This window comes from Antedon mediterranea, chromosome 1 (assembly GCF_964355755.1).
Source record: "Antedon mediterranea chromosome 1, ecAntMedi1.1, whole genome shotgun sequence".
Classification (NCBI taxonomy): Eukaryota; Metazoa; Echinodermata; class Crinoidea; order Comatulida; family Antedonidae; genus Antedon; species Antedon mediterranea.
The window spans coordinates 9062582-10216014 of NC_092670.1; the positions used below are offsets into that span (position 1 = coordinate 9062582).

The 1153433-nt window shown below is 33.0% G+C and overlaps 59 protein-coding genes, 4 long non-coding RNA genes, 1 other non-coding gene and 3 pseudogenes across 99 annotated transcripts; 27 read left to right on the forward strand and 40 right to left on the reverse strand.

The window, feature by feature from the left end:
* Positions 1 to 11178: 11178 nt before the first annotated feature.
* Positions 11179 to 17653, reverse strand: LOC140055444 (ATP-binding cassette sub-family C member 4-like). Its single transcript, XM_072100785.1, has 5 exons — positions 17497 to 17653; positions 13695 to 13910; positions 13045 to 13134; positions 12239 to 12528; positions 11179 to 11903 (listed from the first exon to the last, which is right to left on the reverse strand). Exons 1-5 carry the CDS (start codon positions 17515 to 17517, stop codon positions 11627 to 11629), a joined length of 894 nt encoding a protein of 297 aa, XP_071956886.1. The 5' UTR covers positions 17518 to 17653; the 3' UTR covers positions 11179 to 11626.
* A 7787-nt stretch (positions 17654 to 25440) lies between these two features.
* On the reverse strand, positions 25441 to 30170 carry LOC140055542 (interferon-induced protein with tetratricopeptide repeats 1B-like). The gene is made up of 2 exons (XM_072100882.1): positions 27343 to 30170; positions 25441 to 27006 (listed from the first exon to the last, which is right to left on the reverse strand). The coding sequence occupies exon 1, from the start codon at positions 29720 to 29722 to the stop codon at positions 28043 to 28045; it is 1680 nt and encodes a 559-aa protein (XP_071956983.1). The 5' UTR covers positions 29723 to 30170; the 3' UTR covers positions 25441 to 27006; positions 27343 to 28042.
* A 1982-nt stretch (positions 30171 to 32152) lies between these two features.
* LOC140055606 (chromatin accessibility complex protein 1-like) lies at positions 32153 to 39456 on the reverse strand. Its single transcript, XM_072100946.1, has 3 exons — positions 39291 to 39456; positions 37939 to 38059; positions 32153 to 33502 (listed from the first exon to the last, which is right to left on the reverse strand). The coding sequence occupies exons 1-3, from the start codon at positions 39390 to 39392 to the stop codon at positions 33423 to 33425; spliced, it is 303 nt and encodes a 100-aa protein (XP_071957047.1). The 5' UTR covers positions 39393 to 39456; the 3' UTR covers positions 32153 to 33422.
* A 1177-nt stretch (positions 39457 to 40633) lies between these two features.
* Positions 40634 to 99550, forward strand: LOC140055553 (WD repeat-containing protein 75-like). Its single transcript, XM_072100893.1, has 17 exons — positions 40634 to 40710; positions 43955 to 44084; positions 44429 to 44494; positions 45650 to 45737; positions 46110 to 46311; positions 47168 to 47352; positions 47465 to 47620; positions 48290 to 48483; positions 48724 to 48911; positions 49090 to 49253; positions 50241 to 50424; positions 92984 to 93075; positions 93569 to 93655; positions 94304 to 94551; positions 94975 to 95112; positions 95547 to 95638; positions 98354 to 99550. Exons 1-17 carry the CDS (start codon positions 40637 to 40639, stop codon positions 98577 to 98579), a joined length of 2514 nt encoding a protein of 837 aa, XP_071956994.1. The 5' UTR covers positions 40634 to 40636; the 3' UTR covers positions 98580 to 99550.
* Positions 50669 to 54586, reverse strand: LOC140055575 (fibrinogen-like protein A). The gene is made up of 4 exons (XM_072100915.1): positions 54382 to 54586; positions 53205 to 53359; positions 52077 to 52350; positions 50669 to 51369 (listed from the first exon to the last, which is right to left on the reverse strand). The coding sequence occupies exons 1-4, from the start codon at positions 54464 to 54466 to the stop codon at positions 51110 to 51112; spliced, it is 774 nt and encodes a 257-aa protein (XP_071957016.1). The 5' UTR covers positions 54467 to 54586; the 3' UTR covers positions 50669 to 51109.
* On the reverse strand, positions 62698 to 66839 carry LOC140055564 (fibrinogen-like protein A). The gene is made up of 4 exons (XM_072100903.1): positions 66681 to 66839; positions 65094 to 65248; positions 63898 to 64174; positions 62698 to 63616 (listed from the first exon to the last, which is right to left on the reverse strand). Exons 1-4 carry the CDS (start codon positions 66766 to 66768, stop codon positions 63351 to 63353), a joined length of 786 nt encoding a protein of 261 aa, XP_071957004.1. The 5' UTR covers positions 66769 to 66839; the 3' UTR covers positions 62698 to 63350.
* Positions 72215 to 79660, reverse strand: LOC140050394 (uncharacterized). Its single transcript, XM_072095565.1, has 8 exons — positions 79501 to 79660; positions 77844 to 77992; positions 77234 to 77510; positions 76705 to 76966; positions 75377 to 75522; positions 74684 to 74865; positions 73344 to 73605; positions 72215 to 72921 (listed from the first exon to the last, which is right to left on the reverse strand). Exons 1-8 carry the CDS (start codon positions 79586 to 79588, stop codon positions 72650 to 72652), a joined length of 1638 nt encoding a protein of 545 aa, XP_071951666.1. The 5' UTR covers positions 79589 to 79660; the 3' UTR covers positions 72215 to 72649.
* LOC140055586 (fibrinogen-like protein A) lies at positions 84842 to 88322 on the reverse strand. The gene is made up of 4 exons (XM_072100925.1): positions 88089 to 88322; positions 87366 to 87502; positions 86545 to 86806; positions 84842 to 85920 (listed from the first exon to the last, which is right to left on the reverse strand). The coding sequence occupies exons 1-4, from the start codon at positions 88183 to 88185 to the stop codon at positions 85658 to 85660; spliced, it is 759 nt and encodes a 252-aa protein (XP_071957026.1). The 5' UTR covers positions 88186 to 88322; the 3' UTR covers positions 84842 to 85657.
* A 152-nt stretch (positions 99551 to 99702) lies between the features above and the next one.
* On the reverse strand, positions 99703 to 104334 carry LOC140055596 (uncharacterized). The gene is made up of 4 exons (XM_072100936.1): positions 104298 to 104334; positions 102813 to 102955; positions 100337 to 100438; positions 99703 to 99815 (listed from the first exon to the last, which is right to left on the reverse strand). Exons 2-4 carry the CDS (start codon positions 102940 to 102942, stop codon positions 99730 to 99732), a joined length of 318 nt encoding a protein of 105 aa, XP_071957037.1. The 5' UTR covers positions 102943 to 102955; positions 104298 to 104334; the 3' UTR covers positions 99703 to 99729.
* Positions 104335 to 106173: 1839 nt separating this feature from the next.
* LOC140046264 (uncharacterized) lies at positions 106174 to 108882 on the reverse strand. 3 transcript variants are annotated; one of them, XM_072090852.1, is made up of 6 exons: positions 108720 to 108882; positions 107502 to 107555; positions 107093 to 107273; positions 106808 to 106909; positions 106537 to 106619; positions 106174 to 106448 (listed from the first exon to the last, which is right to left on the reverse strand). In XM_072090852.1, the coding sequence occupies exons 3-6, from the start codon at positions 107259 to 107261 to the stop codon at positions 106437 to 106439; spliced, it is 366 nt and encodes a 121-aa protein (XP_071946953.1). In that variant the 5' UTR covers positions 107262 to 107273; positions 107502 to 107555; positions 108720 to 108882; the 3' UTR covers positions 106174 to 106436. The 3 variants fall into 3 exon arrangements, with proteins under 3 accessions (XP_071946953.1, XP_071946961.1, XP_071946945.1); XM_072090860.1 differs by lacking the exon at positions 107502 to 107555 and having other exon boundaries at positions 108672 to 108882; XM_072090844.1 differs by lacking the exon at positions 107502 to 107555 and having other exon boundaries at positions 108720 to 108880.
* Positions 108883 to 116567: 7685 nt separating this feature from the next.
* LOC140041023 (histone acetyltransferase KAT2A-like) lies at positions 116568 to 138421 on the reverse strand. Its single transcript, XM_072087387.1, has 17 exons — positions 138209 to 138421; positions 135095 to 135239; positions 134103 to 134248; positions 131992 to 132081; positions 131477 to 131658; positions 131098 to 131289; positions 126992 to 127101; positions 126205 to 126351; positions 125769 to 125908; positions 125236 to 125444; positions 124620 to 124746; positions 123202 to 123312; positions 122531 to 122674; positions 122098 to 122212; positions 119981 to 120081; positions 119248 to 119332; positions 116568 to 118335 (listed from the first exon to the last, which is right to left on the reverse strand). Exons 1-17 carry the CDS (start codon positions 138419 to 138421, stop codon positions 118142 to 118144), a joined length of 2451 nt encoding a protein of 816 aa, XP_071943488.1. The 3' UTR covers positions 116568 to 118141.
* A 2443-nt stretch (positions 138422 to 140864) lies between these two features.
* LOC140041033 (receptor-type tyrosine-protein phosphatase N2-like) lies at positions 140865 to 258055 on the forward strand. Its single transcript, XM_072087398.1, has 21 exons — positions 140865 to 141182; positions 142286 to 142443; positions 152327 to 152374; positions 154583 to 154722; positions 155100 to 155715; positions 156201 to 156578; positions 164729 to 164806; positions 165611 to 165734; positions 168716 to 168799; positions 185084 to 185160; positions 202442 to 202509; positions 238778 to 238993; positions 242679 to 242867; positions 245442 to 245589; positions 246079 to 246152; positions 246660 to 246737; positions 247069 to 247260; positions 247802 to 247896; positions 254742 to 254795; positions 255382 to 255520; positions 256792 to 258055. Exons 2-21 carry the CDS (start codon positions 142344 to 142346, stop codon positions 256861 to 256863), a joined length of 2970 nt encoding a protein of 989 aa, XP_071943499.1. The 5' UTR covers positions 140865 to 141182; positions 142286 to 142343; the 3' UTR covers positions 256864 to 258055.
* A 21842-nt stretch (positions 258056 to 279897) lies between these two features.
* LOC140041042 (uncharacterized) lies at positions 279898 to 285773 on the forward strand. The gene is made up of 2 exons (XM_072087412.1): positions 279898 to 280138; positions 281489 to 285773. The coding sequence occupies exon 2, from the start codon at positions 281507 to 281509 to the stop codon at positions 283868 to 283870; it is 2364 nt and encodes a 787-aa protein (XP_071943513.1). The 5' UTR covers positions 279898 to 280138; positions 281489 to 281506; the 3' UTR covers positions 283871 to 285773.
* A 2527-nt stretch (positions 285774 to 288300) lies between these two features.
* Positions 288301 to 297553, reverse strand: LOC140055616 (uncharacterized). Its single transcript, XM_072100957.1, has 8 exons — positions 297490 to 297553; positions 296873 to 296932; positions 293785 to 293901; positions 292888 to 292920; positions 292415 to 292432; positions 291618 to 291641; positions 290016 to 290132; positions 288301 to 289542 (listed from the first exon to the last, which is right to left on the reverse strand). Exons 2-8 carry the CDS (start codon positions 296904 to 296906, stop codon positions 289139 to 289141), a joined length of 747 nt encoding a protein of 248 aa, XP_071957058.1. The 5' UTR covers positions 296907 to 296932; positions 297490 to 297553; the 3' UTR covers positions 288301 to 289138.
* Positions 297554 to 307262: 9709 nt separating this feature from the next.
* Positions 307263 to 313483, forward strand: LOC140046294 (uncharacterized). Its single transcript, XM_072090881.1, has 5 exons — positions 307263 to 307418; positions 308353 to 308543; positions 308829 to 308983; positions 311611 to 312494; positions 313237 to 313483. Exons 1-5 carry the CDS (start codon positions 307326 to 307328, stop codon positions 313312 to 313314), a joined length of 1401 nt encoding a protein of 466 aa, XP_071946982.1. The 5' UTR covers positions 307263 to 307325; the 3' UTR covers positions 313315 to 313483.
* A 3028-nt stretch (positions 313484 to 316511) lies between these two features.
* Positions 316512 to 319691, reverse strand: LOC140055624 (uncharacterized). The gene is made up of 6 exons (XM_072100970.1): positions 319433 to 319691; positions 318518 to 319313; positions 317922 to 318418; positions 317551 to 317813; positions 317219 to 317467; positions 316512 to 317129 (listed from the first exon to the last, which is right to left on the reverse strand). The coding sequence occupies exons 1-6, from the start codon at positions 319562 to 319564 to the stop codon at positions 316631 to 316633; spliced, it is 2436 nt and encodes an 811-aa protein (XP_071957071.1). The 5' UTR covers positions 319565 to 319691; the 3' UTR covers positions 316512 to 316630.
* A 3193-nt stretch (positions 319692 to 322884) lies between these two features.
* Positions 322885 to 327139, reverse strand: LOC140056024 (uncharacterized). The gene is made up of 5 exons (XM_072101245.1): positions 326823 to 327139; positions 326224 to 326723; positions 325853 to 326115; positions 325522 to 325770; positions 322885 to 323598 (listed from the first exon to the last, which is right to left on the reverse strand). Exons 1-5 carry the CDS (start codon positions 327034 to 327036, stop codon positions 323067 to 323069), a joined length of 1758 nt encoding a protein of 585 aa, XP_071957346.1. The 5' UTR covers positions 327037 to 327139; the 3' UTR covers positions 322885 to 323066.
* On the reverse strand, positions 327139 to 333306 carry LOC140056011 (uncharacterized). 2 transcript variants are annotated; one of them, XM_072101210.1, is made up of 5 exons: positions 333009 to 333306; positions 328956 to 329633; positions 328649 to 328720; positions 327738 to 328534; positions 327139 to 327618 (listed from the first exon to the last, which is right to left on the reverse strand). In XM_072101210.1, the coding sequence occupies exons 2-5, from the start codon at positions 329497 to 329499 to the stop codon at positions 327145 to 327147; spliced, it is 1887 nt and encodes a 628-aa protein (XP_071957311.1). In that variant the 5' UTR covers positions 329500 to 329633; positions 333009 to 333306; the 3' UTR covers positions 327139 to 327144. The 2 variants fall into 2 exon arrangements, with proteins under 2 accessions (XP_071957311.1, XP_071957320.1); XM_072101219.1 differs by lacking the exon at positions 333009 to 333306 and adding an exon at positions 330642 to 330732.
* LOC140055996 (tRNA endonuclease ANKZF1-like) lies at positions 332897 to 677445 on the forward strand. Its single transcript, XM_072101202.1, has 17 exons — positions 332897 to 332917; positions 667648 to 667670; positions 668323 to 668385; positions 669277 to 669567; positions 669970 to 670058; positions 670627 to 670723; positions 671024 to 671271; positions 671688 to 671803; positions 672165 to 672266; positions 672525 to 672796; positions 672998 to 673165; positions 673468 to 673632; positions 674028 to 674313; positions 674710 to 674821; positions 675375 to 675473; positions 675974 to 676107; positions 676707 to 677445. The coding sequence occupies exons 4-17, from the start codon at positions 669285 to 669287 to the stop codon at positions 676807 to 676809; spliced, it is 2274 nt and encodes a 757-aa protein (XP_071957303.1). The 5' UTR covers positions 332897 to 332917; positions 667648 to 667670; positions 668323 to 668385; positions 669277 to 669284; the 3' UTR covers positions 676810 to 677445.
* Positions 334253 to 339538, reverse strand: LOC140046303 (uncharacterized). Its single transcript, XM_072090892.1, has 8 exons — positions 339534 to 339538; positions 338949 to 339017; positions 337821 to 338617; positions 336780 to 337575; positions 336041 to 336546; positions 335547 to 335806; positions 335188 to 335439; positions 334253 to 335096 (listed from the first exon to the last, which is right to left on the reverse strand). Exons 2-8 carry the CDS (start codon positions 338980 to 338982, stop codon positions 334544 to 334546), a joined length of 3198 nt encoding a protein of 1065 aa, XP_071946993.1. The 5' UTR covers positions 338983 to 339017; positions 339534 to 339538; the 3' UTR covers positions 334253 to 334543.
* Positions 355832 to 366253, reverse strand: LOC140055634 (glycylpeptide N-tetradecanoyltransferase 2-like). Of its 2 annotated transcripts, XM_072100981.1 has the most exons (13): positions 366134 to 366253; positions 365171 to 365400; positions 364772 to 364919; positions 364020 to 364144; positions 362746 to 362837; positions 362281 to 362397; positions 361743 to 361913; positions 361331 to 361439; positions 360438 to 360548; positions 360044 to 360106; positions 359193 to 359357; positions 358289 to 358426; positions 355832 to 357815 (listed from the first exon to the last, which is right to left on the reverse strand). In XM_072100981.1, exons 2-13 carry the CDS (start codon positions 365375 to 365377, stop codon positions 357795 to 357797), a joined length of 1467 nt encoding a protein of 488 aa, XP_071957082.1. In that variant the 5' UTR covers positions 365378 to 365400; positions 366134 to 366253; the 3' UTR covers positions 355832 to 357794. The 2 variants fall into 2 exon arrangements, with proteins under 2 accessions (XP_071957082.1, XP_071957091.1); XM_072100990.1 differs by lacking the exons at positions 355832 to 357815; positions 358289 to 358426; positions 359193 to 359357 and adding an exon at positions 359399 to 359869.
* LOC140055719 (uncharacterized) lies at positions 370041 to 375534 on the forward strand. Its single transcript, XM_072101103.1, has 5 exons — positions 370041 to 370216; positions 370664 to 370695; positions 370872 to 370958; positions 374870 to 375089; positions 375284 to 375534. The coding sequence occupies exons 1-5, from the start codon at positions 370157 to 370159 to the stop codon at positions 375458 to 375460; spliced, it is 576 nt and encodes a 191-aa protein (XP_071957204.1). The 5' UTR covers positions 370041 to 370156; the 3' UTR covers positions 375461 to 375534.
* LOC140055646 (SWI/SNF-related matrix-associated actin-dependent regulator of chromatin subfamily D member 1-like) lies at positions 376362 to 502120 on the reverse strand. 6 transcript variants are annotated; one of them, XM_072101002.1, is made up of 14 exons: positions 501976 to 502120; positions 501007 to 501069; positions 498868 to 498900; positions 474355 to 474396; positions 445145 to 445254; positions 444463 to 444637; positions 422703 to 422828; positions 422087 to 422200; positions 398471 to 398572; positions 387848 to 388009; positions 384012 to 384164; positions 383248 to 383328; positions 382071 to 382193; positions 376362 to 378338 (listed from the first exon to the last, which is right to left on the reverse strand). In XM_072101002.1, exons 1-14 carry the CDS (start codon positions 502084 to 502086, stop codon positions 378183 to 378185), a joined length of 1551 nt encoding a protein of 516 aa, XP_071957103.1. In that variant the 5' UTR covers positions 502087 to 502120; the 3' UTR covers positions 376362 to 378182. The 6 variants fall into 6 exon arrangements, with proteins under 6 accessions (XP_071957103.1, XP_071957111.1, XP_071957119.1 ...); XM_072101010.1 differs by lacking the exon at positions 474355 to 474396; XM_072101018.1 differs by lacking the exon at positions 501007 to 501069 and having other exon boundaries at positions 501976 to 502112.
* Positions 460307 to 498857, forward strand: LOC140055683 (steroid 17-alpha-hydroxylase/17,20 lyase-like). 6 transcript variants are annotated; one of them, XM_072101082.1, is made up of 5 exons: positions 460307 to 460721; positions 491677 to 492613; positions 492972 to 493124; positions 493785 to 493889; positions 495001 to 498857. In XM_072101082.1, the coding sequence occupies exons 2-5, from the start codon at positions 491722 to 491724 to the stop codon at positions 495339 to 495341; spliced, it is 1491 nt and encodes a 496-aa protein (XP_071957183.1). In that variant the 5' UTR covers positions 460307 to 460721; positions 491677 to 491721; the 3' UTR covers positions 495342 to 498857. The 6 variants fall into 6 exon arrangements, with proteins under 6 accessions (XP_071957183.1, XP_071957159.1, XP_071957168.1 ...); XM_072101058.1 differs by lacking the exon at positions 460307 to 460721 and adding an exon at positions 479179 to 479261; XM_072101067.1 differs by lacking the exon at positions 460307 to 460721 and adding an exon at positions 479727 to 480730.
* On the reverse strand, positions 502553 to 541865 carry LOC140055730 (rho GTPase-activating protein 15-like). 5 transcript variants are annotated; one of them, XR_011846691.1, is made up of 16 exons: positions 538562 to 538832; positions 535204 to 535881; positions 529246 to 529350; positions 523664 to 523765; positions 522643 to 522732; positions 517922 to 518107; positions 513522 to 513722; positions 512487 to 512594; positions 511913 to 512011; positions 511157 to 511238; positions 510656 to 510748; positions 509883 to 510062; positions 509289 to 509423; positions 508679 to 508784; positions 504842 to 508094; positions 502553 to 504775 (listed from the first exon to the last, which is right to left on the reverse strand). XR_011846691.1 is itself a non-coding variant. In XM_072101121.1 (15 exons), exons 2-15 carry the CDS (start codon positions 535699 to 535701, stop codon positions 507923 to 507925), a joined length of 2157 nt encoding a protein of 718 aa, XP_071957222.1. In that variant the 5' UTR covers positions 535702 to 535881; positions 541778 to 541865; the 3' UTR covers positions 502553 to 507922. The 5 variants fall into 5 exon arrangements, 4 of the variants coding, with proteins under 4 accessions (XP_071957222.1, XP_071957231.1, XP_071957214.1 ...); XM_072101121.1 differs by lacking the exon at positions 538562 to 538832 and adding an exon at positions 541778 to 541865 and having other exon boundaries at positions 502553 to 508094; XM_072101130.1 differs by lacking the exon at positions 538562 to 538832 and adding an exon at positions 541774 to 541864 and having other exon boundaries at positions 502553 to 508094.
* Positions 543296 to 561399, reverse strand: LOC140055753 (calpain-7-like). The gene is made up of 20 exons (XM_072101153.1): positions 561299 to 561399; positions 560549 to 560767; positions 560132 to 560237; positions 559157 to 559326; positions 558806 to 558873; positions 558162 to 558428; positions 557810 to 557899; positions 557308 to 557434; positions 556912 to 556997; positions 551576 to 551669; positions 550268 to 550414; positions 549804 to 550031; positions 549196 to 549340; positions 548735 to 548834; positions 548012 to 548211; positions 547208 to 547350; positions 546249 to 546311; positions 545818 to 545957; positions 544874 to 544963; positions 543296 to 544522 (listed from the first exon to the last, which is right to left on the reverse strand). Exons 2-20 carry the CDS (start codon positions 560756 to 560758, stop codon positions 544378 to 544380), a joined length of 2619 nt encoding a protein of 872 aa, XP_071957254.1. The 5' UTR covers positions 560759 to 560767; positions 561299 to 561399; the 3' UTR covers positions 543296 to 544377.
* LOC140063711 (small nucleolar RNA snoR122) lies at positions 549028 to 549103 on the reverse strand. The gene has a single exon (XR_011847661.1). It is a non-coding gene; the product is annotated as a small nucleolar RNA snoR122 (small nucleolar RNA).
* LOC140056022 (reticulophagy regulator 3-like) lies at positions 561730 to 570860 on the forward strand. The gene is made up of 8 exons (XM_072101231.1): positions 561730 to 561972; positions 564974 to 565080; positions 565400 to 565430; positions 565551 to 565677; positions 565946 to 566030; positions 566308 to 566439; positions 567023 to 567244; positions 567951 to 570860. The coding sequence occupies exons 1-8, from the start codon at positions 561788 to 561790 to the stop codon at positions 568496 to 568498; spliced, it is 1437 nt and encodes a 478-aa protein (XP_071957332.1). The 5' UTR covers positions 561730 to 561787; the 3' UTR covers positions 568499 to 570860.
* Positions 571260 to 791793, reverse strand: LOC140056049 (large ribosomal subunit protein eL43). 3 transcript variants are annotated; one of them, XM_072101295.1, is made up of 4 exons: positions 791778 to 791793; positions 572442 to 572570; positions 571770 to 571852; positions 571260 to 571372 (listed from the first exon to the last, which is right to left on the reverse strand). In XM_072101295.1, the coding sequence occupies exons 1-4, from the start codon at positions 791778 to 791780 to the stop codon at positions 571309 to 571311; spliced, it is 279 nt and encodes a 92-aa protein (XP_071957396.1). In that variant the 5' UTR covers positions 791781 to 791793; the 3' UTR covers positions 571260 to 571308. The 3 variants fall into 3 exon arrangements, with proteins under 3 accessions (XP_071957396.1, XP_071957383.1, XP_071957392.1); XM_072101282.1 differs by lacking the exon at positions 791778 to 791793 and adding an exon at positions 576898 to 576954; XM_072101291.1 differs by lacking the exon at positions 791778 to 791793 and adding an exon at positions 573456 to 573534.
* Positions 573493 to 602278, forward strand: LOC140056042 (rabankyrin-5-like). The gene is made up of 8 exons (XM_072101269.1): positions 573493 to 573689; positions 574604 to 574682; positions 574823 to 574947; positions 577992 to 578050; positions 600052 to 600163; positions 600650 to 600712; positions 600907 to 600976; positions 601354 to 602278. Exons 1-8 carry the CDS (start codon positions 573567 to 573569, stop codon positions 601464 to 601466), a joined length of 744 nt encoding a protein of 247 aa, XP_071957370.1. The 5' UTR covers positions 573493 to 573566; the 3' UTR covers positions 601467 to 602278.
* Positions 633432 to 649747, reverse strand: LOC140046312 (rRNA N(6)-adenosine-methyltransferase METTL5-like). Of its 2 annotated transcripts, none has more exons than XM_072090904.1 (8): positions 649704 to 649747; positions 648313 to 648449; positions 646929 to 647043; positions 638041 to 638225; positions 637215 to 637297; positions 634583 to 634634; positions 634069 to 634118; positions 633432 to 633928 (listed from the first exon to the last, which is right to left on the reverse strand). In XM_072090904.1, the coding sequence occupies exons 2-8, from the start codon at positions 648410 to 648412 to the stop codon at positions 633866 to 633868; spliced, it is 648 nt and encodes a 215-aa protein (XP_071947005.1). In that variant the 5' UTR covers positions 648413 to 648449; positions 649704 to 649747; the 3' UTR covers positions 633432 to 633865. The 2 variants fall into 2 exon arrangements, with proteins under 2 accessions (XP_071947005.1, XP_071947015.1); XM_072090914.1 differs by having other exon boundaries at positions 648313 to 648518; positions 649704 to 649740.
* Positions 650575 to 653287, forward strand: LOC140055762 (piggyBac transposable element-derived protein 4-like). Its single transcript, XM_072101164.1, has 2 exons — positions 650575 to 651822; positions 651925 to 653287. The coding sequence occupies exons 1-2, from the start codon at positions 650699 to 650701 to the stop codon at positions 652913 to 652915; spliced, it is 2115 nt and encodes a 704-aa protein (XP_071957265.1). The 5' UTR covers positions 650575 to 650698; the 3' UTR covers positions 652916 to 653287.
* LOC140056031 (E3 ubiquitin-protein ligase MARCHF8-like) lies at positions 677589 to 679444 on the reverse strand. The gene is made up of 2 exons (XM_072101258.1): positions 678575 to 679444; positions 677589 to 677973 (listed from the first exon to the last, which is right to left on the reverse strand). Exons 1-2 carry the CDS (start codon positions 679373 to 679375, stop codon positions 677671 to 677673), a joined length of 1104 nt encoding a protein of 367 aa, XP_071957359.1. The 5' UTR covers positions 679376 to 679444; the 3' UTR covers positions 677589 to 677670.
* Positions 681583 to 688374, forward strand: LOC140055769 (transformer-2 protein homolog beta-like). 2 transcript variants are annotated; one of them, XR_011846701.1, is made up of 8 exons: positions 681583 to 681718; positions 682164 to 682372; positions 683020 to 683104; positions 683223 to 683351; positions 684430 to 684605; positions 686154 to 686275; positions 686384 to 686552; positions 687658 to 688374. XR_011846701.1 is itself a non-coding variant. In XM_072101177.1 (7 exons), the coding sequence occupies exons 1-7, from the start codon at positions 681686 to 681688 to the stop codon at positions 686392 to 686394; spliced, it is 765 nt and encodes a 254-aa protein (XP_071957278.1). In that variant the 5' UTR covers positions 681583 to 681685; the 3' UTR covers positions 686395 to 688374. The 2 variants fall into 2 exon arrangements, 1 of the variants encoding a protein (XP_071957278.1); XM_072101177.1 differs by having other exon boundaries at positions 686384 to 688374.
* On the reverse strand, positions 704467 to 710686 carry LOC140046321 (neuropeptide FF receptor 1-like). The gene is made up of 2 exons (XM_072090926.1): positions 710216 to 710686; positions 704467 to 708568 (listed from the first exon to the last, which is right to left on the reverse strand). The coding sequence occupies exon 2, from the start codon at positions 708538 to 708540 to the stop codon at positions 707551 to 707553; it is 990 nt and encodes a 329-aa protein (XP_071947027.1). The 5' UTR covers positions 708541 to 708568; positions 710216 to 710686; the 3' UTR covers positions 704467 to 707550.
* On the forward strand, positions 711965 to 713244 carry LOC140046330 (uncharacterized). Its single transcript, XM_072090938.1, has 2 exons — positions 711965 to 712165; positions 712714 to 713244. The coding sequence occupies exons 1-2, from the start codon at positions 712134 to 712136 to the stop codon at positions 713081 to 713083; spliced, it is 402 nt and encodes a 133-aa protein (XP_071947039.1). The 5' UTR covers positions 711965 to 712133; the 3' UTR covers positions 713084 to 713244.
* On the forward strand, positions 715033 to 797309 carry LOC140055909 (voltage-gated inwardly rectifying potassium channel KCNH6-like). Of its 8 annotated transcripts, none has more exons than XM_072101193.1 (16): positions 715033 to 715219; positions 716638 to 716868; positions 745610 to 745786; positions 750678 to 750734; positions 757928 to 758383; positions 762063 to 762259; positions 762940 to 762960; positions 776121 to 776573; positions 781982 to 782378; positions 783213 to 783412; positions 783674 to 783926; positions 784411 to 784604; positions 790118 to 790229; positions 790888 to 790926; positions 792015 to 792221; positions 795289 to 797309. In XM_072101193.1, exons 1-16 carry the CDS (start codon positions 715144 to 715146, stop codon positions 796134 to 796136), a joined length of 3918 nt encoding a protein of 1305 aa, XP_071957294.1. In that variant the 5' UTR covers positions 715033 to 715143; the 3' UTR covers positions 796137 to 797309. The 8 variants fall into 8 exon arrangements, with proteins under 8 accessions (XP_071957294.1, XP_071957296.1, XP_071957297.1 ...); XM_072101195.1 differs by having other exon boundaries at positions 792015 to 792194; XM_072101196.1 differs by lacking the exon at positions 750678 to 750734 and adding an exon at positions 755235 to 755264.
* Positions 738790 to 738907, forward strand: LOC140063699 (5S ribosomal RNA; annotated as a pseudogene).
* Positions 797310 to 809513: 12204 nt separating the features above from the next.
* On the reverse strand, positions 809514 to 816266 carry LOC140055783 (ELL-associated factor 2-like). Of its 2 annotated transcripts, none has more exons than XM_072101184.1 (8): positions 816195 to 816266; positions 815499 to 815653; positions 815073 to 815167; positions 814469 to 814605; positions 812135 to 812271; positions 811217 to 811462; positions 810829 to 810888; positions 809514 to 810252 (listed from the first exon to the last, which is right to left on the reverse strand). In XM_072101184.1, exons 2-8 carry the CDS (start codon positions 815608 to 815610, stop codon positions 810209 to 810211), a joined length of 831 nt encoding a protein of 276 aa, XP_071957285.1. In that variant the 5' UTR covers positions 815611 to 815653; positions 816195 to 816266; the 3' UTR covers positions 809514 to 810208. The 2 variants fall into 2 exon arrangements, with proteins under 2 accessions (XP_071957285.1, XP_071957284.1); XM_072101183.1 differs by having other exon boundaries at positions 816167 to 816266.
* A 59-nt stretch (positions 816267 to 816325) lies between these two features.
* On the forward strand, positions 816326 to 824597 carry LOC140055809 (dephospho-CoA kinase domain-containing protein-like). 2 transcript variants are annotated; one of them, XM_072101185.1, is made up of 5 exons: positions 816326 to 816449; positions 818666 to 818793; positions 820992 to 821200; positions 822404 to 822491; positions 822619 to 824597. In XM_072101185.1, exons 2-5 carry the CDS (start codon positions 818687 to 818689, stop codon positions 822899 to 822901), a joined length of 687 nt encoding a protein of 228 aa, XP_071957286.1. In that variant the 5' UTR covers positions 816326 to 816449; positions 818666 to 818686; the 3' UTR covers positions 822902 to 824597. The 2 variants fall into 2 exon arrangements, with proteins under 2 accessions (XP_071957286.1, XP_071957288.1); XM_072101187.1 differs by having other exon boundaries at positions 816346 to 816518.
* Positions 824598 to 827700: 3103 nt separating this feature from the next.
* Positions 827701 to 832518, forward strand: LOC140046342 (uncharacterized). Its single transcript, XM_072090957.1, has 2 exons — positions 827701 to 827820; positions 830669 to 832518. Exons 1-2 carry the CDS (start codon positions 827800 to 827802, stop codon positions 832325 to 832327), a joined length of 1680 nt encoding a protein of 559 aa, XP_071947058.1. The 5' UTR covers positions 827701 to 827799; the 3' UTR covers positions 832328 to 832518.
* On the reverse strand, positions 829216 to 830299 carry LOC140046336 (uncharacterized). The gene is made up of 3 exons (XR_011844762.1): positions 830104 to 830299; positions 829623 to 829684; positions 829216 to 829417 (listed from the first exon to the last, which is right to left on the reverse strand). It is a non-coding gene; the product is annotated as an uncharacterized lncRNA (long non-coding RNA).
* Positions 832519 to 836043: 3525 nt separating the features above from the next.
* On the forward strand, positions 836044 to 841903 carry LOC140055835 (plasma membrane ascorbate-dependent reductase CYBRD1-like). The gene is made up of 6 exons (XM_072101188.1): positions 836044 to 836153; positions 837510 to 837711; positions 838246 to 838454; positions 839505 to 839659; positions 840513 to 840698; positions 841564 to 841903. Exons 2-5 carry the CDS (start codon positions 837531 to 837533, stop codon positions 840652 to 840654), a joined length of 687 nt encoding a protein of 228 aa, XP_071957289.1. The 5' UTR covers positions 836044 to 836153; positions 837510 to 837530; the 3' UTR covers positions 840655 to 840698; positions 841564 to 841903.
* A 5223-nt stretch (positions 841904 to 847126) lies between these two features.
* On the reverse strand, positions 847127 to 850186 carry LOC140046347 (uncharacterized). The gene is made up of 4 exons (XR_011844763.1): positions 850074 to 850186; positions 847819 to 847890; positions 847328 to 847419; positions 847127 to 847179 (listed from the first exon to the last, which is right to left on the reverse strand). It is a non-coding gene; the product is annotated as an uncharacterized lncRNA (long non-coding RNA).
* A 1395-nt stretch (positions 850187 to 851581) lies between these two features.
* On the forward strand, positions 851582 to 855674 carry LOC140046352 (uncharacterized). The gene is made up of 6 exons (XM_072090976.1): positions 851582 to 851754; positions 852236 to 852412; positions 852871 to 852976; positions 853232 to 853338; positions 854018 to 854190; positions 854612 to 855674. The coding sequence occupies exons 2-6, from the start codon at positions 852286 to 852288 to the stop codon at positions 854888 to 854890; spliced, it is 792 nt and encodes a 263-aa protein (XP_071947077.1). The 5' UTR covers positions 851582 to 851754; positions 852236 to 852285; the 3' UTR covers positions 854891 to 855674.
* Positions 855675 to 856133: 459 nt separating this feature from the next.
* LOC140055851 (uncharacterized) lies at positions 856134 to 860521 on the forward strand. Its single transcript, XM_072101189.1, has 5 exons — positions 856134 to 856426; positions 856902 to 857007; positions 857718 to 857821; positions 858358 to 858530; positions 860237 to 860521. Exons 1-5 carry the CDS (start codon positions 856252 to 856254, stop codon positions 860519 to 860521), a joined length of 843 nt encoding a protein of 280 aa, XP_071957290.1. The 5' UTR covers positions 856134 to 856251.
* Positions 860522 to 863148: 2627 nt separating this feature from the next.
* On the reverse strand, positions 863149 to 870212 carry LOC140046362 (probable ubiquitin carboxyl-terminal hydrolase MINDY-4). The gene is made up of 14 exons (XM_072090985.1): positions 870058 to 870212; positions 869569 to 869688; positions 869121 to 869286; positions 868308 to 868540; positions 867454 to 867951; positions 867081 to 867197; positions 866209 to 866396; positions 865920 to 865983; positions 865606 to 865742; positions 865318 to 865381; positions 864546 to 864707; positions 864176 to 864356; positions 863785 to 863860; positions 863149 to 863484 (listed from the first exon to the last, which is right to left on the reverse strand). Exons 1-14 carry the CDS (start codon positions 870121 to 870123, stop codon positions 863436 to 863438), a joined length of 2121 nt encoding a protein of 706 aa, XP_071947086.1. The 5' UTR covers positions 870124 to 870212; the 3' UTR covers positions 863149 to 863435.
* Positions 870213 to 872646: 2434 nt separating this feature from the next.
* Positions 872647 to 876815, reverse strand: LOC140055867 (tripartite motif-containing protein 2-like). Its single transcript, XM_072101190.1, has 4 exons — positions 876120 to 876815; positions 875430 to 875651; positions 874961 to 875143; positions 872647 to 874666 (listed from the first exon to the last, which is right to left on the reverse strand). The coding sequence occupies exons 1-4, from the start codon at positions 876726 to 876728 to the stop codon at positions 873614 to 873616; spliced, it is 2067 nt and encodes a 688-aa protein (XP_071957291.1). The 5' UTR covers positions 876729 to 876815; the 3' UTR covers positions 872647 to 873613.
* Positions 876816 to 878193: 1378 nt separating this feature from the next.
* LOC140055883 (tubulin gamma-1 chain) lies at positions 878194 to 892478 on the forward strand. 2 transcript variants are annotated; one of them, XM_072101191.1, is made up of 12 exons: positions 878196 to 878797; positions 879032 to 879144; positions 879302 to 879469; positions 879777 to 879845; positions 880242 to 880321; positions 881040 to 881166; positions 881379 to 881465; positions 884615 to 884770; positions 885117 to 885347; positions 885594 to 885680; positions 889324 to 889515; positions 890128 to 892478. In XM_072101191.1, exons 1-12 carry the CDS (start codon positions 878749 to 878751, stop codon positions 890149 to 890151), a joined length of 1383 nt encoding a protein of 460 aa, XP_071957292.1. In that variant the 5' UTR covers positions 878196 to 878748; the 3' UTR covers positions 890152 to 892478. The 2 variants fall into 2 exon arrangements, with proteins under 2 accessions (XP_071957293.1, XP_071957292.1); XM_072101192.1 differs by lacking the exon at positions 879777 to 879845 and having other exon boundaries at positions 878194 to 878797.
* A 5985-nt stretch (positions 892479 to 898463) lies between these two features.
* LOC140041049 (G-protein coupled receptor 54-like) lies at positions 898464 to 901731 on the forward strand. The gene is made up of 3 exons (XM_072087424.1): positions 898464 to 898808; positions 900071 to 900206; positions 901157 to 901731. The coding sequence occupies exons 1-3, from the start codon at positions 898464 to 898466 to the stop codon at positions 901729 to 901731; spliced, it is 1056 nt and encodes a 351-aa protein (XP_071943525.1).
* Positions 901732 to 902464: 733 nt separating this feature from the next.
* Positions 902465 to 932824, forward strand: LOC140056083 (tRNA-queuosine alpha-mannosyltransferase-like). Of its 3 annotated transcripts, XM_072101336.1 has the most exons (9): positions 902465 to 902494; positions 904905 to 905216; positions 907344 to 907511; positions 908232 to 908597; positions 909239 to 909348; positions 911512 to 911656; positions 927601 to 927671; positions 928980 to 929196; positions 931928 to 932824. In XM_072101336.1, exons 2-8 carry the CDS (start codon positions 905032 to 905034, stop codon positions 929153 to 929155), a joined length of 1221 nt encoding a protein of 406 aa, XP_071957437.1. In that variant the 5' UTR covers positions 902465 to 902494; positions 904905 to 905031; the 3' UTR covers positions 929156 to 929196; positions 931928 to 932824. The 3 variants fall into 3 exon arrangements, with proteins under 3 accessions (XP_071957437.1, XP_071957428.1, XP_071957446.1); XM_072101327.1 differs by lacking the exon at positions 931928 to 932824 and having other exon boundaries at positions 928980 to 929588; XM_072101345.1 differs by lacking the exons at positions 928980 to 929196; positions 931928 to 932824 and adding an exon at positions 927830 to 928079.
* LOC140050402 (angiopoietin-related protein 2-like) lies at positions 918063 to 921576 on the reverse strand. The gene is made up of 4 exons (XM_072095577.1): positions 921553 to 921576; positions 921295 to 921422; positions 920247 to 920548; positions 918063 to 918536 (listed from the first exon to the last, which is right to left on the reverse strand). Exons 1-4 carry the CDS (start codon positions 921574 to 921576, stop codon positions 918280 to 918282), a joined length of 711 nt encoding a protein of 236 aa, XP_071951678.1. The 3' UTR covers positions 918063 to 918279.
* On the reverse strand, positions 921603 to 925628 carry LOC140056101 (uncharacterized). The gene is made up of 3 exons (XR_011846721.1): positions 925517 to 925628; positions 921948 to 921972; positions 921603 to 921689 (listed from the first exon to the last, which is right to left on the reverse strand). It is a non-coding gene; the product is annotated as an uncharacterized lncRNA (long non-coding RNA).
* A 12831-nt stretch (positions 932825 to 945655) lies between the features above and the next one.
* On the forward strand, positions 945656 to 948339 carry LOC140041056 (uncharacterized). The gene is made up of 3 exons (XM_072087437.1): positions 945656 to 946622; positions 946953 to 947365; positions 948331 to 948339. Exons 1-3 carry the CDS (start codon positions 945656 to 945658, stop codon positions 948337 to 948339), a joined length of 1389 nt encoding a protein of 462 aa, XP_071943538.1.
* A 5524-nt stretch (positions 948340 to 953863) lies between these two features.
* On the forward strand, positions 953864 to 954427 carry LOC140041065 (uncharacterized). Its single transcript, XM_072087448.1, has one exon. The coding sequence runs from the start codon at positions 953864 to 953866 to the stop codon at positions 954425 to 954427; it is 564 nt and encodes a 187-aa protein (XP_071943549.1).
* Positions 954428 to 956938: 2511 nt separating this feature from the next.
* Positions 956939 to 959889, reverse strand: LOC140041073 (uncharacterized). The gene is made up of 2 exons (XM_072087459.1): positions 957787 to 959889; positions 956939 to 957691 (listed from the first exon to the last, which is right to left on the reverse strand). The coding sequence occupies exons 1-2, from the start codon at positions 959887 to 959889 to the stop codon at positions 956939 to 956941; spliced, it is 2856 nt and encodes a 951-aa protein (XP_071943560.1).
* A 36141-nt stretch (positions 959890 to 996030) lies between these two features.
* On the forward strand, positions 996031 to 1000954 carry LOC140056108 (tRNA-queuosine alpha-mannosyltransferase-like). The gene is made up of 3 exons (XM_072101364.1): positions 996031 to 997349; positions 999485 to 999652; positions 1000373 to 1000954. Exons 1-3 carry the CDS (start codon positions 997165 to 997167, stop codon positions 1000812 to 1000814), a joined length of 795 nt encoding a protein of 264 aa, XP_071957465.1. The 5' UTR covers positions 996031 to 997164; the 3' UTR covers positions 1000815 to 1000954.
* Positions 1000955 to 1006866: 5912 nt separating this feature from the next.
* LOC140056115 (angiopoietin-related protein 2-like) lies at positions 1006867 to 1012243 on the reverse strand. The gene is made up of 3 exons (XM_072101377.1): positions 1012199 to 1012243; positions 1010100 to 1010361; positions 1006867 to 1007450 (listed from the first exon to the last, which is right to left on the reverse strand). The coding sequence occupies exons 1-3, from the start codon at positions 1012220 to 1012222 to the stop codon at positions 1007206 to 1007208; spliced, it is 531 nt and encodes a 176-aa protein (XP_071957478.1). The 5' UTR covers positions 1012223 to 1012243; the 3' UTR covers positions 1006867 to 1007205.
* LOC140041081 (uncharacterized) lies at positions 1012224 to 1015524 on the reverse strand. The gene is made up of 4 exons (XM_072087470.1): positions 1015230 to 1015524; positions 1013123 to 1013147; positions 1012279 to 1012335; positions 1012224 to 1012240 (listed from the first exon to the last, which is right to left on the reverse strand). Exons 1-4 carry the CDS (start codon positions 1015518 to 1015520, stop codon positions 1012224 to 1012226), a joined length of 390 nt encoding a protein of 129 aa, XP_071943571.1. The 5' UTR covers positions 1015521 to 1015524.
* Positions 1015525 to 1025958: 10434 nt separating this feature from the next.
* LOC140056145 (uncharacterized) lies at positions 1025959 to 1028351 on the reverse strand. Its single transcript, XR_011846725.1, has 2 exons — positions 1028223 to 1028351; positions 1025959 to 1026053 (listed from the first exon to the last, which is right to left on the reverse strand). It is a non-coding gene; the product is annotated as an uncharacterized lncRNA (long non-coding RNA).
* Positions 1028125 to 1056476, forward strand: LOC140056126 (tRNA-queuosine alpha-mannosyltransferase-like; annotated as a pseudogene).
* LOC140056135 (fibrinogen-like protein A) lies at positions 1046329 to 1054383 on the reverse strand. 2 transcript variants are annotated; one of them, XM_072101399.1, is made up of 4 exons: positions 1054017 to 1054383; positions 1050917 to 1051054; positions 1049635 to 1049896; positions 1046329 to 1047005 (listed from the first exon to the last, which is right to left on the reverse strand). In XM_072101399.1, the coding sequence occupies exons 1-4, from the start codon at positions 1054305 to 1054307 to the stop codon at positions 1046758 to 1046760; spliced, it is 939 nt and encodes a 312-aa protein (XP_071957500.1). In that variant the 5' UTR covers positions 1054308 to 1054383; the 3' UTR covers positions 1046329 to 1046757. The 2 variants fall into 2 exon arrangements, with proteins under 2 accessions (XP_071957500.1, XP_071957510.1); XM_072101409.1 differs by lacking the exon at positions 1054017 to 1054383 and adding an exon at positions 1051315 to 1051340 and having other exon boundaries at positions 1050917 to 1051056.
* A 622-nt stretch (positions 1056477 to 1057098) lies between the features above and the next one.
* On the reverse strand, positions 1057099 to 1060279 carry LOC140041091 (uncharacterized). Its single transcript, XM_072087481.1, has 3 exons — positions 1058369 to 1060279; positions 1057643 to 1058128; positions 1057099 to 1057176 (listed from the first exon to the last, which is right to left on the reverse strand). Exons 1-3 carry the CDS (start codon positions 1060277 to 1060279, stop codon positions 1057099 to 1057101), a joined length of 2475 nt encoding a protein of 824 aa, XP_071943582.1.
* Positions 1060280 to 1090424: 30145 nt separating this feature from the next.
* Positions 1090425 to 1092949, forward strand: LOC140041099 (uncharacterized). The gene is made up of 2 exons (XM_072087494.1): positions 1090425 to 1091391; positions 1092933 to 1092949. Exons 1-2 carry the CDS (start codon positions 1090425 to 1090427, stop codon positions 1092947 to 1092949), a joined length of 984 nt encoding a protein of 327 aa, XP_071943595.1.
* Positions 1092950 to 1093348: 399 nt separating this feature from the next.
* LOC140041110 (fibrinogen-like protein A) lies at positions 1093349 to 1105704 on the reverse strand. The gene is made up of 5 exons (XM_072087504.1): positions 1105488 to 1105704; positions 1103231 to 1103367; positions 1102305 to 1102566; positions 1093526 to 1093693; positions 1093349 to 1093410 (listed from the first exon to the last, which is right to left on the reverse strand). The coding sequence occupies exons 1-5, from the start codon at positions 1105702 to 1105704 to the stop codon at positions 1093349 to 1093351; spliced, it is 846 nt and encodes a 281-aa protein (XP_071943605.1).
* Positions 1105705 to 1116952: 11248 nt separating this feature from the next.
* LOC140041118 (angiopoietin-related protein 2 pseudogene) lies at positions 1116953 to 1124528 on the reverse strand (annotated as a pseudogene).
* Positions 1124529 to 1138285: 13757 nt separating this feature from the next.
* On the reverse strand, positions 1138286 to 1146693 carry LOC140041121 (fibrinogen-like protein 1). The gene is made up of 4 exons (XM_072087532.1): positions 1146624 to 1146693; positions 1141062 to 1141198; positions 1139444 to 1139705; positions 1138286 to 1138536 (listed from the first exon to the last, which is right to left on the reverse strand). The coding sequence occupies exons 1-4, from the start codon at positions 1146691 to 1146693 to the stop codon at positions 1138286 to 1138288; spliced, it is 720 nt and encodes a 239-aa protein (XP_071943633.1).
* Between the last annotated feature and the right edge of the window lie 6740 nt (positions 1146694 to 1153433).

The following is a 1153433-nucleotide window of genomic DNA, read 5'->3' on the forward strand; positions in this document are numbered from 1 at the left end:
CAAATATAGTCTCTATGCGCTGTTTAGCACAAGTGTGAAAATGAAAAAATGTTGATGTAAAATAAACCATGAAATAGCCTAAAAACCGAATAAATTGACCAAGACAACAGAAAAAGTCCGAAAACGGAATCTCACATCACCTATCACCACACTGTTTCACTAACTTGTCAAGACATGTGTCATAGTGATGTGAGCATCTGACTATCCTGCCTAACAAACAATAAAATTAATAAAATGTATATTTATAGGCCTATAAAACATGAAACAATATTTTGTTACTAAAAGTAGAGCAGTTAATGCCATGAGGTGTGCATGAAACTTGGCACAACATTTCTTTGATGTATATAGATTCAAAATATCGGGGGTGCCAAAGTGTCCAATGTCCGGTATGGCGGCCATCTTGATTTCAAAATGACCATCACAAAAAAAAAAAAAAATTTCATATCTTGGTAACTATACACATTAGAGAATTAACTGGTCAAAAAATTGTTCACAAACTATATATTTCTATTTGCTCTAATAAAAAATTTCGTCCAAAAATGACTAGAAATGACATTTCTTTCAGTTTGACCATTGACCTCGTATTTGTATATTATCTCTATAACTACTGGTCATTTTCAATCGATTTTGGTGTCATTTTGTTCAGAATAAATACATTTATATTTGTAGTAATGAAACGTTTTCACATAAAATGACCGGAAATACAATTTATGACCGTTGACGCCAATTATGAACACACTGTATGTGGTTTACATTGGTATAAATGCACCTAATTTGACTACATAAATCATATTGTCTATTTATTCGTTTATGAAAACGACAATGTATTATCCTGCGATACGTACATTTGAAATCACAAGTTTTTTTACGCTGGAATTACTGTGTATTCGAGAACCATGTGTGGAGAGGGCGCAATCTTGAGAAGACGTACCTGGGAAACTACTGACGTGAGTCCATGCTAACATTAATAATATAATTATAAATCCATATAATAATGATTTAAAAAGTAATACCGACGTGTATTTATTTGAACAAACCACATGGGCTTTATTTTCGTCACGAATAAATACGGTACGGTACGAATGTACGCCTAAAATGTCTACGAAAAATCAATCTAAAAAAAGGATCATGGTTGAAATTACTGCAAGTCAGAACTACATGTACTAAATGTAATCAATTGCAGACATTTATAAGGAGGTTGTGGCCTATTAATTAATTATTAATATCACAGGCGACAGACTTGGGGCTAGAAGGACTAAACCACGTCTTAATAATTATAATCTATCAAATAATTACTAAAAAGACGTGAGAAAATTTAAAAAATATTTAAAATCGTTTTGTTCATGTTCGGATTTAAAATATAAAGTTATACATCACCAAAATGTATCTAATTCATCACAATTAATCGAAGATATCTAGTATGAACACAAGTTAAAGTTGTTTAGCATATTCTAAAATATATACGCGGGTGATGACGCTTTTTTTCTTTTTCCACTGCAGGACATATCACTCCTTCAAAGCTCTCCATTTCTCTCTTTTTCTATTCTCAGTCTGAGAATAGAACTCAGTTGCTTTTATATTTGCTCCGGTTATCTCTCATCACATCTTTTATTGCCAAGCCGTAATCCTGCTTGTCCATCTATTGTCATGGAGTTTTGCAACGTGGCCTGCTCATCTCTACTTATTTTTAGCAATAGCTTAAAAGAAGATCTAGGTTTTTTTTATCTTTCCTTATTATTCGCATGGTACCTTGTTCATTATATGCCAAGCATTCACCATTGCATAGCATGGGTTGATACTTATCATAGTTCTTATTATTCGCATGGTACCTTGTTCATTATATGCCAAGCATTCACCGTTCCATAGCATGGGTTGATACTTATCATAGTTCTTATTATTCGCATGGTACCTTGTTCATTATATGCCAAGCATTCACCGTTGCATAGCATGGGTTGATACTTATCATAGTTCTTATTATTCGCATGGTACCTTGTTCATTATATGCCAAGCATTCACCGTTCCATAGCATGGGTTGATACTTATCATAGTTCTTATTATTCGCATGGTACCTTGTTCATTATATGCCAAGCATTCACCGTTCTATAGCATGGGTTGATACTTATCATAGTTCTTATTATTCGCATGGTACCTTGTTCATTATATGCCAAGCATTCACCGTTGCATAGCATGGGTTGATACTTATCATAGTTCTTATTATTCGCATGGTACCTTGTTCATTATATGCCAAGCATTCACCGTTGCATAGCATGGGTTGATACTTATCATAGTTCTTATTATTCGCATGGTACCTTGTTCATTATATGCCAAGCATTCACCATTCTATAGCATGGGTTGATACTTATCATAGTTCTTATTATTCGCATGGTACCTTGTTCATTATATGCCAAGCATTCACCGTTCCATAGCATGGGTTGATACTTATCATAGTTCTTATTATTCGCATGGTACCTTGTTCATTATATGCCAAGCATTCACCGTTGCATAGCATGGGTTGATACTTATCATAGTTCTTATTATTCGCATGGTACCTTGTTCATTATATGCCAAGCATTCACCGTTGCATAGCATGGGTTGATACTTATCATAGTTCTTATTATTCGCATGGTACCTTGTTCATTATATGCCAAGCATTCACCGTTGCATAGCATGGGTTGATACTTATCATAGTTCTTATTATTCGCATGGTACCTTGTTCATTATATGCCAAGCATTCACCGTTGCATAGCATGGGTTGATACTTATCATAGTTCTTATTATTCGCATGGTACCTTGTTCATTATATGCCAAGCATTCACCGTTGCATAGCATGGGTTGATACTTATCATAGTTCTTATTATTCGCATGGTACCTTGTTCATTATATGCCAAGCATTCACCGTTGCATAGCATGGGTTGATACTTATCATAGTTCTTATTATTCGCATGGTACCTTGTTCATTATATGCCAAGCATTCACCGTTGCATAGCATGGGTTGATACTTATCATAGTTCTTATTATTCGCATGGTACCTTGTTCATTATATGCCAAGCATTCACCGTTGCATAGCATGGGTTGATACTTATCATAGTTCTTATTATTCGCATGGTACCTTGTTCATTATATGCCAAGCATTCACCGTTGCATAGCATGGGTTGATACTTATCATAGTCCTTATTATTCGCATGGTACCTTGTTCATTATATGCCAAGCATTCACCGTTGCATAGCATGGGTTGATACTTATCATAGTCCTTATTATTCGCATGGTACCTTGTTCATTATATGCCAAGCATTCACCGTTGCATAGCATGGGTTGATACTTATCATAGTCCTTATTATTCGCATGGTACCTTGTTCATTATATGCCAAGCATTCACCGTTGCATAGCATGGGTTGATACTTATCATAGTTCTTATTATTCGCATGGTACCTTGTTCATTATATGCCAAGCATTCACCATTGCATAGCATGGGTTGATACTTATCATAGTTCTTATTATTCGCATGGTACCTTGTTCATTATATGCCAAGCATTCACCGTTGCATAGCATGGGTTGATACTTATCATAGTTCTTATTATTCGCATGGTACCTTGTTCATTATATGCCAAGCATTCACCGTTCCATAGCATGGGTTGATACTTATCATAGTTCTTATTATTCGCATGGTACCTTGTTCATTATATGCCAAGCATTCACCGTTACATAGCATGGGTTGATACTTATCATAGTTCTTATTATTCGCATGGTACCTTGTTCATTATATGCCAAGCATTCACCATTGCATAGCATGGGTTTATACTTATCATAGTTCTTATTATTCGCATGGTACCTTGTTCATTATATGCCAAGCATTCACCGTTGCATAGCATGGGTTGATACTTATCATAGTTCTTATTATTCGCATGGTACCTTGTTCATTATATGCCAAGCATTCACCGTTGCATAGCATGGGTTGATACTTATCATAGTTCTTATTATTCGCATGGTACCTTGTTCATTATATGCCAAGCATTCACCGTTGCATAGCATGGGTTGATACTTATCATAGTTCTTTTAATCATATGCCCTATTCATATATCGACATTGTTATTTTCTGTATACGTACTTACTCATCTATCATTACCATTAATCACTAAAATCATCTTTTGTTTTCAATAATTATACTATCACTATCATAGCATGTTTACATTTTCTCTATACTTCACATTAATATTATTATTATTATAGTAAAAGTGATACATTAAACATTTCTGTAAATTTAATATGGCCATTTCACAATAACTTAATCGTTTTATTTATTTTGTAAGCATTGATTCCATCAGGAAATATATTTAAGGTTTTCAAGTTTGGTTTACTATACTATTTCCTTTCATCTTTATTCTCCCTATACCTACACTGGTTCTAAGTCGTACATCTTACTATACTATTTCCTTTCATCCTCATTCTCCCTATACCTACACTGGTTCTAAGTCGTACATCTTACTATACTATTTCCTTTCATCTTCATTCTCCCTATACCTACACTGGTTCTAAGTCGTACATCTTACTATACTATTTCCTTTCATCCTCATTCTCCCTATACCTACACTGGTTCTAAGTCGTACATCTTACTATACTATTTCCTTTCATCTTTATTCTCCCTATACCTACACTGGTTCTAAGTCGTACATCTTACTATACTATTTCCTTTCATCTTCATTCTCCCTATACCTACACTGGTTCTAAGTCGTACATCTTACTATACTATTTCCTTTCATCTTCATTCTCCCTATACCTACACTGGTTCTAAGTCGTACATCTTACTATACTATTTCCTTTCATCCTCATTCTCCCTATACCTACACTGGTTCTAAGTCGTACATCTTACTATACTATTTCCTTTCATCTTTATTCTCCCTATACCTACACTGGTTCTAAGTCGTACATCTTACTATACTATTTCCTTTCATCTTCATTCTCCCTATACCTACACTGGTTCTAAGTCGTACATCTTACTATACTATTTCCTTTCATCTTCATTCTCCCTATACCTACACTGGTTCTAAGTCGTACATCTTACTATACTATTTCCTTTCATCTTTATTCTCCCTATACCTACACTGGTTCTAAGTCGTACATCTTACTATACTATTTCCATTCATCTTTATTCTCCCTATACCTACACTGGTTCTAAGTCGTACATCTTACTATACTATTTCCTTTCATCTTCATTCTCCCTATACCTACACTGGTTCTAAGTCGTACATCTTACTATACTATTTCCTTTCATCTTTATTCTCCCTATACCTACACTGGTTCTAAGTCGTACATCTTACTATACTATTTCCTTTCATCCTCATTCTCCCTATACCTACACTGGTTTTAAGTCGTACATCTTACTATACTATTTCCTTTCATCCTCATTCTCCCTATACCTACACTGGTTCTAAGTCGTACATCTTACTATACTATTTCCTTTCATCTTTATTCTCCCTATACCTACACTGGTTCTAAGTCGTACATCTTACTATACTATTTCCTTTCATCTTTATTCTCCCTATACCTACACTGGTTCTAAGTCGTACATCTTACTATACTATTTCCATTCATCTTTATTCTCCCTATACCTACACTGGTTCTAAGTCGTACATCTTACTATACTATTTCCTTTCATCTTCATTCTCCCTATACCTACACTGGTTCTAAGTCGTACATCTTACTATACTATTTCCTTTCATCTTTATTCTCCCTATACCTACACTGGTTCTAAGTCGTACATCTTACTATACTATTTCCTTTCATCCTCATTCCCCCTATACCTACATTGGTTCTAAGTCGTACATCTTACTATACTATTTCCTTTCATCTTTATTCTACCTATACCTACACTGTTTCTAAGTCGTACATCTTACTATACTATTTCCTTTCATCTTCATTCTCCCTATACCTACACTGGTTCTAAGTCGTACATCTTACTATACTATTTCCTTTCATCTTTATTCTCCCTATACCTACACTGGTTCTAAGTCGTACATCTTACTATACTATTTCCTTTCATCCTCATTCTCCCTATACCTACACTGGTTCTAAGTCGTACATCTTACTATACTATTTCCTTTCATCTTCATTCTCCCTATACCTACACTGGTTCTAAGTCGTACATCTTACTATACTATTTCCTTTCATCCTCATTCTCCCTATACCTACACTGGTTCTAAGTCGTACGGTACATCTTACTATACTATTTCCTTTCATCTTCATTCTCCCTATACCTACACTGGTTCTAAGTCGTACATCTTACTATACTATTTCCTTTCATCCTCATTCTCCCTATACCTACACTGGTTCTAAGTCGTACATCTTACTATACTATTTCCTTTCATCCTCATTCTCCCTATACCTACACTGGTTCTAAGTCGTACATCTTACTATACTATTTACTTTCATCTTCATTCTCCCTATACCTACACTCGTTCTAAGTCGTACATCTTACTATACTATTTCCTTTCATCTTTATTCTCCCTATACCTACACTGGTTCTAAGTCGTACATCTTACTATACTATTTCCTTTCATCTTCATTCTCCCTATACCTACACTGGTTCTAAGTCGTACATCTTACTATACTATTTCCTTTCATCTTCATTCTCCCTATACCTACACTGGTTCTAAGTCGTACATCTTACTATACTATTTCCTTTCATCTTCATTCTCCCTATAACTACACTGGTTCTAAGTCGTACATCTTACTATACTATTTCCTTTCATCTTCATTCTCCCTATACCTACACTGGTTCTAAGTCGTACATCTTACTATACTATTTCCTTTCATCTTCATTCTCCCTATACCTACACTGGTTCTAAGTCGTACATCTTACTATACTATTTCCTTTCATCTTCATTCTCCCTATACCTACACTGGTTCTAAGTCGTACATCTTACTATACTATTTCCTTTCATCTTTATTCTCCCTATACCTACACTGGTTCTAAGTCGTACATCTTACTATACTATTTCCTTTCATCCTCATTCTCCCTATAACTACACTGGTTCTAAGTCGTACATCTTACTATACTATTTCCTTTCATCTTTATTCTCCCTATACCTACACTGGTTCTAAGTCGTACATCTTACTATACTATTTCCTTTCATCTTTATTCTCCCTATACCTACACTGGTTCTAAGTCGTACATCTTACTATACTATTTCCTTTCATCCTCATTCTCCCTATAACTACACTGGTTCTAAGTCGTACATCTTACTATACTATTTCCTTTCATCTTTATTCTCCCTATACCTACACTGGTTCTAAGTCGTACATCTTACTATACTATTTCCTTTCATTTTTATTCTCCCTATACCTACACTGGTTCTAAGTCGTACATCTTACTATACTATTTCCTTTCATCTTCATTCTCCCTATACCTACACTGGTTCTAAGTCGTACATCTTACTATACTATTTCCTTTCATCTTCATTCTCCCTATACCTACACTGGTTCTAAGTCGTACATCTTACTATACTATTTCCTTTCATCTTCATTCTCCCTATAACTACACTGGTTCTAAGTCGTACATCTTACTATACTATTTCCTTTCATCTTCATTCTCCCTATACCTACACTGGTTCTAAGTCGTACATCTTACTATACTATTTCCTTTCATCTTCATTCTCCCTATACCTACACTGGTTCTAAGTCGTACATCTTACTATACTATTTCCTTTCATCTTCATTCTCCCTATACCTTTCACTGGTTCTAAGTCGTACATCTTACTATACTATTTCCTTTCATCTTTATTCTCCCTATACCTACACTGGTTCTAAGTCGTACATCTTACTATACTATTTCCTTTCATCCTCATTCTCCCTATAACTACACTGGTTCTAAGTCGTACATCTTACTATACTATTTCCTTTCATCTTTATTCTCCCTGTACCTACACTGGTTCTAAGTCGTACATCTTACTATACTATTTCCTTTCATCTTTATTCTCCCTATACCTACACTGGTTCTAAGTCGTACATCTTACTATACTATTTCCTTTCATCCTCATTCTCCCTATAACTACACTGGTTCTAAGTCGTACATCTTACTATACTATTTCCTTTCATCTTTATTCTCCCTATACCTACACTGGTTCTAAGTCGTACATCTTACTATACTATTTCCTTTCATCTTTATTCTCCCTATAACTACACTGGTTCTAAGTCGTACATCTTACTATACTATTTCCTTTCATCTTCATTCTCCCTATACCTACACTGGTTCTAAGTCGTACATCTTACTATACTATTTCCTTTCATCTTCATTCTCCCTATACCTACACTGGTTCTAAGTCGTACATCTTTCAATGTTTTACCAAATACAGTACCAAATTGTTCATGAGTTTGAATAAGTATTGTTCGAACCCACGGCGTTACTTATTTTTCGCAATTCCATTTTAAGATGTATGTTAATCGGCCTGCTACTCTGTTTAAATTCTATTATACGATGTAGGCCTACCTTTTCTGTTTCATATCTAATACGATTTTATCTCTTAGTGTACACGAGACAAAGAACAAGAGACAAAGACAAAAAAAAAACAATTTATAAAGCTTTTTTGACGGACTGTCGAATACGGGTTCATATTCGATGGTTGAAATCACAACTACGCATGCGCTCAACAATAAAAATACAATACATAAACAACGCGCGCGTAGAAACATCAAACAGGTAATACGGGATATATTACCCTTCTGATCCGCTTGACTGAGTAAATGGGCGTAATACGGAATTATATCTCATACATAATTATTGACCAATCGGATTACAGAATTCACGTACACTAAGAGATAGAATATATATGGCTTTTGACCAGATTGTGACAATGATCACTTTTGATAATTAAAAAAAAACCACGTTTTACATATTGCAATTTTATTCCGTTAAAAAAGGCGACAAAAGCGCTGTATACCTTGAAAACGCGGCCAAATTGTGCAAAAATCCCCATTTTCCAGCGTGTTTTTTAGTTCTCTCCACTAATAATCGTCGGATGTATCTGATTCAAACGGTAAAATGTTTAGAAATGAAAGCTTCATATTATTTCATAAATCACATCACTTAAATATGTGTTATCTCGTCGGAAATCACAATGTTGCTACCTTTTACAGTGTAGCCACCCATACTTCGACGCGTAGAGTCCATGCACTTAAAAAAAAATTATATTGTGTGTCCGCCGTCGAGAGGGACTAGCAGGTCTTCAACCCGATTGTAAATTGGCTATACAAATATCACATCTAATTATACATTTAAAATCACATATCATTTTAAAGTCCAAATATTGAGGAAACTAAAAAGTCTAATTTTGTTTTATATAATTAAACAAAACATGATATTTAATTGGAAAAATAATTGGGTGTCCATGTAAATTTGACTAGCGCAGCGAGACAGATCCACACGGTTTACACACATATGCCTGGTAACTTTCATTATATCAGATTGTAATCGTAACACAAGTAGTGCAGATAGGGTTTTGTGTAACAACGGTTATCACATATTTACCATTTGTACAGTATATTATGCATTAACATTGCTTTACTCTACTATTAAACTTTTGTTTGAATTATCTGATCCCGTGTTCATGACACCGCTATAATGTGACTATCCTATCAATAATGTACACTGTAAAAAAAAACTGTTAAATTTACAATTTTTTGACTGTAAAAAATTACATCCGACGACCGTTTTTACTAATTACAGTCGTTTACTGTTAATTTCCGCCTTTTTACAACTATTTACTGTAAGTAATAATTTTTGTACCAATTCGTTGGTGGCGCTGTAATTAAATTAATCTGAGCATGCGTCGTCTGTGTTCAGATTTGAAATTTACCCGGGCCCCCGCGCGGGTCGCGATTTTTTTTTTCGTACATAAGTTGGGGACCCCTCATGAAACGTCACAAAATAAACATGAATAATTCATCAGTTAAATGTTCTTGTTCCGTGTGCACCCAAGCGTATAGCAACAAGAAGTGATTACACACAAGGACTAGTGCGGTACGATTCTAGGCCTATCTCCGCGCTGTTGTTGCGGCGTGCGATTTCATAGAAGAATAGCGGCGTTTTGTGTGGATTGGCGAAATAATTAGCCTTTAGTTTATGATAGTGTTTTTAATATAATTTATTACTAAAGAATTAGGTGTTAAAATTATAGTTTCTATTAATACTATTAGGCCTAGGCCTAATTATTAGTCTCTAAACATATGTCTATTCTAGTAGAGCTGTGTGTGTGTGTGTGTGTGTGTTAGGTATGACACAATCCGAGTAATAAGTCAGCAAAATTAAACAATAAACATTACACAAAAATACAGTTTTTATTCTCGTGGGTCTAATCTTCCCATCTCATGTGTTCATAAAATACGCGCATTTTTAAAGTTCCTTTGAGTACATGCATTGTTTGATAATAAAATAGCAGAATTAAAAAAAATACAGTACACAAATTATACACATTCTTTATTCTTGTGGGTCTAAGCTTTCTTTGGGCTATGTCCAATGAATTAGGCTACTTAGTTTAATGTCTTGCCTAGCTGTCGATTAGCCTCGACTCGACACATTTTGTGTGAAGAAGAGTGCGCGAAGGCAATCGCGTGAAGAATCCTAGGCCAACTGTAGAAAGTATCGTATCGGGTAGTAACAAAGTGCGAGGCAGCGAGGCACGCGAAGCAGGGGAAGGCATGCGAGGCAAGTCAGAAATTTATGCGAGGCATGGCATCGTTTTACCATCATCAAAAAATGCGAGGCATCATTTTATCATTTCTCAAAATTGCAAGGCAGGTAATCACCGAAATTGAAGTAGCCTAGGCCTAGGCCCGCTAGGCTAGTTTCCTTTTGCACCTGCCTTGTATTTTAACCAACTTTCCCCATGCTCAATGTTTTTGTTTTTATGGAGCGCCAAAAGAGCAACAATAATAGTACAAGTATAAAAACAGAAAGAAAACGAAACAAAAAAACTTATCATGATTTTTAAATTAAAATTTATTTGCCAGTATTTATTTCTTCGTACTTGCATGATTATACTATTATCATTACAATTTTAATTTTACATTGTTCCATCCACACTGTAGATGGACTCCACAGAGTTTTCAGCCCTCTATATAATTTTTGCTCTTTTGACGTTCCATAGAAACAAAAACATTGAACATGGCCCATGGGGATTCCTGTACTGTAGGCTAGTCATTTTGTGTGCGAGAAAAACGTCTGTAAAATCATCAATTTAAAAATGTATTTGTTACTTTTTATGTGATTCTTTTTCATGAAAGTGCCAATTCTAAGGTGTGGTATTCAGAATAAATGTTAGGAGTTAAAATACAAGGCAGGTGCGAACGAAAGATAAATATTTGTAATCTTAGGTGTTGGGTCTTAGCTTTCGTGATCTTAGGTCTTAGGGGGTCTGAGCTTTCGTGGTCTGAGCTTTCGTGACACCCGAAAGTTGGGACATGCTTCCTCTCGCTCGTGCTCTCGTTTTTGTTGTTTTTGTAGGCCCAGAGCATCTATCACAAGGGCGGATTCAAAGGGGGCCCAGCAGGCCTGGGACCCCTCTATTTCAAAATCCTGGATCCGCAGGTGCAACAACGATTGACATGACCTAGCTTGTTCCTAGGTCATTGGTCATCACAAATTGAAATCAGTGCCTAATACCTTAATCCTACGTATTGAAACCACTGCTTCTGTTGTCGTTATGATTCCATAAGGGAGAAACAAGGATATTAAGAGTCGTAAGACGTTGAACAGCGGTATGGCAAGGTACACTTTCCTAGACGTCAAAGTGTTTCCAGTCAAAGAATATACAACAAATGTAGCAAAACTAACAAGGCTGGTTGTTGTGAAAAGGAACGCCAGATTTGTACCTCGTAGAAGAGAGCTCTTACGAATTTTCCAAATTTCACGTCTACATTTAACAAATCAAAATATTGGTTTTATCAAATAATATAAAACAATTAGGCCTACATACAAGAATTATTAGGATCTATAAAAGACTTTTAGACATCAAGGGTCTAGCTTTTGACCTTTACTTAGCTATAGCAAAAATAGAACATAACTTAAAACAAAAATATCTTCTTTGCGATATTGTAGATTTAGGCCTAGGCCTAATCCCAGAAGATATCAAGCATTTACTTTATCTTACAAATCCTAATACTTTGTTCTAAATGGGGCTTTCTCACTTATTGGCATCTTGAAAATAAATGGTAGAGTTAGCATAATCATAATTGTAATTCTTATTACCTTCTACTCTCGGACACAAGATGTCCAAAAGGTTTCTCCCATGCATACATCTTGATGACGCGCATACCAGAGATAATTTCATTCATAAATTGAACTCTTTCGTCGGTCAGGATGGCAGTCTTTGCTCTGAACTTTGAACAAAGACTTCCAAACCAAGCCTGCAACGGTGCCATCAGTAAGAGAATGGACATGCCTGCAAAGCATGATGGTCCTAATTCATACCATAGCAACACAGTAACAATTATCACTTGTAATGGTCCAATCCACAGGTATGGAATAAACAACAATGCCTGCATGAAAAACAACAAACATTTTGTGCAAATTTTTCCCTGTATTTTCTTAAGTTAACATCAATTTTCATTTCATATCAAACAAAAACCAATTTAAATCTTCAGTGAGTTACACTATCAAACTTTATGTGAGAAAAAATGTTATGTGCCCATATATGGACATGATGTCATACCACTACCATATTTGGGCACATCACATTTTTTTCACACATAAACTTTGATAGTGTAGACAGAGCTTACCTCCCCATTCCACTCTACCAGTAATCTTAATAAACATATTACCACTTGTATTACTTTCTAAAGCTCTGTTTACACTATCAAACTAGTTTGACAAAAAAGTGTAATGTGCCCAAATATGGTAGTGATATGCTTAAATATGGTAGTGACATGACATCCTCATGTCCATATATGGCCACAACACCGTTTTTTGTCTCATAAAGTTTGATAGTGTCAGACAGAGTTTTATGTGTATGATCAAAGCGATATTTTCAATAGTAACAAAAGAGAGAAACTGACCTGATCAAATCTATTGACATCGTTAGATAGAATATTTACAATTTGTCCCACTGTCGTCTTTCCTAAAGCTATACTGCTCAATCTAAGAGACTGAAACCAAACAATACAGGTATTTGCATTCATTCATTTTATTATGAATTGATGCGGATGACCGAACTCATCACGGTGACGAGTTCAAAACTAGAAATATTCGTATCATTAGTGACAATTCATGTATCACAATAAGTACAATAATAACGCTGGATATTATTGCCACGTTTTGGTTTTGTTAATTAAACAAAATCTGAATGAACCCTAGATATATGATACAGTATATCAGAACAGCTCAAAACACATTTTAAAGTCAACATTTTTATTATTTATTACTTATTTGTTCTTTCTTTTGACTGGATTGAATGTTCAGTAACGTAGTAGGCCTACTACTTTTCAAAATGGTCCACAAATAATTTGAAAGATATATACAGAAAATTAAAAATACATTTTCCTTTGTATAAAAAGACATAAATATACACAAAGTAAAATAAAAAAAGTAGATACAAAAAAACATATTTGCAGGATCACAATTAGTAATGTTAGTACAGTACAAGGATGTGATATAATTAATGACAACGAGAATTTAAATAACCAATAACTAAAAGACGACCTCTCACCTTTCGATAAATAAGGCCACTACACGCTACTCGTATCCTCATGCCAAGCAGTGAATTATAGAAAAAATAAGGATGATGTGCGGTAATGGCTATAGCAGATAATAAGACAACTATTGCAGCATACATATACGCATCTTGTGTTGTAATATCTGAATCTACCGTGAAGTACGTGACTAGTAGACTTACAAACAGAGGCTGAGTTGTCCGACATGCTTCCTATATTTAGGGAAAAATTAATATATTAAACTTATGCAACAAAAGTACAGATGTCTACATTACCAAATGTTCAAAATTGGTAATTATATAAATTTACATAAGGGCAAAATTCGGTAAATCGCGCGTTACTTCTAGAATGTTTACTCGATGGTATATAAAGTTGGTTTGTACTTTCGGTACTGATTTTAACCACCTGATGTAACCTTGTTTACTAATTAAATTGAGTTAGATAATTAGTTATTGACAATTAAAACGAATTTAGGTTCAACGATTTGCCCCAAATAGGGGTATTTTCCGATCTTGGTATCGGTGCTACTCGATGGATATAAAGTTAGTTCGTGGATTATAATGAATTTGAAAATACATTGAAGTCTATTTACGATTAAAATGTTCCTCTCCAAAATCATACCACTAATAAAAATAGGATATGGATATCAAATGGTATTCTCAAGTCAATAAGACACAGACAAAAACTGTATTCTAAATTCCTCCACTACCCTCAAACAAAAATGCCTACAAAATATACTGAAATAAATTAAATTCAATAATCAAAGCATCCAAACATTATCACAACACCTTCATGGAACACAAAAAAGGCAACCTGGAAATCCATCAATTCTATTCTAAACAAATCTAATAAAGCACTTTATCTCAACCTTAAACTGTGATGGAGATATCATGAACGATCCATGCAAAATTGCTAACGCGCTCAACAAAGTGTTTGCTGAAATTGGTCCCTCCCTTGCCAAAAAATCCCCAATACACATAAATCTTTTAAAGACTTTCTCCCATCTAACCCAATTCCTAATTCCTTATTCCTCAGTAAATACCATACTCACCGCCTTTAAAACAAATAAATCTCCTGGTATTGCCGATTTCCACACATGACCAATCAAATTTATCTACAAACTATAGCAAGTTATACACGTTGCTGTCTGCAGAAATGCTGTACTTTTAACACCGTACACTGTCCTGTAGCACAGTGTCTGTTTATCACCAAATACAACATACCGTACTCTACAACAAGCAATTTGGTTTCCGTAAAGGATTCAACACCTCAATGGCTCTAATTGACCACACTAATAACACTGTAAATGCATTTGGAAATCGACAACTCTCAATTGGTCTCTTTATTGATCTTTCCAAGGCTTTTGACACCATCGACCATGAAATATTTTGTATAAACTATCCCATTATGGAATCCGAGGACCCGCCCACTCACTTTTTAAAAGTTAGCTCTCCAATCGTTTTCAGTGTACAAAATATTCGAATTCTATATCAAATCTCAATCCAATAACTTGTGGTGTTCCTCAGGGTTCGTCCTCTTCTATTCATTTTATACATTAACAATCTTCACTTATAAACTATACATCCTTGACTTTTTTCTTTATGCCGAAGACACAACCATACTTTTCCCCCGCCAAGACATAACAGTTTTATACGATACAGTAAATTCCAATCTCGTTCCAATTTCACAGTACTTTGCTGCAAATAAACTTTCCCTTAACCATAAATAATGCAACTTCATCCTGTTAGGGATCCCACAAAAGCTAAAAAATATTGACTTCTCTCCCTATAAGATTCTGATTGATAACCATGAAACACCCTCTGTTAATTCCACTAAATGTCATGGTATTAACATCGATAACTGTCTTACGTAGGCCTACATGAGCTTCAAATCAAAATTTCCAAAAGCCTTGGCATCATTTATAGATTATCTAACATTCTTACCCCTCAACATCTCTCGAATTTATACTGTTCCCTTATTCTTCCCTATTTGAGTTATGGTAAAATTGTTTGGGCAAACACATCCAATCTACATAAACTTAACATTCTTTTAAAAAAAAAAGCTATCAGGATTATATTTGGCTCTCCACTTCGCTCATATTCATCTCCCTGTTCCGTAATTTAAATTTATTCAAAATTGCAGATATAAACTTGTGCCAACAAGGCTCTTTTGTATATTCAGCCTTAAACACAGCACTCCCTTTCAATTTAACCAAATATTTACCCGAAACCATTCGCTACATAACTATTCTACCCGACGTTGTAAAATTAATATACCTAATCATAACACTAATTACTTCCAACACAATATTTTATATTCAGGACCTACATTCTTCAATAAATTACCACCAAACCCCTTAAACTCTATTTCTCTTAATTCTTTTACTTAAAAACTTAAACAATTTTTTATTTCAAGTTACTAGATTTAACAAAATGTTGTTTCTGTTTCGTTATTTGCTGCTTTCTGTGCTCGATTTCTGCTTAATTTATATACACTTTATCAATGTTTTCCCTTTTTTTTCTCATTTACTTTTTTTTTATGAAATATTATCATTGCATATAATGTAATCAAAACATATCTTTACCCTATCTATTTTTTCATAAAATTGTTACTATGTCACTTTATATTATGTTTCAGGCTTGCCCAACACAAGTCCTCCTTCATCGGGATCAAGCCTTCTTTCAATGTTACTTTGTCATTTTATGTATCACCTTTTATTTTGTTACCATGACATTTGAAAGTAAATAAATGTTTAAATGCAATAGTATTGAAAAATTTAAAAGATACAGAAGTTGAATATGAAATACAGAATAAATACAATATCATTATTAGAGGACTACAATCAATGGAATAGATGAATATATAATATTGTAAGTATCAAAAATAGCATGATGATGTTTAAAAAGAAGAGATTATATTGGTAAAGGCCTACAAAATAACATGGTAACAATCAAAAGTGTTACAGTATATTGATTATTAATCGGGCATCACTATAATAAGGCTTTAAAATGTGATGTCCTACAGGTATGTAACAATTAAAATTTGGAAGAAAAAAAAACTGAGGCATCCAATTTGAGAACTATTAATTTCTATAATGATTTGACAGTTTATACAATTAGCTTTAAGGCTCCCATTGACTATGTTTGTTTCTTCTCGAAGAGGTGCATCATACCTTATGAATACCATAACGCACCCGTGCGTCAAAAATATGTCTTACCTAAATTAGGTGACCATGACGCACCCATTTTGACGCACCGTGACCATGTTGTTTATGATAAGGAGGGTGGTAAAGTAACGGACATTTGTGACGCACCCCTACATCAATAATTATTTGTAAATGACGAACCTCTCCCAGGGGTCGTATAGTGGGTCATATACAATTGAAAAGTGCATAACATTGATTGTTAGTAAAAAGTATTATGGATGGGGAGTTACTACATCAGTAAGTTTATACGTAGTATTTTGGTAGTCTCACCTCTGCTGATTACGTTAATTGAAAGAGCTCTTTTCGGTAAGTTAAAATCGTATTTTAATTTTGTTAAATTAATTGTTATATCTCGTGTACTGTATTTTTTTTAACATGGGCTTTACATTGCAGTTGTATGATATATTTTAATCCAATACAATTTTCATGCGTTTGTTTGAGTTTTATTAGACATGAATATTAAAATAATAAAGAAGCAATTAATCATATTTTATACTGTATTTTAAATTTTGTATAGTGCAATAGTACACAATTCAGTCAAACTGCAACACAGAGATTATCTACTCTGATACATTAAATTTGAAGAAGTTTACCTCAAGAACAACAAACAACATAGTAATGCTGGCAGGCTTCCAGATACATCTACCTATTGCTTTTCCAAGGCTGGGATCAGCACTGCTATCTTTACTCTTCCTGATCTCTTTTTCCCACTCTCTGATAAAGATTGTTTATACAAATTAATAGGCCTAATCTTATTTATTAAAATATTGACACAGTTTCAAGTATTACATTGTATTGTATGTTTAAGCTTCAGTAAAGCATCTACTCCGCTATGTCATTTCATTTATTTCGTGTTTTTATAAATAATAAAAAAATCAACAGGTCACAAGGTACAGAGCACTTTAGAGGGTAGACGGGATTTTCAAAAGTGAAACACTATCGAGTGACTCTCCGACTACCTAGAGTGTAGGCCTACAAATAAAATAAACTTAAATACAGAAAAAAGTAACACAAATATATACAACAATACTATGGAATAAATCTTGTTTATATTTAAATGCCATTTACCGTATTTATTTGAATAAACATCCTGCTTGAATAAACGGCTCCACCCTCCCCGGCTCCAATGCGTGCGTTTATTTATTTCCTCGAATAAACTCCCCGCCACATGCATTTTATACACAATTGTGTATCACAACACATTTTGACTGTCAACAATTTACGAAGCATGTAGATACAATTTTTACTGTATTTTATCACTTTTTGAAATTTATTATTTATTTATTATTTATATTTACACCCAAAAAAATAAATGCCTCCCTCGTCCGTGGCATTTAAGTATTCGAATAAATATGGTAATCATGTTTTAATGTAATAAAAAATAATGATTTATTGGTTCTATTTGGTTATATTTTCTTTACTGGATGATATCAACGGATTAACGATTACCAAAACGTCACAGATTCCACGGGTAAGTAAGTCAGTCTTACAAGCTTCGGTGCAAACTATCTATCATTAGAATACAATTGGCATGTCTATACATAAAATAGTATTCCAAAAATAAAACTTATTTTCCTGCCAGTTTGGGTTTCGATCTTTTAATCAATCACAAGCTGTCACTTCTAATATTGTATTAGTATTGAAACAACAGTAGTGAAGAAAAAATATTCACAAATTTACTCAATATTCGAACCAAACAATTTAAGAAATTTGCAAGGTCCGAATTAAAAAACTTAAATTTAAATCTGTACATAGGCAGCCTATGAGGCAGAGTTATCTGTATGACTCCACTCACTTTTGTTACCTTCTTCCTCTTTACTACTGGCTCCACCTCCTCTTTCTCCTCCCTCTGTGGGCTTAAGAGACATAGTGCTTCCGTTGCTGCTGGACATCCTGCTGGTGCTGCTCGCTTTCAGTTCATTCAGAGATGGACACTCTGGGCTTGAAAAACGATACTTCTTCTAACATAAGACCACTTCTTTAATGGGATCCAGTCAAATCAATAGGGTTGGTGAAATATTTCCACAACAGGGGGGTTATTTGTCCGTAATAGAGGATAAGGGCGTTGTTGTTTATCCAGAGGCTTTTTATAATTAACTGTCCAAAATAGGGGATTTTTTTGTCCACAATATGGGCTTTTATTGGAGTAGTGCGTCATCCATTGTGTTGTCCATAATAGGGGATTTTGTAAGAGTTTAGTAATTGTTGTTGACGCAACGTACGGAAGCGTTAAAGTGCCATTCACTTGGCGTCTTGTCGAAATAATTTATCTTGTCAAGTCGACTTAATTATGACTATTATGTCGACATAGTAACCATTATATGTCTCATTACAAAAGTACGAAAGCGAAAGTGACCGTCAAGGCCCGAGATATATAAAATTATCTTAGAACACGGAATAAAGTAGTGATGCAAAAGTTGGTTGATTTGTGCCAATAGTGAAACGGTGTCTACTGAGGGCTGTTGTTGGCTAACTGTGGCAACTGCAGGGCGGGTGGACACTTCCATAAGTGTGTCAGCTAGTTTGGCGAGGGCAACTACATTCAAATCATCTCTGCAATCGTTGCAAAAAATAATTGTCTTAAGACCTGTTGGTTTAACTGACAGTTGATGCATCTTCCGAAGCAGTTGTGATGGCTTCTTATCGCCTAATTCTTCCACTGTAAGGAGTTGGTTCAACCCAGTGGTGGCGCCAGCGGGGGGGCTACGGGGGCTCTAGCCCCCTCGTCGGGGAGCCTAGCCCCCCGTCGGGGAACACGGGTACTTTTGTCGGGGAATATAATATACAGTAAAAAGCGTTCGCGTTCACTTCGTAGCTAGCTTCAGCGCCTAGAAAACCGCGACGTTTCATTGACCGTGAGAGTACGTCAGAGTGATATTATGCATTCATTATTGCCAGCGATCTAACTTCTACTAAACAATAGTTAGGTTCGCACTTGTCTGGCGGTATCCCTTTGTACGAATCGTTCAATGTTGGGTCGAGACGCGTGATATCAAGTTCCATCCAGGGACCAAAATGTGTAATGTAGTTATTTTCCAGGCGAAGTTTACCGACGGTTACCGAAGGGAACACGGGTACTTTTTGTCGGGGAATATAATATACAGTAAAAAGCGTTCGCGTTCACTTCGTAGCTAGCTTCAGCGCCTAGAAAACCGTGACGTTTCATTGACTGTGAGAGTACGTCAGAGTGATATTATGCACTTTATATGCATCCATTATTTTGCCAGCGATCTAACTTACTACTAAACAATAGCTAGGTTCGCACTTGTCTGGCGGTATCCCTTTGTTGTACGAATCGTTCAACGTTGGGTCGAGACGCGTGATATCATGTTCCATCCAGGGACCAAAAATGTGTACTGTAGTTATTTTCCAGGCGAAGTTTACTGACGGTTACGTCGTGTACTGCGTCGACGTACGCTACACTACAGCAAAAACGAATTATGTTAAATGTTCGTATGTTCACCAATTTTTTAATTTACAAGTAACCTTCTCTACCGTGGGGCACCTAAAATAAATTTTTCATCCATTACTAAACAAAAAAACATGCCATTTTCGCTTAGCCAACATCTTATTATCTAAGTTATTACATTTTCAATGTCCTGTAGGCTATGTCATGAATTTCTCACCACTCGGAAGTCCAGATGGTGGTACGCACGCATACACTTGGGAGGAATAAACTTATTTCCCCGACTGAAAAAGGTCTACGCTTGCGTTTTTTAAACCTCTAGGCCTGATGTTTCCAAAGTATAAAATGCAATTTTTTGAAGACCTGCAGCTCTAGTTTTAAACAGTTTCTTAGCTCAGCCCCAATAATAAAGCTGGTCATATTTCGAAGTACAAGAAGTGCATTTTCCGGGACCTAACATCTCTATTCTAAACATTTCTTAGCTCAGTCACAACCATGATAGGGACTTATATATTTTGTTTCATGTTTTGAAGTATAATACAGTAAGCCCAATTTCCGGGACCTCCAACTCTATTTTTCTAAATTTCTTTGAACTTTTATTTTTTAAATTGAAAAATATGGATTGAAACAGTCATCGCGCATCGTTTTTTTTGCACGCAGTATTTTATTTATGCATTATAAAAAATGGAAAAAATGGCTACCCTAAATCTGATTAAAATGACCTCAAATGACGCTAGAACGCGTTTCTTCCGGGGGCTTCGCCCCCTGGACCCCCACCGGGGGCCCTTGGCGGCCCCCTGGCCCCCAGCCTAGTGATGCTCGCTTCGCTCGCATAGCCCCCTCGTCGGGGAATGTAGCCCCCGCGTCGGGAAGATCCTGGCGCCATCCCTGGTTCAACCGCTTGTGTTCCGACTCAGATGTTCGCTTAATTAGTTCTATTTTTAGTTGAGCGTATCGGCCCTCCGTGGGTGGGTTCATAAGGAGGTCTCTCACCTCAGAAGCGAGAGTGCTGTAATTAGACTGACCCTTGAGGAAGCTTTGCTGCTACTCGAATGAAGTGTTGTCTTGTGATTTGGGACCGACATATACTGGCCTAGCTATTATTAGAACGTATAACCTGTGTGAGATCTCCAATGGATAACCTTGTAAAGGAAGATGTCTTCTAAGAATTCCAAAGCTAAAACAAACATTGCTATTCAATTAATATCGAATACAAATATCAATTGAAATACTGACATGAATTTTAGGCCTACAATCTTTTAAAGTTGTGGAACATGAAAGGGTTTAATCAACTAGGCCTACTAAATGTGTGTCTACAGAGTGGTGGATTTAGAAGGCGGCCCCTTTGTCCTACCATAGATTATTTTTAATCAACTTCCACACAATTTAATCAATGTTAGATGTTTGATAACTAGGTAAATTGCCCGATACTTTAGTCTAGGTTCTAGACGGTGTTTTAACTTAAAATTAGTTACTTGAGCCCGTACAAAAATCGAAACTAGGGCTGGTAGACTAATATAAACAGATAATAGGCCTAACTGCAGACTTTGGGAATGAAGTCTACGATACTTTTAACAAACTTGTACATTTCATAACGACATATTATCTACAGAATTATGTAATAAATAAATACTTTATTGCGTTGCGTTACGCTTGCGATGGGTAGTGGTAAACCAAGAGACTTACAACTACAACCTAGAGATAAAATGATCTGATCCCCTACGCGAATTTCTATTTGATATACACACTCGTACACCCGACCCATTAGGAATTATTTTTTTCCCTCACTCTTGAAAATAGTAGCCTACGACAGAACATTGTAGTTTTGAATATAGGCCTATGCAAACGTACGTAAGCATATCCAATGAACATTTTCTTTGTGGTTATGATTTGTGAAAGAAAGAAAATAAGGGAAAAAGAGAGACAATCTAACGAATGAAAACATAGCGTGTGGGTTTAACAAGTGTTATTTTTAACATTTTGCCGTTAGGGATGATGAGAAGAAGAAATATTGAAATCTTTTAAAAATATTAGGCCTAATTGTATAATAAATGGCTACATTAATTTGAGTTCCACCTGCCTCGTTTCCGAGTATAAGCCCGTTTTACAGTCGAATTAATACCTACGTAACAACCCACTATGGATTTACGACTCATAATTGTATAATAAATGCATAACAAAGCAGTCGGATTTGTATACGTATTGTGAATACAGTTGCAGGTGTACAAGATGAAACGCAGGAAATTACAAGATCAATACTGCAGTGTAGGCCTATCTTGAAATCTGAATGTCTAGAAACGTACCATATTATTATTAAACACAACTTTTGTGTTTGCAACACAGGAATGAAAAGGTATTATTTAAGGTTTCTTTAACTACAATCAAATCATCAAAGGATGTGAGTTTTTTCTTGGAGATTTGGTTGATGAAAATATTGAGAAACCAGTTTGTCTATTTGGTTTACGTTATGACTACTGAACTGTAGTGACTTTTGAAGTGTTTATAAAGAAGCAAACTAGAAGAATTGAGTCAGACGGTAGTTTCATTGAATACCGGTACATTTTCGTTAATTCAAGTTATGTGCTTACGTCTTCAGATACCTCTAATACCAAAGTAGGACTATAGAGGATACAAACGAGAAGAGAAGAAGATTGTTTCAGATATTTTTAAGAAAACCTGTTCTTAAAGTTGCTAACCAGTCGTGTGATTACATAAAAAGATAGAGGTCATCAGAGGAAATGTGACGACCATTGTAAATTAGGAAGAATACAGAACAACTGTTTAAAGATATAACATATTTGTTTAAATAGATCACATTACAGGAGTATACAAAGAGAAGAAAATTTGACTTATTTCAGACACATTTGAGAAAACTTGATAACTATGTGAATGTCTTGATCAGTAGAGGAAATAATGCGAACATTAAAAATTACGAAGAGTAATATATATAAGATATATATATAAGGCATAGCATATTTTGTTTTAATCAAGTTAAAACTCCTTCCAAAGCCCGTAACAGAGGCTCGTGTCAAATTGATTTTGATGCGCGTGCTCATACCGAGTGATTAAATCTAATTTTTCAATTTATTCGCCTCTATTTATAATAATTAGCACAGAGCATGTTTTTCTGTACTGTACAGTGTCTACTCATTATCCTTTGTAATGGTACAGAATGACTTTTACTTCTAAATAATTGACCTGATTAATATTAATATATTCTGTGCGTCAAAAAGCAATTGAGAAAAATATCGTTGTACCTTACGTATTCTGTAGCCTTTGTATCTACAGTAGTCGTATAGGACTGACAAGACAATATGCAGTATATAATATCTCAGTTTTGATCAGATTTATGAATTAGTAATTGATGGAATCACGAAGTAAAAGCAGAATAATTGAAGGTATGTGTGTTTAAATAAGCAGAATTATGGCAGACAAACAGCCTTTCCGTGTCCCCAAAGTAAAAGGTTTGATAAACATCACTCGTGTTAGACAGGCTGAACGCTTAGAAGAACGTAAGCTAGAGAAAAGGATCAACGATATCTCTGGAGAAATGCGGGAAAGTATTCATCAATTGAACATTAATAGTAAAACATTTACAAACCACATCCAGAGAATTTTTAAGCCAAGGATTGGGCGCCTAAGTAGTTACCCACAAAATCATGATACTCCGAATAGACGTAGTAGACAAATTGCAGCAGCTGCTACGTTATCAAGATTTTCTTCAACTCAGCACCGAGCTGAAGCACCATTTGAACACATTGCATCACACGAAAGACCATCTGGAAAGACACTGTCTCATGACCAGCCACCTGATGTGAATCCTGGAAATCAAATCTCTAGAAAGTTGGTAAAGAATAGACCTAAAGAAGGATTGTATTCAAACAAATTCAATAAAAAGCAGAAAGATAATATTAAACAATCTAATCTTGAAACAAATGATGAGGTACGTGAAAATAAATTTAAAGAAGCCAGAGTGAAAGAATCTTCTGATGATAGAGTTGTAAATTTTAAACCAGCCGATGAGAAACGTTCATTCAACTTTTTAAGGAAACAGACAGTCGCCAAAGGACGTTCAAAGAGAAAAGTAGGCCTAATGCCACGTCACATCCCCACGACGCCAATAGCATTACAAACAAGAGATTATACCGTAGAAAAGGTAACTACTGAAATGAATCAACCTGTAGAAGTAACGTCAAACGATTTACTTCGACCGATTGTGGACAATAAAAACTCTTCTGAAACATATTTTGATTTTGATTTTTTTGCTCAAGTTGAAGGTAACATTGCACCCAAACATGTTTCTGTACATTCGAAAGAAGACCCAAACTCTTTCACACCTGGGATTCCAATGACACCTAAGTCAATATTAAAGCCGAGAAAAAGTTCTCAACTTGTTAACAAGCATTCCAACCGTCAAGAGGAATATAGTGGATCAATGACTGGTAGGCCTAGAAGTGTTCTTGGAAGTCCAGCAGGAAAGCATAGTCACGATGCTCACATTCTTTCAAGTGGCCTAAAAAATGTGTTTGGAACTCAGCCAAAGAAAGAAGTTGCGCATGTAGTCTACGAATTCTTAAGAGTTGAAAGAATTGATGGCGCTAGTCTTTCCAAAAGTCAGATAAAGAGAACAATCTCACTGGAAGATAGTTACGAGGAACTCCAAAAGTGCCGATATTTACGAAGTAATGGATTAGGAAAATCAGTGTAGATATGTAACAATAAACAACATTTATTTCAACAATGGCAGAATCTAGAAATGCTTGTGTCAGGGACGCGATTTACAAAACAGATCATCAATGTGCTAAAATAGGCCTACTGTGGAAACCTATACCTCTTTAGACAAAAATAAAATATGTTTTAATAGTTACGTCTTTATTTATATATAAATCCTCATCTGTATTTCATTAAATAAGTTGAAAATATTTATATCACGTAAATCGTAAACTCCAATGTTGCCGGTATATCAAATAAAGTTAAATTATTTTATCATCGTTACATTTTAGTTATATTTTTAAATATTACCAAATCTATTATACTGTAATGTCATTTCGGGATCTGATTATTAAAGTAATATCAATAAATTATATATAACTCGAAAACATATAGGCAATAACAAATTCGCATTACTTAGCCACTTCCGAAACTTTATTTAAAAGTCTGAATCTACTGAACTTAAATATAAGTATCAATATATGCCTTATAATTAAACAAACACTTGGATAACTAATTGCCACCTTCGATTAGTAATATTTAACTATTTTTTATTCTTAGTTTTATTATATTATTATTTATTATATTATTTTTATCATCTTGCATATATCCATTACTTAAAAGTAAATAAATAAAAATAAAATATCGTAACATACGTGATTTTGGCCCTCTATCTTTTCCCGGTCCCGCTTATAATATTTATGTTGAATAAAACATTTCAAACGTACAGAGGCCTACTTATACTATTTTATCTACTTCTGTTGATCTTAAACTGGAGTTATTTAAAGTAAAAGTAGTTTATCTACTGAATTTAAACACATTCGAACCAGAACATCACCAACACATTATACAAAATTAAAATTCTAATGTATTTCAAAATAATTATTACTAGTTTTATAACTAGCATGCTTCAAATAATCATAAAATACAAGGCTTGCACTTTCCCCGTGATTTGCAAACAAATACATAAAGAATGGAATACAGTATAACCCCTCCTTTGAAACATCCAGGGTACATCCCTATTAAGGGCACAATTTCTAACAAAACTAGGGGAAATATTATGTTTTAACACTACGGCCAACTCCTACCAGAGATACCCCTATTATATTGACAGGGACACTTCTGAGTGTGCCAACATGGTTTAGTTAATCAATATTAAGAAACAATATTTTTTCCCATCACAAAAACAACTAAAATGACCAAATAATTATTATATTCATTTATTTTTTATTTATATTGTTATTAATACAAAAATGTATTTCATAACAATCGTGATACTGGTTTGATACTGATGATAGTTTAACAGTTTTCATTGGTGAAACATTGGCTTCTAAATTTTCAATTCTTCTCAATTTTTAGTACAGGCCAATTATTGTTTATTTTGGTATATTTGATTTCCCCGCGAAAAAAGGGGGTTTTGTGTTGGTGTCTCCTTCAAAGGACATTCCCTAGCTAGTAAGAGGACAATTCTCTGGGTCCCGAAGGTGTCCCCTTAATAGAGGTTCTACTGTATTTATGACAATGTATATGATTATATGTATTCCACTTTAATAGCTACCATTTTTATTTTTGGCCGCCGTCTTGGAACTGAGTTACTCACAGTCATAGAGATAATAATTTATGTCCTGAATCGGTTTTACTGACCTAACTTGTCTATTTGTGACTTTACAGCCAGAGATTATGATAAATTTAATCCAATTACTGGCATTCATTTTGGATTTTGGCCGCCATCTTAAGAAATCGGAAGCTGACTAATATGACTTAAGAGGCGTATATAAAACTCCTCTAAGATAGGTTTAATCTTATCGCATGCTTCTCGTGCAACATCGACGCTTTTAAACTCCCGCTCTTCCATTTTTCCCGACTTGTCTGAATACACAGATACGTCCATCCTGTCCCCTAAGTCACCTTCGTGTTTTGCAACGTTATTCATTCTAACCAACGCAAACAGCCAGTTATTTTGTTGTGGGTCAAAAGCCGGTTGAATCTAAAACAAACATTACAACATAACGGTATTAGTTATCACCAGTTAAAGTTAAGGTTAAATTACGTTTTTAAGAAAAATGACACATAATGTAGGACTTATGTAATCCATTAATTTTCAGCATTTCAGCAACATTTCAAGATTTCTGAATGTAGAAATGTGTAATAATTTATTTAATTACCGGTATTTCCTATTACAGACATTACTAAAAGGCAGTATCGTATTTCATAAAGTATACCATTTTAGGAAAATGATAAATGGGTAGGCCTACGTTGAAAATTAAACATCCTTAATTTCCTTAGTTTAGTTTCGGTTTGCTGAAAAAGAAGCGATACTTACAGAAACTAGGAAATCGAACAATTTTGGAAATTGTTTAGTAAAGGTAACCGACTTTTTATCTTCCTTTTTTGTCATCTTACAAGTTGTTTGGAAGTGTTCCTTGACTTTTTCTGCAATTTTATCAGAAGGGCAGTTATCAAAACTTTTAAAGTAACACTGTGGTTTCTTCCCATAAATCGATTTCCCATCAGTCGATTTTTTATAAGTAGATTTCCCATCAGTAGAATTCCCATCAGTCGATTTCCCATCAGTCGATTTCCCATCAGTCGATTTCCCATCAGTAGATTTCCCATCAGTCGATTTCCCATCAGTAGATTTCCCATCAGTAGATTTCCCATCAGTCGATTTCCCATCAGTAGATTTCCCAAATTTAGATTTATTATCAGGCGATGTCTCGCCGGGTAAAGTCGCAACAGGATAATGGTAATCTCTAAACTTGATCATTGTGTGGTCGAGGAGTGTTCGGCAACTGCTAATTACATCACTTTGTGCTTTCATGCGTTTTGTATTATCATTTTTACTAATAACCAAACGCTCCATGTCAAATTGTTTATTTCTTACATCTTGTAAAGCAATACCCATATTAGAAGAATCGGCAGAAATTAATTCTAAAATTTCCTTTCGACTACTTTCAATGTAGACATATATATGGGCACAACATATGTAGAAGTTTCTGTTTCCTCTGCTCATTCTTTTTACCTCATCGAGTAGACAGTTTGCTGCTGTAAGGCAGGTTGCCAAATTTTACAGATTCTTTGAATGACGTAATAGCATCTTCCCTTCTACCTTCACATAGAGCAATATTGCCTCTCTTCAAAGCTAATGCTGCCTTGCATTCATTGATAACATCATATTTAGGGTGAGGGAGTTGTTCCATTACTTTAATAAAGCCATCAACTTTACATAAGGTATCGCTGTTCTTTGTTTTTACATCAGCTAAGTATTTTAGAATTGTCCACTTTCGTTCTTCGTCAATATTTAAGCCAAGCTCTATTTGCCGATGGAAGCAAGCAACTTGTTCATCCCCAATTTTTTCTTTTAAATTTCCTAACTCAAATCGTGATTTTGTATTCCTAGAATCCATTCTAAGAACATTTTCATGATAACTTTCGATGTGCTTGATAGATTGTTGTACCATAAAATTAACCTCCATAAAGAAGATTGTGGGCGGACCACCATCTTCTTGAAATTCTTTTAATGCCAGGTCAACAACTTCTTGAAATCTATCAATAGCATCAATAGTATCAATAACTTCTTTCTTTTGCTCCTGAAGGAACAAGGCTAGTTGATACCTGATGCGAATCAAAGTGCCTGGATCATTATCAAAATTTTCCAGAAGCTGGTTATAATATTCTTTAGCTTCATTGTAATCAGTAAGTTCCTTCACGTGATCAAATCTTGCTGCAATGTTGGTTGGATCCGCGTCAATTGCTTTTTGGAGATGATACATTTTAGGAACTGGATATAATGAAATTTGTCGGTACACAAGATATGATTGGTGATGTATGAAAGAACTAGAATAGTTCAATTTTTCAGCTTCATGTATAATTTGTATGGCTTTAGGAAAACTTTTCATCCTTCTGTAAAGTCCTATAGCTTCACCTAATACCCTTCTTCGCACTGGGATTTTATCCAGTGCAGACTTTAAGAAGTAATTTGCCTTGTCAATTCTGTTCTGTCTTCGTTTTATTTCTGCCATCAAAACAAGTGCGTAGCTGTGATTTGAATCCATTTTCAACACGCTATAGAAATTGTTTAGCACTATGTTCATCTCGGGACAAAATCTATTTTGTCCCGAGGCTGAGGCTTTTGCTAATCTCCACCTTATAAAGCCTAGTGAAAAGAGAAAGTCTTTTTCCTTTGGACACAAGTTAACTGCTTCTTCAAATGCCTTAATGCTCTCTGAATATCGGCGCATCCCTACACGTGACAAGGCAAATCCCTTTGTTGCGAGAATACTACCGTTAAACATGTTATTATCCTTATAACGTGATTCAAGTTCCCGCAGTTTCCGAATGTTAGCATCAAGTTTAGTCGGGTCGTGACGGTCGAACAAGGCTTCAAGCGCAATAGTAATTGATAAATAACCGCTGTTAAGAGGCAGTCTTGATATATCTTGGTCTTCAATTTGTCTACGGACTTCGTTGATACATTCCATTGCTTTTCGTTTGTTCTTTTCTGTATTTCCTTTGAATTTCGAAAAGTAAAGATAGCTTTTAAACAGCAATCCCTCAATTACCATACCAGGAGAATCGTCGATATGCTCATTGATAAGACGCTCAAGAGACTTGAATTGTTTAATGCACTTATTTTCAAGTTCCCATGTCAAATGAAAAGAGCATTTCAGCAGCTGGTCTTGTAAGATTTTTAATGACGTCATATCGTATTCTTGTTAATATCTATAAAAGAAGTATATATTTTAATGGATCGTACACGCCTATAAATAACAGAGTGCAATTGTAATAACCCTTTCGAATATTGTAAAATGGTTGGTAGTTTAACAATAAAATATGTTTCTTAATCATTCAAAATCGGACTACAAAAAGTTTATTTTCTTACGACCGTAATATAGGCCTAATTAATAAATAAATAACATTATCAAAATATGTTATGTTTATATTTGAATTATTATTGTTCCTGAAAGCTCGTATTATAGCTTCACCTAATACGGTACCCGTCTACGTACTGGCATTTTAAGCACATTTTCAGAATGCCTTATCGGTTAGAAGCACATATCGTCATTTATTTGCGTTGGCTGAGGCTTTTGCTAACCCCACTTGTGAAGTGAAAAGAGCCAGTCCCTTTCGTTTGTATCATATACTAAATAATTGTAGGGATTCCATAATAAATTATAATAACCCTACCTAAATCAGCTCATAGGATGCCTCCAAGCATACTAACGACATCCAGTCGGCGAAAATCTAGCATAGGCATACCTATAATAGTGTACAATCTAAATTGGTGAGATGTGAGTAGGCCTACTATAGGCATGCCTATGCCTATTTCTTTCTATAATCTCGTACTATTACAGTATAGAGCAATCAAATGAAGATCTATAATAATATAATATAAACTGTAACAGTTAATTATAAACTAAATTACTAGCCTAATATAATCTTACTTCGTGAAAATTGCTTTCCAAAAGGGGAGCGGCGTAAACGAACATACATCAAAGAATATTACATATTTTATAGGTGATATGGGAAATTCCAGAAAAGCAGGTTGCCTGATAGCATCAACCAATAAGGCAAAGGAAATTTCAATAATAATGGTACCAAGTTTAATCAACCGCGAACAAGCAAAAATCAATATAACGTAACGTCAATAGAGTATAGGAATAATAAAAGGTTGTTTAGATCGCCACGTCTACACTAAGCATGCACATTTTTTGTTAGCACTGTATTATAAATCATATAGGTAGCTTCCAGATCACATTTCTATCTTGTTGTCTTCACTATACATAACTAGTTCTGCAATTCTTATCATACGGTAATCTTAGTATGTTCGTAGATATACCTAAGTACCATAGAATATAATCGATCCATTGATATTACATGAAAAGTTAGATCAACTTGTCTTGTGTTTATGCTGATTGGGTCCAAGTTTAACAGTCCTGTTACCTGGTCGAACGGCTCGGAAGCCCGCAGTTTATTAGTTTTTGTTGAAAGACATTTTTTTAAATGAAATTAAGAGTAAGTGTTTTAATTTGGATCTGTTTGGAAAAATCATAACTGGGCGGATGCATTAAGAATGTATTTTTAGAAATACCAATAACATTGTTAAATATGCAAACTGTATCGGAACTCTTTTCTGCAAAAAGATATACCAGATCTAAATAGTTTAATAGACAGTATGTCATTAACAGAGGGCTTAAGGCAGTTGAAACGAACAAATTGGCCTATAAGTTTTCAACATGGTGGCAGGTCTGATTGGCAGAGAAATTCTGCAAAGCATTTGGTATATAAACAACGACCTAAACTATATTCGCAAACAAAACTTTCCTACAGAATTGTCACCGAACAATCTCATAAAGGAGGAAACTGTAAAGACGTTTTTATCAATTAGACAAATTCATTAAAAGTGATAACAAATTCACATTGGATTTTAAGGTGGTGATTATGAAATCATGCAGTGCTGACTTTGTGTAAAGTAGGTTAGTATCAAGTCGAGCCCTAAAATCTGGAAAAACAATTTCCTTTAACAAACATGGCAGCTTCTAGCTTATCATATTCGCTATCTATGCTAGGTAGGTGAAATTACACTCTGTTTGTATGTTTACTTCCAAAAACACTTCCTTGTAGAAGAAAAATTACAATTTGAAAGAAAATTTGGTAGTGTTGCATTATTAGGCCTACTTTACTTTTTCGCTTTTTGAAAAGAAATGTAGGCCTACTGTAGTTAAAAAATTAGGTATGTGTCAGGTCAAGCACAATATAAGCCGCATTCTGTTACATGGTACGTAGCGTTTGTATTTTCTTGATGTATTTCTTTTTTCAAAATTTGGTTGATGAAATTAAGAAGTTTGTCTATTACTTCATGACTACTTAACTGGAGAGAAGATGCTTATAAAACTGGAGGCAATACAGGTATACAGGTCAACTTGACCGAGAAGCATATTTTAACAACGTATTAGGGATATACATATGATTTCAGAACAATCGCCGCAACGCGCTCGCCGTAAATTGCTGTGACGTCACAGGTGCATCGCAACTTTTACGTCATGAGTTTTCTAGCAAAGTCTGGCAAATCGCGAACATTTCTAGTAAACACACTTCGTAAATAAATCGTAAAAAATATAAATGTTGATTTTTTTTGTATTGTTTTTTTTGCCTATCTCGACTCATTAAGTAGATTTTGCAATGATTTTAACTCAATTCGACGGTTCGATAAACAAAATATGCTTCGACTGGCTTTAATCGCCATGCAAATCTTCAAACAATTATCAACTCGAGTATTACTTACAGTCTGTTATAGGCACTTCTAATATAAACCTTAAGAGCGTATTCTCACACTTGCAAAATGTGTGAACTTCTTGATCATATTGAAAATTACAAACAATGGGGCAAATTGACCAAATGAGATATTGTAATTTAATACTTTGTCTTTCAGATCAACAACCAGTTCTCACTATTTCTCTCCAGCAATCCTGTGATGTTACATAAGTACAAAATAACAATAATCAGCTGAATCATCCGTCAAATCCATTCATACTTTATTTACAACACATCTGATCTGTTATAGTAGCATATACATGTATTAACGACAGAACTTATTGTCATTTAAACAAAATGCTAAAAATGAAAATTGGTTGAATTGAACATGTAAAATAGACGTATGAATACAATATAAAGCATTGTAACCAGTGATTTTAATGTGATCTAGGCCTACTATTAAATACATGAATTGAATTAAAAACAAATGATTGTTTGCAGCATTTAGTGTTTTGGTTCAGAGTGATCAGTTTGGCTAAGCTTAAAGAATTTATTTAGAGGATGATCGGGAACCCGAGGAATTTACAGTTTTTAGGATGTCCCTTTCATGAACCAATTTATGAGGTTCAATGCTGATTCCGATGATTTTACTGGCCCACTTTAAAATTTTAGCTAGTTTGTTTCTTTACTTTTGCATAAGATTCGAAAACCAGACAATAGAGCTGAATAAAAGAACACTTTTAATAACGCTTTAATTTAAAATGTACGACACAGTAAACAAGGTTAATTGGTCAATTGATTGGTTTAAATTATTCTGCATTTAAACGTTAAAGAAAGTTAATCAACCACACATGAGCACTCAAGTCGGCGATAAAATTCTGATTCGGATTAGCTTAAATGCAAGTGCCTATGGACACAGCTTTAATCATATCTATGGTAATATGGATGCTTACATTATAAAAAATTCACATACTGTTCTGTACACTCTGACCACAAACTCATTTAGGAAGAGAGATCCTTCCGGTTCACCGGGAGGTGACCCCTCTTTTCAGAAGTCTACTAGTACTACATACATTCTACCTCAAATAAAAGGGAGAGGTATTTCATCATTCAAGGAAAGGCTTTTTACTTCGTCATCCAGTTTTCCTGCTAACTGCTGTCTTCATCTTTCTTCTCTTTGTTGTATTCCTTTAAGAAATCACGGACGAGTACTTTCTTTGGTAAAACATCTGGAAATAGAATTATTTTTATTACAATTACTTTTTTTTTCTCGCGAGGTAAATGCATTGAACTTATAAGAACATATAGTCAGGCAGCATTTGTCACTATATTAACTTTACTTCATATATTTAGCCAAGTTTGATTTTTCACTTTTAAGTGATCAAGGACATCACAAGAAACAACTTCCAACTTGTTGTCCAAATTCTAAACGCGTTTTTCATTCGCTGGGGGCGGTTTTTCAAAATGGCCGCCTATGCTATCAAGTACTTATATCTCGGCAACCACTAATCGTAGAGACTTGGTTTTAGTCTTAAAATGTTCGTAAGGTACATAATTCTATTCACTATAATTGAACATTTTGCCCTAAAATGACCGGAAATACTATTTCTGACCATTTGACCTTTGACCTGATCTTATCATATCTCAATAACTATTGGTCAGAAAGAGTTGATATTTATCCCAAATTGTTCAGAAAATACATGTTTCTATTTGCTTTAATGCAAAGGTTTGTTTCAAGATGGCTGGAAAAACCATATCTGACCTTTGACCATAACCTGTGTGATATCCACAACATGTTGGTTACTTATAGATAAAATTTTTCGACAGATTGCTCAGAACATCCATATTTGTAACACATTATTGATTTTTCAATTATTGATGCTTTAAAACATTCACTTAAGCTTGGAAATTAAAGTTTTAAAATAAATAAAAGCCACTCATTATCTCCATACATAATCCTAGCCTGTGATTGGCTGAAAGTTCAAGCAGATTAGATTTCATTAGTTTAAATGGTAAGTGTTTTTTAAACCGATTTAAACAGTGTTTGCTGGGAAATCATACTTATTATTAGTACATATACATTTACTTGTATAATAATGTACCTATGCTGATATAAATGTTGTACAGAGAGGCCTTAGTTAAATAGTTATAAACTATAGTTCCAGCCTAGGCCTTGTCGCTAACACCTAGCAAACAATGCTAGCCTGGTGAGATCCCTGTGGAACTCAGTGACAAGCCAACTCAGTGCCTGGCATGGTAACCTCCGATGATGTTAGTCAAACGATTGAAAAGCGAGACCAATTAGGAAAAGAAGCATTGGATAAATTTGTGACTTCACGAATGGTTGAAAAAACCGTAACATTTTGGGACTCTCAAAAGAAAAACAACTTCTCTTATTTCAAGCATGTAGGAGCAGTGGTGAAAACCAAAATTAAAGGTCAACTAGTTTCAACTAAGCAAGAGAGAAAGCTGCTGTCTAGATTGTTAGTTGTGGTGAAGAGCAGGCCAGAGTTCGCTCTAAAGGATGTCATAGGCAACTATGAGTTCAATTGCACTCCACCATCAAATTTCCATCCAGATGGAAAAATGATAATGCTTTCTGGAAAATCCAAGGTATTTGCAGTCAATAACAGAACTCCCTCTACCAGATAATGTCAGCAGGCCTGATAAAAAGCAGCATTATTGATGGAATGTGTGTCGTCAATATGGTAAAGAAGGTGTCTGATAAGTTCAATGCTTCTGACTTTGCATCTGAATTTGTTAACCTGATTGTTGGTATGAGCAAACCATATGATGAAGTTCGTCTTTTATTTGATCAATATCTATCAGGATCTTTAAAAGAATCTACACGAGATAAGAGAACACAGAAAACAACTACCATTCACTACCATGTCAATGACAACACTGAGATTAAGAACATTAAGACATTTTTATCGCACAAAGAGACCAAAGCTGAACTTACAAAATATCTGTCAGAGAAGATACGTAATCACTTCAAGAACAACACGAAGAAGGTCATAGTAACACATCACACGTCCATGGCAAACTGCAATCTCTCAGAAGTTACCATGATGCCAGAGATGACACACGGACAACACACATTGGAAGAAGGGGACCAACTGGTCTTATTGTATGCCTTTGATTGTATGAACAAAGACCCAAGTGCCAATGTTGACATATTTTCTGTAGATACTGATGTCTTTATCTTTTTAACAGGAAGCTATCCTCTACTTCCTCCAATGACCACATTTTGTAGGAAAAGAGGGGAAAAAATACCTATATGGGAATGCTATTACCGACTTTGAAAACAAATATCAGCAGCACTGATTGGATGGTACGCATTTAAAGGTGCAGATAACACAGGTACATTTGCTGGAAAAGGAGTGTCCGCCCATTTCCCAGCACTTATGAAATGTGACGATGAAATACTAGATGCATTTGCTGTATATGGACTGACCTCTGAAATACCAAATTGGATTTTCAGGCAAATGGAAAGATATGTTTGCATATTATACAGTACTTCTAAGATCAAGGCAGATTATGTCACAGACTTGAGATGGATGTTATTTGCACAGAAAGGCAAGGAAGGACAACAGTTACCTCCAACCATGGGAACTCTTAGATCACAGATATTATAACAGTTCCATTGGTGATTTGAAATATTGATTTTGGAACAAGGAATATCATCAACAAAACCACAAGTACAGGTACAAGTTATAAACAATACTAGACAAATCTATAGTCTCTCAGTCTCAGTTGTGGATATTACATGCATTAGGGCATGGATTAAAGAATAGAAGGATATGCATCGACGTGAGATCAAGGGTTCCTTGACTCTCGCCGACAGACTGCGGACCGCCCACAATGTTACAGTTTAATTAACCGCATGGTAACAACGAAACGGTCGCGTGCCTAATATATTGTTTACTGCACATGTGCAACGACATTTAACCTTGTTGGCTACGCTTCTTTCGCGCGTTCTTTGGTTGCATGATGTTTGTAGATGGTCAACTATTGACTATGTTGGTTTCTGCCGCGATTGATCTACGCTAATGATTTTTTTATGATGATTAAAGTAGCATTTTATGACCTGTAGTAGCCCTACATCTGAGACAATAACTATTAGTTGTCTCATTTGTTGTAAAATTACAAGAATGCTAGCCTAGCTAGGCCTTGTACTAACTAGGCTAAACTGGGCTAGTAAACCCTATGATTTGCCGACATTGATACTGCCTAGGTAGGCCTAGGCTAATCTTAAATACTCACCGTTGTCTTACTTCTTGTGTGAATAATAATAGGTAGGCCTACTTCGTTTGTTCGTGATCAAGTTTGCCCTGCGTGTACTTTTCAAAACGACCGCTAGGTAACGAATCGCAACTATACATAGCCAGCCAATCCCGGATCAGGGATCGCTGTTTTCATTCAATTAGGCCCGGTGATGTGGATGACATAACCACTAGCCAATCACCAGGCACTACAGTTTAAATATAATCACATCGATAATTAAGGAGATTTATGAAGAAACCACTGCTTAGCCATATATTAAAAAACACGATTGGTGTATGTCTGAACACCGGCCACGCTAACAACATACATGGTCAAATGCATAATTTAATATTCTATAGATTAACGCAATTTTTAATGACAGAAGATGGCAGGCAAATAATGATAATTCAAATATAAAAATTGCATATTTTATTAATATTACCAACTACTTAAAATTACCAGTCGTAAGAAAGTGAACTTTTCGTAGTCCGATTGTGATGAAACTAAAACAGAATTATTCAGCAATATATGTTTGTTATCAATTAATCATCGACGCAGACATGTCAATAGAACATTCAGACTGCGCATACGATTTCTACATGGTTAGGTTTTGGTCTCAAAAAATGTAACAGTTGATTCGCAGCGTTTTACAGAGGGCCGCGGTTAGAGACACGGAGTTCAATGAACGTGTTTGTTTGATTGGCAGCAGTGCTTTAGTATAGGCAAGCGCGTTGTAAAATCGTTTGATGTCACCGTCGATGCATATCCTTCTATTCTTTAATCCATGATTAGGGCAAGAGGTCAGATATGGCATTTCTGTTTGCTTTAAAACAAAACATTTAATTACAGTAAATATAAAAAGGCATACTGCGAACAATTTGAAACAAATTTCAAGTCTGTGTGACCATTTGTTACCGAGATATGATGATAGAAGGTCAAAGGTCAAATGGTCAGAAATGGCATTTTCCGTCATTTCTGGTCAAAATATTCCATTAGAGTAAATAGAAATATGTACATTACAAACATTTTAAGATTAAAACCAAGTCTCTACGATTAGTGGTTGCCGAGATATAAGTACTTGATAGCATAAGCGGCCATTTTGAAAAAGCGCCCCCAGCGAATGAAAAACGCGTTTAGAATTTGGACAACAAGTTGGAAGTTGTTCGTTGTGATGTCCTTGATCACTTAAAAGTGAAAAATCAAACTTGGCTAAATATATGAAGTAAAATACAAATGCTGCCTGACTAATATATTAATCTATTTCATTGATGTATAAACAGCATAATTATACTGTACTGTACCTGTAATTAAAATAAAATATCTTGTATTGTACAGTACAGGTTTTTATCTAATGCTTAACTATTAACAGTGAGTGCAGTGACCACCGCAGTATGCATACCTTCTAGAAATTGGTAGCTCTCTTCCTCTGCCACCGCTTCAGCAAGGTCATTGTAGTTCACAACCTCCTCGGCCTTTCTCCTCATATAAGACTCTTTTGCAATGTTTTCAACAAAGAGTTCCTAAAAACAATTATTATAATTATTAAATTAATTAAATATATGTTTAAAATAAGGTATTATTAGGCCCTAGCTAGGCCTATATCAATATTTTACACATATAATAATTCAATTAAAAACAAAAAACAAAGCAAAATGGGCGCTAGTTCCGTTTCGCACCTGTTTTTATTTCGACTTCCTTTTGACTCCAAATTGTTAAGCAGCTTATTGTGAATACTACACCTTAAAATTGGGCCTTATAAGTACTTTTATGAAGAAGAATCACATAAAAAGTAACAAATAAAACCTTAAATTGATGATTTTACAGACATGTTTCTCGCGCATACCGTTCGCGAATTTAGCATACTCGAAGTTCAATATTTTCGTTTCTATGGAGCGCCAAAAGAGCAACAACAATAGATGGTTAAAATCTCAGTGGAATGCGTCTTCTTTTAATGCATTTATTATTGAAATACACGTTTAATTTTAATATATTTTGTCAATAAAATGCTGTAACATTTTACTGCTAATAATTTGCTGTTTTCAAATAGCAACCACCCCTAGCTAGGCCTAAGAGTAAGACTAAGACTAACAGGAATATTATTTAGATCAGATATACCCCTACAGTACATGTAATATGATGATGAATTTGTCGATTTTCATTCCTAAAAGTTCCTGCAAAAACCATGTACAGTATCAACAGTAATATTTTTGTTGCATTGACATTGACAAAATATGATAAAATTGAACGTAATTTTCACCAATAAATGCATTAAATATACGCAATTTACTGAGTTTTTAGCCCTCTATTATGATTGCTCTGTTGGCGCTCCATAAAAACAACAACATTGAACATGGAGTATGCGAAATTCACGAACCGATGTTCGAGAAAGACGTCTGTAAATTCATCAATTTAAAGGATTTGTTTTTTACTTTTTGTGTGATCTCCTTCGTAAAAGTATTTTTGAGGCCTCATTCTAAGGTGTGGTACTCACGATAAAGTTACTTAACCAATTTTGAGTCGAAATAAACGACAGGTGCGAAACGGAACTAGCGCCGCAAAATGAATGAATAAATAAATAAATGAAGAGTATGTGTGTGCTCTCTAGGCTAGACCTAGATCGGGCCGAATCGTCCCGGATTCTACAAAACAGTAGCAGGGCCACAGGTCTATCCGAATACTGAATGCTCGAATAAACGAAAGGCTAGCCTAGCTAGTAGAGCCTAGCTAGCTATCTTGGACTTCATAACTTACTGTTGCTTTGGTTATAAGGAAAAGGGATTCTCCACTAACTGAAGTGATTTCGGGGGAACTTTTCATTATCATTCTTATTCTAGCTACTGGTAATGCAGTCATCGTGGATTTCTATTTATAAATTCAAATGTATCATAAATTCACAAATTCCCCGCTGCCGATGTCTCTCTCGATTATCGATAACAATATGAAACGCCATATGTGCCTCCGGTTACCAGATCGATAGAATTCAAAGTTCAGCACCTTATAGATAGAAGAATTTTGAACCTTTATAGTGCAGAATCAATGTAATTATTAATAGCGGTAGGAAATTGGTAACATTACGGCAGAGAAAATTACTCTCTATTACCCCTTTTATTTCAATATTAGTTTGGTGCACGTGATTGAGTCGACCAGTGGAAAGAAAATTTGTGTTTACACAGCACAGCAAAAAATAATGGCGCCAGGTTTGTGAGCCGCAAGTGAAATGATTTAGAGTGCACTACTGTATCTCAGTCTGCCCATTGAAAGTGTAATATGATTGGTCAGTTTCTGGTATAGTAATAAACATGATTGGTACATGTCGATTTGTTTCCGCCGAGAAGATAAAATGTTAACAACAAATACAAAGCAGAGGTTCCAACCTGACCAATCACATCTGTCATAATTGTAGTTATAGCCTAGTCTAATTTTTAACTTTAAAGTGGCTAGGAAGGAGGAAATGAACAATAAAAAGAGTGAACAAATCGGACTTTGAATTGGCTTAGGCCATTTAAAGTTATTCACTTCCTCCTTAAAAAAAACAAAAATAAGGATTTTAAAATAAAATATAATGACTATAAAAGATATTGACGTTTCGGAAACATCATGGAACCATTCTCAAGAATGAAATTAGTAAAATTAACAACTATGCAAAAACACCAAAGGTGACAGGAAATACTTAATTAGGTACAACAGACTGATGGTTCTCAAATACATTTCGGTGTAAAAAACTGGCATTATTCAAATGTACTTTTCGTTCACATGGAGAAAATAAATATAGACAAGATGATTGATGGTCGCGTTGGCGATAATGAAACATTTTTTTGAATATATTATTTATTCACTCAGTTTATTTGTTTTTATGTTTTATAATAATGTACCACTATAAACACAGAAAACATTTGCGCTTTAATACTTCGTTCTAACTGTCACAGTACAGTCGATTGAAATAATAAAGTAGCATGTGACGATGCACAGACGACGTTTGTGTATAAGATTACTTACGCTTCCTGTGTATAAAGGCATTGCTAGCGTTCCATAAAAACATTCATTTTTTACGATACGATATATTTAGCGCACGTGGTGTTGTTTTCTACGATAAAGAGATGGAGCCTTGTCTTGTTCAACGTGGAGGTAGAAAGTTCGTTCAAGAAAGAACCATTTTTTCTAAAGATTCAAAGTAAATACTTTTTAAATGTCTTTCATTCATTTCATTTTCAAGACGTTTAAAAAGGCTAGGCCTACTAGCTAGCCTAGCTAGCCTAGGCAGGCCCTCTAGCTAGCTAGTAGGCCTAACTAGGCCTAGACTTAGTTAGGCTAGTTAGTAGGCCTAGCCTAGCCCTAGCGGATGCTAGTCAAGTCGCCCCATCGCAAAGTCGCCCCATCGCAAAGTCGCCCCATACAAAGTCGCCCCTTACACAGTCGCCCCATCGCAAAGTCGCCCCGACGCAAAGTCGCCCCATCGCAAAGTCGCCCCGTCACAAAGTCGCCCTATCGCAAAGTCGCCCCAAAACGTTAAAAAATAGTTTACAAGTGCGTAAAATGTCGCAATGATACACAAAATAACACGGAACGTGTAGGCATAAACAGGGGAAGCCCCGCCATGTAGTCTCAGGTCACACGATCGGCACGCACCCCCATCATCAGAGAGGAAGCCCCCGACTAATCACTCCGCGGTCGCACTAACGTGCTAGCTTACCAGAGGGAAACCCCCGTAATTACTCGCCGTTGTCGCACTTACAACGCACCATCTGAAGATGGGGAAACCCCGCCGGAGTTTTACGATGATATCAGTCGCGTTCGAAATCGGTCGCGTTTAAATTTGGTCGCGATAAATTGATGTTATACAATCTAGATTATTTTTACTTTGGTCGATAAATATTTATTATTATTATTAGGCCTATTGTAAACATAGTTTAAGATTATAGTATTATCCAGCATAATGTCATTTAACAGTACATAATTATTTAAATGTGAAATATTTTATAGAAAACGTAGGCTACGTCTGTGTCTTTTATTTTTATATGCAACAAATTACGTAAAACAATTTATTTATAAACATTCAGTTTACTATACATAGTATTACAATGAACATTGATTATAAGCCTGGAAATGCAATCCCATCATTATATCAATTATAAAATTGCATCATATCACCACTATATGTCGTAAATGATGACTGGCGTGTGTGTATTCGTCGTACGTCCGTGTACGTATTATTCCGTGCCTCTTCACTGTCTTGTTTAATTTAAAATTAAATAAAAACCCGATATGAGGATATTTATTAGGCATGATAATTAGAATGTTCTATAACCAAAATGGTTGAAGAGAATTTCTTCAGTAAAATTATCATTGTGCTGTTGATTAAAAAGGCGACTCGCCATCTGAAACATTCTCTGAAAAAACCAATCGGAGCTGCGCCTTCTGGTATCTGTTTCCTCACAGCTGCTACGTCTTTCTGCTGACCGTTGGGGATTCCCCTTTTTAAAAAACATGCACACGATACTGTACGATGGTTTTTCCATGGTCAAAATGTAGCGTTTTAATTTTACTAAAATACCTGCATGTAAAACAATCATATCGGCGATGAAATCCTTTTTTTTTATTTCTTTATTTTGAAAAGTCATTATAAAATTAAGACACATAACTTGTCAATAAATGCAAAATGATCAATAAGTAGCCTATAACACTCATTGTCTTACAACACTGTTATTGTTTTAACTACTGTAAATCTATACGAAGGCCTACTACACATTTATACATTTATTATATTATCCTAAAAAATGAGCTGGTATCCACGTGTAGGTTGAAGAAAGATTCGTAATTGTGGCTCTGGTAACTAATTTTAAAATCATATTAAATTAACATTTTCGAAACTATAAATCAGGGATAATCTTTTTAGAACTTTCAAACAAGGGACTATTTTTTTAATGATTTTTAAAAAGCACATCACTCCATTAAAACCTGTAAAATAAAAATTAAAACACAAATTATGTATATAATAGGATAAACATTATAATGTATACGACATTTAGCGCGACCAAAGTAACAACGCAATCGATATCAAACGCAACCAATATGATTAAAACCGTGGGCGACTTTGCGATGGGGCGACTTTGCGTTGGGGCGCGACTTTGCGATGGGGCGAATTTGCGATGGGGCGAATTTGCGATGGGGCGACTTTGCGATGGGGCGACTTTGCGATGGGGCGACTTTGCGATGGGGCGACTTTGCGATGGGGCGACTTTGTATGGGGCGACTTTGCGATGGGGCGACTTGACTGGATCCCGCCCTACCTAGGAGTTAGTAGGCTAGGCCTACCCTAGACCTAGTACAGTAACAGTAGGCTACCTACTTACTAGGCCCGGGCCTAGTCTACTGTAGGGCAGGCAGGCCTAGCTAGAGGCTAGGCCTAGGCCTGTACTAGCCTAACTAAAAGGACTACGAGGAGATTTGATTGAAGCTTTCAAAATTTTGAAAGGCTTTGAGGATATTGACCCAAAAGATTTATTTAAATTGTCTCACAACATCAGAACCAGGGGACACAGCTTAAAACTATATCGTCCAAAACTTAGAGGAAATCTTATGTGCAGGGTCAACTTTTTTACCATCATGAAGAGTCATACATCACTGGAATTCTCTGCCTGAATATGTAATACAAGCCTCTTCAGTGAACATCTTTAAGTCTAGACTTGACAACTATTTTCGGCTAGAAATGGAATCTAATAGGCACTAGCCTAAACTATTTCCATCAAACATTAAGTGTAAGTGTTAAGTGTACTAACTAGGCCAGCCTACTAGCTAGTTTCTAGGCCTAGTTAGTTAATATATTATAGGCCTAGGCTAGGCTAATATTAAAGACACCTTCCCTACAATTTGTAAAGTTTACTTTAAAAACATTAAACCAGGTCATTCCTTGTCTTAATTGTACGTTTTATAGTAAATTATAATAAAAAGTGAGAAACAATGCACTACCTCGTGGCAACTGACTTCTCGTGGACAGTCTTTAGGCCTAGCCTAGCTGGTAAACATCGGTAACGTACGAACATCATGGTTTTTTTAACATTTTCATGCTACAGGTACACAACACATCTTGCAGAGATGACAAACAGTGTGACCAGTCGAGCGTAAAAAAAATAACAAGAGTTTTCAGGAAATTTCAGGACAAAATAACATACATAATAACTACAATACATAACATAACTGTGATAGAACGATTTTTCTAAAAAAACACAGTGTATAAGCATTGGTGCCGCGACTGCACCACAAATTGGTAGTGACAAACACCTATAAAACCTTTCTTTACCAACAAGCTATTTCATTGATCGAATTTATCCTCCTTTACTTTATTATGTACAGTGAATTGAGAGCTTAGTATATGAATGAACTACTAAAAATTGTACATTTGTACATATTCTTGTCAGGTACTTGTTATGCTGTTCTGGGACTGTTGTCAATGTGCTTAGTACATCTAGCGGAGAGTGCGTTCAGACATTAACCTCGCATCAAGAAGCTGTTACAGGCATTCAACTAAATCATTCCAATCAGTTACAGGTTAGTCACGGGTGTATCCAGAGGATAGCGTTAAGAGCACAAGCGCCATCATTTTAACAGCTAAATTGAATTTGTGAACTTTTTGACCATGTATAACTTATGCCTTTGGGTGTGAACTAGGCATCACGTTGTCATCATTGTTGGCATTATGTACAACAGCTACACACCGGTGCTGCCACGTTTAAAAACTCATTTTTCCACCCTTAAAGGTACAAAACGAATTTGCTTCTCAGAGTTCTATTTGTTTAAAATAAAGTTTGCGGTATACCACGTCAAATAGAAACTGTTCAGTTCAGTCTTGATCAATATACTCCAGAGTGAGAATTTTCTTTCTTTATTTGTAGGTTTTCACATGTTCAGTTGAAGGCACAGTGAAACAATGGGATTTTCCAGATGGTATTCTTCTTAAGGTAAAGAATTTTATTCTTTGTACAGTAATCTAGTGGTATGATGCTCAAGTTAGTGCAGGGACACTCACTTTTAAATATGCCTGATTTAAGTCCTTCCACCCAGCCTATTTTACCTTTTTTATACAGCTAATATTTTAAGTCTTTTCAACCAGCCTAATTTCAACATAGTACATTCTTTGCATTTTCACAACCCACTCTTCACTTTAGCCTACATCCCTATATTTTGTAAAAGATACCTGCGTGTACTGTACACTATTAGAAATATACAGTGAGTCCCATGAATCTTAAAATGGTTAAATAATGATTAATTAGAAATGTTTACCCCTTTGAGACACCTTTAATACAGTGCATATCAGTCTACCGGGAAGACGCCATCCTGACAGTTCTTTATATATGCACATACTGTATGTTCATGTGACCAAAAACCTCAAGCTGATCCTCTGTTGTATTAACAGAGACCCCTACCTTCTTCCTGATTAACATGTTGCAATGCATGTTATAATCAGGATCCATTTGTATGTAACTGATATTTAAAGCCCCCTTCCCTACGTTTTTTAGATCTAATTTAAGATCACAAACTATATTTAATGTAAAAATAATACTATAAGGTCCTATTGTGATAACTTTTTTCGTCTTTAAACGGTTAAAATGTGAAAAATAAGTCGATTCTAATAATTATAATTATAGTGGCCCGCTATAAATCCCAAAATGCATTGCGCGCGGATTCATATTTTTGTTTTTCACCTGTAATTCGCCCACTTTTCGATCGATCGTGAAAATACCAGGTTTTCCCCAATTTGTATCAACGGAGTCTGGCAAAAATAGAAAGACAATTAATGCAGCAACTATACAACGTCAGGCTAGGTATATAGCTAGCGTACGATGTTTGTACGTTACCGATGTTTACCAGCTAGGCCTACAAAACTAAGCCTAGCTAGGCTAGGCCTAAGACCGTCCACGAGAGGTCGATCGCCGCGAGCTACTTAGGTAGTGCATTGTTTCTCACTTTTTATCATAATTTACCATAAAACATACGTTTAAGTTAAGGAATGACATGGTTTAATGTTTTTAAAGTGATATATATGTATTATTTTCCAAAAAACGTCCAAAATTGCAGGGAAGGGGTGTTTAATGTTAACAAAATTTCTTTTTTAGACCTACAAGCTACCAACTCCTGTCCTAGGTTTGTTAACATCTTCTGCTCATCCTGATGGTGTATTTGCTGTTGTCAAGCCTAAATCAAGTAAGTTATGTGCCATGCATATTTATTTTTATATTTTAAATTTAGGGTAAGGTAATCACTGTCCTATCAGATAGGTGGTAATCCTCCTGGTACAGGGGCTAATTTGCAAACCATTTCACCGGGGTAACCCCTACTCGTCTTGAATGATTCTTTAAAGTGCATACGGGTAAACTGAGTACACTAGACCTACAGTTTATAGCCCTTATCCAAGACTTGTTCCACCAGAACTAGGAGCGAGTTGGCCTTGAACCCATGTCGCTGTTATTGGCTCTTTAGGTACGGACGCTTGCTTTAAGCGTTTGTCAAAGATAAAGTCAATAATCTTTCCATGTTCCAAATAAGTATTTATATTACTTTCATCTTTTACTTTAGAAGAAAGGGAAAATTTAGAGCTGGTCAGGTTCAAGCTATCGAAGACAACTGGACGGACGACTAAAATCGATCCGTCGATTATAATGAATAATATCTCGTTTAACTCCAAAACATTCGCTTTTGGAGCCCGTGGAAAAATCATCGCAACCGTTCAAGATCATGTTTTAAGAATCTACTTTGTCAAAACACAAAAATTTGTCAGGTGAATATTGAGTTGCTTTTTATAAGATGTGCCGGGGATGTATGTATAAGACAGAGAGAGTTTCGCTGAGTTCTGTTTTAAAGGAAGTGCAATTGTAAAGAGAAAAAAAAATTAATGTAACAAAATAAATTGCTCTATAGAATGTTGCTCTAAAAATATGATACAGTAGTTATTCATTTTTATGGGAGAAACATTTGATTTCATGTCAAAAATGATATAGAGCCGCACATTTTTGGGAAATGTAAATGTATTGTAGATTTTTATTTTGATTGTTGGGCTTGTTCTTTGTGTACTTTTTAAACATTTTTATGAATCCTTGTATTACCACAACCAAATGAATTTCCCTGGAATTTGGGATAATAATGTTTTTTTGAATTGAATTTAAATTGCTAGGGGTCATAGGCCAGAATAAATTTTTCCTATGACATGTTTCTGACCTTTTGGACTTCCAAGACAAGTTTGCATTTTAATGAGTTTTTAACTCTTTAGGTACTGCACTGCACATCTATTGAGTCTAATAGTCATTCTGCGTATGTTCACATGTTTGTGTAGAATGACTCGGCTTCTTTGTTACATGGTACGTCATGAAAACAAACATTGTAGTTAGAGTTTCTTTTATTAGCAATCAAGGTAAAACAATATAGAACATGTAAATATCCAAAACTTATTGAAACAGTAAAAATATACTAAATAAAACAATTGCGCAAAAGAACAGACCTTGATTATAAGAAGAAAAGGCAAGAGAAGTTTCCTTATTTCCACTTGGTTCCTTTTGTGATTACAAAAACTGAACAATTGCACGGAAAATCTTTACAGTGGATTAGGAATAAAATCGTTAACTGATTTCATCTGTTAGGTTGAAGGAGAAACGGATAAGGTTCACGTGCATCGCGTGCCATCCAACAGAACTCTGTATCGCAGCCGGCGATACGCTTGGAAGAATCCATTATTATAGGAACTTCACCGAGGTTGAAAATGTGGCGAAATCAGTGAACCATTGGCATTCTTTACGTGTTGAAGATTTGTGCTTCACATCAGAAGGTGAGACTTGATATTCATTTTATGTAATGTTGATAAAAATTGATATAATACAACTGCTTTAGTTACTGTATAGTGCATACCATGTCTTATTTGTAATAATTTATATTTTCAGGGTCTTATTTATTCAGTGTTGGTCATGAGTGTACAATGGTCCAATGGCAATATAACACAAATCATAAAGATTTCTTACCAAGGTTGTTGAACCCTATAAGTCACGTGAGCTCATCACCTGACAATCAAATTCAGGCATTAAGCTTATTTAATAATGGTAAGAAAAAAGTTTGACATAATTTCTGAATTATGACACTGTATTTTTTTTATGATAAAAAATAAAAAGTAAACACTCATAAAGACTTCCTTTCTTCTGCACTATCAAACTTTATGTGACAAAAAAAATGTGATGTGCCTATATATGGACACAATGATGTCATATCACTAACATATTTGGGAACATCACTAGTTTGATAGTCTAGACAGAGCTTTATAATTCTAAGTAGCATTTTTTTTTTAATTGATTAATTATTGGTTATTGTACCAGCTTGAGCTTCATCAACCTGTCACAGAAACTGTTAAGTGGCCAATTTTTGCCATTGATAAGAAAAGAGTTACCATTGATAATAGTTGCTGTTGCTACCTATGTGTTTCAGTATTGGCATAGTTATTTTTGTACAAAATGTGGGGTTAATCACCTGTGTCTTACAGCCTACCTGGGCTGAATCATGCACAGATGTAGACATCTTCCCAGGGTCACTTTGTGTCGAACTTCCACCACGAGGAAAGGGACCGAGTAGAGGGTTACCACGGGGTAACCCCCCGGCCGTATCTTCCAAAAGATGCACTTAGTTCTTCAATTTATTAAAAGAACAACTTAATACCAAGCTTACATAATATATATTTCATTGTAAAAAATTGTTAACCAAATTTCTTTTTTTAATAGTTATTTTATTAGTGTCCAACAACTGTGTTGTTCGAACTATTCAAGGTTTAAATCATGGACATCTACAACAGCAGAAACAACCACCGTGCCATGCTGGTCTGACCTTTGACCCTCGAACCAAGGCATTGGTTGTTAACGGAAAAGTTGGCCATTTACAGTTCTACCAAGTGGAAGAAGACCGCTCTCTTTACAATGTACGTTGGATTAATTTTTATTGACAGTAACCCAAACGGCACTAATAAATCCAATATATACAAGATTTTGGGGATTATTACATATTTTTTGCAGCTTGATATAGTTGGACAAAACTATATCTCTCCCGAATCTCTCGACAGTAATCCACACTGCACTAATAAATCCAATATATACAAGCTTTTGGGGATTATTACATATTTTTAAAAACTAAAGTTTCACGTTTTTAAAATTTCTTGCAGCTTGATATAGTTGCACAAAACTATATCTCCCCCGAATCTCTTGACAAACCACTCATTCACACGGATGTTGATCACATGGCATTCAACATGGATGGTCATTGGCTAGCCACTATTGAATCTAGGGAGGATGGACAAAACTCTTCTGAACTTAGGTTAAAATTTTGGTGTTATGATGATCAGAAAGATAGGTGAGATCAGTTATTTAATTAATTATTATTATTAAGAGTCAGCTGAGAATTTTTTTTATAAAAATTGATAATTTAGTCTTGAGGCTTTGGTGATCTGTATGCCAAACCCTGTTCTTGAGGATAAGTAAATTATTCTTAAGATATTTTTTTTCAAGATTTATTCTTTCTTTCTTTACAGTTTTATATTAAATACCAATGTCGAGAACCCACATTTAGTAAAGATCACAAGTTTGTGTTTCCAACCATTGCTTAGCAACAAAGAAGCCACACCCACGGCCGTCACAGCAAGTGTTGATGGGAAGTTTAAAATTTGGAATCTTGTAGATGACTCTGATATTTATAGTATGGAACATTTTAAAGTTGAACTTTTACTATTTCTATTCCACTGCAAGCCCACTTGAGTGCTATGTAGGCCTAACAAGCATTGAAACAGACATGTGACCCCATATAATAGGCTTTATCACCTATATTAATTCAGCCTTAAGGCCCATTTACACTAGTACGATAACGATCGACGATTAATAGATAAGCATGAATTTTTCTTACATAAAACAAAAGAATTTAGAGAATTATAAAATACTCATTAATGCTGTTTTTGATAAAAATAATATTTTTAAAAATTCAATCAAATGACACAATCAATAAAAAATCAAAAATCGTTGTATTGTCACGATAGTATTGCTCTTACTAATCATGATGTCATTTGATTGGACCTGTGATAATATCATTTTCTTCAAAGGAAGCATAGATGGTTCCTAAATAGTTCTAGAATTAAAACTGTTTAGATTTCTTTTGTTTTATGTATGAACAATGCATATTTGTTTATTTATCGTCAATCGTTATCGTCCTAGTGTAAATGGGCCTTTACCACGTTGAAACACAGGTTCTCATCAGATCACCAAGTTAAGCAACTCATCAATTCAGAAATGCACCCTCTATAAAAATAATTTCATTCTTGGAAATGTAGAATGGCTATTAAAAATCAGATGGGGATCATTTAATGTTATGTATCTTTATATATTGACCAAAAAATTTGTTTGCTCATATAGGGGGACCCTACTAAGTGGACACCTTTGGGAACCAACTAAGTATCCTATTTATAAAAAGAGGTGTCTCTAAGTAGGGGGTGTTCCAATGGAGTGGTTCTACTGTAATCCAAATTCTGTAGCCATCTGTTGATGTAATGATCAACTTTTCTTTTTATTTCTATTTTTTTTCAACACACATTTTAAAAATTTAATTTTTACTTTCCTGTTTTATAACTAAAAATACCAACAACACCTGAAATTAAATAGATTGTATTTTTAGTTGTCCGCTTATTTCTCATAGGAAGTAACCAGTGCTGGAATTGTGGTTCCGCGGGATTTTACCGAGATCTTCCATGCGGGGAAGTGTGCTTTACTAGCGATGGCTCGTTATTGGCTGTAGCTTTTTCACATGTCATTACCCTTTGGGATCCAGCAACGAATGTATTAAGGACTACCCTGTCACATGATTCAAAACATCCAATCAGGTTAGAACATTAAATTATTTTTATGCGATAATTGAGGTATCGATATAATTGGAAACAGTCCATTAATAGAGTTTTGAGTTTGTTTGTTGGAGCACTCGTGGCATGACAGAGGTTTATTATATTGATTTCAATAAAAATTCCTTATTCCTAAATTTAACCACTTGTTTGTGCAATTTATTGATGAAAAGTTAGTGAAAATGTTTGTATGATTTACATCTGTCTCATACCAATGCACAACGTGACTGCAGATGTTGTAACTAATAAAATGTATCACCACAGTAGTCAAGACATGAGATTATCCATCAAGTAAGTACTATAATTCTTTATTGTTCCAACATATTTTAATTCTACCGACAGAAATTTATAAATGGTATTGCTAAAACTTTGCATATATGTAATGTATGTTTTTATTACATGTTCCTCTTATGTTTGCTTTTTAATTTTTGATAAATTGCCAATGGTATTTAAGGAATAATTTTTTTTTCTGTGTGAGGTTGGGATTTTAATCAGATCAAGCTAGATAAAGCGAATATTATGGTGTCGGATTTATACATATATGTATGTAGACTAAAAAAAAATACTAAACTATATTGATGTAAAATATTGTTACTAAATTGTTGTAGACAAATCACAACTAGTATTATTATTATTAATAATAATGTTACTACAGTATTAAATAATTGTCTTATGGTGCTCTCTTAACCATCATCACTGTCTTCTTTAGACTATAACGATGAGTCCCTGTGAAATGATACCAAATAATACCTCTACTAGAAACAGGAATAGGTCCTGGGGTTTGGTAAGGCCCATTTAGGTTTGAATGATAGCCACTTTTGAACCACCAAGCACCTTTGTAATTCACAGCTAAGTTCCAAAAACGACTTTTGTCATGGTCTCTGTCGTAGGTTGTAAACTGTTGATTATTGTGGTATGTCATAGCATCACCTAAAAAAATATTATTATAAATCATTTTATCATTATATTTAAGTAATGTTTTCTTAAATATTTAAATTAATAATAATAATATATATCATAATGATGATAATTTGCGATATAAAAATAGAAATGCAATTATAAAATCTATCCTACTGCATTGTAATCAATGTATGCCATTTTATATAATAGTGCCATAGTTTTTGGTGATTTCTAGTTCATAAATTTGTTCATAGATGCTTGTCTTGTTTTACCTTACAATTCCATTATATTATAGTTCATTTTCCTATTTAATTTCTGTTCAAATGTTCATAGAGTGAGTATCAGTCTCTTAATACAGATATTGCAATTTAGTCCATTGATACATTCCATACCAAGCTTAAAATGTTTCTTTTGCACTCTTTACTATCGCTTTTGAAATAATCACTTTCGTAACTGTGAGGTCCGTGTTTGCACAACATAAAACTCTTTTCTTTTACTCCGAAATATAATACAATTTTTACACCTTTTTTTCTTTTTAAACTTCTAACTTCAAGATGAAATAAATTGTATGGTGATATATCATGTGATTCATTAATATTTAAAAGTTATGAATGCTAAAAATCCTCCAGTGGGTTTTTATCACAAAGATACACCCTACTAAAATATCATTATTCAATCTGTTTTTCCTAAAATGTGTTTCTTTGGAGTAAAATTAAGTTATTGATTGTTTTACTAACCAACTGTTCCTCTAAATCCTGTCCCTCCATTACTGATTGTCAAAGTATAGTTAGACTGCTCAGTACCAATGCGAAAGTGAGAATATCTTCGATACTTCATTGTATTCAATGCACCAGTAAGCTCTATTAAAATTTCATAATCACCATCAGATGTTATACGGTTGATCTGTTCGTTACCAAGCCAGAACTCTGAGTTCACATTTCCAAAACCATCTTTGTAGTCGGCCCAATTGCGGTAAAAATTTACCGAACCATCTTCTCTTCGTTGTATCACCTAATAGTAATAATACTGAGTTTTCAAAGACGTAAACCTTAAAACTGATAATGTTACTTCCCAATTTTGTAATGCAAAACTCTGCGAACTTAGTAAACAAATTGATATATGTATATGCGCAAGTTTTACAGAAAACCGTCAAAAATAGTGTAGCGTAGAAAGATCAGACTATCACACACCTTTTCGACCAATGAAAACAAATGCAAGTCATGGTTGTAGAAACCTACATTGGCCATCATCGTTTGTTTTACTGGAATGTGTCCACTTAATACGACGAGTGCCCCAAGGTAGATTTTCTACTGTAAATAGGTTGTGGACATCTTCATTTTTACTTTGTAGAATTAAGGACTCTATAGTTTAATAGTGATAATGTAAATTGTATATCTACCAAGCTATCTTCATTGTTTTCTACTCTATATTTCAGCTTGATTGCTTTATATTCTCCAGGCCTTGTCTTTTTAAAATTGTAGGTTTCCTACAAATTGCACTCCTCAATACATTTAGGGGTTCTGTAGTTGTGCTGTTTGTACTTTGGTGTGTAGAAATTTACCAAATTTAGGAGTGTTGTATTAATCGCTCTCCTCAAGGGCAGTTTAGGAGTGTGTTAGGCGAGTGATCACACTCACTCACCTTAAAAGACAAGGCCTGATTCTCTATCTCTCACAGTTTGCATTGATGAAGGCTAGTGTTGCCAAAGCTTATATGACAATTTTTTTCTGGCTGTTTTACTTTATTGTGTTGATTTAGCATTTTTGTCTTATTTTATTTTGTATCTCCATTAAGATCCAGCCACTGAATTGTCATTTTTTTTAGTAATTGCCTAGATGGATTTACAAATCGTTACTTATACTTACTGTCCATCCACCATTTGTCCTTCCACCATCTGTTCGCATGTCACAGTAAACAGTAAATGCAGGTTTTCCATCATGAGGCTGTATCAAATAGTCACCACTCTCAGCTGAAGGATTGTTTTCCAAAATTTCACCACAGTCCCTCATAATAGACTTACCTATTTTTTTTTTTTTTTCAAATAGAAAATAATTTGCACTGACATATTATAGGTGAATGTGTAATTATAATTGTACTCAGACTCAATTAATTTCACAAAACTAACTAAACTAAAATCACAAAACATATTTTTCATTGCAGTCTTTTAATACAGGCAATAATAGGGCAACATTTTCATGTTTTGCATGTTGAAAATTTAATTTAAGTAAAAATTTCCAAAAAAACAATCAAATCATGAAAATAAAAATCCATAAAATTGTTAACATTTTTGGAAATGGAAAAAGGGAATTTAATACATAAGGAGCTTATTCCCATTGTGTATAACTATTAGCTCCATTAACGCAATTTAAATATGGAGTAAAACAATAGCTCAATGTTATTAGAATTGATATACAAATGTTTTGTTTCTATAAAATTGTTAAAGCAAAGAAATTTTCGTTGTTTAAAACAAGGTTGCATAACTAACATATTAATTACAATGTAAAAGAATAGATGTTTTTATGGCAAATGCGTATGTTTTAGGCCAGCGTTCCACAAACTTGTTATTTCGCTGCCTAAAATCAGGTTCCCCGGTATCAAACCACAGCCCAATGTAAGAAAATGTTGAAAGAAAATGGACCTGTATTCCCCGGAAATTGCATTGTAATTTTAATTACTCTGATTATCCACCAAAATTCAGGGCAGTATGCAGTCTTCCCTTTGTTACAAACACGACGAATGTCATCTGAACTTTAGCTGCACATCAATTTCGTTTTGTATGTTTACGATCATTTTGGGTATGTTCAAACCACATAGGCCTGACTCATAACCATGTAGGCTAGGAAAACATATCTTTTTTTTTTCTCAAGCTACCTCAAAGCCCTTAAAAATTGTTTCCCAAACATAGTTTGCAGAAGGCTGTTCTAGCGGTTTCTGCTACAGTATCTCTCAGATGGTAATTGGTCAAATTTTGTTTGGCATTAATATACCAGTTGCACAGTCTTGAAATACTAAAGGTGTAACAGATTTTAATAAAAAACTTACTGCATTCACAGTTATCAGAAACTGTTGTTGGGCAACTGGCAGCCATCACAACCAACATACAGCCAATTATTATTCTGGAATCCATTCTGTATCGCAACTGAAAGCTTCCTCTCACAATATAACCGACAGCTTACTTGACCAAGACTATGTTTGATTCAGAAAAGTCTCCCATTTTATAGGCCTAAAATTTGAAATTACGCAAAAAAGTGCGTGCATAATTTAATACTTCTTTGTTTGTATAGTAAACATCACATGCTGGAATCAATTGTTCTTAATTTATAATTGATTTTGTGTGGAATTCCCCTTATATTTCCAACCACCAATCCAATACATTATTTAAACCGAATTCTTTATTTAAAAATTTTTTTTTTCACCTTTGATGATTAATTGGATACATCCCTGTTTGTATAGTAACCCTCACCTGCTGGAATCAATTCTTCTTTGTGATGGAGACAAAAGTATTTTAGAACAATTAACTCAAAAACAGTAAAATTGGAGTGGAGTGGAGTTGTGGCCTGGTGGTTATGATGCTTGGCTGCCAATCCAAGGGTCCTGGGTTCAAGTCCTGTCATATGTCAGGATTTTTTCTAATGACAATTTACAACTCCACTCCCAAAGACTTGTAATAAAGACTTTGTTTATGTAGAGCATTGTGTGTATATGTTTGTCTCGTGAACGGATTGCCACCTTTAAGAAGGATAGTGATTGAATTTGCTTATGGTTATCCTTGGCAATTTGCCTAAATATAGAGAAAATCATATGGCTAATTGAGCATTATGTGGAATTTCCTTTTGTTTTAATTGTGATAAACTGAAAGTAGTAAACTATTGTTGATTTTATTATTGTTTTTTTACCTATGATACGGTATCACGATGTGAAGCATACAAAAGTATTTTCACAATCAACTTTTAAATATTCTGGGTATTTTTGTCCATTATTTTTAGTCTGAAAATGTTGTACTAATTTTGAAAGCAAATTGAAAACAAGCAAGTACCTCGTAAATGTCAAACACAATTGCGCTGAGTACTAGCTGCAAAATTATGGAAAGCACTAATAGATTTTAGCATTATAAGCATTAATACTGTATATGAGATTGATAGTGACAAGGTATTGAAATCCAAATGCTGAATAGTTCAAACAAAAGAGTGAGCAAATAAAATTTGACTATGGAAACGCACTCTTGTTTGGACTACCGGATTCACAACTATCTTTTCTTCAGCGTGCTCAGAACACTGCTGCCAGAATCATCACTCGTACTAGAAAACATGAACACATCACACCAGTACTTCGGAACTTGCATTGGCTGCCCGTTCAATTCCGTATTAAATTCAAACTGCTTCTCATTACCGTACTGACGCGGGTATAAGCCCATACTCGGGTATAAGCCCACCCCCGACTTTTGACTAATTTTCATGAAAAATGAGGCACTCTGGTATAAGCCCACCCATTAATTCGAAGATCTACAGTGTGTGTCGTAATACATTATTTTGTATTTGGCGACGTCCATACACCGAATACACCTAACTTTGAGCATAACCAAGCTAGGCTAATATACGCTAGGCCATATGAGGCCTAGCGGTCCTGTTTTGTTTACACTCCATAGCGGTCGAAGATCGCTTCACACACGACGCTACAAGTCGCCAAAACGGCAAACCACTATTTGGTATCGGCTGCCATAAACAAGCTTATTAAATTTCTTTGGTACATTTCTATTTAACGAACATTGTATACTTGCTTTTCTGCTTGATAAATTCTTGTTCAATTGATGTTTAAAATAAGATATTCTACGATAAATTACACGAACTATAAGCTTAATTTTCCGACACTCTACACCTCGTGTATTTAGAGGCAACGTCGTACACGTGAGGGCGCTTGCTCGCATGGTGGAATACACAGTGTACATGTGCTGTTTTTGACGATTTGCATTTTTGGATCCTCGGGTATAAGCCCACCCCCCAAACTTGACGTGATTTCATGTTCAAGGGGGGTGGGCTTATACCCGCGTCAGTACGGTACATACAAAGCTCTAAATGGACTTGCACCTCAGTATATTGCTGATCTTCTTGTACTTTACACTTCGTCTCGTACACTGCGTTCATCTAATAAACTTCTCCTTCATGTTCCTAAATGGAAACTTCAGACATATGGCCATCGTGCATTTTCCTGTGCAGCACCCATTTTGTGGAATAAACTGCCAATCGATATAAAGACATCTGAAAACATCAACACTTTCAAAACACGACTAAAAATCCAGTTTTACACAGAGGCATTTCCTGCTTAACATTGTCAAGCGCCTTTGAACATTATTATGGATACTGGCGCTATATAAATCTGATTGATTGATTGATTGATTGATTGAGCTCATAATTGTTGAAATGATGTTTCAAACAAACTGTAATTTAGTAGTAAAGTAAAATGATATATCAGTTATCGGTATCTTTATTTCAATAAAACAAACATCAAAATTACAATTTAAAAAAATATAAGTGCCATGGCAACCAAAAAATTTGAATACAGAATACCAACACTTATTTACAATTTGTTAAAATGCAGTAAACATATTAAAGCTGTACATAAAAATATTGCAAGAAAAAACAAAAGTATTTCAAAAGTTGTAGGTCACATAATAAAAATATTGTGCCCTATCAATCGCTCCACATACTGTAGCGTTGTGAATTACAATTTTCACTGGATTTTCAACTGACAGCACGTTCCCTTTTTAAATTATTTTTTTGTGTATATAACTTGACGTGAAAAGAAGCGTGCAACCAACCGTGAAGCAATCACGTGATAACCAGAATACGCGATTATCAATTTTGGGGGGATCCAAGTTTTAATTAAATAAAAGCTTTGATTACAAAGTGGTTGAGACAGGTTTTTAATAGTTATCAGATTTTTAAACACCCTCTTAATTAATGGACTCTACCAATGTTGATCTGCAGCATGCAAAGAGAACAACAGATCGTACATTGCACGAGGTTGTTGATGCGGTGATTTTTGGTTTTACTGTCCAGTACGATCCGATTACAAACTTGTTAAAAATGATGTAAAAGGCATGGATTCGCCAAGCAAGTAGGCCTATCACGCCAAATGAGGTACCACTGCCAAATGAGGTACCGCACTTAATTTGGCGTCTAAGGCGCCAAATTAGGTACTATTGCAAAATGAAGTTCTATTGTAATTTTGTAAAATACAGTTTATATAAAACAAACATATTTAAGCCAGTATTAAACTACAATATGTTTTCTGTGTTACGCCTGTTATTAGATCAAGCTATTACATTAAATTAAATATAAAGCAGAAAATAGTTATCCTTTTTTTATTTTCGTCGAATAGATCGAAGCGGAAGTGCTTCGGTCATGGTCCGCAAATTATATGATACGCCTTGTGTGCCAAAATGTTTTTACTGCTTTTAGTTGAATCACCGCGTGTACAGTTAAAACCAATAGATTGTGCTGCAGTGCAGATTGTCTGTACAGTAATGTGGGCTGTCTGCTTGGGGGTCTGTCTATCAAGGTACAACATTTCAACGAAGCCAATTTAATATTTTCATTCTGTTTTAATATCTGTAGAATGCGTTGTCATTTATTCTGAAGCTAATACTGTAGGCCTATATACCGTAATCAGGCGGTATTATTAAGGCTAGCTCACGTACAGCAGAATTCACATAGAATTATGTGGTGTTGTTGCTTGATTGTAAATTGCCCAGATTCTTCATTAGGAAAGAACTGATCAATTTGAATTGAATTAAGGTTAATTCTAGAACTGATATAAGAAGTCTTTAGAACAGATATTAAGATGTCCTCTATAAATGGAGTCCTCACAAACTCATATAAGAGGTCCTCTTGTAAAATCAGGTTCCCGTCGAATTTATTTTAGATAAGTAACTATATTATCATGGATTTCGTACCCACCATTCCATCGATAGCTTTTTTTTTCTCTTTTGTGGCGCAAACACCACTTTTATCCACATTCATATATTATCTCATGTCATTACATAAAATCATATTATTGAACACATTTGTTAATTCCCAATGTCGTTACAATTCATCAGTAACATTTTTACATTTATGAATTCCGTATTGCCTCCTATTTTCATTAATGTTCTTCGTTTTAAAATATTTTACACATAAAGAATTTGTGAGATTTTCAATTGTTTGTTTTAATTTTACAACCCGGATTATACAATGTATTTATATACAAGATAAAACGAATTAAATCAGATCAGCACCACCTGTAACTCGTATCACAGTGAATTCTTTTCTGATAATCGAGCAAATTAGAATTTATTATTATTATTATTATTATTATTATTTATTGCCAAAAACCAGTTACAAACAAACAAAACACAGAAACTAAGGGAGTAGGCAGGAACCTAAAAGTGAACCTAATCACTATAACAAAAGTTCAGGTTCCGTACTCCCAAAGTAACAACAATGATATAAAATAAACTATATAAAAATATTTAAAAAACAAATAGACGAATCAACAGTATCAATATAAAATAAACGGAAATTAGAATTTATATTAACATTATAGTATTTCTTAAAGCTACCCATTCTTCTATACTTGTTTCTTTATTGTTATATCTTTCACATTCAATGTTAAGCATATTGCTTTCCTTTTGAATGAATTCCATAAAGATTTACCCACTGGCTTATTTAATGCTGATTTATTCTATAAATAGTGAAGGCTGCAAATGTGTAAATATAGGCCTAATCTACTATTCCATCGATATAGCTAATTAAATTACTGTATGTCAATAAATAAAAAATATTAACTTACAGTAGCATCCCATTCTCATCACCCCACAAAGTATAAAAGTGCATGCATGTTCCATATTATGTACGACGTATGAATTGATGGAACGAACAATCGAGATGAAAATAACGCATGCAATCTCCATTGCAAAATTAGGTTCCATTTAAGTATAAATTCTAATATTCCCGACCTCAAAATAAGTGTTATAACTACGGTAACTGTATTTAGCTTCCTAGAATTTCGTCCACCCCTCCGAACATGTTTTCAACATCGTATGAACAAACAAGGTGACCGACTTCATTGCAAAATTAGGTTCCATTGCATTATTGCGAATTTAAGGTTGTTTCCGACTTCGAAGTAATACTTACTTAGAATTTCGCTCACCACCCCATTCCCATCCAAACTTGTTTCCCACATCGTAATATGAACAAACGAGATGATGTTGCAAAATTACGTTCAATTATTTGCGAATTCACATTGTGTTCCCAACCTTAAAATAACTGTATCATGTATTTAGCTTGCTTAGAATTTCGCTCACCACATTCCCATCCAAACTGTCTGTCTCTCACATCGATATGAACAAATGAGATGACAACTTCATTGCACAATTATGATCCATTATTGCGAATTTATGTTCAAATGTTTCCGACATCAAGGTAAAAAGTACCAGCTGAATAAAATATCTAACATATTGCAAAATTAGTCTCTATATTATTGGGAATGTTTCCGACATCAAATATTGTTAAAACTTGATGAAAATGCTGAACTAATTAGGTACCATAATTTATTTATTGCGATATGCATGTTCAACTGTTACATTCTATTACGGTACGTGACATGAAAAGATTGATAACAAAAGAGAACAAGGCAATATCTCATCTTTTAACATTTAGATAATGGAACCAAATTTTGCAATAAAGACTTAATTGCAAAATTTGGTTCCATTATCTAAATGTTTCCGACCTTATGAGTTATTGTTTTGATGAAACAATTTGATGAATTTCCCCTCGACTACCTTTAGGCCTACCATCCCTTATTTATTTATTATAGGTCACACACACATGTGTAACAAATGAGATGATGAAATTATAACGAATATCCAACTAACAATTTGCAACTTAGGTTCGCCATAGTATTGCAAATTTATGTTTTAATGTTTCAGACATCAAAGGAAATATAGTGTTAGGTTATACTGTAGGTATAATAAGTGACAAAAATGTGATCATGTAACTAATATTTTTAAAGAACTTATAAATAAAAAACATAGGCCTAAATAACATTGGTCATATACATTTAAAAAAACGGAATTGATTAAATAGTAAGCAATGTTAAACAAAAAAATATATATAATAATCAGTAGAATAACAGGATACATTCATATTCAACGAATAATCATTTTAATTTGAAAACATAAACATAGAAATTCATAAAACCGAACAAAATAATAACGGGAATCATGTACCGACGAAAGGAACGTCAAATCAAAATATTACTAGAAAATAATGCAGCAATAGCGTCCCATAACTCAAACACTAAACGCTTTAGCACCAAAGGCAAATTGTCCCAGACCATGTCCGCATAACATGCAGACGTTACTTCAGACACTTTCCTTTGGCGCTAAAACGAGTAGTCTTCTTTTCCAGCTGCTTAGAAAGGGGTCGGTAGGCTTCCCATCATGCATTTCGAGTTTTCTAGATTTTTCGATGAACAGTGCCTTTCGTTTTTTACACTAAAATAGTAAATTTTCGTCGTATGTTTCAGTTATAATGGTTTAATTCCATACAATGAGTAAAGGTTATTAGGTTAGAAATACTCCGGTTAATAATTTTCAGTTTGTGTTTATTTGGAAATAAGTAATATCAATATTTATAACACGATTACCTCGCCAGAAACGTGCTGCAAAATTAAGTGACCTAGCCTTGTGCGATACAGGCCACGCGAACCTCATTTGGCAATGTCACTTCATTTGGCGTTACAAGGCCTATATACGTTTAATAAAAATTTACCTAAGATTGTCGTAAGCTCTTTTGTTCAAGCTTGTTATTTATATAGCGAATCCATCTGTTCCGGCATGTACGTAGCCTAGGCAAGGCCTCTAGCCGTCGGACCTCTATGATGCCTAACTCCTCGATCGATCGATGTCTCTGGTTGGGTGAATTTCCCCGCGATAAGAAATCGCCGAAATATATGGCTCATAACGGCCTACATTTTAATGTTATATCTTTAATGCCAGTGTAAATTACGTATGGATAAAACAATATAAAACTCAATATTTTTCATCTAAAATAATATAATAGGCTATGTTAACTTGCCGCTTGCGTAATGCAGCATTAACACGGCAATAGTTTATTTCGACCTTGATTGTTTTTGTTGGAAATGGTAGCTAGAGCCTAGGGCTAGCCTTTTTGCCTAAAAAAGCTAGGCCTACGTTTATTTAATAAACCTTTTTTAAACTATTGTTGAAACAATTATATCTATCGTGAGCCTATGGTGCTATGAAAAGTGTTAAAAAAGTCTTTATGTATCATTTGTGTAAATTGTTTATTATTTTGCCGGCAACACATTTTTGGTCTGGAAAAAAAAAAAAAAAAAAAAAAAAAACTTTTCCTACCGACCTACTCATTTTTGGGATTTACCAAAAACGTGGCCAACACAATTTTTTTTTTTTTTGGCCTTACTGCTCTATTCCATTCTCCACCTAGCTTACAGTATAAACATACTCCTTATTGAAGATGTAGAATTATTAGTTTGAGAAAGTTTCTGCTCTATATTCTCCCTCATTTAGTTACTCACAAACATTTTACTTACCTGCTGTACTGCATTCACAAATGTCAGGAACGTCTATTTAGCAACTGGAAGCCATCACAACCAGCGCAAAGCCAATTACTAACATTCTGCAATCCATTCTGTTAGGCCACAGTACAGTATGTTTCATATCAAACAAGTCTTCCATTTTATAGGCCCAAAATTTGAAATTACACAAAGAAATCCTTGTATAATTTAGTACTTCCCTATTTGTAGACTAAACATCACATGCTGGTTTCAATTCTTCTTAATTTATAATACTTTGAGAGTTAATTGGTGTGGAAAAAAACAATACATTATGTAGATACCGTACTGTTAATTCCCCAGGATTTGTTGATTTTGATCATAGAAGAGTTAAATAATTTCACTCTTTCCTGATTTTGATATTGTTTTTTACCTTTGATAATATTGATGTGCATCACTTTATGAAGCATAAAAAAGTATTTTCACTATTAACACCAGTGAAATCAAATGTATATTTTGGTGTTTTTAAAAAGAGAAGAAACTCACAAACTATTGCTATTTTAAAACAATTTTAGTTTTTTCTTCGCTCTATATTCCATTTGGTGTTACTGTAGCCACTAATCCAACCTCCCCGCCTCCCACCCCCGCCTCCTATCAAACATGCTGGTAAAATGCTGCTTACCGATATATTCACTTCAGGCTATTGTGCCGGGAACTTTCAAGTGAGAAGGAGTCAAGGTATATCTGACCAATAAATAGTGTCCTACAAAGTGGTATTCAATTTCAATTCAACATTTATTTCAACCAAAATCAAAGATTAACATAATAATATGTACATAAACTAAACAAATAAAACCACCACCAAAAATATGTCTTTGGGATTTCATCATAAATTTTCCCAGGAATCTTATTGACAGGAATTACTGTAATATGAAAAATATTGGATGTTGCAATGTGCTCACCCTGCCCTGCTCCTTTCTTGCATGTGCTTGTGTATAATAACTTGCCATGTATATTGTTACCAAATACAGTATGACCAAATAAAGGGCCTGTTACATACAGCGGAAGCGGAATTTAGTGGAAGTTAGGGTGTGGATATTGCCATTGAAACTATAACACCCTCAAATAAATATGAATAATCTGTTAAAGTATATTGTGTATATTGAAGATGTTTATTTATTGTTTGTTTGACAACGGTATTATACTTGGATAAAGAAAGAGAGAAAATACTAGGGAGTGGGATTATATTCGGTTATACTGTGTAGTAATAATTGTCAATACTAGGGAGTGGGATTATATTCGGTTATACTGTGTAGTAATAATAATATTATTAGCATAGACTAAAATAGTAGAATATATTGACAATGGTTACTTGATTGTTAATAAATTGTTGTGCACAAACTACCATAGATTTATTACTATTATTTAATAGTAATTCATTACTGTGTTCTTTTAATCATCATCACTATTTTCTTATGACTGTACAAATAAGTTGGCCATGTATGACTATACCAATTGATGCCTGGACCACTGCCAGCAGCAATAGGTCCTGGCGTACGATAAGGCCCGTTTAGATTTGCATTTGTAAAAAGTCTATACCACCAGCCACCTTTACCAGTCACAGCTAAGTTTAAGTTGCTATTCTCATCATTGTCTTTATCAAAGGTTGAAAATGGTTGCCCATTGTCAAATTCCATAGGGTTACCTAAAAAAAATGTATAATTTTTAGTATTATTTCATAACTTTTAAATACAGTTGTCTTCTTTGTATAAATAAATGGATATCTATTAGGAAATGGGAGGGGAAGAAGGGGAAGCCCTCCCTGGGATGCCCTCCCTGGGATAAGGGGGAGGGGTGTTGTACAAGTTTAAAAAAAATTATTTCATTTCAGTGATAACATGTTTTTTTTAATATAAATTTGATCTCTTATTTACCCTAAAATAAAATGTTTTGTGTAAATTTAATATTGATTACAGATACACTAACCAGCAGTTCCTGTAAATCCATATCCTCGCAATCCAGTGATACTCATTCTATAGTTCGAGTCCTCAGTACCAATACGAAAATGAGAATATCTTGCCAACCTCAGTACATTTAAGTGGTCTGTGATCTCTATTAATAGCTCATAATCACCATCAGATGTTATACGGTTGATCTGTTCGTTACCAATCCAGAACTCTGAGTTCACATTTCCAAAACCATCTTTGTAGTTGGCCCAATTGCGGTAAAAATTTACCGAACCATCCTCTCTTCGTTGTATCACCTAATATTAATAATAGGGAGTTTTCAAAGATGTTACGTCCCAACTTCCAATGCAAAGCTCTGCGAACTTTGTATAAAACAAATTGATATATTTCAAAATTTTATTAACATTCACCTTAACATCAAGGTATGGTTAACAATAACATTAACACCAAAAAAAAACAACAAAAAAACAAATATATAAAAGAAAAAGCAATAATAAAAGCTTTCAATGTTGCATTTGCATTTTGATATATTTCAAAATTTTATTAACATTCACCTTAACATCAAGGTACAGTATGGTTAACAATAACATTAACACCAAAAAAAAAAAAAAAAAAAAACAAATATATAAAAGAAAAAGCAATAATAAAAGCATTCAATGTTGCATTTGCGCAAGTCTTACAGAAAACCGTCAAAAATAGTGCAGAAAAATCACACTTCTATTCGACCAATGCAAACAAATGCAAGTCATGGTTATAGAAACCTATATTGGCCATCGTTTGTTTTACTGGAATCTGTCCCCTTAATAGGAGTGCCCCAAAGTAGAGTTTCTACTGTAAATAGGTTGTGGACATCTTCATTTTTACTTTGTAGGATTGAGGACTCCATAGTAGTGATAATGTAAATTGTATATCTACCAAGCTATTGTTTTCTACTCTTACTCCTTCCACCCTCTATTCACCAGCCTGTGCCTCCTTTGTTTTTATTTTCTAATATGTCCCAACTTGATTGCTTTATATTCTCCATCTCTCACTTGCATTGATGAAGGGCTAGTGTTGCCAAAAATCTGCAATTTTTTTTGGCTGTTTTACTTTATCGTTTTGATTTAGCCTTTTTTTTCTTATTTTATTTTGTATCTCCATTAAGATCCAGCCACTGAATTGTCATTTTTTTTAGTCATTGCCTAGATGGATTTACAAATCGTTACTTATACTTACTGTCCATCCACCATCTGTGCTTCCACCATCTGTCCGCATGTCACAGTAAACAGTAAATGCAGGTTTTCCATCATGAGGCTGTATCAAATAGTCACCACTCTCAGCTGAAGGATTGTTTTCCAAAATTTCACCACAGTCCCTCATAATAGACTTATCTATTTTTGGGTTTTTTTCAAATAGAAAATAATTTGCACATTATAGGTGAAATGTGTAATTATAATTGTATTTAAGCTAAATTAATTTCACAAAACTAACTAAACTGAAATCACAAAACATATTTTTCATTGCAGTGTTTTAATACGGGCAATATGTTGCATGTTGAAAATTTAATTTTTTTAAAAATTTCCAAAATCCAGTTCTTTAAAACAATCAAATCATGAAAATAAAAATCTGTAAAATTTTTGGGAATGGAAAAAGGGAATTTAATACATAAGGAGCTTATTCCCATTGTGTATAACTATTAGCTCCATTAACGCAATTTAAATATGGAGTAAAACAATAGCTCAATGTTATTAGAATTGATATACAAATATTTTGTTTCTATAAAATTGTTAAAGCAAAGAAATTTTTGTTGTTTAAAACAAGGTTGCATAACTAACATATTAATTACAATGTAAAAGAATAGATGTTTTTATGGCAAATGCATATGTTTTAGGCCAGCGTTCCGCAAACTTGTTATTTTGCTGCCTAAAATCAGGTTCCCCGGTACCAAACCACAGCCCAATGTAAGGAAATGTTGAAGAAAATGGACCTGTAGTTCCCCAGAAATTGCATTGTAATTTTAATTACTCTGATGATCCACCGAAATTCAGGGCAGTACGCTTCCCTTTGTTACGCACACGATGAATGTCATCGGAACTTTAGCTGCACATCAATTTCGTACAGTACAGTATGTTTACGATCATTTGGGGTATGTTCGGCCATACTGCGTTGAAACACCGGTTCTCGTCAGATCACCGAAGTTAAGCAACGTTGGGCCCGGTTGCGTTCTGGATGGGAGACCGTCTAGAAATCGTGGCGGGTGCTGTATATACTGGAGAGTGATGGTGTTAATGGTAATATCGGACTAGCATATGATAGGCATGGGTTCGAGGTTATCTGTACCATACTAATTGCATCCTTAGGCAAGATGCTTTACTCTCATTGCCTAATCTGGTAAGCGCTGCACTGCTGGCTGCCGTGGGTCCGTGGAGGGCCTAATCCGAATTTCCTCACTGAGGACAGTAATACAAAAAAAATACAAAATACAAAAACCACATAGGCCTGACTCATAACCATGTAGGCTAGGAAAACATATCATTTTTTTTTCTCAAGCTACCTCAAAGCCCTTAAAAAAAGGTTCCCCAAACATAGTTTGCAGAAGGCCGTTCTAGCCTACAACGGTTTCTGCTACAGTATCTCACAGATGGTAATTGGTCAAATTTTGTTTGGCATTAATATACCAGTTGCATAGTCTTGAAATACTAAAGGTGTAACAGATTTTAATAAAAACTGTTCAAGATTTTGCTAATTAAAAGTATATAACAAATTCCTCTTCTGTTCTCTCCCTATTCTGAACTATAACTTACAGACATTATTTGTACTTACTGCATTCACAGTTATCAGAAACTGTTGTTGGGCAACTGGCAGCCATCACAACCAACATACAGCAAATTACTAACATTCTGGAATCCATTCTGTATCGCAACTGAAAGCTTCCTCTCACAATATAACCGACAGCTTACTTGACCAAGACTATGTTTGATTCAGAAAAGTCTCTCACTTTATAGGCCTAAAATTTGAAATTACGCAAAAAAGTGCGTGCATAATTTAATACTTCCTTGTTTGTATAGTAAACATCACATGCTGGAATCAATTGTTCTTAATTTATAATTGATTTTGTGTGGAATTCCCCTTATATTTCCAACCACCAATCCAATACATTATTTAAACCGAATTCTTTATTTTAAATTTTTTTTTTTCACCTTTGATGATTAATTGGATACATCCCTGTTTGTATAGTAACCCTCACGTGCTGGAATCAATTCTTCTTTGTGATGGAGACAAAAGTATTTTCATAATTAACTCAAAAACCGTAAAATCAAATGGCTAATTAAGCATTATATGAAATTCCCTTTTGTTTCAATTGTGATAAACTGAAAGTAATAACTATTGTTGATTTTATTATTGTTTTTTTTACCTATGATACGGTATCACGATGTGAAGCATACAAAAGTATTTTCACAATCAACTTTTAAATATTCTGGGTATTTTTGTCCATTATTTTTAGTCTGTAAAATGTTATATACTAATTTTGAAAGCAAACGGAAAACAACAAATTTACATTTTTACAAACTGGTTTTAGACAACTGTTTGTTTCATTTAATATAAACATTTATAATGTCACATAATAGATATTCACTCAATCACTATCTATCTTTTTACAAATGAAAGCTTCTTTACAGTATTTCCAGTCTTGTTTAATATTGTTTTACCTTTGGTAATAATAATTAGTGACAATCAGTAAGGGCCTGTTTCCATTGAGCAGAAAATACGGTTTTGAATACCGTTCTTTTCAAAAACGTTTTTTTCTTGCCAACAGAAATGGGTCTCCACAAAAAACCACAAAAGAACCGATCTTAAAAACGGTTAAAAAAATCCCAATTAATTCCAGTCTTGATCGCAAAGAACCATTCTGAAACCAGTTTCCTAAAGCAAGTTTTAGCTGCAACACAATCGTGATCTCAATTTGACCACAAAAACTAAACTCTGCTGCACTGTGACGATTGTCGTGGCCTAGTTATTTTTATTTCTCTAGATAGTGAGTATTTTAACTAAAAAATGTGGACCAATGCAATTACAAGTTTCGTAATAAATATGTTGGGAGAAAAAAATATGAGTGGGAGGCTAGCCGGGTGTCAGAAGAAAGACTCACATGTTTATAAATAAGAATATTGTAAAGCATGTGAAAGACGAGTTCAATTGCATTGTAGTATATAATGACGTCATTCATAACGAACGCACATGGACGGAACCGTTTTTATTGGTGTAAAAATTGAGCTGCAACAAATTATAAACAACTGTCGATTTTTTATTTTTCAATAGAAACAGGCCCTAATAAACCTCAGTAAAATCAAATTGTTTACTATATATGCTGATGCACGATACATTTTGAATAGCGCATTTTATGTTTAAATGAATTATATAGATAACTGTGACCTCTATTGTTTGGTCATGCTTTTATTAAGCTATGGTTACAGTACCACAAACTAGGTACTACTATATTTGTAAAAAAAATGAAATTTTAAAAATATTAATATAAAGAAAATATGTAATAAATTGCTGTAAGATTTATTCACTAATTTTATTATAATAACATGATGACTGCATGATTAAAAGGTTTTTTATTTATGACAAATAAACACTGGTAAAACTTTGAAGTACGGTACATCATTGATTTCAAGTAGTGTTGTATTGGAAACACTTATGAACAAAACGTTGCAAAAAATGAATTTCTGAACCTTATATTTCATTTCTTTTTTTTGGAATCAAGTTTTATACTGCAAACCTTTTAGTTTACTAATATTACTGAAATAAGGTTTACTTTGAAACATTTAGTGATTCCAATGGTATGCATAATCATACAAGATAAATTGTAAAATATGTGGTAGATATAAATGCACATGTTTGTATTGTATTGAGGGTCTACACAAGAATAAAATTATTTCTTGTCTTAACTCTTATGGTGCTCTCTTGACCATCATTACCGTCTTCTTTAAACTGTAGGCATAAGTTGACTTGAAATGATACCAAATTATGCCGTTATTAGTATTTCCAGAAGGAATAGGTCCATGGTGTGAGGTAAAGCCCATTCAGGTTTGACTCATGACAGGCATTGTACCACCAAGCACCTTTGTATTTCTCAGCACAGTTACCACCACCATTCTTATCATTGTCTGTATCATACGTTGTAAATTGTTGACCATTGTGGTATGCCAAAGAATCACCTAAACAAACAAAATATTATTAGGATCATAGTTTACACTTTATAAATCTTTAATTATGGAATATTTATTTATTAGATATATTATTATTATTATTATTTTTTTATTAAAAGACACTTTATATGCAAAATGAAAGTTAAAATTATTTATCATCATCAACATCTTTACATATTGTTTTAAAATATTCATTTGACATGTACAGTATGATTGATTTATTTTATAATGATAAAGCGATAATCACAGCAGGTGATGACTTCAAAACTGCAGTATGTTGGTCCATGTAATCTTTATCACCATGTACAAAAGGTATACATACTGTATGCTCTTTTTATGACCATTGGCTAAAATATAAACGTTCAATCTCTGTTTTAATACCTTGAAATATAGGTGTATCTAATTGAAGATAAACTAACCTGCTGTTCCTGTGTATCCACTGATTATCATAGTATAGTTAGACCTCTCACTACCAACACGAAAGTGAGAATATCTTGCAAACTTCATTTCATCCAAAGTGATCAGTCATCTCTTCTAAGAGCTCAAAACTACCATCAGATGTTATACGGTTGATCTGTTCATTACCAAGCCAGAACTCTGAGTGCACATTTCCAAAACCCTTTTTGTAGTTGGCCCAATCAAGGTAGAAATTTTCTGAACCATCCTCTCTTCTTTGTATCACCTGTCAAAGAAAATAATTTATAGTCTAAATAAAGTTAAAATGAAAGAGTGATCAAAATAAAAACTATAAAGCCACTCCGAGAGTGCATACCCACGCCTACTGTAAAATTCTCCTACATAAGATTTCTCTGGGAAAATATATGTACGGTATATATATTTTTGTGTGTCTTAATCTGTTTGTGATTTAGGCTAATTTCACTACAAGCATATATGTGTATGCGAGTTTGGTGTAATGGTTATGTAACAAGCCTTTCAATTAACAATAGCTTCAGTTGACTAACAATAGAACAGCAACGCGAAAAACAAAAGAGTGAATTTGAAAAGAAAATAGGTTTTTTTAAACTACTCACATCAAAAAACGTGCACATTAAATCAAATTATGTTTTAAGATTACAAATCACAAATTATAACTCTTGCCTCTTGTACAAAAATGGTGTTTTTTGGACAAGTAGTAGTAGAAAAAAAAAGTAGAAATGCAATTACAGTTTACTTGTTACTTTAAGACTGCTCGCCGGCTTTTTGAAAAATTCTGTCCTCTCTTTTAACACTAGCAGGTCTAAAAAGTATACTAAAAAGTGGTCCAGAATTGGAACCGTGGTCCCAAATGGTCCCAAAATTTAATGGAATGGTCCTTGACAGAAACACATCCTTTGTTTTGGTGGGGGAAGTACAGTAGTAATAAATTTTAGGCTTATTTTGCCCACAATTTTTAGTTAAATTGTTGAATCATACATTATTATATTTTTTTCCTTTATTTATACTAATGTTTATTAGTTAATATTTTACATACTTTACCTTACCTTGCACATTACTGTTTTTTAATCCTATAACTTTACTTTCAATAAAAAAAAAAGGGGTTGTACTGTACTTACTGTTCATCCACCATCTTCCTTCATGTCACAGTAGACCATAAACTCGGGTCCTCCATCATGTGGCTGTATTAAATAGTCACCACTTTGAGCAGAAGGATCATTTTCCAAAATTTCTCCACAGTCCCGGATAAGACACTTCTCTATAATATTTACATTTCATATAATTATATATAGTAACAATAATTTGTATTATACACACACCTTAATTCTTTTTATTTGATTGGAGGATTGTGGGTCACATGATATTCACATATATGCTATTGAACTCTTTATTACGTCATTGAGAGTACAACATACATAGATGGGCAAACCTGGCAAATTTCTCCTTTATAGTACAGTCATCCCTACTCTATTCTACTTGTCTATTGGAGAAATATAACATACTTTAGTGCTTACTTCTTGATGGGCATACAAGACTTTCATGATCCATTGAAAGACTTTGAGCCAAGCACAACTGACATACAGCCAATTAGTATTATACTGGAATACATTCTGTATCACACTTAAAGCTTCTTCACACAATGTTTTAACTGACAGCTTAACAGCTTACTTTCTAGGTAAAGACTATGTTTGATACAGGCATGTCGCCCAGATAGAGGCATAACTCTAAGTTAAATCTGGGTTAAGTACTATACTTAAACAATGAAGCAGTAAAGAAAACCTTAAAACTTCAGTAAAGGAGAGACAACACAGATGTTGGAAGGAATTCTGTTTTTTTATACAGTAATTGTTTTGTTTGTATGTTAATTCTCATGTTATTGAAGGAAAAATTCTACATACAGTAAAGGATACTTGTTTCCGTATAGGAAAGTAAACATGTTGGAAGCAATCATTCTTATTTTATGGCATATAAACAACAATCCATTATCTGATGATATTGATTGATAAGGAGGTAATTATTTTTATTATTTGTTGGTTGGTTGTAAGATGTTCTTTATTGCTTTCCTGTCACGTCAGCCCTGGATTAAGTTGGCTATTTTTTATTTCCAATAGATTTCCAGGATTACAGGATATTTATATATAGACTTATTCCAGCCTCCTACATCAGCTCAGTATAAGTTCTTGAATTGTATGCACATGGGTGATTCCGTTTCTACTTTAAGTATCGTCGATTGTGCCACAGTTTATTAAGATTTTTTCAAAGTAAAGACGTTTGTTGAATCGTGGAGGTATCTCCATGCTTGAATTCAACTGCGATAGGGAGATTATACCAATTATTATGAATGCATCTAGGATTTGCTAAACTGAGCCCAGGGATTTCCCTTTTTGCAAAAACATGCATGTTGAGGTGTCGAAGGTTATTGTCTTGTGTATACAAAGTTCAAGGATGAAATATTCATTCATTGTGAAAACTATTTAAAGCTCTGTCTACTCTATCAAACTAGTTTGACAAACAATTGTGATGCGCCCATATATGGACATGATGATGTCATATCACTACCATATTTGGATATATCACTACCATATTTGGGAAAATATTTTTGTCGTAACTAATTTGATAGTGTAGACAGAGCTTAATAGTGGTGGAACTGAAAATAAATACTCAGGTTCACTCAAAGTTCAGTTTGCATCAACTTTTAATTTTGTTTTCAAATGTTTTTTTTAATGATACGGGTACGGTCCTTTCACTTTTTATTTATTTTCTTGTATCATAAGTCTGATTAACTAAACAATTTCATAAACATCAATTAGATATACAGCTACAAAATATAGAGTAAGTTATACTTTTACAATAAAATTTAATGACAAAAAACAAGAAGAATGACGTTTCGGAACCATCATGGTCGATCTTGTTTTTTGTCATTAAATTTTATTGTAAAGTTATAGTAAGCGTCTATTAATTCATAAGTTATACTTTCTACTAACTATTAGATAACATGAATACAGTATTAACATGGATAGGAATTAATGGGCCTAAAATAAGACCAAACACTTTCCATAACAAATATACATAAATAGAGTAATAAGTACTATTTTTGTATAAAAATAAAAATTAATTATGATACAAAAGTAATGAAATGTCTTCTTATGATGCTCTCTTGACCATCATTACTACCTTCTTTAAACTGTAAGCACTAGTGCTTTTGAAACTTCTCCAAATGATGCCATTATATGGAAATGGATTAGGACCTGGTGTAAGGTATTGCCCATTCAGGTTTGATATATAGCAGGGTCCGTACCACCAAGCTCCTTTGGCATTCACAGCACAGTTTGCACCCCCCACAATGTCAATGTTGTTTCTGTCATAGGTTGAAAATGGTTCACCATTATAACTGTGTTGGGATGTCAAAGAGTCACCTAAAAAAAACAAAATGATAATAGATCACTTTATATACTTTATATACTTGATCAATCTTTGATTTACTGTATGTTTTGTTTTGAGTTTTGCATATATTATTTTTGACTGGAATGGACTACTTGGCAGTTTACCTTTTCATACCTAAAGTATGGCACAGTTTTTTACATCAAGGACAGAGAAGGGTCATATAAGCTCTAAGCTTCAAACACACCCAACAAGCAAGTACAAAAAGCAAGAATTTTCAAAGATATTACTCTATGTTTGGAAATATTTTTTAATATCGATGATATATTGTTGAAAAGAAGTGAACATTTTTTTTTTTTGGCCCGTTTTTCAGAAAAAAATACATTATTGGCCCTTATCACAATGCTACAAGGGTGTATACCCACTGTCACAAAGTTGAAATTGAAAAAATACCAACCTGCTGTTCCTCTGTATCCACTGATTGTCAAAGTGTAGTCAGACTCTTCGTTACCAATATGAAAGTGAGAATATTTCGCAACCCTTGTTTCGTTTAAGTGATCAGTCATCTCGATTAAGAGCTCATTATTTCCATCAGATGTTAAACGATTAATTTGTTCGTTACCAAGCCAGTACTCTGAGTTCACGTTTCCAAAACCCGCTTTGTAGGCTGCCCAATTGCGGTAGAAGTTTTCCGAACCATCCTCTCTCCGTTGTATGACCTGATAAAGAACAGAAACTTACTGCTGACGTACAAACAAGTTTTGATATTCTAAGGGCGTGTGGCGCAGTGTGTTTAGGTAAAATCGGAATGGGATCAAGAATTAAAGACTATTACTCGTAGTGTTGCTTGTCTTCTTTGGCAGGTGACATTGCTTTGTTTGCCTCTTGCCACCCAGGTGTAATGGGTACCTCGTAATGTCAAACACAATTGCGCTGAGTAGTTGCAAAATTATGGGAGTTGTCCATACATGTTTGATCCAATGACAGGGGTAATATGTGAAGCACTTAAGAGATTTGAGCATAACCACTAAGTAATACTGTATATGAGATTGATAGTGACAACTGTATTGAGGGCATGTGGCGCAGGGTGTTGGACGTTGGACTATTGATCGTGAGACCGAGGTTCGAATCCAACTCTCACCGCATTGCTTGTATCCTTAGGCAAGATACTTTACTTACGTTTGCCTCTCTCCACCCAGGTGTATAAATGGGTACCCGGTTAGATCAAGACACAACTTTTCTCTGATTACTAGCTGCATTATGGGAGTATGTTTCCATACGTGTTTGATCCACAAAAAAATGACTGGGGTAATAATGTATATAAATCCGGGATATTATTATTATTATTATTAAATCCAAATGCTGAATAGTTCAAACAAAAGAGTGAGCAAATAAAATACACTGTCTTGTCATTTATTTTATAGCTCATAATAACAAACTGTAATTTGGTAGTAAAGTAAAATTATATATCAGTATCGGTATCTTTATTTCAATAAAACACATTAAAATTGCCATGGCAACCAAAAATGTTGAATTAGGGCACTTATTTACAATTTGTTAAAATGCAGTAAAACATATTAAAGCTGTACATAAAAATATTGCAAGGAAAAAAAACAAGAAAAAACAAAAGTATTTCGAAAGTTGTAGGTCACATAATAAAACGATTGTGCCCTATCAATCGCTCCACATGCTGTAGTATTGTCAATTACAATTTTCACTGGATTTTCACCGGACAGCACGTTCCCTTATTAAATTTTTTTTTTCGTGTATATAACTTCTTAGCATTGCTTTACTTACTGTCCATCCCCCATCAGTCCATAGGTTATCTGTCCATCGTCCATCTTTCCATCCAGTGTCCTGCTTCATGTAACAGTAGACAGTCAACTCTGGTTCTCCATCATGTGGCTGTATCACATATACACCACTTTGAGCTGAAGAATCCCTTTGTAAAATTTCACCACAGTCCCTCAAAGAACTTGCTAAACGGTTTTGGGGTTTTTTGAAAAATATAAAAGAAATGTCACTACATTTAATAGTTTGGTACTTGGATACTGAGATACCTTTGACCTATAATAATACCCTGGAAGGATTAGTGGTATCCAAAACTCTGTAACTTCTTTTCTGTTTTACTTTATTGTTTTAATTCAGCTTTTTGCTTATTTTATAAGCTTCTCCATTGATATCCAGACACAATGTTGTCATTTTTTCATTAATTTACCTTTTGATTTATTTATATCAAATAGTGTATAAGTTATACAAGAACATTTAGTCATATTTGCTTTTATTTTGGTTTAACAATGTGAGAATTAAGCATATATTTCTGCTTTTCTATCGTTACTGCTCTATTCCATTCTCCACCTAGCTTACAGTATAAACATACTCCATTGATTGAAGATGTAGAATTTGTAGATGTGAAGTTTAAGAAAGTTGAATAGTCATTTCTGCTCTATATTCTCCCTCATTTAGTTGCTTACAAACATTTTTACTTACCTGCTGTACTGCATTCACAAATGTCAGGAACGTCTATTTGGCAGCTGGAAGCCATCACAACCAGCGCACAGCCAATTACTAACATTCTGCAATCCATTCTGTATCGCACTTGAAAGCTTCCTCTCACAATATTACTTAAGGTTATACTTTGTTAGGCTACAGTACAGTATGTTTCATATCAAACAAGTCTTCCATTTTATAGGCCTAAAATTAAAAATTACACAAAGAAATCCTTGTATAATTTAGTACTTCCCTATTTGTAGACTAAACATCACATGCTGGTTTCAATTCTTATTAATTTATAATACTTTGAGAGTTGATGTGGAAAAAAACAATACATTATGTACCGTAGTTATCAAAGATACATACTGTTAATTCCCCAGGATTTGTTGATTTTGATCATAGAAGAGTTAAATAATTTCACTCTTTCCTGATTTTGATATTGTTTTTTACCTTTGATAATATTGATATGCATCACTTTATGAAGCATAAAAAAGTATTTTCACTATTAACTCCAGTGAAATCAAATGTATATTTTGGTGTTTTTAAAAAGAGAAGAAACTCACAAACTATTGCTATTTTAAAACAATTTTAGTTTTTTCTTCGCTCTCTATTCCATTTGGTGTTACTGTAGCCACTAATCCAACCTCTACGCCTCCCACCTCCACCTCTTCCTATCAAACATGCTGGTAAAATGCTGCTTGCCGATATATTCACTTCAGGCTATTGTGCCGGGAACTTTCAAGTGAGAAGGAGTCAAGGTATATCTGACCAATAAGTGTCCTACAAAGTGGTATTCAATTTCAATTCAACATTTATTTCAACCAAAATCAAACATTAACATAATAATATGTACATAAACTAAACAAATAAAACCACCACCAAAAAAAAGTCTTTGGGATTTCATCATATATTTTCCCAGGAATCTTATTGACAGGAATTACTGTAAAATGAAAAATATTTGATGTTGCAATGTGCTCACCCTGCCCTGCTCCTTTCTTGCATGTGCTTGTGTATAATAACTTGCCATGTATATTGTTACCAAATACAGTATGACCAAATAAATGGTCTGTTGCATAACAGAAATTAGGATGTGGATATTGCCGTTGAAACTACACCCTCAAATAAATATGAATAATCTGTTAAAGTTTATTGTGTATATTGAAGATGTTTATTTATTGTAAGTTTGACATTGGAGACTTTATACTTTTATTAATTAGCATAGACTAAAATAGTAAAATATATTGACAATGATTACTTGATTGTAAATAAACAAACTACCATAGATTTATTATTACTATTATTTTATAGTAATTAATTAAAGATACCGTGCTCTTTTAATCATCATCACTATTTTCTTATGACTGTACAAATAAGTTGGCCATGTATGACTATACCAATTGATGCCTGGACCACTGCCAGCAGCAATAGGTCCTGGCGTACGATAAGGCCCGTTTAGATTTGCATTTGTAAAAAGTCTATACCACCAGCCACCTTTACCAGTCACAGCTAAGTTACCACTGCTCCACTCATCATTGTCTCTATCAAAGGTTGAAAATGGTTGCCCATTGTCAAATTCCATAGGGTTACCTAAAAAAAATGTATAATTTTTAGTATTATTTCATAACTTTTAAATACAGTTGTCTTCTTTGTATAAAAAATGGATATCTATTAGGAAATGGGAGGGGAAGAAGGGGAAGCCCTCCCTGGGATAAGGGGGAGGGGTGTTGTACAAGTTTTAAAAAAATAATTTCATTTCAGTGATAACATGTTTTTTTTAAATATAAATTTGATCTCTTATTTACCCTAAAATAAAATGTTTTGTGTAAAATTAATATTGATTACAGATACACTAACCAGCAGTTCCTCTAAATCCATATCCCCGCAATCCAGTGATACTCATATTATAGTTAGAGTCCTCAGTACCAATACCAAAATGAGAATATCTTGCCAACCTCAGTACATTTAAGTGGTCTGTGATCTCTATTAAGAGCTCATAATCACCATTAGATGTTATACGGTGGATCTTTTCGTTACCAAGCCAGAACTCTGAGTGCACATTTCCAAAACCCTCTTTGTATTCTGCCCAATTGTGGTAGAAATTTACCGAACCATCCTCTCTTCGTTGTATCACCTGATAATAATAAGATTATCAAGAATAAGAAGACACACCAGGAACAAGTAATCAGCACAAACCCACCTTATATTATGACTTTTTTCCCTCATAAAAATGCCTACTGTATAGGTATTTATGTTTTTGTATCATTCCCTGAATGTTCTTTATTATTTAATTAAATACATGTGGATGCGGAGATTTTTATTTTTACTGTTTAAGTTTTAGGACTTCAGAATTACTTTTTCTTGAAGCTCACAATTTTAATGAAATTGTTTTCACTTTTTTTGTTTAGGAATTTAAAACTATTCCCATAAGCCATAGCAATACTAATTTTTGTCAATTTTTACTTACTGTCCATCCGCCATCTGTCCATTCTCCACCTTGCTTCATGTCACAGTAAACAGTAAACGCTGATCTTCCATCGTGTGGCTTTATCACATAATCATCACTGACCGCAGAAGGATTGTTTTCCAAAATTTCACCACAGTCCCTAGACTTTCCTAAAATACAAAGTATTATAAGTTTTGATTTCTGATTACGCTCTCTCAGTATAGCACATAACCAGATCAGCACATCATGAGATGTTGGCAATCATAAATGGACCCACTCTATTGTAAAGATGGTGGGCCAGTTTTTTGTTCCATACTGTTAAATTGTCAGTGTATTATAAGCCCTTATTTTTCGTTATTTTTCATGACAATGATCGTTTTTTTAAAGTGAACGCACCAATTGACAAAATTCTCAATGGCATGTTTGTTTAGTTTACTTAAAACACCTTTCCTACTGTTTATATCAACATTAAGTTACTACATTATGTTTATTTCTTGAAATTTAGCAAGGTATATTTTTTTTGGAGGGGTGGGGGATAATCATATACTGTTTCAAATTACAGTGTCTGCCTCATAAGCTTGTACATTGAAACAAACTAAAATCATGCATTGAAATGAAATATTGAAATAAGAAAATATAGATACTGCAGAAACTGCAGTAAAATAATTTTGACATGATTCCCTTTAATGTATTTTGCATGGTGAACATTTACTTTTGTAACACTAAAATCACAGACAAGATAATCAAAGCATAAAATCACATGTGTGAAGAATTTAAATTTAATATTTCCTTTGCAAATGGTCTTTTCTACAACCTTGTGTTCTTTTGTTTTTGCTATCTCCCAGATAGTTAATAATTTATTCAAATTATAAAATTATATACAAGATGGTATTTTTTGTTGGCAATGAAGTACATACAGTACTATATTTCTTTCTTCTTTATTTAGTTTTGAAAAAATATTTACGAGCCATTTGGACCATCAAAATAAAGACAGGAACATGCTCATTATTATTCGTAATTTATTTTTATTTATTTTTAATTCACCTTATTAATTATAGAGGGTGACCCTAAACAGCGTATGCTGGCAATCAAGGGGCCATCTTGATGAGTGTGACAGTGGCTGTGTGTATACTAGTACACCGATGTAACCCCCTAATTGTCTCAAAAGATGTACTAACTACTAGGTTCTTTAAGTGCACATGAGCCAGATATGTACACTGGACCTACAGTTTATAGTCCTTATCCGAGAAGATTCGTTCTACCACCGGAACCATGAAGTGAGCGAGGCTTGAATCCTTGCCGATGTTAATATGGCAAGGTACTATTTCACTGTCTTAACAGCTTATAAAGCGCCTTTCCAAAGAATGATCAAAGTGCTGTACAGAGTAATTACGGAATCAATTATTAAAACATACAAAATACAAATGTTTCGAAATACTGTACTACTTCCCATGGAAAGACTCTTTAATACACTAATCCTAGTCTGAAGTCTACCTCCAGTCTCCTATGATCGAAATGTATCTGGATGTGAGTGAGGGGTAACAGTTAACTACATTAATCAGTGGTCTAGTTTATGCCGAAAACAGATTTCTCAAAAGCTTATAAGAAAGTAGCATATTATTCTTGCTGTTAATTTCACTCATATTGTTCTAACTAAACTACAAAAATTTGTACTTACTGCATTCACAGTTATCAGAAACTGTTGTTGGGAGACAGGCAGCCATCACAACCAATATACAGCAAATTGCTAACATTCTGGAATCCATTCTATCAAACTTCCTCACATATAAATATAACTGACAGCTATATTATTTAGGCCACAGTATGTTAGATTTAAACAAGTCTCCCATTATATAATAGGCCTAACATTGCTCAAAGAAATTCATGCATAATTTTATACTTTCCTGTTTGTATAGTAAACAATACATGCTTGAATAAATTCTTAATTTTTCATTGTTTGGGAGTTGGTGTGGAATTTCCTTTATATTATATTGTGATAAACTGAAATTAGTAACTATTTGCTGATTTTATTATTGTTTTTTAACTTTTGATATGTGAAGCATACATGGTTTTAAACTGCTATATGTTTCATTTAATATTATACAGATTATGCATTCTTAGCGGTAAAAAACATGATTTGAAATCCTCAAGGGAATGATATTTTGCTCGAGGGAAATATAATTCTCGAGAGCATGATATCATTCCCGAGTGGATGTCAAATCTTATATTTTACCGATATAAAAGGCGATATCTTTTATATTATATAGCCGACAACAAGTAGAATATCTACTGAGTTGGGTAGCTAGGCCTCCTTTATGTAATAAGCCTGCCTACAGTTAGGCGTCGCATTCACCTTACCTTGCGAAGAATAATATACAGATAACTACTAATTAATGATTCCTTGGCAATAAAATATTCACTTAGGCCTAGGTCGTTTAAATAATAACAGAAGAATTTCCATCAATAAGCCTACATTAATAATAGTAATATTATTATCAGGTAGGCCGAATAAATAATAATTCATCTTCTTCTTCGAATCACCGAATGTTCAGTGTGCTGCGCGTACCAGGTTACTACCGTGAGTATTGACCAATGACAAACGGTCTTTCGTCACATCTATAGAGGGTGAATAACAAATGATGGCACGATGTATGCATAGTTTAAATAGTTTAGTTGATTCATTTCTTCAAGCAAGTTACGTGGCGCAGCGGGTAAAACATTGTATTGATGATGATTGATTGTGATCTTCGCGAGTTCAAGTCTCAGAGAATTTAATGGATTATGTATTACAGTTTCAACCAATATCACGTTCACGTATTTACATAGGCTATGTAATATAAACATTTATAATGCCATTATAATGTCACATAATAGATATTCACTTTGACCAACAATCCATTATCTGATGATTTTGATTGAAGGAGGTACTTATTATTGTTTTTGGATGAAGATGTTCTTTGAGTTTTCTTTATTGCTTTCCTGTCACGTCAGCCCTGGATAAAGTTGGTGTTTTTTTTTCCCATAGATTTTAGGATGTTGTTATATTTGGGTACCTTTACTGTGGTAGGGAGGTTATACCAATCATTAATGTATTTGTGTACAAATGAAAGCTTCCTTTACAGTATGTCCAGTCATGTTATTGTTTTAACCTTTGATAATATTAGTGGCAATCAGCAAGGGCCTGTTTCCATTGAGCAGAAAATATGGTTTTTCTTGCCAGCAGAAATGGGTCTGCATAAAAAACTACAAAGAAAAACCAATCTTAAAAACGGTTTCAAAAATCCCAATTAATTCCGGTCTTGGTCGAAAGAACTGTTCTGAAACCGGTTTCCGTGGAGCAATTTTTAGCTGCAACACAATCGCTGTCTCAATTTGACCCCAAAAACTGAACTCTGCTGCACTGGGACGATTGCGGTCAACTCACACTCAAACCGTGCGATAGGACCTTGGGCTAGTCAATTTTATTTGTCTAGATAGTGAGTATTTTATTTAACTAAAAAATGTGGACCAATGCAATTACTAGGTTCATAATAAATATGTGGGGAGAAAAAAGGAGAGGGAGACTAGCCGGGAGTCGGAAGAAATAATTATAAATAAAAATATTGTCAAGCGTGTGAAAGACGAGTTCAACTTGACAATATCAGAGGGTGCGACGTACCTATACTTTAACCAAGGACCACAATAGCATGTCAGGTAATAATGACAGGATTACCTGCCCCTTCTATGACTTACTGGATACAATTCTTGGGGATTGCGCTATGTGAAAGTAAAAATGGCCTCGATCCAATCACGCTTCCGCCTAACGAATTGCATTGTGCTATATAATGACGTCATTCCTGACGAACGCACATGGACGGAACCTGTTTTATTGGAGTAAAAATTGAGCTGCAATGCCATCTTTATTTATAAACAACTGCCGAAATCGGTTTCCAAGAAAACCGTTCTGGTTTTTTTTTTCAATAGAAACAGGCCCTAATAAACCTCAGTAAAATCAAATTGTTTACTATAGATACATTTTAAATAGCGCATTTTATGTTTAAATGAATTATATAGATAACTGTGACCTCTATTGTTTGGTCATGCTTTTATTAAGCTATGGTTACAGTACCACAAACTAGGTACTACTATATTTGTAAAAAAAATTAAATTTTAAAAATATTAATCTAAAGAAAATATGTAATAAATTGCTGTAAGATTTATTTTAAGATTTAAGATTTTATTATAATAACATGATGACTGCATGATTAAAAGGTTTTTATTTATGACAAATAAACACTGGTAAAACTTTGAAGTACATCATTGATTTCAAGTAGTGATTGATTGATTGATTGATTTTATTCGATATTCATACACAAAAGTTAAAATATACAATGTACAAAAAGAATACCAGAAACCCATTAAGTCGACAAATAAAAGTAAACTTATTTCCAATGGGGTCAAATCCGTATTAACTGAAAAAGTGAGTGTTTGGGCCTAGTACAATATATCATTAAGTTGGACGCAGTAAAATTGGAAAAACAAGAAAATACATATAAGACAAGATAACATCAAAAAACAATATTAAAAAATAACTTAATTAAACTGATATTCCAAGCTGTTCATTATTAAAATATTCTTTAAAGGGGGGTTCCGGGTTTAAAATGAATAGTAAAAAATGTAAAATATATTTGTTTGTCTCTTGAACGGTAAAAGTTTCAATTTATATAAGCGCCCAGTGAAGCAGAACGAAGGCTGTGAAATCAGGCCAGATTACAAGTGCAGCTACGGCAAAATCACACTGTGGTTACAAAATAGGAAATTCGTGAAATGGTCCGTCTTCCGACGACTCGTTATCATTAACCATATCAATTACTTTTGTAAAATTATACTTATCTGATGTAATTTTAGTCGGTCTTCCCATTTATAAAGTCAATTTTTTATGAAAATTCATCAAAATAGTGAAAAATTAGATATGTTTGCACTTTACGTTTGCCGATTTTCGCACCGACTTAGGGAAAAATCAAAATCAATGAAGCGTAACGTATACTGTACATTCCTGCTGAGGATCGGATAGAGCGAGACGACGATACACGTGCTCTCTCTGCTGCCCATGCCTGGCATCGTCACGTGATAAGCAGATACAACAATACCAAACTGGTCGGGTCGAGTATACCCCGTCTATAATCACAACATGAACGATGTACAGTATTTGATTGAAGGTCGACTCGACCTACCGGAATGGTATAGATAATATAGCTCGAATGAGAGAGTTGGAATATTTGTGTAGTGCAGCCTATAGTAAAAGGCCTGGTAGTATCAATTCGCATAGGGTCTACTACACTAGCTAGCTCAATTTTTAACTGGGCCGGATCGGCTAGGTCTCCTTCCTACTACCTGGTCTACTTGCTTGATGCATGAGTATCCGCTTTTTTGGAGAGTAAACTAAGCCTATTTTATTTTAGACGATCGGGACACCATACGTGTGGACGGCGATCGGACCTTGTTTTGCTTCAATATTTACAGCCGATTTTGTAGAACGTTTTAGGTTTAGATTGTTTATGAGTTTGGTTGATAGGATGGGTTTTGTTATTTATGGGCCAATCGTCTAGTAGTAGGCTAGCTAGGGCTATGGGCCCCACTGTTTTAACGTAGCCATCGTGGCATGGAATCCCTAGTCAAAATGGCTCTCGCCCATTAATTAGGCTAGGCCTCGAGTAGTATTGTACGTGAAGCCGATAATACGATCTGTACTATAGAGGTATAAAAATAGTATAATTTATGACTCCGTAATCTTTACTAAATTTTGTATTTCATTAAATGTCAAATAAATATATGCTACTGCTGTTATTATTACACTTTAGGCCTAGCTTAGAAAATTTACAAAAAATGTATTTCACAATGATCGGGTGGTCGTCGTTTGACAGGGGAGAGAGATGTAAATTAGTTGACAAAGACAACGTACATGACGTCGCGAGTTTGGAATCCACTGGTGACGTGATTTTGTGAATATCGCATGAATATTAATGAGCTTCCCTAAGCTGCTGAAAAACAGACTTTCCATGAATTTACCCTAAAATGTATATGAAATTTAATTTTTTTAATTTCTCGTTATTACTTCTTCATTCTGACATGTCTATATTGTTATAATATTTTTTATTTAATAAATAAACGATATTTAAAAGCAATTTTAAACCCAGAATCCCCCTTTAAGTTTTATTTTGAAGGTTGCATTATTTTGTATTGATTTGAGTGAATTGGGGAGCCTTTTCCAGTCACGGATACCTAAGAAATAAAAAGTCGAATCATTAACGCCAGTAGCCTGGAGTGACAAAATTAAATGTTGTACCCCTGGTAGTGTTGTATTGGAATCACATTATATACTGCAAACCTTTTAGTTTACTAATATTACTAAAATAATGTTTACTTTGAAACATTTAGTGATTCCAATACAAGATAAATTGTAAAATACTAGATGGTACGCTCGCTTCGCTCGCGTACCATCTAGGTCGTGCCCACAGATGGTTCTCGAATACACAGTAATTTCAGGGTAAACAATCTGGCGATTTTAAATGCACGTACCGCAGGACTATAATACATTGCTGTTTACAGAAACGAATAAGTAGACACAATGATTTATGTAGTCAACCAAAATTAGCACCCTGGGAATTACTTCGGAAAGAGAAACTTACAACAAAATGAGTCCAAATTGTTTATTCATTTTAAGAAACCCAATTAGGGTTAAGGGATGGGAAAGAGGATAGGTACAAAGAGGAACAATTTTTAAATATATTCTTTATCCACGTCAGTAACGAAATATTGTTTTCAATTTTTATAGGCCTATAAATAATATACCACTAACGGTGACTAAATATAGTAAAACATTTGCGATTTAATACTTTGTTAAAACTGTCACTGTCATAGTCGATTGAAATAGTAAAGTACATGTAACGATACACCACTACGACGTTTATATTTTTTGTAATTAATAATTAATGCAAACGTTGAGAAGTAATAAAGTTTATTTGTATATTACGTGTTTATATATCTAACAGTAGAGCCTACCCATAATCACAGTAATAAAGTTTATTTGTATATATTTTTTTACATCTAACAGTATTCACAGTAAGAAATGTTTGTATATATTTTTTTACATCTAACAGTATTCACAGTAAGAAATGTTCGATTCAAATGACGACCAAAAATGGTTAATAGGTATTTGCAGTACTGTATTGTCAAAGTTTTGCAAGTTTATTCTCCAAGGGCTCATAAATTTACCTACTTGTGTTAAACCAAACTGGCAGACTGAGAGATTGGAATGTTCCATTCATCGCAAATCAATACATTTGTAAAAACGTAAATTAAATCTATCAAAATAGTATTTTTTTAAGAAAATCGGCCTGTCTTCAACATTATGATGCTGTACTCGGGCAGTTCAACCGGTTTTCAGCTATTAAAAACAATTATCGTAGGAGGAGATAGGAAAATGCGAAGCGTCCTAGTATTATTGTGTGCGGGTATTTTTCAAGTTGGACATCCATTAGACAGTGTATACCACGATCGGAAAACACCCCTATTTGGGGCAAATCGTTGAACCTAAATTCGTTTTAATCGTCAATAACTAATTATCTAACTCAATTTAATTAGTAAACAGGGTTACATCAGGTGGTTAAAATCAGTACCGAAAGTACGAACCAACTTTATATACCATCGAGTAAAAATTCTAGAAATAAACCGCGATTTATCGAATTTTGCCCTTACGTAAATTTATATATAGATGTGGTAGATACAAATTCACATAAACGTTTGTATTGTATTGAGGGTCTACACAAGAACAAAATTATTTCTTGTCTTAATTCTTATGGTGCTCTCTTGACCATCATCACCGTCTTCTTTAAACTGTATGCATCAGTTGACTTGAAATGATGCCAAATTATGCCGTTATGAGTCTTTCCAGAAGGAATAGGTCCTGGTGTGAGGTAAAGCCCATTCAGGTTTGATTTATAACAGTTATTGTACCACCAAGCACCTTTGTATTTCTCAGCACAGTTAGCACTATACTTATCATTGTCTGTATCATACGTTGAAAATTGTTGACCATTTTGATTTGCCAAAGAGTCACCTAAACAAACAAAATAATAAATCATAATTTAATATTTTTAAAATCTTTTATACTATATGCTCCATTGTGTTTGTAATTTACAATCTTGTGATGGTTACCTATATGCTAAACGTTACTATAGGCAAAAAAATAACTTTGTTGATAACTGAAATAAAATATCTCTAACACCAATTGATCAATAAATCTATAATAAGATTTGCTTTGTTAAGTACACATATCCACTACTGAGACAAAATAATTGTATTAAATATAATTATATGATACTGTATGATAATCTATTATAATAATATAATATTAATTATTATATTATACCCACAGCATTGTCATTTTTTCAGTAATTTGCCTTTGGATTAATTATTATATTATATATATTTTTATATAAAAATGTGTATGTATGTATTGTAGATTGATTTAGAATTTAAATATTTACAGTTTTATTATGTTATTATATTATTTAGTGATTATTCATAATTATGTTCATGTTGTCACATGGTACAGATGGTTTACACCCACTCTATTTACACCCATTTGGCTGAAATATTAAATGTTAATCTTTTGCACATATGTACCTTAAAATGTGTTTTTTAGGGTAAAACTAATTATATTGAATGAAGGTATACTAACCAGCTGTTCCTGTGTATCCATTGACTCTTATAGTATAGTTAGACCATTCAGTACCAATGCGAAAGTGAGAATATCTTGCAAACTTTATTTCATCCAAGTGATCAGTCATCTCTACTAATAGCTCAAAATCACCATCAGATGTTATACGGTGGATTTGTTCATTACCAAGCCAGAACTCAGTGTGCACGTTTCCAAAACCTGTTTTGTATTCTGTCCAATTACGGTAGAAATTAACCAATACGTCTTCTCTTCTTTGTATCACCTGATTTTGAAAATATATCAAACTTTTGTAGCACTGACAAACATTCCCTTCTACCGAGAAATAATATATATACAGTATATATAAACATCACAGGCACAGAATAAATTCTAAACTGCCCGGTGAAATTTAATGAATTAATTTGAAACAATAAAGATGAGGAAATCTGTGAGAATGAGAAAAAGTCCCTCCAACCAAGATTCGAACCCCGGACCTCCTGCTTGATATGCAGATGTCCTAACCATTAGACCACTGGGGCTTTCATGGTATTGTTCAAACTTGTTTGGATAGCGACTCTTTAACATTCTAGGCGTGGTACAGCGGAACAGCACTAGTCCCTCAATTGTACGCACGCGCACCAGAGATAAAATTGATACGATATATATTATTTTTGTAACGAATTTACCAATAATGTTACTAGAAGTAGCCAATAATTATATTGTAGAATCTAAATTTTTACTACACATTGTTGTAGTGCTTTGTTTTAAACATTTTTTTATTCATATAAACCATAGCAATTAATATAATTACTATCTCATGCTCTGAATAAATTGGTACTCACTGTCCAACCACCATCTTCCTTCATGTCACAGTAGACAGTAAATTCTGGTCGTCCATCACTTGGCTGTATTACGTAATTACCACTTTGAGCAGAAGGATTGTTCTCCAAAATTTGACTACAGTCCTGGCTGAAACACTCTAAATAGACATTTCATTTAAATTAGAAAGTAAATATATAATCTTCACCACATTTAGTATGGTCTGTTTTTTCCTAATACTGAAGAATCATACTATTATGCAATATATTTCATTTGCTTATTCTTAAATTTATTTATTTTTAAACGCCAAAGTTGATGTAACAAAATGACAAAAAGAGGTTAGATTAGAAAGAGATTTCTCTTGTGGAATTTAAAAGTAATATTACATGAATATAGCAAAGAAGATCAAGCCCAGAATAAATTAATATTTTGATCAGATGTTCTCCAGCTTATTCTTATTGTTGTGGATACCCAGTATATTGTGCAATTGAGATACAAAAACAAACAATAGGACAGGTATTTTATTTCAATGCCTGTTTTATTGTTTATTCTTTTGTTTAATGTAATAGCATAGATATTGATAATGCAAATAATTATTATGAATAAATCATAACAATAATCCATTCTAGAGACAAAAAAGTGTATTAATTTGAAAATTTGAATGGATATAGAATAAATTTTGAAATCTGAAAAAAAGTCCTGAATTGCGGGTGACCATTTCCTCGTTTATCAACATATGTACTTACTTATTGGACATCCAGGATTTTCAGGATCTTTTACAATTGGGTGACTAGCAGACATCACAAATAACAAACAGCCAATTAATATTATTCTGGAATCCATTCTGTATCACAAATAAAGCTTCTTCACACAATGTTATAACTGACAGCTTTACTTTCTAGACTATGTTTGATACAGACAAGTCTCCTATATATAGGCATAACTCTAAGATAAATCTGGGTTAAGTACAATACTTTAACAATAGAGAACTTTAAGGAAACATTAAAAATCGGAAGCAATTCTTTTGATGGCAGAAAACATTCTACTTTAAGGAAACATACTTCCTTATATTAAGAGAGCAAACGTCACATGTTGGAAGCAATCCTCCTTGTTTTATTGTGTAAAATTTCCCCTTTCTTTCCCAACAACAATTCATTATCTGACGATGTTGATTAATAAGGAGGTAATTATTATTGTTTTAGATAAATATGTTCTTTAAGTTTTCTTTATTGCTTTCCTGTCACGTCAGCCCTGGATAAAGTTGGCTATTTTTTTCCCATAGATTTTTATTACATTAATATTTTTTACAGGAATCTGCGTACAAATGAAAGCTTGCTCACAGTATTTCCAGTCATGTTATTGTTTTACCTTTGATAATATTTATGGAAGCCAGCCATACACATAGTTTACTATAGATGCTGATGCCCAATAAATTTTAAATAGCACATTCTGTGTAGAAATAAATTATATTATTGTTTGGTCATCCTTCTATTAAGCTGGTTACAGTACCAGAAACTAGAGACTACTATGTTTGCAACAAATTGACAAATTCTAATATGTAATTTATTATATTAAATAATGATGTAGCACTCCCAACATAATGTTAAAAGTTTTGTATGACAAATAAACACTCGTAAAGTCAAGTTTTCGGCACACCATTTGATTTCAATAGTATTTGGTAGAAATCGGTTGTAGCATATGTACAAATGAAACACCGCAACAAATTAATTTCTCAACTTTATTATTTCTTTTTTTCGGAATCACATTGTATACTGCAAACCGTTTCTTTTTAGTTAGTTTTGAAACATTTAATGATTCCAATACAACATGATAAATTGGAAACATTTTAACAAGTGGTATTTCTTATGCTGCTCTCTTGACCATCATCACTGCTTTCTTGTAACTGTAAGCAGAAGTTGTCTTGAAATGATACCAATTTATTCCGTTATGAGGATTTCCAGAAGGAATAGGTCCTGGTGTGAGGTAAAGGCCATTCAGGTTTGAATTATAACATTCTTTGTACCACCAAGCACCTTTGTGTATCTCAGCAAAGTTAGTACCATACATATCATTGTCTTTATCATACGTTGTAAATTTTTGACCATTGTGGTATGCCAAAGAGTCACCTACACAAACAAAATATTAAATCATAACTGAATACTTTATAAATCTTTTATACATAGTATCACCACTCAACGGGGCAAATTGCCATCCAACTTTTCTAAACCAGAATTATCAATCAGGATAGAAAGCTTTTTCGAGATATAAGGAGTCGAAGTTCAAAATTGACCAATTACAACAATGTATTATGTAGTATAATCAGTATATATTGAAGTTCAATTTAATACATTTGTATGGTTATATGTATCTATTCAGTCACCATATAAAAAAAAATCTTTTACGATTAAAGATCAAAATTTGCCTATAAAAACCAAATAAAAACTAACATTTAATATCAAATGTGATGTTTTCTCATCCTGTTAATCAATCATACGCAATGTAAAAGACCACAATCCTTTCATCAGTTAACACAAGGTCAAATGTTAACATTTTAATTTTTTTTCATGAAGTGACTGAATAGATACCTATATTCATAAAAAATAAATTAGTAATTTACATGTTTACCAACCTGCTGTTCCTGTGTATCCACTAATTCTCAAAGTATAGTCAGACCACTCAGTACCAACACGAAAGTGAGAATATCTTGCAAACTTCATTACATTCAAGTGATCTCTACTAAGAGCTCAAAATCCTCATCAGATGTTATACGGTTGATCTGTTCATTACCAAGCCAGAACTCTGAGTGCACATTTCCAAAACCCTCTTTGTATTCTGTCCAATTACGGTAGAAATTAACCAATCCGTCTTCTCTTCTTTGTATCACCTGATAATGATAGAAAGTACTTGATAAAAACGACTGTAACAGTCAACTGTGCATCTAATGCCTTGTTGTCCATAAGCCAGGTCAGCAGTGTGCCTTGATATAATGTTGTCTATTGGCACAAAGAACTACAGAAGGCACACAGTTGACTATGTTGATAGAAAAATCACATTAGACCCACTGTGTTGATAGTAAATAATAAATTAGGAAAAATGAAAAAAAAAAACCTAATTGGATTCAGTGGTCGTGGCTATAGAAAATAATAATTTACATGCACAGTTGACTATGCTGATAGTCACAATACCAGACATATAGATTTATAAATAGTTCCTACAGTAAAACTGATTGACTGACACATTTTAACAGACTCACAAACAAACAAACAAAAATGTAACCTTCCTAGAGGTAAAAATAATGTATAATGCTAGACAATGGCACAGATCCGTTTTTTATAGTAGGGGGAACGTATAAAAATGAACTATGGTGGGGGAACAAGGGGGCAGGGGGCTGCCAAGGGCCCTAGGTCGGGGCCCGGCTCTTTGAGTAATTTATAGGTCTTTTCAATATATTTCTGAGCACATAAAAATTGTAAATTTTGCCCACGATTTTGTCTTTGTCTTTTATTATTCGCTTTAATTTATGAGCCTTTACGTTCCACCGATGCATTCAGAATTCACGCAGTCCATGCTAATGGCTAAAGAGGATCATCAAAGCAACGTTAAGCATTCTGAAACATAGTTTTACCACAGGTGGATCCAAGATCTGCCGCCCGGAAAAATACAATTATTTTGGGTTACGCACTTTTTAGGCACTGGTCTTGATGCGCCACTGGTTATATTCATGCAAAATCTATTCTTCTTAGATACTCTATTTTCTGAAATTACATACAATAGGTATGTCATGCGTGTCATAGAAATATGTGGGGGGAGGGGGTGCATGTTCCCCTCATCACTAACAAGGATCTGCGCCGGTGATGCTAGTTAATACCTAAAACATTCAATCTTACTCACTGTCCAACCTCCATCTTTCCTCATGTCACAGTAGACAGTAAATTCTGGTCTTCCATCACTTGGCTGTATTACGTAATTACCACTCGCAGCGGAAGGATCATTTTGCAAAATTTCATCACAGTCCTGGCTAAAACACTCTAGTACAAAATTGATTTTATTGATTAAGAATGACAAATGCTGTACTGATATTATAAAATAAATGTAAACTCCAATGACAATTTTATTATTTTTACTAAGATACTTTCCTTGAAGCAAAAGAGGTCTTGTTTGATACGTACACTTTAAAAGAAAAGATTTATAAAACAAACTATTAAAGCCTAAATACTTTTTATCTTCTAGTAATTTTTACATAATATGTATATCATTTATCCATTATTAATTTTTTCAGTAGCAACATTTCTGTATACTGAATAACTCTTTATTATTGATCTATTTCTTTTTCTAAATTTGGGATTTTCTACCTACAGCAGCACAATTCAACTTACTTGGAGGGGGACACACATCCTGACTTTCAGCTTCTTCTGTCTGGTCACATGTAGCCAGTACAACCAACGTACAGCCAATCACTATTGCTCGGAAATCCATATTGCATAACATGACTCAATACAATTGGAAGTTTGAATATGTTTGATCTAAAAAAGAATGAGATCATTCATTATAAATATCATGGGTTTAATATCGTTTGCAAAAAAAACAACCAATAATCACCAGCCTATAATTAGTGAATGGAGTTGACACTCTGAAATTGTAATAAATAAATAAAAATGCTTCAACATTTATTTAATGTTTCTAAATCTATCTAAATTGATATATAAACAGAAATGTAATAACTGTACTTACAACTGTCACGCTTTCAATGTTCTCTATACATCAGCTAAGACGGTGATCGTCTGTGGCCCCGCACACAGTATAGTACAGTATTGGAACAACTTCTCTTTTATAGAGGTTGATTGGGGAACCATCCAGATGTTTCCTAACCATACTCATTCAAATTAAGAGGTTTATCAAAGTTTGTCTTTGTAATCTGAATGTTACAACTTACATTGTGGTTCACAGTATTTGAATATCTATCCAAAGTTTGTTTAATTGTAGTGCCTAATTGATTCGTGAATGAGATGAAACTGTAACTGGTTGGATTTCAAAATAAATTTTAGTGCCTAATTGATTCGTGAATGAGATAAACTGTAACTGGTAAACATTTGTGACAGAATTGTGGATTTTTAAAGAAATAGTTTGTTTAGCCAATTGATTCGTGAATGATATTAAACACTTTTGTAATTTGTTTTGTGCAAACACTCAAGGCAGGATGATAAGCTTTTTTTGCAGTACCACGAGACATTCCAAGCCCTGGACGTTCAAAAGCGGATCATATTCTATTGATTTTGAAATCGTTTGGGGTGGGATGGGTTGGGTCATAACAATTTACAACAATTTATTCATTCATCTTTTATTGGTATAATTCATATAAAAGTCAGAAAATGTTTTTAAAAAATATAAAAGAAAATTAGAAATTCTAAGAATGTTTGATAAGATGCTTTTGAGTATTTAATTTAATATTATTTCATTCCGTCAAAACTAGTTTTGTATTTCTGTTTTTGTTGAAATGTTAATCTCCAATACCCCCTTAAATTATATAGAAAATTTAGCCATGTTGACATTTGACCTGTATAAACAGAGCATCATAAGACTAAGAGCTATAAAAAAAAGTTGTCGATCATTTCAATATACAGTAGTTTTATTTTTCTTTCAGGAAGTTGCAATTTGGACATGGTGAAAGTTCACATCTGCTAGTCTCCACTACAGCCACTATAATGTGTGTTTGGAACCTTCTTACATGCTCTAGTAAGTTTTTAATCAATATAGTACACTTAACAAAAACACTGTATTTGGATGACCAAATAATAATATGTGGTTTGTGTTGAAGTATGAATTTTATAGTAGGCAAAACAATTTTTTTTTTTTGACCAATTGCAGATCATTATGGACCCTTGGAGGTTCACAAACATATACACAAGATGCTCTACATAAACAAAGTCTTATTACAAGTCTTTGGGAGTGTAGTAAAAATACTAACATGTGACGGGAGTTGAACCCATGACCCTTGGAGTGGTAGCAAGCATCATAATCACCAAGCCTACTCCACTCTAAGATCATGCCTGTTTTCCACTTAAAGCAAAGAGTATTATATGTTTCTAAATTGTCTTTACATAAAATCACAAAATGATGGGTTAACGAGAAAAGCAAAGATTTCATTTGACTGTGGCTTGACATATATTTTATGAAATGTAAAAATAAAAGTGATCATGTTATATTCATTGTGGGTTTTTTTTTTCAGTGAGTTGGAATGTCTGTATGGATGTGTCTATTCTACTTTGTGATCCCTTATCACAATACTGGGTCGCAATTGATTCTACAAAAACATGTGAGGTTTTTTTAAATTATTGTTTTAAGACATTTAACAAAACTATGCAATTCTCCTATCTGGCAGACTTAATCCATATTAGGAAATAATTATAATAAAGATTCTAATTACTTGTATGTTCCTCGATGACATTGCTTCCTCTCCTGTACCCCCCCCCCCCCCCATTTGTGTCTCCTGACAGAAATCTAAAGGATAATATAAAAGGTTGATTGTCACTAGACATAACACCTTCGCGAATGACCAAGTCTTTGAGCGGACATGGCCATTACAAACATAACGCTAAACATAAATAAACTGACAACTTTTGACCCAGAGAACATCGCCATTATGATAATTAAGTTACGGTAAATTTCGATTGCTGATTGAAACGACTTCACCACTTTTGAAGTCCCAGTGTGCACATCACGTTTGTTGTTGAATGGGCAAAAATTAACGAGTGTTTTAGATTCTCACTTTGTGGTTGTAGGGCTACGACGAGTTGTTGACAGGTTCTTTTTGGTTGTAAGGGGACATGATAATTTGTTGGGCCTTGTAGGTGCCCCCTAAAAGTGGTTTTACTGAATTCTTTTTACAATTATTCTACTTTAATATTTACATTTTACTAAACATTAACAATGGTGAAATTACTTTCTGGTTTCTACATTTCAGTATATGTGTTTGAGGCAAACAGTCCAAAGCCGGTTGCAACTTATCAGAAGTCTTTTAAAGGTCAAATTATCAGTGGAATATTTATTCCTCGTCTTCAACCACTGTCAGAGGAAGAAAGAGAGAATGAAGATGTATTCCCATGGCTACAGAGGTCACAACTATACATGATGACAAAAAAGCAAGATTTGTACACAGTTGTTAGTAAACAAGAAGCTGAGAGGGAAGAAAAGAAGAATGCTCAGAGAGTGGTGAGTATGATTACAAGTAGAGAGTCAACAGGGCAGGGACTCTATAAAATGACACTCTCTAGTTGTAAAATACCTCTATGGTTTTAACACACATCCAAAAGGAAACACATGTGTCACCAGCTGCAGAATAGAAGCTCATACACTTAACTAGTCTCAAATTAGGTTTAGGTAGCGATTCTGCTTTTGGCCATGAGAAAAATCCTAAAAACACTGATCACTGTCAGGATTTGAATTTAGGATCCAGTAATTTGTAAACAAGCATGTAGTGATCAAACTAAACGCATACATTGTAAACAAACAACATTTTAATACACATACGCATGGGGAATAAGGTCAGACACTATAAAGCAATGATGTATGTTTATGCTATAAAATCAAGAGGATTAAAGTTAAATTTGATAATCAATGTATATTCATTTTCAGCAAGGGATTCAAGAAAATCTACCGGCAACTCCTTTCAGCTTGTTAATTGAACAAAATAAGGAACGAACATTGGATGTGAAAGAAAGAGTAGAATCTGCCAAATTATATGGCAACCCAAGTTCAGATGCTATTAGAAATGTGAGTTTTTATATTCCACGAGTCAAATTTATCGGACCTGTCAATTTTATTATGTACACAATAATACTGTTATTTTATATGCTGTATGTGATTAATACAATCAGACTTTGAATGGGCCATTTTACATTTTTAGTGAAAAAAAACAACAAAAATAGTCTTTTTTTAAGATATTTTTTTAATGTTTAAATTTAACTTTAAACAACAAATAGACAATTTAATCATTTTTAAATTACCAACTTTTCAGGTAAATAATTGTGTTTATCCTATTTTTTTGTCAAAACAATTTTACAAATATATTTTTTCATGGGGACGAGTATATTTTGAACTTAAACGTAGTAATATGCATTTGTCATTTTAATAGATGTGAATATGTAAATTTATTAAGGTTTAAGAAAAAATGTTAACTTTATGTAAATGTTTTTTTTTCTACACAGCTGTTGAGTGCACCTGCTCATGTATTGCCTCCAGTACGGACATTATGCAGCTCTTTCATCAGGGCTCACCTTCCCAAGATGCATCAGGACAGGTTGAGTTTTGACTTTCTTACTAATCTTTTATTTTATTTTTTACTAATATTTTTTTATTGAAAATGATTTATAGGCAGTGGTCCTTAGACAAGGAACCATAAAAACTATACCATTGAATTATATAGTAAATATAGATATAATTGGTGCACAAAATGAAGTTGCAGAATCTAAAGTTAGTATATATGTATGTACTGTACTCTTGTAAAAAATTGTTTTACAAATATTTTCTTTATTTAAAGAGTAATTTTAACTAAAAAAGATAACGGTGGTGATAGTTATAAATAAGAAAGGATAAAGATCCCAGATTATCTTTATTATAAAAGAACTTCAGCAGGACTGGCTCAAATTGGGATTCAAATGGATAATGTCTCCGATCTCGCTGACCAATACAATAATGTATTGCAGTACATCCTTGACCAACATGCTCCGTTAACAACTAAACTGGTCACCATTAGACCACGGGCACCATGGTACACGAATGAACTCCGTGAAGCGAAGTGCGTCAAACGGAGATCAGAACGCAGAATGTTGAAATCTGGTTTGGATATCGACAAACAGAGGTACAAGTTGGAATGCAAAGCATATAAAGATATGCTAGATCTAGCAAAATGCAATTATCATCGCAATGAAATCGCTAATGCGGATGACAAGAACCTTTTCCGCATCATAAGTAAACTGTACTCGGTCGATTCTTCTCCTGTTCTGCAAAAACACACATCTTCAATGGATCTCGCAAACCAGTTTGGCTGTTTCTTTAATGAAAAGATTCTGAAGATTTGCAAGAAACTTAACTCCATAAACACTCCACTAATAACTGTCAACGTCGACGAGTCATGTAATAGTAGTTTCGCTGAATTTGAGCAAACATCAGAAGATACGGTACGCAAAGTCATCGCTGAAAGCGCATCTAAGTCCAGTAGACTTGACCCAATTCCAACACGGTTACTAAAAAACTGCATTGACGCTCTACTACCGCATATCACTAAAATCGTCAACATGTCGCTGTCATCAGGTACTGTACCATCTGCATTTAAATTGTCCCTCCTTATGCCACTGTTGAAAAAGCAAAATCTCGACTCCAACGTCCTACAAAATTATAGACCAATAGCAAATCTTCCCTTCCTTTTCAAAGTCTTGGAAAGAATTGCAACTGCTCAGATAAAAGCATATATGGATGAACATTTCCTGTTTTCAAAAGTCCAATCAGCCTACCGCCGCTTCCACTCAACTGAAACCGCTTTATTACGTGTTACAAACGATCTACTACTTGCTTTAGACAAAGGTAATGAAGCGGTACTTATTCTACTCGACTACTCCGCCGCATTTGACACTATCAATCATGATTTATTATTTCAACGTCTTCAGAAAAGATACGGCATAAGCGGAACCGCATTGAAATGGTTTATTTCATATTTTGAGAATCGTAGACAAGCAATCATTGTGGGTGATTCGATGTCTGATGAGTTCGCTCTACCCTGGGGTGTACCGCAGGGATCCGTAAAAGGTCCACTCGATTTCATCTTATACACTGGACCACTCAGCAACATCATTGATTCCCACCCGGAAGTTCGTCATATGATCTATGCAGATGACACTCAACTATATTTAATCATGAAACCTACACATCACTCTGAATCTGTTAACAGCCTTGAATCATGCATTGCAGATGTTCGCTCATGGGCCATTCAAAATAAACTCATGCTCAACGACTCCAAGACTGAAATGATCCATTTTCATTCAAAGTTCCGCGAGGCATCATCATTTCCTTTGGTCCATATCGGAGATACTTGTGTCTCTACCTCCAGCTCAGCCAGAAATCTAGGTGTCCAACTAGACAACAGCCTCGGTTTAAAAGAACACATTCGTAATGTTTGCCGTGGTGCTTCCTTTGGAATTTACCAGATCGGCCAGATTCGTAAGTACCTTGACAAAACATCAACTGAACGTCTTGTTCATGCTTTTGTTTCATCTCGTCTGGACTGTAATAACTCGCTTCTGTACGGCCTACCAACTTCTTATCTGTCTCCTCTTCAACGAATCCAAAATTCCGCCGCAAGACTTATCACTGGCACTAAACGACATGAACATATTTCTCCAGTTTTACGTGACTTACACTGGTTGCCTGTAGATCAGCGCATTCGTTTTAAAATCCTGTTGCTGACATATAAGGCCATCAACGGATGTGCTCCAGCCTACATATGTGGCATCATTACTCCGTCAACCAACTCTTCGCTTCGTTCATCCAGCAGACTTCTTCTAAAACCTGGATCCCGTTCCAGAACTCGGTTTTACGGTGATCGTGCTTTCGCTGTCGTAGCCCCAAAACTCTGGAACACTCTACCCCTCGAAATACGCTCATCAAAATCTGTTATCACATTTAAAACTAAACTCAAAACTCATCTCTTCAGAGAAGCATAATCACACGCTACTACTTGCACAGATCTTGGAAAACACAGCGCTTTGAAACCTTTGTCTCTTGCGCTTTATAAATGTTATTTATTATTATTATTATATATTGTATTAAATAGGTTATTTTATTCATTATCCTATTCACAGTTATTTTTAACACTCTGATGAAGAATAATCAACTTTTGATGGGGGAAAATAAGATTTTCCATCCCTTCCTCTTTTCCTTGCTAAAATAAAAACTATGTAACAATAAGATTATCATTATATAATTTACCATAAATTAACCTAAGTTTTTTTTGTAACAGTGATGAAACAGATATGGAAATAAGTGATGACAGCGAAGAAGATGAGAAAAAAGATGAATCGGAATCAGATGAAGACATTCCAAAGAAGAAGAAAAATGAAGAAGCTGACAACAATGACTTTCAGACTTTAAGTATTGGTGATAAGGAATTGAAACGGCTATCAAAGCTCACGTTAACAGATACACAGTGGGTCGGGGATTTACTTAAGGAGGAACTTAAAAGTTAAACATTTATTGATTTTTTTCTTATTTTTAAATTTTAGTAGCCTATCTATTGTTTTATTTTTAACATTTTCAATTTTGATGACATGTTACCATGTTAGAAGGCTCAGGGTGGATGAAACAGACAGTACAGTAAAGACTCTTGTGTGTGAACAGTACCTCCACATGCCATACCAGCCAATGGAGCTTGCTCTTGGCCCATTAAACTAATCACAATCAAGCATATGGACTGGCCTGGAAAATGCTCTTCTACCAGTGATCTAATTTCATCTGCCTCAGAAAAAATATATTTCTATTTTCTCTTCTAAGTCAGAAGAAAAAATCCATTAGTTACCATTAATAAAATAAGTTATATTTGTTTTATGTTATCTGAAATTATTCAGATGATCTTCTTGTATAAATAGCTAAATTTCAACATCTTAATACTTTTAAACAAATACCAGCCATAATACGTTCTATTTTGTTGCTATTTTATTGTCCAAATATAGTACTACAGTATATTCATTTCTATTAAATTAGGCTTAAAATTACATAAAAATGTGACAACACTGTAACACAATTTCTGATATAAGAAATTTGTTATTAAATTAGTTATGAATATTGATGTCATTTCTTCCAATATGATGTAGTTTTTCGTAACATGAAGATTATAGAAGTAATCCATCTCTTGTATCTGAAAAAAAAATAATATGCTATTAAAAATCCTTTTAAAAGATTCTAGTTACCAACCCTAGAATAGTAAAAAGCATACCTCACCTGACATTTTTTTGTGTATATTATAATTAAAATAATTTTCAGACATTGTTGTTACCACTCTTCTTTTCAGACAGCAGGTGATCGTATATAGAAATTCCCCTTAAAAATCCACTAATTTGAATCGTGTATGACAATGTGAGACATGAACAAAAAATTATATGAATAAAGTATTAGATATTGTGCGTCTTTTTGTATAACAAGTCGGTGTTTCAATTTTTGTCTAAAAAAACGTGCATTAGTATTACACGTATGAAACGTACCAAAATATTTTTCTTTAACAAATATTAGATCGAAACACGGTTTAGAACCTAGACTTAATTGTGCTTCTGAAAATGGCAACAAGTTAAACAATCAATATTATAATCAACTTACTTGTAGGTGTGTACTTAATTGGTCAACTTAGTTACATATGTAATGGCCGCCTCCATAGTTTGTGCACTGCGCTGCTTGGTTACCACACGCACTCACTATATTGTCACATGGGTCTATCGGGAAAGAAATAATGAAAGTACTAATGCTTAGTTCCCACTAAAGCGTGGTTCCCACTAGCGACGAAAACGTACCGTAACGCAACCTACGCAACATTAGAAAATGCCTTTACGATAATTGTGTTTTCCCCCGCCTGCAGGAAATCAAATCTGCGATGTTTGCAGCACTGTTGCGTCGTCGTTTCCCACTTCTGATTACGCAATACAGCACTTTGCGTCAAAATGTCGCTGGATTGCGTTGCGTTGCATTGCTAGTGGGATCCAAGCTTTAAGAAGCCACACAAGGACGAAAGCGCAACGTGAGTGATTTAACCAATCTCAGGCGATGGATTATTTGAACTTTCGGTTTTCATTGGTCAACTTTCTTGCGTCTCTAGTGAGAACTATAAACTTAATAAGAGTAAAGAAATTAAAAGGGTAACCATTTAGAATATAATCATTGGTTAAGGCAGTGTTTCGTCACACGCCAGGTTCAAGTCATATAAAGCATTGATGCGTGTGCATGCTTGCTTACTTACCGGAACTTTTCGAGCAAAAGGTTGTTTTCAAACCAGTGATAAACGCTCCAGAGTAGCAGTATTGTCCTGATGGACATGGGTTGCCAACACAATAATCACGCTCTGTATAGAAATCAACAACTTTAATACCCATATTATTGATAGAGAAACTTTGACTATGTTTTAGTCTTTAGCTAGTTTGTCCTGGACTTAATTCAGGACTAAAGTTAGTCCTCAAGAATACGGGTTTAATTGTGTAAATGAAAAATGAGTTGCAATTTAAACTTGCAAAAGAAAATTTAAAATCAAACCAATAGTTTGTAATTATTTTCAATCTGTTAATAATAAAGTAATACATTTATACTGTATATTAAATTAATCCATAACTGATTACAAAAGTGTTGTAATCGTCGTCGTTATGTCGATTATTAGGCCCATTTATACTATACTATAGTACAGTACTACAACTAGATAAATATGATTTTCTTCTTACATAACATGCACAAAAGAAATTTCATGAAAAAGAATAACCATCTATGCTGCCTTTGATAAAAATATTATGTTCACGTCATGATTAGTAAGTATAATAATATCGTCACAATACTATTTCATTATTTTTATCATGACATCATTTTATGCACCCGAATTTATTTGATTTTATTTCAACAATATTTTATGTAGGTGGTCCATCCAGCATCAGCTTATCATTAGGGACCCTCAAACAAAACAAACAGAAAATACAAAATAAACTATAAAAACACAAAATCAACAAAGATATAAAAAATAAATAAATATATATATATATATATATATATATATATATAAATCAATGATGTTGCGTAGCACTGTGTAAATTATATATAAATCATACTGTAAATTATAGAAACAGTGCTCATATTCGGAACATGATCTCATAATCGCGTCGAGCATAGCTCATTGGCGAAAGTTCCGTATTTTTTAGTTGTATGAAAAAATGTCTCTGGCTGGATTCGAACCTGCAACCTCTCGCTTACAGGGCGAGTATCATACCACTAGACCACAGAGCCATGTATGGTATTATCACAGATTTTCACCCACCAGATACATTCTCTCATACAACAAACGCCCTCACAATCAGTGGAGGCTTGACAAGTCAGAATAAATTCCAACTTTAATTCGCAACGGTTTTTTAAATAATATTGTGTATATGTAAATCAATGATGTTGCGTAGCACTGTGTAAATTATATATAAATCATACTGTAAATTATAGAAACAGTGCTCATATTCGGAACATGATCTCATAATCGCGTCGAGCATAGCTCATTGGCGAAAGTTCCGTATTTTTTAGTTGTATGAAAAAATGTCTCTGGCTGGATTCGAACCTGCAACCTCTCGCTTACAGGGCGAGTATCATACCACTAGACCACAGAGCCATGTATGGTATTATCACAGATTTTCACCCACCAGATACATTCTCTCATACAACAAACGCCCTCACAATCAGTGGAGGCTTGACAAGTCAGAATAAATTCCAACTTACGGAACTTTCGCCAATGAGCTATGCTCGACGCGATTATGAGATCATGTTCCGAATATGAGCACTGTTTCTATAATTTACAGTATGATTTATATATATATATATATATATATATATATATATATATATATATGTATATATATATGTATATATATATGTATATGTATATGTATATGTATATATATATATATATATATATATATATATACATACATACATATATATACATATATATATATACATATATATATATATATAAACAAATCAGGCAAAGAACATTATATCATTATACAGTAGGCCAACAATGAAAGAAGGATAACAAGAAAAAAAATCAGGAGAGAGAGAAGGTGTTTTTTCAAAAGAGATTTAAAGGAGAAGAAATTGTAGGAGTTACGAATGCCAAAAGGTAGAGAATTAAAGAAAGAAGAAGCATTGAAACTAAAAGAAAGTTTAAAGAGTTCAAGGTAAGGACGAGGGATAAGAAGATCTCCTTTAGTAATTTGCCTAGTGTTCATACGGCCGTTGGAAGTGACTTTAGTTAAAAGCTGACAGATAGTAAGAGGAGCATGCAGAGTGATGTAGGGCTTTGAAATATAGACCAGCAACTTAGCAAGCTGAAAAAGAGGTATCGTTCATGGAAGGGGAGAGTCTTAGATTCTGTATCTGTCACGATATTCTATCTGACTGACTATCGCAAGTCATTTAGTCTAGAAATAAGACAGCTGTAAGTACTTTTTAAATACATTCTAGCCCTCGCGCAAAAAATGAGAGCTTTTATATGCTGTACCAGACGAAAGGACCCTAATTAATTTGCTGACTAGACTATTCATCTCAAAGTTTGCAAATTAGACAGGTTATTCTACTATTTCTACTTTATTTTATCTCATTTCTGCTCAAACTCTTGGAATTGGAAACTCTTTTAAGTTAATTTGGTCGTTCTAAATTAAATGTCTGTTCTACTACTGTGGTAGTAAACTCACTTTTCAGCTCCCGTATTTGCATTTCTTCAATGTATTCATCCATTAAATCTCGTAAATTGTAGGTTGGGCTTGTCAGAGCCACTCCAACGCAGAGGGCGACACAAATCAGTAAAAGACTAGCTCGAGTCATATTTGTTGTCAATCTACAAGAAGATATTTGAAATGTATGTATTATCAGTATTATCTCAACAATGTTAAGCTCAGTCTGCACTATATCAAACGTATATAACATTTGATAGTGTAGACAGAGCTTAAAATTGCCACATAGGCCTACTTTTTTTTTGTCAAACTATTTTGATTGTGTAAACAGAGAGAGATTTAGTAAGAAATTGAATATAATCAAGTAGTTACATAAAAATCATTTTCAATTATAAACTTTGACGTATAAAATTCACTGAATATGAAACCTTTCAAAAGGTCATTAAACTTCTCATGCTCCGGCCTATTTCAAATAAAATCGCAACACTCCCACACACACACTGTATTAAGCCCAAGTCAACACTGAAGCAGCAGCGTCCATTGTGTTCAAAGGCCCACCCTTGTTTGCCAAATACCTTGCAATAATACGCAAGTAAAATAGTACTATTGAAAATGTTTGTTATCCAGGTAGATGAGGTCAAGATGTTAAAGCATTGTACTTTTGTGTTGTACTCTGCGCAAATATTTAAAAACCTCTTTTGTCAGAAGACGCCTTATTTTTTTGATAAATGAAACTAAATTAAATTTTTAAAATTACATAATAAAAAAAATAAGGCTTACAAATTTGATAAAAACATGATTGATAAATAAGTTTGTTTACAATTTGTGAAAGGTGGAAAACAATAAAAATAATTTCAGATTTTATGTATGCTTTAATGTATTACAAATCGACGTAGAAATACTACACTATTGATGTTTTTATGGAAAATTGTAAATTGCTGGCATTAAAGTGGGTTTACACCTAATATGGATTAAAGAACATTCTTTAGACTTTCCCTTTTCTTTAACGATTTAATGCTACTGATTAAATTAAATATTAACAATATTTACAATATTTTTTTCATAAAATATCATACATTACATTTATTATTACCTAGGAAATGAGCTTGACAATATAAAGTAAAATTGATTGTTTCTAAATATTAGGATAGATTTTTTCCTCTGAGGAATGTAAACTCTTTTTCTCCTATTATCAGAACATCCTAAACCAGGCCTTAATTTGCGTCGATCTTCATAGAATTTTGCAATAAGCACGAATACATAAAGTTTGTACGCAAACAATGCTTAAATCGTTGTTAAAAAATAATAGGTCTACACAGTGTACAGTATCCATATAAATATATCAATTCAATTATGAATTAATAATATAATAAGTTTGACACTTTGATAAGCAGCGTCAGAATATATAGAAGATATTGATGTATTGTTTTATGTTTCAAATCGCTGTTGGTTTTGATTGAATAGGCCTAAAATAAAAATAAAATAAAATATATTGTTAGTACTTACCACGTTTAATACGTATGAGTTCTTCACTGAATAACTTGAAGAATGTGGTTTGGGTTTGGCAGATCAACTTCTTATAGAGAATTAATGTTTACTTTGTACGCTTTGTTTATTTTAAAGAGTTTAGTATATTTACTTTCAAATACAGTGATCTTTTATCATTTTTGTGACTTATGTTTGCCGACTAATTCATGTTTTACTGAAAGAGTGGTGATCACAAACTGTTTGTCAGGTCACCTGAAAACTTTCTATGGGAGTGCAGTCCTAAGCTTTTGATGTCGACGCTGGCTTCTTGGTCAGGAACACGTGCCAAATACTTGCTCTCTACAATTCACTAATATAAACTCACTGATTTAAATTTTATACATACAAGTACAAAACTGTGTAAATCGGGAAAAATCAAATATGATATATTATTTATGTTAAATTTGTACCCACTAACAAACTTTTAAGTTTGTAAGTAAAAAATATTTCAACACTATAGTAACAAATCAGCAAGTTATATTGTATTTTAACACTAGTAGAATTCCTGTACGCTACAAAGTTGATTTTGAAATCAAGTGTAGGTCAAGTGGATTGACAATGCATATTTGCATATTTCAGGTCAGGTGGGCCATCGTGTAAAAACTACGCTATAGAATCATTAACCGGTACACTTCGTGTCAACCTTGTTTAAGGGAAGCTTATCCGCCAGACATTATTGCTACGATTGTAAGTAATTATAATCATTACGTATATTTTTCATCTAATTATAATGTGACAAACATGTATGTATCGTATTATTTCTATGCTAAACTGATACCGCAGCTCGTCTGTGTAAATTAGCATTTATACTGTATCATTCATTAAGTATGTTCACCATTGTTGTTGGCTAAGACCTGTACTTCATAGAGAAGATGTGATTGTGTAAAAGACACTTTATCTCTCTGTTCATCATTCATGATTAGCATTAATATTGTAGTGACAGAACCCCTTTCCCATCCCCTGCAAAATATCATAAATCCGCTGTTTTGCCCATATAACGGCTTAACAAGTGCCTACATTATATTGAAATTTGCAATAGGCTATAAAGAAAATAAATTCAAACAACGCTTAAACCTAAATACTCTGAATGCCAATTTCAACCTATTAAAGTTCATTCATTTAAATATCAATTCGTGCTAATCAATTCTGAACTAAAAGTAAAATAAAAGACATAGGCTACATTGACAATTAATGAAAAGCAAAATCAAAATAGGAATAGGCCTACTGAATGGTATTATAAAGTGTGGTAGGTAGTTGGAAATTCAGCTTTTTATAGATATTTTTTCCTGGAAATCAATTAGTGACCACATCGTGTATAACTATGTATAGAAATCCAGTCATATTGCTGTTTGGCAAAAACCGGACTTGGATGTCAGTAAGGTTACAATGGCCTCCCTGTCCATGTACAAAGTTGCGGTGAGTTAAGCCGAATCAACAGCACAATGGTAAGTCTGGCTGTATATCAGATTGATTACTGACATTTTAAGTAAGGGGGTCAAAATACAATATTGATTGTAATCTTTCAATCTTTTTCAAAGTTTAATTTCTAGTAGACCAGTTTCAAACCTCGGCAAGGTCACGCACCTTCTTGATAAACTATTTGCCGATGTTGTGTCACCGCCGTGTGAACTCTCGCGAATCAAATAATTGTCTTTTGGGTCCTTTGCATTCAGTCGTGTAATCTTAAGATTAGATAAGATAGGACAAAATGACAGTCCCGTACCTAGTCGGGATAGAAATCACAAACCTCTCCAAACAGTGGCAAACATAGTTTGCAAGCAAAAGTTCGGCGAAGTTTGCTACCTATCCTTATAAACAACGGCCTGACCACAAAGAATGAACAGTTAAACCCATGTTTAAACGAAATGAATTTTATTATATGAAATATAGGCTGTGTAAATATTGGAGTCAATTTCTGCTAAAATTGTGGTATCCGTGACATAAAAGTAAAAAGAAGAAAATCCATTCTAATTTGTGCACAAAACGTAATATTATATTCAATTACAAACTACTAATGATCCGATTTGGGATTATATTAAATATATATCTATTATAAATGCTGAAACATTGTTATATAATAATTCTTGTCACAACCAGATTTATAGAAGGTATGAGGCATCACTTGCTTACCTGAAAAAAAAACCAAATTTGTCAACTCGTTTAAAATGGGTGTTTTTTATGGGAAAAAACAATTGGTATTTGTAAAATTGAAACTCACTTTACATAGGTAATTCCCAAGTCCGTAATTTATGCACTGAGCAGCTGCATTACCACATGCACTAACCACGTTGTCACATGGGTCTGTCATGGAAAAAACCGAGAACATAATGATAATCAACATTTATAAAGAAGCATAAAATCATCGCAAGGCCAAAAGTATATTTGAACAAGCTAGTTTTAAGAAGAGCTTGCATATTACGTAGGCCTACGTAGAATGACGGATGTGAAATGGAAGGCGTTTGTAAAATAATTTAGTGTGTTTTACTTACTGGAACTTGTTGAACAGAATGATGTTAACAGACCATTGATAAACATTCCAGCGTAGCAGTATTGCCCTGTTGGGCATGGGTTGCCAACACAATAATCACGCTCTGTGAAACAAAAAGAGTGACGTATCATGTTTTTTCATCACATTTCCCATTTTCATTCTTACCTCATTTCCCATTTTTATCATAATCAAAATGTTTCCCATTTTCAACATTAGGCCTTGGATCATTCTGCATCTTTCGCAAATATAGCTCTTTATCTCTTTATAAACAACTTTATTGATTTACCTTCCAAGCTTTTCCGTACTTTCATTTCTTGGATTTCATCCAATAGCTCTCGTTTTTCCGCTTCTTCAATGGCATTCACAAGTTCGTCTCTCAAATCAAATGCTGGCTTGCTGAGAGCAACTCCAGCGCAGAGGACGACACAACACAATACAAAACCAGTTCGAGCCATAGTGTCCGGTATCTACAAAGAACAAATCTTAACTGGTATAAAATATATTTCAAGATAACTGTCTGACAATTAAATTTATACGATATCCCTCTCTTTCTCTTAGTCGAAAAATATTTTCTTGATTTATGATTACTATAATCTACTAATTCTGAGTCTACAGAGAACAGTGCTACATTTATAGCATTCAGTTCTATGTAGATTTATTTATGTTGTAGTGAAATCAATTAAGCTGATAATGACCTTGTAAAAGTGATGTACAGTAACAATGGAACATTTATTACTGTATATCCTTCACTAGAAAAGAAAAATTGTTTGAAATGATTGATAAAACATCTCGTAACACGACCTATTTCAAATACAATCACAACCCTCCTTCCACATACCGTATTAAGCTTAAGTAAAGAAAACTAACAAAGACCCACTGTCAAGTATGTTCAAAGGACAACGTGTGCTTGTTTGCCAACTAAAGTAATACCTTGCAAACAATTGAATCTGTTCTATTGAACTGGTTTTGATGCCTTTGATCCCTTTTTAGAAATCTTCATAAATATTTCAAAAACGTTGTGACTGTTTTAATGATCATAACATAATAGTGTGAATTCAAAGTGTATACGTTTTTCGCTTCCTTAGAAAATGCAAAGAGAGAGAAACGGATTACATAAAAGTAGTATTTCAACAAGATCCATTTCCCAATTAAAACGATTCAGCAGAGATGCATATACTATTTTAGTTAATCAAACCCACAGCAACAAATCAAATCAACCAAACAATTTTCTTCTTATATGACATTATTCTATTTATATTCATAGAACAAAACAAAATTGACCAAAAAAGTTACCAAAAAATCAAGACAACGGTTTACATTAGATTGACTTAACTAAAAACAATAGCTTCCAACCATTCCATTTTTTCTATACTTTCGATTCTAGAAAATTGTAGTTTACAGTTACGGATAATAAAATGAACTTTGACAAAGTAAAAAAGAAGTCCATTGAAGTGTTTTACTGTTAAAATAATAAATTACGTTCATTTCCTGAGCTCTCGGTGTAATGTGTTCCGCTTCGCAAAAAGAAATCGGACTACTATTCGTTGCGCGCGAACAAATTCGCCAAGTGGAAAATATAAATAGTGGCGATAACCACAGGTCAACACATTTTAGACTAATAATAAGTGATTGTAAAACCAAAATAGTAGGCCCTACTGGGTTTGATCAACTTTAGAGAAGAGTTAAACGATGATGAAGCTCTATAAAAATACAAATTGTGATGAGATGAATACGGGCTCGTATAGTCACCGTCAGATTATTCTTAGTCAGTACTTTATGAATAATAAAATAATACTAGAAATAAAGCCCTCAAATGTTTATTTTAATAAGTTTTAAGAAGATACTTAGATTAAATGGATAATTACAAGTTGATACAATCCAGTTTGTTGATCAAAACAAAAAATAATACTTGCCACTTTGAATATATGTATGAGTTCTTTTAACAGGATCACTGTTAAGGTGTGTTTCTGTTAAACCGCTCACCCTTTTAAAGGTTTATTCTGTCACTGTACTTTACTTTTAAGGTGGTAAAATTTACATAACACAGTGTTTCTAACTTGTTGGTAACTTGTGTTTGCAGACTAATCTGGAATTGAATTTTATTTGTTTGGTTTATCCCTAGTGGCTTCCTGTTCATTCACTATTCAATATTAAACTGAATGTTTTCTTTCAGTAAAACCAGACAAGCGCCCATTTTCAATCATTTTATTAACAAAGGTTATTATTTACATTCCACAAAAGCAGCTTTTAGCTTTCTTATACATTTGTTTAAAAACCTCAAGTTTGGATCAAAGTGTCAAAACACCAGACACTTCTGAATAATATACAAAGATGTAGAGATTATTATTATTAGGTGAGATTTTAATGGAAATAGGAGTGATATTTATCACTTTGTTGTTGTTGCTGCTGCCGACGTTTTTAGTCACGTGGACGCGACTCAATAGTTCACTATGTCGGTCGGTCGGTCTGTCGGTCTGTCTGTCGGTCCGGTATCACTATGCGTTTTATCGCTTTTCTGTACTTTTTGAACTGTTTTGATGTACAGACAAGTTTTAAAGTACATTACTTTTGAAAGTTCATTTTTTTTCTGAGAGCACGCGACTTATGGCTGTTGGCCTTGTTACTTGATCATTTTGATTTAGTAAAAACATTTTCCTCTGGTTTCTTCGATTAGCATTCAGATATAGTTCATTAATTGTAAACCATTAATTCATTAACTTAGCTGACGTATCAAGACAGTTTCGTCAAGCTTTCAACTAGATTGTCAGTTGTTTGTTGTGCGATGCCATGTTACAACCGCTAATGTAGAAAACGCCAGCTAATGTCGAAACAACAACCGTTATTGTAGAATAATCCACCGCTAATGTAGAAACGCCAACCGCTTATGTAGTAACTAGAGAAACGCCAGTGTGTGTTTTTACGTAGGGTTTTATTTTTCTTGTTGAACAAATATACCTAGGAAGGTCACAATAGTCTTGAACATTCAACAATCGGGTGCATATAATTATACATTTTCTTTATTATTCAGTTTGGAAGCAAGTATAGGCCTACCAGGTAGATTACAATAAAATAGCGAATTTCTGTGTTGGGTCATTGACTCATGGTTTCCCTTTTGTGCTATTTGCCGAAAAAATAAGAATTATAATAAATTTCTTTTCATACGTTTTTTTAATTTTCATATTGTATGGTTCACAATTTATACTAAATTGTTTACAGTGAATAATTATAACTCATTGTGAAATACTATAGGCCTATATAATATTTTGAGAAACATGTAACATGTAACAGACAGTTGATTAAAATCGGAACGAGCATCACAAAAAATAAACATTTTTAAAAATGAAAAAAAAGGTGAAAATATAGAAAATTCAATCAGATCTACTCGTGTAAATTCGAGGAATTTTCATGGATGTAAATAATCAGGAGTGAGAAAAGGAATTTCGTCGTTCAATGTGCATTAAACAAAGGTTAAGCCTATTTCACTTAATAAACTCGCACACTCTAAATACAGTTATCTAATGCACAGCGTCGTACAAAATATTATTCATTACTATTGAAAATAACATAATTAGATATTTATGCTGAACTGAAAGTGTTATCATTTATCTACAAGTTTTTTTGTGGAGATGTTGAAAAATTATTAGGCCTAGTAGAAGTAGAATTTAATAAAGGGAACACATTCGGGACCCTAAATAGTGGGTTTCGTGCGGGAAAAAAAATACAAATATACCAAAATGAACATTAATTTAATGAAAACTGTCAAGCCAGAGATAACCATTATGATATTCATGTTTGTATTAATAACGAATATTTATAATTATTTGGTTGTTTTTGTGAAGGGAAAACAAATATTATAGGGGTTACGTCAAACAATAAGGTTTATCGCAAATGCCATGATTTCGCGAGAAACGTCATTGCACAATGCAAGATCGGAAGGGTTTGGGAGCAATAGCGCCACCGTATAATACAAACTTTATATACTGGTGGTGCCGCTATTGCTCGAAAACCTTTCCCATTATGCATCGCTCACGCAATTTGCGATAAACCTTATTGGCACACTCAAACCCGATTATAGGGATGTCCAAAAGGAGAGGTTCTACTGTAACTACAACACATCTCTCAAACTATTATATCAAATCAAAATAATTATTCTATTATAAGGCATCTAACCGAAGATCTGAAAGCGTGTCGACCGATAGCACCTACGTGGCACATTGGTTGTGTTCGGATCGGATACGATTTTCATTGATGTTCCGGTCTCAAAAGCCTATAAGAAGAATAAATTATTAGGCCCATTAAACGAATTTTAAAAACACAACTGTAAACTGTAAATTATACAACATAGGATATATTTAGATTATTAGAATTGCAAATACCTTTAATACGAATTACCTCCGATTATATAAATTATACCAGTTATATAAACATGTTCGAAATGCTTCTTCACTTCCATACTCATTAAAAGCGGTATTTTTCTGAAATAAATTATAGATATAATAGGGCCTACTGTTTCACAAAAAGTTATTTACATTATAGTAACATTAGTATTTCTATTAATTATTTTTATAACGGAGTTGACAGTACTTTAGAGAATACTGATTTAAGTGTTATTTCCTTATATAATATACAATTTTATTTATGATTTTAAGAATGAATTGATTATTATTTTGGAGGCTTTTTATATTATTATTTTCATGCTCTTAGGTTGTCTGTAATACAGACAATCTAACAACAGAACTGAGCTCGACTTGCCAAGATAGGAACTCGTAACAGTCATTTGATATTATGTCCGGCTGCGAAAAATACCACAATACTTTAATCTCCGCATCGCGCGGTGTCTGTTAAAGGGCGTGAACTAATCGTATCGGCATCCACAGATAAACCCTTTGATCTCCGGAGCTCAGTCCTATTAGATTGCCTTGGTAATATTAATAATACAAAATACATCTTACCCTCTCGTATGAATCTAAGAAAAGAGAAAGAAAACATTTTGATTTTTATTGGTTAATTAATTGTTATTTACTAATTTCGTTGGATGGATTTTGATTGATACAACCAATAATACTTCTCGCACCATATAATTTTAAGGCATATTTTGTTTAAATCACGCCAATTAATTCATTCAAATGAATTATAGAAACAAGCTCGGACCACCATCTTAAGTTTCGCCCGTATGTAAATGTTTTCACTTATGAAGTAGAAGGAAAAAAGTCATAATCTTCAAGATAAAGAACTACTAAAAGTTAAAAAACTAGAGCAAAAATAATTGATAATTATCAATACTCGAGAGTTGGAACCAATTATTATTATTTGTCAAGAAAACATACCGTACGTAATCTTAAAATACACGTGTACATGACTGACCTGTGTTATATAAACTTTCAAATTAATGAAAGTTATCAAAGTAAATAGCACACAGTTTTAGAAGGTTTATTTTTCAGTGTTTCTGAAATATTCCTCCCAACCTAGCAAATTCCGGCCAAATCCGAAGGCTAATTCTAGTTTAGGTTAGTATATCAGTTATATCCTTTATATTAGCATAATTACGTTATCTTTTTTGCTTGAACAGCTAAATACAATGTTTGTACGCTGTATTGCTATTTTTAATGTAGTCTAGATGTATTTGTTGTAATCCAATACTATATACTACGATACAACGCATAATAAGCGTTAATTAATAACGAAGCTCTAACTTTATTAAGTGTCTTATTTGGTTATCTGGCTGCCTAGGAGACGCGACCGTTATCGAGGGCAGCACACTCAGCCTGGGTGCAATTATTCGTAATGAATCTAGTATTTTTTGTTATTTATAGATGAATATTTTTGTTTAAATGTATTTTCTTTTAGTTTTGTTTAGTTGAGGTGAGGAACTCACCATCTGGTCGCTCTTAATAAAAGGAAAAACGCCTAAATTTCGAGTATAAAAAGTAAGTTTATACTACATCATTATCACGGTATTCTAAAAATGCCTGGATAGTACAAATTAAACCAGTTATTGGTTACACTAATTATACTAATAGCTCACACACTCTTCATAATAAGAGTTGAGTAATAATTATTATTGTTTATTCTAATTACTGTACAGTGAAACAAATCATGACCTGAGCTACAAATCAATAAAATAGACCCTTGAGACAATTATGATGTACATTCATTAAATGTTGCGATTACGTTTGTTCCGAACATGATCTGGATGATGACTTAATTTTCCCATACTCTGTTTATTACTCGTTCATATTTTTTCAGAAACCTGCTCAAGTTCATGTAGGAGAGGTAGGTGAAAACATTCGACTGTACGTCTAGTCTTCTAAAACATAAAGGGAACCGACAATTGAACTAGAAAACAGTTTGCTTTTGTTAAAACAATGAATTTGTTAAGCTTTGTTTTAGACGAAATATTGATATCATTATCTTAGAAACATTAAGAGAGGCAAAGATCGTCCACAGATTGTGCAGAATTGTAATATTTTGATCATACGATGTAGTCATTAAATTGGTGATTAAACAAGCACACACTTATGCGTTTGAATTCATGTAGGCCTACAGCGACAAGGTAAAGGAAACCTGTTTATGATGTTTTTAAAACGTTAAAATTAAAGATTATATAACACAAATGTTTACAATAATGTTATTTTAACGTTTTTAAAACCCCATTAAAAACTGATATTTTAGGTTTTTAAAACTCTACAAATTAACGTTTTTTAATACGAAAAATAGCGTTTTTAAAACCAAAAACAATACGTCAAAAAACGTTACTTTAACGTTATTTAAATAGCATTATTTCGTTATATATACGTTTTAAATGTGTGCTTTAAACGTTAAAATAAAACGTTATTGCAACGTTTGCAAAACTCCACAAATTCACGTATTAAAAACGAAATATAACTTTTGTAAACTCAAAAAATATGTTAAAATATAGTATTTTAACGTTATTTTATCTAGAAATATTACGCTATAAATACGTTCAAAATTTTTTTTCAAACGTTACAAAACTACGTTATTTCAACGTTTGCAAAACTCCACAAATTCACGTATTAAAAACAAATATTATAACGTTTTTAAACCAAAAAAATACGTTAAAAATATAGTATTTTAACGTTATTTTATCTATAAATATTACGTTATAAATACGTTCAAAAAACGTTTTAAAACGTTACAAAAATACGTTATTTCAAGGTTCGCAAAACTCCACAAATTCACGTTTTGAAAACGTTTAATCAAAACGTTTCCAAAACCAAACCAGTACGTTTTTATAACGTTATTTTAACATAAAATTGTTAGCTGGGATAGCACTTTATCTCGTTATAAACAACTTTTTTGTTGATTTACCTGGCATGTCTTTCCGTACTTTCATTTCTTTGATTTCAGTAAATAGCTTCCGTACTTTCGCTTCTTCAATGTCATTCAGTTTGTCTCTCAAATCAAAGGTTGGCTTGCTGAGAGCAACTCCAGCGCAGAGGACGACACAACACAATACAAAACCAGTTCGAGCCATAGTGTCCGGTATCTACAAAGAACAAATCTTAACTGGTATAAAATATATTTCAAGATAACTGTCTGACAATTAGATTTATACGATATCCCTCTCTTTCTCTTAATCGATAAATGGGTTCTTTATTTATTACTATAATCTACTAATTCTGAGTCTACAGAGAACAGTGCTACATTTATAGCATTTAGACCCAGTTCTATGTAGATCTATTTATGTTGTAGTGAAATCAATTAAGCTGATAATTAACCTTGTAAAAGTGATATACGTAAATTCACTTTAAAAAAAAATTGTTTAAAATAATTGATAAAACATCTCGTAACACGACTTATTTCAAATACACTGTCAAGTATGTTTAAAGGCCAATGTGTGCTTGTTGTCAACTAAAGTAATACCTTGCAAGCAATTGAATTTGTTTTATTGAACTGGTTTTGATGCTTTTGATCCCTTTTTAGAAATCTTCATAAATATTTCAAAAACGTTGTGACTGTTTTAATGATCATAACATAATAGTGTGAATTCAAAGTGTATACGTTTTTCGCTTCCTTAGAAAATGCAAAATTGCGCAATGTATACGCGATAACAATACCAGAAATAGAAAGATCTGTAAAAATTACATAAAACTACATTTTAAATTTTTTTTTTGTGAAAGAAATAAATTTTTTAGGATTATTCAAATATAGCCCCCTTTTGCATGTAAAAGAATAGGAAATTACAAGGTATCCACCCCCCCCCCCACCCCCCCCCCCCCCCCCAAACGCAAAAAGGCGTGATTTTCAAGAAACTCGTACTCATTGAAAAAAATTTCAAAAAAATATGAAGTATGGGGGATGATATTTTTAAATAATAGTTGAAATGTATGAAAAATAGTAATTTTCTGGGTGGGGCTCCACTTTAATGATCATAACATAATAGTGTGAGTTCAACGTGTATACGTGTTTCGCTTTATTTGGTTACCGTAAAGTAGTATTTCAGCAAGTTTAGATCTACATGTTTGAAGCGAATGCGTAATGATAATTTTATTTAAATATTCATTCGCCGTTTTTATTTATTAGATTGGTGGAATAAAAACATTGACACACTAAATAGTGCAAATCCAAAAAGAAATCAATTAAAAGAACAATAAATGTAGGCCTACTTTTACATACTACTTTAAATACATATTTTTCGCTGGTTAACAATTACAAGTTTTAAAACTATAAAAAAAGAAAAGTAAACAAAGAGTATCGCGCACTTTCTGACAATCAGAAAGCTAGAGGCATTATTATAAATATAAACCTCTTTTTGTTTTTTTTTTCTCTTGTAAAGGCAGAGACAACTCTTCTCCAAATACATGTAGGCCTATCATCCTTTTAACTAGTGTATATACAGTCAAATTTAATCAAGTAATGAAGTATTTACACTGAAAGAAAACTAAATATACTTTTCCAAATTTACCTCATACCAGGCATGAATTCAAGATATAACAAAAGACGGGTACTAACATATTTTTTTAATTCTCTAAAATGGCCTGAAGCATGCGCTAAAATGATTAGAAATTTATTTTGTACATTTGACATGTTTAAAGCTGGCATACCTCTTACAGAAAATATTTAGTTTCATTGAAAATTGTTTGCTGGTTTCAAAATTGTGCTGCATGTATTGTATTGTCGTGGACATAAATGATCAGCTTTGCTGGATGGGCTAACCTCGAAATATGGTTAAAAATAAAATCCATACAAATTCATAAAACCACGCGTACATTACGCTGCGCAACCATGATGTCCATGAAAACCTTATTAGGATATTTTCAGATAAATATTTAAATTCTGGACAAGTTAAAGAATATTGTTAACTATGCCAACAAAAACCAAAATTCTGGAAAGAAAGAAAGAATAATCACGAAAAAAAAGTACTGTATACAAAGAAAAGGCCTACTTACCACTAACTTTTCACTTAATGAATTTGAAAGTTTGGTTTCTGTTGACCCAGTTCGTCTTCTTTTTAAATGTGTATTCTGCCACTCTCCTCCTGCTTTTAAAGAGTTTGGTAAAATTTACATAACAGTCTTTCAAAACATCTGATTGTAGATTATTCTGGAATTTCATTTGTCTGATTTATTCCTAGTGGCTTCCTGTCCATTAAAATGCTGAATTAAATATTATATTATAGTATATTTTTAATTGCCCTACGTGCAAAACCAATGAACGATGTTTTCTTTCAGTAAAACCAGACAAGGGTCCATTTCAATCATTTATTAACAAAGGTTATCATTTACATTCCACAAAAGCAACGTTTAGCTTTCCTATAGATTTATTTAAAAACCTCAAGTTTGCTTTATTATTAATATGAAATAAATAAATATGGCTTTCAACAAATACATTTTCACTAAATAAAACAGATGTCATTGAACAATAAGTGGTTTAATAACGGAAATGGCTAGAAAGTTAAGGTTTACTGCAATTATAGTGGGGAACCTAATGTTCTAAATACCAATTCCGTGAGATTTTAATGCTCAAGTTGAGTTTTTGGTAGTTTTTGGAATCCTTAAGACTAGTAGAATTCATTGCAACTGGGGGATAATTTTTTCCGACCCTATTTTAGCCGCCATCTTTGATTTCAAAATGGCCCCATTTTTTACTCAAAACTGATAGTAGCTCCTATTTTAAACCACGTACGAACGTAATTTTTTGTGACTTACAATATTATGATAAATCAGTCCAATTGTACAATTTATGATAATAGCATATGGCAGCCATAATTTGATGATTAAATACATAAATGCATACATTATATACTTTTTTAATGGCGGCCATCTTGGAATCCAATATGGTTGCCATATGCTATTATTATAAATTTTACAATTTGGACTGATTTATACAAATATAATATTATAAAACTATATGTATTATACAAACATTATTGGTACCTATATCAGACCTTCTGTTCTTTCAGACCATCAATCTATTTCGTTGAAAATTATAAATAGTCATGAAAAAAAAGGACCTGGAAATTGGAAATTCAACAATAGTTTTTTGGAGAATAAAGATTTTAAATGAAAATTAAAATCAAGGAATTCTCGTGTAAATACGTAGTAGGCCTAAATAAGAAAATAAAAAAAAAAATAAAAAATACATTATTAAAGAAGTGTATGAGTTAAACGATGAGCTTGATTGTGCTTATGATCAAAAGACAGAAAAGATATGTCTTTGAACAATAAGTGGTTTAATAATGAAAATGGTGAGAAAGTTAGGGTTTATTGCAATTATACTTCAGTATCCCTTTTTAGAAAGATGTATTGTCCCCCTGAAAAAATATTATTTTTAGTATAGTGAGATTGTTTTAGTAGATTAGATGCTATGGTATTGGCCTGTTGTTGTCAGCAGACACGATACTACAGGATGTTTTATTGTCGCTAGACATGATACTGCTGGGGTATCATGTATGAGGTGATACTCATTGAAGTGTTTTACACAGGCAAGCATAGCAGCTACATTAGCATAGAATAGTTTTCACAAAAAGTATAGCCCCGTCAAAGATGTATGTATCAAACAATTATTAATTATTTTTCAAAATAATATAAAGCATCATGTTAATGGCTTCTGGCTGTTTGGATGTGTATTATAATAAATAAAATCAATGTTTTACATTTCAAAATCTTTTCTGTGTTATTCAGTTTGGTAGGAATGTGTTTGTCCAACATAATTCCTTACAATTTTCTTTCTACAACAGCCATACTGACGCAATCTTGTGCAGGGTACTGTTTAAACCAAAGAAAACTCTATATCCACATCCCTGGTTTTCCAGGGAAGCAACATGCGATCATAGAATTGCAACAATTGTTAAGCATGAATTCATTCAGTGTATTCATTTGTCAACTAAGTTATGTTCCTTCAGTTTGTTGAAAAAGAATCGTTCAAGTGTATTAGCACACCTCACATACTCTGTATCCACAGCATTATAAGCTCGGCAGTTGCTAAAGATACGTTGCATATCCGCGATAAAAAGTTTAGGGGATGAATAATAGCGGTTCTTTACTCTTTCATGCATTGTCTTTAAATCTGAAAAATAAATATTGTAAATTATTGTTGTGTATGCCAAGATAATATGGAGAACGAAATTGGATGTTGGTCAGATGTTTCCCCTCCTCTAATGTAATTTGTACTTTATACTAAGTACATTGAGAAATATAAATAATTCTCTGGTGGGACTCGAACCCATGACCTCCAGATCACTAGCCTGGCATTCATACCTCTAGACCACGCGCTGATAGCTAGGAGTTAGATTCGAGCCCAAGTAAGCAGCGGGCACTGCACCAACAGGATTGTAATTGTGTTTAACTACTGTGGAGTAGCTGTGCGTCAGGGAGTTGAGTAATTGTATGTTATTATTAATTTCTGTATAATACATTATTATTATTAATTGTGTATATTACATTAATTCACCCAATTTTCCATGGTGTATCTATGTAAATAGCCTAATTATATCAGTATCTAGGAAAATACTTTGAAATACAGTACCACTGTATCAGGGATTATTTTTAAGGTTAAGGCTACTGTAAATACCATTATTTTTTTTATCAGTTTAAATTCAATATTTCAACGACAATGCCCCTTGTTCGTGTAGTGAATAGTAGTTTTGAAAGAATTTATCCTGTGCTATTAAATATCACCCTAAAACACACTCAATGTAGGTGATTTTATTGTATGCTTTGAGTGCTGGCGTGGCACGCCTTATGGCGACAGTGGTCCTTTGACCTCTTTGGCACACTCAAAGTTTATGTATTGTTTTAATGTTGCTAAAATTAATAAAATAAAAATAAAATAAAATGTTACTTTATTCTTTTGAACAAGGCCACTCCTTTAAAGCTATATTAATCCTGACATAAATTGGGCCCATGTATAGGAACATTATATGTGTTTTACAGTTTATACAGATACTGTGGTATAAATAAATTGATAAGTATTACTTACCCATAGGGTACTTAATGTGATCATAATAGTCTGGAGCTGCAGCTTTTTCAACTGGTTTTAGGAAAGGCCAAGAACTGGTGTGACTCTGAAGTATAAACAAAAATAAATCAGATATAAATAGTAGTTAGTACAAACAAATTTATATATAATTAGTCAGATTGGATTATTAAATTTAAAAACATCATTAAGGTAGTTTACTATTATGTAGTATTGTTATTATTGCAATATCAATAAGTACGATAAGTTATAGGACTCTTTTCTAGCACCTTCCTATGTTATTAATATTATATTTTTTATTAGTTTTCTTATACAAAAGAAAAAATTTCAATTGAATTGAAACATCTACTAAATGATTTTTAGATATTTAGGAAAGAGAGATATCATGGATGTGATGATCATATTTTTTTATTATGTAGCATTGTTTTTTAAAGGTTTAAATATGATATTTTTAATCTCATCATGAAACAAACCCCTTCAGTGACAATGGAATATTCTAAATTCTACCCCTTAAAAATTATTTAAATCTACATTACCCCTGATATAATGGTACAACCCAAAAAAACACATCTTTAAGCATCTAGACTATAATTCAAACTATTTTGACAAAAAAAGGGTAATGTGACTAAATAAGTTAATGATATGACATCATTGTGTCCATATATGGGCACACCACATTTGATATTTTGATAGTGTAGACAGAGCTTCTTATAAAAACCAATTAATTGCATTATACCTTCATTGAGGTCATTATTGCTTTGTATAATGAGTACACCTGATCTTCAGACATCATAGATGCTTTGCTCCTCTCCTTTGGTGGCTTCCATCCCGCTTCCACTGAAAAAATATTAGGCATTAAATCAACCGTCTTCCTTTAACTATCATCAACTCATTTATATAGCATAACTTCCCACATGTCCGTACAGTACATTAGTGTAGCACAACTACCAACCAAAATTGACCAATTTGGTTTTATAAACCAATTTTACATGATTGTCTATTATATAATTCTACTGTAGCAGGGAATAATTTCGCCAGTGTAGCATAGCAAAAAGCTATACAAAACAACCTTCTTGCTACACATTTCTACAATTGTGTAGCAAAAAATACAATACAAAACTATGTTTCTTGACTAAAAAATCAGTTTGATTAGCAATTTTGCTAAACAAAATTTTCAAATGAAATTTTTCCCTGTGTAGACTATTGCACTGAACTCATCATCTAATTCTATATACATTGAATATGAAAAAATTGTAATTTATTTAAAGGGTAGCTCCGGGTCTAGAATTTATAATTTTTTTTAACCCTACAATCCTGTGCTGTAGCTAAACTTTTTAAAATATGAGCTTATTTTACGAAACTATTTTTGCTCACCGTTCCCGAAAAATAGGTGGGGCTATTATTAATTAGCAAAGTTCTATATTTTATAATACCTAAAAAAATTATTTAAAATGTAGTTATTATATAACCATAACCCTAACCCTAACCCTAACCCTAACCCGAGCGAGTCATATGGCCGAGCGGTTAAGGCAGGGGCGCCGTTTATCGTACCTAAAGAGCCAACAACAACATTGGCAAGGGTTCGAGGCCGACTCGCTCCTAGTTCTGGTGGTGGAACAAGTCTTCTCGGATAAGGACTATAAACCGTAGGTCCAGTGTACACAGTTATAACCTGTGTGTACTTTAAAGAACCCAGTTCATTATTCGAAAAAGAGTAGGGGGTTACCCCGGTGAACTGGTTCACACAATAGCCTCTGTATCAGGGGGATTACCACCTATCTGATAGGACAGTGATTAATTCACTATTGGTAATCCTTGGCCACAGTGCCTAAAGACATAAAATAAAAATAAATAAATAATAAAATATTATTTTCACTGACAGTGCACCTTTAATAGTTGATTAGAAGTTAAGAAAGACACTAATTATTAAGTGTGTTTTACCATATAAATGTGGGTTAATCCTAATTAAAAAGATGATCGTAGTAAGTTCAAAATTCAAACACAAAATCCTCATGAGAGATCTCTGATTAACATTCAGAAAACAGTCAATGAAAAAACATCAATATCATTAAATCAAACTCGGCCATTTGAAGATAATGTTAATCTTACAGAGATTTGCGTTGTTATTAATTCTCTGAATAATGCATGATTTGGCTTTTGATATCAATTTTCCACTTCATAGTTTAAGTTGAGACACTGTTAGCTAACACTAAGCTTTGTTTACGTCAAGTATTTTCCCGAATCATTGTACAATCAAAACGGTACTGGGTATGACCAACTAGCGTCCATGTTCCCAACTTCTATTACAAAGTACTGATGAAGAAGTCAAATGGCAACTGGACCTGAGACATGACTTACTACAACTTTTAGTTGATAGAAGTTTTGAATATTTTATTAGGAAAGAGTTTCTCAATGTACAGTATATATTTAGGTTTAAAATTATAAATGGACAAGTGACCATTTTGGATTTGGATCAAAGTTTTTCCCTAAAAACGGAGATCCATTGTTTCCATTAAAGAACTAAGTGCATCTTTCATAAGCATAGGGGTTATCCCGGCGCCATTCTAGTTTAATTTGGGGATGTTGTTCCTACTAGCCCCTTATTATTATCAATGCTAACAGGAGGTAAAGATTTAATCTTGGCCTTCTCTTAAGCTCTGTCTACACTATCAAACTAGTTTGACAAAAAACAAAGTGTTATTTACCCAAATATGGTAGCGATATAACATCATCATGTATGTACGTATGGGCACATTACATTTTTTATCACATAGAGTTTGATAGTACAGTATAGGCAGAGCATTAAACTATATCAGTGTGAAGATTTGTATTTAAAAAATATTAAAAACTCACATATTCCAGGAATAGATTCAATTGGAATATTCCTAACACCATCCTTGAAACATGTTAGACCTGGGTAGACTTTCTTCAATTCTCCCTGTTTCTTCTCTATTAATTTTTTCACAATCTTACAAAATAGAAAAATAATTATATTAGTGTATAATATAATTAGTGTATAACAGAAAATTATTTATTTAAGTTTTCATCAAACAGGAATGAAACCCAGGACCTTATGACTGATTTGACCCATTGGTAACTTGGGCTATAGAACCATCAGCATAAGCAGGGAGGTATAGATGTATAAATGACAGGCTTCCGCAAGGCAGTGTCGCCCATAGCCTAACATACTGTACTATTTTATTAGTATTAGTACATCTACTTTACTACTCTTGTTAAATTCTTTTTCATGCATTTTAAGTCTTAACAAAACCATGTTTATACGTACCTCTTTTTGCTTCCTTATAATCTTTGAAAACTCTGTATAAGGAATGCGTGAATTTAGTTGACATCCCATCAGTGTAGCGCCCTCATAGTCCTTGATATATCCAATGTATGCTGCTTTCGACATTTTTATGTCTTTTGAAAAACCCTATTAAACAAATATTGCAATTCAAAAAAGTGTTATTAAAACTGTTTGAGATTTTATAGTGGTTTCTGTTGTGGCTATAGTAGGGAATCCAATGTTCCAATATGAATTATGTGAGATTATTATGCTCAAATTGAGTTAAGGAATCCTTAGGCCTAGTAGAAAATATTTCAATTGAGGACAGTCCTTGACCATTTTCTGGTAGATAAGATAATAAAAACAGGAATTCCAGTGTAAACTTGCTTGTACATCTTGCTTGTGTGCTTGTTACAGAACCTAGTAATCGTCCATCTGGCCCCCTGTCGTGGACAGACAAATGAGTGGCAGTTGGTGGACCCTTAGTGCAGCTGAAAGTCATCCAGCCCTGTTATTATTATAGGTTATTCCCCCCACATTTACAGTAAAATCTATAGACTTTTATTCAGTTTCTGATTTGTTGCCTGGTGTGGTATATTTAGGGACGCATTAAAAAGTATGAAGCCAAGAGCAATATTCAATAAATTGTTATTATTAATCTACAAGAAGCATACCTGTTTTTTGAAATAGCCAATAGCATACTCATCGGCAAAGGTGAGGAAGTTGTAGACACCATGTTTAATGTGGTAGTCTTTTAAGTGGTTCATCAGATGCGTTCCATATCCCTTGGAAAAAAAATAAAAACAATACAGAACCATGTTTTACTTAACATCTTTTGAAACAACTTATTTTGGTAAGATGAGTATGTTTGTTATTGTTAGTTCATTTTTATACTGGGTGACCTCTTCAGTCACAGACTGATCTCCCAGAGGGCCCAGTTGGTGATCAGTGGCTGTGATGTACTAATACACCAGGGTAACCCCCTACTCGTCTCGAAAGATGTACTAGGTTCTTTAAAGTGCACACGAGCTAGTTGTGTGCACTGGACCTACGGTTTATAGTCCTTATCCGAGAAGACTCGTTCTACCACCAGAACCATGGAGTGAGTGAGCCTCGAACCCTTGCCGATGTTATGGCTACGTAATTACGGTTCCACTGTCTTAACCGCTCGGCCACTCACTCACTCACGTATAGACAGATGCTTTTTTCACTTAAGCTCCTGTGAATTCTGTTCCAGCGAGCTGGGAACTTCAAAGTGCTGGAGAACAAAGCCGTGTAAATGGTTCCTCTGCTTGCTCTTTTTATGGTTATTAGGATATTTAATAGATCATTTTTGTGTGTAATGTGCTTTAGAAACATTGTATTAGGCGCTATATAAGACACCCATTATTATTATCTCACAATATACAAATAATGAATGTTTATGAATGTAATGGTACAAATAATGGCATGAGGTGAATGATGAAGGTTATATATCAATGAAGCCATCCGAATTGATATTTAACCTTTCATCTTCACCAAATAGATTCCTTTGAACCAATCAAATGACAGGAATTTACTACTTTTTATTTACTTTAAAACTATTAAATGCTATTAATGACTACAGTAAATAAGACGGTTTTGGAGTCTCAAAACAAACAAAATTGACTGGTCGACAAACACATAAATTAAACGCGTCACCACAATTATTGTTTGGTGTCGCCGAAGCTTCCATTTATTTGTTGTATTGGCTACACCCAGCACGAAGCTAATTGTCGACTGCCCCGCACAACAACCTGTGCAATGTTTATATATAGCTAATTTGCATAAAGGTGTAACAAAGAACAATACAGTATGCTCTGTTGCACACTGATGAATTCACCTTCTGAACAAAGACATAAACAATATTTTTTAACTTGCTAGATGGCGCATGGCTAATTAGGGAAGGGACTTGATTGAAATAATATGATTAGATGATTTGTTGCAGAAATATTGAAATTATGTTAATTAAATTTTAAATAATGTTGTTATATTTTATAAATATGGCTCATGAGCATTTGTATCTGATGTAAAAGATTCAGGGAGCAGAGAAGCACAATGTACTTTAGTTTACCTTGACTTGTTCATTGGATGTAACGGCACAAAACACAATCTCTGTGAATCCTTGTGTCGGGAACATACGGAAGCAGACGCCACCAATCACACGGTTATCTTTTACCAAAGCCAGTGTCTTGTGTTTGCTATAATAATAGGTATACAAATAAACATATCAATTATGTTCTCAATTATAAGCTTGTTATTGTTCATGTTACTATTAAATAAGTTACCTTCTATCATCTAATTGGATATAGCATGATGCAGTGAACACCAGCATAATGAAAATAATGATTTGTAATATACACTTTTCCACCAAAAGTGTCAAGGTGCATTTACACTTTTCGAAAGATGCCCCAGGTTCTTTTAAAAGCACACTAGCTAGATATGTACTGGACCTCTAGTCTTAAGTCCTTGTCCATGAAAACTACCAGAATAAGGAGTACTCCATTGAATCTGTGTTTGATATTACGGTTTTCAATACCACTGTCTTAACCACTCATAATAAACCTGTCTAAAAAAAATGATGTGTGAAACCACATCACAACCGCTACCTTACTTCTTATTCCCCAAAACATAATAGTAAAACCTCCATTGTGTTTATTTCAATCTTGACATCATTTTTTAAAACTTACGGATCAAAAACAAGTCTTGTTATGTACTCCTTGGGCATTCTGGGTAATTGATGAGAGAAGACATTCTGTAGGCCAATAAGCCACATCATTGTTTGTTTTGATGGTCTATGACTCAGCGAATTACCGATGACGTGGAATTCTATTACACCACGTTTTTCCTCCAACCGTGCTGCCTCATCTCGTGAGGCATGTGCAGAGAACAGATTGTTCTGAAGAAAAGATTTTGAGAATGTGAACGAAATAAAAGTTACAGTGAAGGCTTTTGTGTGTTGTCTCCTTTATCCATCTCGAAACCAGTTATATGTAGGACAACAATTGCATTAAGCAGATCATTGACCATTAGGTTTTTTGTTAAGAATATGTAGCGTTGACTTCTTTCAAGCTCTGTCTACACTATCAAACTTATGTGACAAAAAAAAATGTGATATGCACATATATGAACATGATGATGTCATATCACTTCCATTTTTGAGCACATCACACTTTTTGTCAAACTAGTTTGATAGTGTAGACAGCGTTTAAAGCTTTATTACCTGTGGGCCGACCATAGCAGCAGGATCAGTGATTGTCGATAACACCTCTGTTACCAATTCCATTGGGATATCTGTAGCAAGACGTTGCCTCTTGGCATCCTCAATGCTATCACTCTCATCTGCAACTCTTCTCCTTTTATCTATGGAAATATTGAATAGAATATCAATTAACAGAACTGTTTTGAATTGAATAAATTGTCCTGTCCAATTACATATGGCACATTGACTTTAGGTCTGTGTGTACAAAATTATGAATGACCTGTAAGTGTAACCCTTAAGAGTAGTCTGATTTGCATATACTTACCATAAAATCCTGTGTTTATAAAGATCAAAAGATGACTACACAGCCTCAACAGTGTGTACTATGCAGATTTGCTAGGCCAACTCCAGCCTCTGAACCCCCACTAAATCCACAAACACTTTTTTATCTACATACCTCCATCTTGATCCCTCCCCCTCCGCTTCATTTCACAACCTGTTGTAGGGGTACCAGTTTCTGGCTTTGAATCAGTAGCTGGTGAGTCCTCTGTGGCTGCTGTACTTTCACTAGCAGGTGCCTCTGAAGATACACTTTCACTGTCCACTGATAGATAACATTCATAATTCATAAGAACTTGAGAACATATGCATCATCAAAAATTAAACCGATTTAAAAAACCTTCTAATTACAAACAAAGCATAATAGCTCGCTCTTTGGGCTGTGATTGTGCTGTGAGTGGACCTTCTAGTTGTATAATACTACCTCTCAGATATTAGCGCGCTTTCGATTTGTAATGACCAACTGTGTTGTGAGTATGTAGGACGTGTTTCCTCGCTCCCCACCTTGATACAGTTTGATGGTTTCTAGGTCCAGGCGACAACCGACACCACATCGATTGACCTGACCTAGTTAGGTTGTCAATTGTCCCAAATCAAAAGCTCCCTTGCATCAGTGACACCACAAAAATGTTTCTTTAGTTGTCATTGATCATATAACATCAATTGACAGGCCCTGTCTTTTAAGGCGAGCGAGTGCGATCACTCACCTAACACACTCCTAAACTGCCCTTGAGGAGTGCAATTTACAACACTCCGAAATGTGGTAAATTTCTGCACACCAAAATACAAACAGCACACCTACAGCACTGAATGTATTGAGGAGTGCAATTTGTAGCACACTTACCTACAAAAATAAAGGCCTGGATTGACCTGACCTAGTTAGGTCATCGGGTTATATAACTCACCTGGATCAGGCATTGAGAGTGCTGGTGAATTAGTACTTGAATGACAGTATTCAGGATCCCATATAGGAGAGTCTTTACCATACACTTCCTCTTCTAGCAAGGATAGAAATCTGGAAATAAAATATAAATTGACTATGGAATTATTAACAACAAATTAAATTGTATAGATAAAATACCAAATACCATAGTTGTACATAGCTTTTGTGGTTCAGTGTTCTGGATTAAAATCTTGTCTGATCCAGTGGCATAACGGAAAGGCCTGAGGTCCATGGTTAAGGAACTCAAAGTGGCCCTCTAACACTGGAGGCCTAAGGCATTTTTAGCTTCTTCGACATATTTTAATATCGTTTTATCCCTTGAGCACTGCTCTGGGGCCCCTGGGTTTAGCCAGTGAGCACTCATAGCCTTTACGCCACTGGTCTGATGATGAGAACCATTTGTGGAATAGATCTGTACAGGTAAAACACTAACAGTTGTTGGATGTACATAATTTAAATTGAAATGTAGTAATGGAGTTGTGGCTTGGTGGTTATAATGCTTGCCTACCAATCACAGGATCCTGGGTTCAAGTCTAATCCGATCAGATGATGATGTCAGCATTTTTTTATAACTTAATAATATAAAAAAAAACCAAGAGCATCTTGTGTTTATTTGTTTTGTGAATAGCGATAAAATTCACTATTGACAATCCTATGTAATTTGCATTCAATCATTTATATTTTCAATATTTTTTGTGGTTTAATGTTTGATATATATTTCTATATTATTAAAACGTTAATACTATTCCAAACTTGACCCAATGCCATGTTATTAAAATGTCATTTTGGTAGTTATAAACAAGATCATCATTTCATTATGTGAAAATGAAGTTTTCAATAAATTACTTGGTTTGGTTAAGTTGAAGGATATTTATTATGCTTCTGTTTATAATTGTTAAAAACATTTTGTTAAAGATTTTGCAGAACCTAGAGCTGAAGAAATAACAAACTCATCGAAAGAAAATCTTGCCAAACAATTGAAACTATTGTTTTCAATTATATAGTCTTTTATTTTTGTATAAATTCATACATAATATTGCATACAAATACCATATTATCCAAGGAAGAACCACATTATTCTAACAGGCGGCCCAGGCACTGCCGTTATAAAAAGTAAAACATTATGAGTTGCGGATCTCAGTATATAAGATTCAAGAGAGTTGGCATACGAAACACAATCTCTACCCAATATTCATATATTAATTATGTAATTTATATTCAATTTTCTTATATTTTCCGTACATGGGGACATTTTCCCAAGTCTAAAATGTATGTTCACATAATCAATAATATCTTCGCTACATATTTCCAACAAACAAAAATTATTTTCAGAGAGAGATGATTGCAGCATGTTTTGTTGCATACACATATGAAATGAAAGAAACCGTCCCCTAAAGCAAAATTTTTATTAAAAAGAAAATTTAAAATGATGATAAAAACCTTGAACGGCAATTACCCTTTAGTTCATCAATAGAAATTACCCTAGAGTACAGAAACGTATTTTAATATATAATGCTTAAAGGAAGCCCCTTCCCTTTGTGTATTATTAAAATTTACCCTAACAGTTGTTCAAATATATCTTAATAAAGTTTTTTTTTTAGGATCGAATAGTATTAATCAAAGTTTAATATATCGTAGTGTATTATGCAATCTGTAAACTCTTGAGGCAGGTTGGTTATCATTAGGTGTAAACTGTAAGGGGTATTCATACTAGAGAGCTTATGGATATAGAAGGCAATGAACCTCTGTAATTAATTGCAATGTATGTCATGTCTGAATGAGAATTAGACGTTTGAATTGTAGATAATGTTTCTTTCCTGGGGTGTGACGGTGATGAGGGGAAGGGGTTATAATATTTGTATGCCTGGGGTAAGAATTGATTAGCACAGTACTTTATTAGATATTGCATTTTGAAAAAAAAGAAAAATTCATGTCCTTTTTGTAAATATAATTGCAAAAGAGAAAAGTAAAAAGGACTATAAAAAAAAAATATAAAAATGAATATAGTCCAATAAAAGTAATAAGAGGACAAAACTAGACTTTAATTTGTCATTTTATGAATTATAAGTAAGATTATATTTGTTATTCTCACTGGGCACTTGTTAACAACATGTTCAAGCAATACTGGCACCAATGACAAGAGTAGAATGAACAACTAGATACAGGTAGCTCTGTGCCCATCTCGGAATATACATTATAATCAGAAAATTGGTTTTCTTTTAAATCTATAACACAAGTAGTGCTCACAAAAAATTCAGAATTTTGTAAAAAAATTGATGGAAGAGTTTTAAAATAATTTAAATTTCAAGAATATAAACCTGCTGGCTATTAATTATAAATAGAATTCAGAATAAAAGAGTTCCTAGACCCAATTTTTTTTTCATTTTTAATTTAAACCATACCACCTCTCTTCCAAATTTATGATAGCGTTCTTTAAGTCCGATAAAAATAACCTGATTTACAATGTATCTTTAGATTTGTCTATGTTTTTAGTATTTCAAAAGCAAGTCTATAAAAATGTTTTGTACAATTTACGATCAAATTATCAGGTTTCTACGACATTGCTGCAAACCAAAAAGCGTTTTTATGCCAAGCTAAGGAAATTCTAGCGACTAAATCTTAACAGTGATTTATTGTTGAATTAGTATATTTACTAAATAGCGAATGGGAATGCCTAAGATCATTCTTACGACCATTGCTTGGTTTTTAAATCGTATTTCAATAGCCAGCTTAGTAGTACATGTTTTATAAATCATCATTATAAGAATATTCAGCTTGACAAATTCTGCCTGGAGCTAAATCTTCAGAAAATGCTTGCGCATAAATTGCAGTTTATTACATAGAAAGCAAGGCGCATATTATCTATGATATTAATCAGTGCTGTAATTATATGTTCATTCATTCATTTTTAAATTTATTGCAAAAAAAAACTTAAAATAATAAAACATATACCTGTATATTCATCAACTTAAAAAAAATAATAATAAAGCATATATTATTCATCTACATTGCAATATATTACAAAACAAGGCGCATGTTATCTACTGCAAGATATTATTCAGTGATGTAATTATATGTTTATCCCTTTTATTGCCAAATTTAAAATAATAAAGCATATATTATTCATCAACTTCAGAATATTCATTTACATTGCAATATATTACAAACCAAGGTGCATGTTATCTACTGCAAGATATTAATCAGTGTTGTAATTATATGTTTATCCCTTTTATTGCCAAATTTAAAATAATAAAGCATATATTATTCATCAACTTACAAGAGATTAAACAACCCCTCAACAACATACAACAAATTAAAACAATAATAATGACATTGTGTAGTAATACACATAGGCATATTCAAGAAAATTTAAAATATAGGACAAAAAAAGATAAGGACATTAGATTCAGTTCAGCACTTCCATTTGATCATCTTTAGGCCCTTTCAAAATCCTGGATTCGCAACAGATATAAACTTGCCACAATAGAATCAGATGTTCTAATTCCAATTATTGAGTGTTATTATTTGATTAAATGTATAAATACATTTACAACTGTTTCTTTAAATTTCATTTTTATAGTGAAATTTATTGCACTGTAACATCATAATCTTAACTATGAAAATTTCAAGTACAAATTCAAAGGAACATAAAACTGTTTATTTAGTTCTATTCATTTTCAAGTGTCATGTACTATACAAAAATAAGTAAAATAGATTTTAAACATAATAGTGGTTAATTTTGAAACCAGTAATATTTACAAATATTATAGAGTATATACTATAATATAATTTTCTGTCCAGCTCGCATCTGACTTTGCTAAAGCTCTGTCTGCACTATCAAACTTTATGTGACAAAAAAATGTGATGTGCCCATATATTAACATGACGATGTAATATCACTACCATATTTGGGCACATTTTGTCAAGTTAGTTTGATAGTGTAGACAGCGCTTAAGTCCACAAATCTTGAACAAGACTTTGAGTCAAACAAATAATAATAAACAATCCAAACTTTTAAAATTTGTAAGAAAACAAATATAAAATATTTGTCATTGTTGAGGAACTCACCTAGGAAAATGTGTCATTATTAATGTTCGCTTTTCTGGTGGCATTTTATCTTTCTCTGCACTGAATTTATCTAGGAGTTGTTTACGCATCACTGTGAAAACAGATCGTAGCAACGTTCTGCCAAAGATGTGTGTTGTCTCGTACCGTTGCAAACTGTCACAGAAAGCAGGAACGTGTGTGTAACAAAGCCAACTAAAAACAAAAAAGCAGCGATAATGTTGTCGTGTTTTATGTGGTTATTCCCAATCTTATTTCCGATTCCCATTTTAATATTTATCTTCATGTTTTTATCCTATATATACGCCTGAATGTGTCCTTTGACTTTAGGGCATTTACAATAGTACTGCAATCATAACTGTTTACAACCACAGATGTTTACCGTGTGTAGTTGACTTTATACGTGGAAACATCGTCCAACTGCGACCTCTCCTTGCGTACTGATGGTGTCTCTAACCTCCAGTGGTTGAAGCAGTGTAGAAACATTTTGGCAAGGTCATACATCGTCTGCCACTCCTTCTGGGGAAGATGACCAAACTTGTATTGCACAAAGTTTGTGATGCCCTGAAGAAGAAGAAGAACAGAATATTATATAACATGAAATTAAGATTCTAAGGTTGCGATCAAGTCATTAGCGAGCATTCAAAACAGGCGACGCAGCAGTATGTGACACGCAACCGATTGTAAAATTTACAGTGCACATGCGGATACAAGAAAACTTCTGCAGACCATTGAACAGACAACATGATTTGGCCGAGGCTGGAAGGAGGTGTCCACCAGCCACATACAGGTATTGTCTTCAATCGGTGAACAATGTGAAAGACATAGGCCTACCAGTATAATACAGTATAGCACTTTTTTATAGAATTTATTTTTACCTTCCCCTTTTTTTCTTACCTTTGCTACACTTGGCTTCTCAAACGGAGGGCTACCAAGAGGCCCTTCAACAGATGGCCTACTCATTTGCAAAATACATTTACGTAAAAGCTGTAAAAAAAATGAATGATTTGAATACTGTACCTATAAATTACTGTTACCAAATTCACTATCCAAAATTTGTATTTAAAAAATTAGTAATTGCAGGCCACACTTTTTTATCTAAATTTCACTAAATTCAACAAGAATGATCCATCATCTAGGCCTAGGGGTATTAAGTTTTGAGAGGGTCAAAGGTCACAATCCTCAAGAATTTAAAAAAAAAAAAAGATCCTAGGAAGGACTTGAACCTGTGATTCAAACATTGGAATTCAAACGTATAATCATAATCACCAAACTCTTATTCACTAATTGTAGTGGTGTATAAACCTAATCACACACATTACTAAGACAAGGGGGGGGGGGGGGATTGTATGTAGCAAAATACTATAACCCTGGAGTGTTCCCTCTAGAGTTTTTCAGTAGAAATAATTATGCTATTTCTTGACAAAACATGTTTTGAAAATTAGGTCTCCAATTACGCAAACAAAAACATTCTGAGATGAGTGATTTATCTCTTAATTTATAACATGTCAGAACAAATAGTGAACATTTCTATTATGTTTGATTAATGACATCATCATAGTGATTACAGCGAACATATCTCTAGGCCAGAAATCTGCCATTTTTGCCCTTCAAAGGTGGTGTGTCAAAATCTAGCACTCAAATTTGAAATAGGGAATCAAATTTGTTTTCAAATTCTAATTGTCATGTGGTTACATTAAAATACATATTTTTTTCCCTGAAAATTTTGTATTTAAATATTGTGTGTTGAATTTGCCATTTTAATGTCACATACAGTTATTCACTTTGACCAAAAATGTAATAAAAATAAATGTACCTGAAAAAACTGTAATTCAAAGCAAAAAAGAGAAGTCAATGGGTTTTTGGTTGAATTTAAATGTTTATTTTGTGTATGTGAAAACATTATTGTTGATTGATTAACTTTATCAAAACTTTGAATTGCCCAAACTAATTATAAACAAATTTACAAAATTAAGAGCATTGAATACATAAACAACAATTTCATATTTTTTTCAACAACAAAAACTGAAAAAAAAAACTATTATTAATAGTCACAATGGTTAAACACTGAAACATTAAATTAATTTTTGTATATAAAACTTTTGAAAAATGTCATTAATGTTAATAACAGTTCTCAAAATCATATTGTATTTTAATAAATGCTCCTACTAATATTGTATCTGCCTACAAACAGATATTCATTATTGTATAATGAGTCCAAAGAGGATTCTTAAAACATAAAGAATTCAAGCTCATTAGGGTATAAACAAAGTCAAATACTGTACAGTACATGACCACAGTCAGTATATTAATTGAACGCTGTGTGAACACATCATTAGGTATGATGGATACATCATCTGCGGTCATCTGTCATCTGCCCAGCAGTGAAGTTTTTCAATTCAATTAAAACCGTTTCAGCCACAATAGTAGGTTTGAATACTGTACGCATTATAATCATATTTTAATTGTTACATTAAGCAACCGTTTGTTTCCAGGATGCACCCATATGTCTATGTGCAAGACAGTGATCCTATGTTTATTAGTATAGCACCAAAAAGAGGCTTATTTCACATTTTTTTATGGATCTTTATTTTGTATTATATTTCATTTTTATTTCTACGTTTTTATGTATAAGTATCACGGTACTGACGTCACGACAGTAAGTGGCGCGGCTTGGTTGCTAGCGCAACCAAAAATACGTTCAACCTGCCTGAGTGACTCCACGATCACCAATGTTTTGGAATAGGCTTATTGAAATAGTCATTTTAAAACTATAAAATTTCAACAGATCACTAAATATTTGTTTTTAATAATCTATTTATTCTTCAACAGTTTAAGTTAAAAAAAATCAAGCTAAGATACATAATTTGATAGAAATACAGATCTTTACAGTTTATCAACATAGTAGCGTTGAACGCATTTTTGGTTGCATGTAGCGCTCTCTATCGTTGTGACGTCACACCGTGATACTCTATACTATTTCAAACAAAGAAACGGATGATAAATACCTTGAAAAGATAATAATAAACTTGTTTTGTATCCGCATCCTCTTCTCGATGAACACATAGAAACAGGTTCTCAACATCAACGACGATTAGCAGTAATCGGTTAATCTCTTCTTCATCAACATTTTCTAGATGTGAAACATGTGATGCTGTCAAAATAAAAAGATTATCAAAATAAATGGAAAAAAAACTGTGATTATGAATATTCATTTTGTTGCATAAATTGGAGCATAAAAATTGCTTATTTTCAAGTACTCTTCATTCATAACACGGCATTAACACACAATTATCAAATAGATCAAAGAGCTAAATATTATATAATATAAAAATGTTATCTATAACTCTGACAGAGTGTTCTAGATGGCATATAATAAATAAATGCCGATTCAAAATAAGCGGGCCTTGGAGTTGTTAATGAAGGCTTGTGTGACCATTCCAACATTATCGAGAACTTGTTTGAATAACGTGTTCATATTTCTACCACGCTTCGAGCATTTGTCATCTTGGAAGAATAGCTTTCGTCATTCGATCATTATTAATCAGATGTGCAGCATAATTTCGTTGCTGGGTTTTGATGAATGTAGATAAATCACATGTCTTACATATATTGTGAATGTTGATGTTTATGTTTATAACATTCATCATCTAAAGTGTTTTTTCGCCGATAACCATTACGGATCATTTGTCGTAAAAACGTACACCAGGTCGAATCAAGTTTATTTGATTGTGCAGACGTTAAACCCAGTTTTGACAAAATGGTACGTCGCCTTAATGAACAATGGTTTGTCAATGTCCGTAACTCACCACAAAAAGACATGCGTCATTGTTCTCTAAAAGGTCCGTCACTAATTTAAAATGGGTGCATTATTGTCACATAAAAGCTAGTCAAATTTTTTACACAGGGGTATGACGCACGATGCACCACGCACAGGCCTGACCACGCATAGTGCGTCATACAATTGAAAAGTTGCAACAGTGAGTTGAATGTACAGTACCTAGTGGATGTGAACAACTTCTGCAAGGATCTTCTAGGTTGGCAACTGGCACTGCCGTATTGTCAAGTCTACTTGACTGCGATGAGGCTGGAGGTGGTGGGTTCGGGTTTTTCCAGCCATTGCATTTACACAGTTCGTCTGTCTGCTGTATGAGAAAAGGGGTAATTATTATTATTTACTAACTAGATCTCTGTATAGATGAAAATGAAATAACTTTTGTCTTTCAGAGGCATGTGTAATAATAAGATATCGGCTAGCAGCCTGCTCTATATTATTATGTCATGTTCCACGCATCTGGCATGCTCACATCACTTTTTTAGTTCAGGGGGTCCATCCAGAACAAGCCTACTGTAAACAACTTCTATATTTTTAGACTCAGCATCATATTATTATTATCATGTTACAAGTTACAACAAACAATTATAAAATAATAAATATAATCAGCAAATAATATTGATTAATAAGTAAACTTTTTTCAGATTTGATCAGGCTGGAGCTTGCATGTGTACCCTCTACCCCACTGACTGCACTCACCACACCCTTCCCTTGCCCAACACCAGGGAGATGTAAAATAAATTTTACATCTCCCTGCCAACACCAAACAAAACCAACAAAAAAACATTCCCCCACCCATTCTTTACACAATAATATTAATACTTAGACTAGGGAGGCCCGAGACTTTTATATAAGTATAATTAGTAGTAGTGATATTAATTAATGCTCCTCCCATCTATTATTTATATAGCCTAGGGCCTAGGCCCTAGGCCTACACTCTATCTAGAAATTATCTAGTAGGCCTAACTAGGCCTAGGCTATGTTTGTCTTTATAAAACTACTAGGCCTAGGGCCTATAGGCCTAGCTAGGTAGGCCCTGTTCTAACCTAGCATATGCTAGCTTCTAAGTAATTAGGAGTGTTGACAAAGTGCGAGGCAGCGAGGCACGCGAGGCAAGCGAGGCATGCCAAATATTTGTGCGAGGCATCATTTTATCATTTCCAAAAGTGCGAGGCATGCGCGGCATATAGTTTACAATTTCAAAAAGGTGCGAGGCATATCTTAACGTGCTATTGTGCTATATTATAGGCCTAATAATCAATCGATACAAGCGTATCTAAATAGATTCGTGTATACACTCATCATGTTGTTTATTTTTATGTAACGATTGTTTTTTCATTCAAGTCATATCGTGTCAAATTTTACTTTTACAAAAGTGCCCAAACTACGGTTCAAAAATCTGAACGACAGTCTTCAACTTTCGATAAACAATAATTGTTATAGCGACACACTCATCAAATGACTGCAATGTTTGTTGGCATTTCGAGCGTGTTCACTCACATGTCTCTCGAACATAGCAGAGTGAAAATAATATTTTGTCACACCCCTGCGCCTAGATCCGGTAGACCCGAGAGATGGAAAATCCTTCTTTACTATTTAGCAGGTAGCGGAATGATTCAGCCCTCAGCTCAGAGGATTGTGGTGCATTCCCCTCCTATAGCACGTGGTTTCAGCAGCAACGCACAGACTTCTCTCTGAGCGGCGTGCCAAAGACATTTTTGACATTCCATTCTCTAGGAACAACACGTGTACCTCTCTCGCAAATAAGGTGAACAGCGATTGCCAGGACAAGTTCAATAACTGGCGGTGAATAAAAGGTAACTGATATGCCGATCCAATAACATGCCGCAAAGAAAAAAATTGCGACAGAATTCTGGAGCGCGTGTGAAAAAAGACTTACGTCCGACAATTGTAATACTAGGCCTAAAATTAAACTTTAGCTAATATGCTTAGCCCTAACCTAGATAAGAGGCCTATGTAGAAAATAATTTAATCAATTTTGATAAAATAATAATTGGTGTAATATTTAATAATGATACACTATTCCTGTTTTAGTAAGCTAGGTATATTACGAACGATTTTTATTTATTGTTGTCCATGTACGTACTAATAAACCTGGCGCTAGTTTCCTTCGCTTGTATTTTTACTCCAAATTTGATAACTGACTTTATCGTGTGAATACCACACCTTAGAAGTATACCTCATGAGTACTTTAATGAAAGAATCACATAAAAAGTAACAAATAAATCCTTAAATTAATGATTTTACAGGCGTGTTTCTCGCACACTGTTGGCGAATTTCACTTATTCAATGTTCAATATTTTTGTTTCTATGGAGCGCCAAAAGAGCAACGATAATAGAGGACTAAAACTCAGTGGAATGCGTCAATTTCTCATGCATTTATTGGTGAAAAACACGTTTTATTTCAATAAATTTGTTAATTTGTCAATAAAAATGTTGTAATATGTTACTGCTGATACTGTTCTGTTTTCAAAGAATAATAATCGATCCTAAATCAACATCACTACCTAGTCTAGACCTAGGACATCCTACTAAGGATATTATGATGAATTTTTCTATTTTATTCTTTAAAAGGTTAACGAAACCGTGTAAATTATCAACAGTAACATTTTCCTTACTGACAGTGACAAAATCTATTGAAATTGTACTTGATTTTCACCAAATAATGCGTTAAATATAAATGGATTCCACAGAGTTTTTAGCCCTCTAATTAATTTTGCTCTTTTGGCGTTCCATAGAAACCAAAATATTGAACATTGAGTGTGCGAAATGCGAGAAAAACAACGTCTGTAAAATCACCAATTTAATGGATTTATTGTTACTTTTATGTGATTTTTCTTCATTAAAGTAGGCCTAATAATTCTAAGCTGTGGTATTTAGGATAAAGCCTTGGTTTAAATTACAAGGCAGGTGCAAAAGGAAACTAGCCTAGCGGGCCTAGGCCTAGGCTACTTCAATTTCGGTGATTTCCTGCCTTGCAATTTTGAGAAATGATAAAATGATGCCTCGCATTTTTTGATGATGGTAGAACGATGCCTCGCATAAATTTCTGACTTGCCTCGCATGCCTTCCCTGCCTCGCGTGCCTCGCTGCCTCGCACTTTGTTACTACCCAGTAATTAGTAAGCATTTAGGCTACCAAGCCTTCAAGTGGATCCAGTGTAAACTGTTAGTTAGGCCTAGGCCTAGTTAGCCGAGGCTAGTCTAGGCCCCGTCTAGGCCAGCCGTAGGCCTAGCCTACGTTTCCGAATATGCCAACCTTGCAAGACGAATAAACCCCGAGTTTTTCTAATTTCTTGGTTTTTGAATAGTTCTTGACGAGGTTTTTCCGCTGAGTAATCCTTTGAAGATTCATTGGACGGCTTATTTCACTGGGATTTACGACTTGAGTAGCTGATTGCTGCTGCTTTGCCTTTGTGGTCGTTTGGTACGCTGTGTTCTCGCTGCCTTTTGCTGGTGGTACGCTTGCCATTGTTTGGGGCAAAACCACTACTTTCCACTACAGCGATACAACTCTGAAAGCATAATTTCCTTTGTTTAGTAGCCTAGCCTTTAGTGGTACATCCGTCGCAAACTGTTCAATTTACTAGGTAAAAGTCTAATATAATTTTTGTGAAAGTACAGCAAAGAGGGGGATCATTACATTTTTGGTTAACAATAAACCATAGTCAATAGAAAGTTCTATTGACTATGAATAAACATAGAACTCTTTATTCCATAGTTATTAAATGAATGAATTTGATAAACTGATAAAATCCCACACACATAAATTACGTAGACTTGCTAAACTGTATCATACAAATGCCTATTTAAATTAAAAACTTCAGAATTCTTCATTACTCTGCCTCTGGACCACGATTATGGAATGGACTTAATGACAACTTTTAAGAAACCAAAATATATTAGGCCTGTCACACCAAAATCAGTCCGGGCCAAAATCGGTCCGGCGGACCAGTTTTGGCTGCCAAAATCAGTCCGGGGGACCATTTATGGCTGCCAAAACCTGTCCGGCCGGACCAATTTTGGCCGCCAAAACTGGTCCGGCCAGGATAAAATCGGTCCGGGTAGTAGGACTGTTTTTGGCCGCCAAATATGGTCCGGTCTTACAAATATATGGTGCGCAAAATGAGTCATAATGTATATATCATTAAAAAAAGGCCATGATTAGTCATTATATTGAAAACTACTCTTTTATTTGTTATTTTAATATTATAAATTAAGCCTGTTTTTTTAATTATTATTATTAGTAGTAACTCATCAATAATTAGTACTAATTGTTAGGCTTTTTGTATACAATATGTATCTCTGCCTGTTTTTAATCTATTTTGTTCTTTTTTAACATCTTCGTTTCCCCATGATGTTAAAAACAATTTAATTATTAAATATTATTATTATTAACTATTTATGGTTAATCAATCACTATATAAATTCAATACAATTATTATAAAACAATTATCCAATATTGATTAGGCTGAGGAAGGAAAAAGGCCTCAATCATAAATAAAATCTAGCTGGCAATATCAGCGTCTCATACCCGTTCATGTGAGTGTGTGGCAGGCCGAAATATGAGTGAACACCTAAGTCATGTTTGTAGATAAAATACATTTATTTATAGTATTTATCCGACAAGATAACTTACTAATATATATCATGGGATATTTTTCTAGCCATAAACAACTTAAAACAGCATCATAGGCCTAGTAATTCAATTAAAATCGACAGAAGAAAAGCCCGGACCGATTTAGGCAGTGGCGGACTGCTTTTGGCCACAATTTTAGAGCCAAAACTGGTCCGGCCGGACCGATTTTGGCCCCGGACCATATTTATCGTGACAGGCCTATTGTGTTTCCGGTCAATACTAAAAAAATATTTATATAACGATTAATATGATGCCCTACTGCTGTTTACTTTTATTATCATTTATATTATTATTTTTTTACTATTCGATATTTGATTTATTGTCTCATTTACTTCATATGTTTAAATAGTTAATTATATTATTTAAGTTAGAAAAGCGTCTTATACGTGACAGAAATAAGTTATTCTTCTAGTATAGATTCTCAATATGATTCTGGTTGCTTTATTGTCTATTATGTAAACTTTGTCTGTATTCATGTCATATAACCGTTGACGGCACATTTATATTTCAAAATAAATTGACGAAATACGATTTATTTCCAGGTCCTATTCTACTCTTTTTTTATTACCATATAATACATACAATGTTGCTGGAAGCCTATTATCAGACCTTTTTGGACTTTACCGGTACGGTTTATTAATAGCGTGTTATTTTATGGGCTTTATTGAGCCATATAAATTAATATCTCTATGATTGGCATTGCAGCGAATATTAGATTATTCACAATTGTTTACAAAATAAAAAAAAAGAAATATATAGACTCTATAACTTACTACAAAAATTGTATAGGCCTAGAATTGTATATATATAGTGAGTTTTGTGACTTTTTAAAGTTTATTTGTTGTCTTGTTCTGTCCTGATGATTGGTCCTCCAAGCTGTGACCGGGATGTGTAGCATTACCGGTATGTCTATTTTAAATAATAAAAAAAAACTCTAATTTTCTTGCTCACCATAATCGTAGGCCTACTCTTCTTCATACTTCTTAATTATTATTAATGACATGTTGTCCGACGGTTTTTATACTATAAATAGTTACTAATGAAATTAAAAATAGGAAAATAATTGTCCGTTTTTCAACAGTGCTGAAATCCGGTCCATGTAATACTCATTGAATTATAATTCTAAAGTTGTTGTGATACTTAAAATGCAATTTAATTGTAAAAATTAATTGTACATTTTCATCTTTGATAATGACTAATCGAAATTTATAAACTGAGCTTCACGTATTTATTTCCTAACGTCACAGATGATGCGTGGGTTTACTTGTGCATTAACATAATTACACATCTTCTGGCCATGGAGAGAGGATATCAAAATACTGTACTTATAATGCTTAATTCTATTCATAATGTTGTTTTCAAAACACCTGAACCGGATACAGACATTCAATGCCCTACTATTTAACAGTAAAATTGTTTTTCTCAGCAGATTCGACCGAGCATCTCTCATAATGAGTGACGTCACGTAATTATGTATGGAGGCCTACGTGGGATGAATGAGGTCTGTGTGATGACGAACAAGACAATTTATTATGAGGTTAAAAACGATTGAAATAGAAGTATTGTTTCTTTTAACTGTTTTCAATTTTATCGGGTAATAAGATGATTTTATGTTACTCAGCTTTTTTGTTTGTATATAATATAAATTAAAATGTAATATATTTATGAAATATTATTTCCTCCATGGTATTTTTTAAACTGTCGTGTTTTATAATGTTTGGCCTCTTCTCTTCTGAAGGTTATTTTAAAAATAAAACAATTGTACTGTGATTAGTGCCCTATGGCTATATTTTACACACGGACGGGAATTGATGTGACTGGGGTTCGCAGGCTGTTCCATTATCAGGAGTGAGAAAACGATCAAATTGATCGAAACGTCAAGACACTCAACAGTTCTTTTCAGAACTAATACACGTGGTGACCGCAAACTTTATATCTACATTTAAATGATCATCATGTCTTTCAAGTAATTGTACAATCTTGATATGGTAATTTGAAACCTTCTACATGTATTGTCTTCGTGTTAATTAAATAATAATTATTTTAGTGTAATAAAAAAATTAATAATTATATTTTCGGAGGAACTGAGGCGTAACTGACAAATGGAATTTTAAATTTAGGCTTCCATCAGCCTACGGTGTGTCTTGAGGGAAAATATTTTAAATAGCTCTATACCTTAAATCAATTGATGAAAAATAAATGTTAACGATTGAAAAAATGAAATAATGAACATAGTTTTATAGATTTTTGAAGTGATTATAGGCCGTGACAGATTTTTGTTAATGATTAGTGAAATACGGGTGATTATATTGATATAAACGAGAAAGTCTAAGAATTAAAGATAATGAACGCCTTTGATTTAAGAGGAACAACATTAATTAACAAATATGGAATGCGATAAACCGACAAAACTGTAGAAAGATGGACAGACAGCAGACCGACAAAATATTGATTATCGTTAATTCTTGTCGCAGAGGGCGACAGTCGACATGCAAACTTCAATGCACGCTTCACTGGTTGTCGAAAAAAACAAGTGCGAGCAATTCAATCAATCAGTGGCAGAGCGCAAAGTGAATTTTCACCCATCAAATTATTTCACTAAATAATATTGTCGCGGCTATAGTTTTTTATATAGCTGTGATGTTATTTCTAGTGGAAATTGAAGTTTGATATTTTTCCTGTTTGTTTTACGTTTAGTTTTTTAGAATGTAGTTTTTGTCACGGATTATAGGCTAGCCGCATACTAAACACGGGGATGAGCCGGTGTGCGACGGTATACGCAGCGAGGGCTCTCGGGCTGTGTATTCTTATAGGAGTATTACTAATCAGTCCTTCAAATTCTTCTGGAAATCTTGGTAAGTTTTTAAAAAAGTGTTATATTTTAATATTGTTATGTATCTTCAAAATAAAATAATAATCATAATAAAAATAAAAAGGCATTATTTTTTCTCATGAGAGAGTAAGAATAGATGTCGATGATGATGATACATTATTATACAATTACAATACAATGTTTTCATATCATCTCGAGAATGATTGTTTGTGACATTGAAAACTGCTGTCAACATTATTTCTCCATCATATCACTTCATATTATCTTTTGTACATCTCATTATTCTATCATTATAATATAATCGGACAATTACTGCATGCAAGAACTCTCATTAACAACAGTATACATTTGTAATTGTAACATCACTAATTACCAGTAACATATCCGCACCACCATTGTCTATTGTCATTATACCATTTATTCTATATTTATCATCTTATTATCTGTTTATACCATCAATTTCCTTATCAAATCACAATCATTATTCAGCATTTCCGTCATCGTCACTTTTTTGCCATCATCATTTCCATCATCACTGTCATTTTTTGTCATAATTTCCATCATCATCATCACTTATTTGTCATAATTTCCACCATCATCTCTTTTTTGTCATTATCATCATCATCATCATCACTTTTTTGCTATAATTTCTATCATCCTCTCATTTTTGTCATCATTTCCATCATCATCTCATTTTTGTCATCATTTCCATCATCTCTTTTTGCCATCATTTCCATCATCACTTTTTTGCCATCTTCGTTCTATCAATTACTGTAGTTTTGATAATGTTGATAATGAAAAGCAATTATCATCGTCATCATTATCACCCTCACCACCAACGTTTTCCATGAACTCCATCATATTAGTATCATCATTTCCATCATTATGAGTGTTACGTGGTTTGATCACTCTTTTATTACTGTGTTTTCATTTCATCTGTTGTGTCATAATCCATCATCCTCATTTAATCTTCATTTCTTCTTTAATTCATCATCATCATTGTTGTTTCATCGTCACTTTCATCATCATTCTTGTTTTTTCATCAATTCCATCATTATTATCAAATTGTTTTATATCCTTATTTTCACTACCACTGCTGTCTTGATGTTGATGTTTCATTATATTTTTTATCATCATTGTCAACATCATCATCATCAACATCATCAATCAAATGTACTGCTATGCTCATCCATGACACTATCCCTTGATCTTTCTTCTAACACATACAGTACTGCAACTTGCAAGATCATATTTTATTTCATTTATTGTTTTTATAATTTTACATCTTCCGAATCCCAATAGGAACCGAATATGATAAGCCTACGCAATTTATCTCTACATTTCATATTCAAATTGTTACTCCTTTCTGATACAATACAACAGTTATGATCAACAACACAGTCTTTATCTTTATAAAGAAGAGAGCTTTAATTTATTATACCACCGGATTAATTTAAGTACTTTTATTTGATTATAAATACTTTTCAAGTATTCTACCATTTTAATATGGTAATTTGAAACCTTCTAAACTTATTGATTTCATTTTTGAAGGATTAATTATAATGTTGTTTACATTCATCCAGGTAATATTGCATATGATACTGTAGTAGGCGACACTGTATTGTACACATTGTAAAGTAATTATCCTTGTCTGAAAGGACCTTTACATTTTTTATACACTTTTTTTCTTGGTATATAATAAGGTACAGTAGAAACAAACCAAAGAGGAAAGTATAGTGTGAAAGCATGTCATTGATGGCGTGGTACTGTACTTTAGTTGTGGGCCATTATTCTATTGCAATTACTGATGCACAGTATTACATTTTGTGTCCTCTTATACATTACATACAGCAGAATAATGTTTACCTGTTAGTGTTAGACTTATCAAATGAGCTTAGCAAAGATAATTGATTTTACTTAAGTTTTCAAAATATGCAAAAACTATGAGATGACAAAGTCCTTGCATAAGAACTGATTTAAAATAAAGCCTGGAAATTTTAAGTTTTCACCTTTTCCTTAATTATTTTGTCATTATAGTGAAAAGAAAATTCCAATCCTAGCATTTAAAATATGGCCCTACAGTTTGGTCAAATGACTAGAAGAAAGACTGAAACTGCCAGACCTGAAAGGCACTGCAGTATTTGAGTATTAAACAAAACCAATAATTATATGAAATTTTCAGGAGATTGAACTGGGTCAAATACTAATTATAGCCCAGTTTTATGAACATGTCCCATAAACTAGTCAAATGAGGTAATAAAAGTATATCAAGGCTGCTGTAAAGTCTAATGTACAATTATAGTTTTTATAAATGGCTTATTTCGCAGCCATCAACCAATCTAAATCCATTTCAGACTAATGCAGTATAATATTATACTGTAATTAATTATCTACTGTACATAAATTGCTTTTCACACAGAAATGTTATACTTTGGCTTTCTATACAAAACCAACGAAGCTGGGGATGGTTTCCATGGCTTCAATTGATTATAATAGTCAATACAGTTGCGAACTATAGGTTTAGCTTAAAATCAAAATTTTGTCTTAATTACTGCTCAAGTGAATTATGAATAGTAGTTCTGGTTTATTTAAAAGTACCAACACCTGAAATTGATTAGTTAATTGATAAGTTTGAGAATTTCAGAATTGGTTTTAGTAATATCATATATATCATATCATTTATGTGTTTTGATGTAATTATAATATCTCCTTCCGTTTATTATGATAATGGTTCAGGATTAGAAATATGCTTTTCTATCGAATTGCAAACCTTTGATAGATTAATAATAAAGATGACATAGTATAAAGATTAATTAATAACTTAATAAATTGATGAATTGTAGGCCTACATAATTACTTATTTTGAAACTTTTTAAGACTCTATTTCTTGCCTAGCTTACCTGGATAAACCAATAAATGCCCTATTCTCCTCGAAGAGCGAGATATACTCAAAAAGTAGAAAATTCATTGAACACCCCTCTCCATAAACCACATTCTCAAGTGGAAGCATCCCCACAAACCAAACATTTCTTTTCGAGACATGAAATAGACAAAGAGTTTGCAATACACAGTGGATTTGCTGTTTGCAAAATATGTATGACAAGAATACTGTATACTCACAACAGAAAAAAAGAAATAGAAAACATGATTTCAAACTGGCCAAATTCCAATTGACTGCATTAACTTATATATGATGTAGCCATATTTGGTGGTCTCCATCCATGACTTTCTAATGCTGTGATTACATTGGAAGTTGTGCCACTCTATGAAAAATGTATCTATGTCTTCATTTCATCATTAAGAAAATATAATTTCCTGAGATATGGATTTTACAAATTATTCTGCTCGTTTTTTTACCAATGTAGCCTCTAGCATTGAATTTATGGTATTGTACAACCCACCCACTCATCATAGTTAAAAGTTTGAATTTCTGATTTATAGCTTAGCATAAGAAGATAGTCATAACTCTATTTCAGTAGATCCTTGTAATTTTGTTGTGTGTAAATAATATGGCAAGCGATGCATAAGTAAATAAATAAAAATGTATACACATAATTGTTTAATATCATGCCAGTTATGTGTGGTGCACTACCCTGTGTATATGAGAACTGTGAAAAATAAACCTCCAAATAATTGGTCGACCTGTTGTCAAAGTGCAAACACTACGCGAAGATATATGCCATTGCAATTATATTATCAGAGTTCTCAACCTATGATTGATTTCAGTGGTCGTCATAAACATTATCTGTAGTAAATAGAAAAGGTAACAGTAGGTTTTACACGTCTCATCAAACAGTCTTTCTGCGCATGTTTCTAAACGTGTGTAGAATGATTTTCTGACGCGACAGTCGTATGCTTGGTGCATATTAATGAAAAGGAAAAGCCATACTGTACCTACCACGCTGTGTTAAGCATTCATACAATCTGGTAAAACCTGGAAGCAGGGCTTTTTGTAGTGTGGGTCATTGATATGTTCAGAATTTTTGTTGCTGGTTTCCAATAATTTTATCATAATTTTGCGTAGTTTACAATTAAATGTATTTCAATCTATAGTATTTATCTTAGTTTTGTATTTCTGTAAGTCTATTATTGAGACATCATGTATAATGCAGAAAGAACAATTGATTGATAGAGTATGCTAGTCTCACAATGCATGTAGTGTAATGCAGAAAGAACAATTGATTGATAGAGTACGCTAGTCTCACAATGCATGTATAACAATGAATTTTTAATTAAAAGTAAATAATGAGTATAATAAATTACATCTTGTGTAATTAAGTTTACGTATTTTATTGATGTATTCAAACTTACACACATTTTTCAAATGCGTCATTTAAATGGTTTTAAGGCTGTAGAAAAGTATGTACAGTACCTCTCATCCATTACTGTAATATAAGACTGTGTTATAATATAAAGACTGTGTTGTAATACACAATTAAAGATATTGTTTTTAAAAAAAAGATCAAATTGATACCATATTTGTTTTGCATTCTGGGAGTGATATTGAAAATAAAAAGACATGAAAAAATAAACTGTAACGAAGCTAAACAAAACTAGAAACTACAATATTTACAAGCAATAATACAATAAATTGATCATTGGGAATACTTTAAAGAGGATCGTTTTTCCCAGGCAAATCTTAAATATTTTGTGCAAAATTTATCAAATGATTTGTATGATTTATTAGATAGAGGGACAGACTCTCCTCATAATATAAAACTTAATTTGTTTTCATCATTTGCATTTACAAATAATGTCTATAAGTCATTATCATAAAAGAGGGTCAAATCATTGTCTAGGTTTCTTAATTTCTAATGTTATCAAACATGTTACATTTCAAAACAAAAGGTTTAACGATACCTTCCCTACAATTTGTGACACAAATAACACCTATATATTATTTTAAAAACATTAAACCAGGTCATTCCTTGTCCTAAATGTACGTTTTATGGTAAATTATGATAAAAAGTGCAAACAAAGTAGCTCGCGGCGATTGACCTCTCGTGGACGGTCTTTAGGCCTAGCCTAGGCTTAGTTGTTTTGTAGACCTAGGTGGTAAACATCAGTAACGTACGAACATCGTACGCTAGCTATATACCTAGCTTGACGTTGTATAGTTGCTGCATTAATTGTCTTTCTATTTTTGCCAGACTCCGTTGATACAAATTGGGGAAAACCCGGTATTTTCGCTAAAAATTTTGGATTCTTCCATTTGTTTTGGCCTCACAATTGATCGAAAAGTGGGTAAATTACAGAAGAAGAACAAAAATATGAATCCGCGCGCAATGCATTTTGGGATTTATAGCGGGCCGCTATAATTATTAGAATCAACTTATTTTTCACATTTTTAACCATTTAAAGACCAAAAAAGTTATCGCAATAGGACCATATAGTATTATTTTTACATTAAATATAGTTTGTGATCTTAAATTAGATCTGAAAAACGTAGGAAAGGTGTCTTTAATATCTTCAAATTCACCATTTTTATTTATTTTTTTTTTATTTTAACCATATTTAATGAGGGTGATCCATCCAGCATTTGCTGATCATTTGGGACCCTCAAAACAGATACAATATACAAAATACAACAAAAACAGAAAAGTAAAAGAAAAACAAAAACCAAAAAAATATAATTAATTACATAAGACTAAAAATCTGAATAAGAAAATTTGAAATATAGAAAATAACTGAAATGTTAAATTAAGCAAAAATATATAATATATATAATAAATATTTATTTAGATCTACTATTTTACAATTTAAATTCTGGAAAAGGATTACATAGTTTTGAGAAAAGTCATAAGTCTAGTTTTGAAAGAGGAAAAGGATAAGGAATTGCAGATAGATAGAGGAAGATCATTGTAGAAATGAGGAGCTTTGTAGGTGAAGGAGAGTTTGAAAATTTCAAGAGAGGGTTTTAATAGGAATGTGAAGATTTCCTTTAGAGATTTGACGAGTAGTCATCCTCCCATTGGCAATAATTTTAGTGAGGAGATGGCATAAGCCTTGAGCAAGAAGATTTAGGGTTTTGAAAGTAAGACAACCAAGTGGGTAGTGAGTCTTTTCTGAAGAGGAATGGTATGGGACATTGTTACATGACTACTGATCAAATCTTAAAAAATTAATCCCAAGGCCAAACAAATTATTAATCTTTTAATCAATAAAAATGAGATTATGCTACATCCTTGATTAACTAAGTGTACCTTGTATCCTCTTCATGTACACCAATATAGTCTTACCAATTCATCAAATACGGAGTGTCCCTAAAGCTTGGTTCCCACTAGAACGTAACGCAAGGACGTAAACACAACGCAAGCGTTTTAACCAATGACAAGCGAAGTTATAGAGGGTTAGCAATCACAAGCGAATAAGCCATCGCTTGTGATTGGTCAATTCACTTGCGTTGCGTTACGTCCTTGTGTTGCGTCGCTAGTGGGAACCACGCTTTAGATTAACAGAACCTGTCATCTGAGGTGTATGACAAAAAATACACTACTCCACTTGTAACAATGAATGTGCATTATCTTGAGTTTATGTTTGTTATGTGAATGGATTGTCACCTATATAGATTTTGACTATTGATAACATTTTCTATTGGCAATATTTTGTATTGACACCTAATAATACAAATACTGTAGTAGCAGGGGTGGATCGAGTATTATAGATTAGGGGGTGCTAAATATTTCATAAATGACAACAACGATCCGTCAGGTTGCAGAAAAATAAAAAAGTTAGGTGGGGTGGGGGGGGGGGGGGAGCTAAAAGCTAAAAGCACCTAAATCCGCCCCTGAGTAGTGTCAGTTACTGGACTAACTTAGGGTGAATGTCTCCAAAGTTGAATACCCCTTTCAAATAGCCTAGCAAAACTTTTGTGTAATATCATACAAATTGTTAGGTAAAGCGAAATAGGTGTCAATAAAATATATAATATATGTCAGTTGTCAGTTAAGCCATATGTCAGCCATATATGTCAGTTGTCCGTTAAGCCATATGTCAGCGCATATATGTCAGTTGTCAGTTAAGCCATATGTCAGCGCATATATGTCAGTTGTCAGTTAAGCCATATGTCAGCGCATATGTCAGTTGTCAGTTAAGCCATGTCAGCGCATATTAGATTTAATATCATAATTATTAATAACTAAAATTTTATGAATGAAAATTAAAAATTTATTTATTTATCTGTCAATGTACAATTTTTATTTAATTTTTAATTCAATTTTTGGTTTCTGGTTTAGTGATCACCTGTGAAGTTAAGATGATGTCAGAAATATCAATTCATAATAATTTTATCATATCAAGTAGCATAATCTGCATTAAGTCTACGTCACGGGTTATTACCATTAGCATGTTTACGTACAGTAGTTACGTTGGTCGCATTGAGCAGCCGTGTTGGTGTGTCTCCTTGAATAACTAGGTTAGACATAATCTTTGGATATTTTATATCTGATTTTGGTTGAAATGAAAACATTATTTTGGGGGAATTTCTAGTGATTAACTTAAAACTACAAATTAGCAAATTCAAGATTTTATTAATAATTTTTCATGTTTTTTGGGGAAAATACATTTTTAAAGGATAATAGAAGGTAACAGGTATAAATTTCTGACTGCTAGCAGACGTTATGCGACTGAAATAAGGTATTAAAGGGGTACAATCAATATTATGCCACCTTACAGACCAAGAAAACCACTGAGGAGAAATCATACTGATTAATTAGGCCTGTTATGTATAGAAATATCAGAGAGCAATTTGGCGTAAAATGGTGAGGGTTATCAGATTACAGTATTGAGACTCCTCCCCCTCATCCTTGGATTTAATATTATTCAATTTCCTGAAAATATACATAGAGTTTATTACGTAAATCTCTGATTCGTAATATCGTGTACCAAGCTCTTAAATGGTTTAGAATGGGTGACTGAGTCCAGTATGGTTAGTATAAAGGTTTCAACCTGACCATTTTTTCACAAAAAGGCCTTTGACAACCCAGTGGCCAGCACGCAGATTGTTTCTTCCTGCCACCACCTCACCACTTTATTTCTCATGGCTACATCGTTGTAGTCCGACATATTCTAAACGCAAAATTAAACAATTTTTTATTTCTAACCATTTTAAATATCAACACTATAACATTGCAACTACACAATTTAATTAAAAAGTAAGAATGGTTGTGAAAAAAACATGACTTCAATACTACAGGTAATTTTAATTAAATTAAACGAGTCTCCAACAAACTGAATTATTAAATACTGACTTAATTATGTTAATTTAAATTGCATTACTATATAATTTAGAAAGTTGATATATTTCACAACCTTTTTGTCTACTGTGACGTTCTCGGTCGTTTATTGACGAGTGTACTTCAATCCATTATATAGAATTGAATATATATTATCAAATTAGATAAAGATAAAAATGCAGAATGAAGAAATGTAGAGAGTACACACCTTTGGTGACAGTGGTTGTTTTTGTACTTTCTGGTAGCTCAGAGTGACTAGGATTTGTCTTTGTTATTTACATTATTTTAACAATAATAAGAATGTTCTCTTTCTATTTTAACTATTTATTTATTGCTTGTTACATTTTCCAGCCGACACTGTACCCTGTAAAACTCAAAGTTCACCAATTTAATACTCGTAACATTTTTTCTCAACTTTCTATCATCTAAAGTTGTAGTTAGTCATGCCTCGGGTTACATTCTATGGTCTCCGTACAGGTAGGCTACTACATCAGTACTTCTATGAATGGATGACTAGCCGGTGACAATAACGCTAGTTGGTCATACACAGTACCGTTTTTGATTTTACGATCATTCGGGAAACCACCTCACGACGATTATACAGGAGGGAATTAACACAGAAAAACAACAGACAAAAATAAAATACAAGATTTATAGTATACTAAACCAAAGAACTTATAACACAATAAGCGCGTAACAATTTCGAAAGGCAATGTGGGATAGAATAGAGCTATGGGTGGCGCCATTGTGAGCCATGGAGTAGGGCGCCTGCATCAAATTAGAAAGTCAAAATCATAGAGGGGATCTGCTAATACTCTAGGGGCGTAGAGTAATTGACTGAGGAGTAGGGCGCCCGCATCAAATTAGAAAGTCAAAATCATAGAGGGGATCTGCTAATACTCTAGGGGGTAGAGTAATTGACTGAGGAGTAGGGCGCCCGCATCAAATTAGAAAGTCAAAATCATAGAGGGGATCTGCTAATACTCTAGGGGGGTAGAGTAATTGACTGAGGAGTAGGGCGCCCGCATCAAATTAGAAAGTCAAAATCATAGAGGGGATCTGCTAATACTCTAGGGGGGTAGAGTAATTGACTTCCTAGTTTGGAGGGAGCGCTGCTCCATGCTGTGAAATGGCGTCGCCCAGTTTGACCTTTTAACCCTGTACTTCCGATACTGTGTTTTGAATGCAAATTGAAGAACAGGAGATTCTTGTGTTATAAGTTCTTTGACTAAACTACAATATAGATTAAAATAAATATAATCAAATTGTACTTTCTGGTAGCTCAGAGTGACTAGGATTTTTCTTTGTTATACATTGTTACATTTACTATGTAGGCCTATCTTCTTTGTCTGAATATGATAATAACAATAATAAGAATATGCTCTTTCTATTTTAACTATAATGTAATTTATTTATTCATTGCTTTTATCAATTTTCTAGCCGACACTGTAAAACTCAAGGTTCACCACGAGAGAATTAATGCAGAAAAACAACAGATAAAAATAAAGAAACAAAAATAAATAAATAGAGTTAAATTAAACTAAAATATGTTTAAATAAACATAATCAAATTATTTCTAAAAACATCTAACTCTGAAATCTCTCTTCTAACGATAATGGTTGCATCCATTTTATTAGATATTATTACGTATTATGTCTTTTTATCTTTTAGGTTGTCGCTTCAGTCCGGTGTGTTCTACTCGTGAAGTATGTCGTGAAGGTTAGTAGTGTGATGATATTTACAAATGGAGAATTCTAGGACAGCTGCTTCTTATCTAGACAATTTCCCCCAGATCAATACACCTCTCCAGGACAAAGACCTCTCCAATCCCTCAAACCCCTCCTACCAAATTTGCATAAAGTATGACAGCAGGACAGAAAGTCTGGATATGTAAAATAGAATGGTATTATCCCAGTTGACAATTGGGTATGGATAAGACAACTCAAAAAATATTGGTCGAATACCAATTTCCTAATTTTTATGAAGACTTCTTAATACATTGTACTGTACATCGCACAAAGATTGACTTTTTTTTTATACAACATTGAATAATAATTTGTATGATTTAAATCAGTATTGTGTAATATTTAAATTAGTACTGTAACAGTTCATTAGCTTTAATGACACCAAAATCAACTTCAAATAAGATTTGACCATTAAAACATACAAATTATCGATAATTATACAGTTCGGAAAAACGCTGAATGTTTTACAATTTTTAGTTGTTTTTCAAGTAGTAGCTGCCTTGCCGGATTTTTCAAGAGTTTTTCCAACTATTTCCTTGATTGCCACCAAAACAAATTTCAAAATTGTCAGGAAAAAAAATTAGAGGTTTAGAAAAATCGAAGGGAGTCTTTACTCATTGTGTGATAAAATAAGGAATTTAAATGCAGAATTAGTAACGAAAAATACTTGGATTTATTACGGTTTGGTTTTGACTTTGACAGAGAGGTTTAATTAGTGATGAATTGATATTCATATTTATTATATTATTACTTATTATAATGTTTAGAGATAGATTTAAAAGATTAAGGCATGTGCTTGTATAGAATGTTAATGATTTCAAGTGATCATCTTTTGACCATTACCGCTATCTCAGGATTACCTAATTATCATTTGAATCAGGATCTAATGATTAAACAATATTTTCTATATACGTGTCCACACTGATTAAAATGTTGAACAATAGTGTATTTATTATGCAGAGCATGCTCATTAAAGTAGCGAGCATTCTGATTGGTCAGTGGATTATGCCCATGGCTGACTGGCTTCCTGTTCATTAATGATAGATTGATGACAGTGTACCATTGTTATAATGGATCCCAAGCTCTTCAGCGAATTCTAATCATTTATTATTTCATTTCCATCTCTTAAAATCTTTTTGTAATCTAACTTGAATATAATTCTGTATAGAATCTATCAATTTGATATGTTATAATCATTAAAATCTCCTTTTTACAAAATACCGATTACTTTTATTTAACATTAGTATTTGTACAGTGCTATTGTATATCATCTATAATACACTGAAAGATAGTGTAGTATTTTAAGGAGAGACAATATTGTGAAAACTCTAGGAAAATAAGACTCTAAATCACAAAAACTTCATGGAATCTAGACTCTCTGTGACTCCAAAACTCTACATGTCCCCAACTCTCCATGAAGCTAACTCGACTCCATGATAGGCCTAATAGATACAATGTATGTGATCCTGGGGACTTCAAGGGAGGTAGACACTACAAGGAAAATTACACAATAAAATCCAGAGATTAGAAGGGAATCATTGTGACTATGCAGTAGGTGATTCTGGGGATCCAATTGAGTCATAGTCAGGGAGACTACAGTACCTGCAGTACAGTATGTGATTCTGGAGACTACACATTAATCATGGAAATTCCATGAAGAGAATCATTTAGACTTTATAGAGTATAAGGGAATTATGGAAACTCCAAGAGAATCCTATGATGCTGGTTACTCCATGTATTTCACATTGTCACATGTGAAATTATATATTACATAATTTGTTTATGCTTTGACAGATAATATCATACTGGAGACAGTGAGTATAGAGAACAGGTGCTTAAGATGATTTTTCAACATTCCAAAGAGCCTCCTACATGTTTACATTGTTCTCAGTATATACTGTATACTCTTTTATGCTTTTACAGTGCTGTATATCCACATACAGTACTGCAATATCTACCCAGTATTTGGTTATACAGTATCGCATTTGTATCACATGCGGTGCCTGTAGCATGTAAGTTTAGGATATGGGTTAGGTTATGGTGTATGATATTTAAAGATACATTAGGAAAAACAGGTAATATTGTTGTATTACCAAATATTCCTATGATACTGGAGAAATCTAGATACAGAATCTGGTGCTTTTAAACTTATAACAATTGTTATTTTTTATTTTGATTATAGATAAATTGTTTGGTACGTGCGCACATCGTTCAGCCTCAGTCTATGCCTACGACCTCGATCCTACAGGGTATATTCAACTAAAAAATGCGATAGAATATTTACTATCTCGAGGGTATGGCTGGCATAATCCTTTTGCCCAGGTAATACTTGTCATTAGGATTATCCAAATTTCTAGCCATTTCAAGAAAACATGTAAAGAATACTTTCATGGCGTACTGTAGGTACTTCATATTCATGGCTTCCTTCAGTCGCAAATGAACTGTCATATTCTATTTGAGTATATTTACAACAGACAATTGCCTTTGAATATTACTGACGAAACTACAGAATGCTCATAGCGGCTCAGCAATAAGGCTGAAATATATGATATAAAATGGTTTAAAGATTTTAAGTTTTGCAAAATATTGAGTTTAAACTAGGATGTTTATACAGTAGAAGATAAATGTGAAGATATATATCAAATAAAAATTATAATTACTAACTTTTTATAAGTAATAATACTTTTCTTGTTTTCCAGCACTCTTTGAAGGTTGTGTTAAAACCATACCGACATGAATTAGATTTATACAGTGATAAAAAGCCACCCCTTCTACCAAACGATTCAGATTTTTCATCCGCTGGTATGAACATTATCCTAAATGATTTGGAAATGTTAGAAACTGCAGAATATGAGAATAATTTAAGAGATAACAGATTAGATGCCTCTTATAACAAACCCCGTCAACAGAAACCCAAAAAGAAACCACCTCATCTACATAAGTCGAAGACCGATGTAAATAAAATGTCTGATGCTCTTCAAGAGATGTATTATGAAAAATATTTAGAGTATTTAGAGAAAGTTGCGTTAGAAGAAGAAATAGGTAATATTTACAATGAATTCAGTGTGAACGAGAAGACAGAAGATCAACAATGGCAGATGGATGGCACAGAAGATCAGGAAGCAGAAGCTGATGAAGCTTGGATGTTTGAAGACATTACTGAAGATGACCAAGGGAATAACTGGATTAAAGAAGATGTGGAAGTGAAGGATGAGGAAAATGTTGAAAGTGTCGTTTTTGAGGAAAATGATAAGCAAGATTATGATAGAGAGTCTACCAACCAAAACAGTATTAATGTTCAGAACCTGTTAAATGGTAAGGTATTTGGTTTACAACTTTGGCACTTTTACAGGGCATTTTAAAGAACGAAGTGCCTTTGATGCAATAAGCTTTGGTTAAAGTTTGAAATAGCATAAAAAAACAGAATATATATATTTTTTGTTTGCAAACTGAAAGCATAAATCAGACAAAAGTGCTGAAATCTTCAAAGCAACCAATCTTGTGCCTCTCTCAAAGATAGTGAAGATTCATGAAGATAATGAACAAAGCAAAAACTTGTTTTTGTAGATTGTATTGATATTAAGAAATATAAAGTGACTAGACAAACTTCTTTATGAATGTAAAGCTCAGCAAAGATCATAAAGAATATAATCTTCAAAAACAAGTTTTTGTTTTATTCATTATCTTTATGAAATGGCAGTTCTTTGTGGTTATCATGCTTTTCTCAAGATTAAATTCTGGCTCCAGGATTGTTCTAGTGGCATTTATGGAATAAATGTTTTAATTATTTTACTTTAAAGATCTTTCATTGAAAGATATACAGACGTTGATGAAAAAGTTATACGAATCATTTGCTGATTTTGATCCTACATGGTGGGTGCAGTTGACGGAAGATGAAAAGAGTTTATTGTTAGACCAAGCTTTGCTAATTCTACTGGATACTTACCCATCACTCACACCAAAACCTATCACAGATGTGGAAATCTTAGAAGATTCTGGTACAGATGGAATAGCAGATTCAATTGAGTTTACAGAAAATGGAATGATAGTGGATGACCAACAAGAGGAACTATTTGAACCGCAGCTGGAACAACAAGATGCTGGTGAATATGTTGTTCCTGACAAACAAAGTGAACCGACTGTTTCAATACCTAGGAAAATACATCCAAGACCAACAGGCAAGTAAACAAATATTATTTATATTTTAAACACTATTTATTGTTTTTGTTATTTTGGAATAAAAGAAAGATGGAAAAGAATTATAGATAGAAAAGAAGAAAACTCTTGAATTTCTAAAATCAAGGCACCTCTGGTAATTGTGTACTGCACTGAATATTATAAATATAAAATACCACATTAAAATGGCTATAGAATATAAGACATGCTTTAAAGTGAACACTTTTTTTTGCTGTGGCACCTGATTTGGTGAACTCAAAATATTCAGGATAGATAGAAAATTAACCATGGAATTTTATTAGGAAAATTAAATGCTGTGAAATAATAGGGGTTGCAAAAATAATATGATATCTTAATCAATAGCATTGTTATATAGAAAGTTGTAAGTTATTTGTACAACTTTCTATAAAACAGCACAATTTCAACAGCTTAGTACATAAAAAATTACATTTGATGACATAAAACCTGCAACACAATACAATATCGTTAATTAGTACATCATTCGTTATTACGTGCAAATCAGTTTTCTCCCATAAAAAGTATCCTTATGAAAATGCAGCCTTTGTTATTCTCTCTGTTTGGCAATAATTTCTGGGAATCCAATTACCATGCGAATGCAGGCTTTCATCTTTGAATATTCTTTCGAGTGCTATATAAATAAGATACTTGTCTTGCACTAAAAGCATTACCTTGGCAACAGTAACAGTGATTATACAAACTCTTGTTTGACTGTAAATAGATATTAAAAGCACATGTGACAACTCCAAGGCTCGGATTAGGAAAATGTATACTTGATAAATGATCCATTGTATTATGTGACTGTGTTTTTAATGTAATTGCAGCAATATTTACAGTAGATGATAATAGTATTTTCCTTCCAAGGCAACTCATGGTTATAACAAAGATAAATAAAAGGAGAAGATACAACAGTTCCGTTGGCGGCGTAAACCACATCCGGGTTACTATTTGCCTACGCCTGAAGGTGGCGCACTTCTTTTTCGCTAGAAGAAGTGCGCCGCCTTCAGGGTAAGGTAAAACTATCTATAAAAATGCAAACGATGATTATTTATCAAAATGATTATCAAAATATTAATAATATCAAAATTAGTAGAGCACAGACGCGAGAACACATCAGATCATCACGATCCATCCAAACGTGGAATTAGACGGGAACCATATCTAGAGCCCGCCGTCGTTCCGCTGCTGGATTCTTACGCGTCCATGAAAGCACGTCCGCGTTTCCTATCCTTCTATATATAACAGCGCGTACTGTTGATTCTTTACCTATTTATATTCTTTGGTTATAACTAGAAACATCTTGACAATTGTCTTAAAGCTCAGGCACTCGCTTATAATGAAAAATGCACTATTGATGTCACATGGCTTCAATAGAGTATTTATTGAATATCATGTGACCCACTCTAATCAAATGCTAAACTATCAAACTTTATGTGACAAAAAAATGTGATGTGCCCATGGATGGACATGGATGGTGTTGTATCACTACCATATTTAAGCATATCACTACCATATTTGAGCACATCACACTTTTTGATAGTGTAGACAGAGCTTTAGGCTATGTTCAGACTGACAGCATTTTGAGTCAATGAGTTCACACACAATAATAATTTACTTTCCTATGCTGTGTTTTTTTGAGTATCATACTGTCCTGGACATGCCATCTGGTCTATGCTATAGAACTCCATACATCCCATACACGATCAAGAGCTTCTTTCTGTCTACCATTAAGGCTCGATCAGAATGCGTAGTTGGTATCTATAAGTCTATATCGTGCCTAGCTTACCTGTATAAACCGACAATAGCCCGTTCTCTCCAGAGGGAGGGCTTAGATACGAAAGTGAAAAGTTCCTAGAACACCCCTGTATTATAATGGACCCGTCCGCAACCACGCCCTCATGTGGGAACGTACCAACGTACCACCGTCATCATTTTCTTTCGTAACGTGAGAACGTTACGACGTGTGAGAAAAGGATACGCTAAGTGTTAGTAGTTGGTATCTATAAATAAATGTGTTATTCATATTGTTTTTCGAGCTGTTATAACTTAATTGTAGGTTTATACTATTACAATAAATTTAATCTAAATATCCGTAAAGAACAGCCATGTTCGATAGGTCCATTTAATTATAATAATAATAATTTACTGTACTGTAATGTAATGTAATCTTCAGTTTTGTTAAATATCTTTACATATAGGCTGTTTACAATGTATTGTTTTTTTATACAAACTGCAACGACATCCTCACAATTTCAGCCTAGATCTAAGCTGTAAACAAATTAAATTGTCAAATTCTAAAATCAATTGTAATTAAATATAGTGTTTCTATTTAAATTATTTTCACAATCAATTGTGTTTTATAGCAAAACACCAATTCCGCAACAAAAGATATTTACTGTAAATATCGGTGCAGACTGTTGATGTGATTTCACAATGACGTATAATACGCATTAAAAACACCCACACTCAAATACACGAAACTAACCCCATATCCGACACACCCACTCAATAATACTTCAATAGTAATATACTTAATCAATAGTAACTAAATTAAAATTCATTTCATATTTTAGTATTGTACATTATAATGCTTTTCAAATACTGTATGTATTTTACCATTGCATAATAAATTATCTTCCTAGAAACAGTGAAAGAAATATCGTTTCTTATTGTCAACCAGTTTTAATTTGGTCGCATGTGAGCACTCAACCTTTAGAGTAAAATTAAAAATACTCTATTAAGAGTACATTATAATACTTTTCAAATACTGTATGTAAATACTATTACATAATAAATTATCTTCCTAGAAACAGTGAAAAAAATACCGTTAATTTGTCAACCAATTTTCATTTGGTTGCATATGAGCACTCAACCTTTAGAGTAAATTTAAAATACATATCTCCTTAAAAATTGTTAACTAATTAGCTTTGTTTAAATGATCATTAATTTAATAATGTTTCTGTTTTTTTAGAGTTTCTGATTTTCCAAATCTGCTCATTTTCGATGAATTTCTGTATTTGGGAGAATTTTGATTTTCCAAAGAGTTTCTGATTTTTTCTGGGAGTTTCTGATTTTTTCTGGGAGTTTCTGATTTTCCAAGAGTTTTTGATTTTCTAATAGTTTCTAATTTTCCAAGAGTTTCTGATTTATTTATGTGCTTTCATATTAATTATTTTTTTAGAATATTTCTGATTATTATGTAATTTATACAGCAGCTATCAAATTTAGGGGTTAATTTATGAAAGTTATCACAGTCAAAAGTTTACATTATAATGATCATCACCCAATTCACACGGGATGTATTTGAGCGCTTGATCAATTCCTTGTCTTAAGTTGCAAGTGTTGTGTTACAAATGATCATCAAATGTCTGAACTCGTTACACATACTTCATTCGGTACAAGTGCGAAAAATCCTTTTCAGGACAGGTCACGTCAGTCAAGTTCGATGTTCATTGTTCCCATCATGCCAGCTATATTTTGTTTTGATCTGTTACTTTTTTGGGGTCTGTAGACCTATAGGCCAAGACTAGAGGCTTACGTAACCAATGATCTCCCTCTTTTCCTAAAACCTTCTTTCAGTTTGATCCTATAAACAAAAGCCCTGCTAGACATTGATTTTAAAAGTAGAATATTCTGTTCAAAACAAATAGATAAATTTTTGCTGTAATAAAAGGATGGGATAATAATTACTGTAGAACATAGAGTACAAGGTTTATGTATTGATAAATTCTTACCTGTATATATACTTGTCTTATTCAATTTAACTTTTTTCTAAAGATTTTATCTAAAAGTAGAATATTCTGTTTATTTAAACAAAAAAATAGATGAACGTTGCTATAATAAAAGGATGGGAAAATAATTACTGTAGAAGCTACAAGGTTTATGTATTGAAACGTTCTTACCTCCCCTATACTTATTATTCAATTTATCTTTTTTCTAGAGATTTGATTTATCTTTTTTCTAGAGATTTGATTTATCTTCCATGTGAATAGTGAATGCGCATTATCTGATAGGCATAATAAAAATTTATCATCAGTTTAGAAAAAGCAGTAAAATTCAAAGGTTGCGCGAGAAAATGGAGCACAAGATCAAAAAGTGTGATTATCCCTGCAAAAGCGGGACACATGGAATCTGTGTCGTCTTCATGAAATACGTTGCTTCTACTAAAAGTACAGTTTATAGCACAATTACAGTAGTACACAGTATGGTTAATGTATAACTACAGTAGGTAATATTTGTGTGCCAAACCTCTGTTGTGTACTGGCAATAGTAAAAATATAGCAATATAATAATTATTTTATAGTAACAGTAGTGGTAACAATAGGCCAACTCCAATTTAATAACCACATTTTGATCCTATTGTGATACAGTATTTCTTATATTCCTGTTATATATTCCTTTTACTATACTGTAGATACTTAATACAATATGTACCTGCATGACCTAAACTACATTATGTAATCATTATATAGTATAAAGGTCTGCAATCGATATTGATAAAAATGTTATAGATGAGTGAGATGATGAGTTTTATTTTTTATTTAACTATGAAACAATTGTCACTCATGTGGACTTTTTAAGATTGATTTTACAAGTAACCAAGACAAGATGATTCATCAAGTCATGATTGGTCAAATTAGTTGCCTTGTGCTTACATCCTTGTACTTACAAAGTGACCGTATGGGATATATTTTTATAGATTGTCATCCTTTTTTTTTAACACAAGCAAACTCTCCCAATCCTTTCTCAAGGTTCAAAAGGTCCTAAATTTTTGTTAACATTGAAATTCCGAATACCACAGCCCAAATGCGTCCAGTATTGGAAGAGTTGACTAGTATAACATTTTTTTCTGCATAAAACTCTTTGTTCCAGAAGCATCTAATTTTGGTACAAAGTAAATGTACATTCTGTCCACATCAGCTCATCTTTAACCTCATTATTAATTTTGATGCCATCTATAGTTCATTCAAAAAACCATTTCATAAGATGTTAAAAGTTCAACTATCCATCAATCTTTGATAAGTATTTACTAAAGTGATCTTATGTTTCTTGAATTCCGGCCGATGTAATGGAGCGGGAATGATAAAGTAAGATTACCATCTTTAAGAGAGCAATTTGTCAAAATAATTATTGAGGAGAACAACATGAGAAAGTGTGTTTTTGATTAACAAAGCAGATCTGAGTAGAACATCTTTTTTGGAATACAGGGTCACCCCTATTAAGGGGATACTTTCACATGACAGGAAGAGGGAGAAATGTATGTTTTAACACTATGTCCAACCCCTATTCAGGCAACGCACCTATCAAGGGGACATTTTTTGGGGTGTTAATACCCAGGAGGCTATAAACACCTACAAACTAGATATGTTACATGTACACACATTATAAAAATTTCTGTGAAAAGTGCAATGAAATAAGAAAAAGTTCAAATCAATTATGGGAGGAAGTAAAATGTTATGTCCTGTTTCACCAAATATAAAATGTTGCATTATTTAACGCATCTATTTACAGGGAGTGTTAATTTTTATCATCTGGAATAATGTTTATTATAAAAGAAAATATAAACAGATTTTATCTTAAAACATAGATTTTATACCTAGAGATGATTTTTTTTAGACATAAGCTATTATCTCAGTGATTTTCGAGTAATTAGAAATATTCTAAATAAGGCATTGTTGTTTTCATAGCACCATTATCATTAACACAGCTAAATTCTTCATCACAGCAATAATCTTTTGCCTTCCCAGGTGAATTTCAACCGATTTAATTGCAATTATTATTTCGCTTGACTCGGCACTGAAGAAAAATTTGATTGCCTTCGAAAACAACTTGAAAAACACATTTTCAAGTGTTAATTAGTGGAGAGTATTTTAATGAGAATATTATGTTAATTGTACTTTTGATGATGATATTGCATAATGTTGTATGGTACTTAAAGAAACAAGGGATATTTATTATAGACATACAGTACAAGGATATAGATATTACTATAAAGGAAAGTATAAATCGAACCTGAAAATGTATTAATTTTAAAATGATGATTATGAAATCTGTGAGAACGATCGAAAAGAACAAGATTCAAAATCTGAAACTGCAGATGTCTCAACCATTAGACCACTGGGGTTTTCATGGCATTGTCCTATTGGATAGGAACTCTTTAACACCCTCGGCATGGTACAGTAGAACAGCGCTAGCTCAAAATCATATGCGCACGCAAGAGATCAAATTGATACGCCCTCAACTTTTAGTATATTAATTCACAAAGCGGTTAAATTTACTAAATAAAAGAAACCAGTTTTATATTACCTTTCGTGTAATAATAATAATTTTGAAAAATATCTATTTTGGCACAATGTATTTCACAGAAATTATAGATATTGTAAATATAATAAAGATTATATATATTAAATTATATTATTTAAGCGATCAATGAATTCAAGACTGTTAAAAATTACTTATTTACTTCAAAATATATAACGTTTATTCTACTATAATATTAATAATGATAGCAAGATTTTTATTACATCTCTAATGCATTTGTCAAATGGATCGTGTTGAATGAATCCCATTCAATTCAACATGCATGCTTTTTAGCGAGCTGTTTGTCGTGCATAATGATTTCGTTGCCATGGAAATCACTCCATCATCTCTAATGCATTTGACATTTGTACTGTTAATAATAGTGATGTCATGACTGACTAATTTCCTAGAAGTCGATGACGTAAGACTATGGGCCAAATATAATAAAGATTTTGAATCAACGAAAACAAATATTTAAATAGATTTGTGGTTGTTTCTTGCTAAATTTAAGGTATTATCACATTTTAGTGGTGAACTGTTCTAAGATAAAAATCTAAATTGGCTGCCAGCCAATGTAAGGTTTTATATATTTTTTTTACACTAATCTGTCTATAAATCAGTGGATTTACATATTATTGTTTTTCCTTTCTTAATGATAATTAGCTACTATAATATATAAGTAAATGTAAATGACTTTTGTAAGTTTAAAGAATGTATGAATATTATTTTAGTTTTAGTACAGTAGTATTTTTATTTAACAAGACATAAAATGTCATAAAATTGTTTTTAAAAATCTGACCAATTTTCAATTGAAGCTATGCTTGGTCAACTTAAATAGTAAGATTAATATATATTTTCATAAAGAGAAAACGATTAAGATTTTTATGAATTGTTAAAGGATTTTCTCATCTTTATAATTTAATGATTTTCTCATTTTTATAATTTTCTTCCATCATCTATCCAACTTCAATCCCACCACATGCGAACAACCCATTTCCAAATCATTTATTCCTAAATCAATTACAGTTACTAGATAATTTGGTTCCGTTTAAGTAATTTATTGTGTATAACGTTTTTGTGTAATTTTTTATAGTGTGTATAATGTATGAATATAGTTTGTTTCTTAAAATAGTGTACAAAAAACAAATTTCTGATATGTTTTATTGGACCAAATAAATGCTGTGAGAGCAGTGCATTATCATTATCATTTATCTTTTTACATTAGTAAATATTCAATAAATCGACGACATATCAATATTGATTCATCTACATCCGATTATTTCAGCATGTTTAATTTCTTTACTTTAATGGTGTTGTAGATTTATGTAACATTAAATCATTACCATTTAGCACACAAGTAAATGATATATTGACATGGCAGAGAGTTTTCGCTTAAAGATATTGACGGGTCAATAGATTGCTTGGGGCGTATAAATAGGTCATCATTAATAGTATATATATAGTATGATACAAATTAAAAACTAATAAACGTTAACAGATGTATTGTCCCTCTGAAAAAAAAAATGTATCCACATTTTTTGTTGAATATGCCATTTTGATGTTCCATAATAGTTATTCACATGACCAAAAATTAGATCAAAACAAAAATTATTAATTGAAAAAAAACTAAAAGCAAAAAATAGCAAAATTTACTGCTAGCCAATGGTTTTGGTTGAATTTAATCGTTTAAAACTACAGTACAAATAAAATGACCTACTGTATTCAATATTTGATTTGATTAACCTTCATTTTTCATATTTTTTGAGGACAATACAGTACATCTGTTTATTATTATGATGATGTCATAATGAATATTTTTTTTTTTACAATATAGAGAGTAATTCATTTGAAGAAGTGGTAAAACAAGACAATGAAAAACCTTTGGAAGTTAATATGGAAAAAAAAGAACATGGTATGTATCATATGAAGGGCTCCCTCGTTGATATACATCACATAACAAATGATAAAGTTTAGACTTTCTGGGCTAATTTACAGAAAGAACATTTTAAGAAATAAAAAAGATCCATTGTTATTTTAAAATAAGTCTTGGTGGAAGTTTAATTACTTTCACAATATTTCAATATCATGTTTTGTTTTTCTATCTACTAGTGTCTCTATAGATTTGTTTTAATTCTGTGCACATGAATTCTGGCTATTTTAGTTTTTAAAAGCTTGTTATGTTTTCAGAAATCCTCATTTTCAACAAAGGCCCGGCATCCTTAGTTCTTGAATATAGAAGTCCAGCTGCAAATACTATTGGTTCACATATATTTTAGTCCTAAAAATAGTAAAGCTTTTTGAAGATAAAATTGTTTTTTTTTTTTCAAGATTACCTGACAAAAGACTGATAGGGATTAAGTCCTCTTTCAATTCTTTAATCTAAAAGAAAAACTCATCATTCATTTTTTTGTCATTTGTTTTAATGAATCTAAAGAAAAGAAATGTTTAAAATTGAAAAATTGTTTATGTTGTGAAAAGGGGTTAGTCATCCTAAGGGTGTAGTAAAAACTGTTTCAGATAATACCAGCATGGCTCATAACACTATTGTTAAGATCATTGACATGTTACAAACATATTTTAATGTTTGTTTTGTTTTTTAGCAACATTTTATGTATAGGCTTTTTTTTATCTCTATTATATTACTTATCGGTATAATCTAAGCTAATAATATAGTAAGAAATAAAAAAGAGTCTTTGTTGTTATTGTGTTTTTTCAGATTTATTTAATGTCCACAACAATCCAGACACAGAGACTACTATAAAAGTGGCAGTTACATCATCAAGACCTGCCAAGAAAAATGAAAGACTTAAAAACAGAGTATTCATCATAACAAACGAGAGGTAAGTTTACCACCTACATTTTGTATTGGTACGCTATTTTTGTGGTACTAAACAGATTTGTTGAATGTGATGGGATTATGTATATAGTCAGGCTCAAACTACTAGAACTTGTTGGCAATTCTCACCAATGTACATCATGCTATGTTTTGGAAAGTTCCTGAATATTCATTGTTTATATTTAAGATTCAAGAAAATTTATTTGTCCACTTAAACAGAAATTGAAATTCACTTTGCTTGCTTTGCATCATAACACCAATAAAAATAAAATAAAATATATGCAACAAATAGCTAAAACACTGATGATGATTACTGCCTCTCCGCTGAAAATTCTGCCAACATTTCTGCTTGGGCTGCTCCGTATATCTCTTTTACCAATTTCTTCCAATCGGGTCTTTCATTGGCTAGTTGTTTAAGTTGTTTGATGTCTTTCTTGGTTTTCAAATGTCTGGGATACTTGATGTTTGTGTTCTGCTTATAAATGGTGAGTAGGTCGTTGCTGAGAGTTATTGGTAGGGTGGTACTCGGTCTTCCTCAAAATTTTGTATTGGTAGTGTTGATGAAATAATAGCTTATTAGCTGTGTTAGCTGGTGTACATGGGTCTTGTCTGAGTATGTGACCCAATAGTCTCCATTTTGTGTTCACAATTTTAAGAATAAATAAGGTAAAATGTTAAAATATTGTCAAAAATGATTAGAATTCATAAAAAAAATCAGAAAATGTACAGATAGATGCTGATACCTAATATTAAATATCGCCCTCTTGTGTCTGGATGTAATTGTTTAAAATGCTAGTGCCCTCAATGGTTTGGTCATACTTTATACAGTATTATAAAGTCATCCGATATTTAATTTTTCCAAGTTTGGACCACCCTCTTCTAATGTAAACTAATATCAAACAATATAATATTCAAAATTGTACACTGAATGTTGTACTGTATTGATTTGACTCCGACAGAAAAAAAAACAGAAATAATTTTCAGTGAGCAGATGTTTTGTAAATGGAAAAATTACCGGATTATAATTCTACATGTAAACCTCATAACATGAAATATTATGAAACGATTTAATTGAAATTAGCAATTTGTGATGCATAGATTTCAAATTCTGTAAGCTCTGTGTAAGCCATGAATGCTTGCCACTACACGAAATGTGTTTTCAATTTAAAAATCTCTTATTATGATTATTGATAAGATATAAATTGCTATTTTTATTATTTTCTCTGCAAAGTCTTGTAATTTATATAATCTTCTTCTCGTAGCCATTTTTCATTTTCAGGGTCACCATATCAAATAATGTATTTCATTTTCTCTATATTATTTCTTTTCACGCACATTTTTAACTTTTTGTTTTTTACTTTTGCCTAAGAAACCTATCTATCCATTAATTTCTAAAAACATTTAATTAATTTCAGAAGTCATCATTTGCATTTCTTTCTAGATTCCTCCTTCCCTGAACTCCTCTTCTTTTACTTCTAAAAATTCATCTTCAGCAAGTTTCTAATAACTTTTATAACATTCAATATATATTATATAGCAAATAAATATCTTCAGATAGTTTCCTTTTCAGAAGTCTTCCATAGCAAATCATTATCTTAAATCCCTGGTCATTCAATATTTTCCTTTTTCACCAAACCAATTACTGTTTCCATCTCTTTCCAATTCTATTTGTTTCCTCCATCCTCCTTTTCCTCCTTTATATGATCCATTACACACTTTCTTTACTTACTCATTACTCTCTCTCATATCTTCTTCCCATAATATTCATAACCTCCACTTCTGTCCTTTCCACCACATGAAACATTTTTCTTTCATCTCTCCCTGCACTGGCTGCATCTTCTTTCTCTGTGTGACAAATCCATCATCAGAAAGTTTCCATTGATCATCTTTTGGCTATTTCCCATCCAGAAGCTCTCTAGATCAAATCTTTGGTATTTCTTTTTTTACTTCTTCCAAACAGCATCCAAGAATCTTTCAATTTGTCAACATCAATGTCGCCCTCTATATTTAGATATTTTTAATTATGCAGAGAATCAAAGTACAGTAAAATAATCAATGATACTGAGTACTATAATCAGTAACTTATTTGCTATTTTGTATCCAAATGAGTTTTACAATATACAAAGTACTACACTAATCAAAGATGTCCAAATGTTAATGTATTGAAAATCTGAGTTTATTTCTATGCGGAAATTAAAATTATTAATATTTTATAATCATTCATTCTTAATTTTAGCCAAAGGTAAAATACCGTCTATAAAAAAAAAATCAACAGAACAACTGACTACGAATGATGATTCATATTCTAGTAAAAACATATAAAGAATGAAATTTCTATATCTGTACATTTTTGTATGTCAAATTCTTCACCTAGTAAATGAATACAATTGCATGGAATTCTACAAATGCTTCATTTAGAGTAATACCGTATCTTATTATATTACAGTATGTATTATATTAAAAAATGATAGGAATTTCATCATAATATCGACTTGAGTAAATAAACTAAATGTCCATAGCTAAATGCTTATAGCTTGTCTCAGACCCAAACATGTAATTTACATTTTACAAAGTAAAAATAACTTTTAATAGCTTTAGTAATGTAAGACAATGTAATGATTACACAGTCAGAGGAGGTGAACAAATAGACAAAAAGCTTTCTTCTTAATTATCTTAAATACGATACTTGTGGTATCATTTCTTTAGATTATAAAACGCTAATAATATTTACCAAGAAGAAAGAGACTCACTCTATGTTACTCTTAGCAAACTGTTTAACAAGTTTGTTTTTTTTATCTAGCCTAGAGTATCAGTTACGTGACAATGATAATAATTTTTGTAATTATGTACTACTTATGGAAAAGATAAAAACAACCTTTTAATGTATTTTTTTTTCATTTATTTTATATAATTATTAATTTTTATAGAATTATAAAATTTAATTTTAATCAATAGTAAATTCTATTTTTCTATTCATATCTACAGTTTAGCAGAACATGATGGAGAAAGGGTTGTTGAACAACTTAGCAATATGTTGAATCTACCAGAGGATGCATTTACAGATATAAGGTGAGTTAAAATTCTAGAGGGTGTGCACATATGACTCTCGGAATAGCTACTGTAATAATATATCAGTTTAACTAGAGCCTCATTTTCTTATTTTCCACTACAAGAGCAAATGGTTTTTCATTCAGATCACGTCTATCTTGAGCTGTTTGGTTCACGAGAGTCCTTATGAACCTTTTCATTTTGCGCAAAAAATGGTACCATCATTACCATAACCTTGAACCACACTCTACTAAAATGTTATAATAAATAGCATACAGTAGGCCTGGATATGGTAATCATTTATTTATCTACCCTATAAATTATGCATAATTTATCATGTTGTAATTTTTAATTATGTCTATAATGGTAAATAACTAACCTATACAAACAATAATGTTATAAATAGCATAGGCCTAACATTGTGGTAACCATACAAAGTTACTTCAGTGAATCTGGAAGAAGAGACTATGAAACGAATCCATTTTGGTTAAAGTATGCTTGTGTTACAACTTACTGACGAAGTTGTAAGATTCCGATTAAAAACCTTTCAATATTTTGTAACCAAATATTCAAAAATACCGTAGGATAATTATTATTAAATCTATGTTTTGTGGAATATCTGAAACAGGGTACGTATTTACAATGGTTATTACAGATTTCGCAGTGTGTCTGCCTATCTCAAAATTGCGCATATGCAGATTGTTTGTAAACACTATAGAACCTCTATTTTCCAACTCTCCATTAATTTCCGCACTTCATATTTTGTGCAAATAAAGATTTCAATAATAATTATTTTTAAAAGCTCTTTCATGCACCATTAATTATAAATTTTACATCATACCTGTAAATAATTAAATTAATATTTTCACTTCGACCAAAGTGTATTGTTAATCAATTAATCAGTGTTTTTTATAATAATTTCCATAATCATTCTTTTATAATAGATTAGAAATTTACATTAACCTTTCAAATTGGAAATTTCTTTCTCAAAAAATATATTTTTCCCTTCAATTTTTTGTTGAATTTAAGATTTTAATGTTTGTTTTATTGATTTTCCACACACAAATAAATACAATCACATGATAATATAATATAGTATACGATGACTGAAACAACAAAATTAGGATAAGGTGGTGTATGGATGGAGGAGGCCAAAATAAATTTGTTAAAAAAACTTTAAGTCATAGCCACTGGTTAAAATTAAAATAAGTTTAAATGGTGGTGGTTGAAAAATATAGCAGATTACATACGTCACAGGCAGTCTGATTTAACAAAGAGTTTAAAGAATCAAAGACATACTGCATCATTGAAACAATTGTACATATTAGTTATTCACTTTGACCAAAAATTGCCATAAAAAAATAGTCAAATTGTCTGTCAGGCAATGGTTTTTGGTTAAATTGACCATTTATCTTGTCTTTTTATTACTTTAGTGAAACATTTTTTTTTCTTTGGAAGTGAACGTTACTTTATTGCAACTGCAAAATGACCTTTTCAAAGTCTGAATTTCCTTTTTTATGTTTTTCTAGGAGTTTAATGATAATAATTTGTTTTTAATGTAATTATAAAGTTTTCATTGCTCAAATGTACAAAATATTATTTTTTACTTTATTTAAAATGTCTGTGACTTTTATTTAAATTTTGTTTGAAAGCATTATGTACAGTATGATGATTTTTTTATAAATGTATAATATTTGTATATTATTATTATTTATTTCATTGTTTAGATATTTAAATTTATTATTTTTTTAATATTTACTGATATAATTATTATTTTCTGATATAATTATTATTTTATAATATTTTTTAATGATGAACATTAAAAGTAAAAAAAATGTCCTTAGATTTGTTATGATTCAACTATTGGATATCCATTTAGTAATATGCAGTATATCCTTAATACATTTGCTGCTAACTCTGAATTTTAACATTCTAAATAGTGAATGATTAATGGGATAATGATATCAGTGGTTAACGAGACAATATGGATCGCATCAGCGTGGGGTTTAAATAACAACCACCAAGTTGCATTCTATCGTTGACTGGGGCGCCGTGTATGATGGATTATATTAACGACCTCAGATTCTTTCGTTGTTGAAAACATCTCGGCGTTGAACAGTGTTTGAAGTGCAATTTTAATATAACCTAATGCTTTTGTACAGCAAGTCAAAATTCTCATTTCTGCTGAAGATTTAATTCTATTCAGCTGTTATCTTATGTTGCTTTGAAATGGTTTTAGCTTTTACGATTGAAGAACAAAATCTTTTTCTAATACATCTTGCTCTTTTTTTTAAATTTTTATATAATTTAATTGTGTTTATTCTACTGCTGTAGAATTATATTCTATTAAAACATAACATTCATTTTTTTTTGTATTTTGAATAATAAATTATAGCAGAATTATATTCTATAAAAATTATAGAATTATTAGTTATTAGTGATTATATAGTTTTTATGTATTTTTATGAAAAATAAGTATTTTAAAATAAATATAATTTTGAAGACATTTATTCTTTTCCTGGAGAATAAATTGGCCATACAAAATTAGTTATTTTATATTAATTATTATTTATATATTAAATAATATAGGAATATTATAACAGTATGATTAATATAGTAATTTAATATTTTGTATTCCAAAATGTTAATTAATTTTGCCTCATAATTAATCAATTAAATTTTTTTCATTTAGAGAATTTTTTTTCTGTAGTTGGGATGAAACAATCTATGCATTTAAGTTTAACTTATAAAATGGTGTTGTGACTTGGTGGTTAATGCTTGCCTAAATATCTCAAGGTCTTATGTCCAAATCCTGTTTGATCTTGTTAAAAAAGCTATCCTTAGCAAGCTAGTACAGTATACCATTCTATTGTATATTTTAGTTTTAAATTGTCATTTTAAAGATGCTAATTACATGGTACCATAAATTTTCTTTGAAATGGTAACAAAAATGTTTTTTTTTATTCATATTATCATTTTTCTGTATAATATATTATATCAAATTACTTAAATTTATCATTTTAATTTATTATAGTGTTCTGTATTGCATCATTTGTGATGCACTATATACAGTTGGGACTAATAGGTCAATTTATTATAATTACTAATACATTATTCTCAGCAGCATTATGTGAATATGTTTCAAATAGCTATAAATGAGGTGTGATATTTTTTATTGATTACATCAGGTTGGATATGTCGCCCTCAGTCATCCATTCACGTTCAAAGCGAAGTGTCTGAATTAAATCTACTAAATGATGCATTAAAGTCATCACATTTTTCTTTTTTTAATTACTACGATATATATTTTGGAAATATATTAATTTTCATTCATTCATCATATGGCTTTAAATATTACTTATTCTAAAGATGACATTATTTTATATTTCCACATCTGTGACAATACTCCCCACCCCCATACAACATTTACAATTTCAGTAAAGCTCTGTCTACATTATCAAACTTTATGTGACAAAAAAATGTGATGTGCCCATATCACATTGGGCACATCAAAGTCTAATATAGTTAGTGTTTCATAATCATGTACATTTTTTAAAGAAACAAGCTGCTAAAAACCGATAGATTGGACATAGACATATGGAAATAATGTAAAATTTGGTAGTGCACGTTAATGAATAAAGTAACGTTCACATCATGATCGAAGTCTATTAGCTTTAATTACACATTAAGTCATCACGCATCAGCGATTTCAACATTAACTGATTATGTTAGCACATTTACAAACATTAATTGTGTTGTATAAAATCATCAGCCAATCTGTACATAAAATCTCATAATAATATTACGAATATTTTTCTGAAATTTTCGCGCCAATACTAGCATTGTACTAGCTGTTTATTATTTTGCTCACTAACTCTGTCGGTTTGTGTATCAAGTGTCTTCATATGTTTATGGATGGTGGGCTGTTGCGGACAGATGAATTCCCCCCCCCCCCCCACTTCCCCATCTTCTATGGTAAAGAATTATACTCTCACTTTTCTCCTCCTTCACCAGAGAAGAAGGAAACTTCCAACGATATATGCAAATTTTAATCCAACGATATATGCAAATTTTAATCCATTTTAACTGATACATTTATTTTAAATGCTTGCCCTTTATGTGGTTTAATGCCTATTTTCAGCAATAAATGACAGTCGCAGCCATCTCCGTAAAGGTTGGGAAATAGATATTTGACCTTTGACACCAATATCTGGACCACTTAGCGTCACAACCTTTTCCGATTACACTTATCAATCATGTGTACATGTCTAACAGCACAAAACTAACATTCAAATCTTGTGAAATCAATAATAATAACGGCATGTTTGCCAATAACAATTCTAATATAACTTTCTTCCGCTTCTTTATGTAATCTAATTATGAATAATTATTATTAATTATATTTGATTTTCTAAATTAATTTTTTTAACATATAATTAATCCATTATGAATAAAGAATACATGTTAATATAATTTAAATTTAAATTATTATTATTATAGTAAAATGTTTGTATAAAATAATTTATTCTTTTTAATAAAAAATATTTATTCATGATTATATTCGAACTCATCCTTGTCAATATTATTACAACAATCTCCTTTTTGAAAATTCTTTTCGAACGTCTAGTCTATTTAAATTTGTTCCAGTTTCTGTTGTTCATAATTGTTTGCTCGCAAAAGAAACAGTTATTTTAAATACAGTCTAATCAGGAGATTTCTTTTCTCTTCTCATAATCTAAGAATGAAATATGAATTTAAAATAGCTTACTCGAGATTGACGTTTCATTCATACTTTGGACAAGGCTATGTATGTTCATATGCATACAATAATATATAATAATAATATATATAATATAATAATATAAAATATGTGCCAAATTAAATTGTTTTCAATATGTTATAACAAATATTTAGATTATATTGAATTTTATTTATAGAGATTTAAAATACAAAACGGAAATTGCGTTTTTTGATTACAGGTTAAAATATGACCATGCACGAACAACCTATCTTCTTTGTACTATATTAGCAGTTGTCATCCATATTAAATATGACAACTTGGTCCAGCTTGGTTGACTTCCAATTTCAGAGTCATGGGTTCAAATCATGTCGAGTCAAGGTTTTTTCATGACTCAAATGCCAGAAAGCTTATAAATAGCTTGATGATTAAATTTTTAGTTTTTCTGTCATGTGGTTAAACATTCAGAATGTGTATGAGATTTTTATCTTGACACAAAAGCTTAAGTGATAAAATCTTGGTATAGATAACTGAGTGGAATAATGATTGACGTTCAGTCTCAGAATACTGGGTTCAAATCTTGTATAAGTTACAATTTTCATAATTTCACAATTTTTTAGCAATAACTTGACTTTCAGTCTCGCAATACTAAATGTTTTTCTCATGCAATGCAGAGAGGCATCTTGTGTTTATTGTAGATTATAAAATACATGATTTTGAATATCATGGTTGTTAGTTAAAATCCTCTGTGTCTTGTTTTTCTTAATATAAATCTTTTTGTTGTGTTATATATAAGTAATGACGGCATATTTTTGTTCAGCATGTTTTAGTTTAATAATAAAAGTTTTTTAGAAGACAGATTTTCTTAATATTTCTATTAATTACATGCATCGTTATTGTACATTATAAGCCTCCACATCTACATACGTTGACCTTTTATCCTACGCTGAAGATTTCTTGTGTTATTGAAAGTAAATCTGTGTGAATACATTTCACTTAAAAGATTGACAAAGTCCGAGCAACGTCTAATGATAGTAGGGTTGTCACGGATACGTGATTACGCTTTGAGTGGTTACTCATCCGTTGTTATGTTTAGCTAAATGCAGGGCCACGTAGTCTTGCTTGCGTACACTTCTACAGTTTGTTCATTTATCATTGAAATGCGTAATAACTTTGCATCTAGCTATGTAAACAAAGCTGAAACTGTACTACTTAACCAAAATACATCTAGGTATATCACGTTTAACATACTGTATACCATTTAAAATTCTCAATTTAAAGTATTTCAATTTTCTTCTGTGGAGATGATCTTTTTAAGTCTAAAATATGATTTTAATTTATTATATGATATATAACAGTATGCCATTTTGAAATTATGGTGCCTTTTTTGTTTTTTTATAAATAATTTTTGTTTCTCATAAATTTTCTCACTTTCATCTCATTTTATTAGATCAGATTAGATCGATTAAATCAATTTCTATATATTTTGTTAAATTTTTTGGTTTAAAATCCACAAAAGAATCTTAGTAATTAATACGAATAGGAACATATATCCGGTTCTAACTTTAAAATCTGTCGCTTTAAATTATTTCCACAAATTTAACCTTATTTACATATGAAAATCGTTTGTTTAAATAACCTGAAATCTATATCCCATATGTTGCTTCCCATTCTTTCACAATTTCATCTCAGATATCACGTTTCACATATTTTAAGACTTAAATTTTCAAGTTCATAAATATTTGCATATATGTAATTCTGATGTATTGTAAAGTAGCAAGAATATTCACATTAAACATCTTTTTATCCCAGGAGTAATATTTACGTATTTTACATTTTTATTGCTTTTGTTATTTTTCTGTGTCAGTGTTTTTACAATGAATAATGATGATCTAGTTGTTTAGGGAATTAAAATTTAGATTTTTAACTGGATATTAAGTAAATATAACCAAGGTAGAGCCTATAATAGTATATTGTTTGTCATTGTTCAACATCTGCTACATGAGAGCATGTCAATCTACAGTATACACTTTTTTTTTACTACAGTATATAATATCATAGAAGTGGAATCAGCAATAGGCATTGGTTTGTACATATTTTGCTAGTAATTTTTTTAGTAAATTTTTAATAGGACTATTCATTAATTTATAATTTTATATTATTTTAAAATGTAGTTCTTAGATTTTTTTCTGGTTAAATGTAGGAATTAAAACTTTAGGCCTTTATGTATGGGTTTTTTTTAAATAATTTTGTTAATTTGTTAGAAATAAGTTCCTCGATCATCTGAGCCATGAGGCGACAAAGGTCTCCATTCAGCTCTGTCAGCAGTGCAGCAACTCTTTCACTATAGTTCTTCTCTGTCTTTTTCTGACGGCCAACATGCACCACTCTATGTGGCCTCAAATCAGACTTGGTTTTTAATAGCATAGGTTTCGTATTTAATTGTCATGAAAGATAGTTGGCACAGTGGTTAGAAACAATTTCATTCGGATCCTAATACTAACAATGTTTAGTGTTTTTGATCTTTTGAGTGTAAATCTGGACACCAACCATCCACTTTAGAACTTTAGATTATAAGCAGCCCATAGATATTATAAGCGCTAGAGGGAAGTAAACACGATGCTTTCTACTGAAAAATTTTTAGTGTAGAAAATATAATTTACAGTATTTTTGTATATAACCAAAAGTTTTTGTAGATTCATTTATTGTGAGTAACAATAATATATTTATATTACATTTTATGCTGGCAAGAAAATAGTGGTGTGTGTTTGTATAGCCCCTTTCTCACAGAGCTGAGTGCCAGGAATATTGCGGGAATATACCATTACCATGCCGGTATGGTTTTCTGTGAGAACGGGTCGTCTTGGCATCATGCCGGCACCATGCCGGCATCGACATGACCTGCTTTAGACCTAGTAATATTCTAGGGATATTCCCTGCAATGCCAGACGGGCATTCTGTGAGAACGTAACGCCGTTATATTCCGGGGTTCCCTGTCGAGGCTTCAGACACCTTGCGCGGTCAAGTGTATCACTTTGGCGCCGATTCAATTCAATTAACAATAATTATTTTGAACTGGAGGGATAATGAGATAAGAGAGCTGCTTAAAATAATTTAAGGGGACAAGAAGAAATTTGTAGCATAATCTATAGCAGGCCTAGGCCATATAGCTCTTTGTTGGTGCCTAACTAGCCTGACCCTTCGTCGCCTTGTAAATTGTACAGCCTTCTAAGGTGTTTTACAGATTGCCGACTGACGGCTAATTAATTGTGACAGAGCAGGTTTTAAAACTGCATATTTATTGAACAACTGCAATATCTTTTCAAGTTGAATTTGTTTAAGCTTTTTATTCCATTATGTTCGCAATCTAGCCATTGTCTATAACATCCTTGTAGCTCTGATCAACATCAGAACATTTTTTTTTACCTGTAAGGCATTAGATAATATGTTTATTGAGTTGTTGTCACAGAATAATGATGGAAATTAATTAGTTTATGATTATTTTTGATAACCTATATTACAAATGCATAATAATATACTTTATATGCTCATATGCCATAATTAAGGATATATTTTAGTTGATTAATATATTGGTAATGGTGTATTAATTATTATAAACAAGTCGTAAATTATTTTAATTATACATAGATTGTGTATTTATGAATGAATGAATGGTTCTATTTTCAGCATGTATAGTATGTACTTGAAAAGATGTATAGATAGGCAATCAATGAGTGAATATGTAAATAATATAAAATGATTGTTGAGGGAATTAAGAAGAGTGTAAACTAAACTAAATTAAAATGGTAATGAATGGATAAAGGAACTAAATTTAAATATTAATAAATATTATGTAAATGAATAAAACTAAATTAGAATATCAAATGGATATGTAAATGAATGATCTAAATTAGAATATCAAATGTATAATATGTAAATGAATGAAACTAAATTTGAATATATCAAATAAAATGTAAATGTATGAAACTAAATTAGAATATATCAAACGGATATGTAAATGAATGATCTAAATTAGAATATCAAATGAATATGTAAATGAATAAAACTAAATTAGAATATCAAATGGATATGTAAATGAATGAAACTAAATTAGAATATCAAATGGATATGTAAATGAATGAAACTAAATTAGAATATCAAATGTATATGTAAATGAACGAAACTAAATTAGAATATCAAATGGATATGTAAATGAATGAAACTAAATTAGAATATCAAATGAATATGTAAATGAATGAAACTAAATTAGAATATCAAATGGATATGTAAATGAATGAAACTAAATTAGAATATCAAATGAATATGTAAATGAATTTGAATATCACTGAATATGAATATCACTGAATATGTAATGCATGAATAAATAAAACAATTAACTTAACCTACAGAGTAGGACTAAATTAGAACATCAATCAAAATATGCAAATAAATGAATTTAAACTAAATTAAAATATATCAAATGTATATGTATGTAAATGAATGAAACTAAATTAAAATATATCAAATGTATATGTAAATGAATGAAACTAAATTAGAATATCAAATGAATATGTAATGAATGAACGAAACTAAATTAGAATATCAAACGGATATGTAAATGAATGAAACTAAATTAGAAAATCAAATGGATATGTAAATGAATGAAACTAAATTAGAATATCAAATGGATATGTAAATGAACGAAACTAAATTAGAATATATCAAACGGATATGTAAATGAATGATCTAAATTAGAAAATCAAATGGATATGTAAATGAATGAAACTAAATTAGAATATATCAAACGGATATGTAAATGAATGATCTAAATTAGAATATCAAATGGATATGTAAATGAACGAAACTAAATTAGAATATATCAAACGGATATGTAAATGAATGATCAAAATTAGAAAATCAAATGGATATGTAAATGAATGAAACTAAATTAGAATATATCAAACGGATATGTAAATGAATGAAACTAAATTAGAATATCAAATGGATATGTAAATGAACGAAACTAAATTAGAATATCAAATGGATATGTAAATGAATGAAACTAAATTAGAATATCAAATGAATATGTAAATGAATAAAACTAAATTAGAAAATCAAATGGATATGTGAATGAACGAAACTAAATTAGAATATATCAAACGGATATGTAAATGAATGATCTAAATTAGAATATCAAATGAATATGTAAATGAATAAAACTAAATTAGAATATCAAATGAATATGTAAATGAATAAAACTAAATTAGAATATCAAATGAATATGTAAATGAATAAAACTAAATTAGAATATCAAATGTATATGTAAATGAATAAAACTAAATTAGAATATCAAATGAATATGTAATGAATGAACGAAACTAAATTAGAATATCAAACGGATATGTAAATGAATGAAACTAAATTAGAAAATCAAATGGATATGTAAATGAATGAAACTAAATTAGAATATCAAATGGATATGTAAATGAATGAAACTAAATTAGAATATCAAATGAATATGTAAATGAATGAAACTAAATTAGAATATCAAATGGATATGTAAATGAATGAAACTAAATTAGAATATCAAATGAATATGTAAATGAATTTGAATATCACTGAATATGAATATTACTGAATATGTAATGCATGTATAAATAAAACAATTAACTTAACCTACAGAGTAGGACTAAATTAGAACATCAATCAAAATATGCAAATAAATGAATTTAAACTAAATTAAAATATATCAAATGTATATGTATGTAAATGAATGAAACTAAATTAAAATATATCAAATGTATATGTAAATGAATGAAACTAAATTAGAATATCAAATGAATATGTAATGAATGAACGAAACTAAATTAGAATATCAAACGGATATGTAAATGAATGAAACTAAATTAGAAAATCAAATGGATATGTAAATGAATGAAACTAAATTAGAATATCAAATGGATATGTAAATGAACGAAACTAAATTAGAATATATCAAACGGATATGTAAATGAATGATCTAAATTAGAAAATCAAATGGATATGTAAATGAATGAAACTAAATTAGAATATATCAAACGGATATGTAAATGAATGATCTAAATTAGAATATCAAATGGATATGTAAATGAACGAAACTAAATTAGAATATATCAAACGGATATGTAAATGAATGATCAAAATTAGAAAATCAAATGGATATGTAAATGAATGAAACTAAATTAGAATATATCAAACGGATATGTAAATGAATGAAACTAAATTAGAATATCAAATGGATATGTAAATGAACGAAACTAAATTAGAATATCAAATGGATATGTAAATGAATGAAACTAAATTAGAATATCAAATGAATATGTAAATGAATAAAACTAAATTAGAAAATCAAATGGATATGTGAATGAACGAAACTAAATTAGAATATATCAAACGGATATGTAAATGAATGATCTAAATTAGAATATCAAATGAATATGTAAATGAATAAAACTAAATTAGAATATCAAATGAATATGTAAATGAATAAAACTAAATTAGAATATCAAATGAATATGTAAATGAATAAAACTAAATTAGAATATCAAATGTATATGTAAATGAATAAAACTAAATTAGAATATCAAATGAATATGTAATGAATGAACGAAACTAAATTAGAATATCAAACGGATATGTAAATGAATGAAACTAAATTAGAAAATCAAATGGATATGTAAATGAATGAAACTAAATTAGAATATCAAATGGATATGTAAATGAACGAAACTAAATTAGAATATATCAAACGGATATGTAAATGAATGAAACTAAATTAGAATATCAAATGGATATGTAAATGAATGAAACTAAATTAGAATATATCAAACGGATATGTAAATGAATGATCTAAATTAGAAAATCAAATGGATATGTAAATGAATGAAACTAAATTAGAATATATCAAACGGATATGTAAATGAATGATCTAAATTAGAATATCAAATGGATATGTAAATGAACGAAACTAAATTAGAATATATCAAACGGATATGTAAATGAATGATCAAAATTAGAAAATCAAATGGATATGTAAATGAATGAAACTAAATTAGAATATATCAAACGGATATGTAAATGAATGAAACTAAATTAGAATATCAAATGGATATGCAAATGAACGAAACTAAATTAGAATATCAAATGGATATGTAAATGAATGAAACTAAATTAGAATATCAAATGAATATGTAAATGAATAAAACTAAATTAGAAAATCAAATGGATATGTGAATGAACGAAACTAAATTAGAATATATCAAACGGATATGTAAATGAATGATCTAAATTAGAATATCAAATGAATATGTAAATGAATAAAACTAAATTAGAATATCAAATGAATATGTAAATGAATAAAACTAAATTAGAATATCAAATGGATATGTAAATGAATGAAACTAAATTAGAATATCAAATGAATATGTAAATGAATAAAACTAAATTAGAATATCAAACGGATATGTAAATGAATGAAACTAAATTAGAATATCAAATGGAAATGTAAATGAATGAAACTAAATTAGAATATCAAATGAATATGTAAATGAATAAAACTAAATTAGAATATCAAATGGATATGTAAATGAATGAAACTAAATTAGAATATCAAATGAATATGTAAATGAATAAAACTAAATTAGAATATCAAACGGATATGTAAATGAATGAAACTAAATTAGAATATATCAAACGGATATGTAAATGAATGATCTAAATTAGAAAATCAAATGGATATGTAAATGAATGAAACTAAATTAGAATATCAAATGGATATGTAAATGAATGAAACTAAATTAGAATATCAAATGAATATGTAAATGAATAAAACTAAATTAGAATATCAAATGGATATGTAAATGAATGAAACTAAATTAGAATATCAAATGGAAATGTAAATGAATGAAACTAAATTAGAATATATCAAACGGATATGTAAATGAATGAAACTAAATTAGAAAATCAACTGGATATGTAAATGAATGAAACTAAATTAGAATATCAAATGGATATGTAAATGAATGAAACTAAATTAGAATATCAAATGGATATGTAAATGAATGAAACTAAATTAGAATATCAAATGGAAATGTAAATGAATGAAACTAAATTAGAATATCAAATGGAAATGTAAATGAATAAAACTAAATTAGAATATCAAATGAATATGTAAATGAATGAAACTAAATTAGAATATCAAATGGATATGTAAATGAATAAAACTAAATTAGAATATATCAAACGGATATGTAAATGAATGAAACTAAATTAGAATATCACTGAATATGCAATGAATGAATAAATAAAACAATTAACTTAACCTACAGAGTAGGACTAAATTAGAACATCAATCAAAATATGCAAATAAATGAATTTAAACTAAATTAAAATATAAATGAGTATTTAAACAAGTGAATGAGTACAGTAAATCTAATTGAGTTTCAATGAATATTTAAACAAAATATGTATCAATGACTGAACAAAACTAAAATAAAATACAATGAATATTACAAACAATGAATTAATCACTAAATGTATAAATTAAATAGAGGTAAAGTTATGATGTATGCATTTTATCATAAACAAAGGAATATTTAAAATAATAAAAAGTAACAGGAAAACAATGTGAAAATTATATGAATGATTGGATAGATAGAATGTTCCTGTATTGATCATAATTTCGATGAAGATTCAATTATGAAAATCTGAATATGCATTATTCAAATTTCAAACATGTATTTCTTTCAAAAGAATGGATAAGTAGACATGATTAATTAATGAAATGCAGAGTCTTTTATATAAAAATACCATACATAATTAATCAAAGAAACTTATTTTGCAAAATGAAGTTTATCAACAAGTAAATAAAGGAATGAATGATTGATTGAATTCTGTAAAGAAGGGATCAATGCGATTTTGAAGAAATAGTGCACAAATTTAATGAGGGAATTACATCGTAAAGCCTCTATTAACAGAATTGGATCAGCTGTTGTAAATTTTCTGTTCTACAAACATAATTCTCTTCTTCTCCTCATGATATAAACAATTCAACATACAGCTACAGTAAGCCGAACTATGTATTGTTTTTGCCGAGTACCCAGAAGACCTAGATTTCAAGTTGAACTTTTTGAAAATTTTAACCCTTTGACTTAATTGAATAGCCAAAGATAATATAGAGAAGATTGTACAAGAATTATTGTAATAATTGTTTCGTTGGTTGCCGATATGAATTTATTGACAAATTGTCATTTCTTGTGTATGATGTATAACAGAATGAAGTCGGCATGTTTTATTAACTAGGTAAGTTGCAAAGCATGTTTTCCAGTCTTGAATTGCGTTGAATTTACCAGTTTCAACGATTTTACAGGAAAAGATGGTAAAAATAAATGCTAGAAATCTTTAAAATCTGCAATCGTCATCAAATTTTGTGAACAAAATATGTATGTTGTAATATAGTGTGTGTTGAGGTACTGACTTGTAATGAGGACTCTACTCGCTTGACTGCAGTAACACATATATTGTTTAATTCTGATAATTCTTGAATGTTACAACACGACAATGTTTTCACCTTTTTGTACACTTAAGGTCTAACTAAATTATAATAAAAATGCAAAATCAGCATAAACATGTCCTAGGCTAGATTGCAGCATCCAGAGTTATCCCAGCAACAAACAAATAGAACTAAAAAAAGCAAAAACAATCACTTTAAAATGTGTAAATATAGCAGTCTGGCTCGATCATCAGCATCATCATTAATATTTATTCTCAACTTTAAAGATTTGAAAACTCAAAGTAATTTAACGTTGAATGGAAAACGGTTTAAAGCGTCTTCTTAGTCCCCATAATTTATAGATCCACTATTTTTCTTGTTTTAACAACTGTGACATAGAGTTTCTTTGATAATATAGTCAAGTTTTCAAGTGTCTTTCAAATAACACCAGAACATTCAATTGTAGAGGGGATCCGTTTACAGCTGTTGATACCTCCTTTGTATCTTATTGTCATGACATAACCATTATTTTACTGCCACCTGTTTGATAATAGTTATAGATTATGTTCAATGTTGCAGTCAACTTTGTAGCCTTAGATGAGAGCTAATTTCCTTTTTTTCTGTTGGCCATTATGAAGTTTATTACAAGTCAGAAATAAGGCAGTGATTGTTTTAGAGAGTAGTCTCCACTGTAGATAATGAAAAGGTTTATGGGTTCTGTAGATAGGCAGAAGAGCATACCAAATGTATGTATGTACTGTAAGTACTTGCCATTTGATTGGTTAATTTCATATCACATGCCATTCTTTATTAGTTCTAATGCACAACAAAAAAGGTAATATTAAATAGTTCATATTTCATGTTAACGTTTTGTAAACATTTTTTTCAATGCAAGGCTGGCGACTGTTGCCAACCTGTCGTGTGTATATTCTGTTCTTATCATACTTCTCAGTGTGGTATGGAGGGTCATGTGATCATTGACCTGTAAGTTAATCATTCATGGAAACCAAAACTTTACACCAATGAACTACATTAAGAAACATGGCTGTTATTAAGTCTAATGTTATCTTTCATGAGCATAGAATCACAGTTAGTTAATCACTGTTAGCTAGAACAACATTTAGCCATGAGGCAGTCATTTCCGTCTATTCATTGTGGCAATATTTCCTGCATTAGTGTTGGAAGAAATTGATAATAAATTGGGCTAATTAGAAAGTAACTTTGAAAGTATGATTTAAATTTGCAGCATCGTGTAAGATTTTATTTTCATTAATTTCTCTAATGAAGAAGAATTTCTATAAATAGTAATTTTAGTTCTTCTCCAAGCTTAATATACCAAATGTCAATCAGTGTAGAGTCTTTTCTGTCATTTGATTTTTATACGGATGCAAGCCTGGATTATATTTAGACAGTTTGCAATATATTCTAATTTGATAATGCTGATTTTTGAAGTATGTTTTTATGTGTTTATTTGGAAAGCATGGATTTGTTGTATATACACACAAGGATTACTAAGTATTTTTATGGAAGTTGAATGGTCGGATGGTTAAATTCATACGAGAAAAAAAAATGAAGTTTATCGTGTGTCAACAAATATCGTTTTAGTGATTTCAAAGTAGTAGACCCTCTATAAAGAGGAGTGTCCCTTGAGTAGAGATTGAATGTATCTTTTAAACCTACAGTATTACAGATTATTTGTTAATTCATAGCAAATGTCTCCTGAATAGGGTTGTCCTAAAAAGAGAGTTAATTCTACAGTACTACAGTTAAAGTTAAGAAATACAATATAGAAAATAATTGTTTTAGGCAAACTTATGGTAATACATGAATGCAAATTATGATGAATAAATGAACAGCTAAATGATTCCAACCAGGAGGAAACCTTGTCTCACTGGGATCCATACTTAACTTGAGACATACAACTTTATGTACCCTACAGTGATCTCAATAGTGAAGTTTTTTTATATTTTTTCTTTCTTATGATCTACATGTGTGGCTTGGTAGAATAACTGGAAAACATTTCATTTCCATATTTCAGAGTGAAGAACAAGAAAGTAACATTCACTGTCAATTCAAAGTACAACAACTCTGCATCAGACATTGCATCTAAAGCAGGTAAGATTTCATAACTTTCTGATGGATGTCATTTTTAAAAATTCAGATGTTAACCTGATTCCCCGGAGCTTATGGGGGCCCCTTGGTTTAGCCAGTGAGTGCTCATAGCTGTTACTCCACCAGAGGAAAAAAGACATTAAATAATGTCGAAAATGTCTAAAAACGCTATTTGGAAGGCCACTTTGTGTTCCTAAACCAGGAGCTTCAGGCCTCTGCATTATGCCACTGATGCTACTAAGTGTTCTTTGTGTTTCATTTCCATGTTCTTCTGATCTTGTTTCTTCTCATTGAGAGCGATTGAAGAAGGGCAGTTGTGAACCATATTACTGTTACTCTGTGCCATTTTATCTTTATTTAATTCTTCTCATCGTGTTACTAATTCTTACTGGATGTCATTGGAGAGAAGGGCAGTTGTGAAAAAACTACTGAACCGAGTTTCCATATCTTCTTTCTTTTATTCCCATATTCTTCTTTCTTTCATTTCCATATTCTTCTTTCTTTCATTCTCATATTCTTCTTTCTTTCATTCTCATATTCTTTCTTTCATTCCCATATTCTTCCTTCTTTCATTCCCATATTCTTCCTTTTTTCATTCCCATATTCTTCCTTCTTTCATTCCCATATTCTTCCTTCTTTCATTCCCATATTCTTCCTTCTTTCATTCCCATATTCTTCCTTCTTTCATTCACATATTATTCTTTATTTCATTCCCACATTCTTCTGATCTTGTTTCTTCTTATTAGCATCCATTGGAGAAAGGCAGTTTTAAACCATTAGTACTAAAACTGAGTTCCTCTTCCCTTCTTTTATTCCCATATTCCTCCCATGGGTGCTATTGCAGAAGGCAGACGTCAACAAAATTAGTTTTACTGATCTTGTTTACTTCTTGCTGGACAGTGAGCCAACTTTCCTAGTATAATTTTAAGTACCTATGGAGTTACTTAACTCTGTTCTGAATATTTTATATATTTTTATTTGTATGTTTTATCGAGGGCCCTATATGATCAGTTTCTTCACTGGAACTGAATAGGCCACCCTCATTGGTAATAAATAAATAAACAACATTGCTTATTATTTCATTTTTATCATTTAGAAATGCATTTAGCAATCACTACAGTTTTTCACTTAAGCACTTCTTAACTATCTTGACTTAATTGAAAATATTGATAAATGCCAACCTTTGCAGCTAAATCGGCCCTAGGACAAATAACTGAAAAGACTGCAAGAAATGTTTTGACTTAAGCAAAAAGATTAATAAATGCCAGGCATTATGCATACCAAGTAATTATGAAAAACCCTATCTTTCTGTTTAGCATTCTTATGGACATTTTACTTGTATTCTAAATATGTCATTGAGTTTGTGTTGTGATTTAACGATTGAATAACCATTTGTATTTACAATCAAGACAATGACGAATTCTAATCATGTCGATAGTGTAAGCAGAGTTCTGTATTGACAGCAAATCTTCATTATTTAATCGCGAATGCCCGACAGATTGTACGTGTCATCTGCGTATAGGAAACCGTATTGATTATTGCACTTGACGCAGCCTTTATTGTTTGTATTACTAAGACTGTTGAGCTTTGTATATTCTACACACTCCTTCATCATAAGGCGACGTGGCTTAATCAATGGCTATAAAGTAATGTTGTATTTTATATACTTACTTGGCGGTATTAAAAAAAATGTCATTGCATAGGTCATTCTTGAGGTAAAAGATTAAAGATACACATCTGTCAAACTGAAAAAAATCTATGGTAATTTTATTTTTCACGTGTGATGTAATGTAAATTAAATCTTATCTTTAGAATCCTATTGAAATTTTAGATGTTTGTCACCATCTTGTATATGGCTCTAAATTCAATATAATTAACATCGTTAAACTATCTCATGTCACGCCTTGCTCATTACTGTCTCTCCGTAGGCTCTCAAGAATTATAATTAGCGTTCTGTAAACAGATGTGAGCTGCCATGCCAGAAAAGACAGTATATGTTGTGTTCATGATACTATGTGCATTTATCTTCTAAGCTCTAATTCACCAGTAATAGCATGTGTCCTCTTAAAATTGAATAAATTCATCCAAAGACTTAGTTTGAATGATATTTTTCTTATTATGTGAGGAAAAGTGAAATAACATTGACACTATAGTCACCCGTTTCATTCGCTGCTAACATTCTTGAGAAAGTGTGTTCACAACGCATGAACCATTAGGCGAGTTTAAATTTAAAAATGTTTCCTCTGAAGTTATTTTTTTCCTTAAAACTTCTCCCAATCCCGGCTGCTCTGGACACATTCTATTTTCAGTCTCGTAATTTGGTGAAACAGTTACAGTACAATAAATACATGATATTGCTATAGATATATAAAATACTCTCATTGAAATTGAAGAGATGATGCTGTAGTTATGGCAAATAGAAAATAATAAGAGTATGACCAGCTTTAAGCCACACGTGAGTTCAATTGGCTTTCCTTACCCTGTACAGGATCGTACGAAGTAGGCCACCAGTATTTTTCTGCATTATTTCCCCTAATAATAAAATGCCTACTGCCCTCTATCATTATATTTCTGTCATATGATATTCTACATCACCTTTTAATGGTTGTCATAAAAACCATAAACAATTATTTAAAATACCATTATCAATATTTTACCTTTGATAAAATCTTTTATTTGATAATTTATAATAAATTTTAATTTATTTTATCCATCCTGTAATTGGCAAGTTTGTGCTCGCTGTTAGATGCGTATGAAATAAAAAAATAATATTTTTTACCTTTGATAATCCTTAGTTTGATAATTTCACAAGTTTAAAACACCTTGCATAATCTGCCTTCTTAATGTATAATCTGTTGACTTGTCATCCGGTCATGGCTTTCCCAGAATCCAAGTTATCCCCTGTGTATCATTGGTTTTCACATCATCATTGCAGAGGATGCAGTGGTCAAAATCACTTGACATTCTTGCGTAGGAGAGAAACAAACTACCCTACCTGACTGTAAATTTAAATATTATCTGATTCTCGTTGAGAGTTCTTTGTGCTGATTGACTTAATTCGATATTTCACAAAATGTAAAGTCATCAGGATAAGTCATTAATTCCACATTATATAAGAGGCCGACTTCTAAAAAGGGTTCAAACCATTGAAATCATAAAATGAGAACATTAATAATACAATTAATATTAAAAGATAAATTAACAAACCAGACAGACAGGGGTAATTGCTATTAAAATTATTACACATTATACATCAATTGATTAAAGAAAAAGTTTAAACAAAATAGCTTCCAATCTCTGTTATTGTTAATCTTAGAAATAACTTTCTAAGAATGAATGATCTATATTATAATGCTTTAGTACTGAAGTCATTTGCAATCTCATGCCATTCACACTAAGGACATTTCATTTAATAAATGTGTTTTTATACAAGAATATAAGACGACACAGGTCGCAAAGATATCTGACTTTATGAAAATCCACTGTATATAAAATCCATAATATATTAATATACCTTATTTTCTAATAATGATTTAACCTTACCACAAGGTATACACAAATTACATTACTCCACCAAACATTATATTTGTTAGGAATTTATTAAAATATAGAATTTTTATTGTAGTATTAGTGACAGTACATTTGTAATCTTTGTCCCAACTCCTCTCTTTAGTTTTACATCATTGGTTACTCTGGGCTTTTCATCACCTAAACCTGCCACTGTTCAAACCAAATGCTATTGTTGCCTCTTTTACCTAATAGGTATATGCTTTCTCAATTTTCCTTGTTTGTCAAAAAGCCGGTTTCAACTGAATAAGTCACCATTTTAGCAGCGGGAGATTTGTGTTGGTGGGGAGATGGTGTTGATTGCAAATATTTATATTTTATGATAAATGGAAACTTTCCACCCAGATTTACCCTTTAAATATAATCCATCCATTTTACCAGCTGCAGGCCACTTTATAGCAAATACTAATTGCCAGATAGTAGGTTAAATAAAGTTAAACATACTAAAACAGTGTAATATTTTGTCTATTTTTCAAGCTAGTTTTATAGCTTGCTATTTGTTATAGAATAAATTTAACTGTCACTGAGATGCCTGTGGTCTTTTTACAGCACTGAGTAATTAGTGAAAGGGTTGTAGATTTTTGGATAAAAAATTTATTTTTTATGGAGGAGGAGTGACTTCTTGGATGTTCGAACTCTATCAACATTCAATTTCTAACGAGCGTGTCATGATGATGTCATACAGTTGGTCATTTATATTTATTTACACTTGCCAGATGAGAGGTAAATTAATGCCTAAAAGTTAAAGTGCGTCAAGGAAATGTTGCAAGGTGAATCATTTATTTATAAAAATGGAGGAAATTAAATTAAACTATTTACAACTTTTATAGGGACCTCTCTTTATCAAAGTAAAATTGTGAAAGAGTGTAAAAAAACAAGTTGTTTTGAATGTTTTATGAATCCGTTTTTAGTTTCCTTTGAAAAAAGCAAGAGAAGCCAATCTTAAATAAACTATTAATATTCATATTCTGTATTTGAAATTCAGTAAAACAGTTGATATATTGATATAAAGATGTCAAGAAAGAAACTAAGTGATTAATCAATGCAATCATTGCTCACATTTGCAAGGTTTTTCCATTATTCATGAAATCAAACCAGGTAAATTATGACATAAAATCACAAGATAAACATTCATTGATTAATTCAAATTCATTTAGTTTGATTTCTTAATGGTTTATCAATCAAATAATTAAGTGTAATCAATCAGTAATATTATATTCAATGAATTACATTTGGTTTCAGTGATTTTTAGTAAATTGAATTGATGGTATCGTTTTTAAAATTCGATCATACATAACCAGTCATTAGTCAGTTTTATTAGGTACAGTAATCTATAATTTGGTTAGTCAGAATCAGTCAAACTATTATATTTTGATTTGTGAGACTACAAATATCCTTCAATTCGAGAAGATTGTCGTTTGATCGTTCAGACTATAGTTCGATCAAATCGACTATCTTTCAATAAATAGTCGGACTATCTTTTAATTTATTATTCAGACTATCTTTTGATGTAGTTAAACTATCTTTTGATTTAGTTAAACTATCTTTTGATTTAGTTAAACTATCTTTTGATTTAGTTAAACTATCTTTTGATTAGTAAGATTATCTTTTGATTTATTCAGACTATTTTTTGATTCGTGAGACTGTCTTTTGATTCGTCAGACTATCTTTTGATTAGTCAGACTGTCTTTTGATTTGTATCAGACTATCATTCACGTTACTCAGACTATCATTTGATTTACTCACACTATCTTTTGATTCGTCAGACTATCTTTTACGTTAGTCAGACTATCATTTGATTTAGTCAGATTATCTGTTGATTTAGTCAGACTATCTTTTGAAATAGTCAGACTATCTTTTGATTTGTCAGACTATCTTTTACGTTAGTCAGACTATCATTTGATTTAGTCAGACTATCTGTAGATTTAGTCAGACTATCTGTTGATTTAGTCAGACTATCTTTTGATTAGTCAGACTATCTTTTGATTAGTCAGACTATCATTTGATTTACTCACACTATCTTTTGATTCATCAGACTATCTTTTGATATAGTCAGACTATCTTTTGATTAGTCAGACTATCTGTTGATTTAGTCAGACTATCTTTTGATTAGTCAGACTATCTTTTGATTAGTCAGACTATCTTTTGATTAGTCGGACTATCTATTGATTAGTCAGACTATCTATTGATTAGTCAGACTATCTATTGATTCGTCAGACTATCTTTTACGTTAGTCAGACTATCTTTTTATTTAGTCACACTATCTGTTGATTTAGTCACACTATTTTTTGATTAGTCAGATTATCTATTGATTAGGCAGGCTATCTTTTGATTTAGTCATACTATCTTTTGATTAATAGTCACACTATCTTTTGATTAGACTGTCTTTTGATATAGTCAGATCATACAGTTAGACATTTATTATAGTTGACTGTCATTTGGTCAGTTTACAGTTCAACTATCATTCAATCAGAGCAGTTAGTGTTTCCAATATAGGTGGAATAGTCAGTGATCAGTCAGTTTACAGTTCAACTATCATTCAATCAGTCGAGCAGTTAATGATTCCAATATAGGTGGAATAGTCGGATGATCAGTCAGTTTACAGTTCAACTATCATTCAATCAGAGCAGTTAGTGTTTCCAATATAGGTGGAATAGTCGGATGATCAGTCAGTTTACAGTTCAACTATCATTCAATCAGAGCAGTTAGTGTTTCCAATATAGGTGGAATAGTCGGATGATCTGTTAGTTTACAGTTCAACTATCATTCAATCAGAGCAGTTAGTGTTTCCAATATAGGTGGAATAGTCGGATGATCAGTCAGTTTACAGTTCAACTATCATTCAATCAGAGCAGTTAGTGTTTCCAATATAGGTGGAATAGTCAGTGATCTGTTAGTTTACAGTTCAACTATCATTCAATCAGAGCAGTTAGTGTTTCCAATATAGGTGGAATAGTCGGATGATCTGTTAGTTTACAGTTCAACTATCATTCAATCAGAGCAGTTAGTGTTTCCAATATAGGTGGAATAGTCGGATGATCCTTTTAGTTTACAGTTCAACTATCATTCAATCAGAGCAGTTAGTGTTTCCAATATAGGTGGAATAGTCGGATGATCTGTTAGTTTACAGTTCAACTATCATTCAATCAGAGCAGTTAGTGTTTCCAATATAGGTGGAATAGTCAGTGATCTGTTAGTTTACAGTTCAACTATCATTCAATCAGAGCTGTTAGTGTTTCCAATATAGGTGGAATAGTTGGATGATCTGTTAGTTTACAGTTCAACTATCATTCAATCAGAGCAGTTTAGTGTTTCCAATATAGGTGGAAGAGTCGGATGATCTGTTAGTTTACAGTTCAACTATCATTCAATCAGAGCAGTTAGTGTTTCCAATATAGGTGGAATAGTCGGATGATCTGTTAGTTTACAGTTCAACTATCATTCAATCAGAGCAGTTAGTGTTTCCAATATAGGTGGAATAGTCAGATGATCTGTTAGTTTACAGTTCAACTATCATTCAATCAGAGCAGTTAGTGTTTCCAATATAGGTGGAATAGTCAGATGATCTGTTAGTTTACAGTTCAACTATCATTCAATCAGAGCAGTTAGTGTTTCCAATATAGGTGGAATAGTCGGATGATCTGTTAGTTTACAGTTCAACTATCATTCAATCAGAGCAGTTAGTGTTTCCAATATAGGTGGAATAGTCAGTGATCTGTTAGTTTACAGTTCAACTATCATTCAATCAGAGCAGTTAGTGTTTCCAATATAGGTGGAATAGTTGGATGATCTGTTAGTTTACAGTTCAACTATCATTCAATCAGAGCAGTTAGTGTTTCCAATATAGGTGGAATAGTCGGATGATCTGTTAGTTTACAGTTCAACTATCATTCAATCAGAGCAGTTAGTGTTTCCAATATAGGTGGAATAGTCAGTGATCTGTTAGTTTACAGTTCAACTATCATTAAATCAGAGCAGTTAGTGTTTCCAATATAGGTGGAATAGTTGGATGATCTGTTAGTTTACAGTTCAACTATCATTCAATCAGAGCAGTTAGTGTTTCCAATATAGGTGGAATAGTCGGATGATCTGTTAGTTTACAGTTCAACTATCATTCAATCAGAGCAGTTAGTGTTTCCAATATAGGTGGAATAGTCAGATGATCTGTTAGTTATGTACATGACATGTAAAATATTAGAAAATTGGATGTAATTTTTTTTTCTTAGCTGCATAATTTAATTAAAAAATATAAAGCATTTGTCTAAATGTGTTTTTTCTGTTTATGTGCTTAGTAACAGATAGTTTGAGATTTTAATATGTTTATTAAAGCTTTTGAACATCAGTTTGTGATGTATTTTAGATGGGTTTAGAGGATGTCGATACATTTTTTTTTTCCTTTTTTATTATTTTTTAGGCACATAGCCAACAATTTTCATTTAATGTTTCATTAATATCCTGTATACAGTGTTCACACAACAAATTTATCTTATAAGTTTCTTTTATTCATGCTTAAGAAAATATAGTAAAAAGCATAAAAATATCAATATAAAAAAGAAGAAAAGAAAGCTCAACTTAAATTTCTTTTAGAAAATATCAAGAAAATCATATAAAAGTTAATTAATATCAAACTACATAAGATGAATACAAATTGAAATAGTTAAGATTAAAGATTGAAAGTTGATTATACAAGATGTTCTACAGGTTTTAGAACAAGCCTTTTTGTCACTAGAAGACATGAACGGATTTGAACCAAGGACCATATGAGACAAGTGTTCCTATTGATTGCATCTCACTTTGCTTTAGTACTGTACAGTACATCATACATTTACTTATATTTATTATATGAGAGGCTGTGAATCCAAAAGTGACTATTATTAAACAAACAATTCCGTTTGTAGTGTTATATATTTCTAATCAATTAACGTTTTCTAGAAAATCTGAGATAGCAGGGGACGTATTTAAGACAGTTATTTCCACAATGGTTTTTGCATTGCGTACGCCTATCTCAGAATTGAACATAATTTATATACATACTATATTTTCCACTGGACTGTTTTGTAATAGATAATGATGATAGAAAATGTAGAGGTCTACTATTGGTCTGAGCAGGTGATGCTGCTAGATTATCACATAATAATGTTGTCAATTAGAGGATGTCATTAATCTTCACAATCAAAAGCTTAACATCATGGGACCAATACATGATCACGAAAATGTATTATGTGCCACTGGTAGATGTATTTGCATTGGGTACATCATTAAATAAAGGACAATATGATTGTCACCAGACAAGTTGTCATGGGACACATTATAGATTAATGTATTGGCGATGTATCGTTACTTTATAGTTGGGTCATGTCCTTAGCATGGTGCATGAAAGAATACAAACTATTATATGATGAAATATATCATGGGTGATTTTGTGTATCATGGAAGATTAGAGCATCGTGGGAGATTATTGCACCATAAGAGATTAGTGTTTATCATTGGATTAGCCAATTATTTATCACAAAAAAGTGCATGTCAATAGATGTTGGGAAAAAATGTGTTTGTCATCTTGGTTTAAAGTTGATATATTGTATAAGATTTTCAAGAGCATATAAGTAGAGGACTTGCATAGTTCATCTCTATGCCAATTATTCATTGTGAGACGAAGAAGATAGTATATGACATCGTAAAACAGTTTATTGGGACAATAAAAGACCTTTACATACAGTCATTTTTTACATGCTTCTGTTATACAAATTAATTAGTACAATGCTATGAAAATTTCATTACCGTATTTGACCTATCAAGTATCAACAATGTGTAAGTATAATAATAATAAGTAAGGATCAGCTACAATATAATCTATAGTTTGAAACCTAATATTAATATTAAAGTTAGACAGCTCTCTGAAAGAACAGATCTTTAACCAAGACTTAAGACTTATACTAGCTAATATTTTCCAATCAAACTTTCCAATAGACATTATAGTTATAAAGGTCAGTATGACTTCCATCTATAGGTCACATTATATAACATCATGACATAGTTATAAAGAACCCTATTAATTGTTTTACGTGAAGCATAGTCTCTAATTTTTTTTTTTTTAATGGTTATTAGAACCAAAAAGTACTTGATTGCTGTGTAAAGATAGACCTTTTCAGAAAATTGAAGATTCAGCAGAAATATTTACTTTGCAAGTACAGAAAGACAAACAGTAAAAATCTGAATTAAAACTTGATAAAATAATAATAATACACTTTGATTGGCAAGTTCTAGTTCATTTCAGCTGGAATATATTATTAAAATATCAAATTTGCAATGACAATACCTTGGTTTATCCAGATCTGTGTCACGTAACATCGCCCACTCAAAAATCTCAAGTATTAATTCATCAGAATAATATATTTTTGTGAAATTAAGATGAAATTGAAATAGCAACTATGGTATCTAACATTTATCCCTTTAGTCTTCAAGCCATCTTGCAAATGCAGCGTTGTTCCAATTCTTCTAATTTTTGCTGATGTCATATTGTTGTTTTTTGTGGAAAGTCTTTGTCTAATGTTCTAGTTTTCTTCTCTAATATATAATGTCACCCTTCAGCTTTTGTGTGGATTTCCATTATCATTCCATTGCGACATTTGAATTTGTACTTTTCCAATATTTGTAAATTGTACCCTTCATCTTCTGTGTACAATATGTTTGATTCTCCTGTATGTTACTTCTTTTATCTAGTAACAATCAAGCCTTCTTATTTCATGAGTTTAAAATCTTTAATGTTAAGAATAATTAATCAAATACTATCTAAGAGTTACATGTAAAAACTTTCGTAATGAAATACTAAATTAAATCTGGTACTGTAATTGTATTTTAATTGAATGTATAAAAACAATTTTATACAATACGTGATAATTTTCTTTAAATTATGTTTAGAAAACTGTAAAATTGATTTATACATTCTTTGTCTTAATACGGATAAACTGCAACTTTTTTTTTATAAATTATACATAATGATATATAATACTACAAAAACACATTAAAGGCATCAAGATTCAATCTCAAAGCTATTTGAAAATGTACTTCTTATTAATACAAATGATAAGTAAGTAAATTTAAACCTTCGGGAACCAATCTTGAAGATGTTTTCTTATGCCGCCCAAGATACTTAATGTACGCATAATTATCTACTTTAATCTTAATCAACTTCCTGTTGACAGAACATACGTACCATTGTCTGTATTGTGCAGTAATTATTTCAAATAATGGTATGTCAAAATAAACTGCTATAACCAGGTATAAATGAATATTATTTTAAATTTTCTTTGTGGTAATTATTGAATTCTAACTGCCTTTAACTACAACCTTATGCGTTTGGTGTTCGCCGTTTAATGGATTTTGTCGGAGCATTTAAAAGACGTTGACACTAACTTTTCAAAAGGTTATTCACGTGTGCGAGACATTAAAATGCAAAGTAAAAAAGAAGTAGATGATTTATTTGTAAACAGTTGTAATAGTTCAAAAGTATCAAACTTTTTTTTAAGACATCTTGAAAATCATAAAATCTTAATTATCAATTTCAATATTTTTTGGTTGATAATTTCGATATTTTTTTTTGATGAACTTTTGAATATTCACACCATCCTAAGGCCATTCAATGACATTTTTCTTGTTAAACATCATCATCTCATCTCTAAAATATAGAAAATCATTTATTAAATATGTAATGACTACTGAAAATATACAAAAAAAGTGTCACTACTATTAATGTTTTTATGTACACAGATTATTGATCTATCAATATAGTCTACTAAAGTACATTTTTTATGGCAGCTGTTTACCGATTTCTTTCTGCCATAATGTAAGATATTAAATAACAAATAACTTAAAAATTATATTATAATAAGTTAAGACAATTTTTGTAAAAGTTTAATGACCTTAAAATTGTGATGTTCATTATACAGTACATATTCCATTGCGTGGGCATTCATAGTGAATGGTCAAACATTGTCTCACAAACATGACTGGTGACAAGGTTATTAACCTTATGAAATGTAATATTATTGACAAAAAGCTATTTATTCAAAACCACATATCTCTGCAAAACAACAAAAATCTAAAAGTGAATCTTTGTAATGAATTGGAAAAATACCACAAATAAATAATAAATAAATACAATTTTATTTATAAAACAAGAGCTATTTTCAACCTCCCTCCAGGAGTAAAAAGAGAAAGGGAATCAAGAATCATGATAATGATCCGTTGTGCAAGTCAATGTAAAACATTAAAACGGTACACCATAATATCACTACTATGCTTTCTATTCTATTCTTTCTTTTGCCAATAAAATGACATTTAAATCTGCCACCAAATAGCAAAACATTTTAAAGTGGTACTTGTTAGATCTTCTGGAACACTCCACTTGGAGTCTAGCAAAGAGGCCTTGAGGGGAAAAGTTAGTTAAGACAGGGAGTTTACAACTCCCTGGTTAAGATATCAATATTATTTTGTAGCAGTTGTTTTCTTTTTCTGGTAAAACAATAAGTATTTTTTGTTTTTGTTTTTGCTCTATCTATTACCATTACTATTTTGGCTTTCTTTGGGATCTTTTGTATGCATGCTTCTTAAGCTTGGTCCACACTATCAAACTTTATATGACAAAAATAGGTGATGTGCCTATATATGAACATAATGATGTCATATGACTACCATATTTGGGCACATCACACTTGTTTGTCAAATGTTGTTGATGGAAAACTTTGTGGTATATCTTTTGATAGAAGATGAACATTCCTTTTTAAAAATGTCTATTCTTTCCACCATTTGTGTTGAAAGAGGAGGACCACCAGACCTGTATTAAAGCCTCCATTATTTTATATGATTTTATAGTCCATAGTGATATTACTCTGTCCACCTCTTTTTCTCTTTGCTTCTCACACAAATAATTTCTTTCATAAATTTAAGTCTGTTGAATCAAAATTTCTTTCTAATTTTTGCTAATTCTTCACTTCAACGTTACAGAGGTTATTTGTCTTTAATTTAAGCCTTCATTTGCTAGTTGAATGGCAGGTAGAAGAAGAATAAAAAAACCATTTGCGATCTAAGACATTTTAGTTTGATCTGCCAGGAGATAAATATGGATCAGGGGAGGATGCAGATGTCAGTGCCACAGGGGCATATGCACCACCGTTATGACAGTTAAAGTGAAATTACAAAATACTTTTTGATATCTGTTTTTGACAAACTGTTAATATGGTATGTGTAACATATCAGATATATTTGTGTAACATTTTTAGTTGACTATTAGTAATATAAAGCTCTGTCTACACTATCAAACTAGTTTGTGCCCAAATATGGTGGTGATCTTTTTTTTTTTGTCGGATATCGTAATTAGAGGTCCCAGTTGGAAACAGCTGTGCAGTCACTGATCTGGTCTTACCTCTAGAAGACTAATAAAAACAACATTTACGTTTTTAAAATTTACTTTACATCACAATACCGTAAAGAATTAAGCATACTGTATGATATAGATAAATTGTAATATTTAAAGAACTGTATCTGTAATCAAATAGTGCAATTTCAAATACATGGAGCAATGTAACAATTACACATTGTCTTTGTTCTAACATAATAGCAATTTATATTCTAAGTGTATGATAGCTCGCAATTAATCATGTCACCTTAATGAATATGTATTGCCACACAGTTCCTTGTTGGACCCTTTTCATCCTCATTAATCACAGACTTAACATTTATTTTGATGCAATTTTAATGGCTTGTGTAATAAAACACAGCCTTGATTATCATTTTATTTGTAGATTTGAATATTAAGCTATTGGATTGTAATGCTAAAATGTAATTCTTGCTCGTGTTATCGATGATAAAAGGTGTTGTTAACATTATACTGTTTGTGAAGATAAAATGTTGACATTGAACATGTTTTAAGGTGGCTGATGAAATGTTAACACGTCTGATCATGTTTGAGAGGTGGTAAAACGCTAGTTTAAACTGTTTAAAAAAAGTTTAACATTAATGATGAAGTTTGATACATTGAAAATGATAACATTGATTCAAGGTGATTTTTGCAACATTGATATGTCTGTAGGGTGATGAAATTGTAATACTTTTTTTTGATAATTATAGGCATGAAATGATGAATGAATTAATTAATTGATACAGTAATGTACGGTATGTGAGGTAATTAATTAATTAATTGAAATTTATAATGTTGTGGGTATAATGGAAAGGTAACATTGATGGATGGTTTATTGAAGTGAGGAAATATTAACAAAATTGATAATAATCTTTCGTAATGTAAATTTTAACATTGGTAATATCTGTTAAAGTGATGAAATGTTAAGATGGTAGTGTCTGTTAAAGTGATAACATTTTAAAATTGATAATGTTTATACAGTAAATGTGGTGTAAAAAAATAAGCGAAAGAGACAATATAAATAAATATTCTTTAAAAAATTATCAAAATCTACTCCAATCGTGATTAAATACATTTAATCAACATATAATCACTCCATATTTGGTACAAATTTCACTGTTTAACAATTGTTTGTTAGTTTTTTGATAACTATGTCACTGTAAAAAATAAAATATAGCGAAGACTAAAGATTCACAAATAATGATATGTAGGACTTGATTGAAACTTCTAGAGAAACGAACATTAAAACTAATCTGTCCATGTCTCCTAAACTCTTTCAGCCTCTTCTGATGCATATATCTCCTATTGCTGTCACTTACCAGGGTTATTTTGAATCTTTGAAATTACTAGTCATATAACCTGAAACCCTAGTGGTCATACTTTTAAATCTAAGTCATTTTGCAAGACTTATCTCTTCTAAACTAACTACTTAGATATATATTTTGTTCTGTTTTAAACAGGTATACTCGCTGATATTAATCAATATGAAAACTTAGGATTACAGGCTTATACTGTATAGTTTTCCGAAGTAAGAATAAAGAGATTTTTTTCTTTTATTAGTCGAATTTATTGACTTAATATTTCTTGTTTTTTTCTAAGATTTTTTTTACTGCTTTGTGTATTACTACAAATGTAGTAAGGGTTTGTTTTTCTTGTATTTTTTTAAGTATGGCATTTTTTTACTGCTCTGTGTATTATTCATGAACTACAAATGTAGTAAGGTTTGTTTTTGTTTTTTTTTTTAATATGGCATTTTAATGTCACATACTATTTATTATATTCACTTTGACCAAAAATTAGAAAAAAATATATATATATTTACCTGAAAAAAACTAATTGAAAGCAAAAATATCATTGAATGACTTTTTGGTTAAATTTAACAGTTTATTTAGTCGTTTTATACTTGAAATAATTATTTATTTTTTTATGAAAGGAAATAACTGACTACAAAATGGCCTACAGTATATTCAAAGTCAGTTTTTAGGAGACAATACAATTTTAGCATTTCTAAACAGATTTTTTTTTTATTACCATATTATTCATCAACAGAAAAATAAAATAGACAACTATGATCATCATCATATAATAATGCATATTTCAATTCATAACACTGAAATCTCAACCTAATATGAAGCACTAAATGAGAATTGATAAATCTACTTTAAAAGAATGGAGATAAATATAAAATACATTATTTAAAAAATTCAGTGTTTTCATTTTCAATTTGTAATATAGTAATAGTGGATGACTATATACTACTAGGAGATTTTTTGATTTCATATAAATCATATTTTCAAATATTCAGATTTTTAACATATATGATATTAGATTTATTTATTTACTGTTGGAAAATCATTTTAATTTTGGATGGCTTTTTAAGGGAGAACAAGGAATGAAGATTAATGTATTGACTCAGTGTAAACAAGAATATTTGTTGGGAAAGTTCCCCGACAGTGAAATTCCTTGAATTACCTTCCTATAATGGCTACGCATAATTTCTTATTGTAGTTTTTTTTCTTATTTGTTTTGTTTTTACTTTGAACAATTGAATTATAAACATAATTAAGACTTTTGTACAAATTACTTAGTATTATCTTAAGTTGTCAATATTTGTTTTTATCTAAAAAAAAAAATTAAATTTTACATTTGTTTCCAACTTTTTAATCATTTTATTGTATTGCACTTTTTTTCTTTTCATAAAAAAAGAACAAATCAATCTTAGACAAAAATTGATATTAAAAAGTGTCAAAATGATGAATATGTTCTTTTATTTACCTGTAGGTGCTTATACCTTTGATAGAGAGTATTTTCAATATCTGACACATTGTGCCGTAGATTTAAAGTTAATATTAATAATTTTTGCAACTTAAAATCAGTATTCATTGAAAACACTATAAGGTGTTTTATAGAGAAAAAATGGGACTATAAAGAACTTGACTTTAATATTAAGTTTAGAATTGCATCTTACATTGTTTTTGTCTTTTTTATGGCATTTTTTCTTCTTCTTTTTTGACCTGTAACCCTTTAAGTTAACTTTCTTTCTGTAAAGGATCTAGTCCAGTCCCATTATTGTATACTTTTTATATATATGCAGATTCAATGTTTAATATTTTTTGATATTCTACATAGGAATTAAGAACTGTGTAGGTGTGAAATCTAATAAGTATAACCAATTTTTACTTTAAGTTACATTGTTCTATATTAGCAAACATAAGACTAATTGGCCATTTTGTGAAATGTTTTCTTTTTTCCTATTTTAATGGACTAATATGTTATATTTACAATTGAGATTTCAAAGATACTTTAGAGGGTAATATTTAACCTTTACAATTTATGCCATTGCTGTGTTTTGTTTCTCTCTTGCTGTATTTCTATGTTATTGTCTTTTGATCTATTCATTTTCTCCTTTCTGTTATTTCTGTGCCTTAAGGTAGCATTATCCAAATCTGTTGATGTTTTAACCTGTTCTGATTCTTGCTTTTATTGTTTTCAAACACTTTAGTCATGATACAGAGTCTCATTTATTGGGGTATAATAGCTTGATATAAAGTGCGACTACTACATGTATTGAAAAATACTAGTCTATTGATACATAATTCTAGTTTCTCAATGCAACGTTCGAATAAGCAAATCAGTAGCTTTTAACATACACATTTAAAGTTGTGCGAGTTCCTACAGCATATACAGTCCAATAAATATATTATGGTCAAAAAGCATCCATGTTTTTATTTAACTCTTTGGTTCAATTTTGTTAAAACTCTCCTAATTGACTATCTTTATCTATTCTTTCTTTATCTCCATTCTCAAAAAACATAAATAGCATAATATAGAATAATACAAAGAGAAAAAAAAGAATGAAAAGGAGGAATCTCAGAAGCATAGCTTCAACCTACAGGTTTTGATACAATGGAGTTTTAATTAAAATCATTCTAACATCATGAAGAATAGAAGTACTGTACACATATAAGTTATAGTCAATTACCTTGACGTCTTTATGTAAATGAAGTCCTCCATTCATTCTGCTAAATTAACTAAACTTCATTGATTATCAAATCTCATTATCTTGGAATCAATACAGAATTTGAGATAATCTTGCCAGTTTTTAATAAACAATGTCATAAATATCCCATAATGCAATTCAAATCATGATGTTTGATATTTTTTTAACATTAATATTTCAATCATTTAATTTTGTTCTTATTTTTCGGATTTACTGACCTTATTTTGAGGGTTCTCCTTGTTCCCTCTAGGAAATTACTTATTGATTCGATAACGTTATTGTGTTTGCGTTTCTGTTTTCAGCACAACTTGGAGTGGAATTGCACAAGAGACTAGGCCCAACAATCAGAATGACAGGTGCAGGATCTGGGGTGAGTTACTTAAATATTTATTCATCATATACTATATTTTATTATTATTATTATCATATTTAACCATGCATAATGTAAAGGATCAAGTGGTTATCAACTTCTAAAGTTTCATTGTGATTCTTATTTTGATTGTGGAGATGATTTAAACTATGGTTTGATTACGCCACATATTTAACTACGGCAGTTATTTAGTTGTTATGCTTACTCAACCATGATGCTTATTTGTGGTGCTTACTTAATTATTATGTTATTATTTTAACTGTTGAGAATATTTAACTGTAGCAGTTTTCTTACAATCGTCCCTACTGTTAATACCATTATGCACAATCATTTTGTTTTGTTTTTTAGTTTTCTTTTTAAAGTTTACCATTAAAGATTATTATTCATTATTTGAACAGTGTATATTAGTATTACTGTATCCCAAATAGAATTAATTAATTATGATTGAAATAAATTGCTTGTTTTTTTTTTCAACACCATTTTATTTTATTTCTATACAATGTGTGAAACAATCAAATTCAAAATAATATTTTATGTAAATTAAATTAGAATTTATCTGAAAATTTAAAAAAAATTATGAAGCATGTATAAATACATCGGTTTTGATTTATCTAAATGTAATGTTTTATGATAAATACAAATCACGGGTTGTGTTTGTCAAGTGAGCCCTCTATAGTTGATTGATGGATATATGTTTTTGCATCTAGGGTGTGGCACGCCGGCCAGCTGGTAAGTAGAGAAGAATAATAGAATAAACTACCAAGCGGTGGGTTCTCGCAATCCTAGTCATAACTTAGAATACATTAGCTCTGTTTACTTACCGTCGATTATTTTTTTATCAATGCTGAGGATAATTATTAACACGACCATACAGGTTGCCTTAATGTGATGCGTTTTTAAGTGAAAGTGTTATTTCAACCGTTAATGATAACGGTAAATTGGAAAAAATATCCATAATAATTAAGTATTTCTTTATTGCAGAGTTCAAATTGTTCCTGTGAGAATAAGTTAATAATACTAAGCATTGTTTCTATGATATTCATTACAACATTGTACATATTGTTTTGCATACATGCTGATTTTAGACAACCATACTCAACTCCTACGCATTAAAAATCTGAATTGTGATTTCATCTTTCATAGATTTATAATTTCATGAGCTTTTATTATAAATTTTTATATAAATTTGAAAATTGTTTTAAGTTTAAATTTACTATGTGGTTTTGAGTTAAAATATGGTTTTCAATATGAATTTTTTTGTTTGTATACCTAGTATTAAATTAAACTTATTTTTTTATATTTCATTTTTTGTAGATGATATATGTTATTATGTTTATGAATAATTTTCAAGGGAGATTAGTTTAGTAGTTTAATGTCTTATGAAATGAACCACTGCCTCTGTGATTGCGGCGCAATTAACTTTAGGTCTATTATGACACAGAAATTCTGGTGTATCATCATTATCATCATCGTCATCATCATATCATTTATTCAACAATATGTAGGCCACTGGTCAATAGTAGATAATTCATTTATACATACAATTAAATTAAGTAGTATAGCAAGATAATTATTTGTCTTTTTATTTGTGAAAAAAGCAAATCTTACCAACCAGGTTTATTGATTATTTTTTTGTATCATAAAATTTACTAATCATTTTACAGCAAGAAAAAAGCCAGTCTTTAGGATTTCATTCCGCAAAAATTTCCAAAAAAATGGCCCCTAATAGATTGATTATGTGATACTTTAGATCATATACTACAGATAATTGATCTCAAGTCTTTTCATAATTTTTTTCTTTATCCCTTCAATGTAAAATAGATTATAATTTCAGTAACCTCATGTAATGTGAGTTGTTGTGTTGACATTAACATTAATTTTAACATAATTGAAATTTGACCACACTAAAGCTTAATTTTCTATCACAAATTTAAGTAAAAATCTTTTCATAATTTATTTCTTTATCTCTTCAATACATGTAAAATATATTAAAATTAAAATTTCAGAAAAGAACTTTAATGCATATTGCATTCAGTTTAATGAAATATACTAATACCGAAAATATTTATTATATTATTTTTTTATTAATATATTTTAATTTTTATATAATCAAAGGAAAATTACTGAAAAAATGTCATTGCTGTCGGTGAATGGATCTCAATGGAGATACGAAATAAAATAAGCAAAAAACTAAATCAAATCAATAAAGTAAAAACAGCCAAAAAAAAATGCAGAGCTTTTGAGAAACACAGCCCTTCCTCGGTGCAGTTTTAATTTTTTTTGTTATATATATTCAGGAGGGAATGATTTATTTTTCATTTCAAGGCCTATTTATTTTGGTTTCAATTCAATGTTCCATGAAACATATGCCTTAGGTTTTAAAAGAATTTTATGTGCATAAATTTGCATGACATTTAATATGTATTTATATATTTTCTAATTTCTGATTTAATGTAATTTTCTTTGTACAGTTGAAAATTATCAAAATTCTTTAAGATTCTTTAAAAAAAATGTATATCTAAATTATAAAGTTGCTCAACATTATCAACCATGTAAGATAGATTGTTATAATCATGGTTACAGTACATGAAGCTAATAGAATACAGAACTATAATTTGAACTTTCGTATTAAAACTTTAAGATCCATAATTAGCACTGATCAGAATATCAATGTTTAATAGAGGTTTTTCTGTATATCTGGTTTGCATCTTATCAAAATCATGCCACGTGATAAAATTTTTTTTTTGTTAGAAGAATAAGATGTGGTTTATATTAGTGATTTTCTTTCCAAATTGGTTTGTTGATTTGTATGTTTGTGAATGTATTTTTGATGTTAGTAATTCCAACTAAATAGTCTGCAACATTTAAAATGGTATTACAGTTTATTTCTATGTAAATTGTGTTGGTAAAAATCAATGTTTAAATAAAGTGAAATACAGTACAATTACCCAACAAAGTGTCCCCGTAGAGATGTCATTTGGGAGCATGAGGCTGGTTCTCCATCCCTGAGACATTTTCAATTAAGTTTCCATATGAGTTGTTGATTTATAAGATAGTTTAAGTTGAAATTCACTCTTTGATTCAAAAGGCGCAGAACTTCCGACTGCACTATTCACAAGATGAAGTACAAAATTTGCATAACAATTGATATGAAAGAATGTGAATAGGTTGGCAGGTGTAAGTCCACCTGTAGTGTCAGCTCTTTGGTTCAGGTTGAATATGACTAATATAAGATTAGCACCTGCCTTCAGTCAATATACCTAATGAAGGGTCTAATTAACGACTGAGAATATATGACAGTACATGGTACCATATAAGTCGAGGAGCTTATTGATTGTACAAAGACAATAAAAGCAAAAAATCATAATGATGTATTCAAAAGTAATGCTAATTTTATCCACTCCTCTTTCAAGGAGTGTATAGTAGGCTAGCTACATTGTGTTTTGTAAACTATAGCTTAGTTTCCACTTGGATTCAACGGAAAGATATAAGCACACCATATACTATAAAGCAAATTTAACAATCATGATGTTAAGGATTGTCAGGCTGTCACTTGTGTTCAACTCAGTTACGTTGCACCTACGATCCTCCATGTGGAAACCAAGCTTATATTATCGATGTTTGAAATTGTTTGGATAAAATGTTTAGGTCATCATAAAATCAGAATTTGCTTAGTTAGTACAAGAATTAGTTTTTACTTGACTGGTTATAGGTCCTTTTTCCAATAATTCCCACCATTTGCTAGTTGACCAGAGCAGCGAGAAAATTAAACCTGTTATAAACAACACAATCACTTGAAAATTGAGATATTGAAAACATTACCATTGATAAACCTTGGCAATACTCTATTGGCAATATTATTTTTAAATAAATAACAACATTGACGACATTGTTAGGTGTTAATTATTGCGCTTTTTTCAATTTCATCCAACAGTACCAATTATAGCCTGGAGAAAATGTATAATATTTATTTTATAGCCTATGAATTAAGAATTTACATATTTTTGTATTTGACATTAAAAATACCTAAAACTAAATGTTTATGAACACAAGAAATTCTGCAAAAGATACCCTTTTTACAATCATTACACAGCAAAAAGGAACTTGCAAAAATGACAGAGTGAAATCTATAAAGAAAGGAACATTAACTTTACAAATGAGATTGCAGTAAAGACATAGAAAGAAAGAAAATATCAATATGTCAGCAACCAATTCACAAAAGAACCAGAATAGCACATATGCACCATAACGGCACATATACCACAACAGGACATACGCACATCTTAAATTATAATTTATACTCAAGTATCAATGTACTTTATAAAGATAAACAAGAAAAGTTCATTGTGAAATGAATTACTTAAAATACAAAGCTTTCTAATCCAAAGTTAATCAAGGAAATAATAGGATAAGAGACTCGAAGCAGACTCGGGTCATGTTGGAGTCAAAGACATCGAATCATGAATCAGGAGGCTTATCAATGCAATCAATCAAGGCAAATCAAATTGACAATGAGGCATTAAGATGATTATAGGACATTTTTGAACTAGATTTTCTGGCCTCTACACTAAGTTTGTATTGTGGGACGAGATTGGGGTATTTTTCCAGGTTGAGTTAGAATAGAATCCTGTTGTTGGCCTTAAGAAGACCATCCCCTCAGTGTATGGGCATTTTTTTATATGCTCCAATACATTAATATACTAACTACTATACAAGTAATAACTCTTTTATTTTTCATAGATTTTTAAAAAATTAGTACATAAATCACCTGGATATACCACAATTTGGACCTGGAAAGTGCTTTTCTTTATTTAGAATGTATTAGTAATATAAATATTAAAATTATTTGCAACTTTAAACAATATACTAAGGCTTCTTTATGTTTTGCAACCACTATGCATGAAAAATAAACTTAAATGCTTCCTTAAAACATAAATTAAAATGAAAAGTTTAGGCTTACAAACTAAACGAGAAAATTAATAATCTAAAATGAATACTTATTAGAAAAATAGGAAATGAATTTACTATTTTTCAGGTGATTTTTGATTACCCATTCTACCTTGAAATCTGGCAATTAAGAGTTAATTTCAAAGAGCAATCATGATTTACCCAATGACATTTTCACCAGAGTTTTGATTATTTTGCTTGGATTACGATCTCATTATTCTTGTAATTGCCAATTTTAAACACTCATGAATGTATAGATAAAGTTAATCATTGCATGACGATACTGTAAAAGTCTGTCCAAGTAGAGAATTTCTGTGAAAGATCTTAGTGCCAAAGATCCTAAATTTATTGAATTGAAATATGGAGGTTCAGTACTGAATTGAATGTTGAAATGTTGCTTTTAGTTAGTAGAAATTGCTAGCTACAATATATATCACATAATAGGCCTAGTCTAGAGTTTTTCTCCTAAACTACACAGATGATCAAATTGAACTTATGCTATATAACAAGTGAATCATTCTCGTCTTTACTTTTTTATTTTACGCAAAAAAGAAGATAAAAGAGTTTAACTGAAAGGTTTCCCTCCAGTAAAAGTCAACTTTGGATCTGAGATTGAGAATGTCTTTAAAATTTCTTAGATCTAGTACTGTAGGTCCTATTTTGAAAGTTTATAAGAAAATGAACATATTTTATATATTCTATTCTAATCTATATTATTCATTTGTATCTTATCCTCCTAGGTAGTATAGTTCAAAATGCACATAAAGTTTGATTACAGTAAAAGTACAAATCAATCTTCAATTTAAAATCTTTCAAGATAAATCTTATATTGCGAATCATTCTTTGTCATTTATACATCTGTTAAACTATAAAATATATCTTATTCAATTTTATTACCCATTTTATTTCTTGAAACCTTCGTCTTCTGAAGATATTTGAAATGTAGTTTACACTTATTTGATTATTTAATCGTTGGAGTTATACATCCTGGTAATTTACTGGATCTCTGGGAAACGGAAGAAAAGAGGTAAATTTATTACTTCTCGTTAGAGGATCAAGTGTCTAACAACGTTATGCTGCTTATTTATCGTTATTTAATCTTTGAAGACATCTCGGATATGAACCCAGTGACACCTTACGACAACGATTGGCTTGATATAAATTTGTTTAAAGCATTGATAAGTCAAATCAACTTTGCTTAGAATGTTACGTGTAACAAAGAGTTGTTAGATTTGATTTGAATTTGATTTATTTTGTTAAAAAATCTAGTATAAACACAAAATAAACTATTTGAATATATTTTTGATAATAAATATAATAATTTTTTATTTTTCTGAGTAAGCCAAAAATTAGTTATTGTTGACACAAATCTGTATAGGTTATTATTCTATTATAATACTTTAAAAAAAATGAATGTGAAGGCAGTATATTCTAGGTAGCTCTATATTCGTGCTTTCCTATGATTTAAACTTTATAGTTTTCATGATTAAAACAAAAGCAGTTGAATGATTAGGTTGGATATAACATTTGGAGTCTTTGTTTTAATGATGCTTCCTCTTTTGCGACTGCTCCACCTTTTCTCATTTTGATTAGGCTCAAAAGGCTGACAAATCAATCCAATACAATCTTTTCATAGTCCAGCTGTCTGCCTAAAGAAGGCACAGAAAAGTCTCCATACACAAAATACAAAAAAAGGCTATGTTTGTTGCTATTTTTATATTTATATCTCCAGGAGCTATCTCATCACTTTAACAGTAAATTGCAATAGTTTGGTGCCTTGTCTCTGTTGGTTTACAATTTCTATGTCATGTTTTGAGACAAAGTAATTGAAGTAAAAACTCACCTCATTTAAGTTTGCTATTATCCTTTTTATAATTAAGAGATATACAGGTTTCTGTCTTTTTTCTTTTTATGCCTTCCTAGGAAACATATATCGGAATTAGTGTCCTACATTTGGCTACTATAGTCTTTAAAATGTAGGTTTAGGATTTAACCAAGTTTAGCACAGGGTTTCTGTCTAGAGAGTTGAAGTAGGGCTTGTGGCAAGTACTAGCAGAAAAGTAGGGCAATGTAGCATAAAAATATGGTTGCTTAAAGAAAACTTTCCTACAACATGTAGTATTGTCCTGAAGCTGCTTGAGGATGATGACAGTATTGACGTTAGCAAATATTGCAGCATATAACTATTATCTAACATACAGTAACTGTATCAAAGAGTTATTTAAAACAGAAACTAGAAATAGTTTTATAAATACACAGGTTTCCTGTACTGTGACAATAGAATTGACATTCGTCATTTTCATTTGAATGTGTACTTTTGAAATAAAATGAACATAGATAGGCAAATGTTTATAGCTTGCTGATTTTGTAATAAAAACATCATTTATAAATCCTGATGGGATTTGACTTCAATACTTTTACAATCAATGCTCATTTAGGCCTCAACTAATTAATAATTATGTATGGCTCAGTAACTGTGATCATAATTAATATGATGGTGGTACTTTTGTATTTTTGTAATAATTACTTTTCTCATTTCTATCCGTATTAATGATTTAATAATCAAAGTGCATTGAGAAGCCTCATACAAATACAAACCATTTGAGAGATTCAGTAAAAACATAGATAGACCTCGCAGGGATTTCAGCAGTTGTTTTATTGCGTGAGAAATTACAAGAACCTGTTGAAATCACAACAGAATTTTTCTGTCCAATTTGTGCATACTTGGATAAACCAGCAATGGTGAAAGAGCAATGACATGAAAAGGAAACATTTCTTGACCACCCCTTTGCAATAATGAACTATCCCACCAAAATAAATGATGCCATTGGTTCATTGGGACATGCCCATGCGTGCCCAACTGGTCGTAATGAAATAACAAAACTAAAAACTAACCAAAACCTGTTGGTCACAAAGTGTATTAAACTTGACTATGTTTACCAGCACCAGACTTTAGTATGTTTTGGTTATCATATCAACAAAAAAAGATTAATTATAATAATTCTCGTTATATCACGGATGCTCAACATTCATGTTATACTCAATTAACCTGTTGTCTGAATTATTGTATGGAAATTATGAAATTAAGTGAATAAATAATTTATTACCATCTTTGCTTGTCATAATCAAAGGAAATAGATTAATAATTCTCAGATTCACTTGACCGATATTTCCATCGTACTGATTGGTATAGCCTCCATGAATTATTAATTAATATTAATAGAAGTATTTTACTGTAGCATAAAGTCTTTTCACTGATCGACTTTATTAGAAATTCAATTCATAAAGGTAGATTACAGAATCTCTTAAAGACCATGTCAAAACATTGTAGTTATTGCAGTAGAATCATTTTTAAACTGGACTGCAAATTCCAAAAACTCTTCCAAAAATAGAAACCGGATTCCCATTGTACTGAATTCAAACTTTGGTTCAGGAAAAAAAATGTTTGGTAAGGATTTCTTGTAGCAAATTTGAGTCAGTTTTTACAGACCAACCGACATAGTGAGCTATAGAGTTGTGTTGTACGCGACTAAGAACTCATCTGAACAGAGAGACCTACATCCAGACCAAAAGAAAAAACTAGGACTATACCCGCCTGTTTGTAAAATCAGACATAAAGCAGGAGGTGGGATTAGACCCGAAGTGGGATTACTGTATATCCGATGATGTACAGGAATTAATATAAAATTCATTCTTCAGACTTTCTGGAACATCAGACATTTTGGGCCCCAAGATTGGGGAAAGTTGATATACTTTTTGTAAATACTTCATTCAGTGTAGACATATAGCAGTTCAATCTCATTTTGGTAATTTGTGTTCTTTATCATAAACAGGCATCAGTTTTATCATCATATCATTATCATCATTTTGTATTTTAATTTTGTATCACCATTTTTTAACTATCATATAATTTAATATCCAATGTATGCTGATGTTATTGTCATTAATATCATGATACATTAATTTACCTTATCAGCAGTAATTTTTATGAGAAAAACATCTTTCAACATAATTAATCGTTTTTATCATCAAGTTTCATCACTATTATTGTAACTATATCATTTTTTTATTACCTTATCACTATAATTATCATCATTGTCATTGTGATAATCATCGTCACCATCAACATCTTCAAAATCATCATCGTTGTTACCTACAAAACGAATAGATTATGCCTAAATCCTTTTCTTGGCTCTCAGCCAACTTCAAGAATTGCATAGTAAAATGATCGAATGTATTTAAAATGACTTTGTGACTCATCTAATACATAATCAGGTCACGACTCAACTTAAAGGTTTTAATGATAATTTCTGATTTTTTTTGGTGAAGTAAAGTTTTTAAAAAATAGAATGCACCAAAAAAAGCTTAATTTAGATCATGATTATTAATATTAATTATGATAATAGGTTTTACTTGTATTAAATGAATTTATAGAATATTAAATATTTATTATCATACTAATTCAATATTAGTATACATTGAAAATCCAATTATTTAAATCATTTCAAAATAAATAACTAATACTGTATCTGACAATGACATTAGAATGGCCTATTTATTGATTTTGTTTAAGAACAATAATCAAATTAAAATCAAATCAAATTATCGTTATTGATCCTTTTGGAAATTCCTTGTCCATATAATAATATAGATAAAATATCACAGATAAAATTACAATACGAAACATGGGAAGATACAGAAACATCAAAAATGAAAATAAACATTTTATTTAAAATATCTTTAAGACAATATCTTAAAGTTCACTCTTATCAATGACGTATTCATTTACAACAAAAAATATTAATATTTTTAGATAATTTTGAGAAATATCCAGACACAGTACTTCATTGAACCTTTTGCATGTAGTATTCTATATGAGTCTTTGAGAACCTTCATTTGCACTAAACTCGTGTCATTGGTTATTGCATCTTACGGTCATGCTTGACCAATTAATGTCATTGGTTATTGTATCTTACGGTCATGCTTTACCAAGTAGGTTGAATGCATTAACAAAATCAATATTATTCAATAAATACGTTATTTAGATGTAATCACAACTGTAGAATAAATTGCATACTAAATTGTTTACATAATATAACATGTTGTGAAATCGAAATGTGGATTTTAATCAACAGGTTTTTTTTAATTAAATAAATTTGATAAATTGATTTTGAAAATGAATACAAATTCAGCATTTTCACACTTGTGTTATTGAAAATTCTTAAGTGAAATGCCATAAAAATATTAAATTTGTAAATTGATTCAAAAGATCAGAAAATGTAAAAAGAATCACTCCAACCAGCTTTAAGAAAACATTTTTGGAAATTTCTTTCAGAAATACTGCTCATCCATTTTATTTTTTCATACTTGATGATTTTGTTTCTAAATTATTGTTTTAAATAGATATTTATCATGTAATACCAAACTGGCATAATCCTTAAATAAACGGAAAACAATTCGTTTTGTACCATTGTTGACAATATGCATGCTACTATACTTTAGTTATAAAAAAATGGACAAAAAAGACGTAGAGGTTGACACAGAAAGCAAGCAGTTACAGTATTCAAGTTTAGCAAAATGTATCTACTCCGAAACTTGGGTGTATTTATGCTCACGTCAGTTCACATGAATATTACCCCAATAAAACCAAAGGCATTGACATTGCAAAGGGCAGTCTTTACTTTAATGTGACCATTAAGAAATTAGAGATAATTTGGTATGGTTCTTTATGTTGAGTATTCGAGAAGTTTTAAGTAAACAAAATACATTTAAGAGATCTTTTTTAAGGTGGTTGTACTATCATGTTCTATTATTAGTATCTTAAGTACAACTTGTCATGAATGAACATGCACAACGCAGTGTTATTTTCTACACTATCTTATGTTTTATAACAGGCCTAAGTTATATCTTTCCCATTTGATTGGTTGATTTTGTACCACATGGCATTGATCATTCTTTTTAATTCAGCAGTCAACACCTAACAAATTTGGAGGATTTTTTCATAATATCTTTACTATCTTGATATTTATACTATACCGGTAATGATATTTCTAGTATAAATATTACTACTAAATAATTATATTATAAAGTTAATGTTACCTCTTTTGATCTTGTGTATATCACTTTGAAGAGGAAAATTCAAACTTGAACATACTGATCACCTTCTGCAGAGTTAGAATCTCAACTGAAATTTTACTTTCTCCTTTTTTTCTCTCTTCGTTTTTCTTCTCTTTTTCTTTTCTTCCTTATTTCTTTTCCATTTCTTTTTTCAATTTGTTTTCTTTTTTTTTCTTCTCTCTTTTTATTTATTTTTTCCTTCTTTCTTCCTTTTTCCTTTTTTTACCCTTTTTTTTTTAAGTTCTTTTTTTCTACTTTCTCTTCTTATTTCAACAATACCACAACCTTGTTTAGAGTTTCTCTAAAATGTACTTTATATGGTTTAGAATGAATCAAGTTATAGTGTCGCGTTAACTGTCTCGTCTGATATGTCATGTCTTAACAATTATTACAATAATGAAGTAATGATTACTGCTTTAGTACAATCGATAATATAATGCTAATTATTTTATTGTACTGTACTTTGATAGACTTTTGACACTAATAAGATACGATTCTAGTTCTAGTTTTACATGTAATGACTTCAGATATTATGTACTATTTGTAACTCAGAACATTTTTAACCTAAAAAATACTCTTTCTTATGTTTGCATAGTCATAATGTAACAAACTGTATCTGTAGAGTTTGCCGGTGGTATTTTTCATTAAAAATGGAAAGAGCTGTTTGTTACAAATAGAAGCAGAACAACTTAAAATGTCAAATACAGACTGAGCGTGTAGTAGTAGAGAAAGTTTTACGCTCTACTACATGCTAAAGAACTTGAGTGCAAAATGTGAATGCCTGGCCTCTTTATTTTGATCGAAATATACTTTTTGCAATTTACGATGGATTTTGGTGGAGATTGTTTGTGCGATTTTTAATGGGCTATAGGTGAAACAGGTGAGAAATGTGTTCATGACAACAGTGATTGATGTTTACAATTGCTCCATCACTAAGCCCAGCCCACAATGTAACTATCAATTATGTCATTATTACACCGTATATACTAATTCTACATGTTTTCGTATTTGTATTATTCACACATTTAGTTCTAAACTCTGATTTTTTTATTGGCTGCTATTTTGTGTGCAACAAATTCAGTATTTTTCAATTATTTCTCTGTTGTGTTTAAATTCAACATCCTCAAGTCACCTTGGTGTGAAGTGGTGTATGAAGATGTCCACAATTCTTTATGGTACTGTATTTATCTTTTATTTAGAATATCTTGAATACTATATTCTTCAGTGGTGTAAAAAGAAAATGATCTAAATATTATTTTGAAAAAATAAATAAATATATACTTTCTATACCATAATGTTTTCATGTACATTGCTGTTGTTTCCAAGCTAGTTATTGGTGTTAGTCTGTAGGTCTCTTCAGCAGGTGTTCCAGGTCGGCCTTTTTCCCTCTTCCCTTTTCTGTGGGTTCCATTTGTGTGCCATAGTCATCCCCACCTCATCAATTGCATTTCAATTAAATATGGTCTAAGCAATGTAGCATTAGTTAAATTTTAGGAATCTGAAGATTTTTATGGGTATACTGTATTTAGGTCATCATGGTCGATAATTATGTGACTCTTCGGTCTTTGATCTAGCAAACACAGAATAGACTCTAATTCAATCCATTATACTCAAAAGAATGATTAGCTAATTATTATGTATGTGAAAGTTCAACAGGTAGAATTTGTTTCTTCATTGTGTACAAATCTATGTCTTTCTATTAACATTTATTACAGTAGGAGTGGATTGGTGGTTATGATGCTTGGCTACCACTCCAAGGATCCTGGGTTTAAGTCCTGTCACATGTCTGAATTTTTTATAAGGACAAAATTACAATCCTCTCCCAAAGACTTGTAAGACTTTATTTATGTAGAGAATCTTGTGTTTGTCTTGTGAACCTCTGAGGGTCCCTAATGATCAGCAATTGCTGGATAGATCACCCTCTGGTGTTTACTGTTTACATGACTTTTACTCACAAAAGATTATATTTGCAAGTAAACCAATTTCTTCAATCGCTTTTAATATTATAGAGATTATGTGTGTTCAAGATTTTCTAGGTGGTAAACGAGGTTTCCTAAGGCAAGCTCAGCGTAGAGCAAAAGCTCGCTTTTTTGCAAGAGCACCTACTGCACCAAAAGCTTGGTTTCCATTATGCACAATGCAAGTGATTTTACCAATTACAAGCGACAGTTTAGAAGATCCGTCACTCGTGATTGACCAAGTTGCTTTGTGGTGTGTGTGTACGTCCTTGCGTGGTGTTTAGTGAGAACTCTTCTGAAAGCATAACAAATGTTTTTGCGAGCTTGAAAAAATCTGTAGTGATAGCATCTGTTACTACACCAAAGTCGTCAATCGAATTATCTAGTCAAAGATGCTACAACTGGGTACAGTTGTTCATTTAACTCTGCTCTGCCACATTGTAATCTTTGGTGTTTAAAATTTAAAATCACTTACTTTTACTTCTCAATTAATACAAACAAATAAATTACAAAGAGGCAATTTTACAAAATGAACAGTTAAGCAATGTCCATTTTATAGCTATTTAAAATTGTAAACAAAATATGAAAACAGTGTTTTAACTATTTTCAATTAGTGTAGATTAAATTCAATTTATTTAAATTTTAATATCAGAATTTCTTATTTGCATAATGTTATTTTAAAACCATATGGAATAAACCTAATGGAAAGAATAAATTTGAATTAATAAACTAATCTCACAGATGTTATAACTTTACAAATTATCATTACGACTAACTCACACAAACAGACACTATACCGTAATTCTTCAGGAGAAAGTAAAACACCCCTATCCATTTATGGTACATTCCACCAATCCGATTTTTTTATTCTATATATTAATTAAATTATTGTTTTAATGGCGTATTAATAATTTCATAGCACAACAAAAATAATACATCTCTCTGTGATTTTGCCAGGTTTTAATTCCTTCATCCATTTCTTTTATTTATTCATCCATTTCTTTTATTTCAGTTAGTACATCCATAAACAATAATAATAATAATAATATTTATTCGGCAAAAGTTCATAAAGTACATTTTACAATTCATCTTGCCAGGAGCAAGTAATAGGCATGAGCCCAAACAGAAAACTGCTCTTACTCCATCAAACAATAACAAATAAAAATTCCAAAAAGAAAATCAACCAGAATATTTTTTATTTAAGCAGAATATTTTTCAAAATATGAAATGATTCTTATCAAATTTCATATTTATATTCCATTTATTTGAATATTATTATACGTTAAAGTACCTCATTCATGCTTTGTTTAAGATACAAATGAATGTGTATGTCGATATAGAGTTTCACTTTTTTTTCTAAGTAGTTCTATTATTATTAGATATATCTGGTTTCAGAGTTCATGCCACATAAAATCTGCCAATTCATTCACAAAGGATTGAGCAATATGCTGTTTATAAGATAAGATAAGATAACTTCTATTGATCCTCAAAAAGGAAATTCATTGCTCGTCATAAAAATTAGAATACACAATAAATACAATTATAGCAACCATTCATATAAAAACATCAATATTTGTTAATAAGATGAATTCATTTTAAGAATGGGTGACAAAAGATGAATATAGGTTGTCTTTATTAATTAGTTTATCTCTGTCACTGTGATTTACTAAATTATCTTTTTCATCTGTTGGACATTAATGTTCCTATCTTTTAAATTTTAAGATGATATGTCTCACCTAAGTTTGCTCAATAATGCTTTAATAGATTGTAAAAAATAGTAAATATGCTAATTTCAACCCAAAAAATATATATATATAGTAGAACCCCCCCCCCCCCCTCATTGCCTTTTGGACACCCCTATTTAAGGGACATCCTTATTAAGAGGACACCTTAAAACGAGAGGAAATTTATGTTCTTAAAACTACAGCCAACACCGAAAATAAACTATTTAGAGGACTGTTTAAAATCATAAGAATATTTTTTTTTTACTAATTTTTAGGTAAAAAGTTGAAGATGAATTTTATAAATAAATTTTCAAGACAAATGATTAATGAACTTATATCACTACAAAAATTATCAAACTTAATACTAAAAATAATGTTTCCTGTCTTGAATCATCATTTTTTTATATTGTGTTTTTTTATGAACACTGTGATCAATTAAATGTAATTTTATAATATCATTAGAATTCACCTCCTGTGACTAAAAGGCATACATGTGTGTACACATTTAATGTTTGCTGTCACTTTGTGTTGTTTACTAGATTACTCCACCAGCGGCAATTTTACTGACCTTTGCCCCTTTGTACATATCTCAAATCTAATCTTCGCTAGTTAGTAAATGATTATTTGTTATGTTACAATAACAATCTTTGAATATACTAATGCTTCAAATGAACAGTTTTATTATATATGCACGTGAAATAGCTGACGTGTACCAATCTACTAGATTGATTGGATTTTTACTCTACTCAAAATTTCTACATAAACATTTTTTCGAACATTATTTCAGCTTGCCGTTCGTTCGTAAGTAGGATTTTCTTGATTCCACTCAAAAAAATTACTTCTCCAATCGCTTTTTTTTATAAATACAAGCATGTTACTAGGGCATATGCTATTCGCAACAGAGAATGTGAAAATAAACATGCCTTAGTTTATGGTCCTAGAATTAAAGAATTTATGTAATTCTACTCAAAACAAATTATTTCTCCAAATAGCTTTTTATATCATTAAGCACATTCATATAGATATTTGATACAGTATAATGCAAAAATAAAATCTAAATGTGTAAATTTTTTTTTTTTTTTTTTTATTTCATCATATAATACATTAATTAAATGTGATAAAATACCACACAAAAATGTATTCTTTAGAATGTGTATATTAATGTTCTATGTGAGAAGTCCCATGCAGGAATAAATAGGTACCTGTTAGCAGTTATAATTAAATTTTGTTCTGTAGCTATTGTCTTTTAAATGGAGGATAGCAAATGTATAGTGTTAAAAAGTCTCTCAAGTAGATTAAAAAAAAGGTAGTTCATAATTTCATTTTTACTCAAAAGAGGAGAGTGCACGCTCCGATCCGCCAAATACGTTTTTCTTTAACACGAAACAACCGTAAGTGGATTGGCCAATGCCAACATTGATCATCACAATATTTCAAATTATTATTGAGCTTGTTATACCATATGATGAGTTAACGTGATTTCAAAATAACATTTAAAAAAGTTTACTTAAATTTTACATGACTTACTGAATGTTTACTTTTCATTCAACAATTCTTATTACATGTAACAATAAATTATATGTTGTACATATAATAATACATTGATTTATGTTAGTTTAGTTTGCACTGCATCTTTACCGAAAAGACTCGGCTGCTTTGTATATCTTTCTAAATTGATTTGAAATCAATTTAATGTATCTAAATTCTCATTAAATTGTTATATAAAATGTTGTAATGGTTTTTTTTAATATCTTGCATGGTTTTATAATACAATTTTTGTTTGCTGGACCCATGAGAATTAAATTTGAAGATATTCATCATGATAAAAAAAATCCTGGCATTTGATTGGATGATTAATTTAGTTCTTAGTTGTGTAATAAATGTATCCTGATAGTCATATATAAAAAACAACAAATAATGTTAATTTTTTTTTATGTGTGTGTTAAGAAAAAAATAAACCAATATTTAAAAAGTTTTTACTGACGTTTAATATGAATCTGTGTATTTTTGTATTAAATAATTTGATCTTTCATCTTGGTTTTATCTATCTATCTCTATTTATTGTTTTTATTCTTGTTTTATAATGGTTTCGTTCAGTGTTTTATGTCTTACCGTAGTTGGCACGGGCTAGTTAAGCACATCACAAAGTTTTGTAACCTTTGGTTTTTCTCTATAACCTACAGTATTTACAAAAAAAATACCTAATAGAATTATGTACAATTAACCTTCAACTATTAAAATCAAACAAGTATAAACTGAGGAAAAAATAATAGAAACCTAAAATATTATTCATCATTTTTATTCAACAATAACCATAAATGGTATGTGAACTTTTTGGTGCATGTTTTAGGTGTTAAGAGTGCTTCAGTATTACATAGTTTTCTATAACACACATCTTCTCTAGAAATATGTCGGAGGGTTGAAACTAAATAATTTAATTATTCTCTTTTTACACCGATAGAAAAGATTGTACAGATAAATCATTTCCAATCAATTGTCACACATATCTGTTCTTATATGATAATGCACTGTAATTTTTGCAAAGCAAATTTAAGCAGTGCTTTGTCATTCTACCTGCCATTTCGTGTTTTTCACAATTAATTTCACTCAAGAGTAACAACAAAGTCGTCGTGATTAAGATAAATGATCCGATCGCAAAAATATCTTACAGTAAAGTGCAAACAGAAGCGATGTATACATATATCTGATCTCGCGTTTTAGCCATTAACAGATAGAGATCGTAAAATTTGAATCCAAAAATGGAAATTAAACTCAGTCGATGTCAGCATTGCACGACTTTTTAGATTATTTTGCGTCATTATTCAGTTTGCCGTGTGCTTGAGGCCATACTTTGCAGGCACGCTGTTTTTTTTCCAAAAATATTTAATTCAATTGGATCTTATTTTGTGAAGTTCAATGAATTCTAGAATAAAAGCCGGTTTTTTATCACAGAAACATTGGGTGGCATATATCAATCAATTACTAATCAGTCAAGAGTTAAAAAGCACTTAAGTGAAAAACTGACATCATCTTATAGAAAAGTATCCATATTTTCTTAGGTTATTTTGAAAACTGTCTTTAAGCAAATTCATTGACTTTAAAGCAAAGTTAAGATGTTTTTGTCTATAAGCAGTTTTGCGCACTTTTTCTTACCCATGCTCTTTTTATTTGACTAAATGGTTCATTGGTTTTTTAATGTTTTGTTATCAGAGGGTATACTAAAAAGTTCATTATTAAATTTTATTTTTTCATTCGATATTCTTTATACTGGGTGTCCTTTTCAGTCGAAGACTGTTCTTCCAGAAGGCCCAGCACAGGACTATGATGATCAGCACACTGAATACTCGGCCAGTTTTTAGAGGACCGGGAGATGATTCTCTAAAAAGTGGCAAAAAAACTAAACACGCAAAAAAACAAGCCATATCGATGATCATATCATTGACTTGCCTAATTTTTTCGAAGTTTCTTTTACTTTATTATCTTCAGTCAGTGCTCTGTTGTTGCAGAATATAGCAGATAATAGACCATGATTTGAAGAGAACATTATCACGCATATGTCAAATATATTAAATGTGCATTATGTTGTTCACATGGTGTTGAATGTCTAATGTATTATTCTGATTGAAATGACAGAATATAGACAATGAACTCTGTGAACTAATGATGTTATTGAATGTCTATTTTTACATACTTTATAGCAATTCGCTTTTCAAAGACTTCATTTGTCAAGCCTATGTTATTGATTGAAATATAGCCCTACACTTTAAACATAAAACGATCCTCTCTGGAATTGAAAATCGGTTCCGTTTCCATTTCCTATTCTGACTTCCAAGATATGAAAACATTTTTCGTTTTAACTGGCATATACACTGATATCAAGGTAAATTATATAAGTATCACAATCCTAGGTATATTCCAATGTGTTGCTGCAGTGAGTCTATTGCATTCAGTTATGCCAATGTGTTGTTGCAGTTAAAATCAGTTTGCTATACTAGTATGTTTCTTCAGTGAGTCTATTACATTCAGATTTCTGTAAATTAAACTGCAGTGAGTCTATTGTTTTCAGTTTGCTATGTCAATGTAACTGCAGTAAGTCTATGGTATTCAGTTTGTTATGTTTATTGTGTTTCTGCAGTGAGTCTATTGCATTCAGTTTGTCATTAATGACCTAATATTTTGAATGATTGTTCAACAATAGTAATTGTTTTGTTTATCAATATTGTATTTATCATAAATAATTTAATAAAAAGCAATCATTAGCCAGAATAATATATGTTAAAAATACTGATTTACTAATAGTGCAGGTACATAATTCAGAATTACGAATAATATGGCGAAAGAAATTGTGATTACGAGAAGAATGACCTTCATTCTATGTTGAGCAGATAGTGAACAGAGGCATCTAATTATACGTTTAATCACAGTCAAATGTTAACAGGGTATTATTCACACGAAGCAAGTACAGTGATTGAACATACTGTATTCTGTTGACCCAATACACAGGTTTGTAAAATGTTTTAATGTTGGCACAGCTGTGTGTTTGATACAAATGCATGCTTTTTATCCCATGCACATCAAATGAATCTTCTGCTTTGATTTTGAATTTTTTCATGTAGCAGTTGTTTTTTAAGTTGGTTGATTGCTAAATTTAGTGGGTGATACAAAAATTTGAGTAAACGTGCAACATAAAACTGTTTAATAACCTAACTCTGGAGTAAAGATTTATATTTTTATAAGCATTTATAATTATAAATATAAAACTTATCAGTGGAAGATAAACCATCATATAATATTTATAAGCTGATTTTTTAAGGGGTGCAACTGAACTTTTTTTCATAGTGTTTTTTTTTTTGGTAATCTATATTTGAATTTATGTAAAGGCAAGATTTAGTAAATAGAAAGTTGGTACTTATTTTTAGCACGGTTATTTAACTACATAAATGACCATGTGTCTGTTGCGTGCCTGCTGAGCTTTCGATAAGCATGATTGCTTGTGTGACAACTCATTTCCCAAGCTCTGACTGGTTGAAAAATGTTTTTCTTTGCAAAATGGAAGGACTATTTAAACTACAATTTTGCTGAAACAAAAACTAGAACTAGAATTTGTTGCAGATAGGGATTTAGAAGATGGGTATTGAATGTGTAGTACGTACAGTATAAGTTGACTGTTGATTCATGCTTTAACAAGTTTGCATGTGAAAACCAGGCTTTCAGTATTCAAGAACCATCTTTGGAACCATGACCGTAGCCAGCATGAGGCAGATAGGGCGCACGCCTCATTGGAAATTTTCAGTTTTCACCAACCACCCCTAATCCCCAAGCACAGCTCGTCGTATTTTATATTAATAATTGTATTTAAAGCATTTTTGCCTAGTCTGTGTTCAACCTCTCGCTACAGCCTTGAGAATCCTCTAGTTCACTCTTGTCAGTGTAAGTTGAATTGCTACACTAACAAAAAAATGTCTTTTTTTAAACAAGTGAGGTTATTATCAGCGGGGTTGAAAACATGTTACCTCCTATACACATTTTGCATGTAAACTTGTAAAGCTGAGCGTATGTTGCAGTACTGTACAAATACCACAGAAATATTCAATAACAGATACACACAGAAATACAAAAAAATATAGATTGTTGGTGAGTGTTAGGTCAGGTGGTTAGGTCACACTATTGTGAGTTGAATCAACATTGGCATCTGGTCTTATTCACACCACCATGTTATTTTAAATGCTTTGATTTAGGTAATTTCATACCTAATATAATAATATTACACTGTGTAATTTTATATACTGTATATATATTCACCGTATTGGTCTTTCCACCTCTTTTAACTTGAATATTCTTTCATTGTGTTTAGAAATTAATAAATGTCTTTCTGCCTTGGTTTATTTACCATCTGGCTTGAACCTGGCAGTCATGAGATATTCATTTTATACTTAGAACCTCAATGCTTTTGATATGTTACTATAAAGACAGGAACCCTATTTATTTTTTTAATTATTTGTTATTTGAAATACAGTGACTCATTTCAATACAGCAATTAAAACGAGTACCAGCTTGCATTTTTATACTTCATTTGTAATTATAAGTACACATTTTATAAATACAAATTTTATAAATTCAAAAACAGATTTTAATTTAGTTGAACACCAGATGATGGGAATTTACAAAGTCACATAATAGAAACTGGAATATTTTAAAATCATCTCTGATTAATTAATATTTAAAAAGAGATTTGTACGTGGCACTGTGAGGCATATGGCACCGTGTCTGATATCATGTTTTGTGTACTCATGTGACAAACGGCACGCAAAATGTGCATTTGAATGTTTCAATGAAGCTATGTTTTCACATGTTTTGCAAGTATCAATATTTAGTCAATCAATTCCTGGAACAATGCAAAAAACATGCTGCGTAGCACAGCATATGGCTTCTGGTGGGGAATAATTGTTTTTCCTGTTTTACATAAAATGATATATAATAATCCGTCTCTCTCATCTGTCTTCTGCATCATCTTTCTTCTCTCTAATTCTCTCCTTTCCACTTACTAAATCCACTGTTACCACGCCCTCTTTACAGACAACCTCCTCATCTTTCCTCCAATGTAGTGGAACTGTAGCTTGGTGGCTAAGATGCCTTCCAATCCCAATTTTCAGTTGTCAATCTTTACTTAATGCCAGAGTTCAATCCTAACCTAGTGCCAGAGTTATTAAAGCGCACACACAGGACTTGAACCCATGTCTCTCAAATATCAGATTTTCCATTTAACATGATGCCATATCACTCTCCTGACAACAATTGACTTTAAAAGTAATTGCAGTTTATTGTTACAATGCGATATCATGTTGTATGATGATGTCACAGTTTTACACTTTAATTACATGGCCCATCAGCGATGGCAATATTGATACAGTAGAACCATATTGAGTTGACACCTTCGGTACCCAAAAGTGTCCTCTTTAGTGTCTGTCTATTCCCCATAACATGGGTTATTGGTAGTTTTCCTCATTCTTTTCGCTAAAAAAGTCATAGTATAGTGGTGTCTATGAATAGGATTGTTCCAAAAGAAAACTTATTAATATTAAGAAATATTAGTAGGCCAACAGTACTGTATAGGCCTATACCATCAATGGTAAAATATATTATATTTCAAAGTTTAATTTTGAATCTATGTCAATAATTATTTGCGACATACTAAAGTTACACTATGCTTGAATAAACCGACACTCGGACATAATTAAAGATATAAATAAAATCATATTGTATTATACATTGGCAGTTAATTAATCAGGTAACCAATTGACCATACCGGTGAGTAGAATTCATAGTAATTGTTATCATATGTAGTTCTTTAAGAAACGTGCGGAATGCTAAAATCATCAAATAAATAAATGCTGTACAATACAGCCTCCTCATTGAAGAGGCTATCTTTATTAAGAGACTTTACTCTATAACAAACACAACAGCCAACCCTTATTCAAGGATGTGTCCCTTTAATAGAGGTTCTACTGTGTAAGATAGCCTACTTATGAGTCATGATCATCAACATCTTGTTATAAACTCTTTATAGCTCCCATTCGAATGGAGCACTTATTTGATTCATTGTGTAGCAATATTTCCCATTCAATGTTGAAATTAAATCTCCCTGTAACAAGATGTTTTCCTATAGCCTGTAGGTAGACTGTGAGAAGCTAAAAACAAGTTATAACCTCATCACCTGTACGCCATACCCAACTGGCTCCCATTGTTTACCTCCTATTCTTTTGTCCATTCACTTTACTAAGAGTACTCGCTTAATGAAGTCCGTACTAATTAAATGTTTTGTGGTAGCCACACACTAGGAGACAATACACATATTGCGGCTGTATTGATTGCTATTGATCGGTACGTTCAACACTGTCAAGCGGTTTAATTGTGTGGAAATAAATGACTTTGGATGGGAAGCTATTTAATGAGAAGATATTTTCATTTATTAACAGATTTTCTACACAAATCTGTAATTATAATTAATACAAAATTTGAAATTTAAAAGTATTATTCTTTAGCAAAAGATGAAACATATTAGATATTTTGTCAACAAATATTAATTGTAGTAATAATAATTATACAGTACTGTACATAATCAATTACCTTTTTTAAAATGATTTTAATTTATCATTGGTAAAGTATAATTTTTATAATTTTTACTCTATTTTTACATAATTATTTTTAATAAATATTAAATTAATTAGTTTATTCTTATTTTAATATTATTCTTGTATTCTAATAATCAATCACATTTTTTTCATCATTTTATTTTTAATAACAGTTGAGCATTTGTTATTGTTTAATATTTGACTTTTTTAGGATGTTTTTATAATTGATGTGTATTGCCATTCAATGCACTCAATTGGATTATGATATTATTAATATTTTAATGAACGGGGTCAGTTATGAATGCACTGATGCATGACGCTGTAAACGCGTCCATTGAATCACTGAGAGTTTACATGAACTCCGTCACATGAATTTATAGTTCCTTGTAACGTATGCGAATGCGTAATTAAATTTACAATGTAGATTTTGTCAAACATAAAAATCTGTCGTCCCAATAAACGTTCGGGAAATCTCATCCTACAGCAAACATCTAACAAAAATAATTGTTACACTCTATTCAAAGACAAATTGTTTAAATCGTTTTGTTGGGTGACCTGTCCCTAATTCCAAGTATTTGTTGTATAATAGTTGGACCTTCCAATATATTTGCTTCACCCGTTGGTGCCACCACTAGACCAAAGCGAGTCCAAATGATGGAGCGGTTAAGGCAGGGACTCCTGTTTATCGTACCGAAAAGAGCCAAAAATATCGGCATGGGTTCAAGGCCGACTCGCTCCTAGTTCTGGTGGTGGAACAAGTTTTCACGGATAAGGACTATAAACTGTAGGTCCCGTGTACACAGTTACTTTAAAGAACCAGTTCATCATTCGAAACGAGTAAGGGGTTACCCCAGTGAACTGGTTCATAAAATAGCTCCTGTATCAGTGGGATTTCCACCTATCTGATAGGACAGTGATTAATTTACTATTACTAATCCTTGGCCATCCTAAAGACATAAAATAAAAATATCATAAACCTCCTCCATCAAATTTTGCCTATTCAGTTGCCCTTATTTAGCTATGTCAAGTTTTGTAGAGATTCCTTGTAAAAATCAATCTCCTATTAAATTTGAAATTTGTATGTTTTTTTGTATATTCAACATCTGTAATTTGATATTGTAGATTATTTCTAAGAGCAGTTCATTTTAATTTCCGAGTTCAGAATTATGTTTCTATGAAAGTCTCTTCAATTTCAGATAATCATGAAATATATGAAATAAATGTTTCCTTTGAGCCTATTTCAATTCTCATTGGTGAATTAGTTTTTGCCTCGAAGATTAGAATATATGTTTAACAGAGTGTGCTGTTTATCTGGATGAAAATAACTTTGACATGGTAACTCAAACAAAATGGCTAATTAAAATGAATATGCTACTTTAATATTTTATACTTTACTTGAACTTGTACACAAATTATCATATGTTTATACAGTGTTAATTCATCTGTCAAATTCTATTAATTCTTGTTATTCATCATCTTAGATGCACATTTTTCATGTAGTGTTGTGATTTACATAATTTAAAAGAAGAACAAAAGAACTGAACTGTAATAGGGAGTTTTTACGAATATGATAACCAAACGTATAACGTACACGTATTCGTTTTTCGTAAGCCAGTAAAAATCTGTTTCGCATGGCAACGAAATATTGAGGGCGCCGTTCAAAATATGACTGCGGTAATTTGAGCGAAGCGGCAGGTACGTGTTGCTTTGTGCTTGGCTGCCTAGGCCTAGCGTAACATCAAAGCGAGTGAGGACTTTAAAAACTGCTATTTATCAAAATTGACCTGGCATTTTTATAGTAAATTACTTTAGTAAATTACTTTCAATAAATCTATAATTATATTATAATCATGAATCATTCCTGATTCCTGAAAGTTTCACAAATGTGTGACGTTTTCGTTATCGTATTCGTAAGGTTGCGAAACCTCCCTAATATTTAATCAGGGAATGTTTTTGCCAGAGTGTAGCTTAAACCAAATGCTATAGTACATAATACCACCTTATTGCTAAACATTTATTAAATGGTATGTCTAATAATGCAATACAAAAATGTGTCAACATTGTCTAATGATAATGATGTCGGTATGTACCACAAATTATTAAAGAGGGTATACTTGCTTCGTTCAAACATCTTCTAGTACCGTATTGACGCAGGTATAGGCTCTGAGAGTCTTCGGTATAAACAGTTATTTTACTGCATTAAATATTTCATCAAATAATTATAACCAATTTATTTTTAGTATAAAATTTAAATTGGAAAATGGAAGGCTTGTAATGCCATAGCCACAAGAATTAAATTGGTGCTATATTCACAAAAGAATGGAACAATCCTATGTGCAAGCCATGGGATTGTCAACTGAGTACTCTTGTCAAGGCCTATGTCAAAAATTGGTCAAGTTGAATTGCCTTACCGACCGTAATGGTGGCTACGGCCCTGTCTTATTTCACATGTAAACCAATATAGGCTTAATATTAGTATGTGACAAAAACATGATGCTAAAACTTAGTAGCAGACCTTTATTACATGTTAATGCATTGAAACCTGTAATATATTCACCTTAAGTATTGTTTTATGGCAAGATCTAATCATATATTGTGCTAATGGATCAGGATAGTGACTATGGATTATGTACTATACAATACATTATCAATAACGGCGTATATTTTACTATATTTGTGTTTTTGGCAAGTAAAGATCTATTTGCACATTGTGCAACGATAGATTATATAATTCAATAGAAATGGCAAATCATTTTTTGCTATTTGGTGATGTTCACATAGAGATCAATTTTAAGGAAATTACAATAATTATTTTTCTAAAATACGATTTTGTTCAACTTTTAGCTTGTGTGCTGAACAACAACAACATTTTTGGCTCAGTAATTTAAGCTTAATTTTATACCAACCATGGCATTTACCTTTATGCGTTTTACTATACTTTGTTTTAATAAGAATTTTCAGAATCAACAACACATTAGAATAAAATAGAATGACATTTAGGAAAAGAATGAAATGAAAAAAATTAACATTATAACCAAAAAAAAAAAGAAAATCTTAGCCAACAATATTTTCATTTCAGATCGAAAATTTTTTTTAATGATGAATGGCTATTTTTTAACCTTTTTTTGTGGAAAATATACATTTTTTATTTTTTTATTTGTGATTTTCTGAAAAGTTATTATTAATATATTTTAATTGACTTTGAAAATTGTGTTTTATTAGATACATTACACTATTCTCTTTAATACATTTTATGATTTTTGTCACTTTTTAGTTCAGCAATTATGGTGATCTAATTTGGAGAACTTATGTGAAGTGATTTTATAATTGATTTATTAAAAAATAATTATGCATGTCTTGTTAGAATTTGATATAAATAAATTGATTACCGGTACATGAAGAAATTAATGAAAGTAATGTATTATATCATTTAGGTCATGTTTATTAGTGTCTCTTAAGTCATCACAGCCTGGTCTGTGAAGAAGTGTAGACAGGCATTACAGGGACAAAGAATATTCAAACAGCTTAAACTGTAGAATCGTAATGACACATGTGGCAAAGATATTAATTTGTTTTTGGTTATTTATTAAAAGCTATCGGTTTGTGCGCGAGTGTTCTGATTGGCTGTATCAGAGCACAGCCTTTAACAGCCCCTGATTGCACAGAACTTATGAACAAAAGGCATACTATACAACATCTGCTAACTAGTTGCCATGGTAATGAATGAGAATCAACCAATGGGATGGTGTGTACCATCTGCATAATTAATTCATTCATATTGTAAGCTTTAGCTAGAAGAGAGGCCTACTGTAGGTTGAGTATAGTGATTGTCGGACACGCAGCAGGATGGAAGCAGATCGACGTGTGGGCCTCTCACGGATCCGTAGGTAGGTAAAATCGTGAGGGTAGAGCATTTTACCAGTGTCAATTAATAGGTAAAATGTGTTACATATACCATTTAGCTAATAACTGATATACATTTAGTTAGTAGTAATTTTTTAGAATATCAGTTTAGTATTTTTCATTCGTGAATTGATTGTAAGTTGTAGTGTATGTTAAGTTTAATGAATATCTGTTTTTTAACTTACAAGTACTTTAGAAATGTCAAATTTAATTTAAGTTTAATTAAATTTGTTTATTTTTCTTAGACATAGCTATCATTTTGAATAATCTAGCTATCAAGAATAATAATTGGTATCTGAAAATAATGATATTTTTCTGGGATTTTTTTGTTGTTGACAATTTGAGTTTAATAATTACTGCAAAATCAAACATTATTTATTAAATTGTCAATATACATAATTAGTAGCTATTTTTTATAACGATTATTATAATAGTGACAAAGATTTCAACTGTTAATAATTATTGTTGCATTGATTTGCTAAAATTCATGATTGACTCACTGCAGAGAATGGTTGGTCTTTGTTTGGAGCTCGTAGTAGTTCAGTCTGTGTTGTTTGACACAAACTATTGTGTTAGAGTGGCTATTGTTTCTCATTAATCTCCGTCCAAACTCTAACACATTGAAACAAAATGATAAATCAGTTCTCTTCGTGTTTTAGAATATATTCATGTACGCAGTTAAGTTCTTACAATTTACATTATTTTACCATTGTATGCATTTTTATTAAGGAAGAAGATTTTAAGCTTCTTTTATCGACTGTTGTCATTGGCTATTACATTGTCCCAGTTTTTTTTTTCTCCATAAAAGAAAAAAGATAAAAGAATATTCCATAATTGTAAATTTCAATTCTTTGTTCTCTAAAATGCATTATTATTTTTTACTATTATTGGTTAAACCTTGACTAGTAGTTTAGTATAAGGAAAAATAATGAATATGCAAATTAAATCTAATGAATATGCAAATTTTGATTATGGCTTTATCCTACCTTTAGTTCTGTTGATTTATTGTTTCATTAAAATTGAACTTTAAACATTAAAGTAGCCGGTAATTTAAAATTACTGCTTCTTGATTTTCTTATCAATTTCGATTTCTATATGTTATGTAATTTAAAATATTATTTATAAAAATTAATAATCAAAGAAAGATTAAATATAATTACGCTTGTGTTTAATTCATTTTTTTTTTTTTTTTATTGTTTATTACTTTACTTTCAAATAAGTTGATCCTACCCTTAACTTACACTTTATGTAAATGATATGCAAATGATTTATAAATTTGCACAATGGGTTGATGAGTTTAACGTTCAGTAAGTATTTGTAAATTTAACAACCATCATTTCCCAATATGTAATCAATGAAATAAAAGAACAATAGCGTTTGGAAAATTAAATAAATATATGAATCATTATATTCACATATCAATAAAAATCGTTTATGAAATGTTTGAGATTAATCGTTGAATAAATGCATTAATTTAACAAATTAGCGTATATATTTATTGAATACTAATATTATAGGAGATGTGTCCCACTAATTTTAATCTTCAATTAACAACCAAAAAAATAATAATATCCTGGATTTATAACATTCCTAATGTTATGATAACTCTAGAACTTTTAAAAAAAAATGAAACCAAACTGATATTTCCTTGCCGCTAACAAAGGTTTAGTCAAAATGGAACCATGGTCAACACCAGTTTTCTTGGTCATCCCCGACTCGGACGCCTCCTACCCTTTAACAAAAAAATACTAGTGAACAGATGTCAATGAAATCAATATAACAACTTATTTGAAATACTATTTTTAATAGCTTAAGGAGTTTGTATTTATGTTGATTAATTAGAGTTGAAAAGTTCCATATTTGTAGAGCCTTGATTTTAAAGTCCAAATTTTAATTTTTTTCTAAAAAAAAAGGTCTACCATTTATTTTACATTTTTTATCAACCTATGTTTTTATCTTAAATTCTTACAGATTATATCAAAGCTTTTTACTGTTATTTTAACAATAATTCTTAGCGATTATTCTAACTGAATTTTTCAAGTCGTCATGAAACATTGATTATAATGTTTTAGTTGAGATTACATCCAACATCAGTAAACCCTCTGACTGCTTTATGCTTATCTCTGTAAACATTAGCAATTTGACATTTTAGACTTTCATACTCAAACAAATATTACCTTTTCTTATTGTAAAAGTAATTATTTTTACAAGGATTGTTTATCTTGGCGTAGCGTACAAGTACATGTTCTGGTTTTTGTTTAATATATTAGATTTCCTTTGACATATATTCTCAATTTTTCTTAATGTTTCAGAAAAGAAAGATTACTTGATTCTTTTTACTTATATATATTTTACCGTGCCAGTTCATGAATATATCAAAATTACAATTTACTCGCCTAGAAGTAATTTTTCAAATTTTAGAAATGTTATGAAGAGTTATTGTCAAATAGTCATACTTTAATATTAAAATTAAAGAGAAGCTTTTACATCATGAAAAATATTATTTTATGTACAAAAAATATGTAAGATAGATTGTGATAAAGTTATTCTACAAAATTTGAAAAAAAATGTGTATTTGACATTGAGAAATATTTGTTGATTTTATCATAGAGAAGAATGATTTTAACTAACAATACAGTAGAACCTATTAGGGTGACAATTTTGGGGCCCAACAAAGTGCCTCTACCTTGAATAGGAAGTTAAACTAAATAACGAGTTTAGCCACGTGCCCTGTTTCACAGGAGAGTCTCTACTGGTTGCCATATTGTACTGTTAAAAACATACATTGCCCCTCGTTTGTTTTATTTGAAATTGCCCTATTGTTGATAGTGGGTGTCCCCAAAATAGGAGTGTTCTAAAAAAAGATTGTACTGACTGTATAGTAGGACATGCATGAAGATGAATGTAGATCAGGTTGTGGATGTGGTACTCAAGACATTCAGTTCACTGATCAAGCACATCTTGGTCAAAGTCCACTGATAATGCAGTTTGCTCTAAGAGTGTATAACTGATCAAATATTGTTCATTTTGATGGATTACATAAGACCAAATAAGGAATTGTTGAGCGATATTTATTCAGAATTTTCATCTTTTTAGAAGCTTTTAAGTACAAACTGCAAGACAATGGCATTTGCTAGTTAGTCATTAACACTGACCTTTGATCCTAATTACGGCTTAAGTTAAACTTCAAATTAACAAACGACGCTGTGATGTACTTGCAAAATGGCTTCCGCATTAACTTAGCGATGTTTACCGCATATAGTTGGCCTGTCCGTCAGTAAATGCCCGACGCCTTTAGCTTCAATTGCGGGAAGATCATTCTCCTGGGAGACACTAGATCGTTGTAAAAGTTTCTATATGTAGGGGTTTGTATCTGCTAATAGGTTTCTTACTTTAGCGAGTTCTTGATGAAGCAGTATAATGTCTGCGCTATCTTTTGATTAAGAATTTCGTCTGTTCAGAATGTGGATCTGTAGTTTAGCCAAATAAAATACATGATGCATTTTTTGTGTTGGCAGCTTCATTATAAATTCTATCATTGCTTTTCTTATCAATTCTATTTCACAATAACTTTATTTATTGGTAACTAATGGTCACACATTTCTTTTTATATGATTAAACATACATTATGTTTTTTTGTTTTTCTTTTGCTTTTATTTTTTAAAATTATATTTGACTGCGATGCGACAAGAAAAAGTAATCTAGATAAATAAAAGTAGAATGTAGATGGTTTATTTATTTACAAATCTGTCTACACTATCAAACTTTATGTGACAAAAAATTGTGATGTGCCATCACTACCGTATTTGTGTTTATCACTACCATATTTAAGCACATCACGTTTTTTGTCAAACTAAAAAAACCCATTGAAACAAAAAGAACGCAATTGTATTGCATTATGTTCAGGTGATTGCTATGTAACAAATCACAATTCTTAATCACAGAAATGACACATCAAACATTGTTCCTAGTTCTTTTGTAGTTATTACGAGTTAATCAAATTTGTTAAAAATCAATACTGATTTTGCAATGATTATTAGCATATTTGCTATTCCACATGAGTAAACCCCAATCTAGCACCGCACTCATCCAAACTTTTATTGTAATCCGACCAGTCAGATTTTATGAGCCGTTCTTCCAGCATCAGGGGAATTCACAAGCTGTAATTTGCATATAGAATACTACGTAATATACCGTAATTTTTGAATATTGCAAATACAACGTAAGAATTGAATTACAAAATTGCATTTGCTCTGTGAGTTCAGGCTTTCACAGGCTTTTCACTGTAAACAAATGGAATTATCTACAGTTTCAAATTTTGAATCGAATCTAAACTATAAATCCAACCAGCTTATTTAATATTGAGTTTTAGTATACATTTCTGAATTTTATTTTATGCTATAATTACACAAATAATAGTTTCTCTTTATGTGAAGTTGTTTTTAAGAACATTTTCTTTTTATTTAGATTTTTGAATTTATTGTGGGTTTCCACACTTCTTTTTGTTGCAGTTTTGCTTATTTCTGGGTTTTTAAAATATGTATTCTGTTAATTTATTATAGTATTCTGAGATGAGAACGCTTCATATAGTTTTCAGTCACTCATAATTTTTTTTTATTTGTTTATTTATATTATGTTTATTTGTCCATAGTCAAGGTAACGAAATAAAAGATTGAACTGTATTGTGGAAATTATTATTATTAATAATTCTTTTAAAACATGTTTAATTAACACAATTTACATAAGAATTATTATTTACTTATTGCAAATCCTTCATTTTCCCCGGTGCATTTTTAATTCCATTCTTTTCCATATGGATAATTGACTATATTAAATGCCTACTCTAAGGAAATGATTGTTACAAATACATGGGCCAGGATTGACAAGCATTGATAGAAAGCCAGGCGGAATTCAATTGGGAATAGGATGTTTAATTTTGAGATTTCCTTGTGTATTATTACATGTTGCATGGACAATTACCATCGCTAAGATAGATTCGTATCTCTGAAGTCTCATCCCGGTCTCATCTTAGTGTCTTATCCGTATCAATATATCCGTTTGAGGGTCACGATGCGTTGCTATACAAGATTAGTTGGATACTTCTACTAATATAACATTTTCTTGGTGAATCTAACAGCATCCAAAAACCAATTATAGCTTCGTAATGTTCGTATGTGTTTTTTGCTATCATGACAGAGATGATCTTAATATAATATGAGGATAAATATTCTTATACTAGATTTTATATACAGTATAAATTAAATTTATTTTTCCAATGTAATATTATAAATGATTTTTATAAACTTAAACTTTGTGAAATTAATAGCCTGAATGATACAAACAGTTTTTTTGTATATAGAAATTCATATATTATAATTTATTGAAATAAAGTAATAATTATTATTAATTATACATTTTTTTTTATATCTAAAGAGGATATATCAGAGGTAACAATTATATTACAGTTTTCTAAAGATGTAGTGTTACAACTATACACAATAAATTATAAATATTTTTAGGTATAATAATGCATTTTTAATATGTTAATGTATTTTAATTTGTATTTTAAAAGTGAATTTATTCAATAATTGTTTGCCTTGACATTTTTCACTCATAAAAATTATATGTAATAAGTGTAAATAAGGGTAATTAACATACATAATGAGATGGTTACAGTAGATATTATTCCTTATTTGGTAATAAAAGAACAAAAGTTTTAAATTGTTTTAGATGGAAATAGATATTGAAGTAGCATATTATACGATTTATTGTGCTTTCATTCTCTACATCAAGAACATTAACAAAAAATTCTAGATTACTTATAGTCACAGATGGACGTACAGATTTAGCTGTCGTTTTTTGCACGGCCATTATGGTTAAATCTGAGCTATGCGTAAAAACTCATCTACCTCCTATTCATGCTGTTACCATATATATGAAGGATTAAACGTTCTTTTAACCAGGCCATGAGATTGTTTGCGAAACATAATTGAATTATAATGACCTGCATCAGTGACCTTTGCGTATAATGTACGAGATTAGATTTTGGATTACGCTATTTTCAATCCTGATGAATTACTCCTTTAAGCATTCTTACGTTGACGGTTGAAAGAAAAAAAAAACGACCTTGTCGTATAACCCTTCGGCAAATTGCTAGCGAGTGATATGTTCATCAGAAGCTTCTTTTGATAACTCAATTTTTAGATCATTCACGATTGGACAGTTCAACTGAGCATACCTTGGGAAATATTACTTTGAACACGCCAATTCTCTCAGATCCCTTTGTCTCTGCTGCAGTCATAGATTTACACGCTTTTAAGATTTCGACATGGCAAACAATACTGAAATTAAATTCTTAAATAGATTAATGTCATCTTGGTTTGTCACTGAAGTACGGTTTATATTTTACTTGCCATCAAACTCAATATTACAATTTTTATGTTATGGTACCTTGAAGGTAAAATCTGTCTTTTTACAGTTCAATCAAGCTTGGCTCTGCATGTCAAAGATTATCTGTTGACAGAAGTTACCCATTTTATTCTTTTAACTAAAAATCTAACATCATCATCAATATTTTATCAACAATAATGTTATCATTATCATCAACAATATCATCAATATATTATCATTATTATCAATACATTATCAACAATTTAATTAATTAGTATCAATTTATATTATAAATATATTTTTCAACTTAACTGACATAAACTTAACTGAGATAAAAACCTTTAACATTATCACATAAAATTATCATAAATTATCATTAATAATCAATATATTATTATCATATATAACAGTAAGTTATTTATTTTATTTCTACAAAGATAACTTTATGAAAAAAAAATTGTGATTATTAAACAATTATTTAAAAACGTTATAATTTTGCTCCATAAAAAAAAAAATGTTTTCAGCTATGAATATGATATCTGAAGAAGCAAAATTATGCCAGTAATTTGAGTGAAATGACACTTGAAATGCTTGATTTGACCATTTATGTTATCAAGATTTCACAGCGAGATTGTGCATGATAGACCTACTTGCCACACAATGCCTTGATAGACAACAATGAATAGAGAGACAAAGAAAAGGTTGAATAATGTATACGATGGAACATAACATAGTCATTTTAAATCAATTGTGATGAGGAGAATAGACTTTATTCTTTATATACTTTTTTATTTCTTTATGTGTGTAATATCAACATTATCAATAGCATCATCAATATATTATCATCAAAATTATCAATGTAATTATCAATTTATTAATACACTATCAATATCATATAAAAATAACGCTTAAAAAAAAACGTTTCGACTCCATCATGGGGTCATTATCAAGGCATATGACCGTTTCGGCCACAGACAGTTTCGGCCACAACAGATTTCTATGGCGCGCCATTCACGCATATATTAGACCGTGCTATTGTTTTTGCTATTTAGTTATCGCATCTCATGCTTTGTTGGATAGTATTTTTTAGGACCGTTTATTAGGTAAAATTTTACACGCAAAAACAACGCAGGCATTTCTATTAACATTTATTTACCAGTGTTTCATTTACATCTTACAACAAATTAATTCTTAATAATTATATACTTTCTTCAATTGTTTCTTCCGATAAAATAAATCGTATTCTTAACCACTTTGTTCTTCCGTTTCTTATTCCTTCAAAGTTATATTTATTGTACACAATAAAATTAGTATATATCCCTACGTACTTCAATTCGTTTTATATTTATAGAAAAATGTACATACAATTAGTATCACTTAGGCCTCATTCAATTCATTTCTTTTATTTGTAAAAACTATACATTTTAATTTCAACCGTATTGTATTTTTTGTACTCTGAAATATCGGCGGTATCTACGTAATTCTTCGTTTCTTATCTCATCATGCCACCTAGCTACAAAATACGTGTTAGTATTTTATTTTCATTATTAATTAATTAATTAATTAATTGCCAAGTTTGTCTGTGTCCGTGTTTTCCTGTGTAAAAACAAAAGTAAAACGCAATGAAATCGATAATCCTGTATTACATTGTCGTGTCTCATTGTTCCCCTATCAATGGCACTATGGGCGTTTCATAGATATGGTAGTAATATTGTCTGTGGCCGAAGTTGGCCTAATCCATTATCAAGTCCAATGAATAAAATTTAAAACAACAACTAATTAAATAGCACAAGCCAACCGTGGTCAAAGTTTAACAATAAACGTACCCTCATTCGTAAGTATCAATATCATCGGTTAAATTATTTAATAAACATATTACTGTACTATAAAGAACATAATTAAGACTATTATTTTGTTTTATGTTAATATAATCATCAAATAATAATGAAAATTGTATTTATATTATAATAAATATATTAACAACACTATCATTACCATATAAGCATAATATACTATCAACATTATGATAATTATAATAAATATTTATCAACACCAAAATGTTATCAAGATGCTTATTTTGTTGGCAAATATAGAAAAATAAAATGATTTGTTATCATTTTTAGCTCTGATCACATCTGCTATTTTCTTTTCTATTTCAAAATTTATTTTCTATTTCATTTTATGGATCGCTAGGTCCATGATGAACTTTCAAACTCTCTACAACGGACGCGCTTCATGCCCGATTGAAAATCATATAAACATACGATTTTTTATTCATGATAAATACTAATATATGTTGTTGTATATTTTTGGTCTATCGATCTAATGTGAGATTTCATTGATATACTTAGTTCACATTATTGATTGAGATGGCCGATATTTTTACCGAATTAGGATTAATGCAAGCAGGTCATAAAAGCAACGATCGTTGGTTACTCACTTAGCGTAAAGTTAATCTGATGTGGCTCTATGAGCAAATAGATAATGCACACGTAAATTTATACTTAATCGCAGGAATTAAAACCATTAAGGACGCCGAGTGAAAAGACCGCTGATGAAGCAGTATGAGATACATCTGAAAATAATTCAGCATAAGCTAAAGATTTTTTGTTGGAATGTTAATTTTGAATTTTTCATTAGCATCGATGAGATAGATTAATTATTTATTAATGTACTAGTAAGGCCATCACACTTTGCGTTATTCTTAAGACTATAAGCAATCGTGAAAATAAACTACATCCAATTCTGTTCTATAAAACCTTCATAATTAATTAACTATGCAACTAAAGTTATTACTTATTTTTATGTACATTTTGACTGGATTAGAAATTTTTTTTATATACATAATTTCTTCTCATCTTGGTTTAATTCTGAATAAATTAAATTGAATTTCCCACAAAATAGCTTGTGTACAAAATATACTACATAATACATAAACGTATAATAATCATAATTTTCAATTTCCATTTTGTTTTTATTTTATCATCATCCACTTTCAAATATGTTCTCTTGAAAAAATAAAGATGTAAATGTTGAATTCAAAAGCAATAATATTATACCGGTAATTGAAAACTTTTTTTTTTTAAATATTTTTCAGGTATCATCCGAGATCCATACGCCACAGGTTGAAAGAAGCGACAACCACAATCCCACCCTGATCATTCTAACGCTTATCCTAGTTGGATGCGTCTTAGGCGTTCTTCTCGCCGTTATCGCAATATTCTGCTATCGACAAAAGATAAAAACACGGGACAAACTTAAAAACGTCGCCACGGGTTCAGTCTCGGAGAAGGAGGCGACTGTCGACTACCAGGTAAAAGACAATATTTTATAAAGACGATTTTGTAACCAATAGTGGTCTCTAGCTGATGTGGTAATTCTGTATACCTAAAATTTAAATTTTTTTTTCTTGTTTTCCCCTTCAAAATACAAATAATGTATCCAACATTTATTTAATTAGGCATTGCAGTATCATTTTAGAGGGGGAGGAAATGGTGGTTCTATTCACTAAAATCATTGCCCAATGTGCAACCATTTCTTTTTTTAATTTCTTTTCTCTTGAACTATTTCTTTCTTTCTTTTTGAAGCCACGTATTGTAAGAGTAAAGCATTATCAGATATGAGGTCCTTAATAGGATGGAGATAAATTTTTAAGTTTCCATAAAATGATATAAATACTGCAAATATTAAAGGTAACAGCTGGTTTTATGAGGCAAGTAAACAATAGCGCAATTTACACAGCTGCCACCATTCACTAAACAAAAGCTTTCAAAGTTCTTATTCTAATATGCAATAAAAGAGTTGTATTGTAAAATGAACATGTTGTACTTTCACATTTAATGTGTACACTAGGTTCTAGTTTGGATTACATAATCAATAGGGAATCAATAAAAGAAATTAACAAAGAAAATACTTTGAAAAAAACAGTATATTTAATTTTTTTAATTAAGATATTTTGAGATAATTACGTTTTTAAAATACTTCTAAAAGAGTATACAGTATACTTGTATTATATAGGCCTACTGTATGTCTTTCCAACATCTGTAAAATCATAAATGATATATAAAATATCTCTTTAGCATAAACAAAGTACGCTTTTTTTAAATTTAAATATTTAATTAATATTGTTTCCTCAAAATTTCACATATTCCACATAGTGTATGTATTCCGTTTTCTGTCAATTATCAATAGTTATATCAATCAATTATCATTTTTTTTACAAATTATCAAAACACATTTAAATTTAATTTCAATCTGTGTTCTATATATTTGTATACCGTAATTTGATTTTCAATCTTGTCTTCAAGGTACTCCAATTATGAAATATCTGAATTAACTATAGTTGTTTATCTCTCTGTATGGCATACCCCTTGTTTTGACTATCTCCCCAGGCCCTAACCAAGATAAATGGCATTCTATAATTGCACAATCGCTGCGACATCTACGATTTTTTGTCAATCAACCTTGGTAGCATTTATCATGTTATTGTAATGAATATTATTATTGATAATTTAAAAATTTAATACAAAAATGTATGGACATTTTTTTTTTTAAACCTGAAAGTTTAATTCCATATTGTAACAACATATATAATAATCATAACATTAGAAAGAGAATACTTAAATTTTCGTCTAACAAAAATATGAAAGCATACATCATACCATCTAAATAATTCCTCCATACTGCAAGCAGGAACGCGTACGACATCGTAGTAGAGGGCGGTACAGAAATGTAATAGTTATTTCCGAACAAAATACTGCCCATGATAAACATTCAATATTTAATTTTAGATTCAATATTCTAATTTTTTTTATTCTAATCGCTCCTTTAAATGAAAAATAAAATGTCAACCACAACATTACAGCAACCTTCTCCTCCAATATATTTAAACATCTTTATTTTGTTTACCTAAACATAGTCATTTTTTCATTACATATGTTTGAACTTTTTCTTTTAATGATAAGTTTAAACTTTGTTTTCAAAATATGTTAAGATAATTTAGATTCTGTAGTAAAAAAAGTAGATCTTTATCATTAATATTTTCATCTGTCTGACTACCATTCATTAGTTTCAATTAAAATCTCTACACTAGAATGTTTTTGATTATTAGAAAATTTAATAACCCAGAGATGGATATGAATTTGCTAATGTGAGTACTTTCCCGTATGGTTTAGCAAATTGTTATAAAAAATCAATATCATTCATTTATCTGATACAAAGCAAAATTAATAAGTGATTTTGTTGACTAGGTGATTGATGCTATAGTTTACTAATCTACCTTTCATGGTATTGTATTAATTAATCATGGGTGTGGTTTTTGTGTTGTGTTTAAAAGTCCAGTTTCAACTAGGAAAATGTATTCGCGCTTTGCTCTGTCTACACAATCAAACTAATATTTTGGCATATTACTACCATATTTAGGCACATCACACGTTGTTTGTCAAACTAGTTTGATAGTGTAGATAGAGCTTAAAGGCTGGTTTCCACTAGGCAAATTTATTTGTGCCTATACTGTATATGCGATATTTTATGTTCAACTTCAATTTATTTATATAATGAATTGCGATAATAAAGTTAAGTTTAAGAAAATATTCCACCTTTGAGTCCCTTTCTGCTACTATCACATAAATCACCGACACACATTCTTGAAAGATGGAGGCATTCGCACTCTCGTATTTTACAATACAAAAAGAAAAAAATTACAAAAATATATTAAATTAAAATAACATATTAATTAACATAGTGAAAACTATTAAAAGAAAAATAATTAAAAATTAAAGATTCAACCTGAATACAGCCATGGTAGTATATGATAAAAAGTTACAGATATTGTCTGCTAAAATATGTAAATTAAAGATGAATAAAATCATGCATTGAATAGGCATTTGTAGTCTAATATAGTTATTTACTTCAACAAAAAACAAATGATTTACTTGTAAAAAAAAAACAAAATAACAGTTAAATGTACAAAAAAAACTATTGTCTGACGACAATGGACTGGTTTTCTTGAAATTGTGGGTTTCTTTTTCATGTTTATCTTTTTTTTTTTAGTCATAATGGAATATTTTATTTTGTTTTTTCAAGGGAACAATATATCTTGAAAGTAAATTTGTAATTAAAATAGATTAACATTTTTGAGGAAATGAAAAAAACAAATTACTCAAAATCACAGAACCTTTATAGATAAACGAGCTTTTATAGCAAATTTTTGTCTGCTGTTTAATTATGCATAATGCATTTTCATGCATTTTATTCAAGGACATTATTAATAGCACTATGGGAACAGATGGAAGTAATGGATAGATAAAAGAACGCACAATATAATTAACATTGCTAATTGCATTGTTCACAATTTCTTTGCTCTAAATATAAAATAAAAACCATATGTCAAATTAAAATTAATATTAATATTTTAGTATTATTAAGTTTAAAAAATGTTACCACTGCCCAAACAAATTCTGGTTTTGTTTTTTTCTTTCCTTTTTTTTTTCTGGTAATTATGTGGGTGTTTTTTTGTATCCCCTCTATTTTTTAAATTTATATTTTGGCCCAACAGTAATTTTTAGCTAGATAACATATGTAAATACCATAAAATAAAATTTAATCTTTTTAATCTGGCCAACCGTCCATGTTTGCCAATTAAGTGTATGCTTAATACTGTAGGCAAGATAAACGTTTTTATTATTAATAGAAAAATAATAGTTCTATCTTGGTTAAGCCAAATATTACTAAAGTTACTGTTTAAATAGAGTAAAATATTTGATTACTGTTTTCATATTAAACTTGATTATTAATGCTTTGTTAGATTGAGTTACACTTTAATTTCCCCAGTCATACAGTATATATATACAGCATTATGAGCACTGTTTCTATAATTTGACAGTATGATTTATATATACAGCATTATCATCATATCAATTTGTAAAACTGCAGTACATTTTGACACAAAATATTATCATTGTTTAAGTTTATTCATGTTATTCTTCTTCTTTTCTTAGGATCTATGTCGGCAGCGCATGGCATGTAAAAATGCAGAGAAACCAGAGCCGTTGAGTAGAATGAGTAGTGTTGGGCATAGTGATACCGCCCAGCCTAGTCCATCACGCTCTAGCAGAAGTAGTACTTCATCCTGGAGTGAAGAACCAGTTCAAACCAACATGGACATCTCAACTGGACATCTTGTGCTGGTAATTTTCATTTTGGATTCTAACAAAACTAATTAATAATATTCATTGGAAAGTGACGTACATGATTTCTAACAAATGTTTGTTGGGTAAATTTTTGAAAGCCCACGTACAGCGCCACACCAAACATGATCATTGTCAAATAGATATCAACAAAAAGTATTTTTGAAAATATTTTCTCTCTGAAAAATATGTACACATCTGTTTTGGATAAAGAAATATACTTAAAAATAAGTTAATTGGAATAAAAACCTGAAAGGCATATTGAGCATTAAACAATCTACCGTATGACCATTAGAATCTATTGTAATAGCCTCATCTTTCCATTATGTTGCAAACAAACAGTAAGCTCAAAGATGCAGTATATATTAGTTAATTTAATATTGTCGGTTGGATATGTTTACATAGCTCGCACAAGTAAAATTTTATGATGTACGTATATATGCCAATAAACATCTATATAGTACCGTATGTTGATTGATTATACCATCGCGCCCACTATTGTTTGTTGAAAACAAGAAACTGTTTTTCAAATACTTTGGAAATTAGTAATAGCTCCATAAATTTTGTATACATCTGAGAAAATAACCAATGAATGTATCCGGATTTATTTTTCCGCGATGAAGAAAATCGTAAATGTACTGCAGGCATTTTTTGTCAATTACAAGTTCATTTTTGATGCGAACCTGTATATAAACGTAATTAATATCTGTTTACAAGTATCTTGCCAGCGTTCTGCTCTTTGTGTAAACTTGTGCCGGTCGATGTATACATGTATTAAGGAACTGTTATTGCGAATATAAATGAGTCAATTAAAATACTCGTAAATTACACTTTTACCATCCATTAATAAAAACACAATCACGGCAACTCTCTAGTTTATCAAAGCCATTACTCAAGTCACATTTTTTGGTGAAATAATATTTTCATTGCAAAATTTCTAACCAACAAATAAGCTTAGAATAATTTCTCTATTTGGTGAAACAAACAATTATTCTGAAAATTGTAAATAAATTAATGTACTTTGACCAAAACACAAAAGTGATAAAATTACAATTATTACTTTATTATTAATAGAAAATAATTGTGACAATCAAAGCAAAAACCCTGATTTTTTTAAATATTAAAAATAATGCTTTTTGTTGAAAATTGCAGTTAAATCGTAAATAAGGCACCACTAATTGTCCGTATACTATTTTCAATGTTTTCCATCTTAGATTACTACCATAATACTGTATGATCCTAATATTAGCACATGCATTGGGATAATAAATTTGACATTAACATTAACATCTTTTCTTTTTTTGTATATATTCGAAATAAAGAAATGAATGCATGAAAATGAATTATGCTCGAGTTTAATGCCACCACCTAGTTTAGACTAAATTTGAAGACATTGTTAATGCAATGGTGAGAATAATCCCAACCTATAATGTTCACCAAATTTCGTAACCATTCACCTGTGGGATTATGCTCGGTCGTATACAGTAATATAATCTACAACAATTCCAAATCCATCTTACTTTAAACCTTGAAAACATAAATTAATGATACAGTACATGTTCCGTTGCCTCACAGAAATCCTCGCTTCATGTATTCGTTTACGCCATGCATCATGTGATATTATTAGTTGGTGGTGTTTTTTTTCATCGCCACCTGTTTCGTAGTTGACAAGATATTCAAATTTATCTGTTATGTTACATTGCACTTACTGTATTTAAACATAGCAAAGGAAGAAATTCAAATTACAACCCAGTTCACAAGAAAAAAAAAAGATGAAAAATAGTGCATTAGCAGAGGCAACGGTAAATTAGAAATCTGCTTCTGTGTAGATTAAAAGAAATTGTTTAAATTGGAAATTTCTTTGAATTTGTAAAAAAACCTACAGATTATTTGTTAGACTTTCTTTCAATAAATTCAATAAAATACTTTCAATACAAATGTAGTAATTTCCAAAGCAGTTCTTAAAAGTATTTAGTCCCCCTGAAATTAAAAAAAATCATTACAAATATTTAAATCTATAATTGAAAGGTATAAAAATAGTCGCGAACATATATTTTCGCTATTCGTCGTTAAACATCGCTCATCTCACTTGACATTTACAAACAAATTATTCATTTCATTGCCGTTAAAATTCAAATTGATTTAAAATTAGAAGTGTACTGTATGGCACAGTATATTGTAAAAAACATTGTTCTGATATTTTCAGTATCATTTAATTTTTTTATTTTACTAATAATATTGATTTGATATGATGGCCATTTTGATGAGTGCCGGTACAGTCGCTTCACTTGCTACCATCTATTGACTCACTAGAATATATAATACCTCAATGGGTATGCATATCCTATCGTGATTCAACTGAAACCTTACGCATGCATTTGTATACACGGTACTTGAACTAACTCGCGTCTGTATTGATTCACTATTGACAGGATGTAAGATGCCAGGAAATTACAGTAGCCAAAGTATAAAATATCTCAACATTAAACAATAGCTTTCAAAACAAGCAGGTGGCGCAATTATTCATAAAACCATTGAAGAAGAAATAGCTAATGTGTATTCTATATTTTGTAGACGTACATGGAAGACCATGTGAGAAACAAGGACAGATTGACAGAGGAATGGAACGCACTGTCTGATTACGAAGCGGAACCAAACTTCACTAATGTCGGACAACTGCCTGAGAATCTTTCCAAAAACCGATTTGAAGATGTGTTACCATGTAAGAAACGCCTTGATTATTAAAAAATATTCATTAAATTAAAATTACCATGATCGTATTTCCTTAGCGGACTAATAGCGCCACACCCACACTTATTATTTTTACTAACACTAATCTGTGTATGTTAATATTACAAAAATACTCTATTTTCTATTACCATATATCCTCGGGTATAATCCCGCTTCAGGGTTAATCCCACCGCCTACTTTATGTCTTATTTCACAAACAAGCATATTCCCGAATATAGTCCCAGTTTTGACTTTTGGTCTGGAGGCATCTCTCTAACCAGTTTAGATGAGATTTTACAAGAAAACTTACCAATCATTTTTTTCCTGATCCAGGGTTTCTCCGGGTATAGTCCCACCCCCAAAGTCAGCCCAATTTTGTGTTTTGGGTGGGATTTACCAGAGGATATACGGTATAATGAATGAGTATTTTATTAAAGCATAAATTAATATTGTTTTATACATTTATTATTTTAATTTTTAGATGACCATACTAGAGTTATACTCAAAGAGAGTGCTGACCCATCTCATTCTGATTACGTCAATGCAAGTGTTATCGTAAGTATTCTTTTTTTCCAGTTTTATGAAATTTATAAAAACCAGTCTTAATTGGTTTGGTTTTGTTATCTTTTTTATTTAAATGGTCCACAAAATGTTGGGTTTATGCCGTACTGTTGTGATACTCAATTATAAATTATCATAAACAATAGAGGGTGCTACATTAACTCTGAAGAGCATTTCTTACAAAATAGTTTGTCAATTAGATAATTTTTTTGGGGGGTTTTGTAGTTTTTCAGAAATTGTTGTAAAAGATTGTTGTACTAGAGGGCGCTATAACTGTTTTACTTTATACTTTTATTTAAAATTAATGTTATAACAATTTCTTTCTTTTGTTATTACCAACTGATAAATTTTAAATCACTCAGTTTTCAAAGAGATCTTTATACATTATTTCAATCCATTGTGCAGTTTCTAAGTTTTATTATACCAGATCTCACTCTTCTGTTACTGTTCTATTATTGAAGGTTTTTATTTACTGAATGTTTCTTTCATTTTTGACCACAGACGGATTCTGACCCACGTGCACCTGCATACATCTGTACCCAAGCACCACTGCCAAACACCATGTCTGATTTCTGGGAGGTACAGTACAACTTATGCATTTTACACACATAAACATGCTGTATTTAATTAGAAACAGAACCAAAGAAAAAGTTTTAAACTAACTATTAAGCTCTGTCTATAAAAAATGTGATGTGCCCAAATAAAGACTTGATGGTGTCATACACTACCATATTTAAGCATATCACTACCATATTTAAGCATATCATAACCATATTTGGGCACATCACTTTTTTTTTTGTCAAACTAGTTTGATAGTGCAGACAGAGCTTTAGAGGTAGCACGGGAAATTGTGTATACATAAACATTAACAGTGTTCTTTTGATGTATATTTTTATATATCATTTTACAGATGATTTGGGAACAGGGTGTTGTAGTAATAGTCAACTTGACCCGACCTGCAGAGAATGACATTGTTCAATGTGAGAAATATTGGCCAGAGGAGGAGAACAAGGCTTACAACAACTACGAGGTTCACCTGGTCTCTGAACATGTTTGGTGTGATGACTATCTTGTCCGTAGCTTCTACCTTAAAAATCTATTGGTTAGTTTTATATTTTTGTGCCAAAGTATTTTATTTATTTATATATAATTTTTACTTGATGACTAGATAAACAGTATACAGCACAAAACAATTAAAAAATTCATACACAACTAGAAAGAAACACCACCATCCATCAAACATTTATTAATCTTTTTAAAATTCTATAAGGTTTAAAGAGAAAGAAAGAATATCCTATATGTTAATATCTTTATTCTTGATTGTTAAATAGACTACTGTATGATTTAAACATGTGTGTAGGCCTAATTGTAGAGACTAACGCTCTACCCTGAAGATGTAATATAGGTGTATTCAACTGGGATTTCATAGCAGAAAATCAGTAGGTCTAGCTCCTCAATTCCTCACTGTTTATCTGCAAGCAGTGGACTATCTCGCCATTAGGTGTTTGCGAGTGACAAGTTTAAATAGAAATGTGGAACAAGTGACAGTTCTTAAGAGAGAGAATTTTGACTTTAAGAATATATATAATAATAATTTTGATAATCTGAATTTTGGTGCTAAATGTAGCTTTTCTTTCTTGCAGACTAACGAAACACGAACTGTTACCCAGTTCCATTATCTGACCTGGCCTGACAACGGTATCCCGGTTTCACCACGACCTTTACTCGAATTCAGAAGGTTAGTTTCTTTAAATTTTATGACAATAAATACAAATTTAATGTTTAAAAAGAGTTTTTTTCTATGAATATTGTTTGTACAAGAAATGTTATATTTAAATATTTATTGTCGTTATAATCATATATTTGACGCTACAATATTAATATTAAAACATAATCAGTTTAATAATCAAACGTCAATTTTTATAATGGTGCTAAGAAGACAAGTCATAACAGTAGCCTAATTATCATTTATAATGGCGTTAAGAAGACGAATTATAACTAGTCTAATTATCTCTTATAATGGTGCTAAGAAGACGAATCATAACCAGTAGTTTAATTTTAATGGTGTTAAGAAGAGAATTACATTTGATTGGAAAATGGAATGTTATTATTAGTTCTCCTATATTTCCATCAGTGATGAGCTCGTTATGTGCATATTCAATAATTCAATAGTAGTAGTAGTAGTAGTAGTAGTAGTAGTAGTAGTATTAATAGTAGTAGTAGTAGTAGTAGTATTAATAAGATATGACTTTGTTAGTTATTCATCTTCACATATTATAAATACCAATATAATTATATACAAATATTAATATGATATACTAATACTGAAAATGATATTGATCATTACTTATAGTTAATGAACAACGCATTAGTTGTTTAACTTTGCAATATTTTATTTCCATAATGACCACTTACTACTAACATGTTTGCTTAAGAATGACTAATGAATGTCCATATATCAATGTTCAAATGCTAAAGCATATAGCTCTCATTACAATCGCTTTGTTTCTTCTTGTCAAAAATTGATTTAAATGGATTTGAGTTCAAAGTTCAATGAATCATGGCTTAATTAGCCCCTTTTTTTTATTACAATAACTTCCGCCATTCTTGTGTGTGCCACAAAAGATTTATATACCTCCTACAAATAATTAGCCAGAACATTATATTGAACCCTCCTTTTAGTGCACATACTGTGTGCCTACCATGCCATAGTTCCTTAGATAATCAATGCTGTTTCCAACCCCTGGGCCACACTCACTTTTATAGCACAACCTGCCAGTCAAATTAAGGTAATACAGCTAATGTGTGCATTTGATAAGATATTAGCCTGGGACTGACTATAACTAACTCAGCCTCCCTCAGTTTTTAAGAATCAACAACACTGCCCTCAATTTTATGAGTAAGCCTTGATTTGTCATACGTTTGTTTATTTGTTATGATTAATATTAATATTGTGTAATAATGCAATAGCAATATTATTAATAACAACTAATTGAAAGTCTGCCTTAATCATAATTTTTTTATGGCTAATATAAAAAGAAATATTATTCATAATAAAGATAAGTAGATAATTGTGTTATGCGCTGCTGCTTCCGTGCCACTAGTCAAAGAAAGTCTCTATAGCCAAAGAAAGTCTCTATAGCCATAGTGAATTGTCATAGTATATTACTACACTATTGGAGTATTGGATACAAATTTATTAAAGTTGCGTAAATGGCAATCAACAAGAAGGAAAATAAATTTCCTCAATGCTTGCTTTATATTGTTAGACAAGAATAAATTAAACATTATTATTAATCTAGACAATAAGGTACAGTTGTGGTATTCTCAAGCAATTAACTAACATTGCCTCATCTGCTTTAACATGTTTGATGTGATATATTCAGAGATTTGAGCTGTTAACTTGTCATAAATGTTTGCACAAAATGGATCAACCAGGATACAAGAATAGTATACCGGTACTCGAAATCCAATTTATGCAATAGCATTCGTTAACTTAATGCAATAGTAATCTCTACCGTGGTGCACTAGTATTCTCAAACTTGCACTAACTGGACGCAACATAGTATACACTCACTATACGCAATCATACATCTTAATCTGAATCAAATTTAAATTATGCAATTATAAAGCATTCTTTACCTTGATGCAATAGCATTTCCTAACTTCATGCAATAGTAATATCTAGGATTATGCAACAGCATTCTCTAACATGGGGCAATAGTAATTTCTAACATGGTGCAATAGTTTTTTGATACAAAAGTATACACTAACTTGACGTATTTGCTAAGTTGATGCAATTATACATCCTAATCTGAAACAAATCTAATTGACGCAATAGCATTCTCTAACCTGATGCAATAATATTACATGCCTGAACTAACTAACCCGAGAACATCTACGAAAAATGTGTTCACAATAAGTAACGATGCAAAAGAATGTACTAACAAGCTTACGCATTAATGAACGGGAATCTACACACTAACATGGCGCACTTACGTACTAACAAGTCGCACATACGTCGGAGTCATTTTTGTGCTTGTGCAACTTTCCCCTGCCATAGTGCAGTTGCATAGTCACAAAAGTGATTCTGCCGTTATGTAATGTCATCCGCTTACAAGTGTGCTTTCGATTTTTCATCAATGATTGCTTCATCATCATCTTTTAACAATTTTACTAACGATTTACCAATGGTTTTCAAGAGCTGCTTTGTTATCAACAGCGTATTTTTTGCAACATTTTATAGTTTTGCTTTCCAACTTTATCAACGGTTGTCTACTAATGACGTTTTTAAGTGTATTTTTCAATGCTATTTAATCACCTGTTTATTTACGATTATTTCATCAAGGAATAGCCATCCATCGTGCCATCTGCTTCTTGTCGAACATGCGTTGCTGTTGTTGAAAAGTACACAGGTCTGTGTTGTTTATCTGTTTTCTTGTTGAAAATAAACAGTTACCCATGAATTCATAAACAGGATCAATTTAGATAATTACTTTATTATCAATATGGGAAAGAGGACACACAGACAGTTAGAGTGGAGGTGCAGGATGCAGAAGTATTAGGAGATTAGTTACTGACCCCCTACAAAATTAAATTGCTAAAATCAAAGAATGTAATAATTTAATTTAGAAAAAAAAAAGAAACATGTTCATTTTATTTTCTGCTACAATGATTTTAATATTTTATTCCAAGTAGAACACTAGATGAGTAGTAGTTCTAAATTGTATACGGTCGTTAAAAAACCTATTAAATTGCGAACAATGATCTATTGTAAGGATTTTGTTTTATTCTTAATCGCTCTGGATCCAGCTTGATGGTTTCACTTCTTCATTGGATTAACTCAAACAAGATAAAGAAATCTCATTGAAGAAGAAGTCATGTAAACAGCATCTGCAATTGAAGATCTCAATGCTCGAAAACGAAATTGTCTTATCTATGTCAAATATTCTCTTTCGTAATGTTACATTAACAACTCTGAAATTTTGCGTGAGATATTTCCTGAATAGTCGTAAAATCAACTTGGTACTGTGTTTGACTGGCGTTTCCAACTAGTCATCAATTTGTAGAAAGTACTGACGAAGAAGTGAATCTGTTGATCTGCATGAAATTATATTTTATATATAATAATAATCATTATAACATCATCAATGAGCTTTAATAATGTTTAATATAATGCAGCTCAAATTAACAAATTTACTTAAGTTATTCAAACGTTAAAGTTGAAGAACAAAAAAAGGCTGCACGAGAGCTAGCTATGATCCATCATCTTAATATGATTATTTGAGATGTGTGACCCATTTTATTCGACCAGGTCAATTTGATACAATAACGCGTGACATTCACTGTCCGTTACAGAATTAGATCATTCTACATAATTAAACATCTTGCGTTATTGAAATGCACCGCAAGAATTAAGAAAAGTGCAAGACTTTTTGGATGGTTGATTTAATAATACAATGACGCAAGTGAAATTTCTGGTTATTTTAATGGAATATTAAATGATATTAGATGCCTATTTTTATCAACCTAGATAAATCATAAACTATTTTTTAACGAAAGTTCATGAATAAATCAGGGTACTGCTTAATATTAACATTATTATGTGATCTATTTTAGCAAATTAAAATTTACTATCATTGATATTGAACAGTAGTCTCTGTTCTTTGTAGAGAGAAACGACTGTAGTAGTATTAATTTAATCTCCTTATGAAGAATTTTGATGAAATGATTTGGTCCTCAGAGTAAAATCGATTTTTGATTTTATATATTTAATTGTTGGAATGATGAAAGTTACAAACTAAAGTAAACAACAACAAAAAATCCAAAAAATAAACAACTTAATCACTGTTAAGAGTTAAATATTCATTTTCTTTGTTTTTCTTTTATGTTTTATTGGGGTTTTGGTTTTTTTCATTTTTTTTAACATTTCTGTTCAATATTTAATTTTATTTAAAGTTTAAAAGATATTCCTTCCATTCAATTTTAATATCTTTTTTACATCTATTAAACTTTAGTAGAAGAGATACACTGTATATAGTCATATTTATATTGTATTTTTTTTAACATTACAACAGTTACAGGTTACAGCATGATTCAGAATATAAATTTTTAAGTATCACATTTTTGGAAGGTGGCCAATTAGATATTTTTATTCTAAAACCAAATATTGTATATACAAAAGAATAGTTGTTTTTTTCCCCACACAATGACCTCGAGGTCATTCCGAAGGACTAAGTGCATTAATCTGGAAATGAGCGTTAATTGTTTTAGCCAATTAGAACTTGCCCGTTACAATTATGCTAATGTTGTTTGATGAATCGAATGAATCATGATATGAAATGCGGTGAGAAGACTATCAAGCTGTGTTGCAATTAGCACTGACTAATACACCATGACCAACAGTCATGTCTACCCTCTAGTCATTGTTTGCTAATTTTACAATACTTGTGATTATGCACAATTTTAAATGTCATAATGCTAAAGTAAAACTTATATAAAATTATTTTTATTGTTAGTGAAATGTTTCTGTTAATTATTTCACGCGGTTATTAGTAAATTATACAGTATTTTCACATCAGAATAAACAGAGCCTAAAATATATGTTATAAAATGGCTCTTCAACAAACAATTTAAAAAAAAAAGATATGACTCATTTACTAACAGTTTATGGCACATATTAATAAACAAGGAAATTATGCAAAGTTAATACAAATCACTTGAGACTCGTACAATTTGCTGGTCAATTTTATAATTTTTAAAGATAAATTTTGTTTCTTACATTATAGTCATGTGTTGTTTTGTTTATTTACAGAGTATGGTTTTTTTTGTTAGCTCTGGAAAACATTTATCATGTAATCATGGAGTTAAAATTAGATTTTAAGCTGCATGATGTAATCTTTTTTATATAACATCTAAACAAATTTCTGTGATTTTATGGGACGATTGGGGGACACACGGCGTGCAATAGTACGCACTATTTAATGATCGTTAAATAGTACTTTTTTTTCTAGGTAGTTATATTTCGCTTCGTTGAAATATAATTTTTCATCATTCACCTCATGGTATTATTTGTACCATTCCACTCATAAACATTCATTATTTGTATAATATTTAACAATCAACTGAATCTCAATTCTTGTAAATTATTAAAAAAAATATAGACGTATACCCACAGCTGTTACTGTAATTCTGATATGCTTGTACACACGCTTTCTAATGTCCATCAGCACACAGGGAGGTTGATAGATTTCTGGAAACGATTCAAAAATGAATTTTCATAAAAAGTAAACTGCTAATTTGATTTATTCTAAGAAATTATACTATCACGTTTAGTATAAAATTGTATGCAAATTATATTGATAATTGAATTTGTTTTGAGGAAATCAAGCATTAGGTGTAGAGTATCTCTAAATAACCATGCTTAAGTTTACATGTTCAGTATAATCCATTGAAAAAAACAAATATCTTATTTCTGTGACAGAATTAGATGCATTTCAACACGCAAAAGATGGATCCCGCGATGGGTGCCATATTGTAAAGTAGTGTACACACAGCATATATAGCATACAGTTTACATGTGATAAATTACTCACTGGTTGAACAAGAAAAACAGGAATTTTTATATAATAATATTTAATCATTTTTACTCATTTTTTTTCAACCTTGAACTGAAAGATTAAACTTTAAAATCTATAAAAAAAAATATATATAAATAAAAAAAATAAATATCTAAAATTTGTTTACTATTATCTTTATTGGTGTATCCACTCTTTAATTTTAAATTGAATGAAAACGAGACAATTTTTACTTATAAGCCATTTCTTCGCAAGAACACATGTACCATTGAGATTATTTTTTAGAATCTGGAAGGGAAATGACAGATTGGGAACGATCTGGATAACATAACCTATCCGTGTTTTAACATACGCATAAAACGTCAAACAGATAACCTTACACAACCACGACACACATGTGTTTTGAATTTTTAATTTCGGTAATTCGCTTCACACACAGTCATCGGGGAATGCCAGTTGGCTGAAGACTTTAAGAAAGTTTCTTACTTAATTCTCGTTTTCCCTTACTTCCCGAAATAAAGAGCAAAATTGATGAATTCATTTTAAGTGGAGTAGTGGATAATTTAATTAAGCATTCTAGAGCAAGGTTTCCTTAGAGACAGGCTTTAAAAATGATTGGTTCCACCTTCGAAATAATATAAATTCAGTATAATTTACAAATGGATTTTATTTTTATTTACTTTTACGTTAAATTCTCATATTTTTTAATTCTGACATTTTCTTGTATCTTTGTAATATAACTTTTTATACAGCAATATTTTTGGTGATAGTTTAAAATAAATATAAATACATATAATAAATACTTGTATATAAATATATAAATATAAATATATAAATAGCACAGTACAGCACAACACAGCACAGATTCTATAAATAGCACAGCATTGTCATTTGTTTCAGTTATTTGCCTTTGGATTTATAAATATATAGATATATACTTATATATAATAAATATAATAAAGCATATTATCAGTAATTATTTTTGTATTGTTTTGATTTTTTGTAGGAAAGTTAACAAGTCCTACAGAGGAAGATGTTGTCCCATCGTCGTTCATTGCAGGTGAGAATAATATTTTATGGTTCTTTTTTGTGGGGAAATTCGATTTTAAAGCACCATTTTGAAAATGTTTATCATGTTGGTTATCAACAGATGGCCCGCAGGCCACATCTAGTGCATTTCATATTACTATTGAAGGTTTATTGCTAAAAATGAACATTAAGGTTTAATATGCTAATTAGCTCCCAATGAGCATGGACTTCACAGCATTGGTAAATTACAAGTAGGCCTACACAAAAACCCTTGTATAAATGCATTGTAATCATATATAACAATAATTACAATAATTAAAAATAATAACTACTACAGTAGTAATGACTATAATTTTTGTGTTTAAATTTTAAATGTAAATATGTATATGTTTGTATGATGTAGTATGTTTAAGCGGATGTTAGCCCTTGATAGCATTTGCAGCAATAAAGAAATTGAATTGAATTGAATATAACAGAGCTTTGTTATAATAGTGCAGTTATTATGTATTGTCTCACTAAAGTATAATAGTACGTATATAATGACGTTGACCGGAATTTCATTATTATTAAAATATAAATATGATATAAATTTAATCTAAAATATTCTTATTTTGTAGTGATGGTATAGGAAGAACAGGCACCTACTGTCTCATAGATATGACCTTGACGAGGATGATCAAAGGAGCGAAAGAGATTGACCTAGCTGCGACACTGGAACATGTACGAGACCAACGCCCTGGGATGGTTCGTACAAAGGTAAAATACCTCATGCTAAATCAGTCAATAGTGAAATTTAAATGGATTCAAAACTTGTTGCCCATTTTTATTCTTTTATATGGGCATATAGTGTTTATAACTCTTTTTGCCAATTAAAATGGGTCCTCTCACAAAAAATATTTACCACCGCTCATTTTACTACAGTATTAGTATATTCAATAACCTAACAGTAGAACTTCTTCTATTCAGGGGACATTTATATTAAAGCGATGAACCGAACGAACTGAACCCCCAGTCGGTTCACCAGTAATAGTAGAATACCTCCTTCCTATTCAGAGAAACCCCTTATTAATGGGACACTTTGAGTTCTTAAAAAGAGTTCTACTTTAAGTGTGCTATGATGACTGCAATAATACAGTTTTGTCAAGCTCTTTCATGATGTTTTCTTATGAGCTATTCTTAGCTAAAACATTAACTCTTGTTAAATGTAATGAAGTTTGCCTTGTTAGCAGAATTGATTTAGGATGCTGATTTTGTCTACAGTTACGTGACATTATAAAGATAGGGAAATAGGAAATAATTCATAATACCATATTTGTATTCCTGGACATAGTCATTCGTCTGCCCATAATTACCGGCGGTTTAAAATAAAAATTTAATTAAATCAATGAGGTTGCATTTAAGCTAAGTTCATCAGAATTTTCAACAAACAAGAAAACATATATCATTTTTTATTATTCCTTTGGGACAAGCCTATTCAGTGGACATCCTTTAAGGGGGAACTTTGTTTGGTCGAGAATGTGTCCCCTCAATAGAGGTTATGTACTAGCACCAGTATAATTCCACCTCCTTTGTACTAACAAATATCTGGGGTTGGGTCAGTCTGTATAAGTTTTGACTTAAAAATAGAATGAGGACATCAATAAAAACCTTACTTGGACAAAGTTGATGTCCTAAATGTTATGTCGAAAATGTTATAAGAGTATTTTATAAACCAATACAGTAATTAAAATGTTAAACCATTGTTAATTGTTTATTAAGAAGTTGGTAAAATAAAGAGAATATACGGTATAGAACCACTATTTTGGAAACATCTCAGAACCCAACAAAGTTTCCCATAAAGACATAACATATTTCCAATCATTTGTATCACAGTAAAGTATCCACTAAATAGAGGTGTCCACTTAATAGGGATGTTCCCCGAATATAGGGTGTCTCTCAAAGGAGGGGTTCTACTTTGGTAAATATTTAATTACATATATTTTTTTTTCTTCCCATTCTTGATGTATTTTTTTGTTGTATTCCCATAGGAGCAATTTGAATTTGTCCTGACTGCTGTAGCGGATGAAGTGAATGCCATTTTGAAAGCCATACCTCAGTAAAAGACTTGCGTTTAAAGCCGGCCGAACGACCGATCAGGGAAACGTGACATTGTTGAATTCTGTCATAGATATGTGTGTATACATGCTGTAGCACTGGTTTGATGTTATCAAACAGAAATGCATCCAAATATGTAAAAGATTTCAACTATAAAACCATTGCTGAAAGAATTAATATGTTACATAGTTTGTATGTTACCTTGAATACAAACCAAAATAAGAGAAATTATCTAAATAAAATGATTCTTATTTTATGAAGATAATTATTATTAAACGTTGTCGTATGTTAATACTTACTGATAAATACTTCCAGTTTGCCCGAGATTGACAGAAATAAACCAGTGGCGTCTGTGGTTCACATGCTTCTTTATCATATCCTAGTGTCTGGGTCCAAATCCTGGCTGTGGTCAGTATGGCCTATTGCCACTACCCAATGCTCATGTGAGAATTTGAATACAAAGCATTGGTGATATTGATACCTAATATAATTAGTGATCTTGAATGTGTGCTGGGAAAAAATGTCATAAATACCAAAACATATCAATTAATATATATATAAATAAATCTAAATATAAATCATTGTTGCAACAACAAAATCATTGGAAAAAATAAAAAGCAATCATAATTATATATATTTTGATTTTTAAATTCCTAAATTGTTTTTAAAGACAAATAGACTGTAAAATATCATTTCAAAATTATATAAAATATTAATGTAAATTTATTTTAATCTGGGCACAATTAATTTAACCACCAAAAATATAATATAAAATTATTTACAATGTTTTATTTTTTTTAAACAAAATATATTTTTTGTTTATAGTGAACTGTCTACCTAAAATATATACCAACTTTATTTTATTAATAATCTGATGTAATATATCATTTTAATAACGTATTAAAATTACATAATTAGACTTCTGCAATTACTTTTCAGCATTCCAATATTGCCTCTTTTTAACTAGGCTTAAATCACTGTGCAATAACTAAGACAAAAGATATGAATTTGTGGTATATTTTTTGTATTAATAAAAAAAAATAGTTAAATCAGTATAAATTTATTCAGAATTATATTATAATAATATAATAATATTATTATAACTATTTATCATAAATTTCACTTCAGGAATATTATACAAGCTTGTATATACTTATTTATTGAGAAAGAATTTTATGATTGAATAATCTCTTTTTTCACGAATGAATTGTCAATTGTTTGAATTTTTTTTCAGGCAATCAACTTTATCTATAAATTCTAGATTTGAGACTTACTTATTACATTTTAAAGTAATTAAAATCATGTAAAATGAAATCAGGAGGAGAAAAAATACAATTTTAAATTCTTGAAGTATAAGAAAATAATTACAAACTTATTCTAATTTTAGTCTTACAATACTGTATCTAGAATATTTGTATAAAACAAATACCAGTTGAAAATTGCCTCAGAGCATTATCATATATTAAGACATTAATATCTTTTCATTAACAGTAAAGCTGTGGATAATGAAAGATGGGCAAGGCCTACACCTCCCATTTGTTTCTAACTTTTCCATTAATAGTTTGCTAAATGAACTTTGATTTGAAGCAAAATCTACACAATTGTAATCTAAATATGTCGTACTTCCTATTACAAGACGTCATTTTAATTTGTATGTATCATTCAAACGAAATTACTACTACTACTACTACTATATTACTCTATTACTAGAGCAAGGACGTAGTTAATTGACCAATCACGAAGCGATGGGTCATCCAAGTCGTCGCTTGTGATTGGTCAAATTTCTTGCCCTGTGCCTACGTCGTTGCGTCAATTATTTATCCTACCCCCCCCCCCCCTCCCATACATACAGTAGATCATTACTTTACACAAATGAATACAAAACCAAATATAGTAAAAGTGTATTCAATAAAATCACCTGAATAAACACAGGTTATTACGTAAACCCACCAACCCCCTCACCCACCCCTTTTCAATTTACTTAATGTAGCAATGTAGATAACATAGTTATTGAGTCATGGAATTCAGTGAATCATTTCGAAATTTCCATGCTTGTTTTAGGTATCTTTTACAAAAACTATCCAAAATATTTTCACACTCTTCATCAATTAAATTATCTGAGTATCCCAAAATATATTTAAGTTTGTCATTTTCATGAGAAGTATAAAAAGTATCAAACATATCTTTGCTGCCATTTCTATACATATCCACATATAAATTAAATAATTCTTGATTACGTATATTATTTAAAGCTGGACAATTAAGGATGAAATGATGGATGTCTTCGTTCGAATTTGTACTGCATAATTTACATTATTTATTATTATCAATATTCCAATTTGCAGTTCTATCATTCAAAGGTAGAGTATTTGAACGAGTTTTAAATTTTAATGCAGCAACTTCAAAATTAGTTTTATCAATTAAGTAGTTTTCAAATCCATGTTTTGATTTTAATGTTTCATAGATGTGGAGACTAATAGTATTTCTCTAAGGTCTGTGTATGTTATCACAGCTTCTATTACAAGTTCTTCCTATAGTAAACTAAGTTAACTTGAGATGTTAACAAAGTTCTCCTATAGTAAACTAAGTTAACTTGAGATGTTAACAAAGTTCTCCTATAGTAAACTAAGTTAACTTGAGATGTTAACAAAGTTCTTCTATAGTAAACTAAGTTAACTTGAGATGTTAACAAAGTTCTCCTATAGTAAACTAAGTTAACTTGAGATGTTAACAAAGATGCATGTACATGTATATTTATAATGTTACAATAATGTCTCTCATAAATAAACAATGCAACAATGTTAGAATAATATTCATAAACTATAATATATTTTGGAGAATATATATATATTGAATTCAAAGGCAAATTACTTAAAATATTACCACGTTGTGAGAATTAATCGATGGATCTCGAAAATTTGCTTATTTTATTTTAAATTAAACGATAAAGTAAAGCAATCTGAAAGGGATTTCAAAACATTTGAATAGCGCCAATCGTCAAGACAAAATATATTTATTTATTACGTATTGATATCCACATTTTCTAGTTTCAAATCTAAATATACTTCGGATCAAGTGAAGTACCTTATATCAATAACCATTACTTAAACATTTGTAATTGATAAAACTACACACACAAAATAAATCCCATTTATGTATTGTAATGAATAATAATTAAATAAATGAATAAGTAATGAACTAATTATTAAAATGGAAATATAAACTGTGCCGTAAAATCTAGAATGTGTAATACTGTGACGATAAAACTTGTGAGTGGCATGCTAAGGTTCATTGTTCGTCCACCTAGTAAACATAGGATAATAAACATTCATGTTGTTCCTTTCCCTCCGACATAAAAGTTACAAATTGTGTTGAATTTCGTTACGTAACAAGTGTGCTAGTTACAAGTGTACTAGCACCAAGTGTGCGATTATATATGTTTAGTTATATTTTGACTGAGAATTATATAAATATGAAAATGTGTATTTTTTTGAATGGGAATGTGCTATACAATGGAAAGTGGTCCGAATCGTCTTAAAATCTTACTTGTTGAAAGAGTATGATGAGATACTAACATGTAATTTAAATATGTTGTATAACGTATTGTATTTAAGACACGTGTAATTTGTTTAGATCTGTGTAATAAACGGTGTATTTGTGTTGCAAGTAACCATGGCTTATACGTTTTTTTTTTATTCTGTTTTCCCTCGTCAACCACCTCCGGTAGACCTATGCCTGCTTGTAAAATCCCTGCTCACAGTGTGTATAGCCAACTGTTCAAAAGTCTCGCTCTCGAGTTAAATGTGCTATTCAAAAGTCCCGCCCTCTCGCGTTCAATGTTCTGTTTCAAAATTCCTCCCCTCTCGCGTGTAACTGTAAAGGCCAGCCTCCACAGACGACGATCGGTAACGGTAAACGGTAAGCAGAAAATAAAATATAGAATTTATATTATTTCTTATGACCATTACACAACCTGACAGACCCTTTATTTTAAAATATTGGATCCGTCACTTTCGCAATAATCTGTCTTGCTTCTGCGGCCCACCACGACATGCTCTGTGCAGCGTCTACAACGAATGACAGGGACTGAGGTGAACCAGAACACTTGTAGGGAGATATAACTGCTTACTTCTCCGAATCATGTAACGGATTCTTCAGGGCACACGAGTCATATTATACCGGACCCAGTAAATCCTTAAATATGGTTTTCGGCGCCTACCTTAACCACACGGACACTTTACTCGACACTGTCCGCCACGTATTTTCTTGAACTTAATATGTATTTACTGAAAAGACGACATGATTCATCAACATCGATTAGAAATAATATAAATGGTTTAATAGGGACGTGATAGATCACCACAATTAGGATACTCTCGTTATATTTACTCTGCTCTCTTAAAGTGACCTTTTTTAATTAACGATGGTAATGAAGATCTTAGTGGTTCCGACTTATAATTTCATCACCTGGTTGGCCATAACAAGAAACACAGTGGACGGGTTTAAAAGGCCATGTCATTGAGGGGGAAACGTCCGTTAATGTGGTAAAACTGATGCGTCATTATTTCAAAACCTTCTAGGCCTAAAGTGTTGTGATCTTTTAATTATCCGTTTCGTAAGTTAAATCAAATGCTTCACCACCTACAAACGTGACATAGCCGAAGGCGTTGTCTGTCAAAAGTTCTACCTTAGACCCCATTTACACTTTAGGTATTAGCTAGCCCGAGGCCGGCTCAACGCAAGTGTAAACACAAAGTTGCGGACCGAAGCCGTTTTTTTAAACACATTGCGGGCTAAAAAAATCGTCAATGAAGTGTAAATGGGGTCTTATTTTATTCTCAGATTCACCTTGGTCTTATTTGTGCAGAAATATGAATGAACATGCCTATTAATCATGTTGTGACGTATGGTCTTTTGTGTGTGACGCAAAATGATTTATTTGCATATTAATTTTGTTCACCTGTTGATATGTTCAAATGAGATGGAATGCATTCGTAAAAGATGAGTTGCCGCTAAGCCGCAATGGATGCAACCAGTTGGATATACAGTGTAGAATAAAAGTGAACGGTACCAAAATATAACGTGTCTGGATATTTTTGGCTAATTATAACAAAGTGGTGTGTAGAAGCCAATTATAGAAGAAGCTAATTATAACGATCACAATGCAATGCCTCCCACATAAGATGCATTTTAAACATTTTCAATCAATCGATTTTAGTATGGCCTGTTTCTAAGTTAACTCCGTAGTGGAGCTGTAGCTTGGTGGTTATAACATGCTTGCCTTCCAATCCCAAGGTCCGGGGTTCAATTCTGACCCAGTGCCAGGGTTGTAACTCATGACTCGCTGTTGCATGCGTATGAAATAAAAAATATCTAGGTACCCCATAACGTCCTAGTACTGTAGTAGTGGGCGTATCATTGTTACCACAGTTGCACGTACATTGATAATTATTTCGTAACAAGAAGTGACATATAATGGGGCTTTGTCTATTTTGATTTATCCTTTTTTTTCTTCTTAATTAGGCCTATATCCGGAATGCAAATAAAGTTATATTACAAAGGATATTTGCGTTAATGCAAATACATTAATTTTTTTTATCTTGCATGTTAAAAACTATCATTATTTCTTGAATTGATTTAAACATGACATGGAACCGCTTATTTGAGGTATGTGCGTGAAAGTAAACACGTGTCTTGGACGGCTTTTAGGAATGATGTATAAACGGAAACTCGTATGATTACAAATAAATTAAAAGATCCGTTGCTTTATGAATTCCATATCCTGTTGAAGACCTCCTCAAACTGTAGCTTACCCCTGCCAAACAAGATGCCAGGCTTGTACAAACTGTCCACACAACGCCGAAAATAGCTCTGTAATAGGCCTACAGTCCCATTTTTTGTACTGTGCAAGAAAACCTGTCACCGAGATTAAGTCCTGCCAAAAAGATGCCAGGGTGTACGTAAAATTGTCCACAATGCCAAGGTTATCTCTACAACGCTGTCCGGAATTTTGTTTTCAGTACTAGTGATGAATGTCTTTCAAGTTACAAGGCCATAGACATGGCTGCAGTCGCGTGCTCAAGTTAGTGTTTACCAACCAACCGACCAACCGACCGACATAGTGAGCTGTAGAGTTGCGTTGCACTGTTATTAGTGGATCTCGATCAGATTATGAGAACATTCTAATTTACTTCGAATTTTGGAATGAAGAGTATTAATTTAATTTACCATTTTCTTTTACGCTCTTTTAATATAATAGTTTATTGTGACAGGCATACATTTAACAGCGTTGTCGACTTACAACTTACGACTAATGAGTTTTAATGTGTTAGTTTTTATCAGAAGCTTTCTTATTTCATTAATATTCATTGATTCAAATTTGAATTTAAATAGTCTCAACTATTTTAACCGGCATGCGCATGTGTGTTTGTCTTTGTTAGTTGAAGCAAACAATGTCGTTGATTGAGTTGAGACTTTAACCGACTTTAATCCAGTATGCTTCGCCATCTTTTCGTTCGTTTTTATCTAATTGATTTGAATGCATATTGATGTATATAGACAACACCGTACCTGGTAAGAGAGTGTGTAGATCGATAGAGAAAACGCATCAAGAGGCAAACTAGATTTCACTTTTATGTACAGGTAGGCTACATTTGTTACATTTAAACTACAGAAGATAATGGTGCTTGTCAGTGTGTTTTTACTCTTGTATTGTTTTCTCTGTACGACATTTTAATACTACAGGAGATAGCTATGTTAGTTATTGTTTTTTTTTTCACTGTGCTTCTGTACAGTAAGTAGTAAGGTCTCATAAGTGGAAGTTTCCCCCTGTTTACTCTTCCCTGGTCAAAACACAGTCTATCCTAGGCTATCCGGTCCCCAAAATGTACGATGTTGTACACGGGACCAACGGCTTAAACGTCTCTTCCAAAAGACGATGAGCTACTATTACTACACGTATTCCAACCTGCCAATATGACGTCGATGGGATTCTAACCGTGGACCAAATGAAATATTTTACTGTTCAGCGCACAACACCGTGACTATACCACCAGCTTTTCCGACTGCGTTATATGCCACACTTAAAAGAGTGCATAAACAAGAAAAAGATTGTGCGTAAATTGTCATTGCAGTCTGTCGGTTTTAATAACTGTCTGTATACACTGTACTAAAAAAACTTGTATATATCACATCTCATCGCACTTTGTATAAATTTGTTCTGATTCTTCAATAAACTGACTCAATGATCACTATTTCGTTTAGAAGAAGTGTTTACGACATGTAATCTGGTGCGATAAGCATCTTTGAAGGGTCTTCTTAGCTCATCAACTTTGACATAATTGAAAGTGAAACGAAATTAAATTAAATATGTATTTCCAGTTCGGAACTGTTGGTATCCCTCCGTCAATATTTATCATAACACTTATTTTGGTTATATTGATCAATATGTGTAATATTTCTAACTTATGCATAGATCTATATATATATATATATAAACACAAGAGGCAAAGAACATTAATTCTAAACCGCCCGGTGATATACTGAAATTTAATTAATTAATTTGAAACGATAAAGATGAGGAAATCTGTGAGAATGAGAAAAAGTCGTCCCAACCGAGACTCGAACTCGGACCGCCTGCTTGATATGCAGATGTCCTAACCATTAGACCACTCGGGCTTTCATGGTATTGTTCGAACTCGATTGGATAACGACTCTTTAACATATAACATATCCAGATCTTGTTGGCCGATTTACTGTCTGCATTAGTGCTGGTATCCCTTCGCCAAACATTTATCAATCATAACACTGATTATATATTTTAATTTTCTTTATGTAATAATTATAACTTATACTATTCGTAGGCCTATATAATGTTATATACAAATTTAACAGCATATACAAAATTCTAAACCACCCGAATAATATATTGGAAATGAATTAATAAATTTTGAAGCGGTTAAGATGAGGAAATCTGTGAGAAGGAGAAAAAGCTGGTTCAACCAAGGTTCGAACCCGGATCATCTGCTTGATATGTAGACACCTAACATTTGACCACTGGGACGCTCATAGTTTGATTGGATATGTATCTGTTATGCTGGATTTACATGGGTATTGTTAGAGGTCCTAAAAACATATGTTTAAGAAGTACATTTTCGAGAAATAAAATATGTGTGTTATGGGATGTACACTAGCATCAAGGAACACCAATTCGTAACTCCGTTTCTTTCTTGATAAATTACCTTCCACACATATTGTAAATTTCTGAAGTGGTGGTGGATTAGACTTTGATGTTCATGAATGGTAAAGTCATGGGGAACAAATCATTAATGGTGAATTCATGGTGAACAAGTCTTTGATGTTGAAGTCATAGTGGACAAGTCTTTGATGTTGAAGTCATGGAGGGACAAGTCTTCGATGTTGAAGTCATGGTGGACAAGTCTTTGATGTTGAAGTCATGGTGGACAAGTCTTTGATGTTGAAGTCATGGGGAACAAATCATTAATGGTGAAGTCATGGTGAACAAGTCTTTGATGTTGAAGTCATACTGGACAAGTCTTTGATGTTGAAGTCATGGTGGACAAGTCTTTGATGTTGAAGTCATGGTGGACAAGTCTTTGATGTTGAAGTCATGGTTTAAAAGTCTTTGATGTTGAAATCATGGTGGACAAGTCTTTGATGTTGAAGTTATAGTGGACAAGTCTTTGATGTTGAAGTCATGGAGGGACAAGTCTTCGATGTTGAAATCATGGAGGGACAAGTCTTTGATGTTGAAATCATGGAGGGACAAGTATTTGATGTTGAAATCATGGAAGGACAGGTCTTTGATGTTGAAGTCATGTGGGGACAATTCTTTGATGTTGAAGTCATGTGGGGACAAGTCTTCGATGTTTGATATCATGGGGACAAATCTTGTTGAAATCACGGGGGGACAAGTCGTTGATGTTGAAGTCATGAGGGACAAGTCGTTGATGTTGAAGTCATTGTGGAAAAATCGTTAATCTTGAAGTCATGGTGGACAGGTCTTGGATAGTGTTAGTCTAGGATTTTGAGTATGTAGGTCAAGTCTTGAATTTCTGAGGTCATGGTGACCAAGTCTATGATGTTGAATGGCTACCAATATATATGTTTGAAGCACTCATGAGAACTTATCTCTGTTATTGTATATGTTGCCATATATATACGGCATGTTCAAACTTCTATATGAACCAACTAAGCCTATTATACAATACTAATTTCAAGAGAAGTGTACCTTATCAATTGAAGTAACATTGTGAACTACATAAAACATCTTTTTTTTTAGTTTCATTTTCACGCTAAAATTGCAGTTATATTTAATTCTTGTCTAGTCAATGACCTTCAGTAATTGCATTTAGTACATCGACGGAATGACCTACATTACGTCACATTTCCAAAGGTCAGTATCTGAATTTCTAGAATTTGTACAAAAATTAATTATACAATTATTTTAAATACAAATAGAACACAAAACTCATCACGACTATGTAAATTTCCTGTCAAATATGAAATTTAGTTTATCTCCATCTAAATCTTAACATAATGCTCAATCTGCTATATAGATCCAAATCAATAGACAAATCTTGATTTTCACACGCTTCGGTTGTTTGCGGTACCACCCTGCATGTATTCGTAAGACATTACTAAGCTATGTAATTATATAGGAGCATGTCGAGATTAGACTTACAGTTGCCTAAGATTAGCATCAATTTGATATACTTCCCATAATGAAAAGATTGAAGCAAAGATTTCAAACAATTTAGATTACCACAGTTATGAATAACAGCCCCTGGAACTCTATCTTTCTCTTTTTTTTTCAAAGATGAATATTTCTTTGTCTATCAGTACCGTAACTTAAAGTAAACTCGTTTTACATCGTTTTTACACTGCTGTACTAAAAACAAACGGGTTTCGTGTCAGGTAAACTGTACTGTTTACATCTGCTTCAGTAAAACCCGGGAATGACATTTAGAGCGTCCCTGGTATGACCCGGGTGACAAAAATCCGGAACAACTCTACATGATGTTTCTGTCAGTGTAAAGAGGTATTACTGCATGGGAATGGGCAATCGGATATGGTATTATACGGAAGGCCTGTGTATATAAGCCTGTCTATGTATATAGGCATATAATTAAATGAATAAATAAATATAATTAAATAATTTAATAAATAGATAGAATAGAATGTAGATCCAAACGACTTTATTTTACAAAATATGAAATTGTGTTGGTCGTTGCAGAAAAATAGCAAAAATATTAACAAATTTAAAATATAGAACAAAAAAACAAAACAACAATCTGTATCAAAATACTCAATATTAGATATCTCAGAGTGTTTTAATTGTTATGCTCATTATGTATTTCATTGAGTTCTCGTGAGCACTACACTGCGCCTAAACATTTTAAAATGAAGGGCTAAACCTATTTTATGCATTGCAATGTTCCATAATTGGATCCGCCTATATGTGTAGGCCTACTTTATTAAATCTAATACATTAACGAATGTATAAATGATTTATTACGCCTACGCATTATACTATACTGATTTAAATACACAAGTGTAATTTATATAGACACAATTACGGTACAAGTGTGAAAACGTCAAGAATTAAAATGATAAATCAGAACACTAGCTTCCTGAAATATTAAGAAAATTATGATTATGATAAGACGGATGGCAAAGGTTCTCAGCAATATTTAATGAATGAATAGTGACATAATGTCAAGGTTTATCACAAGTCGGTTAGGCCTAACACTTCTCGCAGTTACAGTTGAATATCCTTTTCTATAAAATGATGTATCTTTGTCTGTTCAAAACCATCATGCACATTATATAGGTCATACAGTGTATGATGGTTCTGCCCCTACAATTGATTAGAAACTGCAATGTTTTTTTCGCTTTTAACACGAAATGCCTTCAGCATCTTATTAAAGTGGAAATGACTATCTGGACTAGTCTATAAGTATAAATGGCACCGGTTAAAATGATAGTATAGCTATGTAAACTACAATTAATTTCTTTAGGACTATAATTTTTACCACACAAAAAGGCTAGAAAAAGGTAAAATGAATATAGAAAAAAAATAGGATAAATTATTATGAAGGATAAGGAAAATAAAAATAATGAAATTATTAGAAGATTAGCTAGACATTGGTGTAAAGCACTATGTATTATCTGGAAAGAATAAATGTTGAACAAATAACACACACACTTGAGGCACTTGTTTGAGAACTGGGCGTGCATGATACGCTGCATTAAACTTTTTTATGATATTTAAGAAAAACGACACACTCTATTGTCACAGCCGCCGTGTTTGTATTTTATAAGTGACATTTTAATGACACGTCAAAAATGTATCAGCGCCTGCACCGAATATATTTTCTACGTGATAGCTGCGTTGTCTAATGGCACGTTATATTAGTGCGTTGCTTGGCTGCTGTGGGTCTATTCCATTCCAATAACCACTGCAGTCGTAAGCAAATTCTCCTAAAAAATACTAACATGTTGTATACGTTATTCGTTGCAAGGACAATATAGGCCTACCCTGACGATCGAGTGAAGTAAGATAGATTTAGTATTAACTTAATTAGGATATTGTTTGAAGGAGTCGGCCTACCCTGGGCACTTTAAGTAATTTGACATGGTCAATTTGAATTGTCTGTATAACATCTGTTAATGCCTTTACTGTGCCTGACCAAAATCAACAATCATAAAACCAAAGTATACTAAACGAGACATGCATTTGGTATGCTTTTGAATTAAAATGATTCTTGCTTTAAATAACATGGCTGCATAATAGGCCTAGCTATTTTAAGTAAAAAATGTTAATCAAAATGAAATTGCTTGCTTTCTGTTTTTCCAAACATTTGCATTCTTCTTTCCATCTCATCCAATTTGTTGTGTTAGTAAAAATGATCTGACGTGCCATCCAGATAATAATAATAATAAATAATAATAATAACAATTCATTCTTCTATAGCGCATAAGCAAACTTTCAATGCACTGCACATTATTACCCCGGTCATGTTTTGGATCAAACAAGTATGGAAATATACACCCAAAGTGCAGCTAGCTCAAAGTTGTAAATTGATCTAAGCGGTACCCATTCTCCTGTTATTGGCGAATTTCTTTTGCTGTTGGTTTGGTTTGGAAAAAAAATACACCTGGGTGGAGAGAGGACAATTTTCAAAGGGGGCGAGAGTTGGATTCGATCCAAGGTCTCACGATCAGTAATACAATGCGCCACACGCCCTCACTTCTGCGATGTGTCGATTACATCACTGTTTAGTGGTCTACTTCCTGGTAAATGTCGCAACTCTCGGTACGTAACGGTAGAGAGAAAACCAGTTATCGTTATTTGAAATTAAAAAAACAAACAAAAATATCCTCTCTACCCAAACATTAGCAAAAATAACTGTTTAATTGTAATAGCCTTTTAATCAATATTATCTTGAACATTTCAAATACAAATATTGAATGTTTATAATTAGCCTATGCTATGAAAATGGAATAGTCAGGTTTACAACGAATTAAAATATTATTATTTATGTTATATAAATTAAAATTAGAGTAGTGTACAGACAGGTTGTTTTTTTTTAACGCCACAGAATTCTAAAAAAAATGTTTACATAATGGAATCGTTAATAAAAACATTTAACTACACGTGATACGGAATTAACCATTCATATTACAGTATGTAAAGTCAACTATCATGTGTGTTTCTGTGTTATAAATACATTTACTATCTTTACTATGTTTATTACATTTGAAGTTACGACAAATCATTAACCAAAATATAAACGCAAAATGCAAACGATTAACCGTTCATTTTTTTTTCGTTGATTTGTTAATCTATTTTCTCTGTTTAATGGCGCGGCCTAAGTAAGTTCGCTTACTCATCCTTGTCAAGATCTCTAGTTAACATGCTTGGTTTCAAAACCCAGGAAGTATGATTGACTGAAAAAAAACATAAATGATGACTTATGTTTAACCTTCCCTCACAGTGGCGTAGCCTATAAACTATCAGTTTCTATGGTTAAAAAAAAACAAGAAAAACATAGAGATATGAAAGAGATAGCACGTAGAGCAGATGACAGAGTGGTCAGAAATTACAGAGTTTTTATAGATTGATTCTATCTCAAAAATGGCAATGAAAAGTACTATTTTCTTGATAAATTTCTTAAATGTAGCTTGCTGGGGATGAACATGGTTTGAGAAGGAGGTGAATTGGTGGTGGGTTTGGATCAATCACAATACCTGACACCATATTAACCAAGTTTAGTATGAAGGCAACAATACATCTGAAGCAACAAGACACACAGTCAGTGTCATCACCAATTATGTTTAATCATTGTTAGACATAGCCTTCTACTATTTGTGCCATTTATTGTGTCTATCTTAAGTGGGCTAGTGTAATTTAATACTGTTTCAAGTCATTCTGTATCATTTTTATTCATTTTTCGTCGGTTTACAAATCAGTGTATTCATTTGTTTTGCACATGTTTGTTGATGACGTAATGATATAACAATAGGTTAAGTTCAGGACTTCATTTTGAAATGTGTTATGATACCTACCACTCACTGGACCTGAATTGCACAAACTAAAAACACTTCTGAATTTGTTGTGACTTGGAGAAATAATTATGAGCGAATTCAAGGTAGACACAACTATCGGGTTTATTCGTTTTCCAGATAAGAAGTTGGCCGAGCTATATGCCTATGTATGTTTTTCTTGCATTTTAAGTTTGTTTATTTTTCGTTTTGATCACGCGAATATTGGATTATGATTTTATGATATTAATGGCCCTTTGTTGGCTTGGAGTTAACTGTCCCTGATAATAATCTATCAACTACATCTTTCATAGACCTTGTCTGTCGATACTATATGACACATGATGATCTACATGGTAGACCACCGCGCGCGTCTCAGACATAGCTTCATGCATATTATTTATTTTGATTCAATAGCACCATATGTTTTACCTTAACATGTTGAGGAAAAAAAGATCATGTCTATCAATATGTTTTTCCACTTTTTTATTTTTTCATTAAAATACAATATGTATTTTTCATGGGTGTGCAATACATAATAACATGAGATACGGTAGTTCCTTTAGTAAACTATAATTCAATCAGAGTTTTAAGTCATCGATATAATATTAAGATTACATCAGTAAAGATTAGCTTTCGCCATGTTAATAATCCCCCTGAATACATGGAAGCAAAGGTCAAGACGAACAAAGTCATTGATCTTGCCGCGACCAGTTTTGTAATGATTTAATGTGTACCAGAATGTAATGCTCACTAAATTTATGACTCATTCTAAAGTATTTTTTTATTCTTATATTAATATGAAAGATGCACATCTCCATAATTTAATTGTTACCTGCATGTATGGCGTTAATAAGCCTACATGTTTCCAATCTTTAATAGGCCTACCATCTCAAGTTTATGCGTTGAATGGCGAGAGTCATGAGGTCGTAGAGTGAATGTTCTTTTCATCAACGAGTGGACGAGATTGAATGTTCTATTCAACGAGTAGACGAGATTGCATGTTATATTCAACGATTGGACGAGAGAGGACTAGAATGAAACGTTCTTTAGGAGGGTTTCTTTTTGTCTGTGTTATGTTGTTGTCTTGATATATATTAATTTTTACACAGCGTGTCAGTTTGTTCGTCCGTCACTTTCTTTAAGTAAAACTCTTTTGAATTGGCCAAGCTTCGAACTACACGCTTTTTGTGTACAGTCATAGAGGTACCTCGATGGTACAGTATTGTTGAATCATAACTCATCGTATAAGTTGAATCATTGACCGGTGTAATTTATTGTTCAATTATTGAATCATTAAGATAAACAAATTATAGAAACGTGTTTATTATTACCTGATAAAATTAATAACTATTTATCTACACACTGATTTATAAGCTGGACTAACGCCTAGTCACGCCTTGCAGGAGTATTGATGTTTATCTACACGTAACATACAATAATAATTATGGTTAGACTTTTCTTTATTCTGAAAATTCAAAAAATAACATACAGACACAACTGTTTCTCTTTGATTTTTTTTTAATTTCAAGTTTCAAAATCAATCAAATAAAATCAATATTTGATTGTCGTAAAATATATAATTAAATACAATTGTCTTTTGATACACGGGTACCAAATGGCTAAAACAAACACTAATAAGTGTAAAAATGTCCCCAAAACATAAAAAATGAAGATTAATCAAATAAGATTTTGAATAGGCTATTTGTAGTTTTAATAAAGTTAATCACTTTCGCAGAAAAATGTTTTCACTTATAAAAAGACAAAACAAAATTCAACCGAAAACTCATTGGCTGGTAGTATAGACAATTATACTATTTTTTGCTTTAAATTACAGTTTTTCAGGTAAAATATTATTGCTTTTCGATCCAATGTTTTGTCAAACTATTATGGAATATCAAAGTGACATATTATAAACAAAATAGATTTTTTTTCAGGGGGACAATAATTATAACTTTAAATTAAGTACAATTTTTTACAATATGAAAAGATTCGAAGAAAAACACACAGAAATACAGTGTATTTTATCGAGGTACAATATTGATTGAGGATTAAGCGCAAGACTGATGCAGACTCCTCCTTTTCTGGTATGAACCGTTTAAAACAAATGGAATGTAGGGAAATCATCTGTCGTGATTTCTGCCCCTACACAGTATTTGTCCAGTAAATCTTTCCCTTTACTAAATACTTTCCTAAAATGCCATTTACTAAAGTGCAATGCAATACTGTATAATTTTAAGTGGTTTGATGAAGTGCTAAATTGAACTAAAAAGGAATGAAATTATTTCTCACGGTTTTATTGTAAGTATTGTAACCACAGCAGCTGCTAGCTACTAAGGAATGTCGGTAAAAGTATGCTTGCGGCCCTGCAGTGACTACGGTCCCTTCCTTCCCGTTAAGCAATATTACTGTTGATACATACTGTATTGGACAATCAAATTTGCAAAATTATTTTGTTGAAATCATTTCATACCATAGAGGCAACCATGTGGCTTATATTGTCATAGCAGTACATGGGAAACACAACGGTAACATTTGTTTACAGTTTTCAAGATTCGCTGGCTGCAGTGCGCATATCAAATTGTCACGTGTTTTGCAGTCCCGCATTAGCACATAATAATATACTGTAATCTATAGATAAATATGTTATCATCATGAAGGTTTATACCTTCCTTTCACATTTCTAGCATGTTGCCTGTAATATTGTTAAATACAAGTTCTTTGTTGCGATTCTGATTCTTATTTGTCCATCTATTATCTTTTTATGTCATCTCTCCCATTTTCTTTTTTGCTGATTGCAATTCTGTGTCTCTTTTGTCCATTTATTATCTCTTGGTGTCATCACTCCATGTCTTGTTGTTTGTCTTCCTCGAATTTTTATATTGCTTGGTTGCCATTCTGATTCTCTTTTATCTATCTATTACCGTATCTTTTTACGTCATCCTTCCGTTTTCTGTTTGTCATCCTTCCGTTTTCTGTTTATCTTTTTTATTACAATTCTGTGACACTTTTGTCCATTTATTATCTCTTGATGTCATCTCTTCATCATTTTTTACTTCCACATCTTCCTTTTCTTGTTTGCCAATCTGTGACTCTTTTTGTTCGCGATTCTGTGACTCTTTTTATCCGCCATTAGTGTCTCCTTTTGTCCATCTATTAATGTCACGCAAAGTTATTTATAATGTATCGAAATAGAAGATACAAACTGTGCTCCCTTTCCTCCCAATGTATACCACTTTCCCCAGACTGACACTGATGGGAAATATTATTGTTGTTTCAATACTATTGTTATTTTACTAATCTGCACATTGTCTGGCCTGTCAGTCAATACAGTCAGTCTAACTCAAGTATAAACAAATCCTTTACTCAGAAGTTAATCTTCAATAACATTCATAAGGATTTTTTTTTTTTTTTTTGCTTTTTCATGTTCAGCAACATCGGTGCATGATCTGTGACAAATATTAAGTGTCACAATTAAGGGTTACCGGTAGAAAGCATGACTGTGTGTGCCTAAAGAGGCAATTAAAATGAATATTTATAGTAGCTGTAATGTAATGAGACAAGTTAACACGGTAAATAAATAGAACAAGTCATCATACAGCATATGCCTACCATAATGTACTGTTCAAAAAAACGTTGTGCCCTAAAAGTGTTTAAACTACGCGAAAGATTCAAATGATCGAGATCACACATTGCGTATAAGCTTTACGGGTTTTCCAGTTGGTGCTGTGTACCATTCGCTGTACATTCGGTTCGTTTCGCTGCCATTTTCCTATTCAACGCACACGGTAATTTCCAACAAATATTTTATGATTTATTTTAGGCATAATGAATGAGTTTAACGTTTAAGTATTGGCACATTAGCATGGAAAGGTTTATTGAAGCGTCAGTTTAGATGTTACCACGGTTTCTTAATTTTGATCATAACACTCAATCAAAACTTATAACTTATGGTAGCCACCAAGATATACAAATCAAAATTCTATTTTGATGATTTATAAAATATAGAAAAAACTTATCATAGCATATCATGTAATAACCTTTTTTCTGCTCATTTATTTAAAACTTACCTGTACAAACAAAGATATACTAGGACATATATAATTGAAAGAAACGATATAAAAAGACAGTATCTATAATGTCACAAAATTCAAATTAGGCCTACTGAATTATTATTATTATTATTATTATTATTATTATTATTATTAGTATTGTTATTATTATTATTATTGGTATTATTATTATTATTAGTGTTATTATTATTATTATTATTATTTATCTTTAGTGTATTAACTTTGACATTGGCCCTGATAAATTATTCTAGAAAAGGAGTTTTTATTCATAATATTGATAATTGTGAATAAATATAATATTAAAATGAAAGTACATTTTTAAACAATTGTTTATGTTCGCTTAAGTTTAACGAACTTCCTTTAAAACCTTTTAAATCAAGTGATGCATGTGAGAAGTAGGGAAGCACCTTTTAGAATAGGAGACACGCTACTCTAACAGGTAATCTGATTATTTACCTTCTGGCATAGAAAAAATAAATTGTACTTAAACCACTTGGTAATTTATTTCGGTAATATACTTCTAAAATATTTCTAAAATAGAAAAAAAAACATATTATATGCATTTTACTATGAAGAGAATATGTTGATATAAAGTTACACCACGTAATATAAGTTTGTTAAGAACTGTTGAGTTTCAATATACTTTGATTGTCCTCAAGAGTGAGAATGAGGAGAGTATTTTTTAAGTAATTTAAAAGTTGTTCTTAAATTAAGCTTCATGGTTCCATTGAAAGAGGCGAATTTGAATGGAGAGTAATGGTCAGAAAGAATTGATTGTGATTAGACCACGCAAACAAGTGGACCTTTGCTGCTGGTGGACTTTTGCTGCGGATCAAAATTATAGAAGGCTCACTTTTATCTATAAGTTCGTCTTCGGCATTTTGCATTCTTCATCGGCCTATGGCGTGGCACAAACGTTTTGTCAATATGATCGTCGAGTAATGCGGTTGAATGAAATGAAACACCCAACGCCACGTGATACAAAATTAATTAACCAAAATTAATAAGAAGAATCCCATAAAAATAATATTTAATAATTAATCTCAGGCAGTAGCCCTATATCCGCCAAATTTGATTGAAAACAAAAATTTTATTGAGGAGGACTTATGGTTGAAAGATGTTACTACCAAATGTGACATTGTCTAGGGAGTTTCTGTAGTTGAATCGCCGGTCACTGCCTTTTAATATAACGTCTGGATCATTTAAAAAAATATTAAATAAATTGAATATAACGTGTATACAAAATACTCGAACAATGTTAATATAACTTAATTGGTTTTTCTAAAAGCCGTGAAATGTTTTCTAGTTTATTTGTATTTCAGTTTACACTGTGGTAATAGTATCGTAGGAATATTTGGTAATGTAGGCCTATCGCCTAGTATTATAAACCACTGAGCACTGAGAATCGGATTCATTCATTCATTCATTCAATCTTTTATTTCGGAAACTCTGGTCCATAGAAAGTAAATTACATATAAATGAAATAAATATAATAAACAAAATTACTACTACTCATCTCAATATGGCATTCCATCTGGAGAGCATCTTCGACTTAACTAACTGCTTATAATCGTTGAGATTAAAATATTTTTGCTTGCATTAAGTCTACACATCAGGCCATATATTGATATTCTCAACAATTCATAAAAAGAGGGAATTCTACATTCCATAAACATGAGGCTGGCACTGCAATGTCGAGGTCTTTGCAACAACATTCTTAAACCATTATTGTAGCATACCTGGAGAGATCGCAAGGTACCTTAATTATAGTTGCACCATAATGTAGCACAATACATATTTACACAATATGTTCTAAATAAAACACATTTCACATTGATAGAACACATACTAAATTTTCTGACCAAGGAGTTGGATTATAAGTCTAATTAACACTAATTCTCTTTATTGTCAAGTAATAGATAAATGTAATAGATTTTTTTTCTAATGAAAGCTTGCTTTTAATATCACCAAATTGAATTGTTACGAGATTTGGGCAAAGCACAATTAGTAAGTACTTATATTTAATTTATAACTTTCAAACTAATGAATCCATTCAGCTCACAAAATGTTGTTTTCTCAAATTGGTCATTTAAGCCTTGCCTACACTATAAAACTGTATGTGACAAACAAATATGATGTGCTTATATATGGAGGACATGATGATGTATATGTTTCATATTGACAGTTTGTCTGAAATAAAGTTAAATTGAATTGAACTTCTATATTTGGGCACACCACTACCATTATTTGGGCACATCACACTTTTTTTGTCAAACTAGTTAATTATTTTATTATTTACTACTATGTCCTAATTAATGTGGAACAACAAATAGTAACTTAGTTAAGTTTTTGTTATATGTTCGGAATTGTTACGATTGATGGAAAATTCAGTTATATTAGCAAGCTCGACGCAGTAGTAGTAGTAGCGTGTTCGTAAAATACTGTAGGCCTACCATGCTGATTCGATTTTAAAATTGATGAATCATTTAGTACACGTTTTATGCTTATCTTTACCTTCTATATTAAAGTGGTTAATTAGTACAACTCTTAAATGTCTATTAGGTGCCGTGTTTCATGACTGTCATTGTCAAAATATTTGGCTAAATATTCCCATTGTGAGTGTTGACCTCGTTCACCTCCCTTCTGACTAAGGGTGATGAAAGTGTGCCTTTCAGGGTTACAAATGTCTATATCTAGTTTTAATATTAACTTGTCAACAATTTAAAATAAAATAAGTCAATTGTATGTCGTATGCCTATTCCCGCAGTGTCAAGAAGAAATTTTGATTTGTTGTCTTCTTTCTCATTTTCGACAACCCCAACAGATTGCCTAAACATTGTTGAAATAAACTAAAACGATTTTCTAAAGAATACGTTCATAATGAAAAATAACGAGAAAACCCACCTTCCTGAAAAAGGGCTTCGGTGCTTTTATTTCAACTAAAATGAAGTGGTAGGGTGGTTGTTTCTTTTTGTACAATCATTTTTAACAATTAAACTTAACTTAGTAAGTACAGGCCTTCTAACGTAAACTAAGAACTAAGAAGTGATAAACCTGTCCCATTCAGTATTTAACACAACTCCGACTAAAGCCTGTGTGTGATGTGCCCATATATAGTAGTGCTATGCTTAAATATGGTAGTAAAATGATATCATCACATCATATTTTTTTTCACATAAAGTTTGATAGTGTAGAATGAGCTTACAAGAACAATTACATTTCAAGAATCCAAGATTTGATTCGTTGTGAAATAGGAACAGGTATTTTTTATGGTTAACTATTATAAACAAAATTTTCAACTAATGTTTTGCAAAATATGATCCAAGGGAACATTGTTTCACACAAAAAAAACTTTACAACAACAATACATGATCTTTTAGTTTGTTACTCAAACTTTGCCTTCCTCTCGCCAACTTGTCTGGCAAACAGTTATTGCCGCTGGCAATACTTCCGTTTGATATAAAATGATATTACTTTGCCTCGATTTTTCAAACGGTTAAACAAATCATATATAAGTATTTTTACTAAATTTCTTTGTTATTATTATTACTTTGTTTTCTAATTAAAAAATGAATGACAAGATACGTGTTATACTATCAATAGGCTGTCAATGGTATGGCACACTTTCTTAATTTAAATGGAAAACAGGTATAAAGTTGCAGTAAACAAGATGAGTATGCCACCGCAGGATTGAGTGATATATCCGGAGTCTGATGTTTATGATGGCATGTCACTTAAAACAACTTGTCAATATACTTACGACACGGATACTTCACTTTCGCATGTGGATACAAGCCTTGACCACAACTTCACATAAAATCAGTGACCAGTTGAGTAAGGCACGATAAATATTTTCCTTACCCTGGATGATTTTGACAGCTTCTCTAACAAGTTTTTCGTAGAACATAATAACAACCAGCAATCAGTTGAGAAAGCTTGGTTCCCACTGGCGACCCAACGTAACGCAACGTAAGAAAATTCCCTTCCAATAATTGTGTTTTCCCCCGCCTTTTTGAAATCAAAGTTTGCAGCACTGTTGCATCATCGGTTCACACTTGAGATTACGCAATACAGAACTTTGCGTCGATACGTCAGCGTTCTAGTGGGAACCACGCTTAAAGCACGATGGTTGTTTTTCCTATCCTCTCAACAATATATCAGATATGAAAATAGGTTCTGTATGTGTCTTCATCGATGTATTAATGTGTTAATTGACATTGTTGGGGTAGCCATAGATGAATGTGTACAGTCGAATAGTAGAGCAATGAAAACCGTAACAAATTTCTTTGAAAGAAAGTAGAATAGTTATAGTATCCACAGTCACGCATTTTCATAATGTGGAAACTGCCATAGGAATCATATGGTAGTTAATACTATGGCTTCCTTTCGAAAACGACAAAGACGAGGGTCATTAGTAGAGAAGAGGGTCGATAATTGTGCTCACTTGTTCATACGTTAAAAACGTAACACACTTAAGAAAGCCAGAGATATTTAAAAATGATTAAATTACCAAATTTACGGTATCAGCTATCAAAAATAGACACTGATGTACCGATTACACTTTGGTTTATGAATCACTTAAAGAGGTCACATGCTTTGGGCCCAAAATATTCTGAATTTTGATTTATTATAACTAAAAAGAAGTTACTATTAAGTCCCAGAAGTTCCTCTTAGGTTTTAGTTTGCCAAATATATCGAGCTGTCAGTTTCACTCACTTGTTTACCTTTTTATGAAGTGAAGGTTAAGTAAAACTATACTACCTGTTAAGAAAACATCAGCTTGTTGTTTTATGGTTATGAGTGGGTTTTGTTTTAGGTAGGATTTTTAGTTTTCATTGCTTTTCCAAAGTGAATAAATAACCATGGTAACAAACAAACAAAATTTTAAAAATTAATTTTTAGGAAGACAATACATCTTTAACGCTAACTTAAACTTGCCTAAGTTAGACAATACATCTTTAACGCTAACTTAAACTTGCCTAAGTCTATATATTGTCTCGTCTCGAAAGATGTACTAGGTTATTTAAAGTGCACACGAGCAATACGTTTATAGTCAGAGAAGACTCGTTCTATAACCAGGACAATGGAGCGAGTGAGCCTCGAACCTTTGCCGATGTTATGGCAATGGATTACGGTTCCACTGTCGTAACCACTCGGTCACTCACTCCCATATATTCAAAACCATAATTTCCTTCATTTCCAAATTGATACTGTAACAGCAGCTTATAATATTACACACATTTGTGGCATATTTATTCAAACCACGGAGAAATAATTTGCTTATCGAGCGCGTAAGTTGCAAACGTCAACATAAATACTACGGATTTACAAAAACAATGAACGAGTCCAATAAACTGTTGACCAATCAAACGCTAAAAATCCGGTTAGAGGGAACACCCATTCACGTCCGTCAACGAATAACAGCTTGAGATGTATAATAAGCGATAACTTATCCCGGCCCTTGTGACTAACGTTTCCTTTTTAGTTATAAAACAATTTGCTTACTGTAAAGAATGCCCATATGTAAAAACAGTTATTGGAGGATGAACCCACACATTTGATTCTTTTATATTCTTTTATATTGATCGACGGGGCATTACTTTTTTTTTTTGGATCTATACTATTAAGGAATAACAATCTGGTAAGTTTTTGTAAAATATTGTTAGGACTGTTGTTATAGCTTTATAATAATCTAAGTTAGTAGAACCACGAATCTGAATTAGACCCACATTTTTTTAGTGACTTGTAAACTTAATTTGAAGAATTATCCAAATTCTTACAAATCCTTGCTTGCCATAGACGAAATTAGTTGTGCTGCGTATACGACGTTAATGTGTTACATACATATTACGTTTTAGTTAAAGATGTATTGTCCACCTAAAAAAATTGTTTTGGTAAAAATTGACCATTTATTTTGTCATTTTATATGAGAAAACCTAAGTTTTAGATTTTTTTTAAGGAAGACATTAACTTTATTAAAACTATAAAATAACCTATTCAAAGTCTGATTTAATGTTTTTGTGGGACAATAGATCTTTAAGAGTAAAGTATTAAAAACGGGGGTGATTGGTAAGAGAATATAATGCAGTCGATATCCCCCACATTCTACTTCCGCGACGGTGTAGTCTTTGAGTTACCGCCATATAATAATTCCATCTTGGAAAATAAAGTCTAGTTTCATGCGTTCTCTGTGCTGTTCTCCACATACTACAATATTAATTGCCCATTTGTCATAGGAATATTTTGTAATACAGCATGTGTCTGTGTTAGGATATTTATGATACTAGGCGATACATGTGAATCACGTTTGATGCTGTATTCCCGAATATTCCTATGATACTGGAAAAAGTACCGAGAATAAATAACATAAACGTGAGAAAACATGAAAATTAACACTATAGTACAATGATTGCGTTTTGGATTCTAACCACAGTACTAACGAAGTACAGTATATGAATCGTCTACATTTCCTTCTGGTCACGTCATTATTTACACCTCATGGAACATAGTAAAAGTAGTTATGTTCACACATCCATTTTAGTGCTGTCATTACCTTAATGCCTACCTCATGAAACCTAGTAAAAGTGGCATGGTTCACGCTTCCTTTTTAGTGATGTTAATGCGTAGAACTATCTCATGAAACCTAGTTTAGATAGCATGGTTAAGTTCACGCTTCCTTTTTAGTGATGTTAATGCGTAGAACTATCTCATGAAACCTAGTTTAGATAGCATGGGTATGTTCTCGCTTCCATTTTTAGTGACGTTAATGTCTAGAATTATCTCATAAAACCTAGTTTAGATAGCATGGGTATGTTCTCGCTTCCATTTTTAGTGACGTTAATGCCTAGAATTATCTCATGAAACCTAGTTTAGATAGCATGGTTATGTTCACGCTTCTATTTGTACAGTAATTACCTATAGGCATACCTCATAAAGCCAATGTCGAATTTTGTGAAAACAAATTAACACGTTTACATTTTTATTTGTTTAGTGCCTACCTGTTCAAAAGATGTCGAAGACGCTAGCAGGGATATTCGTATTTACGTTTTCATTATCTTTATTGCCATCGCCTTGCAGTACATTATCGTGTAAAACACATTCGTGCATCTACGTTCCCGATACACGTAGGTTAGAATGCGCCAGTTTAACAATGAACTGTATACCAAACGTAAACAGACGGACACTTGCAATGATTGATATAAAAAATAACGTGATAACACGCTTATCACCGAGAAGTTTTATCAACTATCCAAATCTTGAACAATTGGATCTTAGTAACAATTTAATATCGGCCATTGACCATGGAGCATTTACAGGTCTGAGAAGACTTCGAACACTTTGGTTGAATTTTAATCGCATTACCACTTTGACCACTAACATGTTTCAATCGATGCCAAATCTTGAAATACTCCATCTAGAAGGTAATGCCATTGTTTCAATAGACCCAAACGCGTTTGCTGGACTAACTCGATTAAGAGAGATCAATCTTAACGCTAACCGTTTGCAGAACCTGCCAGAAAATGTGTTTCATTCTGTACCGACCTTAGTTCGTTTGATGTTAAGTGAAAACCGTTTGAACCTCCCTTCAACGTCACGGATATTTACTGGCCTTAAATTATTGGTGGATTTAGAACTAGAAGGCAACCATTTTACAAATCTGCCAAATATTAACGGGTTAAGTTCGTTATCTGATCTTGACCTAACCGATAACCAGATTACTGACGTTTTGAATAATAGTTTTTCAACTAACTTGGGGCTTCGTGAGTTAAAACTTGCACGTAACAGAATTGTTTCGGTTCAATCTAATGCGTTTACGGGTATCAACCGCTTACTGGAATTAGATTTAGCATTCAATCTACTAACAAATCTTCCAGATCAGTCTATTAGAAATCTAAGAAGTCTTGAAAGATTGATTTTGAACAATAACCAACTTTCGTCTATCGGTAATGACTTCAGTTCTTTTACAAAATTACAAGTCATTAGATTTGATAATAATATGCTCCATGAAATACCAAATCTTCGGGCGAACACGGCCATGACAAACATAGGGCTACGCATGAATAAACTTACAACGTTTGACCCAGAGAACATCGCCATGATGCCACAATTGACAAGAATAGATCTTCGTAATAATTTACTAAATTGCGATTGCCGATTGAAACGGCTTCGCCAATTTTACATAACTCAAGCAGTTCCAGGTTTTGAAATCCCTGTGTGCACATCACCTTTGTCGTTGAATGGGCGAAAATTAACGAGTGTTTTAGATTCTCAATTTGTGTGTTACCCTCCAAAGGTTGTAGCGCCACGACGAGTTGTGACAGTTTCTCTCGGACAACCAGCTATACTCGAATGCCATGGAAGTGGTAACCCAATACCAACAATAACATGGCGACTTCACGATCGCTTAAGATCTTTAGTTACTAAGCATACACAAAGTGTAAAATATAGTGTCTCGCAGTTCGGCTCACTTCACATAGCTAAGACCGTGCCAACTGATGCTGGATATTATATGTGCCGTGGCACAAATCCTGCAGGTGAAGCTCAAGCGGAAGTAAGACTTCAGCTTCGAGCACCACCACCAAAGGGCACGACAGCAAAACCAAGATTGATAACAGCTGCGCCTAGACCAACTAACAATAAACCGGGATTACCTACTACGCCACATGATGACGTCATCGTTACTTGGAGCGATAGAACACAAATATTGAATTTTCCAAACGGGCCATTAATTCCTAAAACAAAACGACCAGATTCCACTATCGGAAAAAATAACTCGCATCCAATGGATTCATGCCGACTAAGTTCTGTTCCTATAGTTGCTAGTGTGGTAGTAACATTTTTTGTAACTTCTTTAGTTTGTACTATTTTAATACTATTTTTCTATAAACAAATAAGGTACTTTTTACATAAATACACGCCTTTACGTAGATATAATTCACATATAGGAGTCCGTTTCAATAGCACTGATTCCAGAGATCATAACACTAATCTGACTTCATTTGAACATGTGGAAAACAGCCAGCTCCCTGAAGGAGTGTATGTCGTTCGTCCAGGGCAAGATGAGGCCTATCATAGCGGTAGCTGTTCTAGTAGAGAAAGCATTGACAGTAAGCCAAGTAACAGGTACATATTAAGTGATACATTGCCGAGTTCTACCAGCAATAGGTACCTTAGCTATGAAGAAACTAATGCAGTTCAAACGGGCGCCCAAAGCCTAAATAGTTATTATCGCAGGCCAAATAATCATTATCAGAACTTTAGAATTGCCGAAGAGGATCCAAATTACGCTAGTCTATTTCATCCTCCGGCAGCTCAATCGGAAAGAGCTAGTCAGGCATTCAGTGGTAGAACCTACATGGATCTTTCAAGGTGAGAACGTCAATAGAGTGAAGTTTGATCATCGTTGCACAAGTTAAGTGACGTGTAGCAATGATCATAATAGCCTAGCTTGAAACCATTCCATCTTTTCAATAGAAGTTGTTTTCCTGCCACAATGCGAGCAACCAGCTGGATTATTCCAAGAGTGGCAAAGTTACTCAAATGAACAACGTGTTGTTGAACCTTTACGGATAGTTGTCCTACATTATCTTCAGTTAGCTCTTGAAGTTTGGGTGTCACGAAACCTAAGACCACGAAAGCTAAGACCCCCTAAGACCTAAGATCACGAAAGCTTAGACCCAACACCTAAGATTACAAATACTAAGATATACTACAGCTTAAAAACAATACTTGTTTATCCATACATAATTTTAAACACAGTAGGTTTAATTTATTACCATAAATATAATTTAATACTACCGCAAAACATAGATAAACTCACATTATTGATGTTGAGTAAATGTATATTTTTTCTTTACAACAAACAAACTTGACGGGTTGTTTGTTGGTATATATTTACTCCATTGTGTTGGTTCAGAGGATGTTTTTCTTACGCACCTGCCTTTCTTGTATTTTGACTCCAAATTTGTTGACTAACTTTATCCTGAACACCACACTTTAAAATTAGGACTTATAAGTACTTTCAGAAGGAGAAACACATATTATTATGTGTTTCTTTGTATACTGTAATGAAACTCCTCGAGCTTAGCTCCCCATGTTCAATGTTTTTGTTTCTATGGAGCGCCAAAAGAGCAACAATAATAGTACAAGTATAAAAACAGAAAGAAAACGAAACAAAAAAACTTATCATGATTTTTAAATTAAAATTTATTTTGCCAGTATTTATTTCTTCGTACTTGCATGATTATACTATTATCATTACAATTTTAATTTTACATTGTTCCATCCACACTGTAGATGGACTCCACAGAGTATTCAGCCCTCTATATAATTTTTGCTCTTTTGACGTTCCATAGAAACAAAAACATTGAACATGGGGTAGGCCTACTGTACTGTAGGCTAGTCATTTTGTGTGCGAGAAAAACGTCTGTAAAACCATCAATTTAAAAATGTATTTGTTACTTTTTATGTGATTCTTTTTCATGAAAGTGCCAATTCTAAGGTGTGGTATTCAGAATAAATGTTTGGAGTTAAAATACAAGGCAGGTGCGAAAGATAAATATTTGTAATCTTAGGTCTGGGTCTTAGCTTTCGTAATCTTAGGTCTTAGGGGGTCTTAGCTTTCGTGGTCTTAGGTTTCGTGACACCCCTTGAAGGGTACATCTGTTCGTTATAATGGACATAAGATTCATATTCAGTTTGTCCATCAATAGACTAACCTCAGTCGTGCAATATTGTTACCGGTAATGTTTCGTTGTTTTGTATTATACAGGTAGGCCTACTGTAACAGGGATGTTTTGTTACATCATCGGTGTAATAGGCCTACGCAGATTTTGTGTATCCAATGGATCCTTTCTAGGATTTTGTCCCATTGCTCGGTTCAATAATATAATTTGCACTTCAAAATCCTGGACCCGCCTTTGTTACGAGGCGGCTTATGAAATTGTTTGAGGTTGGCTGGTTTGTTTAATTGGAAATCGTTTAATTTGTATAACTGGTATTTATATAACGTGGCTTTATGCTTCGTTTGTACAGCAAAATAATGTAAATATTATGTACTATTTTGTGAATACAACATATACTATGGCAAGTTAAACACGCCAAAAACACATAACACACCACTCACAAATTATCCATTTGTACAACATTCAAATCATACAATCTTATATCATGCAGTTCATTCAATGAAAACATCATTTAATTGATTTGCTGTGTTTAGTTGTACAATTTGAATGTATCAATGTTAAGATTATTACTGTATTAAAAAGACAAATTCCGTGATACCGTATCACAGAATTATGTATGATGCTTGTCAACAATGTCATATGTATACAGATAGTACTGGAAGGTGCTAATGAACCTTCATGTGTTTGTCACCCTTCTGAGAATTTTCTTTTCCGCGTCCAAAATTGGAGCGCCGCTCTTTTTTTTTAAGTTAAGTGTAGTCTCCCGTCTAGCCTTGAAATGATTTAAGAAAGAAGAGGGCAAATAATTCATAGTTTTGTATTCATAAAATTGTGAGAATAGTTCATGAGTTGAAATAATGAATGATATTTAATGGATTCTGTTAAATAGAGCAGTCAATCTTTCAGCTTATGTGATATTTCCCCATTTAACTCATAAACATTAAATGTTTACGTACTTTACATACAAGGATGACAAGGTGTTTTATATTATAAAAGTAATAAAGAAGTAATTACCATATTATATTATAAAAGTAATAAAAAAGTAATTACTTTTATAATATAAAATACATTGTCAAATGTCATGTATAAAGTAGGTGTTACATAATCCGTGTGAAAAAGAAGCAAATCGGTACACTTAATCCTCTTCACACGGTGCAGTGTGCAGTGCATCCACAGCTGAACACCAGCAGTCCCCTTTCCTGGGCGCGATATTTCTTTTCGTACGTCACAAAATAAATATGAATATTCATTAGTCATATCCATGTGTGATGTAAGAATTGAGCTAACTACAATCCGCTAATTATAATGCAAGCGCTCCGTCTGAAGTTGAATGGATTAGACTATTATATGGACTTTGCATGTTGTGTTCGAATGCCATGAGCAACTTCTTTTTACTTTATAGTGAGAGAGATTATTTAGAGGGTTAAGTTTATTTAGAAATTAGTTCGGCTATCTTTCACATCAAGAGTTCCCAACTTATGTACGAAAAAAAAAGTCGCGTCCTCGGCAAGTCTCCCTAGGCTGTTCCATGTCTGAGTAATAAGTCTCATTTCCTGATCTACTGTTCTTCGGGTTCCATTTCGTCTGCCTTTCTCTGACGTTTTGGTGTCCATCGCCTGACTATCTGTCCACGCGTAAAACGCCGTTATTACTGTATGTTATTTCATCATTATGTCGTTAAAAAAAAGTTTATTAGACCAGTCATAGAACGAGTGGTCTTATGCTAAAAAAAAGTAAAACTTACAAAAATGCCGCTCGACTTTTTTACTTAACAGTTTAAGTTTAAATTATCGTTCTTTCCTTTCCTTAATAATTCGTTTATTGATATTTTAATAAATTAAGAAACAATGATTTATTATCAATCATGTTTGCTACTAGACGAACTGTTCGGACCACAAAACATTTACACATAGGCCTACACATACATACACATGAACTAAAAAAAATTACCCAGCAAGGTCATATTTCATGCATCTTTTTACACTAGTAAAATCAAATTATCTTGTTGAATGTACATCATCATATGCGACCATTACACATACTGTTTTGTAATGCTTCCGTTCTCTTCTATTATACTGTAACTGCCTAAAGACGAGGCGCGAAAAAAAAGTATTAGGCCTAAGCGATATTTTAGAAAAGCGATAGGGAAAGCTGCAAGCCTCGTAATTTAGCGTTTTTACTGAACGTCTCTCGTTTTCATTTTTCACTCGAGAACCATGCGAAGTTTCGTGTTTTGTGTTTTCTGAGCGGGGAACATAAATTAACAGTGTTTCCTGGGAATTGGAAGGGTGACACGATATTCACACATCCACATATGACTTTTGATGACATATGACTTTTGATGACATACAGTAATGCGGAACATATAATGGCTATATAAATATTGATTTCGATCACGAAAGTATCATGCCGATATAATCCGAAAACTCTTCCGATAATGGAGAGAGTCTCCCGATATTTCGAGTCATCACCTTCTCTTCCACTTTCCCGCTAATTGCAATTTCTCGGATAAACCAAACAAATATCCCGATATGTATACATTTTTAAATTCTAACTCTAAAAATTTAAAGATAGAGAATAGAAAACAAACTAATTATAATATCGGTGCGTAAGATGGTTATATACAGTAATTAATTCAATTTACCATTCAAATACAAAAAGTACTCAACGAATCTGCTTGTTGACAACGAAATAAAAATTCCCATTCGGATACGACAAATGTTTACGTTACATATGCCAATATCTTTAGGCAGAGCCATATATTGAAAGAGTTATGACATTGCGTTCACGTATTTTAGAAAGTCACGTGGGATGCACATCGGCCATTTTTGTATCCAACTATTCCTATGTACCTTTAAACAAATTGATTGTTTTGATATTAAATTCTATAATAAAAGCATTTTGAACGTTATACATTTTAAAAATTAAAACAAAGGACTCAACTCCATACTCTACATAGGAATAGTTGGACACAAAAATGGCATCTGATCCATTCAAAGTCGTAACTCTTTCAATAATAATATGGCAAAGTGCCCTCTATGGTTTGATTGCGGGTTGTTTGAATGTTGATATTGTAAGGATGCAGGTTTTCAATTTCGCAAAAACATACAAATCAATGTCATGTGCGTTTTGAAGATGTTTATTTCAAGAGAAACAAATAGTCAACCTTTTCAACCAAATTGAAAGTGATGGGATAAATCATAATATTTGATAAGAAAATCAATCGTCCCGCTAGCAATTGGGATAAACAGTTTACCAACCAAACACTATAGCAGGACTAAATAGGCCTATTGTATGAAGTAAGTATATTTAAAATAATAGGCCTTATGTTATATTCACGAATTCCTTTGATTTTTTTATAGCATTTACAACAGCTAAATGAAAACAATATAGTAAAAGAGGCAGAAATAAAGAGCTTTCGGGCAAAGTTACACTTGTCCTTCTTCAGTAGTCCAAGCAAAGAACTTATAACACAAGAATCTCCTGTTCGTCCAAAGCTTGTAACAATTGCGAAAGGCATTGTAGGATAGAATAGAGCTAATGGGCCATGGAGTAGCGCACCCGCATCAAATTAGAAAGTCAAAATCATAGAGGGATCTGCTAATACTATAGAGGGGATAGAGTAATTGACTGAGCCCTATATGAATTAGTAGTTTTGACTTCCTTTTAACCCTGTACTTCCGATAGTGTGTTTTGAATGCAAATTGAAGAACAGGAGATTCTTGTGTTATAAGTTCTTTGGTCCATGTCAAAGTATTTAGAGAAAATACAGAATGTAAATGGGTGACGATACCTGACACGTTTCTCGGACAGGTGACGTAGAATTTTGATATTTTTCGAAGTACTCAAGGATTATATATAATGCTACAAATATTTTTAAAAAAGTAATATATTGAGGCCTCTAAATCTACAATTAATCAATAATTACGGGTTTAACAACACTCATCAGTGCGGTTTTAACATGATGCACTTGGCGCAGGGACATCACAATATTCCCAACGTCTCTGAGGGTCCGTGGTGTAGCACCAAGGACCTTCTCGGTTACTGCTTTGTGACGGGTTAACAGGTGGAGCATTACCAAGCGTTCGACAATAATTATGTTCTCCAAAATGTGTAGGAAACAAAGGAGGATTTCCGTTTGCACTTACATACCCGCGATACTTCTTAACGGGTTTGTGGGGTGTCTTTTCTGACCACATCTGGCATGTATAACCACTTCTTGTAACGGATAAAGTACCAAAGTAATCCCCGCCGTCCTCTCTCGTGTAGCATTCTGGATCCGAGTCTGCAGCTGCTGCTGTTGATTGCTCCTCTGGTGCTTGTGTTGAATCACTATTCGAGGAGTCTTCCTCGACAACGTCTACAAAAAGCAATAATGTACACGTTTAACATAAATCCCTTTTGGGAAACAATAAAGGGCGTAGATTGTAGAGAGATCAGTTATGTTTTGATTTACTTGACAATGAGGCCGACTCGCTTCTAGCTGGTGATGGAACTCTTCTCGGATAAGGATTATAAACAGTAGTGTGCATTTTAAAGAACCCAGTTCATTATTCGAGAAGAGTAGGGGTTACTCCGGTGAACTGGTTCACAAAATAGCCCCTGCTGTATCAGAGGGATTATCACAGGACAGTGATTAATTTACTAATGGTAATCATTGGTGAAATTACATAAAGACATAACAAAATATAAATAAAAAATAATACTAAATATAGTTGGCTATAGGCGGTGAATGGTTTAGTTTCACCCCACGTTGATATCTAAAATGCATGGCTTGGATTGATGATGATGAATGAATGGTATACCTGGCGGACTTGGCTTGGCCATACTTACTACGTTGGACTTGATCCCCAGCACCCGGCTCATCAATAGGTTCATCAATTTCATTATCCTCTTCATCACCAGTTATATCAGAATTTTGTGGTGAACATGAAATTGCTAGAGTTTCGTCTAAAATATAAAGTCCACAATATTTTAATTAAATGCATTTAAAATGAGCATATATTATGATATTGATTTGTGATATTACAAAATGGAGACAATTGAAAGCCTCGACCAAATATTTACACGCGCCTCTCACTGTATCAATCGCAGTTGAAATACAGTTATGCGTAATAAAAATGTTTAGGCTTATACTATCATTATTATTAGTATTGTTACCGTCGTTGTTGTTGTTTTAATGTATTACTATTCTAGGTCTATAGTGTTGCTTAAGGCCCATTTACACTAGGGTGATAACGATCGACGATAATAGATAGACATTGATTTTTGTTTGGATAAAACGAAAGAAATTAGAACAGTTTCTTTCTAGAACTATAGGATAATCATGTATGCTGTATTTAATAAAAATATTATTTTTGAAAATCCAATCAAATGACGTCATGATCAATAAAAACAATAAAATCGTTGTATTGTAACAATATTATTGCTCTTACTAATCATGACGTCATTTGATTGGACGTGTGGAAATGTTATTTTCATCAAAGGCAGCATAGATGATAATCCTACAGTTCTAAGATGAAAACTTTTAAAAATTCTTTTGTTTTATGTATGAAAAATGCATAGGCCTATTTATCTTTTTATTGTCGATCGTTATCGCCCTAGTGTAAATGGGCCTTTAAAGGTCTCTTGACCTTAATTGGCTTTCTTCTGCATCATATTTTGCTAATTAATTTAATACTAATCTGTATTAATATGTTTGATGCATTGTGAAATAGAAACGTCTGCGTTCAAACATAAACGGCTAAACAGTTTATTTGGCGCATGCTTATATATATAATTGGTTCTTGGTGCTACACCACGGACCCTCAGTGACGTTGGGATTATTGTGTTGTCCCTGCGCCAAGTGAATCATGTTAAAACCGCACTGATGAAGGGCTAGTGTTGCCCGAAAGCTCTGCTAACTTTTCTGGCTGTTTACTTTATCGTTTTGATTTAGCTTTTCGCTTTTTTTTTGTATCTCCATTGAGATCCAGCCACTGCAAAAAGCAATAATGTACACGTTTAACATAAATCCAAAGGCTTAAACTCTATAACATTATCTCGAAATAAATGAATCTGAATGCTTACTGCATGCATCTATGCACCAGGATTATACTGGGAAGGTTTTAAATTGCATTTGCAGATTTGCTGTATCTGCTGTGAGTAGCCAAAACAATTGTTTCCCAATGGAAAACGTCCTGCCGCAACTCAACGACGCAACGTAAGAACGTACTGTGCTCTTCCATCACTTTGCATTCAACCACCCACCACCGGTTCCTTCCTGTGACACAGGTATGTTCTTACAGCACATACGTTGCGTCCTAGTGGGAACATGCTTTAATGTAAAATCTTCTCTGGATTACGCAAGTCGTATTATCCACAGATTTCTTCTGTATTGCATTGTGAACTGTTATCTAGCTAAAATACGTATACGGTACATTATACAATTCTTACCACGCAGGTGTTCTGCAAACATCACTGAAAAAATAATGATAGAAATATGTATATATTATATACCGGTGTAGCCTATAGATTTTAATTCGTCACTTTGACATCTTCATTAATAGTGAGCTTTCGATTTACAACAACCAAACTACGTCATGTTATATAATTTAATTGTGCGCATGCTGAGATAGTGTGTGTGCCCTAGGTCCCCCACTCGGACACAGGTTTGATGGTTTCTTGGCGGCGACCAACGACACATCGATTGATTGATGGTCGTCGCAAATGTATTTATTTAACAACATCTTTTTATAGGATAACACTATCAGGTAACCTGTTTTGCATTGTGGTCCTGTTTTAAATACAAAATAAATTGGGGTGGAGGGGGAATGTAGTTTTGTGAGAAAAAAATGAGATCGATATCTAGCTTGGAATGAAGAATATTTAACTTCAGTTGGTAGGTTATTCCATATTTTTGCGCCTGCAACTTTGAACGACGAGTTCATCTTAATATTGGTAGGCCTAGGCCTATAGTAGGGTATTGTTATAATAACAAAATATAATTGATCATGAAAAATGAATATTATGAGTTTTCAGTAACAACATAGTCTATAGTTATAATGAATGAATGACAAATTGAAATTCTTTTTATAATCTATGAATGAAAGAAAAGATTTGAACTTCATGTTAATATTTTAACCTAGGCCTGCTGCGTGCATGTTGCCCTTTCTTCACGAGTATGAAAAGTTCTAATATAGTCTTCTATTTGGCCTATTGTTTTGTGAATCAAGGCAATATGAGGTACTTACATGCTTTACCGCATGGTGCTATAACAAAGAAAATAAGAAAAAAAATCAATATACAGTATGTTCAGTTGGCCTTTTAACAACATTCAGACTTATGGCTTAAAGGTAGCTCATTTCTAAACCTTTGCAACTTTTTTAAAAAGTGGTGCAACAGAACTTTTTTTTTGTGATTTTTCCATTTTTCTCTGTATACTAGGTCATACAGTAATACCAAATATCGTTTTTTTGACTTATTTCAGTTATGATTACAAAAACAATGGCTGACTGGGTTTATGTTCTATTGAACATAGTGTCTCTAATTCAGTTTCTGATGACAAATTGCGCAGTTGAAACGAACTGGTTTTTGTTTGTAGGCCTACATAATAGCAAAATGATTTTAAAAAACTGAGTTAACATCCCGGGAAGAATGACCCCACCCAGGTTGTAGACCTAGGCCCACTAATAAATTATACTACACTCTACTATAAATAACTTACAGTCAATGTTTTCAATATCGTTACCCAGTGAATCTGAAAATGTGAAGTACACATATGTTAGTGAACACAAAATTCCTCGTCTATGTATAACGCTTAAACTATATACAGGACACAGTTTAATTTTCCTACCAGAAATGTTTTATTTTTTTTGTCAAGACTAATTGCACTGCATAACAAGTGAATGTTAGTTTGGTGTAATAGGTAGGCCTATGCATAGGCCTATAGCTTCCTATGGTTGAAACCCTGGTTCAATTCTGCAGAAGCAATAACATAAACAAAAACTTAACCTCCGGGCGGATATAAACCTTCTGTGATGGAAGTAAAGTGTGCGGTCTATATAATATGACTGATCATGAGCAAATTAAACATTTGTTTATAACATGATGTAGGACAAACAATCTACTGTATAACACAATAATATATTTGTGTATATATTTCGTAAGGTATTGTGGGTAGAGCCAATTATCGGCGCCATTTTTTGTCTTGGAGTAGTGCGCTCTCAAATGTGAAGCCTGTTCTATACTGTATAGGAGAAGGTCTGGATTAACATGCATCCGGAATTTTCGGCCAAGAGAGACTTTTTAGTCCAGCACGTTTCGTATTCGTGTACCAGAGATCTCTAATAGTTTTAATAGGCATATATTAAAATAGTTTACTTTTCTAGCTTAGAATAGCTGGCAGAATGACCTTATAAATCCAAGCATCGTCTTTTTATACAGTGGCCTTGAAAGTAACATGGTTTAAACTATCTTAAGCTCTGTCTACACCCCAAATATGGTGGTGATATGCCCAAATATGGTAGTGATATGAAATAATCAAGTCCATTTTTTTGTCACATAAAGTTTGACAGTGTAGACAGAGCTTTAGGTTTAATCATGAAGGACAGAGTGCACTTACCAAAGGGTGTGTGCAAAATTGCTTCAACGATAGCTTCGACAGGACAAGTGAAGATCGTAGCATTTGTGACCGGGCCTGCCAGACAAGGGTGATATGCACCATTCGAAGTGGTAACCACTGTGAAATATGGGTATTAAAGATTGATTAAGAATATATTAAAAAAAATGTTTTCTCTTTTGTGGCGCAAACACCACTTTTATTCACATTCATATTATCTCATGTCATTACATAAAATCATATTATTTAACATATTTTTGTTAATTCCAAATCTCGTTACAATTATTCATCAGTAACATTTTTACATTTTTGAAATTCCGTATTACCTCCCTTTTTCATTAATTTTCTTATATTTTTCTAATGCTTGTTTCTTTATCGTTATATGTTTCACATGCAATGTTATATAGCATATTGCTTTTAAATGATCTCCATAAAGATTTACCCACTGGATTATTTAATGCTCAATGGCGGTTTTTCAAACTGGCAAGGAATAACTTACGGAGTTCCTCAGGGGACGAAACTGAGTCCCTTAATTTTTCAAGTAATGGTTAACAATTCGCTTAGAGACTTCCCAAATCGGTGGAAGTATGTGGATGATTTGTCAATACGTGAAGTTCACAACAAGAAAACCCCGCCTAATGTTCAAGATCAATTAAACGAACTATCACAATGGACCAAAGACAATAATATGATAATTAATATTTGATATGTTTATTTTATATTGACACTGTTGATTCGTCTATTTGTTATTTAAATATTTTTATATAGTTTATTTTATATCATTGTTGTTACAATTTGCAGATTACTTGCGCAATTTAATACGTTGCTTGCGCAATTTGAAACACAATGTTTCAATTCAAATTGCGCAAGGATTTTTTTTGCGCAATTTCAAATTGCGCAAATCTTTCAAATCGCGCATAACAGCAATACTAAAAGATTCAACAACTCATGTTTCCCAGCCCTGTGTAGACTAATTAATAAACCAAAATAAACACATTTCGGGCATAAGAACAACAATAATAATAATAAGTATTAAGTACTTTCATCAGTTTTTTCCATGTTTAATATCTCCTTTTTAAAATACTTTTTTTAACTTTTAATGTTGTAAATTTTGATGTTTGAAAGCTTGTACCAATGTTATATGTAAATCTCTTGCAATTCAGTTTTATTTTATATATACTGCAAAGAGAAATATTGAATAAAAGCAGAATGAATGAATGCTGAGAATATTTTTATTCTATAAATATATGTAATTATTTATAGAAATATCCAAACTTTAAATCTGTCTAATACGGTACCATGCGTCCCATTTATTAAGAATATGATTTAAGAATACCTTGAAGATGCGTCCAAAAAATAATATCTTACTCAGAGCTAGCTATTTTCTAAAACATTTTTTTATAATTTTGCGCAACGCTTGGAAAGTCGTATCAAATCTGTGCGGAGCTTACCACTGGCAAAATCCGATCGCCGCCTAATATCAACATTTACAAGATGGAAGAGGCGGATTGATCAAATCAAATCAAATCTTTATTCGTTCCAAATATAAAAAATGTACATGGAAAAATTGTTTTCCTCGACAGAAAAATATGATAAAAACATTCACAATTACATCATACATAGAACAAAATTACAATTTAAAAACATTAATTAAAACATCCATCAATTGTAAAACTTTAAAATATATATTGCATGTGCACTGATCTAACAATCTTTGAGTTAAAAATATGAGTTGAATTTGGTACAAAAGACAGTCGGTGATGAAGACCCAAACAGAAGACTAGAACAACTGTTCGTATCCGTTGAATGAAGAGAACATTTTGTTTTTTAATATAATTTTCCATTACATGATTCCTGTACAAGGATAACAGTTGGAATCGAGGTTAAACAAGAAATAATACATTAAAAAAAATAAAATCGGCATGGAAAGTGCCATCTACACTGCTGTAGTATTTTTGCTTACTGCAGGCATTCGTTTTGGTACCATTCCATGGTTTCCACACATCAAATTATCATGAGTAAAGACATAAATGTTTTCTGCATTTATTTTTTTTTTCATACTTACTTATATAATTTGAAGCTTAAATATGGCGTTTACCTTTCTCCTTATATAACTAATTCTTATATATTGTTTGTGAGGGTCTGATTGAGACAAGTTTTTTTTTTAACTTCTAAATCAGATCCTAACCAAACAAAAAAAAAAATTAAGGGGAAAATGTTAAAATGTATGTATGTGGAATTTTGGTTGAATAAATATTACGAAACTAAAAACTAAAAAAAAAAAGAAACTAAAATATCAACCAAAAAATGTGCTCCAATTTGTCAATTTTTATTTTATTTTATTTTATTTTATTCAGTCAAAACCAACAGCGATAAATACCGCCACTAACAAGTTTGAAACATAAAACAATACAACATCAACAACGGTTAACAATAAAATACAGATAAAATATATATATAGGCCTATATAACATAGACCGGCATTCCCCAATGGTTTAGGGAAAGTTAACCACGTGTTTTGTCGCTTGAATCTTGAATCTTTCTTATTTCATGACCTCAAATAAATCTTTATTAATTTATAACCATTCTTGTAATTGTCTGTTATATTGTTATTGAAATCTATTCTAAGTGGTGTACGACAATAATTCCTCAGTAGGCTTTCATAGAAAAATTCTGTAATACAGCATGTCATTTGTATCACATGTGGTGTTTGCATGTATCATGTAAGGTTGGTTAGTTAGTTAGTTAGTTAGTTAGTTAGTTAGTTAGTTAGTTAGTTAGTTAGTTAGTTAGTAACGTTCCAATTCTTAAGCTCGGAATTTTATTAGTAGTTCGAGCACTTTGACGTAATTTTAATTTCTAAACCGAACTCTGTGATAAAATCAAGGCTTGACTAAATCGAGACGGATTTTATAATTTAATTTGAATAGTTCGAAATAGCACCTTTTGAAACAAAACAAAACTACGGTTTACGGTCGCATGGTTTAAAATACTAGGCAATACGTAATTTGTGAAACACATGTGACGCTTTATTACGGAACTTTCCTATGATACTGTGAAAATCTTGATAGAGCAATCTGGAGATACTCACCGGCAGCAAACACTAACAAGGCATGTAGAATCATTGTAAATGCTGGATGCTGTAATTATCCTTAAAAATAAAATTAAAAAAATCGAAGTTTAATTTATAATCTTCCGATCTTCCTTATATTTTAAACCCATCAAAATCTTTAAATTAAGCTATTGACAGAAAAATCATCATCTCATGGTCTCTTCCAAGTTGTTCGGAAGGGCTCTCCTTTTCAGAGCTATGATGCAATTTGTAAGTAATACAAATATATAAATAACATAGATGATAAATGATGCATTTTATTACGTTTGACGTAATAACATGAAAAGGAATAAAAGTGGGTGAATCTCACAAAAGAAAAAAAACTCATTATCACCTGTCATTTAGCTGTATTAAATATATATATATATATATATATATATATATTGGCCCATATTTAATTTAATGCGGGTGATCCATCCATCTAGCAATTGCTGATCATTAGGGACCATCAGAAGTTCACAAGACAAACATATACACAAGATGCTCTACATAAACAAAGTTTTATTACAAGTCTTTGGGAGTAGCAACTCTCTATATTTACTCCATTCCTAAATATAAACATAGCCGACATTGAAGAATGAAACACAATAACTTACCTTATCTATGCTCGTGCTAACCTGTCAGATGTTGATCAACAAATGAATACTTTTACAATCGAACGTAATATTCATATCTATCTGTATTGATCAAACGAAGTTAAAGCTGATAAAAAACATGACGTATTGGTGTTAATATATTGATTAGTTATTGGCATATTGATTAGGTATGCAGCTCATCAATAGATCAAGGGTTTCATAATATAGATTTTTATCACGTGATTGATCGCTGGAATTCATATTCACAATTACCAAATCAGACTGATTTCACCTTTTACACGACATTTACACAATAATAGGCCTATTAATAGAACCATATTTTATCAAAATAAAAGAATGAAAATTACTAATCAATGTTATGAATAAGGAATGCAGTAGTTTTCACTAGAAAGTGTAATATTTAATCTGCAGTAAGGTAAATAATACCGTACAGAATAATATTTATAGGCATCGAATTAAAAGTTTTAAACAGCCATAAGAACCAATATCAAACTATACAAGATTTACCCCTAATGGAGGTAGAATTTCTATATATTTTTTCCTAAACCAACTACCATATTAGTGGTTGAGAGATTGATAATAAATTAATATAATAAACTGATGAAAAAAGCACATCATCTATCGGAAATATCGGAACGGAGGTACAAAAATAAGCTATCACACAAGCGCGTCGGGTAACGTGTAGGCCTACATAAATATAGTGAGTTGTTATAGCTTATGCTAAAAGAACTTAACTACAACTTTTCTGGCTACATTCCTAGATCACGAATAATGAAATCAACAATGTTAAATCAATATTTTGTTATTGAACAGATTAATATGTTGACAAACCCGCCCCCGTAATCCACTAATACAATGCATGGGAAAATTTTGCTTTCATCGATTAATCGTTAAAGATTAGTCCAGATTAAAAGATTATCGATCGATGATCCCCCCGTCATATTGTTATCACCCTCACGGAAGTGATACACCGGAAAACAGATACCCTGGTAAAAACCACCTCAATATTAAGGGTCTTCCACACCAGCCCTGTTCCGTTCTGGCTCGGCTCCAGTTCAGGTTTTCCTTTTTCACCACGCCACGCGGCCGCCGGCTACACGCATCGATTGCCGCATAGCCGTGGTGAAACGAAAGATTAAGATGCAATTTTATTTGCCGGAGCGAGCTGAACCGGTGGTAATCAAGAATAATTGATGCATTCATGAAAATTAAAGAAATGCAGACTTAACATAATATGTAAACATACATAGTATGTAAACAGTACACACAAAATAAAACGAGAAATGAAAAATAACTAAACATTCCTTTGATCTTATGGTTGGCTGCGACAAATCCATAGTCGCTGTTACGAATTCTGTGACCATGTTTTATGGTGTTTATTTTTATTTTTTTATTTATTCGGATATAAAACTTACAACAAGTAGTCGCAAGGCTAAAAAAATACTGCACAATTTACTTACATAACAATAAAAAGGATGTAATAAAAATGAAATAAAAGGTACAAAAATATCACTCTGTCTCTTTGGCTCATGAACTATTGTTTAGCATATTAATTATTGTAGGGATGGGTGAATTTTTTAATCTTTCAGTTCTCGGTTTGAATTGTTGATATTGACCTTGCCATTGCTTCGGAGCACATGAGGAATACTACGGATAGGGGGAGCAAATAACTGAACTTGTCCGAGTTCGACAGCTTCTTGCCAAAAGTCAGTATTAGATTATCACGTCTGACTTTTAGCAAATGTAAATTTAAAAAATCTAAAACTAATTTATATAAAATGGTAATTGAGGCCTAGAATGTTACATTTTCTGTTTTATTATGACACTTCAATTTATTTTTTTATTTTATTTCATTTATTTTAATATATCCACAAATCACAGAAAAGAAACTGAATTGCTTGCGATTTACATAACAATAAAAATTGCACAGATCAATATAGGCCTACACATATAAAGACAAAAACAAATTAACCAATTAGATATCAAAAATATATTGGCCTACACATATAAAGACAAAAACAAATTAACCAATTAGATATAAAAAATATATTGCTGAAAAATTATTTTTAAATTACTAATTATAAAAATTACGGTACGGATATGCACTTATAAATATATATATATATAAAAAAACTCATTAACAAAATAAAAATATGGGATTGCACTATTATGATAACGGCTGACTTTGGCTAATGGCTAAACATTTTTTGGGGATTTCGAAGAACCATATTGTGAGCTGTGTTATTTCTATTGAACCACCATGAAAAGCGATCGTCTTTTGCGCAAGTTTCGGCAAGTTTAAGGCACAGCTTTGTTCTACGTTCTGATAAGGTTAGGAGGAATGCTCTCTTCTGTATTTTCTCAATAGCATTGCTCTGTTCGTTAGTTATAGGCCTACCTGAGCAATGCTCAACTGATTTTTTACGAACATGACGTTCTAATAGATATGTTTATTTTATCACAATAGAGACAATATGTGCGTTATGAAACAAATAATTATATTCGTGCAATGGAACAAATAATTTCATTCGATGAATAATGAATCATTCCTTTGTAAATAGCCGTAGTTAATGCTTGGTTCCACTATAGAAACGCGACGCAAGGGATGTAAGCGCAACCAAATTTACCATTTATAATTCGAACTGTTGCTTATCGTTGGTAAACTCACTTGCGTTGCGTTTTACATCCATGCGTTGCGTTTCACATCCATGCGTTGCGTTTCACATCCATGCGTTGCGTTTAACATCCATGCGTTGCGTTTCACATCCATGCGTTGCGTTTCACATGCATGCGTTGCGTTTCACATGCATGCGTTGCTTTTCACATGCATGCGTTGCGTTTCACATGCATGCGTTGCGTTTCACATGCATGCATGCGTTGCGTTTCTAGTGGAGCCAATCATTTACGGCAATACTAGTTTCAGTGTGCCCAAATATGGTAGTGATATGACGTCATCATATATCCATATATGGGCACATCATATGTTTTTGTAACACAAAAATGACTTAACGCTATTGCAACAGTACTATAACGAAAGTTTTAAATAAAGGACCAACTGCCAGTTGTTAAGGCCAAATTACACAGCGGTCTGTGTAAATTGGACTTCTGTGCACATTTTGTGATGTATAGGCCTATTTTTGTTCGAGCGCCACAAGCACCATACTGGTTGCCTTTATTATTTATATCCTTATTGTTTTTTTGTTGTTATGTCAATGACCTGCAACAAATTAAGTTACTAATTACTTCTACTGGGGGCCTAACTTTTTGAAAAGGCGTGAATCACTTGGGTTCTTGTGGGCCAGCAATTTAGAAACTTAAGTGCAAGGACGCCTGGCGTCGGGCGACACCCACAACGTACTTATATAGCAACAAAGGCCAAGGAAACGAGAAAATGTAACTAGAAATTAATATGATTCATATTCTGAAGTTTGATGCTACAGCATCAGAAATAACGCACGTTCTGTGACGTCAAGTGATTATGAAACAGTGATTTTCATGGAAAGCTGAACTGAAGTGAGAACTCATATTCTGCAACACATAGCCTTAATTAGAATAAAATCGCAAACAAATTTGAAAAAAAAATTATAACTAGTGTAGTCCATATTAGCTAAAGTACGGATAGGATTATCGCACAAATAAACTGGTTGATGATTATAGCGACAGTCAGTGAGTAGGCAAATTATGTACAAAATACGGTAACATTTTTAGAAGCTCTGGGATAGTGGGATAACTGTAATTGGAAACAAGCTACAATGAGGTGAGCCAGGGACAAGACTAAACTATTAAGGTCTCCTTATCAGCTTTATCATATAATAATAAGCGATGGATCATTATTCGCTTGTGAATTGGTCAATTTGCATCGCGTCCTAGTTTAAACTTAAGGACGAAGTGGTGGTTAACGCCACAAAAGAGAAAAAAAACTTAAGGACGAAGTTCTTAACGGCGTAACTTACGCTCAATTAATATAGCGTTCTGAAACAACGTTTAGGTAAAACAATTCCAGTTGACATTATGTCAGTCAGTTACAGATTAATTGTCCAGTGACCGGGTGTGGTCTTTAGAGTCGATTAGCAACATTTCACAAATTTCTTCCACATTTGCCAACATCTGTGTTTACGTTTCTGAGCAAGATTTTTCATTCCATAATTATTCGGTGATGTTATCTTATTTTTGTCTGATTCTTCTTGTTTTTTTTTACAGTCGTCATGCAATCTTCGATCGTCTGATGATATTATGCATTGTTTCTATAGCCTAGTCTGTAGTATCTCCTTTCCAGGGCCTGGAGTTTTCGTTGTCCAGGTTTCGCATGCATCACGATTGAGACAGTCATTGTGCAGAGTAATCTGATATTGTTCAGGCTAATGCTTTTGTATCTTCAATAATGTTTGGTTTTACGACAGCAACGGTTGCGCAAATTAAGGGCTGGCAAGCCAATATAAAAATCCGTAATAAACATTTGAGTCAATAAGAAAAAAAACAATAATGATAATAAACACAACTTACTATGACCTGTCAATCTAATTTACACGTGTTTTTGACATTGAATTCGCGTTACTATTGAAGAAGGAAATTCATGGAAATCGAATATTTCCCGCAGTTCTATTAAATAATTACAGAACTTCCGCGCAGACTTACCTAGCGCCTACAGTGTTGTTATCAAACGCATTTTGTTGAGATGAGGGTTCGCAAACAATAAAATAAATAAAACGGACAAAAAGATCATTTAAGCGCTCAAAACTGAGTGAAACACTTGGGCAGGTTGCAGAGAGTGACAGAGGGCGTGCTACTTAATGTTTAAACACATATTGAAGATACAGATAACTCGAGATTTTGATCAGCTTTCGTGACATCACCCATCACTAATCAATAGGCATGATCTGTTGTTATTAGGTATTTAAAAAAAATCAGGATGATATGATAAATTAGAAATTGTGGATATTATCATCATACAAACAAACATACGGTATGCATACAAAGTGATAGACTTGTGGTCAATGCTTTGCAAGTATCTTGCTAAACATCGAAACATGTCGTCGTCGGATCTATCTCACTTCAGAACTCGGAACGGAAATCAGCAAAGTCTAAATAATCTGTGACTGAGCAAAAAGGATGGTTCGTGCTGTGCCTTTCTAAATGTCAGTAATACCGCATGCTAAATTCAAAATTACTTAGGTCTATATGTCATGTCAAATAGGCCTACTACATGATAAATCCAATGCTATAGGGGCCTATGTATGAAATGCCGCATGATAAAATCATCATCATCATCATTTTACTTTTATTTGGGATACGCACGTCCATAGGTACAAAATTATTTGTATCACATAAAAACGTCAAACACACACACACACACACAAAGACACCGGTATCAGATCATCTCAGGATCTCCATCATTTTGTTATGGAGCCTGGTTGATTCAAATGATGATACCATAATACATTCTATCATTTCGTTTTTGCTAGCAGACATTCTATGTAACAATGAAAAGACAGATTTCCTTTGATATTCCCCAAAATAATAACAAACGTGTCACTAGCACTGCAGTGTCTAGGCATATGTGTCAAACTGCATGATATTTCAAAAGATGCCATGCTTCGGCATATTTCAAAAATACCGCATGATAAATTCAGAAGATTCAACGCTTGTGAACCGCATTATAACAAAACATTTCCTTCAATTTGTAAAAACAGTAATTCGCGCCTTTTAGATTATTTCTTCGTCGTTGAGTTTGTTATTCTTTAACAAGTTTCTTTCAGTTCCAAAGGAAGTTCCAAAATAAATTAAATCAGTGAATTAAATTATTACGGGGGAGAATGATTCATCCTTAAAGAATAGAAAACTGACTGTCCGGTATCTAAAATCTGAGGATTAATAAGCTTTCCCAAGCGACGGAAGCCTCATCATACTGTGTATGAAAGCATAGCCTAAGAACTTTGACAGTCACGCCACCAAGTCATCTGCTTTTCATAGTGGAGATGAGTATTCTGTTTTTCATCCAACCCTCTGTAATCGGAGCCCTTCTAATCATCATGGTCTTATTTCTCATCAAAGAGTATTGCTATTTATTATTAAATTTTTTTGTATACCGTAATTGATTGACATTTTGATTTTATTAAATAATTACATTAAATGACCATCCAACTGTCATTTAACATTTAACTAGTCTTTAACATTAAACCTAGTTAACACCTACTAACTACCTATTACCTATATGTAACTGTTAAGTTGAAACATATTTAATTTTAAAATAAATGTATACCCATAAAAATATGTTGGGAACATTGATTGAAAAAAATACAATGTTATTAGCAAAATAATTAAAAAGAAAATGTGTTAAAAGAGAAGTGTAAAAAAATGAATACAAAATAATATATAAATATGGAAATAAAAGTGGGACAAACAAACTTACCTGGTTGTTTAACAGTTAACTACTGTATTCGTTAACTTTTAACTAGTGAAATATTTGATTAACAGTTAATGTCATTAGACAGTTCGGCCTAACTTTTTGTAATAGTTACTTGTCGTTTAAAACTATACTAGTCGTTTAACAGTTAATTAGTTGTTTAAACAGTAATTAACTAGTTGTTTAATAGTTAACTATTTTAACAATATTATACGAGTAAACAACAATTTAACTAGTTTTCTAACACTAGTCATTTAACAGGTAGTTGTTTAACAGTTTTAAACTAGTCATTTAACAGCTAGGTGTTTAACAGTTAACTAGTCATTTAACAGCAATTAACCAGTCGTTAGGTTTTTAGTGGTTTAACAGTAAACTACCACCCTAGTCGTCCAACAGTTAAAAGTTGGTTTAAACTTGCTGTGTTTTATTTTTCAAAATTGAATTTTCAACTAAATACAAAATCTAGCCTATTATTGTTTTCATTATTATGGATGATCTGAAACACGAAATGTCCAACTAAGAGTGAATGTAGTATAGTAGGCCTACATTATGTGTTTATAATTTACCCGTTATTCAAACATAGAAATGTAATGGCTAAACAAATTTGAAATGAATAAATACAATTACATAAATGTCTACGATTTTGATTGAAATAAATTATGTTAACCTTGTCAAAAGTACTGTACTCTATAAGTGACAGTTGATGATTGATTGATTACATTGCATTTGTAAAAATTAATTATCAATAAACAGGTTTTATAATTCAGATATTTTGGCAGGTTATCAAGTAACATAATGACTAAACATTTTCCTGACGTATAGCAAATCAGCAAATCCACCACGGTATATTATGTTCAGTCAAAATCATCAAATTCCATACAGCACATTTGTGCACACATATGGCGACTATACCATAAGCTTTGGTTCCCACTAGAGACGTAACGCAAAGACGTAAGCGCAACGCAAAGTGAGTTGAACAACCACAAGCGATGGATCTCCGAAATGTCGCTTGTGAATGGTCAACTCGCTTGAGTTGCGTACTACGTGCTTGCGTTGCGTTTCTAGTGGGAACCAAAGCTATGGCTCTACTAACCAGTGGGACTAGGCTTAACCTTCTAGGATAGAGCCAAAACATGATATAAATGGGTTTTTCTTTTGTATCAAACCGTGATTATAATATTAGAATATAATGCGTGTGAAACAACATTAGCGTAGTAGTAATTAACCCGTTCGACAATCAGCAACATGCAGTCATAGTGAATTTATGTTGTTCACACACGGTCTCATCACAGAATATTTGTAAATGTTCCAATTATTGTAGTTGTCGATCGCGAATCAAATCACAATTAACTCATTATCAGAAACAGACCGCTCAGTAAAATAAGTGTTCAATAAAAGACAACGCCTTGTTTTGATTTTTAGTATTCAAGCGTCCGTAGAGACTTACTCACTCAATTTCCCCGAAGAGTTAAGTTATCGTTATTGAATATACAAAGATGCGTCAACAAAGGGAAACATTTAGTTTGATGCTTTGCTTAACAAACAAAGCAAGTTTTCAGATGCGTTTTTAATGAAGACATTCCAATAGCACAATTGCATTATAATTATCCCGTATAGAACACGCGTTCCGTTCCCAATTTGAGTTCATCGGATACACCCGTATCGTGCCCGGTCCAAAAAAAAAACTCGCACGCACGCGAGTGTACGTCATACACAAATGACCTGATTCTATTGCACTTTGAAAAGCTGTTTAAATTAAAGATCAATTTCCAGTTGGAATTCTGAACGAATCTTTTTTGGAGAATTAAAGTAAGGTCATGTCTGGGAACAAGAATTACGAAAGATTGCACGGAAAGAATATCGCTGGTTTTGAAAATTACGAGGCACTGCGTTAAATTTGTTGAAAAATTCTTTCAATTTTAAATTATAACGCGATGATGGCTATGGTTCCCAAAGTACATTAAGATCAGAAAGTATATAAACGAACTGCCACGGCATCTGGTGCGGTTCTGTATATGACAGTGGGTGCTTAAACTTCCGCGGCGCCTAATTTCTATAACAAAAATGATGCTATGATAATATTTTATTTAAAAAATCAACAAGGAGCAAACAAAAAATATATTTTGATGATTTAAAGCACTCATAATACTGCGACTTAATGACGCAGATGAATTAATAATACACATCCTTTTGGGCAGACAAACGGGTTATTCCATGGTCCCGTCGAATAGCCCCTCGAGCGGCCTTGTACATTATATTTAGCCCACGCATACAATTATCACTTCAGTAGGCCTACCGAGTTTGTTTTTAATCTATATGTATCTGGTTTTATCCCATGGGTACCTCATGGTTTGTATTTAATCAAATAATTATTTTCTAGGTAAATGCCAAGGTCGACAAAAAAAAATTATATTTTCTACTTTGGAAATAAAATATCGTTCAATCATGAAGCTAATTGTTTAGCTCCATGGTCCAATGCATCCTTCACACTAATTAGTAATGGTTTAGGAATCTGACTGGTTCTAATTGTTAAATAGGTACAAAAAACATAAAAACAAAATTATTGCACCACTGGTCAAATGCTATTTAATAGTAGTTTATAGATTAACGTAAGTGTTTTCTTCCGGTAGAGGATTCCGGAACATAATGAGGGAGGTATAAAAATAATTGCATACTGTATTACTATAATAATTATAGTAGTTTTATGTATTTGAATATTATTCAAATCGGAGGACGGAAAGGTTCATTTTATTACAACCGTATTTGAATATTTGATTATTGGTTTTCATTTTAAACATTTCAAATTAATAGAATCCTCAGACAATGTAATGTTCAAATACGGTTGTAATAAAATGAACCTTTCCGTCCTCCGATTTTGATGAAATTAAAAAGGATTGTTCAGCAACATATTTTTGTTGCTAATTAATCATCGGCGCAGACATATAAATAGAGCAATAAGACTGCGCATACGATTGAGTATGTTTTGTTGTTGACACTGATTTTAAAAATGAATAGTTGATTTCTATAGAGGGCAGTGGCAATAGACAGTGTGTTCAAAAAGCTGTTTTCTGATTTAGTGCTGTTGCAACGGCTGTTGCAATTCCTTGTAGCCTAGGCCTAATTACTTCTTGCCTTTTGAGCGCACACTTTAAAAGCGTGTAAATTTAAATCAATCAATAAATTAAACTTGAAACGTTTTTTTTTTATTTGTTATTTTATTACATATTTTTTTTAATTTTTGAACACTACACACATACAGCGTTATAAATTTTTCGATTTAAAAAAAGCTAAGGCCGCGCCAAGCACTTTATATTCATTTTTGCTGCCGTTTTATTTATTAAACTATATTGCGCCCTCTATACCTACTATGGATCGGATCTCGGAGAAAGCGATTGTGTTGTAAATTAAAAAGAGGAAAAAAATAAACAAAAACATGTCGACTTTGCCAAAAAAGCACCATGAACGTAGTAAAATTGCAGTAGATCGTCCTAAGTATAGAGAAGGCAACCGTGATCGAGCTGTCAAAGTAATAATCGGATCGATCCTTATAATCCATATCAAATTTAGAATTCCATGTAGGGGCCTATGCAATCGTCTCTGTCTGACTCTGTATGTACGTGTGTGCATGATGCTGTAGGGCTAGCCTAGGCCTAGAGGCCCTATAGGTAGAGGCTAGTTAGTAGGCCTCTACTAGTCTAGGCCTGGCCTAGCCTAGGCCTACACAGTACGCTAGCTAGGCTAGGCCTATATATGACGGATAGGCCTAGCTAGATAAAGAAGAAGCCGACCGAGCCGAGGCTTTTCCAGCTAACTAGGCCCTACTAGCTTAGCCTAACCTAGGCTAGAATAGAGAGAAAAGAGTGTGACCCGCTTCTACAATACTAGTTAGTAGTACACTAACTTGACTGGTCTAGCCTAGCTGGTAGACTAACTTGACTAGTCTGGAGTGAGTGGCCGAGCGGTTAAGACAGTGGAACCGTAATTACGTAGCCATAACATCGGCAGGGTTCGGGGCTCACTCATTCGTCACTCCATGGTTCTGGTGGTAGAACGAGTCTTCTCTGATAAGGACTATAAACTGTAGGTCCAGTGTACACAACTAGCTCGTGTGCACTTTAAAGAACCTAGTACATCTTTCGAGACGAGTAGGGGGTTACCCTGGTGTATTAGTACATCACAGCCACTGATCAACAACTGGGCCATCTGGGAAGAGGTCACCTAGTATAAAAATAAACAAACAAACCAGGAGGCCTAGCTAGGTTTGGCTACCAACAAGGTTATATATACTACTACTACTAGCCTACCACCTAGAACTAGGGAGGGCTCCATCATCTAGGCTAGGCAGGTCCTCCTACATTAATATGCCTAGCTAGCTCAGTTAATATAAAGGCGCTGAATATATTAATTAATATATTAATAAGAGGATTTTTTCTGTTCCTACAAAATGTTTTTCATTTCAGGTATTTACTATCAACAAAGAATCAGTGTATCTTTTGATACAAGGTGTACCTGACGTAAAGATCACCAGAGAGTTATTAGAACTGTGTTCTCTCTATGGTACAATAGATGAGTATCGAATACTAGACGATTACCCAACAGAACAATTTACCAAAGTATATTGGATAAAATACCAACAACTTCAAGCAGCGAGGTACTGTGCTGTACAGTTAAGGGGAAATTATCAGTCAGGTGGGCAGGGGAACATATGATTGAGGACCATAGATTTTTGGTCCCAGTTTTATGGGCCAGGGTTAGGTGCAGCCGGGCTTGTGAAAAGTGTTTGATAAGCCGTGCCCATTTAAATATCCCTGAATAGACTTCCATAAATGTAATAAGAAGCTCCCTATCTATTCAAATATCCTCCCCCCCCCCCCCCACCCACCCACCCCCACTTTCTAACTATTTTGTAGACTAAAACAAATGCTTTAAATACCAGAGTTGCAAAGCGTAAACTTGATGACCAATCATTCTATGGTGGTGTACTTCATGTTTGCTATGCTCCAGAGTATGAAACGGTGTCTGATACACGACTAAAGTTACAAGAGCGAAGAAAGACTATTGCAAGAAGGACACGCCAAATCCAACTAGAAGGTTAGAAATTTACTAAATATTTATATATAAATCCAAAGGCAAATTACTGAAAATTATGACAATGCTGTGGGTATCAGTGGCTGTATCTCAATGGAGATACAAAATAAAATATGCAATAGCTAAATGAAAACGATAAAGTAAATCTGCCAGAAATATTAGCAGAGCTTTCAGGCAACACTAGCCCTTTATCAGTGCAAGTATAAATATTACTTACTTTTCTTATTTGTGCTCCATTAGAAATCAATTTACCAAAAGCATTAGCCGCTCTCTCCAAGACTCCCTCTAATTACTGAGACCATTTGGGTGGACCCAGCTGAACAGTTTCCTTCAAATTTTCCCTCCAATTAAAGACCACGTTTTAAATGATAAAATAAAATTTATGAATTTTTAGGGAAGGTGGACAGAAGAACAGACAAACCAACCTGATTACATTTACCCTTACCCTTCAGGGAGCAAGATATTTGATTTTTAATTTTATGTAGTTAAGTTCTTCTGGGGCCCCAGACATTTCATGTTATGGTGACTCTGTTGCCTTTGGGGTCCCAGGACATGATTTCGAATAAATAAATAAAATGAAATAACTATTCTCACATTTAATTTCCCTCTGAATTTAAAGACCACTTCTAGTGCCTGTCTTTAGTTATAGAGATTCTAATTAAAATTAAAGACCACTAAAGCTCTGTCTACACTATCAAACTTGATGTGACAAAAAATGTGATGTGCCCATATATGGACACAATGGTGTCATATCACTACCATATTTGGACACATCACATTCAGGGATGTCACCACGCTGGTCGGCGCTGGTCGGCCCCGACCAGCACTCAACATTTCCGACCAGGATTCACAGGCTGCCGACCACCACTATTATTTATTAATAATTACGATATTTATATTAGGCCTAGGCCTAACTAAAATTCGTACTAAAACATTTTACCTAGCACATCGTTAATAACAGACAAGCTAGCCTCATATAGATAAGACAAAAGACTACAGCAAATGTTTCCGTGGTTACGTACGTTACTTTATTTGTAACACAATACCAGGCCTACTCTGCCCTGGTATTCATTGTTACAGCTTGTGAGTCATGGCGAACAACAAGCAGCTAGCACAGTGTACAAGTTTAAAGTTCACATAGCGACCATTCAAGCGTTTTATTTTGCACAGATTAAAAATACAAACAAGTACGCAGTAATTAAAAAAATGTACAACTACATAGACCCAAACAAAATCATTTTTAATTGCTGAATGTTTTGTCACCCTGCTTTAATTATATTATGTTACTAGGTAGTTTTACATTTTTTTACTCTACGAACTATTAAAAAAAAATAAAAAAACATGCGCATGGTTCAGCAGTGAGACCGGGCAAGTTCGTTCGTTTATGATCGCCGAGCATGGTACAATAATTACACGTCCCTGGGATAACTTCAGGTTGCTGAACTTCAGTTAACCCATAAACACGTGTCTGTTCTTGCCGGCCATGCACTACATGCTTGCCGCACAGTTGTGAAACAAAAAATCCGGAATTCACGAATACGCTCAAAAACTCTCGCGCAAAAGAACACGAACATTATATCGAGCAACAAGTAGTAAGGTCTAGGCTAATAATTTATCTACAGTATTTGATTGGGGATAATAGGCCTAAATAAGGAAGCGCCAGTTTTTGTGGAATTCAGATTTTGGGGCATCTATCTAAGCCTTGGCTAGGCCTAGTGGTCGTAGTGTCTACAAGGCTAGGCCTAAGCCTGACGCGATCTATTGCTATTCATTTCGTAAGCGTTTTTTTGTTTTCGCGAATAATAACGGCGACTCCCCGGTGGTACAAGGTTAGGCCTAGACCTGACGCAATTTGTTGTTATTTATTTTCATAATTCTTTATGTTTCGCTAAAATAACGACAAACCCCCCCCCCCCCCCCCCCGGGATGAACACCGGGGTTATTTTAGCGACCGGCACTCCAAAAAGCTGGTGACATCCCTGATATTGTTTGTCACATCAAGTTTGATAGTCTACCTAGAGCTTAAAACGTGGGTCCCAAAAGTGGTCTTTAATTGGAGGGAGACCTATCTGGTAAAATGATGCTGTTGACTACTTCTCGATTATACCATAAATCTTCTAATTGTAACCCTGGGTTATTATTCTTTGATTGTTTTTTAGGGAGGGTTACTATTAGAAGAAGGGTTACTATTAGAGTAGTGGGTTACTATTACTAATTTTGAAAATAGTAACCCACCCCAACATTTCCAGTCAGCAAATCATAGCAACATTATAAAACAGTACGAATAAACAAATTTGTTTGAACTTTATTTTATAAACTCAAAAACACTCAACCCTCCCCCACTCCCAAGATCAACATGCATTGTCTCCTTATTTTCAAATACGGCTGCATCATAAACGACCAGTCTTCATAATGTCATTTTGCCAATAGTTTTTTGACTCTATTATTAACCCCCATGGGTTACTATTAGAGTAGTGGGTTATTATTATAGATTGGCTTATAAGGTGGGTTACTATTAGAAGGGTGGTTACTAATAGAGTGTGGGTTACTATTAGAGTGTGGGTTACTATTAGAGTGTGGGTTGTTATTAGATTTACGGTATCATCGATTTGTCAATGTTTTATTTATAGATGCTCATACTTCTAATGATGGACATCAAAATGACGAGCAGATACTTAGCACGTCTAAAAGTCAGCCATCAGGTTTAATACAAGATGAAAAAGAAGTCTCAAAAAGGAATGAAATATCATCTGATAGTCAAATTTACACTAAAGATAAACAAACATATGACAGTTTTCCTCCAGCGTTGCCAGATCCACCAAAGCAACTACCATTTGAAAAATGGAAACGTTCAAAATATGATGGCGATCAACCACCATTACCAAGTGCTCACTCTACGCTACCCCCTCAGTTCAATCCATATCCTGCAGGGTATAGACACCCTGGCCCACCACAATCGCGTTGGCCTAGACTTAGAAAAAAAACGCAATACACTGATGACTATTATCGGCCTTCAGGCCAATTTAAAGAGCATTTACAAGAAGAGGCTAGGCATCCAAAGCTATCAAAAGAGGTAAATCTCATTAAATCATGTCTCAATTTAGAACAATACAGGGATTATTGTCCATCTCAAAGGCCTAGGCACCGAGAACAATTTGACTTTAGGCATCACAAACCACCAAGGCAATTTCAAAATAGCATGCATACTGTTGCATCAATTTCTGATTCCCAACATGTAAACACAAAGAAGAATCAAGATGGTATAAAGTTTGTCCCACCAAGTGTAACAAGAAAACGTACATCATCTCAAGCTAATTTAAATACTACACCAAATGAGTGCGAGAAGAGAGTATACGAAGGGCAAATGACGTCACCCTCAAAACCAGGAATTACGTTATACAGACAAGGCAATAATTCAGTTGAGTATGAACAGCCACCAGGGCCAAAACAGATATCCACGGAAAGCTGCTCATTTAGAAGGACAGTTGAAAGTATTAGAAGTAAAATGAAAATGGTAAGTTCACAGTGGCGCAACAGCTATGAGTGCTCACTGGCTAAATCCAGTGGCCTCGGAGCTTATGGTGGTCCCTGAGCAGTGCCCAGAGGAAAAAACAGGCATTAAAATATGTCTAAGGCTAAAAACGGCCAAGGCCCCTCCAGTGTTGGAGGGCCATTGTAGTCCAGGGGCTTCAGGTCTCTGCGTTACACCACTGTCATTTTGTAAATACAGTAGAACCAACCCTCTTAGGACACGCCTATTAAGAGGACACCTTCGAAGGGCAAAACAATGGCCAACCCTATTAAGGGGACACCTTCGAAGGGCAAAAAAATGGCCAACCCTATTAAGGGGACACCTTCTAAGGGCAAAACAATGGCCAACCCTATTAAGGGGACACCTTCGAAAGGCAAAAAAATGGCCAACCCTATTAAGGGGACACCTTCTAAGGGCAAAACAATGGCCAACCCTATTAAGGGGACACCTCGAAGGGCAAAACAATGGCCAATCCTATTAAGGGGACACCTTTGAAGGGCAAAACAATGGCCAACCCTATTAAGGGGATTCTATTTTATCAAGTAAATTCAAATAAATTTATTTGCCAATATCTAGATATTACGATACTAATATTCAGTCACAAGTGGTTCTTGATTTAAAGAGTTAAACTATGACCTCTTGTCAATTCAATGCTTGAAAACCTTTTTAGATTTTTATACTTTCAAAATATCATTTTTACAGATTTCTTTATTTTCTTTGGTAGGTTTCAAAAGTACCACACTTACCTGAAGCATCAACAGTGCCACCAGCTATTTCAAGTACAGAACGAATACGCATTTGACATACGTACAATATTCTCAACAATTTATGTTTATCCTTTTTTTTTATGGATTTAATATATCAATCGATCTGTATTTTACAAAATAGATTAAAAAACATTAAAAAATTATTTCTACGTGTACTGTACATGTATTTCTATACAGCATGTCGAAAAATTAAAATGAAATTGCATGGAAATTGATTTTTTTTTAATTTAAAAAAATCCATCTACAATTATTTATTAAATAGTACATATTATATATTTAGATTTATTTATTTTTTGACATAACTAGTTACTATAGCTCTATAAGATGATAACACAATATTTGTGCATATATGACAATATTATCGCATAATTATTGAATTTTAAAAAGTGTATATTTTGACCATTTTTCGAAAAAGGCCAAATTTCGACCCTTTAGTTTTTGACATAACTAGTTACTATAGCTCTATAAGATGATGATAACACAATATATGCGCATATATGGCAATATTATCGCATAATTATTGAATTTTAAAAAGTAGATATCTTGGCCATTTTTCGAAAATATCCCTTATGTACAGGGAAATTTTATAAAAATAGCCAATTTTCGACCATTTTATTTTTTGACATAAATGTTTACTATTGCATAATAAACATGCGCAGAGTCGAATAATGGGTTCTGCGCATGTTTATTATGCTTTAGTAACCATTCATGTCAAAAAATAAAAGTGTCGAAAATTGGCTATTTTTCGAAAATTTCCCTGTAACTATAGGACAGGGATTTTTTCCAAAAATTGCCAACTTTCGCATAATAAACATGCGCAGAGTCGAATAATGGGTTCTGCGCTTGTCAATTATGCTATACTAACAAGTTATTTGGCGATTTTTTTACAAAATCCCTTTTATTTTTTGACATAAATGGTTACTATAGCATAATAAACATGCGCAGAGTCCAATAATGGGTTCTGCGCATGTCAATTATGATATAGTAACCAGTTATATCAAAAAATAAAATGGTCGAAATTTGGCCATTTTTGGAAAAAATCACTGTACTATATTACAGGGAAATTTTCGATAAAGAGCCAATTTTCGACCCTTTTATTTTTGACATAAATGATTACTATAGCATAATAAACATGCGCAGAGTCGAATGATGGGTTCTGCGCATGTCAATTATGCTATAGTAACCTGTTATGTCAGATAATAAAATGTTCGAAAATTATTTTTAGACATAAATGCTTACTATCACATAATAAACATGCGCAGAGTCGAATAATGGGTTCTGCGCATGTCAATTATGCTATAGTAACCAGTTATGTCAGATAATATATGCGCAGAGTCGAATAATGGGTTCTGCAGATGTCAATTATGCTATAGTAACCAGTTATGTCAAAAAATAAAATTGTCGAAAATTATTTTTAAACATAAATGTTTACTATTGCATAATAAACATGCGCAGAGTCCAATAATGGGTTCTGCGCATGTCAATTATGATATAGTAACCAGTTATATCAAAAAATAAAATGGTCGAAATTTGGCCATTTTTGGAAAAAATCACTGTACTATATTACAGGGAAATTTTCGAAAAAGAGCCAATTTTCGACCCTTTTATTTTTGACATAAATGATTACTATAGCATAATAAACATGCGCAGAGTCGAATGATGGGTTCTGTGCATGTCAATTATGCTATAGTAACCAGTTATGTCAGAAAATAAAATAGTCGAAAATTATTTTTAGACATAAATGTTTACTATCGCATAATAAACATGCGCAGAGTCGAATAATGGGTTCTGCGCATGTCAATTATGATATAGTAACCAGTTATATCAAAAAATAAAATGGTCGAAATGTGGCCATTTTTGGAAAAAAATCCCTGTACTGTAGTACAGGGAAATTTTCGAAAAAGAGCCAATTTTCGACCCTTTTATTTGTTGACATAAATGATTACTATAGCATAATAAACATGCGCAGAGTCGAATGATGGGTTCTGCGCATGTCAATTATGCTATAGTAACCAGTTATGTCAGAAAATAAAATAGTCGAAAATTATTTTTAGACATAAATGTTTACTATCGCATAATAAACATGCGCAGAGTCGAATAATGGGTTCTGTGCATGTAGGGTACAACTCAATCTTCTCACTCGAAACGGTAAAGAACGCAAAAATAAATGGACAAGAAATGGACAGAGCCATGTGGGGTCATTAAAACTGAATTGGACTGGGTCATTAGATAATGAGGAAACTAGACAATTGGCCAATGGGACCCAAGAATCTAGGAGGTTGTTTTGAATACCGGCATACTAAAAACTGTCAATTTTAGGGGTTTATCACATGATCGATGTATTAAATGAATAAAAATATTAAATAATAGAATAATAAGACTTAAATTTTTTGTTAAAAGTTGAGAAAGTCGACATTTTTTTCATCCAATTTTCGAAAAATCCTTGTACTACAGTACATGAATTTTGTTTTTTAAAACACGGTAAATTCGACTACAATATGTATGTTGTATTAATCGTTAGTTCTTTTAATATGACGAGACGTTTTTTGTTGTGTTTTTAGGGTGTGAACAATTGTCAATCAAAATTGTATATATATGTTAAATACTATGTAACTATTTAAAAAACCCACCCTGACTTCTGATTGGCCAACCATATTCCAAGTAGTTTGTCAGTCAGCCTTTTTCAAAAATGTAGACAAAATTACCGTTAGCTTTGTCTGGGGCTTTTTTTCTAGGCCACATGGTATCATAGGATATGTGTAACTGTAAGAGGAGTAACTGAAGGTTACTGGATAATAACCTCTATAGTATGAGTTATTATCAAAATATATTATTAGAATTGGTGGAATGAATTATTTGATTCACATCAAAATGAATTGTAGTGGAATTGCTCTTGAAATAAATATAAAATAGTTGAGAATTTACACTACTAAGGAAATAGTCTTGACAAGAATATAGAATTCACCATTTAATGTACACTCAACTGCAAAAGTTTCCCCCTCTGCTTTTTTTGTAAGGGCTTGGGACCTTCAAATACAAAGTGCAATGAATGATATAATGTAAATTATAATGTAATAATTAAAACTGAATGTAATTTATAAAAATTACAAAATAATTTACAACATTAATCATTGCTCTTTGGATTTGGCAGCATTAAAAACTTTTTTTTTTTATTATTATTATTAACTTTACTGCACATTCAGAATACCATTAGATATGGTGGCCCAATGGCCAAATTGCATAAAATACAAATATTTTGTAAAGAGTGAATATAAAATCACAGAACAAATAAAAATTGAAGATATACGAAACAGTATAAAAACTATCCATGGCTACAACAATCATTTGGAATCATTCTTTTTGCTGCTTTTTTTTCCTCTCTTGACGAAGGCGACGGATGGCAACCATAGCCGATTTCCATTCTTTAAAAGTCACATCAGATGTTGCAGCACAATACCAATTTCCATAGTACTGAGTGTGGTTCTTATTTAATCTTGGTTGCTTACACTTTGAGCACACAATCGCAGACGTTCTTGGTTTGTATATTTTGATCGGTTTCCCTTCCGATATGTCTTTAGCCACTCGTTTTCTGTACAAGAGGGTAGTTCTAGGAATACGAGTACTGCTAGCCTCAGGGACTGATGGTGGTGGTCTGTTTCTTAGAGTCGCTAGGCCGGAAGTGTTTTTCGGTAGGACAAATGTGAAAGATGGAGCGCTTGTATGAACGTTTAGCACCGCTGGCTTGGTTAAAGGTTCAAGTAGGGTTTTATCAGAGACAAGTTTGGGTATTGTTGCCGAGATGCCAGATTCCAACACTTGCCGCTCTTGCTTCTTTGACGTTCTGTTGTACCTGTTGAAAATAAATCAAACACAGTATTTAAAAACTTTAATGTATTTACTGTAGCGTAAAATAACAATCAATAACAAGTAAAAACTCACCACTGGATGAGTGTCGTACGATTTATCTCCATCAACTGAAGCTTAGCAAACAACATCAGGTGTCCATTCGATAGCACTTTCCGACGAATGTTCTTGTAGCCTTTGGTAATGAGCGGCCAGCGCTGGAAACGTTTACCTTCGATAGATACGGTAGATGGATACGCTTCACATAGTTTTGTAATAATGCACTCCATATATCGATTGCAGTCCGGCCACTGAGCTGGCCCGGTGTTCTGACCTAAGAAGCATCTTTTAAAAAAAAAACCAAAGAAACAAGTTAGATTTAAGACACATAATGCAACAAAGTAAAAAAACGCTGGAAACTGCCTTACCGTCGAGTGCTTTCGACACCAGGTATTACGGAAGTAGTTTTACTTTTCTTGAACCTGCCTTTCGTCAGGTAATCTTGATGCCGTGCTTTGCGCTTAATGGTTTTGTCATAAGCATCCAGGTTGTTCCACAACTTTGCGACATGTTCAGCATGACTTTGACTTATCACTCCACTGTCTTCCTTAAACTGCATAAGGTAGTCTGCCAGGGCTTCAACTTTGGCGTAGCCTGGAATGTTGTCCGGTCCAGTGGAATCCTCAAGTTCCTAAATTGTAAAATATGAAAACAAAATATATAATCAGACTCGTGCATTGTATTTCAAAACAGAAACAAAATTTGTGAGGTAGAAGCTAATGATACAAATTTAACTCACTGTGTCAAAAAGGGCTGCTTTTCCTTCACCATCATCATCATTATCGTCACATGAAGGCAAGGGCTCCAGCTGGGGTGGTGAGGGTTCTTTAGCATTTCGAGGTTTAAAACAACGCTTAGGTGGTTTGTAGTCTGGTTGAGTCTTGTCATCATACCCTTCATCAACATCAAAAGTGTAAATTTCTTCATCAAAGTCTTCATCATAAATGGTATCTGTTTTGACAGGAAATTGAGTTTCGAGCACTTTGTTCGACTGGTTGTACAGGTACTCCACTCCGATGAGTTCTCCAGTGTACTTGTTTGGAATGATAAAACTTTTGTACACTTTTTTGCCAATCACTTGCTCTGCCAGTATGTTGAGAGCATGCTGATGCAGTCCACTATATGTACTGGAGATGGGTCCTCCAGACTGGGTAGCGGCTAGTGCACGGTTTGCATTCCATCGAACAAGTCCATCCATCAGGTAAGCTTGGAAATGTAAGTCGCTAGCACGCTCACCTGAGAAAAAAATAAAACATCCATAATAATGAAATAATACAAAAATCTGTAGATCGGTTTGAAGATTTGGTAGATACCAAATAAAAAGTAATACTGTACCTGGAATAAACCTGTTAAGGTGAAGATGAAACGATTCCAAAGAAGTGGAGCCTCTTGCGCAACGATATACTGGCAAGGTAACTCCACCCTTAAGCATCTCACTGGTTTTTGTGTAGAGCGGGATGCCTTCTGGATCCTGGATGCAGGCGATGTGTCGCTCTTGTGAGCTCCAGATATCCCAGGTCTGTTCAGAGTCTAAGAGTGGGACGCCCATTGTGTCACGGCCTTCTTCACCATCGAGGGAAGTCAGCAGCTCTCGGATTAGGTTGGCAGTCTCGCGAGTCCCTCGTGTTGTCCTGCGACAATGTAAAGCATACTCCTTCTTGCTGATGTTTTTCAATATGATGTCGTCTGTTGGGTTGGAATGCTTCTTGCTTGCAATGAGCTGTTCACGCTTGGCGAGCTTCAGACGTTCAACATCGTCAGCGCTCCACTCAAAAATGCAAGCGGAAAGACGTTTGAGAAATATCGGATACAACTGATGTGATTCTGTTGAACAAGCTGCAGCAATTCTCCTCATGAAGTGCCAGATGTCCAGACGAATTTTCATGTCAGGCCAGGCGCTGAACATCTTCCTTATGCTTGAATGACCGCAGCAGTCACGGTCGACGTAGAGAATCTCGGGAGGAGGTACGCCTGCCAAAGCATATCGGTTAATGATGCCGTTTGTCATGTTGTTTAAGCCACATCCTTCTGCAGCAGTCAGGACTGTAATGAGCACCTGGCCGTACTCATTTCCGACGTTTGTTGCCCACACTCCTGTTCCACATGCACGACCGGCTAGCTTCCTTACAATCTGCAAAAAAACCCAAACAAATTTATTAGGAAGAAAGCTTCCCCACAATCTGCAAAAAAAAAAAAATTCAAATAATTAAAAGTAAATTGCAGAAATAGTATTGTTTATAAATTATTTACCCTTTTGGTCGAGTCAATCTTCAACACTCTTCCGAACGTCGATGTGATAGAAGCCTTGAGTTCGTCGATTCTTCCCATTACTTCGTTGCAGTAGATGGTAAGGAACCATTGGACAGAGGGAACAGGAATCATTTTAGACACCTCATCAAATTTAGAAGCAGCAATGACATAATCATCACGAGAACCACAGAACTTCTTGCAATTTTCTAAGTAGAGAGCCACTCTCTCATTCCACCGCCTTGTGTGTTGTTCTAAGACTTGTTGGCGAATTCATTTCAGTCTTACATAGTAATGTGAAAATACAAAGTGTTGTACATTTCGGAGTAAAAATCTAAATATTGCTATCGTAGATGAAAAACTTGTTTCCTGATGCACTGTATGTGACTCATCTGTATACAAAGAAAAGAAAACATTGAAAAATTTACGGTAAAAGGCTGGCAGCAGTTTTGCCAAGGAAAAACCGTAAAATACATGGTTATTTTTGGAAAACCGTAAATTCTTTAACAGTTCACTGTAATTTAATTTACGGGAAACTGTTTTAATACAGTCTACTGTAAATTATTTTAAATTTCAATGTAATTTTGTTTACAAAATCCTGTAAATTGAAAATTTTTTTTACAGTATATTGTAGAACAAAATACAATTAACCGTAAAATAAATTACAAACAAATGTTAGTTTTGCGGTTTTTGACCGTTACACAATTTACAGTTTAACCGTAAATTTTACGGGTTTTCCTTGGCAAAACTGCTGCCAGCTTTTTACCGTAAATTTAACAATTTTTTTTTACAGTGTAAGCGTCCAAATCTTCAAGCGGTAAACAACTGCGTACGAAGTCTGCAGTGAAATTACTGTAGCGTGAAAGCTGCGAACACTGCAGTTTGTGCACTGAATTAAACTGTATAGTGTACCTCTTATTAAGCTAGGGATTATCATACAGTTTACTAAATATTTAGGGCTAATCATTGGTTGCGGTGTTAAAATTCCTGGAAACATTTGTGTGAACAAAACTAGATCGAATTGCTGTCATGAGTACTGATTTGTTGGGCCGTGATTTCAGACGCCTAAGTTATCTATCTAGACTTATTTTTTCGAATAAATGTACGTACCTATCAGATACACTTGTCTTGTGTCGTATAACAAATAAATACTGTAATAGTTACTGAAGTTACTATTACAACCTCGTCAATAAAAAAACAAATATGTACTGTATATGTTTATTCACCTATTTTTGAAAACGCATACTATAAAGTTTCCTTTGTCTATAAAATGACGTAATCATCATAATGCACATTGTTTACAGGAGTAATTAAAAACCAAATTGTAGTTGGAGAAAAGAAACTACGAAGCATGTTTATGTTATGTTGTGTGCCGTTATGTTTTCACCATTGACAGCCATTGGAGTAGAGCTGTATCATAGAGGTTGGTGTTTGCCTTCCAATCCTAAGGTCCGTGGTTCAATCCTGATTTAGTGCCGCCATATCAGTGGTGGCGCCAGCGGGGGGGGAAAGCTGCCCCCCCCCCCCCCCCCCCCCCGTCGGGGAGTATTGGCCATATTTGTCGGGGAGAAAAATATGATCATTTCTTTTCTGGTAAAAAATAAAACCATATTAAGTGTACTACTATATATTTTAAGTAACTGCGGCATTCCATTTTTGACGTACGTACGATATACTGACAGCGAAGTAAACAGTATGACGTGGTACGCATTTGTCTGGCGGTGTCTCTTTGTACGAATCTTTCATGGCTCACTGCGGTATACGCGTCGACATATCTGGGCTGTATCATATTACATCCAGGGACCAAAATGTTTATTTTTCAGATTCCAGGCGAAAATCGAAAATTCATTTGCAACTACGCATCGACGTACGTTCATACAGGGATAAAGGTACTAGTTATGTTCTCACGGTTGAGTTTACGAATTGTTTCAATTTACCAATTACCCTTGGTGTACCGCGTATATATGTTCGCTGTCGATTAAAGGCGTTTGGGTGGGGGTTCGATTGGGAAAAGGAAGCGGTTGGCCCGAACCATAAAACAGGGTCTGGTCACGTTTCTTTTCGCGCATAAATCTCGATCTAGGGTAGATGGGTGAATAGGGTGTCTAGGGAAAAAAAAGATGCACCAACCGGATTCGACGCACTTGACTCTTTTAATTAAGAAGAGTAGGCTAGAGCTATAGTTGTGTAAATAGGCCTACATAGTGAAAGAACTATTTATGAATTCAAGAGTTTAAAAAGAAAACGCAATTTAAAATCTTCGGAAAATACCCACAACTGAGTTATTTTTAAAACACATGCACTCCCACTACCAGCATCACGTTGTCTTAGCTCGCTCCTCGTGTGAATGCTGACGTCATCACTCTCCAAAAATACACCATTTTCCGCCCTGGTCCGTGCGCAAAGGGTACAGCTCAATCTTCTCACTCGAAACGGTAAAGAACGCAAAAATAAATGGACAAGAAATGGACAGAGCCATGTGGGGTCATTAAAACTGAATTGGACTGGGTCATTAGATAATGAGGAAACTAGACAATTGGCCAATGGGACCCAAGAATCTAGGAGGTTGTTTTGAATACCGGCATACTAAAAACTGTCAATTTTAGGGGTTTATCACATGATCGATGTATTAAATGAATAAAAATATTAAATAATAGAATAATAAGACTTACATTTTTTGTTAAAAGTTGAGAAAGTCGACATTTTTTTTATCCAATTTTCGAAAAATCCTTGTACTACAGTACATGAATTTTGTTTTTTAAAACACGGTAAATTCGACTACAATATGTATGTTGTATTAATTGTTAGTTCTTTTAATATGACGAGACGTTTTTTGTTGTGTTTTTAGGGTGTGAATAATTGTCAATCAAAATTGTATATATATGTTAAATACTATGTAACTATTTAAAAAACCCACCCTGACTTCTGATTGGCCAACCATATTCCAAGTAGTTTGATAAGTTAGCCTTTTTCAAAAATTTAGACAAAATTACCGTTAACTTTGTCTGGGGCTTTTTTTCTAGGCCACATGGTATCAAAGATTTGTGTAACTGTAAGAGGAGTAACTGAAGGTTACTGGATAATAACCTCTATAGTATGAGCTATTATCAAAATATATTATTAGAATTGGTGGAATGAATTATTTGATTCACATCAAAATGAATTGTAGTGGAATTGCTCTTGAAATAAATATAAAATAGTTGAGAATTTACACTACTAAGGAAATAGTCTTGACAAGAATATAGAATTCACCATTTAATGTACACTCAACTGCAAAAGTTTCCCCTCTGCTTTTTTTGTAAGGGCTTGGGACCTTCAAATACAAAGTGCAATGAATGATATAATGTAAATTATAATGTAATAATTAAAACTGAATGTAATTTATAAAAATTACAAAATAATTTACAACATTAATCATTGCTCTTTGGATTTGGCAGCATTAAAAACTTTTTTTTTTTATTATTATTATTAACTTTACTGCACATTCAGAATACCATTAGATATGGTGGCCCAATGGCCAAATTGCATAAAATACAAATATTTTGTAAAAAGTGAATATAAAATCACAGAACAAATAAAAATTGAAGATATACGAAACAGTATAAAAACTATCCATGGCTACAACAATCATTTGGAATCATTCTTTTTGCTGCTTTTTTTTCCTCTCTTGACGAAGGCGACGGATGGCAACCATAGCCGATTTCCATTCTTTAAAAGTCACATCAGATGTTGCAGCACAATACCAATTTCCATAGTACTGAGTGTGGTTCTTATTTAATCTTGATTGCTTACACTTTGAGCACACAATCGCAGACGTTCTTGGTTTGTATATTTTGATCGGTTTCCCTTCCGATATGTCTTTAGCCACTCGTTTTCTGTACAAGAGGGTAGTTCTAGGAATACGAGTACTGCTAGCCTCAGGGACTGACGGTGGTGGTTTTGCTATCTCGCCAGGAACTGGGATCGACGGTCTGTTTCCTAGAGTCGCTAGGCCGGAAGTGTTTTTTGGTAGGACAAATGTGAAAGATGGAGCGCTTGTATGAACGTTTAGCACCGCTGGCTTGGTTAAAGGTTCAAGTAGGGTTTTATCAGAGACAAGTTTGGGTATTGTTGCCGAGATGCCAGATTCCAACACTTGCCGCTCTTGCTTCTTTGACGTTCTGTTGTACCTGTTGAAAATAAATCAACAGGGCCGTAGCCAGGATCTGTCAAGGGGGGGTTCGCACACTAAGTATTTGGGTCACCCCACCCCCATACCTACCCCCCCCCCCCTCCTGGGGTGGGGCCTGAGGCGAAGCAAATTTTGTTAAATGACACCCCTAGATGGCCGGAAAAGACACTCTCATGCAGCATGCTACCAATGATGAGCAAAACGATCGTACTTTGACTCGTGGACTATTTAAACGATAACATTTGTTGCCGTATGTTAGATGCGCGTGCTCTGTGCGGAACCGCCGATTGTTAGATCATTTACTCGATATTTTGTTTTGCGTTCAAGTTCAATGCGAACGTACGTCTAGGAGAAGCCCCAAAAAAAGCACACTGGGTGAAGGAAAATACAATTCTTATTATAGCTCTATCTATAATATTTATTTACAGCAATTTGTTGAGGAAATTAAATATGCCAATGTAAATAGGTGATATTGATACATTTGAGTACGTATCGGCGAAGCAAATTTTGTTAAATGACACCCCTAGATGGCCGGAAAAGACACTCTCATGCAGCATGCTACCAATGATGAGCAAAACGATCGTACTTTGACTCGTGGACTATTTAAACGATAACATTTGTTGCCGTATGTTAGATGCGCGTGCTCTGTGCGGAACCGCCGATTGTTAGATCATTTACTCGATATTTTGTTTTGCGTTCAAGTTCAATGCGAACGTACGTCTAGGAGAAGCCCCGAAAAAAGCACACTGGGTGAAGGCAAATGCAATTCTTATTATAGCTCTATCTATAATATTTATTTACAGCAATTTGTTGAGGAAATTAAATATGCCAATGTAAATAGGTGATATTGATACATTTGAGTACGTATCGGCGAAGCAAATTTTGTTAAATGACACCCCTAGATGGCCGGAAAAGACACTCTCATGCAGCATGCTACCAATGATGAGCAAAACGATCGTACTTTGACTCGTGGACTATTTAAACGATAACATTTGTTGCCGTATGTTAGATGCGCGTGCTCTGTGCGGAACCGCCGATTGTTAGATCATTTTACTCGATATTTTGTTTTGCGTTCAAGTTCAATGCGAACGTACGTCTAGGAGAAACCCCAAAAAAAGCACACTGGGTGAAGGAAAATGCAATTCTTATTATAGCTCTATCTATAATATTTATTTACAGCAATTTGTTGAGGAAATTAAATATGCCAATGTAAATAGGTGATATTGATACATTTGAGTACGTATCGGCTGGTGGTCTAGAAAAAAATAATCGGATGCCATAATGTGAACTACAGTACATGATACCATTATAGTGTAAAATATTAATATTCACTATAATCCTCTATGATACATTATACTTCATAGCCACACATAAATACTGATGTATGTCGGAAGGCTATATACTTTATGCATGCTGCCTGACTGCCAGTGATCTAAACAATTGGTACGCAGTTGTCTGGCGGTGTCCTTTCCTTTGTACGAAACGTTCGTCCCCCAGCTCGCTGTGAGACGCGTCAATATCATGTTGAATGCAGGGACCAAACATTTATTTTTCAGGTTAAAATCGGCAATTCATTTGCAACTCTTAGAAATTTACAGACTATATCGCTCGAAGTACGCTCATACAGGGAAGAAGGTACTGTATGAGTTATTCCGAACGAGTTTACGAATTTTTTAATTTACGAACAACTTTTTGTACTGTGGGGCACGTATTTGGACGATTTTCGGAGATGAGGGTGAGGTATTGGGCATGTCGGGGATGGGGGTTCGCAGTCGGTTAAGGGGGGTTCGCTGTAAAGGGGGGTTCGCCCGAACCATAAACACCCCCCCTGGCTACGGGCCTGATATCAAACACAGTATTTAAAAACTTTAATGTATTTACTGTAGCGTAAAATAACAATCAATAACAAGTAAAAACTCACCACTGGATGAGTGTCGTACGATTTATCTCCATCAACTGAAGCTTAGCAAACAACATCAGGTGTCCATTCGACAGCACTTTCCGACGAATGTTCTTGTAGCCTTTGGTAATGAGCGGCCAGCGCTGGAAACGTTTACCTTCGATAGATACGGTAGATGGATACGCTTCACATAGTTTTGTAATAATGCACTCCATACATCGATTGCAGTCCGGCCACTGAGCTGGCCCGGTGTTCTGACCTAAGAAGCATCTTTTTTAAAAAAAACCAAAGAAACAAGTTAGATTTAAGACACATCATGCAACAAAGTAAAAAACGCTGGAAACTGCCTTACCGTCGAGTGCTTTCGACACCAGGTATTACGGAAGTAGTTTTACTTTTCTTGAACCTGCCTTTCGTCAGGTAATCTTGATGCCGTGCTTTGCGCTTAATGGTTTTGTCATAAGCATCCAGGTTGTTCCACAACTTTGCGACATGTTCAGCATGACTTTGACTTATCACTCCACTGTCTTCCTTAAACTGCATAAGGTAGTCTGCCAGGGCTTCAACTTTGGCGTAGCCTGGAATGTTGTCCGGTCCAGTGGAATCCTCAAGTTCCTAAATTGTAAAATATGAAAACAAAATATATAATCAGACTCGTGCATTGTATTTCAAAACAGAAACAAAATTTGTGAGGTAGAAGCTAATGATACAAATTTAACTCACTGTGTCAAAAAGGGCTGCTTTTCCTTCACCATCATCATCATCATTATCGTCACATGAAGGCAAGGGCTCCAGCTGGGGTGGTGAGGGTTCTTTAGCATTTCGAGGTTTAAAACAACGCTTAGGTGGTTTGTAGTCTGGTTGAGTCTTGTCATCATACCCTTCATCAACATCAAAAGTGTAAATTTCTTCATCAAAGTCTTCATCATAAATGGTATCTGTTTTGACAGGAAATTGAGTTTCGAGCACTTTGTTCGACTGGTTGTACAGGTACTCCACTCCGATGAGTTCTCCAGTGTACTTGTTTGGAATGATAAAACTTTTGTACACTTTTTTGCCAATCACTTGCTCTGACAGTATGTTGAGAGCATGCTGATGCAGTCCACTATATGTACTGGAGATGGGTCCTCCAGACTGGGTAGCGGCTAGTGCACGGTTTGCATTCCATCGAACAAGTCCATCCATCAGGTAAGCTTGGAAATGTAAGTCGCTAGAACGCTCACCTGAGAAAAAAATAAAACATCCATAATAATGAAATAATACAAAAATCTGTAGATCGGTTTGAAGATTTGGTAGATACCAAATAAAAAGTAATACTGTACCTGGAATAAACCTGTTAAGGTGAAGATGAAACGATTCCAAAGAAGTGGAGCCTCTTGCGCAACGATATACTGGCAAGGTAACTCCACCCTTAAGCATCTCACTGGTTTTTGTGTAGAGCGGGATGCCTTCTGGATCCTGGATGCAGGCGATGTGTCGCTCTTGTGAGCTCCAGATATCCCAGGTCTGTTCAGAGTCTAAGAGTGGGACGCCCATTGTGTCACGGCCTTCTTCACCATCGAGGGAAGTCAGCAGCTCTCGGATTAGGTTGGCAGTCTCGCGAGTCCCTCGTGTTGTCCTGCGACAATGTAAAGCATACTCCTTCTAGCTGATGTTTTTCAATATGATGTCGTCTGTTGGGTTGGAATGCTTCTTGCTTGCAATGAGCTGTTCACGCTTGGCGAGCTTCAGAAGTTCAACATCGTCAGCGCTCCACTCAAAAATGCAAGCGGAAAGACGTTTGAGAAATATCGGATACAACTGATGTGATTCTGTTGAACAAGCTGCAGCAATTCTCCTCATGAAGTGCCAGATGTCCAGACGAATTTTCATGTCAGGCCAGGCGCTGAACATCTTCCTTATGCTTGAATGACCGCAGCAGTCACGGTCGACGTAGAGAATCTCGGGAGGAGGTACGCCTGCCAAAGCATATCGGTTAATGATGCCGTTTGTCATGTTGTTTAAGCCACATCCTTCTGCAGCAGTCAGGACTGTAATGAGCACCTGGCCGTACTCATTTCCGACGTTTGTTGCCCACGCTCCTGTTCCACATGCACGACCGGCTAGCTTCCTTACAATCTGCAAAAAAACCCAAACAAATTTATTAGGAAGAAAGCTTCCCCACAATCTGCAAAAAAAAAAAAATTCAAATAATTAAAAGTAAATTGCAGAAATAGTATTGTTTATAAATTATTTACCCTTTTGGTCGAGTCAATCTTCAACACTCTTCCGAACGTCGATGTGATAGAAGCCTTGAGTTCGTCGATTCTTCCCATTACTTCGTTGCAGTAGATGGTAAGGAACCATTGGACAGAGGGAACAGGAATCATTTTAGACACCTCATCAAATTTAGAAGCAGCAATGACATAATCATCACGAGAACCACAGAACTTCTTGCAATTTTCTAAGTAGAGAGCCACTCTCTCATTCCACCGCCTTGTGTGTTGTTCTAAGACTTGTTGGCGAAGCTGTGATGGACTGTTACCGAGACCGCGGTACTTTAGAAGCTGCAGGACCCGGTTGTCGCAGGCCAAGTGATACGAAAGTACAACAGGAAACTGAAGGCGATGTGCTAAATCAAGTTGCTTTAAAATGTTTTCACTCCAGCCAATTTGTCTTTGTTTGCAATTAGAGCACCTCAGTTGCTCTGTTGCAAGAAAGTAGTGGCAGTCTAAATCCAGGACCGGACGAACGATTCCATGGAGGCCGCCTGATGTTAGTGGATAGCTCTTGCATTCTGGCCGAGGGCAGACCAGCTTGACCTGCCAAGTCTTGCGGGGCAACCAAAGAAGAAGACGATGACCGAAGTAACTGTTGGCCATGGGTATGTTTTTGTTGAGCGGATCCGGTTGAGGTGGATAATACCAAAGTTGTTTGAGTTTAGTTGAATCCAACTCTGCAGTCCCCTTCTTCGATTTCTTGAATAAGGTTTTTGAAATCCACTGCTGATCGATCTCGGGCAAGTTCTTCTTCCATTTATCTGGTATGAGACAATCTGCAAGAAAAACCAAAACAAAATTGTATAATTAATGAAACTACATTATGTAATTTTCATTTTCTAGTTTTAAAAATCAAACAAAATAATTAAAATTACACTGAAATAAACTACCTTCACTCTGTTTGATAGTTATTGTAGTGGATGGCATAGTACTAACAGGTTCATAAGATGTATTTGGTTGAGCTGTAAGACGGAAAATTAAAGAATATTTAGCAGTAAACTACTTTCATTCGCTATCTACAGTATGCTATAAAGCAATGTATTTAAACAACACGATTTTATGATTGAGTATAAATGAATGCATAAAAAAAAACGTAAACCCAGCAAGCCTACAACATACACAGGCACTAAAAATGCAAAACCTAAAATTATTAATTTAGAAAATGCACAAAAAACACAAATATGGAATAAGTCTTACCTGGTGCATATGAGGTTGATGGTTGCAAAGAAGCATCAAAGACATCAGTACCAGAAAGTGTTTCATCTGTGACATCCTCAACCTTTTGTAGCTTAATACCAACAGGTATGTACGATGTCTGTCTAGTTGGGCATTTCCTGCGGCGTTTTATTTCTTTCATTGCTATGGCTTCTTTGCCTTCTGGGAAAGACTCCAAGTACCTCTTAAAGTTGAATTTGTTAATACTAAGTGAACTTGTACTTGGAATTTCATTAGCCATTTTAATAACAAAACATACTGCATATTCCAGTACATTTTCGACCATCCACTTGAATGTTTGTCCACTGTATTTACAATGCTGAAACTTGTAGCAGCCCAACACATCACATTCATCTTTGGTGTTTCCACCCAGCCTGCACACCTCCTTCAAGGCATCTTGCCGTACATCAGGAGTTAGACACTTGCCAGTTGGTCGTTTTCTCAAGCTGTTAAATACTACAGCAGCAGATGTATCTTCAAGAATTAAGGCACCCTCTTCACTGCGCCGAAAAGTTGGTCTGAACATACTGTACTGTCTATTGAACACCTGCAAAACTAAAAAACCTGATCAAAGGCAAAAATATATGTAAGTAAAGTATGTGAAAAAAGAAAATTTTACCCGTATAATGCCACTGTGCACCGTGCAGTTGTAGTAAATGGCTGTAAATAAAAGAAATCAAATCTAAATAAAATAAAATATCTGTGGGTTAAAATTTCTCAAGTAATAATTAATAGTAGACCAAGACTTTAAATGTAAAATATTAATAAAATGAATTACATATAGCATTAAAACATATCTACTAAGAACAAACTATTTTATCTAAATTAAATTAAGAAAATATTACATATGAATAATTATGTTTTTTTTTCAATTAAAAAAAACTATATAAAGAATTACAACATAAATTAGAGTAAATTGAATAATCTTTGTTTATTAAACAGTGTATGTATCAACTCTTTGATCCCTGAGCACTTCCTTTAATGCAATCAAATTATTTGAGAATCTTATCTAAATCCACAAATACAGTTGATTGCCTAATTAAACGAATGCTTTAGATCAAAGAGTTGAAGCCTACACTTAATTAAACAATCATTATAATAAAAGTTAAATTGTTTATCTATCAATTAAAAGGGTTGACATGTGAACAAGGCTTTAGTCTGTTTCCCATGGATGCTATTCTGATACAGCACACATTTAGTTTTTTATAGTTTAAAATTATGTTTAGGCCTAAAATCTATTACAGGGTACATAGGCTAGTCTAACTAGTAGTAGGATTGTTAAAATATTAAATAAATTAAACTTTAAAGAATAGCTTAATTACTTTAAACTAAATTTATTTACTATGGGATGGTTCTACGATAAATACTAATCTAAGCCTAGGCCTAGTCTAAACTACTGTAGTAAGTTTTGAAGAAAAAAAATAACAGAGAGCCCTAAGTAGGTAGCGTCTTACTAGGGCCTAGCCCTTACAGGCCCATGGTTTGACTTACAATTCATGGCAACCAAAAAAGATCTAGGCCTACCTAGTCCTAGAGGTCTTTCTATCTAGCCTACTAGCTAGGCCTAGGCTATATAGTAAAGGCATGCGTTATTGTTAATACTTTATGAAATATATGAAGGCCTATTGGTAATTAGGGGGATAAGTAATAATAGCAAATGCATTTTACCAAACACAGAGCAGACTACCGCCAACAAGAATTAGCGTCGGCACCCATACAAACACATTTGCTAGGCCATGGCATAGTTTCTACGCCGTGGTTAGGATTCCGGCACCGGAACTCAACTGCCCAGCGTTAGGGAATCCGACACGCTATTGCGCATGCCCAGATCGAGGTAATCGGCGACTCTATACCAAAGATTGTATAGCGGCGCGCGATTTTTTTTTCCGTACGAGAGTTCCTCCATCGGTTCGTTTCGGACTCAATCGACTCTTCGGTAAGCCACCGATGCGTGACAGCAACCACAAGACAAAACGTGAGCAGCTTTTTTGCACGAGTGACAGATTTATACATACTAGAGGCCTAATACTATACTCACTGTAAATATAATAATAAATATTAATAGTAGTACTGAACGTCATTGTAATAATAATAATATGCCTAGAATTTTAATAATGTAATACTGTATAGGCAGCCACAAACCAATGTATGTACCATCAGATTCACAAACAGTAACACACACACAGCAGCAGCACTTTGTTGGTCGTCACAAGCAAGGCCTAGCTAGCCTAGCCCTACGTACGTGTGCTTCAATGTAGTACATTTCCATCTACTGTACTATTTTTTATTTTAATAAAATGAAGTAGTAGGTTAGAAATTATATGTACAAAAGTAACACTAGCAGATGTTTTTATCAAGAAAATTACAATTTTCTTCAGGTTTTTAAGTGTAACATTTGAAAAATTGTATACAGGCCTAGTATTTAGTAACATGTATTCTTGTAAGTTGATGTATAGAAACACATGCTTGCTTATAAATATAATAATTGATGATAGTATCACATATAATTATAAGCTTCCTGGAAAATGTGTTATTATTAAATGTATTTGTACTATTGCAGTCGTGTCAGTAACGTAATTGAATGTTTTTTACTTTGCATGTATTTTTTATGATTTTCCAAATTACATATACACATAATAAACAATAATATTAGTTGTAGGTCTATAACTTAATTAAAACTCCAAAATTGCCTATTATTAAAAGTCTGAACTTCTTTTTTTCAAGATTGGGGATAATTAATACGTACACCTTTAACGTAAAATTTCCATTACCTTACAATATAAATATTAATTTAATAATATTATTTTAAAAGGTATAAAAAACATACACTGTGCATAGGAATTCCTTAATACCTTGCATATAGGCTTACACAAGCTTGGCTAGGCTAGCTACAGGCTAGCTACAATACCATAAACGATAAAAGAGCCTCTCTACTCGTTCGTGACAAAAGGTCGTTGGAACAACTTCAAAAAATAATATCTGATACGACCTACTATTGGGTCGTAGACCTAAATATCTCCAATATGCTATTGGGTTCTTAATGTAATTACTAAGTAGGCCTAGTATTTATTAATTAATGTCATCAAAACACGTATTAGTGTAGATTCATTTTACTATTGTGAGAGCCTGTGTGAAAGTAAGCTCGCGGTTTGTAAATGTAAATTGTATTATGTTGTCACGCATCAGTGAGCTGACTTTACCGAATACCGAAGAGAGTCGATTGAGTCCGAAACGAACCGATGGAGGAACTCTCGTACGGAAAAAAAAATCGCTAGCGGCGCTATTATAATCTTTGTCTATACTTTTCAACAGCGATGGATCATTTCATAGCTACTAGCCTAGATGCCTATAATACGGGATCCACTAATCTAGGATAGGGCTACCAGTTAGACGTGACCAGTGGGGCCTATTTATTTTGTAATTAAAAAGTGGTTGCTTCATTCATATATAAACTTCATATCATTATGAATTATATAATTACATGACTAGTTTATGATTTTTCATAACGCATTATACTGTATACGGTACATAACAACATGCAATCACAAGTTGATTTGTTGACGGCAGCAACCGCGTGGATGTGAAAAAACTGTTCGGGAAGTCAGGGTCGCAACGCTAAAAACAGCATTACGATTCTTAGATAGATACTGATACTTATTAATATCATTATGATTATTTTAACGCGTGGCGTAGTATTATTTTAATTATTAATTCATTCATTCATGTATGGCATAGGCCAAGTTTCATCCATCGCTCTCTCCCCCGCGCAACGACTATCTAGGCTACAGTAAATCCCTATAACACTCCGACTCTCGGCGGTGGTGTGGTGTGTGTGTGGCAAGCAGCTATAATTCACTTCCCAGAGCTCTGGGCATGCGCAATAGCGTGTCGGATTCCCTAACGGTGGGCAGTTGAGTTCCGGTGCCGGAATCCTAACCACGGCGTAGTTTCTATTGACTATGGCTAGGCCTAGGCCAAACAAGTTATCAACACTTTAAATGCCGATTTCAAGCATGAAATCAATTTCGCTCTTACCTTTAATGCAAGTACACGTTCGAGTTGAATACAGCTACTACCAGAATTCGCCTTGAAATTAATAATAATAAGTCTAGAGGATTTGTAAAAAGATGTTGTCGCATGTAAGTCTCTGGACAAAATCTCATCATTGTTTGTGTTGTGAAAAACTTGTTGAAGTCACATATTAATTACGTCACTTTTCAGTGTTCTGATTGGTCAAAATGACAAATTTGGAACAATTTTTCTAATGCTCTGATTACGTCACTTTTCAGTGCTCTGATTGTTCAACTTTTGGAACGCTTTCCGCTGCTCTGATTGGTCAATCAGTTGTTCAATTCATTGTCCAATTCTACAGCACATATTGGGTTATTTGTAGCGCAAATCCACGGCCCGATCTTCTCTGTCAAAAAAACAAAAAAACGCAAAAGAAATTGGAACGGTCCGCGTGGGGTCATTAAAAAGTCGTGTGGGGTAATTAAATTTTCATGAATAAACATGAGCAATGTCTGTGAGGGGCCCCGTTGCAGGGAAATGCTCGAAAATAATTCCCTGTTAGCTAAACTTTAAGAAAAGTTTTTACTTTTGAAAAAAAGAGAGGGCGGGCTTTACACTGCTTTTGCTAATAATTCTTTTTGATAGGTTTATTGTGTAACAGGATTTATTTATTTAAACAACAAAACATACCCTGTGTACTACGGTACAAAGATTTTTTGTTGGAAAAATGTGTTGTAACTAGGATTTTTTAATATAATCAACAAAAATCATACAGTTATTATTAATAATTATTTATTTTTATTTAAGAAAAGTTTTAACATTTAAAAAAATATATATATATATATACTATACACTGCTTTTATTAATTGTTTGGTAGGAATATTATGTAACCAGGATTTATTTAAACAACAAAACATACCCTGTACTATAGTACAAAGATTTTTTGTTGAAAATGTGTTGTAACATACAGTATTTATTAATTTATTTTTATTCTAAAAAGTTTTCCCTCTGCTTTTTTGTAAGGGCTTGGGACCTTCAAATACAAAGAGCAATGATTTGAGAGTAAATTATTGTTAATCATTTAAAAGGTAATTATTTTCCCTCTGCTTTTTTGTAAGGGCTTGGGACCTTCAAATACAAAGAGCAATGATTTGAGAGTAAATTATTGTTAATCATTTAAAAGGTAATTATAATAATAAACTTTAATTATTTTCTTACAAATTACAGAATTCACTACTTTAATCATTGCTCTTTGCATTCGGCAGCATTAAAAACTTTTTTTTAGTGTCGTGCAGTGACTGGACATCAATTCCGCAGAATCAATTCCAAGTTTTGATGGCATTTCCTCCACCAAGGGTATTACAGACACGATATACCCAAATTCGGGTGTACGGGGGACACCCATTCCAGGTTTTTATACACCGCCCAGTATTCGGTGTTGGCGATAGCTGGCTGTACTGTCCGACACCCGAAGATGCCACGCCACAGTAGCAACAAAGTTGGCCAGACACTCGGCTAAATTCTGTCACATACACACACTATTTCCGCAAAGTCAGAATTTATTTCTTCTGCTGTTTACGGAGGCGACGTTGAGCAGCCATAGCAGTTTTCCACTCTTCCATGGTTTGATTTGACTTAGCAGCACAATACCAAGTCCCGTAATACTGAGCGTGGTTTTCCATCAGTCTCGGTTGTTTGCACTGAGAACACACACTCACTGATGTTCTTGGCTTGTAGCGTTTTACTTGTTTACCTTCAGCTATTCTGTTCGCTGCTTGTTTCCTGTAGTAGGCGACGCTTCTAGGTATCGGTGTCTCTACAGGAAGGCTGCTGCTGCTACTGGCTGCAGGGGCAGATGACGTAGAAGGTAGTGGTGGTATTGCCATCTTACCCGGTGGAACTGGAATTGACGTTTTGTTCCTTACTGTCGCTTGCCCAACAGTGCTCTCTGGCAGGACAAATGTGAATGATGGAGCGATCGTCGACGTGTATAGCACTGCTGGCTTGATCAAAGGTTCGGGCAAGGCTCTAGAGGTGACAAGCTTGGGTTTGATTGCAGATATGCCAGATTCCAAGACTTGCCGCTCTTGCTTCTTCGATGTTCTGTTGTACCTGTTGAAAATAAGCAAAATAATTGAAAATGAGATTGTATTTATAGCAAAAACACCACCACCACCACAGAAACAGAAAGTAAGAAACTTACCACTGTATCAGTGTGGTACGGTTTATTTCCATCAACTGAAGCGGAGCAAACGACGAAAGGTGTCCGTTCGTTAGCACTTTGCGACGGATGTTCTTGTAACCCTTGACGATGAGGGGCCAGCGCTGCGATCGGTTGCCTCCGACTGAGATGACGGTAGATGGGTAGGCTTCACACAGTTTTGTTATAAGGCACTCCATGTACCGATTGCAGTCTGGCCATTGGGCTGGTCCGGTGTTTTGACCCAAGAAGCATCTGTAATATTTAAAAAGAATATTGTATTAACATTTGATTACATTAACATCAACTCGCATCCATCACATCAACCAACAAATTGAACAAAAAGTAGGAAACTGTCTTACCGTCTAGTGCTTTCGACACCTGGGATTACTGTCGTTTTACTCCTTTTGAACCTGCCCTTGGACAGGTAATCTTGATGTCGTGATTGGCGTTTGATGATTTTGTCAAAAGGGTCGAGGTTGTTCCATAGCTGTGTAATCTGCTCGGCTTGAGTTTTACTTATGACCCCACTGTCTTCTTTGAACTGGAATAGACAGTCGGCCAGGGCTTCTACCTTTGCATACCCTGAGATGTTGTCCGGTCCTGCAGAATCCTCGAGCTCCTGTAATTGTTTTGAATGTGAATTTTTTAAATGTTTTCCGTATATTTATGACACTCAAAGGGAAGAGGGAAAAACCAAAAAAAAAGTAAAAGAACAGAACAAACTCATTGTCAACAGTCATTCATTAAAAATATTAGGGTTATATAAGAGACAAGTTCCTTAAAAAATGAAGAGACAAACAAAATATATGTATATACACAATATAATAATATTGATTAAAAAAAAACTACTTACAGTGTCGATAGGAGCTGCGTCTTCTTCAGCATCACTACCATCATGTGATGATGGAGGCTGCTGCGGGATCGGCGAGGGTTGCCTAACTTCCGGAGGCGCACGATGATGACGTCCACCCAATCGGCGAAGTGATGGAGGTTCGTAGTCCGGTTGAGTTTTGTCATCATACCCTTCGTCAACATCGAAAGTGTACACTTCTTCGTCAAAGTCTGCATCGTCACTTTCATCATCTGAAAAGTGAGTTTCGAGTACTTTGTTCGTTTGGTTGTACAAGTACTCGACTCCGATGAGCTCCCCGGTGTACTTGATCGGAAGGACGAAACTGTTGTACAACTTCTTACCAAACACTTGCTCTGCCAGTGTGTTCAGGCCATGCTGGTGTAGCCCACTGTATGTGTTGGGATGTGGGGCTCCAGACTGTGTGGCAGCTACTGCCCGATTTGTGTTCCATCGCACAAGTCCATCCATCAGGTAAGCCTGAAAGTGAACGTCGCTAGCACGCTCACCTGTAAAGCAAAACCAAAAATGATTGTTAAAAAACAATAAGTAGTTCCATCGTACAAGTCCATCCATCAGCTTGGAAATGAAAATCAACCTGTTAAAAAAAATTATTGTTAAAACAGCAGTTACAGTTTCATCACACAAGTCCATAAATCAGGAGGCTTGGAAATAAAATTGTCAGCATGCTCACCTGTTAAGTAAAGTGGAAAATAAGTAGATATCAAATAATAATGAATACCTGGAATGAACCTGTTGAGGTGAAGATGGAACGATTCCAAGGAAGTGGAGCCTCTTGCACAACGGTAGACTGGTAAGGTGACTCCACCCTTGATCATCTCACTGGTTTTAACATAGAGCTGAATGCCTTCTGGGTCCTGAATGCAGGCAACGTGTCGCTCTTGCGAGTTCCAGATCTCCCAGGTACGGTCAGAGTCCAAGAGTGGGACGCCCAACGTGTCGCGGCCTTCTTCACCATCGAGCGAAGTGAGGAGTTCTCGGATCAGGTTAGCTGTCTCCCGAGTTCCTCGTGTAGTTCTGCGACAATGCAAAGCAAACTCCCTCTTGCTGATGTTTTGCAAGATGATGTCATCTGTCGGGTCGGAGTGAGCTTTGCTGGCGATGAGCTGTCCACGCTTGGCACGCTTCAGGCGCTCAACATCTTCAGCGCTCCACTCAAAAATGCAAGCGGATAGACGCTTGAGAAATATTGGGTACAGCTGGTGCGATTCTGTTGCACAGGCTGCAGCAATTTTTCTCATGAAGTGCCAGATGTCCAGGCGAATATGCATGTCGGGCCAGACGCTGAACATCTTGGTCATGGTTGAACGTCCACAGCAGTCACGATCAACATACAGAATCTCTGCGGGAGGTACGCCAGCCGAGGCATATCGGTCGATGATGCCTTGGATCATTTTTTCCACACCACATCCTTCTGCAGCAGTCAGGACCGAAATGAGCACCTGGCCGTGCTCATTTCCAACGTTTGTTGCCCATGCCGCTGTTCCAGAAGCGTAGCCGGCTAGCTTTTTGACAATCTGTTAAAAAAAAAAAAAAAGGCTTATATATTTAATAAGTGAATAAACAGAAATATTAAATCTTCTTGACCACAAATCTGAGAAGGAAAAAAAATGATTAACAAGTAATGAAAGGAATGTTAAAGCTTCAACACAGCACATCTGCAGAAAAAAATAGTGAATTGAATAAACAAAACAAGAAATGTAATGTAGAAGACAAAAAATGCATTGTTAATGAAATGGTATGTTTCTACTGTGTTGCTTACTTTTTTGGTCGAGTCAATCTTTAACACTCTCCCAAATGTTGACGTGATTGAAGCCTTGAGCTCGTCGATTCTTCGCATTACATCGTTGGAGTAAATGGTGAGGAACCACTTGACAGAGGGCACTGGGATCATTTCTGATACCTGGTCGAATTTTGGTGCAGTAATAAGACCACTGTCACGAGCATCACAGAACTTCTTGCAATCTTGCAAATAGAGAGCCACTCTCTCGTTCCACCGTCTTGCATGTTGCTCCAAGACTTGTTGGCGAAGCTGCGAAGGGCTGTTGCCAAATCCGCGGTACTTGAGGAGCTGCAGCACCCGGTTGTCGCATGCTAGGCGGTACGAAAGTACAGCGGGGAACTGGAGTCGATGTGGTAAATCAAGTTGTTCCAATATGTTGTTGCTCCAGCCGATTTGTTTTGCGTGGCAATTAGGGCACTCCAGGTACTCCGTTGCGAGTATGTAGTGGCAGTCTAAGTCCAGGACCAGACGAACGTGTCTGTAGAGACCGGCAGATGTGAGTGGCCGGTTCTTGCATCCTGGTCGAGTGCAGACTAGCTTGATTAGCCAGATCTTGCGTGGCATCCAAAGAAGGAGACGATGGCCGAAGTAGCTTCTGGCTTTTGGTATGTTCTTGCAGAGCAAATCCGGTTTTGGTGGGTCGAACCACATTTGCTTGAGTTTGGTAGAATCCAACTCTGCAGTCCCCTTCTTTGATTCCTTGAATAAGGCTTTGGAAATCCACTCTTGGTCAATCTCGGACAAAGTCTGTTTCCATCCTTCTGGTACAAGGCAGTCTGAAATAAAATTTGACACTATAATTTATACAATAAAATCAAATAAATTCTTTAACCAAATTAAATAACATTAAATGGTTAGTCAGTCAGCCAGCCAGCCAGCCAGCCAGCCAGCCAGCCAGTCAGTCAGTCAGTCAGTCAGTCAGTCAGTCAGTCAGTCAGTCAGTCAGTCAGTCAGTCAGTCAGTCAGTCAGTCAGTCAGTCAGTCAGTCAGTCAGCCAGTCAGTCAGTCAGTCAGTCAGTCAGTCAGCCAGCAACTGAATTATACACTATTCATACATTAAACTGAATTGTTGGTTTCAAAATAAACAAAACATAAATAAATAATTACCTTGCCCCTTTGACCAAGAGACTGTCGTAGGCATAGTATTAGCAGGTTCTGTAGATGCACTTGGTTGGGCTAGGTTAATCAATTTGTCAAAGAAAATTTGTCAAAGAAATGTGTTAACAACATTAATAAATCTACAGAAATACCTGTTCTTTACACAGATAGCAGATAGCATTTTTTTATATTAAAACAAAAATACATATAGCAGTATATATAATGCATCAGTAGCCGAATGTTAATAAAGGTGCAGGTAAAGCTTACAGTGAATAATGAAAAAAAAACAAAACAAAAACATTTTCAGACAAGATGAACACATGACAAAACAAGTATAAATACATAATACATATATGACAAAATAAGTAAACATACATACAAAACAAAACAAGTATAAATACATGAGAAATGATGTAGTTTTTAATAGGCATAATAGCATGTTGTTTTTAATTTGTTTTTTAATGCAAAAAGTACTTTAATGAATAAATCAAAAGAAAATAAAAAACATGGCAAGTAGACAGGGTTTTGTCTAACTACAAGAGATACTGCAAACAAAGCATATTTTCTATTTTGTTTTCTACCACATATACTTACCAATGCAAAATGAAAGATTGGTCGCAACATCTCCAAACCTGCAAAACTTAAAAAAAAAACAGATCACGTGCAAAAATGTATGTGAACAAAGTAAGTATAAACAAAAGAAATGTTACCGTAAATATTGATGACTCGGTGAAAAGCCAGTTGAAGTGAATGCTAAGTGGTAAAAAGAGAAAATATAGATTACTTTTAGAGCTACCACATAATTTATAGCTCTAGCTTAAATGAAAAATTGTAAGTAATTTAAAAATAAACTACTTTCTTTTGTCATTGTTGGTGCACCATGAATTTGGGTGCAATAAACTCTGGTAATAATTATTATATGTGTGACCTTGATATAAAAACACATTGAATATTTATTCAATTATTATTATGTTACTAATACTAATTAAATTATTACATAAAGCTACTTCTATTCTAAAACATATTTATAAAAGGTTAATAATTGTATAAATTGATTCTACCTTACAGTCACTAAATTAGATATTAGTAATGTTATATAAACTTTGCAGAAAAAAAATGGTGTTTACAAGACTTATGTGATAGTAATTAGAATTAAATTCTAGGGATTATAACTTGATACATGACAGCTGTCTTTGTTTACATACCTTGCCTAGCCTATGCCCAAAGTTTATGAGGTGTAGGTATATAAGACCTTGATATAAAAACACATTGAATATTCATTTAATTGTAAAATGTTAATAATACTAATAAAATCATTACATTAAAAGCTACTTCTATTCTAAAACATAATTCTAAAAGGTTAATTAATTGTAGCCTAAAATTGATTGTACTTACAGTCACTAAATTAGATGTTAGTAATGTTATATAAACTTTGCAGAAAAAATGGTGTTTACAAGACTTATGTGATAGTAATTAGAATTAAATTCTAGGGATTAAGATAACTTAATACAGGACAGCTGTCTTTGTTTATATTCCCAAAAGTTTATGAGGTGTAGTCATGAGATAAGACCTTGAATATTTAACTAACTGCATTTACTTAATAAACTACATTCAGATATTCAGATAAGATAATATTTATTTAGACAATAATGAATGAATATATACAAAATAGAAAAAAGATATTAAAGTGAACACATAGATAGATAAAGCAGTAATTGATAGTCATTATTATCATGGATCCCTTATAGAAGTTAAAAACTTGTCTCGTAGGGACCCACAACAAAACACATTACTATAAAAAAATAAATAAACCTAGAATATATAATTATATAATTTAGGATAAAAAATTACAGTATAATAACATAACTAACATCTTCTTTATAAAAATTATTTAAATTATATTTCAATAGTTTCATATAAATGAAATAAATTACATTAAAAACAAATTAATAAACAAAAACTAAATAAACAATAACAGGAGAAGAACACTTTCAGTCTGTCACATATAGACTAGGCCTAACTTCTATCTATTCTAGCCTAGCTAGGCCTCTTTTCCTCCTAGCAGCTAACTAAGAAAAACGGCCTATTTTATCATTTTAATTTAATTGAATTTGTAGGCAAACAAAAATATGACAAAAAATACACTAACAGAAAACAATTAACAGAAAACAACGCCCACAATGTATTCATTTTTTTTAAATTAACTAATTAAGGCGACGAACTCGGCCGTACTAGGCCTGGGCGCGGCCGACAGCCAGGCCGCGAACGTGCATCGGGACCGATAACACGTCTCTCGCGGAGCTGATCATATATTTGGCCATACTTTAAACGCCCGTTTTTTGACTAAAATCAATTTTTTTTTCCTACCTTGAATACAAGCAAACGGTTGCAGGATACTACAGCTTCTAGATGATGACCTCAAATAGGATTGCGCTTAGAAAAACGATTGAATTTAGAGAGCGTTTAGAACGAGATGTTGTCACAGATAAATCTGATCAAAATCTCAAAGAAAAACCTCGCGGTCCCCTCAATCTCAACTTTCTAGTTGCATTACGTCACTCTTCAGCGCTCCGATAGGTTAACAATTGAAACACTGACTTTCCATGATCGTGATCTGATTGGTCAATAACCTGTTCAATTTGCCGTGAACGTCTGCGATTGGTTAACAATTGAAACATGAATTGAAACAATAAACCTTGCATAATGGGTTAAAGTGAGCGCAATAGTACAGGGAAATTTTCGGAAAAGAGCCAATTTTCGACCCTTTTATTTTTGACATAAATGATTACTATAGCATAATAAACATGCGCAGAGTCGAATGATGGGTTCTGCGCATGTCAATTATGCTATAGTAACCAGTTATGTCAGAAAATAAAATAGTCGAAAATTATTTTTAGACATAAATGTTTACTATCGCATAATAAACATGCGCAGAGTCGAATAATGGGTTCTGTGCATGTCAATTATGATTTAGTAACCAGTTATATCAAAAAATAAAATAGTCGAAAATTATTTTTAGACATAAATGTTTACTATCGCATAATAAAAATGCGCAGAGTCGAATAATGGGTTCTGCGCATGTCAATTATGCTATAGTAACCAGTTATGTCAGAAAATAAAATAGTCAAATTATTTTTAGACATAAATGTTTACTATCGCATAATAAACATGCGCAGAGTCAAATAATGGGTTCTGCGCATGTCAATTATGCTATAGTAACCTGTTATGTCAGATAATAAAATGGTCGAAAATTATTTTTATACATAAATGTTTACTATCGCATAATAAAGATGCGCAGAGTCGAATAATGGGTTCTGCGCATGTCAATTATGCTATCCAGTTATGTCAGATAATAAAATGGTCAAAAATTATTTTTAGACATAAATGTTTACTATCGCATAATAAACATGCGCAGAGTCGAATAATGGGTTCTGCGCATGTCAATTATGATATAGTAACCAGTTATATCAAAAAATAAAATGGTCGAAATTTGGCCATTTTTGGAAAAAATCCCTGTACTATAGTACAGGGAAATTTTCGGAAAAGAGCCAATTTTCGACCCTTTTATTTTTGACATAAATGATTACTATAGCATAATAAACATGCGCAGAGTCGAATAATGGGTTCTGCGCATGTCAATTATGCTATAGTAACCAGTTATGTCAGATAATAAAATGGTCGAAAATTATTTTTAGACATAAATGTTTACTATCGCCTAATAAACATGCGCAGAGTCGAATAATGTGTTCTGCGCATGTCAATTATTCTATAGTAACCAGTTATGTCATAAAATAAAACTGTCGAAAATTATTTTTAGACCTAAATGTTTACTATTGCATAATAAACATGCGCAGAGTCGAATAATGGACTCTGCGCATGTCAATTATGATATAGTAACCAGTTATATCAAAAAATGAAATGATCGAAATTTGGCCATTTTTCGAAAAAATCACTGTACTATATTACAGGGAAATTTTCGAAAAAGAGCCAATTTTCGACCCTTTTATTTTTGACATAAATGATTACTATAGCATAATAAACATGCGCAGAGTCGAATTATGGGTTCTGCGCATGTCAATTATGCTATAGTAACCAGTTATGTCAGAAAATAAAATAGTCGAAAATTATTTTTAGACATAAATGTTTACTATCGCATAATAAACATGCGCAGAGTCGAATAATGGGTTCTGCGCATGTCAATTGTGATTTAGTAACCAGTTATATCAAAAAATAAAATAGTCGAAAATTATTTTTAGACATAAATCTTTACTATCGCATAATCAACATGCGCAGAGTCGAATAATGGGTTCTGCGCATGTCAATTATGCTATAGTAACCAGTTATGTCAGAAAATAAAATAGTCGAAAATTATTTTTAGACATAAATGTTTACTATCGCATAATAAACATGCGCAGAGTCAAATAATGGGTTCTGCGCATGTCAATTATGCTATAGTAAGATAAGATAAGATAATATAAAAACAAATATAGCATAAAACCATTCATATAAAAACATCTAAAAAATTACAATATAAAATTATCTTCTTGACTTCCTGTTGTACTGGATGATACCTGTTATGTCAGATAATAAAATGGTCGAAAATTATTTTTACACATAAATGTTTACTATCGCATAATAAAGATGCGCAGAGTCGAATAATGGGTTCTGCGCATGTCAATTATGCTATAGTAACCAGTTATGTCAGATAATAAAATGGTCGAAAAATATTTTTAGACATAAATGTTTACTATCGCATAATAAACATGCGCAGAGTCGAATAATGGGTTCTGCGCATGTTAATTATGATATAGTAACCAGTTATATCAAAAAATAAAATGGTCGAAATTTGGCCATTTTTGGAAAAAATCCCTGTACTATAGTACAGGGAAATTTTCGAAAAAGAGCCAATTTTCGACCTTTTTATTTTTGACATAAATGATTACTATAGCATAATAAACATGCGCAGAGTCGAATGATGGGTTCTGCGCATGTCAATTATGCTATAGTAATCAGTTATGTCAGATAATAAAATGGTCGAAAATTATTTTAGATATAAATGTTTACTATCGCATAATAAACATGCGCAGAGTCAAATAATGGGTTCTGCGCATGTCAATTATGATATAGTAACCAGTTATATCAAAAAATAAAATGGTCGAAATGTGGCCATTTTTGGAAAAAATCCCTGTACTATAGTACAGGGAAATTTTCGAAAAAGAGCCAATTTTCGACCCTTTTATTTGTTGACATAAATGGTTACCATAGCATAATAAACATGCGCAGAGTCGAATAATGGGTTCTGCGCATGTCAATTATGCTATAGTAACCAGTTATGTCAGATAATAAAATGGTCGAAAATTATTTTTAGACATAAATGTTTACAATCGCATAATAAAGATGCGCAGAGTCGAATAATGGGTTCTGCGCATGTCAATTAAGCTATAGCATACCAGTTATGTCAGATAATAAAATGGTCGAAAATTATTTTTAGACATAAATGTTTACTATCGCATAATAAACATGCGCAGAGTCGAATAATGGGTTCTGCGCATGTCAATTATGATATAGTAACCAGTTATATCAAAAAATAAAATGGTCGAAATTTGGCCATTTTTGGAAAAAAATCCCTGTACTAAAGTACAGGGAAATTTTCGGAAAAGAACCAATTTTCGACCCTTTTATTTTTTGACATAACTGGTTACTATAGCATGATAAACATGCGCAGAGTCGAATAATGGATTCTGCGCATGTCAATTATGCTATAGTAACCAGTTATGTCAGGTAATAAAATGTTTACTATTGCATAATAAACATGCGCAGAGTCGAATAATGGGTTCTGCACATGTCAATTATGCTATAGTAACCAGTTATGTCAGATAATAAAATTGTCGAAAATTATTTTTAGACAAATGTTTACTATCGCATAATAAACATGCGCAGAATCGAATAATGTGTTCTGCGCATGTCAATTATGCTATAGTAACCAGTTATGTCAGATAATAAAATGGTCGAAAATTATTTTTAGACATAAATGTTTACTATCGCATAATAAACATGCGCAGAGTCGAATAATTGGTTCTGCGTATGTCAATTATGATATAGTAACCAGTTATATCAAAAAATAAAATGGTCGAAATTTGGCCATTTTCGGAAAAGAACCAATTTTCGACCCTTTTATTTTTTGACATAACTGGTTACTATAGCATAATAAACATGCGCAGAGTCGAATAATGGGTTCTGCGCATGTCAATTATGCTATTGTAACCAGTTATGTCAGATAATAAAATGTTTACTATTGCATAATAAACATGCGCAGAGTCGAATAATGGGTTCTGCGCATGTCAATTATGCTATAGTAACCAGTTATGTCAGATAATAAAATTGTCGAAAATTATTTTTAGACAAATGTTTACTATCGCATAATAAACATGCGCAGAATCGAATAATGTGTTCTGCGCATGTCAATTATGCTATAGTAACCAGTTATGTCAGATAATAAAATGGTCGAAAATTGGCCATTTTCGGAAAAGAACCAATTTTCGACCCTTTTATTTTTTGACATAACTGGTTACTATAGCATAATAAACATGCGCAGAGTCGAATAATGGGTTCTGCGCATGTCAATTATGCTATTGTAACCAGTTATGTCAGATAATAAAATGTTTACTATTGCATAATAAACATGCACAGAGTCGAATAATGGGTTCTGTGCATGTCACTTATGCTATAGTAACCAGTTATGTCAGATAATAAAATGGTCGAAAATTATTTTTAGACATAAATGTTTACTATCGCCTAATAAACATGCGCAGAGTCGAATAATGTGTTCTGCGCATGTCAATTATTCTATAGTAACCAGTTATGTCATAAAATAAAATTGTCGAAAATTATTTTTAGACCTAAATGTTTACTATTGCATAATAAACATGCGCAGAGTCGAATAATGGACTCTGCGCATGTCAATTATGATATAGTAACCAGTTATATCAAAAAATGAAATGGTCGAAATTTGGCCATTTTTCGAAAAAATCACTTTACTATATTACAGGGAAATTTTCGAAAAAGAGCCAATTTTCGACCCTTTTATTTTTTGACATAAATGGTTACTATAGCATAATAAACATGCGCAGAGTCAAATAATGGGTTCTGCGCATGTCAATTATGCTATAGTAACCAGTTATGTCAGATAATAAAATGTTTACTATTGCATAATAAACATGTGCAGAGTCGAATAATGGGTTCTGCACATGTCAATTATGCTATAGTAACCAGTTATGTCATAAAATAAAATTGTCGAAAATTATTTTTAGACATAAATGTTTACAATCGCATAATAAACATGCGCAGAGTCGAATAATGGGTTCTGCACATGTCAATTAAGCTATAGCATACCAGAATATGTCAGATAATAAAATGGTCGAAAATTATTTTTAGACATAAATGTTTACTATCGCATAATAAACATGCGCAGAGTCGAATAATGGGTTCTGCGCATGTCAATTATGCTATAGTAACCAGTCATGTCAGATAATAAAATTGTCGAAAATTATTTTTAGACAAATGTTTACTATCGCATAATAAACATGCGCAGAATCGAATAATGTGGTCTGCGCATGTCAATTATGCTATAGTAACCAGTTATGTCAGATAATAAAATGGTCGAAAATTATTTTTAGACATAAATGTTTACTATCGCATAATAAACATGCGCAGAGTCGAATAATTGGTTCTGCGCATGTCAATTATGATATAGTAACCAGTTATATCAAAAAATAAAATGGTCGAAATGTGGTCATTTTTGGAAAAAATCCCTGTACTATATAGTACAGGGAAATTTTCGAAAAAGAGCCAATTTTCGACCCTTTTATTTGTTGACATAAATGGTTACTATAGCATAATAAACATGCGCAGAGTCGAATAATGGGTTCTGCGCATGTCAATTATGCTATAGTAACCAGTTATGTCAGATAATAAAATGGTCGAAAATTATTTTTAGACATAAATGTTTACAATCGCATAATAAACATTCGCAGAGTCGAATAATGGGTTCTGCGCATGTCAATTAAGCTATAGCATACCAGTTATGTCAGATAATAAAATGGTCGAAAATTATTTTTAGACATAAATGTTTACTATCGCATAATAAATTTTATTTTATTTTTTTATTTTATTCAATCAAAACCAACAGCGATAAATACCGCCACTAACAGGTTTGAAACATAAAACAATACAACATCAAAAACGGTTAACAATAAAATACAGATAAAATATATATATATATATATATAAAACATAGATTGGCATGCCATAAACAATTTCAATTAAACAGGTTATGCAGGCTGTTCAAGAAGTGAACACATCATCGTCCTCTTAAAATAACCAAGTCTATCATTAAAAATATCGATATGATTGCTATTTAGATTATTAAATGTATAAGGTAGTCTATGAAAAAGTCCCCTCTTAGTACAGTCGACACGGCTAAAAGGAATATGCAATAAATGTCTATTTCGTGTACGACCAGGAACATTTAAACTAAATAGTGAAATTAATGAACAGTCATATTTAGAATTTAAAATATTATATAAAAAAACCATATCAGATATCGTTCGACGATTGCTGACAGAATCAATGGAAAAGGCAAAATTAACACAGTTATAAGACAGGAATCGAACAAACTTCCGTTGAACAGTGTCGATTCGACGGGCCTGACATGGAGAAATTGAATTGAAAATTGCGGAACAATATTCAAGGTGAGGACGTATAATAGATTTGTATAAAGATAAAAGTGCCCTGCCGTCGTTCATAAACCTACAATTTCTCCATATTAAGCCCATCATTCTATTAGCTTTTGACAACACATGATTAATATGTGAACAAAAATTTAATTTACTATCAATAAAAATACCTAAATCTTTCCATACATAAACCATCTCAAGATCATGTCCACTCAGATTATAATTGAAGAGCACAGGCCTTTTTTTAAGTGTTATAGATAAATATTTGCATTTATTAGCATTAAGTTTTATCCCCCACTTCTCCGTCCATTCCACGAGACCATCCAGATCCTCCTGCAGTGAAAAAGCATCCTGTGGAGTGGTAATCACTTTAAACAATTTCAGATCGTCAGCAAATAAAAGAGACTCGGAATGATTAAATTTTAAAGGAAGATCGTTGATAAATAAATTAAACAAAAGCGGGCCCAGGATCGAGCCCTGCGGAACGCCCGATAACACAGGGAGCCAATCAGATGTCTCTCCCCCAATGACAACACGCTGTTGTCTATTAGTTAAATAGCTTTTAAACCAACTTAACAGTGAACCGGATAAACCAAATTTTGAAAGTTTAAAAATAAGCAAATCATGGGAAACGGAATCAAAAGCCTTAGAGAAATCAGTGTAAATCACATCGCACTGCTTCTTGCTGTTAATTGCATCGTATGATGTAGCAAGAAGCAGTGCGAGGTTGGTTTGACATGATCTCCCAGAGACAAAACCATGCTGCCTAGGACTTAAAGCATTAGCAACATGTGATGACAAACCATCATGCACAATGCGCTCAAAAATCTTAGACATAGTAGGCAATAACGAAATAGGACGATAGTTACAGATTAGTTTTTTGGGACCACTCTTGTGAATTTGGACAATATTAGCGTGTTTCCAAGATGAAGGAAAAACCCCAGAATTAATAGATAGCTGAAACAATTTGCAAAGCGGATAAGAGAGTGAGGAGGAGGCACCCTTTAAGACAACGTTACTAATCTGATCAATGCCAGTAGCTTTATTGATATCAATGTTACTAAGTGCCTTTTCCACAGAATGCTGATTCACAGACAGAGAACTTAAGTTATCCACCGCATAGTCAGGAAGACCTGGATAGTCCCGGGGAACGTCCGGAGAAGGCTCACTGAAAAAAGAATGAAAATAAGAATTAAATGTGGTAGCTTTATCATAATTAGACTGGAATGAAATGTTATCGTGACTCATGACAGAAGGAAGATTATTTGACTTGTATTTAGTTTTCATCCAGCTCCAGAATCTTTTACTGTTAGTGACAATTTGCTTAGCCAAAGAGTCCAAGTAATCTTTGTACTTTTTATTGCACATTTTTTTTAAAGACGCGCGAGCAAATTTGAAATTACTTTGGGCTAACCGATTATTATTTTTTTTCAGATATCTATAATACTTTTCTTTGAGTTGAAGCGCACTTCTCAACTCATTGTCAAACCACGGAGGAAGCTTTCTGCGCTTTCTAATTTTAGGCACTGTGTCATTGACGGCAGCATTTAACAAATTATAAAACATATCCAAAGCTTCATTTAAATCACCTTCAAAATCAATTAAGACACTCCATGGAACACAGTTAAGAGTATTACATAGATTATTGACATCAAGTGCTTTAAAATTGTAAATTATACTTTTACGATTCAAATTATCATTACTACAATTAACATCAAAATTTAAACGGAAATCAATTCTCAAAGATGAGTGGTCAGATAAAAAAATATCGTTAGCAGTATAGACTTTGTCGGAAATGTTTTTACTACAAATAACAAGATCAAGCATTTTATCCATTCTTGTACAGTACGTATTGCATTGAAATAGGCCACAGCTAGAAAGCAATACATCAAGTAAGTGTTCTGCCATGGACTGAGCTGGAGCAGAATAAGGGTTGCTACTCCAATTAATTTCGGGCATACGCAGAGTCGAATAATGGGTTCTGCGCATGTCAATTATGATATAGTAACCAGTTATATCAAAAAATAAAATGGTCGAAATTTGGCCATTTTCGGAAAAGAACCAATTTTCGACCCTTTTATTTTTTGACATAATTGGTTACTATAGCATATTAAACATGCTCAGAGTCGAATAATGGGTTCTGCGCATGTCAATTATGATATAGTAACCAGTTATATCAAAAAATAAAATGGTCAAAATTTATTTTTAGACATAAATGTTTACTATCATGCGCAGAGTCGAATAATGAGTTCTGCGCATGTCAATTATGCTATAGTAACCAGTTATATCGAAAAATAAAAAGGTCGAAAGTTGGCCATTTTTGGAAAAAATCCCTGTACTATTATAGTACAGGGACATTTACGAAAAATGGGAAAATTTCTACCCTTTTAGTTTTTGACATAACTAGTTACTATAGCTCTATAACATGATGATAACACAATATATGGCAATATTAATATAGCTCTATAAAAAAACTTGGTCTACAATTAGAAATGTACTTCATACTACTCCCAGCAAAAGCAACAATGTAAAACGTATTAATTTTAATGGTACCTTAACTAGCGCTCCAAAGATTATTGCTAATAGCTTCAATGACGTTTTTGTTGACATTGGACCCAAACTTGCCAGTAAAATTCCACATGATCGCAATATTAGTATTACTGACTATTTACCCAATTCCGTTGCGCAGTCTCTATTTATAAACCCAGTTGATGAAAATGAAATTCTCAAAATTATTTCCTCATTTGGCAACAACAAAGCTCCTGGTTTAGATGGATTTAATACTTTTGTTATTAAACAATCTGCATATTTTATTTCCAAACCCCTTTGTCATATCTTTAATTCTTCGATTTCATGCGGTATTTTTCCAGACAAATTAAAGCGCGCTATTGTAACTCCCGTCTTTAAATCAGCAACTACCGCCCTATTTCTATTCTCTCTATTTTTTCGAAATTATTTGAACGCATTATATATGATCGAACTTATTCCTTTCTTCAAAAGAATAATGTCCTCTTTCAGCATCAGTTTGGATTTAGAAAAGGCTACTCCACCTCAATGGCACTTATTGAGCTGACTAACTATATTTTAGATGCTTTTGAAGAAAATAAATTATCCATGGGAATTTTGATTGATTTATCGAAAGCTTTTGACACCATTGACCACAACATCTTGTTATCTAGGCTTTCTCACTATGGCGTTAGAGGGATTGCACTTGATTTATTCAAGAGCTATCTTCTTGACCGCACTCAGTGCACAAAATTCAATAATAATACATCGGATTTCCGATCCATCTCGTGTGGCGTTCCAAAAGGGTCATTGCTTGGCCCTCTATTATTCATAATTTATATTAATGATTTTTATAATTCCTCCATTCTCTCGTCTTTCTTATATGCTGATGACACCACTATTTTATATTCGCATAGTGACATTAATACACTATTTGATGTTGTTAACAACGAACTTAAGTCCGTTTTAAAATATTTTTCAGCTAATAAACTTTCGGTAAACTTTAAAAAATGCAGTGCTATTATTTTTCACAGTCCTAACAAATCCTTCATTCTTGGAAATAACTTAATTTTGTTAAATAATATTAATATTCCGCTCACTGATAGCGTCCAGTTTCTTGGAGTTTTCCTTGACTCTAAATTAACATGGAAATGTCATATTGATTCGGTTGCTTCGAAGGTTTAAAAAAATATAGGAATTATCTATAGGCTTTCTCATTATATCCCTTTAACAATTTTGCGTTTATTATATTGTTCTCTTATTTTGCCCTACCTAAATTATTGCAATATTGTTTGGGCTAATAATTACAAGACATCTATTGATAGACTTATTATTTTACAAAAAAGGCCATTAGGCTTATTACCCATTCGAATCGTCTTTCTCATACTTCCCCTATTTTTTCCGTACATAATTTTCTTAAATTAGCTGATATCAATCTTTCTCAACAAATGTCATTTATTTATGACTCTTTGACAGCTGATTCTCCTTCATCTCATCTTTTCAAATTTAATCACGAAGTTCATAATTATAATACTCGTATTGCACAAGACCTACATTTGCCAAAACCAAGACTCACTGCCTTTAAACATTCAATCAGATATACTGGTCCCATGAATTGGAATAAAATTCCTTTTCAAATTAAACATTCGGCTACTAAATTTTTATTTAATAAAACATTCAAATCTTTCCTCATTTCTAAATATTAATGTTTTCCCCTGGTGATGTGTGTACGGGTGTGTCTGTGCATGTTCTGTTTGTTGATGTCTGTTTGTGTTGTGATTCGTGTCCTGTAAGTTTGTTCTGTACCTGTGTGTTTGTTGTTCTGTCTAACTTATTTATTACTTCATTGTGTGGGCTTCCACATCACAGGCTTGCCTTTCGTGGATTGCCATCTTTTTTTCCACATGTTGCAGTTCTTTTTATATAAGGTATTATTTGATGTTATCAATATATTAAAAAAATAAAATTATTTATTTATTTATATATACTAGATGGCACGCTCGCTTCGCTCGCGTACCATCTAGGTCGTGCCCACAGATGGTTCTCGAATACACAGTATTTCCAGCGAGAAAAAAATGGAGATTTCAAATGTACGTACCGCAGGACTATAATACATTGTCGTTTACAGAAACGAATAAATATACACAATGATTTATGTAGTCAACCAAAATTAGCACCCTGGGAATTACTTCCGAGAGAGAAACAAAATGAGTCAAATTTTTTTATTTGGACTCATTTAAACAAACCCAATTTGTGTTTTGTATGTAACATTAAGGGTTGAGGGATGGGGGAAGAAGATAGGTACAAAGAGGAAACATTTTAAAATATATTCTTATCCACTCAGTAACGAAATATTGTTTTTAATGTTTTATAGGCCTATAAATAATATACCACTAAATACAGTAAAACATTTACGATTTAATACGGTACTTTGTTAAAACTCTCACTGTCATAGTCGATTGAAATAGTAAAGTACATGTAACGATACACCACTACGACGTTTATATATTTTTAAATTATTAATTAATACAAACGTTGAGAAGCAACTGTCAGTAATAACGTTTATTTATTTGTATATTATATGTTTATAATCTAACAGTAGGGCCTACCCACACTCACAGTAATAAAGTTTATTTGTATATATTTTTATATTACATCTAACAGTACCAACACTCACAGTAAGAAATTTGCGATTCAAATTGCGATCAAAAGTGGTTAATACCTTAACAGTATTGTACAGCATTGCAATACTATTTATGTTTATTCTCCAAGGGGGCCCATAAATCTAAATCTATACCTCTATGGTTAAACCAAATAATTTGGAATGTTTATTTGTATATTATATGTTTATAATCTAACAGTAGGGCCTACCCACACTCACAGTAATAAAGTTTATTTGTATATATTTTTATATTACATCTAACAGTACCAACACTCACAGTAAGAAATTTGCGATTCAAATTGCGATCAAAAGTGGTTTTAACCATTAAAATACCTTAACAGTATTGTACAGCCAGGGAACTCCCTGGTACAGCATTGCAATACTATTTATGTTTATTCTCCAAGGGGGCCCATAAATCTAAATCTATACCTGTATGGTTAAACCAAATAATTTGGAATGTTCCATTCATCACAAATCAATACATTTGTAAAAACGTATATTAAATGTATCAAAATAGTATTTTTTAAAGAAAATCAGCCTGTCTTCAACATTATGATGCTGTACTCGAACTGTTCAACCGGTTTTCAGCTATTAAAAACAATTATCGTAGGAGGAGATAGGAAAATGCGAAGCCTCCTCGCATTTTTGTGGCGGGTATTTTTCAAGATGGACATCCATTAGACAGTGTATACCACGATCGGAAAACACCCCTATTTGGGGCAAATCGTTGAACCTAAATTCGTTTTAATCGTCAATAACTAATTATCTAACTTAATTTAATTAGTAAACAGGGTTACATCAGGTGGTTAAAATCAGTACCGAAAGTACGAACCAACTTTATATACCATCGAGTAAAAATTCTAGAAGTAAGGCGCGATTTACCGAATTTTGCCCTTACGTAAATTTATATATAGATTTACACAGTGCTATGCAACACAATTGATTTGTATATATGTATGTGTGTGTGTGTATGTATATAGCTCTGCTAACTTTTCTGGCTGTTTACTTTATCGTTTTGATTTAGTTTTTCGCTTTTTTTGTATCTCCATTGAGATCCAGCCACTGATACCCACAGCATTGTCATTTTTTCAGTAATTTGCCTTTGGATTTATATATATTTGTATATATATATTTATATATTCTTTGCCTGATTTGTTTATATATAAATATTGTATATTTATATATATATATATATGTAACTGAAAATAGTCTATATAGGCTATATATTTATATTATATTTCCTCATCTTTATCGTTTCAAATTAATTAATTAACATTTCAGTATATCGCCGGGCTGTTTAGAATTAATGTTTATTGTCTGATGAGTTAGTGTGTGTATATATGTATTATACAGATATTGACTGCTTAGAGGTTAAATATAAGATTTGACATCCCCGAGGGAATGATATTAAGTTCGAGGGAATATATATTTCCCGAAGCGCCAGCTGAGGGAAATATATATTCCCCGAGAACTTAATATCATTCCCGAGGGGATGTCAAATCTTATATTTAACCGATATAAAAGGCAATATCTGTTATATTATATAGCCAAGAACAAGTCTGCTGGGTTGGGTGAAGCTAGGCTAGCTAGGGCCTAGTAGGCCTCCTTATTGTATTGTACTGCCTAGACACCTTACCTTGCGAAGAATAATATACAGATAATTACTAATTAATGATTCCTTGGCAATAAAATATTCACTTAGGCCTAGGTCGTTTAAATTAACAGAAGAATTTCCATCAATAAGCCTATTAATAATAATATTATAATCAGGTAGGCCGAATAAACAATTCGTCGTCTTCTCGATCTTCGAGGAGCCGAATCACCGGATGTTCAGCGCGTACTAGTTACTAGGTTACTACCGTGAGTATTGACCAATCATAAACGGTGTTTCATCACATTTAGGGTGGACTTATAACAAATGAGGGCGCTATGTATGCATAGCTTAAATAGTTTAGAAGATTAATTTCCTCAAGCAACTTCCGTGGCCCAGCGGTTGAAGCGTTGTCTTGCGATGGAGTGACAATTCCACCCGAGTTCAAGATCGAGTAGATGACTTTTGTTTATTTATCGGCAACGCGAGTGTTGGCACACGAAAATTACACAGTCAATATCATCGTACTCGAGAATCTATATGTTTAATGACAGGGGACACGATAATTACGCGAAAATTACACAGTCAATATCATCGTTCTCGAGGATATATACGATTTACGATCCTCGCAGCGGTAGTCATGTGATGCAGTTTCAACCAATCACGTTCGCGTATTTACATAGGCTATGTAATATATATACATACATATAGGTGTGTGTGTACATATATACATATATATACAAATAAATAAAATAATTAAATTAATGTTAATGTTCTTTGCCTGATTTGTTTATATATATAAATATGTATATTTATATATGTGTGTAACTAAAAATAGTCTATATAGGCTATATATTTATATTATATTTCCTCATCTTTATCGTTTCAAATCAATTAATTAAAATTTCAGTATATCACTGGGCGGTTTAGAACTAATGTTCTTTGCCTGTCGTGTTTATATATTATGTTAATGAAATGTATTGTTTGTAACTCGTACTTACTTTTTTTAATACCTTATTCATTTGTTTTATTATTGAATGAAAGAAAGAAAATAAATGTTTACGTTGAGTTGAGCTCTATAATTATGCGCATATACGGCAATTTTATCGCATAATTATTGAATTTTAAAAAGTGGATATTTTGGCCATTTTTCGAAAATGTGCCTGTACAGGGAGTTTTTCGAGAAAAAAAATATTTATGTACTATCTATTACAGGGAAATTTTTCGAAAAAAAGACATGCGCAGAATCACATAATCTGTTCTGCGCATGCTACCTCCATTCAAGTTAATATTTTTGTCATTTTTTTACAATGACTTTTAATTCAATCCAAATGGGTAGTCACCATTTAGTCAGCTATCGGCAAGAAAATCAAGAATAAGCAATATAACTGAGCTGTTGTATCATTTATTTTGAAAATACCAGTATTAGCCTACTCTTCATCAAATACAGTCAGTGTAATATTATACTGTTTTAAAGTTACAAAAAACGAATATCCCATTACATGAGCTACATAACTTTTTTGTTAAATATTATCATTAAAAAATAGAAATAAAATATTCATTTCAGTGTTCATAAAAAAACATTAATAGTCAATCAAAAAGCATAGTTATCTAAATACCAGTAAATAAATTGATTTTCATGGAAATTTATTAAATTGCCATAATTTTAGGCCTCAAAATGTTCTTTTCTTCATATTTTAATCAATTATTGCGTGCATTCTGTATTACAAATTTACCATACAGTAGTACTTCAATATATTTGACAAAAAAGTGTGATGTACCCATATATGGACACGATGACATCACATTAATGGGTAGACTACCACTCTTCTATATTTTAATTAATCTGTTCTACAGATAAAATTGAATTGTATTTGGTGGGAGACTACAACAGCGAGCACTTTAAAATTTGTAATTTTTATTTACTGTAGTCGAATTGTTCTCAGATGTTGACTTGCATCGACTTTTTTGTATTGTAATTGTTGTTTACTATATCATATTTTTGTTGTGTACATTTCTTATGGATGCACCTTCCACTTGGTCGAGTGCCACTGTTGTAAAAGTGTAAACTCCAAATAAATTATTAGTATTATTATATCATTAATAAGCAATTCCAAACAGGAGGTGGCTGCTCTCTGGTGGTAAAATTCATTGCTCTAGTAGGCATCTGGTGGTGTTTAGTAGGACCCCTATATTCAGGTTACAAATGCATTTCATAGTCCGGGTGCAATTCTGTGGGCTACAACAAATTGGATTAGGAACACTAGAAACTTTATCTCAACTCTGATGAACATGACAGTGCACATTCTTCAAACACTATGTAATTAATAAAATTTCAAATACATTTCGTGAAGTTTCATCCACTGAAGTTTGTTATTGGGTTCAAACATCATTTCTCATGGCATATCCAATTATTGTTCTTATAGATCGAATGCTTGGTTCCCACTAAAGAAGCAACGCAATCGAGTCGACCGATCACAAGCGAGGGAATATTCGAAGAGTCGCTTGTCATTGGTCAACTCGCTTGCGTTGTTTGTACATCCTAGCGTTGCGTCCTAGTTGGAACCAAGCTCTATTGGGACAATCAAATTTACTAAAAACATAAACAAAACCTGGGGATTTTTTTTGTTATGCAGGCTAATTCTACTAATCATATATCGTTAAAATAGTACTAAACAAAATGTGTGAAGCACATCTGTGTATTTAAATATCCTATTGCATATTCATATTATTTCTTAAACATATAAATATTATGCTGTAAATGGTGAATACAAAACATGTCAGAGAGCACCAAACAAAATTGTAATGATAAAATTCAACCAATGACTTTTTAATGGATTTTGTTGGTTATTGGGTTTAAACCTCATCCAATCAATTCTCACAGCAAAACAAGTCCATCACACAAAATTATTTTTCTTGTGAATAAATTTGGACAATTACATTTGGTGGATACACAACAGCAACTAAATCTGCCAAATCTCAGAATATTTGTGAGAGTTTTGATGTCTGTAAGTAGAATAACCAAAAATGGCAATCTCAGCTGTATCATCTCTTTTTAATTCGGCCGACAAAAAGAGGTACTTTACGAGGTATTTGATGGAAATAAAATACAAATTAAAAATTGTTCTCTATAGAAATTCGGCAGAAAACATTCAGTACTTTTTTTTTGTGCACTGGCTCTTTTACCATTTTCTTCTCACTTTCATGAGAAAGACACATTCCACTGTTTTCATCTACATTTTTGCATAATGATAAATATAAATATGATACAGCTATTTTACTGTATAGATGGATGCTATTTCTGTGACTATGTTTACAGCTCATCGTGTTGTAAAGAGTAAATTGCATTCATCTTTAGGATTTCACTGGAGTACAAGCCCAACCTGTGAATTTAAATAAAATAATCTATTATAAATACTATACTATAAAGCACAGTTTGAAAATGTGCTCTAAAGACATGATGTGGTTAAATACATATTATACTAAGAAAGTTAATTCTACCTCCACTTGCACAAATAATGGCAGATAAGGAACTAACCGAGATATTTATTGCAAATTATTTAGAAATAAATAATAATATTTCAGATACGTTTATGAGATTCCAAATTAAAGTTATTTCCCATCTGTCTATGGAATAATGGCAACAGTGTTTTCCAGTTGGGTTGTTCCCCCTGTTTACCATATTCATTTGTTTCGAGTAGATTAGCAATTACCTTTTGTTTTTAATTTGTTTATACAAATGTATAAGTAAATAATTCAATAAATAAGTTCTAAATGAATAACTCATTGTGATAATGTCTTAACAGAGAAGAAACGTTTGAGAAAAAACAAATGATTAAAAATAAATTGTTATTACTTTTTCTGGCGGCATATCTGGACATATCCAATTATATAGATAGTATTGTAGATTTCCATCACCCATGCCAAATTTCAGTTCTTCTAGAAATTCTCTGTTGTCCATTAAATCCAAAGCATTGAAGACATCAAATCCTTGCTATTATATTAAAGAGTTTTTAAAAAAGTATAAAACCTCTCTTCACCAATGTGTTGATATGGTTACTTGTAACAAAAAATAACAACTAGATGCTGAAATCCAACACAATTACAGCTCAAGAAGTTTATTCACCATAAAGGGACTCGGCAAACTGGCCCACCATGCACCAGTCCCACCTACTCATGCACACGCTACTACTGTATTAAGCTTGTTGAGCGCTTCAATGCGAGAATGTTTTAATATCCAAGAAATTAATAATTTTATTGCTATTGCAGTAGTTAATTTTATAAAAATTATTATATATTCTTTTTCAATATATGCCTCGATTTATGTGGTTCTTAAAACCGATAAACGGCAGCCATTTGAATAGTCTGCACATGCATCATCTTATTCATGACGACTGTGTGAAATACAATCAGTGGTATAATAAACACCTTCGCTACCTATCAGAAAATAACCACTAGAACCATGTAAGCAAATCAGCAGCAGATGTGCTGAAAAGGAATTTAATTAAGCACTGCAATAATAACCAATCGACTATCTCGGAATAGGTAATAATATTACAATAGGATAGACAGATGCCTTTTTCACTTGAGCTCCTGTGAATACTGTTCTGGCGAGCTCTCATATGGGAGCTTCAAAGTGCTGAGAATGGAGCGGGATCTTATCTTAGCATATTTATGGATCATTTTTGTGTGTATTGGATGTGATAGGGAGTAACCACACACTGTTGTACATCTGAAAGTGTCAAATAAAAACTACTTACATTTTTTGCCATGATTAGGGCATCTTGCATTAGTTGCGTCATGGACACGCTTGAGTTCACGTTGTAGAAAGAGTAAGCTGCGTGTAGTACATTGTGTACAGAGTGGTGCATTATGGATGATGACAATGTATAATAACTAATCAAATCGGTGATTTTCCCATCAGCCTGTAAACAGTGTTCAAATAACCAAATATTAAACAATGTATGGAGTAATCTTTGCCCAACCTAATGCGGAGATGTTAGTTAATCCTCTTTCGTACCACTGGGTTTCCGCAGTGAAGTAATTGAATTGGAAGGGTTGTTGATTAATGATTAATTGATCTGTCTGCACTATCAAACTAGTTTGACCAAAAAGTGTAATGTGCCCAAATATGGTGGTGATATGCGAAAAAATGGGTAGTGATATGACATCATCATGTCGATATTGGGCACATAAAAGTTTAACAGTGTAGACAGAACTTTAAATGCACAATAGCCAAAGACTAGTTGTGTGTACTTATCGGAGAAGACTTCTTTTAACACAAGAACAATGGCAGCGGAATGCTTAGAACCTGTGACAATATAGTGTCCTGTTTTCTGTGGTGGTAGACAATTGAATAATAGAAACAAGGCATAGATGCACGGTCGCCTGCGCACATAGAAAACAATAACTTGATGCAGTTGCCCATGCCAATAGCCTAAAGAAAAAATATTAACTGACGACATAATCAACCATGCTAATAGAAAATACTAAATTAACAGTCGACTGTTAAAATAGAAAACTTTAACTTCAATGCACTCGTACGGGTACAAGTAGCTTATATATTAAAACACAGGACGATTTAAAATCTGAAAACTACAATTCAACCTACCGATTCAACGACATACGTATTTACAATTCCTTCTCTAGGAGTAAACCAATGCTGAAATTCTTCCTTCAATATCAAATACAAATTCATAATTATTATTATTATTTTTAATTATTATCATTTTTTAACTATCTTTTTATTTGATTACATACATTTGATGATGCATATCAATATAATTGATAATATGGACTATATTTAAAATTATCAACGTTTTTTTGTTCTACTTATTTTATAACAAACAGAAATTCATATAATTATTATTTTATTTATATTATTTCTGAACTATAATTCCCTTTTTTTTATATGACTATATAATTATTATAATATGGAATATATTTAAAATTATTTCAAATAGTTTTTTCTGTTTTACTTATTTTATAACGTTATATATACATACCTCCGTAAACTTGGGATAGAGATCAAATTTTTTCATATATTCTGTAAAGATTTTGAGACAACCAGGACCATCCTTTGCTTCATAAACCCTAAGTCCTGGAGTTATTGGTTCCTGCAACGACAACAAAACACACAATTAATTTAAAAGAATAATCTATTTTTGCAAACTCCACAAACGTTTTGTGTGTTGTGCTTTAACAAGGTTTTATACTTGATTTATTTATACTTGATGTTAAGACTTACAAAGCCGTAGATTGTGTGTCCCTCCACATATTTCTATATATCATCTTGTCTATTTAAAATATCTTTTCAGTGTCATATTGATAACACTGCTCATGGCAAGTACCTTAACTTATCAAACTTGTTAAAACTACCTTTGCCAAAACCAGAATATAAAAGACGTAGTTTGTCCTAAAGGAGCACTAGAATAATTTTGATTCTGATCCAAACTGCTTCAACTCTCTACTCTTTTAAAAATAGATTAAACAATAAGTAGAATTATATTTGTACTTTTTTTTCAAATGGAAACATAGTGTATATATTGAACGATTTATATATTACATATTGTATTTTAGTTTGTTAATTTGAGAAGAACAACCCTGTGTTATTATTATCCATGGATAAATAAAGTTAAACTTGAACATACTGTAATGTGACCGACCTAAGAATTGCAATAGAAAAAATAAACGAATGGGGTAATTTCCCCACTGCAAAACTTAACTTAATTTGGAATACTGGAAGAAAAGGGGACAAATGAATTTTATTAAAAGATTCAAAGTAAACCCATTATTATCTGAATCCTGATTGGTGGATACTATCTGAATCCTGATTAGTGGATACTATCTAAATCCAGATTGGTGGATATTACCTGGATCCTGATTGGTGGATACTTACAGGTGGGAGTTTGTAAAGTTTTATTGTTCTAGACATCGTCATGTTGCGGCCGATGTGTGAAAACTTCACATCTACCAACTTTTTTGGATTCAGTGATCTATGCCAATATCTGCAAAACAAGCAATAATATGGCTTAAATGAAAAATAAGAATTTTTCAAATGTAAATAAAGAATTTGAACTTTTAAATCTTAACATCTTATCAAAGCAATACACATAACAAAAACAAAGAGTACAAACTTAAATAAGATAAAAAGGACCTCCAATATATTATTTTGTATGTTTAAAAATGAATAGCAAATTGACTTTTTAATAGAGGAGTTAAATTTGTCATGATTTTCTTGACTTGAAAAGTATTTAAGTAAAAATATTTTCCAGTTTAATTTGATTAATTTAATAGGCTACATTCATTACCTGCAAGTTGCGACAGGTTTAGGAAGCACAATGCCAGCTGTAAACACTGCTTGAAATATATCCTCCATATTAACACGCCTTGTGATCTCACGTATCAAGACCGGCGCTACACGTTTGTTTCGTAGCTTTTTATGCACGCACAGAAAATTGATTTCTACCATTGTTTGTTCTCTGAAAAGAAAATTCAAGAAATATTAAATGAGAACGGTACTGGGTTTGGTGAACAAGTTTCCAGGCCAGACATCCAATCTAAATAGTCGGCCTACTGGCATTAGTATAGGGGAAATTGTGATAAAATTATAAAAATTGAGTGAAAATCACATTAAATCGGGTGAACTAGAGATTGGTTATAAAATTGGAGGAACCCCAACAAAATCAGAGGAGTTGGCAGGTTTGCAATATTAATTTATTTATTTAAGTCTTTTTCAAGCTGTTACTAGGGAAATTGGCTAGTTTCCTATTGCACATGAATATTATTATACTATAAAAAGTAACAATACAATAAATTATATAAGATATAAAGATATAGTTCACTTACACATCATAAATATTAATGTGAGCCGTTACTGCACTAATAAATCCCACCAGTTTGTTATTTCCAACAACCCGCACCGCACAATGCCACTGAGGACGCCAGCCAGGTGGAGTTAATGCCCTGCAAGAATAATCGAAAAGATTTTCACAATACCATCTATTTAATTTAATAATATTGGATAATATAATTATGTCGAGTTTAAAGATATATTATATTTTATAACTTTTACCAAAAATTGGATCACAAAAACATTTTTTTTTACCTGAAAAAATTGCAATTAGACAGACAGACAATGACTTTTTGTTAAATTTATCCATATTTTGTCTTTTTTTTGTTTCATTCAAAGCCTAATTTTATTAATCATCTTGAATAAGAATTTACTGTACAGGTTTTACAATACAAAACAGCATTATCCATAATTAAAAAACTAATTTTCTATATATTTTTACAGTTTCTTAAGATACCTACCACAAAAGAAAATCTTTAGAGTAATCAAATCTGAACATATTGTCATCATCTTCTACATAATTGTTTGAAAGTAGGTTGTAAAGCTCATCAAGCTGAAGAAAAAACAAAAAAGAAACATTTTCATATATTACTACGTTCAGATTAAATAAATATTAGATAAAGAAACATGGCTACATTCAGACTAGAGAGATATTATAGGCTTATCTTACACCAGGCATAAGTTAAGTCAGGTGCTTGGAAATTTAGACATAATTGTCGTCATCTTCTAATAATTGTTTGAAAGTACTGTAGGCTGCAAAGCGCGAGGCTCACAAGGTAAAGCAACATGGCTACGTTCAGACTAGAGAGATATTACAGGCTTATCTTACACCAGACATAAGTTAAGTCAGGTGCTTGAACATTTAGACATACTTGTCATTATCTTCTAATAATTGTTTGAGAGTTTTAGGCTGCAAAGCTCGAGGCTTACTAGGTAAAGAAACATGGCTACTTTCAGACTAGAGAGATATTACAGGCTTATCTTACACCAGGCATAAGTTAAGTCAGGTGCTTGGAAATTTAGACATAATTGTCATCATCTAATAATTGTTTGAAAGTAGGCTGCAAAGCTTGAGGCTCACAAGGTAAAGAAACATGGCTACGTTGAGACTAGAGAAATATTATAGGCTTATCTTACACCAGGCATAAGTTAAGTCCGGTGCTTGGAGATTTAGACATAATTGTCGTCATCTTCTAATAATTGTTTGAAAGTACTGTAGGCTGCAAAGCGCGAGGCTCACAAGGTAAAGCAACATGGCTACGTTCAGACTAGAGAGATATTACAGGCTTATCTTACACCAGACATAAGTTAAGTCAGGTGCTTGAAAATTTAGACATACTTGTCATTGTCTTCTAATAATTGTTTGAGAGTTTTAGGCTGCAAAGCTCGAGGCTTACTAGGTAAAGAAACATGGCTACTTTCAGACTAGAGAGATATTACAGGCTTATCTTACACCAGACATAAGTTAAGTCAGGTGCTTGGAAATTTAGACATAATTGTCATCATCTAATAATTGTTTGAAAGTAGGCTGCAAAGCTTGAGGCTCACAAGGTAAAGAAACATGGCTACGTTCAGACTAGATTAGCTTATCTTACACCAGGCATAAGTTAAGTTGGGTAAATGGGAAAAAATTTAATATGCATAAAATTTTTTTGTCACAAAGTTTGATAGTGTGGACAGAGCTTTACCCTAGCTGAGAACATAAAACAACTTAAAAAGAAATTCTTTAAAGTACCTGTGCTGGATTTTTGATATCCAAAGTGTCCCATTTGAAGCTTGATGGTAGGGAGTAGCAGTCTTGTCGTACTACTTTTTTAACAGGCTCAATGGCTTGGTTTACGGATGCTTCCACTAATTCATCTACACAAAATACAATATAAAGCTCTGTCTACACTATCAAACTTTATGTGACAAAAAATTGTGATGTCATATCACTACCATATTACACACCACACCTCTTTTGTCAAACTACTTTGATAGTGTAGACAGAGCTTAAGTTTATAAATAAAACAACTTGATAGTGAATATACATTATGTTAGCCACACCCATACTATATTTGCTGATATGCCCAAAATTTATTAAATAGTATTTCATTGCACATGTTTGCACAAATTGTTTTTATTAAACTAAAGTTTATTTTAATTATTAATTGGCAACATTATTCACTTCGGTGTCAATCAAGGACTTACGAAAGATGGAAAAGCAAGCAACCAGTCAGACACTAACTGCTTCATTTAAGTACAATGCAAGCCTGAATTTGCTTGACACATTTTAATCAATCAACAAAAAACAAAACCAAAACCTACATTTAAAAAATGCTACTTTCTAATGCAATACATTTTACTTTCTCTAAATAATTCATAAACACTGTAGTGGCCATGACTTCTTCCGCACACTTTTGTTGATCCTATTTAGTGTAATAGTTAAGGTTTCTCGTTTCTATTTTGGTTTCATTTTAGATCATAAGATAAACATGAATAACATACCAAATTTAGGAACAGGTTGCGAGTCCCAAAAATCATAAGTTTTCCTTTTGGCCGCCTCTATTGATTTAACAGAGGATGATGATCTGTTTAATAACTCCATTTGATTGGACAGATCTTGTATCTTCTTAATTGATATTAGACTTGCAGCCTTCAACGAATATGAAAAAATGGTTAGTACATGTTAATAATCTATATCATAAAGCCCTGTCTACACTATCAAACTGTGATGTGACAAAAAATGTGGTGTGACAAAAAATGTGGTGTGGTCATTAAATATGAGGATGTCATATCACTACCAAATTAGGAACATCACACTTTTTTTTCAAACTAGTTTGATAGAGTAGACAGAGCTTTAGAGTATGTTTAAATAAATATTTTCAAAATATTTAATAGGCCTACTTGTGCTTGCTGTTGAGTCTCGGCGTTGGATGTTGACTCCACTTTCTCCTTACTTTTCTTGCCCTTTTTCTTCTTCTTTCGGGAGACTGCTTGTCCGTCAGTAGTTGTAGCATTTTTAGCTTCATTCGTTTCCTGAATGCCCTGTGGCAAAGTATCCTCCATCGGTTCTACCTTACTGCTTGTGCTTGCTTCTTGGTCGTCGCTCATTTTAAAGGTCAGGGTAGCTACGGCTAAAAATTTCAGATCAAACAATATTTGGTTAATTAACTTTGAGGAACACAGATTTTTTGTTTTTAATTGATAAATAAAATATACTCAACTTACTGGATTGCCACTTCATGGTTAAAAGGCAAGAGTAGAGTTTATGATTTTTCAAGAAATATTTATTATTAAATATTATAAATGCCTTTAATTACAAGACTATTTATGTGTCTTTGAAGAAACCTCTATTTTCCCTAAAGCTCCCTGTGAGACCAACAGCAAACCAAAAGTGATGATGATAAATAAATATGCTACCTACTATCTGTAGCTCTAGGTAGTGGTAGGCCTACTCTAGCACTAGTCACCTACTTAGGCCTAGGCCCTAGCCTAGTAGTAGGCTAGTAGGTTTTATAACAATTTTCCCATTTTTTAAATGTAAAAAAAAAGTGGAAGAACAATGATTTACATTTCATAAATATCGAGCGCGTTGACCATCAATAATACAACAATTAAAATGTTTAGGGCCCAGGCCTGTTAATGTATTACTAAGCTAGGCCTGTAGTAGGCCAAGCTAGAGTAGTTACAATCGTTCGTTGTGTCGTGTGTGTTGACTGTCGCGTCGATCTCCGTGCCGTGGACTAGACTAGCTAGAGAGTGGAGGCAACTTGTTTAGGCTAGGCCTAGCCTAGCCTATACACTCCCACTAAATAATGCAACAACCCTTCTATTTATATATTTATACTAGGCTGGGCCTATACCTACATTCTATGTTAAAATTATGATGTTAATGTAATTTATATCGCTGTACTGTCGCAATACATTAAGTTTTGCACAATTCGCTCGCACAACCCACACCTTGTGTGTACTAGATCGCCATCTTTGGACAGGCTCAGACAAATATTTTGTTTAAATTAAGTATTTACTCACTACTATATTCAGCATTTTGTGTGCATATAAATATTATTATTATACAAATGCACAATTTGTATTTTATTGTTCTATAATTGATATAAAAGACATTAAAATGTACATATATACGTATTATTTAAATAATATTGTTTAATAGTTTGATAGAGCGCCACCAATTTTTTTTGAAAGAATATCTATTTTTATTTCTAGAAATTTCAAAATGTATTTGTGAATATCACTACGTATATTTAATAACCCGAAATATATGGATGCGGAACACGGCCTATAAAAAAGACAAAATGAATGGGTTTTTTTTAATGTCATAGTCAGCACATTTGCTCGTCCAACCTTTGCAGAACCGCTTTGCGAATCATTCTTAATTAACACTCGTAGTCCGCCGTTCTTCTATGATTCCACTTTTATTTCTAGCACAATTTTTCTTCAACTTTACTTACTTGCTTGCTTTCAATTTCAAAGCAGTCACTTGTTCTCCTGACTACCTATAACAGTTTTAAAAAACTATCTTGTCAGGGTATGCGTAGAGTAGGCCTACTCGATCAACTGTGTCATCGTAAACCCATAGCCGGGCCTACTTCAATATTCTGTTACAGAGAGCAACTTTCTCTCTTAATTCTTTCCCCCCTTTAAATACAATATATCGATAATTATCTCCAAATAAATGCATCTAAAACAAAGGAGATAATCATTGATTTTAGGACTAAACATAAATTTAATTTTCAACCAATCACTATCAAAGGTAAAGAAATTGAAATTGTTGACCAGTACAAGTATCTAGGTATTGTTTTCAATGATAAACTGAGTTGGGGAGACCATAGACTTCATCAGCAAAAAATTAAATCCCAGAATGTATTGTATGAGAACTTTATATAAATTTAACTCCTGTGATTTGATGTTACTTTCGTTCTATAGTTCCGTTATATGTAGTGTTTGGACGTACTGCCTCTCCTGTTGGGCTGGTAATGTTTGGAGGGAATAAAGGACGCCTTGAAACTTTCATCCGTCGGGCTGGTAAAATGATTGGTCTGGAACTGCCTTCCATTACCGATGTGCACCTAGAACACCTCCAGAAAGATTTTGAACGCATTGAGTCGGATGCCTCTCATCCTCTCCACAAAGTGATCATAGACCAACTTAATCCAAGTGGTAGATTGAGGCTCCGATCCTCAGTGTGAAAACAAATCGATATGCCAAATCCTTTATTCCCTCCGGTATCATCCAGTACAACAGAAAGTCAAGAAGATAATTTTATCTTGTATTTTTTGATGTTTTTATATGAATGGTTTTATGCTATATTTGTTTTTATTGTGTTTTCTTGTTATTTTGAGGATCAATAAAAGTTATCTTATCTTATCAATATATCCTATAAAAACCAAGTTAAAATTACCGTATATCTTTAAGATAAGCAATAACATTATTTAAATCCAAGCAATATTACTTATGGTTCCATTGTCCCTTTAGGCCTATTAAGATTTTGTTCATGTTTATTATATTTTCATGAATGTTAAAGATGTATTGTCCTCCAAAAACATGAAAATGAAGATTTAAAATCAGACTTTGAATAGGCCATTTTGTAATTTTTACAAAAGTTTCTCACTTTCGTAGAAAAAAAAACGAAAAAAAAAAAATGTTTTCAGTTTAAAATAAATGGTTAAACTCAACCAAGTGACCCATTGGCTGGCAGCCAATTTTACTATTTTTAGCTTTAAATTACAGTTTTTTCAGGTAAATAATTTTTTTTCGGTCCAATTTTTGGTCAAAGTGAACTATTTGTATCATTATCATGGCACATTAAAAAAAAAAATGTAAAGAAAATATTTTTTCAGAGGACAATACAAGTTTAACATTTTTCTACATTATTTTGGACAAATATAAATTTTAACTTTTAACATTTTACTTTTTAAATCTGTAGGTGAATTTTAACTTGTAATTTAATGTTTGAATGTCTGTATAAATCATCTTTTATCTCAATTAGGCTACAATCATAAATTGTCACTATAGGCTTAATTAGACATTTACTTAAAGACACCTTCCCTACAATTTGTGACGTTTTGTAAAAATAATACATACATATTACTTTAAAAACATTAAACCAGGTCTACGTTTTATGGTAAATTATGATAAAAAGTGAGAAACAATGCACTAATTATGTAATTATGAGATTCTAACGTTTGAATTAGAATTCTAAACAACACAAAAAAAGACATAGAAGACGTAATACTGGTAGAGAAGAAAAGGAATTGAATGTCTAACTAAAGAAGTAATGTGTTAGTTATCAACATATGATTCCAATGGCATTAAAGATCATTATTCGAATTTGATGGCTTATAATTATCAAAGATAGTGTAGTACTAGTAGAGGAATTATTATAGTCCATGGGCTGGAGGAGGTTACCGTGCACCCCCCCTCCCCCCACAGTTAAATTTCTTTGGTATCATTTTCTTCCCACGGACATATAGAGTGAAAAAATCGATGTTAACAAGAAAAATATAGGGATGCATTGTATGTACTTGCGTCATTTGTAATGATCATCAGTGTTTTATCTTCAAATATTTTTTGGGGTAGGGGGTAACATTTATCCTAATAACCCAAGAATCCAACATCTAATTAGTATTATCTTAGTAACATTGTGTAGCATACATCTTTTAAAATCTTTTAAAATTTAAATAAAATTAATCGGAAGATTATTAAGGTCAGTAGAGGTCAAAAGGTTATTGACCTTTTGCAAAATGCAAATTTTTCCCAAAATATAGATAAATTTCAATATCGTATCTACAATTTTCAATATTTTTTATCTTAATTGTGTTTTACTTGTGCTTACTGACATATTGAATAAGAAAATATAGGTTAACAAGATAAAAATTGCTGTTCATTATATACAAATTGTTATTTTTTATTGTTAAAAATTGCAATAAAAATACATTTTTTGGGGTAGGGGGTAACAATAATAAGCAATAACCCAAGAATCAAACATCTAATTAGTATGATCTTGGTGTCGTTGTGTAGCATTCATGTTTCTTAATCATATAAAATTTGAATAAAATTAATCGAACCATTTTTAAGGTCAGTAGAGGTCAAAAGGTCACTGACCTTTTGCAAAATTGCAAATATTTGCCATAATGAGATACATTTCAATATCAAATCTCCAATTTTAAATATATTTTCTTATTCAATATGTCAGTAAGCACAAGTAAAACACAATTAAGATAAAAAATATTGAAAATTGTAGATACGATATTGAAATTTATCTATATTTTGGGAAAAATTTGCATTTTGCAAAAGGTCAATGACCTTTTGACCTCTACTGACCTTAATAATCTTCCGATTAATTTTATTTAAATTGTAAAAGATTTTAAAAGATGTATGCTACACAATGTTACTAAGATAATACTAATTAGATGTTGGATTCTTGGGTTATTAGGATAAATGTTACCCCCTACCCCAAAAAGTATTTGAAGATAAAACACTGATGATCATTACAAATGACGCAAGTACATACAATGCATCCCTATATTTTTCTTGTTAACATCGATTTTTTCACTCTATATGTCCGTGGGAAGAAAATAATACCAAAGAAGTTTAACGGTGGGGGGTGCACGGTAACCCCCTCCAGCCCATGGACTATTAACTGTAATATTTTTTTCCGCGAAATTCTTTTATATAAAGTTTCGGTCCCGGAAATGACGTAATATATTGTAATAGAGCGCGTATGCAATAAATAATCACATGAGATCAATACCAACAAAACAACAACACACTACTCTAGTCTCTACCGCCCGGATACAGCCATTTTGGGCGAACATATTGATATTAAAACTCATTTTTTAACAGATAGTACTACTTGTAAGAAGAATAAAAATGTATTGGAATATATTGAAATATATTTTACCATTGATCACGTTCTACTTAGTAACAGGAGTAAGTTTATTTGTGAAAAATCTCTACTAAACTAAAAAAAGCTCGTCCGCACGCACGACGGGTATTATTTGCCAGCTAGGCTAGGCCTAGGCCCTAGGCTAGCTACAGTAGAGGCAAGGCTAGGCGAGTAGGGGTCCTAATAAACACCAAACGGAAACAAACGAGACAAAGAATGTTGCAAATACCTACCAAACGAGGGTAGATAATTGCTTGTTAATTATGAAAACCCAACTTTTATAGCAAAAATCGTCCGAATTTATAAACAAAAAATAAAACCAAACGAGAGTATCTACGACACGCCCATAGTGCCTTTAATAGGAGAACAATGAGTGAACTTTATTTTATCACTTCTTAATATTAATTGATTAAATTAATTGTATTTTTTCATATCTATGAGGTATTTATTCAAATAAATACAATAATTAACCTGCATTTATATCATTTCAGGTTTCAAGCAGTGACTGTGGTGGCCAACATTAGTAAGTATCATTAAATAATGTCACCATTTATTATCATCAAATCTAAAATTAATAACTAGAATAATTAAAAACATCAATCAAAAACATTTTTATTTCATTTAATATTTAGCAGTAAAAATAAATAGCTCGCTAACATAAATGTGTGTAACAGCAACTTTACCATCTTCTATTTTTAGCTGTGATGACTATGACCAGTATTGCTGCAACATTGATGAATGCTGTTATTACACCACCTACAGTTATTGGAACCTTTGGTATTTTTGGTAAGATTCACATAAAAATACAGTAAAAGCATTTTGTATTTCACAAATGTTTGCGAAAAAATCATAGTTTGAAATAGTGTAAAACTGTAACCCTATATAAGTGAATGTCACTGTGAGGAGGAGTGACTCATGTGGTGGAGTCAACCAATCCAATAAAGTTGTGTTGGTAGCTACTATATGTCAAGTCTTTCTAGTTTGATAATCAATTGGTACTAAACGATCAATGGTGACAGTAGAAGTATTGTATGCCAATATAAATCTATAAAATTTCAAACTGGAAAGTGGTGAAGAATTGGATGAGTGGAATAAAGTTGCATTTATTTTGTTTATAAAATTCCTGTGACTTGCAATATACAAAATAATTAAAATACTGAAGTCTGTACAGTACAGGTTTAAGTTCTTTGTTCTCAAGACAAAGCCCATCTTGTTAACAATACCATCTAACAAGGCCTTTTTGTTTGTTTTATGTATGTCCATCCGTTAATTGCTTTTTAAAAACAGCTCATTAAGATCCTTGACCAATGACTTGCATTAATTTATCTATGGCCATATTTAATTTGGCTTACTAGGACGATAACGATTGGCGATAGATAAGTATGCATTTTTTCTACATAAATCCATCCAAATTGGGGGTTAGTTGTGGTCGGTACTGTAAAAGAAATCTAAAAAGTTTTACGATAGAACTGTAGGATAATAATCATCTATGCTGCCTTTGATGAAAATAATATTTTGACGTCATGATTACTGTACTGTAGTAAGAGCAATAATATGACAATACTACTATGGTCAATCCCTGTTCAGGGGACACATTTTGGGGGGGGGGGGGGGGGTCCCCTTTATAAATAGGGTTCTGTATTTACTGAGATCCACGTGCTGGTTGTAGCATGCATTATGGTCGCAGTGGGTGTTTAATTGTTGAATCATTTCCTCATAATTATTATTTAAAATAGATACCAGTATTTGTGGTAAAATGACAAAGGCTAGTATTTCAGAAACTATGATTGCCACAGTATAGTGGTATTTAATAATAATAATAAGATTACAAGTGGTATTGGCACACAGTAAAACTACGCTTTGAGGTCGCTACCTTGAGATTTCTCCCAACCAACTGGGTTGAACCGTCCCCAATTCATTAACATGCTCCTCAAAATTTTGATTTTTACAATGGAACGAGAAGGAATAGGCTAGGAAGGTAAACTACAATACTGCTTTGCTTTACAACTACTGATACTAGTGTATCTGTATGAATGCAATGGGCAGAAGAATTTAACTGAGATCCACGTGCTGGTTGTAGCATGCATTATGGTCGCAGTGGGTGTTTAATTGTTGAATCATTTCCTCATAATTATTATTTAAAATAGATACCAGTATTTGTGATAAAATGACAAAGGCTAGTATTTCAGAAACCATGATTGCCACAGTATAGTGGTATTTAATAATAATAATAATAAGATTACAAGTGGTATTGGCACACAGTAAAACTACGCTTTGAGGTCGCTACCTTGAGATTTCTCCCAACCAACTGGGTTGAACCGTCCCCAATTCATTAACATGCTCCTCAAAATTTTGATTTTTACAATGGAACGAGAAGGAATAGGCTAGGAAGGTAAACTACAATACTGCTTTGCTTTACAACTACTGATACTAGTGTATCTGTATGAATGCAATGGGCAGAAGAATTTAACTGAGATCCACGTGCTGGTTGTAGCATGCATTATGGTCGCAGTGGGTGTTTAATTGTTGAATCATTTCCTCATAATTATTATTTAAAATAGATACCAGTATTTGTGATAAAATGACAAAGGCTAGTATTTCAGAAACCATGATTGCCACAGTATAGTGGTATTTAATAATAATAATAATAAGATTACAAGTGGTATTGGCACACAGTAAAACTACGCTTTGAGGTCGCTACCTTGAGATTTCTCCCAACCAACTGGGTTGAACCGTCCCCAATTCATTAACATGCTCCTCAAAATTTTGATTTTTACAATGGAACGAGAAGGAATAGGCTAGGAAGGTAAACTACAATACTGCTTTGCTTTACAACTACTGATACTAGTGTATCTGTATGAATGCAATGGGCAGAAGAATTTAACTGAGCAAAATCAATATTTGTTTGCTATCGTTATTATATTTGTTCATTGATATCTATTAAACACGTTCTCTCAATGCCGGGGTCATCAAACAATAACTACAGTATATTTAGATTCAAACAGAAATACAAAATTTCCCAGCAATGGTAAAATAGCTTACAGATGGACAATATAAAGAATTTCTGCAATTTATGTTCAAAATGTTCTGATAACCATAGAGATATCATAGTAGAGCCATCTCTATGTGATTACAGTAGATAGATTAGATTTCTTTAGCTTATTTATATAGTAGTAGTATCTATAATACGTACAGTACATGTGGAAGTTTTGTTCACAGTTACTGTATAACGAACATTAGGTTTTTTTTTTCATTGGGGGAAAAAATGGTTAAGAGTGTCTTGTTCAAAATTTTGTTCGAGAAAGAGGCTTATTATTATTCAAACATACAGCTGATTTGGAAATTCCCACTTTTGGAAAAAGTTGAGTTATTTCATTAAATGTTCACAAATGTGCAAATAATTACTGTAGGTAAATCTGATTTTAGTATTAAATAATATATTTCTTTTGAAATACAGTATTAACTGTTTTACCTGTAATTTTAATTCTTTAAAGATGTATTGTCCATTTGACAAATTAAAAAAAAAAATAAAAAATAAAAGATTTCGAAAATAGGTGGGTTATTTTGAAGTATCATAATAGTTATTAACTTTCACCAAAAATTAGTCGAAAAAAAAATCATTTAACTGAAATACAGACGTTTTTTTATTCAAAAAATAACTTTGACTTCCAGTCAATGTTTTCAATCAAAACATATCCCATAATGCAATGCGCTTGTTTGGCTACTCTGTATGCATATCATAAAACTTCCTTGCGATCTGTGTGAAAACACCTTCTCAACCAGGACGAGTTGTTAACAATCCTAATTAGCATATGCATAATGCATACTGGTGGTTTGAAATCTTTGTTTACTTTCGCTCGTGACGATTTTCCAGATGAAATTTAATCAAACTAATTTACCTGTTAATTATGTAAACGTGTTGTTTTTGGCTCGAATTTTCGGCTTAAAGTGAATAACTTAATATTACTTTGATATGGCCAATTTAAATTTATAATATTTTGACCTTCATTTTTTGTGTTTCAAGGGACATATCTTTAATTACAGTACAGTAGTTCATTTCAGAAAGAATACTGTAAATAATTTAAAAAAAATTACAGTAGTAGCTACCCAACTCTAAAGACTAATAAACATTTCCTGATGAATTCATAGAATAAAAAAGTCAGTGCAAAAACGAAACTTACCGCCACTGGCAATAAAGTGTTTATTTCGAGGAAATCGTTATACTGTACATAAATACAATTACATTGTGTCCCCATACTATTGTAAGCTCTAGTTAAAACATCTAATGATTTCCCCTTGTAGTTTTTACAAGACAAGTGTGCCCTTAACAGACCTCCCAACTTGGAAAAATGAAATATCACGAGGATTTTTGAAAGCATGCCCAAACTATAGGGCGCTATTAATTAACAAAATAGAAAGATATTTACATCTATAATAGTAAACATGGATATTTCATGATATACCAAACGTGAAAAATGTCAAGAATATTGTATTTTAGCAGGAAATGATCGGGAAACTATTGCAATTATCTGGATGCTTTTTTATGTTTATCAAAAATATTGGGAAAAATTATAATTTAGCTGGAGATTGGGTGGTAATAGATTTGTCTCAAAGGAGGGATTATACTGTGCCAACAAATATGGTAATATAGTAACATTAAACAACGAAGTACTATTATAAATATCTTTTATTATTAGGTTTATTATAATTTTTGTATTGATGACATGCTTTGGTGGGTGTGGCTACTACAGGAGACAATACATCCATACAAGCACCGGGCAACGCATACCAGTAAACCAAACAACTTACCTTACAGCAGGTGTACAACCAACTGTGGTACCGGTTCATGGCCCATACCAACAATCAGCTGCAATGGCCCCAGCAGGAGCATTCCAATCTCCTCCCCCATACAGTGAGGTAAGGCTTTTGATTTTACTCAGTGATGTTCACCAGAACATGTGAGTCTTTGGAATATTATTATATATATATTTTGAAATATATAAAATACTGTATATATATTTCTCGCATATCCAGCATTTTAAATAGTGGGGTATAGTCCCTAAACATTTTAAAATGGGTTGAACCTAAATACTCTCTGTTTTTATTTTCAGGTGACAAAACAAAATGTGTACCCACCAAATCCCGCTCAAGCACAATATTATCAATATCAGTCACAGTTTTACCCGTATCCAGCTGCTGCTCAACCAACGCATAACTTACCCCCTCCCCCAGAATATGTACCGCCACAAGGTACAATTCAAACAACAACCACAGAGAATGCATCGTAGTCGGATTTGAGTGAACAATTTTCGTTTGATTAAAAATGAAATATTTTGTTATAATAAAATTAAACTACAGTTTATGTATTTTCACTCTTTTAATTGGCATACATTGTAACTAATTGCTTTTGTTGTTAAAAATGAATTATTTTCTGAATATGTAAATTTCCAGAAATAATGACAAACATATTTTTTTTTTTTTGCTGATTATAATGTATATATTTAAAATCAATACTTTTATTGGAAATTATTAATAACTTGTCCATTTTTTGTATAGGAAAAATACTGACAGTGTAATTTCTTACATTTCTTAAGATAGGATTTTGAATGTTGATAACTAGATTCGGTATCATGATTTTAAAATGGAAATTCTAAATTGATATACATACTTACAAGGGATTTAAATATTACCACAATAAGTTTGCCCTCTGACCCTCAGAAAAAGGTTACGACTGAGTAGGTCGACAGTATTTTAGCCAGAATGGTGGTGGAAGATAAATAAGGAAGTCTTCTATTAGTACATTTTAAATGTTTTAAGTGATTGATTATGTAAAGTTTTACTTGTTTTAACTATGACTTGTATACTCTAAAACACAGGCCCTGTTCAGACCTACAGACTTATGATCTTGTATTTGGTAAGTCCTCCATAAGGTGATAGAAAATATAAGTCTATGAAAGTAATGCATCAATGATTTTGACCTTTTAAATCAAATCACCAACCAATCAAATTGATTCTTGCATACCATAGTTTGGTGACACAAAACCATAACTTTGTACATCTGAACACACCCTTAATTACAATGGATATGTGTTAAATAAAGTTATTTTAAGTTACACAGACACATATACAGTACTCAGAATTGTTTTTCTTTAAATCCATGTTAGCACTATTACTGGTACAGTACTTATAATATTAATTTTGTAATATTGTAAATAATAAATATTACACTAGTAAAGAAAACGATGAACCAATCATCATAAAATCATGGTTTTTTAGTTCAACATCACCCTTATTATTGAGACCAAAAGAGATGAGGAATGCAGGGTGTGGTTTACAAGCAGTACCACGCAGTGGCTACTGTATGTGAGGGGACAAAATAGAAAAATGATCACTGCAGATGGTCGTACAATGGCTTAATAAAACAAAACAACAATTCAGTTATGTTTCTAATCTAGGAGAAAATGTGGAAAAGTCTCGCCATGTGTGTACTGTAAGTGGGCAGACATGAACACCTTTTGACCATATTATGATGTATCTTGCGTAAATGTAAACCCAAAAAAAGTCTCTAGAATTCTCTAAACCCAACAGAACTCTTCAGCAGCAGAGGAGTTTATAAAATAATACTTTGGATTGGAGGTAATCGTCATGACGAGATTGGGCCATAAAATTATAAAGAGTTTTCAATTTACTAATCTGCTGCCATCTAGAGTAGAAATTCTACAAAAAAATCTACATTTATGAAAATAAGTTTTGACCAAAAAGGATACAAATTAATCAAGTGTCCAAGCCAGTCACATGAACTTAAAATGATCAAATTATGTGTTCAGTCTAATCACCTTAGCTTGAACAAAAAATAAAAACATTAATTACGTATTTGACATTTTATTTAGCATATTAAAGACTAACATTAATAAAGATATTAACAGAGATGATTTTATTAGCTGCAAACAGCACTATCTACAACTAAAGAAATTAGCTAAAAACTAAACTAAAATACTTTTTAATAAGGAAAGTTATGAAAATTAATTGATTTCAATTGTACCTTGAAAATAGAATACAGAGAGCCTTAAACAATTACTACTGTACTACATGAAAGATACATTCAATTTTCAGAGACAAATAAAATATTGAACTCAAAAGGAAAATTTGAGTAAAACAGCATATTTACAGCTTTACAAAAAATTAAACCTAGCAATCTAAAACATACACAATAAATGTAAAAAAGGAGTGCTATCCAAACAAAAAAATATCTACCTTTCATTTTCATGATACCCACTACACGACCATGCTATTGAGTCTAACAGCTCATCTTCATACGGTTTCTGAGCATTCATAGAATGACAGCAGCATCATTGGGTCATGAAAAAGCACCAATATATTATGGAATTTACTCATAACATATCCTTTAACATTTCACACTTACTTTACGAAGAATTAGTAATAGCTATAGTTTCATGCATTTATTTTTTGTATTTTTTTCCTTTAACAAACTTAATTGGCATCAGCATTACATTTTATTCTTAAACAATACATTTAATAAATATTAAATCTAAATAATTAAAATTACTGCATCTGATGATTTGTCTGTGGTTGCCAAACTCTCATTTGCTGACTCGCATTTTAACCTGGTTTCATATTGAAATACTGATCAACATTATCACATCCAGAGGGATGTTTTTGTGATCTGCTTTCTTGACCATCCTGATGAAATGCCGAAATGATGGTCTAAATAGTTTGGTGCCATGGGCATTTATTAACCAGGTGAACTGGTGGTAAACTTAGTTCATCGGTTTGCTGACTGGATCATTATAATGAACTGGTTAGGTAATCGATTGACTTGGTGCTTTACCTATAATTGAACTGGTTAAGTAATCCATTGACTTGGTGCTTTAACCAACACTGAACTGGTTAGGTAAATCCATTGACTTGATGTTTTTATCTTCTACTGGTGACTTTTGTTTTGTATCTGAGCCATTTTATATAGATCAATCCATTGACTTGGTGGTTTACTTAGGTAGTGTTAATTTGAATGGTCTGTTCTAGTACAGCTCGGCGCTGCTGTACCTTGCTGTAGAAGTATCTAAACACTGCTTCCTGGGTCCATGGCATGTTGTATGATTCTGATCGTCTCTCCTCCTCTGGATTTCCCACAACATCTGTCATTGTCTGAAAAAAAATTTATTCAGTTTTCATTTACTTTTCATTTAAACAATGACTTGATTAAAAGGTTAACTTGAAATTCATTAATTTAAGAAACAAAATAAGAAACACAACAAGTTTTAAAACATATTCCATTATAAAAATGAAATTGTAAACAATTATTTCAATTCAATCTTTATTGCTGATCTTTACTTTTGGATGACATCTAAAAATGATAATCTTCCAGAAAGCAATTTAGGTAATTGAATTGCTTAATAGAGTGTGGTGCAGTGTCTTGTGCATTTGGACTACTTTTGTCCTGTAGTAAAAAAACTACCCATTTGTCTCACTCTATCCAGGTGTATTAATAATGGGTACCTGGTCAAACACAACTGCACTGGTTACTAGCTGCAACATTACCGAAGCTAAGTATGTGTTCCACATGACTGAAGTAATGTAAAGTGTTTGAGATGTTGAGCTATTTAAGATCAACATATGTATTTGGTTGCTTTATTCATAGAAAATTATGGAGAATTAATATATAATAGAAGTTGTATGGTACAAAAGATATTTTTTTGGAGCATTACTTAAAAACTGAGGAAAAAAACAATAACAGGCACATCAAACAAAAGTAAATGTCAGAACATGAAGCCCTAATGGGCGATGAAGCTATAAAAGTTCTAGGGTCTCAAACATGATAATTAAAGTAGCGAAGTACTTAATGCATTTAGTCTTATTTTCTTTGTTAGGCACTGTCAGTTATGATTTACTGAAAAACTTATCAATATATTCCTTCTGTTTGAAATTAACAACACTGGATGAAAAAAGTAACATGAAAAATGATAGCAGTTCATGAAAACACTTGGAACAATTTAGAATATAACCAAGATAGCGGGCGGATCTAAGCAAGTGGAGGCCAACACAATATACCATGTAAAATATAGAACCCGTTTTAGATCAGTATTTTATTTTAGAATTTGTAGTCTGGATCTCTACCACTGAACATTCTGTTTTCTTTTAAAATGGAGGCAAACCAGACCAATTATCAGTACTGTATCTAAATTTCTTCATGATCATAGGAAAATCACATGTGTTTCACATGTATCACCAACTATCATAGACAATAACTTAACCTTACATGATACAGGAACGCCATATGATACAAATGAGATGCTGTATTTACAGAATTTTCCTACGATACTGGGGAAATATTTTTGCATGTGGAGAAGTAGCACCAGGTATAAAATGTAATTTAAAGTTCACTGTAAAAAAACATCACATTGCATATGCCAACAACTATAACAACATTACTAAATGTTGATAAAATATATGAAGATATACATGAGTGCATTCCTGCTTATCACTGATAAAGCTACCTCCCTGGATGTCAAATATTATATTCTGTCCTACAATTATGCTATACGAAACTACAGTATGACCTGAAAAGAAGCATGTTTCCGATCAATCGCCAGTCCACTTCGCGTTTTGTGTAAATGGTCATTAGAAATAACATAGATTCTATATTTTTCGTTTCCGAACAATTTACCGTTACTACTCGTCTGTGTAAATTGGACTTAATGGAAGATTAAAGTTGTTGCATGTGATTTGTATGTTATGTTATATGCCCCTTATAGATATGAATCTATTGTGGAGCACATTCTAAGTAATTTAAAAGAATTTATAACAATTAGTTTGTATTGAAAATAGTAATTGGAAATGAAAACTGAAACTTGTAATGAATGGATTAGAAACCTATGTAACTGCCACTTTTTTTAGATCTTGCTTCTTCTAACTCAAAATATTATTAATATTTAATAAACATTGATATGAGTATTAAAAGATGCAGCAAGATCATTACTATCTTTACCCCAAATATGTGGACAGATTGGCTCTTATTGTCACTATTAAACTTTTCAACGCTCTTTTGTTTCTAGTTGCTTTTACATATTAACTGGCAAATTATTACCTTTATGTTAAACCAAAAAAATATATACACAATTGGTAAATAGCTTTAGTGATGTTTCATTTACATACTGTCAACTTCTTTACAAAAAAGGACATACTTAATTCCATAATTATTTTTTATATAACTATTACCATATTCAGTGCTCAGGGGTTTGACTTGAATTTAGGGGCAGGTGTCCAAAATTTAAGGAGAGGTGGTGGAAGAAAAACAGTACATATTTAGTTTCTTGGGTGGCTGCTGTGTTGGAATTAAGTTTAGACAATGGATTGAACAATTTATGAAATCAATAAATGCATACAATTCTGTGAAAACACTCCATTATTTCTCAATGGAGACTATTGCACACACATTTTATGTAAGCAATTATTAAATATTATAAAGTAATTATAACCTGCCTGGAATCTGGGGAATTTTAGAACCTTTCATCAAGAACTAGGCTCAGGTTTCTCAGGGATACATTTGTACAATCCTTTCTGTCATGCGAGAATTTACTTATGTGACAATAATCAAATGTAAAGTAACAGTCACAAAAGTATACCTAGAATTGTACATGTTTCTCAAAACGTTCCATTTTTGTAAACAACTGGACGAATTTGTCCAACAGGGGTATTCTGGAAAACGTCCGAGATTAGAACAGAATGTCAAAAATCGAGGCTCATGTCCGTGACCCCACCTCAATTAATTACAAAGTGACCTACATATCGGATTAAAATAACAACATACCTTTAGCCACTAAAACTAGGGCAATTTTTTATTGTTCACTTTTAAACACAGGTCTAGAAAATGCCTAGGAAATGCACAGCTGGGATGGAAGTGTCTTTTAACAGTACCCCATGTATGGAACAATTTCAAATAAAAATTTGTCATCTCATTCTCCAAATGCTACTGCATATAAGAATTCCAATTTTATGTCCTGCTTAGTATCAGAAAAATTGTAACATGACTGTCCTAGGTTTACAAGCCGCTGTTAAGTCTATACATTTGACAGTACGTTGCATAGAACATACTAAAAAGTGAGGAAAGGATTGACCGTTATCAACTCAGTAGAGAATAGATTCGATTAAAAAACTATGTTTCAGTCCCACGAAGCATACCTGTCTACAATAGCATGCAGTCATAAACTTTACATATTTTTTCATGCCAAGCCATGTGGATCATGTGTGTTCCAGTAGCGTGAACTAAATGGGATACTATTGCATTTTTATTCCCAGTACCTCTTTACACACCTGGGTAAACAATGATTAATAAAGTGTCTTATTAAGGACTAAAGCCAAGAGCACAATATGGTATCTCAAGATCAAGAGACCTAGGATGGCATTAAGAAAGCTAGTTAATATCGAACTTTTTTTTTTCTCATGGAATGTAAAGATTTTTCATTAAATGATTTGCTTAGGTTATGTTGAAAAATTGACTTAAAACAAAGATAAGATGATTTTTTTTTTGGTAAATCTGATCAACAAGCTGCAACAACTGACTTTCTAAGACCCTTTTACACTTCTGATTCGGGCCTGGGCCAGCAATTGATAATATTCCACAAAGTTAGTCAAGCCCTGGTCCAGACTCGGGCCTGGGCCGCCTCTTGAGTGTATGTTCAGGAGTTGCTTTTACTTTTGGCCCAGCTCATGCAGTGGAAAATGAAATAAATTAATTGTTGGAGCCGTCATTTGGAATGCAAGTGTAAACACACAGGATTGGATTGGATAAATCCTGGAGCGGCCAAGGAGTGGCCAATTAGCGGCCAATTAGCAGTCAGGACCCAAATGTATAGGTAAATGGGATCTAAAATTATGTACCTTTAGATCTCTGGTCTGAGAGACTAGCCATTCGTTGATAAACACTTGAGGATCCCGTGCAAAACCAAGCATGAACTCACGTTGGATCTTCAGCTGGTTGATGGTTTCAACAGTCTCATGAATCTAAAGATTAAAGTTAAATCATCAATGTATTAAGCTCTGTCTACACTATCAAACTAGTTTGACAAAACAAAATGTGATGTGCCCAAATATAACAGTGATATGTGCAAATATGATAGTGATATGACATCATCATGTCCATATATGGGCACATCACATTCTTTTGTCACATAAAGTTGATAGTGTAGACAGATCTTTAATCATTTATTATACAAAGGAGAAGTAAGTTGTTCACAGGGATACTCTCATCATATTAATGCCTCTAGAAAAATGATTAATGCCTCTAAAAAGATTATTAATGGTCTTATTCAGGCTTCGCCCTTTTTGTAAACAAATTGATCTTCTCATGTTACCTTAGTTATACGCCGAGAACCTTATTTCAATCAAATAGTGTCAACAGAAAAACATTAACCAAATGCTATCGCAAAACATTTTAATTTCTGATCACTACATTTTTTTGGGGTTTATTTTTTGTATAACTTGTAATACCACTTGTATAGCTAATGTATTGTTAAATGTTAAATGTATTATTACTGGTTCTCAAGTTTAACTGGAAACTGAGGAAATTTGGATTAGGCCCTCTACGAACCCACGGCAGCCAGCAGTGCAGCACCTACCAGATCAGCACACCGGGAAACGATCCCCTACTCTTTTCGAATAGTGTACCAAGTTTAACGTGCACTGTAAAGTATACGGGACCAACGGCTTTACATCCCATCCGAAGGACGAGACAATGAGAGTAAAGCATCTTGCCTAAGGATGCAATTAGTATGGTACAGATGACCTCGAACCCATGTCTATCACCATGCTAGTCCGATATTACCATTACTCCATCACTCTCTGGTGTATATACAGCACCCGTCGCTATTTCTAGACGGTCTCCCATCCAGAACGCAACCGGGGCCAACGTTGCTTAACTTCGGTGATCTGACGAGAACCGGTATTTCAACGCAGTATGGCCCTAGCAGTACATAGATAAATGTCAAATGAATACTTTTAATTCTAAATTTATCGAATTAGGACATTTTGTGAACACGGAATATAAATAAATAAAAACCTTATTGTCGAGAGCTTGGATGTCTTGTTGGCTGGCGGTGGACAATAAGAACGATTTCATCTGATCTTTCAATGTATCATCCTGAAATTAAAAAAAAGCATAATAATGATTATTTAGGAAAAAAATGAATTGAAATCTAATTATTATTAAGATATACAGTATAATTATAAACTGATGTGTCTATTTCACATGGCCAAAATGTTCCTTTTTCATCTGGAACCATTTCATTACAAGAACATTTATTTATTCATTCAATAATGGCAATATATATATATATATATATATATATATATAATTAAATTTTAAAGAACATTATTGGTTTCTTGTGAGAGAAAACTGCATGTTTCTATTTTATTTTAAAGTATAAATATTATTAATTTAAAATTTAAAAAAATACAAAAGATAAATATGTAGTTATTCCCTCAAAAAATATGTGTATACTAATATTAGAGATAATGCCAAAAATGATTCTACTGCAGTTAATGCATTAAAACTACACTATTTACTGCACAGTAAAGAATAATAAAGAATGTGTATTATTACCCCCCCAAAAAAGCTTGCTGAATATTAATTGAAAACATGAAAGGGTAAACAAAATGTAGTTATAGTACTGCAGTAACTGCAGCAGAATGTTGACCCTTATCAGTCGATGCAAAATGTTGGTTTTTCATTATTATGATCAATCTATAAGGCTATTGCAAAGATTTGTTGGTATTATATCCCCATTTAAATAAATTTTAGAAATAATAAGTATATATTCATACCACTTCGACATCGATGTCATAACACGCAGTTTTCTTCTGGTCTGAACCTTCGACCTGAATTGTATGGTGAATTACGATTGGTTCAGGTGGGTGCAGCAGAGCGTGTAATCGCTGTGGAATCTCGGAGAACTTCAAACGAGAACATTCAAAAATCTATGAAATAATGTCATGAAAAATAAGAGATTACTGCATGAAAACATATAAATAGTAATAAAAGAATTTTAAAGTTGTTTTGTCACCTGTATATTATGCAAGTACATTCTCAACTAGCATAGGTGTTTAGCATAAGTGTTTAGCACCTGTTTGGTCTTTTATACTTGTCTTGTCTTCTTTGTATTGTGTATGGCAGAAAATTGAATAAATAAATAAATTTTAGTCGGGGAGATTCAAATATCTTGGTCTCAATTTTACTAGTATGTGTTATTTTTTGATTTATTGATTTTTCTTTCACATTTTTCTTTCACAGTCTTGGTGATAAATATTTTTTGGAGGTGAATCACATTTGTTCATCTTCAAAGGTTGCCATATACAGTATGTACGATCAGTAGATGTTTTAAGACTAAATAGCAAGTGATTGTGGCGTCCCATACACGGAAGAAAATGTGTAAATAAACTTAGAATCTATACCCGACTTATTTATTACGCAGAAAGCACAAATACTTAGATGAGTCTTTACACTAGTAGATTTAAAATCATTATTTTTAATCATGATTACTACTGTAGTTTCATAGTACCAATATGAGTCAGATGAAATCACAGCTGGGTGACCGAGAATAAAAAATGATTCTGCAATTTTTTGTTAGCATTACCATACCATCTCACAAACCAGGAAATATATCACATGTTCATGCGAGTGTGGTATAATGTGCAGATATACGAGGTGTGAACGAATTTAGGAATAACATGTTAGTATGTTTTGAATAGCAATAAAACATGATACAGCTCTCGTTGTATTAAATATTCCTTCTGGGATTAAGTTTTATAATACTTGCATTGGTTTGTTGTATTTTGTTTTAACCGGTAAAAGATTTATATTATAAAGAAAGTTTGTTGGGCATTTATTATATGTTGTAGACAGGACGGTCAAAAGTTGTTATTAATAGAATTTTGAATGGACAAAGTACAATGGTGAAATACATTAAAAATAGACCATTCGTCACAAAAATAGTGTACTATTTTAATGAATCACAAGTGGTTACTGGATCAACAGGGGTAACTGGATCACCAGGGGTAACTGGAACACAAAGGGGTAACTGGATCACAAAGGGGAGCTGGATCACAAAGGGGAACTGGATTACAAGGGGTAACTGGATCAAAAGGGGTAACTGCATCCCAAGGGGTAACTGCATCACAAGGGAGCGGGAGCTGCCTCTGGGTTAATAATAGAAAGGGTAACTGGCTAACAAAAATCACAAGAGGTGCTAATAAAAATAAACAGATTTATAACCTTAAAAAAATGGGTGTGAATACTGAACTCAATAATTTAGAATTTGAAAATAAACTGTTTGGTCAGTCTAGACGAAATATATCACTCTGTTTAAATTTAATTCTTTTCTGGGTCGAGTTTAAGCGGGTGGGTGATATCCTTCTTAAAACCGTCTTCATAAAATGCTTATTGTAACATAAATGATGGGCGTGGCTTCACAATCAGGACACATTTGAAAAACACATCAAATTTTGGTCAGTCCAGACAAAATATATCAAAAATATATTAATGTTTAGGTCAACTTTGTAGAAAGTAAGCCAATATCCTTAAATAATGGGCGTGGCTTCACAATCGGGACACAAATTTTGGTCAGTCTAGACAAAATATATCAACAATTTATTTATTTTGATGTCAAGTTTTAGAGAGTGAGGCAATACTTGATGGTAACCTGTCTTTAGGAAAAGGTTTACAATGTAAAGAATGGGCGTGGCTACTGGACACATTTGGAAAATAAGTATAAATTCGGTCAGTGTATTAAAAATATTTTATAATTTTTTTTTTTTTTTTGGTGAAGTTTCAGAGTGTGGATATCCTTCAAGTTCAGCAATCTGTTTTATAAAAATTTTATGGGTGTGGCTTATTAAATACAACGTTGGTCTTATATTTTATAATTCCATTAGTTTTTAGGTCAAGTTTGAGAAGCAGTGGTCAGTCCGCCTTTAGGACATACCAACCAAAACATAAAGGGCGTATTCAGAATCAAGAATTTGTTTTTAAATAAATAAACTTGGCCATATTAGAAAAAATATAGCACCCTGGAACAATTTTATTTCAGGGGTCTCTCTTTAATTTGGTCACTTATTATTTCATAAATTATTATTTCATGATTTGACTAGAAGGCCACTCATAATCCCTGAGGAACAACTTTCATAAAACTCTTAATGAATAAATATAAAACAAAATGTTAAATATTAGATTTATTCTTTTTTTTTTTTCAATTACAATATTAATAGGACCACAATGGCAATAAGTAAGCTTTTCTGTATTTTCTTTTTTTTTTTAAATCTTATTTTCTTTTTAAAAAGTTTTATCAGTATAAGGAAAAAATAGATAAACCTAATTTAGTTAAGTTAGTTTTTATATTATATTTTACTGATTATTAACCAATTACACACAGGATCTATAATATTGAAAATTTTCTATCATTTTCATCCAAATATTTAAAAAAAGGTTATTTCATCATATGTTTAATTTGTTTGATTATATACACAAAAATGTAATAATGTTTTTCTATATAATTTCCGTTAAACTTTTTTTAGTTTTCTTTTACTGATTGAGAGACCTAGTTTTTTGTTTTCTTTCATAATTTGCTCTCTTATAACCAATATCCTAAAAACTTATTAGGCAGGTTGTTCACAACAGAATCGGACATTTATTTGCCGATAAGGAAACACGACTTGACAGTCAGATCATGTTGAAATACGACAAACGCTTCAACAAAATACAATTTTAATCCACAATGGATGTAAAACAATTGCTTCTACGAGTGTGATTGGTCGGATATAAATAAAAAAACTGATTCCTTGCATCTGTTTGCCCGAAATGACGGGACACTTACTCACGTACATGTCCTAAAAATGAGTCTCAAACCATCGGTTGTGGTCCGCTGAATGATGGCCAAGTTTCACACACTGTACCGTTTTGGACATCCATTTTAATTTCCGTGGTGTAACTCATACCGGACGAACACGGTCGCAATTCTCTTCAGGGCAGGTGGTTATATACTGTAAAAACCCTATTTCTGTTTCTTATTATCCCCGTGACCCGAAATCTTATATATAAAATGATCGGCCATATGAATGGAAATTGAATTTTTACATGGGCTAAATGACCTCCATTGGTTGGTCTGCTGTGGTTAAGGGGTTGGATGTCGTTCCGAATTTACCTAATAAAAATTTTGTAATAGTCATTTTCAAAAACATGCCGAGATGTTAAATAACTACCTTAGTCACGTAGAATTAAGCTGCCAAGTTTTATTACATGTTTTCAACACCAACAAAATATAATAATTATGAATTAAAATTTAATGGGTGTGATTTTAAATTGAAATATCATGCAGATTTATCACCGCAAATTTACCTTGTCACCATTTTCATTATGCGACGCACATTTCGGACTTTTAACAAGTTCCCAACCTATTTTATATTTTTATGTTTTATTGTTCACTTAGTAGATGTTAAACGAGGTCAGGGTGAAGGATTAAACTGACTTTTTATATTTTATATATTTTGTTTCAATACAATATTTTGTGAGTTTTTAAGTATTCCATAAAAAATATAATCAAATTTGAAAAAAAAAAAATTATTTGTGAAATTTATTTTAATGATGTAATTTTGCTCGCAGCCCTTACCTGCTTGAAATACATATCACAATTAATAAAGACGCGCTCATGAGGATCTTGTAACTTATGAGTCTTGATGTATTGCCAGAGGGCGCTGATGATCACGGCACGTGTTTGAGTATGAACACCTAGAAGACGAGCAAGTCGGGGATCCAGTTTATACTGTGGCGGCTGTAAGAATCAAAATTAAAAATTATATTATTATTATGGTAATGGTAATCATGTATTCAAATAATTAAGGAGTGGAGTCGTTGCCTTCCAATTTCAAGGTTCAGGGTGTTCAATCCCGACCTAGTGACGAATGTACAACTTCACTGCCTAAAGCTTGGTTCCCACAAGACGCAACGCATGGACATAATGCAAAGTGATTTGACCAATCACAAGCAATGGATTATTCGAACAGTAGCTTATCATTGGTCAACTCGTTTGTGTTGGATTGCATATTTAGTCGAAGCCAAGCTAAAAGCATCAAACCAAACTTAGTTTAAGAACGATTGGACTTGCTTGCTATTGGATGTGTATGAAATAAAAAAATATAAAAGCAAAAACTAGCCTTGCACAAACATCAAATTTTAAAAATGTTTACTAAATAATGAATGCCAAAAACTCCTAGAAGATGTATTGTACTGTTTTTGCTTAAAATTACAGCTATTTTTTTCAGGTAAATACATTTTTTTCAATCCAATTTTTTGTCTAAGTGGATAACTGTTATTGTGACATTAAAATGGCATATTCAACAAAAATGTTTAACAATTATTTTTCCAGGGGGACAATACATCTTTAACAAAATAAAATGGTTATTATTTAAATTTACCACAATATTTTCTGATAATAAATAAAAAATTAAAACAGCATTTGTTAAAATATCCTGACACAAAATATAATGCTGCCTGACAGAGGTTAATGGCCATAACACATTACCGCAATAATAATACATAATTTATGTAGTCTGCGTAATCACCAACGAAACCCAGGCTTTAATTTTCTCGCACTTTTTGAAGGGCATGGCCAGATGACTGACCCTAGCTGTGCGAAGAGACCGCTTTGGAAAGTAGTTCGAGTTGGCCAACAGCTGACGGTTGTTTCTATAACAGTAACTCCTAATGAGTGACTGGTACGAGAGTAGTGTCTTTTAGCAGTGGCCGAGTTTTAGAGAATAGACATTAAATTACGTTTTTGGATAATGTACAAACGATTTTATATAATGTATATTATTATAAACGGACTATGAATAAATACTGATTTTGACTTCAATAATTTGTTACTAAAAACCCAGATTTGGAATAAAATTAGAAATAAAATAAACACTTTACTTTTTAAAACATGATTTGACCCTAAAATTTAATATAAAAGAATTTTCAATACAAGTTTTATTATTATAAATTAGTATCTTCTGAAAAATAATTTTAAAAAATGTTTTCGTTGAATATGCCATTTTACTGTCACATAATACTAGTTATTCACTTTGACCAACTGAAACAAAATAGTTTACCTTATAAAACCACAAAAATAGTTTTAAAACAGTTAACCGGAAGCCTATTATTATCATGAAGACAATTAATGGTAAAATATAATGTCTTTCTGACTGTCGGACTTTTTTATAAGCAAAAATTTTAATATTATGCTTAATATATTAAAAGAAATAATAAATCGCATATCTAGGTAACAAAAATCAGCTTTGAGAAATTGACCCTTCAACCTAACCGGAACTTTTCATCTGCCATTCGCATGAAGAGCAATAAATAAACTTCAAAGACTTGCCGACATTATTATATTTTAATGATCTGAGATTGAGGCTCCTAAATATAAAGATGACCGGAACGAACGTAAAAATTTTGCATCTTGAAAGCTAATAAAAAACAATCAGCATTCCCAATAAACCTATCACTTTTACAACAATTATTATTGATAATTTGTCTATTTTTGTAAACATTAAATATTGCAATTCTGTCTGCTGCCCTCACAACCTCAAAACTATGACTAACTTTTATTTTACTGTTCAAATTCATTATCATGAAATTGTTTAAATTAAACATATTCAATTAATCAAATGTAAAAGGATGGTATAAAAAAAAATAATTTTAGATTTGTCTAATTCTAAATTCCATACAGGTATGTGTTTAGCCAACCCACATACAGATAACCACAAGAGTTTAATTTTGTATAATATTATTTATAAATCATACCAATATTAAACAAAGTGTTTCTACCAATAAAATTTAATAATTTAAAAAAATAATAATTATAATATATTACAACAATAATATGGTTACAGACACAACACCTGTTATAACAAGCTAACAAATAAACATAATATTTTGTCCCATTTAAAAGTCATTTCAACCAAATTTTACAAGTATCTTGACCTTGAATCATGCAAAATTATTTTTTATATAAATCAGCAGCATGAATTTTTTTTATTATAATGGCTTTGCTTTTATTACCTTGACTCTCAATGAGCCTATAAATGTTACCTTCGAAATGTCAAGAGCATTATTATTATTATATTATTTAGCACCAAAAAGAGATTTGAAAAAGTGCAATGAATTTTAACTTTCGACATACATTTTGTTGACAATGAATAAAACTAGTTCTACACAGATAAGTTGAAGATTAGTTAGTAGTCTCTGTTGTGCGTGTATACACAACCTAAATACAAAACGTGCCAAAATCCTTGACCAACTCAGGTTTTTATCTGTCTACACACCAGGCTTCAAACCTCAAAATCTGAACATATACTAGGAAACGATTTCTTATTTTTCAAATAAAAAAAAAATATTTTTACTTGTTTATTAGTGTTTTCAAGTTGTCTAGTTTCAATTGTAATCCCATGGGGCTTATGTACAAAATTTGCTGAAGATTAGGGAGGGAGATTATATACACATATTGTAGTAAAAAATAAATTTAGCAAAGTTTTGCATATTTCTCTTTCCTTCTAAATTATGGGGTGATATACTCGAGAACTCTTTGATTTGTAAAAAGAATAAAGAAAAAATAATAAATTTGTGATATATCAATTTGTGATATATCAATTTGGTCTATTATAAATTCTTTATGACTTTAATTTAAAATATTTTTAAAAAGGAAAATGAAACATGAAAAATGATGTGAACCAAAATTTAACTACATACCTCAAAGAGTGTTAAGCGAGTTATTATCATCCAAATAATGAGTGCATGACACACACAAGGGAATATGTTAAATATACTTTATGCAGTTAGAAGAAAGAGTGTGGCAGAGAAGAAATAGTATGGGAGGGAGAAGAAAGAGTGTGGCAGGGAGAAGAAAGAGTATGTGAGGGAGAAGAAAGAGTGTGCAAGGGAGAAGAAAAAGTGTGGCAGAGAAGAAAGAGTGTGCGAGGGAGAAAAAAGAGTATGTGAGGGAGAAGAAAGAGTGTGGCAGAGAAGAAAGAGTGTGCGAGGGAGAAGGAAGAATGTGGCAGAGAAGAAGAGAAGAAAGAGTGTGGTAGAGAAGAAATAGTATGGGAGGGAGAAGAAAGAGTGTTCGAGGGAGAAGAAAGAGTGTGGCAGAGGGAGAAGAAAGAGTGTGGCAGAGAAGAAATAGTATGTAAAGGAAGAACAAAGAGTGTACAAGGAAGAAGAAAGAGATAGTATGTGAGGGAGAAGAAAGAGTGTGGCAGAGAAGAAATAGTATGTAAAGGAAGAACAAAGAGTGTGCGAGGGAGAAGAAAGAGATAGTATGTGAGGGAGAAGAAAGAGTGTGGCAGAGAAGAAATAGTATGTAAAGGAAGAACAAAGAGTGTGCGAGGGAGAAGAAAGAGATAGTATGTGAGGGAGAAGAAAGAGTGTGGCTGAGAAGAAATAGTATGTAAAGGAAGAACAAAGAGTGTGCGAGGGAGAAGAAAGAAATAGTATGTGAGGGAGAAGAAAGTTTGGCAGAGAAGAAAGAGTGTGGCAGAGAAGAAATAGTGTGTAAGGGATAAGAAAGAGTGTGGCAGAGAAGAAAGAGTGTGGCAGAGAATAAATAGTATGTGAGGAAGAAGGAAGAGTGTGGCAGAGAAGAAAGAGTGTGGCAGGGAAGAAATAGTATGTGAGGGAGAAGAAAGAGTCTGTCAGAGAAGAAAAAGTGTCTGAGTGAGAAGAAAGAGTGTGGCAGAGAAGAGTGTGGCTGAGAAGAAATAGTATGTGAGGGAGAAGAGTGTGGCAGAGAAGAAAGAGTTTGTGAAGGAGAAGAGTTTGGCAGAGAAGAAATAGTATGGTGTGTGAGGGTGAAGAAAGAGTGTGTGAGGGAGAAGAGTTTGGCAGAGAAGAAATAGTTTGGTGTGTGAGGGTGAAGAAAAGTGTGTGAGGAAGAAGAAATAGTATGATGTGTGAGGGTGAAGAAAGAGTGTGTGAGGAAGAAGAAATAGTATGGAGAATTGTGGAGAAGTAGTAGTTACCAGGAAGATCAAAGAGTACCAATAGAGAATTAATTTGAGATTGACAATTCTAGAAGACCATTCAGAAACAGTCTGATAAAAAAACAAACAAATATGCATATATATATAGAAAAATATAAATATTATACAACAAGCACATTGAATAAACTTTGCTCGTTTCTTCTGGAAATTTGTCTTCTACTTGTTATTAGTAGAACCATGGAGGGTATGGTGTATCTTTTAATCATAATTTTAAGTGGGGAAAATGTAATTTCAAAATTTTAAGTGTGGGGAAATTTAGAATACTTTGACTTTTAATTAAAGTACAGTAACCTGGCTTAACCTTGAGTCATGTGATCCTAGTTGGAGCGTGAAGCTAAAGTGTTAATATACTTTTTCGGACAATGGTAACAGGAGGTCATGATCCCAGCAGTGGTCGTTGCCTGATTACTCCTGCGGACAATTCCCTGAATGCTGCGCAGTCATTCGTTTTAGTTTTTCAAACAATTTATCCAAATTCGTAGCTAAGTATTTCCTGGTTGTTGTTCTCACTCACCTTAATGAGGGTGGTGTGCATCACAAATGCATGAATGAACAAATCAATTCTATCGCAACAAAAGCATTTTCTTAAACTTTTTATCGTAATCAAGGTCATCGGCAGAAAAACTTAATTAACAATTTCTTCACATTCTGTACTACAATAAACTTTTAAAAATTACGAATAAGAGACATCGCGAAGGGATGTCTGTGGGTGTAAAAATAACACCAAACTAAAAGTAAAATAATATATAATAATTAATGTTTATGATTAGGATGGGGAGCATATTTTTATAAGTTGAAAGATTGGCTAAGTTGACTTGAAAAAAAACCATTTTCCCTATTCCATATTCCTTTACTATTAATAATAATAAATGAAAACTTATATAGCGCCGGTATTCTCCACCCATGTGGCGCTCATGGCGCTTTGTGCATTAACAACGTGCGAGAACATCAGCGAATAGCGACGTCTTTAGGTTGGTCTTGAAACTGTTTAGACTAGTTGAGCATTTAACTGTTGCTGGTAAGCTGTTCCATACACTTGCGGCCGCAACGTAAAAAGATCTCTGACCCCACTGATTTTTCGCTCTACGCTCTTGAAGAAGGTTTTGTGACAATGATCGTAGGCCTCTGCGGGATGATTCGTAACGATCCACAAGGTCAGATAAATAAGCAGGAGCACTGTCATTTAGGATCTTGAATACAAACAACGCAAGTTTGTACTTAATACGTTGTTGAACAGGCAACCAGTGCAAATCCATCAGGACAGGAGTTATGTGAGCGTTTGATTTTGTATAAGTTACAATTCTAGCTGCCATATTTTGCAAGCGCTGCAAATGTTGTATTTGAGATTTTGGTATGCCAAACAACAAGGCATTACCAATGTCAATTTTAGAAGTGACAAATGAGTGTACAATCAATTCAGCTGTTTTCTTGTTAAGATTACTGCGAATACGACCAAGGTTCCTAATCGATATGCATGCTGCTTTGGATACAGTTGTTATTTGTGCTTCCATAGTGAGATTACTATCCAGCATGATTCCCAGATTCCGGACCACCGATGAGGGAGCGATGTTAGAGTTTCCGATTCTGATATGTGTGATGTTGATTTTGGAGATGTTACATTTAGACCCGACGATAATAAACTCTGTCTTTCCATCATTCAACTTTAGGTAATTTGTTGTCATCCAATTGCGAACATCTTCTATACAGGCTTCCATCTTACTGATTGCTGCAGCAACATCCCTTTGCACTGGATTTACTGACACATAAATCTGTGTATCATCTGCATAGAAATGGAAATGTAGACTGTGTTTGCGAATAATGTCACCAAGGGGAAGCGTATAAATGGAAAACTGGCCAGGCCCAATTACTGACCCCTGTGGTACACCATATTCCAGGCAAGCTTCATCTGAGAATGCATCATTGATACAGACTAGCTGACGTCTTCATGTAAGATATGACTGGAACCAGTTAAGAGCAACACCATTTATGCCAATGCGATTTCTCAGACGGGTTATCAGTCTTTGGTGATCAACTGTATCAAACGCTGCTGACAAATCCAACAACACCAATAGCGTTATTTTCCCATCATTCATTCCTTGTAACAAATCATTCTGTACCTTTAAAAGGGAACTCTCCGTGCTATGACATGCACGATATGCCGACTGGTAATTCTCATTTAAATTATGCTTTTGAAGATATGGAGTAATGCGTGATGTCACTACACGCTCCAGAGTCTTTCCAAAATGGTACAAATTATTGTACCATTTGAAAGTAAATTTTATTCAATTAATTTGCAGATTCCATCTAAAACCCATTTTGACTAATTTTGGCATTAAATTGCAGTTTTTTCAGGTAAATAATTGTTTTTCCCAATCCAATTTTTGGAAAAAAAAACTTTTATTATGTGACGTTTAAAATGGCATATTTAACAAAAACATAAAAAAAAAAAATTTCATGGGGACAATATATCTTTAAATAACATAAACATATATGAGGATGTTATTTTGGAGAGAAATCAAAAGAGTACATTATGTCCTGACCTAGTTCACAATTTAAGATTGGCATATAGTGTGAGGGTTGTAAGTGTGGCATCACAAATAGTCACTTGGCAACTGTTAGATATAGGAGGGAGATAATTCTAATTTTATCCTGTGATACACATTTACCATTGTCTATTATAACCCCTAGAGAAAACGTCAATAATCTCCCCCCTATTCAAAAACCACTTAATACTTGTTCTGTCATTTAAAGTTGATTTCAATTGCGTCAGCGATCATTGAAAAAATTGTTGCAAGCCAAGATTATTTGAGAAAACACACAGGATAAGGTTTATCCATTTAAAAAACTAGAACATACCAATTTAGGAAAATCAGTGAATTTGTACATTCTCTGTCAGTGAGTCAAAATAGTGATCTGATGAAATAAAAAAATAAAAAATCGAAACGGAATCATTTTGCTTGTCATACAATCTACTTTGTCTTATGCAATACTTCCGAAACTTGTAGCTTTTACCACACAGTTCCTCAACAAATGATCAAGAATTGTAAGCATGGCGCCAAAATAATTCCCCCGGCGGAGACGTTATACAGTGTACAAATCAAAATTAATCAGAAGAAGGCGGTATATTGATGAAATGGTGTGACCGCAATACCAGTCGTCTGACCTCATTCAACAAGATAACTATCGTTATTGGTGTACATCACATTAAGTGGTTAAACAGAAACGAAGGGAAGAAATGCGCCGATTTAACGACACGTTTCCTGTGATTACATTAACTTAACGAACACTTAACGAAAACATGGTTACAATTAATGAATATTATGTAAGGTATTTTAAAAAAAACTTTGATGTCGGTGTAGCAGGTGCGATTTCAACAACTCACTCACTCTAAAAGAACCAGTGTAATGAGGTGTAAAGCAGCACTATATACTGTTATTTATTCACGTTTATTGTTTGGGACGGTTTTTTGGGGGTTGTTTACTTGAGGTAGGCTTTTATTCGAGGGACGCATTATTTTTTTTAATGTAATATGGTAACATAACATAATAATAAAATAATTTCACAATTAATATCAAGATGTGACAGTAAAAATTCAATCAAATCAAAAAAAGTTCTACTTTCTACTCTACAGAGGGCGTCATATTTTAATTTGACAGGGGAGAGGAGAGAGCCGGCCGGGGGTGGGGGGGGGGGGGCGGAACCCTGTGGTGGCGCGTACTAGTGCAGATATATATTGAAAACACAGATTGCATCTCTACCACTCCTTCGCCCTAAAATTAAAAAGCAAAATTTACATGATTAAGTAGCTTTTTAACATTGTTAATTATAATATAACGTAAACTAATATGATGAAAATAATCACTTCATTATTCTGATTAAAATTTTTTATGTAAAATTACAAATACCATAAATTTTACTATGGTAATAAATTTACTATAGTATTCCACCTTATTAACAAATTTCCGTTTCACATTTATTTCCTAATTCCATATCATACGCTCCTAAAATTACACCGATTATTAATTATAAACAACAAATAATCGTGTTGTAAAAAGACATTAAAACCACGGGGGCAGCCTTCACCCATCAATTAGGTTGAACTGTAACCTCAATTGACAAGGGCTGTAATTGTACTGTTATGGGTAATTAAAGGTACACACACTGAGATCTGTTGCAGGATATGTTATGTTTAGCCAGTCCATTTCCATCTCTTCCTCCAATCATCTCATTATAATGCTTATTTTGTCTAATCATGCATAGTGATCATACATAGAGATCATACATAGTGATCATGCATAGTGATTATGTATAAGTAATCATATATAGTGATAAATATAATAATCATGTATAGTTATCATGTATAGTGGTCATACATAGTGATCATTCATCAGATTGAGGAGACACACCCAGAGAAGATTTCCAATACAAATAATCTGAATTTAATTTGTTACATTTGGCTTTATGAAAGCTCACATAGTACTCTCACAGACACTACTCCCTTCTCACTCGGGAAGAATTTTGAAATTCTTCCCGACTATATGCAATTATATTTAGAAATCAAACCTATCTGGGGTGGTCGGGATGTAGCTAGGGGTGGCTGTCAACAAGTATGGGTGTTGTGTGGATTACAGATATCCTATTGTTGTGTGGTGTGTGTGGATGGTGTATTGAAATTAGGCTGGATAGAAGGCATTCAAATATTTAAGCTGTAGGCTGGGTGGACAGCCTTAAAATAACCGTTATGCTAGATGGAAAGTCTTGAAATAAGCTAGGATGGGTGGAAGGTTTTAAAATAAGCTCGGCTAGGTAGAAGGTTTTTAAATAAGCTGGGCTAGGTAAAAGGTTTTAAAATAAGCTGGGCTAGAAGGAAGGTCGTAAACCTCCAGCTTTAGGCTTTTAAAGGTGGATATTCAAACCTAGCAAAATTACATGCATGGGCGAGTTGACAGTACTTAACTACTTATGATCCTATTGATGAAAGAACATTCCAGAGTATACATTTTAATATTTGTATAATTTTATAAAAAAATAGGGGCACACTAAAATGTTTCGTTTTAGTTATAGTCTTGTTTGATTGATGGTAAACTGCGATCTTTTTTCTGGGGCAAAATTCTGACAATAAATCAGGTAAAATGTTGATTTATGAATTCAAAATTTAGGAATAAGATTGAGCCTGTTTTTGATGCGAGTAAATAAACTGATTAAATAATGTGTGAATAAATTACTAGATTTTTTATTGGCAGCAGAAATGGGACAAAATACAAATCAACACATAAATAAAAACAAGAGCAGATCTCGTATGATGATATGACCTGAAATTTGTGAGCGCTAAATATGCTGTATTTATGATGTTAAGATAACTAAAAGCGTGATTTTTTTTTAATTGATCATGTAACTATATTGTGCATACAAAACATCCAAAGGAAAATGTTCTGTGGACTTAGGTAAAGTCTATCTATAGTTTGGTTGAAAAAGTAATTTTGAAGTAATCTTGCTAATAGACAAACCGACAAATAAACCTTGTTAATGTTAAAAACACATAACTGGTATTGGAGTGTTATTTAACTGATGATGCTGGGACTACAATTGTCTTGACCAAACTTTTTCTATTGGTTATTTGGGAGAACCAATTTGCAGAAATTTTCAATAATTTCCATGGAATAATTTCCTAGGAATAATTCAAATAGAATCAATCACAGGGAATAATTCATATAGAATAATTCCCATGGAATGTTCTCATAGACTAATTCCCATAGCATTATTACCATGGAATAATTCAAATGGTATAATTCTAAAGGAAAAATTCTCAAGGAATGATTCCCAAAAAATAATTCCCATGGACTAATTCCCAATGAATAATTCCCATGGAATAATTCCCAAGGAATAATTCCCAATGAATAATTCACATGGAATAATTCTCAAGGAATAATTCCCAATGAATAATTCCCATGGACTAATTCCCAGGGAATAATCCCAAGGAATAATTCCCAATGAATAATTCACATGGACTAATTCCCATGGAATAATTCCCATGGAATAATTCCCAATGAATAATTCACATGGACTAATTCCCAGGGAATAATTCCCAACGAATAATTCACAAGGAATAATTCCCAGGGAATAATTCCCAAGGAATAATTCCCAAGGAATAATTCCCAAGGAATAATTCACATGGAATAATGTCCATGCTAAATGTTTATACATTTTTTTACCTGGTGATCAAGCAGCAGCAGTAATGTACACTTTACATTCTGGTCTCCTGGTCTTTTCACTTGAAATCCATCTGTCTCAGTAGTGGTCTGGGTTCGATGCCACTAAAGAAGAAAAAACAGAAATTGTAAAGTGATGCTGAAAAGATGCTACACAGACTACAATAGACATCTCATGGCAGCAAAGAGGCAGTAATGAAATATTATATGGCTATTTGGATATTTGGCTATTTGGCCATACCAAAGAATCCTCTGAAACGAAGAATGTAAATTGCAGGGCATTGTTTTCATAGCAAAGAGGCAGCAAAGAGGCAGTAATGAAATATTATATGGCTATTTGGCTATACCAAAGAATCCTCTGAAACGAAGAATGTAAATTGCAGGGCATTGTTTTCATAGCAAAGAAGAAGTAGTCAGATGTTCCACTATGACAACCCAAACATGGGCTAGCAAAACCAGGAAAGACCAACACTAAAATGTCTTGATACATTGGAGACGGACACCAGCATTCTAAAGAAGACTTTGCTGGGGCAATGGCAGACAGAAGGCTAAACGAACACCCAACACACAAATATTTTTGGATTTAGAAAAGACACTGACAAAGAGATAATCTATTGTTTCTCAAAGGATCTATGAGTGTCACTTAAAACTGTTCCAGAGCCATCAATGTCAAAATAAAGATAGAGAAATAACAAAAGTAGTTCTAAATATCCTCCAAAAATGCAATTTCTGAAACCGATACGATGCTAAATTTAACATTTTAAGATTAAATTGATGGCAAAACCATGAAATAGAGCAATAAAAATAGGTCTATTAAATATTTTCGAAAAACGTTCCTAAAAAGGATTATATAATGGTAAAAATAATATAAAAAAACAAGTTGATTGATTTAAAAATTATCTTCTAGTGTTAGCTGGGCCTTGAACCTATCGGTCAACCAGATAACCATACTAACCACCTGTACCATACCTTAGTAGTACAAACTACAACAAACATTTGGAATTATATGGGCCTAGAAACATCCTATCAAAAAAAAAATCAATCTTGAACTTCTTACACCAAGCACCTGTTGAGGATGTAATGGTATATAACCTTGAGAAATGAGAATGTCAAGAATTTTGATAATTTGTTTTCATATTCAATTCAACAATTAAGAAAATATATAAATCACATTCTTGTCAATAAAAATATCAAGTATAATTTAATGATATGATAGAAGATGGGAGGCTGATTCATTGTTGTAGTGTATGTTTGATACATTAAAGCGGAAATTGTTATTTGACAATGTGATATTTTATTTAGCCCATGCATTTTTTGAATGTTTTCATTAAGAATATGAGATGTGATTTACAACAGGAACATTTCCCAGGTACTGTAATCTAAGATTACCGAATATTGGAAAAAAAAAATGACAGTGTACTATCATATTATGATAAACCACTATTAATTTTGTTATCTTATGTGAATAACTAGAATAGTTAACAATTTGTGCTTGATTCAATAACCCATGGACACACTAAACCTATAGTAAGGTACTTATAAAGCTGTCTGCTAAACTATTAAGCTAGTGTGAAAAATAAGGTAGTGATGTGACATCATTGTGTCCATATGGGCACATCATACATCTTTCTGTCAAACTAGTTTGATAGTGTAGACAGAGCATTAGAGAGAGATTTTGGAAATTGTCCATACACATTTTTGCTATTGCACGCATTCAAATTGTAGGAGGAAGTTTTGTACCTTGAACTTTCTCCGGGAAGGAACGCCCTAAACTGGGTATCTTCCTAGTTCTCAAATATAGGTTGCTAAAGTCATCTGCCTGTTCACACACATTTATGATCTTTAGAGTATTTAATGAATTTGCTTATATTATCCTTGGTAATTTGCCTTTAAAAAACCTCAAAAATAAGTTAAATACTAAGAGATGAATGGTTATCAGAGGAACTGTGTAAGCATTCCTTAATCTGGTCAACTGATCCTTTGTTTGGTTTTTGCAAGTTGGTGGTACAAGGTTCACAATCAATATTATTGAACATCCTTAATTGCTACAGAAATTAGTCCAATTATGGACGACTGGAAATGAAGACAAATAAACTACTGAAAAATATGATTTAGCCTAAAATTATTAGAAACCTGGTAAACCACAAATTATGGATCCACCCACACCTGCTTCCGGGTTAATTTACTATGGAAGTTTTTCATCAAACCTACTGAAATTAATTTTATTTAAAGGGAAGGTCAAACATGACTTCTTTTGCCACTCAGGCTATTACTTACAAATAATATAATCTATTATAAACAACATTGACTATATTTAATAATCAGGTTTACAAGAAATTCGATGTTTATTACGACTACCTACACGAATTGAAAATCGCCATGTTGAGCGGGCTGTGACGTATGATACGTCCTTTGAAATCTACGCTTGGATGATCACCGTATAAGTAAATACAGTTTTTAAAATAAATCGACCCATTTAAATGTTATTGAACGTTTGTTAAAGGCGGTTTTTAAAATATTTTTTGATGGAAATAAACTAAAATAGCACTAAAATATGTAATACCAAAATAAAAAAATCATTTTTTCAACCGGAGACGCAGTAATTTGGGTGGAAATCGAGACATATTTCGTCGGAATGAACGAATTTCGCTGATAGCTAAACAACCAACTACGCATGCGTTATGACCTATCTGCATGTTTTGTAACTCTCTCTGGCATGGTGTACTACTGCTGTGAGCGTGTGTTGGGTACATGAGTCTTAATTTTGGTGTGTGTACTGCTGTCGATTGTCGTTTTTTATCAACTTTTCTTGCCAGAAAGAAAGTATGGAATCCCTTTGCGACAGTTATGGTTACGGGTGTGAGCTTGAATATATACAGAGAGCGAATTAGTTGCTCGTAGCTTAAATAGAGACAGGTTAAACGAAATGGATAAAAATTCGCGTGTAAACCAGTCGGTTGATAAATGGTGTACATGCGGCCTGTGTGTAAGAATGTCCGTTGATGTTGAATGTATTTGCTGTAAAGAATTAGAGACTGGAAAACATGTAACCCTTTCCCATTGACGAACTCGATCTATTTGTACAGCCGATAGCTGTACAAAAGACCATTTTGCGGTTATACAATTAACTATTTAAAATCACAAAAAGATGAAGAACAAAGCGTAAAATGTTAGACTTGCCCCAAGTCTGTATTATCTTTTTTTTTTTATTTGTTTTTATTTTGACCGCGATTTTTGTCTGAAAATACAGACTTGTGAAACACGTATAGAAATCGATTTGCAGACCGCAAACATACGATAAGAATGACGTAGGTTATCTTACCGTATTTGGCTATATGGGGCGGGCGGTATGTAAATATGGATTTCGAATCAACCAATGATCATTTTGTTTCAAAATGAAAGAGATCGAGTACGTAGGCCTACCAGTGCTTAATGTACGATCGAGACTGTTGAAATATAAAATCGTAATGCCAAGTTGTTTTGTTTATTAATTGTTTAGTCCTTGGCCTAGGCCTCTTTCGTAGGTCCCACTCAACTCGCACGCATGACCTGCCAAATAAAACGCCAATAAAGTAGCCCTACATACCACCACCGGCACACAACAGGGCTACACCACCACACAGAACAGGACAGGGTCTGGGTGGGAATTAAATCAAAATTATCTCCGCGTAATAAATGATCCATTCAATGTTTGATTTGCGGAGAAGCTAGCCTATCATATCAAGACGAGTTTTCATGTTCTTGGGAAAAAATACCATCAAATGTTTACCAGACTACTAGGCATATAAAATAATTTCTAGCCGGCCTTCAGAAACTTTCATAAATGTACCCAAGTACACATTGTCTAAATGTAACATAGCCCATGCGCATCATCTTAGTTGTTGAGTCTTTGAAATTCTGAAATATGAATATTAAAACGGTGTACGAGTGAGTAGCCAATCGCATGCAGCTGAAACTAGTCAACCGGATAATCGTATGCACCAAGAATTCTTGGTGTCAAACCACGTGACTTGTGCGTGTTTCCCCAGACGGAGTATCCAAAATCAAGTAGTATACGTATGAAACGCCATATGTGCCAAAATATTTATCTTTTTACTAATATTAAGACAAAACTCCGTCTGGAACCCAGACTACGTAAAATGTATACAGTACTGTCAAAGAGATTACTAAAGAGGTGTAGATTTTTTTTATTCGCTAACACCAATGAACAATAAAACAACCCGGAACCACGCGCTCTTCTCGCTCCTCGCTTGACTGCTCGCTGGGTCACCGATTTCAGCCAATCAATGTAAGGGATTAGATTAACCAATCATAGCATACCTATACAACCGCGAGGCTTAAATTCGACAAAGGACGTATCTGACGTCATAAATAAGCTGTAAGAGCATAAGATGGCGATTTTCAATTCAGGAAAAGTCGGCATTAAAATCTCGTTTTCTCAATAACTACAACTCGTACAAAATTGAATTATATACTGATCGTTTGTTCAATTAATGAAGGATTCATGGTTAAAAGATAAAATTAGGCTTGACCTTCCCTTTAATGTTTTTAAGTTCTTTTTAGGAACTAAGCTTTGAAAAAAATGCAATTTTTCACAGAAATAACATTATCACGACTACTGTATGTGTTAACATTATCAATCTTTTATCTATCTTTCATTGAAATAACAAAGGAAAATATTTACAATATGTAGTATAGCTGTCTCTACTAGAAACCCCCGCAAAGTTTCAAGTTATACATGTTTCATTTCAATAAGTAATCCATTTAAATTCCAGAAACCCAAAAAAGAAAAGAAAATGTTATGTACATACCATCCAATTTTATACAAACTGTGCGTCTCAGTGTTTTTAAACTACTATTTGCTACATAGAAATCTCATAAAATGCTGTGTTTTTTATTTCAAACATTAAGACACAGTCTGAGTCCAGCGTGTAGCCTGCAAATTTTCATGGTTAACTCTGGCCCCTGAACCCTTTAACCCTGTTAAATCCTGACGGACATCTACTAAGCATGGTTCCCACTAGACACGTAAACCCATAAACATACGCGCAACGCAAGCGAGTTGACCAATGACAAACCACTGTTCGAATAATCCATCGCTTGTGATTGGTCAAATCACTTAGTGTTATGTCGTTGCATTGCATCTCTAGTGGGAACCAAGCTTTAAAGACACAAGAATGATTAATGACCAAGTTTTACCAGGATATCCTCGGAACTTTATAAATGCACCCTAATAGAGCCCTGTATTTAAAATATCTTGTCCTAAACTACTTGTAGGTTTTGGGTGATGATGAAAGTGTTGAAAGAATCTATATCAAATATTGCAAACTATGAAGTAGTTTGCTACACTAGTCACTATAAAAGCTACACTAGTCACTATAAAAGCTACACTAGTCACTATAAAAGCTACACTAGTCACTATAAAAGCTACACTAGTCACTATAAAAGCTACACTAGTCACTATAAAAGCTACACTAGTCACTATAAAAGCTACACTAGTCACTATAAAAGCTACACTAGTCACTATAAAAGCATGACCCGCCAGCAGATGATTTGAACCACTGAAATAAAAACATTCATTACTATAATTTATAAGGCAGAGTGACCTGTATAAAATGCATGTGGGCAGAATCAACAAATAATTATTGCATATTCATGTATGAATAAGTCAGCAAGAGGCCTGTGTGCCTGAAAACACAATAAGTGTCCATAGCTAAAGGAAGCAATAAAAGTAGGTACACGCTGTGACTGACCATGACACATGAAAGAGATAGCTGTCATCACCCATGTGTTTGGTATGTCGGGTCATTGGTCTTGCTTCATTAACTAGGACACCTGTACGCCTTAAAAATCAACCACCTGTTACCATAACAACAGTTTTGTCGTACTGTATTGGTGTTACAAATGATCAGTCCAGATTTGAGTATCTGTGTACGATACAGGTTGCGTTCGTGGAAGAAAATTAACCATGTTATTTTATTATGTAACTAAACTTGCCTTGTCATGCATATTCGAAACAAACAAAATGGAAATTAGGAGTTGAAGTAGCCATATTGGTCAAACTAAAGGTTCTCATAAAACATTCAAATCACAACTAATCTATAACTAAACCAAAAATTGCCATAAACCTAATTTGTGGCATTTTCAAAAAATATCTGTCTAATAACTTTAATTAAAACTAATTAAAACTCAATTTCCCAATTATGGTTGCAACATTTAGACAACATTTACAGTATTGTTAAATTTTAACCAAAAAGTCATTTTTAATTATATTACTTTAAAAATTCAAATGAAATGGGTGTACATTATGAAAATTAAAAAAGGTGAATTGAACTTTAAAAATCAAGATACAAAAAGGACAATACTGATTTCAACATGCAATAAAACTAAGTGATTAAAACTGAAAGGTTTAAAATAAAGTTGACAAAAACAATGACTAAAGTATTGATGACAAGGTGACGTAAAAGATCAACAAGAAGATTAAAACGGACAAATCACCAATAAGAAAAAATTGATCACGAATAAAATTTGATAAAATATGACAAGACCTGGGTGACACAGAGAAAACAAGCGGTAAACAAATTATAAATTGAAATTAAGATGGACAAAACAAAAGAGAAACATGGGTGACATGTAGATATAAGCACACAGGAGAAATAAAAGCAACAAAATTAAGATAGACGTAAATAAAAAACAGAAATGGGTGAATTGAGCAATGGGTACGCGGGACAAAGATGGATTGAGTATCCACCGCAATCAAATGACAAATTAAAATGACTAAACAAAACATGGGTAAAAAATAGATAGCATCAGAGAACATATGGTCAGTTGAGATATTAAGAAATTGGGACGATAAATTGGGGGTAAAATGGGAGCGTCGAGGGAGTAAAACATCTGTAAGGAAGTGGGGATTGAACTAATAGAATAAGGGTGCCAGGGGAACGCAACATCTGTGGTGGTATTGAAACAGGCGGAGACAATTGGTACAAGGGGCAAACAGCTTGTTTAATAGAAAAGGGTCAAAGATACAGGAGAAGGGGGACATAGACCATGTGATTGACACAGAAACAGTGAAGGGAAATAAAGATAAGCAGGGGAGCGAGACAAATTATAAGGAACGAGAAAGGACCTTGAAAAGGGTTAGACGGGCGTCCACTGGGAAAATCCCTCCCCCATGGTGTCAAGTTTTAAACTGTCCGGGAGATTCATTTATTTTTTTTTGCAAGCGTCATTGAATAATGAAAAACTGCGAGTCTGTTTTACTTAAACGGTGATAACGATATACTTTTTTTAGACAATTAAGTCTTTTTTGTAGTTTTTAGGAAATAATTGTTAGAAAAGATAAGAAATGATTGTAGCTTTAGTAATATTTAACTCTATCAATCAATGTCAAAAACAGAATAAAAAAATTGATATAGCCGCAAGTGTTTCTGGCGACAGTGGATTTCCGGTTTTTTTTTATCTGAGCAGAAATAAAAGTTTGGAAAATAAAATGTGTGTTTAAAAAGTCAAATTTAATAAACCGTTTCAAAATTTAAAAAAAAAATATAATTGTTCTAACTGTGAGAGTTCATCTGCCCATATCATAGTGGACAAAAAGAGGCGTGGTGATAGTAATTGATTATAATTCTACACCAACATGGTATCATGCAAAATTATGGATACTCAGGAGTGGTCGATGACAGTAGGATGCGCAAATGGACCAACTCCTCAATCGGGATGAGACTCGAAAGACTATAAATTAAATTTGATAACCTAAAAATGATAAGAAGATTTTTCTATGGCAGCCATGAGCAATAAACTTACTTTGTATTTTGTTGTAGATGATGATTAAAAAATCACATTGATTCTTATTTGCGAGATTACATTTAGTAAGTAAAACATTCACTGGTGTACTAGTGTACTAATTCAAAAGACATCTATACATACAAAGAAACTAGCAGTATAATATAGACATAAAATTATTAGAAAATATAGAAAATATATATTTTCTACAAATATTGTATAATTAATATTAACTCTAGCCTTCATACATTTGTGTGTCATCAATGGAAGTGAAAAATCATATTACATTAGACATTTTATAATTAAATTATAACATGTTAAGTGCATTAATAATAATAATTAGACAATGACTATTGAGGACTTAAGCCACATCCTCGAGTTCTAAAGCACAGAGGAGAATAAACATTTATTTTATCCTGCAACAAGAGGAAATTACATGACTTGCACTGCACAAAAAACAAAAGATGAAAAGTATGTCAAAAAAGTACAGAAGATGGTAAAAATGAACACTGTAAGCTACAATGTTGTATACTGGGCCTATACGCATGTCTGCAGATAAATCTTTGCATGAAATGATCATCTTTTTTTTCTCCACATCCTGAAATAAAAGCTCGATATTGTTTTAGGTTTTTACATCTTTGACTTATACTAATAGATGAGATGAGTAGTTCATTAAATTGAAGTTAAACATTAATATTGCTACTGTGTTTCACTTAAAAAAAAACAAAATCCAATTTCAAACAAATTCATACTTATGTTTTCATTGACTATACTAATAATAATATAAATGTTACTAAAGTCTGTTCTAAGTGTGGTATAGAAGAGAAGAAAACTAAGTCACTAGATTTAGGAGCAATTCCAGAATATTTATACATTATCAAATAATATAAATTTTAAATAATTGTAAATTGACAATCAGGACAATTAGGCAAGTACCGAATCATGATAGATGTACCCTAATATAAATACACAAAGTCAAATATATTGTAATTCATCGATCTAATTAATCTTTGATTACTCTTATGTAATGTTTTTAATAGCTAGGCCTAACCTACCACTACTACTACTACCTAGACAAGTGTTTCTGGAACATTTACTCTTTTTTAATACTGGTTTTTCCGTTTTGCAAATTTTTTTGTTGTTTTTAGTTTCATGGTTGCATTTCTCATGGTTTTCACAAGCGCCTTGAGCACTTTGTGGATATGTTCGCTCTATAAATCTTATTATTATTTATTATTATTTGGAGCCAATTTATTCTGGTAAATCCTGAAACACCTGCTTATCTTGAAAAAAAACTGACATTGATGGAATTAAACTCTTTTTATTATATAACTGTGTCATACATTAAAAAAAGAGAAAGATATTCCTTGGATGTAATTCAAAAATATTTGAAATCAATTGATCCATAATTTAAAAGCTTCCTTTTTATACGGAAATTCAGAAATTATTAGTCGACAGGAATTTCAAAATCTTGGGAAAAGTCACAACAGCTCTATAAAGTCTACAAAATGTATTATATTTGACAATTTAATATGACGGGAGGAGGAGGCGGAGGTTGTCTATTAACCATAAAATATAAACATAATTACATTAACAAGTAATTTTTCTTTAAAAATTGGTTCATCTGCCCTTAGGCCAACCTTTTTAAAGAAGTTTAAAGATAAAAAACGAAAATAAGTTCAATAATTCAATATTTTTTAATTGGTTAACAGCTTTTAAAGTTGAGTTTGGGCAAGTATTTTTTGTATTTTTGTATTAATATTTGTCCTCAGTGAGGAAATTTGGATTAGGCCCTCCACGGACCCACGGCAGCCAGCAGTGCAGCGCCTACCATATTAGGCAATGAGAGTAAAGCATCTTGCCTAAGGATGCAATTAGTATGGTACAGATAACCTCGAACCCATGCCTATCACATGCTAGTCCGATATTACCATTACACCATCACTCTCCAGTATATACAGCACCCGCCACGATTTCTAGACGGTCTCCCATCCAGAACGCAACCGGGCCCAACGTTGCTTAACTTCGGTGATCTGACGAGAACCGGTGTTTCAACGCAGTATGGCCGTATTCAAAAAGTACTAAAAAGAAGGGCAAGTACGGAACATGAGGGCCAGTATGGCAAGAAACTTAATAACTGTTTAAACAGGTTAGTGATCCTTTAGTGTGCCATGCCAAGTGCAATACCTGTTTTGACCATCATGGAGGAAATAGCTAAGATCTAGCCATTGAGTGTTCTAGACATTCTGAGGAGCAGATACAGCTGAGGAGATCAAACATTAAGTACTGTTAGTGTTAGACCTACCCTGTAGAACCATCTACCCTTAAACATTATGACACTCAGTCATCATTGGAAAGCTTCAGAACTCATTTGTTTTTTAACTTTTTTGACAGTACTAAGAGCACTATAAAAATGGAACAATTGATTGATAGATTGATCAGTAATCTTACATCTACAAAATCCCTAAAATCAAATTGTAATAACTGTATCTAATTTCAAATAAACAGGGCTAAATTAACTTTAAAACAGCAAAAAAATGTACGTATTTTTCTGCTCAATTCATCAAGTATAAATGCCTCTATCTTGTGACATTGATAATCTAAGTCAATACAAAAAGTTAAAAGCATTTTTGTCTGTATGAATCATGTGAGAAACATTTTAATTTATGACTCGATGAATACAGAACAAACATTAAAAAAATATTTAAATATGCCTCATCATAACACATTTTAAAAAGTGGGTGCTCAGGATGAAAAGTGACTGCACTATTTTCAAAATCGTGATCTGTAATTCGTCCGAAATTCTTGTTTTTATTAATGAAGGTAGTTTACGTGTTCAGAACTCGACAGACGTTGATTTGGAATGACATAACTGGGTTGTCGTAGACCAAGCATGCCATAAATGGAATTAATCTTCTTTGCCAACAATCTTATTATCGTTTGCTGTAAAAACTGTGTATTCTCTTCACTTCATTGCTTGCTTCATTAATACAAAATTATCCTAAGTGGGTGAAAATGTTTCATATGGGGTTAAGGTGAAACGTCCTAGTCTGGTGGACTGCAATACGATGACACAACTTCTGCAATGTCGTAATATAATGGAATAGGCTTTGAACAATACCATGAAAGCCCCAGTGGTCTAATGGTTAGGACATCTGCATATCAAGTAGAAGATTCTGGGTTTGAATCTCTGTTGGAACAGCTGTTCTTATTCCTACAGATTTCCTAATCTTTATCATTTCAAATTAATGAACATTCCATATACCCCCAGGCAGTTTAGAATTGATTCTTTACCTGTTGATTTATAATTTAATTTAAGTTATCAATTTGTACTAGTTTAACTGGCAATAAACCATTGGCAATATGTCTCATGGTATCGAAGGGTACAAACACGAATCACTAATTTAATTCTTATTCACTCATGTTACGTAAATTTGATGGTACTTTCTGGTCAGTACAGGAAACTGATCACACAGGCAGTTGGCGACAGACAAATGTCATAATCCCAGAAATTCTATATTAACCAGTAAACACCAAGGATATAAAACAGATAAAAGGAAATGGGCTACTGAGTAAAAGCAAGCAATTTCAGGGACATTTCTTTACAAGACCTTTATTTATGTTCTAGATTGAAAGTGTATTTATCTTTAAATTACAATTAGGACTACTGCATCCTCAAATATATGATTTGAAATATATGATATTATAAAATACTATATAAAATAGTAATAAAATTATGTAAAAATCCTCTCAATGGAAAAAAAGCTGAATCAAAACAATAAAGTAAAAAAGGCCAAAAAGAAAGTGCCAAACTGTTGGAAAACACCAAACTTTCGTCAGATACACGATTGTATAATTTACATGATATATAAAGTAAAGATATTTATATATATATCAACATTATTCTACATTTTAATAAAGATTATTAAAATGTTTAAGAAATATCATAGAAGAAACAAGCCAAAACTCAATTATTATTAAACACTGCCCTCTATAGTTATTTATAAATTTCACTCATTGAGAAACTTGTATACTCCTAACATTTGCTTCAACTGAATTTCACATTATGAAACAAGACAAAATCTAAATACATAAACACAGTACCAGTATGCAAACCTGAATCTAAACTGTTTATAAAAATGTAATATTCTATTAGGTTATGTTAGCTTTTAAACACTTTTTAACAAAGGTACGTTTTGTCTTATTAGATCGGACCGCTCATGGGCTTGCCCAAAATGACAGAGATCATTGTTGATTATTTTCATTATTATTATTATTTGATTTTTTTTTTTATAGTAGGAACTTTGGAAAGTTCTGGTTTAGAGGGAGTTTCTTTACTATTTCAGTTTCAAGGTAAAACTAAAGGTAAATTATTATTAATTTTTGTATTTGAAAAGTTCCTTCTTGTTTCATATAGTACTATGGTTATAGGCAAGACTGAAAAATGTCATAAACTATGTTTATAGGCAAGACCTCAATAGATACAGTACAGCATTATGCTCCAAAGACAAATTACTGGGGGAAAAAACCAAACAATGACATGCTTTTAAAACAATATATCTACTATCTTATAATTTGTAAGACCTAAATAGCTATACTACAGTAAACAGTATTATCCATGTACAATAAATTATTAAAAGGTGAATGAATATAGACCATTCCTGTTTTGATATAATGACGCAGCTTGGATGGTCGCATTAATCAAGTCAAATTACAAACAAATATGTTGAAAGAGAAAATGAGTGACAACACCAGCTACTAACTTTGGGTCTATAGACAATAAAAAGGTGATAAATATTTTGCCAAAGGTTCTGGTGAAATGTATTACTTTCTGTTGGGTTCACTTGGGTTTCACGTTTATGTTGCAATTCTGCACAAATCATCCTGTGAGGAATGTTACACATTTGCTCTGTAGTTCATGTCTGTGAATATAAACAATAGATCACACCACAGATTCTAAAATACCTTCTTTGCTACCACAAACAAAGTAGTCTACAGTGGCGCTGGATCAAGCATTTTGAAGAAGGGTCTAAAAATAATGTAAGTTCTGAATTTAACCAAAGTCCTATCTTTAGTAATTTTCTGAATTTAGTGGGTATTTTCATACAGTACATTCAGTGCCCAGTAAGAATTGGATAGAGGCTTTTCAAGAACAACCTATTTGAAGGAGAAAATAATGACATCTACCACTAAGTAGAACCTTAACAAAAAACATAGTGTAGAAGTTACTAATTGTCAAAATGAAGATTTTTTTTATGTAATATAATTTTCTTACTACTTATTTCTTTCTACATTACTGCAGTAAGGTTAATAATACTGCAAAAAAATGATTATTTAACCAATTCTAAAAGATCCTCTGGACAAATAAAGTGGACCAAAAATGCATTTTAGAACATTTTGAGAGGCCTATATACTTTCAGGTGTTAGTATATCTGGTAGCCTTTATTAGGTCATCGATACTGTTGACAGGGATATTACAAAACTTTTACCACAAAAAGCAAATAGGAAGGATGTATGTACATGACTTTAACTTATATATTAGAATATTTTGGATCCAGGGTTTGATAAATAGTATAAATTCCTTTCTAGAAGATTTGGAGTTAAACTAAACAAAGGCATTATTGTTAAGATGTTAAATGTTTGATAAGATGAATGATGTGCCAGGCTACTAATGACACAGAGAAACTTAAATGTATTAATATTTAGTGCATGTTCACATGTACAAATTAAGCCAAATGTAAACACCTTTCTCATGGATTTTATGAACCCCAACGAATATCGCTTCACATAAAAAGTTTTCCATGATTATTAGTATTAATAGTACTATTAGTTATAGGTTTTCCTTGAAATGAACCATTGGTAAGATCCAGTTTCTATGGATTGTAAACACTAAAATCACAGGTTTTCCATGGATAACAAAACTATTAAAATAATAAGTTTGGGCTATTGATTGTAGACATAATATTAGCATATAGATTTTCCATGGAATTAACAATAAGGAATAATAAGTTTTCCATGAATTATAAACTTATAATACAGGTTTTCCATGGATAACATAACACTTTTCATTTTAGCCCTATAAATACGTTTTCTATGGTCTTGAAAAGTTTCCCATGGATTGTAAATCTAAAAATAAATTTCCATGGATTAGGATAGGTTTTCCTTGGAATAAACAACTATTAAGAAAATGGTTTCATGGATTGCAAAACTATTGGAATATGTTTTTCCATGGATAACAACAGAATAACAATGTAACATTATAACGTTTCAATGGATTGTAACACGTTATCAGGTTTCCTGAAAACACAACAATTTAGGTTTTTCATGGATTGTTAAATACTATAAAGATTATAGAGTTTTCTCCATGGATTGTATTAACACTATAACACAAAAGAGAATTAAAATAATTGAACTGACAGATGTTGCTTCATGTGTGTATTATTATGAAATATGATACCTAGATATTTAACATAATAATTAGAAGTAACGTGATCGTTTCTAAATTTAACTCGATGGTCTACTACAACTTGTTATTGAACTATGACGTCCAACAGAACAAATACAGCATCAAATAATATGCACAGTTCTTGCGCATTTAATTTGTGTATGTTGGTATTATATTTTTATAATTTAACTTCTTTAACTTTTTAAAATTTGTATGTAATACATAGCATGCTTGTAGCTATTTCTTTGTCATTTTTATCGTTTTTTTTTCATACACTACGGTACAATAAATAATATTGGGCCACAATTTGATGGTGTAAAACTAAGAAAACATAGAACACTCAGTTGTATAACTTTTATATGATATGTTACAGTCTCTAAACCACTACCGTATTTATAAATTTTAAAAAATTCTTAAGAACTTAGAAATACTCGCAAGGTTTTATGAAATACATTATTACAAAAATGATGTGAATGTGCTATGACCCTGAACTATACATTATGAATGTTCCGATGACCCTGATCAACTTAGTAAAGTTTCAACTGAATCATATAGTACTTAAGCATAAAGCACGTCTTATAATCTCTTAATGAATGTTTCAACATATCTGGTGAAGGACAGTGCAGTGCCAAATGTTTACATTCTACAAATTAATTTCATATATAAAATTTCAAAATTGCGGGTCTCTTAGGGCTTAGCCACTGTTTTTTCTTTCCCTCGTTAGTTTTGATTTTTTTTGATAAATATTGAAAATACAAGCATTAAAAGTATATTACCTATCCTATGTTATATGTTTATTGAATGACTATATCAAAAATTAATTTGGCCAAGAAAATGTCAAAAATTGTGGTTCTTAGAAATATATGAAATAATAAGTTTTATCTTTTTTTTCTGTTTTATGTGACATTAATACATCTATACTACTGTCATATAATAATTTTCAACCATAAATTAAAAATAAAATATACATTTTTTAAATGATTTTACAGTACATACACATTTATCATTTTAATTATATTATATTCATCATGTTGATTTGTTTTTCAAATAAATATTCTACTGTATTTTACACATTTTATCATATTGAAAATGTGATTGCTTAGCAATTACTGTTCTTTGCGTTTTCGATTGTTGTGACCAAATAAAAATGACCAGATATTGAACAAATCAGTATCCTGTTTTTCAGAATTTAAAAAAAGTTAAAAAAAAAAGAAGAAAAGTATTGTCCGTTTGAGACACAGACATCAAACATCATCATGACACTAAAGTTAGTAGTATTCATGGCCAGTCTAACAGAATGTCAACAAAAGCAACGCTTCGATAACGATCTTTATTATATAAGTTTAATAAACGAGGTCGCTATACTGACCTGTGATGGATATCAAGATGAACGCCTGTTTTGGCTGTTTGATATACTTTAGTAACAATCTAACTACACTGATTCAATCTCTGAAAGAATGGTATTATAGATAAGTTTCTGATTGGCATATTGTGGGGAGGGGGTCAGCATATCTACTTCATATTTATTTTGGATAAGATAAATGACTAATCTAAAAGTATATTTTGTGCCTAGCTTACCTGGATAAACTAACAAGGGCCTTATTCTCTCGGAAGAGCAAAATATACTCGAAAAGTAGAAAATTCATTGAACACCCCTCTCCATAAATGATACAGTCCCCAAACCACGTTCTCAATTGGTTTTATATCACATGGCATGCATTATTTCTACCATTTTAATGATTAGGGCTACTATTGCACTGTCTGGTGAATGTGTGTTCAAATAACTTGGAGAATGGCCATATTGATCTACTTCTCTACATGACAGAAAAATCAAAGAGCCACTCTTTTCAATGGCCTAACTTCTGATGATCAAGAAAAAAACGCAGTGAATTAATCTAATAAAAATTCAAACACTACGTTCGTTTTAAAATAATAAATGTTTTTATTCATTTAAATTTGACTCTGCATCATTAAACAGTCAAATTCGACTTTCTACATTAACAATAACATTCAGAATTTGTGTACCAATTTTAATTCATTTAAAGTAAACATACAGTGCTATTGAATTTTCTCTTTCTACTTTTTACTTACAGAAACATTGGGGAACATGGTAATTATCAAATGCTATGTTCAAGGTCGTCTTAATAAAATAAATTAGGACGCAACAATCAATACTGCGTACAATAAATATACATTGTACCTTCTTCCACCCAGAAACGAGGATGTACTCGAAGACAGACACATTACATGTGACATACAAATTGCGTCCTAGACCCTGTTTCAACATGTCTACACAGCAGGAAGTGAACAAGTTTGGACAAAACTGAAGATACAGAACACACGCTCGTTCACACCTCACGTACACGCATTTAAAAATGTTTAATCATTCAGCCCAGAAATTTGGGAAGATAAAAATGATTTAATTAATTTGAAGTGCATAAAACACACTATAAGACAAGTTTAATTTAAATTGATGGTTTATGTTTGAAATAAAGCCAACACACGTTACATAAACAGATATTGTTGACTCATTTGGTCATTATCGTATTTGAAAATTGAACTTAAACATTTACAACACTACATTCAATTTAATTTCATGTGAAGTGAAATGTAATGCTTTCAAATTTTGCTACTAAACAAAACTATATATTTTTAAAACTTGTTAAAAGAGAATTGTATAAAAGGGAATTTAACAGTTATAATTTGTGCTAGGTAGAATACTTTGACGACGAATTTCCTGCTTACACCCCACACTCAGAATAATTACATATTTGAACTTTACCAAATTTGTTATGTTATATAGGTGTGCTTGTAAGCTTTAACCTGAGGGTGGGTTCCTCTCTGTACAATATAAATATATTCTATTTTATGCTACAAATCTAATGTAACTTAAATTATAATAAAAACAATTTAACTACATATAAAATATATGGAAACATTGCTATTTAAAATAACCAACGAAAAATGTATCGTTACTAAGTTGATGATTGTAAAACATTGTACAACATTGACATGGTTGGTCAAGACAATAAAAAAAGGCGGTGTGAAGACGATAAGAAAAAGCGGTCAAAGTTGACGCATGAACAGGTATGGGGGAGAATTGTTGTAAACAACAAGGGGACAGTGATGAGAAGACATTTCTGTTATAATTTGACATACGGTAATTTACTACAAATTTTTTACACATGGTATTTGAAATTGAGTCATATAAGAAGGTCGGACACCAAGCTTTATTTTTTTCCTAATTTTTATCCATCACGAATGGAAAAGTGGTACGATAGGGCGGGTCATTCTAAAAGCTTCTCGGATTGGTTTACACTTCGATGGGTGTGTAATGCAAAATCGGTGACATCGATTTTCTTTCTTTCAAAATGAGTTGATAAAAAGAGCGATACATAAAATGACCGTAAGTAAAGTTGTTGTCTATTTTCGTCCATAAGTTCTAAAAGTGTATGTTTGAGAAAGTACTTATAAAGAATAATAATAAATATGTGTTATCCAATATCAACAGTTCCAACAGTTAAAGAGGAAAATAAACTGAATGAAACAGTGTTATTAACTAGTGAATACAAAAAAAACAATATTTATAGTCAATACATCATCAAGCCATCGAACATTGTATATGTAGATAAAATGCACTTTCCAGGTAAAACAGTGGTATGTTTATTATTTTGGCCGTTATTATACCTACATTAAATAATAAACTATGAACGACAATAATATTTTGGCAGGTGTAATTCCAAGTAATGTTTTATAAAGGAAGAAAGAAAACTATAAAATTCAATTTACACAAATGTATATATATTCTCAAACGATTAATTTGTCAACAAGTTTCAAATTGGAAGAAATTTATAAAGAAAGAAATGATTTCAAATCTCTGGTGGATACAGACAGGCATTTTGATTGTCAGTAGATGAAAGTGATTCGAATTCTACAACCATACACATAATTCTAATTATTAGTCCATGGAATTTTAACAGTCTTTTACGGCAGTTTGTTTTTCTAAACATTTATAATTAGAAATTCTTAAACATGATATTCAATTTGAAGAAAATTAAATTTGTGAAAACAGTATATAAAACAAAAATAAAAAACTAATAAATCAGAATTTTGGAACGGATTTTGAGTTTATAGTGCATATGTTGAAAAAAATGATGGTGGCTATAGTACAGGGTTTTTTACTACAGTAAACAATTTTGCTTAGCAGTTGCAAAACCTAACAAGTTATTACAAAACCAATAGAATGATTTTCAGTTTAAAGACTTTCAGCACAAATTATAGATTTCACTTAAAAACCAAAATAAATTTAAAAACAAAAACATGTTTTTTTTTCTTTTTTGATTCAATTTTTTAAAGTGAATATTTATTACTTGACATTAAAATATTTAACAAAATGGCCTACATATTATTTAATCTTCAGTTTTCATGTTTTTGGGGGACAATACATCTTTAATAATGCTGTTTGCAATTGTGCAAATTTTTCATTAGGAAAACGGTCACACAAAGAAAAATGTTCCTGACCAAATAGCACAGATCAGGCCCGTAGCCAGAATGCATCAGAGGGAGGTTTTCTTGACACCAAGTAATTTGCGGGGTCCAGGGGGCGAAGGCCCCTGGAAGCTTTGGCTCTCGGAGCAATTTCGGTTGTTTTAATAAGCTTACAGAGACATTTTTTACCTATTAAAATCTGAGTTATGCAGAGAAATTATATAGTACAGTATATATGGAAGTTAGTAGTACTGATCAGGAAATACAGCTTTATTGTTGCAAAAAAGTATATTATATTAGGTCCTTTAATAATTTCTTATCCTATAAACATAAAAAACAAATAGTACCGTATATTTCGGTGTACAAGTCGCACCTGTGTATAAGACGCACCCATAACGGAGCCTGAAATATTAGTATTTTTTATGTAGTCGATGCATAAGACGCACTTATTTCTAGGCCGAAATTCAAACATTTTACAATCAAAACAATGGTATTTTAATAATAAAACAACGATATTTGAGACATATTTATTAGAATCAAATGATATAATTTTGTTTGATTGCCTTTATTACATGTAATCAGTCTCTACTTCAACTGAACGTTCAATGAAAAGGGAAATCCCCATATTGTTTCAGTTACAATGCACTGTGTGGGTAGGGCTAGCTTATGTCTATTTAAGTAACTTTAATTTCATATTATTTAAATATATACCTTCTTATTGTGTGTATGACCATTATAAAATCAATCCAAATGATGTTCAGTTTTTTGGGCTGATAATGAACCAGGAATATCATGTTGGGTAGGCCTATATGAAAATCTTTCCTATTTCCATGCATGCATTACAGCAATATGCTCCTTGCCTGGTGGCGAGCACTGTTGGCCATATACACTATGAGATTAAGGGAAGCTACTTAACACAATAACAACACACTCTTTTAGATATCACTTGACATACGAACTATTGCCTACATGATTATAAAATTATGTGATTGTTGACATAGAGATGTAATAAAAATAAACCACCGTGATCAAGGGAAATAGTTATTGTGTAATTAAAATGTGACACCACCGTAATTAATGGACTCTTCCATAAATGTGTTGCGCTGTGATGCTGCATGCTGCTAGAATACACACCCGCGAGTTCAGAGAGTATTACTAGGCCTGGGTAGAATATCTAATGCGTACTGTAATATTAATTAATACAGTCAAGGATGACAATTTACCTTAACTAAAAATTCAATAAACTTGTTACCACACTGTGGTTAGACAAGAGTAAGTAACTAGCTAGGCCTAAATTGCAGAGTAGTACACTATTTTTAATTAATTTAAGTATTAGTAGGTAATTAAATTAATTAGGGTAACATTTAGAGGTCAAATTTGCATGTCAAAAGTGCGTCTTATACACCGGCCGAAGCACGCGATTGGTCAGTCCATTTTTCTGTCATATTTATAACCATCATCTCTCAACAATCTCTCGATCTCACGCTCAGCAGTGACTTTGACATCGGACAATCTGTATTTTCGATCGATTTAAACATAGTCAATAGAAGTAAAATGATGATAATTAATTGCACGATTTTGGAAGTGGGGCCTTTGTTTTTCAAGGGGGGTTCGCTGGTAAAAGGGGGGTTCGCCCGAAACCCAAAAAACCCCCCTGGCTACGGGCCTGCAGATAGGTTTTTTAAAACATATAATACCTAAGCTAAATTAGAAAACTCATAAAATAAAATCTAAGAAAAGATTGAGTTAAAAAGTTTGTTTTTTCACACACAAATAAAGATAGGTTGCCTAGTGTGTTTTATTTACTACAAAACTGGTTTTTGTCATGAAAGAGTCTGAAGAAGCCACCTTTTAAGTGCGGCCTAGTTCTCACTCACTAACTACAATGTGTTCATTTTACAGTATCAAATATCTTATTGCACTTAGTTGAAAAATGAATAAATAAAAAAATAAAACAACGATAACTACTCTTTCTGGATGACAGGATCCGCTATGTTACGGGTGTGATAGGCTGGAAACGGGTTTAGGGTTCGTCGATTTGCTCATTGTTGGCACATCAACAGACGGAAAGTACACAAGTAATGTAATATTGCCCTTGACCTTGACGACACCCAATCTCAATGCGTTCTGCAGGCAACAATCGCTGAACTTGATTGCATGTCGGTAATCGTGTGAATCAGTAGGCAATTTTAGTCGCTTGGCTGAGCAACAACGACTTATCTGCGTACCAAGCGTGTACTCTGTTTACACGTTCATACCGGTACATACCACAAGGCCAAGAATCAAAGGGATTTATTGTGGGTTTATTCTACAGGTATTTTACAACATAAACATATCTGAACAACTAGGATCTTAACAAAAAAGATTGCTAAGGGCAAAAACAAGCGGGATAATCATTTCTTTAAAAGGTAATAACCGAACAATTACTGAAAAATCTTTTATCAGAAGAGAATCAATAAACTTCAAATTAAAATGAAATACAATATCTTAGTCAGCATATGGTATATACTCAATATCATTTACTAATTAATACTAACCAAAATGCTTATAATAATTGTTTACCAAAACCTGTCTAAATTATGTAGTTCCTTAAATTGACCTTTTCCAATAAACTCCTCTACAACAAATTGATACTGATTTAATATAATAATCTAAATTTAAAGAAAAGTATAAAATATTTCAAACAATAAAATACAATCCATTTTTTCTCAAAATCAATAATGTCATAATTAATATGCAAATATTGAATCGGTTATCAGTATTCCTGATGATGATCAAATAAAGATCGAAACGTTGAATCATTATTTGGAGTCAATTTTATACTATGTTATTTAAACAAATGTTGATGTAATCAAAATTTTTGGAGATGCCAATGTGCTGTAGCAACAAAGATGGAAATAGTAGCAACAACATAAAAGTAGCAGCTACATAAGTGGAAGTATCAACAAGAAAAGCAGAAGTAGTACTAGTAGTAGTAATAAAAAAAAGGAAGTAGAAGCAACAATAGTGGAGGTAGCAAAAAGAACAGTGGAAGTAGCAAAGAATGTGGAATTAACATCAACAGTGGAAATAACAGATACAAACACTGGAAGAATGGTAGCAGTACCACTTAGTGGAAGTGTCACCAACACTAGTATAAGTGTTATTGACAAGAATCCAATAGCAACAAAAGTGTAGGTCAACTACAGTAGAAGTAGCATCCACAACAGTGGATGTAGAAGCAAAAACAGTGGAACAGCCACACAAAGAATGGAAGCAACAGCAATAGCAAAACTAAGTCATCAACAGTGGAAGTGGAATTAACATGTAGCATCAATTCTAGTAAAAGTAGTAGCAACAGCAGAAGTACAGTACTAATTAAAACATTGAATGCAAAGCCAATCAAAGTGAATAAGGTAGCAACAAAACTAGAAGTAGTACTAAAACATTAAAAATAGCAAAAACAACATTGGAAGTACAGTGGAAGTTAGTACTGTACAATTATTACCAAAATCAGTGATATAGCAAGAATAGAAGAAAGCATGATTGATAGTAGAAAAAGAAACCAGTTAACTGCAAAATTAAGGGCAATCAACCCATTTAAAAAATATGACCTACAATCAAGTACACAAGTAAAGAAATTAGAGCAACAACAAATATTGATCTAGATAGGACAACCTTGAGATATTTTAATTATATTACTGTTATTATAACCTGAACTACTGGTTAATTGTTGTACACAGATAAATAAAAGATTTGCAACCTATTTAACCTTTTAGTCATATCGGAAAAGTTTAGTTTTGCTTGGATGCTTCAATTTTATAGAAGAAATATTAGCAAATGTCAAAATTATTTTTTTTTTTTTATGTGGGAAATATTGATTTATAAATACTAGTGCTTAGCAACAAACTTAACAGTTATTATTTTTAGATATGATTATATTGTTATTCAGAAAGAAGAATATTTGTATGAATAAAATCAGGTCAATGATGATGCTAATTATTTTTCTTTTGTGACATAAACCATTTTATTGTATTCTTTCCCTAACATTATATCAATACAATTGAATCAGTAATATTTATTAATTCTAACCTATTCGTCCTCATATTTAAATTTTTTTTCTTCTCCTTGATTTTAATTAAATTCTCTTTCATTTTATTTTCTTCGTATTTTCTCCTTTTCCATACAGTTTATCCGGTAGAAATATTATTGTATAAAAGCAAAATGAATTATGGTAATCTACACATAATGTAGTAAATGTATGACATAGGCCTAAATTCAAAACAAAAGTACAACTGCACTTTAAAGGAAATCAATTGGTGGTCTTCAAAATGTAACACAAAGATTGATGTGTCTGAAGTACGTCTGATCAATACGTCAGGCAGTAACCATTAAAACAACTTCTATAGATGTTATTAATAGAATCTTATATCATAATGCTATAAAGCATGGTTGTTCTTTATTCTGAAACCATGAATTGGATTGAATTTATACTTTTCTTTTACAGATCCAGAGAGTTAGAAAAAAGTTTCTTTCTTGGTTTCCATACAAAAAATGTTATCAATGGGAATCCCACAAACACCAGGAATCAAACACACATCAGGAATTATTCATCAGTTATTTGGAAATCTCATAATCAATCCCACAATCATTGGGAATCCCACAATCATTGGAAACCAAACATTCATTGGAAATTCTACATCAGGAATCACACATAAATAGTTTTATAGTCTGATAGCCTAGATCATAGCCAGAAGAAGGATCGTCATTTTCAGTTCATCCACTTGGAAATCCATGGTATAGTCCCACCTCCAAAGTTCTAGCACATTTCACGTACAAGGGAGGTGGGCTTAAAATATCCGCATCAGTACGGTATATAAATATAAATGATTTGTTTGATTTCTAGTGGCATCATATCTTACCTCCACAAGATGATTATCAGGACCATACAGCTCCTTGTCGAGTTCAATGACAAGACTCTTGAAAAAAGATGAAAACTTCCTCTTTTGCTTTGAATCATACTTTGGTCCACTAGCCTGTTTACAATTATTAGTCAAAATAAATTCAAACAAAAATTTAATTTATTTTGCATTCATATGAGTGAATTAAATAAAGGTAAAAAAAATAACAAGCAAGGTGGTCTAACAACAGGACACTGAGCTCGGCTTGCTAAGATAGGAACTCGGAACAGTCCTTTGATCTTATGTCTGGCTGCGACAAATACCAACAGCACTGTATTATGGAGATGTGTCGCAGTCACCCTTTGATATCCGGAGCTAAGAATCCTGTTGTTAGATTGCCTTGGTTGAAGGAAATAATAATAACAAACTTTAAGAAACAAATTTATCCTTGACAATCACAACATAATATCCTCGGTTAACGGCCAAAAAAAATGAAGATGAGACCGAGGTAAAATCCTTAAAAGATGGAACTTATTAATTATAAGTTGATATTAAAATAACATAAACCTATAGATATTAAATATATACAATACAACATAAATAGTTTAGGATATAATACAGAAAAAATATTATTTACATCATCAAGTAAGCGCCCTTCAACTCGAAGTTCCCATGATGCAACAGCACCTTCTTCTTCCTCACCGACATCTGGTTTTCCGGGGTAAAACGTGTTGGAGATGAAAACACGCAACTTCCTTTTTTGCTGAAAATAAAAAAATGATCAAGATGTAGACAACAACAAAAAATTCATTTCAGACAAATACCACATTCAGTTCTGCATTTAATATACAATTTTTGTTTACAATTTACTTTTGGACTCCACATAATGTTTTCGTATTGGCTAGTCCATTTTTTCAACAGAAATTGTCATACATGATCGCTTTAATTTTTACACACAATTTTACAACAATATTATGTGTTAAAACTATTGATGGCCAGTAACATTGAATTCGGGCCAGTATGAAAACCGATTCACTGGCCGGATGGGATAGTTAAAAATAACCTAAATTATTGATGGCCAGTAACATTGAATTCGGGCCAGTATGAAAACCGATTCAGTGGCCGGATGGGATAGTTAAAAATAACCTTAACGACGACCCTTGATATATATATATATGTTTGACAGATCTAACATAAACACTTCAATAAATGTTAAAACGAGATAAGCATTAACATGCGTGTATTACATGGACTGTTTGCTTATAATTTACTTATAGTTTCCTTGACGTAGGTTGTACCTTTCAAGTTTATTTCAATAACCGGGGCCGCAATACACTAAGGTACTTGTGCAACCTACTATTAAGTCAAAATAACTTTATTTTCTAATTCGCATGATAATAAATTGAAAGAAGAAACTGTCTAATTTATTGCTATAAATAATGTAAAACATGTAATTTGACTGTTAATTTCCAAATTCATTTTTAAATAAATATTTGTTAAAGTATTAACATTTAATATATTAATATATTACATAGCCTATGTAAATACGCGAACGCGATTGGTTGAAACTGCATCACATGACTACCGCTGCGAGGATCGTAAATCGTATATATCCTTGAGAACGATGATATTGACTGTGTAATTTTCGCGTAATTATCGTGTCCCCTGTCATTAAACATAAACATTCTCGAGTTCGATGATATTGACTGTGTAATTTTCGTGTGGCAACACTCGCGTTTGCCGATAAATAAACAAAAGTCATCTACTCGATTCAACCGCTGCACCACGGAAGTTGCTTGAAGAAATTAATCTTCTAAACGATTTAAGCTATGCATACATAGCGCCCTCATTTGTTATTAGTCCACCCTAAATGTGATGAAACACAGTTTGTGATTGGTCAATACTCACGGTAGTAACCTAGTAACTAGTACGCGCTGAACATCCGGTGATTCGGCTCCTCGAAGAGAAGAAGACGAATTGTTTATTCGGCCTACCTGATTATAATATTATTATTAATAGGCTTATTGATGGAAACGACCTAGGCCTAAGTGAATATTTTATTGCCAAGGAATCATTAATTAGTAATTATCTGTATATTTTTCTTCGCAAGGTAAGGTGTCTAGGCAGGCTTGTTTAAGTACAATACAAATACTATAGGAGGCCTTGCCTAGCCTAGCTTCACCCACCAGCAGACTTGTTCTTGGCTATATAATATTATAATATAACAGATATTGCCTTTTATATCGGTTAAATATAAGATTTGACATCCCCTCGGGAATGATATTAAGTTCTCGGGGAATATATATTTCCCTCAGCTGGCGCTTCGGGAAATATATATTCCCTCGAACTTAATATCATTCCCTCGGGGATGTCAAATCTTATATTTAACCTCTAAACAGTCAATATCTGTATAATAGTTTGTATTCTGCAACCAAAAGTGAAAACCATTATTTTTATAAACACACCAGTCCACATGAGTAGACATAGGTACATCGTAAGACATAAGAAAATCAAACATATAAATGCTCGAAAAGTAGATTTATGTTCTTTAAAAATCAAAATACCAGGTTTCCTTAAATAAACGGTTTCTCTACAATAATCAATACGAGTGTTGCATGAATATAGGTTGATTGTAGTGTTTAAACATATATTGTTTCCTATTTGTTTCACAGAAAAGTGTCCCCTTATTAGGGGTATTTATACTGAATAAAATGGTACTTGATGTTGAGCAACGTTGTGTTAATGTTATATTATGTTTTATAACTTATGCATTTTATAATTATAATTTATAAAAATTACTTTTATAATTGATATACAAAAAAGAATTTATTTTTTTCAAAACTATAAAGCAACATCTTTTTATGACATCAGCAGCAAATCATTAAACAGAAATTATAATTATTCTTGAAACTCCGCCCAAAGATTAATATTAAAAAGAACATTAGCAACTCTTCAGGGATGAGTATTAAAATAAATTGTAGCATTGAAATTCTAAATATAAAAACGAGAAAGAAGCAGGACAGTGAATTGATGAGGTCAAACCATGACAACCGGCCAATGAAGAAGGACATATGGGATGCGAGAGGTCGGTTAAAAGGGGGACAGAATCGAAAATGGCAACGGTGATTTTTATGCATTAGAAACACATGTTAATCGAATTGGATACCCACGGGGCATTAGACGGCTATGAACAACATTAAAATTGACGTAAAAATAATCTGACGACAATTCTTGAAGACAATTCTGGCTTGATAGGGAGTTTAACACATGAATATAGTGTAAGATTAAGTGAGAGCTAGTAACAAGGCAATGTTGCATTGGTGACGGCCTGCTCACCCCAGAGACTTTATAATTTGAAGTGTGTCATGAACACTTCCTATTAATATAGTAAATGATAGATCAAGGTAAAAAGAAGGGGGTAATCTTAACCTATGGACAACCCAAGCTGTCAAAATAGGATTTGAAATGCTACAAATGATGTAAGCAGCCACAGGCTGTAAGAAAATGAAACGGAAAAAGGGGGGATTGCCTGCAGGTTAACACGAATACAAAAGGGAAATGATCTAGATGGACGGAAGGTATAATTCCACTTATTAGTTGGCTGTAGTGACAAGGAATATAAGTTAAACCAGACGACAACGCAAAAAGTGATTTTAATTAGTAGTGACACTTATAATTTAAATTAAATTATTGAGATTGTGTTTTTTATATATTTTTGTCAATATCTGTGGTCAATCATCAAAAAACAAAAGATGGTTAAAAACATGGTTCTCTTAAGGGGATACATGGACAGAGTTTCTCGATAACATAAACAAAACTTTTTTTTCCAACAGCACAATACTAAAAAAAAACCTCTTCACGTCTAAAAAACCATATTCTGTCCGACAAATTAGTGCTCAATTACCAAATGAAGTCTGTTTAAAACACATACTGACCGCACCTTTGATTTCCGGCCATTTATCTTTATCTTCCCAAGTTTCATATTTCAATTGGTTTAAAAAAATCTAATATCACAGGAAAATTTGCATTGTATGTCACATATGTATCATATGGAGGTGGAGCGTGTATTAATAAAGGTTAATGTTAGGCTTGGTACATGAAAACATGTGACACATTACGCGACACTGTATTATAGAATTTTCTGATGATAGTGTAGAATTATTATAACAATAACAGTAGTAATGACCATAATAACTAGAGTAATGATAACAACCATTTTAAATGTAAATATGTATATGTTCGTCGTGAGGTGGTTTCCCGAATGATCGTAAAATCAAAACGGTACTGTGTATGACCAACTAGCGTTATTGTCACCGGCTAGTCATCCATTCATAGAAGTACTGATGTAGTAGCCTACCTGTACGGAGACCATAGAATGTGACCCGAGGCATGACTAACTACGACTTTTAGATGATAGAAAGTTGAGAAAAAATGTTACGAGTAGTTGTACGACATGAAGATGTTTATGAAATTATGTCAATAATGTTTACACACTAGGCATACAAATAGTAATGTTTGTTAGTAAAAATAATTTTGAGTTAATCAGAATAAGATATAAGGAAGAAAAGCAAAGAGACTATGGAGCGGCTATTCCTGAATATACAATACTAAGTATCGTAGATTTAAATTATAAATTTTAGGCGATCTTGTCAAAGGTCAAGCGCCTATAGCCTGCCACGTTTCGATATTCAATATTGAACTTGACCTTGAACGGTGTAAGGCCCTCGCTAATGCGGGTTGCTTCACCGTTCTGGATTCTGCAGATTTCGCTTTCAAACTTAAGGTCAAGGAAGCCCTCCAAATCTCGTGGAGTAAACCTTCTTTGAAACAAATCTATAACTTAGGCATCACACTTGCCATATGATTGGTTGTTGCCTACATTCCTTGTTTTATTATGCTAATTACTTTACTTATTTACATACAATATGTCCTGTTGGTATATAAGCACTCTAGGCGTTGTTTACTGTTCTGATGATGAGAATAATTTCTCGAAACATCACATTTACATTTTAAGGCAATTTGCCTTTTTATTAAATGCCTCGTTATAGTCATCCTAACTCGCAAGTTTGGTGGTATTATTCATAAATATGTATATGTTTGTATGATGTAGTATGTTTAAGCAGATATTAGCCCTTGATAGCATTTGCAGCAATAAAGAAATTGAATTGAGTTATACAGACAGTACCGAGAATTAGTGGAGGTGGAGAAAAACCCTGCATTGATACTAATTTGATAAAGATGTCAATTTTAACACACTTGTGACAAGTGCAAAAAGCCTTGTTTCCTGTCAAATTCATTTGACTGCTTTTACGTTTAGAATCAGTTTTCAAGAGATAATTAAATAATAATTTAAACCGGCTTCGTTGGATTAGCTACTAATAGCTACGATTCTTTGATATCAATGTATTGCTATACTGTGAATGTACAATAAAATGTTGTTTCAACATTTATATAAATGATATTTAAATCCAAAGGCTTGAAATTACTGAAAAAATGACAATGTTGTTGGTATCAGTGGCTGGATCTCAATGGACATACAAAATATAATAAGAACTGATAAAATGACAATGCTGTGGGTATCAGTGGCTGGATCTCAATGGACATAAGCAAAAAGCTAAATGAAAACGATAAAGCAAAACGGAAAAATTTTCAGAGCTTTCAGGCAACACTAGCCCTTCAAATCATCAATATATTAATATATTTTGAATTTTGAAGTTAAAATGTTGTATTATTGTATATTTTAAATACTATAATAATAATATGATTCTTGTAAGTTACTTAATTGGTTTTAGTGTTGATGTTCTAGTTTAACTAAATAAAGGCGCCTCAACCAAAGCTTTAGAAAAACCCCGACAGGACATGGTGATGACTTGAATAAATATGAATAAAATATTGACAATTATGAGCAATTACATCAAAAACACATAGTGTATTGACAGACTTTACAGTTTTGCCAAATAAAGTCACTCACTTAAAATTGAAAAATCCAAAATATCTAGAACACATAACGGAGACACGAACAAAAGCGGAAAAAGGGGTGGCGGGGTCAGCTTTAGATAAATCTGTCAACGGACAACTGCCCAATCAAAATGCTTGCTATTACCGATTACAATCCGTATAACTCCCTAGCTAGTAATTCAATGAAGAGATGGGGGAAATCTCAGGGACGAATGGCTAAAGGGGGGAACAGGCTGATCAATTTGGACAGGCAGATTTTTTGTTGCTGGACACATAGAACGATGGAACTGACAAAATCAATGAACACATTTTGACGAGATTTGCTGTCAAATCCTCTAAAAATGGGTCAGGGAATTAGTTTAACTGAATTGTTCTACTTTTAAAATGATAAAAACATGACCAACATATTTTCTTGCAATCTACAATTGTTTGTTCAAAAATGTATTTTAACAGATCTCTTTGTAAATTATCATAGTATTTTAAATAATTAAAAATTGTCATAAGTCAAGCTTTATTTAAAAACACTATTTTCATTAATCGTCATCACCTTGAATATTTTTACTGAAGTATTTTATATTATTATTATTATTTTATATTATTACAAACTATAAACAATTTTAAAATGCAAAGTAACCTTTCAAGTATTTCTAAATATGAAACCAAATAATTAGTCATTTTTAATTAATTTGTTTGATATATTTATTTTTGTGGCTAGTGTTGCCCGAAAACTTTGCAATTTATCAGACTGTTTTTACCTTTACAAATTTATTTATTTTAAATATCAGTAATTAAAGTTATTACTTTTGCATATATTTTTAAAAAAAATTTCCAAATAGATTCAAATCAAATCATCTATACATATAATTAGTTCAAAAGCACATTAAATTTGGAATACATTCTTGTTCAATTTGGCTTTATTTTTTTTTTTTTATTCAATTTTCAGGCACAAAAAAACACAACAAGACAGCGGTGCAGCACCCTGAGGATTGCCATGAGTGCAAAGAACTATCAAGATGGCTCTCCATATACTGCACTTGAACATATAAGTAAACAATAAAAATACAAAGACATAAAAATTTAAAAATTGCAAAGCATCAAATTGAACAATCATTAAATTGAATCTAAAAATAAATATATATATATATATATAAATGTACAGATAAAAATGATTGTTTAAAGATAAAAAAATTAAAAATTTGCCTGACGTAAGACCGGAGGGTTAAGTTAAGGTTGTTTAGAATGGAGGAGAAAAACTCGCAAAAGAACACAATTTAATGAAACAAAAGAGAAAGTTTGTTTATATCAATGCAGTTGTTATGGGCAAGGTTAGAATAAAAATGTAGGTTGGTTGAGAGTTTGATTGAACAGATCTGTTTGTACTGAGTGTCCAGTTGTCTGTAGGTTTCCAAAAGTCTTCAACCCTACATATTACTTGGTGCCTCAAAATGATGCTTTTCACATACTGGGGCGAGAAAACGAGAATTCCACTTCCTGGACTGGTCAGCCATCTTATGATTCATAGGCAACGAAACGACAAGAACGCAAGGACTGGCTGTGTATCATCAAGGCGGTCATACAATGATTGGGCAGTTTTTGGACAGAAAATGTTGGAAGGCATTCAAGAATGTGTACATGCTTTCATCGACTCATCGACTGTACTGCTGAGTGTGTGTGTCTCAGAGAGTGTGGTATCAGGTCGGCTGCTGTACCTTTAACAACAACATTGCTCCTAGTTATCTAATTGAGCTAATTTCTAGAGTCCCTGCTCGAGCCATCAGAACAAGAGGTGATTTAATTTATCCTAAAGTCAATTTGGAATGTTTTCAACATGCTTTTATTAAATCTGTCCTAATTTTTATAATAATTTACCAACTATAACTCTGGGAATGCAATATCAAATATACATTGCACTTAAGTTGAAAATTTATATTGATACATTTGTATTACAATATTGATTTAACAGTATATTATATATTGTTTGCAATTTATTTTAATTTGATTAAAGAGGGTCCTTTGAATATCAGTTCCATTGGGCTAAACTGTAAGGGTTGAACATGGTTGAAATAACCACAAAAAAAAGGTTAGTGGGCATTACTTTACCAGAGCATCCTTCACTGACTCTGCATTTCATATTTAATTTTTAGTAAAAATGTGTTGAAATTGATAAAATAAAGAATATTGTATATGACCAGGTACAGTCTCCGCTAGTCTGGGTAAATAATTTGGCAAAAAACATTATCCTTGGATTGCAGTGAAAAGTCTTATGTCTATATTTAGCCTAAATTAAAGAGTGGGATTATACTAGGTCATAAATAGTACGTATCTTCCTTTGGTTTGGATGTCAAATACAAAACAATGGGTCAGGCAAAACAATCCAGGTCTGAGATTTGAAAGCTCACACTGTTTCCATGTTTAGTTTACATTGTTTATAATAAGTCCTTTAAGGCCCATTCACACTAGGACGATAACGATCGACGATAAATATATAAGCATGCATTTTTTTAACATAAAACAAAAGAAATTAGAAAGGGTTTCGTTCTAGGACTATAGGATAATCATTTATGCTGTCTTTGATAAAAATAATATTTTTAAAATTCCAATCAAATGACGTCATGATACATAAAAACAATAAAATCGTTGTATTGTCACGATATTATTGCTCTTACTAATCATGACGTCATTTGATTGAACGTGTGAAAATATAATTTTCATCAAAGGAAGCATAGATGGTTATTCTATAGTTCTAGAATGAAAAGGTTTTATATTTCTTTTATTTTATGTATGAAAAATGCAAATTATTGTCTATTATCGTCGATCGTTATCATTCTAGCGTGAATGGGCCTTTACTCTCTTTCCACCCAATGCCTTGCTGACTTAGCTCCTATAGAATATGGAAGAGCCACTAACAAAAGCTTCTGAATACTGTAAATGTTGAGATTAAAAAACATGCAATGTAGGTCATCGTTTGACATCAGCTTCTTGTGAAATAAAAATAAAATCGTCAACAATAGTAAAACTGATTAAAATTGACAGCAAAATTATACCTACGTTTCTGCTTATTTGATTATCATTAATACTCACTGCTAATCTATTTTTTAAAAACTTCACCAAAATTAGAAATTGTTAAAAGTGTGACAAAATAAACAAGATTGACAATCGTAATATATAGGTTAACTTTTGACAGGTCAAATATAATGAAATTGTCTGAAATAGGTATTAAAAATTGACAATCTATCAATCAATCACTGAATATTTTTTACTTCTAGCACAAACTAGTAAAAAGAAAGTAAGGACCTGTTGCTGTAACAAACAAAAGACTACTTTAATTGTGTGTATAAAATACAATATCTTTATTTATGTGGTAGAAGATATGCCACCTCTAATGTTAAATAATGGCAAATTGGGGATTCCCGCTAATTGGGGATTTCCAAAAATAAAATGCAGAGAGGTTTGTCATAGCTGTAGATGAAATATTATAATGTAATCCTTTGATTGGTTGATCTTGTATTGAAGGTACATAACCTGTTCATCTTATTGGAACCATTGAGATTTTGTTTAGGCTTGTAAATAATGTGTGATTGAAACTAAAGTAATCTACTCTATGTCCAAAACCTGAGTTCAGTCATTTTACATGGTGTACCCTAGACATCTACTTAAATAATAGTTTATTTTAGAAAGGTACAGGAGTGTTATAAAACAAATGTTTTGTATTCATTGAATGGAAAGGATTATTTATTGAAATGAAAGCCTGTCCTAATCACTGTATAGAACATTCACTCTTTTAAATGAAAATATTCTATCTATTCAACATATAAACATTCATTATTTGTATAAAATTATTTTGTTCAGTTGAGGTCCAATACAAACACACAATTTTCTGAACTAATTTTTCTTGCTTTAATTCATTAATAAACAACCCAATGTGTAATTTTACAAATTATTTTCCAACCTAATTCATAGCGTGTAGTCATATTAAATTTAAATTAGAACAAATGTGGGTTTTTCACTTTCCGACAACTGACCGATAAATTGGAATTGACCGAAATAATTATTCTATTTCTAAGAAAGGAAGAAAAATGTATTTAAACTTAGGGACTGGAGACCTAGTACCCAATCCCCAAATGTAATCAGTGTTACATATTAGGTAATGAATTACGACAGCAATGATTTTGACCAAAATGTTTCTGTAATTACCAACATAATTCAATACCAGGCAAAAATGTCTGTAACAAAAAGTTCAACAGGGTAGTTTTAAAATTTAGAAACCTCATAATGAAAGTTAATATTCATAGCATCTGCCAAGGAAAACAGAATAATGAGAGCAACAATTTTTAGCTTGTAAACTGTCTGTTCCAATCACGGTAAAATACCACTGATTTACCATAAATGAAACTGGAAAACTCATCATCTTAGCCTGCTCTGTACTGTGTACAGTTTAGTACTGTGTACAGTACTGTAAAGGTGCACTTATGTCTACACAGAACTCAAATCATAACATAAGTGCTCCGAGCAACTTAACTCAACTGAACAGTTCCTCTCAGTTGCCCATACTTAAGCGCTCACACATCTAGTTCCGTTCAGTTACATGTAGTTGTTTGAAAGTCGACATAAGCGCTCTCGCGTAGGTAGTTCTTTTCACTTGAATGGAGTTCTGTGTCGACATAAGCTTAATAGGGATATACTGAATAGCAGTACAATTGATTAAATATAAAGATAGAAATATAATGTTGAGGTGGGGAATTGTCCAGGGCGAAATGTAGTCACAAGAGTAAAACATCCACAGGGAAAATCTAGTAGAACCAAGCAATACTACGGTCTGATTGACTGTAGCAACAAATTATAACCTCTGGACGGAATACCCATGTTGTCTATTAGGGTACATCGAACCCTAGGGAGCACGCTGCATGACCAGCGTCGGTGAAAATCTAGAAGCATTTTCATAGAATGACTACTTACTATCAATGACCGGTAACTATCGCAGACGCATTGTAGCAATTATATATACGTTATTCAAAGTTACTAAGAATAAACACATTTAGGTATGAATCTGTATTTAATCCTTTATAAGCCCGTGTAGTAATCAATTTGCATACACAAATCATAACATCAGTTTCGAGCATTGTTTTTTATGCAATACAAAAACACATTTCTTTCGTTGTCTTTTGTACACGGCATACGTGACAATAGTAGTACAGTAAATAATATCCTATTCCTATTAGCAGAGTGATTAAGCGACTTTGATCAACATACTAATTGATTGATGGTGTTACTATTCTCTAATGCTGACAGACACAAACAGCGTTGTCACGCAAGAATCTAGTAGTAGCATACTCCCACTCTAGTTAGCAGGTTCTCACTTCTGAATCTACTAGATTCCCAGTATTTAGACAAGTTTCCCAGTATTTAGACAAGTTTCCCAGTATTTAGACAAGTTTCCCAGTATTTAGACAAGTTTCCCAGTATTTAGACAAGTTTCCCAGTATTTAGACAAGTTTCCCAGTATTATACCATCATATGCGTTTGCATGTGACAATTAAGAAATATCAGACAAAAATTGACATAGCATCAAGAATTTAAATCAAATCTGTTCATAAAAAGTACCCTATGTTTAAGTAAGTCTAGAAACAATCTCACTGCTGGCTGCCGTGGGTCCATGGAGGGCCTAATCAGAATTTCGTCATTTTTCAAGTATACTTGAGGACCAGAATAAAACATTTAACATTTATTTAACACATGTGATAATTCTATTCTTCTAACATGAAAAATAATTCACATTTTGCGCAGTTTATCAGAATTCGGCATTGCAATATTTTGTAGATAATACTACCAAAAGAACAGAGTGCTCAAGTTTGGACTATAATAATGAACGAATAATGAAATATTTTGTGGATAAAGTACAGAGAATCGAGCGCCCTAGTTTTCAGCCAGTGTGAACAAGGATATAGGCCTAACAGGAGAGGATTAGAATAAAAAAGATTAGGAAAGTGGTCTGACCGGTTAGGTCATGGATTACCTGTTGGCTAAAATTAACTTGGCCTTAATATTAATACACATGGCATTACTGTACCTTTCTAAATTTACTTAGCTTTTATTCTAAATGAAATACTCTGAATGCCTGTCTTTATATAAATTAAGCTATATTAGGCAAATTTGGCATATAGATTATATTTGTTTTATTTAGGGAAAGAGCTTAACTAGCAAATCCAAGGGATTAAGGTCTTTCATGACGGATAACTAAAGGATACCATAACAAATAGTTCAATGAACTTTTATAACACATCAAATATAGTAAAACTTGAAAGGCACTTTAGGTCCACTCACTACCAAATCTCTCCACATCTCCCAACATTTTTCTCCCAACAATTAAGTGGCACTAAAACAAATGTGTGTCGCCTACTATTGGTATGCCATGTTGGACACTGTTATCCCCAGTTGTCAATAAAAGATAATAAATAATAGAATGGATCTATGGTAAAACTGTATGAAAGGTCCTTCATATAACCTTTTATAGACATTAGATAAATCAAAGAATAATGCAAATAGTTAATCATCATTTAATATATTATATATTTCAAATTTTATAAACTGACTTTACAGTACATGACACTTCAATTTTATGTCATCTTATAATTTAGTTATAATATCACAAGAGTATATGATTTGTGGTTATTTAAACCTAGAAGCTTTCAATTACAAGGATTGCACTTGACCACTTAACCACAGATTTAAATATGTTGCATACCAGTACCATATCCTATATAAATGAGAGTATGTGATGCTTATTACAACTACAATTCTGATTTGAACCTAAAGGCCTAAAATTACAAGGCATACAACTGATCACCTAACCACAATTTAAAATATGTAGTATTTAAAAATCCATTTAATAATTTCCTGTACTTTTTACTATCAAATCCTCGCATTCTTAGCATGTTTTTATTCCTATATCTGGTACTTTTCTGGCCAATGACCCACTGAGAACAGGGTGTACGCATGCATGCATTTGTGAATTGTCATTGATAAATGCCAAGGTTGTTCAGCCATAGTAGAACCCAGTTGGTTTGTTCTTTTAACAGGTGGATTACCTGTGAGATGTATTACCTGTTGATAGTGGATTATCTATACCTGAGGATAACATTACCTACTCTATTGCTGGTTTCTATTAACATATCTATTCACAAAAGGGAAAGTTTGCAAAATATAAGATAAAATTATATAGCATATTGGGATATTTTCTAATAAATTTCCATTTCTCCTTATTACATTCGTAAAACTAAATAATTTTTGAGCGCTGTGTTTTTTGGATTTTTTTGCAAATGGAGTAAGAAATACTGTAGTATCATTGATTAAATTTATTGGATGGTTTACGAGTCTCCACATTGATTTTTCACAATTCTAACACAGAAGTCCAGCACAAACCAAAGGACCGGATAGTACATACAGTAGCTAGGAGTGGTCAAAATCTCTCTTTTTCATGGAATGCTATTTAAAACTATAGATATAGCATTGACATTTTAAATTGTGTCCCTTTGTGAAAACCAAACCAAAAAAAAAGTTCATAAAAAAGTCATTTCAATGCACAGAACAATTACAAAGACATTTTTACACAATATTGTTGAGAACTAACGAGTTTACTTTACATTTCTGCAGTATTTGGTCCAAATCCTATTGGATATCATACTTAGATAAATATTAATATAACTTTACATATTTTGTTTTAATCTCCCTAATAATATCAGCAAAGGTTATTACATTTTGGCAATTTGTAAGATTATATTATTAAGATATAATATGAACTTATTCATATTTGATTTTTACAATCAATATATACAAATAATAAAAAAAAAATATTAAACACTGTTGAGTGTTTACAAAACCAATCTCAAAAGTCACCTTTAAAATAGACAACAAGAATGTCATGGTCAACGAGATATTAATAAACATTCTGAATGATACAAATACAAGAGAAATATTTTGAATACAATAACAACCCTTTACATTACAGACAACTCATACCAACAAATTCCACCAAGGGTCGCTAAAACCCTGAATAGATACCGCTTCCCTCGTACATATTTAGGACTCCGGAAGGAGATCAAAGAGGATTACCGAGGCTCATTCTAACGATTGGAATAAATCAGTGTAGGGAAAAACATAATCGCGAGGTAGATCGATGAGGGTGGAGTGACTAAGTGGGAATTGAGAAAGTTGGAACGAAGCCATGTCTTGAGGACAGGACATACCCATAAGCTGCATTACGGTTTCATTGAACCCAGTCAGGCTATGCAAGGCTACTATTGCTACACACTGAACACCCACACTATCTTTATTCAATACATTCAAGTTAAGCTTATGTGATTCAATAAGGATTTAGGTTTACTTTTAAATCAAGGTGACGAATTCTTTGAAAATGATCTTTTTTTAATATTGTGTTTGGAGTTTTTTGTTTACTTTTTTTGACATACATGTAAAAATATGGATTTACAATATTAGGTTACTCTTCCTGAAAGTTATCTTTTTGTTTTTCAGGGGTTTTTGTTTTACTTTCTGACAGATACGTGTAAGGGGTGGATTTAACATTCTTGGAAAATGATTTTTTTTTTGTTGAGTATCTTTTGTTTGAATCAATTTGAAAAGGGGTGAAGAGTGCAACTTTATTTTAACAACCAAAAAAAAATCCTTTCTAAGGGTTTGTTTCTTCTTTATACACAACAAAAATAAAATTTACGAATACTGTTAATTCTTGCAACATAGGTCACTTTAAAAAACAATTATTGGCCAAAGTGCATGGACAAAATCATTTTATTTTCAATTTTTTTTTTTTAATAAAACTTTTTTTATTGGAGAGAAACAGGCCCTAAAGCTATATGTCAGTATAGCAGTAAACTTTAATAGGTCTAATCATGGCAGGAGGTTCCCCTTAAATTCTCTCCCTTCAATCTCTAACCAACTTGTGGGCAAACAGTTCCAATTCTACAACCTAATTTTACTAAACTATACTAATTTAATTTGAAATTAGAACACCAAATTAAATTTTTGAAAAAGAGGTCTTAAAATTATAAAATGATTCAATTATGTACATTTTAAGGTTGAATTCTGTTGTTCTACTTTAGATTTATAATGTTTAAAAAATCTGTCTACAAAATTTAACTTTTGTGATATATGTCCAGATTCAATTAATTTTCAATATCTATTAATAATACTATTAGTTGGTGTTAAATTTATTAACATTGGTTAAAAGATTTTCAATTTCATTTAATAAAATGAATAACATCCAAATTATATCTTTTAGTGTTGGATTTTTGTCAATGAACAATTGAAAAAAATAAATAAAAGTTATTAAAAATATTTAAGGATTGGGCGCTATTTTTAAAATAAAGAAATGATGGTACAGAGTCAGAAGTAGGATTTGAAACAATACTCTTCACAATATTAAACAGGCACCAAGCTGAATGACCACGATTTCTTAACTAATTGTCGTGCTCTGTGGTTTACAGGCACTGTAACTATATTTTGTTGTTATGTCTTTTATGGGTAAACTGACTTTGGGGTTGGGTCAACCGGCTCAGCTACAGTGATTAAGTTCACTTAGGTTGACCCTGGTCTCCCCAATTTTATTTTGTTGTTGTTATGTATATACTCAAATAGACCAAATAAATAATGAAATGAATGCCAGGCTTAATGATCTGGAGGTTGTGGGTTTGAGTCCCACTCAAGAATTACTTCTCAAATGTACTTTACATCAGAACAAAACATCTGATTATAACCATGCATTTTAATTGGTGTTTCTAGTTTTATTTTTGTTCTAAATAAATCAAATTTATGTTACTTTAAACAGATACAATTAAATTAAGCCAGATCTATTCACTTGAAATGGTTTTTTTTTTTCATTTTAAATAGGTTATTAAGTTAATGGTTAATAATTGGAACATAAATAAGTGGGTTTCAGCTGGCCAAATGGCACGTCATTCCATCGTTCTTTAATAACACTGGACAATAATCTCCTATAGTAATTATTCAACATATACATTCTTTCAACATCATAGAAATAAAAAACATATGTTTGTTGAATTTATGGGTTATTATGACTGCATACATTTATAAAACCTAATCAGTAAGGGATTTTTGTACCATATAATTTTCTTTTTCCGCTTTCAGTTACGTATGTTCAATTATTTTTTTCCCTTTTTCGGACATATATTTAGAAAGAAATAGTATGCAAACATGAAGGATGTCCAACCTATTTAAGTAAAAGAAATGAGGGTGAACAGGCTGCAACAAACTTGTCTACGGACAGTTCCCAACACAACTGCCAAGAGCAACTTTATAACGCAACACAAAATACATTTGTCATAATAGAAATTTAATACTTATTAATTTAACTTGAAGATTAATGCTTAGGGGGTTTTCTATCTAAGTTAGTGGTTAAACTTAAAATTAGATTTCAATTATGAGAAAGTGAAAGATTGTGTGCATCGGTCATCGCCGTAGCCTAGTTGTTAACCCACTTTAATATAATGTATCAGTACTTTAGGGTTTAACAGTGTGACAATTGGTCATCACATGTTGTTGTTTTCCGACTAGCTAACACTGTCCATGTTCCAATTAGAAAACTAGTACATTCTTGGCATGAATGTACTGATAAGGTATACAGAACTAGAAAACATGCCTTTTATAGAAGTCTCTCAGGGGAGATAAGCATCCTTGCCTGTCGAATAGAGTCCAGTTGTTGGGTCGCAATGGGCAGTACATGCCTAGAGACTCGGCCTAAAAACATCATATTAACTTCGTCCAGGGTCCTTAAAGCGCACGGTTTTTAGAGCAAGTTACGTATTGAAGTAGAGCTAGGAGATATGACCTCAAAAGTGTTCTGCAAATGTTCAACTGTCTGCCTTTGTGACATACTATTGTATAAATCGAACACAATCATATTAAATTATGCTAACATCTGAAGGCCCAAGCTGTATCAATGATGGTCTAACATGCCCCTCCCATTAAGACTGAACATCCCAACCACTACCAGTGGCGTAACGCAGGGGGCCCAAGACCCCTAGTTAGTACTCCTAAGGGACCCTTCAATACTGTGTAGTTGCATTCGGCTAGTCATGCTTTGGGCCTGACTCTGGGGCTCCTGGGTTTAGCCAGTGAGCACTCATAGCTGTATATCCAATGACCACCACATGAATACCATATATTAACAATATATCCTAATGTAAACAAATAGAGTATAAATGCAGATTTTTTTTTTAAGCTAACATAACAAATCGGTCACAAGTTTCCCTTACACAGCACACGTAGGATCGTTTTGATAGCATATTTATTCTTATTCATAAGGTAAGTGCAAAGTTTATTGGATTGTCTATATTAAATGGGGTGACACGCATAAATCATATTTCCTTGTCCAGTTTAGATTTTTATTAACATTATAAAATACAGAAATATACCTTACTGGAAATTTGAGAATTTTATTTACGCTAACAGTCGTAGATTACTTTGTTACTCCACACCGTTTATTGGCTATCGTATTTAGTATTTAAGAACTGTAAAATTACGAACTAAATATGTCTGTTTAAATGTGTAGACAACTTGAATTTATTTTTTTTATTGGAAACAGTAAAGTTTTTCTTAGGCTAATGTACTTTTTTTCAGGGTTTCAGTATCGATGTTTGTCTTTTAAATGTATTGTAGAATTTGTATATATTGGAATAAGACCAACTATTTTTTTTCGTTTTTCATCCTTTGTTCATAAAGTGTTCATTTCAAAATTTCAGTTAAAATGTTCTATTATAATATTTTGTTTTGCTAAATGTTTTCTTTAAACAAATTACAGGTGAATAACCAGGATGATTCCAAGTTTTATTATAAAAAGTACAATCTTTTTCCTATACCTTTTTGAGCAATTTTGGAGTTTGTCTATTTGGAAGTATTTAGAAGTTTTAGGTGACGCAATTCAAACTTTTGACGTCGATTAGATTTGAGTGAACGTAGTGTAAATTAAATTCTTCTTTATTAATATCACTCCAATTAATTATTAAAAAAAGAAAACAAAGATAAAAACTAGCTTTTTTTTTTTACAGTCAGTACTTTCACATTGTTATGGTCCACTATGTATAATAACATTACTTCACTAAATATGTATGTCATCACAGATTTTACGATCCTTGATACTATTTATAAAGCTGTATAAAGTGTAAATTAGATGCTATGTTATGATGCTTCACTGACATGACCACAAATCACTACATGTGCTACTATGTTGCTTAACTTTACTACGGGCCTGTTTCTACTGGCAAAGAAACCCGGTTTAAAAAAATTGTTTTTAGTTCTAGAAATTGCACTACGGCTTTTTTTCCAATTTTTCCAATTTAAAAACCTTAATTATTGGGTTTTAATAATCAAAAACAGTTTCTGCGAAGCAATTTTATGCTTCAAGGCAATCACGGTCACTTCAGAAGGTCACCGAATAGCGTGAACATTTGACTACTATCTGTGGATAATAATAACACCATTTTCGTTACAAATTTGCTTTATTTTGAGTAAAAAAAAAAGCTACACTGTGATCTTGGTTATAATAAATTACAAAAATCAATTTCTAAAAACCTTCTATTGAAATTTTTCAGCAGTTTACTTTATTGCTTTGATAGATTTTTTGAGTGTTAAGATGATTACGATATTGATTACTGGAAAAACCTAATTTCCCAATTTTTTGTTGTGAATACATTTTTAGAAAAAGCTTTATACCAACAAACCGTTTTTCAGGAATATCATCATATAGTCACATTATCTATAAACAAACTGTCTTAGTAACTTTTACCATCTAATTTTTTATTACAATTTATTTATGTATTTATTTATTTATTTAATCTTTCTTTATTCTGAAATACACTTTCAATACAATGTACTGATTTCCAATTTGTCTATTGTTAAGAAATGTATACTGTATCTGTACCTAAATATGGGCTAAAATATTAATTAGCTCAAGTATTGCCAATTGCCGAGTATTTCTCTCAGTTTAAATTTATTATTATTTATTATTTATTTATTTATTTAATTTATTTTAATAAGTCCTAATTATGACTATATATATAACTTTTACCCTTATTAACTTGACCTGGTTTATATTATGTAATCTTTAATATTATGATAATAATGTATACCTTATGCATACATCTTTATCATATTTTGTTTGAACACTATTATACTGTTGTTATTATGGCAAATGTAGGCTGCATACCTGGAATATTGTATTATCGAAACTTGCAGTGTTATATTATGGTGATTGCACTCAACATGAATCTAGGGTTCTGTTATTAAATCAATAAGATTATCACAAGGAAGAATAAGTTAAATAATTCCAAATTATGAATTATGTTTTCTTTCATATTTTAACACTACTGTAAGTGTTATAAAACATTGCTTTAAATTATATCACATAATACATAATATAGCTCTTTTCACTTTGAAAACAGTCAGAAAAATCATTGCAAAAATTGCCACAAAGTAACACTAAACGTGTGGTGTTTGATAAAACAGCATTTTTACACACAAAAATTATTCATTTTCAATGAGATTTTTTATTTTCACACCTGTAAAGCTAGAAACTGTGTATTTAAAAGGTGTAGATTGTTTGTGATCTTGTTAACTAGTATATTAAGGCTAAACAGTGTCACTTTGTGAAAACACAAAATTCATTTCAAATTCAGTGTCTGTATTCACATTTGTGATGTCACTAAGGAGAAATATCATTAAACAAATGTTTTTAAACCAATCTGATTTATATTTTACAGTACCTCCTTTGTATCGTAAAATTTGTAAATAATGTTGTTTTTTTTTTGTGGGATGTGTGTTTATTAAAAAAAATCATTAAATGTGTATTGAAATGTATTTCAGTAAATACAAATATAAACAATAACAATTTTACACCAGAGTTACCATTTAAAAAGTTGAAAGTCAAGTGCGCACAACATTGCTAATATATTAGCATTTGAACTTGGGTAGTACTATAACATGGACTTTAACGAAATAGGTCGGAGGAAGACCTGTTATAATTAGCAATTCACGATCTCTTCAATTGGATGGGGCTATCGTACCTTGACCCCTGTAATTTCTCAATTAAACTATTTAATGGAATCAGAGACCACTCTTTCCGTGGGGTCAGTGTGCAATAAACGTTGTGGTTCGATACTTTCTAAGAAGTAAATTTGTGGGTGCCTTGTAACCTAATTTACTTATTTGATAATGACAGAACAAGGACTTCTGGGATATGGGATACTGTACTTTTTTGATATAATTTGACAAATTTAGCCAATAAAACCTTTACAATAAAATAATATTTCTTTTTTTTAAAGAGATACTGTATCGTGTAAAAAACGAAGTAAAGAATCTCAATGAAACTCTTTGAAGTCTTTATATCTATCAAAAAAACTTATTCAAAAATGATTACTGATAAAATCTAAAATATTAATTTAACAAGTTACGGTATTGTTTAATAATTGATAAATATCAGTAATCATTTTTGAATAAGTTTTTTTGATTATATGTTTAATTCTTATTAATAAAGTTCATGAAAAATAAAATGAAAATTAATTTACTTTATATTAAAAATTTAACAAAATATTTAATTTTTATTTACCGTACTGACGCGGGTATAAGCCCATACTCGGGTATAAGCCCACCCCCCGACTTTTGACTAATTTTCATGAAAAATGAGGCACTCTGGTATAAGCCCACCCATTAATTCGAAGATCTACAGTGTGTGTCGTAATACATTATTTTGTATTTGGCGACGTCCATACACCGAATACACCTTCCTTTGATCATAACCAAGCTAGGCTAATATACGCTAGGCCATATGAGGCCTAGCGGTCCTGTTTTGTTTACACTCCTCCATCGCGGTCGAAGATCGCTTCACACACGACGCTACAAGTCGCCAAAACGGAAAACCACTATTTGGTATCGGCTGCCATACAAGCTTATTAAATTTCTTTGGTACATTTCTATTTAATGAACATTGTATACTTGCTTTTCTGCTTGATAAATTCTTGTTCAATTGATGTTTAAAATAAGATATTCTACGATAAATTACACGAACTATAAGCTTAATATTCCGACACTCGAAACCTCGTGTATTTAGAGGCAACGTCGTACATGTGAGGGCGCTCACTCGCATGGTGGAATACACAGTGTACATGTGCTGTTTTTGACGATCTGCATTTTTGGATCCTCGGGTATAAGCCCACCCCCAAAACTTGACGTGATTTCATGTTCAAGGGGGGTGGGCTTATACCCGCGTCAGTACGGTATATAACATTTTATTTAGCTATAAAACTGTTTAAGTCTGTTTTAAACTGTTTTTAAATTTTTTTTTATCATGTTTGTCTTTTTTATTTTAATTTTAAAATGTTATTTTGAATTATTATTGACATGTATTACTGTATAAATAATAATTAAGTTAGAAATTTGATAAAAGACAAACATTTATTTATTTATATATAAGCTGAATCTAATAAAAATTATAATTATTGTTGATATTGAAGAAAGTAACATTTAATAACCAATTAAAACACAAGCCTGTATTCAGGACGGTTCGTAGGCTTTGTACAGACCCTTTTTTGCCTATTTCAAACAACACACAACTAGCCTACAGTAGCTCATGATGATTACTTCCTATCATATAGTCACCAAAGGTGGGAGAGGGATAGGAGGAAGGGGAAAAGGAGGTTGCTCCTTTTATTGACAAAACATTGCTTGAAACTAAGCTTTCCCAAACATAAGCTAGCTATGTCATTAAATGATATGTTACATTTTAAAAACTACTCAAATGTTTTATCAGAATTCAAATGTCGTCAGTAGTTGTTTTAATGGCCAATAAAATATATAGATAAAAAAATAACTCATTCTCACAATTTTTTAAATGCTGATACATTAAAAAAACTATGTCATATGGTCAAAGGCATGAAGGCGACGACCGATGTAAGAATGATGGTTTTAATCGCAATAATGAGCATTTGGTAGTTTATAGGCGTTTATTGCTTTTCTAAATTTGATATTATCTGACCAAATAACCTTCAGATCTTATTAACATCATCATCTTATAATGTTGTCAATGCATTCATATAATCATAGTACTTTTATATTAGCAGCATAACTTCAAAACTAAAAGACAGATATTTACCATTAAATCCATAGATACTGTACTCGTGTAATAATAAACTCAATTATTAAATATTTATTAATCAGGGTATACTTATTAAAAAGGACTAAAGGTCTGTCTACACTATCAAACTTTATGTGACAAAAAGAAATGTAATGTGCCTATTATGGACATGATAATGTCATATCACTACCATATTTAGGTAAAGTCTATTCGGGATGTTTGTTGGGTCCTTGGGATGTCCCTTGATAAGAGTTCTACTGGATACCTCAAAATAGATCATTACCTTGACAGGTCTCTTAAGAGCCTCTTGGATATCCAGCCGCTTACGCATGATGGTTGTGTCAAGCTTCCTCTCAAATGCTAGTAGGTCCATGTATGCCTGTGACTCGGGAACCAGGTCTCGTACACGCTGGGGCAGGATCTTATCACCCATCTTTTTCTTCTTCCTGCTACTACCACTGATGAGGAGATACATTTTCACATTTGCAATATACACAGTAACATAGTAATAAAAGACTGTAACGGAGAGTGCCACGTATCAGACTTTTTCAGGTTTGTGAAGTCTATCTGGATGCGTATATATAATAATGTTTAAGGTCCCCACTATCATGGACAGAAAGCTGTTTGTTCTTGTGCAACTTCAGATTTTTTGTTACCTCAGCCGAATAATGATGTAGGATTTTACAAAGCACCACAATAAAAAGAAAATTAATATTTTATCAGACTTTTTGGATTTGGTAATTAATACCATGCTGACAAAAGGCTGCAACTATCCTGGAAAGGGATCGTTTTTCAGAACCATATCCTCAAGAAAACTGGAAACACCCATACTCTATGACCTCAAATATATGTAGCATTGCCAACAAAATAACAGTTTTCAGTAGCGGTGGACACATTTAAACTTTTTAAAAATGTTGATTTCTATATGTATACCATATAACGATCTTAAGTCTTCATTAGCTTACCCCTGGTTTCTCTTCTGAGCTTCTGCATGCCTCTTGCGGTCCATCATACCCCCTCTCATTCCACCAGCATATGGATGAGGCATTGGCATACCCATTCTCTGTTGCCCTCTCTGTAAAGACAAAATATATAAACAGTTGTTCAAATACTATCTTGAAAACCATGGCATCTTTCTACAAAGAGAATCTTAATTTTTCATCCACTTACCTTCGATTCGATCATCATAAAAATTATTATACTGCAGTTACCACATATTTTACTGCAATATAGTATTATTTGTTTTAATGTATATGTTTTGAGGCAGTCATACAGTATCTAAAATAAGCTTTACTAAAAAGTCATAATCAGAATAAAATTTACAGTACGCCGTGTTACAACCGTTAATGTAGAAAACGCCAGCTAATGTCGAAACAACTGTTAATGTAGAACAATCCACCGCTTATGTAGTAAAACTTCCAGCTAATGTAGAAACACCAACAGCTTATGTAGTAAATAAAAATCAACACCAGCTAATGTAGAAACAGTCAACAGCTTATGTAGTAACGAAAATTGCCCCCCACCTTATGTAGTTACTATCGCCAGCTAATGTAGAAAATGTTATATATTTTACAAAAATGTCTAAATTATGTGCAAGCATCGATCATTACTTAGTAAAACGACCACACATCGTAAGCAACCATCTCTGTTAAGGAACCGCTTCTAATAATCGACCATCTCTTGTAAGGGATCACCTCTCTCTTAACGACCACACCTCTTGTAAATGACCACCTCTTTTAAGGAACCACGACCTCTTTCTCCCTATTAAAGGACCGCTTCTCATAATCGTCAGTGACGACTCTTTTACAGGACCACCTCTCTTAACGAACCCACCTCTCGTAAGAGAGGTGGTCCTTTAAAAGAGTAGTCACTGACGATTATGAGAAGCGGTTGTTTAATAGAGAGAAAGAGGTCATGGTCCCTTAAAAGAGGTGGTCACTTACGAGAGGTGTGGTTGTTCAGAGAGGTGGTCGCTTATGAGAGGTGGTCGATTATGAGAAGTGGTCCCTTATGAGAGGAGCTGATCCCTTACGAGAGATGTTCGATTATTAGAAGCGGTCCCTTAACAGAGATGGTTGCTTACGATGTGTGATCGTTTTAGAAAGTTGGTTGCTTACGAGAGGTGGAAAGACTGATAACTAAGTAAAGATCAACGCATTTGCCCATGATTTAGACATTTTTTGTAAAATATATAACATTTTCTACATTAGCTGGCGATAGTAACTACATAAGCTGGGGGGCAATTTTCGTTACTACATAAGCTGTTGACTGTTTCTACATTAGCTGGTGTTGATTTTTATTTACTACATAAGCTGTTGGTGTTTCTACATAAGCTGGAGGTTTTACTACATAAGCGGTGGATTGTTCTACATTAACGGTTGTTTCGACATTAGCTGGCGTTTTCTACATTAACGGTTGTAACACCCCGGAACCAATCCAATTTACAAATGCAATAAATTCTCATATGTGGTCAGTGTAACACAAGTCCGGGTCTTGCCCCAATAGCTTTCAGTGGCACATCTGATGTAAATTTAACTCTGATAAGTTTCAGAATGTACATTCTACTTGATTAAACATTAATTAACTGCTTTTTAACTGGTGTACTTTGTAAATTGTCTGAATGAATTGAATTATAGTCTACATATTCTCAGAGGCTGACTTTAACCTTAAAATTGTCTTTGTTTAGTTCATAAAAAAAATCAGAGTAGAAATAAATTTTGTTGCAGCCGTGCTTTAATTGAAGAGAAAGAAAAGGAGGGGTAAGCTGCCTCACTGTCTACACACTATACTGTAGTGTCTAAAAGGATAGAGGGGAGGTTTGACAGAAACCAGGTGACCTATTTAATCAAGTACTACTCTGGCTGGGTTTATAACATGTTGATAAACATGTCCTTATTGGCTCATCATGGAGTCTGTACTTAGATTATATCATAGCAAAGGTTAAGTGATCATTATGGTACCACAACTTTGACAGTAAAATATGCCTGATCCCATTCTTGACATAGAAATGACAAAGAAAATAAAGCAACATACACCAGATTTCGCTCTATTAAAAACGGGAAATAACATTCGTCAAGAAACACATACCAGCGTACAAGTACCTCTTATTCTGAAAAAATCCAGATTGTAAAAACCGCAGAAATCATGACAGAATTTTTTTAAATCTTCCTGGATACACAGTAGTTCATCATAATAACATGATCTCATACTGAGAGACATCATGTGATACCACAGTGAATATTTGTTTTAAGTGTTATTTAAGGTAAACGTTACATGCCTTAAAGCGAGTAAACAGGCCAGTTGAGAACAGTGTACTAATTTCAGATCGCTGAACAATATGTTCTTAAAAGAAAAGGAAAGAAAGTTGGTATTCATTTTATATTTGTATGAACCACTTTTCCTCAAGGCCCAAATGATCTTAAACTAGTTTTGTCATACAATTCGTATGTAGGTCTAATATTCAAACATTGAACAGCTCCACTGTACTGTAAATAGGCCTACAGGTGTCGTGGGCAAATAGAAAAAATAATGTTTATTGTAAAATTAGGAACGAAACAATTTAATAATAACTATTAGAGTTAATTAAAAGTCGATTTAAATTTAGAAAATAATGATTCGTAATGATTATTCATGATACTTAATATTGGGAAACAACTATAAAAAAAAAATAGCACTATATTATAAATTTATTTCTGAGCAATAATTATTACCCAAATTTGATTAGAAATCAAATTTAATTGCTATATTTTAATCCAAATTTAAAGAAAAATTTTAAAATGGCCACTATTTTATTTTATGATCGTTTTTATAATAGCTTGTGCAAAATTTAACAGATTCTATATCTATGCGTTTTTAAAAAATAATTTGTGAGGTTGGGTTATCATAGCACTAACCTACTTCTGTGTTTTTTTGTATCAATTTGATGAGCAATGTTTACTTTGTTTCTCATTAAAATGATTCCAAAAGCCAAACAGAATTATGAGACCTACTTTAATCTAGACAGGTGCTAAGCAGGGACTCCTCTAGACAGGTGGCTAGTAAAATGACCAGGACAGCTGTCCTTTTAAAACAAGGCTCAAACCCAGGTGCTAAGGTTCACAGTCTATCCTCCTTGCTAGAATCAACAGGTTTCAGGAAACCCATGAACCATTTTGCCCAACAGAAAAATTAACCCACAGCATTACATTCATTAAAACAATATCAAAAGTTCCATACAAGTGTTAATATGTCTCAAACAGTTGTATAAACAAATAGAATATGTCTTGAGGTAACTAGGTATATGGTCATCATTAGATATCCAAATTGAATTTGGATCAAATGTCCAATATGTTACTGGTCACTAACTAGGTTCGGTCACTTGGGATTCTGTACAATTGCTTTCACCTATGTCTGTACTTTGCAAGTATCCATGGAAACATGTTGTCAATTTGTACAATTGGGTTTCAGACTTCAATAAGGGTTGTGTTGAAGGATGTATTACAGAAAATAGTATGGTCACTACTCAATGCATCACAGCCAGTATCTAACTTTCAAGAACTAACTTTTTCAATACATTTTTAAGGCACACCTAAAACAATATATTTTCTTTATCTTTCTAAGCATTTGCCTTCATTCATTCTCTTACCAACCATTAAATCCACTTATTATTGTTTTTGACGTACAAAGATCAGAATCTATAAATAAAAAACTTTTTTATTTCATTAATTAATTAACTTATTTAGGTTCTATATTTCCAGATTGTAGATTATATTTTTTCTCAATCTTATCTACTGTTTAGTCCATTTACTTTTTTTTTTAATTGTTGGACACTTCCATTTTATTTGGTTATATTTGAGTATAAATAAAGAAACATATTTGTAGCTACCAAAGAATGATTTAATGATATATTACCTGTAACAAATTTTAAAAACAACATCTAATTTAGGCTGAAACTGGTAAGAAACATGTACTGAGGACAAAGGGTATGAATGAAAAAAATGGTTGAGGGCAAAATCTCATTTTATAAATAAAGAAACAAATTTATTGCAATGCAAGATTTATTCAGTTCTGTTTAAAACATACTTTTCTTTTGAAAGAAGAAATAACTAAAGGTATTACTATTAGTAAATTTATGTTTTGTAGTTGTACTAACTAAAAAACATTTCCTGAATGGGAAAAGGGGGAAATTGAAATCTCCTAAATTGGAAATAAGTTTGGTCTGGCATCCAGAATGTATTTTTATAAAAGATTTCCAGCTTTAAACTCTAATTTCAAAGTAGTTCAATAAAACTCTTTTGAAAGCAAAAGTACTGTTATGTGAGTGATATATTAGTTTTACAGTCCAAATGTGACCTTATTTCACACCTTCAGTCCCATTGTGTAGCAATAAACTATTAAAAGCCCTAGTCCAACATTCAATTTCCACAAACATTAAAATAAATACCAAATAATACTAAAAGTTCACTGAAATTAGGGTTAAATTTATATTTGATAACCATTCACAGGCTTTTCATTGATGTTTTTAATATATTGCTTTCTTTATTTTAGGTTGTTTTATTGGGTTTTTTGTGTGTTGCATTACCTAAATAATACCTAAATCTCACAGATTAATTAAATTGCAGTAAATCACTAGGTGGGTAGAGTTTCTCTGTGCCTGTAAATTCATATAATAATAAAATAAGAGTTGGTATAACAATGCTTTTAGAGGCAGATCCAGGATTTTCTAAATGGGGAAAGGGAGCGAGCGCTAACCGATTTACAAATCAAGATTAACAGTTTACTTGAGAAAGCAAACTGAATGTTTGCGAAACGTTGTTGTGTACTATTTTGAGTTTTTGGGAGAAGCCGGCGAACAAAGCGCTGCCTCCTGGTTTCGCCCGAGGCCTTTGGATTTGATTCCTTAAAGGCCAGGTACGGGCAAAACATTTCTATTGATCATACATTCCAATAATTATCAATCTTTAGTTTCCCCTATGTTTCATAAATTTTGGGATTTTATTTGTGTTACAGGAGCTTGTTGAAAATTAGCACTTTCATATCAGTGGGGGGATAGTTCAAATTACACAGTAAAATCTCTATTCTTTTGTACACAAATTTTGAAAATAGAGAGGCATTTTAAAAAGCTATGAAAAATAAACGGTGTGGTAAAAAATGTTATCGGATGACTAAATATAGGCAATATAACTTGAATTTTACATATCTTGTATTTTTATTCAACTTCAGAATTTTATTTTCATGCTATAGCAAAAATTATCCACCGTATATCCACCATCTTTTTTCACCTTCTAAGGAGTCACCAGACATGTTACTTCATTATGTTAACTACCTAACTACTGAAAAAAAGTCTTCCTGGTTTTTTTGGCAGAATTTTGCAAAATTTTGTATTTGACCATATTAGGGAAAATTCAAGGTTTTTCGTCTTGATTTCTGTTACAAATATTTGATTTATGTACAATTAACCAGATATTATATTTAAAATTCATGCCTGTACCTCAGCTTTAAAGCTCTCACTATCAAACTTAATGTGACAAAAAAATGTGATGTGCCCATATATCGATCGACATGATGATGTCATACCACTGCCATATTTAAGCATATAACTACCATGTTTAGGCACATCACACTTTTTTTGTAAAACTAGTTTGATAGTGTAGACAGAGCTTTAATAAATGGTTGAAAAATTGTGTATTTTGGGAAGAATACAGTATCTTCGAAAGTTAGTAAAGTTAACCAATCAAATGCGTTGGATTTCTGTGACACTGACGCACCATCACATACAGTATTTAATCTTTCTGTTTGATGTTTATAAATTCTGCAATTGGCAATATTTTTATTATTGAATTATAGATCGGTTTTATTAATAAATTTGTATTAAAATTACGAATTAAAAAACTGTGGTATGTGGGACATCAAGCATGAATACGTCTTTTACGAAAATATATTTATTCAAATGGCGTAAATAGAAAAAAAAAATATGACGGCAATAAAATGGTAAAGGAAACTACGGTTCAATGACCTTATATTATCCACTAATACCGAAGACAGTTAGTTGCCAGTTGACAGCCTCAATATGCCAATCAAACTATCAAGCCCTGCCATTCAAAACTAAAGACTCATCACTTTGACAAATTGTTCTATTCAGATACTTGGTCCTATCACAGAAAGCTATTCAAGTAAATCTAGTTTAAGAACAAAGTTAACTATTACTGACCTCATTTCATATTGATAGTGGTTTATAATTTTGCTTTTGTGATAAAGCTACTAAATTTGGAGTGATTTTTCATGCAAAATTGTACAAACATACTGAACTCCCAAAGTTGACCCAATTTAAGCTGATACACTTTAATCAAAGTTAATACATTATTAATAATATATTGCGTATACTTATATAAATTCAAAAGCAAAATAATTAAAAGATGTTGTGGGTACCGGTACCTACAGCAAAAATTTAATAAATTTGAAATTGGGAACGTGGGATATTTAAGGTTTAAGAGATTTGTAAAAAATGAGTGAATAAAGAACAGTATTTAAGAGTGAATGAAAGGCTACAATACAAGCTAAAAGAAAAAAAATTACAATACAAGATATTTATAGAATATTTTGTAAAGGTTTTAATAGAAATCTAACTAAACAGCTTAAAAGAAAATCATGCAATTATAATCTGTCTGAACTTCAGTAAGGTAGTAGATCTGTCGCTTGTGATTGGTCGAATTATGTTGTGTAAAGCTAAGTTCTAATACTAGTTACTGTATTAGTAATCCATCCTAAAACATAATATATAATAGCCTCCTACTTTAATAGCAACCCCTTTCTGGGGTTAATATTAGCATAACAAAAAAAATGACATTCAAATAAAAAGTTCACACAATATTTGCACATACGTGGTTGGTTGTGTTGAGGACTTTAAATATTCAAAATCTCATTAAAACAAATGCAATATATGTGACAAGAAAGCGGAAGGGGAAGAGCTGAGGGTGGGATGGGCTAGTTTTTCCAAGTGCCTAGATCAGCTTAGTAATGGTAACCCATTACTCTAATAGAAAACCCACCCTAAAAAGAATAGTGCCCAAGGTTTACCCTAACAGGAACCCAGCTTTATTCTATATACTATACATAATGTAATATTCTTTTAATTAGAATAAAAAGTGAGAACAACGCTCTAAGAATTCAATTTCCATAACCCATGATTATTAATGACTGGAATAGGAAATAAAGAGAAGTATTAAAAAAAGAGGAAAGGCCAAAAAGTTATTAGTACCTATAATAATTGACAATAAAACTAGAAGACCTCGGTAACATGAATAAGTACTTTAATGATTTATACCAAGTATATCAATGTTAAATGTGATGGAATTTAATGTTAAGTGTACTTTACAGATGTCTACGTGAAGTTTTAAGCATATCAGGTAGTCACATTGATTCATGATGTTTATGTAATTACTTATTTCCTAAACACTATTTAGTAACTTGGATACACTATGTCAAACCAATGGCTTTCTATAACGAACTCTCTACTTTTTTAAGGATAAAATGTCGCCCTCAGATCATCACAACTATTTCGTGCATTGTACTCAAAAGAAGACATTATAATAATATTTGTTCTGATATACCGCTTATTGCACAATGCTTCTAAGAGCTTCAAATTATTACCCCGGTCATTTTTTTGATCAAACACGTATGGTAACATACTCCTAAAATGCAGGAGGTAACCAGCGCAAAGTCATGTCTTGACCTAAAACCGGGTACCCCATTTGTACAACCTGAGTGGAGAGAGGCAAACATAAGTAAAGTGCCTAAAGATATGTCCAAAAAAATCTGCCACACACCCTTACAATATTATGCTGGATAATGACCAATCATGTGGTAGTTCCATAGATGTCCACAAATGTTGGTTGTTCGTTAAATTTTGCTTTTTCATTCCCATAAAAGTTTCTAATAGTCTTTTTTTTTTGGATAAATTCAAAATATGTAATCATATTACAGATGAACCAATTCAGGGGATACTTTATAGTAAATAAAATGGAGGACAAGATGTTTTAACACCATGCCCAACCCCTACCCAGGGGACCTCCCTAGGGTCAACACTTGGTAGTTGCATTGGGCTGCTCATGCACTGGGGTCCCTTAAGCACTGGAGCCCTTGGTTTAGCCAGTGAGCACTCATAGCTATTACAGTTTGTTTGGTTCCTTAATGGGGTTTCAGTGTTCACTGAAGAAAACAAATATACTAGATAAAATATGTATTGCAGTGAATTACAATACTACTATTTTGCATCAAAACATTTAAACGAAAACACATGGTAAAGCATACGATGTGAACCTTTGCCTTAAACTGTTTTGGCTGACCCTGCCATGTCTATCAACATCATAGCACCTTCCTGAATTTCAGTTAAATCTGAAAAATGTCACATTATTATTATTTTCGTTGCTGTTCTCCATTGGATCATATCAAAATTATTCTATTACAATTACTGCAGTAAATTTTGATTTTTACTACAGCAACCTCTGTAAAATATGTAATGTGTGTATGATTAAACAAAATAGCTTGTAAAAATAATTGCATAAATAGCCCAAAAAATGTAGTTACTGCAATAACTGCAAAAGAATAATTTTGGCATAGTCCCTAAATTATTACTATTTTATTTCTATTGTCAAGAAAAAAAATTACTATAAATGTTTCTTATTCTATTCTTAGTAAATATAAATCTACCTTTCTAATTGGTCAGAATGATAGCCAATCATCCTAGACTATTAACTTTATATTCACTTCAAATTTACTGCCTATTTTTTTTTTTTATTTAACCTTATTTTACCTTATTTATAGAAGGTGACCCTAATCAGCAGATGCTGACAATCAAGGGGCCCTCATATAAAGATATAAAACAAGACCATGTAGGCAAGGCAGGCCAATTGTAGGTGTATGCGATTTTGGACTGTATGAAGATTTAAGTTGTAGTTATTTTTCAGTAGAACCCCAATTTAAGGGAATAAGAAGCCAACAAGCTGTCCCCTTTATAAATAGGGGTTTTCATTTAATGATAAAACACATTGCCTCTTATTACCCCCTGAAAAGGGATGTCCAAAAGAAAGGGAATTCAACAGTATTGAAAACCACAAAGCTTTTTGTTTATACTATATAGTTTTATTTATTTAAAGAATACTTTCTACCAAGGTAACATGTATTTATTCACAAGTCATCAATTAATAATAGGATTGTTGTGATGTCAATTTGGGTACATGTCTATTGTACTGAACATTATGACTGATTATTAATGCTCTAGATACTCGTCGTTCAAAAGTGCAACACACCTTTTTTATAATTGAAAATTAGGTTAAGTACGAGGGAAATCAGGCAGCACATACCATGCAAGTAATGGTACGTACGTACTTAAAAGTTTCTACCGTGCCAAACAAGGAGACATCGTGTCCTATCTATCTATTTTTGATGACTGATAAACAGTAAACCAGATTATCAGTAATAATTACCCATCAATGGGAAAAAAGAAATAAATTCTATACAATACAGGAAGAAAGTATATAAAGAATATAAAAGAAACTAAAGTGGATCGTTTTCCATAGATATATTGTCGCTAAATCATCCCTGCAGGCAATACATGAAAACTAACAAAAGATTTAAAAGAGGTACGACATCAACAATACAAATGTAAACCGACTATATTTCCGTTCAACAAAACAAGTTCTCCTACGACAAATACTTGTCACGGTATTGCTTTTCTATAACACAAAGATAAAACAAATTTCAATGATAAATTTAGTGTTTCAATTTTGATTAAAAAGTAGGACAGGTTTATTCTAACTAGTGACTTTCGGGTGATGTTATTGATATCTGCCTAAAGCTCTAATAGGCTAGCATTTAAAACCCAGGTTTCTTTACTTGCATTTCCTTTTAGAATAGATTATAAATATGGACATCGACAATTTTTTAAGTAAAATTCTTGCTTCTGGAAGTAATTAAATGGATGAGAAAAATCTTAATATACAGATTTTGTAGAAATTTTAATAAATATACCTAGATGATTTACAAATTAATATTTCTGTAATCTGTGCTTTTTTATGGCTTGTTTTATTGATAAAAAAAAATGAGGCCTCAAAAAGAAGCGGCCTTAAATATGGGTTTTAAAACCACACAGCCTAAGTTTATTTCTACCTAAATTCAAGACAGCATCAACCCTAGTGTTTTATTTTTTCCCACCCCATTAACCTTTTCAAACCCCACCTCCAATCACTTCTTATAGCTACACCTTCACCTCTATAGTATATATTTCCTATTTGATTAATGATTAAAGACAAATATTACGTGTTTCAACAACATTTTCTTGATATATGACTTTAACTTATTTATTCAAAATTAATCAAACTTTGAGTCATATTGTCAATAATTTATTTTTGTTCCTTTTATTTATTCATTTTGTAAAGATAAATGTTCAAGTACAATTACGTGCAGAAGTTGTATATGTGTGCTGCCATATTTTTTGTAAGGCCCTGTTTCTGCTGCCAAGAAAATACCGTATTTATACCGTATTTTTTTGGCAGCAAAAACAGCGCTCATAAAAAAAATACCGTATTTTATATACCATATTTTCCCCACAAAATTTGTGTGGATAAAATACGGTATTTACAAATTTATTCCGTATTTGTTGTACCCTTTTCTGCTGCCAATAAAAAATACCGTATTTTTTTTACCTGTGACATGAGGTCAACATCGTGTTTTTATTTTCTGTCGCTGTCAGCTGTTTTACACACGTGTATAGATATATTCGGCGAAAATGTGGAGCGAAGACGTCACAGTATTTACTATATAAATCTGTGTGGGGAAGGAGGGGGTGGTGAAGCTAAAATGTCCGGCCAACTAAAAGGTAATAAAAGGGACAACCACATTTATAAAGACATTTCTAAAAAAAATAAAGCAGCAGGAGTACGAAGACTTGTCTCCAAGCAAGTAAATTCAAAGCTGAAGAGCCTCGGGGAGGGAACGAATTACTTGTCCCCATTATGATGTTTTCTGTGCTATCACAACATCTCTATCACTAGGGCTAGGCTGTTGAAAGTGAGACGTAAAACTTCCTTTATTGCGACTTTTATTTATCGACCAAATAAATGAATGGCAATTTGGGTAAAAAGGATGAAATTTAACACGACCACCCAAGAAGTATTGTTAGCAGAAACGGGGTACTAAAAAATACGGTATAAAAAATACCGTATTTTATACCGTATTTTTATACCGTATTTTGAGCAGTTGCAGAACAGGCCCTAAGATACTAACACCCTATTAATTAGGTTGGCCAAACAAATGAACTTCCGATAACAACTTGTCCATTATTGAGTGAAGTGTCGGATAAATCGAATACAGTAATCCATTATTTAAAGGATAGTGTCAATCTATATATTAAAAAAATATCTTAAAATAGGCTAGCATCAATAAAGACACCTGAAAATGCATGAGCTTCAATACATTTGCAATACACTATACAAGTCAAGCTGATTGATGAACATCCTTACTTAACTAGTTGAAGTTCACTTAAACAAAGTGCCTATTAAGCCTACCACACAACCGATTCATTTTTTAAAACTCCTCAGAAGTGTTTGTTTTGTTACGCTTTATTAGACCAGATCATTTCTCCAACCTCCTATGAAATTTAAGTTTGCTTAACCCAGCTCGGTCAATGTTTACTTCGACGTTTGAAGTGTCCCTATTTTCTTACGGTCTCTCCACATAGCCTAGTTTTCGAGCAAAGTTGAAATCGTATTTATTACCAAGATAATTAGTTTCTCGCGCAAACATGAAGTCGCTCAAGTTGTAATTGAATCACAAGTAAGAATAAGATGAATATTGTGATCTTATGTAACTGCTAAATGAGAAATGATATGACTTCTATCCTACATTTTTCATATCTTTTATTGCCTACACAACTTATTTTATAACGAGTGTGCTACATTAAGGTACTTAGTCTTAGAATAACGTAAGAATATAGATTACAAAAATATAGTAAGTATAACGCTATTCAGTAGCATACTTTTTTTAAATATAAAGAATAGAGGTATCATCATCATTTTTTAATAGCAGACTTAGAAACTAAAATAAACTTTTAACAAAATAAGCATTTTGATTTTAAACAATAGCTTTCAGATTTTTCTTTTTTAGTGAAGGATTGAAGGTAAAAAAAACATATTGGCACTTTCTGTAGAAACATGGGCTTAAAGGGTGACTCCAGGTTTAAAATTATATTTGAAAGCATAATGATAAAACCCCACTTGCTTTACAGTGGTGAAAAGTGGAGTAATATGACAACAACCTTTTTTTTGGTGCTACAAATGCCAGTGCTATTTAATTAATATATAATGAATTAAAATGTTAAATATTCGTGTGTAAATGTGTATGCTTCTTCAAGCTATATAGTTAGTTTATAAAAGTGCCAAAAATTTGCATAAAAAAATGTAAATTTGTTTTAATTTCTGATCACAAATATAATATGCTTATTTTTTATATTAAGGATTACTGTAAGCTCTGTCTACACTATCAAACTTTATGTGAAAAAAAATGTGCCCATATATGGTCACGATGACATCATATCACTACCATATTTGGGCACATCACATAAAGTTTGATAGTATAGATAGAGCATTAGACACTTTTAGCTTTAGAGAGATCCTTTAATAATTGCATTCTAAAAATATCTGCAATATTACGTGAAACTGTTGAAAAACCTTGAGAATCGCGAAGTTGAGAGAAAATCGGTGCAATTAATTACGTACCGTACGTATTAATACGTAAAAGATGATTGCTAGACACAATATCAAGAAGGGTAGGGGCCTACTTTTCTATCGTGACTAACAAAAATCTACACACGCTCGTGTCGCTAGTGGAACTAACTTTTTGACCTACATTGGTAAACAATTAGAACATTACCTTCAAATGCTAATATTGAAAGGATCCAAAAAGAGATTCCTATCATCAAACGAATTACTATTAAACACTTATTCAATGCATATTATTTAGGTCAATTACTTGTGGAAGTAAGTTAAGTTGCCCTGAACAAATGTACTAATACACTTGTCATTGTTTTCAATCACATTTCTAAGTCAATATGAACATTTAAAACAACACAACAGATGAATGGCAGTGAAGGTGCGAATTACAAGGCTCAGACACGTTATGAGGCCTAGCCTGGGTACAGACACTTAACCCAATTACTTGGTACAGCACGCAAATAAAACCTTGAAAATTTACTATCTAAATGAGATAGCAAAAGAATTTTAAAGACTAAATTAGAGTCAAATATTTATAGTCTAGAAAGTGTTGATAACAAGTTAGTCTGTCTAGTCATTCTAAATATACCGTAATTTATGTATAGTAGAGCCCTCTATTCATGGGACACCTCTATTAAGGGGACATACTTTATTAAAGGGACATCTCTATTAAGGGGACACCTCTATTAAGGCGACACCTCTATTAAGGGGAAACACTCTATTAAGGGGAAACACTCTTTATTAAAGGGACACACTCTATTAAGGGGACACCTCTATTAAGGGGAAACACTCTATTAAAGGGACACACTCTATTAAAGGGACACCTCTATTAAGGGGACACACTCTATTAAGGGGACACACTCTATTAAGGGGACACACTCTATTAAGGGGACACCCTCTATTAAAGGGAAACACTCTATTAAAGGGACACACTCTATTAAGGGGACACCTCTATTAAGGGGAAACTCTCTATTAAGGGGACACACTCTATTAAGGGGACATTTTCAGTAGAACCTTTCTTATCCCCAAAACAAAATCTTATAAATAATTGCATAATCAGATTTAAACAAAATATAGTTACCATAGTAACAGTAGAATAGTTTGGACATGGTTAAAATAATAGGTAAACAAAATTAAAACATTTAAGAAAACAATATTGTAATAATAATTATAATTATAAACCACAGAATACTTTCTCTTTAATATATTAAAAACATCCTTTTTATTGGTCATGTTGCTAATAAAAATTAAGTTTAAATTGTTGTTGTTTAGAAAATATAAATATACTACAAATCATACAAAAAAGAAAAAAAAACTTCCGACCGGTAACAGTAATAAGGAAGCAGTAATTGCATACACACCACGAGTTGACCTACTTATACCATCAAAATTGATACTAATTCATTATATTACACAGTACTAGAGGTAATATTAATTCACTATCATTTCCAGATAAATAGGCCATTTCTAGTAATCTTCCTGTCATGTGGCCTTATATACACCCTTAACTTTTGGTTTTATCTCTCAAGAGACTTATTTTAAGCAGGCAAGTAAGAAATATAGGTTCCAAATAAACTGGGTTGCTTACAGCAAGTGGGCGGCATGTCCTGTTGGAGTTAGCAGTAATTTAAAAAGTGGGTAGCTAGCTAAAACCTGAGTTCTGTTGACTGAAAGCACCCAGTGATGTGTCCATCAATCATCCATCTGTCAACGGATCAATCTCCTAGTGAGTCAGTATTACTCACTATAATACTAATATTAATAATACCATATAACAAGTAATATATTGATATCCTCCCACAAACAAGAACCAATTGATGATAATAATATTAATATAGTAGACCTTTAAAGGACACAATTATTCAGAGGACACTCCAATTCAGAGGACACCTCTATTCAGAGGACACCTCTATTCAGCAGACACTCACTAATATTAAGGGGACACTACCAAGACAATATATGTTTCAAAATAAGTGTACTAGCTACAGTAATCCCTATTCAGAAGACATCATTTATTAAGGGGACATTTTGTTGTCCCGAAGGTGTCCTCTTAATAGGGATTTTACTGTCTAATAATTTGCTATCCAATACTACTTTTGATTTGATCTTAATCAATTTATTTTATTGAATATACTTGAATTAAAATTTTAAGAAAACATTGATTGGGTTGAGCGAAAAAGGAATATGATGATTTTAAATTGAATATTAAAACTGTTGACAGTAATCTTATACACGAGGTGTTGTATCTTATACATCATGTTTTCCATAAAATGAGCAATTTTTTTAAAATTAACCAATTACCAGTAGTTTTAATGATGCAATTTGTGAATTATCTACAAATGCGTTCAATCGATTTAAGCAAGCAACAAAATGTCTTGTGGCAAATGAAAATTGGTGGAAATTCAAGTCACGGAACATGATTAAGTTTTAATGATTAATACTATTAAAGACTAGATTCTTCTTTGCTCTTGACTGCAAAATTTAATTCAGCATAACATAACGTTTATTAGTACTAATGTACCAACGGTATATAAGTTCATTGACCTTGAAGTCCTTCAATCAAAAACACTTAAACTTGAAACCATCCCTAAATAATACGACTTAGATCTCCGATACTCCTGGCACGATTAAAATATTTGACCACGGGAATAATGGATTACAGAAATTAAGCGGTTCTAACGTCGTCACGGAGGGTGTAGATTGGATTGACTGTACGCTGAATCAGTGGCAGCGTGAACCACTTGGCAGACAACCAAAGTGAACTAGTTTTCGCATGCAATTGGCCTATTTACTCAAGGTACGTCGACGGTCTGTTTAGCTTCTGTGCATTTCAAACGTCGGCAAAAATATAAACGTATTTTGACATGTTACACAAATTATAATCACATTACCCCATTTTATGTTCAATCTATCATGTTTGTACATGTACTTGCTACTAATAAGTATAAGATCATAAGTCATGACGTATAATATCTATAGACTGTACTAGATCTTTATGATTAAATCAGCAATCAGAACTTAGTATACACTCAATGGCGTATCAGGGGGAATTTGACGTAACAGAGGGTAAGTGATTGCGCCAGCAATTTCCAATACCTTTCACCAATTGTTCTACGATTTTATCTTCATCTATTCAATCTACAAATTCATGGGGAGAAAAGTTCAATGTTGATAATTTAAGATTTAAAGTATGGTATGTTTTTTATTTAATTAACATTTGACATTAAACAAACACTTTGAAGATTGTCGGTTAGTCGTATACGTGATGCATTGATCACAGAACGATCTGTACAAATCGCCCGTATGTAACATTTTAAAAACCATTACTGTCTTTGTTTGAAGACGTTTTAAATTTTTTTGGGTTTCTCTGTTGAATTTAAAATAGACCATTTTATTAGTTATAGTTAAAATAATATTTTATAGTACTCCTACAAGTGCAACAAAGCATATCTGAAGTGTAATAATAGTTGTGTTATAAATGTCTATTTGAAGTTCATTTCACCAGAAAGTGTCCCCTGAATAGGGGTTTCTTAATAAGCAACTTTGTTAATCTCCGTCACTTTCCTTTCAAATATTATTGGTTATAGTAATGGATTGAAAGAGCCTTAAAAAAGTGAAATCAATAACTGTTCAAATATTAATTATTAATAGAATAGTACAGAGAGACATGTTATAAACAAAACTATCCCGATATTTTTGCATTAAAATTTGCATTCTGTAATGGCATACAAAAAGGCGACCAATTTAAATGTTTTAACGGTTTATTTGAGGATGCCATCCAGTTATTTTCCCGTTACTGCTTTTAAAGGAAATAGCAGAAATTTGTTGAAACAACTATGCTCTCAATCGAAACAGGCCTTAACTGGTACTGTATACTACTCATTTTTTAAGGATTCCATTTTATTTTATTTCAACTTTATTAATTCTTGATTAAAATTGTATATAATAGTTAACCATAAAATTGCCAACAGGAACTGGGTCCCGGTAATGACCTACTATCGTAACTACAAGTACAACATTTCTGCAAGAGTGAAGAACTTTACTTGCCAAGCGTTCTCGTAAAGCGTACATTTACAAAATATAAATCGTAACTCTGAAAGAAACACAATCATACAATTGTTGTTCATTTTCAATTCAAAGAATGTTGATTCAGTATAAAGCATAAATAGTGCAAAAGGGTGGTAAAGAAAGTCAATATCGGAATCCTTTATACAATAGCTGACATGAAGGTAACTGTGAAAGTAGAGGTCGTTGGAAGGGCAACCACAGTTAAGAAGGTAGATGAGACCTATTGAACAGCACTTGTCACAATACAATACAACTTTATAATAACTGTACAACTAATCTGGTTATTCTAAGTCAATTATTAACATTATCAACAATTCTGTACACATTTTTAACATTTTGGACAAATAGTACATCAAAACTCTTTGACATAGTAACTTGTTGATAGCGAAAGGCGTTCTTCAGGTGAGTTTTCAATCAAAGGTTTTTAAGGGGAGTGATGACAGGAAGGGAAACCATGATAAAAAATAGAAAGGGGTTTTTTAACATCGTCCACTTTTATTGTAATACGCTGTAATATTTAACAATTCATATAAAGTAAAACCTCTCTGTTTGGAACACCCCTTTTCAGGGGACACTTTCCTGTGACATGAACGAGGGAAAATATATGTTTAACACTACAACCAATATGCAATAAAATTTATAAAATATATATTGCTTTAAAGAAAAGAATTGTTTTGAATTTAAAATTGAACTAAAATTAAAAAACACAGATGCCGAAAATAAAAAGGCTTCATATCCCTGTCTAACTGTAATATATTTTGCTTTTTTTTTTTATTACAAATTTTTTTAAATTCAAATACAGTATAGTGTGTATATATATATAATATAACAACCTTATGGATTTTCAAACAGTACTAAGCTTTTTCTGGATGTCAGAGGCTAGATGTCAGAATGTCAATCAATCAAATTGAAACCTTTATAGACAAATGGCTACCAATAGTCATGAATTGCTTGCAACCCTGCCCTACTTAATATTAGCAACACTTTTTTACTGACTTTATTCAACTATGAGCTGGGATTTTCATGCCCCATTAATCAATTTCGGATGATGTCCAACTTTGTTAATCTCCGGTCATAAATCATTTTTTTTTACAATAGATTTTGCAATTTATATTAAACTTGTTTGAAAAGCCAATGCATAGTTGTTGATATTTACCATCCTGATAAGAGTTTTCTATAACAATGGTTGCTTCCTATAAATATATATTACACAACTTTTTTGTTAAGTTTTATACTGTTGACATGTGCAATTTGTATTACTAACAAGAGATTAGCTATCTATCTAGGTTTGATTAACCAACTAATACAAATATATTTCATGTAAATATTTTAAATAATAAAATATTTAAACCTACTACTAGTTTAGAAACTTTAACCCACCAGTACACAGAGTTTCCTAACTCATAACATTTTTATTTTTTTTTTTATTTACTATAATATAAATGCCAGTTCACTAAAAAAATAATTGAAAATGTTCTGAGGTGTATAAATATGCAAAGTTAAACAATCATTTTAGCAAAGTGAAATGTTAACTATCTTCATCAAGCAATAAAAATGATTAACAAAAGCCCAACAAAACTTTGCACACATTATCAACATATTCCATTATCCAAAAGTAGGATTAACCCATTAAAAAAAAGAATTAAATGAAGAACTGCCACAACAGGTGCTAAGCATACACTTACATTAAATGATTTTCCATATACCTTGGAGCAAACATTATATATCTATTACCTTCAAGCTAACTTCCTAAACTGATTTCAAAGTCAAAAATTCAATGATTAATAACGGCAATAAATCATTACATCATAAACACTACCATCAAATACAATATAAATGGTATGGCTAGTGGAGACATTGGGTTAAGCTCTCAGGAAATGGGCTAAAAAACCATGAAGAGTAGCACCCAGATACTTCTGGACTAATTAACATTTTTTAGCAATGAGTTCTAAGATTTGTTGTTAAGTAGTGTACAAATCTGCTCAAGTATTTCCTGTGCTCATTGAATTATTGTCAACAAACTTGAGAGATGTGGACAAAAAAAAGGTAATAACTTACATTCGCCAGCAAGAGTTCAAATGTTCTTGGCTAGCAAGCAAACTTTATAAAGTTACACATGTGAAAGTTTATTTGCTGATTGTTTTTGATACACCTTCAGAATGAAAGGTTTAATTACTAAATATTAAACTACTTGGTAGTCTGAATCTAAAATGTCTCGAAAACAATCAGTTGTATAAAGTGTAAACTGGTTACAGATATGAAACGAAAACAATCTCAAAGCATTTAGAAATTTAAGTTTTAAGAAAACCTGAAGAACTTTAAAAGTTGAAATATGCATTATATTTTTCGTTTGATTTTTTAAGTTTTAACAAGGAATATTTTAATATCCTACAAGATTCTGAATCAGTTTTATTTGTTTTGCTCAAAGATAAGTTAAATGAATAAACAAATAATTTAGAAATTTCCAAGTTAAAAAAGTAAACAAACTTAACTATACTACTTTGACAACTGGTTCTGAATCTAAAAATAAACAATTTAAAAACAAGGGGTTTTTTTTTTAAAGTAAAGGTGAATAAAGTTCCCAATAAAAATGAAACATTCGTAAGAAAAAAACGTTTAAAAGACTAAACAATTTTTTTTTCTCAATAAAGAAAATTATAATATTAATTGATTCTAAAATATATCAGTTTTATTAAGAAAATAAAGGTGAAAAATTTGTACAAATGGAAAAGCAAAATAATTTAAAAAACCTAAAAACACTTACTGCAACCTTAAATTTTCCTAGAATTAATGAGATTTAAAAAGTTCTGTTACTTCTTCAAGATTTCCTGGCATGTGCCAAAATAGTTTGGTATAAAACACAATTGAGCATAATCCCAGAATTTAACATAAATGTCTTGATAAAAGTTTGGTTTTTTTTTATAATGGTAAATATGTCGCAGTGACATTTTGTCGGCAGGAAGCAATTGCCTATTTATTTGATAACAGGGCACTAATCCGACTGACTCGTCGTAAGCTTGCGAAGGAGTGCAAAACCTTATATAAAGGTTCGACTATGAGTTGTCAGCTTATTATTGTGTTGACAATCTTTGGGGATGAACTAACCTGAGGTTTGAATCAACTTTTTGAAGGACTTCAACAAAACAGGTAAGATTATCTGATTTAGATTTTACCAACAATATTATATATTATTACTACCAGTATAACCATAATTTTTTTTTTTTTAAATGTTGAATTTTTATTTGGGTTGAATCAACTTTTTGAAGGACAACAAAACTGGTAAGATTATGTGATTTAGATTTTAGAATTTAACAAAAATAATACGGTATATATTATTACTATTATCATAGTCATTATAATATTTATTACAAACAGGTAATTTAGAGTTTATTATCATAATCATTGTTTTAATATACTACATTTTAAATTCTGATTTGTCACGGATAAACATTTTTAATAACTTCAAACAGGTAATAAAATTATTTAGATTTTATAATTTACCAAAAATACTAATACATCATTCTAATAATTAGTCATAATTAATGTTTCCAAATATTAAATTGTTATTTGCTTTGGTTAAAAAGGTTAATGCTATGTATTCTAAGATTTAAAAAAAATATATGATAATATAGGACAGACTTTTTTTTAAAGTAATGGAAGCAAACAAGCTTAATTTATATAACTTTGTAGCATTCTCTGCGAAAAACTTGCGTTATAACAGTAGATAAATGCATGTCAGTATAAGTTCACTAACACTTACCATAAAACAAAAGGTGATAATGTTAAGTAGAGGCCAGGAGAAAGTGTTGGAGACCTCTTTAGTAGTTTTAGGCCTGTTTAACATTCGTTTACCTGACGTTTGTTACTAAACGAGCACAAGAATAACCTTCTCATGAATACAGTACATGCGGGCATCATCAGTATTCAAATCATAGTTGAAAGTATGAAAAATCGCATTCAAATTTACCTACATTTTAAAACTTTGAGTGAATTAAATAATCATTTCTATGAATGGTCTACTTTATTCAATAAACGTGTTAGGCTATGTTAGCGGAACAGTGATTTTCCACATTTTTAGACCAATTTCATAGATTTAATCTCTTAAAGTAGTAGGTGGTTATAGGAAAAGGAAAAATCAGTAGCCTACTGACTAAATTAGAGGCCCACTCTCTAAATCACTAACAGCTTATCATCTAATCAGTAGCCTACCACATAAATCAGCAACCCACTGTCTAAATAGGTAACCAACCCTCTAAATGAGTAGCCTACTGTTAAAATAGCTAAATGAGTACTCTATAATAATTGGCAAGAGTGGCAGGTATTACTGTTTTTGATTCAGAAATAGTCAGTGAAAAAAGATCAGAAAACAAATTGCTATCTTGATCACATCCTGATATTTAAGACTATGGACATATGGGTTTATAATGGAATAAATACATAGATTATTTGTGGGATAAAGTAAGTATGTTTGTGGTTTATGATATTTGGCAGCATGGGCAGGTGAACTTTTCAACTTGCATTCATTTGTTAATACCGGGTTTACATTAGATGACCATAAGATAGAGTATTTCTGTAGTGTTTAATATACCCCAGTGAGGTTTTTGTTCTTGATAAACATGATCAAATATTCCTTTTAACTGGTTATGTGATACAATGTATATTAAAATTCTGGTAATTAACGAGCATTTGACTTGCGTAACAGCCACTATTGGTCAATACTTGAGAGTTCTTTTCACACAACACCGGATATGAAGACACATGAACAGGTTTTAACTATTGCAAACAAGTGGATCATATTTATAGATGTTTAATTTCACGATAAACCACAATGTCGCTTTACCTATGTCTTACAAATGAGAACATACTGGATTGCAATGTCCATTAAATTCACAATTCGCATCAGTGGCAGGATTATGGATTTTTGAAATAATGGAAATGGTAGTATAAATAGTACTGCATTTTTTATTTATTTATATTTAATACCATCGTTAATGAGGGTGGCCTATTCAGTGAACTGATCATATACGCAAACCACTATCCAATAATATTTACAAAATTATTTCATCTGGGTGTATCCTTCATACCCAATTGGTTAATTTCATGTATTTTAGCTGCATGCATGGATGTAACTGTGCTGGGTGGAGGTGGGCAGAAACATCCACCTTTAAAGTCTTCCACTAACCCTAAAGATTATTTTCTAAGGTTTTCCATCAAGCAACCTAAATTCATCTGTATAATCAACTAAGAAACATCTGGGTACCTGGAAATACTGTTTTACTTTTTCCATCTAGTTTGAAATAGCTGCTGACTTGAGATTTCCACAATTATGACCGCACCACCTACCCTATCTTCCCAACCAAACCCTTAATAATTATTTTTTATGAATACCCGCTGAATCAAATAAAAAACGCAACGAATAAACAAGTATGGGACTCAATAATTTGATGAGGACGTGATGTGAACAATTTTCTTTAATTGGATGTAAAATATTATTTATTTACCGTATTGGATTTGTTTTACTACACATAGTTGAGTTGAATCCTAAACCACAAATGATACTATTATTAGAAATATCGACGTTGGAATTTGTGGAGCCTACATTTTAAAGCCAGTTCAATTCTCATTTATAGCCAAACGATAGCTTAGTTACAAGCTCAAAGTCTATACACACGAATTACTGAATGAAAGAAAACTAGGACAGAATAAATCTTTGCAAACATAAGAATCAATGAAAACACGTACAGCAGTTTACTTTTAACTCAAATAATTATTGTTTTGCTATACTGATTGGTATCATAATACTTAAGATATTAAATTAGGCCTAGATAAACATGGAAAAGCAAAGTGTAGTTGTCAGTACGTTAAATAGGTCATTTGAGCCATTGCATAATAGGTGGTGTTAACATAACTGATATGTGTTCGTACAGTTAGGCCTCCCACTAACATCTTTTTAGTAGAGCGAGGTTATGGCCCTAGATGATGACTGTGAGATCCTGCTAAATGCTTAATTTAATTTTGTTTGTTCTGCAAGTGGTTCTTGATTGAGAAGACCGTTTAAGTCAATCAATAAATGTAAACTAAGAACCGAGTCCCACTTGATAGTCGTCAAGGTTGAGCGTGATCATCTAATCAAGAAAGGGAAATTAATGGAAAAGAATCTATTTGTTCGGAAGCATCTGGCCCTGTGGTTTAATTACTCCTTGTACATCATTATAGTGTTCCAATTGCTTACAATTCAAAACACCACGAACCAAACATTGGAAAGAAATTGAATTCATAAAATATTCATATATCCCTCCTCCTTTTTGCTGTTGGTTTGGGTCTTGAAATAAAATAAAATTTTTAAAATAAAATACTAATATTATTATATATTATGAAATTATTATTATGAAATAATAAAGACAAAATTCATTACAGTATTAAAGCTTGGTGGTTTCCCTAGGCATTGCCAGTTCGCTGTACTGTATCAAAGCATCATAGACAAATTCTGTAATACAGTGCCACATATGTATCAATCATATGCGACACCTGTATCATAGTCTGAACTAAACTTAACATAATACAGGCGTCACACGTGATACATTGGAAACTGTGTTACAGAATTATTTATGATTAGTTATGATACTGGATAATATATTATGCCATACAGTATGTGGAGATACAGGACAGAGAATCGGGTACCAAATTAAACGGTGGTCTCTGCACAGTCTGGAAAAAACTATGATTTCAAGGATCAAAACCCACAGAGTCTAGATGGCACTGAATCTATAACAAATGTAACCTATCGGCCTAATATCAGCTAGCACTCAGCATACCCACTCAAACTACTAAAGTCCAGTCTTCTTGGAAAAATAACAAAATGTAGGTCTTGTATAAACAAGCGACTTATGTACACTTGCAAAGGTCTGAATATTTCCCCCTGATGATAAAAACATAGGATGACTATGTGGTTAAAATATGTTAAATGTTTTAATCTAAATTGCACTCCATGACAGACATGACTAGATACTAAACATTAAAGACTGTATTGGCGACACAAACCAACAATGTTGTTGGTAGGCTAGATGAGTGCCGCTGACCTGGATATATCAATAATAGCCTATTCTCCTTGCCGAGTGGAAAACTTGAAAATAGAAAATTCATTGAACATCCTTCTCAATAAATGGTACAGTCTGCAAACCATGTCCTCAAGTGGGAGAATCTACACAAACAACCATCATGATTTTTTTTCGAGATATTGAAAATAGTAATTGAATAAACTGGTTTTGTCCAAGTAAGCTAGGCATAAAATAGACACTATACCCTACTATAATAGGAGACATATGGTATGCTATCCAAACCAATAGGGTGGGTGTCATTCTGCTAAATAAATCCAAACAAACAGTTTCATTTTACATTACATATCTGTGAGAAAAAGATACAGTGTCAATTAATTAAAAACACTTTTTTTACACAAATGCCAAAGTGAGAAAGCAAGCCGTGTGGTATTTTAAATGAGGTTGCATTTAATTTTTAGTAAAGTTAACAAAAGAGCAAGGAATCTAATCAATAAACACATTTATATTCTAAAAATTGTATCAAAGTATATTTTTCTACAATAATATATTAACAATTTAATTCATAGTTTGAAAAAGACTAGTTTAAAAATGGGCACTTTTAACCCTATTGAAATTATACTATAACCGTGGCGCTAACGAATGTCCAATTTTACCACATGCAAAGTTTTAATAGGTAATTAATAAATCAGCCCATAGAAATAAACCTATACACTTGTCAATTAATTATGTACCACTAGACATTGGTATGTAAAATATAAAATATCTTGGAATTTGCTGAATGGTTGACTTTTGAACAATTTCATGTATGTAGTATATGGATATAGATACTGGACATTTAACAAAATTCTCAGTAATGAAAAGATATTAAAAGGGAGTTTTTGAGTTGTGGTATTTTAGGGAAATGCTTCATATACTTGACAGAACCATGTCAAGAATGTAAATTAAGAATAGATTTGAGGGGATGGGGGTTCAATTCAGCACAAATTTGTGCAATTTTAGCAAAAACTAAAATGTCTTTAAATCCAGATTTATCTTGAATTAGGAGGTAGGATTATACTCAAACATGGGTTTATTTATTTATTTTTGGTGATGATCATATTTTAATGATGAATAAAAAAATATATTGTATGATATAGTTTAATAATAATATAATATTGATAAGGATAGCATAGATAGATATCACTACAAGTGCTTGATATGGGCACAAAGAAGGTCCAAATTAGATAAGTCACTAAATGACCAACATTTTGAAATAGTATAATGACATAAAAGAATGCAGATAATCTTAAACCAATCAAAACAATAGGATCATGACAAGAAAAAAAATCAACCAATTAGAAAAGGGCTTAGTGGTAACAAATGAAATAACTCCAAACAAGGCCAGCTATTAGCCTAATCCAGCCGCAGTACATCAATGAGTGGAGAAGATCTGACCTTGGCTCTGATTGGTTGAAAGTTAATGTGACTGACAGATTTTGAGAGGCTGATTAAAAAACAGGAAGCCCTAAAATATGCCAACTGAACGATGCAGGACAAATTGCTTTAATCCAAAATAAAAATCACTTTCAGTTAATTGTAGATAATCCGAGTTTTAATTATTTACCTAGTTTTTTGTTCTTCTCTAGCCCCATAACCTCAATGGCAAAGTACACTTCACTATGTTTTACCCTGATATCCATCTGTACCTACAGATATAGGATTAGTTTCTGGCATTTTACATATTTCTGTCGCCCAGTTTATTGACCCCAGAGAATGTATTTATATCCTGATGATAAAAAACTTAGCATGATAATTTGGAAATCATCTGCCTAAGATATTGCATGAATCACTGTCTTTAAGTCTTGGCCTAAATCCTATTCTAACTTCACCTATTAAACTCTGCTTAGCTTTTGTTTCTTTCACTTTATCTTGTACTTGGGTTTACTTTCCAATGCAAAGAAATGATTCAAGGTAGCATAGCATAGACTAGTGCAAATAAAAATGTACAATCTCTACCAGGATTTTAGACTGTTTGTCTGTCTTCAAGTAGATCTCAAACCATTAGGCAGCAAATAAAAGATATTACCACATATGATTTTAAGATTGAAACAAATATATCATGATTAAGATTAAAAGCACCTAACTATAGTGCCATACTGGATGTAGGCTCAATAATTAATTATCTTAAGAATATTTTGGCTTGTATTCTTTAAGTAGTTAATTATTTTAATCAATATTTTGGCTTCTGTTGTGAAATGCATCATGTTGACAGATTAAAACAATTAAACTTTTGTTTACGTTCTGGTTCAATTGTTATGCAATTCGGAAGCAACACCCCAGTTGAAGGTATTCCAGGTCACAAATTCTGTCACACCTCAATAATTTAATCAAAGATATATTGTCGGCGCACTTTTTAAAAAAACCGCAAGAAAAAAAAATTTTACCAAAACACTTTTTAATTGTCTGCACTTTTTAGCAAACCTACACTTTTCAGTATGATGCACGAAATCTGATTGGATGACAGCCAAATTCTGGAAAGTGTTTTCTTCAATTCAATATTTATTTCTTGATAAATTAATTAGCAACAGAGTAAATTCAAAAAAGTTCTTAAAAACACACAATTATAGTCTTTAGTACCAAAAAAATAACCAATTGTCAGCAATGCAGTTTTCATCTGCAACAAAAAATATTGATTAAAACTCATTTTATTTTATCTAGGCAAACTTGTTCTCTCCAAGGGTGTCATCATTGTTTTCTATTAGTAAACTTTAGAATTCTATTCCTTTTCATTCATACCCCTTTTGCACATTCCACAAAATTGAAAATGCCCAGAAAATGGACAATATAACAATTTACAGAATTTCATTTCCACTTGAATCGTTGCCCAGAAAATGTGGAGCCCAAATGTCGTGAAAACAAAACGGTGGCTAATTCGAACAAACTGACAGAACAATGAACTGCATTGTGGGTAATTAGGAATATCTCGACAACTTATGGTCATAGAATCATACTTGATCAAAAATTCCAAAGCAATAACAGACAATTACAAAAAAGTTTATTCAGTAAAAACAATAAAGTTAATTACATGAAATCAAATTATATTTACAACTGTAATGTAAGGGAACATTGTGGTATGATGTGAACCTATCAAAATAAATGATCATTTATACCTGTGTGAACCATGGCCTTAATATTAAATCTCAGTACTATACTACAAAGAAATGTTGTTGAAATTATAAAGACCTAATAACAAGACCCTTTGTTATTTAGTTGACAAATTCTTTTGTACTTAACACCAATCCCTCTGCTCTACTTTTATTCCTACATAATTATGTAAATATCCATTATTAGGGTACAATTTCACCTCGTTCCAAACCCACGAGAGACGTGCCCGATCAATTCCCAGGCCTCCACGTGCTTAATATGTATTTAATTAGGCCCACTGTGTTGATTCGCTATGGTGAAAATATGGAAAAAACACATCCAGAACAAAACATTCGCATTAAGTAGGTCGGGGTGGCCTCTGATTAGAACGTTATTAAAATTAGGTATGGACTTTGATGTTAGTAACGAGTCTCGAAGGTGATACGTAGGGTCTCCGGTTGGAAAGACATTTCAACCGGCCTTCATGATCAAACGTACACAAGTAATAATGTGAAGTCAATTGCTGTATTGATGTGAGGAAAAATAATAAAATAAATGCCACAGTTATTCCAATGTATGACTTTGTATTTGATTTCCTTATAAGCTGCACATTAAAATTATTATGGCCTGTAGTAACCAAACCATTGGCAATGAAAATTTGAAAAAACTATACAAATTTACAGAAAGGAAGGAAGGAAAAAAAATAAAACTGATAAAAATCGCATACCATGTTATAAATTGATTGGTGGTATACAAAACTTAAACATGTATCAGTAGCCTCTTACCATTGTCACAGATAAACTGATTAGATAGAGTATATAATACACAAGTAAATACAGTAAAATCCTTCTTTTGGGACACCAACTTCAATTTAGGGGACACCCCTATTAAGGGCACTTTCCTGAAATAAGAACTACATAAGTGTAAACATAAGCTTTTTAACACTAAGGCCAATCCTTGCTGAGAGGACACCTCTATTTATGGGACACTTTTTGGTCCTGAAACATCTAGTAACATGCCTCGGATAAACAATATTTATTTTTAAATTGTATTATTATAGTTTTAACTTCAAACTTGTACGAATGTGTAAACATCTACTGTATTTTAGGTAATTAAATGTGCCTGGGCAAATTAAAACGTTGTTGTTTAAATGATCCTATATTTTCTGTCTTCAAGATACAATTTGTTAAGACAAAAAATTGAAGAAAGTGTCATAAAATACTAAATAGCCATATCAAAAACCATAACATTTTTTCATAAATGAGGTTGAGAATGCTGTACGATAAACATTGTAGTATCACTTGGGACCATGAATTGATTTACAAGTGGTGAAAACTGGTCATTTTTATATGGCTTGAACCACGTTTTTCATAAATATCCATGAGGCAAAAGACAAATTAGTCTTGTTCATCTCCTTAAGTGATGCAAAAGGTAGCTGCTCATATCCACAGGGCATCGTGTTAGCAAATAAATATCAGTCTCATAACTTACTCTTTTTATTCCCAACATGGAAATGATTAAAATAATGATGAATTAAGTAGAAAAATGACTAGAGGGGCAGTGGTATTATTTAACCTTGCCCTGCTTTGCATAAGGGAAAAACAGGACTAGGCTTTAGCATAGAGCATGTTTACAGTACATACACACACACACACATAGAAGAATGTTTTGGGATCAAAACTAGCCATGGCTGCCTCTCACATGGTCAGCATATCATCACTTGTTAACCTTGTCCTGCATTTGCCAGATTGGTGGAAGTCTGTAAGTTGAGTCATGACAGAATCCCCAAACGGAAAATATTTAATAATTTAGGGTTAACTGAAAACTAGGTGTCTTTTGAGCCTTGAAATATGTCCAAAGAACTCTAGTAAATATATTGACATTGGAAATAAAATTGTAAACAGAAATGTTGACGTAAAACAAAATGTTGACGTAAAATAAACTGCTGATGTAAAACCGTAACTGACATCAAAGTAAGTATAAAATATGTAATTAAATTACAAAAATTGTAACAAGAAGAATATAAAGTACAGTATGTTAATGGTATGTTACAATAACAATAACATTTATTCAAATAATAAAACCAGAAACCAAAATTTAAAGTAAAAGGGTTATTTTTTAGTAAAATTAAAAATGTTTTGGGAGCAACAGGAAGGACCACTTTCTGTTTAAAATACTTACCGCTGTGTCACTATCGTCTTTAAATTTTTTCAATCTTTTGTCCTGAATAAAATATAAAAACACAGGTAAATGGTCGACTGTCTGTGTGTCCATATTAAACAGTTAGACCTTGAGTACGTACTATGCCACATACAGTATACAAACATGCTCAAACGTTGAAGTAACAGTTTCATGCGTTTTATACAGCTAATTGACTCAATACAGCATTCCTATGTCTAAAAAAAACTTTGTAATCTGAATTGCATAGTCCATTACTCTTCTGTACATTAATGGTCAAGAAACCGAACAATTGACTAAGCATCGCAACCTGACTGGCAAGTTGTGCCTTATTTTGAGAAAATGTTTTGTTCAAGGCCAACATTTTACAGAGTCTTTTAACATGATGTATGCGTTAATATGTAGACCTTATTATTATTTTATATTACTGTAATGATGATCGGTTAGTAAATAACCTGACCAATTCTGAATAATATACTGTAATATTCACAGTGCATAATTGTAATAAAAAAAAATATAAAATAATATCTTGGATTTATAAAGCGCCTAATGTTGTGAAACCTCCTTACATACATCTGGTGAAAGACACCTCAACTCAATTTTATACACCCATAAAAGAGTTTTAAAATTTATAGATTTATCATGTACTTTATTTATACTACCATTTCATATTATTATAAGCTTCTTAATACCTCCAAAATAACTTTAAATAATAATATAAATCACAAGACAAATGTATGAAAAAATTACAATGCTGTAATATCAGTTGCTGGATCTCAATGAAGCAAAAACCTAAATCAAAACAGTAAAGAAACAGTCGGAAAGAAAGTGCTAAGCCTTCAGAAAACACTATTCCTTCATCAGAGCTACCGTATGCTAATACTGTAAATATATCGTTCTTTTAGCCAAGTTCTACTTTCTACTTTAGTTCTACTAAAAGGCCTATTTTCAAATTGTATTACTTGTGTTTCCAAAGTCGACCTTGGGAAAAAAAATTAAGTAGTCCACACAAACCCTAAAAACTTGTCATTTCCTCCATAGTAGTCGTCTGTAGGAAGGGGTTATATTATTTCACTGGTCAATTTTGCTAATTCTTAATCAGGACACTTATAATAGTCTTAAGCTGAATTACTTCACAATGCTCTAGAGAGGCTAAACTAGGTATATGTGCCAATTGGCGACAATGGCTAAAGTCAAATCCCAAGGGGTAATAATTGTAGGACACACTTCTTTAATATTAATACAACTCTATCTGTGATAAAATAGGTTTCATCATGTGATGAAATAAGTCGGTTAAACCTGTTTATCTTATAAATTATAGGCACTTGGTATACTAATACTTTTGTTTTTGATGAAACCCTGTTTTTATGATAGTAAAGCAAGGTTTAGGTTTATGACAAAGGTACAGTTAAACTGCCCATAACAAACATCTATCTAAAAAGTCATTTTTTTCTTCCTATCTAAAAATTACAACGTATATCTTGTAAGCAGAACCCCTTGTAGTACTTTTGACCACATAATTTGGACTTTGTATCTTTTCATACTAATTGACCATGTCAAGCAAACTACTGTACTGTAAGCAAACTTCTGTGAAATTGACAATTTCTTACCAATTTCTATACCATACTAAATAACTGAAACATACAATAGAACAAATTTAAAGGCCGAAAAATTAACGTTGAAAATTGGCCCTCTTATGGCTAAACCTTTAATAAATGGATGCCTCTCTAATAAGCGGACAATTTTTCTGGAACGGAAGGGTGTTTTCTTAAGGGTGCTTTAATTGATACTCCTAAGGAAACGTTTCAGAAAAACCTATAATATATTGTAAGTAATTATCACTGATCCCAATTTAAATATAAATTAATTCAACATAATTAAACAGAAATCTATCTGAAGTAAAATACTATAAAAGCGAAAAACAAAAGAGCCATTTCAAGCTTTTGGTAGCATGACATTCATTCATCAGTTTATTGAGCACACAGACTAAATTATGTAAAAATTCATTCATATTGAAACATCAATTCCTAAACCATTTTCTTTGATAAATAAATCTCATATAAATTATTCATACTTTAGGACTTTATTCTGAGGTTATTTTTTATCAAATTAATCTAAAATGTAGACCTACCAACAAATATCATCGTCATATCATTAAACCTTGTAAAAGTTCATGTAACAAAGAAATTGTAAAATTCTAGGCGATTTCATTTGTGCGAATTGTCAATAACCTTACAAGTTCTTACATAAAGCTTAGGAAGACTTAATCCTGTATTTATTTCAGGGATCAATGAAACCACAGTTTAGTTTGGAGGTTTACATAGTGAATCCAGTTAATAACCGCAAATAATTTCCGATATACTTAAGATTTTCACATTCAAAGTCTACCTGTTGATGGATCAGAATATATTGGCACAGACAACCATCTCATTCAAATCTCTAAAGCTTTTGTTGCAATCCAGAGTTTTAAATTTAATCAGCGGTTTTTGGTGTACAACGAGAAAACTAACCCTTATTTTCTTTGTAAAATATTTCTAAATCGGTTTATATTTATTATAGAAATATAAAGTATTACATTTAACTTCCTCTTGTAATGTACTGTATAGTTAACTAACTCTAATTAAGGACCCGTATTGATGAATGTCTTTGTCTGGTTTAGCGATGATCATTAAATGTTTTAATATTAAATTTATCTCTTTTTTTTTTCATTAGATTTAAGCCACATGGATCAACTAACTATCTATAAATATGATGTTCTCTCTGAATGCACTTTTAAAACCCTGACTTAAACAGACGAAATCATTTTTTTATCAGTTTTTTTGACAGCATACTGTATTTTTAATAATATTCATTTTAATCTTAAGAATTGGTATAGACCTTATTACTTGCATAAATGATAACATAAATTGGCTATAGAATTAGTAATATTTATATCATTGTTTAATTTTAAATTTTAACTGTCTTTGATTTGATTTTTAATGACCCTAGTGACCGGATTGCGAAGATTCAGTAGTCATAAAAAAAATCGTTGGAAGACAAAAAAATGTTTGAGAGAAAAAATTGCTGTTCTAACATAGCCAGATGGCTAAGGTGCCCTAGCTTGATTTGTGCAGTTTTGCAGTTTAGGAGATACTGTAGAGGAACAAAGTTTTAGGTTAAAATAACTAGTTAACTGCATCTTTCTAATCAGCTGCATTATATCAAAGTCTACATGACCTGATTCTAGTTTACAACCCACTATATTTCTAGGTATAGTATGTTTAATGTTTGACTGTTAAAATTCCAGAACACAAGCAATGCGTGACATAATTTTTTTTTTTAAGTTATAAAATGTTCAAAAAACAATACTTGTAATAAATTTTGACATATTGAAATTAGCTTGTTGGAGATGAAAGCATTTCTGTTGGTTTATTCGTAACGAAATCACTTAAGGATCTTGTACAGACTTATTTAAAATTAACAAGTCCCAAAAATGTTAGAAACAGGATGTCAGGATGGGCTACGTGCACCTTGGCGCCAATTTCTGCTTTAGTGCCATCCTTCCTTTAAAGTCTACAACCAACATTTTTAAAGCTTTAGTAATACTTAAAAGTACATTACATAATTATTATTTTATACATAGACATATTTTCCATTTGTTCTTGATCTCTTCAATTTAAAATTAGGTTATAATTGCATTGCCATTACAAATGTTACACTTTACTCTAAAACTTTAGCATGAAATTACAAATTATTGTAGTTTCCTCGAAACATTCAAAAAGTATTAGGCCAATCATTATTGATCAGCAGTTAAACTTTTCAACTAATTTTGTTTAATGTAAACAATATTGTTTATAAATGAATTAATATTATTTACCTCCGCCAAGGAGGTATATGTAATAGTATATGTGTTTGTTTGTTTGTTAGCAGGATTACTAAAAAAATAATTACAAGATCTTTACCAAAAAGAATATACAGATAGATATGTGGTCAAGAACCATTCCATAAAATTTGGGACCATTTGGGACCATGGTCCCATTCTGGACCCCTTTTTGAGTATACTTTTAGACCTGCTAGTGTTAAAAGATAGGACAGAATTTTTCAAAAGCCGGCGAGCAGTCTTAAAGTAACAAGTAAACTGAAATTGCATTTTCTCGAAAACTACTTGTCCAAAAAACTTCATTTTTGTACAAGAGGCAAGAGTTATAATTTGTGATTTATAATTTTAAAACAAAATTTGATTTAATGTGCACGTTTTTTAATGCGAGTAGTTTAAAAAACCTATTTCTTTTCAAATTCACTCGTTTGATTTGTGCGTTGCTGTTCTTGTTAGTCAACTGAAGCTATTGTTAATTGAAAGGCTAGTTACATAACCATTACACCAAACTCGCATACACATGCTTATAGTAAAATTAGCCTAAATCACAAACAGCATTAAGACACACATGCAATATAAAATTTCCCATTGCAGTTTTATGTATTAATATATTATTATTAATACAGTATCAATTATTAAAATGGTATGTAAGAAAAAGCCACAGAAAGGAACAATTTAAAACATCACAAGAATTGTTAATAATCACCAAAAAAGAATGTTACAATCTATGAATGAATTTGAATATCTAATGATGTTTGTAGCTAAAATGTTACTACTAACTATAGGAAGTGATCTGTTGGAACAGATACAGTAGAATGACTCTCTTAGTGATGATACATCAGTATGTGCTATAATAATACAAAAGTGATTTTACACTATGTAGGCAGACCAAGCACTCATGAATATGCATGAGTTAAAGTTAGTTAAATACTTAAATAAACATCAGGTAAAAGTAGTGTCATTCTGTAGGAAAGTCCACTAGCTGACCGTCATTGCGCAGGCTACTATCGTGAAAACCCAGCAAGTAGCAAATGACCTACTTGTACTAGATAAGGTAAGCCAAGTAATGCTTGAGGATTTATCCGCTTCATTATTATTAGCTCTACACGTATAACAGCTTGCAGGTACATCGATATCATAGTAAGGTATCTATTCTTATTATGAATACCTTAATTTGTAATTTATTTAATTGTACAAATTATAAAAAATTTATTTCTGTTTCCATTTAGTTGTACTGTATTTTTTTTTCATCTGCTTCATTATTATTACTATTAGTTCTTCACGTACAACTGCTTGCATTGATATCATAGTAAGGTATCTATTCTCATTTATGAATACCTTAATTTGTAATTTATTTAATTGTACAAATTATAAAAATACTAAATTCCATTTAGTAGTAACTGTATTTTTGTTTTAGTTTATGTTTTTTTTATAGAATTATTGTATGAATAATTTGTTTAAAAGGTACAAATTGGGGAAAACCTAGTATTTTTGCTGAAAAGTTACAGTTCTTCCCTTTGTCTTGCTTTCATGATCGACCGTAAGTAAGTGAATCAATTTACACAGCGCATGTTGCTAGTATTTATAGCGACCACCTATTTAAAAATGACATTTTCACATTTTAAAGACGAAAAAAATTATCGCAATAGGCTCACAAAGTGTTTTTAAGGAAAAACCTAGTAAGCTACTTATTGTAATTACATAACAATGTTACACACAAGATCACGTTTAGGCTAGACTGCCATTTCATGGATAATAAGACTTTCAGTGTTTAAATGGCTTTCGGGGGGCTTTAAAGTGACCTTTAAAATCACTGGATTGTGTGTGTTAATTAACAATAAAAGAAGTACATATGGTGTAATTGTAGTAATAACTATTGTGTTGTGATTAGTGGTAATATGTAATACAGTATCGTAATAATAGGAGAAAAGTCCTGTATTAATAATAGGGACTTCACTTTACACATCAGAAATGGGTGAACGGAACTTATGTGTTTGTCGGAGTGTAAAATGCTAGCGCCGTATAACAATCATATTCAACCGATTTCTAATTTGTCTCATCTCATCTCATGTGTTTCACAAGTTATGCCTGCTCAAAGCATAACTCTTAACCTTACATTCCATGATACGGGAAAACATGTGATACACATGAGATGCTGTATTACAGAATTTGCCTACAATACTATGTTTACCCTCCATGCAACAGAGTGACATTACTTTACCATATATACTGTACACAACATTACCACACTATACTCTTAATGTCACAAAATTCATATTTATAATTGTATTTACGGATAATGCATAACTTTTAGGGATTATTCTTGACGTTTTTAGTCAATGACAATATGCAAGTTATCGCTCCTGGATTGGTCGACAGAGGCATGCGCTGTTTGAAAGTAGGCGGGGTTAATTCTTAATTACCGTCGTCAACTGCTTCCTGATGCGCGAAGTCCCTAGTAATTTACTACTGTACGTGTAAGTACCGCTTGTACCTACAAGGTCATCTAGGAATAAGTTAAGAGTAAGTAAGAAAAAAGGATGGAATTTATTTAAGATTGATTAATTTACATTATTTCAAATAGATTAGATAACAGACTGTAAAATAACATTATTTTCGTACAGAAAGATAAGAAAAAAGTATTAAAAGAATGTGTGAAAAAAAAGCATGGATTTATTATTAGCATCAGAGTGAAGAAAAAAAGTAATGTAAGAAAAGATACTGTAATAGCCTTATTTTCTTAGAAAGTCTTTTTCTGTTGCCAAGATATTGGAAAATGGTCTAGACACATTTGTTTCACTGGACGTATTATTACACTGAATGGAAATGACAAGAGGTCTGTTTTAAAAAACGATCACATATTTCTGCTCAAGTTTTGCTACTAAATAACCGTTTAAATCAGTGGGTGATGATCAATGGAAATTTTAATTCAAAATAAGGTTGTTGTTTACACAATACACTTTTTTGAGTCCCAACGTGTCCCCTTAATAGAGGTTTCAGTCACTGTAATAACATCCATGAACTTTTACATGTAGTCTTATTTAACTTAGGTAGCCTAAATATGATCTAGAGTAAATGGAATTATACTAGAGAAATTGGATTAAACTAGAGACACTACAACAATACAAGGCGTATTCCCCACACATTACATAATCTTAGGTATTTAGTCCAAAAATCCATTGAATTCTTTGACTTAAAAATGGGACCAGAAGATCAAAGTATTGAATAGAAAATCTTTAAATAGCACATGCTAATCGGACAATCCGCATAAACGTAAATTCAACTATAAGGAGGATGGCCTTGATTTTTGTCAAATATTTCTAAATCGGTTTAAATTTATTATAGAAATATACAGTATTACATTTAACTTCCTATTGTAATGTACTGTATAGTTGCTCTCTGTTACCTACCTCTAAATAAGGACTAGTTTCTACCTATTGATGAATGTCAGGTTTAGCGATTATCATTAAATGTTTTAATATTAAATTTATCATAACTTTCCAATTTTCTTTTTTTTTAATTACATTTAATTATTTATTTATTACCATCTTTACTGAGGGTAGCCTATCCAGTTCCAAATAGAACTGATCATTCTGGGCCCTCGATAAAACATACATACAGTACAACACATAAAATATTAAATATTCAAATGACATAAAATATATTAAAGGCTTATAAATTTACAATGATTATAAAATTCATATAAAGGTTAAAATCGTTGACAGAAAAAAAAATATATACATAGTACGAACAATATTAAGCAACATGGATCAACTATCTATAAATTTATATGATGTCCTGTTTAAATGCACTTTTAATTTTATTTACTGTAAATACAAGATTCCCATTTTACCAAAGAAACAACTTTATGTCTAATTATATATTCAATAAGTAAAAGAATGAACAACTTTATTTATTGATTTTTAATCAGATTGATAATTTTTCTCCTTCAACTTTTAGCATTTTTATTTAATGACAATGTAAAAATTAATGAGTGTACCAAGGTTTTTACTAAAGGAACATACGTTTTATATGTTACATGAAATGCCATTCTAGGAATCAATGATCATGTTGATGCATTGGGTCATTCAACTGTTCAAAATAAGTGACCAGTGACTACTTAATTGTATAACATAACCTTTTAATGTAGGGCAAAACATGTGACTTGCTTAGCTCCCTGGCGCAAAGCTACTTTGTAATAATTATTATCATGTTGATGGAGTACACACTGCTGCCTTGGGCTACAATCTAACTCTAGACATTAATGAATGAAAGCTCACTGGTCTAGGGGTACTGTATGAAGATCTACAGTAGGTTGTGGGTTCGAGCAATCTGAGGATTACTTGCAAATTTCTCACTGTAGTGAGAATTCAAAATGACTAACTAAACTAATAATCACGATTCATTACATCATATGGATATTAAAAGACTTTTTGAAATGTTCCAAGGAAACCACCAGTACGTGTCCCACTGTGAACATTTTCTGTAAAATTGTATTATTAATATTATCGTTAAAAACCACAATGACTACATAGAATATTTTCGTTGTATTGTGAATTTAACAATAAATGGACATATACAGTACAGTAGAAAGAATCAAAAAGATTCAGAGAAATGCAATAAAAGGCAAGTTTTTATTGTCATTGACAATTTCATTTTGGTGATGAACATTATTTCCTTGCCTATTGAAATAGGCAAAATTTTACAAAAAGAACCAATCTCAAAAACAGTTTTAAAAATCCCTAATTACCTGTGGTTAAATTATGACATCATTACACAACCAATCAGGAATGAAAGTAAAGGAGAAACCACCTTTATTGTGAAAATTAGGCACAATCCAATATTTGTTAATACACCAGTTTGTTTTTTTGTTTGTTTGGGGGATTTTTCAATCCAATCAGATCCTACGAATAGCATTTTACTTATTTTCTTTTAAATCACTTTAAAAACTGTTAAAAAAATGGAATGTAAGTTAAATATTTGTAAACATCCCAAATCTATGTCAGTGTTAATAATCATAGAAAATGTGTTGATGTTTACAATTGAATTTCATCAATAAATTTATTCAATAAAGTACAAGATGTCATTGGCCCTGTCACACCTTGATGATTTAGACTGGAGTACCTTATCCAATGACTTATCTTGTACTGTCCTTACCTAGTACTGTATAATGTACTTTAAAATCAAAACTAGTACTCCTACTGACCCCATTAATGCTTTTGTGAAATCGATAATTACTACAGTATTGAAAGGGGGTTTCCGGAAAAAAAATTGTTTATCAATACATTTATTACACTTTTATCTACCAATAAAATTCACTGATCTTTGTACTATTTGACATAGTTAACTTTTGACAGATCATGAACAAACAGTATGTTACTCAAATGTAGGTCGTGCTAAATGTAAAGTCTTTAAGTTTATCAAAAGAGTAGATAGGAATTCCTCTGTATAAAATCAAACAAAACATATATTTTTTAATAAAGTAGTAATGCTTATTGAAAGGTCAGCATCAAGATTTAACAAAGTGTCTCCTTAATAAGGATGTCCCCTGAATAGAGGTGTCCCAAAGGAGGAGTTAGAATACTTTAGAAAAACTATATTTTGGTTGTATACAGTAGAACTCCCCAAACAAATTTGTTTATCAATACATTTATTACACTTTTATCTACCAATAAAATTCACTGATCTTTGTACTATTTGACATAGTTAACTTATTGACAGATCATGAACAAACAGTATGTTACTCAAATGTAGGTCGTGCTAAATGTAAAGTCTATAAGTTTATCAAAAGAGTAGATAGGAATTCTACTGTATAAAATTAAACAAAACATAGTTTTTCTCTGATACAGTACAATCCTTATAAAGAGGTCACCTTCAGAAGAAGTGTCCCTTGAATAGGTGTCCCAAAGGAGTAGGAGACTTTAAAAAAACTATATTTTGGATGTATATGGGTGTTCCTTTCAGTTTCATAGGGGTGACATAATATAAATAACATTTAATGTCACTCATTTGTTCATTTCAAAGAAGGAAAGTGTCACTTTAATAGGGGTATCCATTTAATATGGATGTCTTCTTAAAAAGGGATGCCAATATGGGTGTCCTTTTAATATGGTGTCCCTTTAATATGGGTATCCTTTTAATATGGTGTACCTTTAATATGGGTGTCCCTTTAATAGGGATGTCCCTTTAATATGGTTATCCCTTTAATATGGTTATCCCTTTAATAGGGATGTCCCTTCAGTAGGGGCGTCCCTTTAAATATGGGTATCCCTTTAATTTTTTTTTTCAATTCAACTTTTATTTCAGACAATTGTCCATATGGTATAATACATTAAAAAAAAAAAGATGAAGGAGAGAGGACCAAAACATTTATCTATTGGTATATAATGCCTCTCTCCATTTGTAGTACATGTTTGAATCCATCAAGAATAATGAGTGTGTGGGTGTGCCTTTAATAGGGGTGCCTCTTTAATTGAGGTTGGTCATAATGTTAACAAATATAATGCCCAATATACAGTATGTTCTTCTCACAGGAATAACCCCTTTAATAGGGACGTCTCAAAGGAGGGATTCTATTGTACCTAGTAAAATAAATTTACTTTTAGTAATCACAATTTATAAATGGAAAGAGAAATAAATTCTTTCAAGGAATGTGTTATTTAGAAATGAACTATGGACCATGTCCAATGCAATAATTGTGAAATGTTAAGTAGATGTTGATAGATGTGTATTTATGGTAAATAAATGTGGATGGATTAATGACATAAACAAACAGACCATAAACACATTGCACAAATTTCAAAGATTATGTCATAATTGTATCCAACACCAACACAACATTTTTTGTTTTACTTTATCAAATACAGCTACAGTATATTACAAATTATAAATAGGCAAAGGTGGTTCTCAAGCTTAACTGAAAACTGAGGATATTCGGATTAGGCCCTCTACGGACCCACAGCAGCAGTGCAGCGCCTACCCTTGGTCTAGGAGTTGCATAGTAAAGAGAGACAAACAAATATTAAATTATTTCTATTTGATAGATAAAGTAACATTTCAAGGTGTAATTTTTTTTGGCAAAATTATCTATCATTGATAGATAATTTTTTAGTCTATCATTGATAGATAATTTTTGCCAAAAAAATTAAATCAATAAAAAATAACTGACATAACTCTCTTTTTGCCAAAAATCTGTTTAAAGAAAATTAAATCAATGAAAAATAAAGCAAAAGTAAAAAAATATAAAACCAGTTTATAGAGTTTTTTAAGGGGAAAAAAACTATTAAAAACAATTACTATGTTCAAGGTTATATTGTCAATTTTGACAGCAGAGCATTATAAAACCCCAAACTAGTGGGTGTAACTGGTGACCTATTTCTTATCTAGCGTACTTGATAACATGATCACCGTCCTAGTTTTCAACTACCTAATAGGGTACAGTTCACACTTTAATAGAAATGTATTCGTTCGAGTGACCGGAAAACTCTTTCAGAATCTGTTTGCTCTACAGTTTTGTTATTTTACTGCCGTTTCTTTTGTTCAAAAGTTTACACAACGTTTCATTGGTCAGCAAAGACCGTGAACCAATGGTCATGATCAACCAAGCAAATTTAATTTATATTTGTACCAGTGTTATCAATCAAATGCCACACAAATTAGCTCTTTCTCTCGTTGACGTCAAATTAAAATTCCGGATACTACGGATAAAAGCAGGAGTGCTCCCGGACAAATGAAATTATGACAACAGAAATTTCTTTTTATTGAAAAGGAACGTGAAATGGGCATTTGAAGTTATATATCCTTCAGAAATTAAAATTCATGACTTTGTATTTTTTCACCTTAAATTCAATGTCTTAAATTCAAATAAATGTCTGCATTTAATACAGCCTGTGCTCCTAAATTAGATTACCGTAAGTAATTCATTATTAAGGAATATTATATTTTAATAATTAATTATTTTTAAATATTTGTTTACATTAATAAACTACAGTACAGTAAATTCCTTTATTTGTTTAATCTATTAAATAAATAATAAAATTATGTACTTTTAATTAACCAAAAAATCATAATTTATTTAATCATAATTTAATTACAATAAAATATTTGATTGTTTTAATGACAAAATACTTACTATACCATAACAATCAACGGCATATACCATCTAGGTAATAAAAACTCACTTTATATGATTACAACATAGTATGATTGCAGAACAATCACAGTGGTAGAAACAAAAGGTAGCAGGATAAGACCCCTCCTGGAGGCATGATTACAGTGAACTTGAAAAGCTATTGATGAAAAGGCACAATATTTGCCTACAATAAAATACACAATGTATCCCAACCTTGACTGAAGGTCATGTCCCAAATAAGGGATTATGACACAATAACAAATCTGGGTTAAGGTAAGGGTTGCTGCTTGATATGGTGTGTGGACTAAAACAGCCAGTAGGAAATAGGCATGGCATCATGATAAATAGGTGTCCACGTACTGATTGGGTGGTTGGCTGTGGTTACTAAGTAGGCTATGGCCCAGTTTGTGCACACGTTATGACAGGCTATAAGTTCGCTGAGATGTCAACCAGTCATCAGAAGGGTGTTAAGAAGGTTAGTGGAGAGTAGCCTAGGATCATCTGAGTGCTAAACACAACAGTTGCTCACAAGCAGTGTCATTATTCACTTAGACAGCTAAAGGTAGGGGTCGCCTTTACATGCAAGAGCTCCATCACATTGGAAAGTGATTCAATTCCATTGGATTTTATATTTCATTTTGCTTTGTTGAATCAAATGTAAGTACTGTAAATTTCTTGACAATACTAAACTAGTAAAAAATAAATATTTTTTTTTATAATATCAATATTTAATTTTTAAGTTTTCTACTACAGAACACAAATTATGTTGTTTGTTTATTTTAGTTTACAAACTGATAAAATTAAAATCTTTATTTTTTTAATTTTATTTATTTACTTTTTTTGCAACCACTGATTTTTAATATGAAGACATTTGGTGTACTAAAAAATAATATACCATGTTTTTAAAAAAAGTTTTTTAGATACATACAATTTCCCTGTCTCAATATATAGACCTTCTGTTGACCAAGAAAGGGTGATATTAATGGTTGTCACTTATCACTCATGGAAACTCTGGAAATTCTTACAGTTATCCCTACTTGAAGGAAATAAAAGATTATTTGAAATTTCCAATAACATATACTATAACTTTTGTTTTATTTCCTGCATTTTTAAGCAGATTTCAGAGTTATTTCTAAAGTTTTTCACTCCTTTTAAAGTTCATGTATGAACAATATCAGAAATGTTTTAAGGTATAAAACAACATTGCTAAGAGTAAGATTAATATTAATAACAGTAAGATATGGTTACATTTGTTTTAAAATTGGACACAATTGTAACCAACCTGGAAAATTCCAATTCCATTTCTTGGCATGATTCTCAAATACCATTGCAGGGAACGAACACCTTAGTATGTATTGTGTTCATTTAAAATTATCTTTTTCATTTATTATTTAAATTTCAATACCATACACTTATTAATTTTTAATATAATAATTTATACTAAAACAAAGAGACCCACTTTAGGCATATTTATATTGCATGCTGTAAAATAAATGTATACAGTATCAGTCAATTCCTGTTCACCGATGGACGGGAACCATTTAAATAGCGAGTGATGTGACGACCTCTCTATAACATGATTGACGTAACAAATAAAGATTTATTGTATGAGGTGTTTGGCCGTGGAAAAAAAATTGTTATTTAAAAAAATAATTTTTTAACAAAAAAAAATGCCGTTCAAACATAGGTTAAGTGATAAAGTTAGTTCTTCTGGTTATGCTGTAGGATATACAAATGTTTGGCTTAGTGCTATTATTTATAAGATTATTATTTTAAAATGACTGATGAATGATTTTAGAATATCACAGAATCCTCTACAATGTGTGTAAAACATAGAACAACCATACATCAATATGTTTGTACAGTATATTGTGTTATTAGCTTTTTTTCCCGAGTCTGATCACGGACGGTCAGCCGCTCTCAAGCCGACTGGGTCGATAGAAAGAGATTGTGTTTACACTAGATAAGAAATTGATCAAACTGCATTCGCGAACGATCTCGATGCGACCTGGAGGTTAGTATACCTCATAGTGAGAATAGAGTGGATCGTCGACACAACACTGCTAAAAAAAAATTATCTTTTTAATATATTTTGAATAAAAGAAATAGAATCAGACACAATGGAACAAGTTATTTACCTACTGTACATTTTTTCATTAATTACAAAATAAAATGTATTATTTATTATTCATTAATATAATAAAATATGTACACATTTAATGTAAAAAAAAGATTATTATATTATTAAAAGTAAGAACAATTCTTAATAAATTTTAAACATTCAATTAATGTTCAAAAACTGTTTAAAATTAAAAAGCAGAGGATCATATGCGATACACACTTAAAAGTGATTAATAAAGAGGAAGTAAAATGTAATATACAGTAAAGTCATCCGTAAAATAATTAAAATCCTTTAAATTAACTTTAACATGATTAATAATAGCATTGGGTAATAGGTTATCTCATTGACAAGTTATTTTTTGTGGATTCGGTTACAGTAGATAATAATAATAGAGGTTAGACATAGTAAAAAAAAACAAATATTGTCACTTCGTTTGATAGGAAAGTTTCCTCATAAAAAATTGTCCAGTGAATAGCGGTGTCGCAGCCAAAGAAGGTGTTTTTGAATTAACTGTATCAAAATTATTTGTAACAATGTAATGTAGATGAAAATGATTTAACAGTTTAAAAAATATCCAAATAAATGTACAACAAATAAAATGTACATTGCATTGCAAAGAAGGTGTTTTTTAATTAACTGTATCAAAATTATTTGTGGAACGAACTAATGTATATTTGTAATCTCGATAAAAATTATTTTTAACAGTTTAAAAAATGTCCAAATACGGTAAATGTATACAACAAATAAAATATGCATTGCATTGCTAAATGGTTGTCAAAATATTAGCAGAACAATCTTAATGAAACTGACAGACTACATATTATATTTCATCCATAAAATATGCCTAATTAATTTAATTATAATGATCCAATTACTATACCAATTTATAAGAAATGGCCGTTGGGTGTATTTAATAATAAACGAATGTGAAATGGTCACAATGGCATCAGATTTTGAAGAAGCTAGGACATAACTGCATCAATCATCAAAATGTTTTATACTGTCCGGTAAAATGTCAAGAAAGATAATTTCCTGATGACGGAAGATGGACACTTTGATGAGAGACAGGGCATTATGTTAATTAGAGTCACGGTTGGGTGCATTCATAACACAGTAATACAATAAATATGTATGTTTAATAATTTTTATACCTAAATGGGGCACATCATATTTAAAACAACTAGATGGTTGAATTTAGTTCTATCTACAGTACAGTATCAGACACTTTATATTAACAATACTACATTAAATATGTCATGTAATTTTTATATCCAAATGGGCCTTTCGTATTCAAAACAACTAGATGGTTGAATTTAGTTGTTTTCGACCACTTCTTTTTAACTATACCTATAATTTATTATACAACAGTAAATATGTCTGTAATTGTTATGCCTTAATAGGCCCTTTAAACTCAAAACAACTAGATGGTTGAATTTACTTAGTCTACAGTAGAGTACTGTATCTGTTTTAGACCACTTCAAAGTTTTGTTATCTTTAATAAACCGAATAAACCAAATCAAAGTACTTTTGGTTATTCCACCTTCATTAAATTCAGTGTTATATGGGCGGGAAAGTATGTTATTACCTAATAAAAATGATTAATTCAAATAAAGTTAGATCAACTCAACATAAATACAGTACCTCTTTTATCTATTGTAGTCTATAAAGCATGTTGCAGTGTTTTTTAAATACAATATTAATCATTACTTTAATTTAGCTGGTCAGAAGTTTTGCTCTACTCTGACATAGTTTATACTTTATACTACATAATTACATTGAGAACACAAATTTAAGCAATTCTCAGGTGGGACTCGGACCCACGACCTACAGATCACTAGCCTGGTGTTCAAACCTGTAGACCACCGAGGTTGCTAAACTCTGACGTACAATGAACACAATTACAAAACATTGTTAAGGAAGCAATAAGTTTACAAATTTCAACTTGCATTGTTATTTGACGTCATCAATACCTAACTGTTTGTTTGTGTAGGTTGTTTACTAAATATCATACTTTTATTCAAATCTTATAAAGGAAACAAAAACATTTTACAACAAATAGCATTCAATTTCGTTCATTGACTTCACTGTTTGATTGATTGTCTGAATTGCCCAAATCCTTCTTGACCAGAAGTGTATCTGAAATTTCTAAAACTAATTCTAAGAATATTTAATGGGTAAAAATTCTTCCTATTATGACTGTAGTTTATATCCTTGTTGACTATTTTAAAGTATCTCAGAAGTAGGTCTGCGTGAGGCTAAAACCACCCAGGTCAACGACACAAAATGCAATGACCACCTATACAATCATACTTACTATTTTTAATAATTCTTGTTATATTATAGAAACATTAAATCATGCTATATAAATATGTTATCATTAATACGCAATTATATTTTTATTACTAAGGTAATGTACAGTAACAACTTACTATATTTAAAATACTCTTCAAAAGTTATTACCAAGTTTTTTAAAACGTTTTTTAGTGACGCTTATGAAAAAAAAGACAATGTTTTAAATTATTATTATAAAAAAAAATGTGTTTTTTAATGATTGTAAAATAAAACTAAATAACTTTATTGTTTTAAATATTTTGAAAATTATCATTAAGGCCTATCAAACAAATTTATTGTGAAAAATAAAGATAACACTAACAGCAAGAATGAATTACAATTTATATTTATTATTAATGTTGAATTTCATTTTAATTATTAATTAATTGTATTAGTTTATATTAAATATTATAATAATTGTGTTACTATAATTTAGTCTAAATTTGAATGACCACAGTACAGTAGTTTTATATAGCAAAAAACTTTTTAAAGTTTTTAAGCAATAGAGGGCAGCAGACATGTTTTATTATGTTTACATCACTATTATACCTTGGAGGAAAAAATCCTATCCTATACTGGTACTGGTTCAAATAACCGTCTCACAGAGACATCTGGTAGCCATTTATTTATACCTTGTATAAAAAGTAATATTATTATAATATGAACAAGCATACAACTATAATAATATTTATTTGTTTTGCAAATACTTTATTATTATTTTATTGGTCTATTCTATTTAATTAAACTTGACTACAGTATACGTAATTCAATAACTAAATTTTTTTTGAAATGCACCTTCTTCCAAAATACCACTTGATGCATGTAAAGAGCTTCGGAAAGATGCTATAAATACTAATGATTTTTAATGTATTTAAATTCTTTCAGATTAAATTTGAATACTGAAGATTGTTACTCCTGTCAACCAGCTGCATGATGATTCTTGCAGCGTCAGTGTGTGGGTCTGCTCTGTGCGCAATGTACTATTTAAAAGAACAGTATGATTACAACATCCGGAGGTTACCGCCAGGACCGTCGTCTTTCCCCATTATTGGTAACGCATTAAGTATTAGTATGAAGAATCCGCATTTAAGTATGATTGAACTCGCAAAACGATATGGAGACATTTTCAGTTTTAAATTGGGATCGAAACGGGTAGTTGTTCTGAACAGTGCAGATGTGATTAAAGAGGCATACAGTGGTATTGAGATCTGTAATAGGCCGCAGATTTACTCGTTAGAATTTCTTGTAAATGGCAAGGGGTTCATGACGTGCACGGATCACAGACAATGGAAACTGCACATGATGCTATGCAAGAACGCCATGAGGGTTATTAACAACACAAGCCTCGGAAACAAAATCACAATGGAAACGACGTCATTGGTAAAACAATTTGCAAGTCGCAATTCAAAACCGTTCAACCCTAAAGAGGACTTGCATTTAGCATCCTTGAACATTCTATGCAATCTCGTGTTTGGAGAGCGGTATGAGCGTGGCGACCCAGAACTGACCGAAATCTTGGACTACTCTGCAGAAATTATGAAAGTTATCTCGCCGATACATCCGGTAAACACGTTGCCATGGTTGCGACATTTCCCCAACAAATGGTTTGATGCGCTTTTTAAAGCAAAAGATAAACGCGATAAGATTCTCATGAAGAAATACATTCAGCATTTCGCAACATTTGACGAGGAGAACATACGTGATATGTTAGATGCGCTTTTAAGCGCGACCAAGGAAGCAACTCGGAACAAGGACAATGAATCTCTTAGCCTCCTGACACCAGAACACGTCATTATTAACATGTGGCTTATATTCTTTGCAGGTAACATCATTAAAATTATGTTTCTATTTGAATCTAATTTTTATTTAAGAATGAGATGAACTTTACTTTACTACGCTAATAATTAGCGTACATTGCTTATGTGTAAAAAAAACTTTAAACTTTAAAATAGCGTGTGTTGATCAATGGTTACTGTACAAAGGACACAATGACAAACAGACTTGTACTTAGATTGACAAAACAGACTTAGATTGTACTGGGTCACCCCCTATAAACAAGAAATACATTTTTCTAAGTTACCTACTGAAAATTTAATATCAATATACTGTATAACTATAACTAAATACCAAATGCGGCCTTAAAAATGCAAAACTAATGAGTACATGATTATATTCTATAGGAACAGACACAACTGCTAACACTCTGCTATGGGCATTGCTGTACATGGCAGCGTTTCCAAAGAAACAGGCTCTCATACACGATGAACTGGATAGGGTTGTTGGACCAAATGGACAACTGAACTTAGAACATAGGCCAGATATGCCATACCTAGGTAAGAATATCTAAAAGTATTGAATTCAATCAATATTGACTTAAATCGACATCATTTTAAAAATTAATTAATTAGATGATAGACAATGATAATCTAAATGCCAATTTTTGGTGACAATGACAACCTGAATAACAATGTTTGGTGACATTACCAGATTAAAAAATAGTTCCCATAAAAGGCAGCATAACATCAATTGAAACTTTTTTACTTCATTCTTCAAGCATGATCTCTCTAAGGCATGACGTACAATATAAGAATCTTTGCATGATATAGTAATTAGTATTAGTACTGTAATTATTTGCATGTACAATGGTTTATCAATGAAATATTGGGAATTCTTTAACATTTTTATACATGTGTAGTATACTGTATATTTGATTGTATGCTTAAAGACTTGGAAGTAATTAATGGAATGTATAACAGTAATCTAAACTGTGTTGTAGAGGGCCGGCATAGTCAATAATGACACTATCACAACACTAATGCCTATGTAGGCATGTGCAATCAATTCTGAATTACCTAATCAAAATATTTCTAATGAAAATAATACAATGTATGTTTTTGTCTATACTATACTAAGCATAGTTTGCATGATGGCATGTCTTGTAAAATCTGACATTCTTTCTATCTGATCATTTATCTCCTTCAAAAACTTTGCAGAAGCAACCGTCTATGAGATTCTTCGCTACAGTTCTCTTACTATATTGGGAGTTCCACACGCCGCAGCAAGAGACACTAACGTTCGAGGATTTCACATACCGAAAGGTGGGGAATTATCATTACACCACTAACAACCATTGTTTACTAATTTTGTTATCCTACAGAGGCAGCGATACTGGAATGTTTCAGATCAACTATTGAGTTTGGTCTGCCGCACGCAGCATCGATGAACACAGAATTAAGAGGTTTTAACATACCCAAAGGTAGCAAAGGGCAAGCAGATCTCTTCCAACAAATTTGTCTATAGATCTATATATTTGTCATTCTCTGTAAATGTCTGTATAACCTACAGTAGATAGATTGCTTTACAATATGTTAATAAATTCTTGTCCCGAATTTGCATATTTAAATTTGCATATTGTAATTTGCATATCCTAATTTCATGTTTATTTGTTGTATTTTTTAAAATTATATGGGTTTCTAAATTTAGCATTAATTGTAAAATTCTTATTCTTAGAATATACTGTTATTAGAGCATGAAGTATGTTATCTTTTTATGTCGTCAATGACGTTCAGTTAAAAAGTCATCTCCTAGATTTCTTTTGTATAAAACCAGTTTCTGTTTGTTACTGAAATAAACATTTTACAGTCAATATTTAACTTATTTAACAATTTCTCCAACAGTAGAATACTAGATTAGAAATATTATGCATGAATGTTATTATAAGTCTGCAGTAGGTCTATTGTTCTATTATACAGTAATATTCTTGGTGTTAATATGTCATTTGAACTCTTAGTATGTCCTTAGTATGTAAATTCTAACTAATGCAGGCCTGCTAATGTACTGAACTAAATATTGTGTATGATTTTTAAATCCTAAATTCATACTTTAAAATTAAAAACAAAATTTACCAATTATTAGTAAAAATTATTATAAAAATAGCCCCATAAAAAATTAAAATTACATTCTAATAGTTACAGTATAAAACAAAACCTGATTTAATATATAACTTTTTACATTTAATTTGATGTTTAACATTCAATTATATAATATAAAAAATATCATCTACTGTAAAATATACTAAAGTTTATCTTACTGTATGGCAATATTACATTTTTTCAAATTACTTATTTATATTTGAATATGTATTATGAATTCCAGGACCACACGCTAAATGCTAAATTGCTAATTTAATAATATATTGTCTTATTTTAGGAACACAAGTCCTGGCAAACATTTGGGCTGTTCACCACGACGAGGAAGCTTGGGACAGGCCTCATGAATTCCTACCAGAACGATTCTTAAACAGCGAAGGAAAGATGAAAAAGCCGTCGGAATTCCCTCACTTTATGCCGTTTTCAACCGGTAGACGTATTTGTATTGGAAAGAACATCGCAAAGTGCGAGTTATTCTTGTTGATTGGAAACTTACTGCAAGAGTACACGTTCAGAATGCCAGACAATGTGGAGCCGGATTTGGAAGGAGAAGTAACATTTTCGTTAGTGCCAAAACCATATGAAATAGTGGCTGAACCGCGTATAAAACCAGAGCCATAAACAAGTTCGGTTAAATAAGTATTAACACAAAAACATGATACAGTAACCTCCCATGTAAAGAAATAACCTTGTTTACATATTAATAGTTTAATTTAAACAACAATATATATCAACATGTTCTAAAAGTAAATTTAATACTTTTTAGAATTTTCAATTATATTAAAAGTTGTAATAAACAAATTATTATATTATATAAATACTCAATTAAATAATCAAGTTTGTTTTTCTCTAAAAATGTATAGTATAGTAAATGAAATAATTTCAACAAAATGGCAGTAGCGCCCCCTACTGTACCTTGATTCAAACACCTTGTTTAGTTAGGTCAAAGGTCATCAATATAGCGAATAATTGCCACATCAAATGTCAGAGTGATTATATCTTGTTTTAAATTCACAATTTTTGTTTATAAACTAATTATTTGAATATCATACTTTTTATGCTGATATAATTTTACACCCAAAACATAATATTATCTATATTATAAAAAAGTGTTCAATCATAGAAACATAGTGTATAGTATACCAACATACCTTGGGGTTGGACTTATTTCCCCTTGTTTGTTTCACCTTAATAGATGTAATGTGTCACCACCTAAATAGGGGTGTCGTTTTCAGTATTCACGTTATAAAAGTGGCAAAAAATAACATTTAACCTTTGATTACATTTTGCTTATTTCATAAAAATATTTAAGAATGATTTATGATCATCAGGTAACTATTTAGTACATTAATCATTATATTATAATATTAATATATTAACTTAATCAAAATCAAGAATACTGTAAATTTTGCATTAAACATTAACAATTATGAATAGCAAACATTCAATATAGACTTTGATAAAAGCATGCAGACAGTCAAACGTTTACACTACACATACAGTAGATAGTACGGTAGAAAATAATGAGCAACCTGACATGAAAGTACAATTGGAATCCATTAATCGATCCAGTACAAGTTGGCTGGACAATTTAGGCAGTCCCACAACAACCCATAACAGGCCTATACTATAAAACCTGCCATCAAATTCCTTTTACAGAAAGATACGAAGAAGATACTAATTAATTTTACAAACATTCAAAACTGGTAACTGGTAAAATTTGAATTCGGGACATTCAATTTGAATTCGGGCCAGTAAATTTGAATTCGGGCAAGTAAATTTGAATTCAGGCTAGTACAAAACTAATCTACTGGTCATTCAAATATAACCTTAAGTACAACCCCTAAGAATCAGTGTATTTTCATGTCATGTTGAGAACATTTTCTATCATACCAAACACTCCTGTAAATTAAACACATCAAAATTAAGATATTCACTGGTTTAGTAACACATGCGACACTGCAGTTATTTGGCCTAGATTCAAACTTTCATTAAATGTTCAAAGAATTAAATTGTTATAATGTTAAACATCATGCATTGAAAAATATTTAATTAAACATTATGTAACGTAACAAAATGCATGAGCTTGTAAATGTTGAGAACACAGTTTTATGTAAAACTGCCAATAAAATAGTTTATACCTTAAGCATTGTTTTTGAGATATTAATAAGTAATGTCTAAAGCTCTGATATTAACATAATGGGAATGGATGAAGGGTGGAAGGGGATATAATGGGTGGGAAGAGTCTGAGATAGAAGGGATAGAGGGTGGGAGGGAGAGGGAGTGGCAGGGGATAGAGGGTGGGAGTATATAGAGGGTGGGAAGAGATACAAACAAGAAATAGAGGATGGCAGGGGATAGAGGGTGGGAGTATATAGAGGGTGGGAAGAGATACAAACAAGGGATAGAGCATGGCAGGGGATAGTGGGAAGAGAAAAATTGGGTAGGAGGAGATAGAATAAGATGTAGGAGCAGGGAGAAGGAGGCCATACTTATACTATAGTATTCACAGTACAGTATGTACTTAAAAACAGGACTCTAAGAACAGGTGGGAGGTTATCCAAGATAAGGTTAATAATGATTGTCCCTTTTAAACTTTGAGACAATATTTATTATCTTCATTGTGAATGATTAATGCCAGATAAAAATAAATTATATATATATTTGATTTTATTACTGAAAACTTCAAAACATTCCAATTTCTGTTTATAAGTAGAATAAGGCAGTATTTTAAAACTATTTAGTAATTAATAAATCTGTAAAATAAGAATAAGATACCTATATAATGGTTTTGGAAAATTAATTTTACATTTGTATTCATTTTAAAATAGGTCATTGCTACCAATAAAATAATGAAACATAATTTGATATCAAGTGTTTGTTTATGATGGGTTTTAAATTACTGTTTAAATAACAGTGGTTTATTCTTGTACAAAATTTGAAAGGTGTAATTATTTCTATAAAAAAAATAATAATACTACACAGAGAAAAACATATATTATTAAATTTTGTATTATCTATTGTGTAAAAAGAATGTTTATTCAGATTAATTATAAATCAATTTTGTGAAAGTATTAATTAGTATTATTATTGCATTGTAAATACAATTTATTATAATAATTATTTCCCATTTTTATCTTAAAATATAATATAATCATGTATAGTTTTTAAAATTCTGGGCATATAATGTACAGTAAGGCAACAGTTTTAAAAAGAAATCAATATTAATAAGAATTTTTTTTTTATCAAGTCTTGATAAAGAAAGTTGTCTGAGAGCCAGATAAACTTAAGATCTTCTGGTCATTTTAGTAGGCCTATCAATGGTAATGTAATAATATAAATTTCATTATTATCTATCTACAGTATGTCTTTGTATAAATTCTATATTCTGTACTGTATATATACAAACCATTCATTTTGAATATACTGTACATTATAAATTGCCCAATTTAAAAAAAGATAAAAAACTTTCCTGATAGTAAACAACAATATAAAACAAAAAATATCACCTTTATCAAACCAAAAGAATTTGAAAAAAAAGAATTTTTTGGAGAATTTATTTTTTTTATTTTATTGAAGTGTATTTATACATAATAAAAGAAAAAGATAGAATGAAAACTTATGTATTATTATTTTATTAATTGTTGATAGGATACCAAGTGTGTGAGACATATTTGTTTATGTCAAGATAGTCAGGAAAGTGGGATAAAACTAACTGTAAATAATGCAATTTATTTTTGGCGGCCATGTTGAAAAAGTGAACACTTTGGCACAGACCATTAAGTAATAGGGGTGTTTCAGAAGGTGAAAAGCAAGGCTTGCTGGGATAATTAAACAATGCAAGTTATTACTGTACCTCTAATAAAAGACCACTTACAAGTAAAGACAATAGCAAAGTGGATTTTAAATGTTTTTACACCCGGAAATAAACATTTCAGAACAATAGAGAGTATAATATTTGGTATTAAACAAATTACCAATATTCATTGTAAGTAGTAAAAAAATTGATTAATGCAAGCCAGACATGCATGTTAAACTTAACTATTCTAATAGGGAAATATTGTACCTACTGTATTTGGTATACTGTAAAACAAACTGTACGAGGTATAATAAAGGGAAAATAATTTTTAAAAATTAAAACAATTACCTTTGGTCTCATTGTCTCACCAGTTGTCTTGATCTTAAAGAAGCAAAGATTTTGAAAAAAAAAGTGTTTACTCGTGTGAGCTTCAGTAGGACATCTTTCGGCAGTCAACAAACTGTTTGAGTGTGCCAAAGAAGAGTTTATACTGCAGCGGTATTGGCACAGAATCTCAAAGTAGCTGCAGCAATATGTGATTACTTACAGTACGTTATTTTCCCCCCAAGTATTATCAATAGTATTTTTTTTCAACACTGTCCTGATAAACAGATAGCAATCCATTCATAAGACAAACATACAAACAAGATACTGTACTGTACATAAACACAATTTTATAAAACCTTTTTTAGTGTGGAGTTCAGTCATCAAATCCTGACACCTGACAGGATTTGAACCAATCAACCCAGGATCGGTAGGCGGAACACCCTAACCACAAAGATACAACTCTTAATCAATTACAGTAGGCCTAGTATGTTTACACAATGAATGCAATTAGTTGAAATTAAATACAGTATTACAATGGGACAAGAATAAAAAGGTCTGTATTGTTGACGGAACGAGATAGAAACATTGGATTTCTAGTTGAATAGAAAAAAAGGTGAAGTTTGTTCAACCTGACAAATGACAGAATTGTGACACTGAGAGAAAGTCGACCCCTTTGTAACTTTTAAAGTGACAAAGGCAGTCTTAAATGACATTAAATATCTGGCGTTATTTCTTAATAAATAACCTCAAACAATCAAACACCATGCTATGTTTTAATTAATTACAACAAACAAACATACAGGAGGTACAGTAATGTAAATCAAGAAAAACTTCCCCCAGTATAGAGTATCACGGTGTTGACGTCACGAGTATAGAATTGATTTTGCATTTTTTGTTGTATATGACTACAGTAGAAAAACATACTGTATTGTACTGTATACTACAGTATGTCCTAATACTATAGCAAACTTTACAGAATGTTACATAAATGGCTTTGGAGAGGAGGAAGTATAATGCAATATGATAAGACATTTAAAATTAAGTTTTAGTATTCAATTACAATGTTTAGGCCCTTGGCTCCCCCTATTACAAAATCCTTGATCGGCCACTGTGTTAAAGGCAATGTTTATACATCATGCTTTATTTACAAATATTGTTACAAATATGCCATTCATAGAGCAAAATAATAATAAAGATAAATGGGTTAAGTATACAAAATTAATACTGAAATACAGTACAAAGAAATTCTTATTATTTTAAACATAAGATGCTATTATTATGGTTAAAGCACATCATTAATGTTACTAGTAGAATCACAATACAATTTCAAAAGCATACTTTGTACAAAACTTGTTGCATATTCTTGATATGGTTTAATGTTTTATTATCCATGTTTTTCAAAAATTATATTAAGAAATAATAGATAAAAAATATTTTACAAAAAGTACACAACATGCTGGTATTTTATTAACAAATTTATTATAAAAAACAAATCATAAAGGATCATAAATCACATCACAAATTTTTCACTGCTTATTAAACATACCGTACAAGAACTATATAGAGGGCTCACTTGCAAATAAAATGCATTGGTTTTATTCAGAACTGGACATGTATTTGCAAGTAAAGGTACAAAAGTGGTATAGAATAATTGTAGAGTATATATTAAAACAAGGGTCTTGATCTACAGGGACTGGGAAGGTTGAGTAAAAATATTTTCCAGAAACCCATTGATGATAGGAATCTGATTTTCTGACAGTTTTATCAGGTAAATTATTATTTTCTGATCAAATTTTGGTCAAAAGTGAATAACTACCGTATACAATATTAAAATGGCATATTCACCAAAAAGTTTTTTTTTTCTTTTTTTATCTGGGGGAACAATAAGCTAGACAAAAGTTTGTAAAGGGAATTATTTTTAATTGATATCAAAATAATTAAACGGTAAACACTTCATAAAATAAATTATTTTATCTTATAATACAGTATTAGTAATTTTTTAGGGTCAATTTGATAATGTACATTTAATAAACAGAAAGGATCAGAATAATAGTAGTACTAAATGCTGTTGTCTTTTACGTTTGGCATACAGACAAGCATTTTGTACATGCACATGCTCATAGACAACAACTGGCAGCGTCACATCAATCAATATAGTACCTGCTTGCTAGTGGAAGTTGATGTAGAACTAGAATTTGTTGATGTGCTTGCTTTTGTTGACTCCTTGAGAAGAATAAACAGATTATAATAGTACAACTATCCTACAATGTACTCGGTGTATCCATTTCTTGCTTTCATTTTTTCCCTTTGAACTTCTTTAATAGATTGTTTGTTATGGTAACTTAAATCCTTTCTTTCATTTAAAAAAAATCAATTATGTTATTTTTCATACAATATTTATTGAATGCTCACTGGTTAAACTCAGTGGGCTACAGAGCTTAAGGGGCCCTCTAGAATGTGTGCAGCCTAATGGAAATTACTCAGCGTTGGAGGGCCCCCCTAGCTTAGGAGTGCTAAACCACTGGGGGGGGGGGTGCCTTCACCCCCTGCGTTTATGCCTTGGCCTGTTGAAAACTGGACTTCTCTTTTATTTGCGCTACTAAAGTAGAATCCTTTTATTTGATTGAGACAGCAATAAATATTACAATTACAATTACAGCCAGAAAATAGAATGGCAATCATAATGATGACAATTTTATTGCCAAAGTTATATCAATTCAACCATGGAGGTATAAACCTCCATGATTCAACAAAGCAAAAACCAAATGATTACTTTATTATTAATATTAATAATAGTAATACAGTTAACACAACATAAATAAATGGTTCGTCATTGTTTTATTATTTAATATAACTCATTGTATTATGAATCAAATGTAGGCTGGCAATATTTATGACAGAACGCAATAATTTAATTTCTAATCACGCTAGGCCCCAGTGAGTTCACAAACGATAGTACAATGCAGTTTATCAACAATCCACCACGCGCCCTTTGTGAGGTCTAACCGACCTTTTGTTTAGCTAACCAACCGAGACAAAGAATGTCTAGGCCTAGGCCTAGAGATGAACCCGATTTTGAAGCTCTCTGTACACAAAAATAGAAATGAAAAAACAGGTTATTTTTCTTACCGGATATCCTCCTGGGAACTGCCTCATCGGGGAACCAGATGGAGGTTGTGGAGTTGGAAATCTTGGTTGTGGAATTGGACCATTTCCCGACATGAACGGATTGGCGGCCATTTTGAAAAAGTGAACACTTTGGCCAAGACCATTAAGTTTTAGGGGTGTTTCATAAAACGAGGCAGACGATAGCCTCGTTTTCGTGTATTGCGTTTTCCTTTTTAAAGGTATCAGTACTGTATTAATATCATCCCCTCTCGGTCCCTCGCTTTTTGTGAATATACGGTACACATTGTTATATTATTGCAGTAATTGTCTGCCGTAGGCCTAAAATAATTTCAAACCATGTACTATTTGACTGTGTTTGACCATGAATAAATGAATGATATGTAATTTTTACACAATTCGTCCCATATATTCTCTCAATGTTCTTATAAGATAAGATAAGATAAGATAACTTTTATTGATCCTCAAAAAGGAAATTCATTGCTCGTCATAATAACAAAGAAAACACTATAAAAACAAATATAGCATCTTCTTTTTTTCTTTCATAGTAAACAAAAACAGAAAAGACATTATTTTTATTGCTGTGTAGTTATTTTATTCAGAAAACTAAAAAACAAATGCTCTACAGGAATTGTTGACCCAAATCTAATAAGCTTTTCAAAAATTAGACGATGTACATTCTTAAGCATAATATATATATTTATACTAACTTCACCATAGATCCCTTGTAAAATAATATATATATACAAAAATATGTCTTCTTGATATTATTTGCTTGATGAGTCAAACTATATTCGCACACACTCAACTTTATATTTGCTATATAAAAATTTGAGAATAAATTTAATATACAATTTACTGCATTTTGTTGACATTTAAAATATCATTTTTGCTGCCTACATTACTATATTTAATTACAGGCATTAATAATTATATAATTTATGTATGTCTACTCATATATCATGATTACCAAGCTTAAATCATTTATTGATTGGTAGGCCGAGAGTACCAAATGAATGAAGGAAAATGGTGAAGAGTCTTGAGGCGCAGGTAGCTTATGTTAGCAATATAGTACATTTCTTTTTTAAAGTAACAAAACAAAAAAATGTATTAGGCAGGAAAGGCCCTTTAGGCCGGATAAAAAAAATTCATGCCTTATATGAAATGTAAAAGGGATGTGAAACTCATAATAAAATGATTTTCTTTATCTGACCTTAAATCCTCTATCCACAGTGACGTATATAGAGGTAAAAACTGTAAGCATATTCGTTAAAGATGTATTGTCCCCCAAAAACATGAAAGGTGAAGATTAATTAAGCAGACTTTGAATAAGTTATTTTGTATTTTTTAGTTATTCACTTTCGTAGAAGAAAAAAAAAATGTTTCACTTATAAAATGAAAAAATAAGTTAAATTCAACCACAAACCCATTGGCTGGCAGCCAATTTGACACCATTTTGTTTGGTTTTTCTTTTTGCTTTTAAAATTACAGTTTTTTTCAGGTAAATAATTTTATTTTCTTTTGATCCCATTTTTAGTCAAAGTGGATAATTATCATGTGACATTAAAATGGCATATTCAACAAAAACAATTGTAAGAATAATTTTATGAGGTGGACAATACATCTTTAAGATAATGACACTCATTGACTATGACGATCATTAATATCGTCAATTGCATCAAACAATTATCAAAACAAATTATCATTATCCTACAAATATGTTTGGTTGCCCTTTAAATATATTTTATATATTTATAATATATAATATTGATACTTAATTATTTCTCACTCTTGGTGTACAGTGTTACTGTACATTCATACATTTTCTGTTCATAAACATTCACCTGATAGTTGCATACACATATTTAAAGGCTTGTCTGAACACATCCCTTTATCGTAACAAACACTATTGTATTCTCTACTAGTACCTGTTCATACCAGGGAGTTGTTAAGCTGTACATAGTATATAGTTGTATATGTTCACCTGATGTCAATTACATACAGTAAACCCAACGGGAAACCCACCTGCCCTGGGAAACCCACCTGCCCTGGGAAACCCACCTGCCCTGGGAAACCCACCTGCCCTGGGAAACCCACCTGCCCTGGGAGTTCACTTTCCCCAATGAGTCCACCCGGTCTAGGTCCTCCTAATTGAGAATATTAAGCTCATCATTTCACTTCACAATTTCTTACCAACATACAGCTAATGGAATTTTAAAAACTTAAATGATTTGTTATATAAAAGAAAGTTTATTTTATATTTGTAACTATAATGTACATATCTTTATGTTTAATTGATTTTTAGTTATTGCCTTAAATAATCAAACAATTAAAAAATAAATAAAATTCCTTAAAAAAACTGGATCAGTAAAAAGAAATATTCTTTGCGGCTTTTGCACATATGGTACACAAGCTATAAATGTTATATATACACATAAGCTTCTCCTTCACAAACTAATATTAATAATATTATTGTATTTCTTTTTAATACATATACAATTCTGTCCAGAAATAGTATAAATTATGGTTGATACAAAATGCAGTAGAATCCCTTCTTTGGGACACGCCTAATCAGGCGGGAACAATTACGTCCCCTAATCAAGGGACGCTCCTATTAAGAGGACTTAAAATAGGGGCAATATATGTTAACACTATGAATAACCTATAATCTGGGGACACCTCTATTAAGAGGACACGAAATAGGGGCAATATATGTTTAACACTATGAATAACCCATAATCTGGGGACACCTCTATTAAGAGGACACGAAATAGGGGCAATATATGTTAACACTATGAATAACCTATAATCTGGGGACACCTCTATTAAGAGGACTTAAAATAGGGGCAATGTTAACACTATGAATAACCTATAATCTGGGGACACCTCGATTAAGAGGACACGAAATAGGGGCAATATATGTTGTGTTCTAAAGGTGTCCCCTTAATAGAGGTTCTAATGTAGTAACATTTACACTAGTAAGTACAAAGGAATAATTATCATATATACCATTATATCCCATACTTTTCACTAATGAGTTTTTTGTGCAAATACATTGACTCCTCAGTAGTAAAACGTACATCTAGATTTGAAAGACTTAACATTAAAAAAAAGACTGAAGTTACAAAAATGTACATAAATGGCAAATGTATTCTAAAAGATAAAAATAAATTGAAAATGGTTTATAACAGAGATAATTAACAATACTATTCAAAAACCTTTGCATAATTAAATCATTATGGCAATTCATCTATATTTTGAATATGATCATCAAAATAAAACTTCCATTTACATACGTTAGATAAATTATCGTACCTTTGTTAATGACACTCACAAAATAGCACCCAACAACAATAATGCCATACATAAATGGTTATGACAATAAACAATTAGAAGCCATTTTGTGTCAAGTATACAGTCTGCACCGATGCTCTACATCAGGTGCATTCCACACCTAATTTAACATATTATTACTGTGCTTGCATTCACACTTAGTTCTCACTTGGATACATGGCAACAACATAGGCTCATTTCAAGTGAGTTGACCAATCACAAGCAATGGATTCGAACCATCTCTTGTCATTGGTCAACGCGATTACATTGCTCTTACATCTATGCATTACACCTCCCAGTGGGAACCAAGTTTAGGATTGGGCCCCACTTAGAACAAACACAATTCTGCAGACTCAATACAAGTGAGTTGACCAATCACAAGCCAGATTTTGAGTAATACTTGGATAGTGATTGGTCAAGTGGAAATAAACTTTTAACAAAGGGAGACACACCTAAACATTTAAATATTTGAATATTGAAATACTTTTTAAGGGAAATATGTCATTTTAAGTATCAAATTGTGATTGGTGAATATGACAATGCAACCAGCTTGTGGTAATATGACTGGTCACTGATGATATTTGAAACGTTACCATAAATACTTAAAACAACCCATCATGCATATCTTTAATAAATTCTTTTTTAAGTAACGATTATTAACAGATTAATTGATTTGGTGCAGCATTTGAAAAAATTTTTATGAGCCATTTAAAACCATATTCTTGCTATTTATTTATACAGTAGGCTAGACACTCATTTAGTTTTCATACAACGTATAATATTTTCCTGTAATATGACTACAATTGACTGTGATATTTTATTGAGGGTTAATACATTTAATATTTGAGAATTTTTTATATTTACTGTTTGGTATTTTGAATACTTTAAGTATTACATTAAAAAATTCTAAATACAGTAGAGTGAAGGGACACTTTCTTGTTAAACGAAAACGGAGTAATATATGTCTTATGCCAACACTAGAAAGGGAACAGCCCTATTAAGGGGACACTCTGGAAGGTCCTGAAGGTGTCCCCTTAATAGGGGTTCTATTTTACCCCCATTTACATTATTGTTCTATACAGTCTAGATACAAGCCCATTCCAGGACCATACATTTGTTTTACCAAATATATGGGTTGTCTATACCCATATAGGGCATTTTCCATAAAACTGACCTCATATTTGGGAATGGGCTTTTATCACAGAATGTATAAAAGGTTTTATTTACAGTAAATAGTATATTAAAATTAGATGTTTTAATTAAAATTAACAGGCATCTAATTCTAGATTGCAAATTGAACTAAAAAATTGGATAATAAATAAAAACAATAATGTTTCCCCAACAACTAAAGACCCTTTATTCAAGGACTCACTCAAAATCACTTTCCTGTGGCTTCCATTAAGTGATTCTAATTTGGGACCAATACTGCTATAAAACAACTACAACCCTCATTTTATAAACTGTGTTTAACTGAAGATATGTAGATAACAATAATACTAATCATTACAATAATATACAATTATATAAAAGGCAATAAAATAAATGTTTGTAAATAATAATAATAATATAATATAATTAAATTATTTGCTATAGTAGATGTCAAAGGTGTTTTTAATAAGACACAGTATCATTGGTTGATTAACTACATCACATATTGGAGGTAAAAAAATAAGACCACATTTATCAGGCCAGACCACACCTTCTCCCCACACCCGACCAAAGCTTTTAAATGATAAACAACAGAACAGAACCAACTCCTTCCCCGTTTACGACCCCGCATACAGGCTTGCCATAAGTACCATAGGATTGGTTTGTTTTTATCAGGGAGAAAAAATGTCTGAAATCTATCTTTACAATATTTTATTTCTATAACGAACTAAAGCATACATGTGACAAAGGGTAGACAGTTTTTAATTTATTAAAGACCCAAGATTAATTCTTTGTTTAGCTCTCATTAAATAATCCAGATAACTATTTGTTTTTACTCTTTCTACATAACATAAAAAAGTATAACAGGCGTGTACCAGTGGCGTAACACAGAGGCCCCTGGTTAAGGAATCCTAAGTGGCTCTCTAACACTGGAGACCTCGGGTGTTTTTGACATATTTTATTGCCTGTTTTTTTCTCTGGGCACTTCTCAGGGGCTCCCATAAACTGTGAATAACAAGCCCCAGACAATGTGTGCATAGTGTTTTGCAGAAAGAAAAGATAGGACATTAGGTAAACTTACAATATTTAGGGTCCAACCCCCTATTTCGAAGCCCTGCCACTGCTTGCGTTAATAACAAATCTTGCAATTGAACACCACAGCAGACACGCAATCAAAATCAAATTTATGCTATTTATTTGATCTTAATTGTAGTGGAAAATAATAATATCGCAATTTTTTTCCAAAACAATTAATTTTGCTTAGTGGAAGTTAGCCATTACAGGATTTGATGAAACTGATATAATAATAATAATTATTGTGAATTAATTATTTCTGAATATAAACTTGCAATTGACAAGCGCCAAGACTAGACTATTAAAACATTAGTACTTTGAAATACAAAAATAGTTTTTGTTAATTAAAAATAAAAATTTAATTATAAACATAGAATTCCTTATAGATGAAATACTAAAATACATTTTTCATTTCATTTAAAAGAATTTCTATGACTTGGTTCTGGTACATAAGATTTGCAGCAACATTTCCAATGGCGTCCTCTTGTGGCCACATCAATGTTGGTCCTAAAACTGTCGCCAGATTATGTACTGTCATATTGTTCACTTCTGCTTTTGCCGCCACTCTACAATGTAGATAAATCAACACATTTAAAATAAACAACAAATTAATTTCAAAACGCACAACATACTGCAGGTTTTAATCATTATCAATATTAGAGAGTTTTAATTTAAGTGGAGGTGCCGTCCGTCCGTCCGTAAATAGGTGGCAAATTCTAGCAGTATAATGGGAGACTTTATAAAATCATGGCTGTTGTATATCTTCTTACTATAAACTGTAACTGTATATAAAGATGCTAACACGTTAAATTATTCCATCTAATAGCAACTAAATTCAACATGAGGTTAACAGTATAACACTTGTATGGACTCTGTGTATCTGTTATTGCTGTCCTCAATATACTACAATGGCCAAACCTAGTGTTTAAAAAAGTCTTGGAAAACAAAATGTGTGCCAGGGTCTTTCTAAGCGTGGCATATCTCGATGTAACATAACAATTACAATATGATGATCACCTGATCTGCTGGTTGTGATTAATCAACTCATTTGAGTTGTGGTTATGCATTGTTGTGTTGCATCCAAGTGGGTTTATTAAGGTGGAAAATGTGTTTTCTAATTTTGTTAAATAATAAATATTGGTATAATTACCTGACTAAATGTTCAAAGAATAACTTCATTGTAGCATAATTGCAAGGAGGCAGCCTTCTTACTAACTCGCGTATATTTCTGATACGAGATTTTCGGTCTGGCGCTTCTAAAAAAAAAAAAGAATATACAATTTTATTTTTAAAAATTCAGCAAAGCAGAGCAACTTTATTCAAAATTACATTTTTAGTTTTTATGGTAATTTTTTTCATTAATAATAATAGTGTATTTATTAAAATCATTTTCATAGAAAAAAACACAAACACAATAGATTTTTATATAAAAAAATTACTACAATGTACACAATGATTTACTTATGACATGTCATTAAGGAGGAGGGTAATATTTAAATTTTTTTTTATAATTAGAAATATCATACACAACAAGTTCCTCATTTAAATACACAAGTTTCCGAGTTAATCCATGACCTAAATTGGTATATTTTATTCTTTTGCCTTTTAGAGTTTAAAACTAATTTACTTTACGTTTTATTTATATCTCCTGCCCCAGTACCGTTTTGATTACGATCATGGAGGAAATTACCTCACGACTATTTAATCAACTGTAGTAGATTTGCACTAGACAGTTTTACAGGAAAAAAGAGAAGACTTACTGAGTGCAGTAATGAAACTGTTGTACATCTGACATGGAATTAATGGATCTGGAAGTTCACGAAAGAACAACTTTAACGCACCAGAAATCACATGTATATCATCGAAAGGAGGATTATCCATGTTAACTTCGTGTTCTAAATTAAAATATGAAGAAAAAAAAATCAATAGCAGTAGAATCTTCTCTTTATTTTAAATAAATAATGCTAAATTGTGTACAAGTGGACAAGCCAAGACAACAATTTTCTTATCTACTCATGTGGGTCTTGTGATTTTTCATCAGTTGTTGAAAAAAACTGTGTCAATCAAGGAAGCAAATCACAAATTTACATTCCAAGATTTGTTCCACCACAAGAACTCTGGACAAGAACAGCCTTGAATGACAGGGCCGTAGCCATCAGTACAGTTGGTAAGGTTCCAACCTGACCACTTTTTCACAGAGGCATTTGACAATCCAGTGACTTGAACAGAGATCTTCCCTTGCGAAAATCAGACTACTTAATTTCTTGTGTCTAACATCATTGAATGGTGATGTCTTAATAACCACTCAGGCACTTGACTTAAGACATTATATATCAATTAAAATTGCCTCTTACCATAATCAATCTCACATCGTAGTTTTTGTACCAATGATAAGTTAGCGGACAATCTGTATATCCCTACGACGTTTAAACCTTTCCTGTCGATAGTTGAGATACACGCTTCAACAAACTTTGGAATTGTTGTGCCTTCTTTCTCGCATAATTTATCAAGTCTCTTACCAAAAACATTCTCCTCTGTTGGGAAAAAATACAAGATTATGTTGATGATAGTCAGGAGTAGAACTACTTCTACATATCTATATTTAACAACACTATAGTATACAAATAATGAATGTTTATTAGTGTAATGGTACAAATAATGGCATGAGGTAAATGATGAAATTTTATACACTATATCAACGAGGCAAAGCCGAGTTGATATTTAACCGTTCATCATTCACCAAATGCCATTTTTTTTACCATAACACGAACAAAAAAAACCATCATCATAACATTCAAATAGCGGCGAAAGTACAAAATAGGTGGCACTGTTGTATTTCAAAAGCAATAGTATAAACGCGAAAGATTTTTTTCCCTACACGAAAAAAAGTACTATTGAACGATCGTTTAAACGATCGTTTAATAGTGCATACTATTGCACACCATCAATCAAATGACAGGAATTTATTTAGGTGTTATACAATATATGTTACCATTTCCCCAATTTAAAAATACTTGAACCGCCCCTGATAGTGTACACAAATATGTATGCTCTTTATTCAAGTAGGCACGAAGAAAATATACCAATAACAAGGACTTTGCTAGAATAATAATTACCACATATTTACCTTTAAGAATCCCTTTTTTCTCTAATTCAGTCTTAGTCGGCCTCCTTAAAATACTGAAATATAATCTATTTTTAATTTTCTTCTTGTCAGTGGCTATAAAAAATAATACAAACATTATAAACCTTGATTAAAAATACTGTTTAATTGTCACTAACCTCTTGTGTACATTGATCAGGTAAATCTATAATCAGGGCACCCTGGTAAAACTCACTCACAGTCTTAGCATCCAATATGCACCATCAAATACTGACAATCTTGGCATGGCACCCTCGATGACAACTGTCCCATGTCCTGTGTCAGGCTTAAACTCACAGGTTAGGTAAAACATGCAGAACTGGCAGTTATAATGGCTACCCAACCATGAAAGTGAGTACACTAACATGGCACACTGGGTGCACACAGAATACAGACTTGCCAACCCCTGGGTACACACAGAATGGCTCTTGGTCTTAACTACCCATATGAGTCCAGAGAATTTTTTGTAACATCTGAAAAACTTACTTTTTCTAGATTCTCTTCTGTTAAGTATGTGTGGTTGATCCTCAGATGGTTCTTCATCGAAAATGGTGTGACCAGGAGGGGACTGGAAATGCAATTTAAAAAAAATGATATACAGCAAATCACAAGTGTAAGGAAAAAAAGTCATATACACATTGTTTATTGCAGTCCCTGCCTCATAACAAATATTTCGTTTTCACGGCGCTCCACAAGACTATGTGCCAACTGATTTGCATTGTCGTTCGACTTCATTTGTGGGCACCGGGGGACCGGAACAGGTGTGAAAGACCCTTAAATCAGGATGACATCCTACTAGTTCTATCATTTTGTTATGGAAACCACAAGAGTAGCCCTGTCCTAGTGATTTTTGTACAAAAGATTAGAGATTTTACTGTGTAATTTGAACTATCCCTATCTATTCAACAAGCTTGTGTAACACAAATAAAATCCAAACAATTACGAAACATAGGGGAAACTATAGATCGATAATTATTGGAATGTATGATCAATAGAAATTGTTTGCCCGCACCTGGCCTTTAAATCCGGCTAATGACATCCTACTAGTTGGTAGTTGGTATGGAAACCACAAGAGTAGCCTTGTCCTAGTGATACAACAATATTTAGGGGGTATCTAGGTCAGGAAGTATCTAGGTCAGGTGGTATCTAGGTCAGGTGGTATCTAGGTAATGTGATTTTCTCATCTCCCCCCTCCCCCACTTAGATCTGCCTATGAAAGTCCCCTTCATATTATTAACTCACCAATTTGCTAATTTTTCTTTTGATGGTTTCATGCCATCCATCAGTTTCCTGTGATTTTTCAGAGTACAGGATAACTTCACTTCCAGTGTTAGATGTAAGCTAAAACAACAGAAAATTTAATTACTGTAAAATTAGTACTTTTCTGATTTCATGTTTTCTGAGTCTTTATACAATACGTAAGCTACTGAAGAACTAGGTATAACAATTCAAGCATGATGTTTGTTACGAATAACGTTTCCCCATTTTATGAATATTGGAGGAGTCCCATTCATAGTTTTAAGAGCAGAGTTCATGACAGTTAGTCCAATAGTCCAAAAAAACCATAGTTAATGTACTTCCACAATCCAACCTGCATTAGTGTTGATGGTCATATAGGATATTTTCGGTTGTTTTTGTGGAAGATGCTATTGTTAATTTCCTGATGACATTTTTTCTCTTTTTGTTTTTTATGTATTGTATATGGATGTACTATTCGAAATAAAGGAAACAAATGAATCAATGAATACTGGTGAAAATGAAAACAAATTTAGGATTTAAACTATTTCTGACTCCGCAGTCAGTCAACTATACTTACATAAAAGGCATTCTTGCCTTTGGGTTTGAAGTCCTTATCCACTGGCTTTAATGTTGCCTCAACCAACGCAATGCTACTCTCAGGGCGACCCAGACTTCCACTTTTTCCCTGTAAAAAAATTCAGTCAGTAGAGTTTACGTTAGTTGTATTTTTTCAGCACCAGTAATTTTATATCTCAGAAGACATAGTCAATGCATAAACTGTTTTTATGCCAGTTTTTTTAAGTGGGTGCATGTGTGACAATGTACTAGAAGGCAATTGGCCGAGTGAGTCATATGGCCGAGCGGTTAAGGCAGGGGCGCCGTTTACCGTACCTAAAGAGCCAACAACAACATCGGCAAGGGTTCGAGGCCGACTCGCTCCTAGTTCTGGTGGTGGAACAAGTCTTCTCGGATAAGGACTATAAACCGTAGGTCCAGTGTACACAGTTATAACATGTGTGTATTTTAAAGAACCCAGTCCATTATTCGAAAAAGAGTAGGGGGTTACCCCGGTGAACTGGTTCACACAATAGCCCCTGTATCAGGGGGATTACCACCTATCTGATAGGACAGTGATTAATTCACTATTGGTAATCCTTGGCCACATTGCCTAAAGACATAAAATAAAAAATAAATAAATAATAAGCTAGCCAGTGGCCGTATTCACCATTCACAGGAAGGGAACACCATATCCTATCTAAGTGATTACAATTTCTATTTAAAGGAAACTCTATTTATTGAGTTTAGTGAAATACTTATTATTTAAATGAAATTTTTCACTTAATTGTGATTGGTGAATATGGCCACAGGTCTGCATGTGTCGCTAGCAGTTGTTTAAACGATTAAGGGGCGTAGACGAGTGAATGTCAACAGCAAGATTGTCCCATTCAAGTGTACCTTTATATGCAAGGCTACGTTTTTCATATTCAGTCTTAGGTAAAGGCAGAGCAACATTTTCAAGTTTAAGATAATTTACAATTTGCATTTCAGACAATAAAATTTATAGTTAATCAAGCCATGAATATAAAAGTTTATAAATCAAACCGGCCGTTACCTCATACATTTGTTGATCTTTGTAAATAACAATTGAAGAGTGCGTAAGTACCACGTACACCTTCGACACTTTGTTTTTACTTTTTCGGTTAAAATCCTTCATCCTCAAACAAAACATGTAACCAGACTTTTCCACAAGTGTCGGCGGCGAGTCCTCTTCCACCCGACGATCAATATTATATGCGGAGACACTCTGAGGAAGCTGTCGAATACAAACATAATATTGTAATTGTGTCAATGTAAATGTAACATTGGCTCCCATGTTCCTTGTAAACGTAGGGAAATGAGCTGTCCATTTCATTGCTAACTAGCTTATTCTCTATAGGCATTCATTTACAGCTGAGTGGACTATACTATGTTTACAAAATGGCATACAAATATTATGTGACTATTTAAGGTTATATTCAGACACAAAACTTTGGCAATTCCAGTCCTTAATACAATACAAGTATCCCGTCCGTTTCAGACCTCTTTGGGACTCTAGTGCTCGGTCATATACAGTAATCAATTTTACATTGAATTACAATTTAAGGTTTTGTTTAATTCAAACCATTTTCAATTTCTGTTCAAACAATTTACCGGTTTAGATTTATTCTAACATTTGTAAACTTTATTAATTTACAGGTTTAAATTCTGCTGGGCATGCTAGGCCTGTCAGTAAAATACTACAGTGCAAAATGGAATAGAAAATGCTAAACAAATATTTAAATAATGTGAGGCAAGCAAATTGAAGAACAATATTTACTTCAAGGAGGAAGTAATTTTAAAATAATTAGGGTTACAAAGAATTGTTCTTAGTCATTGTGTAAGATAATATTATAGATTAAGCATATTGAATACTAAACTATGAATAGATTATGTAATAAAACTGTAAAATGACAGTTTACTATTATTAATTATTAATTGATAAGCCCATAGTCAGGAGGGAGGATTCACGATCAGAAAGAACCTCCTATTTTTCTTATGGTAAACATGTTGCCATGCTTGTGGCAATTTTTTCATGTTTTTATGGAAACAAATGAACCCTTCTACACACATATTGGTTACAGGCTTTTGATACAAAGTCATAATTGAATTAGTAACAAGCAATATTGATTACATTTTAATAATTATTATTAACATTTATTCATGAAAAACATTAGGTTGAAAAATACATTAATGATTGTTAGATGACAATAATGTAGTATATAGAAATTTAAAAAACAAATAGCATTTTACTGTAAAAATCACACATGTATTGTGACGACCGACGATCAACGTATGTTAAGTTCATTGTGCACATGCGGGAATATTGGGACGTGCGTCCTTGCTCTCCAGTCAACAGGTTAGGATAGTTTCTTGACACATCAATTGACCTGACCTAGGCTGGTCATTGGTCCTTGGTCGTCGCAAATCAAAAGCTCCCTATTAAGCCTACCGTGGGACATCCATCCATCCATCCAAATCAGACAGACAGATTATAATTTGAAGTGTTATATCCAAATCAGTATGAGTATAAAATAACATGAAAAGTTTTTATCGCTAAAACGTGTGAAATAAATTGTGACTGACCCGAACACACAAACTGACAGCTCACTAGTCATTTTGGACCGTATTCATAACAAGGCAACTACCTTTACTCCTAGACTATCTCTGTAAGTTACTTTAAAATAATAAAATGAAACAAACTAAAACTAGACTTCACATTTCAGTATATTCATTTCAGAATCAAACTATGCTATTAAGAAACAACAACAGACTGATGGACAGACAGGCAAACAGACAAAGAAACAACAGTACGTAAAAAAATAATCCAAATCATACACAGACAAAAATGGTACCAGCAAAGCATTACAAGATAGAATTGAGATGACAAAACTATACAGTATACGCACATACAATTATAATTAATAATGTTTTTAACGATAAATAATTAAATATTTTCCTTAAACTTAGTTAAAAAACAGAAGTTTTATGAACAATAACTTACAAATTGTATCAAACAATATGGCTAATAAAGTAGGTAATTTTTATGCTATTTACATATAAACTTATTTTTATTAAAATTTCACATATCTTATCTGTTTACAGTAGTATATTTAAAACTGGCGCTAAATAATGAGAGGGAAGCTTTCTTCTGTTGCAGTTGTTGAAAACAAATTTTTTTTGCTGTTAAATCTGAAAACTTGACACATAATGCAATGCATTGGAGGATTTTGACAAAACTAGAAATGATAGAAATGTACAACAATACATACCAATAAGTCATCAATTGTTTCACCTATAGAACCTAAGTTATCATCAATTACGCTTAAAAAACGTTGCCTAAATTCCTCTTGTTCACTAAAATCATCCTCTTCGTCCTCCTCATCATCCTCCTCTAATTTAGCTATATTTATGACACCTCTAGAGCCTACACTGGAGTCATCCCTAGCTCCGTTCATCTCCATTATTACTGTACAGTTATTACAGTAATACATATAATTCACATCCTGAATACTATTAAACTGTACCAGGAAACAGGTTGATAATATATTACTAAAGTCCAGAAAACATATCTGCAGTTTCATTAATATGTAGCAACAAAAACAAACTTTTGGTTTCTGATTATGATAACTCGAAAGCACACTATTGCAAACAGATTTAGACATTACTTATGTGATATTGCTTTCGTTTACACTATTAAATAAATTATATAAAATTATTTGCTTTTGGAATCAATTTGTTTATTTCATAGTTATGTCTGATAGTATGGCGTTTTGTTGGAGATCACACTACCATACATGCCCAATATTTAGTTGACAAAATAGGATGGTGTGTATGGGTGTATATATTTGTAATGGATGTAAAATAAGGTCAAAAGAAAAAAGAAACATACAAATTGTGAGTACTGATTTAAAACATAATAAAAGAAACAGCTAATTTTTAATACATTTCTTAATATAAAGTAAATTTAAATGATAAATAGTCGTACTTTTACTATAACTTGCAATAAACATAAAATGTACGTTTGAAAAAAATAAAAATAAAAATATAAAATTTGTAAAAGGAATGAATAAATGCGGGTGACCCCCACTAAAGAGAAAAAAAAAAGACAAAATAGGATGGTAGGGTGAGGATTGTGTGAGACGGCATGCAGTGACCTTATGCTGTCGACCAGTTAAAACTTAAAGACGACTGCAAAACCCTTTTTTTTTTCAGTCAAATTATGGGAAATTACTAAAATAACAGATGCACAATACTCTAGGCATTGTGATTGGAGCCAAATTTTCAGTCATTTTCCTTTGTAAACTATTATACTACTGTAATCACCTTTACACAGGTAAATGTGAACAAGACTTTGGTTGTAATTGTAATAGCTCCCTCTATATTTCACTTGACATTGAGGAAAAAATGTATAATTTAAATGATTTGGAAACAATCCTTCTGTACTTTAACGTCTCATCCGAAAAATAGGGCAAAAACAACAAACGCAACGAACATTGCACAGCAAAAAATACTAATCTACATTTTTACTATTTTTTATAAATAAAATAAAAACATTTTTTGTTAATACTCTTTAATGCTCTTACATATAATTATTTGAATAAATCAATGTTAAATAAGCATTTAGTATACAGTAGAACCGTCTATTGTTACACACCTATTTCCGATGAAATGAGGGGAAATGTGGAAACCTCTATTTAGGTTGACACATTGTTATTAGGTCCTGAGGTATGTATAAATATTAGTTACTGAACAAAAAAATAAGCATTATATTTATAGACTAGTATTAGTATATTTAATGAAGATGATCACTACATTATTTAGCCATATAATAAAAAGATAAACAAATTATTATGCAAAAAAAAAACCAACAGGAAGAAAAACTGCTACAGAAATGAAGAGAAACCAATATGGAGAATTTTGTACTCTATTATTTTTTCCAAAATAAAAGATGAAATGAATCTTATGTTCAGCCGATTCTTGGTACAATATCTATAATTTGTCTAGTGCCATAGAAAATTCTGTAATACAGTGTTATACATTGATCACATGCGATACCTTTATCATAGGCCATAAGCTTAACCTACAGCAGCACATGTGACATACCTGACACCGTATTACAGACTTTTCCAGTGATACTAGTCATGTAGATACAGTAAACAGAATCAGGTGAATGATCTACTGTACCAGTACCGGTATTTACCATAATTAGTATTCAAAAATGGAAATGAAACTACTTTGAAATTTAGAAATAAAAGTAAAACATGAGTTTAAAGAAAACATTAAAGTAAAAAAAAACACTAAGCAAATATTTTAAAACATGAAATAGGATGGTGGTTAAGAAAGCAGAGCATGCAGACAGTTATAAAATACAAAGAGTAAAGACAACAAGTTCCACAGATTACAAGATCACCACGTAAATATTCATTTTCTTACTTTAACTGCATAAGGAGTTGAAATATTAGCAAAGTCATTCTCTGGTATTCCACTGGGCAGAGTTCGACTTCGTCTCGAATTTCGTTCGACATACACAGACTGTGTTTTGGCCACACGCTCAGATCGCTTGCGACTACGCCTTTGTCCGAAATCGTCCAGGTTTTCGGATAACCGTCTTGATGATAACTTGAAAAAAATTTGAGGAAAAGTGGCGATTTACGAACTATAGAATAATTTAGGACAATATTATTACATTAGAATCCTCCTTTGGGACACACTTATTCACCAGAACCCACTATCAAATGGACAATTTTCTATGAAATGGCACATGGCACTTTGTTAGGTCTGAAGGTGTTCCTTTAATTGAAATTCTACTGTACTATCATACATGATCAAATAGACAGGAGAAAAGCACCTCAATCGAACATAGGTGCCACCATTGATTGCCTCAGTTGATGAAGAACATCCAGCAAATAAGCATCACATACTAATAAGAGTTGCAGTCAAATACTTCATTAAAGCTAATTGTAAAGCCAAAAGCAGGACTAAAAGAACTACAGCACTTTATTTGATTCTTAAACAATTTTTGATTTAGAAGAAAATATTTGCAAATAAATACAGTAGAACCTCTTATTTGGGGACACCATTAAGGGTACACCATTAAGGGTACACCATTAAGGGTACACCATTAAGGGGACACCATTAAGGGGACACCATTAAGGGTACACCATTAAGGGTACACCATTAAGGGTACACCATTAAGGGTACACCATTAAGGGTACACCATTAAGGGTACACCATTAAGGGTACACCATTAAGGGGACACCATTAAGGGGACACCATTAAGGGTACACCATTAAGGGTACACCATTAAGGGTACACCATTAAGGGTACACCATTAAGGGTACACCATTAAGGGGACACCATTAAGGGTACACCATTAAGGGTACACCATTAAGGGGACACCATTAAGGGGACACCATTAAGGGTACACCATTAAGGGTACACCATTAAGGGGACACCATTAAGGGGACACCATTAAGGGGACACCATTAAGGGGACACCATTAAGGGGACACCATTAAGGGGACACCATTAAGGGTACACCATTAAGGGGACACCATTAAGGGTACACCATTAAGGGTACACCATTAAGGGTACACCATTAAGGGTACACCATTAAGGGTACACCATTAAGGGTACACCATTAAGGGTACACCATTAAGGGGACACCATTAAGGGTACACCATTAAGGGTACACCATTAAGGGGACACCATTAAGGGGACACCATTAAGGGTACACAATTAAGGGTACACAATTAAGGGGACACCATTAAGGGGACACCATTAAGGGGACACCATTAAGGGGACACCATTAAGGGTACACCATAAAGGGTACACCATAAAGGGGACACCATTAAGGGGACACCATTAAGGGGACACCATTAAGGGGACACCAAAGATGAACATGGGGCATTATATGTTTTAACACTTCTGCCAATCCCTATTGAGAGGACACTTCTCTATCAAATGACAACCCTATTAAGGGATTCTACTGTATTGTGTTAGTGCAATGCATCAACTAACAAGTTTATATTTACCCCATCGTATATATTATACGGTAGGGGTTTCTCAACAGTTTTCTAACGTAAATCAGATTGTAATTTAAAATACAGTAGAGCTCGACTTAAAGGGGAACACCTTCAACATCCTACAAAGTGTTCTTAAGAATGTGTTGGCTGTAGTGTTAAAACCTACTGTATATATTACCCCTTGTTTCACAGAAAAGTTTTCAACAATAGGTATGTCCTCTGAATATTGGTGTCCAAAAGCCCTGAATCCTATGGGCTTTAAGTAAAAATATATGAAATATGTTTGAGAGTCAAATATGGCTCATCTGTTGAGTACCCCTGCTGTTTGGAGTTATACAAGCTATTACAAACATTAACCGCTTTTTACTGAATGTTTTGATGCTAACTCTATATTTAATTTGCATTTATTTCACTTTCTACTGATAATCTAATAAAATCTAAAATCTATTTTGTGTTTTGTTTCTACTTTCAACTACAAACAAAATAGACATGCAATTAATTTTTATCGAATAGGGTTTTTTTTTCTTAATCATTTTTAGGACGTGATTTTCATACAAAGGTATAAGTTTAACCGGTGGGTATACGATTTGTAAAAAAAACCCGATATTTATAATGTGACGTCAATTGTAAAATATCTCTCTCCTTAGTTGCTATTTTCAGTCGAAAAAATGTGACAAAAATGTGATGTGCCCATATATGGACACGATGATGTCATATCACTAACTTATTTAAGCATATTACTACCATATTTGGGCATATCACATTTTTTTTGTCAAACTAGTTTGATAATGTAAACAGGGTTTTATATGATGAATGACCTGTGTGAATCAATAAGAAATAAATTTACATTATTTTATATTCAAATTCATCAAAATCAGATAAAAGATGAGGCACTTTATGTCAACCATGACAGTTTAGTATGGCTTCTAACACTTTTCATCTAAAAAAAACATCGTCAGGCCTAATCAATTTTATTAATCTTTTATCCAAGATTAATAACTCGAAATAAGATAAAAAATTATATTGCATATTTATACACACATAGTTCATTTTTGTAATGGTTTTGTTTATATATTAAAATATTTTTTAAATGTACAAATCATCATATATTCTTATTTAAAAGAAATAAAAGATAAATGCGATAAAAACACTGTATCGCATATTTAAAAGCAACAAATATGAATTTAATTGGTTTGTTTGTATTTTATAAGGCCAAAATTTAAATAAAAAACTGAAAAAGTAAGTATTTTAACTACTGTATATCCTTATTTAGAAGAATTAAATTAGAACCAAATGAGATAAAAACAATATATTGCTTAAACACATAAATAAGAATAAAATATATAAGGAAAAAAAATTAATTACATTAAGTAAACAATCACTAGATATTCCTATTTTGAAAACTTAATTGAGAAACGAAGTTCAAATTAGGTATTGAATACAACAGACAATGGCATACCAAAAAAAAATCCTGCTCTGAAAATTGCACAAACGTCTGCAACTGATGAATAACGTTGTTGGTATATAAAAGATATTTGAATTTAACTTCCTAAACAATAATAAGTTCCTTCAATCATAAAGCAACTATATAATAATATAACACAGATGTTCCTTTATAAGTCAGAATCCGACTGATAATAGCTTAATAAAATCGACATCAACAATAAGGTGTTCCAATGAGTGTAAATATAGCTGATCACTTCCTTCTTCCTGGATGGTCTTTAGAATGGGAAACACCTGAGATAGACGGATTAGTTAATCAAGGAAACCATCTTTCCTAATATGGGCATACTGTACTGTGCGGGAAAATTAATAAACATTTATAATTAGGCCTACTGTATATGCCAGGGTTTTGGGAATTCTGATATTGATAGTCTACAATTGTCTCTTGGTTGGGTTTCTTTTTAAGATGGGTTTCTTTTTAAGATGGGTTTTTTTTAAGATGGGTTTCTTTTTAAGATGGGATTCTATTCAAAATGGGCTTCTTTTCAAGATGGGCTTCTTTTCAAGATGATCTGCTTTTGCAAACTAAAGAGGGGGGCTGTGTCACCTTGTTCTTTGTATTCAAATAGTGAAAAGAAGCACAGTGGGCTCGATTTTGAGATAGGCTTCTTTTCGAGAATACTTTTGCAGACCAAAGGAGGAGGCTTCTTTTTGAGATGTGCTTCTTTTCGAGATTGCTTTTGCAGACCAACGATGAGGACTTTTTTTCAAGGGTTTATGGTATACTCTAGAAATATTTAATATTGTTTTACAACCTACTAACAATACACCAGTTTGTAGGTCAGGTGTAACAAATCAGTTTATTATAACAACAGTTCCTCTTCAACTTTTCCCACTCCAGAAACCGTACAGTACAATAGAGGGAAATGATGAACCGCAATGACGTCAGTGAAAACTGGCAAGTTTGATATATCATTATAAAGATAAGCGGAATTCCTATGGTGGTGTACTGTATGTGGTAAGAGTTAGGCAAAAACCATGTGCTAGTTCAAAACTTTATTTTTACAATTGTAGTCCCTAATTTAGTCCCTATTTTAAAATCCTGAATAAGCCACTGCCCATATGACACAAATTCAATTTCCAAAACAAAATTTCAAGGAATTTGACTTCCATAAACTCTGTAATATTTGTACAATATTTATACAAAAATATACAGAGAACAAAAGTCAAATAATTAAACAAATAAAAAATAATAATACATAAATGTTTTTTTAAAAATGGAAAATGTATTCTCGCCTGAAAAAATAAGTTTTAAATCTGTTATTATATTTTATTATATATTATTTAATATTTGATTTTCAGCATTTTTTGCTATAAATTACATTTTTTTTATGTAAATAATTTTTTTTTTATTATGACATTAAAATGGCATATTCAACAAAAAAAATGTTAAATTGTTTTTCAGGGGGACAATATATCATTAAGGAGAACAAAAAAAAGAAAATATTTTAGTACTTACTTGCAATAAGTTTTAATAATTGTTATCGTATTTGCAGCATACGTTACACATGCCATTATATGATAACGTTTTTTTTTTTTATCAGAGTAAATAATGCAAACTATTAAAAATAAAGTATATAAATAAAAGTATTTCTATAGAAATGAATACTTTTATTAAAATATTTACATTTGATAGATCTGGTAGTTCCCATTGAGATGTGTCTCTATTCTCACTGTAGAAGTATGCTTTGCCTGTATCATCTTTGCTCATTCGCCACTAAAAGATAACAAAACAATTCTCTGTGTTACAAAATACATTTCAGTAAAAAATAATAATAATCTTTATTGGAATAATGACAACTTTATAACAGTGGCACACATGTCAAATTGTGCATCCAAAACATAAAAATAAAACTTACAAGACGACAATTAGTTATTTAATTATAATTAGAAGGATACTTCATTATTCCTGTTTCTCTGCTCAATGCACTGCCCATCAAAATTCGTAACTCATCTTCATTTAATATTTTTAAATTTTGACTAAAAGAATATCTCACCCCTAAATATGTTAAGACTAGGCACTGTCCCTGAGGGGCCATATACACTTTTTTTTCATATACATATCTTTGTTTTTTATATAAATCCAAAGGCAAATTACTGAAAAAAATGACAATGCTGTGGGTATCAGTGGCTGGATCTCAATGGAGATACAAAAAAAAAGCGAAAAGCTAAATCAAAACGATAAAGTAAACAGCCAGAAAAGTTAGCAGAGCTTTCGGGCAACACTAGCCCTTCATCATTCATATATATATATATATATATTTATATTTTTGTTGGTCACTCCTTTTGTTTTCCGTTTTCTCGTCTTTTTGTATTTGTCATCGTTCCCGTTTTTCAAGTGTTGAGGGCCTCATGCATGTCAGCCCCGGCTGTTTTAAGGAGTCACCCTCATTAAACAAAGTTTAATAAAAAATTTTAAAAAGGAATACGAGTGTCTTTAACTTTGCCGGCTTTAGGACATAAGTATAAGTAAGTTTGGGCAAGAGATTTAGGACAGAGGTGATGTGGCTTAGGACAAAGGTGTTGTAGCAAAGACAAAGGCTTGCTACTAGATTAGATACAGTTGCTTAGATATTTGTATAGACAACATTGGAAGTTTTCAGAAATCACACAAATTCAATTTAGATTTGTAAACAAAATGTACTAACCCGTTCTGTTGTATTTTCATGAGTGTAGTACCATACACCTAAATCGTCTTTTACTTTTTGCCATCCAAGGGGAAGCAATTTGTCATTCAGCAATGTATTGCTCTATAAAATAAAAAATGTATTATAAACAAGTTGATTGAAGCAGGGAGTTACAACTCCCTGATTGAAGCATGATAAATACCCACTCTATATTTCAAACTCTATTCCGAGTGCTTGGCTCATCGATGATACTGTCTTTGGAGGGGTGTACTGTATTATTTATTACTTTTCGAGTTATATTCTCTCCTCGAAGGCAAAAGGTCCTATGTCGGTTTATCCTGGTAAGCTAGGCACGAAATAGACAATTCGTTGTTCTAAACAATTTGATTGACTAGCCTGACGCACACCCCCTCTATATTTTGAAAATAAACACTTCCTGCCATTACATAGGCTTATTTGACTGGCCTATCTTTGGATTCCTCACTGTTTCTATATGAGTAGTATGAGTATGTTTTGCAACATAATAATCGACCAGTCAAATATGCCTACACGGATACCAAAGATGCTCTTTGCATAGATATTTATTCACAGATAACAAACTATTAATATTTACCACCTGTGAAATCACAAAACAAATAATATAAAAATACCTGTATATACAGTAAAGTACGTATCAGTTTATATATAAAATCAATGGCATTTATAAACATAAATATATTATGCATAAACAACTTGAATCACCATACAAAGGGTGCTAAAAACAGACTTTACTATTAGTAGGAATTTTTAATGAATTAGAAACTTGATAAAATGCTCATTAATTCATCAGGCAAAAACATGAATCTGGTATCAATATTAGTAAAATAAAAATGTAGGCTATCATTCTAAAAGAAGAAAAAAGAAGTTAATCATAGAAATAACATCAGCAATATACTGAAAATTAATTAGTTTAGAAACGAAATAAATGAGAAAAAGCCACCCAACCCGAGATTCAAACACGAAACCTTCTGCTTCACATGCAGATTCCTAACTCTTAGACCACTGAGGCTTTCACGGTATTGTTCAAACCCAATGGATAGTGATCGTGTAATGGCGTGGTACAGCGGAACAGCACTAGTTAACAATTGTACGCATACGCAACATTAAATCAATACGCCCTCATACTTCAGTATACTATTTCATGAAGCAGGATCTCCGAAGAGATACTCTTACTTATAAATTTATAGACAGAAGAAATTCTAAACCGACCGATGATATAAATACATACTGCACTTGAAGCTAATACAAATTGATAGCTGTTAATATAGACAGCGCAACTAGACAGAAACAGTCAATGGAATAGAGTCTTCAATCAACAAATCATACTGGCTTGTGGTATGATTATATTAACGTCTGATTTGTGATTGCATTTAAATCTCTGATAAGTACTCAACTCAACTTAAACAGCTATTAAGCATTTGACCTATGTACTGATGAGTAGCTTACAAGTTTATTTCAAGTAGTTTAGCCAATTTAAAACTAAATTGAAGAGATGCCAGGTTGAAAGATTTGAGAAGGAATGAGAGAGGCGGTTGGATGGGCAATCACAAAATTTACTTTTATGAAAAATATAATGCAAATTATATTATTATCTAAAGTGGTTGAAACATTTATTTAGTATCAGTATCAACTATTATGGATCTTTGTGTGTTGCATTGTTTAATCAATCTTCCAAAGTAGATATTAAAATATGGTCTACAGTATATATTTAAATAGCAATACTTGAAATTAACAGTTGATCAAATAATAGAAGCCCGGGGGAATAATTATTAAGCTCTGTCTACACTATCAAACTTTATGTGACAAAAAATAATATATGGACATGATGATATCATATCAATACCATATTTGGGCACACTTTTTTTTTGTCAGACTAGTTTGTAGACAGGGCTTTAGTTTACTGATCAAGCAATCAATTATTGGTAGATGATGATTGATAAAAAAAAAAAAACAGTAAGAATATAAAACAATAGTTTGTTTTGGTTTTTTATAGTAGGCATATTATTGGAATGGTTAATTGAATTTATAGCGTGGGTTGGATATTAATTCAAGGCTATAAAGTCGGGATAATAATAATACTATAATTTTTAGAATTTATTGCAAAGTGACCCAGACTCCCTCTAATTTAGGTGACACGCCCCCATAAAGTGACCCAGACTCTGCCTAATTCAGGTGACACGCCCCCATAAAGGGACATTACAGTATCAAATGAATACATTTTTGGATTGTACCAATTTTCTACATTCCAAAAATAGATGTTTATTTATTTCTGAAAAATGTACTAAATTAAAAAATAAAACTTAAATGAAATAAAACATGCATTAGAAAATGCAAATAATCAATTAATAATAATCAATTAATAATAATCAATACCCAATTACAATAATCATCTAAGCCTTTTATTAAGTACAGTAATAGTTAAATGTTAAGCATGATACTTTTATTTTTTGTCTCTATGGATAGTTATATAATATTCAGATATCAGTATTATTGAAACTACTCTATAAAATAAACATAAGCTATACACAACAATAAAATATAAATTTTCATTACAATAATGTATTATTGTATCTATACAATTTCCTTAATGTCTATAATATAAACAACTCTCCACAATACAGTATCCTATGTCTTGAAAGGACTATGGCGTTTTCAGTCTGGTTTAATTTCAATAAGTAATAACGCCATTTGTGCAAGGACGGTCTCAATCCTAATAAGACTATTTCATTGGTCAACGTAATATCCAGGGAAGTTTAATAATAACACATAGTGATATTCTTTCTACTGGTTAATCAGTAAAAGATGCTTGATTTTCAACATACAGTACAGTTATTAAAATCTAATAACCATGGCTCAGAGATAAACTATCTCAATATTAAATCTACTTTCTATCTGTACCATCTGAAAATCCAACATTTTTAAATTTAATTAATTCTGGTTGACAAAACAGCCGACCATAACATTTTAGTTAATGTGTTTATACTGTAATACTAGCAAATTCTCTGTATTTTCTCAATAATTTTTCCAGGATCATAGGCAAACTTTGTAATATAGAGTCAGATGTGTATGTGATGCCTGTATCATATGCCATAAGCATAACAATAACATAATACAGGCAACATATGTGATCCATGTGACATACTGTAATAGGATTTGCCTACGATATTAGTGAGACTGGACAAATGCCATATGTGGAGATACAGTACTGAAAATCAAGTATTGTTAATTGTTGAGCCCTTAATACAGCCACCCCTTTTCCTCCTACAGTATAAAAATACAGCACAATGATGGACTCTTGCAGTAGATTACAAAGGGCATTGTACTTTACTGTATTGTTGATGGTCAAATAATATCTATTATGGTCAAACCCAAAACTACCATATTATTACAATGGACTTCTTAGTAATGAATTTTGTGAGGTATTACAGTAAGGCTAAAAGAAGTTTATGTTGCTGTAAAGCCTAACTGACCCATGAAAAAAAATTAGGATCAGCTAGCTTTTTTCACATAGTATAAAATAATGCACAGCGTGTGATAGGAAATCAAATGACAAAGATACACATACAGTATGTGTGATATAATACTTATACTATTGACTGATAAAAATATAAATTCTACTAGTATATCTACTAGATTGAACACAAAATGGAGGAATTAACATAATCAATGTTTACAATATTCCATGCAAAAATGTTAGCATCATCACAACATCGATCATGCAACGACGCAATCATTCAAATTCATTCCAATAGTTTTCAAAGTGTTAAAAAAAACACACGAGTAAACTAAATAATTTATGCAATAGTAGAAGTTGCATAAATACTGAAATCAAACACTGGCAAAGATGTTAGTAAACAATGTTACAGTATTGATTCATTTGCATAATTTATTCAAACTGTCAGAGACCACATGCGTATTGATCTTTCTACCTCTAAATATCTTTGCCTGAAGCTGTATGCTCGTCTACCATTGCCGTAGTACTCGCGACCTCGCTGAGGTCGTCGTGATGCAGCATGTCGATTGATTCTAGCCTGAAGATTAAATGATAGCATTCTACGTAATCAATTACCATGCGAAAATATGCCAGCTCACCTGTATCAGTATGTAAAAATGATGTGAATATGCAAATTAATGATAAATTATGCAAGTAGAATATACAGTATTAATAATAAAAAAAACCTGAATTAAATTATGAATGAATGATTGATACTATGAAGCGAAAGTGATAGAAATAATGTTATTATAACAATTTATATGAAATAAATAAGGAAGGAAATGTTTAATAATCCAAAAATTATTACCATTGTATTCATAATTAATGTATTCATTGCACTTTCATGTTCTGGGTTAACTTAAAAACTTCAAATAATTATTTGGCAATTGGAAATCATAATAAAACAATAAATTAAAATACTTCCCAAAAATCATACTTCAAATTAATAACCTATTTACATAAAATTGATAGCTTTAGTAATAAAATATCACCAAAACTGATTAAGTGGATGTCACAGTAACTCTATTAATTTGATTGAAGGATTATTTAATTAAAATGTACACAGGAAAATTTAAATATTGCCTTGATTGACTAAATTGTATTGTGTGAATTGTATGTGAAGTGTTGCACTAAAATGTACGCGAGGCGGGGTCCATTGTAGCCCAAGAGGGAATTGGGATCACTTTAGTTAAAATTAAAATAAAACAGTATTTCATGGTATAAACTTGGATATTGAGTCAACAAATGTGATTCGTCAATGATGGTCATGTGACTTAATGTGATGGCTACAAGAACAGAAAGAGTAGTAGTGGATCTGTGCTTTAAGGCAAAAGTAGAATAAAAATAGATTTTTTTGCAAGTATTCTCAGCGTAATTTAGTATAAAGTACAATTTACGTCAGAGTAGCGCAAACATCTGACTAAAAATAGATATTAAAACAACATAGATGAGCAATATGATGGATGACAAACCAACAATGGAACCAACAACACAAACTCAACATGTTACATTTTGAAATTAATGTATTTGGTAACTACTACAAATATTGCCTTTTCCATATTCCAACAATTATACGTTCAAGTTACATAATAAAAAAATTGTAGATCTAAACAAAAATTGAATCAGAAACCAGTACATTTTGAAGAAGAATTTAACCAGTGTTCACATAAACAGCTATTAACCAGTATTCACATAAACAGGTTACTTAAACTAGTATTAACATAAACAGGTTATTTAAACTGGTATTCATGTGACATAAACAGGTTATGTAAACCAGAGGTATTAAATCTGTATGTCTGAACCAGTATTCACATAAACAGGTTTATTTAAACTAGCACATTCTGATAAGCAGGTTATTTAAAACAGTATTAACATAAACAGGTTATTTAAACCAGGTATTCATATCAACAGGTTATAAACCAATATATACTATAGATAAACAGGTTATGTAGTTCCTCTTGTATGATCTCACCAGTTTTCTATATAAACTAAAACGCTGAAAAGAATTAGAATTTTAGTGAAGGCAGACAAAATGAAAAATAAATACTACAGTATTTTGGAAAACACATACCACTGGCGGAACTGAGTGTTCATCAGGTGATCTGGCCGGACCCGGATGAAAGGTTGACAGCGAGTTTGTGTTTAAAGAGTCAGCTGGAAACTTTGGAGCAAAGCGCTAAAAAAAAGAAAAAAAAAACCAATGTATTTTATTTTAGCATTTACTGTACAGCATTTTCTCCATTTGTGTTTTCTTTAAGAACTTTATGGACTACTGTAAGACCACATATTTTATAATAAGTTTAATCAAATAATACATCCATATTTTACTTCGAAAAAAATAACCGTTATTTTGCATTTTAGCACAACCAGATAAATAAAATCAATCAAGAAATTGTGTTTGGTTTACTGTAATATGGAGCGAGTGTAGAATATTTTTGAGCTTTATTTTTTTTAACACCATTTATAATCTCAGTAATTTGAAATGTGTCCCATTTCTGGAGACAAGCAAATAGATGTAACTTAAAATTTAAATATTAAATCAAATATTTCCTTGTAACAGTCTGTAGCAACAATAACAATGTATACAAGGTCTGCTAAACTATCTCAATTGCATATTAATTTGAGTATCTCTAGTTAAATTAGAAAGCAGTTGGTGATTTAATCAGAATTAATTGATCGACTTATTAATCACTCCATCCCAACATATGTCACCAATCAATGAGTATGACAACAGTGAGATCAGTGGTGAAGAAATCCTATTGGAAGTATCAAAATCAATATTTATCTGAATATGACTTTAATTTAGCGATTTGGTTGGTGCTTAAATGCTTTCCTAGCTATGTAGGCTTGCTATCAACATGAAAAGAAAGTATTAACAATACTTTTGGAAATTTAAAAAAATCAATATTTAGTTGAATATGACTTTAATTTGATAGAGCTTTTGCTTGGATGGTGTTTAAATGCATTGTCAAAGCCGGCAGCCAGGATTTTTACAGCGGTTCGTTTTCTACAAAAGATGGACTACTGTACGCTAGGCCTATTTATCATAATTGATACTGATCTCAACACTTCAAATAAAAGAGGAGTTTAATCAAACCCTTGAATCTCTCTTAGTTATGTAGGCTTGGTATCAACATGTATAAATTGATGTACCATGTCTGGAGAAGGAGCGTGGATGTTAATAAGTTTAAAGGATGGATAGAAAAAAAAGGACTTTTAGGCAACATTTTCTTACGAGCTTAAGTCTCTGTCTATATCAGCGTTCTGAAAACTTTTTATTCCGTGTCCCAAAGTCTGGTTCACAGGCCCAACTGCACCAATGTAATAAAACAGTCTTCTAACTCAGCCCCACCATGGTTGCGGCTGAGGTAAGAAAATATTTAAGAATATGGACCTGTAGGTCATCGAAATTTACATTGTAATTGATTTGGTTTGGAAAGTAAACTTGTTCTACAGTAATGATCCATAAATTCAGGGCAGTTCGTGTTTCCCATTTGTAACGCACACTAGCCTGTTACTAAAAAGTTTAAGCCTGACAAAGGTGTTTATACTGTAGTCTACAAATATATTCACCTTATTCTAATAATAAATTACAAACTTACATCCAACTCCTCCTGTATCTTACTAAAACTGCTGCTAAATGGCATATTAAACAGTACAGTATAGTGTTCCTACTGTATGTTTGAGCAAACAAGTGTACCACTACCAATGCTCTCTGTAGCACTGTCTCTCCATCACTTTAGTAATAGCTTTATATTATATAGATGACAATATAACAACCATTGTAACATTATTTAAAAGGTTTTATTACTGTATTGTCACTAGTCTAAAAATGAGTTATACAGTACAGGCACTAAAAAAGGGACACCACCATACTGTAAAGCGTTCCAAATAAGGAAATTACACAATAGAAAAGATTACAAAGGTACTGATAACTGTATTTCTAAAAAATGCAAAGTCTATATAGGGAAGAATCGGTCAAATAAATCTTATTGTTTAGCATAAAAATGTTCAAAAAGTTAGTAATCAGCAGATTTCCAAAAATGCCAGTTTATTTCACTGACATAATCAAAATATATACTATATAAAATATTCAAAAAGATAGTACTTAACAATAGATAAAGAAAACCGGCATGTTTCATTGACTGTATGAATTAAAAATGCAATGAAAAATATCCCCATTGAATCTATGTCGTGATAATTCAGGGTTCTCAAGTACTGTACATAATACAGAACGTCAGTAATTACTATATTTCATAGATTGAATCTGTACACTAATCTTTACAAACATAAAGTTCAACAAACAGGATGTTGTCATAGTGAATTCTGGGAAAGGGCATTCAACATGTGGTTTTGTCTTGACTCTTTCTGACCTGTCTGAACTAAGGTGAGGTCTCATCATCGTTATGATATAATGGATGTCCGTAGCAATATTCAATATTGAACAACCCATAATACATTAAATAATCACTGTATGTCGTTCAATTTGATTAAGCTTCTGATCGGCCTAGTTGCACTTGGGCATGCCCAGGGGCTGATCAGCCATTCTACAGTACATGCCTAAAGAACGGACAAATCCTCTATGTACAGAAACCTGTACATTATTCTTTTACCAACAGTCTCCATTTAAAGTAGACTACCATGAAGGTGACCCTTGACCTAATGCAAAGCAATGGATTTCAATTAATTGTATGGTACATAGATTCACAGAGAAATTCTCCATGGTAAAATACAGGAAGTTCATTAAAGACCACAATTTCAATGTTCAACAAACTGATACAGTTTTAGATAACAGTGCACAAATGAGGTGTATCTCTAAAGGGCTAGGCTGTTTATGGAAATGGGAACATAACAAATTTAATTTAAATACACAGACCGCTTTTCTGATAAATTGGTGCTGCTAAAAACCATTTACATAAATATTGTTGGTGATTGAAAACATCATTATTTTCCAATATATGCACTCAGATATCAACAGGTCAAGACAAGGTCAATGGCAGCCATTAAGTAATAAGCATCATTTTGTGTTATAGCTAAACGTTGCACAGTGATAATTATTGTATCAGTCATTCAACATTTGTAACAGATTAAGCGTTTTAAGATTTCCATATTATTTATTCGCTCCATATTTAAAGATAAACACTAACAAAAAATTACAGTAGGCCTTCTCCTATTTTCAATTATGCTCCTTTGCTTACAGTATATTTACTTGTCTTTTGGCAGGATACTGTACATAAATATTACAATTAAAAAATCATAATACAGTAGTATTAAACAGTATACTCTAGAATTCCATTTTTTTATTTGGTTTTTATTTGCTGATTCTGCATTCACAACACAATATTCTAATCTATTGTGTTACTGTATAATATTAGCATACAAAACAATGTACAAATCATGTGAAGGTTACAAGTACTTTCCTTTTGAATTTATTTAAAAATATCATTATAAAAAGATCTTGATTCTAAATGCACCAAATTTACCTTTTTTTAAAACTTTTTGAAATATTTATGACCACAGACCAAAACTCTCTTACCTAATAAAATTGGTCAATTTGATGTACTGTAAAACTACATAATCTTCCCAGTATCATAGGCAAATTCTGTACAATGTCACATAAGTATCACATGTTATAGTGTTATCACCTAACCTAACACTACCTAACATTACATTATGATTAGCATTATGTAGTCGTCAAAGGTGATACAGTATATTGTGACACTGCAGAATTTTCCGAACACTGCTGATAATGCATGCAATCGAGAATAGCATGATGTTTACTCATGACTCAGAATTTAACTATTGCGTACCAACGAGCAACGTCACAAAAATCCTAAGAACCAAGATCATGAACAATTTCTCCTATTCACAGGTTTGGTGTTTCCACTTCCTTATTTAAACTATTAATGAATAATAATACAAGAGGCACAAATTTCGGGGGCTTTTTTGGCTCACAAAGAGAAAAAAATTATAATGCAACGCATGTAACTTTTACTTTGTAAAAATATAAGGGCCTGAGGCCTATACATTTTAAAATAAAATCCCTGAATAGGAAATTTAATTTGGGTCCCAAAAGTGGCTGCTACAGTTAATACTGTGCTACAGTTAATACTGTATAGTATTATAAAATACAATATTTAACAATTTAAAAGTTTAATTTACAAAAAAAATCTATTTCTAAATTGAATTTAGTCATTTAATAATGGTATATACTTTAACAATAGTCTGTTCAATTAACACCATTTTTGCTATCTATCCAAAAATATAATTTTTAAATGTTATAACAGATGGAAAACAAGTAAAATCGGAAGCAGATTTTAGGTGATGACGTACTATCTAGAATCTTAAACCACAACAGCTGATCATTAATGAAAGATGAAGACCTACTGTACATCATAAATTTATTTTCCAGAAAGGTTTCAAGCTACTACAATGTATACAGTATTCATTCAATTTTTAAAAACTGTACTTTCAGTACAGCTCAGAGTTTACAACAAAACATTGACTTAGACTAGATAATAGTTTATATGCTGATTGAAATAATAACTTTCATTTTGTATTCAATAACAGTACAGAAATAGCTTAGAAAAATATTAAACATCTACAACTTAGGTGAATTTACAGTACTGATAGAAACAGGGCTCGAAATTCACACTTAGCAAAGTAGAAATTACTTTATGCTACTAGACAATTGTTGTCAACTACAGTACTTTAAATTTTGGGACAAAACATCATTTTTGGAGGTTTGCAGGGTTTAGCAATACCCTAATAATATACTTGCTAGTAGATTTTATACAAAGGTTTTCCAGTCACAGATATTAAATTTATAGGCCTGATAAAGGTACAATACTGTAGTTTAATGTTTGAAGTGCTGTAATAAGTATATTTGTAATCAAGATAAGGGTATATTAAGGTATCCACTATGTTAGATTTGTAACTGAGACCATCTACAAAACTTTATATGTTATTCATACTGTATTTAAAAAAACATGTTTCTTTGTAAATAGTTAGGTTTTATTTGAGATACAGTAGTTCCTGCAGGTATAATCTACTAAATGCAGTTTTCGTTTAAAATAAAAAATACTATACTGTATATAGGTCTTTCAATATAATATAATTATTAAAAATAAATTTCTGTACCATAAGTTCAAATGTTCATAATGTTATAAGTTATTATGTATAATAATAATTTCAATTGAATAACACTAGATATTCCTATTAAAGCTTGTTTGTGGTTACTTCCGGTCTAATAAATAGAAAAAACACTTCCTGAAACTATTTGTACTAGACTGGCCAATGATCATAACATGTTTTTGCATTGGACAGGGCTTGAAATTGAGGGAATACTGTATATTCTGTGTAAACGTTAATTATTAATCTGTAAATATTAATTAAATATTTTACAGTAAGAGACCAGTTCTTTAGACACGTTATAAATTATGTTTAAAATTGTTTAATTTAATTGAAAAGAGCACTTTAGGTAAAAGAAAGGTTCATTTGAACCTACCAAGGCAACAAACCACAAACAATGTTTCTCAATATAATGCAGATAAATATTCATAGACACATAATTTACTGTTCATAAATTACCAATGCTATCAGCAAGGAAGTCTACTGTACTCTTCCTTTAAGGTAAAGTACTGCACAAAAGCTAAACTTACCTTTCTTTTCAGCCAAAATAGTTGTTTCTTCACCAAAAAATTTTGCAGTATGATTATGGAAGATTTTCCACGATCATTTGCTTTTCATGGCGTACAATTTAGGGTATATTTCGTTACCAAGTGGAAGAAACTTGGCAACAATTATTTGGGCTCTCTATTCTGTAATGGACACAAATTATGCACTCTTTCCCTACTGTCGGAACCTGTCACACAGGTAATTATAAAATGATGCCAATTGTCTTCTGGGTGAATGCTATGTATGTGTAGTATGGATAGACAGGTTCCAGACCTGAGACTGAGTTATCATATTGTATAAGCTCCACTAATTGGTTTGTTGACTTTGGATAAACATAAAAACGATTGCTTACCGTTTTATTCCCGTTAACAGGTGAATGAGGTGAGTGCGGTGAACGATCAGTATGCGATGATTCATCCCCTACTGAAGTGCTTCGTTTAAAGTTCATGTACTGAGGTTCGTTCTCCACTTTTAAATTGTCAAATACAGGAATTACGTTATCATCATGATCATAGTTATTTCCCTGATTATAGTTACTTCTGTGATTAAAACTCCCTTGATTAAAACGTGTGTGATTCAAGCTATTTCCATGATTACGCGCATGCATGGGCACTTGATTCCCGAATGATGAAATTCGCTTTGCAATCTTGTCGCCATTACTGTTCGCCACTTCCTCCAAGTACGTTGCGGGAAGGTAGACTCCGGATGTGTCGCCCTTTTGTTGTACAAACCACCAATCATCATTGGACTTCTTTATCAGAACAAATTGATCACCAGGTTGCATTTTCCTGGGTTCTCCATCGCTGGACTTGTATTCATACTCGTATTTGGCCTTCACGTAGTCCACCATATTTGCCCGTATTCCACTGGGTATTCTATTTATAACACTAGGAGTACGCTTTTATGTCATTATTTCACTCAAATACAAAAATCTATTTTTTAAACTATTATTCAACAACTACTGTAACAATTGATAGCAAAATCAAACCAAAAAAGAATCAGTATTGTCCAGGGAAATCATTTTCTCAACCTGAAATGAAACAAAAGAAATCAATTTTTAAATATCAGATTACTGTACACAAATCAACAGTGGTGTTTGTAGCCCGCAAGTGCGGCTTACCTGGTAAAACCAACAACAGCCCATGCTCTCTCATGGGAGAGCACTGTACTGTATGATACAAAAATATAAAGTTCATTGAGCCCCCCTCTGCAACAATGGACTATTGCACCAACCACAACAAAATTACTTTTTAGGTACAGAACACACAGAAAATTAGTCAAAAATAGCCATCAGTACGGTTGGTAAGGTTTCAACCTGACCACTTTTTCACATGCCTTTGACAACCCAGTGGTTTGAACAGAGAATTTGTTCCCTTTTTTGCGACAACCACACCACTTCTTGTGGCGATATCGCTGTTGTTGGATAAAAAAAAAAAGAAATTTTCAAGCTCTACCTTAATAATACTCTATATTTTAATTATTTCCTTGTGCAGTTTGAATACAAATTATTCAAAATTACAAGTTCATGATAATGTAAACATCACATAAACAATAAACAAACTGATTCGGTGTTTAATTTATGTAAAATACAATTGAGAAAGTCTATTGAGACAAACTGAATGAAACATGTATTAAAGCCAATAGCCTACAGGTATTATTATTAACTTGTACCTGGAAAATTGTTGTTTTCCCAGGTACGTATTAAAGATTAGTATTTCAACTCATTTACTATACATAAATTACTGTGCTTACAATACAGTACCATTGTGACGTGGAATGTTTTCATTTAAAAACTGCAGAATGTTTAATATTAAATAAAGTTACAAAATGTTTATTGACTCCTACTGTAAGGGGTCTGTTTCTGCTGAAAATAAAAAAAACAAAACATTTTATAAGAAAGCGGTTTTATAACAACGACCATGTTGCGGCTTATTTTTTCCTCAAAATATTGTTTTATCAGTTGTCTGGTTGGTTGTGTAATGACATCATTATTATCCATAGAAAGTAGTCAAATGTTTGCACCAGTCAATGACCTTCTATAATTAGGTCAAATTGAGACCACAATTTAAACAAACAAGCTAACAATTGCTCAACAGAAAATGTTTTTTCAAACTTTTTTTTACTAATTTTATGCTATGTGGTACATATCTTACCCTGTCATATAAAAAATGTATGTAATGGGTGACATCAGTCTACTAATAGTTGTAACCGCAAAAAGAAGTCCAGTGTGTACAGTACAACCAACCAAAACCCAAAGTATACATGATTCAAATCACACAAAGGACTTCATATAATAACAATTGTTGTTTATTATATGAACTAAACAACCCATGTATAGTCATCTATTGTGTTTGTGAACATTCAAATGAGGAAATAGGAAATTATAATACTCCCCTTGCTGTACCCTTCTCTAGCATATTTTGGGGCCAAAAGCGCAAGTGTACAGGTCTGAATTTGCAGTGTCTACAGTAGTTCATCACACACAAAAATGAAAATGAGTACAGTACATCATTCATAGAGATATTACACTATAATATCTCTATGGTTAAATCATGAGTGTGAAAACACCCTTAAAGACCCCTTCCTTGCAATTGTGGACGTTTTTTGGAAAATACTACATATATATCACTTTAAAAACATTAAACCATGTCATTCCTTGTCTTAAATGTACGTTTTATGGTAAATTACTGTATGATAAAAAGTGAGAAACAATGCACTACCTAAGTAGCTCGCGGCGATCGACCTCTCGTGGACGGTCTTAGGCCTAGCCTAGCTAGGCTTAGTTTTGTAGGCCTAGCTGGTAAACATCGATAACGTACGAACATCGTACGCTAGCTATATACCTAGCCTGACGTTGTATAGTTGCTGCATTAATTGTCTTTCTATTTTTGCCAGACTCCGTTGATACAAATTGGGGAAAACCCGGTATTTTCGCTGAAAAGTTAGGAGTCTTCCATTTGTTTTGGCTTCACAATCGATCGAAAAGTGGGCGAATTACAGGTGAAAAACAAAAATATCAATCCGCGTGCAATGCATTTTGGGATTTATAGCGGGCCGCTATAATTATTAGAATCGATTTATTTTTCACATTTTTAACCGTTTAAAGATGAAAAAAGTTATCGCAATAGGACCATATAGTATTATTTTTACATTAAATATAGTTTGTGATCTTAAATTAGATCTAAAAAACGTAGGGAATGGGGCTTTAAATACCTTACAGGCTTTTTTAAATACTGATTTATTGTCATATGGATTAAGTTTATTCGTCATAAATGAATCAATGTAAACATTTGCATAACTAAACATGGTCGTCCTGGAAAATATTTAAAATACTATATTATAACAAACATTATATAAACATACAAAATATTGCAATATCAAAATTACTTATTATGGGGACAAAGTGCCCATTAATAAGGGTGTTACCTGAATAGATAGGGGTGTCCCAAAGGAATGATTTCCCTGTATATTTGTTTTGGTCTGGGTAAAACCACAGATTATCCTTCCTCTCTTATTAGGTCTCTTTTTTATCTTTACAAAAACCCTGATGAAGATCATTTATTAAACTACAGTTAATATTAATGTTGAATACAGACAAATTTGAAGATGGCGACGTAATTAATTTGTAAAACTAACAGACATTTAAAATGAAATTGCCAGTCAAATGTCAAGTAATAATAATTAACATTCAAATCACGTCTTATCCTTACCTCAAGCAGTTGAATACATTCGCAAGTAATTAGTCAAACTCGAAAGCATCCATGTATTAAAACCCAAAGATTAAACCTGTCGTGCCGTAATAAACTCGGCGTAGAATTTGTCTTACAAATTCTTGTATCAACATCCAAAGCATAGATTGAATGATATAATTCAGTCAAGTCACTAATATTGTGTTATTATTAAAATTCAAAAGGCTTTTCAGCACCGACTAAAGCAAACCCAGTGACAACAGCACCTAACTGTGTACAAATCAGTGAAGCGTGACCAATTGAATAGAAGAGTTATTTTTAAAGCTTCTGCATGGTTTTGTCATTCAATTCAGACGGTTTTATGAATTCCATGGCCAAACAGTGGTGAGGCGATGGTATTTTGATTATATTATAACTTAGCCTATTGACACTACTGTATAAGTACAGAAATGGAACTAAAATATGAGGGCTTGAAATTGCTTCAAAGGAAATGTTGATAGCCTACATATCGCATCACTGGTGGATAAAAGAATTCCTAACATTTTCACTTTTATTATCAATACAGTACAACAGGAGTTTAAGGTCTTTAATGGTATGGTAGTATATAAAGCCCACAAAGCACAACCTGGTTTAAATTGTTGCATAGGTGTATTACCAAAAGGACTATATGAGTGGGTACACATTTAAAGTGTACTGTGTGTACATAAACTTTACATCAAATAATAAATGGCGTTATAGGTTTGGTTGAATAAGGCCAATTAGGTTCATGGATATTATATTAATTGCCTTTAATGAGTTATCAGAAAATGTATAAATATAGTTAGAGGTATGTTCTTATATGTCAGTAGAAATGCCATGTCAGTTTGCACAAAAGTAAAAAAGAGTCACAGACTGACAACCATAAACTGGAAGAAAGAAGGGGAAGACAAGAGAAGGTGGAGAGATGGAAGACAAGTAATATCATAAGCAGACTTCAGGCGATGACGTACTATCTAGAATCTTAAACCACAACAGCTGATCATTAATGAAAGATGAAGACCTACATAATAAATGTATTTTCCAGAAAGGTTTCAAGCTAATGTACAGTTCAATTTATTAAATTAAAAAAGACATCTGAGTTGATCACAGAGAGTGGGCTTACTCATAGAGTGTGATTTTCTACATGGTACCAGTGGCTTATCCACAGGATGAGATTAAACCATGAGATAGTCTTAACTATGACCTTATCCACATCAGCATGGGCTTATGAACAAGTGTGCCTTTCCATGGGATGGGCTTACATCCATGGGGTTAAGCTTGTAATTACTGTACATCAGTAATTTGATCTATCTGGTATTGTACTAAACAATCAAATTAGCATATATTCTTCCTGATTCAGCAGGAAAGTGTAGCCTGTTGAAGAATCCACTTAAACAACAATTTTTAACTGAACAGAAAGTATTGCTAAAAATATACAGTACAGTATGCTAGTTGTTCGAAACCCAAGTGTTCTCCATGATCGTTGAATACGGCCACAGAATCATAACTTATACTGTACAAGGCCAAAATATCGATACAATGTCAATAATCAGATTTAGAAGGGAAGGAGGATGCATCACTCAAAAAGACAAATATTGTTTGGCCTGAAATGCACCACCACCACCCCCACCTTCTTACTACAGTACCATACAATGCTGGATCCACCCCTGATAATGGATTTTCTTTATGCCTGGAGACAGCTATATAAAATATGTCAAATTATAAATTATTATATGTACACAGAAATATTGACTTGATGATTATCATTTTTTAGCACATGAATGACCAAAGAAAATGCACAACCATACAAAATGAAATGCATAATGAAGAAAATGCATTTAATAATGAGGTAGACGCATTCTAAAATATAATATTAATGTTTACAGTATGACGTATAGAAAATTCCACTCTTCTAAATTAAACTGTGCACAGTGCTAATATAAAAATCACTTACAGGCCTACCAAGTGTAAGCTATTAGTAATCTTTAAAAAACTAATTTGTATACAGCCAGGCAACTATAAATACAAATTTACTAACTTTACTCTGACAAAGTATGTCACAAAATAATTTATTCTCTAAAAGTAGGTCAGGAAATAGCTTCTTTTTGGCCCAGAAACAAACACATTAGAATACACAGAGGTGTGCTTAGATATTATTCAAATTGTATTGAGCTAAACTGTTTGTGTTTATTTCCGTACAAAATTGAAAGATACAATATTTTGTCTATATCTTAAACACTATGGTGAACTAATTTGCATTTTCACCCAATGAACTGTACAGTTAGTGAGAATAATAATGACCACAATCATCAACTGAGGAACCAATATATATTATTATTATTATGAAATTTTTGCATTTTTTATACTGAATGCCAACTATTGTATATTTTTATAGTTAGGGTCAGGCAAACGCAAATCACCATCATCTTCCTTTATTGCGCCTAAACCTCATTTGAGTAGTCGTGCAACGCAAACGCAAACCATTTACCCTAAAAAAGATAGTCTCAGCTACACTGGCAGATCCACGATTGGGAGGAGGGCAACGCAAATCACAATTATCTTCCTTTATTGTAATTTGAATATCTTCGCACATGGCTAAACGCGAACCATTTACCCTAAAGATAGTCTCAACTACACTTACAGATCCATGATTGGAAGGGTGGAGAGATCTGCTTGGACCTATGTATAAAGTGCTTTAGTGCCAGTAAAAATGGGTCTACACTGCGGCATTTGCGACAAACCAGTACAATAGAAAAGCAAGCAATAAAAAGGCCATAAAGTTTATGTCACTCCGTCCAGCATCATCTGATAGACAGTTTTAATTTATTTTATTGTATAGTAAACAGAACAGATGAGCTTCTTTTTTAAATAAAATACCTTTTTACACAGTACATTAAACAAGCATCAATAAATTAGGTTTATACTTATATAATGTCAGTTAAAAATGTCAGAGATAGCATAAATATAAACCCCACCCTAGGCCCATCTAGATAGGGACGGTTACTAACCACAAAACACATAGGTGCCCGATAAGTTCCGTACCTTCATTTATCCTTTCCCTCTCTGCGGTGGTCTGTAGCCTACAAATACATACCTACCGCAGTCAGTAAACATCTTTTTCGCTTAGCGAACAGCATACTTGAAATCATCTAAACAAAGTAATTTTTATGATTTAAATGAAGGTGTTAAAAAATTACATGATTAAGCTTACTTACTAACCAAATTGCGTTTTTAAAATTATTAATTCCAGTTATTATAGTTGAAAGTAAACTAGGCCTACCACACTAGGCCTGTCCACTACCTAACTAATGGCGTAAGTCCCGTTCTTAACTCTGCAGTGCTAATCTGATCTGATCATATATGCTATTCGTACGGCGACTATCTATATGCACGTAAGTTTTCCGACTTTAAAAATCGATGTTTTTAATTAAAATACTGTACCAAAGCAGTTTAGCCTATAAATTGTGTCTATCAAGTTAAAATTTAAGCCTAAAATAAACTGGCAGGGAATAAAGTATGTTAGGGCCTAGACAATTTGTCCAAATATTAAATCCTTTAATGGGATATTCGGTAACATATTCGTCTTTTGGTCTTTTTCTATGATGTTTTCGAAACACATAATTTAAAAAAACAATATTAAAACATTCTTAAAGCATGATTATTAAAACAAAATCAAATATAGGCTATATTAGCATGATTATTAAAACAAAATCAAATATAGGCTATATTATATATATATTATATGTTAATATTGTTTTTTTTTCTTATGGCTGATAATAACTAAGTTTACTTTTACTGTACTAAGCCAGCTATATCGAATAAAAATGGGGCGTCGCTAAATTCTGGAATTGTGAGGGATGTTCCTTGATTCTTTTATAAAGCTGCATTCTACGGTACTAAATAGAACGAACCTGTACCTTTTTACGTCATAATAAACGTAATTATTCACGCAGGTTTGCACAATTTACCCGCCGCGGCCTAAGACAACTGAATTCCCATTACCACGCTCGGATCATACCATCAAGTCTCAGTTTTACAAAATATTTCTTAATTTTTAAATATGATTGGTTTCGGTTTGGATGTTATCAATTTAAATACTGTACACTGAAAACAAAAGAGTTTAGGCTAAAACAAAACGGAAAATAATTTGTTTTCAAAATAGAGTCGAAAGAAAAGTATATTGATGAGATACTACAATGCAATCGACTCTTTTTTCATTTCGTATAAAATGGGCTCGGCTTAAATTTGTATTTGTAGGCGTCTTCCTTGTCGTAAATATTGTAGATATAATAATAACGGCAATTGATGTATTTCGTTTTATTTATTTCTTAATTATTAAAATAAAGCAAAACCAACACATTTGAGCTTCCAAACAATTACACTGGTATTTAAAAACGCGAGCGATTATTTTAAAGATTTTTAATTTTTATTTAGAATTTTAAAAATATTAAAATAAATTACAACTGTAAAAATAAGCATTAAAATGTCTGTATACAAAATAAAGCTTGGATCCCATCCTTTAGGATGCATAAGGAAGTAAGCGTAACGCAAGTAATTTGACCAATCACAAGCGATGGATTATTTGTTGATTTTCATTGGTCAACTTCCTTGCGTCGGTTATTTACTGTATAGTCTTCGTATGTATGTTGTATTGTAAACAGAAACACACTCTGATGCATATATTAACTTGCTCCACATAATAAACAAACGCAATATACTAATTTGCATTAGATGCTGTTTAATTAAAAAATTGTCATTTCCAATAGAACCATAATTTGTTAATTTACATACAATATAATATTTATATTAAAATTTATGTTTAGTATATTATAATTTACAATGAAAAAGTATATAAACCTATTAATGCAATACATTATCGCAGTAGAGCTTATATAAAGCGTAGTTCCACTTAAACTCTGTCTATACTATCAAACTAGTTTGACAACAAAATTGTGATGTGTTCAAATATGGTAGTGATGTGCTTAAATATGGTAGTGATATGACATCATCGTGTCCATCTACGGGCACAAAACATTTTTTTGTCACATAAAGTTTGATAGTGTAGACAGAGCTTTACGGTTGTATCATAAAGGCCAATTTACACATACGAGCGGTAACAGTAATACAAATATAGTGTTATTCCTTATGACCGTTTAGACACAACGCAGAGCGGACGGGCGGTTTCCGCTCAGGATAGAGTTTCTACATGGGAAAAGCATTGCGGTGTTCCACTTACCATTACCGCTCGCCTGTGTAAATTTGCCTTGAGACCCGAAACAAACATATTCTCATCTTTCCTTTATTTTCTAATATTTAAGCGCCTTGAGCATCTTAAGTGGCGAAGTGCGCTCTAGAAATCCTTATTACTATTATTATTATTTGGAAACACATGATGTACCACAAACCCTTATTTTACTAAGACCCAACTTGATCATACAACTTTTACACTGCCAAGCTAAGAACAAATTGTGTCCTCCCCAGATACAGTACATTACAATTTAGCAACCAAGGCACTGCATACAGTATTACCCAAGATGCATGTATAGTATAGAACACTAGATGACAACCCCCCAATTTTCTCAAATAGTAGAAATAATATTATTCTCTCATGAATAAATTATTGATCCAGAAAGGGCGGCATATGGCTTAGCACATCCTAAATTTTGATAACTTCAAAGCAAAAGATAGGACATATCATTTCATTTTACAACTTGTAGGCCCTTGCCTCAAAATCCTGGATCTACCAAGGAATCTGGTCATAAAATGTAACTGCTGGTTATTAAAATCATTAATCGGACGATGAACGATAAGCATTGTCCTCATTGCAAGTGAACGACCTTCATTTGGCATGATGCTGAAATGGTCAGAAAAAAAGGGGCTTCTTGTTGGGGTTTAAAGGTTGTTGGCATGATATTGTAAATACCACCTGGTACATCTTCTAACTGCAGAACAGTGAAACCATGCCTACAAACAAAAACAAATATAAGCTTGAAAAATCGTTTATTAGAGTAGCAGCTATTGGTGGCAAATTGAAATTGCATCTACAGAGGTTCCAACTAGCCTCGGCCTTGTACTGTATAAGTCTACGGCTTAAGGCCTATTTACACTAGGATGATAATGAAAGAAAAGACATTTAAAAAGTTTTCATCCTAGAACTATAGGATAACCATTTATGCTGCCTTTGATGAAAATGATATTTTCACACGGTCAATCAAATGACGTCATGATTAGTTTGGGCAAACGATTTTATTGTTATTGTTGATCATGATGTTAGACTAGTTAGGCATAGAATATAGTGTTCTGAATGTACAATACCTGTACGTGCCACTGTTTAATTTCTTAAATGTGTTTGTACCAACACCATCTGATGACACTGCAGTCAACTCAAAACCAACAAAGAAATCCCTACAAAAATAAACTCAAGTTATTGAAACTTCTATAATATACAATTTTATTATTATTATTATTATAATACTAAAATTTAAAGATATGACCCTCTGAACATTTGGTTTGTTGAATATGCCATTTTGATGTTCCATAATAGTCATTCACTTTGACTAAAAATTGGATCGAAAAAAAAAACCCCATTTTATTTTTTGTATTTGATATAAAGAATTTGATACAAAAATATACTGAGATTTACAATATCTTTAGTTATACCCCTTTCACACCAAAACTCCGGAGTGTCTCCGGAGACACCCCAGGGTTTATGACCATTCAAAACGTCGAGAAACTCCGGAGATACCCCTTTCACACCAACCTAGCAACTCCGGAGTTTATAAAATAAAATTGTAAATGTCGCCCTCTATTTTGTTTGTTTACATAGCGACGATCATTAGAATCATTTTAATTAATAATATGTTTAATTTAATAATTACTTTCAAAAGTCTCAGAAGTAATATAATGTTTTATTGATACTACTTATTATTTTTGAACCCGCTATATATGTTGTACAAATATTTAAAGTATTTTGAAATAAAACTAAAGCAATGAGTGATCGTGTGAGGATGACCTTTTGACCCGAAACACTCCGGAGTTTGATGTTGGTACCTTTCACACCAAAACACCGGGGTGTCCCCGCAGTTCGCTCTCCGGAGAATGTTCAGCTGTTCAACCCCGCAGTTTTAAACTCCGGAGTTGCTTGATTTTACCTTTCACACCAAACAGCAGGACGTCAACTCCGGGGTGTCTCCGGAGTGTCTCCGGAGTTTTGCTTTTGGTGTGAAAGGGGTATTATTCAGGAATGATTGAATACTTACTTTGGTCCTTTGAGGTCTACCATGAAGTAATTAGCTTTTGTTTTCTCTTGAAGGTTAACTTGATAGATTGGATTAAATCCTACAGTGTCACGGAAATTAGCACAGCCACCTGCAGTTTTACCTTTCCATTCACCTGTGATCTAAGGAGAAAAAAAAATCACTTATATTATAGACTTGCATTTATTAAATTTAATCTGAATCAAATACAGTAGAATCTCCTTTGGGACGTCTTTTAAAGACACACTTCCCTGTAAGACAAACAAGGGGAACAATTTTACAATACAGCCCGTAGGGACCACCCTTATTAAAGGGGCATTTGAGAGAGGACGAATAAGGGGCAATATATTTTAATACTATGGCAATCCCTATTCAGGTGGCAGGAGGTTGTACAGTGATTCAGCAATTATATATATAAAATGTGAAATTCTTACCTGTTTTGTGTGCTGATATGGTTCAGGAACTTTATATAACTTCACAGCAGTTGTAGAATAAACCTAAAGAACACAATCAAATTATAGATGATATCATTGAACTTGAAGCAGGACAAGAATCAGGCAGATTCAACTGTGCCCGTAGCCACAACATCAAATATTCAAATTATAGATGATATCATTGAACTAGAAGCAGGACAAGAATCAGGCAGATTCAACTGTGCCCGTAGCCACAACATCAAATATTCAAATTATAGAAAATATTATAAACCATGCCATGTTTAGAAAACTAAATTACAGACACACACATTTCACCCGCATTATTCATAATTAATATTACCAGAACTACAACTGTATATCTATGATATTACATTTAAAAATTGTTTTTAATTCAAATATGCAGATTAAAAAGTAGATATTAAAAATATTATTATAAAATGAGGATATTAATGACAATGACAAAAAAAGACAATATAAAAATAAAATTTAGAATAGATGATGATTTTAATAACTATACCCTCAATGATAGAGGTGATAATGATGATAATGATGATAATGATGATGATAATAATGATAATGATGATAATGATAATGATAGTGATGATGATGATGATAATAATGATAATGATGATAATGATAATGATGATGATGATAATGATGATGATGATAATGATAATGATGATAATGATAATGATAATGATGATAATGATGATAATGATAATGATGATAATGATGATAATGATAATGATGATAATGATAATGATGATAATGATAATGATAATGATGATAATGATGATAACGAAAATGATGATAATGATAATGATGATAATGATAATGATGATAATGATGATAATGATAATGATGATGATGATGATGATAATGATGATAATGATGATAATGATGATAATGAAAATGATGATAATGATAATAATGATAATTATAATTAATAAGTAGCATACCCTCAATGAGTAGTGGATGGTGTTGCTTTTTTCAAACTGAGAGACAACAACGGTGAACGATGTACCCTCCTCCTTTACCACCATCTTGCATAGATAATGAGGACTGTTAATTCTGGTACCATCTATGTAAGGAGGTGGATCATCTATAAATAAAAACAACAACGTTTAATAGTAATGTGTTAAGCTCTGTCTACACTATCAAACAAAAAAAGTTGTGTCCAAATATGGTATTAATATGACATCATCATGTCCATATATGGGCATTTTTTGTCACATAAAGTTTGATAGTGTAGAAAGATCTTAAAATGTGTTATATTTGTTACAGCAGTTGGAACCTATTGAGGACACTTTCCAATGAAATGAATGAGATGCAATATTGTTTTATATTTTTTAATACTACGGCCAATTCAGGGGAGATCCCTATTAAGGGAAACCTTGCTGGGTCTCAAATGTGTCTCCTTAATAGTGGTTCTACAGTTCATGATAGGACAGGAGTAAGACCTGTCTTTGTTAAGCTCCTGGATTACGACTGCTAATTTAAAGTGGTGCCGAAACAAAAATGTGCAACGGTTGTGAACTGGAACATAATTATACACTATAAACAAATCAAACACAATCTTTGACATTACCCACTGTGTTTGAATTTTCTATCACAAAATTTATCTTGAAAACAATTTTACTTGACCAATAGTTGTATAGTACAATACATTAAACTTCTCATGATTAAGTGAGAATTTCTCTCGTTGCGACGAGTGATAGTTATGATGAACATACATTAATATTTTTAATAGTTAGTTAGCTTACTTGGGTAATACACCTTCTTGCCACCTTTGTAGATCAAGAGAGTTATGAACTCTTTGTTATCAGCGAAGTCATCCTTGTCTGTGATATGCCTAGTGAGTAGTATCCATACGCCACCTTTACCTTTTACATCTAGTCTGTACTGTGGGTTGTTACTGATAACGTACCGGTCCTTTTTAGGTCCTTCTCCAGCCTGCCATGTGCTACAAAAAATTTAAATTTAATAAATGTTTTTCTACTATGAAAAGTATCAGAAAGCTAGCCATGTGTTAAAAAAAGAAATTATATACAGTAAGGTATCTTATTATTAAGTTTGAGGCAGGTTTCAGAGAATCTTAGGCCCTCTCTCTCCAGCTTGTCTTTACTCTCAAAGTAATAGTACTGCATTTGATCTGATTAGAATTTGATTATTATATAACACCTAAATAGATACCTGTCATTTGATTGGACTTATAAAAATAAGTGCACTTAGTTTACGCTTTCGAGGTATACTGTATTTCTATTTTTGTTGGCGGAAGACCAGACGGTGTCGCCTCGGGAAAATAGAATTTGCCATCTTTTCACCTAATGAAATTATTTGTACCATTCCACCAATAAACATTTATTATTTGTATACAATTATATACTGAGATTGCAATATCAATGGATTTACCAGAGGATTAAGGGGATTGGATTATATCTGAGCAAGGGATTATAATAAGTGAAATATAGTAATATTATACTTACTTGTGCAAAACGTAGGTATGTGCAAAGAGCGATGGGTTCCAGTTCATATAAATAACATCAAAAAAATGACATAACGAGTCATAGTCAATCCAAAAAACACCTGTAATTATATGCAAATATTTAACAAGTATGAAAACCCCACCTGTAATTATATGCAAATATTTAATAAGTATGAAAACCCCACCTGTAATTACCGTATATGCAAATATTTAATAAGTATGAAACCCTCCCCCACCTGTAATTATATGCAAATACTCATTAATAAGTATTCAATCATAGGTGTAGCTTGATTCTACCTCAAAGTTTAGTAATATTCGTTGATTACACAGATTCTTATAATTCATTTAATTACTAATGTCGTCATTGCCATTATTGTACAAAGGTATAGCACATTCATACACATACATATAGTATTAGTATTATGATTTGGTTATGAATATGATCATTTATAAACTGCATACCATTATCAAACTGTTGAGCATTTTTAGGGTCAAAGTTGAGAGCTTTTTGTAGTTCTGGTGTCCAATGTTCTTCATCGAACTCTGAGAAGCGACCTTTCCACCTCAGATGACTCCATGGATTCTTCAACTGAATCAATTTCTTTCCCTGAGTTTAAATCAATAAGTAATCAAATATTTGTTATGTCATCAAAGCTATCAGTAGAAATTCTAAACACAGAAGATGTCGTTGAAGAAGAAATTGTGATTTTAAACTTTGACTAAACTCCAACAATTGAAGTCATGTATTTCTTTACCGAATACCATTTTCACATAAACCATGATTTATTACACGTTTTCATACCGTGAGAAATCAAAGGAGAGAAAGCAAAGTTGCACACTATTTGATTACTATGATTGGTCATATTAATATCCGGGCAATACATGCGCATGCAGTAACAACTCAGGACATCTCGGGACAAAAACAGGCCTCTCATTTGTGTATGTTTTTTCTCCCGAGATTTCACAGGGGTCTCTTGTCAAATTGCAAAAATTATCTTCACACTCTGCAAACCTGGTTATAACTTGTTACTTGAAAAAGGTATAAAAGAAAAACCACAATGTAATGATACCTTTATATCTCTTATATCAAGCAAGGCATATGCATGAGTGGGAACCAATCCAGCCCTGTCAGCTTCTGCATCGGACATAACACCTGTTGCCACGGTGATTAGCACATTTCCGATGTGAAATCTAGAGTTCATCTTTGTGAACACCTCGTCTTTGTTGAAATCTTCACTATCAAGGCGAATGGGAACTCTATCTGGGATCCAACCTGTTAGGGCGTGCAGGTCAATATTCTAAAAAAAGTGTAGAAAACCCCTACTGTAGACATAGATTAACGTCATAAATGTGAACTTTTATGAAAATTGTTTTTCTTGGCAAGATATTACAATACATTTAAAGATATACTTTCCCTCAAAATCATGAAAATAATGTTGCAGTTTTGATTCAAGTTAGCAGCAAGTAGTGCTTAGGATAATTGTACTACTGAGAAGACCTAGTTTTTCTTTGGCCGATATAATAATGATCTTACTGAGTTTGATCCCGGGAAGTCATAACCACCCATCACCTTCAGGTACGCCTTCTCCATGATGGATATCCAGAATTCATTGCGGTTGCTTGAGAAAGAGCAAAGTAGGCTACCATAGATATCTTCAGGTAAATAATCATCAATGATAACCTACAAATATAAATTTATTAATTGAATTGTTATCAATCACCTTTAAAAAGATAGTAATTATGTCAAAACCCAACTGAAAGGAACTAGTTGCGCAATAGCGCTTATGTCGAATCAACTCAACAGAACCTGTAAGCGAGTGCTTACTTCTATGCTGCAACAATTATCTAGGTTACCATAACATAACACGCTTCAAAGTGAACTGAAAGTGCATTCAATTTAGGTCAGTTGCATTCAGTAGTTCGAAGCACTTATGTCAACACAAGCACACTGTAGAGTAGAACCAGCGGTGGCGCCAGGATCTTCCTGACGCGGGGGCTACATTCCCCGACGAGAGGGCTATGCGAGCATCAGTAGGCTGGGGGCCAGGGGGCCGCCAAGGGCCCCTGGTGGGGGTCCGGAAGCAACGCGTTCTAGCGTCATTTGAGGTCATTTTATCAGATTTAGGGTAGCCATTTTTTCCATTTTTTATAATGCATAAATAAAATACTGCGTGCAAAAAAACGATGTGCGATGACTGTTTCAATCCACATTTTTCAATTTAAAAAATAAAAGTTCAAAGAAAATTTAGAAAAATAGAGTTGGAGGTCCCGGAAATTGGACTTATTATACTTCAAAACATGAAACAAAATATATAATATATATAACATGGTTGTGACTGATTCGTACAAAAGGATACCGCCAAGCAAGTGCGTACCTAGCTATTGTTTAGTAGTTGGATCGCTGGCAATAATGAATGCATAAAAGTGCATAATAGCCCTCTGACGAACTCTCATGGTCAATGGAACGTCGTGGTTTTCTAGGCGCTGAAGCTATATGAAGTGAACGCGAACGTTTTTTACTGTATATTATATTCCCCGACAAAAAATACCCGTGTTCCCCGACGGGGGGGCTAGGCTCCCCGACAAGGGGGCTAGAGCCCCCGTAGCCCCCCCGCTGGCGCCACCACTGGACTGGGTAGAACCACTCTTTTGGGACAACTCTAAAGCTTGGTTCCCACTAGGACGCAACGCAAGGACATAAGCGCAACACAAGTGAGTTGACTAATCACAAGGGAAATTTTTGATATCCCATCGCTTTAATAGGGGTTTTACTGTATTTAACTCTGTGCATTCTTCTTGCATTATACAAGTAAATATTTACACATAGCTACTGGAATCTTACCTTTCGTTTCACTCCATTGATGTGTAATATAACCATGTATTTACCACAAGGATTATACACAGGATGGCCTTCTTTATTTTGTGGATATACAATACTAAAAAACAAATTAAACAGCATTGTTGTTAATAACCTGAACCTGAAGACGTCGCTATACGATGATGTACTCGCACGTTGCTAATAAAAAGAGCTCTACATGGGTTGGGGACACCGGCGCTATACAAGTTTTAATTTATTATTTTTATTATTATTTATTAATATTAATAATCAATAACAATATACAATACAGTGGTAACACTGTTGTCTGGTTTTGTAATAGAAGAGTTTGGAAATGTGAGAAAATGGTGGTTTGGTAGAGTTTCTTGTTATCAGGCAGTTATTGTTCATTGATTTTTTAAATTTATTTATTTGTTATTTAATACGCATCCAACAGCGAGTAACCCAATTACAGGATGGATAAACTATTTCATTATTTTATAATGCTTATAAACTAAGTCTCATTAAGGCTTAGGGAGTCGAGTTCAAAGAGTCGTGATTTACAACACTGGCACTAGGATTGGAAGGCAAACATGTTAACCACCAAGCTACAGCTTCACTACAAATCTTACTTCCTTTAATATTACATAATTTAAAACAGTTGCAATACTTATAGTCTAGTAGGAAGGAGGGGTTACCGTGCACCCCCATGATGTATTTTTTTAATGTACATTTTTGTAATCCTGAATATATGTAATTAACATTTTTTGATGTTCCCAAGACGAAATATTGTCCCATGGGGTTTTTTGGGGGCCATTTTGGTGGCCATCTTGGATTTATCAAAATCATAAATATAGACGGTACTTGACAAAGACTGATCATAGAGGTCTGATTTTGGTCTTAAATTGTTCAGAATATGCACATTTCTATGTACTATAATGAAAAGTTTTTGTTCAAAATGGCCGTAAATGCCACTTTTGACCTTTGACCTTGTTTTTACATAAGGGTCATATCTTGGTAACCCCTGGTCATAAAGATTTTATTTTTGTCTTAAATTGTTCAGAATATCCATATTTATATTCGCTTTAATGGAACATATTTTTGAAATTTGAAGGGAAATATCATTTTTGACCTTTGACATTATTGCATAACGATTTTCGCAATAATTTAGGTTATTTTTGTATTCGACCTATATCTTGACAACGAGTGATCATAGAGGTTTGATTTTGGTCTTATATTGTTCAGAATATGCACTTTCCTATGTACTATAATAAAACATTTTCATACAAAATGACCGGAAATACGACTTTTGACCTTTGACCTCGTTTTTACATAAGGGTCATATCTCGTTAACCAATGGTCATAATGATTTTATTTTTGTTTTAAATTGTTCGGAGTATCCATATTTATATTAGCTTTAATGAAACATATTTTTGAAATTTGATGGAAAATATCACTTTTGACCTTTGACATTATTTCCACCCGAGGGTCATATCTCGGTAACCCCTGGTCATAAAGACTTTATTTTTGTCATAAATTGTTCAGAATATCCATATTTATATAAGATTTAATGAAACATATTTTTGAAAGTTGGCAGGAAATACAACTTTTGACCTTTTACCTTGTTTCCACCCGAGGGTCATATCTCGGTAACCCCTGGTCATAAAGACTTTATTTTTGTCATAAATTGTTCAGAATATCCAGGAGTGAGGACCTCAATTTTCACAGAATTCTTATATAGTAAGAATGTTTCTGTTTTCAAAATAAAACTATGTATATGTAGGTCTACATAACTACTCATTCAAAACCCATTTATCAAGTTACTGCAATAGATGTTCAGTCATCGTCCACCTCAAATTCAATTTCTTGTTCATCATCTTCATACTCTTTCAACTCCATGGTCGTTTTCTCAACTAGATCAATAAGATGGGCTGAAAGAATAGGACTGCATGACCAGACTGTCCTGTCACCATGCCCTTGTAGTTCATTCATACTAGTGTGATATCTTGTTTTAATGATTAAATGACAGTTTGGCACGCCCTACATCAGGAAATTTCCAAATAAGAGGAAGTGCCTTCATCTAACCCTCTAAGGTCAAATGTATAGAGGACATATTCCTGGTCAACTTCATGATATACAAATTTATGTTTCTGTCAAGCCCCGTCAGACTGAGATTCTGACCGCCGTAAAACGTTTAGAAGCATGCACTGCTGAGATTAGGACATGGATGGGCTTAAACTTCCTCAAGCTTAATGAAAAGACCGAGGCATTCGTATTTGGAGTGGATTTGCGTGTTCAATTTAAGATCCTGCTGGTGCTCCGATGCATAAATAGTTGCGCTCTCAAATACCTCTCAGAATGATCGACAATCAATAAGAGAAAGCGAGAAATAAGATCTAGTCATCAGGTGCTACTGGACATTCAGAGGCGCAAACATAGTTGGGGAGACCGGACTTTCAGTACTGCTGGAACCACCTATCTTTGAACATTAAACAAACATCATTATTGAGCACCTTTAAGTCACTACTCAAAACTCACACTTTCTGATATTTTTGGTAGCACCATGAGCAATGACTGTTGGAATGGCGCTATATAAATCGAATGATTGATTGATTGATTGATTGATTAGTAGCATCTTCTGACCGCTTAGTATTTATTGTATTACTGTACTGAATACTCAGTAAATGGCTGTAGACAGGCAGCCCAGATACATTTGGTTAGATGAGCTAGGTACCAATATCTGACTATTTAAGTGTGTTAATTGGAGGTCACTTGAAGTCAATGTAAATGGAAGTCTGCCGGGTACCCCCTGCTGCGTCTATACCGGGGGGCACGAAAGGTGCTAACAAATCGGCACCAATTAGATGAGAGAGATACCACCTAATTTCACCACCATGGGATGCCCATTTGCAACCTATATACCAAAATCATATCACTAAACATTTTGTCCTCTGCAATAGGCCCACCAGACCCCCCTCCCCCCACGAGGGAGGGCCTACAAATGGTGATAGCATAGCTGAGTGAGGTACCACTCAAAATTAATGCCAAATGAACAAGTTGTGTTCATACAATACTAAATGGGTAACGACAGACTAAAAGTTCGACTAGAGACCCCCCCCCCCTTTCCCACAAATGGCCTAGATTAGATATTGTAGATACCACCAGCAGCCAATGTTATATGATTTAGCACATAGTAAGAAATACCAAATGACCTATTACAGACTATCTGTACACTGCCTTGGCCCTGGCAGACCCCTCTAAAGTTCGACTAGAGACCTCCCTTCCCACAAATGGCCTAGATTAGATATTGTAGATACCACCAGCAGCCAATGTTATATGATTTAGCACATAGTAAGAAATACCAAATGACCTATTACAGACTATCTGTACACTGCCTTGGCCCTGGCAGACCCCTCTAAAGTTCGACTAACGACCCCCTTCTCCCAACTAGCCTAGCTTAGATATTGTAGATACCACCAGCAACCAATGTTATATGATTTAGCACATTGTAAGGAATACCAAATGACCTCTATTACAAACTATCTGTACACTGCCTTGGCCCTGGCAGACCCCTCTAAATGTTGACTAGAGACCCTCTTCCTCCAACTAGTCTAGCTTAGATATTGTAGATACCACCAGCAACCAATGTTATATGATTTAGCACATTGTAAGGAATACCAACCTATTACAAACTATCTGTACCCTGCCTTGGCCCTGGCAGACCCTCTAAAGTTTGACCATAAGTATACCGTGCGTAACCTTAGATATTGTAGATACCACCAGCAATCAATGCCAACATTAAAAGTCTTTCGGAGATTATGGCCTTGTGAGAAACACTCATCCACTAAATATAAAAATTTGGGTCCGATATTGGTCTTTACGTTTTGCTGTACGGAGGATTGAACCAAATGATGTTTCTGTTTCGGGTTTTCTTTTTGGTTGCTTGTTCAGGTGTAGCTCATGTTCATATCCATTATGTGCTTCTTGGTACTGAGGTATTGCTGCATTAAACGAATTTTCATCGGATGAGATGTTTGAAGAGTCGTTTATTTATTGCTAGTGGTATATTGCGTAATTGGTGGCCGATGATTACTTTCACGATGTACATATAATGGCGTGATGTTTGGTTTGGTGTATATGGGTGGAAGGTACCTGTCCTCAGATCCAGTGTTATGTCAAGAATACCATCCACGTGTAAAATACAATTATCCCCTTTTCTTTCCCTAAATTTTCCATTATTTAATGAAGAATAGAATTTGATTAGAATGTATTTTTGTAGCCGTCTATCAGTACTGTTTCCAAAATAAATTAAGATTATGAAGATGTTGACATTAATTTTGTTATTGTCTCAATTTATGACAAAAATAAAGTCTTTATGACCAGGGGTTACCGAGATATGACCCTCGGGTGGAAATAATGTCAAAAGTGATATTTTCCATCAAATTTCAAAAATATGTTTCATTAAATCTTATATAAATATGGATATTCTGAACAATTTATGACAAAAATAAAGTCTTTATGACCAGGGGTTACCGAGATATGACCCTCGGGTGGAAATAATGTCAAAGGTCAAAAATGATATTTTCCATCAAATTTCAAAAATATGTTTCATTAAAGCTAATATAAATATGGATACTCTGAACAATTTAAAACAAAAATAAAATCATTATGACCATTGGTTACCGAGATATGACCCTTATGTAAAAACGAGGTCAAAGGTCAAAAGTCGTATTTCCGGTCATTTTGTATGAAAATGTTTTATTATAGTACATAGGAAAGTGCATATTCTGAACAATATAAGACCAAAATCAAACCTCTATGATCACTCGTTGTCAAGATATAGGTCGAATACAAAAATAACCTAAATTATTGCGAAAATCGTTATGGAATAATGTCAAAGGTCAAAAATGATATTTACCGTCAAATTTCAAAAATATGTTCCATTAAAGCGAATATAAAAATGGATATTCTGAACAATTTAAGACAAAAATAAAATCTTTATGACCAGGGGTTACCAAGATATGACCCTTATGTAAAAACAAGGTCAAAGGTCAAAAGTGGCATTTACGGCCATTTTGAACAAAAACTTTTCATTATAGTACATAGAAATGTGCATATTCTGAACAATTTAAGACCAAAATCAGACCTCTATGATCAGTCTTTGTCAAGTACCGTCTATATTTATGATTTTGATAAATCCAAGATGGCCACCAAAATGGCCCTCAAAAAACCCCATGGGACAATATTTCGTCTTGGGAACATCAAAAAATGTTAATTACATATATTCAGGATTACAAAAATGTACATTAAAAAAATACATCATGGGGGTGCACGGTAACCCCTCCTTCCTACCCTACTATTACTTTGATATTAATTTCTTCTTAAATCTTCTTTCATAATTTGCAGATATTGCTAATGAAGCTACAAACGAGCAATCTGTTACAATTGTCTGTAAATAAAAAAAAAACAAAAAAAAGCATGATTAAGAATTTAGATTTTGGTGTAGTGTGGTAGAGTCAGAATTTGAAGCCGGTAGTATCGTTTACATATAGTACATAAAGAACTTGGTACACTATAGGAAAGGGAGAGGATTGTCTATCGTTGTACTGATCTGGTAGGCGCTGCACTGCTGGCTGCCGTGGGTTCATGGAAGGCCTAATCTGAATTTTCTTAGTTTCCAGCTAAGCTTGAGGACCAGAATAAATACCTTTACCTTTAGATTGGTAGACAAGAATGTTAATAAGCAATAAACAACTTACTTGCTTGATACTAAAGCTAGAAATTGTTAGGATCATATGAGGATCAGATGAGATGTCTTCGATTCGAACCCATCTTTTAAAGCGTTCCTTCTGTTTTGGTGACAGTGCTAATTTTCCTGCCTTATCTCTAAAATTTGAAAGACAAAATATGTTGATAAATATACTACTGTAAATGCTTCAGATGACGTCTGTTTGCTTTTTCAATAAATACAGCTACTTTTTCTGGTGGTTTGGTTTTTAGAAGAGTCCGAGTTCATGGAAGGTGGCGGCTAGAGTGCTGGCTAGATAGTTGGCTGATGTTCGTCTACTATCGCCTTTAAATCTGCCTTGAAAACTCATCTTTGTCTTCAGATTGAGCTCTCTCATACACCGCGCCTTTGATTACTTACTGCTGGAGTTGGCGCGTTACAAATTCATACTATTATAATTATTATTAGAAGGCCAAACTTGAGATATAAACAAAAACTTCTAAACTAAATATTAAGTTAAAATGAACACTTACTCAAATGAAATTGGGTAGCCGAACCTTTCACGTAAATCTGCATGCGACATGAATGGAACGTACTCTCGTCCATTGACAAATGATGTCCTCCTAAAAAGGTACCAAAATGACATTTACAAATAACTTTTGATATTAAAGGTACTGAATATAACGGCCAAGGTTCAGGTACGTTGTAAGTATTGTAAAATAGTTACCCCTTGATAATTCTGTAGGTATCTTAGTAGCAGGGATTTAGCAGCAAGGTAATAGGTAAGCATGAATTTTTTCAAAGTAAATTGTTGGCCTACACACAGCTAATAAACTGTACAACACTGTATGCGCTTGCAGTGCTTTAGTCTTATTCAAAGCATACCTGAGCACTGCAATTTCTTCAGGGGTATATTTTCCCCCTCCTCCTCCTCCTCCGCTACTGGTACCACCACTACCTCCTCCTCCTATCTGTGGTTTAGCATTCTTTGAAGCCCCTATACTTCTTGTTCTCTTTGGTGATTTATCCCCTGTTGTGGAAGAGGCAGTTTTTGCCTCACCATCATCTTCTGGGGAGTGAGATGGAACGCTTGGAAGATTCAGAAGAGGAGCTGATGGTTTAATCTCCTTTTGTTTTTTTAATGATTCAGCTCTACAAAAAAAAGTTTGCATTTTTGATATACTACTGATTGGTAACTCTGAACAAAAATGGTTTGTGTGTAGCATTAAAGTAAAAGACAGCTGCCTAGCCTAGATAGATAATGGAAGCATTTAATTGAACAGGTACTAAAAAACTAGATAGGTACTAGCCTAGTCAACTCTCCGAATACTCTAGACATCTTTGGGCTGGGCTAATATGTTTGGTTTCTAGTTCTTGGTAGGCTAGTTCTTGTATTCTGAATGTGTTTTAGTAATGGCAAGAAAGGATTTGGACATCAAGAAAAGTCTGGTTTTCGGAGAGTTCTTTAGTTTTTTTTAGAGTTGGCTGTACATACCAAACTATGAATAATTGTGATAATAAACACTTACCTATCTAATGCTTGAGTTGCTAATTTTTCTAATTTTCCTTTTAATTGCTGATCTTTAGTTGTTTTTCTCTGCAAATATAAAATAATATCTTAATTTTCTGAAAAATGTCTTCAACAATCTATTTTATTTTAAAATTAATTTTATCCTAAGAAAGAAATTTTTACAAAATTTAGGGCATTGAAATAGTAGATATAATGTTGTATTAAACCTGCTGTTTTAATAGAAATTGTGTTTGCTCTAAGCATAGTGATATCTGATATCTCAGACACAAATATTACCAATTCATATCTGGCACAAATAAATGGTCTAAAATTAGAGGATTTTAATAGCACAAATAAAGACAATGCTCACAGCCTCAATGCAAATTTCTGCAGCCTCCATATACATGGTAGCTGCATCGTCATGGTTACCCTCATCATCTTCATTAAAAGCTTGACGAATCAAGAAGTTTGCTTTCTCCATAGCTGTGTCCTCTTTGCTCTTCTTTTTTACGTCGTCTTTTGATGATGAAGATGTTGATACTACAAAAAATATGCCACAAATATTATTAAAGAGTTAAAAAGAGAATGATTTAAATATGCTTTGAATTGTAGTAGAATCACTCCTAACCTCTGTCTACACTATCAAACTAATTTGATGTGTCCAAATATGGTTGTAATATGACATCATTGGGTCTATATATGGGCACATTACTTTTTTTGGTCACATAAAGTTTGATAGTGTAGACAGAGCTTTGAACGCAAGACAAACAATTTCCATACATGTTTTAAAAATATGGCCAATCCATATTTAGGGAAACTCCTTTTAGAGGACACTTTGTGTCCCAAAGGTGTCCACTTAATAATAATAGTGGTTCTACCATAGTGGTTTTTTTTTTAAACAGGACTCACAAATTAAAGCTAGAATTAAGATTAAATATTACTAGATTAGTTTTATATTGTTTTTTCAAGGTTTGCATGGCAAAATCATATGTTGATATAAGTTTGCGGTACACCACGTATGTTAGTTCTAAAAAGAACTGTTGAGTCCACTCTTGATGCAAAGCATATTGATCTAAACGTCGAGAAACTCAACAGTTCTTTTCAGAACTAACATACGTGGTGTACCGCAAACTTAGATTAGTTTTACCTTACAGCACATTCAGATAATAATCGTCGTGAAAATATGGAAACAAACACCTATTACACATTAGGAACATACAGTACGAAGCACAGTATAAACACAAACAGGACATGAAGATGAATAGAAATTGAATCAATAAATTTGGTTAAATTCAAATAATTTACTTTGTAACAAACAATTAATAATTATCGTGATTGAACTTACTCGCTTTCTTAAGATCTTCAACTCTCTTGACATACATGGAATATTTACTAGAAAGATCTAAAGTAGGATTGGCCAGAGAAGCATTGAACATGGCCTGAATTGCCTCCTATAAAAAAACCAAATGATTTGTAAATAAACAGTAACAGGAAAAAAAATGATTAAAACAGTGGGATCGAATACGTTCTTGCGTTGCATTCTAATGGCAACCAAGCTTGAATTTTCAGTATTTATTGGTACTCACTTTACAATCAGTGGCACACACCTTTGAATTCAGCATCTTCCAGCTTATTTTAAGCCTCCCACTTTAAACATAGCACCCCTGCTCAATTCAAGTAGGTCTACTGTTTTTTAATTCACCTATAAATTTGTGACACTATCATATTCTCTATAAATTACATCCCTTGAGCTGATACTTACAACATAATAAAATATGGCAGTTCGTGACTGACCAATAGAATCGTAATGCGTTGCTTTATTTGCAAAATCCAAGGCATCACGTAGTAAGTCTGAAGCATGTCTCTCAGCTGATACGCTTAACTCCTGTGGCACGTCAGCACTAGAAGATGGCATTGATGGGGGTAAGTCCGGATCCGGCATAAACCTCTGCGTAAAATCAGTCCAAAACATGTTGTCGTTCTAAAATTAGAAATAGTTTTACAAAACTTAATTGAAAAATCGGTAAATCCGGAAAAACACGTCACCACAGCCAACACCAATCGGCACAGCAAAATAGAAATAAATTCTTACTAGGCCTTAATGATATTGCGATGGTCAACGGTCATATGTATGTGAATTGATTGTATAGAATAGGCACATTTGACCACATGCATGTGACCGGTGTGTAACGTTAAATTAGTTAAGCGAGGTGGCCAACGGCACAACACAGTTGACCGATTGATAATAAATTACACGCACAGCGTCGTAGGTAGGTTAGACAAGTAATACACTACCTAAGCACTAGCTAGATTTGGCTTACCTAGTAGGCCTAGACTAGGAAAGAGCTAAAAGGTAGACCAACAACGCCCTCTTTCCCCTGCTGCTTTGTGACTGTGCTGGTGGTGGCATAATCAAATCATGATTGATGGTGTAGAAAGAATGATGATGCCCTACTTCTAGGCCTATATAGTAGTACTATTACTAATTCCTACTAATTAGCCGAGCTATTACCTTTAAATCACGCTCCTGCTCTCTCTTCGTACTGTAGTGTAGTTTAAATAAATACAGTGTATTTTAAGGGCTACTGACACTATGCTAGGCCTAGCCTAGGAGGTTGGAGTTTGACGATGATATCGCGAATCGAGAGGTCAAGGGTGAAAGAAGAGAGCCGACGACGGATGTTATCTAAAAGTTAAAACAAAATGTAAATCGCACTCTCAAAACACCTAAAATTCTACAAAACCATTAGATTTACTAATTCTGCTATTAACTTATAATTAATAAATATCCTATGATTTTATTTCAATAACAATTGTATTAAAATTCATTATATAATTTTGGTCTTTTTTTGTGCCAAGGTTGATTGTGTTTACAAAACATCTTTCAGTACTTAAACCAGTAATGACGTAATAGTTAAAAGTCAAAACAATAACAGAAGAGAGCTGCAGCTATCAATCAGTCCTAAAAAAGTTCATCATAATTACAGTAATAGTGTCCTTTATGGAGCGCACTGAGACTGAAGAGATGGATATGGAGCGAAGTTTGGAAATTAGTGTCAAAGAGAAAAAGCTTATTAGTTTATTTAGTCAATTTGAAAGTACGATTATGCGGTTACAAAGTCTTCTTGTTTGGGAAAATCCTCAGCAGAGTGCAATGATGTTTCTGGGTGTAAACGGTCTGTTCTGGTGAGTGAGTTTAACCTACTAAATTCTGGGCTAGCCTTTTTTCAGTTCAAATGTTAAGTTTATAAATAACCGAAAGCTGACAGTTAGTGGGAAAAAGTACAAAAGAATGTCATAAATTCATTACTGTATAACATTAACAATTTGTATTTCAATTTTATTTTAATTAAATTATTATTAATTGATTTATTAATATATCATGATATGTTATGTATTAAATTATAGCTAGCTGGTCAAGAACTTCTATTAAATACTCAACTATTATTAGGCTGCTAGTGGCTCAAGTACTTGGTGTCATGCACTTCACTATTAACTATGCATTTCATTCAAAACATTTCATTCCAAACCTTTCTTTCCAAAACTTTAATTCAAAACATTTCATTCACAATTAATTCAAAACATTTTATTCAAAGCATTTCATTCAAAATATTTCATTCACATCGTGTAATGTAAATAATATTGATGCATTTCATTCACATATCGCGTCATAAAATTCATATAATCGAAATGTTGCGTAAACGGCTTTCCATACATACAGCTGCTAAATGTATGAAAAAATGTATTCTGTTATACGTACGCCGACCAATTAAAATGCTGTTTTTTGTACCAAAAGAATTGCCAGCTTCAATTGTTCGGGCTTTACTCACCATTTTCCCGTCATCCATGTTTTGAGAGCCGGATGCCTGATCGTATTTTTACTAACCATTACTTTACACAGCCATTGAGAAATAAAAGTTCTAAAAACAACAGCCGTTGTACCATGAGTTTCAAGTATATCTTATCTTTGGTCATTTATAATTTTTTTAAATATGTATATTAGGAGCTGTAATTGCATTTGAGTTTATAGCATTTAAACTATTCCATAGCTTTGCGCCAGAATACGAGTAACTTTTCTTTTTATACTAAGTGTTTGCCTTATGTAAACTTAGAATATCTTTTCATCTGTATTATATGTTTGTTTGCGTTCATAGAATCTGTTTCTTAAGTAGGCTGGTGTTAAGTTATTCATTATTTTATACAATTATTATTTATTATATTGCTATGTGCATGAACAGATTAAATGAAAAGTTTCAAAATTAAGATTTTTAATGACAATCTACATACTTTATTTATTTATTGCATGAATAATTTTAAAAATGTGTGTAAACAATGGTAAAAGAAAGAAAATTTGTGAAAAATATATTCTGACCAAGATATGAACTCAGACTGTATTGAATGACCCTGTCACTAGACCACTATACTGAAACTGTTCAACCTTTATTGTCAAGTTTGAGATTGCAGAGTTAGCTTGATTTCTCAATTAATTGTAAACTCAACCCCCTCCTCACTCCCCCAATATTATTGACTTACAGCCAGGTATCACATGGTCATTGGCACGAGGCTCTTTGGTATACCATTGTTGACCTTAGAAGAATGCTATGAATTTTTAATATGTGACCTAATTAATTTAATGTTGATGATTAATTAAATAGTAACCAGCAATGATAGTGAACATTTTAATAGAAGTCATTGAACTGATCATTATTTATTTTTAAAATGTGTATTTTTGTAAGCTCCTTTATCTTTAGTCTTCCTACATAAAATTAGTCATTTTTGTCAGTGTAGCATGGTTGTAGACAAAATTCTAATAATGCTAATCCAAATTCAAATTAATCAAAATTTTGAAATGAAAATATTCCCTGTACAAACCCATAAATAAATAATGCTTTAAATAACATTATTAAATAACCTGTTTATAGTTTACTAATTAATGTGTTTTTTAAAGCAATTGAAGTAGTGAATTTACAGCCTTGTTTTAATTTGTCACTACAAGAAGAGTTTATAATTCCTCCCTCTTTTTCCTTTTAGCATACTGTACATGTGTGTTCTGTGTGACATAAATTTCTATTATAGATTTAAACCATTGTTTGTTTGGGTGGTTGTCACTTGAGAGATGAGATTTAATTGTTGTGTTTTGTATGACAAGTATAAAACTGTATTATTATTAGTTAGTTTTTTACTATACAACTCAACTACATCAATACCACTCAGCTTATTAACCCATTAATCATACTCTGCATAGATTGTACGCAGGAAATAGTGCATTACATGCATGCAAGATGTTCCATAACAAGTGCCAACTAATAGTAAAAATGAATCATTTTTATTTTTGCAGTAATAAACAAACAAAATTAATGAAAAGGGGCATTAAAATCAGTAGGGAAAACTATGATGATATTTATTCTGAATCAGTGCACGTTAATGATTTTATGGTACTAATACTATACACTTTAGCATTTTACCAGTATTATCTTGTTAAGCAAATATGTCCTATTTGTTAGGAATATGCCATAAATAATTACTAATTAAATGAATTACTACTGAATATTGGTCTTCAACATCCACCCTCCTCTTGGTAACTGTTTTTTTTTAAAGAGGAGTGGTTTACGGTATGTTGTGTAAAGTAGCAACTTAGAACCTGTCAAGAACACTTGCTGTTTTAGGTTTCTTTGATTCTCAAATGTTAATCGCCAACCCCCCAACCCCATCAGTGCCTTCCCTTACGTCTGCTTATCACATACCCACCATCACATTATCACCCTTGTAAATTTGTAGAATACTAATCCAGAGAATACTTGGTAGTATCCAAATAATATGTATATTAATATTACTCTACTACTACTATTGTAATCGATCAGCCACCTTTGTTTTGCCCCTTTTTTGTTTGTGTCTTGTGTTTCAGTATTTGTGTGTATGTTCTGTTTGTTTTTGTTGTGTTACTGCATACAGTATATATGTATGAAACATAATATGTATGAAAGAGTATTATTTTTAATATCAATATGGCTTGCCCAACACAAGTTTCTCTTGGTTTTTCCTTTTATTTTACTTTTTGGGACCTTGCCACATTCAAAACTCAAAGAAATATATTAACATTTTTTTATTTTGTTTTGAATGAAATAAATGTTAACTGGAAATGAAATATTGTACTATTAAATATTAATTCTTTATTGTGAATCAACAGGCTTTTAACAAGTACAAGTAATCGAGTAGTCTATCTGATGGCTATTACTGGTATTGTTATTATGTCATTTGATGCCTTCTGTAACCGAATATGGCCCGAGATTAGAGGTGAGTTACTAGGCTGTAAGGATAATGATATTGTTGTTCATGATACTATCAAAACAAAAAATACATGACAAGAATGTGTAAAAAACTATAGTAGAAAATGAACAATAACATATTACATGTCCATGAGAGCGATGTCACTATAATATATATATTATAATATATAACATATATTATATATATATATTATAGTGACATCGCTCTCATGGACATGTAATATGTTATTGTTCATTTTCTAAATTATAACATATATATTTTATTACATAAAATTTCAAGTTACCATTCAAATGTTTTTCCAAAATGGGTATTTTATTTTTTATAGTCGAACCAAAAGAACCAGAAGATGAAGAAGGGTGAGTTAGTAAGAAAATATCCAACTATTTATTAATTGATAAATTTGTTAACTGCAAAAAACTAATTTGATGGGATTATTATTAAAAATGAATATTAAATGGTCCTGTTTTTTTATCTAGATGGACACCAGTGCATACACGGCTGTTGAGTGTACCGGAGCTGTGCCGTCATCTAGCTGAGTTTTGGGTTGCTTTTAATGAATACCATGATGCCTTTTGGACACTGAGGAAGAATGACCCAGGAAAGGTACTTAAAACTACAGTAATTACTGACCCAGATATTTGTACAGCTAATACACAAAATACATACACAAAAATCAACATGGAAGATCAAAAAGAAGCTTCTACAAAATTGAACCACCATGGCTGTAACTTACCTACTAGTAGCCAATTACAAATCCTTGCTCTACTATTAACATTAAACTTTCTAATTAATAAGAATCATAGCATACTAGGTATGTTGCTTATGAAGAAATCATATTCAATTGTATAATAATATTCTTGTTTTGGTATAGTTTTGTGCTGCTGTTACTGGCACATGTGCTTGTCTTGCTCTGATTGGTCGATGCATATCAGGTGTTATGCTGGCATATATTATTAGTGAGTAAATAAACATTTGTTGATTTTGATTCCATGCATTCTGAAGTCACCACATTTTAAACAATTATCAAGTCTTTTTTAAACTAAATTGTTTTTTCTTTATACAGTATTATTGACCTCTACTTGTCTGTAGGAGGAATATAAACAGGAAATAAGTTGATACCTACTGTATTGGTAAACTTTAAGCCAGAGCCAGATGCCAGACACCCTCTCCCTCTCCTGATGTGATTTAATAACGTTTATAAGCACTATATTCACATACATTTTTAAATTGTAGTTATGAGCTTGCTGCTATGGCCATGTGCTGAGTACCACAACTTCAACAAGAAAGTGTACAGTACACTGGAGCCGATTTGGATGCAATTGGAATACAGTATGAAGAACAACCCAAAAAGCAATCGCCACAAACGTATGATAATTACCGATTATTTATATTTTCTCATATTTTATTAGGACATAAAGCAGTAACCTTGTTTTCCTTAAAAAAACAGTCTCAAAAATCCTAAATCAAATAATTTTCTAAACAGGGGACCATAAAAAGACCATAATTTGTACTTTATACTAAGTACACAAGGAGTTAATCGAGTGGTTAGAACACTTTACTGTCACACAGAGAGACCGAGTTCAATTCCCAACAACGGGTTCAATTCCCGAGGATAAGGTGGTATGGAAAGGAACTGTCCACCCTACCACATAATGCTGAGGCTTGTCAAATGAGCTCCTAACAGCTTATTACCTTATGTTCAGAATTGAATACGGGACCTTTACCTTTACTAAGTACATTGAAAATACTTGCAAACAAATTGTGAAGTAATTCTTGGTGTTCACCTTTCGACCACCGAGCTTGTGCCGAGATGGCTAGATTAGATTCGAGCTCAAGTAAGTTGCGGGTACTGCACTAACAGGATGTAGATGGATAAACAACAGACTAAAACACACAGAATAAATATATATGTATATAAATTAGAATTTCACTTTCATATTCCATCCAGGGAGAAGACTACGATCTGATAGAAGTCTGGCAAGTGACAATACTGATGGTAGAGATGACATTGATACGGACAGTGACAGTGACCTTATTGAGTTCTGTCCACCTCAAGATGCTGCCACGGTTGCTGCCTTAGCAAGAGCTGTAGCTGACCCCGATTCTGAGCTGTCTGAAGGCGAACGAATGTCCCATAGTCCATCTGTCACGCTAGAGCGATTTGATGATGGTAAATAGTGTACTAAATTCAGTACTGAACACCTTTAACAAAGGGATAGTGGGAAGGGCTGATGGTTGAAGGAATAGGCTTATTCTCAAAATAAAAAATGTTATTGGCATTGTATGATAGTGATTCAAATTTGTAATTTTTTTTTTGAAAAAATATTGGATAGTGTACAATACACCAAAATAAAAGTGTTAATAAATTGTACATTGAAAATTAATTTTAACCTAAAATATAATGTGCCATGCCCATCAATCATAGCAGCAAAGCACCATTCCATCGATATGCTGGTGATACATGATGTCTTGATAAATTCAACCCATAAAAAACTGCCTTTGGCCATAATTATTATACTAGGACCCCTCCATTGAGAAAAACTCTATATCAGGCTGTGAAACAAATCAATATATGTTTCAACACTATGACCAATCCCTATTAAGGGGATACTTCTAAAAGAGGTTATACAAAAACATTTGTAATTTTTCATAAAATCTTTGTAAAATAGTGTGAGCTGTCCCTATAGCTAAATTCAAATTTCATGTTAGACTTTCACAGCATGTGTACACCAGTGTTTACACCATATACTTAAGGATTACTCGCAACACTAAGCTGCTTTAAACGTGCATAGTGGGCTAATTGGTACACAATAAGGAATATAAAATATCAACCATTATGTAGATTTTCAATATTTTTTCTTGATTTTTAATTGTAGATTTTCAGGATTCGGAGCCAAGTTTTGCTGTAGGCCTACCGTCCTTCCCCGCGTACGATGATGGAACTATGGACCATAGCAACGATGAGATTGATAATGACATTTTTGGACCTATGGTACCAAATTTTCCTCCAGATAATCAAGTTATTAATGAAGATACCAACTTCTTACCTTACGTTGAGTCTCACTTTCAGAATGAGAACGGACACAACAATAAATCAAATCCTCAGAAAAACTCTACAGTACCCGGTGCTGGATTACTTCATACAATGGCCACACAGTACATCTCGGACAAAGTTGCGTCCGTTGTGGCCGGAACTATCAATACTATGACCCAACGCGATTCCACTACCTCAAATGTGCAATACGAACAACAAATGCGTTCAAGAAATCCTTCAGGTTCAGATTCAGATCTTGGCGAATTTGAAGTCTTAGACTCGTCCGACCTGGAGAACACTGGTTATCAACAAGACAAAGAAGAAATGGAGAAAGGCCAACGAGAAAACTTTGTGGGTGGTTTTTTTTCAAAACTCCTTGGCAAAAAATAGTCCATGATTGTTGAATATTTATATATTGTATGCTAATATTATATTTCCATGTATAATTGGAAATGTTATTAATCACTTCTACCAAATCACTTTTAATACGCAAGAATGTTTAAAATAAGAATGTTTTTCTTTAGGCCTACATTAGCTATTTTTTGTTTTCAAAACATGTCACGCAACTACACAACTGTTAAGTAAAAAACCTCAGAAACATGAAAGCGCAAAGTATAGTTGCACATTGGGACGGCTACAGGATTTTCTAAATGGGGAGCCTAACTGTCGGTCAAAAATAGTTATCAAATACCACAAGCATAATTTTATTTTAGCTGTGGAGAGCTACCCCATGGATCTGTCCTGGTTGTGAAACAAAAGGTCGCTCTTAACAACACTAACGTGTTAAGACTATATAATAAGTAAATTCACCAAATTGAATGATAATTTATAAATTGTGGAAAAGAGTTCAGACATTGCATGGCTAGGTTTTAAAATTGAATAAACTTATATTATTTGGTCATGTTTTTTTTCCATATTAAAGCTGGTAGAATACAAAAGGATTTTTTGTTTATTTAAATAAATTTAAACCTAATGTTATTTAATATTCGAGTGCTGTTTATATTGGTTACTATACCGACTGCCAAATATCAAACTAATACAGTAAATGTAGACTTATGTTCCCGCCCAATTATTAAATGTTTACACCAATTACATTTCCTCTAAAATTTCTTAAGCTCCGTATACACAAAAAAGTGTGATGTAGTCAAATATGATAGTGTCTGTATATGTGCACATCACATTTTTGTTGTCGCATTAATTTTAATACTGTAGATAAACAGACAGACAGAGCTTTATAACAAAATGTTGGTAAACCTACACAAGTTTTTTTTTAAATAAAAACCTCCAGTGACATGTGCAAATAAGTTAGTTTGGAAGTGACTGTTTACTTATTATTTTCTATCTGCATGGTACACTTGTAAGTTTGCCACGGTCAACAGAGCCTTCAAGTTGAATCCAACTTAAGTAATTTTACCAATTATAACATGATGGATTATCCAATTTGTCGCATGCGATTGGTTAATTCATTTGTGTTGCACTTGCGTTCTTGCATTGCGTCCCAGTGGAAACCAAGCTTTGATAAATTACTCAGAATTGGTTATAATGCTTCAATTTTTACACAGGAACAAAAAGTAAATTATCTCTGCCTCTGTGATAGCAGTCAAATGAATTATGTATATTACATACAGTATATAGAATTTATAACGATTTATAAACATTATTTAGCATCACTACTACAACACTCATATATTTATTTGCCTTTGTTTTGTAATGCAATTGTGATATCAGTTTTTATTAAACTAACTATATAATAGAAGACTCAACTAATTAATAAATCCAAAACAAACATTTAAATTGATGTGGGCCATTGTGCAGGTATGACGTTATGCTTAATTGAAGTTATATTTTATTTAGCATCTAAAGCGTGTGTCGCGGTGTCGACATTTTATGCTACAGGATTGAAATTAATACTCGTCGTCGTGTTGGCTATGTCTTGCAAGATTTTTGCCTCCCAGGTGTACAACTGCGCTGATTTACTACATGCAACATTATGGTATGTTTTGATCCAAAAATGACCTGGGTTAATATTGTGAAGCGCTCAGAGCATTACGACTGATTTACTATAGTCAAAATCATATGGGTTAAGATTGTGATCATGAGTACAATGGAACTGCTTGCTCTGCATAAACTCTTTTAGCAGCATTCTACATGTTCATGGAATATTGTTTACTGTAAATCCAAGGGCAACGGCTGGTTTGTGCCCTTGTAAGTTGTTGAGCATATGCTGTGTTGTTGTAAACTGGGTCCTAATATCGTAGAGGTGAAAAAACATGATTTAACAATATTTTGTTTTCATGATACCCCAGTAGACTATGCAGCTATTTAGTCCAAAGTAATGCTATGTTTCTGAGCATGCTCAGACTTGTTGAAGTGATAACTGCATAGTTTAATGCCATATATAATGAAAACAAAAAAATGTTAACAAAAAGTGCATCATGGTTTTGTACCAAATTGTGCAATTTGTGTCCATACAATTCATAGTAATTTATCAAAAATATGGTTTCCTTATTTTAAACCAGTGTATACATTTAAAAAAAGAAAATGTGGGTATCCTCATAATAAACTACTTTTATGGCTATTAATATCTTTTTATTTTGAATGTGTATTTTGTAACTGTGCAAATATTTGGATTTAAATTTGTAATATTTTGATCTCTATAAATATTAGTTTTCTTTTAACATTTCTATTTGTTTTTCATTTTGTCCAACTACAATTGTTTTCTGCTGCTGATTTGTTACTAGAGTCGGTGCAATAGGTATTAAAATTATAGCTTTTGAAACAAGACAATCATACCGTCATATTTGCAGTTGCCAGATTAAAGCTACATTCCCACCTGTTTCATTTTACAAAAAAAAAAAAGGATTGATACTCTTATATAAATCCCAATTGAATGGTACCATCTTTACTGAAACGGAGTGTGAATGTAGCCTAAAGCTCTGTCTACACTATCAAACTAGTGTGATGTGCCCAAATATGATAGTGATATGACACAATCATGTCCATATATGGGCACATAACATTTTTTGTCACATACATTTTGATAGTGTACACAGAACTTAATGCTAGTAAAAATACTTGCAGCAGAGATAGCAATGACTATAAAAGTCATGCACTGTGACTCAAAACACAAAGAACAGACAAACCAAGTATATAAGCATTGCTTGTGTACATTTATTACATAGCTAAGATGGTATGGTCATTTAGCTCTCTTTAACTTCCTTCAAACGTCTGATGGCACTTCTAACTGTTGCTGCAGCAGTTGTACTATAAAAGAACAAAACAAATTGTCACTCATTTTGTATCTACAATTTGTAATACAGCAGAACCTCACATTTCAGGGGGGGCAAACTATTAAAGGTATTTATTCTGGTCCTTAAGCTTTACTGAGGAAATTTGGAGGGAACAGGTCCTGTGAAAGGAGAATATAGGTTTTACAACAACGACCAACCTCTATTGAAGAGACACTCTTATAAAGAGGACACTGTTGGGTCCAAAGGTGTCTACTTAATATGGTATACTGCATTTCAATTGCAAATGATAATTTAGGAAATTGTTATATTTTCTAAAATATATCTTGCACTGCGGAAGGATTAGTGCTACCAGAAAATATTTGTATTTGTATCTCTATTGAAATCCTGCCAACATAACTTAAGTGGCATACCTGTAGTTCCATGCACCACCAGCTACTGTCCTCTTGCATGACTTGCAACGCCAGATGCCAACGCATTTCCTCTTCATGGATTCCTGAAAGTAACACCATAGGTTAATACACAATTTTACAATGCTACACACAAGGATGTAAACTGTGCAAGCAAAGTACACTACACACAATTTAAATCTTTAACTCGGCCTACAACTAAGCTATGCAGGGATGTCACCACGGTGGTCGACGATGGCCAGCCCCGTCCAAAACTCGGAATTTCCGACCACCATTTTCATGACGCCGACCACCACTATATTTACGCATGTAGATCGTAGCCGATTGTTCGTAACCTACTATTACGATGTATTGTTATTATAATTATCAACGCGTCGATCGTAGGGTGGTTCGTAGGGTTAATAAACATCATTGTCATCGCCTTTAGAAAACGCATGGACAATGAAAATTAACAATGTACTGTTCACTAATTAAAATCGCCGCTGCAAGGTACATTACACACATTTTAAATCTTTAACTCGGCCTACAACTAAGCTATGATAAACATTTAATAGTTGATTAAAATCCCATACATATAGTTTAACAAAATATACCAATCACAAGTGGTAGTGGTATTATATTGATAGGTCAAACACAGGTCTAATAAGGCAAAGCCGAGTAGTATTTTTGTCTTACCTTTCCACAGAAAACACATGTGTATTTGCCGTGCTGTGAAATTTCGATTTTCTTTACCATTTTTCGAAGGGATGCTCCATAACGAGTTCCATACTTTCCTACAATACCAACCTTCTTGGTACGTTTAGCCTGCAAAAACACAATATTATAAATTTATTTATTATTTTATACAAAATAACCTTCAAATAACATTTAATAATATGCTTATATAAATTGTAAGCACTAACTTTTTTCATCAACAGGCTAAGCCGTCACTACTATTAATATTATAAATAATGTTAAATATACTTAGCACTTAGAGGCCTAGTAGAGGTCAATTTAATACCTACTACTGACCAAGAATTAGAATATTTTAGTTTAAAAATTAAGGGAAAGCTTCAGATTTCAACCACTGATTAGCATTATTTCCATGACCTGACCTGAACTTTTAAGGCCTAGCTTGGCTCCTAGGTGCGAAAGTGCAGCTAGGACCTAGGCTAGGCCTCTCTCGCTGACTCTCTAGCTAGCTAGGGCCTATAGGCCTAGTCTAGCTAGCCCACGACTATTTGACTAGGGCCTAGAGGCCCTAGTAGGCCTACTAGAGTACTAGCCTAGGCTAGGCCTCTAGTACTAGTAGGCCTAGGCCTAGTAGTACTAGAGTAGGCCTGGCCGTAGCTAGGTTTGTTGGTATGCCTGGATTTGAGTGATATCCTGGAGATTATCATGTTATGACCAAATAAAGTATGCTAGGGCCAAGTCCTAGCCTAATTTTAGTACTAAGCCTAGTACAGTTAGTAGAGATAGTAGGCCTCCTAGCCTAGTAGTATTCCCAGTTAGTTCCACCTCTCCCTAGACAGCAGTAAGGTGCATACATTTAAATAACATTTATTACACTTTTGAAAATATTATTTATGATAATAAACACACAGTCGTTAAATGATGACTTTTATTAGCAATAATAACATAATTTAATTAAATTTAAAGGCAAAAAACACAAGATTTAAACAGATTATTACACTGCTTTCAACACATTACCATTTTGTTTTATTAGCGATGGCAGAGAGGAAGTTCGTTCGAAGTGAATGATGGGAACTGGAACTGAGTTCATCGAAACATACACAGAGGGCAGTCTTGTACATAAACAAAATGGAAGCAAAAGCGTCGGTATCCAAGGATGAATCTGTCTTACGAGATCTACAATTCCAGTTAAAAAACGCACATATCAGCTTACCAAAATTATCTACGTTGGCCCAAAAAGGAGATGAAATGGTATGCTTTAAATAAAGACAGTAATATAGGCTAGAGTACCTGGGATGCAAGGATAGAATAGGAAAAAAATGGACGGTGCCAAACCAAAATGTTCAACATGCATGATAAATTTTTTAATATTAAAAAGGTCATGATTGTGGGACCTCCTCTCCTGTCAATAAAAACTAAAATCCTAAAAAAAAAAAAAATTAAGCCACTTTATTGGCTGTTAACCTTTTTAGTCAGTTGAGCATTAAATAATAATTATACAGTTCATTATAATGCACCGCAGCGGCAAAGCGCTTTTTTTTGGTATGGAAAAATTATAAATACGAATAATTTCAACTATACTTCTCAACCAATCGTGTTGTATTATATGCATTACTGGAATATTATTAGCAATGAACACATTACTTGCACTGTCGATTCCTACTACCCCTCCCCCCTCCCTCCTAGGCCTAGCCCTAGGCCTGCTCTAAGAGTTAGGCCTAGCCTAGCCTAGTATGCAATGATGAATTTTTGTTGATTTTTTTTAAGTTTGGACATTCTCGAAACCTATTTGGGAGAAAAAATATCACATCACAGCTGAAAGTATTTTAATTTCTTTTCTCTATTTTCTGGCTGGGTTATCAGACAACCAGAACCACTGGCGATTGGGCCAATAATTTAAATTAACAACCTGAAAGTCCTATCTCTGCCTAACACCTAAATATAATCAACTTAAACCTAAACTCATACTGAATTAACACAATTCTTCCAAAGAAATCTATTAATAAATTATCAAAACCTAAAAAACTGGGCCCGATTGTCCACGTTTTCGATCGTCTGTTCCCCTCCCCTTTGTACAACCAACTCTGTAAATACAGTAGTTTTAAATGGGTTTTAGCTGGTTTGTGCAGCAGACAGCATTTTTTATTGTTTGAATTTATTTGCAGTTAGTGGAAAAATTTATGACAGAATGTGTGGCAGTTGAAGGTGATGATAAGGCTGTAAAACAAAGTCAACTCTACATAGGTGAGGATTGGTTTTCATATGGAGCCTGTGATTGGTCAGTTACATCCTGATGACTCGTAATATTTTGCCGATGTCCTTGACTGCCTCCAAGTCCGTATAATCTTTTGATTTCTAATTAATGTATTTTTGTATTATTACAGCCTCATTTTGGGGTTTCCATGATGTTGTGAAATCTTTGATTGATAGTGGGGCAGAGATTAATTATCAGAATAAAGGAACACTGTGGACACCATTACATGCAGCTACCTTTCAAGAACATGGAAAGGTATTAACAGAACATCCGATTATTTATTATACAACAAATAGTTCATTTTCACAGAAAGTTAGCCATTGTATTTGACTTTACCCATTCAGTACAAATAATGAATGTTCATGAGTGTAATGGTACAAATAATGGCATGAGATGAATGATGAAAGGTTATATTCAACGAGGCGAAGCCAAATTGAAATATAACCTTTTACATGAATATAAAACATTAATTATTATGACATTCTAATTGATAAGCTAAATTATTTTAACATTAAAGTCAACTTGTAATACAATGGTTTAAAAATTACCTTAACCCTCTTAGTACCAAATTCCCAAAAGAGAGCCATTTCCCCTCAACCATATTCTTTTCAGAACAGCATTTTTTCACACTGCTGCTTTAGCCAGCTACGTCCCATGAGGACTACTCATTCATAAGCAAAAGCAAGCAGCAGTTATAGTATCTAAGGCCGACAGTTTTGCGACTTTGTAAACTCGACTATAATTTATAGATCCCAACTGCTGGACCCAAAAAACGTCTGCGAAAAGAGAGTCTATGAGGGCTCACGGTTGAACGATTTTGGATTCTCTCGATTGGTTGACGCGAATCAACAGACTGGGAAGAATTTTCGTGAAGTCACGTTGTCTCTAGAGGGTATTCAGTTGCATGCCAACAGGTTGAGGACACACAGACAGCACATTAAAGTTCAAAATTGACTATTTTTAAATGGGCATGTGAATCATAATTAAAGAACTATCTTTGATTTGTATGTATTTTTGCGATTAAAGGACATCTTTTTAATAAATAAATATATATATATCTGAAGAAAGAACAATGATTAACTTTAAAATGTTGAGCAGTGCTTTTTGTTAAGAATATTTCTCGTTTACTATTCCAGAGAGTTGAAATTTTTGAAACAGTAATTCCATCATTTTATCATAAATGTATGAAAATATGTTTCTAAAAAACAAATATTCCTTAATAAATTTCCTGTAAAATGATGTATAATGTATATTTTTATGATTTATTTTTATTTATGAATTCTATGAATTAAAAAAATTATAATTTTCAAAATGAAATTTCCAAGAAATTGCTTTAAAAAAATTGTATAAAAACGATAATAAAATGATATTTAGAAAACCCTAAAAAACAAATATTTATAATACATACCTATAAATTTACATTTACTTGAACAAAAGTAATAAATTAGGAGAGTTAGATCCGAGTTATTTTATTCAAATTAACCGCCATCGAATAATCTCAGCCTAGGCCCAATCAAACCATACTATCACCATCGTTAGTCTGAGCATGCCCACTATAAGCAAGTTACTCAGGCGAGTAAATTCTGACAATGTGCTGCATGGGCCTACTGTACAAAAAATCCTTCTCGCGTTGCACATTTTTCAACAAAGGAGTATCCAGACAGTTTATTTTTGTGCCATTAATGTTGAAATTTAATTCAGAATAATTTATTTTAGCTAATTTTGTGTGCGTTCCTATAAATTTACGTTTTTACAAATGTATTGATTTGCGATGAATGGAACATTCCAATCTCTCAGTCTGCCAGTTTGGTTTAACACAAGTAGGTAAATTTATGAGCCCTTGGAGAATAAACTTGCAATACTTTGACAATACGCGTCAGTGCGGTAATATATTATATTTATTTGGATTTTATAAACACACCTACTGTAGTGTTATTTATGTCAACAAACGACCAAACAATAGGCCTACCAAGGCTAAAATGCCTATGCATGCCTAGCCTAATATTCTATCTAGGCCTATTAGCTACAGCTTGAAGGCAGCAATACCAAATACTAAACTTCGACAGGCAACTGGAACTCATCTAGGCTAATTATGTTTTTTACAACAATTCCATGTCTTGTAGGTCAGTTCCCATTAATGAATCATAATTATACGCACGATCTAAAGCTAATTTAAATGCCTTTTTGATCTAAATTAATACATACAGTATCTCTCCAAAATTGTACTTCCATCGTGAAACCAGTCATAATCTTCGTGGGCGGCGAAAGTACAAAATAGGTGGCGCTGTTGTATTTCAAAAGCAATAGTAAAAAAAAAATATTTTCCAAAGACGAAAAGATTTTTTTTTTGTACACAAAAAAAATTACTATTAAACAACCGTGACCCACAATCGTCCAATCAAATTTATTTAGGTGTTATATAAAAACAAATAACCAATATATTCCAATACACAGAACTGTGTTATACATTACAATAGAGAGAAATGGCGAACCGCGATGACGTCACTCAAATTTCACCGAGTGGGTATAGATTGTAAACAAACCATTTCGCCACATGTTTTTGTATGGGAAATTCCGATGGGTTGAGTTAAAAAGGAAGGTAGAAAAGAACGTTTAAAACACACATAATAGCAGTATCTTTTTTTTTTGCAACACCCTTAACAATTTTAATGTTATATGGGCAAATCTTAACATATTTTATTTTAATTTGGATTGAATTAAGACTCGTTTTTGTTATATACTGTACCCAGCTCTAGGCCCTAGATAGTTGGCCTGTATGCTGTAGTACCTCGAGCCTAGCACGGATTATTGGTTATTATAATAATAATAATATTGGAAATTCGTTATTGCATACTGTATACTACTACTTTAGCTGCTAGGGTGCTGCTAGGCCTCTCCTAGCTAGGTAGTAGACTAAATAGAGCACCTCTAGTAGATGTAGGCCTAGCATTAGTTTCAGCTTGAAAACTGCCATTTTGTTATGTGGCTAGTGATGCTTCAGTCTAATGTAGACCAACAGATATGAGATATTTTTAGGAATATGATTGTGAATGATGGATGACTTTTATACATATTTCATTGTTTTATTGTGTAAATATACAAATACAACAAGAATTATGAGCGTTACAGCAACAACATTGGTTAGACGACGCCATAATTCACGTATAAACATAGGAAATGTGTCGCCCTCAACGGTTTGTTATGATTTTATACCCACTCGGATTTTAGACGTCGGTTCGCCATTTCTCTCTATTGAGGTATAGATTCTGTATTTATTGTATCAATTTGCTTTTCTTTAGGTTGTCATGTTACTACTGGAACAGGGTGCTCAACCAGGTTATGCAGATGCCGAGGGCAGGTAAATTTGACATTTAATTAAAATGAAGTGTTTACCAATAGTTGCACATATTATATATACTGTACCACCAGGGATGTATGTTGAAACTTTGTTATTATTATTATTAGTTTTATACAGTAGCACACACTAATTTTTATTAAATTATTATGTTGTTTCCATCTTAAAATGAATGTCGAGGGCTAGGTCATGTAAAGATTTGCGTCCCGTCTTCCGGCCGCTAAATGGAATGACACTACCATTGTTATTAAGGAAGGTTGCATCTTCTGGTCTTCCTGTGACTGACTCACACAGCTTGTGAGTTTAAAAATAGTGCACTTACAGTATTTTGTATCATGTGACCCACAATCATCCAATCAAATCAAATGAATATCTATTCAGGTGTTACAGTATTAACTGTTGGGGGTAAGTAATGCATGACACACAATAAGAAAAAAGAATGAATAAAGTCACAACTTTTCTACTCTTTAATGGAATACATGCAAAATAAAGTATTTATAAAAATTGTGATCACAATTTCATTTTGCATAGTAAGTTCAATTGTGATTCCTCATGTGTATTTTATGTAGTAAGGCACATAAGTATATGCAATTAAAAAATTAAATATATATCTCAGAATACAGTATATAATATTATATTGATGGATGGATTGATCCTGTAAGGATGACCTTTTGACTCCTTAGTATGTTGGTACCTTTCACACACCACAGTTCGCCCTCCAGAGAACTTTTGACACTGTCTGATAATTTGTTAATTATCAGTAATCTGGAAAACACATTTTTCTATCAATATTGAAAAGATTCGACATTAGATAATTAATAAATACAATCTATTTCTCAAGTTTCAACTTGTATAATACAATCTTGGTTCTAATCGTGGTATGGGCGCAGACATTTTTGTTCGGAAATCAAATTGAATTATTATATTAAAAATTTTAAGGGTCAATTTGTTAAATTAATCAGAGGCTGATAATATTTCACAGAACACAAAGTAGTGATTTTACTGTGTGCATAATTGAAATGCTTGTATTAAATCAATAGTGGAAATATTTCTGTAATTCTAAGAATTTTTTTTATAATTATCAATAAGTTCATGAGTGGAATATTTCATCATTAATGATCTTGTTACATACAGTAGGTAACACATTTAGATTGATGATTTAAAATTACTGGTATTGTTTTCAATGGGAGAGATTCTAATTTGAAATGAATTGAAAGAGACATCAGAATTTGTTTTTGTGTAATGAAAAAAATACTTACTATTAGTTTTACTTCATAGTTCTCTTGTACCAGGTACTCCTGCAAGTACAAGAATAATGGAATAAGAATAAAAGATTATTAGTTAAGTCCGGGTCAGGATCAGAAGACTAATTTTTGAGCATTTGAAGGTCACTTAACATACTCATTTAGGAGTGTGGGATTCAATTTGAGCATGGACTTTACTGAACATTATAATATTTATTTCCTTAAGGGAAAGAGAAATCCACAGTTCTGATCAAATAAGTAGTACCAAAAATAAGAACTAAATTTGATTTATTTCACTATTAGTATTACCATACAGTAGCTAGTAAGTACCAGGAGAGAATCTAAAATTTCGGAAATAATAATAGATTTTCAATAAGCCTACAGTAGTACTGTTGCTTTCAAAACAACAACAAACAAATCTTACTGTTTAAAAATATCAATATCATGGCTAGAAGAAGTAACAGTGATATTATTAAACATAACAACACGTTAAGACATCTGTCTCCACCAAAACCACCTCTGAGGATAAGATACCCGTCTACCCTTTCTTTCTGTAATATTTTAAAAAATCACAATATTCAGTATGCCTACATTTACATATGTTTAAAAAGATGTTCAAGAAAGAAGTGTTAGGGTGGCATTAGGAGCTAGGACTAAACATTCATTACAGTATTTGTAATACATATTTATTTATTTTATTTATTTATTTTATTTAATTTTATTTTAAAATAAAATAAATAAATAAAATAAATATGTATTACTTCCACACTAACACACACACATATGAAATCCGTCACAAAGAATGGACTATTTTAATGCCCTTCCAATTTAACACAAGCTGTTACAATCGCTAATGTAGAACGATCAACAGCTAATGTAGTAACGGAAATTTCCTCACAGCTAATGTAGTTACTATCATCAGCAAATGTAGAATTATTATATATTTTAAAAACCTTTGTCTTAATCAACTGCTTCTCGTGACCTATCATAAATACTTCCCTCTTAACAGACCACCTCTCATAAGGCCAAAAAAAAAAGTTTATGTTGCATACCCAAAAATATAGGGTAGGTAGGTAAGTAGGGTTTTTTTTAAATATTTTGTTAAAATTCCCTTCAAATTTCCATACTCTCCTAAACTAAGAATTCTGGAGTTTCCCAGCCGTAGGAATTTTTGTCAACAGGGCTGTTTTTATATAGTGGTCATACTCACGACTGGTGGTGGAGAGAGTTTGTAGAAGGATGCTGATGCAGCTGAAACCAAACCAAACTGGTTGGAATTTTCAGAGAACTATTTCATTATTAAAAGATTTAAAAACCAGAAACAGAATTAAATCAACTGCGCTATCTAAATAATATATCATTTTAGTCTTCGCAAAATAATATATTTGTATTTGTATGTTTTATTTATCAAAATAAAAAACAATTGGTTGGGACTTGTTCATGGGCTTGCTGTAAAGGAGGCGTTTCTCCAATTCCGCACTGGATGCACTATTATTACAGTAGTGATCGACTAGAGAAACAAATTCCGCTATTGAATTCATTTTTTTTTCTTTTTTCTTCTTTAAAGATGTATTGTCCCTTGAAACACAAAAAATGAAGGTCAAAATATTCTAAATTTAAATTGGCTGTATCAAAGTAATATTAAAGTTATTCACTTTAAGTCGAAAATTCGAGCTAAAAACAACAAGTTTACGTAATTAACAGGTAAATTAATTTGATTACATTTCATTTGGAAAATCGTCGCGAGCGAAAGTAAACAAAGATTTCAAACTACGAGTATGCATGGTGCTAATTAGGATTGTTTACAATTCATCACGGTTGAGAAGGTGTTTTCACACAGATTGCGAGGAAGTTTATGATTATGCATACAGAGTAGCCAAAACAATGAGATATGTTTTGATCGAAAACTTTGACTGGAAATCAAAGTTATTTTTTGAACAAAAAAACGTCTGTATTTCAGTTAAATGATTTTTTTTTCGACTCATTTTTGAGTCAAAAATTATTATGATGCTTCAAAATGATCCACTTTTGTCAAAATCTTTTATTTTTTATTTTTTGGGAATTAGTCAATGGGACAATACATCATATAAAAATGTCAGGTGTATTTTTAAGGTCAGTTGCATTATGCCAACAGAAGGTTTTTTTTCCTAAGCTACCACCTTTTTTGGAAATAAGTATTGGATTGGCTGCCATAAGATTGGATCTCCTGGTGAATTTATTAAATTATTAAAATGAACCTTGAGTCTATTTGGTGGTCGCTTACGAGAAGTGTCTTTTACGTTGAGTGGTTTTTGGGAGAGGTGATGGGTGCTTGCTTACTATAGATGGTCGCTTTAGGGAGGTGGTCGCTTAAATAAAGATTTTGTAAAAAACATTACTTCTACTTGCTGGTGATAACAACTACATTAGTTATGAGATAAGTTTTGTTACTACACATTTAAATAGCTGTTGTATAAAATTGTATTGACATTTCTGATGTTTACGTAACCATGTACAGTAATTTTTTTTACAAATAATAAATTATTAAAGACCCATTCCCTACAATTTGTACATTTTGTAAAAATAATGCATATATATTACTTTAAAAACATTAAACCAGGTCATTCCTTGTCTTAAATGTACGTTTTATGGTAAATTATGATAAAAAGAGAGAAACAATGCACTACCTAAGTAGCTTGCCGTCTTTAGGCCTAGCCTATTTATTCATAGATTCTAAACAACGAGGTGAACTTTTTTTTAATTACATATTCTGGAAGTTGATGAGTTGTAGATATCGGATCATGAATCGATATGGCTAACCGGACATTGTGACGTCATCGTATGGCCACACGAATGTAAAATATAGGATTTTTGTCTCTTTCGTTATTGCTCATAATATTCAATGGAGCGCATCACGCCTATCTGTATTCCGTTTTCTCCGAGATTTTAATATTGTCTAGGTCAATCAACTATCTTACGCATGAGTTAAAAATATTTTAATTTTTATGACGTCATCATGCCTAAAAATTATAATTAATAGGGTCATTAATTTCATCTTTACAGTAAATTTTAATCTGTTATAGCTCGTAAGATTAAAACGTTTTCTGGAAGCTATTGGACTGTAGATACGAATTAATGTGAACATTTTGCCAATCGGATGTTGTGAAGTCATCATATGGCCAGTTAAATAAAAAAAGTCGTATTTTCATATTTTGCGTCATAGTTCATCACATTTAAACGAGCACGCATCCATATTCTACGTATTCAAATTTCTTCTACGTTAATATGTTGTTGGTGAGATAATGTCCTTCCGAAATTGCTATCTTAGTGTTTAATTTTAATACCGTCGCCATGTTAAAAATTGGAATAAATGGTGGGTCCCGTAATTTCACCTATTCTACACTGTATGTAATAGGTATACAGATTATACTGTATATACTATATGACACAAAATAGCACTAACAATATATGATATTCTTCAGTTCAGGTCATAATGCCATAATCTTTTTCTGTGTGCAATATTCCAACGTATGACGTGCACGTGGCGTTTCTCGTGCGGATAACTAACTCGTCAAAGTGACGAGTTTCATGTCTAGTTAAATTTGATTTTTAAAAAATTAAAGTAAAGACATCTTTTATTTTAATGTCTCTTATTGTATATTTGAAGAATTTTTTCGCTTTTCATTGATCATAAACTTAAAGACCCCTTCCCTGCAATTTTGGACGTTTTTTGGAAAATAATACATATATATCACTTTAAAAACATTAAACCATGTCATTCCTTGTCTTAAATGTACGTTTTATGGTAAATTATGATAAAAAGTGAGAAACAATGCACTACCTAAGTAGCTCGCGGCGATCGACCTCTCGTGGACGGTCTCAGGCCTAGCCTAGCTAGGCTTAGTTTTGTAGGCCTAGCTGGTAAACATCGGTAACGTACGAACATCGTACGCTAGCTATATACCTAGCCTGACGTTGTATAGTTGCTGCATTAATTGTCTTTCTATTTTTGCCAGACTCCGTTGATACAAATTGGGGAAAACCCGGTATTTTCGCTGAAAAGTTAGGAGTCTTCCATTTGTTTTGGCTTCACGATCGATCGAAAAGTGGGCGAATTACAGGTGAAAAACAAAAATATCAATCCGCGCGCAATGCATTTTGGGATTTATAGCGGGCCGCTATAATTATTAAAATCGATTTATTTTTCACATTTTTAACCGTTTAAAGACAAAAAAAGTTATCGCAATAGGACCATATAGTATTATTTTTACATTAAATATAGTTTGTGATCTTAAATTAGATCTAAAAAACGTAGGGAATGGGGCTTTAAGAGATTCAACTCACTTTGCAATCCTGCTGCTGTCCCGCCCAACAATCTATGTATGTGATTGCATCCCATGCTGAAAGTGAGAAATCTGGATTACAACATTTCCCACTGTAGAATTTGAATGCTTTAGCATTCAATTCGCTTACTAGCATTCACAGTGTAACAGTGTACCAATATTTGAATGTGGCTAAGCCAAAGCTTTGGTAAGGGTACTGCTTACGGCCCCAGCTTTGTTCTTTTAACTAAAAGCTATGCTGTACCCTAAAGGCTTCAACGAATTACAATAGTGAGTTAAGAAGTTTCATTTCAAATACAGTCGACTCCGCCTAAGTCGAATTTGCGTAAGTCGAAAAATCGCGAAAGTCGAATTTTTATGAAAGTCCCAATTCTTTCCTATACATTACTGTGTAATTAGGTGATCATTTAGAATAAAATGATCACCTATTGTTATTGTATGAAATCTTTATTTTTTAGTTATCCGCTTAGTAGCGGATAACTCCTTGTAACTGTCCTGTTTCATCATCTTTTTTTTTTTTTTTTTTTTCTGTATTCTTCTTTCTTTCTGTCATTTTTGTGTCTCGCGTAACTCAAAAACGTGTAAACATAACATTTCATAACTTTGTCAACATGTGGGCATTTACGTGAAATTGTGCACCTCCTATTTTTGAATGACGTCAGAGTTGCGCAACATGACTTACGCGCGTTTTTCCGAATTTTGCGTATTTAACATAGATCGAAAACCATATAACAATTTAAATTGAAACTGAAAAAAAAGTTTAAGTTATATCTTGCGCTAACTGACTATGGGGAAAAAATGGCATGTTTCACACGAAGTTACGCGCGCACGCGCGTTTAAAATTTTAAATTGCGAAAAATCAATTTCTAATCAACTTTCTACGCGTTTCATGTCATTTTAAGCATGTAAAAAATTCCCACTCGCGCGCTTTTTTTTACGCGCGCGGTGCGAACGTAGCGTTGAAAACAATTTTTCTCTCGTGATTTATGTTTTCAAGCCTTTTATAGTAATTTTACCAACTTTGAAACAATTTCGACTTCAAATTACGTCATACGGGCACGTCGAATTGGATAATTTATGTGCGTTTTTTAGGAAAAAGTTCAAAAATTTGTCAAAATTATACAGTACCTTTTTTTAAACAATCATAGATTCTAAACTACGAGGTGAACTTTGTTTAAATTACATATCCAGGAAGATGATAAGTTGTAGATAAGGAATCATGCATTGATATGGCAAACCGGACATTGTGATGTCATCGTATGGCCACGCGAATATAAAATATAGGATTTTGGTATCTTTCGTCATAGCGCATCTCATTTAATAGAGCGCCTCTCCACTTATCCGTATTCCATTTTAACCCAGATTTTGAAATTTTCTAGGTCAATCAACTATCTTACGCAAGAGTAAAAATTTTTTTAATTTTTATGACGTCATCATGTCTAAAAATGTAAATAACGTGGGTCACTTATATTTATCTTTACAGTAAATTTTAATCTGTTATAGCTCATCAGAATAAAATGTGATAATCACGATTAAAACGTTTTCTGGAAGCTATTGGATTGTAGATACGAATTCATGTAAACATTTTGCCAATCGGATGTTGTGACGTCATCATATGGCCAGTTGAATAAAAAAAGACGTATTTTCATATTTTGCGTAATAGTTCATCACATTTAAAAGGGTGCGCATCTATATTTTACGTATTCAAATTTCTTCTACACGTTAATATGTTGTTCCTGAGATAATTTCCTTCTGAAATTGCTATCTAAGTGTTTCATTTTGATACCGTTGCCATGTTAAAAATTGGAATAAATGGCGGGTCCCGTAATTTCACCTATTCTACACTGTATGTAATATGTATACAGATTATACTGTTTGCATGTATATACTATATGACACAAAATTGACAGAATTCAGCACTAACAGCATATCATATTCTTCAGTTCTTGTCATAATGCCATAATCTTTATCTGTGTGCAATATTCCAACGTATGACGTGCACGTTGCGTTTGTCGTGGTGCGGATAACTAACTCGTCAACGTGACGAGTTTCATGTCTAGTCTTTTTATTGTTTCTGTACACTATTTTGTGTAACAATTATCTCAAAAAGTTTAATGTCAATGATTACCAAAATTTCAGAATATCTTTCAAATAATATAACTTAATCCTAATCAGCTTTCCAGCGTGATCACTCATCCGTGACGTCATTTATACGCCATTTTGTGAAATCACATTATCAATCATATCTCCATAATTCATTATGACATATTAATGAAATTCACTACAGGTAAACTTCAGGTCAAGGGTAAAAATATTAGCAAATAAAAAGTTGCGCGTTCCAAGGTCATGCACGTGAAATCGCGCGTTAAAAATTTAAAACGCCCAAAATTAGGTTTTGATCAATTTAGAGCATGAATTAGGCCATTTGCGCGTTTCAAAAAATTACTGCGCAAAATGCGTTTTTGTGCGCACGATTCTTAAAATGCGTAAAAAATAAAATTTGATGTATAAATCACATTCTACTCACAATCCTTAGTACATTCACCAATTTTGAGTCCATTCCGACTTAAAATAACGCTATTTTTGCACACATTTTAGTATGTGCTTGCTCAATTAATTATCTTTCTCATAAGTTGTCAACATTTTTATTTTGATGACGTCATCACGCGTAAAAACTTGAATAACTTAGGTCGTGTAATTTCAGCTACACCATACATTTGAATATCTTATAGCTCCTCAGAATTAAAGGTGACCTTGAAGATTATAATTTATTATGAAAGCTGATGAAATGTAGATATGAATTCATATAAAAATTAAGCCTATCGGATGTTGTGATGTTATCATATGGCCAGTTGAAGTTAAAAAGTAGTTTTTAAATTTCTTTAGTCGAAGTTATACAAATTTCAAAGAGCGCGCATTGCGCTTCTACGTGTCAAATTCTCTTCCAATCCTTATATTTATTTGCTCAATTCATTATCTTTCGAAATTGTCATCTTCGAGTTTATTTTGATAATTCCATCATACCAACAAATTTGAACTTGATGTGTGTCCCATAATTTCACCTATGCTACACTGTATATAGATATACAGTATATACTGTACATTGTATATGGCATATAATAGGCATAACTCAGCAATATAAGCGTATAATAGGATGGCATACATCAACATTTTCCTATCGTATGTTAACGTACGTACATGTTTAAAAAAAATTAATTTTATTAAAATGATAAAAATGATCACCTATAATTCGTCAAAGTGACGAATTAAATTCTAGTTTTTATTTGTAAGTCGAATTTTTCTAAGTCGAAATTCGTCTAAGTCGACGTCTTTTTGCGGTCCGCATACACACATTCTTTAGTGATTTATATTATATCGTATAAGTCGAAGTCACAAATCACGCGGCAACAACGCGCTAAAAAAGCCGATGAAACGTACGTAATTCGATAAACAAACGACAGAGGGGATAATGTGGGACCATATCGGTTCTCTCAAGCAGGTTGTATAGTATAGTATAGGCGGCGTCCTACAACTCGCGCTAGTGTATAGTGTATGAGTCGAGTTGTTTCAGAGTTGAGAACTTGAGCGGCATTTTGTGGGTACCCATTTTGTGCTAGACAGATGGCAATAAATAATGGATACCAATTTCGAATAAGAACCGAAATGTATTTACTGTATCATACGTTTTCGTATTGTTTCGGGCTTAAACCATAAAAGAAAATTCAGTTTATCATTGCTTAGCATTTATTAGGCCTAGCTAGCTAGCTAAGCAAACTCAATTCAAGAAGGCTCATCGCGTGGGCCGCGATCGCGACAGGGCAGGGTCTACTACTACTCTAGGCCTAGCCATATCGCGGCTAGTGAGTGAGCCTAGGCCTAGCATTTTTTTTGCAAATCTGTAAGTCGAAGTTCGCGTAACTCGAATTTTTATACCGGTCCCATTAGATTCGACTTAGGCGGAGTCGACTGTATTTATTTTGAGTGAGATAATTGTTGACTTTAATATTAGGCTGGCTTTGGTTGGAACATGGCGTTGTTCTTTTCAATACAGCCATAATAATAATACACGCCCAAAGCTAAGATGGTGAAAATTACTCATTCTATTTTAGTTTGTTGAACTTCTTGAAGCAACTATTAGCAATCAAATATATACAATAAACACTTACCGTTTGAATTTGGGATATTATTGGGGTATCTATTCATCTTGTAACTCAGTTCTCTTATTTAAATGAATGCACATGAGTTCCTCACACAGCCATGGCTTTGTGCTTTGTTGTTGTTAAATTGCGCCCTCAATGTAAGAAAATGATGACGTCATCGGTCATTTAAGCGTACGTTAAATCAAGGGAACGTAAAATCAGGGTACGTAAAACGAAGGTTCTACTGTAGTTTGATAGTAAGGGTAAACTTTATATACATTGGAATGCACCAAAATTTACACCAACATGCATGCTATACATTTTATAAATCAGTCACAACCCTAAAGAATATGCCATTTTAATGAAGAATGGATCATCAATAATAATTGGGGAGACAGAAAGGTTTCACCTGCACCCTCTAGCAAACTATGTTTTTTTGCAAAAAATTGGGATGCTTGGTCAGTACAGGGGCCAAAAGGTCAATATGGTCAAAGTTTGGACTGTGCGTAACTTGGTAACTACTGGGTGTATTGGAATATTGTTTGTGCCAAACTACTCAGAAGACCCATATTTCTATTCACTCTAATGGGAAACTTTTGCCAAAAGTGGACGGAAACCCCTTTTCTGACCACTGGTAAAAAAATTGGCCATATGAATATCTTAGCAACCACTGATCACAATTGACAATTGTGGTCTCAAATTACTCGGAAAGTATATGTTTATATTTGTTCTACATTACGTGTACAGCCCCATTAGAGAATGTGTTCATTTTTACCTGAAGTTTTTCAAAACTTAAAAACGGGTAAATGTCACTTAACCTCCTACTGTGACATGTGTTTATTTAAGTCCAACTTTGATAGGCAGGTCATTAAACTATTTGATCATTGCTGAATTCTGCTAGTTTTTGCCTGACCATTGACCTTGCATACTGAAGAATGTACCTTGTCCTAATCAATCAATTACAAGAGAGCTAATAAAATCACAGGGGTATAATAGGATTCAGGTAATTAATCACCTGCTTAGTTGATTTATCTGATAAGGATTTTGACCAAAAAGTTCTAATGGGGATGTACACCTTATGTAATGTAATAAAAATCATAAAACTGTCAATAAACCCTTTATTTTGACCTTTGACATATAGCTGGCACAAATATTTTTGGCTTAGAGCACACTTTTTATATATCAGAAATTGTTGGGCAATTATGGTCTTAGTTGGTTTTAAAATACTCAGACGATACATATTTCTATTCACTTTAATGGACAACTTTTGCCAAAAAGATCCAGCCACTGATACCCACAGCATTGTCATTTTTTTCAGTAGTTTGCCTTTGGATTTATATAACAAAGAAATATTTAAATAAAAAGAAAACTTTCATTGTAAAGGTTATTTATTTAATACTACTGGGTTTGGTCAGAATTATGTTTAAATGTTAATAGTAATTACCACATTATTTTACAAATTATTATTATTATACTCTTCTAAAAAGCATTGGGCAACAGATCGTTGTTTTTTTTTACTTAAAATTGTATGTACAGTACAGTAGGCCTATAAATAGTTCAGTATGTTGTACTGTCCCTAGAAAAAAGGTATTTAAAGTTATTTCTGTAAAACTACAGCGTTTAGTCAGTAAAATATGTTTTAGGTAAATTCCAACCATATCATACGTTGAAAAGTTTTTATTATTTGGCTTATATAAGTTTTAAGTGAAACTCTTAAACAATTGTTTTGTGTTAGTTCGATTAAGTTAAACTTTATTCAATTAAGCATGTTGTTTTGGGGTTTTTTTTGCTGCTGGTGGTATCTACAATATCTAAGGTAGGCTATACATGGGGTAAATGGGGTCTCTAGTCGAACTTTAGAGGAGTCTGCCAGGGCCAAGGCAGTGTACAGATAGTCTGTAATAGGTCATTTGGTATTGCTTACAATGTGCTAAATCATATAACATTGGTTGCTGGTGGTATCTACAATATCTAAGCTGGGCTAGTTGGGAAAAGGGGGTTCTCTAGTCTAACTTTAGAGGGGTCTGCCAGGGCCAAGGCAGTGTACAGATAGTCTGTAATAGGTCATTTGGTATTGCTTACATTGTGCTAAATCATATAAAATTGGTTGCTGGTAGTATCTACAATATCTAAGCTGGGCTAGTTGGGGGAAGGGGGAGGGGATCTCGTCTAACTTTAGGGTGTCTGGTACTTGCGATGCAGCAGACAATTAGTCTGTTGTTATCCATTTAGTATTGTATGAACAAAACTTGTTCATTTGGCATTAATTTTCAGTGGTACCTCACTCATCTACGCTAGCCCCATTTTAGGCCCTCCCTCGGGGGGTCTGGCGGGCCTATTGTAATTCAATTCAACTTTATTTCGTCCACATAGGGAAATATTTTTGAGTGCTTTTCACGTTATATTGACGATTATTTACCTCTAATCATTCACAACTTGCTAGGCCTCAACACACCTGCACACAACAATTAATACCGATGTCCACCTTTGTTATGAACAATGGCTGGGCATTCAGCCTGAAATTGCCGGCCTACTCGATTGTAGACGCTGTAGGAACAATGGTACTACTCATCTCAAATACAGTGGTGCAAGAGTTCCATACTTTTCAGCTAGATCTTGTGTCTCAACTTTTCAACCTACGCTTATCAAGTGTGGCGACATCGAAGTCAATCCCGGACCAACGATCGGCCAACATGTTTTGAATTCCACACGCTCTACCACGTCTAGTCATCAAAATCAAAACAATAACAACAACACTCCTAAGCTCTACTATCAGAACATTAGAAGCATAAAAAATAAATTACCGTAGATGTATAGAACTCTGAATTGCAAGGTCATCTTTTAAATAATTCATTTGACTTCGTTTGTTTCTCTGAAACATGGCTCAATTCATTTGTTTCCGACTCAGAATTATACTGTCCTGGTTTCACCATACATAGTAAAGACAGAAACGATGGTAGAAGGGGAGGCGGAATTATGTTGCTTACCTCCAACAAGTTGAAATCGAGACGATTGGTCCATCTTGAACATAAAGATGTGGAATTACTATGGACTGAAATCAAAATGAGTAAAAGTAAGGTTGTACTTATCGGAGTCGTCTATAGAGCACCAAACAGCAATCGTGAGAGTATTTTAAAAATCGCCCAATTGGTTGAAGATGCAATGTCTACTTACCCCCGGCATCAACTCATCTTGGTATGAGATCTTAACCTTCCCAACATTAAGTGGACAACTGATGGTACGGGATCAGCATCCACAAATTCAATTGGTGAATTATTCATTAACAGCTTGTTGAACGGTCTTAATTTGATCCAATGTAATGTAACAATAATATTCTTGATTTAATTTTATGCAATTCTAAGGAACTTATTTCTGACATTGTTGTTGGTCAAGATATTTTTTCTTCTGACCATCGCTCTCTTATATTGTCTTTAAATTTTTATGTAACCAATATTAGTCATAATAGATTATATAGAAAATCTTATAATTTTAAAGCAATTAATAACAGCGACTTTATTGATCATTTCCACAAAGTTCCTTTTGATATCATTAACACCGAAGACAATGTTGACGATTGTGTTACTGTTTTTTACGATTTAATTGACGCCGCCCTCTGCGATCTTGTCCCCATCAAAACATTCAGACGCCAAATGTCGCCATGGTTTGACCATGAAATTAGAGCTATCTTGAAACGTAAAGAACACCTTTTCAGAATGTGGAAAAAACATAAACTAATACACTTTAAAAATGATTTCATTACGGCCAGAAAAACGTTCAAAAAGCTTGCCAAAAAGAATTACTCACAATATATCCGTTCCCTCTCTGATAGCATAAAATCTAATCCCAAGCGCTTTTGGACATAGATCAAGACGAAAACAAAAACGTCGTCTTATCCGTCTGTTTTGAACTACGGGGACAAGGACGCGGAGAGTGCGAAAGATAAAGCTATTTTGTTTAATTCATTTTTTCATTCTGTTTTTCAAAAATCTAGTTTAAGTATCACTGACCAACATCATGCTCTCCCTGAATCATCTCTTGATTATTTAAGTATACCTGATATTCAGCCGGATTCTGTTTACAAATTGCTTACGTCTATCAAACCACATAAAGCTTCTGGCTGTGATGAGCTGAGTAACCATGTTTTAAAAGTTTGTGCGAAACCTCTCTCTATTCCTAACAAATCTCTGACTTTTGGTAAATTCCCATCTTTCTGGAAACAATCTAATGTTGTTCCTATCCACAAATTTGGTTCCAAGAAATCCGTCACCAATTACAGACCGATTTCAATTTTGCCTACCATCTCAAAACTTTTCGAACGAGTCATGTATAATCACATTTGGTCCCATGTTCATCCTACCATCTCTCCCTATCAGCATGGTTTCGTTCCCAACAGGTCATGTGAAACAAATCTTGCTTGTCTTCTGACAACTGTGTATGATGCCATCAAGGGCAGAGCACAATGTGATGTCATATATACTGACTTCTCAAAAGCTTTTGATTTGGTGCCACACAATCTTCTTATTTTTAAACTTCAACGACTTGGTTTTAATCCTCATCTTTTGTCCTGGTTCAGAAGCTATTTGGATGGTAGACGTCAACGTGTAGTTATCGATGGCGAGGCATCTGAGTGGCTTCCAGTTCATTCCGGTGTTCCTCAGGGGTCAATCCTCGGTCCCCTCCTTTTTAATTTGTATGTGAACGATATTCCATCGCTGTTTCGCTATTCAGATTGTCTTATGTTTGCTGACGATCTAAAAATTATTAAAATTATCAACAGTTATGAAGATGCTGAAATGCTTCAGGGAGACCTTACTAAATTTAGTTCCTGGTCCACTTGGCATGATGTTAAACTCTTCCAAGTGCAATATTTTGTCCTTTACTTTAAATAAAAATAAAATTGTTTATGTCTATTCCGTCGACGACAAACCTATTAATAAGGTGCATCAGCATCGTGATCTCGGTATTATTTTAGATAGTTCCCTTACTTTTTCTTTTCATGTTAACATCTTCTAAATAAATGCAATAAGCTGCTTGGGCTGATGTGGCGCAATGGAAAATATCTCAGTCGTTCTTCCAAAGTTTATCTATATATCACCTTAATCCAACCTAATTTAGACTTTTGTTCTGTTATTTACAATTCAATCTCCAAAACTCAAGCCTCACGTATTGACCGACTCTATTCTAGATTTTTGCGCTACATCAGCCACAATCAGAATAACCTTTTTAAATGTAACAATCTTTATAATTGTGATGATACAAAAATATATCCCCCTTTATTGCGTAGATGTCACAATGATCTTATTTTTCTTTTTAAATGTCTTCATTCTATTTTTGACTGCAACTTTATCTCCAATTTCGGTATTCGTGTTCCCGCCCGTAATTTAAGAAACAACAATATCCTTTGTGTTCCCTTTTGTAGAGTCAATGTTCTCAAAAATGGTTACATCAGTAGATTAAGTTTATATTATAATAGTTTAGTCCAGGCCCATCCCCATATTGACATTTTTAGTCGCGTGGACGCGACTCTATAGTTCACTATGTCGGTCGGTTGGTCTGTCTGTCTGTCGGTCCGGTATCACTATGCGTTTTATCGCTTTCTGACCTTATCTTGATATCAGTTTAATCACAGTATATTCCTTATGGCCAGGAATCGATGTGGTTATGTTTTCACGGTGCGCAATAAAAAATTACGCGGTCTACGCACGATTTAACGAAATCACGTTTGTAATCATATCTTCACAACCATGAATCACAATTAAATAAAATTTGGTACTCATAAATTTCAGGGCATAAATCATCATATGGCAATACAATAACGTGCGTAGCGCATGTAACGCATGCGTACGCGCGCTTAAAATGTTCAAAAATTTATTTTCGATGAAATAAGAGTACGTTTCAGGAAATTTTAAGCATTTACAAAATTGCCATGAGTGCGCATATTTTTGCGCGCGCACTGCGCGTTAAATGTTTTTACACACTCTTTTTGCACACTCTTTTTGCCCGATTTCTGTTTTCTTGACTTACTTTTCAAATCGAAATTACGTTATACGAGCACGTCAAAAGTGACAGGTTACGCACGTGTAAATTAAAAAATATAAATGTTTTTAAACATTTCAACATTTTTAAACATGTTCAGTAATTTCGGTCAGTATAGTTCACTATGTCGGTCAGTATAGTTCACTATGTCGGTCGGTCTGTCTGTCGGTCCGGTATCACTATGCATTGTAACACGCGACTTAATGGCTGTTGGCCTTGTTAATTCCAATCTTTATCTGTTTCGTCGTAATTTAAGTGTTTCTGAGTTGTTGTAATTGTATTGTATCTGTTAAACCAAGCTGTAAGTGGCGAATTTGTTTCTGCTGTTGTTTCTGGTTTAAAAAAAAAAAAAAAATATATATATATATAAAACGTTTTATATAAAAATAATTAATTACAATATTTAAAAACACTATATATTATTTAACAATGTACTAAGTATGAACATAAAACTACTTTTGACTATATATATAATAAAAAACCGCAATACATCAAAAATTACAAATTATGGAATATCATTTAACAGTCTAATGGAATACGGAACAAAAGAATTAAAATATCGCATTAGCCTACTATTGCATGATCTCAGCACATTTAGTCTTTTTGATATCATTTTAACATAATATTTATTTAAAGGGTGGTTTGAGTCGTCGCATATTTTCATAGCCTTCTTATGATTTTGTTGTAAAGGTCATCCAAATTATGTCTAGATCCTGTGATCCTACCTACTTTATTTAATATTCGTTGTAATCTGGTTTTTTCTTCTGTTCTACATCCACAGAACCAGGCAACACAACAGAAAGTGAGCACACTCTCAACTATCGAAGAGTAAAATAAATTTAATACAGTTCTATCTACCCCATAATTTCTCAGTTTTCTGAGAAAGAACAGTCGTGTTTTTCCTTTTTTTATAGTATTTTTACAGTGTTTCTCCCAGCTAAATTTGTTATCAACAGTCACACCTAGGTATTTGTAGCTTTCAACAGATTCAATTTCCTGATTATTAATTTTTAGGGGAGCTAGAGGAGTACATTTTTTTCGAAAATTAATTATTACTTCTTTGGTTTTCTTTTCGTTTAGTAAGAGGCAATTTGCCTTACACCAATTCGAAAAAGCAACGATTTCATCATGATATTCAGTTTCACTAGCTCTGTTTTTTAATAGGCCAACAATGGCGGTGTCATCCGCGTATTTTAAATAATGTATGCTACTAGAAGTTGACTTACAGTCATTGGTCTATAAAATAAATAAGAGGGGGCTTAACAGACATCCTTGGGGTGATCCTATATTCGTGTTGATCCTATATTCGTGTTGATCACACTCGACTTATAGTTACCAAGAGATACCTTCTGTGTTCGATTGCATAAGAAACTTTCAATCCATTTAATTATGGATGGGTTCACCTCTAACTCAATCAACTTATCTATTAAGATGGCAGGATTAAAGGTATTAAATGCTGAGGAGAAGTCAGCAAAGGTTACTCTCGCATAACAACTTAAGTTATTTGTATGCTGGTTTAACAGTTGGGTAAGAGTTAGGATCGCATCATCGACAGATCTGCATGATTGGTATGCAAACTGATATGGATCAATTAAATGGGATAAGGGAGTAATAATTAAGTTACACATAAATTTTTCAAAACATTTCATTACTGTCGAGGTTAAGGCTATTGGGCGGTAGTCATTCAAAATCTTAGGGTTTGGAATTTTGGGTACTGGAATAACAGATGCATCTTTTCAGACCGATGGTACAATATGATTATCTAACGACAGTTGAAACAGTTAAAAGGAATAGACAGTTCATGGGCACATGTCCTCAGAATACAGCCGCTAATGTTATCAGGACCACTTGCTTTATTTCGTTTCACTTTTTTGAACAACTTTTCAATTTTCCATGGTTGAATCTTAACTTGTTCGCTAATAATAATATTTGGAGTCAGATTGGTACAATTGGTAGGACTGGCATTCCCAAATCGCGCAAAGTGCTTGTTTAGGTCATTAACAAATTTATCACCGTCATTATATAGCGAAAGGTCCATCTTCTTTTTTGCTTTAACACCAGACATAATATTCATACAATTCCAGGCCGCCTTGGCATCTCCAGATTCCATGGAATTTTCAAGCTTTCCTTTAAATAAATATTTTGCTCTTTTTATTTCATTCTTTATTTCTGCTTTTATAGATTTAATGCGAACTGTATCACCACTTTTAAAGGCATTTGATCGTTCGCGAATGAGTGCTTTGACTTTATGCGTAAACCAAGGCTTCTGATTTGGATAAAAGGTGACACGTTTAGTTTCAACACATAATTCCTCGCAAAATGAGATATAATCATTCACAACTTGTACTGCTGAATTAAGGTCACTGGCTGTATCAATAAGTGCTGACCAATCAGTAGACTGGAAACATTCCTGTAGCTTTTCTATTGCCTCACTATTTCGAACTTTAATTATTTTCCTGGTAGGCTTTTCCGCTCTAATTTTTTGTCTATATGTTGGTAACAGGGTAATGACATTATGATCAGAACTTGCAGAAGCGTTGATAATACATCTATAGGCTTTGTTTAAATTACAGAAGCACTGGTCCAGGATATTCTCGTCTCGAGTAGGTTTCAACTTCAACTTCAACTTTATTTTCCAATGTTGTTTTACAATGATAAATAATATTAAATTTTAAAACCTAAGGAAGGAGCTAGAAAATAGTGTAAACACTAATCAAGTCCAGCCCCTTTTACATAAATTATACTTAACTAAATTTTTACAACTATGGGCAATAATTTCTTTCAGGCCTACAAATAATAAAAACTTAATAAGTTAAAACAATCCCATTTATATATATTAAAATTTAAATATTACTACACTTTTTCATAAATAAGATAAATAAAATAAATAATTATATAACTAAAGTAAGAATTGCTTTAATTTCCGTTTAAATATAATTTTAGAGTCATGTTTAGTATTTTCTGGTATCTCGTTCCATGAATTAGCACCAGAATATCGGACAGAAAATTGACCAACATTACTTTTGTATTTTGGAATAGCAAGATTGAAATCTCGTTGAGTGACGATGCTGGGCATGTGAAAAATATTCTGGAATTCCCACGGGAAACCTGTCATTAATACTATCATGAACAAATAAAACTAACTGAAATGTATGTTGCTTATAAATATTTAGTATCCCCAGTTCTGTAAATAATGATGATGTATGTGCTAATCTATCAGAGTGTGTTATAGTGCGTACAATTCGTTTTTGGTTAAGGTGTATAGGTTTTAAATTTGTTGAATATGTGTTCCCCCGAGCATATGATATATGGGGTAGAATAAAACAATTGTATAAGAGTAATAAAATTGACTGAGGAACACAATTTCTCAGTTTATAGAGCACACCTGCTTTGGAACTAACAATTTTGTTGACCTTATTAATTTGATTTTTCCATGTGAGTTTTTTGTCAAGTGTGACCCCTATATACACGGTTGATTCTACTTCGTCAATTTCTGTTCCTTTAACATGTATTGCTCCGTTAGTTTTAATAGCCGTGTGTTTACCATGGAAAATTGTATACTCTGTCTTTTTTGTATTAATGGTTAATTATTTAAATCACACCAGTCCACAATATTTTTAAATTTGCTATCTATATACTGCATGTCAATATCATCATGTATGGAACAAACTGGTATCGTCTGCAAATAAACGAATATCAAAGTAGTCAGTCACATGAGCAATGTCATTGATATATATAAGGAACAACGTACTTTTTGAAAGTAGGCAACGCTTTCTTTATTTCTTTACCACTGGTTTATATCTCCAAGTACGAATTTAGGGGAATCAGGGGACGCCTCTGATATATTACTCACAGTATCTCCGACAATACGAGCGGCTTCATCCGCATTTGCGTCGGGTGAAACATAAATCAGGATCACATGGATTTGATTAAACTCCCTAGGAAGGTAGTACGGTCTAAGCGATATGCATAAAAGCTCGATATTTCTCTCACAGATTGATTTTTTTACATTAATATTTGTGCACCAATTTCTGTTTATATATTTACCTAGACCTCCTCCGCATTTCTTGCCGCATAGCTCTGGGATCCGGTCATTTCTGAATAATTGGAAACCATTTAAATCTACAGCACTTTCAGGGGTTTCCGTCTTTAGCCAGGTCTCGGTAAGACCAATTATGCATGAGTTTCTAAAGTATGTATCATATTTGACTAGGCTCTGGAATTCTTAGATTTTATTCAGTACTGACCTCGTATTTGTAAAAGTAATCTGCGGTAATGCTAGAGTGCTTCTTCGCTTTTGTAATCTGTGTTGTATTCCTCCACGATGGCCTTTGCGGGTAGGATCGTTTCGCTTAGACACCCAGTCCGGGAGACCAAGAGCAATATCCTCCGAGCTTGGCGCGCTTTCAAGGGATTTCTTCCCGAGCGTGAACAGCAGGCAGCGAGAATAGACAACAGTTGTAGGCTTAGCTTCAACCAATTTGATAGTCGACGAAACAATCAAATAATACATAAATATCACCAAACTGTAGTTCCACAACATGTTCACAACACAAGTACGCCACGATTTCAAACGATTATATGTAAAACTTGTTAAAATATAAGGATTTAAAATACTATTAAACAGAGCTGTGAAAAAGACACTCTTGACGCAAGCAGTGCAGCGCCATCAAAAAAGTCTGTCGTTTGTGATACTGGTATAAGGATGCCAATGGGCATCCCATGATGATGGTAAAATTAGGTGGTATCTCTCTCATCTAACCGGTGGCGATTTTTTAGCACCTTTCGGGTCCCCCCGGTCTAGACGCAGCAGGGGGTACCCGGCAGACTCCCATTTTCATTGACTTCAAGTGACCCCCAACACACTTAAATAGTCAGATATTGGTACCTAGCTCATCTAACCAAATGTCTCTGGGCTGCCGGTCCATATAGTTTTAAAGTGAAATATTGCAAGAGTTTAAATTTGGTATTATAGCATAATAATTTGGGCAGTCTATGTGTGTGGAGACAGCGTGACTTTCCCTATCCATAAATTAAAAGTATACAGTACTAACAACATTAGTGTTTAAGAATTGAGAAGTTTGATTTGATTGTACTAACTAAAAGGTCCATGTTTCCATTTTCTTACCTCAGCCCCAACCATAATTGGACTGAGGTGGTGCAGAAGACCCCTCACTTAACCGCGCCTACCATTGAAATTGGCTCGACCTATGTGTATATTTCATATTCAAATATCTTTTTAAGGTTGTATACATTTCCAAGCTGGAACTTTGATACGATTTTTACATAACTGAATTTCTGGTCAACTATAGGTTCATATTTTCAAAATATCCTTAGCCAATGAGGTTGAGAATTCTCTCCTAATCGCCACCTCTTCCACTGAAAACCATCATCCACAGAGCCGATGTATTTGAAACTTAATACACATACAAATTAATCGTAATTGGTTGGTCTATCAAAGGCCTCCAAATATTGTTTAAGGGCCTAGAGTAGCCTACCGTATGGTGGTCAATTTATCATGTGATACCTGAAAAGAAAGGCCCTGAAAAGGAAGGCTCCACTTTTTCATAACATATTTCGTTTTTGAACATATTTATTCCTAGTATTTTGAGACCAAAACTATCACTTTGTGACCTGGTTGCTAAATATTTCTATGGTCATTTTCTTGATCAGTGGTCATGATATGTCTTTTGGCACTTGGCACACAAAAATGTTTGTACCAGCTTTAGGTTAAATGTCAAAATAAGGCGTTTTTTAACATTTTGTGTATTTCTGTTGTATTAGAGCAAATATAATTATATATATTGCGAGACTAAAATTATAACTTTCCGACTAGTGGTTGCTGAGATATTGATATGGCCATTTTCTTGACCAATGGTCAAAAATAAAGTTTCACGGTCATTTTTGGCAAAATTTGTCTATTAAAGTGAATAGAAATATGTATCTTCTGAGTATTTTGACACCAACTACAACCATATCCACCCAACCATTTTTGAGATATGAAAAGTGTGCTCTAAGGAAAAAAATGTTTGTGCCGGCTATATGTCAAAGGTCAAAAAGTCTGGTTTAAAGTTTGGGGCAACTGGATAATTATTTGTACAATGAAAATTCATCTGTTTTTTGTGGGCAAAAAGATTTTTTTTGGAGTAAATAGTTCCAAGCCAGGATTTTAGTCAAGGTTAAAAAATTAAAAGGCAAGGAATATTACTTATGTTGTTACAATTTTGTTGTTTGAACTTGAAAATATTTTTTTTTATTTACAGAACACCGGCAGATTTTGGGTCTGCATCAGATAAAATATGGGCACACTTTGCATCAGCGGGTTGTACTAAAACATCACGCAACGATTTAATCAAAAAGCAAATCATCAAAGAGGCAGGTTGCATTTACAAACTTCCTTATGAAAATAATGTCAAATTATTAAAGATGTATTGTCCCCAAAAATATGAAAAATGAAGATTAATAAAATCAGATTTTGAATAGGCCATTTCGTAGTTTTAATAAAGTTAATCACAATTAATGTTTTCACTTATAAAAAAGACAAAACAAACAGTTAAATTCAAACAAAAACCTATTGGCTGGCAGCAAAAATTGCTTTTTTTTGCTTGCAATTACAGTTTTTTTTTAAATACATTTTTTTCCCGATCCAATTTTTGGTCAAAGTGAATAACTATTATGGAATATCAAAATGGCATATTCAACAACAAAATTTGAACAAAAATATTTTTTCAGGGGGACAATATATAGCTAATCTGAAAGTAGCAATGAAATTTGTATCATTTTAACACAGGAATTTATTCATATTTTGAATACCATACATTTTCAATATTGATACTGTATAAGGATTTGTTATCTTTAAAGGGTGGCGCATCAGGTACAAGTACAAAGCCAGATTCAGGTGGTCTTGGAATTGGGATGAAAATGGTAAGACGACGTCACCAAAACAGTTTTAAAATACTGTATTAACAATGCGACATCAAATTTTGACAAGGCTATTTATAAAAAAGAAATGTGTATAGCATGGTATAAACTTTCAGCAGTGAAGTCAATGGCTACTATTTGTCATTGACAGCTAATATGAATATTATTAATATATTATTTTGTTTTAAACTCTATAGGCTGCTTTAATTGACCCAGAATTCATGAAAGACTCCTTCACAAAACGAAATTCAAGACCGGGTCAAGATTGTAAGAATGTATAAATTCAATGATTATGGACTAGATCTTAAAGTACCCAAGAAGTTATAGAACTGGCCATTTGATTAGGCCTAAAAAATGTTAGCGTAATCATACCTACAGTACCCTATGTGAAAGTAAAAGTTCTTCTAGGTAGCTCAAAGATAAAATATCATTAATATTATTATATAAACCAGAGATATTAACAGTGCCAAGTATTGAAACAGCCCCTATTATTGTTAGGCTTAGGCAACCACAGTAACAAAACAATTTAAACTATCGATGAATATAAAATTATACCTACCTTATTAGTTATATTAAATGGTGAGGAGAAGCGTACATTGCTCTAGTTTTTTAAAAATTGTTTAAAGTGTTGGGTTTTGTTTCAGCATCTCAGATGTTTGCGGCTTTGGGAGGCGATGTACTGGCTGGAGAATCTGATAGAGCTACCTCAGCAGGCAGCAATGGGTCACAGCCTTCCTTCTCAGTCTGGAGAAATTGATGAAGATCTAATGAACAATCTGTGTGAAAGTCAAATGACATAAAGGCCCCCAGGCTTTGTCTGATAATAGTGCAATATTAACATGTTTATGGCATTTTCTGTGGGCTGACGAAAGTATAGGGCCATTTTATGGCCCTTAAGGATAGAAATTGGAAGGAAATTATTACAAATTGCACCAATTGATATTTAAAAAATTTAATATGGAATAAAATTTAAATTTTTTTTAAGAATTAGATACAATGTTATGAAAGAATGTTACATGCCCTCTGTAGATCATGTATGAAGGTTTTGATCTGGAGATAGTGGGTCTGAAGCCAGTTTTCCACTATACGAATTTGTACACATACATATTCATGTTTCCATTCTCCAAATCTCTCTCTGCGACGAGTTCTAGATTAGTAAATCAAATTTTTGCGAAGTGAAATATTGCACAACCAATCGGAGCTTAGGAAATGAGCTACTACGCGTTCATGAGCACTCATGAATCGAAAAGCTCAGCAGACACGTAATGAACATGAAAATCGCAGCTAACAAATTCTCCTAGTGGAAAACAGACTTTAGATCTGCAATCTTTCTTCAACACATTTTTCTTATCAGGATACAGTAATTATACTTTATAGGCATTTTCAGAAATGACAACAGAAAGAACCATGTACAAAAGAGATCAGATTAGTAATAAACTTTATTGAAATCATAAACCATTTCTAAACGGTTTCTATTGTACTAGTATTTCAATATATAGTGAATTGCAAAATATCGTCAGTATATTTAAATGCTCTGTAACACAATACACAAACAAATACTACTGTACTGTACTATATACACAAGAGTATACCATGACCATTATTCATTTTAAAACTAAGCAACAGATGATACGTAAGCTAACTGATACAATGTCAATCATGCATATTATTACCCATGTTCTGATTGGTCATCATTTCCACAATTGTAAAGTTACGTTTGTGGTACACCATTGCCTAGTCCCTTTGGGAATTATGTTAGAATTCTTGCATCTCTTAAAACAAACAATCTTGCTTAGCATGTTTAAATAAATAATATTTATTTGCCTGCAACAATAAGCTTACCTTGGTCGTCTCAACCAATTTTAGATTTTCTAATTTTACAAAAATACTAAATTCACTTTTGTAGAAGTGACCAACTTGACACCACCGAACTGAGGTATATTTAAAGGTAAAAGAAGAAGCCTCATACAAACTGGTTTCTTGCCAAAAGGTATGACAGCACCATAATGGAACATGAACAATGTAGTGCACATTTCTTATCTTTTATTTATTATTTAAAAAACCCTAACAATAATAGTGAATTGCAAAATATCTTCACAACAACACACAATATTGCTCTTCATGAAAGAAAGAGGATTTTGTTTTAACAAAAGAACAAATTTTCATGAAGTGCAAGAATAAATGAAAAAGATCCACCATCATTAGATTGGTCTTTTTTTTTCAGAGATGGGCCCATTTAGTTGGCCCACAGGTCACTTTACCATCTCATGGATGGAAGGAGAGTGAAATTGTGAATAGTTCAGGTACTTGCACATTATAACAAACATAAAATTATTATTAAATATGATTTCAAAATCATTAAAATAAAAGACTTTACTACTTTGGAATAATATGCTGTATCTTAAGGTATTGTACAGTATTAATATAATGTATTTTTACAGATACTAAAAATGGACTTAACAACTTTGCCCAACCACAAATGACAAGTATATCTCACATCACATATTTACTGAACCTATTTCAAACTGTATTTCAAATGCAAAGACGAAATTTGTACAAATGAAAACAAATCAGTTCCAAGGTTTCAGGAGACAACTTCTTGGAATTCACATGGTACTAAGTGCATACATAGTTTATTACCAGTCAGAAAAAACCCACATTTTAGTCTGAATTAGGCTAAAAGAAATAATATATTATACATGGAGATCTAAAGTGAGGTGACTGTGATCCAAAGTGTGATGTGTGTTGCTGCGCAACTTTTTTCCTTAGTAAAATCATTGCACGCTCTAGATTTTGATTTAGATTCCGAGTGGAATTTTAATACAGTAAAACCTCCACACATTATATTACATGGTGGAAGACTCAAAACTGTAACAGGAACAGAGTGAGCAAACCAGCATCAACAGGAAGAAAAGAAGCAGACTATAAAAACAAGAAAGAATTTATTAAAATAAAACAAGAGGAGACGAGGACAACCAGAAAATTATTGTTACAAGAAGAGACAAGCAGAAATCTACTTTATAAGAAGACAAGCCTAAAAATATTTTACAAGGAAACAAATCAGGCTCTGGATCAAAGGGAAACAATTTGAATCTCTGGAATCCTTGAAAACACAATTTATTAACCACTTTAGCAAAAATAAATCAATTCTATTAGATATAACACTGGCGAAAACGCCGAAAAACTGGGGCCTCGGTTACCCGTGCAGCTTCGGACGCACAAAGGGGTTGTAAAAAGTAGAAATGCCCGATCAAGGGGTGGGGGCTTAGGATGGCCAGGCTCGACCGCCATTTACAAAACAATAATAAAATAGTGCAGCAGCTGCAGTCATTTACTGAACTTCCATAAATTAAAATCTAGTGAGGCCATTGGCCTCGGTGACCCGTGCAGCTTCAGACGCACAAAGGGGTTGCAGAAATGCCCGATCAAGGAGTGCGGGCTAAGAGGACCAGGCTCGACCGCCATTTACAGAACGAGCATAAAATAATAAAAGGTATAGTAGCAAACAGTATCTTAATGTTATGATAAAAATTATCAAAAAGACATCTTTACACAGCGAGATTACGTTGTTGTCATGGAGAATGCCATGCCATACCATGTTATTCAATTAAATCATGAACAATGTCAACTCAACTAGAATTCGAATTCGACTTCGATAGAGAAGAGATACAGGCTAGAAAGGATAGGAATGACGGCGCTGAAAACGATGACATAATACTCAATGCTGCGATGCAAACTTTTATAGATCCGCAAAAGCCTGTGTACAAAGTCATACAACCGAATTCGAGATCGATTAATGCTGAAGCATTCGCCAACATTGCAGTAGCCGAACGTCACCGACATTGCAGCGGTTGAAAGTGGACCCGGCGCCACTGATATTTCAGCGGTCGAAAGTGGAACCAACATCACCGACCTGGTAAGTTGATATATAGTTTTTATTATATACTGTATAACGTGTTCTTTCATAAGTTTTTGTTCTTTCCTTAAATTTTTTAAAATAAATAGGCTATTGATGCCCTGGGAGGGAGATAACAACAAGCAGAAACGCATGCAGGAGATGGGCAGGGACCACTTCAAGGCGAAGACGCCGCTCAAGACAAAGGGCAGTGTTGGCGACTTCACGGAAGATGATCCAGATCAGCTTCCGATGCCCATCATGGAGGTTGCCACGGATGCCAAAGGGAAGAAGAGGATAAAATGTTATATGCCCATAGCTTGCAATATCGAAACAGCGAGGAGGAGGCGTTGGTTCAGAAAAGAATATGCCTTCGAACCGAAAATTATGATGGCAAGACACTGCATAATCAGGGAAGAGGACGAAAACACAAACGACCAGATGTTGGACCGGATATCAAAACTTCCCTTTTACTTGGTTGAAGAAGATGTGCACATGCTCTACTTTTTTCGCAACAAGGATAAAAGGTGTTACAGCTGTGGGGACGATACCATGCAGCCAAAAGGTTCGCCATCAACACCATTGCCAGACGAGAAAGCATTATCTCCTAGAACCATCGTTTCAATTACGAACGACTCAAGCCATCAAACGAAACAGTATAAAGAGCCTGTCTACATCTAGAAAATCTATAAATTTCATATGGTCATAGCTTGCACATATCGAAACAGCGAGGAGGAGGAGGCATTGGCTCCGGAAGAAATATGCCTTCGGACCGAAAATGGAAACATGCGAGTTGCAATTACGCCGTTTTTGGCCTCAAGAAATATGATGGCGAGACACTGCATAATCGGGGAAGAGGACGAAAACACAAACGACCTGATGTTGGACCGGATATCAAAACTTCCCTTTTACTTGGTTGAAGAAGATGCGCACATGCTCTACTTCTTTTGCAACAAGGATAAAAGGTGTTAAGCTGTGGGGACGATACCATGCGGCTAAAAGGTTCGCTATCAACACCAATGCCAGACGAGAAAGCATTATCTCCTAGAACCATCGTTTCAATTACGAACGACTCAAGCCATCAAACGAAACAGTATAAAGAGCCTGTCTACATGTAGAAAATCTATAAATTTCATATGGTCATAGCTTGCACATATCGAAACAGCGAGGAGGAGGAGGCATTGGCTCCGGAAGGAATATGCCTTCGGACCAAAAATGGAAACATGCGAGCTGCAATTACGCCGTTTTCGGCCTCAAGAAATATGATGGCGAGACACTGCATAATCGGGGAAGAGGACGAAAACACAAACGACCAGATGTTGGACCGGATATCAAAACTTCCCTTTTACTTGGTTGAAGAAGATGCGCACACGCTCTACTTCTTTTGCAACAAGAATAAAAGGTGTTAAGCTGTGGGGACGATACCATGCGGCTAAAAGGTTCGCTATCAACACCAATGCCAGACGAGAAAGCATTATCTCCTAGGACCATCTCCTCAATTACGAACGACTCAAGCCATCATAGAAAAAATCATAAAGAGAATAGACTGTTCGGAAAATTTCTGATCAGGGCCATTCAGTCATCGCCCTCATTCGAACGGCAATGGATGGAGATCCTCAATGTCTTCGGACCGAAAATGAAAACCAGAAAATTATTGTTACAAGACAAGACAAGCAGAAATCTACTTTATAAGAAAACAAGCAGAAAACTGTTTTACAAGGAAACAAGCCAGGCTCTGGATCGAAGGGAAACAATTCGAATCTCTGGAATCTCTGAAAACACAATTTATTAACAGCTTTAGCAAAAATAAATCCATTTATGCCCATATAAGAGAGTATGATTCGATCACATATAACACTGGCGACAACGCCGAAAAACATCCGACCAGGATTAAACAAGCCGCCGCCGATAGAATAGGCTATGCAGACCAACAAATAAAAAACAAATTCATTTCAACTCTCCCACCCAAATGTAGGGCAGACGTAGCTATGTCTATCCCGATTGATGCTACACTAGACAACATTGTTACTAGTGCACAAAATTACTTAGATCTTTCTGTGGATGATTCCCCACAGGAAGTTTCTTTTAACATCAAGGAAACAAATAGTCTTGAATCATTACAACACGAAATAAATTCCCTTAAAGTGGACCTAGCCACAGCAAAACGTTCCATTAACGACGATACAACTCGACGCTCACGTTCCCCCAGTCGCAATTATTCCCCAAGACCACACCGAAGCCGAGTCCATACAAACCTCACTTCCAAAACCCACCTAACCCTAGATACAGACAACCTCCCCAAACTTGTTATTTTTGTGGAAAGCCAGGCCACATACAAAGACACTGCCAACAAAGAAACCGGAAATTATCCCCATCATATCCGTACCAACAGTCCTCCAACAATTATTACCCTAGCCATCAGCAGGATTTTTAAGAAGGGGTCTAGATAACAACGCAGCCTATAATCTACCTCGTAGAGGTGACCCTGGAAAACAAGGCTATTGATGTTCTTAGAGATAACAACAAGCAGAAACGTATGCAGGAGATGGGCAGGGACCACTCCAATGCGAAGATGCCGCTAAAGATGAAGGGCAGTGTTGGCGACTTCACGGAAGATGATCCAGATCAGCTTCCGATGCCCATCGTGGAGGTTGCCACCAATGCCGATGGGAAGAAGAGGATAAAATTTCATATGGCCATAGCTTGCACATATCGAAACAGCAAGGAGGAGGCGTTGGCTCCGGAAGGAATATGCATTCGGACCGAAAATGGAAACATGCGAGCTGCAATTATGCCGTTTTCGGCCTCGAGACACTGCATAATCGGGGAAGAGGACGAAAACACAAACGACCAGATGTTGGACCGGATATCAAAACTTCCCTTTTACTCGGCTGAAGAAGATGCGCACACGCTCTACTTCTTCCGCAACAAGGATAAAAGGTGTTACAGCTGTGGTGACGATACCATGCGGCCAAACGGTTCACTATCAACACCAACGCCAGACAAGAAAGCATTATCTCCTAGAACCATCGCTTCAATTACGAATGACTCAAGCCATCATACGAAAAAGTATAAAGAGAAAAGCCTGTCTACATGTAGAAAATCTATAAATTTTATATGGCCATAGCTTGCACATATCGAAACAGCGAGGAGGAGGCGTTGGCTCCGGAAGGAATATGCATTCGGACCGAAAATGGAAACGTGCGAGCTGCAATTATGCCGTTTTCGGCCTCGAGAAAAATGATGGCGAGACACTGCATAATCGGGGAAGAGGACGAAAACACAAACGACCAGATGTAAGACCGGATATCAAAACTTCTCTTTTACTCGGTTGAAGAAGATGCGCACATGCTCTACTTCTTCCACAACAAGGATAAAAGGTATTACAGCTGTGGTGACGATACCATGCGGCCAAACGGTTCGCTATCAACATCAATGACGAGAAAGCATTATCTCACTTATTATTTCACTTTAATAAATGGTATTTTCCATTGTTTTATGTTAATGCGGTCCTAAATTAATATGGTAAACAAAAAGTATAACCAAAAATTACATTGTCGTCACTTTTAGACCTTTTTACATTGATTTTAATATACATTTACTGCTAAATCTGAGAAGGAAAGGGGTGCTGAAAGGCGTGCAATGTTTTTACTAATGAAAAAAGTTGCGGAGCAACGTGCATCACACGTGCATCACAGTCACCGTCACCGTCAAGATTCACTCTAGATTCCTATCACCTCACTCTAGATCCCCATCACCTCACTCTAGATTCCTATTACCTCACTCTAGATTCCTATCAACACCTCACTCTAGATTCCTATCACCTCACTCTAAATCCCCATCACCTCACTCTAGATCCCCATCACCTCACTCTAAATTTGAATGTTGCAGGTGTACCCTATGAGGAGTGAAAGTAAATGGAGGAGACGACTTGATTTCTGGATTTCGGATGGGGGAGTAATACTATCAAGTGCAAACTGTGGAATCAGTTTTCGTCAGAAGTGGGTGAAGAAACTGTAGGGAAGACAATTACATTAAAAAATGTGGAGGTTGACATGTTTAATAATGTTTAACATTTACAATCAACAGATTTATCATGCCATACTTGATGTGGGCTACGCCCAAAACATGTCATATTATGTATATATTGAGGAAGTTTTAACTTGTTTGATTTTTATTTTTTCTATTTTTAACTTCTACTGTTTTGCTATTAAATGTCACCCAGACATCTGCAGAATGCTGGTCAATGCAGGAGTAAACATCAATCTTCCAAACAAAGAAAGTCTATACCGGTAATTCAGTCTGGACTTTCCAAAAAGTTGTTCTAAATCATTTGACGGGTAAATTTGATGAATTAAAGAAGGTTCATTACTTTACCAATGGATGCGCAGGTCAATATAAAAATAAGTCCAATTTTAAAAACATGATTTTGATTTAGATTCCGAGTGGAATTTTAATACAGTAAAACCTCCACACATTATATTACATGGTGGAAGACTCAAAACTGTAACAGGAACAGAGTGAGCAAACCAGCATCAACAGGAAGAAAAGAAGCAGACTATAAAAACAAGAAAGAATTTATTAAAATAAAACAAGAGGAGACGAGGACAACCAGAAAATTATTGTTACAAGAAGAGACAAGCAGAAATTCATTTTATAAGAAGACAAGCAGTAAACTATTTTACAAGGAAACAAGCAAAAAATCATGTTATAGGAAGAGACAAGCAGAAATTTATTTTATAAGAAGACAAGCAGTAAACTATTTTACTAGGAAACAAGCAAAAAATCATGTTATAGGAAGAGACAAGCAGAAATTTATTTTTTAAAGAGACAAGCAGAATTTTTCAAATATAGCATTTTAACTGGATCAAGACAAGCAGATAGCAGATTTGTTTTTCCAAATTTTGTGTAACCATTGTGTAGTGAAATGATAAACATTATTACACTAACCATGAGGTGACTTTGGTACTGACACAGAGGGGCAGGGGTAAGGTCCTATTGTTTTTAAAACTATAATTGGCTGAATCATGATTTAAAAGAATATGTGTGTTTTAATCATTAACAGTACCCAAATGACTACAATTTAATTATTAAGTTCAAAGTATGGCTGGCACCTGCAAAGTAATATTTTCTTTCCAGTAGAGTGTTCGGACTGTTTTCTTAATTATCAGTAACATTAAATCAATCAGTGTTTTCCATGGCAAAAGTTGAAATGGACTATGGTGACCAATTAACACGCAAACAGGAAGTTCCTAAGTCCTGTGGGGCTATGTTTGTGTCCAGTTGTTACAGTTTTATCCTAAATTTCGTCAGTCTATCTTGAGATCTGATCGAGAAGCCTCAGAAAAAGGGTATGTTTTACTTTACTTTTGTATTTGATTCTGTTAATTTTATGCTTAGGATTTAGATTTTTCGGCTAAGCTCATAGACTGAATTGAATTTATATTTTGTAGACTAAGTTTTATTTCTTTTTAACTATTATTTGCTGTTAACAAATAATTGACGTCACCGTCATGCACAATAATGATTGATAGGCACACACCAGTTAAATTATCTATTTACTGCCAAGAAAGGGGTTGTAGTGCAGGTTTATCAAATATCAATTTATTTTGAGCCTTTGTAATTTTAGTTAGGACTTGTTATCGTGTTATTCTTAGTTTAAGTATACTTTTGAGACTTCATTGCTCAAATCTATACATTTAAAGGCACTCTTTAATTAACTTGCATAGTGTAAAGAGGCCGAATCTATAACTTTTTGTTATAATGACCAAAAAACTGAGTTTGTCAGTCCTATCAAATATGTTGAAGTATTGCAAAATATTCACTTGATTTATTTTAGGCTGAATGTGGTATATACGAACATGAAATAAGACTTCGTATGAGGCCAGAGCCAAGAGAGCCACTGAGCTGGTAAGACATTAAGATATAATTGTTAATTACAAGTTATATAAGTGTAATGTGGTCGTTTTCTAAAGAGAAATGGAAATCCTTTATTTTCACAAATAATTGTATTTTGATATTAAATTATAGTTGACATTATGCGTTGCTGCTCAAATTTAATTTAGTTTATTAAGTTTATAAATATATTCTTAATTTCATTTTTTTTGCATGGAGTTTAATACCTTGTATTATATATTTTCAGGTTTTTCTTTTTGCTGTATTTCTTGTTATTCAAATAAAATAATATGAACCCAACAGTGCTTTGCCGTTTCTTTTTGTGACATCCGACCATGCCCGTATTACTACAACTGGATGAAGACAAGCCGATAGTCAAGAAGATACACCAGAAGATTCAAAACGGAGAACAGAAGCAAGCGGACTGTTGTTTGAACATTCATCATCGGTAATTTCTCGCAAATTTTGAATCCTTTTTTAACGTTTGAACATTCATCGTTTTTTCCCGTAAATGTTGAACCATTTGAACGTTAATTGTTGAACCATTTGAACGTTAATTGTTTGAACATTCATCATTTTTAATTTTGTAACTTTTTGAATGTTGTTTGTACATTTGAACATTGTTGAACACTCAAACGTTGAGCATTTCGATTTGTTTTAATTAGTTCTTGGATACGAAGCATTTAGGGTGAGTCAAAACCATTTTGATTTTTTAATTGTGACCTTGAGTGAAAAGTGAGAGTTTATATATATAAATAATATTATAAAGTATGGTTGACGTTGATAACGAAGTAATTGTAAATGAGCCGGTCCAACCTCAACCCGTGCCCCATCTACGACAAACAGATGTTCTTCCTAAAAGATACGACGGTTCCATCACCGATCATCACCAATTTAGTGCACACTATCTATCATTTACTGACTACCTTGAGGCCCACACCCTAGAAAACTCCGAAAATAATGCCCAATTACTAAACGTAGCCTTCAGGGCCAAGCCAGGCTCTGGATCGAAGGGAAACAATTCGAATCCCTGAGAACACAATTTATTAACCGTTTTAGCAAAAATAAATCCATTTACGCCCATATAAGAGTATGATTTGATCACATATAACACTGACGACAAGGCCGAAAAACATCTGACCAGGATTAAACAAGCCGCCGATAGAATAGGCTATGCAGACCAACAAATAAATTTCAACTCTCCCACCCAAATGTAGGGCAGACGTAGCTATGTCTATCCCGATTAATGCTACACTAGACAACATTGTTACTTGTGCACAAAATTACTTAGATCTTTCTGTGGATAATTCCCCACGGGAAGTTTCTTTTAACATCAAGGAAACAAATAGTCTTGAATTATTACAACACAAAATAAATTCCCTTAAAGTGAACCTAGCCACAGCAAAACGTTCCATTAACGACGATACAACTCGACGCTCATGTTCCCCCAGTCGCAATTATTCCCCAATATGGTTGACGTTGATAACGAAGTAATTGTAAATGAGCCCGTCCAACCTCATCCCGTGCCCCATCTACGACAAACAGATGTTCTTCCTAAAAGATAAGACGGTTCCATCACCGATCATGACCAATTTAGTGCACACTATCTATCATTTACTGACTACCTTGAGGCCCACACCCTAGAAAACCCCGAAAATAATGCCCAATTACTAAACGTCATAAGTATTTTGAAACGTAGCCTTCAGGGCCAAGCCAGGCTCTGGATCGAAGGGAAACAATTCAAATCCCTGAGAATACAATTTATTAACCGTTTTAGCAAAAATAAATCCATTTACGCCCATATAAGAGTATGATTTGATCACATATAACACTGAAAAACATCTGACCAGGATTAAACAAGCCGCCGATAGAATAGGCTATGCAGACCAACAAATAAAAAACAAATTCATTTCAACTCTCCCACCCAAATGTAGGGCAGCCGTAGCTATGTCTATCCCAATTGATGCTACACTAGACAACATTGTTACTTGTGCACAAAATTACTTAGATCTTTCTGTGGACGATTCCCCACGGGAAGTTTCTTTTAACATCAAGGAAACAAATAGTCTTGAATCATTACAACACAAAATTAATTCCTTTAAAGTGGACCTAGCCACAGCAAAACGTTCCATTAACGACGATACAACTCGACGCTCACGTTCCAGTCTGAGTCCATACAAACCCCGCTTCCAAAACCCACCTACCCCTATATATAGACAACCTCCCCCAACTTGTTATTTTTGTTATTTTTTGGTCACATACAAAGACACTGCCAACAAAGAAACCGTTCTTATGGAAATTATACCCCACCATTACCCTAGCCAGTGACCCATGCAGCTTGCGATGCACAAAGGGGTTGCAGAAATTCCCCATCAAGGGATTATGAGGGCCAGGCTCGACCGCCATTTACAAAACGAGCATAAAATAGTGCAACAGCTGCACAGGCATTTACTGAACTGCCATAAATTAAAATCTAGTGAGGCCAGGGGCCTCAGTGACCTGTGCAGCTTGAGACGCACAAAGGGTTGCAGAAATTCCCGATCAAGGGGTGCGGGCTTAGAGGGCCAGGCTCGACCGCCATTTACAGAACGAGCATAAAATAATAAAAGGTATAATAGCAAACAGTATCTTAATGTTATGATAAAAATGATCAAAAAAGACATCTTTACCCCGCGAGATTACGTTGTTGTCATGGAGAACGCCATACCATGTTATTCTCAATTAAATCATGAACAGTTTAGAAAACTTACTGGAAGCTATACCTGTCGGTATAAGGCCAGGAAAAAAATCAGGAGATCCAACTGTTCACAATTTGAGAGCGTTGGAGTATACCACCAATTATCCATAGAAATCACAACAATGGTCAGCAATACATCGTCGTTTGTACAGTAACAGAGGCGTCTAGGCTCGTAGAGGTGACCCTGGAAAACAAGGCTATTGATGTTCTGAGAGATAACAACAAGCAGAAACGTATGCAGGAGATGGGCAGGGACCACTCCAAGGCGAAGATGCCGCCAAAGACGAAGGGAAATTTTGGCGACTTCAAGGAAGATGCTCCAGATCAGCTTCCAATGCCCATCGTGAAGGTCTCCACTGATGCCAACGGGAAGAAGAGGATATAAATTCATATGGCCATAGCTTGCACATATCGAAACAGCGAGGAGGTGTTGGCTTCGGAAGGATTATGCCTTCGGACCGTGCGAGCTGCAATTATGCCGTTTTCGGCCTCGAGAAATATGATGGCGAGACACTGCATAATCGAGGAAGAGGACGAAAACACAAACGACCAGATGTTGGACCGGATATCAAAACTTCCCTTTTACTCGGTTGAAGAAGATGCGCACATGCTCTACTTCTTCCGCAACAAGGATAAAAGGTGTTACAGCTGTGGTGACGATACCATGCGGCCAAACAGTTCAGGCAATGGATAGAGATCCTGAATGTCATGGATGTTTCCAGGTGGAAGAACGAAAACAAGTGCTTACAAAGGCCATTGAGAGCACCACATATCTCTTTACACATGGACTTTTAAAGATGATATGAAATGATTTTGAAAATTTAAATAAATTAGTGTTTATGAATCTGTCTAATGTAAATAACTAACACACCAGAAATTAGGTTTAAATACCTCATAAAACTCGAAAAATAAACAAATTAAGTTTTAAAGAAAATCCTCCGGAAAATGGCCGACCAACTTGCACGCCATATTGGTTTTCACGATCGCTCTAAACACACGTACGTCCGATCGCTTAGCTGATTTGAAATACCCGCGGTAGTAGCCACGGCAGCCGTTGTTATGTGATTGGTTACTCTTTTTCAACCCAGCGAATCGTAATTGGTTGATTTCATGCACTTTGACAGAGACACAGAGAGCTTGACGTTTCATGCATGACGACGAAAACAACATGTGCGACACAATCTCACCATCATTATTTTCGCAAGATGCCGAGTGCTTGTTGTATCGGTGGATGTAACCGGACTGGATCAACACACCCAAATGTTTCTTTTTTTTTATTCCCCGACAAGTTAAAACGCAGTGAAACGTTTAATAAATGGACTGAATTTGTTAAGTTAACTAGAAAGGGGTATGTGTGGAAGCGGACTAACAGAATATGTAGCGCCCATTTTTTAAACGCGGACATCGACAATTGTTTCCATATTTCTGAAATGAAGAAGACGGGGGTGGTGGTAAAGCCGAGACTAAAAACGGATGCTTACCCCACCATAAAAGCTCCGGTAAGTGAGGAAGAAGGCCTACCACCCCAACCCAAAAAAACGGAAAGTGCGGCCTCGGACTGCGGCGTGTCGAAGACGCGAGGTTGAAAGGGTAAGAAATATTTTTATAAATTAAAATCCCCTGCGTGGACGGTTGCCTACGTATGTAACGTTGTCGTTCAAATCTAGGCCTAGCCTGATTATGCTATCATAATCGTTCGATTTAGTTTATGAAAATAATAATAAAATATTTAAATTAAAATATTTCCTTTTAAATCTGTGGGCCCAGAGGCCCAGACTATCTAGGTAACTATTATAGGTCCTCGTTGGTGAACCATTATACATAGGCCTATTATTACTATTAGGCCTAGTGTAACCAGGGATTTGTCCTGGTGTAACACTCTGACCATCAGGTAAACAACCCTTCAATCACTATTTCTCCCTACTCCATCTATTAACATTCCTAGTGGTTTCTTCCTATCTCTAAGTACTCTTTTTTTACTGGCCTAAAACCCACATCCTTAATCAATTAGTGTTTCCTCATCATCATCAAGGAATGTTCCCCCAGGCTTGGTATGTTAGTTTTAACAAAAACCTAAACCACCTTGGCGTTAAAAAAAATAAATGTTTAGATGGTTAGTTTACGAATGCCCTCGTAAGAGAACTAAACGATGCCAAACAAGAACTGATGGAAACAAAAAAGCAACTCTGCCAGCTGATAGGCGATGTTGAATCAAAAACAAAGGAATGGGAGAGAGAAAGACAGAATTGATGTTTGTAATGGAAAAAGAGAAAAAAAAATGTACAAAGATTTAACTCTGCGAATGAAGACTAAAAATAAAAGACTTGCTAGAGAAACAAGAACTTTAAAAGGACAAATGCAAAGACGAGCTGGAGCGATTTTTTATCTGGAAAGAAGATTAGCGGAAGGAGAAGAACATCTGTGTATAGAACCAGATGAAGAAATTGTATATATTGATTAACCAACTGAGTTTGTTTGAAGCAGATTATCGGTTGGTAGGGAAATATATCCAGCGTATTCAGCTGTTTGCCAAGACGGTGGAGGAGGATGAATATTTTGCCTTCACTGATGTCAAAGGCAAAAGCTGACCTCTGCCTTTGAAAAACGTCTGAAAATTGTATGGAAAAGTGCTGGGAAGAACTCCAAATTTAGCTGTTCGCAGCTTAGAAAATTTTTCACAACTGCCGTCAAGACCCTATGGTGAGAGTGCCTTTGGCAGCTCATCTCACCCACCGACCATCCACAGCAGACAGACACTACTCATTACAACAAGGCAGGATGAGATATTTTCATATAAATTTAGAATCACCGCGCAGGTATTTTCATTTATATAATTATGATGGCACAAGCTCAAGTAATTATGTTTGTTATGGAAGAGAAATTTAAAAAATTGGAACGAGAAAAAAAAATGTATAAAGAGTTTAGTCTTCGGATGAAGAAGTGGCTTCTAGTTCTACATTTAAACGAGTCGCCCTATACGATAGTTTCAAGAGGTTTAAGAAATACCTGACCGACATGGATGGAAGGCTTTAGATAATCTGCGCAAGAGTGATGACGAAGACTTCATCTAGGATGAGTCGGAATTTGTACGTGTCCGAGATTATATAATGATGCTGCTCGTATTAAATTCTGGCCAACGCAGCGGATGTCTTAAGAATCTCACTTAATATTCTAAATGCTGAGAAAAGAGGAACCCAGTGGATGATCCTAGCACCTTGACACAAGACTACGTCTACTAGTGGAGCAGCTAGGATCATCCATCCTCTTGGATGATGATTATCGTTTGGCTGAGAAATTTATCCAACGGATTCGGCCATGTGGTAATGAAGACGGTAAGACGCGTTACGCCTTCACTAATTTTGTGGAACTCTCCAGTTCTGTCATTAGTAAACGACTGAAAACGGTTTGGGTAAGTGCAGGCAACAAGAGTAGGTTTAGCTGCTGACGATGGTCAGCAATACGTCGTTGTTTGTACAGTAACAGAGGCGTCTAGACTCGTAGAGGTGACCCTGGAAAACAAGGCTATTGATGCCCTGGGAGATAACAACAAGCAGAAACGCATGCAGGAGATGGGCAAGGACCACTCCAATGCGAAGATGCCGCTAAAGACGAAGGGCAGTGTTGGCGACTTTACGGAAGATGATCCATATCAGCTTCCGATGCCCATCGTGGAGGTCGCCACCGATGCCGAAGGGAAGAAGAGGATAAAGTTTCATATGGCCTTAGCTTGCATATATCGAAACAGCGAGGAGGAGGCATTGGCTCTGGAAGGAATATGCATTCGGACCGAAAATGGAAACGTTCGAGCTGCAAAACAAATAAAAAACAATGGAATAAAATAATAATTACTAAAGATTTATTATTCTTATTGTACAACAAATTAAACATTTTGTATGATGTTTTTTTGTTCTTTCAGCTAAAACATCATCAGAAGAAGGGCCTTCTAGTTCTACATTTAAACGAGTCGCCCTATACGATAGTTTCAAGAGATTTAAGAAATACCTGACCGACATGGATGGAAGGCTTTAGATAATCTGCGCAAGAGTGATGACGAAGACTTCATCTGCGATGAGTCGGAATTTGTACGTGTCAGAGATTATATAATGATGCTGCTCGTATTAAATTCCGACCAAAGCAGCGGATGTCTAAAGAATCTCACTTGAAGTGATAATCTAAATGCTGAGAAAAGAGGAACCCAGTGGATGATCCTAGCACCTAGACACAAGACTACGTCTACTAGTGGAGCTGCTAGGGATCATCCTCTTGGATGATGATTATCGTTTGGCTGAGAAATTTATCCAACGGATTCAGCCATGTGGTAATGAAGACGCGTTACGCCTTCACTAATTTTGTGGAACTCTCCAGTTCTGTCATTAGCAAACGACTGAAAACGGTTTGGGTAAGTGCAGGCAACAAGAGTAGGTTTAGCTGCCGACGATGGTCAGCAATACGTCGTCGTTTGTACAGTGACAGAGGCATCAAGGCCCGTAGAGGTGATCCTGGAAAACAAGGCTATTGATGTGCTGTGGTGGCGATACCATGCGGCCAAACGGTTCGCTATCAACACCAACGCCAGACGAGAAAGCATTATCTCCTAGAACCATTGCTTCAATTACGAACGACTCAAGCCATCATACGAAAAAATATAAAGAGAACAGCCTGTCTACATCTAGAAAATCTATAAATTTCATATAGCCATAGCTTGCACATATCGAAACAGCGAGGAGGATAGCTCCGAAAGGATGCATTCGGACCGAAAATGGAAACATTCACTCTAGATCCCCATCACCTCACTCTAGATCCCCATCACCTCACTCTAGATCCCCATCACCTCACTCTAGATCCCCATCACCTCACTCTAGATCCCCATCACCTCACTCTAGATCCCCATCACCTCACTCTAGATCCCCATCACCTCACTCTAGATCCCCATCACCTCACTCTAGATCCCCATCACCTCACTCTAGATCCCCATCACCTCACTCTAGATCCCCATCACCTCACTCTAGAGATCCCCATCACTTCACTCTAGATCCCCATCACCTCACTCTAGATCCCCATCACCTCACTCTAGATCCCCAGCACCTCACTCTAGATCCCCATCACTCACTCTAGATCCCCATCACTCACTCTAGATCCCCATCACCTCACTCTAGATCCCCATCACCTCACTCTAGATCCCCATCACCTCACTCTAGATCCCCATCACCTCACTCTAGATCCCCATCACCTCACTCTAGATCCCCATCACCTCCCTCTAGAATAAATGAAAAAGATTCACCATTAGATTGGCCATTTTTTTTAAAAGAGTATGGATACACTTTTCAGAGATGGGTCCATTTAACATCCCTAGAATGTTGTTGAGTGTTAGAATTCGATGCAGGGCTGCATCTGAATCTTTTAACCAAAGCACAATTTTGGATAAAATGTGAAAAAGAAAAAAATTGCAACACGCTCTACTGATATGACACTATGATAATATAGTTGTATAAATACTGTAAACCAATGTGTGCATATTCATGAATGATATTCACTGTTGCATGTTTCTGGTCAAAAGGGACACTTTATCAATGCAGGGCTGCATCTGAATCTTCCAATCAAAGCATAATTTTGGATAAAATGTGAAAAAGAAAAATTAGTGGTACAACTGTATTGTTGTACTGTAGCAATTAAAACGTGGAAAAGATTGGTATTTCATTTACAGAAATATTGTGTGCTGTAGAATGCTCATGCAAGAAAGTGGAAATGGAAGTTCATTCAATTAAGAGATATTTTGTGAAATAAAAGTTGTTTTGAATGTTGGAGGTGTACCCTATGAGGAGTGAAAGTAAATGGAGACGACTTGATTTTCTGATTTCGGATGGGGGGGGGGGGGAGTAATAGTATCAAGTGCAAACTGTCGAATCAGTTTTCATCAGAAGTGGGTGAAGAAACTGTAGGGAAGACAATTACATTAAAAAATGTGGAGGTTGACATGTTTAATAATGTTAAACATTTACAATCAACAGATTTATCATGCCATACCTGATGTGGGCTACGCCCAAAACATGTCATATTATGTATATATTGAGGAAGTTTTAACTTGTTTGATTTTTATTTTTTCTACTGTTTTGCTGGTAAATGTCACCCAGACATCTGCAGAATGTTGCTCAATGCAGGAGTAAACATCAATCTTCCAAACAAAGAAAGCCATACATTGATTATATCCGAGTTAAAGAAGAATTAAAGAAGATTCATTACTTTACCAATGGATGTGCAGGTCTATACAAAAATAAGTCCAATTTTAAAAACATGATTTTGATTTAGATTCCGAGTGGAATTTTAATACAGTAAAACCTCCACACATTATATTACATGGTGGAAGACCCAAAACTGTAACAGGAACAGAGTGAGCAAACCAGCATCAACAAGAAGAAAAGAAGCAGACTATAAAAACAAGAAAGAATTTATTAAAATAAAACAAGAGGAGACGAGGACAACCAGAAAATTATTGTTACAAGACGAGACAAGCAGAAATCTACTTTACAAGAAAACAAGCAGAAAACTGTTTTACAAGGAAACAAGCCAGGCTCTGGATCGAAGGGAAACAATTCGAATCTCTGGAATCTCTGAAAACACAATTTATCAACCGCTTTAGCAAAAATAAATCCATTTATGCCCATATAAGAGAGTATGATTCGATCACATATAACACTGGCGACAACGCCGAAAAACATCTGACCAGGATTAAACAAGCCGCCGATAGAATAGGCTATGCAGACCAACAAATAAAAAACAAATTCATTTCAACTCTCCCACCCAAATGTAGGGCAGCCGTAGCTATGTCTATCCCAATTGATGCTACACTAGACAACATTGTTACTTGTGCACAAAATTACTTAGATCTTTCTGTGGATGATTCCCCACGGGAAGTTTCTTTTAACATCAAAGAAACAAATAGTCTTGAATTATTACAACACAAAATAAATTCCCTTAAACTGGACCTAGCCACAGCAAAACGTTCCATTAACGACGATACAACTCGACGCTCACGTTCCAGTCCGAGTCCATACAAACCCCACTTCCCAAACCCACCTACCCCTAGATACAGACACCTCCCCCAACTTGGTATTTTTGTGGAAAGCCAGGTCACATACAAAGACACTGCCAACAAAGAAACCGTTCTTATGGAAATTATACCCCACCATACCCATTACCCTAGCCAGTGACCCATGCAGCTTGCGACGCACAAAGGGGTTGCAGAAATTCCCCATCAAGGGGTGCGGGCTTAGAGGGCCAGGCTCGAGAGAATGACCATAGCGTCATATCATGTTAACAACATTACTTCATCGGCATCGATGACATTGTTAGCTACCGAACCAAACACAAAAGTGTTCACAACACACGCGGAAACGAAAACCAAAATGGTTCGCTTAACTGACAAATCAAAGGTATATCAAAGGACAGCATTATATCAAGGTCAAACTGTGGAATCCGTTTTCGTCAGAAGTGGATGAAGAAAGTGTAGGGAAGACAATTACATTAAAAAAATGTGAAGGTTGACATGTTTAATAATGTTAAACATTTACGATCAACAGATTTATCATGCCATACCTGATGATGGGCTATGCCCAAAACATGTCATGTTATATACAGTATATATATATTGAGGAAGTTTAAACTTGTTTGATTTTTATTTTTTCTATTTTTAACTTCTACTGTTGCATTTTGCTGTTAAATGTCACCCAGACATCTGCAGAATGTGCCTGCCAAATATAGGTAATCGTTGGTTAAAACTCTCTTCTGTTATAGTATTATGTTTAAATGACGCTTTTCAGTATTGTGATCAGCTCTTGTGCATGGATTTGTTGTAATTGTTATATCGACACTGTTGTCATCATTTATATTACATTGTTTAAAATTACTGGTGAAAAAAAACTCTTTCATTCTATTTTAGTTGTCTGGAATGATGTTGATGATGGTGATGACAACAACAAACGACGACAAAAACAAAATAATATTGGAAATTAAGAAGAAAAACAGGAAGACATCAAGTTTAAGAAGTTCAATTTATCTGATCCAAGCTGAGGATGTCTAGAAAACTAAGATCTAGAAAACAATGACCTATAATAAGATATCTTATTATTGGTCTTTGTTTTCTAGATCTTAGTTTTCTAGACACTTCAAGCTGAGTGAAGAATAACAACAAAAACACTTAATTACATTTTTCAGAGGGCGCTTCTTCACTTTTTGTCCTGTTTAATTATTTGACCATTATTAAATATATCCGAAAAGCCAAAACAGAAAAGACAACTTTGGACATTTGACCAAGAGAAAGATTTATATTTGGCAAGAGCCACAGATCGCTGAGAAAGTAGAAGACAAGTCGTTTAGGCAGAAGGCAAATCTCAAGGAGTAAATTGCCCAACTGGTCGCAAAGCTGTTTTATATTCGCTGAACAGACAAAGGAACAGCAAACATCAAGCATGACTATCTAATCATCCAACCCACATTTAATCATCTCAACATTGCATTGTACACTATTATTGAACTAAATTTTTGCGGTATAATCCTCACTATTTAATATGCTCTATCCTGTGCGACAAAGCCACAGACGTTTTGCGTCAGTGTTAGATTCTTTGACGAGAAAGACAAGAGAGTGGTGACTGCATTCTATCGTTGGGGAAATGATGGAAATGCTGCTGGGTTGTTTGCTCTACTTCAAAAGACGTTGGAAGAAGATGGCTTAACATGGAAGTCTGTGATTGGGTATGCCTCAGATGGAGAAAATCTAATGCAAGGCGACCTGAACTCTGTATTAACCAGAGTCAAAGAGGCATCACCCACAATATTTATCCTTAAATGTTTCTGCCAATGCTTTCATTTGGTGACAAGTCACGCATCTTAACATTTTTCAGAAAGTGTGGAGCAACTTGTGCACGATGTCTACAATTATTTTAAAAAGAGGTACGTCTACTAACATAATGTAGTTTTATGTGTAGTTTATGTGTAGTCCTTGATTTATATTGTGTTAAAGTGTATACTAAACATATCCTTGAACATATATTGCGCCTTCTAAATATCAGTAATATGAATTCTACTTTATGTGTTTTTAAGGAAACTGAGATTTGAAGAGTTACAGCGAGAGTTTAGTGTTCAACCTCATAAACTTCTAAAGCCTTGTCAAACAAGGTTTACTTGCAACTTGTGTACATAGAGTCCTTGAGCAGTGGAAAGTTTTGTATGAATTTTTTGATGCAGAAGCCTATCTTTTGATCTTTTGAATTCAATGTAACGTTTTTACTTTATATATTGTAGAGTTTTATTTGGTTTTTTTAGGCAAGCTTTAATATTTGTATGTCTGGATAACAACTGTTTAATAAATACTACTATCAACCAATAGTGAAGATCTACCAAGTGATGAAAGAAAGATGAAATGTGAAAGACCTTTACAGTTCATAGATTATGTTCTTCCAGACTTCACCATATTAAATAAAATGTTGAATACACTCAGATGAATTTAAACTGCACAAGTAAGTTTGGGTAATTTGCCGATTTTAAAAACAGAATGGGGTTGCCAGATACTTTTTTATTTGCTTAATTTGTTTGTTTACTGTTTTATGGAGGCTGAACTTCAAAGGAAGCAAGTCAAATACCATTATTAATTAATCAACAATTCATAGAAGTCACTATAAACAAAGGAATAAACAAACCATTATTAACCAATCAAGACCAATGAATCGACTTATATGGGTGGAGTCTAGTCCCCTTATAAAATAGAAACCCAGAGACTGAAAGAGTGAGTTTAAAAAAAAGAAAGATTCAAGAATCGAGAACACAGATAGACAGAGCTGAGGAACACTAAGAACTGCTGAACAACACAAAGAAGTAATAAAAAAAAGTGTGCTGTAGAATGTCTTTGTTCTATTCTTCAATTATTTGGCCATTCAAGATTTGGATAAGAACCAGCTAATAATAATAATTTAATCCTGTCTTATTGAATAAAAAACAAGATAAGAAGACTACCGTCAACTAGATACTACACTGTCAACTTTCTATTAATTCATTTGGATCGGACACTGTTCCTGATATTGTTTGATTGTTTGTTTCACCGTTTGCTGTACTACTACACTTGGACACACAAGTCACCACCTGAACTTGAACATTTTGTGCACATCTCCAATTATCTCATGTGAGTACATTACTAGGTCTAGGTTTAATTACAGTAGGTGATCATTTAGAATAAAATGATCACCTATTGTTATTATATGAAATCTTTATTGGTTATTTTTTACAAGTTGCGGATAACCCTTGTGATTGTAAATATCTTTTTGGTTATCCGCAACTTGACGCGTATGGTGCGCACGGAGTACGAAAATCATGTTTTTTTCTCTTGAATTGTAATTTTCCAGCCTTTGCTAGTCATTTTTAAAAAGATCGACATCATTTCAAATTAAAATCAACATTTACAATCAACAGATTTATCATGCCATACCTGATGATGGGCTATGCCCAAAACATGTCATGTTATATATATATATTGAGGAAGTTTAAACTTGTTTGATTTTTATTTTTTCTATTTTTAACTTCTACTGTTGCATTTTGCTGTTAAATGTCACCCAGACATCTGCAGAATGCTGGTCAATGCAGGAGGAAACATTAATCTTGTTTGTTGATTATATCCGAATCTATAAGTTTGATGGGTAAATTTGACGAATTAAAGAAGGTTCATTACTTTACCCATGGATGCGCAGGTCAATTTATTTTTATAAATAATCTCAATATTTGAGTGGACGGATTACTGCGGTGGAATACAAACGGGAAGACAGGTGGCGTATACAGGAATGGCGAAGGCACTAAAATACACGGATGCGTTCAGGTCGATGGTAACATCGATGATGCTGGCCAATTCAAAAAGGCACGAAATTCCTGTGCTACCGACAATGCAGGTCAGCAATAGTAGTGACAGAGGCGTCTAGGCTAGTAGAGGTGACCCTGGAAAACAAGGCTATTGATGCCCTGGGAGATAACAACAAACAGAAACGCATGTAGGAGATGGGCAGGGACCACTCCAAGGCGAAGGGCAGTGTTGGCGACTTCACGGAAAATGATCCAGAACAGCTTCCGATGCCCATCGTGGAGGTTGCCACCGATGCTGACGGGAAGAAGAGGATAAAACTTCATATGGCCATAGCTTGCACATATCGAAACAGTGAGGATGCGTTGGCTCCGGAAGGAATATGCCTTCAGACCGAAAATGGAAACGTGAGAGCTGCAATTATGCCGTTTTCGGCCTTGAGAAATATGATGACACTGCATAATCGGGGAAGAGGACGAAAACACAAATGACCAGATGTTGGACCGGATATCAAAACTTCCCTTTTACTCGGTTGAAGAAGATGCGCACATGCTCTACTTCTTCGTCGTCGTTGATGATGGTGATGACAACAACAAACGACGACAAAAACAAATAATATTGGAAATTAAGAAGAAAAACAGGAAGACATCAAGTTTTAGAAATTAAATTTATCTGATCCAAGCTGAGGATGTCCAGAAAACTAAGAAAAATTAGAAGAGGAAAGAAATAATTTAAAACAATTGGTGCTTCAAAAGAAGCAAAAAAACATTCGACTGTCAGGAGAAATAAGACAATTAAATCGCCGCTTGCAAAGTCGTGCAGGCGTAATATCCTATTTGGAAAACCAAAATTTTAATCTGAACAGAAGATTAGAGGAAGTAGAAGAAGAAGTGATACCAGATGAAGAAATTATTAATAACGCAGAAATACCAGATGAAGAAGAAGTTGTAACGGAAGAAGAAGAACAACGTCTGATTATACAACCAGACGATGAAGTTGTACTGTATATATCGAATAACTGTAAGTAATTTGAAATAATTTTAAATTTAAATAACATATTATCAAAAGTTTTAAATTTCATTCAATTTGTTATCTTATTTTTATATGTTAAAGACCAGGTGCGGGCCAAACAAAAAAACAAAAACAAAAACAACTTTCTATTGATCATACATTCCAATAATTATCGATCTATAGTTTGCCCTAATATGTTTCATCATTTTGGGGGGGGGGGGGGGGCTTAATTGTGTTAACACGAGCTTGTTGAAAATAAGCACTTGTTTTTTAATCAGTGGAGGGGGGGGGGGGGCGTGGGGATAGACAAAACAAATTATTTTGTTTAAAATTCATGCCTTGTACATGAGCTGTATAAGAAAACCTTTTATCACTTATTGAATATTTATTTACAGATATTTATAGTGAAGACTCGTTGGGGGCGAAGAAACACCATATTGCAGTAGTAGTAGTAGCATATCTGCAGTTGGCGATGGTAAAAAAAATTAAACACAAAAATATCTTGTTGCTGGACATACACAAATGGAGGTGGACAGCATGATGCTTTTGATGAAATTGTAGGTTGTCATCATGAAGAATTGTCGACAACGACCAATGCCATACCCTGTTATTCAATTAAATCATGAACAGTTTTGAAAACTTACTGGAAGCTACCTGTCGAGTATACGGCCAGAAAAAAAATCAGGAGATCCAACTGTTCATAATTTGAGAGCGTTGGAGTATACCACCAATTATCCATAGAAATCACAGTTATCTGTGTTTGAGCAATCATTTGTTCGACAGAGGTCACATAAGTTTAATATTCTCTTTTCTTTTTTATTTTTCACAACAAAAACACCTTAATAAATTTGCTTTTACTCCATCAATAGAACCAATGCTGGAACAATTTTGCAAGTGGCAAAATTTTAGATTGTAGAGTCTTTCAAAAAACGATCACAAACTTCAAAAGACCAAGTTTTTATTGTTGGATCAATTATTCGAGAGAATGACCATAGCGTCATATCATGTTATGTTAACAACATTACTTCATCGGCAGCGATGAGATTGTTAGCTACTGTACTGAACCAAACACAAAAGTATTCGCAACACACGCGGAAACAAAAACCAATATGGTTCGCTCGGAAAAATCAAGAAGAAAGTGTTGGGAAGACAATTACATTAAAAAATGTGGAGGTTGACATGTTTAATAATGTTAAACATTTACGATCAACAGATTTATCATGCCATACCTGATGATGGGCTATGCCCAAAACATGTCATGTTATATATATATATTGAGGAAGTTTAAACTTGTTTGATTTTTATTTTTTCTATTTTTAACTTCTACTGTTGCATTTTGCTGTTAAATGTCACCCAGACATCTGCAGAATGCTGGTCAATGCAGGAGGAAACATTAATCTTGTTTGTTGATTATATCCGAATCTATAAGTTTGATGGGTAAATTTGACGAATTAAAGAAGGTTCATTACTTTACCCATGGATGCGCAGGTCAATTTATTTTTATAAATAATCTCAATATTTCAGTGGACGGATTACTGCGGTGGAATACAAACAGGAAGACAGGTGGCGTATACAGGAATGGCGAAGGCACTAAAATACACGGATGCGTTCAGGTCGATGGTAACATCGATGATGCTGGCCAATTCAAAAAGGCACGAAATTCCTGTGCTACCGACAATGCAGGTCAGCAATAGTAGTGACAGAGGCGTCTAGGCTAGTAGAGGTGACCCTGGAAAACAAGGCTATTGATGCCCTGGGAGATAACAACAAACAGAAACGCATGCAGGAGATGGGCAGGGACCACTCCAAGGCGAAGGGCAGTGTTGGCGACTTCACGGAAGATGATCCAGAACAGCTTCCGATGCCCATCGTGGAGGTTGCCACCGATGCTGACGGGAAGAAGAGGATAAAACTTCATATGGCCATAGCTTGCACATATCGAAACAGTGAGGATGCGTTGGCTCCGGAAGGAATATGCCTTCAGACCGAAAATGGAAACGTGAGAGCTGCAATTATGCCGTTTTCGGCCTTGAGAAATATGATGACACTGCATAATTGGGGAAGAGGACGAAAACACAAATGACCAGATGTTTGACCGGATATCAAAACTTCCCTTTTACTCGGTTGAAGAAGATGCGCACATGCTCTACTTCTTCGTCGTCATTGATGATGATGATGACAACAACAAACGACGACAAAAACAAAATAATATTGGAAATTAAGAAGAAAAACAGGAAGACATCAAGTTTTAGAAATTAAATTTATCTGATCCAAGCTGAGGATGTCTAGAAAACTAAGAAAAATTAGAAGAGGAAAGAAATAATTTAAAACAATTGGTGCTTTAAAAGAAGCAAAAAAACATTCGACTGTCAGGAGAAATAAGACAATTAAATCGCCGCTTGCAAAGTCGTGCAAGCGTAATATCCTATTTGGAAAACCAAAATTTTAATCTGAACAGAAGATTAGAGGAAGTAGAAGAAGAAGTGATACCAGATGAAGAAATTATTAATAACGCAGAAATACCAGATGAAGAAGAAGTGGTAACGGAAGAAGAAGAACAACGTCTAGTTATACAACCAGACGATGAAGTTGTACTGTATATATCGAATAACTGTAAGTAATTTGAAATAATTTTAAAATTAAATAACATATTATCAAAAGTTTTAAATTTCATTCAATTTGTTATCTTATTTTTATATGCTAAAGACCAGGTGCGGGCCAAACAAAAAAACAAAAAAACTTTCTATTGATCATACATTCCAATAATTATCGATCTATAGTTTGCCCTAATATGTTTCATCATTTTTTTTGCGGGGGGGGGGGGGGGGGGGGTTAATTGTGTTAACACAAGCTTGTTGAAAATAAGCACTTGTTTTTTTAATCAGTGGAAGGGGGGGGGGGCGTGGGGATAGACAAAACAAATTATTTTGTTTAAAATTCATGCCTTGTACATGAGCTGTATAAGAAAACCTTTTATCACTTATTGAATATTTATTTACAGATATTTATAGCGAAGACTCGTTGGGGGCGAAGAAACACCATATTGCAGTAGTAGTAGTAGTAATAGTAGTAATAGTAGTAGTAATTACTATTAAAAAACTAAAAGAAAAAAAATAAATGATTTGTGTGATTTAATAATATATAGTTTCTATAATTTATATAGACAATAATTTTCAAAAGATGGCGACGGACGTATTCTTTATTTTTTTTTTTTTGCAATGACAGTGATACCGTTTTAATAGGTACACACTTTGACAGTCTGACGGCGGCACGCATTAACCTTTGTGGTTGGTGCACGCTTTATCATCCTCCTCGATAAATATTATTGTTGAAGATGTTTGTTTAAGACTTGCTGATACGATTATATGATGAGCAAGGAGAAACTCCCATTTTCTCTTGTTTGTGTTTGTATGCGTGTGTGTGTGACCAATTGTAATAGCGTATTTTTTGATGACGACGATGACATCATCGATAACAAATCCAATCGGAACGCACTGTATTTTACTTGACTTTTCCTGATTGGCCAAATCCTACTTTTATGGGTGTGGGTGACTTTAACAACATCAAACCAATCATAAAATAGCGTTATTTTTTTTTTATGACAACGATGATATCATTGATAACAAATCCAATCTTAGCACACTGTATTTTACTTGACTTATCCTGATTGGCCAAATCCTACTTTTGTGGGTGTGTTAACAACATCAAACCAATCGTAATAGCGGATTTTTGTTGACGTTAACAAAACCAATCGTATTAGGGCATTTTTGTTAAAGATGACATCATCGATAACAAAACCAATCGTAATAGCGCATTTTTGTTAACTATGACATCATCGATAACAAAACCAATCGTAATACATCGTAGTATTTTACTTGACTTTTTCCTGATTGGCCAAAATCCTACTCGTGTTCACGGTGTGGGCGGGAAAACTTAATCGACATTAAACCAATCGTAACACCGTATTTGTGGTTGTCGATGACATCATCGATAACAGCCCAAATGATAGAGTGTATAAAACAAAAACGATATTTTCATTCTCTCTCTCTCTCCAATAAACCCCAAGTGCAAGCGGAGTCCACAGTAACGAGTCGCTGATAAGCCGGTGTTTGACTGTCCTTAGCCATCTTGACCTCGATCTCTACGAACGAACGATGCGGATCTTGTTTGTCTTCTGTAAGATGGGTACTGTTATTCGCTTACGAATACTGCTCGCTGTGGATAATAATACAAAAGCAAGGTCGCCACCTCCCTCCCCCTTGGCCGAATGAAACTCTTTTTTTGGAGTGAAGAACGGGAAATGCGAAAGTTTTCTCATCGGAAGGGAGTTCGCAGCTCTCTTTCCCTCGTCGGAAGCTGTAGCCGGGGGTGGGGGAGAGGAGCAACGTGTCACACATCGAAGGGATTAAGGGGGATGCACCGAATATTAGACGGTGCGACTCGGCTTTGCAGATGGTCAAACCGGATGACGCCTTCCCTATCCCAAACCAACGACAACGCCACAAAGTTCACGCCAGGTAAGCCTTTTTTTTTATATATATATATATATTTTTTTATATTATACATTGCTTTCGTCTGGTATCACAACATCGCCACTCTCCCTCTACCTCCCACCCATAGTAGGCCTATAAATTTACGTGTAAGGGCAAACAAAAAACAAAAACAAAAAAACTCGGTAAATCGCGCGGGATCCCCCCTGTTTGGAACAAAATCGTCGTTGAACCTAAATTCGTTTTAATTATTATCAATAATCTATAATAAGATATCTTAGTTTTCTAGATGTAGAAAACTAAGATATCTTATTATATAGGTCTTTGTTTTCTTGATTAGTTTTCTAGACACTTCAAGCTGAGTGAAAAATAATTTTTTAGAGGGCGCTTCTTTACTTCTTGTCCTGTTATCAAGAAATTAAAATCATCAGTCTGTTGGAGCAAAAGAGTAATTCTGATGAAGAGAAAAATGTTCAGTCGTTCAAAAAGAGAAAATTTGAAAGGTTCGATGTATCGATTCCAGGCCCTTGGACACATTTTAAAATGTTGAAGACCAGGTGCGGGCAAAAAACGTAAGAGACAGACATGTTTAACTTGAGCTCCCACTCACCGGATTCTAAACTACTCTCAGTAAATAAGTTTACAATCAACTCAAAGTGACCACAGTTATAGTTTATATAGGGTCGTACAGGAAATTTAAAAAATTTGCCCACCACAGGTACCTCCCCGAATTTGAAGGGTATGCCAACACCCTCTACAGCCAAACGGAGAAGTGGCAGTCTTCTCTTAACAAGCTGAAGAGGGCAAGTTATGCTGAGGTAGCTGTCGAAGCAAGGCAGAAAAGACTCAGACACCAAGAGTGTAACCGCCTCATTGGGAGATACCCATAAAGGAAGAGGCAATCAACATTCTAAGCATGTCGGAAGACGATACCTTGGTATGCAACGATTAGAATTTTGTACTGGTACGTGATTACATCATGATGCTGCTAGTACAAAGTTCTGACCAGCACAGCGGATGCGTTCGTCATCTAACATGCCAAGATATTTTTATGGCCGAAAATGTGCAAGACCAGTGGATAATTCTGAAAACCTACCCACAAGACTGCTTCGTCTAGTGGAGCTGCTAGAATTTTCTCTGTTTGAAGCAGATTATTGGTTAGTAGGGAAATATATCCAGCGTATTCGGCCGTTTGCCAAGATGATGAGATATTTTCATATAAATTTAGAATCACCGCGCCGGTATTTTTTTAAATATAATTATTTATTACGATGGCACAAGCCCAAGTAGTTATGTTTATTATGGAGGACAAAAATAAAATGTTAGAAGAGGAAAAAAAATTTTTAAAAGAATTGGTTCTTCAAATGAAGCAAAAAAACAACAGACTTTCCGGCGAAATAAGACATTTAAATCGTCGACTGCAAAGGCGAGCAGGAGTCATTTCTTATTTTGAAAATAAAAATTTTGTATTTACTGTTTGTATTGTTTCAGGGTCCCTAACAGTGTTCAGCTTATGCTGGATGGATCACCCACATCAATTATTGTTAAAAAAAATAAATAAATAAATAATTGACCAATAGTAACTTACACTAAACTCTTGACCAATCACGAATGGCTTTGATAGGAGGTTTCGGCGCAAAGAGAGGGGGATGATGACGGAAGAGGAAGGAGAACGTCTGAGAATAAAACCGGACGAAGAAATTGTATATATTGATTAACCATTCTCTTCGAATGAAGACTAATAAGGGAAGAACGTATAGAAGAACCAGAAATTGATTTTGAAAGAAGAATACCGGTAACGGAAGGGGAAGAAGAACGTCTGAGAATAAAACCGACAAAGAAATTGTATATATTGATTAACCATTCTCTTCAAATGAAGACTAATAAGGGAAGAACGTATAGAAGAACCAGAAATTGATTTTGAAAGAAGAATACCGGTAACGGAAGGAGAACGTCTGAGAATAGAACCAGACAAAGAAATTGTACTGTATATATTGATTAACCAACTGAGTTTGTTTGAAGCAGATTATCGGTTTGCCAAGACGGTGGTGGAGGATGACTATTTTTCCTTCACTGATGTCAAAGGCAAAAGCTGACCTTCTCTGCCTTTGACAAACGGCTGATAATTGTATGGAAAAGTGCTGGGAAGAACACCAAATTTAGCTGTTCGCAGCTTAGAAAATTTTTCACAATTGCCATTAAGACTCTAAAGTGAGAGTGCTTTTGGCAGCTCATCTCACCCACCATCCATCCACAGCAGACAGACACTACTCCTTACAACAAGGCTTTCATGGAAACAATATCAATTACACCTCTTTTACACTCTGCATTGACCAGCTCATCTCCACAGAAAACATATTTATTCCATGACCCTCCTGCTCTTAAGATATCAAAGCCCCACAGTGCACAACATTTTTTGTCTGACAACAAACAGACATCATACCCCAAGACTAACACTCACTATTTAGGTATTTTGTAATTATGGCACAAGCCCAAGTAATTATGTTTGTGATAGAGGAAAAAATTAACAAATTAAAAGATTTAAAAAAATTGTACAAAGATTTGACTCTTCGCTTGAAGACAAAAAATAAAAGACTTTCTAGAAAAATACGAAATTTAAATCGTCAAATGCAAAGGAGAGAAGGGGTTATTTTCCAGCTGATGGCTGTATACATTAACTGATGACTGATAACTCTAAGTGATTTGAAATAATTAAAGTAAATAACATATGAAAGGTTTAAATTTCATTCAATTTGTTATCTTATTTTAAACGTTAAAGGCCAGGTGCGGCCAAAAAACATAAGAGACAGACATGTTTAACTTGAGCTTCCACTCACCGGATTCTAAACTACTCTCAGTAAATAAGTTTACAATCAACTATGATTGATGGAACTTTAAGGCATAGTTATACCACACAGCATTATTAGATCAACAAGTTGCTGTTTAGATAACAAGAAATTGTGATTCACAGACACATATGGAGGCCTTACAATTAAATGATGGGACAAATGCATTTTCTGGCAGTAATTAAATCAGAGATAGTAACTTTAGTGGAATTCTATTACAGATGACATATATATCTGAGATTTGAGTTTTCTAGATCTTAGTTTTTTAGACACCCAATTATTGGCAACCAATTATTTTCAATGTGTCCTATCATTGTGCGCACATAATGGTTTTAACAACAATTTTTTAAACTGAATCAATTCATATAAATATTGCAAAACTGAAAAGTCATGGACTATACTCATCTATAAGAAAACAATATTCAGTATCAGCCTAACATCTGAAGGAGAGTGATGAATAGTTGACACTACTTTTGTGCAAAACCTACATTCCATTCATGCTTTCGTACTGTCTGCACCAACAGATTCATGTTGTGGGTTCTAATAATCGGCTTCTTTGTTTGCTCCAATTGACTTGTGTAACTTCTTCCAATTGACTTGTGTGGCTTTGAACTTTTAAATTGACTTTTGGGACTTCTACCAATTGACTAGTGTGGCTTCATCTAATTGACTGATGTGACTTCTACCAATTGACTAGTGTGGCTTCATTTAATTGACTGATGTGACTTCTACCAATTGACTAGTGTGGCTTCATCCAATTGACTGATGTGACTTCCACCAATTGACTAGTGTGGCTTCATCTAATTCAAGACTGATGTGACTTCTACCAATTGACTAGTGTGGCTTCATCTAATTGACTGATGTGACTTCTACCAATTGACTAGTGTGGCTTCATCTAATTGACTGATGTGACTTCTACCAATTCACTAGTGTGGCTTCATCCAATTGACTAGTCTGGCTTTGAACTTTTAAATTGACTTTTGTGGCTTCTACCAATTGACTGATGTGACTGATGTGACTTCTACCAATTGACTGATGTGACTTCTTGACTTGTGTTGTTTCTTCAAAATGACTCATGTAACTTCTTCCAATTTAATTGTGTGGCTTCTTCTAAATGATTCCTTCCAATTGACACCAGTGTTCTTTCATTTGGTTGACTTGTATGGCTTTCTTCAAATGACCTGAGTGGTCTGTGTTCCGCATTCAATATGGTGTCGGGAAAAAGATCTTACTTTTATCATCTTTAGTGAATAAAAATCCACTCCAATGCCCACTGACAAGTATTATACACAAAGTAGTCAGAATACGATGTCTCTGGCATTGACCACTCTTTATTAGTTATCTGCCCTTTTCTGTCACAAGACGAGATCATGTCCAGAATTATACTCACGTATTCAGAAAACTAAGTATCTGACCTTTATCCACCACTATTTACTGGTAATCGGTCATCTTGGGTCACCAGACTTTTCTGGAAATGAGAGTCTAATAAAATCTACTTCAATGTCCACCTGCAAGAAATTGTACAAAGACAAATGACCGTTTTTTTATATAATGCACACAAAAATGCTCAAAATACATTAAAAATGTTCAAATTTATTATTTTGACAATTTTGCATAAAGCCAATAAAAAAAATTTAAATATACTTACAGATTTCTGTTTGTGAAATTTGTAGGTGGCAGGAAGATCAAATCGTAACTCTGAAAAAAAAACCAACATTTCCATAAGTAACTGGGATTGTTTTCCAAATTAAGTTCACTTACAGAGCATGTGTCTCTTTCTATTTAATTTACAATATTGTACATTTTATCATTTTTTGTGTCATTTTTTGTACATTTTATCATTTTTTGTACACTTTATCATTTTTTTAAATTATATTTGAATTTGTAATATGTATTTAATTTGAAATATGAAAGAAATAAATTTTGATTTGATTTGACTAAAATGTACTGATAAAATTAAATTTAGATTTATAAATTTGTCTTTTATTTTAGCACAAAGAAATTTGATCTTTCCAGTTTTTTTGTAAAATATAAATATGAAACGACACTGATGAATAAATCAGCGATACCAAATCCGAAATGAAACAGCTACAAGAGTCAACATACAATTCATTTCCATTCCATTTTAAGCATGTATAATTTAATACAGTTGTATTTCTTACCTGCCACTATTTCAATGTTAACACCCCATTCCTTAGCCTTCTTTATGACATGCTGAAAGATAACAAAAGTCAAGTTTAAAAATAGAGTCCTTATGTAAACCTAGGTTGTCAAATGTATTCATTCAGAGTCCAGTCAACTCCTTTTCCTTAAAGGAAAGGAACACCCTAATATCTTACCTAACTATTATAAAAGTAAACCTACCAACTTAATATTCAGCACAATTTATGTTTAAATCGGATTTGTAGTTTTCTAGTAAACAGGATTTTAAAGCTGTTTTCAAGACATTTGAAAATCGCCATCTTGTGCTCATGGCAGCCTGTTTGTGACGTCAGATACGGCCGACGAAAATTTTAAGATTCGCGGTTGCATTCAGCGCTTCTATTGGCTAAGCGAATCCGCTAATATGATTGGCTAATAACGCGACATGCGGTCATGCAGGACGGCGATGACACGGTATGAGCATGCGCTGGCTTGGTAAACAAACCTTCGATCGATCTTTTCTTCTGCAAGCCAATTCGTAAATCTTTCAGCTATTGTTAATCTATTGTTACTTTTATTGCCTAGCTGTTTCAAACGGGATTTGGTAGGGGAATTAACTGGCAAACCTTCCAAACGGAGGCTGTTGATTGACGATGCAGTGTCTACTTTATTTTCGTTCAACACGAGTTCTAGGCCTAGTAAGGCATACGATACACTGGCCGAAAGTACACCATTCTTCGACGGCTTGTTATGCTCGAGAATGTTGTTCTTCTCTTCTTTTTTCCTCATCAGCACGACGCAAAACTAACTCTCTTTCTGTATATTCTGGTTCCAAATTTTCTGAATTATAAAAACTCCAAGCCATATTCCGAAAATATTAGGTATGTTAGGCTATTTAATTGATTTTATTTATGTCTATCCCGCACTTCCATATTGAAATACTGTACTATGACGATGGGCGCTTGGATTTGCTTGAATGCGTCCACCTAATCTGACGTCACATAATTGCTCTTAACCTGTCAAAATGGCGCTGTTCAATTTCAGATATGTTGTCGTTTAAAAGTCTATTTTTTAACTAAATTGCTTACTATTGTACCTTGAACCATTGTAATCGTGTTTTTATTACATTTATCTATAAGCACAGTGGCACATTTAGCCCAGGGTGTTCCTTTCCTTTAAGCTCTGTCAAACGTTATGTAACAAAAAGATGTGATGTGCCCATATTTTTTTTTTTTATTTATTTATTACGGTATATATAAAATTACAAAAACAAAAGCACATACGGTAGCTAATATTAATAACGTTTGTATTACAATAAAATGAAATCTATAAAAACTACAGTAATAAATTCGGAATATACAATTACAAAATTTCACAATTATTCACTAAAATTTAAAATATTAAGAATCTTAAAATATATACACAATTTTGGAAAATACAATTGCACTTTTATTTTTAAAAAAACGAAAAATTTACATTATAATATACTAAAGTAAAACCTATCTGCACTGTTCTTTATTTGATTATTATTATTACCGTATTATCTTTTAGTATAGGTGGCAACATTGCACAATTATTCACTAAAATATTCACAACATTAAAAATCTACAAAAATATATTAAATTTTGGAAAATAAAAGTTTACAGTATATATTAATATTAAACGTTGTCTGCAGTGCTCTTCATTTGATTATTATAGGCGGTAATTATTGTACAATCATTTATTATATATTTTTTAAATTTAATTTTTCACAGGAGGAATTTAATTTGTTTATAATATAGGGAATCGTTGAATTTTTATATCGGTTAGTTTTTATTTTAGGTAATGTAAATCTATTGGGGTTACGTAATCTAGATATATTAGGTCTTTCAGCAGGCAGCATATTACGATGTCTCTCTGACTTAAGGATACCTTCTCCAAATTTTAATGTTAATTTTTCTCTACGTTCAGCAAGGCTGGTAATTTTAAGTTGAGTAAGGGCCGTATCATAGCTCTCATAGTTCTGGCCAAGTATAATTTTGCATGCTCGCTTTTGCAACCTCTCAATTTCATTGGTCTGATGTTTTGTAATGCTAGAGTGCCAAACAACACATGCATACTCAGTCAGCGGCCGAATATAGAGTTGATAAATACTTAACATGTCACCAATAGGTGCACTATATCCTCTCAATGCATAAAGAAGAAACATTCTTCTACTTGCTCTAGAGATAATACTTTTGATTTGGATATCCCAACCTAAATTGTCTTGTAGCTCAAGACCTAATAATTTCATACTATGTACAGTATCAATTTTTTCACCACTTATAGTAAATTGGGGGTAGTTTATTTGGGATTTCATAAAATTTATATTAATAACATGGCACTTCGAAGTCTTGGGTAGCATGTCATTTTGTTTACACCAACAACTCAAGGAATCTAAATGGGATTGAAGTTCTGATGATGTACTATTATTTTTTATATTAATTATTTCTCCCATGGTCATGATTATGTTATATCACTACCATATTTGGGGGACATCCCACTTTTTTTTATCAACCTTGTTTGATAGTGTAGACAGAGCTTTTACTTTTAGTGTTACTACAAAATATTTGTATATACAGTATTTCTAAATTGATTATTTTCACCTAAAAAAGTGGACAGCATTGTACTTACTTCTCTTGTGCTTGTTTTGTGTAGCGAGTAAACAGCGTTCCTTGCCATACTTAAGCCTAACTTAAGAAACACCATATCAATACCTACAAAAAGAATCCATGTTACTTTAAGTCAGAGAGATTACAATATATATTAATGAAATAGTATTAGGGATTGTGAAATCCTTTACGCAACATTTAATAGTCTGTCTCATGATTAACCATATTATAAATAATGTACAATTTTTATTTTCTGCCAAAAGGGCTTCCTCAAACGTCAGCATTATTTTACCTTCTTTTAAAGAACAGGAAACCTCTCTTCAAATCGTCAAGGATTTAATTTTTACTGTATTTGAAAATTGTTATTTATATTTGCTGTCATGGGAAATTTGTATTCTATTTAGTTAGTGGTTTATGTAAATGTCTGGAAAAATAGGACCGTTTCTTCAGATCTTTTATTAAATCAATAGCTGTTGTCTATTAGCCCTCTTGTGGTATACAGTAGTTCATTTTATTTTTTATTTTATTTTATTTCATACTCATCCAACAGCGAGTAACCCGCCAATTACAGGATGGATAAACTATTTAATAATTTCACAAGACAAACATATACACAAGATGCTCTACATAAACAAAGACTTATTATTAAGTCTTTGGGAGTGGAGTTGTAATTTGTCATGAGAAAAAAACCCTGACATATGACAGGGCTTGAACCCAGGACCCTTAGATTGGTAGCCAAGCATCATAACCACCAAGCCACAGCTCCACTGTGTAATTGATCAATTACGGTTTTGGCAAAACATGTTTATGTAACTACTACTGTATGTGCTGATGGTGATCAACCTTACCTTTGTTTCGTTTGGTACCAAATGGCGGGTTCATGATGACCGTGTCAAATAGTTTCAACCACTTTCCTAACTCGAGCTTGGTTAAATCATATTGAACCTGCTCAACATTGGTCAGCTCAAACTCTCTACAATTTACGTGACAAGTCTCCAATGCATCTTTATCAATATCAACTCCTACACATAAACTGAAAAATAAAATAAAACCCCAAATAATAGCATCATTATCATATATATTTTCATTTCATATTTTCACAAATTCAAGAAATGACAAATTACAGATTTTTGCAGACTAATGGTTGGTAAGAGAACTAAATAAAAGAAATCAGAAGAAAAACGACTGCAAAAGAAACACAGTGTGGCTTAACGTATTATTCCATAACACAACTAAAATCTATTTTTTGTTCCAATATTAATACGTATATCGTCTGGTATAACCCCACCCCGCTAGAACACGAAATTGGGACGACTTTGGAGGGGGGGGGGGGTGTGACTTTATTTTGGGAAATCCTGGTTCAAGAAAAAAAAAAGATTGGTACGTGTAATATAATGTGTGCGGTTTTGACTGTATTAAAGTCTGTACTCGCTTGGTTGCAATATCACAGTTGTTTATTCAGTCATGCTTAAAACTGTATACTACAGGATAATACTACGGTATAAAATACAAACACAGGAAGAGAGGATGAATGGTATATTAATGAAATGGTTGTTGTGATCCGTTACTATATCACATAGTCTCAGTGCCAGGATTTCACACAGTCACAGAATATACAAACAGTAAATATGGTTTTGTCTACTCTAGTGACACCAGTTTTATTCCAATACTAAATATAATGCAGTATGTACTGGCTATATCAAATATGTTCCTATATTGTAAATGTTTTATCCTCTCTATTATAACCTTTATAAATTTGTTAACTCTCTCCCTCTTGGCCAGTACATCCATATTTAAGGAACAGTCCTAATTAATATGCATGTACTGGGAGGGCACTATTTGGAACAAAGGAACATTCTTTGATGATAAGGAATAGTCATTAAGGGAGGAATGTCACATCACCTTCACCTCAGTGAAAGCTAGGGCAAATTGGACCACTGGACATCAACAAGTGTTTATAGTAACTCCCATTAGAGCAATTATACATTCCACCATATACCAACTTGTAAACAGTTAATAGATTTATATTCTCTTGTGTGTTACATTAAGGTATCCCAATGATTGTGGAACTAATTGGTCCTAATGGTCATAAAAACATCTAATCAATTTCTTCACTGAACGTTTCTGGGGCAAATTGGTAAACTCAATTGAATTGTGATATAAGGTTGGTTGTTAAATTATAATTCTATATCATTACATTACAGTATTAGTAAGTACAGTATTACTTGTAAGATCATCTGAACTGGCTAGAGATAAGCCAACATCCAGAGCAAAAACCAATAATACTGGGACTATACATGGGGATATGCCTGTTTGTGAAATCAGACATAGTAGGGGTGGGATTAGACCAGAAGTGATATGTGATATATAAATACAATTATATTTGAGCAATTTTTTATAAATCTCAGAGCATTTTATAGATTGATTATTATTTAACTTTGTAATAAGACTCTGTAGTACCTGTACAAGAAATATTCCAAAAATAACTCATAAAACGAATAAACATGGTTTAAATTTCACAATTGTCATGGTGTTTGGCACAATTAATCATAGGGCAGATTTATACAACAAGTTAAATTAATATGCATTGACCTGGCTACTTGAAAAGGCTACTTGAAAAGGCTACTTGAAAAGGCTACTTGAGGATCAGCCAAGGTTGGTGAGCTAAAGTAGCCTTTTTAAGTAGCCTTGGGGGGTCTTTATTATGTTTGGCTGTAACTGACCTTAGGGACTGGACCTTATAGTACACTATATAATAAAGTAAGGCCTGTTGTATTATTGGGCTGGTAGTCACTTTAAACAGTCACTTTTTAATTTATTAAATTATTTATTAAATTATTTACTAAACTAGATAAAGAAACACTACAACTTTGCTTTGGAGATTTTGTATAGAAAAAATATCCTTTGTTTAAACACTTTCAGGTGGATGTTATACACTAGTGCGGTCGACATGGAACTATGTCTAGAAGAAAGTGGATTTAACAATTTTCTACTATTCTGGACTAATATTGATATACCAATCCATGGATGCAAAAGTACATTTTATGGGTGGGGCTGGTGGCCACTTAAAACAGCCACTTACCAAATTCAACTAGATATTAAAACAAACACTGCAACTTGTTAGATTATGAGTAGCCATAATCTCGACTTGGAAGCAGACAACGGATAAAAATAAGATATAACTCGGCAGTGTTACATGAGAACTTTCGCTAGAGTTTATTCAGAACCAGTCTGGGCCAGCGGTAGAAATCAAATTATGCTAGTTGGCAGCAAAAATACGGCCAAAATACCACAAAAACAATGTATGCTAGTTTTTTTAGAAAATATGCTAGATAATATGCTAAATCGTGGTAAATATGCTGTAGAATTGGGCTTTTCAAATTATGCCAGATTATGCTAGATTTTCTACAACAATGCCTGGCATAAATGCTAGATGCCAGATGGGTCAAAATTATGACAGATAACAGAATGTGTTTAGTATAACTTGACAACTGACCTCCACTAGGGTATAATTATTTACTGGTTCCCAGACTACAAGACTGGTATCAGGGACAACTTAAAGGATAGTATAAACAGACTTATTTCTACTGTAGATTTCTACTCTCTGATGAGAGCCTACTGTATACTATAACACAACTTGCTTTGTTTGGAGATTATCTAATAATAATAATAATAATTTATTCGGAAAATGATTTTTGAACAGGCACACATAATAATGGTGCATCCTTAAAACAATTAAACATGCAATATAGAAATATATGAGTATAAAAATAAAGGTAGACTAGATTAAAACAGATAATATAATCTATAATTTAGAAAATACCTGACCTCAAGGATTACCATAACATCTAGTAAAGTCTATGGAATGTGACCCTCTATGACTTGATTTGATATGGGAAAGAATACTAGAAGTTGCTAGTAATACTAATAGGATACTAAAAAAAACAGATGTTGTATAAAATATTCCATAACCAAGCACCACTACTACCGTAATGACGCGGGTATAAGCCCACCCTCCTTGAACATGAAATCACGTCAAGTTTTGGGGTGGGCTTATACCCGAAGATCAAAAAATGCAGATCGTCAAAAACAGCACATGTACACTGTGTATTCCACCATGCGAGTGAGCGCCCTCAAGTGTACGACGTTGCCTCTAAATACACGAGGTTTAGAGTGTCGGAAAATTAAGCTTATAGTTTGTGTAATTTATCGTAGAATATCTTATTTTAAACATCAATTGAACAAGAATTTATCAAGCAAGTATACAATGTTCGTTAAATAGAAATGTACCAAAGAAATTTAATAAGCTTGTTTCATGGCAGCCGATACCAAATAGTGGTTTTCCGTTTTGGCGACTTGTAGCGTCGTGTGTGTATAAATGCCACAAATACTGAAAAAAATAGTTATATTTTGTATCCCTAAATGTAATGATTTTAAAACTTAATGATTTGAAAACTTAACGCAACTCAACGTTGACTGGAAAACAGGCTCTAACTAATGCTTTGTAGAAGACCACCGTTGAATTGGCTTTTTTGTGTTAAATATAAATTATTTATTATTATCATTAATGTCCAACCACTACAGTTACTGTAGCATTGCCGAAATGAATAAAATAAAAAAAATTAATAAATAATCCCTGATTTTAATCAATCTTTCACGTTCACTAGCGGGATCATGCTATCCAGTTCAGAAATTGGTTTAGTTTCTGATCTGCTTTTTAAAAAGTACATTCTTACAGTATGCTATTACTTTGTACTAAATAATAATAGTTATTACACACAGACATTTATCACATTATCATAATTAATGGTCATAATTACCTCTGCCAAACAGGTATGTAATCGATCGTGTTTGTTTGTTTGCAGGATTACTCAAAAAGTTACAGTAATTACAAGATCTTTCCCAAAATGACAATACTGATACAGTAGATATGTGGTCAGGGACCACTCCATTAAATTTTGGAGGAAATCCAGACCACGGTCCCAATTCTGGACCAATTTTTAGTATAATTTTCAGACCTGTTAGTGTTAAAAGATAGGACAGAATTTTCAAAAGCCGGCAAGCAGTCTTAAAGTAACAAGTAAACTGAAATTGCATTTTCTCGAGAACTACTTGTACAAAAAACTTCATTTTTGTACAAGAGTTATAATTTGTGATTTGTAATTTTAAAACAAAAATTAATTTAATCGACAGGTTTTTTGATACGAGTAGTTTTAAAAAACCTATTTCTTTTCAAATTTACCCGTTTCTTTTTGGCGTTGCTGTTCAATCTATTGTTAGTCAACAGAATCTTTATTTAGTTGAAAGGCTGGTTACATAACCATTACACCAAATTCGCATATTAGCCTAAATCATACACAGCATTAATTCACACACAAATATATATTTTTCCGGAGAAATCTTATGTAGGAGAATTTTACAGAGGGCGGAGGTACGCACTTTCGGAGTGGCTTTCTAGTTATCATAGTTATTATGCTGTAATCATGATTTAATACAAATTCTCATTATCTCAAATATAAATAGAAATATGTACGCCGTGGCTAAAGATACGGTACCGTATTCTAACTTCTGTTTACTAAAGGTACGGTAAAATTGCATTACGTCATAACCAGCCAATGGGGTGCTGGTACATGTGTGACGTCATCGTATAAGACTTGGGATTTTTTTCATATCGCGAAAACAGTGATCAACCGCATTTTCTTTATGCTTCATTTATCGCCGTCGTGTGTGACAAAAACTAAATGTAGCCTACGTCTGTTATTATTATTATTATTGAAAAGCCAAAACATGTCGGATTTTAATTCTAGAATACAAAAAACCGTTTCAAAAGAGGCCTAGGCCTACGTACCATAACCTCATTATGAGTTTGTTTGTGTAGGGAAAGCGATGCCAGGCTGGGGCCAGCCGCGTGTGTGCGCTGATTTCTGTGACTCAGACCTGGGGCTACTGTCTAAAAATCATAGTATTTGAGGACCCCTTTATTGTCCGCATTTGCTTGTTGTTTATGGTCACCATTGTAAACAAAGTTTAATAAAAAATATAGGCATAAAGGCCATTTGGAATAAAAATAAAACCCTCATCAGCGCACACATCCATGCAGCCTGGCGCCGCCGACAGGAATTCTCTACCAGCGTTGCCAGCGATAAAATTTAAATTATGCCGTATCCTGTCTCAAATAATGCCAGATTGGGAAAAATAATGCCAGATCCCCAAAATCTGGCCCTAAACAGCGCCACCAACGGTTGTATGTCTAATAAACGTTTGTAAAACCCCAACTGACACAAAATAGGGCCTAAATTGTATCCCTATGTCGTTCAAAAATTGTATTTTTATTTTTGTGAGTAATAACTAATAATTCTAAAAATATCTGGGGTGCGAAAATGGTAATTGCAAATGAAACAAACACCAACCCACGAAACCTTACTCCCCCCCCCCCCCCCACCCAAAAAAAAAAACCTGTTACAGCCATGGAAATTTAGAATTTTTGAGCTGAAATATGAGAGCTGCTTGATCTTTGCACTTAATTTCAAATATGAAAGGATCTTAGCCCACCATAATTAGAAAATGGCAATTATAATTTTAAATAGGAAATAAAAATATATATTAAGTGTCTCCAGGACCTCAGCCCCACCATGGTTGATAAGAACATTTTGAAAAATGCTGATGGCCGGAAATGCCACTTAATTTAAAATATGAAATAAAACTATATTTATTAGTGTCTCCAGAATCTTAGCCTACCATAGTTCGAAAATGGCAATTATAATTGAAAATAGGAAATCAAAATATATATTAAGTGTCTCCAACCATGATGGGGCTGAGGTACAAAAATTTGGAAAAATAGAGCTGCTCGATGGCCGGCGGAAATGGCACTTAATTTCAGATATGAAATAAAAATATATTTATTAGTACCTCCAGGATCTTAGCCCACCATAGTTCGAAAATGGCAATTATAATTTAAAATAGGAAATAAAAATATATATTAAGTGTCTCCAGGACCTCAGCTCCACTATGGCTGGTGCTGAGGTAAGAAAATTTGGAAAAATAGAGCTGCTCAATGGGCGGAAATGGCACTTAATTTCAAATATGAAATAAAAATATATTTATTAGTACCTCCAGGATCTTAGCCCATCATAGTTTTGAAAATGGCAATTATAATTAACAAGGCCAACAGCCATTAAGTCGCGTGCTACAATGCATAGTGATACCGGACCGACAGACAAACAGACCGACAGACCGACATAGTGAACTATACTGACCGAAATTACAGAACATGTTTAAAAATGTTGAAATGTTTAAAAACATTTATATTTTTTTAATTTACACGTGCGTAGCCTGTCACTTTTGACGTGCTCGTATAACGTAATTTCGAGTTGAAAAGTAAGTCAAGAAAACAGAAATCGGGTAAAAAGAGTGCGCAATAACATTTAACGCGCAGTGCGCGCGCAAAAATCTGCGCACTCATGGCAATTTTGTAAACGCTTAAAATTGCCTGAAACGTACTCTTATTTCATCGAAAATAAATTTTGAAAATTTTAAGCGCACGTACGCATGCGTTACATGCGCTACGCACGTAATTGTATTGCCATATGATGATTTATGCCCTGAAATTTATGAGTACCAAATTTTATTTAATTGTGATTCATGGTTGTTAAGATATGATTACAAACGTGATTTCGTTAAATCGTGCGTAGACCGCGTAATTTTTTATTGCGCACCGTGAAAACATAACCACATCGATTCCTGGCCATAAGGAATATTCTGTGAAAAATTGACTTAGCTAGATTAAACTGATATCAAGATAAGGTCATAAAGCGATAAAACGCATAGTGATACCGGACCGACAGACAGACAGACCGACAGACAGACCGACAGACTGACAGACAGACAGACAGACAGACCGACCGACCGACATAGTGAACTATAGAGTCGCTTCCACGCGACTAAAAATAGGAAATAAAAATGTATATTAAGTGTTAAGTGTTGGGGGTGAGGTAAAAAAAATGGAAAAATAGAGCTGCTCGATGGGCGGAAATGGTACTTAATTTTAAATAAAAATTACCTTGCCCACATGGTCACTACTGGGGCTGAGAGGTGAAGAACATTTGGAAAAATAGGGTTGCTACGACGATGCAAATGGAACATAATTTGAAATATGGAAAACAAATTCTCTTAGAAGAAATTCTTTTTAAAATTAGAGCTTCTAATTAGTTAATGGAAATTGCCATTTCAAGGGTTGGGGTAGGGATGCGGCCACTTATAATTATGAACTGAAACAACAAAACCCCTTTCATAATGTTTTCGTTCAATTGTCTCTATATCTGGGGATCCAATAACCTTCATGGTCTCTGAAATAGAGCAACATAATTGGCCAATAGCTAGCCTCTTCGGATTTGTTGTGCTGCCTATATCGCACACACGGTAGTTTTCGAGCAGCCTTCCTATCCGAAGAGTCTATTTAAGTCCGAAACAAAAGGATGGAAGACGGAAAACCCGAACAGATCTGTTTTGTACGATATGATATTGTGTAAGGTGATATGTATTAAAATTAATTGCAAGATTAAACAAAATATTTTATTTTTGTTCTGTGGTATATTATTTTTTTGGTTGTTCAAAAAACACAAAATTATGCCAGATTATGCTAAAAACGGCTAAATAATGCCGCGGCATTATGCCAGATGCCGTGGGCCTCTAAATAATGCCAAAAAGCATAATAATGCCAGAAATGGCAACTATGTTCTCTACATACAACACAACAGACGCGATATGAAAAAGAATAGTCCTTATACGATGACGTCACACACGTACCAGCACCCCATTGGCTGATTATGACGTAATGCAATTTTACCGTACCTTTAGTAAACAGAAGTTAGAATACGGTACCGTATCTTTAGCCACAGCGAAATATGTAACTTACAAATTATACAAACTTAGCCATCCATATAATTAATGGGCATTATAATATAATATTAATAGTAATACACAAGTCAGTACGAGTACCTGAATGAATACATTCAAAATACAATTTTAATACATTTAAATGCTCTTATTTATGTTCTTCTCTAAAAATATCATATTATTAATATAGTACTATTATTAATAATGAATAATTAATTCACTCACCCCAATTAGTTTTAACCAAAAAAGTAAATTAAAATATGTCTTCTACCATAGAGATATATCTCTATGCTTCTACAGTACAGTATGATGCTGAGGATACGAATGCTGAACACTGACTGATATAAAATGATGATGATGATTAATACAAAGGTCCAACTAAAATTCCTAGGACATTTGGTTATTCCATTTTCTGCAAAGGGGTATCATTGTGACAGGTCATATCACAAAATTCCCATTTAGTCAAATTATGAAAATGATCACCTATAATTCGTCAAAGTGACGAATTCAATTCTAGTTATAGCTTTCATTTGTTTTATACAGAACAGTTTTATTCACAAAACATGTTGAACCTCTATTAAGGGGACACATTATTCACTGCCTAAATATATATTGTCGCTCATTTGTTTCACAGGAAAGTGTCCCCTTAAAAGTGGGCATCCACTGAATAGGTGTTGGCCTAGTATTAAAACATTGTCCCTCTTTGTTTCAAAGGAAAGGACCATTTAAAGAGGGGTACGCAGGGTGTCATAAATGGAAGAGATCTACTGTATAATATATGGATGTTGCTTCTTTGTGGGAAACTCTATATAGATAAAAGCAAAATAAGGAAAGTACTTACCCTGCTTGAAGCATGGCAGCCCCAATACTAAGCACACCACATCCACACCCAAGATCAGCTACCAGTTTACCACTAATGTCATCGTAGCGTGTATCAATTGTGTGCAACATTCGTGCTGTGAAATTGATAGTAGTTTAGTTTAGTAGGGTGCAGGTCAAGTCGGCCCCAAACCGTCTTGGCCAAAGTCAAGTCGGCCCCACGTCATGTCGGCCCCAAGTCAACTCGGCCTCAAGTCAACTCGGCCTCAAGTCAACTCGGCCTCACGTCAACTCGGCCAAAAACTAATCGGTCAACTCGGCCACAATAAAGTATGGAACGCAAAAAGTGCTTAATATTATTACGATTCTTACTATCCACGTTTTAAAAAAAATGAAGAAATAAAAAATATAATATCATATAAAAAAATGAACTCATTGCCGATATGAATAGAAGTACCCGCGTGTTACAAAAAACACGTGCAGATACTGTATTTTAGGAAATCGAAGACGGAGGCCTACGTTCCACCATTTGGCCGTAGAAAAAATGATCGTACATCGCTTTTGTGCATGATTTGCGTTTTTTAAAAAGGGGAATCCCCCGGTCAGCGAAAACACGTAGCAGTTGTAGATATCGAAAAAGCTGGCAAACGCGCAGGGAGGCTCAGCTACGAAATTTTATTAAACGTAAATAAAGGAAAGTTGGTGAAATCATTCCTATTTTTTTTGCTAAATATATTATTGTCTAAATAATAATATTCATTAAAAGTCAGAATTATTCATAGTTAAAAAATTGTGAAGAAATATTATTTTATCAATCCCCTTCATTTGCACTTTTTGCGTTCCATACTTTAACGGGGCCGAGTTGACCGATTATTTTTTGGCCGAGTTGACGTGAGGCCGAGTTGACGTGAGGCCGAGTTGACTTGAGGCCGAGTTGACTTGAGGCCGACTTGACTTGGGGCCGACTTGACTTTGGCCGAGACGGTTTAGGGCCGACTTGGATCGAAACCGTTTAGTACAGTCTGAGTACTGTACAGTAATCATCTGTTATCATGGAAGAAATACTGTAACAATGTTTGTCGTAAAAAGGTAAAACATGCTGACATCAACACTAACAGTAAACATATCTAATAAGCTTATTATGGCCTCATTACCACGACAAAACACTGGTTTTCATCTGATCACAGAAGCTAAGCAACCTTGGGCCCAGTTAGAGCTTGGATGGGAAACCATCTGACAATATCGGGTTCTGTTCTTTCAGAGGGCGATATGTCATAATGGTATAACAGACTAGCATGTGAGAACTGATTGTGTTGAAGTCACAGGATAAACCATTTGATCTCAGGAGCTCAGTATCCTGTTGTTAGATTGACTTGATTGGACACAGGTTGATTTGTTGTACTTGCCTGCTATATGTGGTGTTGTTGGGTACTGCTCTAGTAGAATTTTGGGGTCATCAAAAACATCAACATCTTGTAAGTAACCTTCAAGTTCTTTAAGTTTCATATTGTTTGGCTGGTAATAAAATATTAAGGATACAGATCTATAACAGGAAATGAAAAATCAGGTTTGAAAAATACAGTACCGTATTTTAACTGATTTTAACTTGTTTCTGGAAAGAAAAATATACAAGTTAAACTTACCACTAAAACAATTTTTTGCTTTAATTAAATTACATTTTTTCAGATAAATAATTGTTTGGTTAACATGAAAAACTATTATGTGACAATAAAATGACACCATGGAGGTACAGTACCATTCACCTCCATGAGGCCTAATTTACGTCTAAGAAATCGAGACGAAACAGGCATGAATTTTATAATATATAATATCTGGTTAATTGTACATAATCAAATATTTTATTCCAGCGAAAAAAACACCACAGTGTATAAGTATAGGCGCCGCGACTGCACCGAGAAAAACGCCGGTGACAAGCACCGAGAAAAACACCGGCGACAAGCACCGCAAAAAACGCCGGTGACAAACACCTATGGCTATGCTTATACACTGTGGTGTTTTTTTCAATGGATTTTAAGTAGCGAAAAAAAATTTTCTAATTTTTTTCAATTATTCTCGAAACCTCGACTAAGAAATACCGGAATGGTGTCCGGCGGGGGACAGTTTATTAGTATTACCATTTAGTTAAGGTCTAAAATGTAAAGCACCTAGACTAGGAGAGGGGTCAGTGATCCATTAGGCGCTATAAATACCTGTACTGTTTATTATTATTATTATTACACAGTGATGTAGGCCAATTTTTAAGAACATTTTGCAGTAAAGATGTTGTCCATACGACTACTGTCCGTTGAGTTTTTAAGTAACTTGTCATCCGAAAATAGGCTGAAAACGCTATGTTATTTCTGTTGGTTAAGCTTCGTTGCACGGCATTGTTTGTCACATTGATCGAAGATGTCGTATTGTAAACAAATTGTCAACAAATAAAAAGTAAACCGAATTTACATATTATGCGCAGTTTGTTGTGCTGCATGAAATGTGACAAAAATTATACAAAACACTCACAACTTTTTTTTTAAAATATGCTTCCAAATATATAACATTTTAACAACAATTGTTGAAGCGAGTTCGAAAATAACACGCTGTTCCTCTCGAAAACGCGACGGGCGTGTGTTATTGTAAACATACAACAAGGTAAAATCGTCTAAAATCCATCATTATTTGTAATAATCACTATTTTGAAGCTTGTATACAATAAATATATAATAAATGTAGATTATGTATCCAGTTATGGTGTCTAAATCGTCCTATTTCCGTGTAAAAAGTGTTCTAATCTACATACCAAAATCGAATCGTGGCCGTGTACCTCCTACACCTAGGGCAGCGCCATTTTGTTTACCTTTATTCCGTAACATGATGAACCCTGACATGTCAGATGCATTTGATTATATGGGCATGAAATATTTTTTTAAACGCTGTGGCTAAAGATACGGTACCGTATTCTAACTTCTGTTTACTAAAGGTACGGTAAAATTGCATTACGTCATAATCAGCCAATGGGGTGCTGGTACGTGTGTGACGTCATCGTATAAGGACTATTCTTTTTCATATCGCGTCTGTTGTGTTGTATGTAGAGAATTCCTGTCGGCGGCGCCAGGCTGCATGGATGTGTGCGCTGATGAGGGTTTTATTTTTATTCCAAATGGCCTTTATGCCTATATTTTTTATTAAACTTTGTTTACAATGGTGACCATAAACAACAAGCAAATGCGGACAATAAAGGGGTCCTCAAATACTATGATTTTTAGACAGTAGCCCCAGGTCTGAGTCACAGAAATCAGCGCACACACGCGGCTGGCCCCAGCCTGGCATCGCTTTCCCTACACAAACAAACTCATAATGAGGTTATGGTACGTAGGCCTAGGCCTCTTTTGAAACGGTTTTTTGTATTCTAGAATTAAAATCCGACATGTTTTGGCTTTTCAATAATAATAATAATAACAGACGTAGGCTACATTTAGTTTTTGTCACACACGACGGCGATAAATGAAGCATAAAGAAAATGCGGTTGATCACTGTTTTCGCGATATGAAAAAAATCCTAAGTCTTATACGATGACGTCACACATGTACCAGCACCCCATTGGCTGGTTATGACGTAATGCAATTTTACCGTACCTTTAGTAAACAGAAGTTAGAATACGGTACCGTATCTTTAGCCACGGCGTTTTTTAAACTCTCTGCACGCAGTTTTGACAAACATTTGGATACCAAAACTTGTGGTTTCATAAGTTTTCGGCGTATTTTCGTCTAATTTTCTGCAAGCTACACATCGGAGATGGCGGACCAATCTCCCAAGAAACGCCCTGTGCGAGAAAGGGACATTCCCAGTGAAAGCGATGAGGATTCGTCCGACCATGGAGATATAAAATTAGACCCTCCATGGTCTGACCACTTATTCTTTACTCCATGGTGGTCCGACTCAAACAGCGGCGACGACGACGACAACGGTCCTGCTCCCGATAGGTTATCGTCGGACGAGTCCGTCTACGAGGAGGGGGAATTAGAAGAAGAGGAATACGAGGCAGTTGAAGATATGGGTGGTATGGAGGTAACCCCAAATGGGTCAGGTTCTACTGGTGGTGGTGACAGGCCTTCCACCAGTGGCCTGAACCCAGCCACAGTTGGTGGTCCCCTTGGGAGCAAGAGGGCCCGTATTGGTGGCATTGGGGACCGGGGGGAGGGTGTTGTAGGTAGAAGAGGCCATGTAATTGTAGGCAATGTAGGTAGAGGGAGAGTAGACCCAGGTCTAGGTGGGTGGGCTTTATTAGGACAGGGAGATGGGGATAGAGGGAGAGAAGCCTGTGCCCCGAGAAGACGTGGTGGGAGAGCGGCTCTTGAGCGCCAGAGACGTCAGGAGGAGCTCGATGGATGGCATCATATGGACGAGCCATCTGGCTTCCCTGTTCGACCTTTCGGGGGCCCCGTACCCGGGTATTCAGGGAGGTATGGAGCCATGTTGACACCAATTGATTTTTTTTCTCTTTTTTTCAACCAAATTCTCTTGCAGATGATAGTGGACCAGACCAATCTTTACTTTACGCAGAGGAAGCCAGGAACCCAATTTGTGGAGCTGACAGCCAGGGAGCTTAAAGCCTTTTTTGGTATGGTGGTGATGATTTCCATCAAGGGACTGACGGTGCTTGAGCACATCTGGTCGACGCTTGCATTCTTCCATGATGCGTCCTTGGCCAACATCATGCCTCGTGACCGGTTCTTCTGGATTCTAGGGAACATGCACTTCAATAACAACAAAGAAGCTCCAGAAGATCCAGCTCAAGACCGTCTATTCAAGATCCGCCCTGTGATTCACCACCTTACCACGCAATTTCAAGTACAGTATAATCTGCACGAGCATTTTGCTGGTGATGAAGCTATGGTAACATTTCAAGGACGGCATAGGTAATTTTTTTCACTGTATAACATGTTGCCTCTTTTTGATTAATTATATTGGCAAAAAATAAAAATGTTATACTGTACTCACAATTTTGTTTTAACTTCTAGCGGGAAGCAGTATGATCCATCGAAGCCAATCAAGCGCGGATTTAAAATTTGGACACTCGCGGATTCCATCTCGGGTTATGTATACAACTTCGCTGTTTATATGGGACGATTTGGCAATCCAGACCACCGCGATCTTGGACGTAGAGCGATTCTCAACCTCATCACTCCGGACCTTCACAACCTCAACTACAGATTGTACTGCGACCGCTTTTTTACATCGATGCCACTTCTACGCGACTTACAAGAAATCGGGATATATTGCTGCGGAACTATTCAATGCAATCAACAAGGATATTCACCATCACTCAAACAACTCAAAAAACATGAAAAAAACATGGAGCGTGGAGAATTTCATTTTGCGAAACACATCGACGGGATGTGCGGATACGCGTGGAAAGACAAAAAACTTGTCTATTTTCTCAGTAGCGCACATTCAGGAGATCTACCCCCAACTACCGTGACGCGTAATATAGATAATCGCGGAAATCGTGGCAACATACCATGCCCACAAGCCATCGCAGACTACAACAAATACATGGGAGGGGTAGATCATGCGGATCAAATCAAGTCGTACTATGCAGTCAACAGGAAATCGCGTCGCTGGTATATGCGTCTCTTTTGGCATTCGTTCGACACTTCCATATCCAACGCCTTTATTCTACACAAGGAAACGCGACCTGCCGCTGAAAGACATATATCCCAAATCCAATTTCGTTATAAGCTCGCGGAAGAATTAATCGGAGGCTACAGCTCGCGAAGGAGAATAGGACGTCCCCAAATAGCCCATCCTATACGCGTAGCCCCAAGTCACCAGCACACTCTCGTTGACCTGAGGCCAGAATTTCCTAGGAAGCGTCGCTGTAGTGTATGTCTTCAAAACAAAACAAGACATGAGACCTTCTATGGTTGTGCACGTTGCAACAACACACCACTGTGCAACCATGTTGGTCGAAACTGTTTCGAAATCCACCACAGAAACATTGAAAACTGAACATTTCCCTCATAGTTTTAGTTGGAAGCGTCTTCTTTTAGCGTTCAGAGGTCAGAGGGCTTGTGAGTTGATGGCTATTATTAAAATGGTGAAACAGTCCGGCTTCTGAGTTAGAAGAACTGCTCCAACTTCAATTGTGAGTACAACACACTACAGCTAACTTTTACAACGCCATGGGGCCATGTTGAAGCCTACTCGTTACGTCATGCTACACCTGATGGACCTGTATGGCTAGCTAATTCAAGATAAATGTGAAATGTCAAGTGTGAATACTGAACATTTTATATCAATTATTATGCATACTTCACACTTATAAACTGAACATTTTATAATCCAGTGTTATGCAAGTACTTTGTATAGAAGAATAATAAATTATACAAAAAGTAATTTGATGTTCTATGCGTTATTTTTGTCGTTTGCCTTTCGCTCTAAGTACTGTATTACGCAATTGCTCAAGAGCTATATTGTTTATGGCCTAGCCAGGCCTCTAGCCTAAACTGTAGTTAGGAAGGTAGCCAAAGCCATAGCTCTAGAATACATTTTCAGGCCACATTTTCATTCTTACAGAGATATGATTAAAAGCGGAAAGCTTTTTTTATATTATCATTGAGTTTTTCATTTCAGTACGTCCAGCATGTCCCATGTGTCTATGATGTTGCGCCCTCTTCATAACGTCTCGACTAATCGTTGTTGTTTCGGTGTGGCGTGCAAAAAGGGACAAAAAAGAAACACCTCGCGCATTACCTCTGATTTACAAATTACAAATTAATACAAGATATAGTGTCCCTCTTGTTGAGCCGTAAAATGTGCAAAAAGTCACATTTATGCAAACAACTACATATTTTGTGCAAATATTTTTTTAGAATTTCTGTTGTATTGATTGTTTTTTTACATTTAACGGCGTGATGTTTGCACATTAGTGAATTTATGAAGTGTTACAGATTTGCACATTGAGGTGCTACGTTTGCACAAATGTGACTTTTTGCACATTTCACGGCTCAAAAGTTCCCCTGCCGAAAATTTCTGAAACCGTTGGTTGAGCAATTTAATAAGGTCTTTAATCGGTTTACTAGCACATCAATACATTCCTACTGCGATACAGAAACCGGATTTATTCATCATTTTTTATGTGAAACAATTACAAGATAACCGACATACCTGTACTAGAAAATTAAATTGAAATCATAAATACAGTATGTGTATTGTTTATAATATTATTTCACAGCGGTTATATTCTATCCAGGCCTATTATAGGAAATATATTATTCTGTGAATGGGAATTGTGAAAACGATTGGAACAACAAATACGCCAGAAAATAATTAAATGTCTGCATTATTATTATCTTATTAAATGACTCGATTTAATAGGTTTATTACTCAACGTGATGATATTCAATACGGTATTAAGCCTACAGATATCATTTTTTTATGTTTAAAAAATTAAAAATATAGAAACAATATTTAAACATGTTACAATTGATTTTTGTAAATCATTTTAGAGAAACATTTTTGTAGAAATATTAAATATTATTGATAGCCACCATAAGGAATAAATTGGAAAATAATAATAATTAAAATTCCTCATAACGATCATTTTTAGTTACAAGTTACAATGTTTAGTAATAATCAAACATTCAATTGTCAAATAATTTCGTAATGTTTTCATCAAAGAAAGAACAAGCTATCGGTATTATATGCCTAATAAAAATAATTTTAATACACGTATCTACAGACAAGGTATGACGTTTGTAGATATAAACCTAAGTATAGAGAGATATCGTGTAAAATTATTTAATACAGCGAGACATGTATCTAGATGACTTGCATGTCAGTTAGACTCTATCCAGTGACAGCTGCAAAATCGGTTCCTTATGTCGTTCAGAAACAGATTCATAACTTGCCGAGGGTTTATATACGTACGTCTTTCTTGCTTACTGTAAAGCTGTGAAATAAAGAAACCCATATTTAACTAATATTTTCTTTTGTCAAGATGTAAGTTCAATGTCAGAACAGGTGACCATGCAAATTGCCATGGTTGAATGAGTTTCAACGATAAAAACTCGTGTGCAGTGTTTTCAATTTAGATTATTATATTATTTAACTTCAATCCAATTGCATTTACCTACATTCATTTGGATTTTGAGTGGCTTTGATTATTTTCTCTCGAAACTAGAACAAATATATTAATGGCAGGCCAAGTGTGCCAAAATTCCTTTTAACATTAGGCCGAATCGCCGCCTAGAACCTCATTAAATCATAAGAGGCATATTATGTTTTACCAAAAATACCTTACCTGCATACACAAAGAGTAAGAATTTTATCTCCAGGAGAATATACACTAATGTATTGCCCTTTGATTGGTCTTATACATTCCATTTCAATAGGATTAGAAAGAACCATAGGCCTAATGCTTGAAATAGTACCGTCAGTACATAGTTCATTGTCATAAAAATGGTGACACTTTTGATCCGCCAACACGATCTTCAGCTCAACTAACCTAATAGCTAATTACAAAAAAGCACATAAAGGTTAATATAAATGAAAAGCACGACCATGTATTCACACATAACAAACTTTACAATTGTTTATTGGCAACGTTGCTATTAGTCTAAAGATGTTTTAGGTTGCCTGTTTACAAAAAGGCTTCAACTATGTTCAAGAAACCGAAATAAATAGATGTTTCTCTAATTTCAAACGTTTCTTCTTTTTATCATAAAACATGTTTTACTAACCACAGCATATATTACAACCTTTGAAATTGTTTTTTTAGTGAACCGAAATTAGCATACCACCAAGGATTTTGTTCCATATAAGAAAATAAGAAAATAAGAAAATAAAAATGTGTATTGATGCACAGACATTCGACGCAACAAACATAACGCCAACATAACAAACTACGCGCTCAATAAATGAACAATAATAATTGTAATGACAATCATGTTAGTGGATGGTAGTGATAGTAGCAATATCTTCAAGACATTGGCAATAACAATGGATAGTAGTGAAAATGACAATGGATGGCAGCAACATTTAATTTGGTTTAGAGGAGTGTGGTTTTATTGAATTTCCGTTTTATCTTAGTTTTATCTGTTTTAATCTAGTCTACCTTTATTTTTATACTCATATATTTTTATATTGCATGTTTAATTGTTTTTAGGATGCACCATAGTGGCAATTTTAATGGCAATAGCTGACTATGGAATGATAATGGCAGTGACAATGATAATGGCAATGTCGATAGCAATGGCAATTGGTAATGACAATGGCAATGGATGGCTATGGATATTATTTAATCTTTAATTCAATTATTAGTTTAAAACATAATTTATCTGATTCATACTTGCCTTACTTTACCCAAATTTCAGGTCGATCGGAGCAATTTTGAAATTGTGTTTTAGGTTGGAATTAAGCTCTAATAAGAAAGTAATTGGACTAGTGTTTATGAAGCAGAGCAGAATAGATAGCCAACTTAGGCCTAGTTTTTATTCGCGTGCGAACGCGACTCTACAGCTCACTATGTCAGTCGGTCGGTCGGTCGGTTGGTTGGTCGGTCGGTAAACATTAACTTAAATTTGAGCACGCGACTGCAGCCATGTATATGGATACTTCCCGATAAACAACTTTCCCTTTAATGTTGTGCTTAGGCTTTATTTTAAGTTGTTATTATTTTGATCTTTGTAATTACTGAACCACTTTGGAAATAATGTATTGAAAGTGTATGGGTTGAACGAAATAATAAATTATAAAAGACCATTATTAAGAACAGAATCAAACGCATTAACGCATTGTGTCTCATATGAAGTGTATTTTTCGGTAGGTCTAGCTCCTGTGGTGTGACAAGGATGGTTTTACAAAATAAAAAGAGGATGCAATCATTTCCTGTTTTTGTATATCATTTATTAGTACACTAAATAATCATACACACAAATTACACACAGTTACCTTTATGCCTATTTATATAAAGTTTTAGTGTGCACACACTATTCCACGCACACGTTTATAGTAAAATAGTATTTAAGCCTATTTAATTATTTTTGTGTTACCTATAATGGTCAATACACAATTAATTTATATCATTAATGTAAATAATTAATCACGTACATTCTTCTAATCTTCTCGAATTGGTTATCGGGGCTCTAGTAGTAAATATTTACTTGTGGTTCGGATGGATTACTTATATTACGATGTTATAAACGACAAAATGCTCTGAAATTAGTGCTTTCAGACCCTTCTTTTTGCTTTTTGTACGTGTGGACTACAAAACCCTAATCCAGTTCCTGGTGCCATTACTTACTGATCAATAGTGTGTTTCAATTATTGCATGCTTAACATTAAATGTTTATCGTTTTAATATAAGCATATAATATGCTTTAAGATTATTTAAATTGTTTTGGAAATTACAGTAATAATCATTTATCTAACTAAACTGCAAATACATATTTATATTAAAGGCCTATCCTACTGTAATATACAAACTATTTTACTATTGTATTTATACGTTGGTCTATTATACTAGTGCATGTGCCATGTACATGTAATTCTTAGTCCATTTAACCTAATACCCAATATAAACAAGAAATATTTCTTACAAAAAACGCCGCGTAACTTTTTGACTGGACAGTTGTAAGAACAGTCTTCATTAATCTAATATAATAGGTCGGCCAATCAAAACGCAAGTGAACAATTGGGACTTTACTAATTGTGATTTATGTCATTGGCCTGTCAGAGCACAGTCGTTTCTTTCTAGAATTAAACGCACAAACTTGTATTGGGAATAATGTATGTGGTTAGTATTACTATCGCATTTAGGTATTGATAATAATAATAATATGGCTTTTGAATATATAATTACTGTCTGTAGAATAACATTTATACATTTTCGGTTCGCGATGAAAAGTTATATGAATGGATTTGTAATAGGTATTTATAATAATAGTATATGGGTTGTATTATTGCTAAGCTATCACCAAATCGCGTTATAACATTATTTGTCAGGGTTTTTTGCACCATTGATCAATACCAAACGCGTATCGGTATTATAGTTTTTAATGAATCATTACATTAATAAAAATACCCAATTAAATCAATCGCGTCAGTCCAATTCCGACTTATGTTTCGATCACATAGTTCTGTGTCTACACTGTCCCAACTAGTTTAACAAAAAAAGTGTGATGTGCCCAAATATGGTAGTGATATGCCCGAATATCGTAGTGATATGACATCGTCATGTCTATATAATATGGGCACATCATATTTAGTTTGATAGTATAGACAGAGCTTAAGGATTATATTTAAAAAATGTTTTCTTACATTTTGAACGGAAGTATTTATTTGTTTATAAGCCCAATTTTCCAGTCTTAATTTTACATTTTGAAAAAAAGTATTTATTTGTTTATAAGCCCAATTTTCCAGTCTTAATTTTACATTTTGAAAAAAAAAGTATTTTATTTGTTGATAAGCCCAATTGTGCAGTCTTATTTTACATTTTGAACGAAAGTATTTATTTGTTGATAAGCCCAATTTTGCATTCTTATTTTACATTCTAAATGAAAGTATTTATTTGTTGATAAGCCGAATTTTCCAGTTTAATAATAATGACCCCTTCCACAGTGCTTATACCATATACATTTTACATGATATTGACCGTGGGTTCTTTACGCCTCTGATGCATTTGTTTTTATTGTACCTTTTTAATAAATTATTATATGTTTAGGCCTAATCACACCCAATTTAATGAAACGGTCAGATTCCGATTTCAATTAAACGAAAGTAGTACTGTATTTATTATTCATTGATAAGCCAAGGGTCCCATGGCGTTAGCCGATATCTTGAGCATTTGACTCTTGTGTGAACCTGTAACACAAATCATTCTTCAAAATCTAAAGAAAGAACCTCACACGTCTTTTTTGTGAGTGATACACTATGGATATGCCCACGGAAATAATATGTGGACATTGCAAACAATCATAGGCCTACAGTAACAAACATAGAATGGCTAATAAGCATAACATTCAGACTTGCTTGTTTTCTAGTGGATTTTTATTTACTTTAGCATGTAGAATAAAACTAGTAACAGTGGCTATATTAATAATTATACTGATTATCCTTGATGTTATCGCGTCTAATAATAAAATATTTTGTTGTTGATAAGCCCAATTTTTCAGCCTTGATTTTACATTTTGAACGAAAGTATTTATTTGTTGATAAGCCCAATTTTGCAGTCTTAATAATGACCCTTCCACAGTGCATTTTACATGATATTGACCGAGGGTTTTTACGCCTCTATAGCCACTGATCAATACCATAATTAATGTACTTTTTTAAATGAATATTGAAATGTTTCAACATACCCAATTCAAAAAAACGGTCCGTTTTCGAGTTCAATCTTTTGATTAGAGAGGTTGGAGTTTCATTTTGAACGAAAGTATTTATTTGATTGATAAGCCAAATTTCTAGTCCTAATGATTTGAGATTCAACGGGTTTTGCTTTCAATTGTATAATAATATAATTATATATATATATATATATAAATATAATATTAAGTATAATTATGAATTCACCAACACTTTCAGGCCCGGGCCCGAGTTTGTGTAGACCAGACTTCCATGCACAGCCACATGTTAAGGAATATGAATCTCTTTATGATTTTAATATGGTTCGAAATGATATTACACAACAACGATTAGACAGCAACTGTGCAAGAGTCCAACTAATAAAATCGGAATGATCAATTAATTGAACATTTACAGCATAAGGCCCATACACTAGGACAATAACGATCGACGATAAATAGACAAATGTGCATTTTTAATACATAAACCAAAAGAAATATAAACAATTCCTTTGATGAAAATTATATTTTCACACGTCCAATCAAATGACGTCATGATTAGTAAGACCAATAATATCGTGACAATACAGCGATTTTATTGTTTTTATTTATCATGACGTCATTTGATTGGAATTTGAAAAACATTATTTTTATCAAAGACAGCATAAATGATTATCCTATAGGTCTAGAACGAAAACCTTTCTAATTTCTTTTGGTTTATGTAAAAGAAATGCATGCTTATATATTTATCGTCCGTCGTTATCGTCATAGTGTAATTGGGCCTTTATACAAAAAGAAAATAAATTGATTACGAAGTTACATGCCATTTTCACCTATCACCAAAAAACTAACCTTTTCAACATTAATTAATTGTTACGAAGCCAATTTATATTATATATTTCATTAAAACTGAACTTTACGGTAAATGAAGAGTAAGTATCAGTTAATATGAATAATATAACTAGTAGGTCTATGAACTTGCGTCCAGACACAGAACTGTAACATTACTATCATAAATGTTGAAACCACTTATAAAACCTTTTTTTAAAGAAAATATAATTATGCTAGGAGAAGGCTAATAAACAAATAGATAATGTACAAACCTTTTTCTGGATTAATTAATGGAGCAGGCGTTCCTAATAATCTGCTGCTGCTACCTAGACTGATTGTTCACCTTCTGACGATAATTGATTGGACCTACCCCCCCCCCCCCACCCACGGCATCTGATAACCAAAAAAAAAATTTACCAGGACTGTTTCAATGATTTAATATCTGACGGCGTATTATTATAACATTGGCCTAGATTGACAGTCATAAAAAAGAAAGTCATTGTAAATACTTCCCTTTATGTTAACAGAGCCAAAATAAAGTTTTGACCATTATCGAATGATTATTTGACAGTGACTTATTATAATACCGGCCTGGTTGACAGCAAAAACGAAGTTATTATTTATTGAACAAGATTTTACAGATTTCCGCCTACATCTCAATAATACTGTATTATCAGCAAAGGCTTTCATATAGACTCTCTTCTCCCAGACGTTTTTTGGGTCCAGCAGCTACCTATAAATTATAGTCGAGTTTCCAAATTCACAAAACTGTCAGCCTTAGATACTAAAGCTACCGCTATGAAACAGCTTATTAATGAATGTGTCCTCCTGGGACATAGCTGGCTAGAGCCGCGGCGCGATAAATAAGAACTAACTACTGCTCTAAACAACATGTGCTATGCTACGAATTGCTTTAAAAACTACGTTCACAATGAGCCCGGATGCGTTCTTAGATTAGCAGATGTTATGTTTTTAAAATAGTCGCAAAGGAAAAAGAGGTTAGTTGGCTGAGTAACATGAAATCGAGCCTTTATGTTGCATGCATTTCAACATTTCTAAACGTAGAGGGTGCACTTGTCTTACAATATAAGTCACACACAATGTAACCAACTAGTTGCAAGTAAAGTTTCGACAAGGATTTCCGTTTCATAATCACTATATTATAATATTATGAAAAATTCCTGTACCCTGAAGCTACTCTTTTTTTAAAATGTCCTTAAAATGCTGATTGAATAACCTGCAAAAACCATTAGTTCCCACTTACATGACCAATGTTTTAACCCTTTGAAACACAGTTGATCCTGTTTCCACAATGAATGATCCCTCTTGAACGTGTGTTACATACAGAATGCATCGTTTATTCAACTCACTAAAGCTAAACATTTCACATATTTTATTCACCATACAAATCCGGGCACAGTATATCAATGACAGAGTCGTTCTACTTTGAAGATGTGCACCAAAAATGCGTTCCGTAGGTTTCAATTTCTCGAAAATGTGGTTACCTAAAAATTAAATTGTGACCAAATCAATGTTTCTTTTGTAACTACTGTTATATTTTAACATTCAATTTTTCTAAGCTAGGCCTATCTAGCTCAGACAATAATAATCGATTTATGAATGCTGTAAGTTAATTAAATTCAATTAAAAATACGATTTTTTTGTGAATTGACCAATCACACACGACAGTTTCGGACGATCTATCGCGTCGTGATTGGCAAAACTGCTTCCACTGTGTGCTTACGTCATTTGTGTTGCGTCCTAGTGAGAACCAAGGAAGTTTAAGTTATGGACGTTTAGCATTATTTTAAGGAGAGGAGAGGAGAGGGTTTATCGGCCTATAATAGGCCTGCTTACCTTTAATATTCATTCGGCCGAATGGTCGATCTCTAGCGGCTTTCATTTCCGACTCATCCAGTACCCGATCATACATCTGAAGCCAAACTACTCTGGCTTGTACTCCGGTGCTGTTATCTCCAACCTGTATAGAAAACGATCCATCTAAGTTTAGGTCAGTAAATTCTATATAACCGATACTTGCGATCTCTCCATTCCTCCAAAGTTTAACGTTCTTGTGAATCCCATCAACTGTCAAAGCAAGAAATGTCCAGACGTCGGGTTGTAGGACATGAGCTCTTGTCAACGTCAGATCTCCATAGAACACAGTTACTTCAGATTGGTACAAAATACCGTTAGAATGCGTTTGTTCAATTCTAAGACTTGTTTGATATTTGCCACCGATGTTAAGAATGTTTCCAATAGAGTTGTCAGTAGGGTTAATATAGAAGGCGATTGTCAGTGTCAGATTTTGTAACAGACCGTAGGGAATATTCGATAATATTACTGGCATGTCTGCTAGAGCTGCTGGCCCACAATAAGCGTCGTCAATATCGTATAACTGATAAAGCAAGCAGAGGTAGTCTAACATCCATTCCTTCGCAGGATTGAGATCATGGATGTCGAAATTCCCTGTTAAAATTATTTGAACAAAATGTCATGATAGGTTAGATTTTGTTTATTTTCTTCAGATTACTATTCCAACTTAAAGACCCATTGGTTGTCATTGGTAATCTTTTTTACAATACTGTATCGTTAATTAAGTTTTGATTAAAGATGTATTGTCCCCTTGGAATAATTGTTTTTTTTCATAAAATATGCCATTTTAATGTCACATAATAGTTATCCGTTTTGATCAAAAATTGGATCTAAACCGAATAAATTTACCTGAAAAAAATGGAATTTAAAGCAAAAACCGTCAAAATTGCCTGCCAGCCAATGGATATTTGGTTGAATTTAACCAATTATTATGTTATTTTATAAGTGAAAACATTTTTGTTGTCGTTTTTTTTTTCTACGGAAGTGATTAACTTGATTAAAACTACAAAATAACCTATTCAAGGTCCGATTTAGTTAATAATATTAATTTTTCATGTTTTAGGGGGACAATACATCTTTAAGTTTTAATTAAGTTTAATATACTGTAAATGACCTACCTAAAGGACAAGACGTATTGGCAGGCGGTATATCGCACTCTTCCCATCTGGTTGCAGGATCTAATGTGTAACACCACGTTTCGTCATGATGACTCGCCGGATTTCTACACATATTGTGCCCTCCAAGTCCCTCGTCAGTTTCGATAGCAGTATACGTCGCGTATGGCACATGTGGTGACATTGCTGACCATTCTTGACAAACGATACCACTTCTTGTGATTGATACCAAACCACGATAATCTACTCCATTACTCGTGCGACTGCATTCAACTACAATCAATAATAGGTTATCCATGGAGGCAAAAAAATAAATTTTACCTCCATGGTTTATCAGTGGCAGATTCTGAGGATTTTTTTTAATGGAGGAGCGCTAATTTCATTTCATTTCATTATTTATTTGGTCTATTTAAGTATATACAAAACAAACAAAAAAATGAAATTGGGGAGACCAGGGTCAACCTAAGTGAACTTAATCACTGCTGACATAACATAACTAGTCTATCAAAAATAAATAAATTAGTTGATAATTTCATTTTAGCAGGAGCGCGTGCCCCCATGTGTGGGTCAGCACCTTAAGCTAGCTCTGTCTATAATATCAAGCTTTTTTTTACTAAAAAAGTGTTGTATTGATGTCACTAGAAAGTTGTGTAGTATAATAAAAAAAAAACAAGAACAATGAAGATTTAAAAAAAATGAAAAAATGTATTCCCACTAGCGACGCAACACAAGGACGTAACGCAACGCAAGTGAATTGACCAATCACAAGCGATGGCTTATTCGCTTGTGATTGCTAACTGTCTATAACTTCGCTTGTCATTGGTTAAAACGCTTGCGTTGTGTTTACGTCCTTGCGTTACGTTCTAGTGGGAACCAAGCTTAATTTTTGTAAAAAACGAAAAAAAATAATCCTCTCATTTATAAATGGGCAAATTAGACGGCAAAAACCATTGCCTGACAGACATTTTGACAATTTGTTTACAATTTAAATTACAGTTTTTTCAGGTAAATAATTTGTTTTCGATCCAATTTTTGGGTAAAAAATAACTATGTGACAGTAGGCCTAAAATGGCATATTCTTACTGATTTCAGGATCAAATTCAGCGTACACTTTTATTTCACTAATGCTTATGTATTCGTCTTTCGACGGGTACCATAACAACACGTAGCGGCCATGGATTGGCTGTTGACATATTACGTCTATAATCGGACTCGTCACAACCTGGTAATTGGTAACAGAAATCCCGCACTTTTTCTCTTCCTTAACGTTATACGGACTGTCTCCAATTCTCACTTCGGCATCTTCCAGTCGTAAATGAATATCGAAATCTACAAATTGATTTATTTTTGTAAAATATTGTAAAATATTAAATATTTTCTACATATTTTCTATTTAGTTTTTATTTATCATTAAAATAAATATTATTTCAAAAAGTAAAATATTAGCGCTTACTATTTTGAACACAGTTTATGATTGTTATGCTTGTGACGTTGTAATTTCTTTGAAGATCAATGTTGATTCACTCTTGGGTTTCATCTGCAATACACAATTCGTAAAATAAATACAAACGATACCCTGTATACGCAAGCGAGTTGACCAATGACAAGCAACAGTTCAAACAATCCATCGCTTGTGATAGGTCAAATCACTTAAGCTTGGTTCCCACTTGCGACGCAACGTAACGCAACCTATGCAACGTGAGAAAATGCCCTTCCAATAATTGTGTTTTCCCTCGTCTGCGTGAAATCTCACTTGTGATTACGCAATAAACGTCGTAGCGTTGCGTTACGTTGCGTCCTAGGGGAACCACGCTATACGTTACATTTATGCGTCCTTCTATTGCGTCTCTAAACTTACTTAATGATTGAAAACATGAATCAAAGTTAGTTGTGAAGTCATCTCCATCAACTGCTTTTTCGGGCTCATGTCCATCAAATGCAGAAGATGATGTAACAGGTTTTTTATAGGACAAATAGGCTGTGAAAACGACAAAAATAAACTTAAAGTTTGAACTAAAAACTCCAACTTTACTGTCAATTATAATTTTAAAAATGTAATAATTGACAGAAGGTGATAAGGTGTAGTTTAAAAAAAAACCCGAATCAACTTTTAACACCCTCCCATATTAATAAATCAGTTTAAAATCAAAAATTATACTACGATTGTTAAAAATTGTTTGTACCTACAACAGAAATAGTTAAAACACAAAAAAATATATAGTACAAAAAAATATATACATGTTAGATAATTAAATATTCTACGACAAATCTTTCTCTAATGCTCTGTCTGCACATCAAACTAATTTGACAAAAAAGTGTGATGTGCCTAAATATGGTGGTGATATGGCCAAATATGGTAGTGATTTGACATCATCATGTTCATATATGGGCACATCACATCATAACTGTGTCCTAATAAATGAGATTCTGTATTTACCTTAATTATTATGAGTTTAAGCAAAATGTTGTGATTAATCTAGTATTATAAGGGGATTTGATACAAAAGGTAATCATGAATTGATTGTATCGTGATAAAGATCAGATATAGAAGTAAGACAATTTAACTCATTCCATTTTGTAAATATCCAAACATTTTAAATTAAAAATAAAGAAGATGTTGAAATGTGAAAAAGTAATACATATGACTATCATCTTTTGTGAGAGAAAAATTGCTTTCTCACAACTCAACTCTCAATACCAGTAAAGGATATATAAATGAGTATAGTAGTACTAAGGCTTTATTTATCAGAGGCTCTCTATAAATCTACCACGATATAATCTAAACTACATAGTACACTTTAATGAAATAATTGAATTGTATTTATTTAGCGGTTAAAATGGACAACAACAAAAACGACTGAGTCGATACTATGACGTTTATTTCTATTATTTTTTATTCTCAATTTAGGAAAATTTCCAAGGTTGAGAATAATAAACACAATATAATATACAATGTGATGTTTATCCACGTCATGTTTTTTTTTAAATGCCAAATAAGTTCAAAATCTAAAACAAAAAATATACTAACTTACCTGCTTTCGATGCAACGAACATGCAAAACAGTAAAAGTGTTTTCATTTTGTGAAATATCTTTTTCAAGCTATGTTACTATACGAGATTTTTTTTCTCGATTTTACAAGGGGTAGACTACGCAGCTCACTCAGTCTTTGTAGAATTCAGAAACTTATGAGCATGCGCAAGGAATGCCGCGTCGTGATCGAAAAGTCTTTATTGCATGAATTATAAATAAATTTATCGATTATCCAATTTCAGCTTTTAGCTTGATAGCATAATTGTGTTTTCATTGTCCATAAGGTGAAATGTTCACGTTTTTTAACAATATAAAGTAGGGGCCTACTTAAACGTAAACAGTATGTGTTCATCCTGCATTTAATTTTCTTTTCTTGTAACTTTATATTGTTATTCAATACCTCATATATGTATATTTTCAGAGCTAACATTATGCCAAATGTCTTTACATGTTTTTAAATGTGTTCTCACAATTAGCAATAAATAAATGTTCAAACCAAGACAAAACAAAACGATATTCAATGTTAAAAAAAATTATTTTTTTTCAGTGTTTATCTTTTGTCTAACCGTTATCGCAATACACCATTTTAAAATGTTGGATTTTTTTTGCCCGGCCTTATGTTCCACTTTTATCGCAATATACACCATTTTATATTAATATCCTATGACACATACAAACATTTTTTAAAATTAGGATCTTTTCTCCTAGCCTCCACCCCTCCCCCTCTCCTCCTCCTTTCAATCTCTCTTCCCCAAATGTTAATGTAAACATCACGTTTATATATGAATATTAGTTTTAATACAATCTTTTTTAATGCTGATACAATGCCTATATTGTTAATAATAGGCCCTACAAATTAAAATAAAACACTGCCCGGCAATAACGTTGAATTATTAAAATAACGGTGAAATAGTAAAAAATAGCTTAATCGAGATCCGTAGGATGCATTATTTCTCCTATCAGGTTGAGGATATTAAATTACTTACGATATTCATGATTTCTGCCTTAACTGATAGGAAAAAATGATAATGTGGTATAGGCTTACGCTTATTTACATTGGCTTTCATGTATAGTATCATGTATTTTAGAAGCAGATTAGAAGGGACTGTCCTAACTTTTCTCAGTGTGTAAATAAATAAATGCCTTTAAAATATACAAGAGGCTTGTCACAAGTAGCAGGGGAATCTTGATATCTGACATTTTAATTAACATAAAATCATATTTGCTTTTTTTTTAATATTCTGTATACGTACTTTAATAATTTAGTAAAACAGTAAAATGATAAATGCAACAGCCGACCCACCTCAAACAGTCGGCAAAATATTATTACATATCTTGTCTATTTCCAAAAAAAAAAATATTTTCGTTCTCAATATACGTCATATTTAAACCTATAATGTTATTCTTTCTGACGCTACTATAAAATAAATATATGGACTGAAGTGAGATTAGAGAGGAGGAAAAAACCCAGTGAAATTTAAATAGCGCCCCCAATTATACTGATAACTTCGTTAAAGTTCCGCAATATCGACATACTGCTGCTGTGTAAATAATAATTGCACAACATGCTGAATGGATGCTACAGGGTTGGGTAGGTTTGGCCAGTATGCGTACCTTTTTATGGCCAGCGGGCGTCCCGGATATTGCGCAATATGGCCAGCGGGCGTCCAATTATTGCGCAATATGTTTTCAATGGCAGCGTCCGCGCGCTCCATGCGTGTGAAAAATACGTACAATGCGACAGAGAGGGCGTTATATTTACATTTTCCGCGCGAGATGCCGGCCGGCCACGTACTATTATTATTTATCAGAAAAAAAATATTAAATAATGTGAAATTTCATTAAAAATGCTTTTTGATTGACATTATAATAGTTAAAACTATTAATAATTGTTATTAATTAGGCCCTAAAATACAGTAGTATAATTTACTAAATCAGTTTAACTTAGGCTACTAGCCTGCTCTGAACAGATAGATTGGATTTTAGAGGCCTCAGTTCAGCCTTGCCCTACTTGCAAATTCAGCTGTATATATAAAATTAATTATGTATATAGCGCCATCTGTGTCGCATTGTACGTATTTCACACGCATGGAGGAGCGGACGCTGCCATTGAACAAATATTGCGCAATAATTGGACGCCCGCTGGCCATATTGCGCAATTTCCGGGACGCCCGCTGGCCATAAAAAGGTACGCATACTGGCCAAACCTACCCAACCCGTATCAATGGATGGCAACATTTTTTTTTGTAGGCTGATTGATAGTAGATTATTTATTATACTGAAAGAGTAAGTTAACCATTCCCAATGTTGGTCTATACTGCTTAGTCTAGCTACGTTAAACTTAGTGGCCAACTTAGTTTACTATATAGGGCCTAGGCCTAGAAGCCTAGGCCTAGAGGCTAGGCTAGTATATAGTAGTAGGCCTACCTAGCCTAGCCTAGGGAGGGCCAGGCTAGGCTAGGCCTAGAAGAGCCTCTAGAGGGCCTAGCTAGGCCTATCTAGAGACTAGGCCCCTATTTGTATTATATAGGCTTAGAGGCCTAGCTAGGTTTATTATTAGGCCTAGGCCTACATATAGCCTAGCTAGGTTAGGCCTAGCTAGAGGCTAGCCCGCTCTAGGCTATCTACTATTACTAACCTTAAACTAGTCTATGCTATTAATTATTACTTAGTAGTACTAACTAACTAAGCAAGAATTTCTAATTTATAACTATTACTAAAGTATTACTAGGCCTATTAACACAGAACATAGAGGTAGAGTAGGCATAAAAAAGAGGAAGCCCTGCTGTGGTCTCTGGCCACACTACCGCGGCAACATTAGATCATCATAACCTATCTGCACAGCGGTAAGGATTGCGACTATCTGTTCAAATTGATGTTCTAATTATTAGTAACTAATCGTAGGACTAAAGGCTAAGTTCCTAACTACTAATGCCTAGTAGGCTAGTCGAAAATTTTAGCCAACTAAATAAATATGTACAGTAGGATATAGGGCCTAATTATTAATTATAGTAAATATGGTCACTATCCTGTGTTCAAAACCTAAACATGATGCTCTATTTGGTTTTGTTTGAGTGTGATATAGATATGTGGAAGTGGTACGTACAAAAAGCTTGGATATGGTACTGTATCCGTAAGCACAGCTTTTAAAATATACGTGTATTTGTATTATTTTAGCTTCCAACATGGAAACGTTGTACACAGCTCCCCCTTCACAATTAGAGGCCATCAAGGCACATAAACCAATCAATACTGAAGCTAATCACAACTTATTACCAACACATAGGCCATCTGGCAGTAAGAAAACGCAACAGAAATTTACAAAAAATAATATGATGAATAGAGAACACTACAGAACTGTGAGTTTGTTTAACAAAAAGGATTTAGATAAGTTGTTTGATGGTCTAAGACTTGCTAACATTAATGGATGTGAAGACGAAGAGTCGCAGGAAACACAAGAACGTGAAGGTGAGTTTTCAAAGTAAGCTACAGTAAGCAAAAAACAATTACCATTTTTTTACTAGCCCTCGAAGTCTAGCCAACACTAGCTAACTTTGCCCCTGTTTGGAGAAGATTGCGTTACTGGTGGCTGTCCATCTGAGGAACAAACAACTACAATAAACAATGTGATTTTTAGATTGACAGCCTCTGTTAAGCATGGAAAACTATGTATTTGTTTGCTTTAAATGCTGAAGAATTCTGAGATACTGTGATTTTTATTGTTGAAGAAGAATAACAAATTCATCCTGATTGTTTGATAAAAAATTAGGAAAAATACAGTATAAAATGCAAATTAAAATAATGAGTCTAATATTATAAAGTGTAGAATTTAAATGTTTAAAGGTGTGTTACAATTTTTCTATTTTTTAGTATGTACTGAAGAACCTGCCTCTGCAACAATATCTGACAAAATGTTCTGTTCTTTCTGTTTATGTCCATTTGACAACAGGTTACAGCAGGTATGAATCATTCTTGTTAAAAGCTTATGTTATGTTATACGCTAAATACAATCAACATCAATGAAAATTGCATGCTGTAGTATTCTAATATAAGGCAATCTTTAGTGATAAACAATGGGTAAATAAAGAAATAAAATACCTGGAAATTAGTAAGATAAGGAATAAACCCTGTTTTCTATTAGCGAATTATTCACGCAAATCAAATCATTCTTGAGTTCTGATTGATTGCGCATTTTTCATGTCACAAAAAGTAGATACAAAAATGAATACACATGTGCATTAGTCAACACTTTTAATTCGGAATCGTGCGAATATATTTAAATATTAAAACAATATAAGCAAACATCAATATTTTGTAAAACCAGCCAAAGAACTGATGTGCAGATTAAGGGATCATGTCAAAATTAACCTACTGCAGTTACTGATTAACCACTTAAAATTAGCATAAGTTAATGTGAACCTATTCGGTGCACATAATTCTAATACACGGTTTATTATTGATAGCATAGACATGTTTTTGTGTGTCTTACAACTTACAAACTGGTAATATTTATATTTTTTTATGTAGAAAGATCATTATAGATTAGATTGGCACCGGTTTAACCTGAAACAAAGAATCTTGGGAAAGGAGCCTGTGTCAGAAGAGGCTTTTGAGACTATAACAGGTAAAATGATTATTATATTTTAATGGACCATACATCTTATGTCTATGTCCATGATTATACTACAGTACACTATGACATCAAGATGCTTATCAGTCTGGTCATGGTCCAGTGCACTGCAAATGATACTATGACTGTTAAAGAGAAATATCTCACCTCTGACTACACTATCCATCTGCCCATATATGGATACGATGATGTCATATATCACTACTATATTTGGGCACATCGCACTTTTTTTGTCAAACTAGTTTGATACTGTAGTGTAGACAGAGATTTGACCTTCTAACTTTTATTTTCCAGATGATGTCTCCAGTATTTCTGGGTCTGAGAGCAGCACATCAGAAAGTGACCATGAAGAGGACTTGTCCCCAACATCCGCCAAAAAGATTTCATTCCCACGGTCATCTATTCTGGCAAATCGACAAAATAACGCAGATACCAGTGACGAGGAATCGGAATCTAAAATCAGAACTGATTCAAAAGTTATGTTTAGGAATTTAGATGATCAGATGATCTCTATTTACCGTTGTTTACTTCACGGAAAGAAGGTAATAAATTAAAATAAAGATTTGCATGCCAATACCATACAATATGTATAGTGGATATTTAAATAGCCATTATTACACTTATAATGCAATAAAATGCATCCTTGCAATTTGATTGGTTGATATCGTGTCATGTGGCTCGCATTTTCTTCCATCAACATGATTAGAAATATTTAGTAAATCGTATTTGTACATTTAAGAAGGGCAAGTTTAATGAACCATAACTTATGTTTATTGTTTAAAAGTTGACAGACTGTAATACAGTTCTTCAAATTTTAGTAATAAATCAGTTTGAAGACAAAGAATAAAAACCACTGGTATTGGGTAAATAATTAATTTCTTTCATCAAAGTGTGTATCACATTACTACCATCATATGCAATTTTAATTAATATATATTTCTATTTTGTTTTGTTCCAGAATGTTCCTAAAGAGAGTTCTGAGCTAACTCCAATAGCAAAGGGTCTTACTGAGCATGTGCAGTGGTTGATTTTAATGGCTGGTGGTGGCCATTTTGCTGGAGCAGTGTTTCATGGGTAATTTACGATTTGCTATAAACAATTAGAAAAGGATGGTTTAATGATGAAATTTACCAAATTTCTTACGTTTATTTAGTCTCCAATAGTGTCAAATAGCATTTTTCTTTATTATGTTGCCGATCTTTGAAAAATTGAATGGTGTTAACAACAGTGAAAGTTAAATAAATGTACTTTTTAAAACTTGCCTTGTACTTGGTATAAAGTACAATTTTATCAATCAAACAATTCAACATTTAATTTTATTTATGTCTGAGTAGGGCAAAAATCTGACAAAGTAATTTAGCTCCTAGATGCAAAGATATTTCAAAGTGAATATTAAAAGTGTTCATCATTCCAATTTATTTTGATATTCATATAGTGAGACTGTAGTGGTACACAAGACATTCCATAGGTACACTGTACGTGCCAAGAGAGGAACATCACAGGGACTTCATGATAAGCAAGCTGGTAAAAACTCCAAGTGAGAATTACTTTGCTTTTTATATAGGTAATGGTATATATAATATTCTATCTGAACAGTATTAACCCGTGTGAGATGGAGAAAAGATTAATTCAGAGGGTAGACCTTAAATCTTGGTTCTCACTTGGATGTAAGTGGATTGACCAATCACAAATGATAGTTTGGATGATCTATTGCATCGTGATTGGTCAAATTTAAAATTCCAGGCTTAAGATTTTATGAATAAATGTAATAGAGATATTTGTTTCCTTTTTTTAGGTCTGTTGGTGCCAATTTGCGACGTTATAATGAAGCGGCGTTGATAGACGACATCCACCAAATTTTAAGTTCTTGGGAGGAGGACATTAAAACGTGCACACACGTTTTCTTACGGGCACCAAGCCACAATCGTACAATCTTCTTTAGTGGAAAGAATGCGCCATTTGACAAAAATGATGTGCGGATTGTTAATATTCCATTCGCCACTCGTAGACCAACATTCAAGGAACTAAAACGTGTTCAGGAGATTCTTAGTACAGTGCAAGTTTATGGTAATGCAAAAATGTTTATAGGCTACAAGTACCCGAAAACAACTAGTTTATTTTATTTTATATGCAAAATTTATGATTTTTTGTGTGGAAATTTGTCACTTATATAGTTTACTATATGTCAGTATGCTTTGGATTGTACTACTGTATTTACTTGAAACAAATCCCACCTTAAAGTAATTTCTAATTTTGCCACATTTACAGAACCGGGAACCAAGAAACAAAGAAGCTTAACAAAGAAACCAGCATTGAAGAAGTACGTCATAGAAAAGGCAGTTTCAGAAGAAGCATCTCCAGCAGCTCCTGATGATAGTGTGCCATTAGGAAAGAAATATCAAGAACCAGTTCCACAAGAAGCCAAGGCTCTTGCAGGTGCAGAATGTTAAATGATTTCAAATGATTAGGTTTAAAAACAATTGTTGTTTAAGCCTGACCAACCCAAAATTAAAGAAATCTCAGGTCGCCTTTTTTTTTGGCTATTGAGCAAGAAAAAAAGCAATTAACCTTGCTAACTCCCATACACACCACCTCTGTCTACACTACTGTATCTGACTAGTTTTAAAAAAAAAAGTGTGAAGTGCCCAAATATGGTAGTGATATGATGTCATCTTGTCCATATATGGAATATATATATGGAAAATATAATTTATTTGTTTTCTTCGTTCTATTCTCAGATTTGGATTCAGATGATGATGATGATGATGAAGATGTAGAATTAGTTTTTGAGGAAGTAACAACATCAACCAATCACCTGAAAGAGTTTGATGTTACAAAGAAAAAGCGCAGAAGAAGAAAGCCAAAGATGAAAGTTGATGATAAAAATAAACAGGAGATGAAAGGTATGGTTTGAGAAGTCTGACAAAAGCGCAGGAGTATTTTCTTGCGATTTTTCCCGAGTTTGTGATTTTTAGAACAGCCAGACCACTAAAAATAATGGATTGTCTGCCTTTTGTTGACAAGGACAATGTCCTTTATGCCACGTCTGACTGCCAGGTACTGTACACCATTGTTCTTGTGTGGCAAATAATAAAACAAAACAAGTTGATCTCTTTATCCAATGAACACAACATACCAAGAAATTGCTATTTTATTAGGTTTCTTCTTGAATATAGTAAAATATATACACGGTTGCAAATACTATTAAATGGTGTTTGTGATAGTGATTGGTCAGGGGAGGGAGAACTAGCAAGGCGATTATGGCAGCCACTTTACCAATATGTTGCTTGTTTTACAGATCCTGTTTTAAAGACATTACAATATGATATATACACAGCATGTAAAACTGGCAATAATACCTTCTTAGAAGACTTACTCAAGGTTCAAAGTTCAAACTGTGTTCTCAAATCTGACCAATCAAATGATGATGCTCAAAGTGACAGTTTAGTTGTTGTAGATATAGTTACCATTCTAAATGAAGCTCTTGATGCAAGTAAAATGACGCTGCTCCATGCAGCTGCAGAGTCAGGTCATAGGTCAATAATATGGACTTTGTTAAAATCAGGTGCTGATCCAGCAAATAGGTAAATTTGGTTGTGTGATGTGTAATAATGTAGTAATAATTTAGAGCTTTATGATAAAAATTGACTACAAAATTATATATTTTAGTAATAATTTGTTTTTTTCAATTTATTTATTTTTTCTTTTGTGGGGGAAACCCACTTTTATTGCAATAATAAACAATATGGTAAAGGTTACAGTATATATGTCTATCTATTTATCAATGTCACACAGACTGAGGTTAAAACGTTATATAAAATATTTTGATATTGTGTTGAAATCTAGATAAAACAAATAATTTATATTACAGAGCTAAAACAATATGAAGATTGATATTCAGTATTAAAAATTGAGATTTGATATAATAATGATAAAATGGTATATTGCATTATAAGATTTTTTCAATTTATTATTAATAGGAACAGCAAAGGACTACCACCATTTTCTGTTTCAAAAGATAAAGAAACTAGAAATGTATTTAGACGTTACATGGCTTCATTTCCAGAGCAGTATGACTATGTCAAAGCCCAGGTAAAATACATTTTAATATAAAAACATACATTTTTCTTAAATAAAACAAAAGAAATTAGAAAAGTTTTCATTCTAGAACTAAACTAATAGGATACCCATTATGCTGTCTTTGATAAAAATAATATTGTTTTAAATCCAATCAATGATGTCATGATAAATAAGAACAATAAAATCTCTGTATCATCATGGTTTTGCTCTTTAACTAAGCATTTGATTGGATGTATGTGAAAATATAATTTTCATCAAAGGCAGCATAAATGGTTATCCTATAATAGTTTTAGAATGAAAAATGTTCTAATTTCTTTTGTTTTATGTAAGAAAAATGCAAATTTATCTAGTTATCGTTGATCATTATCGCCTTAGTGTAAATGGGCTTTTAGGATAACAAACTACTGTAGAACAATACTCCTTAGAACAAATAGCCATGTAGGACAATTACTGGTAACTGCCTGAGAGAAGAAGATGAAATCAGATCAAGATATCAATCTCATAAATTGAAATGGAAATATTTTGTATGAAATTATAATTATAAGATCTTTTTTTAAAAATTTAGATACCCAGTCCACTTACACCTGAAATGGAACAAGAAAAAGCAGCTAAAAACGCTGAAAAGAAGAAGGCTCAGAAAAAGATAAAGAAAAGCAAACAAAAGGTAAATAATAAATACTCTAATCTGTCCACCATGAGTCATTTGCTCATATCTTCAAACAATTTTCTATGACTATAATTGAAATTAAATCGTATTACAGAATAAAAACTCTTGCTGTGTTTCGGATACCTCTGTGCGAAAACAACAGGTTGTCTTTTATGATTAGGACATATTGATGCAGAAGAGAAGATGGTTGTGATAATTACATTGTTTTGAAGACTGGCCTGTTTTACTTAAACCATGCCTGCACTATCAAACTTTATGTGACACTATAAAATGTTATCTACCCATATATAAACATGATGATGTCATATCACTACTATATTTGGGCACATCACACTTTTTTTTGTCAAACTAGTTTTATAGTGTAGACAGAGCTTGAATTTTCTTGCATCACATTTCCTTTTTGCAATTTGCATAAAGTAGAAAACAATGATTATTATAATATCCAGCCACTGATACTTGCAATGAATCTTTTATATCTATTTTGATGTATTATTTAGGAACAAAAGGAAGAACAAAAGAAACTTGATGAGGAGGAAGAGAAAAGAAAATGGTTCACGTCGCTTAGTGATCGTGAGAAAAGAGCAGTTGCTGCTGAACGAAGAATGATGTCAGGCTCGTCATCAACTTCACTGTTAGTCTCCAAATCAATTTAAAATTTATATATTTTTTACTTGTTTGCCATTAAGGATGAAATGAGCATTTAAAAAAACGAAAGAAGAATTTATATGCCCGCAACCTTACTGCAGAATAGTGTTTTTCCATTCTTTGTATTGAAAGCTCTTTTCAACAAATGTTCCCATATGGGAACTCAAAGTCAACACTTGATTGTAAAAAACACATGTAAATGTATCTATGGTGGCATCAGGGTGCCCAAACGTAGAAGAAATCAGAAAAATGTTAATTTCAATGAAAGAAAAAAACTCCCTTTGAACAATTTAGGTTATTATTGATTTATATTGGCAATTAAAACTTGTTTTATAAAAGCTTTTACAGCTCCTATTATAAATCATTTTTTATATTAGAAGTCACAACGGCCCCTATCTAGGAACGGAATGCAAGGACGAAGGCGTAACGCAGACAAGTTGTTTGTGATCGGTGAAATCACTTGAATTCTGTCCTTGTATTGCATCCTAGCTTTATAGACCATAAAACCCTAAATATGGACAGATTTCACCAACCAATTGCAAACAGTCTTTCAATACCAACAAAACTAAATGTTATATTTTATAGGCGATGCTGGCTATGTGGTAACACCATTGCAGGCAAACCATTCTCATATATGGAGTTTAATTTCTGCAGCATAGACTGTCTCAAGAAGCACAAGGCAAAATAATAATCAGGAATACTTTCAACTTTTATTGATACCAACCATTTACCAGTTCAGGGTTAAAGCGTTTTTCACACCTGCTTAGGAAAGTCGTTAATGCTGACGCGAATCTGAACTGGAACCGTAGACCGTAGTCGGACCTGAGAAGGTATGAAGGATGATCAAACTAAAAAAAAGTGTGATGTGGCCAAATATGGTAGTGATATGACATCATTCAAGTCCATATATGGGCACATTTTTTGTCACATAAAGTTTGTGTAGACAGAGCTTTAAGTGTTTGTTGGTTGGTTAATGTCAACCGCTGAAAATAGAATGTACCCGCTGCTGCTGTTTAATACATCACGACTCATTGTGATTCATTGTATTGTGTATAAGACATAACATAAATTGTCATGAATTTGAATAGTATATGGTGGTGATCGATTTTGAATTAAGAATGAAAACAAAAATGCAATAGCTTACTTTACTGTAAGAGGATCTGTATTTCATTTTCCAAACCATTGTAAGAAGAAGAGAATCAAACTTCTTTTATTGAATTGTTGGTAAAATTTGGTTTTAAACGTAATGTATTATTATTATTATGAATTATGAAACAAAAAGAAATATTAAAATAAAAAATTCTTTGGGTAAATTCTACATTTGGAGGAGTTTGTCTGTTTCTCAAATTAAACAATTTTATTTGTTAAGATTTTGGAATCCAAATAAATAAATTGCAATAGATGTTCATGTTTTATAATATATTATCATGAGTTGTTACAATATAAAAACATTTATAACTACTATGGTATTGTATACATTGCTTTTTATTGTACTATTCCACTGGGTTCATTGTACTATTCCACTGGTTCATTGTACTATTCCACTGTTTCATATTTGTATTGGACGACTTAATATTATCATGGATCGGTTATGTGCACGCCATTTTCGCCACATTTGCGTTATCCGCCCTTTCAAGACATACATGATTATCGACAAGCAGAATAAATCAAAGCCGGTGTAGACGGGAAAGAGGACCTGAGCGGCCGTTGACTCGCGTTCAATCATGGCTGCAGTGCTTGAGCTCAGCATAGCCCAGCATACATATACACCAGTGGTTAGAATGAAACTGCAGGCTAACAAGAACAGGCCTATGTACAGTTTGTCCAGTGTCGTCATTGGTATGCATTTCCACTGAAAGACAACGTTATATTATTATTTGAAATTATATTATAATACATTGTTAATCAGTTCTTTACATCAAACGTCTATCAGTAATTGGAGAGGCCTGCCTATACATTGTGTTTGGATTGGATTAACGCCTAGGCGTACATAATATTCAGCAACTTCGTATCATCTTTCCATTGAATATGGTATTAATGTTGTTTTTCTGTATCAAATAAGGATCGAAATTATGTCTTCTACATTACTGTATTATGTTCGAACAAAACCAGATTGGGAAGAAATTTGATAAGGTTTATCGCAAATAGCTTCTACAATGCATGATGGGAAGGGTTTGGGAGCAAACGTCACGACGAGTACGTACAAACAACAAATCACGTACGTACGCGTTGTGACGTTTGCTCCCAAACCCTTCCCATCATGCATTGTAGAAGTTATTTGCGATAAACCTTATTAAACCATGTGATACGTTTTGATTATCGCGGCAACGCAACGCACAAAGGGAGGCTTCCGACTGCACGCACTCGAGGCTTTTGTGCGCGCGCGTGTGTCACTGACGAAATTGTGTTATGCATTACGTGTAGTCACTCATGCATGACATCATTTAACTTACGTTAGTAACGTGAAGCATGTTTACCGTCCTAATTTTGAAATGGTAACCACAGAGTTCGCACTTTTTTATACCGCTCTGTGCCACCCAGTTTGCTAGACAACTTTGATGACAGTACTGCATTGTCCCTGAACATGCACAAGCGGGTGGTTGAATAAAACTCTCATGCTTGTCTCCCATGTAACAAATTTTGCAGAAGTTGCCATCCAGTCCATCTTCCGTACCGGTACTGATGTTGTCAAACGTGTAAAAGTATGTTGGACAGGCAGTCAAGACAGCAGGCCCTTCTGGTGTCTCTTGTACTGCATGTGAGGGACTGCATTCGCTTTGTGTGTTCTCTTTGACTTTGCGTTTATCATCTCTTGTCTTGCCGCCAAAAGCTGGATGACCAATGCTTACCACAATATCATCAACATTGCTTTTTGTCTCACTTTTTGTTGAATATTCTAATAACAGTTTAAACCCATTTAACGGCTGGTGAGACCAAGCCAGAGGTGCGGATGCAGAAGACCGTACAAACGGTCGACTGACTACATAATCGAATTTTAAATTGTCAAATATGACACTGTTAGATGGTAATTCGCCACCTTCAATTTTGGAATCTTCGCTCTCTTTAAAAAATTGTCTGCGCTCCTGATCCTCTGTATAGACTTTGAATCTACAATTTCTCGGTGGTTTTCTGTCAGTATCTAAATTTGAATGACCTTGAGATTTCTGGAAAAATATATTTGACACGTCAAGTGATGTTTCTGAGATTTCTCTGTCCCCAATATGAACTAAGTGTTCTCCTTCATTTCCATCCATTACTTAGGAGGAGCATACTTTGCACTCTGCTGCAGGCCTCCTCTTTCACTTTCTCTACGATCGGATTTTCATCTCACGCAAGAGAGTATTCTTTCCGTTTACGCTTAGAAGTACGTCAGGCGCGCTGTTCTTAATTTACGCGTCAAAAGTGGTAGTAGGCCTTAGAGCTAGAGTGAACGCGCGAACATATAAACTCGAGCTCGTAATTATCTATCTGCCAGTGGCAGATTACGCTACATTTGTCAACATTTTTATTATACTCATGTCGCCGCAGAACTAAAATGTGTAATTCACTCTTCCCTAATCACGGATCCGCTAATAATGCTTGAGCTTTTCCACAATTAGTTCTAACCTCGAGTATCCGTAGCCACTAAATAATGCCTTGTTTCCTTAGCTAAACAATTACCAATAATTAACCTATAAAAAGTAACCGATAGAGTTCTGGGAAAAACGGGTTTAAACCGATTTCTTTCGAGAAACTTAACCGATAATTAAAGGTAGAGGACCTAGCCTAATTAAATTATCGGATGCCTGGTGTCGTTAATGACTGAACATTTATTCATTATAAAAAAAAAATAACCGATAATGTTTTAAATTAAGTTTAAATTTAATTTGTTGACCTGTATTACCTATATGGCCGGTCTTTGAATATTAAAAATTAAAAAGTCTCTTAGGCCTGAATTAAGCTCATCATGTGAATGATCGTCGTTCAGCAAAAATAATTGCAAAAAGGGCAAAATAATATGGCTCTCTAGCTCTCTATCTCTGCTGAAAGTAATCAGGGGCGGATTGCTATAAGGGGTCTATAACCGGTCTTAGCGCTTAGCCGGCTATAATTCGTGACGTAGCAAGTAGTCTAACATTATAGACCATTGCTATACCGCGGTCTAACCTGTAAACGGTCTTTAAAATTAAAGCCTACTCGAAGGAGTCTTAAAACAGTCTTAAACCTCTCTTTTTGTTGCTTTTACGTATTATTTATCGTCAAAGACAACCAATAGAACGAGTTTTTAAGTGTTAAATCAAATAATAACGGTGATTTTATTCTTATATAGCCCTAGAATAGATTTTCTTGCGTAGAAATGTACGTACTGTTATGATTGTGAATTGAACAAGCGTGACGAACATTACCTTATTTGGTATTTTACGCGCAAAGTACGCCCTCAATTTGTTACTTTACGCGGTCTTATCTAAGACTGTTTTATAGCAATGGTCTAACAGGGGTGGCTTTAGTAAGACCGTCTATCAGATAAAGCCGGCTTTAATCGGGGAGTTAAGACCATTAGTTAAGACTGTTTTATAGCAATCCGCCCCTGAGCCATTATTATATAAAGAGTTACGACATTGAAAATTAGAAGCCATTTTTGTGTCAAAGAATTCGCACGCTGAGGGCGCGCGCGTCTCTTTTGTATAGCGTTTTTCTATTAGTTCATGCATTATTTTTAGATTTTGTTGTCAATGAAATAACGCTTAGATTCCGTTTTTATTTTAGTAAATAATTTTATTAATGGTATTGATTTGTTAAAATATATATATATTTGTTATAATAACAAACAAATAAATGCTAGGGCCTACATGGAAGTTAGGATACATCAAAGAATGAACCAATACAAAAAACAAACAAATTCACCCCTATTTTTATGCAGTATGGCTTTCTGTGTGTTTTTTACACAAACTGCGCCGCCAACGTTATTAACATTCAGAGACTCGTTCATCATTTCATTTGTAATAATTTGCCTTTATTATTTTAATATTGTTCATACCCTTTTCAGTATATTAACAAATATATCCTCAACACATTATTATTTTATTTAGTCATCAAAGCATGCATTATGAATTGAAAATATTACATAATTTTTATTAATAGGACGTAGTTATGGGATGTTTAGTTCCAAAATCAATCAATAGAACGTTATAATGTACTAGCGCACGCGCGCGCAATATTCTTTGGCGCAAGTACTTCTGTACGCTGTGCACGTCGATATTTTACCGTAAAATGTGCAATTACATTTTTTTAAATATAAGAAAAAGTTGAAAGTATTTTGTTGCTCCTATACTTTACATGCATTAATGGAGACAAGTTTGACACATTTTGATCTGCATATCACGTGACTATAATCCAATGTCGTAACTCTTTATATATATGGCTCTGAAAGTAATCGATCAATAGCGCCCTCCTCCTAAACTGACGCCATGTTGTTGGTTGTTGTTGCGTCGTTTGGAAAGTTATCGCATTTTGATTCGCTTGGGTTTTTGTTATAATCAAATAAAATCCAACATTATCTTACAGTGGTCAAAACATAATACAAAATGAGTGATAGAGAAGATGGTTACGATAGTAGAGTAAGTATTATTTTTATATTTTAGATGATATAAAAGGCAAAATTACCAGGAGGTTTGTTGGAAAAATTCAAAGAACGTGGGATAGGCTAGGCTAATCGCTTTTCTGCACGGCGGGCGGAATTAGTTCTCGTAGCTTGAATACCTAATATTAGGTTAGGCCTAGCTTGTGCAGTGCATAGCTTTATGTCGAATTTCTTTTTTTTTATATAAAATGCAAGTTTTGCTCTTTAATAAAGGTAGCCTAGTAATAGGCTAGATAGGCCTAACTGTTTGATAGGTTTTATAAATATATGCCTTCTACTACTACAACTAGCTAGGCTAGGCCTAGACTAGACTAATTTTAGAGTTGGATTCCATATTCATTTTGTGAGTGGAAATACATGCAATTCGCTTAGCCTTATATGTCATTTATTAATAACATATTTTACAATTAAATATTTTTCAGGAGAAAGAAGAGCAGAGCTCTCAAAATGATAGAGAACAAAGCAAAAGTCGATCTCGCTCTAGATCTCGCGGTTCATACAACAATAATTACCGGTCTGCATCAAGAAGTCCAAGACATTCGCGTTCTAGGTCACGCTCTCCATACCACAGCAAACGACGAGGACGTCGCAGACACTCGCGATCTTACTCACGAAGCCCCAAAAGGAGACAGTATGTATTTATTAAGATATTAAATAGTGATTCACAACTTGTTGTTCATTTTAATAATATTCACCAAATAATACCTACCATAACTAAAAAAGCAATGATGTTGATGGTCAGAAATGAAGGTGTGTCCCAGTTTATACTGTATTACATACTGGATACATAACATCTATATTTTTAAACGTGATTGTTACATTTCATAGGTTAAAAAAAGAACGAGATTGGTACACACATTGTCTATTGTTGTAAATAATATATGTTTGTTATTTGTTTGTTTTTTACTAATACTATGTGTTCTTTAATTCTTCCTTTGACTTGTGCTACATTTGCTTGCTGTAGTAATTACAGAAGGTAAGACACTGGTTTCAACTATTGTCTCACAACTTTCTAATAGGCCTAGTACATTACAAGCAACTGCATAGTAAGACAAAGCCCCCTGATTTGATTTCTTGACTGAATCTAACCTATCTCCTACTACAGTACTTGAAAAAAATGCTACTTTGCTTTTAATGTTGAATGAGGTACAATTGTAAGAATTTCAGGAAAACGGAAGCTTTTGCATACCCTCAATTGCAATGCGTTTTCTTTGCATTGATATGAGCCTAAGCTAAACGTAACTTTGTAAAACTATTAACAATTTATTACATTTGCAGTCGATCCCGATCACCATACGCTCGTAGACGACGAAGCAGAAGCACTTCACCAATGTCTGACAGAAGACGACACATTGGAAACCGAGTAAGTTTATTTTTCAACAAAATTTATTTAGTAATGCATATTTTTTAAAGTTTGTTTAATTTGTTGTACTCGCTCAAAATTGACACATGTGTATTTAAACTCTTTGCGTATGTTTTAGGAAAATCCTCCAGAAAGCTCATGTCTTGGTATTTTTGGTTTGAGCTTGTATACGACCGAGCGTGACCTGCGTGATGTTTTTAGTCGTTACGGACCTATAGAGAAAGTGCATGTTGTTTATGATCATCAGGTAATCTACGTCTTATTTTATATCTTTTCAATTAAAAAAATATGTATATTTTTCACCGTAACAACAAACATCGCCCTGTGCTCAGGGATCACAGCAGGAAACAGAGAATAAATAAAAACTTTTTAAAATAACTACATATGTGGCATTATCAAAAGGAATCTGACATTACTCACATGGGTAGATTTTTAGAGAGATTCAAAAAACAATAAACAGCTAATTTTTTTTTTAATTGAACAAAAGTTGAAGCAATATTTATTTACATTAGCTTGGGTTTTTTTTTTTGTATTTTGAGACAAATGCTTAGTTTGTAACATTTTGTGTCATCTGTTAAAAAATGGTGTGTATTGTGTATGATTTTTATAAAATCGATCATGTTTTATGCTTACATTGAAAGTGTTCCAGTGGCAATGGGTTGTTTTTTTGCATAATAATAGAACAATAGTTCATGATCGAATGTGTGAAGTTTCATTGATATTAGTAGAATACTCCTTTGCTAAGGCGTAAACATAAACGCCGTTAACTTTACCAACACTTTCTTAAAACATTATTGTAATATAAACATTATACCAACCATAACCATGATATCTCTGGAAGTAGACATGGTATCAAGATAGTTTTTTTAGTAGTCTAAATATTACATTATGTAGTTACAGTATTTATCAATTGTAACCGTCTGATTTAGTATGAAGATGCCACATGGCATACTGTATAATTTTCTCCATTTTATTAAAAAAAAAGAATTTTAGTACAGTTCATTTGTTCAAGCTGAATATATTTAAAATTGTCATTAAAAATTGTTAGCAAACATTGCCTTCTTTACTGACTTTTCCTTATACAGTTAACTCTTCCAATACCGGACACCTTTGGGCTCGTCCAAATCTGTCTTGTTTTCCAGAAAGTCTGGTATTCGGAATATGTTTTTAAATGGTAAAATTGAATTTGTGACTGTTTTGACTTCAACAAAACTCTGGTACAGTATTCCAGTTATTAGAGAGTCCGGTATTGTAAGAGATGAACCTTTGTTATTTATTTTATGCACTTTGAGAGACATGACAAATACTTTTCGTTTTGTTTTTAGACTGGTAGATCAAGAGGTTTCGCCTTCCTTACATTTGAGACTCATGACGATGCTAATGAAGCAAAAGTAAGGACCAATGGAATGGAAGTAGATGGTCGCAGAATCCGTGTAGACTTTTCCATCACCAAAAGAGCTCATACACCAACACCCGGCATCTATATGGGAAAGCCAACTAGGTACAGTACAGAAAGAAAATACTGCAACTTTACCTACGAAGTAGCTTCGTAGATAGAACGTAGGCTACGTTGTTGGCTTCATAGGTTCCATTGTTTGGCTTCGTAACCTCAATAAACAACTTTCAATGAGCTACGTTCTGAACTTCGTAGGGAGTTCGTAACCTAAATAAACAACCCTACGATGTTCTTAGTGAAGTATGGTGTGAAATTAATGTGTTAAATTTAATTGGCGGAGGACAAAGTTGTAAATTAATAAAAAATAAATAATATTTTTTAATCGTAAATATTTTCCTTCGTGCGTGTTTACCTACTCAACGGCGAATATAAATATAAATTTCCCACGATGTATAACGTAGAGAGAGACACGATCCAACACAGGTGAACCGCAACGAACAGGCCAACTAATATAATAAACATAATATAGCGAACGTCCCATCCAGAAACGATGCCGAGAAAAAAAGATCGTAAACAATTCATTCTAAATATAGCATCAGGACGTTCAATCGGTCGCTCAAAAAGACTGCCGACAGAAGACCGTAATTAATACAGACCTAGTTTTTTTTTGGTCACATGGCATGAAACGCGATACTCTCTGCTTACCGCAATCTCTCACATGTTGTTTTTTACTCCGTACGAGCTCGACGAGAGGGTGGCTACCGTCTGACGACGATAAAACAGTAATTAAGATCGTGTACCTGGATTTTGTGTCACATGACATGAAACATTTACTCTCTCTCTCTCTCTACTGTGCTGCTAGCTCAGCAAGCTCACATGTTTTTTCCCCTCCAAATTCTGGTCGGGCCTTTTTCTTTATACATGTCGTAATCATTTTAAAAAAGGCCTATTTATGTATGTTAAATCTTAATATGGAATATATATTTATTTTGCATATATTTTGTTGGTGTCCTAGTGTAGGTGTCGTTGTTTTTATAATTCGCTAACCCAACAAGGTAGGAATAAATAATTTATAGTGTAGGCCGCCGAAACAGGCTAGGCCTAGCCTCGACTCTCTACGTGAGCTGAGGTCCACTGGCCCGATGTCGTTTCATCGGCGGATTTCCGTCCAAATTAGGATAACCGATGCGTAGGGCGGCTACAAAAATTGACCTACTATCTTTAGGTAGGATTTTAATTAGCAAACAATACATTGTTTGTTTGCATTGTCCATGCTTCTACGAACCACCCTACGATCGAGGCGTAGCCTAGATTTCATAACAATACATCGTAGGCTACGAACAATACATCGTAGGTAGGAGAGAACAATACATCGTAGGCTACGAACAATACATCGTAGGAGAGAACAATACATCGTAGGCTACAAACAATACATCGTAGGCTACAAACAATACATCGTAGGAGAGAACAATGACCTACGTTCTACCTACGAAAGCCTACGCGTAGATACGAAGCAGTAATTTCTTTCTGTACTGTATGAAAAAGCTCTTTTTGGCCAGTAAATTGTTAACAGAAAATATCAAACAAAAAAATATTGGTTGCCAGTAAAACTGAATTAGGGCCAGTAAGAAATTTTATCTACTAATTTTGTAGGCCTCGAGAGCGTGATTCTGGATATGGTTATGGACGCAGACGTTCCCCTTCGCCGTACAACCGTGGATCACCAAGATACAAGAGCAGATATTCCAGGTCCAGATCAAGGTCCTTCTCACCTCGTAAGTACATGTTAGTCTCCGTAAATACAATAAGGACATTCACAAGAAGTGTTATTTTAGACCAAACCCATTAATTTATTGTACATTAACTAAAAACTTTTTTTTCAGGACGTTACTGAGAATACAAGACTCAAAGTACCAACGTGCAGTCTGGTCGCACCAGTTGTGCATCTGTTAAATATCACCATTATGTAGTGACTGTGGCCTGATGAATAGACAATTGCCTGTTCAATAGACCGTGGCCTGCGATCCATTTAACAAGGTTTGAATTTTAATGGTGAGAAATACCATGTAAATTAATAGTTAAGCGATACTTGTATTAAGCAGTTTCTGAAAAAATTGTTTTTGTTTTTTAAAAAATAATTGTAAAATCTAGGTTTTAATTATCTTGGGTGAGAACAATCTGCAGAATGTGATTTTCAATAGGGTTACAGTACCTCATCGTTAAATGATTGTTGAATGATGTTTTGGTTTGGTTCATTGTCGGACAAAAGCTTTGCATCGACACAAGCAATTGAAATTTTGGTTGTATCATTGTTGTATGGTTCACAATAATCACTCGAGGTGAAATAATTTGATAACACTGTCGCACGATAAAGGTACAATATATAAAACGCTTGGCTTTACATGTAAATCATTTTATTGAGGCAGTGTAAAATAGTATTCTGAAATATGCCCTTTTATGCATGTTTTTATGTTCTCTGTATTAATTATTTTGTTTTTCCACATTTGACGCATATTGTGTTGCAAAGAGCAAAGTTACTGGGTATAAAATATTAGTGTAGAACTTGGTGAGACCAAATGAAAGTCATAACAACATGGTAAAACCTATACATTATTAGTATTGATTTTTACAATAATAAACAATAATGGTTTGTTATCAGCAATAATCAATAATTTATTGATCAAATCATTTACTCTTCATTTATAAAATAGTGTATGTTAAGTCCGTTATTTCATAAGCTCAATTTATTGTTTTTTAAAATGTTTTGAATCTTAATGTGTTTAGAAATTGTATTTTGGCAGAGTTGAGTAATGTTTAGACGAGGTTAGTGCACAGTAATCTATGTTTACTTGTTTGCTTAAATTAATCTTCTTTATTGACAATGTACTAATGTAGTTACTACTAAACTAAATGACAAATTATTCGGTTTTTTGAATTAAACTCTCCAAAAATTTCAAAAAAATTAAAAGAACTTTTGATATATTAACTATAAAAATATAAATCATTTAATAACTATTACTTTACATTAAAATAAATTCTTTAAATATTACACTAAAAAGACAAATTAATGAACTTCAAACACAGTGCATGGTGACCTTTAGCCCCCATTGACCTGTGAGTTGACCTTCGTTAACATAAATTCTTTTTATCATTGTAGTTTTTAAGAATTGAAGATTGAAGTAATGAAGAATATGAAGTAAAATGAAAAAAGAAAATGGGAATTAAAATTGAAATTTTTGGCAGCTTCAGCAAATTATGAAGTGAAGTCAATTTTAGAAGTAAATTGAAGAATGAAGAAAGTTTGAAGAATTTAAGTAAATTTAGAAGAACGAAGAGAGATAAATTTTAGAAGTAAATTTTTGAAGAAAGAAGAGGGGAAATTGTGAAGTAAATTTAGAAGAACGAAGATAAAAAATAATTGAAGTTTAAAGAGAAATTAAAATTGCAAATTTGATGAGTGTTTGAAGACTGAAGAAGGTTTGGAAATGTTTGTAAACGCCTCTATTTCTGGTTATCAAAAATAAAACACTATTTGATGTTAATGTTTGGCTGTTAACATCAATAAACCTTAGATTATTCAGATTTTGGAAACTTTTCTGGTAAGGGTTTTTAAGTTCATGTCAATCGGAGTGTGAATGAAACGATATATTTTTATGGGATAACAGAAATTTATTAATGACAATCATATTCATAAACAAAAATATCGGGACCTTTTTTATTTTGCTCATGTTTTTCCATGTTTACAAACTTGATTAAAAGCACTTTTTTTTTTTTGGAGTACAGTATTTTCAAAACTGATTATTGACAGTAGTATAACCTGGTGTGTGTTGTTGATTATTAAATTGAACTTCTTTTTCAGAAATCTTGTTAAAAATGTCTTGTTTAATTTGAATTTGTCTTGCCAGTATTTTTTTTTTTCATACTGTATCTTGTCATTACTGGAAATCGGTCTTGAGAGAAGTTAACAAGTTTAAACTGACCATTTTTCTTGCCAAACTTGTGGGTTAGTATAAACTAAAGTTTGGCAAGGAAACTTTGCTATTGTAGACCAGTTGACAACTGAAGAAACTTTCTTGCCAAAGTTCTGAGCTAGTATAAACTAAAGTTGGACGAAGAAAGTTTGCAATTGTTTTTTTACAAACAAAGAAAGCTTTCTTGCTAAAGTTGTCGGACGGCAAACTTAAGTTTGCCATTGTACCAGTTTGGCAAGAAACTTTTCTATTGTAGACCATAAGAAAATGAAAACATCTGGTAAAAAGGTTCTAGACGACGATTGGAAAAAAAAGATAAAACATTTTGAACACATGGCGCTTTAGTAAAATCAGAACGCGGAAAACTAATTAAAAAAAAATCACGCATCTCTGGCCGACACTTTAAACATAATTTCATATTTTCATTATTGTTACTCTCTTGTTTAATCCAAGGCATTGGGATCACAATGAATACAGTAAACTATATAAATATTTAAAAACTAATTGATTGAAGGTCATGTAATCTTCGCCATAGATCGGTTATACTGCCTATTTAGGCCAGGGAAGAGTGTAATTCCAGATAGGCCTAGTCTATATTTGTTATCCGTCAGAATACTAATAGTCGGTTTATTATTTGCGTCATTATCATCAGCAACCAAGTAATTGACCAATCACGTTGCGTTGCGTCCTACTAGAAGCAACATAAAGCGTGGTTCTCACTAGCGGCGCAATCTACGCAACACAAGCAAATGCACTTCTAATAATTGTGTTTGCCCCCGCCTGCGTGAAATCAAACCTGCGATTTTTGCAGCACTGTTGCGTCGTCGGTTCTCACTTGTGATTACGCAATACATCACCTTGCGTCGATACGCCGCTGTGTTACGTTGCGTTCTAGTGGGAACCACGCTTAACCACTAGCGACGCAACACAAGGACGTAACGCAACGCAAGTGAATTGACCAATCACAAGCGATGGCTTATTCGCTTGTGATTGCTAACTGTCTATAACTTCGCTTGTCATAGGTTAAAACGCTTGCGTTGCGTTTACGTCCTTGTGATGCGTTCTAGTGGGAACCAAGCTTTAGGATGAAAACGCAATGAAAGTAATTTTTTTACCAATCACAAGCAATGGAATATCGCTTTGTCAACTTACTTGTGTTTCTACTCGCCCTTTCGTTTCGTGGAAACAAAACCTTATCTCTTTTAATTTAAATTAATGACTATTACGCTAAAACAAACAAAACATAAATTATATACCTTCGATATAATGTTCATTTCTTACGATTAACATTCTTGTTTGTTCCACTTTTCCATTCAAATTGGATTTTAATTAAAATATGGAAAATCCGGGTTCATTACACTTCACAACAACAAACACGATTCTAGATTTTCTTCTTCTGATCGAAGAAGATTATATGATACTGTCTCTGATTATTTTCTTTCACCCGTATTTTTATTCGGTTCAATTAATCGGTTAACAATAAGTTGCATTCGGAAACGGAAGTCAATTTATAATTAGATTTTAAAAAAACAATGTGTTTTCACATTGTACTTCATAGCATGGAGCTAATTGTACAAAAATGCTTATTGAATTGTATTACATGAAACAAGCTCATTGCATATTTACGCAAATATTGAGTCAAAAAGTAATTCGATGCAGGCTCATAAACATCATTAGCATGCGTAGATTAACTGTTACATTGTGTGGCGCGTCGAGAAGTGTCTCTCATTACTTTCAATAAACCACTTAAAATGGGGTTATTTAAAGTATATTTTATAGCCCCGATGAAGGGTCTCGGTGAAATGTATGGAAGTCTACAGAGAAGAAATACATTAATTATGTTTTACCACGAGATAGGCCTATATAGCAAACCACTGTATCTCTATTTGCATAAGCTTGGTCAATAATTGCGGCTCGATAGTATCTATACACACTTACTGCTATTTCAGCTGGGGCTTGATTGTTTTCTCAGTTTCTAAGTACAGCGATTAAATTTAAACAGACTTTTATTACGTCTGGCACTAAATTAAAATACAATTTGTATTCGTTCATTCAAGTGACATAAATATATATATTTACATACATTTCTAAAATAAAGCAAATCTTAAGTGCAAGTGTACAAATAGCAGACAAGCGATGGATAATTCGAAGTGTCGCTTGCGTCGTTCGTGCTTACGTCGTTGCGTTGCGTCCTAGTGTGAACAAAGCTTTAAATAGGGAAGTAGTGCATAGTCTAATGGCCTGTTTATACTGAGCAAGAGAAGACGGATTTAATACCATTTTTTTTTTTTAAGAACGGTATTTTTTTTACCAGGAGAATCGGTTTCTAAAATAATGTTTTGAATTTGAGTGTTTAAAGTTTACTGTTTTTAGTACCCATCTCTCTTAATATATACGTTGAACAGTTGCTGTCAAAAGCACCGGAAACTTATCAAACTTTTAATGAGGTGCAAATCCCATCATCGTTAACTTTCATGCAGACAAGACTAAGGGGGAATTTCGAGGTGTGACTACGTATATAATATACATGTATGCCTCCAAGTTAGGCTCATTCCGCCTATATTATATTATGAGTTCGAGTGCACATCACATTTTTTTGTCACATACAGTTTGATAGTGTTGACAGAGCCTTACAGATGTCCTCGTCTCTATCGTTGCGCATGCGTATAATCATGGAGCTATAAATAGCTCCATGGTATAATTGAGAACTATAGTGCTCTTCCGCTGTACCAGGCCCGAGACTGTTAAACCCGAGACAACAATACCTAGGTTTTTATATTGTTTGCCAATACAATGTAGGCCTACACATAAATTTAAACTCAACAAATTTATGTTATGGACACAACTGTGTGAAATTGTCATTTTAGCAATAAAATTAAATTCATGTAACATATTAAATTGACGGGTCAACATTTAGATAACAAATTTCCAGTATCAGGCGATGATTATGCAACACAGATGTGTTTCTTGTACATTTTCTCGCCGTATATAATTACGCAATCGAAAGTTAATAATATGAAAGTTAGAGGCCTAGCCCACACGTAATTTATTTTGTAAAATATAATTTCAATCTTTCATATGTAAATTTACCGGCACGCAGTGTATCAGTTGATTCACTGTAACATTCTCCATTGTAACTGTATGTTGTGATGGTGTAAACTGAATTGGTGTTAGGTCAACCTGCTCAGCTACACAGTGATTTTTAAATTCCTGGTTTTCCAAAAATGTTAGGTTTAGGCCTATTTTGTATGTAAATAGTGAAAAGGACCGAATAAATAATGAAATAAAATATATTTAAATAAGAAGAGTGAAATTATAACATATTCATAACATTTTTACTTTTCATTTTATTTATTACTGCTAATCTGTTTTCATCACTTCCATTTTTTTCTTTGTACATATTAACATAAACGCCCAGAAACTAAATTCTATGGCCGAGAGGACGCACTATTTCATATTTCGGTCTATATGAAGATACAGATAAACTCGAGATTTGAACTTCTAACATCGATTTTTATGAAATATGCAGTCATACAGCTATTAAAAAGAATTCAGGAAGATAAATTGAAAGTATAGACCTACAGAAAGTATTTAACCACCGTATGCACGTATGTTTATTTTTAACCTCAGTATCCTTATTACAAGTTTTGTTTAAACATTATAGTTTCTCATACACTTCTTCGGTAGCTAAACACTGCATACCCCACGCACATTTGCTACGTAAAAACCCTCGGTGAAAACAAAATGTAATCATGGAACACCATGTTATTTACGACGAGTTGTGTGTTGGTGGTTTACATATTTCGTGAAGGCGTTCATGTATATTAACCTATATTAAATATTGGCCTAAGTTCGTCATAATAGGGAGTTAACTCTCTGGTCATAAGTTCATTCGATTGTACCAAAGCCTGTGAACGAAAAGGGCCCTACAAGAAGAAACTAGTTGTCCATGCACAAGCGAACTTCAGTGATTGGTTGTGCATTTTTCGGCAGCTCTCTGTCTCGGTTATTGATTGTTCATTCAATCTTTCATAATGTATTACAGTATTTTTATATTTATTCAGATTGTATGTTAAATTTCCGCTTTTTTTTTTCAGTAATAAACCTGTGTAAAAAAATCTTCTACAATTATTTAAATCTGAAAAAAGATAAGAAATATATAGGTATATATTCTCTATCAGATTACATGTAAGGGAAGAGACTATTGTTATGAGATACAATGTTTGATCTGTTTTTTTAGTGCTACTATATTGTATGGTTTGTAAATATGTATTATAACTAGATAATTTGAAGAAAAAAAGAAAAGAAAAAACAGGCAAGATGTGAAAAGCTTTTTATAGATTGATGATAAAAACCAATACAGATACAGATACAGATCTTTTATTGTCGTACAAACCAAAATAGTATGAAATGTGTCTTGTTGCGAAAAAGAATACAACACTTGCTAAATAATAACATTATCTACAGTGAAAATACAATTATCTTATCTAAGTTTATTTTTATTGATGAAGGATAAGAAAGTTGATCCAAATGTAAAAAAATGTCAAAAGAAAAATATTTAAAGATGGAAGAGTACGTTTCAACAGAAGATGTTAAGTGTGCCGTTAGGCCGCGCCTGCAGGTGTATAAGAACCCGAATCAATATTTCAAAATATGAATAGAAATTAACATTTCTGAATTTCCAACAATGCCAATTTCAATGCACGCTTTGTCTAGTGACAATAAACAGCATGCAGTATGACGTCCTTCCCTCACAGTCTAGGTTATCGACTGCGTTTCGGCTTAATATAACAAAATAAATATTTTGGCACATTATGGCGTTTCGTACGTATTATCATTTTGTACAACCTTCGTGAAAAAGAGATTAAATTCGGGTGTTACTCGGATGAAATGAAATAATTGAGATGTAAATTAGTAGTAGTTCGACTAATCTTTAATCTTCGACTGGAATACAACACATAAAACAGAATTATTGGAGCAAAATGTAAGGTTTCTGTAGAGGTTTTGTAGGGTTGTGTATTAATCCAAATGTAGAAAAATGTCAATGCTGTGAGATAATGAATGAATAGATAATTGCAAAATGATGAAGTAAATCAGCCAGACAAATTTTCATTTTATTTAAAAATAAGTTTGTTAATGAAAATGTGTTATAGATAATGTATGTATAAAAGAAGAAAATTTGATAACATGCAAGCAAAACTCTTTACAAAAATATATGTAAACATATAAAAACAAACATTGTTAATATGATGTATAGTGTATTGAAATTAAAATGTGTTTAGAGAAAAATATATGTAAAGAGATAAATGATATGTCTATGTTATTTTAGTATATATTCTTGTTATTTGTAATTTTTGTGTTGGAGAGACACACCTTACCAGTGACAGCGTTTTGTTTAATGCTTTTGTCTCTCCTCGGCTTCGTGTCTTGTATTTCATATTAATGTTTTTTTTGTAATTCTTATTTTATGTTTATTGCCGAAATGAATAAATAAAAATAAAAAATGTTATTATGGAAATAAAATAAGATAAACAAAAAATAAACCTGTGTAAACGTAATTCAGCATTTCATTAATTTGTGTATATACCGACACGTGACTACTCATTATAATATATATTAAATTTACGTTATTGCCTGTATTTTATGCGTCTCCTTTTAAATATAATTTCTATTCTTAAAGATGTATTGTCCCCCAAAACATGAAAAATTAAGATTAATTGAATCAGACTTTGAATATGTTATTCTGTAGTTTTAATGAAGTTAATCACTTCTGTAGAAAACAAGGCCATATAGATGGCTGCAGTCGCGTGCTCATTAGTGTTTGCCGACCGACCGACCAACCTACCAACATGAACATGTTTAAAAATGTTGAAATGTTCAAAAACATTTATATTTTTTTAATTTACACGTGCGTAGCCTGTCACTTTTGACGTGCTCGTATAACGCAATTTCGAGTTGAAAAGTAAGTCAAGAAAACAGAAATCGGGCAAAAAGAGTGCGCAATAACATTTAACGCGCAATGCGCGCGCAAAAATCTGCGCACTCATGGCAATTTTGTTAACGCTTAAAATTGCCTGAAACGTACTCTTATTTCATCGAAAATAAATTTTGACAATTTTAAGCGCGCGTACGCATGCGTTACATGCGCTACGCACGTAATTGTATTGCCATATGATGATTTATGCCCTGAAATTTATGAGTACCAAATTTTATTTAATTGTGTTTCATGGTTGTGAAGATATGATTACAAACGTGATTTCGTTAAATCGTGCGTAGACCGCGTAATTTTTTATTGCGCACCGTGAAAACATAACCACATCGATTCCTGGCCATAAACTGATATCAAAATAAGGTCAGAAAGCGATAAAACGCATAGTGATACCGGACCGACAGACAGACCGACAGACAGACCGACAGACAGACCGACAGACAGACCGACTTATACTTTTACTTATAAAATAGCAAAATAAATGGGTAAATCCAATCAAAAACCCATTGGCTGGCAGTCAATTTGACTATTTTTTGCTATGAAATACAATTTTTTCATGTAAATACATTTTTTATCGATCCAAATTTTGGTCAATGGATAACTATTGTGTTACATTAAAATTGCATATTTAACAAAGAATTATTTTTCATGGGGCCGGGGCAATACATCTTTAACCTTTATACATAATATTATAATCAGATTAATGCAGAAATAATATCAAGAGATATAGGCTTACACATTATAATAAAATACATCTTCCTATCAATTGTGTACATTTTAAAATACTGTTCAAAGTTGTTGTTGTTTAAAAAAACCCCAAAAAACCGTGGAAACATAATTACATTAACATAGCTTAACAATATGAATATTAATATATGATAATAATTTTTCAAACTAGTTGTTTTTTATTGACTCTAATGAGAATATATTTTGTTCTATTTATTTTCCTTTTTGAGTTTTTCCGTTTTTTCCTCTTTTGTGGTGTAAGCTACCATTTTATTTGTTCGTCTTATAATTATCACAGATACATTAATTGATGTTCGTTAATATTTAACTTTCACATTTCCTCTTAGTTTCTTGAAATTTTATTCACGATCTGAAATGTTATATTTTCGTTTTTTAATAATGTATGTTTTGATGTATTGTGTTCTCTGTTGGCACTTTCAACACAAGCCGTGTTTCTTAAAATGTGCCTTCTTCATATCGTACATTGTAAGAAATTGTATTTCTGTTTGTTTATAAATGAAGGAAATAATAGTTATTTTGATTGATTGATTGATTGATTGATTGATTGATTTACTCATAGTTGTAGTAAATAAAAAGTAAAAACGTTTGAAATTTTACATTTTATTTACTTTAAATTGTATTATGGCCCATATATCGATTTTGTTTCCCGAAATTTGGAAGTAAACTGAAAGATGATCATTGTTATCGTCTCTCAACAGTTTTTTTTTAAATTGACGATCATTTCAAAATGTGTCTTGTTCAAAATCTATTTAGTGTTCATATTATACTTCAGGTCGTGTGTAAAACGGAAATTGCATTTTCATAACGTGTAGGTAGGCCTAATGGTTGACGTCTGTCGCGAACGACAATGTCAATTAGTCATACGTTCATCTGAATGATGGATGAAACAAGGACTGTTTGAAGCACACTTTAGTTGGTCCTATCATTGATTAAGGGCTTCTCTGTTCCAGTGTCGACCTTGACCAGAGCCAAAACGTATGAGGCATACACTAGATGCCATAAGAGTCAGCAGTGCTGATTTCGAATGCCTTATGGCTCCATTTGTCTATAAAGCACCTAATATCATCAGATGGTCTCTCTTCCAAGCTAACCAACCGAGCACAATGTTGTTTAACTTTGATGGTATGGTCCTATTCGACATTGATCTACTAAGGCTTCTCTCGTCCAGTGCCTACCTTGATCAGAGGAGGAGCAGAGCCAATACGTAGAGGAACATAGCAGATGCCGTGGTGCTATAAAATTTCAAGCTCTATTTGTAATACAGCATCCGATATTACCAGATAGTTTCTCTTCCAAACTTTAAAGATATATTGTCCCTTTGAGTAATTCCAAACAAATTTTTTTGTTAATATTTCGAAAAAAGGTGGGTCATTTTGAAGTATCATGATAGTTATTAAATTTTCACCAAAAATTAGTTGAAAAACAAATAATTTAACCGAAATACGGACGTTGTTTTGTTCAAAAAATAACTTTGACTTCCAGTCAAAGTTTTCAATCAAAACATATTCATAATGCAACGCGCTTGTTTGGCTACTCTGTACATAATCATAAAACTTCCTCGCGATCTGTGTGAAAACACCTTCTCAACCGCGACGAGTTGTAAACAATCCTAATTAGCATCATGCATAATGCATACTTGTGGTTTGAAATCTTTGTTTACTTTCGCTCGTGACGGTTTTCCAGACGAAATCTAATCAAATTAATTTACCTGTTAATTACGTAAACTTGTTGTTTTTGCCTCGAATTTTCGACTTAAAGTCAATAACTTTCTTTTTACTTTGATATGGCCAATTTAAATTTAGAATATTTTTTTTTTCATTTTTTGTGTTTCAAGGACAATACACCTTTAACTGAACACAATGTTGCTTAACAAGAACCCGAATCAATATTTCAAACTATGAATAGAAATTAACATTTCTGAATTTCCAACAATGCCAATTTCAATGCACGTACGGTATGTCTAGTGACAATAAACAGCATGCAGTATGACGTTCTTCCCTCACAGTCTAGGTTATCGACTGCGTTTCGGCTTAATATAACAAAATAAATATTTTGGCACATATGGCGTTTCGTACGTATTATCATTTTGTACAACCTTCGTGAAAAGGGGATTAAATTCGGGTGTTACTCCGATGAAATGAAATAATTGAGATGTAAATTAGTAGTAGTTCGACTAATCTTTAATCTTCGACTGGAATACAACACATAAAACGGATATTGGAGTAATATTTATAAATATAATAGTAAAATATGATAAAAAGATTTATTTTCTCCCAAAAACATGAACAATGAAGATTATTATAATAAGTTTTCGAAAAGGCCATTTTTTAATTTTAATAAAGTTAATCACTCCATAGAAGAAAACAATGTTTCCACCTATAAAATGACAAAATAAAGGGTAAATTCAACCAACCATTGACTGGCAGCCAATTTAACTTTTTGGCTTTAAATACATTTTTTCAGTTAAATAATTCGTTATCCATCTAATTTGGTCAAATTGAATAACTATTAAAATAGCATATTTATATATAAACAAGAAATATTTCTTACAAAAAACGCTGCTCGACATTTTAAAATTAATCATTGTTCTTTCTTCAGATATATTTATGATTAATTATTAAAAAGATGTCATTTAATCGCAAAATACATACAAATCAAATATATGAATCACATGCCCATTTAATAATGGTCAATTTTGAACTTTAATGTGCTCTGTGTGTGTGTGACCTCAGCCTGTAGGCATGCAACTGAATACCCTCTAGAGACAACGTGACTTCACGGCGGTACAAGTAAGAAAAGTCTTCCCAGTCTGTTGATTCGCGCCAGCCAATCAAAGGGCGAGAATCCAAAATCGTTCAACAGTGAGGCCTCATAGACTTTCTTTTCCCAGACGTTTTTTATGTCCAACAGCTGGGATCTATAAATTATAGTCGAATTTACAAAGTCGCAAAACTGTCGGCCTTAGATACTATAACTGCTGCTTGCTTTAGCTTCTGAATGAGTAGTCCTCATCGAATATAGCGGGCTACAGCAACAGCGTGAAAAAAATGTTTTGAAAGAAATTCATTTGAAATAATGATATTTGATATGGTTAAATTATTTTTCCGAATATGAAGTGACATGATTTTATGAAAATCATTTTACCTCTTTCAGAATCTTTCTTTTCAACAGTTCTAAACCTTGATTGTTTTTATCTTCATTTTCAACGTAAAATACAGGTAATCCATCTTTATTTTTGATAACCATATTATTAAATCTAAGATCAAGGGAAACAGCTACAGATATTGCAAACTTCTCTAAGTCTCTTTTGAAGAACGACCCACTGTTAGTACCAATGCAAAATACGGGAATGTTTCTCCTTCGGGATTTCAGTAAGATTTTGTTTAACCAGTTATTGATACTTTCTAATTGACTTGCTTGGTCTTGTATGGCATCGGCAGTATTGAAACACAGCAAACACACGGCATTGTTGGGCAATGCAACAACTGGAAAACCTTTATCAAATTCCCATAAGCCGAATTTACATCCAAGAAACTCAGCAGCACACATAGTAGGGTAATTGAATCTTGCGTATATTCTAGCTTCGTCTTTAGTATAGTATAATACGTGGATAATAAAAAGAACACCCACAGAACAGTAAAGCAATAGATGCCTGACTTCCAACAGAATGTCAACCTTGCTGGCAAATATGAAAACATATCCATAATATATGTAGAATATAGAAATGATTGTCAAATTTGGAGTTTTACGTTTTGTGTGTCCATCAACCATTTGATCTACGAAACTGAATTTGACACCATAAGCATACGATATTGTTGATACTAGATTGGTGATTGAAATGACCGTGATTGAGAATGCCATTGCGGTAGCACTAAACGTTGTATTTGAAAGACATAAAAGAAGTACCAGCAGCACTGTAACCGATATTGCTTTTACTTGACTTAACTTCGACAACATCCCTCTTTTCGTAAATTCTTCAAAAAGTGCAAATAAAATACAAAGCAATGTATATATACATTTTGTATCTTCGTATTCATGAGAGGGAATAAGTGGAAAAACTATCACGCAAAGTCCAATTGTGTATCCACAAGAACCTCCATACCGACGTTCTATTCCTAGAAAGAACAACAATAATGCAACTATAAGTATAAAACAAAGTAAAAAGCAAATAGAGTCTAATAACGGTTGTTGAGTATTCAAACACCTGAAAGTATGTAGACTTAACACACATCCGATTGGGTTCACAGTATCAATCAGATATCGGTTACGATATTGCTCGTACAAGACAGTCAGTAACACCAACGTTGACAATACTTCCAATTTTGACTGTAATCCTACGGTTAAGATGATTAAAGGTAGGTAAAAATACTCTCTTATGCTTCGGATATATCGCCGATTATCATCATCTGTAGGCCTGCTTAGTATCGGAGAACTAGTTTTCTGTTTGACACGAATATTTAAGATGTTATAATTTTCATCGTATTGTACTATCCGACAGACAGGAATATATTCCCCAGATGTATCAACATTCGTACTGAGGATGGTTACATCTTCATCAGAATCGGGATCTGTTAATTCTGAAAGTGTTTTCAGCGTTTCATATTTGCCAGATCTACTGTCTCCAAATAGTAGCAGCTTCTGCCTTTTAGTTATGTTGTTTTCAGAAAGAACTTCATCACAAGTTTCTAACAAATTACCATCTTGTTCGGTAGTTTTAATTATGAAACGTTGAGCTGCTGTATTTGATGACATATCAATTATTTGTTGAACAGGTCGGCTATCAATGATATAAGAACTGGTGTTTGTGCATTTTTAAACGTCGAGGTAATGCATCACTAAACATATTGTTCACATAGCGCCAATTCAGTTTCAGCATAGAGAGTATAGATTTGTCTCTATGGTTTCAGTTTGAGTTTTATTTCACACAACAACATAATATTACACTATGATTGATTGAAAGAAGTAAAACACAATACAATAAATGCACTTTAACTAAGTTCTTGTAAGTGCACAAAACTAAAACCGAAGGCTATCAAACAAGTAGTAGTTGTGATATAAACAACAGACGAACACTGGTAAACCATGCTTGCGAACACTTGGCACCAGAAAGGGACTTAGGTGGTAAAAAATCAGCTACGACAAATTAGAAACTTTCGACAAATGTTCTGTCTCTAGTTTGTGATAACCATAGTCTTCTTTAAATTCAAATTATGGGGTCAATCGGGTGTGTTTTTCTTTCTATATTACTTAAAAGTTATTGCCCGATTTTCACACGATTTCGAAGGATGTTTCAAAGCTGTATGGGATCGGAACATGTGATTCAATGTTCATATTCCCAGGTCAAATATCAAGCTGACCACATCAACAGGCAGTTCACCATAGAGATTTTTATTGTATAGCTATACTTGTACCAGGATGTAACTAACCAGTAATATGAAAAAAAACAAGGCCATATACATAGCTGCAGTCGCGTGCTCAAGTTAGTGTTTACCGACCAACCGACCGACCGACCTACCGACCGACATAGTGAGCTGTAGAGTCGCGTTGCACGTGACTAAAAATTATACCCAACTTTATGTTTATAATAAAGAAAGAATTGAAAGATGGACAGACCGACAGCCGAACAAAGTCAAGTGGAAAAAATATTTTCTTATTAGGAACATATGAACTGGACCAAACTGGACCTTTTACACAAAAAAAAACATGAAATAATAATATACAAATATTAAAACTACATTAAAAATTAATCCCGGATTTTTTACTTTTTAAACATCAGTACGATAACTGAGTAATCGAAACTCTTTATATTAATTATAGGCCTAATGCTAAATAACAAAGTTAATCAAAATGAGCCAAATATGGAAATCAACACACTATATGAAAGCAACCAAAATTATGCCATTTAAAACAATTGTCAGATCATGTTCTTTCATCATAATAATAGATGTGAAACATGGAAGATAATCAACGCCGACGAGCAGAAGGTTTACTCATTACAAAATGCTTTTGGCCCAACAAAATAAGAAACTCCAGCTACATAAAAAATCATTGCAATGTAAATTAGCTTCTAGGAAATGGCTCGTACATGTGTTAAACAAATCAGCAGACGGCACCGAGAAGAGAGACAGACCAAAGGTGTGCAATACGTGCAATTGAACAGGAAAGAAGGGAAACAGGATGGGAGCAGAGAAAGTGGCAAGAGACAGCGAAATGGAGACAATATGTTATGTGTATTCATGGTAGGCCTATCTTTATTTCCAATCAATTTTAACACAATGGCAGCCTTACTTTTAACAATTTAACTACTTGAATAATAATAATAAAAATATCATTATGACAATTACTAAAAAAAAAATAAAATATTCATGAAACGATTACCGTACATAATAAAGAATTTCAATAATAGCATTATTATAATTATAGTATATTATCATATCAATATATAAACACATCAGGCAAAGAACAGTAATTCTAAACCGCCCGATGATATACTGACATTTAATAAATTAATATATATATACAATATTTACAATTTAATAGGAATTGAAAAATGGATAACATTATTGTTATTATGATTTGAGCCTCCAGTGTTTATATTCATGATATTCACTTTGTTTTCTGGATGCTACCGCGCCAGAGGCTCGCTTGAAAAAATTTCAAACATTGTGGTTTTTGTACATTTTAACGAAAACAATCGACTTAACAAAACAAATTCCTCTTGAAGTTTGAGTGTGAGGAGAGCATTTAGATAATTACAATAGGCCTATTCATCAAGATAATGTTGCACACGCTCTTATTCTAATCTCAGTATGTTGTCATATGTTAGAAGACTAGCGTTCCATACAGGACATGAATAAGATATGACTTGTAGGTGGTGGTACTGTAATAACGAATAGGATAGATGGCACATGAGCAATCCGTTTTTGGAAAGAAAATATGAAAGTGCACCACCAAGCCTATATTATTGTTGTTTGTTTAATATTTACCGTGATTTTAATATTTCCAAGTATTAACGACCATTCAATGGTTTATTGTTTAATCTCCAAGGAAAGTTACTCAAGTCAGTTGATGACATTCGACATAACTTCAACCGCAATAGTTATTTTTCGAATAACTTGTCAACTTTGATCATTATGAGTTAAATACTGGTTCACATTGGAGTATGTTGTAAGCCACAATTCCGTACACATTGTCTCGCACCACTATTCACATTTTCTCTTGTGGGGTAAATAACAATTGTAATTAACTTCTAATAACTTAAGGGCTGTAATACGATTATATAAACATTAACAAGTATCTGGCATTTAAAGACCATTCTACAGGGTACCGTAACAGGAGGGAGAAGGAGAGGCAGACCGAGAAATAGGTAGGAAGACAACATACATAAAAGAATGGACAGGTTTGACCTTTGGTGACTCACAACGAGCTTCAGAGAACAGAGACCAGTGGATGAGGATTGTCCAAAAGTCAGCAGTGGTATCTTAACAACCCTATCAGGGGTTAACAGACTAAACTGAACTGAAACATTAACAAGTATCTGGCATTGAAACATCCAGACATTTTATTCCTTACCTAAACTTATTTTCACTTGGTGATATTTTTGTAAATTATAACTCTTAAGGTCTTCTATCAACTTATTTAGAAAGCATTTAATGTATGATATGTAAAATGAGCGAGGTGCCGTTATATTTACGTATTAAAAGGAATAAAGAAAATAATCGATATAGCCTATATATAAATATATATATAATATTTGTTCAAATAACAAGATGAAAGAAAGTAATCATATACCATTTCATTATAAAATGCTTTCAAATACTCGCTTACATTTTAGCCCCTTTAATTTAATGAGAAAATTAGCTAAACCATGGTAACAAGATATTAAAACAGCGACTAAGAGTAGTTTAAATCATTTCTTTAATGATATTGTGTTTCAGGGATGAAACTAAATAAAAAACAATATATTGATGAAAACAACAATAGTGTTTCAAAACCATTAAATATTGTAAAGCCTCGAAAAGAATCCATCTCGAAAAGAATCTATCTCGAAAAGAATCCATCTCGAAAAGAATCCATCTCGAAAAGAATCCATCTCGAAAAGAATCCATCTCGAAAAGAATTCACCCTCTTTAGTTTGCAAAGGTAAATCTCGATAAGAAGTTCATCCAATAGGTGAGTACTCCAAGAGTAAGTATGGGTTATTAAATTACCAATTATACCAATCTAGAACATGTAGGCCTATTAATCTTTTGGAAAAGAAGGAATCATACATTTTTTGGTAAAATTAATTAATAATGTGATTGAATCTCTTGAAAGTGAAAAATTGAAAATGCATACACCGACAATTTCGAAAACTGAATATATAATAATAAAGTTTTAGTCTCTGTTTTTCGAGATTTCTCGAAAACAGATAGGCCTACCCCCCGGGTCTCGAGGTTTCTGTTTTCGTAACACGCATGGAATGAGGTCAATGCATGTTCATGCTCCAATCATGGACTAAATAATTATAGCCTAGTCCATGCTTCAATTCAAACATGATGTGGAAGATTGAGTATGAACACGGTATGTGCACATTATGACTACATTTCACAATGTTCTCGTATGTTACTACAGAATACATATGACTCTGGAATGATGTTAATTCATGTCATAAACGCGTGTATCTTATCTCAATTAAAAATGCATGACGTCAGACAACAACAATACTCATCTAGGCCATTAATGTTTCTTCAATAGAGGGCGCACCACCTAAACAAATCAAAACTTCTAAACATGTATTAATATTCAAATTATAGTATTAGTCCTGTAAAAGTATTGTCACTTTATTTAAAAACAGGTTCGTAATTATCAATGGTAATTTTGCCAAAGCCACTGTGCATGTAACGATTTCTGCCTTAACGCGTTAGGAAAAAAAAATGCGTGACTGTCCAATAAGCTACCAGAAAAATATAAGGTTCACACAGAATTTGCGTTGTATAATTTAATGACTCTAAGTGTTGGTCACCTCTCACTTATTTTATTTATTTTTGAACAATTGATTTTGTTTGGCACTTTACTCTCTAAACTTAACCTTTCAACCATTTTTATAATTCAAGAAGACGTTTTTGTTAATAAGTTGAACAAGTTCGTCACCTAGACTATACATCAAGCTTGCTTTTGTTTAACACACAGCGGAAATAAAGAATGAGAAAAACAAGAATTTTTTTTAACATCTTGCATTTTTATTTGCATTTGATATCATCATAAACAATATTTCATTTTACAATTTACACTAGTAGGCTATGATAATGCACCGCTGACGGACGGTGCTTGTAAAATTGTGTTTTTTTAAATGTATATATTGTTTAGCTATCTATGCCGATTTTCAGTAACTATTTCAAAATATGGCATATTTAATGTCCAGTTATCATAAGCAAATTCCGTAATACAGTGTCACATGTATCACATGTGATGCCAGTATATTGATACAGGCATCATTATTATGTGCTATTTATGTTCGGTGTACTACAGAATTTTCCTATAATACTGGACAGATTATAACATTATAGGCATACGTACTATACTAGTATCTCAATTTTCCGGGCGTGGTAAACTAAAAATAGGCCATATTTTTTAGTAACCGGGTAAAAAGTATATTGTGGCTGGACAGCTCTTTCGTGTTCGATCCTTTACATTGACGTTACCAGTTGGATAAATTTACAATGTTTAATTTTTTTTGCTGATGTACTTTCTTTTCTTTTAGAAATTTAATACGATAGCAATTAAGACATTCCGTAATGCTATCTATGTTGTTCATGTTATTTATGTTTACTAGATGGAAATAGATATGCTGGCTTACGTATGAGTATTATTCGGATGATAGCTGTACCACCTGGTATTCAATTCAGTTATTTCCAACTCATTAAAATCAAGTAAAAATCCAATTTACATCAAATTATTGTATTTTACTGTATAATAATTACCTTTTATTATAATTAACAGCTAGGCCTAGATCACAATATTTCTATAATAAGACACAAATATTTACAGTAAAAATGTAATCAACAATTAAGGAAAATTATTTGATCCAAAGGTTAAAGCTAACGCTAAAATAAATTTTAATCAAATGCTATTATAACATTACTTTACATTAAAATGAAAAAAAAAAAAATGATTTTATCCAAATTGTAAATTCCATCTTTCCAATACAACAACAAAATATGGGTGAAAGACAATGGCATGGAAACACACGCGTTTCCGGTCACATGCTAAATCGGAATACGCATTTCCGGTTACGCGCGACGTTAGAAATACGCGCGACTTGCATATTACGCGATACGCGTTCAGATAATACGCGCACAATACTAATATTAACTGTACACATCACACATAATTAATATGTAGTATCCGAGGGTTAAGAATGTTTTGACAAACTTTATACTGTTTTCACAGCACGTTTTCATTAGTTACAGCGTGACAGGATGGCCTGGCTTACCTTGCTGTCATATCAGACATTACCCATCAGGTAAATTAAATTAATTTCCCGCGTATATCGATAATAATTTGTCACGCAAAAGATTCATCATAATGGTTACGTTAACTTATCTTGTTTTTAGAGTATTATCCCAGCGGTCATTTATGTACTGTGTCAGATACTTGGATTAAATTCAATTAATACCTTAGATTTCTTGGAAGGTATTATTGGTAATTATCTCGCTAGCCGAGTACTGAACCATTAATTCTTATCACTGGGTCCGATGACTTAATGAAATAGTTAATCTAGACATGAAACATATATGGCATTATATCTGATGTGTGGATGAAAGGAAAAATCAAGTGAAAACCTAACTTAACGTTCAATATAAATTTTAAAAGCTGATGATAAAAAAAAAAGTAGAAATAAAATACAAAAATATTAATATAGGTCTAATAAATAATATAATAATGAATTTTTAATGTAGGCCTATTACAAATATGATACATAATAACATATTTATAACTTGTTTACATCTATTCACACTGACGGATTTTCACTTAAAATTACATTTATGCAAGTAATTTTTGGTAAAATTGTGTTGATTAAAATGTGCGTCCTTGGTTACTTCGCAAAATAAATTGACAATTAAAAACAGTCTCTTTACAAAACGACTGGTTAACCGTTGTAACAAAAATTATTGATCGATGTTCGTCTAGACCATAAATCATAAAGTAAATCAAAATGTGGTTTAGCAAAGATCATAAATTAACTGCAAGTTTTACCATAAAGTATAATAATATTACTCCATTCTACAGGTGCACAGTTAAAGTCTACGTTCTAGACCGAAATTAGTAAAAGATAAATATTTTGGCACATATGGCGTTTCATACGTATAATACATGAGCTCGACACAAATAGAAACGCCGACTAGAATGGTGGATCATAAAAAAGACAACAAATACATATTTAGGGCAAGTCTAGTGCACAGTTAACCACATAACGAAGAGAGCTTATAACTTGACGCAATGCAAAAGGACGTAAAACCGCAACGCAAGCGAATTGACCAATCACAAGCGATAGTTCGAATAATCCATCTTTCTTGATTGGTCAATTCGCTTGCCAATTGCGCCTATTAGGAACCAAGCTTCAATTTCTGCTCCTGCTGGTAGGCCTATGTGTGTGAACTGAAAGGGTTTCTAATTTTTGGTCACATTTTGTTGTTATGCACACAACACATTTGAAATACAACTATCTAAAGCGTGGTTCCCACTAGCGACGCAACACAAGGACGTAACGCAACGCAAGTGAATTGACCAATCACAAGCGATGGCTTATTCGCTTGTGATTGCTAACTGTCTATAACTTCGTTTGTCATTGGTTAAAACGCTTGCGTTGCGTTTACGTCCTTGCGTTACGTTCTAGTGGGAACCAAGCTTTAAGCTTGGTTCCCATTAGGACGCAACGCTAGAACGTAAACGCAACGCAAGCGCGTTGACCAATGACAAGCGACTGTTATAATAACCCATCGCTTTTGATTGGTCTACTCGCTTACGTTGCGTCCTCGCGTTGCATAACCAAGCTTATTGTGCGATCTTGCGTTTAACTAGGGAATAGTTCAATGACTCGTTTTAAGCGTATTGAGTTCAATGTTCGAACTCAAGCATCCAATAAAGCTTTATAATTGCTGCATTATTTATCATACTAAATATCCGGCACCACATAATGTACGACGAAACGTCTTAAACGCATTATTTTGTTTAATTAATTGATTTCTCGGTTCATTGTGCTCCAGTCCTCTTCCACTTTGCCCAGATAAAGATGGTTAAACTGTTCCTATTCAGACTTGTGTAACATTAAACGCGTGTATATTCGTAGGTTAAATATTAACTATTTGCTATGGAGCGCTACATTCTTATTCGGCACAAACTGCTCCACATCAGATCGTACCGTCACTTTATATTTTCTTTTGAACGCCATACTTATGGCATTTCTAAACTGACGGTTTTTATACACATAAATTATCGGATCCGTAATCGGATGACAGAAAGCTAATAGAATAAAATACGGATAAACAACACTGTTTACATAGTCAAAGTGTGCCAGATTTTGCGCCAAAAATGAGATTTGATCCGGAGCCCAGCAAATTGTGAAGACAAGCACTATTAAGAATAAGGATTCAGCAACGTTACGCTTCGCCCTGCAATATGAATATTCATTAGTCTTTCCTAATACGCCATCACGCCTAAATCTGCGGTCCTGTTTGCGCAGCACGTAGAACATCGTTACGTACGCAATAATCATAACAGTCAGCGGTATCAAATACGTAAGAAGAAAGATGATCGTTCCCATAAATTTCTTGAAAGTTTCCCCTTGCCACACTTCCTGGCAGCTCCCGTCAACATTGCGTGAAATTGTAAGTGAAAACGCGTTCACAATTATTGAAACAACCCATGTGAATATTATTATCACAACAGCGCGTCGCATACTAAATCCACGATGACGCAACGGTGATACAATTGACGAATATCGTTCGACGGTCACAGCAATCATGGTCAGTATCGACGCCTTTATGGCCATCCATGCGAAAAAGTTTGAACCAATGACACGGCAGTACACATCGCCCGCCAACGAATCCGGAACCGGATTGGGTGCTGGTAACGGTATAGTCGCTACCGCTGTCACAAAATCGGTAATCGACAGATTGAGAATAAATATGTTTGTGATGGTCCTGATTTTCTTGACTCTCATAAATGTGATTATTATGATGATATTCCCGATAATACCCAATATTCCCTGTATAAGCTGTATTACGGTAAAAGCATTCCAAAATGGATCTTCTTCTTCCAAATCCAACGTAGAGTTATCCAATGTGTGCATGGTGGAGGCAGCAAGATCTACATCCAATCTATAGATATCAGATACATAATTATATTAATTAATAATCTCAACTGTCATGACCCTCTTTAATTGTTTTTTATAGTTGATTGATTGAGCGCGCATATTATTAACTAAGAAGGTGCTTAATTCATCCATATTACAATTATATTTATTAACCTAATATTAATAATAATACGATTATATTTCGAAAATCGACATAATTGCTAAAAGAAAACAATGGTTTTAGTAGCCTTTTTTATGGAATGCAGACTGAATTGCTCTCTGTCAGACGACAGAGGTGGAATTTGACATAAGATCAGTATTGTGTCCACACGCATAGTTAATCGTGCATAGGACGGATTTAAAATTCGAATCATATTAGAGTTACATCAGACGAAGTACTCGCGTGATTGAACTCTTGTATGATTTCGTGTCGCTAACTTCGATAAAATCCTGATGTACCTCCGATAACTCCGCGTTAACCACACGCGTTTGAATCCAAAACAACAGCGACCAAGGGAAATTGAAGATTAAAAGAACCAACATTCGTTTCAAATCTCTGTGATTGTTGTCTCAGTTTACCAATAAAGTACCGATTGATCATGGCTACCTGATATATCGTGTAAACATAGTTTATGTCGAAATCGATAGTTTGAGATGGAATATTACAGTTTTAATAAGCTAGATTATTTCTGATTAAGTGTAAAGATAACAAACATTATTGCTTAATATGCACAGTATTGTTTCTATACTTCGTGCGTTCTTCTAGTGGAAACAACCAGTTGAATCGGTTCCACGGAGACAGAAAGTCGAATTAGAAAGTAAAATTGCAATAACTTAAAAACACGAGGTAACATTCGGTGAATCATTTTAACCAAAACAAATGTATATGAAATACAGTATTCAGCGATTATATATTAATTTATTCGCACATATCTATATATAGATTCTGAACAATTTCAAACAAAACAAGGATAACAATATCAATTTTCAATTGAAGATTTTGTAGAGAAAGCAGTGAATATCGCGAGCCCAAAATCTTTTGAATCACACGGAGGAAATTTCTGACGGAAGCCCGAGGGAAACGCCGCTTGTCTGGTGTAAAGCCTGGTTTTCGTTTTTACATTGGAAATTGAAAATTGACAGGAAACCGATTGAAAAAACTAATAAAACAAACAAACTAAACAAAAAAAACGGTGACTGAAGCTTCCGTGAATTTCTGAATGAACACGCCCTTACGCTTACGAAAGTTGACTTGTAGTCAACTTTCGTAAGCGTAAGCCCAAGGATCGTAAGAACTAGCCTATCAACGATAAGGCCAATTTACACACAAGCGGTAACGGTAAGAGAAAAACCACGTAACTTGTCCCACATACAGAGAATAATGCATCTATCCTGAGCGGAAACCGCCCGTCTCCTCCTTTGTGTAAAATGGTCATAAGGAATAACATGTCTTATTATTATTATCGTTACCGCTCTTCTAAGTAAATTGGCCTTAAGTTGTTAAATAAACTAAACTGAAATAAACTCGGGAAAACGGAACATCGACTGATCTTTTTAATTTATTGATGAGTCTGGGATGGAGGGGAGAATGATTTGTTAGTATGGTGACGGGAGTCTCGCGGGGAGGCTCCAACTCATCGATTATCATTATAAATAAATAATTGCATCTCACCTTATGAATCCAATTTATATCTGGCTCATATTTAACATTTGCCTGTTCCTCACGTTTTTATTGCATCCAAAACCAAATAGGGACTGGTTATACGGGCGGCTGCGAGTGTAGCAACGACCAAGCAAATACTGCATTAAGCGACAGATAGTAATTAGTATACCCACGCACGCACTTTCACCTGTTCCGTTCAATTTACTAAGACCTTCGTCTCGAACTCGCGGGAGTCGAAAGTTGGTAGAAAAAAGCAGAACTACAGCTGACGACAAAAGAAGTTCATCGGAATAAACACCATTTCCAAGAAAAATGGTGTGTGTCGAAATATTAACATGAAAATAGACTTTTCTTGATCGAATATAATAAATAATATTTGTTCACATTTCGATTTTTGTTCTAAAATAAAACGGTATCGTAAAATTGTATCGTCGTAAATTGTGTTTCTCAAGAAAGTGAGAGATTGCCTTCGATATGCGCAGGTTCATGGTCATGCGCACTCGGGGTGATCTGTTTAACAATTCCCTCTGTGGCGCTCTGTCAATTTGTATTTCCTGCCTTGTAAATCTTTTCATTCAATGCGATAAATTTGTTGAGCTGTTGAACTATTAATGTTCCAACATTTATTGGTGTGTTACGAAATGATCTGATTGTCTTGGTACATTGGCCTTTTATAGAGTTTATTATCCGTGCTTGAGTTCTTTAACATGCACTTTGTTCAATGTTAATTGTGACATATTTTTTAAATGATAATTATGTCACTATTTGTCGCATTTTAGTGACAATTGTAGACATATTAATCTAATCGTCATGTTATTGCCCCTTTTGTTTTAAGTCATTGACATTGTTGTATGTTTTAATTGAATTTGTATCAAAATCAGCTCTTATTATGTTTAAAAAAAAAAAAGAACAATGCGTTTTCCGTTCTAACGATGTTTTTATTTCGGTCATCGGGTGCACTCGGTCAAACATGACCCCAATACAACAAATAATTAAACAAACCGAACCAAAAAACCGCGCCAACAAGTTAATTTGTTTTATGATTTTATTAATACGTTTGCTATTAAAAACTCATGTGACCGGATTTTCCAGTTAGTACCGGTCTAATATACTAATATATGTTTATATCTCTACCAAGCTACCTTCTTTGTTTTCTACTCTTATTCAGACTCCACCCTGCCTCCTTTGTTATATTTCTTTCTTTCTCTGTCCACCCAGGCAGCACTTGCCAGCTCTTATACAATGACGTTATCTCAATTCCTTCACATGCACTGATGAAGGGCTAGTGTTGCCCGAAAGCTCTGCTAACTTTTCTGGCTGTTTTACTTATCGTTTTGATTTAGGTTTTCGCTTTTTTTTTTGTATCTCCATTGAGATCCAGCCACTGATACCCACAGCATTGTAATTTTTTCAGTAATTTGCCTTTGGATTTATCATAGTCAATAGAAAGAAAATACTTTCTATTGACTATGGATTTATATATATATATATATACTAGCACTTGCCAGCTTTATACTATGACGTTATCCAAATTCCTTCACTTGCACTGATGAAGGGCTAGTGTTGCCCGAAAGCTCTGCTAACTTTTCTGGCTGTTTACTTTATCGTTTTGATTTAGCTTTTCGCTTTTATTTTTGTATCTCCATTGAGATCCAGCCACTGATACCCACAGCATTGTCATTTTTTTCAGTAATTTGCCTTTGGATTTATATATACTGTATATACTAATATACAGTGACCTCTATAATTACAGGCGTCTGAACGCGGTTAATTTAAATATAGGTGTATTGAATACTATAGCTTTACTTAATCAAAGGTCATTTGTTGTATTATAGCGTTATTTGAAATACCTAATTTCTTAAGACGTATCACAAGTGATATATCTTTTCGTTTACACTGCAATCGATTGAAATTTGTAATCGTTACCATGGCTACTGAATGCTCTAAATGTGATCAAAGGTAAATTAGAGGGTACAATTAGAGGTAGTAGTTATGCATGTTGTAGAATTAGTGTGTTGTACTTATTACAAATGGTTTATTTTGGTTACTATACCTGGTGTAGTTAGTATCGTGGGTTAACGAGGTGAATCCGTCAAGAGGCATTGTCATTTAGGCTTCATGAGGAAAAAGTGTGTTGCATTCATAAAGCAGAAGTATTTAAATATATCGTCAGCTGTAGGAATATACCACAGCTGTGTAACTTTCATTGCATTTATAGGCCAGTGCCTGCCCGACTTAAATGTCAGAAAGGGGTTCCTTGCTGAGTCCGACCTCCCAACTTTCCCGGTAATGGTGGTAGTCTTACGCCTGACATACAAATTTACAATTGTAGATTCCAATATATTTGGTTTGTATAACTCCCTCTACTATGGTTGATATATACTTATAGCGCCCTCCGTTCTATAAAATCTATCGATATCTTATTTTTCCAAACAGAACAGGGATCTGAGTATCCCTGCTTGGACACCTCTTTGTAGTTTTTATGATTATTTCGTATCTCTCTTTAGTTTAAGCCCCGAACCCATGGAAGACTCAGCTAGCATGAGCGAGGAAGAACAGGAGGTATTCTTTGGGCCAATTACTGCTAAGGAACGTGCAATCGCAGCAGCATTGGTTAACGCCATCGCTGAAGAAGAAGAAACCATTAACAATAACATCCCAGATAGAAAAACAGATGTAGACCTACACAAAAACCAATCCAACATTCTAGAGTTCAATTTCCAGGCTTTTCAAGCGTTAGGACATTCGCCGTCCGTGTGTTCATCGCCTGAGTTCTCTGGTATCGATTCTAAGCCCACTGTAGGATCGTCACCGGGGTTCATCACTCTAGATCTGTCGTCTTCCTCGAGCATTGAAGACAGTTCTGAAACAGAATAACCTTCTTATGGAACAACTGTTTATAAAATGGAAACCCTCGTTTAACGTAGACCACATAAATATATTTAACATCGGATATACTTCACGATAACCATCATAATCAAGTCTATAGAAAAGTCTAAAGAAATTTATAAAAGGCATAATAAAAAAATAGCAATTTGTTTAGTGTTTATTTTATGAATAGGCCTGTTTTAATAGGCTTGTCTGCTAGTAAAGACTAATATGACCCGAGTTTCCCAGTTTGTGCCGGTAGGAGGCAGGCTGGCCAAATTTCTTATGAGTGGCTATACACCGCAACAAAATTGTTACTGTGATTTGTTTGAAATTCCTAGAAAACAAACGGATCGAGAGGTGGTCAAATGCTTTTAGTCATCGTACAGGTAGAATAGAACACACAATGGTCTGTTTCCCGTGTTTTCCATTAAGTAGTCAATAGGCCTATTGCGTGGATCAAACTTTTCTGATTGGTGGAGGATTAATAGATATTCTTCCGACATGACGTAGCCAGTATTACGATATGTATGATATAAAAATGAGTTTGATTCGTGTCGGACAAATATCGTTTTTTAAATGGGTTTACCACATAGGTGGAATGTATTCTAAATAACTCGTGTGGACTGTTCTTTGTCATTGGTCTATAAATAAACACATAGTTTCTATTTCTGCTAAGTAGTCAATTATGTAACTTGCACGTGCGTCATAGAACTTTGACCATGCGCAATAATATGCATATTTAATTAAAATCGACTAATTCCCTTGGCCCCGTAATCTTTCACGCATGCCCGCATTGCTTTATTAGCTCGTTGAACTTGTTTATAAAAGGCGTTAATTAATAGGCAATTTGTTGAACTTGCCTGATAGAAATCGTCATGAATAAGTACTGTACTTTAAACAAGTATAAATTTCTAATTTTTACTCAGGTGAGAGTTAACTAGAACAGCGCCCTCATTTCTTCTTTACAATTATGATGATTATGCAAACAAGAAGATGGTAACATACGAAACAGACAAAAGATAATAATTATGATTATTAAGAAGAGGATTATGGTGAAGAAGACAGGAAGGAAAAAAATGAAATAATTATGATGATGATGATATAGACCGAATAAATAATGAAAGGAAATGATGATATAATGATTATAATTTTGATGATATGATTATTGCAATGATGTTGGTTTTACAGTTGATAACATGATGAAAGGTATAGGACTAATTTTGATTATTTAAGATGATGATAGTTAGAATTAATTCGAGATCGTGATGATGATGATGATGATGGTTTGATATCTATAAAATAAGTATGATGATGAATTACGACGATGAAGATAGTTATAATATTGATAATAAATAAAAATATGTTGTTACCATTATGATGATTATTCTATTAAAACTATGATGATTAATATCTATATTAGGCGTAATTCATCTAATGTATTTTAGATTATCTTTCCACTATATTTTACAACTTCTAATGTTTCTTCGAAACACTCAATTGCAACTGCGGTCACAATTCACTGCACCTACCCAACATGAATATTTATCAAAACATAAAGTCATTATCGATTTAATGGACCGAAAAATGAATTTAACTGTGCATTTCAGTAAAAATACCCATATTAATAATAGCTCCTTTAACATTTATATCAGTTATATAGAATTTAAAGTGGAAGTTTGTTGAATACTGTAAATAGATCTTGACTTTGCCTGATTTTATCATCAACATATTATAATATTCATCTACTTGTGAATTTTACTTGAGTAATTGCATTCGATATTAAATGCAATTGCTGTATGTTAAAAGTGATAAATACTGTATACAATTAAAATTAATTATTATTGTCAGCAGCAGCAGTCTTGAAAACATTGAGGGCGACAAACAAGATTGTTTGCAGAAACTTCGCGATTTCTGTTGTTTCAGCAGAGCAGACGACGTACGTCGAAGAAGAGCATGTATGCAGACAGCGCAACAGTAATAAAATATAGTAAAATTATCTGTATCATCATCTTAAAAATGATGCTACTAATACCACCAACTATCTATCATTCAGGAAATTACTAGAAATGCCGGTTCGTAGGGGGCATGTTGCTCCTCAAAACACCTTTATTGAGACTATTATCCGGAAATTCGATGGCCAAAGTGAGTATCTTTTCAATTCATTCTCAAATTAGATTGCGCTCAACAGATGATGATCAAGCCTCAACAACGACCGACCGGGATGCAACAGAATACGATGGATTCAATACGATACACACTAAGCTTAAATCGATTTATCATTGTTCCAGTGAGAAGCCATGCTAAGTATACATACAAGCAACTAAAAAATTGTGACTTTATTTGCTTATACATAGAATATAAAAATGCGTTAGCCTAAATTGTTTATTTTAGGCCTAGCCTAGGATAGGTACCCTATAATTTATATTCAATTCATGTTTTCCATAATCCCTATTTATAACTATTAAACCTTGAAACTGATTTCAATAACATTAGGCCTACACAATTCAGTGACAGTTGTAATTGTAAAAAAAAGTCAATGACATTTCATTCATTGATACACACTCCTTTAATGTTATTATTTTGTATGCCATGCATAAAGCAGGTTTTTTTTACTGATTTCATGATCTATCATTCATTGAACTTTACCATTATCAAATACGCATTAATGGATTAAAGAAAAAATAGATTATCCCAGAATTAATCCTGAATTAATCTGTTGTTGTAAAAGATAATTTCAGCTTTAGGAGACTTAAGTGCTTTCATCAGAATTTGAAGATGAGAAAAATGTTTGGCAATAAATTATCGGTTTAAATATCAAGTTGACTTACGTCAGCATTTGCTCACACTGTGCTGTACACAGAACAAATTAAATGTTTATTTATAGAGATGAAGAGTCTAGAGATTGTACCAATTTATTAAATTTTAATAGCCTAGTTTCTAGGACTCTTAATAATATAACAAAATTGAAATCAGAAAAATATTAATTAAAGAAAGAAAAAAAACCATACATATTAGCATTAGTAAATTTTAGCAAAATTTACCCTAAACCAAGCATGATTTTGCTGTTTAAATATTTTTTAATGAATATAATAGTACTGTACTAGTAGTAGCCAGCCCGGAGGGTTGGTATCGAGGTAAGATTTTAGTACTAGTATTTCTAAAGCAGGAAACGTAATGCAGGAACGAAAGAAAGCCACAACACATGTGAATTGACCAATCAAAAGTAATGGATTATTCAAACTGTTGATTGTATGATTGGTCACTTCGTCGGGGGGTCATCGATGGAATTCGTTAGCATTACCCAAACGGTCAATTCATACATGTACAGTATGATGTAGTTACATTATCAATCAAATAACCATTTTTCAGTAAAATGTTGGATACCGATTTTGGCATTCTAATTACAAAAATACTTTCCTATGTTATATTAACTGATGTTTTAAAAACTGACTTTTAAGCAATAATTAAATTGAAATAGAACAAAATGAAGATGATTTTTTTTGCTAAACAAGTTATGATAAACGTGACCCTTGATCTCCAAACTTATTTTCGTCTTGTAGATCGGAACTTCATTATCGCAAACGCCAAAGTTCAGGAATGTGCAATAATCTTTTGTAACGATGGATTTTGTGAAATGTGCGGATATTCTCGGGCGGAGCTTATGCAAAAGCCGTGTTCCTGTGACTTCCTGTATGGGGAAAATACTAGTGAAAAAGCAATACAAGAGATTAAAACTGCGTTGGAAAAGGGTGAGGAGAAACAAGTGGAAGCTACATTTTACAAAAGAAATGGTATGTTTACATTATTAATATAATTAGATACTCATGGTGCTGAATTCGAGGTAACATTACGGTGAGCTGCATTTTGATGCTTCAACCCAGCCTAGGACATGTTTTCGCTAATATCTTAATCTACTGTAGGCTTACACAATACAAAAATTAAATAAAATTGTGTAAATTTATATTATAATTTAGTTTGACTTTACTGAACACTTGTTATTTTGAAATATCAGACCTTATTTGTACAAAAAGGGTGAAAACATTGTCGCGTTGTAGAAATGCAAGAATTGTCCTGTAAAATCGTTCAACGCAATTCAACGCAACTCACTGCAATTCACTGGAAAACAGGCTTTAGCTGCACTCTATACTAGTGTTCTGTATGTACTGATTGTACCATGCAAATTAATTTTTGCATCTAGACAGAAGCAGCAATTTACAGTAAAAAAAGTTTACAGTTGTTTAAGAAGAGTTACTTTACATTTGTGTTATAAAACATTTTTTTGTATTTGTTGAATGGAGAATATCTTCATTGTTCAAACCTAAATGTCACATTCAAATCAAACAATATTTTCTCCATTCGTTACTACTTCCTGTGTTTTAGAAATTTAGGATCTTAGACTATTGAATAATATATACATTTTAGGCTCATAAAGAAAATCCATGCTCTAGAATACTTGAAATTATTAATGCAATAGAAAGTGCAGATTGTTCTGTACATGATACATATACAGTACCATATGATAGAAAGTGCAGATTGTTCTGTACATGATACATATACAGTACCATATGATAGAAAGTGCAGATTGTTCTGTACATGATACATATACAGTACCATATGATAGAAAGTGCAGATTGTTCTGTACATGATACATATACCATATACTGTAAGTAATATGATAGAAAGTGCAGATTGTTCACTATAAGTTCTATGAGTTTGATGAAAGCTCTTTGAATATTATATGAAAATAATAGAAAATGCAGGTGTTTACAATAAATATTACATCATGGTATGATAGAAAATGCAGGCTCTAGAATACTAATGTGATATGCAGATTATTATTATTACACATGTTTTGGTATAAGATAGAAATCATAGGATCCTTGAATATTACATGAAAATATTATAGAAAATGATGGGAATAAATTATTTACAACATTATGTGAAAGCAATTTATATTTATTCATTAACAAAGTGCTTTAAATTGTAGACACTATACTATTCAGTCCACTGTATAAAAGGAGGACATTTATTTTAATATGTAAATTAATACTATGTCAGTACTCCCAAGCTTTTAAGAACATTATTTATGATTGAGAGACTCCACATAAATTAACTTTAAATGTCTCTCTTGAAATTATTGACTAATTTCTTATAAAAATAGGCCTTTATTATCATAAAATTATTCTGAATTAAAAATGATCTTGAGCTTATGCAATTATTTTTAATGAAATGAAATTAGTATGAATAAAATAACAAGTACATAGACCTTGCATTATTGAATGAAGTTAAAAACATATGCCTTTCATAAATCATTCTAACATTTACAAAGTAAAAGGGGCTCATGAAATTGTAGATTAAAATGACCTCTCATGAAATTATTTGTTCTTGAAATACCTCATGAAGTTTCTGAGATTTAAAAACCCTTTCATCTCATACATTTATTCAGAAATATAAAATGCTGGCAACCTGAGGAAATTACTGTAGATCATTGATAAAAATAAACCTCATAAAATTTATTAGAAATAAAATGAAATATTAAAGTCTATTTCTTTTCTACAGCTTACTGTACCATTATAGCCTATTCTCTCCAGAGTGAGAGCTTAGATAGGAAAAGTTAAAAGCTCCTTAAACACCCCTGTAGAATCATAAAATGGACCTGTCCGCAACCACGCCCTCATGTGGAAACATACCAACGTAGAGTACCACTATCATCATTTCTTTTCGTAACATTGAAATGTTACGATGTATAATATTTTATTTAAGTAAGGCCCCTCTCTGTCAAATTGAATTCTATAGCATTGCATTTTTAGATGATACAGTATGTACAGTATAAGCTTTCATTTCTTTCTACTGTAGCTGCCAGCCAACCTAAGAATAATTGTGCTGTAATTAAAGGGTTTGTTTGTTTTCAGATTATACAAGGCGGGCATGTTTATTTTGTGGGAGAATCCAATTCTTAGATATTGATTAGCCATTTAAAGTTAATTGGTGAAAAGTTCAATTGTACTATAACTCTATAGTCAATTTATACTATTATTATAAAACAATTAATAAAGTCGTCCTTTCTTCTTATACTATACCCACCAAAGCTTCACTCTCTAGTATAGGCCAGCAGGCATTGGTCAGAGATTTGACTGGGCTAGGTAGGCTGCTGTCGTGGTTGACCTTTGATGCATGTCCAATGTGGGAACCTAAAATGTCTAAACTATTTAATTCGAAGCAACACTTTGCTTGACACGTCGCTTCACTCCTCCTCGTCTGGTAATATGGCAGGGCCTTAGCCACCAGTCAGGTTTGTAATGTAAAGCTTGACAAACAGTGATTTTCCCTTTTTTTTAAACAGTATTTCTTGTGGCTACATTCTGTATGATGATTTACATTTATTATTGTCTTGCAAATTACAGTTTTACAGAATTCAAAATAATGTTATTTTTTTCACATTTAAGTTTTGTTGTTTAGTAATTATTAATTTATTATCATACTAACTTTTTGTAAAATATATTGTAGTTTAAGACAACTACACGATCGTTTCAATACCATCTTTTTGTGAATGTTCTGTGACAGGTGCCTTGTATTGTATACAGTTTCCAAAATCAATAACTACCGTGTGAAACCACAAACAACAAATTATAGTACATTCCATAATAAAGAGATATCAATATATAATTAAGAAGAGTTGATTCTATTTAATACAAGTAATTGTTGTTCACACTCAGCAGTTTAAGACACTTTATACCTGCAATTTTTGAAAATGTAAAATTAATGCATTATTATTATTATAATCTTTTTAATGGAGAGACACTATCTGAATACTGAATATCCTAAAATATAATATATCTTATATTAAAATTAAATTAAAGTTGATTTAATATTTTTATAGCAGTAGCACTGTATAATCAAATACTGTTGTTATCATTATAATACAATTGATAAAGAGTGGGCGTATCAAATAGAATAGCCTGAGTTTCATTATTCAGGGTGGCATGTAAATTTGTACGCGAGGACATACATTAGCCGAAATATGTCTTTGAGTTTTATATTAAATATAACAATAAAATCTGAGATTGCCAACAAACACTGTAACTGTTCAACCGTATTAATTTTATTCTAAATGCATTACAGTAGGAAAGTATATCAACAAAATTAATTAAATTTGATTCTTAGCACCTATAGTACTGTATCAGTACTTTTTCTGTTTCTTAATGTTGATACTAATTAAAAAATATTAATTGATTTTTTGAATACATTAGGAAGTTTGCAGGGAATAGAAATGTTGGTTTAGTAATTGATATAAAATATTTCGCTTTAATTTTAAAATAGCTATGTTTCAAACTTTAAGTAAAAGCAAAATTGAGTACAGTAGAGTAGAGTACTAATTGCTTTGGGACTATATTTTAAATATTTTTCACATAAAGTTTGATAGTGTAGACAGGGCTTAAAGATGTATTGTCCCCCTGAAAAAATAATTCTTAAAAAAATTTTTGTTCAATATGCCATTTTAATGTTATAATAGTTATCCACTTTGAGCAAAAATTTGATCGAAAAAAAAATGTATTTGCCTGAAAAAAAAAAATGTAATTTAAAGCAAAAAATGGCAAAATTGGCTACCAGCCAGTGGATTTTTGGTTGAATTTCTCAATTTATTGGTAAAAACATTATTTGTTTTTATTTTTTTTTCTAGGGAAGTGATTAACTTTATATTAAAACTACAATACAAAATAACATATTCAAAGTCTGATTTAATTAATCTTAATTTTTCATGTTTTTTTTGGAGGACAATACATCTTTAAAACAATATTATTTTATTTTAATACTAGTATTACTAATAATTTGAATTTTTCAAATACGGTATAGCAATCTGGGTAATCATTAATCATTTAATGTTGTAATTGTACATTGAAACAAAATTCAAATCATTAAATTTAAGTAAAAATATTTTCATTACTGCAGTAAAATAACAGAACAGAAAATTAATAGAAAGATTAGCATTCTTGTCAATTTCTGTTAAAAGTCCCTAATACTAAATTTATTTGAGAATTACAATTAGTTAGAAACAAATTGATATGTATAATATGGGCTTGTTGCTAGGTTATTTTTGAAAGCAATTGAAGAAAAAATAGTAAAGATCTTGGCCGTATTCCACTGATACTGATATCGCTATAAATTTCGATATATATTTTTATTATCCTTTTTATGATATTAAGTGCTTTTTTATATCCCTTTATAAATAGAAAGTTTATCGTTCTACTTGTAAGGATGCTTGTTTGTTAAAAACAAATTTTACCTCATTTCTTATTCAAAATTGTATTGTAACTTGGCAGGGAATGGGAACTGAGAATCCAATTGATTGTGTACAATTTTTACGAGTTCTGAAAATTCTATTTTGCTACTGTATGCAGGAAACACTTTCAAAATGTTAGGGAAGGGTTGGTGACAATTTGTTTGGTGACAATTTTTGGTTGGTGACAATTTTTGGTTAGTGACAATTTGGTTAGTGACAGTTTTTGGTTAATGACAACTTAGTTGGTAACAATTTGGTTGGTAACAGGGATAAAGGATGGTAAAAATCATTTGTAGTTGCACAGAAACGATTTAAAAACCAATAAAATAATTAGTAAAAAGATATTTTACAGATTGGATTCCATTTTCATCGATTTACGAACACTAAAACAGTATGGACGTACAATATAAACAAACCAAAAAAGTTAACAAATCATACTGTACAGTACATTTAAAGGTCATTTTTTCCTTTTGCTGTTAATTAATTAATGCGAGCCTCTTTCCCTTTCTTTTGAAGATGTCTAAATTAAAACTGGGCCTCCAGAAACATGGACTCCCTATTCTGTTATCTCCTTTCCAACCGATTTTCAATTCCAATTTTGTTTCTATTAACTACAGTAGGACTGTATGTTTAAACATAACAATGTCTGGTACTCTCAGTGTCACGGTATTTTACATTATAAATTATAAACCACAAAATTGTTGTCTTCTTGCTCTTTTTCCATTCTGTCTCTTTATCGTTTCACAGCTTTGTCATTCTTATTTCATCATCTAATATATCAGCAGGTTTCCTATTTGTACATTGCTGAGTATGTGAAACCTTTCAGACCTCAGTTAAATATCTTAGACTCTTATGTTACAATGTTGTATTAATATACTGATAATTAATGTTCGCACAGCAGCCAATCTCCACATGATGTGCTGCTAATTATTAAGAGTCACATAATTAAACATCTGCTCTAATATTAATATTCTATACTGACATTATTGTGGAATATGTAACAACATTTTTCATAATTACATTCCTGCGTTTATACTGTAACTCTTTTCCTAATTAATAGAGTTTCTTCCTAGGAGAAAGTGGTTGTAGTTCTGTACTGTAGTATGCATAATGAAACATACGGCACATCCCTTTCGCACAGAGAACTGTTTGATGGAATACCATATCTTATTTTTACATTTATGAATGCCATGAATGTCTAAAATAGGAATTGTGCAACACCCGTCCCCATGTTTGTGATCTGTAGGCCCTACAGTACAGTAGATCCGGTCCATAGATTAATAGTAATTGATTATTTTAAGACACGTGCACTCTTTGTATGTACAGTACCTTGAAAAAGTTTACCATTGTGCAATCCTATCGCGTTTTGATACCATCATACATTCAATCGTCGCATCATAAATGCAGTAAAGCTGAGCTTGTCGCTTCACGTGTAAATGTTCAGTCTGTTAATAGGCTAGATACAGTAGGCAGAATATGATCTGTAGTAGTACAGTACCCACGTATGCATTAACTGATTGAAGTATTAATGTCTGTGAAGAATATTTTTATTACCATCTCTCATTTTGCATAATATAATGATATTCCGACATGGATAGTGAGGTACAGCAATGTGATATTGTGTATAATCACAGAATCAGAAAATTAATGGGTTTTATTTTCATTTTTATATAATGATGTATCAAGAGAGATAATTTATAAAAAAAATTGTAATTTGATATTTTGCATAATCATAGGTTGGTTGAAAAATATTATGTAATTAGTAATGTAATATTTTTAAAGTGTATACAGGCCCTGGTTGACTGATATAGAGAATTCTAAAATTAGAATAATTGTATTTTTCTACACTTTGATATAATTACACTATAATAACTTTTAACTTTGTGACAATTACCCGTACCAAAAATGACAAGTTGTTCAGTCACATGATTAACTCTTGCAAGTGTCATGACGTACAGTAAGTGATCTTGAAAAAAGTACGGACAAAATGTTATGCAAATAAATGGAGTGATTTATTATCATAATTTATTGACATTACCAAATTTAATATTGCCATTAATTACGCTGTTGAAGTGCCCTCAAGTTTATGGTCTAATTCATACCTATGATATCCTTGTCGGAGAAACCGCTAAGAAATGTTGTACAGTTAGATCTTTTAGAAATCAAGCTGGCTATAGTAGAATTTGATACCTGTGCAGCACACTTCTGGATGAGGATTGAAAAACTGAAGGTGCAAATTAAATTTAATGTTTATGTCTTGAAAAATAACAATAAACTCATCTTAATAAAGATAAGCACATTAATTTGATAATGTTATCATTTTTATTTTTAAATTTAAGGCTTAAAAAATAGCAATTAACCTTGTGTTGATGTGTCATTTTCATATTTTAACATAGAACCTTCATTGTCAATGTGAACACAATCTAAATGGAACTTTGTGTTGATGTGTCATTTTCATATTTTAACATACTGTAGAACCTTCATTGTCCATGTGAATACAATCTAAACGGAATTTGTGTTGATGTTTCATTTTATATTTTAACATAGAACCTTCATTGTCAATGTGAATACAATCTGACAGAACTTTGTGTTGATGTGTCATTTCATATTTTAACATAGAACCTTCATTGTCAATGTGAACACACTCTAAACAGAACTTTGTGTTGATGTGTCATTTCATATTTTAACATAGAATTTTCATTGTCAGTGTGAACACAATCTTAAACAGAACTTTGTGCTGATGTGTCATTTCATATTTTAACATAGAATTTTCATTGTCAATGTAATGCAATCTTAAACAGAACTAGAATTAATTATGCGTCACGTAGTCTCGACAAAATAACACGGTTGAAATAATGATCTCGACACTGAATGATTTCTATTCTCAAGTTTGTTCTTTATTAATTGTCATAAAGAGGAAATATTTCTACTGTATGTCAAAAATTATGCGCATGAAAAATTTAAGTTTATGTATATGATTACAATTAGAATGATCTCATTAATGTCATATGATAAAGAGTAAATAAATTGACACTTAAATTCTAGTATTAAAATTTGCAGTAATTTGTTCGATCATGAAAAAGAGTAAATGCACTGTAATTCTAGTTTTATTCTAGTCTTGCAGTAATTATTATTATTATTATTATGGGACTGTTGACTCTTGTTGTAGTTACAGTAATCGTATTACTTTAGCAGTCCCTGACCAATTCATCTTTGTACATTGTATATTATGCTTTGTTGGTCAAATAAATAAATGAAATGAAATTAAATTAAATTAAACTTTATTTCAGATTTCTCCATATACAGTACATATAAAAATATAAAAATTTAGCAAAACATTCAAACTATATATAAATATAAAAAATAATGGGCAGCACGAAAAAACAAACTGAAACACTAATATTTTCAGTCATTTTGTAAATTCAGGATTCAGAATTTAATGATTTTACTGAATGTGACTGATGTGTACGCTTACAAATGTACAGTACTGTATGGCTTTATTAAAGGGGAAATAAAGAGGAAATATACTAATGGCAGTTCATTACATTTGCAGGAATAATTTCATTTGTATAGTATTCAAAATTGTGACATAATAAAAATTGGAATTAATGATCTTATTTTGAGTCTAGCTCTAAAACCAACAATAGCCTTTCTGAAGCCTTTCTACTTTGCACGTAACATATTGTAATGAAAATTTTTTAACAAAGTAATATTATTATAATTCTTCTACAATCATCTAGAGAACCATGGCAGCCTAAGTGCAGTGTCTAAAGTTAGTGGCGTAATGTAGGAGGAAAAGCCCCCTGGTTTATGGCATTCCTGGGGCCCTTTAACCAACACTGTAGTTGCATTGAGGCTCATCATGTTCTGCGGCCCCTTAAGCTCTGGGGTTCACTGTTACGCTACTTTGTCTAACATTATATTAGCACACTCTTTTTGAATAGTGTACTCAAGTTCTTTGCATGCATGCTTTGCATGCATGCATTGTATGGTAAAATATGATGGCATACTCTTTCGTCTATTCTGTGCCTGCTGTACACCTGGATAAACTAAAAATAGCCTTATCTCTCTAAAGAGAGGATGAATTACATTCAGTTAAACACCCCTATCTGATAATGGAACCGTATGCGAATCATACAGTACCTGTACCCTTCTAGTGGATGTGTAAACTACTATGAACACCACTGTTGGTTTGTGTATTTTGTGAAAAAAAAGCTTAAAATTTAAAACAAATGTGAAACTGCAAAAGATTGAAACTTAGAATCAAAATTTGAATAAAAAAAACCATAAAAATAATTCGCCTAATAAAAATATTATTTATTTTGAAAAGCGTGGTTTATGGATTTATTTGCAACTTCCTCACAGTTGAGCGGTGACACAGAATCCTGTTTTCGTAGGTTTGGTTATAGCCGCCCCCAAGGACGTTTCTGTCGTGAAAAATGCTTATTGAAGTACTGTAGCATAGCAATAAAATAGATCTATACCAAAAATTGGGCCAAGCAAAACATCAGGGGTAATAAGATGCATATTTATAGGATAGAAATACTGATATTGAATCTATGCAGAAACGCTTTTTGATTCAGAATTTTATTGAACTTCTAGTAATGCGATGCAATACATTGTCAATGTCTTGAATAATGAAGAATAATAGTTTTATGTTTGGTTAAATATAGATTAAAAAGGTGTAGATGAAATCATGGCTAAAAAAAAATGTTTAGATAATTGGACAAAATTCTACTAAAAGAAGAAATATTTCTTACAAAAAATGCTGCTTTTTAAAATTACAAATAAAAAAAATTCTGCACAGTAGCCGACAACTAGCCCATTGCTCTATAATAAAACTATACTACTATCTGTATCTATTGACCACTATCCTCTTCAGCTACTTTGGTAGCCCATTGGTATAGGCCACTAGCCCATTGGGCAACCAACCTACCATTGTGAGTGATAAAAAAAGATACAGTCGATCTTCCAATAAAGGACTAAAGCCCTGTCTATACTATTAAACTCTATGTGCCCATATATGGACATATCGCTATATATGGACATATCACTACCATATTTGGGTACATCACTACCATATTTGGGCACATCACACTTCTTTTGTCAAACTAGTTTGATATACTGTATAGACAGAGCTTATGTATTTTTTTTAGTTGTGAGGATCCCAAATTCTTTTTTACTGTTAAATATATATTCCAGAAAATTATATTTGGCCAGCCCAAGGGTGCCTGGTACTGGGTGAGTTGATGGTATTATTATACAGTATTGAAAAACTGAGCATTTTGTACTGTATGTTCTAATACTAGTATGTCATAGTTATAATGTACTTGTATGCTTACGTCAGGATGTCTACAGTCTTGAAATATCAATGAACATTGATACATTAATTCAGCATACATTTAACATATCAATTTATGTGAAGTAGCCTTCCATCAATATGCATCAAAGCCTACTTACGGTAATGTTGTTAAAGTGATGTAACAGAGCACATTATCATTATTGCATGCAATTTCCAAATTAAAATTAAATGATATTTGACTAGATGCTTTTAATATTAAAAAGAGAATGATGATTTTGAGCATGAATGATTGAAGTAATTTTGTCGTTTGCAACCCTTCTTTTTCTGATGTAGCCTTGCACTGGCTTGTTTCAGGAATGCTTTTATAAACACCAATAAATGTAGAAAAAAGGGTTGGAGTGGATGTTAAAAAGCTGGTAATGAAGATGACGATTTTTATTCAAGAGACTTGGGAAGCCATGTTTTATGGTTCAGAAATTCAATCCAGGGCAGCTCTAGCCATGCATTCAACCATCACTTATAGTAAGTCGCCAATTACCTGGGGCACGAAAACAATCCTTCCGTCTGAGAATTCTTAGGTAGACATCCTTGCATAAAGACGATTTACCTTTGAACTAAACATTTTATTTTAAATGCTTTTACTTTAATTCAAATGGACCTGCTCTTTAGTGACCAAGCATGTATCATTGTTAGATGCACATAATTTAAATAGCACAATACACAATAAAGATTGACCCATGTCACCAGGATTTGATGTGGCTACTTCCTAAAGGTCAAATGTCAGTGCTGCCATTACCCACTTCTATCCGACACACCCATCACTGTATACTATTTGGTGTAAAGAAGTCATGTATTGGCCTTATTTAGTCTGATTCCAAGAAAATAGGACTACACCACCAGTCATTTACTTACGTTATTTATTTATATATCTTCGTTGCAGAAACATACCCATGGTCGGATGCCCTTTCTCAATAATTTAATGATTCTGTTTATAGCTTCCACTGAAAAATTACTGCAGTAACTATGCACTGCAGTAACTCTTTTAAGAAATTCTTAATCTTCATGTATAAATAATTGCAACTCTTAAACACTTACACTTTCTGTGACTCACCGTTCTTTCATCGATCGTACAGTAGTAGCTAGTGGACAGTAAAGTAGACTATTTTATGCAGAAATTAAAATCTACTTTACTACAGTAACAGATACGTAATTATAAAGCAATTATTAATTCTAAATTATCAAATTTACCTGTGATATGAGATGGCTACTGTACATCATAAACATTGCACATTAGTTCTAAATAGATAAAATTAACATTCAACACAGGTTAAAAAAAATGGTATGGCAGCCGCATGTGGTGTAGTCTGCTAAAATGTGCTTTGCGTATTTTATAAATTTATTTCGACAATATTTTATGAGGGTGGTCCCTCCAATAACAATTTATATAATTAACTATCAATTTATATAACACAATTTTAAAAGGGATTTCAAATAAAAATTGTATAAAATTAATTGGCCATGCAAGATAAAATGTTTGTGAGAACATATTTGAAGAAAGAATGAAGCATGTCAGATATCAGAAGATGGTCTCCACCAGAAAGTTATGTGTACAGTATAGTTCAGTTAAATCTTTTTTTTATGTTTGCATAATTTTAAGCTGTACGAAAAATCTACAGCCTACAACAATCAAGCCGTCAAGAAGACCTTGCAGTGTTTTGTACTCTGGGTGAAATCGAGAAGCCTTATTGATTCCCAGGCCAATATTCTGTCACGTTTTGCAGTATGTCTAGTCAGCGATCATAATGCCTCTGTATTTTAATGAATCTTAATTTGTATTGATTTAAGGTTAAAACGATGATAATGAGATTTATTACATGCCGTAATGGTAGCTTCCATGTGATAATGGCGGAGATTAAACACGCCTAATGATCTAGTCCAGGTAAATAACCCATAGGGGTGTTCACAAGGATGGGGGTATCGACCCACGATAATCTTCACATTTGGATATTAGATTTATAAATGTGTTCAGAATGTCTTTTGAAATGTGATGTACTTCATCTCCTGTATTCTTCACTGTACAATAGAGGAAGAGCAGAAGAGAAAAAAAGTTGTTTCTAAAGAATTGTTAATTGAAATGTGGTGTTCGCCTTCTCTTTATACTTCTTGTGCCTTCCTGGTTGAATAGGTTAAGAAGATCTATTGAAATGTAATGTTCAATTTCCTTCAACTTTTTGCTCCTGTATTCTTAACTGTTAAAAGATGAGGGATGTGTTCTTCTCCCCTCACATAGTTCCTAATTGTTCATCAATCGTTATTCAGCTCTATTGGTCTTTAATCTTATTATTCTTATTTTTATTGCAATACAGTAAATATTTACCTTTATGTTTTTCTTTCATCTCAAAAATGTTCAATTCTTTGTGTTTTTTGTTAACATTAACAATTACATCTGAAAAAACACTTGGTGGTAGCATTTCAAACACATTCAAGATAATATATTACCCTTGAACATTTGGGTTAAATAGTAATTTACAAATTATTAATAAATTATTATTCAACACCTTTACATAGAATCATCATGACCTTTGACCATGTTGTTACTACACATGTAAACACAACAAGTATTATTGATTATTTTAAGTAATTATTTTAGCAATTATTTTTGCAAATGCATGTCGCTATGGTAAGTAGAGTTGACCTTTATATTTAAAGATAATTATGCTTTAAAGTCAGATCATATTCATTTTGAATGGAAAACATAATTGTTAATGTTATGTGTTTACTATACTGTGTTAAATTGACCCAGATCCGTTGACATACTGCACAGTATAGAACTACTGGTGTTTACTATACTGTGTTAAATTGACCCAGATCCGTTGACATACTGCACAGTATAGAACTACTGGTGTTTACTATACTGTGTTAAATTGATCCAGATCCGTTGACATACTGCACAGTATAGAACTACTGGTGTTTACTATACTGTGTTAAATTGATCCAGATCCGTTGACATACTGCACAGTATAGAACTACTGGTGTTTACTATACTGTGTTAAATTGACCCAGATCCGTTGACATACTGCACAGTATAGAACTACTGGTGTTTACTATACTGTGTTAAATTGACCCAGATCCGTTGACATACTGCACAGTATAGAACTACTGGTGTTTACTATACTGTGTTAAATTGACCCAGATCCGTTGACATACTGCACAGTATAGAACTACTGGTGTTTACTATACTGTGTTAAATTGATCCAGATCCGTTGACATACTGCACAGTATAGAACTACTGGTGTTTACTATACTGTGTTAAATTGATCCAGATCCGTTGACATACTGCACAGTATAGAACTACTGGTGTTTACTATACTGTGTTAAATTGACCCAGATCCGTTGACATACTGCACAGTATAGAACTACTGGTGTTTACTATACTGTGTTAAATTGATCCAGATCCGTTGACATACTGCACAGTATAGAACTACTGGTGTTTACTATACTGTGTTAAATTGACCCAGATCCGTTGACATACTGCACAGCATAGAACTACTGGTGTTTACTATACTGTGTTAAATTGATCCAGATCCGTTGACATACTGCACAGTATAGAACTACTGGTGTTTACTATACTGTGTTAAATTGACCCAGATCCGTTGACATACTGCACAGTATAGAACTACTGGTGTTTACTATACTGTGTTAAATTGATCCAGATCCGTTGACATACTGCACAGTATAGAACTACTGGTGTTTACTATACTGTGTTAAATTGATCCAGATCCGTTGACATACTGCACAGTATAGAACTACTGGTGTTTACTATACTGTGTTAAATTGATCCAGATCCGTTGACATACTGCACAGTATAGAACTACTGGTGTTTACTATACTGTGTTAAATTGACCCAGATCCGTTGACATACTGCACAGTATAGAACTACTGGTGTTTACTATACTGTGTTAAATTGATCCAGATCCGTTGACATACTGCACAGTATAGAACTACTGGTGTTTACTATACTGTGTTAAATTGACCCAGATCCGTTGACATACTGCACAGTATAGAACTACTGGTGTTTACTATACTGTGTTAAATTGACCCAGATCCGTTGACATACTGCACAGTATAGAACTACTGGTGTTTACTATACTGTGTTAAATTGATCCAGATCCGTTGACATACTGCACAGTATAGAACTACTGGTGTTTACTATACTGTGTTAAATTGACCCAGATCCGTTGACATACTGCACAGTATAGAACTACTATAATGCTTTGTTCTCAACAAATTTGTGCTTTAAAGGTTTTATAATCATATTAAAATAATAATAATAATTATTCTGTTTTTCCAATTCCATTACATGTTCTTCCTCATATGTGTTTTTAGTGTTGAGACTACTTAATATCACAAACCACTTTCCCTAAATTATCAACAGCAAATACTTCCTTCCCACAAACAAAACTGAACCAAAAAGACGCACACCAACAGCACCCCTGAGTGTATTGAAGAGTGCAATTTGTAGCACACCTACAATTTTAAAAAGACGAGCGCCTGCATCTCATGATAGGTATTGCATTTTCTCAAAATGTTATACATTACATCAATACATCCACAAAAGGCAGAGATAAAAGGTAAAAGTTAGATACTTGCCTAACCCCTAATCTTCCATGATACAGGAACCACATGTCATACACATGAGATTTATGGAATTTGTCCATGATTTTGGAAAAAATGTCATAACGTAGGGATACAGCACTGAGAATTGTGTGTCTGTGACAGTGTCAGTGCTCACTTAAATTATCTACATAGTCTAGTAGTGAACCCTGCTCTACATAATTAGAGATAATACTAATAGGTTGGCTATCTAATTAGTAAGTGTACATTTCTGTGTTGTATCGGATTCCAGTGCTTAAACCCGTAATCCCTGCACCGACCGTTGTGTTTCTGGATTGTTTATCGTACATTATGTGATTAGAAGGTTTTTCTGTTACTACTGTTCACGATAGGCCGAAAATCAATTCAGTAAAGCAGTCTTTATGTTTATCAAACATGCTTAGCAAAAAAATCATCTTAAACTTTGTTTTAAATCAATAATTTGTTTTAAGTAAAAAATTTAGATTATTTATTATTTGGTAAACATTTTCTAATATTATTATACATTTTATATTTAACTGTTCAAATAGGACTTTTTCAATTTGAGTGAAAGTGGACAAAGTTCACGTCCGTTCACTAATATTTATAATTAGTTAAAACATTCATAAAAAAAACATTAATTAAAAAGAACAAAACAATTATAAACATTTCCTCATCATAACCATTGAAGTCATCAAAATGATAAAGACTCGATCTGAATTTTATTATAAAATAAGATTGTTGCTGAGGGTTCATGAAATGATATTTAGAAATATGTAAAGTTTCTGGTATAATAGGAAGTGTAATAATTTTCATTGTAGAGTCATGGCGTAATCTCTGCGACTACTACGTATGTTTGTTTGTACAGGCCGTCAACTTGCAAATGCTATTTACACTACCTCAAGATCTATGTGTATTTTGAATACTTGTATTAGAAATTGAATACAGAAAGCAATATTGGAAGGGTAGATAGATATAGTGTGATTATTATTATGAATTTCAATGTGTCACTCTGAATGAAAGGAAAATTTACCTTTAATATCGGATTGCTTGTCATGTCTAATATAATAAAGAATTTGATTTTGATTTAATGAACGTGTTTATTGTCATCATCATGTCTACTTTCCATCTTTGCTTCAGTTTGTTTACAGTCGAGGGTTCTGTTTCCGCGGCAAAGAAAACATGGTTAAATAGTAGGCAATCATTTTTTTTAATATCGCGATGAAAGTATAAGCCCAAAAATGAGGACACCAATCCAAATTGAAATATTGCTTTTGTAGTTATAACATTTAAGGTGATAAAGATACTATTAACTACAGTATCATATGATAGCAAGGCATCAATTTATCTTATTGGTCTAATTCATATAAAAATCTAAATCAAAAAATCTTTTAAATACAATGCAGTTTAAAATACAAAAAAATGAATAATAAACATTATCATACTCTTTGTAGTAACCCATTTTATTTTCAACAGCAAGTATTACTTAAAATTAGGTTCTAGACCAGTTTGTTGACTCCCAATTTGCTGACTTCAGTTTACCTAATCCCAGCTTGTCTAATCCCAGTTTACTTAATCCAAGTTTGCCTAATCCCGGTTTACTTAATCCAAGTTTGCCTAATCCTAGTTTACTTAATCCCAGTTTGCCTAATCCCAGTTTGCCTAATCCCAGTTTGCCAACTGCCATGAAAATGAGTGTGATCAGATTTCTAACTATATTAACAATTTTATATTATTAATAATAAGCTGAGAAAATGTTGCATCGATGATGGCACGGGATGTATATTTAATCATAATAGGAAGAGTTGATTGTACTTTCCTAAAGTACAATATTTGACAATTTTTTTTTTCATGCATTCCTCTTTCAGTCTATTATATTTTGTTATGTATGAGAATCATTATCTCATTAGCACACATCAAGACATTTTGATAACACATTGTGATAATTTCCAATTATTTAAATTAATTCATAATCTAATAAATCAAAATAATGTGTTAACTATAACTATTGATTATATACTATTCATTTCTGACGATTTGGCATTTGTTTTGACTTTAATGTTGAATTAACATTTGTAACCATAACATATTTATTTTTTTATTTATTACTGGCATTTGCAAAGACCTGTCCCCAGAGCCATATAAACCTTCGCAGTACAATTTTGGTAATTTTGATACCCTTGTGTATAGATGTGTGTATCATGAAAAATTTATATAACAAACAATTACGAAAACATTAAAATTACACCTTAGTGATACGATGAAGAATATAGAATATATTTGACATTAGTTGATAATATTCAAATACTCAAATATGCATACGGCTACAAAGTTATAGTGTATGTAATTGTATCATTTAAATTATTAGTTGAGAAAATCCAATATTATTAATTTAAGAGATGTAATATATTCATAGTTTTATGTATACTTGCTGTACGTGTAATTGATTTGGGAAAATAATAAAGTAAAAATATCCACTGTGAATACATAGTATTAGCGATGAATGTTGTATATTATTATTAGTATGCAGATACCATACAACCTTGAAAAGAAGGTGTCCCAACCTTTACCCCCTTCTCCTCTGCGTTTTGCAAAAGTAATTTTGGAAAAAGACCATTTCAAACGGAAAGTAGATTTTCTTTCACTTGTACCTTCCCTTTTCATAATGATGATCTATTGTCCCTCAAAAAACATGAAAAATTAAGATTAATATCAGACTTTATAGTTTTATTATATTACTTATTAAATTGCATAGAAAAAAATAATGATTTCAATTATAAAAAGGCAAAATAAACAGTTAATTTAACTGACAGACTTTCCTTTACCTCTGTTTTTAGGTAAATCATTTTCAATCTAATTTTTGGTCAAGGTGACGTTAAAATAGCATGTTAAAAAAAAATGTAGACCTGTGCATTATTAAATTTGGTGTCAATTTGTTACTAGCCCACATAGATATATGGGCTAGAAGCGTGGGTGTATTTCTTATCCTTAATGTTGGCAAGGATCATTTGCTGCTGGATACGTACTGAAGGACTGATTAGTGTTTTGAGACTGATAGCATCCAATTCCATAATTATTCAGTAGCCGTCGTATAATATATGTATGATATTAGTTAATGCTGAATATTTAGTTTTCTAGATTAGATCGTACTTAGTTTAAAAGTTATCGCCACATGAATCAAATAGGCAATTTGTTTTTAATTTACGATATTTAACCCTAGCTCTACACGTAGCATTAAAAGCACACTTCATGAAAATGATATTAAAAATATGATAATGCAATATGCTGTTCAGTTGGATAGAAAATTGAAGAGGAAGGATGGCTCTAGAGACCAGGTTTAATTAACATTTAGCATTACTACACGTAGCTCCTTAGCGGCTTACTGTAATCTCACTATATACTGACTATTATTACCACCTCTGTACTGCGCTGGATAAATTTCTGTCTTGGATATAGTGGTACTAGCCAATCAGGTTGTCTGTATCATATCTAATCAAGATGATACATATAACAGTTAGAGTGTCGTCCATACATTAGAAACACCTCTGTACTATTATTAAATTCATAATACTACAACTATAAACTTTAAACTTTATTTGAATATCGTCTGTAGAATTGTTCTTGCATTTAATACAATACAAAAAGACAACATTTACAAAAATAAATATTACAACAAATTAAAAAAATTTGTGAATAGAATTATTGCGAGATAATTTAAAAATGATTCTACTCTAAAATTGTTACTGAACGTATACAGTCAACAATAAAAAGTGTGATGACATTGCATATAGCTTTAGTTTAGAATTTAAAAGAAAATGTAGTTTACTGCAGTAACTGTAGGAGAATAATTTTAACATGGTTCCTTTTCCTGAATGTTATAGCCTTCTAGACTATATGGTATTATTATTATTTTAAATCATATTGTACAGTAAATATTATTTGGTATATTATTATTATATTCAATTATGACCTGTTAAATATTCTATTTCCATTTAAAGGATTAATATTTTATTTTAATAAAATTTCTCAACAAATAGCAATAAGGTTTTAGTATATTAAAAACAGTAGATCAACAAGATAAATTTAATAAAGATTAACACCGCATAGCGTTCAGTATTAATAGTGAAATTGACCAATCAGGATGTCCGTATCATATCTAATCGAGATGAGGTATGCACTGCATAAGTGCATGTTTTGTGGATGTATTTTTGTTACTATCTCTATTTGACATTGCTAAATGATGATGCATGTAATTTTGTTCATGCTTGATTTAGCTCACCTTGGAAATTAAAATAAATTCTATATTATAAAATATTAATTCATTTAATATTAATTATTTATTTTTAAATTTTAATAAAACATGGCAATAAGTACGTTCTGTGATTTTACTATGAATTATAAATATTTTAAAATATTGAATTTAATAATACTGTACTGATCGTCGAGTAACACCACTACTTTGAAAATTCTATGAATGTTTCCAAAAAATGAATGAAAAATGTATTATTATTATATATAATGACTGATTATATGCTGATGAATATTTAATATTAATAATATTTTAATTCCTTTTTTCATTTTTTATTATTTGCTTTATTATTTATTAATTATTTTATTTATTTATTTTTGTTTATGCCTAACGTTTCTTAATTGTTTAACAAAATAAATTGTTCAAGTTACGAAAAACCAAAATAAAATTAAAATTTTTTTCATAAACCTTCCACTATCACATTTTAAAGCCACAATATTCTAAGTATTTATTAGCAGTATTGAAATTAGAAATTGTGCCAATTTTTTCAGGGTGGATAAACTGGTTTTAATAAAATGTTTTATGCTTTAAAACTATAAAGTCTTAAGGCTATAGGGAGTGGAGTTGAAAGAGTTGTGAGTTACAATCTGTAGCATTAGGTCAGGATTGAACCCTGGGATTGGAAGGCATGCATGTTAACCACCAAGATACAGCTCCTATACACTACCGGCACATCCCAATTCGAAGTGAACCTCTATTAACACTATAATGTGTTAGAGGTATAACGGTTCCACTATTATTCTATTTATGTTGTTGTATCACAATAACGAGAATAATATGTTAAAAGCCTAAAATATTTTGAATCCTGCATGTAAACAAGAAATATTTCAGTAGAAAACATTTTGTGTATAGTCAGGCTAGACATTCTCTTCCCAGATTTTTTTTAATCGAGCAGCATGGACCTATAAATTGGTTGAGTTTACAAAATTCCAAAAATGTCAGCCGTAGATATAGCTTTCGCGATGATAAAACTTCTTAATGAATATGTCCTCTGGGAATATATCTGCCTAGAAGCGCGGCACGAAAAAACAATTGACAATGGCATACATGGTTTTTGTTTAGTGATGTACAATTTACTGTATCAAATTAATATTAAATATAGTTTTAATGATGAGTACAGATGTATGGAATATATATCTAAAGGCTGATTAATGAATAATATAATAGTGACCAGAAGATAATATGATAATTAATTTTTAATGAATCATCTACCGTGATATTCTATATTTAATCTTAGTTAAACAAATACGTGTTTGTTTCAGCTGTTTTGTCTGATCGGTGCACAAAAGATGTCAATCGCGGCCAAGCTTAGAATGAACTTGCGAATCGATGTCATTGATTATTACAGCAATGATACTATGTAAACACAAGTATTAACCCTATTACATCAAAGTGTGCGGAACAATAAACAAGTTTTACACTCTCATCAGATACTATAGCAAGCACTTTCAAATTCAATCTCCGCCTGTGGTATTTACTATTACTCAGATAAAGGTATTTATTCTGGTCCTCCTTAAACTGGAAACTGAGAAAATTCAGATTAGGCGGTCAGCACAGCACAGCGCCTACTGGATCTGCACACTACTTTTTTTCAAATACTGTAGTGTGCTATTGTTCCAATGTACACAATGGCTTTACATCCCATCTGAAGGACAAGGCAATAATAATTTTCAAGTCAAACTATACTTCTCCATTCAATGAATACATTATTATTGCACCTGTGAATTATTTCTAGGGCCACTATAGGTTCCTAAAGCCAATTGCACTGAAGAGTGGTAATAATAATGTGCTTGTCCCACGTAGAATCGTGAAACCGCGTTTTGTTTAAATGGTCAAGAAATAACATAGATTTTATATATTTTGTTTTGAAAAATCGTGAGAGAAACTGTTTTTCACAATGATTCTATTTTATCAAATACAGAAACAAAATCATAGTTTTTTTTGTGATAGATTTGTACCTTCGGTCTCATTTATTGAGTGCCATTTTGAGTGTTGAAATGGCCAAGAAAATAGTGGCGCTATATTACATTTTGGCTATGAAAAAAAAAAAAGCACATGATCCTGTTTCATATTTCCTGCATCCGCGTGACAAATTAATTTGTTGCATCGCACATTCATTATGACTGTGAATCACTGTGGCACGTATTATGGCATTGATACACTCAGGTGTGTTATAAGTGATGATAATTATTACTACTACGAACAAGAACTAGTTTTACGTCAGGGAGTTGATTAGTCATATGATTGCCAACTCTGACGTAATTGTACTGAATACCCAGTACTATGCATTTAAGAATAATTGTGACAACCGGTTCTCAATACTGTTTCTCCACATATGACAATATTTGTCCATTGTCATAGGAAAATTTCATAATACAGCATCTCATGTGCATCACATGTGATACCTGTATCATAGGTTGGTTTAGATAGGGTCTATGATCTACAATATGCTATAGATATGAAAATGGTAATATACTACAGAGATAGAAACTACGGATAATTATTATTTGGCCGGGAGTTGGGAAACCCACAGAAAAACATATTATAGTTTAAATGGACATATACACAGCCTACACCATGACAAAGCCTCATGCTTCCGGGTTTTCCACCGATCATGAGCGTCAAAACGTAGTGTGTTGGTCACCAAGCAACTGCAATATTGTCAAGTCAGAAAATCATTCTGCACATGCTCAGAAAATCAATCTGCACATGCAAGTCTTATCTACTGAAATTAATTATAGCAAATTGAAAACTCCTAACAAAAGCTTTTCAAGGTCGATTTTATCTAGATAACATTATGCCATGATTTTAGCGATTTAATTTCCAAGAACTAATTATGGTTATTTTTAGAATTATATTTGCCAAGGATTATGACAGAAGGTTAATAACCTCTAAAATTGTAGAATATTACAAATAAAATCAAAAAGATTTAGACACAGATTCATGTCTGCACACAAAAAGCTTACTTTTGCGTACTCTACGTACTATTATTAATATACGAAACAAGGCTTTTGTATACATTAAACTGAAATTTGATATTTTTAATTTTATACCGTATTTATTCGAATAATATTATTTGCCCACGCATGTATTGTTCATGAGAGTTTTAAGGGAGCGTTTATTCAAGGGAGGCGTTTATTTTTTTGGATGTAGTTTGGTAAAACATGTAATCAAATAGATACCACTAGATATACGGCTTTACCACGTTGAAACACCGGTTCTCGTCAGATCACCGAAGTTAAGCAACGTTGGGCCTGGTTAGAGCTTGGATGGGAGACCATCTGGGAATAGCGGGTGCTGTATATGGAGCTGGGGTCCCGTTAGGCATTTGAAATCAGCACTGCTGACTCTTATGGCAGCCCCTGCATCTAGTATCTGCCTCAGACCTCTGGTCAAGGTGGGCACTGGACGAGAGAAGCCCTTGATCAATGTCAGGACCAATCAAGGTGCTTTAAACTCTCCTGGCTTTGTTTGTATCAAACCTGTTTAAGTGGCGGTAATTATCGCTGTTGGTTTCGATTGAATAAAATAAAATAAAATAAAATATGAAAAAATACAACACAGTTTAATATCAAGAAGTAATAAAATACAGTAAAAATTGTATGAAATTCTTGGTAAATTGTAGACCATTTCAATCAACACATTCTACTACAAATAGAAATGTGTTTATTAAATACAATATTGTGTATGCATGTGGCGGGGTGTTATTCCAAATAATATTATATAGGGGGAGGGCGGGGGTTGGTTAGGGGTTGTGTTTATTCAAAGCAGGGATATTTATTATTAATATAAAAAAATAAAGTGCATTGGTAACTAGAATTTTTACTCTTAACAGCAACACTCAAATTTGTTTAAAAAGAAATATCGTTAAGTCGATTAATTAAAATTGAAAGATAAGACCATAATGGTCATTAATAATTTATAAGATGACCTATCGAAGGATTATTGAATGCACCTATTTTTATAGTGCATTATAAAAAAGAATTTTGCATGGTCATATTTAGTATAAAATCATACATAATTTATAAGAACACTGTCCTCTCAGTAACACCAGTGTTTAAGAATTTTGAATGCCTTATTGGTACAAATGTTAATTAAAGCCTTAAAAAATATGCATAAATTACCATAGACTTGTTCATGAAGGTTAAAATTAGCATAACCTTTTTCTTAAACCGTGCTGTTGAATTACCGCATATACCTGCTACTACCACCAAATTTTTAAGACAATTTGAACTCTAGAAAAGGATATATTCAATGAATAATTTATGAGTGTAAAAATAAATCATAAAATGAATTATTCATAAAGATCAAAACATTTCAAAATATCGGATAAATGGCAATATTTTAGGAAGTTAGTTTTAATATTGAAAAAACTTTTTAAGTAGATCATGCATTCCTGTACCTTAATAATTTGTTATCGTTTTATAAAACGAAGTAACTATATATTATGCCTTGGCACGCGTGAATGTTGGCCCATCAAAACCTAAAAAACCCCATCCCTCTAGGCAATGGAATGGTGAGAAAAGGCGATGGTCAATAAAGAAGATGTTGAGAAAGAAAAAGTACCAATTGGTTAATTTCGAACACAAACCCTAGTCTAACACCATATCTGATGCCATAACACATAAGTTTTTTTTTTCAAAGCCATAGCGCCCACTTCTTCTTCTTTTTATCGAATCCACTATTGTGGTGGTGTAATACTAGGCGCCCACTTTATAGGCGTAGATAATGTTTGGATTGTATTTACTCCTTGGGGCGTAGATGTAGCCACTTTGTTTATAAAATATTTTTTGGGCGATGACAAGGAAAATGATTTCCTACCTAAAAGTAAAAAAGTAGGCCTAAATAAAATCGCTAAATAAAAGAGATCTTAAACAATGTTTTGACCTTGTATACCATGTAGGGGGTTAGTGACTAACATGCTTGACCGATCAACATTTCAAAATTATCTTTAAGAAATCAATTGCTTCCGAAAATAAATATGACAAATTGTAACAACAAACAAAATCAATAGTTTCCAAGTCTTTCATTATTAAGCAGAATTTAGGTTTAAAAATTTAAAATAATAGAATCAAGTCAAAGATTAGATAATCTTAACAACATAAAGTATAAACATAATTTATTTTATAAATCATTGTGATAGGGATATGGTACCATATCAAATCAAATCAGTTTCTGACTTCTATTAAAAGATCTTGGCCTAAAAAACATCCTTCTAGCAAACCTTGTCCTCAAGATGATGGTTCAGGTTAGTAAAGCAAAAAAAACTCCCAAGAAATAAATAATCTTTTAAACAACTCCCAGTTCCTAATAACAGCCTGTCAAAGAAGTCGGTGCTGTCCAGAAAAAGATCAGGTCATCTCTAGATAATCTGTTTGAGACTACCATGTCTGTCTAGAGGACCAACGCATTATGTTGACTGTGTTGCAAGAGACACTAACTGAATCAGGGGATGAACAAAGGATTATGATGGTGACGTGATGTCATTTACCTACCTAGCAGCCAAAAGCTTTGAAACGGTAAAATATTAGAGACATAGAGTCGGAACAGTTTAACATAACAACATCAATGTACTTTCAGGAGAACCACCAAGGCCGGATCATGCAGTCCACATATAAGTTGTAACATAAAAAAAGTATACAACGTATTAACATGTTATATGAAATGAACTCAGCTGTCAAACTTTTAATGATCGTTTTCTGTCAACAATCGGTTTACTTTTGAGGTTAGTTACTATCGGATGAGTTTAGTACATACATCAACAATAAGCCACATTATTATCAGGCTTACCTGTTTCCTGTTCCATAATCATCTAGTTTTGCTCATCGCGGTTTTGTTGTAAACACATCCTTCTTCCTGTGCCATCCTCTTAAGCTCTGTCTACCCTATCAAACTTTATGTGACAAAAAAATGTGACGTGTTCAAATATGGTAGTGATATTCCCAAATATGGTAGTGATATGACATCATCATGTCCATATATAGGCAAATCACATTTTTTTGATCATGCTGCAGACTAACAATCATCACATTTAATATTTTTGGAAATAATCATAAAGAATGTTTATAAATTAAATAAGGAGAAAATTTCATGAATTGAAAAAAAAACCATAATAATTGTTTCTTTGTAAATATGTCTACTGTTATAAATTAAACTTTTATTTAATTATTCTGGTTCTTCCATCTTAAATTAAATTAATCAATGTCGAGGCAGAAGTCTGTGCCATTTAATAAAAGAAGCAGCGCTTGGATTTTTCACTGCAGAATAGAACAGTTGTGTATATGCTACAAGTTGGGTTTTCAAACAGCATTCACCAGTTGCATTGCACCAAATTCTCTAATCGCTAATACGAAAAGCTTAACATGAAATAGAAGCATTTATTAGAAATGTTACCATGTAATAGTACAAACAGCTAAACATGCAAGAGAAGCATTTAATAGAAATTTTACCATGTAATAGTACAAACAGCTGAACATGCAATAGAAGTATTTGATGGAAATGTTACCATGTAATAGTACAAACAGCTAAACATGCAAGAGAAGCATTTAATAGAAATTTTACCATGTAATAATACAAACAGCTAAACATGCAATAGAAGCATTTAATAGAAATTTTACCATGTAATAGTACAAACAGCTTAACATGCAAGAGAAGCATTTAATAGAAATTTTACCATGTTATAGTACAAACAGCTGAACATGCAATAGAAGTATTTGATGGAAATGTTACCGTGTAATACAGTAGTACAAACAGCTGAACATGCAATACAAGTATTTGATAGAAATTTTACTTTGTAATAAAGAAATAAGTCTGAGTAGCACATGATACAGAATGAACCAATCGAATACACCTAGGTGTGTTATGTTATTGTTGCTATAACAATACATTGACATTTAATAGTTAATCTACAATGGATTTCTCATTACTGTAAACAAAACAATTTCTTAAATGTCAAATGAATATGTTCAACTATATGTATGTATGTAGAACACTAAACCACGGTGATAAAACTATAATATTGACATTTGTAGTACATCGATGATAATTAATTATATTTTGAATTTTTTTTGGCATTTCATTCCCAAGCGAGGTCAGTCTTAATATCAGGCTAATTTTCAATCAATCAATCAACGGTTACAAATTATTGCATATACTTGCAAAATTTGTTTTTTGCATATAATAAGAAAAAATCAGATAAAAATTGATGATAGTGTTGCATACTCTTCCATCTAAAAAAAAATGATGTGGTTTAATGTGGAGATGCTCCTACTCACGGACTGTCCCATGTAATGGAAAGTCAACTTTCACCCATACGATGATAATGACGAGAGAATAGAACATTTCAATTTTTTACCAAATGAAAATATTTGTTCCATGATACAGATATAAAACCATTATTTGTAACATCTAAAGTAATTTTTTATCATTTGATTGGACAGTTGCGAATGAACATGCATAAATACACATTTGTACTTGCATAAATTGAAAAATGCACTATTGATAACATGGCTTCAATAGAATATTTATTGAATATCATGTGACCCACTCTAATCAAATGACAAAGATGTTAAAGACTGGTCAGTCCCTATCTTGCTTAATAATTCTCCTCTAATTCAATTTTCCAACATTCTTCTTCACTAGATCTTTTCATAATAATCAACTACATACTGTAGATCCTTCTATATTTAGCTAAGTTTACAGTTGTTTATTTTTGCTAATTAATTTTGCACTATCAGATAAAGAAGTAAAATAAATTAATTAGTAAAGCTGTCGGCTTGGTTACGCCTACAACCAATCATAGACCAAATGATTAATGCTTTTATAAAGGTTATAGATGAAAGGTTACCTAAGTGAGTACATACTTAGTGTGAGTATTGGCGATTGCTTTTAATTGAAGCCCAGGCTTGTGTTGTTTACATTATCAATGTTATTAGCAATAACACCATTGTAAGCAATTAAATGGTAAATCTTATTGACTTTATCAGATTTCACCTGATTCATCAAACTCCTTAAAATTGATGTGGTTTTAGCTTTAGATTCAACATTGATTCTTACTTTTAAAATTAGAAAAGAAAAAGTTAATAATAAAGTAACAAGAAATATTTCTTACAAAAAAACTCCGCTTGACATTTTAACATTAATCACACAAATACATAAAAATCAGAGATAGTTCTTTAATTATGAATCACATGCCCATTTTTTCACTAGTTAATTGTATACACAGCATTTGAAAGAAGACATGTGTACCTTTCCAACAATGTATTATTTGCCAACAAATACTAATCTACTAATTCAAAAATGCCATTTAATAATGGTCAATTTTGAACTTCAATGTGCTGTAACCTGTACTGTAGGCATGCAACTAAATACCCTCTAGAGACAACGTGACTTCACAGTGGTACAAGAGAAAATTCTTCCACAATCTGTTGATTCGCGTCAGCCATTCAAAGGGCGAGAATCCAAAATCGTTCAACCGTGTGCCCTCATAGACTCTCTTTTCCCAGACATTTTTTGGGTCCAGCAGCTGGGAACTATAGTCGAGTATACAAATTCGCCAAACTGTCAGCCTTTAGATACAAAAGCTACCGCTATGAAACAGCTTATCAATGAATATGTCCTCCTGGGACATAGCTGGCCAGAGCCGCGGCGCGAAAATGTAAATGCAAATTGATATTTTAGGATATTGTAGGTTGGTTTGTGCAAGTTGCTACTACTATTGTTAATTTCCTGGTGCAATCTTTTTCTCTTTTTGTTTTGTATGATTTGTATAATGTACTGTACTATCCTAAATAAAGGAAATGAATGAATGATGAATGAATAATTCTCGGACAAAAATATGCATCCTATGATCAAGCAATTAAACTACTTAATCTTAAATTTTTAGATCAAAGAAGAGAAGATATTCTTCTTGATTTTGCTAAAAATCTTAACAAAATCGTCCCTAACGCACTTCCTAAATTGGGCGAAACGTGTGGCAGGATACTTAGGAATGCTAAGAAGCAAAGTGAAATATATGGCAATACTAAAAGATTCAACAACTCATGTTTCCCAGCACTGTGTAGACTAATTAATAAACCAAAATAAACACAACAATAATAATAATAATAAGTAATAAGTACTTTCATCAGTTTCTTCCATGTGTAATATCTCCTTTTTTTAAATTTTTTCTTTTTAACTTTTTAATGTTGTAAATTTTGATGTTTGAAAGCTTGTACCAATTTTATATGTAAATCTCTCGCAATTCAGTTTTATTTTATATATACTGCAAAGAGAAATATTGAATAAAAGCAGAATGAATGAATGAATTAAAGGACAATTTACAGAATAGAACTTTCTTACAAAATTGCGTGTCAAAGTTCAGTATTACGTAAATTTATGTGATTTTACAAATAAACAGATTGTTGCTCGGCACGTTGATTCTTACAAATTTAAAAGCAAAGTAATCAATGTATTATTACTATTAGCAGTGTCATGTGCTACAAGACTTTTTTCTTATGGTGTACATACACTTAGTGTTAATGACATTTTCTAGACATTTAAACAAGTGTAATTTGAAATTAACTGAAATTATCTTATTCTATCATGACAGGTGTAAGTATAATACTAAAAATTGAATATTGTGTGGTTGAGCTGGTCAATTTCAACTCTTTGCCAAAAAATATCCGAGTTGACTGTATGAATTGAAAATTCAGATTAATTAATTTTTGTTTAGTTTCTGAATTTTCATAGTAAATAATAAATTATGAATAATTCATTTTCTTTGATGTTTATTCATAACTACCTACATACTTTCTTATTATAAATGTCTATGTTTTCAGTACAGTTTTTACTGTGTTTGTTTGCTTAAATTTCTAAATGTTCATAATTTATGGCTGATTCATGATTAATTTCAGAATGTTTATAGTTTATTTTATATTATTTATAGTATATAGTTTTATGAATAATTCATGCCTAATTCATAAATATTCATAATTTATTTATTCATAATTTGTTTATTCATAATTTCAGGTGCTATGTTCCAGTGTAGCATTCTAGTTGCTCCAGTCAAGAAAGAGAATGATGAGGTTATCATGTACATAATAAATTATGAAGATCTAGGAGCATCTTCAGCAGCAAACACTGAAGTTACAGAAGAGCACAATGGTAGCCAATCAGGAATGGGCTATCGATTTAGGCGCAATAGACGTAAGTAAACCAATCATCTTCTTGGAATTTGAATTGAAAAATGTGATCACTAAAGTAAATTCAAGTACTTTAACATAAGCACCTTTTAAATAGTTACAAAGTAGAACCCCTGTTCAGGGGACATCTTCATGACCAATAATAGAAAGTGTCTTCTGAATATTAATCCCAAACGAAGGGTTCTTTCTTCTATATCTTACTATTCTACTATTTTTTACCTTGTACAGACAGGTGACTTTTACTTCTGTATGTAAATATTACATCCATATGTAAATGAGATAATTATAATAATAATTTTTTTGAAATTTTTTTTATATCTTTATTTTTAATAACGAACTTAATGCTACAGCACCTTTATTGTTGATAACTTTGACATTCTAACTTGATATGCATGACTGAACAAGCAGTTTCAATTGAATACATTACCAAGGGTGCATGATGAAATACAAAAATTATAATTAACTTATATAATAAATTAATATATACATTTAATATGCATGATTGTTTAAATAAAACTTAATACATAACAATATTTGGGTTAACTATGCAAATAAGATAAGAATTTTATAAATTAAATTATGTGAACAAGCGGATTATATTTTAATAACTGTTTACAATATTTTTTTTTTTTTTTTTTTTTTTAAATTTTAAGTTGATTCTGTAATCTTTATTTTTATGAATTATTGTTGTATGTTGTTTTCACAGCATCTATTTTTGATAATTTTTATTTATTTTTCTAATTTTCTTTATTTTAGATTCTGTATTAAAGTTTATGTAAATAAAAGCATTGATTTAATTGAAATAGATGCTGTGATTTTTCATTAATTGGCAGCCATGATTTTATTTTGATTTAAAAAAAATTAATATTATTTGATATTATTTCCATCTCTGTTCTATTTTAAATGTTTTGTTTATCTCGCTCAGGCCACTATTTTATTTTACTGAATGATATTGTTTTCATTTATCTCTACTAGTGCCTGTTATTTTAAGTGGTTTCGTTAGTCTGTTTTATTTTATCAACAATTTATGATTTGAATTGTTATGTCAGCCTCTCATTTATTTTAAGTTGATACAAAAAGCTAGTTTCCCATGCAATGCATGCACGTACATGCAATACAAATAAATAATTTAACCAATCACAGGCATCTTAGTTTTGACATCTTAGTTACTAGACCACCAGCTTCATTTTTTTTAAGATTCACTATTCATTGACTATTTCACAAGCCCACTTTATTGGTTAATTCTGATTGCATTGCCACAATTAATGAGCTGCCGGGTTATGTCCCATTGAACAGTATTTGACATAGTCAGTTTTTCCAAATTTAAACGATCAACGACCTACCTGTACTAGGTACACTACCCGGGCTTAAGACATTGGGTTGACTAGTCTAATGCCATTTTTTACTGGATTTTTGTGCGTCAGACTAGCGAAATATCGAATCCTGCAACGATACCAAACCCTTGCTTGTGATTGGTCATGTCCTTCTTGCATTGCGTCCTAGTGGGATAACATCCACTTGATCTTTCCTTTTATCACAATCTTTAAATTAAAATAACACTGCAAGTTCAGTTGTGTTTAAAATCTACCTCTGTTTATCAATTCCTATAAAAGTCAAAAGGGACTGTGTGTAAAAGCTTTTTATAGTAAACACAGTGGATAGGTTAAGGTTATTAATTGCCAATTACAATATATCAATATGTTCTCCTAAGAAATATGGGATGTAAGGTAAGGTTGAACATATTTGGATGGAAGTAACCTTTGCCTTACATTTGTACCCATCATACAAGTTGGTATTAGCCCAAGTTACTGTACAACCTAATTACTGTAGAAAGACATTTAAAAGAAAAACGTGCGATACATGGTATATATCACAGCAATCAGGGGTACACTTCAGTTTAAGAAATTAAGATATTTTAATATTTTAGAAACCATTGCCTTGAGGCTCTAAAAGATGGAACATACTTTGAAAACAATATTTCTTTCTCCATGACAGTTCCTCTATCATCTAGTACTACCTAAGTTGCTTGTTTCTATATATTTGGTTTGTTTTCATGCATTTTGTAACTAATATCATCTGCCATTTTCATCAGTTGTTATTATGCCATTGTACCGTATTGGTTTCAAAGAATTTTCCATCATTTATCATATGAAAAGCAGAAAAAAAAAACTTTTTTCACATTACATTGCAACGTTTGCTTTCAATTTGTATCAGTTTGTGATGTAGATTAGTATAAACTAAAACTTTCTTTTTCAAACATTTCTAATCTTCGTAAAACTTTGTGTTTGATTGGAGTGAATGTTTGCAGTAGTGGTAGTACCACCATTGTGAAGAATGATTGGAAGAAATCAATGGATTAATCTTGAAGGAAAGATTCTTCCAGAATGTTGTGTTGCATGGAACCTTTTATAGTGTTTGTGAACAGAAAACATTACTACTGCTGCTTGATTCTTTTTATAGAGAACAGTAGGTTAGATATCGCCACCATAGACACCATTTGTGATTGACAGCTAACTGTTTTGATAGTGTGAGGTATTGGTAATTAGACTGGTAGTGTTACTGTTATATACTAATACGATTTCTTGCATGTTCAAGATTTCACTACTGTTGCATGGTAAAATTGTATACTGATTTATATTTAAATTTATAAAAAATGTTTTGGTCTTGGATTTATACTGGCCAATATTTAAAAATGAATATTTATATTTAAATTTATAAAAAATGTTTTGGTCTTGGATTTATACTGGCCAATATTTAAAAATGATTATTTCACTTACACTTACACTTACACTTACACTTACACTTAATGTTTGATGGAAATAGTTTAGGCTAGTGCCTATTAGATTCCATAAAAATGTAAAAGAGCAAAGTGAAGTAAATATTAATTAGGCCAAATAAAAAAATATACTTGTTAAGCGTCACACCCTCATAAATTTTCAGGGGCGGGGGGACGGTTTTTTTTTTTTTTTTTACTTTTTATAGAGGTATATTTTTTGCGCGGTGGACGTTTTGCCCCACTTTTTTGGGACGAAACGTCAAACTTTTAAAATGCGAAACAGAACAAAATTGACTATGTATGAAATATTATTGCTTATGACAAAATTGAGTTTTGTATTGTTTATATCCAGACGTAATTAAAACATTAAATTTAATTGCCACCAAGCGAAATTGTAGGCCTTAGGCTAACTAATCCGTCCAAGGTGCTACCCCAACCTCACTCATCGGCCATCCGCCGTCTCTCGCTCGACTCATCTATCCAGGAAATTCCCTATCGCGAGAAGCATGATTTGGTCTCAATAATACTAAATAGTGGGCTGATTTATAGTTTGAAAACAGCTTACGGCATTTCTTAAGTGAATTTTTATTCAACGTATTCATTCTTCTTTGATGAATCCTTTGCCAATTGCTGTGTAAATCAGTATTTAAAGTTGTGATGCAAAAAGTGTATGTAATTATTCCAGGCAGGTAAACCAGGCATAAGGAAACCCATCGCCCAACAGAACCTCGTGGTGTGCCGATCTCGAGCGCGAGATCATCGTAAACAAAATTGGTAGAGTCCATTATGTATGGGGTGTTTCCTATTTACGAACCTATAAAAAAACGCGCTTCGACCACTGTGTAGGCAAAATATTTATTTCGTTAAATCCCTAAATTGATAATCGCGTATTCTGTAATCACGTGACTGATGATGTAATCCTCAGTGACGTACTAAATGCACATGATTTAATGTGTTGGGGAAAAAGCTTGCTGTTTACCACATTACATGATTCACGGTGCTATTCGCGTTTCCTTTACGTAAATCAGCGGCGTGTAAATGAAACAATTGTTTTCACCAATTTGCCGTTGTCGACATAGAGCGATCGGCGGCTAGCGTTGTCTAAGCTAAAAAGTATGTATTTTTTCAAAAATTACACTAGCCTAACAAACATTTGCTAGTTTTGAAATTTTCAAATAGCAATTATAAAGAATCTACTAGCAAAATGCTAGTTTGCTAGCGTGAATTTCGAGCCCTACTCTGGAGCTGGGTCGGGCCGCTGAACTTTCCGTTGTATATCGGTAAAAAAAAAAAATAAATAAAAAGAGAGGCGGCTGGATAATCAGGAGCGGGCGGTGACGCTTAACAAGTATGTTTTTTTATTTGGCCTTATTTTGTATTTTTTGATTTTCTTTTTTTAAACCATCAAAATTGAGATTAATTTATTGTAATTCTTTCCATATTATGATTTTAAATGATCTTTTACCATCTAAAGTTTTTTATTCCTCTTACTGTACTTTGATTATAATAAAAGAAATGTTTTAATTAATTCTTCGCATATTGTACACAAAATATGGAACATAAATGTTTCATGCCTATGGCATAAGTAAAAAATTATTTTCGAAAAATTATTTTGTTTGATAGCAAAACATTTTTTGGTCTAATTAGTACTGTAGTAATATAGTGGTAATACTGGTAAATATAGAAACTAAAAATAATCATATCAACCTGTATGATGATAATGAATCCAAATATTCAAATTAGTTTTATATGCTTTAACTTCTCATTCTTGTGGTTACTAACTAATTTCAAATCCCAATTGCTTTCTTTTTTTTATTGTCTAAATCTTTTTGATTATTATTAAAGATCATGTCAAAATTATTCTTATTGTACTGCAGTACTTACATTTTACTGCACTAATACTGGTTTGTTTCAGTGTAAATGTTTTGAATGAGGAAACATTCCCAATTAAATGTTTTGTGTAGATTATATAAAAAAATATGCTAAATAATTGCAAAAACAGGTAAAATGTAGTAACTGCAACAGAATAATTTTGACATCATCCATTAATTATTCATTCACATTTCTATGTTCCTCCCGCTACTGTGTGTTGCCTCATTTTGATCAATGTGAATTACAGGATCAAAACAGTTGAAGAGAATTCCAACCCAAAGGATCTTTGACGATAGTGCTACAGGTAGTTGACAAATGGCAAAAGTTCATCTTTCTTTTTATTCATGCACTTTTCTTTGCACATTGTGTCAATTTTGTGTTTTTATTGTAAGTTGTTGATGTCTGAATTTCATTGTGTATTTCTCAGATTTTGTTTTCTTTCAAAAAATGTTAATATTGAATTTAGACTTAACTTTAGAAGTAGTATAATAGAAGTTGTGATGTGTTTTTAAAGAAGGTCAAATCATCTCTGTTTATTAGACTTGAAAAATTGTATTTGTTATAAAACACTTCATTAACAATTTTGCAAAATGTGTTATATGACTGAAAATTTGAAATTCCTGAAACAAGAAATCTTAAACACATGTGCTGTCATGACATTGGATGGAGTGTTCTTTTAATAATGTAATACAAAGACTGGATTGCATTTTCCATGCCATGAAAAACCAAAATTGTGAATTAAATAAAGATCTTTGCATGCCTTACAAATTATTCAGTAACCTCTGTAAACTTTCACCAAAAAGCAGCTATGAAAGACATCTTCAAAATTTGGAAGCATCCTTCCAAAGTTATCCTTATATATTTTTTTTTGTTTTGGTGATTTACTGTAGTTTTCAAGTCTAAACTGACAAAGATTTATGCCTTATTTTACAATAGTAGATGAGAAACTGTATGCAAATTTCTTGTGTTACCTTTATAAAAAAACTGTAACAAAAGTATGGTGCTAATGATCATACTGACACTGGAATTGAATTGACCTTATTGCAAGTCCCTTTCCTTTTTTATGAAAATTCCTTTCCATTTCCAAGTAAAAATGAGATTTGATTCATTAGACAAAGTGAGTGCGTGCATAAAATTGTGTGACACAAAATAATTTGCATATTTGCTTAATTTGCATAGTTTGTAAAGCAGGCTAGAGTACTTTTAATACAATAGTCGTGTTTGTCTGATAGATCTATGTTTTGTTAAAGTGATTTGATTCTAAAATCTATTTTTTATCTTTTATTTAAACAACATTTGTTTGTCAACATACACACATTATACAATAAAACTGCAGAAACTTTTATTTAAACCAATCTAAAGTGTCCCCTTCTTAATAGGGTATCCCTGGAATTTCAAAGGAGGGAATGTTCACTGCACAAGTTTTTCTGCCATTTCCATGCCAATGAGTTAAATACTGGGGCAGAGCCAGGAATTGAACCAAGCCTCTGATAGTAAGAAGATGCTGTTCCACTTTAAAGTATGAATCTTGATATTGTAATAAGAGATTGAAGGTAGAGATATTGTACATCATTGTTTACGTTAGTACTAGACATATCTTAGGTTAACTTGGACAGAAGCAATCATGTGTTTGGTCATATTGCTTTACATTCATGTAATAAGAGATTGTGAAGTGCAGGAACACATGGTTTTTAGGATGACAAATGAGAGCAACTTTGATTAATGATTCAACATCGTGCTTACATATTGGAATAATGTATGATTGAAGAGTGAATGTATGTTGTTTACATTGCACAACATTCTCAGAGTGAATTGGGATAGAACTTTACAAGAAAAGAAACCTAAAGATGATTAAAGAGTGAATTCTTGTTTTATACACTGAATAACATTCTCAGAGTGAATTGGGGTAGAACCTTCAACATAAAAGTGATACTGGATAACATTCTCAGAGTGAATTGGAATAGAACCTTAAGAAACATAAAAATGATTAAAGAGTGAATGCTTGTTGTTTTGTACACTGAATAACATTCTCAGAGTGAATTGGGGTAGAACCTTACAAGAAAAAGAAACAAAAATTGAACAAAGAGGTTAATCACAGCAGTAGAACAAGCTTCACATTATAAGAAGCCCAGCTGCTTCAGAAAAAAAAAGACCTCGATCAAATATTGGTCAAAGGGCAGACTAAGCACTGTAGTGCTTAGAAGAAAGTTTTGGTTTTTACCTTATAATTGCAATGAGGAATGAAAGAGGAATGGAGGAGGAAGGAAGTGTCGTCCTTAATTAGACATCAGAGAGAAGTTGTTGAAAATTAATGTGGCATCATGTGAAGGGTCTGGAAGTGGGAGAGTGTTGGTGGAGACTTAAGATTTTAGTAGAGCTCAAGTCCCAGTCAATTTTTTTTCATCTTACTTTCCGTTTTTGACAGAAGTATGAAGATGTCCTCCATTGTCCCACATTGAGTTTTTTACATGGTGACTATTAAATGATGTTTTTATTTGATGGCATGTCCCAGATTGTCTTACTGTACATTTGGATCAGTAGGATTGGGCAACATAAATTCTTTATGCCTGTTCTTTATTTTATCAATACTTTTTAGCAGTATATTAGGTTCATACATATACATATGAAAATCTGATATAATTCAGCATACAATGAAAGATGGCGTCATATGTACTACCTTTCAACATGTTTATTATTCTTCTTTTATACTGGGGGGCACATTGAATAGTTTCAACATTGAAGTAGAGTGTGGGTCAATGATGTGTTTCCCAGAAGTGGCCGTCACATCAGACATATTCTCAATTCAAGATTAAGAGTATAGTCATACTGTATATTATTTACTTGTGCATTAAGCCTAGGGATAAAGTGGGTAGATAGCTATCCTATGAATGCATTTGATGACAAAACTAAATAAATTATGTCTTGTTATGAAATGGACGCTGATGTAATACTTAATTAAACACTTGAGGGCGCACTTATGGCAAGGTCTGTTTACGGAAGTTAAAGACCTGTAGTGTTCACATTCACGTTTAAATCCGGCCACATAGTATCGATAATTCAATAGTTGATGATGTTATGAATATTTAGTTGTGTTTAAATTAAAGTATTTACCACAAGATTAAACTCCGCTATTTTTTAACCTTTAGTTATCTATTTTAGTTATTATTCTATTATCTCATTGTCATCATTATCCTAAAGCTTGGTTCCCACTAGAACGTAACGTAGGGACGTAAATGCAACGCAAGCGTTTTAACCAATGACAAGCGAAGTTATACAGTAGACAGTTAGCAATCACAAGCGAATAAGCCATCGCTTGTGATTGGTCAATTCACTTGCGTTGCGTTACGTCCTTGTGTTGCGTCGCTAGTGGGAACCACGCTTAATCATCATTTTTATCATTGATCATTACAAAAGTAATAAAATTAAACACATTTAAACCATGAGATTTTTTTGGGTCAAAATTTTAAATTTTTAATGTAATATGCCTTTGGACCCAAAAAGTCCCCTTAATAGAGGTGTCAGTTTAACTGAAGATGGACCTAGTGTTAAAACATATTGCCTCTTGTTTGTTTCAATGGAAATCCTTGTGTGTGTGACCTGAATAGGGAAGTCCCAATGTTTGGATTCTACTCTAAACTTTTTGCAAATAGTGCCAATTCTGTGGTGCTAAACTTTGGCTCTACCATACCCTAGCTCTTTCAAAATGGCCATACCTCTAGTATGAAATTACTCATTTCTGAAAACCTTTGAATATGTATGTGTAATTTCATAACTTATTCTCAGTGTTTTTTTTTTTATATTAAGAATTTTTAATAGAAATGTTTCTGATACATTACTGTATATGATACATCAAAAAATGACATACTTTAAAATATAATGTAACATAACATAGTCACTTTATACCAAATTAACATTAATATCATGATTTTTAATATTATAATATAAAAAATTGTCTCCGACACAAATATTAATATTAAATGTAAAATATTTTTAGTAATACTTTATTATTCTAAATTAATATAACCTCATCAACAAAGTTTTTAGTAAATTGTAGAATATAAGTAGCAGTAGCAGTTTTAAAAAAGTAATAATTTAAAAATTACTCATTGTTATCAAATAATAACCACATCATTCAATATTTTTCACTTTTGAAATTAATTATTAAAAAATGTGCTCTGTAGTAGTAAACTTGGTGCAGGTTCGAGGCTCTTCTTGTCCATATAGTAGTAAAGGCTTGTCGAATAATAAATTTAAAATGATGGTCCATTGTACACATGTACAGTTTATAGAACCCAGTATTTTTGTTTGCGATGTTACCCTGGTATTCTTTGTTCTTTTTCAGTTCATCTCCTTGTTGGGGGTGGGGGATGCTGTTTATAGAACCCAGTATTTTTGTTTGCGATGTTACCCTGGTATTCTTTGTTCTTTTTCAGTTCATCCCCTTGTTGGGGGTGGGGGATGCTGTTTATAGAACCCAGTATTTTTGTTTGCGATGTTACCCTGGTATTCTTTGTTCTTTTTCAGTTCATCCCCTTGTTGGGGGTGGGGGATGCTGTTTATAGAACCCAGTATTTTTGTTTGCGATGTTACCCTGGTATTCTTTGTTCTTTTTCAGTTCATCCCCTTGTTGGGGGTGGGGGATGCTGTTCCTATGAGTTCCATAGTATCACTATCACCAACTTTCAGACACAAAGATGCAAATGATTGTCAATGAATTACAATTATTGCCATAAATAAAAAAAATGATACAAAACTACATTTTCAAAACAAACTTTTGTTTTACTCTCCTCTTTCCTTTCGAAAGACTTTTCATTGCAGTATATGCTCAGGGCAGGTAAGGACCAGCTACCATACAAATGTGACAAACAAAATAGCATGAATACCATACTAATACTGGTAATAAGCCCATCCTTGGATATGGAATATAAGGGATAAGCCCACCTTGGGATATGTACATTTTGATTATAATCCCACTTTGATTATCAGCAGTAAGCTCATTATATTATAGGCCCACAAACATAGGTAGCCCATCCTTTAGCATTACAATATATAGTTTTAAATTTACTGCCATATTTAAAATATATAGTTTTAAATTCAGTGCCATATTTAAAATATAAGTCCTGTTATTTAGTCCTTGTCTATGAAATTCTACATTTAAAATCCCATCAAATTTCATGTTCATGTGATTGGGCTTTTTACATTCATATTCAGTATGGTGTTATTATTAAAATACATGTTTAATTATACATATTTATATAATGGTATGATTAATATTTTTATATTTATAATATTTTGTATGCACAACAGTAATGCAAGTACATGTGTACGATATTTCTCCCATTTTTACTTATGTTTTATAATATTTCATAAATAATTATGTATTTCTATGTATTATGCCATTCATATGCCAGTGCAGTACAAGGCAGTATTAGTGTTTTTTAAAATTAATTACATGTTAATAAAAGTCTGTACTACAGTAAAGGTCTCCGCAATATTTTTTAATCTTTTTAACAGCATTTCTTTATAAAAAATTATATACTGTACACTTAAAAATGATTGTGTTTTTTTTTTTTAATGAATTTTGAATACTAATCCTTTGTCTTTTAATAATTTGACACGCTGATGAAAAAATATGCACATTTTTATTTTATAATAATGTATTATTTATTTAATCTATAGTATTTGTAAAAAGCCTACAATAGTCATAATTATATCTATATTGATTTATGTATATTAACTGTTAAAAAACATTCATTTATTATGCACATTAAATTTGTTGTAAGTATGTTAAATTGATTTTTATTATAAAAACATTTTAAAGAACATCATTCATCGGTTATGAATAATTCTTTATTGATAATGTATTTTTGCCATATGGCAGTAAACAGTGCATTATAAAATCCAAATTTGAAAATTGATTTTTCACTAAAAACAATGTTATCATTGCATTGTATAAGTTGTTTCTAATTTGAAAACATCATGAATTATTCATAAAGGCTATGAATAATTCATTAATTATTGTTTATGATCATATTATTGCAATGATATATTTGGTAATAATTTTTGTAATGTAAATTAAATTCAAATTTGATTTTCAGTATAGATAATTATGACATGTGTTTTGATGAGCTGTATAGAGTAATATGAAAATTATGAAATATGAATTATTCATAATCTCATGAATAATTCATTGATAAAATGTACTGTATCTGTAAATTGCATTTCCTTTGCAGCATCTGTATACCAATGTATGATAAATTATTATTTTATTAAATTATATATAATATACATGTTTTTCCTACGCACGTGTATACTTTTTGATATTTATGTATACTCTTTAAACTTATTTAAAATTATTTAATATTTTTAAAAAAAAGTAAGTATATAATTAATTATTGCATGAAGAATAATAATAATAAACTTGTGTAAAATGCATATTAATATAACATTACATCATGGGAATTTCTTATGTTATTTCACATTAATATTTGTAGGTTTAATTTTGTTGTTTGTATACAATTTACAAGTAATGATACAGATTTCAAATGAGACAAATTATAGACTTATAAAAGAATATAAAATATTAAGGAAATAAAGACATTTTTAGTGTACTATTTAAACCTAAGCTAGCTAATTGGAAGGTATCGAGAAATTTCACTTCAAATTACTGTTTTGCTGACCATTTCCAACACGTTGTACAGTAAATGCTGTTTAATTGTGAAGCCGGGGAGCCACACGATCTGGTTTTATAAATCGCACAATTTTATTCAATTTAGTTTCAATTTAATGTATTGCTTATTGGAATTGATCGAGAATGTTCACCTATGAATTTAATTTGAATTCCTCCTTCCGACACATACTGTACTGTAGGAAGGCAGTTTGAGTGGAAGAACAATCTGATTTTAAAAAAAAAACACAATTTTTTATTCGCTTGGTATTAAATTAATGAAATGCTTCAAATTAACATAGTAGTAAAGAGTAGGTAGTTGATAATTCAAGTTAGAATTGGTTGACTTAACATAATTGTTATCATTGCGTGCTTATATGATATGAAGGGATCAAAAAGCATGCCAGATACAAGTCTCATAGGAATGGCTACGCTTGCTTAATTCATAAGATTGATGGACTTGCCAATATTTTGAATATTAATGAGGAGCACTTATGAGAAATTTGAAAGTGTTATGTAAATAGCTAAACAAAATTAATATTACATTGGAAAACTGGTTTAATTTTATCGCATAATTATCATTAGTTTATTACCAGTATGGTAGAAAATTGTTTTAATTTCACCTATGATAAATTATTAAAATGTATTTTAATACCATATAGTACAGTAAAAACTGTAATAATAATCACACGATAATTGTCATTAGTTTTAAAAAAAGAAAAGAAAAACACCAAACACTCTAGAGTAATTTATAAGTACATCTAGAAAAATTATAAAAAAATAATGATATGCAAATTAATTACTGTAACCTTTGAACTTTATCCTTACAGCAAATCACAGGACATTCAGGCTACGGTTACCTTCCATTCGATATAACAAGTCTTCTCAAAACAAATGCGAGGAGAATGATGCCGATAAAGGAATATTGGAATCCGAAACATCCCTACCACTTAGGCGTTTACCTCCAACGAAAGAGCTTCCAGAAGAGGAGGAGAAAGAAAGACTTCGCAACGATTCAGCGGAAAATAAAGAATGCGCAAAGGAGTTGTTACGTAAACAAAATGCAAGACGTCAAAAGTCAGTTAACGCAAAACCTCATACTATTGATAATGCTCAATTGGATTCAAAACATAGAATGGAGAGGGGGAAAGAACCGCTCGTGAGGTCGTCGTCAAACATGAGTTCAACGTGGTCAAATAAAAGTGTACAGAGTCACAGTAGTGTTAGAAGGGCGTCCTCTGTAGATTGTCTGAACAATAATCAAGGCATTGGTATGAATCATACAGGTTAGTAGTATCATTTTACTCACATTCATAATTCTCAAGATAATTTAACTACAGTAGAATCCCTATTCAGTGGAGATTTCTATTGACGATATATTGTCCCTAAAAAATAAAGATTTATTAAATCAGACTTTGAATATGTTATTTTGTAGTTTTAATAAAGCTAATCACTTCCGTAAAAAAAATTATTTAAAAAAATGTTTTAACTTATAAAAAGACAATATAAACTGTTAAATTCAACCAATAACTAATTGGCTGGCATTTCTTTGCTTTAAATTACAGTTTTTTCAGGTAAATTTTTTTTCCCGATCCAATTTTTGGTCACAGTGGATAACTATTATTTTACATTGAAATGGCATATTCAATACAAATTTTGAGAATTATTTTTTCAGGATGACAATACATTTTTAAAGGGACACTTGTGAAATTAATCAGGGCCAATGCAGTATGTTTTAACACTACAGTCAACCCTCAACAAAGCTATTCTTGTGTCATGTTTTTATGTGAATATATATTTCATTTTTGTTAAAACTGAATTCATAATACATTTAAATATTATGTAATATGAATACGTATATCGACTGTAGAGTTGGTTGTCAAAAATTAGCAATTATCAAAATAGTTGTAGTTAATATCTCATTACATAGGTATATATTCACTGTGAAATTTTCCAGTTAACAAGTTAACACTACCAACTTCTACAGTAATGTGCAAAATTGTAATGTGATGGCACAGAATTTGTATAATTTGATTTTGAATAAAATAGACATATAACTGCCTTACTAAAGATCGTTTCTAATGGGCGCATGAACACATAGCAGATCATTTTTTATTTATTATTAAACAGTTTGCGTACAAAGCCTAAGAGGAAACCGTGTGCCAATTGCTCAACACAGAAGTGGGAACCTAATTAACGGTGATCTCCATATCCCCTAGACTCTACTTGCAACTTTTTAAACAGTCTTTTAGCTTTAATGCGCTCTTTTTAATTATCTTTCTCGGATAGAACATTTTTATTTGAAATTCCTATTCTACTTTCAGTGGCGTATCCAGTAGGGGGGCCGGGGGGCCCGGGCCCCCCTGATTTCGTTTCCGTCGGCACATCATTGCGGCCGTCGGCAAACAAAGGTGCCGGGGAAAAAAATAAACTATTTATTCTGACAATAATTGAACTGTAAACATAATTCTTTTGAGTGTTTGTTTATTTACATATCATATCATCATTGATCCCTTCAGATCAACTATTTTTTATTTTCATTACATCTAACGAAACACGTTAAAAATGTGTAGCACGTACGTACGGCCGTACGCGGTAGATTGTTTACTCAAAAGTCTTTGACCTTACCCTAAAACCTTGTTTTTGCATGCAGTTGAGCCTCTCATGACCTGAGATTTGTATGTCTTCCTACGCTAAGAGATTATATAGTTCCACATGCCATGTGCTTTTTTGTCTAAGATATATTTATTATAAGTGCCAAAAACCCGGTTTTTTTTCTCGATATGAGGCCTTTATTATTCAAAATTTTTAAAGCAAAAGCACATACCATAAGAAATATCCATGTACCGTATTTCATTTTTGGAACAGAATATTCCGTGAGGCTCAACTACAAAACCACCATTTTGTGATATGATGTCATCGTAAGCCAATCAAAGCTGAGCTTTCTCGCGATTGGCATTGCTCACGGTTGAATGATTTAGGATTCTAGCTGATTTGATTGGTGGATGCGAATCACCCGCAGCGGAATGTTTTCTCTCGCGCGTGTACCATGAATCTCTCTGATCGTTACTACACAAAGTTAGAGCAATGAATTTGTCCGAATTCCGTTATTAAGTAAACAACTTTATATATTTTATAAGCATTTAATAACATGTTTTATTGATATTTCCAATGGTGATATATAAAATAAATTACTAAAAAACGTAAATATATGTAATTATTTTAACCAAAAATGGCGTAGTTAATATAATTGTCGACTGAGGCCGCAAATTGTTTTACTTCTTTCGTGGCTAAAAACGATCATTTTCGGCGATGTTTTAGACCCTATATTTCGAAAACTACAAGTCAGATTTTCCTAATTCTTTCTTTATTGTAATATGAATACAACATACTAACAGATAATGTTGGTTTGGTTTTAATTTTGCATCATTATCCCATATAAGACAATATGACTATGTAATCCTAGAACATATATTGATCAGAGACGTCGTGTATGTACAGATAATGACACCAATTTTGTCGGCAAATTGGCAATTCCCGGCCCCCCAACTTCAAAATCCTGGATACGCCACTGTCTACTTTAATGTATACATTTTAGTATTAGTTGATTATATAAATTGTTCTGAGGGGCCCTAATGATCAGCTTTTGTTGAATGAACTGCCCTCATAAAACAACTGTCCCTATACCATAATCCTTATTAATACAGTAGATATATACTGTTGATCCCCTATTAAGGGGATACCTTCGGTACCCAACAAACTTTCTCCTTAATAGGGATGTCCCTTAAATAGGGATGAGCCATTTTGTATAGTGTTAAAAAATTGCTGTTCTCCATTTCATAATAAAGTTTCACCATCTTTCTACTGTAGAATACTGTATATAAATTAGATTGAATCAATTCTGAAGGTGGATCCCCAGTCAATATATAATATTTCAACACCTCTTACATAACGTTATGTATCTATACATAAACACGATGATTAGATAAATAAATGTTGAAATTAACTTAGTATCTACACAGGTGTTGTAACGCCATGAGACAGGTCACAGTATGTAGTAATACGCCTGTCGATCTACTTTACACAGCTGTGTTATGAATAAGAGATTGTTACATAAGAATATGCTACGATTAATGTTAGACCTACATCATATTAGACACACAGCAGTCAAACAGCGATTACTAACAACATCCCTGACTGATCAATAAAATAGCTCATGGATATCAACTTGCAGTCAACTGAGGTTAAGTGGTATTGTCAATAGAGGGCGATGTAACTTTAAATATCTACAGTATTCTAGGTTATAATAGGATTTGATTGTTGTGTGTCTCAGAAAGGGGCAACTATTGGGTAGTACTGTATACAAATAATAAATGTTTAGTGCAATGGTACAAATAATTGCATAAGGTGAAAGATGAAAGGTTCTATTTTGAACATTTCATATTTTACCGAATGAAATTATTTTGTAAACCTACTTGTATTACTTAATTCATTGCTAAAACAAGAGATTAGGCCGAAGGTCTAAACAGTTCGAAAAGGCTGTGCTTCAATTTTGGTCATGGAGTCTGGTACAGTCTAATTTTCGATTTTGTGTCATGCATGGTTTCTCATTGTAACAAGAATGAACACGCACATAACAACAATTCATATATCGAAATTGCACTCTTGATGATGTAAGAGTTCAATGAAGTAGTTTGAATATCATGTGACCCACAATCCCCAATCTACCAAAAGACAGGAATATATGCAGGTGTGTTATGAAGTTGAATGGGATTTTTTTATGAGTTAAAGGATTGATTGTACTACACTATTTAACAAAACAAAGTTTTGAGAGAGAGTACCACAATTGTAAGAGGTTCTGAATGTTATATAAAAAAAAAGGTTAAAAAAATATTGAAAGGAAAATTGTTAGTATTATGCAATTAATATTCTTATTATAACGTTAATTTTTTAAAATCTTTACAGTATCACGTGCAACAGTACCTACCAAAGCTTATGCATATTCAGACCCAAATATCAGCTCTCATATAGGGAAGCTAGGCTCGTCGTTTACGGCGCTAAGCAATGAGGACTCCGACGATGAGTGGAAGGAGCATAGCATAGCATCAGCAACTTGTGTCTTCCCTGCTAAGAGTAATAATGTTGGGGGCAATCTCACTCAGGTTTGTTTGAAATATTTCTATTATTCATTCATATTTCCTGTATATTTGTTCTATTATTTTTGGGAAAGTGTATTGATGTTGTCATTCGTCATCATCAAGATCAACACCTTTATTTTCATGATTATCATCATTCAGACCTTCACAATCAACAATCAACCAGTATCATTACCTTTACCAATCTGATTTTCATTATCAGCCCTATATTTTCATAATTAATCACGATATCACCATGTAATCCACCATCATCATTCTGCCTTGTTGTCAGTCATTGAATAGTATACAAATAATGGTGCCTGCCTTTATTTACAATAGATTCACAATATATTACAGAAGGTTGACTCTTTAAACGATACAAATAAATAATTTGACAGATTAACAGAAGCATTTACATCTGTTAGTAACTTATATAACTTTGGATAAGAGGGATTACACCAATAATAATGAATGTTAACGAGTGCGATGGTGAAAATAATTTCAAGAAGCGAAAGAAAGGTTATATTTTCACAATCGTCCAATCAAATGATAGAAATCTATGATATAGCATCAAGTAGTTCATCAAGATACTTTTAGTATTACATTTTTCCTGTTGTCCTTCCAGTATTTATATTTTACAAATAAATGTTTGGCTTCTGAACAAAAGTAAATATATTTTATAGTAGTCAATTTATTTATTTTATTAGGCTAAAATCTTTGAAAAGAAGGTAAGGATTCCTTTCATTCTCTGGTGACTTTTTTTAACTAAAAATACCGTATATTTCGGTGTATAAGTCGCACCTGTGTATAAGACGCACCCCCTAACTGAGAGTAAAATATCGGTATTTTTTATATCGTCGATGTATAAGACGCACCTTATATTTCATCAAAACAATTTTTTTATTAAATTGTAATCAATATATTGTAATAATATATTTTGTTATATCTACAACGGCGTCCTTTTAGAGGTTTTTTCTTACCTAGGCTCGGCCGCGCCCAGCCTCAACAAGTTCTTTCTAACTTGTCATTCATGAGTTTCGCACCCGCAACATCGAGTGCATGACCGTGTGTGTAACACGCACGTGTGTGGGCTAGCCTCGCTCGATCATTTCGAGAGGGCGCACGTTTTCACGGACAATCGTATTCGATTAGTATCTATGTATCCGAGAAGTGTGTATGCTAGGTCCATGCTATAATCAACTGGAGAATATCCTAGTCGAATACCGTACACCATGTGGCCGCCAAGGGCTTGCGCTAGGGGTACGGCGGTCGGCGATCGTGCGTATAACTATAAATAAATACATTCCAATCGTAAACGTTTACAAATGAAATTTTATCGGAGCGCCTAAAACAGCTCTATAATGAACAAATCTTTTCATCATATTTAGTATAACATCACGCTAAAATGCCTTGAAAACTAGGCTGAAGCAGGTTGCCGTTACGTTATTACACTGTAGCTAGCCTAGGCCTAGCCTACTCAGGCCTAGCTGTGCCAACGAGGTGACGATTATGTATAGTACAATCTGTGTGGTGAGGCATTTATGTTCGGCGTATAAGACGCACCCTTAATTTAGAGGTCAATTTGCGTGTCAAAAGTGTGACTTATACACCAAAATATACGGTATACTTAATTTACATTTTAAGTGAAATTTTATTTACTTAATACTGTTCGGGAACATTCTCTAAGGTATTTTTCATTTTTTTAAAGGTTTTACTACTTTTTTCAATAGTAACATTATTGTTGTTACTAACGAAATTATCATTTGAAGTGAATTTTCATTCAACTAATTTCACTAATGTGAATTTCTCTGAAAGTTTATGATACTGCCCTCTATAATCAGTATTGTTTTCACATGAGAAAAGAATTGCTGTGCATTTGTCATGTTCTAAGATTCTTTTTGATTAGGTATCTCCTGCCCTCTATATTGCTTCATTTTATTTACTGGAGTAAAGAATTGATTTGCTTTGCTTTGAAATAACAAATTTTACTTTATAACTACTTATTAATATACCTACTTATATTATTGTTTTACCAGTTTGTATTTAAGCATTATTTAGGTACTTAGATGAACAAGCAAGCAAATTAAAGTGTGGGAAACATTTTTTTCTTAGATATAATTATTGAAGGCCACTGAACCACAGAGACGCTAAAGGGTATTTATAAAATCAATTACCCATTGGACCATAGTCCATGGCAGCTGTGTGTTGATATTTTTTTCCCTGTATTTTTATTCCAGTATTATTGTCAGTTTGTTCCAATTGTCCAGGTACTATTAATTAATTAATCCAATTCGGATTTCCAACCCAAAGTTAACAATTTCTGGAGGCTTACATCAATGTTTTCCCTTTAAATAAATGGTGGAATAGCCAGATGATTTTTGTAAAGTCACAAAAAAGCCTTGATTGCACTGGACTTAATAATTTGGTCACATTAACTAAGTCGTCAGCTAAATTGACCAAGTAAAGTCCTAACGCTGGTTAAATTACTACTGCCTGCCCAGTTGAACTTACCATGGTCTCGGTTAAACTAACCACGCTGGTTACTATTTCCAATCCGAATCTAAAGTCTTCATGACCCACTTCAAGTTAAAATTTGACATGATATCTTCACACCGATTCTCAGCCTTGTTGTACATGGTATCAACGGTTTAGACATATCCATTCTGTTATCTGTACTTTTGTTGAACCAAAAATTTCTTGTATGAATTGAGTTGAAGGCCAACCTTATAATTCATCATTTGTTGTAATGTATTTACAATTTATTTTTTTGTAATGGAATAATTATATAATAATAATAATATAAGAATTATATGATAATTGGACCCCTACTTTTTGATAATTATCTCCCTGTAGACATATTTGATTACTACAAATTGGCTCTATTTATTTCCTTCTGTTTCTGCCATGTAGGGCCACCAGTTGGAGACTTCACATTTATGGTATATGGTTTCTGGTTCCATACTATTGCTAATTATTATTCACCCTATGTTGTTATATTATTTTCTCCTAATATTTACATAAATCATGCAGTGTCTCTATTAAGGATGTTTCACATATAAAGTATGTTTTTTTCATGTGAAACAATAGAAAATGCCTTCCAACAATGAAATGGTGTCTAGACAGGTCACAATCATTTCAAAATGCGTCTGATTTATAGCTAATAAATATTCATAAATTAATACTGTATATTAATAAGTAAAGTATGTTGTCCCATGGAGAAGTAACCTTTACTCATTTTTTCATGGTTTTCCTCTTCAATGGTAAAATTTAAATGTTTGATACGCATCAGCGAACGCTTTAATTTTGATGAATTTTCACAGTAAAGACCTTGTGTTGCGTTATATGTACTGTATAAATGCTATTCTTAACATTGGCCAACTTTACAAGCTCACGTAATGTCAATGTCGTCATTGCGGTCCAAGTCGTTAAAGAAGAGTTTTCAACGTCATCGTGTTTTATTCGGTTGCATTTGTGCGAAAAATGTCCACTATTTATCATTGTCAATAACCAGAATCAATCGTGGGCATATTGTACTTGGTTGATTTGATGCCTATGCCTTACAGAAATTATTTTCGGGCCGTCGAGTATTGGGAAGTTGATCAATAATTAAGCAACTCTGGCGTACATCTCGCTTGTGAATTTGTACAAGTAAATTCCTATCTTCAACTCTTCTTGTTAACAACTTGCACAATAGAATCTATTATATAACAAAGTAATAATAATATTACTACTAGTAGTAGATTATTTGTAGGTTCTTCGTTTCATGTGTAGAATAGACATCTATAAGGTGCTGCCTTAAGAAGGAAACTGAATCACATTAAATTACTACAAAAGTATAGTTAAATTGATTTTATATAAAAACATTTTTTTAAATAGATTTTCTTTTATAATTTTCAGTCTGTGCAACAGTGTATAAAATTTAATACAACAAAATATACACATTTTTATATTTGATGTTTGAAAAACTACGGTTAAAAATGTCCAAAACTGAAATCTTATGTACACAGTTGTTATAAATGGAGAGATTCTACAAAAGAAGAGTATACCCTGGTGTACTGGTCCTCTTTAGCCCCTGTCATTCTTGGTAGGCTACGGCCAAATCTGAATGTCCTCAATATTAGATGGATAATGTAATAAACATTAAAAAAAAGAAAAGAATGACACATTCTCAAGAAACAAATGATAGGCAATATTTGGCCACCCCCTATTTAAGCGACACAGTTTGTGTCCTGTATTAAGTGTCCTCTCAATATTAAATGAATTAAGTATAAACAATAAAAGAAGCAAAAATGGCACATTCTTATGAAACAAATGATAGGCAATATTTGGCCACCCCCTAATTAAACGACACAGTGTGTGTCCTGTTAAGTGTCCTCTCAAGATTGGATGAATTAAGTATAAACAACAAAAGAAGCAAAAATGGCACATTGTCATGAAACAAATGACAGGCAATATTTGGCCACCCCCTATTCAAGCAACACAGTTTGTTGTGTCCTGTGAATGTACTCTTAATACAATAATTATAGTATTCATGCCTTAAGTACGTACACATGGCTCCATAATCATTAACTGTATTATATCAGCTTTGCAAGATAATGCTTTTGCCAATTAATACTCTATGTATGTTTATTGATCTGGCCCGTGATTCAGGTCATTATGTTGTTGTCACTACTTAAAGATGCACACTCGCTTCTAAAAAAATACTGATAACATGAACACAACATTATTTGAATCTATCAGTTCAAAGGGCAATACTTTATCAATGAAAACCATGTTAAAAAAAGATTTACAATTTATAAATGTATACATATGTATAAAATCAAAATCACTGTTGACAAAAAAAATAAAATGTACTTCTGCCGGTTCTGCCCTGTTCTGCACCTCAACTCTGTTCTGTTTTGTGCAATCTTTCATTTTTGTCAGATCAGTTGCTGTTTTGAGTTTCAAGTTAGATGGATTTTTTAGGAATTTTTGGTCATTTTTATGAATGTTACCAATACATGTATAAATAATAATTGAAATCATAAATGATCAAGTTGAATGGGTGAGTGGTTAAGGGGTGCTGTTATATACTTATAAAGAGCCAACAATATTGGCATGGGTTCAAGGCCGACTCGATCCTAGTTCTGATGTTGGAAGAAGTCTTCCCAGATAAGGGCTATAAACCGTATGGCCAGTGTACACTCACCCGTGTGCACTTTAAAGACGAGTAAGGGTTACCCTGACTTAACACAAAGAAATGAATAAAATAAAGAGGCTATTCTATTTCTATGATTAAAACATTCCTACTTAAATTAGATCAATGTCTTCTTTGCCTAAAAAACAACAAAAGATACAGCAAGTAAATCTTATATCTATGATCAATAATCACTCATAGATGGGATTATAACTGGGCCAGTGCATCTGACATGCGCACATATTTTTGCATTATTTAGTATAATGGGAAACGTTGTAATAGAAACGTAAGACAAGAAGCTGGCTTAATATCCATCTAGGGACATATTAGCTCTACATTCATTGCATGCAAAAACTTATGAGGAGGACATTTTAAAACAATGTACTATCTTACTATAGATTAGAATATTCTAAAAATATTATATATATAAAATACGGTTTTACGGTTTTAATGTTCAAATGTAAATAATGATAAAAACAGAGGAAGCCTTAATAAATACAACAAAACAACACCTTACATTACAAAAACAACCCCAAATTAAAAAAAATGTCTAGGAACAGAAGAACTTTTTCAGAGAATATCATGCATCTCCACATATTTTAATGATTTTTGCTCAAAGAAAAATTATGATTCATGAATTAATAAACGGAGGAATTTACAGGCAATATTGAGAATTAATATTGATAATCCTTTTTTATATACATCTTTCATACTAAATAACTACAAAGATAACTCGTAATGTTGGATTGGATAAAAGAATAATAATGTTTTAGACTATAGAACATCAACATCACATGTCACCAGTTTAAATTTATTTTTGTAATCAACTAATTGACTTAACAACCACTCAATTCATTATCCAAAAAGCAATAATGCTCCAACACACCATTTGCAAGATTGAAAAGCAATTCCCTGTTGCTGAAATGGAATAGTCCATAACAACTGCAAACATGGAGGAATATCAATTAGGGTATTGATTGAGAAGGTCGTGGGCATTTCTTCGTTTAGTAGTTAGTCGTAACACACTGTGCAACGGACACCTTGTTTAGCGTCGACAAAATGCTTGTCCGTAAACAGATACCTTGATAGCCTATTTTAATATTCTAATTTTATTTTTGTTTATGTTTTTAACTTTGGATGGATTTCAATTTGCTTCTTTAGTATTAATGGAAATAAGCTGTTTTTTGTATAATTATTCTTGTCTGCCATGACCCTGTGGAATTATAAAGCGGGAAAGTTTGTATAGCTATGAGGAGATTTAAGAATAAGTGTCTAAAAAGGAAAAAATGAATGCTGTTAAGAAAAAATTAGGAATAAAGAAGCAAAGATCGACAGGACCTGACAATGTAAGTATGTTTATAAGAAAATAGAACATACATTTTTGAAAGTTTTAAAATGTTTTTTATAAGGTTATATCTATCTGTAATAGATATATTACATTCGATAAGTTGCTAGAATAGCATGACGCACCTCTGGTAAACTTTAAAATCCTGATTGCAAGGTGTTTTGTGATGATATAAGTAATATACGGGCCTTAAGAGTGACAAAACGTACGATCATCAGTGCATTATATGCGCCAAATTCATTTTGGAATAAACCTCATGAAAATGTTTACATTTGTTCATTTTTCAATAAATATGTCAAAACTTTATACCGGAGATGTACAGTATTCATCGTATTCATTTATATTTCTTGTTTGAATTAAATATAATAAATGAGGGTACGTTTATTGTAAATACATTATATAAAAATAACGCTTAAAAAAGAACGACGTTTCGACTCCAGCGTTGTTTTTATATTATGTATTTAAAATATAATAAAGTTACAAAAATTACCATGTGAAGCATTTGACATGATAAGGTCATTATTATAATTTATTGTGCACTGAACCATAACAAGAAATTTGTCTTAATTTACTCTTTGATGTTCATCTAAGAAATGAAAGGTTCTACCTCCTCATTCTGCTCGGGTGAAATGTGTACACCCCCAAAGGATTTAACAATTTTAATTAGCACATTGCGTTTACAGGAAAAAGTCCTGGTGAGGAACACAATTAAGAACCCATAGATAGTGCATATGAATTTTTTATTAGATCTCCTTTTTTGGGATACCCTATGTTCAGTGACATCCCTATATAGGATTCTGTGAAATGAACAATGGGAAATATGTTTTTACACTAACTACCAATCCCCATTGACGGGACACCACAATATTTCATCATTTTATGAATATTTGAAGATTTTGACTTAACGATTTCTTACAAGAATAATGAAAAGCGAAAACAGAATGTTAATTTGTATATATAAATATTTGTTGATGGATTCAAACATGTACTACAAATGGAGAGAGGCATTATATACCAATAGATACAAGTTTTGGTCCTTTTGTTTGTGTAATATATTATACCATATATGGACAATTGTCTGAAATAAAAGTTGAATTGAATTGAATTATTAAGGGACACTTTCTTGTGTCAATGCAGTGTCCCCCCCCCCCAATATGGGTTCTACGACTGTGTTACCATAAACTCAACTTCAAATTTATTAAATTTTTACAATACTTTAAGGTAATCAAATTTTCAATTTTATTATTTTAATACCATTAATTAAAAAAAAATTATATGTCCTTATTTTATTTTTGCGATCAATCAATCAGACTTGTATCCATAAAAATAATGTTTTAAGTCTTATTTTGAAGGTGTTGACGTTTTCTGATGTCTTTATGTCTATTGGTAGTGTATCCACAATATGGGTGCTGCACAGGAAAACGCAACAATAATTATCATAACTCGAATATTGTAATTGTAATTTACTTATATTGATCATATTTTCAGTAATTTAGTGAATTAACATTATCATAAACAGCAGAATAAGGCACTTCTAAGCTTACCCCTTAGGATAGTATGACTAACCTTCTCAATTTCATTATGATATCCTCCAAGCATTGATATTGAAATACACATTCGAAATTCAAGAAAGTGTCCCCTCAATAGGAGTGTCCCCTAAAAAGGGGATAGCGTCTATTTTTTTCCCTTATTTGTTAGTTTGGATTTCTGTTTTAGGTGTATATACTCATAGGAGTATCCCCTAAAAAGGAGCTAGCTTCTTTTTATTCCCCTTGTTTGTTTAAACAAAATTTCGCCTTAATAGAGACCGTGTCCTCTGAATAGGAGGAGTTTGGTTGTTTTAGGTATATTGCATATTTACACAATAGTGCTAAGATTCGAAATGATGGCAGGGCTCAGGATGAGGACCACGTCTAGGAAAACATTGGTTAAAGACTATTCCAACAGATATAAAATATCTGAAGAATGCCTTAAGATCAGGACATTGATTAATCGATCGAATAGTGACTTTTTAAAAATGTTTTTGTATTTATCATAACAATAGGATAAATGAACAAGTTACTGCATATTCATCATTGAAAGAACTTTCTTCAAAATGGGATCCATGGGAAGTTAACAATTTTTTTATAAATAATAAAATGTAGTTTTAAAACATTTTATTATTTGTAAGGACATTTTCCTGCATTTAATACTATTTATGAATAAATCTATATACGTTTTTCATTATGACGTCATAAAAATGCATTTTGTAAAATTAAGATTTCTTTAAATTTGAGTTTGTTATTGATGGTTTTTTACTGAAAGAGAGAGAGAGAGAGCATGGCCTTTGAAAAATAACCAAATTGTTCTGAGGACTGTATAACAAATAAAAAATTGACATTTCAAAAGCCTGTGTTTCTGTGAAATTTACAATGTTTAGGTCTCAGACATACAAGTGTATGGTAAGAGCCTTTGCCGTAGATCCATGATTTAATATAATTGGACTTGCTATTTCTAAGTATTTCGTTTTCTTCTGTGGATCATAAAAATTGTGATCTTTCAGTCCTTTACAAAATAAGAAAATATTTATCATTGTCGTCATCACCATCATCATCATCATCATTCCTTCAGCCTTATTTTCCCTGAGCTCCTTCGAGTTCTGTTTCATTTTGGAGTTTCAAAGTTCTGGAGAAGAAGATCAGAGAAAAATGGTTCCTAACATGATTTGTATGCTGGGATTTCTGGCTTGTGATGGGTTATAGAGAAATTCATTGTCACTTTGGAATTCCCAGACTTTATGTTGAAAATATCAATTAATCCTTTACCTTATTTAAGGGAACACTTTCCTATAGAATGAACACAGGGGGAGTGGGAAGGAGAAATATATAATACAACATCCCTATTAAGGGGATACTATGTTGTGTCCCAAAGTCTGAATAGCTGAATTGCACACAGGTGTGGACAACACAACTTTCTTCTCCTCTAATTAAGGGTCACTTCGTTTATACAGCTATCATCAATCAACATTCATTCTTCTACAAAGGTGTTTCATGAAGCTCCCAAATGTATCCTTAGGCAAGATACTTTACTTACGTTTGCCTCTCTCTGGGAACCCGGTTCGACCATGACACAACTTTGCGCTGATTACTAGCTGCATTATGGGAGTATGTTTCCATAGGTTTTTGATCCAAAAAAAATGACTGGGTTAATAATGTTCAGCGCTTAGAGGTTTCACAACATTAGGCTCTATATAAATCCAGGATATTATTATTATTATCTTACTATAATTATGTATTGTTTTTATTAATTTGATGCATTATTGAATAAATAAATGTTTTTGAAATGAATGAAATGAAAAAGAGCTTCTACTGTATGTATTATTTTTTTTTTGTAAATGTTTTAAAAGTTTGTTTCTTTATGAACAAATGAAACTAAAAACTACGTATTAAATCATGTTATTACCAAAATCCAAAGTGTTAAATCATATTAATAATAATGAGTACACCGCGGAATGTAAACAAGATCAAACACGTAAAGGTGTTTCAAGTAATTATGCCACACTTGGTTCATTATTCTACTAGGCTTAAGAGCAAGATAGGTATTTATCGTGAGTTGAAACATGACACTAAGCATCGTGAAAAGATCAATAATGGCAAATAATGGGGCTACTAAGATTGTTGCCACTCCGTAGTATTATGAATAGGTGAATTGCCGATGCAAGCAGAGGTAATCAATTATCAATATTCATTTATACTATTGTGTTTGTTTATTGTCTTTACAGTTCAACAAAAATATAATTATCTCTTGCCCTTTATGTACTTTCTGGCATTTGAATATTTTTACCTGAATGTTAAAATCAGAGATTGTACCTAAATTATATCTGATTCGTTGTGTTATCTTAATTTGGTCAGTATCTTGGCAAAGTTCTGCGATACAGTGTCACATGCTTGTCACATATGACATGTTTATATGAATTATTTTAAGGGTAGGTTAATTTACCTATTTAGGAATTTTTTTAATATAAAATTATGATATTTGTGTATGACACCAAGAAAATCATCTATTGACATCCATTGTATGTTCTTACTGCAAAGCAATACCCATACTCTTCAATCAATTAATTGATCAATCAATATACTAATCAACCAAATTAGACATTTATTTTCTTCTTCTTCAAAACAAAAATTGTACAATTGTAGGTATAAATACAGTGTTATCAAATAATTTATGTTAAACCGATGTGAAATTGAGAAAACCATAGCGTAAAAGAAGAAGGCAAATGCCTAAGATGATATAAATCAATTGTGTTGAGCAAAACCTGGACAAAAGAAACAGAAAAGAAAACAGACTAGAGAAATTCATTCAATGATCAACAACATAAAATTGTTGTAGAATATGTTTATCATATAGTGTAACTTGAAATAAAGACAGGACAAATTTGAGATAAATTTGTCTCATTATTTGGAGTAACAAAATTATTCAGAGGATCTTCTTCTGTTGTTTATCATTTTGTACGATTTTTTTTGTTTAAAAGGAAAAGTTCAAACCCTTTATTTTTATTGTCATTCCACAAGTGTCACAGTCTGTTAAATTACCATTGTCATCCTGAAACAAAGCTTAATATTGTCAAGGCTCAAGTACAGTAACTTGGCCAATGATATGCATGCCAAAAAAGTACAGTATAGTAATTAGACCTAAATCAGGATCATTTAAATATAATTAAATAAATACTATCGAATGCAAATACCATTTTTTGTTAACAACACATGTACGATATTAATTCTATGTACAAATGTGTTGTTTGGAAACTGCCTTCAGTAGCTTAATTAAAAATATATATCTGGTGACTTGTGTCTGACGGTAGATGTAGTCTCCAATAACTTTATAATTAAATGATGTGATCAGATACTTTTGTGTAAATAAAGTGGTTTGTCATGATTCATGAGAGTGCAAATAGATATAGATAAACCCTAATAGTGTACTACTAGCTAGAGTAGGCTGTTTGCAGATGAAGATATTGTAATAATGTAGAAACTATATATCACAGTCCACAAACAATGCGCTGTGGACTGTAAATGTTACACTTTTCTACATGCTTCTCCCCTAAAAATCACATAACATTATTTCCTCCATCCACGACAGTGGCTGTGTGATCTAGTGCACCGGGGTAATCTCCTACTCGTCTTGAAAATTGTACTGGTTCTTTAAAGTACACATGATCATTTTGTATTTGTACACTGATTTATGATTTATAGTCTTTATCCAAGAAGACTAATTCTACCACCAGAACCATGCAGTGAGTGAGCCTATGGACCTGAATCAATTGGGTTTTTAAAACCTTATTTAAAATCTTTTTATAAAGGACCAGTATTTAGCAAAAAACAATACTGTTATTTTAAAATACAATATCTAAATCTATATTCCCTTGGTCTGTAGAAACAGGCCCTGTGTGCAGTCACAAGTTGGACTTTTATATAATACACACACATGTTTAAATAATGAATTACAACAGTTGAGCACAGTGAGTTCATCATTTTTTTTTGTATTCAAACATTAAAAATTAAAATTTCCATGATTTATCCAATTTCTCTTCTGCGCTAACACTTCGCTAGAAGTATTACAGTATGCATTCATACAACAATTATAAAAACATTAAGGATTGGTCTCTACATAAATTTGAAAAATGCTGCTCGTTGCCATGACGAACGTGTTTAATTGGTAGGATGTGCAGCTATATTTGTGTCCATGGAAATTATCATTTTGACTTGCAGTTGTTTCCCGATTTAATATAAATGATTGAAACTATAGTGTTTACCAGGTGTATAGTGTATATAACATAAAGACTGGATGAATATTAAGTATATATAATATATAAATCAAAAGGCATAAAAAAAACAATCTGTCAGTAAACAAATAGAAATTGCAAAGAGCTATGATTGAGACTAGTGTTTAGCACCAGGTGTATAGTATATACAGCATAAAGACTGGATGAATATTAAGTATATAATGTATCAAGGCATAAAAATAATAACAATGCTGTCAGTATACAAATAAAAATTTCAACAAGATAAATGATTGAGACTTGTATAGCACCAGGTGTATAGTATATACAGCATAAAGACTGGATGAATATTAAGTATATAATTTATAAATCAAAAGGTAAAAAAATGATATAAATATCAGTAGCTGGATATCAATGGAGACACAAATAAAATAAGCAAAAGCTAGATCAAAACAATGAAGTAAAACATCCAAAATAAATTTGCAGAGCTTTTGTTTCCATTTGCTTGAAAGAATTTGAAATGATTAAAAACATTCGCAGAAAAATATATTCATTCCTTCCTATTCGGTCATAGTATACTAAAAAAAATGACATAAATTAATACATAACTAACTAACTAACTAACTAATAGTAATACATAATCTTTCAACAACTTCACTGGCTTCCCCTTTCTGACCATCTCAAATTCAAATTTTTTTGCCAAGTGTTTCCAAAACTCTGCCCCTTCCTATATCCATTATCAACTTTGATGTTGTCTCCGCTCATTCACTTATAAACTCACCCTTAAAGCCGTAACTTAAAAGTTTAAATCTGTTCTCAAAGACCTTTTTGGTAAAGCATCTCAAAAATATTCAAATTTTGATTGGTCTAAAATGTTATCCTTCTTGACTGTTATTCCGTACATTTTTATTTTATATCAATTCACAATCAACAGCAGCATTTACAGACTGGAATACACAAGAAACACAAGGCAAAAAAGATCGTCGTCATGGTCCACAAGAACCATTTACAAACATTTCTTAATTTTGGATTTAAAAGACAATTAAAGAAAATATCAATTAGTGGAGTCAAAGGCTATATGAATTAAGTAATCTCGGTAATCTACAAGTAAATCCGTTTTAAAGAAAAGTATAGAACATGTATAGTTATGTAATAATAGTTGCTGTCCAACCGATTTTGAAGAATACCATGAAAGCTACAGTGGTCTATAAGGCATCTGCATATGAAGCAGAACTTTAAATTAATTTTCAGTATATCACCAGGCTGTTTAAAATTTGTACTGTGCCTTTTAATTTAAAAAGTAATATTAATGTATATTTTCTAGACTGAGTCATCCAGAAATCATCTAGTGAAGTGATTCATATTCTCGAGAAAATTCCAACAAAATTAAAAAATCATTGATTTTATTCTTGCATTGAGCCTTAAGTTAAACTTTGTTATACACAACCGAAATTAAATATTTTTACAATTATACTTTATGCATTTGACAATATTTTTTGTGTAAAGGCGACACTCGCTCATATCATCTAGATGACCTGGGATATTGGTGACCTACATTATGTTTTGACGGGAAAATTGTTATAATATGGTATTAAATATTTTTCAGGTGCTGTCACTAGGTCCGGAAGTCCTTCCAGAATATAAACTCCAATCGCCTCGTATACACAAGTGGACAATTCTACACTATTCACCTTTTAAAGCCGTTTGGGACTGGATCATTCTACTGCTTGTCATTTACACTGCGATCGTTACGCCGTACGTAGCCGTCTTTCTTCTCAGCGAAGAAGCAAGTGTGGACCAGAAGGCCAATTCAGAGACATCGAACAATGAAAATTCTGGGAATTATAAAGACCCTTTAGTGATTATAGATCTGATAGTTGATATAATGTTCATTATTGATATATTAATAAACTTCCGGACTACCTATGTGAATAAGAACGATGAAGTGGTCTCGCACCCCGGTAAGATTGCGGTTCATTATTTTAAAGGATGGTTTCTCATTGATGTCGTAGCGGCAATACCCTTCGATCTTCTTCTTTTTCAAACTAGTAATAAAGAGGTGAGTAGTAGCATTTATCTTGTTCTTATTATTTTATGAAATGATAATAACAAATCAAGTTATAAAATCGTTTATTGGCCAGGATTTTTACAGGGATTATTTTTTTCCACAAAAAGCAAAAACCAAAATTACCCAATCATATCCTATATCATTATCCTACAATTATCTTTATCAATCTCATCATCACCTATGTACAATCACTATTACCGCACCATTATCAACTGGAACTACTGTATTTTGTATAATTTCTGAGCATCTCTATGTTAAAGCTTACCATACCAGATAAAAACAAATTTACACCATTCACTTTTGAAAATTTGCTATTCAAACTTTGGCATATTTGATTCCACAAAGTTTTAGTATAACCCCACTATTATAGAATTTACTAATCCTTTCAAAATTATGTAAAACTAAATCTATGGAAAATATGGCATGGAAAATATTTTATGCTCATGTTAAGGAACTTGACGGCACAGTTTTATCTTCATCATTGTACTTTTTTGGAGACACTTTGGCAGCTTGTAGATTGAGCTATCTATTTTGTATAGTTTTTGTGCACTCAAGTGTCCCATCATTTAGTCACGCTAAACTCAGCATGGCTCAATTAATGGATTATCTCATTAATATTCATTACTTTGAATTTTAATTTTCATTTTCCAAATTTCAACAAATTAACCGTAACTTCAGTGACAGAAAAATGTAGTAGCATTATTTTTAACTTTTAAATTTTATAAATGTTAAAGCTCTTTGTATGGGTAACAAATAATGTCCCAAAAGTGATGTACAAATTGGGAAGGAAATTGTGCAAACAGGCTGTTCAAAGGAAGATATTTTATAAAAACTATACTGTACTACATTTCAATTAATTACTACCGCGATTATTAAATGTTTGTTATTAGTTCATATGAGGCTAATTTTTCATTTATTAGTGAATTATTCATTTTTGAATTATTTTGTTCATCTGTTCATCCCTTTCGTCATTTATCATGCATCATTATCATCCTTCTTATTTTTTCCTATTCCTACTTTCCTCCTTCTGCTCTTTTTCTTCTCTTCCTCTCTTTTTTCCTTCTTTTCCTTTTTCCTTCTCTTCCCTTTTTGCTGATTTTCCCCTACTATTCCTATCTTTTCTCCTTTTTTTTCCTGTTATTTTTCCTTCTCTTTTTCCTCTTCTTTTTCAAATTTTCTCATTTTCCTATTTTCTTATTTTCCTTCATGCTCTTTTTCCTCCTTTTTTCATATTTTCTCCCTTACCGGTTTTCTTCTTTTTCTCCTGCTGTTTTTCCTCTTTCTCTTTTTTTCCTTCTTTTTTTCCTTCTCTTTTTCCTCTTCTTTTTCTATTTTCTTCTTTTCCTCCTCTTCTTTTTCATATTTTCTTCTTTTCCTCCTTTTTTTTCCTGATTTCCTCTTCTTTTCCTTCTCATTTTCCTCTTTTTCTTTTCTTCTCTTTTCCCTCTTTTTCTCCCTTCTCTTTTCCCACATCTTTTACTTTCTTCTCTTTTTCCTCATCATCACCATAATTATTAACATCATCAGTATCATCTCCATTCAACTCATAAACATTCATAATTGGTATATTGATATACATTCCAATAGTTATTGGCAATAAAATTCTTGACAGCCCCTATTTTATAAAATATTTGGTTTGAGACTTTACACTAGTTGAGTTTTGTACCGATTTTAATATCCAATCTTTCTTTTCCAAACACTTATTCCTATGTGACATTATGTGTGCATTGATGCATGGTTCTATACATTATTAAATGTAATCGAAGCATGAATGCTTATGGCCCATGTGACTAATCAACGCATGATTTCCGTATCCATGCATACTAGAGTATGTTCGTGGTCCTCGTGGGCTTACCGGTTTGCTGTTGCGTAATGAATGACCTGACTCGTACATTGTACATTTATTGATGGATATCTCACTTTTGAAATGATTAATTGATTTGGTATATTATATAGAATATGATGTCACTTAACAAATTAGCTAAGTTCTCCAACAATACAATACAACAAGCACCACCCACAATTTGAGTGATTAAATTTAAATACATCATGTCATTATCATACAGTATTATCATTTTAACACTGTATCATGAGAACGATATGGCGGTAACAGACCTGTCCACATAGATGTGTACAACACACAAGCCACATTTGCTTGATGAGCGAGTGAGTTGGCGAGCGGTTAAGAAATGTAATTAAATAAATATTAACATTGTCAAGGGTTCACTTACTCCATGGTTCTGGTGGTGGTGGTAGAGCGAATCTTCTCAGATAAGGACTATAAAGCGATTGTCAAGAAGGCACATCTGACTCATGTGCACTTTAAAGAACCTTTTCAAGAGAGTAGGGGGTTACCCAGTGTACTAGTTCACACACATCCACTGTCACACACATTCACTCATCATAGTTCAGTACACAGGCCCTGAGTATTTATAAAGAATTTAAATAAATTGTTACACTGTTCATGGTTACGCTGGTCATGGTAGGCACTGTACTTTATAGGTCCATGTGGACCTAATCTGAATGTTGTCAGTTTCTAAATAAACTGAGGAAAATTAATATATATAATTCAGCTATGATAATATATCTCTAGACATAATTCAGTCAACCCTCTCAGAAGGCCTCAAAGAATTTTGAAAAATTAGGTTGCCATTCAGGAAACCAATTACTGCAATTTAGTTGCCCCAAAACAATTTTTACCTGCCCATTTTTTTAATCTATTGTATACCTTTGAATGAAATGTCATAATTTGATGTGAACACTATACAATGAAATGTCATAATTTGATGTGAACACTATACAATGAAATGTCATAATTTGATGTGAACACTATACAATGAAATGTCATAATTTGATGTGAACACTATACAATGAAATGTCATAATTTGATGTGAACACTATACAATGAAATGTCATAATTTGATGTGAACACTATACAATGAAATGTCATAATTTGATGTGAACACTATACAATGAAATGTCATAATTTGATGTGAACACTATACAATGGAATCAATATCATGTAACTCACAAACGATTCCAAGTGTTCATTGTGCAATTCATTCTCTTAACCCTTAGGTTAAATGTGTAACACTCTTAACGTGTTTCACACAATACGTCCTTTATATTTTTACCTTCTTTGATACATACGTTATTGACTGATAATTTAGATGTATTGTGGTGTTCCTTATTATGATCCTTCACAAAACAATAGGTATTGATTAAGTTATTTTACCATGAAATTGACTTCAGAATACTGATGTAGTTTCATCTTTATTAGCTTTACAAAAAAAAATTATTTATTTAATATCTACACTATAAAAAAATGAAGATAATAATTTAAATTAAGTAAAGATATACTGAATTATCAGATGCCATGTGAAAGTTATTCTACTGAAAAAAAAAAATTCTTTTTCATAATTTGATCAAAGTTAGATATACTTCTGTATTTACAATATTTGCGTATATAGTACTTAAAGGAATCTGGATTTGACTAGGTAATCTACCCTCTTAAATGAAAGTGCTTATTTAAAACGTAAGTATAACAAAAATAATAAAAGAAATATGGAACATAGGGGATCTATTATTATTAGTTTTTTCCCTGCACCTGGCCTTTAATAAATTTACTGATAGATATCTAGAATAATGCCGACTGACTTATTGGTGATAATTGGCACTTTTAATTTGGGGTCATAGTGACGCAAACATCGGCTAATAATAAGATGACTATTTTTAGAAATTGATTTGACAATAGTTAAGATATTGATCACAAGTGATGATCTATATATATAGTTTATCACTGGCATCGTTTGGAGTGTTGCCTGTCAAATTATATACACCATCAATTATATCTATAATTGTTTAAGAGACATTGATTGTATTAACATTATATTTAATCTGTATTGTATTCGATTCTCCTAAGGATATGAATATAAAGCAGAATGAACAATGTTCTATGAAATTATTATTATCCCCCATAACATGAGTTTTTATTCCGCATATTTAAAATATATAAATTAACAGGCACAGGATAAATTGTTAACTGCCCGGTAATATACTGAAAATTAATTTTAAACGATAAAGATAAAGAAATCTGTGAGATTAAGAAAAATTCTTGCCAACCGAGATTCAAACTCAAAACCTTTTGCTTCATAAGCAAAATGTCCTATTAGATCAATAGGGCTTTTATAATATTTTTTAAAAATTTGATTGGATAGTAACTCTTTAATAACATCGACATGGTACATTGAAACAGCACTAGCCTTCAATTGCACACATGCGCAACAAACAAATTGATACGGCTAAATCATTCAGTACAGTATATTAATTCACGAAGAGCAATCTCCGAATATTATTATACACATTAGGCATACAAAAAAGTCTAAACTGCCTGGTGATATATTGATTTTTAAACATGGAGCACAAACATGATAAAAATGGAAGCGTGTTCCCCTCTCTCGCTAAATCTGCCCCTAATAAAAATATTTAAACTGAATTAATTAATATGATTAAAATGAGAAGAAATTCTTTATTTCCAATAGCGCTAAATGTTTATAGCACTCCGACGTTGTGATGAAAGCTATGATATACGATACAATATCTATAATGAACATTATGGCTATAATTCTGCATATTATTTGAGCAATTTTATTTGGTCAATAATTACTTTAAGCATGGCCATTATGTCATTAATTCCAAATAGCTCAAAGCTTTGAAACGAGTAACAAAATCCATTATAGTAACATCAATATCTAAATGCATTTCTAACACACAATCATAACAGGTCAACCAAATTCAATTTATCATTATCTAATAGAAATTATATAATATTAATATTAAAAGTAGTCATATTATATTAAAAATAATAAATAAGTATCGTAAGCCCGGCTGATCAACAAATTAAAGTTGTTGGTGTTTAAAAGAATATGTCTGACAGGTTATACCGTAAACATCTAATAGTATACACTGTGGTTCTCACAAACTTTCTGTACCCCAATGAATATGTCATGTATATGTAGTGTGGGATAGTAACACATGACCAGCCAGCTGGGTTAAATTGCGCACAGGACGTGTGGACAACACAGACAATAACTTTCATCTTTCCTAAAGCGTACTGGCTCCAAAAAGCAACACAACATAACAAATGCCTTTAATAATTGTGAAATTAAACCAGCTTGGTTACATCAATGTTTGTTGCCGCGTAGACTTTGACTTAGTTCACTCTGCGTACGTGCTAATACTATGTTTCTCTTGTGCGTTAACGTTTCACATTGTTGAATTGATTTTCCGTAGCGACTGACTGCAGTCAACATCAGTGATTCCTCTGTCCAATAAATGACAGGGGCAGCGATTGTAATCTTGATGAAAAAAATTAATAATCCTTTCTCTTTTGTTTTCAGACCACGACATTGATAGGTTTACTGAAGACAGCGCGATTATTGCGGTTAGTGAGAGTAGCAAGAAAGCTTGATCGTTATTCCGAGTATGGTGCTGCAGTGTTACTTCTCCTTATGTGCACATTCGCACTTATTGCGCATTGGTTGGCGTGCATCTGGTACGCTATCGGAAACGTTGAACACGGCGCTTTACCAGATGATCGAAAAATTGGCTGGTTAGATAATCTAGCAGAACAGACGAACCAGCCGTACGGTAATGGCACTGGTCCATCGATACAGTCTCGTTATATAACAGCGCTATACTTCACTTTTAGTAGCTTAACAAGTGTAGGATTTGGCAACGTGTCGCCTAACACGAATCCCGAGAAAATATTTTCAATTTGTGTAATGTTAATAGGCTGTAAGTATCCCTTTTTTTTTCATTTTTGTATGCTTCTAGATTAAATATGCAATATATGTATTAAGTATAAAGGGATAGCACCAGAGATCTTAAGCTCTATCTACACTAGTTTGACAAAAATTATGTGCCCAAATATGGCAATGATATGACTTCATCTTGTCCATATATGGGCACATCACATCATAGCTTTAGAATAACACTGGAGAAAGAGATACTGTACAAGGAAGCAACCTCAAAATTAACATCATGATTAATAATAAGATAATTATAATGTAATGGCAGAGCCATATTCACCAGTGTTTTTTCCTTTGCGCTAGTATGAGAAATACCATAGAACCCTCATTTGAGACACCCCTATTATTAGGGAAACTTTCTTGTAAATGGAGCACGGGGAAATGTTTTAACAAAGCCAACCCATATTTTTGTAGATTTTGAGAACAATTTTTAACATAAGTTCATATGGCCGAGCGGTTAAGGCAGGGGCGCCGTTTACTGTACCTAAAGAGCCAACAACAACATCGGCAAGGGTTCGAGGCCGACTCGCTCCTAGTTCTGGTGGTGGAACAAGTCTTCTCGGATAAGGACTATAAACCGTAGGTCCAGTGTACACAGTTATAACCTGTGTGTACTTTAAAGAACCCAGTTCATTATTCGAAAAAGAGTAGGGGGTTACCCCGGTGAACTGGTTCACACAATAGCCCTGTATCAGGGGGATTACCACCTATCTGATAGGACTGTGATTAATTCACTATTGGTAATCCTTGGCCACATTGCCTAAAGACATAAAATAAAATAAAAAAATAAATAAAAATACTTGTTTGGTTTTTTTTTTAGCTTTAATGTATGCTAGTATTTTCGGTAATGTTTCGGCCATCATTCAAAGGCTTTATTCTGGAACTGCACGCTATCATACCCAAATGTTGCGTGTCAAGGAGTTTATACGTTTTCACCAAATACCTAATCCTCTACGGCAACGTTTGGAGGAGTACTTCCAACATGCTTGGTCTTATACCAATGGTATTGACATGAATATGGTAAGTGACTTTTATAATGTTATAGATATTAGCTAGCTTGAATTTAAACATATAATATTGAAATTTTGTCCAATTTTTATGTTGAATATGACATTTCAATGTCACATTTAGTTACGGTATTCTCATTTACCAAAAATTTGATTGAAAAAAAAAATGTTTACCTGAAAAACTGAGAAAATGGTCAATTTTACTTTTATTGTTTTTTCTATTCATCTATAATTTTTAGTTTTAGTGACATTTTTTTAAAATTAAATTATTCAGGTCCTCAAAGGCTTCCCAGAGTGCCTTCAAGCGGATATATGCCTTCACCTTAATCGCAATTTACTTAATAACTGTCCTGCATTCAAGGGCGCCAGTCCAGGCTGTCTGAGGGCGCTTTCTATGAAGTTCAAAACGACACATGCGCCTCCTGGTGACACGTTGGTTCACCGCGGAGATGTGCTGAATTCTCTTTACTTCATAAGTAGGGGCTCAATAGAGATCCTGAAAGATGATATTGTTCTGGCCATTCTTGGTTTGTAAACTGTTTTATTTCAAAAACTCAATGTTTGACATAAAAGATCGTATTTTACTTAGCTTCTGTGGTAATTAATGAGGCATGAATGATGTACTTGTTATACAGCAAAAGAACATTTAAATGGATAGTGACCGTTCCCGATTCATCTCCATACTCCATTTTTTGTAAATAAGCCTCGATAACACTGAGCTAAATTTTGGTCAAATTAACAGAGTCGCTATTTAAATTAACCACAGAATTAAATATACCAAGTCCAAATGGTTACTTTTACTAACTAATGCCTGCCCAGTAGAACTTACCATGGTCTCTAAAAGTAACCATGCCAGCTAAAAAGTCCAGTGAGAAACTCTATACTGCCCAGTGATATACTGTGTAAGAAACCGGACATTTCTGACCTGAAGAAAGTTTCTATTAAATAAAACATTTGGTGGGAATAAATTATTTGAATAGTTTAAGATTGTTTCCTTTGCTCTATATTTAGGAAAAGACGACGTATTTGGAGAGAACTTTTGCCAATATGTGACTGTAGGAAAGTCAAAGTGTAATGTTAGAGCACTAACGTACTGTGATTTGCACAAGATTGTGCGAGAAGATTTGATGGAAATTTTGGGAATGTACCCGGAATTCTACGAACAATTTTCCCAAAATCTTGAAATAACATTTGAATTACGAGATGTAAGTACATTTTAGAATTTTTTTTGGAATAATTTTTTCATTGTTAATCTGATATACAATTTTACCATATTTGTCAAATGGACATAAACAAATACAGTATGTATTTATTCATAAAAGATACAGAAATGTTTTAAATTAATGATTAAAAGAATTAAAAATGGACAAATGGACATATGGTTGATCTTGCCATACGTGGCACATTCCATTATTGTTATGGGGGTCAAAATGATTCATTGTTTATTAATTAATAAACGAATACATTCATTTTATTGTCATAATAATACATTACTGGTACTGTACATAATGAAATTTGTGTTGAAAATAATACTCCAGTAAAAATTAATGTACACATATATTACCATAATAATAATAACTTTTAATACTACCATAATAAATTAATGGTACATAATAGATAAATATATAATATATACAAGATCGAGTTCGAACAATACCATGAAAGCCCCAGTGGTCTAATGGTTAGGACATCTGCATATCAAGCAGGCAGTCCGAGTTCGAGTCTCGGTTTGGGCGACTTTTTCTCATTCTCACAGATTTCCTCATCTTTATCGTTTCAAATTAATTAATTAAATTTCAGTATATCACCGGGCGGTTTAGAATTAATGTTCTTTGCCTGATTTGTCAATATATACAAGATATATATTTATTGTCACTTTTGAAAATACAAAAGTGAAATTTTTTTTCCTGATGCTAAAACAAGTAAAACAATAGCAGAGGTAAAAACAGACAAAAACTATTTAAAAAACATTGTTTACAAGGAATCATACGCCCTAAAAGTTGAGTACCAATTGATTAAAGATGTATTGATAAAATAAAACTTTGAAAAGGCCATCTCGCAGTTATAATAAGTATTGAAATCACTTCCGTAGAAAAAATAATGTTTGCACATTACATATCACAAGACAAAATAAAATTCAAACAAAAAAATCTATTGGCAGCCAATTTGACCAATTTTTTTTCAATTCAATTTTTAGTCAAAGTGATTATGTGACATATTAAAAAAAAATTCTTTGTTACGATATAACATGGGCATTATTTATAGAATATCTTGGAACATAAAATGAATATAAATTGATAATTTTATATTAAATTACAGTGTATGTCATTGGTTGATCTTTGCGCCAATGCATACTGTAGCAGCACCCTGGGATTTATTTATAGAATATCCGTAAGAGAATTATTTTAAAATATTATTTGTAATGACATAGGTCGATGGTTTGCTCGAAGAATAATTTAATATTATTACAGAATTAAATCTATGAATGAATTTGTGGCTCGATATTCGTGGCAATATCACAGTAGATAGGTAATCTGATATCCAGAAGACTGCCTTTCGTCTCAGTTTTGCTCATTAGCTATGTAGAGATCTATTAATAGATTGTTACTGAAATTACTCAATGAACAAGCGACCTGATAACATATTTTAAATCTTTTAATCACAAAATAGTCTGTTTTTGAAGGAAAAAAAATGTGCTGGATACATAAAACCCTTAAAACATTAAGGGGCTGTTCAGAACTACGGAGTTATGCTTACGTATGGTACACGGCAGACAACTCCATAAGTCTGAACCAGGGAAAGATTAGTGGAAGCCTTCTCTTACGACACATTTGACATCTAACCAATCAAATTTACTCCTGCATACCAGATGTTCACCCAAATTGGTGACGCTTCAGTTTATAACGAAGGCGTTGGTTAAGCAAATCTGAACACTTTGCGGTTACGACTCTAATTATAATATGACATTGCTTGTAATACCAAAGCATAACTGCATAGATCTAAACATACCCTTACACTTGGATATATCAAGAAGGATTTTAGGTTTAAGGAAAGAAAATTGTGTTTTCGAAGATAGCATGTGTTTATAAAAATGGATAAAAATAGTGCTGATTGATATGAGGATATTCTTTCTTTTCTTTACTATTTATAGAGTCTATCAAATTTTAAAACAGAATCTATACAAACGTCATAAACAAACTACTCTGTGTTGCCATTCTCCGTTTTATTTTTTAATTAAGTGTTTGTACGCAATAATATATGTTTTCAATGGATTCTTGCAAATTTTATATTTTTAGAAAGTCAATTTAAGCCCATCAGAAAGCAGAAAATGGCGTGGCATTTTCTGGTTTTACATGCTTAGTGATTGTGTTCATCTATAAAAAATTTGTTGTGGAGATACAGGGATATTGATTTGTTTTTACTTTTATGCATTGAACACCTTGTTAATGTTACGAGCTGATTTAAGTTAGCCGTCTTTAATACTCCTTTCGTCTGAAATTAAATGCGAACCCAATACAACCAGCGGGCGTGTTTACTAATTTCGATTTATTAAAGGTTTTATATAACAAAGAGAAAGGCCAAACCAAATTGATTACTAATGCTGTGATTGGTCACAGAACAGCGAGGTTATTTCATATTAATTTAATACAATATTGTAAATACTACAACTTAGTGTGGGATATAAGCGTGTGCGAACATGATTGTTTAATAACGCTAAACAGGAAAGGTGTAATCCAACACAGGAATATTGCTTTTTAAAACACGACTGTAACGATTCACTCGTTAGTATCGTATTATTAAGTTTAATTTGATCACCTAGTCTTTGTAATAATTTTAATCATCTTGTAATTTATGATGCCGATATTAGCAAAATCTAACTTGGTGTTTGATTTCAAGAGTTCTGCCAATCTTTCAGTTTAAAGGTTAATGTATTCTTATAAATGAAAATGAAGCCAAGTCATTAGTTGCCATGACATTGCAACAATTGTGCCCAATAAATACAATATGAATATTGTAATGACGCTTAATATTTGAAATAGTATTGACACACGTACACTCTAATTTAAGAACTTTTAATTTATAAAAAAAAAAAATTTCCAATTAAAGAAAATGCAATTATTAAAAGTTTTTTCGAATATTAAAAGCTATCAAATTTTAAAAAAGATGTTTCTATGTCAACCCAGGTAACAAATTATGTTAGAAATAAATGACTATGTTCTGATCAATTTTATGTTTAATATATCAACACAAAAAATAGGAAGTTTTACAAAATGCATATATAAGGAAAACACTGAAATGTACTGACTAGCGTAAATCAAGTTTTTAAACAAGCCAATTATATGATGTTTAATAAGCATGTTTATGCAGTCGTTGTCCTCATACCATAAACTCACTATAAAGCTTGGTCCCCACTAGGACTCAACGACAAGGACGTAGACACAATGCAAACAAGTTGACCAATGACAAATGACAGTTTCAAATAATCATCTTTTGTGATTGGTCAAATCTTACTGTATGTCATTGTTTCCTAGTTTGAACCAAGCTTTAACAAATATGATTTCCTTATTTAATCGAAAATGATCTATCTCGTCAGCTCCATGTTGTTTTTCCCAGTTTTTAGCTAAAAGGGATACTTCACGTAAATGTAACCATCCCTAGGGTATCAACCATTAATTGGTTTGTGTTCGATAATGGGGAGACCCCCAAGGGCTCGGCATTCTGATTTAACCTCTTAATGTTTATGTAAGCAGATTACTATGGTACCTTACTACTGTCAGCATATTATTTAAATTGCTGTGGTATGTTATTATGCACTATAATGCACTGAAAACAACTTTATGCCCTACAGCTTTTAACCATTCATTGATTGCATTGAAATTTACACACATATTGGATTTTATTCAGTTGGCTTCTATTCAAAAACAAAATCTTTTTATTTATTTCCCTGCTTAATTCCACGTACATGGGTAATATTTTTTCAAAATAAATTGTACAAATGGGAAATGGAAGGTCAAAAACCTTTATCACAAGAAGTATATGGTGTTAACCATAATAGATTGGAACAATCATGGTAGTCAACCTTTTTATATTTTTTAAAATAAGAATTGTTATTATTTTATTATAATCAACATCATTATAGTGGATCTGTAGCCTTCTGGTTAATATGCTTGCCTTCCAATACCATGGTCCCGGGTTCAATCCTGACTTAGTGTCTCGGGATTGTAACTCTTTCAACTCCAATCAACAAGCCTCAAATGAGACTAATTTATAAGCATGATAAATTATGTTTATCCATTTCTTTATTAAGAGGCAAGGTTCTCACTTTTGGATGCATATGAAATAAAATTTAAACATTAATTTATCATCATAATTATGATCATTGGACGCATCTGAGATGGAGTCGTTCCCCACGTTACAGTTCTTTGTTCATCATTTGATAAGTAGGTCATCAAAAATTGGTTGGTGTCCAAATAAATTAACATAATCAACGTCATAAACATTATCAGTATAATATTAATTAACATAGTTTATGGTATATGATAATAGAGAGGTTTCGCAATCTTACGAATACGACAACGAAAACGGATACGTCACGCGCACGTATTCGTTTTCGTAAGCCAGTAGAAATCTGTTTCACATGGCAATGAAATATTGAGGGCGCCGTCCAAAATATGACTGCGGTAAATTTGAGCGAAGCGCAGGTACGTGTTGCTTGGTGCTTGGCTGCCTAGGCCTAGCGTAACATCAAAGCGAGTGAGGACAAAATTGACCTGGCATTTTAGTAAATTACTTTAGTAAATTACTTTCAATAAATCTATAATTATATTATAATCATGAATCATTCCTGATTCAAATGCAAAATGTGCAAAATAGATCAAAAACTACAGTATACTCGTTTTGTAGTTACGAATATGATATTCGTCAACACGAATACGCTTTACGAATATGAAATGGGGATCAGCTCAAAAGTTTCACAAATGCGTGATGTATCCGTTTTCGTTATCGTATTCGTTGCGAAACCTCTCTAATGACAATTTATATTAGTTATTTATTTCAATTGCAACATTATAATGTTTCAATACAAGTAGCAGATTTGCTTACTTCCAAATATTTTTTGCAATTAAATTGGAATTCAAAGAATGTCAATTAACACCAATTATCTTGCTTCAACATAATGATTTACCATCAACTATTTTCATGATTTATTTAATGTTCATAAATATTTATAGATTTATAATTTCCTATTAAATGTTTTAAAGGATGTTAAATCACATCAGATGATATAAATCTGTCATCAACGAAAGTGTTCTTGGTGAATTTGTTTTTAACCTGTTCTTGACCTTTGATGCACTTTTTAAGTCTTAAAGAAGTGTGTTATGGTGTAGCCTAATACCAAAAACTGTTGTTTTGGAGTTGTATTTTATAATTTTAATTGCGTACCTTTGGTTGATTTTTTAAATGACGATTTATATAGGGACACCCCTATTGAGGGACATACTTTCTTCAATGAAATAAATGAGGTGCAATATATGTTTTTTACATGACCCTTTAATAGTCGTTCTCCTGTACATTTATGAATTTGTACTGTATCTTGTTATTCAAACTAGCAGCAATAAGAACAAAATTAACAAATACCTTTGTAATATAATTGCTAAATTAATATTTGTTAAATAATTAAGTGTTTTAAAATTTTTTTTTTCTCTTTTATTTTTTAAAGGAGGACATGTCATATCCGCCACTTAATAGTTCGGATACTGACGAGGCAGCCTCAACATTGTCATCAAATAAGCGCAAGTTGCGACAACGTAAACCATTTAATAAACGAAAAGGTACAGTATTATTTAATTTTTAGCACTTTTCAAAACTGAGAAAATTAACCTAAATGATTTCTTCTAATAATAATTAATATATGATATAACTATTAAGTTCAAATGCATAAAATGCCTTCCATACATTAATGATAAACAAATATATATATATATACATATATATTTTGAAGGCTGTTACATTCCGCATGCTTATAAATCTAATGCAACATTTAATACACTAATTTTGATTTTACTATTAAGAAATAAAGTTAATCCCGCTTTAACCCTTTTTTTCACTGGACTTGAAAAATGAAATACAGAGTATAAAATGCCACAAATGTCTACACATTCTCATAATGTTAACTGTCATCCCGCTACTAAAGCCTTGTTCACACTAGACTTGAAAAGGGAAGAGAGTATAAAATATAACAATTGTCTCCTGCATATTCCTGCAATGCTAAATTTCCATTCTGCTACTAAAGCCTTGTTAGCACTATGTGATCAAGTCTGGAGCAAATTTTGAAATTTCACTTTTGGCATGCTGTGGATTGGTTGTTGACATGCTTGCCTCCCAATCCCAGTGTGAACACACACTTAATCCTCACAATTACATCCAAGAGACTTGGTACCTTTACAGATTTTAACCAGAATTAATATTCCAAATAAATTATGTTTACAGTGCCAAGTGAATCTGTCTCAAATACAGAAACAGAAAAAGGTAACTTTAAAAGCATGGCTGAAAAACTCATTCCACCTGAATGAAATGGAAAAAAAAAACATTTTAACCATTTTTGCTTCATCTTATAAAGCTTACTATTATACTTGCACATATTATTTTATATTATATTCATTATATTTAATTCATTTTATATAAAGTTATATATTTTAAATCATATTTGTATATATCATTTCATTTATATATATCAGACTTAATGTTCTAAGTTTTGCCAAAGTGCACCGCAACAATCTTGTTTAATGATTGTAGTATGCGTATTAGATTGTCACATTGATTATTAGTTAAGTTAATGTACCGCCCTCTGCTGCATTATATTGTTCAGCATTTAAGAGCATTAAACGTTTACTAGTCTACTAGGTTTAATTATTATTCTATTGTTACTCGTCAAAGATGTAACGATAAGTATGTGTAATTAGGACCTTATTTAGTTTGTAGGTTTGTTTCGTATTGTGCAATAGACATACAGCAGCATCACATGATCGGTTTGCACGTACATAGAATTTAGAAATCATAAACATTCAACATTCCATAGATTTTTTCTAGCTATGTTTACACCCTCTTTTCTATATCAGAGTTAAGTACAGTGCTTCAATCGGTTTAACTATTCCTGCGTATAGACGTGTGTGGTATAACGTTACATTGGATACACCTGTAATCAATCAAAGTTATGGACAGGTATACCACCAGACTTATATCGGAGTTAACAACACAGAGGTATAAGAGAATTAACTGATCACACGATGTAACTCTGATATGACTTGGATTAGTTTAAACTGGTTTTATGCACGCTTAACTCTAGTAGTTTTACAAACACACACTTTAGACTTCCTTTGCATTTTGTTTTATTACAGTTAATTTAAGAATTCTTTACTTGGCCTTATGTGGGACTACCTTTACTTAATACATGGTTATGTTTAGTTTTAGTTATTGAAAAATGAGTTTTAATTAAATTAAGATCGCTATAGCCATACACATACGCCTAAATAAATATTCTAAAATTATCTTTTATTTCTATCAGTTTTATTATAATTTCTGTTAATTATGTTTATGTTAATTATGCTAATTGACAGATACAAAAGAAATACCAAAAAGCGTCACATACATAGAAACGCACCCCAATGCCAATGAACACGAAGAAGACGAAGCGCACGGCCACGGAATACTGGAGTTCTCTCCGCAGATGGCTGGTAGGGATGTTACCCCCGCTTATGTGAAAGATGACAGGCAAAAGCCTGGCAGCTTCATAGCAGGTAGCCAATATTACGAGCACATGAAGGGTAAGAGGTGGCCACAAAATGTCCTTTCACAATAATGAGTCTTCACAGGTCATGCAGCGAGATATTTGCCTAAAATGTATCTGTTGTATTACTGTATGGTGGTAGTTAGAGCAATGTATATATGCCATAGTGGTTATTAGTGCAGCCTGCTGGAGTGCTTCCATTCATATTATGTTGTGTTTGATGTTGCACAGATTCAGTAAAAAAAGCAACTTCATTTCTATTTTTGGCACTAGTAGCATTCCATATGTATTGTGGTAGATATAGAGTGTTTTTATTTATTTGTAAAAAAAAACAACATTGAAAACCGGTTCCATTCACTGATATCATTACAACTTATTTTTCATAATGAGTCAATATTTTAATATGAATGCAGCAGTACTGAGGAGACACTAAAAAAGTGTCCCCTTAATAGGAATGTTGGCCATAGTGTGAGTCATTATACAGGAATATGTCTCCTTGTAGATGTCCTCTCAGCGGGGTCCAAAGAGCGGTTGTTATGTCCAACATAATGATCATATCTGTTGTACTATTATTCAAAACAATTATTAATAAATAATCAATTTAATTGGAGAAAAAACAATTTTTATAAAATGTTTCTAATGCATGTTTTTTTTCTTTTAGCATGAATGCATGATTGTAAGTTTAAACAAAGTTTGTTAAAAAATAACTTTCATTCATATAGTGTAATCCTTTTATCACAATATAATATTCCTGAATGGCAAAAACTGCATTATTTAATGATAGTTGAAACTTGTTTGTCCAAAAGTATTGAGACAAATTGTACCAACCTGCATTGAAGGTTTGTCAATGATTGGGAATAGAACTCATCAAGGCAATCTAACAATGAGAACACTAAGCTAGCCTTGCCAAGATAGGAACTTGTAATCATACTTTAATCGTATGTCTGGCTGCGACAAATACTAACAGTACTATGTACATATTCTCAGCTTCGCACAGTGTCTGTCGAGGGGCTTGGAACTGGTTGTGTCACAGCCACAGATAAACCCTTTGATCTCCAGATTTTAGAATTCTGTTGTTAGATTGTCTTGAACCCATTACCTCCAGATGACTAGCGTGAATTCATACCTCCAGACCACTAAGCTTTTGATCTATTTTATCTAGCAAAGAAACCTTTTAAAGGTACTGACAAATTAAGATATCTGACAGGCAAAATTTACTTTTTATTCGTTAAACATTTCTTTCTTCTTTCTTTCTTTCTTTATTTACCCATAAATATAAATTATAAACATTGTAATAATATACAAATAATAATAATTATATCAAGGGAAGGGCTAAAAAATAGTTAAAACTAATCAAGTTCAGCCCCTAAACATTGAAGTATAAATAGTTATATAAATAAATTAGGGCTACTTGTCTAAAATAAAATTAATATACATAAACATTTTTTTTTTTTTTAAATACACTTTCTCTCAAATATATACAATATAATTCTCTTACAAAATAAATAAATATCACTATACAAACAAATAGTATGTTTTCATTTCTTTTTTGAATTTGCTTTTTGTTAGAAACCTTAAATCATTTGAGTACCTGCTGTTACCTTGGGCTTGAATCGGCACAAGCTTGCTGGTCTACTGTTATTAATGGCTAGTGATCTGGAGGTTCGAGCCTCACACAAGTATCACTTGCACATTTGTTTATACCATTAGCATTCTCAAAATATTTTACTGATTCACATTAATATTCCATTAATTATCACTTTAGTTTTACCATTTTCATAACAATTTCATTCTTTTTGTTTTAAAATTTGTGAAAAGTGTTTGCATGCTTTCAATTTTCAGTAAACTTTAGAAATAGTAATCTAGTGGACTCTCTACAGTACTGCAGTAACTGCAGTAAAGAGACCATTAATACCATTGCTTGATTATTGCATGTTTCATTAATAATTCTACCAACATTATTCACTACTGCAGTTTATCAGTGCAGTAGGCTAGCACGCTTTATAGCATGATGCAACCACTTATATTGAAGCATAGAACGTTTTTCTGTGACCATCCGCCAAATTGGAAGTCACGGTAAAGTAGTCTATCGAGGAAGCTATCAAAATAGATTTGTTTGTAAGCATGCCTATACGTTTGTTGTTCTATATTTTGTTTATGTTAAGTACCTACTGCTAAACGGCTTCCCGCGCTATTTGTATGCTTTCCCATTATACATTATACTTGCGTAATAATATAAAGATTTGCATTCATATTTTGGCTCATCATACCCTCCTTGCTGCATGGCTTAAAGTACCTTTATAAGGTGCCTGACATACATGGCTAACCTCTAACCCTTCAGTTCAAACTTATTTTCTTAGTTTAAATAAGTACTTTGTAAGATTACTTTTTAAAAATAAGAATAGGAATTTCGCATAAACATTATTCATGCATTAAGTATATAATATTGATCATTATTTTTGTATTTACACATTTACTAAAATGTGTTCATGACTTTTATTTAAAGGATCTTTCGTTTACAATAACCTATAGGACCCACTCAATATCCAAATCACTCACGGCATAGTTCCTACACTCTGAGGTCATAGGTCATAGCAATGAAAGCTTTTTATTAATTATTCATTGCTTATTATACAATTGATTAATAATTACTTTCATTATTAATAACTATAATCATGATTTTCATTATTACTAAATTAATCATTGCATTTCTTATGATTCCCTGTTTATATCAAGTTATTCAATTATTTTTAATTATATGGCTTAAATTCTTTTATTATCCACAATTCTTGAAAGGAGGATTAATGATCTAATAATACACGTTTAATGTATTTATTTACAGTATTATGATATATTCATACTACTTGTTGGATATTTGATTTAAAATATTATCTCAATGCAATATTTTCTTATTATTATTGTATGCACAGAAAAGTTATTAATTATTATTTTATTATATATATTTGTTATATAAATGTTGCATATCTTAAAATAAATGTCACATTTATCACAAGCTCTTGCTAACCATATTATCATGATAAAATGAATTATCTGTCATTAAATATATTGTTATGATATTACTCAAACATTTTTAATTATTTTAGGAGCTTTGACTGGAGTTAATTCAATGTTAAATGCGGTGACGATTCCTAGTAGACATTTAGAAGAAGAGGAAGAAGAAGAAGAAGAAGCCCTGCCGTTGCTTAAACAAACACCTCGCCATTACCATAAACCCAAGAAACCGTCTAGCCAACAAATTAATCATCTGTTATCTGATGACTCGCAGGGTAATGTGATAGTAGAAGATGTAAGTGATTTCGTGTCTAATCCACATATAGAAAAAAGACTAGATGAACTGCAAACGCAGGTTAATAGGTTAGAGGGACGTATAAACAAAGATATGGGATCTATACTAGAATTGCTAAGGAGGCGCGAGGAACCTCGTTCGTCTCCGCCACAGCTCCTGCCAAACAGACAGAGACAGCCAAAGCCTACATTACCACGAATGTCCTCCTTGCAGACTTTCCCAAACGCATCCGTTCCTGACCGTCAACCGGGCCGTCCCAAGTTATTTGCCGGAGGACCACGACATTCGTACGTTAGAACTTCGAACAGCGTGGATTCGCCCCCAACAGAATTTGATGGAGTTTCTCGTCCCCGTCCGCAGTCAATACCCGTTGTTACACCCCTAATTCACAAAGATAACAACACGTCCGTATCGTCACCAACATTGTCTGATATTTCCGTGGATAGCCACAGTAGTCCTATGCATGAAACGGCAAAGTATACCGATAATTTATTAGATTCCTCAACCGCATCAAGACGACCCACCGAGGGTCATGACACAGACTTTCAAGGGGCTAAGTCCTTGCTACAAAGTAATGATGTGTTCGCAGAAGGTCATCCAGATTTTACCGTTGATTTTAATTCTGTACGAAACACTGATGTGTAATGCAATAGTACCTCATTGTGCAATGGCGTGTTTCAATATTTTACCATGCACTCTTCCTATCCTTTAAGTGTATAGTAGGTCTTGTACAAATACAAAGATTTTATGAAGGGAAATTAATAAACAATTAATTTAAAAAAAATTATTATGTTGCCTAAGCACATCATTTAAAGAAAACATGGTCTGATTTGTTTTTTTTCCCACTTTTTTTGTGTGCTAATCACATAAATATGTAGTTGTGCTAAAAAAACTACTACTGAGCCAAAATTTCAAATTATTAAAAATAGTGGACGCTATAGAAAATTGACTCAATTTAAAAAAAGTTCATATTACCACAAGAACTAGCTGACCCTAGCTTGGGCAACATGAGCATTTTTTTAGGCCTGTGTATTTGTAAATCAATATTTTTGGGATTTGCTATCAATGGTAATTTTAGATATATAAGTATGGGTAATACAAAAATATTTGTTTGCTGTCCATTGAAATATTTACATTAGAAGAATGTGTTGAAAACCCCATGTTAAAACAGTGTAATAGAAAAAGTGGTGAACATAAATTCACTAGATTAAAACCAAATTGGTTTAAAAATTAATTTTATTCTTTTTCAATTTAAATTTTAAAAACAACGGTTGCTGTGGGGTTTTCGGTGTTTTCCAAAATTCATCTAGTCTTCATTTTGAGTTAATCATCGCCACAATTTTTATAAGGGAAGAGAAAATAATAATACCTTAAAAGCGTTAGTTGACAGCAGACATATTTTTAAGGCTCATGGCTAAAATCAAGGCTAAATGAGATTCAGGGCCGAAGGGCGAATCCAGCGGGAAGCGATAGAGGGCGCAAGCTTCCTTTTTTTACAGATAAAAAGCTCTGTACATTGGTCAGTTGAATGTATAGACGTTTTCCCTTTGTTTGGCTTTATTCATCTCTACATATTCATACATACATAACATAAGTAATAAGTATTGTATAGATATGTATTATATTAATATATAATATGTATTTATTAATGTACTCTATGCGACATTATGTTGTACATTTGTATATTAAATTTAAGAAGATAAATTATATATGCAAATTATATATATATAAACACTGGTACAGTATATGTAAATGTATGTATAGATTTCTCTGGTAGATTCTAATCATACAGCACTTCATGTTCTCAAAGTACAGTAAACCAAATTTTTATGAAATGTATTTGTGTGTATATAAGCTTATTATTATTATTATTGTTATTACTATATAATTAAAATGCTTATTAAACAATGTATAAATATATGCATATTTCAAATATATACATTGTGTCTACTATACAATGGTATTATGGTGTCATTTGTATTTTAAATTTATAAAATATAAAAATGTATACATATGTGTATATAAAAATGTATTTATAAAAGCAATACCTTCACCCAAGTTTAAGCTTCCAAAATAAAAAAAAAAGCATTTTTAAATTGTTTTAAAATAGGAATTTAAAAAAAGGAGTTGTGGACGTACAAAATAAATAAGGTTGTTAAATGTAAGCCCTTACTATGCAAACATAAACAGTATAGGCGCTCAACAAAGATGATTATTAACTCATAAAAGATGCTGGAATGTATACAAAATGAAAAGCAACGTTCTGCAGTTATTTTGTGGTTGGATGCTCTTGTGTTTCTCTTGTGCGGCTAGCTGGAATTCACGGATTAGGTTGGAAATTAAGCGGGTTTTTTGATCAACTACGATCAAGAATCAAGAAATTTATTTATATAACCAACTTTACGAAAATGCTTCGTTTCTGGAAATTCTAGTACAATACGACCAAGGCAATCTTACAACAGGATGCTGAGCTCCAGAGATCAAAGTGTTTATCTGTGTCTGCGACATTTCTATGCCCCTTAACAGACACCATGCACTACGTAAAATAATATGTACATAGTACAGTATTTGTCGTGGTTAGACACAAAATGAAAGGAGTTTCTTACTTGACAAGGAGAGCTTAGTGTCCTGTTGTTAGATTGCCTTGGTAGGACAAATTTTGAGATTGAACAGGTTGAAAAGTTTTCAGAGAGAAAAATGAGATGTAATGAAGAAAGTTAACAGGGAAAATATTTATTGTATATCAAAAATGCTTGCTTAAGTGTGTGAGTTGTTTTATATCTTAAATGGAATTAAGTTTCATACAGGGATTTTATTCTACTCTTTATTCACTGTTAAAACCTAAAATTATCTACATAGGATTGCTCTCTACATATTTATCAACCATCTTTGCTGTGCCAATATTTTAAATACAGATTTTATGAAATGTATCTTAGTATTTACATGCAATCTTTATTGGTATTTGATTACTATATTGATAATAATTATTAACACAAGTGTTTACATTTTTAATCAAAAGATTTTTGTACGTTTTTTATGGCAAAAAAATGTGTTTGACCATTGCATTCTACTACTTTAGGTCTCTTACTGAATTTTACAAATGTTGATTGGTAAAGATACTGTAATGCTTTAAGACAAACATGTTTGAAGGGTATAGTTATAGAAAGAAATACACTGAAGGGATTCATAGATTACATTTAAAAGAAAAGTAATCTTATGTTTGTACTACAGGAGAGGTACTTTAGATTCAAAGGAAGGGACAGGGGGAACAAGCAAGCTTTCTGGGAGATGACAATCAGAACCCCAGCCCCTATTCACCTTTCCTTTTAGGAAAGGCAGTGGCGGCTATTAGCACTAACTGGTTAAACCCAGGTGGCCCGAAGCTTAAGGGGCAGGGCCTGGAGGAATAAAAATAAGTCAAAAAAGGCTAAAAACACCAAAGAACTCCAGCATTGGAGGGCCACTTTATAGCGTCCCTACACCAGGGGCCTGAATGCCTCTGAATTACGGCACTGAGGAGAGCTCCTGTATGAATGGGATGGTGAAATGCCTCTGAATTACGGCACTGAGGAGAGCTCCTGTATGAATGGGATGGTGAAATGCCTCTGAATTACGGCACTGAGGAGAGCTCCTGTATGAATGGGATGGTGAAATGCCTCTGAATTACGGCACTGAGGAGAGCTCCTGTATGAATGGGATGGTGAAATGCCTCTGAATTACGGCACTGAGGAGAGCCCCTGTATGAATGGGATGGTGAAATGCCTCTGAATTACGGCACTGAGGAGAGCTCCTGTATGAATGGGATGGTGAAATGCCTCTGAATTACGGCACTGAGGAGAGCTCCTGTATGAATGGGATGGTGAAATATGAGAGGAAACAAACTGTCAACCCATTTTCCTTCCCATTGTTATATGAAAACCTCTCTTGTTTTGCACATAAGATAGCATTTCAACATTATGACACCCTCATCTATGGGACAACCATTCATTTGATGATTTGATTACAATTAAGTGACTTTTTGTCATCTATGCTACTCTGTATACAAAACAAAACCAAAATGTATCCGTAACTGAAATGAAAACAGGTTTTTTTAATGTGAACTTAAACATATGTCTATTTAAACCTTTTTGTGAGTAGAAATAATATCTTCAAATTTCGTAACAGCACCATTAAAGATTGGGTAAAACGTAGATTTTATACTATAAATATTATCAAATCTCGCAATTTAAAATCTTTGCACCTATGTTCTATACTAATTATATTTGCTGTCGTATAATGCACTTTGTGGGCAGTATACTGATTCATGTTCTGATTTTGCACTTTCAAAACATGGTTAAACAATTTACAATTTATGCATTTACATATAATCAACATTGTATCATGTGACATGTACAGGGACCCTTTCATGTACTAACATTTATATTTGAAGATGACTGTAAGGCACTAACACTATTAAATAGGTCATATTATATTAGTGCCTCTACTGAATTTTCTAAGAGCACTAATACTTTTTTATGCATATTACACCTTAACTTATATAGGCCTCCAATTAAAGACCGATTCTGGTTCTCGCTCTGGTTTCACATCTTTATTGTTTAGACATTCACATATTGTAATGGAGCTAGTCTGGTAGTTAACTTGCTTGCTTTCCACTCCCAGTGTCTAATCCTAACCTAGTTTCAGGGTTGTAACTAAGAACAACTCTTTCAACTCCACTACATAAGCCTCAAATGAGACTTTGTTTATAAGCATGATAAATTATAAAATAGTCCATCCAATAACTGTCAAGTTTCTTACTGTTGAATGCATATGAGAAAAAACAAATATATACCTATCTAAAAACAATCATTTAATCATTCTCTAAGAGTATTAAATCATGCAATAATGTCCTTAAAACAGAGCATAGTTGATATTAAATTTTGATTTAAAAAATCAGTAACATAATTCCTAAAACTTTGGTTTTAAAAGGTTTTCTATTTACATTTTATATTAATTTAATTTTTAATCAATTTGCTGCCAATGACTTGCCCTGCATAAATTAATTGGATTTTGGTTAAACTCAAGTTATGTAATATCTCTATGTTATTGTTAAACCTTTTTTTTATCCGCTAACAAACCTCCCACAATGTAGCATTTTTTATTATTTTTGGAGTTTTACAAAATTCAAATTCAATTAAAAAATACATAAAATTGAGATTTGACCAACAAAAATAACCTTTTGCAATTTTTTTCGTCTAAAGTTTGGTCCCCACATAGATAAGGCGCATGAGCAATGCAAATGAGTTTACCAATCACAAGTGACAGTTCAGATGATGATCCATCAATTGCGATTGGTCAAATAACACTTATGCTTATATGCCTGCGTTGCGTCCAAATGGGAACCTATTTACGTAATGTATGATATAGACATTACAGTCTCTATGCAAAAAATTACTTTAGTCATGAAAATCACAAACTATTCTTATTCTTTTTTTTTTAATCTGTACCCGCTTAGTTAGCGTTTGTTTATATATTGAATCAATTAATTCATTAATAACACATTTCTTTTCTCCTTATTGCATAACAATTAATTTAGTATAATTTTTGTTTTTTGTTACAATTAAGATTAAATTTAAAGCAGATTTTTTATTCTTCCAGATTAGCACATTATTGTGCAAAACAAACAAACAAAAATATCTTTTTATGTGCTTAAATTTAATGCTTTTATGTAAATCAGGCTGATCAATTGGTATGTAATTAAAAACAATATAACCAACTGTATGTAAATCAAAGTTAAATATTTGCATGACACCTGTATGCAAATGAGCTAAATTGTAAATGTAGATTATGTAAGTTATCATTACATGTTTATCAGGGCAGGTCATTATCGCCTGTATGTAAATATTGGCATTTTGTGCATCAATCAAGTTTTATGCAAAATTACACAATAATCTGTTTGTTCATAAATTTATGTGTACAAAAATAATATTATACAGAATATATGGCACTATTTTTGGCCTGTGTTGGCATTTACTGGAGTATTTTCCAGGCTTAACACCCCTCTGCCCTTTTCTTATTCGGCTACTGTAGTCAGCTATTGTTGCGTTCTCAGCTGCAGAACTGTGGTCTTTAATTGGAGGTTTTTTTAAATTAAATTGAGTATGTCAGAGCAAAGATATGCTTACAGAAAGACAGAGTTTAAAATGGTCTCTCTCCAACGTGATTTACTAAAATATTTGATACTATACATTAGCTTTCCTTACTGTTTGTTTATATCTATTAATACTTATCAGGTTTTTGAAATTGATCAGGATGTGGCTGTGTGCTTATATAAACCCTGTTTCACACTTAAGTACTTTCAGTGGATTGAGCTAAGCTTGGTTTCACACTAAAGTTGGGTACATAATTCTGTGCTTATATTAAAAGCATACTGTTTGAACAATAAAGTTGGGTGTACAAAAATCTGATATTTTATTATTTTAAGAATATTCATGATAATTATATATAGTAGAACCCCTTCTTTGGGACACCCCTCTTCCCCCCCCCCCCCACACACACACATTCAGGTGACACACTGGGGACACATTGCTGTGTGACAAATGAGGGAAGATTTTACACTGCCCAGACACTTTATTGAGTCCTAAAGAATGTCCCCCTAATATGAGTTCTACTGTCGTCATGTGACATCAATTATTGTTTTTAATATATAAAATATTTAATAATTAAAGTTTAATGAACTTAAATATATTCATTTTTTTGCAGTTGGCTAACAAAACTGTATTCAGATAAATATAAATTTAAGATAAATATAATATAATATATATTTAATAATACTAAAACTTAAATTATTTGTGTACAATATACAGTATATTATAATTATTTTACCATCCTGGACTTAAATCCAGTGTATCCAGCTTTTAATACCAAATTTGTTTATAAATACCATATATATTATATTTATAACATTTGATTAATATCTTGTTAATTCAAATTGTTCACTTAACTTCCTCAAATTATTTAATTAACCTGAGCTGCATTACTTTTTTACTTTTTTAATCATATTTTTAATAATTATATATTAAGCTTATGCTGTTGAAGAGGCAATTATATGGATTGAACTAATCATATATTCTACTTAACATAATATTAAGGGTATATCGTGTTAATAACTAAGGGCCTGTTTCTAATTTAAATGAAAGAACAAACATACCTTATTTTGCCTTTAGAAATTGTCACAAGCCAGCCCCCCCCCCCCCCTCCCCCTCAACTTAAAAAAAAACCCCAATTATCAAACCCATTATCCCACGTAAGGTCACTAAAAGAGGCCAACAAAATGATAAACTTATTTCATTTTTAATAATGACATGTTTCGAGCAAGAAACACGCCCTATAACAGGTAATTCCTCACCAGCAAGATATATAAATGAATATGAACTAAAATGTGTTATGATTATAGGCCAGTTGTTTTAAAAATATGTCATTTTTAGTCAGCCGATTCTCTGTTTTGTATCTAAATTTGTCTGGTATCTGGCACATTCACATACAGAATCTCATGTAATTCACACCAGCTGTATCATAGAACCTAACTTTTAACTTAATCTGGATACAGGCACCACATGTGACATGCATAATATGCTGTATTATGGAATTCGCCTATGATACTGGATAAATTATTGTGTGTGGAGATACAAAACTGAGAATCTGGTGATTTGTTTAAATAGTATTATTGTGTCTATATTTCAAATTTAAATTTTTACAAAACTGGTACAGTATATCAAAAATTCTATTCTCCTTCATTCACTCATACAGTACATACTTTGTATACCTTAATATCACACAACAGCTAAACAGATTCCAATCAGGTTCAGTAAATTATGTATATCCTCAATTATAATTTAAGTATCGCTGAGCGGTTTAGATTTTCCCCCTTTTCCACTAAAATTTAACTGCGAGACAAAATCTGCAACAGTCTCTGAATATCAATAACATAAATAATATTATTCTAAATTCCATTTTGAACATTAAAAACATCAGGTGGGTTTTATATTGTTTCTATATAATTAAGAATCATGTTTTTTTAAGTTTCATACTTATTTTTATTTTCATTTGAGGTATATATATATATATATATATATATATATATATTGGTAACTGTGTTATTGGGCAGTTTGTTTGTTTGCTTTGTCAGGCTTTATTTACTCTGTTTAGTTATGTGTGATGCAGGTTAATCCCTCCCCCCCCCCCCTTTATAGGGGACACTTTCTTGGAGGAATACAATGGAGAAATATATATTCCTTAATGCCATAGCCAACCTCTGTTAGTGAGACATCCACATTACAGGCATGCTTAAAGCCCCATTCCCTACGTTTTTTAGATCTAATTTAAGATCACAAACTATATTTAATGTAAAAATAATACTATATGGTCCTATTGCGATAACTTTTTTCGTCTTTAAACGGTTAAAAATGTGAAAAATAAATTGATTCTAATAATTATAGCGGCCCGCTATAAATCCCAAAATGCATTGCGCGCGGATTGATATTTTTGTTTTTCACCTGTAATTCGCCCACTTTTCGATCGATCGTGAAGCCAAAACAAATGGAAGACTCCTAACTTTTCAGCGAAAATACCGGGTTTTCCCCAATTTTTATCAACGGAGTCTGGCAAAAATAGAAAGACAATTAATGCAGCAACTATACAACGTCAGGCTAGGTATATAGCTAGCGTACGATGTTCGTACGTTATCGATGTTTACCAGCTAGGCCTACAAAACTAAGCCTAGCTAGGCTAGGCCTAAGACCGTCCACGATAGGTCGATCGCCGCGAGCTACTTAGGTAGTGCATTGTTTCTCACTTTTTATCATAATTTACCATAAAACGTACATTTAAGACAAGGAATGACATGGTTTAATGTTTTTAAAGTGATATATATGTATTATTTTCCAAAAAACGTCCAAAATTGCAGGGAAGGGGTCTTTAAATATGTCCTCTTAGAGGTTCCACTGTAACCTAGTTTGTAATGTAGGTTTATTATTTATTGAGTCAAAATTTGTTATAGGTTTATATCATTTCTAAGTTAATATTTTAGTTTTACACCTCATGGTATTAAGTTTTTTAGATTTCAGTATTATGGAGGAATGATGTACGTAAACTGCTTTGCTTTTCAAATTAAGAAAAAAACAATAATTTCATTAAAATTGTTGTATATGTTCATGAATCTAATTACATGAATAGTAAGTTATTTTTTTAACACTTTTAACTAAATATGCTCTTGATAAAAGTAACTTATTACTGCAATGCCATACTGAAGCTGTGTTTAAAGTCCACTTAAATTGTTCATGGACATTTTTTAAGCAGGGTGGGTCGACTTGAGTCTGCATTGCGGCCAAAATCTCCCAAACTTTACTTGCATTTAGGACTTAAAAGGGTTAAAACATAGTGATCATGAAAACAGATTTTATTTGAGATTTAAATATTTGATATAATTGTACTCAAAACAGCTATGAAAATATCCTAACTAAAGGCCTAAACAAATTTTGTTTGCTATCAAGTTTCGAATTTTTAATTAGTTATTGAATGAAAGATGAATTTATAAGGTGGTTGAGTGCACGATGGATTGTAACTCTACTCTAAAATTTACATTTCCCTTTCTACACAGAATCTGTATATCTTTAGAATGGTAGATGTCGCCTTCTATTGTAGAGTTTGATTAGACTCCAAAGCAGACTACATCTATATACTTACATCATTCCTCTTGTATGTGATAACAAAGCATGATGGGAATTGTCATATTCTCTTTAAAGTAAACCAAAGTTTTAATTATGAGTGCAATGTACATATACAATTAACAATGCTTTTTAATTGTTTAATTAAGTTTTAGTTAAAGACCAAGTCGGGCTAGATCGTAGTGACTATTGTTTTTATTCAGTTTTTATTGTTTGCCTCTGTGAAGGTGATGATCATGATGTTAATTAATAGTTGAATTAATTGCAGTTCTTTCATTGTCAATGTATATAAGTATAAATGGCCATTTTTCCTGTATTCATTGTTCATATTCACTGTAAATAAAGCAAATTTTTACCAATATAACAAATGTGTTGTTTTTGATTTTTGACCATTTTCTGCACTTACTAAACCAGAGAGTTGTAAAATGTTACATCCTGTTTGAACATTGTGCTGATATTTATCTCTTTTTGCTTAAGTTAAAAAAATTTATTAAGGAGTGCTTAAGTTAAAAAAAATTAACATTATTTCAAACTGATTATTTTTATGTTTGCCATTTTGTGCACTTTATACTAAAACAATCCTGTTTGAATATTGGGCTGACATTTATCTCTCTTTTTGCTTAAGTGAAAAAAAAAATGCAGTGCTTGTGAAAAATTAATCTTATTCATAATGATTTTAGTTCAGTCCAAACAAATGTTTTCAGCACCAGGCACTTATTCAAGCAGGTACTATGTTAATTAATTTAACATTTACACAAAAATAACCCCAATTTTTTAATCTTAAATTATAATTTTAACAAATTTTTTTCTAGCAACTAACTTTGCAGGTTTGCACGTTTCTGAATAGAAACTTAAAACACACCTACATCCTTATTACTCTAGTAGCTAGATCAACTTTCGTATGCACTTTGAGGTCCAGAGAATTTGACTTCAGAAATTGGTTTAGGGTGGTCAAACAATCATTTTTGGCTTGGTTACACATTTTGAAAATGTGGCGAAAGGTCAAAAGGTCAGGGTCAAAGGTTATAAAATCAAACACCATTATGTCCTTAAATCTCGACAACCACTGGTCACAGCGAGGTAATTTTGGTCTTAAATTAATCAGAAGGTATACATTTATATTCAGTCTAATGAAACATTTTAGTCGAAAATGACCGGAAATGCCATTTCTGACCTTTGACCCATAAACCAGGGCATGTCTGTATCTCCGTAACTATTGGCCGTAGTGACTTGAATTTGGGCTCAAATTGTTCGAAATATACATTTAGTTATTTGTTACACATTTTGAACAATGTTACAAAAGGTCAAAAGGTCAAGGCCAGGGGTTATATGAATAAACACAAATAGGTATTTGTATCTCGGCAACCACTGGTCACAGCGAGTAAATTTTGGTCTCAAAATGTTCAGAAGGTATACATTCATATTCAGTCTAATGAAACATTTTAGTAAAAAATGACCGGAAATGACATTTCTGACCTTTGACATACATACCAGGCCATCTTCTTATCTCTGTAAGTACAGGTCGTAGAAACTTAAATTTAGTATCAAATTGTTAGAAATACACATATTTACATTCATTCTAACAGAAAATTTGGATAAAAGATGATCAGAAATACTATTAATTACTAATCTTTTAAATGAAAAACATATCTACCCAACTTATCATTAGACAGTAATGTTATGCAATAATTGATGCTTAATGATTTCATTATACTGTAGGAATTAAAACAAATCCTTTACTGTTTGTAATAATTGTACTTTTGCTTATAATAATGCTAGAAAGTATTGTTGACCCCCGAACGTTCAAACATTTTGAGAATGCTAGAAGTAATTTACTGTAGTTACCCGAATAAAATCCTCGGGCATTTATTTATTCAGGGAAGGTGTTTATTTTGTTGGGTGTAATAATGGTAACATGTATAATCAAATAAATACACCCCAGATATATACTGTATATAAAAAAAAATATATATATAATAAGAATAATAACGGGATTAAACCTCATTCTATCCCGGTGGAAGTACAATCATGTAAAAAAGGTATCGGAGACCACAATAATAAACCAAGTCATTGTCATTGTTACGTAACACTGTTGCATAATAGTTTTGAATGTCAACGACAAAACTTATACATATACACGTCTGTCCCCAGTGTAGATAATAAAACAATATATATTTCTGGAGATTTATTATCAATACCACTAGAAACTTTGACATGTTTTAGGTACTGAATGCATTGACAATAAAAGCATCAGAAGTTTTTTTTATCATGATAAAATCATACTACAACACTGTACTACAGTACACAAGGGTGTTTTCAGGAAAGCTGGACATATTGTACAATAGTAATGAAACTATGTATTGGCATTTGAAACTATGCAAAAGATTGTTGTCAAATTGTAGTTACAAACAAATAGATGATAGAATGAAGATCCATTATGAGTGCAATCGTGTCAGGATAATGATGTGTCATTGTTTTATATCATTATACTGGCACCTGGAGGAGAAGATCCATTTAATGGAATCTATCACCTTTATTTTAAAAGACAGAAACATTTCGTTAAAAAGCATAAAGAGGAAAACAAATCATGTAAAGTACCTTTTATCAGTTGAGAAACGAAATACAATTATTAAAATTAGAGTATTCCTTCAAATAAACGCCACCATTCCCTCCAATAGAACACCATGTGGAATAAACGCCCCGCCACATGCATTTACAGAATAATTGTATCACGTCAACACATTTCATTAACTACCATAATCTACAATTTACCAAGCATTTTGACATAATTTTATCACTTTTTGATATTAATTGTGCAGTATTTTTTTTACATCTAGGTGGTATTTATTTGATTATACATGTTACCATATTATACCCCAAATAAAGATGCCTCCTTTCCCCCTAAAAACCCTTTTGAACAATAAATGCCTGGGGCGTTTAATCGGATACATATGGCAAGTTACTTCTAGCATTCTGAAAAGAACTGTTGAGCTTAACGTTTCTATCAAAATGTCCTCGGGGACAGCAATAACTAGTACTTGAAATTAAAACAATTTAAAGTATCAGTTATATTGCATAACATTACTGTCTAAGGATAAGTTGTGTAGATATGTTTTTTGTTTGAAACATTAGTAATAGTATTTCTGTTCATCTTTTAACCACATTTTCTATTACAATGAATGTAAATATGTATATTTCGAACAATTTGATACCAAATTTAAGTTTCTACGACCTGTACTTACAGAGATATGAAGATGCCCTGGTATGTGGGTCAAAGGTCATAAATGGCATTTCTGATCATTTTTGACTAAAATGCCCCATTAGATGGAATATAAATGCATGCCTTTTGAACATTTTGAGACCAAAATTGACTTGCTGCGACCAGTGGTTGCCGAGATACAAGTACCTTTTTTTATTTGTTCAAATAACCCTTGACCTTGACCCTTTGACCCTTTGTAACATTTTTCAAAATGTGTAACAAATAACAAAACATATATTTCGAACAATTTAAAAGCAAATTCAAGTGTCTATGACCAGTAGTTACGGAGATACATACATGCCCTGGGTTGTGGGTCAAAGGTTATAAATGGCATTTTCGGTCATTTTTTACTAAAATGTGCCATTAGACTGAATATAAATGTATACCTTCTGATTAATTTAAGACCAAAATTACCTCGTTGTGACCAGTGGTTGTTGAGATTTAAGGACATATTCATGTTTGGTCTTATGACCTTTCACCTTGACCTTTTGACCTTTCGCCACATTTTCAAAATGTGTAACCAAGCCAAATATGATTGTTTGACCACCCTAAACCAATTTCTGAAGTCAAATTCTCTGGACCTCAAAGTGCATACGAAAGTTGATCTAGCCACTAGAGTATATCATTTAATTTGATAATTTCTTATATATTGGTTATTTTTTAAATTATAAGGTATAGGTTTTTAACAACCAGCTTGAAAAAGAAAAGATTTTTGTGTCATGCGATAAGCCAAAAACCAACTTGTACCATGCCAATCTATATTGCTTTGCTCCTCGGCTAAAATCTGAGCGCCACCATTTTCCTGTGTAGCCTAGTCTTTGACAAGATGAAACTGATCATTATGATTATGATGCATATATTATATATTCGTTGCATGGATAGAGTATTTTCATTGACTTTTCTATTCAATAATATTTCAACTCCTGAAAATATTCTCTCAAATACTGCAAAACTTTTCACATGCACTTCTGGCTTTTGTGTTGAAAGTTCTTGTACCACATTTTTTTTACTCAATTTAGAGAAAATAATTCAACAGAAATAAGTTATTGAAATGTTCTTAATATATATTTATTCACTCTTGTGGTAAGTATACAATAGCCATACAGGTATTTTTTAAGCACTTAATTTGTTTTGTACATAAATATTAATAAATAGAAAAGAAAAGGCCAAGTTTCTTAAGATGAACAAACGTTTTTTAGTCTCGATTACTTAACATTCTCATGGGATCCAAAAAGTCCAATACTAAAAAGTTCAACTATATTTGCAAGCTAAATGTTGTATTCGATTGGGAACTTTGTAGTCAACATAAATATTGGAATAAAAAATTGTAAACTGATTTTGCTAGTCAGAAATTCATTTGAAAAATAGAAAACGTTGCACATAAGCTTTTTTGTTGAGAAAAATCGCAACACTCAAAAAGTATTTAACTGAAAAACTATACTCAATGGTAATGTCCTAATCGAATGCTTGGTGATAACACAGTATCTGTCTGTTCTTTGATTCCTCCACAACTTACACTTATGAACTGTGAGTTTTATTTGAAAATATAGATTTTTATAAAAAAGGAAAAACTGGATTGTGTTAAATGTTACCTGGTATTAGGGACGATCTAAGAAAAAAAAACCTTAATGATGATTATAAGATTTTTGAAATCCTTAAATGATTTGTTGCACTTTCTTTTTTATAGCTTTTACAAGAAAAGTATGAATGTTAATTTATTTATTTCAAAATATTTTTTCGTCTTCTAAATCTTCTTAGTCACTGTCACTACTTGACTCACTCAATTGCAAATCTTCACCTGTAAAAAAGATTTAAGGAAATTTTATTTAAAAAAAAGATGGTTTTGACAATTTTTTTTTTATTTCATCGAGGAAATTGTTGGATAGAGAAGATGGAGCACTGCACATTTAAAACAGGGTAAGTCAGTTTATTGTGTAAAAATAAGGATGTAGTGTGTTGGACTACGGATTGTAGGTTAGAATTCAACGTTCGTCGCACTGCTTGTATACTTAGGCAAAGACATTTTATTTGCATTTGCCTCTCTCCACCCAGGTGTACAAATGGTAAGGTTAAGACAACTTCGCGCATGTTTGATCTAAAAATTACCGGGGTAATAAAATGTACAGCGCTCAGAGGTTTCACAACATTAGGCGCTTTATAAATCTAGGATGTTAACATTATTATTCTTTCTCGCCCCATCAATTTATGCTTTTTTTTTTTGGCAGCTGTTGGCACGGATGTAAAGACATTGAATGCAATAGATTGGACAGTGGATAATAATGAGAAATTGAACGCTAAATTTAAGAATGGTATAACACTCAATATGGTATTTGCTTAGCTTATACAGTACGAGTAAAAAGAAGTGTCATCATACATAGTAAGTTCATCATGAAGTTATTTGGTGGGCTGCTTGAATGTTTATTTTCTGCAGAACCTATGGAGAAATAAAACAATACACACATAAAAATAGTTTAATAATATAAAAAGTATGTATCATCTATTCAATTGGAAGATGGAATAAACCTCTGTCTACACTATCAAGCTATATGTGATGTGCCCATATAAAACGGCGATGGACACCGTGATGTCATATTACAGTACTACCACTAACACTTCTGATAGTGTAGACAGATCTTTAAAGTTTAAAATCTGAATTACTGAGCAAAATATGGAAAGTGTTGAGATAGGCAAATGATCATAATTGCTATTTGATTCGTCTTGTTGTTATAACAAACCAAAATACCGGTAAACCAAAACTTTACCTCTTGAGTTGTCATTTGATAGTTTTTGTTTCTTTGCAACTGGTGGTCTTGCATCTCTTGGTGGAGGTGCAACCGGTGCTCTTGTATCTCTTGGTGGAGGAGGTGGTGCTCTTTTTTGTACGTTTCTTTCATCTTCAGATTCGCTGCTGCTATCAGATGACTCTGCACTGCTCGAACCACTGCTTGCGGTGGATTCGGCAGGTTCTTGTTTAACAGGTGAACATCTAGCTAAGGCTGCTTCTACTTCTATTAAATTAAAATATAAACTAAATAACATATTGTAGTATAATTTAAAAAAATCACTGATTTTCCAAGACAAATATGCCTTTATATTTGCTGTAATAATTGCCACCATAGTGATGAGTGTTGTTGATGTCAGCAAAAACTGAAAATTCTACTTCCTATCCTTCTAAAGGATGTTCAGGAACATGCATGTAGGTGACAGAATAATGTAACATATGAAGCATGTATATATTTCTTTGTTCATGTCTATGGCACTTTTAAGCACCTTGCATCTAAAAAACAGATTTGAAAGGTTTAAAATAAAGAATACAAGAATAGGCAGTGGATTCTGAAGTCAAGCAGTCAATGACATGTATCCTCAGTTCTTGTTGAAAACAACCATACAGGTCAGTTTTTTTATTTAATACTATTTGAATATATTTTTAATCTTAATTATTTATTTGTATTGGTACATGTTTAAAATTAGTTTTTAGTTTTATTTTACTAGATATTTCACTACCAAAATAAATAAAATTGACCTTTAATTGTCTAGAATCCAAGAGAGTTGCAACGAAATGCTGATGGGTAGAAGGCCTTAAATCAAGTTTAAATTGGTTAGAGAAAACAAGGTCATTTCAATGAATTGGGTGACCTGTAACCTTTAATGTCAATATTACGCATACAGTATATACTGACCTTTTTCAATATCTTCCTTTGATATTTGTTGACTTGTAACTTCTTTTTTATCTTTCTTTTTGAAAGATGACTTTGTTGACCCAACAGGAGGAACCCGTTGCCGTGGATACAGGTGGGCTTTACTTGTTCCATCAATCCTATTGGAAGAATTTTGCAAATTTTTAAGGAGAAATATATATTTAAGATGGATTGAGGTCTCAATCACAATCTCAGTTTGACCTCACTATCTCAGAAGGTCATTGGATCACACAAATATTTTACTAACTCTCTGTGGATAATAGGGAGCTTTTGATTTTAGACGCCTGATGACCTAGTAAGGTCATGTCAATTATGTTTGTTGGTCGTTGCCTGAACCTAGAAACCACAAAAACTGTGTTGATGTCCCGGGGGGGTCACTCTTAAATATTTCCATACGGGGAGGTGCCGCATTTACGGGTATATTTTCGAGGGCCTGGTAGCACAAGTGTGGGAAAATATGAAGAGTTGGTTGCACAAGTGTGGGAAATGACAGGGTGAAATTAGTAGTTTAAGTCCCTAGCCCGCCCACCCGTGTCAAAATGTCACGATTTATCGCCAAATTTTTCAGGTATTTTAGCATACTGGATGCTATAAGCCCATCGCGGGGCCTATCGCTAAATACCTTTGAATAGGCCTAGAGTTTTCGCATCAGCAGAAGAACACGAAACATCCAGCCTAGGACAAAATCATTCAACTGTGACCACTCTTGATCATCGTCTCTCGTCATGCACCTCCCCCCCCCCCCCCCCGGATGCGCGATAAACTTTCAAAACACATTCGTGATTTTTCCATGAACGGTCTCTTCGGCCATGCGCAGATCATGCTGGGAACCAGTACAAATTTATTTTGCGCCCTCTCTGGCGTGGCCTTGTTTCTACCGTCTTTTTAGAGAACACTGGATTTTGGTAAATGGTAGTTCAAGTCCGTAGTATTTTTCAGTAAAACAGGTAGCGCAAGAGTGCCTCATGTCTTGAAGTGGCTGCTGCACCTCCCCGTTTGGTTTATATACAAGTGACCCCCCCGGGGTTGATGTATAAAGAACACACATCCTATCTTCCGCATATGCGTAGAATGAGCTAACATGACAAAGTCACAAATTGAAAGCTCCTTAATAATGTCTTATTTTAGAATTTTGTTATAATTATTATTTATATATCTAACATTAGCAAATGTATGTTTCTGTTTAGAGGTTGAACAATACAAGTTCTTTTACTTCTACAGTATTTTCGATCCATGAAACAGCTACTATTATTGTTTAACTTACTGTAGATGTATGCTTGTATTTTTTTTGGATTATTTTTAATAAATGTGAATGCAAATACAACCAATCATGATCACTAAATGAGTTGTAATGAGGCTGCAATGCAACAACCAGGTGCAATTGAGTTGTAACGAGGCTGCAATGCAACAACCAGGTGCAATTGAGTTGTAATGAGGCTTCAATGCAACAACCAGGTGCAATTGAGTTGTAATGAGGCTGCAATGCAACAACCAGGTGAAATTGAGTTGTAATGAGGCTGCAATGCAACAACCAGGTGCAATTGAGTTGTAATGAGGCTGCAATGCAACAACCAGGTGCAATTGAGTTGTAACGAGGCTGCAATGCAACAACCAGGTGCAATTGAGTTGTAATGAGGCTTCAATGCAACAACCAGGTGCAATTGAGTTGTAACGAGGCTGCAATGCAACAACCAGGTGCAATTGAGTTGTAACGAGGCTTCAATGCAACAACCAGGTGCAATTGAGTTGTAACAAGGCTGCAATGCAACAACCAGGTGCAATTGAGTTGTAACGAGGCTGCAATGCAACAACCAGGTGCAATTGAGTTGTAATGAGGCTTCAATGCAACAACCAGGTGCAATTGAGTTGTAATGAGGCTGCAATGCAACAACCAGGTGCAATTGAGTTGTAATGAGGCTGCAATGCAACAACCTGGTGCAATTGAGTTGTAATGAGGCTTCAATGCAACAACCAGGTGCAATTGAGTTGTAACGAGGCTGCAATGCAACAACCAGGTGCAATTGAGGTGTAATGAGGCTGCAATGCAACAACCAGGTGCAATTGAGTTGTAATGAGGCTGCAATGCAACAAACAGGTGCAATTGAGTTGTAATGAGGCTGCAATGCAACAACCAGGTGCAATTGAGTTGTAATAAGGTTGCAATGCATCAACCAGGTGCAATTGAGTTGTAATAAGGTTGCAATGCATCAACCAGGTGCAATTGAGTTGTAATAAGGCTGCAATGCAACAACCAGGTGCAATTGAGTTGTAATAAGGCTGCAATGCAACAACCAGGTGCAATTGAAGCATATATACCTTTGTTTCTTGACTGTGATACTACTGCTCAGTCTCTCCAGTGTAAACTGCCCTGTAGCATGGTCAAATATCAGAACACACTCTTTGGGATTTGGAACCTTTGAGCCTTGGTAAAGTGTATGACTTGTTACCGAGCCCTGCAATAACATTTATGAAAATACTGTAATCTAGTTAATTAAAGGTGTTTATATTTTGTCAGAGGGCCTCAGGATATTAGCTGCCCTGCAGGTTCAGCTGGAAGAATTGTTTTCCTCTATTGTGTGGTAAACCACGTTTATTCATTTCCGTCAATGGTTTAACAGGATGTTTTGTACATCAACACAATCTTAAATATAATAGTAATATTTAATAATTTTAATTAATGTTTTTAGTCTTTTTTCATGGATGGTAATTTTGATGAATTTGTATAGAACTTTTAAATTGTGTATTTATATCTATTTATTACAATTAATTTTATACAGTATTACCTGTATGTATATATTTGTGGGGTTTTTTAAATGAAAAGTAATGAAATTCAGCCATCAACATTTATGATTATGTAGACAGACCTTTGTCCCTCCTTTTACAAAAAGTAACCCCAATAAATTATTATTATTTTACTGACCTCAAAGTTTGGAAGTGTTAATGAAACTTTGTTACTTTCTTCAACTTGTAGGTTGGCCTCCTGCGAGCAATCGATTGAAGCTGGTTTAAAATCATCTACAAAACAAGATAAATGAAAATAATTTGCAAAATACTTTTTTGCAACTTTCAATTTTTTTTACGGATATCACAATGTTTCTACCAAAATAATAATAGGTAGTAATTTAATACTGAAGTAAAAAAAGTTAGCTAAAAAAATTGATGAGGGAGACGACCTATACTGTAGTAATGTTATACAGTGTAAGTAGTAACAATCAATTCAGCAATGGATGCTACCATTCAAAATGATATTTTGTTCTTTATTTTATTTCAAAACACCTTCCAAACAAAGTCTCTCCTAAATGCACTGTACAATGTTTTAAACATCAGTATATCGAAGTTCACTAACATTTTAATTTATGATAAACTTCTCCAGATGACCTCTCAAAACTTTTTCCAAGTTTCAGTGTGTGAGTCTTGTTTCCAAAAAGCTGAAGAATTGATTCTGGTTTATCCGCCATATTTCATCACGATTCTGACCACCATAAGATTTCATTCATGTGCCTATATCAGGGATATAATATATATATATATATATATATATACAGTATACAGTATATACGGGTTTTTTAAGCTTCAAACAAATTTCTATCCTAGAGTAGTAGTAGTAGTTAGTAGGCTAGCCAGGGCCTAACCTATTCATAATAATACTTAATAATAGGCTTATAATTTCTAGCCTCCTACTGTACCCTCTAGATATAGTAGGCCGAGCTAGCTACTACACGCCTCTCTCTAGCTTGTACACTAACTACAGTATACTACTGTACTAGGCTAGGCTATTTATCTAGCCTAGGCCTAACTAGGGTAGGGCCTAGCTAGTAGAGTAGGCCTAGGCTAGGCCTAGCCTAGCGGCCCTAGGCTAGGGCCTAGCTAGGTCCAGCTAGGCTAGTAGGCCTACCTTATTTAGGCTTAATAGGCCTACCTAATATACTTATGTGTAAATTAAAATAGGTTTTGACAATAGAATAAGGCTATTTATACTTTATACACCAAGGCTAGTCCTATATATAGGCCTACCTTATTGTATTAATATTAATTAGCCCACATTAGATCAGTTTTCTAGCCGTCTTTCCGTCCTCTTCTTTCTGTTTTTTAGTCGTCGTCGGCATATAATCGCCGTCACGCATCATCGAACAGGTGTTGCTGCCCTCTTGTAAAAAAAAGTAAGATTAGACTTTGTAAACCAGACGGTTTACACCTAGGCCTAGTCGTCCTTAACCCTTCTGCTGAAAGAAGAAAATGTTCTTTGCTAGGCTGGGCCTCCCGCCCTAACTGAGTTGCAGTAGGCTAGTTACATAAGGTAAGGCCTAGCCTAGCCTAGTCTTGTTGTTATCTACTAAATCCCCCTGTGTATACCATTTAAAAACAGGTGATACTTATATAGCCTAGGCTAGCCTATCCACCACTAGGCCTAGTACTAGCTAGGCCTATATAGAATAATAGGCCTAGCTAGGCCTAGGCCTCAGACTAGGCTAGGCCTGGTGAGGCCTAGGCCTAGCCTAGCCTAGCTAGGCCTAGCCTAGCCTAGCTAGGCCTACTACCTAGACCACCTATTTATTATAGTGAGCCTAAAAATACTAGGCCTCTAGCTAGGCCTACTAGATAGGTACGGTAGGTACCTGTACTCTAGTAGTACTAGTAGGCTAGCCTAACTAGTTAGGCTACGCCTACACAGTACTTAGCCTATAGATAGGCCTACTTATATCTACTACTAGCTACTACACTACAGTACTTACTACTACTACTAGCCTAGGCCTAGAGGCCTAGTCTATGCCTATGTTATGCGCGATTTGAACGATTTGCGCAATTTGAAATTGCGCAAAAAAAATCCTTGCGCAATTTGAATTGAAACATGTGTTTCAAATTGCGCAAGCAACGTATTAAATTGCGCAAGTAATCTGCAAATTGCGCAAGGTTTTTCGACAGATTGTGAAATCATGCATACCCATATTTTTATAGTAATTTCTAAGAATGATTCAAAATTAAAGATAAATATTTGCATTTTCTTATTTTAGTAGTGCAAATATTGTTATAAGTTAGCATACCGTCGAAGAACCGACGAAGGAAAACGAAGCGGTGGTGTTCCACCAGGCGGGCGCGGCGCGGGCGGCCGGCTATACTACTCTAGCCTAGCTAGGGTCTGGACTACTGATACTGACTAGGTTAGCTTAAACTAATATTAAAAACTTAATTTTTACATTTATTTTGATTTATTTCAAGTTACAGTGATAATATTATTTAATTGTAATAATAATAGTTATGTATTTATTACACACATCTTCGCATTTATTATGTTTTATTTTGAGTTATTTAGTTTCCAATAAATTATTATAATACCGATTGTCTGGTAGAATTTTGTTGCGCAATTTGAAAATTTACAGTTCGTTTTCAAATTGCGCAAAGGTGTCATATTGCGCAAGAACTATCTTGCGCAATTTACAAATTGTGCAGCGCAATTTAAAATTGCGCAAAGAATTCTTGCGCAATTTGAAATTGCGCAAGTTGATTGCGCAATTTGAAATTGCGCAAAAAAATCCTTGCGCAATTTTAAATTGCGCAAGAATTCTTTGCGCAATTTCAAATTGCGCAAGGATTTTTTTGCGCAATTTCAAATTGCGCAAATCGTTCAAATCGCGCATAACACCTATACTACTAGCCAGGGCAGGCAGGGGAATGATGTAGGCCTAGGCATATCTTGTACTAGGCTAGGTTAGAGGAGGGCCTAGGCTAGTAGGACCTATTTTATTATTTGTGGCTATGATACGGTACCGTATCGTAACTTCCGTTTACTAAAAAGGTACGGTAAAATTGCATTACGTCATAATCCAGCACCCCATTGCCGTTGGCCATAAAGGGAAGTTAGAATACGGTACCGTATCTTTAGCCACAGCGTTTATTATTTTAGCTCAGACTGTGTCTGTGTTTTTGTAACCATGCATGGAGGAAATATATATATTTCCTCCATGGTAGCCTAGGTCAGGAGGCATATTATATATATTTTTATTTATACAAAGATCGCATATAATAATTTTGATTTTTATATATTTTTTATTATAAATATACAAATCCAAAAGCAAATTACTGAAAAAATGACAATGCTGTGGGTATCAGTGGCTGGATCTCAATAGAGATATAAAAAAAAAGCGAAAACCTAAATGAAAACGATAAAGTAAAACAGCCAGAAAAATTAGCAGAGTTTTCGGGAAACACTATATAAATATAATATATTTAAACAAAAATGTAATTGCATATTTGAACGGTGAATTATCTATGTGCTAAGTGTGTACAGAAGTAGTACTTGCGGCAAAGAATAATTTACACTCGTGTGCGCTAGTACATTAAAATATAAAGTTTGATTGATTTTGCATATTTTCTGGGCGCTCGAATCGGAGCCCCTTTTGGGTCATCCAGTGTTATCTGTTTTGGATGCATACCGAATCTGATCAATGTGAATCTAAATTTAGTGTCCAGTTATATTGACCAAGGACTGTAATCTTTTTTTTTTTGGCACCCCAGGTAGATGTAGGCCCAGCAGTTATGTTTCTGGTTGGGCTGACAGGAGGAATAGCATCTGGCAAGAGTACAGTTTCAACAATGCTTGCAAAGTTTGGATGCCCAATTATAGATGCCGATGTTATAGCAAGGTATAAATTCAAGTATAACTTTTAATTACATTTTAATCAATTTTATTAACACTAGCCCTTCATCAGTGCAAGTGACGGAATTTGGATAATGTCATAGCATAAAAACTGGCAAGTGCTGCCTGGGTGGACAGGAATAAAAGAAATACAACAAAATGAGACAGGGTGGTCAATGGGGGGTGGAGACTAAATAAGAGTAGAAGACAAAGAAGGTAGAGATATAAACAATATTGGAATGGAACTAAAAAAACAGCTTAAATGGTGGTTAATATTGAAACTTAAATGTTGGTAGTCACAATGGAATAATTTCAACAATGTTTTATACTGTTATTTATTCAATACTCAATAGATTGAACTGTTCTTAACATAACAAGTAACCGCAATACAATTGAATCTATAGAATATAATGTGAAATTGAAATTTGAAAAGATACTAAGATCAAATTAAATCATGAAACATACAATTGCATGTGAATTTGTATGGAACTATTGTTTCCATGAATGCTGTATAGAAAATTTTAAGTTTTCCAAGAAGGCTGTTTTATGCTACATTAAACACTAAAATAAGCCACTAGATAACAAAGTTTTCGAAAATTGTTTTCAAAAGACTTGTAACTGTACAATGCAAGTCAAAAATTGTTATTTATTTTCTCAATCTCAGTATCGTATTTAAAGATTGTGGCTGGTTATAAACTATGAATAAAAAAAGGGAAGTTTGTATAATTCTCTGACTGTTATATGCCAAATTAATTCTACGGTAGATACAGTATCTGATTGGAATAATAACATATTAATAATAATAATAACAACAGATATTTATAGCGCTAATTCAAAGCTTAACAGCGCTGTGTGAGAATAAAGCAAGGTAATTAAAATTTAAAAGAATGTGAAAGGGAAGTTTGTATAATTCTCCGACTGTTATATGCCAAGTTATTTCTACTGTAGATACAGTATCTGATTGGAATAATAACTGATTAATAATAATAACAACAACAACAGATGTTTATATAGCGCCAATTCAAAACTTATTAACGGCGCTGTGTGAGAATAAAGCAGGGTAATTAAAAATTCTGAAAAAAGATTTGTTTATAAGTTGACTTTAAAGGAAAGTAGGTTTGATGAATTACGCCAACAGAAAATAGTAATGAGTTCCAAATAAGAGGGGCTTAAAAGGAAAAGGCGCAGTGACCATACGTTTTGTGCTGAAGAGATGGAACTGTCAATAGATGTTATAGAGGATGAACGAAGCTGACATAGAGGGAAAAAATAGTGGTTTGAGGAGAGTTAATCGGGTTTGAAGTGGTTATCAAAGAGGAGTTTGAGGGGAAGGGGTAGAACGGGTTACTTTGGTGAAAATGTTGTGGTTATTTTTTTCAGGCTTATAGATCTAATAAACTTAGTGTAACTTGCAGCCTAACTAGCAATTTATAAATTGTAAGGTTTTAGGAACATTCTAATGGTTTGAATCTTTTTAAAGCTGTTTTTAATCCTTTTAAAGCTGTTTTAAACTATTTTAATCTCCTGAATCCTATTCAATTTTAATACCTTGTCATTTTTACACCGTGTTTCATAACTTATATTTTTTTTTGTGCAATTATGTGTGTGTACATAATATATTATATTGTATATCTATTTATTATTTTACTAATAATTGTCAATCTTCAAGAAGAATTTCTGTTGTTATTTTATGATGATGATGGACAAATAAAGCATTTCAGTATTCAGTATTCATTCAGTATTCAGTAACTGGGCTGAACTGCTCAAAGGTGTGGACATTAACATACAAACCCATCTCTTCTTTATAGTACAATGTCATTCTGCTGTAGCCATAATGAAGCGACTTTATCTTTGCAAGCACCAAGCTTGCTGACATTCACAGCTACTGTATCTATTTCTGAATAATTTTATTACACTTCTGTATACTGCATAGTCAAATAAGTGTGACCACAAAACATTTGAATTAATTAAACATTTAAATCAAACCATGAAAGAGTAGGGAGCTATTGAGTTTTGATGATCGACGACCAAACTATGTCATGTTTGTTTGTTGTGCGCATGCATATTGGGACGCGTATATTCACTCCTCACATGACGCAGGTTTGATGGTTTCTGACGACACATCGATTGACCTGACCTAGACTGGTCATCGGTCTTCTTAAAATCAAAAGCGCCCTATTTATATAGTAAAATATTCGTTTACAGACAAGTGGTAGAGCCAAATACGCCAGCTTGGCGTCTTATTGTCAAACACTTTGGCCATGAGTTCTTACTCGCTGATAGAACCATAGATCGACCAAAGCTTGCGGCATGTATATTTGGCGATGAAAAGAAACGCAAACTTCTCAATTCTTGCACTCATCCGTTTATACAAAAAGAAATGATGTGGCAAGTCTTTGTGAATTTTATTAAAGGTAAATATAGAAAGTGGTATTTGTGCCTTCCGACCAACACCCTGGGTTCAATCCTAGACAGTATCAACATTTTGTTATGGTAAAAACAGTGCCTAGGAGTAAATGTGTAGATTTGTGTACTAGTAACAATTATTTTAGGCCAGAGGGTAGGTTAGTATGTGCCTGCCACTTGGCCAGTCACTCACAATTATTACTAGCTTTTTATCTTTTTTTAAAAATGTTAATGTTATTGTTAATTCGAGCTTACTATCAGATAAAATCTGATCTTGTGAAATGTGAAGATAAAACTTTTGTCTTGAGAAACCAATTTTGTATATTTTTTAAGATCATTTTAATCCAGACCTTTTTATTTGAATTGCCCCGTGTGGGATGAATAAAGAATTTTGAATTGAATTGAATATAAATATTGGAAGTGTTTGGAATATTTACTTACCAACGTTAAAATGATTAAATGAAGAAAGTCAACTGCATTTGAAGAAAATTATTGTTTCGGTTCCTTGTTAAAATAAATAATGGAATTGTTATGGCTAATATATTATTATTGTTACATTATTATTCTACATTTCTTTCAAGTGATTGAACTCAACTCCTTAATAATAATCATAATTAGTCATTCCTAATTTTATTGTAGTAATTTTCCCTTTGTATAATAACAGGAAGGTATGTTAAAAAAATATTGTATAAAATTCAGTAGAAAAAAAACAATGTACAATAATATCCAGAGCTGGCATATCAATCAATTTATTTTTAGCATTTTTAATACAAAAACCCCCATTTTTCTGTATTAAGGTGACCTTTAAGGTGACCTTTTATCAGTTTCTCTATTATTTATTATTTCAGTTTATATTTTATTATTATTAATTAAATGATTTACTCATTGATTGTTATTGATATATATATATATATATATATATATATATTGGTTTTAATTGATTGATTGATTGATTTAAATTATTGACTGATATTTTACAATAGAATAAAAACTATATACAATAATATCCAGGGCTGGCATATCAATCAATTTATTTTTTATCAATTTTTCAGTATTAAATTGATCTTTTATCAGTTTTTTTGTCCTTTATTGATTATTATTAATCAAATGATTTACTCATTGATTTGTCATTGATATAATAGATTGGTTTTTATTGATTGATTGATTTAAATTATTGATTGATATTTTTTTCTTCTAAATTTGCTAATTAGGTCATCAGTTTGTCATTTTGGATATACCATTATTACTAGAGGGGAGTAAGCTGTTGAAATATATTCACAGAGTAGTAGTGGTCTACTGGTAAGTGGTAATATTGAAAGCCCAGTACAGTATGTTGATATGATGATGTCTTAGTGTTGGGAAAGTTGAGTATCAATTTATTCACCATTTCAAAATACTGTAATATGAATATTTGTAAAAATTGCAGCAATGGAACAACCCAAATACAACGTCTTATGCAGAGAAACAACCTGTCAGAAGAAGACGCCCTGAAAAGAATCAAATCGCAAATGAATCTAGAAGAAAAAAAACAGATGGCAGACTTTGTTATTGAGAACTCTTACGGGCTAGAAGAGACAAAACAACAAGTTGAGAGACTACTTTGTAATTTGAGACACTCAAAAGCCCATCTACTCGTAAGGGTACCATTAATTATGATTTTGATTTTCATTAGTCTTATTAGTATTATTTTTATATATTATTATGCATAATTATGTTTTGTGTGTCTTTAAATAGAGATATTTTTTAAATACTAGTGATACAGATTCATTTATTGTCCAAAATAATAATGGAAATTACAGTGCTCATAAACCTTGGCTTGCCTAACATAAATATAAATATAAAGGGGACTATCTAACAAATGTTTTGTTATAATACCTTATCCCAGCTGGGTAGAAGGAGTACTTGTAACAGTCCGTCTGCGCATTCACCGTCCTCATCCTACCACTTCTAACAATAACGGAGCCGATAATGTCCTTATGAAGAGGATGGTTGGTGTCTTCCAATATAGCATGGAACACATCGGCAAGACGTTCGCTGTAGAAAGAGTCGAGCGTTTGCACAGACGAACCAATTACTTTCCCCGCTCTACCCAGCACCTTTTCAATTCGGTCCCCTTTACTGATATTCCCAGCCCCCTTTACTGATATTCCCAGCCCAGCCCAACATACAATAACCCCAAATAGATAACATCACTGATGAGTAAAACATTTTACAAATATCCTGCTTTACTCCAAACGAACCGAGTTTCCTCAGGCAGTGCAGCCGATTCTCTGTATTATGTCTAGCGACAGTAAACATTCTGCAGTATCGTGTCTGTTGATGACAACAGCCCCATTCCATAGCACATAACTCCAAATATTACCTTTAACCTAACCCCTATAAATAGTCTCACGGTGTATGAAAAAAACAACCATCCTAACTCTGAGGATCGAACCAAAGTTCACTTATTGGAAAACTGGAGCATACAACGCTTTGAAGAAGAGCCTATTAGTGTCAGTCCCATGTGAGGAAAGTTGCAGTCTGAAGATAGGATACGGCACATTGCTTTTTTGGCACAAGACATGATACCCCATGTATTGGGTGACTTGAAGAGTCAAATAGTCCCTCTTCATGATGACTAATAGCTTAAAGATGTATTGTCTCCCAAAAACATGAAAAATGAAGATTAATTAAATCAGACTTTGAATATGTTATTTTGTAGTTTTAATAAAGTTAATCACTTCCATAGAAAAAAAAATGAAAAAAATCATGTTTTCACTTATAAAATGACAAAATAAATGGTTAATTTCAACCAAAAATCCATTGGCTGGCAGCCAATTTGACCATTTTTTGCTCCAAATTACATTTTTTCAGGTAAATACATTTTTTTTTCGATCCAATTTTTGGTCAAAGTGGATAACTATTATGTTACACTAAAATGGGATATTTAACAAAAAACATTTGTAAGAATTATTTTTTCAGGGGGACAATACATCTTTAATTAAATTGAAGATGACTCTGACTTTGAACATCTTTAAGTCTAGACTTGACAACTATTTTCGGCTAGAAATGGAATCTAATAGGCACTAGCCTAAACTATTTCCATCAAACATTAAGTGTAAGTGTAAGTGTAAGTGACTCTCTAGATATTGAAAAGAATGCAATATTTTTGATAAATTGAAAATGTAATTTTTTATTATTGTAGTATATTGTAATTTATTAATAAAATACATTGATTTTGTAATGCTGAAATAAACCATATACAGTGACAGATCCAGGGATGTGTAGGTGCTTAAAAAAATTTTCAATATTCTGTTTTTATTTTTCAAAACACTCGTCTTGAATCCGCGTATGATGAACAGGGAATCGTGTATCGGTCAGGAAATCGTGGCTTCTTTCAATTATAAAAAAAAAATAAAAAAATACTGTGGTACGTTTGTACTGAGCAAACGAACGCTGTATTCTCACCAACAGTTTGTTTGTTTGTTTGTTTGTTTGTTTATTCCTCCATACAGGTACCAAGAAATGTTTTTATTCCTGTTTAATCTATCGGAAATGATAATGTGCTTGTAAAACTTCCTTATTTCAATCATGGAGGAAATATACAGACTGGATATTTCCTTCATGTTTCAATATATCGGATTTTGTTAATTTCGCGTGTTTTAGTTTTTCTTTTTAATATCAAATTACTTCCTCATTGGTGCCAAACAAAAACAATAAATCGCATTTCATTCACTACAAACAAATATTGAAGGATAAGTTCCATTATTTACTGGAATCCACTGGAATCTCTCTTTAATGAAATAATATGGGTGGGTGTTTCTTTTGTTGGAAATCATAGATTCTAGAAACAAACTGTATAATATGATTGAAGAGTATCCGAGTAAAAATGTGTATTTTATTCAATTATATTTAAATAAACACGGATGTACAGATTCAGACAACAATTCAACCGTTTTTGGCTGAATATACAGTCACTCCTTAATTAAACTATAACATTGTTATTGATGATGATAGATTCGGTAACAGTACGTTACGTTATCATTGTTTATGTATGTGATTTCTTTAAAGGCCCATTTACACTAGGACGATAACGATCGACGATAAATAGACAAATATACATTTTTCATACATAAAACAAAAGAAATATAAAAACTTTTCATTCTAGAACTATAGAATAACCATCTATGCTTCCTTTAATGAAAATGATATTTTCACACGTCCAATCAAATGACGTCATGATTAGTAATAATATCGTGACAAAACAACGATTTTATAGTTTTTATTTATCAATTTTACAAATATTATTTTTATCAAAGACAGAATAAATTATTTTCCTATAGTTCTAGAAGGAAAACCTTTCTTTTGTTTTATGTAATAAAAATGCATGCTTATATATTTATCGTCGATCTTTATCGTCCTAGTGTAAAGAGATGGGTCTTAAAGGTGGTATCTATATGACGTCTTCAGTGGCTCCTTTCTCTTCCGGTACGGAGGAGAGAGGAGCAAAGGAAAGGTTACAATGGGCGTCCTTAAAAAGCGACTTTGAATAATCCATGAAGAAGAGATCATGATCAAATTAAGCTCCGTCTACACTGTCAAACTAAGTTCAACAACAAAAGTGTGATGTGCCAAAACATGGTAGCGATATATTTTTTTCACATAAAGTTAGATAGTGTAGACAGAGCTTTAGAAATTAATTTGTTCTTAAATCTGTCAATTCATAACATATTATACAATAATACTAAAAGATAGTGATAATGCAATATTTGAAATGTGTGCATAAATATCTATTTTTGACATAATTAAGTTTTGTCAACAAAATAATTTCCTTATCTGTAGGCTATTCTGATTCAAATTACTCGCATTGCCCTTACGTCGTTGCGTCCTATTTGGGAAATCAAGCTTGGGTTCTGTATTAAATTTGTAAACGCATCGGCGATATCATCAACAATAATATTTTAAACATTTCCATTAGGTTGCTTGTTAAAAGATTCGGTTGACTTGGAATGCTTTCTCTTTTTTATTGAATAATATGGTTGGGCGGGAGTTTCTTTGTTTATAAACCCTTGTTGAGAGATCTGGCTATATTTAAGACGGGAATATACCAAATATGTATTTTTATATAAATTACAAATAGTCCTATGAAAACAAAACCAAACCTTTTCTATGGCTAGTGCATTGCTCTTTCTGTAAGTGTTTGTACGCCTACCTATCATCAGTGGTAAACTATTGTATTTTTTAACCATTATAATTAGTTTATTTTTAAAAGATTCGCTTCAATAGGAATACATTTCGCTCTTTTTTATATTAAATAGTGTGTGTGGGTGGGTGGGAATTTCTTTGTCGTTGAATCATCGGTTTTGGGAGATCTGTTTATAGTATTATTCTTAGACGGGAAAGTCCCGACGCGTGTGTGTGTTTTTCCATCGAAACAATGTAAAAATGATACATAATATGACGTCAAAGAATATTTGCCAATTGCACAGACCAAAGACCAATTTGTACAGTGGCTGTGTGTGACAGTGGATGTGTTTGTGTGGACTAGTACACCGGGGTAACCCCCCTCTCGTCTCGAAAGATGTACTAGGTTCTTTAAAGTGCACATGAGCTATGTGTACACTGGACCTACGGTTTATAGTCCTTATCCGAGAAGACTCGTTCTACCACCAGAACCATGGAGCGAGTGAGCTTCGAACCCTTGCCGATGTTATGGCTACGTAATTATGGTTCCACTGTCTTAACCGCTCGGCCACTCACTCGCTAGAATCATATGAAAAAAAATCAATCAAAACAAAGGTTTAATTTAGGCTAATTAAGGATAAATTATTACTTTTGGCCTATTAAATTTTGTTTTATTACCGTCAAATATCGTAATTATGTTAGTTTGTCCAGGATCCCTGGTTTGTCATTAGTTTTAAAAATCCTGTTTAGTCAACAGTCAACTACTTCCACTGTACTCGGGGTTTTTTTTGTCTGTAGGCCTACGATGTTTTCTTTCTCTATATTATTATGATATTAGTTTTTATGGTATTCTAAAATAAAAAGATGAATACATTATGAACACGAAAACTAAAGAAAAGACTAAAAGACTAGGCCTGTAGAATATATATACCAATCTTGCTCCATAGAACGCAACACATAAGATGTACGTGCAATGTTATGTTATAATATTGTGCTTGGTCCAATTAGGCCTATCGTATTTTGACGAATAACGTGTACGTGTACTATACCTTTAACTGCGTTTCGTCGATCACCCTAAAAGTCTTTTTCATCGCAAAAATATGAACTCTGAGAATAGATAAAAGGCAGAGAAAACGAGGTCCTGCTGTTGGTTGAATGTTCATTTTATTGGATTATTACGTCATTATGTTTTAACCAATCATAACGCTGTATCCAACATACCGGTAATTAACATTATTAGCCAATCAGATCTTGTAATCTAAGCCTAATAATAATTAGGAATAATATTATAATGATGAATATAACGTATGTTAGTTGCGCTGTGTGTCTCATTCAACGAAACTTGTCTAAATGATTCATTTGTCGTTTCCTACAGACAAAAGAGATTAGATTTGTTATTTTCATTAACGTCAACAGATTTCTTTTCTTTTCACAATTAGAAGACATGGACACAGCGCATAACAAAGTAAGTTGAAATATCGTTATTTATGATATCACTCTGCTCATTAGGTTTGTAGAGATTGATATAATATTCATCTGAATGGTCAATAAAGTCTATAGGCCTATTGTAGTCTTTAATTTTATTCTTCATCAGAAAAAAAAATTAAATAATTATAATAGTATATCTGTTTTTAGTGATATTTAAATGAATTTTTATTATTTTTGAAATATTAGTTATATTCCCCCTCCCCCTTTTATTTGTGTCTTATCCTTAGTGAACGTTGACTTTGTACCAGGTCTGGCGATTTAGGTTAGTTACAAAACATCCAGGGCTATATAGATAGTCCATGATCTTTAGCAATCATTTGCCTCTGCACTTCTTTTCGTCAATTATCCGGTTAAAAATCAATGTTCCGCCATGCTTCTTTTATTACGATGTGGCTAATAAATTAAGTTCTTCCCAGAGGAGGCGTAGACCTACTATTATACGTATAAACATTTTACAATATTTCTTTATGCGGAAAAAATAATGAGTTTCCCATGCTCCAATGATTAAATAACCCTACTAAGCCTACTGCATAATGCTTAGATCCAGGGAGTATTTAACCAGGGAGTTGTAAGTCATCTCCCTAATGAAACATTTAAACAATGGCCTGCGTGTAAGGCTTTATTTCTACAGGCCTAATGGTTTTAATATTACTATGTTGACAATTTGCCATTGTTATTTCACGTATTTCCAAGCGTTTTCCAGAGCTGCATATTCATTGTTACTGGTATAGTAAATATCGATTAGGCCTAAATTTGTAAATATTTGTTGTCTCGTTATTAATTACTACACGTATCATTTCTACGGTATGGCTTTTCAAGGCAATCCTTTCTCTCGTGTGCACGCGAACACTGTAAATAATTGTTATGTAACCGTTGACAGGTTAAAACCGTTACATTTTATTACCCGTAATTCAATGTCCACTTTTTCAAAATAAAGCAACAACAATGCTATATGAATGCGTGTGTCTTTAAACGGAACCCGTAATATTTTAATGTTGATTTCACTTTCAATAGGCCTAAAGCATTCGGTCGAACGAACACCACTACCACTACCAACCCCACCCCACCACCCACAAACAATTGCACCAATAGTTATTAGGCCTAAAGGCAAATGATTTTATTGAAAACGAAGCCTGACAGAGGTAAAATGTTAGGCAGCGAATGAAGATCAAATACCTTATTGCTAATTCACAAACCAATTGTTAACAACTATAATAAAACGGTTTTGCATTTATTATATAAACATAATAATCGGTAGATATTATGATCGGGCTTTTGTCTTCAGACTGTAGGTGAGTATTATAACATATGGTGTGGCAAATTACATCTCAAGTGGGTATTGTATTGTATTGCTGTTTATACATGATGTTTTCTTTGTTGAAAACATAAGTAGATCAACCCACTGCATCAAGTGAAGTAATTGTTGAAGAAAAATGGTTAATCTCTTCATAATCCAATGCGATCCTCGTATATTACATTAATTTATATAATGACAGCCAATACTGACGAATTTTGATCTTCAATTCATTCTTTGGAGCCTACACACTTTCAGAAATAAAAGAGACTTCTTCTGGCTGCGTGTTTGGTTGAAACACCAGAAGAAAAAGAAAATTAAACGTAAAGTATTTTTCCAACATATTATAACACTAATTGATTGCTATATATACCGATAGTATAATATTAAAAAAACAAGAAGATTTAAGAAAATATGATAATATAAATTATTGTTTTTTACGGATCTAAATAAAACCGGCATTAATTTATTTAAAGACAATTCACCTTTGGAACGATGGTACTCGAAACTGTGGTGCGGTCAGTCAAACAATATTTTGCAAGTAAAACTATACACGAGAAAGTTGAAATTGAGCAAAGAAAAAAAAAACATTAAAGCACAGGCATCAAATATTCGATTCGGTTTTATAGCATAACATTCAAATGAGCTATACAAACTCGGGGTTGTTTTATGTAAGTGCATGGTATAGTTAAACATGGTCACCTTGTATCTGCTTATAATCATAGTTTAATTCCATCACATGACTATGATGAGCAGCATTCAAATAGGTGAAGACGGTTAACTTTGCCTTAGTGCGCGGCATTAACAAAACAGCATCCGATTCTGCAGCTGTCATAAAGATAGATTCTAACTGACTATCGCACGTCATCTGGGAATAATAGATGATGACGTGCAACAGTCAGTTAGAATCTATCTCATGACAGCATACAGAATCGGTTGAAAATAGACAAAATGCACTAAACAAACCCGAATTTTAAAAATCGGTCGAGTCATCTGCACAATTCCTGACGTCTTCTTGAAAAGACGCGCTCATTCTCAGCGCACTGACAGCCAATAAACAAAATGCACCAAAATGAAACCGGATTTTTCTTTCAATGAAAAGGTGTTCCGCCTATCCTGTGAAAGGATTAACGTTAATTAATGAAGTGTATTAATTGTAATATATCGACTAATGTGTTATACCAGTCAATTGTTTCCCCTCAATATATTATTTGTATAGTTAAGTGTTCTTAGGGAACTTATGCACTGTGAAATCAGCCAACCGGAATACTCCGAAAATCGTTTAACCTAAATTTCTTTTTTTCATTTTTCAGGGATTTTATTTAAACGTCATAGGTCTGAGGCCCTTATATTTAACAAATGTAAAAACTGATTAATTTCTATGCAACATGTTATGTTATTATATTAGTTTTTGTATACAATTGCTATTGTTCATTAATAGTTTACACTTAACTTTAAATGGAAATGTACAATAAAACTTATACGAAGATAATTATGACGATTTTAATTGTTTTATGTTGTTTTCTTTCAGGTGCTTGATGAGGTGCGTCATCTACTCAATTGTCCGGTCTGTTACCAGCAGTACGAGCATCCCAGAAGGCTCAGCTGTGAGCATGTTTTCTGTTCACCTTGTCTCAAGAAGCTCCTATACGAGGGCGTGATCAAATGCCCTGAATGTCGTCTGCAAACAACACTTTTACCGCCAACCATCAACAGTTTGCCATCTTGTATCATAATTCAACGATTTATTGAAGGGCTGTCGAAGAACAATAACATTTGCGATAACGATAAATGTATGTCTAACACAAGCAATGGTAACTTAAATGGTGAACTTGTTGAGAATGTGGAAAGACCGAACGATCGTAAATTGGACAAACTTAAGAACTCGATACGCCTGAAGTATCAACCAACTATTGACCACTTAAAAGAGAAGAAGCGGAGCATTGAAGACAATCTGAATTCCGTTAGGAATTCAATTAATTACTTCACACACGAACTCACCAAAGAAATTCAAACGAGACGTTCACAATTGATGGAAGAAGTAACTTGTTATGAAAGGCGATGGCTTAAGCCGCTGGAGTGTCAGATAGATGGGCTAGAAATGGAGGTACACGAACAAATTAGCTTCGCGTTGTTCCAAGAGGACGTCTTCAGCAAGACAGGAGAATTGATATCAGAAGTGGACACGAGATCACCTGTTGACCTTCCTGATGTCGGGGACGCATTTGAATGTGGAAGATTATCATTATCTGATACAGGAATGTTGCAACAACTACGTGAACAGATTTCACTTTTAGGTACTATCAACGAAGATCGCAATCAGAATTATATGCCCTCAATATCATCCGCCCCAAGGGATGATTTTGCAAAAGAGATAACATCAGTTTTTAATAATCAATCAAACTTACCGTGCAATTTTGGACCTCAAGGGATGTGTGTAGAGAGGAATGGAGTTTTAATGGTAGTTGATAGTTGGAATAGAATGTGTCACGAGGTGACACCGACGAACCTCATTAGATCGTTCTCTTTAACCGATGATGACGGTGATAGGTCGTCTGCCAACCTTTATGACGTCACTTCAATTGATCACGGGAGAAAGCTGATTTTCTCGAACATTTCCAGTCCGATTCTGAAAACGTTTGATCACACATTTAATAAAACTACATCTATAGATTTACATATACCCAGTTCGTTTCAATTGCAGCCTAGTCCATTCGGCCTTGCGCGTGATCGGCGGGATTATATTTACGTCGCCGACAAACGAAATCGAGTTATTCAAGTTCGTGAGCAATCGGGAAAACTTGTTCGGCAATTTCCGTGCAATGGAATTCCAAGATACATTGACGTCTGGAATGATATTCTTGTTGTCAGTGACTCTGGCAACAAGTGTTGCTACATCTACAGCGTTGACGGCAGACTATTATCCACCATCGATCAAAAGTCTGGGGTACATTTTGAAATGCCTATGGGGGTTGCTTTTCACGAAAAAGGCTTCATATTCGCAGCAGACTATCTTAAGAAATGTGTATGCGCTTTCAGAATCTCTGGTCAACTCTGTTTTGAGGTTGACCTTAGTGGTTATAAAATTAACCCGGAAGGAATAACCGTTCATAGAAATACAGTGTACATAAGTGACCGTCTAAACAGTACTGTTATAAAAATTAATCTGACGGAATTTCTCACAATCTGAAGTCTGAACTGTCAAACTATAAAAATAATTGAGTTGTGTAATAAAATAGTAATTTCCTTCGTAAAACGGTTTGATTTTTTTTTTTTTCTTTTGCATTTTCTATCTAGTATATATTTTTCATTCACAATTATTGTATGAAAAACCAAGATGCTTGACGTTATTTTACACGAGTCATAGACCCCCTAAGTAAATATAATTTTTTCTTTAAATATTTGTGTAGGCCTATATTTGTCCAATGTGCTATGCGAATGACCAGAAGCACGTGGTACTTAATTGTCAATTGCCTGTATACTCTATTTTTTTTGTTTTTTACAAGTAGGCATACGTAGGCTACACCACACAATTGTAGGCTTTTACTGTATTAAGACATTACAAATGTAGCCACATTGCATGCCTTAACACACGTTTACCACATTATTTAACTCATAACATTTCATAAAAATCTGTGAACGTGAAAGTTATTGGTCAAATTTTATACATTACGGGCTTGTGGGTCACAAGATATTAGCCATGTTATTGATACCCAATACGTTATAATTTGATTTTACTAATTCTAAAAAAAAATGTATCTCTTATCTTAGATAGACTATCGGTATATCAACATTGTTATAATCTCATTATTTGAGTGATTTATAAAATATGTTTGAAACTTGAATAAAGACTATAGAGAAATATTTTATTTGAATAATATCAACATTTTTAGTCGCGTGGAAGCGACTCTATAGTTCACTATGTCGGTCGGTCTGTCGGTCCGGTATCACTATGCGTTTTATCGCTTTCTGACCTTATCTTGATATCAGTTTTATCTAGCTAGGTCAATTTTTCACAGTATATTCCTTATGGCCAGGAATCAAAGTGGTTAGGCCTATGTTTTCACGGTGCGCAATAAAAAATTACGCGGTCTACGCACGATTTAACGAAATCACGTTTGTAATCATATCTTCACAACCATGAATCACAATTAAACAAAATTTGGCACTCATAAATTTCAGGGCATAAATCATCATATGGCAATACAATTACGTGCGTAGCGCATGTAACGCATGCGTACGCGCGCTTAAAATTTTCAAAATTTATTTTCGATGAAATAAGAGTACGTTTCAGGCAATTTTAAGCGTTTACAAAATTGCCATGAGTGCGCATATTTTTGCGCGTTAAATGTTATTGCGCACTCTTTTTGCCCGATTTCTGTTTTCTTGACTTACTTTTCAACTCGAAATTACGTTATACGAGCACGTCAAAAGTGACAGGCTACGCACGTGTAAATTAAAAAAATATAAATGTTTTTAAACATTTCAACATTTTTAAACATGTTCTGTAATTTCGGTCAGTATAGTTCACTATGTCGGTCGGTCTGTCTGTCGGTCCGGTATCACTATGCATTGTAGCACGAGACTTAATGGCTGTCGGCCTTGTTATTATTTCAATTTGGTTGAATCGTTTGTCCAGAATTAAAATCATATTTTTAAGTTTGATTTTACGAATCACAATGACTGTGTAATATAAGACAAGTAATCACGTGACCACTTGTTTGATTGAACTTTATTCTGTTGATAAGTCAAACTTAAATACACACAGTGCCCGCATGGCATGTGATCCCCATTAATTTGCCATCCATTCATTGATGTTTTACTGTGTAGTTAGTTGAAGGTGAGTCATAGTAATATAGGTCTTGTATTAATTTCATTAGAAAGTTTGATTATAAAAATTGTTTTCGCATTTTAACTAAACTGTACAGTATAATTGATGATTTCTCCTGACAAGAACCTAAAAACTATTGGGCCTCTACGCAATCATGTCTATTATGAGGGCATGCATATTGGTATTACTTTTAGGCCTACTATACCTATTCTGCCCTCCGCGGCCATGGCAGACTGTTGGGCATCAAATCAAAATGTTCCGTTGTCCACCAGAAATAATTAATGGAGTTAATGTACTCACGTACTTATAAAATCATTAGTTACAGATTAATGTCACGTGGCTATATGGGGGGGGGGGGGGGGGCGGGGTGTCAACATTTTTAAAGATATAGCTGTTTGTACATTGGTTAGCATTTAAAAATGCATAGTAATACTATAGGCCTTAGGCATAGGCCTGTAACCTACTTTCTCAACACATTTCTACAAACATAAAAATTAAATCAGATCAATATGAGAGATATAAAATCCTATCTCTCTGTGATTTACCACTAACTTCAATAGGCCACGTCCATAGGCCCTACACCACGTCGTTGAATGGGCCTAATAATAAGTATACTTGCGTAACATTAGAAATATAATTAATTATCTCCAATTAAAGAACATAATATATATCAATATCCATGACTTTCATCCAGGATGTGATTGAGCTAATGTAATTCATTCATTCATTCATTCATTCATTCATTCATTCATTCATTCATTCATGGAGGTATAATTATACCTCCATAATTCATTCATCTTTTATTTCGGAAAAAAAAATTCTCCATAGCTCAGTAACAAATTAGTGTACATTATTGTAAATATAACAAATATATATATTTATATATATATAGATAATTAAAAAAAACTGAACTATATAGGCTTACCGAATTGAGGAACGAGTCATCATTTTTTTGTTTACATCAAAGTATAGGCCTACGCTATGTGCGATTCAATCTTACTTCTTTATGGCCCGCCTATGAATAGGCCGCCTACATATTATTTTATCAAGTATAATTTGATATTTGTGTAAAACTGAAATTTGTATGGGCCAACTTAAAGATATGTTGTCACCTTGAAAAAATAATTGACTGGAAGTTTATTTATTTATTACCGTTTATTTTTCTCTTTTTATAAAGTGATCAGACACTATTTTCTTTGTTTTTTTTCTACGGAACTGTAACTTTATTAAAACTACAAAATAACCTGCTCAAAGTCCGATTTAATTAATCTTCAATTTTCATGTTTTTTGGAGGGTACATTGCCATTACACTAACTTGTTTAAATTGGTTTGGTTGAATGCGGTGGATAATTTTTGTATAGGGATAGCGTGAAAATAATAATCTAAAGTTGAATTACAAAACCATTAAAAAACAGTTACAATTCAAGTTTTAAAAACAAATCCGAACATATGGAAAATCATAGATCGATAATATTGATGGAATGTTTACGGTATTATTATTTGTTTTTGGCTGCACATTTTTTTTAACCTCACATGAAAATGGTATCTCCCGTGGGTATGAATAAACATAAACATGTGTGAAATCCGGGAGGTGATGTGGTGGCCGCGGAGAGAGGATACTATCAAAGATTATATAGCGCCGCTACGCGGCGCAAGATAGGTAACTATTGCCAAGCTCCTATCTTATAACACTACGCGCCCAGTAAATCCATGGACGCCATTCGGGCGGACAGCAGGTTATTATTGTGATTTAAATGTAAATGGTTTAAAGTTTGCGGTCCGCCTCTGTGGTTAACCATCTTTATGATTGATTCTTGGAAAAGGGAAGAAATTATGTAAACAAAGTAAAATAAAAGTTTCTTTGGGATCTGGACACTTTCCGATTAATTCTGTGTGTTTACATTGATATGTTTGGTTAGACAACTTCGTTCTTTAACCAAAACATCGTGGATATTGCCTTGACAACGACTTTATTCCGGTTCAAACTTGTCCGCCGGAATGGCGTCCATGGATTACAAAGGTCTCACCGGCCCAGTTACCTATCTTGCGCCGCGTAGCGGCGCTATACAATCTTTGATACTATTACTATACTAGAGGCCGCCGGATGTTATTGATCGTTTGGATGGGATGGGAAGAAGGAAGTGTGGATGGAATAATTTAACTAGCCTAGGCCTATTACATACCAGTTAGTTATTACATTTTACTTAGTTTTAATGTGCAAATTTGTAGTTACATTAGTAGGCCTTAGTAGTAGAGTGGGCTCCACTTTCTTGAAGCAGCTGGTGCTATCTAGTCTCCTAGGCTAATACTAATAGTAATACAATATTATAAGCTAGGCTAGGCCTAGGCCTGCTAGCTAGAGGCTGTGGGTGATACCATGATGTTGGAGAGTCTGACCTGACTCAGCCTGATGAGATGCTGCTGTGTTTTTACTTGTTGTGCCTATAGGTCTTGGCCTAGTAGTGGGTAGCTAGCCTCTTTTTAATAATCTAGTCTAGGTAGGTAGGCTGGGCCTAGCGTACGTAGAAATAATGCTAATAATAAAGAAGGCGCTTGAACGCGTGCTTATAATATTATGGTTTATTGCAGTAATTAATAGCATGCGCAACTTAACACATGATGATGGTAAGGAAATGGGGGAACGCACGTTTGTTTACAGGATTTGTTGTTTACTTTTCCTCCAATTCTTTCCCACCATGCATTGTATAATCCTTTGCGATGTCAAGCTAATTTATCAAACAGTTTAAATTATCATATTTATTTGAATAAACGCCCTTAAAATTATGAAATTTCTGAACTTAACCTGTCCAAGGTTAAGCAACAACACCACTCCCGATTCTTTGTGCCTATTCTTGAGAGTACAGTATGATTCATTTCGCATTACTAAACGGTTACTAAACAAGACCTATCCAAACTTGAAAAGGTTTAGCGATGTTTTTAGAAACTCTCTTTATCTGTACAATACAAATTCACTCACTGGTGGAAGAGAAAAGATTAGAGAACAACAAGTACACCAGTCAGGGATACAGAACTTCTCCAGATACTTTCTCTTTGTCCTACGGTGCCAAGACAAAAAATAGACGTTTGAGAACCATGTTGGAAATCAATTCTTTGATGGCAAAACTGAGTGGTCTCAAATTAAGCCTTAAATGGGAGAAACTGTGTCTGCACCTAGTGTCCTAACCTACCGATTGGGTTAACCAGCTCAACTACAGTCATTTAGGTGACATTTAGTCACTAGGTTGATCCAAGTTTTTTGTTATGTAAATATTGAAAAAGACCAAGAAAATAATTATTATTATTATTCTTATTATTTTATTTTATTTATAGCGCTTTTCCAAATTAGTGTAAAATGATCAAAGCGCTTTACATCAGCACACCCAACAATGAGTTACTTCTTAGGAAATACATGTGTTTTGAGGGCTTTTTTAAATTTTAAAACCGTGGTTTGTTCCCGGATCACAGACGGAAGCTCATTCCACATCACCGGTCCAAATTTGATAATGAAATTAAACTAGTTTTCTTTGTGTCTTTGTTACAGGTCTAACAGTACATCATTAAGATGGCTTTGATGTTCATTCCTCTGGCCGTCTTGGCGCAACTTCTAGGCTTGACCGCTGTTGCCCTGATCAGTACTTGGTTGGTCAAGTACCTAGATGGATTCGCTTGGGATGGTTCGAGTAAGCAGTTCAACCTTCATCCATTCCTGATGGTCATTGGCCTAATTTATTTCTATGGAAATGGTAAGTTGGATCACATTGCATATTGCTTGGATCATTTCGTCCAGTATGGAATGCCAAAATTTATGGTACACAACCATACTAAGGACAAATATTGTTCATGTTTATTTAACAGCCAAATTGGCCGCAGACCAAATAACATACCAGTCCAAAAAATTTTATAGGCAGAAAAAGACCTAAACCTGCTGAAATGACCGGTGAAATAAGTTTTCAGAGGCAAATAAGACTAGAGTGTTTGAGAAAGTAATTTCAGCAAGTTATTGAACAGCCATATTTATGATGTATGATGCGACACTCTCGTCAAAATGAAATCACCTTCAATTATTCTTCTGAGCTCCAAATGACTTACCCTGTGTTACATGTGTCTTGTTAATATGTTTTCCATCATCTTTTAAAAAAAATTATGACTACTGTACTCTCTTCAAATTTTACTTTATAATGTTATTAAAGAATGCCAGGTGTTTAACAGATTTCAACAATTTTTTATTAACACCGTACAATATGTTTAATATTAATATACTTCTTTTTTTTTTGCAGCAATCATTATATACCGCATCATGGCTGGATTGAATGTTCCTCGTCTAGCCGTCAAAATTGCGCATTTCGTACTTCAATTGTGCGCTTTTATATGTGCAATCATAGCCCTTGTTGCCGTCTTCCAGTTTCATAATGCAAATAACATTGCTAACATGTATTCCATGCACAGCTGGGCTGGAATATCAACTGTTGTCATGTTTGGTTTACAGGTAAATAATAAATTAAGGTGTTGTTCTCAATTTACAAATAAACCTTGTGGTAAGTAAAATAAAAAAATTCACTGTGAACATGTGAATCACCTGTGATGTATTATTAATATTACGGAATTTTCTTATACTGGAGAAATCAACATATAGTACTAAGAGTCCAGTGGGGAAATTAGATAGATGGATGTCACAGTAAGCTGTGATGATCAGTTTTGATGAATGTACAAACGTTTTGAATCTGGCAGTTCTTAATTTAATTAATGTAATCTTGGGTTGCATTCATACAAATTCTTTGTTTCTTAAGACTCCATTTCATTATTTCATTTTAAAGATAAATTTTGACGCAGCAAGATCTTTAATTCTGTCCTGTTTGGACTATGGCAACTTTTTGCTTGGTGGTTTAGCAATTTCAGATATCCGAAGATAAGATTGCATAAAGTTAACAGGTGCACCACCGCGTATCCTCTTTTTGCTGCCTGTCCAGCAAAGGATTGAATTTAAGATCTTGGTACAAGTATATAACGGCATCAATGGTTCAGTCTATATACAGGAACTAATTCAGAAGTATAACCCTGGTCGACAGGGACTCGGATCTACACAAGATATTACTCGTCTGCTGTTCCTAAAACTAGTAGACTATTTGGTAATAGATCATTTTCTGTCATTAGACCTAAGTTATGGAATAATTTACCTATTAATGTGTGTATAGCTCCAAGTGTACAATGTTTTTAAAAAGTTTTCTATTCCCTAAGGAATAATTTAGATGTTCTATTTGTCTTTGTATACTGCTCTAATTAATGTCTTTTTTTGGAAAAGCGCTTTATAAATCTATAGTATAGTATAGTCCCCAAAAACTTGAAAAAAAAAGATTAATTAAAAATCAGACTTTGAATAGGTTATTTTGTAGTTTTAATAAAGTTAATCACTTACAAAAAAAAAAAAAATGTTTTCTTTTATAAAATTACAAAATAAATAGTCAAATTGGCAGCCAATCTGACTATTAGTGGGTTATTAACCATATAATATTATATTTCTTGAATTTTATTTTTACAGCTTTTGTGTGGATTTTTGATATTTCTATTTCCCAAGTTTCCTGAGCATTATCGTACTCTTTACATGTCGTCGCACGTATTTTTTGGAGTGTTTATCTTGGGGCTTGCTGGAGCCACTGTGTTGATGGGAATAGGTGAAAAGCTAGCCTTTGCCGGGTAAGTTAGAAAGTAACCTAATATTATACATGCATTTCACAAGCATTTAGTTAATATATCCCAGAATTTCTTTGTTCTGTCTGAAATTTGGCTAAAAAGATTGTTTCATAAAAAACGCTTCTTCCACACGCTATATTCATTTCATCATAGGGTAAAAAAATGCTTCTTTCATTTATCTGATTTGGTCACAAGCTATCTATTGATGACTATAATTATTACATGGTCCGACCTCCAAGTTCACCTAGGGGTCGCAGGTTCAATAAGGGCCATTAGAGCAAAAAAAAGCAAAACTTGTTACTGTTGTACCCCACATAAGGATTACAGTGTTAAAATAAGGACATTTCAACCAAATTATTAAGGAATGATTTATAATATCCTGGATAAAAAGTGCCTAATATTGTGAAACATAGTGCTGTACATATTATTAGCTCGGTCATTCTTTGATCAAACAAAGTTGTGTCTTGACCTAACCAGGTACTCAATTGTGGAGAGAGGCAAACGTAGGGTAAAGTGTCTCTCCTAAGGATACAAGCAGTGTGCGACGAGTGTTGGATCCAAACCCACGACCTTAAGATCTTTCATCCACACGCCCTTTTCCCAAAGAGTATTATCAGCGTTCTTTTCCTATAACCCAAGCATTGCTCTTTTTCAAAGCTCCTACTGGCCCAGTCATCTTTAACATATTCTGACCTATCAATGTTACAGGACTCTATAAAATAATTGCATAATCTTTTGTAAAGTATAGTATAGTATACCAATATACTGTAACTTCACTTCACAACCAACCCTTCATCTCAAATGCTTTTTTTTTATCTTTGGTTTTTTTCATTCATTTGTTCATTCATTCTTTCAGGAATTATTCTGAGCTTCCTAAAGCAGCCATTATCGGAAACGTAGCGGGTGTTACCTGCATAGGCTTCATTTGTATTATCATTTTCATCGTCACAAATCCAAACTTCAAGTTTCAAGGCTACGAACATGTTAATAATCTATGAACGCAGAAATTTCATCCTTAAAATAATGTACTTTGTCCAGGCTGGTAGGGAACATTTTTCACTATTTTTACATTTTCACCCACACACTGTACTACATGGTATTATTTATTATCAAGGAACAAAGGTTTCACGTAACCAAAGCCACAAAGTTAGAACTTAATAAAATCACTCAAAGACTATGCTTTTTTAATGGTTGTTGAGCCTAGTTCTAGATAGCTAAATTATTGTGCATTTTGAAAAATCCAGTATTTTTTACAGTATACATGGTTACCACTCAACACTCAGTATCACATCGTATTCCTTTACTCATTAAAAAGATTCATTCGGTTGGTATTACAAATAAAATATGATAGTTAATTACATCTCAACCGTAATAGTAAATAAAATAATCCTTATTTACTTTTACTATTACTATTATGGTTGAGATATAATTAACTATTATATTTTATTTCTTTACTGTTCAGATCCTCATTTCAAGTATAGTCACACATGTGGACTGAGGGTTTTTTTGTGTTAAGCGGTCACCAAATGATGCTCATTTTCCTTTTTCTACAATGGCAAGGCCCGATATGGACCAGTACACCGGGGTAACCTTTTACATAAAGATGCACTGGTATTATTAAAGTGCACACAAGCTAGATGTGTACAATGCGATCACAAAAGCTATGTCTACACTATAAAGTTTATGTGAAAAAAAAAATGTGATGTGCCCATATATGGACATGATGATGTCATATCACTACCATATTTGGACACATCACACTTTCATTTCAAACTAATTTGATAGTGTAGACAGAGCTTAAACACACTCCTAAGAAGTGCTATTTACAGCACAGCTGCAACTATCAAAAGACCAGGCCTCTATAAGTGAATAATCTATTTATGCATGTTGTTTTATTTTGCCTTCAGATTAACTACTGATGTTATCATTGCAAACACTGCCGGTTTGGCTATTATCGCATTCATTGGCATCATCGTTTTTATAATAGTAAAACCAGAGTATAATAGAGACCGTTCGTGGAGTCGTTTAAAACAACTTTGCGGATACGGTCATGACCCTCTAATCGTAACCTAAATCTGACTATACAGTTGGTATCAACGTAATTGAAATAGGCAACTTTTGTAAAAAAAAACTAAAAAAAGCATTATAAACAATAATCAATATTAATTAATAAATAATAATTATTAATGATCAAAATTTGATTATAAAACTTATAGTGAGTCAATGATTGTATGAGGACAACAGTTTGATTGCGTATACATCACTTACTGACATATGATGCATGCATAAATCTATCTAAACTGCTCGGTAGTAAGCACTGTTACTCAGTAGATATCCTCTTAACATATTATTATAACCTCTACACATCATTATATCATGTTTTAAGTTTCATGGTTTGTCTATAAATAATAATTAAGCATACATCCAGATAGTAGTATTAATCTGGTAATTCTGTGTTAAGCTACATTCAAAATTAAATTGTCATTTAAAGTTAAAATGTGACCGAACGAACATTTTTTAAACTAAAATAAATGTTATTACAGTAGATATGTATATCTAGCCCAATGCATATTATTTACAAAAAAATTAAAATCCTACAAATTCTTAGGTTAGATATTTTATTTTCCTCCTGAAATAAATTGTTTTACCATGTGTGCTGTAATAATAGTTGTGTAGTTGTTAATTCTATTCTGTGTATCATGTCTAGAAACTGCATGCAATGGCGTAATGCAGGGGAACAAAGTCACTGGTTAAAGAGTCTTTCACACCTGTTCCGGCACGGTTCCGGTCCAGCGAATCGAACATCAATGTTTCGTTTTCATGACGCTCCACACGGCTATGCGCCAATCGATATGCGCATAGCCGCATAAAAACGAAATATTGACGTTTGATTGGATTTTCTGGCGCCAAACCTGAACCGTGCTGGAACAGGTGTGAAAAACCCTTTAGATGTCCTCCTAAGATGCCCTCCAACACTGGTTAGTTGCATTTGGGCTTCTTAAATCTCTGGGGCCCCTGGGTTCAACTAGTGAGCACTCATAGCCATTATGCCACTGATTGCATGTGTTTAAAAACCTCAAGAGAAATATTTGCATTTTATAATATCCTTTCGATATACAGAACATTTTATCAGGTACCTCTACTGTAGCTTAATATAAAATATAAGTAATTACTGTATATTTTTCAACATTATGAAGCGGAATGAGAATTCTTAAAACATAAAGTTTCTGCATAACTTTCCTTATTGTCAAAAAATTAAGAATTCACTTAAATTTACTCTCATTTTTGTGAATTTGAAACAGTTTGACACAACAAAACATTGAAAAATAATCATTGTTATGAATGTACGTCATACTTCGCAAATCAGTTATGTAACACCGACCAAAAGGAAACAAACTTGACAATGGCCCTCTTATGAATCTTATTCATAAATGGCTAAGATAAACCAACCCGGGAGTTGTCAACGATCCAAAATATCCAGTAAACAATCGTCACCCGGTGCTGTATCTCCACATACTTTCTATTTTGAAGTATCATAGGAATATTTGGTAATACAGCATCACATGTAGAGCCTGTATCATGTAAGGTTAGGTTAAGGGTTAGGTTACTCTAGATACATGTGAAACACATGGAATGTTATAGTATTACCAAATATTCCTATGATACTTCGGAAATAGAAACAGTATCGAGAATCAGCTGCAATCATAAAGAATGCCATTCAATAATGTAGACTGTCAGTCTAACATAGGCCTCACTCAACATTCTGGAGTTGTTTAACTCTGCTGTTTGTTTTTTTTTTTTGTCCTTGGTCTGATGCTGAATAAATTATCCTTTTCTTAGGTGTGCAAAACTTAATAGCATAATACTCCCAAATTATAATTATAATCATAATTTCCAACAATTATGTTACTTTTATTGCATAGTTTTAACCTATAATTGGTAAAATAATTGTTTTTAACACCACCAGTATCTACAGTACTGAGGAATATTATTCTTGAACGTAAATGCTATGTGATCAGAATATAAAGCCTCTCCATACCTCCTTTCCTAATACTCACTGGCAAGAATTGAATCTGAGCTTAGCTGCATTAAAAAAATTTAGGTTTGTAATATTAAGAAACATTAGTGTGCAAAATATGTGAATGTTTGGAGGAGATACGTCAAATTATGCGACCAATTATTTTCAAAACCAGTGTTTTAATCAATTTAAAGACATTTTTTTTTTTATAGTTTTTCAGGTAAATATATTTTGTTGTTGATCCAATGTTTGGTGAATATATTATGTGAGATTAAAATGGCATATTCAACAACAAATTTTAAAACATTTTTTTATGGCGAAAAAAAAAAAGGTTAACAATATATGAGAATTTGTTAATTTTGATTTGAAAAAAAAATGTGTAAATGATTGATTAACACCCATGTAGGGCCCAAGGAGTAGCAACAGCATCTTGTAGCAGGGGGATGCTTTATTTTAAGGTGACACTCTTAAAATCGAATCAATAATAAAAATACAACACACCACAAATTTGCTATACTGTTTTTAATAGCACAAAATCGGGCACAAAATTGGCAGGGAGTTATACGTATTAATACATAAATTAGCACCACAATTATGGTCTAATAAATCAGTTTTTTACAAATACATAGAACCATAGCAATGATGAATGTCTTGGTCATCTCCTACACAGATAATTTTTGTTTTAGATCGATTCCTATGTTTAAAAAATAATTCACAGGATCCCACCCATACTTTGTTCATTATTATAATTTGTTTTCATTCCATGTAAGGCCAATTTATACAGACGAGCAGTAACGGTAATAAAAATATATTCCTTATGACACAACGCGGAGTGTGCGGTTTCAGCTCAGGATAGCTGATACCGACTATGTGGGACAAGCTTTGCAGGTTTTCGCTTACCGTTACCACTTTTCTGTGTAAATTGGCCTTAAGAGGAAGAGATCCATCCATTCCATGTAAGAGGAAGAGATTTGATAGATAGCAATTTTTGATCTATAATTTTTGTAATAGTAATTAAGTCATTTTATGAAAACAACAGAACTGTGATATTCCTCTTTGCAGAATAAACAAATTATTATTCAATTTGTATTTTTGTTTTGGCATCTTTATGATTAAAACACTATGTTGCAGATCTAAAACTCTGTATGTATAATTACTGTATACACAAACATACAATACATATGTATTCAATAAATTAAGAACATTAATATTTGGTGGAATTTCGTAAATATAAATGTAATTTGTTCAAATTTTTGTTTGCAAATAAAAAATTTGTATTTAAAATAGGTGCAGGAAAACAAGCACACAAACTTAGACTATAAAGGTTTAATCATCAATGAGCACACTCACATGATGGCATGTGATGTATGGCAATAACAAATTATATTTTTGTATATAGTGAACTCATAGCACATTGGAGTGGTGCCTACTGTATATTATTTTAGTGGATAGAATTTAAAGGGTTTAGGCCACATATTTGGCTTAATTATAATTGCAATAGTTATTTTTAGAATTATCAGAAATCCTCTCTAGAGGGCCTAGAGAAGTAATCTTCATTAATGAAATCAAAATTTATTTTTCCTTTGTAAATTCGTGTATAATTAATACTGTTCACACATTTATTTACTTAAAGATGTATTGTTCCTTGAAACACAAAAAATTAAGGTCAAAATATTCTAAATTTAAATAGGCCATATCAAAGTAATATTAAATTATTCACTTTAAGTCGAAAATTCAAGCCAAAAACAAAAAGTTTACATAATTAACAGGTAAATTAATTTGATTACATTTCGTTTGGAAAATCGTCGCGAGCGAAAGTAAACAAAGATTTCAAACCTCGAGTATGCATTATGCTAATTAGGATTGTTTACACTGTTTACAACTCGTCAAAGTTGAGAAGGTGTTTTCACACAGAATGCTAGGAAGTTTATGATTATGCATACAGAGTAGCCAAACAAGCGCGTTACATTATGAGATATGTTTTGATCGAAAACTTTGACTGGAAGTCGAAGTTATTTTTTGAACAAAAAAAAAACGTCTGTATATCAGTTAAATGATTTTCAAAATGACCCACTTTTTTTCAAAATATTTTTTTTACAATTTTTTTTCAATTAATCAAAGGGACAATACATCTTTAATTAATTAATATTTAGTTTGATGAGTAAATTTAAAGTCACATTTAATTCTGAAATAACACAAAACAATGATTGTAGTCTCCATGTATAATACCATTTTTTCTCGTTGGCAAGATAGAGTTTTTAGTTCAGGCAACTGTAATCTGAAAAAAATATTAATATTATTTATTAGAAATTGTAAGTGATGTATATTGTACATTAACAAGGAAAATATTTGAACAAACGGTAACTGAAACCAGAACTTATTATTGTGATTCATTTGATCATGACATCATGGATTGTTAATAAAAGGAAAAACAAAATTGCCACAGTTTTTCCTTCTTTTCAAATCAAAATGAACTTAATAGATTAATTTAAATGTTATCAAAATAGATTTCTGAAATACCATACATGTACTGTGGCACTCCGAATGAAATTATGAAAATTAACTGAAATGAAATGTTTCATAATGGAAGAATTATTTACATAATAATTCCTCCAAATTTAAATACAGTAAACACAGGTGGTAATGATACACCATGTTGGATCTTGATGAAAATATACTTGGTCTGCTGATGAGAAATTATGATCAAACAGAATTTGATGAATTGACTCGTAAGTTACGACATGACTGTGATGGAATTCAAAAAGTAATGCACAAATATAGGGCAAAGTAACATTTAAAATATTTTATTGTTTTTGTTTATAATGAAAGAAATATTACCGTGTTTGTTCTGTGGCCCTTGCATTCCTCTACTTGTATCTATATCTGTTATAAATACAAATACAATTCAAAATAATTGTTTTTCCCCAAAACATGTGGTACATAAGTGCATAGCCAACCATCGTGAATGTTATGTGCGATAGGAGTATCATTTCCAGTCACTTTATGTTAAGCTTGAAACAGAAACAGTTTGTACAAAATACAGTTTGTACAAAATGGGGATTTACTATTTTACAGTTGTAGCTTTACTAGAATATGTTGGAATAATAACTGATATTGTAAAAAATAATGTAGTTAAAACTATGGGCTGTTCTTGAAAAAGGACTAACTTAGAGAGAGATTAATACAGTGATTTATAAACCATTCTTTAACATTTTAGATGATTAAGATGGAATTTATAGTTACAGTGCTCAGGTGGTTATGCAAACCATATGATAAACATTACTTACTTAAATGCAAGAATTGCCATGATCAATATGGCCAAAAATTCCCATAGCCACATACTATCTAGAAGTTCATCACAGTCAGTGTCAGGTCTACCATTTGGCAGTCCACGACCACTTGGTGGTATATTACCAGAAGCACCAGAATAAAAGCCAGCAGACTCTCTGTGGAAGCCTCCACCTCCAACCACTAACTCTTGTGTATTTTCATGACCAGTACCATTCTATACAATTATTCGATATGATTATTATACGTGATCGACAGTGGCAGATGTTAAATCCCACTCATCTTCCGATTGAATTTCTATCAGATTCAGAACAAGTTATGATTAGTTTACGATAATAAATTTTTTTTAAATGTATTATTGTTACCTGCTCTTCTTCATTGCATATGGTTAAGTCTTCAAAAATGGAAGCTCCATTTCTTATCAGGAGCAGCAAATTTAAAACCAATGTGTAAAAGCCTACAAAATACAAGAACTGAGTAGATTAGGGAAGATATACTTGCAGCATAACTCAAATTACTTTTTGAAATCCTGGAAAATAAATTAAATGTACTAATGGTTAATATATAATGGGTTTTAAGGCATGTGCATCTTAGAATTGAAAATATTGAAATAACCAAAGCACAAACATTGGGTTAGATTTTGATATTCCTGACTAAATTTAGTTTTAAGGAAACTTTAGTGAAATATTAAATTATATTAATATGATGGTTCATAGAGTGTAAACCAGTATAATTTGTATTTTACCTTTAAATAGTCAGAGTATACCTAAAATATATTTCATTAATAATTAGGCATATTACTTGCATGTCTGCAGTGAGACATTAGAATGTGGTCCTAAATGTTACACATACTTACATTGAAAATCTGGAGAATTCATGAATTCCAAGATGATTGTGGCATATATATGCCATATTAAACAAACAAGTCCTGTAATATGAAGTAATATGAAAATGAAATTAACATTAACATTAAAGGCTGTAGCAAGAGGTTAAAAACAGATGAGGCAAATAAAGATGCTTTAAATATAATATTAATTAATATGAAATATTGCAATCTGTACAGATGAATTGGGGTGGGTTGTGAAAATTTAAAATTTCAGACGAGACAAGCGTCTAATGCCTGTAAATGTTTATAATAGTGTATACATATATAAACATTTTATTGTTTGACTCAACACTATTTGATGTAAATGTCAAGCATTGATTTTCATTTTTGGTGTACACCTGTCAATAACCAACCATGTTTCTTTGTCATCTTTCACATGATTGAATACTATATGTTAACACCGGAATAGTTCGAAATACTGTAATTTGTAACAGTAAAGTACTTCCAATACAGAGACCTAAATGGTAGGCCTAGCCTAGGAGGCCTAGCCCGGAGGGAGGCTTACTGTAGACTAGCAATAGTACCCGCCTACTCTAAGCTCGACGGCACGTAATCATGACATTTTTTGCCCGAGAAATAGTTTTAAAAACGTCTATATATTGTTTCATTAGGTATTCATGCATATGATATGCTATTTTCAATAACATTACACTTTACCTACTATACCGAAAAATAAAATAAAACGGAGATCCGTCGCCATTTTAATATTTGGTCGGATGAGACCCGGATGAGCTACGGTTCACTGACTATGAAAATCGATTGAATCACGAAAGTTGGCTTTGTGTTCAAACACGCCATAAAGGTTGTGTCTAATAACTTCATAGAAGTTAGTGTTTAAAACTGCTTAACTTAGAATAAAATGAATGCATTCTAAATAACAAATAAAACAACTTGGCTGATGTAAGCAGTATTGCTTGATAGAATTTGTTTGATATCCTTATTTCATTTTATTGATTTAAGCAACATTTGAAACAACACATACTTTAAGTATGAGAGTTTATAGGTCAACTGTCACCAGGCGTGCCAAACCAACACAAAAATATGAATCAATATAAATATAACCTATCCAAGTAAAATACAATGCATACAGATATTTTAAGTTGAATTTTACATTTAAGTGGCCGACTTATTTCCATGTGAGTTTAAAAACAGCATAGAAAAAACTATAACAAAACTTGATTATTAATTATCATCAGATACCTAGAAACTGTAACAGTGTGTCTCTAAGTAATGTACACAAATTAAATATTTAAGCTTTGTGAATAAGGGAGGTCTAACACCAGCACAGAGGATAATACAGGTATTAGTTCAGTCCCTGGTGCTGACATTTTATTGGAATGGAGCAATATTGATTGATTGATGAGGGTGTTTTTTTTTCAATGATGGACTTTTAACAACAAAAAGTTCCCACTAGAGACGCAATGCGAGGACATAGATGCAACAGAAGCTAGTTGACCAATGATAAGCGACAGTTCAAATAATCTATCGTTTATGATTGGTTGCTCTTCGTCTTGCATCTCTAGTGGGAACCACGCATGAATTCATATTTAAATGCTGTTCTACTGCAATTTTCGTAAATATCTTGCATACATGTTTAGTAACCAAATGGTAGGCTTAAGTGTAAAGGCAGTACATCCTTTAAAGGCAGTGAATTCTAAAAACTAACTATTCTTTTTGATGTAATACAAGTTCAGCAAGATTCATGTTTTAGCTTTCAAATAATGACCCCCAGAAAGTCATGAAATGTTGTATTGCACCTGGAAGGGTTTAATAATTTATCAAAACTCAGGCTACCTTGGTTGGGCTGGCATACAATATTTCTGTAAACTTGTCACCAAATTACTGCATAAATGAGTGTTCCCTAGGATTTTTAAAAACCTGTTGTGAGCCTTCTGTCAGAAGCATTCTGTTTCTTACATTGAAAAAATAATATATGGCATACGTCTGTGTTTAGGAGGAGAATTTTTACTACTGTATGAGGTATACTGGACACATCACTGTACGTATTGGTAGGCATATGCTTCTATCATAAAAGGGTATTCCGATGATTTTTTTAAATATCCTTTTTCACATTCTGGTATTAAATACAATGTGTTAGCCTATTTGGCAGGCCTACATGTGTTGAATACCTATATATTCTTGTTTTTGCCATATTCCTGTACCGGCCTACTTCTATTATAATGAAATGTGATTGTTCAAATAAAAAATATATATTATCTACTCACTTAATTTGAAAATGCCTTTATTGAGAGTCAATATCACATAGGTACTGAGAGACTATAATGATACTTTTACTAGAGAGATATTTTGACAAGGTGTAACCTATCACATTTAATACACATCATCCACCCTTTTGTGTGTGACGTAAAGTAGTAATAATCTCCTGGGTGGTTTTCAGTGAATTGACAACTTTGAAAAGGGGATCCATATCCTTTCATTGGTAGGTGTCATGCATACACTATTCTATGAAATGTCAATAATAATAATACAACTACTGTACTGTACCTAATACAAAATTTGAAGACGCCATTATTGAGCTCCGAGAAATGTCGTCCCGGAAGTTAAAAAATAGACATACGTCGGCCGATATGTGGCGTGCTTTTATTATCAATTTTTAGCAACATTTTAATAAAGTAATTATAATTAAAGATATTTGGTAATTTTTTAGTAGATAATCTTTTATCTATTTTATGCATTTTATACTGTAGTTTATAAACAGAAAATAGACCTTTATTAAATAACCACTTAAATGGGGGGGGGGGGGTAGCTGTGTCTCATGGACTTGGTGATTGTTGATGATTGTGCCCCCCCCCCCTCCCACCTCTTTATCAAAAGATTGGATCCGCCTCTGCTCAAAATATAGGGGAAAATGTCATCTTTTTATAATAGGCTAGTAGGCCTACCTCAGTTTTTATATCTAAAATATCAATTAATACATTTAAAATAAAGTAAGAGTGCCATTTCCAACAATCTATATTTTCATCCCCCTTTCATAAATCTGGATACACCTTTAAAACATTAACATATATTTTTACACAGGTATTTTAGAGTGCTTTCAAGTTTAAACTTTCACTTGGGTACACCGGGAAGGCAGAACAGCTTGAAGCAGTCAACCAACAGTTGTTATTTTACTGTAAAAGGCCATTTTGCATCGGGTACATTCATTGTGCTCAATGAATATATAAAACTTAAACTCTAATAAATTGTAACATGATATGAGGAGATAAGTAAGAAAAAAACTAAGAAAGTACAAAAATAAACCAAAACATAATGTTTCAATGAAATATATTTCTTATTTAATTTTAAAAGTATATACTGCAACCATAATAAATGAAGTGTTGTAAATGAAAGAAAATAGTGATGAATCTCATCATAGAGGAAAAATATTACAATTTGCTCAAAGAAGCCAGCTAATATAATGATTTCTCAAATGAATTACTACTACATGACTACTTACTAGTATGGCCTTATTTGTATGCATCTTATTTTATCCAATCTTTTGCCTGGGTGTAAAAACAAAAACAAACAGGATGGAACATCCAAAAGCGAACTGGATTCGAATATCCTACACAATATCTCTGTGGAATACTGATGTAAGCATAATTTACTTGCTGAGATAAAACTTGTATCCAATCACATCTCGTTGTTGTAGTAGATTTTATCGACAAATTAAATAAATAAATTTAAAAGGAATAAAGAACCAGAGCGCCCTCTATTCTGCTACCGACGTACCTGGATATTTCTTTTTATATAACTTTAAGGCCGCCTAGCAGCTAGGCCTATCCTATATCTGTTTATTTATTGGCATTTTATAGGAGATTCATTTTATATAATAAATAGACACTGCACTGAGGGAAAACTCCCTGTAATAACCGACCCAACATTGTTACAGCAAGTTAAGAAAAGGTAAGTGGGCTAGGCCTAGCCGGCCCCACTTCCTGGCTTGGTAGATAGGCCTATAATAATAGCTGCTAGGCCTAGGCTAGGCTATAAAAGGCTACTTGGACAGCCTATCTAATACTAAATAGGCCTAGTAATTAGTAATAGCTAGCCTAGATTACATATAATGTTAAGTATTGCAGTATTTTCCACTAGCTAGTTAGGACTAGCCTAACTAGAGGCTTAGTAGCGGCTGCTCTGTTTGGACTTGGTTGTGCAGTTTTTCGCTTAATAAAAAGTAGGCCTATACTAATCAATATTTTAAATTGGGGACAGGCAGTCTTTCGTTTACCCATAACATAGTCAAAACAGTATTAAGATAGGGCATAGAAATTATCATGTCACTTCTAATACAATAGCCCTAGGGCCTAATACGGGGCCAATAGCATGCGGTGTGCATGTAATTTTTGTTACCTTAATGTCATTTTCTTTTCCTTTTGTGTTATAGGTCTTGTGATAGAAGATAGATAGATAACGATATTATTAAATAGAAACAAGATGGGAAGTTCAATGAGTAGGCCTACAGCCAACCTTGTCAGATGTGCCGCACTTGACCTAGGTATACAGTGGACAATGTTTGCAGTTGCTGCTACCTTGAAGACAGAAAAATTTTATGACTTAGTAGGTAGGCAGGCAGGCAACATTTTTGTTTTGTGTTTAAGTTTAACAGTTATATAATATCTTTGTTTTAGAGTGTTTTGCGCATGCATATTTTGTTTCCCTTTTTTCCATTTTATTTTTTATTTATTTGGTATAAAACAACAGCACAACAATCCCAGGGCAACGTGTGATTTACAAAAACAGTTAACAACAAGGACAATGAGGAAAGAATAAACTTAATGAAAAATTGTATTCTTTTCCAAATATCATTATATAATATATTGCTATATGATTTTTCACTTTCTTTACAGTTGTGAAACTTTAATGATATTGTTACTGTATTACTTTAAATCAGTTGACATTTATAATGGTATTATTGCCTGGTTTTTTTAGGGAGGACTGTCAACATTTTTTAATGGAAATAAAATCACATTCAATTTCCCTTCAATTCATGCATTCATATATCAACATGTATGTTTTCAGGTAGTGGTACATTCGCTTTACTGGCAGTGCAGAGTTTGAGATGGGGCGGCCATTATCACCTCAGACAGAAAGTTCAAACTGGTATGGTTGTCACCTGGGGTCTCAGGTAACCATGACAATATTTTATATCAACATCATCCAACAATGAGCAAAGTGAGCCATAACAGGATTCATACAATGAAAAAAACACAAAACTGATGTAGTATCAAACCCGGGTCTCTCTGTATGACAGTCAAGTGTCCTAACCACTCGGCTACCCAACTCCATTCATAATTTGAAAATAATTTTGTTTATGGTGAAGGAACAAAGTCGTTAGTACTATTGAAAATGTATTTCTTTTGATCATTCATTTCTTAAACAGACTCGGAGGCCACTTGTTCTCGAGGGTAATGGCTGCTGGTGGGGACAGTCGGTTCAACAAAGTCAGAGGAAACCCTAAAGTATTCTTCATGTATTGGACTGTGCAAGGTAGTAACATTTCAAATTTACCTTGTAAAGCTCTGTCTACACTATCATAGTTTGATAAAAAAAAAGTGTGATGTGGCCAAATATGGTAGTGATATGCTGAAATATGGTAGTGATATGACAATGTCACATCATCATGTCTATGTATGAGCACATCACATATTTTTGTCACATAAAGTTTGATAATTACATTTGATAGCTTTATATTTTAAATTGACAAAGAAATGCTGATAGTTAGCAAGTTAAAAAGTATGCAAATAAGATGATGTCATGATATCTATCTATCTTTTTATCTAGCATCTTCTGATGGACTTCTATTCTTTTCCGTCCTGCATATATGCCTCTAACAGTGAAGTGTATCTTTTTGCACAAGATCCACGAATGTTAGCCTTCCAATTGATCTTTGCCCTGGGTTTGCCTCCATGTCACCAGCTCAGAACAACGACCACAAAACCAATGGGGTTCAACTGCTTTTTCTACCGTTGCTCCCAACATCTGGAATGGCCTACAGTACCACAATATATTCGATCAATCCGCAGAAACTCTGGCAGCATTTAAATCACAGCTCAAAAAACATCTGTTCAACTTGTTTTAATCCTTTTTCTCACTTTTCTTTGACTTGGGAGAGCGCCATGAGAACTTTCCGCCTTTTGATTTCTAAAGGTCTTTTTTCTACTTTCAGCTTTATGGATTTTAGCAACTTTGTTGCCAACACTCATTCTAAATTTGGAGAAGAAAGATAAAGTTATTGGAATTAGAGATTATATTGGATGGGGCTTGTGGGGTGCAGGATTTTTAATAGAAACATTAGCTGATCGTCAAAAATCTGTGTTCAGGGCAGATCCTGATAATGCAGTGAGTTGATTGGTTAATTAAAAACCCATAACAATTTTATTGGTTTCTATAAATACATTAGGTAGATGGATGGATAAAAATACACAATTTTGATTGGTTGCTATAAATACATATTAGGTAGATAGATACAAATACACAATTTTGATTGGTTGCTATAAATACATTAGAAAGATGTATACAAATCCACAATTTTGATTGGTTGCTATAAAAATATACAATTAGGTACGATTAGTTGCATGCAAGTATGCATTATATAAATATTGAAGTAAATGATATAGTCTCAAAGAATAAAGTAGTGTATAACACAAAATCAGTTGAGCAGTTTCATTACAATAGGTTTCCACATTCATTGAAATGAAAAATTCAAGATATATTCAGAGATACATTGCATTTGTTTTATGTATAATTGTTTTTGTTTCAGGGAAAATTTATAGACTCTGGTTTGTGGAGTGTATCTCGACATCCAAATTATTTGGGAGAAATTTTACTTTGGAGTGGGATGTACTTGTCTGCTTCATCCGTCATGAGTGGTTGGCAACACGTTAGCGTCATTTCTCCGTTCTTTGTGTGGTTCTTGCTGACGAGAGTCTCCGGAATTCCGATTCTTGAGCGACAGGGAATGAAGAGATACGGAAGTGATCCTAGATATCTGGAGTATTTGAAGAACGTTCCTGTTTTATTTCCTTTCTTTAAAAAATAACAATGACGACCAAATTAAGAAACAATCCCAAGGATAATGATGAAAAAAGTTTATTGAAATAATTTATTTTTGAGAAATGTACTAATTAACAATATATAAAATCTAACTTATTTTATAATCTTCTTATTGGTCAAAGATTTGCCAATCTTACTGAGACATTGGAGAGTTTTTAGGGAAACCTTAAAGATGTATTGTCCCCCAAAAGATGAAAAATGAAGATTAATAAATCAGACTTTGAAGTTTGACCATGTTGTAGTTTTAATAAGTTAATCACTTTCTTTAAAAAAAAAACTGAAAAAGTAATGTTTTTACTTAAAAAATTACAAAATAAACTGCTAAACTCAACCCATTGGCTGGCAGCCAATTAGACTATTTTTTTTGCTTTAAATTACAGTATTTTCAGGTAAATAGATTTTTGTTTAGATCCAAATTTGTGGTCAAAGTGAATAAAGTTTTATTTTTCATTGGAGGAAAATATCATATTTATATTGTTATTGTAAAAAGTACAATTTCATAAATTTGATTAATTCATCCACCCCAAGTTTTTACAATCCTGCCTTGTGGTTATCCATAGTTCAACCCAATGCTCAGAAGTGTTTAGATACTGTGCAGTATCATTTTATAACATTCAATTCAACCAATGCAATTTGATATATAACATTTTTTACAAATAAAAATCAGTGAATTTTAAATAAAAATTGGTTGTAAACCCTTTTATATTATATTATATACTATTGTTTTTATACTTCTGTTGAATGAATAAACTGAACCCCTTTATAATGTTGATTCGTATAACATGGATTTGTGTTTCTTTGGAGTATCTATTTTAAATTAGTGTTTTTGGTATTTTAATTATAGGCCTACCATTTCTTTTACTTTTGATTTCCTATGACGTTTACAATGTAGTATAATTACATTTTTTTTAATGACAAAAGAAAATGCCTCCTAAATAAAAATAAGATTCGCCGCTATAAGATTGGAAAACAACCTAAAAATGACCGAGATGTTTAAAAAAAATGTTGGGATTTTAAACAAGTACTTGTTTACATTGATTTGAAGAAAAACTTTGAGAAAAGCTGAGTTTGCTGAGAATGCGCTATATTACGTAATAAATCTATAAATACAGTATGACCTTTTCAACTGTGAACTAGTACCTGCTGATGGATGATATCAACTGATCCGTAATTTACTTCCGGTCGTGTCATCTGTAATGTTGTTGTTATGTAAGCTGCTGATCAATCTTATGTAACTAAAAATATTATCACATGTATGTACGTCGTGTATGTGTGGAATTCTCAAGTATTTTGTCGTTCAGTTTCTGTCTTTAGGTGTTTCTGTTGTTCCTTGTATTCACGATAAATATGGAAACATTATTTGATGTTGAAAACGATGTTACGAGTAGTAATTCTACGCCTGGAAAGGGTACATTGGATGGCAATATTTTGGCCTGGAGTGTTGGGATAGATTTCGCTATCCAGTGGGTTGTATTCGCCATTTCTGCACTTTTAAAAACAGAAAAATTTTACGACTTAACAGGTATGATTTTGAATTAATCAATTTGCAACAGTATATTGATTGTAATGATAAATTGATTAAGCCAATCTGTTTATATATCGTCAGTCAATTCAAGGAAGGTGTAGGCCTATATTCAATAAATAAACAGTAATATAAAGATATAAAATAATACTAGGGCTATAGGCCTACTAGAGGCTAGTAGTAGTAGTACTCAGTCTCAAATAGTCTAGGCTGGGTAGCTGCTAAATGGTACTAAACATTACTCCTACCTAGCTAGCTAGGCCTGTGTGTGTCAGGTACTGGTAAATTGATGTGTGTTTCAGTTTGGTCTTTGGTTTCTTTGATTGTTTGTTGCCTTCATTCCACAGACGGTGAAAAGCTCTATCATTTGAAGTGGAAGATTGAAGAACGTTTTTCCTGCAGACTACAGAAATAGTTGTATCTTGGTTTAAAATTCAAAACAGCCCACTAATTTATACCTATGATTGCTTTTTAGGAAGTGGTACGTTCATACTACTGGCTGTATTGAGTTTGGTATTGAATGGTGAATATTATGTAAGACAATGTGTCCAGACAGGACTGGTTGTTGTATGGGGCCTTAGGTAAATCAAGTCTCTTGTATAATCATAGCAACCACAACTTTACACTATATGATAAGTGATTGGTGGTTGAAGCAGTCAAGGCAAATTTAAATATAAATTATTACAGATCATACCTTTTGTGGAATTATAATTGTGGAAAGAAAAGTTGGAAAAATATCTACTATATATATACTGCTAGACATGATCGCTACCCTCAGACCACCCACAAATTTATTTTTATCGTTTCCTTATGCTAATTATCTCCTATTTTTGTCTGCCGTCTTTTCCTATTTCAAGTCCATCCAATATTTCCAAAACTTTTTTTATTTGCTCATTTTCATTCTTTCCATAGTTTCCAACTTCTGTTCTTAATCTCTGGTTTCTGTTTCTATTCTTTCTCCTTCATTTTTCTCTATTCCTTGCTTTTAAAACACATGTAATCTCTACCCCTATTCTCCATTCATCCCTTTATCCATCCATTCTTTTTTCCTTCCATCTATTCTTTTCTCTTCATTTAAATGTAGTATGTAACATAAGCATTGAGGAAGTCTATTTCAAGTTTTTCTAAAAGGGGAAACAACCATCCCCTGTTAATCTCTCCTCCCATGCTCCCTCTGTTCAGCATTCTAGATCTGCACCTAATGTAAAGTTTAAAGTTCCAGTAAATGTTAGTCGATACTAAATTTGTTTTCTTTGTATTTAATTCACTATTTTTGTTATGGAACATTTAGGCTTGGGATATTCCTGTTCTCAAGAGTTATATCCGCTCCAGACCGAAGGTTTGACGATGCTAAGAAGGACCCTAAAGTTTACTTTATTTATTGGACTATGCAAGGTAATTTAGTAGAACTGTCTATTAAAATTTATGGAAATAAGACACTCTACACCGCATCAGCAAAACCATAGAGATATTATAGTGAACTATAATATCTCTATGGCAAAACTGACATGATTAATAGCATAAAGATATTATAGGTCACTATAATATCTCTATGTTAATAGTAAATAGTGAGGAACGTTATGTAATTCAGAATGTTCAAATAGTGTCATTCAAATTCCAGTAAACATTTTTTTCAAAATGGAGAACATTTTAATTTCATACCATTGCAAATCTTGTTTTCACAACAAATACAAATACTGTAGTATAATTTTTTCTTCTTTTTTTAAAAACTAGTGACTATATATTTAAACTAGTGTAAAACATATATTTAAACATATATTTAAACATATATTTAAACTTATATTTAAACTAGTGACCATATATTCTAAAAGTTTATTTCTGTAAAATAAACAATAAACAAACAAAACATCTTCAAAAGATAAACATTTAAATGTTTCAAAGGTTTAAAATGATTACAAATTATTTTTTAGCCGTTTGGATTTTTGCCACTTTGGTTCCAACACTGATGCTAAATGCTGAGACAAAAGACAAGAGTCTGGGGGTTAGAGACTACATAGGTTGGTCAATATGGCTGATTGGATTCCTCATGGAGACTATCTCAGACATCCAGAAGACAATTTTTAAGAAAAACCCGGATAATGCCGTAAGTTATTTTATTGTTTGGGGAATATTTAGTTCTATTGGGGTCTCTTCAACATTGAGACATGTTTTTCCTTTGAGTATTTCAAATGTGAAGTTATACCTTTTCACATCTGCATAAATTGTTACAACCTGTAACAAGTTGTAACCAGGTTTGATCTTCCGACTTATTACATGTTTTCACATGCGCATACGCGAACCTTGAGAAATCTCGGGAGGAAAGAATAGTTGCGCACTAATTGATTACTATGATTGGTCTGTTAATACCAGGGCAATACACGTGTGCGCAGTAAGAACTTGGAACATCTCGGAAAAAAAAACACAGGCCTCTTGTTAGTGTTTTTCTTCCGAGATTCACAGGGGTCCCCTGTGAAAATTGTATTCACACTATGCAAACCTGGTTATAAGTTGTTACAAGTTGTTTCATTTTGCAGATGTGAAAAGGGTATTATAGTACTCAACAAACAAGCTTTCAGATTTTCTGTTTAGATTTTCTTAGATATGCCAAATGAATAGTATACAGTAGTTCGCAAATAATAGTATTCTTTGATAGCATGATAATGGATTGTAATACATTTGTCACAATAAATAAACTGATTTTAAGAAACTCTATCAAAAGTTTGAAATGTGGTAAGATTGTAATAATAATTTAAACATTTGTGTAACTAAATCAAAAATAAAATCGCACAGAAAGTAAGCGGAATACTTGGCACAATGCACTATGAAACTCTGCAGTTGCATTTGTGGGTGTGAAATAAATAAAGTAGGTCTACTCAGTTTGTACAATAGGACTGTTGTCGTTTGAAACAGAGGTTGCAAGTTAATATTAAAAGCGAATTATTGTAATTTTGTTGTATGAATTTTAATAAGTTTTCTACTGTACTTCATTTAATACTTTAAAGCCTGGTTTTCATAAAATCGCTACACCGTCGCTATCATTAATATCGCTACACCGTCGCTATCATTAATATCGCTACACCGTCGCTATCATTAATATCGCTACACCGTCGCTATCATTAATATCGCTACACCGTCGCTATCATTAATATCGCTACACCGTCGCTATCATTAATATCGCTACACCGTCGCTATCATTAATATCGCTACACCGTCGCTATCATTAATATCGCTACACCGTTGCTATCATTAATATCGCTACACCGTCTCTATCATTAATATCGCTACACCGTCGCTATCATTAATATTGCTACACCGTCGCTATCATTAATATCGCTACACCGTAGCTATCATTAATATCGCTACACCGTCGTTATCATTAAAATCGCTACACGCGCAGATGTCGCCGACGCAATCGGGAAGGCTCCCCGATTCATCGCAATCACATCGGCAAAGTTTAACCATGTTCAATGTTGCCGATGATGTCGGCGATGAATTGTATACGCGTACCAAAGAATATTTAGCGCTCGCGTACTAGATCCCCGATAAATTCTAGCGTTTCCATAGAATCGCTACGCTCTGTTGTGTAGCGATTTAATGGAAATCCGGCTTTAGTTGCATTGCAACAGAAAAAAATACTAAACTATGTTGTTATAGTGTATCCTTTTTCAGTGAGAGGGGTACTGGTTTGATGGCCCATTTTGTACATACAACTATGGATATAACATGTTCATGTTCTGCAGAAAACTCCCTATCTATTGTTGACAGTAGTATTGTAGGCCTAATGTGGAATGTGTTCATTATATTTTTTAGGGGAAATTTATCAACACTGGCTTGTGGAGTATTTCACGCCATCCTAACTATTTTGGTGAAATTGTTTTGTGGATCGGTCTCTGGCTTTCAGCGTCCTCTGTCATGACGGACTGGGATTACTTCAGCGTGCTGTCCCCCATCTTTGTTTGGCTTTTGATTTCCAAAATTTCCGGGATCCCTATTTTGGAACGACAAGGAATGACTAAATGGGGAGAGGACCCAGATTATTTGATATATATTAAAAAGGTACCGGTCCTTATCCCATTCATTGGAATGAAAAAATAATGAAGTGTATACATTAAAGTAAAAAATAACATACCGTATTTATTCAATTAAACGTCCTGGGCGTTTATTATTCAAAAATGTTTTTAGGGAGGTGTTTATTATTATGTAAAGGGAGGTTGTTTATTTGAGGGTGTATAATGGTAAGCTACATACTCAAATAAACAGAATTATCAAGAAGTGAGAAAATAAAGTACAAAAATGGAATCATAGACTCATCAATACAAATGGGAATGTGTTGTTAAGGCCCATTTACACTAGGACGATAATGGTCGACGATAAGTAGACAAATATGCATTTTTCATACATAAAACAAAAGAAATATAAAAACTTTTCATTCTAGAACTATAAAATAGCCATCTATGCTTCCTTTGATTAAATGATATTTTCACACGTCTAATCAAAGGACGTCATGATTAGTAGGAGCAATAATCAAAGACAGCATAAATGATTATCATATTATAGTTCTAGAACGAAAACCTTTCTAATTTTATTTGTTTTATGTAAAAAAAATGCATGTTTTAATATTTATCATCGATCGTTATCGTCCTAGTGTAAATGGGCCTTTATACAGTATTGTGTTGCAGGCCTTTTATTTGAGGAAAAAACACCCCCGTTTATTCCAAATGATGTTCCATGGGAGATGTTTATTTCAGAGGGGCGTTTGTTTGAATAAATACGGTACAGTATACTCTATACCATGGTACACTGTAAGTTTAATATATAGTGCCGCTGTAGGTTAGTTAAAAATGCTTGCCTTTTAGTTTTATAGTTCTTGTTAAAACTCCTTTCTTAAAGGGAACGTATGCTATTTATCCCACCTTTGTATGTAATTGTAAACAGGCAAATAGATATTTAGTTCTCTTGGGAGGGGAACCTAGTATGGCAACCTAGTATGACTTTTGAATACTAGTACGGTACACACTACACTATTTTCCAGAAAATCAAAGCAACATTTGAGATGTTTCAAAAAAGTTTTAATAATTTATGTTTGAGGACATCTTAATGGAATTATTAAAAGAAGTGGCTGTTGGTCAACAATGCCAATCACACGGTCAACTCTGCATGTAATTATTTTCTAACAAGGCATTAGACCCATGGCTGACAATGCAGATAGCCAACAACGCATTACACCCATGGCTGACAATGCAGATAGCCAACAAGGCATTAGACCCATGGCTGGCAATGCAGATAGCCAACAACGCATTAGACCCATGGCTGACAATGCAGATAGCCAACAAGGCATTAGACCCATGGCTGACAATGCAGATAGCCAACAAGGCATTAGACCCATGGCTGGCAATGCAGATAGCCAACAAGGCATTAGACCCATGGCTGACAATGCAGATAGCCAACAAGGCATTAGACCCATGGCTGACAATGCAGATAGCCAACAAGGCATTAGACCCATGGCTGACAATGCAGATAGCCAACAAGGCATTAGACCCATGGCTGGCAATGCAGATAGCCAACAAGGCATTAGACCCATGGCTGACAATGCAGATAGCCAACAACGCATTAGACCCATGGCTGACAATGCAGATAGCCAACAAGGCATTAGACCCATGGCTGACAATGCAGATAGCCAACAAGGCATTAGACCCATGGCTGGCAATGCAGATAGCCAACAACGCATTAGACCCATGGCTGACAATGCAGATAGCCGCTACACCAAATATTGGTCAACCATGAAAAAGTTACCTGATGGTGACGGTGCTGCACCAAAAATATTAATCAGCAGCACGGTCAACTGTGAAAACACTACATTATTTGATTGTTGACTGTGCTGATAGCCTTATCCTTTTAGGAAACCAAAATTACTAGATTTAAAATAAATGTTTAGTAGGTACTATTATCATAGAATAGATATTATATATATTTAAACATTTTTAAAACACGACATATGATATCCGAGTTTTTAATTTCAATTTAACTGTTTATTGTTTGTATTTATACTGGTTTATAATTACCAAAGATTAATTTAAAACTTACAATCTTTTATACTGTATTGTATTATTTACTGACCTTTGAAGGTGAATACTGGTATAACGCTCAAATATTTAAATATTTGTTTTGATTTTTGTTTTTATTTACATAAATACATAAATAAGCATAGTTTGCTACTTACCTCATTCTTCTGATAATAAAATAGTTGTTTCTAAATTGTTTTGTGAAGTTAAGTTTGTTTTGCAGATGTGCAAAGTTGTTTTTAATTATGCCAAACCATAAAACCAAAATGCAAGTTTAAAAATGCCTAGCTAGGCCTACAAGTACCTAGGCTCCAAAAGCTTTCCGTGATCTGTTTTAATGCTAGCAACGTACTGTATGTTGCATGCACGTCAAATGCGTTGTTGAAGCGAAATCAAAACAAACAAGTATTTTAACGCAATTGTTCGCTGAACAATGCTGTTATGCAAATTAGTAGAATGTTGACATCATCCATTTACGTGCTTGTGAAAGCTTCCTATTTAATGACACTTTTAGCTGAAAAAATCGGCGTAATGTACCGATAAATTTCTTTTGTAAAATAATATTAATGACTTTTGCCGCATGTATTCATAACTATTCACATTTTTTTATAAATTATTGTTACAAAAAAAGAAAAAAGGATTCATTTAATACATTCTTTGGTACATATATTTATTTTCAATTTTTAAAACTTCCAGAAGCGCTGTCCACTTTCAAATAAATAATTATATTATAAAATATTAGCATACAGTATCAACTGTGCTATGGTAACTATATTATTTTAATTGGTAAGATGTTTTGCCCTACTCTGACGTAATTTGTACATTATACTAAGTACATTGAGAATATGTCAAGTAATTCTCGGTATTATTTTACTACACATTTTTACTTGTACTGTAAGCTATTACACAAGACACTACCCCTTTCCTCCCCAAAATATTAGAAACCATTATAAGATTGGTTCAGACCCATTCCAATTTACCACAGCACCAGGCCACCTGTGGAGAACAAAACAAAAACTAGGTATTAATAGTAATAGTAAGATTATTAAACAGCTAAAATCACATTCTTGGGCCAACTTCAATGTTTGGTTCCCCTACATTTCACATTCATTCTGCTTACCTTTTCTTTCCTCACCTTTGACACTATGTTAGTAGAGTACTCCTAAATATAATTAAGCCTAAACCTCTAAATACCTTCTAGAATACTAAAGTTCATTAACGCCCTAAGCTAGGCATCTATGGTACTATTATGTATATCATTGTGCGACGTGTGGTGTTTAGAAGGACTGTACTTACTTAGTCCTTATACATAGTTCCAATGGTGGTATAAGATCATCTTCGCTTGGTAATTCTGGATTTACTTGTGTTGTGTCTGAAAGATAATATAAAAGTACATAATAGTTTCAACACTAAAGTTGTCTCCAATAATACGTATGAATAACTTGTTTCTTCCAATAGTTTTTATTCCTTTTTTAAATTTGGGGTTCAATACGGCTAAGTTTTAAGCTAGGAAGGGAGTTATAATAAAACTTTGTTTTTGCTGTGTTATATGGAATGTAATCTATCTTGAGTAATCATTTGCATGGTCGATTATGGTCGATTGTTAAGAAAAAATATGTTCACATCTACTGTATTGCCTTATGAATTTAAATTTCTTTTTTTATTCCATTTCTGTTACAGTACTTACCAACTGTAAGCCTAATCTCTTCATCTTGCCTAGCTAGGCCATCGTAGTAGTAAAGGTCAAAACGTCTTTCAACCCTCCAGTCACTAATGAGCTCCTTCTTCAGGCAGAAGAGTACACTGAAGTGGCTCTCACTGCACACCACCCAGATAGGGTATTTAGGTGTCTTGTAGTATCTTCCAACCTAGATTTATAATGTTAATGTTTAAATGCTGTTTACACTGTCTCTCTGGCAAAAAAATATGGCTTTAATTGTATATTATGTAATTCACTTTACCATAGAAATATGATCAGTTAACAAAATGTAAATGTAGTATCGTAAAAATAAGTGAAGGCTCCCTCTCTCATTGGCTGATAAAAAGATTATCCTCACCTCACAGGATTTGTAATGCTCAAATAGAGAAACAAGTCCAATATCACTACGCCTGCTTAACCCCTTGAGTAGCATACTGTCTGTGCCACCAGAATCTAGTTCCATTATATCATTGAACACATTTGAGACGGCTTCACCGGTTAAATACAAGTTCACCATTTCCTGTTGATAATAATATTTATTCGGTCACCAATGGAAAAATAACCAGGAGAATAGACTAAATCCCAAATAGATTCTCCACTCTATAAATACAAACAGTTTAAATACAACCTCATATACAAGAAAATGAAATAATTGTAACAAAAATAAAACTATACATAATATGAAATAAAGTGTTTTGTTAGAGCAGCCTTAAATATTGAAATTCTTTGAAATTTGGTATTTTCTCTTATAGTCTAGGGAAGGAAACAAATACAAAAATATGAAAAGTATTGCCTTTCGAATTCCAACATAAAAGCCTACCCGGACATCTTTCACTAGTTTTAATGTACTCATTGAAAGATGAGGTCAATTTTAGAGGGTTGTAACGTGTTGCCTACAAGTACTTGATGCCTGGGTTCAAATTATTTTGAAAAGCAGATGTTTTTTCCCATTTTAGCTTAATAAGGCCTAAAATTATTCTTCCCAAGCTGGACATTTATGGTTAGGGGTTTTTAGGTAATGTTAAATGTAAATGCACAGAAAAAAAAAACAGTGTACAGTACACACTCAACCCATGTTGGAAAAAATCTTGTTTTTCTATCAGTATAAAATCATTGATGTTTAAAATTACCTGGGTACAATAGCCATGAGCTCCCATAAGCTTATTTGTTGGTTCATCCATGTCTACAATAATTCTGAAAGCACAAGTTTTTATTTTCTTTCTCACACATTGCAGAGATAAATGTTCTGGTAACACCCCCAAGAGGTCCCAATTCATATATTTATAGTAAACAAATTGATTTTTTAGTGGGCGACGGTACGACAACTCAAAATATTGGGAACCTCCTGCAATTTTCTGGAGACTTGGGAGGTCTGCACCCCACCATTATTAATTAATTTCTTGTATTATTATACATACTTATCAACAGTTCTTGAGAATATGACTGAATATAAGCTGAGAATTACTCCTGGGCTGTTTTGCCCCTCAAATGCACCGATGTTTGCTTTCAAAAAGTTTGATAAATCTTCATATGTCGAAAATGTGTTCAAATTCAACTGAAATCGAAAAGGTCTAAAATTAGAAACAAATTACAATGCATTGAAGTATGTATCTGGGTTTTTATTAGCCAAGCCAGATAATATCCACAAATTCTATATATTTACAGTATCATGCAACCTTTGACCCTCCTACCTTAATTCCCATCCTACCCCGCACTGTCTTGGTAGACTTACCGTTTCAGTAAGGTTATCTGCTTTATATCTTCCACCACAAGTGAAAACTGTTCGACCAGATGACCTGGTGAAAAAAGTCGGTAAACAATAAATAACTTAGGTATTAAGAAACATTGATATTTCACTTTGTAAAATTGTTAAATTGTATAAATACATTATGGTAATTTACATATTCAGGCAGGTGTGCCAATATAGATAGAAGGCAATATGTTTAAGTTGCATATCAAAGGTAGATACTGGAATGATGGGAAGGTAGAAAATAAACATAATAAATTCCATGAGGACCCACAAGCATACAGTTGCACTTTTTCTGCTACCTGCCCGCCAGAATATATCCGCTAGGCCACCAGCAAGACATTGAGATCGTTCAGTAGGGAGTGGCTGAAGGCTTGCTGAGCTGGCATGCTTTCTTTCTCCAAACAGCAACTGTTGCAACATGCAGGCCTGGACAGATGCTAATATACCACAAGGACCACCCTAAAAAAGATTTTAAAGAATTTAATATTAACATTTTTAATAACAGAATCCGGGTCATCATAATGTGGTCCATATTTAGGAGAACATTATATTATATATAAATATATTAAAGGTGGTACATTTTAGTCTTTGTACTGGACTGGTTTTCTTAACATGGACACGTGATTGGTTGAAAGAGCTTCATATGATTAAGTGCATTTAAAATTATTTCAGAATGTTGGAATGTTGGAGACACATCTAGCTGGCCATAGTTTTAACCAAAAACTATATTGAAGGCAAAGTATAGAGTATCGCGATGTGACGTCACAATTATAGAGTGCGCTGCATAGTTGCTAGCCAACCAGAAAATGCGTTCAACGCTACTATGTTGATAAACTGTATAGATCTGTACTTCAATTATGTATCTTAGCTTGATTTTTATAAACTTAAACTGTAGTTGAAGAATAAATAGATTATTAAAAACAAATATTTCGTGATCTTTTGAAATTTTAGTTTGTTTTTATTGAAAATTATTAAGTTTTAAAATGACAACTTCAATTCCAAACCATTGGTGACCTGAGAATCATTCAGGCAGGTTGAACGCATTTTTTGGTTGGCTAGCAACCATGCAGCGCCACCTACCGTCGTGACGTCTCAGCACCGTGATACTCTATATTTGTATACTCTATTCTGTGTGTGTCTTACCTTGTGTTGGACGATACCATACTCTAGCCGTGCTGCATTTGAAAAGCCAAAACCTTGCTTGTACCATTCATCATTGAATGCTGATTGCGAGGTTCCAAATATTAAATTCTTTAGTTCCTATAAAGTTTAAAAAAAAAATATTTTAATATATTGCTACTTTTAATACTTCAAAGTTTTTGTTAATGCAATAATGTACATGTACCAACAATCACTTTCAAAATTCTCAACTCAGCTGTGACCTAAAGCATAGTTTAACGCTTTCTACCCAGCCTCAAAGCACCTTCCCAAAAAAATTCTTTTATCCACTCACATCACATATATCGCCTATCTGTTTTATACAAATTTATTTGATTTTACTTTTTATATACTTTACCATTGCTTCATTCAAGGTGATTGGCTTAGAGCTAAAATTAATTTTGCTTTGCAATCCAGAAGGCATTGTCTTTGGTCCAACTTTCTCTGTTATGCCATCATCCAGATCATCCAAATCTCCAAGCTCAACATCTCCCAGTGTAGTGGATTTCTCTCTCATTTTAGTGCTGGATTTTCTCCTTCGACTCTGTGGTCTTTCCGGCATAGAATCCCCATCCAGTTCCCTGCTTTTTCTAAGGTCTTGGTTCTCGTCTTTTTTGGAGTCTTTCTCATTTTTTTTCTTTTCTTTTAGTTTTGAGCTCCTCGAATTGGCGGCTATCAGTAAGTCTTGAAAGGAGTCTGTAGATGATTTAGTGTCTGTTTTATTGCTCTTTTTATCTGTGAGGTAATCATCAACTATATGAGTACTGTACTCAGACGTGATGTCATTGTCAAAGGTCAAAGAAGCATTTCCAGATATGTTTGCGGAAGTTTTCTTTTTATTTTTTCGACTTTTATCCTGCAAAGATAAAAAAAAATATTACATGTAAATATTGTATTCATACAGTAATAAATAAAGAATTTGTTATGTGTTGGAAGAAAGAAAATTGACTACAATTAATGTTTTGATATAAAATTAGACAGTGTAGGCATTTGTTCCAGTCATCATCATTACAATTGTTTTTGTTTAAATCCAGTATAGGGCTGTGGCCTTACTTAAATGCATGGGCTTTTTCCAGTTGCTACTGAGTTGAAATTATTTGTTAAAAAAGTCTAAAAAATAGGCTAGGTAAAATAATTTGGTTGTGCAGTTACGTCTAGACAAATATTCCTTGTCATGCATAAAAAGAAAAAATTAGTTGCTACGAAACTTACATCTAGATTACTAGTAATAGGACCAGACATTCCTCGTCGCCTTGAGCTTGAGGGCCTACTTGTAGCTTGTGCAGGGGCTTCTGTTCTTGAGCTATTTTGATGAAAAGATTGCCTAGGCTTGTTGTCATCTTCATTATCAAACCTAGAGCCAGGCCTCTGAGCTGGCATGTGTATTACAGTGGCTTTGGCTGCTTTCCTGCCTGACACATCTTCTGGAGGTAACCCACTAAAAGCTGATAAGAAAAAAAGGTTTATTTAAATTTACAATATTGATTAATTTGTATTGTAAGTACAGTAAAATAATCAGAAAATTCTAATAAAAAACAGATACTAATACTTATTTCACTAGACAACAACTGATTGGACTATGAGATCTCACTATTGTATGTGAAAATTAATGTAGAAATTTAAAATTAATACATTTTTAAAGATGGTGTAAGGTTAATTTTTTACTTCTAAATGCAGTCAAGTCAAAAAAAAATTAATGTGAAAATCCACTAGCAGATTCTCAGTACTGTATGTATAAATTGTCCAGTATCATAGGAAAATTCTGTAATCCAACGTCACATATGGCACATATGATGCCTGTAATAGGCCATCACTGTGGTACATATGGAACACTGTATTACAGAATGTACATGATACTAATTGTGCTATTATTATGTGGAGATACAGTATAAAGAAAATCAGGTGAATCTTTAATTTATATTTACTGTAATATTATTATATAATAATTTATTTCCCACATAGTTTTTCAAATCATCTATCATTATGCAATTTTTATTCAAAATCAAAAACTACTGTATTCCTTACCAAGTTCACTTTGATCGTACAGAGCAGATGTCTTGTTAGCATTACCGCCAGATAGTGAAGCACCGGAAGAGCTCTGGGTTGGAACAGTGCTGTTCTTACTGCTATGTTTCTCCAGAAAATATTTAGTTATAATTTCTATCATGGACCTTAGTGGTTCCTCCTGTTCCTGAGAATTAAGAATATTCATATGGTTAATTTAAATATTTATGAAAATTTATTTAATTTTTAAATATTCATGATAATAAAAAGTATTTTGAAAATTCAACTCTAACTTAACAGCCATGTTGATTTTTAAATAAACTAGTGACTATTTTCATTTTTCTGCAATCCGACAGATCATTTTTATCATTTATGAAATATTTAGCGCACCCCCCCCCCCCCCCCCCCACCCCCCAATCTATTATGCTGGATCCGCCCTTTATATTCACATTTGTGGTTTATCACTTACTTTATTTTTCTTCATCAAATTATTGATATGGATTTCCTTAGCAAGTTGTGAACGATTACTTATACTATAATCGTTCCTAGGTAATTCTTTGTCCATTGACTGAAGAGTAGCTTTAAGGCTCTGGATAAAAAAACAAATATAATACAGTATTACTTTTTTTTATTATGATGATTTTATTTTAATAATAAATTAATATTACTTATGATAAATGGCTAGGGCCTATTATAAGGTAGTCCTCTATCTAGTTAGTAGTCTCCCTGTACTTGGCATAATAAGTCAAATTAAATAGGTAGGCCTAAGTCATTTCTTAGTCTAGATAAGCAAACTAGATAAACACAATATTTATAGATAAGCCTAGGGCTAGGCAAAGCGTGTCTAGTACTAAGCTAGCTATAAATTATGGCAGACCTCATTTGCGTCAGTGCGCCATGGTAACATGACACAGTGAAAGGCTTGATGATTGCCAGCAGACGGGTTGGTGGTATTTACCTTTCTACTGAGATATTCTCGAACCAATGATGCCGAAACACTTTCCACGTATTCATTTTGAATCATCTTGGCTGATTCAATTATTTAAATTAATCTCTAATTTGATGCATTAAAGTGATATTCCTGCTAGGCCTAGGCCCACTCATTAACAATTTAGCTACGGGACAAGAGAGCTGAGTTTGCCGCGCGGAAAATTAGATTACTGCTAAACAAAAACAGGCTGTAGAGGGCCCACTTTAGTAAATATGACCACCACCAAAGATAGTGTCTTTGCCACCACCAAAGATAACACTATCAGTCTTTGATATGACTAAAATTGTGTGATAAATTCAAAACAATGACGCAAGATAAGATCAATGTTTCAGAACTATTTTTAATTCGAAAAATAAAACACATTTTTGGATACCTTTATAAATACAGAATCACATGATTATTGAGATGGGCATTTTTAGAACATCAGCCTCTATTTATGAACACAAATACAAAAGTAGGCCTATTGAATACTTAAATAAAATAACACAAATGCGATCATTTTAGTTAAAAAAGGAAAATTATTAGTTTAGGCCTATGTTATATCATTTAATATAAATAATGCCACACATGACATTTAGGAATGTGCCTTTTGGTAGCCTACGTTCTATACAAATTATGCAATTTAGCCTACCAAGATAAGCTTAGGAAAATCGTAGAATTTAAGAGCTGCGCTTAATTATTGGACCGAGTGACTAAATTTATCATTTACTGTGTATTTATTTAGTTTTATCATCGATGCATACAGTCCATTCACAACAGATATTACCACTGTCATCTGTTGCCAATGTCTGAAGAATCCATGAATGGAGCTATAAAGAAAAACACAATGCGTTAATTCACCTGAAAAATAGCTCAGTCTGTACATTGAAATACTATCTTGTATTTTCGGAAAGAACAAATATTATTTTAACACGTAAATGATAATTTACATTATATTATATTCTTATTATTGTCTGTAGGCCTATATCCCATATATCCTTATTCCATATCTCACAGTCTGCTTAATTCTTAATTTAGCTTCACAAAAAATAAACCACATGTTTTGTTTCTCGTGGGTTCGCTTCTGTTTTTGCCTCCGATGCTCGTGTCGTGTGATAGTTTTCATTTTGCTGCTTTTCATTTTGTTGGTTTTTATAGGCCTAGACTTTTTAAATGTCTTACTTGGTAAATATTTATATGAAATAGTTTGTAATTGTTTTGTACAAAAAATCCCATTTTTTTTTTTTTTGGCTGGTATGGATTTTTATTTGCATTGAATTGCTTTGATGTTTTATATTCAATGTAGAAATCAAGATACTGTGTCGGGATCATTATATCTGTAATTATTACCGTAGATTTACTGTTCAGGATACGATATTTTTTTGTTCGCGGAAAGAATAAAAATAACCGTATAATATATGTTTACGTTTTTTGCATTTTGTCTACATAAATATTGTCGCTATCGCTTTTTTTTTGTTATATCGTATGAAAGAACCATTTTATTCGGAAAGAAACAAGATAATAATATAGTATTATGATAGTTCGTTGAGTGTAACTTTGCAGTATAACTTATATTTTACCTTACGTTTCAAGATAGTTTACAGTCAACGAACTATCATATTAATATACCAATAAAAGCATAAGCAAATGTTTTCACTAATAATATAGTAGTATCAACTATAGGAGGAGTGGTTAGGACACTTGACTGTCACATAGAGAGACCTGGGTTCAATTAATTCCCATTCTACTCAGTTGTAAAATGAGTACCTGGTTGAAAATACTAGGGAGAATAAAGCGGCGTAAAGAAGGACCAGTAAAAAAAATCAAAAAGTAAATATTTACAACAATACACTTGATCTGGACTCAAGTGATTGAGAAGAATTGAAACTTTAGCAGCCAACATTTCACGAATGAACATTTTAAATCCCCTTAAAGATGTATTGTTCCCCAAAAACATAAAACATAAAGATAAATCAGACCTTGAAAATCTGTTAGTATACGGTAGTTTTAATAAAGTTAATCACTTCCGTAGAAAAAAAACCGAAAAATTATATTTTCACTTATAAAATGAAAAAATAAACGGTTAAATTCAACAAAAAATCCATTGGCTGGCAGCCAATTTGACTGTTTTTAAAAAATTACAGTTTTTCAGGTAAATTAAGTATTTTTCCAACAATTTTTTTAAAGAATAATTCTTTGCGGGAGGACAATACATAATAGATGCAAGTAACTTGACTCGCCACAGATGACCTGTCGCTTTGCCATCGATCATATCGCGCTGCGTTGCGCCTACTCCAGCTCTAGTGGGAACCAAACTTAATTTGACCAATCACTACGCGATGATGGATGACGATTCATCGTGTATAATATTAGGCTTACCACCCGGGGTGGGTCTTATCGAATCTATGCTAGACTGTCTCCCTTAATTCTCAGATGCATGGGTGTTAGCCCTACAGTTTATTCTCACTCGAAAACACCGAATCTGTGCATACATTTTCACCGAAGCTTGGACAATTTACTATCATTAAAACATATTTTCATAAATCACACAAAGTACAAATCCAAAAATGTTTGCTAGCTAAGAAAGATTTATTAATTAACATAATAAATAATCATTTTTGCCGCACGGCAACAATCTTTACAAGTGAAACCCGTCATTGTGGTTACTCTTTTTTTAAACTCATTTTAAAGACACCAAACAACTTGCATTTTTTAAACTAATTCTTAAGTATGAAATAAATAATTCTGCAATTCTACAATATAGATGACAAGTATGTTAAACACTCATAACACAATGCTCTTTGTCTTCGTAAAATAATTATATAAAAATATTAAAAGCAATAAATATTGCTTTCCCCGGCGTTATAGATAAAATTATAGAAACGTATAATGCAAAACAATTAAAATTCATTGTATATCTTATGCATTATTATACAGTTTCAAATAAACCACTGTGCGTAACTTAACCAACTGATGGTGTATCGTACATTTTTAATATAACTAAATAAATGTACCAGAAGGTGAGTAGTATTAATTACTTGCATCATCTAAAATATGTTTTACTAACATATTTTAATTTTTTATAGTATATCGGTCTAGAAAATGAATTGAGGTACAGATAATTCGGTTGATGGTACACAAGCATATGGTAATACCGATGTTAAATTTGGTAATGAAGTCCTTAATAAAGTGTGATGTATTTTACTAATAATGATGTCAGCGGTCAGCTTAATTTTACAAATATCTTCAATGATGAATCATGCCTAACTACGTAAAAAAAAGGTGGGAGTTCAGTATATTTTTTTGGTTATGTATAACCATAGAAAAACTATAATTCATTATACATTTAGAAAAAGTATAAAATTACCGTAGCAGAATTAGTACAGGTACCTTCGTGGTACTGCATGAGGATAAAATAAAAGTAGAGATTAAATTAAATTAAATTAAATATTAAAACGGAAATTGTATGCTACATGCGCATGCGTCCCAGGCAGTATAATAAGACTCAAATCAACGCCCGTTTTAAGAGTCGTGTTTTTCCAAACTAACCAATAGAAAAACCCCTGACTGTGTGCTGGTGTCCGGTGGGGGAACCATTGCAGACGAGAAGCAAAGGATGCTTCTCTTTGGTGACCGTGCATCCCAAGGGAAAGTCCATTCCATCCTCTGGCTTGTCGATTCTCTTGAGTAACTTGCCTTCTGTACCGTACATACATATGCGGTTACCGCCTGACACGATTATGCGGTCTCTTGGGTCGATTGCGATGCCACGCGGTTTCAGCTCTTTGGTCTCGTAAGCGATGGAGAAACTGTGAACGTACTTTCCAGCAGGATTGAAATGTTGTATACGAGCATTGCCTGTATCTACAACGAAAACATGGTCTTTGCTGTTGATGGCAATAAACCAAGGGATGCGGAACTTGCCAGGTTTTGTACCCTCACCTCCAATGGTACGGATGTACACTCCTTCAAGCGTGAACACCTTCACGCAACGTGCCTTGTGGTCGACGACATGAACCAACCCCTTTGTATTGATAGCGACTCCAATTGGTCCTAGAAGCTTGTCTTTGCCAAAATGACACTTCAAGGTACCATGTTTGTCACAAACGAAGATCTCATGATTATAGAAGTCAGCAGTCACTATATCGTCGCAATCACTTACCGCTACATCTTCTGGACTAAATGCATGCTGCATACCGTCATATCCAATGGTAATCTCTTCCTTTGTCTCGCCATCACCGTCCATAACTACAATTCGATTGTTGAAACGATCCGAGACTATAAAGTGACCTTCTTTGGTCGTGGTAACGCTACGTGGCTGATTGAGTTGCCCATTAGACCCACCGTATTCAAAATCAAGTCCGCCACGAGGAGAAACCTTCACATCAAACGGAGACCCAGTGACTGCATCTCCGAACACGGTTGCGTGAACTTTGAACTTTCCAGCACGATGGGGGACAAATTTCACGGTGTACGTGCCGTCAGCATTGTCATTTGCCAAGATAGGCATGACGTGATTGGTACAGGATTCCAAGCGTGCTACAACGTCACTTCCACCTTCTGCAATCTGGGTGCCCATCTCATCACAGAGAGTAATCTGTAAAAATAGCAGAAAATATTAAAATGTGATTTACACACCGCACCACATTAATGATCTCTCATCAATATTTGATTTGCCCCAAGAATAAACAAACGCAAGCAGAGCACTGGGTTTTGGTACTCAATCAGAAAAACTTCACCAGAATCCCGGTCTATATTTTCAAAATGAAAATTCTTGGAAAATACAGTAACCGTACATGAGACCTAGTATTTGAATCTAAAATATATTATTTATGTAGTATGAATGCTATTATTCTTGGCCCATTAATCTGATTGACCAATATTTTCTTACCAGAAATTCCATTTCAATACCAACAGTGGCATCTTTTTCACTGATGTTCTCCAATCGTGATTTTTCAGGGTCAGCTGGGAGAGTAGTTCCAACTCGACCAACACAGTCCTTACGAAGGTCTTGTTCAAACTCATCATTTATCTGGAACTCCAGGTTGGAGGTTTCAATCGGGGCAATATTAACCTAAATAAAAATAAATACATAGGCCTAACTGCTTTAGAAAATGGTGATTGAAGGAGACCTTGCATATATACTTGCATTGTATTATATTTGTTTTGCAGAAATGTAGTTCTAAATAGTCAAGAAAATGTTAGAAAATGTCCGCAATATCTGAATTCTGAAAATTAAGAATATTGGGTACGGTATCGATCATCGGAAAGTGTAATTTCTTAGACAGCCGCAACAATTTTACTAGCCTAAATATCTGTTGTTTAATTTATTGGATTATCAAGCTAGTGTCCTGACAAACCTTTTTGGCAAGAAGATCTTCCAATCGGTTGATAGTCTTGGCTCCTTCAGCTGGCAGAGTGACGTGGTTACCGAACGTAATAAGATTATCAGCGAACTCACAGCTGTCATACAATTCCTGACGAGCAGCTGAGAGATGGTGTAGCTGTTTTTCAACGCCGTCGTTCTTGACAGCGTAAGTCCTGTCGATGTCACGAAGAAGCTCATCCCGATACCTCTGAACCTACAAAATTAAGTTACAATTATTATTCACTATAGCATATCTGAATCATCGACAACAATTTGACAAAACATTGACTTCATTTTTTTCTCTTTGGGAGCTGGTATTACCAAGTATTTTTGTTGATAAACTGGCATGGACCAGCGTCAGCATCACCAGCATTCCTTCTAATCGATTCGATTCACCACCATAATGTGTGATAAGAGTATAGCTACTTGGTGGAAGGTAGTTAGCTAGCTACCAATTAATGTTTACATCTGTTTAAAATGAGTGTTTGGTGTATTAATTACCGTGAATATATTTATTTCTGATAGCAGTTGTAGATGTAGGCCTCAATGATCAAATTGGCAATAATAATTAATGTTTTGTATTAACGATTTGTTACATATACATTTCTTATTAATGCGCTTATGTTTTGTTTGTGCAAAAATATAGATTTATTAATGTGTCTTCGACAAAAATGAAACTTACCTTTTCACAAAGTCGTCTTGCAATTCCTTCAACAGCAGACTTTGCGGCATCAACGTTTTTCTTCAATTCTTCGCCAACACTCTCCACGCGTTCATGAGCAATGTTGATGGTATCAATCTTTTCACGGCTTTCTCCAAGAAGCCCAAGCACTTCCTCCCTCTTGTCAACGTAGGTATGATGCACATCTTCAAGCTTGTGTTCGGAAGGAGGATGAGACACGGTGATACATCGAGAGCAGACGACCTCCTGACAGGTAACGCAGAATTTACTGATCTCGGTGTTGGTATGCTTCAAACAGAATGTCTGCTCCATACAGATCCGATCACTACGCAGATTTCCATTTCCATGCTTATCAACGAAGAGAATTAAACTTCTCAGAAACATGCTGTTTGGCAATTCCTCAATACCGCCTCTTGGGAAAACATGCTCCTGTGCACATGAAGCACATATCAATTTTCCGCAATTGGAATGGACGGATTTTTCCAAGCAATCCAGGCACTGAGCGTGCAGACAAGGTAGTGTTTTAGCGCGCTCGTATCTATCATTGTGAATTGGGCACTTGAGGAAGGCCTCGTCTATCGTCTCTCGGCGGATTGAATCTTCAGCCATACTTGCGCCTAATTATTTCTTGAGTCAAAGATTTGAAAACCAACAGAGACGATATTCGCTTCCGAGATGGAAAACATCTGAAGAGTTTGGGTGAGCTGGATACCTTTTAAACTCACTCAAGTTTTGATTGACAGGCGAAACAAAGCCATATTAGGTAAAACTGCTGATCTGTGAAAATCAGTGCGATTCTATTCGTCTCTGGGATTGGTATCAGTTTCAGAAACGATCCATGTCGGCGGTCAGCGGCAGCTGTGACAAAACCAGTGTCCAGACAAGGACAATTATACCCGGTTATCTGTGAAGATTACAACATAACAAAATATTTCTTATAGCTAGTTTTTCTGGAATGATTTTTGAAATAACTGTACTAAGCAAATAGTGAAAACAATTTACTCAATTGTTAAACAAGTGTAGTGTAGTAAATGCAATGTTAACAAACCATAAAGAAAGATAAATTTATTTGCAAGCTGCTGTTCAAAAAATTCCTGATGAAGTCATGTGAAATTATTTACATATTTCTGTTTTTCCCCGCTTTTTCTAAATGTTTGTTTTCATCTTTACTTTTTACTGAAGATTTTTAAAGACAATGTAGATTTGCCACTAGCATAATGATGTATTGTCCCACAAATAACATGAAACACGAAGATTAACAAAAGCACTAATAATTAGTATTGACTTTCATAGGAAAAAAACGAACAAAAATAATGATTTCACAAAAAGGCTGCGCTACACACTAATAGGAAGATAACGATCGACGATAAATAGATAAGCATCATTTTCTTACATAAAACAAAAAGAAATTAGAAAAGTTAGTTAACCATTTATGCTGTCTTAAATCCAATTCTATGACGTCATTCATTCATTCATTTGGTCAAAATCTCAAATTTCAATACGAATACAAGATATTATTGTATACAATTCAAAAATATTTAAAAAGTATAAAAATGCAAAAACCGAGTAAAAAAGTAAAATCTGTAAAAAAAAGTGTTAAAAAGAGTGCTAAAAATTAGGCCTAAGGGTAAAATAACAATAAATTAAGCGTTAAAAAAGTGTCATAAAAATGTAAAAGTATTAAAATTGATTTTGACCAATAGCCCAATAAAAAATAACAAGGCCAACAGCCATAAGTCGCGTGCTAAAACGCATAGTGATACCGGACCGACAGACAGACCGACTGACCGATCGACCGACATAGTGAACTATAGAGTCTCGTCCACGCGGCTAAAAACGTTGGGATCCTGAAATTAAATAATATTAATTACACTAAATATTAAGTAATGCTGTCCATTCATTAAGAGGCCAACTTATAGTAATACGTTTAGCAGTCTAAATCGCAGAAATGCTTTCATATTCACTATTTTTTCAATCAATGAGACAAATTGCTTTCATTAATGTGGATTGAAGGGGATATGCCGGTATCGAGCAGACAACAGCCTGCAAGTACCACGGGGTCATTTCAATGTCGCGGTCTGATTCTTTTGACTTAATTCTTTCACCTGGAAACTCAAAGAAAAATATATGTAACATCTGAATCTCTTATGGTCAATGGTTATTAGATTTAATGGTTACAAAAAGTAACACCGTCTTTTTGCAAGAAAATGTGTGTACTTAGCTGAAATTCTAAATTCTATTTAGTCGCGTTCTCACTATGTCGGTCGGTTGGTCGGTAGTCGGTCGGTTGGTCGGTAGTCGGTCGGTAAACGCTAACTCAAATTTGCGCACGCGACTGCAGCCCTATGGACTCTACCACAACCGTCGGGCCAGCTATTCGCTACTAAACTATTTTTATTTTGTTATAAACGAATCGTATTTTTGGTATTTTTTATAAAACTAAAACAAACAATATAAGCCATGGCTCCTTTGGTAATGGAATCAGAATACCGCCCTCAATGTTAAATTATATATATCGCGCCAACTTTTTTTTTGGAGAGAAAAAAAAACATTTGCGTTAGTAGTAGTGTAAGAAGTTACGTCGTTTAGCTAAACGTTTATTTATAGAACTTCGTTTTCTTACACTGAAATGCCTCGCGAAATAATTACATTGCAATTAGGACAATGTGGCAATCAAAGTAAGTTTAAAATCACATAATGTTATGTATTTAATTCATTATAATATTGGCCTTACCTGTGTGTGTAAAAGCTAGCTAGGCCTAGCCTCTACTGGCTGGTTGGTTGCTTGTAATTGTATCTAGGCATAGCCTAGGCCTATCATGCACTACTAGAAGCGACATAACGAAAAATGGGACGAAACGACCTATTTTAGGCCTATATCATTTTGATGCTTTTTCCCTCCAAAAAAATAGTTGGGAATGAGTTTTGGAAGCAACTTTGCCTGGAGCATGGAATAAGTCCAGAAGGAATTTTGGAAGATTTTGCGACTGACGGAACTGATCGGAAAGATGTTTTCTTTTATCAGGTGAGTCACAACAATTCAATTGTCAATGTGTCATAAATAAAAATTATTGTCAGGCTGTGCTTCTTAGGATATCTATCAAGCAGGTGTAGACAAATCCTCTGGGTATTCTACACACAGTATCTATCTATGATGATGCATTGTTTTATTTCTCTTGCAGGCGGATGATGAACACTACATTCCACGTGCCGTGCTTCTCGATCTTGAACCGCGTGTCATTCACGGCATCCTTAATTCACCGTACTCAAACCTGTACAATCCCGAGAATATCTATCTTTCAAAACATGGGGGCGGTGCTGGAAATAACTGGGCATCTGGATATAATCAGGTAACAAAATAAGGAAATGTTTCTGTGCTGGGTATTACTATATACGGTAACTTGAACAAAAAAATATAGTAATGCAGAATGTTATGTTTTTGTTGTGTATAAAAGTTTATTCAAATGTACTACAAGTGTAATATTGGAGCTGAGTAATAATAAGTAATGGAGACTCTAGAGACACAATCTACAGATTACAAAGTGCTATTTTTTCCAGTACGTACCAAAACTTTTTGACACCCATTCCCAGCTTTTTTTACTAGAATATGGCCGGAAAGAGTGACATGCACTTGCTCTCCAAATTAATTTATTTTAGGCGGATCGTTTACATGAAGAGATCTTTGACATCATTGACAGAGAAGCTGATGGCAGTGATAGTCTTGAGGTAGAGTATGTCTCTTCATCTCCTTAAGCCAATTTTCCACTAGGCGAATTTATTGCACGAATCGAATGCGTCCGCTTATGCGTATTCATGTTTCCGTCTTCCAAATTGCTCTCTACACATGCGTATAGGCTGACAATTTCGATTCGCGCGAATAGATTGGCCTAGTGGAAAATCGGCTTAAAGCATTCTTATTAAATAAATAAAATGACTTGGTAACATGTTTTGCTGAATTCACATAAAAATCATGATGGTCATCGACTGTGTCATCATAATTTGTCATTGTCACATCAACTGGTTCATCACAACTTATTGTCATCAACACCAAAGTTTTCATATAGTATATTGACATCTTTGCCATCTTTTCCTAGTATGAAATCTTGTCTCGTTTTTCTTTAGGGATTTGTTCTCTGCCACTCAATAGCTGGAGGTACAGGTTCTGGAATGGGGTCATACATGCTGGAGAAACTCAATGACAGGCAAGTATTGTACTAAGGCAATCTAATAACAGGATGTAGAGCTCCGGAAGTAAAAGTGCTTACACAGACACCGCGCGGCACGGAGAATGTGTACATAGTACCGTACTGTTAGTATTTGTCGCAGCCAAACATAAGATCAAAGGACTGTTACGAGTTCCTATCTTGGCAAGGCGAGCTCAGTGTCCTGTTGTTAGATTGCCTTGGCTGTACTCGCTCTTTTATAGCTTGATGTGAACAAAAAAAGTGCATTTAGCATTTGAGTTTACTTTGGTAGATAGGAGGTGAACTGAACTAATATTCATAGTAGAAGAAACAAAACCAATTTCATATTAATTGCAATGCATGAAACCATTTTTATGTTTCCCAAGATCACAGCCTACATCCTGCCCAAAAATTGATGAAATCTAGGTTCAGCACTTTTTTGTGGGAATTGATCATTAAAATTAAATGAATAGCGCCCTCTATTTTTTAGAGCAAGTCTACAGTTAGACTATTAAGGTGTCCCCCTGAATAGGGGTGTCTCAGAGAAGGAGTTCTACTACACCTAATTATTTATGTCAACACAGAATCGGCTTTATAAAGAACAACAACAATTTTTTAAATTATAAATCCTGTATATATGAAAGGACAAGTCCTAAAGTCCTTGGGATATTGCCTGATATTGCAAAGGTATTGGCTATCAACTTTTTTCACTTTTTTTGTCTTTTCTTGATTGTAGGTTTCCAAAGAAGTTGATCCAGACATACTCTGTGTTTCCCAACCAACAGGAGATAAGTGATGTAGTTGTACAACCGTATAACTCAATTCTGACCATGAAAAGGCTGACACAAAATGCAGATTGCGTTGTAAGTTAATAATACAGTCCATGATTAAAAATTAAGAGGCCCATTCTCTCTTTAGAATACTGAAAAATGTCATGTCATGCACAATAATAGATGTTTGTTGCCCATAGACATTTTTTAAATACTTGTTACCTTTAAATTAAAAGAAATACTGTACACAACTATAAAAATAATGAAATGATTTTTAATTTGGTAATTTTGTCTTTGTTTCAAAGGTGGTCCTTGACAATACCGCTTTGAACAGGATCGCTACGGACCGCTTACACTTGGCAAATCCAGACTTTACACAAATCAACCAGATGGTAATTATGTAAAAAAATCTAATAATAAGGCTAGATAAGCAAAGAACCTGTAACACAATAATCTCCTGTTCATATAAAAGGGCTTTGCGTGAGCCAATGTTCGACACCTTTGAGTAGTGTGCCTTCAATATGCTTTGCTACGCTCGCGCTAAGGTCAAATTTTCGTTCGCCAAAATGGCGAAAGGTTTTGAAAAACATTAGCCAAATTGAAAATCCTTCAGCCAAATTTAAAAAACCATAAAAATTCGCAAAAATGTTTATTAAATAAATAATGCATGTATTTGTTTGTTATTTTACTTCTTTTACATTTATATTATTATTATTTATCCCAATGAAGCTGATTTTCGTTACCGCGATTTTAACACGTTCGTGAAATTTCAAAAAGTGACGTGTCTTTGAAGTTAAAAATATACTATTTCTTATGTACCCATGAGAATAAAAATTATATGCCTGGAAAGATCTTGTTTAAGGGATTATTTTTATATATTTTTAATCTATGTTTATTAAATATTTTAATAGAAAACACGAGTTAAAAATGAGGTACAAAAGCCGGCGAGCCGAAATCTGCGCGCTAAAAATAACTTTGGAAAACACCTACCCATTTTCGCACCCGATCGCACGAGGTCCATAATAGGTGGTGGAGTAATTTTTGTTGCATGTTATCAGGCTTTAAATACTCTTTATTTTGATATGTAAATCGGTTATTATTATTATGTACATCCGCCTCATATGTCAATTTTACCGATAACAATTTTTTAGCCTTTCTCATTATCAAAATCTGGCTAATTTAGTAATGAATTAAAGCTAATTTATATTTCTGTTTGATAAACCACATCGTTTTATTTGACTTTGCGTGGACCTGGTGCGAAGAAGCCAACAAGACCAACCACTGAAAAAAATAATCCCTACCATAAATATCAGTGTTTACCATTTTCCTTACGGGGGATTCAGTTCTCCGCTTATTACTAAATTACCGTCGCCTAGGTATTAGCGCGTTAATTAATGATTGGATAACCCCCGCACAGTGGACTGTTCCATTTTCTGAACTAGTATTCGCCGCACACGAGGCATGTCGAAAAATGTCGCCTCTCATCATGGAATACTTGCTTCGAAACGTCAATTTTACCGATTTATTAAATTATTTAATAAGTGGAATATTTATCAATCTATTATATAAAACAAGTACGTTAGGAAGAAATGTACCACAGAAATTTAAGAAGCTTTGAATTTGCTATGCAGCGGCCGTAACCCATTCTATGTAGGCGGCCGAAACGCGCTTTGGCCAGGGTTGCCGTTGTAGTATACGTTGTTTCTTAGCTATTCAATTTAAAGCGCAACTTTCGGTTAGAATAATCGAAAGGGAAATAAAATTAAACATGTTAACATTATACTATTGAGGTAATTACTTTGTTAAATTTAAAATTCCCCTTTTTAAATAACAGAACAGCCTCGTTTACGGAAGTATTCGTCCACATGTTTCTGTTTACATTTTCTTCTCGAAGTTCATTTTCTACGTCGAAGAATAGGGACTTCCCCTTTTATTCGCTCATCATCACGTCGACGACGACCGGCCACGAACCAATCACATTAACTGTGTGTCATTAAAACGTCATCGAGGCACGCTTTGCGCATGTTTAAACAGAACTAAAAAAATGAACACGGCAATCGTGACGTCGTCACATAAAATGCTGTTGTGGTAAAAAGTGTACCCGAGTCAGAAAGTACCGAAGTGTGGCGAATTCTCGCTCCCATAAGAAGTCACGCCGACCAGGCTAGGCCTAGGCTTGGAAATGTATTTTCGCCAATTTGGCGAACGAGGCAATAATTATTTTCGCCAAATGGAGACTCCAGTCGCCATTGGCGAATTGGCGAGCGGTTAGCGCGAGCCTAGCTTTGGTAAAGCCTTTTCTCTACTGTATAGGAGATAATATGCATCTAGGACTTTTCGTCCCAGGAATGCTTATACCCAGGTATGCTTCATCCCAGGGATGCTTATACCCAGGTATGCTTCGTCCCAGGTATGCTTCATCCCAGGGATGCTTATACCCAGGGATGCTTCGTCCCAGGTATGCTTCGTCCCAGGGATGCTTATACCCAGGTATGCTTCGTCCCAGGTATGCTTCGTCCCAGGGATGCTTATACCCAGGTATGCTTCGTCCCAGGGATGCTTATACCCAGGTATGCTTCGTCCCAGGGATGCTTATACCCAGGTATGCTTCGTCCCAGTGATGCTTCGTCCCAGGTATGCTTCGTCCCAGGGATGCATATACCCAGGTATGCTTCGTCCCAGGGATGCTTATACCCAGGTATGCTTCGTCCCAGGGATACTTATACCCAGGTATGCTTCGTCCCAGTGATGCTTCGTCCCAGGGATACTTCGTCCCAGGGATGCTTCATCCCAGGGATGCTTCATCCCAGGGATGCTTCGTCCCAGGGATACTTCGTCCCAGGGATGCTTTAGCCCAGGGATACTTTGTCCCAGTGATGCTTTAGCCCAGGGATACTTCGTTTCCAGGGATGCTTATACCCAGGTATGCTTCATCCCAGGGATGCTTCATCCCAAGATGCTTCGTCCCAAGATGCTTCGTCCCAGGGATGCTTATACCCAGGTATGCTTCGTCCCAGGGATGCTTTGTCCCAGGAATGATTTAGCCTAGGGATGCTTCCTTCCAGGGTTGCTTTAGCCCAGTGATGCTTTAGCCCAGGAACACATTCTCATTTTAGGCAAATTGCCAAGGATTACCACAAGTGAATTCATTCACTATCCTTCTCAAAGCTGGCAATCCAATTCACAAGACAAACATATACACAAGATGCTCTACATAAACAAAGACTTATTATTAAGTCTTTGGGAGTGGAGTTGTAAATTGTCATGAGAAAAAAACCCTGACATATGACAGGACTTGAACCCAGGACCCTTAGATTGGTAGCCAAGCATCATAACCACCAAGCCACAGCTCCACTCCAATGCGCAAGAGATCTCTATAGTCAGAAAGGAGATTCATGTGTCATAATGATGACATCTTTATCTATATCACACTTATTTTTACATTTTAACTGTGTCAAAATAGAGGTGACCAGACCATCCTGAAACGTGATTGATATTTATTTATTGATATAATATATAATGATGATTTTTCAAATTGCAGGTTTCAACAATTATGGCAACAAGTACAACAACTCTTCGTTATCCTGGCTACATGAACAATGACTTGATTGGTCTTATTGCATCGTTGATACCAACACCTCGTTTGCATTTTCTCATGACCGGTTATACCCCACTTACCTTAACCTCTGACACCAAGGTAGATATTACATGTTTGTATACAAACAAAATACACATAATTGCACAAAATTATTTATTTTAAAAGTTATTATAAACTGCATACACAAGAATTAGTGTAATATTATTTTATTGATTAAATACTTATTTTTAACTTAATTTGAGTACACCGAATGTGAATAAACTTAATTTGAATATACAGTACCTAATTTGAATATACTTAATTTGAATATAACGTACTTAATTTGAATAAACTTAATTTGAATATACCTAATTTGAATATTCTTAATTTGAATATATTTAATTTGAATACACCTGATTTGAATACACCTAATTTGAATACACCTAATCTACTGTTATTTTTTAAGGCAATGAATGTAAGAAAGACAACTGTACTAGATGTGATGAGAAGGTTATTACAACCAAAGAACATCATGGTGTCGACAACATTGCGGGACCGGCAGAGTGCTCACTGCTATATATCCATACTGAACATCATCCAAGGTGAAGTTGACCCTACGCAAGTCCACAAAAGTCTTCAAAGGATTCGGGAACGAAAGTTAGCATCATTTATACCATGGGGCCCTGCTAGCATACAGGTACAATTTACTTACATAATGAGAATGTAAAAGCTAAACTGCTTATGTTTTATTCTGTTACAAAATATTTACTATCCATATGTTTGTGTTTCATTCAAGACATGTAGTTATCGTTATTATTAAATATATATGGTCCAACAGTTTTTACATTATTATTTTGTGTTTAAAATGACTGTATATTAGAATCTACTAGAAACATGTTTAAAACGCAGTTAGTTATTTATGTGTTGAATTCTTAATTTATAGGTCGCCTTATCACGCAAGTCGCCGTACGTGCAGACCGCACATCGAGTCAGCGGATTGATGTTAGCGAACCACACAAGTATTGTAACCGTAAGTATTCTTACAAAATTATAAGTCGATTTTCTTTGATATCTGCATTTTTCATTCATCATAGCGCATCAGTAGTATTCATCTATTTGATGGTCATAATTTGATGATTGTTTCGATCATATCAGTCATAGCCAAAATTCTTAAAATTAACATTCATATTAGACTAAAGCTTGTCTACATTATCAAACTACTTTGACAAAAACAGTGTCTATACATGAGGACATCACATTTTTTTTGTCACATAAAATTTGATAGTGACAGAAATGTGATTATCATCTAATATTATACTACGGTAAGTGAAAAAGACCCTAATGCTCTGTCTTGTCTACACTATCAAACTTTATGTGACACGAAAAGTGATGTGCCCCGAAAAGTGATGTGCCCATATATGGACATGATAATGTCATATCACTAGTATGTTTTGGCACAAGATTTCCTCATCTTCTCGGGATTATGCCTTCCTCCATAGCCAATTTTCTTAAATTCACTTTTCTTTTGTAAATCCAACAATCATCTTTTTCATTTTTTATATACCTTCCATTTCTGTTTATTATTTTGTATTGTATTGCTATGGAGGAAAATAAATGTCTTTTGAATTGAATTGATATCACTACCATATTTAAGCATATCACTACCATATTTAAATACATCACACTTTTTTTGTCAAACTAGTTTGATAGTGTAGACAGGGCTTTAGTTTGAATTTATAAAAATTATATATATATATAATAGAATTGTAAGAGTTGTTGCGTTTTATATACTGTTTTGTGACTCTACGTACTGCATACAAAAACTTCTTTGTTTACAGTCTATGTTTTAGTGACATCACCATGGTTCACGATTTCCCTCAATTAAAATAAAGCTATTCCTCTCATGGTTATTCACCTTAAATTTAATACTGATTTACTGTTGGTAAAGTCAAAATATAACCATTAATGTTTCTATTGATTAATTACAAAATGAATTCTATGAAGTATTTTTGTAATAAAATTTGGTTGTTATCCTAACTGTAAAGTAAACTTAATGTTGGCATTGATAAATGCGAAGTTGAGAACATGTAGAGGTCAGACCAAGTTTAACATATGATACACAACCATTTCCTGACTAGGCTTAAAATGTCGTAAAAGTTCATAAATAATTATGGTGTAAGACAGCGTACACACTTTCTTCTTCCCAAATGTATCATGAGACTGTTGCGCTTGACTGCTTTTATACGTGAAGAGTTAATCATGACACAAAGATTCATCACTATAAATCTTTTGTCTTTTTTAACCAAATACTCATGAAAAAGTGGAGTGGCCGCACCGTCTTCTACTATAATATTGTCATGTGTTTGAGGCTCACTTACTCCATGGTTCTGGTGGTAGAACAAGTCTTCGGATAAGTACTATTGTACTATAAATTGTAGGTCCAATGTACACAAAATGCTTTTGTGCACTTTGGAGAATCTAGTACATTTTATTTTTTCGAGATGGTTACTGTGTAATACCCAGATGTATTGGGCAGCGTATGTAATAATGTTTTTGTGAAATCATTTTAATAGTACAGTAGAACCTCCATTTTACGTACGGTACGGGACCGAAAGGCGTACGTAAAACAAAAGATTCGTAAAATCAAGGTTGACCTTAAATTGACCCCAAATACGTAGAGATCGTAGCTATAAAGGCTACCCTGTTTGTCTACTTTATTGAACAGCATGCAGGTTGTCACTAGCTAGGCCTTGCCTGGACTATTCAGGCCAGGCTAGCAGGCCTAGCAAGATGTGAGGCCTAACTAGAAAAGTACAGTACTGTACAGTATATACAGGCTGTGAGATGTTTAAATAAAGTGTAAAATATCAATGTTCTTGTATTTTCTATCAATAAAAACAGTCGCTGCTTAAATGCACGTGCGTAGCTTGACGCAAACACACAGCAGAATTCCACACACAGCCATGATTGTGGCTTTGTTGTTGTTAAATTGCGCCCTCAATGTAAGAAAATGATGACGTCATCGGTTATTTTAAGCGTACGTAAAATCAAGGGAATGTAAAATCAGGGTACAAAAAAAGACAGGTTCTACTGTATAGTAATTATTCACAAGCAAGTTTACTGCATCGTACAAAATTATCAAAATATTTACAGAAAACTAAGCGCGGAAATGTTACCTTTAATCTATTCTACACTTAGTGTATTCTATTGTATAATATTAATATTATTTATCATTTTCAGTTATTCTTTAAAAATTACCATTTATGATCAACATTCAATTAAAGATGTTGTGAAACCTTTGGTGTTTTTTTTTATTGAATTGAAAGGTTTTATTTTTATCCACAGTAAATCACATAATTCCAATGTTATTAATGTTTTCTGAAAGATAAATTCAACCTTTTAAACTTCAGTTGACTTCTAATTGACAAATTATTGAACTTTTGGGAAATAATTGCGTTTACAAAAATCTACCTTTCATTTCTATCATGCATCAAGGCTGTAGCGAGAGGTTAAAAACAGACTAGGCAAAGATGCTTTAAATATAATTCTTAATAAACAATGCGTCGATCTGTGTTGGGAGATTAGGGTGGGTGGTGAAAATTGACAATTTCCGATGAGGTGTCTGCCTCATGCTAGCTATGGCGTTGTGCAAACCTAGTCCGATGAGATAAAAATGGTGATGTTTGTTAAATAATCACATAAACATGTTAAAAGTAAAGGTCGGTTTCCACTAGGACATAAGCTGCAACACAGACAAATTAACCAATCAAAAGCAATGAATTATTTGAACTGTTGCTTGTGATTGGTCAGTTGTTGTGTCCTAGTGGGAACCAAACTTTAACAGCATAGTTCTGCAGTAGAATAATAATAATAATTCTGACAGTGAATGTTGTAAATATATATATATATCTTGGTTGAGGTGACTTTTCTCATTCTCACAGATTTCCTCATCTTTTTTTTATTTATCGTTTCAAATTAATTAATTAAATTTCAGTATATCACCGGGCGGTTTAGAATTCTTGTTCTGTGCCTGATGTGTTTATATATACCGTAATATACATTCCAGATTTTAATTTATTCCTTTACGACTTATACAGAGTACAAGAAGATTAATATTGTGTATTCTGCTGAAATGCTTTTAAAATGTTAAAATTAGAAATGAGAGAAACATGGAATAACCTTTAGTTAAAGAGCAGTTAAGAATTGGGGGATAACTCAGAAAGTAATTCATCAAAATCTATAGGTTGTTGTACCGATTATTATTTAGTGTTTTTTACAGAATCCGTCCATTAATTTTTAGAGTGGAATTGAAGGTGAACAAGGCCATATACATGGCTGCAGTCGCGTGCTCAAGTTAGTGTTTACTGACCAACCCCCCACCAACCGACTGACATAGTGAGCTTTAGAGTTGCGTTGCACGCGACTAAAAATGCTAGTCGTATGAAAAATATATGTAATGTAAATTAAGTGAAATTGATCATTAACTTATACTAGTCGGTACTAGTTGGACGATCATGGGGAAATTAGGTTGAACTGAAATAAACATTGAACATATTATGGCTCAAACATTTACCATCAATTGGTCGAAATGGTATCACATGATAAAGTGTCTATCAACTATTTTTCGAATGCATAGACCCCATTCATTTTTGCTAACAAATTTTTCTTTACAGCTTTTTGAAAGAACGTGTAGCCAATACGACAAGCTTCGAAAACGTGAAGCTTTTCTCGAACAATTCCGAAAAGAGGAGATGTTCAAGGAAAATTTAGATGAGCTGGATAATTCACGAGAAGTTGTACAACAGATGATAGATGAATATCACGCCGCCACCAAACCAGACTACATTTCTTGGGGAACACATCAGGTCAGAATTATTTTTGTATTTGTATTTAAATATAAAATAGAAAATATATGCTACCTTTTTAATGCAGTAATTTGACACGGTATTTGTGCCGTAACACATTCAAATTACTCTTTAATTAAAAATTTAATTTTAATTACAGTTTTTTAAAGGGTTGATTTAATGGTACATGTTGTCTTTCTGAAAAAAATTAATTTGTAGGAATTTTTATAGACCATTATATGTCACATAATAACACTGTATTTTCTGCATAATTAGTTTTTATGCTGTTTTCCATTCATATAATACAAATTACTACTCTCTTTCAAGCTGAAATTGATATACTGTAGGGTAAATTTATATATAGATATATAAATTTGAAATACTTGAATGCTAACTAATAAATAATTTGACTGTAATAATAATAATAATGGTGTCCGGCGGGGGATAGTTTATTACCATTAGTTAGGGTCTAATGTAAAGAGGGGTCAGTGATCCATTAGGCGCTATATAAATATTGTTTATTATTATTATTATTATTACAATAAATTTTATTAATATAAACAAGATAAATATATATATCCAGATATTGCATTTCACTAATGTTATTTTTTGGTGTGGTTTTTTTCTCAATAGGGCAGTGAGTCAGCAAGAACATGAAATTATTTATCAACATTACTGTAAGAAATGTATGTATTGTATATAGTTCATAATTTCTAGATGTAACTATACTTCAATTTGAAGAAAATGTTACAATTTCAAAGAAGATAAAATATTTTCTAACTAACTGATATATTTTCTTGTGAAGATCAGTTCAATTTGGAGCATTTTAAAAGGATAGTTCCGGCTATAAAGTTTATAATTGTTTATTACAAGGTATAAACCATTGCAGCAACATTGATAATAACACCTTTGTTGTCTGCTGTAAAGCAGAACTATCGTGAAATAAGCCAATAAGCCTTAGCTCTGTCTACACTATCAAACTTCATGTGACAAAAAATGTGACATGCCCATTATACGTCATATCACTACCATATTTGGGCATATCACATATTTTTGTCAAACTAGTTTTATAGAGTGGATAGAGGTTTAAAAGTGGTACTAACGGTAGGAAATTCAAAAATATTGACTTATGTAAATTTAAGGCATTTTTTGTTGTTGAAAAATCAGGATGTTGAAACATTATGCATAAACAATATATTTACGAAGCTAATAATACTTATAAATAATTCTATCAAAAGATTTCTATGAAATCTTTTAAATAATAAACGTATCTATGAAGATTTATCTTGGTTTAAGACGGTAGATAAACTAAGCTAACGCGATCCAATTACTTAAAAATGCGCCTCGCACAATTTCCAATACCAACGCAATTATTACGTTAATCATTGATGGATGAGAGAAGCATTTCAAGTCGAAGTTCACTTTCGTTCGTCTGTGTTAAGTATGTCACGGTCCCATAGGTCTCTTTTCTTTCAGTTTAAAATCTTATAGTAATATAAATTCGACAATTTCTCGTCAAATAAAACTTAAAAGCTATACATTACATTAAAGTGTATAAGTGATGGAATGATGGGAATATGAGTATTGTGTTTTGCTTGTTTTTTTTATCAATGCCATTATCTAATTTTCGATAAAGATGAAAACAATTATTTGACAATGTAGATAGAAAGGCTAAAACAAAGACATGACAATTCGGTGCTTACTGATTTTGTATTGTGTTTCTTTTCAGTGTAAAATCTTGTTTTTCTTTGCTTATTCAAATTTTGATGATTATGCTAATAATACAATTATACTTTTGCATAATATAAATCTAAAGTAAACAGCTAATAATTATACTGTATTTATTTTTGCCTCAATTGTTGTTTTTGCTTTGGAATTAAGTAGAAAATTAAGACAATTTGATGCTTATGGTATTTTTTTTGTCGATTAAAAATATTATTTGCTAATTATAATTTTGCTGATTATGCTAATTATAATTTTGCTGATTATGCTAATTATAATTGTGCATAATTAAAAATCTAAATAAATAAGAGTGAATTAATGGTTTTTACCAATATCGTTATCTGTGCATATTTTATGTTCGCATGGTAATCGAATTTTGCTTGGAATGAGATATTAAAAATCTACCGGAAGAAAATGTTGTAATTTTATGATTTTGAATATAAACAGGTTGTTAAATGTATGTTTTCAATGTGTCTTTTATTATGAAATATTACAATATATGTCTGGGCATTTTATATCGAAAAGGCATTATTTTCGCGAATGTTAAATGTATGTTTTTCGTAGGTATTTTATATTATAAAATATGATTATTTTCGCGAATGATAAATGTGTTTGTCGCATTAATATTTTATATTTTAACAAAGGTAATTGTTTTTTGTTTGTTTGTACTTTGTACACTTATTTTATAGTGTTACGGTACTGTAATATCTGTTTGTTCCAAATAATATTGAATTCCGGCATGATTACATTGGTTGTATATGGTTTACCAATCTACATATAGTAACACCTTTGGGCCACAGCGAAGTGTCCCCTTAATAGGAGTGTCCTTTAAATAGGATTTGGCTAAAATGTTAAAAATTTACCTTTCATATTTCACGAGAAATTGTCCCCTTAATAGGAGTGTCCTTTAAATAGGATTTGGCTAAAATGTTAAAAATTTACCTTTCATATTTCACGAGAAATTGTCCCCTTAATAGGAGTGCCCTTTAAATAGGATTTGGCTAAAATGTTAACATATTGCCATTTATTTATTGCACGAGAAAGTGTGTTATTAGGGGTGTTGAAATGGTGGGCGTTCTACTGTAGTATGGTTTCACGTTGAAAGATATAGAAAAAGTGCAGTCCCATATACCTTATCTCGCTTCTAAATGAATAATATCAATAATAATATTTAGAATATGTAAATATCCTTGTAATTTAGCTTTGGCTGCAATGACGATATTTGAAATAAATGAAATGAATGGAAAAAATGAAATGAATAATGATTTTAAAGCATAAGCCTGCAATATGCCTGTATATGTTACACAAATTAATCCTCTAGTCAATTATAAGGGAATAAATTTCAATTGTAATGAACTCTGATTAAATGAACTTCTACATAAAATCAATGTTTTATTTTATGTCAGAGCTACGTGCCGAAAAATAAATTTGCGACTACATAAATTCTAGCAGATCGTGATTAGATTAGCCCTTTGAGGTAAACAAGTGGAGAAAAGTAACTTGTATTCTCATTCAATAAACCATTATTAAAGTCATGTACGACTATTACAAGACCAACTACCAAGAGAAACATAATAACAATCGCCGAAGTGATTTTGTCTGTTTTGCGTAAACAAAGAATTAAAGATGGTTTTAGTCGCGGATAATGTCTTTATTTTTACTTTGAATTTAAGCATCGAGCAAGGAAAGGCTTAAATAATAAATAGATGTTTTTATTTAGAACGTCTGCAAGATTGAAAAGTCGGCGAGTCCATTTTAGCCTTAAAGCAACACGTAGAGAAAAGAACAAATTAATGAATAAACCATGGATTATTACATACAAACCATCATGATTAAAGGTACACTATCAAACTCGTTTGACAAAAAAAGTGTGATGTGCCCAAATATGGCAGAGATATGCCCAAATATGGTAGTGATATGACATCATCATGTCCATATATGGTCACATCATCACATTTTGTTGTCACATAAAGACAGAGCTTTAGTCCTACTATGGTATGTTCTAATGTATCTATACCGGTACTATACAAGTTTGTTTATTACACCGACGTGGATGTGATGCTGAGACTGAGAATATAATTGTTTTTTGTCCAGAATAAATGTTCATCTTAAATCTTCGTGTTTAAAATTGCTATTGTTATTATAAAAATATAACCTCTTTGCAACATTAATTTCAAGCTCAGTTGTTTTTTTTGTTGAAAATATTTATATTTCGTAATAAATTATATAGAAACTAAACTCGAAGCTACCCTTTAATAAATCGGTGCCTAAAAACATCGCTCATATTTTATTCAAATCAAACAAATTGCGTCATCGGTATTATAACAACATCGGTTATTTTTTTCCGAGACTGTTTTATCATAAACCACAAACACGGCATATTGGCTGAGACAATTATTTTGATACTACACAGAGACTTAAGAATAAGCATACAACATCATTTTCTGGCATGTTGGGAAAGAATGAATGAAACAAAGGTATAGGGTTGCTACTGTCATTCTCGCGTTCAAAAAATCGTTTTTAATTTCTATGCGCCCGTAGACTATGCCTCCATAATTTAGCGAGGACAACATTTAAAAGACGCGCGCGTTCACATTCTGATGAATTTAATTTACCGCGCGTGTAAAAGAATTTTACAGACGTGCGCGTTCAAATGCTGATAAAATTCGTTCGTTTGTACGCATGTATCTCCTTCTTGGTGTACAAGTTCACACCGTATAATCAGTTTTACTTGTACTGGATTGTATTCTTATGTAGTATAAACATTGCTATGAAACGCTAATTCGGTTTTTTGAAATGATAATAATGTTTTTGTTGTTGAAACCAGGTTGTTTATGCATATTGCTGTTTCATTGATATTTCTTTAAAGAGTTTCTTTACCTTCTAACATAACATTTTTCATCGTTGATTTCTGTTACGTAATAAGTTTTATCGTTGAATGAAGGGTTGTCCGCTATGATCTTCCCGAAACGAAGTTTACCTTAGATATGGAAGATGTTTCTTTTTCTCATTTGATGATCTATTTGTTGATGATCTGTCTCTGATTTCATAAGCTTCAAAATGAGCTCACTTTTTAGATTGCAGATTCAATTATTTTCTCCGCTTCACGTGATCTACTTGTTAATGACTCCTTATGAACTACTTTTGAGGAAATTGCTTTACTTACAAAATCCTTGGTGGCGCTATTATTAATTACATGTGATAATATTGAAGAAAATAATAGGTGATTTCTTAGATGATTTAGTTTGCGATAGACTGAAGTTAAAATAACACACCTCGGGCAGCAGGTAAGCGATTCATTTATTGTTACTGTTATAATGTATACAGGTGCATACTACTGTAGGCCTCCTAGTTTCCTTTGAAGTGGGCACTCAACAGCAAGTCCATAACAGTTAACCCTTTTTAGAGGACACCCATATTGTATGAATTGAAGGGAACACTTCGTTGGTTCCCAAAGGTGTCCTCATAATAGGGGTTCTCCTTATTTGCTATTTCATAACATTCAGTGACTTAACGGGAGACATAAAGTAGACGCGCGTGTACTAAAGTGACCTTAATTATTTTTGTCAGTTTTTGAGCGCGCGCGTCACATCATGGTTGCCTACAGCTCTTCGTTGGATACAGACGTAAAATAGACCTATAATGATAAATTTCAATTCACAGAAACATCGAATGATGTGATGGATGTATCGCAAGCATACTATTTTTATTTGTGCATACACCATGAAAACAATGATATATATATTTTTTATGTGTAATTTCTTCACGGTTTAAAGAGTTCCAAGCCGGGATTAGGAATATAGTCTTGGTTTCTCACTATGACGCAACGTAAGGACGTAAGCGCAAAAAAAGTAATTCTCACTTTGGCGTTGCGTTCTGTGGGAAACAATTTGTGTATATTAAAAGTTTAGTTTTATATAATATAATTTTAATGTATAGGCCTATATATTTTTGTTTCAAAATCTTCAAATTGAAACTCATTTTAAACTTGGTTTGCCCTTTTTTGTTTACAAAATCACTTTATTCGGGTTTATGTATTTATACACTGAGCATTTGAAAATATTTTAATTGGCGCGTAATACTTGTTTGTCCATATTATTATTCAATTATTATTATCCTAACCACTTATCAGATAGATGCACCCCAAGACACCCCCTTTTCCCATTAACAAAATGTAAAACGTCGTAAGCCCCATTAACCCAAGTCTGACGTGCTTCTATGCTAAAAACAAAGCAGATTTGGCTGATTTTCATCATGAAACACGTTAACACAGGGGACCCCGTAGGCCGGCTACATGAAGAAAAATTGGGTGTGATTTAAACCGGCCTTAAGCCTACTTTGTAAAGTTTAATCGAAATGAATTTGTACTTAAGGCATTGGATTAATCATATACCCATCCGGTTCCTTGCATCACATCTACTGTGTCGATAATTATCACTATCAAGGATTCTACATACTAAGTATATTCTAGTTCTCGGTACTGTGTCTAGATTTCTCCACAGTGTCAGAACAATTCCGTAATACAGCGGTACATGTTTCACATGGTATCAAACCTACCCATGATACATGCACTAAAATGTGATACACATTGAACTCATCATTTAAGGTTGGTTATTGTTAAAAGTGATGCTGTATATACGGTATTTAGACCTATATGCCTATTGTGAAAATATCATCGTAATATTAGGATATACAGTAGGCCTACTGGGAATCCGGTCACTACGAGTCTCTTTAAATCATTTTCTGATTTATTCCACAACATATTGGTGTACTGAATAATGATGTCGACTCTCTCATCCTATAATTAGGTACCTCAGTTGATTGCATATAATTCTCTATGGACAGTACATCAATTTCAAGCACTATAGATTAAAATTATTCTTATAATATTATTATTTCTAACTTCCAATCATTAAAGCTTGGTTCCCACTAGGACGCAACACAAGGACCTAGACCCAACGCAAGCGAGTTGATGACCAATCACACGCGACTATTCGAATAATTCATCGCTTGAGATTGGTCAAATCACTTGCGTTGCGTTACGTCTTAGCGTTGCGTCCTAGTGTGAACCAAGCTTAATAGGCCTAATATTGGTTTTTTGGGACCTTAGGGATAACAGTATGATAATGTATTTATTTATGATTAGGGTTGTATGCAAACGTTTCTCTTCTTGCAAGATCGACATTTCACGGAATTTTCCAGATACTAGAATCCAGCAAACTTCGTCATTGCAAGTTTTGGTAGAGTTTTTACATGTTGTAGAATAGACTTCGGGAAAACAAACAGATTATGTGAGAATTGTGAATGATACCAAAATCAAATCTCTGGCATAAAGGCTGATTTAAACAGACGAGCGGTAACGGTAAGCGGACAAAACCGCGTAGCTTGTCCCACGTAGAATATGTATCTATCCTGAGCGGAAATCGCTCGTCCGCTCCGCGTTGTGTGTAAATGATCATAATGAATAACATAGATTCTATATTTTTATTATCGTTACCGCTCGTTTAAATGTGTAAGTGTAAATTGGCATTAAGGGACATACACACACACAGCGCTGGTTTTACAATGATTGGGACTGATGGTGATACGGATGATAAGAATGATGACAACGGCGACTACTGCAACCAATAGAAAACTCGGTTGCTCGTTTATGAGACGATTAATCGTGTTCCGTAGATTACATGATCAGTGCAAGATTTATGACGGATTTTGAAGCTTTCGATAGTGATCCGATAATCAACGTTGAACTACGCGGATGGTTTTATTTCGTAGTTTAAACAAACATAATTGAGCTCAAGTCCACGAAAAGATAATCTCATCGATATGCAAAATAAAGTGTTTTCAGTGCAGGGGCGTAACGACTAGCGCTCACTGGCTAAACCCAGGGGCTCCGGAGCTTATGGGGCCGGGGGACCATGAGCAGTGCCCAGAAGAAGAAAGAGTTTCTAAACCAGGAGCCTCAGGCCTCTGCCTTACGTCTCTGGTTCAGTGCGTACGTAAATGAACGTGCGTACAGTAGTATTTCAATGACGCCGTAATGTCTACGTAGCAAACTACTCTGCTTTGAGCTTTGTTTCCACTGCCTGAGACGCAACGCAAGTGTGTCATCGCTTGTGATTGGCCAAACATTTATGCTGCGCTTACGTTCTTGCTTTGCTCTAGGATAGTTAAATAAAGCATTACTATTTAAACTTAGGTGTAATTTGCCCTGACGTAATGATACGTCTTCAAATTTCGCATACGTAATGAACCGTTTTGCTCTTTAGAAAGCCGCCCACTACAAAATTACGAATATTAATTAACTAAACTTAAAGTAGATGAAAAGTGACACTAGACAGCTAGAAGTTTACCGTATGTATTTGTGTAGTTAACAGTAATTTAGATTGTAAACAAAGAATTACTGGTTATATTTTACAAAGTTTAGAGAGTGATATGATGAGGCATGGATTCGAGCCTGCCTGTGCCATATTGATTGCATCCTTAAGATACTTTACTCTCGTTGCCTTGTCATTCAGATCGGACGTAAAGTAGTTGGTCCCGTGTAAATATTATGTGCACGGAAAGAGTAGTGGATCGTCATCCTCTGCACTGTGACTGCCGTGGGTTCACGTAGGGACCTCAAGTAAGCTTGAGGACGATTACATTTACATTTTAGTTGATGAGCAGTTTCATAAATAGGCATATTTAATATGCAAGAAAAAAACAATAGACGTGCTTTCAATACGTGTATCTACTTCCTTCATAAACAATGTTTTTCAGCAAGAACGGTATTAGTAGCCTAATGAAATGCTCGTTATCACTTCGTATCTAATGTGTATACATTTCAGTATTTAGTTTTATACACAGACGTACTTTTGATGTATATTGAAAATGATACTGGGATTTATCCGAGACAACAATATCGTTGTATCTGCTTTTTTAGAAAAGCTTAATTTTCCATCAAATTATTTTTACGTTTCTTGTTCTGAAGGTACTATTTTCTCCTTTTCACACTCGGCGTCTACTTAAAAAAATCTGCACATATTTAAAATAACATAAGGACTAAATTTGGCAAAATCAAAGTAAACTCAGTGAATCTACATGAATCGTTCTTTTTTTAAAACAAACCACAGACAAGCAAAGCAATCAGATTTAGACGATACACGTTTATTTTGATTTTCCAAACTTAATATGCGTTACGTACTGTAAATCTGTCTTTAAAGTCAGTAGGTGCGTTTTTAATTTCATATTAATTTTGTTATTATAGAATGGACGATAATGCTACCTTTCCAGCCGCTGGAATCAACGACTATGACATTTCGTACGGGAACGATTATTACGACATAGTAAACATGTTAGACGTGGAACAGATCGCCATACCGTTTACGTGGACGTTGTTCATTGTGGTTGGTTTAGGCTGTAACAGTCTTATCATTTACGTGGTGTGTAGGTTCGGTACAATGAGAACTGTTACTAACTGCTACATTGTCAATATCTCAGTTACGGATATTATGTTTCTGGTGTTGTGTGCTCCCTTCACTATCTTCACGTATACAAAACATGTGTGGATCTTTGGAAACGCGCTGTGTCGTATCGTTATGTATCTCATGCAGGTGTGTTAATTCATTGTGCATATAACTTTTTTCCTACTTGGACCAACATGGTAATTTGACCAATCACTAGGCGATGGATCTTCTGAATTTAATTACTTGTATCGGTAAACTCACTTGCGTTGTTGCGTCCAAGCTGAAGCGTGGTTCCCACTAGCGCCGCAACACAAGGACGTAACGCAACGAAAGTGAATTGACCAATCACAAGCGATGGCTTATTCGCTTGTGATTGCTAACTGTCTATAACTTCGCTTGTCATTGGTTAAAACGCTTGCGTTGCGTTTACGTCCTTGCATTACGTTCTAGTGAGAACCAAGCTTTAGTCTTGGTTCGTACTAGGACGTAACGCAAGGACGTGAATGCAACGCAAGCGAACCGACCAATGATAAGCGACAGTTTCGTATAATTATGATTGGTCAAATTGACATACTTTGCTCTTACGTCGTTTCGTCGCGTCCTAGTGGGTTATATGCGGCCGGGGAGCGATATTTCTTTTCCTACATAAGTTGGGGGCCACTCATGAAACGTCACAAAATAAACATGACTACTATTCATTAGTCATCATTAAGGTGTGACGTAAGAATTGATCTAACTACAATTCAATAACAACAATACAAATATGAAAACGCTTTCTGTCGAGCCGTCAAATGGATTAGAATATGAACTTTACATGTCAGTGTATCGAGTTCGAATCCCACGAGCAACTTATTTTTACTTTATAGTAAGAGAAATTATTTAGAGGGCTAGGTTCAGTTATTAGGAAGTAGTTTGGCTATCTTTCACATAAGGGGTTCCCCAAATTACGTACGAAAAGAAAAATCGCGGCCGGGACGCGGCCGGGACGTGTTTCCTCGACATGATTTAGTGGTTTATAGGAGGTCGTCTAGGCGAGGCTCACCGACGAAACGTCAGTCAATCGAATTAATAGAACCGTCTAACAAAACTCACAAAATTTAATGATGGGTCACACATGATTGTGTTCAATTTTGGAATGCCATGTTATATTTAATTTTAGTTTGTGCCTTCCATACCTGCTTTCTCTTGATGTAAAAAAGTGAAAATGATCACTCTTTTGTATTCCACTTTTAAAACAATTTACTCTTATAACGAGTGAAATATCCACTCGCTCTGTTTTCAATTATTTAGCTGGCCGGCTGATTCGTGTCGCACGAATATTTCAGGCATGGCAGCAGATGGTAATTAATTATACCCTTTATTTCATTATTATATTGCTCTATATTATCAAAATGTAGTTATTTTTTAAGGTGTCTGTCCACGCGACGTCACTGACGTTAATGGCAATGAACATCGACCGATATTTTGCCATCGTGTATCCACTGAAATCCATCCGATATCGGACGCCTACCCTGGCACTCACTATCAACATATCAATCTGGATCAGTAAGTACATATTTTATATGGAATTATATCGGACGAAGACATGGCTAATTTTGAATACCGTTTATTCTTAGCCATTTTGTCCTGGAACCTATACACTCGTCTTAATGGGAGGACAAGTCTGAGGGTAAAGACTATAGGAACCGTATGTTCACTGTCCACAATTGCTAGTGTTAATTGCTTGTGTGCACTAGTACTATAATAAGTATTCGTGACACTTGTGAATGCGGCATAGTTTGTTAATAGTTCAACCGTGGCGTACGGTCTAGTTTTTTTAATACTTTGTAATAATTTAGGTTATTGATAGATATAGACAGTATTAGTTTCAAGATTAATTTGATAATGAAAAAAGTATTGAATTAGTGTATGAGAGGAATGACACTGACTACAAGCGATGATCGTAATAAGATGGTTATATCAAGATGTCATTAGGTAAAGTGTGACTGACTATCGACAGTCATCTATATACAAAAGTCCTAGGTAGGTGTAATAAGCATGGTGACGATGAAATTATACATTCACATAATATACAGCATCTAATTTATCACATGTGGAGCCTGTATCATGTAAGGTTAAGTTAAGGGTTAGGTTACTACACTAAATACACATGTGATCTATTACCAAATATTCCTATGATACTTTGGAAATATAGATACAGTACCGAGAATCGGCTGGTATAGACCTACTAACTCGAAAGAAAGTTTTCGTTAAATAACCTTTTATGCTGTCTTTGATAAAAATAATATTTATAAAATTCCAATAAATTTACGTCATGATAAATATAAAATCGTTGTATTATCACGATGTTATTGCTCTTACTGATCATGACGTCATTTGATTGGACGTGTGAAAATATCATTTTCATAAAAGGAAGCATAGATGGTTATTCTATATTTCTGGAATAAAAATTGCTATTTATTTAATACTTTTTACATGAATTTTCTTCCATTTAGTTTCATCGCTTTTATCGATTCCAATTTCCATATTTTCAATGGTTATGGATTTCAACGGAAGACATTACTGTGTTGAAGAGTTCAACGAACAAGGGTTGTTAGCGCACTACATTTACGTTGTGTTCAGTACCTACATAATCCCGCTCTCCGTCCTCGTTGTCTGCAACGTCAACATGTTGCGTCAACTGTGGAAGACGCGGGAACAGCTCCGAGACACAACATTAAGCCTGCACTCGATACAACAACGAAAGAAAGTTACCAAGATGATACTGCTGGTTGTTGTCTTTTTCTTTATTTGTTGGTTACCGATACACGTGATAAATCTGTGGCAAAGACTTGGTAATAGTATCAACAATAACTTGGCCATTTCAAAGCTCAGGATTTTTGCTCTAACACTGGCGTACAGTAACTCGTGCGTAAACCCATTTGTGTACGCGTTCATGGGCGAGAATTTTCGCGCGTGTTTTAGAAGAGCATTCCCGATGTGTACAAAAGTGAACCGAGTGAGGAACAGTAGTATGTTATTAAACAACAATCGGACAAGAGAAACACAGGTACAAAAGGACATGGTTTAAGCTATAAGATCTTTTAATACCTTTCCATTTCACGGAATGAAATACATCGTTTTAGAAGCAGGTTGAATACAAAAACAGCGACGTTTCCGTTCCAAATAGAATAAGCGTTGAATGCAGAGATTTATTATGTCCTTCCGTAACCTGCGTACGGTACCATACTGAATAACGACAAGTCGATTTTAATACTTTTTAATATATATATATATATATATGTATGTATTTAAAAAAATGGCAACAACTAATAATAATATCTTAAACTATCATCAATTTCTTTCTGACGAAGGAATAGTGTTGCAGGCTCATAGGCCTAATTCATGCTGATTCTTCATTTTTTGCTTATTTTATTTTGCATTACCATTGCGATCCAATAGTGGCCGTATTATATTCACACAATTGAGATATTTCCCTAGTGTTTAATAAAATTATTATCACAATATCACTTTATAAAATTGTGTGTAACGTTTACGGGTGACATGTCAACCACAAAATCCCGTGATTACGTTTCTATAATATATTTTTCCTGACAACTATTAAAATGAACAAAGTGCACCTTTTATAACATTCTGATGACCTGTTTGCAGTAGGCTCTACTTTTGAATGAGCGCACTTGAGTGGTGTTAAAGACTACAATACCTTCAACATGTGCGTGCTCTAAGCGATCGCATTACACTGTTTGTGTCGGACAATTACTCCGCGAAAAATGTGTACAGGCTGTACGCGCGCCCTCTCTGAGGAGGATACAGAAGGTATCAGGTCAAGTCAGGTAGGGCTGTCGGTCCCAGTCTGTCTGGGCCTACTTATAGAGGATAATTAATAATAAAAGCAAAATTACCTTATTCTTTTAGTTAGGTGGCCTTGCAATAACTCTAGGCTAGCATAGGCCTACTTTACTTAAGTAAGTTGTATAGGCCTATACACTATTCTAAGAGGGGAAGTAGGCCCTAGCTAGCTAAAGACCAAAATTATTTTATATTTTACTCATTTTTAACTACCTAAGTCTTGCCTAGCTAAATAAGGCTAGGCTAACTAAGCCTAGGTGGTAGGCCTAGCTACCTACTACTAGGCTAGGCCTAGACAGAGGCCCCGAGCAAGTACTAGGCCTAGTCTAGTAGGCTGGTATCAATATTTAGTACGCAGTGGCTGCATCATTCTAACCCCTATGACTAGTCGGGTTTACGATGAAATCGGTCGCGTCTGAAATCGGTCGCGTTTGAAATCGGTCGCGTTTGAAATTGGTCGTGATAAAATCAACTTCCGTTATTTTGTATGGCGCGCCGCTAGAGCTATATTTAATTGATATTTTTTAGGAACTAGATTATTTATGTGGATATTTTTTACTTGGTTAATAAATATTTATTATCAATCATTAAATTATTTTTTTTTTGTATTTCACAGGCCTGGGAGAAGGACTGTGTCTTTTCAAAATGGCCATTTCTAAAACACGTTTAAATATTATATTAGGCATAATGTTATATTAGGCATATAATAATTTACCTCTATTTATATGTACTGTAATTAATATATTATTATTATTATTGTCTTTTATTATGCAAACAATTACGTAAAAGAGAACAATTTATTTTAAAACAATAATTTTTACAATATAGCCTGTAAAGCCAGCGTATCCATTTTTATACTTATGCATACTGTGGCAGATTATATCATATCCATGTCGTTAACAACATACTATTGGATCACCTTATTTTTATTTCTATTTTATTTCTATCCGTTGTGTAGGATAATATTAAGTGTATAATGATTATAGGTCTTTTGTTATTTAAACTTTGACCCTTGGCTTGTGTTATTTAATTAGTTGTTTTTTTTAAATTTTATTCATTGGACTTGATAATGACTCCATGATGGAGTCGAAACATCGTTCTTTTTTTAAGCGTTATTTTTTTATTATGTATTTATAATGATTATTGTTGAGGCAAATCACGTGTATATTTTTATTTCTAATGTTTCAAATAGTTTTTAGTATAAAAAATGATCATTATATGCGGATGGTTAAAAGGCGAGTTACTGAAATAAACCCCCGAATAAGCCATATTGTGGAGATGCGCCTTCTATGATCGTGCAGCTGTTTCCCCTAACAATATGTTTTATTTTGCTGACGGGTTTCCCCATTTAAAAAAAACACGCACTTGTTAGTGTTAAATCATGGACAAAACACGTACGATCGTTGTCCATGGCGAGGTAAAGATGACGTCTATTACTAATAACCATACGTTTGAAACGTCTATAGGCCTCCTGCATGTGTTTTTGTGAAACGATCCAATGAGCTATAGATGTTCGACGCGATTATGAGATCATGTTCATTCATTCATTCATTCTTTATTTAGCCTTCAAAATCGAAATACATTTAAAACGTAGGTAACAAAATCAAGACACATGGAAATCTAAGGAGGCAAGGATAAGCAAAAGCAATTAAAATCGCTGTAGCTCGCAGGCTTGCTTATCCATAATAATTCCGAATAATACACTGTTTCTATAATTTGACAGTATGATTTATATATAATTTACGTATATACGTCGGCGATAGGCCTACTATAGATTTTAATTTGAATATCTTTTATTTCTTCATTTATAATAATCATCCGGCTCGATCCATACAAAATAGCGCGACCGATTTCAAATGCGACCGATATCATCAAAAGTATAGCTCTAGCGGCGCGCCATACAAAATACCGGAAGTTGATTTTATCGCGACCGATTTCAAACGCGACCGATTTCAAGCGCGACCGATTTCAAGCACGACCGATTTCATCTGACACCCCTAGTCGTAGATCCAAGCTAGATTCTATATCTACGCCTATTAACCCGATCGATGCGAAAGGCACTCTTTTTCGGGCCTCCGTCCCTCGTAACCTAAATTAAAACAGCATTACATTGTGAGACTCGGGCACTACCCATTATTGACCATTCAGCCATCTAACCGGATTACAATGCATTGATATAACACATTAGTACAATAGCCATAGAGGGCGCTATATAGGATCTACAGTACGACTAGGTGTAGAGAGGCAGACAGTTCGTATTTAGTAAAGGCCTACTTTATACCAGGGAGTTGTAACTCCCTGTCTATACTAGAGTGGTATAGGATCACAAGTTTATTAATATTTGTTATATGTTTTTAATCAGATTATTTTTTTATTTTTCTCATTTTTTTACAGCATAGTCAATGCATGGAGTAAAGGTTAATGGTTACACCATGCTATACATGACATCAAAATACATCTTTATAATAATTAATTGAGGATCTTTTGTTAGTTGACGTATTATGACACGAAAGTTGTAAAGATGTCAAGGGTATTGTTGATTGAGGCGTTCTATGCTGGCTCCCACTCTCAGTTGATCGACACTCTTGGGAAAGGCCTAGAAGGATGCGCTGTCAAATACACTTTGCCAGGGAAGAAGTGGCATTGGAGAGCACGGACATCAGCTCTATATTTTTCCGAAGTAATTTCACCTAGCCAAGAATACAGGTTAAGAGTTGTGCATTATATTTTGACAGCAAAGGTCATAATCTTTATTTTTTTATCAATACCCTTTCTGTTGTAATAACAGAGGTGCCAACTTCAAAAAGTAAAAATCGAGGAACAATTTTGAAGATACCCAAACAATAGAGGTTACCATAAAAGTTGGAAAATATTCATCGGAATATAATAGAGGGCGCTATTAAAAACAATCATGAGCATTTGCATAATTAAAATAGTTATTAAAATAGTATTGTATTTACCCTATATGCTATATGTAAAAGTACACCAGATACTCACCTACCTGGGAAATTCTTTCCCACTTGGGGCAAATCCAATGTATATCATATATATATACCGTATCAATAATATAGTACTTGCTTATAATAGCCGTCTATATTGTCACCATGGCAAAACTGCCCTGATTTCAGGTTTCTCCCAACCATCTGCGCATGCCCCAGACGTCCATATGTCATGCATACTAAATCAAGGCGCCCGTAGATGGTTGGTATGTTCAGGTCATTCATTCATTGGCCAGCCCCCTGGGGTCGATACTACAATATTAAACAATGGATATGCCAGAGGTTACCGGACTCTGCAAACTGGGAAAATTTGTTACTAAAATCCAGTTTTACCTATATTTAACAAACAAGCTACTAGTAGAGTAGTAGTAACCTAAATATTAAATCATTCATTTAGATGTTTTTTCCATGTAATAATAATAATCTGGAGAAATTGTCCTTATTAGCAGGAAGTAAGAGATGACTCAAAATATCGGGGAACTGTAATAAACAATATTATACAGATTATTACTTGACAAAGGTGTCCCACGCATTGATATTGTTGCACTGGACTATAGTCGTGCATTTGATTTCATTTCGCACTCTACAATGATTTCCAAACTGAAAAGAACCTATGGAATTGGTGGTTCCATGTTGCCTTGGTTGGAATCATTTTTAACTGAACGTAAGCAACAAGTTTTTAACGGAAAGATGTCCGGCAAGAGTTGCGTAATATCAGGGGTTCCTCAGGGGTCTGTGCTTGGACCCCTCTTATTTAACATATATGTTAATGATCTACATATGCACCTACGTGCAAAACCATATCAATATACAGACGACACTTGCATTGCTAAATGTATAATGACGGAGGAAGATAGTTTATCTCTGCAACAGGACATTGACACGATCTCCTGGTGGTCAGCACTTAATTCACTTTCCATTAACCCTAATAAATGTCAAGTGCTGTCATTGTCCAGAAAACGAGATCCCGTTGTTCCATCTTACATTCTAAATGGACATGAACTCATGAACGTTAATGACATTACGTTACTTGGTGTGGTAATATCCCATAATTTGTCATGGGCACATCAGGTAGATAATGTAACTTTGAAATGCAATAGGATGTTAGGTTTTATACGATCAATTGCCACAGGTTGTTCTACATCTGTTTTACTTAAACTTTATAAATGTCTTGTTCTTCCCCATATTCAATATTGCTCCCCTGTTTGGTATCCTTATCGTCAATGTCATATTAATAAGATAGAGAAAATTCAAAGAAGGGCAAGTCGATTTATCCTTCATCAACGTATCTTAGATCAGCCATATTCTGACCGATTAACTAGACTGAATTTGATGACAGCTGAATCAAATCGAGATTATTTTACCGTTATTTTTGTTACAAATATATTGTATAAATTACAGAATAGTTTTATTTTAAATATGTTGACTATCAATTGTAGGCATTTGGATGTTCTAACTTTTAAACATCTTGCATCCAAAACTGATAGGAAAGCATTGTATCCCAACCAGATTTATTCGTTTGTGGAATTCACTACCGGTCAATATTAAAGATGCCTTTGTTTGCGGAAGTTGGGTACAATTTAAAAATTGTTAATGGACCATTTTAAAAACACTATGCCTCTTTAATGTATATAATTATGGTATTAATATTACATATTTACATTGTTTTATGTTTTAATGTATGCTTTGAGTGCTGGTGTGGCACGCCTTATGGCGACAGTGGTCCTTTGACCTCTTTTGCCACTCCTTGGCACACTCAAAGTTTATGTATTGTTTTAATGTTGCTAAAATTAGATAAAATAAAATTATTAACTGTTCACTTTTCTTCCCTTAGAATTTTGTTTACCAGTTCAGTATTAAATTTAGCAGAGTTGGTAGCACTGCGACCTGATTTGTCTCGGCTGACCAAGATTGTTTACTTCCATGAAAACCAGCTGGTTTACCCTGTCCGAAAACAAAAAGACAGAGATTTTCAATATGGATATAATCAAATAATAACATGGTACTGTACATTTATTGTTAGTTTTTAAATTTATAGTAGGGAATTGAGAAGGATAGCAGGGGTGGATCCACGATTTTGAAATATAGGGGTGGGGAGAAGGAGGCTCAGACACAAGCATTTGAGCGTTCGGTAAATACGACCCCTAGATAGTCAGAAAAGGTACTCGCACATAAAATTTATGATAAAATGGCACCTCTCACTAATCTAGTTGGCCCGGGAGTGTGTTTTTTTTCCAGGACGAACGTGGGCAGAAGTCATGATTTCTGCCCACGTTCGTCCTGGAAAAAAAAATTACGCGGCCCGGGAAGGACGTTTGTATCATGCGCAGAAAACAGCAAAACGATCATACTTTTTCTGGCTGGTAAAACACAGTGACGTAACATTTTTTGCATATGTTGCGCATGTTCTGTGTGTAGGTAACTGCTGATTGTTTGATCGTACTTTACACAGTGTTGTGTTTTAATGGTAATTTTAAAGTTGTCATCCTGAATACTTACAGACTATTCCCCTTGATTTTCAGAAAAATCAACAATATTGTTGACGTCCCAAATGCTTATTTTAATCTGCAGTTATCTTTATCTCTCTTTATTTTGAAAAGTATTTTGCTCAGTCCATAATTTATTCTTCTATCTATGCCCAGATGCGGTCAATATTTATATGCAAAGGAAAACTTTATACTGTATAAAATTTATTTAATGTTAATTTACATTTTTCTTTTAGTTTAACTGCTGACATTGTTTTATTCAACTCAAAATACAACATGGAATCTTTCTTGTCATCAATTGGGACATTTTTAAAACTTATGCCTGACTTCCGTCCTAAAGGCCTCGCTGAAAAGATACGACCAAAATCAAAAGTGTTGTATTTTCCAATAGAATTTCCAATAATGAATGATCCAATAGCAGATGTTATGGAAGGACTGACGTTAGCGGAACAGGCCAGTTCATTACATGAAAGTCAGGAGGTGTTTGAAAAATCCAAAGACAGGGCTATTAAATCAGGTGTCACCGGAGAACAGACAGTTAGCTGCAGTTCAGTTTTATCACAATTGTCATCCCCATTAAAAATAGTATGGGCTCATAGATGGTACAGTCCTAGTGCATGTTTTGACTGCATCACTTATTTAGACTGCTATAATCATTTGAGTGCTATGCTTATTTAGTCTGCTATACTTATTGACACTGCTATACTTATTTACAGTGCTGTACTTATTTGACTGCTATACTTATTTGACTGCTATACTTATTTGACTGCTATACTTATTTACACTGCTGTACTTATTTACACTGCTATACTTATTTACACTGCTATACTTATTTACACTGCTGTACTTATTTACACTGCCATACTTATTTACACTGCTGTACTTATTTGACTGCTATACTTATTTGACTGCTATACTTATTTACTCTGCTGTACTTATTTACACTGCTATACTTATTGACACTGCTGTACTTATTTACACTGCTATACTTATTGACATTGCTATACTTATTTACACTGCTGTACTTATTTACACTGCTATACTTATTGACACTGCTGTACTTATTTACACTGCTGTACTTATTTACACTGCTGTACTTATTTACACTGCTATACTTATTGACACTGCTGTACTTATTTACACTGCTGTACTTATTTACACTGTCTGAATTTTTACTATTTTGTGCCTAGTTTACCTGGATTTTTTAGTAGTGGTACTTATTCACATTTTTTTCCTTTTGTAGGGAATACGACAAGAATCCTGACCTTTTTTTTAGAACACTTTATAAACTTCTAGATAGTGGAGAAGACTTCAGGATTTCTGTTCTTGGGGAACATTACTCAGAAATTCCAGGTAATTATAAAGTCAGTAGAGGGCAGTGTTAAAAAATATTGTCTGCGATTTAAAGGGGGATTCTGGGTTTAAAATTGCTTTTAAATATCGTTTATTTATTAAATAAAAAATATTATAACAATATAGACATGTCAGAATGAAGAAGTAATAACGGGAAATTAAAAAAATTTAATTTCATATACATTTTAGGGTAAATTCATGGAAAGTCTGTTTTTCAGCAGCTTAGGGAAGTCCATTAATATTCATGAGATATTCACAAAATCACGTCATCAGTGGATTCCAAACTCGCGACGTCAAGCTTGTACGTTGTGTTCTCTCTCCCCTGTCAAACGACGACCACCCGATCATTGTGAAATACATTTTTTGTAGATTTTCTAAGCTAGGCCTAAAGTGTAATAATAACAGTAGTAGCATATATTTATTTGACATTTAATGAAATACAAAATTTAGTACAGATTACGGAGTCATAAATTATACTATTTTTATACCTCGAATAGTACAGATCGTATATCGGCTTCACGTACTAGGCTAGGCCTGGATAAGCAAGCCTGCGAGCTACAGCGATTTTAATTGTTTTTGCTTTAATATCCTTGCCTCCTTAGATTTTCACCTGTCTTGTTTTTGTTACCTTGTTTTAAATGTATTTCGATTTTAAAGGCTAAATAAAGAATGAATGATTGAATGAAGGCCTAGCCTAAATCATTTTATTCATGGGTGAGAGTCATTTCTGACTAGGGATTCCATGCCACGATGGCTACGTTAAAACATTGGGGCCATCATTCATGGGCCTAGCTAGCCTATTACTAAACGATTGGCCCATAAATAACAAAAGTCAGTGGATTCCAAACCCATCCTATCAACCAAACTCCTAAACAATCTAAACCTAAAACGTTCTACAAAAATCGGCTGTAAATATTGAGGCAAAACAAGGTCCGATCGCCGTCCGCACGTATGGTGTCCCGATCGTCTAATAAGTAGGCCTGAAATAGGCCTAGTTTACTCTCCAAAAAAGCGGATACTGCATCAAGCAAGTAGACCGGTAGTAGGAAGGAGACCTAGCCTATCCGGCCCAGTTAAAAATTGAGCTAGCTAGTGTAGTAGACCCTATGCGAATTGATACTACCAGGCCTTTTACTATAGGCTACACTTGTTAAAATTAGCAATACTGTACTTATGTTTACAAATATTCCAACTCTCTCATTCGAGCTATATTATCTATACCATTCCGGTAGGTCGAGTCGACCTTCAATCAAATACTGTACATCGTTCATGTTGTAATTTAGACCGGGTATACTCGACCCGACCAGTTTGGTATTGTAAACTGTATCTGCTTATCACGTGACGATGCCAGGCATGGGCAGAGAGAGCACGTGTATCGTCGTCTCGCTCTCCTCGCTCAGCAGGAATGTATACGTTACGCTTCATTGATTTTGAAGGCTTTCCCTAAGTCAGTGCGAAAATCGGCAAACGTAAAGTGCAAACTTATCTAATTTTTCACTGTTTTGATGGATTTTCATAGAAAATTGACTTTATAAATGGGAAGACCGACTAAAATTACATCAGATAAGTATAATTTTACAAAAGTAATTGATATGGTTAATGATAACGAGTCGTCGGAAGATTGACCATTTCACGAATTTCCTATTCTGTAACCACATTGTGATTTTGCCGTAGCTGCACTTGTAATCTGGCCTCATTTCACAGCCTTCGTTCTGCTTCACTGGGCGCTTATATAAATTGAAACTTTTACTGTTCAAGAGACAAACAAATATATTTTACATTTTTTACTATTCATTTTAAACCCGGAACCCCCCTTTAAAAACATTAAATATCATTTATTTGTACTGCCACTGTTTAACATTCCTAAAGAAGCTAGAATAAATTATTGTATTCTTCAAATTCGATAAAATCAGTAGAGGGCAGTGTTAAAAAATATTGTCTGCGATTTAAAAATATTATAAAATATATCATTTATTTGTACTGCCACTGTTTAAGCTAGAATAAATCATAGTATTGTTCAAATTTGATTGAATAGCGACTCTGTGTAGTACGGCGGAACAGCACTAGTCCCTGAATTACACATGTGCACTAGAGATCAGATTGATACGCCCTCATCTTTCAGTATTTTAATTCACAAAGTGGGATCTACCTGTTTTTATATAGATATTTTCACTGAGGCTTATGAGAGTCTGAAAGATAATATAGTTCATTGGGGTTATCAGCAGTCAAAAGAGGACTACTATCAAGTATTGATAGAGGGCGATGTTGCTGTATCAACGGCCAAGCACGAGTTTTACGGTGTTGCAATGTGAGTAGTTTTAATTATTGTTTAACAGTTCGATTAGGCCCTCTACAGACACACAGAAGCCATGGTCCAGATGCCTATCATAAACGACAGGAGCTGAAATGGACCAGTACATTGGGGTAACCCCCTAAACTCTACCGTAAGATGTTTTTTTTTAATGTACACAAGGCCTATGGACTCCAGTTTTAAGTTTTTTCCAAGATGTCTTGTAATAATATTCAAGGAGAGCCTGGAACCTGTACTAATATGGAATAGCCACTCTATAATTTCTTTGCGTTCACCATTATAGCTTTACTCTGATTATAAATTTTGAAATAGTTACTGGAAGCCTGATGTATATTTATTACGTCAGAATGTATAAACAAAATATTCAAAAATTCTATCAACTAAAAGTTGAAGTAAATCACGTCTCTGGTCCATTCTCAGTTGCCACACTTGTGTTGTTTACTCTGAAATAGCCGTTCCATAATCTCTTTGCTTTCTCATGTCCATTCTACAGTTATCACAGATTGATTAGTTTAGTCATACCCAGTATTGTTTTGGTTTTACAATTAATTGAGAATATACCTCATGCAAGTATTTAATTAGGCCCTGTTTCTGCTGCCAACTAAATACCGTAAATTATACGGTATTTTTTGAATACCGTACAGGGCTGCAAATTAAGGGGTATTTGGTCGCATTTGCGACCTAATTTTTCTGTTTGCGACTAAAGAAACAGAATAAGTCGCGCATAGCGCGACAAGATCGTCTGCTTGTGCAAGTTGTTTCAAATTGAAGTCGGGTGTGTTTTCCCTATTTCAAACACTGTGTAATTTAATCTCTCTACTACGGAAGGCTCAGGAGTTTCCACTAGTCACCGCCGCCGCCGCAAAGGAGTCGGGTTCATTCAAGCGTACAAAGCCCTTAAACATTTTACACTCGTTGTGATTGGAAGTTCGTCCATTTAATGCATGCTGCCTTACTCAATCACACAAAAGGACACCAAACACACAGCACAGTGTGACGCGCGGACGACACAAACCTCGTGGAAAAATCACCTCCGTTTTAAGAAGGAATATAAAAACAATTGTACCTAGCCAGGGCGGGCGCAGTAGATACAAAGGATTGTCGCCGCGCAGTCATCAGCATTTTTTAGGCAGTATAAATGGTTATATCATGATTAATAAATAATGTAATTAATGATATATATAATAATATCTATTCATTATATAGATTAAACAGCAGTATTGTTTATCAGTAGATTTAAATACTCTATTCCAGATTCTGATTATCGAAAATTATATATCAGAGAAAATACCGCAACTTTTCCTACGAAGCAGCTTCGTAGATAAAACAGGCTACGTTGTTGGCTTTGTAGGTTACATTGTTTGGCTTCGTTAGTAACCTCAATAAACAACCTCACGATGTTCTTAGTAAGTAACAAGGTGTGAAAATTATTATTTAATGTGTTTTTTTTTACTGGCGGAGGAGGACCAATTTGTAAATTACTAAGAAATATATAATATAATATTTTTTATTCGTAAATGTTTCATTCGTGTGTGTTTTTTTACTCTCAACGGCGAATATAAATTTCCCACAATGTAAACGTAGAGACACGATCCAACACAATGAACTATGCCAACTAATAAAAATAATATAGCGAACGTCCAGTCGATCCAGAAACAAGCAAACAAAAAGATCGTAAACAATTCATTCTAAATATAGTATCAGAACGTTCAATCGGTCGCTCAAAAAGACTGCCAACAGAAGACCGTAATTAATACACACCTAGTTTTTTGGTCACCTGTAATGAAACGCGATACTCTGTTTTACCACCGCAAACCTCTCGCACGAGGGGGATGGCTACAAAACAGTGTACCTGAATTTTGCGTCACATGAAACGTAATACATCTCTAAACTGTTCCCACGGTTCGCACATTTTTCTCCTCCAAATTCTGGTCGGGTCTTTTGTCGTAATAATAATTTACAAAGGCCTATGTTAAATCTTAACATGGAATATATATTTATTTTGCATATATTTTGTTGGTGTCCTAGCCAAGGTGTTGTTTTTATAATTCGCTAAACCAAGGTAGGATTGAATCATGTAGGCCGCCGAAACTCTCTCTGCGTGAGCTGAGGGCCTCGGGCCCGATTTCGTCTCGTCGGTGGATGTCCTGCCAAATTAAGACAACCGATGTGTAGGGCGGCTATAAAAATTAACGTCTAGGAGTTTAATTAGCCAACAATACATGTTTGTTTCCATTGTTTATGCTCCTAACTAAAGGCGATGCCATTGGTGTTTACAAATTACTAACCCTACAAACCACCCTACGATCGACGCGTAGATATTATCATAAAATCGTAGGCATGCCAACGAACAATACTTTGGAAATTACAGGATATGTTTAGCGAACAATGACCTACGATCTATTTACGCGTAGGCTACGAAAGGTTACGCGTATATACAAAGCAGTAATTTCTTTCTGTACCGTAAAAATAATAGATCTTGCGTGAATATAACTGGCGCATCAGGACCAGTGCCTAAATGTGCATAACCCAAATTAATTGAATTCTTCAGTGCTGAATTTTTATGTGCTCAGAAATCGATTGAAACAACCTATAATTACTCAAAAATCCCCCCCCCCCTAAAGCGGGCCATTGGCAGCCCCCTGACCCCCAGCCTAAGGTTGTACTGTATTTCATTTTTATACACCCCCCCCCCCCACTAAACTAAAAACGGATCTGCGCGGATGGGGTTTGAGGGAAGGGGGTTAGTTGTCGATGAAAAGGTGCTACTAAAAAAATTGGTGGTGCTACCAAAAATTATTATGAGCCATCATACAAATTTGATAGTGCTACCAAGTAAAAAAGTTAATTTGCAGCCCTGCCGTATATATACGGTATATTTTTGGCAGCAGAAACTGCGCTCATAAAAAATATACCGTATTTTGTATACCGTATTTTCCCCACAAAATTTGTGGATAAAATATGGTATTTACAAATTTATACCGTATTTTTTGTACCCGTTTCTGCTGCCAATAAAAAATACCGTATTTTTTTTTTACATGACAAAAGGTCAACATTCGTATTTTTATTTTCTGTCGCTGTCAGCTGTTTTACACACGTGTATATATATATTCGGCGAAAATGTGGAGCGAAGACGTCACAGTTTTACTAAATAAATTTGTGTGGGGAAGCTAAAATGTCTGGCCAACTAAAAGGTAATAAAAGGGACAACCACATTTATAAAGACATTTCTAAAAAAATAAAGCAGGAGTATGGAATAGACTTGTCTCCAAAGCAAGTAAACTCAAAGCTGAAGAGCCTGCGAAAGCAGTACAACATTGCAAAATACAATAACTCGGGGAGGGAACGAATTAATTGTCCCCATTACGATGTTTTCTGTGCTCTCACAACATCTCTTTCACTAGGGCTAGGCTGTTGAAAGTGAGACGTAAAACTTCCTTTATTGCAACTTTTAATTATCGATCAAATAAATGAATGGCAATTTGGGTAAAAAAGATGAAATTTAACACGACCACCCAAGAAGTATTGTTAGCAGAAACGGGGTACTAAAAAATACGGTATAAAAAATACCGTATTTTATACCGTATTTTTATACCGTATTTTGAGCAGTTGCAGCAGAAACAGGCCCTTAGAATTATTTCAGTTTGTTTTATTTTTGCTCAGTTACTTTTGTCATTGGGCCCGTTTCTGCTGCCAACCCAAAATATACCGTATAAATATACCGTATAAATATACCGTATAAATATACCGTATATATACCGTATATGAAATTCGTGCACCGTTTCCGCTGCACATACTTCGTGGGTGGGTTGTAAAAAAGTTGGCTTTCATTACCCAAAATGCATTTCGTGAGACGGAAGTATGGATTGACCTCGTGTAGTGAGGTTTTTAACTACCGGTACATGCTGACAAAAACAAAACAATGATGGTTTCTCAAAACGTCGTAGCATTGCTTTCTATTTTAAATCTAATGAGCAGAAGTAGCAACGAATTTACACCGCACATACAAGCACAATCTAGAAATGTCACTATAAATAAACTCTGTTATTCAAATTGAGTTTATATTATGCTATATTATCCTATATTGCCCTTTTAATTTCCATTTTCTATTATACAGTATTTTACCATGATTTTACATCACGTTGTGTAAAAACATTCGATTTATTGTAATTAAAATCTTGGTATCGCTTCTGTTGCCATGCAGTCTCCCCCCAACCTTCGCTTCCCCCCACAATTGAATTGGAAAAATAGTGATTTGTTCGGTCCACAGTGACATTTTGATCTGTTGCTTGCTTTTACACGTGTGTTTCAACTTTCAATGCAGCAGAAAAACCAAAACAAACGCGTCGCGCTCTGTTAGTTTTTGACCTCGTGTCATGAGTCGGGTCACATTTACGGTATATTTTGGGTGCAGCAGAAACGGGGAACGAAATATACGGTATATTTTGGAATATACCGTATAATATCCACAAACGATGGGGATATTTATGCAGTATATATACCGCAAATATATACGGTATATTTTTTATGAGACCCATTTCTGCTGCCAAAAAATATACCGTATATAAAATATACCGTATATATACGGTATATTTTTGGCAGCAGAAACGGGGCCATTGAAACGTAGTAACATTCAATAAATATACAACATGGCATATGTTGATATTTAAGGTGCTGCAAGGTCCTAAGTATGAACTCCTAAAGATTGGTGTTCTCTTTATTACTGCCCTCTTGTAACCGTACTTTCTTTTGTTGCTATAGCAACTGATGCTTTTATTAGAACATTTAGGGGTTAAAGATGTATTGTCCCCCTGAAAAAATAATTCTTAACAACATTTTTATTGAATATGCCATTTTAATGTAACATAATAGTTATCGACTTTGACCAAAAATTGGATTGAAAAAAAATGTATTTATCTGAAAAAAACTGTAATTTAAAGCAAAGAATGGCCAAATTGACCAGCCAGTGGGTTTTTGGTTGAATTTAACCATTTATTTAATCAATTTGTAGGTGAAAACATTTTTTTTTCTATATGGAACTGATTAACTTTTTTAAAACCACAAAATAACATATTCAAAGTCTGATTTAATTAACCTTTTTTTTTCATGTTTTTGGGGGACAATACATCTTTAATAGGTCAAACCCCTTTATTATTTTTTTTTTTTTAGCTGAAAGTGATTTTTTACACTAATACATTCAAAGCTTTAGATTTAGATCTTAAATTTTGTTTGATACTTTCACTTTACCTTGGAAAATACATCAACATTCATCTTGTGTTTGCTTATGTCACTAATTTCTTAGATCAAAACCAATATAATAAGATATATGTAGCTACATGTACATTTTTATTTCATTTTTAATCAATTCAAAACAAGATTCAATTTAAAAACTTCAGCAAACATCATTACAAATACTCCTAAAACTACTAGAATATATTTAATTAGAATATCATTAATTAAAATATAGGAAATACTGATTTATGATTAGATATCAATTTGATTTTATTAATTAAAAAGCAATAATAATAATTCAATTCAAATTCAATTACTTTCACTTTACCTTGGAAAATAGATAAACATTCATCTTGTGTTGCTTATGTCACTAATTTCTATAAAAACCAATATAATAAGATATATAATATGTAGGCCTACATTCATTGTAAGTTTTTATTTCATTTTTAATCATTTCAAAACGAGATTCAATTTAAGAACTTCAGCAAATATTAGATTAAAACACTACTAATTATTAATGAAAATATAGGAAATACTGATTTATGATTAGATATCAATTTGTTATTATTATATTAAAACAATAATAATGTTACTATTATGTATGTATTAGCATAGTTTTAAATAATAAAATAAGATTTTTTTACAGAATGAATTGATTAAATTATTTGGTATTACTATAATATTTAAAAATGATTAATAATAAAACATCCATTGTTACTAACTAATAAAAAATTCCCAAAAAAATAAATTACAGTTGATATGACAATATATTTTATTATTGATGTTATAAAATGTGGATTATTATAATAAATAATCATTTAATGATAAGGCAAAATTTTACTTAATAATTAGTAGTTTATTTTTTAATTAATTTATATCCAATATTACTTTGCAAAATTCCAAAATAAAAGATTGAATGAATGAATTATAAAGAATATAACCAATTAACACCAGATAACCTTTTAATTAAATTAGTAAAACTAAAATAAATACCAATATTATGATTTACTAAACATTATAACACATCCAAGTACAGTAGTATCTTTTAATAATAATGAAATTTGATATTAATATGTAGTATTATATAGTGGCATATATTTTTAACAATTCTGACAATACTATAATTATTATTTAATAAATTATCGTAATCATAAACTTATGTACTGTATGTGATTAAATTAAGACACTGTATATTCAAATAAATTTTATTTCGTCATTATGTTATTAAACCAAGGTTTTATTATTCATTTAAAATAATTAATATAACACAAAAAGTATGATAACCAAACATGATTTTGATCTCACTGCAACTTTAATAAAATCAATATTTGCCATTTTTTATTATGAGCCAAATTAAAGTCAAATTACTAAAGTTATAATTAATTTTCTTATGGTGCTCTTTTAACCATCATAACTATCTTCTTGAGACTCTCCCACTTGTTCTTGAAATGATACCAGTTGATGCCTCTGTAATCATATGTATCATATGTATCATATGTAAGGTAAAGGCCATTCAGGTTTGAAGCACCACAGTCAGTGTACCACCAAGCACCTTTGTATATCACAGCACAGTTACCACTGTTCTTATCATTGTTTCTGTCTTTGGTTGAAAATTGTTCACCATTGTGCCATGTCAAAGAATCACCTAAACAAACAAAACATATCATCTTTAGTTTACTGCATACATGCAGTTTTTTTAATACAATTGTTTTATTTAAACATGTAAAAAATTAATATATGCTATGTAAAATGATGCATACCTAATGAGTGTTTTGATTAATTTATGTTTTTTTGAGATTCACATCCTGTTTTAGGGGATTTTTTATTTGTTTAAAATCAAAAAACTTTTTTTTTTTTTCAAAAATAGTGTTCTTGTCTTTTCTTATTCTATAAATTATACAATATGGTTGATTTATTTTACTATATTATAATTATAATTTGTTGCTCATTCAATGTTTGCTTATTATTTTACTTGTTTTCCTTTTAATGTATATGAACCATATTAATTCATATAATAATATTTATTCGATCATCAATGTAAAAATAACCAGGAATGAGAATAGGCTAAAGCCCAAACAGATTCTGCACTCACTCCATACAACATAAACAGTTAAGATAAAACCATATACAAGAAAAATACAAATAAACTATACTATATTACATACAACATGAAATTATGAAAATATGATAAAATTGACATTAATAAAACATTAATATAATTTTTATATTTTAACTGAAATATACTTTCAATACAAATGTACTGATTTAAAAAAAACAATGGAAGCGAAAACTAATTTCCAAAGTGTTTAGTAACTACAACATTTAAAATAATAACATTTTTAAATGTTAAATTGAAATGTTGTTGTTAAATGTTGGAGCTAATCCATTGAACATTTTGATATCATTTTTAGAATTGTTAGTTTGATTAATTAATTTTAGTTGGTTGTGTATATACCTGTAGTAGCTTTTCTTTAATATTGGTCCAATTTCTTTCAGATCTGATATCATGTTGCCTTTTTATCTTTGGGTAGCATATTGTTAAGTTTAACCTAAATCAATTTCAAATTTCTGTTTTTCTTTTTCTATATTTTTCACATAATACATGATTTGTAAATAAAACAAGGCCATACATGGCTGCGGTCACGTGCTCAAATTTGAGTTAGTGTTTACCGACCAACCGAGTGAGCTGTAGAGTTGCGTTTGCACATGACTAAAAATTAATTAATTATTAAACACAACTGTTTTTATAGCTTATATTATACAGTACCAAAGGAAAACTTCATTATACCTGACCTACCGTAGTCAGTGCAGTGATGATGAGCTAGCGTTTTCAGTCGCTGTATTTTATGTACAAATCTTTATTTTTGCAGGTAAACCACCCACATCATCACCCTTTCCTCACTGGCATGAGCGTCGTAAAGCCAGTAGAGGATAGGCCTACGGGGCATCACATGCCCTAAATGCAGAACAAGTTTGGTGGGTAGGGTAGGAACCGACTTAAAGTATGAATTTGGCTCTAAGAAACAATTGAAAACCATTAGGCCTACTAATTAAGTTGAGTTAGATAATTTACTATTTATTGACGATTAAATCAAATTTATGATTTGCCCCGAATAGAGGTGGTTTTCGAACGAGCGTACCATCTAGTTTAAACTCAATTATAGGTAGTCATAATTGGTTTGAAAATTCAGTTTTTAATACTCTTAAAGTGATAAATGCAACAACAACAAAAGTGCACAGTGTGTATTTTTAATGCAAGGTACAAAGGTGAGGCCTATAAAGAAAAATAATACTTTTAATTCTTTGTTTACTTGAAATGTGTTTTTTAGTGTAAAAATTGATTGAATGTACTAACCTGCCGTTCCTGTGTATCCACTGATGTTCAAAGCATAGTTAGAGTCCTCAGTATCAATACGAAAGTGAGAATATCTTGCAAACTTCATGTCATCCAAGTGGTCAGTCATGTCTATTAGAAGCTCAAAACTGCCATCAGCTGTTAAACGGTTGATTTGTTCATTACCAAGCCAGAACTCTGTGTTCACATTTCCAAAACCCTCTTTGTATTCTGCCCAATTACGGTAGAAATCAACTGATCCATCTTGTCTTCTCTGTATCACCTGATAATGAAAGGATAGTAATCTATACTCTACAGTCTTACTAAAACAGTGATGTCAAGCCCATCAACTTGAGTAAATAGAAGTAAATGAATTAAGAATCTGACCAGTAATATTACGATTAAGGTACGTCAATATTTTACAATTTAATTTTGATGTTCCTCATTTTCTACAATTTGATTACACTCATTTTACAATAATTATGCAAGTTTTTGAACATTTAGTGTGATTGTTCTTGCATTATGTTTAGAACATAGTTTTGTTGTGACCTCCAGACAACACTTCAACAAATCGCTCTGCGTGTGCGCAGGTATAGTTATGTGTGGGTCGAGAACCCTATTTCTGAAAAGTAACGTTAGTAAAAAATGTGGAAGAATCATTAATTTCTGTTGAACAAAATGATAAATCTAAACTTATGTTTTTAATAAAGCCAAATACTGTATTATTAGGAATTGTTCATTGCAATAAGCTATTTATCCATATGCAAGTTTTAAACATTCCTAAACAACTGTTCGCTTAACTATGTTGTGTAAATGAGTAGAATGTTGATGTCATTCGTTAAAGTCTACATGCTCGTGCGAAAGCTCCTTATTTCATTCATGCCATCATCTGTAAGTCAACATCGCCCTCTATCTATTTTCAAGATGTAAGGAGTGCAGAGTGCGACGTCATATGTGAATGGAATCCCCTTTCCGTTTATTAATTATGAGAGATGCTTGTACAATGGCTTGAATATCGTAAATTTGAAAGTCCTTGTACTTCTGGAACGGATTCTATCTGAAATCATACCATTGTTCTCTATTAATTGTTTTGCTGGTGTCTCTATGGCTGGCAGTTCTTACAGTAACGTATTGTGATGTGTGTTTTAGTAATGAATTAGTAAGCTGTGGCAATGATGTTAGATTTACCTCTGATATCTTTAAATAAATTGTAAGTGTCTTTCAAGGATACAAGCAAAATTCAATTTTTTCAAGTAATAAGCTAGTGTGTTATAATGTTAGATTTGCTCCTTCTGATATCTTTACATAAATTGTTGCCTATACTTACTGTCCATCCTGCATCATGCCTCATGTCACAGTACACAGTAATTTGTGGTCCTCCATCAAATAGCTGTATCACATATTGACCACTCACAGCAGAAGGATTATTTTGTAAAATCGTACTACACTCCCTCATAAAACACTCTAAAATTACAAAGTTTGAAGATCACATATTAGATATAACATTGAAATAAGCCTATACATTGAGTGAAACGTCCATTTGGTTATAAGATTAATTTTATAGTAGGTAAATACAAGTGAAAATACTTTAAGAATATTAAAGAGAACATTTCCTATAGGCAAATTCAACAGCAACAGTCACGACCAGCAGCCAATCACTAATAATAAATGTGAACCTCCATATAAGAAATAAATTTATTTAATAATAAATTGTATACTTACTCATTTTGGAATCAGTGGCCAGGACCTGAAGAAAAAGGAAATATAAAATAATTAACATAATGACAGTATATAGATATAGAATGCCGCTATTACTGTAATTTAATCATTACAAACTAGTTTTCTTGGTGAGAGAGAGAGAGAGAGAGAGAGAGAGAGAGAGAGAGAGAGAGAGAGAGAGAGAGAGAGAGAGGAACAGCATTTTACAGTAGTTGAAATAGTGAACTTCCCATGGAGAGTGACCACATGATAATGTAGGTGCGTCACATTGGCCAATTAGTGTAGATATGCTAGTTTGAAGTCACAACCAAAAACATTATTTTTGATCATACGTCCACTACACAGTCACGCATCATGCATGCGTAGAAATGTATTCTGATCGAGAATTGTTGGTTGGTTGGGTTTGGAAATAAAATAAAAAAAATATAAAAAAAATAAAAAGATATTAAACATCTCACCATGACAGTAAATCAAGAACTAAATAAAGTTTCTTCTTTCAAATAATTTTTTCTTTTGGATGATCCAAAAGAATAAAATATTTGAATACTACAGTATCCAGAGATCCAGATGAACCTTTTTACTAAAGTTTCTTCTTTGCTCAAATCTAATATTACTTATCACTCAATATACTTATACCATGTGTAGTAGACAACACATAATATTCAAATTATGATTGACAATATTGCTTTTTCACAGGTTTCCCATTCAAAATTATTTGGGCGTAATTATAGATGAAACACTAACATGGGGGCATTCCAAAGTATTTTTGTAAAATGGACGTGACATTTTTGAGAATATAACTAGCCATATTTTAGAAATAAAAAAGAATACATAACATATATGGCCATGAATGTTAATTAATAATAATAATCAACGAAAACTTATATAGCGCCGGTATCCTCCACCCATGTGGCGCTCATGGCGCTTTGTGCATTAACAACGTGCGAGAACATCAGCGAATAGCGACGTCTTTAGGTTGGTCTTGAAACTGTTTAGACTATAAGTTGAGCATTTAACTGTTGCTGGTAAGCTGTTCCATACACTTGCGGCCGCAACGTTAAAAGATCTCTGACCCCACTGATTTTTCGCTCTACGCTCTTGAAGAAGGTTTTGTGACAATGATCGTAGGCCTCTGCGGGATGATTCGTAACGATCCACAAGGTCAGATAAATAAGCAGGAGCACTGTCATTTAGGATCTTGAATACAAACAACGCAAGTTTGTACTTAATACGTTGTTGAACAGGCAACCAATGCAAATCCATCAGGACAGGAGTTATGTGAGCGTTTGATTTTGTATAAGTTACAATTCTAGCTGCCATATTTTGCAAGCGCTGCAAACGTTGTATTTGAGATTTTGGTATGCCAAACAACAAGGCATTACCAATGTCAATTTTAGAAGTGACAAATGAGTTTACAATCAATTCAGCTGTTTTCTTGTTAAGATTACCGCGAATACGACCAAGGTTCCTAATCGATATGCATGCTGCTTTGGATACAGTGGTTATTTGTGCTTCCATAGTGAGATTACTATCCAGCATGATTCCCAGATTCCGGACCACCGATGAGGGAGCGATGTTAGAGTTTCCGATTCTGATATGTGTGATGTTGATTTTGGAGATGTTACATTTAGACCCGACGATAATAAACTCTGTCAGGAAATTTAATTATGAAAGTCAAACAAATTTATAAGACTGTACAAAAAAATTATTAAAATTGTATGTGTCACAGACAGGCAATGTACATGACTTTTAAGAAGGTTTAGGTATTGTAATATTTCTCCTCATTTAAAAGAAATCTTAAAATTTGTTTTGTATTATGATGTTGCCAGATAGTTGTTTTAGATAACTGAATGTTAATCAACTCCAAATTTATTAATAAATATGATTTATATGTTGTTACAGACGGGATTTTTCCAACGTCGTGGACAGAACACTTTTGTCCAGGTTAAAAAAATTGTATAATTTTGATATTAACAAAAATAAAATTACATCAGTTTATTCTTTTATTACAAATCAAAATATTATTCAACCTTTGAAACACTGTTGAAAGTTTAGGTCAAGTGAAAATATTAAAATTCATAAAATAATATAAAATATTATTTATAAAATTAATTATTCAAAGAGTTATAAAGAGAAGCAATAATTGTTAAATTCATTTGTTTAATTCATTTATTTTAAAAAACATCATTAATTTAAAAGTTAGGTTTCGTATAAACAAATCTTCAAGCTATTAACACATTTAAGGCGATTCTTTAAAAATTGACGTTGGCATTTGACGTCTGAATTTCTTAGTGGATCCAAGTTGCACCTGAAATTTTCTTCTATCCTTGCTTGAATTTAATATTATTTCTATTTAGTATCTGATTTATAAAGGTTTATGGTTGCAAATTCACAAAGAATGAAATCTACAAAGTGAAAAAAAATACAAGTTTAAATCTATTGCAATTTAATATCCTTAAGAACAGTTGAAAATTATGTTTTGAAAATACAGATTTTGCAATCATTACTTCGATAAACACTAAATGAGGAAAAAACCCAACCAAAATTTCTCAGAAGTGACAATTATAATTTTTTAAATGAAAATTATGTATGAATATGAAATTAATAAACAAACAATTGTAATAAAATATTTGATTATGAACAAACCCCCCTTTTCTTGAAGTGCCCTTTCAAACTAGACTAGGCATAGCCGATATGACAATTTCTTGGCTATTCTGTATAGCCAGCAGGCAAATTGTACTTTTCTTACTACAAAGTCCTAGGAAAATTTGTCTAGTTTATAAATATTAGTATGTTAAAATATTAAAAATAGAAATATATTAATAACATTTAAATTTTGTCTTAACTAAAAGAAGACACATAGATTGTATTTACTATGTATACAGTACCAGTAATAAATGTAATCTTTATGTTAAATTTACTTCAAATGATTTATATACAATTAAAAAGAAATATCATATCTATACACGTAACCATACATATGAGGTATCAAAGTGACTGCAATTGAACCTTTTTTTAAACTATAACATTTAAAAAATCCCCACCTGCACCTTTTTCCTGTCCTTGTTGTTTTTAATGAACTACAATATGGGTTACAGGTAAACAAGCTTTGCTCTTATGGTCATCCATACTAGCATTTGTTTTTTATCCCTCATGATATTTAAATGGTAAAATAAATTTATACTTGACTCTCTTTTTTATATTGATAGAGATATTTTTTTATTTTATATATGGATTTAATTTATATTTGGATTTAAGTGATTCTTCATAATATTTTTGTTTATTACTTTTATATACTAAATAAATTTTGGGGAGGTCCAACCATGTTTACATTACTTCACTCTGTAAATTTAATTGCTATGGCGTTGCTTAATCTGTATACAATTTGTTTTAAATTCTAGCTATCAATTTAAAACAGAATCCGAGATACAATAGATCACCAAAGTAAGAAAACACCTTCAGGAGCCAAAACAATTCCTACTAATAGGCGTTTCCCCGAAACCAAGTTTTGTTGAATACACTACATAAGTTGTTCATTCCATCAGTACACTAAATCAGAAAATTTAACTCACCCTTTCGATGTAACAAAACTCTGGCTTTTGAATTACGTTGTTTTCAACTGATGCTTCTTCCAGTATTTGCTTACTGATTTGACAAACACGATCTTTCTGGTTATAGTTGACCGACAAGCAATCGGATTTGTGGGAACATTCCAGCAAACAATTTACACGGCTTATATTCTTCAACTCGTAACTCCAACCCTCAAGAGCCTGTCCCTGGATAACTGTATAGAATGAATTGGTCGAAAGAACGACAATAGGCAGAAGATTAAGAACGACAACCAAAGTTGCAAACGTATGCATTGCGACGTTTTGGAAATACGTATTGACAAAATAAACTGTATGATGTGCCTTCAAATGCAACTTGTCGTACACCTTATTTGTGGTAACAAGGAACTACTGTACGTTTTCATCTTCTGATGTGCGTATTATAGATGTTCCATCCAAGTATAATACAATAGAACTTTGTCTGCACCAATCAAAAACGTGTTAGTAATAATACTGTAACTATGTATGAACAAATTTCTAATAGCCTATAAAATCGAACCATCAAATTCATGGAGTTTTTTAATTATATATTAATATAAATTGAAATTACTATGTAGCTGGATTATAACAGTCTATGATCAATGTTCTGTTGTTTTTTTTACCAAATTCAGTGTTTTGGTTCAAGTATCTCTATTTTTAAATCTTATTATGCCTCGAAGTCTAATTGAATTTATTTTCATTATTTAAAACACCTTCTCTAAAACACCTTCTCTACATGTAGAATAATAGAAGCTGCATTATCGTAAATTTAGTATCGTGTTTGTTGACAGTTGACATAAATTAATTTTTACATTGCTACTAGGACATTACTTTTTAGTAATTGTTGTTGATGCAACGATGTATAAACAACTACTAATATAATGTAAAATAGCTGTATAATTTATTTCCAAGTGAATAATATATTAAGATTCAAATCGATGAACAATAGATAAGATTGCAACAAGCTAGTAATGATGCGTAGCAGATATTAGGATGAATGTGTTTAAGATTTAGAAGCATGTGATATAATAGTTTCACTAGTCACATTCTATTATGACCAATAAGAATTAAGAATGTCATTGGTGTGCTTGCCTTATGCATAAGGAGTGACCACATTCTTTCATGTAGACTAGTGGACTGTGGTTAATTAATATTTATTGCTTTACTAAGAAAAGTTGGTAACTATCTAATGAAAAAAAACAACAAATTAAGTTAAGGAACAAACTGTACATATCTCTTAGGGAGATGAATCTGTCTGCCAGACTTAGTAATTCTGACAGGGTCAGTAGCAATGCTCTTAATGTTATATGCTTATTTTGAATCGGCATTTATATATTATATATGCCATCTAGAACACTAGTTACAGATTAAATTTTTATATTATATAAGCTTATGTTTTGAGGCGTGCATGAGGTAGAAACATGAGCAAGAATACTTGCCACCCGTTTGATAATCATTTTTGAAATGGTGCATGTGAGTGCACATGCTGCTGACCACTTACTGTCTTCACATCTAAATGACCTGATTGTGACGTAGTAAAGTGGTTCGTGAATTACTAAACGCAGCATTCAGTATTTGCAAAGAAATTGGTTTAAACACAAATTTTTCATAAAAATGTGCCATTCTAACATGGCTTAAATGAATAAAGGAGAAAGAAAAGGTGCCCAAGCTCAAACAGATTATCAGACTTGCAGTTTAGGAGGAGATACAGGAACAAACTTTGGCTTAGTGCTATTATAATATGATGATCAATGAACAAAACATCTTAAATAGCCCCTTTGCTCAAGATTACATATCCAACCTTTCCAGAACTTGGAACCATCCCTTACCTTCATATCACTTTCAACACCCACCAAAAATCATTTCCGTACCCCTGTGTTGAACTATAGTATATATTTGAATAGCTTTAAAAAAAAAGTGACCAATAAAGAAATCTGATGTAATAATAAAACTAGCGTTAAATTTGTCTATTATAAGACAACATTTAATGTACCCTATCTAGTGAGTTTACTGGTGCAATTATTAAATAAAGAAATTAAATTTAATTTTGTTCTTTATTGTTCTTTTAGGCTTGAAGCTGTTCATTGTGGGTGTCTTCCTTTGTGTCCTAACCAGCTGGTTTATCCTGAAATATTTCCTAGTAAGTTTAGAGTTCTCAACTTGCTATAATTGATTTCAGTAGTTTGGATAAAAAAATTCTGTAGTAATTACAAAATAGTTGTCATGTTTGTGTAGAGTTGTGTGGTCTAAAGCATCCTTCTTTAAACACAGAGAATCACAACATCAATAATATGACAGTTTGTTTCAGAGCATGTACAGAATGATATTCAGAATGACCATCACACTGTGATTGTGTTTTGACAAATTGTAATCAAGAAATAAAATGGAAATCCAGAACAAGGGCTTTTCGTGGATTGTGGGTCGATGATTAGTCCATCATAATTTTGTGTTTTATTTTGGGTTTCTCATAATTTTAAGCCAAATCATAATTTTGGCTAGTACCGTATGTATTGCCATAGTATTTATCTACATTTTCATACAAAAATTACATGGCAGCACTGAAATAAGTAATTAAATATTCCAATATTGAATTACCTTGACTCTTGGAATCTATTTTATTATATTTTATGGTGATGCTATTATATGACATCAAATGTAAACATTAAAGGAGTATTGTTCTTTATCGAATTACCTCTTTCAATCTTTATTACATTATATAGTATTATATGGTGACGCTATTAAATAACATGAATTTAAACATATTGTAACGTTTTTCCTCCGCCTGTCTCTACTGTGTACTACGTACATTTCTCGGGTCCCTTTCTAGCCTGGTAGCAATCTCATTCGTTAGGCCTAGAGCCTGGCTAGCCTAGTTATTCATTATAGAATTAAAAGGTTATATACTCGGCTTATTGGAAGGCGTATGCTCCTTCTAATAAATGGACCACCGGAGGAGTCCCACACCCTAGTTTATTTTATGGACAGATAGGAAGTTTAATCTCGCTTGGCTAGCCTATCAGGTTCCCAGGTTCTCTCATTCCGTCTAGGTCTAACACTCACTAAGTAATTATTGCTAGATAAATAAGGACTATATGATTATGACAGGTAGCGTTAGGTTCGACGACAGTGATATTCCGTCGGCTTCACATACAATGTAAATAGATAGATAAATGAGGAAAGTTAGTAGATTATATTCTCATGAGCCTTTATGACTCTTTTATTTATAAACTTGCCAACTACAGTATTGATTAACAAAGATACAAGAACAACGGGATGGATGGTCTCGCTCACTCAAAATCAAAACGAAGAGTGGTAGAGGTTTCTGGCTTTATTTGGCTTGCTACATTATAAAAATAGGTAGAAAATAAATGATTTGGGCTGTACCAATTTCCGTTACATTATAAAGGAGTATTGTCCTATACCGAATTACTCTTACAATCTCTTCTAGAGGACTGTTTATACAATACAGAACAACAGTTATTTAAACATCTACGACGATTCTGCAGAACACCAAATATTGTACGTAACTATGACAGAAGTACACTGAATGAAATCACTACAAAATGTAGCTGGACATCTCTCAAGCAACAATATCTAACACTGCTTTCAAGTCAAGAATCATAATGGTGTATCACAATTTTCAAGATGCATAATTGCCGTGAATGGTAAATTATTAACTTATATACTACTTTTCAATTGGTATGCACTTTTATTATCCTAGCAATTATACCTGTCTCAGTACAATTCCAACTAATTTGATATGTCTCATAACCCGGAGGCCAGTATCTCCCTGTATTCACCAACCTCCAACCCTCTTCAATCACATCCCTCACTTAGGGTTAAAAAAAAAAATCCTTCCCAGTACAATTTTTAATTTGGGAAAAAAACAACTTAAGCTTCATAATGAGAGGGCAAGAGGATGATGCACAACTATGATAGGCCTATGGTTTAGATACTTTGCAAACTGTGTAAATGAATAGGTGTCGTATTGGCTAATGATTAAAATATCAATACAGCTACATATGATACAGCTGAAATACCTCTGCCCAAGCCTTCTTTCTCCTCTCCCTATCCCAGCCACAATCAACAAACCCTAACTCCTAGAACAGTTCAATTCCAATCATGTTGTCCTTCATTAGCCCCAAAACGCCAGTATCTCCGCCCCACTAGGTTTGAGACGTTTCTAGTATAAATTATATTGAGCCATACAGTATATCACTCCCAACCCATAACCCCTCAGTGGCAGTTTTTTAAAAATATAGTTTAAAACATTTCCAGTAGAGTTTCAGCCATGTTGATAGGCCTACGACCCACCCCAAACTCCCAACTCCTTTCCAGAAATACTTAAAATTCAATTCAAATTGATAGCCTACTACCCTTAGCCCAAGCAAAAATCCCCACCATTCCTTTTACCGCAACTCCCCCCTCCCCCTTCTGACTTTGGGAATTTTTTAAATGTAGTTTAAAACCTTCACAGTATAATTGCAGTCATTTTGATACCCATATGTATGGTTACGTGCAGAAACAGAAATTTGTATAAGGAACAGAAAAACACAAAAGGTGGAAAAAAGGTTGGGAATTTTGAACCATAACTTGTATTCAAGATGGCGGATGATGTTCAAATATAGTTTAGAACCTTTCCTGTACCATTATGGTCATTTTGATACCCCATATGTGTACAGTAACAAAACAAAGTACAAGCAGATTCATAAGTTAAATTCATACAAAAAGAATTGATCGCACATACAGAATCGTCAGCACAACCAAGGTACTGAATAGTTAAGGGAACTTTTAAGGGACTTCTGAGGTCCCTTAAAAGTTAAGGGGCCTCTGAGGTCCCTTAAAAGTTAAGGGAAAAATAGACCAAGTTAAGGGTTTCCCTTAACTTTAAACCCTTTGTGAATACCACTTAAGTGAAACCCTTAATATTTTCTTGATTTAAGGGAAATTCTTAGGATTTAAGGGAAATATCTCACTTAATGTGATTTTGGTGAATACGGCCACAGGCTCTGAACTTCCCAAATTTTCAACTCCAAATAAACCAAAGGAGGAAGTTAAAACACCACGCTTATAGACCTACGAAAAGCCTCCATCGCTTTTTCATACGTTTATTGGAGGACTTCATCAATCTACTTCGAATGCAGCGTTAAGAAAACATATACATGACATCGGTATCTGCAGCGTCACTGATATAATTTCGCTGAAAAATCGCAATCACCCTTGCCTCATTCTGTGTTGTGTTGGACAATGAATCTGATACTCTGATCATCTCATCACCTGAATCGTGGCCAGACAGAGTTCGCGTGAGGAACTTTACACCTAGAAAGCCGAGGAATAACTTACATTGCTTCAAACATCATCCTACCTGATGAGGTTGTGAAAAAGTTAAACACAATATTTAAAAAATTTATTTGGAATTAGATCGGAGCGAATATGAATTAGGTGGATTAAAAGTGTTCCACCTTGGCAACTATTTAGAATCTATTAGTTTATCGTGGATAATAAAATTGAGTTGTGTCTGTTGTGTCATCTGCAAAACAAGTAATTTTTAGCTCGTTCCTGTCGTGTAAATTTTGAGGTAGTTTAATACACTTAATTTAGTCAGACTGTCTAATTTTGCAAGCAAGTGGTTCTACACCTAGTACAAAAAGAAAGCAGAGATGGGACAGCCTTGTCTTACTCCTCTTTCGACATTAAAGAATTTAGACACATGTCCGTTATTGATTAAAATGAAGGATTTTTCCAAAGTTTAGTCTTTTGAGAACATCTATTAATATCGCCTATTAATCGAGTCAAATGCCTTTTTAAAATCAACGCATAGCATTCTCGAGTTTCTTGAGATATCTTCAATTAGTCTTATATTTTAGTGTATATTTCTTCCTTTAACAAAACCGCTTTGATCATAACTAATAATAGAATAACTTCTCGTTGCTAAGCATTTGGTTAGAATTTTATAGTCTATCTTTAAATGACTGCTAATAGGACGCCAATTATCTCGTGAGTGGCGGGGTAAATCTTTCCCTTTGTGTATAGCATTTAAGAGATTGAGATTTTGTTAATTCACCAAATTTTTATGATCATTAAATGCATTCACTACTTGTTATCCTACTTTAACCCAGAATCTTTTATAAATTCAGGTGAGAGCCCATCATACCCAGGGCTTTTATTATTTTCAATCATTTTTAGTGCATTTAAACATTCCTCATAGCTATACCTATATCTAGTTTCGGAAAAGTAATTCCATCTAGAAATGATTCTATATTTTCTGTAAGAGTGTCCTTTTCAGATCTATATAGTTCAGAAAAGAAACTGACCTGCATGTTTAAAATGTCAGAGTTGTTTGTGATTTCTCTGTTGAATTTGTTTGAGTTTTTTTATACCTTTTATTTTTTCTAGATTAAAAATATTTTGATGACCTTTCACCTTCTTCGCACCACTTTTCACGAGATCTTATTTGAATGCCTCTAACTACGTGCTCGTAAAGCGTTTCATATTCCAATTTTACCTTGTTATATTGACGTCAAAGGGACAATAAGTTTTGTATTTTTATTTTAACCGATTTTTGTTTGATTTACGCGAATCCGTGAATTTTTATACCAAATTCAATTTTAATTTCAATTTTTTTTAAGAGAGAGAAGAGAGAGAGTGAAAGTGATAAGGTTACACTTCAGAGTCAATGGTTTTGGCTAACTCAATTTTTGCTTATATGTATAATAATGTTTTTTTTCTTTTATATAACTTTAATTTTGCATGCCACTATTATAACCATTTTTATATTTTAAATAGATTTTTAAAAAAAAAGGGAAACAGAAGGATGTAATGTAATGATATACATTTATAATTGAGAAATCAACCTTTGTATCAGAATTCAAATAAGTTCACAAACTTGGTCCAGAAAGTCCAGAGGAGAGTTTGTCCAGATGTTTTAAAAGTCCATTTAGCTCATAATTAAATCCCAAAAGTAAACAGTTTATTTGACCTCTCTAACTGTTCCCATTGTAAAACAATTAGATATTGACAGTTTTAAGCAAAGATTCAACAGGGCCAATTCATCATTGTAACCCCCCAGATAAGATCAATCACTCCCACCTAAACACCCCTGGATCAACTTAGGACCAATCATTAGCTCCATAAATGATGTAATTGACATACTGTATGCAAATGAACCGAAGCCAATATACCCCCAAGAGCCCAGACACACCTTACAGCCACTTCACGGAGCACACACCTCACAGCTACTTCCTCAGAAGCAGACCTACACACCTCACATCTCACCAACAGCATCACCTAATCCTCTGTTCCTTATACTTATAGTTGTATATTATATTGTATCAAGTATTATTGAATAAACAATATATGTGTTACTGCAGTCAAGCGAGTAAGAGTCTTCATTACAAGTCAAAAACCTCATAACACTATATTACACTACGTGAACATTTTCATTAAACCAAAGTTTGTTGCACAACTACATATGTACATGCATCTGCTGTCCAAGTTACAACATTACTGCTATCGCCGTTTTTGAGATCTGTGACCAACAAAAAATGAGCAGAAAAAATGAAATTTTTGACAATAACAATAGGCTATCACTCTACAGAGAGCGATAGCGTAATAAATACAAATACTACTTACTAATGTCCACTTCCACAGGGACAGAAAAATAATTATTTTTGCTTTCAATTACAGTTTTTCATGTAAATTTATTTTTTTTTAAATACGGTAAACAAACATTCTACAAAAGTTTGTCCACTTATTTTTAAAAGGACATCCATGACTTAAATAGTCTTCTCGTGGAAGACAGCTAGCCAACACAAATGGAATCCATTGAAAGATACGATCTTGGTAGAGCAAATACAATAGCCGGTGTAATTGCACATTGAGCCACTTAAAAAAATAGAAAGAACCCGGTCAAAGATCCCTCAAACCACACCTGAATAAAAGTTGAAGAAAGATTCCTCATTGTATTTACTATACAGTAACCACTGCGCAGATAGTAATGTTACATACCGCAATGAATCATAATTTTTTTACTATGATGACATCTTTAATATATATATATATATATATATATATATATATATATATATATATATATATATATATATATATATATATATATATTATTTAAAGATGTCATCATAGTAAAAAAATTATATATTATATATATATATATATATATATATATATATATATATATATATATATATATATTATTCTTTAAAATGTTCATATATTAAAGATATATATATATATTCCAAAATTGTTTATATCTCTACCAAGCTACCTTCTTTGTTTTCCACTCTTATTCAGACTCCACCCTGGCTCCCTTTGTTATATTTCTTTTATTCATGTCCACCCAGGCAGCACTTGCCAGCTTTATACTATGACGTTATCCAAATTCCTTCACTTGCACTGATGAAGGGCTAGTGTTGCCCGAAAGCTCTGCTAACTTTTCTGGCTGTTTACTTTATCGTTTTGATTTAGCTTTTCGCTTTTTATTTTTGTATCTCCATTGAGATCCAGCCACTGATACCCACAGCATTGTCATTTTTCTCAGTAATTTGCCTTTGGATTTATATATATATATATATATATATATATATATATATATATATATATATATATATATATATATATATAATATATATATATATATATATATATATATAATATATATATATATATGTTAATTTTGTTATTTCGGTCTTGATTGTCGAATTTAATATGCAATTAATTAATGATTTAATCAACATTTTTTTTCTTAATTTCATAATAAATCACAAATATGATACATACAGTTTATGAAAATGCAAAATAGGAGTTCTCGAACATTCGGACGACCTATGTTAATTTTAAAATTTAGCATCTTTTCACCATTTTCTTAACTTACACTTGCGTAGCCTGTCACTTTTGACGTGCTTGTATAACGTAGTTTTAAGTTGAAAATAAAATATGATGAAATTATTAATAGACCAGTCGGATCTGGAGGCAGGTGTCACTTTTCTGCAGAATTTTCCAAACCAACTTTTTCTAGTGCATTTTTTGACGTAGATTTCGAATCTGGTTGTTGATCGGACTAACGTGGGGGCTTTTTAAAGATATAAACGTTTAAAATCTTGATTTTTGAGAGCCGAAATTAATCAAAATAAAACAAATTTAGACAATAGAGGGCGCACTTTCTACATAATTATGAGTAAATTGGATTAAAAAAGACTTCGTTGCTGTTAATTTTATTCACGTAAATGTGAAAATAATTTATAAATCTGATCGGTTTTATATGCTGAAATTGTTTTAGTAATACACTGTGTAGTATAAAGTTAGTTAGAACTTTTCATTTTCGCGTTTTCAGTGATCAAAAATGATATTGTCTAGGCCCAAATATGAATGCTTCCAGCATACGACGTGTGTAAACAAAGGACGTTTAAACCGCGATGACCGCATTATAAAGTTCGCTCAAGTGAATAGTGGGTAGTCTTTTACTAGCCTAGCGTATTATGACCGTATGCATGAAATATCTTTCTCTAGCTTATTTTGCATGCAGCGCTAGCTTTACATAAACATGTGTACTACTGTTTTTAAATTTTTTCCCCCGATTTTTAGGTGGTGTAGGCCTAGAACTTATATTATTATTACTGACACTGACAGGCTTCTAGGGTAGGCTACTACTACTACTTAGTACTCTGCTGTAGAGTGTAGTAACTAGCTAGCATAATAATAGCGTAGGTGTAGATGTATTATGGTGTCGTGTGTGTAGTCTTACAGCTAAAACATTTATTTTAGTGTAGGCAATGCCTAATTACTGTACTGTATACATAAATCTAATAAATGCTGTGTACTACTACCCGTATATTAAGCTGATTATAACATACATTCAGCAACCCTATCAACCAACGATTTCTCACAGGTGACACTGACATCATTGTTCAGGTGGAAACATTGTGAAAATACTACAACGATATTGAATGTATTATTTATTACGAAAGCTGCATCTACTATCTAGCATGAACATATTTCCTCTCTGACTGAGATCATGTTTTAAACAATAACAGAAAATAAGGTTGCCCTAAAGAACTAGCTGTAGAAAATCACATAAAACAATGTTTCTCTGTCCCTGAACCAACATAATTCCAATAAACATGGCTATATCATACCAAATGTATTCTACAAAATAAACAGCAAGCATCATATAATAATTATGGTTTAAAATGTCAAAGACCAACTGATAAATGTGGAATTTGCGTGTATGGTGGTTTGATTCCATAATAGTAATACTGTATTTTGATGATGCCAACTATTGCATTTTCTATGTATATGTACAGGCGCGTAGCCAGGGGGGTTTTATGGTTCGGGCGAACCCCCATTCCCGACATGCCCAATACCTCACCCCCTCATCTCTGAAAATCCTCCAAATACGTGCCCCACGCAGTACAAAAGGTTAATTTGAAAAATTCGTTCGTGAATAACTCGATACCTTCTTCACTGTATGAGCGTATGTCGAGCGATACGTGTCTGAATATTTACGAGTTGCAAATGAATTGCCGATTTTCACCTGAAATCCCTGGATGTAACATGATATTGATGCGTGTATCGTACTCATAAAGTGAGCCGGGGCACGAACGATTCGTACAAAGGACACCGCCAGACAATAGCGTACGTACCTATATTGTTTAGATCACGGCAGTCAGCATGCATAAAGTATACCGTAAATCTTCTAATTGTAACCCTGGGTTATTATATTATTCTTTGATTGTTTTTTAGGGTGGGTTACTACTAGAAGAGGATTACTATTAGAGTAGTGGGTTACTATTACTTGAAAATAGTAACCCACCCCAACTATTCCGGTCAGCAGCTCATAGCAAAATAATAAAACAGTACGGATAAACACATTTGTTTGAACAGAACTAACTAACTAACTTATAAACTCAAAAACACTCAATCCTCCCCCACACCCGAGATCAACATGCATTATCTCCTTATTACTATTAGAGTAGTGGGTTATTATTATAGATTGACTATTGACTGGGTTACACTATTACTATTAAAAGGAGGGTTACTATTATTAGAGTGTGGTTTACTATTAGAAGATTGATTAATATTTAATTTCTTCAAATTGCTGTAAATATAGGTAGAGCTATAATAAGCATTGAATTTGCCTTCTCACACTAAGTGCTTTTTTGGTCTATAAAGAAAGGTTGTAAAACAGAAATCGGGCAAAAAGAGTGCGTATGAACGCTTAACGCGCAGTGCGCGTGCAAAAATCTGAGCACTCACAGCAATTCTTTAACCGCTTAAAATTGCCTGAAACTTATTGTAATTACATCAAAAATAAATTTTAAGCACGCATACGCATGCGTTATATGCGCTACAATTGTCTCAATACACTTAATAACGTTCTAGAGCGTTTAGCTGGCTTTAACCATGTGGTTTTCTACCTCGAGCATAACCTTATTGGCTATATGGCAGTATTCAAGTAATTAAAATGTTGAATAGCATTTAATCCGATTTACATTTAGGTAAAACTTAGGGTTCCAAGCATCATACAATAAGAAGATCGTTACGAATGTTATGAGGTATCTATATATAAATTTACGTAAGGGAAAAATTCGGTAAATCGCGCCTTACTTCTAGAATGTTTACTCGATGGTATATAAAGTTGGTTCGTACTTTCGATACTGATTTCAACCACCTGATGTAACCCTGTTTACTAATTAAATGGAGTTCGATAATTAGTTATTGACGATTAAAACGAATTTAGGTTCAACGATTTGCCCCAAATAGGGGTGTTTTCCGATCGTGGTATACACTGTCCAATGCATGTCTATCTTGAAAAATACCCGCATACAATAATACGAGGATGCTTCGCATTTTCCTATCTCCTCCTACGATAATTGTTTTTAATGGATGAAAACCGGTTGAACAGCTCGAGTACAGCATCATAATGTTGAAGACAGACCTATTTTCTTAAAAACATACTATTTTGATAGATTTAATATACATTTATACAAATGTATTGATTTCCGATGAATGGAACATTCCAATAATAAATCTTTGCTTTAACACAAGTACCACCAGCTGTAGGTAAATGTATTGGCCCTTGGGGAATTAACCTAAAACCTATATATAGATAAGTATTGCAATACTTGGACATTACTGTAAATACGTATTAACATTTGTGGTCGCCATTGAATTTACTGTGAGTGTGGGTACTGTTAGATGTATAACACAATCATGTACAAATAAACGTATTACTGTGAGTGTAGGCCCTACTGTTAATATGTAGAACGTACAATATACAAATAAACTGTAGTACTGACAGTTGCTTCTCAACGTTTGTATTAATTAATAATTACAAAGAATATAAACGTTGTAGTGGTACGTGTATCGTTACATGTACTATGCTATTTCAATCGACTATGACAGTGACAGTTTTAACAAAGTATTAAGTTGCAAATGTGTTACTGTATCAAGTGGTATATTATTTATAGGCCTGTGAGTAGGCCCTACTGTTATATAAAACGTACAATATACAAATAAACTGTACTACTGACAGTTGCTTCTCAACGTTTGTATTAATTAATAATTACAAAGAATATAAACGTTGTAGTGGTACGTGTATCGTTACATGTACATGCTATTTCAATGGACTATAAGAGTGACAGTTTTATTAAAGTATTAAATCGCAAATGTGTTACTGTATCAAGTGGTATATTATTTATAGGCCTATCAAAGTGAAAAACATATTTCGTTACTGAGTAGATAAATAATATATTAAAACATTGTTCTTCTTTGTACCCATATCCTCTTCCCCATCCCTCAAAACTAATGTTACACACAAAACACAAATTGGGTTTGTTTAAATGAGTCCAAATAACAAATTTGGACTCATTTTGTGACAAGTTTCTCTTTCGGAAGTAATTCCCAGTGTGCTAATTTCAGTTTAATACATAAATCATCGTGTCTATTTATTCGTTTCTGTAAACAATAATAACTATTATCGTCCTGCAGTACGTACATTAAAAAAAGCATTTTTTTTACGCTGAAATTACTGTGTACTCGAGAACCATCTGTGGGCACGACCTAGATGGTACGCGAGCTTAGCGAGCGTACCACCTAGTTTTAAAAATTTATATTATATAATATAAAAAAAATTTAATTTCAAATATTATCATTATTATTACTTACTGGTTTTAGTAGAGTTCTTTTAAGTTCTGTCTGAATGTTTGTCTTTTCTTTAATTTAAATGTACAATTACTGTATACATAAATGAAGTATAATGATCCCTACATTGTTATTTAGGATGTGGATAAAGATAATTATGTTATTATCTAAGTGCTATTAATTTTATGATGCCGTTCATTTGTGTTGATTATTATATTACTAAAAATATTACTCTAATTGAGCTCGGGTGAGGTCTCTATTCATATCATTACATCTGCAGCTTTATCAGTATTATGAAAACCATTTTTGCCGGCATCCAGTTCTCTTACTAAATGTGGTACTTGGGCCGGTATTATTTCTTGCTCTCATTAATGCCGGCCCGATTGAAGATTCAAATAATTTGTCGACCCACTCTTGGTGAAGTTGTTCCCAGAAACTCTTTACCTATTACGTAGTCCCTTCTGGAAAATTTGAATGAATGGTGTTTGCTTATTTAAAAATGGCAAAAGATATACCAAATCCTTTAAAAATTATAGACAAATTTCCTTCCTTTACTAAATTATGCATTCCCAACTTTATGATTATTTGACAGCTAAGTTAAATATTCTGAATTAATATCATCAATATGATTTGCAAGGGTCACTCAACTGCTCATGCTGTCTTCTTAATAATACTTTTATTGAACATAGAGCAATATTAGCGTGAAAGCTCATATATATTGGTATATATATCAAATAATTATTTGATTGAGAAATTTGTTTGATGTAATTAACCATTCTATTTGAAATAAGAAAATGCGACAATTATGGTATTAAAGGCACTCCTTTAAGCATTTGCTTCTTGAGTTAGTTGGATGGCAGAAACAATTTGTCTCTATCTAATAATTTAAATCATCGACCGAGGATATCACTTGTGGGTGTCTTCTCCCCCCAATTTTATTTTTACGTTAATGACCTGACTAATGTCAGTGAGAAGTTTAAGTGATATCCTTCGCCGACGATACTACTATTTTATTCATCTTCTTGTTGACATTTTATTTAATACTTTTAATTATGAATTGTCTAAATGTAATGACTGGTTTCTTTAAATTCTAAATTCTTATAAGATTTAGAAGCTCATGATGCTCTTGATTGACTAATAGAAATTCCTATGAACTTACACCAATATCAAAGAGAAGCTTAGAAACTGAACGTTGATGAAGTCAATGATGATTTAAGCATTTCTGACAAACAGATTGCATCAGACCAAAATTGGTACCCACTTTTCATTATGCCTCTCCTCAAATGGTGGCAACTGTCAAGATCTTAGTTAGGCCAGATCCTTTTTATAATTTTTATCAACGACTAAAGGCCAACTCAAACAGCTGAATACCGACGAGACTTGAGATAGCGTCAGGCGCAGTATTTAGGTCGTCGCGATAACTTTAAACTTGTTTTATTTCTCCCACGTGGCCAAGTTATCATAACTTTCGTTAGGAGAGTAAACAGCACATGTTGAAAGCCGTATCCGGATTTTCACCCCCTGGACATTTACCCCCCGGACAACTACCCCCCGGACAACCACCACCTGGACCACTACCCCCTTAGGACAACTACCACTTTAGGACAACTACCCCCGGACAAATACCCCCCAGACAACTACCCCCTTAGGACAACAACCCCCTTAGGACAACTACCCCCTGGACAACTACCCCCCGGACAATTACCCCCTAGGAACAATTACCCCCCGGACAATTACCACCCAGAAAACTATCCCTTTAGAACACCCTAACCACCCAGACCATTCAACAACCTGACTCTGCAACAGTGTATAATAGGAATTAATAACTATATTTTAATTTTTATACTTTGACGAATTACTATTCATTATTGTAAACAAAAGTAAAAGATTGAACATAAATATAGCCTGGTATAAACTGAAGATTGTCACACATGATCATAGGATAGTCGAACGTATTATGTACTCCCTGTATTTACTGTAAAGACTTGGTTCGCTAATAATAATAATCATTTTTGCGTCAGGACAATGCTTCGATAACCACTGGTCTTAAAAGAATTAATTTTTGTCTCAAATTTGTCATATATGTATTTTTGTACACTTGAAGAATAATATCACTTTTGATATTTGACCTCAATGTTCACTCACCGAATAAACGTCGATCTTTAAATAAATTCCCCTCAAATAAACGGTGACCATGTCACTCCCATGAAACATCATATGGAATAATCGTCGTCTATTTCCATTAGATTATACCCCCTCCCATTGAATAAACAACTTTCTTCCAATAAATGTCCACCTAAAAACCACCTAAACAATAAACAGCCCAGGCCGTTTTTTCAATAAATACGGTACTTTAAATCTAGCACATCTAAGGTCTAGCGTGCTGTTAAACAGAATAATCGGTTAAAAACGGGTGTTTCGAAACTAGAGACCCGAGACCAGAGACCAGAGACCCAATACGAAAAGGGAGACCCACGTACAAAAAGGGAGACCCCACTATACGAAAAGAGAGACCACACTATACGAAAAGGGAGACCCTAATATACGAAAAGGGAGACCCAAATATAGGTCTCCCTTTTCGTATTGGGTCTCGTGTCAGGTCTCTGGTCTCGGGTCTCTAGTTTCGAAACACCCGTTAAAAACAGATGATTTCATTTTTACAGAAACCGGTCCTATATTTGTCTACTTTTGGAAGGGGGGGGGGGTAGTTGACCTGACCGGGGGGTAGTTGACCAGGGGGTAGTTACCCGGGGGGTAGTTATCCTAAGGGGGTAGTTGTCCTAAGGGGGTGGTTGTTCGGGGGGTAGTTGTCCGGGGGGTTGTTATCCTAAGGGGGTAGTTGTCCTAAGGGGGTAGTTGTCCGGGGGGTAGTTGTCCTAAGGGGGTAGTTGTCCTAAGGGGGTAGTTGTCCTAAGGGGGTAGTTGTCCGGGTGGTAAACATCCGGGGGGTAACTGTCTAGGGGGTAGGTGTCCTAGAACCATTGAAAGCAGTTATTTTTGTGTTTGAATTGTCAGGGAGTTGCATAGGATTTTATTTCCTTCGTTATGTGATAATGAATCCAATAATGTGGAAAAGTTGATTTTGAAGGAATTAATTATTTTGTACGAATTTCTGATTTTTTTCTCGACGGAAAGGGGATTCCCCTCACATACTGCTTGTGACGTCACACACTGCAATTCCTACCTCTTTATAATAGAGGGCGCTGTTGGCCTTAACTAAACCACCTGTTTGTTAAACAGATGTTGCCATGACGTATGCTATTGGGTATGTATTTTAAGACAACAAACATCACAAATGAAAGAACAATAATAATATTACAAACAACACATTAAGTTCTTAACTTAACTAATTCTTCTGGTAAAAACCTAAAGTTACTAAATCATTTAAAATGTTGTGTTAAGAAAAGAATCTCTTGCACTATTTGCTGTGTCAGTAGGTAAAGTAATTTCCAGTATAGATTATCTCTGAATATTTTTTTCAATTACTATTGTACATAGTTAAAGTTCTCCCTTTGGTGCTCTTTTAACCATCATCTGTGTAATCTTATGGCTGTATTTAGTTCCCTTGAAATGATGCCACAATATATACCTTTGTCATAATTGGCAGCTGCAATTGTACCTGGTGTAAGGTAAGGGCCATTCAGGGATAAGTGGTAACAATTTTTAAACCACCAACCAGCTTGGGAGTTTTTGGCACAGTTCTTACTAGACGTTCCATCATTGTCTCTGTCTTATGTTGAAAACGGTCTGTCCTTATGGTATGCCATAGAGTCACCTACCAAAAGAAAGATCAAGTTTGAGACATTTTTTAAGTTTAGGTTTTGTTTCGAACTTGGGTTTTTAGGTGTTGTTTCACACTCAGGTTTTTTAGACTCTGGTTTGAGTTTTTTTTCACACTCTGGTTGCAGCACACCCAGGTTTGAGTGAACGCTTAGTTTAAAGTAATATTTTAGTATTTTTATTTAATTATTTTGTTTTTATTTCCCTCAAAGCTTTTCCAATTCCTACCACTGAATACATCCCTGATAAAATTAATTTGTAATGCCTTCACCTGCATTTCCTGTGTACCCACTAATTCTGAGACCTTGCTTGTCTTGTTTGTTTCCATTTTGTGTTTAGTAGGACCGGTCACACGTACACACGATACAATTAATATCATTTGCGTTCATTTCATAGTGGGCTTCGTAGCTTCAATATTTAGTTCGTTCCGCCATTCTAGTAATGCATGCCATCAGATCTTGTGCAATGTGTTTAAAAGTGAGTTTTTTAGTTAGAACTGAACATTTAAAGTCGTTTTTGTACCTGATTTTTTATTTCCATTTTCTATAGGATAATAAATAAGCTCTTTCGCAATTTATATTTTTTTACATAACTACGATAAAGAACTTTCAAGGTCACTTCATTTTTAAAATTGAAAGAATGGATTTGCAGGCAGTATTTTATTTACATGTACCATGAAAAAAATTCCTCCCCTAAATTTAGCCTCAAATTATGCTAGAACGCTGCTGCGTCCGGGGACTTTAGTCCTGACTTTAGATCCTGTCACCACCAGTGCTTGGGTACAGTACATGTCTCAAGTTCTTTCCCAGCAGTCAATGTCCTTATCATTTAACCAGTCGTATTTCTAACATTATTTTTATTATCCTTTAAATGTGATAATTGCAAAGGAAACCCTACAGTATGTGGGTATTCATTGATTATTTTCACTACAAGGTACAAAGGGTGTATAAGGCCTTAAAAAAGTAAATTCTTTGTTTACTTGAAATATGTTTTTAGTGTAAAAATGGATTGAAGATATACTAACCTAGTTAGTTAGTATTAGGCTAGGCGTTTTAGCCTTGCTAGGCCTAGGATTGTTTGGTCGTTTGTTGACATAATTAACACTAAAATAGGTGTGTTTATAAAATCCATATAAATATAACATTTAATATAATATTATTAAAAAACAAATGAAATGTAGGCCTTGGCTAGGACTACTATTTATTTGATTCAAATGACAGGAAGCTATTTAGATGTAAAACAAATAATGAATGTTTTATATTCGTGTAATGGTACAAATAATGGCATTTGATGAATGATAAAATGTTAAATATCAACTCGGCTTATTGTATGATGCTTTAAAACCTAAGTTTTACCTAAATGTAAATTGGATTAAATTGAACTATTCAACATTTTAATTACTTGAATTCTGCCATATAGCCAATAATTGCTCTAGGCAGTAAAATAGCTCGCATTTAAATTTCTAAATTCTCCAGCATGTCAGTTAATACATTTTATATTAAGTGTGTTGAGACGATTATTTACATGTGGAAAATATTTGTCAAAGCAAATGGCTGGCCGGAGAAATTAACTTTGTTTTACAAGGGTAGCTCTAACAGCTGTACTTGCTGCAGTACAGGTGTCTTACAGAGGCCCTCTTAAAAACAATACAAAATGCCTACTACATTCAAGCATCAAATTACAAGCAGATTCATAAAAGTTAAAATTCACACAAAAACAATTTAGAAAAGTTTAAATTCATTGAAGTATAACAATTTAAAATATAAAACTAGATTTAATTTGTCACTATGACGAATTATAGGTTATATGCATTGATTTAAATAAAGATAATTGATTTTTAAAAGATATATTAATTGATTGATTTTGTCAAAACCATATACCATAAGCCATATAGTATACACTTGAATAAAACAATCCGATCAAAGATCCCTCCGCTTATGTCATAAACCACCCTTACAGTACAAAATAATAAACACATTACTTTTTCACTAGATTTCATTATAAATCATGCTTATTATAATTTATACACTGAATAAACAATACAAATATTAAAAAAAAATTGTCTTTCATTTCGTTTCCCAACGTGAGACTTGATCTCGGGACCTCGACTGCTATAGACGGGATCACATGAGACCACCGAGCCATGTACACCTGAATAAAAGTTGAAGGAAGATTCCTCCGTGGATTTAGTATGCAGTAACTACTTAGGCGCAGATAGATTATGACATACCGCAATGAATCATAAGTTTTTACAATGATGGCATCTTTAAAAATAAAAAAAAAATTCACTGTCAAAGTATATATTTCCAACGTTAATATATGAAAATTTTTAAGAAAAATGTTAATGTTAAGTTTGTTATTTCGGTCGAAGAAAATGTCATAGTTTGTTTGATTGTCAACATTTTTATTTTTTAATTTAATATGCAATTAATGATGATGTAATCAACTTTTTTTCTCTTATTCTCTTATTTTCATAAATCATACATGTGATAAATACACTTTAAGAAAATGAATTGCAAAATAGGGGTTCCCGAGCATTTTGACGATCTATTTAGCATATTTTCACCATTTTTTTTACACCTGTCACTTTCGACATGCTCGTATAACATGGTTTCAAGTTTTTTGATTGCGCATCGTAAAAAGATAATCACATCGATTCCTGACCATAAGGAATATTCTCTGAAAAAATGACGTACCTAGATGAAATTGATCCCAAGATAATTGATGAACAAAATAGTGCTAAGGAAAGAATAAATAAATACAAATTCTGACAGAATCAATAAGGTTATATGCATGAAAATGCATATAACCTAGAAATATGAAATTCTTCATAAAAATAAAATTTTGCATAAATGAGTCAATTTTGGTGAATTTCCAAACAATTAAAATGATCTTGAAAGAATTTCATTTAGCTTCGATTTTGTATAGATGACAAATTTCGTTTTTGTAAAAGCACAAGTTAACGGAGTACTTACTCGAACGTTTCGATCTCTATCAGAGATCCTTCTCAACTGACTGCGGAGTGTTAATGCAGCTTGGTCATTCTTGACGTCATCTGTTGATGACGTCGTACGCCTCCAGATCTTAAGAGAAAAATGGGTGGTAAATCTGTCTAGTAAGTTGGTTAGTGAGGACGAAATATCAGCATTACAAAGGAGATTGAACTATGCGGCGAGCCCACGATCCATGCCCATTGACGATCTCATAGTAGCGGCTGAAAAAGCGGCTGATCTCGTCCCCCTGGAAGAACAAGATACCGTTCGCAGTAAAATTGTAGCTATTGTAAAATCTACCACTCTACCACCTTCAAATTTAACCCCCAAAGAACGAAAGGCCATAAACAACTTGAAGAAAGATAAATATATTCTTATTCTCCCAGCGGATAAAGGTAGATCTACTGTCATCCTAAATACTAATGATTACAAAGATAAAGTGGGAACCATGGTGAGCGACACTAATGTTTACGAACTGATAAAACGTAATCCAACACAAAACTATAAACGAAAAGTGGTCAACATCATAGGCAGGTTGTTCAAAGAAAAGAAAATCAACTACAGAGAGAAAGAATGGCTGTTTCCCACGGCTGAAATTGTACCTAGGTTGTATTGTCTTCCGAAGATAGATAAACCAAATTGGCCATTAAGACCTATAGTAGATAACATCAACACCGTTTTTTACACCGTTGCACAATTCCTCACCAAAATCCTGGGTCCGCTTGTCGGAAACACAGAACATCATGTAACTTACTCAGGAGAGTTGACGAGTGAACTAAAAGAAATAATAGTCAAACCAAGTGAAACATTTGTCTCGTTTGACGTAGTATCTCTGTTTACAAAAACACCAGTAGAAGAGGCCCTCAAAGTTGTCGAAAATCGCCTAACAACAGATCCGACACTTCTGGATAGAACTAAACTACATGTGACAGACATAATGGAGCTCCTCGGTTTAATTGTGAACAAAACCTATTTCTCGTTCAATGGTAACATTTATAGGCAAATACAAGGCATTGCTATGGGAAGCCCAATAAGTCCTATATTGGCGAACTTGTATCTAGAGTGGCTCGAACATCAAGCCATAAACACGGCACCCACTAACATCAAGCCTGTGTATTGGAAACGATACGTTGATGATGTATTAGCTATCGTCCCCATAGGTACAGTACATACATTTAACACACATCTTAATAACATCGATATAACTGACAATATCAAGTTCACCACAGAATCGATGACAAACAACACAATACCTTTCCTGGAAATGCTCATCACACTCAATGACAATGGAACAGTTACCACCTCAGTCTATCGGAAGCCCACTCACACAGACCAATATTTACATTTCAACTCACATAATCCACTCGAACACAAACTAGTAAACCAAAATACCCGACCTTCCACAAACGCTAATGATGGCTCACAGATAGATCTCGTGTTCTCAAACACGGGATCCTCAGTAAGAAATATAAGCGTCGTTGACAATCCAGTCGAGAGCGACCACCATGCAATTGAATTTGATATCGATTGTCGTCTCTATTTACCAACTACATCCACAATACGCTCATTTATTAAGTGGAACAGCGGTGACTTCCATCATCTAAATAATCTCTTGCATTTGGCACCTTGGAGTATGTTCCTTAACGAAAATGACGTAAACGCTTCATGGAGTGGCTTCATGGACATTATTGATGCCGCAGTTCGCGATAGTTTCCCGAGGGTCAAAAGCAGAGCACGTAAACAGAGCAGTCCATGGATAACTAAGGATATTAAACGTATGATTCAGAAGAAAAAGAAACTTTTTAAAAAATCTAGACGCTCTGGCATACAAGAACACTGGGATGCTCACAAGAAATGGCGAAACAAAGTTCACTATGCCATCAGGAAATCATATAAGGATTATGTAAACAATCTATTCAGATCCGCTGACAATAAAAAACGTTTTTTTTGCGTTTGTGAAAGACAAACGTTCATCTTCTTTACCCAGTAAATTTATTAATCCAACGAATAACTCTTATTACTCCAACATTGAAGACATTGTAAACGGTTTTAATCGATATTTTACTTCTATTTTTAATGATGTTAACGTTCATTTTAATTTTAACGAACCTCCCCCCTGTTCTCTTAAAATCCCTGTACTTGCTGATATTTCATTTAGTCCGAATGATATAATTAACACCATATCTACATTTCGGTCTAATTCCGCTCCTGGACCAGACTTAATATCAGTCAAATTACTCAAGCCGATATCGCATTCAATTGCCTATCCCCTTTGGTTGCTGTATCGTACTTCTCTTAATACTGGTACTGTGCCCAATGATTGGAAATGTGTAAATACTATTCCAGTTCATAAATCTGGCGATAAGGCAGCGATAACTAATTATAGACCAGTGGCCCTTTCCTCATTGGTGTGTAAAATTTTAGAGAAGATTATCGTAAATAACATTAATAACTTTACGTATGACAACGGTTTACTTAACCCTAATCAACATGGTTTTGTCAAACATAAATCTTGCGTAACTCAACTCAATAATGTTACCTATCACTGGTCAAAAATTCTTGACAAACGTGAGCCAGCAATTATTGATACTCTGTTTTTAGACATGAGCAAAGCATTTGATAAAATGCCCTTCGACATCTTATTAACAAAAATTGCTGTAAATTTTAATATTCAAGGTAATATCTGGAAATGGATATCTTCATACTTGACTGACAGGAATCAGAAAGTTTGTTTCAGGGGGGCTACTTCTTCCGTACTTCCAGTCACATCGGGTATACCTCAGGGCAGTTGTCTTGGTCCAATTTTATTCAATATGTTTGTGAACGATGTTAATCATAATGTTTCTTCTGAATGTTTTCTTTTTGCAGATGATATAATACTATATAGACACAGATAAAATGCCAACGATATTGTTAATTTGCAAAATGATATAAATATTTTATCTAATTGGGCTGATAAGAATCAAATGAAATTCAATGTCAACAAAACTAAATTAATGCATATCACCAGAAAGCGTAACTTTGTTAAGCCGTTGTACTTTCTTAATGGTGAGACAATTGCGGTGGTTAATAGCCATAAACATTTAGGAGTACATATCGATTCTAAACTGAATTGGAATGTTCAAATCGATAATCTAATATCTAAAGCTAATCGAATGTTAGGCTTTATTTTTTCTGTAGCCGGAAATTGCTCTCCAGACGCGATTTCGTGTCTGTACAAAACTTTGGTGCTACCTATTCTAGAGTATGGTTTGCCGGCGTGGGGCCCCAGAAATGGAGGACACATAAAACGCCTCGAACAGGTTCAGCGACGGGCCTCTAGACGTATTCTGGGACCCCACTGCGGACCTATATCATACGACGAACGTTTAATAACTTTGGGTTGGTTATCCTTACGTGATAGACGTTTAATGATTTTAATTTCCTTTATATTTCGTTGTTTTTATAATGTAACTTTTTGTAGTACTGTAAATAACAATATCCATATCAATCAACGCCATCCTGAATTACTCACATTTGTCCACCCTTTTGCACGTACCGATACTTTAAAATATTCGTCTATCAACAATTTTCCTGTTATATGGTCATCACTACCCTCCATAATCAAAGATCAAGCAGTTACTCTTCCTTTGAAAAATTTCCTGTCGAAATTGAAAAAATATCTGCTTGATCAACGCTAAATTTATTTTAATTGTATAGGAGTATTTTAAATTGTGTAACACAGTAATACAAATTAATTAAATTTTTTATATATTCTGTATATTTTATATTCATTTTTAACTTGTATTAAGTTGTATGTTACAGGGATTACGGACACAAATGTGTTATGGTGCTCTGTTGCTGTCGCAATCCCTGGACCGCTTGTTGTCGAATAAAGAAATGAAAATGAAAATGGGGCTTATAAACACACTTGTGGACAGAGCTGAGAAGGTAGTGGGAGATATGGATTTGAGGAAAGTTGAGATGGATAACATCAAGAAAGCGTTACACAACTGCCAGTATCCAGAGTGGTCCTTCCAGAGAGTTATGGAAAACCGAAAAAGAAAAAAGAACAAAGGACACGAACCACAGAAAGAAAAAGATCAAGATGCGAGGTAGCATAGGAATCCCCTATGTAAAAGGAATGGCAGAAAGAATACGACACACTCTCTCCTATCACAATGTCGAAACCTATTTCCTACCCCAAAATAAAATCAAGAATAGCCTCGTCCACCCAAAAGATAAAATCGAGAAGATGGATACATGTGGAGTAAACTACGAAGTCACCTGCCGCAACTGTCCACAAGTTTACATTGGGGAAACAGGGAGGGCATTACAAACACAAATTAATGATCACAAAAAAGATGTTACAACAAACACGGGGGGAGTAATGACTAGGGCCTCCAGAACATCCACATCTTCGATCATACACAAATCTGCCATTACAGAACATGTCATAAAACACAATCATGTACCGAACTGGGAGGCTACCATCTTAATCAAAGAGCCTAAACGCAAAGACAGACAGATTAGAGAATCATTACATATAAGGAGAAATAAAGAGAAGACCATGAACCGGGACACTGGAGCCCACAAACTCTCGCATTTGTACAATGATTTGATAGACACATCACCTGGCCGAGCCCCGCACAACCTCCAACATACAACCGGAGGCGTACGACGTCATCAACAGATGACGTCAAGATTGAGCAAGCTGCATTAACACTCCGCAGTCAGTTGAGAAGGATCTCTGATAGAGATCGAAACGTTCGAGCAAGTACTCCGTTAACTTGTGCTTTTACAAAAACGAAATTTGTCATCTATAATTAAAATGATGTTTCTGGTGTTCTCTTAATCACTGCCCTCTTGTAACTGTTGCCAACTGATGTTGTTATTAGAACATCTAGGTGTTAGGTTAAACCCATTTAGGTTTGAAAGTGTATAGGAAAGTTTTGTTTTAGTGATTTTTTACATTTATACATTGAAAGCTTTAGATTTAAATCTTAAATTGTATAGTAGTTTATTTGCTTTTTTAATGTTTATATACTTTCGCCTTTACCTTGGAAAATACATAAACATTCATCTTGTGTTTGCTTATGTCACAAATTTCTTTGATCAAAACCAATATTATAAATATAATATGTAGGCCTACATTCATTGTAAGTATTTATTTCATTTTTAATCATTTCAAAACAAGATTTAACACTTAAAACTACAGCAAATATCTACTTAAAATATAGGAAATACTGATTTATGATTAGATATCAATTTGATTTTATTAATTAAAAACAATGAATATAATAATGTCATTATTATGTATTAGCATAGTTTTAAATAATAAAATAAATATTTTTTTACAGAATGACATGAATATATTATTTGGTATAATATTTAAAAATGATTAATAATAAAACATTCATTGTTTACTATTATATAATTTAAAATACAAAATTAAAAATTCCCTATAATAAATTTTTAAACAAATCACAGTTGATATGACAATATATTTGATTATTAAGGTTATAACATTTGAATTATTATAATAAAATAATTATTTAATGATAAGGTAAAATGATATTTAAAAGAAACAAAGAGGAATCTAAATTATTCAATAATTACAGATTCTGATTTGTTATGGTGCTCTTTTAACCATCATCACTGTTGTCTTAAAAGATCAAAATAGCGATTCCAGTTGATGCCATTGTAATCAGCTGTACCTAGTGTGAGACAAAGCCCATTCAGGTCTCAATCATGAACATTCTCTTATGGTGCTCTTTTAATCATCATCACTGTCTTCTTGAGACTCTCATATTTATTATTGAAATGATACCAGTTGATACCTGCATTTGTACCTGGTGTAAGGTAAAGCCCATTCAGGTTTGAATAATGACAGGATTTGTACCACCAACCACTTTTCCTGTCCGTAGCACAGTTACTATCCATTCTCTTATCATTGTCTTTATCATACGTTGTAAATTGTTGACCATTGTGGTATGCCAAAGAATCACCTAAACAAACAAGATATTAGATCATCTTTAGTTTACTTCATATATCTTTAAATTTTTAAATATTTGTATATTTGTATCACTATCCGATCAAAGTTTCCTCTGTGTATAATGTCATAAACCACATTTGTTACATAATAATAAAGACATAAGTTACTTTATATCTAGATTTCATTATAAATCATGTGTATAATCTATACACTAAAAAATAAAATTGAATAAACAATACGGATAATAAAAAAATCTCATTTCGTTTTGTTTCCCAAGGTGAGACTCGATCTCGGTACCTTGAATGCCATAGACACAGCCCAAACCACCGAGCCATACACAACTGACTAAAAGTTGTAGAATAATTCCTCCGGCTATTTACTATGCAGTAACCACTTTAGTGCAGTTAGATTATTACATACCGCAATTAATTATAATTTTTTACTATGATGATATATTTAAAAATTTAAAAAAATGATGCACTGTCAAACTATAAACTTTTAACTTTAATATATGAACATTTTATGGAAGAAAGTTAATGTTAGGTTTGTTATTTCGGCCTAAGAAAATGTCATAATTATTTGATTGGTATTTAAAATGCAATTAATGATGACTTTATCAACTTTTGTTCTCTTAATTTCATAATAAAGCATACATATGATACATACACTTCAAGAAATTGAAATAAAAAATAGGTGTTCCCGAGCATTCTGACGATCTATATTATTTTTAAAATAAAGGATATTTTCACCATTTTGTTAACTTAGACGTGCGTAGCCAGTCACTTTTGGTTATTTTATGTTGGCCATGAGTTTTATTTTTAACTTACAAAATATGGTTCATCTATTCAAGTAGCGAGCTATTACAACTACGTGATCAAAACAAAGCACACCTGGACAAAGCGTACCTGAGTAATGCCTCCGTTGGAAAGTACATTGACTGGCCTAAAGAAATCAAACGCCGCAAACGAGGTAAAGCAGGAGGTCTTAGAAAGCGAATTCGACGGAAAAGATCCAGACCGTACATCCCGTCACTGATAATCGGTAATGTACAATTGCTGGATAACCAACAATGGCTGAAAATGAATGAGCTCAGATCAAATGTGCAGCACCTAAATGAATTTAGGAATGTAAGTTTAATTTCATTTACTGAGACCTGGCTAACTGACCAACACAATGATAGCCACACTGAGCTAAGTGGTTTTTATATGGTACGTGGGGATAGAGACTCGCTGGCAACTGGTAAATCGAAAGGCGGTGGTCTGTGTTTATACGTTAATAAGGGATATTGCCATCCAAATAACGTATCGGTAAAATCCCATGTATGTACTCCAAACTCAGAAATCATGGTGACTAACATTCGGCTATACTACACACCACAAGAGTTCTCACACGTCATCGTAATGACAGTTTACGTGCCTGATAAAACATTAGCTAAAAGTGCCACCCAGGAAATTTTCGAGGCTACTATGATATCGAACCAAAATCACCTGATGCTTTGATCATCATAAATGGAGATTTCAATCACTGTACTACTATCAGCACGTCGCATGTAATACTAGACTGAACAATAAACTAGACCTTTGCTATTCTAATCTAAAGAACGCTTACATGTCTACAAAGTTGCCAGGATTGAGAGACCATGATCTGGTTATGTTACGACCAAGATACACCCCGCTCCACAAGACGAATGAACCAAAACAAATCACCGTAAAGAGATGGACAAACGAAGCGATGCTACAACTGCAAGGTGCACTAGAAGCAACTGATTGGGACTGTTTTAAAAACTATTTTAACTCCATACATGATTTGACACAAAATAGTAAGCGACTATATCTGTTTCTGTAGCGAATTAATAATTAAAGTGCATAGTAATAATAAACTCTGGATAACAAACAGAGTTTGTGCAGTAATACATAAGAAAAAAAATGCTTTCAACAACAAGGAAATTGAACGTTTAAAAGAAATTAAGAAGGAACTAAAAAAAGTAACTAGATTTGAACTCCGCCATTTTATATTCAAGTGGCCATAAGATGATGTCACTATGTCCGGTTAGCCATATCGATGCATGATTCTATATCTACAACTCATCAACATCCATAATATGTAATAAAAAATAAACTTCACCATGTAGTTTAGAATTTATGACTATTTAAAAAAAAGCATAATTTTGACGAATTTTTGAACTTTTTCATCAAAAACGCACGCAAATTATCCATTTACACGTGCTCGTAATTTTAAGTCGAAATTGTTTAAAAGTTTGTAAAATTACTAGAAAAGGCGGGAAAAACATAAATCACGCGAAAAATATATATTTTTGCGCTACATGCGCAGGTCAGTGATGTTTACAGTCCTATACGTCACTATGGCATCCCAGAACCCTTGGTAAATGCTATCCAGGTACTGTATACCAATTCTAGCAGTAGAGTCATGGTTGATGGTAACATCTCAAACTCCTTTAGTGTAACAACTGGAGTACTTCAAGGTGATGTACTGGCTCCATATATTTTTATTATCTTGGTGGATTATCTGCTGCTCCGGTCATCAGAATGTGACTCAGGAGTTGTGACTTGCCCACGAAAATCAAGAAGTTATCCAGCGAAAATCTTAAATGATTTAGACTTTGCAGATGACATCGCCCTGCTTGAGTCTTCAATACCTCGTGCCCAATCACAGCTAACGAGAACTGCCAATGCTGCCGCTGACCTAGGGCTTATCATTAGTGCCCCTAAAACAGAGTATATGGTATTCAACTGCTATTCACAGCCCCCACTTGAAGTTTATGGAAATGCAATCAACCATGCAACCAACTTCAAATACCTCGGCTCCATGATGGCATCTAGCAGTGGGGATTTTAAAAGAAGAAAGGGTCTTGTCTGGACAGCATTTTGGAAGCTAGAGAACGTTTGTGGAGATCTCCACCAAAGTAAAGCTGTACAATACAACCAGTGTTACTGTCCTTGTGTATGGCTGCGAGTCTTGGGTCCTCTCTAAGGCGATGGAAAGTGAAATCAACGCCTTTGGCACTTCATGCTATAGAATCATGCTAAATATCAAGAGAACAGATAGGGTGCCAAATGCTTATATCTATGACCTAACCAAGACCAGACCGCTACTGGAAAATATTAGATCCCGTCAATTAAAGTTCCTGGGTCACGCGCTTCGAATGCCTGATGACGAACGATGCAAAGAGTACGCTCTGTATGTTCCTCAACATGGGAAAAGAAAACGAGGAAGGCAGAAAACCAACTTTCTGAAATACATCCAACAGCTTTTAGGGGATGAAGGAGGCATGATTACAACTGATAAGCTGTCAGAGTTAGCCAAGGACCGTTGTGGCTGGAGAAAGCTTGTAGTCGCTTGCTCCGCAGCCGACTGATGATGATGATGCGCACGCGCGCGTAAAAAAATGCGCACACATGCTCAAAATGACATGAAACGCGTAGAAAGTTGATTAGAAGTTGATTTTTCGCATTTTGAAATTTTAATTTTGGCGTAACTTTCTGTGAAACATGCCATTTTTAATCCATAGAAAGTTTCCCCTTCATATGAATTAAATTTTCACCAAGTGTCAATACAAAATGACTTTTGGTTTTTAATCTATGATCAATCATTGAAATTCATAAAATCGCGCGTAACTTACGCTGCGCAACTCGGACGGGACCGAAAACCTTATTACGACATCTTCAGATAGAGGTCAATCTTCTGATAAAGTTATACAATGTTATGTTGAGAAGATTTAGAGATACACTAGCAACAAAATTCTGGGAAAGAAAGAAGAACATAGAAAAAAAAAAAAGATCCTGACAATAACAAGGGGTTATTGTAGTGACCAAAGTTATTGACGCCTTTGGACATGATGACGTCACAAAAAAAATTTAAAAATGGTAAATCATGCGAAAGATAATTGATTGACCTAGACAATATAAAAACATGGTGGGAAATGAAATACGGATAAGTGGAGATGCGCTCTATTAAATGTGATGAGCTATGACGAAAGAGACAAAAATCCTCTATTTTATAATCGAGTGGCCATACGATGACGTCACAATATCCGGTTAGCCATATCGATGCATGATTCGATATCTACAACTCATCGAATTTCAGAATATGTAATAAACAATAAAATTCACCGTATAGTTTAGAATCTATGACTGTTTAAAAAAAGGCATAATTTTTTAACTTTTTCATCAAAAACGCGCGCAAATTATCAAATTCCAGGTGCTCGTATGACGTGATTTTAAGGCGAAATTGTTTAAAAATTGGTAAAATTACTAGAAAAGGCTGGAAAAACATAAATCACGCGAAAAAAGTATGTTTTTAACGCTATGTGCGCACGCGCGCGTAAAAATATATACTCAAATAAATAATAAACCCAGTTTTTATGCTTCATAGAATTTAATATTACTGTATTTAATTTTTTTATTTAAATGTATTGTTTTTAACATAAATTTCCACTGTTTTTGCTATAAAAGTTGGGTTTTAATAATTAATATAAGTATCTGCCCTTGTTTGTTTGTAAAATTCTGAGCCTCGTTTGGTCTTGTTTGTTTCCATTTGGTTCCATTTAGTGTGACCGGTCACATACACAATACAATTAAAATCATTTGCGTTCATTCCGTAGCATCCTTCGTAGCTTCAATATTTGGTTTGTTCCGCCAGTTTTGTCACACATGCCATCAGACCTTGTGTAATGTGTTCAAAAAGTGGGGTTTTTAGATTGTTTAGTTAGAACTGAACAATTGTAAGTCATTGTCGGTTTTGTACCTGATTTTGAATTCTATTTTCTATAGGATAATAAATAAGGTCTTTCGCTATTTATATTTTATTACATAACTATGATAAAGAACTTTAAAGGTCAGTTCATTTTTAAAATTAAAAGAATGGATTTGCACGCAGTATTTTATTTACATTCACCCAAGAAAGCTGCCTCCCCTAAATTTTAATAAAATTACGCTAGAACTGTTGCTTCCGTGGACTTTAGATCCTGACGCCACCGCTGCTTAGGTACAGTACATGTCTCAAATTCTGTCCCAGCAGTTTAAATGCGATATTAAAATAAAATTCTACAGTATGTGGGTATTCATTGATTATTTTTACTACAAGGTACTGTTACGGGCTCGCTCGTTAGGCTGAAACCAACAATAAGAACACAACAAAACACGTTGTAGTTGTCGTCCATCTTTATTCATCTCCTTTCTTTTACTCTAGAGGGCTCACTTCCGTGTGACAAACCCATCACACACCCCCACTTAAAGAAAGTTTGATATGATTAAACTTATAACTGTTTACTATAACATCTTAAATCTTTTCTTATACAGTAGTTATTTTAACAGGTCGTTGATATGAATTTACTTCAACTGCTTCTTTAAAATTTCACAAGTTCTAATTACTTTAAATCCGTGTATGCCATTAATGCATCACTCTATCACAACTAACTTATTATAATTAAATAAACATTTTAAAATCAACAACACTTTTAAAATCATTTCATGCATGTTTTATCTAAACTCTTGACAAAGCGTCAGCTACAACATTGTCTTTTCCTCTGATATGATGAATTTCCAGATTCATTTCTTGAACTGCTAAACTCCATCTCAACAAGCGTTGATTCTTGTCCTTCATTCTTGCCAAGAAAGTTAATGGGTTGTGGTCAGTCCAAACTACAATTGGAAACGGAGTAGATCCAAGATACACTTCAAAGTGCTTTAACGCTGACATCAAAGCTAATGTCTCCTTCTCAACAGTAGAATAACGTTTCTCATGCTGGTCGAATTTTCTCGAGTAGAAACACACAGGCTTGTCAACACCGTTCTCGTCTGTTTGTGCCAACACAGCACCAGAACCAACATCACTGGCATCAATCATCAACGAGAACTGTTTATCAAATTGTGGAGCCATCAACACCGGTTCGTTTGATAACATCGCTTTAACTTTAATGAACGCATTATTGCATTTCTCCAACCACACAAAGCTCGCATTCTTTTTCAGCAGATTCGTTAATGGAGCTACAAGCGTTGAGAAACTTCTGCAAAAACGTCGATAAAACCCAGCCATTCCCAGGAAACGCATTAACTCCTGCTTACTCTTTGGAACTGGAAAATCACAGACTGCCTTAATCTTAGCACTTAATGGTTTCTCTTTTCCGCAACCAACTTTATGACCTAAGAACACAATTTCTGCACAGGAAAACTCGCTTTTCACCAAATTTACTGTCAACTTCGCAGCTGTCAACCTGTCAAACAATGCCTTAATTCTCTGCACATGGACATCCCATGTACAGTATCACTATAAACAACCAAATCGTCTATATAAGCTTCACAGCCCTCCAACCCTGAAATTATACCATTAACCAATCTCTGGAACGTGGCTGGTGCATTCTTTAAACCGAAAGGCATGACTTTATACTGATAAAGACCCATAGGAGTTACAAAAGCTGACACTTCTTTCGCACGCTCTGTTAAAGGAATTTGCCAGTAACCCTTTAGAAGATCAAATTTACTGACAAACTTAGCACTACCCACACGATCAATACAGTCATCTATCCTCGGTATGGGATATGAATCTGTAGTAGATTTGGCATTAACCTTCCGATAATCAGTACAAAAACGATACGATTTATCTGGCTTCGGAACTAATATACATGGAGAACTCCAAGCACTGCAACTAGGCTCGATTATATCATTCTTAATCATGTAATCAATCTCATTTTGTAATATCTTCATCTTGAACGGATTTGCTCTATATGGATTTTGTTTTATTGGTGAACAATCAGCTGTCTTAACATCATGCTCCACTAAGTTTGTTCGACCTGGAACATCCGAAAACAGCTGCAGATTTCCAAATATCAAACTAACAATTTCAACCTTACGATCACGAGATAAATGACCAACTTTCTCTTCAATGTTTGCAAGGACATCTGAATTACTGAACTTAACACATGTATCAGGATCCCCAAACTCTTCAGAATTCTCTTCAACAACACACGCAACTGGTGTTGACGTACAGGTATCAGTATTATTTCTCGCTGTGTATGGTTTCAACATGTTTATATGACACAGTCGCTTCTTCTTACGCCTATCTGGAGTATCTAACACATAGTCAACTTCTCCTACTCTTTCTAATACTTTGTAAGGACCAGCAAATCTTGCAGATAATGGTTGACTGGGAAGAGGCAACATAACTAACACTTCATCACCTGAATTAAAGCTTCTCTTTTCTGATTTCCTATCAAACAATCTCTTCATTTTACCCTGAGCCTTCACAAGATTCTTTCTAGCCATCTCACGAGCACGATTTAATCGATCACGAAATTCAGACACATAATCTAGTATCGATACAGACTCTTCTGCTTTCCCTAATAGCCTTTCTTTGACTATTTTAAGAGGGCCTCGGACCGAATGACCATACACCAACTCAAATGGGCTAAACCCTAAGGACTCTTGCACTGTTTCACGAACAGCGAATAACAATAAGGGAACTCCCTCATCCCATTCCTTTTCACATTGAAAACAATAGGTTTTAATCATATTCTTAAGTGTTTGATGAAATCTCTCAAGTGCCCCTTGAGACTGTGGATGGTAAGCACTTGAACTTATATGGGCAACACCTAACTGCTCTAAGACTTGTTTAAATATCTTTGATATGAAGTTTGATCCTTGATCGGACTGAACAGCTTTAGGCAATCCTACCCATGTAAAGAATTTTACCAATGCTTTAACAACATTCTTAGCTGTAATACGCCTAAGAGGAATCGCTTCTGGAAACCTACTTGATGCACACATTATTGTTAATAGATACTCATTTCCATTTTTAGTACGTGGTAATGGACCCACACAATCAACAATAACCCTTGAAAATGGTTCACCGAATGCAGGAATAGGCTTAAGTGGGGCTACTGGAACCTTTTGATTAGGCTTCCCCACTACCTGACACGCATGACAGGATTTACAATAGTTAGACACATCTTTTCTAAGACCTGACCAAAAGAAATGCCTGAGAATTTTGTCTACCGTTTTATTGACACCTAAATGCCCTGAAAGAGGATCATCATGCGCAATACCAATAATATCCTGACGGTATCCACTAGGAATAACTATCTGGTGAATCTCATTCCAAACATCACTACTTGGAATATCTGGTGGCCTCCACTTACGCATAAGTATGCCATCCTTTATATAATAACAAACAGGAACAATAGACATTTCCTCTACAGAAAGAGCTTGCTGACCAAATGGCACCAAATCAGGATCATTACTCTGCTCTTCCACTAACCTAGACCGATTGAGAACTGTCGGACCGAAATCACACACTTTTGGGTGCTGTTGTTCAGCCTGGGCAGTGTGTGACTCGGGACCTGAGCAGACAGCCTCTTGGGAAACGCGATCTGTAATTTCTTCGTAAAAACTATCACATAAGTCAATACTCTCATCCTCATCTATGGTTTTATTTGCCATAGATCGCGTCACCGCACATGATGGAAACACATGTGATAATTCTTTCTCTAAACACACCGTGCTTTCGTCTTCAACAGGACTTTTGCACACAACCGGTTCTACTGTCACTCTCGCCCGTATTCTTAAACTGGACTTTAGTCGTAGTTCGAAGTTCGACTTGAAAAAGTCGTAGTTCAAGCTATTACTTCAAATTCGCTTAAAAAACGAAGTAGTCGAAGTTTGCAGTTCGACTTAATGAAGTCGAGCTTTTATTCGAGTTGCACACGTCTGGGTAACAAAGGCTATACATTGGCCAATGACAAGAGAGTATTTGAGGAGCAGACGAAATTTTGCGCATTGATATCACTTTCCATTTTCTTACAAAACTTTTTACGCATCAGGACTATATACATGAAAAATAATTGTAATCGTTAATTATTAGAACAAGATCAGTATTAATTTAACAATGAAGTACTTTTGATTAACAACAAACAAAATCTTCAAAATATATTTAGGAACCATGGCGGTACGGTAACTTTCATATTTTCTAGGCCTCCAACAAAGTATGATCGCGACGAACCACGCACTTCCTAGCGTGACAAGAAAGCGCTAGGCCCCCTAAACATTCCATCGCGTGGTGAATTGCCGCATCTCCCATTGTCGCTATGGCGTGACGTAGTTCAAGTCGGACTTGCGCGAAGAAAATAATGTAGTTTGTATACGGTTGTAAATAAAGATGATTTTCATTATTATAACTTATACCAATGTATATTTAATTAAGCTAATATAAATATAGATATTTCATTCTTCAATATCTGGCCAATATAACAACTCAATGACTGTTACGTTTTTTATAAACATCGTTTAAAAACCATTTAGTCGACCATTTAGCCTGCCCCCTCCAGGACTAAAAAAATCGATCAAAATCCGTCTCGATTTAGTCGAGGTTGGCCTGATTTAGTCGGTGATTTAGTTGAAGTTCTGTTTATGAATTAAAATGACGTCATTTTTTTAGTTTTAGCTCGAACTACGACTAAAGTCCGGTTTAAGAATACGGGCGTCTGTCTCCGGCCAAATCATTCCCCAAAAGGAGTGTGACACCCCATACTGGAAGACTCGGAACGACACCGACAACAAAATCTCCGCTAACAATATCTGTTTCAATCCGAATTACATGAAGTGGGACTTCTTTATAACCCCTTTCAACACCTTGAATGAGCACACTTGCTCCAGCAGAAGACTCGTTTGAAAATGACAATGCCGATTCTATTATCAGGGATTGTGACGCCCCTGTGTCTCTTAAGACACGAACTTTACTCAGATTCACATCGTTGATCAATGCTACAGAACCAGTAGAGAGGAAAGGCTTAAATAGCTTTCGCACTTTTTCCGGACCTGAAGATTGGATCAACTTCTCACATTCATCAGCGTCATGACTCGCTGTCACTTTCAACGGGACTGTATTTACTAACGTGTTTGGAAGTGATTGGGGTTTCTTATTATCCCCTTTAGATTTGCTTTGAAACAGCCAGCAATCTGCCTTTATATGACCCTTTTTCTTGCAGTAAAAACAAGTTCTGACAAATTTACTACTACTATTAACTGTAGTTTTCTGACTTTGGACCTTAGAATCATCAACAGATTTGGAAACCGATTTGGCATCCACCACCTTGTGCGTGAGCACATAATTATCGGCAACAGAAGCCGCTCTCATTAAATTATCAACTTTCTGCTCCTCTAGATGTGTACGAACTTCAGTAGGGGAACAAGATTTAAACTCCTCAACTAACATAAGCTCACGAAGCTTTCTAAATTCACCCTTTACTCCTTCCGAACTACACCATCTATCAAAAAGAATCTGCTTCTAACGTGCAAATTCTGTAAACGTTTGATCATAAGGTTTACCTAAGTTCCTAAATTTCTGACGATACGCCTCTGGAACTAACTCATAAGCTGACAAAACAGCAGTTTTAACCGCATCATAGCTTTCACATTGATCATCAGCCAATGCAGAAAATACCTCTTGGGCTTTACCCACAAGAGCAGTTTGTAACAACACAGTCCAGTGTCTAGCAGGCCACTTTAATCTATTAGCAATTTTCTCAAAAGCTAAAAATTATGTCTCTACCTCGTCCTCATTAAACTTGGGAACCCATTTAATATTCTGAGTAATCTCTGAATCATTAGGTGTAGAAACCCGTGTGGTGTGACCCATTTGGTTAGCTAATTCTAATTTCCTTAACTCAAATTCATGTTTTTCTTTTTCCATTTCTCTTTGAGTTTGCATCTCTATTTTTCTTCTTTCAAAAATCAATTTTTCACGTTCCAACTCAATTCTAGCCAACTCGACCTCATTCCCCGCAGTTTTTACGGATTCATGAGTAATTAAACCAACATGATTTCCAATCACATTTATCAAGTCATATTTATTCATGGAATCATTTATAGATGCTCCAACCCTAGTACCTAGGAGTCGCAAACGCTCCTCTGATAGCTGAGCTACCACCTCAATGGACATGCTATCCAAAAAGTCCTCGTCAAAATCACTTTCTGACATAGTTTCTATTTGAAACAAACAAACAAAAACACAGGTTAAAATAATAACCAATATGACGATAATTAAGGCACCAGTAATGAAATACCTGCCAAGCCCACACAATATTAAACCTACCGTGCGCCGTGGTCTCAATAACTATAGACCCCTAAAATCAAAGCCAAACAGACTTCTAGTATCATAGCAAGTAGCAAGCCTACACAAGCCTAAAACAACAACACAGTGTACTGGCTCGACGACCGCCAAACCTCGTTCGTTATAAAACGCCTCTAAACCTAAAACCAGCTTAGAATAAGTAACTAAAATTACCATCAGTTCGATCTACAACTACAATTCCGCACTTTGTTCCCGGATGACCCCCCAATTTGTTACGGGCTCGCTCGTTAGGCTGAAACCAACAATAAGAACATAACAAAACACGTTGTAGTTGTCGTCCATCTTTATTCATCTCCTTTCTTTTACTCTAGAGGGCTCACTTCCGTGTGACAAACCCATCACAGTACTAAGGGTCTATAAGGCCTACAAAAAATGTTAATTCTTTGTATACTTTAAATGTGTTTTTTAGTGTAAAAATTGATTAAAGATATACTAACCTGCCGTTCCTGTGTATCCACTAATTGTCAAAACATAGTTAGAGTCCTCAGTACCAACATGGAAGTGAGAATATCTTGCAAACTTTGTTACATCCAAGTGGTCCGTCATCTCTACTAAGAGCTCAAAACTGCCATGGGAAGTTATACGGTTGATCTGTTCATTACCAAGCCAGAACTCTGTGTTCAAATTTCCAAAACCCTCTTTGTATTGCGACCAATTACGGTTGAAATTAACTGATCCATCTTCTCTTCTCTGTATCACCTGATAATGAAAGGATAGTAATCTATACTCTATTTTCTAAAACACCGATTTCAAGTTCATCAACTGGAGTAAATAGAAATAAATGAATTAAGAACCTGAATATTAATATTACTATGAGGTTACGTCAATATTTAACAATTTAATTTTGATGTTCCTCGATTTGATTTGATTATACTCATTTTACAATAATTATGCAAGTTTTTGAACATTTAGTGTGATTGTTCTTGTATTTTGTTTAGATCATCATAGTTTTGTTGGTTTTACATGTGACCTCCAGGCAACGCTTTACTCACTCGATCTGCATGTGCGTAGGTATAGTTTTTTAGATTGATTTTTTCATTAATTTCTGTTGAACAAAATGGTAAATCTAAAGTTATGTTTTTAATAAAGCCGAATATTATTAAGAATTGTTCATTTGCAATAGGCTATTTATCCACCAATATGCAAGTTTTAAACATGCCTAACAACTGTTCACTTAACTATGTTGTGCAAATGAGTAGAATGTTGACGTCATTCGTTAAAGTTCCCTATTTTATTCTTGCCATCATCTAAAGGTCAACATCGCCTTCTATCTATTTTCAAGACGTAAGGAGTGCAGGGTGTGACGTCATATGTGAGATGTGCTCCTTCAGATGTATTTACATAAATTGTTGCCAATACTTACTGTCCATCCTGCATCACTTCTCATGTCACAGTACACAGTAATTTGTGGTCCTCCATCACATAGCTGTATCACATATTGACCACTCACAGCAGAAGGATTATTTTGTAAAATGTTACTACACTCCCTCATAAAACACTCTAAAATTACAAAATTTGAAGATCACATATTAGATATAACATTGAAATAAGCCTATACATTGAATGAAACGTCCATTTGGTTATAAGATTGATTTTGTAGTAGGTCAATACAACAGAAAGTACTTTTAGAATATTAAAGAGAACATTTCCTATAGGCAAATTCAACAGAAACAAAATGTCACTGCCAGCAGCCAATCACTAATAATAAAAGTGAACCTCCATATGAAAAATAAATTTATTTAATAATAAATTGTATACTTACTTGTTTTGGGAATCAGTGGCCAGGACATGAAGAAAAATGAAATATAAAATAATTAACATAATGACCGTATATAGATAGAATGCCGCTATTACAGTAATTTAATAACTACAGACTATAGTTTTGGAGAGAGAGAGAGAGAGAGAGAAAAGAGGAACAGCATTTGACAGTAGTTGAAATAGTGAACTTCCTATTGAGAGTGACCACACGATAATGTAGGTGCATCACATTGGCCAATTGGTGTAGATATGCTAGTTTAAAGTCGCATCCAAAGACATTATTTTTTATCATACGTCCACTACACAGTCATGCATCATGCCTGCGTAGAAATGTATTCTGATCACGAATGTATAAATTTATGACTTTTGAGCCCATTATTATTTATAATTTATTTAAACGTAATTGCTTTTTGTGCTGATAGTTTTTAATTTATTTACACCAATAGTAGTCTCACCATGACAGTAAATCAAGAACTAAATAAAGTTTCTTCTTTCAAATAATTTTTTTCTTTTGGATGATCCAAAAGAACAAAATATTTGAATACTATACAGAGATCCAGATGAACGTTTTTACTACTTTTTGCTTAAATCTAATAATGTATCACCCAATATACTTACAACAAATGATATCATGTGTAGTAGACAACACATAACAATATTCAAATTATGATTGACAATATTGCTATTTCACAGGTTTCTCATTAAAATTAAAGATGAAACACTAACATGGGGGCATTCCAAAGTATATATATATATTTTTTAAATTGTATAATTTTGCTATTGAAAAAAATGAAAAAATTAGTTTTTTTACATCAATTTAGTCTTTTATTTACAAATCAAAATATTATTGAACCTTTGAAACACTGTTGAAGTTTAGGTCAAGTGAAAATATTAAAATTCTTAAAATAATATAAAGTATTATTTATGAAATTAATTATTCAAAGAGTTATAAAGAGAAGCAATAATTGTTAAATGTTATCAAAGTAATTTATTTATTTAAAAAAAGTTATGTTTCGTATAAATAAATCTTCAAGCTATTAACACATTTAAGGCGAATCTTTAAAAATTGACATTGGCATTTGACGTCTGAATTTCTTAGTGGATCCAAGTTGAAACTGAAATTTTCTTCTATCTTTTTTTTTGTCTTAATAATTTTGCATCTGATTTATAAAGGTTCACAAAGAATGAAATCTACCAAGTGAAAAAAAAACTTGTTTAAATCTATTGCAATTTAATATCTTTAAGAACAGTTGAAAAGTAAGTTTTGAAAATACAGATTTTGGAATCATTATTTCAGTAATATAACACTAAAATGAGGAGAAAAACCCAACCAAAATTTCTCAGAAGTGACAATTATGAATTTTTAAATAAAAATTATGTATGAATATGAATATGAAATTAATAAAGTCACAATTTTAATAAAATATTTGAATATGAACAAACTCGCCATTTCTTGAAGTGCCCTTTTAAACTATAGTAGGCTTAGTCCTAGGAAAAACCCATACCAGCATTTGTTATTTATCCTTTATGAATTTTAAATGGTAAAATAAATTGATCTTTTATATTGATAGAAATATTTTTCTATTTTATATATGGATTTAATTGATATTTAGATTTAAGTGATTCCTCTTAATATTTTAGTTCATTACTTTTATGTAGGCCTACTTCAGGAGCCAACAAAATTCAATAGGCGTTTCCCCAAAACCATGTTTTGTTGAATATTACGTACGTTGTTCATTCCATCAGTACACTAAATCAGAAAATTTAACTCACCCTTTCGATGTAACTAAACGCAGGCTTTTGAATTATGTTGTTTTCGTATTTTTTGTTTTTTGTTGTTGATGCTTCTTCCAGTATTTGCTTATTGATTTGACAAACATGATCTGTCTGGTTATAGTTGACCGACAAGCAGTATGATTTGTCGGAACATTCCAGCAAACAATTTACACGGCTTATATTCTTCAACTCATAACTCCAACCATCAAGAGCCTGCCCCTGGATAACTGTATAGAATAAATTGGTCGAAAGAACGACAATGGGCAGAAGATTAAGAACGACAACCAAAGTTGCAAACGTATGCATTGCGGCGTTTTGGAAATACGTATTGACAAAATAAAATGTATGATGTGCCTTCAAATGCAACTTGTCGTACACCAATATTTGTGGTAATAAGGAACTACTGTACGTTTTCATCTTCTGATGTGCGTATTATAGATGTTCCATCCAAGTATAATACAATAGAACTTTGTCTGCACCAATCAAAAACGTGTTAGTAATAATAAGGTGTAATTACATAACAATGTATGAACAAACTTGATGCTTTTTTTCTAATAGCCTATCAAATTGAACCATCAAATGCATGGAGTTATAGTTTTTTAATTATTATTAAATAAATTAAAGAAATTATCATTAAATCATAACTTAAAGCAAAAGAGGACACATCCATCATTTTATCAGTTGACATAGAGTTCTGCGATGCTGACGTCACAACAGTAGGTGGCGCTGCGTGGTTGCTAGCCAATCAAAAAATGCGTTCAACCCGCCTGAGTGACTCCAAGGTCACCACATAAAATGTAAACATATAAAGGATTATTGTCCTTTACTGAATTTTCTTCTTTCAATCTTTATAATATTATATAGTATTATATGGTGATGCTATTAAATGACATCAAATGTAAACATATATAAAGGATTATTGTCAAGTTTACTGAATTTTCTTCTTTCAATCTTTATAATAGGATAGTATTATATGGTGATGCTATTAAAATTCAAACATATTGTAATGTTTGTCTTCCACTTGTCTCTATTCTTAGATATTATTATTTAAAACATGCTCTCTGCATGTAGAATAATAGCATCTGCATAGTTTAGTATCTTGTTTGAAAATGAAGGTTAATTTAGTGAAATGATAAACATTATTACACTACAAATCAATATTTAGAGTAACCATGAGGTGACTTTGGTATTGACACAGAGGGACAGGTGTAAGCTCCTATTTTTCACGCTGCTGCTCTAGCCCGCTACGTCACACGAGATGACTCATTCATTAGATGAAATCCAACAGCAGTAATAGTACTACACTTTGACATTTTTGTTAAAATGGAAATTCGACTATAATTTATAGGTACTGTACCTGCACCTGTTGAATCCAAAAAACGGCTGGGAAAAGAGTCTAATGACAAATCCCAAAGCATTTCTGGTATTTATGAGTCCCATGATATTACTATAATTCACTGTCAGATAATCATTGAATTATTATCAAAACAGTCCATTGAAGTTTTTGTTTGTAATAGGATACTTGAAGTATCTAGGCTTGATGAAGTGACCCCCAGACTTGACCTTAGCAATAACAATAAGCAAGCAGCGTTTTTTGTAAGAAATATTCTTGTTTAAAACTGTAATTGGCTGAATCACGATTTAAAAGAATATGTGTGTTTTAATCATTGACAGTACCCAAATGACTACAATTTAATTGTTAAGTTCAAAGTATGGAACCTGCAAAGTAATATTTTCACCCGTATTTTCATTACAGTAAAGTGTTTGTACTGTTTTCTTAATTATCAGTACAATTAAATCAATTAGTGTATGTCAATGGTAAAAGTTGAAATGAAATATGGTGACCAATTAATACAGAAACAGGAAGTTCCTAAGTCCTGTTGGGCTATGTTTGTGTCCAGTTGTGACAGTTTTATCCTAAATTTCGTCAGTCTATCTTGAGATCTGATCGAGAAGCCTCAGAAAAAGGGTATGTTTTACTTTACTTTTGTATTATATTTTGTTAATTTTATGCTTAGGATTTAGATTTTTTTTTGGCTAAGCTCTTAGACTGAATTGAATTTATATTTTGTAGACTAAGTTTTATTTCTTTTTAACTATTATTTGCTTGTTAACAAATAATTGACGTCACTGTCATGCACAAAAATGATTGATAGGCACACGCCAGTTAAATTATATATTTACTGCCAAGAAAGGTGTAGTGTAGTGCAGGTTTATCAAGTATCAATTTATTTTGAGCCTTTGTATTTTTAGTTAAGACTTTTTATGTTGTTATTCTTAGTTTAAGTATACTTTTGAGACTTCATTGCTCAAATGTATTTATTTTTAATCTATACATTTAAAGGCACTCTTTAATTAACTTGCATAGTGTAAAGAAGCTGAATCTATAACTTTTTGTTATAATGACCAACAAAATGAGTTTGTCAGTCCTATCAAATATGTTGAAGTATTGCAAAATATTCACTTGATTTATTTTAGGCTGTATGTGGTATATACGAACATGAAATAAGACTTCGTATGAGGCCAGTGCCAAGAGAGCCACTGAGCTGGTAAGACATTAAGATATAATTGTTAATTACAAGTTATATAAGTGTAATGTGGTCGTTTTCTAAAGAGAATTGGAAATCCTTTATTTTCACGAATAATTGTATTTTGATATTTATAGTTATGCATTGCTGCTCAAATTTAATTTAGTTTATTAAGTTTATTATATATCCTTAATTACATTTTTTGCATGGAGTTTATTACCTTGTATTATATATTTTCAGTTTTTTCGTTTTGCTGTATTTCTTATTCAAATAAAATCATATGAACCCAACAGTACTTTGCCGTTTCTTTTTGTGACATCCGACCATGCCCTGTAATATCCCGTATTACTACAAAATGTATTGTAGATGGAGAAGCATTCTATATACTTAAGTTTAGAGTTTACGATTTTTAATTTTCTTTTTCTATTTATACGTTTATTAATATGGATGATATTTCCGAAATAAAAAGAAATTGAATTGAATTGAATTAACATTAATTAATTTTCCATATGTTGTTTTCACATAGCTACCACAGTATTATTTAATACACTGCACTCTCCTCACCTCTGCTGGCTTGATGACAACTTGAGCAAAAAAAACCAACCACCTGACATGTTTTAACTTCAGATGTTGACTTGTCTAATGGCATTGTCTAGTTAGGAATCAAAAATTAATATAGTACAATGTTGTATATATGATCTAGAAAAGTTGTTCCTATTCATTCTTAAATCAATATTTGAGTGTCTACTGTATTTTGTTTTCATTAATTCTAAAAGCCAGCAAAACTTCTTTTATCTTGTTTAAAAATCTCAATTATTTCTGTCTTTACCTTTGAAATGTACTTACTTTAATTGTGTTAATTTGATTTTGATAATTTTAAGTTTAATTTTATATTTTCTTTTGTCCATTTATATACTGTATTTTGTTTATATTTATGTAGTTAAGAACTGAACCACTTTGGAAATCAGTACATTGTATTGAAAGTTTATTCAGAATAAAGAAAGATTAAATAAATTAATTAAAATACAAAATTGAAGAGTCAAGGAATATAGTGTGCACTGTAACATGAACCTTTGAAGCATGCAGTCACAATTGAAAAAGAAAACAGAATCTTGTTAATATATTCATGGATTAAAGAATAGAAGGATATGCATCGACGGTGACATCAAACGATTTTACAACGCGCTTGCCTATACTAAAGCACTGCTGCCAATCAAACAAACACGCTCATTGAACTCCGTGTCTCTAACCGCGGCCCTCTGTAAAACGCTTCGAATCAACTGTTACATTTTTTGAGACCAAAACGTAAGCATGTAGAAATCGTATGCGCAGTCTGAATGTTCTATTGACATGTCTGCGTCGATGATTAATTGACAACAAAAATATATTGCTGAATAATTCTGTTTTAGTTTCATCACAATCGGACTACGAAAAGTTCACTTTCTTACGACTGGTAATTTTAAGTAGTTGGTAATATTAATAAAATATGCAATTTTTATATTTGAATTATCATTATTTGCCTGCCATCTTCTGTCATTAAAAATTGCGTTAATCTATAGAATATTAAATTATGCATTTGACCATGTATGTTGTTAGCGTGGCCGGTGTTCACCCATACAACAATCGTGTTTTTAATATATGGCTAAGCAGTGGTTTCTTCATAAATCTCCTTATTTATCGATGTGATTATATTTAAATTGTAGTGCCTGGTGATTGGCTAGTGGTTATGTCATCCACATCACATCCAATCACCGGGTCTAATTGAATGAAAACAGCGATCCCTGATCCGGGATTGGCTGGCTATGTATAGTTGCGATTCGTGTTCCCACTAGCGACGCAGATTAGCCTAGGCCTACCTAGGCAGTATCAATGTCGGCAAATCATATGGTTTACTAGTAAGCCTAGGCCTAGTATTGCTGATTTTGTAATTTTACATGTAGGCTGAGACAACAAATAAATAGTTATTGTCTCAGATGTAGGGCTACTACAGGTCATAAAATGCTACTTTAATGTCATAGGCCTAAAAACATTAGCGTAGATCAATCGCGGCAGAAACCTATACTAATTACAATTATAGCATCTACAATTCTAAGCCAATAACAATATAGTATTGTTTTTATCTGGTATATTGATGAAGTAGGCCTACACTAAGGTCTTCACAATAACATAAAATGTAATTTAATAACTGTTTTCAATGGCGTGAGGCAGAGGCCTGAAGCCACTTGTTTAGGAAACCTAAGTGGCCCTCCAAAAGTTTCAAAGATCGAGGCCTCGGACGTTTTTAGCATTTTCGACATATTTTATGCCTGTTCCTCTGGGCACTGCTCATGGGCCCCAAGCTTCGGTTTAGCCAGTGAGCGCACATATCCGTTACGCCACTGATTATACTGTTCAAATATGTATGAATACATACAGTGCAACAAAGAACGCGCGAAAGAAGCGTAGTCAACACGGTTAAATGTCGTTGCACCGTGTGCAGTAAACAATATATTAGGCACGCGACCGTTTCGTTGTTACCATGCGGTTAATTAAACTGTAACATTGTGGGCGGTCCGCGGTCTGTCGGCGAGAGTCAAGGAACCCTTGATCTCACGTCGATGCATATCCTTCTATTCTTTAATCCATGATATATTTAAATATACATACTGTTTACTGAGTACGGCCATACTGCATTGAGACACCGGTTCGAAGTTAAGCAACGTTGGGCCCGGTTGCGTTCTGGATTGGAGACCATCTAGAAATTGCTGCGGGTGCTGTATATACTGGAGAGTGATGGTGTAATGGTAATATCGGACTAGCATGTGATAGGCATAGGTTTGAGGTTATCTGTACCATACTAATTGCATCCTTAGGCAAGATGCTTTACTCTCATTGCCTCATCCTTCGGTAGGCGCTGCACTGCTGGCAGCCGTGGGTCCGTGGAGGGCCTAATCCAAATTTCCTCAGTTTCCAGTTAAGCTTGAGGACAAACCTTTACCTTTACCTTTTACTGTTTCTTCATTCTTGTTTTGTTTGTGTATTTAATATTTAAAATTATAGACGTTTATTGTGTTACTGTTTAATATTTTTTAGTGACCCCTAGTCGCTTATTTTCTATCTTATTTTTGTACATTTATGCATTTCATTGTCGTCTGGGGAATTGTCTTCTTTTGTAAAGCTTCAAAAGCATCTTAGTAACAGTTCTGACTGGAGAACAACGACTTAAAATATTCTTGCAGTCTTCTGTTGTTCAATTTTTGTAATATTTTGATTTGTGGTGAAAAGAATGTTTACGGTAATCTTAACAATGTCTGTTTTCTGGTGGTGTAATTAGAAAGAAGTAAATAATGATTGAAAATAAATTACATAAAATAAATAATTAAATATCCAAATAAATAACATTAAATGTTAACATCAAAAGGGTGGCTCAAGTTTATGCTTTGCAGGAGCGACGGGCATAAGGTAGAAACATGAGCAAACTGTACTTACCACCCGTTAGATAATCATTTTTGAAATGGTGCATGTGAGGGCACATGCTGCTGACCACCTGCTGTCTTGACCTCTAAGTGACCTGATTGTGACGTAGGAAAATTGTTTGAGAATCAGTAAACGCAGCATTCGGTATTTGCAAAGAAATTGGTCTAAAAACACATTTTTTAAAGAAATAAAAGGTGCCCCAGCTCGAACAGCGCTATTATCGGACTTGCAGTTGAGGAGGAGATACCGGAACAAACTTTGGCTTAGTGCTATTATAATATGATGATCAACTAACAAAACATCTTAAACAGCCCTTTTGCTCGAGATTACATATCCAACCTTTCTAGAACTTGGAACCATCCCTCACCCTCAATTTCACTTAAAATCTAAAACCCACTCCAAAAATCATTTCATTGCCCCTGTATTGAACTAATAGTATATTTTTGAATATCTTTTTTAAAAAAGTGACAATAATCAAATCTGATGTAATAATAAAACAATTAAAGCGTTACATTTGACTGTTATAAGACAAATTTTAATGTACCCTACCTAGTGAGTTTACTGGTAAAATTATTAAATAAAGAAGTTAAATTTAATTTTGTTCTTCATTGTTCTTTTAGGCTTGAAGCTGTTCATTGTGGGTGTCTTCCATTGTGTCCTAACCAGCTGGTCAAATCTTATGAGTTCAGAGTTCTCAACTTGCTATAGGCCTAATTGATTTCAGTAGTTTGGATAAAAAAATTCTGTAGTAATTACACAATTTCAATAGTTGTCTACATGTTTCAGAGCATGTACAAAATGAGATTCAGAAAGACTATCACACTGTGATTGTGTTTTGATTGTGTCTTCCATTGTGTCCTAACCAGCTGGTCAAATCTTATGAGTTCAGAGTTCTCAACTTGCTATAGGCCTAATTGATTTCAGTAGTTTGGATACAAAAATTCTGTAGTAATTACACAATTTCAATAGTTGTCTACATGTTTCAGAGCATGTACAAAATGAGATTCAGAAAGAATATCACACTGTGATTGTGTTTTGACAAATTGTAATCTAGAAATGGAAATGGAAATCCAGAACAAGGGCTTTTCGTGGATCGATTGTGGGTCGATGATTTGTCCATCATAAATTTGTGTTTTATTAGGGGTTCTCATAATTGTAAGCCAAATCATAAATTAATATCTCCATTTCCATATATTAGATGGCAGCACTTAAATAAGTAATTCAATATTCAAATATTAAAGATGTACTGTATTGTCCCTTTGATTAATTCAAAAAAACTTTTGAAGTATCATAATAGTTATAAACTTTCACCCAAAATTTTACTAAATTTAACTAAAATACAGACGTTTTTTTGTTAAAAAAGTAACTTTGACTTCCAGTCAAAGTTTTCGATCAAAACATATCTCATAATGCAACACGCTTTTTTGGCTACTCTGTATGCATAATCATAAAACTTCCTCGCGATCTGTGCGAAACACATTCTCAACCGTGACGAGTTGTAAACAATCCTAATTAGCAGCATACTCGTGGTTTAAAATCTTTGTTTATTTTCTTGCTATAATTTTCCAGATGAAATGTAATCAAATTAATTTACCTGTTAATTACGTAAACTTGTTGTTTTTGGCTCAAATTTTTGACCTAAAGTGAATAACTTTAAGGTTTGAGACGTTTCTAGTATAAATTATATTTAGACATACATCACTTCCAACCCATAACACCTCAGTGACAGTTTTTTAAAAATATAGTTTAAAACATTTCCAGTAGAGTTTCAGCCATGTTGATAGGCCTATGACTCACCCCAAACTTAACATTCAATTCAAATTGAGAGCCTACTACCATTAGCCCAAGCAAAATCCCCACTATTCCCTTTACCGCAACTCCCCCCTACCCTCCTGACTTTGTGAATTTGTTTAATGTAGTTTAAAACCTTCACAGTACAATTGCAGTCATTTTGATACCCATATGTATGGTTACGTGCAGAAACAGAAATTTGTATAACGAACAGAAAAACACAAAAAGTGGAAAAAAGGTTGGGAATTTTGACCCATAACTTGTATTCCAGATGGCGGATGATGCTCAAATACAGTTTACAACCTTCCGGTACCAATACGGTCATTTTGATACCCCATATGTGTGCAGTAACAAAAATGTGTATAACTAACATACAAACATCAAAGTATCAAGCAGATTAATAAGTTAAATTCATACAAAAAAAATTGATCAAAGTTTTGTTTTTTTCTGAAAGTGATTTTTGACGCTAATACATTCAAAGTTGAATTTTGTAGTTGTTTATTTGCTCTTTAAAGTTTAATACTTTCACTTTACCTTGGAAAATACATTAGCATTCATCTTGTGTTTCTTTATGTCACTAATTTCCTTGATCTAAACCAATTGAATATAATTATATATATATATAATATACATTCATTGTAAGTTTTTATTTAATTTTTAATCATTTCAAAACTAGATTCAATTTAAAAACTTCAGCAAATATCCATTGAAAATACTCCTAAATTAGATTAAAAATTACTAATTATTATTAATTAAAATATAGGAAATACTGATTTATGATTAGATATCAATTTGATTTTATTAATTAAAAACAATAATAATAATGTTACTATTGTATTAGCATAGTTTTAAATAATACAATTAATATTGTTTTTACAGAATGACTTATGATTATTTGGTATAATATTTAAAAATGATTAATAATAAAACATTAATTGTTACTAATATTATATAATTTAAAATACAAAATGAAAAATTCCGTTTAATAAATTTTAAACAAATAACAGTTGATATGGCAATATATTTGATTAATATGTTATAACATTTGGATTATTATAATAAAATAATTATTCAATGATAAAGCAAAATGATAATTTAAAAGAAACAAAGAAGAATCTAAATTATTAAATAATTACAGATTCTGATTTGTTATGGTGGTCTTATAACCATCATCACTGTTGTCTTAAAAGATCAAAATAGCGATCCAAGTTGATGCCATTGAGCTGTACCTGGTGTAAGATAAAGCCCATTCAGGTCTGAATCATGAACATTCTCTTATGGGGCTCTTTTAACCATCATCACTGTTGTCTTAAAAGATCAAAATAGCGATCCCAGTTGATGCCATAGAGCTGTACCTGGTGTAAGATAAAGCCCATTCAGGTCTGAATCATGAACATTCTTTTATGGGGCTCTTTTAACCATCATCACTGTCTTCTTGAGACTGTAGTACCTACTATGGAAATTCCACCAGCTGGTGCCTGTCAAACCCTCTGTACCTGGTGTAAGGTAAAGCCCATTCAGGTTTGAATGATGACAACTATTGTACCACCAAACACCTTTGTTATACTCAGCACAGTTAGTACCGATCCCGCTACCGCTTCTCTTATCATTGTCTCTATCAGACGTTGAAAATTGTTGACCATTGTGGCGTGATGTCAAAGGATCACCTAAACAAACAAAATTTTAAATCATCTTTAGTTTACTTCATACATCTTTAAATTAAAATTCATTTTTAAATATTTGTTTTTCTTTCTATTACAAATAAAATAAAAGATATTTGATATAAAAGGGAAAATAAAACACAAATTTATAAACTATTCTTATATATCATATATTCTTTATTTTATTTTTTTTTTTTGTCAGAGTTATTATACTTTAAAAGCAATGCATTTTAATATTGAAGAAAGCCAAAGTTATATGATAAGTAAAAAGTGCGATTAATAAAGTACTACTCCTCCCTTATTCGTTGTAGTATTGAGCTGGGATGAATATACAAAGCCATAGAGCCGGATTTTGAATATCATTGGCTCCTTGTTTAGGGACCACTGACTAATCCTATTGAATTAGAACAGGTAATGAATGCGTTCAACGTTGCAACATTTAGTAAGGAATTTAATCGTTATTTTTATCCATATGTTTTTTTTAAATAACAAAAAATATAATATAATGTACCACACAGTGATATATTTTCGACTAGTTAGCCGTTATTCAAGAGATAATAGTGAGTTTTGACAAAAAGTCTTGCCGCGTTGATCGGTGGGCTAGGCAAGGCCGAGCTAATCGTAGTCGCTACTTTATTGTTGATTTTCTCAAAATGAAGATTTCCTGAGCTATAAATAGTGACTCGTATGTTTTCATTAATGTGTTATTTTTTGTTTGTTTACTATTTATACAAATTTATATATTATTTTTATCAATTATTGCAAAATCTTACTTTTCAGCCTTTTGGCTGCCGTTGTATTATTGATTTCTTTTTTATGAATAAATATACATGAAGTGATTTAATAAACCAATTTTAATAAACAACGCCTCATTTTAAAGCATACACATACACATACTGTTGCATTGACTGCCTCATAAATGCCTACTACATTAATCATACATATACGGTTGCATTGACTGCCTCATAAATGTCTACTACATTAATCATACATATACTGTTGCATTGACTGCCTCATAAATGCCTACTACATTAATCATACACATACTGTTGCATTGACTGCCTCATAAATGCCTTCTACATTAATCATACACATACTGTTGCATTGACTGCCTCATAAATGCCTATTACATTAATCATACATATACTGTTGCATTGACTGCCTCATAAATGCCTATTACATGAATCATACACATACTGTTGCATTGACTGCCTCATAAAGGTCTACTACATTAATCATACACATACTGTTGCATTGACTGCCTCATAAATGCCTATTACATTAATCATACACATACTGTTGCATTGACTGCCTCATAAATGCCTACTACATTAATCATACACATACTGTTGCATTGACTGCCTCATAAATGTCTACTACATTAATCATACATATACTGTTGCATTGACTGCCTCATAAATGTCTACTACATTTAATCATACACATACTGTTGCATTAACTGCCTCATAAATGCCTACTACATTAATCAAACACATACTGTTGCATTGACTGCCTCATAAATGCCTACTACATTAATCATACACATACTGTTGCATTGACTGCCTCATAAATGCCTACTACATTAATCATACACATACTGTTGCATTGACTGCCTCATAAATGCCTACTACATTAATCATACACATACTGTTGCATTGACTGCCTCATAAATGCCTACTACATTAATCATACACATACTGTTGCATTGACTGCCTCATAAATGCCTACTACATTAATCATACACATACTGTTTTATTGACTGCCTCATAAATGCCTACTACATTAATCATACACATACTGTTGCATTAACTGCCTCATAAATGCCTACTACATTAATCAAACACATACTGTTGCATTGACTGCCTCATAAATGCCTACTACATTAATCATACACATACTGTTGCATTGACTGCCTCATAAATGCCTACTACATTAATCATACACATACTGTTGCATTGACTGCCTCATAAATGTCTACTACATTAATCATACATATACTGTTGCATTGACTGCCTCATAAATGTCTACTACATCATACACATACTGTTGCATTAACTGCCTCATAAATGCCTACTACATTAATCAAACACATACTGTTGCATTGACTGCCTCATAAATGCCTACTACATTAATCATACACATACTGTTGCATTGACTGCCTCATAAATGCCTACTACATTAATCATACACATACTGTTGCATTGACTGCCTCATAAATGCCTACTACATTAATCATACACATACTGTTGCATTGACTGCCTCATAAATGCCTACTACATTAATCATACACATACTGTTGCATTGACTGCCTCATAAATGCCTACTACATTAATCATACACATACTGTTGCATTAACTGCCTCATAAATGCCTACTACATTAATCATACACATACTGTTGCATTAACTGCCTCATAAATGCCTACTACATTAATCATACACATACTGTTGCATTGACTGCCTCATAAATGCCTACTACATTAATCATACACATACTGTTGCATTGACTGCCTCATAAATGCCTACTACATTAATCATACACATACTGTTGCATTAACTGCCTCATAAATGCCTACTACATTAATCAAACACATACTGTTGCATTGACTGCCTCATAAATGCCTACTACATTAATCATACACATACTGTTGCATTGACTGCCTCATAAATGCCTACTACATTAATCATACACATACTGTTGCATTGACTGCCTCATAAATGCCTACTACATTAATCATACACATACTGTTGCATTAACTGCCTCATAAATGCCTACTACATTAATCATACACATACTGTTGCATTAACTGCCTCATAAATGCCTACTACATTAATCATACACATACTGTTGCATTGACTGCCTCATAAATGCCTACTACATTAATCATACACATACTGTTGCATTGACTGCCTCATAAATGCCTACTACATTAATCATACACATACTGTTGCATTAACTGCCTCATAAATGCCTACTACATTAATCAAACACATACTGTTGCATTGACTGCCTCATAAATGCCTACTACATTAATCATACACATACTGTTGCATTGACTGCCTCATAAATGCCTACTACATTAATCATACACATACTGTTGCATTGACTGCCTCATAAATGTCTACTACATTAATCATACATATACTGTTGCATTGACTGCCTCATAAATGTCTACTACATCATACACATACTGTTGCATTAACTGCCTCATAAATGCCTACTACATTAATCAAACACATACTGTTGCATTGACTGCCTCATAAATGCCTACTACATTAATCATACACATACTGTTGCATTGACTGCCTCATAAATGCCTACTACATTAATCATACACATACTGTTGCATTGACTGCCTCATAAATGCCTACTACATTAATCATACACATACTGTTGCATTGACTGCCTCATAAATGCCTACTACATTAATCATACACATACTGTTGCATTGACTGCCTCATAAATGCCTACTACATTAATCATACACATACTGTTGCATTAACTGCCTCATAAATGCCTACTACATTAATCATACACATACTGTTGCATTAACTGCCTCATAAATGCCTACTACATTAATCATACACATACTGTTGCATTGACTGCCTCATAAATGCCTACTACATTAATCATACACATACTGTTGCATTGACTGCCTCATAAATGCCTACTACATTAATCATACACATACTGTTGCATTAACTGCCTCATAAATGCCTACTACATTAATCAAACACATACTGTTGCATTGACTGCCTCATAAATGCCTACTACATTAATCATACACATACTGTTGCATTGACTGCCTCATAAATGCCTACTACATTAATCATACACATACTGTTGCATTGACTGCCTCATAAATGCCTACTACATTAATCATACACATACTGTTGCATTAACTGCCTCATAAATGCCTACTACATTAATCATACACATACTGTTGCATTAACTGCCTCATAAATGCCTACTACATTAATCATACACATACTGTTGCATTGACTGCCTCATAAATGCCTACTACATTAATCATACACATACTGTTGCATTGACTGCCTCATAAATGCCTACTACATTAATCATACACATACTGTTGCATTAACTGCCTCATAAATGCCTATTACATTAATCATACACATACTGTTGCATTGACTGCCTCATAATGCCTACTACATTAAAACAAACTAAAGTCAGTAAATGTAGTAACTGCAGTAAATGCAGTTTAATAATTTTAACATGATCTATTGATAAGATAAGTTGTTGTACTGTGAGTGCATTTGCACATTTAAGGGCCATACCAAAAATGTACTTCATAGACAGTTTACAGAGTACTTTGCATTCAAGGTGATCACCTTTGGGCCTTACATTATATTTGAGACGCGACATCAATTGATAATCAAAAAGTATCAAATGATTATTATTTGTTGTTTAAACTTTTAAATATTGTGGTCTAATTATGACATAACTAGTGAAATTATGGGGCTATTTCACAAAGGCATAGAATTATTTTTTCATGAGGTTCACGTCAATATCATTATTAGAATTGTTTTGTTCTACTTTTCAGATGTTTAGAAGCTTTTCTTTTAATGTTTGTCTAATTTCTTTAAGCTAAATTTGATGGAAAGACAGCCTCAAATTATGCTAGAACGCTGCTGTGTCTTGTGACTTTAGCTCTGACTTTAGACCCTGACGCCACCGCTGCTTAGGTACAGTACATGTCTCACGTTCTTTCCCAGCAGTCAATTTCCTTATCATTTAGCTGTGTTTAATCATTCATAATTCTAACATTATTTTTATTATCCTTTAAATGTGATAAATGCAAATCAAACCCTATATGTGTCCATAGATTATTTTTACTGCAAAGTACTAAGTGTGTATAAGGCCTTAAAAAAGGTTAATTCTTTGTATACTTAATGTGTTTTTAAATGTAAATATAAATTGAATATACTAACCTGCAGTTCCATTGGCAGGCTGAAGGCGCTTGACCTTTGACAAGATCGCCTAAATTTTTAATATATTAACTTTACAATACTTAGTGTTGTATATTCTGGTACAGCCGCTCCATAATCTCTTTGCTTTTCTTCCTTATATCTATATTTTTAAATTTATACTAACAAATATCTTTTTATTAATATAATAATAATAATAATAATATATCAAAAATTTATTAAATAATATTTATCGCATAATATGCAATCTACGATAATTTAATTAATTGATATAACACATTTATTAAATACATAACATCATTTGAATAAAAAGAACAAATCACATATCTACACATAATCATAACATCGTATACTCTATCTCTAACAATTTATTCAATCTTCTATCGACTAAAGCCGAAGTATAGTCGTTATCTCGGGACCGTTCTATGGCCACCACCAGGTAGGCTTACTTCATTAAGGCTTCTATGAATGGATGTACTGGTTGGGAGCAGGAACGCTAGTAGACCAAACCCAGTACCGTTTTGATTACGATCAATCGGGAAATTACCTCACGAGGGTTTTCTACCTCGAGCAGTTATTGGCTATATGGCAGTATTCAAGTAATTAAAGTGTTAAATAGCATTTAATCCAATTTACATTTAGGTAAACTTAGGGTTCAAAGTATCATACAATAAGAAGATCATTACGAATGTTACGAGGTATTTTAAAAATTTATATTATATAAAATTAAAAAAAATTTAATTTCAAATATTATCATTATTATTACTTACTGGTTTTAGTAGAGTTCTTTCAAGTTCTGTCTGAATGTTTGTCTTTTCTTTTTTTAATTTAAATGTACAATTACTGTATACAATGAAGTATAATGATCCCTATTGTTATTTAGGATGTGGATAAAGATAATTATGTTATTATCTAAGTGCTATTAATTTTATGATGCCGTTCATTTGTGTTGATTATTATATTACTAAAAATAATACTCTAATTGAGCTCGGGTGAGGTCTCTATTCATATCATTACATCTGCAGCTTTATCAGTATTATGAAAACCATTTTTGCCGGCATCCAGTTCTCTTACTAAATGTGGTACTTGGGCCGGTATTATTTCTTGCTCTCATTAATGCCGGCCCGATTGAAGATTCAAATAATATGCCGACCCACTCTTGGTGAAGTTGTTCCCAGAAACTCTTTACCTATTACGTAGTCCCTTCTGGAAAATTTGAATAAATGGTGTTTGCTTATTTAAAAATGGCAAAAGATATACCAAATCCTTTAAAAATTTCCTTCCTTTACTATATGCATTCCCAACTTTATGATTATTTGACAGCTAAGTTAAATATTCTGAATTAATATCATCAATATGAGTTTCAAAGGTCACTCAACTGCTCATGCTGTCTTCTTCTATATATAAATTTACGTAAGGGCAAAATTCGGTAAATCGCGCGTTATTTCTAGAATGTTTACTCGATGGTATATAAAGTTGGTTCGTACTTTCGGTACTGATTTTAACCACCTGATATGACCCTGTTTACTAATTAAATTATGTTAGATAATTAGTTATTGACGATTAAAACGAATTTAGGTTCAACGATTTGCCCCAAATAGGGGTGTTTTCCGATCGTGGTATACACTGTCTAATGGATGTCCATCTTGAAAAATACCCGCCACAAAAATGCGAGGAGGCTTCGCATTTTCCTATCTCCTCCTATGATAATTGTTTTTAATAGCTGAAAACCGGTTGAACAGCTAGAGTACAGCATCATAATGTTGAAGACAGGCCGATTTTCTTTAAAAAATACTATTTTGATTGATTTAATATATGATTATACAAATGTATTGATTTGCGATGAATGGAACATCCCAATCTCTCAGTCTGCCAGAGTTTGGTTTAACACAAGTAGGTAAATTTATGAGCCCTTGGTTTAACACATACGGTAGGTAAATATATTGGCCCTTTGAGAATAAACTTGCAATTTTTGACAATACTGTAAATATCTATTAACTATTTTTGGTCCTCATTTGAATCGAGCATTTCTTACTGTGAATGTTCGTACTGTTAGATGTAATATAAAAATATATACAAATAAACTTTATTACTGAGATTGTGGATAGGCTCTACTGTTAGATATACAAATAAACTTTATACTGACAGTTCCTTCTCAACGTTTGTATTAATTATTAATTACCAATAATATAAACGTCGTAGTGATGTGTGACATGTACTTTAATATTTCAATCGATTATGACAGTGACAGTTTTAACAAAGTGTTAAATCGCAAATGTTTTACTGTATTTAGAGGTATATTATTGTTACTGAGTTGATAACGAATATAATAAAATAAATAAAATAAAATAAAAATAAATTTAAAATTTGTTCCTCTTGGTACCTATCCGCTTTCCCATCCCTCAACCCTATTACATACAAAACACAAATTCCAAAAATTTGGACTCATTTTGTTGTAAGTTTCTCCTTCTGAAGTAATTCCCAGGGTACTAATTTTAGTTGACTACATAAATCATCGTGTCTATTTATTCGTTTCTGTAAACGACAATGTATTATAGTCCTGCGGTACGTACATTTGAAATCGGCAGTTTTGTTACGCTGAAATCCCGGCTGAAATTACTGTGTATTCGAGAACCATCTGTGGGCACGACCTAGATGGTACGCGAGCGAAGCGAGCGTACCATCTAGTAATAATAATACTTCTATTGAACATAGAGCAATATTAGCGTGAAAGATCATCTATATTGGTGTATAAATCAAATAATTATTTGATAGAGAAATTTGTTTGATGTAATTAACCATTCTATTTTAAATAAGAAAATGCGAAAATTATGGTATTAAAGGCACTCCTTTAAGCATTTGCTTCTTGAGTTAGTTGGATGGCAGAAACAATTTTTCTCTATCCAATCATTTAAATAATCGACCGAGGATATCACTTGTGGGTGTCTCCTCCCCCCAATTTTATTTTTACGTTAATGACCTGACTAATGTCAGTGAGAAGTGATATCCTTCGCCCACGATACTACTATTTTATTTATCTTCTAATGTTGACATTTTATTTAATACTTTTAATTATGAATTGTCTAAATTTAATGACTGGTTTCTTTAAATTCTAAATTCTTTTAAAGCTCAGGTACAGGCATGAATTTGAAATATAATATCGGGTTAATTGTACATAAATCAAATATTTGTAACAGAAATCTAGATGAAAAAAACAAAGACATGACAATTCGGTGCTTATTGATTTTGTATTGTGTTTCTTTTCGGTGTAAAATCGGGTTTTTCTTTGCTTATTCAAATTTTGATGATTATGCTAATAATACAATTATAGTTTTGCATAATATAAATCTAAAGTATAAACAGCTAATAATTATACTGTATTTATTTTTGCCTTAATTGTTGTTTTTGCTTTGAAATTAAGTAGAAAATTAAGACAATTTGATGCTTATGGTATTTTTTTTGTCGATTAAAAATATTATTTGCTAATTATAATTTTGCTGATTATGCTAATTATAATTTTGCTGATTATGCTAATTATAATTGTGCATAATTAAAAATCTAAATAAATAAGAGTGAGTTAATGGTTTTTACCAATATCATTATCTGTGCATATTTTATGTTCGCATGGTAATCGAATTTTGCTTGGAATGAGATATTAAAAATCTACCGGAAGAAAATGTTGTAATTTTATGATTTTGAATATAAACAGGTTGTTAAATGTATGTTTTCCATGTGTCTTTATTATGAAATATTACAATATAATTATGTCTGGGCATTTTATATCGAAAAGGCATTATTTTTCGCGAATGTTAAATGTATGTTTTTCGTAGGTATTTTATATTATAAAATATGATTATTTTCGCGAATGATAAATGTGTTTGTTGCATTAATATTTTTTATTTTAACAAAGGTAATTGTTTTTTGTTTGTTTGTACTTTGTACACTTATTTTATAGTGTTACGGTACTGTAATATCTGTTTGTTCCAAATAATATTGAATTCCGGCATGATTACATTGGTTGTATATGGTTTACCAATCTACATATAGTAACACCTTTGGGCCACAGCGAAGTGTCCCCTTAATAGGAGTGTCCTTTAAATAGGATTTGGCTAAAATGTTAAAAATTTACCTTTCATATTTCACGAGAAATTGTCCCCTTAATAGGAGTGTCCTTTAAATAGGATTTGGCTAAAATGTTAAAAATTTACCTTTCATATTTCACGAGAAATTGTCCCCTTAATAGGAGTGCCCTTTAAATAGGATTTGGCTAAAATGTTAACATATTGCCATTTATTTATTGCACGAGAAAGTGTGTTATTAGGGGTGTTGAAATGGTGGGCGTTCTACTGTAGTATGGTTTCACGTTGAAAGATATAGAAAAAGTGCAGTCCCATATACCTTATCTCGCTTCTAAATGAATAATATCAATAATAATATTTAGAATATGTAAATATCCTTGTAATTTAGCTTTGGCTGCAATGACGATATTTGAAATAAATGAAATGAATGGAAAAAATGAAATGAATAATGATTTTAAAGCATAAGCCTGCAATATGCCTGTATATGTTACACAAATTAATCCTCTAGTCAATTATAAGGGAATAAATTTCAATTGTAATGAACTCTGATTAAATGAACTTCTACATAAAATCAATGTTTTATTTTATGTCAGAGCTACGTGCCGAAAAATAAATTTGCGACTACATAAATTCTAGCAGATCGTGATTAGATTAGCTCTTTGAGGTAAACAAGTGGAGAAAAGTAACTTGTATTCTCATTCAATAAACCATTATTAAAGTCATGTACGACTATTACAAGACCAACTACCAAGAGAAACATAATAACAATCGCCAAATTGTAAACCTGGTTTAATGAATGCCGAGCTGGATGAAGTGATTTTGTCTGTTTTGCGTAAACAAAGAATTAAAGATGGTTTTAGTCGCGGATAATGTCTTTATTTTTACTTTGAATTTAAGCATCGAGCAAGGAAAGGCTTAAATAATAAATAGATGTTTTATTTAGAACGTCTGCAAGATTGAAAAGTCGGCGAGTCCATTTTAGCCTTAAAGCAACACGTAGAGAAAAGAACAAATTAATGAATAAACCATGGATTATTACATACAAACCATCATGATTAAAGGTACACTATCAAACTCGTTTGACAAAAAAAGTGTGATGTGCCCAAATATGGCAGAGATATGCCCAAATATGGTAGTGATATGACATCATCATGTCCATATATGGTCACATCATCACATTTTGTTGTCACATAAAGACAGAGCTTTAGTCCTACTATGGTATGTTCTAATGTATCTATACCGGTACTATACAAGTTTGTTTATTACACCGACGTGGATGTGATGCTGAGACTGAGAATATAATTGTTTTTTGTCCAGAATAAATGTTCATCTTAAATCTTCGTGTTTAAAATTGCTATTGTTATTATAAAAATATAACCTCTTTGCAACATTAATTTCAAGCTCAGTTGTTTTTTTTTGTTGAAAATATTTATATTTCGTAATAAATTATATAGAAACTAAACTCGAAGCTACCCTTTAATAAATCGGTGCCTAAAAACATCGCTCATATTTTATTCAAATCAAACAAATTGCGTCATCGGTATTATAACAACATCGGTTATTTTTTTCCGAGACTGTTTTATCATAAACCACAAACACGGCATATTGGCTGAGACAATTATTTTGATACTACACAGAGACTTAAGAATAAGCATACAACATCATTTTCTGGCATGTTGGGAAAGAATGAATGGAACAAAGGTATAGGGTTGCTACTGTCATTCTCGCGTTCAAAAAATCGTTTTTAATTTCTATGCGCCCGTAAACTATGCCTCCATAATTTAGCGAGGACAACATTTAAAAGACGCGCGCGTTCACATTCTGATGAATTTAATTTACCGCGCGTGTAAAAGAATTTTACAGACGTGCGCGTTCAAATGCTGATAAAATTCGTTCGTTTGTACGCATGTATCTCCTTCTTGGTGTACAAGTTCACACCGTATAATCAGTTTTACTTGTACTGGATTGTATTCTTATGTAGTATAAACATTGCTATGAAACGCTAATTCGGTTTTTTGAAATGATAATAATGTTTTTGTTGTTGAAACCAGGTTGTTTATGCATATTGCTGTTTCATTGATATTTCTTTAAAGAGTTTCTTTACCTTCTAACATAACATTTTTCATCGTTGATTTCTGTTACGTAATAAGTTTTATCGTTGAATGAAGGGTTGTCCGCTATGATCTTCCCGAAACAAAGTTTACCTTAGATATGGAAGATGTTTCTTTTTCTCATTTGATGATCTATTTGTTGATGATCTGTCTCTGATTTCATAAGCTTCAAAATGAGCTCACTTTTTAGGTTGCAGATTCAATTATTTTCTCCGCTTCACGTGATCTACTTGTTAATGACTCCTTATGAACTACTTTTGAGGAAATTGCTTTACTTACAAAATCCTTGGTGGCGCTATTATTAATTACATGTGATAATATTGAAGAAAATAATAGGTGATTTCTTAGATGATTTAGTTTGCGATAGACTGAAGTTAAAATAACACACCTCGGGCAGCAGGTAAGCGATTCATTTATTTTGTACTGTTATAATGTATACAGGTGCATACTACTGTAGGCCTCCTAGTTCCCTTTGAAGTGGGCACTCAACAGCAAGTCCATAACAGTTAACCCTTTTTAGAGGACACCCATATTGTATGAATTGAAGGGAACACTTCGTTGGTTCCCAAAGGTGTCCTCATAATAGGGGTTCCCCTTATTTGCTATTTCATAACATTCAGTGACTTAACGGGAGACATAAAGTAGACGCGCGTGTACTAAAGTGACCTTAATTATTTTTGTCAGTTTTTGAGCGCCCGCGTCACATCATGGTTGCCTACAGCTCTTCGTTGGATACAGACGTAAAATAGACCTATAATGATAAATTTCAATTCACAGAAACATCGAATGATGTGATGGATGTATCGCAAGCATACTATTTTTATTTGTGCATAAACCATGAAAACAATGATATATATATTTTTTATGTGTAATTTCTTCACGGTTTAAAGAGTTCCAAGCCGGGATTAGGAATATAGTCTTGGTTTCTCACTATGACGCAACGTAAGGACGTAAGCGCAAAAAAAGTAATTCTCACTTTGGCGTTGCGTTCTGTGGGAAACAATTTGTGTATATTAAAAGTTTAGTTTTATATAATATATTTTTAATGTATAGGCCTATATATTTTTGTTTCAAAATCTTCAAATTGAAACTCATTTTAAACTTGGTTTGCCCTTTTTTGTTTACAAAATCACTTTATTCGGGTTTATGTATTTATACACTGAGCATTTGAAAATATTTTAATTGGCGCGTAATACTTGTTTGTCCATATTATTATTCAATTATTATTATCCTAACCACTTATCAGATAGATGCACCCCAAGACACCCCCTTTTCCCATTAACAAAATGTAAAACGTCGTAAGCCCCATTAACCCAAGTCTGACGTGCTTCTATGCTAAAAAGAAAGCAGATTTGGCTGATTTTCATCACGAAACACGTTAACACAGGGGACCCCGTAGGCCGGCTACATGAAGAAAAATTGGGTGTGATTTAAACCGGCCTTAAGCCTACTTTGTAAAGTTTAATCGAAATGAATTTGTACTTAAGGCATTGGATTAATCATATACCCATCCGGTTCCTTGCATCACATCTACTGTGTCGATAATTATCACTATCAAGGATTCTACATACTAAGTATATTCTAGTTCTCGGTACTGTGTCTAGATTTCTCCACAGTGTCAGAACAATTCCGTAATACAGCGGTACATGTTTCACATGGTATCAAACCTACCCATGATACATGCACTAAAATGTGATACACATTGAACTCATCATTTAAGGTTGGTTATTGTTAAAAGTGATGCTGTATATACGGTATTTAGACCTATATGCCTATTGTGAAAATATCATCGTAATATTAGGATATACAGTAGGCCTACTGGGAATCCGGTCACTACGAGTCTCTTTAAATCATTTTCTGATTTATTCCACAACATATTGGTGTACTGAATAATGATGTCGACTCTCTCATCCTATAATTAGGTACCTCAGTTGATTGCATATAATTCTCTATGGACAGTACATCAATTTCAAGCACTATAGATTAAAATTATTCTTATAATATTATTATTTCTAACTTCCAATCATTAAAGCTTGGTTCCCACTAGGACGCAACACAAGGACCTAGACCCAACGCAAGCGAGTTGATGACCAATCACACGCGACTATTCGAATAATTCATCGCTTGAGATTGGTCAAATCACTTGCGTTGCGTTACGTCTTAGCGTTGCGTCCTAGTGTGAACCAAGCTTACTAGGCCTAATATTGGTTTTTTGGGACCTTAGGGATAACAGTATGATAATGTATTTATTTATGATTAGGGTTGTATGCAAACGTTTCTCTTCTTGCAAGATCGACATTTCACGGAATTTTCCAGATACTAGAATCCAGCAAACTTCGTCATTGCAAGTTTTGGTAGAGTTTTTACATGTTGTAGAATAGACTTCGGGAAAACAAACAGATTATGTGAGAATTGTGAATGATACCAAAATCAAATCTCTGGCATAAAGGCTGATTTAAACAGACGAGCGGTAACGGTAAGCGGACAAAACCGCGTAGCTTGTCCCACGTAGAATATGTATCTATCCTGAGCGGAAATCGCTCGTCCGCTCCGCGTTGTGTGTAAATGATCATAATGAATAACATAGATTCTATATTTTTATTATCGTTACCGCTCGTTTAAATGTGTAAGTGTAAATTGGCATTAAGGGACATACACACACACAGCGCTGGTTTTACAATGATTGGGACTGATGGTGATACGGATGATAAGAATGATGACAACGGCGACTACTGCAACCAATAGAAAACTCGGTTGCTCGTTTATGAGACGATTAATCGTGTTCCGTAGATTACATGATCAGTGCAAGATTTATGACGGATTTTGAAGCTTTCGATAGTGATCCGATAATCAACGTTGAACTACGCGGATGGTTTTATTTCGTAGTTTAAACAAACATAATTGAGCTCAAGTCCACGAAAAGATAATCTCATCGATATGCAAAATAAAGTGTTTTCAGTGCAGGGGCGTAACGACTAGCGCTCACTGGCTAAACCCAGGGGCTCCGGAGCTTATGGGGCCGGGGGACCATGAGCAGTGCCAAGAAGAAGAAAGAGTTTCTAAACCAGGGGCCTCAGGCCTCTGCCTTACGTCTCTGGTTCAGTGCGTACGTAAATGAACGTGCGTACAGTAGTATTTCAATGACGCCGTAATGTCTACGTAGCAAACTACTCTGCTTTGAGCTTTGTTTCCACTGCCTGAGACGCAACGCAAGTGTGTCATCGCTTGTGATTGGCCAAACATTTATGCTGCGCTTACGTTCTTGCTTTGCTCTAGGATAGTTAAATAAAGCATTACTATTTAAACTTAGGTGTAATTTGCCCTGACGTAATGATACGTCTTCAAATTTCGCATACGTAATGAACCGTTTTGCTCTTTAGAAAGCCGCCCACTACAAAATTACGAATATTAATTAACTAAACTTAAAGTAGATGAAAAGTGACACTAGACAGCTAGAAGTTTACCGTATGTATTTGTGTAGTTAACAGTAATTTAGATTGTAAACAAAGAATTACTGGTTATATTTTACAAAGTTTAGAGAGTGATATGATGAGGCATGGGTTCGAGCCTGCCTGTGCCATATTGATTGCATCCTTAAGATACTTTACTCTCGTTGCCTTGTCATTCAGATCGGACGTAAAGTAGTTGGTCCCGTGTAAATATTATGTGCACGGAAAGAGTAGTGGATCGTCATCCTCTGCACTGTGACTGCCGTGGGTTCACGTAGGGACCTCAAGTAAGCTTGAGGACGATTATATTTACATTTTAGAACGTTGATGAGCAGTTTCATAAATAGGCATATTTAATATGCAAGAAAAAAACAATAGACGTGCTTTCAATACGTGTATCTACTTCCTTCATAAACAATGTTTTTCAGCAAGAACGGTATTAGTAGCCTAATGACATGCTCGTTATCACTTCGTATCTAATGTGTATACATTTCAGTATTTAGTTTTATACACAGACGTACTTTTGATGTATATTGAAAATGATACTGGGATTTATCCGAGACAACAATATCGTTGTATCTGCTTTTTTTAGAAAAGCTTAATTTTCCATCAAATTATTTTTACGTTTCTTGTTCTGAAGGTACTATTTTCTCCTTTTCACACTCGGCGTCTACTTAAAAAAATCTGCACATATTTAAAATAACATAAGGACTAAATTTGGCAAAATCAAAGTAAACTCAGTGAATCTACATGAATCGTTCTTTTTTTTAAACAAACCACAGACAAGCAAAGCAATCAGATTTAGACGATACACGTTTATTTTGATTTTCCAAACTTAATATGCGTTACGTACTGTAAATCTGTCTTTAAAGTCAGTAGGTGCGTTTTTACTTTCATATTAATTTTGTTATTATAGAATGGACGATAATGCTACCTTTCCAGCCGCTGGAATCAACGACTATGACATTTCGTACGGGAACGATTATTACGACATAGTAAACATGTTAGACGTCGAACAGATCGCCATACCGTTTACGTGGACGTTGTTCATTGTGGTTGGTTTAGGCTGTAACAGTCTTATCATTTACGTGGTGTGTAGGTTCGGTACAATGAGAACTGTTACTAACTGCTACATTGTCAATATCTCAGTTACGGATATTATGTTTCTGGTGTTGTGTGCTCCCTTCACTATCTTCACGTATACAAAACATGTGTGGATCTTTGGAAACGCGCTGTGTCGTATCGTTATGTATCTCATGCAGGTGTGTTAATTCATTGTGCATATAACTTTTTTCCTACTTGGACCAACATGGTAATTTGACCAATCACTAGGCGATGGATCTTCTGAATTTAATTACTTGTATCGGTAAACTCACTTGCGTTGTTGCGTCCAAGCTGAAGCGTGGTTCCCACTAGCGCCGCAACACAAGGACGTAACGCAACGAAAGTGAATTGACCAATCACAAGCGATGGCTTATTCGCTTGTGATTGCTAACTGTCTATAACTTCGCTTGTCATTGGTTAAAACGCTTGCGTTGCGTTTACGTCCTTGCATTACGTTCTAGTGAGAACCAAGCTTTAGTCTTGGTTCGTACTAGGACGTAACGCAAGGACGTGAATGCAACGCAAGCGAACCGACCAATGATAAGCGACAGTTTCGTATAATTATGATTGGTCAAATTGCCATACTTTGCTCTTACGTCGTTTCGTCGCGTCCTAGTGGGTTATATGCGGCCGGGGAGCGATATTTCTTTTCCTACATAAGTTGGGGGCCACTCATGAAACGTCACAAAATAAACATGACTACTATTCATTAGTCATCATTAAGGTGTGACGTAAGAATTGATCTAACTACAATTCAATAACAACAATACAAATGAAAACGCTTTCTGTCGAGCCGTCAAATGGATTAGAATATGAACTTTACATGTCAATGTATCGGGTTCGAATCCCACGAGCAACTTATTTTTACTTTATAGTGAGAGAAATTATTTAGAGGGCTAGGTTCAGTTATTAGGAAGTAGTTTGGCTATCTTTCACATAAGGGGTTCCCCAAATTATGTACGAAAAGAAAAATCGCGGCCGGGACGTGTTTCCTCGACATGATTTAGTGGTTTATAGGAGGTCGTCTAGGCGAGGCTCACCGACGAAACGTCAGTCAATCGAATTGATAGAACCGTCTAACACAAAATTGAATGATGGAATACGTCACACATGATTGTGTTCAATTTTGGAATGCCATGTTATATTTAATTTTAGTTTGTGCCTTCCATACCTGTCACTTTCTCTTGATGTAAAAAAGTGAAAATGATCACTCTTTTGTATTCCACTTTTAAAACAATTTACTCTTATAACGAGTGAAATATCCACTCGCTCTGTTTTCAATTATGTAGCTGGCCGGCTGATTCGTGTCGCACGAATATTTCAGGCATGGCAGCAGATGGTAATACTCTTTATTTCATTATTATATTGCTGGGTATCTATATTATCAAAATGTAGTTATTTTTTAAGGTGTCTGTCCACGCGACGTCACTGACGTTAATGGCAATGAACATCGACCGATATTTTGCCATCGTGTATCCACTGAAATCCATCCGATATCGGACGCCTACCCTGGCACTCACTATCAACATATCAATCTGGATCAGTAAGTACATATTTTATATGGAATTATATCGGACGAAGACATGGCTAATTTTGAATACCGTTTATTCTTAGCCATTTTGTCCTGGAACCTATACACTCGTCTTAATGGGAGGACAAGTCTGAGGGTAAAGACTATAGGAACCGTATGTTCACTGTCCACAATTGCTAGTGTTAATTGCTTGTGTGCACTAGTACTATAATAAGTATTCGTGACACTTGTGAATGCGGCATAGTTTGTTAATAGTTCAACCGTGGCGTACGGTCTAGTTTTTTTAATACTTTGTAATAATTTAGGTTATTGATAGATATAGACAGTATTAGTTTCAAGATTAATTTGATAATGAAAAAAGTATTGAATTAGTGTATGAGAGGAATGACACTGACTACAAGCGATGATCGTAATAAGATGGTTATATCAAGATGTCATTAGGTAAAGTGTGACTGACTATCGACAGTCATCTAGATACAAAAGTCCTAGGTATAGGTGTAATAAGCATGGTGACGATGAAATTATACATTCACATAATATACAGCATCTAATTTATCACATGTGGAGGGTTAGGGTTAGGTTACTACACTAAATACACATGTGATCTATTCCCAATATTCCTATGATACTTTGGAAATATAGATACAGTACCGAGAATCGGCTGGTATAGACCTACTAACCCGAAAGAAAGTTTTCGTTAAATAACCATTTATGCTGTCTTTGATAAAAATAATATTTATAAAATTCCAATAAATTTACGTCATGATAAATATAAAATCGTTGTATTATCACGATGTTATTGCTCTTACTGATCATGACGTCATTTGATTGGACGTGTGAAAATATCATTTTCATAAAAGGAAGCATAGATGGTTATTCTATATTTCTGGAATAAAAATTGCTATTTATTTAATACTTTTTACATGAATTTTCTTCCATTTAGTTTCATCGCTTTTATCGATTCCAATTTCCATATTTTCAACGGTTATGGATTTCAACGGAAGACATTACTGTGTTGAAGAGTTCAACGAACAAGGGTTGTTAGCGCACTACATTTACGTTGTGTTCAGTACCTACATAATCCCGCTCTCCGTCCTCGTTGTCTGCAACGTCAACATGTTGCGTCAACTGTGGAAGACGCGGGAACAGCTCCGAGACACAACATTAAGCCTGCACTCGATACAACAACGAAAGAAAGTTACCAAGATGATACTGCTGGTTGTTGTCTTTTTCTTTATTTGTTGGTTACCGATACACGTGATAAATCTGTGGCAAAGACTCGGTAATAGTATCAACAATAACTTGGCCATTTCAAAGCTCAGGATTTTTGCTCTAACACTGGCGTACAGTAACTCGTGCGTAAACCCATTTGTGTACGCGTTCATGGGCGAGAATTTTCGCGCGTGTTTTAGAAGAGCATTCCCGATGTGTACAAAAGTGAACCGAGTGAGGAATAGTAGTATGTTATTAAACAACAATCGGACAAGAGAAACACAGGTACAAAAGGACACGGTTTAAGCTATAAGATCTTAATACCTTTCCATTTCACGGAATGAAATACATCGTTTTAGAAGCAGGTTGAATACAAAAACAGCGACGTTTCCGTTCCAAATAGAATAAGCGTTGAATGCAGAGATTTATTATGTCCTTCCGTAACCTGCGTACGGTACCATACTGAATAACGGCAAGTCGATTTTAATACTTTTTAATATATATATATATGTATATATTAAAAAAAATGGCAACTATTAATAATATCTTAAACTATCATCAATTTTTTTCTGACGAAGGAATAGTGTTTGCAGGCTCATAGGCCTAATTCTTGGTGATTCTTCATTTTCGCTTATTTTATTTTGCATTACCATTGCGATCCAATAGTGGCCGTATTATATTCACACAATTGAGATATTTCCCTAGTGTTTAATAAAATTATTATCACATTCACAATATAACTTTATAAAATTGTGTGTAACGTCTCTGTCTACGGGTGACATGTCAACCACAAAATCCCGTGATTACGTTTCTATAATATATTTTTCCTGACAACTATTAAAATGAACAAAGTGCACCTTTTATAACATTCTGATGACCTGTTTGCAGTAGGCTCTACTTTTGAATGAGCGCACTTGAGTGGTGTTAAAGACTACAATACAGTATCTTTAACTTCAACATGTGCGTGCTCTAAGCGATCGCATTACACTGTTTGTGTCGGACAATTACTCCGCGAAAAATATGTACAGGCTGTACGCGCGCCCTCTCTGAGGAGGATACAGAAGGTATCAGGTCAAGTCAGGTAGGGCTGTTGGTCCCGGTCTGTCTGGGCCTACTTATAGAGGATAATTATAATAAAAGCAAAATTACCTTATTCTTTTAGTTAGGTGGCCTTGCAATAACTCTAGGCTAGCATAGGCCTACTTTACTTAAGTAAGTTGTATATAGGCCTACACTATTCTCAGAGGGGAAGTAGGCCCTACGGTCGCGTCTGAAATCGGTCGCGTTTGAAATCGGTCGCGATAAAATCAACTTCCGGTATTTTGTATGGCGCGCCGCTAGAGCTATATTTAATTGATATTTTTTAGGAACTAGATTATTTATGTGGATATTTTTTACTTGGTTAATACATATTTATTATCAATCATTAAATTATTTTTTTTTAATATTTCACAGGTCTCGGAGAAGGACTGCGTCTTTTCAAAATGGCCATTTCTAAAACACGTTTAAATATTATATTAGGCATAATGTTATATTAGGCATATAATAATTTACCTCTATTTATATGTACTGTTGTAATTAATATATTATTATATAGAGAATATACGTCTGTCGTGTCTTTTATTATGCAAACAATTATGTAAAAGAGAACAATTTATTTAAAAACAATAATTTTTACAATATAGCCCGTAAAGCCAGCGTATCCATTTTTATACTTATGCATACTGTGGCAGATTATATCATATCCATGTCGTTAACAACATACTATTCGATCACCTTATTTTATTTCTATCCGTTATATGTAGGATAATATTAAGTGTATAATGATTATAGGTCTTTTGTTATTTAAACTTTGACCCTTGGCTTGTGTTATTTAATTAGTTGTTTTTTAAAAATTTTATTCATTGGACTTGATAATGACTCCATGATGTAGTCGAAACATCGTTCTTTTTTTAAGCGTTATTTTTCTATTATGTATTTATATTGATTATTGTTGAGGCAAATCACGTGTATATTTTTATTTCTAATGTTTCAAATAGTTTTTAGTAAAATGATCATTATATGCGGATGGTTATAAGGCGAGTTACTGAAATAAACCCCCGAATAAGCCATATTGTGGAGATGCGCCTTCTATGATCGTGCAGCTGTTTCCCCTAACAATACATTTTATTTTGCTGACGGGGTTTCCCCATTTTTAAAAAACATGCACTTGTTAGTGTTAAATCATGGACAAAACACGTACGATCGTTGTCCATGGCGAGGTAAAGATGACGTCTATTACTAATAACCATACGTTTGAAACGTCTATAGGCCTCCTGCATGTGTTTTTGTGAAACGATCCAATGAGCTATAGATGCTCGACGCGATTATGAGATCATGTTCATTCATTCATTCATTCTTTATTTAGCCTCTAAAATCGAAATATTAAAACGTAGGTAACAAAATCAAGACACGTGGAAATCTAAGGAGGCAAGGATAAGCAAAAGCAATTAAAATCGCTGTAGCTCACAGGCTTGCTTATCCATAATAATTCCGAATAATACACTGTTTCTATAATTTGACAGTATGATTTATATATAATTTACGTATATACGTCGGCGATAGGCCTACTATAGATTTTAATTTGAATATCTTTTATTTCTTCATTTATAATAATCATCCGGCTCGATCCATACAAAATAGCGCGACCGATTTCAAACGCGACCGATTTCAAAAGGCACTCTTTTTCGGGCCTCCGTCCCTCGTAACCTAAATTAAAACAGCATTACATTGTGAGACTCGGGCACTACCCATTATTGACCATTCAGCCATCTAACCGGATTACAATGCATTGATATAACACATTAGTACAATAGCCATAGAGGGCGCTATATAGGATCTACAGTACGACTAGGTGTAGAGAGGCAGACAGTTCGTATTTAGTAAAGGCCTACTTTATACCAGGGAGTTGTAACTCCCTGTCTATACTAGAGTGGTATAGGCTATCACAAGTTTATTAATATTTGTTATATGTTTTTAATCAGATTATTTTTTTATTTCTCTCATTTTTTTACAGCAAAGTCAATGCATGAAGTAAAGGTCAATGGTTACACCATGCTATACATGACATCAAAATACATCTTTATAATAATTAATTGAGGATCTTTTGTTAGTTGACGTATTATGACACGAAAGTTGTAAAGATGTCAAGGGTATTGTTGATTGAGGCGTTCTATGCTGGCTCCCACTCTCAGTTGATCGACACTCTTCAGAAAGGCCTAGAAGGATGCGCTGTCAAATACACTTTGCCAGGGAAGAAGTGGCATTGGAGAGCACGGACATCAGCTCTATATTTTTCCGAAGTAATTTCACCTAGCCAAGAATACAGGTTAAGAGTTGTGCATTATATTTTGACAGCAAAGGTCATAATCTTTATTTTTTTATCAATACCCTTTCTGTTGTAATAACAGAGGTGCCAACTTCAAAAAGTAAAAATCGAGGAAACAATTTTGAAGATACCCAAACAATAGAGGTTACCATAAAAGTTGGAAAATATTCATCGGAATATAATAGAGGGCGCTATTAAAAACAATCATCAGCATTTGCATAATTAAAATATTTTTAAAAATAGTATTGTATTTACCCTATATGCTATATGTAAAAGTACACCAGATATTCGCCTACCTGGGAAATTCTTTCCCACTTGGGGCAAATCCAATGTATATATATATATCCCGTATCAATAATATAGTACTTGCTTATAATAGCCGTCTATATTGTCACCATGGCAAAACTGCCCTGATTTCAGGTTTCTCCCAACCATCTGCGCATGCCCCAGACGTCCATATGTCATGCATACTAAATCAAGGCGCCCGTAGATGGTTGGTATGTTCAGGTCATTCATTCATTGGCCAGCCCCCTGGGATCGATACTACAATATTAAACAATGGATATGCCAGAGGTTACCGGACTCTGCAAACTGGGAAAATTTGTTACTAAAATCCAGTTTTACCTATATTTAACAAACAAGCTACTAGTAGAGTACTGTAGTAGTAACCTAAATATTAAATCATTCATTTAGATGTTTTTTCCATGTAATAATAATAATCTGGAGAAATTGTCCTTATTAGCAGGAAGTAAGAGATGACTCAAAATATCGGGGAACTGTAATAAACAATATTATACAGATTATTACTTGACAAAGGTGTCCCACGCATTGATATTGTTGCACTGGCCTATAGTCGTGCATTTGATTCCATTTCGCACTCTACAATGATTTCCAAACTGAAAAGAACCTATGGAATTGGTGGTTCCATGTTGCCTTGGTTGGAATCATTTTTAACTGAACGTAAGCAACAAGTTGTTTTTAACGGAAAGATGTCCGGCAAGAGTTGCGTAATATCAGGGGTTCCTCAGGGGTCTGTGCTTGGACCCCTGTTATTTAACATATATGTTAATGATCTACATATGCACCTACGTGCAAAACCATATCAATATACAGAGACGACACTTGCATTGCTAAATGTATAATGACGGAGGAAGATAGTTTATCTCTGCAACAGGACATTGACACGATCTCCTGGTGGTCAGCACTTAATTCACTTTCCATTAACCCTAATAAATGTCAAGTGCTGTCATTGTCCAGAAAACGAGATCCCGTTGTTCCATCTTGCATTCTAAATGGACATGAACTCATGAACGTTAATGACATTACGTTACTTGGTGTGGTAATATCCCATAATTTGTCATGGGCACATCAGGTAGATAATGTAACTTTGAAATGCAATAGGATGTTAGGTTTTATACGATCAATTGCCACAGGTTGTTCTACATCTGTTTTACTTAAACTTTATAAATGTCTTGTTCTTCCCCATATTCAATATTGCTCCCCTGTTTGGTATCCTTATCGTCAATGTCATATTAATAAGATAGAGAAAATTCAAAGAAGGGCAAGTCGATTTATCCTTCATCAACGAATCTTAGATCAGCCATATTCTGACCGATTAACTAGACTGAATTTGATGACAGCTGAATCAAATCGAGATTATTTTACCGTTATTTTTGTTACAAATATATTGTATAAATTACAGAATAGTTTTATTTTAAATATGTTGACTATCAATTGTAGGCATTTGGATGTTCTAACTTTTAAACATCTTGCATCCAAAACTGATAGGAAAGCATTGTATCCCAACCAGATTTATTCGTTTGTGGAATTCACTACCGGTCAATATTAAAGATGCCTTTGTTTGCGGAAGTTGGGTACAATTTAAAAATTGTTAATGGACCATTTTAAAAACACTATGCCTCTTTAATGTATATAATTATGGTATTAATATTACATATTTACATTGTTTTATGTTTTAATGTATGCTTTGAGTGCTGGTGTGGCACACCTTATGACGACAGTGGTCCTTTGACCTCTTTTGCCACTCCTTGGCACACTCAAAGTTTATGTATTGTTTTAATGTTGCTAAAATTAGATAAAATAAAATTATTAACTGTTCACTTTTCTTCCCTTAGAATTTTGTTTACCAGTTCAGTATTAAATTTAGCAGAGTTGGTAGCACTGCGACCTGATTTGTCTCGGCTGACCAAGATTGTTTACTTCCATGAAAACCAGCTGGTTTACCCTGTCCGAAAACAAAAAGACAGAGATTTTCAATATGGATATAATCAAATAATAACATGGTACTGTACATTTATTGTTAGTTTTTAAATTTATAGTAGGGAATTGAGAAGGATAGCAGGGGTGGATCCACGATTTTGAAATATAGGGGTGGGGAGAAGGAGGCTCAGACACAAGCATTTGAGCGTTCGGTAAATACGACCCCTAGATAGTCAGAAAAGGTACTCGCACATAAAATTTATGATAAAATGGCACCTCTCACTAATCTAGTTGGCCCGGGAGTGTGTTTTTTTTCCAGGACGAACGTGGGCAGAAGTCATGATTTCTGCCCACGTTCGTCCTGGAAAAAAAAATTACGCGGCCCGGGAAGGACGTTTGTATCATGCGCAGAAAACAGCAAAACGATCATACTTTTTCTGGCTGGTAAAACACAGTGACGTAACATTTTTTGCATATGTTGCGCATGTTCTGTGTGTAGGTAACTGCTGATTGTTTGATCGTACTTTACACAGTGTTGTGTTTTAATGGTAATTTTAAAGTTGTCATCCTGAATACTTACAGACTATTCCCCTTGATTTTCAGAAAAATCAACAATATTGTTGACGTCCCAAATGCTTATTTTAATCTGCAGTTATCTTTATCTCTCTTTATTTTGAAAAGTATTTTGCTCAGTCCATAATTTATTCTTCTATCTATGCCCAGATGAGGTCAATATTTATATGCAAAGGAAAACTTTATACTGTATAAAATTTATTTAATGTTAATTTACATTTTTCTTTTAGTTTAACTGCTGACATTGTTTTATTCAACTCAAAATACAACATGGAATCTTTCTTGTCATCAATTGGGACATTTTTAAAACTTATGCCTGACTTCCGTCCTAAAGGCCTCGCTGAAAAGATACGACCAAAATCAAAAGTGTTGTATTTTCCAATAGAATTTCCAATAATGAATGATCCAATAGCAGATGTTATGGAAGGACTGACGTTAGCGGAACAGGCCAGTTCATTACATGAAAGTCAGGAGGTGTTTGAAAAATCCAAAGACAGGGCTATTAAATCAGGTGTCACCGGAGAACAGACAGTTAGCTGCAGTTCAGTTTTATCACAATTGTCATCCCCATTAAAAATAGTATGGGCTCATAGATGGTACAGTCCTAGTGCATGTTTTGACTGCATCACTTATTTAGACTGCTATAATCATTTGAGTGCTATGCTTATTTAGTCTGCTATACTTATTGACACTGCTATACTTATTTACAGTGCTGTACTTATTTGACTGCTATACTTATTTGACTGCTATACTTATTTGACTGCTATACTTATTTACACTGCTGTACTTATTTACACTGCTATACTTATTTACACTGCTATACTTATTGACACTGCTGTACTTATTTACACTGCCATACTTATTTACACTGCTGTACTTATTTGACTGCTATACTTATTGACACTGCTGTACTTATTTACACTGCTATACTTATTGACACTGCTATACTTATTTACACTGCTGTACTTATTTACACTGCTATACTTATTGACACTGCTGTACTTATTTACACTGCTGTACTTATTTACACTGCTGTACTTATTTACACTGCTATACTTATTGACACTGCTGTACTTATTTACACTGCTGTACTTATTTACACTGTCTGAATTTTTACTATTTTGTGCCTAGTTTACCTGGATTTTTTAGTAGTGGTACTTATTCACATTTTTTTCTTTTGTAGGGAATACGACAAGAATCCTGACCTTTTTTTTAGAACACTTTATAAACTTCTAGATAGTGGAGAAGACTTCAGGATTTCTGTTCTTGGGGAACATTACTAAGAAATTCCAGGTAATTATAAAGTCAGTAGAGGGCAGTGTTAAAAAATATTGTCTGCGATTTAAAGGGGGATTCTGGGTTTAAAATTGCTTTTAAATATCGTTTATTTATTAAATAAAAAATATTATAACAATATAGACATGTCAGAATGAAGAAGTAATAACGGGAAATTAAAAAAATTTAATTTCATATACATTTTAGGGTAAATTCATGGAAAGTCTGTTTTTCAGCAGCTTAGGGAAGTCCATAAATATTCATGAGATATTCACAAAATCACGTCATCAGTGGATTCCAAACTCGCGACGTCAAGCTTGTACGTTGTGTTCTCTCTCCCCGGTCAAACGACGACCACCCGATCATTGTGAAATACATTTTTTGTAGATTTTCTAAGCTAGGCCTAAAGTGTAATAATAACAGTAGTAGCATATATTTATTTGACATTTAATGAAATACAAAATTTAGTACAGATTACGGAGTCATAAATTATACTATTTTTATACCTCGAATAGTACAGATCGTATATCGGCTTCACGTACTAGGCTAGGCCTGGATAAGCAAGCCTGCGAGCTACAGCGATTTTAATGGTTTTTGCTTTAATATCCTTGCCTCCTTAGATTTTCACCTGTCTTGTTTTTGTTACCTTGTTTTAAATGTATTTCGATTTTAAAGGCTAAATAAAGAATGAATGAATGAATGAAGGCCTAGCCTAAATCATTTTATTCATGGGTGAGAGTCATTTCTGACTAGGGATTCCATGCCACGATGGCTACGTTAAAACATTGGGGCCATCATTCATGGGCCTAGCTAGCCTATTACTAAACGATTGGCCCATAAATAACAAAAGTCAGTGGATTCCAAACCCATCCTATCAACCAAACTCCTAAACAATCTAAACCTAAAACGTTCTACAAAAATCGGCTGTAAATATTGAGGCAAAACAAGGTCCGATCGCCGTCCGCACGTATGGTGTCCCGATCGTCTAATAAGTAGGCCTGAAATAGGCCTAGTTTACTCTCCAAAAAAGCGGATACTGCATCAAGCAAGTAGACCGGTAGTAGGAAGGAGAGCTAGCCTATCCGGCCCAGTTAAAAATTGAGCTAGCTAGTGTAGTAGACCCTATGCGAATTGATACTACCAGGCCTTTTACTATAGGCTACACTTGTTAAAATTAGCAATACTGTACTTATGTTTACAAATATTCCAACTCTCTCATTCGAGCTATATTATCTATACCATTCCGGTAGGTCGAGTCGACCTTCAATCAAATACTGTACATCGTTCATGTTGTAATTTAGACCGGGTATACTCGACCCGACCAGTTTGGTATTGTAAACTGTATCTGCTTATCACGTGACGATGCCAGGCATGGGCAGAGAGAGCACGTGTATCGTCGTCTCGCTCTCCTCGCTCAGCAGGAATGTATACGTTACGCTTCATTGATTTTGAAGGCTTTCCCTAAGTCAGTGCGAAAATCGGCAAACGTAAAGTGCAAACTTATCTAATTTTTCACTGTTTTGATGGATTTTCATAGAAAATTGACTTTATAAATGGGAAGACCGACTAAAATTACATCAGATAAGTATAATTTTACAAAAGTAATTGATATGGTTAATGATAACGAGTCGTCGGAAGATTGACCATTTCACGAATTTCCTATTCTGTAACCACATTGTGATTTTGCCGTAGCTGCACTTGTAATCTGGCCTCATTTCACAGCCTTCGTTCTGCTTCACTGGGCGCTTATATAAATTGAAACTTTTACTGTTCAAGAGACAAACAAATATATTTTACATTTTTTACTATTCATTTTAAACCCGGAACCCCCCTTTAAAAACATTAAATATCATTTATTTGTACTGCCACTGTTTAACATTCCTAAAGAAGCTAGAATAAATTATTGTATTCTTCAAATTCGATAAAATCAGTAGAGGGCAGTGTTAAAAAATATTGTCTGCGATTTAAAAATATTATAAAATATATCATTTATTTGTACTGCCACTGTTTAACATTCCCAAAGAAGCTAGAATAAATCATAGTATTGTTCAAATTTGATTGAATAGCGACTCTGTGTAGTACGGCGGAACAGCACTAGTCCCTGAATTACACATGTGCACTAGAGATCAGATTGATACGCCCTCATCTTTCAGTATTTTAATTCACAAAGTGGGATCTACCTGTTTTTATATAGATATTTTCACTGAGGCTTATGAGAGTCTGAAAGATAATATAGTTCATTGGGGTTATCAGCAGTCAAAAGAGGACTACTATCAAGTATTGATAGAGGGCGATGTTGCTGTATCAACGGCCAAGCACGAGTTTTACGGTGTTGCAATGTGAGTAGTTTTAATTATTGTTTAACAGTTCGATTAGGCCCTCTACAGACACACAGAAGCCATGGTCCAGATGCCTATCATAAACGACAGGAGCTGAAATGGACCAGTACATTGGGGTAACCCCCTAAACTCTACCGTAAGATGTTTTTTTTTAATGTACACAAGGCCTATGGACTCCAGTTTTAAGTTTTTTCCAAGATGTCTTGTTGTAGCACCAGAATAATATTCAAGGAGAGCCTGGAACCTGTACTAATATGGAATAGCCACTCTATAATTTCTTTGCGTTCACCATTATAGCTTTACTCTGATTATAAATTTTGAAATAGTTACTGGAAGCCTGATGTATATTTATTACGTCAGAATGTATAAACAAAATATTCAAAAATTCTATCAACTAAAAGTTGAAGTAAATCACGTCTCTGGTCCATTCTCAGTTGCCACACTTGTGTTGTTTACTCTGAAATAGCCGTTCCATAATCTCTTTGCTTTCTCATGTCCATTCTACAGTTATCACAGATTGATTAGTTTAGTCATACCCAGTATTGTTTTGGTTTTACAATTAATTGAGAATATACCTCATGCAAGTATTTAATTAGGCCCTGTTTCTGCTGCCAACTAAATACCGTATATTATACGGTATTTTTTGAATACCGTTATATACGGTATATTTTTGGCAGCAGAAACTGCGCTCATAAAAAATATACCGTATTTTGTATACCGTATTTTCCCCACAAAATTTGTGGATAAAATATGGTATTTACAAATTTATACCGTATTTTTTGTACCCGTTTCTGCTGCCAATAAAAAATACCGTATTTTTTTTTTACATGACAAAAGGTCAACATTCGTATTTTTATTTTCTGTCGCTGTCAGCTGTTTTACACACGTGTATATATATATTCGGCAAAAATGTGGAGCGAAGACGTCACAGTTTTACTAAATAAATTTGTGTGGGGAAGCTAAAATGTCTGGCCAACTAAAAGGTAATAAAAGGGACAACCACATTTATAAAGACATTTCTAAAAAAATAAAGCAGGAGTATGGAATAGACTTGTCTCCAAAGCAAGTAAACTCAAAGCTGAAGAGCCTGCGAAAGCAGTACAACATTGCAAAATACAATAACTCGGGGAGGGAACGAATTAATTGTCCCCATTACGATGTTTTCTGTGCTCTCACAACATCTCTTTCACTAGGGCTAGGCTGTTGAAAGTGAGACGTAAAACTTCCTTTATTGCAACTTTTAATTATCGATCAAATAAATGAATGGCAATTTGGGTAAAAAAGATGAAATTTAACACGACCACCCAAGAAGTATTGTTAGCAGAAACGGGGTACTAAAAAATACGGTATAAAAAATACCGTATTTTATACCGTATTTTTATACCGTATTTTGAGCAGTTGCAGCAGAAACAGGCCCTTAGAATTATTTCAGTTTGTTTTATTTTTGTTCAGTTACTTTTGTCATTAAACGTAGTAACATTCAATAAATATACAACATGGCATATGTTGATATTTAAGGTGCTGCAAGGTCCTAAGTATGAACTCCTAAAGATTGGTGTTCTCTTTATTACTGCCCTCTTGTAACCGTACTTTCTTTTGTTGCTATAGCAACTGATGCTTTTATTAGAACATTTAGGGGTTAAAGATGTATTGTCCCCCTGAAAAAATAATTCTTAACAACATTTTTATTGAATATGCCATTTTAATGTAACATAATAGTTATCGACTTTGACCAAAAATTGGATTGAAAAAAAATGTATTTATCCGAAAAAAACTGTAATTTAAAGCAAAGAATGGCCAAATTGACCAGCCAGTGGGTTTTTGGTTGAATTTAACCATTTATTTAATCAATTTGTAGGTGAAAACATTTTTTTTTCTATATGGAACTGATTAACTTTTTTAAAACCACAAAATAACATATTCAAAGTCTGATTTAATTAACCTTTTTTTTTCATGTTTTTGGGGGACAATACATCTTTAATAGGTCAAACCCCTTTATGTTTTTTTTTGTTTTAGCTGAAAGTGATTTTTTACACTAATACATTCAAAGCTTTAGATTTAGATCTTAAATTTTGTTTGATACTTTCACTTTACCTTGGAAAATACATCAACATTCATCTTGTGTTTGCTTATGTCACCAATTTCTTAGATCAAAACCAATATAATAAGATATATGTAGCTACATGTACATTTTTATTTCATTTTTAATCAATTCAAAACAAGATTCAATTTAAAAACTTCAGCAAACATCATTACAAATACTCCTAAAACTACTAGAATATATTTAATTAGAATATCATTAATTAAAATATAGGAAATACTGATTTATGATTAGATATCAATTTGATTTTATTAATTAAAAAGCAATAATAATAATTCAATTCAAATTCAATTACTTTCACTTTACCTTGGAAAATAGATAAACATTCATCTTGTGTTGCTTATGTCACTAATTTCTATAAAAACCAATATAATAAGATATATAATATGTAGGCCTACATTCATTGTAAGTTTTTATTTCATTTTTAATCATTTCAAAACGAGATTCAATTTAAGAACTTCAGCAAATATTAGATTAAAACACTACTAATTATTAATGAAAATATAGGAAATACTGATTTATGATTAGATATCAATTTGTTATTATTATATTAAAACAATAATAATGTTACTATTATGTATGTATTAGCATAGTTTTAAATAATAAAATAAGATTTTTTTACAGAATTAATTGATTAAATTATTTGGTATTACTATAATATTTAAAAATGATTAATAATAAAACATCCATTGTTACTAACTAATAAAAAATTCCCAAAAAAATAAATTACAGTTGATATGACAATATATTTTATTATTGATGTTATAAAATGTGGATTATTATAATAAATAATCATTTAATGATAAGGCAAAATTTTACTTAATAATTAGTAGTTTATTTTTTAATTAATTTATATCCAATATTACTTTGCAAAATTCCAAAATAAAAGATTGAATGAATGAATTATAAAGAATATAACCAATTAACACCAGATAACCTTTTAATTAAATTAGTAAAACTAAAATAAATACCAATATTATGATTTACTAAACATTATAACACATCCAAGTACAGTAGTATCTTTTAATAATAATGGAATTTGATATTACTATGTAGTATTATAATATAGTGGCATATATTTTTAACAATTCTGACAATACTATAATTATTATTTAATAAATTATCGTAATCATAAACTTATGTACTGTATGTGATTAAATTAAGACACTGTATATTCAAATTAATTTTATTTCGTCATTATGTTATTAAACCAAGGTTTAACACGAAAAGTATGATAACCAAACATGATTTTTGATCTCACTGCATCTTTAATAAAATCAATATTTTTCCATTTTTTATATTTATGAGCCAAATTAAAGTCAAATTACTAAAGTTATAATTAATTTTCTTATGGTGCTCTTTTAACCATCATCACTGTCTTCTTGAGACTCTCCCACGTCTTGAAATGATACCAGCGGATGCCTTTACCATCAGCTGTACCTGGTGTAAGGTAAAGGCCATTCAGGTTTGAATCACCACACCTATTGTACCACCAAGCACCTTTGCGTAGCTTAGCACAGTTACCACTGTGCTTATCATTGTCTCTGTCTTTGGTTGTAAATTGTTGACCATTGTGTAATGCCAAAGAATCACCTAAACAAACAAAACATATCATCTTTAGTTTACTGGATACATGCAGTTTTTTTAATACAATTGTTTTATTTAAACATGGAAAAAATTAATATATGCTATGTAAAATGATGCATACCTAATGAGTGTTTTAATTAATTTATGTTTTTTTGAGATTCACATCCTGTTTTAGGGGATTTTTTATTTGTTTAAAATCAAAAAACTTTTTTTTTTTTCAAAAATAGTGTTCTTGTCTTTTTTTATTCTATAAATTATACAATATGGTTTATTTATTTTACTATATTATAATTATAATTTGTTGCTCATTCAATGTTTGCTTATTATTTTACTTGTTTTCCTTTTAATATATATGAACCATATTAATTCATATAATAATATTTATTCGGTCATCAATGTAAAAATAACCAGGAATGAGAATAGGCTAAAGCCCAAACAGATTCTGCACTCACTCCATACAACATAAACAGTTAAGATAAAACCATATACAAGAAAAATACAAATAAACTATACTACAGTATATTACATACAACATGAAATTATGAAAATATGATAAAATTGACATTAATAAAACATTAATATAATTTTTATATTTTAACTGAAATATACTTTCAATACAAATGTACTGATTTAAAAAAAACAATGGAAGCGAAAACTAATTTCCAAAGTGTTTAGTAACTACAACATTTAAAATAATAACATTTTTAAATGTTAAATTGAAATGTTGTTAAATGTTGGAGCTAATCCATTGAACATTTTGATATCATTTTTAGAATTGTTAGTTTGATTAATTAATTTTAGTTGGTTGTGTATATAGTAGCTTTTCTTTAATATTGGTCCAATTTCTTTCAGATTTGATATCATGTTGCCTTTTTATCTTTGGGTAGCATATTGTTAAGTTTAACCTAAATCAATTTCAAATTTCTTTTTTTTCTTTTTCTATATTTTTCACATAATACATGATTTGTAAATAAAACAAGGCCATACATGGCTGCGGTCACGTGCTCAAATTTGAGTTAGTGTTTACCAACCAACCGAGTGAGCTGTAGAGTCGCGTTTGCACATGACTAAAAATTAATTAATTATTAAACACAACTGTTTTTATAGCTTATATTATACAGTACCAAAGGAAAACTTCATTATACCTGACCTACCGTAGTCAGTGCAGTGAACATTTCCGAACTTGATTTAATACTATTAGAACATTTTTTCCTCATTTTCTATTTCATTTGTGGTAAGTGTTCCATTTTTAATCATTTCGTTGGCAAGCTAACATCTTTTGTATCTCAAATCTATCTAAAATATGGTGTAGTACTTTAAAATTAAATTGGAACATTGGCCATGTATGAGTCATTATGTCCCAGTCAATATTCCAGTGACTATTTATAAATGCTGGTACATAACTAGATGCAACATGGGATTCTTGTGATGAAGACATATAAATGTGTGAACATTAAGGTATGCTAAATTTACTGTTCTGTAAGCTTGTTTAAACCGTTTAATCCCAATCAATGTTCTTATCATCTATATATAAATTTACGTAAGGGCAAAATTCGGTAAATCACGCGTTATTTCTAGAATGTTTTCTCGATGGTATATAAAGTTGGTTCGTACTTTCGGTATGGATTTAAACCACCTGATGTAACCCTGTTTACTAATTAAATTGAGTTCGATAATTAGTTATTGACAATTAAAACGAATTTAGGTTCAACGATTTGCCCCAAATAGGGGTGTTTTTCGATCGTGGTATACACTGTCTAATGGATGTCCATCTTGAAAAATACCCGCAGACAATATTACGAGAATGCTTCGCATTTTCCTATCTCCTCCTACGATAATTGTTTTTAATGACTGAAAACCGGTTGAACAGTTCGAGTACAGCATCATAATGTTGAAGACAGGCCGATTTTCTTTTTTTTCTAAAAAAATAGGCCTACTATTTTGATAGATTTAATATATGTTTATACAAGTGTATTGATTTGTGATGAATGGAACATTCCAATCTCTGTTCCACAAGTGTCTATTCCCTCAGGCGTCGTAAAGGCAAGTACTGTATACTCATAACAGAAACTTGATCCATTTTTTTTTTCAATATGTGCTGCAGAGGTTGGATATAGATTGTTTTTAAATGGAATGAGCTAGCGTTTTCAGTCGCTGTATTTTATGTACAATCAGTTAAACCACCCACATCATCACCCTTTCCTCACTGGCATGAGCGTTGTAAAGCCAGTAGAGGATAGGCCTACGGTGCATCACATGCCCTAAACGCAGAAAAACTGGGTAGGGTAGGAACCGACTTAAAGTATGAATTTGGCTCTAAGAAACAATTGAAAACAATTAGGCCTACTAATTAAGTTGAGTTAGATAATTTACTATTTATTGACGATTAAATCAAATTCATGATTTGCCACGAATAGAGGTGGTTTTCGAACGAGCGTACCATCTAGTTTAAACTCAATTATAGGTAGTCATAATTGGTTTGAAAATTCAGTTTTTAATACTCTTAAAGTGATAAATGCAACAACAACAAAAGTGCACCGTGTGTATTTTTAATGCAAGGTACAAAGGTGAGGCCTATAAAGAAAAATAATACTTTTAATTCTTTGTTTACTTGAAATGTGTTTTTTAGTGTAAAAATTGATTGAATGTACTAACCTGCCGTTCCTGTGTATCCACTGATTTTCAAAGCATAGTTAGAGTCCTCAGTATCAATACGAAAGTGAGAATATCTTGCAAACTTCATGTCATCCAAGCGGTCAGTCATCTCTATTAGAAGCTCAAAACTGCCATCAGCTGTTAAACGGTTGATTTGTTCATTACCAAGCCAGAACTCTGTGTTCACATTTCCAAAACCCTCTTTGTATTCTGCCCAATTACGGTAGAAATCAACTGATCCATCTTGTCTTCTCTGTATCACCTGATAATGAAAGGATAGTAATCTATACTCTACAGTCTTACTAAAACAGTGATGTCAAGCCCATCAACTTGAGTAAATAGAAGTAAATGAATTAAGAATCTGACCAGTAATATTACGATTAAGGTACGTCAATATTTTACAATTTAATTTTGATGTTCCTCATTTTCTACAATTTGGTTACACTCATTTTACAATAATTATGCAAGTTTTTGAACATTTAGTGTGATTGTTCTTGCGTTATGTTTAGAACATAGTTTTGTTGTGACCTCCAGACAACACTTCAACAAATCGCTCTGCGTGTGCGCAGGTATAGTTATGTGTGGGTCGAGAACCCTATTTCTGAAAAGTAACGTTAGTAAAAAATGTGGAAGAATCATTAATTTCTGTTGAACAAAATGATAAATCTAAAGTTATGTTTTTAATAAAGCCAAATACTGTATTATTAGGAATTGTTCATTGCAATAAGCTATTTATCCATATGCAAGTTTTAAACATTCCTAAACAACTGTTCGCTTAACTATGTTGTGTAAATGAGTAGAATGTTGATGTCATTCGTTAAAGTCTACATGCTCGTGCGAAAGCTACTTATTTCATTCATGCCATCATCTGTAAGTCAACATTGCCCTCTATCTATTTTCAAGATGTAAGGAGTGGAGAGTGCGACGTCATATGTGAATGGAATCTCCTTTCCGTTTAAATTAATTATGAGAGATGCTTGTACAGTGGCTTGAATATCGTAAATTTGAAAGTCCTTGTACTTCTGGAACGGATTCTATCTGAAATCATACCATTGAAGTTAAAAAAACGGGAGTTACCATAGTTTTTTTTAGGTCAACTATCTATTTTTGAGACGTAAGGAATACAGGATCTGATGTCATATGAAATACGGAATCCCCTTTCCGTTCATAAAAAAAACCAAGAAATTATGACCGAGATGGTCGTACAATGGCTTAAATATCCTAAATTTTCTTGTGTGTGCGCCTTTTAGTTGTATTTTAATGCAAAAAAGAACATGCATCAAAATTCAGTTATCTTTGTAATCCGGGAGAAAATGTGGAAAGTGAGACGAGTATAAAATAGCCTACGGGCCAGAACAGGAGTGTTGGCATGTATGCTATTATATCAGCCTGTAAACTCCTTGTACTTCTGGCACGGATTCTATCTCAAATCATGCAATCGTTCTCTATATTCAGGGTTTTGCTGGTGTCTCTATTGCTGACAGTAACGTATTGTGATGTGTGTTTTAGTAATGAATTAGTAAGCTGTGGCAATAGAGAGTTTTCACAACCTTACGAATACGATAATGAAAACGGATACATCACACATTTGTGAAACTTTAGAGCTGATCCCCATTTCATATTCGTAAAGCGTTTTCGTGTTGACCAATATCACCAGTCATATTCGTAACTACAAAACGAGTATAGTTTTTAATCTATTTTGCACATTTTGCATTTGAATCCGGAATAATTCATGATTATAATATAATTATACTTTTATTGAAAGTAATTTACTAAAATGCCAGGTCAATTTTGATAAATAGCAGTTTTTAAAGTCCTCACTCGCTTTGATGTTACGCTAGGCCTAGGCAGCCAAGCACTAAGCAACACGTACATGCGCTTCGCTCAAATTTACCGCAGTCATATTTTGGACGGCGCCCTCAATATTTCGTTGCCATGCGAAACATATTTTTACTGGCTTACGAAAAACTAATATCTTCAAATAAATTGTAAGTGTCTTTCAAGAATACAAGAAAATTTCATTTTTTTTCAAGTAATAAGCTAGTATGTTATAATGTGCTCCTTCAGATATATTTACATAAATAGTTACTGATACTTACTGTCCATCCTGCATCACTCCTCATGTCACAGTACACAGTAAACTCTGGTTTTCCATCACATGGCTGTATCACATATTCACCACTCACAGCAGAAGGATTATTTTGTAAAATGTTACTACACTCCCTCATAAAACACTCTAAAATTACAAAGTTTGAAGATCACATATTAGATATAACATTCATATAAGCCTTATACATTGAGTGAAACGTCCATTTGGTTATAAGATTGATTTTATAGTAGGTCGACAATACAAGTGAAAGTACTTTAAGAATATTAAAGAGAACATTTCCTAAGATTCAGATTCAGCAACAAAATGTCACTACCAGGATCAATCACTAATAATAAATGTAAACCTCCATATGAGAAATAAATTTATTTAATAACTAGAGGGTACTCCGAGAGTACAAACCTCCGCCAACTGTAAATTTCCCCTACATAAAATGTCCACGGAAAATATTTATATTTTTTTAAAATTTTTTTTTATTAGTTCTAAGTGGCTAACTGCACACTACAAAGTTGTGGATGAGCGTTTGGTGTAATGGTTATGTATCCAGCTTCTCACAGTTGAGATCGCTGGTTTAAGTCCCGCTGAGGGTTTTTTTTAATTATTATTATTGTTATTTCTTTTTTTTTGTGGACCTTGATCTTTGACCCTGACTCTGGTTAAATTTAACCACAAGTATATGATGATTCATTGATCATTGTGGCTAAGTTTGGTGAGAATCGGATAAAAACTGTGGTCTCTAGGTATTAAAATTCAAACTCGTCCGAGCTTTTGGGGCATAGATCATTGTGACCAAATTTGGTGAGAATCGGCTAAAAACTGTGGCCTCCAGGCTGTTCACAGACACACACAAAAACACACAAACATACAGGGGTAAAAATATAACCTCCTTGGCGGAGGTAATAAATTGTATACTTACTCGTTTTGGAATCAGTAGCCAGGACCTGAAGAAAAAGGAAATATAAAATAATTAACATAATGACAGTATATAGATATAGAATGCCGCTATTACTGTAATTTAATAACTACAGACTATAGTTTTGGAGAGAGAGAGAGAAGAGGAACAGCATTTGACAGTAGTTGAAATAGTGAACTTCCTATTGAGAGTGACCACACGATAATGTAGGTGCATCACATTGGCCAATTGGTGTAGATATGCTAGTTTAAAGTCGCATCCAAAGACATTAATTTTGATCATACGTCCACTACACAGTCATGCATTATGCCTGCGTAGAAATGTATTCTGATCAAGAATGTATAAATTTATGACTTTTGAGCCCATTATTATTTATAATTTATTTAAACGATATTGATTTTTGTGCTGATAGTTTCTCATTTATTTATACGCAGATTACACCAATATAGTAGTCTCACCATGACAGTAAATCAAGAACTAAATAAAGTTTCTTTTTTCAAATAATTTTTTTCTTTTGGATGATCCAAAATATTTGAATCCAGATGAACCTTTTTACTACTTTTTGCTTAAATCTAATAACGTATCACCCAATATACTTACAACAAATGATATCATGTGTAGTAGACAACACATAACAATATTCAAATTATGATTGACAATATTGCTATTTCACAGGTTTCTCATTCAAATTACATGGGGGCATTCCAAAGTATATTTTTTTGTGACGGACGGAACATTTTTGAGAATATAACTAGCCATATCTTAGAAATAAAAAAGAATACAGGATTCAAGTAAAAAAATATGGCCATGAATGTTAATTATGAAAGTCAAACAAATTTATAAGACTGTACAAAAAAAGGTGTATTATTAAAATTGTATACGTCGCATACAATGCGTAATTGACATTACGTATTGTAATTTTTCTCCTCATTTAAAAGAAATTTTAAAATTTGTTTTGTATTATGATGTTACCAGATAGTTGTTTTAGATGACTGAATGTTAATTATAAAATTTTAACTGCAAATTTATTAATAAATATGATTTATATGTTTTTACGGACGGGATTTTTCCTATGTCCACTTTTGTCCAGGTTAAAAAATTGTATAATTTTGCTATTGAAAAAACTAGAAAAATAAATTTGTTTACATCAATTTAGTCTTTTATTTACAAATCAAAATATTATTCAACCTTTGAAACACTGTTAAAGTTTAGGTAAAGTGAAAATATTAAAATTCATAAAATAATATAAAATATTATTTATGAAATTAATTATTCAAAGAGTTATAAAGAGAAGCAATAATTGTTAAATGTTATCAAAGTAATTTATTTATTTAAAAAAAGTTATGTTTCGTATAGATAAATCTTCAAGCTGTTAACACATTTAAGGCGAATCTTTAAAAATTGACATTGGCATTTGACATCTGAATTTCTTAGTGGATCCAAGTTGAAACTGAAATTTTCTTCTATCTTTTTTTTGTCTTAATAATTTTGCATCTGATTTATAAAGGTTCACAAAGAATGAAATCTACCAAGTGAAAAAAAAACTTGTTTAAATCTATTGCAATTTAATATCTTTAAGAACAGTTGAAAAGTAAGTTTTTGAAAATTCAGATTAGGAATCATTATTTCAGTAAACACTAAAATGAGGAAGGAAACCCAACCAAAATTTCTCAGAAGTGACAATTATGAATTTTTAAATAAAAATTATGTATGAATATGAATATGAAATTAATAAACGAACAATTTTAATAAAATATTTGAATATGAACAAACTCGCCATTTCTTGAAGTGCCCTTTTAAACTATACTAGGCTAGTCCTAGGAAAAATCCATACCAGCATTTGTTATTTATCCTTTATGAATTGGTAAAATAAATTGATACTTGACTTTCTTTATATATTGATAGAAATATTTTTCTATTTTATATATGGATTTAATTTATATTTGGATTTAAGTGATTCCTCATAATATTTTAGTTCATTACTTTTATGTACTAAACACCTTCAGGAGCCAACAAAATTCAATAGGCTTTTTCCTCTAAACCATGTTTTGTTGAATATTACGTAAGTTGTTCATTCCATCAGTACACTAAATCAGAAAATTTAACTCACCTTTTCGATGTAACAAAACTCGGGCTTTTGAATTATGTTGTTTTCAACTGATGCTTCTTCCAGTATTTGCATACTGATTTGACAAACACGATCTTTCTGGTTATAGTTGACCGACAAGCAGTATGATTTGTCGGAACATTCCAGCAAGCAATTTACACGGCTTATATTCTTCAACTCGTAACTCCAACCCTTAAGAGCCTGCCCCTGGATAACTGTATAGAATGAATTGGTCGAAAGAACGACAATAGGCAGAAGGTTAAGAACGACAACCAAAGTTGCAAACGTATGCATTGCAACGTTTTGTAAATACGTATTGACAAAATAAACTGTTTGATGTGCCTTCAAATGCAACTTGTCGTACACCAATATTTGTGGTAATAAGGAACTACTGTATGTTTTCATCTTCTGATGTGCGTATTATAGATGTTCCATCCAAGTATAATACAATAGAACTTTGTCTGCACCAATCAAAAACGTGTTAGTAATAATAAGGTGTAATTACATAACAATGTATGAACAAACTTGATGCTTTTTTTCTAATAGCCTATCAAATTGAACCATCAAATGCATGGAGTTATTGTTTTTTAATTATTATTATTAAATAAATTAAAGAAATTATCATTAAATCATACACTTAATTAAAGCAAAAGAGGACACTTTTATCAGTTGACATAGAGTTCTGCGATGCTGACGTCACAACAGTAGGTGGCGCTGCATGGTTGCTAGCCAACCATGCAGCGCCACCTACTGTTGTGTTGTGTTGCTAGCCAACCAAAAAATGCATTCAACCTGCCTGACTTTAAGGTCACCAATGGTTTGGTGTAGGCTTTTTGAAGTAGTCATTTTAAAACTTAATAATTTTCAATAAAACAAACTAAAATTTCAAAATATCACTAAACATTTGTTTTTAATAATCTATTTTTTTTCAACTAGAGTTTAAGTCAAGCTAAGATACATAATTTGATAGAAATACAGATCTATACAGTTTATCAACATAGTAGCGTTGAACGCATTTTTTGGTTGGCTAGCAACCATGCAGCGCCATCTAACGTCACACTGCAGAACTCTATAGGGTCAAAGTCAAACATTTAATAAATATACGATAGTATAGGCCCCAATAGTTATCTGAAATAGATGATCATAAAAGTAATCACAATATTTGACCAGTTAATTTTAATGGTATTCTGATAATTATGTCTATAGTGCAAAATAAATAATTTATTACATAAATTGCGACAAAAAAACATGACTTTCTCTTCAAATGGTCAAATACAGTATTTGACTGCTATAAAAACAAGTCAGACATTTTTTTTCAGTAAAAAATTCTTTTATTAATGCAATAATGCACTTTTATATTCTATATGCATAAAACATGTTTAAAAAATAATTTATCAACAAAAATGTCTTGCCAGTTGGGTTGCACATATACTAGCAATGGTAGTTAGTAGTTTTTGTTTGGATAAAATAAGGAGCGATACTTTTAGCTTGAGCGATTCTTAAGTTTCATTTATAAACATCCCAGGGTTTACCATTGTTAATACTGTACATAATTATTTACTTTTTTAAGATGCAAAATTGAATTAACCATGTAGCCTACTGTAGCTGGATTATAACATCTGATCAATTTTTTTTTTAAATAAATTTTGAACAAATTTAGTGTTTTGGTTCAAGTTTCTCTAGTTATAGCCTAGGCCTAGTAAGAAATGTATGCTAACCTAGCGTTGCATTGGGTGATTGGAAAAATGATAAAAGGGTGGCTCAAGCTTGCTTCGTAGAAGCGGTGTGCATGAGGTAGAACTATGAACAAGAATACTGTACTTACCATCTGTTCGATAATCGTTTTTGGAATGCTGTCTTGACCTCTAAGTGACCTGATTCTGTTTTCAGAGTTCTCAACTTTCTACAATTATTTCCTTAGTTTGGATAAAAAATTCTGTAGTAATTACAAAATAGTTGAATGTAGAATGATATTCAGAAAAACCATCACACTGTGATTGTGTTTTGACAAATTGTAATCCAGAAATGGAAATCCAGAAAAAGTGCTTTTCGTGGATTGTGGGTCCATCATAATTTTGTGTTTTATTTTGGGTTTCTCATAATTTTAAGTCATATCATAAATTTGCCTAGTATGTATTTCCATAGTATTTATCTCCATTTCCAACAAACATTACATGGCAGCACTGAAATAAGTAATTAAATATTCCAATAAAAATTGGCTTGGTAATCATCAGGAATAGTCCTTAACAGGGAGATGAGTGCCTCTGCCCACCGATGAGTTTCGGGATTCCTTTGACCCGGAGGGAGAGTACTCGTCAGGGTCCCTACCTAGGGTTACAGGTCTCAGATTTTTAGTTCTTTTAATTAATTAGTGTTCCATGACCTTCTCATCAAAATTAATGTCTCTTATTGTTGTGCTATGTCAACATAATGTCAATGACGGCGAAATGTCACCAATAATGGGGATAGCTATGCAAACAAGTAAGTAACAAGTAAGTAATATTGAATTATCTCAACTCGAATCTATTTTATTATATTATGGTGATGCTATTAAATGACATAAAATGTAAACATAAAATGGATTATTGTCCTTTACTGAATTTTCCTCTTTCAATCTTTATAATATTATATAGTATTATATGGTGATGCTATTAAAAAAATTCAAATATATTGTAATGTTTGTCTTCCACTTGTCTCTATTCTTAGATATTATTATTTAAAACACGTTCTCTGCATGTAAAATAATAGCATCTGCATAATTTAGTATCTTGTTTGAAAATGAAGGTTAACATCAATTAATTTTCCATATGTTGTTTTCACATAGCTACCACAGTATTACTTAATACACTGCACTCTCCTCACCTGCTGGCTTGATGATAACTTGAGCAAAAAAAACCAACCACCTGACATGTTTTAACTTCAGATGTTGATTTGTCCAATGGCATTGTCTAGTTAGGAATCAAAAAGTAATATAATACAATGTTGTATATATGATCTAGAAAGGGATATACAGTATATATAGCTTTTTTAAGTTTTCAAGTTTAGTTTATTGTTTCACACAATACAATACAATACAATACAATATGAACAGAAACAAAAATTAATAAATACAATTGTGTGAGGAGGACGCATTAAGCCAAGGCTTTAAGTTTGGTCCTCCAGATAAGTAATATATTTAATTATTTAATTTAAGTGAGAGAACAAAAAAAAACTTCTTTCTTTCGTCAAATTGACAAATAAAATTAAACAAAAAGGCACAAAAAAGAAAAAAAAAACAGTCTTAAGGCATTTGTGAATTACTAATGTTCTAAATAGTTTGAAATAAGTGTTTGTTTGTATTTTGTTTTAAATGTATTTATGATGGTTATTGCTTTTAGATTTAGCGGTAAGTTGTTCCATATATACGGTCCATTGTAAATAAAAGATGTTCTTCTAAGTAATATGGTATGCTTTTCGTATAGATTTTTTGCAGTTGAAGATCTGGTGTTGTAAGAATGATTACAATTTTGAAAATAGGAGTAAAATTGAGTTGGTAATTTATTATGATTTAGGCGGAACATGAATAAAGCTGTTTGGAGTTTATTTATATCAAATATATATAAAGTATTGAGAGAATAAAAAAGTGGTTTAGTATGAGATTTTTGAGGTGCTCCCGAACAGATTCAGAGAGAATTAATTTTTGTGTTATCAGAACCTGTCCAGGGGCAGCATCCAGTAAATTTATCTACAGTTGTAGCCCAAGCAACATTGCAGTATGATAAATAGGGTAAAATAAGAGTATTGTACAGGGAAAATAAGATGTTTAAAGGAAGTATGTACTTCAATTTACTTAAAGCCCCATTCCCTACGTTTTTTAGATCTAATTTAAGATCACAAACTATATTTAATGTAAAAATAATACTATATGGTCCTATTGCGATAACTTTTTTCGTCTTTAAACGGTTAAAAATGTGAAAAATAAATCGATTCTAATAATTATAGCGGCCCGCTATAAATCCCAAAATGCATTGCGCGCGGATTGATAAGTTTTGTTTTTCACCTGTAATTCGCCCACTTTTCGATCGATCGTGAAGCCAAAACAAATGGAAGACTCCTAACTTTTCAGCGAAAATACTGGGTTTTCCCCAATTTGTATCAACGGAGTCTGGCAAAAATAGAAAGACAATTAATGCAGCAACTATACAACGTCAGGCTAGGTATATAGCTAGCTTACGATGTTCGTACGTTATCGTTGTTTACCAGCTAGGCCTACAAAACTAAGCCTAAGACCGTCCACGAGAGGTCGATCGCCGCGAGCTACTTAGGTAGTGCATTGTTTCTCACTTTTTATCATAATTTACCATAAAACGTACATTTAAGACAAGGAATGACATGGTTTAATGTTTTTAAAGTGATATATATGTATTATTTTCCAAAAAACGTCCAAAATTGCAGGGAAGGGGTCTTTAAAATTCCAACGTTTCTCAAGATAATTTTAGTTAAATATGTTATGTGAGGTTTCCAATTTAGTTCAAGAGTCAAATCAATATTTGACTCTTGAGTGTCTATTTTGTTTTCATTAATTCTAAAAGCCAGCAAAACTTCTTTTATCTTGTTTAAAAATTTCAATTATTTCTGTTTTTACCTTTAAATGTACTTACTTTAATTGTGTTAATTTGATTTTGATAATTTTAGGTTTAATTTTATATTTTCTTTTGTCCATTTATATACTGTATTTTGTTTATATTTATGTAGTTAAGAACTGAACCACTTTGGAAATCAGTACATTGTATTGAAAGTGTATTTCAGAATAAAGAAAGATTAAATAAATAAATTAAAATACAAAATTGAAGAGTCAAGGAATATAGTGTGCAATGTAAAATGAACCTTTGAAGCTAGACTTGCCCCAAGTCTGTATTTATTGTCTTTTTTTTTTATTTATTTGTTTTTATTTCGACCGCGATTTTTGTCTGAAAATACAGACTTGTGAAACACGTATAGAAATCCATGACCTTCTCATCAAAATTAATGTCTCTAACAAGTAATATTGAATTATCTCAACTCGAATCTATTTTATTATATTATGGTGATGCTATTAAATGACATAAAATGTAAACATAAAAAGGATTATTGTCCTTTACTGAATTTTCCTCTTTCAAACTTTATAATATTATATAGTATTATATGGTGATGCTATTAAAATTCAAATATATTGTAATGTTTGTCTTCCACTTGTCTCTATTCTTAGATATTATTATTTAAAACACGTTCTCTGCATGTAAAATAATAGCATCTGCATAATTTAGTATCTTGTTTGAAAATGAAGGTTAACATCAATTAATTTTTCATATGTTGTTTTCACATAGCTACCACAGTATTACTTAATACACTGCACTCTCCTCACCTCTGCTGGCTTGATGATAACTTGAACAAAAAAAAACCAACCACATGTTTTAACTTCAGATGTTGACTTGTCCAATGGCATTGTCTAGTTAGGAATCAAAAAGTAATATAGTACAATGTTGTATATATGATCTAGAAATGGATATACAGTATATATAGCTTTTTCAAGTTTTCAAGTTTAGTTTATTGTTTCACACAATACAATACAATACAATACAATATGAACAGAAACATAAATTAATAATAAATACAATTGTGTGAGGAGGACGCATTAAGCCAAGGCTTTAAGTTTGGTCCTCCAGATAAGTAATATATTTAATTATTTAATTTAAGTGAGAGAACAAAAACAAACTTCTTTCTTTCGTCAAATTGACAAATAAAATTAAACAAAAAGGCACAAAAAAGAAAAAAAAAACAGTCTTAAGGCATTTGTGAATTACTAATGTTCTAAATAGTTTGAAATAAGTGTTTGTTTGTATTTAAAAAAAAATGTATTTATGATGGTTATTGCTTTTAGATTGAGCGGTAAGTTGTTCCATATATACGGTCCATTGTAAATAAAAGATGTTCTTCTAAGTAATATGGTATGCTTTTCGTATAGATTTTTTGCAGTTGAAGATCTGGTGTTGTAAGAATGATTAAAATTTTGAAAATAGGAGTAAAATTGAGTTGGTAATTTATTATGATTTAGGCGGAACATGAATAAAGCTGTTTGGAGTTTATTTATATCAAATAAGTATTGAGAGAATAAAAAAGTGGTTTAGTATGAGATTTTGGAGGAACTGAACCACTTTGGAAATCAGTACATTGTATTGAAAGTGTATTTCAGAATAAAGAAAGATTAAATAAATAAATTAAAATACAAAATTAAAGAGTCAAGGAATATATTGTGCACTGTAACATGAACCTTTGAAGCATGCAGTCACAAATGAAAAAGAAAACAGAATCTTGTTAATATATTTAAATATACATACTGTTTACTGAGTACGGCCATACTGCGTTGAGACACTGGTTCGAAGTTAAGCAACGTTGGGCCCGGTTGCGTTCTGGATGGGAGACCGTCTAGAAATTGCTGCGGGTGCTGTATATACTGGAGAGTGATGGTGTAATGGTAATATCGGACTAGCATGTGATAGGCATGGGTTTGAGGTTATCTGTACCATACTAATTGCATCTTTAGGCAAGATGCTTTACTCTCATTGCCTCATCCTTCGGTAGGCGCTGCACTGCTGGCTGCCGTGGGTCCGTGGAGGGCCTAATCCGAATTTCCTCAGTTTCCAGTTAAGCTTGAGGACAAACCTTTACCTTTACCTTTTACTGTTTCTTCATTCTTGTTTTGTTTGTGTATTTAATATTTAAAATTATAGACGTTTATTGTGTTACTGTTTAATATTTTTTAATGTCCCCTAGTCGCTTATTTGCTATCATATTTTTGTACATTTATGCATTTCATTGTCGTCTGGGGAATTGTCTTCTTTTGTAAAGCTTCAAAAGCATCTTAGTAACAGTTCCGACTGGAGAACAACGACTTAGTTAAATATTCTTGCAGTCTTCTGTTGTTCAATTTTTGTAATATTTTGATTTGTGGTGAAAAGAATGTTTAAAATCTTTGTTTACTTTCTTGCGACAATTTTCCAGATGAAATGTAATCAAATTAATTTACCTGTTAATTACGTAAACTTGTTGTTTTTGGCTCAAATTTTTGACCTAAAGTGAATAACTTTAAGGTTTGAGACGTTTCTAATATAAATTATATTGAGCCATACATCACTTCCAACCCATAACCCCTCAGTGACAGTTTTTTTTAAATATAGTTTAAAACAGTTCCAGTAGAGTTTCAGCCATGTTGATAGGCCTACGACCCACCCCAAACTTAAAATTCAATTCAAATTGAGAGCCTACTACCCTTAGCCCAAGCAAAAATCCCCACTACTCCCTTTACCGCAACTCCCCCCTACCCTCCTGACTTTGTGAATTTTTTAAATGTAGTTTAAAACCTTCACAGTACAATTGCAGTCATTTTGATACCCATATGTATGGTTACGTGCAGAAACAGAAATTTGTATAACGAACAGAAAAACACAAAAAGTGGAAAAAAGGTTGGGAATTTTGACCCATAACTTGTATTCAAGATGGCGGATGATGTTCAATATAGTTTAGAACATTCCGGTACCATTACGGTCATTTTGATACCCCATATGTGTGCAGTAACAAAAATGTGTATAACTAACATACAAACATCAAAGTATCAAGCAGATTCATCTATAGTATATATAAATTTACGTAAGGGCAAAATTCGATAAATCTCGGTTTATTTATAGAATTTTTACTCGATGGTATATAAAGTTGGTTCATACTGTCAGTACTGATTTTAAACATCTGATGTAACCCTGTTTACTAATTAAATTGAGTTTGGTAATTAGTTATTGATGATTAAAACGAATTTAGGTTCAACGATTGGCCCCAAATAGGGGTGTTTTCCAATCGTGGTATACACTGTCTAATGAATGTCCATGGAAAAATACCCGAACACAATAATAGGAGGATGCTTCGCATTTTCCTATCTCCTCCTACGATACTTATTTTTAATAGCTAAAAACCGGTTGAACAGCTCGAGTACAGTATCATAATGTTGAAGACACGCCGATTTTTTAAAAAAAAAATACTATTTTGATAGATTTAATATACATTTATACAACTGTTTTGATCTGCTATAAATGGAACATTCCAATCTCTGTTCCACAAGCGTCTATTCCCTCAGGCGTCGTAAAGACAAGTACCGTACAGTCATAACAGAAATTCGATCCATTTTATCCAATCTGTGTGCTGCAGAGGTTGGATATAGGTTTTTTTTTACGGATAATGAGCTAGCCCGTGAGCTACCCTTTCCTCAGTCGCCGTCTATTAAATAATCATCTTTATTATTGCAGTTAAACCACCACCCACACCACCACCCTCCCTCTCACTGGCATGAGTAGCGTTGTAAAGCCAGTAGAGGACAGGCCTACAGTACAAAGGATCACATGCCTTAAACGCAGAACAACTTTGGTGGTTAGGAACCAACTTAAGTATGAATTGGCTCTAAGAAACAATTGAAAACCATTAGACCTACTAATTAAGTTTAGTTAGATAATTATTTATTGACGATTAAAGCAAATTTACGATTTTCCCAGAATATAGAGGTGTTTACTTTATTACTGACAGTTCCTTCTGAACGTTTATATTAATTAATAATGTAATTACAGTACAAAAAATATAAACGTCGTATTAGTGATGTATCGTTACATGTACTCTACTATTTCAATCGACTATACGGTGACAGTTTCAACAAAGTATTAACTAGCAATGTTTTACTGGGTTTAGTCATGGAGGTATAATACCTCCATGGTTTAGTGGTATATTATTTGTAAAACATGAAAACAATTAATATTTCGTTACTAAATGGATAAAGAATATATTTAAAAATTGTTCGTCTTTGCACCCATCCTCTTCCCCATCCCTCAACCCTCATGTTGCATACAAAACACAAATTCAGTTTGTTTCAAAACAATTGGTCTTATTTTGTGACAAGTTTCTCTTTCGGAAGTAATTCTCAGGGTGCTAATTTTAGTTGAGTACATAAATCACCGTGTCTATTTATTCGTTCCTGAAAACGACGTGTCCTGCATGCACATTTGAAGTCGCCAGTTTTTTAACGCTGAAATTACTATGTGTTCGAGAACCATCTGTGGGCACGACCTAGATGGTACCATCTAGTAAGTTAAATTCATACAAAAAGAATTGATCAAAGTTTTGTTTTTTGCTGAAAGTGATTTTTTGACGTTAAAAAATTCAAAGTTGAATTTTGTAGTAGTTTATTTGCTCTTTAATGTTTAATACTTTCACTTTACCTTGGAAAATACATTAGCTTTTATCTTGTGTTTCCTTATGTCACTAATTTCTTAGATCAAATCCAATATAATAAGATATATAATACTGTATGTAGGCCTACATTCATTGTAATTTTTTAATTTTTAATCATTTCAAAACAAGATTCAATTTAAAAACTACAGCAAATATCCATTGAAAATACTCCTAAAACTACTAGAATATAATTAATTAGAATATCATTAATTAAAATATAGAAAATACTGATTTATGATTAGATATCAATTTGATTTTATTATTTAAAAAGCAATAATAATAATGTTACTATTATGTATGTATTAGCATAGTTTTAAATAATACAATTAATATTGTTTATATTGTAAAAGAAACAAAGAAGAATTTAAATTATTAAATAATTACAGATTCTGATTTGCTATGGTGGTCTTATAACCATCATCACTGTTGTCTTAAAAGATCAAAATAGTGATCTCAGTTGATGCCATTGCAATGAGCTGTACCTGGTGTCAGACAAGCCCATTCAGGTATGAATCATGAACATTCTCTTATGGTGCTCTTTCAACCATCATCACTGTTGTCTTAAAAGATCAAAATAGCTATCCCAGTTGATGCCATTGTAATCAGCTGTACCTAGTGTGAGGCAAAGCCCATTCAGGTCTGAATCATGAACATTGATTTGATTTGATTTGATTTATTCAATATCGGCTCATTACAATTACAACAGAATACATAAAAAATATAATGAAACAAAAAGCCAGGATTGTCACAAGCGAACCCAATCACTGTTTAAAGACTTTCCTTTAACATAAATAAAATATAATATAAATATAAAATAACTGACGAGAAAAAAAAAATTAATAAAAATCTAAGACATGTAAAAAAAAATACAGCAGGGACCAGGTAAAATCAAAAGAAATAGTGTTGGCGAAGACTAGTCTCGAATTCTCGAAACCTGCCAAGGAGAGTAAGCTCACTTAATTCAGAGGGAAGACCATTCCAAAGTTTACAGAATCTAGGGGCCTGTTTCTGCTGCAACTGCTCAAAATACGGTATAAAAATACGGTATAAAATACGGTATTTTTTATACCGTATTTTTTATTACCCCGTTTCTGCTAACAATACTTCTTGGGTGGTCGTGTTAAATTTCATCTTTTTTACCCAAATTGCCATTAATTTATTTGATCGATAATTAAAAGTCGCAATAAAGGAAGTTTTACGTCTCACTTTCAACAGCCTAGCCCTTGTGATAGAGATGTTGTGAGAGTACAGAAAACATCGTAATGGGGACAATTAATTCGTTCCCTCCCCGAGTTATTGTATTTTGCAATGTTGTACTGCTTTCGCAGGCTCTTCAGCTTTGAGTTTACTTGCTTTGGAGACAAGTCTATTCCATACTCCTGCTTTATTTTTTTAGAAATGTCTTTATAAATGTGGTTGTCCCTTTTATTACCTTTTAGTTGGCCAGACATTTTAGCTTCCCCACACACATTTATTTAGTAAAACTGTGACGTCTTCGCTCCACATTTTCGCCGAATATATCTATACACGTGTGTAAAGCAGCTGACAGCGACAGAAAATAAAAATATAAATATATTATTCGTGACACTTGTGAATGCGGCATAGTTTGTTAATAGTTCAACCGTGGCGTACGGTCTAGTTTTTTTAATACTTTGTAATAATTTAGGTTATTGATAGATATAGACAGTATTAGTTTCAAGATTAATTTGATAATGAAAAAAATATTGAATTAGTGTATGAGAGGAATGACACTGACTACAAGCGATGATCGTAATAAGATGGTTATATCAAGATGTCATTAGGTAAAGTGTGACTGACTATCGACAGTCATCTAGATACAAAAGTCCTAGGTATAGGTGTAATAAGCATGGTGACGATTAAATTATACATTCACATAATATACAGCATCTAATTTATCACATGTGGAGCCTGTATCATGTAAGGTTAAGTTAAAGGTTAGGTTACTACACTAAATACACATGTGATCTATTACCAAATATTCCTATGATACTTTGGAAATAGATACAGTACCGAGAATCGGCTGGTATAGACCTACTAAGCCGAAAGAAAGTTTTCGTTAAATAACCATTTATGCTGTCTTTGATAAAAATAATATTTTTAAAATTCCAATAAATTTACGTCATGATAAATATAAAATCGTTGTATTATCGTCATTTGATTGGACGTGTGAAAATATCATTTTCATAAAAGGAAGCATAGATGGTTATTCTATATTTCTGGAATAAAAATTGCTATTTATTTAATACTTTTTACATGAATTTTTTTCCATTTAGTTTCATCGCTTTTATCGATTCCAATTTCCATATTTTCAACGGTTATGGATTTCAACGGAAGACATTACTGTGTTGAAGAGTTCCACGAACAAGGGTTGTTAGCGCACTACATTTACGTTGTGTTCAGTACCTACATAATCCCGCTCTCCGTCCTCGTTGTCTGCAACGTCAACATGTTGCGTCAACTGTGGAAGACGCGGGAACAGCTCCGAGACACAACATTAAGCCTGCACTCGATACAACAACGAAAGAAAGTTACCAAGATGATACTGCTGGTTGTTGTCTTTTTCTTTATTTGTTGGTTACCGATACACGTGATAAATCTGTGGCAAAGACTCGGTAATAGTATCAACAATAACTTGGCCATTTCAAAGCTCAGGATTTTTGCTCTGACACTGGCGTACAGTAACTCGTGCGTAAACCCATTTGTGTACGCGTTCATGGGCGAGAATTTTCGCGCGTGTTTTAGAAGAGCATTCCCGATGTGTACAAAAGTGAACCGAGTGAGGAATAGTAGTATGTTATTAAACAACAATCGGACAAGAGAAACACAGGTACAAAAGGACACGGTTTAAGCTATAAGATCTTAATACCTTTCCATTTCACGGAATGAAATACATCGTTTTAGAAGCAGGTTGAATACAAAAACAGCGACGTTTCCGTTCCAAATAGAATAAGCGTTGAATGCAGAGATTTATTATGTCCTTCCGTAACCTGAGTACGGTACCATACTGAATAACGACAAGTCGATTTTAATACTTTTTAATATATATATATATATGTATATATTTAAAAAAATGGCAACTAATAATAATATCTTAAACTATCATCAATTTCTTTCTGACGAAGGAATAGTGTTTGCAGGCTCATAGGCCTAATTCTTGCTGATTCTTCATTTTCGCTTATTTTATTTTGCATTACCATTGCGATCCAATAGTGGCCGTATTATATTCACACAATTGAGATATTTCCCTAGTGTTTAATAAAATTATTATCACAATATCACTTTATAAAATTGTGTGTAACGTCTCTGTCTACGGGTGACATGTCAACCACAAAATCCCGTGATTACGTTTCTATAATATATTTTTCCTGACAACTATTAAAATGAACAAAGTGCACCTTTTATAACATTCTGATGACTAGCTGTTTGCAGTAGGCTCTACTTTTGAATGAGCGCACTTGAGTGGTGTTAAAGACTACAATACAGTATCTTTAACTTCAACATGTGCGTGCTCTAAGCGATCGCATTACACTGTTTGTGTCGGACAATTACTCCGCGAAAAATATGTACAGGCTGTACGCGCGCCCTCTCTGAGGAGGATACAGAAGGTATCAGGTCAAGTCAGGTAGGGCTGTTGGTCCCGGTCTGTCTGGGCCTACTTATAGAGGATAATTATAATAAAAGCAAAATTACCTTATTCTTTTAGTTAGGTGGCCTTGCAATAACTCTAGGCTAGCATAGGCCTACTTTACTTAAGTAAGTTGTATATAGGCCTACACTATTCTAAGAGGGGAAGTAGGCCCTACGGTCGCGTCTGAAATCGGTCGCGTTTGAAATCGGTCGCGATAAAATCAACTTCCGGTATTTTGTATGGCGCGCCGCTAGAGCTATATTTAATTGATATTTTTTAGGAACTAGATTATTTATGTGGATATTTTTTACTTGGTTAATAAATATTTATTATCAATCATTAAATTATTTTTTTTAAATATTTCACAGGTCTCGGAGAAGGACTGCGTCTTTTCAAAATGGCCATTTCTAAAACACGTTTAAATATTATATTAGGCATTAATAGGCTATGGGGCATGCCCTTCTATCGTTTCATTTCGTGATCCCCTATCGGAGGGGAGAATAAAATTGCTATGACAATTATAACAAAAATATAGATAACCTTAAACTGGCCGGTCCCGCTTGTAAATTTTACGCGTCAACGAAATATGTTTGTTTTTATATGTATTTTATTGCGATGTAGAAGATTTGTGTAGGTCAGTACAGGTCGCACAATTGACCAATCAAAAAATTTGTCTTTTAACTCATGGAGCTGTGCAACAGTAACTGTCCAATCAGATTCCCTTACACAGCGGGATAGGCTACTAGACGATCGTAAACAAACATGTGTTGTTCTTCTGGAGCGCGGAGCAGGAAGATGTCATCTTCTGATGATCAAAAACGTTGTTATTGACACAATACATCTAATTCTCGGACAATATTAACATTCACAGAAACCAAATGGAAAACTTTTTTAATGTGTACAAAAAGTTGGTGCAATCTAAGCGGCAATCAAAAGGAGTTTTGTAGCCGCAAATCCTTTTGAAAATATTTAGAGGAGCTTACCAATACTTGTTACCAATTCCTGGCGACGCTGGATGTCATAAAATGATGCTATCAATATTTCACTGATTGTAGCAAACAAAGGCGAGCAGTAAAATATGAAATAGAGGATGTTAATTCATCCAACAATGAAGAAGGTAAATTCTATTTGTTTTAATGATAGGTCTAGCCTAGGCCCCTAGCTAGTAGGCCTAGTAATTAGTTCATATCATATCTGCCTTGCTAAAAAAAGCCTAGCTAGGTAGGTTGGCGGTGGGTAGTCTACAAAGTTTATTTTTTTAATATGTATTAAGCCTACGTAGAGTAGGCTAGGCCTAGTATATAATTTTTTTTAAATATCTGGGCCAACAAAAATGAACCCATAATTACAATATGAATTAGGCCTAGCTAGGGTGGCCCCAGTATTATTGTGTAGTGGACCTAGTTTGATGGTAGGCCTACCTCCATCTTGGGAAAAAACATTTGCATTTTATTATTCAATGTGGTAATGCATGCAAACCTTGGCTTGGTAGCCTCAGGCAAGGAGAGAATAGACCAACCTGATGCTTTATGTTGTTATTTGAGACATATTATTTGAATTATTGTACTGCAATATTAAATAGTGTATAGATGAACTGATTATATTATTATATTTATTACACAAACATTTAGAATCATAAATATTAATTAGTATTCTTTTTTTTTACTGAAGAATTTCAAGGATTAGAGTCAACAGAAGAGTCAACAGCAGAACCTGTTACTAAACGAAGGAGAGTTCTGCGATCACATGTAGCAATTACACAAACTGCATAAAAAATGCTGAACGAAGTCGAAGAGCAGCCATCGGCTCACAAACAATTAAAATACCAAAAGCCGAACAGCAAATTCCAGAACAGTTGAAAACATTTTTATCTGCATCTGCTAATCAAGTTCTTCTTTCAGATATGAAGCATGTGTGAAGCAGATCACCTCAAGGGAATAAATGTATTCATAACATCATCATTATTATGCCATTCTATTTCAGAATCAAATGGAAAAGTTTTAATCAAGAAGAGGCAGACACCAGAATGTTTCTGTATGCGAAGTATGCTGCACACCATGGTGGTAAAGATATTGTTACAATCAGCCCTGACACTGATGATGTTTTTATTATTGGATTGGCATTTTGCAAAAGTCTGCATGGCTCTCACCTATATTTCAATACTGGAAAAGATGCTAATCTCCGAACAATTCATCTGCAGGCTATTCAGGAACATATTGGAAATGATGTTTCAAATGCATTAATTAGACTACATTGCTTCACAGGATGCGATTCAGTCAGCGCTTTTTTTGGGAACGGTAAAGTGAAGGCAATGAAACTCGTAATGGAAAACTCTAATTTATGCATTCTTTTTATTGGGCAATTCTACCAGCGAACTTTCAGATGAATTACTTTGTGATCTAGAAACATTTGTATGTAGGCTGTATGGTCAGCAACCTGCTCTACACAGCATTCTCGAATTGTCATCCTGGTCATGTAAAAAGTCAAAATGCAATGAAGGGGTTGCAAATGAAAAATGCTGTGTATCCTTAGGATTCTCTTGTACAGAATTATGCTCCTGCAAAAACTGTAACAATCTTCTTCATACATCAGATGTTTGAAATTGATGGAGATGATAGCGATGATGAGGAAGAGGGAGATGAATTTGAGCAGGAAGAACTTTTTAGTGTAGTTTAAGTGTAATTTATGGTTTACAAATGTTCATTTTACTTGGTCTACATGATTTTAATGTAATAGGCCTATAATATGTGAATTTAGGTTAAACTATTTTGTAACTTAACTATTTTGTAACGTAACGGATGAACCATGAGAAAGTATAAATAAAGAACCCATGAGATGATAAGCAATATTAAGACACAGGAGTATTATAAGAAACTTTCTACTTTGATGTTTACAATACATTAATATGCCTATAATATGTAAATTTATATTAAACTATTTTGTAACTTAACTATTTTGTAACGTAACGGATGAACCATGAGAAAGTATAAAATAAAAACCCATGAGATGATAAGCGATATTAAGACACAGGAGTATTATAAGAAACTTTCTACTTTAATGTTTACATTTTTTTCTATAGTTTGGTGTACATGTAAATTTATATTAAACTGTTTTGTAACTTAACTACAGTATTTTGTAACGTAACGGATGAACCATGAGAAAGTATAAAATAAAGAACCCATGAGATGATAAGCAATATTAAGAAACAGGAGTATTATAAGAAACTTTGCTGTAATAATTTCATTTATTTGTTACTAATTGATTATAATTCTATGTTATACATCTACAATGAAAACAATAATGCAACATTTGATTTATTACTAATTGATTATAATTCTATGTTATGCATCCAATGAAAACAAAAAGTTGCAATTATATAGGAGAGATAATATTAATAAATATTTTGTGACAGCATAGTCATGAATTATAAAGATTGAAAATGCATCTTCTTTTCAGTGTGCTTAAATAAATATTAATTAAGGTTTACTAACAGATACATTTCTTACAAGGACTACAATATTAATGTCAAAATTATGATAAAAATATTGCATGTTAAATGTGAAAGAAAGATACAGTATAAGTTATTCCAATGGAACGATTGTATTTTATCCAGTAATAACACTAACAGAAAATATACAAAATAGAGGGCGCTATTTCTATGTATTTCTTTATGTTGAGAAATTCGATTTTTTTACACCTAAAATTACACTTATTGCGTAACTTTTGAAAGCGGGACCGGCTGAATTTGTGTTAATCTAATTATTAACTATAAACTGTGTGAATATCTTCCTCCCCCCCGTTAGGAGATCACGAAATTCGTTTTCTAGGCCTCTTTTTGGCTCATGCCCCATAGCCTATAATGTTATATTAGGCATATAATAATTTACCTCTATTTATATGTACTGTAATTAATATATTATTATATAGAGAATATACGTCTGTCGTGTCTTTTATTATGCAATGCAGCAAACAATTACGTAAAAGAGAACAATTTATTTAAAAACAATAATTTTTACAATATAGCCCGTAAAGCCAGCGTATCCATTTTTATACTTATGCATACTGTGCCAGATTATATCATATCCATGTCGTACTATTCGATCACCTTATTTTATTTCTATTTTATTTCTATCCGTTATGTAGGATAATATTAAGTGTATAATGATTATAGGTCTTTTGTTATTTAAACTTTGACCCTTGGCTTGTGTTATTTAATTAGTTGTTTTTTAAAAATTTTATTCATTGGACTTGATAATGACTCCATGATGTAGTCGAAACATCGTTCTTTTTTTAAGCGTTATTTTTCTATTATGTATTTATATTGATTATTGTTGAGGCAAATCACGTGTATATTTTTATTTCTAATGTTTCAAATAGTTTTTAGTAAAATGATCATTATATGCGGATGGTTAAAAGGCGAGTTACTGAAATAAACCCCCGAATAAGCCATATTGTGGAGATGCGCCTTCTATGATCGTGCAGCTGTTTCCCCTAACAATACATTTTATTTGGCTGACGGGGTTTCCCCATTTTTAAAAAACATGCACTTGTTAGTGTTAAATCATGGACAAAACACGTACGATCGTTGTCCATGGCGAGGTAAAGATGACGTCTATTACGAATAACCATACGTTTAAAACGTCTATAGGCCTCCTGCATGTGTTTTTGTGAAACGATCCAATGAGCTATAGATGCTCGACGCGATTATGAGATCATGTTCATTCATTCATTCATTCTTTATTTAGCCTCTAAAATCGAAATATTAAAACGTAGGTAACAAAATCAAGACACGTGGAAATCTAAGGAGGCAAGGATAAGCAAAAGCAATTAAAATCGCTGTAGCTCACAGGCTTGCTTATCCATAATAATTCCGAATAATACACTGTTTCTATAATTTGACAGTATGATTTATATATAATTTACGTATATACGTCGGCGATAGGCCTACTATAGATTTTAATTTGAATATCTTTTATTTCTTCATTTATAATAATCATCCGGCTCGATCCATACAAAATAGCGCGACCGATTTCAAACGCGACTGATTTCAAAAGGCACTCTTTTTCGGGCCTCCGTCCCTCGTAACCTAAATTAAAACAGCATTACATTGTGAGACTCGGGCACTACCCATTATTGACCATTCAGCCATCTAACCGGATTACAATGCATTGATATAAAACATTAGTACAATAGCCATAGAGGGCGCTATATAGGATCTACAGTACGACTAGGTGTAGAGAGGCAGACAGTTCGTATTTAGTAAAGGCCTACTTTATACCAGGGAGTTGTAACTCCCTGTCTATACTAGAGTGGTATAGGCTCACAAGTTTATTAATATTTGTTATATGTTTTTAATCAGATTATTTTTTTATTTCTCTCATTTTTTTACAGCATAGTCAATGCATGGAGTAAAGGTCAATGGTTACACCATGCTATACATGACATCAAAATACATCTTTATTATAATTAATTGAGGATCTTTTGTTAGTTGACGTATTATGACACGAAAGTTGTAAAGATGTCAAGGGTATTGTTGATTGAGGCGTTCTATGCTGGCTCCCACTCTCAGTTGATCGACACTCTTGAGAAAGGCCTAGAAGGATGCGCTGTCAAATACACTTTGCCAGGGAAGAAGTGGCATTGGAGAGCACGGACATCAGCTCTATATTTTTCCGAAGTAATTTCACCTAGCCAAGAATACAGGTTAAGAGTTGTGCATTATATTTTGACAGCAAAGGTCATAATCTTTATTTTTTTATCAATACCCTTTCTGTTGTAATAACAGAGGTGCCAACTTCAAAAAGTAAAAATCGAGGAAACAATTTTGAAGATACCCAAACAATAAAGGTTACCATAAAAGTTGGAAAATATTCATCGGAATATAATAGAGGGCGCTATTAAAAACAATCATCAGCATTTGCATAATTAAAATATTTATTAAAATAGTATTGTATTTACCCTATATGCTATATGTAAAAGTACACCAGATATTCGCCTACCTGGGAAATTCTTTCCCACTTGGGGCAAATCCAATGTATATATATATATCCCGTATCAATAATATAGTACTTGCTTATAATAGCCGTCTATATTGTCACCATGGCAAAACTGCCCTGATTTCAGGTTTCTCCCAACCATCTGCGCATGCCCCAGACGTCCATATGTCATGCATACTAAATCAAGGCGCCCGTAGATGGTTGGTATGTTCAGGTCATTCATTCATTGGCCAGCCCCCTGGGGTCGATACTACAATATTAAACAATGGATATGCCAGAGGTTACCGGACTCTGCAAACTGGGAAGATTTGTTACTAAAATCCAGTTTTACCTATATTTAACAAACAAGCTACTAGTAGAGTAGTAGTAACCTAAATATTAAATCATTCATTTAGATGTTTTTTCCATGTAATAATAATAATCTGGAGAAATTGTCCTTATTAGCAGGAAGTAAGAGATGACTCAAAATATCGGGGAACTGTAATAAACAATATTATTATACAGATTATTACTTGACGAAGGTGTCCCACGCATTGATATTGTTGCACTGGACTATAGTCGTGCATTTGATTCCATTTCGCACTCTACAATGATTTCCAAACTGAAAAGAACCTATGGAATTGGTGGTTCCATGTTGCCTTGGTTGGAATCATTTTTAACTGAACGTAAGCAACAAGTTGTTTTTAACGGAAAGATGTCCGGCAAGAGTTGCGTAATATCAGGGGTTCCTCAGGGGTCTGTGCTTGGACCCCTGTTATTTAACATATATGTTAATGATCTACATATGCACCTACGTGCAAAACCATATCAATATACAGAGACGACACTTGCATTGCTAAATGTATAATGACGGAGGAAGATAGTTTATCTCTGCAACAGGACATTGACACGATCTCCTGGTGGTCAGCACTTAATTCACTTTCCATTAACCCTAATAAATGTCAAGTGCTGTCATTGTCCAGAAAACGAGATCCCGTTGTTCCATCTTGCATTCTAAATGGACATGAACTCATGAACGTTAATGACATTACGTTACTTGGTGTGGTAATATCCCATAATTTGTCATGGGCACATCAGGTAGATAATGTAACTTTGAAATGCAATAGGATGTTAGGTTTTATACGATCAATTGCCACAGGTTGTTCTACATCTGTTTTACTTAAACTTTATAAATGTCTTGTTCTTCCCCATATTCAATATTGCTCCCCTGTTTGGTATCCTTATCGTCAATGTCATATTAATAAGATAGAGAAAATTCAAAGAAGGGCAAGTCGATTTATCCTTCATCAACGAATCTTAGATCAGCCATATTCTGACCGATTAACTAGACTGAATTTGATGACAGCTGAATCAAATCGAGATTATTTTACCGTTATTTTTGTTACAAATATATTGTATAAATTACAGAATAGTTTTATTTTAAATATGTTGACTATCAATTGTAGGCATTTGGATGTTCTAACTTTTAAACATCTTGCATCCAAAACTGATAGGAAAGCATTGTATCCCAATCAGATTTATTCGTTTGTGGAATTCACTACCGGTCAATATTAAAGACGCCTTTGTATGCGGAAGTTGGGTACAATTTAAAAACATGTTAATGGACCACTTTAAAAACACTATGCCTCTTTAATGTATATAATTATGGTATTAATATTACATATTTACATTGTTTTATGTTTTAATGTATGCTTTGAGTGCTGGTGTGGCACGCCTTATGGCGACAGTGGTCCTTTGACCTCTTTTGCCACTCCTTGGCACACTCAAAGTTTATGTATTGTTTTAATGTTGCTAAAATTGATAAAATAAAATTATTAACTGTTCACTTTTCTTCCCTTAGAATTTTGTTTACCAGTTCAGTATTAAATTTAGCAGAGTTGGTAGCACTGCGACCTGATTTGTCTCGGCTGACCAAGATTGTTTACTTCCATGAAAACCAGCTGGTTTACCCTGTCCGAAAACAAAAAGACAGAGATTTTCAATATGGTTTAATCAAATAATAACATGGTACTGTATATTTATTGTTAGTTTTTAAATTTATAATAGGGAATTGAGAAGGACAGCAGGGGTGGATCCACGATTTTGAAATATAGGGGTGGGGAGAGGGAGGCTCAGACACAAGCATTTGAGCGTTCGGTAAATACGACCCCTAGATAGTCAGAAATGGTACTCGCACACAAAATTTATGATAAAATGGCACCTCCCACTAATCTAGTTGGCCCGGGAAGGACGTTTGTATCATGCGCAGAAAACAGCAAAACGATCATACTTTTTCTGGCTGGTAAACACAGTGACGTAACATTTTTTGCATATGTTGCGCATGTTCTGTGTGTAGGTAACTGCTGATTGTTTGATCGTACTTTACACAGTGTTGTGTTTTAATGGTAATTTTAAAGTTGTCATCCTGAATACTTACATACTATTCCCCTTGATTTTCAGAAAAATCAATATATTGTTGACGTCCCAAATGCTTATTTTAATCTGCAGTTATCTTTATCTCTCTTTATTTTGAAAAGTATTTTGCTCAGTCCATAATTTATTCTTCTATCTATGCCCAGATGAGGTCAATATTTATATGCAAAGGAAAACTTTAAAATTTATTTAATGTTAATTTGCATTTTTCTTTTAGTTTAACTGCTGACATTGTTTTATTCAACTCAAAATACAACATGGAATCTTTCTTGTCATCAATTGGGACATTTTTAAAACTTATGCCTGACTTCCGTCCTAAAGGCCTCGCTGAAAAGATACGACCAAAATCAAAAGTGTTGTATTTTCCAATAGAATTTCCAATAATGAATGATCCAATAGCAGATGTTATGGAAGGACTGACGTTAGCGGAACAGGCCAGTTCATTACATGAAAGTCAGGAGGTGTTTGAAAAATCCAAAGACAGGGCTATTAAATCAGGTGTCACCGGAGAACAGACAGTTAGCTGCAGTTCAGTTTTATCACAATTGTCATCCCCATTAAAAATAGTATGGGCTCATAGATGGTACAGTCCTAGTGCATGTTTTGACTGCATCACTTATTTAGACTGCTATAATCATTTGAGTGCTATGCTTATTTAGTCTGCTATACTTATTGACACTGCTATACTTATTTACAGTGCTGTACTTATTTGACTGCTATACTTATTTGACTGCTATACTTATTTGACTGCTATACTTATTTACACTGCTGTACTTATTTACACTGCTATACTTATTTACACTGCTATACTTATTGACACTGCTGTACTTATTTACACTGCTATACTTATTTACACTGCTGTACTTATTTACATTGCTATACTTATTTACACTGCTATACTTATTGACACTGCTGTACTTATTTACACTGCTATACTTATTTACACTGCTGTACTTATTTGACTGCTATACTTATTTACTCTGCTGTACTTATTTACACTGCTATACTGTACTTATTTACACTGCTATACTTATTGACACTGCTGTACTTATTTACACTGCTATACTTATTGACACTGCTATACTTATTTACACTGCTATACTTATTTACACTGCTATACTTATTGACACTGCTGTACTTATTTACACTGCTATACTTATTTACACTGCTGTACTTATTTGACTGCTATACTTATTTACTCTGCTGTACTTATTTACACTGCTATACTTATTTACACTGCTATACTTATTGACACTGCTGTACTTATTTACACTGCTATACTTATTGACACTGCTATACTTATTTACACTGCTGTACTTATTTACACTGCTATACTTATTGACACTGCTGTACTTATTTACACTGCTGTACTTATTTACACTGCTGTACTTATTGACACTGCTGTACTTATTTACACTGCTATACTTATTTACACTGCTGTACTTATTTACACTGCTGTACTTATTTACACTGCTGTACTTATTTACACTGCTGTACTTATTGACACTGCTGTACTTATTTACACTGCTATACTTATTGACACTGCTATACTTATTTACACTGCTGTACTTATTTACACTGCTATACTTATTGACACTGCTATACTTATTGACACTGCTGTACTTATTTACACTGCTGTACTTATTTACACTGTCTGAATTTTTACTATTTTGTGCCTAGTTTACCTGGATTTTTTAGTAGTGGTACTTATTCACATTTTTTTCCTTTTGTAGGGAACACGACAAGAATCCTGACCTTTTTTTTAGAACACTTTATAAACTTCTAGATAGTGGGGAAGACTTCAGGATTTCTGTTCTTGGGGAACATTACTCAGAAATTCCAGGTAATTATAAAGTCAGTAGAGGGCAGTGTTAAAAAATATTGTCTGCGATTTAAAGGGGGATTCTGGGTTTAAAATTGCTTTTAAATATCGTTTATTTATTAAATAAAAAATACAGATATTATAACAATATAGACATGTCAGAATGAAGAAGTAATGACGAGAAATTAAAAAAATTAAATTTCATATACATTTTAGGGTAAATTCATGGAAAGTCTGTTTTTCAGCAGCTTAGGGAAGTCCATTAATATTCATGAGATATTCACAAAATCACGTCATCAGTGGATTCCAAACTTGCGACGTCAAGCTTGTACGTTGTGTTCTCTCTCCCCTGTCAAACGACGACCACCCGATCATTGTGAAATACATTTTTTTTAGATTTTCTAAGCTAGGCCTAAAGTGTAATAATAACAGTAGTAGCATATATTTATTTGACATTTAATGAAATACAAAATTTAGTACAGATTACGGAGTCATAAATTATACTATTTTTATACCTCGAATAGTACAGATCGTATATCGGCTTCACGTACTAGGCTAGGCCTGGATAAGCAAGCCTGCGAGCTACAGCGATTTTAATTGTTTTTGCTTATCCTTGCCTCCTTAGATTTTCACCTGTCTTGTTTTTGTTACCTTGTTTTAAATGTATTTCAATTTTAAAGGCTAAATAAAGAATGAATGAATGAATGAAGGCCTAGCCTAAATCATTTTATTCATGGGTGAGAGCCATTTCTGACTAGGGATTCCATGCCACGATGGCTACGTTAAAACATTGGGGCCATCATTCATGGGCCTAGCTAGCCTATTACTAAACGATTGGCCCATAAATAACAAAAGTCAGTGGATTCCAAACCCATCCTATCAACCAAACTCCTAAACAATCTAAACCTAAAACGTTCTACAAAAATCGGCTGTAAATATTGAGGCAAAACAAGGTCCGATCGCCGTCCGCACGTATGGTGTCCCGATCGTCTAATAAGTAGGCCTGAAATAGGCCTAGTTTACTCTCCAAAAAAGCGGATACTGCATCAAGCAAGTAGACCGGTAGTAGGAAGGAGACCTAGCCTATCCGGCCCAGTTAAAAATTGAGCTAGCTAGTGTAGTAGACCCTATGCGAATTGATACTACTAGGCCTTTTACTATAGGCTACACTTGTTAAAATTAGCAATACTGTACTTATGTTTACAAATATTCCAACTCTCTCATTCGAGCTATATTATCTATACCATTCCGGTAGGTCGAGTCGACCTTCAATCAAATACTGTACATCGTTCATGTTGTAATTTAGACGGGGTATACTCGACCCGACCAGTTTGGTATTGTATACTGTATCTGCTTATCACGTGACGATGCCAGGCATGGGCAGAGAGAGCACGTGTATCGTCGTCTCGCTCTCCTCGCTCAGCAGGAATGTATACGTTACGCTTCATTGATTTTGAAGGCTTTCCCTAAGTCAGTGCGAAAATCGGCAAACGTAAAGTGCAAACTTATCTAATTTTTCACTGTTTTGATGGATTTTCATAGAAAATTGACTTTATAAATGGGAAGACCGACTAAAATTACATCAGATAAGTATAATTTTACAAAAGTAATTGATATGGTTAATGATAACGAGTCGTCGGAAGATTGACCATTTCACGAATTTCCTATTCTGTAACCATATTGTGATTTTGCCGTAGCTGCACTTGTAATCTGGCCTCATTTCACAGCCTTCGTTCTGCTTCACTGGGCGCTTATATAAATTGAAACTTTTACCGTTCAAGAGACAAACAAATATATTTTACATTTTTTACTATTCATTTTAAACCCGGAACCCCTCTTTAAAAACATTAAATATCATTTATTTGTACTGCCACTGTTTAACATTCCTAAAGAAGCTAGAATAAATTATGGTATTGTTCAAATTCGATAAAATCAGTAGAGGGCAGTGTTAAAAAATATTGTCTGCGATTTAAAAATATTATAAAATATATCATTTATTTGTACTGCCACTGTTTAACATTCCCAAAGAAGCTAGAATAAATCATAGTATTGTTCAAATTTGATTGAATAGCGACTCTGTTTAGTACGGCGGAACAGCACTAGTCCCTGAATTACACATGTGCACTAGAGATCAGATTGATACGCCCTCATCTTTCAGTATTTTAATTCACAAAGTGGGATCTACCTGTTTTTATATAGATATTTTCACTGAGGCTTATGAGAGTCTGAAAGATAATATAGTTCATTGGGGTTATCAGCAGTCAAAAGAGGACTACTATCAAGTATTGATAGAGGGCGATGTTGCTGTATCAACGGCCAAGCACGAGTTTTACGGTGTTGCAATGTGAGTAGTTTTAATTATTGTTTAACAGTTCGATTAGGCCCTCTACAGACACAGAAGCCATGGTCCAGATGCCTATCATAAACGACAGGAGCTGAAATGGACCAGTACATTGGGGTAACCCCCTAAACTCTACCGTAAGATGTTTTTTTTTAATGTACACAAGGCCCATGGACTCCAGTTTTAAGTTTTTTCCAAGATGTCTTGTTGTAGCACCAGAATAATATTCAAGGAGAGCCTGGAACCTGTACTGATGTTATGGCTTTATTTTTTGGCGCCCCTAAACCAAAAGACAAGATCACCTAAAATTTAAGTATTTAAAGTTTACAATACTTGGTGTTGTATAATATGGAATAGCCACTCTCTAATTTCTTTGCGTTCACCATTATAGCTTTACTCCGATTATAAATTTTGAAATAGTTACTGGAAGCCTGATGTATATTTATTAGGCGTCATCTAAAAATTATTTCAGACCACAGAGACACGTCTGAAAACTTGCAACCCATCAGACGCGTCTGTCCAATGCTGAACCTCATTAACGATCTATTATGAATATTCATGAGCTACCCAATCGCGGCGAAGACGCGTCTGTGTGATTAAAACCCGTCTTCGCTGTTTAGTAGGTAAAACAATAGAAAACGCGTCTGAGTGATTAAAACCCGTCTGTATTGCTTGTATGGTGAAACAACATTGGTATCATTTCACAGAACCAACAAATCTGAGACTAGGCCTAGGTTATCCTAATTTGGACGGAAATTCGCCGATGAGACGACATCGGGCCTGTGGACCTCAGCTCATGCAGAGAGAAAGAAAGTCTAGGCTAGCCTAGTTTCGGCGGCCTACACACTAGCTAGGCCTATAAATTATTTAATGCTCCTACCTTGGGTTAGCGAATTATAAAAACAACGACGCCTAGGCTAGGATATGAAAAATAAATATATTTTCCATATTAAGATAAAACATGAGCAGTTTAGAGCTAGAGAGAGAGTATTATGTTTCATGTCATGTGACACAAAATCCAGGTACACGATCTTAATTACTGTTTTATCGTCGTCCAGACGGCAGCCGCCAGAGTATCGCCTTTCATGCCATGTGACCAAAAAAACTAGGTCTGTATTTATTACGGTCTTCTGTCGGCAGTCTTTTTGAGCGACCGACTGAAAACGTTCAGATTCTATATTTAGAATGAATAGTTTACGATCTTTTTTTCTCGGCATCGTTCTGGATGGACTGGACGTTCGCTATAATATGTTTATTAAGCCCCTTTCTCACAGATGTGCCTGCAATATACCGGTACAGTGCTGGCGTCGTGCCGGTATCGTTACCGGCATATACCCATTCTCATCGGACTATCGTGCCGGAAATATAACCGGTATATACCGGCTTTCTGTGAGAAAGGAGTCGGGCATATTCGGCCAATAAAAAGTCTCTGACAAAATAATTATTGAGGGCGTCCTTTATTGTTATTATTTTTGTCTAGCGATGATATGGCGGCGAATGTTAAGTTACAGATTATTATCTTCCTTTATAGCATATTTATGCAATACATGCTATGTACAGTATATTGTGCATATATTATACAGGTATAGCAATTAATTTGCCGTCATCGGCAATCTGTAAAACACCTTAGAAGGCTGTAGGCCTACAATTTACAAGGCGACGAAAGGTCAGGCACCAACAAACAAAGAGCTAATAATGGCCTAGCCTAGCGGCCTATATAGATTATGCTACAAATTTCTTCTTGTCCCCTTATTTTAAGCAGCTCTCTTATCTCATTATCCCTCCAGTTCCACATTATTATTGTTAATTGAATTGAATAGGCGCCAAAGTGATACACTTGACTGCGCAAGGTGTCAAAGCCTCGACGGGGAACCCCGGAATATAACGGCAATACGTTCTCACAGAATGCCCGTCTGGCATTGCGGGGAATATCCCTAGAATATTACTAGGTCTAAAGCAGGTCATGTCGATGCCGGCATGGTGCCGGCATGATGCCAAGACGACCCGTTCTCACAGAAAACCATACCGGCATGGTAATGGTATATTCCCGCAATATTCCTGGCACACAACTCTGTGAGAAAGGGGCTTTAGTTGGCCTGTTCGTTGAGGTTCACTTGTGTTGGATCGCGTGTCTCTACGTTTACATCGTGGGAAATTTATATTTATATTCGCCGTTGAGTAGGTAAAGACGCACGAAGGAAACGATTACGATTAAAAAATATTATATATTTACAACTTGGTCCTCCGCCAGTTAAATTTAACACATTAATTTCACACCTTCTTACTTCACTAATATCGTATAGGGTTGTTTATTTAGGTTACGAACTCCCTACAAAGTTCAGAACGTAGCTCATTGAGGTTACGAAGCCAAACAATGGAACCTACGAAGCCAACAAAGTAGCCTACGAAGCTACTTCGTAGGTAAAGTTGCAGTATTTTCTTTCTGTACTGTAGGTCAATAGTTTTAGTAATTCCATGTTCCAAAAGTTAACTTTAACGTTTTTGCATGTGGTAAATTCACTCTTTAGCACAAGAAAAATAAAATCGCAAAAATAAAAGGTCGCGAATAAATAGAAACGAAAATTTGCGCTTTACAGTATACTCTGTCGGCGGTAAAAGGGTATACCTGTACTGATTTGTTTGTCTTATACTGCCGGTTGTAAATAATAATTTAATATCACGCTCTCAATGAATTCACTTGTATGTAGCGCGTTTAACACCAGTACACAGTATAACAATGTGCAGTCAGCCGTATATAGGGGCGGGGCCATAGTCGAACATGCATATTGGCGTCTAGACGCAGCCAAATCAGACGGGCTTTGAGACGCGTTTTTGGGTAAACAATAGAAAACGCGTCTGGACGCTGATTTGTGGTCTGAAATAATTTGTAGATGACGCCTTACGTCAGAATGTATAAACAAAATTTTCAAAAATTCTATCAACTAAAAGTTGAAGTAAATCACGTCTCTAGTCCATTCTCAGTTGCCACACTTGTGTTGTTTACTCTGAAATAACCGTTTAATAATCTCTTTGCTTTCTCATGTCCATTCTACAGTTATCACAGATTGACTAGTTTAGTCATACCCAGTATCGTTTTGGTTTTACAATTAATTGAGAATATACCTCATGCAAGTATTTAATTAGGCCCTGTTTCTGCTTCCAACTAAATACCGTATATTATACGGTATTTTTTGAATACCGTATATATACGGTATATTTTTGGCAGCAGAAACTGCGCTCATAAAAAATATACCGTATTTTTTATACCGTATTTTCCCCACAAAATTTGTGGATAAAATACGGTATTTACAAATTTATACCGTATTTTTTGTACCCGTTTCTGCTGCCAATAAAAAATACCGTATTTTTTTTTTACATGACAAAAGGTCAACATTTGTATTTTTATTTTCTGTCGCTGTCAGCTGTTTTACACACGTGTATATATAATATATTCGGCGAAAATGTGGAGCGAAGACGTCACAGTTTTACTAAATAAATTTGTGTGGGGAAGCTAAAATGTCTGGCCAACTAAAAGGTAATAAAAGGGACAACCACATTTATAAAGACATTTCTAAAAAACTAAAGCAGGAGTATGGAATAGACTTGTCTCCAAAGCAAGTAAACTCAAAGCTAAAGAGCCTGCGAAAGCAGTACAACATTGCAAAATACAATAACTCGGGGAGGGAACGAATTAATTGTCCCCATTACGATGTTTTCTGTGCTCTCACAACATCTCTTTCACTAGGGCTAGGCTGTTGAAAGTGAGACGTAAAACTTCCTTTATTGCAACTTTTAATTATCGATCAAATAAATGAATGGCAATTTGGGTAAAAAAGATGAAATTTAACACGACCACCCAAGAAGTATTGTTAGCAGAAACGGGGTACTAAAAAATACGGTATAAAAAATACCGTATTTTATACCGTATTTTTATACCGTATTTTGAGCAGTTGCAGCAGAAACAGGCCCTTAGAATTATTTCAGTTTGTTTTATTTTTGCTCAGTTACTTTTGTCATTGAAACGTAGTAACATTCAATAAATATACAACATGGCATATGTTGATATTTAAGGTGCTGCAAGGTCCTAAAGTATGAACTCCTAAAGATTGGTGTTCTCTTTATCACTGCCCTCTTGTAACCGTACTTTCTTTTGTTGCTATAGCAACTGATGCTTTTATTAGAACATTTAGGGGTTAAAGATGTATTGTCCCCCTGAAAAAATAATTCTTAACAACATTTTTATTGAATATGCCATTTTAATGTAACATAATAGTTATCGACTTTGACCAAAAATTGAATTGAAAAAAAATGTATTTATCTGAAAAAAACTGTAATTTAAAGCAAAAAATGGCCAAATTGGCTGCCAGCCAGTGGGTTTTTGGTTGAATTTAACCATTTATTTAATCAATTTGTAGGTGAAAACATTTTTTTTTCTATATGGAACTGATTAACTTTTTTAAAACCACAAAATAACATATTCAAAGTCTGATTTAATTAACCTTTTTTTTCATGTTTTTGGGGGACAATACATCTTTAATAGGTCAAACCCCTTTATGTTTTTTTTTGTTTTAGCTGAAAGTGATTTTTTACACTAATACATTCAAAGCTTTAGATTTAGATCTTAAATTTTGTTTGGTACTTTCACTTTACCTTGGAAAATACATCAACATTCATCTTGTGTTTGCTTATGTCACTAATTTCTTAGATCAAAACCAATATAATAAGATATATGTAGCTACATGTACATTTTTATTTCATTTTTAATCAATTCAAAACAAGATTCAATTTAAAAACTTTAGCAAACACCATTACAAATACTCCTAAAACTACTAGAATATAATTAATTAGAATATCATTAATTAAAATATAGGAAATACTGATTTATGATTAGATATCAATTTGATTTTATTAATTAAAAAGCAATAATAATAATTCAATTCAATTCAAATTCAATTACTTTCACCTTTACCTTGGAAAATACATAAACATTCATCTTGTGTTTGCTTATGTCACTAATTTCTATAAAAACCAATATAATAAGATATATAATATGTAGGCCTACATTCATTGTAAGTTTTTTTTTCATTTCAAAACGAGATTCAATTTAAGAACTTCAGCAAATATTAGATTAAAACACTACTAATTATTAATGAAAATATAGGAAATACTGATTTATGATTAGATATCAATTTGTTATTATTATATTAAAACAATAATAATGTTACTATTATGTATGTATTAGCATAGTTTTAAATAATAAAATAAGATTTTTTTACAGAATGAATTGATTAAATTATTTGGTATTACTATAATATTTAAAAATGATTAATAATAAAACATCCATTGTTACTAACTAATAAAAAATTCCCAAAAAAATAAATTACAGTTGATATGACAATATATTTTATTATTGATGTTATAAAATGTGGATTATTATAATAAATAATCATTTAATGATAAGGCAAAATTTTACTTAATAATTAGTAGTTTATTTTTTAATTAATTTATATCCAATATTACTTTGCAAAATTCCAAAATAAAAGATTGAATGAATGAATTATAAAGAATATAACCATTTAACACCAGATACCCTTTTAATTAAATTAGTAAAACTAAAATAAATACCAATATTATGATTTACTAAAGATTATAACACATCCAAGTCAGTAGTATCTTTTATTAATAATGGAATTTGATATTACTATGTAGTATTATATATGGGCATATATTTTTAACAATTCTGACAATACTATAATTATTATTTAATAAATTATCGTAATCATAAACTTATGTACTGTATGTGATTAAATTAAGACACTGTATATTCAAATTAATTTTATTTCGTCATTATGTTATTAAACCAAGGTTTTATTATTCATTTAAAATAATTAATATAACACAAAAAGTATAATAACCAAACATGATTTTTGATCTCACTGCATCTTTAATAAAATCAATATTTTTCCATTTTTTATATTTATGAGCCAAATTAAAGTCAAATTACTAAAGTTATAATTAAAATTTTCTTATGGTGCTCTTTTAACCATCATCACTGTCTTCTTGAGACTGTTGTATTTATGGAAATGATACCAGATGATGCCTGACCAATCAGCTGTACCTGGTGTAAGGTAAAGCCCATTCAGGTTTGATGGACCATAACAGCTATAGTACCACCAACCACCTTTGCGTATCTCAGCACAGTTACCACTGTGCTTATCATTGTTTCTGTCTTTGGTTGTAAATTGTTGACCATTGTGGAATGCCAAAGAATCACCTAAACAAACAAAACATATCATCTTTAGTTTACTGGATACATGCAGTTTTTTTAATACAATTGTTTTATTTAAACATGTAAAAAATTAATATATGCTATGTAAAATGATGCATACCTAATGAGTGTTTTAATTAATTTATGTTTTTTTGAGATTCACATCCTGTTTTAGGGGATTTTTTATTTGTTTAAAATCAAAAAACTTTTAAAAAATAGTGTTCTTGTATTTTTTTATTCTATAAATTATACAATATGGTTGATTTATTTTACTATATTATAATTATAATTTGTTGCTCATTCAATGTTTGCTTATTATTTTACTTGTTTTCCTTTTAATGTATATGAACCATATTAATTCATATAATAATATTTATTCGATCATCAATGTAAAAATAACCAGGAATGAGAATAGGCTAAAGCCCAAACAGATTCTGCACTCACTCCATACAACATAAACAGTTAAGATAAAACCATATACAAGAAAAATACAAATAAACTATACTATATTACATACAACATGAAATTATGAAAATATGATAAAATTGACATTAATAAAACATTAATATTATTTTTATATTTTAACTGAAATATACTTTCAATACAAATGTACTGATTTAAAAAAAACAATGGAAGCGAAAACTAATTTCCAAAGTGTTTAGTAACTACAACATTTAAAATAATAACATTTTTAAATGTTAAATTGAAATGTTGTTGTTAAATGTTGGAGCTAATCCATTGAACATTTTGATATCATTTTTAGAATTGTTAGTTTGATTAATTAATTTTAGTTGGTTGTGTATATAGTAGCTTTTCTTTAATATTGGTCCAATTTCTTTCAGATTTGATATCATGTTGCCTTTTTATCTTTGGGTAGCATATTGTTAAGTTTAACCTAAATCAATTTCAAATTTCTGTTTTTCTTTTTCTATATTTTTCACATAATACATGATTTGTAAATAAAACAAGGCCATACATGGCTGCGGTCACGTGCTCAAATTTGAGTTAGTGTTTACCGACCAACCGAGTGAGCTGTAGAGTCGCGTTTGCACATGACTAAAAATTAATTAATTATTAAACACAACTGTTTTTATAGCTTATATTATTATACAGTACCAAAGGAAAACTTCATTATACCTGACCTACCGTAGTCAGTGCAGTGAACATTTCCGAACTTGATTTAATACTATTAGAACATTTTTTCCTCATTTTCTATTTCATTTGTGGTAAGTGTTCCATTTTTAATCATTTCGTTGGCAAGCTAACATCTTTTGTATCTCAAATCTATCTAAAATATGGTGTAGTACTTTAAAATTAAATTGGAACATTGGCCATGTATGAGTCATTATGTCCCAGTCAATATTCCAGTGACTATTTATAAATGCTGGTACATAACTAGATGCAACATGGGATTCTTGTGATGAAGACATATAAATGTGTGAACATTAAGGTATGCTAAATTTACTGTTCTGTAAGCTTGTTTAAACCGTTTAATCCCATTCAATGTTCTTATCATCTATATATAAATTTACGTAAGGGCAAAATTCGGTAAATCGCGCGTTATTTCTAGAATGTTTTCTCGATGGTAGATAAAGTTTATTCGTACTTTCGGTACTGATTTTAACCACCTGATGTAACCCTGTTTACTAATTAAATTGAGTTCGATAATTAGTTATTGACAATTAAAACGAATTTAGGTTCAACTATTTGCCCCAAATAGGGGTGTTTTTCGATCGTGGTATACACTGTCTAATGGATGTCCATCTTGAAAAATACCCGCAGACAATATTACGAGAATGCTTCGCATTTTCCTATCTCCTCCTACGATAATTGTTTTTAATGACTGAAAACCGGTTGAACAGTTCGAGTACAGCATCAAAATGTTGAAGACAGGCCGATTTTCTTTAAAAAATAGGCCTACTATTTTGATAGATTTAATATATGTTTATACAAGTGTATTGATTTGTGATGAATGGAACATTCCAATCTCTGTTCCACAAGTGTCTATTCCGTCAGGCGTCGTAAAGGCAAGTACTGTATACTCATAACAGAAACTTGATCCATTTTTTTTTTCAATATGTGCTGTAGAGGTTGGATATAGATTGTTTTTAAATGGAATGAGCTAGCGTTTTCAGTCGCTGTATTTTATGTACAAATCTTTATTATTGCAGTTAAACCACCCACATCATCACCCTTTCCTCACTGGCATGAGCGTTGTAAAGCCAGTAGAGGATAGGCCTACGGTGCATCACATGCCCTAAACGCAGAACAACTTTGGTGGGTAGGGTAGGAACCGACTTAAAGTATGAATTTGGCTCTAAGAAACAATTGAAAACCATTAGGCCTACTAATTAAGTTGAGTTAGATAATTTACTATTTATGATTTGCCCCGAATAGAGGGGGTTTTCGAACGAGCGTACCATCTAGTTTAAACTCAATTATAGGTAGTCATAATTGGTTTGAAAATTCAGTTTTTAATACTCTTAAAGTGATAAATGCAACAACAACAAAAGTGCACAGTGTGTATTTTTAATGCAAGGTACAAAGGTGAGGCCTATAAAGAAAAATAATACTTTTAATTCTTTGTTTACTTGAAATGTGTTTTTTAGTGTAAAAATTGATTGAATGTACTAACCTGCCGTTCCTGTGTATCCACTGATTTTCAAAGCATAGTTAGAGTCCTCAGTATCAACACGAAAGTGAGAATATCTTGCAAACTTCATGTCATCCAAGTGGTCAGTCATCTCTATTAGAAGCTCAAAACTGCCATCAGCTGTTAAACGGTTGATTTGTTCATTACCAAGCCAGAACTCTGTGTTCACATTTCCAAAACCCTCTTTGTATTCTGCCCAATTACGGTAGAAATCAACTGATCCATCTTGTCTTCTCTGTATCACCTGATAATGAAAGGATAGTAATCTATACTCTACAGTCTTACTAAAACAGTGATGTCAAGCCCATCAACTTGAGTAAATAGAAGTAAATGAATTAAGAATCTGACCAGTAATATTACGATTAAGGTACATCAATATTTTACAATTTTATTTTGATGTTCCTCATTTTCTACAATTTGATTACACTCATTTTACAATAATTATGCAAGTTTTTGAACATTTAGTGTGATTGTTCTTTTGTTGTGACCTCCAGACAACACTTCAACAAATCGCTCTGCGTGTGCGCAGGTATAGTTATGTGTGGGTCGAGAACCCTATTTCTGAAAAGTAACGTTAGTAAAAAATGTGGAAGAATCATTAATTTCTGTTGAACAAAATGATAAATCTAAAGTTATGTTTTTAATAAAGCCAAATACTGTATTATTAGGAATTGTTCATTGCAATAAGCTATTTATCCATATGCAAGTTTTAAACATTCCTAAACAACTGTTCGCTTAACTGTGTAAATGAGTAGAATGTTGATGTCATTCGTTAAAGTCTACATGCTCGTACAAAAGCTCCTTATTTCATTCATGCCATCATCTGTAAGTCAACATCGCCCTCTATCTATTTTCAAGATGTAAGGAGTGCAGAGTGCGACGTCATATGTGAATGGAATCCCCTTTCCGTTTATTAATTATGAGAGATGCTTGTACAATGGCTTGAATATCGTAAATTTGAAAGTCCTTGTACTTCTGGAACGGATTCTATCTGAAATCATACCATTGTTCTCTATTAATTGTTTTGCTGGTGTCTCTATGGCTGGCAGTTCTTACGGTAACGTATTGTGATGTGTGTTTTAATAATGAATTAGTAAGCTGTGGCAATGATGTTAGATTTACCTTTGATATCTTTAAATAAATTGTAAGTGTCTTTCAAGGATACAAGCAAAATTCAATTTTTTCAAGTAATAAGCTAGTGTGTTATAATGATGTTGGATTTGCTCCTTCAGATATCTTTACATAAATTGTTGCCTATACTTACTGTCCATCCTGCATCATGCCTCATGTCACAGTACACAGTAAACTCTGGTCTTCCATCACATGTATGGTGTATCACATATTCACCACTCACAGCAGAAGGATTATTTTGTAAAATCGTACTACAATCCCTCATAAAACACTCTAAAATTACAAAGTTTGAAGATCACATATTAGATATAACATTGAAATAAGCCTATACATTGAGTGAAACGTCCATTTTGTTATAAGATTAATTTTATAGTAGGTAAATACAAGTGAAAGTACTTTAAGAATATTAAAGAGAACATTTACTATAGGCAAATTCAACAGCAACAGTCACGACCAGCAGCCAATCACTAATAATAAATGTGAACCTCCATATAAGAAATAAATTTATTTAATAATAAATTGTATACTTACTCATTTTGGAATCAGTGGCCCGGACATGAAGAAAAATGAAATATAAAATAATTAACATACAGTAATGACAGTATATAGATATAGAATGCAGCTATTACAGTAATTTAATAATTACAAACTAGTTTTCTTGGTGAGAGAGAGAGAGAGGAACAGCATTTTACAGTAGTTGAAATAGTGAACTTCCCATGGAGAGTGACCACATGATAATGTAGGTGCATCACATTGGCCAATTAGTGTAGATATGCTAGTTTGAAGTCACAACCAAAAACATTATTTTTGATCATACGTCCACTGCACAGTCACGCATCATGCATGCGTAGAAATGTATTCTGATCGAGAATTGTTGGTTGGTTGGGTTTGGAAATAAAATAAAAAGATATTAAACATCTCACCATGACAGTAAATCAAGAACTAAATAAAGTTTCTTCTTTCAAATAATTTTTTCTTTTGGATGATCCAAAAGAATAAAATATTTGAATACTACAGTATCCAGAGATCCAGATGAACCTTTTTACTAAAGTTTCTTCTTTGCTCAAATCTAATATTACATATCACTCAATATACTTATACCATGTGTAGTAGACAACACATAATATTCAAATTATGATTGACAATATTGCTTTTTCACAGGTTTCCCATTCAAAATTATTTGGGCGTAATTATAGATGAAACACTAACATATGGGGCATTCCAAAGTATTTTTGTAATATGGACGTGACATTTTTGAGAATATAATTAGCCATATTTTAGAAATAAAAAAGAATACATAACATATATGGCCATGAATGTTAATTATGAAAGTCAAACAAATTTATAAGACTGTACAAAAAAATTATTAAAATTCTATGCGTCACAGACAGGCAATGTACATGACTTTTAAGAAGGTTTAGGTATTGTAATATTTCTCCTCATTTAAAAGAAATCTTAAAATTTATTTTGTATTATGATGTTGCCAGATAGTTGTTTTAGATATAACTGAATGTTAATTAACTCCAAATTTATTAATAAATATGATTTATATGTTGTTACAGACGGGATTTTTCCAACGTCGTGGACAGAACACTTTTGTCCAGGTTAAAAAAATTGTATAATTTTGATATTTACAAAAATAAAATTACATCAGTTTATTCTTTTATTACAAATCAAAATATTATTCAACCTTTGAAACACTGTTGAAAGTTTAGGTCAAGTGAAAATATTAAAATTCATAAAATAATATAAAATATTATTTATAAAATTAATTATTCAAAGAGTTATAAAGAGAAGCAATAATTGTTAAATTCATTTGTTTAATTCATTTATTTTAAAAAACATCATTAATTTAAAAGTTAGGTTTCGTATAAACAAATCTTCAAGCTATTAACACATTTAAGGCGATTCTTTAAAAATTGACGTTGGCATTTGACGTCTGAATTTCTTAGTGGATCCAAGTTGCACCTGAAATTTTCTTCTATCCTTGCTTGAATTTAATATTATTTCTATTTAGTATCTGATTTATAAAGGTTTATGGTTGCAAATTCACAAAGAATGAAATCTACAAAGTGAAAAAAAATACAAGTTTAAATCTATTGCAATTTAATATCCTTAAGAACAGTTGAAAATTAAGTTTTGAAAATACAGATTTTGCAATCATTACTTCAATAAACACTAAATGAGGAAAAAACCCAACCAAAATTTCTCAGAAGTGACAATTATAATTTTTTAAATGAAAATTATGTATGAATATGAAATTAATAAACAAATAATTGTAATAAAATATTTGATTATGAATAAACCCCCTTTTCTTGAAGTGCCCTTTCAAACTAGACTAGGCATAGCCGATATGACAATTTCTTGGCTATTCTGTATAGCCAGCAGGCAAATTGTACTTTTCTTACTACTAAGTCCTAGGAAAATTTGTCTAGTTTATAAATATTAGTATGTTAAAATATTAAAAATAGAAATATATTAATAACATTTAAATTTTGTCTTAACTAAAAGAAGACACATAGATTGTATTTACCTATGTATACAGTACCAGTAATAAATGTAATCTTTATGTTAAATTTACTTCAAATGATTTATATACAATTAAAAAGAAATATCATATCTATACACGTAACCATACATATGAGGTATCAAAGTGACTGCAATTGAACCTTTTTTTAAACTATAACATTTAAAAAATCCCCACCTGCACCTTTTTCCTGTCCTTGTTGTTTTTAATGAACTACAATATGGGTTACAGGTAAACAAGCTTTGCTCTTATGGTCATCCATACTAGCATTTGTTTTTTTATCCCTCATGATATTTAAATGGTAAAATAAATTTATACTTGACTCTCTTTTTTATATTGATAGAGATATTTTTTTATTTTATATATGGATTTAATTTATATTTGGATTTAAGTGATTCTTCATAATATTTTTGTTTATTACTTTTATATACTAAATAAATTTTGGGGAGGTCCAACCATGTTTACATTACTTCACTCTGTAAATTTAATTGCTATGGCGTTGCTTAATCTGTATACAATTTGTTTTAAATTCTAGCTATCAATTTAAAACAGAACCCGAGATACAATAGATCACCAAAGTAAGAAAACACCTTCAGGAGCCAAAACAATTCCTACTAATAGGCGTTTCCCCGAAACCAAGTTTTGTTGAATACACTACATAAGTTGTTCATTCCATCAGTACACTAAATCAGAAAATTTAACTCACCCTTTCGATGTAACAAAACTCTGGCTTTTGAATTACGTTGTTTTCAACTGATGCTTCTTCCAGTATTTGCTTACTGATTTGACAAACACGATCTTTCTGGTTATAGTTGACCGACAAGCAATCAGATTTGTGGGAACATTCCAGCAAACAATTTACACGGCTTATATTCTTCAACTCGTAACTCCAACCCTCAAGAGCCTGTCCCTGGATAACTGTATAGAATGAATTGGTCGAAAGAACGACAATAGGCAGGAGATTAAGAACGACAACCAAAGTTGCAAACGTATGCATTGCAACGTTTTGGAAATACGTATTGACAAAATAAACTGTATGATGTGCCTTCAAATGCAACTTGTCGTACACCTTATTTGTGGTAACAAGGAACTACTGTACGTTTTCATCTTCTGATGTGCGTATTATAGATGTTCCATCCAAGTATAATACAATAGAACTTTGTCTGCACCAATCAAAAACGTGTTAGTAATAATACTGTAACTATGTATGAACAAATTTCTAATAGCCTATCAAATCGAACCATCAAATTCATGGAGTTTTTGAATTATATATTAATATAAATTGAAATTACTATGTAGCTGGATTATAACATTCTATGATCAATGTTCTGTTGTTTTTTTTAACAAATTCAGTGTTTTGGTTCAAGTATCTCTATTTTTAAATCTTATTATGCCTCGAAGTCTAATTTAATTTATTTTCATTATTTAAAACACCTTCTCTGCATGTAGAATAATAGAAGCTGCATTATTGTAAATTTAGTATCGTGTTTGTTGACAGTTGACATAAATTAATTTTCCATATGTTGTTTTCACATTGCTACTAGGACATTACTTTTTAGTAATTGTTGTTGATGCAACGATATATAATAAACAACTACTAATATAATGTAAAATAGCTGTATAATTTATTTCCAAGTGAATAATATATTAAGATTCCAATCGATGAACAATAGATAAGATTGCAACAAGCTAGTAATGATGCGTAGCAGATATTAGGATGAATGTGTTTAAACTTTAGAAGCATGTGATTTAATAGTTTCACTAGTCACATTCTATTATGACCAATATGAATTAAGAATGTCATTGGTGTGCTTGCCTTATGCATAAGGAGTGACCACATTCTTTCATGTAGACTAGTGGACTGTGGTTAATTAATATTTATTGCTTTACTAAGAAAAGTTGGTAACTATCTAATGAAAAAAACAAAACAAATTAAGTTAAGGAACAAACTGTACATATATCTTAGGGAGATGAATCTGCGTGCCAGACTTAGTAATTCTGACAGGGTCAGTAGCAATGCTCGTAATGTTATATGCTTATTTTGAATCGGCATTTATATATTATATATGCCATCTAGAACACTCTGTCAGAGATACAGATTAAATTTTTATATTATATAAGCTTATGTTTTGCGGCGTGCATGAGGTAGAAACATGAGCAAGAATACTTGCCACCCGTTTGATAATCATTTTTGAAATGGTGCATGTGAGTGCACATGCTGCTGACCACTTGCTGTCTTCACATCTAAATGACCTGATTGTGACGTAGTAAAATGGTTCGTGAATTACTAAACGCAGCATTCAGTATTTGCAAAGAAATTGGTTTAAACACAAATTTTTCATAAAAATGTGCCATTCTATAATGGCTTAAATGAATAAAGGAGAAATAAAAGGTGCCCAAGCTCAAACAGATTATCGGACTTGCAGTTTAGGAGGAGATACAGGAACAAACTTTGGCTTAGTGCTATTATAATATGATGATCAACGAACAAAACATCTTAAACAGTCCCTTTGCTCAAGATTACATATCCAACCTTTCCAGAACTTGGAACCATCCCTTACCTTCATATCACTTTCAACACCCACCAAAAATCATTTCCGTACCCCTGTGTTGAACTATAGTATATATTTGAATAGCTTTAAAAAAAAAGTGACCAATAAAGAAATCTGATGTAATAATAAAACTAGCGTTAAATTTGTCTGTTATAAGACAACATTTAATGTACCCTATCTAGTGAGTTTACTGGTGCAATTATTAAATAAAGAAATTAAATTTAATTTTGTTCTTTATTGTTCTTTTAGGCTTGAAGCTGTTCATTGTGGGTGTCTTCCTTTGTGTCCTAACCAGCTGGTTTATCCTGAAATATTTCCTAGTAAGTTTAGAGTTCTCAACTTGCTTTAATTGATTTCAGTAGTTTGGATACAAAAATTCTGTAGTAATTACAAAATAGTTGTCATGTTTGTTTCAGAGCATGTACAGAATGATATTCAGAAAGACCATCACACTGTGATTGTGTTTTGACAAATTGTAATCAAGAAATAAAATGGAAATCCAGAACAAGGGCTTTTCGTGGATTGTGGGTCGATGATTAGTCCATCATAATTTTGTGTTTTATTTTGGGTTTCTCATAATTTTAAGCCAAATCATAATTTTGCCTAGTATGTATTGCCATAGCATTTATCTCCATTTTCATACAAAAATTACATGGCAGCACTGAAATAAGTAATTAAATATTCCAATATTGAATTACCTTGACTCTTGGAATCTATTTTATTTTATATAACACCTAAATAAATTCCTGTCATTTGATTGGACGATTGTGGGTCACATGGCGTGCAATAGTACGCACTATTAAACGATCGTTTAATAGTACTTTTTGAAACATTTTTGTGTACGAAAAAAAAAACGTCTCGCGGATGAAAAAAAATCTAGTACACAAATTATCCTATGATATGGCTCTGTACTGTGAAATACAACAGCGCCACCTGTCGTCTGGTCTCAGTTTCATTTGTAAACACCACCGCGAGATATGCAACAGCAGCAGATATTTGTGTACGATTTATTTATTTATTTATTCATTTCCCAACCAACAGTGAGCTCATGGTTCACCACTTACAGGAGGGAACACAGACAAACACGTACATATACAAACAAACATTAAACTAAACTACTAACAATGTTACGAAACTTACGGAAATTATTACTAAAAATATCTAACTCAGGGTTTCTTAAAGTAAAAGAATTGTAAGTTTGACTTAATCTACTAATAAAACCATTTTTTAAAACATTTACTCTACTAAAAGGAATATGAAAAGTAGTATTTCTTCTAAGACGACGACTAGGGACTCTAAGATAAAAATTGCTAACTAAGTTACAGTCAAATAAAGAATTAATACATTTATACAAAAAAACAAGATCAAAAAAGGTTCTACGAGACTCAGAAGATCGGACATGGAAATGAAAGTCAGGATTCTGGTTGTGGCTGATGTAGCGTAAAAAACGGTTATGCAGACGCTGAATGCGCGTAGACTGAGTTTCCGAAATAGAATTAAAAATAACAGAACAGAAGTTGAGAATGGGATGGATAATTGAATAATAAAGGTGGATTTTGGTTTGCCTGTCAAAATGTTTACAATTACGCCACATCAGCCCAAGCAGTCTATTGCACTTGCCAACAAGATAATCAATATGAAAGGAAAAACAAAGGGAACTATCAATAAAAACACCAAGATCTTTTTGCGATTGCACCCTATTAATGGGATTGTCATTAATTAAATAATTATAAAATAAAATGTTCTTTTTCAAAGTAATAGTTAAAATATTGCACTTTACTGGATTGAGGGACATTCCCCATAAAGCAGCCCAATAACAAAGCTTGTCCAAATCCACCTGAAGCCTGTCAGCATCCTCAACACTACCAATAATTCTGTATAGCTTAACATCATCAGCAAACATAAGACATCTGGAGTGGGTGAAGAGTTTTGGGATATCATTGACAAAAAGATTGAAAAGGAGAGGACCAAGAATCGATCCCTGAGGGACACCGGACTGAATAGGAAGCCATTCAGAGGATATACCCTCAATGACCACTCTCTGGAACCTACCATTAAGATAACTACGAAACCAGGAGATAAAATCATTATGAAAACCAAAACGTTGTAATTTTAATAAGAGTAAATTATGAGGAACAAGATCAAACGCCTTAGAAAAGTCAGTGTAAATAATATCACATTGCTTCCTGTCATCAATGGCTTCGTAAACTGTGGTCAACAGGGTGGCAAGGTTTGTTTCACATGACCTACCAGTTACAAAGCCATGCTGACAGGAAGCAATGGCAGGAGAAACATGAGTCGAAATATGGTTAAAAACAATTTTTTCAAACAATTTAGAAATGGTAGGCAACAGAGAGATAGGTCTATAGTTAGAAATCAATTTCTTGGTCCCCCCCTTATGAATAGGAACAATATTGGAACGTTTCCAAACGGAAGGAAATTTACCGGTTTGAAGAGATTTATTAAAGAGGAAAGAAATGGGAATAGAAAGAGGACGAGAACAAACTTTAAGAACATGGTTACTGAGATTATCACATCCAGATGCCTTATGAGTCTGAATGGATGACAGTAACGAGTTAACAATTTCAGATTGAATTATTGGAGCATTGAGAATGCCGACAGAAGCCTCAGGCAGACGTTGGTGTTCATCAGTCACAGAAGGTCCAGATCTAAAAACTGAATGAAAATAACTGTTAAATAAAGCAGCCTTATCATTAGTTGTCTCCGCGACCTTGTGCCCATGCGACATAACCGACGGATAAGAAGACGATTTAGTTTTGGTCTTTATCCACGACCAGAAGCGTTTGGGATTTGCCTTAAGATTCCCAGAGAGTGATTGCATATAACTTTTATATTTAAGTTTCATAAGGACTTTAAATTCTTTTCTGGCAACGGAAAAAGCATGTTTTGATTCATGTGTATTAAGTCGTTTAGAAATACGAAAACATTTCTCTTTGTTTTTAAGAGCGACTCTAACTTCATTATCAAACCATGGCGGCATTTTTCTTTTAGGTCTAACAATAGGCACAAGATCACGGAGAGCAGCATCAACTAAATCATAAAAAAGAGAAACACTATCGTTAATATCATTGCACATATGGATTAAATCAAAAGGTATAACATTAAAAGCATTCAAAAGATCATCATTATTTACAGCCTTGAAACAATATAGTTGTCTTGAATCCCTAGAAAAGTGTTTTTGAATAGAAATTTTAAGAACAAATGAAATTGAAGAATGATCAGATTCAAAAATATTCTGACCAGCAGAAATATCCGAGATTAAATCAATTGAATTATTACACAAAATTAAATCTAAAACATTATTATTGCACGTTGGATTGACATTGCACTGAAACAAATTATGTCCATTAATAAAACAGTCAATAAAAAGTTCACCCAATGAGTTAGCAGGTGCAGTTCCATATCCATCATTGGTCCACGTGATTTCAGAAAGATTCAGATCTCCGATAAGAACAATATGATGCCTTGAATACATGGCTGATGCATCTTCAACTGATTGCGCTAGTTGCAACATGACATCTCTTCCGCTGTTGGGTGGCCTGTAAATAACAGCAACCAGCACTCGTTTTGTCTTGCTTAGCTTAATTTCAACCCAGAGGATTTCAATATTTGGTTTCTCAAGGTGCTCCAGACGTCGAGACTTATACTGATTAGAAGCTAGGAAAAGAACACCACCACCTCTTCTGCCATCGTTCCTGTCCCTTCTATGAATTGTAAAACCATCACAGTAAAGTTCGGAGTCAAGAACCGTTGAATTTAGCCAAGTCTCGGTAAATGCAACAAAGTCGAAGGTATTATTAATGAGGTGCACATTTAGTTCAGAATGATATGTGTCCATCTTGTTTTTAAGGCTTCTTATATTTTGGTAATAAAATGTTGGATTATTACTGTTATTACTTGTGTTTGTGTTATCTCTAGCCCTGTCCTTGTTTTCCTCTGCGGGGCCTGGATTTTGTTCAATATCACCGCATAAGGAAAGTTCCGGCTGAAAACTTGATGAACAATAATAACTTGAATAGTAAGGAACCCTAGCTCCACTGTATTTAATAGCATGTTTTCGTTTACCTTTAGGCTTTGTTAGATAGGCAAATGCTAAAATAGACCACCTAGGCCTAGTAAACAAGGTACTGAACTGAGCCCATTGCCTTAGTCGATCCAGGGCTACAGTGCACTCCACACCATGCGAGCACTCGCAACATAATGCAGAAGTTGAGCCTAGCAAATGGTCCAAATTTGCGTCCAAAGTATAACATATTTGTATAGAGGTATTGCACTGAAAACTAAACTGTGGGTTGCAGGTCCTACTTAAATTCGATAGACAAGGTTTAATAACACCAATAGTTGATGCAAAACACAAAAAGAGACAAATAGCAGTAAAGCTACGTTGAGCAGCCATCATTCATTACAGCACTTTAATATATTTGGACATTATGTACTAATTTCATTCAAAAAGGCATTTAAATTAGCTTTAGATCGTTTTTAGGATTTTGATTAATTAATGGGGACATCCCTACAAGACGTGGAATTGTTGGAAAAACCATAATTAGCTTAGATAAGTTCCAATTGTCTGTCGAAGTTTTGCCTTTCAGCCAAGCTAGTACTACTAGGCTACTAGGGTAGCCTAGGCCATGCTAGTATTAGGCTAGGCCTAGCCTAGGCGTTTTAGCCTTGCTAGGCCTAGGATTGTTTGGTCGTTTGTTGACATAATTAACACAAAAGTAGGTGTGTTTACGAAATCCATATAAATATAACATTTAATATAAAATTATTAAAAACCAAATGTTACTGTTTTTAATCAATGTGTGTGAATGAAATGTAGTAAGCTTTGGTTAGGGCTACCTTTTATTTGATTCAAATAACTAGAATTTATTTAGATGTTATATAAAACAAATAATGAATGTTTTGTATTCGTGTAATGGTACAAATAATGGCACTTGGTGAATGATGAAAGGTTATATCAACTCGGCGTTGCCTCGTTGATATAACCTTTCATCATTCACCTCGTGCCATTATTTGTACCATTACACTCATAAACATTCATTATTTGTATAATATTTTATGGTGATGCTATTATATGACATCAAATGTAAACATTAAAGTAGTATTGTTCTTTATCGAATTACCGCTTTCAATCTTTATTACATTATATAGTATTATATGGTGACGCTATTAAATAACATGAATTTAAACATATTGTAACGTTTTTCCTCCGCCTGTCTCTACTGTGTACTACGTACATTTCTCGGGTCCCTTTCTAGCCTGGTAGCAATCTCATTCGTTAGGCCTAGAGCCTGGCTAGCCTAGTTATTCATTATAGAATTAAAAGGTGATATACTCGGCTTATTGGAAGGAGTATGCTCTTTCTAATAAACGGACCACCGGAAGAGTCCCACACCCTAGTTTATTTTATGGACAGATAGGAAGTTTAATCTCGCTTGGCTAGCCTATCAGGTTCCCAGGTTCTCTCATTCCGTCTAGGTCTAACACTCACTAAGTAATTATTGCTAGATAAATAAGGACTATGTGATTATGACAGGTAGCGTTAGGTTCGACGACAGTGATATTCCGTCGGCTTCACATACAATGTAAATAGATAGATAAATGAGGAAAGTTAGTAGATTATATTCTCATGAGCCTTTATGACTCTTTTATTTATAAACTTGCCAACTACAGTATTGATTAACAAAGATACAAGAACAACGGGATGGATGGTCTCGCTCACTCAAAATCAAAACGAAGAGTGGTAGAGGTTTCTGGCTTTATTTGGCTTGCTACATTATAACAATAGGTAGAAAATAAATGATTTGGGCTGTACCAATTTCCGTTACATTATAAAGGAGTATTGTCCTATACCGAATTACTCTTACAATCTCTTATAGAGGACTGTTTATACAATACAGAACAACAGTTATTTAAACATCTACGACGATTCTGCAGAACACCAAATATTGTACGTAACTATGACAGAAGTACACTGAATGAAATCACTACAAAATGTGGCTGGACATCTCTCAAGCAACAATATCTAACACTGCTTTCAAGTCAAGAATCATAATGGTGTATCACAATTTTCAAGATGCATAATTGCCGTGAATGGTAAATTATTAACTTATATACTACTTTTCAATTGGTATGCACTTTTATTATCCTAGCAATTATACCTGTCTCAGTACAATTCCAACTAATTTGATATGTCTCATAACCCGGAGGCCAGTATCTCCCTGTATTCACCAACCTCCAACCCTCTTCAATCACATCCCTCACTTAGGGTTAAACAAAATAATAAATCCTTCCCAGTACAATTTTTAATTTGGGAAAAAAACAACTTAAGCTTCATAATGAGAGGCCAAGAGGATGATGCACAACTATGATAGGCCTATGGTTTAGATACTTTGCAAACTGTGTAAATGAATAGGTGTCGTATTGGCTAATGATTAAAATATCAATACAGCTACATATGATACAGCTGAAATACCTCTGCCCAAGGCTTCTTTCTCCTCTCCCTATCCCAGCCACAATCAACAAACCCTAACTCCTAGAACAGTTCAATCCCAATCATGTTGTGCTTCATTAGCCCCAAAACGCCAGTATCTCCGCCCCACTAGGTTTGAGACGTTTCTAGTATAAATTATATTGAGCCATACAGTATATCACTCCCAACCCATAACCCCTCAGTGGCAGTTTTTTAAAAATATAGTTTAAAACATTTCCAGTAGAGTTTCAGCCATGTTGATAGGCCTACGACCCACCCCAAACTCCCAACTTCTTTCCAGAAATACTTAAAATTCAATTCAAATTGATAGCCTACTACCCTTAGCCCAAGCAAAAATCCCCACCATTCCTTTTACCGCAACTCCCCCCTCCCCCTTCTGACTTTGGGAATTTTTTAAATGTAGTTTAAAACCTTCACAGTATAATTGCAGTCATTTTGATACCCATATGTATGGTTACGTGCAGAAACAGAAATTTGTATAACGAACAGAAAAACACAATAGTGGAAAAAAGGTTGGGAATTTTGACCCATAACTTGTATTCAAGATGGCGGATGATGTTCAAATATAGTTTAGAACCTTTCCTGTACCATTATGGTCATTTTGATACCCCATATGTGTACAGTAACAAAACAAAGTACAAGCAGATTCATAAGTTAAATTCATACAAAAAGAATTGATCAAAGTTTTGTTTTTTTGCTGAAAGTGATTTTTTGACGTTAATAAATTCAAAGTTGAATTTTGTAGTAGTTTATTTGCTTTTTAATGTTTAATACTTTCACTTTACCTTGGAAAATACATTAGCATTCATCTTGTGTTTCTTTATGTCACTAATTTCCTTGATCATAACCAATATAATAAGATATATAATATACATTCATTGTAAGTTTTTATTTAATTTTTAATCATTTCAAAATAAGATTCAATTTAAAAACTTCAGCAAATATCCATTGAAAATACTCCTAAAATTAGATTAAAAATTACTAATTATTATTAATTAAAATATAGGAAATACTGATTTATGATTAGATATCAATTTGATTTTATTAATTAAAAACAATAATAATAATGTTACTATTGTATTAGCATAGTTTTAAATAATACAATTAATATTGTTTTTACAGAATGACTTATTATGATTATTTGGTATAATATTTAAAAATGATTAATAATAAAACATTAATTGTTACTATTATATAATTTAAAATACAAAATGAAAAATTCCATTTAATAAATTTTAAACAAATCACAGTTGATATGCCAATATATTTGATTAATATGTTATAACATTTGGATTATTATAATAAAATAATTATTCAATGATAAAGCAAAATGATAATTTAAAAGAAACAAAGAAGAATCTAAATTATTAAATAATTACAGATTCTGATTTCAACCATCATCACTGTTGTCTTAAAAGATCAAAATAGTGATCTCAGTTGATGCCATTGTAATGAGCTGTACCTGGTGTCAGACAAGCCCATTCAGGTATGAATCATGAACATTCTCTTATGGGGCTCTTTTAACCATCATCACTGTTGTCTTAAAAGATCAAAATAGCGATCCCAGTTGATGCCATTGTAATCAGCTGTACCTGGTGTAAGACAAAGCCCATTCAGGTCTGAATCATGAACATTCTCTTATGGGGCTCTTTTAACCATCATCACTGTCTTCTTGAGACTGTGGTACCTTCTATGGAAATTCCACCAGCTGGTGCCTGTCAAACCCTCTGTACCTGGTGTAAGGTAAAGCCCATTCAGGTTTGAATGATGACAGTTATTGTACCACCAAGCACCTTTGTTATACTCAGCACAGTTAGTACCGATCCCGCTACCGCTTCTCTTATCATTGTCTCTATCATACGTTGAAAATTGTTGACCATTGTGGCGTGATGTCAAAGAATCACCTAAACAAACAAAATTTTAAATTAATTTTTAAATATTTGTTTTTCTTTCTGTTACAAATAAAATAAAAGATATTTGATATAAAAGGGAAAATAAAACACAAATTTATAAATAGTTTTAATTTGTTTTTAATTTTTTGTTATTAACTATTCTTATATATCATATATTCTTTATTTTATTTTTGTTTTGTCAGAGTTATTATACTTCAAAAGCAATGCATTTTAATAATGAAGAAAGCCAAAGTTATATGATAAGTAACAAGGCCAACAGCCATTAAGTCGCGTGCTACAATGCATAGTGATACCGGACAGACAGACCGACAGACAGACCGACAGACAGACAGACCGACCGACCGACATAGTGAACTATACTGACCGAAATTACTGAACAACATTAAAAATGTTGAAATGTTTAAAAACATTTATATTTTTTTAATTTACACGTGCGTAGCCTGTCACTTTCGACGTGCTCGTATAACGTAATTTCGAGTTGAAAAGTAAGTCAAGAAAACAGAAATCGGGCAAAAAGAATGCGCAATAACATTTAACGCGCAGTGCGCGCGCAAAAATATGCGCACTCATGGCAATTTTGTAAACGCTTAAAATTGCCTGAAATGTACTCTTATTTCATCGAAAATAAATTTTGAAAATTTTAAGCGCGCGTACGCATGCGTTACATGCGCTACGCACGTAATTGTATTGCCATATGATGATTTATGCCCTGAAATTTATGAGTACCAAATTTTATTTAATTGTGATTCATGGTTGTTAAGATATGATTACAAACGTGATTTCGTTAAATCGTGCGTAGATCGCGTAATTTTTATTGCGCACCGTGAAAACATAACCACATCGATTCCTGGCCATAAGGAATATTCTGTGAAAAATTGACTTAGCTAGATTAAACTGATATCAAGATAAGGTCAGAAAGCGATAAAACGCATAGTGATACCGGACCGACAGACAGACCAACCGACCGACATAACTATAGAGTCGCTTCCACGCGACTAAAAAGTGAGATTAATAAAGTACTACTCTTCCCTTATTCGTTGTAGTATTGAGCTGGGATTTGGCATGAATATACAAAGCCATAGAGCCGGATTTTGAATATCATTGGCTCCTTGTTTAGGGACCACTGACTAATCCTATTGAATTAGAACAGGTAATGAATGCGTTCAACGTTGCAACATTTAGTAAGGAATTTAATCGTTATTTTTATCCATAGGTTTTTTTTTAAATAACAAAAAATATAATATAATGTACCACACAGTTATATATTTTCGACTAGTTAGCCGTTATTGAAGAGATAATAGTGAGTTTTGACAAAAAGTCTTGCCGCGTTGATCGGTGGGCTAGGCCAGGCCGAGCTAATCGTAGTCGCTAATTTATTGTTGATTTTCTCAAAATGAAGATTTTCTGAGCTATAAATAGTGACTCGTATGTTTTCATTAATGTGTTATTTTTTTTTTTTACTATTTATACAAATTTATATATTATTTTTATCAATTATTGCAAAATCTTACTTTTCAGCCTTTTGGCTGCCGTTGTATTATTGATTTCTTTTTTATGAATAAATATACATGAAGTGATTTAATAAACCAATTTTAATAAACAACGCCTCATTTTAAAGCTTATTAAACATAGTTTATAAATATAAAACATCTTAAAATGTGTTTACACTACGCCGATTTTGTGATGCCATGCCTCAATTCTGTAGTTACTGGTAGTAATTATATTTTGTTCACTCTACGAACCTGTTTGTGCAATTTTTTAGAATGCTTGTTTGGATATTAATCATACACATACTGTTGCAGCACTGACTGTCTCATAAATGCCTACTACATTAAAACAAACTAAAATCAGTAAATGTAGTAACTGCAGTAAATGCAGTTTAATAATTTTAACATGATCAATTGATAAGATAAGTTGTTGTACTGTGAGTGCATTTGCACATTTAAATATAGTTAGATTCGTTTCAGGCCTGTAAGAAGGAATTGCGAAGTGGGAGGGCCATACAAAAAATGTACTTCATAGACAGTTTACAGAGTACTTTGCATTCAAGGTGATCACCTTTGGGCTTTACATTATATTTTAGACGCGACATCAATTGATAATCAAAAATTATCGAATGATTATTATTTGTTGTTTAAACTTTTAAATGTTGTGGTCTAGGCCTAATTATGACATAACTAGTGAAATTATGGGGCTATTTCACAAAGGCGTAGAATTATATTTTCATGAGGTTCACGTCAATATCATTATTAGAATTGTTTTGTTCTACTTTTCAGATGTTTAGAAGCTTTTCTTTTAATGTTTGTCTAATTTCTTTAAGCTAAATTTGATGGAAAGACAGCCTCAAATTATGCTAGAACGCTGCTGTGTCTTGTGACTTTAGCCCTGACTTTAGACCCTGACGCCACCGCTGCTTAGGTACAGTACATGTCTCAAGTTCTTTCCCAGTAGTCAATTTCCTTATCATTTAGCTGTGTTTAATCAGTCATAATTCTAACATTATTTTTATTATCCTTTAAATGTGATAAATGCAAATCAAACCCTATATGTGTCCATAGATTATTTTCACTGCAAAGTACTAAGTGTGTATAAGGCCTTAAAAAAGGTTAATTCTTAGTATACTTAATGTGTTTTTAAATGTAAATATAGATTGAATATACTAACCTGCAGTTCCATTGTATCCACTGATTTTCAAAGTATAGTTAGAGTCCTCAGTACCAACACGAAAGTGAGAATATTTTGCGATCTTCATTTCATCCAAGTGGTCAGTCATCTCTATTAGAAGCTCAAAACTGCCATCAAATGTTATACGGTTGATCTGTTCATTACCAAGCCAGAACTCTGAGTTCACATTTCCAAAACCCTCTTTGTATTCTGCCCAACTACGGTAGAAATCGACCAATCCATCTTCTCTTCTTTGTAATACCTGGTAATGACCATAGATAGTACTTAATGAATAAGATAGTATTGTACTTCACTTAATAAGATGTAGAGGTATAAACGGCAGGTTAGTGATCTGGTCGGTTGTAGGTTCGAGTCCAACCCAAGAATTACTTGTCAAAGTATTCTCAATGTAAAAGTAAAGTACAAATTATGTCATAGTAGGGCAAAACATCTGACCAATTACTTAACACCCTGACGCAAGGCTCCACAGTAGTTACAAACAATTTTTAAATTAAAAAATAAGATATGATCATGATGCATGACAAATTTGTAATTATGCATGTGTTTGTGCACAATGCATGTTTCTAAGATCACTTTGAAATGCAGGACCATCGCGCACAATGCGAGAAGGTTGTTTACGATGGAATAAATGAATAAAGATAAAACAATAATGACAAAACGTGAAATGATGAAAATACGAAAAAAGTATCTTATTGTAAGAACTTGACCAATAATAAACAAGATGTATTTAGTTTATTGTAATTTAAAATTTGATATACTTATTTTGTTTACAGTTAGGTGTTAGCTCGTAGTGTTTAACTGCGAATAGTAAGCTGCAGCCTCTGTATTACATTACTGTACCCTCTCTAATAATATCTAAATTATTGTTTTTATACTTACCGTCCAACTGCCATCATCCTTCATGTCACAGTAGACAGTAATCTCTCGTCCTCCATCTCCTGGCTGTATCACATATTGACCACTCACAGCAGAAGGATCATTTCGTAAAATGTCACCACAGTCCCTCATACAACACTCTAACATTACAATTTGTAAAGATTTCGATCCAAGTCGGCCCTAAACCGTCTCGGCCAAAGTCAAGTCGGCCCCAAGTCAAGTTGGCCCCAAGTCAACTCGCCCCAGGTCAACTCGGCCTCAAGTCAACTCGGCCTCAAGTCAACTCGGCCTCACATCAACTCGGCCAAAAAATAATCGGTCAACTCGGCCCCGTTAAAGTATGGAACGCAAAAAGTGCAAAGGAAGGGGATTGATATTTCTTCACATTTTCGTGCGTCAAAATTCAATAAACATGTCCGATATGCGAGGACATTTATTAGGTGTAATAAGATTGCTTGGTTGAATCATTGAGGTATAAAATAATGGTAACTCCATGGTTGAATCACGCGTAGATATTTTCAGTGTATGCATTTGATTAGGCGACAACATCTGAAACCAATTCGTAGCCTCCCTCTGCGCCTTTGGCAGCTATTTCAATATCTAAAACTGCTACGTGTTTTCGCTGACCGGGGGATTCACCTTTTTTAAAAATGCAAATCATGAAAAAAAAACGATATGTACGATCATTTTTTCTATGGCCAAATGGTGGAACGTAGACCTACGTCTTCGATTTACTAAAATGCGGTACCTGCTCGTGTTTTTGTAACACGCGGGTACTTCTATTCATATCGGCAATGAGATCATTTTTTTATATGAGTATTTTTTTTATTTCTTCATTTTTTTTAAAGCGTGGATAGTAATTAATAATCATAATAATATTAAGCACTTTTTGCGTTCCATACTTTATTGTGACCGAGTTGACCGATTAGTTTTTGGCCGAGTTGACGTGAGGCCGAGTTGCCTTGAGGCCGACTTGACGTGGGGCCGACTTGACTTAGGCCGAGACAGTTTGGGGCCGATTTGACCTGCACCCTTTGTAAATGATAAAAAAAATATCATAAAGTATGAAAACATTCGGTTAATAGAAGACCTGCTTTATTATATAGATTGTAACGATAAAAAAAAAAGTATGAAAACAATAGAAAGTTACAACATTGCATCCCACAACCTTACTATTTTGATTTTAAAATGTGGGAGGTCTAAAATTGGGTGAAGCTTTGAAAAATTGGCTTTTATTTTATTATTATTATTTATTAAAATAAAATACAAGATTGTGACATTCTCTTTTGAGATATTGTCCGTCATTCCTGAACTCTCCTACACCTGGCATCACTGTACACAAACAAAGTGTGAAGACGCGATCATGGTAAAACAGCCTTTTAAACGTATTGTAATTCCTCCTTTTTCGTTGTATTTTACTTTGAAATCATCTTTTATACATGTGTTGAATATGAAGACTTGCTTTGCGAAGAAACTCTAATCTCTGTTTAAATGTGCATTACCCACGGGCATCAAAGCACAAATAGAGCCAACGTTAGGCTACAGAATTTGCATATACAGCTACAGCAATGGCCGGGTCTAGCATTTTTTAGATTCTCACGCAGCAGAAAAACAACGAACAGGAATACATTAAGAAGTTTGTGAGTAACCTGCTTGACATATACCAGTATGACAAAACAGAAATACTGGTGTTTATTTTTCTAGTCCAAGTAGTGGCAGAATTCCAGACCACCTGATTCGACTACGAGAGACGTAGTACAATGAGATCTTGTGCTATGTTTTCCTGAATATGAAGGAAGGAGCTTTACATAAGAAGGAAGTTAGCCCTTCTCGCAGAGGACATACCATCGGTTGTTCAATTATCAACAAGATTCCCGACTCCCGACTTAATAACGTTTTTAAACCCAGCGCATGTATGTTGAACGACTCGGCTGCAAACTGATGTACAATTGGCAAACAACAATACCGAGGACTTAATCGAGGGTTTGCGCTGTGTTAAAGAACCAAGTTTAACTCTTAACCAGAGCGATCTTAGAATAAAGACCAATGAGTGTCTACCTTCATTAGTTGCTATCGACAACATTCAATCCATTTTTCAAGCTGATACGTCTAATAACTTCATCAGCCCAAAAAGTCCATCAGTCATTATGGATTTAACAACTGAAACTTCCATTATGTCTACACCCGCAGAACTTTCTCCTAAATTGTTGTCTGGTGAGTTTGGCAACCAGGCAACAGACGATTTGATATCCCAAGCAATACCTGTGGTCGTATTCACCAATCTCACTTAGGCTAAGGGAAATACTTACCCTTAAAATTTTAGAATTCCCTTAACAAAGGAAAACACTTAAGGGGTATTCACAAATGAGTTAAGGGAATCACTTACCTAAGGAAAACACTTAATTTAAGGGTAAAACTTAAGGGTAAAAATAATCATAAATATTCATGAGTTGTCCCATTGTCCAATCACAGAGGATTTAATTGGACTCGCAATAGGTCTAGCCTAGATGCTACTAACAAACCAACATTCTGTGCAGGCTTAAACCTGTCTGTATTGAGGAATATGCATCCTAGGCTGGTTACTTGGAAGACCAACAGGGGGCCTAGCATCTCTACCTAGCCTAATAGACTGGGGGATGATTTATATTACAACGAAATGAGAAGCCATCTTCCACGAAAATAATGGCAGTCAAAATAAAAACAAATAAATGAATATAGGCCTAGACTAATTTGTATGGTAAGGATCAGCAAAAAAGGTCTAGATGCTACTCAAATCAAACCAAACATGAATCCCTAGGGTGTCACGAAACCTAAGACCACGAAAGCTAAGACCCAAGACCTAAGATTACAAATATTTATCTTTCGCACCTGCCTTGTATTTTAACTCCCAACATTTATTCTGAATACACACCTTAGAATTGGCACTTTCATGAAAGAGAATCACATAAAAAGTAACAAATACATTTTTAAATTGATGATTTTACAGACGTTTTTCTCGCACACAAAATGTTGACTAGCCTACAGTACAGTAGGCCTACCCCATGTTCAATGTTTTTGTTTATATGGAACGTCAAAAGAGCAAAAATTATATAGAGGGCTGAAAACTCTGTGGAGTCCATCTACAGTGTGGATGGAACAATGTAAAATTAAAATTGTAATGATAATAGTATAATCATGCAAGTACGAGGAAATAAATACTGGCAAATAAATTTTAATTAAAAAATCATGATAAGTTTTTCTGTTTTTATACTTGTACTATTATTGTTGCTCTTTTGGCGCTCCATAGAAACAAAAACATTGAGCATGGGGAGCTCGACGAGTTACATTACAGTATACAAAGAAACACATCTGTAAAATCATAAATTTAAAGGATTTATTTATTTGTTATTATGTGTTTCTCCTTTTGAAAGTACTTATAAGTCCTAATTTTAAAGTGTGGTGTTCAGGATAAAGTTAGTCAACAAATTTGGAGTTAAAATACAAGAAAGGCAGGTGCGTAAGAAAAACATCCTCTGAACCAACACAATGGAGTAAATATATACAAACAAACAACCCATCAAGTTTGTTTGTTGTAAAGAAAAAATATACATTTACTCAACGGGCGAAAATAATGTGAGTTTATCTATGTTTTGCGGTGGTATTAAATTATATTTATGGTAATAAATGAAACCTACTGTGTTTAAAATTATGTATGGATAAACAAGTATTGTTTTTAAGCTGTAGTATATCTTAGAATTGGTAATCTTAGGTCTTGGGTCTTAGCTTTCGTGATCTTAGGTCTTAGGGGGTCTTAGCTTTCGTGGTCTTAGGTTTCGTGACACCCTGAATCCCTAGGCTAGGCTGGTTACTGGGCACACCAACAGGGGGCCTAGCATCTCTACCTATGACTGGGGCTGTCTACAAGTAGGCATAGTACTCGCACATACAGAATCGTCAGCACAACCAAGGTACTGAATAGTTAAGGGAACTTTTAAGGGACCTCTGAGGTCCCTTAAAAGTTAAGGGGCCTCTGAGGTCCCTTAAAAGTTAAGGAGAAAATAGACCAAGTTAAGGGTTTCCCTTAACTTTAAACCCTTTGTGAATACCACTTAAGTGAAACCCTTAATATTTTCTTGATTTAAGGGAAATTCTTAGGATTTAAGGGAAATATCTCACTTAATGTGATTTTGGTGAATACGGCCACAGGCTCTGAACTTCCCAAATTTTCAACTCCAAATAAACCAAAGGAGGAAGTTAAAACACCACGCTTCCATCGCTTTTTCATACGTTTAGTGGAGGACTTCATCAATCTACTTCGAATGCAGCGTTAAGAAAACATATACATGACATCGGTATCCGCAGCGTCACTGATATAATTTCGCTGAAAAATCGCAATCATCCTTGCCTCATTCTGTGTTGTGTTGGACAATGAATCTGATACTCTGATCATCTCATCACCTGAATCGTGGCCAGACAGAGTTCGCGTGAGGAACTTTACACCTAGAAAGCCGAGGAATAACTTACATTGCTTCAAACATCATCCTACCTGATGAGGTTGTGAAAAAGTTAAACACAATATTTAAAAAATTTATTTGGAATTAGATCGGAGCGAATATGAATTAGGTGGATTAAAAGTGTTCCACCTTGGCAACTATTTAGAATCTATTAGTTTATCGTGGATAATAAAATTGAGTTGTGTCTGTTGTGTCATCTGCAAAACAAGTAATTTTTAGCTCGTTCCTGTCGTGTAAATTTTGAGGTACTTTAATACACTTAATTTAGTCAGACTGTGTAATTTTGCAAGCAAGTGGTTCTACACCTAGTACAAAAAGAAAGCAGAGATTGGACAGCCTTGTCTTACTCCTCTTTCGACATTAAAGAATTTAAACACATGTCCGTTATTGATTAAAATGAAGGATTTTTCCAAAGTTTAGTCTTTTGAGAACATCTATTAATATCGCCTATTAATCGAGTCAAATGCCTTTTTAAAATCAACGCATAGCATTCTCGAGTTTCTTGAGATATCTTCAATTAGTCTTATATTTTAGTGTATATTTCTTCCTTTAACAAAACCGCTTTGATCATAACTAATAATAGAATAACTTCTCGTTGCTAAGCATTTGGTTAGAATTTTATAGTCTATCTTTAAATGACTGCTAATAGGACGCCAATTATCTCGTGAGTGGCGGGGTAAATCTTTCTCTTTGTGTATAGCATTTAAGAGATTGAGATTTTGTTAATTCACCAAATTTTTATGATCATTAAATGCATTCACTACATGTTATCCTACTTTAACCCAGAATCTTTTATAAATTCAGGTGAGAGCCCATCATACCCAGGGCTTTTATTATTTTCAATCATTTTTAGTGCATTTAAACATTCCTCATAGCTATACCTATATCTAGTTTCGGAAAAGTAATTCCATCTAGAAATGATTCTATATTTTCTGTAAGAGTGTCGTTTTCAGATCTATATAGTTCAGAAAAGAAACTGACCTGCATGTTTAAAATGTCAGAGTTGTTTGTGATTTCTCTGTTGAATTTGTTTGAGTTTTTTTATACCTTTTATTTTTTCTAGATTAAAAATATTTTGATGACCTTTCACCTTCTTCGCACCACTTTTCACGAGATCTTATTTGAATGCCTCTAACTACGTGCTCGTAAAGCGTTTCATATTCCAATTTTACCTTGTTATATTGACGTCAAAGGGACAATAAGTTTTGTATTTTTATTTTAACCGATTTTTGTTTGATTTACGCGAATCCGTGAATTTTTATACCAAATTCAATTTTAATTTCAATTTTTTTTAAGAGAGAGAAGAGAGAGAGTGAATGTGATAAGGTTACACTTCAGAGTCAATGGTTTTGGCTAACTCAATTTTTGCTTATATGTATAATAATGTTTTTTTTCTTTTATATAACTTTAATTTTGCATGCCACTATTATAACCATTTTTATATTTTAAATAGATTTAAAAAAAAAAAGGGAAACAGAAGGATGTAATGTAATGACATACATTTATAATTGAGAAATCAACCTTTGTATCAGAATTCAAATAAGTTCACAAACTTGGCCCAGAAAGTCCAGAGGAGAGTTTGTCCAGATGTTTTAAAAGTCCATTTAGCTCATAATTAAATCCCAAAAGTAAACAGTTTATTTGACCTCTCTAACTGTTCCCATTGTAAAACAATTAGATATTGACAGTTTTAAGCAAAGATTCGACAGGGCCAATTCATCATTGTAACCCCCCAGATAAGATCAATCACTCCCACCTAAACACCCCTGGATCAACTTAGGACCAATCATTAGCTCCATAAATGATGTAATTGACATACTGTATGCAAATGAACCGAAGCCAATATACCCCCAAGAGCCCAGACACACCTTTAGGCTATGGGGCATGCCCTTCTATCGTTTCATTTCGTGATCCCCTATCGGAGGGGAGAATAAAATTGCTATGACAATTATAACAAAAATATAGATAACCTTAAACTGGCCGGTCCCGCTTGTAAATTTTACGCGTCAACGAAATATGTTTGTTTTTATATGTATTTTATTGCGATGTAGAAGATTTGTGTAGGTCAGTACAGGTCGCACAATTGACCAATCAAAAAATTTGTCTTTTAACTCATGGAGCTGTGCAACAGTAACTGTCCAATCAGATTCCCTTACACAGCGGGATAGGCTACTAGACGATCGTAAACAAACATGTGTTGTTCTTCTGGAGCGCGGAGCAGGAAGATGTCATCTTCTGATGATCAAAAACGTTGTTATTGACACAATACATCTAATTCTCGGACAATATTAACATTCACAGAAACCAAATGGAAAACTTTTTTAATGTGTACAAAAAGTTGGTGCAATCTAAGCGGCAATCAAAAGGAGTTTTGTAGCCGCAAATCCTTTTGAAAATATTTAGAGGAGCTTACCAATACTTGTTACCAATTCCTGGCGACGCTGGATGTCATAAAATGATGCTATCAATATTTCACTGATTGTAGCAAACAAAGGCGAGCAGTAAAATATGAAATAGAGGATGTTAATTCATCCAACAATGAAGAAGGTAAATTCTATTTGTTTTAATGATAGGTCTAGCCTAGGCCCCTAGCTAGTAGGCCTAGTAATTAGTTCATATCATATCTGCCTTGCTAAAAAAAGCCTAGCTAGGTAGGTTGGCGGTGGGTAGTCTACAAAGTTTATTTTTTTAATATGTATTAAGCCTACGTAGAGTAGGCTAGGCCTAGTATATAATTTTTTTTAAATATCTGGGCCAACAAAAATGAACCCATAATTACAATATGAATTAGGCCTAGCTAGGGTGGCCCCAGTATTATTGTGTAGTGGACCTAGTTTGATGGTAGGCCTACCTCCATCTTGGGAAAAAACATTTGCATTTTATTATTCAATGTGGTAATGCATGCAAACCTTGGCTTGGTAGCCTCAGGCAAGGAGAGAATAGACCAACCTGATGCTTTATGTTGTTATTTGAGACATATTATTTGAATTATTGTACTGCAATATTAAATAGTGTATAGATGAACTGATTATATTATTATATTTATTACACAAACATTTAGAATCATAAATATTAATTAGTATTCTTTTTTTTTACTGAAGAATTTCAAGGATTAGAGTCAACAGAAGAGTCAACAGCAGAACCTGTTACTAAACGAAGGAGAGTTCTGCGATCACATGTAGCAATTACACAAACTGCATAAAAAATGCTGAACGAAGTCGAAGAGCAGCCATCGGCTCACAAACAATTAAAATACCAAAAGCCGAACAGCAAATTCCAGAACAGTTGAAAACATTTTTATCTGCATCTGCTAATCAAGTTCTTCTTTCAGATATGAAGCATGTGTGAAGCAGATCACCTCAAGGGAATAAATGTATTCATAACATCATCATTATTATGCCATTCTATTTCAGAATCAAATGGAAAAGTTTTAATCAAGAAGAGGCAGACACCAGAATGTTTCTGTATGCGAAGTATGCTGCACACCATGGTGGTAAAGATATTGTTACAATCAGCCCTGACACTGATGATGTTTTTATTATTGGATTGGCATTTTGCAAAAGTCTGCATGGCTCTCACCTATATTTCAATACTGGAAAAGATGCTAATCTCCGAACAATTCATCTGCAGGCTATTCAGGAACATATTGGAAATGATGTTTCAAATGCATTAATTAGACTACATTGCTTCACAGGATGCGATTCAGTCAGCGCTTTTTTTGGGAACGGTAAAGTGAAGGCAATGAAACTCGTAATGGAAAACTCTAATTTATGCATTCTTTTTATTGGGCAATTCTACCAGCGAACTTTCAGATGAATTACTTTGTGATCTAGAAACATTTGTATGTAGGCTGTATGGTCAGCAACCTGCTCTACACAGCATTCTCGAATTGTCATCCTGGTCATGTAAAAAGTCAAAATGCAATGAAGGGGTTGCAAATGAAAAATGCTGTGTATCCTTAGGATTCTCTTGTACAGAATTATGCTCCTGCAAAAACTGTAACAATCTTCTTCATACATCAGATGTTTGAAATTGATGGAGATGATAGCGATGATGAGGAAGAGGGAGATGAATTTGAGCAGGAAGAACTTTTTAGTGTAGTTTAAGTGTAATTTATGGTTTACAAATGTTCATTTTACTTGGTCTACATGATTTTAATGTAATAGGCCTATAATATGTGAATTTAGGTTAAACTATTTTGTAACTTAACTATTTTGTAACGTAACGGATGAACCATGAGAAAGTATAAATAAAGAACCCATGAGATGATAAGCAATATTAAGACACAGGAGTATTATAAGAAACTTTCTACTTTGATGTTTACAATACATTAATATGCCTATAATATGTAAATTTATATTAAACTATTTTGTAACTTAACTATTTTGTAACGTAACGGATGAACCATGAGAAAGTATAAAATAAAAACCCATGAGATGATAAGCGATATTAAGACACAGGAGTATTATAAGAAACTTTCTACTTTAATGTTTACATTTTTTTCTATAGTTTGGTGTACATGTAAATTTATATTAAACTGTTTTGTAACTTAACTACAGTATTTTGTAACGTAACGGATGAACCATGAGAAAGTATAAAATAAAGAACCCATGAGATGATAAGCAATATTAAGAAACAGGAGTATTATAAGAAACTTTGCTGTAATAATTTCATTTATTTGTTACTAATTGATTATAATTCTATGTTATACATCTACAATGAAAACAATAATGCAACATTTGATTTATTACTAATTGATTATAATTCTATGTTATGCATCCAATGAAAACAAAAAGTTGCAATTATATAGGAGAGATAATATTAATAAATATTTTGTGACAGCATAGTCATGAATTATAAAGATTGAAAATGCATCTTCTTTTCAGTGTGCTTAAATAAATATTAATTAAGGTTTACTAACAGATACATTTCTTACAAGGACTACAATATTAATGTCAAAATTATGATAAAAATATTGCATGTTAAATGTGAAAGAAAGATACAGTATAAGTTATTCCAATGGAACGATTGTATTTTATCCAGTAATAACACTAACAGAAAATATACAAAATAGAGGGCGCTATTTCTATGTATTTCTTTATGTTGAGAAATTCGATTTTTTTACACCTAAAATTACACTTATTGCGTAACTTTTGAAAGCGGGACCGGCTGAATTTGTGTTAATCTAATTATTAACTATAAACTGTGTGAATATCTTCCTCCCCCCCGTTAGGAGATCACGAAATTCGTTTTCTAGGCCTCTTTTTGGCTCATGCCCCATAGCCTACTTACAGCTACTTCACGGAGCACACACCTCACAGCCACTTCCTCAGAAGCAGACCTACACACCTCACATCTCACCAACAGCATCACCTAATCCCCTGTTCCTTATCCTTATACTTATAGTTGTATATTATATTGTATCAAGTATTATTGAATAAACAATATATGTGTTACTGCAGTCAAGCGAGTAAGAGTCTTCATTAGAAGTCAAAAACCTCATAACACTATATTACACTACGTGAACATTTTCATTAAACCAACGTTTGTTGCACAACTACATATGTACATGCATCTGCTGTCCAAGTTACAACATTACTGCTATCGCCGTTTTTGAGATCTGCGACCAACAAAAAATGAGCAGAAAAAATGAAATTTTTGACAATAACAATAGGCTATCACTCTACAGAGAGCGATAGCGTAATAAATACAAATACTACTTACTAATGTCCACTTCCACAGGGACAGAAAAATAATTATTTTTGCTTTCAATTACAGTTTTTCATGTAAATTTATTTTTTTTTAAATACGGTAAACAAACATTCTACAAAAGTTTGTCCACTTATTTTTAAAAGGACATCCATGACTTAAATAGTCTTCTCGTGGAAGACAGCTAGCCAACACAAATGGAATCCATTGAAAGATACGATCTTGGTAGAGCAAATACAATAGCCGGTGTAATTGCACATTGAGCCACTTAAAAAAATAGAAAGAACCCGGTCAAAGATCCCTCAAACCACACCTGAATGAAAGTTGAAGAAAGATTCCTCATTGTATTTACTATACAGTAACCACTGCGCAGATAGTAATGTTACATACCGCAATGAATCATAATTTTTTTACTATGATGACATCTTTAAATAATATATATATATATATATATATATATATATATATATATATATATATATATATATATATATATATATATATATATATATATATTTTTCTTTAAAATGTTCATATATTAAAGATATATATATATATATATATTCCAAAATTGTTTATATCTCTACCAAGCTACCTTCTTTGTTTTCCACTCTTATTCAGACTCCACCCTGGCTCCCTTTGTTATATTTCTTTTATTCATGTCCACCCAGGCAGCACTTGCCAGCTTTATACTATGACGTTATCCAAATTCCTTCACTTGCACTGATGAAGGGCTAGTGTTGCCCGAAAGCTCTGCTAACTTTTCTGGCTGTTTACTTTATCGTTTTGATTTAGCTTTTCGCTTTTTATTTTTGTATCTCCATTGAGATCCAGCCACTGATACCCACAGCATTGTCATTTTTCTCAGTAATTTGCCTTTGGATTTATATATATATATATATATATATATATATATATATCTTTAATATATGAACATTTTAAAGAAGGTTAATGTTAATTTTGTTATTTCGGTCTTGATTGTCGAAATTAATGTTTTAAAATTTAATATGCAATTAATTAATGATTTAATCAACATTTTTTTTCTTAATTTCATAATAAATCACAAATATGATACATACAGTTTATGAAAATGCAAAATAGGAGTTCTCGAACATTCGGACGACCTATGTTAATTTTAAAATTTAGCATCTTTTCACCATTTTCTTAACTTACACTTGCGTAGCCTGTCACTTTTGACGTGCTTGTATAACGTAGTTTTAAGTTGAAAATAAAATATGATGAAATTATTAAAGAAAGGTTGTAAAACAGAAATCGGGCAAAAAGAGTGCGTATGAACGCTTAACGCGCAGTGCGCGTGCAAAAATCTGAGCACTCATAGCAATTCTTTAACCGCTTAAAATTGCCTGAAACTTATTGTAATTACATCAAAAATAAATTTTAAGCACGCATACGCATGCGTTATATGCGCTACAATTGTCTCAATACACTTCTGAGCGTTTAGCTGGCTTTAACCATGTGGTTTTCTACCTCGAGCATAACCTTATTGGCTATATGGCAGTATTCAAGTAATTAAAATGTTGAATAGCATTTAATCCGATTTACATTTAGGTAAAACTTAGGGTTCCAAGCATCATACAATAAGAAGATCGTTACGAATGTTATGAGGTATCTATATATAAATTTACGTAAGGGAAAAATTCGGTAAATCGCGCCTTACTTCTAGAATGTTTACTCGATGGTATATAAAGTTGGTTCGTACTTTCGATACTGATTTTAACCACCTGATGTAACCCTGTTTACTAATTAAATGGAGTTCGATAATTAGTTATTGACGATTAAAACGAATTTACGTTCAACGATTTGCCCCAAATAGGGGTGTTTTCCGATCGTGGTATACACTGTCCAATGCATGTATATCTTGAAAAATACCCGCATACAATAATACGAGGATGCTTCGCATTTTCCTATCTCCTCCTACGATAATTGTTTTTAATGGATGAAAACCGGTTGAACAGCTCGAGTACAGCATCATAATGTTGAAGACAGACCTATTTTCTTAAAAACATACTATTTTGATAGATTTAATATACATTTATACAAATGTATTGATTTCCGATGAATGGAACATTCCAATAATAAATCTTTGCTTTAACACAAGTACCACCAGCTGTAGGTAAATGTATTGGCCCTTGGGGAATTAACCTAAAACCTATATATAGATAAGTATTGCAATACTTGGACATTACTGTAAATACGTATTAACATTTGTGGTCGCCATTGAATTTACTGTGAGTGTGGGTACTGTTAGATGTATAACACAATCATGTACAAATAAACGTATTACTGTGAGTGTAGGCCCTACTGTTAATATATAGAACGTACAATATACAAATAAACTGTAGTACTGACAGTTGCTTCTCAACGTTTGTATTAATTAATAATTACAAAGAATATAAACGTTGTAGTGGTACGTGTATCGTTACATGTACTATGCTATTTCAATCGACTATGACAGTGACAGTTTTAACAAAGTATTAAGTTGCAAATGTGTTACTGTATCAAGTGGTATATTATTTATAGGCCTGTGAGTAGGCCCTACTGTTATATAAAACGTACAATATACAAATAAACTGTACTACTGACAGTTGCTTCTCAACGTTTGTATTAATTAATAATTACAAAGAATATAAACGTTGTAGTGGTACGTGTATCGTTACATGTACATGCTATTTCAATGGACTATAAGAGTGACAGTTTTAATAAAGTATTAAATCGCAAATGTGTTACTGTATCAAGTGGTATATTATTTATAGGCCTATCAAAGTGAAAAACATATTTTGTTACTGAGTAGATAAATAATATATTAAAACATTGTTCTTCTTTGTACCCATATCATCTTCCCCATCCCTCAAAACTAATGTTACACACAAAACACAAATTGGGTTTGTTTAAATGAGTCCAAATAACAAATTTGGACTCATTTTGTGACAAGTTTCTCTTTCGGAAGTAATTCCCAGTGTGCTAATTTCAGTTTAATACATAAATCATCGTGTCTATTTATTCGTTTCTGTAAACAATAATAACTATTATCGTCCTGCAGTACGTACATTAAAATTTATTGGCCCTTGGGGAATTAACCTAAAACCTATATCTATATATAAATTTACGTAAGGGCAAAATTCGGTAAATCGCGCGTTATTTCTAGAATGTTTACTCGATGGTATATAAAGTTGGTTATAATCTCGGTACTGATTTTAACCACCTGATGTAACCCTGTTTACTAATTAAATTTAGTTAGATAATTAGTTATTGACAATTAAAACGAATTTAGGTTCAACCATTTGCCCCAAATAGGGGTGTTTTCCGATCGTGGTATACACTGTCTAATGGATGTCCTCATGAAAAATACCTGTACACAATAATACGAGGATACTTCGTATTTTCCTATCTCCTCCTACGATAATTGTTTTTAATAGCTGAAAACCGGTTGAACAGCTCGAGTACAGCATCATAATGTTGAAGACAGGCCGATTTTCTTTAAAAAATACTATTTTGATAGATTTAATATACGTTTATACAAATGTATTGATTTGCAATGAATGGAACATTCCAAATTATTTGGTTTAACCATGCTTGCATACCTCCATGATTTAACACAAGTAGGTCAATTTATGGGCCCTTTGAGAATAAACATAAATAGTATTGTAAAGCTATACAATACTGTAAATAGGTATTAACCACTTTTGATAGCCATTTGAATCGCAAATTTCTTATTGTGTGTGTTGGTAGGCCTACTGTTTATTATAATATAAACAAATATACTAATAAACTTTATTACTGTGAGTGTGGGTAGCCCCTTCTTTTAGATTATAAACACATAATAATAGGCCTATAATACTTTATTACTGACAGTTGCTTCTCAACGTTTGTATTAATTAATAATTACAAAAAAATATAAACGTCGTGGTGGTGTATCGTTACATGTACTTTACTATTTCAATCGACTATGACAGTGACAATTTTAACAGTTATTAAATCGGAAATGTTTTACTCTATTTAGGTTTATATTATTTATAGGCCTATTAAAAAAAAACCCAACCCTCAATAATGTTAGATACAAAATACAAATTGGGTTTGTTTAAATGAGTCCAAATCAAACATTTGGACTCATTTTGTGAGAAGTTTCTCTTTTGGAAGTAATTCGCAGGGTGCTAATTTTGGTTGACTACAAAAATACATAAATAAATGTTTTATAGTCATGCGGTACGTAGGCCTACATTTTGAAATCGCCAGTTTTTTTACGCTGAAATTACTATGTATTCGAGAACCATATGTGGGCACGACCTAGATGGTACGCGAGCGAAGCGAGCGTACCATCTAGTATAGATAAGTATTGCAATACTTGGACATTACTGTAAATACGTATTAACATTTGTGGTCGCCATTGAATTTACTGTGAGTGTGGGTACTGTTAGATGTATAACACAATCATGTACAAATAAACGTATTACTGTGAGTGTAGGCTCTACTGTTATATAGAACGTACAATATACAAATAAACTGTAGTACTGACAGTTGCTTCTCAACGTTTGTATTAATTAATAATTACAAAGAATATAAACGTTGTAGTGGTACATGTATCGTTGCATGTACTATGCTATTTCAATCGACTATGACAGTGACAGTTTTAACAAAGTATTAAGTCGCAAATGTGTTACTGTATCAAGTGGTATATTATTTATAGGCCTGTGAGTAGGCCCTACTGTTATATAAAACGTACAATATACAAATAAACTGTACTACTGACAGTTGCTTCTCAACGTTTGTATTAATTAATAATTACAAAGAATATAAACGTTGTAGTGGTACGTGTATCGTTACATGTACATGCTATTTCAATGGACTATAACAGTGACAGTTTTAACAAAGTATTAAATCGCAAATGTGTTACTGTATCAAGTGGTATATTATTTATAGGCCTATCAAAGTGAAAAACATATTTCGTTACTGAGTAGATAAATAATATATTAAAACATTGTTCTTCTTTGTACCCATATCCTCTTCCCCATCCCTCAAAACTAATGTTACACACAAAACACAAATTGGGTTTGTTTAAATGAGTCCAAATAACAAATTTGGACTCATTTTGTGACAAGTTTCTCTTTCGGAAGTAATTCCCAGTGTGCTAATTTCAGTTTAATACATAAATCATCGTGTCTATTTATTCGTTTCTGTAAACAATAATAACTATTATCGTCCTGCAGTACGTACATTAAAAAAAGCATTTTTTTACGCTGAAATTACTGTGTACTCGAGAACCATCTGTGGGCACGACCTAGATGGTCCGCGAGCTTAGCGAGCGTACCACCTAGTTTTAAAAATTTATATTATATAATATAAAAAAAATTTAATTTCAAATATTATCATTATTATTACTTACTGGTTTTAGTAGAGTTCTTTCAAGTTCTGTCTGAATGTTTGTCTTTTCTTTAATTTAAATGTACAATTACTGTATACAATGAAGTATAATGATCTCTATTGTTATTTAGGATGTGGAAAAAGATAATTATGTTATTATCTAAGTGCTATTAATTTTATGATGCCGTTCATTTGTGTTGATTATTATATTACTAAAAATATTACTCTAATTGAGCTCGGGTGAGGTCTCTATTCATATCATTACATCTGCAGCTTTATCAGTATTATGAAAACCATTTTTGCCGGCATCCAGTTCTCTTACTAAATGTGGTACTTGGGCCGGTATTATTTCTTGCTCTCATTAATGCCGGCCCGATTGAAGATTCAAATAATTTGTCGACCCACTCTTGGTGAAGTTGTTCCCAGAAACTCTTTACCTATTACGTAGTCCCTTCTGGAAAATTTGAATGAATGGTGTTTGCTTAATTAAAAATGGCAAAAGATATACCAAATCCTTTAAAAATTATAGACAAATTTCCTTCCTTTACTAAATTATGCATTCCCAACTTTATGATTATTTGACAGCTAAGTTAAATATTCTGAATTAATATCATCAATATGATTTGCAAAGGTCACTCAACTGCTCATGCTGTCTTCTTAATAATACTTTTATTGAACATAGAGCAATATTAGCGTGAAAGCTCATATATATTGGTGTATATATCAAATAATTATTTGATTGAGAAATTTGTTTGATGTAATTAACCATTCTATTTTAAATAAGAAAATGCGAAAATTATGGTATTAAAGGCACTCCTTTAAGCATTTGCTTCTTGAGTTAGTTGGATGGCAGAAACAATTTGTCTCTATCCAATCATTTAAATCATCGACCGAGGATATCACTTGTGGGTGTCTCCTCCCCCCAATTTTATTTTTACGTTAATGACCTGACTAATGTCAGTGAGAAGTTTAAGTGATATCCTTCTATCCCTACTATTTTATTCATCTTCTTGTTGACATTTTATTTAATACTTTTAATTATGAATTGTCTAAATGTAATGACTGGTTTCTTTAAATTCTAAATTCTTATAATATTTAGAAGCTCATGATGCTCTTGATTGACTAATAGAAATTCCTATGAACTTACACCAATATCAAAGAGAAGCTTAGAAACTGAACGTTGATGAAGTCAATGATGATTTAAGCATTTCTGACAAACAGATTGCATCAGACCAAAATTGGTACCCACTTTTCATCATGCCTCTCCTCAAATGGTGGCAACTGTCAAGATCTTAGTTAGGCCAGATCCTTTTTATAATTTTTATCAACGACTAAAGGCCAACTCAAACAGCTGAATACCGACGAGACTTGAGATAGCGTCAGGCGCAGTATTTAGGTCGTCGCGATAACTTTAAACTTGTTTTATTTCTCCCACGTGGCCAAGTTATCATAAATTTCGTTAGGAGAGTAAACAGCACATGTTGAAAGCCGTATCCGGATATTCACCCCCTGGACATTTACCCCCCGGACAACTACCCCCCGGACAACCACCACCTGGACCACTACCCCCTTAGGACAACTACCCCTTTAGGACAACTACCCCCCGGACAAATACCCCCAGACAACTACCCCCTTAGGACAACAACCCCCTTAGGACAACTACCCCCTGGACAACTACCCCCCGGACAATTACTCCCTAGGAACAATTACCCCCCGGACAATTACCACCCAGAAAACTATCCCTTTAGAACACCCTAACCACCCAGACCATTCAACAACCTGACTCTGCAACAGTGTATAATAGGAATTAATAACTATATTTTAATTCGTTACTTTGACGAATTACTATTCATTATTGTAAACAAAAGTAAAAGATTGAACATAAATATAGCCTGGTATAAACTGAAGATTGTCACACATGATCATAGGATAGTCGAACGTATTATGTACTCCCTGTATTTACTGTAAAGACTGGGTTCGCTAATAATAATAATAATTTTTGCGTCAGGACAATGCTTCGATAACCACTGGTCTTAAAAGAATTAATTTTTGTCTCAAATTTGTCATATATGTATTTTTGTACACTTGAAGAATAATATCACTTTTGATATTTGACCTCAATGTTCACTCACCGAATAAACGTCGATCTTTAAATAAATTCCCCTCAAATAAACGGTGACCATGTCACTCCCATGAAACATCATATGGAATAATCGTCGTCTATTTCCATTAGATTATACCCCCTCCCATTGAATAAACAACTTTCTTCCAAAAATGTCCACCTAAAAACCACCTAAACAATAAACAGCCCAGGCCGTTTTTTCAATAAATACGGTACTTTAAATCTAGCACATCTAGGGTCTAGCGTGCTGTTAAACAGAATAATCGGTTAAAAACGGGTGTTTCGAAACTAGAGACCCGAGACCAGAGACCAGAGACCCGAGACCCAATACGAAAAGGGAGACCTAAATATACGAAAGGGAGACCCACGTACAAAAAGGGAGACCCCACTATACGAAAAGAGAGACCACATTATACGAAAAGGGAGACCCTAATATACGAAAAGGGAGACCCAAATATAGGTCTCCCTTTTCGTATTGGGTCTCGTGTCAGGTCTATGGTCTCGGGTCTCTAGTTTCGAAACACCCGTTAAAAACAGATGATTTCATTTTTACAGAAACCGGTCCTATATATTTGTCTACTTTTGGAAGGGGGGGAGGGGGTAGTTGACCTGACCGGGGGGTAGTTGACCAGGGGGTAGTTAGCTGGGGGGTAGTTATCCTAAGGGGGTAGTTGTCCTAAGGGGGTGGTTGTCCGGGGGATAGTTGTCCGGGGGTTGTTATCCTAAGGGGGTAGTTGTCCTAAGGGGGTAGTTGTCCGGGGGGTAGTTGTCCGGGGGTAGTTGTCCTAAGGGGGTAGTTGTCCGGGTGGTAAACATCCGGGGGGGGGGGGGGTAACTGTCTAGGGGGTAGGTGTCCTAGAACCATTGAAAGCAGTTATTTTTGTGTTTGAATTGTCGGGGAGTTGCATAGGATTTTATTTCCTTCGTTATGTGATAATGAATCCAATAATGTGGAAAAGTTGATTTTGAAGGAATTAATTATTTTGTACGAATTTCTGATTTTTTTCTCGACGGAAAAGGGATTCCCCTCACATACTGCTTGTGACGTCACACACTGCAATTCCTACCTCTTTATAATAGAGGGCGCTGTTGGCCTTAACTAAACCACCTGTTTGTTAAACAGATGTTGCCATGACGTATGCTATTGGGTATGTATTTTAAGACAACAAACATCACAAATGAAAGAACAATAATAATATTACAAACAACACATTAAGTTCTTAACTTAACTAATTCTTCTGGTAAAAACCTAAAGTTACTAAATCATTTAAAATGTTGTGTTAAGAAAAGAATCTCTTGCACTATTTGCTGTGTCAGTAGGTAAAGTAATTTCCAGTATAGATTATCTCTGAATATTTTATACAATTACTATTGTACATAGTTAAAGTCCTCCCTTTGGTGCTCTTTTAACCATCATCTGTGTAATCTTATGGCTGTATTTAGTTCCCTTGAAATGATGCCACAATATATACCTTTGTCATAATTGGCAGCTGCAATTGTACCTGGTGTAAGGTAAGGGCCATTCAGGGATAAGTGGTAACAATTTTTAAACCACCAACCAGCTTGGGAGTTTTTGGCACAGTTCTTACTAGACGTTCCATCATTGTCTCTGTCTTATGTTGAAAACGGTCTGTCCTTATGGTATGCCATAGAGTCACCTACCAAAAGAAAGATCAAGTTTGAGACATTTTTTAAGTTTAGGTTTTGTTTCGAACTTGGGTACGGTTTTTAGGTGTTGTTTCACACTCAGGTTTTTTAGACTCTGGTTTGAGTTTTTTTTCACACTCTGGTTGCAGCACACCCAGGTTTGAGTGAACGCTTAGTTTAAAGTAATATTTTAGTATTTTTATTTAATTATTTTGTTTTTATTTCCCTCAAAGCTTTTCCAATTCCTACCACTGAATACATCCCTGATAAAATTAATTTGTAATGCCTTCACCTGCATTTCCTGTGTACCCACTAATTCTGAGACCTTGCTTGTCTTGTTTGTTTCCATTTTGTGTTTAGTAGGACCGGTCACACGTACACACGATACAATTAATATCATTTGCGTTCATTTCATAGTGGGCTTCGTAGCTTCAATATTTAGTTCGTTCCGCCATTCTAGTAATGCATGCCATCAGATCTTGTGCAATGTGTTTAAAAGTGAGTTTTTTAGTTAGAACTGAACATTTAAAGTCGTTTTTGTACCTGATTTTTTATTTCCATTTTCTATAGGATAATAAATAAGCTCTTTCGCAATTTATATTTTTTTACATAACTACGATAAAGAACTTTCAAGGTCACTTCATTTTTAAAATTGAAAGAATGGATTTGCAGGCAGTATTTTATTTACATGTACCATGAAAAAAATTCCTCCCCTAAATTTAGCCTCAAATTATGCTAGAACGCTGCTGCGTCCGGGGACTTTAGTCCTGACTTTAGATCCTGTCACCACCAGTGCTTGGGTACAGTACATGTCTCAAGTTCTTTCCCAGCAGTCAATGTCCTTATCATTTAACCAGTCGTATTTCTAACATTATTTTTATTATCCTTTAAATGTGATAATTGCAAAGGAAACCCTACAGTATGTGGGTATTCATTGATTATTTTCACTACAAGGTACAAAGGGTGTATAATAAGGCCTTAAAAAAGTAAATTCTTTGTTTACTTGAAATATGTTTTTAGTGTAAAAATGGATTGAAGATATACTAACCTAGTTAGTTAGTATTAGGCTAGGCTCAGCCTAGGCGTTTTAGCCTTGCTAGGCCTAGGATTGTTTGGTCGTTTGTTGACATAATTAACACTAAAATAGGTGTGTTTATAAAATCCATATAAATATAACATTTAATATAATATTATTAAAAAACAAATGAAATGTAGGCCTTGGCTAGGACTACTATTTATTTGATTCAAATGACAGGAAGCTATTTAGATGTAAAACAAATAATGATTGTTTTATATTCGTGTAATGGTACAAATAATGGCATTTGATGAATGATAAAATGTTAAATATCAACTCGGCTTATTGTATGATGCTTTAAAACCTAAGTTTTACCTAAATGTAAATTGGATTAAATTGAACTATTCAACATTTTAATTACTTGAATTCTGCCATATAGCCAATAATTGCTCTAGGCAGTAAAATAGCTCGCATTTAAATTTCTAAATGCTCCAGCATGTCAGTTAATACATTTTATATTAAGTGTTTTGAGACGATTATTTACATGTGGAAAATATTTGTCAAAGCAAATGGCTGGCCGGAGAAATTAACTTTGTTTTACAAGGGTAGCTCTAACAGCTGTACTTGCTGCAGTACAGGTGTCTTACAGAGGCCCTCTTAAAAACAATACAAAATGCCTACTACATTCAAGCATCAAATTACAAGCAGATTCATAAAAGTTAAAATTCACACAAAAACAATTTAGAAAAGTTTAAATTCATTGAAGTATAACAATTTAAAATATAAAAATAGATTTAATTTGTCACTATGACGAATTATAGGTTATATGCATTGATTTAAATAAAGATAATTGATTTTTAAAAGATATATTAATTGATTGATTTTGTCAAAACCATATACCATAAGCCATATAGTATACACTTGAATAAAACAATCCGATCAAAGATCCCTCCGCTTATGTCATAAACCACCCTTACAGTACATAATAATAAACACATTACTTTTTCACTAGGTTTCATTATAAATCATGCTTATTATAATTTATACACTGAATAAACAATACAAATATAAAAAAAAAATTGTCTTTCATTTCGTTTCCCAACGTGAGACTTGATCTCGGGACCTCGACTGCTATAGACGAGATCACATGAGACCACCGAGCCATGTACACCTGAATAAAAGTTGAAGGAAGATTCCTCCGTGTATTTAGTATGCAGTAACTACTTAGGCGCAGATAGATTATGACATACCGCAATGAATCATAAGTTTTTACAATGATGGTATCTTTAAAAATAAAAAAAAAATGCACTGTCAAAGTATATATTTCCAACGTTAATATATGAAAATTTTAAAAAAAAATGTTAATGTTGTTAAGTTTGTTATTTCGGTCGAAGAAAATGTCATAGTTTGTTTGATTGTCAAAATTTTTATTTTTTAATTTAATATGCAATTAATGATGATGTAATCAACTTTTTTTCTCTTATTCTCTTATTTTCATAAATCATACATGTGATAAATACACTTTAAGAAAATGAATTGCAAAATAGGGGTTCCCGAGCATTTTGACGATCTATTTAGCATATTTTCACCATTTTTTTTACACCTGTCACTTTCGACATGCTCGTATAACATGGTTTCAAGTTTTTTGATTGCGCATCGTAAAAAGATAATCACATCGATTCCTGACCATAGGGAATATTCTCTGAAAAAATGACGTACCTAGATGAAATTGATCCAAAGATAATTGATGAACAAAATAGTGCTAAGGAAAGAATAAATAAATACAGATTCTGACAGAATCAATAAGGTTATATGCATGAAAATGCATATAACCTAGAAATATGAAATTCTTCATAAAAATAAAATTTTGCATAAATGAGTCAATTTTGGTGAATTTCCAAACAATTAAAATGATCGTGAAAGAATTTCATTTAGCTTCGATTTTGTATAGATGACAAATTTCGTTTTTGTAAAAGCACAAGTTAACGGAGTACTTACTCGAACGTTTCGATCTCTATCAGAGATCCTTCTCAACTGACTGCGGAGTGTTAATGCAGCTTGGTCATTCTTGACGTCATCTGTTGATGACGTCGTACGCCTCCAGATCTTAAGAGAAAAATTGGTGGTAAATCTGTCTAGTAAGTTGGTTAGTGAGGACGAAATATCAGCATTACAAAGGGGATTGAACTATTCGGCGAGCCCACGATCCATGCCCATTGACGATCTCATAGTAGCGGCTGAAAAAGCGGCTGATCTCGTCCCCCTGGAAGAACAAGATACCGTTCGCAGTAAAATTGTAGCTATTGTAAAATCTACCACTCTACCACCTTCAAATTTAACCCCCAAAGAACGACAGGCCATAAACAACTTGAAGAAAGATAAATATATTCTTATTCTCCCAGCGAATAAAGGTAGATCTACTGTCATCCTAAATACTAATGATTACAAAGATAAAGTGGGAACCATGGTGAGCGACACTAATGTTTACGAACTGCTAAAACGTAATCCAACACAAAACTATAAACGAAAAGTGGTCAACATCATAGGCAGGTTGTTCAAAGAAAAGAAAATCAACTACAGAGAGAAAGAATGGCTGTTTCCCACGGCTGAAATTGTACCTAGGTTGTATTGTCTTCCGAAGATAGATAAACCAAATTGGCCATTAAGACCTATAGTAGATAACATCAACACCGTTTTTTACACCGTTGCACAATTCCTCACCAAAATCCTGGGTCCGCTTGTCGGAAACACAGAACATCATGTAACTTACTCAGGAGAGTTGGCGAGTGAACTAAAAGAAATAATAGTCAAACCAAGTGAAACAATTGTCTCGTTTGACGTAGTATCTCTGTTTACAAAAACACCAGTAGAAGAGGCCCTCAAAGTTGTCGAAAATCGCCTAACAACAGATCCGACACTTCTGGATAGAACTAAACTACATGTGACAGACATAATGGAGCTCCTCGGTTTAATTGTGAACAAAACCTATTTCTCGTTCAATGGTAACATTTATAGGCAAATACAAGGCATTGCTATGGGAAGCCCAATAAGTCCTATATTGGCGAACTTGTATCTAGAGTGGCTCGAACATCAAGCCATAAACACGGCACCCACTAACATCAAGCCTGTGTATTGGAAACGATACGTTGATGATGTATTAGCTATCGTCCCCATAGGTACAGTACATACATTTAACACACATCTTAATAACATCAATATAACTGACAATATCAAGTTCACCACAGAATCGATGACAAACAACACAATACCTTTCCTGGACATGCTCATCACTCTCAATGACAATGGAACAGTTACCACCTCAGTCTATCGGAAGCCCACTCACACAGACCAATATTTACATTTCAACTCACATCATCCACTCGAACACAAACTGGGGCTTATAAACACACGTGTGGACAGAGCTGAGAAGGTAGTGGGAGATATGGATTTGAGGAAAGTTGAGATGGATAACATCAAGAAAGCGTTACACAACTGCCAGTATCCAGAGTGGTCCTTCCAGAGAGTTATGGAAAACCGAAAAAGAAAAAAGAACAAAGGACACGAACCACAGAAAGAAAAGATCAAGATGCGAGGTAGCATAGGAATCCCCTATGTAAAAGGAATTGCAGAAAGAATACGACACACTCTCTCCTATCACAATGTCGGAACCTATTTCCTACCCCAAAATAAAATCAAGAATAGCCTCGTCCACCCAAAAGATAAAATCGAGAAGATGGATACATGTGGAGTAATCTACGAAGTCACCTGCCGCAACTGTCCACAAGTTTACATTGGGGAAACAGGGAGGGCATTACAAACACGAATTAATGATCACAAAAAAGATGTTACAACAAACACGGGGGGAGTAATGACTAGGGCCTCCAGAACATCCACATCTTCGATCATACACAAATCTGCCATTACAGAACATGTCATAAAACACAATCATGTACCGAACTGGGAGGCTACCATCTTAACCAAAGAGCCTAAACGCAAAGACAGACAGATTAGAGAATCATTACATATAAGGAGAAATAAAGAGAAGACCATGAACCGGGACACTGGAGCCCACGAACTCTCGCATTTGTACAATGATTTGATAGAAACATCACCTGGCCGAGCCCCGCACAACCTCCAACATACAACCGGAGGCGTACGACGTCATCAACAGATGACGTCAAGAATGAGCAAGCTGCATTAACACTCCGCAGTCAGTTGAGAAGGATCTCTGATAGAGATCGAAACGTTCGAGTAAGTACTCCGTTAACTTGTGCTTTTACAAAAACGAAATTTGTCATCTATAATTAAAATGATGTTTCTGGTGTTCTCTTAATCACCGCCCTCTTGTAACTGTTGCCAACTGATGTTGTATTAGAACATCTAGGTGTTAGGTTAAACCCATTTAGGTTTGAAAGTGTATAGGAAAGTTTTGTTTTAGTGATTTTTTACATTTATACATTGAAAGCTTTAGATTTAAATCTTAAATTGTATAGTAGTTTATTTGCTTTTTTAATGTTTATATACTTTCGCCTTTACCTTGGAAAATACATAAACATTCATCTTGTGTTTGCTTATGTCACAAATTTCTTTGATCAAAACCAATATTATAAATATAATATGTAGGCCTACATTCATTGTAAGTATTTATTTCATTTTTAATCATTTCAAAACAAGATTTAACACTTAAAACTACAGCAAATATCTACTTAAAATATAGGAAATACTGATTTATGATTAGATATCAATTTGATTTTATTAATTAAAAACAATGAATATAATAATGTCATTATTATGTATTAGCATAGTTTTAAATAATAAAATAAATATTTTTTTTACAGAATGACATGAATATATTATTTGGTATAATATTTAAAAATGATTAATAATAAAACATTCATTGTTTACTATTATATAATTTAAAATACAAAATTAAAAATTCCCTATAATAAATTTTTAAACAAATCACAGTTGATATGACAATATATTTGATTATTAAGGTTATAACATTTGAATTATTATAATAAAATAATTATTTAATGATAAGGTAAAATGATATTTAAAAGAAACAAAGAGGAATCTAAATTATTCAATAATTACAGATTCTGATTTGTTATGGTGCTCTTTTAACCATCATCACTGTTGTCTTAAAAGATCAAAATAGCGATTCCAGTTGATGCCATTGTAATCAGCTGTACCTAGTGTGAGACAAAGCCCATTCATCATGAAAATTCTCTTATGGTGCTCTTTTAATCATCATCACTGTCTTCTTGAGACTCTCATATTTATTATTGAAATGATACCAGTTGATACCTGCATTTGTACCTGGTGTAAGGTAAAGCCCATTCAGGTTTGAATAATGACAGGATTTGTACCACCAACCACTTTTCCTGTCCGTAGCACAGTTAATATCCATTCTCTTATCATTGTCTTTATCATACGTTGTAAATTGTTGACCATTGTGGTATGCCAAAGAATCACCTAAACAAACAAGATATTAGATCATCTTTAGTTTACTTCATATATCTTTAAATTTTTAAATATTTGTATATTTGTATCACTATCCGATCAAAGTTTCCTCTGTGTATAATGTCATAAACCACATTTGTTACATAATAATAAAGACATAAGTTACTTTATATCTAGATTTCATTATAAATCATGTGTATAATCTATACACTAAGAAATAAAATTGAATAAACAATACGGATAATAAAAAAATCTCATTTCGTTTCGTTTCCCAAGGTGAGACTCGATCTCGGTACCTTGAATGCCATAGACACAGCCCAAACCACCGAGCCATACACAACTGACTAAAAGTTGTAGAATAATTCCTCCGTGTATTTACTATGCAGTAACCACTTTAGTGCAGTTAGATTATTACATACCGCAATTAATTATAATTTTTTACTATGATGATATATTTAAAAATTTAAAAAAATGATGCACTGTCAAACTATAAACTTTTAACTTTAATATATGAACATTTTATGGAAGAAAGTTAATGTTAGGTTTGTTATTTCGGCCTAAGAAAATGTCATAATTATTTGATTGGTATTTAAAATGCAATTAATGATGACTTTATCAACTTTTGTTCTCTTAATTTCATAATAAAGCATACATATGATACATACACTTCAAGAAATTGAAGTAAAAAATAGGTGTTCCCGAGCATTCTGACGATCTATATTATTTTTAAAATAAAGGATATTTTCACCATTTTGTTAACTTAGACGTGCGTAGCCTGTCACTTTTGGTTATTTTATGTTGGCCATGAGTTTTATTTTTAACTTACAAAATATGGTTAGGCTCATCTATTCAAGTAGCGAGCTATTACAACTACGTGATCAAAACAAAGCACACCTGGACAAAGCGTACCTGAGTAATGCCTCCGTTGGAAAGTACATTGACTGGCCTAAAGAAATCAAACGCCGCAAACGAGGTAAAGCAGGAGGTCTTAGAAAGCGAATTCGACGGAGAAGATCCAGACCGTACATCCCGTCACTGATAATCGGTGATGTACAATCGCTGGATAGCCAACAAGGGCTGAAATGAATGAGCTCAGATCAAATGTGCAGCACCTAAATGAATTTAGGAATGTAAGTTTAATTTCATTTACTGATACATGGCTAACTGACCAACACAATGATAGTCATACTGAGCTAAGTGGTTTTTATATGGTACGTGGGGATAGAGACTCGCTGGCAACTGGTAAATCGAAAGGCGGTGGTCTGTGTTTATACGTTAATAAGGGATATTGCCATCCAAATAACGTATCGGTAAAATGCCATGTATGTACTCCAAACTCAGAAATCATGGTGACTAACATTCGCCCATACTACATACCACAAGTGTTCTCACACGTCATCGTAATGATATCGAACCAAAATCACCTGATGCTTTGATCATCATAAATGGAGATTTCAATCACTGTACTACTATCAGCACGTCGCATGTAATACTAGACTGAACAATAAACTAGACCTTTGCTATTCTAATCTAAAGAACGCTTACATGTCTACAAAGTTGCCAGGATTGGGAGACCATGATCTGGTTATGTTACGACCAAGATACACCCCGCTCCACAAGACGAATAAACCAAAACAAATCACCGTAAAGAGATGGACAAACGACGCGATGCTGCAACTGCAAGGTGCACTAGAAGCAACTGATTGGGACTGTTTTAAAAACTGTTGTAACTCCATACATGATTTGACACAAATCGTAAGCGACTATATCTGTTTCTGTAGCGAACTAGTTATCCCTACAAAAATAATTAATAAATAATAGGTCTAGCTACAGTAATGCTAGGAATATAGTAGATGAAATGAAGGTAAAGGTTCCTACTTTGAAGGAATCAGATGATATTGATATATATTTTAGAACATTTGAACACTTGGCAGAAGCCACAGGTTGGGATAAGAATACGTGGTCCGCTAGGTTAGCACCTGAACTGTCTGGTAAAGCTAGGACAGCATATGCATCCTTAACCGTAAAAGAATGTGTAGATTATGATACCTTAAAGGAGGCAGTCTTAGAAAAGTATGATGTGTCCGCACAGACCTACTACAGATTTAAATTTAGAAATTCAAACAGAGTTAAAGATATGCCCATCAGGGAATGGCTGAATGAGCTCTCCCATTATTTAAAATGTTGGATGAAATGTGCTAATGTAAAAGAAGATGATGCTGCAGGCATTATTGAAATGATTATAATGGAACAGGCACTTGATAAAATGCCTGAAGATCTGAGGCTTTATCTTAGAGATAAACAAGTAAATAAGAGCTATGATATGGCTATGATAGCCGATGATTATATAGCTAATAGAGGTGGCCGTGGCTATTGGAATGCCGTAAATTCTGAAAATAAGCCTACGTATTATAAGGGCCAAGAAAATAGTAAACCTAAGAATAGTACGACTCAGAATAACCCTGGAGCTAGGCAGCAAGGATACAATAGGTATCGCGGAAGGGGAGGCAAATTCCATAACTATGGTAGAAATTTCCAACAGAGAGAACCTTCGAATGAATGGATTAATGGCCTATGTTTTAATTGTAAGGAGAAGGGACATAAAATAGGGGATTGTCCTAAGATGGTAGCAAAAGGAAAGACTAGTGACACTAAGAAGGGCCCGAATGTGAAAGATGGCTTAAGATGTGAAGGAATAAAATCAGATAGACCCCAAGTAGTTATGGATAGTGTAGAAAATAAAATGGAGAAGTGTACAATACCAGGAAAATTAGAAGGACAGGATATAACTATTCTTAGAGACTCGGGATGTACCCAGTCAGCTGTTAAGGAAAGTCTAGTGCCTAACAAATGTTACATGCCAGGAAAATGGGTTACGTTAAGAGGTATAGGAGGCGATATTACCGTCCCCTTAGCTGAGGTAGCTATAGAAAGTAAGATAGTGACAGGAAAAGTGATTGTAGCCGTAATCGAACGATTACAGAGGGACATGTTATTGGGTCATGATTTGGACCAGAATTGTGGGGAAACAATGGCTAAAGAAATGTTCGTCCTAACTAGGGAGCAAGCCAGAATAGAAAATGATGTTAGAATACAAGACGAAATGATATTGTTAGGGAAAGATAGTAACTTTAAGCCGATAGAAGAGCCGCCTAAAGAAACTAATGTACAATTGTTGAAAACAGTAGTAAATGACAACAAAGTAAATAAAACTAAGTGTTTAGATGATATGAATGGTACAGAAATGAATAATTTGTTTGACAAAAATGAGGATAAAGCTAAGATAAAACAGTCAAACGTAAAACTTATGAACAACAGCACAAGCTGAACCTAACTAAACAAGAACTGATCAAATTGCAAACTAATGATGACTCACTCAAAGGAGTGTTTGACAGGGTAGTCCCTATAGAAGAAATAGGTCAGAATAGGGTATGTTTCTTTATGAGACAAGGTATATTGATGAGAAATTGGAGTAGTATTAAAGATAAGAATAACCAAGTGGAACAGATTGTATTACCCACTCAGTGTAGACAGGGTGTATTACACTTAGGTCATAATGTGCCATTTGCAGATCACATGGGTGTTGAGAAAACTAAAAGTAGGATCCTGAACCAATTCTATTGGCCAGGTATATTTAAAGATGTTGTAGTCTATTGTAAAGTCTGTAAGGAATGCCAAAAGGTAGATAAGGGTAAAAGTAAAAGGAAACATACTTTGATACCATTACCGATTATAAGTACACCATTTAAACGTATAGCGATAGACATTGTTGTTGTCTTATCTAGAACAAGCCGTAATAACAAATATATGCTTACTATAATTGACTATGCTACGAGATATCCGGATGCTATCCCGTTACCCAATGTTAGAGCTGAAACAGTAGCCAGGGCTCTAATAGAAGTCTTTACTAGAGTAGGATTACCCGAAGAGATTGTACATGATCAAGGAACTAATTTCATGTCTTCAATTATGCAATCTATATGTAGTATGTTGGGGATTAATCAATTAAAGACTACAGTGTACCACCCCCAAAGCAATGGGCTTGTTGAAAGATTTCACGGTACATTGAAAAATATGATAAGGAAACTTACAGTTAAGCAAAGAAAAAATTGGGATAACTACATACCCCCCTTTCTGTTTGCATACAGAGAAGTTCCTAGTAAAGCGACGGGCCATTCACCTTTTAAATTGCTTTATGGTAGAGAGGTGAGGGGACCCTTGAGTTTACTCAAAAGTAATTGGGTAGAAGATGAAGAAACATCTACTGATGCTATCAAATACATGTTAGACATAAGAGAAAAAATGGAGGAATTAATGAAAGATGCTAATGTAAACAAACTTGAACAACAAGAAATTATGTCCCACAATTATAACAAGAATGCTATTGATAGAGAATTTGTAGAAGGGGACAAAGTGTAAATGGCAGTAAATGGCAAGGCCCCTTCACTGTTACAAAAAAGGTCAATGATGTAAATTATGAAATATACATAGGAGGTAGAAGAAAAGAAAAACAAATTCTACATGTTAATATGTTAAAGAGATGGTATGATAAAGTAGAAATAAGTAAAGATGGTTATTATGTAGTAACAAATGTTCAATCGATAGAAGAAGTAGACTTAAATGAAACAGTCCATGGCAATGAGTTAGATAGTGAAATAGACATAGGATTGTCTTATCATCAATCACAAACATGGAGAGATGTTAACGTTAGTAGTAATTTAAATGATACACAAACTAAACAATTAACAGAATTGTTAAAGTACCAACAGAATGTATTCTCGGATGTACCAGGTAGAACTCACTTAGTGACACATGAAATTAAGACTAGTGGTGAAATGCCTATAAGGCATAGGGCATATAGAACGCCCCAAGCATTAAAGGGTAAATTGAAAGAGGAATTAGATAGTATGTTGGCTATGGGTATAATAGAACCTACAGTTAGTGCCTATGCTGCACCTATTATTGCCCTGAAGAAAGGCCAGAACCAAATTAGAATGGTGACAGAATTTAGATCACTAAATAAGACTACACAATTTGACCCTTATGTTATGCCTCGCATAGACGAAATGTTGGATGAGGTATCATCCGCAATATACATAACTACGTTAGATCTAACTAAAGGATTTTACCAGGTGCCTCTGGATCCTAAGACCAAAGACAAATCAGCATTTATTACACAATTTGGACAGTATTGTTACAATGTACTTCCATTTGGTATGCAAAATAGCTCTAGTACTTTCCAAAGATTAATGGATAAGGTATTACAAGGTACTGAGGGATATGCTAAGGCATATATAGATGACATATGTATTTATAGTCAAACTTGGAAAGATCATATTTTTCATTTGAATGATGTATTAGAAAGATTAAGTAGTGCTGGATTGACAGCAAAGCCTTTGAAATGTAAAATTGCCTATGCACAGGTAGAATTTCTGGGGCATAAGATTGGTAATGGAGAAATTAGACCCATGATTGATAAGGTTGAGGCTGTGGAAAAGTTCCCAGACCTTTGTCTAAGAAACAAGTCCGATCATTTCTCGGATTAACTGGCTATTACAGAAAATTTGTACAGAACTATGCCGATATTGCTAAGCCATTGATTGATTTAACTTTAAAGAGTAAAAGTAATACCGTTAAGTGGAATGAACAATGTGAAAATGCCTTTGTAACCTTAAAGAAACGACTTACTGATGATAATGTATTAAAAGCCCCAAATTTTGATAAGATGTTTATATTGCAAACCGATGCCTCAAATTATGGTATAGGTGCAGTGCTGAGCCAAATAGATGGTGAGGGTAATGATTATTCCATTGTGTATTTAAGTAGAAAGTTATCTGTACATGAGCAGAGATATTCTGTGCCAGAAAAAGAGTGCCTCTCTATTGTTTGGGCTATCAATAAACTTAAGTATTATCTGTATGGTTGTGAATTTCAAGTTCATACTGACCACCAGGCATTGAGATGGATGGACTCAATGAAGGGTGCCAATGTTAGACTTATGAGGATATAAATTTAAAAGAAAGGATCATTAAATGGAAATGCAGATGGATTAAGCCGTGCATAATAATATTATAGAGGTGTTATTTGTAGATAGTTTATAGTAAAATGGTTTTAAATGTTAAATTTTTGGAAAGATTGACACAATCTTTTTCCCAAAAAGGGGAATGTCATATTATTTATGTTCTGATTCCCTGTGTTTAGATAAGGATGCTTTAGACCAGGTCCGCCAAATATTATTAGCCAATCAAAATTGTATAATTTTTGGAGGGAATATGTTATCCTCCTCTGAAGCCTAAAATTTGCATGTCCAGTATAAAAGTGGAATGTAATAGATATTAGGGGGGAGAAGAGAGAATAAGATCAAAGTGGATAAACGGAAAGATGATAAAGAAAATATTAAGGCTTGACTGGTAGTGGTAGAAAGATGTATTAATCGAGTTACAAGGAATAAAAGTTCTAGTTGACTTAAATATACTTTTTGTATGAGTTATCATTCAGTGACAGCAGTGTACGTCGCGTGGAAATATATACGCCTGAGAAAGCTCGGAACCAACTAAAATATATTCACTACACAACTGATAAGCTGTCAGAGTTAGCCAAGGACCGTTGTGGCTGGAGAAAGCTTGTAGTCGCTTGCTCCGCAGCCGACTGATGATGATGATGCGCACGCGCTCGTAAAAAAATGCGCACGCGTGGGAATTTTTAAAATGTTCAAAATGACATGAAACGCGTAGAAAGTTGATTAGAAGTTGATTTTTTGCATTTTGAAATTTTAATTTTGGCGTAACTTTCTGTGAAACATGCCATTTTTAATCCATAGAAAGTTTCCCCTTCATATGAATTAAATTTTCACCAAGTGTCAATACAAAATGACTTTTGGTTTTTAATATATGATCAATCATTGAAATTCATAAAATCGCGCGTAACTTACGCTGCGCAACTCGGACGGGACCGAAAACCTTATTACGACATCTTCAGATAGAGGTCAATCTTCTGATAAAGTTATACAATGTTATGTTGAGAAGATTTAGAGATACACGCACAACAAAATTCTGGGAAAGAAAGAAGAATAAGAAAGAAAAACTAGATTTGAACTCGTCACAACGGACGAGTTAGGTTATCCGCAGAGCAAACGCCACGTGCACGTCATACGTTAGAATATTGCGCAGAGAAAAACGCTTATGCCATTGAAAAAATGTTAGCGCGCTCTCTATTTTGTGTCACGTCTAAGTATAAACAGTTTAAACTATATATTGTATACGTACTACATACAGTGAAGAATAGGTGAAAATAAGTGACCAAAGTTATTGACGCCTTTGGACATGATGACGTCACAAAAAAATTTAAAAATGGTAAATCATGCGAAAGATAATTGATTGACCTAGACAATATAAAACATGGGGGGAAATGAAATACGGATAAGTGGAGATGCGCTCTATTAAATGTGATGAGCTATGACGAAAGAGACAAAAATCCTCTATTTTATTATCGAGTGGCCATACGATGACGTCACAATATCTGGATAGCCATATCGATGCATGATTCGATATCTACAACTCATCGACTTTCAGAATATGTAATAAACAATAAAATTCACCGTATAGTTTAGAATCTATTTTTGATCAAAAACGCGCGCAAATTATCCAATTCCAGGTGCTCGTATGACGTGATTTTAAGGCGAAATTGTTAAAAAATTTGTAAAATTACTAGAAAAGGCTGGAAAAACATAAATCACGCGAAAAAAGTATGTTTTTAACGCTATGTGCGCACGCGCTCGTAAAAATATATACTCAAATAAATAATAAACCCAGTTTTTATGCTTCATAGAATTTAATATTACTGTATTTAATTTTTTAAATTAAATGTATTGTTTTTAACATATATTTGCACTGTTTTTGCTATAAAAGTTGGGTTTTAATAATTAATATAAGTATCTGCCCTTGTTTGTTTGTAATATTCTGAGCCTCGTTTGGTCTTGTTTGTTTCCATTTGGTTCCATTTAGTGTGACCGGTCACATACACAATACAATTAAAATCATTTGCGTTCATTCCGTAGCGCCCTTCGTAGCTTTTTTTTTGTTTGTTCCGCCAGTTTTGTCACACATGCCTTGTGCAATGTGTTCAAAAAGTGGGTTTTTTTAGATTGTTTAGTTAGAACTGAACAATTGTAAGTCATTGTCGGTTTTGTACCTGATTTTGAATTCTATTTTCTATAGGATAATAAAAAAGCTCTTTCGCTATTTATATTTTATTACATAACTATGATAAAGAACTTTAAAGGTCAGTTCATTTTTAAAATTAAAAGAATGGATTTGCACGCAGTATTTTATTTACATTCACCCAAGAAAGCGGCCTCCCCTAAATTTTAATAAAATTACGCTAGAACTGTTGCTTCCGTGAACTTTAGATCCTGACGCCACCGCTGCTTAGGTACAGTACATGTCTCAAATTCTGTCCCAGCAGTTTAAATGCGATATTAAAATAAAATTCTACAGTATGTGGGTATTCATTGATTATTTTTACTACAAGGTACTAAGTGTCTATAAGGCCTACAAAAAATGTTAATTCTTTGTATACTTTAAATGTGTTTTTTAGTGTAAAAATTGATTAAAGATATACTAACCTGCCGTTCCTGTGTATCCACTAATTGTCAAAACATAGTTAGAGTCCTCAGTACCAACATGGAAGTGAGAATATCTTGCAAACTTTGTTACATCCAAGTGGTCCGTCATCTCTACTAAGAGCTCAAAACTGCCATGGGAAGTTATACGGTTGATCTGTTCATTACCAAGCCAGAACTCTGTGTTCAAATTTCCAAAACCCTCTTTGTATTGCGACCAATTACGGTTGAAATTAACTGGTCCATCTTCTCTTCTCTGTATCACCTGATAATGAAAGGATAGTAATCTATACTCTATTTTCTAAAACACTGATTTCAAGTTCATCAACTGGAGTAAATAGAAATAAATGAATTAAGAACCTGAATATTAATATTACTATGAGGTTACGTCAATATTTAACAATTTAATTTTGATGTTCCTCGATTTGATTTGATTATACTTATTTTACAATAATTATGCAAGTTTTTGAACATTTAGTGTGATTGTTCTTGTATTATGTTTAGATCATCATAGTTTTGTTGGTTTTACATGTGACCTCCAGGCAACGCTTTACTCACTCGATCTGCATGTGCGTAGGTATAGTTTTTTAGATTGATTTTTTCATTAATTTCTGTTGAACAAAATGGTAAATCTAAAGTTATGTTTTTAATAAAGCCGAATATTATTAAGAATTGTTCATTTGCAATAGGCTATTTATCCACCAATATGCAAGTTTTAAACATGCCTAACAACTGTTCACTTAACTATGTTGTGCAAATGAGTAGAATGTTGACGTCATTCGTTAAAGTTCCCTATTTTATTCTTGCCATCATCTAAAGGTCAACATCGCCTTCTATCTATTTTCAAGACGTAAGGAGTGCAGGGTGTGACGTCATATGTGAGATGTGCTCCTTCAGATGTATTTACATAAATTGTTGCCAATACTTACTGTCCATCCTGCATCACTTCTCATGTCACAGTACACAGTAATTTGTGGTCCTCCATCACATAGCTGTATCACATATTGACCACTCACAGCAGAAGGATTATTTTGTAAAATGTTACTACACTCCCTCATAAAACACTCTAAAATTACAAAATTTGAAGATCACATATTAGATATAACATTGAAATAAGCCTATACATTGAATGAAACGTCCATTTGGTTATAAGATTGATTTTATAGTAGGTCAATACAACAGAAAGTACTTTAAGAATATTAAAGAGAACATTTCCTACAGGCAAATTCAACAGAAACAAAATGTCACTGCCAGCAGCCAATCACTAATAATAAAAGTGAACCTCCATATGAAAAATAAATTTATTTAATAATAAATTGTATACTTACTTGTTTTGGGAATCAGTGGCCAGGACATGAAGAAAAATGAAATATAAAATAATTAACATAATGACCGTATATAGATAGAATGCCGCTATTACAGTAATTTAATAACTACAGACTATAGTTTTGGAGAGAGAGAGAGAAGAGGAGCAGCATTTGACAGTAGTTGAAATAGTGAACTTCCTATTGAGAGTGACCACACGATAATGTAGGTGCATCACATTGGCCAATTGGTGTAGATATGCTAGTTTAAGGTCACATCCAAAAACATTATTTTTTATCATACGTTCACTACACAGTCATGCATCATGCCTGCGTAGAAATGTATTCTGATCAAGAATGTATAAATTTCTGACTTTTGAGCCCATTATTATTTATAATTTATTTAAACGATATGGATTTTTGTGCTGATAGTTTTTAATTTATTTACGCAGATTACACCAATATAGTAGTCTCACCATGACAGTAAATCAAGAACTAAATAAAGTTTCTTCTTTCAAATAACAAAATATTTGAATACTATACAGAGATCCAGATGAACGTTTTTACTACTTTTTGCTTAAATCTAATAACGTATCACCCAATATACTTACAACAAATGATATCATGTGTAGTAGACAACACATAACAATATTCAAATTATGATTGACAATATTGCTATTTCACAGGTTTCTCATTAAAATTATAGATGAAACACTAACATGGGGGCATTCCAAAGTATATATATTTTTTTGAAATTGTATAATTTTGCTATTGAAAAAAATGAAAAAATTAGTTTTTTTACATCAATTTAGTCTTTTATTTACAAATCAAAATATTATTCAACCTTTGAAACACTGTTGAAGTTTAGGTCAAGTGAAACTATTAAAATTCATAAAATTATATAAAATATTATTTATAAAATTAATTATTCAAAGAGAGAGAAGCAATAATTGTTAAATGTTATCAAAGTAATTTATTTATTTAAAAAAAATTATGTTTAAAAGTTATGTTTCGTATAAATAAATCTTCAAGCTATTAACACATTTAAGGCGAATTTAAAAAAATTTACATTGGCATTTGACGTCTGAATTTCTTAGTGGATCCAAGTTGAAAATGAAATTTTCTTCTATCCTTGCTTGAATTTAATATTATTTCTATGAAATTCAATCTATTTTTTTTGTCTTAATTATTTTGCATTTGATTTATAAAGGTTCACAAAGAATGAAATCTACCAAGTGAAAAAAAAACTAGTTTAAATCTATTGCAATTTAATATCTTTAAGAACAGTTGAAAAATACAGATTTTGGAATCATTATTTCAGTAAACACTAAAATGAGGAAAAAAACCCAACCAAAATTTCTCAGAAGTGAAAATTATGAATTTTTAAATAAAAATTATGTATGAATATGAATATGAAATTAATAAAGGAACAATTTTAATAAAACATTTGAATATGAACAAACTCGCCATTTCTTGAAGTGCCCTTTTAAACTATAGTAGGCTTTATAGTCCTAGGAAAAACCCATACCAGCATTTGTTATTTATCCTCTATGAATGTTAAATGGTAAAATAAATTGATACTTGACTCTCTTTTATATTGATAGAAATATATTTCTATTTTATATATGGATTTAATTGATATTTGGATTTAAGTGATTCCTCTTAATATTTTAGTTCATTACTTTTATGTACTAAACACCTTCAGGAGTCAACAAAATTCAATAGGCGTTTTCCCAAAACCATGTTTTGTTGAATATTACGTACGTTGTTCATTCCATCAGTACACTAAATCAGAAAATGTAACTCACCCTTTCGATGTAACTAAACTCAGGCTTTTGAATTATGTTGTTTTCAATTGATGCTTCTTCCAGTATTTGCTTACTGATTTGACAAACATGATCTTTCTGGTTATAGTTGACCGACAAGCAGTATGATTTGTCGGAACATTCCAGCAAACAATTTACACGGCTTATATTCTTCAACTCATAACTCCAACCATCAAGAGCCTGCCCCTGGATAACTGTATAGAATGAATTGGTCGAAAGAACGACAATAGGCAGAAGATTAAGAACGACAACCAAAGTTGCAAACGTATGCATTGCGACGTTTTTGGAAATACGTATTGACAAAAATAAAATGTATGATGTACCTTCAAATGCAACTTGTCGTACACCAATATTTGTGGTAATAAGGAACTACTGTACGTTTTCATCTTCTGATGTGCGTATTATAGATGTTCCATCCAAGTATAATACAATAGAACTTTGTCTGCACCAATCAAAAAGGTGTTAGTAATAATAAGGTGTAATTACATAACAATGTATGAACAAACTTGATGCTTTTTTTCTAATAGCCTATCAAATTGAACCATCAAATGCATGTAGTTATAGTTTTTTAATTATTATTAAATAAATTAAAGAAATTATCATTAAATCATAACTTAAAGCAAAAGAGGACACATCCATCATTTTATCAGTTGACATAGAGTTTTGCGATGCTGACGTCACAACAGTAGGTGGCGCTGCGTGGTTGCTAGCCAACCAAAAAATGCGTTCAACCTGCCTGAGTGACTCCAAGGTCACCACATAAAATGTAAACATATAGAGGTTTATTGTTCTTTACTGAATTTTCCTCTTTCAATCTTTATAATATTATATAGTATTATATGGTGATGCTATTAAATGAGATAAAATGTAAACATATAAAGGATTATTGTCAAGTTTACTGAATTTTCTTCGTTCAATCTTTATAATAGGATAGTATTATATGGTGATGCTATTAAAATTCAAACATATTGTAATGTTTGTCTTCCACTTGTCTCTATTCTTAGATATTATTATTTAAAACACGCTCTCTGCATGTAGAATAATAGCATCTGCATAATTTAGTATCTTGTTTGAAAATGAAGGTTAATGTAGTGAAATGATAAACATTATTACACTACAAATCAATATTTAGAGTAACCATGAGGTGACTTTGGTATTGACACAGAGGGACAGGTGTAAGCTCCTATTTTTCACGCTGCTGCTCTAGCCCGCTACGTCACACGAGATGACTCATTCATTAGATGAAATCAAGCAGCAGTAATAGTACTACACTTTGACATTTTTGTTAAAATGGAAACTTGACTATAATTTATAGGTACCACCTGTTGAATCCAAAAAACGGCTGGGAAAAGAGTCTAATGACAAATCCCAAAGCATTTCTGGTATTTATGAGTCCCATGATATTACTATAATTCACTGTCAGATAATCATTGAATTATTATCAAAACAGTCCATTGAAGTTTTTGTTTGTAATAGGATACTTGAAGTATCTAGGCTTGATGAAGTGACCCCCAGACTTGACCTTAGCAATAACAATAAGCAAGCAGCGTTTTTTGTAAGAAATATTCTTGTTTAAAACTGTAATTGGCTGAATCACGATTTAAAAGAATATGTGTGTTTTAATCATTGACAGTACCCAAATGACTACAATTTAATTGTTAAGTTCAAAGTATGGAACCCGCAAAGTAATATTTTCACCCGTATTACAGTAAAGGGTTTGTACTGTTTTCTTAATTATCAGTAGGCCTACAATTAAATCAATTAGTGTATGTCAATGGCAAAAGTTGAAATGAACTATGGTGACCAATTAATACAGAAACAGGAAGTTCCTAAGTCCTGTGGGGCTATGTTTGTGTCCAGTTGTGACAGTTTTATCCTAAATTTCGTCAGTCTATCTTGAGATCTGATCGAGAAGCCTCAGAAAAAGGGTATGTTTTACTTTACTTTTGTATTAGATTTTGTTAATTTTATGCTTAGGATTTAGATTTTTTTTTGGCTAAGCTCTTAGACTGAATTGAATTTATATTTTGTAGACTAAGTTATATTTCTTTTTAACTATTATTTGCTTGTTAACAAATAATTGACGTCACTGTCATGCACAATAATGATTGATAGGCACATGCCAGTTAAATTATATATTTACTGCCAAGAAAGGTGTAGTGTAGTGCAGGTTTATCAAGTATCAATTTATTTTGAGCCTTTGTATTTTTAGTTAAGACTTTTTATGTTGTTATTCTTAGTTTAAGTATACTTTTGAGACTTCATTGCTCAAATGTATTTATTTTTAATCTATACATTTAAAGGCACTCTTTAATTAACTTGCATAGTGTAAAGAAGCTGAATCTATAACTTTTTGTTTGTTATAATGACCAACAAAATGAGTTTGTCAGTCCTATCAAATATGTTGAAGTATTGCAAAATATTCACTTGATTTATTTTAGGCTGTATGTGGTATATACGAACATGAAATAAGACTTCGTATGAGGCCAGTGCCAAGAGAGCCACTGAGCTGGTAAGACATTAAGATATAATTGTTAATTACAAGTTATATTAGTGTAATGTGGTCGTTTTCTAAAGAGAATTGGAAATCCTTTATTTTCACGAATAATTGTATTTTGATATTTATAGTTATGCATTGCTGCTCAAATTTAATTTAGTTTATTAAGTTTATTATATATCCTTAATGTAATATAATGTTGCGTTGAGGTACTAATGAAGACTCTTACTCGCTTGACTGTCGTAACACATTGTTTATTCAGTATAATACTTCAGTACAATATACAACTATAAGTATAGATAAGGAACGGAGGATCAATGATGCTGTCGGTGAGGTGTGAAGTGTGTAAGTCTGCTTCTGAAGAAGTGGCTGTGAGGTGTGTGCTCCGTGAAGTGGCTGTAAGGTGTGTGCTCCGTGAGGTGGCTGTAAGGTGTGTCTGGGCCCTTCTGAAACTTGGGAGTATATTGGCCCTCGGTTCATTTACATATGTCACTACGTAATCTGTGAGGGTAACGATTGGTCCTAAGTTGGTCCAGGGGTGTTTAAGTGGGAATGATTGATCTTATCTGGGGAGGTTATAATGATGAATTGGCCCTGTCGAATCTCTGCTTAAAACTGTCAATATCTAATTGTTTTACGATGGGAACAGTCACAAAATTAAGCTAAGTGTTTTCTTTAGGGATTCTATTATAAACTAAATGGTCAATAAAACATCTGGACAAACTCTCCTCTGGACTTTCTGGGTCAAGTTTGTGAACCTATTTGAATTCCGATACAAAGGTCGATTTCTTAAATATAAAAGTATATCGTTATATTACATTTTTTGTATGGAGTTTAATACCTTGTATTATATATTTTCAGTTTTGTCGTTTTGCTGTATTTCTTGTTATTCAAATAAAATCATATGAACCCAACAGTGCTTTGCCGTTTCTTTTTCTGACATCCGACCATGCCCTGTAATATCCCGTATTACTACAAAATGTATTGTAGATGGAGAAGCATTCTATATACTTAAGTTTAGAGTTTACGATTTTTTATTTTCTTTTTCTATTTATACGTTTATTAATATGGATGATATTTCCGAAATAAAAAGAAATTGAATTGAATTGAATTGAATTAACATGAATTAATTTTTCATATGTTGTTTTCACATAGCTACCACAGTATTATTTAATACACTGCACTCTCCTCACCTCTGCTGGCTTGATGACAACTTGAGCAAAAAAAAACCAACCACCTGACATGTTTTAACTTCAGATGTTGACTTTTCCAATGGCATTGTCTAGTTAGGAATCAAAAAGTAATATAGTACAATGTTGTATATATGATCTAGAAATGGATATACAGTATATATAGCATTATAAGATAAAGTTGTTCCTATTCATTCTTAAATCAATATTTGAGTGTCTACTGTATTTTGTTTTCATTAATTCTAAAAGCCAGCAAAACTTCTTTTATCTTGTTTAAAAATCTCAATTATTTCTGTGTTTACCTTTGAAATGTACTTACTTTAATTGTGTTAACTAGATGGTACGCTCGCTTCGCTCGAGTACCATCTAGGTCGTGCCCACAGATGGTTCTCGAATACATAATAATTTCAGCGTTAAAGAACTGGCGATTTCAAATGTACGTACCGCAGGACAATAATACATGTCGTTTACAGGAACGAATAAATAGACACTGTGATTTATGTACTCAACTAAAATTAGCACCCTGGGAATTACTTCCGAAAGAGAAACTTGTCACAAAATGAGACACATTGTCAAGTCAAATTTAAACAAACTTAATTTGTGTTTTGTATGTAACATTAGGGTTGAGGGATGGGGAAGAGGATGGGTGCAAAGAAGAACAATTTTTAAATATATTCTTTATCCATTTAGTAACGAAATATTAATTGTTTTCATGTTTTACAAATAATATACCACTATACACAGTAAAACATTTAATACTTTGTTGAAACTATCACCGTCGATTGAAATAGTATAGTACATGTAACGATACATCACTACGACGTGTATATGTTTATATAATTTAAAACAATTTGTGAAAACCACCTCTATTCGGGCAAAATCATAAATTCGATTTAATGGTCAATAAATATTAAATTATCTAACTCAACTTAATTAGTAGGCATAATGGTTTTCAATTGTTTCTTAGAGCCAATTCATACTTAAGTTGGTTCCTACCCTACCCTCCAAAGTTGTTCTGCGTTTAGTTAGGGCATGTGATGTACCGTAGGCCCATCCTCTACTGGTTTTACAACGCTACTCATGCCAGTGAGGGAAGGGTGGTGATGTGTGTGGTTTAACTGCAATAATAAAGATGTGTACATAATATACGGCGAGTGAAAGCGCTAGCTCATTATCTGTTTAAAAAAAATGTATATCCAACCTCTGCAGCACAGATTGAAATGGTTGGGTTGGTTGAAAAAAAAAATGGATCGAATTTCTGTTATGAGTATACAGTACTTGCCTTTACGACGCCTGAGGGAATAGACACTTGTGGAACAGAGATTGGAATGTTCCATTCATCGCAAATCAATACATTTGTATAAACGTATATTAAATCTATCAAAATAGTATTTTTTTTTAAATCGGCCTGTCTTCAACATTATGATGCTGTACTCGAGCTGTTCAACCGGTTTTCAGCCATTAAAAACAATTATCGTAGGAGGAGATAGGAAAATGCGAAGCATCCTCGTATTATTGTCTGCGGGTATTTTTCAAGACGGACATCCATTAGACAGTGTATACCGCGATCGAAAAACACTCCTATTTGGGGCAAACCGTTGAACCTAAATTCGTTTTAATCGTCAATAACTAATTATCGAACTCAATTTAATTAGTAAACAGGGTTACATCTGGTGGTTAAAATCAGTACCGAAAGTACGAACCAACTTTATAAACCATCGAGTAAACATTCTAGAAATAACGCGCGATTTACCGAATTTTGCCCTTACGTAAATTTATATATAGATTTGATTTTGATAATTTTGAGTTTAATTTTATATTTTCTTTTGTCCATTTATATACTGTATTTTGTTTATATTTATGTAGTTAAGAACTGAACCACTTTGGAAATCAGTACATTGTGTTGAAAGTGTATTTCAGAATAAATAAAGAAAGATTAAATAAATAAATTAAAATACAAAATTGAAGAGTCAAAGAATATAGTGTGCACTGTAACATGAACCTTTGAAGCATGCAGTCACAAATGAAAAAGAAAACAGAATCTTGTTAATATATTTAAATATACATACTGTTTACTGAGTACGGCCATACTGCGTTGAGACACCGGTTCGAAGTTAAGCAACGTTGGGCCCGGTTGCGTTCTGGATGGGAGACCGTCTAGAAATCGCTGCGGGTGCTGTATATACTGGAGAGTGATGGTGTAATGGTAATATCGGACTAGCATGTGATAGGCATAGGTTTGAGGTTATCTGTACCATACTAATTGCATCCTTAGGCAAGATGCTTTACTCTCATTGCCTCATCCTTCGGTAGGCACTGCACTGCTGGCTGCCGTGGGTCCATGGAGGGCCTAATCCGAATTTCCTCAGTTTCCAGTTAAGCTTGAGGACAAACCTTTACCTTTACCTTTTACTGTTTCTTCATTCTTGTTTTGTTTGTGTATTTAATATTTAAAATTATAGATGTTTATTGTGTTACTGTTTAATATTTTTTAATGTCCCCTAGTCGCTTATTTTCTTTCATATTTTTGTACATTTATGCATTTCATTGTCGTCTGGGGAATTGTCTTCTTTTGTAAAGCTTCAAAAGCATCTTAGTAACAGTTCCGTCTGGAGAACAACGACTTAGTTAAATATTCTTGCAGTCTTCTGTTGTTCAATTTTTGTAATATTTTGATTTGTGGTGAAAAGAATGTTTACGGTAATCTTAACAATGTCTGTTTTCTGGTTGTGTAATTAGAAAGAAGTAAATAATGATTGAAAATAAATTACATAAAATAAATAATTAAATATCCAAATAAATAACATTAAATGTTAACATCAAAAGGGTGGCTCAAGTTTATGCTTTGCAGGAGCGACGGGCATAAGGTAGAAACATGAGCAAGAATACTGTACTTACCACCCGTTAGATAATCATTTTTGAAATGGTGCATGTGAGGGCACTTGCTGCTGACCACCTGCTGTCTTGACCTCTAAGTGACCTGATTGTGACGTAGGAAAATTGTTTGAGAATCAGTAAACGCAGCATTCGGTATTTGCAAAGAAATTGGTCTAAAAACACATTTTTTTAGAAATAAAAGGTGCCCCAGCTCGAACAGCGCTATTATCGGACTTGCAGTTGAGGAGGAGATACCGGAACAAACTTTGGCTTAGTGCTATTATAATATGATGATCAACTAACAAAACATCTTAAACAGCCCTTTTGCTCGAGATTACATATCCAACCTTTCCAGAACTTGGAACCATCCCTAACCCTCAATTTCACTTAAAATCTAAAACCCACTCCAAAAATCATTTCATTGCCCCTGTATTGAACTAATAGTATATTTTTGAATATCTTTTAAAAAAAAGTGACCAATAATCAAATCTGATGTAATAATAAAACAATTAAAGCGTTAAATTTGACTGTTATAAGACAAAGTTTAATGTACCCTACCTAGTGAGTTTACTGGTAAAATTATTAAATAAAGAAGTTAAATTTAATTTTGATCTTCATTGTTCTTTTAGGCTTGAAGCTGTTCATTGTGGGTGTCTTCCATTGTGTCCTAACCAGCTGGTTTATCCTGAGATATTTCCAAGTAAGTTCAAATCTTATGAGTTCAGAGTTCTCAACTTGCTATAATGGATTTCATTAGTTTGGATAAAAAAAATTCTGTAGTAATTACACAATTTCAATAGTTGTGTACATGTTTCAGAGCATGTACAAAATGAGATTCAGAAAGGCTATCACACTGTGATTGTGTTTTGACAAATTGTAATTCAGAAATGGAAATGGAAATCCAGAACAAGGGCTTTTCGTGGATTTTGGTTCGATGATTTGTCCGTCATAATTTTGTGTTTTATTAGGGGTTTCTCATAATTTTAAGCCAAATCATAAATTTGCCTAATATGTATTTCCATAATATGTATTTCCATAGTATTTATCGCCATTTCCATATATTATATGGCAGCACTGAAATAAGTAATTCAATATTCCAATAATAAAGATGTATTGTCCCTTTGACTAATTCAAACAAAATTTTGAAGTATCATAATAGTTATTAACTTTCACCAAAAATGTGTCCAAAAAAATTAATTTAACTGAAATACAGACTTTTTTTGTTAAAAAAATAACTTTGACTTCCAGTCAAAGTTTGGCTACTCTGTATGCATAATCATAAAACTTCCTCGCGATCTGTGTGAAAACACCTTCTCAACCGTGACGAGTTGTAAACAATCCTAATTAGCAGCATACTCGTGGTTTAAAATCTTTGTTTACTTTCTCGCGACGATTTTTCAGATGAAATCAAATTAATTAACCTGTTAATTACGTAAACTTGTTGTTTTTGGCTCGAATTTTTGACATCTACTTCTAGTAAGATAACCTGTGGCGTCCCGCAAGGGACTAAGCTTGGTCCCGTGTTATTCTTGGTGCTCATTAATGATGCATGTGTCGGAAGCTGCAGAAGGTGGAAATACGTAGATGACCTCACCCTGTTAGTTAGTAAAGGAGCAAGGCCTGCAATGCAAGAGATGCTTAATGATGTTAATGATTGGTGTAGAAAGAATAATATGATCCCAAAGCCCTCTAAGTGCCATACTGTTAACTTTTTGAAAGACATCAGCGTTGACGCTGCGTCTCCCATTTTTAATCTAGATGGCTCCAACCTTGATGTAGTAGAACATATGAGATTGCTTGGCGTCATAATTCAAAGTAATTTGAAGTGGGACCTCAACACCCAAGATATTGTCTCACGGGCATCAAGAAGACTCTTTGCTCTATGTATTTTTAAAAAAGTCAGTGTTGTTCTTGATGACCTAATCACTGTGTACACTTCCTACATTAGGCCCATCTTGGAATACGCTTGCCAGGTATGGCATGGTGCTATTACCAAGAAAATGGCCAACAGCATTGAGACCATTCAGAAAAGAGCATGTCGAATAATGTTAGGTGCTACCTACATTTCCTATGACAATGCCCTAGAGGTTACAGGGTTACCTTCTCTCGAGGCAAGGAGAGACACTCTTATGTTGTCCTTTGGCAGGGGGTTACTCAAGTCCAACTGTTTTCGAGACATGCTACCTCCTTGCCAAGGGCAGAAGAGAAGAGAACCCTTAGGTCTAATACAACTAGTACCGGAAGTCTCCTTCCCCCCAAGTGTAAAACTGAAACCAAAGGTCTGCCATACATACGATTGTTAAGTTTATTAATGCTAACTGATATGGGTTGATTTCCATGATTATTTCTTACTTTCTCGATGCCGTTTTGACTTTTTATATAATAATTTTAATAATGTATACTAATAATAATCTTAAATAATAATAATAATAATGACGTACTTAATTTTATGAACGAATAATATTGTATTTTGTGTTTTATAATATATAGTTATTTTTCTATACTGTTTATAATTGTGCCTCTTTTACTTGTAATTATATGTATATTGATTGTAAACAAACGTTATCAGCCAATGGCTGGTGTTTTTGTATGTGTTTTTAAACCTAAATAAATAAATAAATTATGACAGGTAGCGTTAGGTTCGACGACAGTGATATTCCGTCGGCTTCACATACAATGTAAATAGATAGATAAATGAGGAAAGTAAGTAGATTAAATTCTCATGAGCCTTTATGACTCTTTTATTCATAAACTTGCCAACTACAGTATTGATTAATAACAAAGATACAAGAACTACGGGATTTTAAAGTCAATTTACGTCTCACTCACTCAAAATCAAAACGAATACAGAACAACAGTTATTTAAACATCTACGACGATTCTGCAGAACACCAAATATTGTACGTAACTATGACAGAAGTACACTGAATGAAATCACTGCAAAATGTAGCTGGACATCTCTCAAGCAACAATATCTAACACTGCTTTCAAGTCAAGAATCATAATGGTGTATCACAATTTTTCAAGATGCATAATTGGCGTGAATGGTAAATCAATAACTTATGTACTACTTTTAAATTGGTATTCACTTTTATTATACCTGCCTTAGTACAATTCCAACTAATTTGATACATCTCATAACCCCGGACACCAGTATCTCCCTGTATTCACCAACCTCCACCCCTCTTCAATCACATCCCTCACTCGGGTGGAAAAAAAATCCTTCCCAGAAACCAAACTATAGCTTCATAATAAGAGGCCAAGAGGATTATGCACAACCATGATAGGCCTATGGTTTAGATACTTTGCAAACTGTGTAAATTAATAGGTGTCGTATTGGCTAATGATTAAAATATCAAGACAGCTACGTATGATACTGCTGAATTACCTTAGCCCAAGGCTTTTTTACTCCTCTCCCTATCCCAGCCACAATCAACAAACCCTAACTCCTTTCTAGAACAGTTCAATCCCAATCATGTTGTCCTTCATTAGCCCCAAAACGCCAGTATCTCCACCCCACTAGGTTTGAGACGTTTCTAGTATAAATTATATTGAGCCATACAGTATATCACTCCCAACCCATAACCCCGCAGTGGAAGTTTTTTTTAAATATAGTTTAAAACATTTCCAGTAGAGTTTCAGCCATGTTGATAGGCCTACGACCCACCCCAAACTCCCAACCCAAACTCCCAACTCCTTTCCAGAAATACTCCCAACTCCTTTCCAGAAATACTTTTTCAAATTGATAGCCTACTACTCTTAGCCCAAGCAAAAATCCCCACCATTCCTTTTACCGCAACTCCCCCTCCCCCTCCTGACTTTGGGAATTTTTTAAATGTAGTTTAAAACCTTCACAGACAATTGCAGTAATTTTGATAGCCATAAGTATGGTTACGTGCAGAAACAGAAATTTGTATAACGAACAGAAAAACACAAAAAGTGGAAAAAAAGTTTGGAATTTTGACCCATAACATGTATTCAAGATGGCGGATGATGTTCAATATAGTTTAGAACCTTCCCTGTACCATTACGGTCATTTTGATACCCCATATGTGTGCAGTAACAAAAATGTGTATAACTAACATACAAACATCAAAGTACAAGCAGATTCATAAGTTAAATTCATACAAAAAGAATTGATCAAATTTTTGTTTTTTCTGAAAGTGATTTTTGACGCTAATACATTCAAAGTTGAATTTTGTAGTTGTTTATTTGCTTTTTAATATTTATATACTTTTACCTTTACCTTGGAAAATACATTAGCATTCATCTTGTGTTTCCTTATGTCACTAATTTCTTAGATCAAAACCAATATAATAAGATATATAATATGTAGGCCTACATTTATTGTAAGTTTTTATTTAATTTTTAATCATTTCAAAACAAGATTCAATTTAAAAACTACTGCAAATATCCATTGAAAATACTCCTAAAATTAGATTAAGATTTATGATTAGATATCAATTTGATTTTATTAATTAAAAACAACAATAATAATAATGTTACTATTATGCATTTATTAGCATAGTTTTAAAATATTAATTAAATTCTTAATAAAATTAATAATTTTTTTACATTATATTATTTGGTATAATATTTAAAAATGATTAATAACAACAAATTCATTGTTACTATATTATATACTTTAAAATTCAAAATAAAAAATTCCATATAATAAATTTTAAACAAATCACAGTTGATATGACATTGACAATATATTGATTATTAATGTTATAACATTTGGATTATTATAATAAAATAATTATTTAATGATAAGGCAAAATGATATTCAAAAGAAACAAAGAAGAATCTAAATTATTCAATAATTACAGATTCTGATTTGTTATGGTGCTCTTTTAACCATCATCCCTTCAAAAGCATTCCAGTTGATGCCTTTAGAATCATGTGTATCTGGTGTAAGGTAAATCCCATTCAGGTCTGAATCATGAACATTCTCTTATGGTGCTCTTTTAACCATCATCACTGTCTTCTTGAGACTGTTGTTATTATTATCGAAATGATACCAGCTGATGCCTTTATTACCAACTGTACCTGGTGTAAGGTAAAGGCCATTCAGGTTTGAATGATGACAGTTATTGTACCACCAAGCACCTTTGTTATACTCAGCACAGTTACTACCACTATTCTTATCATTGTCTCTATCATACGTTGTAAATTGGTGACCATTGCTGTGTTCCAAAGAATCACCTAAACAAACAAGATAATATTAGATCATCTTTAGTTTACTTCATAAATCTTAAATTAACATTCATTTTTAAATATTTGTTTTTCTTTGTGTTATAAAATAAAAGATATTTGATATACAAAAAGGGAAAATAATAATATACAGTATACCCTAAAATTCGTAATATATTTTATAATTGATTTCATTTATCTGTAAATTGTATGCCATAAATTAAATCATAGCACAATTATATAAATAGTTTTTTTTATATGTACTGTATATATATTTTTTATTAACTACTCTTATATCATAGTTGCTTTATTTTAATATTTTATATATTTTGTTTTGTCATAGTTAATTTTACTTTAAAAGCAATGCATTTAATAATGAAGAAGAAAGAAGAAAACACAAGTTATATGAAACTGTACTAGATTCACACTATGATTTTTAATTTCAATTTCTTTAACTTTATTTTGTGTACTTTTAAATCAGAGTGGTCCTTAGTTGTTATAACTGGCTCCTTTTTGAGGGACCACTGTCTAAAAAATAACTTTAATGTGCGAGTGGGCTATGTTATTGTAAGGTACAAGGAGGATTTTTACAACAAAAATTATTTTGGGTAGAGAATTCTATAATTCTGTAGTTACTGGCAGTAATTATATTTTGTTATATCTAACCTGTTTGTGCAATTATTTAGCAAGCTTGTTTGGATATTAATCATACATATACTGTTGCATTGACTGCCTCATAAATGCCTACTACATTAATCATACACATACTGTTGCATTGACTGCCTCATAAATTCCTACTACATTAATCATACACATACTGTTGCATTGACTGCCTCATAAATGTCTACTACATTAAAACAAAAATCAGTAAATGTAGTTACTGCAGTAAATGCAGTATAATAATTTTAACATGATCTATTGATAAGATAAGTTGTTGTACTGTGGGTATGTGAACATTTTAATAGATTCGTTTCAGGCCTGTAAGAAGGAATTGCGAAGTGGGAGGTCCATCCAAAAATGTACTTTATAGACAGTTTACATTCAAGATGATCACCTTTGGGCTTTACATTATATTTGAGAAGCGACATCAATTGATAATCAAAAAGTATCAAATGATTATCATTTGTTGTTTAAACTTTTAAATATTGTGGTCTAATTATGACATGACTGGCTAAAACATGGGGCTATATGTCACAAAGGCGTAGAAGTTTTTTTTGCATGAGATTCACTTCAATATCATTATTAGAATTGTTTTGTTCCATTTTCAGATGTTTTTAGAAGCTTTTCTTTTAATGTTTGTCCAATTTCTTTAGCTTTAGTATGTTGCGTATACCGTTATTTTTAGTCCTACTGTATGGGCCTTGGCTATGATCCCGGATGTTTATAATATGGTGCCTTGTCAAGAAAAGCGGTCATCTATTTGACCTTTGTAATACAAAAAAATCAATATTTTAAAAAATTAATTTAAACGATCACAAAAGATCTGAAATATCTAAAGGTAACTTTACAGGTTTGATGGTCCTTGACATACAAAAGGCCTTTGATACAGTCAACCATCAGATATTATTGCAAAAACTGGTTCATATGGGCATTGATAAAGAAGAAAGATTGCAAACAAATGACATCAGTAAATGGCGTTCAGTCCCAACCATGTACTATATCTAGCGGAGTTCCCCAAGGTAGCATTTTAGGACCTCTTTTTTATGTTATATGCTGAAGATACAATATTGAAGTCCAAATCTGGCATCATGTAACAACTGGCTTATACTGTAAACAACAAACTATCATTACATCTTGATAAAACTGAGTCAATATTTTTTGGTACTAAAAGAAAACTTAAGAATGTTCTTGATTTTGCTGTTATTTTTAAAACTAAGTTGATATGTAAGAAGAATATGATCTCATATCTTGGTTGTTTGCTTGATGAAGACCTGTCTGGAGAATCTATGGTTCAAAAAGTTCTTGGTAAGAATAATTCAGGACTTAAATTTTTGTATAGACATTCTGCATGTCTAAATTTCTTTTCTCGCAACATTCTATGCTCTGCACTCATTACCTGTCACTTTGATTATGCATGTTGCTCCTGGTTTCCAGCTGTTTCTAAAAAACTTAAACAAAGACTTCAAAACAGTCAAAATAAAGTTGCTAGGTCTATAAAATAAATATATAAATAATCGAGCACATATTGGTAAAGACGAACTGAACCAAATCGGTCAATTATTTTTAGAGGATAGAATTTGCCAACTCAAACTAAATCATGTTCATAAGATTTTTTATGGAAAATCTGTACCTTATTTGACTGAAAAGTTTAAAAGAGTTTCATCTAACCACCTTTATAGGACTAGAAGTAGTGTCAATGGTTTCAGTTCCTAAATCTGATAGTCAAATATCTCAAACTTTTTATTATACAGGCAAAAAATATCCACAAACGGTTTCAGATTTTCACCAACTGTAAGTTAATCTTTGAGAAAATTCTTTCCGATTTTTTCACACTCGATCCCAGGCCAACAATCGAACGGGCCCACCGAGATGGTAAAAGTATGAACGGTAAGCCAAGGCATATCATTGCCCGTTTTCTCTCATACGCTTCTAAGATTGAAGTTATGAAACAACGAAGTTCTGCGCTAGATAGCCAGAAATTTTATATCATAGATGATCTTACTGCTGCCGATCTACTGGAAAAAAAGAAATGGAGATCACAAGTAAAAGAGATGTACAATAAAGGTACCAAGCTTCGTTTTACGGCTGGAAAATGGCGAACTTCAACTGGCATTCCGGTAAACTTTTCGAAATTCCATTGAAATAGTTCCGGTAAACTTTTCGAAATTCCATTGCCATACTAGTGATCGGAATGTTGTTGTAAACACTTGGACTGACTAAGAATCTTTTATCCATTATTTTCCTTACATCTGCATACTTTGCTTAATTTGTACAAGCCACTTGATTGATTTTACATAATAATTTTACAATAGCGTTTTCAGGAGTCTGTTCTCACATAATTGCATTGTCATAAGATGTTTAAATCACTTAAAACCATTTATTCACCTTTGTTTTATTGTTACCCCCCAATTCTTAACTTGTTTCTTTATATTTACGTTCTTGTACTTTTCTGTTTTTACGTAACATTACCAGGCATCTTTTATTACATACTATTGAATAAACTGATCACTACTTCCCAAAGCAGACCTAGTATTGATTTATGTAAGCTCCCTACGTATTTACCTGCTAATAAACCCCCTAATGTAAAAGAATGGGAAATGTACAATCAATTAAGAAAAGTTAAAGTAAAAAAGTCCCCGGGCCCTGATAATGTGCCTAACAGATTAATAAGAGATTTTGCATGCGAACTAAGCATCCCTATGACTAATATCTTAAATGCCTCCCTCAGTGAGGGTCATGTCCCAACTATGTGGAAAGATGCTATTGTTACTCCGGTTCCCAAAGAAAATGGTTGTACTAGGGTTGACAAATTTCGACCAATCTCACTTACATGTATCCTAGCTAAGGTAGCTGAGGGCTTCATTAAAAAATGGCTCTTAACAGATATCGAGAAAAATCTTGATAACAACCAATATGGTTGCCGTAAACACTTTTCTACAACCCATAATTTGGTTGATCTACTAAATGTGTTCTATGAAGGTAGTAACATTCCCAAATCTGTTGGTCAGTTAGTTTTAACTGACTTTAGTAAAGCATTCGATTGTGTTGACCACACAATAGCAGTTTCTAAATTAGTAACACTTGGTTGTAGACAACAAGTACGCTATAAATCCACCTTATCAATGAGTGTTAATCTAACATGTGGCGTCCCTCAAGGTACGCTCCTTGGGCCTATGATCTTTCTTGCTCTAATTAATGATGCCATGCAAGACTCGCCATGTAAAACTTTGAAATATGTAGATGATTTGTGCATAGGACAGATAGTAAAAAAGGATGTAATTTCCTCAATTCAGAATGATGTTGCTTTACTGAATGTATGGTCTAATGAAAACAAACTAAAACTTAACCCAACTAAATGTAAAACTATGTATTTTAACTTTCAAAGAAATCAATATGAACATGAACCCCTTTTCATTGGTAATGCTACAATTGAAATCGTTAATGAAACTAAGTTACTAGGTTTATGGATACAAGCTAACCTCAATTGGGACCGTAACGTTAAAGAAATTGTATCCAAAGCCAGCAGACGTCTGCATATATTATGTAGATTAAGAAAGTTCAATCTTCCGAAATTTGATCTTGTAGATGTATTTAAGAGTTACATAAGACCAAGTGTTGAATATGCTGTCCCAGTATGGCATTCTAGTCTCACTAAGAAACAAAGTGATATGATAGAATCTGTCCAAAAAAGGGCTTGCAGAATAATATTGTGTAATGACTACATATGTTATGACCAAGCACTCAATGATCTTTCTTTATACACTTTATCTGATAGAAGGCGTAATCTATGCTATAAGTTTGCTCTGAATTGTTCAAAAAGTATTCATTTTGGAAAATGGTTTCCAGTGAAGAATGTAAGTAACATGAAACTACAGTAAGACGTGTAAAGTATCAACAACCCAAATGCAGAGTTGAAAGATATAGAAAAAGTGCAATACCATACCTTATCTCGCTTCTAAATGAATAATCAGTATATATCACCCAGTACAGCTTTGCGATTCTTATTGATGCTTTTAGGTGTTTTTTTCTTTTCTATTTTAATATTTTAAGCTAAACTTTTTGAATGTTCCTGTATTGTATTTCTTGTGTAAATTGCCTCCTTTTTTATATTTTTTTATCATTGGTTTTGTACTTTTATACAAATTTTAATATTGAACAAATGTAAATGTCTTTGTAATTCAGCTAAGGCTGCGATAATGATATTGAAATAAATGAAATGAAAAAAAAAAAAAAATTATGTACCGAATTTAGCAAGCTTGTTTGGATATTAATCATACACATACTGTTGCCTCGACTGCCTCATAAATGCCTACTACATTAATCATACATATACTGCTGCCTCGACTGCCTCATAAATGCCTACTACATTAATCATACACATACTGTTGCATTGACTGCCTCATAAATGCCTACATTAATCATACACATACTGTTGTATTGACTGCCTCATAAATGCCTACTACATTAATCATACACATACTGTTGCATTGACTGCCTCATAAATGCCTACTACATTAATCATACACATACTGTTGCATTGACTGCCTCATAAATGCCTACTACATTAATCATACACATACTGTTGCATTAACTGCCTCATAAATGCCTACTACATTAATCATACACATACTGTTGCATTAACTGCCTCATAAATGCCTACTACATTAATCATACACATACTGTTACATTAACTGCCCCATAAATGCCTACTACAACATTAATCATAAACATACTGTTGCATTGACTGCCTCATAAATGTCTACTACATTAAAACAAACTAAAATCAGTAAATGTAGTTACTGCAGTAAATGCAGTATAATAATTTTAAAATTATACCTATTGAATGTCCTTTGACCTTGTGAGTTGTTGCATTACAGAATAGAAGTTGTTGTTGTACTGTGAGTGCATTTGAACATGTTAGATTTGTTTCAGGCCCGTAAGAACCAATTTTGAAGTGGGAGGTCATCCAAAAATTTACGTTATAGAGTGTTTAGAGAGTACTTTGCATTCACCTTTGGGCTTTACATTATGTGAGACGTGGATAATAAAAAAATATCAAATGATTAGTATTTGTTGTTTAAACTTTTAAATATTGTGGTCTAATTATGACATGACTGGTGAAAACATGGGGCTATTTCACAGAGGCGTAGAATTATTTTGCATGAGATTCACGTCAATATCATTATTAGAATTGTTTTGTTCTACTTTTCAGATGTTTTTAGAGGCTTTTCTTTAAACATTTGTCCAATTTCTTTAAGCTTTAGTATGTTGCATATACCGTTATTTTTAGTCCTACTGTATGGGCCTTGGCTATGATACCGGATTTTATAATATAATGGCTTGTCAAGAAAAGCGGTAATCTATTTGGCCTTTGTAATACAAAAAATAGCTATATATTAAGCTAAATTAGGCCTAAGACTAAAATATCAACAAACGAAAAGTTATTCACGAAAAATGTTGTACCTGAAAACGTTATTTGCAGTATTAATTTGAAATCAGTTTCTTTTATTTCTAACCTAAATAATTTCCAAATATTTTGGTCAAATTCAATTTCCGTTCTTTTATTTGATATTTTTTACATGATTTGCAAATAGAAATAAAATTTATTGCAAAATCAAAAATACAGAGATATGTGGTCAAGGACCACTTCATTAAATTTTGGAGGCAATCCGGACCACGCTCTTAATTCTGGACCACTTTTTAGTATTATTTTCAAATCTTCAGATGTTAAAAGATAAGACAGAATTTTCAAAAGCCGGCAAGCAGTCTAAAAGTAACAAGTAAACTGGAATTGGATTGTCCAAAAACCTCATTTTTGTACAAGAGGCAAGAGTTATAATTTGTGATTTGTAATTTTAAAACATAATTTTATTTAATGTACAGTTTTTTTGATACGAGTAGTTTTAAAAAACCTATTTTTTTACAAATGTATTGAATGCACTAACCTGCAGTTCCTGTTTATCCACTGATTGTCAACTTATAGTTAGAGTCCTCAGGACCAATGCCAAAGTGAGAATATCTTGCAAACTTCATTTTGTCTAAGTGGTCCCTCATCTCTACTAAGAGCTCAAAACCTCCGTCAGATGTTATACGATTGATTTGTTCGTTACCAAGCCAGAACTCTGTGTTCACATTTCCAAAACCCTCTTTGTATTCTAACCAATTACGGTAGAAATCAACTGATCCATCTTGTCTTCTCTGTATAACCTGATAATGAAATGATCTATACTCTAAAGACTTACTAAAACATTGATGGCAAGCCCATCAACTGGAGTAAATGGAAATAAATGAATTAAGAACCTGACCACTAATATTACGATGAAGGTACCATGTGTAAACTTGTGTATTTAACATTAATATAATGAACGCCGAACACTTGGACAGTAATCCGTGGATTAGCTTACCACTTGCGTGAACCACGCCAGTCTTGTGCCGTACATGTGAACGTACCCTTAGCAGGGAGTTGTACTCCCTGCCCTTAGTAAGCTCTGCCAAGGCTTTTGGAATTGCACTTGCTGATATCTTTGAATAGGTTGGCCTATACTTACCGTCCAACCTCCATCTTTTCTCATGTCACAGTATACAATTAACCGTGGACCTCCATCAATTTGCCGTATCACATATTCACCACTCACAGCATAAGGATAATGTTGTAAAATGTCACCACAGTCCCTCATAAAACACTCTAAAATTGCACAGTTGGCATTGGCATTACACGATCACATTTTGTTTTGAATACGCAATATTTCAACATAAATTGTGAAGGTTTTATTCAGTGATGTAGCCACAAGAAATAAAGTGGTGCGGTTGTTGCAAGAAAAAGGAACACTCCCATGTGCAGCCCATGGTTGTCAAAGGCCTGTGGTGAAAAAGTGGTCAGTTTGAAACCGTACCTACCTGCCCTGTTATTTCAAAGTATTTTTTAACAAAAAGGTTGTTAATAATGTTAGCATACAATTCATTTTTTTAAAAGAGGATTTAATTTAAGTTTTTTCAACTTGTTTGCATTGTCGTGAGATGTTTTCCAAGTGATTGTACTAACGTTCTTGTGACCAATGAATCATTCATTCATAGAAAGTACTGATGTAGAAGTCGGCGACTCTACAATGGACCAGAGACCTGAGTTGTATATTTTTTTTGTCTCCATTTTTCGTTTAAATACTTTACTTACTTGGAGGAATTGGTAGACACACGTCATCCTGACATGAGTGAAAGGTAGCCAGTACAGCTAACATACAGCAGATCATGAATGCTTTAGAATACGTTTTACGCCGTGGTTAGGATTCCGGTACCGGAACTCAACTTCCCACCGTTATGGAATCCGACACGCTATTGCGCATGCCCAGAGCGAAGTAATTATAGCTTGCACTAGTGCCACAGACCACGCACCACATTACCCGAGAGTCGGAGTGTTAACTAGGGATGTACTGTGTAGCCAAAGATAGTGTCACTATCTTTGTTGTGGCCTAGTTAGTCGTCGCGCAGGGGAGAGAGCGATGGATGAAACTTGGCCTAGGCCATACATGAATTAATAATTACGCCACGCGTTAAAATAATTATTATGATATGCGTATTTCAAGAAATGTACGAAAATGAATAGCGTAGCGTTGCGAAACCGACTTCTTCCGAACAGTTTTTTTTTCACATCCGCCCGGCGGCTGCTGTCAACAAATCAACTTGTATACGATTGCATGATGTTATGTACAGTATATAAGTGCGTTATATAAAATCTTTTATTTTGTACTTGAAAAATCATAAAAATTAAAACTAGTCATGTAATTATAATTCATAATTATATAAAGTTTATATATGAATTAAGCAACGACTTTTTTAATTACGAAATAAATAGGCCCAATGGTCACATCTAGCTGGTAGGCCTACTAGTATTAGTAGGCATGTAGGCCGGCTAGTTCGCCATGGCGCAGCTATTAAAATGATCGATCGCTGTAAAGCTTGGTTCCCACTAGAACGTAACGCAAGTGTTTTAACCAATGACAAGCGAAGTTATAGACAGTTAGCAATCACAAGCGAATAAGCCATCGCTTGTGATTGGTCAATTCACTTGCGTTACGTCCTTGTGTCGATAGTGGGAACCACGCTTTAGTCTGTAGACAAAAATAGAGTCGCTGATTACCTCGCTCTGGGCATGCGCAATAGCGTGTCGGATTCCCTAACGCTGGGCAGTTGAGTTCCGGTGCCGGAATCCTAACCACGGCGTTCATTTTATGTTACATTTCTTGAAAGCTCACTAAATACAATTGACAGGTTATTTTCATTTAACTAGATTAGAAAAGTATGCAGTCAAACGACAAGTATTATGTTGTATTTTCACCTGATCTACCTTGCAGTGTATTAGAAATCGCCAAGTTTCTAGCCATAGGCAAGTTACTATCACATGTCTAATAGAGTCACTTGCTAATGAAGTTACTTGTCTATAGAGTGGCTGGCCAAGGAGTCGCCAACCTAGCCTACGGAGTGACTAGCCTATACAGCCACTAGCCTGGAGTCACTGGTATAATAATAGATACCTACACTCATATTGTGTAAATAATTGATTGATTGAAAGCACAAGCTTAGAGAAATTGTGAAATTTTAGGGGCTCTTCAATCTCAAACATAAACTGTAAAATTAATTAAAATTTGAAGACATCATCAACTTCCCTATCAATTTAAATTGAAAGAATGTAATTCTTACAACTATAATTCAATGTCTTTTACACCTCAACTGAATGATGAAGCGATTGTCTCAGATCTCACAGTGCAATATTGGAACACCTCTCTTATTTAGAGATTGATTGGAGAACAACCCACATGTTTTCAAACCACACCCTTTCAACTAAAAGGTTTATAATAGGATTTCTCATGTAATCTCAATGTTACAAATTACATTATACTGAACAATATTTGAATATTGTATATATTTGGATATTTGTTGATAATTTTTTCAGCTAATTGATTCGTGAATGATCTGAAAAACTTTGTAATTCGCTATTTGTAAACACTCAAGATAGAATTTGCTTTGTTGGGTCTTTTTAATTTGTTTAGCTAATTTGTTCGTGAATGAGATTTAAAAACACTTTTGCTTTGTCAAGCTTCATTTTAATTAATGTGAATGAATTCCTAGTTATCTATCTCTTTCTCCTAGTGTCTCTGTTCCTATTTGTCCATATGGCCCAGTGTTATGAATATCAACATTAATTAACACAGAAACACTCTCATGCATTTACTTCGTTATATTTATTAGCTTATGTACAAAATGTTTTGTGTAGCTTTGTACGCCAGTCTGTGTTTCTGATCACATAGTAGCCTACATTTGTAATTAAGTGAGAGAAGATGTGCCTAACTCTTGTATTTATTTATTTTTACTTTAGTTATGCTGTTAAGTGTTGTTTTGTCTCATATTTGATCAATTGATAATTTTCAAAATAAAATCCATTTTACATACTTGTTTATTTGCCATAATAAATACTATTTTTAAAGTTCATTAATTTTTACAATTATGAAAGTATTAACATTTCAATTGATACTTTGGAAAAAAAAGTGACCAATAAAGAAATTAAATCTAATAATAGCAATAGCATATTTCTAGGTAACTTTGATTGTTATATTCTATAGGCATTCTCACCTTTAAATGGCTGACCAGTAAAAATATTAAAAATAGAAGTTTAATTTTATATTGTTCTTTGTTGTTGTTCTTTTAGGCTTGAAGCTTCTTGGATAAGGACTATAAACCATAGGTCCAGTGTACACAACTTGCTCGTGTGCACTTTAAAGAACCTAGTACATCTTTCGAGACGAGTAGGGGGTTACCCCGGTGTATTAGTACATCACAGCCACTGATTACCAACTGGGCCCTCTGGGAGACCAGTCTTTGACTGAAGAGGTTAGCCAGTATAAATATATATTTCAATCAAGCCTACATATCACATGTTAAATGTTTAAAAAATAAGCATTATTATACTGTAATTGTGGGTGTCTTCCATTGTGTCCTAACCAGCTGGTTTATACTGAGATATTTCAAAGTAAGTTATAATAAGTTCTAAACTTACTTATATAATAATTTTAGTAGTATTTTTTTTTTTTCAAAAGTCAATTTGTGCTGTATTTTGACAATTGTACGGCCATGGAAAACCCTTTTTGTGAAGTAACTTATGTCATTTGAAGTGTACAGAGGTCATAATTGATTTGTCTCTAGTTTTTTTCCAAGCATAGTTTATTCCATTTCCTTGTGACAATGTGGCAGCACTAAAAAAATAATTCAATATTCCAATATTCTCTTTTATTATATTATATGGTGATGATATTGTTCAACAAAGTGCTTATTTTGTATCCCATTCCATTCCATCATTGTATTGTATTTGTATATGTTTTGTTTTATTTTGGAATAAAAATGTTTATGATTGATTGATTGAAAATAAATGATTATTGTCCCATACCGAATTACCTCTTTCAATCTCTTTTAGAAGACTGTTTATACAATACAGAACAACAGTTATTTAAACAGCTACAACGATTCTGCAGAACACCAAATATTGTACGTAACTATGACAGAAGTACACTGAATGAAATCACTGCAAAATGTAGCTGAACATCTCTCAAGCAACAATATCTATCAGTGCTTTCAAGTCAAGAATCATAATGGTGTATCACAATTTTCAAGATACGTAATTGGCTTGAATGGTAAATGAACTTATAATATTTATAATAAGAATTTAGTTGAAATGCGCTGATACTGCGATATGAATGTTTATATTAACATTTTGATTACTTGAATACTGCCATATAGCCAATGACTGCTCTACTAGGCAAAAAAACATGTTAAATGGCTTTAAAATAGCTCGCATTTTAATTTCTAAATGCTCCAGCATGTCAGTTGTGGAAAAATATCCAGTCATCAAAGTGTTGGTAAATGGCTCTTTGGAGAAATTAACAATAAACAAAATGATCGGTCCGGTTGGCGAAAGATCCAACTTCAAGAATAGATCTCTGAAAGGTCATATATTTCATTGGGATCATCCATAATCAAATGAGGATTACTATCAAGTATAGATAGAAGGCAATGTTGTTGTATCAATGCCAATCTTTTTTTATTTATTTTACAGTGTGTTGTAATGTGTTTTGAATAGTTTGATTATTTCATTAGGTTTTTGAATCCTTAATTGAGAAAATATGGGTCGCGATTTATTATCAATTATACACTGATCTAAGATGTGAATGTTCTCAGTTTTGTAGAATCTACAAAACTGATACTTTAAATCTACAGATTTTCTCTGTGTTGAAGCGAGTAGCGCACCGACACAATTGGGAATCAACGACGGGGCAATGGCCGCTTTTGACACATCGTTAATATACAAGTGAGGAATCCTATGACATGGATTTACCTACCAACTGGTTCTACGGATTCTGTAGTTTGCAAAAGAGTATGTAACTTAACTGAAAAACAGTGAACTTTGATGTACCGGCAGTGGGAACTTTACAATGAACATTGAGTAGAAGAAAGTCCAGCCCAAATGATGTTATACTCATAGTATTATTCAGGTCCTAGCCAGGGGAAAATTTATGGTTCGGGAGAACCCCTTGACGTTAGCATTGAACGCAATTTAAGCTATCCTTAGTCGCTTGTGTTTACCTGTGAAAAAAGTATGCTACAATCAAAATGTTATTTGCAAGTGTGCTATTATTATCATTTTCGGCCAACTAGTGGTGCCATTTATCATGATTTTACGTGCAAGATTACCATTTCCGGTCATCTAGGATTGTCATTTAACAAAATTCGCTTTGCTACAGGCCCCACTACATGAAAAATGAAAGTTTTTCTTAAATTTACTTTCACCTTGACCTTGAAAAATACATCAACATTCATCTTGTGTTGCTTATGTCAGTAATTTCTTTGATCAAAATCAATATATTAAGATATATAATATGTAGCCCTACATTCATTGTAAGTTTTTATTTCATTTTTAATCATTTCAAAACAAGATTCAACACATCATTTAACAACTGCAGTGAATATATATTATTTAAAATACTCCTAAAATTTGATTAAACTACTAATTATCATTAATGAAAATATAAGAAATACTGATTTATGATTAGATATCAATTTGATTTTATTGATAATTAAAAGCAATGAATAATAGTAATGTTATTTTTGAATAAATTGAAATAATAATAAAATCGATAATTTTATAAAATAAATTTAAACAAATCACATTTTTGGAAATATTATTTGACTATTAATTTTATAACATTTTGAATAAATAACTAGCTTTTATTATAATAAATTAATAATTTAATGATAAAGCAAAATGATATTTAAAAGAAACAAAGAGGAATCTTTGTTATTCCTATTACTATTATTATTCATAAGTCAAATTATTCAATAATTACAGATTCTAATTTCTTTTATGCTGCTCTCTTAACTATCATAACTGTTGTTTTATTTTTAATATTTTGATAGCAAGTCCGGCCTAGGCAGGCAGGAATTCAACGTGAATATGGAACCAATAGATAGATAGAAAGTTTCAATTTTTTCTCAAGTTCTTGAGTGCAGATCAATTGTCAAAAAAAAAGTGAAAATTATTATGTGCAAAAGGAAATGTCTCTAAAAAAATGTTCAGCTCTAATAAGCAAATAAGTTTAGCGGTAGGATTGCAACAATTAGGCCTATTCACAGAGTGAAGCATTACATTTGTTGATACAAGCAATTTCCTAGGCAGAATTAATAGCAACAAAATATACCCATCAATGATGATGTGAATATCCATATAAAAAATACTGTTTTTATTTAATAAAGGAGTTTGCAAAGTTGTATACTTACGCTTTTTGACCAGGACCTAAAGGAAAATGAAATAAAGTATAGTAGTAGTTCAACATTTATTTATTTCTATCAATGGTACAATGATAAGAAATCATATAAAAACATTGTAATATTAAACAATAGGCCTACAACAATATCATATCTTGCAAGAAGAAATTACTTGAAGGAAATGTAATGAAATTGTTAGCCCCATCAGTTTGAAGTCACGCCCACTATGTAGTTGCATATCAACGCAAGATTAGACGTAATTATGGTCCTTGTATGTAAAAATGTAAAACTTTTACCAATACATTATTCATTTTATTGCCAATATATTCAGTTTTTCTGTGATTCTTAATACATTATTTTTATTTACTAAATTATTTACTAAATAAAGTTAGCTGTTTCAGGTCAATCTATAAACATAAAACACGCTATCAATTTAATGTATTGAACCCGAGATAAAATAACAAGCTGAACAAACAATTCTGAAAATTTGTAAACTTTAAACTCAATTTTATAATTACATTAGATAGCACAATCAAACTAAATCGTACCAATTAGTCAATTAAAAAAAATTGGATCTAAATTTGACTGGTAACAGATTTACAAACTTTTGAAGGCCTAATAGAAACACCTGTACATGCATCTATTGAACTAATTTTTGTTTTTGTTGAAACATATTAAAACACATTAAAGTTGTTCATTTCATGAGTACTCAATTAATCAGTTGATGCTCAGAACATCACTCACCTGATTAATGTGATTCAAATGAGACGCTTGAATGTTGTTGTTTTCAACTGATGTTTCTTCCAGTATTTTTTTACTGATTTGACAAACACGATATTTCTGGTTATAGTTGACCGACAAGCAATATAATTTCTCGGAACATTCCAGCAAACAATTTACACGGCTTATATTCTTCAACTCGTAACTCCAACCATCAAGAGCCTGGCCTCGTATAACTGTATAAAATGAATTGGTCGAAAGAACACTGACGACAAAGGGCAGAAGAAAGACAATCAAAATAGTATGCATTGCGACGTTTTAGAAATGTGTTTCTGTACAGTTTTGGTGTCAATGAATTTCTTAGTTTATACTAATATGAACTGTTCCATCATCCAACCACTTCAATAGACAACTCAGTGCACCAATCAAAACGGTGATAGTAATATATGATTTACATAATAATGTATGAACAAAAATTAAGAATATAGAAGATACATTCATTGCATTTTTAAAAATAAATTTGGTGATATTGAGCTTCATGTGTCTAGGTAGGCTTCAACTTCATCGTTATGAGTTCTCACAATCATCATGTAGATTATTATGGAAATAATTCAGCAACAATGTCGTGTGAATGAAATATTGTCCCTGTAGTGAAATATACTTAATACATTCATTCATTTTAAAGTACTGTATATGAGCATAATATTTTGATAAATTATTGTAAACATAGTTGTGAACATATTATTAGATATCCTCGTGTATAATCCCACCCCTACTGATTTTACAAACAGGCATATCTCCGGGTATAGTCCCAGTATTGACTTTTGGCCACTTCAGATGAGTTTTTACAATAAATGCTTAACAGTTATTTTTTTTCATAAAGTGGTTTACCCGGGTATAGTCTCATGCCCAAAGTCGGCCCAACTTCGTGTTTTAGCGGGATGAAATTATACCAGAGGATATATGGTAATAATAAAAACATGTTCATTGTTAAAAGTATCTATATATAAATTATGGTTAATTCTGACATAGGCGAGCACAACGCAAAAACTTCGGTACAAATCTCCGCCTTGGATACCTACCTTATCTATCTGAGATGTACCGCGAAACGTAGATTTGATAACATTAGTGTTCACGGCGACGCTATTGTTCCATATTTCTATCTTAGGAAGATATTATAAAGAGTTTTTTAACACAATTTATGATTTCAACATTAGATTTTCATCTCAATTTCAATTCTTCCCGGTCAAAGTAATTTCCGGGTTTAAGATAAGTTCACCTGGCAACAACCTGGTATCAAATATTTTCTCTCTTTTATACACAAGGGAGCAGTTAAAATAATAGATTTGACCCTAAAGGTGACTGGAGACAGGCACTTTCCATCAATCAATACAGTGTCCCTTAAGTTGGCCATTAGTCATTTCCATTTCAGTTTTTTGTTTATTTTAAAACATACCGCGCGTGTGTGAAGGTACAGTAGTTAAATAATAGGAATTATACTGCAAATTAATAAATATCAAATTAAATATACGCCATAAAGAATCAGAATATATTGTGGGGAATAGTATTATAAAATTACATAGGGAGATTTGATGATAAGACATTTTTCGAGTGAAATCCCGATAGCTGAGCTTTATTGAGTAAGCTTGCAGGAATAACTGTAGGCTATCTTCCTGTGTCCCGTTAGGACCGAGATGTCTGCCCATGTTGCAAGCCGTAATGTCTTCTTTCTTGGGCCCACTCTGTCACGGCAGTTAGTTTCAAAAGATGATTAAATTAAATAATGTATTAATAATTATTAGGATGGTATTCATTTGAATAAACGCCTCTCCAATAAAACATCACTTTGAATAATAACCCCCCCCCCCCCAACCCAACTATCTAATAAACGTCCATCCACATATTTATAACAACACAATTATACTATTTGTAGTAGAATTCACCGCACTGTTATTTACAATTTACCAAGCATTTGTTATTCTTTTTTAGCACTTTTCATATCTATTAGAGGATTTCATTTGATTATAAATGTTACCATATTATTAAAACTACAAAATTTAACATATATCCCTCGAATAAGCACCTCCCTCAAATGACCTCCGCCTCCCCAAAGGGCCCTACCAAACAAAAAAAACTATACTTTAAAATGTTATTAATTATCTAAAACACTGTGAAACAAAGTAGTTTAGATTTACGAATGTCAAGCATTTTCAATAATGGTAACCGACAGAAAAACGTATAAGGAGAACATTATCATTCCGAGAACCATCGTCTACACCTCCTAGAGGGGGAGCGAGCGAAGCGAGCTCACCCTCTAGTTATAACAATTAAAATAATAGTAAATCAATACAATTAAATAAATCACAGTTTATTTGATGGGACAATGTTTGATTTAGAACATTTGGATTAAGTAACTAGCCTTTATTATAATTTAATGATAAGGCTATAATGTATAATAGATCTGAGAAACAAAATAGAAATCTATCCTTATTCCCTTTATTCATAAGTCAAATTATTTATTTATTTATTTATTTATTTACCAGATTTCTATAGCGCCCTTTTCATGAAAACTCATGCTCAAAGGCGCTTCACATCATAAAGACAAACATCATAAGCAATAATTATAAAAGTAACCTCAAATTATACGAAATAAGATTTCTTAAACTAAGTTATAAATATTCTTACTGTACATTAATTAAAATCGCATAAAATAGAAAAATAAAATGAACGATATACAAAATAGGTCGGAATTTCTTAAACTACGATTACAAAAATACAATTTATTTACATATTAATTATTATTTAATTTATTTATTTATTTATTTATTTATTTATTTTTTTAAATTTTAATTTAATTTAATTAAATTGATTAAAAATTAAAAATATTATTGCACAATAATTGACCAAACAAATTGCAGTAGAAAAATACAAGATTACAAAAATAGGCATCAATATACTATATTCAAATTGAAATCAATCATTGTTGTAGTATGACACAAATAAGTGTGTTTTAAGTTCCCCCTTAAAAATGTTCAAGGAAGAAGCACTGCGGAGCTGGTATGGAAGAGCATTCCATAGAGTCGGCGCGGCCTTCATGAAACACCTTTCACCATACGATTTGTTTTTAACTCTAGGAACACATAAAGTAAAAGAATCCTGTGATCGTAATGGCCTATTTGGTTGATAAAGACAAACATCATAAGCAATAATTACAAAAGTAACCTCAAATTATACGAAATGAGATTTCTTAAACTAAGTTATAAATATTCTTACTGTACATTAATTAAAATCGCATAAAATAGAAAAATAAAATGAACGATATACAAAATAGGTCAGAATTTCTTAAACTACGATTACAAAAATACATTTTATTTATTACATAATTAAAACAATAATGAAAATATTAACAATCATATATCAACAAAACGATTTTTACAGAATGATCCACAAAGATATTCGGGAGTTATCCATGTTGAACACCCTTTAATGACCTAATATACGTTATCCATTACATTTGTTGTCGTTCTCCAGCTCTGTAATTTTGATTCCAATATTTACAGTTACATTTTCTATGGTTACATCGTTATTGTACAAATCTAATTAATTTTCAAAGAAAAATAAAGAATTTATCATGTCATGTATAATAATAATAATAAATCAACCACCTTCTGAAAATGATTAATACGGCGCTTTATTAAAAGTGTTCATTGTATCATTAACTCATAAGATTATTGTTGAATATGTATTATAGTTATGTATTCTGAGATCGTACAAGGTCGCAAAATATAATACTGTATTTGGGTGTATTATGCTGTGAAAAGTACTGCAATTGTGTAATTCTAATCAAAATTAGTTTAATTATTGAAAACATACCTTTTGCATAGAATAATAGCATTTGTAAATTTAGTGTCTTTGAGAAATTAAATTGGATGGTGTTGCAATAATTCATTTTTCATAATTATGTTGTTTGCATACATCTTTAAAACACACTTTTTAAATTAAATACTATAGATATTACTACTTTTTATATATATTTAACTGCAAAGTAAATAATACAAATTCATGTTTGGAGACCAAAAAGAAGTTCTAACCATGAAAAGTATAAAGTATTTGCGATAATTTGTAGAAAGTTTCGAAATAACCCATAAAAAATCACCCAGCACTTAGTACAGTAGGTAATTCAGATCTTTCTTTCTTCTGTTCGATTTTACTGTATGCAATTTCATTGACGGATTTGAGGATTAATAAATGGGGAAGGTGTGCTTAAAAATTGTGAACTTAAAGGATTAACTTAATAATAGTATACTTTTCCATTGCAGTTTCCCAAATTTAGAAGGGGTCTAGACGGGTGAGGAACAATTTAAAAAATAAGAAAATGTCAGTTTAACTCTGGACGTATGCAATATTTGGTGGTGGGAAGTGCAAACGAGTCTCCACAACATCAAGCACACTTGTTGGAGCTGAGGTATGAAAATTGTGAAAATATAAACCTGGAATTGCTCCCTATAAACGTATGGATACTATACAAATTGCAGAAAACAATTCAAACCGCGCAGTTTACTTCAGCTGGTTGCGTTTCTGTTCCTTTTAAAATAACAAACTGATGGTCTATCGAAAATCTTGTACATCTTTGTACACACTGCGCAAGATCATTCCGCAACATAAAGGGATTGCTTCTGAATGTTCGACTGACACACACACACACAGATACCAACCTAGCTAGTCTTCATCAGACACGGTGGATAGCAAAAGAAGAACGTATTCCAGATCGTGCATAATAGCATACAGTATTTTGATCCGATGATGTGCTTTCAGTTTTAAATAAAATATTGATAATTCTGTGTTATTCTGTGAGGAATACGTAGAAGTGTGATTTCAGGGCTAGATCATGTGGTTGGATGAAATATGATTTTTTTAAATAACGGTTGGGCATACAGTAGGTATAGGGGCAGTGCTGGAAGTGGCTATTAGCAGGCAACTGTATAAAGGTGTAATGTAATATTTTCTATTGACATGGTTGACCATTTGTCTAGCCAACCAAGAATTCAGGTTAAGAGCTGTGAATTATCAAATAAATAGTTAAACTTTTGTGATAATTTTGTATTTGGCCATTTTATTTCTGTTACACATATTTGTTTTATGTACATTTAACCATATATTATTTGAGCTTAAAAAATCAATCACTAATGTAACAGTTTCTTTAAGCACTAACAAAACAAACTTCATTAACCACTAATGTAACACTAATATAAATTTAACCACTAACGTACAGTAGAAAATGTTGAGATATGTTTGGACTTAAATATTCTGTATTTTTTTGCGGAAAAATTCTTTTAAGTTGGAAATCTTTTTTGTTCAAGTTCAATTTTAATCCTGTGTGTTTTTTACAAACCTATGTTTAAATTTGTGCAAATACATCTCTTTACTTAGCTATCAGTCTCCACCTTTCGTAAAGCGACCGACTTTAAAAAACAGCCATCTCGTAAGTAACCACCTCCTTAAAACGACCATATATCGATATGATGCCAGTGTTATTATAATTATGTACCTGGTGTAAGATAAAGGCTATTCAGGTTTGAACGATAACAGTTATTGTACCACCAAGCACCTTTGTATTGCTCAGCACAGTTACTACTGCATTTCTTATCATTGCCTCTGTTGTATGTTGTAAATTGTTTACCATTGTGAATTGATGCCAAAGAATCACCTAAACTAAGCGGCAATCTCTCTCTATGGTCTATTACGAGAGGTGGTGGTCCTTTGGAAGAGGTGGTCGCTTACGAGTTGGTTGATCATGATAAGCTTTCCCTAATGAGAGGATATGGTCGCTTACGGGAAGTGGTCCTTTAAAAGAGGTGGTCACTTACGAGAGGTAGTGGTCGTTAAGAGAAGTTGTTCCTTAGGAGAGGTCACTAACGAGAGGTGATGAACGTTTAAGAGAGGTGGTCACTTATCAGAGGTGGTCGATTATGAGAAGCTTTCTCTTAGAGAGAAACGTTGTCAGTATATTAGCCAAAAAAGTCAAAGATTTTAGTTAAGTTTAATTTAGTTAAATGTAAAATTATTTTTCCAGTTAAAGAGAGCTGATAAACTCAGTTCCTAGATTTCCAACTTTCAAAACAAAAAATATGTTGAGTTTTTAAAAGATTTCTTAACATTTTGTCCTGTTGTTACGTTAGTGGTTACATTTTCTGGTTAACATTCAACTTGTTGCAAAACAAAGATTAAAAACATCACTTAAACATTAAAAATAATTGGATTTGAAAACTACTAATTATCACTAATGAAAATATAGGAAATATTATTATTATTTTTATTAAATATCAATTTAATTTTATTAATAAAAACGATAAATAAAACGATTAATAATAATAATGTTAATTTTATATATGTATGAGCATAACATTTTTATGTGATAAATTATTGTAAACACAGTTGATATAAACTTGTACGTATTATTTGATATCCTCCTGTATAATCCCACCACTACTTTATGTGTGATTTTACAAACAGGCATATCCCCGGGTATAGTCCCAGTATTGACTTTTGGCCACTTCAGATGAGTTTTTACAATAAATGCTTACCGTTTTTTTTTTAGCGGGATGAAATTATAACAGAGGATACGGTAATAATAAAACATGTTCATTGTTAAAAGTATTATAACAATTAAAATAATAGTAAATCCATACAATTAAATACATCACAGTCGTTTTGATGGGACAATATTTGATTTAGAACATTTGGATTAAGTAACTAGCCTTTATTATAATTTAATGATAAGGCCATATGTATAATAGCTATAAGAAACAAAATTGGAATCTATCCTTATTCCTATTATTCATAAGTCAAATTATCTAATAATAATTACTACCTGTGCCATCATCAGGTCTGAATCATGACAACTCTCTTATGGTACTCTTTTAATCATCATCACTGTCTTCTTGAGACTGTAGTGATTAGTATGGAAATCATACCAGATGATGCCTGTCGCATTATCGGTACCTGGTTTAAGGTAAAGCCCATTCAGATTTGAACGATAGCAGTTATTGTACCACCAAGCACCTTTGTATTGCTCAGCACAGTTATAACTTCTCTTATCATTGTCTCTGTTGTATGTTGTAAATTGTTTATCATTGTGAATTGATGCCAAAGAATCACCTAAACAAACAAAATCTTCAGTTTACTTCATTAATATTGAATTTATTTGTTTTTAAAATAAAAAATAATAATAATAAAAACAATATTACCTACAAACCCAACTTTTTTCTCCTCAAAATATCAGTATCAATAAAACACCTGAAATGTGTTTATAACATCATGAAGGTATGATTTTATTTGATTAGGTAAAGAAATCTATAATTGTGTAATAAAAATATTCTACTGCAGTTACGAGATATATGTGCATGTTATCAGACCTCGTGCAATGATTTCGTTCGTCGGCTTTTGTACCTGATTTTGAATCCCATTTTCTCACTTTCTTACTAGATAAGCTCTTTCACTCTGTTTATATTTATTACATAACCACGATAAATATTGGCATCCAGATCTTGTTGGCCGATTGCTACGTTCTGAAGAACTCAAATGGCCGATTGCTACATTATATATATATATATATATATATATATATATATATATATATATATATATATATATATGATTTATATATATATATATATATATATATATATTGAACTTTAAAGGTCAATTAATTTTTAAAAATGGATTTGCACACAGTAAAGTATTTTATTTACATGTACCATAAAAATGACAAAAGTCGCCTCCCCTAAATTTAATTAAAACAGCACCACCGCTACTTGGTTACAGTACATGTATCAAGTTCTGTCCTTATGATATAACTGTGTTTAAGCAGTCGTAATTCTAAAATTGCTTTTTATTATATATACTTTAGACCTAAATGTGACAAATGCAACAGAAACCCTACAGTATGTTAGTAGTGCATGACTATTTTTACTGCTAGATACAAAGGCCTACAAAAAAGTTAATTCTATGTTTAATTGAAATGTGCTATTTTAGAGTGTAAAAATTGACAGAAAGATATACTAACCTGCCGTTCCTGTGTATCCACTGATTGTCAAATTATAGTTATACTCTTCAGTACCAACTCGAACGTGAGAGTAGTTTGCGATCTTCGTTTCATCCAAGTGATCAGTCATTTCTACTAATAGCTCAAAATCTCCATCAGATGTTATACGGTGGATCTTTTCGTTACCAAGCCAGAACTCTGTGTTCACGTTTCCAAAACCCTCTTTGTATTCTGCCCAATTACGATAGAAATCAACTGATCCATCTTGTCTTCTCTGTATCACCTGAATGATAATAATGATAAAAGTAATAGTGTAACACTCTGACCATCAGGTCAACAACCCTTTTACACTATTTCTCCCTACTCCATCTATTAACATTCCTAGTGGTTTCTTCCTATCCCTAGTCACTATCCTATAACCCACATCCTTAATCAATTACTGTTTTCTCATCATCAAGGAATGTTCCCTTTACTAAATAGTCCCCTCCCGTTACATGCATATTAATTAGGACCGTTCCTTAAATATGAATATACTGGTAAGAGAAGAGAGAAGGAAAAGAAGAGCTTGATAGAATAAAACATTTATAAATAGAGAGAAAATGTATTTGAGATAGCCAGAACAGACTGTATTATATTTAGTATTGAAATAAAACTATATCTGGACAAAACCATATTTACTGTTTGTACATTTCTGTGACTGTGTGAAATCCTGCCGCTGATACTATATGATATAGTAACGGATACACTAAAATACCACCGTTACAACTGGTTCCCACACAATTTGAACCCACAGAAGCCAATAAAACAAAAAGAAAAAAGAAGAAAAAACAAGAAGATAAAACATGGATCAGATTTGGAGTTTGCAGAGTTTGTGGAGCTGCAGATGCTGATGGATGAATGAACCCAGACAAAGAAGAGCAAAAGAAGAAAAAACGAAGATTATTGGATGAAACAATTGCAGGACCAGCCCCAGGAATAGAAAACGGAAGACAGAAGAGACAACGCCGAGGACAAGGAAGAAGATCATTAACTGTTTTTTGCGACCTTTTGTTTCACTTTCTTTTGACATTTTAATACTATTTTTGAACGCTTTATATAAATTTATAACATTTGTTTAATACTTTGGATGGCCTGGCTGATTTATTTTTAAACATTATTTTGGACGTTAACCTATAGTATATTCAGCTTGGATTGAACACAATATTAACGATGTGGTAAGTGATCCATCATTTCTAGTTCTTTTCTATAACCTCCTCTTTCTTCGGGTGATATATTATTATTATAGATATAATCATATTGTAACATGTTTTTACGTTCGGGAAATTCGGCTGTTAATACTCCAATTTCAACACACAGTCTTATACCTGGTAAAGATACTAGCCCGATTACCCCATCACCCACCTCATTAACACAACTGGATTTAGCCCTTTCTGGCAACACTTCAACATAATTTTCAGCCTGTAACGTCCCACTGCTGGGCAACGTTTCTCTGCTAAATCATGACATTATTTTCAATAATAAATGATTTCTGTCCACGCTGAACCCTGGCAGTACTTACAGTAATGATGATGCACCGTTTTCGTTTTTTGGAATGAAGTAATAATTAAGGATATCTTAGAATATTGCCTACACTTCTTACCGTCCAATTGCCACTTTCCCTAATGTCACAGTACACAGCAAACTCTGGTCCTCCATCACATGGCTGCATCACATATTCACCACTCACAGCAGAAGGATAACATTGTAAAATGTCTCCACAGCCCCTCATAAAACACTCTAAAATGTACAAAGTTTGATGTGTTTAACACATCAAACTATATTTTAGTAATTTTATTAATACATTTAGGCCTACTCAATTTTGTATTTAAACTTTGTACTTTCAGAGAAAAGGATTAGTAAGGCAGGATACGAATCATTGGGACCGAAGAAGACCAGTAAGACAGGATACGAAATATCGGGATCGAAGAGGACCAGTAAGACAGGATACGAATCATCGGGACCGAAGAGGACCAGTAAGGCAGGATACGAATCATCGAGACCGAAGAGGATCGGTAAGGCAGGATACGAATCATCAAAACCGAAGAGGATCAGTAAGACAGGATACGAATCATCGGGACCGAAGAGAACCAGTAAGGCAGGATACGAATTATCGGGACCGAAGAGAACCAGTAAGGCAGGATACGAATCATCGGGACCGAAGAGGATCAGTAAGGCAGGATACGAATCATCGGAACCGATGAGGACCAGTAAGGCGGGATACGAATCATCGGGACCGAAGAGGACCAGTAAGGCAGGATACGAATCATCGGGACCGAGGAGGACCAGTAAGGCAGGATACGAAATATCGGGATCGAAGAGGATCGGTAAGGCAGGATACGAATCATCGGGACCGAAGAGGACTAGTAAGGCAGGATACGAATCATCGGGACCGAAGAGGACCAGTAAGGCGGGATACGAATCATCGGGACCGAAGAGGACCAGTAAGGCAGGATACGAATCATCGGGACCGAAGAGGATCAGAAGGCGGGATACGAATCATCGGGACCGAAGAGGACCAGTAAGGCAGGATACGAATCATCGGAAGAGGACCAGTAAGGCAGGATACGAATCATCGAGACCGAAGAGGACCAGTAAGGTGGGATACGAATCATCGGAAGAGGACCATTAAGGGAGGATACGAATCATCGGAAGAGGACCAGTAAGGCAGGATACGAATTATCGGAAGAGGACCAGTAAGGCAGGATACGAATCATCGAGACCGAAGAGAACCAGTAAGGGAGGATACGAATCATCGAGACCGAAGAGAACCAGTAAGGCAGGATACGAATCATCGGGACCGAAGAGGACCAGTAAGACAGGATACGAATCATCGGGACCGAAGAGGACCAGTAAGGCAGGATACGAATCATCGAGACCGAAGAGGACCAGTAAGGCAGGATACGAATCATCGGAAGAGGACCATCAAGGGAGGATACGAATCATCGGGACCGAAGAGGACCAGTAAGACAGGATACGAATCATCGGGACCGAAGAGGACCAGTAAGACAGGATACGAATCATCGAGACGGAAGAGGACCATTGAGGGAGGATACGAATCATCGGAAGAGGACCATTAAGGCAGGATACGAATCATCGGAAGAGGACCATTAAGGGAGGATACGAATCATCGGAAGAGGACCATTAAGGGAGGATACGAATCATCGGAAGAGGACCATCAAGGGAGGATACGAATCATCGGAAGAGGACCATCAAGGGATCAGATTCGAATCATCGGAAGAGGACCATCAAGGGAGGATACGAATCATCGGAAGAGGACCATTAAGGGAGGATACGAATCATCGGAAGAGGACCATCAAGGGAGGATACGAATCATCGGAAGAGGACCATCAAGGGAGGATACGAATCATCGGAAGAGGACCATCAAGGGAGGATACGAATCATCGGAAGAGGACCATCAAGGGAGGATACGAATCATCGGAAGAGGACCATTAAGGGAGGATACGAATCATCGGAAAAGGACCATTAAGGGAGTGTTTAATTGCAGGAATGGCTCAAAGATTTTAAGACATATTGTACACATTATTATTTAGATCTAGATGTAAAGTTTGATGCCATATTAAGTCATTTGGGGGATCGGCTAAGGAAACTAGGTACATTACCAAATGTCCATATTGGGTACAAGTAAAAATTCCAGAAAAGCCATTCAAGTATTACAAACTTTTTTACCGTTCTGGGGGACAATTACATCTTTAAGCGTGAGGTTAGCACTCGTAAAAAAGAAAAGCATTACATTCAGTTGGTAAATTAACTTCTTTAAACATGACTGACAAATTAATAAATAACATTTTGAATTAAACTAAATATATACAGTAGAATGGACAGAAAAGGAGAAAGAAATACTATAAAAAAAATCAAACAAAGAAGAAACTTCGTCCGTTTATGTATTGAATTGGAAAAGTTGTGTATTGAGGGCGCTGCGTTGTCATTCTGTAATTAAACATACAGGTGATTGTGTGTGATATAATGCCGTGCGTAAGCAGAGCGGGTCTTTTGTTCGTTACAGTTGTTATTTTGCATTTGCAGTTGTTAGCATATATGTAAGTTATCGTATTATATACTGTATTTAGCAACTGAATTACATGTAATTTACTTGGTTATAATAACATTACAGTTCTTGTTCATATCGTAGGCCTATGTAGGCCTATAAGCAATTTACCAAACTAATAATCATGCTGTGCTTAGCAATAAATGAGTCTTACATTTACAATATTTATCTTAGTTTTGATATGTTTCGAATGATTTTCGGGCGACTATTATATGTAGTCAATGTGCTCGATCAGAAGTAATGGGTCCACACATGTGTTTAGGGCAAGTTGCCGTGTCACGAACATCAAAGAAATTAGAAACCCTGTCTAATGAGGAAAATGTTAAAAGATACTAACATCAAAACAAAGGTAAAATGTGTAAAATATAGTCTGATATCGGGTAATAAATACATAGTTTTAAGTATTATAATAGGATACAGTTTTCCTTCTGTAGTTAAATTAATTAAATTAACTAAAACTAAACTTTAGTACTGTGCTTATTCCGGGGGTAGGGGAGTTACTCCCTGTACAAACAACTCTAATTTTTCAGAACCATCGTCGTACAGCCGTCGCTAATCAAACAATTCTTCATCTATACACACACACACACCAGGAAAGAGGGTTCAAACCATCCGTTAAAATGATTTACCATATAACAAGGATTTGACCATGTAAACAATGTTTTTGTTTGGCTGTTAATGGATTCATTTTAACTCAACAGCCAAAACGAAAACATTGTTTATTGAACAGTTTATACACGCTAGCACACATCTCATAGACCTTCCCAGACGTGCTTTGGGGGTTGAGGATGCATGATCCTAAATTTGTCCTTTTTAGGTCATATGCATACATATTATTTTCAAAAGCAATATATATTTCTATTTCTATATTTCTTTTCACATTTACTTTAAATAGGTTAAAATAATGAGTGTAATTGATGCGTCAAAACTATGACCTCTTCTGATTCCAACACATATAGACCTATTAACATTGCTTAACATTAAATCGTTGAAAATTGAACTTGTTCACAATCTTAATATAAATGTGACAAGGTGACAATTTCTTTGTTACAAAAATGATACGTAGGTTAATCTATTTTGTGTATTTTAAACTCTTCTATGAAGAAATTTCAACTGGAAATTCTTTAATAAACAAATTATTGTACAACTATGCTATTCGACTTGTAATATTTTGGGCTTTCTTCCAATTTTTGCATACCTATACGTATACCAATTTCCATTTCCTTTTCCATCGTCTATTGTAGCAAACGGTAACAAAATATCACTACCAATCAACATTGGTATAAACCTCCATATAAAGAATCAATTTATTTAATATAGAAGTTTGCAAAAATTTATACTTACTCCTTTCAATGTAACAAAATTTAGGCGTTTGAATTATGTTTTCAACTGATGCTTTTTCCAGTTTTTTCTGACTGATTTGACAAACACTATCTTTCTGGTTATAGTTAACAGACAGGCAATCGGATTGCTTGGAACATTCCAGCAAACAATTTAGTTTATGTATATTCTTCAACTCGTATAGTAACTCCAACCTTCAAGAGCATGCCCTTGGAGAATAACAGTATAATTATATGTATTGATCGAATCATCACTGATGACAAATGACAGAAGTAAGACAATTAAAGTTAGCATTTCGACGTTTTTAGAATTATGTAGTGACGAATGAAACGGTTATTGTGCCAATACAATCTACAATTCGTCTTAAAATACTCGATGATACTGTATGAGTTACCTAATGTGGTACGAACTATATTTTTATCTTTTACATATTCCATTATCCAATCACTTTACATACAACCCAGTGTGCACCAATCAAAATGGTGATAGTAAGATATGATTTACATAAACAAAGTTAAACATGAGGATATAGTAGGGAGGCCAATGTGAGCTTTTTCATCATTGGGGACATTTTCTGTTAATAGCAGGCAACCATGTGGAATATGTTCCTTATGGGATGAAAAAAAAAATAGGGGTGGATGCCGCTCTCAAATTTCAAGTTAAAGGTCATTTTGAAGGTTATAAGGTCAAATATGGTAAAATCGGGATTTAAGGTGTTTTCAACAACTTATAAGCAAATTAAAACATATTTAACAATAATTGACATCATGTCGATGATGATCAAGTTTTTCAATATATCAACTTAAAAGTTTAAAGGTCATTTTCAATGTTATAAGGTCAAATTATGGTAAATTCATGTTTTTTAGCTGGTTCAACAATGTACAAGCAATATGAAACAAATGTAACAATTATTAGATCATTATTGACGTATTATAGAAGATGGTTAAGTTTAAAGGTCATTTTCAAGGTCATAAGGTCAAATAGAACACAGACCTGTTAATTATTATCAGTATTAATAATTTAAATAAATATAAATAAATAACTAATTTTCATGAGGATAACCTGCTGGGGCTGATGGGTAGTGATGTGTCAAAATTACCAGAATTGTCCTGGGGAGATTTTAAACTTGACATTTCATGGGGAGTCATGGAATATAAAAATAACCGGAATTTAAGATTTTTAAGAATTTTAAAAGAATCACAGAGGGGTTGTGGGTTGGAAGAGACCATGGAATATCAACATGAGCGGAATTTGTACTTGGAATGTTTTAAACTACTGGTGTAGGATTGGGAGAGGTAGCCGCACTGGGGTGGGTATTTCTTCTATTACATAATATAATTGCATGCATATTAGCCAGCTGGGTATTCAACAATCACACATGCATATTTACGGCAACAAATATATCTGGCTCTTTCATTTCATTTTGACCATAATATTGATTTACAAATTCCATTTACAAGGAGTGGATGCGTTACGAATGATTTCCAGTATGACTGCTTCCCATAACCATCAAATGATGATGTCTTGACACCTGTAAAGGTACGAAAGCTGTTTTGATTATCCGTAATATTTTTTCGGCCACTTTTTTGTTCAGTATACCAGATATCGTCCTTTAGTATGTTTGCTATAAGACTTAAAAAGTGCACATTATTACACATCAACTGTCATGTATAAGCACATAAGCTTCTTCGTGATTGATATAGCAGATCATTTCTCCTTGTTTACCTTGCATCTTGAAAATCTACCCACTGTTACCAACTCGTATTATTCTTGAACTGTTCTCTATGTATTCATTATCTAGGTAACTAAAATGCCTGACAGCCATGTTTACTGAATCCTTAAACTAGTAATGAATGATTATCATGTTTTTAAGTTCCAGCTTCTGGAACATCTGTGAGTATGTCAACGCCATTCACCATTAAATTATGTATGAAGTCAGATTTGACTAAAGAAATTGAAATTGAACTATGATCAGGCTCTACTTTATGATATTGACCAACTCCAATGGTTGGTCAGCAGATTTTCTGTCAGCTTTTTTTCGTAAATTTTGTTTTGATATGCACTATTAGAAATGGTTGCCTTATAGAAATCAGCAAAGGTTTAGAGCGATGCTTTCTCAGTGGCTTATAAAATTCTACTGTTTTTCTCTTTCTTTAAATGTAAGCTCTTCCACATCATCCGTCAGGTTGAAAAGATATTGTGTATGTACCATGTCATGCAGAACCTATCACTGAATGAATTGTTTCTTGTTGTACCATAGGCCTATAATTCTATAGGCCTAACAAACTTCTCAATATTACGTTATATATAGATAGTAATAATATTATAGTAAAATATGAATATTTTGGCACATATGGCGTTTCATACCTATAATAATTTAACTATTTTCCCGACTAAAATCGAAACGCTGACTGGTGGACAACATAAAAAAAGACAAATTAACAACAGACTGGGGAAAGTCTAAAAAAAATTTGTTGTAATTAAAAGATGTTTTATCTGAATTATGTTAAAACAAAATTTTGAGAAAATGACACTTTTGTATTTAATTTCCTATATTTTTATGTGTAGAATAAAATGCTTATCTTATAATTACTATAATATAAAACATTAGTTGATCTTTGTTGATGATTTTCCATGAATAAAGTAAAAATCCCATATTTTGACCTTGTTTGACCTTTTGACAATATAAACTTACCTTAAAACCTAAAACTGAGAATGGCATCCACCCCTATCATTTTTTGTCAACCCACAATGGATACATTCAACATGGTTGCCTGCTATTAACAAAAAATGCCCCCCAAACCTTTTCTAGAGGACTTTTGAGTATTTGGCCTCATGTTAAACATGAGGATATGTTGTTTTTTAGACGCATTTAATTTTTTATTAATTTTATAAATTGGGCAATATTAGGCTTCACGTATCTTGGTAGGCTCATGAAGTAATTAACACATCAACAGTATTGGGTGCATGTCATATTGTCCCTGTTTAATGTGATGGTCTCTTCATACCTCCACCTCCCGCAGCAATACTTCAAAGCTAACAATAACATTAATGTACAATAAAAACAGTTATAATAATATTGACAACATTGGCAGATTATCCTCCACAGAGACATATTTGGAAAATGGTGTGATGTTTATGAGACAGTAAACGTCATCCATGACGATTATGTATATAAGTGCGATGACGTCTTTCAGAATTCAGAGTTTTACATTTAAAGTTTCTTATTTTTCCATTCACATTTCACTAAATAAATGTGTGAGGTGTAAGATTTTTAAAACGTGATGTATTGAATACAGTATTCTAATTTAAAGTTTTTTGGAGAGTAGTCCTACAATGAGTGGACATTTGTATGCACAAAAACATCCCATAAACAATCGGTTCACCTCCACGGCGGTGCAATAATTCAATTCAATTCAAATAAACATTTATTTCTTTCATTCATATTTGAGTAAAAAAAAACATTATAATTTCTGATATTTTATAAATAAATTTTTTTTTTTTTTTATAGATACAATACAGTAAATCATAATGTATAAAAAGATGATTCAGTTATATACAAAATGAAAGAGGCAAAAAAACCCAAGAAAGTATCGATCAATTGGAAAAAAAAAATCCAATTGAAACTTGTATGTTGGGAAGCCATGTAAGAAGAGTTTATGAAAGTTGGGACGAGAAAGTTAGTCAGGAACAAATAATATTTTATATGCATTTTCAAATATTGTTTGTTATCCGAGTAAGATTCTTTAGGAGCGGGATAACATTTTCCAAAACTACAAATTTGTTTTACTCTAAATCTGCTCCGGTGAGTGTGATTTTCAAAATCTTTTGTCCAGATATAATATTTAATTTGCATGTCGTATACGTATTCCAATTGAATCGTGTGAATTTTCTGTATGCACGTCCCCCATCAATAAACATATTAATCATTCATTCATTAAACCATACTTACAAAATCAATTGCATCACATAAGAAAAAAACAAGTTTATCTCAGGATGTCCATCATTTTGTTATGGAGCCTGGATGATTCAAATGATGATAGTAATACTTCTTTCTTGGAGATACAAGAAATATTTATTATATATGGCCTTTGGCCCAAATAATATACAATGTAATACAATATTAAATAAATATCATTTGAATGCGTTTAAATGAAAAAAATAAATATTTTCCAAGTTTAACAATAAGATCAGAATTTGTGATAGACATAAGATCAATATATTTTAATTTAGTTGGGTTGTTTGTATAAAAGGAAAACATATATTTAGTTCTAATATCTTCATAAAATGGACAAACTAAAGTCAAATAATATTCATCTTCAATTGATTGTAAAGCACATAATTTACATAATCTTTCATTTCTATTTATACAATTCCATCTTCCTTTTTCAATTTATAATTCTAAAATTCCTAATCTTATCTTAGCAATAATTTGTCTATGTTTGTAATTTGTTACTTTAGTTAGATATTCTTCAATTCCAAAATTATATTTAATGTGTTTGTAATATTGGAGCTTAGAGTGTAGCCTAGTATCTTCATAGAATTTTTGTCGTTCAATGTCTGTAAGCCTTTGTTTAATATTTGAAATAAAAGTATATATATTATTAACCTGTTGTGAGTACCATATGTTACCAAATCCATTTATGCATAGTATTTGTTTTACGTCATTGGCCCAACATTGATCATTTCTTTGAGCTTTTCTATATTGAAAATCATAACATTGTTTAATAAATTTGTCATTATCCATTTGGATTACTCTTAGCCAGTAACGAATTATATTAATGATAATTTGAATTTGGATAGTAAATCTTCCACATTCTCCTCTCACTGCAACACTTGGTGCAGAATTTATTTTTTAAACACCATATTTAATGAGGGTTATCCATCCAGCTATTGCTGATCATTAGGGACCCTCAGAGGTTCACACGACAAACATATACACAAGATGCTCTACATAAACAAAGTCTTATTACAAGTCTTTGGGAGTGAATTGTAATTTGGTCCTTAGAAAAAATCCTGACATGTGACGGGACTTGGAGTGGTAGCCAAGCATCATAACCACCAAGCCACAACTCCACTCCTAGAATGTATTTACAGAATCTTAGATGAACTTTCTCTAATACTGATATATCATTTAAACCCCATATTTCGCTACCATAAAGTAGGATTGGCATAATCTTAACATCAAATATGGTTCCATATATTAACTTGGAGGTTGCCAAAACGCATATGGGTCAATCCCTTCAATGTGAACAAAGCCTTATTAGCTTGTTGACAATTGTATTCTTTAGCTATTCCAATTACCATTTGAGTTGAAAACAACTCCTAAATATTTAAAGGATTTGTCAATGTCAACTGTATTTCCATTGTAATTCCATTGTTCAAATTTGTTAAGACTACCACCATTCTTAAACACTACAATATTACTCTTGTTAACATTGACAGTTACATCCCATCTTGTACAATATCCCTTTCACACCAAAAGCAAAACTCCGGAGACACTCCGGAGTTGACGCCCCGCTGCTGTTTGGTGTGAAAGGTAAAATCAAGCAACTCCGGAGTTTAAAACTGCGGGGTTGAACAGCTGAACATTCTCCGGAGAGCGAACTGCGGGGACACCCCGGTGTTTTGGTGTGAAAGGTACCAACATCAAACTCCGGAGTGTTTCGGGTCAAAAGGTCATCCTCACACGATCACTCATTGCTTTAGTTTTATTTCAAAATACTTTAAATATTTTTAAAAAATATATAGCGGGTTTAAAAAAATAATAAGTAGTATCAATAAAACGTTATATTACTTCTAAGACTTTTGAAAGTAATTATTAAATTTATAATATTATTAATTAAAATGATTCTAATGATCGTCGCTATGTAAACAAACAAAATAGAGGGCGACATTTACAATGTTATTTTGTAAACCCCGGTGTTGCTAGGTTGGTGTGAAAGGGGTATCTCCGGGGTTTCTCGACGTTTTGAATGGTCATAAACCCCGGGGTGTTTTGGTGTGAAAGGGGTACAATAGTAGATAACTTGTTTAAATAATATTGTAGACCATAAACGGTATCACCGAATAATATAAGGTCATCTGCATAGAGTAAATGATTAATTTTTAGATTTCCTATTTGGATTCTATGCCCGTCGCCTTCCTCATTTAATGTTTCACTCAAATCATTAATAAAAATATTAAATAACAAGGCCATATAGATGGCTGCAGTCGCGTGCTTAGTGTTTACCGACCGACCGACCAACCTACCATCTGACCGAAATTACTGAACATGTTTTAAAATGTTGAAATGTTTAAAAACAGTAAATATTTTTTTAATTTACACGTGCGTAGCCTGTCACTTTTGACGTGCTCGTATAACGTAATTTCGAATTGAAAAGTAAGTCAAGAAAACAGAAATCGGGCAAAACGATTGCGCAATAACATTTAACGCGCAGCGCGCGCGCAAAAATCTGCGCACTCATGGCAATTTTGTAAACGCTTAAAATTGCCTGACACGTACTCTTATTTCATCGAAAATAAATTTTGAAAATTGTAAGCGTGCGTACGCATGCGTTACATGCGCTACGCACGTAATTGTATTGCCATATGATGATTTATGCCCTGAAATTTATGAATTGTGATTCATGGTTGTGAAGATATGATTACAAGCGTGATTTCGTTAAATCGTGCGTAGACCGCGTAATTTTTTTATTGCGCACCGTGAAAACATAACCACATCGATTCCTGGCCATAAGGAATATACTGTGAAAAATTGACTTAGCTAGATTAAACTGATATCAAGATAAGGTCAGAAAGCGATAAAACGCATAGTGATACCGGACCGACAGACCGACAGACCGACAGACCGACAGACCGACAGACCGACCGACCGACCGACCGACATAGTAAACTATAGAGTCGTTTCCACGCGACTAAAAAGGACGAGAGTGGCGAACCCTGTTGTATACCTATTAAACATTTGAAAGAATTACTAATATTGCCGTCGACCTTAACATGTGCTGATAACTTATTGTACATTGAATTAATAACGTTTAACAATTTTCCTTTTACTCCTTAATTTTTTAGTTTTATGTGAAGATATTGATGTCCTACGGAGTCAAAGGCTCGTTTAAAATCAATGAAAGCAGCATACTTTCCCACGTTTTTTTCCTAGGTATTTGTTAATTATTGTGTTAAGAATAAATACATTATCCGATGTTCTGAACCCCTTTCTAAAACCGGCTTGTTCCTGATGTAGAATGTTATTATCTTCTGCCCAAAATTGTAATCTTTTATTAATAAAATAAAATTTTTTTAGCAAAAACAGGAATAAGTGATATTCGTCTATAATTATCTGGTTGTTCTTTGTCACCTTTTATAAATATTGGGACAATAAGGCTGGTTGCCCATTGCTGTGGAAACTGTCCTGTATTATAAATTATATTATATAATTTTGTTATTAGATTGATTACATTTTGAGATGAGTGTATAAAAAGTTCTGGTAATAATCCATCAATTCCAGGTGATTTACCTGTTTTTTGGATTTAATGGCATGAATTACCTCATCTACTGTAATGTCATTATTAAGTTCGTTTTCATTTACAGCAGGTTCATTATTAATGACTTTCTACAGTTTGATTATCTCTATTTTCATTATTATGAAATAAGGATTCGAAGTGAGTGCGCCATGTATTAATACGTATGTTATTTGGAAAATTTTGTTTTGTTTGTTTTAGTTTAATCCAGAATGATTTTGAGTTTTTTTCTCCTAATGATCTAATCAATTCTGTACGTGATCTTTTAATATAGCTGTATTTCTTATTTCTTATTAATGTTTTATATTCTTTTTTTATTTCCAGGTATGCATTAAGCAATGTTTGTGTACGATCGTGTCGGAATCTATTTAAACTTCTTCGAACTTTGTTTTTAAGTGTAAGACATTGATTGTCATACCTTCATTGTTCTTCGACTTGGTCCATAGAATATTAAATGCATTTGAAAAAAGGGAATAGGCACTTACTACCTTTATGGATTTGTCAAAAGCGTTTGACATTATCGATTACAGTATTCTGTTGAGCAAATTGGCGCATTATGGTATAAGAGGCATCGTTTTAATGTGGTTTAGAAACTATTTAAGTGGCCGCAAACAATATGTTTATGCCAATGGTAGATCATCATGTTTAAAAGACACCAATATAGGGGTGCCACAGGGTTCTGTTTTAGGACCACTTTTGTTTTTAATTTACATCAATGATATAAGTCGAGCAAGTAGTAAAATAGATATAATTAGTTTTGCTGACGACACAACTTGTATAACAAGGGGAGATGACCCTACAATGTTAAACCATACTATGAATATTGAACTAGAAAAAATAAACGTATGGCTTAAAGCAAATAAGCTGTTACTGAATGTCAGCAAAACTAATTACGTTGTTTTTAGAACTAACCAAAAGTACTTTGACAAAAACCAGTTTAAAATAAAAATGAATAATGTGTTATTACATAGAAAAGGAAATGTGACATTTCTAGGTGTAATTTTAATCGAAAATCTTAACTGGAAACATCACATACAGCTTATTA

Bases quoted from the DNA above. Each gene is read 5' to 3' on its own strand.
- LOC140055867 (XM_072101190.1), bottom strand. From the start codon at position 876,728: ATGGCTGAAGATTCAATCCGCCGAGAGACGATAGACGAGGCCTTCCTC. The intron at 875,652-876,119 runs GTAAGTTTCATT...TTAATTTTGTAG, and splicing joins CAAGACGACTTTGTGAAAAG to GTTCAGAGGTATCGGGATGA. The intron at 875,144-875,429 runs GTTTGTCAGGAC...ATTTTTATTTAG, and splicing joins AAGATCTTCTTGCCAAAAAG to GTTAATATTGCCCCGATTGA.
- LOC140041073 (XM_072087459.1), bottom strand. From the start codon at position 959,889: ATGGCAAATAAAACCATAGATGAGGATGAGAGTATTGACTTATGTGAT. The intron at 957,692-957,786 runs GTTAATGGTATA...GTCCATGTGCAG, and splicing joins CAGCCACGTTCCAGAGATTG to AGAATTAAGGCATTGTTTGA.
- LOC140056011 (XM_072101210.1), bottom strand. From the start codon at position 329,499: ATGTTCAGACCAACTTTTCGGCGCAGTGAAGAGGGTGCCTTAATTCTT. The intron at 328,535-328,648 runs GTAGTTTATTTC...TTTTTCTTGCAG, and splicing joins AACTATCAAACAGAGTGAAG to ATTGTCTCATACCAGATAAA. The intron at 327,619-327,737 runs GTAAATAATTTA...GTTTTTTTGCAG, and splicing joins AGATTGACTCGACCAAAAGG to ATTGTAAGGAAGCTAGCCGG.
- LOC140041081 (XM_072087470.1), bottom strand. From the start codon at position 1,015,520: ATGCATACGTTTGCAACTTTGGTTGTCGTTCTTAACCTTCTGCCTATT. The intron at 1,013,148-1,015,229 runs GTGAGTTAAATT...CTTTTTCTTCAG, and splicing joins AGTTTTGTTACATCGAAAAG to GTCCTGGCTACTGATTCCAA. The intron at 1,012,336-1,013,122 runs GTAAGTATACAA...TTGTAATTTTAG, and splicing joins GGCTACTGATTCCAAAACGA to AGTGTTTTATGAGGGAGTGT.
- LOC140055730 (XM_072101121.1), bottom strand. From the start codon at position 535,701: ATGGTGGACTACGTGAAGGCCAAATACGAGTATGAATACAAGTCCAGC. The intron at 512,012-512,486 runs GTAAGTATAGTT...CTGTTGTTTTAG, and splicing joins AAGGCAAGAATGCCTTTTAT to CTTACATCTAACACTGGAAG. The intron at 508,095-508,678 runs GTAATTATACCA...TCTACATTGTAG, and splicing joins TTCTTTGAACATTTAGTCAG to AGTGGCGGCAAAAGCAGAAG.
- LOC140055606 (XM_072100946.1), bottom strand. From the start codon at position 39,392: ATGACTGCATTACCAGTAGCTAGAATAAGAATGATAATGAAAAGTTCC. The intron at 38,060-39,290 runs GTAAGTTATGAA...AATTGTTTTTAG, and splicing joins TCCTTATAACCAAAGCAACA to GAACTCTTTGTTGAAAACAT. The intron at 33,503-37,938 runs GTATGCATACTG...TTCTATTTCCAG, and splicing joins GAGCTACCAATTTCTAGAAG to ATGTTTTACCAAAGAAAGTA.
- LOC140055883 (XM_072101191.1), top strand. From the start codon at position 878,749: ATGCCTCGCGAAATAATTACATTGCAATTAGGACAATGTGGCAATCAA. The intron at 878,798-879,031 runs GTAAGTTTAAAA...CCAAAAAAATAG, and splicing joins AGGACAATGTGGCAATCAAA to TTGGGAATGAGTTTTGGAAG. The intron at 879,145-879,301 runs GTGAGTCACAAC...TTTCTCTTGCAG, and splicing joins AAGATGTTTTCTTTTATCAG to GCGGATGATGAACACTACAT.
- LOC140055851 (XM_072101189.1), top strand. From the start codon at position 856,252: ATGGAAACATTATTTGATGTTGAAAACGATGTTACGAGTAGTAATTCT. The intron at 857,008-857,717 runs GTAAATCAAGTC...TGGAACATTTAG, and splicing joins GTTGTTGTATGGGGCCTTAG to GCTTGGGATATTCCTGTTCT. The intron at 857,822-858,357 runs GTAATTTAGTAG...ATTATTTTTTAG, and splicing joins TATTTATTGGACTATGCAAG to CCGTTTGGATTTTTGCCACT.
- LOC140055909 (XM_072101193.1), top strand. From the start codon at position 715,144: ATGCCGGTTCGTAGGGGGCATGTTGCTCCTCAAAACACCTTTATTGAG. The intron at 715,220-716,637 runs GTGAGTATCTTT...TTCGTCTTGTAG, and splicing joins CCGGAAATTCGATGGCCAAA to ATCGGAACTTCATTATCGCA. The intron at 792,222-795,288 runs GTAAGAGGTGGC...TAATTATTTTAG, and splicing joins ATATTACGAGCACATGAAGG to GAGCTTTGACTGGAGTTAAT.
- LOC140056083 (XM_072101336.1), top strand. From the start codon at position 905,032: ATGTCAAGGGTATTGTTGATTGAGGCGTTCTATGCTGGCTCCCACTCT. The intron at 908,598-909,238 runs GTACAGTCCTAG...TTCCTTTTGTAG, and splicing joins ATAGTATGGGCTCATAGATG to GGAATACGACAAGAATCCTG. The intron at 909,349-911,511 runs GTAATTATAAAG...GTTTTTATATAG, and splicing joins ACATTACTCAGAAATTCCAG to ATATTTTCACTGAGGCTTAT.
- LOC140055564 (XM_072100903.1), bottom strand. From the start codon at position 66,768: ATGGATTCCAGAATGTTAGTAATTTGCTGTATGTTGGTTGTGATGGCT. The intron at 65,249-66,680 runs GTAAGTACAAAT...ACCCAAAAATAG, and splicing joins TTCTGATAACTGTGAATGCA to ATAAGTCTATTATGAGGGAC. The intron at 63,617-63,897 runs GTTAGTGTATCT...CATTTTTTTTAG, and splicing joins TGGATTTACAGGAACTGCTG to GTAACCCTATGGAATTTGAC.
- LOC140041110 (XM_072087504.1), bottom strand. From the start codon at position 1,105,704: ATGCATACGTTTGCAACTTTGGTTGTCGTTCTTAATCTTCTGCCTATT. The intron at 1,103,368-1,105,487 runs GTAAGCAAATAC...TTGTAATTTTAG, and splicing joins AGATCATGTTTGTCAAATCA to AGTGTTTTATGAGGGAGTGT. The intron at 1,093,411-1,093,525 runs GTATCAACTGGT...GTCTCACACTAG, and splicing joins TACACCAGGTACAAATGCAG to GTACAGCTGATTACAATGGC.
- LOC140046303 (XM_072090892.1), bottom strand. From the start codon at position 338,982: ATGCCTACGACAGTCTCTTGGTCAAAGGGGCAAG. The intron at 335,807-336,040 runs GTAAGTAGTTTT...AAACAATTACAG, and splicing joins ACGCAGCTCCTATCGACACT to GAGCTCGAGGATTCTGCAGG. The intron at 335,440-335,546 runs GTAAGACAGTTT...TAAATATTACAG, and splicing joins GGTGTCGAAAGCACTAGACG to ATGCTTCTTGGGTCAAAACA.
- LOC140055624 (XM_072100970.1), bottom strand. From the start codon at position 319,564: ATGATTCCTGTTCCCTCTGTCCAATGGTTCCTTACCATCTACTGCAAC. The intron at 318,419-318,517 runs GTACAGTATTAC...TTTTTTTCTCAG, and splicing joins CCTTAACAGGTTTATTCCAG to GTGAGCGTGCTAGCGACTTA. The intron at 317,814-317,921 runs GTGAGTTAAATT...TTTACAATTTAG, and splicing joins AAGCAGCCCTTTTTGACACA to GAACTTGAGGATTCCACTGG.
- LOC140055835 (XM_072101188.1), top strand. From the start codon at position 837,531: ATGGCTTTGATGTTCATTCCTCTGGCCGTCTTGGCGCAACTTCTAGGC. The intron at 837,712-838,245 runs GTAAGTTGGATC...TTTTTTTTGCAG, and splicing joins AATTTATTTCTATGGAAATG to CAATCATTATATACCGCATC. The intron at 839,660-840,512 runs GTAAGTTAGAAA...TCATTCTTTCAG, and splicing joins GAAAAGCTAGCCTTTGCCGG to GAATTATTCTGAGCTTCCTA.
- LOC140041056 (XM_072087437.1), top strand. From the start codon at position 945,656: ATGCCCATTGACGATCTCATAGTAGCGGCTGAAAAAGCGGCTGATCTC. The intron at 946,623-946,952 runs GTACAGTACATA...TTGACAATCCAG, and splicing joins ATTAGCTATCGTCCCCATAG to TCGAGAGCGACCACCATGCA.
- LOC140055783 (XM_072101184.1), bottom strand. From the start codon at position 815,610: ATGGCGGATAAACCAGAATCAATTCTTCAGCTTTTTGGAAACAAGACT. The intron at 815,168-815,498 runs GTTAGTGAACTT...CTTGTTTTGTAG, and splicing joins AGTTTATCATAAATTAAAAT to ATGATTTTAAACCAGCTTCA. The intron at 811,463-812,134 runs GTCAGTATATAC...TTAATTTAATAG, and splicing joins AAAGGAAGATATTGAAAAAG to AAGTAGAAGCAGCCTTAGCT.
- LOC140046321 (XM_072090926.1), bottom strand. From the start codon at position 708,540: ATGCACACATTGGATAACTCTACGTTGGATTTGGAAGAAGAAGATCCA.
- LOC140046362 (XM_072090985.1), bottom strand. From the start codon at position 870,123: ATGATTCAAAATGAATACGTGGAAAGTGTTTCGGCATCATTGGTTCGA. The intron at 866,397-867,080 runs GTAAGACACACA...AATCTTTTTTAG, and splicing joins ATGGTATCGTCCAACACAAG to GGTGGTCCTTGTGGTATATT. The intron at 864,357-864,545 runs GTGAGGATAATC...TTATAAATCTAG, and splicing joins AGCATTACAAATCCTGTGAG to GTTGGAAGATACTACAAGAC.
- LOC140041023 (XM_072087387.1), bottom strand. From the start codon at position 138,421: ATGGCAAGCGTACCACCAGCAAAAGGCAGCGAGAACACAGCGTACCAA. The intron at 134,249-135,094 runs GTACTGTACATT...TTATTTTGACAG, and splicing joins AAGTTGTTCACATCCACTAG to CATCACATGTTTCACATCTA. The intron at 120,082-122,097 runs GTGAGTTTTTAA...ATATTTTTTCAG, and splicing joins TGAATCTATTCCTGGAATAT to TGGAAGCGGGATGGAAGCCA.
- LOC140041049 (XM_072087424.1), top strand. From the start codon at position 898,464: ATGGACGATAATGCTACCTTTCCAGCCGCTGGAATCAACGACTATGAC. The intron at 898,809-900,070 runs GTGTGTTAATTC...TTATTTTTTAAG, and splicing joins TCGTTATGTATCTCATGCAG to GTGTCTGTCCACGCGACGTC. The intron at 900,207-901,156 runs GTAAGTACATAT...TCTTCCATTTAG, and splicing joins CAACATATCAATCTGGATCA to TTTCATCGCTTTTATCGATT.
- LOC140055769 (XM_072101177.1), top strand. From the start codon at position 681,686: ATGAGTGATAGAGAAGATGGTTACGATAGTAGA. The intron at 682,373-683,019 runs GTATGTATTTAT...TTACATTTGCAG, and splicing joins CGAAGCCCCAAAAGGAGACA to TCGATCCCGATCACCATACG. The intron at 683,352-684,429 runs GTAATCTACGTC...TTTTGTTTTTAG, and splicing joins ATGTTGTTTATGATCATCAG to ACTGGTAGATCAAGAGGTTT.
- LOC140041033 (XM_072087398.1), top strand. From the start codon at position 142,344: ATGAGCCGGTGTGCGACGGTATACGCAGCGAGGGCTCTCGGGCTGTGT. The intron at 238,994-242,678 runs GTAAAAGACAAT...TTCTTTTCTTAG, and splicing joins AGGCGACTGTCGACTACCAG to GATCTATGTCGGCAGCGCAT. The intron at 247,897-254,741 runs GTTAGTTTCTTT...GATTTTTTGTAG, and splicing joins CCTTTACTCGAATTCAGAAG to GAAAGTTAACAAGTCCTACA.
- LOC140050402 (XM_072095577.1), bottom strand. From the start codon at position 921,576: ATGAGGCATGATGCAGGATGGACA. The intron at 921,423-921,552 runs GTAAGTATAGGC...ATTTATTTAAAG, and splicing joins GGCATGATGCAGGATGGACA to ATATCAGAGGTAAATCTAAC. The intron at 920,549-921,294 runs GTATGATTTCAG...TCACTGTTTTAG, and splicing joins ACAATTAATAGAGAACAATG to TAAGACTGTAGAGTATAGAT.
- LOC140041042 (XM_072087412.1), top strand. From the start codon at position 281,507: ATGTCGAAGACGCTAGCAGGGATATTCGTATTTACGTTTTCATTATCT.
- LOC140046342 (XM_072090957.1), top strand. From the start codon at position 827,800: ATGGACACAGCGCATAACAAA. The intron at 827,821-830,668 runs GTAAGTTGAAAT...GTTTTCTTTCAG, and splicing joins TGGACACAGCGCATAACAAA to GTGCTTGATGAGGTGCGTCA.
- LOC140046264 (XM_072090852.1), bottom strand. From the start codon at position 107,261: ATGGCTCGAACTGGTTTTGTATTGTGTTGTGTCGTCCTCTGCGCTGGA. The intron at 106,910-107,092 runs GTAAATCAATAA...TTTGTTTCACAG, and splicing joins AGTACGGAAAAGCTTGGAAG to AGCGTGATTATTGTGTTGGC. The intron at 106,620-106,807 runs GTAAGTAAAACA...TTTCCATGACAG, and splicing joins ATTCTGTTCAACAAGTTCCA to ACCCATGTGACAACGTGGTT.
- LOC140055542 (XM_072100882.1), bottom strand. From the start codon at position 29,722: ATGACGTCATTAAAAATCTTACAAGACCAGCTGCTGAAATGCTCTTTT.
- LOC140056115 (XM_072101377.1), bottom strand. From the start codon at position 1,012,222: ATGAGGAGTGATGCAGGATGGACA. The intron at 1,010,362-1,012,198 runs GTAAGTATCAGT...TTTCATTATCAG, and splicing joins GGAGTGATGCAGGATGGACA to GTGATACAGAGAAGACAAGA. The intron at 1,007,451-1,010,099 runs GTTAGTACATTC...TTGTTTGTTTAG, and splicing joins TGGATACACAGGAACGGCAG to GTGATTCTTTGGCATTACAC.
- LOC140055575 (XM_072100915.1), bottom strand. From the start codon at position 54,466: ATGGATTCCAGAATAATAATTGGCTGTATGTTGGTTGTGATGGCTGCC. The intron at 52,351-53,204 runs GTAAGTATAAGT...TATTACTATTAG, and splicing joins GGACAAATGGTGGATGGACA to GTGATACAACGAAGAGAAGA. The intron at 51,370-52,076 runs GTTAGTAAAACA...ATATTTTTTTAG, and splicing joins AGGATTTAGAGGAACAGTTG to GTGATGCTATGACATACCAC.
- LOC140055762 (XM_072101164.1), top strand. From the start codon at position 650,699: ATGGCGGACCAATCTCCCAAGAAACGCCCTGTGCGAGAAAGGGACATT. The intron at 651,823-651,924 runs GTAATTTTTTTC...TTTAACTTCTAG, and splicing joins ACATTTCAAGGACGGCATAG to CGGGAAGCAGTATGATCCAT.
- LOC140046294 (XM_072090881.1), top strand. From the start codon at position 307,326: ATGTCGACTTTGCCAAAAAAGCACCATGAACGTAGTAAAATTGCAGTA. The intron at 308,544-308,828 runs GTACTGTGCTGT...TTTAAATACCAG, and splicing joins CAACAACTTCAAGCAGCGAG to AGTTGCAAAGCGTAAACTTG. The intron at 308,984-311,610 runs GTTAGAAATTTA...TTTTATTTATAG, and splicing joins ACGCCAAATCCAACTAGAAG to ATGCTCATACTTCTAATGAT.
- LOC140041121 (XM_072087532.1), bottom strand. From the start codon at position 1,146,693: ATGGCTGTCAGGCATTTTAGTTACCTAGATAATGAATACATAGAGAAC. The intron at 1,139,706-1,141,061 runs GTAAGAAGTGTA...ATTATCATTCAG, and splicing joins GGGAAAGTGGCAATTGGACG to GTGATACAGAGAAGACAAGA. The intron at 1,138,537-1,139,443 runs GTTAGTATATCT...TTGTTTGTTTAG, and splicing joins TGGATACACAGGAACGGCAG to GTGATTCTTTGGCATCAATT.
- LOC140041091 (XM_072087481.1), bottom strand. From the start codon at position 1,060,279: ATGGCTGCTCAACGTAGCTTTACTGCTATTTGTCTCTTTTTGTGTTTT. The intron at 1,058,129-1,058,368 runs GTTTGTTCTCGT...GCTTCCTGTCAG, and splicing joins TCAGTAACCATGTTCTTAAA to CATGGCTTTGTAACTGGTAG. The intron at 1,057,177-1,057,642 runs GTAAAGTGCAAT...ACTGTAACTTAG, and splicing joins GGGGAATGTCCCTCAATCCA to TTAGCAATTTTTATCTTAGA.
- LOC140055683 (XM_072101082.1), top strand. From the start codon at position 491,722: ATGATGATTCTTGCAGCGTCAGTGTGTGGGTCTGCTCTGTGCGCAATG. The intron at 492,614-492,971 runs GTAACATCATTA...TATATTCTATAG, and splicing joins GTGGCTTATATTCTTTGCAG to GAACAGACACAACTGCTAAC. The intron at 493,125-493,784 runs GTAAGAATATCT...AAAACTTTGCAG, and splicing joins GCCAGATATGCCATACCTAG to AAGCAACCGTCTATGAGATT.
- LOC140055586 (XM_072100925.1), bottom strand. From the start codon at position 88,185: ATGGATTCCAGAATAATATTAATTGGCTGTTTGTTATTTGTGATGTCT. The intron at 87,503-88,088 runs GTAAGTACATAT...ATGTCTATTTAG, and splicing joins AAATCCTGGATGTCCAATAA to AGTGTTTCAGCCAGGACTGT. The intron at 85,921-86,544 runs GTTAGTATACCT...TTGTTTGTTTAG, and splicing joins TGGATACACAGGAACAGCTG to GTGACTCTTTGGCAAATCAA.
- LOC140046312 (XM_072090904.1), bottom strand. From the start codon at position 648,412: ATGAAACTTAAAGAACTTGAAGGTTACTTACAAGATGTTGATGTTTTT. The intron at 647,044-648,312 runs GCAAGTACAACA...TCAATTTCACAG, and splicing joins AACAACACCACATATAGCAG to CACGAATGTTGCACACAATT. The intron at 638,226-646,928 runs GTAAGTACTTTC...TTTATTTTTCAG, and splicing joins GCTGCCATGCTTCAAGCAGG to TTTATGTGTAGGAGTTGATA.
- LOC140041065 (XM_072087448.1), top strand. From the start codon at position 953,864: ATGGTTGATGGTAACATCTCAAACTCCTTTAGTGTAACAACTGGAGTA.
- LOC140055996 (XM_072101202.1), top strand. From the start codon at position 669,285: ATGGAAACGTTGTACACAGCTCCCCCTTCACAATTAGAGGCCATCAAG. The intron at 672,797-672,997 runs GTAATGCAAAAA...CCACATTTACAG, and splicing joins TAGTACAGTGCAAGTTTATG to AACCGGGAACCAAGAAACAA. The intron at 673,633-674,027 runs GTATGGTTTGAG...CTTGTTTTACAG, and splicing joins AAATAAACAGGAGATGAAAG to ATCCTGTTTTAAAGACATTA.
- LOC140055616 (XM_072100957.1), bottom strand. From the start codon at position 296,906: ATGATTCTACATGCCTTGTTAGTGTTTGCTGCCG. The intron at 292,921-293,784 runs GTAAGTGCACTC...TCACATTTTCAG, and splicing joins AATTTTGCACACACCCTTTG to ATTCACTGGGTAACGATATT. The intron at 289,543-290,015 runs GTAAGTATGGCC...TGCTTTTTGTAG, and splicing joins TGGGGATCAAGTCCAACGTA to ACGTTGTCGAGGAAGACTCC.
- LOC140056049 (XM_072101282.1), bottom strand. From the start codon at position 576,939: ATGACTGGTTTCACGATGGAAGTACAATTTTGGAGAGATACT. The intron at 571,853-572,441 runs GTAAGACAAAAA...TGTTACTTTCAG, and splicing joins CATGTGTTTTCTGTGGAAAG to GAATCCATGAAGAGGAAATG. The intron at 571,373-571,769 runs GTATGCCACTTA...GTTCTTTTATAG, and splicing joins GGTGGTGCATGGAACTACAG to TACAACTGCTGCAGCAACAG.
- LOC140055634 (XM_072100981.1), bottom strand. From the start codon at position 365,377: ATGAGCGACGACCAAGAAGCAAGCACAAGCAGTAAGGTAGAACCGATG. The intron at 364,145-364,771 runs GTATGTTATTCA...TATTTTGTGTAG, and splicing joins GCAACCTGTTCCTAAATTTG to ATGAATTAGTGGAAGCATCC. The intron at 357,816-358,288 runs GTAATAACAATT...TTAAATTCACAG, and splicing joins CAGATATGCCGCCAGAAAAA to GTTGGGCTTGTACTCCAGTG.
- LOC140055809 (XM_072101185.1), top strand. From the start codon at position 818,687: ATGTTTCTGGTTGGGCTGACAGGAGGAATAGCATCTGGCAAGAGTACA. The intron at 818,794-820,991 runs GTATAAATTCAA...ATTCGTTTACAG, and splicing joins GATGCCGATGTTATAGCAAG to ACAAGTGGTAGAGCCAAATA. The intron at 822,492-822,618 runs GTAAGTGGTAAT...TAAAAATTGCAG, and splicing joins AGAGTAGTAGTGGTCTACTG to CAATGGAACAACCCAAATAC.
- LOC140056022 (XM_072101231.1), top strand. From the start codon at position 561,788: ATGGAGCGCACTGAGACTGAAGAGATGGATATGGAGCGAAGTTTGGAA. The intron at 565,431-565,550 runs GTGAGTTAGTAA...TTTTTTATCTAG, and splicing joins GAACCAGAAGATGAAGAAGG to ATGGACACCAGTGCATACAC. The intron at 565,678-565,945 runs GTACTTAAAACT...GTTTTGGTATAG, and splicing joins GGAAGAATGACCCAGGAAAG to TTTTGTGCTGCTGTTACTGG.
- LOC140056024 (XM_072101245.1), bottom strand. From the start codon at position 327,036: ATGGGCGTCCCACTCTTAGACTCTGAACAGACCTGGGATATCTGGAGC. The intron at 326,116-326,223 runs GTGAGTTAAATT...TTTACAATTTAG, and splicing joins AAGCAGCCCTTTTTGACACA to GAACTTGAGGATTCCACTGG. The intron at 323,599-325,521 runs GTGAGTTTTTAC...TATTTTCAACAG, and splicing joins CGTACGACACTCATCCAGTG to GTACAACAGAACGTCAAAGA.
- LOC140046352 (XM_072090976.1), top strand. From the start codon at position 852,286: ATGGGAAGTTCAATGAGTAGGCCTACAGCCAACCTTGTCAGATGTGCC. The intron at 852,977-853,231 runs GTAACCATGACA...TTTCTTAAACAG, and splicing joins GTTGTCACCTGGGGTCTCAG to ACTCGGAGGCCACTTGTTCT. The intron at 854,191-854,611 runs GTGAGTTGATTG...TTTTTGTTTCAG, and splicing joins GGGCAGATCCTGATAATGCA to GGAAAATTTATAGACTCTGG.
- LOC140056031 (XM_072101258.1), bottom strand. From the start codon at position 679,375: ATGGATGGAAATGAAGGAGAACACTTAGTTCATATTGGGGACAGAGAA. The intron at 677,974-678,574 runs GTAAGTTAAATG...GTTGTCTTTCAG, and splicing joins ACATGCTTCACGTTACTAAC to TGGAAATGCATACCAATGAC.
- LOC140041099 (XM_072087494.1), top strand. From the start codon at position 1,090,425: ATGCCCATTGACGATCTCATAGTAGCGGCTGAAAAAGCGGCTGATCTC.
- LOC140055444 (XM_072100785.1), bottom strand. From the start codon at position 17,517: ATGTTGTTTGTTGTTCTTGAG. The intron at 12,529-13,044 runs GTCAGTTTCTCT...TTTTTCATGCAG, and splicing joins ATGTCAATAGATTTGATCAG to GCATTGTTGTTTATTCCATA. The intron at 11,904-12,238 runs GTAATAAGAATT...TGTTAAATGTAG, and splicing joins CTTGTGTCCGAGAGTAGAAG to ACGTGAAATTTGGAAAATTC.
- LOC140055646 (XM_072101002.1), bottom strand. From the start codon at position 502,086: ATGGCCGCCAATCCGTTCATGTCGGGAAATGGTCCAATTCCACAACCA. The intron at 422,201-422,702 runs GTAAATAATATT...AATTGTAAACAG, and splicing joins AAGGGCGCTTACTTGATGAT to GCTAGTGGACCAAAGTATGA. The intron at 384,165-387,847 runs GTAAGGGCTGCG...ATTATTTCATAG, and splicing joins GTGATATGTATTTCAAGCAG to ATTTTTGAATGTTCTCGTTT.
- LOC140056042 (XM_072101269.1), top strand. From the start codon at position 573,567: ATGGAAGCAAAAGCGTCGGTATCCAAGGATGAATCTGTCTTACGAGAT. The intron at 600,164-600,649 runs GCAGGTTGCATT...TTATCTTTAAAG, and splicing joins AAAAGCAAATCATCAAAGAG to GGTGGCGCATCAGGTACAAG. The intron at 600,977-601,353 runs GTAAGAATGTAT...GTTTTGTTTCAG, and splicing joins TTCAAGACCGGGTCAAGATT to CATCTCAGATGTTTGCGGCT.
- LOC140055553 (XM_072100893.1), top strand. From the start codon at position 40,637: ATGGAGCCTTGTCTTGTTCAACGTGGAGGTAGAAAGTTCGTTCAAGAA. The intron at 40,711-43,954 runs GTAAATACTTTT...TATTCTTGTCAG, and splicing joins ATTTTTTCTAAAGATTCAAA to GTACTTGTTATGCTGTTCTG. The intron at 49,254-50,240 runs GTATGGAACATT...TATTTCTCATAG, and splicing joins AGATGACTCTGATATTTATA to GAAGTAACCAGTGCTGGAAT.
- LOC140055596 (XM_072100936.1), bottom strand. From the start codon at position 102,942: ATGACTCGAGCTAGTCTTTTACTGATTTGTGTCGCCCTCTGCGTTGGA. The intron at 100,439-102,812 runs GTGAGTTTACTA...ATTTCTATACAG, and splicing joins GCAAATACGGGAGCTGAAAA to AGCGTGATTATTGTGTTGGC. The intron at 99,816-100,336 runs GTAAGTAAGCAA...CTTTCCCGATAG, and splicing joins CTTTTGCTCGAAAAGTTCCG to ACCCATGTGACAATATAGTG.
- LOC140050394 (XM_072095565.1), bottom strand. From the start codon at position 79,588: ATGGATTCCAGAATGTTAGCAATTTGCTGTATATTGGTTGTGATGGCT. The intron at 77,511-77,843 runs GTAAGTAAAAAT...TATTATTATCAG, and splicing joins GGACAGATGGCGGATGGACA to GTGATACAACGAAGAGAGGA. The intron at 72,922-73,343 runs GTTGGTATTTTT...TGTTTTTTTTAG, and splicing joins TGGATACAGAGGAACAGCAG to GTGACTCTTTGACATCCCAA.
- LOC140056108 (XM_072101364.1), top strand. From the start codon at position 997,165: ATGTCAAGGGTATTGTTGATTGAGGCGTTCTATGCTGGCTCCCACTCT. The intron at 997,350-999,484 runs GTTAAGAGTTGT...TTCTTCCCTTAG, and splicing joins TCACCTAGCCAAGAATACAG to AATTTTGTTTACCAGTTCAG. The intron at 999,653-1,000,372 runs GTACTGTACATT...TTTTTCTTTTAG, and splicing joins TATAATCAAATAATAACATG to TTTAACTGCTGACATTGTTT.
- LOC140046330 (XM_072090938.1), top strand. From the start codon at position 712,134: ATGGCTACTGAATGCTCTAAATGTGATCAAAG. The intron at 712,166-712,713 runs GTAAATTAGAGG...ATCTCTCTTTAG, and splicing joins TGCTCTAAATGTGATCAAAG to TTTAAGCCCCGAACCCATGG.
- LOC140055719 (XM_072101103.1), top strand. From the start codon at position 370,157: ATGTATTGGAATATATTGAAATATATTTTACCATTGATCACGTTCTAC. The intron at 370,959-374,869 runs GTAAGATTCACA...TTTTATTATTAG, and splicing joins TGGAACCTTTGGTATTTTTG to GTTTATTATAATTTTTGTAT. The intron at 375,090-375,283 runs GTAAGGCTTTTG...TTTTATTTTCAG, and splicing joins CTCCTCCCCCATACAGTGAG to GTGACAAAACAAAATGTGTA.
- LOC140055753 (XM_072101153.1), bottom strand. From the start codon at position 560,758: ATGTTTTGGACTGATTTTACGCAGAGGTTTATGCCGGATCCGGACTTA. The intron at 559,327-560,131 runs GTAAGTTCAATC...TATTTTTTGTAG, and splicing joins TGAAGATCTTAAGAAAGCGA to TATCAACATCTTCATCATCA. The intron at 548,212-548,734 runs GTAAGTATAATA...AATTTTTTGTAG, and splicing joins CATACCTACGTTTTGCACAA to CACATGGCAGGCTGGAGAAG.
- LOC140056135 (XM_072101399.1), bottom strand. From the start codon at position 1,054,307: ATGCATACGTTTGCAACTTTGGTTGTCGTTCTTAATCTCCTGCCTATT. The intron at 1,049,897-1,050,916 runs GTAAGTATAGGC...TTTCATTATCAG, and splicing joins GGCATGATGCAGGATGGACA to GTGATACAGAGAAGACAAGA. The intron at 1,047,006-1,049,634 runs GTTAGTACATTC...TTGTTTGTTTAG, and splicing joins TGGATACACAGGAACGGCAG to GTGATTCTTTGGCATTCCAC.